Source organism: Pleurodeles waltl, chromosome 11 (assembly GCF_031143425.1).
Source record: "Pleurodeles waltl isolate 20211129_DDA chromosome 11, aPleWal1.hap1.20221129, whole genome shotgun sequence".
Classification (NCBI taxonomy): domain Eukaryota; kingdom Metazoa; phylum Chordata; class Amphibia; order Caudata; family Salamandridae; genus Pleurodeles; species Pleurodeles waltl.
The window spans coordinates 399,343,976-400,497,408 of record NC_090450.1 but is presented as its reverse complement, the minus strand read 5'-3'; positions in this window follow the sequence as shown (position 1 = coordinate 400,497,408).

Here is a 1,153,433-nt window from a genome sequence, read left to right as displayed (position 1 = left end):
TCACTGTTTTCTTATAGTCCCAGTGACCCTCTACAAGCTCACATAGCTATGGGGTCCATTCGTGGTTCGCATTCCACTTTTGGAGTATATGTTTGTGTTGCCCCTATATTATATGTGCTCCTATTGCAATCTATTGTAATTCTACACTGTTTGCATTACTTTTCTTGCTCTTACTGACCTAATTTTGGTTTGTGTACATATAACTTGTGTATATAACTTATCTTCTTACTGAGGATACTCACTGAGATACTTTTCGCATATTGTCATAAAAATAAAGTGCCTTTATTTTTAGTAACTCTGTGTATTGTGTTTTCTTCAGATATTTTGCATATTATATAAGTGGTATACTAGGAGCTTTACATGTCTTCTAGTTCAGCCTAAGCTGCTTTGCCATAGCTAACTTCTATCAGCCTAAGCTGCTAGAAACACCTCTTCTACACTAATAAGGGATAACTGGACCTGGCACAAGGTGTAAGTACCTCTGGTACCCACTACAAGCCAGGCCAGCCTCCTACACACCATAGCTCAGGTCCCCGGCACTCTATCCTGCAACGCTCAGCTCCTTGATGTGTTCTCCGGCGTTGTGGGACCCCTTTTTGTAGTGCTGCGACATCCACATTTAGCAACTCCTTTGTTCCCATATTCTGGGACTCCTGTGGGTGCTGCCTGGTCTTCAGTGGGCTCTCTAAAGTGCTGAGAGCCCCCTGTATCTCCTCAGTCTGAGTTGAGACACCCAGGTCCTTCCTGGGTCCAGGTAGCGCCTTTTTGCCGCCAACTGCAACATTTGCATGAGCCAAGGCTTGTTGGCGGAATACAACAACGAAAACCAGCCTGCATCCAAAGACTTGACGTGGGACATCTCTTGCACCAAGCAGGAACCCGTAGCTGTCTTCTTTGGTGAATTTCTGACTTTTTCTTCCAAACGGAGAATCCACTCTTGCACCTTCATCCGGGTTAGCAGGGGCTCCTGTTCTTCCTGGACTCTTGGTCTCCTCTCTCCGCAGGTCTTCAGGTCCAGGAATCCATCTTTGTTGTCTTGCAGTCGTGCTTAGTTTTTGCATAATCTTTTACCACGACTTCTAGCGTGATCTGAGGAAACATACTGTACTTTACTCCTGTTTTCCTGGGCTCTGGGGTGGGGTATTTTACTTACCTTTGGTGTTTTCTTACACTCCCTGTGCCCCTCTACACACTACACTTGCCTAGGGGGGAAACCAACATTTGCATTCCACTATTTTAGCATATGGTTTGTGTTGCCGCTAGGCTCATTGCAACCTATAGTGTCTTTCACTGTTTGCACTATTTTATGACTGTTTACTTACCTGATTTTGGTCACTAGTGTATATATTGCGTATAATACTTACCTCCAAAGGGAGTATAGCCTCTAAGGTATTTTTGGGCTTGTGTCACTAAAATAAAGTACCTTTATTTTTAGTAACACTGAGTATTGTCTTTCTTGTGTATAAGTACTGAATGACTGTGGTGGTATTGCAAGAGCTTTGCATGTCTCCTAGTTCAGCCTTGGCTGCTCTGCCACAGCTACCTATAGACAGCCTAAGCTGCTAGACACAGCCTACTTTTCACTAAGGTGGATCACTGGACCTGGTATAAGGTGTTAGTACCTCTGGTACCCACTTCAAAGCAGGTCAGCTTCTCATAGTAGGAGACTGCATTGTGTGAGGACAGGCACAATCCTTTTCAGGTGTAAGAGTTAGTGCCTCCCTCATCACTCTAGCCCAGAGATTCATGAGGATATGCAGGCTTCCAACCAGCTCCCTTTGTGTCACTGTCTAGAGGGATTCACAACAGCCCAACTGTCACTCTGACCTAGACATGGAATATAGACGCAGGCAGAGGCATAGAATGGTTGAGCCTGAAAATGCCCACTTTCTAAAAGTGGCATTTTCAAGCTGACAATCTAAAAAACAACTTTACCAAAAGATGTATTTCAAATTGTGAGTTCAGAGACCCCAAACTCCACATCTCCATCTGCTCCCAAAGGGGAGCTGCACTTATAGGATATTTAAAGGCACTCCCCATGTTAACCTATGAGAGAAATAGGCCCTGTAACAGTGAAAACCGAATTTGACAGTATTTCACTGTCAGGACATGTAAAACACATCAGTACCTCTCCTACTTTTAACATACACTGCACCCTGCCCATGGGGCTACATAGGGCCTTCCTTAGGGGTGCTTTACATGTAGTAAATGGAAGGTTTGAGCCTGGCAGGTGGGCACACTTGCCAGGTCGAATTGGCAGTGCAAGAGTGCACACACAGATACTGCAGTGGCAGGTCTGAGACATGTGAACATGGCTAGTCATGTGGGTGGCACAATTAGTGCTGCTGCCCACTAGTAGCATTTGATTTATAGGCCCCGGGCACTTTACTATGGACTTACTAGTAAATAAATTAGGCAAATTATTGAAAAGCCAGTTACACATACAGTTTACAGAGAGCAATTGCACTTTACCACTGATCAGCAGTGATAAAGTGCCCAGAGTTTTAAAAAAACAGCAAAAACAAAGTCCAGGACACAGTGAAAACATAGGAAGCAGAGGCAAAAAGACAGGGAATACTACGCCAAGGATGCCAGGTCTAACACATGTTCATCCCAGTTGAAAGTGGGGAGAACTACCCGACCTCATAGGAGTTCTCATCACTAAGGCAAAAGAATCTGGACAGACCAGGAGCATTGGTGTGTTCTGTACCAGGGTGGTGTTCCATAGTAAAGTCCATTCTCTGTAGGGAGATGGACCACCTCGAAAGTTTTGGGTTCTCCCCCCTCATCTGATTTAACCATCTGATGTGTCTGTGGTCCTTCTAAACACGGAAGTGAGTCCCAAACAAGTAAGACTTCAGCTTTTTCAGTGCCCAGACCACAGCAAAAGCTTCTTGCTCAAATGTACTCCAACTCAGTTCCCGGGGAAGTAACCTCCTACGAATAAAGGCTACAGGCTGTCTTCACTTAGCTGTGCAAAAACTGCTCCCATGCCATTCTCTGAAGAATCAGTCTGCACAATGAATTCCTTGGAGAAGTCAGGTGCCTTCAGCATCGGTGCCGTGCACATGGCTGCCTTCAGGGCATCAGAAGCAGTCTGGCAAGCCTTAGTCTAGACCACCTTTTTGGGCTGCTCTTTAGAGGTCAACTCAGTCAAGGGGACAATTATAGTGCCATATCCCTTGACAAACCTCCTGTAGTACCCTGCAAGATTTAGAAAGGCTCTCACCTCTATCTGGGTCTTAGTAGGCTCCCAAGCCAGAATGGTATCAATTGTTGGTTGTAGGGGTGCCACCTGGCCACTCCCCACATGGTGGTGCCCTATTTGGCATGTACTAGCCTTAATAGTGAGGCCTGCCTTCTGAAAAGCCTTCAACACTTCACAGAAGTGCTGCAGGTGTTCTTCAAAGCTGGAGCTGAACACTGCAATGTCATCCAGGTAGGTTGCTGAAATCCTCCATCCCAGCCAATACCTGGTTGACCCACCTCTGAAAGATGGCAGGAACATTTTTCATCCCAAAGGGCATAAGCCAGAACTGGGAGTGCCCATCTGGAGTGGAAAATGCTGACATCTCCTTTGTCCCATCAGTTAAGGCAATCTGCCAGTACCCAGATGTCAAGTCAATCGTGCTGAGAAACTTGGCAGCTCCCAACCCATCTATGGCCCCTATTTATACTTTTTTTGCACCGCATTTGTGTCATTTTCTGATGCAGAAGTGGCACAAACTTATTAAATACGATTGTATTTTCTAAGTTTGCGCCGCTTTTGCATCAAAAAATGACGCAAATTTGGTGCAAAAAAAGTATAAATATGGGCCTATGAGCTTATCAACTCTGGGGATGGGATGACCGTCAGTCTTAGTGATGGTGTTGAGTCCACAGTAGTCCACACAGAACCTGTGTTCTGTGGTGGCATCGGGGGCAGTAGCCTTTGGGACCAAGACCACTGGGCTGGCCCAAGGACTGCTGGAGAATTCAATAACCCCTAATGCATACATCTTGGAAACCTCATCCTTGATGCTAGACCTGACTGTAGGAAAGTACCATCTTGCCTGGCATGTTACCCCCATTTTTACATGTATGTAAGTTGTTTTTGCTTGTCTCACTGGGATCCTGGTAGCCAGGACCCCAGTGCTCATAGTTTGTAGCCTGAATGTGCGTACCTGTGTAGTGACTAGCTGTGTCAGTGAGGCTCTGCTAATCAGAACCTCAGTGCTTGTGCTCTCTCTGCCTTTAAAATTGTCTCTTTAGGCTAGTGACCATTTTTACCAATTCTAATTGGCACTCTGGAACACCCTTATAATTCCCTAGTATATGGTAAAGGTGGGAAAAAACATAAGAGATCGAAGAAAATAAATCGACGGATTAGCAGGAAAAAGAGAAGGAAAGTACTGTTCCCCGAAGTGATAATTGATGGGAAAACCTCCCCCCGAACCCACATAGAGCCACTCGTGAAGCAGCCTAGTCCGCCCTCACTACGTAGGCCCAACTCCACTAAAAGGGGTCCTGTAAGCATGCATTCAACTGACCTTTCTTCCATTCCAGCCTTGAATCCAACTATTTCCCCATTTTTGCCCTTCAGACGGGAGACCATCCCTATTGAACCCTCTATTTCATTGCCTGGGGAAGGAGCTCCCTCTGCAAGCTATAGCACGAACTCTAAGATTGTTGACTTTTTTCCCATTTTTTATGCCGATTTAATTCTAAATAGGGCTACCTTGTAAGATGCTTTTCTGAATCTACCTTTCTGAAACACATCACCAGTTATGATATTGACCTTGTTTCCATAAGGATGGTTAGTGGAGTTCTCAGGGCGAGGCTCGCCTTTCGCTCTTTGCATGTGGTGAACCTGGCCCTCTCTCACGCTGACTTTCTGCAGTGTAGGGGGATCGATGTAATACCACTCTTACCCTACCTCGCTTTCGGAGGGGAAAAGTTTGTGACTGAGAGCCCTGTGAGACCCCGACCCCCGGTCCACTTTAAAGGCACTGACTTTTCCTTATGTAGATCTAGATTAGACCTACAGGCCCTTAGAGTTTCCTTAATAGGGAAGGATAGACAGGTGCTATTGCGGGAGACACAACACGCTCCGAATCTTCAAACCACCTCTACCCTCGATGATTGGGGTTGGCTCTCGGGAGCTCTTGTTCAAGAACGGGGATCCAGGGACTTACTCCAACCTTCTTCCTAATAGAGGTTTAAAAATAATTTCTTGGAATGCTGCCGGGGTAAAATTTAGCAGGGAAAAACTATCTTACCTCAGTACACTTAAACCAGATTTAATCTGTCTCCAGGAGACTTGGGCAGACACGGATCTATTGTGGGATGACTATTTTGTAGTCGATTGTAAGGCCTCTTCGTCTCGAAGAGGTCATGCTAAGGGGGGGTAGCTTTTCTACTGTCCAACTCTCTCAATTGGGACTATTCCTGCTATAAAGATCCCATCAACCTCTTTATGGCACTTACGATTCATATGCATAATACTACGCTAGGTCTTACTTCACTACTTCTAATTAATGCTTATGTGCCCCCAGAGGCCGTATATGATTCTCTGTTAGAAAGGGTATTTGCCTTTATTGAGGATTCCTTAGATACTGAGTTCCCTCCACTCATAGCACTAATGGGAGATTTAAATTGCAAAGTCTCCAATTTCGCCTTATGTCAAGTGCGCGATGTAGAGAGAGAAACAGCGCTGCGTATTTCAGATTGTGTTTTCCCCCCTTTAATTAAAACAAACAAAAGAGGTAAACTTCTCCTCAGTCTTCTAAAAAGAAATTACTGTATTATCGGTAATGGTAGGTCCACTTCGGACTCCCCTGCCTCCTTCACACATATATCTTCACGGGGAAGGTCCATTCTGGACTACCTAGTACTTAGTTATTCCTCTTATTGTCTATTGGAAGATCTTAAGATATTATGCTCCCCCTATAGCGATCATAACCTGCTTTCTATCACTCTAGAAACCTCCATATTGTCACTAGACTCATGGAAATCTGGTGGGTTTACCCAGAGTTTTTCTAATAAGTCTGGGAGGACCCAATGGAATTTTAAGAGGATAGCTGGTGTCACTGCGATTTTAGCACCTGTAGTTGCTAACTTGACTAGTTGGGAGGGAATGGAGTTGCAATACTTCTCTGATCTCCTGATGCAATTGGTGTCTAACAACTTGTCTGGTGGGCATAAAGTAGCCCAGAAAGCTATTCCCCGTGCATTGCTTGACCTAAACAGAGAAATAAATAACATGGTTAGGGCCCAGTTTTTAGTTTTCTCTGAGGAAAGGAAAATCAGGGTTGCTCTATTAAAAAGGAGAAAGAAGCGGCTGAAGATCCACCTTGCAAAAGAAACAGGGGACAGGCTCTGGATTAAGCTCCGGGAAGCCGCTACAAAGGGCCAGGCTAGGCGTTTCTGGGCATTAGTGGGTCAAAGTTGTGGGTCTAGAATTCATCCCCCCACCCCTGCTCCAATCTCCGAAGCCCGATGGTCAGATTTCATCTCCTCCCTGTGTGCTTCAAATGGGGTCGTACCTTTCTGGTTTCCAGAGTCTCCAGGTATTCTCACTTTCCCTCCCCCGTCAATAAATTAGATTGACTGTGCTATCGGTGAAATGCGCCGCTCCGCTGCAATGGGGCCAAATGAACTGCCTTTATCAGTTATAAAACAGGATAGGAGCTCTTGGACTAAGATTTTACATGTGTTCTTTAGTAGATGCTTCTATTCCAGATGTATTACTCCCTTGTGGATCGGCAGTATAGTTTTACCCTTATTTAAAAATGTGATCGATCTTGTCCTGGTAATTATCGTCAGATTGCCCTCCTTGGTGCGGTGGGAAAAGTTTTTACCAAATGTCTACTCTCTAGACTAATGTCTTGGGCGGAGGAGAATAACATCATCCCTTTGGAACAATCCAGATTCAGGAGCAAACATAGCACTCTAGATAACATCATGGTGCTGCAAACCATTACTGAAAAATATGTAAAACTGAGAGGGGGGGTTGTTTACGCCGCTTTCATAGACTTCTCCACGGCTTTTGATAAAGTAGACAGAGATCTTTTATGGACTAAGCTATGCAGCCTGGGGATACCTTTACCACTTCTGGAGTTAATAATTGCCTTCCACTCCAACACCTGGTGCCGAATCCTCTTGGGGGGTGATAGAGGTTTATCCCATAAGATTTTTACATCTAATGGGTTAAAACACGGATGCCTATTGGCTCCCCTGCTCTTTTCCCTCTATATTTCAGATCTCCCCTCCTTTTTGTCCAAGGGCAAGGGTTTTCCCCCACTGGTGGGTGAGCATCCAATTTGTTGCCTGTTGTATGCGGACGACATCTTAATCCTTGATTTAACCCTCAAAGGCCTACAGAACCGCTTGCAGCGCTTATTAAAATATTCTGACTTACATTATTTGAAGGTTAACGTATCTAAAAGTTTTTGTTTCTTGGGGAAAAAAAAGATGACCTTCCCCAATTATCAATGGACATTGGGCAACCAAATCCTTGAAATTGTCAAATCTTATCCCTTTTTAGGGAAAACAGTGAGCGGGAACCTTAGCGATGTTGCCCATATCGCCTCTGTAGGAGGCTGGACTGGCTTGTAGTGAGTACCAAGGGGTACTTGCACCTTGCACCAGGCCCAGTTATCCCTTATTAGTGTATAGGGTGACTAGCAGCTTAGGCTGATAGATAATGGTAGCTTAGCAGAGCAGCTTAGGCTGAACTAGGAGACGTGTGAAGCTACTACAGTACCACTTAGTGTCATATGCACAATATCATAAGAAAACACAATACACAGTTATACTAAAAATAAAGGTACTTTATTTTTATGACAATATGCCAAAGTATCTCAGAGTGTACCCTCAGTGAGAGGATAGGAAATATACACAAGATATATATACACAATACCAAAAATATGCAGTATAGTCTTAGAAAACAGAGCAAACAATGTATAGTTACAATAGGATGCAATGGAGACACATAGGGATAGGGGCAACACAAACCATATACTCCAAAAGTGGAATGCGAACCACGAATGGACCCCAAACCTATGTGACCTTGTAGAGGGTCGCTGGGACTATTATAAAATAGTGAGAGTTAGAAAAATAACCCTCTCCAAGACCCTGAAAAGTGAGTGCAAAGTGCACTAAAGTTCCCCTAAGGACAAAGAAGTCGTGTTAGAGGAATAATGCAGGAAAGACACAAACCAACAATGCAACAACGATGGATTTCCAATCTTGGGTACCTGTGGAACAAGGGGACCAAGTCCAAAAGTCACAAGCAAGTCGGAGATGGGCAGAAGCCCAGGAAATGCCAGCTGCGGGTGCAAAGAAGCTTCTACTGGACAGAAGAAGCTGAGGTTTCTGCAGGAACGAAAAGGGCTAGAGACTTCCCCTTTGGTGGACGGATTTCTTTTGCCTTGGAGAGTCGTGCAGAAGTGTTTTCCCGCCGAAAGAACGCCAACAAGCCTTGCTAGCTGCAAATCGTGCGGTTAGCATTTTTGGATGCTGCTGTGGCCCAGAAAGGACCAGGATGTCGCAAATTGTGCCAGGAGGTAGAGGGGATGTCGAGCAAGACAAGGAGCTCTCTCAGCAGCAGGTATCACCCGGAGAAGTGCCAGAAACAGGCACTACAAGGATGCGTGAAATGGTGCTCACTCGAAGTCGCACAAAGAAGTCCCACGTTGCCGGAGAACAACTTAGGAGGCCGTGCAATGCAGGTTAGAGTGCCGTGGACCCAGGCTGGACTGTGCACAAAGGATTTCCGCCGGAAGTGCACGGAGGCCGGAGTAGCTGCAAAAGTCGCGGTTCCCAGCAATGCAGTCTAGCGAGGTGAGGCAAGGACTTACCTCCACCAAACTTGGCCTGAAGAGTCACTGGACTGTGGTGGTCACTTGGACAGAGTTTCTGGATTCGAGGGACCTCACTCGTTGTGCTGAGAGGAGACCCAAGGGACCGGTAATGCAGCTTTTTGGTGCCTGCGGTTGCAGGGGGAAGATTCCGTCGACCCACGGGAGATTTCTTCGGAGCTTCTAGTGCAGAGAGGAGGCAGACTACCCCCACAGCATGCACCACCAGGAAAACAGTCGAGAAGGCGGCAGGATCAGCGTTACAGAGTTGCAGTAGTCGTCTTTGCTACTTTGTTGCAGTGTTGCAGGCTTTCAGCGCGGTCAGCAGTCAATTCCTTGGCAGAAGGTGAAGGGAGAGATGCAGAGGAACTCTGATGAGCTCTTGCATTCGTTATCTAAGGAATCCCAAGAGACAGAGACCCTAAATAGCCAGAAAAGAGGGTTTGGCTACCTAGGAGAGAGGATAGGCTAGCAACACCTGAAGGAGCCTATCAGGAGGAGTCTCTGACGTCACCTGATGGCACTGGCCACTCAGAGCAGTCCAGTGTGCCAGCAGCACCTCTGTTTCCAAGATGGCAGAGGTCTGGAGCACACTGGAGGAGCTCTGGACACCTCCCAGGGGAGGTGCAGGTCAGGGGAGTGGTCACTCCCCTTTCCTTTGTCCAGTTTCGCACCAGAGCAGGGCTAAGGGGTCCCCTGAACCGGTGTAGACTGGCTTATGCAGAATTGGGCACATCTGTGCCCAAGAAAGCATTTCCAGAGGCTGGGGGAGGCTACTCCTCCCCTGCCTTCACACCATTTTCCAAAGGGAGAGGGTGTAACACCCTCTCTCAGAGGAAGTTCTTTGTTCTGCCATCCTGGGCCAGGCCTGGCTGGACCCCAGGAGGGCAGATGCCTGTCTGAGGGGTTGGCAGCAGCTGCAGTGAAACCCCAGGAAAGGCAGTTTGGCAGTACCAGGGTCTGTGCTACAGACCACTGGGATCATGGGATTGTGCCAACTATGCCAGGATGGTATAGAGGGGGCAATTCCATGATCATAGACATGTTACATGGCCATATTCGGAGTTACCATTGTGAAGCTACATATAGGTAGTGACCTATATGTAGTGCACGCGTGTAATGGTGTCCCCGCACTCACAAAGTCCGGGGAATTGGCCCTGAACAATGTGGGGGCACCTTGGCTAGTGCCAGGGTGCCCTCACACTAAGTAACTTTGCACCTAACCTTTACCAGGTAAAGGTTAGACATATAGGTGACTTATAAGTTACTTAAGTGCAGTGTAAAATGGCTGTGAAATAACGTGGACGTTATATCACTCAGGCTGCAGTGGCAGGCCTGTGTAAGAATTGTCAGAGCTCCCTATGGGTGGCAAAAGAAATGCTGCAGCCCATAGGGATCTCCTGGAACCCCAATACCCTGGGTACCTCAGTACCATATACTAGGGAATTATAAGGGTGTTCCAGTAAGCCAATGTAAATTGGTAAAATTGGTCACTAGCCTGTTAGTGACAATTTGGAAAGAAATGAGAGAGCATAACCACTGAGGTTCTGATTAGCAGAGCCTCAGTGAGACAGTTAGTCACTACACAGGTAACACATTCAGGCACACTTATGAGCACTGGGGCCATGGGATACCAGGGTCCCAGTGACACATACAACTAAAACAACATATATACAGTGAAAAATGGGGGTAACATGCCAGGCAAGATGGTACTTTCCTACAGCCTCTAATAAAGCTAAGGCTGAATGTCAGGCAAGAGGTCTGGGGGCCCTTTATACAGCTACAGGGAGAAGGAACTTCTCTTACCTTCTATCTGCTTATCGAGTTAAAATTCCTGCATCCCTGCTATATGGGGTGGAACTCATTGATACCTCCAAATGGGGGTTCTTAAATCAGGCAGAAGGTAAAATTATCCGAAAATTACTAACTGTTAATACGGCAGCCTCAGTGGCGGCTCTGAGACTGGAAATGGGGCTTTGAAGCGCGTATGCTCAAGGATTAGCGGGGGTTATACGATTGGCTACCTCAATTTTAAAGAGTGAGGAAAACACTTTAAGATCATTTCTGAAGAAATAACTTTTTTTAGATAATAGCAAGCCCAAATTTGCCTTTTGTAAGAATTTTTCTACTGCCCTGGAGATGCTGGAGCTGGATCGCAGCCAAGTTCTAGAACTCTCCCCATTGTTCTTGAGGGTGACTTTGAAGAGTGCAACGTGGGCCTTGAGCTTCCGCCAAGACTTGGAGTGCTGTAAAAAAAGAAGTTTTTTTGCAAATATAGTTAACACTCTAGTAATAAAAAAAACACAACCATACTTCACTTGGAACATCCCTCATAGTGTTAGGCGCTTTTGGACGCTGCTCCGACAGGAATTGCTCGCTTTGAATACACTATTGGCAAAATGGTACGGTACTGCAAAAGAGTGTAACTTCTGTCTGGCGGATTCCCAAGATTTAAACCATCTATTATTTGTCTGCCCTTATCTTGCCTCATTTTGGCGTAAATGGCTAGATCCAATTCGTCTTCAGTTTTTTCTATTGTCAGTGCCCGAGTTTCTCCAAGCCCTGTATGATCCTCCGAATGAAAGTTTTTGTTTTTAAATATTTAATTTTTTTTATTGTTTTTAAGCTTATTTTAAGAAACTTTTGTTGTAAGGCATGTCAGGTGGCATAGGATTTTGATGCAACATCTCACTATATTTTTCATTTAACTCATGGTACTCGATTGGATGTAAAGTGTAAATTGCAGATCCTTCTGTTCACCAATATTGTACATTTTATGTGGTTCTCAGCTAGATGTAAATGGTAAATGTGATTTTCTGCTTTCTTCTTTTATGTGGACCTCAGTCGAGTTCCAAATCATAAATAAAATAAATTGTAAATTGTAAATTGAAATTGGTACCTAGCTACCTAGGGTATTGGGGTTCCAGGAGATCACTATGGGCTGCAGCACTTCTTTTGCCACCCATAGGGAGCTCAGACAAATCTCACACAGGACTGCCACTGCAGCCTGAGTGAAATAACGCACACGTTATTTCACAGCCATTTTTCACTGCACTTAAGTAACTTATAAGTCACCTACATGTCTAACCTTCACTTGGTGAAGGTTAGGTGCAAAGTTGCTAAGTGTGAGGGCACCCTTGCATTAGCAAAGCTGTCCCCACATTGTTCAGGGCAATTTCCCCAGACTTTGTGAATGCGGGGACACCATTACACGCGTGCACTACATATCGGTCAATACCTATATGTAGCTTCACAATGGTAACTCCGAATATGGCCATGTAACATGTCTAAGATCATGGAATTGTCCCCCCATGCCACATCTGGTCTTGGGGTGCCAATTCCATGCATCCCAGGGGCTCCATTATGGACCCCGGTTACTGCCAAACCAGCTCTCTGGGTTTTTCTTTGCAGCTACTGCTGCTGCCACCCCACAGACAGGGTTCTGACCTCCTGGGGTCTGGGCAGCCCAGTCCCAGGAAGGCAGAACAAAGAATTTCGTCTGAGAGAGGATGTTACACCCTCTCCCTTTGGAAATAGGTGTTAAAGGCTGGGGAGGGGTAGCCTCTGGAAATGCTTTGAAGGGCACAGATGGTGCCCTCCTTGCATAAGCCAGTCTACACCGGTTCAGGGATCCACCAGCCCCTGCTCTGGTGCGAAACTGGACAAAGGAAAGGGGAGTGACCACTGCCCTGTCCATCACCACCCCAGGGGTGGTGCCCGGCGCTCCTCCAGTGTGTCCCAGACCTCTGCCATCTTGAATCCAGATGTCTGACGGCACTCTGAGGCCTCTGAATGGCCAGTGTCAGCAGGTGACATCAGAAACCCCTCCTGATAGGTGCTTACCTCACTAGGTGGCCAATCCTCATCTGAGGGCTATTTAGGGTCTCTTCAGTGGGCTTTTCCTCAGATAACGACTTGCAAGAATTCACCAGAGTTCCTCTGCACCTCTCTCTTTGACTTCTGCCAAGGATCAACCGCTGATTGCTCCAGGACACCTGCAAAACTGCAACAAAGTAGCAAGAAGACTGCCAGCGACATTGTAGCGCCTAATCCTGCTGGCTTTCTCGACTGTTTCCTGGTGGTGCATGCTTTGGGGGCAGCCTGCCTTCATCCTGCACTGGAAGTCACGAAGAAATCTCCAGTGGGTCGACGGAACCCTCCCCCTGCTCCAGCAGGCACCAAACTTCAGCTTCACTGGTACCCTGGGACCCCTCTCATCCTGACGAGCATAGCCCCTGGAACACAGGTGCTGGACCCAAGTGACCCAGACTGTCCAGTGGTCCAACTGTCCACATTTGGAGGAGGTAAGTCCTTGCCTCCCCTCTCCAGACAGTAATCCTGTGCACCACATGAACTGCAGCTGCTAGGGTTTCTGTGCACTTTTGCAAGGAATCCTTTGTGCACAGCCAAGCCAAGGTTCGCAGGCCTCTGTCCTGCATTGCTCAACTCCCTGAGTTGACCTCTGGCTTCGTGGGACCCTCTTTCGTAGTGTTGAGATGACCGCCGTGTTCAGTCTTATTGAACCCATGTTCAAGGGCTTCTGCGGGTGCTACCTTCTTGTGCATGGACTCTCTACATTGCTGAGGGTTCCCTCTGTCTCCTCTCCCAAGTGGCAACATCCTGGACCTTCCTGGGCCCAGACAGCACCCTTTTTCTTCAACCATGACCTTAGCAGCTAGCAAGGCTTATTTGCGGTCTTTTGCCAAAGACACAACTCTGCATCTTCCAGCGTTCCGTGGACATCTTCTGCACAAAGGAAAAGTTCCTAGCACCTTTCGTTGTTGCAGAATCTTCAGCTTCTTCCATCCAGAGGCAGCAATTTTGCACCTTCATCTGGGTTTTAGTGGGCTCCTGCCCTCCCGGACACTTTCACAACTCTTGGACTTGGTCCCCTTCCTTTGCAGTTCCTCAGTTCCAGGAATCCGTCTTCAGTGCTTTGCAGTCTGTTGTGGTCTTTGCAAAATCCTCTATCACAAGTTTAGTGTGTTTCTGGGGAAGTAGCAGCACTTTACTCCTACTTTCCAGGGTCTTGGGGTGGGGTATCTTGGACACCCTTAGGCCCGTATTTATACTTATTTTGCGCCGCATTTGCGTCGTTTTTTGACGCAAAAACGGCGCAAACTTGCAAAATACCATTGTATTTTGTAGGTTTGCGCCGTTTTGCGTCAAAAAGCGGCGCAAATGCGGCGCTAAAAAAAGTATAAATACGGGCCTTAGTGTTTTCTTCCACTCCCAGCAACACTCTACACACTACATTAGCCTAGGGTCCATTCATGGTTCGCATTCCATTTTCTTAGTATATGGTTTGTGTTGCCCCTAGGCCTATTGCATCCTATTGTATTCTACAGTGTTTGCACTACTTTCTGACTGTTTTACTTACCTGATTTTGGTTTGTGTGTATATTTTGTGTATTTTACTTACCTCCTAAGGGAGTATATCCTCTGCCATATTTTTGGCACATTGTCACTAAAATAAAGTGCCTTTACTTTTAGTAACCCTGAGTATTGTCTTTCTTATGATATAGTACCTATATGATATAAGTGGTATAGTAAGAGCTTTGCATGTCTCCTAGTTCAGCCTAAGCTGCCCTGCTATAGCTACCTCTATCAGCCTAAGCTGCTAGAACACTACTAATCTACTAATAAGGGATAACTGGACCTGGCACAAGGTGTAAGTACCATCAGGTACCCACTATAAGGCAGGCCAGCGTCCTACAATGACCAGTACCCTGGGACTCCTCTCACAGTGACGAGCTTGCTCCCTGGAACAAAGAGGGTGAACCCCATCGACACAGACTGTCTTGTGGTCCTGCTGTCGCAATTTGGAGAAGGTAAGACCTTGCCTTCCCCGAGAACGATGGTACCCCTGTGTATTGTGTCTTCTTCACCTCCAGAGGCCTCTGTGCACTCCGTGCAAAATTCCTTCATGCACAGCCTGGTCCAGGTCCCCAGCACTCCCCCTGTGATGCTCAACTCACTGAGTTGTTCTCTGGTGACGTGGGACCTTCTTTTTTTGTGCGCATCAACCATGTTTTGCACCTCCTTTGAACCCGGATCCTGTGGCTTCTGGGGGTGTTGGCTGGCTTTCTGAGGGCTCTCTAAAGTGCTGAGAGCCCCCTCTTCCTCCTCACATAGAGTTGAGGCCCACAGGTCTCTCCTGGGTCTGTTCAGCATCATTTTGATGAAAAACACTCTTTTGTCATAGCCAAGGCTTGTTGGTGCCTTCCAACGCGAAATCTCATCTGCAACGATCTTCACGCCATGGGACATCTTTTGCATCATGCAGGAACCTGCTGTCATCTTCCTAGGGTGCATTTCTGCAGTCTTCAGCTAACCAGGGATTCTTCTTTTGCACTCTCTTCTGGGTTGGCAGGGGCTCCTGTCCTTCATGGAACATCTTTCAACTTCTGGACTAGGTCCCCTTCCTTTGCAGGTCTTCAGGTCCAATAATCCAGCAGTTGTTCTTTGAAGACTTGGTTGGCCGCTGCAAAGTCCCCAAAACAAGGTGCAGTGTGTCCTAAGGAAACTTGCAGTACTTTACTCCTGCTTTTCTGGTCTCTGGGGTGGGGTAATTTACTTACCTTTACTGTATTCTTACTCTCCCAGCGATTCTGCACACACACACTTGTCTAGGGGGGAATTTGTTATTCACATTCCACTTTTTTAGTATATGGTTTGTGTTGCCCCTAGACCTATTTTCTCCCATTGCATTTTATAGGATTTCCAACTGTTTGCATTGTTCTATGACTATTTACTTATCTAATGTTGGTGTCTAGTGTATATATTGTGTATAATACTTACCTCCAGAAGGAGTATTGTCTCTAAGATTTTTTTGGTACTGTGTCACCCAAATAAATGCCTTTATTTTTGGTAACACTTAGTATTTTCTTTACTTATGTATAAGTACTGTGTAACTATAAGTGGTATTGCATGAGCTTTGCATGTCTCCTAGTTTAGCCTAAGCTGCTCTGCTATAGTTACCTCTATCAGCCTAAGCTGCTAAACCACTTCTACTTCACTAATAAGGGATAACTGGACATGGTATAAGGTGTAAGTACCCAAGGTACCCACTACAAACCAGGCCAGCCTCCAACACCAGCCCACCAAGAGGGCTGTAATTGACCTCATTGGGATGGCTTCTGGGTACCGGGTGGCATGGTCAACCAAGATCAGGATAAACATGTTGCACATGGCTGTCTTGGGATCCAGAGGCGCCACAATGTCAATCCCAACCCGCTCAAAGGGTGTGCTGAATACAGGGAAAGGTTGGAGGGGAACCTTACATTTCCCCCCTCTCTTGCCACGTGCTTGACAAATTTAGCAAAACCTGCAATATGAGTCTGAGTGCCGGTGAATTTGGGGTCAAGTAAAAGTGAGTGTCAAGCCTCTCAAAGGTCTTGTCCTGCCCCAATTGTCCTACTAAAGGCACATCATGAGCCAGACCCAGTAGGAAGGCTCTGAAGCACTGGGGTACGAACCATCCCATGTGCTGCCACCGGCTCAGCAACCATGGGCTCACTATGCAGGAGGTCAACCTCCCAATAGATCTAGTGTGATTCAGACACCTTGTCAGATGTATGGTCTGCAGCCTGCCACCACACCCTCAAGAGTAGGGCATGACTTCTGTTCCTCACAGAGTTCCTCCCTGGTGGAACCCCCTTCCTGCTGCCAATGAGTCAGCTCGGGCACCTCCTCCAGTTCAGCCAATTGTTCCATTGTGGGCTATGTGGCATCCTTCGCAGATTCAGCCTCCTCCAGGACTGTAGGAACTTCTGTTGCAGGTTTCCTGTGCTCCTTGCCCTTTCCCTTCCTGGCTGGCACCTGGGCCACTCTTTGAGGGTCCAGGGCCTCCTGATCACCCTGACAGACTGCCATAGACCGGGTGGTCACACTCCACACCCAGGTAGACCCAACATCTCCAAGTGTGACCAGCGTTCCACCTGACTCCAAGGAGAATTCTCCAAGTCATTGCCTAGCAGACAATCAACAGGCATGGTTGGACTCACAGCTACCCTCAGGGAACTTGAGACTCCCCTCCCAATCAAAGGGAATCTGCACAACCTTACACAGGCACTCTGAGTTGTCTACCGCAACTACTCGGTGAAGTACGTAGGGAACTATCTGCTCTTCAGACATCAGGTGACATCTCATAGTAGTCACATTTGCTCCTGTGTCTCACAGAGCCGCCACCCTCTGTCCATTAATAGTAACCCACTGCCTGTACTTTTTAGTGTTCTCAGGCACAAGGGTCTCCTGGACCATCTCACTGTCTCCTAGTGAGTCAAAGGTCATCTGAGCTGGCTTCTATCCTTCTGCTGGAACTAACTCCTCCGCAAGAGCTACACTGGCCAAACACTGTGACTGAGCACCAGTGGGTGTCTGTGTCCACTTGGGACATTTGGAGTCCCCCCTCATGTGACCAACTTGATCACATGCATAACATTTGTGGGGACCCTTCTCTGAAATTTTCCCTGTAGAGATCCATGGTTTCTTCTCAACTGTGGGCTGGGAATCCTTACTCTGGGAATTATGTGGATGTTCTTGTGGAGAGCTGACTCGTACTCCTAAACCACAGGTATATGCCATCCTCCCTTTTGTAATCCTTCACTAAATCCTTTGGTATGTGTACCCTACTTTAAGGCTGCACTGTGATGTTGCTGCCAGCATCTCTACTGTAATAGCTCCTTTGGTCCAGCTGAATAAACTTAACTCATGAGCCAAAAGCATATTTTTCTCTTCCATGGCTAATCTCTTCTCTTCCATTTCATTTTAAGTTTCTCTAACTCAAATCGGTGCATTCTCTCTGCTTGTCTGTCCTGCAACTCCTTAGTGGTCAGACCTTTGGAAGGAATGCGACTACCTGCCCTGGAGGCCCTACCGCCAAGCAGGTCAGGGTTACCAAACACAGAATAATGTATGCTCTGCACCTCCTCGTCCACATTCTCCTCATCTTTGTGCCCCGTCACCTCCTTAGCTGCCAACCAGACCCTCGGGCCTTTTGCAGCTTCTCCTTCTGAGCAGAGCTTTTGATTTGCCAGGAATGTTCTTTGCTAAATTGTTTAAGCTGAGCCACTGTATACTCCTCCAGCATCTCCAACTCAAATACAACTTTTGAAGCAACAGCTGGTGCATCCCTAGATTCAGACATGCTTGTGGGTAAGGTTCAATAAAGATGCAAGAGTTCCGAAAAGGCACAGAGATCCAAAGGGAAGAAACAAAGAGGAAGCAGAAAAAGTCCACATAGAAAAAACAAGTAGTATGTGGTCATGTAATGGTCTGCACTGAAAACAGTAGTGTACACCATTCACTGCATGTCAAGTAGAAATACAAGTCCTATCCCAACCACTGATAACCAATGTTAGAATATTAGAATTTAATTTACTACTAAGCCCCTGATATAGTGCATCATGTGTACCCAGGGCCTGTAAATCAAATGCTACTAGTGGTCCTGCAGCACTGATTGTGCCATTCACATGAGTAGCCCTGTCAACATGTCTCAGACCTGCCACTGCAGTGTCTGTGTGTGCAGTTTACACTGCTATGTCGACCCAGCAAGTGTACTTGCCAGGACCAAGCCTTCCCCTTTATTACATATGTCACCTCTAAACTAGGCCAAAGGCAGCCCCATGGGCAGGGTGCAGTGTATTTAAAAGGTAGGACATGTGCTGGTGTGTTTTGTATATCCTGATTGAAAAATACTGCAAAATTCGATTTTCACTATTGCAAGACCTGTCTCTCTAAGTAGGGTAACATGGGGATTATCTTGAAATACCTTGATATACCTGTTAAGTGTTGTTTCCCACTGGGAGAAGATAGAGATCTGGAGTTTGAGATTTCTGAACTCGCAATTTAAAAATACATATTTTGGTGAAGCTGGTTTTTGAATTGTAGGTTTGAAAATGCCACTTTTAGAAATTAGGCATTTTCTTGCTTAACCATTCTGTGTTTCTGCCTGAATGTGGAATACATGTCTGGGTCAGGCTGACAGCTGGGCTGTTTGTGTAGTCACTCTAGACAGTCACACAAAGGGAACTGAGCTGTGCCCTGCATGTCCAGATGGCCTAACACCAGACTGATGGGTCTTCCTTAGCTAGAGTGGTAGGAGGAGGTGACACTTGCACCTGAATAGGGATGTGCCTAACTTACACAAAGTAATTTCCAACCCCCTCAAGTGTGTCTGGAGCCAGGGTGGAGAAAGGCAGGGTATTGTGCACTACTAAGACTTATCTTTGAAGTTTGCCTACTTCAAAGACAGAAATGGGTCTAAGTACATGGACCGCTGAAAGCCAACAGTTAGAACCCTTCTGGACTGTGGACAGTATGTCAAAAGGAAGAGCTGGATGCTATAGAAGGGACTGCCAGTCTGCCTGTTGCTTTGTTGTGCTGGCCTGCTGCTTGCTGCTTCTGTCCTGGGAGTTAAAGGACAGGACTTTGCTTTCTACATCCTGCTTTCCAAGGTTCTCCAGGGACTTGAACTGAGCTTCCCTCCTATTAGGAAGTCCTGGGGCCATCAAATACATCACCTGCCAGAGCATGAGCTCTCTTGCTGAGAGTCCTGACTTGCCAAGTGGTGCTAAATCCAGTGACTGGGCCCTTGGAAGTGAGCTCTGGTGCTATAGAAGGGACTGCCACTCTGCCTGTTGCTTTGTTGTGCTGGCCTGCTGCTTGCTGCTTCTGTCCTGGGAGTGAAAGGACTGGACTTTGCTTTCTACATCCTGCTTTCCAAGGTTCTCCAGGGATTTGAACTGAGCTTCCCTCCTATTAGGATGTCCTGGGGCCATCAAATACATCACCTGCCAGAGCATGGGCTCTCTTGCTGAGAGTCCTGTCTTGCCAAGTGGTGCTAAATCCAGTGACTGGGCCCTTGGAAGTGAGCTCTGGTGCAACTAAGAAGAAACCAAGCACATCGACTTCACAGTGACTTCGGAACTGGCACTGCTGTTCGACTCTGTGCTGCTGCACCCTGCTGAGTTCAATGACCACGACCTGCAACCCAGGCCCGAGGCCGCCATAGTGCCTCCGAAGTCCCACCACAGCGTGAATCCTGAGTGAAGTGTCACTGATGTCCATGACATACGACTCCAACGTCCCCGCAGCACTTGTGCTCCGTGGTGTGATTGCGACACTGCAAAGACCTGCTGGCTACATCAACTATGCCTTGTTGTAACGAACCAACGCTTCACCATAGACACCACATTACCTTCCCTGGAACTGTAAGGAACCAACTCCTCACCTCCCCTGCCTACCAGTAAGGAAACAATGCCTCACCTCCCCGGTAGCAGTAAAGAACCACCACCACACTGGATCCAGCAATGCCTCACTTCCCACGCTACATGCAACGTCTTTGTTTCCTCATCGTTTTCCAAGTTACTGTACCTGGGGTCCGTGCGACTCCATGTCTGGCCCATCGATACGACGTGATAGTCTTAGTTGGAGCTATTGGGTTTCTAAGCACTTTACTAAGATTTAGGCCCTCATTACAACTTTGGCGGGTGGCAAGCGCCACCCGCCAAGTTGTATCCGCCGCGCAGCCGCCAATGTGGCCGCTCTCCCGCGGTGGCCACTTCATGTTCCCTGCTGGGCCGGATGGTGGAAACCTAGTTTCCGACCGCCTGCCCAGCGTAGGTGATCAGCCGCAACAAGGGAACTGGCTCCAAATGGAGCCGGCGGTGTTGCGGCGGTGCGACGGGTGCAGTTGCACCTGTCGCGCTTTTCAAAAAGCTCCATGGGGCCGTGGCAGGGAGTTCATACCGCCATGACAAGGCTGGCGGGAGGGGGATTACAACCGCCGGGACCAAAGTGGCGAGAAACCGCCGGGACCAAAGTGGCGGGAATCCGCCGGTCCCGGCGGTGTGACCAAGGAAAGCACTGCCAGCCTGTTGGCGGTGCTTCCGATGAAATAGCCCTGGCGGTCTTTGACCGCCAGGGTTGTAATGAGGGCCTTAATCTTTGAAAAATGTTATCTTTTCTTGTGTTTGTTGGAGTTTTGCCATTTTGGTCTTGTTCTACTCAGAGAAACAATGGCTATTTTTCTAAAGTGGTGTGGAGTACTTTTGTGGCGTTTTCACCATGTTACTGTGTATGTGTTTACAAATATTTACACATTGCCTCTTAAATAAGCCTGACTGCTTGTGCCAAGCTACCAAGGGGGTGAGCAGGGGTTATCTTAGCTGTGTGACCCTCTTACCTTGACTAGATCGAGGATCCCTATTTAAACAGGGTGCAAACCACTGCCAACTAGAAGCTCCAGTTCTAACACTTAGGGAGGCAGGTGCCAAAAAATGCCCAAAATAATTAGAATGTGACTTGTAATGTGACCTACCGTACCAGTGACCATTGTGAACTTGATAAGGGTATTTCTGATTTATGCCGACTTTTGTTGTGGCATGAGCTTGTTCAAACAGTTGGATGTTAATCAGAAATCACAATTAAAGTATGAGTTAGAATGGGTAAAGTTAAATGATGAGTTTAAGGCACATTGAGCTGAGGATTCAGGAGGGAAATGGGTGGAGTTAGACATTAATCTTAGATCGCAATAGATTGTGCTGTCAAAACTGGGCCCCACAACCTATAAAGCTAGTAGCCTGTGAGTGATGTACCGACCCTTTCTTGTGTGGCCCAACTATACTGGAGTTGGGAGTGAAGTGGAAGCTGACAGGTCCCCACAAAGAGTGCATTTTGATAATACATTAAGCGATTTTGTGATAGAGAATATTGCAAGATTACACAAGAATATGTGATTTATGGAATAAAACATATCAGTGCTCTATGTTTTGAACCGTTAAGGAGTGGGTGGCCAAGTTTGGCGGTGGTGAAAGGGGTCATAGCACAATACGACAAAGGGTCGTATGCCAAATAAAGCTGAAGCATTCGGTTTTTGATTGAGGCTTTACCCAAACAAAAACGTTTATAATTAAAGGTGTGCTGGAAGGTTTTTAACTAGGTTTTGAACGATCACAGACACAGAGGAAGGAAAAGAATGTTCAGTCAACAAAAGCATACTCTGAAGCAGTGCCGGAGAAACAGCAGAAAGAAGTAATAGAGGGAAGAATATTAGAACCTTTTGAGGATTGGTCAATGGAGAATGTAATTAAATCACTACAAACAAATAAACAACATAAGGAGACTTTCATGGGATCCTGCATTTATCTTGGCTGGAAGGTTTTGTAAAGATTTCAATTTAGAAGAATTGAGAGCAACATAAGTGTGGATGAAGCAGGTGCTTTGAAAGGATTTCAGGATTCGAAACAAAGATGGCAACATGGATATAAAGACAGCTTTTAAATTGTAACCACTACACTCAGAAGAGTTGTTAAGACTGCAATTCAAGGATAGGATTTATATTGACCGAGCACTGCCAATGTGTTATTCACTATCATGTTTATTGTTAGAGAATGTTTAGTACTTTTCTGCAGTGGGTGATCAAGTTTGGGACGCCATATAGATACAGCACCATTTTTTCTAAGCAGAAGGAAAGGAAATTTATGGTGAGACACTGAGGGATTTTGAGAAGCTGATAAGTGAGTTGTGGGCACCAGCAGACCCGGAAAAATAGAAGGGCCATTGACAGTGGTAAAGTTACTTGGGATGGAAATGGACACAATTGCAATTGAAGCGGAGCTTGCCACAAGATAAAATCAACATAGTATTTTCTTTAATTCTGAAGATTTTGGAGGTATGCAAAGTACAGGCAAATTGAAATTCGAGTCCCACTGTGATATAAAAATGTTGCCTGTGCGGCAACGCTACCAAATCCTAGCTATTGCTTAAACTGAAAGGTGGATTTTGCGCAAGAGGTCAATAAATCGACCCGACATCAGAATGAGGGGATGTCATCACTGAGTAATGTAATCATGAACAGTAATCAATATATTCAAAGATCTGAACCTCAAACAATAACCACACCAGTTTATTAAGAAGAATTATACATTTTTTCCCTAGATGAACAATGCTAATGTCACAAAAATAACTCTCAAACACAAGTGATAAGCATATAGAATTAATAATGGTTGATTAGAACATCTTAGATATCTGAGTTTAATCAAAACAATTAAGCAAATAATCTCCAAAATAATAACACTGATTAGCAACACCAGAATCGGTAATAAAGGCAATTTTTTTGCATTAGTACAAACAATCAAAGAGTGTCAATATGAATCTTGAGCATTTGAAGTTAATATCCTCACTAATCACAAATCAGCATCAACATGTTGGACTTCATGTGAAAAGAATTTAGTAACACAAATTTAGAAAAATCACTCTAACTCGGGTTATTATAAAAAAAACATTGTTAATATGCAACAGTCAAATTATTAGTTGCAGCTGGTACCTGCAAAGCAAAAGAGACATATTTATCATTATGATCTTATACATTACCCATGAAACAACATGCAGTCTACTTCAGTAAAGAGACACCATCAGGTAAGTCTTCAGAAGATCGGGCCTTTCGACTGCTAAACGCACGCTGCTAATATGACACGAACCATCAACAGGAACTCTTAAACACACAATCTCCTCTCCTCTCTAGAGTCTGACTGTCTCGAGTCTCCTTTAAGAAAATCCTACCCAGGTTGTTATATTAATCTACAAAAAGTCTATGATTGGTCAGTACATGGGGTGGATACGATTTAGCCAATAGTAATTCTAACTGATAACCTAAAATGTGGTGCTGTCACATTAACCAGGGCATATTCATAACAGTAACTTTTCCTCTTCCGTCTTGTCTGTGTCTCCTTTGTTCTATCCCGTCTAAACTTGTCTTCTCAGGAAGAAACATCTTACAAAGTAACTCTTACTTCCATTCTTGAGGAAGAAACCACGTATTAGGGACAATTTCAAACAATAGAACGTTCAACTTATGCAAGAACTTAGTTAAGCATGGCCTTGTAAGACATAACGCAGCAACCCACTAGGGGTAGCTGTGTACATGTCTATTTTGCCATACAACACACTTTTATATAAGCATTTAACTATGGAAAATAACCACAACATTTGGTTAGAATTTTTCTCAGCTAAGAACAGAAATGAACTATAGCAACCATTTTCAAAAGTCACCCGTTTTTGTATGTTAATTCACTATATAATTAATATACTAAAATTATTAATAAAACATATAAGAAAATTCACACTCTCACACCTGTACATTGGTGGGAGTGGGGCACCCGTTTAGTAGAAGGTTACATTATCAGGCATATTTTTGCCGCATTGCAGAGTTTTGAGCCTGTTTGAGGGTTTAGTTTGCATTTTCAGAGAATTTTAATACTGTATATTTGTGGAACTTGAGATACAAAGCGGAACGGGGAATTCTGTATTTTTAGAATCATCTGAACCAGCATGATGTGCATGGTTTTGGCATGGTAAGAGGACAGCTGAGTATTTTCCAGTGGGTGCACTGGTTTTGTGCAGCAGACATTTGATAATGAACAGACAAGTAACTTTTCAAGTGGTCAGTTAATCGGGGGTAGAGATAGTGAACAGACAATCTGCGGCGGAAAAGAGAGTAGTGAAATTCCTGAGAATTTTTATTTCCGTTTCCTGGAGTATGCCATATAGTTTATGAAATGTCACTTTCTAACAATAATATTGTGCATACCCTGTCTCATTCGTAGTAGCGCAGACTCTGTCGGGTGGCACTGGGAACAGATTAGTGCACAACGGGATGCCAAAACTGTTGTAGGAACTAGACACATGAAAGTATAACAAAGGCCATTTGGTGAGTCTTTGGGGTTGAATGTTTCAGATATACAGATTCAGTGGTGGGTAAGGTTGGAATGCACTGGGAGCAAATACTGCTTATATTTATAGGAGGCTGGCCTGGATTGTAGTGGGTACCTAAGATACTTACACCTTATACCAGGTCCAGTTATCCCTTATTAGTGAAATGTAGGCAGTGTTCTAGCAGCTTAGGCTGTCTAGAGGTAGCTGTAGCAGAGCAGCTTAGGCTGAACTAGGAGACATGCAAAGCTCCTGTAATACCACTATAGTTACACAGTATTTATACACAATAAAAGACAATACTCAGTGTTACCAAAAATAAAGGTCCTTTATTTTAGTGACACAAGGCCAAAAGTATCTTAGAGACAATACTCCTTCTGGAGGTAAGTATTATACACATGATATACGCTAGTATCCAAAATCAGGTAAGTAAACAGTCATAGAATAGTGCAAACAGTAGAAAATACAATATATTGCAATGGGCCAAGGGGCAACACAAACCACAAACTAAAATAGTGGTATTTTGTAAGTTTGCACCACTTTTGCGTCACAAAGTAATGCATATGAGGTGCTAAATAAGTATAAATATGGGCCTAGGGCAGAAGATTACCATTCATTCAGAGCAGGCAGATTACATTTGTCTTTCATGGTTTGAAATTGTATTTGATGGAGAATAGGGGCAGGTTGGTTATGTTGTTGGGTATGAAAGCTTTGGGGTAAAAGTAAGGAAGTTTAGGTGGCAGAAAACTCCTCAGATTAAGGTTTTTTGATGTCAGGTTTTTGAGAAGGACTGGGTTCAATTTATGGTTTGTCACTACTATTCAGGCAAACCACCTTGAGGGGGCTTTGGGGTGGGGGTTGCGAAATTGAGAACAAAAGGTTTGGAATGAACAAAATATGAGATAAAAAGAATAGAGAAAAGGGACAAAAATAAATGATCTGAGGTTGGATTGGCGATGTTTGGAAAGTTGAAGGTTTAACATATTGGGTTGTGTGTTTTAACCTTTTGGCAGCCAAGGACATAGCGGTTACATCCTTGGCTGCGGCGCTCAGGCACCAAAGACGTAACCGTTATGTCCTTGGACCAGCTCATGGGGGGAGTGTAAGAAAGTACCATCTTGCCTGGCATGTTACCCCCATTTTTACTGTATGTATGTTTGTTTTTGCCTATGTGTCACTGGGATCCTGCTAGTCAGGACCCCAAGGCTCATAAAGTATGCCCTGTATGTGTTCCCTGTGTGGTGCCTAACTGTATCACTGAGGCTCTGCTAACCAGAACCTCAATGTTTATGCTCTCTCTGCTTTTAAAATTGGCACTGCAGGCTAGTGACTAATTTTACTAATTCTCATTGGCACAATGGAACACCCTTATAATTCCCTAGTATATGGTACCTAGGTACCCAGGGTATTGGGGTTCCAGGAGATCCCTATGGGCTGCAGCATTTCTTTTGCCACCCATAGGGAGCTCAGAAAATTCTTACACAGGAAACCACTTAGGCACCAGGGATTGGTGTGTGTTTATGTGTGTGTTTTGTTTGGGAGGGCAGCCCCTTGGGCAAGGGTCGCTCCACATGAGGGCACATTACTGTTGGCCCTTTGGGGGCAGATTGGAGTATTTTTGGCCCATCTGCTTCCAAGGGTGGCAGAAAGCCCACCAGAGATCAGGGAAGTTTTTTTTCAAAATAATAGGGTGGGGGTTTGGCCATAACCCCACCCCAAATAAATGGGGCCAAAGTTGTTCTGTCCACCAGTGGGCAGATGGGGCAATTACCCCCGATCCACACCCCGGGGGGGCAAAAGTCTACTAGATATCAAGGAATGTAAAAGAAAAACAAAAAAAACAATAGTGTGGTGGCTACCAACCAGTATGGGCATGGTTATGTCCCCACCCCATCTGAAGGGAGTCACAGTCTTTCAGCTCTCCCCCTGCACGCTTAAACATCGTATCCCATGGCAAGCAAGAGGACATTTGATTATTTTGGGTTTTGGTTTTACATGTGGGCCATGAGAGCTTGGCTAACTCTCAAAATCGTCCCACTTGGAAGGGTGAGGGCTGCACTTTTCGGACTTTGGGACACTGCCATGCAGAAAAATCCACAAGACCTAGACACATCTGAAAACTAAACATCTGGGTGAGTCCAGGGTGGTGTGCTTCACATGCAACCCGCACCATTTTCTTATCCACAATGCCCTGAAAACCTCCAACTTTGCTGGAAATTACAAGTTGTTTCCACGTTTTTGTGATGGAACCTTCCAGAATCTTCAGGAATCCACAAAAGCCTTACTACCCAGCATTCTCTCATTTATACCGATAAAAATTCTGCCCCACTTGTCAGCTTAGAAAATGTTTGTTTTTTTACCTGCCCTTTTGGAGCTGCTTTGGATCCCCCTCAATTTCGACATGTTTTTGGCTCTTCCTAGTCACAGGCACTTGGCCCACCTACACAAGCGAGGTATCATTTTTACTAGGAGACTTAGGGGAACGCTGAGTGGTAGGAAATTTGTCCCGGTGTAGTGATCCCACGCAGAAATGTGGAAACATGTGATTCTTTAGCTACATTTTAGGTTTGCTGAGGATTCAGGGTAAGAAAACACTGGGGGATCCACGTAAGTCACACCTCCCTGACTACCTTGGGTGTCTAGTGTAGGAGGTTGGCCTGGTTTGTGGTGGGTACCTTGGGTACTTACACCTTACACCAGGTCCAGTTATCTCTTGTTAGTGAATGTAGTAGTTTTCTAGCAGCTTAGGCTGATAGAGGTAGCATTGCCAGAGCAGCTTAGGCTGAACTAGGAGACATGCAAAGCTCATGCAATACCACTTATAGTTATATTATAATAATAGCTTATATAGCGCTTAAAACTATATACTACACAGTACTTATACACAAGTAAAGACAATACTCAGTGTTACCAAAAATAAAGGTATTTATTTGGGTGACACACTACCAAAAATATCTTAGAGACAATACTCCTTCTGGAGGTAAGTATTATACACAATATATACACTAGACACCAAAATCAGACAAGTAAATAGTCATAGAACAATGCAAACAGTAGGAAATCCTATAGAATGCAATAGGAGAAAATAGGTCTAGGGGCAACACAAACCATATACTAAAAAAGTGGAATGTGAATCACAAATTCCCCCCTAGACAAGTGTAGAGTGTGCAGAACTGCTGGGAGAGTTAGAATACACTAAAGGTAAGTAAATTACTCCACACCAGAGCCCAGAAAAGCAGGAGTAAAGTACTGCAAGTTTCCTTAGGACACATTACACCTCGTTTTTGGGATTTTGCAGCGGCCAATCAAGTCTGCAAAGAACAACTGCTGGATTATTGGACCTGAAGACCTGTAAAGGAAGGGGACCAAGTCCAGAAGTTGAAAGAAGTTCCAGGAAGGACAGGAGCCCCTGCCAACCCAGAGAAAGGTGCAGAAGAAGAGTCCCTGGTTAGTTGAAGACTGCAGAAATGCCAGCGGGTTCCTGCATGATGCAAAAGATGTCGCACGGCATGAAGATTGTTGCACTTGGAATTTCGTGTTGGAAGGCACCAACAAGCCTTGGCTACGGCAAAAGTGCACTTTCATCAAAATGGCGCTGGATGGACCCAGGAGGGACCTGTGGGCCTCAACTCTATGTGAGGAGGAAGAGGAGGTTCTCAGCACTTTAGAGAGTCCTCAGGATACCAGCCAGCACCCCCAGAAGCTGCAGGATCCGGGTTCAAAGCAGGTACAAAAAGCAGTTGATGCAGTACAACAAAAGAAGATCCCACGCCGCTGGAGAACAACTCAGCGAGTTGAGCATCACAGGGTGGGGTGCTGGGGACCTGGGCCAGGCTGTGCATGAAGAAATTTTGCATAGAGTGCACAGAGGCCTTAGGAGTCGAAGAAGACACAAAACACAGAGGTACCATTGTTGTCGGGGAAGACAAGGTCTTACCTCCTCCAAATTGTGTCAGCAGGACCTCAGGACAGTCTATGTCGATGGTGTCAACCTCTGTGTCCTTAGGTGCAAATTTGTGACCGTGAGAGGAGTCCAAGGGTACCAGTCGTCAGCTTGGAAGGTGCCTGCTTGAAGCAGGGGAGTGACTCTGTCATTCCACGGAGATTTCTTCTGTCCTTCTGGTGCAGGATGAAGACAGGGAGTCCCCAGAGCATGAACACCATGGAAACTGTGACAGTTGCTGACTTGGAGCTGAGGTTGCTGAAGAAAAGTGTCTCTTGTAGACACTTTGTTGCAGTAACAGCGTTTCTTGGAGCAGGCTGCAGTTGATCTGAGGTCAGAGGATGCTGAAGTTGTTGCAGAGGATTCCTGAAGGAAACTTGCAAGCAGAATCTGAAGAGAACCCACAGGAGAAACCCTAAATAGCCCTGAGAGGGGGATTGGCTTCCTTATCAGGTATGGACCTATCAGGAGGGGTCTCTGACGTCATCTGCTGGCACTGGCCACTCAGAGCCCTCCAGAGTGCCCCCACACCTTGCAAATCAAGATGGCTGAAGTCTGGGACACACTGGAGGAGCTCTGGGCACCACCCCTTGGGTGGTGATGGACAGGGGAGTGGTCACTCCCCTTTCCTTTGTCCAGTTTCCTATCAGAGCAGGGGAGAAGGGGACCCTGAACCTGTGTAGACTGGTTTATGCAAGGAAGGCACCATCTGTGCCCTTCAATGCATTTCGAGAGGCTGGGTACGACTAACCCACCCCTGCCTGTAATTCCTATTTCCAAAGGGAGAGGGTGTAACAGCCTGCTCTCAGACGAAAAGCTTTGTTCTGCTTTCCTGGGACTGGGCTGCCCAGACCCCAGGGGGGCAGAACCTTGTCTGTGAGGTGGCAGCAGCTGTAACTGCAGTGGAAGCCTCAGAGAGCTGGTTTGGCAGTACTAGGGGTCAATGGTGGAGCCCCCAGGAGACATGGAATTGGCTCCCCAATACCAGATTTGGAATGGGGGGGACAATTCCATGATCTTAGACATGTTACGTGTCCATATTCGGAGTTACCATTTTGAAGCTACATATAGGTATTGACCTATATGTAGTGCAAACGTGTAATGGTGTCCCTGTGCTCACAAAGTCCGGGGAAATGGCCCTGAACTATGTGGGAGCACCTTTGCTAGTGCAAGGGTGCCCTCACACTTAGTAACTTTGCACCCAACCTTCAGCAAGTGAAGGTAGGACATATCGGTGACTTATAAGTTACTTAAGTGCAGTGAAAATGGCTGTGAAATAACGTGTGCATTATTTTACGTAGGCGGTAATGGCAGTCCTGTGTAAGAGTTTGTCTTAGCTCCCTATGGGTGGCAAAAGAAATGCTGCAGCCCATATGGATCTCCTGGAACCCCAATGCCCTGGTACCTAGGTACCATATACTAGGGACTTGTAAGGGGGGTCCAGTATGGCAATTAGAATAGGTATATGTAGTCACTAGCCTATAGTGACAAATTTAAAGGCAGAGAGGGACATGAGCACTGATGTTCTGATTTGCAGAGCCTCAGTGACACAGTTACGCACTCCACAGGCATACACATTAGGCCACAAACTGTGAGCACTGGGGTCCTGGGTAGCAGGATCCCAGTGAGACAGGCAGAAACCTACTGACATACATGTAAAATGGGGGTAACATGCCAAGAAAGATGGTACTTTCCTACACAGTCATGAGCACTGAGGTTCTGATTAGCAGAGCCTCAGTGACACAGTTACGCACTCCACAGGCATACACATTAGGCCACAAACTATGAGCACTGGGGTCCTGGCTAGCAGGATCCCAGTGAGACAGGCAAAACACACTGACGTATAGGTTTTTATATATGAGCAGTGGGGTCCTGGTAGCAAGATCCCAGTGACACAGTAAAAACACACTGACATACACTCACAAGCAGGCCAAATGTGGGGGTACCAATGCTAGAAAGAGGCTACTTTCTCACATCTAGTTTTTCATAAATATCTGTGTTTGGTAGGTTTCCCTAGATGGCTGCTGAGCCCAGGACCAAAAACACATGTGCCCCCCTCACAAAAACAGGTAGTTTTGTATTTGATATTCTTGATGTATCCAGATAGTGTTTTGGGCCAATTCCTTTCATGGGCACTAGACATACCCACACAAATGAGGTACCATTTTTATCAGGAAACTTGGGGGAACGCAGGGTGGAAGGAAATCTGTGGCTTCTCTAACATTCCAGAACTTTCTGTCACCGAAATGTGAGGAAAAAGTGATTTTTGGCCAAATTTTGAGGTTTGCAAAGGATTCTGGGTAACAGAACCTGATGAAAGCCCCATAAGTCACCCCATCCTGGATTCCACTAAGTGTCTATTTTTCAAAAACGTAAAGGTTTGGTAGGTTTCCTTAGGTGCCGGCTGAGCTAGAGGCCAAAATCTACAGCTAGGCACTTTGCAAAAGACACGTCAGATTTCAATGTAAAAATGTGATGTGTCCATGGTGCGTTTCCTGTAGTGAGCATTAGGCCTACCCATGCAAGTGAGGTACAGTTTTTATCGGGACACTTGGGGGAACACAGCATAGCAAAACAAGTGTTATTGCCCATTGCCTTTCTCTACATTTTCTCCTTTCAAATGTAAGACAGTGTGTAAAAAAGACGTCAATTTGAGACATGCCTTTTAATTCACATGCTAGTATGGGCACCCCGTAATTCAGAGATGTGCAAATAACCACTGATTCTCAACACCTTATCTTGTGCCCATTTTGGAAATACAAAGGTTTTCTTGATACCTATTTTTCCCTCTTCATATTTCAGCAAATTAGTTGCTGTAAACCCGGTATGGAATGAAAGCCCATTGCAAGGTGCAGCTCATTTATAGGCTCTGGGTACGTAGGGTTCTTGATGAACCTACAAGCCCTATATATCCCCGCAACTAGAAGAGTCCAGCAGACGTAACAGTATATTACTTTACAAAATCTGACCTCGCCGGAAAAAGTTACAGAGTGGAACATGGAACAAAATGGCTGTTTTTTACCTCAATTTCAATATATTTTCTTTCAGCTGTTATATTCTGTAGGAAGACCTTTTAGGATCTACACAAATGACCTCCTGCTGAATTCAGAATTTTGTCTACTTTTCAGAAATGTTTAGCTTTCTGGGATCTAGCTTTGGTTTCACGCCCATTTCTGTCACTAACTGGAAGGAGGCTGAAAGCAAAAAAAATTGTACAAATGGGGTATGTTCCAGTAAAATGCCAAAATTGTGTTGAAAAATTGGGTTTTCTGACTCAAGTCTCCCTGTTCCTGAAAGCTGGGAAGATGGTGATTTTAGCACCACAAACCCTTTGTTGCCATTTTCATGGAAAAAAAACAACAAGCCTTCTTCTGCAGCCCTTTTTCACATTTTTTTAAAGGAAAACAAAATTTTCGCTGTATTTTGGCTAATTTCTTGGTCTCCTTCAGGGGAACTGTAGGAGGCTGGCCTGGCTTATAGTGGGTACCTTGTGGTACTTACACCCTGTGACAGGTCCAGTTATCCCTTATTAGTAGAATAGAGGTGTTTCTAGCAGCTTAGGCTGATAGAAGGTAGCTATGGCAAAGCTTAGGCTGAACTAGGAAACATGCAAAGCTCCTCCTATACCACTTATATCATATAGCACAATATCATAAGAAAACACAATACACAGAGTTACTAAAAATAAAGGTACTTTATTTTTATGACAATATGCCACAAGTATCTTAGTGAGTACCCTCAGTAAGAAGGTAAGTAATATACACAAGTTATATGTACACAAACCCAAAACAGGTAAGTAAGAGTAGGAAAAGTAATGCAAACAGTGTAGAATTACAATAGGATGCAATAGGTGTACATAGGTCTAGGGGCAACACAAACCATATACTCCAAAAGTGGAATGCGAATCACGAATGGACCCCAGACCTATGGGAGCTTGTAGAGGGTCGCTGGGACTGTAAGAAAACAGTCTGGGTGTCCAAGATACCCCACCCCAAGACCCTGAAAAGTAGGAGTAAAGTAAACCTACTACCCCAAAAGGACACAATAGTCGTGATAGGGGGATTCTGTAAGAACCACAAACACCAGCAAAGCACTGAAGATGGATTCCTGTACCTGAGGACCTGCAAGGCAAGGGGACCAAGTCCAAGAGTCGCGATAGTTTCCAGGGGGGGCAGGAGCCCAGGAAACCCCGGATGAAGGTGCAAGGAAGCTGCCTCTGGATGGAAGAAGCTTAGGATTTTGCAACAACGAAGAGAGCTAGGAACTTCTCCTTTGGATGGTCGATGTCCCACGGTGTGCTGAAGGTTGCAGAAGTGTTCCCACGCAGAAATACTGCAAACAAGCCTTGGTAGCTGCAAGGGTTGCGGTAGAGGTTTTTGGGTGCTGCTGGGGACCAGGAAGGACCAGGATGCCGCCCCTTGGAGGAGGAGACAGAGGGGGCGCTGTTATAATAATAGCTTATATAGCGCTTAAAACTATATACTACACAGTACTTATACACAAGTAAAGACAATACTCAGTGTTATCAAACATAAAGGTATTTATTTGGGTGACACAGTACCAAAAATATCTTAGAGACAATACTCCTGGAGGTAAGTATAATACACAATATATACACTAGACACCAAAATCAGGCAAGTTTCCTTAGGACACACTACACCTCGTTTTTGGAATTTTGCAGCGGCCGATCAAGTCTGCAAAGAACAACTGCTGGATTATTGGACCTGAAGACCTGTAAAGTAAGGGGACCAAGTCCAGAAGTTGAAAGAAGTTCCAGGAAGGACAGGAGCCCCTGCCAACCCAGGGAAGGGTGCAAAAGAAGAGTCCTTGGTTAGTTGAAGACTGCAGAAATGCACTCTAGGAAGATGCCAGCGGGTTCCTGCATGATGCAAAAGATGTTGCACGGCATGAAGATTGTTGCAGTTGAAATTTCGTTTTGAAAGTCACCAACAAGCCTTGGCTACGGCAAAAGTGCATTTTTCATCAAAATGGCGCTGGATGGACCCAGGAGGGACCTGTGGGCCTCAACTCCATGTGAGGAGGAAGAGGAGGTTCTCAGCACTTTAGAGAGTCCTCAGGATACCAGCCAGCACCCCCAGAAGCTGCAGGATCCGGGTTCACAACAGGTGCAAAAAGCAGTTGATGCAGTACAACAAAAGAAGGTCCTACGCCGCTGGAGAACAACTCAGCGAGTTGAGCATCAGAGGGTGGGGTGCTGGGGACCTGGGCCAGGCTGTGCATGAAGAAATTTAGCATAGAGTGCACAGAGGCCTCAGGAGTCGAAGAAGACACAAAACACAGGGGTACCATTGTTGTCGGGGAAGACAAGGTCTTTCCTCCTCCAAATTGTGTCAGCAGGACCTTAGGACGGTCTATGCCGATGGTGTCCACCTCTGTGTCCTTAGGAGCAAGCTCGTCACTGTGAGAGGAGTCCAAGGGTACCAGTCATCACCTTGGAAGGTGCCTGCTTGAAGCAGGGGAGTGACTCCGTCATTCCACTGAGATTTCTTCGGTCCTTCTGGTGCAGGATGAAGACAGGGAGTCCCCAGAGCATGAACACCATGGAAACTGTGGCAGTTGCTGACTTGGAGCTGAGGTTGCTGAAGAAAAGTGTCTCTTGTAGACACTTTGTTGCAGTTACAGCGTTTCGTGGAGCAGGCTGCAGTTGATCTGAGGTCAGAGGATGCTGAAGTTGCTGCAGAGGATTCCTGAAGGAAACTTGCAAGCAGAATCTGAAGAGAACCCACAGGAGAAACCCTAAATAGCCCTGAGAGGGGGATTGGCTTCCTTATCAGGTATGGACCTATCAGGAGGGGTCTCTGACGTCACCTGCTGGCACTGGCCACTCAGAGCCCTCCAGAGTGCCCCCACACCTTGCAAATTAAGATGGCTGAAGTCTGTGACACACTGGAGGAGCTCTGGGCACCACCCCTTGGGTGGTGATGGACAGGGGAGTGGTCACTCCCCTTTCCTTTGTCCAGTTTCCTATCAGAGCAGGGGAGAAGGGGTCCCTGAACCTGTGTAGACTGGTTTATGCAAGGAAGGCACCATCTGTGCCCTTCAACACATTTCCAGAGGCTGGGTAAGACTAACCCTCCCCTGCCTGTAATTCCTATTTCCAAAGGGAGAGGGTGTAACAGCCTGCTCTCAGAGAAAATGCTTTGTTCTGCCTTCGTGGGACTGGGCTGCCCAGACCCCAGGGGGGCAGAACCTTGTCTGTGAGGTGGCAGCAGCTGTAACTGCAGTGGAAGCCTCAGAGAGCTGGTTTGGCAGTACTAGGGGTCAATGGTGGAGGCCCCAGGATACATGGAATTGGCTCCCCAATACCAGATTTGGAATGGGGGGACAATTCCATGATCTTAGACATGTTACATGGCCATATTCGGAGTTACCATTGTGAAGCTACATATAGGTATTGACCTATATGTAGTGCAAACGTGTAATGGTGTCCCTTTGCTCACAAAGTCCGGGGAAATGGCCCTGAACTATGTGGGGGCACCTTTGCTAGTGCAAGGGTGCCCTCACACTTAGTAACTTTGCACCCAACCTTCAGCAAGTGAAGGTAGGACATATCGGTGACTTATAAGTTACTTAAGTGCAGTGAAAATGGCTGTGAAATACCGTGTGCATTATTTTACGTAGGCGGTAATGGCAGTCCTGTGTAAGAGTTTGTCTTAGCTCCCTATGGGTGGCCAAAGAAATGCTGCAGCCCATATGGATCTCCTGGAACCCCAATGCCCTGGTACCTAGGTACCATATACTAGGCACTTGTAAGGGGGGTCCAGTATGGCAATTAGAATAGGTATATGTAGTCACTAGCCTATAGTGACAAATTTAAAGGCAGAGAGGGACATGAGCACTGAGGTTCTGATTAGCAGAGCCTCAGTGACACAGTTACGCACTCCACAGGCATACACATTAGGCCACAAACTGTGAGCACTGGGGTCCTGGCTAGCAGGATCCCAGTGAGACAGGCAAAAACATACTGACATACATGTAAAATGGGGGGTAACATGCCAAGAAAGATGGTACTTTCCTACACAGTGTGTCAATTGAGATTGGTAAATGTAGTCACTGTCCTACAGTGACAAATTTAAGAGCAGAGAGAGCATAAGTACTGAGGTTCTGATTAGAAGAGCCTCAGTGACACAGTTAGGCACTGCACAGGCATACACATTAGGCCACAAACTATGAGAACTGGGGTCCTGGCTAGCAGGATCCCAGTGAGACAGGCAAAACACACTGACGTATAGGTTTTTATCTATGAGCACTGGGGTCCTGGTAGCAGGATCCCAGTGACACAGTAAAAACACACTGACATACACTCACAAGCAGGCCAAATGTGGGGGTACCCATGCTAGAAAGAGGCTACTTTCTCACATCTAGTTTTTCATAAATGTCTGTGTTTGGTAGGTTTCCCTAGATGGCTGCTGAGCCCAGGACCAAAAACGTATGTGCCCCCCTCACAAAAACAGGTAGTTTTGTATTTGATATTCTTGATGTATCCAGATAGTGTTTTGGGGCATTTCCTTTCACGGGCACTAGACATACCCACACAAGTGAGGTACCATTTTTATCAGAAAACTTGGGGGAATGCTGGGTGGAAGGAAATTTGTGGCTTCTCTAACATTCCAGAACTTTCTGTCACCGAAATGTGAGGAAAAAGTGATTTTTGGCCAAATGTTGTGGTTTGCAAAGGATTCTGGGTAACAGAACCTGATGAAAGCCCCATAAGTCACCACATCCTGGATTCCACTAAGTGGCTATTTTTCAAAAACGTAAAGGTTTGGTAGGTTTCCTTAGGTGCCGGCTGAGCTAGAGGCCAAAATCTACAGCTAGGCACTTTGCAAAGGGCGCGTCAGATTTCAATGTAAAAATGTGATGTGTCCATGGTGCGTTTCCTGTAGTGAGCATTAGGCCTACCCATGCAAGTGAGGTACAGTTTGTATCGGGACACTTGGGGGAACACAGCATAGCAAAACAAGTGTTATTGCCCATTGTCTTTCTCTACATTTTTTCCTTTCAAATGTAAGACAGTGTGTAAAAAAGACGTCTATTTGAGACATGCCTTTTAAGTCACGTGCTAGTATGGGCACCCCGTAATTTAGAGATGTGCAAATAACTACTGCTTCTCAACACCTTATCTTATGCCCATTTTGGAAATACAAAGGTTTTCTTGATACCTATTTTTCACTATTAATATTTCAGCAAATTAGTTGCTGTATACCCGGAATAGAATGAAAACCCATTGCAAGGTGCAGCTCATTTATAGGCTCTGGGTACGTAGGGTTCTTGATGAACCTACAAGCCCTATATATCCCTGCAACTAGAAGAGTCCAGCAAACGTAACAGTATATTACTTTACAAAATCTGACCTCGCAGGAAAAAGTTACAGAGTGGAACATGGAACAAAATGGCTGTTTTTTCACCTCAATTTCAATATTTCTTTTTCAGCTGTTATTTTCTGTAGGAAGACCTTGTAGGATCTACACAAATGACCCCCTGCTGAATTCAGAATTTTGTCTACTTTTCAGAAATGTTTAGCTTTCTGGGATCTAGCTTTGGTTTCACACCCATTTCTGTCACTATCTGGAAGGAGGCTGAAAGCAGAAAAAATTGTACAAATGTGGTATGTACCAGTAAAATGCCAAAATTGTGTTGAAAAATTGGGTTCTCTGATTCAAGTTTCCCTGTTCCTGAAAGCTGGGAAGATGGTGATTTTAGCACCACAAACCCTTTGTTGCCATTTTCATGTAAAAAACAACAAGCCTTCTTCTGAAGCCCTTTTTTCAATTTTTTTTAAGACAAAACGAAATTTTTGCTGTATTTGAGCTAATTTCTTGGTCTCCTTAAGCGGAACTGTAGGAGGCTGGCCTGGCTTATAGTGGGTACCTTGTGGTACTTACACCCTGTGCCAGGTCCAGTTATCCCTTATTAGTAGAATAGAGGTGTTTCTAGCAGCTTAGGCTGATAGAAGGTAGCTATGGCAAAGCTTAGGTTGAACTAGGAGACATGCAAAGCTCCTCCTATACCACTTATATCATATAGCACAATATCATAAGCAAACACAATACACAGAGTTACTAAAAATAAAGGTACTTTATTTTTATGACAATATGCCACAAGTATCTCAGTGAGTACTCTCAGTAAGAAGGTAAGTAATATACACAAGTTATATGTACACAAACCCAAAACAGGTAAGTAAGAGTAGGAAAAGTAATGCAAACAGTGTAGAATTACAATAGGATGCAATAGGTGAGCATAGGTCTAGGGGCAACGCAAACCATATACTCAAAAGGGGAATTCGAATCACGAATGGACCCCAGACCTATGGGAGCTTGTAGAGGGTCGCTGGGACTGTAAGAAAACAGTCAGGGTGTCCAAGATATCCCACCCCAAGAAAAGAAAAGTAGGAGTAAAGTAAACCTACTACCCCAAAAGGACACAATAGTCGTGATAGGGGGATTCTGCAAGAACCACAAACACCAGCAAAGCACTGAAGATGAATTCCTGTACCTGAGGACCTGCAAGGCAAGGGGACCAAGTCCAAGAGTCGCGATAGTGTCCAGGGGGGCAGGAACCCAGGAAACCCCGGATGAAGGTGCAAGGAAGCTGCCTCTGGATGGAAGAAGCTTAGGATTCTGCAACAACGAAGAGAGCTAGGAGCTTCTCCTTTGGGTGGTAGATGTCCCACGGTTTGCTGAAGGTTGCAGAAGTGTTCCCACGCAGAAATACTGCAAACAAGCCTTGTTAGCTGCAAGGGTTGCAATAGAGGTTTTTGGGTGCTGCTGGGGACCAGGAAGGACCAGGATGCCGCCCCTTGGAGGAGGAGACAGAGGGGGCGCTGTTATAATAATAGCTTATATAGCGCTTAAAACTATATACTACACAGTACTTATACACAAGTAAAGACAATACTCAGTGTTACCAAAAATAAAGGTATTTATTTGGGTGACACAGTACCAAAAATATCTCAGAGACAATACTCCTTCTGGAGGTAAGTATTATACACAATATATACACTAGACATCAAAATTAGACAAGTAAATAGTCATAGAACAATGCAAACAGTAGGAAATCCTATAGAATGCAATAGGAGAAAATAGGTCTAGGGGCAACACAAACCATATACTAAAAAAGTGGAATGTGAATCACGAATTCCCCCCTAGACAAGTGTAGTGTGTGCAGAATTGCTGGGATAGTTAGAATACAGTAAAGGTAAGTAAATTACCCCACACCAGAGCCCAGAAAAGCAGGAGTAAAGTACTGCAAGTTTCCTTAGGACACACTACACCTCGTTTTTGGAATTTTGCAGCGGCCGATCAAGTCTGCAAAGAACAACTGCTGGATTATTGGACCTGAAGACCTGTAAAGTAAGGGGACCAAGTCCAGAAGTTGAAAGAAGTTCCAGGAAGGACAGGAGCCCCTGCCAACCCAGGGAAGGGTGCAAAAGAAGAGTCCTTGGTTAGTTGAAGACTGCAGAAATGCACTCTAGGAAGATGCCAGTGGGTTCCTGCATGATGCAAAAGATGTTGCACGGCATGAAGATTGTTGCAGTTGAAATTTCGTGTTGAAAGGCACCAACACGCCTTGGCTACGGCAAAAGTGCATTTTTCATCAAAATGGCGCTGGATGGACCCAGGAGGGACCTGTGGGCCTCACCTCTATGTGAGGAGGAAGAGGAGGTTCTCAGCACTTTAGAGATTCCTCAGGATACCAGCCAGAACCCCAGAAGCTGCAGGATCCGGGTTCACAACAGGTGCAAAAAGCAGTTGATGCAGTACAACAAAAGAAGGTCCTACGCCGCTGGAGAACAACTCAGCGAGTTGAGCATCAGAGGGTGGGGTGCTGGGGACCTGGGCCAGGCTGTGCATGAAGAAATTTAGCATAGAGTGCACAGAGGCCTCAGGAGTTGAAGAAGACACAAAACACAGGGGTACCATTGTTGTCGGGGAAGACAAGGTCTTACCTCCTCCAAATTGTGTCAGCAGGACCTTAGGACGGTCTATGCCGATGGTGTCCACCTCTGTGTCCTTAGGAGCAAGCTCGTCACTGTGAGAGGAGTCCAAGGGTACCAGTCGTCACCTTGGAAGGTGCCTGCTTGAAGCAGGGGAGTGACTCCGTCATTCCACTGAGATTTCTTCGGTCCTTCTGGTGCAGGATGAAGACAGGGAGTCCCCAGAGCATGAACACCATGGAAACTGTGGCAGTTGCTGACTTGGAGCTGAGGTTGCTGAAGAAAAGTGTCTCTTGTAGACACTTTGTTGCAGTTACAGCGTTTCGTGGAGCAGGCTGCAGTTGATCTGAGGTCAGAGGATGCTGAAGTTGCTGCAGAGGATTCCTGAAGGAAACTTGCAAGCAGAATCTGAAGAGAACCCACAGGAGAAACCCTAAATAGCCCTGAGAGGGGGATTGGCTTCCTTATCAGGTATGGACCTATCAGGAGGGGTCTCTGACGTCACCTGCTGGCACTGGCCACTCAAAGCCCTCCAGAGTGCCCCCACACCTTGCAAATCAAGATGGCTGAAGTCTGTGACACACTGGAGGAGCTCTGGGCACCACCCCTTGGGTGGTGATGGACAGGGGAGTGGTCACTCCCCTTTCCTTTGTCCAGTTTCCTATCAGAGCAGGGGAGAAGGGGTCCCTGAACCTGTGTAGACTGGTTTATGCAAGGAAGGCACCATCTGTGCCCTTCAACACATTTCCAAAGGCTGGGTAAGACTAACCCTCCCCTGCCTGTAATTCCTATTTCCAAAGGGAGAGGGTGTAACAGCCTGCTCTCAGAGGAAATGCTTTGTTCTGCCTTCGTGGGACTGGGCTGCCCAGACCCCAGGGGGGCAGAACCTTGTCTGTGAGGTGGCAGCAGCTGTAACTGCAGTGGAAGCCTCAGAGAGCTGGTTTGGCAGTACTAGGGGTCAATGGTGGAGGCCCCAGGATACATGGAATTGGCTCCCCAATACCAGATTTGGAATGGGGGGACAATTCCATGATCTTAGACATGTTACATGGCCATATTCGGAGTTACCATTGTGAAGCTACATATAGGTATTGACCTATATGTAGTGCAAACGTGTAATGGTGTCCCTGTGCTCACAAAGTCCGGGGAAATGGCCCTGAACTATGTGGGGGCACCTTTGCTAGTGCAAGGGTGCCCTCACACTTAGTAACTTTGCACCCAACCTTCAGCAAGTGAAGGTTGGACATATCGGTGACTTATAAGTTACTTAAGTGCAGTGAAAATGGCTGTGAAATACCGTGTGCATTATTTTACGTAGGCGGTAATGGCAGTCCTGTGTAAGAGTTTGTCTTAGCTCCCTATGGGTGGCAAAAGAAATGCTGCAGCCCATATGGATCTCCTGGAACCCCAATGCCCTGGTACCTAGGTACCATATACTAGGCACTTGTAAGGGGGGTCCAGTATGGCAATTAGAATAGGTATATGTAGTCACTAGCCTATAGTGACAAATTTAAAGGCAGAGAGGGACATGAGCACTGAGGTTCTGATTAGCAGAGCCTCAGTGACACAGTTACGCACTCCACAGGCATACACATTAGGCCACAAACTGTGAGCACTGGGGTCCTGGCTAGCAGGATCCCAGTGAGACAGGCAAAAACATACTGACATACATGTAAAATGGGGGGTAACATGCCAAGAAAGATGGTACTTTCCTACACAGTGTGTCAATTGAGATTGGTAAATGTAGTCACTGTCCTACAGTGACAAATTTAAAAGCAGAGAGAGCATAAGTACTGAGGTTCTGATTAGAAGAGCCTCAGTGACACAGTTAGGCACTGCACAGGCATACACATTAGCCCACAAACTATGAGCACTGGGGTCCTGGCTAGCAGGATCCCAGTGAGACAGGCAAAACACACTGACATATAGGTTTTTATCTATGAGCACTGGGGTCCTGGTAGCAGAATCCCAGTGACACAGTAAAAACACACTGACATACACTCACAAGCAGGCCAAATGTGGGGGTACCCATGCTAGAAAGAGGCTACTTTCTCACATCTAGTTTTTCATAAATGTCTGTGTTTGGTAGGTTTCCCTAGATGGCTGCTGAGCCCAGGACCAAAAACGTATGTGCCCCCCTCACAAAAACAGGTAGTTTTGTATTTGATATTCTTGATGTATCCAGATAGTGTTTTGGGGCATTTCCTTTCACGGGCACTAGACATACCCACACAAGTGAGGTACCATTTTTTTCAGGAAACTTGGGGGAATGCTGGGTGGAAGGAAATTTGTGGCTTCTCTAACATTCCAGAACTTTCTGTCACCGAAATGTGAGGAAAAAGTGATTTTTGGCCAAATGTTGTGGTTTGCAAAGGATTCTGGGTAACAGAACCTGATGAAAGCCCCATAAGTCACCACATCCTGGATTCCACTAAGTGGCTATTTTTCAAAAACGTAAAGGTTTGGTAGGTTTCCTTTGGTGCCGGCTGAGCTAGAGGCCAAAATCTACAGCTAGGCACTTTGCAAAGGGCGCGTCAGATTTCAATGTAAAAATGTGATGTGTCCATGGTGCGTTTCCTGTAGTGAGCATTAGGCCTACCCATGCAAGTGAGGTACAGTTTGTATCGGGACACTTGGGGGAACACAGCATAGCAAAACAAGTGTTATTGCCCATTGTCTTTCTCTACATTTTTTCCTTTCAAATGTAAGACAGTGTGTAAAAAAGACGTCTATTTGAGACATGCCTTTTAAGTCACGTGCTAGTATGGGCACCCCGTAATTTAGAGATGTGCAAATAACTACTGCTTCTCAACACCTTATCTTATGCCCATTTTGGAAATACAAAGGTTTTCTTGATACCTATTTTTCACTATTAATATTTCAGCAAATTAGTTGCTGTATACCCGGAATAGAATGAAAACCCATTGCAAGGTGCAGCTCATTTATAGGCTCTGGGTACGTAGGGTTCTTGATGAACCTACAAGCCCTATATATCCCTGCAACTAGAAGAGTCCAGCAAACGTAACAGTATATTACTTTACAAAATCTGACCTCGCAGGAAAAAGTTACAGAGTGGAACATGGAACAAAATGGCTGTTTTTTCACCTCAATTTCAATATTTCTTTTTCAGCTGTTATTTTCTGTAGGAAGACCTTGTAGGATCTACACAAATGACCCCCTGCTGAATTCAGAATTTTGTCTACTTTCCAGAAATGTTTAGCTTTCTGGGATCTAGCTTTGGTTTCACACCCATTTCTGTCACTATCTGGAAGGAGGCTGAAAGCAGAAAAAATTGTACAAATGTGGTATGTACCAGTAAAATGCCAAAATTGTGTTGAAAAATTGGGTTCTCTGATTCAAGTTTCCCTGTTCCTGAAAGCTGGGAAGATGGTGATTTTAGCACCACAAACCCTTTGTTGCCATTTTCATGTAAAAAACAACAAGCCTTCTTCTGAAGCCCTTTTTTCAATTATTTTTAACACAAAACGAAATCTTTCGCTGTATTTGAGCTAATTTCTTGGTCTCCTTCAGGGGAACTGTAGGAGGCTGGCCTGGCTTATAGTGGGTACCTTATGGTACTTACACCCTGTGCCAGGTCCAGTTATCCCTTATTAGTAGAATAGAGGTGTTTCTAGCAGCTTAGGCTGATAGAAGGTAGCTATGGCAAAGCTTAGGTTGAACTAGGAGACATGCAAAGCTCCTCCTATACCACTTATATCATATAGCACAATATCATAAGCAAACACAATACACAGAGTTACTAAAAATAAAGGTACTTTATTTTTATGACAATATGCCACAAGTATCTCAGTGAGTACTCTCAGTAAGAAGGTAAATAATATACACAAGTTATATGTACACAAACCCAAAACAGGTAAGTAAGAGTAGGAAAAGTAATGCAAACAGTGTAGAATTACAATAGGATGCAATAGGTGAGCATAGGTCTAGGGGCAACGCAAACCATATACTCAAAAGGGGAATTCGAATCACGAATGGACCCCAGACCTATGGGAGCTTGTAGAGGGTCGCTGGGACTGTAAGAAAACAGTCAGGGTGTCCAAGATATCCCACCCCAAGAAAATAAAAGTAGGAGTAAAGTAAACCTACTACCCCAAAAGGACACAATAGTCGTGATAGGGGGATTCTGCAAGAACCACAAACACCAGCAAAGCACTGAAGATGAATTCCTGTACCTGAGGACCTGCAAGGCAAGGGGACCAAGTCCAAGAGTCGCGATAGTGTCCAGGGGGGGCAGGAACCCAGGAAACCCCGGATGAAGGTGCAAGGAAGCTGCCTCTGGATGGAAGAAGCTTAGGATTCTGCAACAACGAAGAGAGCTAGGAGCTTCTCCTTTGGGTGGTAGATGTCCCACGGTTTGCTGAAGGTTGCAGAAGTGTTCCCACGCAGAAATACTGCAAACAAGCCTTGTTAGCTGCAAGGGTTGCAATAGAGGTTTTTGGGTGCTGCTGGGGACCAGGAAGGACCAGGATGCCGCCCCTTGGAGGAGGAGACAGAGGGGGTGCTGTTATAATAATAGCTTATATAGCGCTTAAAACTATATACTACACAGTACTTATACACAAGTAAAGACAATACTCAGTGTTACCAAAAATAAAGGTATTTATTTGGGTGACACAGTACCAAAAATATCTTAGAGACAATACTCCTTCTGGAGGTAAGTATTATACACAATATATACACTAGACATCAAAATTAGACAAGTAAATAGTCATAGAACAATGCAAACAGTAGGAAATCCTATAGAATGCAATAGGAGAAAATAGGTCTAGGGGCAACACAAACCATATACTAAAAAAGTGGAATGTGAATCACGAATTCCCCCCTAGACAAGTGTAGTGTGTGCAGAATTGCTGGGATAGTTAGAATACAGTAAAGGTAAGTAAATTACCCCACACCAGAGCCCAGAAAAGCAGGAGTAAAGTACTGCAAGTTTCCTTAGGACACACTACACCTCGTTTTTGGAATTTTGCAGCGGCCGATCAAGTCTGCAAAGAACAACTGCTGGATTATTGGACCTGAAGACCTGTAAAGTAAGGGGACCAAGTCCAGAAGTTGAAAGAAGTTCCAGGAAGGACAGGAGCCCCTGCCAACCCAGGGAAGGGTGCAAAAGAAGAGTCCTTGGTTAGTTGAAGACTGCAGAAATGCACTCTAGGAAGATGCCAGTGGGTTCCTGCATGATGCAAAAGATGTTGCACGGCATGAAGATTGTTGCAGTTGAAATTTCGTGTTGAAAGGCACCAACAAGCCTTGGCTACGGCAAAAGTGCATTTTTCGTCAAAATGGTGCTGGATGGACCCAGGAGGGACCTGTGGGCCTCACCTCTATGTGAGGAGGAAGAGGAGGTTCTCAGCGCTTTAGAGAGTCCTCAGGATACCAGCCAGAACCCCAGAAGCTGCAGGATCCGGGTTCACAACAGGTGCAAAAAGCAGTTGATGCAGTACAACAAAAGAAGGTCCTACGCCGCTGGAGAACAACTCAGCGAGTTGAGTATCAGAGGGTGGGGTGCTGGGGACCTGGGCCAGGCTGTGCATGAAGAAATTTAGCATAGAGTGCACAGAGGCCTCAGGAGTTGAAGAAGACACAAAACACAGGGGTACCATTGTTGTCGGGGAAGACAAGGTCTTACCTCCTCCAAATTGTGTCAGCAGGACCTTAGGACGGTCTATGCCGATGGTGTCCACCTCTGTGTCCTTAGGAGCAAGCTCGTCACTGTGAGAGGAGTCCAAGGGTACCAGTCGTCACCTTGGAAGGTGCCTGCTTGAAGCAGGGGAGTGACTCCGTCATTCCACTGAGATTTCTTCGGTCCTTCTGGTGCAGGATGAAGACAGGGAGTCCCCAGAGCATGAACACCATGGAAACTGTGGCAGTTGCTGACTTGGAGCTGAGGTTGCTGAAGAAAAGTGTCTCTTGTAGACACTTTGTTGCAGTTACAGCGTTTCGTGGAGCAGGCTGCAGTTGATCTGAGGTCAGAGGATGCTGAAGTTGCTGCAGAGGATTCCTGAAGGAAACTTGCAAGCAGAATCTGAAGAGAACCCACAGGAGAAACCCTAAATAGCCCTGAGAGGGGGATTGGCTTCCTTATCAGGTATGGACCTATCAGGAGGGGTCTCTGACGTCACCTGTTGGCACTGGCCACTCAGAGCCCTCCAGAGTGCCCCCACACCTTGCAAATCAAGATGGCTGAAGTCTGTGACACACTGGAGGAGCTCTGGGCACCACCCCTTGGGTGGTGATGGACAGGGGAGTGGTCACTCCCCTTTCCTTTGTCCAGTTTCCTATCAGAGCAGGGGAGAAGGGGTCCCTGAACCTGTGTAGACTGGTTTATGCAAGGAAGGCACCATCTGTGCCCTTCAACACATTTCCAGAGGCTGGGTAAGACTAACCCTCCCCTGCCTGTAATTCCTATTTCCAAAGGGAGAGGGTGTAACAGCCTGCTCTCAGAGGAAATGCTTTGTTCTGCCTTCGTGGGACTGGGCTGCCCAGACCCCAGGGGGGCAGAACCTTGTCTGTGAGGTGGCAGCAGCTGTAACTGCAGTGGAAGCCTCAGAGAGCTGGTTTGGCAGTACTAGGGGTCAATGGTGGAGGCCCCAGGATACATGGAATTGGCTCCCCAATACCAGATTTGGAATGGGGGGACAATTCCATGATCTTAGACATGTTACATGGCCATATTCGGAGTTACCATTGTGAAGCTACATATAGGTATTGACCTATATGTAGTGCAAACGTGTAATGGTGTCCCTTTGCTCACAAAGTCCGGGGAAATGGCCCTGAACTATGTGGGGGCACCTTTGCTAGTGCAAGGGTGCCCTCACACTTAGTAACTTTGCACCCAACCTTCAGCAAGTGAAGGTAGGACATATCGGTGACTTATAAGTTACTTAAGTGCAGTGAAAATGGCTGTGAAATACCGTGTGCATTATTTTACGTAGGCGGTAATGGCAGTCCTGTGTAAGAGTTTGTCTTAGCTCCCTATGGGTGGCAAAAGAAATGCTGCAGCCCATATGGATCTCCTGGAACCCCAATGCCCTGGTACCTAGGTACCATATACTAGGCACTTGTAAGGGGGGTCCAGTATGGCAATTAGAATAGGTATATGTAGTCACTAGCCTATAGTGACAAATTTAAAGGCAGAGAGGGACATGAGCACTGAGGTTCTGATTAGCAGAGCCTCAGTGACACAGTTACGCACTCCACAGGCATACACATTAGGCCACAAACTGTGAGCACTGGGGTCCTGGCTAGCAGGATCCCAGTGAGACAGGCAAAAACATACTGACATACATGTAAAATGGGGGGTAACATGCCAAGAAAGATGGTACTTTCCTACACAGTGTGTCAATTGAGATTGGTAAATGTAGTCACTGTCCTACAGTGACAAATTTAAAAGCAGAGAGAGCATAAGTACTGAGGTTCTGATTAGAAGAGCCTCAGTGACACAGTTAGGCACTGCACAGGCATACACATTAGCCCACAAACTATGAGCACTGGGGTCCTGGCTAGCAGGATCCCAGTGAGACAGGCAAAACACACTGACATATAGGTTTTTATCTATGAGCACTGGGGTCCTGGTAGCAGGATCCCAGTGACACAGTAAAAACACACTGACATACACTCACAAGCAGGCCAAATGTGGGGGTACCCATGCTAGAAAGAGGCTAGTTTCTCACATCTAGTTTTTCATAAATGTCTGTGTTTGGTAGGTTTCCCTAGATGGCTGCTGAGCCCAGGACCAAAAACGTATGTGCCCCCCTCACAAAAACAGGTAGTTTTGTATTTGATATTCTTGATGTATCCAGATAGTGTTTTGGGGCATTTCCTTTCACGGGCACTAGACATACCCACACAAGTGAGGTACCATTTTTATCAGGAAACTTGGGGGAATGCTGGGTGGAAGGAAATTTGTGGCTTCTCTAACATTCCAGAACTTTCTGTCACCGAAATGTGAGGAAAAAGTGGACAGAGTTACTAAAAATAAAGGTACTTTTTTTTATGGCAATATGCCACAAGTATCTCAGTGAGTACCCTCAGTAAGAAGGTAAGTAATATACACAAGTTATATGTACACAAACCCAAAACAGTTAAGTACGAGTAGGAAAAGTATTGCAAACAGTGTAGAATTACAATAAGATGCAATAGGTGAAAATAGGTCTAGGGGCAACACAAACAACACAAACCATACACTTCAAAAGTGGAATGCGAATCACGAATGGACCCCAGACCTATGGGAGCTTGTAGAGGGTCGCTGGGACTGTAAGAAAACAGTCAGGGTGTCCAAGATACCCCACCCCAAGACCCTGAAAAGTTAGAGTAAAGTAAACCTACTACCCCAAAAGGACACAATAGTCGTGATAGGGAGATTCTGCAAGAACCACAAATACCAGCAAAGCACTGAAGATGGATTCCTGTATCTGAGGACCTGCAAGGCAAGGGGACCAAGTCCAAGAGTCGCGATAGTGTCCAGGGGGGGCAGGAGCCCAGGAAACCCCCGATGAAGGTGCAAGGAAGCTGCCTCTGGATGTAAGAAGCTTAGGATTCTGCAACAACGAAGAGAGCTAGGAACTTCTCCTTTGGATTGTAGATGTCCCACGGTGTGCTGAAGGTTGCAGAAGTGTTCACACGCAGAAATACTGCAAGCAAGCCTTGCTAGCTGCAAGGTTTGCTATAGAGGTTTTTGGGTGCTGCTGGGGACCAGGAAGGACCAGAATGCCGCCCCTTGGACGAGGAGACAGAGGGGGCACTCAGCAACTCATAGAGCTCCCGCAGAATCAGGCAGCCCCCGCAGATGTACTGGAGCAGGCACTTAGAAAATTTGTGAACTGGACCTGGCTCAGAGTCACAAAGGAGGGTCTCACGATGTCGGAATCCAACTCAGAGGGTTGAGCACTACAGGACAGAGTGCTGGGGACCCAGGCTAGGCTGCGCACAAAGGAATCCTTGGAGAAGTGCACAGAAGCTGGAGCAGCTTTCAAATCACGCTTTACACAGGTTTGCAGTTAATCGTGTGGAGGCAAGGACTTACCTCTACCAAACTTGGACTGAAGGATCACTGGACTGTGGGAGTCACTTGGATAGAGTTCCATTGTTCCAGGAACCACGCTCGTCAGGATGAGAGGGGACCCAGAGGACCAGTGATGCAGGCTTTTGGTGCCTGCATTAGCAGGAGGAAGATTCCGTCGACCCATGGGAGATTTCTTCGTGGCTTCCAGTGCAGGGTGAAGGCAGGTTACCCCCAGAGCATGCACCACCAGGAAATAGTTGAGAAAGCTGGCAGGATTAGGCGCTACAATGTTGCTGGTAGTCGTCTTGCTACTTTGTTGTGGTTTTGCAGGCGTCCTGGAGCAGTCAGAAGTCGATCCTTGGCAGAAGTCGAAGAGGGAAGTGCAGAGGAACTCTGGTGAGCTCTTGCATTCGTTATCTGAAGAATACCCCAGAGGAGAGACCCTAAATAGCCAGAAAAGGAGGTTTGGCTACCAAGAAAGGAGGATTGGCTACCAAGAAAGGTAAGAGCCTATCAGAGGGGGTCTCGGAAGTCACCTGCTGGCACTGGCCACTCAGAGCAGGCCAGTGTGCCCCCAACACCTCTGTTTCCATGAAGGCAGAGGTCTGGGACACACTGGAGGAGCTCTGGGCACCTCCCCTGGGAGGTACTGGTCAGGGGAGTGGTCACTCCCCTTTCCTTTGTCCAGTTTTGTGCCAGAGCAGGGCTGGGGGATGCCTGAACCGGTGTAGACTGGCTTATGCAGAGATGGGCACCATCTGTGCCCATCAAAGCATTTCCAGAGGCTGGGGGACGCTACTCCTCCCCAGCCCTTCACACCTATTTCGAAAGGGAGAGGGTGTAACACCCTCTCTGAGAGGAAATCCTTTGTTCTGCCTTCCTGGGCCGGGGCTGCACAGACCCCAGGAGGGCAGAATCCTGTCCGAGGGGTTGGCAGCAGCTGCAGTGGAAACCCCAGAAAGGCAGTTTGACAGTACCTGGGTTCTGTGCTAGAGACCTGGGGGATCATGGAATTGTCCCCCCAATACCAGAATGGTATTGGGGTGACAATTCCATGATCTTAGACATGTTACATGGCCATGTTCAGAGTTACCATTGTGAGGCTATACATAGGTAGTGACCTATGTATAGTGCACACGTGTAATGGTGTCCCGCACTCACAAAGTCTGGGGAATTGGCCCTGAACAATGTAGGGGCACCTTGGCTAGTGCCAGGGTGCCCACACACTAAGTAACTTGGCAACCAACCTTCACCAAGTGAGGGTTAGACATATAGGTGACTTATAAGTTACTTATGTGCAGTGAAAAATGGCTGTGAAATAACATGGACGTTATTTCACTCAGGCTGTACTGGCAGGCCTATGTAAGAATTGCCTGAGCTCCCTATGGGTGGCAAAAGAAATGCTGCAGCCCATGGGGATCTCCTGGAACCCCAATACCCTGGGTACCTAAGTACCATATACAAGGGAATTATATGGGTGTACCAGTGTGCCAATGAGAATTGGTAAATTTAGTCACTAGCCTGCAGTGACAAATTTAGAAAGCAGAGAGAGCATAAACACTGAGGTTCTGGTTAGCAGAGCCTCAGTGATACAGTTAGGCACCACACAGGGAACACATACAGGGCACATACTTTGAGTACTTGGGTCCTGCCTAGCAGGATCCCAGTGACACAATGGCTAAAACAACACACATACAGTGAAAATTGGGGGTAACATGTCAGGCAAGATGGTACTTTCCTACAGGAACCCACAAACCCTGGGTACCTCTAGAATTCCTAGGATGTTGGGAAAAAAAGGACGCACATTTGGCTTGGGTAGCTCATGTGAACAAAACGTATTGAGGGCCTAAGCGCAAACTGCCCCAAATAACCAAAATAAAGGCCTGGCACCTGAGGGGGAAAAGCCCTGGCAGCGAAGGGGTTAACAGAACTGATGTGAAGGGCAGGGTTAAGGTTTGGTGGATATTGTTGGGAATGCTCATGTACAACGAGGTTTGAATAGGCTGCAATGCATTGGGCAGATGTCTTGTATTTATTGTGATACACACCTGTCTCATTAAATTGACCTATTCCTTTTCCACATAAGTAAGAATGCTTGTGATTCTTGCGCGCCTTGCCCAAGGCTCTTTTATGCATTGCAAACTTTTACGTTCCATTTACGACGCAGATGCATTGTACATTGATGATTTGAGAATGCATAGCAAGTTCCGATTTTTGACACAATATATCAAAATGTGTTGAAAAATTACTCTAGAAATTCATACATTCTTTGAAACCCCTCAATATACATGGATTTTACATTAGAAGATGGGGAGCTGATTGTTGGTGACTGAAAAGGAAGGTCACAGTCCTGCTGGGCGGGTTGCATTACTCCACCGCTTACTTTACACATCAGTATACTGCTCTCCTTCTGCGTGACAGGACACTGAATGCTGCATGCTGCCCTCCTCTTCCTTCCCAGTCCTTTTCCCTCGGTTGGTTGAACTTCCAAAGAAGGTGTATAATTAAAGATAATTACGACAAAAAAAAAAAAGTCCCGACGGAATTGCGAAACCTTTTAATTTTGAGAAATTTGAGAGAAGTTCTATTTCAAGAAGCTACTGCTTTTGAACTAATTATACCAAACTCATGACATTTCACAGTGCTTGCACACACGAGGTAAAGTTCAAATGGTAATGTGTAAGCCAGGGTAAAGGAGGCGACTATTTATTTTCTGTGTGAATAGATAGGCAAGAAATCGAGAGAAACAGGAACGCCAGCATTAAGTAAAAACTATTAAAGCTGCCGATCATGTATGGGTTTGCTGTGCGGAGCAGAAAAAAAATGAGTGGAGCAGATTAAATTGAGTCACTGTCTTCGTCATCATTTTGTTACTAGTATCTAATACTAAGGGGCAGATTTAAGAGCCCCTAGCGCCTCCTTGCACCACATTAGCGTCATTTTTTACGGTAATGTGGCCCAACGAGGCCAAAAACACAGCATCAAACTTACAAAGTGGTTTATTGCATGCTTTGCTACACTTTGTAAATTTTTGCACTACATTATGCCTGCGCCAGGCATAATGTATGCAAAGGGGGTGCAGATACAGTGCAGATCCCTGTATTTCACCGTTTGGCTCTCCACACCACCCACCCTTCTCTACATCTTGTGTTACAGCCCTTTCAACTGCCACTCCTAAAGTGACCTTCCCTGTCCACTCCCCTCTGCCTGTCCTTATCCACCAAGTTCGCTTTAACGGAATATCTATCTACCTCATCCAATGTGGCCCCAGCAGTCTGTTTTTTTTGCACAGCGTCTCCGCCTTTCCTTTCTCACTCCATGCCCTTCTTCATCAAAGATTCATTTGGCATTTTGACAACTGCTACTAGCTCTCTACCTTTGTGCCCATCCATGCCCTTTGCTGGTCCATGTATGCTCTCTTCACCTTCTCATTGTCCGTATCCAACCTGCGTCTCACACCATCAGCTGACTTTCTCTGTGTCTTCCCCATCATTTCGCAACAAACTGACAGCATTTCTACCTCATTTGCTCGGAGTACTCACATTATGAGGCATTCAAACAGATTGATGCATTAACAGTGGTGCATTAATAGTGATACCTCAATAATAGTGGTGTGGGAAAATCATGTAATTTGCATGTGTATAATTCCGCAAAATATTTGAAAAAATACGATGCAATTATATAAAACTGACATTCAGCACTTTATTTAGCATAAAATGCATCCTTGCCTCCATCATAGACATGACAATGCATTTTATACTAAAAAGACAGCTAGAAACACAAGTGCCACAAGAAGCAGCCAAGTTTTGGTAGTTTGTGTAGCTCCTGTGCACTCACACTATGAGGCAGATTTAAGAAAAGTGGCACCGCAACCAATGCAGTGTCACCTTTCTTGCGCCCCTTACTGCGCACCATGGCGGTAATTAGGGAACTAGCATCAAAGTTTTTAGGCTAGTTTGGCACTTTGCAGGATTAGCGTAAAAAAATATGACGCTAGTCCTGCAAAGTAACCAGAGACTCATTTTCATTAATGGTGTGCCTCCATTTAATGCCTGCTCTAAGGAGGCATTAAAAATGCAGCAGTAAATGGCACAAAGATATCTTTTAGATTTCTTTGCTCTATTTTTGCAGCTCCCCCTAAAGCGGGAACGCCCCCCTTGCATACATTATGCCTGGGGCAGGCATAATATGGCACAAGGGGTTACAAACTGGTACAATGCATCCATTGCGCCACTTTGCAAATCTGGTGCGGCGATTTTTAAAGCCTAGCGCCACATTAGTGTACAAAAATAACACTAATGCGGCATTAGGGCTTCCTAAATCTGGGTCTAAATTTTTGCCTCGAACACTGCATCATTACTCGATGTGACGTAGTAAAGTAATTTTGGGACTCTCGCGTAGCAAGTTCAATTCTAAATTATAAAAAATTGCACAAGCTTACACCAGTGTAAAAATGTTTTCACCCAGGCCTAGTCAAAAATGGAACTGTCAAAATGAACATCCAAATGTGCCCTGGCTTGTAAATTGACATACACGTTTTACTCTAACAAGACTGGGAATAGAGTATAAATTCAGTTCAATTTATCAGATCACCCTTTTATTCTGCTGTCTCGAGGTGGAGGGCTTCTCTGACAGAATTAGGTATCCCGAGACCAATAGTGGTAAAGCATGTGCTTCACTGATAATTTTCATATGATTAGCCACCTTAGCTTCGAAGCTAGTATGCAAGTGTGCCTCATTGGTTTTGGGGAAAGACTCAAACTAGGTGATTGGGAACCAAGTGAGATTGTGAACCATCTGAATGTCAGGCCTTCACCAGACAGAAAAAATATGTACTACGGTGAACTCCTGGGATGACTGTTGGGCATTATTTTCTAATAAATCAGGAGGGCAACGAATCAGAAGGGGACATATGCTAAACCATCATTTTCTTCGCTTTAATCCACACCATCCTCAATTACTATTTCCGAAACTGTAGAGGGGTGTATTTCCTGCTATGGTGGGAAGATGGAATAGAGTTTGAAAGGGTCTCTAGTATTGTTAAAAAAGACCAACCACACAGTGTTCAATACACATCTCTAGAATGAAAATTCTCAGAGATTTCTATCAGTGGGGGAGAATGCACCATATACTTGGAGTTATGGACTAATGGCACAAACCTCCCAGTTCCATATCTCTTCTGACTTCAACTCAAAGATCACATAGCCAATGGCACACATTCAGCCCGAGACAAACGCCTGTTCTAAATTATGCATCTCCACAGACCTCACAGACTGCTGTAATACATGAATGTGTCTAAGCCACTTCTGCATTCTCTCCCGTGCCTGCTGTGTCTATGAATGTCACAGCCTTGGTGCACACATTACCTCACTTTCCTTTGTCCTGTCATGGCTACTATGTACATCCTATTAGATTAATTGGTTAGTAGGGCATAGTCAGATCCTTATAACTCATTGAAAACGGCAACCGTGTTTGGAAAGGGCTACAATCATGGCAGCTATATACCCATACATTGTGATGTAGAAATTTCAATACCTGTTACTCTTGGGTTATAAAACCTGAGCTCCCCTCTCGATCTACAATGCAAACTGGGTTGGTCGTGTTAACTCATCTCCTGGTTGAACTTGCTTCCATCATTGACCTGTCACATTCTACCACTGACAGAATCTATTTCTATCTGCTTCATCTGTCACGGCTGTTATTGAATGCTGCTTTGCCTTTGAGGGGGTTCCTTCACCCACTCCTTGCACACTGTCAGTGCCAGTCAGGTTCTGGAACACCAGTATCACCCATGGTCCTCCTCGGTGTCTACCTTCTCTTTACATTGCTGCACTCCACCCCTTAAAGTAGAAGCTAATGTGTCAAGGCTTAACAGGTGTCTGTTGTTTTATTTAAAAAACGGAAGGGTTGTGCCTTGCTTAAACATATGACCTTGAAATCAGATATAACAACTCAAAGCAACCTGCATCAAAACAATAATGAGGGCTCATCTAGGGCTGCCAGATGCAGCCATCTGCCTTCTCTTTTGCAGAGGCTTCTGTAAATATCTAATTCAAGAATTCTGTGTGAGTCCAGATTATAAGAAGACAAAGGTAGAGCTAAATTACTGTTCTGTTAGCCAATTGTATCAGAAGGGGTACGTATGGCTACACAGTTATTTGGATCAGGAATCTGTGATGAAGGTACAAGAGTGCAAATAGGTTGCAGTTGGACACGAGGGGTAGATTTGTGGGATTTGGTGCTGCCAGTGGAGCCCTGTAACTCACACCAGGTATGTTTCTCTGTAATTTAAGGGCCAGGCGTGGTTCAGATTGTCTTTTAGCAGTTATCCAAGTAAATGTTCCAAGCTACCAATTACTGTTGCCTCTGGTAAGCAAGTTATGTAATGAGTAAAGTGTTGCATCAACTGAATAAGTCTTCCAGTGGCTAAAACAATTCGAATCCAACCTCACCTGTTATTTTCATGCGATGTTTTAAGGTTTTATGTAGCATATTTTTTTATCTACAGGTTTGTTTATTCAATTTTACAGAGACATCTTTCATTTTGGCTTTCAAGTCTGTACCAGTGGCTGCCACTACCACCCGGAAGCTAGAGTCAGGCATAAATGTGGCAGCCCTGAACACCCTCTTCAGAACACTTCTGAACCTGTGGAAGACAGAAGAAAGACAACATTTACTGTTAAGACGTGTGAGGAGACCTGAGAGGCTGGAACTGTTGACACAAAAGAGTATGGGGTTCACTTATAATAAGGAGCTGCACCCAGGGGAAAAGTTCCCTGGTGCTCCTTAAACTCACTTAATGTGTGGGTGGATGGTATATGGGTGTTGTGAAGGGTCGTGGAGTGATGCTGGGGGGTGTTTCCTTTACAGACTAGGTGGTCTCACACACTATATAGTGTCATGGTTCATCATTTGACCACCTAGCCTCACCCAGGTAGGACAATGCCTCCTGGGCGGACTCAACCTCACCGTTAAAAGAACGGGAGGGAGTGCGTAAATTTTTATTTTCTGGAAATTATGGGATCCAGCTGAACTATTTATTTTTAGATAGGTGACCCAGTGAGTCTTTACTCTCACAGAGGTGTCCCATCCCAGTTTTTAAACACACCAGCAGACACCATTATTAAAAGTATATTTTTCACACAGGTGACTGTCTAGGTGTTTTTATATTTTCCCTAGATCAGCTGGGTCCCATTATGCATGATAAAATGATGCAGTGGAGCTGCCCAGCCTGCTGTGCTGTGCTACATCATCTTGAATGTGCAGGATGTCTAGTTGTCAGTAACATGCAATGCATCCCTGTACCACCCTTGATAATAGGGCACAAACCGCTGCCTAACACAGACACACATTGAGCATTATGTAGGGGTACCTGTGTTGCAGGTCTGATTTCACATGTGCAGGAAGGGAAACACCCTGCAACATCAACAATCAGGAATGCTGTCTGCCACTTCCAATGCCAATTGCTGACTGCAACACACATTGAAAGATGCAAAAATAGTCCTACAACAATGTTAGTCATATGTCCCTTAAAAAGCAACAACACTCAGCCCTGCAACGTAGGCACCCTTGCACCCATGATGCAAAGAGGCCTGTGTTGCAGGGATGAGTGTTGCTGTGCAGGGAGGGACACCTTCATGCTCAAACACAAATACAAGAGGTGGTTGCATCTGACTGTGGGTGATTCAGAATACAACACACACAACTAGGTCTGGGCGGAGCTCAGTGAAGTGCTAAAAAAACTCAACGGTACTATGCAGAGTTCCGCGAGCAGCAGAGTTTGGATAAGTCGCACTTTTTGCCCTGGTTTTCAGCACCAGGAGTTTCTCCTGCTCTATAAAATCAGCATGAACGGAATCATGTGGAGCGTCAGAGGGCGTTCTGCTGTGCGAGGAGATTTTCTATTCAAGAAGCAACTTCCTCAATGCTAGCAGCAGCTTTCTCAACGCGCTCGGGCGCGAAATGCTCCGACTGCCTGCGTTCAGAAATCTAGCTGAGGCTCCCCAATCATAGCGATTTCTCTTGCTCACGTTTGCCAACTTAACTCTGCTCCGTGTCACTTTGTGGAGTTTTTTGGAACTCTGTGCTCAGGGCACAGGGCGGAGTGGGCAAAACTCTGCAAACTCCTCCTGCAGAACAGAATTTTTCACCTACCCATGAACATAACATGAGGTGACAAAGAGGTTGCATGTGGACAAACCTCCCCTTGCATCAGTCTTATAACATATGTGGGTTGACAGAGGTATGTGACACATACCCAAACTTATAGATCTGGCAATGCAAAAGATTCTGTACACTTCCATGAGTATTGTAAGGAAACACCCCAAGCAACACCCATGGCACAACAGCCACATAGTGTAATGCATGAAGGGGGCCCATATACAGAAGCCCATGAAAAGCCACGCAAGATGGCTTTGACTGGACTTGTAAATTAGGACTGGCATACTGTGCCAATGGAGTGTTCCGAAAAATTGTGCCGCTAGGGGCCTATTAATGAGGGACTTGATGTGTGGCTCTGCACTATGCAAATAAGGCACCATGATTAACTACCTGATGACTCATGTGAACAGCTAGTAGAGATCAGCATTGACATAGCTCCATCTCATTGCAGAGGATGATGGCATACCTCATGGCCAGCCACCTGTCCTGGGTTTCTCTGATGATTGAGATGACCAGCTGCAAAGCATCAATTCTGACACTCTCCAGCAGATCCTGGGTGCCATCCAGACACCATCTCTGGTCGTAGGGAGGACATAGAGCGTTGCGGGGTCTCCAAATGAACCACCCAACAGAGAACACACACCACCTGCCTGCTCACCCAGAGCCCTGGACTCGCAGGATGCAGACATCATTTTCTGAACTACAGCAGTAGGAGTCCAGTGGGAGCTCGCACAGCAGGTGCAGATGAGGATGGAGACCGCAGTGGGCAACCTAGTTGGATTCCATAGTGCCTCATTCCGATTAGGAACAACTCTGCTGCCATCGGAGGCACCCACTATCCTCTTCATGGACTCCAGCAGTCCCTGGCCGACATCGCTGTTGTCCTGAGGCAGAGGCACCTATAAATGCCCTCCCAAAGTGGCCCCATCATGATTGACAACAGACTGGGCGCTATCCAAACTGTCCTGGAGTACATGGAGCAGATGTGGGCCTACCTCAGTGACAACCTGGCTGCCCACAACCATGACGTTGCTCCTATGTTGCGAAACCAGCAGTATTTCTTTGCTGCATTGATGCCTTTCATCTTTTCACAGATGACAGCTGGTGAGACCTTTGAATCCACATCTCCAGCCCCTGATGTGTGTGTGCCACCCTCGTCTTCAACACCTACACCACCCCTGGCATGGGAGGCACCACACACATCAGAGGATGAATATGTGGAACTAACCCGCACCCGCAAAACCACCCTGTAGCTCCAATCTGTGGAACATGGACTGTTTCTCTTTTGCTCTGTGCTTAAGATCATACCAGTGTTGCAACAACTATCAATGTCCCCTCTTCACACATGTTGACTGTCATTGTGGCCAATCCTACATAATGGCAATGTGTTTACCTTCTCAGTGATGCACACCCCTCCTACACATGTCACATGACATTCTCCCACCCCGTCCCCCAGTGGACTTTGTCTTGTATCCAATGGCTTTAGAGCTCTCATGGGGTCATTCTCCCGTGTACTGTACAGTACTACATACATCATTATTGCACATGTAAATAAATTCACTAAATAGACCATTTGGGTTGAATCTGTGTCTGAGACAGTATCTGTGTGAACTTCATGCATTGTGTGAAGCCAATATACTGAGAGGCCTATTCACAACAAAATGGCACAGTGCAGTCCAGGACGCAATGTAGCTAAGCTGAGCTGCATCATTCCCAAAATGCAGAGTTTCCCTGTATGTAATAGACTACTGTGCAAACGTGTTTTCCAGTGGTGCTGATTCATCTGCCTAGTGCCAATGCAGGCACCCGTGCTCCATAGTGCCAGGGTGCCTGTGTTGCAGGGAATTATTGTTTATGTGCAGGAAGTTGTCCCTTCCTGCACATAAACAATCAGTAATTGCTCCTTGCTCCTACTATGTGTGTTGCACAATGCAGCACACATATTAAAAGCAAGAATTAGGAGAAATAAAAGTATTTCCCATGCCAACCTCACCCTTGGGGTGACATCTTTGTTTTGGTACCGCTTCAGGTTTATTTTCCATTGTAAATCTGAGGCAGTACCAAAAGCAATGGATGCTGCATGGGTATGTCCACAGCAACACCCATAGCACGCCCCTCCACCACAGAAATCTGTGTTGGGGGACCCATGTATACAATGCAGCATTAAGCAATGCAAAGTGGCTTAATGGCACCTTGTAAATAGTGAAAGGGTACAGTGCCACTGGAGCATCACAAAAAGAGACACTCTTGTGGTGCTAGGGGCTTGTCAATATGCCCCTGGGTACCAGCCTAAGGGATATGTGTGGTTTTGTGACATTGACATAGCCATGCACACTGAGTGCAGCATGATTAGGATGACTGAATGTGAACTAGCATGTTTTACTTGAGGATCACAATCATGGCATGTTAGCATGCATGTATTGTGATAGCTGACACCAATCACTACACATGTGGCTGGTCCAAGCAAGGATGGTAGCAACAGTAAAACATTGATGTGACAAATAAATGATGCATGTGTAGGACTGTGAGGGCAGCCATAAGTGTCTCAGCAACAAAATCTAGATTTAGGGGGAGTGCAATGATAACAACATAATGACAATGCAAGTCACATTACTTCACAGCACAGAGAAATGCTTTATGATTGCCTGTTTTGGGATGTGTATCCATGCACACCCAGAGTGTCATGTACATTGCTTAATGATGTCTGGATTTGCTTATGTGACATCATTGTCAACCTGACAGGCATTTGACCATAGCGGATACAAATAGTCACACATGTAACTAACTACTGTTTGCAAAGGCATGTGCCTAACATGACCTGTGCAGAAATGCTGCCACTAAGACAGTAAATTATTATGGAGACCATACAGTGGGAAAAAACAAGATTTAATCAAACTACAAATCTTAGCCTAAAAACCCTAAAACAACTAACCTAAACTACACTATCTTAACCCACCTTATTCCTACAACTAACTTATCTAATCTTAACGTATTCTATACATCTAACGCCACATGATAAACATCAATCCCCCACTCCCCTTTAAATAAATCCATAGACAAAGACAAAGACAATAGTAACTAAACCTAAACATTGACTAGCTAAACATATAGCCTAAACAATAAAAACTTTTCTTTTCTCTTTTAAGTACTTTTTAAAAAATGTGTTCATTTTTTTCAACACACATACCCAAAACATCACCCTCCCAAACATACTAAAAAAAGAGTTACCCAAAATCCCACCCCCTAAGAAAAAATGACTATGTACTACAACTAATCTACACTACTCTAACTTATCTAACCCTAATTATCTAAATACCCCAACTACAAAAATATATACAAGGGGAAGGGAGGTTCAGTCTACCTGGATTATTGTCCACCTCAGCACTTCATCACTGCAGCCCTGATCTTTCTGAGCATTTTCATAATTTGATCATTCGGGTGCTCCAGTCTGGCCATCCAATACATTTGGTCCGCAAGACCTGTGTGAAATTCCTGCACATACGGTTGTTCCACATATGTTGGTACAGCCCGTGAACCTGTTGGGGCATTTGTTGCAGCTGGTTTTGCCAGTTTTGCCTTTGAAGAGCTTGCTCTGTCTGTGGCCACAGACCTGCCTGCTGTGTGGGTCCTGGATGTGAATGGATCCTTGGGTGGCTTCCTCTTATAGAGGCACCCCATCCTCCTGTAGCCCTATGCGACCTGACATATGTGGCGGTAGCGTTCTGCACGTTTCCCGAACTGGCACCTCTGGGATGGGGTCATGTTTGCAGCTGCAACATGAATGGGACATGTCAGCCACATGTATATTAGGCAAATGAACAAAAGGCATGCAATGGAAAAAGCATCTGCAACTGTCACTCATTGGCCAGCACAAACCACAATGCCTCCTGAAGGGCAGGGGTAATACACATCTGCACACCAACCATCATCTCCACATTGCGCATGTCCAAGGTATCAAGGCTAGCTATTGTTGCACAATAACATTGAACCATCGTGGAAAATCTTCAAAGAACCATGTCACCATTGACTAAGATTGTCATACACATCAGCCATGTGACCATGGTAGGTCACACTCATCATGTTGGATTGCTTAACAATGTCCCTCATGCTTGTGCAAGTGACCTCAGATGCGTTGGCGTATACCTAACTCATCTGAGCAAGGACTTCAACTTAAATGTGGTCCTACAACAGTTTGTGTCTCATGTAGCAAGTACAGATGTCTGGAGACATTGTTACATGTTAAATGGATGTGACAGGTATCATATGTGAACATGGAGGGTAAGGCATTCACCCATGTCACACAGAGGAGCATGGCACTACTCTCATATTCACACAGGTCAGTACCTGGTGAGCTGTGCCATGACTTGATGCATAGTCCCAGAGTAACTTGATTTTGCCCACTCTGCTGATCATTGGCTGTATATGTGTCCAAAACTCTGGACAGCGTGTTGTACAAAAGCACTCACCACCGCCATCTCATATGTTGGTGCATGCATGCCCTACACCTTATCTGCACAGGGAACAGCACTGGCCAATGCTGTACATTGTGTAAAGATGTTTGCATCAAATCATGGATACTATCTGGACTGCCACGATCTGATGATGTTGTGAGTGACGGCATGTTGTATGACAATATTGGATGAACATCCGTCTGGCCAAACACACATGCAGGATGTGTGACGATGACATGGGTTGGCAATGCTGAGACCTACGACACAGATTATGGGGAATTGCACCACAATGTTGAACAAAACTTTATTTATTTATCTAAATCAAACAAGAACAAAACAACAAAAATCCAACATACACAAGCAAATATATGAATTTTGTTCAATAAAGATTTTTACTCCATAGCATTCACTGAATGCTTTGCTTTTACACAAAGTACTTGGTTTGTGTCAAAAATAAAGCCACACAGGTGAGCGTTGTAGGAAAGTACCATCTTGTCTGGCATGTTACCCCCATATTTCACTGTATATATGTTGTTTTAGTCTATGTGTCACTGGGACCCTGCCAGGCAGGGCCCCAGTGCTCATAAGTATGTGCCCTGTATGTGTTCCCTGTGTGATGCCTAACTGTTTCACTGAGGCTCTGCTAACCAGAACCTCAGTGGTTATTATGCTCTCTCTGCTTTCCAAATTTGTCACTAACAGGCTAGTGAGTAAATTTACCAATTCACATTGGCATACTGGTACACCCATATATTTCCCTAGTATATGGTACTGAGGTACCCAGGGTATTGGGGTTCCAGGAGATCCCTATGGGCTGTAGCATTTCTTTTGCCACCCATAGGGAGCTCTGACAAATCTTACACAGGCCTGCCAGTGCAGCCTGAGTGAAATAACGTCCACGTTATTTCACAGCCATTTACCACTGCACTTAAGTAACTTATAAGTCACTGATATGTCTTACCTTCACTTGGTGAAGGTAGGGTGCCAAGTTACTGGCATTGGGGGGACAATTCCATGATCCCCCGGGTCTCTAGCACAGAACCTGGGTACTGCCAAACTGCCTTTCCAGGGTCTCCACTGCAGCTGCTGCTGCCAACCCCTCAGACAGGTTTCTGCCCTCCTGGGGTCCAGGCAGCCCTGGCCCAGGAAGGCAGAACAAAGGATTTCCTCTGAGAGAGGGTGTAACACCCTTTCCCTTTGGAAATAGGTGTGAAGGCTTGGGAGGAGTAGCCTCCCCCAGCCTCTGGAAATGCTTTGATGGGCACAGATGGTGCCCATCTCTGCATAAGCCAGTCTACACCGGTTTAGGGATCCCCCAGCCCTGCTCTGGTGCGAAACTGGACAAAGGAAAGGGGAGTGACCACTCCCCTGACCTGCACCTCCCAGGGGAGGTGCCCAGAGCTCCTCCAGTGTGTCCCAGACCTCTGCCATCTTGGAAACAGAGGTGTCTGTGGCACGCTGGACTGCTCTGAGTGGCCAGTGCCAGCAGCTAACTTCAGATGCTCCTTCTGATAGGCTCTTACCTCTCTTGGTAGCCAATCCTCCTTCTTAGATAGCCAAACCTCCTTTTCTGGCTATTTAGTGTCTCTGCTTTGGGGAATTCTTCAGATAACAAATGCAAGAGCTCACCAGAGTTCCTCTGCATCTCCCTCTTCACCTTCTACCAAAGGATCGACCACTGACTGCTCAGGACGCCTGCAAAACCGCAACAAAGTAACAAGACGGCTACTAGCAACCTTGTATCGCTTCATCCTGCCGGCTTTCCCACCTGTTTCCAGGTGGTGCATGCTCTGGTGGTAGGCTGCCTCCTCTCTGCACCAGGAGCTCTGCAGAAATCTTCAGTGGGTCGACGGAATCTTCCCCCTGCAACCGCAGGCACCAAAAGACTGCATCACTGGTCCTCTGGGTCCCCTCTCAGCACGACGAGCGTGGTCCCTGGAACTCAGCAACTCTGTCCCAGTGACTCCCACAGTCCAGTGACTCTTCAGTCCAAGTTTGGTGGAGGTAAGTCCTTGCCTCCCCACGACTGCATTGCTGGTACCGCATGATTTGCAGCTGCTCCGGCTCCTGGCCACTCTTCCAGGATTTCCTTTGTGCACACCAAGCCTGGGTCCCCGACACTCCTTCCTGCAGTGCACAACCTTCTGAGTTGTCCTCCGGCGTCGTGGGACTCCCTTTTGTGACTTCGGGTGGACTCCAGTTCACTTTTCTTCTAAGTGCCTGTTCAGGTACTTCTGCGGGTGCTGCCTGCTTCTGTGAGGGCTCCTTCTGTTGCTAGGCGCCCCCTCTGTCTCCTCATCCAAGTGGTGACATCCTGGTCCCGCCTGGGCCACAGCAGCACCCAAAAACCCTAACTGTGACCCTTGCAACTAGCAAGGCTTGTTTGCGGTCTTTCTGCGTGGGAACACCTCTGCAAGTTTCATCACGACGTGGGACATCCATCTTCCAAAGGGAAAGTTCCTAGTCCTCTTCTTTCTTGCAGAACTCCAAGCTTCTTCCAACAGGTGGCAGCTTCCTTGCACCCTCAGCTGGCATTTCCTGGGCTCCTGCCCACTCTCGACACTGTCGCGACTATTGGACTTGGTCCCCTTGTCTTACACGTACTCAGGTCTGGAAATCCACTGTTGTTGCATTGCTGGTGTCTGTTCTTCCTGCAGAAACCCCCTATCACGACTTCTGTGCTCTCTGGGGGTAGTAGGTGCACTTTACACCTACCTTTCAGGGTCTTGGAGTGGGCTATTTTTCTAACCCTCACCGTTTTCTTACAGTCCCAGCGACCCTCTACAAGCTCACATAGGTTTGGGGTCCATTCGTGGTTCGCATTCCACTTTTGGAGTATATGGTTTGTGTTGCCCCTATACCTATGTGCTCCTTTTGCAATCTATTGTAATTTTACACTGCTTGCATTACTTTTCTTGCTATTACCTGCATAATTTTGGTTTGTGTACATATATCTTGTGTATATAACTTATCCTCATGCTGAGGGTACTCACTGATATACTTCTGGCATATTGTCATAAAAATAAAGTACCTTTATTTTTAGTAATTCTGTGTATTGTGTTTTCTTATGATATTGTGCATATGACACCAGTGGTATAGTAGGAGCTTTACATGTCTCCTAGTTTAGCCTAAGCTGCTTTGCCATAGCTACCTTCTATCAGCCTAAGCTGCCAGAAACACCTCTTCTACACTAACAAGGGAGAACTGGACCTAGCACAAGGTGTAAGTACCTCTGGTACCCACTACAAGCCAGGCCAGCCTCCTACATTGGTTGTGCATCGGTGGGATAAGTACTTGTAACTTCTTACCACTTTGTCATTGTGTACTTTTCATAAGAGAATAATATGCAAAACAAGTTCATTGTATGTACACCTAACCATAAACGTTTTGCTTTTCTCCTCTTACACTTTCTACTAAGTGCTGAAAAGTATTCTAAAACTTCTAAAAGTTTCTCAAAAGTTAGAAAAAGTTTTTTTTCTCTATTCTTTAAAAAGTTCTGAAACTTTTTCTTCCTTCTCACTGTCTCTAAACCTTTTGCTATCATGTCTGATGTAGAGTCTGCTCTTAAAATGGTCAATACTACTTATGACAATTTGAATTACAAGCGCTTAAGGAGTCTCTGCCTAGATAGAGGTTCAGTGATAGGAAAGAACCCTACAAAAGAGTTTCTATGTAGCATGCTTATTGTGAATGATAAGTCCCAAGCAGGCACTTCAAATGAGAAGTTAATAGATGGCTCCCATTCTGACTTAGGGGATCTCCTTGAGGGAGGTGGGGAGGGTTCTGTTCCAAATCTGCCCCCTAGCAGGCCACCTAGTAATGCTGGTAGTAATGGAGGCTCCCATCATAGTAGGGGTGTCTTTATCCTGGAGGCCAGGTTATTAGAGTCCAGTCAGTTAGGGACAGATCTCCCTCTGTTGTTTAAAATGTATCTTCTGTGTCCAAGCATTCCCAACCCACCCACCCTGAAGACAACATGTTAGAAAGGGAACTCAAAAAGTTGAGAGTGGAAGAGACCAGACTGAAGCTTAAACAGCAACAGCTGGCCTTATACAGGGAATCCCTAGACCTGGAGAAGGAGAGACAGAGATTGGGGTTTGGACCCCATGGTGGCAGCAGCAGTATTCCTGATAGTAATCCTGTTAGAGAGCATGATTCCAGGAATCTGCACAAGATAGTCCATCCTTACAAGGAGGGGGATGACATCAACAAGTGGTTTGCTGCACTTGAGAGGGCCTATATGGTACAGGGGGTCCCTCAAAGGCAGTGGGCTGCTATATTGTGGCTATCATTCAATGGAAAGGGTAGGGGTAGGCTCCTTACTGTTAGAGAAAGTGATGCTAACAATTTTGCAGTTTTGAAGGATGCACTCTTGGATGGATTTGGCTTAACCACTGAACAATACAGGATTAAGTTCAGAGACACCAGAAAAGAGTCCTCACAAGACTGGATAGACTTTGTTGACTGTTCAGTGAAGGCCTTGGAAGGGTGGTTACATGGCTGTAAAGTTTCTGACTATGACAGCCTATATAATCTTATTCTGAGAGAGCATATTCTGAATAACTGTATGTCTGACTTGTTACACCAATATTTAGTGGACTCAGATCTGACCTCTCCCCAAGAATTGGGAAAGAAGGCAGACAAATGGGTCAGAACAAGAGTGAACAGAAAAGTTCATACAGGGGGTGACAAGGATGGCAAGAAGAAGGATGGTAAGTCTTCTGACAAGGGTGGGGACAAAAGTAAAACTGAGGTGGTCATTCTGACCTCGGCGGTAAAAGGCGCTTACCGCCAGTCAGAAGACCGCCATAACACCGCAGCGGTAAACCGCCACGGTCATTCTGACCCGCAACTGGCAAACCGCCAAAAACCCGACATCAACAAAAGTCTGCCACAGCAACGGCCAGCGAAAAACTGACGATGACCAAACCTCCACCGTCACGCCAACAGAAATACGCCCATGCCATTCCGACCCACAAATCCCCGCAGCGGTCTTTCAACCGCGGTATTCCATTGGCAGTATACACCGCCGCGCACAAAATACACACACCTTTACAAAACACTACCACATTGGACAATTCAAAATACACACACCTGTGACACATACACACACCACTCCCACACACCCAATTAAATATAAAACACACACCCACATCACCCACAAACCCTTACGACCACAATTGCGACTGAAGGACAGAGAGAGACAGCACAGCATAGATTAGACCATCACACAGAGGCAAATCACAACATCACCCACACAATCTCCACGCACAAAACACCATACACCACCACACTCACCACACTCTACAACACATACACCACCCCTCACCTCATCCACACCACCCCATGGCACCCCAAAGACACCCCAGGTTCTCTGACGCCGAACTCAGGGTCATGGTGGAGGAAATAGTGCGGGTAGAGCCCCAGCTCTTCGGGGCACAGGTGCAGCACACCACCATTGCCAGGAAGATGGAGCTATGGAGCAGAATAGTGGACAGGGTCAACGCTATGGGACAGCATCCACGAAATCGGGACGACATCAGGAAGCGGAGGAATGACCTACGGGGGAAGGTGCGTTCCATGGTATCAAGGCACAACATCGCGGTACAGCGGACTGGCGGCGGACCCCCACCTTCTCCCCCAGAATTCACAGCATGGGAGGAGGAAGTCTTGCACATCCTGCATCCTGAGGGCCTCGCAGGAGTAGGCGGAGGAATGGACTCTGGTAAGTCAAATCTTCACTACTTCATTCCCCCCACCCCACCTGCATGCCAAATCATACCCCCACCCTCACCCCCACCCCCATCACACCAACTCCTTGCAAATAGCTCACCATCACAACCTACCCATCCCAAAACCTAGTCCTGCATGCCTCCCCAAAGCATGGACACCCATCACCAAAGCATGCCCACTGCACATACCCATCTCCCCCACAAGCCACTGTCACAAAAGCCCCCACAAGGGAATGCCAGCACTGGGGTACACGGCCACCCACCCATTACACGAAATGGCACACACAGAAGCAATAACCATACTCTAATACCCCTGCAGGACCCGAACGCCACCACACCGCCCAGGAGGGTCCAGAGATGTCCATCCCACCCCCAGAAGAGGCCCCCAGTGATGACAGCAGCTCTGTCTCCCTGGACCCAGATGACCAGCCCGGCCCATCGGGGACCTTGGGACAGTCGGTTCCCCACAGACAGCCACAGGCTACAGCAGACCTAACCCCCTCTGGGAACACCAGCACAGCTCCCACCCAGCGGGCCCATGCCTCTGTCTCCAGGACACGTCAATCAGCGGTGTGTCCACCACTACAGGGCACCCAGGTTGACCCACCACCCCAACAACAACAGGGACCTGGGGGCAGTGGTAGTGGGCACACGGTCCAGGGGACAGAGGCCCAGGTAAACAGGGGAACTGGGAGGGCTGCTGTGCGACAGGGGGGGACAGGCCCAGGGAACCGACTCTCCAAGAGGCCCTCTCCTCCATCATGGGAGCATACCACCACTCCCAGGAGACGATGGCTACAGTACTGGCCAGGTTCCAGGAGATCCAGGTACTGCAGGAGGAACAGTACATGGGGTTCAGAGAGGAACTGAGAAACATTAGTTCCGCAATGGGGACCATCGTCGTGGCCCTTAACCAGATAGTCACCACATTGCGGGACCGTGTGGCACCACAAAGGGCCCCTGTCACTAGCATGGACCAGGAACAGCCTACCACCTCCGCCGGCGCTAGTGGACAGGAGGCCCCCACACAACGACAGCCCACCAGAACCCCATCTCCTGCAGAAGAAGAACCACCCCGCAAGCGGTACCTGAGATCTCACAAGAAGACAGAGTAGGATGCCAAGACCCCCACCAGCAAAGGATACCCCCTGATGTCATCCCACTGTCCCACATTGTCACCCTGTCCAAACTTAAACTGCCCCTGCTCCATCCTTCCACAGGCATATGGACAATGCACCTGTGAGACTGAAAACTGGACTCTGCCATGGACATTACTCCACCATCACCCATCACCGTTTTACAATCATGTCCCTAAATTTAGCACTTTAATAAAATCACTTATTGCACTTAAAAAATCTGGAGTCTGCTTGTATTTTGAACAAATGTATTAGACATAACGTTGCCAAAATCTTCAGTTACATTGTGATGACAACATACCACGGTCACACAACTGTAGTCCATGGGCAAACAAAGCAGAGGTCACACAGTGGGGCCCACAGCTCTGAAAACGGAAGGGAAAGTCACAACTCAGTTAACAGGAACTGGGGGGGAAACACAGACAGTAGAGAGGCAGGAGACTTTAAGTAAATGTAAAATGGCGGGGTTGATTCGTACCTGTGTGCTTCTGAAAATACTGTTGTATCACTGTGTCCCTGTTGTCTGTGTCGTCCCTGTCGTCGTCCTCCTCTTCACTCTCCACAGGCTCCACAGCTGCTACAACACCACCATCTGGACCATCCTCCTGCAGGAAAGGCACCTGGCCTCGCAAAGCCAGGTTGTGAAGCATACAGCAGGCCACGATGATATGGCACACCTTCTTCGGTGAGTACATTAGGGATCCACCTGTCATATGCAGGCACCTAAACCTGGCCTTCAGGAGGCCAAAGGTCCGCTCGATCACCCTCCCAGTATGCCCATGGGCCTCATTGTACCGTTCCTCTGCCCTTGTCCTGGGATTCCTCACTGGGGTCAGTAGCCACGACAGGTTGGGGTAACCAGAGTCACCAATTAGCCACACACGGTGTCTCTGTAGCTGTTCCATCACGTAAGGGATGCTGCTATTTCGCATGATGTACGCGTCATGCACTGACCCAGGGAACTTGTCATTTACATGGGAGATGTACTGGTCAGCCAAACAGACCACCTGGACATTCATCGAATGATAACTTTTTCTGTTCCTGTACACCTGCTCACTTTCACTGGGGGAACCAAAGCCACATGGGTCCCATCAATGGCACCAATGATGTTGGGGATATGGCCAAGGGCATAGAAATCACCCTTCACTGTAGCCAAATCGCCCACCTCAGGGAAAACAATGTAGCTCTGCATGTATTTCATCATGGCAGACAACACTCTGGACAAAACCTTAGAAAACATAGGCTGAGACATCCCTGATGATATGGCCACTGTTGTTTGGAATGATCCACTTGCCAAAAAATGGAGTACTGACAGAACCTGCACCAGAGGGGGAATCCCTGTGGGTTGGCGAATGGGGGACATCAGGTCTGGCTCCAGCTGGGCACACAGTTCCTGTATAGTGGCTCGGTCAAGTCTGTATGTCAGTATGACATGTCTTTCTTCCATTGTCGACAGGTCCACCAGCGGTCTGTACACGGGAACATTCCTCCATCTCTTCGCAAGTCCCAGCGGACGGTGCCTAGGAAGGACAACATGGAGCACAGAGTCAAGCAACCCACAGGTACGTAACCACAGCTTGCACAGAACACGATTCGCTATGCATTGAATGGCTTGTATGAGTGGCAATGCAAGGCCTAGGCCTGTGTGACGCAGTACAAATTAAGCCATGGGGCCCTTGAAATGGCGGTTGCCTGACCTGTGAAGTGTGACAATGGAATGTGAGGTCAATGCGCTGGCGTGGCACACCGTGGCGGTAGGCGGTCGAAGACCGCGGCGCAAAGCAGCATTGGTTAACATTGAACCCTATGGGTCTCAGGAGCCAATGACGATGTGCGCCGGCGGTCGCGGTACGCACCGCCGCGGTACGCACCGCCGCGGGCGTGACCGCCATCTTCTATCTGCTTAATCACTCAAGACCTGATCATCCACAGGAGAGGACCTATACTGCAAGTGCTGCTGTGACCTCGGTCTGGAAGATACAATGGCTGCTGCGACTGGGGAAAGGGCCCCTGCCTTCACATATGAGGAATTGGAAAAACTTGTTGATGGGGTCCTTGTAGGAGGCTGGACTGGCTTGTAGTGAGTACCAAGGGGTACTTGCACCTTGCACCAGGCCCAGTTATCCCTTATTAGTGTATAGGGTGTCTAGCAGCTTAGGCTGATAGATAATGGTAGCTTAGCAAAGCAGCTCAGGCTGAACTAGGAGACGTGTGAAGCTACTACAGTACCACTTAGTGTCATATGCACAATATCATAAGAAAACACAATACACAGTTATACTAAAAATAAAGGTACTTTATTTTTATGACAATATGCCAAAGTATCTTAGAGTGTACCCTCAGTGAGAGGATAGGAAATATACACAAGATATATATACACAATAGCAAAAATATGCAGTATAGTCTTAGAAAACAGTGCAAACAATGTATAGTTACAATAGGATGCAATGGGGAAACATAGGGATAGGGGCAACACAAACCATATACTCCAGAAGTGGAATGCGAACCACGAATGGACCCCAAACCTATGTGACCGTGTAGAGGGTCGCTGGGACTATTAGAAAATAGTGAGAGTTAGAAAAATAACCCTCCCCAAGACCCTGAAAAGTGAGTGCAAAGTGCACTAAAGTTCCCCTAAGGACAAAATAGTCGTGTTAGAGGGAAAATGCAAGGAAAACACAAATCAGCAATGCAACAACGATGGATTCCTGACTGAGGGTACCTGTGGAACAAGGGGACCAAGTCCAAAAGTCACAAGCAACTCGGAGATGGGCAGATGCCCAAGAAATGCCAGCGGTTGGTGCAAAGAAGCTCTTACTAGGCTGAAGAACTGTGAATACTGCAGGAACGACAAGGGCTAGAGACTTCCCCTTTGGAGGATGGATCCCCCACGCCTTGGAGAGTCGTGCAGAAGTGTTTTCCTGCCGGACGGACGCCAACAAGCCTTGCTACACGCAAATCGTGCGTTTGGCGTTTTTGGACGCTGCTGGGGCCCAGGAGGGACCAGAAGGTCGCAAATTGGACCTGCAGAGAGAGGGGACGTCGAGCAAGACAAAGAGCCCTCACTGAAGCAGGTAGCTCCCGGAGAAGTGCCAGAAACAGGCACTACGAGGATGCGTGAAACGGTGCTCGCCGAAGTTGCACAAAGGAGTCCCACGTCGCCGGAGACCAACTTAGAAAGTCGTGCAATGCAGGTTAGAGTGCCGTGGACCCAGGCTTGGCTGTGCATGAAGGATTTCCGCCGGAAGTGCACAGGGGCCGGAGAAGCTTGCAAAGTCGCGGTTCCCAGCAATGCAGCCCAGCGAGGTGAGGCAAGGACTTACCTCCACCAAACTTGGGCTGAAGAGTCACTGGACTGTGGGGGTCACTTGGACAGTGTCGCTGGATTCGAGGGACCTCGCTCGTCGTGCTGAGAGGAGACCCAAGGGACCAGAAATGCAGCTTTTTTGTGCCTGCGGTTGCAGGGGGAAGATTCCGTCGACCCACGGGAGATTTCTTCGGAGCTTCTGGTGCAGAGAGGAGGCAGACTACCCCCACAGCATGCACAAGCAGGAAAACAGTCGAGAAGGCGGCAGGATCAGCGTTACAGAGTTGCAGTAGTCGTCTTTGCTACTATGTTGCAGGTTTGCAGGCTTCCAGCGCGGTCAGCGGTCGATTCCTTATCAGAAGGTGAAGAGGGAGATGCAGAGGAACTCGGCTGAGCTCATGCATTCGTTATCTAAAGTTTCCCCAGAGACAGAGACCCTAAATAGCCAGAAAAGAGGGTTTGGCTACCTAGGAGAGAGGAAAGGCTACTAACACCTGAAGGAGCCTATCACAAGGAGTCTCTGACGTCACCTGGTGGCACTGGCCACTCAGAGCAGTCCAGTGTGCCAGCAGCACCTCTGTTTCCAAGATGGCAGAGGTCTGGAGCACACTGGAGGAGCTCTGGACACCTCCCAGGGGAGGTGCAGGTCAGGGGAGTGGTCACTCCCCTTTCCTTTGTCCAGTTTCGCGCCAGAGCAGGGGCTAAGGGGTCCCTGAACCGGTGTAGACTGGCTTATGCAGAATTGGGCACATCTGTGCCCAACAAAGCATTTCCAGAGGCTGGGGGAGGCTACTCCTCCCCTGCCTTCACACCATTTTCCAAAGGGAGAGGGTGTCACACCCTCTCTCAGAGGAAGTTCTTTGTTCTGCCATCCTGGGCCAGGCCTGGCTGGACCCCAGGAGGGCAGATGCCTGTCTGAGGGGTTGGCAGCAACAGCAGCTGCAGTGAAACCCCAGGAAGGGCAGTTTGGCAGTACCAGGGTCTGTGCTACAGACCACTGGGATCATGGAATTGTACCAACAATGCCAGGATGGCATAGAGGGGGCAATTCCATGATCATAGACATGTTACATGGCCATATTCGGAGTTACCATGGTGAAGCTACATATAGGTAGTGACCTATATGTAGTGCACGCGTGTAATGGTGTCCCCGCACTCACAAAGTTCAGTGAATTGGCTCTGAACAATGTGGGGGCACCTTGGCTAGTGCCAGGGTGCCCTCACACTAAGTAACTTTGCACCTAACCTTTACCAGGTAAAGGTTAGACATATAGGTGACTTATAAGTTACTTAAGTGCAGTGTAAAATGGCTGTGAAATAACGTGGACGTTATTTCACTCAGGCTGCAGTGGCAGGCCTGTGTAAGAATTGTCAGAGCTCCCTATGGGTGGCAAAAGAAATGCTGCAGCCCATAGGGATCTCCTGGAACCCCAATACCCTGGGTACCTCAGTACCATATACTAGGGAATTATAAGGGTGTTCCAGTAAGCCAATGTAAATTGGTAAAAATGGTCACTAGCCTGTTAGTGACAATTTGAAAGTAATGAGAGAGCATAACCACTGAGGTTCTGGTTAGCAGAGCCTCAGTGAGACAGTTAGGCACCACACAGGGAACATATACATGCACACCTATGAGCACTGGGGCCCTGTGTGACAGGGTCCCAGTGACACATACATATAGGCCACAAACCTATGAGCACTGGGGTCCTGACCAGCAGGATCCCAGTGACACATAACAACCATACTGAAAACATGGTGTTTTCACTATGAGCACTGAGGCCTGGCTATCAGGATCCCAGTGAGACAGTGAAAACAGTGACAAACACCCTGACATACACTCACAAACAGGCCAAAAGTGGGGGTAACAAGGCTAGAAAGAGGCTACCTTCTCACACAACCCCCCCCCAAACGAAGGACAATAAGGCTAACCTTGGCCAGTTGAGACTTTATTGTCTAAGTGGTGATAAGTAGAGAGTAGCTCTGCAATAGACTGGTTACTCCCTTTATCATCCACTATATGGTTACTTCCCTGTGGGGATGTAAACCACCCTGTTTGAAGTTTTTTAGCTAAGCAACAATGTGAAGATGTATTTTCAGAGTTTCTATCAGTAAGTTTTAGTTTAGAGCAGTGGGAATTGTCCACTGAACCTATTTGTAGTGATGGAAATGCCAGACAGGGATGCTGTCTCAGAAAAGCCATAGCTGGGCAAAAACTTTGTCCATCTGGCTGGAAGAGAGAACAGGGATGCTGTTTCTCTTGAGTTGGAGCAGGGCAGGGATGCTGTCCTATGAGCTCCACACTAGGGCAGGGATGCTGTCCTAAGTGTTGTGAGGTAGTGCAGGGTTTCTGCACTAAAGTTTCTCTGGGAGGGTTGGAGGGATGCTCCATGTTAACTAAAATGGTGCTGTTTTTCTCACCAATGTTAGTTATCCCACAGAGAGGTACTTCCACCTCAGGGAGTCCAGCTTTGCCAGCTGATGATTCCCTTGGAACAGGTGCCACCCCAGGAGAGGTTTCTCCCACCACAGGAATAGTATCCTGAATGGTAGGGTGGTTAGGGGATACTGTGATACCCTTTTTACCTGTTGATGGAGAGGGATCCTGAGTTTTCAGGCCTTCTCTCCTTTGCTTTTTCATTTCACTTGAAATGAGAGGGAACAATTCCTCAGGGATGCCCAGCATGGCTGCATGGGCATAAAACTCTACATCAGCCCAACCTGAGGCCTCTAGGTCATTACCTAAGAGACAGTCTACAGGTAAGCTAGGTGATACCACCACCTGCTTAGGGCCAGTAACTCCACCCCAACTAAACTGAATTATAGCTAAGGGAAGAAACTTAGTGGAGTTATGGACATCAATAATCTTATACTGTTGTCCAATGATGTGTTGTTCAGGAGGCACTAGGTTTTCAGTCACCAAAGTGAAACTGGCACCTGTGTCCCTGTAGGCCAAGGCCTCAACACCATTTATTGAAACTGTCTGCCTGTACTTATCCATTGTAAGGGGACAAGCAGCCAGTGTGGCAAGGCCAATGCCACTAGGTGTGACAGAAACTGTCTTGGGACTGATTACATCAGTTTCCACTATGGACCCATAAGTGAACCCAACTACACCCTTTGCTTGACTGTTGCCAGCAGTCCCACCACTAGTACCACTACTGCTAGGGGCACTAGAGCTTGATGTATTAGTGGTGGTAGGCTCAGGGGGTTTACCTGGACAGGACTTATCCCCTGGCCTATGGCCTCTGTTTTTACACACAAAGCACCGAGGCTTTTTAATGTGTGCAGGTTGGGAAGAAGAGGAAGAATTTGTTTTATCCCCACCCTCTGAAGAGTGTTTAAGATTTGAAGTGGGATCTTTGGTTTTACCCTTATCCCCATGCTTATCTTGAGATTTTTCACCATCTTTCTTCTTATTGCCATCTTTGTCACCCCCTGTATGAACTTTTCTGTTCACCCTTGTTCTGACCCATTTGTCTGCCTTCTTTCCCAATTCTTGGGGAGAGGTCAGATCAGAGTCTACCAGGTACTGGTGCAACAAATCAGACACACAATTATTAAGTATATGCTCTCTCAGGATTGTGTTATACAGGCTTTCATAATCAGTAACTTTACTGCCATGTAACCACCCCTCCAAGGCCTTCACTGCCTGGTCAATGAAATCAACCCAGTCTTGTGAAGACTCCTTTTTGGTCTCTCTGAACTTTATCCTGTACTGTTCAGTGGTTAAGCCATAACCATCCAGGAGTGCATTCTTAAGAACTTGGAAATTATTGGCATCATTTTCTTTCACTGTAAGGAGCCTATCCCTACCTTTTCCACTAAATGATAGCCATAGGATAGCAGCCCACTGCTTTTGAGGGACATCCTGTACAGCACAGGCCCTCTCAAGTGCAGCAAACCACTTGTTAATGTCATCCCCCTCCTTATAAGGGGGAACTATCTTGTGCAGATTCCTGGAATCATGCTCTTTTGCAGGATGACTATGGGGAATACTGCTGCTGCCACCATGGGTATCTAAACCCATTTTCTGTCTTTCCCTCTCTATTTCTAAAGACTGTCTATCCAAATCCAGCTGTTGCTTCTTGAGCTTCAGTCTGGTTTGTTCCACTCTCAATCTATTGAGCTCCCTTTCTAACAATCTGTCATCAGGGTGGGTGGGAGGGACATTTCTAGATACAGAGGTATGATGGGAATGAACAGAAGGAGACCTGTCCCTTACCAAGGGCACCCTAACAGCTTGGCTACCAGCATAATGTGAGAGCACATCATCAGTATGATGTGATTCAACCTCTGTACCAACTATGCTGGACTGTCTAGTAATGGGCAGGCTGAGAAGTTTCTTTCCTGAACCTTTTCCTGGGGGAGTCCCTGGATCAGATTGAGAACCATTAGCTACTTTTTCTACAGATTGGGCACTTATGGCCTTATCCTGTACTCTAAGCATATTAATTAACAGTTCTAAGGAAGGATTCTTCCCTACACTCAAACCTCTCTCTATGCAGAGACTCCTTGCTCCTTTCCAGCTAAGGTGATCATATGCAAGTTTGGACAGTTCAACTTTTTGGCCTGTGCCAGACATTTTTAGAGAGAGTTAAAGTGATAGACAAAGAGAAAAAAGTTTTCAGAACTTTTTGGAAAGACAGAAAAAAAACTTTTTAAACTTTTAAGAACTTTTTGAAAGTTTAGAAGTACTTTTCAGCACTTAGAAAAGAGTGAAAAGAGGAAATGCAAAACTTTTTGGCTATGTGTATATACACTGACCTTGTTTTGTATATTTTTCTCTTATGAAAAGTACAATGACAAGAGTGGTAAGTAGTCTCAAAGCACTTATCCCACCGCTGCACAACCAATGTAGGAGGCTGGACTGGCTTGTAGTGAGTACCAAGGGGTACTTGCACCTTGCACCAGGCCCAGTTATCCCTTATTAGTGTATAGGGTGTCTAGCAGCTTAGGCTGATAGATAATGGTAGCTTAGCAAAGCAGCTCAGGCTGAACTAGGAGACGTGTGAAGCTACTACAGTACCACTTAGTGTCATATGCACAATATCATAAGAAAACACAATACACAGTTATACTAAAAATAAAGGTACTTTATTTTTATGACAATACGCCAAAGTATCTTAGAGTGTACCCTCAGTGAGAGGATAGGAAATATACACAAGATATATATACACAATAGCAAAAATATGCAGTATAGTCTTAGAAAACAGTGCAAACAATGTATAGTTACAATAGGATGCAATGGGGAAACATAGGGATAGGGGCAACACAAACCATATACTCCAGAAGTGGAATGCGAACCACGAATGGACCCCAAACCTATGTGACCGTGTAGAGGGTCGCTGGGACTATTAGAAAATAGTGAGAGTTAGAAAAATAACCCTCCCCAAGACCCTGAAAAGTGAGTGCAAAGTGCACTAAAGTTCCCCTAAGGACAAAATAGTCGTGTTAGAGGGAAAATGCAAGGAAAACACAAATCAGCAATGCAACAACGATGGATTCCTGACTGAGGGTACCTGTGGAACAAGGGGACCAAGTCCAAAAGTCACAAGCAACTCGGAGATGGGCAGATGCCCAAGAAATGCCAGCGGTTGGTGCAAAGAAGCTCTTACTAGGCTGAAGAACTGTGAATACTGCAGGAACGACAAGGGCTAGAGACTTCCCCTTTGGAGGATGGATCCCCCACGCCTTGGAGAGTCGTGCAGAAGTGTTTTCCCGCCGGATGGACGCCAACAAGCCTTGCTACACGCAAATCGTGCGTTTAGCGTTTTTGGACGCTGCTGGGGCCCAGGAGGGACCAGAAGGTCGCAAATTGAACCTGCAGAGAGAAGGGACGTCGAGCAAGACAAAGAGCCCTCACTGAAGCAGGTAGCACCCGGAGAAGTGCCAGAAACAGGCACTACGAGGATGCGTGAAACGGTGCTCACCGAAGTTGCACAAAGGAGTCCCACGTCGCCGGAGACCAACTTAGAAAGTCGTGCAATGCAGGTTAGAGTGCCGTGGACCCAGGCTTGGCTGTGCACGAAGGATTTCCGCCGGAAGTGCACAGGGGCCGGAGAAGCTTGCAAAGTCGCGGTTCCCAGCAATGCAGCCCAGCGAGGTGAGGCAAGGACTTACCTCCACCAAACTTGGGCTGAAGAGTCACTGGACTGTGGGGGTCACTTGGACGGTGTCGCTGGATTCGAGGGACCTCGCTCGTCGTGCTGAGAGGAGACCCAAGGGACCGGAAATGCAGCTTTTTGGTGCCTGCGGTTGCAGGGGGAAGATTCCGTCGACCCACGGGAGATTTCTTCTGAGCTTCTGGTGCAGAGAGGAGGCAGACTACCCCCACAGCATGCACAAGCAGGAAAACAGTCGAGAAGGCGGCAGGATCAGCGTTACAGAGTTGCAGTAGTCGTCTTTGCTACTATGTTGCAGGTTTGCAGGCTTCCAGCGCGGTCAGCGGTCGATTCCTTATCAGAAGGTGAAGAGGGAGATGCAGAGGAACTCGGCTGAGCTCATGCATTCGTTATCTAAAGTTTCCCCAGAGACAGAGACCCTAAATAGCCAGAAAAGAGGGTTTGGCTACCTAGGAGAGAGGAAAGGCTACTAACACCTGAAGGAGCCTATCACAAGGAGTCTCTGACGTCACCTGGTGGCACTGGCCACTCAGAGCAGTCCAGTGTGCCAGCAGCACCTCTGTTTCCAAGATGGCAGAGGTCTGGAGCACACTGGAGGAGCTCTGGACACCTCCCAGGGGAGGTGCAGGTCAGGGGAGTGGTCACTCCCCTTTCCTTTGTCCAGTTTCGCGCCAGAGCAGGGGCTAAGGGGTCCCTGAACCGGTGTAGACTGGCTTATGCAGAATTGGGCACATCTGTGCCCAACAAAGCATTTCCAGAGGCTGGGGGAGGCTACTCCTCCCCTGCCTTCACACCATTTTCCAAAGGGAGAGGGTGTCACACCCTCTCTCAGAGGAAGTTCTTTGTTCTGCCATCCTGGGCCAGGCCTGGCTGGACCCCAGGAGGGCAGATGCCTGTCTGAGGGGTTGGCAGCAGCTGCAGTGAAACCCCAGGAAGGGCAGTTTGGCAGTACCAGGGTCTGTGCTACAGACCACTGGGATCATGGAATTGTACCAACAATGCCAGGATGGCATAGAGGGGGCAATTCCATGATCATAGACATGTTACATGGCCATATTCGGAGTTACCATGGTGAAGCTACATATAGGTAGTGACCTATATGTAGTGCACGCGTGTAATGGTGTCCCCGCACTCACAAAGTTCAGTGAATTGGCTCTGAACAATGTGGGGGCACCTTGGCTAGTGCCAGGGTGCCCTCACACTAAGTAACTTTGCACCTAACCTTTACCAGGTAAAGGTTAGACATATAGGTGACTTATAAGTTACTTAAGTGCAGTGTAAAATGGCTGTGAAATAACGTGGACGTTATTTCACTCAGGCTGCAGTGGCAGGCCTGTGTAAGAACTGTCAGAGCTCCCTATGGGTGGCAAAAGAAATGCTGCAGCCCATAGGGATCTCCTGGAACCCCAATACCCTGGGTACCTCAGTACCATATACTAGGGAATTATAAGGGTGTTCCAGTAAGCCAATGTAAATTGGTAAAAATGGTCACTAGCCTGTTAGTGACAATTTGAAAGTAATGAGAGAGCATAACCACTGAGGTTCTGGTTAGCAGAGCCTCAGTGAGACAGTTAGGCACCACACAGGGAACATATACATGCACACCTATGAGCACTGGGGCCCTGTGTGACAGGGTCCCAGTGACACATACATATAGGCCACAAACCTATGAGCACTGGGGTCCTGACCAGCAGGATCCCAGTGACACATAACAACCATACTGAAAACATGGTGTTTTCACTATGAGCACTGAGGCCTGGCTATCAGGATCCCAGTGAGACAGTGAAAACAGTGACAAACACCCTGACATACACTCACAAACAGGCCAAAAGTGGGGGTAACAAGGCTAGAAAGAGGCTACCTTCTCACAGTCCTCCCCCAATATGCGCTACTCTACGGTCCTCCAGACCAACAGGTAAGTACACTGGGACCATGCTTTGTGGGCAATGCCTGTGTTGAGTGGGGTGGATGAAAGATGGTGGGGAGGGGAGCGAATGAGACATGCATCGCACGACAGATGAGAGCATGTGCCATATGGCAAGGTTGGGGAGGGGGGGCCACTCACATCGACCATGCAGAAAATGATGATATTTATTTTCCCACCCTGTCCATGTCACATAGGTCAGCGCCCATCAGAAGATCGACATTTGGCGTGCCATCGCCAAGGATGTCCGGACCCTGGGGGTCCACAACAGACGGGGCACCCACTGCTGCAAGAGGTGGGAGGACATCCACCGCGGGAGCAGGAAGACCGCGGAGGCTCTGCTGGGGATGGCCTCCCAACGTAGGAGGGGTGGCTCCCGTCAATTGACCCCCCTGATGTCCCGGATCCTGGCGGTGGCCTACCCCGATTTGGATGGGCGCGTGAGGACATCACAGCAGACACAAGGGGGTGAGTACCAGCACATTCTGCTATGTTAGCGCACAGTGGAGGTGTCTGGGTGGGGGAGGAGGGCTGCGGGGAACTCTAGGCCAGGGCGACTTCTGAAGGCTGGTCCCCTCCGTAAGTCATGGCCCTGTGCCCCCGCCCCCCACCTCTGTAGGGTGCTAAGTACAGCTATCCATGGCCCTGGGTCACCTATGTGTGCAGTTGTCGTCCATAGGCTTGTAGGCCAAGTCACAATAATTGAGTAGTGTACACCGAGTGCGCGGCGTAGTGCAGGGGGCTTCTGTGTCTGTCCTCTCCGCCAACGGTGTCGCCAATGCATGCACTCAACATGTCATTTTTTCTTTCCCCCCCCCCCCCCTTTTTTGTGGTCTTCCTGTTCATGTGTGCATTAGCATCATCAGGCGGAGGAGAAGTGGCATCGGAGCTTGAGGGAGCTGCATCTCACTCCGAGTACACCAGTGAGACGGAGGGCGAGGGGAGCTCCACAACGGGGACCCGTGGAGACGTCAGCGACACCGACACGTCCTCGGAAGGGAGCTCCCTTGTGGTGGCGGCAACATCCGTGCCCACCGCTACAACAGGTACAGCCGCCACCCCGCGCACCAGCTCCGCCCTCCAAGCAGCCCCTCAGCGTTCGCCCCGTGCCCGCTCGGCCAGGAAGGCGGGCATCTCCTTCGCCCCAGGCACCTCAGGCCCTGCCCCAGTTACCCCTGCTGCCCTCAGTGAGGAGATCATTGACCTCCTCCAGACGCTCATTGTTGGGCAGTCTACCCTTTTGAATGCCATCCAGGGTGTAGAAAGGGAGGTGCACCGGAGCAATGCATACCTGGAGGGCATTCATTCGGGTCAGGCTGCCCATCAGCGATCGTTCAACGCTCTGGCCTCAGCACTGACGGCAGCCATTGTCCCTATCTCCTGCCTCCCCCCTCCAATTTCCTCATCCCAGTCCCACTCCCCTGTTCCTCTGCCTATCCCAGCCACACCTACAGACCAGCCTGCACACACATCAACACCCAAGGGCAGCTCATCCAGACATAAGCACCACAGATCACACAAGCATTCACACATGCAACATCCACATGCAGACATGCCAACAGCCACTGCCTCCTCTGTGTCCCCCTCCTCCTCGTCTCCCTCCTCCCTCCCTGTGACGTCTCCACTCACACCTGCATGCACACCACCATCAGCCAGTACGTCCATCACCAGCACACCCACCAGAACACTTCGCACACGTGCAGTCACCACCCCCACTGCCATTTACACGTCCCCTGTGTCCTCTCCCAGTGTGTCTGTCACCCCTCTTCCAAACCTCACAAACGCAGGCAGCCACCCACCCAACAGCCACCCACCTCACGACAGCCTCCGTCACAAGCACCTGCACCCAAAGACAGCACACTTGACTCTCCTACAACCACATCCTCTTCCTCCACTCCCATACCCACTGCACCTACCCTTCCCACTGCTCCTAAAAAGTGTTTCCTCTCCAAAATTAACCTCTTTGCATCACCTGACCCACCCCCTCCATCTCGTAAGAGTCCAAACAGCACCTCAGCCACCACAAGCCCTGCACCTACAAGGACCATAGTCCAGGGCTATTGGAGTCCACCAGCTTCTAGGGCAGCAACATCGGCCAGCAGCAAGGGGACAGCCAGCCCACCCCCTGGGAAAAAAACTAAAAAAGGGAAGGGCCGGCGCGAGAGGCCAGAGACGGCAGCCCCCAAAGGCACTACCCTGGCACCGTCACCTGGCACATCCACAAAGGGAGGCAAGGGCCCCAGAGAATCGGCGAAGGAGGGCAAGGGCAGCAGGGCGGACATTTCCGGCAGCAGGCGAGCTGCCCAGGAGGGCCCCACCAGCCCCATTTCGGGTGTGAAGGAGGACACCCACGGGCCCAGGACTCCAGCACAGGAGGGCCCCGCAAGCAAAAGGTCGGATGGCGACTGAGCGGAAAATATTGGCCCGATCTGGTTCCCTGGGAACACATGTCAAGCACCGCCGAACAGGGCCCCGCCGTGACAAGCACCTCTGAACAGGGCCCCGCCGTGACAAGCACCGCTGAACAGGGCCCCGCCGTGACAAGCACCGCTGAACAGGGCCCGCCGTGACAAGCACCGCTGAACTGGGCCCCGCCGTGACAAGCACCGCTGAACAGGGCCCCGCCGTGCAAAGCACCGCCGAACAGGGCCCCGCCGTGACAAGCACCGCCGAACAGGACCCCGCCGTGACAAGCACCGCCGAACAGGGCCCCGCCGTGACAAGCACCGCCGAACAGGGCCCCGCCGTGACAAGCACCTCTGAACAGGGCCCTTCCTGTCAAGCACCGCTCCGCTGGGCCCTTCCTATCAAGCACCGCTCCGCTGGGCCTTTCCTGTCAAGCACCGCTCCGCTGGGCCCTTCCTGTCAAGCACCGCTCCGCTGGGCCCTTCATCTCAAGCACTGCTCCGCTGGGCCCTTCATCTCAAGCACTGCTCCGCTGGGCCCTTCCTGTCAAGCACCGCTCCGCTGGGCCCTTCATCTCAAGCACTGCTCCGCTGGGCCCTTCCTGTCAAGCACCGCTCCGCTGGGCCCTTCATCTCAAGCACCGCTCCGCTGGGCCCTTCATCTCAAGCACCGCTCCGCTGGGCCCTTCCTGTCAAGCACCGCTCCGCTGGGCCCTTCATCTCAAGCACCGCTCCGCTGGGCCCTTCCTGTCAAGCACCGCTCCGCTGGGCCCTTCCTTTCAAGCACCGCTCCGCTGGGCCCTTCCTGTCAAGCACCGCTCCGCTGGGCCCTTCATCTCAAGCACCACTCCGCTGGGCCCTTCCTGTCAAGCACCGCTCTGCTGGGCCCTTCCTGTCAAGCACCGCTCCGCTGGGCCCTTCATCTCAAGCACCGCTCCGCTGGGCCCTTCCTGTCAAGCACCGCTCCGCTGGGCCCTTCCTGTCAAGCACCGCTCCACTGGGCCCTTCATCTCAAGCACTGCTCCGCTGGGCCCTTCCTGTCAAGCACCGCTCCGCTGGGCCCTTCCTGTCAAGCACCGCTGGCCCATTGGCAGGGCCGGATCTGTGTCGGCCAGGGCTTCATGGAGCACTCTGGGCACCATGCCTCCTCCAGAACCAGTGGAGTCTGTAATCCACTTGATGGACTGTGGCTTTGCACTCCCCAGGATGGATCAGTGGGCAAGCCACCCACTGTAGAGACTTGTGAGACTGTGGCTTTGCACTCCCCAGGATGGTACAGTGGGCATGGAGGCCCCTCGTGGATCTTGGGTCGTGGACTCAACTGGCTGAGGTGCCCCCCTTCCCTTCCCCCTGAGGTGCCTGTAGTTTTACTATCTGATGCCCCTGCAGAGTTCTCTCCAATTGAATCGGGTCTCGTGTGTGGGCTTTGCCCATGTGTTTAGGCCCATTGGCCCACGAACAATGGATGATAGCCAATATGGCCCGAACTTTTGACCTATGTATATATTGTTCATGATGTAATATATTTTATTTATATATTTCATATTTCACTTAACTTCAATTATGGCATAATATATTTCATTTTTAATGATCATTTTATTTTGTCTTTGCATTCTTCCGGGGGGGTTGGGGGGTGTCACTCTGACTTGTTGCTCTGCATTGATGTGTGTGTTGTAGTGGGTGAGGGTGGGGGTGGGTGTGTGGCGTATGTGTGTCCCCGTAATTTTTTGCCTCCCCCGTGTCGTAGGTGCAGTACTCACCGTTGTCTTCTGCACCGGCGTTCGTGCTCCTGGTAGAGGAGCAGGTAGACAATAGCTGGTAGGATGTGTAGTTCGGGTTCCATGCTGTCCAGATTCCTCGTGGAGTGTGTAGAGGTGAGCGTTTTCCCGTTCGAAGTCTGTTTCCGCTGTGTTTTTATCGGCGGGGCTCCCACCCCGGAAAAGGTGGCGGATTGGTGAGTTGTGATAGGGTGGGCGGTACATTGTCTGCCGCCTGTCTGTTGGCGGTGACCGCCGCGCTGCTTGTCTGTACCGCCGTGGCGGTCGGAGTGCTAAAGTGGCGGGCTGTGTTGGTGGTTCCCACCAGGGTCGGAATTCCATTTTTTTGGCTGCCTGCCTGTTTGTGGGTTGGCCGCCGCTTTTACACCGACCGCCAGGGTTGGAATGACCACCTGAGTCTTCATCAGGCCCACAAAAATCCTCTGGTGGGGTTGGTGGGTCCAAATCCTCTTTAAATCAAGTTAAAAAGTCTTGGTGTTATTTGTGTAAAGTCAAAGGCCATTGGACAACTGATGCCAGTTGTCCAAAGAAAAACACCAAACCTCCCACTACCACAACCCCTACTGCAAATTCTAGTGCCCCTAGTAATAGCAGTGGTGGTGGGAGCAAACCTACTAATAGCCAATCCAAGGGAGTAGCTGGGCTCACTTTTGGTAATTTAGTTGGGGTTGGTCATGTTAGGGAGACCACAGAGGCTGTGTTAGTCTCTTAAGGTGCCATTGATTTGGCCACCTTGGTTGCTTGTCCCCTTAATATGGATAAGTACAAGCAACTTCCCCTAATAAATGGTGTTAAGGTTCAGGCCTAAAGGGACACAGGTGCCAGTGTTACCATGGTGATAGAGAAACTGGTACACCCTGAAGAAACACCTACTTGGTCACCAGTACCAAGTGACAGACGCTCATAACAACACTCTTAGCCACCCCATGGCTGTTGTGAATCTCAACTGGGGGGGGGGGGTTACTGGTCCAAAGAAAGTTGTTGTTGCCTCAGATTTACCTGTAGACTGTCTACTAGGGAACGATTTAGAGACATCAGCTTGGGCAGAAGTGGAGTTGGAGGCTCATGCAGCAATGCTGGGCATTCCTGGGCATATTTTTGCTTTGATAAGGGCTCAGGCCAAAAAGCAAAAAGGACACGGTAACTTGGATCCTGGAACAATGGACCAAGTGCTCCCTAAAGCTAAGGGTAGCAAGGGTAAATCCCTACCCACTATCCCTCCCTCTACAGATGATTCTCCTTCTGAGGAAGAAGAATGTCCTCCCTGTGCAGAACCTTCACCAGAGGAGCTAGCAGCAGACACTGCTGAACTTTTGGGTGGAGGGGGCCTGTCAGGGAAGGGCTGAGTGTGGCACAGCAATCCTGTCCCACATTAGAGGGTCTCAGACAGCAAGCTGTCAAGCAGCAAAATGGGGATGTCAGTGACTTACAGAGTTTACTGGGAGGACAACCTCTTGTACACAGAGGCAAGGGACCAAAAACCTGGAGCAGCCAGGAGATTGGTCATTCTCCTGCAGTACAGAGAGTTCCTCCTAACTCTGGCACATGACATTCCTTTGGCTGGGTATTTGGGCCAGATCAAAACATGGTAAATGCTTGTCCCCCTATTTCACTGGCCTAGGATGTCAGAGGACACAAAAGATTTTTGCAAGTCTTGTGTGACATGCCAAACTAGTGGCAAGACTGGTGGCACTCCAAAGGCTCCCCTTATTCCACTACCTGTGGTTGGGGTTCCCTTTGAAAGGGTAGGGGTTAACATAGTTGGCCCCCTTGACCCTCTTACTGCTTCAGGCAATAGGTTTATCTTGGTGGTTGCGGACCATGCCACAAGATATCCTGAAGCAATTCCTCTAAGGACCACTACAGCTCCTGCAGTGGCAAAGGCCCTCCTGGGAATCTTTTCCAGGGTAGGTTTCCCTAAAGAGGATGTATCAGACAGGGGTGGCAACTTCATGTCTGCATACTTGAAAGCAATGTGGAAGGAATGTGGTGTAACCTACAAATTCACCACTCCTTATCATCCACAGACTAATGGACTGGTAGAGAGGTTTAATAAAACTCTCAAAGGTATGATAATGACACTCCTTGAAAAATTCAGGAGGAGATGGGATGTCCTGTTACCTTGCTTCCTTTTTGCTTACAGGGAGGTACCCCAGAAAGGAGTGGGCTTCAGCCCCTTTGAACTCCTCTTTGGACACCCTGTAAGAGGTCCACTAACGCTTGTGAAGGACGGTTGGGAACAACCTTTAAAAGCTCCCAAACAGGACATAGTGGACTATATTCTTGGCCTAAGATCCAGAATGGCTGAGTACATGAAAAAGGCCAATAAAAACCTTCAGGCCAGCCAAGAGCTCCAGAAGCAATGGCATGACCAGAAGGCTGTTCGGATCCAGTACCAACCAGGACAGAAGGTGTGGGTATTGGAGCCTGTGGCCCCAAGAGCACTCCAGGACAAATGGAGTGGACCCCATCTAATTGTTGAAAAGAAGGGTGAGGTTACCTATCTGGTAGACCTGGGAACTGCCAGGAGTCCCCTTAGGGTGATTCATGTCAACCGCCTAAAACCCTACTATGACAGGGCTGATCTCACCCTGCTCATGGCAGCAGATGAAGGACAGGAAGAAGAGAGTGACCCTCTCCCCGATCTCTTCTCCTCCACTGAAGAGGATGCTTTAGTGGAGGGAGTAGTTTTGGCAGATTGTCTGACTGCAGAACAGAAAGGCAACTGCATAAATCTCCTTGGACAATTTTCTGAACTCTTTTCAAGTGTGCCAGGCACCACATCTTGGTGTGAACACACAATTGATACTGGAGACAGCTTGCCTGTCAAAAGTAAAATCTATAGGCAGCTTGACCATGTCATGGACTGCATAAAACAAGAGGTTCAGAAAATGCTTGATCTAGGAGTGGTTGAACATTCTGAAAGCCCATGGGCCTCTCCTGTGGTGCTTGTACCAAAGCCTCACTCAAAAGATGGAAAAAGGGAGATGATGTTTTGTGTAGACTGCAGAGGTCTCAATCAGGTAACAAAAACTGATGCTCACCCTATACCCAGGGCAGATGAGCTCATAGATACACTGGCATCTGCCAAGTATCTAAGCACCTTCGACTTGACTGCAGGGTATTGGCAGATCAAATTGGCAGAGGATGCTAAACCTAAAATTGCATTTTCAACTATAGGAGGGTGTGAGAAAGTAGCCTCTTTCTAGCCTTGTTACCCCCACTTTTGGCCTGTTTGTGAGTATATGTCAGGGTGTTTTCACTGTCTCACTGGGATCCTGCTAGCCAGGGCCCAGTGCTCATAGTGAAAACCCTATGTTTTCAGTATGTTTGTTATATGTCACTGGGACCCTGCTAGCCAGGCCCCAGTGCTCATAAGTTTGTGACCTATATGTATGTGTTCCCTGTGTGATGCCTAACTGTCTCACGGAGGCTCTGCTAACCAGAACCTCAGTGGTTATGCTCTCTCATTACTTTCTCAATTGTCACTAACAGGCTAGTGACCAATTTCACCAATTCACATTGGCATACTGGAACACCCTTATAATTCCCTAGTATATGGTACTGAGGTACCCAGGGTATTGGGGTTCTAGGAGATCCCTATGGGCTGCAGCATTTCTTTTGCCACCCATAGGGAGCTCTGACAATTCTTACACAGGCCTGCCACTGCAGCCTGAGTGAAATAACGTCCACATTATTTCACAGCCATTTACCACTGCACTTAAGTAACTTATAAGTCACCTATATGTCTAACCTTTACCTGGTAAAGGTTGGGTGCTAAGTTACTTAGTGTGTGGGCACCCTGGCACTAGCCAAGGTGCCCCCACATCGTTCAGGGCAAATTCCCCGGACTTTGTGAGTGCGGGGACACCATTACACGCGTGCACTACACATAGGTCACTACCTATGTATAGCCTCACAATGGTAACTCCGAACATGGCCATGTAACATGTCTAAGATCATGGAATTGTCACCCAAATGCCATTCTGGCATTGGGGAGAAAATTCCATGATCCCCTGAGTCTCTAGCACAGACCCGGGTACTGCCAAACTGCCTTTCCCGGGGTTTCACTGCAGCTGCTGCTGCTCCAACCCCTCAGACAGGTTTCTGCCCTCCTGGGGTCCAGCCAGGCTTGGCCCAGGAGGCAGAACAAAGGACTTCCTCAGAGAGAGGGTATTACACCCTCTCCCTTTGGAAAAAGGTGTCAGGGCTGGGGAGGAGTAGCCTCCCCCAGCCTCTGGAAATGCTTTGATGGGCACAGATGGTGCCCATCTCTGCATAAGCCAGTCTACACCGGTTCAGGGATCCCCCTGCTCTGGCGCGAAACTGGACAAAGGAAAGGGGAGTGACCAGTCCCCTGACCTGCACCTCCCAGGGGAGGTGCCCAGAGCTCCTCCAGTGTGCTGCAGACCTCTGCCATCTTGGAAACATAGGTGCTGCTGGCACACTGGACTGCTCTGAGTGGCCAGTGCCAGCAGGTGACGTCAGAGACTCCTTCTGATAGGCTCTTACCTGTGTTGCTAGCCTATCCTCCTTCCTAGGTAGCCAAACCTCCTTTTCTGGCTATTTAGGGTCTCTGCTTTGGGGAATTCTTTAGATAACGAATGCAAGAGCTCATCAGAGTTCCTCTGCATCTCCCTCTTCACCTTCTGCCAAGGAATCGACCGCTGACTGCTCAGGACGCCTCCAAAATCGCAACAAAGTAGCAAAGATGACTACTGCAACCTTGTATCGCTGATCCTGCTGCCTTCTCGACTGTTTTCCTGGTGGTGCATGCTGTGGGGGTAGTCTGCGTCCTCTCTGCACTAGAAGCTCTAAAGAAATCTCCAGTGGGACGACGGAATCCTCCCCCTGCAACTGCAGGCACCAAAAGAACTGCATCACCGGTCCTCTGGGTCCCCTCTCAGCACGACGAGCGTGGTCCCTGGAACTCAGCAACTCTGTCCAAGTGACTCCCACAGTCCAGTGACTCTTCAGTCCAAGTTTGGTGGAGGTAAGTCCTTGCCTCCCCACGCTAGACTGCATTGCTGGGTACCACATGATTTGCAGCTGCTCCAGCTCCTGTGCACTCTTCCAGGATTTCCTTCATGGACAGCCAAGCCTGGTTCCCGACACTCCTTCCTGCAGTGCACAACCTTCTGAGTTGTCCTCCGGCGTCGTTGGACTCCCTTTTGTGACTTCGGGTGGACTCTGGTTCACTTTTCTTCTAAGTGCCTGTTCAGGTACTTCTGCGGGTGCTGCCTGCTTCTATGAGGGCTCCCTACGTTGCTGGGTGCCCCCTCTGTCTTCTCCTCCAAGTGGCGACATCCTGGTCCCTCCTGGTCCACAGCAGCAGCCAAAAACACTAACTGCAACCCTTGCAGCTAGCAAGGCTTGTTTGCGGTCTTTCTGCGTGGGATCACCTCTGGAAGCTTCATCGCAACGTGCGAAATCCATCCTCCAAAGGGGACGTTCCTAGTCCTCTTCTTTCTTGCAGAACTCTAAGCTTCTTCCAACCAGTGGCAGCTTCCTTGCACCTTCAGCTGGCATTTCCTGGGCTCCTGCCCCCTCTCGACACTGTTGCGACTATTGGACTTGGTCCCCTTGTCTTACAGGTACTCAGGTCTGGAAATCCACTGTTGTTGCATTGATGGTGTTGGTCTTCCTTGCAGAATTCCCATATCACGACTTCTGTGCTCTCTGAGGAATATAGGTGCACTTTACACCTACTTTTCAGGGTCTTGGGGTGGGCTATTTTTCTAACCCTCACTGTTTTCTTACAGTCCCAGTGACCCTCTACAAGCTCACATAGGTTTGGGGTCCATTCGTGGTTTGCATTCCACTTCTAGAGTATATGGTTTGTGTTGCCCCTATACCTATGTGCTCCTATTGCAATCTATTGTAATTTTACACTGCTTGCATTGCTTTTCTTGCTATAACCTGCATAATTTTGGTTTGTATACATAGTGCATATAACTTATCCTCATACTGAGGGTACTCATTGATATACTTTTGGCATATTGTCATAAAAATAAAGTACATTTATGTTTAGTAATTCTGTGTATTGTGTTTTCTTATGATATTGTGCTTATGACACCAGTGGTATAGTAGGAGCTTTACATGTCTCCTTGTTCAGCCTAAGCTGCTTTGCCATAGCTACCTTCTATCAGCCTAAGCTGCTAGAAACACCTCTTCTACACTAATAAGAGATAACTGGACCTGGCACAAGTTGTAAGTACCTCTTGTACCCACTACAAGCCAGGCCAGCCTCCTACAAGCGTGCATTGTAAAAGTCAGTGATGCGTTGATTCCTTACTCCCAAGTGCTGCTGTGCGTCATTACTTCTCCGGTTGGGTAGGCGATGCGTCATTTCTCTCTCCTGCAGAAGAGCGATGTGTTTATTTCCGTCCAGGAAACCTCGGCCCGCCCAGGTTCACAATGATTTTCATTGCCAGCGACAATGCCTGCAAAATCCCGGCACATAGTGGTGAAAAGTCAGGGCACCTGTAAAAGTGTGGGGTGTTGAGTCTACTACTTACACTCCTTTCTGCCTTTGAAGTAGGCAAACTTAAAAGGAAAATCTCTGTTGTTCACAAGATCCTGCCTTGCCCAGGTTTGGCCTCAGACACACACCAGGGGGTTGGAGACTGCATTATGTGAGGAAAGGTGCATCCCTTTCAGGTGTAAGTGTCATCTCCTCCCTCCACACTCTGGCCCAGGAGACTCATCGGGATAAGCAGGCTACACCCCAGCTTCCTTTGTGTCACTGTTTAGAGGGAATTCTTAAAGAGCCCAACTACCCATCTGACCCGGACGTGGATTCAGTAGCCAGGCAGAGGCACAGAATGGTTAAGCAAGAAAATGCCCACTTTCTAAAAGTGGCATTTTCAATCTGACAATGTAAAAAACTACTTTACCAAAAGGTGTATTTTTAAATTGTGAGTTCAGAGACCCAAAAATCCATATCTCTATCTACTCCCAATGGGGAACCACACTTAAAAGTTATTTAAAGGCAGACCCTATGTTAGCCTATGAGAGAGATAGGCCTTGTAACAGTGAAAATGAAGTTGGCAATACTTCACTGTTAGGACATGTAAAACACATCAGTACATGTCCTTCCTTTAACATACACTTCATCCTGTCCACAGGGCTACTGAGGGCCTACCTTAGGGGTGCCTTACATGTACAAAAAGGGAAGGTTTGGGCCTGGCAAGTGGGTATACTTGCCAAGTTGAATTGGCATTTTAAAACTGCACACACAGACACCACATTGGCAGGTGTGAGCCATGTTTATAGGGCTACTCATGTGGGTGGCACAATTAGTGCTGCAGGCTCACTAGTAGCATTTGATTTACAGGCCCTGGGCATCTCTAGTGCACTTTAGTAGGGACTTACTAGTAAATCAAATATGCCAACCATGAAAAAGTCTATTACAAATACAGCTTACACAGCGAGCACTAGTCAACAGTGTTAAAGTGCCCAGAGTACCAAAAACCAGCAAAAACCAAGTCCAGCACACAGTCAAAACATAGAAAGCAGAGGCAAAAAGACAGGGAAGCCTGCACCAAGGATGCTATGTCTAACACGTATCCCCTCCCAGCTGAAAGTGGGGAGAACTACCCGACCTCATGGGAGCTCTCATCACTAAAGCAGAAGAATCTGGACAAACCATCAGCATTGGCATGTTCTGTTCCAGGGAGGTGTTCCACCATAAAGTCCATCCCCTGTAGGGAAATGGACCACTTCAACAGTTTTGGGTTCTCTCCCCCCCCATCTGCATTAATCATCTGAGGGGCCTGTGGTCTGTCTAAACCTGGAGTGAGTCCCAAACAAGTAGGGCCTCAGCTTCCCCAGTGCCCAGATCACAGCAAAAGATTCCCGCTCAATTGTACTCCACCTCTGTTCCCAGGAAAGTAACATCCTACTAATGAAGGCTATAAGCTGGTCTGGGCCCTCTTCATTTAGCTGTGCTAGAACTACCCCTACACTATGCTCTGAAGCGTCAGTCTGCACAACGATTTACTTGGAAAAGTCGGATGTCTTCAGCACGGATGCTGTGCACATGGCCACCTTCAGGGCGTCAAAGGTGGTCTGGCAAGCCTCCGTCCAGATCACTTTTTTGGGCTGATTTTTGGAGGTCATCTTTGTCAAGGGGCAGCAATGGTGCCTTATCCCTTGACAAATCTCCTGTAGTAACTAGTGAGACATAGAAAGGCTCTCACCTCTGTCTGGGTCTTGGGGGGCTCCCAAGCCAGAATTGTGTAAATCTTTTGTTGCAGGGGTGCCACCTGGCCGCTCCCCACTTGGTGTCCCAGGTAAACCACAGAACCCTGCCCTATTTAGCACTTACTGGCCTTAATAGTGAGGCCTGCCTTCAGCAGAGCCTTCAACACTTTACAGAGATGTTGCTGGTGTTCTTCCCAGCTGGAATTGAGCACTGCAGTGTTATCCAGGTAAGTTGTGCTGCAATCTTCTAGCCCAGCCAACACCTGATTGATCAACCTCTTAAAGGTGGCAGAGGCATTTTTCATCTCAGGGGGCAGAACCCAGAACTGCTAATGCTCTTCTGGGGTGGAAATTGCTGACCTCTCCTTTGCCCCATCAGTTAAGGCAATCTGCCAGTACCCAGATGTTAAGTTAAACATGCTGAGAAAACTGGCAGCTCCCAACCATTCTATGAGCTCATCAGTTCTGGGGATGGTGTGCACATCAGTCTTAGTGATGGCATTGAGTCCTTGATAGTCCACACAGAACCTCAGTTTTGGGGTGGCACCGTGAGCAGCGGCCTTTGAAAAAAGACCACTGGGCTAGCCCAAGGACTACTGGAGAGTTCAATTGTCCCTAACTCCAACATCTTGGAAACCTTATTTGTGATGTTGGCCCTGACCTTGACAGCTACAATGTAAACCTTGTGTTTCACAGGTGGACTGTCCCCAGTGTTCACATCGTGGTACACAGATGAGTGACCCCTTGGGTCAAGGAAAACAAGGAGGCAAACCTTCCCAGCAACTGCAGACAGTCTTTCTGTTGCTCTGGGGTCAGTGTTGTGGAGCGGTTCACATCTTCCACAGACCCATCTTTCTCCCGAGCAGACAGGAGGTCAGGAAGAGGCTTATTCTCCTCCTCGATCCCATCATCTGTTGCCAATAGCATAGTTAGTTCAGACCTCTCAAAGTAAGGTTTGAAGTGGTTAACTGTGAGAAGGTAGCCTCTTTCTAGCCTTGTTACCCCCACTTTTGGCCTGTTTGTGAGTGTATGTCAGGGTGTTTGTCACTGTTTTCACTGTCTCACTGGGATCCTGATAGCCAGGCCTCAGTGCTCATAGTGAAAACACTATGTTTTCAGTATGTTTGTTATGTGTCACTGGGATCCTGCTGGTCAGGACCCCAGTGCTCATAGGTTTGTGGCCTATATGTATGTGTCACTGGGACCCTGTCACACAGGGCCCCAGTGCTCATAGGTGTGCATGTATATGTTCCCTGTGTGGTGCCTAACTGTCTCACTGAGGCTCTGCTAACCAGAACCTCAGTGGTTATGCTCTCTCATTACTTTCAAATTGTCACTGACAGGCTAGTGACCATTTTTACCAATTTACATTGGCTTACTGGAACACCCTTATAATTCCCTAGTATATGGTACTGAGGTACCCAGGGTATTGGGGTTCCAGGAGATCCCTATGGGCTGCAGCATTTCTTTTGCCACCCATAGGGAGCTCTGACAATTCTTACACAGGCCTGCCACGGCAGCCTGAGTGAAATAACGTCCACGTTATTTCACAGCCATTTTACACTGCACTTAAGTAACTTATAAGTCACCTATATGTCTAACCTTTACCTGGTAAAGGTTAGGTGCAAAGTTACTTAGTGTGAGGGCACCCTGGCACTAGCCAACGTGCCCCCACATTGTTCAGAGCCAATTCCCTGAACTTTGTGAGTGCGGGGACACCATTACACGCGTGCACTACATATAGGTCACTACCTAAATGTAGCTTCACTATAGTAACTCCAAATATGGCCATGTAACATGTCTATGATCATGGAATTGAACCCTCTATACCATCCTGGCATAGTTGGCACAATTCCATGATCCCAGTGGTCTGTAGCACAGACCCTGGTACTGCCAAACTGCCCTTCCTGGGGTTTCACTGCAGCTGCTGCTGCTGCCAACCCCTCAGACAGGCAGCTGCCCTCCTGGGGTCCAGCCAGGCCTGGCCCAGGATGGCAGAACAAATAACTTCCTCTGAGAGAGGGTGTGACACCCTCTCCCTTTGGAAAATGGTGTGAAGGCAGGGGAGGAGTAGCCTCCCCCAGCCTCTGGAAATGCTTTGTTGGGCACAGAGGTGCCCAATTCTGCATAAGCCAGTCTACACCGGTTCAGGGACCCTTTAGCCCCTGCTCTGGCGCGAAACTGGACAAAGGAAAGGGGAGTGACCACTCCCCTGACCTGCACCTCCCCTGGGAGGTGTCCAGAGCTCCTCCAGTGTGCTCCAGACCTCTGCCATCTTGGAAACAGAGGTGCTGCTGGCACACTGGACTGCTCTGAGTGGCCAGTGCCACCAGGTGACGTCAGAGACTCCTTGTGATAGGCTCCTTCAGGTGTTAGTAGCCTTTCCTCTCTCCTAGGTAGCCAAACCCTCTTTTCTGGCTATTTAGGGTCTCTGTCTCTGGGGAAACTTTAGATAACGAATGCATGAGCTCAGCCGAGTTCCTCTGCATCTCCCTCTTCACCTTCTGATAAGGAATCGACCGCTGACCGCGCTGGAAGCCTGCAAACCTGCAACATAGTAGCAAAGACGACTACTGCAACTCTGTAACGCTGATCCTGCCGCCTTCTCGACTGTTTTCCTGCTTGTGCATGCTGTGGGGGTAGTCTGCCTCCTCTCTGCACCAGAAGCTCCGAAGAAATCCCCCGTGGGTCGACGGAATCTTCCCCCTGCAACCGCAGGCACCAAAAAGCTGCATTACCGGTCCCTTGGGTCTCCTCTCAGCACGACGAGCGAGGTCCCTCGAATCCAGCGACACCGTCCAAGTGAACCCCACAGTCCAGTGACTCTTCAGCCCAAGTTTGGTGGAGGTAAGTCCTTGCCTCACCTCGCTGGGCTGCATTGCTGGGAACCGCGACTTTGCAAGCTTCTCCGGCCCCTGTGCACTTCCGGCGGAAATCCTGTGTGCACAGCCAAGCCTGGGTCCACGGCACTCTAACCTGCATTGCACGACTTTCTAAGTTGGTCTCCGGCGACGTGGGACTCCTTTGTGCAACTTCGGCGAGCACCGTTTCACGCATCCTTGTAGTGCCTGTTTCTGGCACTTGTCCGGGTGCTACCTGCTTCAGTGAGGGCTCCTTGTCTTGCTCGACGTCCCCTCTCTCTGCAGGTCCAATTTGCGACCTCCTGGTCCCTCCTGGGCCCCAGCAGCGTCCAAAAATGCCAAACGCACGATTTGCGTGTAGCAAGGCTTGTTGGCGTCCATCCGGCGGGAAAACACTTCTGCACGACTCTCCAAGGCGTGTGGGATCCATCCTCCAAAGGGGAAGTCTCTAGCCCTTGTCGTTCCTGCAGTATTCACAGTTCTTCAGCCTAGTAAGAGCTTCTTTGCACCAACCGCTGGCATTTCTTGGGCATCTGCCCATCTCCGAGCTGCTTGTGACTTTTGGACTTGGTCCCCTTGTTCCACAGGTACCCTCAGACAGGAATCCATCGTTGTTGCATTGCTGATTTGTGTTTTCCTTGCATTTTCCCTCTAACACGACTATTTTGTCCTTAGGGGAACTTTAGTGCACTTTGCACTCACTTTTCAGGGTCTTGGGGAGGGTTATTTTTCTAACTCTCACTATTTTCTAATAGTCCCAGCGACCCTCTACAAGGTCACATAGGTTTGGGGTCCATTCGTGGTTCACATTCCACTTTTGGAGTATATGGTTTGTGTTGCCCCTATCCCTATGTTTCCCCATTGCATCCTATTGTAACTATACATTGTTTGCACTGTTTTCTAAGACTATACTGCATATTTTTGCTATTGTGTATATATATCTTGTGTATATTTCCTATCCTCTCACTGAGGGTACACTCTAAGATACTTTGGCATATTGTCATAAAAATAAAGTACCTTTATTTTTAGTATAACTGTGTATTGTGTTTTCTTATGATATTGTGCATATGACACTAAGTGGTACTGTAGTAGCTTCACACGTCTCCTAGTTCAGCCTAAGCTGCTCTGCTAAGCTACCATTATCTATCAGCCTAAGCTGCTAGACACCCTATACACTAATAAGGGATAACTGGGCCTGGTGCAAGGTGCAAGTACCCCTTGGTACTCACTACAAGCCAGTCCAGCCTCCTACATTAACATGCAGGACCCTGAAAGGATTCCAGGGAGTCTGCAAGTTCACCAGATTGGTGACAGCACACTTGTGCTGTACCAGTTGAAAAGGTCCAGTCCTCCTGTCCTGAAGAGCATGAGGCTACACTGGAGCCACGACCCACAGTGTCTGGCCAGGCTGAAACACAACCACAGTGGCATTCTGGTCACACCAGCATTTCATCTCATCCTGGCTTGCTTCTAGGTTCTCCTGAGTGAGTTTCCTGAAGCGGGTAGTCTTAATTCTGTAGGCCAGTACATGGCCAAACATGTCCGGGGGGCTTACTGGTGTTTTTCTCCAATCCCTCTAGCTCAGAGGTCCCCTCACAGGGTGGCCATATGTCAGTTCTAAGGGGCTAAAACCAAGTCTCATCTGTGGTACTTCCCTGTAAGTGAAGAAAAGGTGTGGCCAGAGGATGTCCCACTTATGCCACAGGGGTTCTGACAGACCCCTAATCATGCCCTTCAGGGTGAGGTTAAACCTTTCCACCAACCCCTTTCCTTGGTGGTGGTAAGGAGTTGTCAACTTGTAGGTTCCCCCATATTCCACAGAGACTTCATGTATGTACATATAAAGTTGGTACCCTTGTCAGATACCATCTCTTAGAGGAAACTCATGCAGGTAAAAATCCCCATCAATGCCCGGCTTACGCCAGGGGCTGTCACTGACCTCAGAGGGATGGCTTCTGGGTACTGGGTGTCATGATCCACCAAGACCAGGATAAACCTGTTGCCCATGGCTGTCTTGGGATCAAGAGGCCCCAAAATGTCAATGCTCAGCTGTTCGAAAGGGGTGCTCATGACATGGAAAGGTTGGTGGGAGCCATGCACTTCCCCCCACTCCTGCCACCTGCCTGACACGTTTGGCACAACCTGCAATGTGCGTCAGAGTGCCTGTGCATTTGGGGCCAGTAAAAGTGGGTGACAAGCCTCTCAAAGGTCCTGTCCTGTTCAAAATGTTCTGCTAAAGGCACATCATGAGCCACACCCAGTAGGAAGGGTCTGTAGAACTGGGGTACGACCAACACACATGCTGACCCAGGCTCAACAATCTTAGGCTCACTATACAGGAGGCCATCCTCCCAAAAGATCCAGTGTGATCCAGATTCCTTGCAAGATGCCTGGTGTACCACCTGCAGCAGGCCCTAAAGAGTAGGTCATGACTTCTGTGCCTTAATGAATTCCTACCTGGTGGGACCCCCTTCCTGCTGCCAGTGGATCAGCTCAGGCACCTCCTCCAGTTCAGCCACTTCTTTCCCTGTAGGTTCCGGGTGTAGGAAGCTGGCCTGGTTTGTAGTGTGTACCAAAGGTACTTGCACCTTATACCAGGTCCAGTTATCCCTGAATAGTGAAATGTAGTCAGTGTCTAGAAGCCAGGCTGTCTAGATATAGCTGTAAGCAGGGCAGTCAAGGCTGAACTAGTAGACATGCAAAGCTCTGGCAATACCACTGTAGTCACACAGTACTCACACACATGAAAGGCAATACTCAGTGTTACAAAAATAAAGGTACTTTATTTTAGTGACATAATACCAACAATACTTTGGAAACTATACTCCCTTAGGAGGTAAGTAAATTACACAATATATAGCCTAGTAACCAGAAACAGGTAAGTACAGTCAGAAAACAGTGCAAATAGTGAACATCACAATAGGTTGCAGTGGGACTAGGGGAACACAAACCATATACTAAAATAGTGGAATGCGAATGTCAGTCTCCCACCTAGGCAAGTGCAGTGTGTAGAGGGGTGCTGGGAGTGTAAGAAAACACCAAAGGTAAGTAATAGAACCCATCCCAGAGCCCAGGAAAACAGTAAGTTTCCTGAAACACACAAGAAGTCGTGATGGAACATTATGCAAGAACCAGAAGAGACTGCAAGACACCAACGATGGATTCCTGGACCTGAAGACCTATGGAAGAAGGGGACCAAGTCCAAGAAGCACTGAAGAGTCCAGGGAGAACAGGAACCCCTGTTAACCCAGATGAAGGTGCAAAAGATAAACCACCAGTGAGAGGACAAAGTCAGTATTGCTCCAAAGAAGACAGATGCGGGTTCCTGGTTGGTACAGAAGATGTCCCATGCCGGATGGATGAATGCAGTCTGGTTTGCTTTGCTGGATTCCGCCAACAAGCCTTGGGACATGCAAAGCTCGCGGTTAGCAGAACATAGAGCTGCCTGGGACCAGTAGGGATCTGGTGGCCTCTACCCAGGAGGGGGAGAGAGAGGGGGCTCTCAGCAACTCAGAGAGCCCTCAGAAGACCAGGCAGCACAAACAGGAGTCCCACAGCATGGGGACAAAGAAGGTGCAAATAGAGGTCCATACAGCACGACACAAAGGATTCCCATGACACTGGAGAAGCAGTCAGAAAGCTGTGCATCGCAGCATGGAGTGCTGGGGGCCTAAGCTGTGCTCTGCACGAAGAACTTCTTGGAAGGTCACACACAAACCTTGGCAACTGCAAGTCATGTAGTGCACAGGGGTACTGTCTTGCGTGGGGAGGCGAGCTCTTACCTCCACCAGAGTTGGACAGCTGGACGTTGGGACTGTCAGAGCCACTTTAGTCCACCACCCGTGTTGCTGGATCCACACCTGTAATGTGGAGAGGGGAGCCAAGCTACAGGTCGGCACTGCAGAGAGGTGCCTGCTGAAGCAGGGAAGTGACTCCGTCACTCCACAGGAGATTCCTTTGGTTCTTCTGGTGCAGGCCGAAAACAGGCAGTCTTTAGGGGATGCATGACCTGGAAACTGTTGCAGTTGCTGGCAGGAGCTGAAGATACAATGTTGCAGAAGCCTTCTTTGCTTCTTGTTGCAGTTTTGTAGAGTTCCTGGAGCAGTCAGCGGTTGTTCAGTCAGTAGAAAATGAAGTAAAGGATGCAGAGGATTCCTGCTTGAGTCTTGCAATCCAAATCTGAAGAAACACCCAGAGGAGAGACCCTAAATAGCCCTGAAAGGGGGATTGGTCACCTAACCAGGTAAGTGCCTATCAGGAGGGGACTCTGACGTCACCTGCTGGCACTGGCCACTCAGATGCTCCCAGAGTGCCCTACTGCCTTGGAATCCAAAATGGCAAAACCCAGGGACACACTGGAGGAGCTCTGGGCACGACCCCTGAGGTGGTGATGGACATGGGAGTAGTCACTCCCCTTTCCTTTGTCCAGTCTCGTGCCAGAACAGGGACTGGAGGTCTCCAAACTGGTGTAGAATGAATTATGCAAGTAGGGCACCATCTGTGCCATTCAAAGCATTTCCAGAGGCTTTGGGAGGTTACACCTTCCATGCCGGTAACACCTATTTCCCAAGAGAGAGGGTGTAACACCAAAGGAAATGCTTTGTTCTGCCTTCCTGGATTTGAGCTGCTCAAGCACCAGGAGGGCAGAAGCCTGTATGTGAGGTGTCAGTAGCTGGGGCTGCCTGGAAAACCTCGGAAGGCTAGTATGGCAGGACTGGCGGTCCAATGTGGAGCCCCCTGAGTGCATGGGATTGTGCAACCAATACTGGAATCAGTCTTGGGGTACAATTCCCAGTTGTTACACATCTTACATGGCCATATTCGGAGTTACCTTTGTGAAGCTGGATAAAGGTATTGACCTATGTCCAGTGCACACTTAAAATTGCATCCCTACACTCACGAAGTCATGGAAAATGGGCCAGGATGACGTGGGGGCACCTCTGCTAGTGCAGCCTTCAGGGTCTGAAAGCCTGACTTATACGTGGCCAGGTGCAGTGAAAATGGCTGCAATGGCAGTCTGGTAGACAACTTTGCATGGGCTCCCTATGGCTGGCAAAAGTAATGCTGCAGCCCATAGGGATACCCTGGAACCCCAATGCCCTGGGTACCTAGGTACCATATACTAGGGACTTATAAGGGATCACCACTATGCCAATTTGGTCTGAAATACTGGGTTACCAGTATGTAAGGACAAATTTGGAAACATAGAGAGCATGAGCACTGGGGTCCTTGTTAGCAGGACTCCAGTGACACAGTTAAGCATACTGACAAAAACAGTGAAAGATACTGACAAGTAGGCCACAAACCATAAGCACTGGGGTCCTGACTAGCAGGATCCCAGTGACACAGTCAAAGCACACAGACAAACAGTCCAAAAATGGGGGTACCCATGCTAGAAAGAGGCTACTTTCTCACACTGCGGTGTTCCCCTTAGGTTCAGCCTCCTCCGGGACCTTGGAAACTTCTGAGGTGGGTTTCCCATGACCCTTGCCCTTCCTCTTCCTGGCAGGTGCCTGGGTCACTTTTTCAGGCTCCAGGGCCTCCTGATCACCATAACGGGCTGCCATAGACCAGGTGGTCACACATGCCCACCCAGGCAGACCCAACATTTCCAAGTGTGACCAACATTCCACCTCACTGCATGGGCAATCCTCCAGGTTATTGCCTAGCAGACAATCAACAGGCATGGTTGGACTCACAGCTACCTTAAAGGAACCTGAGACCCCCACCAACTCAAAGGGAACATGCACCACCTTACACAGGCGCTCTGAGTTGTCTACTGTAACTACTTGGTGAAGTGCATGGGGAACTACTTGCTCTTCAGATACCAGGTGACACCTCACAGTAGTTACCTGGCTCCTGTGTCTCTTGGAGTCTCCACCCTCTGTCCATTATTGGTCACCCACTGCCTGTACTTCTTAGTGTTCTCAGGTACAAGGGTCCTCTGGACCATCTCACTGTCTTCTAGTGAGACTAGAGTCATCTCAACTGGCTCCCACCCTCCTCCTGGAACCAACTCCTCCCTAAGCGCTTCACTGGCCAAACCCTGTGACTGAGCACCAGTGGGTGCCAGTGTCCACTTGGGACATTTGAGGTACCCCCTCCTTTGGTCTAGCTCTCTCAAACTTAAGTTATGAGCCAATGGCATCTATTTCTCTTCCATGGCTAATCTTTTCTCTTCCATTTAAATTTTTAGTTTCTCTAACTCCAATTGGTGCATTCTCTCTGCTTGTCTGTCCTGCAACTCCTTAGGGGTCAGACCTTTGGAAGAAACACTATTACCTGCCCTGTGGGGAGGGCCTCCCCCAAGGCAGGCCAGGGTTACCCAACACAACATCATGTCTGTTCTGCACCTCCTCATCCACAATCTCCTTCTCTGCCCACCCAGCCTCCTTAGCTACCAACCAGGCCCTTGGCGCCTATTGCAGCTCCTCCTTTCTAGCAGAGCTTTTGATAAGGCAGGAAAGTTCTTTGCAAAATTGTTTAAGCTGAGCCACTGTATACTCCTCCATTTTCTATAACTCAAACACAACTTTTGTAGCAGCAGCTAGTGCATCCTCAGATTGAGATACGCTTGTGGGTGAGATTCAATAAAGATACAAGAGTTCCAAAATGGCAGAGAGATCCCAGGGAAATAAAAGAACCAAAAAGGAAGTAGAAAAAATCAGAAAAAAGAAAAACATGTAATATGTGGTCACCTAATGGTCTGCACTGAAAACAGTAGTGTACACTAATCACTATGGCCCTCATCGTGATATTCACGGTAAAAAATGCCTACCACCGAGGCAACAGCCGCCAAAAGACCGTCAGTGCGTCTACCAGCTGTCCGCCGTATTATGACCACAGACGGATTTCCGCTGCAAGAATGCCGGAAATCTGGCTGTGGCCATGCCAGCAGATGGCGGTAAGGTGGCGCTGCAGCCACCAGCAGCGCCACACTAGTAGATCACCACCAGCCGTATTATGACCCATAATACGGCCTGGCGGTGTTCTGCTGGTGGATGCTGCTGCTGGCAGCAGCGCCCCGTCCCGCCTCCTGCCAGAGGACCCCCTGCACACAGGTAAGTGGGTGCTACGACAGGGGAGGGAGGTGGGGGGTGTTGTGTGTGTGGGTGTGTATGGGTGAATGTTTGTGCATGCGTGTACGCAGGTGTGTGTGCATGTATGGAGGTATGAGTCCGTGTATGTTGTGTTCTGTGAAGTGGTGTATGTATGAAAGTGTGTGCGGATGTGTGTGTGAATGGATGTATGCATGCATGGATGCATGTGGGAATGGATGCGTGTATGCGTGTGTGTGTGTGAAGGGGTGTGAATGTAGGGGGGTTTGGAGAGGAATGAGGGATGGGGGGGTATCTTGAGAGGGGGTAGGGAAGATCTCTATCAAGCCCTTGGAGACACTTGACAAGCAAAACAGCAGAGTCCAGTCTTAGTCCTCTCTAAGGCAGAAGCAGCAACCACAGGCCAACCCAGCAAAGCACACTCACAGGCAAAGGGGCAGTACTCCTCCTCCAACTTTTCAGCTCTTCTCCTTGGCAGAGGTTCCTCTTAATCCAGAGGTAATCTAAAAGACTGGGGTTCTGGGTCCACTACTTATACCCCTTTCTGCTTCTGAAGTTGGAAAACTTCAAAGCAAAATCTCTGTTGTTCACAAGATCCTGCCTTGCCCTGGCCTGGCACTCAGATACACACCAGGGAGTTGGAGACTGCATTGTGTGAGGACAGACACAGCCCTTTTAGGTGTAAGTAACCACTCCTCCCGCCACTCTAGCCGAGGAAATTCATCAGGATATGTAGGCTACACCACTGCTCACCAGTGCTAATCCAATCCCCCTGCAAGGCATCATCCTCCATTACTGGGTAAGGAAGCCTGTAGTTCAGAGAGACACCATCACCATGTAGGCCAGGGGTTTGTCGATCTAAGCAAGCAGCTGTAGCGAGGCAATCAGCATGCATTCATGGCCATCTGGCTGGAGTCTCCCTCTAAAGTATATGGACAAAGATGTGTTTTTATAATGAAACAGTTGATATTCTAGGAAAGGGTCCCCACGTAGGAGTGTACATGTTTCTGTGAATGTTGGAGACACAGGGTACCACCTTTGCCGGCAACTGTATGTGCCTGCAGCCTTGAGGAAAGCACAAAGTGAAATGATTGTCCTGCTAAGAACATAGGCCCTCATTACAACCCTGGTGGTCGGTGTTAAAGTGGTGGTAATACCGCAAACAGGCCGGTAGAAAAATAAATGGGATTACGACCGTGGCGGAAACCGCAAACATAGACAGCCACTTTAACACTCCGACCGCCACAGCGGTAGAAACAAACAACGCGGCGGACACCGCCAACAGACAGGCGGGAGACAAAGTACCGCCCACTGTATTACAAGAGGCCTATCCACCACCTTTTCCAGGGCAAAACCAACGCGACCAAAAGCATGGCGGAAACAGTACACAGAAGTGAAAACACTCACCTCTCGACACCCAACGAGGAACCAGGACACCAAGAAGCCCGAACTTCACATCCTGCCCATGTTGGTTTAACTCCTCTTCTACCAAGAGTACCAGGAGTACGAATGGCGGTGGCGGCGACCACGGTGAGTACTGCACTTACAACACAGGGGAGGGGGCAGGAAAGAGAGTGACACACACACGCAACACGCAACACCCCCACCCTCACACACAACAACATACACACAAATACATGCTGCAACATTACATATACACCCCCCGCCCCCTGGAAGAACGTAAGGACAAAAGGAAATTATTGTAACGATTGCAATCATGAAAAATCTATTACTCAAAAGTCAAAATTCAGTATATACAAATATGTACACCAACTACACAAGTCCGGATAGTGTACTAATCATTGTCCGTGGACCACTGGGCCCAAAATGCATGGACGTGACCCACACATGATACCTGACTGGAAACGGAGAGAACACTGCAGGGGCATCAGATAGAAAATATATAAGCACCTCAGGGGGAGCGGGAGGGGGGCCACCTCAACCTGATGAACGCACAATGCCACTGCTGCATGAGGGGGCTCCATGCCCATTGATGTATCCTGGGGAGTGCAAAGCCACAGTCTCTCAAGTGGGTGGTTTGCCCACTGCTTTATCCTGAGGAGTGCAAAGCCACAGTCTCTCAAGTCTCTCAAGTGGATGGTTTGCCCACTGCTTTATCCTAGGGAGTGCAAAGCCACAGTCTCTTAAGTCTCTCAAGTGGGTGGTTTGCCCACTGCTTTATCCTGGGGATTGCAAAGCCACAGTCTCTCAAGTCTCTCAAGTGTATGGTTTGCCCACTTCTTTATCCTGGGAAGTGCAAAGCCACAGTCTCTCAAGTCTCTCAAGTGGGTGGTTTGCCCACTGCTTTATCCTGGGGAGTGCAAAGCCACAGTCTCTCAAGTGGATAACAGTCTTCACTGGTTCTGGAGGGGGCATTGTGCCCAGAGTGCTTCATCCTGCCAAGGACAGAGGTAGTGGATGTGATACTCCACTGGTTCTAGAGGGGGCTTTGTGCCCAGAGTGCTCAATGTGCAGTGTGGCCGGTACAATTCCCTCACCTGGGTGTGCGTGCCACGAGATTTGCGAGGTTCAGGTAGCATGATACGCCATGGAGGCAGCGACATACCCCACACTGCTGCGGCTGCGCCTTCCACCTGCAGGTGCAAACAGTGATGGAAGAAATGCCTCTTGGAAGCTGCGCAGGGTCCAGGAACTCTCCTCCAGCTTTAGACGACTGACCACTGGGGATGGTAGCCATGTCAGCGGTGGTGCCTGTGTCCGAGGACGCCACGGGGCCGGTGGCGGTGCATGCAGCGGTGTCTGTTGCGGCGGTGCTGGCGGCCGTGCTTGCGGCGGTGCATGGGTCAGCACCTGCTGAAGGACACAGCAGGACGTCTCCTGCAGCCTTGGATGGCTGCCCACTGGGAAGAGGATGGGGACTGTCGCTGAGGCTGTAGACGTGCCAGGGCGGTGCAGGTGGCAGTTCTTGCGGCGGTGTTTGTCGTGGTGGTGCTTGCAACGGTATGTGTTGCGGCGGTGCTGGCAGTGGTGCTGGCAGCGGTGCTTGGCTCAGCACCTGCTGAGGGACACAGCAGGACGTCTCCTATAGCCTCGGACGGCTGCCCACTGGGGAAGAGGCTGGGGACTGTCGTTGAGGATGTAGACGTGCCGGGGCGGTGCAGGTGGCGGTGCAGTTGCCGGTTGTGGTGGCGGGGCAGCTAGCGGTGTTCGCCGCCGTACAGGTTGGCGTGGCCGTGGACAGAAAGTGTGACACTGGTCCCTCAGTCGGTGCCACCATGCCCTCTCCTGACCTGTTCTTCAGCTTTTGGCCCTTCCCCAGCCTTGATGGTGCCCCAGTTGTCTTGCCACTATCCCCTTTGTTTTTTGCTGAGCCCTTGGTGGCTGGTACTTTCAGCTTCTCCCTCTGGGATGTGGGCACCTTTTTCAACTTGGCAGGTGGTGGAATGTCCTTGCCCTCGCTACGTGGCACACTGGCAGCCCTGATGTGTGGGGCACTCAATGACCCCGCAGTTGCTGGCACCACTGTGCCTAGGGATTTGGTGGCTGAGGTGCTGGGCTGTGACCTAGAAAGCCTGGCCCTAGGGGAAGGACGGGGGAGGGAGGTGAAGGGAAGAGGTCAAGGTTTGGCAGGAAAAGTTTTTTAGACACACTGGGACGGGAAGATGGAGGGGATTTGGGAGTGGAGGCAGAGGTAGTGATTGTAGGAGGTGTACGTCTGCTGAATTTGGGTGAAGGTGCATGGGCCGGAGGCTGTTGCGAGGTGGATGGCTGTTGGGTGGGTGTGTGCCTGCGTTTGTGTACTTTGGGAGGAGGCCTCACTGACACACTAGGAGAGGACACTGGGGATGTGTGAATGGTAGTGGGGGTGGTGAGTGCACGTAAGCAGTGTGTGGTGATGGGCGTGCTGGTGATGGAGGCAGTGGCTGAGGATGCAGTGCATGCAGGCGTGAGTGGAGATGAGACAGGGAGGGAGGAAGAGGACGTGGAGGAGGGGACACAGTGGAAGCAGTGGATGTTGGTGTGTCTGCATGGGTATTGTGTGAGTTCCTGTGGGATGTGTGGTGCTTATGTTTGCCTGAGCCAGTCTTGTGTGTTGATGAGTATGCATGCTGGTCTGATGGTGTGCTTGGGATAGGCTGAGGTACAGGGGATTGGGTCTGGGTGGAGAAAGATGGAGGGGGGAGGCTGGACACTGGGACAATGGCTGCCATCAGTGCTGAGGCCAGAGCCTGAAATGCTCTCTGTTGGGCTGCCTGCCCAGAATGAATGAGCTCCAGGTCTGGATTTGTTTGTTACAAATGCCTCTTTACACCCGGGTTGGCATTCAAAATGGTAGATTGCCCAACAGTGAGGGATCTCAGGAGGTCAATAGACTCCTCACTGAGGGCCGCAGGGCTGACTGGAGCAGGGCCTGAGGTGCTTGGGGCAAAGGAGATGCCCACCCTCCTGGGTGAGCGGGCACGGAACACACGCTGAGGTGCTGCTGGAAGGGCGGTGCTGGTAGCGGGGGTGGCGGCTGTACCTGTTGATGCGGTGAGCACAGAGGTGCCCGCCACCACAAGGGCGCTCCCATCAGAGAAGGAGTCGCTGTCACTGCTGTCTGCTCCTGTCCCCGCTGTGGAGCTCCCCTCACCCTCCGTCCCACTGGTGGCTTCAGACTCCATTGTTTCGCCCTCCAGGGCCAAGTGGGTTGCAGCTCCCTCCTGCACCGGTGCCAATGTTCCTCCGCCTGATGATGCTATTGCACACAAGAACAGGGAGACCACAAAAAGGGGGGGAAAGACAGAAGAAAGACATGTTCAGTGCATGCAACACCACTACCGTTGGCGGACACAACACACAGGGAGCAGCCCTCAGCACTACGCCATGCACTTATAGTTCCTAGAATAATCACATGCCCATGGGGTACAAGGCCTAAGCCCGATTGCTGCACACCTGGAAGTCACAGGAGCCTGACTAGGTGTAGATGGCACTAACCACTAGTGGGGTTTGGGTGCCACTGAGCCTGCCTCACAAGGGACCTTGCCTACCAAGTTCGTCCTGGCCTAGGTGAACCCACTGCCCACCTCCCCCACCCAGACACCTCGTAATGCACGCAGAGTCAGCTGAATGAGAGTGTATTCACCCCCTTGTGGCTGCTGTGATGCCCTCAAGCACTCATTCAACTCCGGATATGCCACCGCCAGGATCTGGAACATCAGGGGGGTCATGGTGCGACGGGCACCCCTCCCACGTTGGGAGGCCATTCCCAGCTGGGCCTCCGCCGTCTTCTTGCTCCAGCGGCACAGGTCCTCCCATCTCTTCCGGCAGTGGGTGCTCTGTCTGTGGTAGACCCTCAGGGTACGAACTTCCTTGGCAATGGCACACCAAATACCCTTCTTCTGGTGGGCGCTGACCTAGAGGAATGGTACAGGGGGAAAGGAAATTACTTACCCGTCAGGACCGTGTTACTCATTGCCCCCAGTTCCTACCCTTGCCCCGACGCACAGGCACTCCCCATCCGCACATGCATGCCTCAGCCCTCCCCATGTATCTTCCATCCACACCACTCAAAACAGGCATTGCCCATGCAGCATGCTCAGAGTGTACTCACCTGTTTGTCTGGAGGACTGTACAGTTGCGTGTAGTGGAGGAAGACCCCATCCACTAGTTTCTCCCAATCCTCTGAAGTGAAGGCAGGGGCCCTTTCCCCAGACACATGAGCCATCGTCGCTTCGAGACACAAATCACAGCAGCACTTGCAGTGTAGGTCCTCTCCTGTTGAAGGTCAGGTATCAAGTGAGTGAACAGACAGAAAATGGTGTTCACGTCCGTGGCGGTGCGTACCGTCACCGCCAGCGTACATCGTCATTGGCTCCTGGGACCCATAGGGCCCAATGTTAAACAATGCAGAATTGCGCCTTGGTCTTCGACCGCCCACCGTGACGGTGTAGAACACCAGCGCAGTTACCTCATATCCCTTTGTCCCACCTTACAGGTCAGGCAGCCGCCATTTCAGGAGGCCACATGGGATGGATGTTAACTGTTTCACATCTATCTAGGCCAGGAATATAGACAGATACCGGCACATTGCGGATTAATAACGTTTCTGCAAATAACATATTGTGATACCTAAGTGTTGGATGACTCTCTGCTCGCTGTTCTCCTCCATAGGGCACGTCGGCTGGGGCAGGTGATGAGATGGTTGCATCCTCCGGTGTACAGACCCCTGGTGGACTTGTCAACAATGGAAGAGAGACACATCCTAGTCACCTACAGACTTGATCGTGCAACAATCCAGGAACTGTGTGCCCAGTTGGAGCCGGACCTGATGTCAGCTATCTGCCATACCACAGGAATCGCCCCTCTAGCGCATGTCCTGTCAGTACTCCATTTCCTGGCAAGTGGTTCCTTTCAAACAACAGTGGCCATGGCATCAGGGATGTCCCAGCCAATGTTCTCTAAAGTGTTGTCCAGAGTGTTGTCTGCCTTGCTGAACCACATGCACAGCTACATCATGTTCCCTCAGGTGGAGGATTTGCCCACAGTGAAAGGTGACTTTTATGCCCTGGGACATATCCCCAACATCATTGGTGCCATTGATGCTACACATGTGGCATTTGCACCCCCTGCAGGAATGAACAGGTGTACAGAAACCGGAAGAGCTACCATTCTATGAATGTGCAGATGGTGTGTTTGGCAGACCAGTACATCTCCCATATGAATGCCAAGTATCCTGGCTCAGTCCATGACGCTTACATTTTGAGGAATAGCAGCATCCCTTATGTGATGGAGCAACTCCAGAGGCACCGTGTGTGGCTAATAGGTGAGCCTAAAGTCCCCACACAGTTTCATTTTCTGTCTGGGTATGGGGCTGACCCTAAGGGTTAGTGTGTGTCTAACAGCTGTCCCTCGACATTTGCAGGTGACTCTGGTTACCCCAATCTGTCATGGGTACTGACCCCCAGTAAGGAATCCCAGGACAAGGGCAGAGGAACGCTACAATAAGGCACATGGTCGAACTAGGAGGAAGATCGAACGCACCTTCGGCATCCTGAAAGCCAGATTCCGGTGCCTCCACCTGACAGGTGGCTCCCTATACTACTCACCGAAGAAGGTGTGCCAGATAATCGTGGCCTGCTGTATGCTGCACAACCTGGCTTTGTGACGCCAGGTGCCTTTCCTGCAGGAGGATGGGCCAGATGGTGGTCTTGTGGCAGCTGTGGAGCCTGTGGACAGTGAAGAAGAGGAGGCATAAGAAGACGATATCGACATCTGAAACAACATCATCGTGCAATACTTCCAGTGAGACACAGGTAAGAAGATGCCACTGCTTCCCATACCTCATTCTATTTTTGGAACTGGCATAAGTCTGTCATTTTCATTTAGTGTATGGACCCTGACTTGTCACTTTGACTTTCCATTTCACAGATCTGGGTCCCACTTTGTGCCCTCTGCTATGTTTACTGCTGGCCTACAGCTGTGTTACATTGGTATGTGAACAAGTAAATTGACATTGCTATATTCCATAGTCATTGCAATTACACATTTGTGAAAGCACAGACTGGCTCCAGATTTTTTTGTGATTGAAGTGTGTTTATTCCTTTGCTAATAAGTGGAGGGGGTTGTAAAATGGGATGGGGGATGGTGGAGGAATGTCCATGGCAGAGTCCAGTCTATTTGTTTCACAGGTGCATTGTCCAAAGGGGCATAGGAAGTGGAGCAGTGTCAGTTTAAGGATGGACAGGGTGACATAGTGGGACAGAAGGGTGACATTCAGGGGGGTCTCATTTCCTGGCGGGGGTCTTGGCAATGTTCTCTGTGTTATTCCTGGATCTCAGGGACCGTTTGCGGGGTGGTTCTCCATCTGCAGGGGGTGGGGTGCTGGTGTCCTGTTGTTCCTGAGGCAGTGCCACCTGTCCACTAGCGCCGGCGGAGGTGGAGGGCTGTTCATCGTCCAGGCTAGTGTTAGGGGCCCCTTGTTGTGCCACTGTGTCCCTACTTGTGTTGACAAGGTCTACCAGCACCCCTACAATGGTGACCAGGGTGGTGTTAATGGACTTCAAGTCCTCCCTGATCCCAAGGTAATGTTTCTCCTGAAGCCGCTGGGTCTCCTGAAACTTGTCCAGTACCGTTGCCATTGTCTCCTGGGAATGATGGTAAGCTCCCATGATGTTGGAGAGTGGGTTCCCTGGGCCTGTCCTCTCCCTGTCGTACAGCAGTCCTCCCAGTTTCCCTGTTATCCAGTGCCTCTGTCCCCTGAACCGTGTGCCCACTGCCACTGCCCCAGGTCCCTGATTTTCTTGGGTTGGTGGGTTTGCCTGGGTTCCCTGTAGTGGTGGACACACTGCTGATTGACGTGTCCTGGGGACAGAGGGATGGGCCCGCTGGGTGGGTACCCAAGCTGGTGTTTCCTGAGGGGGAAGGCTCTGTGGTGGCTTGTGACAGTGTCAGGGGAACTGACTGTTCCGAGGTCCCAGATGGGCCGTGCTGGTCATCTTGAGCCAGTTGTGCAGAGCTGCTATCATCACTGTGGGCCTCTTCTGTGGGGGAACTGGATATGTCTGGCACCTCCTGTCCGGTGACGTTGGGTAGGGGTCCTGTTGGGGTGTAAATGCATAGTTATTGTATCTGTGTGTGCCATTGTGTGCAATGGGTAGTTGACCCTCTACTCCAGTGCTTGCATTATTGGCTTGGTCCTTGTGTGATAGGTGATTTTGGGGCATGAGTGAGTCTCTGTAGAGGACATGCTTGGGTGATGGGTGTCCATGCATTGGTGTTACATGCAGGGCTTGGTTTTGGGATGTGTGAGTTGTGTTGGTGGGGTATCTGTGGTTTGTTGGGGTGATGGTTGTGAGGGCAAGGGTGGGAGTATGTGATGTCATGCAGGTGGAGTGGGGGGGATAAGGTAGTAAAGATTTGCCTTACCAGAGTCTAGTCCTCCTGTTACTCCTGCGAGGCCCTCAGGATGCAGTATTACCAAGACTTGCTCCTCCCATGTTGTTAATTGTTGGGGAGGAGGTGGGGGTCCACCGCCAGTCCTCTGTACAGCAATCTGGTGTCAGGAGACCACGGAATGCACCTTCCCCCATAGGTCATTCCACCTCTTTCTGATGTCATCCCGTGTTCTTGGATGCTGTCCCAGTGCGTTGACCCTGTCGACAATTCTTCGCCATAGCTCCATCTTCCTAGCAATGGAGGTCTGCTGCACCTGTGATCCGAATAGCTGTGGCTCTACCCGGACGATTTCCTCCACCATGACCATGAGCTCCTCCTCAGAAAACCTGGGGTGTTGTTGAGGTGCCATGATGTGGTGTGGGTGATGTGTGAGGTGGTGTCTGTTGTGATGTGTGAGGGGGTGTGTTGGTGTGTGTTGTTTGAGGTGCGTGGATGTTGTGTAAGTCATGGTGTTGTGTGTCTGTGGATGTAGGTGTTGTTTTAGGTAGTGTCTCTCTGTGGCCTGCTTTCAAATTTCTGGTAGTAAGGTTTTGTGGGTAATGTGGGTGTGTGCTTTATATTGGATTGGGTGTGTGGGTGTTGTGTGTGTATGTGTATCAGGCGTGTGTATTTCGATTTGTCCAATGTGGTTGTGTTTGGTAAGTGTGTGTGTATTTTGAGTGCGGCGGTATGTTCCGCCAATGGATTACCGCGGTTGAAAGACCGTTGCGTTGATTCGTGGGTCGTGATAGTGTGGGCATATTCTTGTTGGCGGTTTTGTTATCGCCAGTTTATCACTGACCTTTGGTGTGGTGGACTTGTGTGGGTGTCTGTATTGTGGCGGATTCCGGGCTGTGGGTCGTAATACCTGTAGCGGAATTCCGCAGCCGCAGTGGTATGTTGGCAGTCTTCTGCACGGCGGTAAGCGGGATTTACCACCAGGGTTGTAATGAGGGCCATAATGCTTTCCCAAGTGAAAGAACAATTAGATAAAGAAAATAAAACAACACCGCAAATGTGTCTATTGCTAGAAAAATAAATTAATGCTGAATAAAATGTGACTGGCTAAAGTGTACAACGGCAGGCCTAGTTTGCTAAAATAACATGTCTAAAATATGGCTAAAATAGCTATACAACAACCTCACCTTTCCAGTTCCAAGGTGGTTCGAAGCCTAAAATGAAGTAAAAGCCAAATCAAATTTATTTAGAAAGCATATAAGCATAAATATCAATAGTGAGAAGTTAAACGACACTTGAGCATGAAAACGACAAAGGAGAATTTAAAGCTTTAGTAGTGGAATCAATAAAACCAAATTCAAAGGTCTGTGTCATTTTTAAAATCACCACTGATGTTCGGGGCAAATGAAGCCAGGAAATGTTGCACTTCAGCAGATGGTAAAGTTTCCAGAGCATTCATGTTCCAAAGCCTGAGCTCCAGCTGAGGCAGCAGCAATCCGTGTTGTGCCCAATGTTGAGTTAAGAGTCACATTATCCACAAAGGGCAATTCATAGACAGCTTCCCCTTAGCAAAACGCTCCCTTAACGTTCATGTCTGGTAATGAGCCCTCATCGAGAACATAAACAGATCAGTGTCCAATGAAAGTAAGGCCACATAGAAAGACAGACTTTTAGTGCACATTCGAAAAGGCACCAAAGGCATCGAAACACGGGCTGCGCACAATCCAAGACCGGTCGGAACGACAAAGACCAGTCAAACTCCAATTGCTCCAGGAGTGGTGCTCCCAAATACTGAATCATGCGTTCAAGACACAGTTGTGCTTGTGGAAGTGCTTTCATTCCTTGCTGTGAATGGACAGCCATTGTGCAGAAAAAGTAGCAACAGCAAATTGCCACCTATTGTAGCCAAAGTAATCGGAAATCCCCTGAAAATACTCAAATATTTTGAGTGCATGGCTGAAGGTATTAAACCAAATTTAGAGGAGAGGGTGTGAACAAAACCAGAACCTACAGCCTTTAAGAAATGCGCGATTCCAGTAGTACTGGACACGTTGAATATTCGTCCCATGAGTTCTCCACCAAAGTCTCTCGGAAAATTTGTGCTTAAAAGGGACTGAATTTCTGTAGGTGACCTCGCAACTTGAAGCGCATAGGTCTTGCGTGCAGATGTAAGTGCCACTTGTCAAAATTCATGTCACAAGTAGCAATATGAGGCTGCTGTTTACAAACCATTGAATGGCTCACATAAGTCTTGCAAAGCAAAATACAAACGCTGTGGGATAGCGTAACTGGATGGACGGAATGCGGAACCAATCAAACATTCACCCCCAGTCACAGATCTGGGTTTAATCCATCCATTATTTTGCTCACCATGCCACCCCAGTTTGGACCCAGCCATATGCAAATCAGTCTTGACCCTGTTCCACATGGGAACAGTCCAGCCCGAACTGCCAGGCCAGGTTCTCCCTGGACCGGAAACAAGCATCCTGGGACCGGTTTCGGGGTTTCACCCCTCCTCAGCCAGGCTAGCTTGAATCCAGTGGCACAGTGAGCCCGGGACCCACGTCTGGGCATACCCGGCGCACTTAGGGCGGCAAAAGCAAAGCAAAATACAAACGCTGTGGGATAGCGTAACTGGATGGACGGAATGCGGAACCAATCAAACATTCAACCCCAGTCACAGATCTGGGTTTAATCCATCCATTATTTTGCTCACCATGCCACCCCAGTTTGAACCCAGCCATATGCAAATCAGTCTTGACCCTTTTCCACATGGGAACAGTCCAGCCCGAACTGCCAGGCCAGGTTCTCCCTGGACCGGAAACAAGCATCCTGGGAACGGTTTCGGGGTTTCACCCCTCCTCAGCCAGGCTAGCTTGAATCCAGGGGCACAGTGAGCCCGGGACCCACGTCTGGGCATACCCGGCGCACTTAGGGCGGCAAAAGCAAAGCAAAATACAAACGCTGTGGGATAGCGTAACTGGATGGACGTAATGCGGAACCAATCAAACATTCACCCCCAGTCACAGATCTGGGTTTAATCCATCCATTATTTTGCTCACCATGCCACCCCAGTTTGAACCCAGCCATATGCAAATCAGTCTTGACCCTGTTCCACATGGGAACAGTCCAGCCCAAACTGCCAGGCCAGGTTCTCCCTGGACCGGAAACAAGCATCCTGGGACCGGTTTCGGGGTTTCACCCCTCCTCAGCCAGGCTAGCTTGAATCCAGTGGCACAGTGAGCCCGGGACCCTAGTCTGGGCATACCCGGCGCACTTAGGGCGGCAAAAGCAAAGCAAAATACAAACGCTGTGGGATAGCGTAACTGGATGGACGGAATGCGGAACCAATCAAACATTCACCCCCAGTCACAGATCTGGGTTTAATCCATCCGTTATTTTGCTCACCATGCCACCCCAGTTTGAACCCAGCCATATGCAAATCAGTCTTGACCCTGTTCCACATGGGAACAGTCCAGCCCGAACTGCCAGGCCAGGTTCTCCCTGGACCGGAAACAAGCATCCTGGGACCGGTTTCGGGGTTTCACCCCTCCTCAGCCAGGCTAGCTTGAATCCAGTGGCACAGTGAGCCCGGGACCCACGTCTGGGCATACCCGGCGCACTTAGGGCGGCAAAAGCAAAGCAAAATACAAACGCTGTGGGATAGCGTAACTGGATGGACGGAATGCGGAACCAATCAAACATTCACCCCCAGTCACAGATCTGGGTTTAATCCATCCATTATTTTGCTCACCATGCCACCCCAGTTTGAACCCAGCCATATGCAAATCAGTCTTGACCCTGTTCCACATGGGAACAGTCCAGCCCAAACTGCCAGGCCAGGTTCTCCCTGGACCAGAAACAAGCATCCTGGGACCGGTTTCGGGGTTTCACCCCTCCTCAGCCAGGCTAGCTTGAATCCAGTGGCACAGTGAGCCCGGGACCCACGTCTGGGCATACCCGGCGCACTTAGGGCGGCAAAAGCAAAGCAAAATACAAACGCTGTGGGATAGCGTAACTGGATGGATGGAATGCAGAACCAATCAAACATTCACCCCCAGTCACAGATCTGGGTTTAATCCATCCATTATTTTGCTCACCCTGCCACCCCAGTTTGAACCCAGCCATATGCAAATCAGTCTTGACCCTGTTCCACATGGGAACAGTCCAGCCCGAACTGCCAGGCCAGGTTCTCCCTGGACCGGAAACAAGCATCCTGGGACCGGTTTTGGGGTTTCACCCCCCCTCAGCCACGCTAGCTTGAATCCAGTGGCACAGTGAGCCCGGGACCCACGTCTGGGCATACCCGGCGCACTTAGGGTGGCAAAAGCAAAGCAAAATACAAACGCTGTGGGATAGCGTAACTGGATGGACGGAATGCGGAACCAATCAAACATTCACCCCCAGTCACAGATCTGGGTTTAATCCATCCATTATTTTGCTCACCATGCCACCCCAGTTTGAACCCAGCCATATGCAAATCAGTCTTGACCCTGTTCCACATGGGAACAGTCCAGCCCGAACTGCCAGGCCAGGTTCTCCCTGGACCGGAAACAAGCATCCTGGGACCGGTTTCGGGGTTTCACCCCTCCTCAGCCAGGCTAGCTTGAATCCAGTGGCACAGTGAGCCCGGGACCCACGTCTGGGCATACCCGGCGCACTTAGGGCGGCAAAAGCAAAGCAAAATACAAACGCTGTGGGATAGCGTAACTGGATGGACGGAATGCGGAACCAATCAAACATTCACCCCCAGTCACAGATCTGGGTTTAATCCATCCATTATTTTGCTCACCATGCCACCCCAGTTTGAACCCAGCCATATGCAAATCAGTCTTGACCCTGTTCCACATGGGAACAGTCCAGCCCGAACTGCCAGGCCAGGTTCTCCCTGGACCGGAAACAAGCATCCTGGGACCGGTTTCAGGGTTTCACCCCTCCTCAGCCAGGCTAGCTTGAATCCAGTGGTACAGTGAGCCCGGGACCCTAGTCTGGGCATACCCGGCGCACTTAGGGCAGCAAAAGCAAAGCAAAATACAAACGCTGTGGGATAGCGTAACTGGATGGACGGAATGCAGAACCAATCAAACATTCACCCCCAGTCACAGATCTGGGTTTAATCCATCCATTATTGTGCTCACCATGCCACCCCAGTTTGAACCCAGCCATATGCAAATCAGTCTTGACCCTGTTCCACATGGGAACAGTCCAGCCCGAACTGCCAGGCCAGGTTCTTCCTGGACCGGAAACAAGCATCCTGGGACCGTTTTCGGGGTTTCACCCCTCCTCAGCCAGGCTAGCTTGAATCCAGTGGCACAGTGAGCCCAGGACCCACGTCTGGGCATACCCGGCGCACTTAGGGCGGCAAAAGCAAAGCAAAATACAAACGCTGTGGGATAGCGTAACTGGATGGACGGAATGCAGAACCAATCAAACATTCACCCCCAGTCACAGATCTGGGTTTAATCCATCCATTATTTTGCTCACCATGCCACCCCAGTTTGAACCCAGCCATATGCAAATCAGTCTTGACCCTGTTCCACATCCACCACCACTAAGAAAGACTTCTTTCATGCCACTGAAGCATTTGTACGAAAAGGGAAGCTCCCACACCTCGTGTACATAACTATCTCTCAGCCTTTCATATCTGCCTACTGGAATGTGTTTCAAGCAGGATGTGAACTGAAGTGTTGAAATAGGCAGATTTATAACCCAGTGTATTAGCCATTCAGCAGATGGTATTTCAGCCACAGTAAAAGGCAACTTTTCTAATTTCTCGATATGTAGCATGACATAAGTCGCTTCCCTCTTAGCCATTATTTGTTGTTGTCGCGTTAAATTAAATGTTGAAAATACATCCCTTATGCTAACATATTGCCAGGGAACATAAAGTGTATAACCCGCCAGCCAAGGTGTTAATCCCATTATCTACAATGGCTAATGCTTTCTGTAAATTTTCATGATCAATTTGCCTTACACGGGCAGCCGCTTTTTGTTGGGAAACTTTCCAAATTTAATTATATACTGCATCTAAGAAGCGTTTTCTCTGTTGTGTTCTGGGGCCCAACAGGAAATCCTGCAAATCTGTCTCGTCAGACATGAGACTGAGATGTTCTTTTACAGCATCTAGTGAGGAATTTTTCAACCATTGTGGGCATAGTTTCCCTACGCTGTATGTTATTACTAGATCCTAATGTTCTGAGGACACATAACGAGGGTCCGGTCTAGTCATTATAAAACTCCCTGTAAAGTTTACAAAACATGTATGGCACCTATTAGTATCTACAGGCCACAATAACCACCCACCAGGACATGAAAGTGATGTGTTAAATGTTTCATTCTGGACCAATTCATCGAGCGGATCTTCAGATGCATTTATACTTTTGGCATTTGTAAAGTTTTGCAGGGGCAGGAATACTGAGCTCATTCAGTTCCTTAATTTTTGCTAAGCCTAAGCAACTTATCTGTTGTACAGTTTCATTCATAAATATCATTTGAACAGGTATTAGGCATGCTCTAAATAAAGCTTCCTTTCCCCTTCTTTGCCAATTTTTAGTTCTCCACACACTTTTCAAGTCTATTGACTTCAACCAATATTCATAGCCTTCTATAGCTAACTGGGAAACAAAAGAATCAGAATAACTCAATTGTGTATCGGTCAATAAAACAAGTTGACTTTCCATCACTGGCAATTTAAAATAATATGACTCAGCATTTTTAACATTGTGCCCAGAGAGATGTGCACATTTTTCAGTATACGTTTTAGAACTCCCCACTGGTGGAGTTGGACAGTGTTCCGACTGTGTGTAATTAAAAAAAGTCATTGGGGTACTTGCTCTGTGAATGAAATGATGTCCAAAATAATTATAACAGAACATTTCTCCATAATTTTCTTTGGATTGATACACATCCTCATTTTCAAATACAGTACAATATTGTAAATCAGACTTTATTGAATCAACAGTTTTCACATCCCAATCATCAGAAACTACTTCTGGTGTAATTATATAGTTCTTGGAAAGTTTGAATACATATGGAATTTGAATGACCTTCGTCGGTCCATACATATCAAGTAAGACTTTATCCCAAACAATCCCATCAGGAACTGGTATGGCAGAAATGTCCACTAGGGACAAGTCTCAGCGGACTTTATGCAAAGAAAAATGTGGTTTTAAGACTTCATCCACTAGTACAACTGTAGAGCGTTCAGGAAGGTAATGACCATGTATAAGTAAGAAGAAAACAATGACAAACCCAATCCAAAGGACAAAGGCAAGTGCAGTTAGTAATAGCCATAGATAGTTCCATGGAAGAATTACATAGTTAATTTTGTGCCAAATTATCAGCTTACGTGCTCCTGACAGTTCTGTTGCAGTAGAGGCAGATGAGTCAGTGAAAGTGTCATTGAAGTCGCCAAAATATCCAGAAGCAGTTCATGCAAAAACTGGAGCCGTGTTTGGAAGAGGAGAACTTGCAATAACTTCTTCAGTGGCTCGTAGTAGACTATGTCATCCGTTTGTGTATAAATTGAATAAAATCAATCAATAATTATGATGTTATTTGTTATAGAAGTTAGTAGAACCAATAGAAGCTCATTTTCCACCCCCCTCAAGCTCGGAGAGGTGACAGTGTTGCAGCTTAAAACCTGTAGAGAAACATCTGGTCTGTAGTGAGAGGGATGCAGGTACTACCCAGGAGTTCCCTAGGTCTGCTGTGCAGGATAGGCCATATGGTGTAGCTTGACATTGTCGATGGAGACTCCGCGATTTTCTTTAGAACCAGGCAGCGATAGTAAAATGACAGTTCTGGTGACGTTTATTCCCACGACTGGAACCGGTGCATGATAAGAAGGACCAATCTCCTTTTTCACAGGAATCCTTTCACACACTAAATCCCCAACTTTTGGAATCCAGCTGGTAGATGTTATTGGTACATCCATATTCCTAAGGTGGAGGCACTGGCAGATCCGTTATCGTCACAGAACTGTTGTAAGTCCTGCAAGACAGTGACATGTTCATTTATGTCAAAAGGTGTATCTGCCGCCTCCACACCAGGACCATCAAGATCTGGAACATACATTTGTGTTCCGAACAGGCATTCAGATGAAGTACATCTCCCCAGGGACCTTCTGGGCAGATTGTTAAGTGCTCTCTGGACTCCATACAGGTGTGTAAGCCAACTACAACCCGTGCCTAATACTCTTGCTGTTAAGGATTGCTTTAAATCTTGGTTTTGTCACTCCACGCCACTATTTCCCTCGGGATGAAATGGAGACAAGTAATGCAGTTGGACCCCTAACAAAGCCATGGCGTCCATGAAAGCCCTTGAGGCAAAAGCAGGGCCCTGGTCCAAGTGGAAAGCTGCAACAGCATATGTGCCGATAAAGACTCGCAAATCTTTAATAACAGTTTGAGCGTCAGCCGAACGTAGTGGCCAAACCCATAGAAATCTGGAACATGAGTCAACAGCGGCTATAATTTATTTGTATGCACTATCTGGTGTCAGGGGATCACAATGGTCCAAGTATACACATGGTAACGGTTTGTTGGAAATCAGGAGGGATGTCTGCAGTGGGCGTTTGACGGAGGACCCTTTTATTTGTAGGCAGATGTCACAACAAAGGATATACTGCTTAGTCTGTTTGTAGAGACCTGGCCACCAGTAACATGCTTGTATCAATGATATTATAGCCACCATACCAGCATGGGCAGAAGCAACCCTCTTATGCGCTGCTTTGATAAATTCTGGTCTGTGATCTTTTTGGGAATCACATGATTTCCACCCTTGGTATTACTGCTAGGGCTGTATTGAGGCAAGATATACGGTAGGAATATTTAGCACAATGTGCTTTTGGTAAGGGGATCCCATCAGTCAAAGCTTTCACAGCTGCCAGTGTTTCATCATCCAATTTCGTTTGAGAACAAGTTACTGCAGCAACAGAAGCTGTAGCTACTGCTGATTTGGCTGCTTCATCAGCCAAGGTGTTGCCTACTATGTGTATTCCAACACGCTGATGACCTAGTGTATGTACAACATGGACTTTGGGTAGCTTTTCTTTCAGATCCGCTACCTTCCCCCAGAGAAGTCTGTGTTTAATGGTGTTTCCTATTGAATCTCTGAACCCATTTGCGCTCCTGTAATGAAGCCACAAATTGAAGGACTGGACACAATAGTACGCATCACAGACAATCAGCATCATCTGCTCAGGATCCGTACGTTCCAGGGCCATAACCAGAGCTTTGAGCTGTGCAAGTTGTGCAGTACAGTCCATAAGTGTCTGCGTGTAAGTATATTGTGGATGGAACTTGCCATCTTTCATGTATCCACTCACGACTGCACAAGCGGCGGAATATTGATGTTTAGTGTCTATTGCTGGTTGGGCTGAAGTCTCAGTATAAAATATTGTTTGATATTGTTCAATAGGCAATGTGTTTGCTGGAACTGGACATTCAAGTTCGTACTGCAGAAACTCTTGAGTTTGCGATTTTCAGTCAGAAATATAATCAACGTCAGTGGCCAACAAAGATGATGTCCATTGGATCCAACGTGGATGTAATGCATTAGCGTTAGGAACACTAGCTTTGGTAACAGCCTCTAGGGCTTCTATGGAGGATACGACAATGATACTTTTCCCCTGGGCCAGAGGTCTCTCTTTAATGACTGCCATCTGAACAGCAGTGAGAATTTTCTCAGTGGGAGTGAAGCGTTGTTCAGCTGTAGAGTACAAATGTGATTTGTATGCTATTAGGATGGTCTCACCCTCATTGAACGTTACATAGGTGAAACCAATGGCACCAGCAAGTACTCTGATGACCAGATGTTTTTTGTTGTCCCATGTATGTAGGTGTTTTGCTTCAAGCGTGTCTTTTTGTAATGCTGTGCGAATGTGTGTGTCCAACTGTCCAGTGTTTGCTGGTAAAGTCAGGACATATTAAGGCCCTCATTACAACCCTTGCGGACGGTGGTATTTTGGAGAAAGGTGCTGCCAACAGGCTGGCGGTACCTTTCCCCAAAATATAACATTGGCAGTTTGGCTCAAGCCAAACAGCCAATGTACCACTTTGTCCACCAGGGCGGTAACAGACGCCAGGCTGGAGACTTCAGTCTCCAGCCAGGCGACCGTCACTGTCCCACCCTCTGGATTATGACCCCGCCTACCGCCATGGTTTTCATGGCATTCTTACTGTCACGAAAACCATGGCAGTAGGCACTATCAGTGCCAGGGAATTCCTTCCCTGACACTGATAGGGGTCTCCCCGTCCCCCTCCCTCTCCCCAGAGTCCTCCCCGACCCTCTCCTTCCCCCTCCCGAACCCCCATGACATATACGCACATTCATGCACCAACACACACATACATACACATACTCATACCCAGCTTCGCCCACGCATGCATACATACATTCACACACACATCCACACACACTGACATACATACAACCACACACGCATTCACACAACACCAAATACACGCACACTCACACCCATTCATGCACACACGCATTCCACACGCCACACCCCCCCGCATGCATGCACACACAAACATACACCCACACCCCTTTCACACACACACACAACACCCCCCACCCCCTCCCCCTCCCCTGTTGGAGTACCCAACTTACCTGCTTTCAGGTTGTCCTCCGGCAGGAGATGGGACGTGGCGCTGCTGCAAGGCCATATCATGGGTCATGATATAGTCTGCGGCGTTCTACTGGCGTGGCCTGGCGCTGCTGCTGGCAGCAGCGCCACATTACTGCCGTCCACCGCCATGACTGTAGCCAGAATTCCGCCAGCCTCCTGGCGGAATTCAGGCTATGGTCATAATTTGGCAGACGGTAGGTAGCCGCGGCAACAGTGTTTTGGCAGCCATCACCGCGGCGTAGGCGGTCATTACCGCCAATGTCATAATGAGGGCCTAAGTCATATAATGGTTTAATGCGTTGTGCATAGTGTGGAATTTATGTTCTGCCAAATTTTAAAAAGCCCAATAAAGACTGGAGCTTTTTATTGAGTTTAGAGGTTGTAACTGTGTGCAATTTTCCAAAAATTAGCGTGTAAGGCTCTTGCCTTCATCCGACTGTTCATATCTCAAGAACAGGACACTAAGGAAGACTATTTTTGTTTTTTTTAAATTAAATTTGTAGCCGAATTTGGCAAATCCCACAACACTGTGGGCTACCTGTCTTATAGGTTGCATGAGGTCATCGTCCATAAGGTAGATATCGTCCATGTATGTCAACATGGGTCAATGCCATGTAAAATAGATGTTACACAAGCTGAGAACAGTCCTGGACTGTTCTTGTACCCTTGTGGGAGTCTGCAGAATGTTTTCTGAGAGTGTAAGGCGCTGAAACTTGTTAAGTACCTACTTTCAGGTGCTATATTTTGGCAGGAAATCCCATTGGATATATCCAGGGTTCTTTTGTATTTTTTGAGCACTATATTGTTCATAAGTGCTGTGCTGTGACCATTTATTAGCAAATGTGAGTGTGTGACTGTTTAAATGTCTGCAGTCTAAAACTATTATGTAAGAAAGGTCGGATTTAGGGACAGGGAACAATGGACTGTTCATTGTTGAGACACAGGGTTCAATTACGCCCTGGTATTCTAATTGTTTGAGAATTTCCCTCACTGGTGCTTTAGCTTCATGTTTTATTGGATATTGGGGTTGAGGTTGAGGTTGGGATTTAATGGGTATTACATGATGACAGAATCTTTATCCCACCCTATGTGGTAGCGGTATAACGCAGGTGCCTGTGCCACTGCCCAATCAATGGTGTGTATTTCTACAAGCTTTCTGGGAACAAGGGGCAAGAAAGATTTTTCAATAATCTCTTCTCCTTAAGGGAGATCACAGACAAATTCTGGTGGCCAGTATTTTTGGGCCAGAAAATATAAATAGTGACGACGCGGTCCCAAAAGATATCGTTGATTGTGCGTTCAATGTCCCCCTCTAACTGTATAGTTACATTTAACACCCTGTCAGGTGTGGATACATGCATGTCCGCAGTCTCAACTTGTAAGAAGTCATCAGTTGCTTTCACCTCCAGATGCTCTTGAAGATCCCTGTGAACTATTTTGACCTCTGCTGCACTGTCTAGCAGTGCCAGTGCCAATTTCATGTTCCTCAGTGAAGCCCTGTTCCTGAGTGGCATGTCGTATTGCAACTGCTGCCACCTTTTTCTTTTTGAAGTGAGTTTTTTGTTAGGGAAGTTTCTCTTCTTTCTTAACAGAAACTTCAGTCGAGCGTTGTGAGTCCTATCTCGGTTTCACGCACTCTGTTCGCCGCTCGGACCGCCCACCTCTCTCACTGTGTTTTTCTGTTGAGTCTTGAAATGAACGAGATTGGCTTGTATCAGAATATTGATATCTGTCATGCATTTTTAAATTATCTCTATTTCTAGGATTATATCTATTTTGAGGGATGTCCGAATGCGGAGATTCTCCCCTTTCTTTTTTAGGTGTTTGTTGTTTTTTATCCCTGCACTTTTTAGAAACTTCAGGTGTTAGTTTAGTAGAATCTTTATTAGATCTAACTTGTAGTTGTGGTTTAATGAGTCTAGCGCCCAGACTATCCAGACCAATGCTGAAGTAGGTCTCAGCAATAATCTTTGGCAGCTCACGTTCTTGATCCTGTACAGGAACGTCACGGAGCCGCGTGCTCACTGCTAGTGCAACTGCTTCCCCTTTAAAGTTACTTAATATGATTGAAGACACAGTGGTAAAATTGCCCATTAATTGCATCCCCAAGTCCGGGGCCGGGGCAGCCCAGTATTCGTGTTGAATTTGTTTTAACACTTCCGGAAGATTGGCAAGTGTTGGTGTACTGTGTGCAGTAGTATAGAATGTGGCAAATACCCTTCCCCATGTGTTGCAGTTATCTGCTGTGGGGACCATCCCAAATGGCAAGCACATACTGAGGATTCTATGTTTGTCCTGAGGGCCTGTATAGGGAAAGACTGCTTCCAGCACATTTATTTTTTGAGCTACCCAAAGTGGAATTTCCTCCCGCTTGGCGGGTGCTTTACCCAGGATCAAATGTGCAGTTGCAGGATTAATGCCTGGTGTAACTGCATGTAGTTGTGCTGGGGCATCACATGCTGGGTTAGTATTTACTATTTGCATTACAAACTGTACTAACAATCTGTATATTCCAGTGAACTCTGTATTTAAGCAGTGAACCTCAGCTACTGCTAAGGTTGCTGCATCAGGAGCGGTGTATATGTGGCCAAGAAAGGCCAGGTCGGACTTTATTGCTCAGAGGACCTAACCTAACGTGTAATATTGTATGTGGTAGGGTGCCATCAAGCCACTTATTATGGTCTTGATAAGATCAAAATATTTCTAAATATGCATAAGCTCTGTATTGTGCATATATGTTTGCAGGTGTATAGTGATGAAATGTGTTTGTATTCCTATCAACTGCTTGAAAAGTGAACCAAGAATAAAATGTTTCTCTTCTGTAGGCGGGATGAGCCTCAACAATAATTGTGACTTGACCTCCCTGGGCCGTTAGGCCATTTGCCAACAAGTTTGCGATAAGGGGCAGCCGCATATTTACCGCAATTGCTACCAGTTGCGGGTTTGCCATGTTAATGGCAAAGATATTTGTTCAGAGAAAATGACACTGTAGGAAAGTACCATCTTCCTTGACATGTTACCTCCATTTTGGCCTGTATGTCAGCATGTTTTTGCCTGTCTCACTGGGATCCTGCTGGTCAGGACCCCAGTGCTCATAATTTATGGCCTAATGTGCATGCCTGTGTAGTGCCTAACTGTGTCACTGAGGCTCTGCTAACCAGAACCTTAGTGCTTATGCTCTCTCTGCTTTTAAATTTGCCACTGTAGGCCAGTGACTTCATTTACCAATTTCAATTGGCATACTGGACCCCCTTATAAGTTCATAGTATATGGTACCTAGGTACCCAGGGCATTGGGGTTCCAAGAAATCCATATGGGCTACAGCATTTCTTTTGCCACCCATAGGGAGCTCAGACAAACCCTTACACAGGACTACCATTGCAGCCTGTGTGAAATAACACAAACTTTATTTCACAGCCATTTTCACTGCACTTACAAGTCACCTATATGTCTAACCTTCACTTGCTGAAGGTTAGGTGCAAAGTTAGTTACTAAGTGTGAGGGCAACCTTGCACTAGAAAAGGTGCCCTACATAGTTCAGGGCCATTTCCCCAGACTTTGTCAGTGCGGGGACAACATTACAGGCATGCACTATATAGGGCAATACCTATATGTAGCTTTACAATGGTAACTCTGACTATGGCCATGTAACATGTCTAAGATCATGGTATTGCTTCCCCATTCCAAATCTGGTATTGGGGAGCCAATTCCATGCATCCTGGGGCTCCACCATGGACCCCCAGTACTGCCAAACCAGCTTTCTGAGGCTTGTACTGCAGCTACAGCTGCTGTCACCTCACAGTCAGTGTTCTACCCTTCTGGGGTCTGAGCAGCCCAGTCCCAGGAAGGCAGAACAAAGCATTTCCTCTGAGAGCAGGGTGTTACACTCTCTCCCTTTGGAAATAGGTGTTACAGGCTGGAGAGGGGTAGCCTCCCCCAGCCTATGGAAATGCTTTGAAGGGCACAGATGGTGCCCTCCTTGCATTAACCAGTCTACACCAGTTCAGGGACCCCTTCTCCCCTGCTCTGGCGCAAAACTGGACAAAGGAAAGGGGAGTGACCCCTCCCTGTCCATCACCACCCCAGGGGTGGTGCCCAGAGCTCCTCCATTGTGTCCCAGACTTCAGCCACCTTGCTTTGCAAGGTGTAGGGGCACTCTGGAGGCCTGTGAGTGGCCAGCAGGTGACGTCAGAGACCCCTCCCGATAGGTCCTTAGTTGATAAGGTATTCAATCCCCATCTCAGGGCTATTTACGGTCTCTCCTGTGGGTTCTCATCAGATTCTGCTTGCAAGTTTCCTTCAGGAATCCTCTGCATCAACTTCAGACTCTTCTGACCTAAGATCAACAGCAGCCTGCTCTAAGAAATGCTGTAACTGCAACAAAGTGTCTACAAGAGACACTTTTCTTCAGCAACCTCAGGTCCAAGTCAGCAACTGCAACAGTTTCCATGGTGTGCACACTCTGGGGACTCCCTGTCTTCATCCTGCACCAGAAGGAACAAAGAAATCTCCTGTGGAGTGATGGAGTCACTCCCCTGCTCCAAGCAGGCACCTTCCAAGATGACGACCGGTACTCTGGGGCCCCTCTCACAGCGACAAGCATGCTCCTTGGGACACAGAGGGTGGACATCATTGACATAGTCTGTCCTGAGGTCCTGCTAACACAATTTGGAGGAGGTAAGACCTTGCCTTCCCTGATAGCTACGGTACCCGGTGGTCTTTGTCTTCTTCACCTCCTGAGGCCACTGGGCTCTATTTGCAAAATTCCTTTGTTCACAGCCTGCCCTAGGTCCCAAGCACTCCATCCTGCTATGCTTAACTTGTTGAGTTGTTCTCCGGCGGCGTGGGACCTTCTTTTGTTGTGCTGCATCAACCGCATTTGCACCTCTTTTGTCCCCGGATCCTGCGACTCCTGGGGGTGCTGGCTGGCATCCTGTGGACTCTCTAAAGTGCTGAGAGCCCCCTCTTCCTCTTCACACAGAGTTGAGGGACCCAGGTCCCTCCTGGGCCCATCCAGCACCATTTTGATTCAAAACACACTTTTGTCATAGCCAAACCTTTTTGGCGACTTCCAACACGAAATCACATCTGCAACGATCTTCACGCCGTGGGACATCTTTTGCATTACACAGGAACCTGCTGGCATCTTCCTAGGGTGCATTTCTGAAGTCTTTGACTAACCATGGACTCTTCTTTGGCACCCTCTTCTGGGTTGGCAGGGGTGCCTGTCCTTTCTGGAACTTCTTTCGACTTCTGGACTTGGTCCTCTTCCTTTGCAGGTCTTCAGGTCCAGGAATCCAGCAGTTGTTCTTTGCAGACTTAGTTGACTGCTGCAAAATCCCAATCACGAGTTGTAGTGTGTCCTAAAGAAACTTGCAGTACTTTACTCCTGCTTTTCTGGGCTATGGGGTGGGGTAATTTACTTACCTTTACTAAATTCTTACTCTTCCAGCGATTCTACACACACTACACTTGTCTAGGGGGGAAATAATGATTCCCATTCCACTTTCTTAGTATATGGTTTGTGTTGCCCCTAGACCTATTTTCTCCCATTGCATTCTATAGCATTTCCTATTGTTTACATTGTTCTATGACTAGTTACTTGTCTAATTTTGGTGTCTAGTGTATATATTGTGTATAATACTCAGCCTAAGCTGCTCTGCTGTAGCTACCTCTATCAGCCTAAGCTGCTAGAACACTACTACATTTCACTAATAAAGAATAACTGGACCTGGTAGAAGGTGTAAGTACCCGAGGTACCCAATGCAAACCAGGCCTGCCTCCTACAGAGACCAAGTGGAGATTGATCCTTTTAAGGTTCAAGCTTGAACAACCTACAACATTAGATAAGTACTACCTACTTAGCTCAGGAAGAAATCCTCAATACCACAGACGTCTCTGTATATAGTATTGAGGTGTCTTTAGCCTTTTGTGAGACTGAGATACGTAGGAGGATCCGAATATTAGAGCCTGAACAAACATTGGCTGCGCCATGTGTCCTAGGTTCTCATTATCCTAATGACGCTACTGGATTTTGGCAGCAGAATCTCATAGATTGTGGTGTACTAAGTACAATTCCATAGCATGTGACGCCTCTCGGCCTGATCCGGGGTTTCCGGCTAACTAGCAGCGCCCCATCTCTGTCTAAAAACAGGGATGATTGTGGCAACTGGGCACATAATAAACAAGCATTTGCAATGCAGTGGGTCTCGCGTTTGCTGGAGTTAGAGCTATTAGCATTGTAAATTCCTAATTGGACTTTTCTTGACACATGATTTGAAAAATAAAACAGTTGACATAAGCAAGCCAATTCAAAGCGCCACGGTGGCCATGAGCATGAGCACCGAGGATAGTCATAAAAGGAAAAAGAAGTTCATTCGCAGTCAAACATATTGGCAAACGTGCAATTTTCCATGTAACAGGGTCGATGGCCAAGGTGGTAACAAAACCGCCCCAAGGAGTAACAAATGTAAAGCATTTACAAATGATAACAAAGCATTTTTGAAAGAGAAGTCCATTAATGAATGATAACAATGGGTTTGCGGTGGGTGTGGTTAAAAGCCCACAGATAGATTACAACAGGTCAGAGGGCTTGCGTGCTGGACCTAAAAATGCCAGGACAAAAGCAGTATAGACTCTGTACTTATACCCTGGAATCTGTGGTTCATTTAGTATATTGCTGCCCAGCACTGCTGGTGCTTTAATACTTGCATTGCTAGCCTGAGAACGTTAAAGATCCAAACGGTAATTCATCACTTTTACGAATATCTACTTGCAAATTATTTTATTTTGACAGCACCGCTTGAGTTGTGTGCAATTTCAATTATGAGATCTCATTGCTTCGAATCACCGGACATTGGGTTGATCGCACTGCACGTTGCACTTTTAGGGAAATGCTTTTGCACCTGTTTGAATCCTGTTAAATATACTATGAAAATATAATACCTGCATTAACTGCTTTGAAAGACTGGCCATTGGGTTCCCCCCACTGCACGTGGCACTTTTAGTGAAATGCATTTGCACTAATACTTGGAATGCTTTTGATACTGCTTCATGGAAGGTTCACGTGCATTAGACTGGTTGTAATGCTCGGCAGTCTTTGCTGATGTTTTAATGACTTAATATTCTTGTTTGATTCATTGGTTGACAACCTGGACGACTCGATTTTTATATTTATCACATTTATGAACATGCGGTCATAATGAAATGATTTTAACTTGACCGCTCCGCTCAATTTGTATGTCATGTTAACTATGATATAAAAATACAAAAACCGCATTAACTGCTTTGAAGCAATGGCCACACGTTGCACATTTTGTGAAATGCGTTTGCACTTGCTCAAATTATGTTAATTTTACACAACATAAAGATGCAATAACGGGATCAACTGAGTTGAAAGAATGACCATTGGGTTGACCGCATTGCAAAAACCTACTAATCAGTTGGAATTACAATTGCTATCTTTTTCTGCTGCCTTCTTCCAGATGTAAATCATCTCCTTAATCTTCAATCAGTTTTGGGAGTTTCAACTGCAAAGTGATTGAAAATACAGCTAAGGTGTTCTGCTTCTTCAAGATCCTACTTCTGGACAAAAATATGTGCAGAAAAAATACTTGCCGGTTTCTAAAGAAAACTTTAAGCACTAAAAACTTACGATAGATAATTTCGTGAGACAGAAATAATAGACAGTGTTTCAAAAATGATTACAATGCAACTAAAAGCAGGCGTCTGAGGAGAAAAGAAAAACAAACATTCTTACCCACGTTTTTAATTCAGGTGTTGTGCTTTCTGCAAAGACAGCAGATCACAGCAGTGACTGACCAGGAAATGTCCAGCGTTTGCATACACGCGTCAAGCTGTAGCCCCGTTGGAAAGGGGGAATGTCATATTAGACGGTTACAGAAGTAATGCCCTATATTTCATGCTTGACACTTACATTCCTAAAAATCGATGCCTTCTAAATTTGCAATAAATAAGACAAAACACCATCAACGGCGAAACCTTAAACAGAGAAGGAAGTGCAGAGGAAAGCCAAAATATCTAGTTAGAAACAAATCCTGTCATTGACAAATTTGGACAACAGAGGACATTCTACCTGATCGTGCCTTTAAGATTAGAGACGTGCAGTGAGCGTGAAGCAACGAAACTAAACAATGCAACGGGTCTCGCGTTTGCTCATGTTAGAGCTGATCGCGTTGTAAACTCCTAACCCGACTTTTCACCTATCGGGCAAAAGTGCATTTATGTACATAACCCGAAAAAGTGAAAATAAGTATATAAGGCGCTCGACTTCTGCCAAGCGAGATCGCGCTCATAAATTAGAGAAAAAAAAATCCACGAGCCCGATGGAAAACTGCGAGCTTCGCATGTTTTCTGTACTTGGTCGCTGCGCTGGAGGAGGGCTAGCCACCGGAAAAGGCATGCCATATGCATGCCTTAGACTAATGAAAGCAAGCAGATTTTATCAGGGAAGCCCACGAACCAATAAAAAGCACTGCCGTGAAGTTGACAGGGCTCCGAGCCCTTTTCTAAATACAAAAGAGTCTCACTGCGTTACGCATGCGCGAGCGCATGCAACGCAGGCTCAACCCTAAAAAGACTCCTCAGGGGAATTGTGGTCGATCAGATCTCCTCCCTTTCTCTCAGTTACATTATTCTCACACAGGCAAAGTCAAACAGAGGCAGAATGTAGTCCAATTAAGGTTTATTGAAGTAACTGCATCTTGGATAAAATGGCACGTATTGCAATAACTAGGATGATAAAACACAATAAAAGCAAGATTGTGAAAAGGAGAGTGAAACACAAAGATAGTCCCACCATACTGTCACTAGGAGTGATATATAGTTCTCCTACCTCAGCTATGTGAGAGCACATCATTATAAGCCTAATCCACCCTCCAGGTTTTTCCCCTGGAAAGACATCATCCCCCATACCTGAGTAAGGAAGCCTGTAGCCTAGAGAGACACCATCCCCATGTAGGCCAGGGGTTCGGCAGTCTAAGCAAGCAGCTGTAGCAAGGCAATCAGCAATCATCATGCAGCTGTGGCCATCTGGCTGGAATCTCCCTCTAACATGTATGGAACAAAGACATGTTTTTATAATAAAACAGTTGATATTCTAGGAAAGGGTCCCCACGTAGGAGTGTATATGTTTCTTTGAATGTTGGAAACACAGTGTACCACTTTTGACAGCAACCCTATCTGACTGTAGCCTTGAGGAATGCACAAAGTAAAATGAATGTCCTGCTAAGAACGTAATGCTTTCCTATGCGAAAGAACAATTAAATCGAGAAAATAAAACAACACCGCAAATATGGCTATTGCTAGAAAAACAAGGCAATGCTGAATAAAATGTTACTGGGCTAAAGTGCACAATGGCAGACCTAGTTTGCCCAAACAATGTGTCTAAAATATGTCTAAAATAGCTATACAACTGTGTCCTTGACGCATGTCACCCTGTGCAATCCATACCCTCAACCTTCTTAGTGGCTCGATTCTGGTTGTATGTAGCTGTCACTATGTTTACTCATTTCAGGCCACTGTGCATGTGTATCAAGATTGACACAGGTGAGTGGCATGTCTGATGATACCTGTCCATGGTAAGTGGAAGGTTCCATGATTGGGTGTATTTGTACAGAGCACTATATCACGGGGCATGCTAATTTGGGAGGTATGATGTGGGTATTTGATAAGGCTTTAGCTGATGAAACAGAGAACTAATCCGTTTGCCCATTTGGATAGTGAAAGACTGACATGTCTGTAAGGTCTATGTTCTGTTGGGTGTTAGTTATTCACACCTATGTTGAGTCCTTAAAGTGAAAAGCAGTACTTTACTGTGCAAATCTTTGCATTTTCCCAACCTATAAGTAGGAACATGCAAAGAAAGAGATGAGAAGTTTGTCCATCAGTATCATAAAATGCAAATTGAACCCTGAATAAACAGTACATGTGAGATGGGGCTTTAAAAAGTTGGTACATTTGTGTGCATCTTTCATGTGCAAGAGGTATTACAGTTAACAGTAACATATAGCTGAAAAATAACTCTCACACATGATCTGTGGTTTAGTAGTGTTTTTTAAAGAGTGCAAATTTAATTTGGTTGAATTGGATCAAATCAAGTGCTATCACAAAGTGAAGGTTTCAGTCATGGTGGAGGAAGTCACCAGGGTAGCTTCAACTACATTTGGAGTCTCAAGTCCAGTGTTCTTGTACCATAGGACAATGGAGATTGGTGGTAGGACAGTCAACAGGGGCTATCAGTGATGCACAAGGGGGAACATTCAGTAGAGGGTCATTTCCTGGCAGTAGTTGAAGTCTTGGCACCTGCTCCTCCTGGATGTTTAGGTGAACATCCATGTTTGGGGGGGTGGCTTGTCAGCTGCAGAGGCTGAAGTGTCTGAGGCATGTCCCTCCCCTGGCAGGGCCTCCATTCCACTGGCTGCTACAGATATTGAAGGGGCAGATGTAGCATTGCTAGTGGAAGGAACCAGCTGTTGTAAACATAACCTATTCAGGGTGGTATTCATGTCTCTCAGCACCCCTGCAATGGCAGCCAAATGGGCATTTTGGGCCTCCCACTGATGCATCAATTCCTGATGATTGTCCCTCTGCAGCTGCCAGCTGCTTGATCTCCCCATTGTGGTAAGTTCCTGGCCCATCACACCTTGGGATTGTTGATAAGCTCCCAAAACCTGGGAAATGGTGTCCTTGTCAGTTGTATCCCTTGCAGCCTCCATCCTTGGACCCACACTATCTCTCCCACATACCCTACCCCCACATGCCTGTGCCCTGGTACTATTTGCCCACTCCCACTGATGCCAGGTGTAGGAGGCTGGCCTGGCTTGTAGTGGGTACCAGAGGTACTTACACCTTGTGCCAGGTCCAGTTATCCCTTATTAGTGTAGAAGATGTGTTTCTAGCAGCTAAGGCTGATATAAGGTAGCTGTGGCAAAGCAGCTTAGGCTGAACTAGGAGACATGTAAAGCTCCTACTATACCACTGGTGTCATATGAACAATATCATAAGAAAACACAATACACAGATATACTAAAAATAAAGGTACTTTATTTTTATGACAATATACCAAAAGTATCTCAGTGAGTACCCTCAGTATGAGGATGAGAAATATACACAAGATATATGTACAGAAACCAAAATTATGCAGATTATAGCAAGAAAAGTAATGCAAGCAGTGTAAAGTTACAATAGATTGCAATAGGAGCACATACGTATAGGGGCAACACAAACCATATACTCCAAAAGTGGAATGCGAACCACAAATGGACCCCAAACCTATGTGACCTTGTAGAGGGTCGCTGGGACTGTAAGAAAACAGTGAGGGTTAGAAAAATAGCCCACCCCAAGACCCTGTAAGGTAGGTGTAAAGTACACCTACAACCCCCAGAGAGCACAGAAGTCGTGATAGGGGAACTCTGCAAGGAAAACCAACACCAGCAATGCAACAACAGTGGATTTCCGGACCTGAGTACCTGTAAGACGAGGGGACCAAGTCCAAGAGTTGCGACAGTGTTGAGAGTGGGCAGGAGCCCAAGAAATGCCAGCTGAGGGTGCAAGGAAGCTGCCACTGGATGGAAGAAGCTTGGTGTTTTGCAAGAACGAAGAGGACTAGGAACTTCCCCTTTGGAGGATGGATGTCCCACGTCGTGAAGAAGCTTGCAGAGGTGTTCCCACGCAGAAAGACCGCAAACAAGCCTTGCTAACTGCAAGGGTCGCGGTTAGGGTTTTTGGATGCTGCTGTGGCCCAGGAGGGACCAGGATGTCGCCACTTGGATGAGGAGACAGAGGGGGTGCCCAGCCCTCACAGAAGCAGGCAGCACCCACAGAAGTACCAGAACAGGCACTTAGAAGAGGAGTTGACTGGAGTCCACCCGAAGTCACAAAAGTGAGTCCCACAATGCTGGAGGACAACTCAGAAGGTTGTGCACTGCAGGTAAGAGTGTCAGGGACCCAGGCTTGTCTGTGCATGAAGGAAATCCTGGAAGAGTGCACAGGAGCCGGAGCAGCTGCAAATCACGCGGTACCTAGCAATGCAGTCTAGCGTGGGGAGGCAAGGACTTACCTCCACCAAACTTGGACTGAAGAGTCACTGGACTGTGGGAGTCACTTGGACAGAGTTGCTGAGTTCTAGGGACCACGCTCGTCGTGCTGAGAGGGGACCCAGAGGACCGGTGATGCAGTCTTTTGTTGCCTGCGGTTGCAGGGGGAAGATTCTGTCGACCCACGGGAGATTTCTTCAGAGCTCCTGGTGCAAGAAGGAGGCAAGCTACCCCCAGGGCATGCACCATCTGGAAACAGTCGAGAAAGCTGGCAGGATGAAGCGATACAAGGTTGCTAGTAGTCGTCTGGCTACTTTGTGGCGGTTTTGCATGCGTCCTGAGCAGTTGGCAGAAAGTGAAGAGGGAGATGCAGAGGAACTCTGGTGAGCTCTTGCATTCGGTATCTGAAGAACTCCCTAAATAGCCAGAAAAGGAAGTTTGGCTACCTAGGAAGGAGGATTGGCTACTTAGAGAGGTAAGAGCCTATCAGAAGGAGTCTCTGACCTCACCTGCTGGCACTGGCCACTCAGAGCAGTCCAGTGTGCCAGCAACACCTCTGAATCCAAGATGGCAGAGTTCTGGGGCACACTGGAGGAGCACTGGGCACCTCCCCTTGGAGGTGCAGGTCAGGGGAGTGGTCACTCCCCTTTCCTTTGTACAGTTTCACGCCAGAGCAGGGCTGGGGGATCCCTGAACCGGTGAAGACTGGCTTATGCAGAGATGGGCAGCATCTGTGCCCATCAAAGCATTTCCAGAGGCTGGGGGAGGCTACTCCTCCCCAGCCTTCACACCTATTTCCAAAGGGAGAGGGTGTTACACCCTCTCTCAGAGGAAATCCTTTGTTCTGCCTTCCTGGGTCAGGGCTGCCTGGACCCCAGGAGGGCAGAAACCTGTCTGAGGGGTTGGCAGCAGCAGCAGCTGGAAGTACAGTTTGGAAGTACCCGGGTTCTGTGCTAGAGACCCGGGGGATCATGGAATTGTCTCCCCAATGCCAGAATGGCAATGGGTTGACAATTCCATGATCTTAGGCATGTTACATGGCCATGTTCGGAGTTACCATTGTGACGCTATACATAGGTAGTGACCTATGTATAGTGCACACATGAAATGGTGTCCCCGCACTCACAAAGTCGGGGAATTTGCCCTGAAATATGTGGGGGCACCTTGGCTAGTGCCAGGGTGCCCACACACTAAGTAACTTTGCACCCAGCCTTCACCAGGTGAAGGTTAGACATATAGGAGCCTTATAAGTTACTTAAGTGCAGTGGTAAATAGCTGTGTAATAACGTGGACGTTATTTCACTCAGGCTGCACTGGCAGGCCTGTGTAAGAATTGTCAGATCTCCCTATGGGTGGTAAAAGAAATGCTGCAGCCCATAGGGATCTCCTGGAACCCCAATACCCTGGGTACCTCAGTACCATATACTAGGGAATTATATGGGTGTACCAGTATGCCAATGTGAATTGGTGAAATTGGTCACTAGCCTGTTAGTGACAATTTGGAAAGCAGAGAGAGCATAACCACTGAGGTTCTGGTTAGCAGAGCCTTAGTGAGACAGTTAGTCATCACACAGGGAACACATTCAGGGCACATAACTATGAGCACTGGGGCCCTGCCTGGCAGGGTCCCAATGACACATAGACTAAAACAACATATATACAATGAAATATGGGGGTAACATGCCAGACAAGATGATACTTTCCTTCACCAGGTCCATCATTGTTTGAGTTTACGACCGGTGACTCATGTGCCTGTACTGGGGGGCACATGATGGTTGACACAGTCCTTGAACCACAGAATTGGGGGTGAATGGTTGCCTGAGATGTTGCAGCAACATGACTGGGAGGAGTAGATGTAGGCAGGGTGAGGCTGACAGTTGTAGACTGACCAGGTGTTTCAGATAGGCCAGAGTTGTCCTCAGTGTTCACATATCCAGGGGTGATTTTCTCACTGAGGGCTTCATCCAGTTGGGAAGTGGCTGTCTCTGGTGTCCTTTGCATTGTCACAATGGGTAGGTTATCTGTAGGAGAAGTAGAACACACAGTTACTGAAAGTAATGCAACAAGTGAAATCAGACTGTGACCGGTAGATATGCTATGTAACATGCACACAAAGCCGTTACTTGATTCAAAATATGACATTGACATCTGCTTCCAAATCTTAGTTAGAGCTATATGGGACACAGGAGTTTCTTGGTGGTTAGATGTCTGTTCATAGAATCATTTCTTGTCTGCTAAATAACTTTACATTTTATAGTTATCTGCAAGTTAGGTGTATGACATAATTGAGTCAAATAGCAGTTGCACAATGTACAATGGAAACAGAGCTGGCCAATAGTGTGGGAGTAAGCATTATACCTGGGCATCTGTAAGCGTGCACTCCAGGTACATCCAGCTTCCTATATGTGTGTCCCTCCCAGGTGAGTACATTACATTGTTTGAATGGAGACCAAAATACCAGGTTAGCAGGGAACACAGATGTAACTGTGTGTTGGATGGTATTGTACTGGCAGATGCCCATAGCATTGCTGTCATTGCCATAGTCTGTACAATTGTTGAGCATTTGGGTGTGTTGAAGTGTTTGTTAATTTTGACACGCAGGTCAACTTTTACTTTTGTACACTGTTCTGGTTTTCTTAATGGTGGAACAGTGCCTGCTGGGAGTTGTGTGCTATCAGTCCCTGTACTACCCTTGCCATGCACAGAGACTGGGGAACCAGTTAAGTTAAATTTACATATATGTTGGCTGAGAGGGGTATTTGGACAGTTGGACACTTGGCTGTTACGTGGTTTGGCAGTAAAGATGTCTAAAGGTATCAGTGATCATGCAAGACAAAAGTTTTCGGTGACATCATAGGTGTTGTGACTTACCCCACTCCACTCCCCCAGGTATACCTGTCAAGCCCTCAGGATGCAGGCTATCCAAGACCTTCTCCTCCAATTATGTGAACTGTGGGGGAGGGGGTGGGTGGCCACCACCAGTCTTGCTGACCGCCAGGTGGTGTGAGGGAGCCATGGAGCGCACATTCTTCTTGAGGTCGTTCCACCTCTTCCTAAGGTCCTCCCTTGTACGTGGATGGTTGCCTACTGAATTGACCCTGTCCACTATTCTTTGCCACATCTCCATTTTCCTGGCGATAGATGTTTGCTGGACTTGTGCTCAATATAGTTTTGGCTCTACTCTGATGATTTTATCCGCCATGACCCTCAATTCATCATCTGTCAAATGGGGATGTTTTTGTGGGGACATGATAGTGGTGGATGGGACGGTAAGGATGTGAAAAAAACAGGAAATTCTAATTGGTGGTGAAGTATGGGTGATGTGATGTGAGTGGATGACTGACTGTGTCTAATGTGTGAAGTATTTACTGTTGTGTTGTGTGAGTGGTGCAGGTGTGTGATGTGTGCTATGTGAAATGTGTTGGGGTGCCTAATCTATGGATTCAGATATCGTAGTGCGGCATTTTTTGAGATCTGTATGGCGTTCTGGTTTGAAAAGTTTGTGGGGTGTGAATGGGTGTGTTTTATAGTGCAGTGTGTAGGTGTGTCGGGTGTGTGGATTTGTGTCAGGTGTGGGGTTTTCAAACTATCTAATTTGGTGTGGTGTTTTACTGTGGTGACCGCTGACCACTGCTGTTCGCACCGCCATTGGTGTTCACCCGTGGAAGAACTGCTATTGTGATTTGTGAGTCTGTAGGAAAGTACCATCTTGCCTGGCATGTTACCCCATATTTCACTGTATATATGTTGTTTTAGTGTATGTGTCACTGGGACCCAGCCAGGCAGGGCCCCAGTGCTCATAAGTGTGCCCTGTATGTGTTACCTGTGTTATGACTAACTGTCTCACTGAGGCTCTGCTAATCAGAACCTCAGTGGTTATGCTCTCTCTGCTTTCTAAATTGTCACTAACAGGCTAGTGACCAATTTCACCAATTCACATTGGCATACTGGAACACCCTTATAATTCCCTAATATATGGTACTGAGGTACCCAGGGTATTGGGGTTCCAGGAGATCCCTATGGGCTGAGGCATTTCTTTTGCCACCCATAGGGAGATCTGACAATTCTTAAACAGGCCTGCCAGTGCAGCCTGAGTGAAATAACGTCCACGTTAATTCACAGCCATTTACCACTGCACATAAGTAACTTATAAGTCACCTATATGTCTAACCTTCACCTGGTGAAGGTTGGGTGCAAAGTTACTTAGTGTGTGGGCACCCTGGCACTAGCCAAGGTGCCCCCACATCGTTCAGGGCAAATTCCCCGGACTTTGTGAGTGCGGGGACACCATTTCACGCGTGCACTATACAGAGGTCACTACCTATGTATAGCGTCGCAATGGTAACTCTGAACATGGCCATGTAACATGTCTAAGATCATGGAATTGTCACCCCAATGCCATTCCGGCTTTGGGGAGACAAATTCCATGATCCCCCGGGTCTCTAGCACAGAACCCGGGTACTGCCAAACTGCCTTTCCCGGGGTTTCACTGCAGCTGCTGCCAACCCCTCAGACAGGTTTCTGCCCTCCTGGGTCCAGCCAGGCCTGACCCAGAAAGGCAGAACAAAGGACTTCCTCAGAGAGAGGGTGTTACACCCTCTCCCTTTGGAACAAGGTGTGATGGCTGGGGAGGAGTAGCCTCCCCCAGCCTCTGGAAATGCTTTGATGGGCACAGATGCTGCCCATCTCTGCATAAGCCAGTCTACACCAGTTCAGGGATCCCCCAGCTCTGCTCTGGCGTGAAACTGGACAAAGGAAAGGGGAGTGACCACTCCCCTGACCTGCACCTCCCAGGGGAGGTGCCCAGAGTTCCTCCAGTGTGCTCCAGACCTCTGCCATCTTGGAAACAGAGGTGTTGCTGGCACACTAGACTGCTCTGAGTGGCCAGTGCCATCAGGTGACGTCAGAGACTCCTTCTGATAGGCTCTTACCTTTCTTACTAGCCTATCCTCTTTCCTAGGTAACCAAACCTCCTTTTCTGGCTATTTAGGGTCTCTGCTTTGGGGAATTCTTCAGATACCGAATTCAAGAGCTCACCAGAGTTCCTCTGCATCTTCCTCTTCACCTTCTGCCAAAGGATCGACCGCTGACTGCTCAGGACGCATGCAAAACCGCAACAAAGTAGCAAAGACGACTACTGCAACCTTGTATCGCTTCATCCTGCCTGCTTTCTCGCCTGTTTCCTGGTGGTGCATGCTCTGGGGGTAGCCTGCCTCCTTCTTGCACCAGGAGCTCTGAAGAAATCTCCCGTGGGTCGACAGAATCTTCCCCCTGCAACAGCAGGCAACACAAGACTGCATCACCGGTCCTCTGGGTCCCGCTCAGCACGACGAGCGTGGTCCCTGGAACTCAGCAACTCGGTCCAAGTGACTCCCACAGTCCAGTGACTCTTCAGTCCAAGTTTGGTGGAGGTAAGTCCTTTCCTCCCCACACTAGACTGCATTGCCGGGTACCGCGTGATTTGCAGCTGCTTCGGCCCCTGTGCACTCTTCCAGGATTTCCTTCATGCACAGCCAAGCCTGGGTCCCCGACACTCCAACCTGCAGTGCACAATCTTCTGAGTTGCCCTCCGGCATCGTGGGACTCCCTTTTGTGACTTCGGGTGGACTCCGGTTCACTCCTATTATAAGTGCCTGATCCGGTACTTCTGCGGGTGCTGCCTGCTTCTGTGAGGGCTCCATGACTTGCTGGACGCCCCCTCTGTCTCCTCATCCAAGTGGCGACATCCTGGTCCCTCCTGGGCCACAGCAGCATCCAAAAATCCTAACCGCTACCCTTGCAGCTATCAAGGCTTGTTTGTGGTCTTTCTGCGTGGGAACACCTCTGCAAGCTTCTTCGCGACGTGGGACATCCATCCTCCAAAGGGGAAGTTCCTAGTCCTCTTCGTTCTTGCAAAACACCAAGCTTCTCCCATCCGGTGGCAGCTTCCTTGCACCCTCAGCTGGCATTTCCTGGGCATCTGCCCACTCTCGACACTGTCACGACTCTTGGACTTGGTCCCCTTCTCTTACACGTACTCAGGTCCGGAAATCCACTGTTGTTGCTTTGCTGGTGTTGGTTTTCCTTGCAGAATCCCCCTATCACGAATTCTTTGCTCTCTGGGGGTTGTAGGTGCACTTTACACCTACCTTACAGGGTCTTGGGGTGGGCTATTTTTCTAACCCTCACTGTTTTCTTACAGCCCCACTGACCCTCTACAAGCTCACATAGGTTTGGGGTCCATTCGGTGTTCGCATTCCACTTTTGGAGTATATGGTTTGTGTTGCCCCTATACCTATGTGCTCCTATTGCAATCTATTGTAACTTTACACTGCTTGCATTACTTCCTTTTGCTATTACTACATATTTTTGGTATTGTGTACATATATCTTGTGTATATTTGGCATCCTCATACTGAGGGTACTCACTGAGATACTTTTGGCATATTGTCATAAAATAAAGTACCTTTATTTTTAGTATTTCTGTGTATTGTGTTTTCTTATGATATTGTGCATGTGACACCAGTGGTATAGTAGGAGCTTTGCATGTCTCCTACTTCAGCCTAAGCTGCTCTGCTATAGCTACCTTCTATCAGCCTAAGCTTCTAGAAACACCTCTTCTACACTAATAAGGGATAACTGGACCTGGTACAGAGTGTAAGTACCCCTTGGTACCCACTACAAGCCAGGCCAGCCTCCTACAGAGTCGTAATAGGTTCTGTGATTTTCTGGTGGGCTGGCAGTGCTGGTTTGTTGGACCACCTCTTTCCCGCCCTCAAGAGGCCTGGCAGTGATGTGCTTCTGGTTGTCTTTTGATGGGCTTGGCTGTGTAACTTGTAGTACGACGGTCTGTATGATTGCCAACATGGCAGTCTTACTGTCAGATCGGCAAACTCGTAATGACGACCATAGTCTCTCCTGCGAAATTGAGGAGTACAGAAAATAGTCTGTAACAACACACTGAGAAACCTGCATCAGCCCTGAATTTTATCTTTTGGAGGAACAAGGTCAATGGGAGAAGTCAGTATTGTTTTGTGTAGGATGGACACAGTTATATTTATGTTCTGTTTCCAATGGGGCATCACAAAAAGTAATCTGCCTGTACTTCCCCATGCGATGGTGTGGCTTCACAGTCTTTGCTGTATTTTTTCTTTTGTTTGCAAATGTTTTTCTATTTTCAGCAAAACAATGTAATCTCATTATACACCCTATAGGTGCGGGTGTTGGTCAATGGCCCAACATTGGGGAGGTATGTAAAGGCCCCTCTAGTGCTCTGCACCAAAGGGTGTCCTTTATTATTTTTTTGGGATCAGGCTGTTTGGAAAGAGCTTCCTGTGCAGCCCGAATTGTTTTTTTTAAATGTAATGATAAGGGGCTTGCAGGGCATACTGATGTCATTACAGTAAAAGTGAAAGTAAAACAAGTCGAAGAACTCATTTTACTTTCACTGAATCAGTGCTTGGGGGCTTATTTCAGCCCCCAAGCCCTGATTCTAACTGGAGCTGTATTGTTGGAAAGGGGAGAATCTCCGTCTGCCCAGTGGATCCCTCGGTGGGGATGGCCGCAGGAGTGCAATCCCCAAGCTGGGATCCACCTACTAGACAGCAGGGAGAGGGTGAGTGGTCCCTTGGGCAAGGATTTGTGCTCCCCCTCACTGTTTAAAAAAAAATATAATGCAGTCTTTTTGCTCCCCCTGGGGGGGCAGATGTGGCAATTACACCTGATCTGCCCCCTTGGGTTGGTTTGCTTCACATGCATCCCACACTATGGGGGTCATTCCAACCCTGGCGGTCGGTGTTAAAGCGGCCGCTAACCCGCCAACAGGCTGGCGGTTTAAAAAATGGAATTCTGACCCTGGCGGAAACCGCCAACAGAGACCGCCACTTTAACACTCCGACCGCCACGGCGGGACAAACAAACAGCACGGCGGTCACCGCCAACAGACAGGCGGGAGTCAATGTACCGCCCACCCTATCACAACCCACCAATCCGTCACCTTTTCCCGGGCGGTAGCCCCGCCGATAAAAACACGGCGGAAACAGACATTTCAAACGGAAAACGCTCACCTCCATACACCCCACGAGGAATCTGGACAGCATGGAACCCGAACTACACATCCTACCAGCTATTGTATTCCTGCTCCTCTACCAGGAGCACGAACGCCGGCGCAGAAGACTACGGTGAGTACTGCACCTACGACACAGGGGAGGGGGGAGGAGAAAATATTACGGGCACACATACGCTACACACCCACCACCACCCTCACCCACTACAACACACACATCAATGCATAGCAATACATCACTGTTACAACCCCCAAACCCCCCGGAAGAATGCAAAGACAAAATGAAATGATCATAAACAGTCAAATATATTGTATTATCGGCATATAAAAATATCACACATTTAAAACTAATATATACATACATTTTAAAAGTCCGATAATTTTAGCTGTCATTGTCCGTGGACCACTGGGCCCAAATCACATGGGCAAGGCCCACACAGGATACCTGACACCAACGGAGAGAACACTGCAGGGGCATCAGATAGAAAAACTACAGGCACCTCAGGGGGAAGGGAAGGGGGGGCACCTCAGCCACATGAGTACACAACGCCAGATCCACGAGGGGCCTCCATGGCCACTGTCCCATCCTGGGGAGTGCAAAGCCACAGTCTCTCAAGTCCATACAGTGGGTGGTTTGCCCACTGTACCATCCTGGGGAGTGCAAAGCCACAGTCTCTCAAGTCCATACAGTGGGTGGCTTGCCCACTGTACCATCCTGGGGAGTGCAAAGCCACAGTCTCTCAAGTCTCTACAGTGGGTGGTTTGCCCACTGTTACATCCTGGGGAGTGCAAAGCCACAGTCTCTCAAGTGGATGACAGTGTCCACTGGTTCTGGAGGGGGACTGGTGCCCAGAGTGCTTCGTGCAGCCCTGCCCGACACAGATGCGGCACTGCCCCTTCCACCAATGGGCCAGCGGTGCTTGAGATGAAGGGCCCAGTTCAGCGGTGCTTGTGACGGCGGTGCCCAGCAGAGCGGTGCTTGAGATGAAGGGCCCAGCGGAGCGGTGCTTGAGATGAAGGGCCCAGTGCAGAGGTGCTTGAGATGAAGGGCCCAGTGCAGCGGTGCTTGAGACGGCGGTGCCCAGCGGTGCGGTACTTGAGATGAAGGGCGCAGCGGAGCGGTACTTGAGATGAAGGGCCCAGCGGAGCAGTGCTTGAGATGTGGGGCCCAGCGGAGCGGTGCTTGAGATGAAGGGCCCAGTGCAGCGGTGCTTGAGATGAAGGGCCCAGTGGAGCGGTGCTTGAGATGAAGGGCCCAGCGCAGCGGTGCTTGAGATGAAGGGCCCAGCGGAGCGGTGCTTGAGATGAAGGGCCCAGCGCAGCGGTGCTTGAGATGAAGGGCCCAGCGGAGCGGTGCTTGAGATGAAGGGCCCAACGGAGCGGTGCTTGAGATGAAGGGCCCAGCGGAGCGGTGCTTGAGATGAAGGGCCCAGCGGAGCGGTGCTTGAGATGAAGGGCCCAGTGCAGCGGTGCTTGAGATGAAGGGCCCAGCGGAGCGGTGCTTGAGATGAAGGGCCCAGCGGAGCGGTGCTTGAGATGAAGGGCCCAGCGGAGCGGTGCTTGAGATGAAGGTCCCAGTGCAGCGGTGCTTGAGACGGCGGTGCCCAGTGCAGCGGTGCTTGAGACGGCGGTGCCCAGCGGAGCGGTGCTTGAGATGAAGGGCCCAGCGGAGCGGTGCTTGAGATGAAGGGCCCAGTGCAGCGGTGCTTGAGATTAAGGGCCCAGTGCAGCGGTGCTTGAGACGGCGGTGCCCAGCGGAGCGGTGCTTGAGATGAAGGGCCCAGCGGAGCGGTGCTTGAGATGAAGGGCCCAGCGGAGCGGTGCTTGAGATGAAGGGCCCAGTGCAGCGGTGCTTGCCCTGTTCAGCGGTGCATGCCTTGGCGGTCCTTGCCCTGTTCAGCGGTGCTTGCCTTGGCGGTCCTTGCCCTGTTCAGCGGTCCTTGCCCTGTTCAGCGGTGCTTGCCCTGTTCAGCGGTGCTTGCCTTGGCGGTCCTTGCCCTGTTCAGCGGTGCTTGCCTTGGCAGTCCTTGCCCTGTTCAGCGGTCCTTGCCCTGTTCAGCGGTCCTTGCCCTGTTCAGCGGTGCTTGCCCAGTTCAGCGGTGCTTGGGTTGGCGGTCCTTGCCCTGTTCAGCGGTGCTTGCCCTGTTCAGCGGCGCTTGCCTTGGCGGTCCTTGCCCTGCTCAGCGGTGCTTGCCTTGGCGGTCCTTGCCCTGTTCAGCGGTCCTTGCCCTGTTCAGCGGTGCTTGCCTTGGCGGTCCTTGCCCTGTTCAGCGGTGCTTGCCCAGTTCAGCGGTGCTTGAGTTGGCGGTCCTTGCCCTGTTCAGCGGTGCTTGCCCTGTTCAGCGGTTCTTGCCCTGTTCTGCGGTGCTTGAGTTGGCGGTCCTTCATTGCCCAGCTGGGCTGTGGCTGGCGCTCCTTCATTGCCCAGCAGGGCTGTGGCTGGCGCTCCTTCATTGCCCAGCTGGGCTGTGGCTGGCAGGGCCCTCCTGGGCAGCTGGGCTGTGGCTGGCGGGGCCCTCCTGGGCAGCTGGGCTGTGGCTGGCGGGGCCCTCCTGGGCAGCTGGGCTGTGGCTGGCGGGGCCTTCCTGGGCAGCTGGGCTGTGGCTGGAGGGGCCCTCCTGCACACCTGGGATGGGGCTGGTGGGGCCCTCCTGGGCAGCTGGCCTGCTGCCGGACTTGTCGGGCGTGCTGCCCTTCCCACCCTTCCCTGGTCGTCTGTGGCCCTTTCCCACCTTTGGCGGTATGCCAGGTGGCACCCCACTTCCAGCCGGAGCCAGGGTAGGGATTTTGGTCCCTGGTGTCCTTGGCCTCTCGCGCCGGGCACAGGTGATCTTTGGGTGTTTTTCCGGGGGTGGGCTGGCCGTGCCTTGGCTCCTACCAGAACTAGTTGCCCTTGAGGGTGGGGGACTCCACAGTCCTTGGACAACAGTCCTGATAGGTCCTGGTTTGGTGGTGGCTGAGGTGCTGATTGCAGTCTTATTCGATGGACGGTGTGGGGGAGTTGTTGGAAAGAGGTCAAGTTTGGAAAGGAAAATCAATTTGGAAAGAGAGGGACGGCTAGGTGTAGTGGGTATGGGAGTGGAGGAAGAGGATGTGGTTGTAGGAGTGTGAAGTCTGGTGTCTTTGGGTGCAGGTGCTTGGGCTGGAGGTTGTCGTGACGTGGATGGCTGTTGGGTGGGTGGCTGCCTGCGTTTGTGTGGTTTGGAAGAGGGGGTGACAGACACACTGGGAGAGGACACAGGGGACATGTAAATGGTAGTGGGGGTGGTGACTGCACGTGTGCGGAGTGTTCTGGTGGGTATGCTGGTGATGGACGTAGTGGCTGAAGATGTTGTGCATGCAAGTGTGAGTGGAGGCGTCACAGGGAGGGAGGAGGGAGACGAGGAGGAGGGGGACACAGTGGAGGCAGTGGGTGTTGGTGTGTCTGCATGTGGATGTTGCTTGTGTGAATGCTTGTGTGAAGTGTGGTGCTTATGTCTGGATGAGCTTCCCTTGGGTAATGAGGTGTGTGCAGGCTGGTCTGTAGGTGTGTCTGGGATAGGCAGAGGTACAGGGGATTGGGTCTGGGTGGAGGAAGTTGGAGGGGGGAGGCTAGAGACAGGGACAATTGCTGCCGTCAGTGCTGAGGCCAGAGCGTTGAACGATCGCTGATGGGCAACCTGACCCCTCCAGGTATGCATTACTCCGGTGCACCTCCCTTTCTACACCCTGGATGGCATTCAAAAGGGTAGACTGCCCAACAATGATGGTCCTCAGGAGGTCAATGACCTCCTCACTGAGGGCAGCAGGGGTGACAGGGGCAGGGCCTGAGGTGCCTGGGGCGAAGGAGATGCCCACCTTCCTGGGTGAGCGGGCACGGAGCAAACGCTGAGGGGCTGCTTGAGGGCGGTGCTGGTGCGCTGGGTGGCGGCTGTACCTGTTGTTGCGGGGGGCACGGATGTTGCCGCCACCACAAGGGAGCTCCCTTCAGAGGACGAGTCGCTGCCACTGACATCAGCACGAGTCCCCGCTGTGGAGCTCCCCTCGCCCTCCATCCCACTGGTGTACTCAGAGTCTGTTGCATGGCCCTCCAGGGCCATGTGGGATGCAGCTCCCTCGTGCTCCGATGCCACTTCTCCTCCGCCAGATGATGCTAATGCACACATGAACAGGAAGACCACAAAAAAGGGGAGGGGGAGAAAGAAAGACATGTTGAGTGCATGGATTACTGCTACCGTTGGCGGAGAGGACAGACACAGAAGCCCCCTGCACCACGCTGCGCACTTGGGGTCCACTACTCAATCAGTGGGACATGGCCTACAAGCCTATGGACGACAACTGCACACATAGATGACACAGGGCCATGAATAGTTGTACTTGGCACCCTACAGAGGTGGGGGCACAGGGCCATGCCTTACGGAGGGGCCTAGCCTACAGAAATCGCCCTGGCCTAGAGATACCCACAGCCCACCTCCCCCACCCAGACACCTCCACTGCGCGCAAAGTCACCAGAATGAGAGTGTACTCACCCCCTTGTGTCTGCTGTGATGTCCTCACGCGCCCATCCAAATCGGGGTAGGCCACCGCCAGGATCCGGGACATCAGGGGGGTCAATTGACGACTGGCACCCCTCCTACGTTGGGAGGCCATCCCCAGCAGAGCCTCCGCCGTCTTCCTGCTCCCGCGTCGGATGTCCTCCCACCTCTTCCGGCAGTGGGTGCCCCGTCTGTTGTGGACCCCCAGGGTCCGGACATCCTTGGCGATGGCACGCCAAATAGTGATTTTTCTGACATGTACAGGGGGAGAAAAAAATTCATCACCTTCTGCATGCTTGATGTGAGTGGCCCCCCATCCCCACCCTTGCCATGTGGCCAATGCTCTCATCTGTCGTCTGATGCATGCCTCAATCGCTCCCCTCCCCACCATCTTTCATCCACTCGACTCAACCCAGGCATTGCCCACAAAGGATGGTCCCACTGTACTTACCTGTTGGTCTGGAGGACCGTAGAGTAGCGCACACTGGGGGAGGACCCCATCCACGAGTTTCTCCAATTCTTCAGAATTGAAGGCAGGGGCCCTTTCCCCAGTCGCAGCAGCCATTGTCTCTTCCAGACCGAGGTCACAGCAGCACTTGCAGTGTAGGTCCTCTCCTGTGGAAGATCAGGTATCGAGTGATTGAGTAGATAGAAAATGGCGGTCACGCCCGCGGCGGTGCGTACCGTGGCGGTGCGTACCGCGACCGCCGGCGCACATCGACATTGGCTCGTGAAACCCATAGGATTCTATGTTAACCAATGCGGCTTTGCGCCGCGGTCTTCAACCGCCTACCGCCACGGTGTGCCACGCCAGCGCATTGACCTCACATCCCATTGTCATACTTCACAGGTCAGGCAGCCGCCATTTCAAGGGCCCACATGGCTTAATTTCTACTGCGTCACACATACCTAGGCCTTTCCTCAACACTCATACAAACCATTCAATGCATAGTGAATCGTGTTGTGTGCCAGCTGTGGGAACGTACCTGTGGGTTGATTGACTCTGTGCTCGCTGTTGTCCTTCCTAGGCACCGTCCGCTGGGCAATGCGAGGAGATGGAGGAATCTTCCCGTGTACAGACCGCTGGTGGACCTGTCGACAATGGAGGAAAGACATGTCATACTGACATACAGGCTTGACCGAGCCACTATACAGGAACTGTGTGCCCAGCTGGAGGCAGACCTGATGTCACCCATCCGCCAACCCACAGGGATCCCCCCTCTAGTGCAGGTGCTGTCAGTACTCCATTTCTTAGCAAGTGGGTCATTTCAAACAACAGTGGCCATATCATCAGGGATGTCTCAACCTATGTTTTCTAAGGTGTTGTCCAGAGTGTTGTCTGCCCTGCTGAAACACATGAGGAGCTACATCATTTTCCCTGAGGTGGGGGATTTGCCTACAGTGAAGGGTGAATTCTATGCCCTTGGACATATCCCCAACATCATAGGTGCCATTGATGGGACACATGTGGCTTTGGTACCCCCCAGCAGGAGTGAACAGGTGTACAGGAACAAGAAAAGTTATCATTCGATGAATGTACAGATGGTCTGTTTGGCTGACCAGTACATCTCCCATGTTAATGCCAAGTTCCCTGGCTCAGTGCATGACGCCTACATCCTGCGGAATAGCAGCATCCCGTATGTGATGGGTCAACTCCAGAGGCACTGGGTGTGGCTATTAGGGGACTCTGGTTACCCCAACCTGTCCTGGCTACTGACCCCAGTGAGGAATCCCAGGACCAGGGCAGAGGAACGCTACAATGAGGCCCATGGGCGGACTAGGAGGGTGATTGAGCGAACCTTTGGCCTCCTGAAGGCCAGGTTCAGGTGCCTCCATATGACAGGTGGATCCCTAATGTACTCACCAAAGAAGGTGTGCCAGATCATCGTGGCCTGCTGTATGCTTCACAACCTGGCTTTGCTCCGCCAGGTGCCTTTTCTGCAGGAGTATGGTCCAGATGGTGGTGTTGTAGCAGCTGTGGAGCCTGTGGAGAGTGAAGAAGAGGAAGCCGGAGAGGACGACATAGACAACAGGAACACAGTAATAGAGCAATATTTTCAGTGACACACAGGTAAGAGTACACACCAGCATATTACATTTACTTAAAGACTCCTACCTCTCTACTGACTGACGTTTTCCCCCAGTGAATGGTAACTGTGTTGTGACTTTCCCTTCCGTTTTCAGAGCTGTGGGCCCCACTGCGTGACATCTGCTTTGTTTCCCCATGGACTACAGCTGTGTGACAGCGGTTTGTTGGCATCACAATGTGAATAACAATTTTGGCACTGTCATGTCTAATACATTTGTTAAACTCACAGACTCCAGATTGCTTATGTGCAATAAGTGTGTTTATTCAAGTGCTCTAATTTGGATGGGTGGTTGCAAATCGGTGAGGGGTGATGGTGGAGGATTGTCCATGGCAGAGTCCAGACTATCAGGTTCACAGGTGCATTGTCCAAATGCCTGTGGGATGTGGAGCAGGGGCAGTTTAAGGTTGGACAGGGTGACAATGTGGGACAGTGGGATGACAATCAGGGCGGTATCCTTTGCTGGCGGGGGTCTTGACATGTCTTCTTCCTGGATCTCAGGGCCCGCTTGCGGGGTGGTTCTCCTTCTGCAGGGGGTGGGGTTCTGGTGGCCTGTTGGTCTTCTGTCGGGGCCTCCTGTCCACTAGCGCCGGCGGAGGTGGTAGCCAGTTCTTGGTCCATGCTAGTGTCAGGGGCCCTTTGAGGTGCCACAGTGGTCCGCAATGTGGAGATTAACTCATTCAGGGCCACTACGATGGTACCCATGGCGGTACTGATGTTTCTCAGTTCCTCCCTGAACCCCATATACTGTTGTTCCTGCAGAAGCTGGATTTCCTGAAACCTGTCCAGGACCGTCGCCATCGTCTCCTGGGAGCGGTGGTATGCTCCCATGATGGAGGAGAGGGCCTTGTGGAGAGTGGGTTCCCTGGGCCTGTCCCCCCCCCTGTCGCACAGCTGCCCTCCCAGTTCCCCTGTTTCCTTGGGCCTCCGTCCCCTGGACCGTGTGCCCACTACCACTGCCCCCAGGTCCCTGTTGTTGTTGGGGTGGTGGGTTAGCCTGGGTTACCTGTAGTGGTGGACACACCGCTGATTGACGTGTCCTGGGGACAGAGGTATGGGCCCGCTGGGTGGGTGCTGTGCTGGTGTTTCCAGAGGGGGGAAGGTCTGCTGTGGCCTGTGCCTGTCTGAGGGGAACCGACTGTCCCGAGGTCCCCGATGGACCGGGCTGGTCATCTAGATCCAGGGAGACAGAGCTGCTGTCATCACTGTGGGCCTCTTCTGGGGGTGGAGGGGACATTTGTGGACCCTCCTGCGCGGTGACCTGGCGTTCGGGTCCTGCAGGGATATAAAAGTATGGTTATTGCTTCTGTGTGTGCCAATGGCGTGCAATGGGTGGGTGCCCGTGTACCCTAGTGCTGGCATTCCTTTGTGGGGGTTGTTGTGACGGTATTTTGGGGGGGGTGATGGGTATGTGCATTGGGCATTCCTTGGTGATGGGTGTCCATGCTTTGGGGCCGCATGCAGGGCTAAGTTTTGGGATGGGTGGGTTGTGATGGTGAGACATTTGCAAGGGGTAGTTGTGATGGGGGTAAGGGTGAGGGTGGGGGTATGAGTTGGCATGTAGGTGGGGTGGGGGGATGAAGTAGTAAAGATGAGACTTACCAGAGTCCATTCCTCCACCGACTCCTGCGAGGCCCTCAGGATGCAGGATGTTCAAGACTTGCTCCTCCCATGTTGTAAAATCTGGGGGAGGAGGTGGGGGTCCGCCGCCAGTCTGCTGTACCGCGATGTTGTGCCTTGATACCATGGAACGCACCTTCCCCCGTAGGTCGTTCCACCGCTTCCTGATGTCGTCCCTATTTCTTGGGTGCTGTCCCACAGCGTTGACCCTGTCGACTATTCTGCTCCATAGCTCCATCTTCCTGGCAATGGTGGTGTGCTGCACCTGTGTCCCAAACAGCTGGGGCTCTACTCGTACGATTTCCTCCACCATGACCCTGAGTTCAGCATCTGAGAACCTGGGGTGTCTTTCAGGTGCCATGGGGTGGTGTGGATGATGTGTGGGGTGGAGTGTGTAGTGATAGGTGGGGTGCTATTTAGTGGTGTGTTGTGTGAGGTGCGTGGAAGTTCTGTGGGTATTGGTATTGTGTGCCTGTGGATGCTTGGTAGTTGACTGTGGTGTCTCTCTCTCGCCTTCTCTCAGAATTTCTGGTCGTAGGGGTTTGTGGGTGATGTGGGTGTGTGTTTTATATTGTATTAGGTGTGTGGGAGTGGTGTGTGTATGTGTATCAGGTGTGTGTATTTCGAATAGTCCAATGTGGTTGTGTTTTGTACGAGTATGTGTATTTCGACCGCGGCGGTGTGTACCGCCAATAGAATACCGCGGTTGAAAGACCACCGCGTTGATTCGTGGGTCGTAATGGCATGGGCGTATTTCTGTTGGCGTGACGGTGGAGGTTTGGTCATCGCCAGTTTATCGCTGACCTTTGGTGTGGCGGACTTTTGTGGATGTCGGTATTTTGGCGGTTTGCCTGTTGTGGGTCAGAATGACCGTGGCGGTTTACCGCGACCGCGGCGGTGTTATGGCGGTCTTCTGTCTGGCGGTAAGCGCCTTTTACCGCCGAGGTTGGAATGACCGCCTATGTTCTTACCCAGCAATTGCCTGCTATCCTCAAATGTTGACCTAAAGCGCATATTTTCCTCACATTTTGTGAGGGAAACTTCTGGAATCTGCAAGGAGCCTCATATTTCCTGCCATACAGCATTCCCCAGGTCTCCTGATAAAAATGGTACCTCACTTGTGTGGGTGGGCCAAGAGACCTTCATACAAAAGGCCCTAAAGTGCTGCATGGAGATATAACCAAAAGGGGTAGCTGTGGAATTCGGGGCCATGCCACGCATGGGAACCTAACAACCACAGACATTTTTGAAAAATAGACAACCAAAAGATTCCATGGTGGTGTTCCTTGGGTGAATCCCATGAGGTTTTCTTACCCATAGTGCCTTGCAAACCTTAAACTTTGCCTGAAATCACACATTTTCCCTAATTTTCTGTGATGGGAACTTCAGGAATCTGCACGCATCCACAAACTTCCTACCTCCCAGCATTGCCCCACTTGTGCTGCTAAAAATGCTGTTCCACCTGTGTGTTTGGGCATGTGTCAGCAACAGGCATGGATCCAACTGAGATCAATAGGAGTCCCCATGCAAGGACTTCCATCGAACTTGGTTTGATCCATTCCTCTTGAGGAATGTAAGAAGTATAAGGTAAATACATGATTTGAGGCACAGTTTGAGGTTTGAAAGGCACTATGGGTAAAAAAACCTTATGGGATCCACACAAGTCACCTCATCCTAGATTCCCCTAGGTGTCTAGTACTCCTTAGGTGTTGCTGCAATATGCTCAAAATCCAAAGCTAAGCACTATGCAAAAAAGGGATGAGTTTTGAATGGAAAAATGTGAAGTTATCCATGTTGTGTTTTGGCCTGTTTCCTTTAACGGGCACTAATCCTATGCACATAAGTGAGGTGCCATTTTTATAAGGAGACTTAGGGGAATGCTGGGTGGAAGGAAGTTTGTGGCTACCCACAGATTCCAGAACTTTCCATCAAAGACATATGAAGGAAAATGTGTTTTTAGTCAAAGTTTGAGGTTTCCAAGGGATTCTGGGTAAAACAACCTTGTGAGAGACACACAAGACACCTCATCCAGGCCTCCCCTATGCATCTAGTTTTAGAAAATGTACAGGGTTGCTAGTTTTCCCTATCTGCTGTCTGAGCTAGGGCTCAAAATCCACAGCTACACAGTTGGCATAAAATGGGTCAGTTTTGAGTAGAAATATGTGATGTATCCATGTTGCATTTTGGGCCGTTTCCTGTCACAGACACTAGGCCTATCCACACAAGTGAGGCACTGTTTTTATCAGAAGACAGGTGGGAGCATAGAACAGTAGGATATTGAATTTCACCAAGGTTATGCATTCTTAAGGTAAGCCAGTGTATAAGAAAGAAGATATTTAGAAAAATACTCTCCTAATCATATGCTAATACACAAATTCAGAGATGTACGAATAACCACTGCTCCTAAACTCCATATTGTGCGCCCTTTTTTTAAATATAGATGTTTCCATGATACCTATTTTTCACTCTACATATTTCACCATATGAACTCGTCTACAAGAAGCACACAATGAAAAGCCTTTGTACGGTGCAGCTCAGTTGTTGGCTCAGCACTTTGGGTTCTTAAATAACCTACAAATCCTATACATAACTGCAACCAGAAGGGCCTAGGAGACATATTGTCCCATAGGACAGGAGGACTCTCGTTCCCCTACCTCACAGCCACCGCCTGGCACGCCCTACCTATCCACATCAGAGAACGCACCTCCCTCCCCAGCTTCACGAAGGAACTGAAAACATGGCTTTTTTAACCCCACCTCACCGGTGGGGTCTCAAGGAGCTGGGGGGGGAGTGTAGCGTGTACCGGTGAGGTGGATTAAAAAAGCCATATCTTCAGTTCCTTCGTTTTATAAACACGGATTGATTGATTGCTTTTGTAAATTGGCCATCGCGACAAAAAGTTACATATGAAAATGTTGTCATAAACTGCCGTTTTTTCCTACTCATTTTTAGTATTTATTTCAGTTAGTTTCTTTGGGAAAACCTTGAGGAATCATGACCCCTTACTGAATTTGGATTTGTATCTATTTTTCAGTAATCTATAGCTTTTCTGGATCATCCAAGAGTTTCACTTGGTTTCCACCACAAACTGGTTGAGAGCACAAAAAATAGGAAAAACGGGCTACCTTTTAGAAAAGTGCCAAAACGATGGCAATTGTTAGGAATGGGGTCTCTAGTTGACAGGACTATACACCCTTGTACAAGTAGGGACCACAATCCCAGTCAGGGTAATTCACAACACAATCCAAATTATCTTGTGCCCACCCTCCGGTAGCTTGGCACTGAGCAGTCAGACTTAACTTAGAAGGAAATGTTTAAAGAATTTGTGAAGGAGTTATTCCATAACACAGTGAAAACACCACAAAAAGGCATTGCATAGGTATAGAATAACAGAGAATATTTATCTGAAGAAAATACTGTTTAAACTATGAAAATCCAATGTACACAAGAAAAGTTATGAATTTTTAAAGGTTAAATCCAACTAAAGCACCTAGAAAAAAGAATAGCTCCAACTAGGGCTATCACGGTGTCTTTGATGGAGTCATTCCCAACAATCTGACAACACCAGTGCTGGTCACAGAGTCACACGGACCCCCAGGTACAATACCTTTGAAAACAAAGAGCAAGGACGTCGCATGGGGTCGGAAAGAGGTGTTGCCGAAGTCGGTGCGGCGTAACTCCATTATGACTTCGGAGGAAAGAGGCGTTGATTCCGCGCTGTGAAGCAGGTGGAGGTGAGGTGTCGGTTCCATCTGGCTGCAGAGGGAGATGATGCATCGTCATCCATGATGTGTCAATTCCTTGTGACCCAGCGGGGTCGCTGGTCCTGGTCTGTCAGGACGCCATGTGTCAACTTCGCAGTGTCACAATGACCCTGGGCGACGTCAACAGAGTTGCAGCAACGTCGGATTTGCATTGCAGGCTGCAGTCATTGCATGCAGCGACGTCCATGGAGAGGGAGCAGGCTGCAGTGTCACTGGCATCACTGAAGTCGTTCCGGAGTCGCTGGAGTCAGGTATTAGCAAAAAGCTAGTAGTTGAAGTCTTTGCCTTCAGACTTCAGAACAGGAGGCAAGCTGAATCATTGCCCTTGGAGAGCACTTTGGGGGGGGAGGCAGAGTCCTTCCAGCACAGTCAGAGGCCAGCAGGCAGCAGGACAACAGCAGGGCAGCAGTCCTTCTCAGCAAAGCAGTCCAGGGAGTCCTATGGGCAGTCAGGCAGTTCTTCTGACAAAGTTCAGGTGGAAGTCCAGAAGTGCCTGAGTTGGTGGGGTCAGAGAGCCATTTTATATACTCAAACATGCCTTGGACGTTGGGAAGACTTCAAAGAGTGGTTTGAAGTGCACAAGTTCCTCTTTTGGTGCAGTCGTGTCTACCAGGGTCCCAGTGGGGAGTTATCAGTCCTTTGTGTGAGGGCAGGCCACTCGCCTTTGAAATGTAAGTGTCAGGCCTTCCACCCTTCCAGTCCGGGAAGACCCATTCATTATGCAGATGAATGCAGATGTGTCTGAGTGTCCTGTGTTTGTGGTTGTCTGGGTGAAATGCACAAGGGAGCTGTCAACCAGCCCAGCCCAGATGTTGATTGGAGACAGGCTGTAAGGTGCAGAGAAATGCTCACTTTTTAAAAGAGGCATTTCTAAAAAAGTAATATAAAAGTCAACCTCACCAATAAGCAGACTTTTCTATCACCATTCTGGACATTCTAAATATGACCTTGTTACCCATTTCAGATCAGAATCTACAACTCAAAAAGTATATAAGGGCTGTCCTAATGCTAGTCCATGAAAAGAGCAGGGCTCACAGTAGTGGAAAACAAATGTAGGAGTTTTTCACTACCAGGACATATAAAACAAATATGAACATGTCCTGCCTTTTACCTACATATCATCCTGCCCTATGGGTTTCCTAGGGCCTAGTATAGGGGTGACTTATATGTAACAAAAGGGACGTTTAAGGCTTTGCAAATACTTTTAAATGACAAGTCAAAGTGGCAGTGAAACTTCTCACACAGGCCTTGCAATGGCAGGCCTGAGACATGGTTAAGGGTCTACGTATGTGGGCGGCACAATCAGTGCTGCAGGCCCACTAATAGCATTTAATGAACAGGCCCTGGGCCCATGTAGTGCACTTTACTAGGGTCTTATAAGTAAATCAAATATGCCAATTGGTGATGAACCAATGTTACCATGTGTAAGGGAGAGAGCATATGCACTTTAGCACTGGTTAGCAGTGGTAAAGTGTGCACATTCCCAAAACCAGCAAAACAGAGTCAGAAAAGTGGAGGGAGGCGGGCAAAATGTTTGGGGATGACTACCCTAAGGCTGTTAGGTCTAACAGTAATTATTGTTTTATTTACCTCTGCATGCTGGAAACTGGGAAGATTGTGACTTTAGCACAGCAAACACTTCGTTGATGTCATACTTTTACAAAGAGGTCCTATTTCCCTATTTTTTTCAAATACTCGGGACCATATTTACAAGTCCCATACTCAGCCGCTGCATCATTTTTTTATTGAAGCAACAGCAGCGCAATCAGTGCTCTACACTGCTCCATATTTACAAACTGATGCATGCTAAACGGGGTGTTATTAAGTAACAAATATAAATGGGAATTTGTTATTCTTCCAGTCTCTTCGTATTTTTTTCAGATTGTGAGGGTGTTTTAAGGTCGAAGAATGGTAGGAAATGTCCCTTATTAATAGTAAATGCCTGTATCCCTTCAGATAAGGATTATGATTTAGCTTTATCATATATGCTTGATCTTATTTTTGCCCTCTGCTCTAATTCACAGGAGTGTGCAGATGAGGTATTGATCATGAATGATTTAAATTACAAGATATCTAACCAATCCTTTTCCTCCTTTTGTGATTTAGAGAGGGAGACTGTGAGGAATATCCCTTCCATTTTATTTCCCCCTAGAATTAGGACAGATAAAAGGGGGTGGATCTTATTGAAAGGGCTGAGGAATCTTTGTAGCATTATTTTAAATGGGTGTTTTCGCTCTGATTCCCCTGCAGCATTCACCCACAAATTCTTACGGAGTAATTCTATCATCAATTATATGATGGCCTCTTATGCTATCGCCCAACTGGTGGAGGACATGATAATTACTGATAAACAGTGTAGTGAACATAAGATCCTTAATCTATCTCTAAAAATCCAGTTACCCACAATTGAGTTGTGGAATTTAAAGGGCATGGATATTAGTTTTAATGGAATAATGGGTAGAATTAGTTGGACACCGGCTAAAACTCTGCATGTTAAAGATGTTCTTAAATACTCAGTGAGATCTATCTCTGATTGGAGTGGTAATCCATTAAACTATTTCACCAAACTCATGAGATTTATAACTCAAAGTGATCAGCCAAAATGTACAGAACCTCCTCAAAAGAAAGTAAAATTATTGGTCCTACCGTTGAATAGAGAGATCAATAAATTGATAAGGAAAAGATATGATGGGGAGTATAGGGATATTGATAGGAAATTATCCCTCCTAAAAAGACGAAGAGCATGTATGAAGAGAATTAAAAGGAAGGAAGAGGAGGACCAGAAGTGGGTTGCATTGAGGAAAGCTGTAGTGTCCAAAAATTCTCAAACGTTTTGGTCTATTATATCTGATGGGTGTGGAAATCTTAAATCTTCTACAGCTCCCTCGATAGCTGAAGTAGATTGGAAGGAATTTATACTTTCACTTTATGCGGAAATAAGGATATGAATTCAAGGGGAGTGGTCCCGTGTTTAAGTAATATAGCGGAAATTTATTGTTTTGATCCCCCCTCTGTTATTGAGATCGAGGGATTTATAAGGTCAATGCGGGCATCTGGAGCTATGAGCCCTGATGAGGTCCCGATGGCAGTAATTAAACAAGAACCTCAGCTCCGGGCACTAATTCTCCACCCGGTATTTCACGCCTGCTATGCCCAAGGTAAAATTCCAGAGTCTTGGAAAGGAAGTGTCATAGTCCCCCTTTATAAAAAGGGAGACAAAACCCTCCACATAAATTATCGCCAAATTGCATTGCTGGACGCAACTGTTAAGATTTTTGCCAAAAGCATATTAGCACATCTAACTTCTTGGGTTGAGGATAATGAGATCCTCCCTCTGGAGCAAGCAGGCTTTAGAAAGGAACATAATACTTTAGATGATATTTTTATATTGCAAACTATGAATGAAAAATATGTTCAGCTTAGGGGTGGAATTGTATATGTTGCTTTTATAGATTTTTCAATGGCCTCTGAGAGGGTAGACAGGAAGATTGTTCTGACACATTGCTGGAGTTGCATCAGTTTTATGATGCAACTCCAGAAATCAGTCACTTTAGCACAAACAGATGCGTCAGAATTTCTGACTCATCCTTGAAAATGTGTGATGTAGAGCTCTGTGCTGTAAACACAGCACATCCATGGTGTCTCTAGGGGATTTGCGCCAAGCATTAGAACTCTGACACATTGATACCAATGCATTTGTTTCTTGTAAATGAGGCCCTCAAAATTTCAATAAATCTTGCCTATTTTCTCCGTGTCTTCCAAGGGAATCCACAAACCCTGGGTACTTTTGGAATCCCTAGGATATTGGAAAAAAGACACAAATTATGCATGGATACTTAATGTGGAAAAAGCATTACAAAGCCCTAAGTGTGAACTACCCCAAACGGCCAAAAAAGGGTTTAGCGCTTGGAGGGAGAGGGCAGAAGCTAAGGAGTTAAGAAAGCATAACTTTGCAAAGAGTAGGATTGCATTTTGATTTCTGCACCTTTTAAATGATAAGAAAGTATGTTTTTCCATGGGCTCCTTCCTGAAAACGGCTATATATTCAAGGAAGACCATGTATTAGTGATTACTAATGTCAAACACCTTTATTGATGAGTACTTATGATTTATGCTTCATGTATTTTATTAGGATTGTATTTTGTAAGTGGCTTTTCTGGGTATCTCTGGCACTCAAATTTTGAATTGAATTGATTGAGCATAGTGATGCCAATGCCCTCAGAACTTTTACATGCATTTCTAGAAGAATGGCTTTTACTGCCTTGAATCTCTGGTAGCCGGACTTACATGGTTTGCTAAGCCCATGTTTCATGATTCCGGCAAAGGCGGCTTAACTGTTTAGCTCAAACCGGCTGTATAAGCAGAGTTTGGGCTTTAGGGACCAACTTCTCCACTGGTTTAGCACTGCTCTAGGTATGTTCATGGTCGCTTCGCAGTAGGTGTTCACATTCATCTTTGTTAACATCTGTATACATAAAAAGCTGTTTCTAAGTGTGCCTTGTGCAGAACGTCTGCTTTGTTATGGCTCCCTCCCGCCCAAACTTTGGCCACTCACAGGTACCTCTTTACACAGCTTAGGTGGACAGGCTAAAGGGCTGTGAGAGAGACATCCTACAGCTCCATTCAAGGCTTCTCTGAGTGCTCCTAGACCCAACCATGTGCTAGGGCCGCAATGATTAAATAAATCTTAACATCTTATTAGCTTTAAAAAGTGACATCTCAGGGTCTTGCAATGTTGAAATTGAAGTCAAAGCAAGAACTTTGTAAAATTAGTCTAACTTTTTTGTGAAAATCCATGAAAAAAATTGCAAACTTTAATAAAATTATGCTTTTATACAGAAATAAGGTTTTCTGCTCTCTTAAGTACAACTTGAATCAAATTAGTTATACCAGATACCGGTAGGAGACAGGTTCAGGCAGTAAGCTTCTATTGGTGAGATATTTTCTATGTGAACCAGTCTTCTGCTGTTATTACATGAGACTTTTTTTAATACAATTTACCTGATGTCTTAAAAAAAGTTTCACAAAATTGCACTTTATGAAATGTAGAAAAAAATCACAGATTTTTCCTATATTGTCGGCATAAATAAAAATGTGCCCAAGCTTATAATTCTTTTGAGCCACAGGCTGACACCAGAACAGTCTATACTGGTTGGTACAAAAGAAACACTGGGTCTGGGTGACAAAATACAAGTTCAGGGCAAGACAAGGTAAAACATGAGGAGCGAAGAAGGAGGAATAACTTCTCTGTAGAAAACAAACAAAAAGTCAATAATCAGTAATGCAAGGCAGTGGAAATGGCTGCTTTGCGTTAATGTGGTCTGAGAAAGCTTTACATGGCCTCATTTACGAGGCCCTAGAGACACACTTCGCTACTAGAGTGTACGTTTTTTAACTCTTTGGTGGTGCAGTGTGCCAGCCTGTATTTACAAGGCCATGCAAAGCCACCTTGCGTGGTTTTTCATGACCTTGTAAATATCGATCCCTTTCACGCATAACACTGCGTGAAAGGGGCGTTCTATGGGTGTTGCTTGGGGTGTTCCCATGCAACATCCATGGGACCCGAAAGAATCTGATGGACTCCCAGATTTACAACTCTGGGAATGCGTCTATTCCTACAACACCTCAGGGGTGGCGTTAGAGTGAAGCAACGGGAGAAACATCTTTATTTCTCCCTGTTTTTTCCACTTTTTATGTGTGAAAGAGGAAAACACATCTTGTGATTAATTTTGTGCTAGAAGATGTCCCTTCTGGCACAGAAACACTCATTCCCACAATGCAGGCACCCTTGCACCATTGTGCAAGGGTGCCTGTGTTGGCATATGGTAGCAATTTGTGCACCAGCGCAGGGGTAGAGGACAGAAATGCACCATATCTTGCAGATATGGTGCATTTCTGCCCTTTTCCGGTGGCGCAGGGCAGAGCATCATGGCCCCATATGTTTAGAGTGGATGTTGCCCCAAGGTTTTTGGTGCAGTCCCAGATTTACTAAGAATAGTAAACCTGAGAATGTGTCAAATAGCTACGCCTTCCCAGGAGAGGGGTAATGAGAAGAAATATGCTTTTGAGCCTCAATAAACGCCTCAGAGGATTATTTTTTTTCAGGAAGATGTCAATTCCTGCAAAAGGACAATCCTGCCTTCAATGCAGGTACCCTTGCACCATTGTACAAGGTGTCCACGTTGGCACATGCCAACCTTTAGTACACCAGCGCGAAGAGACAGCAGGAAAGTGTAATATCTTAGTAAATATCATGCATTTCTGGCTTCTCCATTTGACTCAAACAGCAAGTTCTCTTGCTCTATTCCGCTGTGACAAATGCTCAAAATCTACCCCCAAGTCTGCATGTGTACGTGAGCAGTGTACCTGCCAAAGTTGACATTTATGACTTTGAGCATTTATTTGGTGCTCACTGCACACTACACGTTGGATTGCCACTTGCCACTTTAATAAATATTCCTACTGTTTATAATTTTATCAAACTTAAAAAGATGAAGGCCTGAGTCGCTCCCTCTAAAATGTAACTCTGCTATCAGCAGATTTGACGCAGGTCTCCTTAACCTCTTAGGGTGCCTGGGACGTAATAGTTACGTCCTCTGCAGCACCTCTCGGATGCTGAGGACATAACTGTTATGTCCAGCACCCGGCCCTCAGGGGAAGCGCTTGCGCTCCCCCGAGGGCCTTCCACCCCCCTCCCCTGGGCGGGGATGGAAGGGGAATCACTTCCCCTTCCATCCCCCGCATCTAATGATGTCAGCGCGCAATCATGCTCTGACATCATTAGAGGCCACCATTGCGCTGGAAGTCATTTGCTTCCAGCGTGTCTAGAGAGAAACAGGTGAGTTTCTTGAGCAGTGGGAGGGGGGGATTGTTTGTTAAAGGGGCATCAGGGGAAAGGAAAGGCCTTTCCTTTCCCTCGATGTCTCTTTCAGCATTCCTTCTGCCCAATAGCATCGCGATCGGGCAGCAGGAAAGCCCACTAGACACCAACGAGTTTGTTTTTGTCCGTTTCATTTAGCTATTTGTTTTTAGGCCTATCTGCCCCAAGGGGGGCAGAATCCACTAAGGTGCCAGGGATAGTATTTGCTTATCTTTTTTGTGTGGGGGAGCAGCCCGGGGGTGGGGGGCAGAAACCACTAGACACCAGGGAAAATTTCTAAATGTCTGGCGGTGGGCTGTTTGTCAACTGGCGAAGTATTTGCATTTGTGATTATACCAGTTTATTTCTCCTTTTTGTTCTAGTTCAAAGGTTTTGCTTCCATTCCTATGACAGTGGTTGACCTGCAGTTTGCGTGGTTGCATGTTTTAGGTAAGTAAAAAATAATTAACTCCAAAAGATAATTGTTGCCATGCATGAATGACATTTTTGCCAAATGTTGAGGGTTGGAAAGGATTCTGGGTAACAGAACTCAGTGAAAGTCCCACAAGTAACCCCATTCTGAATTTTCCTAGGTGTCTAGTTTTCAACAATGTATAGGCCTGCTAGGTATCCCTAGGTGCCGGCTGATCTAGAGGCCAAAATCCACAGCCAGGCACTTTGCAAAAAACATGTCTGGTTTCTTTTGGAAAATGTGATGTGTCCACATTGTGTTTTGGGGCATTTCCTGTCGTGGGCACTGGACCTAACCACAGAAGTGAGGTACCATTTTATCAGGAGACTTGGGGGAATACTGGGTGGAAAGAAGTTTGTGGCTCCACTCAGATTCCAGAACTTTGCTGCACCCAAATGTGAGGAAAAGTGTTCTTTTGTTGACAAATTTTGAGATTGGCAAAGAATTCTGGGAAACAGAACCTGGTGAGAGCTCCACAAGTCACCCCATCCTGGATTTCCCTAGGTGTCTACTTTTCAGAAATGCACAGGTTTGCTAGGTTTCCCTAGGTGCCAGCTGAGCAAGAGGCCAAAATCCACAGTTAGGCACTTTCCAAAAAACACATCAGATTTCAATGTAAAAATGTGATGTGTCCGTGTTGTGTTTTGGAATGTTTCCTGTCGTGAGCTCTAGGCCTACCCACACAAGTGAGGTACCATTTTTATCTGGAGACATAGGGGAACACGGAATAGAAGAACAAGTGTTACTGCCCATTGTCTTTCTCCACATTTCCTCCTTCCAAATGTAAGACACTGTGTAATAAAGAAGTGTATTTGAGAAATGCCCTGTAATTCACATGCTAGTATGGGGACCCCCAAATTCAGAGATGTGCAAATAACCACTGCTTCTCAACACCTTATCTTGTGCCCATTTTGGAAATAAAGTGTCCTGTTACTTATTTTTGACTCTTTATATTTTACCAACTAAATTGCTGGATACCCGGTATACAATGAAAACCCATTGCAAGGTGCAGCTCATTTATTGGCTCTGGGTGCCTAGGGTTCTTGATGAACCTACAAGCCCTTTATATCCCTGCAACCAGAAGAGTCCAGCAGAAGTAATGGCATATTGCTTTAAAAAATCTGCCATAGCTGGAAACGGGGACAGGAATGGCTCTTTTTCTCACCTCAATTTCAATATTATTTTATTTTAGCTGTTACTTTCTGTAGGAAAACCTTGAAGGATCTACACAAATGACCCTTTGCTGAATTCATAATTGTGTCTACATTTTTTGATAAATGTTTAGCTGTCCCGGATCCAGCATTGGTTTTACACCCATTTCTGTCACTAACTGGAAGGCGGCTAAAAGCAAAAAAAATAGTAAAAATGGGGTATGTCCCAGTAAACTGCCAAAATTGTGTTGAAAAATTTGGTTTTCTGATTCAAGTCTGCCTGTTCCTGAAAGCTGGGAAGATGGTGATTTTAGCACCGCAAGCCCTTTGTTGATGCCATTTTCAGGGAAAAACCACATGCTTTCTTCTGCAGCCCATTTCCCCATTTGTTGGGAAAAAAACGAAATTTTAGCTATATGTTGGCTAATTTCTTGGGCTTCTCCAGGGGAACCCACAAACTTTGGGTACCTCTAGAATCCCTAGGATGTTGGGAAAAAAAAAGAACACAAATTTGGGTAACTTATGTGGAAAAATAGTTATGAGGGCCTAAGAGCGAACTGTCCCAAATAGCAAACAATAGGCTCGATAGGCCTGACAGTTAACATGTTAATAGTCACAAACCTCTCAGAGCACTCTTTCGAGGTCAGCTCACTCGAAGTGCCCTGGTCTCATCAATACCCGGAAGTCCGAAAAAATGCATGTATTCAGAAAACATGTCTATTCAGGTAAGAATGTCAAACTCACTTACTGAGTGGTGCGTGGCTCATAGAACATTAGCATGTCAGTTTACGGGTCCCATAAAGTGAATCAATTTAAATTCTACACTCTGGCCAAAAAAGCAAAGGCCTCACTGTTTAATATTAATAGCAGTGCTTTGGGCTCTGCATTTTCCTCTCAGGTTTTAAGTGCTAAACTGTCTCTCTGCATCTCCAGCCAATTGACCACACCGGATTATTTTGTGACATCAGAGATGGAGTAAGCCAGGCAAGCAATGGATCAAGAAAATAAAAAGACATTTTTCTCAGCAGGATACAGCTTTAGTAATCATCGATGCGAAGCTAAGAAATATGGGGAAAAAACTGGCTGCTAAGTTAACGTCTTCTAAGGTACTCGGCGGAGGGGTTAGCGAGAAAATGGCCCCGTTTGTTTATTTATGTATTTGTTTGCATTTATTTGTTATTTTATGCATATGCTTTAAGAGTGTGTAATGTTGTAGAAACGATTCTTGAGAAGCTTTACAAGTTTACCAAATAAATACTTGTTGACAACTTCTTCGACACTAATCGTGAAAATGAACTGGGGACTAGTTGGAGAAATAGTAAGCAAGCTTCGGTCCCTCTGCCCCCCCCCCGCCATATCGCATCTGAGTACCAATGACCGTGCAGATGCTTCTCCACTTCTAGTACCAGGATTTACTCAGTAAATCCCCAATCTGTTTTTGCCCAGAATTAGACTTGTCTGCACCAGTTCAGAGGCCAGATGCAGAGCAACAATGCCATGAGGTGGTAAAACGCATGTCCAAGTTGAGAGGAGGGCCTAAAGGATGAAGATGATACAGGGAAGGGGCGGAAGATGTCACTCTCGTGTCTAAACAATCAGTGGTAAACCCAATAGGTCTGACGTTGACAGATTAAGTGAGATTGTGATTTCTAGCATGTGCATCTTCATTCCCAGAAAAATAACAAAACAATACTGTTCCACAACTGGCCAGTCGCATGGTGGTTCATAGACCCCTGGCTGACAGTAAGAGGTAAGTAAGGTGCATAAGGTGCAACATGCGTGATGCTAGCATATATTGTTGTGTCACCACAGCCATCTTTATTGTCACCCGTCGTTGGACTCTTTTCACCTGCCTAAACAAAATCTTGAAGGGCTTTATGCTCAACCGAGCTGGTGCATTGTAATTAGTCGGAGTAGAATTGCTCTTCCTTTGGCCCCTAGTTGACATTTGTTTAAAGCTGCTTTGCCACTCGCACTTTCACTAAGAAAACACCGTTTAGAAGAATGGGACTTTGAAAGAGAAAGGACACAAGACTCTTTGGCGCTTATTTACAAGTGGCTTGCACTCCTGGTGCATCACTTTTAGTTGCACACTGGCGGGGCAAGCTGCAGGCCCATAACTACAAGGCCACGCTAAGCCACTTTTCATTGCATTTTATGGCCTTGTAGATATGAAGTAAGGCAACGCAGCTCAAGTCCCTGCGTTGCCTTAGTTTGCATCAAGGAGGCATTCCACTGATGTTGCGGTGGATGTTCCCACACAGCACCCAAGGATTTTGATGCATTCCCAGATTTACAAGGTTTTGTAAACCTAGGAATTCATCAAAAGCCAACTCCACCCCAGAGGCGACATAAGGGTGTCACAATGGAGAGAAGTATCTCAATTTCTCTCTTTTTTCCTCTTTCTATGTGTGCTGCTGAATGCAGCACACATAGAAAGAGGAAAAAATCGCCTCCCTTTAGGAGACATGAGATTTTGACACATTCTCAGGTTTCCAGATTCTTGTGAATCTGGGAATGCGCCAAAATCCACAACTGTTGCATGGGGCAACCCACTGCAACACCCATTTGTGCTGCATTGCCTTACACCATATCTACAAGGCCATTTAGAGCCATGTAGTGTCTTTATCATGACCTTGTAGATATAGGCCTGTACTATGCACAAAAAGTGATGCATCAGCGGCGCACATGGCTTATACATAAGCCCCTTGGTGTGTACGTTTTATATTCTTTTAAATGTGATTTTAGTTGTTTACGGTATATATCAGGTAACTGTGAGCACTATGCCTACGTCATCAAGTAATGCCCCTCAAACATAATGCTCTGACCTTGCATGCGACCATTTAAAATGGCCCAACTAACGAGTTTATTGTTTCCAGGGCATTACAAAGGAGGCACAATACCGCAGGACAGTGCATTCCAAGTCCTGCGCTGCTTCAGCAAAGTTATTGAGAAATGTTTAAATAAAAGTAACTATGCCATCATCATCAATAAAGAGGCTGCTTTTCTAGACATATCACTAGATGATGCCAAATACCATGTTTTCTCCTGCCTAGGAGTAGAGTATTTTAATACCTAGATACAGTTACCTATGGCACCTGGCAAAAATTGAAGAAGTGTCCAAAGACCCTACATTAAGTTTTTCCCTAAGTCTGGCAAAAATTTCCAACTAGCCAAATTGTCTCATTTTTGTACTAGCCTTGAGGGTCAGGCTTTCACTTCGGGCAGTCATTTCCCCTGCAACCGTCCGTGTTACCAGGTAGCAATAACGGTCTGGCCATATTTCAACAGATGAGCGTGTATAAAATGTAGCTTACTCCACGGACTGTCAGGGATTGCCTTACAAATCCTGGACATTGCATAGGCCTATTGCAACAGATCCACTCTATGTACGGAACGCAATTTTCGAAAACCATAAAGCTAGCTTAACAGACCCAGGAACAAACTCAGCTACTAAATAAGATGACAGAAACCTGCACTTGATGTTAGTGAAATCAAATAATCAGTTTAATTTGTGTATGTCCTCGAAGCACTGTACTCAGATCTACATGCTAAATGTTGCCTCAGCATACTACTAAGTACTGAGCTAATACACATCTACTATTAAAACTGGGTCTTACAGACTTGCAACAAATTAAGAGATGACAAAACCCTTCACTTCATGGCATAAAAAAGTTGCAAATTATTTTGTTTTATCCAAACAACATACAGATTTAACATACTTTGGCCCATATTTATACTTTTTGACGCAAAACTGCGCCAACGCAGTTTTGCGTCAAAAAAATTAGCGCCGGCTAACACCATTCTGAAGCGCCATGCGGGCGCCGTATTTATTGAATGACGTTAGCCGGCGTTAGCCGCCGGCGCTGTCTGGTGTGCGTTAAAAAAAACGACGTACACCAGGCAGCGCCGGCGTAGGGGGAAAATGGCGTATGGGCGTCCAGAAATGGTGCAAGTCAGGCTGAGGCAAAAAAATCGCCACAACCCGATTTGCGCCATTTTTTTACGACGCCCATCCCCCATTGAAATGACTCCTGTCTTAGCAAAGACAGGAGTCATGCCCCCTTGCCCAATGGCCATGCCCAGGGGACTTCTGTCCCCTGGGCATGGTCATTGGGCATAGTGGCATGTAGGGGGGCACAAATCAGGCCCCCCTATGCCACAAAAAAATAAAAATAAAATACTTACCTGGACTTACCTTAATGTCCCTGGGGTGGGTCCCTCCATCCTTGGGTGTCCTCCTGGGGTGGGCAAGGGTGGCAGGGGGTGTCCCTGGGGGCTTGGGAGGGCACCTCTGGGCTCATTCTGAGCCCACAGGTCCCTTAACGCCTGCCCTGACCCAGGCGCTAAAATCCGGCGCAAATGCAGGTTTTTTAGTCCCGCCCACTCCCGGGCGTCATTTTTGCCCGGGAGTATAAATACGACGCATATGCATCGCAGTCATTTTTAAGACGGGAACGCCTACCTTGCATATCATTAACGCAAGGAAGGTGTTCACGCAAAAAAATGATGCTAACTCCATGAACTTTGGCGCTAGACGCGTCTAACGCCAAAGTATAAATATGGAGTTAGTTTTGCGTCGAATTTGCGTCGAAAAAAACGACGCAAATTCGGCGCAAATGGAGTATAAATATGCCCCTTTATCTTTGGGCCAAAAGGTCACGCTTTATTCTCTGAGGACATAAAATCACACTAATTCCAATAAACTCAGTGTAACCTCCTCTGGGACCCATGAAGATTGTGCCAGAGGGAATAGTCGTACAAAGTAAGAAAGTGCCATGATTTGTTTTGTAACTCTTGCAGAGTGAAAAGGTAATCTGAAACCACAAGGAGTGCCAGCAGCCCACCTTCACAATGTCTTCATTGGATACTCTGGCCACCGCAGTTTCGGGAGCTGTACCTATGCAAGTGGAATGGCTTCAATTGCACCTGTGCCCCTGCCTGTATCGCCTGTGGGATGCCTTCAATATTGTATTGATCTATTATTAGAGGCGAGTACTCCTCATGTGCCACCAACAACTCTCAACCCCTTGAGTGAACCTGAAGGTGAGCCCTGACTGTGCATTGGGAGCACACTGCCATTTTTAGTTTCTGCAAACATCAACCAGGTATGTTTAGTGACAGATCTGTTTTAGAAATGTGTATCATGAGTCATAGTCTGGTTTAGTTTATCAAGCTGGACTTCCACTGAATAGCTCTGCAGGTCTCCCTATATCCCCAAGGTAAGCCACCTGTCACTCATTCTGTCACATGGAAAGTAAGAGTATATGAGCATCCAGAAAGTAGCAACGCAAGCATTGATGTGCAAAACCTAGGTAGGATACCTACCACAACCATGAAATTTCACCTCCCTGAGTCCCCCCTACTCTGTTATCATACTCTTAGGACCTGATGATGAGCATCCAAGTGTCAGAGGCAATCATCATTCCAGTCACTAAAATCTGAGCCTAAGGTGGCTGAAATTCAAAGAGAGTGATAATCATTACTTACTCTGAGTTATGCACTGCAAAATAAGGCACGGCTAGAGGATTTTGGTACTTACTGCACCAAAAGTGGTATGCAGTGGTAATTTCCAAGCATTTTTCATTTGATGTTTTTGAAGGTTTGACCTGCAGAAATTTAACATGGAGTACGAGCTTTATCACACTGTAATTATAAACATTGCACCACTTGTGATCACTGCACATACAGGTGTTTGCCCAGGGACCACAGCTTCTTGGAACAATCCTAAAGAGGCCCTGAGTTAAGTCAACTGTTAGTTCCCAAATCCTTGAGATTTTGCTCTGAAGTTGAGGGCTGCCAGAATTTATGCTGTCCATGGTCTGCTCTTGTCCACAACTGAGACCTCACTGCAATGTCTTTCTTAGACCTGGCATCCTTGGTGTGGTCTCCCCTAACTTTTTGCCCTGTGGGCTCCTATTTTCCGACTTCATTTTTGCTAACTTTTAGAACTCTGAGCACTTTACCACTGCTGACCAGTGCTAAAGTGCAGGTGCTCTGTGCTCTAAAACATGGCAACACTGGCTTCTCCACAATTGGCATATTTGATTTACCTCTAAGCCCTAGTAAAGTGCACTGTATGTGCCAAGGACCTGTAAATTAAATGCTTTTGGTTGGCCTGCAGCGCTAATTGTGCCACCCACTGCAGTAGCCTTTTAAACATGTCCCAGACCTGCCACAGCAGAGCCTCAATGTGCAATTTAAACATCCAATTCATCTTGGCAATAGTACCAACATGCCAGGCCAAGACCTTTATTTTTATTTTATGTAATCACCCATAAGGTAGGCCATAGTTAGCCCCAAAGGCAGGGCGCAGTGTATTTAAAATGTTGGACATGCACTTTTAAGTTTAACATGTCCAGAAAGTAAAAAAAAATTAGATAGTTTTTGTTATTGCAAGGATTATCTCTCTGATAGGATAGCATTGGAATTACCTTAAAACATATTTTAATTGTACTTTCCAATGGGGAAAATATAAAGATTTGGAGTTTGGTGTCTCGGGACTCACAATTTAACATCACAACTTATGGTAAAGTCAGATTTTGATTTATACGTCTGAAAATGCCACTTTTGGAAAGTTGGCCTTTCCCTACCCTAACCATTCTGTGGCTTAGCCTGCCTCTGAATACACATCTGGGTTGGGCTGGATGACAGCTACACTTTGTGAATTCCCTCTAGATAGCCACAAACACAGGACACTCTGCTGAATCTGCATTATTTGGCATACTGATGGGGCTTCTTGGTTAGAGGGAAGGAGAAGGCTTGACACTTACACTTTAGTAGTTGGTGTCTTTTCTCCACACAAATGTCTGATTACTCTGCCCAGTTAGCCTGGCAGACAGGGCTAGGATGAAAGGAACCTTTGTGCACTTCAGAGGCCTCCTTTGAAGTGTCTTCCACATCAAAGGTCTTTTTTGGGTGTAAGTGCTAGTCCCCAAGCCCCAGCAAATCAGATCTCTCCCGGAACCAAGGACCCTCTGCCAGGAAGAAGAACTGCTGTGCTGCTAGGAGGGACTGCCACTCTGCAAATACATTGCTGTGCTGGCCGACTGCTGCTGTGTGCTGTACGTTAGGAGGGAATGCCACTTTGCTGTTTGCTTTTCTATGTTGTTCTGCTGCCTGCTTCTTCTGTCTTGCAGTGAGAAGGACTGGACTTGCTCTCTACTTTCTTGCAACCAATAATCTCCAAGGTCTTGCTGCTAGCTTGGCCCCTGTTCTCTGCAGTCTCAAGGACATCAAAGACTGTTTGCAACTCTCCTGGTGCTGCTGGACTCTACCCCTCTGAGTCCTACCTTTGCCTGAGGTGCCTTTTCCAGTCCTGGGCCTCAGAAGTGGGTTTTGCAGCTACAAAGCTCAAAAGCAGCGCATCGTTATGAGTGCGGTAGAAAAGTTGATGCATTGCATCTCTGCTGGCTATGCAGCAGCTGCCTGATGGCAGCAGATTACAGACTGTGAGGCCTGATGATGAAACTCTGCGTGGCCTCCTGATGACACATCACATCCACTTACATGGAGCCCGCTGACGACGCAGTGCCCGGGCTCGGTAAAAATATCAATTAATTGTGTCTTTCACCAATTACGCATCACTCCACTAAAGGTACTTTTCAGCGGACCCTGTGTGGGTTCTGTAGCTGGCCTACCCACCATCGTGATCGGCTTAAATTTTGGATTTGAACTGGTTTCTTGCAACCTCAAATACCCTTTTGACCGCTAGTGACTTCTAAGCACTTTTTCACATTTAAGTCCTCATTTACAAGAAATGACACTGCTGCTGCAATGCAGCCATGTCAAGAAGTTTAACATTGCTGTAGGACAGATCCTAACGCCATGCTTGTGCAGAATTTACAAACTGGCGCACCATGGTGTTAGGATCTTAGCGCTGTAAAAAAATGATGCTAACCTGTGCGCTGCACCAAAATAAAAAATGTCGCTACTGCTGCAAAAGTGATGCTAGGCTGAATTGCGGCACATAATTTGACACAATCAGTCCAAGCGTCACTTTTGAGTGCTGAAAGCATAAAAAAACAGTTGAAAAATGCTGCAGTTTGAAAAAAAACCAACAACAGGACACACTCAACAAGCTGACATGCAGAATCCAGGAGACCAGACCCCAGGACAACCCCAAGAAACCCAGTACCAGCCAGGATGTCCAGACAGACTCCCAGGAGAATGGGAAGAGGAAGAGGAATTGCAAGTTCAGTGAGGAGGAGAATAACATCTTGATCACTATAGTGACGGAGCACCAATAGCAGCTATTCGGTACCTCAAAATTGCCACATGGCAGTCCATTGTGGACAAGGTCAACAGTGTGGCAGAAGTCAAGAGGACAGTGATTGTCTGCAAAAAGCGCTGGCACAATAGCAAGCACAGGACAAAGAAGAAACTGGCCAGCAACCACAAGGTTGCAATTGCAGACCAGAGGTGGAAGTCCGGCTCCCCAGGAGAAGCTGGATGAGTTGGAGGAGAAAACGGCAGCCGTCTTTCCTGAGGAGTTGATGGCAGAAGTCCCAAGACATGACAGTGCAACATATGATGAAGAACAAGAATCACAGGGTAAGTTGCAGCGAGGGGCAAGGTGGCAACTAGGCAATGTCATAAGGTGAAGGCTGCTATGTTGCAGGCCAAAGGGTAGAATGCTGGCACTTCTGTGGTTAAACATCAAAGACATATATGCACACTGACCACCCAAAATTTACACAGCTCAGTCCAGATCTGTTACCTTACTCCCTTCATTGGATGAAGTGCAGCATCAGTGCACATTTATCATAATTTGTATTATGGGACTGGCAGTGCAATGTACCACTCACCACAACTACAACTCCCATATCACACAGGAAAAACATGGACTGGATCTATACACCGAGCATGCACACTGTTACGTTTCACATCTTTACTGTTACAATGCAGGACACCTTACACCATGTAGCTACTCAGTCTCCCTTGGGCCCACTAATCTAGAATGGAAATCCCCAGAACAGAAAAGCTATGTCTCAGGGCTAACAACTCATCGGAGAGTGGGGCCATGTGTGGGTGATGGGAGGCATCCATACATAGAGATGTGCCAAGAGACATGTCTATAGTACCCTGCATGAAACTATATTGCACCAAGCTGACCTGGGATGCAGGGTGAGTGCACACAGTTTCCAACTGCCATGGAAGGGACCACAGGAACTCCTCGCAGCTAATCAATTAGAAGTGGCGGAATGCAAGAGATGCACACCACAGAACCTTGTGTAAACAAATTAATGATGATGTGTGGCATGGTGGGCCACTGCTACTGCTGTGCATTGTAGGCACTGACTGAGCATGTCAAAATGACATTTGGTATTAATGGGGAGACTATACACACTGGGGAGGTGGGAATGGACGTGTACTGCATTGTAGCTACACAAATGCACTTGCACTGCTGGGTCTGTCTGTGCAGCACTTGTGTCACACCTGGGGAGGGATGGCAGAGAACTGCCCATTGGGAACTATAACCTGCATGTCATATGGACATGGGGCAACATGTAGCACATGCCAGGAGGGAGTCTGGTGCAACATTGTGTCACGGTGCCACACGTAAAAGTTGGAGGATGTCAAACAGGGTCTTGACAAAGGATACTAAGAGCCATTTAGCCATCACAAATGACTCGACTCATGGAAGTACCCAAGCTGTAGTGGATGGCCTACTGATGTGAGAATCATATCTATGTACTTGCCACTATTTACACTACTACTACCATATGGGGTGCTGCCTCACCAACAGCTTTCTATAGCAAAGCAACATGTAGCACCATTGGATATGGCCACTGTTAGAAATGGGGTCTCTAGTTGGCAGAGGTTTACACCCTTATCCAAGTAGGGACCACTATTCTAGTCAGGGTAAGTCACAATGCAACCCAAATTACCCTGTGCTCACCCTCTGGTAGCTTGGCACAGAGCAGGCAGGCGTAACTTAGAAGGAAATGTGTAAAGTATTTGTGTAATAACCCATACAGTAACACAGTGGAAACACCACAAAAATAAACCAATTGTTGATATTTATCTGAATACAATAAGGTCAAAACAACAATAATCCAATAGGCACAAGTTATAATACCACTTTTTAAAGATTTAAAAGAGTCTCAATCCTTAAGAATCTGTTGTTGTTTCCATGTAACACGCACTACCGGGGATGCATCAAAAATAACGACGCACAGGGGCCTTAGAGGAGGAGATGAGTAGAAAAATAACGTGTTGCTTCGGATTTTCTGGGGAGGCACAAACGATACGTTGTTTCTTTCCACACTGCAAGGTGATGTGTTGATTGCCAGGAGCACAGCCTTGGTTCCTTTCTGCAATGTGGGGATATTTTGACGCCCAGGGACAATGCATTGAAAATCCTTGACGCACTGGTAGAAGGAGCAGGCACTGCATTGATCTTGTAGGCGATTCAGTGAAATGTCAGTCATTGTAGGAGGCTGGACTGGCTTGTAGTGAGTACCAAGGGGTACTTACACCTTGCACCAGGCCCAGGTATCCCTTATTAGTGTAGAGGGGTGTCTAGCAGCTTAGGCTGATAGAAAAGGTAGCTTAGCAGAGCAGCTTAGGCTGAACTAGGAGACGAGTGAAGCTCCCACAGTACCACTAGTGTCATATGCACAATATCATAAGAAAGCACAATACACAGATATACTAAAAATAAAGGTACTTTATTTTTATGACAATATGCCAAAAGTATCTCAGTGAGTACCCTCAGTATGAGGATAGCTAATATACACAAGATATATGTACACAATACCAAAATATGCAGTAATAGCAATAGAAAACAGTGCAAACAATGTATAGTCACAATAGAATGCAATGGGGGCACATAGGGATAGGGGCAACACAAACCATATACTCTAGAAGTGGAATGCGAACCACGAATGGACCCCAAACCTATGTGACCTCGTAGAGGGTCGCTGGGACTGTAAGGAAACAGGGAGGGTTAGAAAAATAGCCCACCCCAAGACCCTGAAAAGTGGGTGCCAAGTGCACCTAAGGTCCCCAAAGAGTACAGAAGTCATGATAGGGGAATTCTGCAGGAAAGACCAACACCAGCAATGCAACAACGATGGATTTCCAGACGAGAGTACCTGTGGAACAAGGGGACCAAGTCCAAAAGTCACGATCAAGTCGGGGGTGGGCAGATGCCCAGGAAATGCCAGCTGTGGATGCAAAGAAGCTGCCACCGGATGGTAGAAGCTGAGGATTCTGCACGAACGACAAAGGCTAGAAACTTCCCCTTTGGAGGATGGATGTCCCACGTCGTGAAGAGTCGTGCAGAAGTGTTTTCCCCACAGAAAGACCGCAAACAAGCCTTGCTAGCTGCAAAGCTTGCGGTTAGGGCTTTTGGATGCTGCTGTAGCCCAGGAGGGACCAGGATGTCACCAATTGCGTCAGGGGACAGAGGGGGTGCCCAGCAAGACAAGGAGCCCTCTCAGAAGCAGGCAGCACCCGCAGAAGTGCCGGAACAGGCACTACAAAGTGGAGTGAAACGGTGCTCACCCGAAGTTGCACAAGAGAGTCCCACGCCGCCAGAGGACAACTCAGGAGGTCGTGCAATGCAGGTTAGAGTGCCGTGGACCCAGGCTTGGCTGTGCACAAAGGAAATCTTCGTGGAGTGCACAGGAGCCGGAGTAGCTGCAAAATATGCGGTTCCCAGCAATGCAGTCTGGCGTGGGGAGGCAAGGACTTACCTCCACCAAACTTGGACTGAAGAGTCACTGGACTGTGGGAGTCACTTGGACAGAGTTGCTGAGTTCAAGGGACCTCGCTCGTCGTGCTGAGAGGAGACCCAGAGGACCAGTGATGCAGTTCTTTGGTGCCTGCGGTTGCAGGGGGAAGATTCCGTCGACCCACGGGAGATTTCTTCAGAGCTTCTAGTGCAGAGAGGAGGCAGACTACCCCCACAGCATGCACCACCAGGAAAACAGTCGAGAAGGCGGCTGGATCAGCGTTACAGTGTCGCAGTAGTCGTCGTTGCTACTTTGCAGGCTTCCAGCGCGGTCAGCAGTCGATTCCTTGGCAGAAGGTGAAGAGAGAGATGCAGAGGAACTCTGATGAGCTCTTGCATTCATTATCTAAGGAATTCCTCAAAGCAGAGACCCTAAATAGCCAGAAAAGAGGGTTTGGCTACTTAGGAGAGAGGCTAGGCTAGCAACACCTGAAGGAGCCTATCAGAAGGAGTCTCTGACGTCACCTGCTGGCCCTGGCCACTCAGAGCAGTCCAGTGTGCCAGCAGCACCTCTGTTTCCAAGATGGCAGAGGTCTGGAGCACACTGGAGGAGCTCTGGGCACCTCCCAGGGGAGGTGCAGGTCAGGGGAGTGGTCACTCCCCTTTCCTTTGTCCAGTTTCGTGCCAGAGCAGGGCTGAGGGATCCCTGAACCGGTGTAGACTGGCTTATGCAGAGATGGGCACCATCTGTGCCCATCAAAGCATTTCCAGAGGCTGGGGGAAGCTACTCCTCCCCAGCCCTGACACCTTATTCCAAAGGGAGAGGGTGTAACACCCTCTCTCTGAGGAAGTCCTTTGTTCTGCCTTCCTGGGCCAAGCCTGGCTGGACCCCAGGAGGGCAGAAACCTGTCTGAGGGGTTGGCAGCAGCAGCAGCTTCAGTGAAAACCCCGGGAAAGGCAGATTGGCAGTACCCGGGTCTGTGCTAGAGACCCGGGGAATCATGGGATTGTCTCCCCAATACCAGGATGGCATTGGTGGGGCAATTCCATGATCTTAAACATGTTACATGGCCATATTCGGAGTTACCATTGTGAAGCTACACATAGGTAGTGACCTATATGTAGTGAACGCGTGTAATGGTGTCCCCGCACTCACAAAGTCCGGGGAATTGGCCCTGAACAATGTGGGGGCACCTTGGCTAGTGCCAGGGTGCCCACACACTAAGTAACTTAGCACCCAACCTTTACCAGGTAAAGGTTAGACATATAGGTGACTTATAAGTTACTTAAGTGCAGTGTAAAATGGCTGTGAAATAACGTGGACGTTATTTCACTCAGGCTGCAGTGGCAGGCCTTGTGTAAGAATTGTTAGAGCTCCCTATGGGTGGCAAAAGAAATGCTGCAGCCCATAGGGATCTCCTGGAAACCCCAATACCCTGGGTACCTCAGTACCATATACTAGGGAATTTTAAGGGTGTTCCAGTATGCCAATGTAAATTGGTAAAATTGGTCACTAGCCTGTTAGTGACAATTTGGAAAGAAATGAGAGAGCATAACCACTGAGGTTCTGATTAGCAGAGCTCAGTGAGACAGTTAGTCATAACACAGATAACACATACAGGGCACACTTATGAGCACTGGGGCCCTGGCTGGCAGGGTCCCAGTGACACATACAACTAAAACAACATATATACAGTGAAATATGGGGGTAACATGCCAGGCAAGATGGTACTTTCCTACAGTAATGAGGTGGGCGCTGTGTCGATTTCCGGTTGTGGGCCCGGTGCTGCGTCGTTCCAGGCGGTACCAGTTTTCCAGCCGCAAGACAGGCGCTGCATTGATTTCTGCAGGCATTGCATTGATTCTCTGACGCATGAGGATTTCTTGAAGAGGCCCTGAGCACATGTATTGTACATTACTAGGGAATTACAAGTAAATTAAATATGTTAATTGGGTATGAGACAATGTTACCATGTTTTTAGGGCGAGAGCACATGCACTTTAGCACCAGTTAACAGTGGTAAAGTGTTCAGAGTCCTAAAGCCAACAAAAATGAGGTCAGAAAAAGAGTAGGAAGAAGGCAAAATGTTTGGGGTGACCCTTCAGAGAGTGCCATTTTCCAGCAATCACACATAATTGACGTGCCATAGGCATGTGAGAATTAAAGTATGAGCTGGGTAGCATTGTTGACCCAAAAGCAGGTAATCACAGAAGGCATGTGCATATACAGTGGCGTGGGCTTAAATCACATGACGTGTGACACTCTGCAGATAATAACTCTGATCATGATGAAATGGGGGAATGTCAGTGATCTTAACCTACCCAGTAGGACATGGTCCTTACCCTCAGAATATACACACAGGGCCCCGTTTACAATGTCTTAGTGCAGGGCAGTGCCACAAGCCTTTTTGCTGCTTCGCCTTGTTACAAAACAAAAGGGCAGGAATGCTCCATATTTATAAGATATGGCACATTCCTGTCCTTGTCCCCTGTGCTGGGACACAAATTGCTGCCTAGTGTCAAAGCAGGTACCAATGCATCATGGTGGAAGGGTGCCTGTGTTGCAGGGGTGATTGTGTATGTGCAGGAAGGGATACCTTCCTACACTTAAACAATCATTAATGGTGTTCCTCTTTCTGTGTGTGCTGTAGAATGCAGCACACATTGAAAGAGGAAAAAAAGGGAAGAAACAATGTTATTTTTCCGCTTTGCGCCACTTTAACGACCCTTGAGGTGGTGTAGGACTCTAATGCATTCCCAAACTTGTAAATCTGGGAATGTCTCAGATTCCGTAAGATTCCATGGGTGTTGCTGTGGGAATACCTACAGCAACACCCATGTAATGCCCCTCTCATGCAGTGTTATGCATGAAAAGGGTCAACATTTTCAAGGCCCTGAAAAACCACACAAGTTGGATTTTTGTGGCTTTGAAAATATGGGCCGGCACACTGCGTCACCGGTGTATAAAAGAAAATCACGCCCTGGTAGCGCAGTGTGCCACTTGGGCCCAGTAAATGAGGTCCACAGTGCTTGTGAGAACAATACAGAGATATTGCCATTTGTAACAGAAATACTGTGACATTTCACATCAATACCCATTCCTAGCAGGTGTACTACACATCACTGTTGAACTGAAAGTATTACATCTGAAATCTTGAATGTAAGCCTGATTACTTATGTTAACATCGAGCAGAGATCACCGTTAACATGTTTCTATCTCGTTGTGGAGGATGAACCCATACCTCCTGGCCAGATGACTGTCCTGGAATTTTCAGATGATGTGGATGACCAGCTGCAAGCCATACATCTGGACCCCCTCCAGCATATCCTGGGCACTATACAGACACTGTCAAGGGGAGGCTTGACAGCAGTGCAGGGTCTCCAGATGATCTGCAGAACATCCAACAGACCCTCAGAGCCCTGGACTCCCAGGACCCACAACTTATATTTCAACAGACTGCGGCAGGAGTCCAGCAGGAGCTAGCAGATCAGGTGCGAGTGGGGATAGAGACCATAGCAGGCATCCTAGAGGCAGTCCATAGGTGCCTCAGTCTGAATAAGGACAATTTAGCTGCCATACGATACAAACTCTCCGCTCCCTGGCCTCCAGCAGCCCCTGACTGACATCTCTGGTGTCATGATGCAGAGACATATGCAAATGTCCTGCCAAAGTGGCATCAGCGGAATTGCCAACAAGTTGGGGCAATCACAAACATTTTGGAGTCCCCGGAGCGGAAGCATGACTCTCTTATTGCCGGCATGGGTGCCTACCACCAAGACGTTGCTGCTGTGTTGCAAAACCAGCAGATCCTCCTTGCTGCTGGGCTGCCTTATGTGTTGCCACAGATGAAAGCGGCTTAAGATCATGCCAGTGTCAAAACAACTGACGCTGTCCTCAATTTGACTCTCCTTCTGTTGACCTCTTACATTTGTGTACTGTTATTGTGGCCAATCTACCCTAATGGCAATGTGGTCCTCCTCACTGGAGCACTCCTCTCCGACAGATGTACTCTCTTTGGACTCTGTCTAGACATCCAATGGCTTGAAACAAATGTTGGGGTTATTGTCTCATGAAATGTACCTCCATACAGGACTAAATTGAACATGTTGCATTGTGTGAAGCAAAAACACTACTACTTGCCAAAGGGACATGTGTGTATTGGAGCCAGAATCAAAAGCCACAGAGAGAGAGTGAAACATATTTTCTAAACTTCAAAGGTATGTTGACTAGCAAGCAGTTTCTGATGCTCACAAGCATGTAGTGCAACAGGTATCATGTACTAATTGTGAAAGCTGATGTAACTCATACCACAGGTGATTGGTTTAAACAGCCAAGCAACATTGCGGTGACAAGCAATCGATGAAAGTGTGCGTCTGTAAGGGGTAGGCATCAGTGTGTGAGTAAAAAAATCTTTGGATTAGGGTGAGTGCAGTAACAACACCCCACCAATGCATGTCCAATGGCCTACCTACACAGAGCAACTGTATATGAATACCTGTGTTGGGATGTGTATCCATTCATAGTCAGATTGTCACATACACAGCTCAATGATGTAAGTAGATAGCTCATGTGATTCCATGGCAAACCTGATAGGTACCTGCCCACAAGGAAATCACACAGTCACACATGTAGCCAAATATTGCTAGCAAAGACAAACACATGTACCAAACATTACTTGAGCAGACATGGTAACTCCTACACAGTAAGTCATGATTGAGACTCATATGTAGCAAACAACAAAAGTTAATAAAACCTTAAATATATATCACGAACAATACCTAATATACAAAACCCAACTATCCTAACCTAAACTACACTACCTTGTAACAATACCTACAGCTATCTTAAGTTAACCTACCTTGTCCTATACATTTAATGCTACATTTTAAACAACAACCCCATACCCCCTTAAAACACATCTGCAGACAAGGATAACAGTGACTACATCCATACATTCACCAACCTATCATCCAGGTATAAACAAAACATATATTTTGAAAAATGTTTTTTTTTTTTGTATGTTCTCATTTTTTTATAAACGCATAACTTACAAATCAACCAACCACCCACTAAAAACTCCTAATAAAACCTAACTTAAAAACTACAAAGTACTAAAACTATCCAACACTACACTAAATTACCTAAATTAAGCTATCTAAAAGCACCTACAATAAAAAAAAAACTATCTACAATTGGAAGGGAAGAAAGGGGCCATTTGACTCATCCTTCCCCTCAGTGTCTCTACACAGCCTACTTGATTTCCCAGAGCAGGATGAGCATACTGTCCATCTTGTGCTCCAGGCTGGTGACACAAAACTTTTGGTCCGCTACTTCTTGATGCATGCCCTGCTCGAAGTCCTGTGACAGTCCTTGGATTGGGGCATGGGAGGCAGGTTGGCGTGTGTAACTGCTGGTGGAGGTGGAGGGTCCTGCTCCTGCAGACCCACCCTAGTCTATACACTGAGCCTTGCTGGTGTTTGCTGTTTCCATTGCTGGGACACCCTGTGGAAAGGCCCTCCAGGCCCCTGATGTCTTCTCCTTCTCGAAGGTCTTGCCCATCTTCCTGAAGGCCTTGCGCACTTCCTGAATGTGCCTGTAACGGTCCTCCCTAAGCTGGTGCTGTTTTTTTTTCTCCTGCTGTCAGGCTCCCTGTGTAATCATAAAAAAACATGTCATACAGAACTTAACTTGGTAAATGAACATCAAACATATCATGTAAATACTATCTCTAGACATCACATGTTGCACTTCACATATTCCAAATACATATTGAAGGTCAGGGTGATCATACATCTGTACAATATCTATCATCTTACAATTTACTATGGACAAAGTACTAAGGTTAAGCAAATGTTGCCTAATAGCAATAAACCCTCTTGAAACATCAAGGCATTACCATATCAACATTGAGTATGCTTAGGAACAATGCTGTTTTGTGACCATAGTATGGCACACACTTCATGTTGTATTAATTATCATTGTCCCTTCTGCATCCTGCAATGCCCTTGATTCCATTGGCATTAGCCAAAGTAAGATAAGTAAGGAATGCAAATTACATGTATTGTGTCACAACATTGGGTGCCTGATAAAGCAAGGACACATATCTGGACACATTGCTACTGAGAATCTACATTTGCCAGGTATTATATGTGATAATGGAGGATGGATAGTTCACACACACCACACAGATGTATGAAACATCTTCTATATGAACTCTTGTTAGTACATGGTGGGCTGTGCCTCAACTTCTTGCATACTCCTTAAGAAACTGCATGTGCCCCACTATGCAGTCCATTGCCTGTCCATATGTGTCAGGTATACGTTACCTTGCTGCACACCAGTGTTCAGATCAACCATTTGATGGGCGTGTGCATGCATGCCCTATATCTCATCTGTACAGAGATCTTGGAATGGCAATGACTAATGCTGTTCATGGTATCATCATGTTTGCAGTATATTTTGGAGACCTTCATGGCCAGCACTATCTGAAGAATGATTGGCATTGGCATAGTGTATGACAATGCTGTGCAGACATTCCTCTGGTCCAACATACATTGCCATATCTGTGAATACGACAGGGGATATTAATCTAGAGCCATCCAACAGAGAATATGGGGCATCACACCTCATGAGTAGACACTTCTACTTCATTCCCAATTGTGGAATGTTGATGTCTGTCCTGCTACATGTAGGGACAAATTCACAAGTCCCTCAGTCCTGAGCAGAACATCATTTTCATATGTGCACAGATCCTGGCTCTTTGGTCATTGCTCTTTGGTCATACCAGCAAATATGTGGCCCCTCAGTGATAGCAATCATATCCTTCTTGACATTAGTGAGACATAACTGCACATCCAGGACATAATTGCTACCTTCCTGTACATATTCATATGTAACATATGGAGTTTGATTTGGAATATATGCACTTTGAACATTACATTGCAAAAAGCATACAACATCACATGCAATCCTTGCACTGCCCATTAGACATCCAGGATGATACTCACTGGTAGCATTGGGGTCACTGAAGCTCTCAACATCTCCAGCTGTGTAAGGCTTGAGTCAGCCTGTAAGACATAACATGAGACATTGCACTATGATTGTAGAAAAAAGAACACTGTCAATCAATCAATCAGGATTTATAAAGCACGGCTAATCACCTGATAGGGTATCCAGTCGCCTGCATGTCCCAGAGGCTTATTGGAATAGCCAGATCTTGAGGGCCATTTGGAGTTCTGAAAGTGAGGTGATGATCCAGAGGTGCGTGGGGAGGCTGTTCCAGATTTTTGCTGCATTATGAGAGAAGGAGCGTACTCCACTTCTCCTTTGGTAGATGCGGGGAGTATGGAAAAGTGAAAAGGAGGCAGAGTGTAGTCTTCTCAATGGTTGGTGAAAGTTCAGACGGTGGTTTATGTACACTGGTTCTTGGTTGTGTAGAGCCTTGTGTGCATTGGTCAGCGGCTTAAATTGGGCATCTCTTCTGTATGGGGAGCCAGTGGAGTTGCCTAAGGTGGGATGTGATGTGTGTTCGTCTGGGAAGGGCGAGGATGAGTCTGGCTTCAGCATTCTGCAAGATTTGAAGTCTCTTTAGGATGTTGCCGTAGTCTAGTCGATTGGTGTTGAGGGTCTGTGTCACAGTGCGTCTTGTGTATAGGAGTAGCCGCTTGAAGATCTTAGGAAGCATGCGCAAAGTGAGGAAGCAGCCGGAGGAGAATGTTTATCCGTGATTTCATGGTGAGCTTTTTGTCAATGATGATTGCCATCCGGCATGGTGGGAGGAAGTCGGTGCAGGTCCTAGATCTCCTGGACACCAGGAGTCGTTTCAGGTTTTGCTGATATTGCCAAAAATCAGTACTTCCATCTTGTCTGTGTTCAGCTGCAAGCAGTTGTTCTTCATCCAGGCAGCAATGTTTGTCATGCATCTGTGGAAGATGGTTCTGGTGGTGGAGGGGTGAGGGAGAGGATTTGTTGGGTGTCATCTGCACAGGGAATTATGTTGAGACCTAGGAATCTGACATTGTTGGCCAACGGGTTCATATATGTGTTGAAGAGAGTGGGGCTCGGGATGAGCCCTGGGGGACACCACAGGTTATATCCTTGGGTTTAGAGGTGAAAGGTGGGATGTAGATCCTCTGGGTTCTTCTGGTGAGGAAGAAGGTGATCCATCTGAGTTTGTCCCCTTGAATGCCAATTTGGTGCAGACTTTCGATCAGCGTGCAGTGAAATACATTGTCAAAGGCTTCAGAGAGTTCTAGGAGGATCAAAGATGCTGTTTCTATTCATTCGAGGAGGGTTCAGATGTCGGTGGTCGTGGTCAGGGCAGGTTTGGTGCTGTGACTGCTGCAGAAGCCTGATTGGGAGGCATCTAATGGCTGGTTCTGCTCCTGGTATGTAATGAGTTGCTTGTTGATGATCTTTTCCAGTACCTTTGCTGGGAATGGGAGCAGGGAGACTGGCTTTTAGTTTTTGAGTTCAATGTGGACGGGGTAGGGTTTTTTGAGTACTGGTCTGAATTCAGAGTGTTTCCAGACATTAGGAAGTGTTGCAGTGGTGATAGAGGTTTTGAGCAGGGTGGTAAGTTCCTGGTCGATCCTTTGGTTTCCAAGGTTGATAATGTGGTGCGGGGATGGGTCTGTAGGAGCTCCCAGGTGGATGGATTTCATGGTGGAGGTGATGTCCTGGGTGGAGAGGATGTTGCAGGTGGTCAGTGTGTGGTTCTTGTCAGTTACGGTGGTGGCGTATCTTTTGAGGAAGTCTGCAGGTGTGTTCTGGAGTTTAAAGTTTCTATACATGGCTGCAGTATAGTCGTGGAAGAAGTGGGTGAGATTGTCCACAGTTCCTATGAGGGTACGATTTTGTTTTTGCTGGCAGCTGGGTTGAAGAATTCCTTAATGATGTTGAAAAGTTTCTTGGTGTTGTTGGTGTTGGATATGATGTGTGTGGCAAGGGCTGTCTTCTTAGTTGCCCTCAGCAGGGGGTGGTAGAGGTTGAAGAAAGTCCTGAAGGCTGTTCTTTTGGAGGAATCTCTTCTTCAGCTGGTTGCTGTCTTGAATCACTGTTCTGAGTTCTTGGGTGTACCAGCTGGCCTTTTTGGAGAATTTTCTCCAGTTGTTGCTCTTGATGAGGACCATGCTGTTGGTGCTATAAGTGATCCAAGCATTGAACACTGTGCTCAAATATTGAACATTACATATCAATTGCAAATGTCGATTGTCAGGCCTGACAGCCTTAGGGTGGCCTTCCCTCAACTTTTTGCTTGCCTCACTCCATTTTTCTGATCTCAGTTTTTCTGTTTTTAGGACTCTATACAGTTTACCACTGCTGACCACTGATAAAGTGCTTGTGCTCTCTCCCCTAAACAGGTAACATTGGCTCATACCCAATTGCCATTTTTCATTTACCTACCTATAGGGCCCGAGTAAAGTACACTACATATGTCCAGGGCCTGTAAAGTAATAGCTACTAGTGGCATTTAGTACTGATTGTGCCACCCACATAAGTAGCCCCTTAACCATGTCTCATGTCTGCCACTGCCTGTGTGTGCAGTTTCAGTGCCATTTCAACTTGACATTTGGAACTACCTGCCAAGCCTTAAATCCCTCTTTTATTGTATTTGTCACCCCTAAGGTGGCCCCTAGGTAACCAATAGGGCAGGGCGATATGTACATAAAAGGCAGGACATGTGCTTATAAGTTTTAGCACATGGCAAGCTTGGACTAAGCTTGCCTCCTGTTCTGAAGTCTGAGGGTCATCAAAGACTTCATCAAAGAGAAGAAAATCCTGTGTGTAGTAACATTGACGCAACACCTGCAAAATGCAACACCACGCCTGCTGGATCGATGCAATGCCTGCCTTGTGGCAGAAGAATCACCGCATCGCCTGCTGAATTGATGCAGCGCCTGTTGCCTCTTCACAACACATTGTAGATTTTCCATGCATTGTCCCTGGGTGTCAAAATATCCCTGCTTCACAGTGAGGAACCAAGGCTGCGCTCCCAGAAACCGACGCATCACCTTTCTGTGTGGAGAGAAACGACGCATCAGAGAAACGAACCGTTGCTCTAATGTCAGATGCATCTTCCCTCTGCAGCCCCCATTGTGTCGATATTTTTGCTGCATCCCAGGTACTGTGAGTTAAGAGAATACAACCACTGATTCTTAAGGTTTGAGACTCATGTAAACCTTTAAAAAGTGATATTTTGACTTGTGACTATTGGATGTTTCTTGTTTTGGTCTTATTGTATTCAGATAAATATTATCTATTTTCCTAAACTGGTTTGAGGTACTTTTTGTGGTGTTTTCACTGTGTTACTGTATGAGTTATTGCACAAATATTTTACACATTGACTTCTCAGTTAAGCCTGTCTGCTCTGTGCCAAGTAACAGGAGAGTGAACACAGGATAATTTAGGTTGTGTTGTGACTTACTCTGACTAGGACTGTGGTCCTCACTTGGGCAGGGTGCATAACTCTGCCAACCAGAGACCCAGTTTCTAACAACCACTGAACCCTTCTGGTTGTAACAACTTGAATGGCTCATTTGATATGCATCAATGATATACATTGGTATGTCAGGCTAACATGTACACACATATGATGAAACAATACATACATCTTTTGGGCACATTGTTGAACCACTTCAAATGACTCACTACCCCAATATTTCACGAGAGAAGCACACTTTCATAACAATCTGCACTAAATGACTCACAGAACACACTCAGCCCGGACTAGCAATAACCCTGCCTTACTCTTTTCTTCACATGTACAAGACTATACTATATACATTACAAGTTAGCCATGTTTGTACCCTTATTTGACAGACATTGGCATGTGTCATTGCAGTATAGTCATAGACATTGAACATAAATGCCTTATCCATAGCCAAAGCTCAATATCTTTAAATCAGACACACATGTGTGAGATATATTCAGATATATGAAAGTCCGCATGTCAGAACTATGTACAGAGTCACATACATCATGCCTCATTTACATGAAACATGGTCAACTGGAGTGTCTCAAAATAGAACAGCTCCATTGAAAGCACGTCCCCCAGGGCATCGTAACTTAGCAAATGTCCAAGCAGCAGGCCATGTATTGTAAAGGTGTACACTTCCTCAGGTTGCGTACAGAACATCAGTTAACACGTGCTCCATGGTGCTAATCGAGAAAGTGTGCCCCAGGTATGCTAGGGCCACTGCTCAGTGTGGGTGCATGACAGCCCAGTATTAGGAAGCATCAGTTTCATGCTTTGTCTATGACAAATCTGTTTTGAGGGGTGATGGTATTTGTTCGCTGACACACATCACCAGCTGACACTATTGGCCTCATTCACAGACCTAAGCGGCACACTGCACCACCAGAGCATAATTTTCTTGAAACAGTGTGCCAACCCATATTCACAAGGCTGGGAAAGCAACAGGTTCCTGCACTACTTGCTTGAGTCGTGGCATCACAGTGACACAATGGTGAGAAAGTACATTATTGCTCCATGTTTTTTCCTCTTGCTATGTGTGCTGCATTCTACAGCATTCATAGACAAAGGAAAACACCTTTAATTATTGTTTATGTGCATGAAGGTGTTCCTTCCTGCACATAAACAATCATCACAGTAAGCCATGCGACCATACACCATGGCACAAGGGTGTCTGCATTGGTGCTCAACAGCAATTTGTGGACCAACGCAGGGGACAAAGACAGGAATGTGCCATATCTCAAAGATACAGCTGATTGCTGCCCTTTTATTTGGATGCAGCTCAAAGCAGTAACATGATTTGTGGCCCTGCCCTGCATCAAAGCTTAGGTGGTCATTATGACCCTGGCGGTATTATAACCGCAGGGCCAAAACGACGGGAGCACCGCCAACAGGCTGGCGGTGCCTCCTGGCGTAGATTGACCGCGGCGGTAGTGCCACGGTCGCATCGCAGGGGCCGGCGGTTTACCGCCACAATGGCCCCGGCGGATGTAATCCGCCAGGGCAGCGCTGCTTGCAGCGCTGCCCAGGGGATTACGAATCCCCGACCGCCAGCCTTTTTCTGGCGGTCTGAACCGCCAGGAAAAGGCTAGCGGTACGGGGAGTCGTGGGGCCCCCTGAGAGGACCCCATGCGGCTTTTCACTGTCTGCTGTGCAGACAGTGAAAAGTGCGACGGGTGCAACAGCACCCGTCGCACGGCCGCAAGACTGCCGGCTCCAAATGACGGCTCCTATGTTGCGGCCGTGATCCCCGCTGGGTCAGCGGCGGAAACCAGGTTTCCGCCCGCCGGCCCAGCGGGGATCTCCAAATGGCCGCGGCGGGGGTGCGGCCGCATTGGCGGACGCATGACGGTCAGATCTTGGCGGGCGGCTGATGCCACCCGCCAATGTCGTAATGACCCCCTTAGTCCCCATACACACTGTGCACAACCCACAAAACAAAACTCAAAACCATCCCAACTACCCCTAAGAACTATATTATCCCAAAGATGTATACCCGACAAAACACAGTACAATACAATACAAAATACAAATACAAGGGACAATTGAGATATAACGGTCACAACAGAGACAGCAGACAGCACGACAGACACCAAAACCAGCACTCCTCTCTTACGCAACACCACAAAACAACCTCTACCAAGCACAGACACAAGTACTGTCAGTTGAAGAGAAAGTGAAAGTAACTTCACAGTTCCTGGTTTGCAGCTAGGCAGATCCATTGCAACACTTCCTGGACAGATGCAGCACGTTTTCAGCCAATGTGTTCATTTTTTTGATGCTTCATGCCAATGCGTGGATTTCACAGAAGGCATTGCACAGCAACATGCGGTAATTCAGACGCGTCGAATAGGAAGCATCATTTTTGGGTAATACGATAGCTGAAAAAACACGAATTGGCCTCTTGCATCCATTTTTTGACGCAATGAAGAATATGTGGATTTATATTTAAGGTGATGTGGAATACATGTAAAAAGTAAAAGGGGTTGCTGTGTTTCCTGTGAATAGTTGGGTTTACCTGCTACCTGTCTTTCTATGTGCCCAATGTGTGTGTTAGGAGTATACATATGTGAAAGGACATGCATTACTAGGATCAGACTACTCATAGTGCACAATCCCTATGTTTGTGTCATAGCGCACCGTTGAATGGTTGCCCCATGTGCCAACTATATATGACACCTGATTTCCTTGCTTAAAGTACCCCCAGGGATACCACAAACCTGTCCTGGAATGTGGTCAGCACACCCACATCTAGGACAGCACAGATGTCTGCCAATCTGTGCTGTTTCCCAAGGTGCTGACAGGAGGTTGTTAGGCAACTTGTGAGAGTTACAGTCTCCCGTGCAGGCAAGTGCTGGGATAGCCTAGACAAACATGTAAAGGGATGTATGGATGGTGCCATACACCCCTTTTGCCCCCTCCAGTGGGCTCCCATCAGGGAACGCACTGCCAGTGTACCACCAGAGATTGACAGCCTCTAGCTCCACATCTTCCATACAGAGTACTGTCCAAATCAGTGTTAGAAATGGGATATTTGGTTAGCAGTCAGGTTACTCCCTGTCCAAGCAAGGAGCCTCACTCTAGTCAGGGCAAAGGAGAAACATGCCTGATTAACCCCCAGTCACCCCCTTAGTAGCTTGGCACGTGCAGCAAGGCTTAACCCAGAAGCAATGTGTAAAGTATTTGAACCAACACACACAGTAATACAGTGAAAACACTATAAAATGGACAGCACACCAGTTTAGAAAAATAGGTAATATTTATCTAAATTAAACAAGACCAAAACGGCAAAAATCCAATGTGCACAAGTCAAAATATGAATTTTTAAAAGAATAAGAGTCTTACTCCATAGAAAACAATTGAAACGTTGTTGCTACACAAAGTACCTGGCAGTGTCAAAAATAAAGCTGCATGGGGGAGCGTGCATCAGAAAAGTCAGCGATGCGTCAATTACTTACTCACAAGTGAGGCTGTGTTTCGTTCCTACTCCGGTCGGGTGGGCAATGTGACTTTTTCTCCCTCACAAGAGAGTGATGTGTTGAATTCCGAACAGGGCACCTCGGGTCCGCGCCGGTTCAAGATGACTTTGATGCCCAGGGATGATGCATGAGAAATCCGATTCCACGGTGTGAGAAAACCGTGCTGTGTGGGGTTTGCGTTGTTATCAGCAGCCGCAGGCAATTATTGCGTTGTTTCTCCAGCTGCGATGCGTCAATCTCCCAGCCGCGCAGCAGGTGGCGCAACGTTTATCAGCCACATTACAGATGATGCGTCAAAGTTTTTCCCGCACGGCATTCTGTGTGCTTGGATTGCAGCTCTTGTTTTGCCAACCTCACCTTTCAAGGTCCCAGGGACTGGATAGGGTACCATTTGGCAAGGCAGGAATCTCACCAGAGAGTCCAGGTGCTGGCAGTGGAAGTCTTTGAAGGCCCTGAGACTTCAAAACAGGAGGCAAACTCAGTTCAAGCCCTTGTAGATTCTTCTTTGAACAGAAATGCACTACAAAGTCCAGTCTTTGTCCCCTCTCACAGGCAGAAGCCTCAACTGCAGGATAGCCCAACAAAGCACAGGCAAGGGCAACACTTCTCCTCAGCTCTTCAGCTCTTCTCCTTGGCAGTGGTTCCTCTTGGTTCCAGAAGTGATCTTGAAGAAACTTAAAGTCTGGGGTTTTGGGTTGACTACTTATACCCCTTTCTGCCTTTGAAGTAGGAAAACTTCAAAGGAAAGTCTCTGCTGTTTACAGGATCCTGCCTTGCCCAGGCCTGGCCCCAGGCACACACCAGGGGGGTTGGAGACTGCATTGTATGAGGGCAGGCACAGCCCATTCTGGTGTAAGTGACCACTCCTCCCTGCACTCTAGCTCAGATGGCCCATCAGGATATGCAGGCTACACCTCAGCTCTCTTTGTGTCACTGTCTAGAGGGGATTCACAAACAGCCCATCTGTCAGTCTGACGCAGACAGGGAATACACAAGCAGGGAGAGTCACCGACCTATGAGAGAGATAGGCCTTGCAACAGTGAAAAACGAATGTGGCAGTATTTCACATCAGTACATGCTCCACATTTAACATACACTGTACCCTGCCCCTGGGGCTACCCCGGGCCTATCTTAGGTGTGCCTTACATGTATTAAAAAAAACATTGTTTGGCATACATGCAAGATGATTACTGATTTGATTGACACTGCTGCACATACATGTGTACTGTCCTCTGTGATACACTTAGTATTTGCCATACATGTGAGTGGAAATGACTTGGACATGGTGAGTTATCACCAGTTAAAACAGTAACTTGGCCATTGAGTAGGCCTTCTCCTGCCACACCTGCAGATTCACCTGCGACAGAACCACCAAACCTCCAAAGACCAGAACCAACCACCTCCACTGCATACTCCTTAACACCTGCTCGGCACGCAAGCACGCCATCGAGCTCTGGGACTTGCTCGACACCGCCGCCCCGGACGTAGCCTTCCTTACCGAAACCTGGTGGAACGACTCCTCGGCGCTCGACATCGCCATAGCCATCCCGGAGGGCCACAAGATCACCCGCAGGGATCGCACCAACGGAATCGGAGGAGGAATAGCCATCGCCCACAAGTCCACCCTCAAGGTCTACACCCACAAGGACGACACCCTCAAGACCGCCGAACATCTGCACTTCCGAATACACACCGACCCCAACACCAACCTCAGAGGAACGCTCGTCTACAGACCCCCTGAACCATGGGCACCTTTCAGCGACTCCATCTCTGACCTCGCCAGCACCCACGCACTCGCCTCTACGGACTACATCCTCCTCGGGGAACTTAACTTCCACCTCGAGAACAACAAAGACACCAACTCCACCACCCTGATCGCCAACCTTGCCAACCTCGGGCTCAGACAACACGTCACTGCACCCACCCACGCAGCCGGCCATACACTTGACCCGATCTTCTCCACAAGCTCCCACGTCACCTTCAACCACACCACCGAACTCCACTGGACCGACCACCACTGCATCCATTTCACCTTCCAGAAACAGGTCAAGCACCACCGCACCCTACGACCACCCCGCCGCCACTGGAGCAAAGTCACCAAAGACCAGCTGACCAGCGCCCTTGCCCAGAACCCGCCTACCGACCCCACCGATCCAGACACCGCCGCCCACAACCTCAGACAGTGGATCAACTACTGCGCCAACTCCCTCGCACCACTCAAGAAGACCACCAACAACCAAGCCACCAAGAAAGCCACCTGGTTCACCGAAGAACTCCAGACCTCCAAGCGCAACTGCTGGAAACTTAAGAATAAATGGCTCACTGAACACACACCTGACAGCCTCGCGGCCCACATGGACGCCACCCGCAGACACCACCAACTCATCAGACAAGCCAAGAGATCCTCCTTCAAAGACCACCTAGATAACAACGCACATGACAGCAAAGAGCTCTTCAGCATCGTGAAAGAACTCTCCAACCCCAGCGCCAACGTCAACGACATTCCACCTTCTCAAGAACTCTGTGACTCACTGGCCACCTTCTTCCAACGAAAGATCACCGACATCCACAGCTTCAACACCACAGCCGCCCCCACCACGCCAGACACCACCCCCGCAAACACCACCTGCACCAACCGCCTGACCTCCTGGGCCAAAGTCAGCGACACCGAGACACGCAAGTTCATGAACTCCATCCACTCAGGATCACCGTCAGACCCATGCCCTCACCACGTGTACAACAAAGCTGACGCAGCCATCGCTCCCCAACTACAGAAGGTCATCAACATCTCCTTTGAAACAGCAACATTCCCGGAAAGCTGGAAACACGCCAAAATCAACGCCCTCCTTAAGAAGCCCAAGGCAGACCCCCAGGACCTCAAGAACTTCCGACCCATCTCCTTACTCCCGTTCCCGGCGAAGGTCATCGAGAAAATCGTCAACACACAACTGACCCGCCACCTCGAAGACAACGACATCCTGGACCCCTCCCAATCTGGCTTCAGACGAAACCACAGCACCGAGACCGCCCTCCTCGCCGCCACAGACGACATCGGACGCCAAATGGACAACGGCGAAACATCAGCCCTCATCCTCCTGGACCTGTCAGCTGCCTTCGACACGGTATGCCATCGCACACTAAGAGCACGCCTCCTCGAAGCCGGAATACAAGAGAAAGCCCTTGAATGGACCACATCCTTCCTCTCCGGCAGAACCCAGAGAGTCCGCCTCCTTCCCTTCCGTTCCAAAGCCACCAACATCATCTGCGGCATACCCCAGGGTCATCCCTCAGCCCAACATTATTCAACATCTACATGGCCCCCCTCGCACAAGTGGCCCGCCAACACGACCACAACATCATCTCCTACGCCGACGACACCCAGCTCATCCTCTCCCTCACCAAGGACCCGCGCACTGCCAAAACCAACCTCCACAAGGGAATGAAGGCCGTCGCCGAAAGGATGAGAAGCAGCCGTCTGAAACTGAACTCGGACAAGATGGAGGTCCTCATCCTCGGACCCAACCCCTCCGGCTGGGACGACTCTTGGTGGCCAACATCTCTAGGAACCCCACTGACACCAACCGACCACGCACGCAATCTGGGCTTTGTCCTCGACTCCTCACTCTCCATGTCAAAACAGGACAACGCAGTCTCCTCCGCCTGCTACAACACCCTCCGCATGCTCCGCAGGATCTACAAGTGGCTCTCTACTGAAACAAGAAAAACAGTGACAAAGGCCCTCGTCAGCAGCACGCTAGACTACGGCAACGCACTCTGCACAGGCATCCCGACCAAACACCTGCGACACCTCCAACGCATCCAAAACCCCTCCGCCCGACTGATCCTCAACGTACCCCGCCAAAGCCACATCACACCCCACTTGAGAGAACTTCACTGGCTCCCTGTAGACAAGAGGATCACATTCAAGCTCCTCACCCACGCACACAAAGCACTCCACAACACCGGACCTGCCTACCTGAACAACTGACTCAGCTTCTACACCCCCACCCGACAGCTCCGCTCCACAGGCCTCGCCCTCGCCGTCGTCCCCAGCATCCATCGAAAGACATCAGGCGGCAGATCCTTCTCCTACCTCGCCGCCAAGACCTGGAACACTCTCCCTACCAACCTACGACAGACCCAAGACCTACTCACCTTCAGAAGACTCTTCAAGACCTGGCTCTTTGACCAGTAGCATCAACCCCCCCCCCAGCGCCTTGAAACCCTAGTGGGTATGTAGTGCGCTTTATAAATGTGCTGATTGATTGATTGATAGGAACATATCTCACACTGATCTATAGTCTCAGTTTATGATGACTATTTTCTTACCTAAACATCAAGTTTGGGCCTAATGCATCACATAAAATTCAGATCTGTCTGCTTTTCTATTTTACCAACACATATTTGGCTGATATGTGTGTTATCAGTACAGCATGATTGTTTGACAGGCAATGCAAACATTACACACTACACTTTTCAGAGATCAGTGCATTGTGTTAGGCACTTTGAGGATGATGAGAGTGTTCAGACTTGATTGACAACTGTTGTGGCCTACTTATGGTTTCCTGGATGTGGGTGACTTGTTTTGAACTGGAACTGGGACATAAACTTCAAAACATATGTTACATTTTATCATTTATTTACATGTTGAAGCACTACCATACATTCACTGACATGTACTTGTGTGAAGACATTCTGCACAATGTGTGTCCATCTGAATGCAACTTCACCTGTGTTTTGGATGTTGTCATCATGTGCTGCCTCCTTCCTTGGGTCCTCCGGTTGCTCATCTCCATCTCAGGATTTGTGCACACACATATGTTGTGCAGTGTGCACAAACCAAAGTAATTTTGCAGACCGGGGGTGGGGGGGAGTGGGGTATAACAGTCTACCCCCAGAAGCATCGAGACAGCGAAACCGGGCCTTAAGTAGGCCAACTGTACGCTTCACAACATTAAGGACCTCATTACAACCCTGGCGGTAAATCCCGCTTACCACCGTGCCGACGGGCACCAACATACCGTGACCGTGGCGGAAATCCGCTATGGGTATTATGACCCACACTGAGAAATCCGTCACTATACAGACACCCACACAAGTCCGCCACTCCAAAGGTCAGTGATAAACTGGCGATTTAAAAACCCACAACGTTACGCCAACAGGAATACAGCCACAGTATCACGACCCACGAATCAACGCAGCGGTCTTTCAACTGCGGTAAACCATTGGCGGTACACACTGCCGTGCTCAAAATACACACAACCTTAGAAAACACAACCACATTGGACAATTCAAAATACACACACCTGACACACATACACACACCGCACCCACACACTCAAACCACTATAAAACACACACCCACATTACCCACAACCCCTTACGTGCAACAATTTTGAAGAAGCAGAGAGAGAAAAGCAAAGACCACACCATCATCCAGAGGCACAGAACACCATCACACATATACCATCCACGCACCTCACACCACACACCCCAATACATCACCCCACACATCACATCACCTATCACCTCACACATCACTCACACCACATCATGGAAACTCAAAAACACCCTAGGTTTTCTGAGGAGGAGCTCAGGGTCATGGTGGAGGAAATCATCCGGGTAGAGCCACAGCTATTCGGATCACAGGTGCAGCAGACCTCCATTGCCAGGAAGATGGAGCTATGGCAGAGAATTGTCGACAGGGTCAACGCAGTGGGACAGCATCCAAGAACAAGGGATGACATCAGGAAGAGGTGGAACAACCTACGTGGGAAGGTACGTTCCGTCGTATCAAGACACCAGGTAGCCATACAGAGGACTGGCGGGGGACCCCCACTTCCTCCCCCACAACTAACAACATGGGAGGACCAAGTCTCGGCGATCATGCATCCTGAGGGTCTCGCAGGAGTAGCAGGAGGCCTGAACTCTGGTAAGTCAAATCTTTACTACTAGATCCCCCCACCCTACCTGCATGCCATCACATACTCCCACCCTCACCCTCACCCTCACTCCCATGACTCCACCACCTCCCACACACCCCACCATCACAACCCACCACTCCCACAACCAAGCCCTGCATGCAACAACAATGCATGGACACCCATCACAGACATGCATGGACACCCATCACCAAAACATGTCCAATAGAGAGACTCACCCAGGCCACAAAAGCACCACTCACACAAGGGCCAAGGCGCTAGTGCAAGCACATTAATACAGGGAAACACACCAGTTGCACAAGATGGCACACACAGATACAATAACAATGCATTTACATCCCAAGAGGACCCCTACTCAACGTCGCCAGGCAGGAGGTGCCAGCCATATCCAGTCCCCCCACAGAAGAGGCCCACAGTGACGACAGCATGTAGGAGGCTGGCCTGGCTTATAGTGGGTACCTTGTAGTACTTACACCTTGTGCCAGGTCCAGTTATCCCGTATTAGTAGAATAGAGGTGTTTCTAGCAGTTTAGGCTGATAGAGGTAGCTATGGCAAAGCAGCTTAGGTTGAACTAGGAGACATGCAAAGCTCCTACTATACCACTTATATCATAAAGCACAATATCATAAGAAAACACAATACTCAGAGTTACTAAAAATAAAGATACTTTATTTTAGTGAAATATGCCAAAAGTGTCTCAGAGGATACCCTCACTTAGGAGGTAGGTAATATACACAAATTATATGTACACAAACCCAAAACAGATAAGTAACAGTAAGAAAAGTAGTGCAAACAATGTAGAATCACAATAGGATGCAATAGGTAGGCATAGGTCTAGGGGCAACACAAACCATATACTCCAAAACTGGAATGCGAATCACGAATGGACCCCAGACCTATGGGAAGTTGTAGAGGGTCACTGAGACTGCGAGAAAACAGGAAGGGTGTCCAAAATACCCCACCCCAAGATGCTGAAAAGTAGGAGTAAAGTTACCCTACTACCCCAGCAAGACACAATAGTTGAGAAAGGGGATTCTGCAAGGACCACAAGCACCAGCAAAACACTGAAGACAGATTCCTGGACCTGAGGACCTGGAAAGGAAGGGGACCAAGTCCAAGAGTCATGAAAGTGTCCAGGAGGGGCAGGAGACCACTAAACCCCAGATGAAGGTGCAAATAGGTCTGCCTCTGGGTGAAAGAAGCCAAAGATTCTGCAACAACGAAAAGGGCTAGGAACTTCTCCTTTGGAAGAAAGATGTCCCACGGAGTGCTGGAGGTTGCAGAAGTATTTCCAGGCAGAAATACTGCAAACAAGCCTTGCTACCAGCAAGAGTCGTGGTTGAGGGTTTTGGGTGCTGCTGGTGACCAGGAAGGACCAGGATATTGTCCCTTGGAGGAAAAGACAGAAGGCGTGCTCAGCAACTCAGAGAGCCCCAGCAGAAGCAGGCAGCACCTGCAAAAGTACTGGAACAGGCACTTAGAAAATCTCAGGATAGCGGTCAACTCAGAGTCACAAAGGAGGGTCCCACGACGTCGGAGTCCAACTCAGCGAGTTGGGCAATGCAGGACGGAGTGCCGGGGACCCAGGCTAGGCTGTGCACAAAGGAATCCTTGGAGAAGTGCACAGAAGCTGGAGCAGCTGCAAATCACGCAGTACACAGGTTTGCTGTCTGGCGTGGGGAGGCAAGGACTTACCTCCACCAAATTTGGACAGAAGGGCCACTGGACTGTGGGAGACACTAGGACCCAGCTCCTGTGTCCCAGGGACCAAGCTCGTCAGGATGAGAGGGGACCCAGAGGACCGGTGATGCAGAAGTTTGGTACCTGCATTGGCAGGGGGAAGATTCCATCGACCAACAGGAGATTTCTTCTTGGCTTCCAGTGCAGGGTGAAGGCAGACAGCCCTCAGAGCAAGCACCACCAGGAAACAGTCGAGAAAGCCGGCAGGATGAGGCGCTACAATGTTGCTTGTAGTTGGAGACCCCGGAAAGGCAGTTTGGCAGCCCCCGGGTTCTGTGCTAGAGATCCGGGGGTTCATGGAATTGTCCCCCAATACCAGAATTGTATTGGGGTGACAAGTCCATGATCCTAGACATGTTACATGGCCATGTTCGGAGTTACCATTATGACGCTACATATAGGTAGTGACCTATGTGTAGTGCACGCGTGAAATGGTGTCCCCGCACTCACAAAGTCCGGGGAATTTGCCCTGAGCAATGTGGGGGCACCTTGGCTAGTGCCAGGGTGCCCACACACTAAGTAACTTGGCACCTAACCTTCACCAAGTGAGGGTTAGACATATAGGTGACTTATAAGTTACTTATGTGCAGTGAAAAATGGCAGTGAAATAACGTGGATGTTATTTCACTCAGGCTGCAGTGGCAGTCCTGTGTAAGAATTGTCTGAGCTCCCTATGGGTGGCAAAAGAAATGCTGCAGCCCATAGGGATCTTCTGGAATCCCAATACCCTGGGTACCTAAGTACCAAATACAAGTGAATTATAAGGGTTTTTCCAGTGTGCCAATGAGAATTGGTGAAGATAGTCACTAACCTGCAGTGACAATTGTGAAAAGCAGAGAGAGCATAAACACTGAAGTTCTGCTTAGCAGAGCCTCAGTGATACAGTTAGGCACCACACAGGGAACACATATAGGCCACAACGTATGAGCACTGGGGTCCTGGCTAGCAGGATCCCAGTGACACATATCAAACACACTGACAACATAGGGTTTTTACTATGAGCACTGGGCCCTGGCTAGCAGTATCCCAGTGAGACAGTAAAAACACCCTGACATATACTCACAAACAGGCCAAAAGTGGGGGTAACAAGGCTAGAAAGAAGCTACCTTCCTACACAACCCCCCCCTGCAAACGAAGGACAATAAGGCTAACCTTGGCCAGCTGAGTCTTTATTGTCTAAGTGGTGATAAGTGGGGAGTAGCTCCCTTTATCATCCACTTACGGTTACTTCCCTGTGGGGATGTAAACCACCCTGTTTGAAGATTTTTAGCTAGCCAACAATGTGAAGTTACATTCTCAGAGTTCCTATTAGTATGTTTAAGTTTAGAGCAGTGTGAATTGTCCACTGGACCTATATCAAGTGATGAGAATGCCAGACAGAGATGCTGTCTCAATAAAGCCATAGCTGGGCAAACACTTTGTCCATGTGGCTGTAAGAGAGAACAGGGATGCTGTTTCTCTTGAGTTGGAGCAGGGAAGGGATGCTGTCCTATGATCTCCACACTAGGGCGGGACTGCTGTCCTAAGTGTTGTGAGGCAGTGCAGGATTGCTGCACTAAAGTGTCACAGGTAGGGTTGGCAGGATGGTCCATGTTAACTAAAATGGTGCTCTTTTCCTCACCAATATTAGTTATCCCACAGAGAGGTACTTCTACCTCAGGGAGTTCCGCTGTGCTGGCTGATGGTTCCCTTGGTACAGGTGTCACCTCAGAAGAGGCTTCTCCCATCACAGGAATGGTATCCTGAATGGCAGGGTGGGTAGGGAATACTTTGATGCCCTTTTTACCTGTTGTTGGAGAAGGATCCTGAGTTTTCAGGCCTTTTTCTCTCCTTTGCTTTTATATTTCAGCTGAAATGAGAGGAAGCAATCCCTCAGTGATACCCAGCATGGCTGCATGGGTATTAAACTCTACTTCAGCCCAACCTGAGGCCTCTAGGTCATTACCTAAGAGACAGTCTACAGGTAAGCTAGGTGATACTACCACCTGCTTAGGGCCAGTAACTCCACCCCAACTAAACTGAACTATAGCTAAGGGAAGAAACGTAGTGGAGATATGGAGATCAATAATTTTGTACTGTTGTCCAATGATGTGTTTTTCAGGAGACACTAGGTTTTCAGTCACCAAAGTGCTACTGGCACCTGTGTCCATGTAGGCCTGAGCCTCAACACTATTTATTGAAACTGTCTGCCTGTACTTATCCATTTTAAGGGGACAAGCAGCCAGTGTGGCAAGGCCAATGCCACCAGGTGTGACAGAAACTGTCTTGAGACTGACTACCCCAGTTTCTATGATGGACCCATAAGTGAACCCAACTACACCCTTATTTTGACTGTTGCCAGCAGTCCCACCACTATTACCACTATTGCTAGGGGCACTAGAGTTTGATGTATTAGTGGTGGTAGGCTCAGGGGTTTTACCTGGGCAGGACTTATCCCCTGGCCTATGGCCTTTATTTTTACACACATAGCACCAAGGCTTTTTAATGTGTGTGTGTTGTGGAGAAGAGGAAGAAGTTGATTTATCCCCACCCCCTGAACAGTGTTTAGGATTTGAAGAAGGATCTTTAGTTTTACCTTTATCCCCATGCTTATCCTGAGATTTCTCACCATCTTTCTTCTTGCCATCCTTGTCACCTCCTGTATGAACTTTTCTGTTCACTCTTGTTCTGACCCATTTGTCTGCCTTCTTTCCCAATTCTTGGGGAGAGGTCAGATCTGAGTCTACCAAGTACTGGTGCAACAAATCAGACACACAATTGTTAAGAATATGCTCTCTCAGGATCAGATTATACAGGATTTCATAGTCAGAAACTTTACTGCCATGTAACCAATCCTCCAAGGCCTTCATTGAACAGTCATCAAAATCTGTCCAGTCTTGAGAGGACTCTTTTCTGGTGTCTCTGAACTTAATCCTGTATCGTTCAGTGGTTCAGCCAAATCCATCCAAGAGTGCATCCTTCAAAACTTTGTAATTATTGGCATCACTTTCTCTGACAGTAGGGAGCCTATCCCTACCCTTTCCAGCACCCTGACATATACTCACAAACAGGCCAAAAGTGGGGGTAACAAGGCTAGAAAGAGGCTACCTTCCTACACAGCAGCTCTGCACGTCTGGATCAAGATGACCAGCCTGGGCCATAAGGGACCTCTGGACAGTTGGTTACCCTGCCACTGTCCCAAACCACCACAGAACCTCCCCCCTCAGGAAACACCACCACAGCACCCACCAAGCAGGCCCATGCCACTGTCTGCAGGACACGTCAATCAACAGTGTTTCCACCACTACAGGGACCCCAGGCAACCCCACTAACCCAGGACGAATAGGGACCTGGGGTCAGTGGCAGTGGTCACACGATTCAGGGGACAGAGGCACAGGACAACAGGGAAGCTGGGAGGACTGCTGTGCGACAGAGGGAGGACAGGCCCAGGGAACCGACCCTCCACGAGGCACTCTCCAACATCATGGGAGCATGCCTCCATTCCCAGGAGACCATGGGCACGGTACTGGCCAAGTTTCAGGAGACCCAGTGGCTTGCGGAGGGAGAATACATGGGGATCAGGGAGGACCTCACCAACATATACACCATCCTGGTCACTATAGCAGGGGTGCAGGCTGACATAGGCAAGACCATGAGGGAGGCAGTGGCACAACAAAGGGTCCCTGACACTAGCCAAATTGAGGAATAGCCCTCCGCCGTCGCTAGTGGACAGGAGGCCGAACCATAGGACCAACAGGCCACCAGCACCACACCCCCTGAAGGAGGAGAACGGTCCCTGCCATCCAGGCAGAAGACAGAGAACATTGCCAAGACCCCCGCCAGGAAATAAGACTCTCCTGATTGTCACCCTTCTGTTCCACAATGTCATCCTGTCCAAACTGAACTGCCATTACTCCCCTTCCTATGCCCCATTATACAATGCACCTGTGATACCGAGAGACTGGACTCTACCCAGGACATTTCTCCACCATCACCCCAGCCCCTTGCACATACCCCAATACTCATTAGCCCCTAACTAAACACCCTTTAAGTACAAACCAATCTGGAGTCTGATCTTTCACAAATGTATAATGACAACATTAGTAACAAATAGCAATGTAAATGTTCATTTGCTCATACCAATGTATGACAGTTGTTGCAGTACGTATAGCAGAAGGCAGAATGGGGTGCCCAGATCTGAAAAATGGAAATCCAAAGTGAACTGTCAGTGTCCATAGACAGAGGTTAAGAGGCTGACTTATACAATGTCCTATAGTATTCTGAAAGGTGAGGAGGAGTTACAGTCTCTTACCTGTGTGTCACTGGAAGTACTGCATGATGATGTTCGTTCGGTTGTCAATATCTTCTTCCTCTGTCTCCTCTTCCTCACTGTCCACAGGCTCCACCCCTGCCACAAGACCATCACCATCCTCATCCTCCTGCAGAAAAGGCACCTGGCGTCGCAATGCCAGGTTGTGCAACATGCAGCATGCCACGATTATCTGGCACACCTTCTTCGGCAAGTAGTATAGGGAGCCAATTGTTAGATGGAGGCACTGGAATCTGGCCTTCAGGAGGCCGAACGTCCTCTCAATAATACGCCTAGTTCGCCCATGTGCCTTATTGTAGCGGTCCTCTGCCCTTGTCCTGGCATTCCTTATTGGGGTCAGTAGCCATGAGAGGTTGAGGTAACCAGAGTCACCTGTAAATGTCGAGAGATGCCTGTTAGACACACACTAACCCTGAGGGACAACCCCATAACCAGACACCTACTCATACTGTGTGGGGACCTTGGCCTCACCTATTAGCCACACCCGGTGCCTCTGGAGTTGGCCCATCACATAAGGGATACTGCTATTCCTCAAAATGTAGGCGTCATGCATGGAACCAGTATACTTGGCATTCACATGAGAGATGTACTGGTCCGTCAAACACACCATCTGCACATTCATCAAATGGTAGCTTTTTCTATTTCTGTACACTTGTTCATTTCTGCGGGGGGACAAATGCCACATGTGTACCATCACTGGCACCAATGATGTTGGGGATATGTCCCAGAGCATAAAAGTCAGCCTTTACTGTGGGCAAATCCTCCACCTGGGGAAACACGATGTAGCTGCGCATGTTTCAGCAGGGCAAACAACACTCTGGTCAACACGTGAGAAAATATTGGCTGAGACATCCCTGATGCCATGGCCACTGTTATTTGAAAAGAGCCACTTGCCAGGAAATGGAGCACTGACAGGACCTGCACTAGAGGGGGATACCTGCGGGATGGCGGATAGATGATATCAGGGTCTGGCTCCAATTGGGCACACAGGTCTTGGATTGTAGCACGATCAAGTCTGTAGGTGATTATGATGTGTCTGTCTTCCATTGTTGACAGGTCCACCAGGGGCCTGTACACCGGAGGATGCTGCCATCTCATCATCTGCTCCAGCGGTTGTGGCCTATGGAGGAGAACGGTGAGCAGAGGGTCATGTACCACATAGGTTGCACAAGTGTGTCTGCAGTAATGTTAGTAAATCCGTGTGTGATGTAGTTAGTCTGTATATGTGCCAAAATGTGCTGTGACGCAGTTAGGTGCCATTGCATGTGCCCCTGAAATGGCAGCTGCCTGACTTTTGAGGAGGGACAAGGGGAAATGAGGTAACTGCACTGGCGTTGTGCTGCATCGCGGTAGGCGGTCGAAGACCGCCACGTAATTCAGCATTGGTTTTCATTGGGCTCTATGGGTTCCAGGAGCCAATGGCGATGTACGTCGGCGGTGACAGTACGCACCGCCACAGACGTGACCGTCATTTTCTATCTGTTCACTCACTTGATACCTGACCTTCAACAGCAGAGGACCTACACTGCAAGTGCTGCTGTGACCTGTGTCTGGAAGTGACAATGGCTCGAGTGTTTGGGGAAAGGGCCCCTGCCTTCACCGCGGAGGAGTTGGACAAACTGGTGGATGGGGTCCTCCCACAGTACACTCTACTCTCCGGTCCTCCAGACAAACAGGTGAGCTCACTGTGAGAATGATGCGTGGGCAATGCCTGTTTGGAGTGGTGTGGATGGAAGTTACATGTTGGGGGGGCTGAGGGCTGCATGTGAGGATGGTCAGTGTATGTGTGTCAGGGTATAATAGGGAACTGGTGGGCAATGACTCTGACAGTCCGGATGGGTGAGTAATGTCCTTTCCTCCAGTACCTTTTCTCTAGGTCAGCGCCCACCAGAAGAAGGGTATTTGGTGTGCCCTTGCCAAGGAAGTGCGGACCCAGGGGGTCTATCGTAGACGGAACACCCACTGCCGCAAGAGATGGGAGGACCTGCGCCGCTGGAGCAAGAAGATGGCGGAGGCCCAGCTGGGTCTGGCCTCCCAAAGTGGAAGGGGTGGCCATCGCACCATGACCCCCCTGATGTTCCGGATCCTGGCGGTGGCCTATCCGGAGTTGGATGGGCTCTTGAGGGTATTATAGCAGCCACAAGGGGGTGAGTACAGTGTCATCGAGCCGACTCTATGCGGTTTAGGAAGTATCTGCGTGGGGGATGTGGGCTGTTGGTTCCCCGAGGCCAGGGCAAACATGGCAGTGTAGGTCCCTTGTCAGGCAGGCTCTGAGGCACTCCACCCCCAATAGTCTTAGTGGGCATCTACTACTGGGAAGGCTCCTGTGGGTTTCAGGTGTGCAGCTAATGGCGTTAGGCATTGTACCCTATGGGCTGGTGACTTTCCTACTAACTGGTAGTGCATGGCCTAGTGCATAGGGCTGCTCCCTGTGTGTTGTGTCTGTCAACGGTAGTGGTGTTGCTGGCATTGACCATGTGTGTTCTCTGTCTTCCCCCCCTTCTTGTTTTGTCACCCTGTCCTTGTGTGCATTAGCATCATCTGGCGAAGTAGCAGAGGCACCAGCGATGGCGGGAGCTGCATCCCCAGGGCCCAGGAGGGTGAATCCACGGAGGGTGAAGGCACCAGTGGGACAGAGGGCGAGGGGAACTCTACGACGGGGATCTGAGGGGCTACCAGCGACAGCGACTCCTCCTCTGATGGTAGCTCCCAGGCGGTGGCGGACCTCTGTGCCCACCCCAACAACAGGTACAGCCACCAACCACCCTACTGGCACCGCCCTTCCAGCAGCCCCTCAGCGAGTTTCCTGTGCCCGCACACCCAGGAGGGTGGGCATCTCCTTCGCCCCAGGCACCTCAGGCCCTGCCCCAGTCAGCCCTGCTGCCCTCAGTGAGGAGGCTATTGACCTCCTGAGATCCCTCACTGTTGGGCAGTCAACCATTCTGAATGCCATCCAGGGTGTCAAGAAGCATTTGCAACAAACAAATGCATACCTGGAGGGCATTCATTCTGGCATGGCGGCCCAACAGAGAGCATTTCAGGCTCTGGCCTCAGCACTGATGGCAGCCATTGTCCCTGTGTCCAGCCTCCCCCTCCAACTTCCACTACCCAGACCCAATCCCCTCAACCTCACCCTATCCCAAGCACACCATCAGACCAGCATGCACACACATCAACACAAAAAAGTGGCTCACATAAGCACCACACATCCCAAAGGCACTCACACAAGCACCATACCCATGTACACATACCAACATCCACTTCCTCCACTGTGTCCCCCTCCTCCATGTCCTCCACCTCCCTCCCTCTCTCGTCTTCACTCACACCTGCATGCACTACATCATTAGCCACTGCCTCCATCACCAGCACGCCCATCACAACACACCGTTCAAGTGCAATCACCACCCACACTACCATTCACACGTCCACTGAACCCTCCTCCCAAAGTACACAAACACAGGCACACACCCACTCAACAGCCATCCACCTCACAACAGCCTCCAGCCCATCCACCTTCACCCAAACTCAGCAGACGTACACCTCATACAACCACTACCTCTTCCTCCACTCCCACACCCCCTCCATCTTCCCATCCCAGTGTGTCTAAAAAACCTTTCCTAGCTAACATTAACCTCTTCCCTACACCTCCCCCCGTCCTTCCCCTACGGCCAGGATGTCTAGATCCCAGCCCAGCACCTCAGCCACAAAATCTGCATCTGCTGTGGTCCCTGCTAGTTTGGTATGATCGAAGGGGGCACCCGTCAGAACTGAAAGACCACCCTATTCCGCCACGTGCAAAGGTAAAAAAAGGGGCCGGCTTCCAGCAGGGGAAAGTCATACCACCCACCCAGCAAGGCCTCGCCCAAACACAGAGAGAACAGTGCCAAGGTCCCTGCAGCGCCAAGGTGGGGAAGGGCCACAAGCCAAAGGGCAAGTCACCTCAGGGCACGATGTCTCCTGGTGAAGGGGTGGTGACCACCATATCATCAGGGATGGCAGCCACCTGCACCACAGTCACCACAGCCGCTCCGACCGCCACCTGACCACCGCTGCCACAACGTCAGGCTGCAGCATCCTCCCCAAGGATCAGACATCAGAGGCTGCCGAAGACAGTATGGTGTCTCCATCCACCACAACAGACACTTGCACCACGGCCAGCACTGGCAGCATCTCCGTCGCAGCCACCGCCACCTGCACCACCATCAGCACTGCCACGTGCACAGCCGATATCACTCTGTCCGACGTCAGCACCATCCCCAGTGGGCAGCCGTCCGAGTCTGCAGGTGACGTCCTGGACTCTAGACACGCCAATTGAGACACCACCTCCAGCACTGACACGAACCAGCAATTGGCAGCCTAAGTCACTGCAGGATGGAGTGTGGCTCTGCCTCCATGGAGTATCATGCTACCTGTTCCAGGTACATTGCGTGGCTAAGACACCCAGGTGAGAGAATATCAACTGCCACACCCCAGGTGCAGCATCACTGGGCACAAAGCCCCCTCCAGAACCAGTGGAGAAATGCATCCACTCCCCCAATCCTTGGCAGGATGAAGCATTCTGGTCACAAGGCCCCCTCCAGAAACAGTGGAGAAATGCATCCACTCCCCCAATCCTTGGCTGGATGAAGCACTCTGGGCACAAAGCCCCCTCCAGAGCATGTGGAGACTTGAGAGACTGTAGCTTTGCACTCCCCAGGACCAGGCAGTGGGCAAACCACCCACTTGAGAGACTGTGGCTTTGCACTCCCCAGGACCAGGCAGTGGGCAAACCACCCACTTGAGAGACTTGAGAGACTGTGGCTTTGCACTCCCCAGGACCAAGCAGTGGGCATGGAGCCCCCTCGAGGAGCAGTGGCGTCGTACCATCATCCAGCTGAGGTGCCACCCGTCCCCTTCCCCTTGAGGTGGCTGTTTTTTTTCCCGACCTGATGCTTCTGCAGTGTTCTCTCCGTTTTGAGGCAGGTGTCATGTGTGGGCTTCGCCCATGCTTTTTGGGACCACTGGTCCACGGACATTTACTTGGGACAGTGTACGGACTTGTGTACTTGATGTAAATATTTTTTTATACTGATTATTTGCTTTTCTCTTGATCCATCTGATTGTTCCAATATAACACTTGTTAAACTCATTTTGTTTTGTCCTTGCGTTCTTCCAGGGGGTGACGTGGTGTATCTGTGATGTTGTTGGATATGTGTGTGTGTATGTTGTTTTGGGTTGGGGGTGGAGGTGTTGCGTGCCGCGTGTGTGTGTAACTCTCTTTTCCCTCCTCCCCTCCCCTGTGTGCTAGGTGCAGTACTCACCGTTGTCGCCGCCGCTGGATTCTTTCTACTTCGTGGTGTAATAGTAGATACACCAACATGGGTAGGATCTGCAATTCGGGCTCCATGGCGTCCAAGTTCTTCCTTGGGTGTCGAGAGGTGAGTGGTTTCCCTTCTGTGTACTGTTTCTGCCGAGCTTTTGATGGCGTTGGTACCGCCCCGGAAAAGCTGGCGGATTGGTGCCTTGTAATAGTGTGGGCAGTACATTGTCTTCCGCCTGTCTGTTGGCGGTTACCACCAAGGTATTTGCTGCTACCGCCGTGGCAGTCAGAGTGTTAAAGTGGCTGTCTGTGTTGGCGGTTTCCGCCATGGTTGTGATCCCATTTTAACACCGACTGCCAGGGTTGTAATGAGGGCCTAAGTGTCTGGATGTGGGCCTGGTTGTATGCCTTCTCCGGCTCTGTCTGTGGGTTTGCGTATGGGGTCATTACCCACTGCTGTATCCCATATCCTTGGTTATCTGGGATGTAAAAAAGAGACAGTGCCAATGTTTATGATAACTGTAGTGGCTAAAATCCTGCCCATGTGTGTCATGTGTAGTGGTATTGTCATGCCCTTCTCCCAGTTATAATGACATGATGTGTATATGTGATATGAATAAATGATGTTTATAGAGGCCTTTTCAATCAATCTATGTGAGGTCAAATGCAATGCATGAGCAGATACATCATACAATTCAACATCCTGTCATATTTCTGCTCCAGATTTTGGTGTTGGTTATTTCCCATCGCTCTAGTTCACTTGATGTTATGTGTTCACACTACATGTGTGGAGTGACAGAATGTGGGTGGGAATATTATTTGTAAGTCCTCCCTAGATATCTGTTAACATATCAGACACTGCTGACACAGACACAAGCATGGGTCCTTGGTCATCCCTAGATGTTGGTGTTGGCCTATATTATTTTGACACTGGAATTTGCGCTCACAATATTGTCTAAGGCAGTTGAGATAATGCCATCCAATCAATATGCACTCACACATACCAACTGAGTAACATGGTGTCACAACTGCCATTTCCTGATCCATGGTTACATGAACATTGTGTACACATGTGACAGCATTGTGCCCAATTTGGGCATAAAACATAATTGGTACACAGTTTTTAGGCCTCCTGCACTTTATGGTTTCTTCCAACTAGACTTGCACACATGTTGACTAGCAAGTATACATTAGCACTTGCATCAGGGGTTGCAGGGGTTCTTTGTTGCTTGCAGGATTGTATGTGTATGCACAGGTGCACCTTCAAGCCGAGCCTACTGCCTCAGATGGTGAGTGATGAAGGTGTGTAGCAAAACAACACATGTGACATGGTAGTTATTTTGCAGATCGTTCATTTGTACAGTTGAACATCAACTGGCCATGAGCCGTGGTTTGTCACCTTGCTTGTAGGTCTTAGTGTGAGAGCCAATCCACAGCTGATGAACCTTGTGTGTTGCATGGTACACTTCCCTTTCACACAGTGATGTTGGCCAGATGTTCTTGCATTGCTTTGTGCCTTTACATCATGCAACCTCTGCAAAACTGGCTTTGGATGTATTTACATATATGGCATGGTGATCTGCATTGCATATGTAACATGAGGCATGGTGCATGTATGTGTAACAGTCCTCATAGTGAAGTCCCTATCTGTGTAGGCAGACAGTGAGCTGTGTATTCTGTCCCCCATTTCTGTTTTGTATTGTGTCTGTTAGGTATTTGCTGTTTGCTTTCCTGCAAGTAGGCCATTCCCATATTGTTCATGCTGGAAATGTTGATTGATGATTAAGTGCTGGAATATGCTTGCATCACGCACACTGCTAGGGTATTTGGCTAGCACATTAGCGATCACCCCACGATGGTCAACAATGGCCTGGACATTGAAGGAGTGTGTGTGTTTCCTGTTGTGGTAGAGATGGGCAGTTGTAGCATGTGTGCAATCCATGGCACCCAGCACATGTGGGAAGCCAGTGATGGCATAGAAGCTTTGTTTGATCTCCTGCTGCAGATGCTGGGTGCTGGAGAAGAGGGTGTAGCGGGGTGTCAGGTGGATGATGGCATCCAGGACAGATGGTAGGAATGAGGAGAATGATGTCTATGAGATTCCGGCCACTCGGGATTCTGTTATCTGGAAGGACCCAGAGGCCAGTATGTGAAGTAAGACCATGAGCTTTGTCTGTGGTGGGATGTTGGTGACCCTGTCAAGTGTTGCCTGTAGCCTTGGCACAATCAGGTGTAGCAGCAGTATCATGGACTCCCTCATCAGATGGTAATTGGTGATTACCTCTTCCTCCCTGAGTCCAAATAGTGAGGTAATCTGTCGATAGATGTTCTCCCTTCTTTTGCGCTGTCTCTGTGGTGCAGGAGGTGATGGTTGTGGTTTTCTTCTTGGTGCTCCAAGGTGAAGCAAGTGTTGTTTTGGTCTTGTATTATTCAGATAAATATTATTTATTTTTCTAAACCGGTGTTGAGTCTTTGTATGTTGCCGTTCACTGTGTTTCATGTAATTAAGTGTTGCACAAATACTTTACCCATTGCCTTCTAAGTCAAGCCTGCCTGTCCTGTGCCAAGCTGCCATAGGGTGAGTGCAGGTTCATTTAGGTTGTGTATCTGAGTTACCCTGACTAGGATTGTGGTCTCTTCTTGGACAGGGTGCATAACTCTCCCACCCAGAGGCCTAATTTCTAGCAGTCTTTTAACAATCATATCAGAAACTCTTTCCAGAGTTTTTCAACAATTGTCTTTTGGTCACCATACCTACAGCATACATACTAAAGAACTACCTTGTGAGATAGTTGAGTGCTGTGGGGCATATTTACAAGGACCTTACCCGCTGTTAAGCCATTTTTATTGATGCAGCGACTGCACATTCTGTGCTCCATAATTAAAAAGTGACGCATTAGGGTCAATGTGTCACCTTTCGGTGGCCTGTATCAGAATTTTCCTGCGCCTGAACCGGCTGCATCACACAACTATAATACATTCAAAATGGGCATTCCTTCGTAGAATCCAACATAGAACCAATGCAGTGATATTTATGAGGCCATGGAAAAGTAATGAATTGTTGGCAGGTGGTGCACATAGCCGACAAATGTGTCAAAAATTCTGCGCATCGGCAACCCAGGTATAAGAAGTGACACATTGGCACTGGGAAATAAATAGAACATACTCAAAGCGCTATGGCAAGCTCAACTATGTTAAGAAGATGCTAATACCTCAGCTAGGAGCAGCGAGAAGAGCATCACCACCACCTCTACTATCACCACCATGTAGGTAGCACAGGAAAAGGGAGCATGTCTACCGCCAAAGGACTATCCTCATTGATCTCAGGGAAGAGGAGGTCATCACCTACTACAGACGAAGGAGGGATCCCATCCTCCAACTCCTGAGCCTGATTGTACCAAGGCTGCAGGTAACATCACATAGGTTCACCGACATCCCTCCGCAGGTCAAGCTGATGAAAGTCCTCCACATGCTGGCATCTAGATCATTCCAAACCACCACAGATATAATGGCAGTAATATAAACACCCATCCTTTTTGGCATTCCTATCCTCCGTCCTGGATGCCATCATCAGCTTGACACCCCAGTACATCATGTTTCCCAGCACACAGTAGCAACAACTGGGTAACAAGTAAGGCTTCAACGACATAGGTGGAGTCCCACATGTTTTCATGGCAATGGACTGCACACATGTGCACCTTGTGCCTCCTGTTGCTACATCCCACCTGTACTGCAATAGGAAGCACAAATATTCCATCAACGTAGAGGCAATAGTGGACCATTTAAGGATGCTCTTCAATGTGCTGGCAAAGTACCCTGAGAGTGCACATGATGCCTACATCTTCAGGCACTCCATCATCAATGAGTGCTTCCAGAATGGGAGATATGTGAATGGTCTACTAGTTGGTAAGTGCATCTGAAGTACATGACTGACCTCCTAACAGTAAATAATGTATGATAAAATAGCCATCTCTGTGTTTGGTGACTATGACTGTGCTTATGTAGGAGAGGTATGCCTCATACTTGCACCATACTCCATCACACATTTGCAATGCAACCCTGCAAGTCACACATGTTAAGACCTGTCATGCAACTGTGTGCCTTGCAATGGTGTAAAGATCCTGAACAATGCAACACTTTGAAAAATTCTATGTTGTAAAACTATGTAAAAAGAAGGGATTCCATGCCTGCTGTCTGTGTGTCCACATGTAACTCCCATGGTCATGAGGCATGCCATGTAGCCAACACCAGCTAAACTGTGAAATGTTTGAAATAATTGGCCCTCCCCAGGTCATGTGTACCAACTAAACAGATTTCCATAAGTCATCATAAACACTCTTGCCACCTATGTGTGGTGCATTCTGTGGCACACAGCCATACAGTATCAGGACCCAAGGCTTCATGCTACACAGTAAGTTAGCCCCTCGTGCACAAAGTACATCTCACTGGAAATGCAGCCACACAGAGTACTGAAGTCTCGCTTCTGCTGCCTTGCTATGTCTGGTGGGATTGGTATAGTCCACCTCTGGTATGCAAAATTATCCTTGTATGCTGTATATTCCACAACCTATGTGTGCAAACAAATGTTCCATTGAACAAGGGCCATGAGGACCAGGAAAGCCCATATGAAAATGAGGATGTAAATGAGGTTCAAGGCTAAATTCTATCCACAATTGCCAACATCCAGTGAAGAAACATTGATCAGAACTTTTTCACATGAAATAGCTTGATGGTCACTAATATATATATATATTTTAAATGTGTTAAAAAATGACAATAAAGGAATGGACACTAACTTTATGTAAGCAATCTCATTTCACAGTCACTGTAAACATCAAGATACACAATTCACCTAATATTTTTTGGCCCATCACAAAGGTATGTAGCTAGGTGTTACAAACACCTCAGGACAATATCATGTGTAGCAAAATATGCATGCATGTCAACAACATGTGTCAAATGCATATGCTTGGGAAAGACGTACCCAAACAAAGTTAGCAATGTGGCACAGTGAGGACATGTTGTGAGTGGACCATCAGACTAGTTGCGGTGGGGCTGGGGGCCTTGGAACTTCATTACCCAGACTCATCTGCGGGAGGAAGCAGCTCCTGCCGCTTCCTCTTGTGCCCGGAGGCACTTATAATCAGATACTTCGCCCGCTGCGTGGGACCATCAGACTAGTTGCAGTGGGGCTGCGGGCCTCTAAACTTCATTACCCAGACTTATGTGCAGCAGGAAGCCGCTCCTGCTGCTTCCTCTCGCGCCTGGAGGCAATTATAATCAGACACCTCGCCCGCTGTGTGGAACCATCAGACTAGTTGCGGCGCGGCTTGGGGCCTCGGATCTTCATTACCCAGACTCATCTGCGGCAGGAAGCCACTCTTGCTGCTTCCTCTCGCACCCGGAGGCGCTTATAGTCAGACACTTCGCCAACTGCGCAGGACCATCAGACTAGTTGCGACGGGGCTGGGGGCCTCGGAACTTCTTTATCCTTACTCATCATCGGCAGGAAGCCGCTCCTGCTGCTTTCTCTCGTGCCCGGAGGCACTTATAATCGGATACTTCGCCCACTGTGCGGGATGCGTGCGGGCATGCCTGGGCCAAGACCGGGCCAAGAACGGGCCAGTCTGTGCCCGTCAGTGTCTAGACGAGGCCGTGCTGGGCCCCGTCTCTTGCCTTGAACAGTAGGAGGGTTATTGGATAATAGGGGGTCCGCCTTGTGCCTTTATTGTGCTAGGTCTCACCATTAAACAGAGCTACAATGGAGAAGCAGAAAAGTTTCAATGAGGTGGCAGGAGCTCTCCCTGGGGCCCAAAACTAATAACTAGTTATCTCACCTCTGTTATGGGCGCAATTGAGACTGAGATAGGGAGGGTAGAAGCCAGCCTGGGTCTAATTTTAAAGAAGTCTGGCTCCGGAGATAAAGAAGAGGCTGCCCCCCTGGTGAAGCTCACCAATGCTAAATCTAGGAATCCATGGGTTCTCTTAGATCAGGAGCAACTGATTGATCCTATTTCCCCTGTAATTATTGACAGTCCCCTCCAAAAAAAGAGCAGGCAACAAGGTCCTCAAAATATTATTAATTTATCCCCTGGCCCAATATTGCTCTCCCCTAAGACTATAATTTCAACTGGGAAGGATCTACCAGTATAAGAGAGGGGGAAAGGAAGGGCTCGGTCAAAGACGTCTAAAAGGGCTGCCTGTGAATGTGCTGCTAATGAGAAGCCATTTATCATCTCCTGTGATCAATTTAACCAGATTGAACATTTCTTTAAAGATATTAGGCAATTATGTTCTTAAGTTTTTTTTAAAAGTGGAGTCTTTGGAAGGAAAGGTAAATGCCCTATAGCCACTGGGAAATCATCAGCCCCTCCTCCTCTAATGTGAGATAATTCCCTGCTCAAAATCTCTGAGCCTGTGTGTGCTCTAATTCCAATTAGAACATTGGAATGTTGGTAGCTCCATTGAAAACAATGGAGTGCTGCGGGCTTTTACAGGCCGGTAAAAGCCCGGAGCGCCAACATTCCAATGTTCGCTTTGTTCACAGCAACAGCTGTGAACAAAGCCTCACGGAGCCCGAGAGGATTTTAATCCCCTCGAGCTCCGTGAACATTTTTTTTTTTAATAGAACATTCTGCCCTGAGTGGCAGAATGTTCTAATAGTCTTAGAACCCTCCGTAGCGGGCTCTACCGTCGATTAAAGTCCCTCTCCCTTGTTAAATGCCCTCGCCTTCGGCTCGGGCATTTAACGCGGGGAGCGGGCCTTTAATAGCCGGTAGAGCCCGCTACGGCGGGTTCTAAGGCTATATTATTCCCTCATCTCAGATTGGAGGGTTCAATCATGGATAGCAACCTTTTGATAGAACTTTAATCTCTGTATTTAAAGGGCACACAGATAAACTACCTCATCAAAAGAGGATTGATGATCATGAGGTCTGTGAGGTCCTTATATAGGCTTCACCCCTGTTAATTTCAAAGACCCAAGCTCCCCACCCATGGATTCCCCCAGTATGTGCCCCATATATTCTAATTTTGGAAAATGTACCTAGACTGGACGCCTTGCACTCTGAGTCCTACTCTTTATTGCGCAATAAAGTTATGAATTGGGTCAGGAAGTATGTGGGTTGGAGCTCAGACCTTTCTGGAGAAATTTTAACCGTGAGAAGGGTACCATGGATAGGTCCTACCAGTAAAGCCTCACCAGGGGACTGTATCATTATTAATTTTAGGAACCCACAGTTAGTTCCTACTCTGCACCACTGCCTTTCAACATCAACATTAGATCTGGGATCCATCGGGGTAAAATGGTTGTCACACTTTATCTCCTCACAGGTCCAGCAGTCCCGTTTTAGTAAATCTGGCAAGCAGAAACCCTGTCCCACTCATCAGTCTAGGCCCTTTGTTTGCGCAATACCTTTAGTCAATAGCTTTGAGACTTTGAACTCCCTGGAGCACTTGGATTGGCCATCAACCACTGGAAATGCTTTCGGTGGAGGCCAGGAGTCAGATACACTTTATGCAATCCATACTCCCCTAGTTCAACCAATACTTCTCTTGTTGCAACCTCTGGGAATGTGGCAGGACTAAGTGATAAAATGGATAATCCAGATTGGTTAAGGCGTGTGGGCCAATATTCATTTACCTGTTGCCAGGAATCCTGGCTTTTAGATTCCCCTTATATTAATGGCTTTACTACCTACGCAGCCCCTGCAATTAAATCACTCTCGGGAAGGGCTAAGGGGGGTTTGGCTACATTTATACCTGTATCCGTAAAATGAGTAGTTGCACGTGTCATTGAAATAACACCACACTATCTGGTACTTCTTCTTAAATTACCAGTCCCATATGACATCCTGCTGATTAACTATTATAATAACACCTTTGATTTGTCAGACATCAGTGTGATTGACAGTTTGGAAATTAGGGTGCACAGTGTGCTGAATAGAAGTTAGAAGGATATCATGATTGTTTGGGCCGGTGATTTTAATGCCCATTTATATGAGCCAGAATTACTAGAATGTTGCAGTTTTTCTGACGAATATGACTGTCCTATGCAGCATTTTAAACACTCTCTTTATGGGAACGCGTTCAATCGTATGATGGCTGCTAATTTGTTGACATTTCCAACTCTGGAATTTAAGGGGGTTCCTACATTTTTGGGTGGTACTGTCCAATCGACAATTGATTTTATAGTTTATTCTGAAGATCTTATTCCCTTTGTACGGAAGCTTAGGGTGATTCCAACCTGTATGAGTGATCATAACCCTTTAACTTTAGAAATTAGATTAGGCGGGGATAAGGACCCTGGTGGGGAGGTGCAGCAGCCAGTGCTCAGATCTAATAGGCACAAAGACTTGATAACCAAGTGGGAAAAGATTGATAAACACAGTGTTTTTGCAGATCTGATGAGAAATAAGAAGGAAAAGATCATGATTGATCGCGAGCAACAGGCCCCTACACAAAAAGTCATTGAGGCTTTTTCTGCCTTACAAGTTACATGGCCGATAAATTACAGTGTTTAAGTACTAATAGAACTAGAAACCCCAGCTGGTTCAATTATGCATGTACATCTGCCCTCAAAGACTTAAAGAAGACTACTAGCTCTAGCCCATGTAACCAGTCTGCCATTAAGGAGGCAAGAAGGATTCATAAGGCCACTCTTGCTGCCGGGAAGAAAGAAATGAAGGAGAATGCCTGGGAGGATTTAATTGAGGCTAGTAACAGCAAAGATATGAAGGCTTTTTGGCAAGTGTTTAATTCCACCCCATTGGTTGATAAAGACAACACTGTTATAGACACTGCTGTCATACCGCAAGCTTGGGTAGAGCATTTTTCTAAAACCTTTAAAACAGAGGTCAATATCTCCCAGGTAGATCTGATTGGTTCCATTACCGGGAGAAATGCTACCCCTACAGCCTTTTACAATTCTCTTGAAGTATCTGAGGTATATCAGGCTATGCAAAATTGTCCCTCTGACAAAGGTCCCGGTCCAGATAGAATTCCAGCTGATATATACAAAACTTTGCCCGAATTTTGGGCTCCTCTTCTTACCAATGTTTTGAGGTCTGTTATGATGGGCCCTTTGGTAGACACTTTGAGTGAGGCGATAATTATGCCCATTTTTAAGAAGGGGGAACGGGCAGACCCGCAGTGTTATCATCTTTTATGGATCTATCCTGTGCCTTTGGCACAGTTGATATATCTAAATTGTGGTCTGTCATGTCAGATATGGGGGTGGATAAAGATCTGATTTTCTTACTTAAAAGAGTCCATGGCTGTACTCCTGCACGGGTTCGTTACAGTCAGGAGGGCGACCTTATTTAGTTTCCATCTCTGAAGGGGGTTGGACAGGGCTGTGTGTTGGCCCCTTTTCTTTTATAAACGGCCTTAAAGATTTTTTATGTAAGATGGGAAAGGACCCGCCTCTCATTAATTCCCATCCATCCATCCATTTCCAGTACTATATGCAGACGATGCTGTCCTTATGTCAAGGACAGCAAATGGCCTGCAATCCTTACTGGATGCTTTTAACAGTTTTTTGGGAAATCTTGGCCTCAAAATTAACACAACAAAATCATTTATGATGAAGTGTGGCCCAACGATATCAAAAGTAAAAGATTTGATCTGGAAGGTGCGGAAATATTGAAAGTTCCTAATTTCACCTACCTGGGGACTCCAATTGATGTTTTATTTTAACTGGAAATTTTTAATTAATGTCTGTATTTTGCAGTTCCAAAGAGCTATTGATGCAGTAAATGTTTTACAATTGCCTCATTTGGAGCTGGGGTGTGGGGTTATACGGATTGTTCGAGCCTACAGGTAGTGGAAAACAAGTTTCTGAGAAGGCTGTTGGCAGTCCCTCAATCCACTCTGGCTGTATTTTGCAACGATGAAGTGGGTTTGAGGGATATAGATAACCGCATAAGATTGCAACCCTTATTGTGCTGGTTAAGAGTCTGGCTAAATCCCGAGGTTCACCTGTGTGGATCTGTGATTATGGATTGTCTGTCACTGACTCGATTTATAGACATTGGGAGAAAGTAGACTCTTTCTAGCATGGTTATGCCCACTCTTGGACTTTTTGCGAGTGTGTGTCAGTGTGTTTTTACTTTGTCACTGGGATACTGCTAGCCAGGACCCCAGTGCTAATAGATAAAAACCTAAATGTCAGTATCTTTTGTCTGTCTCACTGGGATCCTGCTAGCCAGGACCACAGTGCTCATAGTTTGTGGCCCAATGTGTATGCCTGTGTAGTGCCTAACTGTGTCACTGAGGCTCTGCTAATCAGAACCTCAGTGCTTATGCTCTCTCTGCTTTTAAATTTGTCACTGTAGGCCAGTGACTTCATTTACCAATTTCAATTGGAACACTGGACCCCCCTTATAAGTCCCTAGTATATGGTACCTAGGTACCCAGGGCATTGGGGTTCGAAGAGATCCATATGGGCTGCAACATTTCTTTTGCCACCCATAGGGAGCTCAGACAACCCTTACACAGGACTGCCATTGCAGCCTGCGTGAAACAGTGCACACACTATTTCACAGCCATTTTCACTGCACTTAAGTAACTTATAAGTCACCTATATGTCTAACCTTCACTTGCTGAAGGTTAGGTGCAAAGTTACTAAGTGTGAGGGCACCCTTGCACTAGCAAAGGTGCCCCCACATAGTTCAGGGCCATTTCCTCGGACTTTGTGAGTGTGGGGATGCTATTACACATGTGCACTACATATAGGTCAATACCTATATGTAGCTTCACAATGGTAACTCCGAATATGGCCATGTAACATGTCTAAGATCATGGAATTGTCCGCCCATTCCAAATCTGGTATTGGGAAGCCAATTCAATGCATCCTGGGGGCTCCACCATGGACCCCCAGTACTGCCAAACCAGCTCTCTGCGGCTTGCACTGCAGCTTCAGCTGCTGCCGCTTCACAGACAGAGTTCTGCCCTCCTGGGGTCTGGGCAGCCCAGTCCCAGGAAGGCAGAACAAAGCATTTCCTCTAAGAGCAGGGTGTTACACCCTTTCCCTTTGGAAATAGGTGTTACAGGCTGGGGAGGGGTAGCCTCCCCCAGACTCTGGAAATACTTTGAAGGGCACAGATAGTGCCCTGCTTGCATAAACCAGTCTACACCAGTTCAGGGACCCCTGCTCTGGTGGGAAACTGGACAAAAGAAAGGGGAGTGACCACTCCCCTGTCCATCACCTGCCTAGGGGTGGTGCCCAGAGCTCCTCCAGTGTGTCCCAGACTTCAGCCATATTGCTTTGCAAGATGTAGGGGCACTCTGGAGGGCTCTGAGTGGCCAGTGGCAGCAGGTGACGTTACAGACCACTCTTGATAGGTCCAAACCTGATAAGGTGGCCAACCACCTTCTCAGGGTTATTTAGGGTCTCTCCTGTGGGTTCTTTTCAGATTCTGCTTGCAAGTATCCTTCAGAAATCCTCTGCAACAACTTCAGCATCCTGACCTCAGATCAACCTCAGCCTGCTCCAAGAAATGCTGTAACTGCAACAAAGTGTCTACAAGAGACACTTTTCTTCAGCAACCTCACCTCCAAGTCAGCAACTGCAACAGTTTCCATGGTGTGCATGCTCTGGGCACTCCCTGTCTTCATCCTGCACCAGAAGGACCAACGATATCACCAGTGGAGTGACAGAGTCACTCCCCTGCTCCAAGCAGGCACCTTCCAAGGGAATGACCGGTATACTGGGACTCATCTCACAGCGACGAGCGTGCTCCTAAGAACACAGCGGTGGACATCGTCGACATAGACTGTCCTGAGGTCCTGCTGATGCAATTTGGAGGAGGTAAGATCTTGCCTTCCCAGAGAATGATGGTACCCCTGTGTTTTGTGTCTTCTTCACCTACTGAGGCCTCTGTGCACTCTTTGCAAAATTCCTTTGTGCACAGCCTGGCCCAGGTCCCCAGCACCCCACACTGCAACGCTCAACTCGCTGAGTTATTCTCCGGTGGCGTGGGACCTTCTTTTGTTGTGCTGCATCAACTGCTATTTGCACCTCTTTGAACCCGGACACTGCGGCTTCTGTGGGTGCTGTCAGGCATCCTGAGGAATCTATAAATTGACGAGAGCCTTCTCTTCCTCCTCACACAGAGTTAACACCTCCAGGTCCCTCCTGGGTCCATCCAGCGCCATTTTGATAAAATACACACTTTTGCCGTAGCCAAAGCTTGTTGGCGCGTTCCAACAAGAAATCTCATCTGCAATGATCTTCACGCCGTGGGACATCTTTTGCATCATGCAGGAACCCTCTGGCATCTTCTTAGGGTATATTTCTGCAGTCTTCAACTAACCATAGACTCTTCTTTTGCACCCTCTTCTGAGTTGACAGGGAGTCCTGTCCTTACTGGAACTTCTTTTGACTTCTGGACTTGGTCCCCTTCCTTTGCAGGTCTTCAGGTCCAATAATCCAGCTTTTGTTCTTTGCAGACTTGGATGACTGCTGCAAACTCCCAAAAAACGAGGTGTAGTGTGTCCTAAGGAAGCCCACTGTACTTTACTCCTGCTTCTATGGGCTCTGGGGTGGGGTAATTTACTTACCTTTACTGTATTCTTACTCTTCCAGAGATTCTGCACACACTACACTTGTCTTGGGGGGAATTTGTGATTCACACTGCACTTTTTTAGTATATGGTTTGTGTTGCCCGTAGACCTATTTTCTCCCATTGCATTCTATAGGATTACCTACTGTTTGCATTATTCTATGACTATTTACTTGTCTAATTTTGGTGTCTAGTGTATATATTGTGTATAATACTTACCTCCAGAAGGACTATTGTCTCTAAGATATTTTTGATACTGTGTCACTCAAATAAATGCCTTTATTGATGGTAACACTGAGTATTGTCTTTACTTGTGTATAAGTACTGTGTAACTATAAGTGGTATTGCATGAGCTTTGCATGTCTCCTAGTTCAGCCTAAGCTGCTCTGCTGTCGCTATCTCTATCAGCCTAAGATGCTAGAACACTACTACATTCACTAACAAGGGATAACTGGACTTGGTGTAAGTACCCAAGGTACCCACTACAAACCAGGCCAGCCTACTACTGACATTCCCTGGCTCAGGTATGTCAATCTGATGTTCTCCCGCCTTGGGGTAGAGGATTATTTCCAGGATCCCAACTCCTTACCGGGGGGGGGTGGGGAGGGGGGTTAAACAGAGATTTAAGGACTTGTATTGCCATTTTATTTATGATTCAATTTTAACTGGCAATATGCCTGGGGCTCTGGAGAGCCTGCTGCCACAGCCATTATTTCCTAAATTATATCTTAATTTCATCACTTCTGAGCGGCACAGGTTCTTACTTGAAGTCCATACACCATTTATTGACATTTCCCATCCAAGGCACTTGATTTAAAGAACTTCCAACGATGCGGCTGTGATAGTAGATCGTGCCAAAGTACTTTTCACTTTATTCTTTTGTGCAATTTATATACTGTTCCAAGGAGAAGGTATCTACGTCCAGTTCTTCTTCCCATGGGTATTAGAATAGTCGTCCTGCCTTTTCTTATTTACAGGACCAGGGAAGTGAGGGGACAATTTTATAAATGCTGCTATCTGAATTCGTAAGTGTTATTAATTGTTTTTAATCTGTTTTTATATTTATATTGTTATTTATTTTTATTTATGTCTTGACTATGATGTTTGTAACTGATTGTGGCTTTTATGGCTCTTTTGAGCTGAATAAAGTATTTTTATGATGATGATGATGAGTATGCATTCTGTTGCAGTGTATTGACCCTCAGGCAGCCTACCACAATCCAAACATTGTGCAATGTCTGTGTGTGTATGTTGTGCATCTAGCCATTTGTACAGCCTTATACTTGAGGATGCCAGTATAGTGAACTCATAGTCTGATGACTGTGAACAGAGGCATGCATCATGTGCATGGGAACACAGTGCAACTCATATAGTTACCATATGCTACATCAATGTTTGCAAGCACATAGCAAATTCATTGTGGAATCTCACATAACACATATAAATGTGGATTCCTTAAATGTGCCGGTGCTGTATTGGCTACCTAGTCCAAGTGCTGGCACACTTGCCTCATTAGGCAAGAACGCAACTGTTACCTTCTGGGATGTATGTGACTGTGGTGGTGTAGGAAAGTACCATCTTTCTTGGCATGTTACCCCCAATTTCTACCTGTTTGTCAGTATGCTTTGCCTATCTCACTGGGATCCCGCTGGTCAGGTCCCCATTGCTCATAGTGTGTGGCCTAATGTGTGTGTTGTCAATAGTGCTTAACTGTGTTACTGAAGTTCTGCTAACCAGAACTTCAGTGCTTATGCTCTCTCTGCTTCCAAATTAGTCACTATAGTTTAGTGACTTCATTTACCAATTCCAATTGGCACACTGGACCCCTCTTATAAGTCCCTAGTATGTGATACCTAGGTTTCCAGGGCATTCGGGTTCCAGGAGATCCTTACCGGCTGCAGCATTTCTTTTGCCACCCATAAGGAGCTCAGACAAACCCTTTCACAGGACTGTCACTGCAGCCTGCATAAAATAGTGCACACATTATTTCACAGCCAATTTCACTGCACTTCAGTAAATTATAAGTCACCTACCTATATGTCTAACCTTCATTTACTGAAGGCTAGGTGCAAAGTTACTAAGTGTGAGGGCACCCTTGCACTAGCAACGGTGCCCCCATGCTGTCCAGGGCCAATTCCATGGACTTCGTGGGTGCAGGGACACCATTACACGTGCGAACTACATATAGGTCAAAACCTATATGTAGCTTCACAATGGTAACTCCCAATATGGCCATGTAAGTTGTCTAATATCATTAAATTGTCCCCCTATTCCAAATTTGGTATTGGGGCCAATCCCATGAATCTTGGGGGCTCCACCATGGACCCCCAGTACTGCCAAACCAGCTCTCTGAGGCTTGTACTGCAGCTACAGCTGCTGCCACCTCACAGACAGGGGTCTTCCCTTCTGCGGTCTGAGCAGCTCAGTCCCAGGAAGGCAGAACAAAGCATTTCCTTTGGGAGGATGGTGTTACACCCTCTCCCTTTGGAAATAGATATTACAGGCTTGGGAGGGGTAGCCTCCCAGAGCCTCTTGAAATGCTTTGAAGGGCACAGATGGTGCCCTCCTTGCATAAGCCAGTCTACACCGGTTCCAGGACCCCCGGTCCCTGCTTTGGCACAAATCTGGACAAAAGAAAGGGGAGTGATCACTCCCCTGTCCATCACCACCCCCTGGGTGGTGCCCAGAGCTCCTCCAGTGTGTCCCTGGCGAAAGCCATCTTGTTTTCCAAGGTGTGGGGGCAGTCTGGAGATCTCTGAGTGGCCAGTGCCAGCAGGTGATGTCAGAGACTCCTCCTGATAGGTGCATACCTGGTTAGGTAGCCAATTCCCCTCTCAGGGCCATTTAGGGTCTCTCTTGTGGGTTCCTCTTCAGATTCAGCTTGCAAGTTTCCACCAGGAATCTCCTGCAACTCCTACTTCTTCCTCTGACCGTCGGATCAACCACAGACTGCTCCAGGAACCACTGTAACTGCAACAAAGTATCCAAGAAGGCTACTGTCATTCTGCATCTTCAGATCCAGCCAACAACTGCAACAGTTTCCAAGGTGTGCATGCTCTGAGGACTCCCTGTCTTCACCCTGCACCGGAAGGACCGAAGAAATCTCCCATGGAGTGACGGAGTCACTTCCCTGCTCCAGCAGGCACCTACTAAGACGACAACCGGTTCTCTGAGACTCCTCTCCTGACTACGAGCGTGGTCCCTGGAACACAGGTGGTGGACCCCTTCAACCCAGACTGTCCTAAGGTCCAGCTGCCAAATTTGGAGGAGGTAAGAGCTTGCCTCCCTGATTTGCGACAGTACCGCTGTGCACTGTGTCATCTCTAGCTCCTGAGGCCTATGTGCACTATTTGCAAGAATCCTTCATGCACAGCCTGGCCCAGGTCCCCAGCACTCTATCCTGTGACGCTCAACTCACTGAGTTGTTCTCCGGCGGCATGGGAGCTTCTTTTGTAGTGCTGCAGCAACCGCAATTTGCACCTTTTTTGTCCCCATGTCCTGGGACCTCCGTGGGTGCTGCCTGGCCATCTGTGGGCTCCCTCCAGTGTTGGGTGCCCCCTCTGCCTCCTCAGTCCAAGTTCAGGCCCCAGGACCCTCCTGGGTCCAGGCAGTGCCATTTTGACGCAATCTGTGACATTGCTTGAACCAAGGCTTGTTGGACGAATCCAGCACTGGAACTTGTCTGCATCCAACATGTCGACGTGGGACATCCTTTGCATCATGCAGGAAACCACAGCCATCTTCTTTGGTTCTCTTCAGCAGACTTCATCCAACCGGAGAATCCTCTTTTGCAACATCTTCTAGGTTGGCAGGGGCTCCTGTCCTTCCTGGAATCTTCTGCGACTTCTGGACTTGGTCTTCTCTCTTTACAGGTCTTCAGGTCCAGTAATCCATCATTTGTTGCTTGCAGTCTTGCTTGGTTCTTACAATAACTCTTATCACGACTTGTAGTGTGTCCTGGGGAAACTTGCAGTACTTTACTTTTACTTTTCTGGGCTCTGGAGTGGGGTATTTTACTCACCTTTGTGGTTTTCTTACACTCCCATTGCCCCTCGACACACTACACTTGCATAGGGGGGAATTCATGATTCACATTCCACTTTCTTAGTACATGGTTTGGTTTGTCCCTAGGCCTATTTCTTCCTATTGCATTCCATGGTATTTTCTACTGTTTGCACTATTCTGTGAGTATTTACTTACCTGATTTTGGCCTTGTAGGAGGCTGGACTGGCTTGTAGTGAGTTCCAAGGGGTACTTGCACCTTGCACCAGGCCCAGTTCTCCCTTATTAGTGTATAGGGTGTCTAGCAGCATAGGCTGATAGATAATGGTAGCTTAGCAGAGCAGCTTAGGCTGAACTAGGAGACGAGTGAAGCTCCTACAGTACCACTTAGTGTCATATGCACAATTTCATAAGAAAACACAATACACAGTTATACTAAAAATAAAGGTACTTTATTTTTTATGACAATATGCCAAAGTATCTCAGAGTGTACCCTCAGTGAGAGGATAGGAAATATACACGAGATATATATACACAATACCAAAAATATGCAGTATAGTCTTAGAAAACAGTGCAAACAATGTATAGTTACAATAGGATGCAATGGGAACACATAGGGATAGGGGCAACACAAACCATATACTCCGAAAGTGGAATGCGAACCACGAATGGACCCCAAACCTATGTGACCTTGTAGAGGGTCGCTGGGACTATTAGAAAATAGTGAGGGTTAGGAAAATAGCCCACCCCAAGACCCTGAAAAGTGAGTGCAAATTGCACTAAAGTTCCCCCAAGGACAAAGAAGTCGTGATAGAGGAATACTGCAGGAAAGACACAAACCAGCAATGCAACAACGATGGATTTCCAGTCGAGGGTACCTGTGGAACAAGGGGACCAAGTCCAAAAGTCACAAGCAAGTCGGATATGGGCAGATGCCCACGAAATGCCAGCTGTGGGTGCAAAGAAGCTTCTACTGGACAGAAGAAGCTTAGGTTTCTGCAAGAATGACATGGGCTAGAGACTTCCTCTTTGGAGGACGGATCCCTAACGCCGTGGAGAGTCGTGCAGAAGTATTTTCCTACCGAAAGAACGCCAACAAGCCTTGCTAGCTGCAAATCGTGCGGTTAGCATTTTTGGATGCTGCTGTGGCCCAGGAAGGACCAGGATGTCGCACATTGCGCCAGAAGGTAGAGGGGACATCGAGCAAGACAAGGAGCCCTCTTAGCAGCAGGTAGCACCCAGAAAAGTGCCAGAAACAGGCACTACGAGGATGCGTGAAACGGTGCTCACCCGAAGTTACACAAAGGAGTCCCACGTCGCCGGAGACAAACTTAGAAAGTCGTGCAATGCAGGTTAGAGTGCTGTGGACCCAGGCTTGGCTGTGCACAAAGGATTTCCGCCGGAAGTGCACAGGGGCCGGAGTAGCTGCAAAAGTCGCGGTTCCCAGCAATGCAGTCTGGCGTGGGGAGGCAAGGACTTACCTCCACCAAACTTGGACTGAAGAGTCACTGGACTGTAGGAGTCACTTGGACAGAGTTGCTGGATTCGAGGGACCTCACTCGTCGTGCTGAGAGGAGACCCAAGGGACCGGTAATGCAGCTTTTTGGTGCCTGCGGTTGCAGGGGGAAGATTCCGTCGACCCACAGGAGATTTCTTCGGAGCTTCTAGTGCAGAGAGGAGGCAGACTACCCCCACAGCATGCACCACCAGGAAAACAGTCGAGAAGGTGGCAGGATCAGCGTTACAGAGTTGCAGTAGTCGTCTTTGCTACTATGTTGCAGTTTTGCAGGCTTCCAGCGCGGTCAGCAGTCGATTCCTTGGCAGAAGGTGAAGAGAGAGATGCAGAGGAACTCGGATGAGCTCTTGCATTCGTTATCTAAGGAATCCCAAGAGACAGAGACCCTAAATAGCCAGAAAAGAGGGTTTGGCTACCTAGGAGAGAGGATAGGCTAGCAACACCTGAAGGAGCCTATCAGGAGGAGTCTCTGACGTCACCTGGTGGCACTGGCCACTCAGAGCAGTCCAGTGTGCCAGCAGCACCTCTGTTTCCAAGATGGCAGAGGTCTGGAGCACACTGGAGGAGCTCTGGGCACCTCCCAGGGGAGGTACGGGTCAGGGGAGTGGTCACTCCCCTTTCCTTTGTCCAGTTCGCGCCAGAGCAGGGCTAAGGGGTCCCTGAACCGGTGTAGACTGGCTTATGCAGAAATGGGCACCAAATGTGCCCATGAAAGCATTTCCAGAGGCTGGGGGAGGCTACTCCTCCCCTGCCTTCACAGCATTTTCCAAAGGGAGAGGGTGTAACACCCTCTCTCAGAGGAAGTCCTTTGTTCTGCCATCCTGGGCCAGGCCTGGCTGGACCCCAGGAGGGCAGATGCCTGTCTGAGGGGTTGGCAGCAGCAGCAGCTGCAGTGAAACCCCAGGAAAGGCAGTTTGGCAGTACCAGGGTCTGTGCTACAGACCACCGGGATCATGGGATTGTGCCAACTATGCCAGGATGGCATAGAGGGGGCAATTCCATGATCATAGACATGTTACATGGCCATATTCGGAGTTACCACTGTGAAGCTACATATAGGTAGTGACCTATCTGTAGTGCAGGCGTGTAATGGTGTCCCCGCACTCACAAAGTCCGGGGAATTGGCCCTGAACAATGTGGGGGCACCTTGGCTAGTGCCAGGGTGCCCTCACACTAAGTAACTTTGCACCTAACCTTTACCAGGTAAAGGTTAGACATATAGGTGACTTATAAGTTATTTAAGTGCAGTGTAAAATGGCTGTGAAATAACGTGGACGTTATTTCACTCAGGCTGCAGTGGCAGGCCTGTGTAAAAATTGTCAGAGCTCCCTATGGGTGGCAAAAGAAATGCTGCAGCCCATAGGGATCTCCTGGAACCCCAATACCCTGGGTACCTCAGTACCATACACTAGGGAATTATAAGGGTGTTCCAGTAAGCCAATGTAAATTGGTAAAATTGGTCACTAGCCTGTTAGTGACAATTTGAAAGAAATGAGAGAGCATAACCACTGAGGTTCTGATTAGCAGAGCCTCAGTGAGACAGTTAGTCATAACACAGGTAACACATTCAGGCACACTTATGAGCACTGGGGCCCTGACTAGCAGGGTCCCAGTGACACATACAACTAAAACAACATATATATAGTGAAAAATGGGGGTAACATGCCAGGCAAGATGGTACTTTCCTACAGGCCTCTAGTGTATATATTGTGTATAATACTTACCTCCAGAAGGAGTATTGCCTCTAAGATAATTTTGGCCTTGTGTCACTAAAATAAAGTACCTTTTATTTTGGTAGCACTCAGGCCCATATTTATACTTTTTGACGCAAAACTGAGGCGGCGCAGTTTTGCGTCAAAAATATTACCGCCGGCTAACGCCATTTTGGTGCGCCGTGCGGGCGTCATATTTAAACTTTGACGCACGGCGGAGCAAACAACAGGTGGGAGTCATTATTTTTGACGCACACCGCAGCGTCAAGTTGTAAAGGAAAACGACGTTAACGCGGCGGAAATGACTGTGGGTCGATTTACGACACCGCAAACCGGATATGCGCTGTTTTTTTTACGCAATAGCGTCAAAAAACACAGCGAACACAGCCATTTCACCAGAGGAGAGCCAAAATGGATCCCAGACGCCACTACAGACCCCAGGAAGATGACAGCAGACCAGGAACCAGCCAGGAGGAACCACACAAGAACCAGGACACTTTTAAGAAGAAAAGAAAGTGTCGCTTTAGTGCAGAGGAGCAGGAAATTCTGGTTAAAGAGGTGACGAAACACCAGCACCAAATGTTTGTCACATCAAAGTTGCCAATCAGTAGGGGAGAGGCTATATGGCAACAAATTGTCGACAAGATTAACAGTGTGGCTGAAGTACTCGGAACAGTCATCGAGTGCAAGAAAAGCTGGCATGACTGCAAACGCAGGACCAAGGAAAAGATGGCAAGGAACAGGAAGGCAGCACTGCAGACTGGAGGTGGGAGTCCAGCACACCAGGAGGCCCTGGACCACATGGAGGAGATGGTCGCAGCCGTCATCCCTGAGGAGATCGTCACAGGGATTCAAGGACAGGACAGCGCAGACTACCAGGAGACAACGCACATGCAGGGTAAGTCACAAGGAGAATTATAATGCAATAATGTTAACTGCAAGCGGGGGGATACCTACCACAAAATGCATGGAAGTCAACATATACATGGAGTGGCATGGGTAAAGGGGCATGGCATTGGGGCATGGCCTGCACAGACAGAAGCTGGGGCACACCATTACACTACACCAACAACAGTCCCATGGGGGCATGCTGCCATGCCAACGATGGAGCAAAGGGAAAGCCACGCCAGGAGGGAAGGGCACAACGTCAAACTGACATCCTGGCACACGTCAGCCACCATATCCCCTACATTAACTAGGGCCCTATTTGCAATCCTCTAGCCAAACCGACAACTGCAATGTTACTGCGACAACAGTTCCCACTACCACCTCTGATCTGTGTGCAGCTCAAGTAGCCAATGGCAGTAACCTCCCCATGGATCATACACACCTAAATTAGGGGGTGAGGATGACATCTGCAACAATCCCCTGAAACAAGACAAAGGCCCCAGTACCCTCAAATGTCAATGCCCATAGTTGTCACAAACATCAGCCAAAGTAAACAACAATAGGAGCGACACAGCACTAAGGACACACCCATGCTGCATATGTCAGGGTCCATCCTGTGCCTGGGTAACAAGGCAACATCCCAAATGTCATACTGCTCAGACAACAGCATAGAGGAGGGGACACATGTAACTGGTCACTGAAATACACATGCACAGTCAGAGGACGAAATAGGACACTGATACGACTATCAGGGCAATCCAATGTAACACACATTACCCAACATCAGCAGGACCCATTAACAATGTCAACATCCATATCGGATAATAACATTGCCATGCATAGGATATGCCACATGTCAATTACATTTAAGTCGATGTGAACGATCAGGGATTGGGGCAGGTCCAGATTGTTAAGTATGCTGCAAGGGCCATCAGAACACCCACAGCCAGTGAAAGATCTCACCATGAGAATGGATGTACACGGAGGGTCGAGTAGGAAAAGAAGATGGCTAAAATCAACACCTAGAGGCGATGAGGCTGACAAGTCTAATAACTCAATAACATACATGTGACACACAGGTGGGCCATAGGCCTGAAACAATGCCCATCTGAAGGACTGCAGATATTAACACAAAACAAGATCACAAAGTGAATTCATCAAAAGGCAGGCACGTCACATCAAAATTGCCACAACACAGACACACTAATTGTACCCTGTTTCATTGCAGAGGAAGATGGATCTCCTGCCGATATGCCTGTCCCAGATTTCCCTGATGACATGGATGACGAGCCGATAAACATTCCCCAGGAGACTATTCAAGAGGTCCTTGAAATCCTCCAGACCCCACCTTCTGTCACAAGGAAGAGCACAGAACAAGCAGCCATCGCAGAGGAATCACCCACCACCCCAATTGTAAGACCTGCCAGCTCCAATACAGCTGAGGACTCAGACGACACTGGCACCAGCTTTGAGAGAACTGTAGTGGGAGTACAGCGGGAGCTGGCCAAGGAGGTGCGGGTGGGGATGCAAAATATGGCAGCCAGCCTTGAGGGGGTGCGTTCGTGCACGATGTCATTTGCAGATCAGGCAGCAGCTATGCAAGCCCTAACATCTATCTTGCAGGAACTGCAGAAAACCCGGAAGGAAATCAGCACAGCTGTAATACAGTTGACCCAACACCTACAACAGCAATCCTGTCCACGCATGTACAAATGCAACATTGAACCCCTCAGGGCCGACCTGGCTGCCTTCCATCGTGATGTGGCTGCTATTCTCAAGAACCAGCAGGCCATCCTTGCAGCAGTACTGCCCTTAAGACCTTCACAGGGAGCAGCGACTGGGATGTCTGACTCCACGTCTTCTAACACTGAGGTGTGTGTTGCCCCTTCACAACCAACAGCAACAAGGACAAAGCAGGCAACACACACATCAGAAGAAGAAGACATGGAACCGATCACATTCACAAGGAAAAGTACCCGGAAGCACTTGTCCCTGCCACATGGCCAACTATTACCAAAGTCCTGCGTTTTGAAACATGACAGTCTTACAACAACTGTACTCAAGCACTGTTCTGCTAACCACTGTATATCTTGTCACCCAGCCCCGTGATTGTCTCTCTCCTACTCATTGGCTAAGTCTGTCCCTCTGCACTGTCTGAAACAGCAACCCCAGCATGACAAAAGCATTTTGGTAAACCCTTGTGTTGGATCACAATGGAAGATATCACTATAATGGACTCACAATCATGGACAATGTACATATAGCACTACAGCACTTTTCAATAAATAGCATTTACACAACAAATCTGTCTCTGGGTAATGTGACATATCAACTGTGTAGTAGATAACTGAAATGTGCCTACTGTCAAATTACGCAGCTTGTCAATACAACTGTCCAGATATTATGTAGTTAGAGAAATCTGCACAGTGACCATGATTGCATCATACTCTGCCCATCCTGAGGGAATAATCTGATGAAGTGAGAAACCATACACCACCATGCTGTGTAGGACAGAAGAATGCTTCCTCAGGGGATAACTAAGTCATCAAATAGTGCCCGCTAAATGTTGTCAACATGCAAAAATAACACAATAAACATGCCACACTAATCTAAGTAAATACAAAAAAAACTGCACAAATGAAGGTGTCTGAGTTAACATACAAATAGGTAATCATGCCAAACTGTGTCACAAATGATGTATGAGGGTCATGAAGACAAGAATACAAGATTGCCCCTGAGAACTCATCTTATAAGGGTGTGCATGATCATCACCCTGCAGTCACACCTAAAACTGTTTCCCCAATATCAAATCTGGAAGCACTGTTAGTGACTTTGAAAACACACTTATCAACAGAAACACATTGGGAACCATATTAACTGTGATTGGTGGTTGCAACAAAGGGTAGACACTTTGCAAGGTAGCTCAGGGCTAGCTGCCAATCGTATGGCTCAGTTGGGATTTGTTTTTAGCATAGGACACAGATGTTATAGTACAAAATTGATGTACACTGAATCCAAACCCACGATCAAGTACCATTCAACACATACTATTAAGGGGTAACCAAATATTTATTAAAAGCTAACCATAGATGAGGAAACTTAAGGAAAAATCTTACCTACCCTAATCTACCCTGACTACTCATTACCCACAACTGTCCCTAACTAACCTAAGCTACACTTACTAATCACATGTAACGAAACGTTCTAAACATCTACCCCATGCCCCCCTTATGAGACGGGACACATTGAGGACAACACATACTAACCTAAACACATACTATACTATCCTAAACAAATATATATATATATATTATATATATATATATATATATTTTTTTTTTTTTTTTTTTTACACACAAGAACACCAACATAGCCAAAACACCCACCCACCCACACATGTAATAAGTAAAAAAAGAAACAAGCAGGACCCCCTACCCCCCACCCACTAACACTGACTAAACTAACAGCCTATACTAACCCAACACTAAGCCCCCTAAGCCCACTAACTATAAGAACAAGGAAAGAGGAGGGAGTTGAGGGTATCATGTCCATCAATTCAACTGTCTAGAGGTTGGCCCTCCGGAGGGTCCTCTTTATATCCTTGACCCGCCGTTTAATGTGCTGCACGTCCCGGCTCAGGTGGCTCACCTTGCGCAGCACTTTGTCCATCTTATGTTCAAGTCTATTAAAGGCTGCAGGGTCAACAGCTGGAGCAGTGGCAGTCTGGGTACCAGTGGAGGAGGTCTGTGTGGGCTGTCCTGCACCGGTGGCAATGCTGGGGCCAGGAAGTCCAGCAGATGTTGGATCAACAGAGGCAGCTGTGGGTGGGGCCACCTGGCTCTGATTGGTGGTTGTTTCTGTGGTGGCCGTGGTGGGCAAAGTAGGCCCACCCTGTGGGAAGGCTCGCCATGCCCCAGAGGTATGTTCATGGCGATATCGCCGGCCCACCCTCTGGAACCCCGACTCCACCAGCAGAATGTGCTGGTATTGCATGACCCGACGCTGAAATTCACAGACCTGGTCTGGAGTCATGTTAGCTGCTGTAAAGACAAATGCAGATATGCTACATTAGTAACTGCATTGTGTGAAACGGCACAGCAAGTTAATCAGACATTACATCTACTGTACTTGTAACAGCTCATACCACGATACAGAGCATTGAATGTCCCTGAGGAAGTATATGGCAGGCCAGACAACAAAGGTCACATCACACAAAGCACATCCATAACCCACAAGATGGGTACCAACTGGCATTGACTTGCAATCTGAGTTCTGACAGTTAACATCTAAGAATCATGCTGCATATCCTCCACCAAGAGCTGGGCTACAAATGTCAGCGTACGAAAAGCAAAACTAAAGCCACATGGTCTGCAAGTTATAACTGGACTTTCCAGTATACCAAGTGCCAAACCTGAGTGTGTATGCTAGTATGCAACCAAACCGTCACTTATTCACAGGTATGTGTAACATACTGGTAGCATTAATACTAGGTACGCCATTTACAAACCCATGGCCGTGTTTGAGGGGGGGCGGTGGATACACAACTATAATTTGCCAACAACATGTACACCGAGGAGTGTATAGGCAACTCCACACATGTTTGTCTCTACAGACACACCACAGGTAAGGTCTATCTACAATTAGGAGTCAGCAAACCCTAGAGCACTCATAGGGTCAGACATGTCAGGAAATGCAGAACTTAGTACACAACATATACTTACAGTGAGGCCTGACTTACATCAGACACAGAGTTGCTAGAACACCCATGATCATGAATTGCATGCACACCTAGGCCATTACACTCAGGTTCCACAGACTTGATGCACTACATGTGGAAGTACATGCTGCTAGGAGGTTCTACCTACTGTTTCAAACTTACGAAGGTAAATAGTGAAGCAGATGTCTATTGGGAAGCTATTAGCTCCACCAATCTTAGAGAATGTGGGTCTGACAGGCTGACTAAATAGGGGCTGACTTCCATTGCGACTCTTGGTGATACAAGTGTCAGACACATGACTATCCCCTGTACTCACGGTGGGGCCTACAGGGATGTCCTACAATCCCTACATGATACCATTGGATACGCATTGGCAAACTCAAAACATGTGAGAACTGCATTCCCACTCATGGAACAAGTGAAAAACTTGCCCAACGCATCACACCTTGCTATGCGTCCAACTCACACAAGTCCATAACCAGCAAACACAACACATAACAGACATATCAACACTTACTGGAGTGGTCGGGGTCCTCAAATGTCGCCACCTCTCCCACAGTGTAGGGTGCCGGTCCACCTGTAAGGTATGGAAGGAAGAAATGTGGTCAAAATCTGTGCACAGTGCAACAATCTCATAATCATTTACAATGTGTAGGCTGAATAAGGACATGGCAGCCATTCAGACATGATGGTACTGCATCTGATATTTCACGGCCAACTTGTACATAGCATGGGTCTCCTGTGACAATTACACACATATCTGCATGCATACAGTGGCCCTAACTATCATGTGGTTGCAAACTTGCCCCATAATTGGTAAGCACTAAAAAATATGTCTCATCATGTGCATCCAAGAGAAACATCTAACGCTTGGTTACTTGAGGACTGCATTACCAGTCAAACATGCCTTGTGGCCATGACACATTCATTGCACATAGGCCCAATGTACAGAGGGAGGGGCAGGGACTCCTGTAAGCCATCCTGTTGTTACAGTATAGTCAATTGGTGTGGCCCAGCTAGGGTGATTTGCACCAAGCACGGAGATGTGAAGCCATGTGCATACACTTGGACTGCCATCCATAATTGGATTGTGGCTCAACTAATTCCAACAAACATCTTAAGATGTTAGCTGAGGGCACCTTACACCTTTTCACAATGTTTTCAAATCATGAACTGACATGCATCCAAAAAGATCAAGAAACACAATAATCCCACACATTCATAGTACTTCTGTGAACGCTTTCCTTCCACACTCACCAGACTAACATGAGACCAATGTTTGAGCCACTTTGCTATTATCAATTGACGTGAAGGCAGCACTCATTTTCAGCATCATGTAGTGATTCTAAAGTCCGTCTAGCAATTGTGTCAACATAGTTAGCCTAAATGTTGGTACATCTGTACTTCTCTGTCAATAATACCCTATATAGACATGATTGGCTCCTATTTTGTTAGCTGTGCTGACAAAAATGCCGCACCAATTTTCTTCATGGTAAAGTTACCTTTAAGTTTGCTGAGCACGTGCTACCTGACAGCTAGCAATTGTAATCCTTGCCATAGTGCATCAATGATCCCCTTATATTTCCCCAGCATTACACACAGTCATCAAGTTAGTTGGCGGACATTGTACTAATCCCCTGATGTCACTACAGAGCATTTAATCGTGCACATTAACAATTGTCGTACTCACCAACAGTGCCACCAATCATGATTCCCAGGTGGTCCAAGAGATCCTGCTCCCTGGTGATGAGGTCTGCCCATCGTTGCTTCAGCTGGTGGTCACTCCTCTGGCTGGCATACACACGCTGCAGGTGATGCAGCACCTTTCCCCACCGGATTCTGCGCACCTCTGTCGGGTACCCCTGTACGACCCTGCCCCCTGCCTGGATCATGAGAGGCAAGAAATGTGTCACCAGCCAGATGAAGCCCCCCAACTCCTCTTCCCCCATCCTGCCAAGACGTGGCCTACCAGACATACTTATAGTTGAAGATAAGGAATAGGGGTAAAAGAAATAGAAAGGGGAAATGGGTGAAAGTAGGGGTAAAAAGACAGAAAAAAAGTAAACCTAAACACTAAAAGAGCCCAACTATCCCCAAACTAACACTACCCACAACAGACTCCCACAAACAAGAAATACACAAGATAAATGGATAAATGTAGACAAAACACAGTACTACAGTATACACAAACAATATTTATTTCACAAAAGGACTTTACAGATAGCACACAGGACAAATACAGCACAAACTCTCTGGACAACACTCTCTACACAGCCACACAGTCTAGAAGGATCATAGACTGCAAAGTGAAAGTGAAAGTACATCCACTGTACATGGTCTGTAAACAGGATATCCTATTACATCACTTCCTGTATGAAAAGTCCCACCCTTTTCGCGTTATGCGTCATTTTTTGTTTACCAAAACTGTATTTGCGTCATTTTTTTTTACGCACAGACGTGAATATTAACTCGCATCCACATAATGATACATGGACTGTACAAATATCTGGATGCGGGCTAAAATTCACTCCTGTGCGTCAAAAAAAATTATGCAAATACAGTTTTGGTAAACAAAAAATGATGCACACCGCTAGGGACGTCAAAATTACAGTGCATTAACTGGTTTGGGGCATTTGTTACTTGTTTTTTGGTTATTTTACATTTGGAACACATCAGAGATTGGCTAATTGAAAACAGCATGGTGTTGATGGTGTATGTTCACATGTGTGACATCATACTGCAGCGGAACATCATCCACTACACCCTTCACAGTATGTGTACAGTTGGCTGACGTCATAGATGGTCATAAGTGTGGCCTACATATAATGTGTGGCACAAATTGTGCATGTTTGTCATAAGGAGAGGATAGCAATGTGACACACATATGTACAATACCTAAGTGCCTTTGGCTCAAAGTGTGTGCTTTGACAACTAATGTGTTGGTTGTCCAAGTGTGTGTGTATATCACATGAAGCATTATTGTACATATGGTTGTATGAATGTGACGTCCATGTGTACAATCCTAAGATGCAAGTCAAATTTGGAATGAGCAAGGGCATGTGTTAGTCATACATGTAACAACACCCGTAAAGTATACTTCCAAGTTTTAGGGTCACGTAGACACCACATGTGACATAGCATGCACCAGATGGATGGCAGACGCATGTTCATGTCAATGGTCCACATTTTCTACATCCTATGTCCTAGAGTATTGGTAAGAGCTTCCTAGACACTAGTTGATGAATCCCACAGTGAGTCATACACATCATTGAGGAAGTGGGTACCATGTTGTTTGCACAGACAGACAAGGGTCAATCTCATATGTATGATGACACCACAGTTGAGGCCATAGAAGTAAGCCCCAACTATCAAGTGACTGTGGTGGACCAGCATACAAGACAGCACGTGTCCACATATTTCCAGTGATCAATTGCACATAGGTGTCTTGTTCATGTGTGTGGTCCAATGATGATCCTGTAGATTGTTTGGGGTGTAATTTGTCACAGTTCAGACCAGGACTCATCATGAGTCAGTGGCAGCTATTCCTGTAACTACTGAGTATCCTTTGTTGATCAATGTGATTAAAGTAGATGTGGACATGTGAACCAACATGTGGATGGTCCCACCCTGTCACTAAAGACGTGTAATGAGACAGTCAACAGGGCAACCTTGGTGTGCTGAGTGAGATAATGTCTCAATTGTCATGTTCCGGCAGGTGTCATTACAACATTTGTACACAGGTTGGCCTCTGCACTTCCCACTGCATCTGGGAACATCATAGCCTCTGTGCTGTTTATTCTCGCAGCTATTCACCACACACGGCCCATCACTATGTTGTGCGCACTGTGATGCTGTGTGTGAACTGTCATGGTTCTGACATTTGTGTATTATTCATGTACATTATCAGAGGTTGCTGGTTGTGCTGAAAGCCCCGTACCCAATCCCTGCCTATGACCCTGGGACACTGTCACACTTTGTCATTCATGCCTAAATGCAACCCAGACAAGGGATGGGCCATGAATTTTGCATTTCCAAGAGGATGTAACTCAAATGGTACAGTTAAAAGTCAGATGATGCTATACAATGTATTTGGGTATGCATGGAAGAAGCCCATGCCCAATGCCCCTTGATGAATGGGAGGTTTTCTTACGCACGTGTGGTACATATGTAGACACAGGGATACTTTAGTGTGACGCACAGACAGTTGCCAGTCAGGCTGACAGAATGCAAGGTGATTCAGGAGCCAGTTACTTGACAAGTTACGTAATCAGTGGTCTGACTGAGACTGTTTGGAGGACAAACTAGACAGTTGACATGTCAAACTGTGTACGTCCTGTGTTTTTGAAGGTGACAAATGAACCCAAGGGCTGTGTTACACGGCTTAATTAGTATCAATGCTTGACGGTGTATTTGACATAATGGCAACTCCTATGCTGTTCCAGGCATCATCAGGGGCAGTGCTTTTTGAAATGGGTGGTGTGCATGGAGGTGATCACAGGTGTGGGCTGCATCTGTTTCTCACCAGTCCTGTAGGTGAGACTTACATTCTAAGGGCCAACAGACATTTTCACAAGGGAAAGCAATCTACATGTGCTAACAGGGCTTTGGAACTAGAAGACAGTGTATAAATTGACCTGACGTCCATGCAGTCAGATGTTCTATGAAAATGGCATACCTTAGGAAAGGGTGTAGCACACTGGTTTGCTAATGTTGGTCTGTGTGTGTAGAGGAGGTATTATCAGGGTATACATCTTAGTATTCCAGGGACCTATTCCGACAGGTGGGTTGTGACCAGGTGCATGGGTGTGTCAGGAGTTAGGAAATGGGCTGACATGTGCATGGAATGTCATGTGCGCAATGCATGTCATATGTGTGGCACTTGTGCTGTCTATGTTCTGCTTCTATGGAACTCTAGTCACAGATATTCCTTGCAAATATTGGATGCAGTTGGACTAACTGCTGTCAAGGGTCTTGTCAGACATTCCTTTTAGTGATGCCAAAGCACATTGACTGCCTTATGTATGAGGCTTGTTTTCCCCTTATTGAGTGATGGTGTCATAGTTGTGCCATATGCTGCGTTGGACCTTGCTTTCAACATATATGTGTGAAATAGTTGTGGTCCTCTGCTATTGGCCTTCAAAGGAGATATGTACATGATATATGTCATTAAGAGTATGTGTGTATGTGACCATTGTATGTTAGGCATCACATTAGCTCTGGGATGTTCCATGTCCTACTCAGTATCTCAGCAATGCTCCATGAGGCAACACTCTTATTCTGACAAGTAGAGATGAAGGTGTGCAAAAAGGAATAGCCAGACCATGATAAGGTGATTAGAATAGGTGTTTATTTAAATTAGTTAACTAAAGTGGTGAAGGTGAACATATTCAGAACAAATTATTTACAATCTGTTGCCGCCTGCGTGTACCAACAGCTGTGTTCTGTAGTTCCCCCTCCTGTTGCAGGCCAGTATCCTCCTCTTCCTCCTCTTCAGGCATGTGTGGCTCTGGTTCCAGGAGGGGAATGTTTCTTCTGATACAAATGTTGTGCAATATTGCACATGTGAGGATGATCCTACAGACCATCTCGGGGGAATATAGGAGGCTACCACCAGTGATGTCGAGGCAGCGGAACCTTGACTTGAGGATGCCGAAGGTCCGCTCGACAATGCTGCATGTCCTCCTATGGGCCTCGTTGTATAAACGCTCTGCAGCTGTACTTGGGTTGCCAAATGGCATCATAATCCATGGCTGGATGCCATACCCCTGATCAGCTGCAAGAGAAAATGAATGGGATCATGTTGATGTAGCTGGCACTATTGAAAAGACCTTTAATGGCAGTAGTTGTCTTGTGTTGTCTGTGACTCTTTTGTGTACTAATGTGACATCCTATGCTTGTAGGCTGTACCATCTGCATTTGTGTTGTTTCCTTGGCTGAACGAGTGTTTGTCTGCTGACCGTTTGCCATCAGTATGTTTTGGGATTTGCAGTACAGTGTGCCCTCCCTAGCATTGTGACTTGTGATGCAGGTGTCCGTGTGTCTTCACTGGGGGTGAGATGATAGTTCCATGCACAGTTAAAATTGAAAGTGTTGTTAACACGTTCATATCAAAGTACCCTGGACATCCCATACCTTGAAACTTATGCAATGTATTAATGTAAAGGTCATTGGGACACTTACAATTTGCAAGGTGACATTTAGGCAACCACACTCGTTGATGTCTTAACATTAGGCTGTACAGTAATTTCCAATGTGTGACAGGTTCAATGGTGACTTAAGAAACATGGCAAGTGATGCCACGACCTCAGTGTGTTCCTGTTGACATGTTGCTGTTGTGTATGGTGTATGTGTTGTGTGTCCTAGAGGGTTGCTGTGTAGTGGGTATATAAGTAGGTTTTTGTACTTACCAACAAGTAGTCCATTCCCATACCGTCCATCCTGGAAGTGTTCATTGATGGTGCAGTGACGGAAGATGTATGAGTCATGGACACTCCCAGAATATTTAGCCACGATGTTGGTGATCAATCCCTGGTGATCGACTATGGCCTGCACGTTGATGGAATGCGTGTGCTTCCTGTTGCGGTAGAGGTGTTCAGTTGCAGCAGGTGGCACAAGGCGTACATGTGTGCAGTCGATTGCACCAAGGACGTGTGGGAAGCCACTGATTGCGTAGAACCCCTGTTTTGTTTCCTGCTGCTTCTGCAGTGTGTTACGGAAGCAGATGTGGCGGGGTGTCAGTCGAATTATGGCATCCAGTACTTTGGGCAAAAAGGCGGAGAATTATGGTTGTGATATTCCGCCAACCAGGGCACCAGTTGTTTGAAAGGAGCCACTTGCCAGCATGTGAAGTACGGCAAGCAGCTTTGTTTCTGTTAGGATGGTGCGGGGTGTCACCAAAGTGGGGGCCAACTGCTGTTCAATGTTGTGCAGCAGCTGCTGAATGGCCTGCCAGTTCAACCCGTACCTCTGTATGATGTTGTGTTCCTTGAGGCCCTGAAGGGTTGTTCTGGGGCGGAATATCCTCTCCTGCCTTCTGCTCTGCCTTTGGGGTCCCTGCCGGTGTTGTTGTAGCTGCTGTTGTTGCTGCTGGGCTCTGCATCTGCGTGCACGCTGGTTTAGAATCACCTTCATGGCTCCCTGTTGCTGCTCTGCTGCTCTGCTGTTTGTTCTGTGTGTCCTGATCAAATACAGGTGTGTTTGCCCCATTTTAACGCCCGCCCTGACCCGGGCTGTGCATCATTTTCTGGCTCCGCCTCCTGGCCGTGCGTCATTTTTGCCCGAAAGCATAAATACGACGCACTGCAGTTTAAGCCATTTTTTGGACGGGAACGCCTACCTTGCAATAAATTAACGCAAGGCGGGTTGCCGCATCCAAAAAATGACGCACACGGCTGAATTCTGTCGTCTGCGGGCTCGGGCGTCAAAGTTTAAATACGGGGCAAGGTTTGCGCTGATTGTGCGTCAAAATGTTTGACGCACAATCGGCGCAGACGGAGTATAAATATGCCCCTCAGTATTTTCTTTTATTGTGTATAAGTACTGTGTAACTATAGTGGTATTGCAGGAGCTTTGTATGTCTCCTAGTTCAGCCTAAGCTGCTCTGCTACAGCTACCTCTAACAGCCTAAGCTGCTAGAACACTGACTACATTTCACTAACAAGGAATAACATGACCTGGTATAAGGTGTAAGTACCTAGTGTACCCATTACAAACCAGGCCAGCCTCCTACAGCTGGTGTGTCTATCTCTGATAAAAACAATGTTGTCACTCCTACAGCTCCATCTATATGTGTTAGTAAAAACAGGTCACAAAGAGATTCAAAGAAACTCAGTAGTTGTTGAGGAATGATTGCATGTAATATCACTTCTGCCAAGGTAGCAGGCACTGACACATTCCAGGTTAGAGTGGCGTAGTGTGTCATAAAATGACCAAATGAGCAGCTGGTGTGAATGGCTACCCATATTCTAAGATCACAAAAGCCAAATAATGTGAGGCATGCTAATGGTAATCATGTACCTCCTTGGAGGGCATCACACTTCTTTTGGTTACTAAAACTGGCCTAGTGATGACCAAAATATAGGCTAACATGTTAGGCAAATACTTTTCTGCATGTGTAATGTGTCCCACATATTGTTCCAGACACCAAACCCAGACAGCAGATGTATTTGTCACACAGCATTCTTTAGAGACTTTATTCGGTATGAAATAATTCAACCCTTAAATTACATAAATAACAATAAATAACCATAATATCAATAGAACAATAAAATAACAATAATCATAATTTAAAAAACGATCAAACGTCATTTTCAAGGATAATAATCTAAAACGTCCCTTAAAAAAACTCTAGGTTATTACGCCAAGTAATGGCTCCCTTCAAAAACAATCCCAAACCCTCCATACCAATGCATCAGAGGCCATTTGCAGCCACATAAAAGCAGGACGAAATTGCACAAATCCCTTTGGCCTCAGCAGGGGTAATAAAAAAAAAGTCTTCTAAAAGGTGCGTAAAAAACACAGAATAATGTAAAATGGGGCAAGGTCTGCAGGGACACCCGGTCACAGGGACACGGTCTGATAGATTTTTCACTATACTGACCTAACGGAAAGCAGAGATTATTTCTGATGACCCCCAAATGGAATCGAGTAATAAGAGTCCTTTCCCTCAGGTCATTTATTACTAGGAGATAGGGCTAAGGACCCACCCCCATCTTTAACATAATGAAATCCCTTCCCGATTGTTTCCCTAGTTCCTTTCCCTCTCTTTCAACCCTCCGAATTCTTAAGAAATTCTCCTTCACCCAATTTTTATCCTGGCTAGTCAGTCCCTCGGGAGAGTAAAACAAATCCGGCCGCCCCAACTCCTGTGCTACCTTTCTTATGTACATCAGCCAGGGAATGCATTTTACATTATCGCAGGCCAAACAATCCCTTAAATTCTCTCTATTAAAAATTGCAAATTCATTTCTCCAAATCGAAATCCATAACAAGAGGGGAGCCAACTGAATAGTATCTTGCACACTCTCAAGATCTAGTTCTAGATGCAAGCAAAAGCCAGAGGTATTTTGACCAACACCCAATAGTCTTCTACAAAAACGATTTTCTTCAATAATGGGCACGCAGGTGTACATATACACCTAGAGTGCTGCACCATACAACAGGACAGGGAGACATTTTCGCCTATAGATTTCAAGCAGAGGCTTAATGGGTTTGCTTCCTACTCTTACAGCAAAATCAAAAGTAGCACCAACTGAGGCATGGAAGAGCATACTCCTTCTAGCTATAGAAAATAAAAGGTTTCCATGAGCCTTTGTCATCCAAGATTATCCCTAAGTATGGGAATTTATTGACTCTACTAATAGTTTGATCATCAACCTTTAGCTCCCCAACCATGCTCAAAGGTTTTCCACATACCATAAAATGCGATTTCTTATAGTTTATCTCTAGGCCCAAGCCTGACATATAAGATGCGTAGGCTCTAACAGCTTTACGAAGACTATTCATGGTGCAGGCCATAAGGACCGCATCATCCGCATATGTCAACACCCGGACACTAGTGCCATTCACCTTTGGGACATCCCTACAGTGCTCCATCAAGAAATCTGACAATCCATTAGTATATAAGAGGAACAGAGTAGGGGCCATCACACACCCCTGGCGAACAGCCTTGGTGAGCCTAAAACATTCCCCATTTGTCCCCACCCTCACATTGGCAACCGATCCTGAGTGGAGGTACCGGAGCAGCTCCACAATATCAGGATCCATCCCTAACTGGCTTAACCTTTCCCACAATATGGACCAATTTACCTTATCAAAGGCACAACTAAGGTCCATAAAGGCAAGATAGAGGTTGCCCTTCCTAGCTTGCGTATATTTCCCAATCATCATCAGAAGATTAAGGCACTGCTCACGTGTGCCAAGACCTTCTCTAAAGCCATACTGATCCCGGCTCAAAATGTCCTTTTCTACCATCCAGACCTCAATACGCCTTAAGATGATCCGCCCCAAAATCTTCCCAGAAGAGTCAAGTAGGGAAATAGGGCGATAGGACTTCGGGTCATTCCGATCCCCCTTTTTAAAAACTGGAATAATACAAGCCCTTCTCCAAGAGGCAGGAATTCCCACAGTAACTGCCGCATTAAGAACATTTAAAAGAACAGGTGCCCTTAACTGAGGGCAAGATTTGTACAAATCCATGGGAATGGAGTCCGGGCCCGGGGCTTTATTACTAGCACTGCCCTGAAGTGCATCAATAACTTCCTGGAGCGAAAACCTGATCGCTAAATTGGGAACCACCACACATTCTTTTTCCCAATTATTTCTTAGAGGAATTCCCTCAAAAATTCTATAGAAATAATTTACTCAAACCTCCGGGGCAATATTGCAACCTAAACCCTCGGATGTCTCTGTGGCAAAAGAACCTCTATTCACCACATTCCAGAACAAACCAGGATCCTTCAGGACTGTGGCGCGCTCCAACTCTACCCAGGCCTTTGCTTTAAATCTATCCTTACTTTCCCTCAGAGCCCTTTTGTACTCAATCCTTGCTGCTTTCACCGCAGGCCTATCTCTGGGATATTCCTTGAGAGCCGTTTTTATATTTGCCCTGGCATCGTAACAAGCCTTATCAAACCACCCACCTCTGCGCTTGTTGGGACGACTGTCTATCGAAAATAAACAGTCTCTATCTTCTATGTTTAATTCAGCTATTGCATCCATCACTTCTTTTGGGCTCGGAGTCTCTCTCAAAAGTATATCCATAAACAAGGGTAGGTTTCCCCCCACCACTCTCTCAATAACATGTTGGGCATCTACCTGTTTCCAGCCAAGTGGCCGATAGTTTTGCCATCACAGGTGACAGAATACCCTCAATCATCTCCTTAAGCTTTAGCAAAAGAATGTTTGCATCACAGCCCATTGGCTCGCTAGATTGTGTACCACCATATCACTCCTATCCACAAGAGAAGCTTTTGTTTTAGGGACAGATTTCTTCAGTGTCTTTTTCTTCCTTGGCAGAGGGCTACACTTATCCATAGAACAGGCCACAGGAGAAGACAACAAGAGCCTTTTGCTTCTTCTCGAAGGCCCTGGGTCACCTGAGTCCCCTAATTTCTCCGCATGGTCACGCTCTAATACAGCACACAGCTCTCCTCCATGATGGACCACCACCCCCTCCTCCTCCTTCAAGGCCACTGAGGGATCACTGACTAACGACACATGATGCCAATCCTCCATCTCCATAGATAGCCTCCTCTCCGCCAAGTCAATTTCCTTGGTCACGACCCCAACCGCTCTCGCAAGAAAAGAGTCCAAAGTAGTATTTACATTATCCTGCCTGCCACCTCCACCACTCATGGCTCCAGATAGCTGTCCCTTTTTCCGCCCCATTTAGCAAACGGTAGCTCCTCACTGAGGGCAGCAGCAGGATACGCAGTATGAAACAAGGGCTTCAAGCAAAAAAGTCTCCAGGCACTAAAACAATAGGTAATTACCAAAAAAACTCACCATCCACGGCAAGATGAAAGGGGGGTGGCCCAGCCCAACCTCTAACGGTCAAAGCGGGCGCGCACACAGCTTTTACAGCGGGGCTCAGGTCCCGCCCCTTGCCTCCTCTGACCTCCTTCGTGGTCTCCTTGCGCCCCGCGAAGCGGGCGCGCACACAGCTTTTACAGCGGGGCTCAGGTCCCGCCCCTTGCCTCCTCTGACCTCCTTCGCGGTCTCCTTGCGTCCCACAGCATTATACAGTGGCTATTGGGTATTTCCATATAGAAAATGTTGTTTTGCACATATTAACGTGTGTCATATAGGCCTAGCCAGATACCTTACATATCCAGACCCTCAATCTGTGACACATACTCTGTAGACTGACTGAAGAATCCAGTGTATGTGATTTGCTGAGTGTGTGTTGGTTCCGTAACACATCCTATGTCAGAAATGCATACAGATAGTATGTTCCTCAAGTATTGCTATAATCATGTATTGCAATGTGCATTATATTTGTACAGGACTGCAATATCTGTTTAAATAAAAAACAAATACACAACTATCTATGCCCAGCCAAGCATTATAAAAACTACAAAACATAAATAATGCAAGCTATATTCCACGTCCTAGTGTTCGCACCGTTAATACATATGTGCAGTGTTAACACACACATGCAACACACTCCAAATTGTCAAGACTGTCAGCCCAGTAAATTTGGCCAAGATAACTGATCCCTTGGAGTGTTTACCAGTAATACACAATGCACTTTGCTGTAGCACACAAAATAGGCCCATTGTGTCATTTAAATTACACTTGTTAGCTTCTTGCATGATGCAAAGCACCATGCACGTCACCTGGAAGCATGCATCCACGCTAATGCGTCAAAAATGATACACTGTGCATAGGCATGCATTGTGCATAAATCATCCTTTGCCTAATTTTTCTTCAATGTGTTAGAAAAGATAGCGCATTAGTAGAAAATGTGATACATGCACCCAGGGAATGATGCAATTGCTAGGCCATTAGCATAAGTAAGAAGTTACTTTTACTTTCCCTTACAGTCTTTTTGTCTGTGCTGACTGGTGGAGGTGTTAGCTGTTTTTTGTGAGATTTGTGGATTTTTCTGGTGTTGGTGTCTGTGCTGTCCCTGTTTTGTCCCAAAAGTGTTTTTTTCTCTTGTAATAGTATTTTGTATTGTTTTGGGCACTGTGTTGTTGGGTGTTCGTCTTTTGAGGGTTTTGTATTATTAGGGAAATGGGCGAATTTGGAGGGTAAGTTTAGTTGTAGGTAAGTGTGAGAAAGTAGCCTCTTTCTAGCCTTGTTACCCCCACTTTTGGCCTGTTTGAGAGTGTATGTCAGGGTGTTTTCACTGTCTCACTGGTATCCTGCTAGCCAGGGCCCAGTGCTCATAGTGAAAACCCTATGTTTTCAGTATGGTTGTTATGTGTCACTGGGACCCTGCTAGTCAGGACCCCAGTGCTCATAAGTTTGTGACCTATAGGTATGTGTTCCCTGTGTGATGCCTAACTGTCTCACTGAGGCTCTGCTAACCAGAACCTCAGTGGTTATGCTCTCTCTTTACAAATTGTCACTAACAGGCTAGTGACCAATTTCACCAATTTACATTGGCATACTGGAACACCCTTATAATTCCCTAGTATATGGTACTGAGGTACCCAGGGTATTGGGGTTCCAGGAGATCCCTATGGGCTGCAGCATTTCTTTTGCCACCCATAGGGAACTCTGACAATTCTTACACAGGCCTGCCACTGCAGCCTGAGTGAAATAACGTCCACGTTATTTCGCAGCCATTTTACACTGCACTTAAGTAACTTATAAGTCACCTATATGTCTAACCTTTACCTGGTAAAGGTTGGGTGCTAAGTTACTTAGTGTGTGGGCACCCTGGCACTAGCCAAGGTGCCCCCACATTGTTCAGGGCCAATTCCCCGGACTTTGTGAGTGCGGGGACACCATTACACGCGTGCACTACATATAGGTCACTACCTATGTGTAGCTTCACAATGGTAACTTCGAATATGGCCATGTAACATGTCTAAGATCATGGAATTGCCCCCTCTATGCCATCCTGGCATTGTTGGCACAATCCCATGATCCCACGGGTCTGTAGCACAGACCCGGGTACTGCCAAACTGCCTTTTCAGGGGTTTCACTGCAGCTGCTGCTGCTGCCAACCCCTCAGACAGGTTTCTGCCCTCCTGGGGTCCAGCCAGGCTTGGCCCAGGAAGCCAGAACAAAGGACTTCCTCAGAGAAAGGGTGTTACACCCTCTCCCTTGGGAAAAGGTGTTCAGGCAGGGGAGGAGTAGCCTCCCCCAGCCTCTGGAAATGCTTTCATGGGCACAGATGGTGCCCATTTCTGCATAAGCCAGTCTACACCGGTTCAGGGACCCCTCAGCCCTGCTCTGGCACGAAACTGGACAAAGGAAAGGGGAGTGACCACTCCCCTGACCTGCACCTCCCCTGGGAGGTGCCCAGAGCTCATCCAGTGTGCTCCAGACCTCTGCCATCTTGGAAACAGAGGTGCTGCTGGCACACTGGACTGCTCTGAGTGGCCAGGGCCAGCAGGTGATGTCAGAGACTCCTTCTGATAGGCTCCTTCAGGTGTTGCTAGCCTATCTTCTCTCCTAAGTAGCCAAACCCTCTTTTCTGGCTATTTAGGGTCTCTGCTTTGGGGATTTCCTTAGATAACGAATGCAAGAGCTCATAAGAGTTCCTCTGCATCTCTCTCTTCACCTTCTGCCAAGGAATCGACTGCTGACCGCGCTGGAAGCCTGCAAAACTGCAACAAAGTAGCGAAGACGACTACTGCAACTCTGTAACGCTGATCCTGCCGCCTTCTCGACTGCTTTCCTGGTGGTACATGCTGTGGGGGTAGTCTGCCTCCTCTCTGCACTAGAAGCTCCGAAGAAATCTCCCATTGGTCGACGGAATCGTCCCCCTGCTACCGCAGGCACCAAAGAACTGCATCACCGGTCCCCTGGGTCTCCTCTCAGCACGATGAGCGAGGTCCCTTGAATCCAGCAACTCTGTCCAAGTGACTCCCACAGTCCAGTGACTCTTCAGTCCAAGTTTGGTGGAGGTAAGTCCTTCCCTCCCCACGCCAGACTGCATTGCTGGGAACCACGTCTTTTGCAGCTACTCCGGCCTCTGTGCACTTTCCGAGGGAATCCTTTGTGCACAGCCAAGCCTGGGTCCCCGGCACTCTAACCTGCATTGCACGACCTCCTGAGTTGTCCTCCGGCGACGTGGGACTCCTTTGTGCAACTTCGGGTGAGCACCATTTCACTCCTCTTTGTAGTGCCTGTTCTGGCAGTTCTGCGGGTGCTGCCTGCTTCTGAGAGGGCTTCTTGTCTTGCTGGGTGCCCCCTCTGTCCCCTGACCCAATTGGCGACATCTCCACGGCGTGGGACATCCATCCTCCAAAGGGGAAGTCTCTAGCCCTTGTCGTTCCTGCAGAATCCTCAGCTTCTACTGTCCAGTAGCAGCTTCTTTGCACCCACAGCTGGCATTTCCTGGGTATCTGCCCACTCTCGACTTGGTCATGACTTTTGGACTTGGTCCCCTTGTTCCACAGGTACCCTCGTCTGGAAATCCATCTTTGTTGCATTGCTGGTTTTGGTCTTTCCTGCAGAATTCCCCTATCACGACTTCTGTGCTCTTTGGGGAACTTTAGTGCACTTGGCACTCACTTTTCAGGGTCTTGGGGTGGGCTATTTTTCTAACCCTCACTGTTTTCTTACAGTCCCAGCGACCCTCTACAAGGTCACATAGGTTTGGGGTCCATTCGTGGTTCGCATTCCACTTTTGGAGTATATTGTTTGTGTTGCCCCTATCCCTATGTGTCCCCATTGCATCCTATTGTAACTATACATTGTTTGCACTGTTTTCTAATACTATACTGCATATTTTTGGTATTGTGTACATATATCTTGTGTATATTTGCTATCCTCATACTGAGGGTACTCACTGAGATACTTTGGCATATTGTCATAAAAATAAAGTACCTTTATTTTTAGTATATCTGTGTATTGTGTTTTCTTATGATATTATGCATATGACACTAGTGGTACTGTAGGAGCTTCACTCGTCTCCTAGTTCAGCCTAAGCTGCTCTGCTAAGCTACCATTATCTATCAGCCTAAGCTGCTAGACACCCTATACACTAATAAGGGATACCTGGGCCTGGTGCTAGGTGTAAGCACCCCTTGGTACTCACTACAAGCCAGTCCAGCCTCCTACAGTAAGGGTGTTTTTTTGGGAGCAATATGATGGGGAGGGGCAGGTCAAAAATGTGTTGGAGGAGGAATTTGGTGTCTTTCTGTGGCTTCTAGACCACTACGTGCCTAACTTGATTACTCCTGGAGGTGGGGTGAGCCAGGGGTATGCTACCCAAGAGAGGAAGCAGGAGTAGGAGAGTGTGCACCAACACTTGGCCTGTGTCGTTGGCGTTGAATTGAAAGACCAGTCGGGCGGTGTTGTCAGCCAGGAGGCTGGTCTCATTGACCATCTCTGCCATGACCTTGGTGAACCTGTTGATAAGTACATATATCCCATGAGCTTGTAGCTGTGCCTCCTTAGCAAAAATTTGTTAGTGCATGTATGACTCAAAGGGTCATACTTGCTTTTGGGTTATTATGCCATGCTGCAGCCTAGTTCTATTAAGAAAAAGAACCATGCCAAAGACATATGTTCCAGATGTTCAGTGAGTTGTTGGTTGATGGCTTCCTCGAGGACTTTGGCCGGGTAGGGGAGCAGGCAAATCAGTAGATAATTTTTGAGCTCACTGAGGTCGGTGGAGGTTTTTTTCAGGAGTGGTCTGACTTTTGTGTGTTCCCATTTCCCCAGGGAGGCTCCTGTGAAGATGGAGGTGTTTATGACGCTGGTGAGTTCGGTGCTCCCGGCATCACCAACTCAGAAAGCTATTATAGCACAGAGGTATGATGAAGCCAGGCGGGGGAAAGGAATTAGGGTAGGGAACTGCAGGGAGAGAGATCTGAAAAGAAAAGGTTAGAACAAAGATGCATATACTCATTCATAGCAGTATATCTCATCAATAGACTTTTGACTAAAGGCGTCTCCGTGATATCAGATTGAGACCCCTTTTGAAGTGAGGGCGAAACCCCTACTTTGAATCATGGAACAAGAACAAACTACAACCTCAGAACCAAGAGATGGAAAGAGCTTTGGACTATGGTCATACTCTGAATATTAATCCTGTAACAACTATGCATTCATAACATAAACGTTTGATCACAGCCTAGAAATTCTCAGACTTAAATATGCTTTTCACATACTATGCTTTCCAAAAAACAATGAAACTATAATTTGCTTATCTCCAAAAATGCTTTCACATTTACAACTATAGGCCTGAAAGTTTTACTCATTAAACTTGAAGCGCTTTATTCGTTGGGCAAAAGCGCCCTGTTTATTGTTCATGAAGCGCTTAGATTATTATACATGAAGCGCCTTGTTCCTTATGCCAGAAAGCGCTTTCACTTGTCTTATCTGAAGCGCTACAATCGCTATGCTAAGGGGCGCTTTACTCATGTGGCCTGAATCACTTTGATTGTTGTGCCAAGGGCGTTTTACACATGTGAACTGAAGCGCTTTGATTGCTGTGCCAAGGGCGCTTTTCTCATGTGGACTGAAGCGCTTTGATTGCCGTGCCAAAGGCGCTTTACTCATGTGGACTGAAGCGCTTTGATTGCCGTGCCAAGGGAGCTTTACTCATATGGACTGAAGCGCTTTGATTGCCGTGCCAATGGCGCTTTCCTCATGTGGACTGAAGCGCTTTGATTGTCGTGCCAAGGGCGCTTTACTTATGTGGACTGAAGCACTTTACTTCTGTGCTCCGAAGCGCTTTGACCGTCGCACCAAGACTGTTTACTTTGAAAACTGAAAACGCTTTGCTTGTTGTGCTAAGGGGCGCTTTACTTCTTTACTCCAAAGCACTTTGATCGTCGCGCCAAGACTGCTTTACTCTGAAAACTGAAAACGCTTTGCTCGTTGTGCTAAGAGGCGCTTTACCTTTTGGAAGTAACAACTTCCTTCAAGATTGGGATCATCAAGACCTTAAAGCTACGAGTACGACCTACTCGTATCTGAATTTACCATGGAAACAAGGATACTCCGATTTGCCGTCAATCTGCCATGCAGGAAATCTGCTCTTCTTCCGAGGAACCCCCACGAGGTCTGACTGCATCAAAGTCTTCAAAATAGTGAGCAACGTGCTTGGGTGTGGCTGGGCTTTATAGGTCCGCCACACCCCAAGATGGCTGCTGCCTCTAAAAACATGGGAATTGTAGTCCCTTCATAGAATAGCACTGATAAGGGCATCTTGTCCACCAATGTCCTGACCCTGTAACTACATGAGCTTTACCACAGGGCAGACAACGCTGATGGCCACTTTTGGAGCAAGAGGGGATGACAAGTGGTACGCATGAAGCGCTGCAAATCCGCACAGTGGAGTTTCGTGCGGGACCTGGATCGCGCACAGCCTTATTCCTGACAGTGACATAGTAGATGGCTCTGAATCATCTGTGGTAATGTTTTCAAAACTATGGTGTTGATGTTTATGACACATGTACCAACACCAGCACCAAGACCAACAGATGGTCATAACTTCAAAGGTATAACAACCAAAACATTGCCCAAAATTTAGAAATGTGTTCAACCAGTATGTGACCAAAAAGGTGCATGAATTAGGCCAAGAGTTTCAAGAGACAGTGTGTTTGCCTTAAGTCCTAAATTGAGCAGGCCAGAGGTATAGTTTGGGTGTAATACATATCCCAGACAACAGTTACAATAGTCACTCAAACATCAGAGACTGAAGATGTTGCTCCCCTGTCCCCAGCAGCATTTGCCTGTGTAAACAAGGAAGGCAGGACAGCCTAGAGAAGGGCCTGCTGGCTTGTCAGCAAGGCAGTAACATCACAGTGGAATGCACCCATCATTGTAATATAGGATATCTGCTTACGCTCCTGCTACGTATAGCCCCTGTCTGGGTGGCAACCTCACTGGTGTCACATTGGCAGGGCTGTTGTGTGTGCCTCTGCCTCAAGACACCAGTGATGTCAGCTGGGGACTGTTCCAATCTCTGTAGCAAGGTGTAGGTGCCTCTCATTTAATCGGAGATGTCCTTATTGGAACTGAGGCACCTGTGGACTCCCTCTAGGGTGCCTGCAATGGTCTACATCCCTGCCCTATCTCAGGGTGGCAACCTCACTGGTGTCACATTGGCAGGGCTGTTGTGTGTGCCTCTGCCTCAAGACACCAGTGATGTCAGCTGGGGACTGTTCCAATCTCTGTAGCAAGGTGTAGGTGTCTCTCATTTCATCAGAGATGTCCTTATTCGGACTGAGGCACCTGTGGACTCCCTCTAGGGTGCCTGCAATGGTCTACATCCCTGCCCTCATCTCATCTAATATCTGCCGCTGTACCACCTCTTGGCATTGAAATACAACCTGTGGGTCGTCAGAGTCCAGATCTAGCCAGGGACTTGCTGTCGGGGTAGGTTAGGTTGTAGGAGGTTCCTCTGGAGGCCCAATGACGCTGTCAGCCCCTCCCCCTCCCAGAGAATTTGAGACAATGTAATCCAGGAATTGCTGGAAGGTGTCATCGTCCATGGATGGCAGGATGCCATCGGCAGCAGGTTGGTCTTCCTGGGCAGGCAGCTGGTCAGGAGGAGTTGTTTCTCCATCTGCAGTAAAAAGGATATATGTCAATGTTGTTCAATGCTAGATGTCGACAGTACTTATCTGACATACAGGCCCTCATTATGACATTGGTGGTAAATCCTACTTACCGCCATGCCGACTGCCGCCAACTTAACGCCGCCGGGGTGGATAACCGCCAAGCATATTATAACACACACATACCTATCCGTCACTATCCAGCCACACACACATGTCCGCCAGCCCAAAGATCAGTGATAAACTGGCGGTATCCAAACCCACATCGTTACACCAACAGAACTACGCCCACAGCATTAGGACCCACAAATCACCACAACGGAATTCAATGGCGGTAGACCATTGGCGGTACATACTGCTGCGCTCAAAATAAACACACACTAACAAAACAGACATTGGACAATTCAAACTACACACACCTGACACTCAAACACACACCACACTTACACACCCACACAACCATAAAACACACACCCACACTACCCACAACTCTTAACCATTACAAACAATTGCCAACAAAGGGAGACAGCAAGAGCACACACACAACCAGAGCCACATAACATCATTACCTATACACCATCCATGCACCTTACATCACACACCCCAACACATCACCCCATACACCCTCACCCACACCACTCACACTACATCCATGGCACCACAACAACACCCCTGATACTCTGAGGAGCAGCTGAGGGTCATGGTGGAGGAAATCATCAGGGTAGAGCCACAGCTATTTGGAGCACAGGTGCAGCAGACATCCATTGCTTGGAAGATGGAGCTATGGCGGAGAATCGTGGACAGGCTCAATGCAGTGGGACAGCACCCCAGAACGAGGGACAACATCAAGAAAAGGGAGAGCGGCCTACAGGGTAAGGTACATTCCACAGCAGCAAGACACCAACTAGCTGTACAGAGGACTGGGGGTGGACCCCCACCTCCTCTCCCACAACTAACAACATGGGAGGTACGAGTCTTGGCAATCATGCATCCTGAGGACCTGGCAGGAGTAGGAGGAGGACTGGACTCTGGTAAGTCAAATCTCTATCACTATCATCCCCCTACCTGCATGCCATCACAAACCCCCACCCTCACCCTCACCCTCATTCCCATCACTTCACCACCTCCCACATATCCTACCATCACAACCCATTCATCCCAATACCAAGCCCTGCATGTAAGACTGCATTTACATCCCCACAAGTCCCCCAGCCAATGTCAATGGAGAAGAGGTGTCAGCAACATCCAGTCCCCCCCCCCCCCCCCAGAAGAGGTCCACAGTGATGACAGCAGCTCTGCTCGCCTGGATCTGGATGACCAACCTGGCCCATCAGGGACCTCCGGACAGTCGGTTACCCAGTCACACTCTCACACCACCACAGAGCCTCCCCTCTCAGAAAACACCACCACAGCACCCACCCAGCGGGCCCATACCTCTGTCCCCAGGACACGTCAATCAGCAATGTGTCTACCACTACAGGGACTCCAGGGCACACCACAAACACTGGATGATCAGGGACCTGGGGTCAGTGGCAGTGGGCACACAGTTCAGGGGACAAAGACATAGGACAACAGGGAAAGCTTGGAGGACTGCTGTACAACAGGGGGAGGACAGGCCAAGGGAACCGACTCTCCAGGAGGCACTCACCGCGATCCTAGGAGCATACCACCATTCCCAAGAGACGATGGGCCAGATACAGGAAAAGTTGCAGGAGAACATGTGGCTGCAAGAGGGACAGTACCTGGGGATCAGGGAGGACTTGAAGGACATCAACACCACCCTGGTCTCCACTGCAGGGGTGCTGGCAGACATGACCAAAACACTATGAGGGAGGCAGTGGCACACCACCGGGTCCCTACCACTAGCCAAATTGATGAACAGCCCTCCACCTCCGCTGCCACTAGTGGACAGAAGGCCCCCCCACAGGAATAACAGGCCACCAGCACCCCTCTCCATGCAGAAGATGAACCACCCTGCAAACGTCCCCTGGAACTGTTGCCAGGACCCCCACCAGGAAATAAGACTCTCCTGAGTGTCACCCGTGTGTCCCACTCTGTCACTCTGTCCACCTTGAACTGCCATTGCTCCCCTTCCTATGCCCCCTTGGACAATGCACCTGTGATACAAATAGACTGGACTTCAACCTGGTCTTTCCTCCATCATTACCGCAGCCCATTGCACATCCCCCTCTATCTCTTAGCACTTAAATAAACACCCTTTGAAAAAATACAAGTATGGAGTATGTCAATTGATTTTAGTATGTATTCGTGAAACAAGGTTTAAACATTGAAAATCAACTGTACAGAAATGTATGCATAGGAATGACCTGTAGTTGGCTGCAGTCAACACACCAGGGGCGATAGTGGGGCACAAATATCTGTGCCCCACTATGGTAAAATCAGCCTGCCAGTGACAATGTCAAACACAAAACTATCAATTAAATGTGAAGTTACATTGTCTTACCTGTGTGTCATTGGAAGTATTGATCAATTATTGTACTTCTGTTGTCCTCATCCTCATCCTCTGATTCCTCATCTTCACTGTCCACAGGGTCCACTGCTTCCACATGTCCATCTTCAGCCTCATCCTCCTGCAGAAAAGACACCTAGGGGCATATTTATACTCCGTTTGCGCCGGATTTGCGTTGTTTTTTTTTACGCAAATTCGACGCAAAACTAACTCCATATTTATACTCTGGCGTTAGACGCGTCTAGCGCTAAAGTCCATGGAGTTTGCGTCACTTTTTAGCGTGGACACCTACTTTGCGTTAATGATATACAAGGTAGGCGTTCCCGTCTAAAAAAGTGACTCCGAGAAATGTGTGCCGTATTTACACTCCCGGGCAAAAATCACGCCCGGGAGTGGGCGGGTCCAAAAAAATGACGTCCAGCCGCTTTAGCGTCGTTTTTTAGCGCCTGGTCAGGGCAGGCGTTAAGGGACCTGTGGGCTCGGAAGGAGCCCAGAGGTGCCCTCCCATGCCCCCAGGGACCCCCCCTGTCACCCTTGCACACCCCAGGAGGACGCCTAAGGATGGAGGGACCCATCCCAGGGAACATAAGGTAAGTTCAGGTAAGTAATTTTTTTTTTTTTTTGTGGCATAGGGGGGCCTTATTTGTGCCCCCCTACATGCCACTATGCCCAATGACCATGCCCAGGGGACAGAAGTCTCCTGGGCATGGCCATTGGGCAAGGGAGCATGACTCCTGTCTTTGCTAAGACAGGAGTCATTTCAATGGGGGTTGGGAGTTAAACAAAATGACGCAAATCGGGATGAGGCGAACATTTTGCCTCAGCCTGACTTGCCCCATTTTTTGGCGCCCAAGCTCCATATTCCCCTACGCCGGCGCTGCCTGGTGTACGTCATTTTTTTTCACGCACACCAGGCAGCTCCGCCGGCTAACGCCAGCTAACGTCATTGAATAAATACGGCGCCCGCATGGCGCTTCAGAATGGCGTTAGCCGGCGTTAGATTTCTTGACGCACAACTGCGTTGGCGCAGTTGTGCGTCGAAAAGTATAAATATGGCCCCTGGTGACTTAAAACAAGGTTGTGCAACATACAGCATGCCACGATGATCTGGCAGACCTTCTTGGGTGATTAGTACAGGGATCCACCTGTAAGATGGAGGCAACGAAACCTGGCCTTCAGGAGGCCAAAGGTCCTCTCTATAATTCTTCTTCTTCACCCATGTGCCTCATGGTAACGTTCCTCTGCCCTTGTCCTTGGATTCCTCACAGGGGTCAGTAGCCATGAGAGGTTGGGGTAACCAGAGTAACCTGCAAATATCAAGGGACAACTGTTAGCCACACACCAACCCTTAGGGCCCACTCCATAACCATACACCAATATCCGCTGGGTGGGAGCCAGGGCTCACCTATTAGCCACACCCTGTGCTGCTGGAGTTGAGCCATCACAAATGGGATGCTGCTATTCCTCAGGATAAAGGCATCATGCACAGTCCCAGGATATTTTGCATTGATGTGGGAGATGTACTGGTCCGCCAGACACACCTCCTGTACATTCATCGAGTGAAAGCTCTTTCGATTTCTGAACAACTGTTCATTTCGCGGGGGGACAAATGCTATATGTGTACCATCAGTTGACCAATAATGTTGGGTATATGTCCCATTGCATAGAAATCAGCTTTTACTGTGGCCAAATCCTCCACCTGGGGGAAAACGATGTAGCTGCGCATGTGTTCAATCAGGGCAGACAACACTCTGGTCAGCACTATTGAGAACATTGGCTGAGACATGCCTGCTGCCAAGCCCACTGTCACTTGGAAGGAGCCTGTTGCAAGGAAATGGAGCACTGATAGCACTTGCACAACAGGGGAGATCCCGGTGGGGTGACGGATAGCAGATATTAGGTCAGGCTCCAATTAGGCACACAGCTCTGTGATTGTGGCCCTGTTCAGTCTATAGGTGAGGATAATGTGCCTGTCCTCCATTGCTGCCAAGTCCACCAGGGGTCTGTACATGGGGGTAAGTCTCCATCTCCTATTCATCCGCAGTGGTTGCAATCTATGGGGCAAAATGGTGAGCAGCTGGTCAGTATCTCTTATTTCCAACCGCTACACTTAAATGCATGTCATGATTGTAACAGTACAACACCAAGTTATTAAGGTCCAATTCTCCTTTCCTTAAATTAAATGCCCGAATTAACAGCTATTAGACAGTGGGTAGTCAAGTAGGGGCTTGGGCCAGTTTACCCTAAAGTAAGAATAATAAGAAGACACAAGAGTTGAGAACCCACTTCAGTATTTTCTAAGTGTGCATTAGTTGTTCGGTTATGAACAGGCGATAGTCCATCCAATTTTTGAATTTTGTAGATTTTTTTTTTCAGTTGCAATGAACAATTCCAAATATAGCCATTGTCCTAAGAATGACAACAAAGAACAGCCTCAATGAATAGCCAACATGTGTTTCGCCCCCTGTGATGTGTTAACCTGGGGCTTTCTCAAGGCTGAAAAGAATAAGAAGAAATGATAGAATCAGATGAGAAGATTTGTCAGTGAATATTAGCTAAAGTAGTGATAAAGCCATGCAAAAATACGCCCATATGGTGCAGGAAAAAAATAAATTGGTGAAAAAGAAGTAGAGTTGTAATGGTGAAGTAGAATGAGCCTAGTCCACATATTGTTCAAGGTGTAAAAGGAGTTATTACAATTGTCAAGATTATATTATAGGAATAATTTCTGTAAAGTCAAGGGGTTACATGCAAAAATGCATTCCTAAGAGCCAAAGGTAAGCAAAGTCAAAAGATGAGAGATAAGAGATAAAGATTGTGCTGATCCTATGTGCTAACAAATATAGACCGAATAAGTGTTAAGTCGTGGTCATGATAAAAAGTGCCAAAGAAATCCACCAAGATAGTTATAATCACAAAACAAACATCTACCATTACGTTACTCATTAAGTTTGTTTGTGAGTACTCAAGATAGAGGCACATTCCACCAGTCGATGTTTATATGGTGTAATTATATTGATTTTCCAAATAAAAACTGTATAAGACAGATTATCACTGTGAGATATAATAAGGTAGTTAGTCAATATGGATATACATTAATTCTGGTAGTCATAGATCTCCTTACTTGAATCTCTGAGATGAAGGTCCTAAAGTTAATCCCTGAGCACAAGAGCGCAGCGTTCTACATGGGTGCCATATTGGAAATCAAAAGTACGAACGGAATGCGGTACTGTTTATACGTACTGCGCGACTGTAGACACCAAGTCCTTTTTCTATCTTGATGCAATAAGTGGGGAGAGAGAAACCAATACATCAGTCCTTTATCTCTTTTCATAACTAATATGGGAGGCAGACGAAAGTCTTACTCTTGAATGACTACTAGTATTTGAACAGTGCCGTTCAAGTGATAACAAAATGATGCAATCACATAAAGTCTCCATAAGCAATTGTTCCATACCAGACCAAGGAGAAAAATGTGAAATGCATATAGGTTAATTCATGTGAATAATATCTAATACATTTTAACATCTACCTTATTGGAGAAAATCCCTCATCCATGTCGGTTAATCCAAGGAAAAATATCGTAAAGAGCGATGAAGGAACATCGGCCATATTGTACTTGACGAATGTCAAGAATAATGAAAGTATGAATTATTCATAGTAGGTACTTAAAGAATAAAGTTAAAGAGGAGGCCATTAATTTTGTCATATCCTTAAAAAGAGATCCCTTTGTGTGTATTAGTAATGACAGTACTTGTACTGAAATATGAAGTTTGACATACTAATCAATATATTGAATTATACTAAATAGTTAGTTACAACTAAATTTCCTTTTAGAATTATAGTGAAGTCTAATATTGAGAACCAACCAAGAATATTCTTAGCTTTCCGAAAAAAACTATTGTAAGCAGCCCCTCAGCGTGTTTCCCGTGCCCGCTCCCCAAAGAGGGTGGGCATCGCCTTCGCCCCAGGCACTTCAAGCCCTGCCTTATTAAGGGGACAAGCAACAAGGGTGGCATGGTCAATGTTACCATCAGAAACTAAAACAGCTTCAGTGCTTTCCCTAACTAAACAAACCCCCACTACACTTCCCTGAGTTAGCCCTGCTACACCCTTAGATTGACTATTGGTAGTATTAGCTTTCCCACCACCACTGCTATTGGTAGGGGTAGTAGTTGTAGTAGTGGGGGTAGTAGTGGTCAGAGGTTTGGTACTTTTCTTAGGACTGGAGCTGTCTGCTGCCCTATGGCCTTTGTTTCTACAAATATAGACCCAAGATGTTTTGTTCTGATTGTTGTGTGAAGAGGATTTAGATCCACACCCAGAAGTATTTTGTGGGCCTGATGAAGACTTTCTTTTCTTTGTTCCCACCTTTGTCATGTGACTTACCATCCTTCTTTTTGTCTTTGTCACCCCCGTATGAACTTTTCTTCTCACCCTTGTTCTGACCCATTTGTCTTCCTTCTTTCCCAATTCTTGGGGAGAGGTCAGATCTGAGTCTGCCAAGTAGTGGTGCGACAAGTCAGGCACACAATTATTCAAAATATGCTCTTTCAGTAACAGATTATACAAGCCCTCATAGTCAGACACTTTGCTGCCACATAACCAGCCTTCTAAAGTTTTCACAGCACAGTCCACAAAGTCAATCCAATATTGTAATTGTCTGCATCCTCTTCTTTGACAGTGAGAAGTCTATCCCTCCCCTTGCAGAGAAGGACAAGCAGAGAATAGCAGCCCACTGCCTTTGAGGGTCCCTCGGACCTTTACAGACCCTCTCAAGTGCAGCAAACCACTTGTAAATATCATCTCTCACCTTGTATGGGGGAACAATTTTGTGCCGGTTTCTGCAATCCAAGGATTCCTCCCTGACTCTGCAATCTCTGAAACCTGAGTTGATGCTGCCTACATGGGGTGCTAACCCTAACCTCTGTCTCTCTCTCTCCACTGCCAAGACCTCCCTATCTAGGGCTAGCTGTTGCTGATGTAGCCTCAGCCTGGCCACTTTCAGTCTCAGTTTCCTGAGATCTCTATCTATAGAGTCATCCCCTGGAGTTGTCAGTGGGATCCGTCAGATGCTAAAGTGATGTGAGAATGAGCAGAGGTGGATCTATTCCTAGGTTTTGTGACCCTTTCTTCTTGTCCTCTGGGTGTGGAAGGAACTCTACCAGTGTGACTTCTCTTCCCACTACCAACTATGCTAGTTGGTCCACTAGGAATGTTGTGATCCTTTGAGGAACCCTCCCCCAGACCTAGAATGTCATGTTTTATCTCAGCAGGGTTAGGGTCTTCTCCTTCCTCCTCCTCTCCTGGCTACCAGCTTGATCCTGGTCATCCTGGAGGAGGAGGCCTAAGAGCAGACTCTTGCTAGGCTTCCTCCCCATGTCCAACTTCCTCTCTGCACACAACCCCTTAAATTCCTTGAAGGTTAGATTCTCATAGGGAGAATCCATGACCTCAGAGCTACGTCCATCTGCAGACATGGTGTGTGTTAGGATAGTGTAGGGTGTACCTAACCTACCTAACTCCTAGTTTCCCAGAAAGAAGTTTAGAGCAAGGGCTATGCCTAAACCCTAGCTTAACTAAACTTTAGAGACTAGTTTCCTGCACTAGATACTCTGTATACCTCTAGGTAAGGAGTGGTCTTTCCTGTGGAAACCATAAGGTGACAGAGTGATAGGGCAACTGCAAGTACTTATCCCACCGCTGCGCCACCATCGTAGGAGGCTGGCATGGTTTGTGGTGGGTACCTTTGGTACTTACACCTTATACCAGGTATCCCTTATTAGTGTAGTGTAGTCAGTGTCTAGAAGACAGGCTCTCTAGAGGGAGCTGTGGATGAGCAGCCAAGGCTTATCTAGGAGACATCAAATGTACAAAAAGGGGATTTTTGTATAAAGACGGGGCGCTCACTGCAGTGTCAAAAAATAGTATCCAGTGGACGGTGCTGCCCAAGGTTGTTCCCCTAAACACCCTTGAATGGGAAAGCCAAAAGGCAATCCCTAACTAAGTATACTAACGGAAGCACTCAAATCCATATAAAAGTGTTAATAGAAGCCAAAGTCAAAGTCCACAGTTCTGGTGTTTCTGGCGTTGGGAGCCACACTCACTTGTGCATGGGGTTTGTTTATTCAAAACACACTAACCAAAAGATGGGATTAGTTGCTGTAATGGCTTAACAATGAACACAAGAAGATTTCCACCATACAGAAGATATACATATCACCTGTTAATAATATGTGGGTTTATTAGAAACTGAAATCCTTAAGCGAGATTCTATATATAAAACTAATTGGATATTGTATATCATTAACAGTTGTGAGAAGCCCTGATGAAGTCTGTGGGGAGATGTTCACCCAGACGAAACACGTGTTGGCTTGGCTGTAGCTGCTAAAAGAAACAATAAAGAAGATGATGAACATATCAAGTGGAACTGTGGACTTTGACTTCTATTAACACTTTTATATGGAATTGAGTGCTTCCGTTAGTATACTTATCTAGGAGACATGCAAACCTCATGCAATACCACTGTAGACACACTTAGGCCCATATTTATACTCGGTTTGTGCTGAATTAGCATGAAAAATGTTTACGCTAATTCAGCGCAAGCCTAACTCCATATTTATACTTTGGCGCTAGACACGTCCAGCGCCAAAGTTATGGAGTTAACGTCATTTTCTGGACATGAAGACCTACCTTGCGTCAATGAGATGCAAGGTAGGCGTTCCCATCCAGAAAAGGACGATATGGCCTTTGTGCCATATTTATTCCCCGTGCTAAAATCTAGCACGGGGATGGGGGCCTTAAATAATAGTGCTAAGCTAGTTTAGCTCCATTATTTGATGCCTGGGTACGGGCAGGCATAAGGGGACCTGTAGGCATATTTCCATGGTCAGAGACCATGGAAAGTGCCCACAGGTGCCCTTCCCTGGCCCCAGGGACACCCCCACCAACCTCCACCTACACCAGGAGGACACCTAAGGATGGGGGACCCATCCCAGGTAAGTCCTGGTAAGTATATATTTTTTTTTCTTTTACCCCCCTCGGTGGCCTGACTTGGGGCACCTGCACCGCGCTGGCCCCAGTGGCCATGCCCAGGGGACATTTGTTGTTCTCCAGCGGCGTTGGACTTTCTTTTGTTATGCTGCACTAACTGCAATTTACTCCTTCTTTGTCCCCATGTCCTGGGACTCCCATAGGTGCTGCCTGGTCATCTGTGGGCCCTCTCCAGTGTTCGGACCCCCCTCTGCCTCCTCAGTCCAAGTTGAGTCCCCCAGGTCCGTCCTGGGTCCAGACAGCGCCATTTTGACGCAAACCGCGACCTTGCTTGAACCAAGGCTTGTTGGACAAATTCAGTGACGCAAACAGCCTGCATCCAACATCTCGACGTGGGACATCTCCTGCAACATGCAGGAACCTGCAGCCATCTTCTTTGTGATCTTCTGCAGACTTCTTCTTACCGGAGAATCCTCTTTTGCAACATCTTCTAGGTTGGCAGGGGCTTCTGTCCTTCGTGGAATCTTCTGTGACTTCTGGACTTGGTCTCCTCTCTTCACAGGTCTTCAGGTCCAAGCATCCACCATTTGTTGATTGCAGTCTTGCTTGGTTTTTGCAATATCTCTTACCACAACTTGTAGTGTGTCCTGAGGAAACTAGCAGTACTTTACTCCTACTTTCCTGGGCTCTGGGGTGGGGTATTTTATTTACATTTGGTGTTCTCTTACATTCCCAGTACCAGTCTACACACTGCACTTGCCTACGGGGGGATTCATGATTCGTATTCCACTTTCTTAGTATATGGTTTGTGTTGCCCCAAGGCGTATTGCATTCTATTGTATTTTCTACTGTTTGCACTATTCCATGACTATTTACTTACCTGATTTTGGTCTCTAGTGTATGTATTGTGTATAATACTTACCTCCAAAATGAGTATTGCCTCTAAGATATTTTTGGCCTTGTGTCACTAAAATAAAGTACCTTTATTTTTGGTAACACTGAGTATTGTCTTTTCTTGTGTCTAAGTACTAAGTAACTATAGTGGTATTGTAGGAGTGTTGCATGTCTCCTAGTTCAGCCTAAACTGCTCTTCTACAGCTGATAGAACATTGCCTACATTTCACTAATAAGGGATAACTGGACCTGGTATAAGATGTGAGAACCTTAGGTACCCAATACAAACCAAGCCAGCCTCCTACAGTATGCCTTCCTGCACAAAAACAATCCTGCATGCAACGCAGGCACCCTTGCAACGTGTTGCAAGTGTACCAGCATTGATGCTAAGCAGCCATTAGGGCACCAGCATGGGGGGTAGGAACAGGAATGTTCTGTTTTACTAAGATACATAACATTTGTGCCATTTTCTTGTGGTGCAGAGAGTACAGCATGGTCCCTTGCTGTGCTGCCTTGGGCCTATACTGTTATACTTGTGCCCCTCTGGAAATGGCTATGAAAGTGGTCCTATGTGGAAGTACTTCAACATGCCCAGCAGCTGAATCTCCTCTCGGGTAAGGAATGTATTCTCTGACACCCACGTAACATTCCATAGCTTAGCAGTCCAGATTTGCTGCATGACCCCATTGGGAAACCCAATCACCTCATGGTGCAAGGGGGCATGCATTATCCAAGTCTGGGTGGTCAGGGTTCCTGTGTCCTGCCATGTTGTGGCGCTTCAGTCCACAGGGCATATTTACAACAAATTGATGCAGGACAGCACTGCAAGTCTTTTTGCTGTGCTGCCCTATGTCAGTTTCAAAAGGGCAGCAATGCAAAGTATGTCCTTTCCCTCTGCTCTGGTGAACAATTGGTTGCCTAGTGCGAACACAGGCACCCTTGCACAGTGGTGCAGGGGTACCTTCATTGCATGCAGGATTGTTTTTTTTGTAGAAAGGGACACCTTCCTGCATAAAAATAATCCTTCAAGGTGTTTTCCTCTTTGTATGTGTGCTACAGAATGCAGCATACATAGAAGGAGGAACAAACTAGGAGAATTAAGATATTTCCCCTTGTTGCACCTCCCCTGGCGAGCGTTGATGCATTCACAGGTTTACAGATCCTTGTATATGTGGGAATGTGTCCAAACCCATAGATGTTGCATGGGAATACCACTGCAATGCCCCTGGAATGCCTCCCTGCACTGCGTTGCCTTACACCATGTCTAGGAAGCCTTGAAAAGCCATGCAAAGTGGCTTTGTGTGGCCTCGTAGATATGGGTCTGCACTCTTTGCTGCTGGAGCGTCTTATAAAGTGATACACTGGCAGTGCAAGTGGCTTGTAAATAAGCCCCCAGATCTTTGGTTGGTATTGTGGGTCTTGTAGTCCTGGACACTAATGTTTTACATTGGCCAAAAATCTGAGACCTAACAGTAAAGCTGGACTGGTGCAACACATCACACACGGACTGTACACACACAACGGATGTGGACGGGGCTGTGCAACTTGTGAGTGTTTTTCTAAGGTACATTTCTGTGATGTGTGACTTGACATGGGGCCATTTCCATTCCATTTTCCTAACATTTAGTACAGTGAAGTGCAGAAGGGTAGGATGCTGAGCTGCAGAATCTGATGTATTTTGAGCAATTGCAGCTTGTTGCCCCTTACTCTGTGTGTCTGTTGGTCCTTAAAGGCTGCACTGTCATGTCCTTTCACTCCTGCCACAAACTTGGCTGGGATGCCTGATGCCACATGCTCCTCCAAGGACTTCAGCTCCTCCTGAACCTCAGGTTATCCTCCTCCTGTGTGCATGGCTGTCTTCAAGTTGCTGGCCAGTTTCTCCTTGGTCCTGTGCTTGTAGTTGTGCCAGCTCTTCTTGCAATCTGTCAAAGTCCTCTTGACTTGCCCTGCACTGTTGATTTTATCCACTATGGACTTCCATATGGCCTCTTTCTTCCCTAATGGCAATTATGAGGTGACAAAGAGTTGATGTTCATGCTGTGTCACCTCTGTCACTAGTGTTTTTTTCACCTTCTCAATGAAATTCATCTTGCTCTTTTTCCCCTGAAGGTCTGCCTGGATATCGTGGCTGATCACAGGAGTACCTCAAATAAGTGATCTGTAGTAATTACATGCCCTTACCCAGTCCTGCAGTGTAACAAGGTTGCTTGCTGTGTAGAGTTGTGTTGTTGTGTGCCAGTTATGAGCACAAATTGCATGCAATGCAGCACTGCGAGCCAGATTGGCGCACTGTACTGTGTGAAAGACAGAGTGATGGACAAAATAATAATAGCTCATCAAACTAACATCTCTTTGTCAGAAGCTGTGGACTAACTAATGGCTACAGGGAATGCAGGCACCCTGTTGACATGGGACAATGTTCTCAGTAGTTGTGTCAGTAATTTAACCTTACATCAATATAGACATGATATGAAAATAAGTCCAGCAACATGCTAAATGGAATCAATACATGCGCTCATGCTTTCAGCAAGGACAGACCAGTAAGCTGTGTAACAGCCTTGCAATTAGTACGATAACAGAAAAATGACCCCCTTGTCACACAGTGGTTGTGTGAACAATGTACATACATTTTCATTTGGAAATCAAAAATATTGAAACTTTCTTTCAATTACTCTTAGTAACACTTGTTCAAAACATCTATGTGTAACATAAATTGAATGATAGAATCTGTTTGTCATCAAAACTACTATTGGCAACATCTATCATGGATAAAAATGCACATTTTTCATTACAGATGGACAAGCAACACCTCCTCTGCAGTAGACTGTCCTGGATGACAAACCTGTTGGTGATGACATCCTGCCCCCGTGGGCGATGACACCTTCCAGCATCTCCTTGATTCTATAGAATCTCCTTCTTTGGGGCTTGGCAAGGGATGACAGCATTGCAGGGACTCAGGATGAACCAGCACCCTCAGAAAATGCCTAATCTGCCAGTCCAAGCCCAGCTGTGGAATCCGAGGACCCCCAAGTTGTGTTCCAACAGCGAGAGGTAGGGGTCGGGCAGCAGATGGCTGATGAGGTGCAGAAGGCATTGGAGACCATAGCGGGTACCCTAGAAGCAGTCTGTAGGTGACTCAGTCCCAAAAAGGATACACCTGAGACAATTAAAGGCTCCTACACTATAGCTTTAATGAGTCCTAGGTGACATTGCTGGTGTCATGAGGCAGAGGAAAGCTCAATAGGCATCAACATCTGAAAAGATTGAGTTTGTCACTAAGCTCGGGACCATCATTAACATCATGGCATCTATGGAGCGCAGGTTGGACTCCTATAAAGCAACAACAGGTGCACTCAATAGAGACATTGTCACATTGCTGAGAAGCCATCAGACCCTTGTCAGTGCTGTGCTGCCCTCCTTGCTGACAAAGACAAATGCTGCTGGGAACAGAAGATCCATATGCATGAAATGCAACTGCTTCCTTTTTCCGGTCCAGTTTCAAATGATAAATGGTGTTGAAAGATCCACTGGGATACACAGGGTAAATGTGCGCCTCCTGAGAGGGGCATGTATTGAGTGTGAATGTAACCACACATGACATACCTTGTATAATATATACACATATTACTGATTTGCAACCAGAGCTTGGACCCTGCAACAAAGCAACACATCCCAGGGTTAGGAGTGAATGGGGGACATATAGGTGCAGAATTAAGAGTCCCTAAAACCTCCATGCGCCACATTAGCGTAATTTGTTTTATGCTAATGTGGACCAATAAAGCCAAAATTGCTGCACCAAATTTACAAAGTGGCGCAATGCATACATTGCACCACTTTGTAACCCCTTGCGGCACATTATGCCTGCACCAGGCATAATGTATGCAAGGGGGGCATTCCCCAGTTAAGGGGGCCAAAAAATGGTGCAAGGAAATCTAAGAGGTTTCTTTGCGTCATTTTTTTTGGCACTTTACACGCCTGCTCAGAGCAGGCGTTAAAAGGAGGCACATCATTGTTCACAATGGGCCTGAATGGGCTTTGCAGGATTAGCATCAACATTTTTTCTGCTAATCCTGCAAATCTCCGAACTAGTGTCCAGAAATTTGACACTATTTCCCTAACTACCACCATGGTACCTGCATCTTAGATATGGCACACACATGATGGTGTTAGGAGGGCGCTAAGGGGCACAAGAAAAGTGGCGCTGCACTGGGTGCAGCGCCACTTTTCTTAAATCTAGCCCATAGTTGTCAAACCTTACAAGTATTTGCACAAACGTACATGCATGTAGTGACACACTAACAGCTAACAACAATTACCTACTTGCAGAATGGTGCAAGTGTGTGTCTGTGTGTGTGTTAGTAGTAGGCACCAGTGTGTGTCCTAGTACAGCCTGGATTATTTATTTTGTTGTCAGTAAACCATCCAAATTATACATGTTATATGCCTTCCACACACAGTGCTATGGTAGGTGACTATTTTTGTTGAGCTGTGTGTAAAATCACATTAAGATGACCACTTACAATGCATTAAGATTGTAAAAATCATCCTTAAGCTTCTCAAATGTGAGATACACTAAGGGGCATATTTATACTCTGTTTGCGCCGAATGTGCGTCAAAATTTTTGACGCACAATCGACGCAAACCCTGCCCCATATTTATACTTTGACGTCCGACCCCGCGGGAGTCAAAGTTCCACCATGTGCGTCATTTTTTGGAAGGGGGGAACCAGCCTTGCGTTAATTATATGCAAGGTAGGCGTTCCCTTCCAAAAAATGACTTTAAGGCCTGTGCCCCATATTTATACTCTGACGTCATTTTGACGCACAGGAGGGGGCAGGCCTTAAAAAACGGCGCCCAGCCTGATGGGCGCCGTTTTTTAACGCCTGGGTCAGGGCAGGCGTTAAGGGACCTGTGGGCTCAGAAGGAGCCCAGAGGTGCCCTCCCATGCCCCCAGGGACACCTCCTGCCACCCTTGCCCACCCCAGGAGGACACCCAAGGATGGAGGGACCTATCCCTGGGAAGTTGAGGTAAGTTGGGGTAAGTATTTTTTTTCGTATTTTTTTTTTGTGGCATAGGGTGGCCTGATTTGGGCCCCCCTACATGCCACTATGCCCAATGACCATGTCCAGGGGACATAAGTCCCCTGGGCATGGCCATTGGGCAAGGGGGCATGACTCCTGTCTTTGCTAAGACAGGAGTCATGTCAATGGAGGTTGGGCGTCAAAACAAATGGCGCAAATCGGGTTGAGGCCTGAATTTTTCCTCAGACCTGACTTGCCCCATTTTTTGACGCCCAACCTCCATTTTCCCCTACGCCGGCGCTGCCTGGTGTGAGTCATTTTTTTTGACGCACACCAGTCCGCAGTGCCGGCTAACGTCACTCAATAAATAAGGCGCCCGCATGGCGCTTTGGAATGGCGTTAGGCGGCGGTAACATTTTTGACGCACAACTGCGTTGGCGCAGTTGTGCGTCAAAAAGTATAAATATGGGCCTAACTGTTGAGCATAGCCCTCCCAAAAAATAACATATAACTTTAAAGACTGCAGGACAATAGCTACCCCATGTACTCAATGTTAGAAATTCACAATTATGCAATTATTACGATGTGGTGAAAGTATGAAATGTCACACTAATAACAAACCTATTTAAGCAAGCTAAAACTACCTAACCTACGTTAACCTAAACACTACTTTATACTATCTGAACATATCCTAAGCTACCTACATCTACCTATCCTAAACTAACTAACCTTAACACTACCTTACACTAACTTACCTTCTCCAAACCTATCTTAAACACTAAACACAAATAGCATGATAAAAATCACTCGCCACTCCTTTAACATAAAAAATAGATTGACACAATACAAACAGCAACTACTCCTAACCATAAACTAACTACACATATAAACCTAAACAAGTATATATATATTTTGGTATTTATTAATTAATTTATTTTATTTTGAAATACAAATTCCAAATATCAAACCCCCACCCTGTAAAAACCTAAGAATTATAGAAGACATAAAAATAGTCACTTATAAAAACTATTGTTGGAGGCTGGCCCTCCATGCAGTGTGCAAAACTAGGCACACTATGCAGGGGGACCAGGCAACCACACATTGGTTTCCAGAGGTAAAAATCAGACCACCTAATGCTCCAAATTTTAAGGCAGCTGGTCGAGCAGTTAGGCTAATCCAGGAGATGTGCTAAGTATTTGCTGTACTCAAAAATCCAATCATGCACCACACACACTCCATGAATAACTCAAGACCAGATTTTATAAAAAATACTTCAGACCTTTATATAAATTTTAAGACCAAGATCTTTAGAATACTTTAAGTACTTTTCGAGTTATGTCTTTTCAAAGTTTTGGTAAAGTTAGTCTTTCTGTGCATAATTACCCACCATTGGAATCAATGCACGGTCACCTTTAAAAATGCATTAAAATTGTACAGTTGAGTTACCAGTCTCTTCTTTTGCAGGATGGTCGCAGCAGTCGGTGGGGACCTTGTACCAGCTGGAGAGCCTCTGGCAGCTTCCGGTTCCAGTGGGAGCAACGTTGGAAAGTCTCTGGGCACAGGGCCCTCCAGAAGGGCCACTTGGAAAAGGAGCTGGTTTGCAGATTTAAAGATGGTGCATGGGGGTCCCCTTGGGCTGTCAATGTTGCAAGGGGTTGGGAATCCATGGAGCACAGCTGGTTCCTCTATACAGGGCACAGGGTGGGCGGATGCAGGGCGAGTTGGACATCCAGGAGCTGTGCACAACGGAGTCCTTTGGAGCTGGAGATGAGTCTCTTTAAGGGCTGTTTACAGGACAACAGGGACACTCTGGTTGGAGGTCCAGAGTGTTCCTGAAGTCCCTTGACTGGGGCTTCCTACTGATCATTTTTCAGCTCTGAGGGACCTGGTTTTCTGGTTGTCCGATGCAAGCTGACTAGTACCCAGGGTATAGGCGTAACTCAACCACTGGAGGGTGCAGTGCCTCCAAACTTGGCACACTTGTGGATCACGTCTGGGCAGTTGTTGGTGTATTGTCAGGTCCAGCTGCAACTTCTGGTTGCAGAGATATTGGCCAGTCAATGAAGTGACCCTTACTGGTTTGTTGGTTCTTGCTTGGTTTTTGAGTGGTGCCTCCACTCAGAAGGGATATCTGGGGTGATTCTTGAAGCCTGGAGATCTCCTGGGTTTCTTGGGGTCGGTCCAGTGTCCAGCTCCTCCCCAGCTGCAATTTTCAGGGCCTACGTGCAGCAGGAATAGTGTGGCACCATTTCTTGTGCAGCAGGTCCACAGTTATTTTGCTTTGGATCTTCTTTGATTCTGGTCTTCTTTGTCCTTTCAAATCCAATTTTTTGGTCAAGGGGAGCCCAATAACTACTGAATTTAGTCGGCGTTTTAGGGGGATCATGGTACTGTCTAATGGGATACTTACCCTTGGGTGGCTAGACCCACTACAGTGACCACTTCCTGTGGGAAGGGTCACTTCCTTCAATCTTACTGTCTATTTTCCTGCCATACAACATAGAGGAAAATGAAATGGAGGGCCTACTTCACCTGCAAGCTCCTAGGGGTGGTGCAGTGAGGCCACTCCTCCTACCCTTTTTGTGGTTTCCCACCTTTGCTCCCTCCAGAGGGGGTTTGCAAAGGGGGAGGCCATCTGCTGCTAGCAGCAGGCCTATGAATCAAGTTTCAATGGTGGTAGCCCTTTGAGGTTCACTGCCAGGGTAGTGCAAATTCCTGAGGAAGGTAGTGTTAGCTCCTCCACCCAGGAAGAGCATTGTTTTATAAACCAGAGAGACTGGGCTCTCGCCCAGATTTGTATATTGGCTTTCTGGATGTGGCAGGCTTGCTGGAATCAGTCAGCAGCCATGCCAGGATGGTTAGCTTTTGCAGGGGGCACCTCTAAGGTGACCCCTGGGTACATTTTATAATACATCCACTACTGGTACCAGTTTGGATTTATTATTCTGAGTTGTTTGATATCAAACAACCCAGGTTTAAGAGTAGCCATTAAGGAGCTGGGAAGCTTGAATTGACCAGTGTCCAGCGCATATATTAAAATGGCTGCTCTGTTAACTCACTATTTCCCAGGTTTGGCAAAGACACAGTGGGGGCATATTGCTCATTCAATTATGCCCTCACATATAGTATGTGCACCCAGCATTAGTGCTGGAAGGCCTGCTAGAGGGGTGGCTTACCCATAACATATGCAGTGGAGGGTGGTCAGGGCACACAGGGAGTGTGCCATGTCGAGTTTGTATTTTAGGTTTGCACCAGGACACTCAGCCTGATATGGCAGTGCTGGGAGTATCTGGATGCATGACCCTTGAGGGTGGAACAATCAGTGCTTCTATCCTTAGGGGCTTATCCACAGTACCCCATGCCATTGGTACCATTATGTATGAAAGGCATTCGATATACAATGTTAAGGAATCGCTAAAATACCGATTCCTTAAAATTGCGAGCCCATTTAGAGAATCGCAAATTGCGATTCTCTAAATAAGGAATCGCAAAGAAGGAATCATTATTTGCGATTTCTTAAGCACATGTATCAAGCTTTTCCTTAACCCCTTAGCTGCTGGGCCTTTTCTCCCCCAGTGCTGAGCCCTTTTTTGGCTATTTGGGGTAGTTCGCGCTTAGGGCTTCATAACTTTTTGTCCACATAAGCTAACCACGCCAAATTTGCGTCCTTTTTTTCCAACATCCTAGGGGGACCTGGAGGAGACCAAGAAAATAGCCAAAATACAGTGAACATTTTGTTTTTTAAAAAAAAATGGGAAAAAAGGGCTGCCGAAGAAGGCTTGTGGTTTTTTCCCTGAAAATGCCATCAACAAAGGGTTTCTGGTGCTGAAATCACTATCTTCCCACCTTTCAGGAATGGGCAGACTTGAATCAGAAAACCACATTTTTCAACACAAATTTGGCATTTTACTGAGACATGCCCCATTTTTACTATATTTGGTGCTTTCAGCCTCCTTCCAGTTAGTGACAGGAATGGGTGTGAAACCAATACTGGATCCCGGAATGCTAAACATTTCTGAAAACTAGACAAAATTCTGAATTCAGCAAGCGGTCATTTGTGTAGATCCTACAAGGTTTTCCTACAGAAAATAACAGGTGAAATAAACAAATATTGAAATTGAGCAGAAAACAACAGCCATTTTTCTTTATGTTTTACTCTGTAACTTTTTCCTGCGATGTCAGATTTCTGAAAGCAATATACCGTTTTGTCTGCTGGACTCTTCTGGTTCCGGGGATATAAAGGGCTTGTAGGTTCATCAAGAACCCTAGGTACCCAGAGCCAATAAATGAGCTGCACCCTGCAGTTGGTTTTCATTCTATACTGGGTATACAGCAATTCATTTGCTGAAATATGAAGAGTGAAAAAGAGGTATCAAGAAAACCTTTGCATTTCCAAAATGGGATCAAGATAAGGTTTTGAGGAGCAGTGGTTATTTGCACATCGCTGAATTCTGAGGTGCCCATACTAGCATGTGAATTGCAGGGCATTTCTCAAATAGACGTCTTTTTTACACACTCTCTTATATTTGGAAGGAAAAAATGTAGAGAACGATAAGGGGCAATAACACTTGTTTTGCTATTCTATGTTCCCCCAAGTCTCCCGATAAAAATGATACCTCACATGTGTGGGTAGGCCTAGTGCCCGCGACAGGAAATGCCCCAAAACACAACATGGACACATCCTATTTTTTGATAGAAAACACAGCTGTTTTTTCCAAAGTGCCTACCTGTAGATTTTGGCCGCTAGCTCAGCCGGCACATAGGGAAACCTACCAAACCTGTGCATTTTTGAAAACTAGAGACCTAGGGGAATCCAAGGAGGGGTGACTTGCGGGGCTCGGACCAGGTTCTGTTACCCAGAATCCTTTGCAAACCTCAAAAAGTGGCTAAAAAAACAAGTTTTTCTCACATTTCGGTGACAGAAAGTTCTGGAATCAGAGAGGAGCCACAAATTTCCTTCCACCCAGCGTTCCCCCAAGTCTCCCGATAAAAATGATACCTCACTTGTGTGGGTAGGCCTAGCGCCCGCAACAGGAAACGCCCCAAAGCGCAACGTGGACACATCCAAATTTTTGGAAGAAAACAGAGGTGTTTTTTGCGAAGTGCCTACCTGTAGATTTTGGCCTCTAGCTCAGCCGGCACCTAGGTAAACCTACCAAACCTGTGCATTTCTGAAAACTAGAGACCTAGGGAAATCCAAGGAGGGGTGACTTGCGGGGCTCGGACCAGGTTCTGTTACCCAGAATCCTTTGCAAACCTCAAAAAGTGGCTAAAAAAACAAGGTTTCCTCACATTTCTGTGGCAGAAAGTTCTGGAATCTGAGAGGAGCTACAAATTTCCTTCCACCCAGCGTTCCCCCAAGTGTCCCGATAAAAATGATACCTCACTTGTGTGGGTAGGCCTAGCGCCCGCGACAGGAAACGGCCCAAAGCGCAACGTGGACACATCCAAATTTTTGGAAGAAAACAGAGGTGTTTTTTGCGAAATGCCTACCTGTAGATTTTGGCCTCTAGCTCAGCCGGCACCTAGGGAAACCTACCAAACCTGTGCATTTCTGAAAACTAGAGACCTAGGGGAATCCAAGGAGGGGTGACTTGCGGGGCTCGGACCAGGTTCTGTTACCCAGAATCCTTTGCAAACCTCAAAAAGTGGCTAAAAAAACAAGTTTTCCTCACATTTCGGTGACAGAAAGTTCTGGAATCTGAGAGGAGCCACAAATTTCCTTCCACTCAGTGTTCCCCCAAGTCTCCCGATAAAAATGATACCTCACATGTGTGGGTAGGCCTAGTGCCCGCGACAGGAAATGCCCCAAAACACAACATGGACACATCCTATTTTTTGATAGAAAACACAGCTGTTTTTTCCAAAGTGCCTACCTGTAGATTTTGGCCGCTAGCTCAGCCGGCACATAGGGAAACCTACCAAACCTGTGCATTTTTGAAAACTAGAGACCTAGGGGAATCCAAGGAGGGGTGACTTGCGGGGCTCGGACCAGGTTCTGTTACCCAGAATCCTTTGCAAACCTCAAAAAGTGGCTAAAAAAACAAGTTTTTCTCACATTTCGGTGACAGAAAGTTCTGGAATCAGAGAGGAGCCACAAATTTCCTTCCACCCAGCGTTCCCCCAAGTCTCCCGATAAAAATGATACCTCACTTGTGTGGGTAGGCCTAGCGCCCGCAACAGGAAACGCCCCAAAGCGCAACGTGGACACATCCAAATTTTTGGAAGAAAACAGAGGTGTTTTTTGCGAAGTGCCTACCTGTAGATTTTGGCCTCTAGCTCAGCCGGCACCTAGGTAAACCTACCAAACCTGTGCATTTCTGAAAACTAGAGACCTAGGGAAATCCAAGGAGGGGTGACTTGCGGGGCTCGGACCAGGTTCTGTTACCCAGAATCCTTTGCAAACCTCAAAAAGTGGCTAAAAAAACAAGGTTTCCTCACATTTCTGTGGCAGAAAGTTCTGGAATCTGAGAGGAGCTACAAATTTCCTTCCACCCAGCGTTCCCCCAAGTGTCCCGATAAAAATGATACCTCACTTGTGTGGGTAGGCCTAGCGCCCGCGACAGGAAACGGCCCAAAGCGCAACGTGGACACATCCAAATTTTTGGAAGAAAACAGAGGTGTTTTTTGCGAAATGCCTACCTGTAGATTTTGGCCTCTAGCTCAGCCGGCACCTAGGGAAACCTACCAAACCTGTGCATTTCTGAAAACTAGAGACCTAGGGGAATCCAAGGAGGGGTGACTTGCGGGGCTCGGACCAGGTTCTGTTACCCAGAATCCTTTGCAAACCTCAAAAAGTGGCTAAAAAAACAAGTTTTCCTCACATTTCGGTGACAGAAAGTTTTGGAATCTGAGAGGAGCCACAAATTTCCTTCCACTCAGTGTTCCCCCAAGTCTCCCGATAAAAATGATACCTCACTTGTGTGGGTAGGCCTAGCGCCCGCGACAGGAAACGCCCCAAAGCGCAACGTGGACACATCCAAATTTTTGGAAGAAAACAGAGGTGTTTTTTGCAAAGTGCCTACCTGTTGATTTTGGCCTCTAGTTCAGCCGGCACCTAGGGAAACCTACCAAACCTGTGCATTTCTGAAAACTAGAGACCTAGGGGAATCCAAGGAGGGGTGACTTGCAGGGCTCGGACCAGGTTCTGTTACCCAGAATCCTTTGCAAACCTCAAAAAGTGGCTAAAAAAACAAGTTTTCCTCATATTTCGGTGACAGAAAGTTCTGGAATCTGAGAGGAGCCACAAATTTCCTTCCACCCAGCGTTCCCCCAAGTCTCCCGATAAAAATGATACCTCACTTGTGTGGGTAGGCCTAGCGCCCGCGACAGGAAACGCCCCAAAGCGCAACGTGGACACATCCAAATTTTTGGAAGAAAACAGAGGTGTTTTTTGCGAAGTGCCTACCTGTAGATTTTGGCCTCTAGCTCAGCCGGCACCTAGGGAAACCTACTAAACCTGTGCATTTCCGAAAACTAGAGACCTAGCGGAATCCAAGGAGGGGTGACTTGCGGGGCTCGGACAAGGTTCTGTTACCCAGAATCCTTTGCAAACCTCAAAAAGTGGCTAAAAAACAAGTTTTCCTCACATTTCGGTGACAGAAAGTTCTGGAATCTGAGAGGAGCCACAAATTTCCTTCCACTCAGTGTTCCCCCAAGTCTCCCGATAAAAATGATACCTCACTTGTGTGGGTAGGCCTAGCGCCCGCGACAGGAAACGCCCCAAAGCGCAACGTGGACACATCCAAATTTTTGGAAGAAAACAGAGGTGTTTTTTGCAAAGTGCCTATCTGTTGATTTTGGCCTCTAGTTCAGCCGGCACCTAGGGAAACCTACCAAACCTGTGCATTTCTGAAAACTAGAGACCTAGGGGAATCCAAGGAGGGGTGACTTGCGGGGCTCGGACCAGGTTCTGTTACCCAGAATCCTTTGCAAACCTCAAAAAGTGGCTAAAAAAACAAGTTTTCCTCACATTTAGGTGACAGAAAGTTCTGGAATCTGAGAGGAGCCACAAATTTCCTTCCTCCCAGCGTCCCCCCAAGTCTCCCGATAAAAATGATACCTCACTTGTGTGGGTAGGCCTAGCGCCCGCGACAGGAAATGCCCCAAAACACAACGTGGACACATCACATTTTTTCATAGAAAACAGTGCCTACCTGTGGATTTTGGCCTCTAGCTCAGCCGGCACCTGGGGAAACCTAGCAAACCAGCACATTTTTTAAAACTAGAAACCCAAGGGAATCCAAGATGAGGTGACTTGCGGGGCTCGGACCAGGTTCTGTTACCCAGAATCCTTTGCAAACCTCAAAAAGTGGCTAAAAAAACAAGTTTTCCTCACATTTCGGTGACAGAAAGTTCTGGAATCTGAGAGGAGCTACAAATTTCCTTCCACCCAGCGTTCCCCCAAGTCTCCCGATAAAAATGATACCTCACTTGTGTGGGTAGGCCTAGCGCCCGCGACAGGAAATGCCCCAAAACACAACGTGGACACATCACATTTTTTCATAGAAAACAGTGCCTACCTGTGGATTTTGGCCTCTAGCTCAGCCGGCACCTGGGGAAACCTAGCAAACCAGCACATTTTTTAAAACTAGAAACCCAGGGGAATCCAAGATGAGGTGACTTGCGGGGCTCGGACCAGGTTCTGTTACCCAGAATCCTTTGCAAACCTCAAAAAGTGGCTAAAAAAACAAGTTTTCCTCACATTTCGGTGACAGAAAGTTCTGGAATCTGAGAGGAGCCACAAATTTCCTTCCACCCAGCTTTCCCCCAAGTCTCCCGATAAATATGATACCTCACTTGTGTGGGTAGGCCTAGCGCCCGCGACAGGAAATGCCCCAAAACACAACGTGGACACATCAAATTTTTTCATAGAAAACAGTGCCTACCTGTGGATTTTGGCCTCTAGCTCAGCCGGCACCTGGGGAAACCTAGCAAACCAGCACATATTTGGAAACTAGAAACCCAGGGGAATCCAAGATGAGGTGACTTGCGGGGCTCGGACCAGGTTCTGTTACCCAGAATCCTTTGCAAACCTCAAAAAGTGGCTAAAAAAACAAGTTTTCCTCACATTTCGGTGACAGAAAGTTCTGGAATCTGAGAGGAGCCACAAATTTCCTTCCACCCAGCGTTCCCCCAAGTCTCCCGATAAATATGATACCTCACTTGTATGGTTAGGCCTGGTGCCTGCGACAGGAATAGATCACACAACGGTCAATGTTGGTCCTTACGTGAGGCAGCTGTTGACCCTGGGGTGATCCATTCCTGACACAGGCACTAGGTGTAGGCACTCAAGTGGGGTAGTGTTTTTATCAGGACAGGTGAGGAGTCACTGGGTGGTAGGAATGTTGTGGATCCCAGCATATTCCTGTAGTTTGTGTGACAGAAATGCGAGAAAAATTGAGTTTTTTTTCAACATTTCAGATTTGCAGGGTATTCTGGGTAAGAAAACTTTGGGGAATCCACACAAGTCACACCTCTGTGGACTCCCCCGAATGTCTAGTTTCCAGAAATGTTTGGGTTTAGTGTGTTTCTCTATATGGTCGCCGAATCCAGGACCAAAAACACAGGTGCCTGCCTTACAAAACCAGTTTGTTTTGCCATAGATAATTTTGATGTCTCCACAATATGATTTGGGTGGTGGAATTTGGGGCTGAACTAAATTGGGGAGCTCCCAAGAGAGCACTCTCTCTCTCTGCTTGCCGCCGCATTCACCTGCTCTCTGGGTTGGCCTAACCCACTATTACCCAGTTGCACGAACAGCTTCCGAAGGGACAGCAGGACTGTCCTCATCACCTCCCTCATAATGTACTGGAAGAGGAGTTATCGAATGGGACTCCTCTGACTGAAAAATCACTCCCAGAGTCTGCGCAATTGTCCTATCCCTCAGATGCTGTCTCAGTATCTGATGTCTCAGTCTCTGATCCTATGTCAGAGCGGTCCTCTATAACCCAAGTGCAGGCAGCAGTCATCCATCAAGATGCCATCTCTGCTATTGGCTAAACTGTTGCTCTAAAACACTAGCCTACGTAGACAGTCACAAAATCGAAGGTGTGTGTGAGATACGTGCAACAGTAGAGGCCACCTTACCTGCGCTTCTTCCCTCAATCAGCACGTACTTTCAAGACACTCAAAAAAACACCTTGTCACATACCATTCGTCACAGTCTTTAGCACCTCCTGCGCCCAGTCCAACAATCATTATTGGTGCTCCCACTCCCTCCTCCTCGGATTCCCTCATTACCACCCAGCAAAAGTGCCCTTCATCTCTCCATAGCCGCCCTCCACCCCGCACATACATTTCATTGGTATTATAGCGCAGGTAATGGCTGACTTTACTAATGTACTCAGCTATTTACATAAAATACAGATTTGCTCTTTGCAGTAGGCATATAAACCTTCTGCGCTTCTTTATGGCACTAAAACTGCCACTAGGCAAGTCGGACCCTTTCCCCCCCCAGGGAAACCACACACATATTGACAAAAGTGATATATATATGACAGCCAACCACCTGAAACTCAACTCAAGCAAAACCGAAATAATCCTCTTTGGCCCACACAAAAACACCTGGGACCCCTCATGGTGGCCCACCACGCTAGGCCCTGCACCCACCCCCGCCAACCATGCACGCAACCTCAGCATCATCCTAGACTCCTCCCTCTCGATGACCCAACAAATCAACGCTCTCACCTCCTCATGCTTCAACACACTCCGTATACTGAAAAACATTCAAATGGATCCCCACAGAGACCAGAAAAACTGTCACTCACGCACTCATCAGCAGCAGGCTTGATTACGGAAACACCCTCTACGCCGGCACCACTCTAAAACTCAAGCGCAACCTACACGCATCCAGAACTCAGCAGCACGACTCATCCTCGACCTCCGCCGACACAAACACATCTCTCCACACCTCAAATCCTTCCACTGGCTCCCCATTGACAAAAGGATCACCTTCAAGATCCTCATCCTCGCACACAAATCACTCCACAACACAGGCCCTGCCTACCTAAACGAGAGTCACCTTCCACACCCCCACACGAAACGTCCGCTCAGCTGACCTCTCTCTCGCCTCTGTCCCCCGCATCAAACACATCACCACCGGGGGCAGATCCTTCTCCTACCTTGCACCCAAAACCTGGAACGCCCTCACAACCCACCTTCGCAAGACCCAAAACCTACTTCTTTTCAGGAAGGGCCTCAAAACCTGGCTTTTCGAACAGTGAACCTCCCAGCCCCTTTCCCTCCCCCCAGCGCCTTGAGACCCTCACGGGTGAGTAGCGCGCTTTATAAATCTCTTTGATTGATATAGATCTACCTCTATATATATATATATATCTATCTACATAGATATATCTATAGATATATCCATGTACATAGATATATCTATCTACATAGATATATATAGATCTATATATACATCTGTTTTTTTTTAGTTGTTGTATGGTTTCCTTGGGGGCCAAAATGGCCCCCAGGGAAACCCTACAACATCTAAAAAAAAAATATTGCCCCCACAGGGGGTCACCCTGCCCACGGGTGACCCCCTGTCATTTTATTTTATTTTTTTTATTTATTTTTTTGAAGAAAAAAAAATTCCCGCGGGGGTACCTACCTTTTTTAAAAAAAATAAAAATTATGCCAGGGGGGGCGGCCCGTTTTTCGAGGGGGCCGCCCCCCAAAGTGAAATCCCTGGCGTCTAGTGGTGTTTCCTGGCCCCCGATCGCAGCTGTGCTGCGATCGGGGGTCAGGAAACACTTTCAGAAGGCCTCGTAAAAAAGGGGAGACTCTCCCCTTTCTTCCGAGGCCTTCTGAAACTGTTTCTGGCCCCCGATCGCAGCACAGCTATGATCGGGGGCCAGGAAACAGTTTCAGAAGGCCTCGTAAGAAAGGGGAGAGTTTCCCCTTTCTTACAAGGCCTTTTCAAAGTGTTTCCTGGCCCCCTGATCGCAGCTGTGCTGCGATCGGGGGCCAGGAAACCTGAAAGTGTTTCCTGGCCCCCGATCGCAGCACAGCTGCGATCAGGGCCAGGAAACACTTTCAGGAAGGCCTCGTAAGAAAGGGGAGACTCTCCCCTTTCTTACGAGGCCTTCCCGAACGTGGGAAAGGCCGTTTTCCCCATCAAAGCAGGAAGCGGCCGCAAGGCTGCTTCCTGCTTTGATGGGGAAAACACCTTTGAAACGTCAGCGGGCCTCGCGGTGCGCTGACGTCACAAAGGGGCGGGTGGGGGGCGGGGGGGAGACACGGAAGGTTCCGTGTCTCCCGGGGGAAGATTAAAAAAAAAAAAATCCTCGGGTGTGACGCACCCGAGGATTTATTAATACCCTTCCTGGTGTCGGCCACTGGTCGTGACCCGCACCAGGGAGGGTGTGTGGGCGTCGGCCAGTGGCCGACGCCCGCACCTAAGAGGTTAATGCGAATTGGGCATTAAGGAATCGCAATTACCACCAAATAAGACTTGGTGGTATCCATGCGCAAATTTTAAAAATGCATTTAAAAAATGTACATGTAACGCACACATCCCCCTTTGGCATGCGTGCGACTTACATGTCCTGAAATATTTTTTGGGGTGTAGCAGAGGGGGCTTTAGGCCCCCAGCACCCTGGGGTTTTGTATTTCCTAAATTGCAAATTTCAGTTAGGAATTCACAATTTGGGAAAAGCAAAAAAATCGCTAATATGGGCCTACAGGCCCATAGGTGCGAATGGGCTCAGAATCACTATTTGCGATTCGGTAATAGCATTTACGATTTTTAGGAAATTGCTATTACCGAATCGCAAATATGATACATACCATTTTGAGAATCAGAAATAGCGATTTCTTAAAAATCGCTATTAGAGAATCGCAAAGTGGTTTCTTAAAACATCTGGCCCTAAGTACCTTTTACTATGGACTTATAGTGGCAGATAAAGGTGTGTCCAATTACTCTTACAATGTGTTAGGGAAAGAACACTGGCACTGGGAACCTGGTTAGCAGGATCCCAGTCACTCCATTCCAAGTTGCATTCAGAAACCAGGCAAAAAGTGAGGTGGGAGGTACTGAAAGAAGGTGAAAGTATTAAAATACTAAACTATAAATGTAACCCTAAATCATTGTCCATTAAAATATTTATGCGAGTTGGGAGACCATACCAAAGCCTCCTCCGTATTTTCGTTCACTGCCGGAAGCTGGCCTGCTCACTCTTAATGCCATCCAGTTTCTTGCCGATCTTCCTCAATTCTTGTGTTATTCAGTACTTGAAGATTGAATCTTATCTTCTTCTTGGCCTCCTGGCCTATGTGGTTTTTGACTATAAGGGTAAGCAACCATACCGGCTACAGGGGTAGCTGGTGACATCAGGCATTGGGATGCCTGTTGCTGGCTTGGCCCTGTTGTGTTAGGGCTTGTGGCAGGTGTTGCATGTGAAGGTTTTGTGGGCTAAGGGACATTCAAGGACCCTGCTGCTTTTGCATGGTCATACAGCTTATTCATTTCACAATAGGCCTTGGAGACGTGCTTTATGTGCCTGTACCTGTCCCAGCACATTCCATATGTCCTGGCCTCTTCAGCTCTCATGTTATCTTGGGTGATAATGGAAATAAATAGTTAGCACTTGTTGTACATGTACATGGTGAGTGTGAAATTAGGCTGGCATTGTAACACTATCATATGTGCCTGACCAGACCAACACCAGCAATAGAGATGGATATGGACAATGTAATATCACTACAGAGACATCCACTACTTGAGCAAGGAAAACTGAGTCAGGTGCCATCTTTGTAGGTGCACAACATGTAACAGTAGTCACAATGAGATTACAACCATAGCATGCAAAACAATAATTCACACTCATGATGATGTCCTTAGTTTAAATTGCAGACATGCTCCAGATTTTTTAAATGTGGAATTCGGAGTTTCATCATAGAAATGGTCTGATCCTTGCCCATCAAAGTAAGTTTTTAAGGTGATACTGTCCAGGCAGTGCAGCTCTGCTTGCATACCCCATCTGGAGTAACACAAAGCCACAAACATTGCTGGTTTCACTTGCTCTGTGCCAGTTAGTCAATACATAGATAGGGGGGTTGTCATATATCTCCAGCTGAACATGACTGGGTAACACTACTAATACTTAGCCTCAGGCAAATGTACAAAAATGTAACATTTATCATCTGCTTCACATTTGTAGCAAAAATCATGGTGAGTCGTACTTAAACCTTCTTATGTAGACACATCATCCCAAGGCTGCATTCGGATGCATACATTATACATTTTATAATGCATCTGAGTAGTGTGTTTATGCTTGCCGGAATACTCATCTGACCAAGAAAGTTGTTGCATATACACCATGACTCTGAGGGAGGCTCAAGTATGATGGAGGCTGGATTACAACAGACATACCTCGTGGTAGGCAAAGATATCGAAGATCTATATGGCCATATAATAATAATAAACAAACGCATGAACAGACACACATGTATCTATGTCATTTGTTGTCTGTCATGGGCCATATGCATTATGTAGGAAGATTTGTGCCAATCACAAAAACATATGCTGAAAGTACCATATTCAAAATTGGTTACATTGTGATGGCAACCCTGCTGACACTGTCATACATGTTTTCATAATTTTGCTTTAGTTTTGTCATACTGCTACAAGGACAGTTATGCTCTCTACCAACACGTTAGGTCTAACACAGCAGGTGTGTTTGCTTACCCTTATAGTCAGTCAAACAGAAATGGTCTATCTAGAGACCTCAAAAGCATGCAGCATGTCTGAGCTATGTAAGCTGCAAGTTGATGGAACATATATTGTATAAATACAGAGTGTTTGATTCTGAGTCCATGAGACTTACCTGTCCATGCTTGGTAAGAGTGTTGGTGTAAAAATATTACACATCATCTGCTCATGTGTCATACACAATTTTAGACAAATATTACTGAACCCTGCCCAGACATGCTTAGCAACACACATTTCACTGTGCTACGACAAACGTTAAATCCTGATTGTTTAGGTTTGTGCCATTAGTTGTACTAGATGATGTGTGTGTGTTGAACACATGCAGAGTCAACACCAGATGATGGTCACAATTCCCGTAGCAACATGACTATAGATGTGCCAACAATAAAACAATTGTAAAGATGCTTAGGTCATATGGGCCTGCTGACATACACCCTACATTCACAATGATTTTCCTCCTTGATCATTCCTGAAGAATCTGTGGGCAGCTTAGGCTGATCTAGGAGACATGCAAAGCTCCTACTATACCACTTGTATCACTTAGCACTATATCATAAGAAAATACAATACTCAGAGTTACTAAAAATAAAGGTACTTTATTTTAGTGACAATATGCCAAAAGTATCTCAGAGGATATACTCCCTTAGGAGGTAAGTAATATACACAAAATATACACACAAACCAAAATCAGGTTAGTAAACAGTTAGCAAAGTAGTGCAAATACTGAAGAACACAATAGAATGCAATAGGAGACAATACGTCTAGGGGCAACACAAATCATATACTCCAAAAGTAGAATGCGAACCACAAATGGACCCCAGGCCTAGTGTAGTGTGTAGAGGGTCGTGGGGAGTGTAAGAAAACACTAAGGGTGTCCAAGATACCCCACCCCCTGAAAAGTAGGAGTAAAGTTACCCTAGTACCCCAGAAAGACAGTAAAGTCGAGATAGGGGATTCTGCAAAGACAACAACTGAGTGCAAAGCACTGAAGATGGATTCCTGGACCTGAGGATCTGTAAAGTAAGGGGGCCAAGTCCAAGAGTCATGCAAGTGACCAGGGGGGGCAGCAGCCCACTAAACCCCAATGAAGGTGCAAAAGGGCTGCCTCCGGGTGGAAGAAGCCAAAGATTCTGCAACAACAGAAGGTGCCAGGAACTTCTCCTTTGGTCAGAAGATTTCCCACGGTGTGCTGGGGGATGCAGAGTTGTTTCCACGCAGAATGCTAGCTGCAAGAGTTGCGGTTGAAGGTTTTGGGTGCTGCCAGGGCCCAGGAAGGACCAGGAAGTCACCCCTTCGAGGTGACAGTGGGGGCGCTCAGCGACACAGAGAGCCCACGCAGAAGCAGACAGCACCCACAGAAGCACCTGAACAGGCATACAGGAGATCTGAGCATGGCGGTCATCTCAGCACAACAAACGGGAGTCCCACAAATTCGGAGTCCAACTCAGCAAGTTGGGCAATGCAGGACGCAGTGCTGGGGACCTGGGCTAGGCTGTTTACAAAGGAAGTCTTGCAAAAGTGCACAGAAGCCCTAGCAGCTGCATGTCACGCAGTACACAGGATTACTGTCTGGCGTGGGGAGGCAAGGACTTACCTCCACCAAATTTGGACAGAAGGGCCACTAGACTGTCGGGGACACTTGGATCCAGCTCCTGTGTTCCAGGGACCTACCTCGTCAAGATGAGAGGGGATTCAGAGGACCGGTGATGCAGAAGTTTGGTGCCTGCGTTGGCAGGGGGATGATTCTGTCGACCAATGGGAGATTTCTTCTTGGCTTCCAGTGCAGGGTGAAGGCAGACAGCCCTCAGTGCATGCACCACCAGGAAACAGTCAAGAAAGCCGGCAGGATGAGGCACTACAATGTTGCTGGTAGTCTTCTTGCTAGTTTGTTGCAGTTTTGCAGGTGTCCTGGAGCAGTCAGCAGTCGATCCTTGGCAGAATTCGAAGAAAGAAGTGCAGAGGAACTCTGGTGAGCTCTTGCATTCGTTATCTGATGAGAAACCCACAGGACAGACCCTAAATAGCCCTCAGAGGAGGATTGGCTACAGAGAAAGGTAAGCACCTTTCAGGAGGGGTCTCTGACATCACCTGCTGGCACTGGCCACTTAGAGGTGTCCATTGTGCCCTCACACCTCTGCATACAAGATGGCAGAGGTCTGGGACACACTGGAGGAGCTCTGGACACTTCCCCATTGGGACGTGCTGGTCATGGGAGTGGTCACTCCTCTTTCCTTTGTCCAGTTTCGCGCCAGAGCAGGGCTGGGGGGGTCCCTGAATCGGTGTATACTGGCTTATGCAAGGAGGGCACCATCTGTGCCCTTCAAAACATTTCCAGAGGTCAGGAGAGGCTACTCCTCTCAGGCCCTTAACACCTATTTCCAAAGGGAGAGGGTGTAACACCCTCTCCCAGAGAAAATCCTTTGTTCTGCCTTCCTGGGACTCGCTGCCCAGGCCCCAGGGTGGTAGAAACCTGTCTGAGGGTTGGCAGCAGCGATAGCTGCAGAGAAAACCCCAGAGAGTTAGTTTGGCAGTACCCAGGCTCTATGCTGGAGCCCCTGGGATGCATGGAATTATCCCCCTAATACCAGACAATTCCATGATCCTAGACATGTTACATGGCCATGTTCGGAGTTACCATGGTGAAGCTAGATATACAGTATTGACCTATATGTAGTACACACGTGTAATGGTGTCCCCGCACTCACAAAGTCTGGGGAAATTGCCCTGAACAATGTGGGGGCTCCTTGGCTAGTGCCCTCACGCTAAGTAATTTTGCACCTAACCTTCACTAAGTAAGGGTTAGACATATAGGTGATCTCCTGGAACCCCAATAACCTGGGTACCTAGGTACCACATACTAGTGAATTATAAGGGTGTTCCAGTGTGCCAATCAGAATTGGTAACATTAGTCACTAGCCTGCAGTGATAATTTTAAAAGCAGAGAGAGCATAAACACTGAGGTTCTGGTGAGCAGAGCCTCAGTGATACAGCTAGGCACCACACAGGGAACACATACAGGGCATACTTTATGAGCACTGGGGTCCCGGCTAGCAGGATCCAAGTGACACAGGCAAAGGCAAACATACATACAAGTAAAAATGGGGGTAACATGTCAGACCAACGCTTTTCTCTAGGGGTCAACCTCCTGCTGATAAAAGCAACAGGTTGATCCTGGCCCTCAGTATTAAGCTGTGATATCACTGCCCCAACCCCCAATTCGGAAGCATCAGTCTGGACTATCAACTTTGTGGAGTAGCAAGGGCTTTTTAAGACAGGTGCAGAGCACATGGCCTGTTTGAGCTCATCAAAAGCTTTTTGACAGCTAGCTGTCCACAATACCATTTTTAGGCATCTTTTTACTAGTGAGGTAATTAAGTGGAGCTGCAATGGAGCCATAATTCTTAGTAAACCTCCTACAGTACCCTGTGAGGCCTAAAAAGGCTCTCACTTGGGGTTGAGTTGTAGGGGGAGCCCATTCCATAATGGTCTGGATCTTCCTCTGCAGTGGTGCAATCTGTTTCCCACCTACCAGGTGGCCCAGATAAACCACTTTCCCCTGCCCTATCTGGCACTTTGAGGTCTTGATAGTGAGGCCTGCCTTTTGGAGGGCCTCTACAACTTTCCACAGATGGACCAGGTGATCTTCCCAGGTGGAGCTAAAGACAGCTATAACATCTAGATATGCTGCACTAAAAGCTTCCAGCCCTTGCAGGACTGTGTTCACCAACCTTTGAAAAGTGGCAGGTGCATTCTTCAGACCAAAAGACATCACATTGAATTGATAGTGCCCTCCAATGGTTGAGAATGCAGTTCTAGGTTTTGCATCTTCTGATAACTTAATCTGCCAATACCCTGCAGTTAAATCAAAAGTGCTTACATACTTGGCAGAAGCCAGTGTGTCTATCAGCTCATCTGCCCAGGGTATAGGGTGAGCATCTGTCTTGGTTACTTGGTTGAGCCCTCTATAGGCAACACAAAACACAAAAAATGCTCAATGTCCTGTTTAGGAGGTTTTAAAGGTTGTTCCCAACCCTCCTTAACAAGTGCGAGGGGACCTCTCACAGGGTACCCAAAGAGGAGTTCAAAGAGGCTAAAGCCTACTCCTTTTTGGGGTACCTCCCTGTAAGCAAAAGGGAGGCACGGGTAACAGGACATCCCATCTCCTTCTGAATTTTTAAGGGAGTCCCATTATCATACCTTTGAGAGCTTTATTAAACCTCTCATCATCATCATCATCATTTACTTTATTTCGGTAAGGGAAAATATACCATAAAAGTGCAATACATAACAATATAAAAAAGAGGTTATAAGAAAAAAATGCACAGTCAAATGAATAAGAGACTTTAAGAAGAAAAAAGTTAAAACCATGGAAGAATAGACATAAAAGGATTACTTTCTCCAATTATATAAAAAACAACACCTCTAGTCCCAGAAAATGCCAGCTAATATCATACACCAAAGTACAATAAATATGCATAAGAAAATCTAAATCTAAAAAGCAGCTACCCAATCTTATTCTTTAAGTCGCTAGTCTAAAACGCCATATTGATTCCAAAAAGTTTGCCACAGGATGGACTATATAAACAGATTAATCAGATTTAAAAATTCTCTCGGCAAATAAACAGTTCCTAAAACCCATTTGTATCCAATGATATAAAAAACAGCACCTCTAGTCCCAAAAAATGTCAGCTAATATCATACGCCAAAATACAATAAATATGCATAAAAAGATCTAAGTCTAAAAAGCAGCTACCCAGTCTTATTCTTTGGAGTCGCTAGTCTAAGACGCCAAATTGATTAAAAAAATGTTGCCACCGGATAGACTATGTATACAGATGAATCAGATTTAAAGATTCTCTCAGCATATAAACAGCTCCTAAAACCCATTTGTTTGCATAGGGGACTAATCCAAGAGGCCCTCTGTTTATCATATGCACGACATTGGAAAAGAACATGTAGGACAGACTCTTCGTTCTTGGATCCCATCGGACATAACTTAGACTTATTGATGGAATTAGACCATTTATAAGTTAGAGAACACAGAGGGAGGGACCCTAATCTAAATCTGATAAAAAGGGCACGCGCAAATGGAAAAAGTGCTGCATCCATGAAGGGCTCAAACTCATAGTGACATTTAAATTGCACATAGCTATCACACATAGACAATGGCACAACCTCAGCCAATTGCGCAGTTTGAACTTTGAGCCAAAAAGCGTCCTTCAATGACTGAACAGCATTTTTGGGAATAGAAGACGGAACCTCTCAACCAGACCATTTGTTTCTGGATAATAAGGAGTAGTGAACTTGTATGTTATACCACACTCCTTCCACATTGTTTTGAGGTATGCAGACATGAAGTTACTACCTCTGTCTGACACCACTTCCTTAGGGAAGCCCACCCTGGAAAATATTCCTAGGAGGGCCTTTGCCACTACAGGAGCGTAGTGGTCCTTAAGGGGATGGATTCAGGGTACCTAGTGGCATGGTCCACTACCACTACGATAAACCTATTGCCTGAAGCTGCTGGATGGTCAAGGGGGCCAACTATGTCAATCCCTACCCTTTCAAAGGGCACCCCAACCACTGGAAGTGGAATTAAGGGGGGCTTTGGAGTGCCACAAGTCTTGCCACTGGCTTGGCAGGTCACACAAGAGCGACAAATGAGGCCAATGAAACAGGGGAACAAGCCTGTCCCCAGTTGTACTTTGACTCTAATGCCCAGCCAAAGGAATGTCATGTGCCAAGGTAAGAAGAACCTCTCTGTATTGCAAATGGATGACAAATCTCCTGGCAGCTCCAGGTTTAGGGTCCCTTGACTCACTATACAGGAGGTTGTTTTCCCAATACACCTTATGGCTATCACTGACACCCCCATTCTGCTATTTAACAGCTTGCCGTCTCAAACCACCCTCTAGTGTGGGACAGGTCTGCTGTGCCACACTCAGCTCTTTCCTAGCAGGCACCCCTGCTCCCAAAAGCTCAGTAGTGTCTGCTGCTAGCTCATCTGGTGTAGGTTCTGCACAGGGAGAGGATTCCTCATCCTCAAAAGGGAAATCTTCTGGTGAGGGAGGGATAGTGGGCAAGGATTTACCCTTCCTACCCCTAGCTTTTGGGAGCACTTGGTCCATTGTTCCAGGATCCAAGTTTCCCTGTCCATTTTGCTTTTTGGCCTGAGCCCTTGTCAAAGCAAAAATATGCCCAGGAATGCACAGCATTTCTGCATGAGCCTCCAACTCCACTTCAGCCCAAGCTGATGTCTCCAAATCATTGCCTAGTAAGCAATCTACAGGTAATTCAGTGGCTACCACAACTTTCTTTGGACCAGTAACCCCCCCCCCCCCAGTTGAGATTCACAATAGCCATGGGGTGGCTACATGTGTTATTGTGAGCATCAGTCACTTGGTACTGCTGACCAAGTAGGTGTTGCCCAGGGTGAACCAGTTTCTGTATAGCCATAGTTACACTGGCTCATGTGTCCCTGTAGGCCTCAACCTCAACACCGTAAATTAGGGGTAGTTGCTTGTACTTACTCATATTAAGGGCAAGCAACCAAGGTGGCAAAGTCAATGCCACCATCAGAGACTACAACAGCCTCTATGGTCTCCCTAACAAGACCAACCCCAACTACACTGCCAACAGGGAGCCCAGCTACACCCTTGGATTGGCTATTTGTAGTAGACTTCCCACCACCACTGCTATTACTAGGGGCACTAGAGGTTACAGTAGGAGTTGTGGCAGTGGGAGCCTTGGTGTTTTTCTTTGGACAAGTGGCATCACTTGCCCAATGACCTTTTACTTTATATAAATAACACCAAGGCTTTTTTCTGATTGTGAGAAGAGGATTTGGACCCACCACACCCAGAGGATTTTTGTGGGCCTGATGAAGACTCAGAGGCCCTCCTTACAACCCTGGCGGTCGGTGTTAAAGCGGTGGTAATACCGGCAACAGGCCGGCGGAAAAAAAATGGGATTATGACCGTGGCAGAAACCCCCAACATAGACAGTCACTTTAACACTCTGACTGCCGCGGCGATAGAAACAAACAGCGCGGCGGTCACCGCCAACAGACAGGCAGAAGACAATGTACCGCCCACACTATTATGAGAGGCCAATCTGCCACCTTTTCCGGGGCGGAACCAACGCGAACAAAAACACGGCGGAAACAGGACTTGGAAGGAAAAACACTCACGTCTCCACACCCCACGAGGAACCAGGACGCCATGGAGCCAGAACTCCAGATACTCCCTTCGATAGTCTTCCTGCTCCTCTATCAGGAGCACCAAAGACAGCAGCGACGACCACGGTGAGTACTGCACCTGCAACACAGGGGAGTCGGAAGGGAAAAGAGAGTGACACACACACGGAACACGCAAAACACCCACCCCCACCCTCACCCACAACAACATACACACAAATACATGCTGCAACATTACATTTACACCCCCCACACCCCCTGGAAGAACGCAAGGACAAAAGGAATTTAGCTGAACGATTGTAATCATGAAAACTCCAGTAGGCAAAACTCGAAATACAGTATATTCAATTATGTACACCAACTACACAAGTCCGGATAGTGCACCAATTATTGTCCGTGGACCACTGGGCCCAAAATGCATCGGCGAGGCCCACACATGATACCAGACTTCAAACGGAGAGAACACTGCAGGGGCATCAGATCGAAATGAAACAGGCACCTCGGGGGAAGGGAAGGGGGGGCTGTAGGAGGCTGGACTGGCTTGTAGTGAGTACCAAGGGGTACTTGCACCTTGCACCAGGCCCAGTTATCCCTTATTAGTGTATAGGGTGTCTAGCAGCTTAGGCTGATAGATAATGGTAGCTTAGCAAAGCAGCTCAGGCTGAACTAGGAGACGTGTGAAGCTACTACAGTACCACTTAGTGTCATATGCACAATATCATAAGAAAACACAATACACAGTTATACTAAAAATAAAGGTACTTTATTTTTATGACAATATGCCAAAGTATCTTAGAGTGTACCCTCAGTGAGAGGATAGGAAATATACACAAGATATATATACACAATAGCAAAAATATGCAGTATAGTCTTAGAAAACAGTGCAAACAATGTATAGTTACAATAGGATGCAATGGGGAAACATAGGGATAGGGGCAACACAAACCATATACTCCAGAAGTGGAATGCGAACCACGAATGGACCCCAAACCTATGTGACCTTGTAGAGGGTCGCTGGGACTATTAGAAAATAGTGAGAGTTAGAAAAATAACCCTCCCCAAGACCCTGAAAAGTGAGTGCAAAGTGCACCAAAGTTCCCCTAAGGACAAAATAGTCGTGTTAGAGGGAGAATGCAAGGAAAACACAAATCAGCAATGCAACAACGATGGATTCCTGTCTGAAGGTACCTGTGGAACAAGGGGACCAAGTCCAAAAGTCACAAGCAGCTCGGAGATGGGCAGATGCCCAAGAAATGCCAGCGGTTGGTGCAAAGAAGCTCTTACTAGGCTGAAGAACTGTGAATACTGCAGGAACGACAAGGGCTAGAGACTTCCCCTTTGGAGGATGGATCCCCCACGCCTTGGAGAGTCGTGCAGAAGTGTTTTCCCGCCGGATGGACGCCAACAAGCCTTGCTACACGCAAATCGTGCGTTTGGGGTTTTTGGACGCTGCTGGGGCCCAGGAGGGACCAGGAGGTCGCAAATTGGACCTGCAGAGAGAGAGGACGTCGAGCAAGACAAAGAGCCCTCACTGAAGCAGGTAGCACCCGGAGAAGTGCCAGAAACAGGCACTACGAGGATGCGTGAAACGGTGCTCGCCGAAGTTGCACAACGGAGTCCCACGTCGCCGGAGACCAACTTAGAAAGTCGTGCAATGCAGGTTAGAGTGCCGTGGACCCAGGCTTGGCTGTGCACACAGGATTTCCGCCGGAAGTGCACAGGGGCCGGAGAAGCTTGCAAAGTCGCGGTTCCCAGCAATGCAGCCCAGCGAGGTGAGGCAAGGACTTACCTCCACCAAACTTGGGCTGGAGAGTCACTGGACTGTGGGGGTCACTTGGACGGTGTCGCTGGATTCGAGGGACCTCGCTCGTCGTGCTGAGAGGAGACCCAAGGGACCGGAGATGCAGCTTTTTGGTGCCTGCGGTTGCAGGGGGAAGATTCCGTCGACCCACGGGAGATTTCTTCTGAGCTTCTGGTGCAGAGAGGAGGCAGGCTACCCCCACAGCATGCACAAGCAGGAAAACAGTCGAGAAGGCGGCAGGATCAGCGTTACAGAGTTGCAGTAGTCGTCTTTGCTACTATGTTGCAGGTTTGCAGGCTTCCAGCGCGGTCAGCAGTTGTTTCCTTATCAGAAGGTGAAGAGAGAGATGCAGAGGAACTCGGCTGAGCTCATGCATTCGTTATCTAAAGTTTCCCCAGAGACAGAGACCCTAAATAGCCAGAAAAGAGGGTTTGGCTACCTAGGAGAGAGGAAAGGCTACTAACACCTGAAGGAGCCTATCACAAGGAGTCTCTGACGTCACCTGGTGGCACTGGCCACTCAGAGCAGTCCAGTGTGCCAGCAGCACCTCTGTTTCCAAGATGGCAGAGGTCTGGAGCACACTGGAGGAGCTCTGGACACCTCCCAGGGGAGGTGCAGGTCAGGGGAGTGGTCACTCCCCTTTCCTTTGTCCAGTTTCGCGCCAGAGCAGGGGCTAAGGGGTCCCTGAACCGGTGTAGACTGGCTTATGCAGAATTGGGCACACCTGTGCCCAACAAAGCATTTCCAGAGGCTGGGGGAGGCTACTCCTCCCCTGCCTTCACACCATTTTCCAAAGGGAGAGGGTGTCACACCCTCTCTCAGAGGAAGTTCTTTGTTCTGCCATCCTGGGCCAGGCCTGGCTGGACCCCAGGAGGGCAGCTGCCTGTCTGAGGGGTTGGCAGCAGCAGCAGCTGCAGAGAAACCCCAGGAAGGGCAGTCTGGCAGTACCAGGGTCTGTGCTACAGACCACTGGGATCATGGGATTGTACCAACAATGCCAGGATGGCATAGAGGGGGCAATTCCATGATCATAGACATGTTACATGGCCATATTCGGAGTTACCATGGTGAAGCTACATATAGGTAGTGACCTATATGTAGTGCACGCGTGTAATGGTGTCCCCGCACTCACAAAGTTCAGTGAATTGGCTCTGAACAATGTGGGGGCACCTTGGCTAGTGCCAGGGTGCCCTCACACTAAGTAACTTTGCACCTAACCTTTACCAGGTAAAGGTTAGACATATAGGTGACTTATAAGTTACTTAAGTGCAGTGTAAAATGGCTGTGAAATAACGTGGACGTTATTTCACTCAGGCTGCAGTGGCAGGCCTGTGTAAGAATTGTCAGAGCTCCCTATGGGTGGCAAAAGAAATGCTGCAGCCCATAGGGATCTCCTGGAACCCCAATACCCTGGGTACCTCAGTACCATATACTAGGGAATTATAAGGGTGTTCCAGTAAGCCAATGTAAATTGGTAAAAATGGTCACTAGCCTGTCAGTGACAATTTGGAAAGAAATGAGAGAGCATAACCACTGAGGTTCTGGTTAGCAGAGCCTCAGTGAGACAGTTAGGCACCACACAGGGAACATACACATGCACACCTATGAGCACTGGGGCCCTGTGTGACAGGGTCCCAGTGACACATACATATAGGCCACAAACCTATGAGCACTGGGGTCCTGACCAGCAGGATCCCAGTGACACATAACAACCATACTGAAAACATGGTGTTTTCACTATGAGCACTGAGGCCTGGCTATCAGGATCCCAGTGAGACAGTGAAAACAGTGACAAACACCCTGACATACACTCACAAACAGGCCAAAAGTGGGGGTAACAAGGCTAGAAAGAGGCTACCTTCTCACACAACCCCCCCCCAAACGAAGGACAATAAGGCTAACCTTGGCCAGTTGAGACTTTATTGTCTAAGTGGTGATAAGTAGAGAGTAGCTCTGCAATAGACTGGTTACTCCCTTTATCATCCACTATATGGTTACTTCCCTGTGGGGATGTAAACCACCCTGTTTGAAGTTTTTTAGCTAAGCAACAATGTGAAGATGTATTTTCAGAGTTTCTATCAGTAAGTTTTAGTTTAGAGCAGTGGGAATTGTCCACTGAACCTATTTGTAGTGATGGAAATGCCAGACAGGGATGCTGTCTCAGAAAAGCCATAGCTGGGCAAAAACTTTGTCCATCTGGCTGGAAGAGAGAACAGGGATGCTGTTTCTCTTGAGTTGGAGCAGGGCAGGGATGCTGTCCTATGAGCTCCACACTAGGGCAGGGATGCTGTCCTAAGTGTTGTGAGGTAGTGCAGGGTTTCTGCACTAAAGTTTCTCTGGAAGGGTTGGAGGGATGCTCCATGTTAACTAAAATGGTGCTGTTTTTCTCACCAATGTTAGTTATCCCACAGAGAGGTACTTCCACCTCAGGGAGTCCAGCTTTGCCAGCTGATGATTCCCTTAGAACAGGTGCCACCCCAGGAGAGGTTTCTCCCACCACAGGAATAGTATCCTGAATGGTAGGGTGGTTAGGGGATACTGTGATACCCTTTTTACCTGTTGATGGAGAGGGATCCTGAGTTTTCAGGCCTTCTCTCCTTTGCTTTTTCATTTCACTTGAAATGAGAGGGAACAATTCCTCAGGGATGCCCAGCATGGCTGCATGGGCATAAAACTCTACATCAGCCCAACCTGAGGCCTCTAGGTCATTACCTAAGAGACAGTCTACAGGTAAGCTAGGTGATACCACCACCTGCTTAGGGCCAGTAACTCCACCCCAACTAAACTGAATTATAGCTAAGGGAAGAAACTTAGTGGAGTTATGGACATCAATAATCTTATACTGTTGTCCAATGATGTGTTGTTCAGGAGGCACTAGGTTTTCAGTCACCAAAGTGAAACTGGCACCTGTGTCCCTGTAGGCCAAGGCCTCAACACCATTTATTGAAACTGTCTGCCTGTACTTATCCATTGTAAGGGGACAAGCAGCCAGTGTGGCAAGGCCAATGCCACTAGGTGTGACAGAAACTGTCTTGGGACTGATTACATCAGTTTCCACTATGGACCCATAAGTGAACCCAACTACACCCTTTGCTTGACTGTTGCCAGCAGTCCCACCACTAGTACCACTACTGCTAGGGGCACTAGAGCTTGATGTATTAGTGGTGGTAGGCTCAGGGGGTTTACCTGGACAGGACTTATCCCCTGGCCTATGGCCTCTGTTTTTACACACAAAGCACCAAGGCTTTTTAATGTGTGCAGGTTGGGAAGAAGAGGAAGAATTTGTTTTATCCCCACCCTCTGAAGAGTGTTTAAGATTTGAAGTGGGATCTTTGGTTTTACCCTTATCCCCATGCTTATCTTGAGATTTTTCACCATCTTTCTTCTTATTGCCATCTTTGTCACCCCCTGTATGAACTTTTCTGTTCACTCTTGTTCTGACCCATTTGTCTGCCTTCTTTCCCAATTCTTGGGGAGAGGTCAGATCAGAGTCTACCAGGTACTGGTGCAACAAATCAGACACACAATTATTAAGTATATGCTCTCTCAGGATTGTGTTATACAGGCTTTCATAATCAGTAACTTTACTGCCATGTAACCACCCCTCCAAGGCCTTCACTGAATGGTCAATGAAATCAACCCAGTCTTGTGAAGACTCCTTTTTGGTCTCTCTGAACTTTATCCTGTACTGTTCAGTGGTTAAGCCATAACCATCCAGGAGTGCATCCTTAAGAACTGTAAAATTATTGGCATCACTTTCTTTCACAGTAAGGAGTCTATCCCTACCCTTTCCACTAAATGATAGCCATAGGATAGCAGCCCACTGCTTTTGAGGGACATCCTGTACAGCACAGGCCCTCTCAAGTGCAGCAAACCACTTGTTAATGTCATCCCCCTCCTTATAAGGGGGAACTATCTTGTGCAGATTCCTGGAATCATGCTCTTTTGCAGGATGACTATGGGGAATACTGCTGCTGCCACCATGGGTATCTAAACCCAACTTCTGTCTTTCCCTCTCTATTTCTAAAGACTGTCTATCCAAATCCAGCTGTTGCTTCTTGAGCTTCAGTCTGGTTTGTTCCACTCTCAATCTATTGAGCTCCCTTTCTAACAATCTGTCATCAGGGTGGGTGGGAGGGACATTTCTAGATACAGAGGTATGATGGGAATGAACAGAAGGAGACCTGTCCCTTACAGAGGGCACCCTAACAGCTTGGCTACCAGTATAATGTGAGAGCACATCATCAGTATGATGTGATTCAACCTCTGTACCAACTATGCTAGACTGTCTAGTAATGGGCAGGCTGAGAAGTTTCTTTCCTGAACCTTTTCCTGGGGGAGTCCCTGGATCAGATTGAGAACCATTAGCTACTTTTTCTACAGATTGGGCACTTATGGCCTTATCCTGTACTCTAAGCATATTAATTAACAGTTCTAAGGAAGGATTCTTCCCTACACTCAAACCTCTCTCTATGCAGAGACTCCTTGCTCCTTTCCAGCTAAGGTGATCATATGCAAGTTTGGACAGTTCAACTTTTTGGCCTGTGCCAGACATTTTTAGAGAGAGTTAAAGTGATAGACAAAGAGAAAAAAAAGTTTTCAGAACTTTTTGGAAAGACAGAAAAAAAACTTTTTAAACTTTGAAGAACTTTTTGAAAGTTTAGAAGTACTTTTCAGCACTTAGAAAAGAGTGAAAAGAGGAAATGCAAAACTTTTTGGCTATGTGTATATACACTGACCTTGTTTTGTATATTTTTCTCTTATGAAAAGTACAATGACAAGAGTGGTAAGTAGTCTCAAGCACTTATCCCACCACTGCACAACCAATGTAGGAGGCTGGACTGGCTTGTAGTGAGTACCAAGGGGTACTTGCACCTTGCACCAGGCCCAGTTATCCCTTATTAGTGTATAGGGTGTCTAGCAGCTTAGGCTGATAGATAATGGTAGCTTAGCAAAGCAGCTCAGGCTGAACTAGGAGACGTGTGAAGCTACTACAGTACCACTTAGTGTCATATGCACAATATCATAAGAAAACACAATACACAGTTATACTAAAAATAAAGGTACTTTATTTTTATGACAATATGCCAAAGTATCTTAGAGTGTACCCTCAGTGAGAGGATAGGAAATATACACAAGATATATATACACAATAGCAAAAATATGCAGTATAGTCTTAGAAAACAGTGCAAACAATGTATAGTTACAATAGGATGCAATGGGGAAACATAGGGATAGGGGCAACACAAACCATATACTCCAGAAGTGGAATGCGAACCACGAATGGACCCCAAACCTATGTGACCTTGTAGAGGGTCGCTGGGACTATTAGAAAATAGTGAGAGTTAGAAAAATAACCCTCCCCAAGACCCTGAAAAGTGAGTGCAAAGTGCACCAAAGTTCCCCTAAGGACAAAATAGTCGTGTTAGAGGGAGAATGCAAGGAAAACACAAATCAGCAATGCAACAACGATGGATTCCTGTCTGAAGGTACCTGTGGAACAAGGGGACCAAGTCCAAAAGTCACAAGCAGCTCGGAGATGGGCAGATGCCCAAGAAATGCCAGCGGTTGGTGCAAAGAAGCTCTTACTAGGCTGAAGAACTGTGAATACTGCAGGAACGACAAGGGCTAGAGACTTCCCCTTTGGAGGATGGATCCCCCACGCCTTGGAGAGTCGTGCAGAAGTGTTTTCCCGCCGGATGGACGCCAACAAGCCTTGCTACACGCAAATCGTGCGTTTGGGGTTTTTGGACGCTGCTGGGGCCCAGGAGGGACCAGGAGGTCGCAAATTGGACCTGCAGAGAGAGGGGACGTCGAGCAAGACAAAGAGCCCTCACTGAAGCAGGTAGCACCCGGAGAAGTGCCAGAAACAGGCACTACGAGGATGCGTGAAACGGTGCTCGCCGAAGTTGCACAACGGAGTCCCACGTCGCCGGAGACCAACTTAGAAAGTCGTGCAATGCAGGTTAGAGTGCCGTGGACCCAGGCTTGGCTGTGCACACAGGATTTCCGCCGGAAGTGCACAGGGGCCGGAGAAGCTTGCAAAGTCGCGGTTCCCAGCAATGCAGCCCAGCGAGGTGAGGCAAGGACTTACCTCCACCAAACTTGGTCTGGAGAGTCACTGGACTGTGGGGGTCACTTGGACGGTGTCGCTGGATTCGAGGGACCTCGCTCGTCGTGCTGAGAGGAGACCCAAGGGACCGGAGATGCAGCTTTTTGGTGCCTGCGGTTGCAGGGGGAAGATTCCGTCGACCCACGGGAGATTTCTTCGGAGCTTCTGGTGCAGAGAGGAGGCAGGCTACCCCCACAGCATGCACAAGCAGGAAAACAGTCGAGAAGGCGGCAGGATCAGCGTTACAGAGTTGCAGTAGTCGTCTTTGCTACTATGTTGCAGGTTTGCAGGCTTCCAGCGCGGTCAGCAGTTGTTTCCTTATCAGAAGGTGAAGAGAGAGATGCAGAGGAACTCGGCTGAGCTCATGCATTCGTTATCTAAAGTTTCCCCAGAGACAGAGACCCTAAATAGCCAGAAAAGAGGGTTTGGCTACCTAGGAGAGAGGAAAGGCTACTAACACCTGAAGGAGCCTATCACAAGGAGTCTCTGACGTCACCTGGTGGCACTGGCCACTCAGAGCAGTCCAGTGTGCCAGCAGCACCTCTGTTTCCAAGATGGCAGAGGTCTGGAGCACACTGGAGGAGCTCTGGACACCTCCCAGGGGAGGTGCAGGTCAGGGGAGTGGTCACTCCCCTTTCCTTTGTCCAGTTTCGCGCCAGAGCAGGGGCTAAGGGGTCCCTGAACCGGTGTAGACTTGCTTATGCAGAATTGGGCACACCTGTGCCCAACAAAGCATTTCCAGAGGCTGGGGGAGGCTACTCCTCCCCTGCCTTCACACCATTTTCCAAAGGGAGAGGGTGTCACACCCTCTCTCAGAGGAAGTTCTTTGTTCTGCCATCCTGGGCCAGGCCTGGCTGGACCCCAGGAGGGCAGCTGCCTGTCTGAGGGGTTGGCAGCAGCAGCAGCTGCAGAGAAACCCCAGGAAGGGCAGTCTGGCAGTACCAGGGTCTGTGCTACAGACCACTGGGATCATGGGATTGTACCAACAATGCCAGGATGGCATAGAGGGGGCAATTCCATGATCATAGACATGTTACATGGCCATATTCGGAGTTACCATGGTGAAGCTACATATAGGTAGTGACCTATATGTAGTGCACGCGTGTAATGGTGTCCCCGCACTCACAAAGTTCAGTGAATTGGCTCTGAACAATGTGGGGGCACCTTGGCTAGTGCCAGGGTGCCCTCACACTAAGTAACTTTGCACCTAACCTTTACCAGGTAAAGGTTAGACATATAGGTGACTTATAAGTTACTTAAGTGCAGTGTAAAATGGCTGTGAAATAACGTGGACGTTATTTCACTCAGGCTGCAGTGGCAGGCCTGTGTAAGAATTGTCAGAGCTCCCTATGGGTGGCAAAAGAAATGCTGCAGCCCATAGGGATCTCCTGGAACCCCAATACCCTGGGTACCTCAGTACCATATACTAGGGAATTATAAGGGTGTTCCAGTAAGCCAATGTAAATTGGTAAAAATGGTCACTAGCCTGTCAGTGACAATTTGGAAAGAAATGAGAGAGCATAACCACTGAGGTTCTGGTTAGCAGAGCCTCAGTGAGACAGTTAGGCACCACACAGGGAACATACACATGCACACCTATGAGCACTGGGGCCCTGTGTGACAGGGTCCCAGTGACACATACATATAGGCCACAAACCTATGAGCACTGGGGTCCTGACCAGCAGGATCCCAGTGACACATAACAACCATACTGAAAACATGGTGTTTTCACTATGAGCACTGAGGCCTGGCTATCAGGATCCCAGTGAGACAGTGAAAACAGTGACAAACACCCTGACATACACTCACAAACAGGCCAAAAGTGGGGGTAACAAGGCTAGAAAGAGGCTACCTTCTCACAGGGGCACCTCAGCCGGATGAGTGCACAACGCCACTGCTCCATGCGGGGGCTCCATGCCCACTGCTTTATCCTTGGGGAGTGCAAAGCCACAGTCTCTCAAGTCTCTCCAGTGGGTGGGCTGCCCACTGCTTTATCCTGGGGAGTGTAAAGCCACAGTCTCTCAAGTCTCTCCAGTGGGTGGGCTGCCCACTGCTTTATCCTGGGGAGTGCAAAGCCACAGTCTCTCAAGTCTCTCCAGTGGGTGGGTTGCCCACTGCTTTATCCTGGGGAGTGCAAAGCCACAGTCTCTGCAGTCTCTCCAGTTGGTGGTTTGCCCACTGCTTTATCCTGGGCAGTGCAAAGCCACAGTCTCTCAAGTCTCTACAGTGGGTGGGTTGCCCACTGCTTTATCCTGGGGAGTGCAAAGCCACAGTCTCTCAAGTGGATGCCTTTCTCCACTGGTTCTGGAGGGGGCATTGTACCCAGAGTGCTTCATCCTGCCAAGGACTGAGGTAGTGGATGTGATACTCCACTGGTTCTGGAGGGGGCTTTGTGCCTAGAGTGCTTCATCCTGCCAAGGACTCAGGTAGCGGATGCCTTTCTCCACTGCTTCTGGAGGGGGCTTTGTGCCCAGAGTGCTTCATCCTGCCAAGGACTGAGGTAGTGGATGCCTTTCTCCACTGGTTCTGGATGGGGCTTAGTGCCCAGAGTGCTTCATCCTGCCAAGGACTGAGGTAGTGAATGTGATACTCCACTGGTTCTGGAGGGGGCTTTGTGCCCAGAGTGCTTCATCCTGCCAAGGACTGCGGTAGTGGATGCCTTTCTCCATTGAAGGTAGTGCATCATGGAAGCTGCCCAGGCTCCTGGAACTGACCACCAGGCTCGGACGACTGACCACTGGGGATGGCAGTCATGTCTGCGGTGGTGCCACTGGCTCAGGATGTCACGGGGCAGCTGGCAGTGCTTGCGGTGGTGTCAGTCACGGCGGTGGACTCTGTGGCATCGGTGCTGGCGGTGGACTCTGTGGCAGCAGTGCTTGCGGCGGCTCTGTGGCATTGGTGCTGGCGGCGGACTCTGTGGCATCGGTGCTGGCGCGGACTCTGTGGCAGTGGTGCTTGCAGCGGGCCCTGTGGCATCGGTGCTGGCGGCGGACTCTGTGGCATCGATGCTGGCGGCGAACTCTGTGCCAGCGGTGCTTGCAGCGGGCTCTGTGGCATCAGTGCTGGTGGCGGGCTCAGTGACTGCGGTGCTGGTGGGGGGCTCAGTGACTGCGGTGCTGGTGGAGAGCTCAATGACAGTGGTGCTGGTGGCGCTGCTGGTGGTGGTGCATGTGGCGGTGCAGGTGGCGGTCTTCTCCGCTGTAAAGGTTGGCGTCGACGTAGAAGGAAGGTGTGACACTGGTCCCATTGTCGGTGCCACCATGCCCTCTCCTGACCTGCCCTTTATTTTCTGGCCCTTCCCCACCTTGGATGGTGGCGCAGCTGTCTTGCCACTATCCCCTTTCGTTTTCCCTGAGCCCTTGGTGGCAGGTGTTTTCGGCTTTTCCCTCCGGGATGTGGGCAACTTTTTTACTTTTGCAGGTGGTGGAATGTCCTTGCCCTCGCTCCGTGGCACACTGGTAGCCCTGATGCTTGGCGTACTCCAATAGCCCGCAGTTGCTGGCACCACTGTGCCTGGCGATGTGGTGGCTGAGGTACTGGGTTAGGACCTGGAAAGTCTGGCCCTAGGGGACGGGCGGGGGGGAGGTGTAGGGAAGAGGTCAATATTAGCCAGGAAAAGTTTTTTAGACACACTGGGATGGGTAGATGGAGTGGGTTTGGGAGTGGAGGAAGAGGTAGTGTTTGTAGGAGGTGTACGTTTGCTGAATTTGGGTGAAGGTGCATGGGCTGGAGGCTGTTGTGAGGTGGATGGCTGTTGGGTGGGTGTGTGCCTGTGTTTGTGTACTTTGGGAGGAGGGCTCACAGACACAGGACAAAGGGGATGTGTGAATGGTAGTGGGGGTGGTGAGTGCACGTGAGGGGTGTGTGGTGATGGGCGTGCTGGTGATGGAGGTAGTGGCTGAAGATGTAGTGCATGCAGGTGTGAGTGGAGACAAGACAGGGAGGGAGGAGGACGACGTGGAGGAGGGGGACACAGTGGAGGCAGTGGATGTTGGTATGTGTGCATGGCTATGTTGCTTGTATGAGTGCCTGTGGGATTTGTGGTGCTTATGTTTGCCAGAGCCACCCTTGAGTGTTGAGGTGTGTGCAGGCTGGTCTGATGGTGTTCTTGGGATAGGCTGAGGTACAGGGGATTGGGTCTGGGTGGAGGAAGTTGGAGGGGGGAGGCTGGACACAGGAACAATGGCTGCCATCAGTGCGAGGCCAGAGCCTGAAATGCTCTCTGTTGGGCTGCCTGGCCAGAATGAATGCCCTCCAGGTATGCATTTGTTTGTTGCAAATGCCTCTCGACACCCTGGATGGCATTCACAATGGTAGATTGCCCAACAGTGAGGGATCTCAGGAGGTCAATAGCCTCCTCACTGAGGGCAGCAGGGCTGACTGGGGCAGGGCCTAAGGTGCCTGGGGCGAAGGAGATGCCCACCCTCCTGGGTGAGCAGCCATGAGACAAATGCTGAGGGGCTGCTGGGAGGGCGGTGTTGGTAGGGGCTTGGCGGCTGTACCTGTTGATGCTGGGGCACAGAGGGGCCCGCCACCGCAAGGGAGCTCCCATCAGAGGGGGAGTCGCTGTCACTGCTGTCCCCTCCTGTCCCCGCCGTGAAGCTCCCCTTACCCTCCGTCCCACTGGTGGCTTCAGACTCCGTTGTCTCGCCCTCCAGGGCCAAGTGGGATGCAGCTCCCTCCTGCTCTGGTGCCACTGCTCCTCTGCCTGATGATGCTATTACACACAAGAACAGGGCGACCACAAAAAGGGGGGGGACAGAAGAAAGACATGTTCAGTGCATGCAATACCACTACCGTGGGCGGACACTACAGACACAGCAGCCATCTGCACTACGCAATGCACTTATAGTTCCTAGATTAATCACATGCCCATGGGGTACAAGGCCTATGCCCGATTGCTGCACACATGGAAGTCACAGGAGCCTGACTAGGTGTAGATGGCTCTTACCACTGGTGGGGCTGGGGTGCCACATAGCCTGCCTCACAAAGGATCCTTGCCTACAAAGCTCACCCTGGCCTAGGGTAACCCACTTCCCACCTCCCCCACCCAGACACCTCGTAATGCGCGCAGAGTCAGATGGATGTGACGGTACTCACCCCCTGGTGGCTGCTGTGATGCCCTCAAGCGCCCATCCAACTCTGGATACGCCACAGCCAGGATCTGGAACATCAGGGGGGTCATGGTGCGACGGGCACCCCTCCCACATTGGGACGCCATCCCCAGCTGGGCCTCCGCTGTCTTCTTGCTCCAGTAGCGAAGGTCCTCCCATCTTTTCCGGCAGTGGGTGCTCCGTCTGTGGTGGACCCCCAGGGTCCGGACGTCCTTGGCGATGGCACGCCAAATATCCTTCTTCTGGTGGGTGCTGACCTAGAAGAATAGTACAGGGTAAAAGGAAAAACTTTAACCATCCGGACCGTCACAGTCATTGGCCCACGTTCCCACCCTTGCCCTGATGCACATACACTCACCGTCCGCTCATGCAGGCCTCAGTCACCCCCATGTATCTTCCATCCACACCACTCCAAACAGGCACTGCCCATGCAGCATGCTCACAGTGTACTCACCTGTTTGTTTGGAGGACCGTAGAGTAGCGTGTACTGCGGGAGAACACCATCCACTAACTTCTCCAACTCCGAAGTGAAGGCAGGGGCCCTTTCTCCAGACACATGAGCCATCGTCACTTCCAGACTGAGGTCACAGCAGCACTTGCTGAGTAGGTCCTCTCCTGTTGAAGGTCAGGTATCAAGTGACTGAACAGACAGAAAATGGTGGTCACGTCTGCGGCGGTGCGTACCGTCACCACCTGCGTACATCGTCATTGGCTCCTGGCACCCATAGGGTCCAATGTTAACCAATGCAGGATTGCCCTGCGGTCTTCGACCGCCTACCGGGACGGTGTAGAACGCCAGCGCAGTTACCTCATATCCCCTTGTCCCACCTTACAGGTCAGGCAGCCGCCATTTCAGGGGGCCACATGGCATTACTAATAACTGTATCACACCTATCTAGGCATTGCATACACACAGTAACAGCCACATTGCGGATTAACAAATGTGTGCTAATGACATTTTGTAATACCTCAATGTTGGCTGACTCTCTGATCGCTGTTCTCGTCCATAGGGCAGTCCGCTGGGGCAGGTGATGAGATGGCGGCATCCTCCGGTGTACTGACCGCTGGTGGACCTGTCAACAATGGAAGAGAGACATGTAATAGTCACCTACAGACTTGATGGTGCAACAGTCGATGAACTGTGTGCCCAGTTGGAGCCAGACCTGATGTCAGCAATCCGCCATCCCACAGGGATCCACACTCTAGTGCAGGTCCTGTGAGTACTCCATTTCCTGGCAAGTGGGTCTTTTCAAACTACAGTGGCCATTGCATCAGGGATGTCCCAGCCAATGTACTCAAACATGTTGTCCAGAGTATTGTCTGCCCTGCTGAAACACATGCACAGCTACATCGTGTTCCCTCAGGTGGAAGATTTGCCTACGGTGAAAGGTGACTTCTATGCCCTGGGACATATCCCCAACATCATAGGTGCCATTTATGGTACACATGAGGCCTTGGTATCCCCCCCCCCCTGCAGGAGTCAAGAGTTGTACAGAAACCAGAAGAGCTACCATTCTATGAATGTGCAGATGGTGTGTTTGGCCAACCAGTACATCTCCCATGTGAAGGCTACATTTCCTGGATCAGTGCATGACGCTAACATTCTGAGGAACAGCAGCATCCCTTATGTGATGGGGCAACTCCTGGCCTGTGCGACAGGTGGCGGACAGGCCAAGGAAACCCACTCTCCACGAGGCCCTCTCCTCCATCATGGGAGCATACCACCACTCCCAGGAGATGATGGCTACGGTCCTGGCCAAGTTTCAGGAGACCCAGCGCCTGCAGGAGGAACAGTATTTGGGGTTCAGGGAGGAACTCAGAACCATCAGCTCTGCCCTGGGCACCATTGTAGGGGTGCTGAAGGACATACAGAACACCACGAGGGACACCGTGGCACTTCAAGGGCCCCCTGACACTAGCCTGGACGATGAACTGCCCACCACCTATGCCAGCGCTAGTGGACAGGACGCCCGCCACAGGACCAGCACCCCACCCCCTGCAGAGGGAGAACCACCCCGCAAGCAGTCCCTGAGATCCAGGAACAGGACAGAGCACGATGGCAAGACCCCCGCCAAGAAATGAGACCACCCTGATTGTCATCCCACTGTCCCACTTTGTAACCCTATCCATACTGGAACTGCCCCAGGTCCACTTCCTATGCCCATATGGGCAGTGCACCTGTGAGACTAATAGACTGGACTCTGCGATGGACATTCCTCCACCATCACCCATCACCATTTTACCACCCCCTCCAATAATTAGCACTTCAATAAACACCCTTGAAGCACAAAACAATCTGGAGTCAGTCTGTGATTTTGAAAATGTGTATTAGCTATGACAATGACAAAATCCGTTCGAAAATGTAATGTCAACATACCTATGTCACACATCACAAGTCCATGAAGGATGCAAGCAGATGACACACGTTGGTAACCACACCTGTGAAACCGTAATGGAAATGTATAACTCAGTTACCAAATACTGCTTGAAATTGACAGACAGGATAGAGGTAGAAGTGTGAAAGTAAACGTATTAGTAAAGAAAGTGTTCTCACCTGTGTGTCACTGGAAATATTGCTATATGAGTCCCTGTTGTCAATGTCTTCTTCCTTTGCTTCCTCCTCATCACTGTCCACAGGCTCCACAGCTGCCACAACACCGTCATCTGGACCATCCTCCTGCAGAAAAGGCACCTGGCGTCGCAAAGCAAGATTGTGAAGCATAGAGCAGGCGATGATGATCTGGCACACCTTCCTTGGTGAGTAGAATAGGGAACCACCTGTCATATGGAGGCACCTCAACCTGGCCTTCAGGAGGCCGAAGGTGCGTTCGATCACCTTCATAGTCTGCCCATGGGCCTCATTGTAGCGTTCCTCTGCCCTGGTCCTGGGATTCCTCACTGCGGTCAATAGCATTGACAGGTTGGGTTAACCAGAGTCCCCTAATAGCCACACCCGGTGCCTCTGGAGTTGACCCATCACATAAGGGATGCTGCTATTCCGCAGGATGTAGGCGTCATGCACTGAGCCAGGGAACATAGCATTTACCTGGGAGATGTACTGGTCTGCCAAACATACCATCTGTACATTCATGGAATGATAAGTCTTCCGGTTCCTGTAAACCTGTTCACTCCTGTGGGGGGGACCAGAGCTACATGGGTCCCATCAATGGCACCTATGATGTTAGGGATATGTCCCAGGGCATAGAAGTCACCTTTAACAGTAGCCAAATCCTCCACCTGAGGGAAAACGATGTAGCTCCTCATGTGTTTCAGCAGGGCAGACAACACTCTGGACAACACATTGGAAAACATAGGCTGGGACATCCCTGATGCCATGGCCACTGTTGTTTGAAATGACCCACTTGCTAGGAAATGGAGCACTGATAGCACCTGCACTTGAGGGGGGATTCCTGTGGGATGGCGGATTGGTGACATAAGGTCTGGCTCCAACTGGGTACACAGTTCCTGGATTGTGGCCCGGTCAAAACTGTAGGTGATGATTAAATGTCGCTCCTCCATTGTCAACAGGTCCACCAGCAGTCGGTACACCGGAGGATTCCGCCATCTCCTCACATGTCCCAGCTGACGGTGCCTAGGAAGGACAACAGCGACCACAAAGTCAATCAATTCAGAGGTATGTACCCACAGCTACACAGAACACGAAACAAAATCCAAAATGTTGACTGGATGTGTGTTGAGTCCAGGCCTAGGTATGTGTGACGCAGTTGAAAATGAAGCCATGTGGGCCCCTGAAATGGCGGCTGCCTGAACTCTAAATTGGGACAATGGAATGTGAAGTAACTGCGCTGGCGTTGTACACTGTCGCGGTAGGCGGTCGAAGACCGCGGCGCAATGCTGCATTGGTTAACATTGGACCCTATGGGTCCCAGGAGCCAATGAGGAAGTGCGCCGGTGGTGATGATACGCACCGCCGCGGATGTGACCGCCATTTTCCTTCACTGCACAGGAGTTGGAGAAGCTCGGGACGGGGTCCTCCCCCAGTACACGCTACTCTAGGGTCCTCCAGACCAACAGGTGAGTACATAGGGTGCAAGTTGTATGGGATATGCCTAGGTGGATAGGGCTGGATGTAAGAAGGAAGGGGGCAGAGTTTTGCGAGCATGAAGGACTGTGAATGCATGTGCCACATAGCAAGGGTAGGGATGTGGGCCACTCACTTCGACGGTGCAGTTGGTAATGACTTCTCTTCTTCCCCTGTACATGTCATGTAGGTCAGCGCACACCAGAAGAAGGATATTTGGCGTGCCATCGCCAAGGACTTCAGGACCCAGGGGGTCCACCAGAGACGGAGCACCCACTGCCGAAAAAAAATGGAAGGACATTCGCCGCTGGAGCAAGAAGACGGTGGAGGCTCAGCTGGGGATTGCCTCCCAACGTGGGAGGGGTGCCCGTCGCACCATGACCCCCCTGATGTTCTGGATCCTGGCGGTGGCCTACCCTGAGTTCGATGGGCACATGAGTGCATCACAGCAGACACAAGGGGGTGAGTACACTCTTATTCTGCTGACTTTGTGCGCAGTGGAGGGATCTGGGTGGGGAGAAGGGCTGTGGGTTTCCCTAGGCCAGGGCGAGTTCCGTAGGCTAGGCCCCTCCGAAATGCAGGCCATGTGGCACTCCACCCCACCTCCGCAGAGTGCCAAGTACAGGTATACATGCCCCTGTGTCATCTATGTGTGCAGATGTCCACCATAGCCATGTAGGCCATATCCCAGGAACTGCATCTGTAGAGCCCAAGAGCGCGGCGTAGTGCAGGGGGTTGCTGTGTCTGTATTGTCTGCCAACGGTAGCGGTGCGCCAGGCACTCAACCTGTCTTTCTACTGTTTCCCCACCCCTTTTTGTGCTCTCCCTATTCTTTTGTGCATCAGCATCATCAGGCGGAGTTACAGTGGCACCGGAGCACGAGGGGGCTGCATCCCACATGGCTCATCCTCCGATGGGAGCTCCCGTGTGGTGGTGGCAACATCTGTGCCCCCCACTTCTACAGGTACAGCCGCCACCCCCCCTACCAGCACCGCCCTCCCAGCAGCCCCTCAGCCTTCGCCCCATGCCCGCTCACCCAGGAGGGTGGGCATCACCTTCGCCCCAGGCACCTCAGCTCCTCCCCCAGTCACCCCTGCTGACCTCAGTGAGGAGGCCATTGACCTCCTCAGGTCACTCACTGTTGGGCAGTCTACCATTGTGAATGCCATCCAGGGTATAGAAAGGGAGTTGCAACACACTAATGCATTCCTGGAGGGCATTCATTCTGGTCAGGCTGCCCATCATCGAACCCTGCAATCTCTGGCCTTAGCACTGATGGCAGCCATTGTCCCTGTGTCCAGCCTCCCCCCTCCAACTTCCTCCACCCAGACCCAATCACCTGTACCTCTGCCTATCCCAAGCACACCATCAGACCAGCCTGCACACACCCCAACACACAAGGGCAGCTCAGGCAAACATAGGCACCACACATCCCACAGCCACTCACACAAGCATCACCCACATACAGACACAGCAACATACACTGCCTCCACTGTGTCCCCTCGTCGTCGTCTCCCTCCTCCCTCCCAGTGTCGTGCACTACCACTACAGCCACTAGGACTCGCACCAGAACACCCACCACCACACCCCGCTCACCTGCACTCACCATCCCCACTACCATTTACAGGTCCCCTGTGTCCTCTCCCAGTGTGTCTGTGACGCCCCCTCCCAAAGTACACAAACGCGGGCACACACACACCCAACATCCATCCATCTCACGACAGCCTCCAGAACATGCACCTGCACCCAAATCATCAAAAGTTACACCTCCTACAACCACCTCCTCTTCCTTCGCTCCCAGACCCCCTCCAGCTACCCGTCCCAGTGTTCGTCAGAAACATTTCCTGAGCAACGTTGACCTCTTTCCCACCACCCCCCCTCCAATTCATAGGTCCCGTAGTAGCACCTCAGCCAAAAAAACTCCGGTACCAGTGGTGCCTGTTAGAGGTATGTGGACTGCACCGGGCACCAGGGCAGCCAGTGTGACACAGAGCCAAAGCACAGCCAGTACCCCCCCTGTGAAGCACCAGAAGTTGGACAGTGCCCGACAGGAGAGGGGGAAGACTCCTGCCGGCAAAGCCGCTCACAAGGGTCCCGGGGGGGAGTGTCGAGTCAGTTGTGACTCCTCCCAAGGTGGGGAAGGGGCAGAAGAAAGCACCAAAGTCTGGGAAGAGCAGCATGGCAGAGAAGGCCGCCATCATCCCCGCTGCCCAGGATGCCACCGCCAGCCCCATCGTCACTGGTCAGGAGACCACCACCAGAGTCAGTGCCCAGGAGGGCAGCCCAATCGTCACTGGTCAGGAGACCACCGCCAGAGTCAGTGCCCAGGAGGGCCCCGGCAGCCACAGCCCCACTGGGCAATGAGGGACCGCCATGGCAAACACCGCTGCACAGGTCAGAGACAGCAAAGTCAAGCACCGCTGAACAGGGCAAGCACCGCTGAACAGGGCAAAGACCGCCATGGCAAGCACCGCTGAACAGGTCAGAAACTGCTAAGTCAAGCACCTCTGAACAGGGCAAAGACCGCCATGGCAAGCACCGCTGAACAGGGTAAGCACCGCCAACTCAAGCACCGCTAGCCCATGTGCGGCAGGGGCAGTGACGGAACTGGGACCGTACGGGGAAAGTGATGCACTCTGGGCACCAGTCCCCCTCCAGAACCAGACCAGTGGAGAACAGCATCCTCTACCTCAGTCCTTAACAGGATGAAGCACTCTGGGCACCGGTCCCCCTCCAGAACCAGTGGAGAATAGCATCCACTACCTCAGTCCTTAACAGGATGAAGCACTCTGGGCACCAGTCCCCCTCCAGAACCAGTAGAGAACAGCATCCACTACCTCAGTCCTTAACAGGATGAAGCACTCTGGGCACCAGTCCCCCTCCAGAACCAGTGGAGAACAGCATCCACTGCCTCAGTCCTTAACAGGATGAAGCACTCTGGGCACCAGTACCCTTCCAGAACCAGTGGAGACTGTTATCCACTTGAGAGACTGTGGCTTTGCACTCCCCAGGATGATACAGTGGGCAAACCACCCACTGCAAAGACTTGTGAGACTGTGGCTTTGCACTCCCCAGGATGGTACAGTGGGCAAACCACCCACTGCAAAGACTTGTGAGACTGTGGCTTTGCACTCCCCAGGATGGTACAGTGGGCAAACCACCCACTGAAAAGACTTGTGAGACTGTGGCTTTGCACTCCCCAGGATACATCAATGGGCATGGAGCCCCGTCGTGGATCTGGAGTGGTGCTGTCATCCGGCTGAGGTGCCCCCCCTTCCCTTCCCCCTGAGGTGCTTGTTGTATTTCTATCTGATGCCCCAGCAGTGTTCTCTCCGTTTCTGGACAGGTATCGTGTGTGGGCCTCGCCCATGCATTTTGGGCCCAGTGGTCCACGGACATTGAATGGTGCATACCTGCACTACTAATCGTGATGTATAATTTTCTGAATGTGTATATATATCTGTATATATTAGCTTACTGTATTTTGATACATTACAATGGTTGAACTCATTTCCTTTTGTCTTTGCATTCTTCCGGGGGGGTTGGGGGTTGTTACTGTGATGTTTGGAAATGCATTGGTGTGTGTGTTGTAGTGTGCGAGGGTCGGGGTGGGGGTGTTGCGTGTGTGTGTCCCTGACTTTTGCCTCCCCCTCCCCTATGTCGTAGGTGAAGTACTCACTGTTGTCTTCGGCACCGGAGTTGCTGATGATCGTAGAGGAGCAGGAACACTATCGCAGGGAGTATTTGGAGTTCCGGCTCCATGATGCCCTCCTTCCTCGTGGAGTGTGTTAAGGTGAGCGTTTTCCCATTGAAATGGCTGTTTCCACCGTGTTTTTATCCACGGTGAATCTGCCCCGGAAAAGGTGGCGGATTGGCCTGTTGTAATACTGTGGGCGGTACTTTGTCCTCCGCCTGTCTGTTGCTGGTGACCGCTGCGCTGCTTGTCTGTACCGCCGTGGCGGTCGGAGTGTTAAAGTGACTGTCTTTGTTGGCAGTTTCCGCTACAGTCATAATTCCCTTTTTTCCGCCGGCCTGTCTGTGGTATTACCGCCGCTTTAACACCGTCTGCCAGGGTTGTAATGACCCCCTATATGTCCTACCTTAACCATACACTGCACCCTGCCCTTGGGGCTACCTAGGGCCTACCTTAGGGGTGCCTTACATGTAAGAAAAGGGAAGGTTTAGGTCTGGCAAGTGGGTACACTTGCCAAGTCGAATTTACAGTTAAATGTACACACACAGACACTGCAACGGCAGGTCTGAGACATTAGTAGAGAGCTACTTAGGTGGGTGGCACAACTAGTGCTGCAGGCCCACTAGGAGCATTTGATTTACAGGCTCTGGCACCTCTAGTGCACTTTGCTAGGGACTTACTAGTAAATCAAATATACCAATCATGGGTAAGCCAATTACATACACATTTTGTAAAGGAGCACTTGCACTTTAGCACTGGTTAGCAGTGGTAAAGTGGCCAGAGTAACCAAAACAGCAAAATCAGAGTCCAGCACACATCAACAACCTGGGGAACAGAGGCAAAAAGTTAAGGGAGACCACGCCAAGGATGAAAAGTCTAACAGGAATTATAAGGGTGTTCCAGTGCGCTAATCAGAATTGGTTAAATTAGTCACTAGCCTGCAGTGACAATTTTAAAAGCAGAGAGAGCATAAACACTGAAGTTCTGGTTATCAGAGCCTCAGTGATACAGTTAGGCCACATACAGGGCATACTTTATGAGCACTGGGATCCTGGCTAGCAGGATCCCAGTGACACAGGCAAAAACAAACATACATACAAGTAAAAATGGGGGTAACATGCCAGGCAAGATGTTACTTTCCTACATGGGACACAAGTAAACACGTGCTCTACATATAGGTCAATACCTACATGTAGCATCACAATGGTAAACTGAATATGGCCATGTAACATGTCTAAGATCATGGAATTGTCCCCTCATTCCAAATCTGGTATTGAGGAGCCAATTCCATGCATCCTGGGGGCTCCACCATGGAGCCCCAGTACTGCCAAACCAGCTCTCTGAGGCTTGCACTGCAGCTACAGCTGCTGCCACCTCACAGACAGGGTTCTGCCCTCCTGGGGTCTGGGCAGCCCAGTCCCAGGAACGCAGAACAAAGCATTTCCTTTGAGAGCAGGGTGTTACACCCTCTCCCTTTGGAAATAGGTGTTGCAGGCTGGGGAGGGATAGCCTCCCCCAGCCTCTGGAAATACTTTGAAGGGCACAGATGGTGCCCTCCTTGTATAAGCCAGTCTACACTGGTTCAGGGACCCCTTGTCCCCTGGTCTGGTGCACAACTGGACAATGGAAAGGGGAGTGACCACTCCTCTGTCAATCATCACCCTAGGGGAGGTGCCCAGAGCTCCTCCAGTGTGTCCCAGACTTCAGCCATCTTGCTTTGCAAGGTGTGGGGGCACTCTGGAGGGTTCTGAGTGGCCAGTGCCAGCAGGTGACATCAGAGGCACCTCCTGATAGGTCCTTAGCTGATAAGGTAGCCAATTCCCCTATCAGGGCTATTTAGGGTCTCTCCTGCGGGTTCTCTTCAGATTCTGCTTGCAAGTTTCCTTCAGGAATCCTCTGCAACAACTTCAGCCTCCTCTGACCTCGGATCAACTGCAGCCTGCTCCAAGAAACGCTGTAACTGTAACAAAGTATCCACAAGAGATACTTTTCTTTAGCAGCCTCAGCTCCAAGTCAGCAACTGCAACAGTTTCCATGGTGTGCACGCTCTGGGGACTCCCTGTCTTCATCCTGCACCAGAAGGACTGAAGAAAACTCCTGTGGGGTGACGGAGTCACTTCCCTGCTCCTGTAGGCACCTTCCAAGACAACGACCAGTACCCTTGGACTCCTCTCACAGTGATGAGCCTGCTCCTAAGGACACAGTGGGTGGACATCATGGTAGATTGTCCTGACGTAATGCTGATGCAATTTGGAGGGGGTAAGACCTTGCCTTCCCAGAGAGCGATGGTACCCCTGTGTACTGCGTCTTCTTCACCTCCTGAGGCCTCTGTGCACTATTTGCAAAAACATTTTGTGCACAGTCTGGCCCAGATCCCCAGCACTCCATCCTGCAATGCTCAACTCACTGAGTTGTTCTCCGGCAGCGTAGGACCTTCCTTTGTTGTACTTCATCAACCATGTTTTGCACCTCTTTTGTCCCCGTGCCCTGGGACCTCCGGGTGTGCGGGCTGGAATCCTGAGGGCTCTCTAAAGTGCTGATAGCGCTCTCTTCATCCCCACATAGAGTTGAGGCCCCTAGGTCCCTCCTGGGTCAATCCAGCGCCATTTTGATGCAAAACGCACTTTTTTCGTAGCCAAGGCTTGTTAGTGCCTTCCAACACTAAATCACGTCTGCAACAATCTTCACATCGTAGGACATCCTTTGCATTATGCAGTAAACCACTGGCATCTTCCTAGGGTGCATTTCTGCAGTCTTCGACTAACCATGAACTCTTCTTTTGCACCCTCTTCTGGGTTGGCCGGGGCTCCTGTCCTTCCTGGAACTTCTTTCAACTTTCGGACTTGGTCCCCTTCCATTGCAGGTCTTCAGGTCCAGGAATCCAGCAGTTGTCCTTTGCATACTTGGTTGGCTGCTGCAAAATCCCAATCACGAGGTGTAGTGTGTCCTAAGAAAACTTGCAGTACTTTACTCCTGCTTTTCTGGGCTCTGGGGTGGGGTAATTTACTCACCTTTACTGTATTGTTACTCTCCCAGCGATTCTGCATACACTACACTTGTCTGGGGGGAATTCGTGATTCACATTCCACCTTCTTAGTATATGGTTTGTGTTGCCCCACACCTATTTTCTCCCATTGCAATCTATAGCTTTTCCTATTGTTTGCATTGTTCTATGACTATTTACTTGTCTAATTCTGGTGTCTAGTGCATATATTGTGTATAATACTTACCTCCAGAAGGAATATTTTCTCTAAGATATTTTGGTACTGTGACACCCAAATAAATACCTTTATTTTGGGTAAAACTGAGTATTGTCTTTACTTGTGTATAAGTACTCTGTAACTATAAGTGGTATTGCAGGAGCTTTGCATGTCTCCTAGTTCAGCCTAAGCTGCTCTGCTTTAGCTACCTCTATCAGCCTAAGCTGCTAGAACACTACTACATTTTACTAATAAGGGAGAACTGGACCTGGTATAACGTGTAAGTACCTAAGGTACCCACTACAAACCAGGCCAGCCTCCTACACTGGAGGTGCAGCGATGGGATAAGTACTTGCAATTGCTTTACCACTTTGTTACCTGTGCTTTTCACAATAAAAGCTTGCTCCAATACTTGGAGCATATATAATTTATATCTAGAAACAATTTTCAAACTTTCTAAAAGTTCTTCAAACTTTGCAAAAGTTCTCAAAACTTTTCTTCTTTTCTCTAAAACTATTCTACTAACTTTTTACTCACTTTCCTAAACTTTTTTCTTTCAATATGTCTTCTGTAGAAGCTACCCCTAGAGTTGTCAAGACTACCTATGCAAATCTAAACTTTAAAGTTTTAGGGGTCTCTGCATTGAAAGAAGTTTAGGGATTGGGAAGAACCCCAATAGGGAGTTCCTCTTAAATCTTCTCCTTCAGGATGACCAGGGACTCAGCACTGGTCCAGATCAGACAGGGGAAGACGTAGAGGATGACTCCAACCAGGAGTGCTCAGAAGAGCAAGATGACAATCCTGGGGAGGGTCCTTCCACAGACCTATCTGTCAACAAGCCCCCCTAGGATAACTGGTGGTGGGAATGGTTCACACTCAAGTAGGACTCCCTTCACCCCAAGGGGCCAGGTCACTAGAGTGGCCCCTGTTAGAGAAAGGTCTGCCTCTGCACACTTTCATGTTACTCTGTTTCAGAGGCTTCACATAATTCTAACCCTGAGGACCAGTCCCTAGATAGGGAACTCAGAAAGCTGAGGTTCGAGGAGGCCAGACTGAAGATAATGCAGCAACAATTGTCCATAGACAGGGAATCCCTGGCTGTTGAGAAAGAGAGGCAGGGTTTGGAGTTAGTTGCCTATGGTGGCAGCAACAGTTTTAGGAATACAAATGTTAGGGAACCTTCATTTGATTCTAGGAATCTGCACAAAGTTGTTCCTCCTTACAAGGATGGTGATGACATCAACAAGTGGTTTGCTGCACTTGAGAGGGCCTGTAAAGTTCAGACGGTCCCTCATGTGCAGTGGGCTGCTTTCCTTTGGCTGTCCTTCTCTGGCAAGGAGAGAGACAGGCTTCTTATTGTCAGGGAGGATGGTGCAGATAATTACCAAATTCTTAAGAATGTACTCTTGGATGGTCTGGGCTTAACCACTGAACAGTATAGACTTAAGTTCAGAGAGACCAGAAAGGAGCCTTCACAGGACTGGACAGACTTTGTAGACTGTTCTGTGAAGCCCCTAGAAGGTTGGTTACATGGCAGTAAGGTGACGGATTATGAAAGCCTACATAACTTGATTCTGAGGGAGCATATCTTGAAGAATTGTGTGTCTGACTTGTTGCATCAATATCTTGTGGACTCAGATCTGACCTCTCCCCAAGAATTGGGAAAGAAGGCAGACTAATGGGTCAGAACAAGCGTGAGCAGAAAAGCTCATACAGGGGGTGACCAAGGATGGCAAGAAGAAGGGTGGTAAGTCACATGATCTGGTGGGGACAAAGATAAAAAAATCATCAGAGTCTTCATCGGGCCCACAAAAGTCCTCTGGGGCTGGTGGATCCAACTCCTCTTCTCACAAAGATAAGACACCTTGGTGTTATTTGTGTAGAGCCAAATGCCATTGGGCAACTGACAGTCATTGTTCAAAGAAAAACACCAAACCTCCCACCACCACAATCCCAACTGCAACCACTAGTGCCCCTAGTAATAGCAGTGGTGGTGTATAGAACACTACTAATAGCCAGTCAAAGGGTGTAGCTGGGCTCACCATTGGTAATATAGTTGGGGTTGGTCTAGTTAGAGAGATCACTGAGGCTGTTTTAGTTTCTGATGGCGGTATTGACCTAGCCACTTTAGTTGCTTGTCCCCTTAATATGGATAAATACAAGCAGCTACCCCTGATTAATGGTGTTCAGGGGGAGGCCTATAAAGACACAGGTGCCAGTGTCACAATGATGATGGACAAACTGGTAGCTCATGAGCAACACCTACTTGGTCACCAGTACCAAGTGACAAACACCCATAGCAACATTGTAAGCCACCCCATGGCTGTTGTGAATCTCAACTGAGGTGGGTGATCACTGGTCCATAAAAAGTTGCGGTAGCCACTGATTTACCTGTAGAATATCTGCTAGGCAACGATTTGGAGACTTCAGCTTGGGCTGAGGTGGAGTTGGAGGCCCATGCAGCAATGCTGTGCATTCCAGCGCACATCTTTGCTCTTACCCTGGCTCAGGCCAAGAAGCAAAGAGGAGAGGGAAACTTGGATCCTGGAACAATGGACCAAGTGCTCCCAAAAACTAGCGGTATGAAGGGCAAACCCTTGTCCACTATCCCTCCCTCCACAGATGATTCCCCTTTTGAGGAAGAGGAATTCTCTCCCTGTGCAGAACCTACACCAGAGGAGCTAGAAGCTGATTCAGCTCAGCTTTTGGTTGCTGGGGGGCCTGTCAGGGAGGAGCTGAGTGTGGCACAGCAAACCTGTCCCACATTGGAGGGCCTCAGACAGCAAGCTGTCAAGTAGCAAAATGGTGATGTCACTGACACACAAAGAGTTTACTGTGAGAATAATCTCCTTTATACTGAAGCAACAGACCCTAAACTTGGTGCCACCAGGAGACTGGTCATCCCCCTTCAGTACAGGGAATTCCTCCTAACTCTGGCTCATGACATCCCTTTAGCTGGGCATTTAGGCCAGAGTAAAACATGGGACAGACTTGTTCCACATTTTCACTGGCCACATATGCCAGAAGGCACAAAGGAGTTGTGTCGCTCCTGTGTCACCTGCCAAGCCAGTGGCAAGCCTGGTGGCACCCCTCAAAGGTCCCCTTAATGCCACTACCAGTGGTTGGGGTGCCCTTTGAAAGGGTAGGGGATGATATTATTGGCCCCCTTAACCCTCCAACAGCTTCTGGCAATAGGTTTATCCTTGTGGTGGTGGACCATGCCACAAGGTACCGAGACGCTATCCCCTTAAGGACCACTACAACTCCTGCAGTGGCAAAGGCCCTCCTAGGAATCTTTTCCATTGTGGGCTTCCCTAAGGAAGTGGTGTCAGACAGAGGTAGTAACTTCATGTCTGCGTACCTAAAAGCAATGTGGAAGGAGTGTGGTGTTACATACAAGTTCACCACCCTTTATCATCCACAGAATAATGGACTGGTTGAGAGGTTTAATAAAACTCTCAATTGTATGATTATGGGACTCTCTGAAAAACTCAAAAGGAGATGGGATGTCCTATTACCATGCCTCCTTTTCGCCTACAGGGATGAACCCCTAAAAGGAGTGGGCTACGGCCCCTTTGAACTCCTATTTGGTCACCCTGTTAGGGGTCCCCTTGCACTTGTTAAGGAGGGTTGGGAACAACCTTTAAAAGCTCTGAAACAAGACACAGTTGACTATGTATTTGGCCTGAGAAGTAGAATGGCTGAGTACATGAAAAAGGCCAGCAAAAATCTTCAGGCTAGCCAAGAGCTCAAAAAGCAATGGTTTGACCAGAAGGCTGTCCTGACAGAGTGCCACCCAGGACAGAAGGTGTGGGTATTGGAGCCTGCGGCCCCAAGAGCACTCCAGGACAAATGGAGTGGACCCCATCGAATTGTAAAGAAGAAAGGTGAGGTTACCTACTTGATGAACCTAGGCACTGCCAGAAGCCATCTTAGGAAGCTTCATGTCAATCACCTAAAGTCTTACTATGACAGGGCTGACTTAACCCTGCTCATGGCTACAGATGAGGGAAAGGAAGAAGAGAGTGACCCTCTCCCTGATCTCTTCTGCATCACTGAAACTGATGGTTTAGTGGAGGGAGTAGTTCTGACAGACTGCCTTACTGCTCAGAAGAAGGAAGGCTGTAAAAATCTCCTTGATCAGTTTTCTGAACTCTTCTCACTCACACCTGGTACAACTACTTGGTGTGAACATACAATTGACACTGGAGACAGTTTACCTGTCAAAAGTAGAATTTACAGGCAACCTGACCATGTCAGAGATTGTATAAAAGCAGAGGTTCAGAAAATGTTAGACCTTAGAGTTACTGAGCCTTCAGATAGCCCCTGGGTCAGCCTAGTGGTGCTTGTCCCCAAACCACATAGCAAAGAAGGAAAGAGAGAAATGCAGTTTTGTGTGGACTATAGACGTCTCAATACAGTAACAAAAACAGATGCTCACCGTATACCTGGGGCAGATGGGCTAATAGATACACTGGCATCTGCCAAGTATCTAAGCACTTTTGACTTGACTACAGGGTATTGGCAGATCAAGATGTCAGAAGATGCTAAAGCAAAAATTTTATTTTCTACCATAGGATGGCATTATCACTTCATGGTGATGCCCTTTAGTTTGAAAAATGTACCTGCCACTTTTCAGAGGCTGGTGAATACAGTCCTACAAGGTTTGGAAGCTTTTAGTGCAGCATATTTAGGCGATATTGCTGTCTTTAGTTCCAACTTGGAAGAACACCTGGTCCACCTCTGGAAAGTTTTGGAGGCCCTGCAAAAGGCAGACATAACTATCAAGGCTTCAAAGTGCCAGATAGGGCAGGGGGAAGTTGTTTATCTGGGCCACCTGGTAGGTGGGGAACAGATTGCACTACTTCAGGGAAAGATTCAGACCATTATGGACTGGGCTCCCCCTACAACTCAGACCCAGGTCAGAGCCTTCTTAGGCCTCACTGGGTATTACAGGAGGTTCATAAAGAACTACGGGTCTATTGCAGCCCTCTTAATGACCTACACCAGTAAGAAAACGCCTAAAAGGGCATTGTGGACAGCTAGCTCTCAGAAAGCTTTTGAGGAGCTTAAGCAGGCAATGTGCTATGCATGCGTGTAATGGTGTCCCCGCACTCACAAAGTCTCGGGAAATGGCCCTGAACTATGTGAGGGCACCTTTGCTAGTGCAAGGGTACCCCCACACTTAGGGCCATATTTATACTTTTTTAGCGCCGCATTTGCGTCTTTTTTTGATGCAAAAATGGCGCAAACTTGCAAAATACAATTGTATTTTGTAAGTTTGCGCTGTTTTTTCGTCAAAAAACGGCGCAAATGCGCCGCCAAAAAAGTATAAATATGGGCCTTAGTAACTTTGCACCTAACCTTCAGCAAGTGAAGGTTAGACATATAGGTGACTTATAAGTTACTTAAGTGCAGTGAAAATGGCTGTGAAATAACGTGTAAGTTATTTTACACAGGGTGCAATGGCAGGCCTGTGCAAGGGTTTGTCTGAGCTCCCTATGGGTGACAAAAGAAATGCTGCAGCCCATATGGATCTCCTGGAACCCCAATGCCCTGGGTACCTAGGTACCGTATACTAGGGACTTATAAGCAGAGCCTCAGTGACACAGTTAAGCACTACACAGACACACACATTAGGACATAAACTATGAGCACTGGGGTTCTGACCAGCAGGATCCCAGTGAGACAGGCAAAAACATACTGACATACAGGTAAAAATGGGGGTAACATGCCAAGAAAGATGGTACTTTCCTACAGGCGGTGTCCAACATCAAGTGTACAGTGGGTTCTGTCGTCCATTGTTATCTATGCCTTGGGTAGTAGGCATGAAATACCAGACAGCACCATTCATACAAACGTGTTCTAATATACTATATCCATGTATATTTTGTGCAATTGGAAGTGTGATATATATATATTACTACTACCTAATTGTTTATAATTATATTTTATATAGATCACACAAAGACATCAAAATGATACATACTTGTACTTATAACACCTACTGTTAGAAGTAGGCTCCTGGAAGGAGTCTACCTCTCCCCGTGAAAAAAAGGCAGACAGAAAATATGAATGCGGACATTGCATTGTAAATAGTGCTTTCACATATGTTTACATTTATAGCTTACAAAAAATGCTATCCCAATATTTCAGATTTACACAACAGCGTAAACACAGATATGTAAATATGACCATATTATTGGATGCATCTAGTCCGCTAGCAGGCCTGAGCTAACGGGATGCTGAATTTCAGATGTTGCAACACAAAAGGATGATGTATGAAGTTCTGAAACATTTCAAACATTCTCCCCAGTCACAGATCTGGGTTTAATCCATTGTTCTTTTGCTCACCATGCCACCCCAGTTTGGACCCAACCATTTACAAATCAGTCTTGTCCCTGTTCTCCATGGGAACAAGCCAGCTCGTACTGCCAGGCCAGGTCCTCCCTGGACCAGAAACAAGCATACTGGGACCGGTTTCAAAGTATCACCCTTCATCAGCCAGGCTAGCTTTATTCCAGTGGCACAGTTAGCACTGGAACCACGTCTGGGCATACTCTTCCCACTTAGGGCAACTTTAACAACACAAAAGGATGTTGGACGGAGTGCTGAAACATTTCAAAAACTCATCCCCTGTCACATATCTAGGTTTAATCCATCAGTCTTTTCCTCACCATGCCACCCAAATGTGGACCTAGCCATATGCAAATCAGTCTTGACCCTGTTACCCATGGGAACAGTCCAGCCCGGACTGCCAGACCAGGTCCTCCCCGGACCAGAAACAAGCATCCTGGGACCGGTTTCATCAGCTAGGCTAGCCCAGAAAAACACACATTCTGCACATGTTAATATTCATAAGGCATTTCAGTCTGTGTGCATGTGCAGCACAATGCAGCACACATGGAGGATTTCACATGAAAGGTTTTGGGAAATACCTCTCCAGTTCATCCTTCAACAGTGGGTGTTCTCGGGATTTGGAAGCATCCCCTGGTCATTCCTGAACATTACCTAAGGAAATGCTAATACACCTATGGCTTTTTATTTATAACTACCACCCATTAACCATTGAACCACCCCTTGTACCAGTGTACAGGAACTGAGCAATCGACCCTGTGCTTGCTTTACATTTGATTAATGTAGGCACTGTGAGGAACACAAAGTTTCCTTAGATTACATTGTTTCCTTATATAAATGTATCCTGAAATACATCTTGCATGTTGCAAAATGGAAAAAATACACATATGATATACAGTCCATGTTTATGTTTGACATTACTGATAAAGCTACATTACAGAATGCAAAAGGAAAATACATACTTACTTATGGGTCCACAAATCTCAAGTCCAAGGAGGTCAATGACATCGGCCTCCCATGCAACAACATCAGCCCATCTATGTTTGATCTGGACAGTGGTCTGAGCAACCCTAAACGTCTACCGGTGGTGCCAGTCCACACATACCCAGCATACCCAGCAATCCTTCTTGTCCTTTGCAGCATAGCCCTGGCTCACCCTGACCCCAGCATCTTTGGCAGATAATGAATAAGCCATATAATACCTCCCAAATCTTCCTCATAAAGGTTTGTACCCCTCCCAGACACTCCAACCCCAACATAAAACCCCTAACAGCTATTTCTACCGCACAGACTAAACCCCAAAAAGACTAACTCCCAAAAAGACAGTGACGAATATTTGTACAACGCAATGAAAAAGGACAAAATAATTATGATAGACACAATACAAGCATGAAGCACACACTGACAAGACCAAAAAACTCAACAATCTCACAGACACTCTCTAAACACCTCCAGCACACTTTCTAGTTTACAGCCTGCTACGCCCAATTGCCTCACTTCCTAGGTGTCTCCTGCACATTTTCAATAAATGCCTCATTGTTTTACGACACATCAGTATTGAAATTGCCATTGCATGATGAATGCACATTGTATTAGCACTTATGCATTGTGTTTCATGCATTGGTGTCAATTTTTGGCTTCTGAAAGGGTGCAATGTGGTGTGCAAATGGGTTGAAGCGTGGATTCAGACCTATGCAACTGGCCTACTGTCTGGGATCCACTGTAGGGCAATGTTCAATGCAGGAAAACATTATTGTTCCTGCTTTTTACTAGACAGGTTTAATAGGCTCATGTGTGAATTTTAACTGGTCATAGTGTGCCTATGTGTGACATTTTACCATCTTAGTGGTGAGAGATTGAGTGACCATTTATTTAGTTGGAAAACAAGTAAATATTGTAATGTACATAACAGACTTACAAGTTGATCTTCCTTTAGAGGACTGCAGTATGCTTGGGTGAACATAGGTAGCTGCGCTGCAGTGAAGTCAGAAGTATGTCAAATATATTGCATTACTATGCCTATGTGCAACGCTGTTGTATTCCCTATTCTGCCCAATATCGTTATTCAGTTAATCTGTCAGGATTCCTGCCATCTGATGTTTTAGGGATGCAACACACAATTAGGGAAGCACAGAGACAGGCTGGATCCAGCTTTCTACAGTGTTTGTGCCAGCCAGCTTGCAGATTTCCTGGATGAATCTGATAGATATGGAGCAACACCAATATATGGCACATGTGATTGTCAGTCTGTAGGAAGCTGGCCTGGTGTGTGGTGGGTACCTAAGGTACTTACACCTTATATCAGGTCCAGGTATCCCCTATTAGTTAAACATAGGCAGTGTCTGGAAGCCAGGCTCTCTAGAGGTAGCTGTGGATGGTAGGAGACATGTAAAACTCATGCAATACCACTGTAGTCACACAGCACTTACACACATGAAAAAACACTCTCAATGTTACAAATATAAAGGTACTTTATTATGGTAACGCAACACCAACATTTCTATATAGGCAATACTCACTTAGGAGGTAAGTAATAAACAAGATAAATACACTAGTTGTCAGAAATAGGCATAAGAATACTTAGAAAACAGTGCAAATAGTGTAACACACAAAAGAGGATAGTGGACCTAGGGGAGCACAAACCATATTCTAAAAAAATGGAATGTGAGAGTGTCACCCCCACCTAGGTAAGTGGAGTGTGTATAGGGTCGCTGGGATTACCAGGAATGCACAAATGTGAGTACCAAAACACCCCCAGCAACCAGGAAAGCAGGAGTAAATGACTTGAATTTCCCCAGAACACCCACTTAGAAGAAAAAAAGAGAACTACAAAACCCAGAGATGACTGCTAGAAACCAATGATGGATTCCTGAAGAGGAAGACCTGTGAAAAGAGCGAACCAAGTCCAGAAGATCCAGCAGAGACCAGTGGGGGCAGGAGCCTCTACCCACCAAGCTGATTTCAGGAGTTGGTTGATGGTGAAGAAGGAAGGTCAGCACTGCTGCCTTGCAGTCGGAGCCGAGTTCCTGGAGGATTCAGGTGACGTCCCACGCCGGAAGAAAGATTGCAGTGGGGTTTGCGTGTCCAGATTTCACCAACAAGCCTTGGCACACACAAAAATCACAGTTGGCGGAAAGTGATGCTGCCGGGGACCAGCAAGGCCTGGGAGGACTCAACCCAGGAGAGGTAGTCAGAAGGGATCCTCAGCATAACAGAGAGCCCACAGAAGAACAGGCAGCCCCCACAGGACGGGGACACAGAAGGTGCAAATGGAGCCCATGCAGCACTAAGAAAAGAAGTCCCACACCACAGGAGAGTCACTCAGGGAGCTGTGCACCACAGGAAGGAGTGCTGGGGGCTGGAGCTACACGAAGACTCAAGACCCCTTGTAAGAAGTGCCAAAGCCTTGGCAGCTGCAAAGAATGCGGTGCACGTGGGCACTGTCCTGCGTGGGAAGGCAAGGGCTTAGCTCAACCTAAGTAGGACAGCTGGGAGTTAGGACCGTACGGACCACTTCCAACCATCACCTGTATTGCAGGATCCATGCAGCCGGTCGTCATTGCTGTTGGTGCCTGCAGATACAGGGGAGTGACTCCTTCACTCCAAGGAAGATTTCTTCTTCTTTCCTGTGCAGACTGAAGACGGGCTGTCCTCAGAGGATGCATGACCGGGGAAATGTTGCAAAAGCTGGAAGGAGCCAGATAAACAATGTTGCAAGCGAAGTCTTCATCTTTGTTGCAGATTGGCAGGTCCTGGAGAGTCCAGATGCAGTTTCTTTGGTCAGAAGTCAAAGTAAGGGATGGAGAGGAATCCTGCTGGAATCTTGCAAGCCGAATCTGAGGAACCAACCAAAGGAGAGACCCTAAAAGCCCTGAAAGTGGGATTGGTCACTTAGCTGGGTGACCACCTATCAAGAGGGGGCTCTGACATCACCTGCCTGGTCTTGCCACTCAGATGTTCCTAGAGTTCCCTATCAACCTTGGATTCAAGATGGCAGAGCCCAGGGGCCCTCTGGAGGAGCTCTGGGCACCACCCCTGGTGTGGTGATGGACAAGGGAGTGGTTACTCCCCTTTCCATTGTCCAGTTTTGCGCCACTGCTGGGGGCTGGAGGTCCCTTAACCAGTGTAGACTGGTTTATGTACGGAAGGCACCATATGTGCCCTTCAAAGCATACCAGTGGCTTGTGGAATCTACCCCTCCCAAGTCATGTAACACCTATTTCCAAAGGGAGAGGGTGTAACACCCCTCTTTTGTTCGGCCTTCGTGGTCTTGAGATGCTCAAGTAACAGGAGGATAGAAACCTGTCTGTGAGGTGGCAGCAGCTGGGGCTGCCTGGAAAACCGCAGAAGGCTGTGGAAGCAATGCTGGGGATTCTCCAAGGGGCCCCCAGAGTGCATGAAATCATACAACCAATACTTGCAGAAGTATTGGGGTATGATTCCAACATGTTTGATACCAAACATGCCTAGGTTCGGAGTTACCATCATGTAGCCGGACATAGGTAGTGACCTATGTCCAGTAAATGCATAAAATTACATCCCCACACTCACAAAGTCCAGGAAAGTGGATCTGGAGTTTGTGGGGGTACCTCTGCTAGTACAGGGGTGCTCTCATACACAGATACATGCACCCTGCCCTTTGGGCTGAGAGGGCCTGCCATGGGAGTGACTTATAGTGACCTGGTGCAGTGACCTATAGTGACAACAGGTGCATGCACCTGGTTCACACAAACTGCAATGAGAGGCCTGCAGAACCCTTTGCAAGGGCTCCCTTTGGGTGGCAGAATAACTGCTGCAGACCATAGCGATCCCCTGGAACCCCAATGCAATGGGTACCTATGTTACCAACTACTAAGAGGCTTACATGGGGGCACCAGTATGCCAATTGTGAGATGAAATGTTACTAGCAACCAAATATAAAGGAGAGAGCATATTAACTGGGGTCCTGGTTAGAAGGATCCCACTGAACACAGTCTAACACACTGACAAACAGGCATAAAGTGGGGGTAACCAAGCTAGAAAGAGGATACTTTCTTACACAGGTAGCCATGTACCTTCACACTAAACTAGGCAACTTCCACCATGTAATGTGGTGGTACAGACAATTCTGCATTCTGGGCTATATGTCTGAAAAAGTATGTGTGGCACTTTCACAATGCACCATGGTAAATGTGTCACAAGTGCTGCACAATATATTATAAATCACTGCATTGCCTTACTATGCACCAGAGAGAGGTTCCTTGACCTTTGCATTTGGGTAACCATTCACATCTGGTGGCAACATATGCATTTACAAACATACAACACCAAGAAAAGCTGAAAATGTATGAGAAAGTATGACCTTCCCAGGAGGGACATTATATGAAGTTAGACTCAACATTTCCTCATTACTTCATTTTTATATGTGTCCTGTGTACAGCAACACACATAGATAGAGCAATATGGCTCAGATGATATCTTGGCTAGTAGTAAGATGCACCTTCATGCTCACATGGTGCACTGGGTCTAGGCAGCCAAAACAGAACCAGCAAAGGGGAAAGATTTTTCAAAGTTAGATACAGAACATCACTTGGAATTTGCTTTCACACACAGCTGTGGCGTAGGGGCACTATCTATGTTGCAATGTGGGGGCATGCTCATCAAATGCCCCTCTGTTTATAGTCACTGGTCATTATGGGAACTATACTGTGAGCCACACATGTAAGATGGAAACAAACACCAAGACATGCAGCATATACACTCAGTCATCGCACACAGTTTGGAACTACACTCACTTTAGACTGTGCTAGAGGGTCTGAAAGTGGACATACTGTTGCAGCACACACACGCTCACCATATGCACACTGTTCCACAGTGGAACCTTTCTGTTATGTATGTCTTGCACAGGCACATGTGTTCTGCACATAGGCCCTCATAACCCTGGCAGTCAGTGATATAGTGGTGGTAATACCGCTAACAGGCCGGCGGTAATAACTATGAAATTATGACCACGGTGGAAACCACTCAGACAGACAGCCACTTTAACACACCGACCGCCAGGGGAAAATCAACAGGCACCACGGTGGTAACCGCCTACAGCCAGGCGGAAGACAATGTTCCACCCATCGTATTATGATAGTCCAACCCGCCACATTTTCCAGGGCGGTACCAATGACATCAAAAGCCTGGCGGAAACACTGTACAGAAGGGAAAAGACTCACCTCTGGAGACTCAAGGAAGAACCACGCCGCCATGGAGCCCCAGTTGCATGTGTTCCCCATGCTCTTCTACGTTCTGCTCCACTACGAACTCCAGCGCCAGCGAAGACGACCACGGTGAGTACTGCTGCCTAGCACACAGGGGAGGGGGGAGGAAAAAGAGAGTGACACACACATGTAACACGCAACACCCCCAACACCATACACACAAGCAGATGCAGTAACATTACATATTCACCCCGTACCCCTCAGGAATAATGCAAGGACAAAAGGAACTGTTTAAAGTGAGTATAATAAGATAAAATAGTATAAATATGTGCATCCAAATTAACAAGTATATACATATTTACAAATGTAGGGACACTGCACAGTCCTTAATGTCCGTTGGCCACAGGACCACATCACATAGTCCAAGGCCCCACCTCACTCCTGCAACAACAGGGAGAGAACACTGCCGGGACACCAGGTCGAAAATAGGCAGGCACCTCAGGGGGACGGGGAACGGGGGGCACCTCAGCCGGAAGATGGTACAACACCACTGGTCCTGGAGGGGGCAACATGCCCTGTGCTCTGTCCTGGGGAGTGCAAGGCCACAGTCTCTCAAGTGGGTGACTTGCCCACTGGCTCTGGAGGGAGCAACATGCCCTGTGCTTGGTCTTGGGGAGTGATAAGCCACAGTCTCTTAAGTGGGTGATATGCCCTGTCCTTGGTCCTGGGTAGTGATAGGCCACAGTTCTCAAGTGGATGGCTTCTCCACTGGTTCTGGAGGGGGCATTGTGCCCAGTGAGCTTCATCCTGTGGAGGATGGGGTGAGTGGATGGCTTCTCCACTGGTTCTGCAGGGGGCATTGTGCCCAGTGATCTTCATCCTGTGGAGGATGGGGTGAGTGGATGGCTTCTCCACTGGTTCTGGAGAGGGCACTTTGCCCAGTGATGCAGATCTTGGGAAGTACAAGGTCACAGTCTCTCACTTGGGTGTCAGACCCACAGGATTTGCAGGGGCCAGGCGGCACAACAGCCCATGTACACAGGAATACACACTGTCCGCCAGAGGTGACTGCTGCTCAGTGGTGGCAGTGGTGCTGCTAATGGTGGAGCTGGCAGTGGTGGGGGGAGGCTCCAGCCCATCCCCTGCAGCCTCGGACGGCTGCCCACTGGGGCTGCTGCTGCTGGTGGCAGTGCTGGTGGCAGTGCTGGCAGTGGTGGGGGGAGGCTCCAGCCCATCCCCTGCAGCCTTAGATGGCCGCCCACTGGGGCTGCTGCTGCTGGTGGCAGTGCTGGCAGTGGTGGGGGGAGGCTCCAGCCCACCCCCTGCAGCATTGGACGGCTGCACCACCATTGTTTGTGGTGGGGGCTCCGACTGAGTCCCTGCACCAGGCCCTTGTCTCTACTGTCTGCTGTGGCAGGCCCCTTGCCCCTCCTTCCTGCAGCTGATGCTGCCTCCCTGCCCTTCCTTGACGCACTTGGGGCTGGCACCCTGTCCGTCTGGCTGGCTGGTGGCCTGGATCCTTTTCCAACTGGAGTAGTTGGGGACACTACTGTGCCCGTGGACTGGGTGGTTGAGGTGCTTGGCTGGGTTTTGACCACCCTGGCCTGATGTGATGGACGGGGGGAGGGTTAGGGAAGAGGTCAATGTTGGTGGGGAAAAGCTTCTTAGGGACATTGGGGCGGGAAGAGGTAGATGGATTGGGGTGGAGGAAGAGGGGGTGGTGCTAGGCGGTGTCAGTAAGCTGTGTTTGGGTGCACATGAATGGGCTGGATGCTGTTGTGAGGTGGATGGCTGTTGGGTGTCTGAGTGCTTGCATTTGTGTACTTTGGGGGGAGGGGGCACAGAGACAGTGGTAGAGGACACAGGGTACGTGTGCATGGATGTGGGTGTGGTAACTGCCAGTGAGGGGTGTATACTGATAAGTGTGCTGGTGATGATGGTAATGGATGAGGATGTAGTGCTTATAGGTGTGAGTGTAGACGCAACTGGGAGGGAGGTGGACGATGAGGAGGAGGGGGCCACGGTGGAGGCAGTGGATGTTGGTCTGTCTGATTCTGGATGTTGTTTGTGTGAGTGCCTGTGGGATGAAGTGTGGTGCTTGCGTTTGCCATGTCCACTCTTGTGTGATGTCCTGGGTGCCTTTTCCTTTCAGAAATGAGGCCAGAGCCTGGATTGATCTCTGTTGGGCCGCCATGCCAGAGTGAATGCCCTCCAGATATGCATTTATTTGTTCCAAATGTCCTGCTAGCCCTTGGATGGCATTCACTATGGTTGACTGCCCAACAGAGATGGATCACAGGAGGTCGATAGCCTCCTCACTCAGGGCAGCAGGGCTAACTGGGGCAGGGTCTGAGGTGCCTGGGGCGAAGGAGATGCCCACCCTCCTGGGTAAGCGGGCACTGAAAACTTGCTGAGGGGATGCTGGGAGGGCGGTGCTGGTACAGGGATGGCGGCTGTACCTGTTGTTGGGGTGGGCACAGAGGTGTCCACCACCACCAGGGAGCTACCATCGGAGGAGGTATCACTGTCTGAACTGTCCCCACCTGTCTCCACCGTGGTGCTCCCCTCGCCCTCCGTCCCACTGGTGCCCTCACAGTCGGTACATTCGGCCTCCTGGGCCCTGTGGGATGCAGCTCCCTCCGTCGCCGGTGCCTTTGCTCCTCCGGCAGATGATGCTAATGCACATAAGGACAGGGTGAAAAAATAAAAAGGGGGGGAGAGACAAAGGATACACTTGCTCAATGGCGCCAACAACACCCCCGTTGGCGTACACAACACACACACAGGGAACAGCCCTACACACTAGGCAATGCACTACCAGTCACAATGCTAGTCACCAGGCCATTGATAGGGACACCTAACGCCAATTGCAGCATACCTGAGACTCACAGACCCCTACCCAGTAATGGATGCCTACTAGCTTGGTTGGAGTACTTTCACATCAGAACCCTGCCCAACATACGACCTACTCCGCAATGCCAGGCCTGGGCTAGGAGCACCCACAGGGCCCACACACCCCACCCGGATACCACTCCACCATCCGTAAGTTGTATATTAGGGCTCTGCACTCACCCACTTGTGTCTGCTGTGATGCCCTCAAGCGCCCATCTAGTTCTGGATAGGCCACCACCAGTATGCGGGCCATCAGGGGGATCAGGGTTCGACGGGCACCCCTTCCTCGTTGGGAGGCCATGCCCAGCAGGGCCTCCGTCATCTTCCATGCCCTGCATCTCAGGTCCTCCCACCGTTTGCAACAGTGGGTGTTACGCCTGCTGTAGACACCCCGGGTCTGCACGTCCTTGGCGATGACACGCCATATACCCTTCTTTTGATGAGTGCTGACCTGCAGGGAAATGGACACTGGGAAAGGTATTAGTTTGACCGTCCTACCTGTTACACTCATGGCCCACCATGCCCCTTCCCATCCCCATTAGCATACACATGGCCCACTATACATGCTGTATGCTGCCCAGGGCCCATCCACCAACCCCCCCCCTACATGAGGCCTTCACACACAGCACTCCATGCATTCACACCGCATGCATCGTAGGTGTACTCACCTGTTGATCTGGAGGCCCATACAGCAGTCGGTACTGGGGTAGGACCCCATCCACCAGTCGCTCCAAATCCGCTGAGGTGAAAGCAGGGACCCTTTCCCCAGTAACACGAGCCATAGTCGGTTCCAGACACAGGTCTCAGCAGCACATGCAGTGTAGGTCTTCTCCTGTTGAAGGTCAGGTAGAAAGTGAGGAACCAGATAGAAAATGGCGGTCACATCCGCGGCGGTGCATACCGTCTCCGCCGGCGTACATCACCATTGGCCACTGTACCCGATAGGGCCCAATGACAACCAATGAGGAGTTGTACGGCGGTTCTCAACCACCTCCCGCAACGGCGCACAACGTCAGCGGAATTACCTCATTTCCACCTTTCCCTCCATACAGGTCAAGCAGATGCCATTTCAGGGGGGGGTGCAGGCCATGGTTCCTAACGGTGTCACAGTACACAAATTATCCGACAAAATACTGTTACAATCACAACATGCATTGAACTGTAGTGGTTAGAATGTAGAGATAATGACCAGTTGCTTACTCTTCTGGCATGTAGATTGCAACCGCTGTGGATCAATAAGAAATGGAGATATCCCCTGTGTACAGACCCCTGGTGAACTTGGCAACATTATCCTCACCTATAGACTTGACAGGGCCACAATCACTGAGCTGTGTGCCCAATTGGAGCCTGACCTAATATCTGCTGTCCGTCACCCCACTGGGATCCCCCCTCTTGTGTAAGTGCTATCAGTGCTCCATTTCCTGGTAACTGGCTCTTTCCAAGTGACAGTGGGCTTGGCAGCAGGAATGTCACAGCCAATGTTCTCAAAAGTGCTGACCAGAGTGTTGTCTGCCCTGATTAAACACATGTGCAGCTACATTGTTTTCCCCCAGGTGGAGGATTTGGCCACAGTGAAAACGGACTTCTATGCATTGGGACATATCCCCAACATTATTGGGGCTATTGATGGAAGACATATTGTATTTGTTCCCCCTCCCCGGCGAAATGAACAGGTATTCAGAAATCGAAAGAGTTTTCACTCCATGAATGTGCAGATGGTGTGCCTGGGGGACCAGTACATCTCCCACGTCAATGCAAAGTCTACAGGGTCTGTGCATGATGCCTTTATCCTGAGGAATAGCAGCATCCCAAATCTGATGGCCCAACTACAGAGGCACAGGGTGTGGCTAATAGGTGAGCCCTGGTTCCCACTCAGTATATGTTGGTATATGGGTATGGTGTGGGCCCTAAGGGTTAGTATGCGGCTAACAGTTGTCCCTCGATATTTGCAGGTGACTCTGGTTACCCCAACCTCTCATTGCTACTGACCCCTGTGAGGACTGCCAGGACAAGGGTAAAGGAACGTTATAGTGAGGCACATGAACGAACAAGAAGGATTATAGAGAGGACATTTGGCCTCCTGAAGGCCAGGTTTCATTGCCTTCATCTAACAGGTGGAACCCTGCGCTACTCACCGAAGAAGGTCTGCCTGATCCTCGTGGCACGCTGTATGTTGCACAACCTTGCCTTGTGTTGCCAAGTGACTTTTCTGCAGGAGGAGGAGGCTGGAGATGTCCATGTGGCAGCAGTGAACCCTGTGGACAGTGAATATGAGGAGGCAGATGCTGAGGATGACGACAACAGAAGTGCAATTATTCGTCAATACTTCCAACCAGACACAGGTGAGACAGTGTTGATACACCTATAATTGACAGTATGATGTGTGACATTGTCACTGGCAGGCTGTGTATTCCTACTTCTATGCCCATTCACTATACCCTTTGGCATCTATTTTTGCAGATGTTGGTGCCCCACTATTGCTCCTGGTGTGTTCAGTGCAGCCAACTACAGGTCTTTCCAATGTAAACATTACTGTAAAGTTGAATTGCAATGTTTGAACCTTTGTTAAACGAATATCTTTTGAAAACATCTGACATACGTCATACTTGTATCTAATCAAAGTTTGTTTTTTGAAGTTTTCTGAAGAAGAGGGGGTAGTGCAATGGGCTGGGGTGATGATGGAGGAAGGTCCAGGGTAGAGTCCATTCTATTTGTATCACAGGTGCATTGTCCAAGGGGCCATAGGAAGTAGAGCAATGGCAGCTCAAGGTGGACAGGGTGGGGCACAAGGATGACAATCCGGGGAGTCTTATTTCCTGGTAGGGGTCTTGGCAATAGTCTCTGGCTTCTGCCTGGATCGCAGGGAATGTTTGGGGGGTGGTTCTCCTTGTTGGAGGCAGTGGCACACCACTGGGCCCCTGACACTAGCCAAACCACCGAACTGCCCTCCACCTCCGCTGCCGGTAGGGGACAGGGGGCCCCACCACAGGAACAACAGGCCACCAGCACCCCTCCCCCTGCAGAACCTTCTGCAGGGGGAGGGGTGCTGGTGGCCTGTTGTTCCTGTGGTGGGGCCCCCTGTCCCCTACCGGCAGCGGAGGTGGAGGGCAGTTCGGTGGTTTGGCTAGTGTCAGGGGCCCAGTGGTGTGCCACTGCCTCCCTCATACTGTTGGCCATGTCTGCCAGCACATCTGCAAATCGAGACCAGGGTGATGTTGATCTCCTTCAAGTCCTCCCTGATGCCCAGGTACTGTCCCTCCTGCAGCCGCATGTTCTCCTGCAACTTGTCCAGTATCTGGCCCAGCGTATCCTGGGAATGTTGGTATGCTCCCAGGATCGTGGTGAGTGCCTCCTGGAGAGTCGGTTCCCTGGGCCTGTCCTCCCCCTGTTGCACAGCAGTCCTCCCAACTTCCCTGTTGTCCTGTGTCTCTGTCCCCTGAACCGTGTGCCCACTGCCACTGACCCCATGTCCATGATTGTCTTGGGTTTGTGGGGTGACCTGGGATCCCTGTAATGGTGGACACGCTGCTGATTGACGTGTCCTGGGGACAGAGGTATGGGACTGCTGGGTGGGTGCAGTGGTGTGTTTCCTGAGGGGGAGGCTCTGTGGTGGTGTGAGACTGTGCCTGGGTAACCGATTCTTCGGAGATCCCTGATGGGCCAGGTTGCCGATCCAGATCCAGGCGAACAGACCTGCTGTTATCACTGTGGGCCTCTTCTGTGGAGGGACTGGATGTTTCTGGCACCTCTTCACCTGTGACATTGGTTGGTTACCTGTGGGGATGTAAATGCAGTGTTATTGTTTCTGCGTGTGACATCTTGTGCATGGGTGTGTTGCCCTCTATAGTTGTTATTACCCTGGCAGCTTTGCTTTGTGTGAGTTGTTATTTAGTGGGCTAGGTGATTCTCTCTAGTGTGCATGCTGTGGTGAGAGGTCTGAGAGGGGTGTCCAACCATTGGTGTTGCATGCAGGGCTTGTTATTGGAATTGGTGGGTTGTGATGGCAGGGTATATGGGAGGTGGTGGAGTGATGGGAGTGAGGGTAAGGGTGGGGGTATGTGATGGCATGCAGGTCGGGGTGATAGTAGTAGAGATTTGACTTACCAGAGTCCAGTCCTTCTACTCCTGCCAGGCCCTCAGGATGAATGATTGCCAAGACTTGCTCCTCCCATGTTGTAAGTTGTGGGGGAGGAGGTGGGGGTCCACCACCAGTCCTCTGTACTGCGAGCTGACATTGGCAATGAGATTGCGTTCCCTGACACAGGCATAATTAATGGCAAACAATCAACTCACAATTCCCCTTTGGACTGATACAAGATTTGTGATCCCCTCAACTATGCACTTGTACACTCAGGTCAGAGGTAAACTACTCTTTCCATGCAGAGGCAAGTCCATATCCATACTTACATCACACCATTTTCAAAGAGTTAGTGGGTGTAGACATAAGGTTTTGTGTGTGTTTTGACATGTACACTTCACACTCTTGATATCCCTGTATTCTTCAGGTGTTGTGATGTTTCCAAAAATCATCTCCTGTCGCGTGGGCTCTCATTATTCTAAATGAGACTACTGGATTTCTGGGTAGCAGGATCTATAACTGTGTGGGGGACTGAGTCTGACCCATGTGTAAAGAACTCTGTCACCCTAAATCCGGTTTTTGCTCCGGCTAACTAGCAGTGCCTCATTTCTCCCATGTGGAAGGAATGATTTGGCAGCCGAGCGCATGACATCTTTGGAACTTCTCAGGGAAGTCGTGGTTACTCAGATCCAAACCAACTCTCTTATTTCCAATATGATCTCATATACAAATGACAAAGACAGTATAAGTTGTATATAATGTTTTAATAAAACGACTGTATTTTAGATATTAAGGCGTGAGCCGCAATAACCAGAACGATACAACACAGTAGGATTGAAATAGTCACCAGGAGAGTAAAACATAAAAACAAAGCTATCATATTGTCTAACAGTTTCTACTCTCCCTCTGCTTGTTCTATTTAGAGCACAGCATGTTAAGCTTCTAGCTTGCCTATTAGAATCACTGTGGAGACATCAGCCCTCATACCTGAGCAAAGACCTGTGATCTTGGTTCAGCATCTGCAACGAGGCAGTCAGCGTCTAGTTGTGGTTAACTGGTCGGAATCTCCCTCTTGCGTGCATTGGGACAAGGAAGTGATTTTATAACTAACATGTCATCGTGATCACAAAATGTCCCTACGCAGGAATGCCAAGTCTAAACTCTTACCACATCTATCGGCAATGTACCAGATTGTATCCTTGACTGAAGCACAGAGTAAATATGTTATGGAGAACTCCAGTGCTGAAGTAGGCAAAACAGTGTGATATGAATAAAAAAACAACACAGTAGAACTGGCTATTTGAAAAATAACAGTACGAAGCCTAATAAAAAGCATGTAGAGCAAAGTGCACAGAGGCTCTAAGCTGTCAGCAAATTAATAAAATATATTCAGGGCAAAGTGCACAAAGGCCTAAAGCCTGAAGCTAAAGCGCAATGAATACGTAAAACTAACCACACTACACCCTCCCCTTGTCGGTAGCAAGTGGTTCCAATAATATAAAAGGATGCCCCAAATATAAACAATACCTAAAACAATTATTTCGACAAAGTGAGAAGACAACAAAGTCATAAATTTAGGTAACACGTGACCATAAAGCCAAATTCAATATAGTGTCAATTTCGTAAAAATCCAATCGTCAGATAGAAGCAATAGAACGCAGGAGTTCCTCCACTTCGATATATGTCAATATCGGAAGATCCACGCCACAAAGCACCATGGAGCAGGTGTGATCCAAAGCCCCAAAACCATTCAGGGCAGCACCCCGTGCAGGGCCTATGAAAGAGACAATACCATCTTCCTCCAGGAAGGGAATCTCATAAACTGCCTCAAGAAGCAAGCGCATCCGTAGTGCACAAGTCTGGGAATGAGCCCTAATCGGGAACATCAACAGATCAGTATCGACCATTGGAGGGCGCTGCAATGAGAGACAGAGAGCCAGTGCATGTTCAAACGAGCACCAAAGGCACCGAAACACGGGTTGCACACAATCCAAAACCGGTCTGAATGACAGAGACCAGTCACACTCCAAATGTCCCAGGAGTGTCGCTCCAAAATGCTGCAACATGCGTTCACGACACAGCTGCGCTGACGGGAGCAGCAATACAGGATCTCGTTGTGACGGGACAGCCATTGCGAAAAAATAGCAACAACAGCAAGACTCCAGCCAATAAAGCCAAAGTAATCGGGAAACCCCCAAAAATGCTTCCGAAAATAGAATGTATAGCCGAAGGTATCAAACCGAATATGGAAGAGAAGGTGTGAGCAAAACCAACACCAACGACTTTGAAAAAATGTGCAATACCAGCAGTGCTGGATGCATTAAATATACGTCCCACAAGTTCACCGAAGTGATTCGGAAAGTTAGTATTCAAAAGGGACTGTATCTCCGCCGATGACCTTGCCACTTGAAGTGCGTAGGTCTCGCTAGCAGATGTAAGGGCCACATGCTTTTGAAACAATAAAGCTTTTAGCTGACTCAATTTGTCAAAATCAACCTTGGAAGTAGTAATATGAGGCCAGATGTCCGCTACCTCCCTAATTTGAGTGGGGGGAAACAACACATTCCCGCAGCACGTAACGGCCTTGTTGACAACGACGATGTAAACTATTCCGGCACGCATGCCACAGCAGCGTTCGCTGTTAAGGACAATGTAACTGCCGTTAGAAAGCACCTGGAAAGTGTTTTTAATAACCGGGACTGGAACTCCCTTCAGATAACAAGCTAAGTTAGCAATCGAAGCGTTACACGCCCGTGCAAGGACAGCTGTTTACAAACCATTGAATGGCTGACAGAAGCTTCGCATTCGCTGCCGCTAAGAAAAACCTCCTTCAAACCATTAACACATCTGTACTGAAAGGGAAGGTCCCACACCTCGTGTATGTAACTGTCTCCCAATAGTTCATATCTTCCCACCGGAATGTGTTTCAAACACGAAGTAAATTGCAAAGTAGAGATAGGCAAATTAATAACCCCATGAATCAACCATTCAGCTGACGGAATCTCAGCTACCGTGAAAGGCAGTTTCTCTAATTTCTCAATATTTAACATAACATATGTCGCTTCCTTTTTAGCCATCAGTTGTTGTTGACGAGTCAAATTAAAAGAGATAAAGATCTCTCTGGCACGAACGTGCTGCCATGGAACGCGACCCGCCTTCAAGGTCTGAAGAGTCCAACCCAGCTGCATGATGGGCCGCGTCTGACTCTGCCCATGATATAAAGAAGACATGTCCGATTTAATAATGTCAATGGCAGAGGAAACAATGCTGTCAATACTGTAAACACGGTCAGAAAGGGTATTCATGCCATTATCAACAACAGACAAAGTCTGCATCAGATTTTCTTGATCAATCTGTCTCAACTGGGCTGCAGCCTCCTGTTGTGAAAGCTTCCAAATCTCATTATAAACCTCGTATAAGAACCTTTTTTTTCGTGGTACTTTGGGACCTGACAAAAAATCTTGTAAATCAGTATCATTAGACAGTAACGTGAGATGTGACTTAACTGCATCCAGCGTGGATGACTTCAACCATTGCTCACAAAGCTTCCCCACACTGTATGTAGTTATAATATCAGCATGTTCTGGTGAAACGTATCGAGGGTCTGCCCTACTAGTCCTGAACCCCCCTGAAGAGGTGACAAAACGTTGATGACAGATATTAGTGTCCACAGGCCATAATAACCACCCGCCTGGATGTAACGATGAAGTGTTAAGAGTACCATTTTGGACCCAATGTGTAAAGTCACTAAAAGTAGCATTAACATAGTGCTGCCAATTTTTTAATTTAGAAGGGACAGGTATACTAGGCAAAGTCAACTCCCTAATTGTCGCTAAGCCCAAACAGCTAGTCTGTTGTACTGTGTCATTGAGGAAAATCATCTGCACAGGGATAATGCATGCTCTAAATAGCGTGTCCCTGCCTTGCATGTGCCAATTTTTCGAACCCCAAACACTTTTCAAGTCAACAGTTTTGAACCAGTATTCATATCCCTCGACCGAAAGTTTAGATACAAACAAATTGGAATACAGTAATTTAGTATCGGTCAATAACATTTGCTTATTAGAATACGGTGCAACTTTAAAATAGTAGGACTTAGCATTTCGTTGATCATGCCCAGAAAAATATGCAAATTTATCATAATACGTTTTCGAACTCCCTTGTGGAGGAGTCGAGCAATGTTCCCATTGCACATAATTAAACATGGGCTTAGGGCTACTAGCTTTATGAATAAAGTGGTGTCCATAATAGTTGTAACAAAACATGTCACCATGATTATCTCTAAACTGGTAAGCATCTTCATCGTCATAGACAGTATAATATTGCAAATCCGTTAGCATAGAATCTACTGTCTTCACATCCCAATCATCAGAAACAATGCCAGGTATAACAATATCATTCATTGATAATTTGAGGACATACGGTATTTGAATCAATTCAGTGGGACCATATATATCAAACATTACTTTATCCCACACAATTCCATCCGGAACTGGTATAGCAGAAATGTTTACTGTGGACAAGTCTCTTCGAACCATATGAAACGAAAAATGCGGTTTTAACACAGTCTCCACGTGCTCAATGTCAGATCGATCAGGAAGAAAATGACCATGTATGATCAGAAAAAAAGTAACCACAAATCCTAACCATAATAAAATAGTAATCACGGCCAAAAACAGCCAAAAATAGTTCAAAGGAAACACAAAATATGTGCGTTTAAGCCAACCCAGCAGCCGTCGTGGACCGTGGACAGAAGACATTGAGGACGAGGAGCCGGACCCATCATTATCAGCGTTGTTGAAGCAGCCAGAAGCAGTTCTAGCAAAAGGTGCAACTGTGAATGAAGAAGCAGATGGAGCCTCTCGCCGTGGCACGCTATAAACCACATGTTCAGAAACGTCAGTAGAACGTACAGCAATTTGATCACAAGATTCCATATTAATCGCCGTCGGTGGAACAATCGCAAGATCATCATCCACCCTCCCCAAGCTCGGAGAGGAAACAGAGTCGGTGAAAATCACCTGCAGCGGGACTTCCTCCCCAGTAGTGAGAGGGATTCCGGAACTACTGGGTGTCCCTCTTGGTCTGCTGTGCAGAATCGGCCACATGTTGTAACTTGACATTATCAATGGAAACAAAGCGATTTCCTTTGGCCCCTCGCAGCGGCGGTAAAATCACAGTTCTCGTGCCGCACACCCCCAACACAGGGACAGGTTCTCGATAAGAAGGACCAAATTATTTTTTAACTGCGACCTTTTCACGCACTAGATCCCCAATCCTGGGTATCCAACCAGTAGATGTTACTGGCTCATCCTTAATTCCTGAGGAGGCAGCACTGGCAGAAGAGTTATCTTCACGGAATTGTTGTAAATCCTGCAAAACAGTGACACGATCATTTATGTCAAAGGGCGTATCTGCCGCCTCCACACCAGGACCATCTGGATCAGGAACATACATTCGTGTTCCAAACAGGCACTCATATGAAGTACGACCCCCCAGTGACCTTCTAGGCAAGTTATTAAGTGCTCTCTGTACTCCATATAGGTGGGCTAGCCAACCACGACCCGTACCTATAACTCTGGCGGTTAAGGACTGCTTTAAATCACGATTTAAACGCTCCACGACAGAATTTCCCTTGGGATGAAATGGAGACAAGAATTGGAGTTGGACCCCCAACGAAGCCATGGTGTCCCTGAATGCCTTAGAGGCAAAAGCAGGGCCCTGGTCCGAATGAAAAGCCGCAACTGCAAATATATCGACAAAGATGCGCAAATCTTTAATAACAGTTCGAGCGTCAGCCGAGCGTTGTGGCCATACCCATACAAATCTGGAGCACGAATCTACAGCAACCAATATATATTTGTATGCACTATCCGGTGTCAGCGGACCACAATGATCCAAGTACACACACTGTAATGGTTTATTTGAAATCAGAAGGGGCGTCTGCTGCGGGCGTCTAGCCGACGATGCTTTAATTTGTTGACAAAACGTCACAACAAAGGACATATTGCTTCGTCTCTTTATAGAGACCAGGCCACCAGTAACGAGCCTGTAAAAGTGAAATCGTGGCAGCCACCCCAGCATGTGCAGAAGCCACCCCCTCATGTGCTGCAGAAATCAATCGAGGTCTCTCAATTTTATTGGGAATTTCACGTACACCAATGCCTGGAATTGTAACAGTAGCATTTAGCGCACCATTCAAGCAGTAACTATATTTTGAAGGAAATCCTTTAGGAAAGGGCGTGCCATCAGCCGTAGCCTTTATGGCAGCCGAAATTTCAGTGTCTGGTTTGGAACTCGAACGAGTCACGTCGGCCACAGTGGCGACAGCCACTGCCGATTTCGCGGCTTCATCAGCCAAAGTATTCCCAGCAACGTGTATTCCAACGCGCTGGTGTCCAAGTGTATGCACAACATGGACTTTAGGAAGCGTTTCCTTCAGATCCGCAACCTTACCCCACAACATTTTATGTTTAATGGTGTTGCCTTTAGAATCTCTAAACCCATTAATCTTCCAATAGTGTAGATATTCGTTGAAAGACTGCACACAGTAGTAGGAGTCACAGACCAGCAAGGTTAAAAGCGCCGGATCCGCGTGCTCCAGCGCTAACAATAGAGCTTTGAGCTCAGCCAGCTGTGCCGTGCAATCTCCCAAGGTTTTAGTATAAGTATGTCGGGGGCAGAACACTTCCCCCTCCATAGTGCCGCTCACCACCGCACATGCAGCAGAATATTGTTGTTTAGTTCCAACCGCTGGTTGCGCAGAGCCATCGGTATACATGACCACTTGATATTGGTCAATAGGCAACGTACCAGCAGGAACAGGGTATTCCATTTCATATTGAAGAAATTCTTGAGTCTGCAGTTTAGGGTCAAATACATAATCTACATCAGTGGCTGTCAAAGACGTAGCCCATTGTATCCATCGCGGGTGTAAAGCTTTCGAATTAGGAACACTCGCTTTTGTAACAGCCTCTAAGGCCGGAATCGGGGAAACGACAACGATGCGTTGACCCTGGGCCAGCGGTCTTTCTTTAATAACAGCCATCTGTACTGCAGTGAGAATTTTCTCAGTTTGTGCAAAACGTTGCTCTGCAGCAGAATACAAGTGAGACTTGTATGCAATCGGGACTGTCTCCCCTTCATTAAAGGTGACATAAGTAAACCCAACAGCCCCAGGTATCACCCTGATGACTAAATGTGTCTTATTGTCCCGTGTATGTAAGTGTTTAACTGCTAAGAGATCACTCTGTAACTCTCGCAGTATGTGTTTGTGTTCAATCGTCCAAAATCTACTCGAAAAATGTGGGCGAATCAACTCGTATAAGGGCTTTATACGCGTCGCATATTCAGGAATGTAAGTTCTGCCAAAATTCAGAAACCCCAACAATGACTGGAGCTTCCGAACCGTATTAGGAGGCTGCAATAAAGCACATTTCTCCCAAAAATGTGGCGCTAGGCTCTTGCCCTCACTCGACAACTCATATCCCAGGAAAATGACGCTGAGGAAGGCAATCTTTGATTTCTTAAAATTTAATTTATAGCCTATATCAGCAAACTCCACAACAATGCGCGATACACGCCTTAGATGTTGCAGAATCTCATCATCTGTCAGATATATGTCATCGACATATGATAACGCTTCAGGGTCGAACTCATGCAGCATTTCAGTTACACAAGCCGAAAACAGTCCTGGGCTATTCTTATACCCCTGAGGCAAACAACAAAAAAAAATCTGAGAGCCAAACGCACTGAAACAGGTATAGTCCCGACTCTCGGGCGCTATATTCTGGCAGAAAAATCCATTCGAGATATCCAATGTTGTCTTGTATTTTTTACGCACTAAATTATTCATAAGCGCTGCGCTGTGTGAATTTTGTATTGCATATGTGCGTGTATGACTATTCAAATGTCGGTAATCCACCACTATCCTATAGGAATGGTCCGGTTTAGCAACCGGAAACAAGGGATTATTCATCGGCGAGACACAGGGCACAATTACACCCTGGTACTCCAATTGTGTAAGAATGTTCCTAACCGATGCCCTTGCTTCAAATTTGATAGGATACTGCGGTTGTGGCTGAGGGTCGCCCTTTATTGGAATTACATGATAAGGTGATTGTCTGTCCCACCCCACATTCTTTCTATACAAGGCGGGAGCTTGTGCTAGAGCCCATGATTTACTATAGGACTCCGCGAGTTCTCTCGGAACAAGAGGCGAGAAGGAAGGTGTAATAACCTCCTCCCCAACCGGACAGTCGCGAACAAAGTCAGGTGGCCAATCTTGTTCGGCCAGCAGAACATCATATGATTTTACCACATGGTCCCAAAAAATGGCGTTTATAATACGGTCAATGTCCCCTTCCAATCGCAGAGTCACTTCATATACTCTATCAGAGACTCGCATATCAGCCGTCTCGACTTGTATGAAGTCATCAGTTGCTTTCACCTCCAGATGTTCTAGAAGACTCTGGCGAACTATTGTGACCTCTGCCGCGCTGTCTAATAGTGCTAACGCCCATGTCTTGTTCGTCAAGAGAACTCTCTTCTTGAGCGGCATGTCTGACTGAGACAGCCGCCACTTTCTTCTTTTTAAATTGCTGTTTCTGTTGCAGCGGTTTCTCTTCTTGTTTAATAGAAACCTCCGCTGAGCGTTGTGAATCCTGTCTCGGTTTCACGTACTCCGTCCTTCGCTCTGACCGCCCACCTCTCTCCCTTCTCTTTTCTGAGGAGTCCTGAAAGGAACGAGATTGGCGTGTATCAGTATATTGATATCTATCAGGCGTCTTCAAAGTATACCTATTCCTGAGATTATACTTATTCTGTGGGGTCTCCGGTTGCGGAGACTGCCCACCATCTTTCTTAGGTGTTTGCTGTTTCTTTTCCCAGCGCTTTTTCGAACCCTCAGGTTGTTGCTGTTTAGCATTGTCTTTATTATTTTTACCCTGTAACTGGGGTTTTTGTGGCCTAGCCCCCAGGCTATCACGACCAATACTAGAATATGTTTCCGCTTTTATTCTCGGAAGCTCCCGCTCCTGATTAAGCAGCGGAACATCCCGAAGACGCATTCGCACTGCTAGTGCTACTGCCTCTCCTTTGAGATTACTCAAAATAATAGAAGAAACTGTGGCAAAATTGCCCAGCAACTGCATGCCCAAATCCAAGGCAGGGGCAGCCCCATATTCATCCTGTATCTGTTTAAGTACGTCCGGTAAATTAGCTAATGTCGGTGTACCGTGTGCCATAGTGTAGAGCGCGGCAAATACCGTGCCCCAGGTATTACAAAGGTCCACCGGATGAACCATCCCGTACGGCAAACACATCGTAAAAATTCTATGTTTATCCTGAGGTCCCGTATGGGGAAATACTGCTTCCAGCGTATTAATTTTTTGCGCCAGCCAAAATGGAGTCTCCTCTCGTTTAGCCGGTGCTTTACCCATAACCGAGTGCACAGTGGCCGGATTAATACCCGGAACCACAGCCTGTGGGTGCGCTGGAGCAGCACGCGCTGCATTCGTATTTAGTGTCTGCATGACAAACTGAACTAATCGTCTATATGTAGCCGTTAATTCTGTATATAAACGACGAACTTCAACCACTGCCAATTGAGCAACCGCAGGATGTGGTGTATATGTAGCCAATAAAGGCCAGGTAGGACCATCATTACTCAGTGGACCTAACCTAACTTGTGCTACTGTGTGTGGGAGGGCGCCATCAAGCCAATTATGGTGTTCTTGATAAGATAGAGGTATTTCTAAATAAGCGTAAGCCCTGTATTGTCCAGGGACATTCGCAACAGTGTATTCGTGAAAAGTATTTGTTCCCCCATCCACTGCTGGAAATCCGACCCAAGAATAAAAAAGTTCCGTTCTATAGGCTGCATGGGCGTCCACCACAAAAGTGACTGGACCCCCCTGGACTGTCAGTCCATGTGTCAACAGATGTCCCGTGAGCGGGTGACGCATATTAATTGCTATATTCACTACATTAGGATTCACCATTTTATATAAAAAATAGCTTCAGGTCAGAGAAGGCACACCAATATCGGGGTTTTCCTTTTCAAAGTTCAAGCTTGAACAACCAACCACTAAGCAACAGGAAGAACCTATGCCGTGGCAGCGGAAACCCTCAGCCCCACGGACGTCTCCGTATACGGAACCGAGGAGTCAAAATATATATGAGACCAAGAGAGTCAGTCATACCTAATCATTAGAGCCAGACCAAACGTTGGCGGCGCCATGTCGCGTGGGCTCTCAATATTCTAAATGAGACTACTGGATTTCTGGGTAGCAGGATCTATAACTGTGTGGGGGACTGAGTCTGACCCACGTGTAAAGAACTCTGTCACCCTAAATCCGGTTTTTGCTCCGGCTAACTAGCAGTGCCTCATTTCTCCCATGTGGAAGGAATGATTTGGCAGCCGAGCGCATGACATCTTTGGACCTTCTCAGGGAAGTCGTGGTTACTCAGATCCAAACCAACTCTCTTATTTCCAATATGATCTCATATACAAATGACAAAGACAGTATAAGTTTTATATAATGTTTTAATAAAACGACTGTATTTTAGATATTAAGGCGTGAGCCGCAATAACCAGAACGATACAACACAGTAGGATTGAAATAGTCACCAGGAGAGTAAAACATAAAAACAAAGCTATCATATTGTCTAACAGTTTCTACTCTCCCTCTGCTTGTTCTATTTAGAGCACAGCATGTTAAGCTTCTAGCTTGCCTATTAGAATCACTGTGGAGACATTAGCCCTCATACCTGAGCAAAGACCTGTGATCTTGGTTCAGCATCTGCAACGAGGCAGTCAGCGTCTAGTTGTGGTTCACTGGTCGGAATCTCCCTCTTGCGTGTATTGGGACAAGGAAGTGATTTTATAACTAACATGTCATCATGATCACAAAATGTCCCTACGCAGGAATGCCAAGTCTAAACTCTTACCACGTCTATCGGCAATGTACCAGACTGTATCCTTGACTGAAGCACAGAGTAAATATGTTATGGAGAACTCCAGTGCTGAAGTAGGCAAAACAGTGTGATATGAATAAAAAAACAACACCGTAGAACTGGCTATTTGAAAAATAACAGTACGAAGCCTAATAAAAAGCATGTAGAGCAAAGTGCACAGAGGCTCTAAGCTGTCAGCAAATGAATAAAATATATTCAGGGCAAAGTGCACAAAGGCCTAAAGCCTGAAGCTAAAGCGCAATGAATACGTAAAACTAACCACACTACACTCCATTGTCATCATTCTTAGGACAATTACTCACATTGCAACGTAATTTGATCATATTGTTGTGTTGCAGGATTTTAAGTCTCATCACATTGCTGTTCAATGCCTCTTAATGTGTATTTTGACAACTATGGCCTAAAGTGGTATTTATGATAATTTGACCAGGAATTGACTCACGTGTAGTATTTTGAGGATCATCAGACATGCATTTATGCATTCTGTAGAAGCAATTTTTATATTTGTTCACATCATAATTGTCCTTTGTCCCAGACATCTGACAATAATAGTCTGTGAAGGTATGTACTGCAACATTTGCTCCCACATTGTGCTCCCATTCCGCATGCTACCACATTGGGTAAACACACTATACTGATTGGTTTATCACAGTTATGGGCATATAGGGTGTATAATGTTGGAACACTCACTGAGTTCGATAAGAAACACAATTTGCTAGTGCGTACTACTCTGATGAAGAGCATGAGAACAGAAATGTACTATTTAGATGTGGATATGTGCCAAGCCTGGCCAGTCCATTAGATACAGTAGACTGCATCATATTGCATTGCTGTGGTGGTTGTCTGAATATTAGGATCCATGAACCCATGTTGCTTTGCAGGTCTGGCAACATGATTGTTACATGTTTAAGGACTACACCTAGCTGGGGAAGATGTGATTGATTTGATTTTTACAATGACTGTGACATTCAGACAACATAATGAATGAGTTCAAACATTTATTTGCATGTGGAACGTTGAAGATTTTGTCAGACATATTGTCCATTCAGGAAAATGAATAGGAGAAGAAATTTGAGGCAATAGTATTGCGTTGCCCACATCCTCCCATAGTGTGTTGGAGTTCTCCAACATTGCCCTCTTCCTCTTCCATTGGCTCACTGTCCTCTGGATCAAAGTCCCATTGTACATTTGTCCAGACACACATATTGTGTAAAATGGCACACACCAAGATTCTCTTGCACACCATAGGGGGCGAATACATCTATCTTCCCCCTGACATATCCAGGCACGTAGACCTGGACTTCCAGATATAAATGTATGTTCCACAACAATGCGAATCCTGGTCAGTGACTGGTTGCAGCTTCTTTCGGTCTATGTCTGGTGATGGGAGAACAGGGCCATGAACCACAGCTGCAGACCATAACCTTGGTCAGCTGTAAGAAGATGCACATCATTACAAAGGCATACCTGTACATGTGAGTTGTGTTTACTGACTAACTCATATATATTTTTTATAATAAACAACTTATTGAGTGATAAATACAGTTGTCCGCAGTTTGCCACATGTCTTTACCAGTTATCTGCATCAGTGCTGATGTTGTCTTATTACCTTGGACACTTCCAGACTTTCATGTGAAAGAATTAGATTGTTGTGATTGGTATTTCCGATAGTTGTGGCCACCTCTATGTTCTGTGCACTCACTACATGTGCACAGGAACAATGTAATGATCTAATCTTGCATCAAATATTTAGCACTAGGTGGGTTTGGACAGTGGCAACCTGTTTGACACTCACACATACATATGTCCTCTTGTATTTCTGAATGTTGTCTGTTGGCTGCATGACTTTGTCCAAGCCTTGGATTTGTTCACTTACTTAAATGTTGCAAATTGAGCATACATGTTTTAACTTTACAACATGTGGCATAGTTAGTTAGCATTTTTGTTGTCATCCTTCAGCTAATGCTTGTTGTCAGACAAGTAATTCCAAACTTAGACAGACATATAGGGCTGGCAACTTGGGACATTATTATGTGGGACACACTGATGTAGATACAAGTAGATTTCTACCATACAGCAGGACTCAATACATTTGTATTTAAACATGTATGTATACAATTCCAGCTTGTAGGGGAAACTGTACTACATCTTGATTCTGTCATCATTGATGTGGCTTGAGTATGTACGGATTGGGAAGCAGGATACATTGTGATACTTTGCCCTGGTTGCATTCCTTTCTGTGTTAGTTACTGGTGAATGACATGTTTGACAGCATTGTGTTAGAGTTTAAAAGTTCAACATAGAAGGTTTCACATCCTGTGAATTGGGCCTAGTTACAAAATACACTGGTGATGTATCACATTGGTTACATATGTCAATGTGGGTTGATGCATATGTATGTGTGTGTATCTAGACTGTCAGTATGGCAAAGACATGTATATGTTTTGTCATGTTGACTCTCACATTGGTACACTAATTTGACTTTAATACATGGCTGTGGCCTACCCCTTCATTGCCTTACACATATGGGCCTTGATTCACAAAAGTAAACTTTGACTTTTGGTCTAAGTTTAGACCAAATGTGTAAGTTTATGACTTCATGGTATTCACAAAAGTAAGTTAGTAGTAGTATCTTTACGTCCGCACGTGGGGCAGATCATCCGCACTCGGGGCAGATCACCTTTCGACACTGGCATAAGTTTAAGGCTAGCGACTGGATTAACACCCTAGAGAGGCTGAAATCGTCCCCCAGGGATAAGAAGACGGCCCTTACAGAGACATTTAATGGTTGGATTATTAATAGTTTAGATTTGCTTCTTCCTTATTCAACTAAAACTGGAGGACGTCTCACGAAAGGCACCCCTTGGTTTTCTCCCCATCTCCACCACCTTATAAGAGAATGCAGGTGGCTGGAAAGGAGAAAAACCTATGATGACTCTTTAAAACAGGACTATAGGAAAGCCATTAGATTCTTCCACTTGGAAATTAAATCAGCGCAATCCATTTATTATGCCTCTACAATTGAGCAGGGGTCTAACTCCCCTGAAGAGATCTTTCATGTACTTAAAGAAATTGTACAGCCACATTCTCACATTAATTTATGGATGCTTCCTAATAACACAGTAACAATCTTGAACTATTTTTTTCAACAAAAAATATTAAATATCTATTCAACCTTTCTGGCAACCTTCCCGCAGGCTTCTGAGTTGATAGGTCAGCAGACATTATACCCCATCTCCTTTTTGCAATTTTCTCCCCTCTCCGAGGGCATGGTCATGAAATTACTTGCTACTCTTAAGTCAGGCTCTCCCCTTGATCCAGCACCTCCCCAAGTGGTTGTTATGCCATTAATTGTGTTTGACCAATGACTTTGTGTTTCGCCACTGTGCATATTAGTTGCTCAATGTTCACCAGTAGCATATTACATGTTGTATTCAGTTTAGCTGCCTATTGACTTTAACGTGGTATTAGACATTACATTTGGTATGTAGGTTAGCTGCCTATTGGCTTTAACATGGCATTAGACATTATATTTGGTATTTAGGTTAGCTGCCTATTGGCTTTAACATGGAGTTATACATTGCAGTTGAGACATTGCAGATGAGTTGTGTTTTTCCAAGCTGTGTTTTTCCACATGGTTGACCAAGCTGTATTTTTCAAATTGAATTCACACAAACCCTAACGTGATAAGAGAGCGTATATTTGGTGTTTTCCTTTGTGCTCAGCCTTGGGAAGAGGAGGGGCCTAGGAGATCTGGCCAATCTCCAATGGCTTGTTTTATTTCCCGAGTCTGAGAGGAAGGGGCAGGTTTTTGTAACGGTGGCACTGTGGCAGCAGCAGGGAAAGATCTTCCAGGACTTCAGTCAGGAGCAGACGTCAGCTGCCTGGCTCCCGTTTGGGTGAAAAGTCTCTTTCTCGCAGTTGAACCAGAGTCATCAACTTGAAGATAGGAGAAAGATGACAAGCAGTAATAGGCCCTACGGTGATGCAATTTTGACTTTTATTCTTTGCTTTGAAGTTATGCTATAATATAATCACATGTATTTGCTGTGTACATTGCAATTGAGAAGTACTTTGATATATTTTGCTTTCATTGCTGCAACTACTTTTAAACGTGTGCTTCCAACCTACTAATCTCGTCTTTCAGGAACCTCGTGGTGAAGGAATAATAATAATAAATGGCTTCTTTAAACTAAGAAGTGCATTCCAGAGAAGTTTTGTAAGCTCGTCATAAGATAAGAGAAGGAAAGCAAAACATTTTGGCATTAGTCGACAGTCTGGGAGTCGAGTTAGAGATTGGAGGTGCACGATTTAAAAGTGTAATTGTTTTTGTTGTTTAGAGAATTAAAGAAGCACGGCAGACCATGTTTGAAAATGCATGTGAAGTTAAACTGCCTTGTGGTGCTGTGAGAAACATGTTTTCTTGTTTATAAGGACTTTGTGAGTCTTGGGATGAGTGCTTTGATAAAGCAAAAGTGTTTTCATATGTAGAAAATGTGCCTTTTGAAAGAAATGATGTTCCTTTTGTTCTTGACAGAAGGGTTTGGATACTTGTGTCTGCTTACAGAAAAATGCAGGAGAGATGTAGGCAGTTAGAATGTGAAAATAAGAATTTACGTGACCAAATTAGCCAGAACACATTATTGCAAGATAATGCTGAAATCTATAAAACTATTGTAGTAGAATCTGGCTTTTCCCATTCCAGTAATGAGGAGGTTAAAAAAGGTGGGGGCCAGTGTGTGCCTCTTGAACAGAGTGTAGTTCTGCAGAGCAGCCCACGGTTGTTGGCAGTTGAAGTGCATTCCTTAACAGATTACACTGGGCACAAAGTTGAGAATGTTAGATTCAGACCGCTTTTGCAAAGTCCGATGTTTAAAATTAATTCAGACAAGGCAGCAGTACTGTCGCAAAATGTGCAGTTTCTGGGAATTCGGTGGAATCCAGAAAATAGACAGATGTTGTCACAGGTAAAACAAAAGATTTTAGAGTCTCTTAATATTTGCACTAAGCAAGAGACATTGAGTTTTGCAGTGCAAAAGGGAAACACTGATTTACATGTAAATCAGAATCAGGGGAAGACAAGAGTGCCCCTGGAACTTTGGATTAGAAAACTATCTGACTTTGTGGAGCACTGTACTCCTTTTGAAACACAGCTTTTGACTTGTTATTGGACTCTAATGAATACTGAGCAAATGATAATGTAATTCTGAAACCTGAACTGCCAATCATGCAGTGGGTGATGAGTTCACCTAAATCTCACAGTTTAGGACAGGCACAACAGGCTAGTATCATACACTGGATCATGTACATACAAATCAGGGCTCGAGTCACTGCAGCCCTACATGAACAGGTGTCACAAGCCCCTTTACAGGATGAGGAGAGGGTGCAGGGAGTACCACAGGTAAAAGAGTCACCAGTGAAACTGAGTGCACCATTTGAATTCTTGTCCTCTGAGGATAAAAAGCGTGTTTGTTTGACTAATTATTCATTGAAATGCATGAGTACTAAAAGACAATAGAAAGCAGTGTCATACAATCCAGTTACTAAAAAGTTGTGGTCTATCACAGGAGAAGGAAAAAGTAACCAATATGCAGAGTTGTACAATGTGTGTCAGACTTTAAAGCAAGAGCTGCTTGAGACGTGTCATTTTTACACTGATTCTTGGTTCAGTGCCAATGATTTAGCCGTTTGGTTTTCCATATGGAGTGTACATAACTGGTTCAATTCCCTTGCAGATGTTAAAGAGAAAAATTTAGAGACAGAAGTGTCCACCCAGAATTATGACTTGGTGGGGATGGCTAAGTGGGTGCACCAGAAATGTGGACATCTGGGAGAAGAAGCCACTTACAGGTGGGCAGAGATTAGAGAGATACACATTCCCCTAGATTTGATAAAAACTGTGATTTTGCAATGTCCTATTTGTCAGCACGCACAACAGAGATCTGTCCCACAAACAGTCAAAGACCAGTTGGGGAGAGGAAAGTTACGAAGACAGATATGGCAAATTGATCAGGTTTTAGGGGGAGTGATTGCTGCAGATTACCAAGGAGAAATCCAAATGATGCTGATAACTAGAAGACAATCTGATTCATTCATACAGATTGGAGACAGAATTACCCAACTTGTCAAAAGTGCAGTGAATGGAGGTTTGGTAAAGAAGGACTCTGCCTCAGCCCTTCTGACAGTGCAAGGAAAGGGAATCTGTGGTGCAGCAGAAAAAAACCTCATTGCTAAGGTGTGGGTTGAATCCCCAAATGACCCTCCAGAACCTGCAGAAATTATAACAAAGGGCCCCAAGATTATAAAACAAGGAGGAAAGGAAGAAGAAGGGCACATTCCAGATGACAAATGTTATTTGCAGGAAAAGTCATACTTTTTTCTTTTGCAGATCCTACCACGACCCGCCACTGACCATGAGTGTGCTGTGTGGTCTCCCTCCGGGTGTGTGCGTGAGGGGTCGGGGGAGGGACCGCCCCCCAACCTGAACCTGATTGATTAAAGTACAAACCCCATGGATCCATTTTGCTCAACTGGCGCCTTCAGTTCAAGTTCTACATGGGATCAGTATAAAGTTTGTCAACTTGTTTGATTAAATTCTTCTACGGAACTAAGCAACCTTGCCAGTTAACTGTCTGTGTTTTTTAGTGTGGAACCCTGACTTTTGCTTACATTCCAGCAAACCTTTCAGGTGGACCATGTACCTTTACATAAGTAGAACTCGTGCTACATCAACTTGCTGTTTTAGAGACACTATTCAATCAGTTATTATCCCAATCAGAGTATATAAGCTTCAGTCTTTTAATTGTAGATGTATCTGATTTGAAAGGTTACAAGATAAATATGTTAATCCACTTCCATTGCTTTACAGTGATTGCTTTTATCATTCAAATCTGATTTGCTTATAATGTTTTTTTATTGTTGTTTTTGTTTTTTGTTTTTGTTTGAAATAAGTGTTATGTAAACAAAATTCATTGGTCACAGGGTGGAGATGTTGTGCCATTAATTGTGTTTGACCAATGACTTTGTGTTTCACCACTGCGCATATTAGTTGCTCAATGTTCACCAGTAGCACATTACGGGGGTCATTCTGACTCCGGCCGGCGGCGGAAGCCGCCGGCCTGGCTGGGACCGCCAGAATACCGATGTGCGGTCAAAAGACCGCCGCGGGTATTCTGGGTTTCCCGCTGGGCTGGCGGGCGACCGCCAGAAGGCCGCCCGCCAGCCCAGCGGGAAACACCCTTCCATGAGGATGCCGGCTCCGAATGGAGCCGGCGGAGTGGAAGGGGTGCGACGGGTGCAGTTGCACCCGTCGCGATTTTCAGTGTCTGCATGGCAGACACTGAAAATCTTGGTGGGGCCCTGTTACGGGGGCCCCTGCAGTGCCCATGCCATTGGCATGGGCACTGCAGGGGCCCCCAGGAGCTCCACGACACCCCATACCACCATCCTGTGCCTGGCGGCCAAAACCGCCAGGAACAGGATGGCGGTATGGGGGTCATGGAGGATTCCCCAGGTCAGCGGAAAACCGGCGGTACACCGCCGGTTTTCCGTTTCTGACCGCAGCTGTACCGCCGCGGTCAGAATGCCCAAGGGAGCACCGCCAGCCTGTTGGCGGTGCTCCCGCGGTCGTTGGCCCTGGCGGATTTTACCGCCAGGGTCAGAATGACCCCCTACATGTTGTATTCAGTTTAGCTGCCTATTGGCTTTAACGTGGAATTAGACATTACATTTGGTATGTAGGTTAGCTGCCAATTGGCTTTAACGTGGAGTTAGACATTGCAGTTGAGACATTGCAGATGAGCTATGTTTTTCCAAGCTGCGTTTTTCCACATGGTTGACCAAGCTGTGTTTTTCAAATTGAATTCACACAAACCCTAACGTGATAAGAGAGCGTATATTTGGTGTTTTCCTTTCTGCTCAGCCTTGGGAAGAGGAGGGGCCTAGGAGATCTGGCCAATCTCCAATGGCTTGTTTTATTTCCCGAGTCTGAAAGAAAGGGGTAGGTTTTTGTAACGGTGGCCCTGTGGCAGGAGCAGGGAAAGATCTTCCAGGACTTCAGTCAGAAGCGGACATCAGCTGCCTGGCTCCTGTTTGGGTGGAAATTCTCTTTCTCGCAGTTGAACCGGAGTCATCAACTTGAAAATAGGAGAAAGATGACAAGCAGTGATAGGCCCTACGGTGATGCAATTTTGACTTTTATTCTTTGCTTTGAAGTTATGCTATAATATAATCACATGTGTTTGCTGTGTACATTGCAATTGAGAAGAACTTTGATATATTTTGCTTTCATTGCTGCGACTAATTTTAAACGTGTGCTTCCAACCTACTAATCTCGTCTTTCAGGAGCCTCGTGGTGAAGTAATAATAATAATAAATGTCTTCTTTAAACTAAGAAGTGCATTCCAGTGAAATTTTGTAAGCTAGGTCATAAGATAAGAGAAGGAAAGCAAAACAGTGGTGTCTCTAGGTGCCCCCGTTATCGCACCTATTATTACTAATCTGCTGAACTCCTCACTTTCTAGGAGCTTTGTTCCAGACTAGTGGAAACATGCCATTGTCAAACCCCTGTTGAAAAAGCCCAATCTAGAAGGCACCCTGCTTAGTAATTTATAGACCCATCTGTCTGCTGCCTGCCCTATCTGAAATAATTGAAAAGCATGTCAATGTTCACCTTTCACGCATCCTGGAAGATAATAACATCCTGCATCCAACCCAGATGGGTTTCATAACCCTTCACAGTACAGAATCAGCTCTGATTGCAGTCACAGAAGAGGTTAGAAGGCGTCCTGATCAGGGTACTGTGACAGCTATTATCCTGCTGGACCTCATGCTGCCTTTGTCACCATTGATTATGATATATTACTTCTGAGAATGAGAGAGGTAGGAATCTCGGTGGTGCCCTGAGATGGCTCTCCTTTCTGCAGGGGGGATTGTTTCAGGTCCTCGAACCGGTCTTTTCTCTTTAGCTGTTTTAAGAGCAGTTGTGGAGTGCCACAGGGCTCCTCATTCAGCCCTACGTTATTTAACATTTATATGTCTCCTTTAGCAGAGATTGTCAAGCCTTACGGTCTCTTGCTGGTGTCGTATGCAGTTGACACTCGGTAGTCTCAATATCCACAAACACCAGCACAAACCATTCATCACTCACCCCCTACCTTCAAGCAGTGGCTGGATGGATGTCTCAATATAGGCTGAAGCTCAACGATGACAAGACCGTGGTAATGATACTAGGACACCATTGCCGTCTGGGTTGCAATCCTTCTATTCTGGAACCCTTGGGAAATCTCTCTCCTTCTAAGGAATTTATCAAGAGCTTGGGAGTATGGTTGGACCCTCAGCTTACTATGGTACACCACGCCAGGAAGGTTTCCGCCACATCTTTTGGTCTGCTTAGGCTTCTGAGGAAGGTTTTGATAACCTTCCCATTTGTTGCGAAGAGACTTAGGCCCTCATTATGACATTGGTGGTAAGTCTCCCTTACTGCCATGTAGACTACCGTCAACATACTGCAGCTGCAGCAGTTTACGCCACCCATATTATGACACACACATAGCAATCCGTCACTATACAGCCATACACACAAGCCCACCAGCCCAAAGGTCGGTGATAAACTGGCAGTACCAAAACCCACACCGTTACGCTAACAGAACTACACCCACAGCATTATGACCCACGAATCACGGTAGCGGACATTGAACCGCGGTAAACCATTGGCGGTACATACCACTGCGCTCAAAATACTCACACACTAACAAAACAATACCACTTTGGAAACTTCAAACTACACACACCTGACACACATGCACACACCACACCCATACACCCACACAACTATAAAACGCACACACTCTACCCACAACCCTTTACGACTCAAATAAATTGACAATTGTAAGAGGCTTGCCTGGCTTATAGTGGGTACCAGATGGTACTTACACCTTGTGCCAGATTCAGTTATCCCTTATTAGTAGATTAGTAGTGTTCTATCAGCTTAGGCTGATAAGGTTGTGGCCTATATGTGTTCCCTGTGTGGTGCCTAACTGTATCACTGAGGCTCTGCTAACCAGAACCTCAGTGTTTATGCTCTCTCTGCTTTTAAAATTGTCACTGCAGGCTAGTGATTAATTTGACCAATTCTGATTGGCACACTGGAACACCCTTATAATTCCCTTGTATATGGTACCTAGGTACCCAGGGTATTGGGGTTCCAGGAGATCCCTATGGGCTACAGCATTTCTTTTGCCACCAATAGGGAGATCAGACAAATCTTACACAGGACTGCCACTGCAGCCTGAGTGAAATAACGTCCACGTTATTTCACAGCCATTTTACACTGCACTAAAGTAACTTATAAGTCACCTATATGTCTAACCCTCACTTGGTGAAGGTTAGGTGCAAAGTTACTTAGTTTGGGGGCACCCTGGCACTAGCCAAGGTGCCCCCACATAGTTCAGGGCAATTTCCCCAGACTTTGTGAGTGCGGGGACACCATTACACGCGTGCACTACATATAGGTCAATACCGTATATGTAGCTTCACAATGGTAACTCAGAATATGGCCATGTAACATGTCTAAGATCATGGAATTGTCCCCCTATGCCAAATCTGGTATTGGGGTCTAATCGCATGCATCCTCGGGGCTCCAGCATGGACCCCAGGTACTGCTAAACCAGCTCTCTGGGGTTTTCACTGCAGCTACCGCTGCTGCCAACCCACAGACAGGCTTTTGCCCTCCTGGGGCTGGGCAGCCCAGTCCCAGGAAGGCAGAACAAAGGATTTCCTCAGAGAGAGGGTGTTACACCCTCACCCTTTGGAAATAGGCGTTAAGGGCCTGAAAGGTGTAGCCTCTCCTAGCCTCTGGGAATGCTTTAAATTGGCACAGGCGGTGCCCTCCTTGCATAAAACAGTCTACACCGGTTCAGGGATCCCCCGGCCCCTGCTCTGGTGCGAAACTGGACAAAGGAAAGGGGAGTGACCACTCCCCTGTCCATCACCACCTTAGGGGTGGTGCCCAGAGCTTGTCCAGCGACCCTCTACACACTACACTAGGCCAGGGGTCCCTACGTGGTTTGCATTCCACTTTCTTAGTATATGGTTTGTGCTGCCCCTAGGCCTATTGCATCCTACTGTAATCTACATTGTTTGCACTACTTTTCTAACTGTTTACTTACCTGATTTTGGTTTGTGTGTATATTTTGTGTATATTACTTACCACCTAAGGGAGTATATACTCTGAAATACGTTTGGCATATTGTCACTAAAATAAAGTACCTTTATTTTTAGTAACTCTGAGTATTGTGTTTCTTATGATATAGTGCTATATGATATAAGTGGTATAGTAGGAGCTTTGCATGTCTCCTAGTTCAGCCTAAGCTGCTCTGCTATAGCTACCTCTATCAGCCTAAGCTGCTAGACCACTTCTAATCTACTAATAAGCGATAATTGGACCTGGCACAAGGTGTAAGTAACATAAGGTACCCACTATAAGCCAGGCCAGCCTCCTACACACTGGTTCCTGTATTCCTGTAGGCCTCAACCTCAACACCATTTATTAGGGAAGTTGCTTGTACTTACCCATATTAAGGGGACAAGCAACCAAGGTGGCAAAGTCAATACCACCATCAGAGACTAAAACAGCCTCTGGGGTCTCCTTAACAAGACCAACCCCAACTACACTACTAATGGTCAGCGCAGCTACACCCTTTGCTTGGCTATTTGTAGTAGACTTCCAACCACCACTGCTATTACTAGGGGCACTAGAGTACACAGTTGGGGTTGTGTAGTGGGAGCCTTGGTGTTTTTATTTGGGCAGTTGGAATCACTTGCCCAACGGCCTTTACTTTTACATAAATAACACCATGGCTTCTTTTGACTGTTGGAAGAGGATTTGGACCCACCACCCCAGAGGACTTTTGTGGGCCTAATGAACACTCAGAATGTTTTTTTATCTTTGTCCCCACCCTTGTCAAAAGACATACCATCCTTCTTCTTGCCATCCTTGTCACCACCTGCATAAACTTTCCTGTCCACTCTTGTTCTGACCCATTTGTCTGCCTTCTTTCCAAATTCTTGGGGAGAGGTTGTGAGAAGGTAGCCTCTTTCTAGCCTTGTTACCCCCACTTTTGGCCTGTTTGTGAGTGTATGCCAGGGTGTTTGTCACTGTTTTCACTGTCTCACTGGGATCCTGATAGCCAGGCCTCAGTGCTCATAGTGAAAACACTATGGCCCTCATTCTGACCTTGGCGGGCGGCGGAGGCCGCCCGCCAAAGTCCCGCCGTCAGGTTACCGTTCCGCGGTCGAAAGACCGCGGCGGTAATTCTGACTTTCCCGCTGGGCTGGCGGGCGGTCGCCTTCAGACCGCCAGCCAGCCCAGCGGGAAAGAGGCTTCCACGATGAAGCCGGCTCGGAATCGAGCCGGCGGAGTGGAAGCTGTGCGACGGGTGCAGTTGCACCCGTCGCGTATTTCACTGTCTGCGCAGCAGACAGTGAAATACATGTAGGGGCCCTCTTACGGGGGCCCCTGCAATGCCCATGCCAGTGGCATGGGCACTGCAGGGGCCCCCAGGGGCCCCGCGACCCCCCCTACCACCATCCGGATCTCGGCGGTCCGACCGCCGGGATCTGGATGGCGGTAGGGGGGGTCGGAATCCCCGCGGCGGTGCAGCAAGCTGCGCCGCCGCGGAGGATTCAATGGGGCCGCGGTACACTGGCGGGACCCCGCCAGTGGTGCCGGTCCGACCGCGGCTTTACCGCCGCGGTCGGAATCCCCATTGGAGCACCGCCGGCCTGTCGGCGGTGCTCCCGCGGTCCTCCGCCCTGGCGGTCAAAGACCGCCAGGGTCAGAATGACCACCTATGTTTTCAGTATGGTTGTTATGTGTCACTGGGATCCTGCTGGTCAGGACCCCAGTGCTCATAGGTTTGTGGCCTATATGTATGTGTCACTGGGACCCTGTCACACAGGGCCCCAGTGCTCATAGGTGTGCATGTATATGTTCCCTGTGTGGTGCCTAACTGTCTCACTGAGGCTCTGCTAATCAGAACCTCAGTGGTTATGCTCTCTCATTTCTTTCCAAATTGTCACTGACAGGCTAGTGACCATTTTTTACCAATTTACATTGGCTTACTGGAACACCCTTATAATTCCCTAGTATATGGTACTGAGGTACCCAGGGTATTGGGGTTCCAGGAGATCCCTATGGGTTGCAGCATTTCTTTTGCCACCCATAGGGAGCTCTGACAATTCTTACACAGGCCTGCCACTGCAGCCTGAGTGAAATAACGTCCACGTTATTTCACAGCCATTTTACACTGCACTTAAGCAACTTATAAGTCACTTATATGTCTAACCTTTACCTGGTAAAGGTTAGGTGCAAAGTTACTTAGTGTGAGGGCACCCTGGCACTAGCCAAGGTGCCCCCACATTGTTCAGAGCCAATTCACTGAACTTTGTGAGTGCGGGGACACCATTACACGCGTGCACTACATATAGGTCACTACCTATATGTAGCTTCACCATGGTAACTCCGAATATGGCCATGTAACATGTCTATGATCATGGAATTGCCCCCTCTATGCCATCCTGGCATTGTTGGTACAATTCCATGATCGCAGTGGTCTGTAGCACAGACCCTGGTACTGCCAGACTGCCCATCCTGGGGTTTCACTGCAGCTGCTGCTGCTGCCAACCCCTCAGACAGGCAGCTGCCCTCCTGGGGTCCAGCCAGGCCTGGTCCAGGATGGCAGAACAAAGAACTTCCTCTGAGAGAGGGTGTGACACCCTCTCCCTTTGGAAAATGGTGTGAAGGCAGGGGAGGAGTATCCTCCCCCAGCCTCTGGAAATGCTTTGTTGGGCACAGATGTGCCCAATTATGCATAAGCCAGTCTACACCGGTTCAGGGACCCCTTAGCCCCTGCTCTGGCGCGAAACTGGACAAAGGAAAGGGGAGTGACCACTCCCCTGACCTGCACCTCCCCTGGGAGCTGTCCAGAGCTCCTCCAGTGTGCTCCAGACCTCTGCCATCTTGGAAACAGAGGTGCTGCTGGCACACTGGACTGCTCTGAGTGGCCAGTGCCACCAGGTGACGTCAGAGACTCCTTGTGATAGGCTCCTTCAGGTGTTAGTAGCCTTTCCTCTCTCCTAGGTAGCCAAACCCTCTTTTCTGGCTATTTAGGGTCTCTGTCTCTGGGGAAACTTTAGATAACGAATGCATGAGCTCAGCCGAGTTCCTCTGCATCTCCCTCTTCACCTTCTGATAAGGAATCGACCGCTGACCGCGCTGGAAGCCTGCAAACCTGCAACATAGTAGCAAAGACGACTACTGCAACTCTGTAACGCTGATCCTGCCGCCTTCTCGACTGTTTTCCTGCTTGTGCACGCTGTGGGGGTAGCCTGCCTCCTCTCTGCACCAGAAGCTCCGAAGAAATCTCCCGTGGGTCGACGGAATCTTCCCCCTGCAACCGCAGGCACCAAAAAGCTGCATTACCGGTCCCTTGGGTCTCCTCTCAGCACGACGAGCGAGGTCCCTCGAATCCAGCGATGCTGTCCAAGTGACCCCCACAGTCCAGTGACTCTTCAGTCCAAGTTTGGTGGAGGTAAGTCCTTGCCTCACCTTGCTGGGCTGCATTGCTGGGAACCGCGACTTTGCAGCTACTCCGGCCCCTGTGCACTTCCGGCGGAAATCCTTCGTGCACAGCCAAGCCTGGGTCCACGGCACTCTAACCTGCATTGCACGACTTTCTAAGTTGGTCTCCGGCGACGTGGGACTCCTTTGTGCAACTTCGGCAAGCACCGTTTCACGCATCCTTGTAGTGCCTGTTTCTGGCACTTCTCCGGGGGCTACCTGCTTTAGTGAGAGCTCTTTGTCTTGCTCGACGTCCCCTCTCTCTTCAGGTCCAATTTTCGACCTCCTGGTCCCTCCTGGGCCCCAGCAGCGTCCAAAAACGCCAAATGCACAATTTGCGTGTAGCAATGCTTGTTAGCGTCCTTCCGTCGGGAAAACACTTCTGCACGACTCTCCAAGGCGAGAGGGATCCGTCCACCAAAGGGGAAGTCTCTAGCCCTTTTCGTTCCTGCAGAAACCTCAGCTTCTTCTGTCCAGTCGAAGCTTCTTTGCACCCGCAGCTGGCATTTCCTGGGCATCTGCCCATCTCCGACTTGCTTGTGACTTTTGGACTTGGTCCCCTTGTTCCACAGGTACCCTAGATTGGAAATCCACAATTGTTGCATTGCTGGTTTGTGTCTTTCCTGCATTATTCCTCTAACACGACTCTTTTGTCCCAAGGGGAACTTTAGTGCACTTTGCACTCACTTTTCAGGGTCTTGGGGAGGGTTATTTTTCTAACTCTCACTATTTTCTAATAGTCCCAGCGACCCTCTACAAGGTCACATAGGTTTGGGGTCCATTCGTGGTTCGCATTCCACTTCTGGAGTATATGGTTTGTGTTGCCCCTATCCCTATGTTTCCCCATTGCATCCTATTGTAACTATACATTGTTTGCACTGTTTTCTAAGACTATACTGCATATTTTTGCTATTGTGTATATATATCTTGTGTATATTTCCTATCCTCTCACTGAGGGTACACTCTAAGATACTTTGGCATATTGTCATAAAAATAAAGTACCTTTATTTTTAGTATAACTGTGTATTGTGTTTTCTTATGATATTGTGCATATGACACTAAGTGGTACTGTAGTAGCTTCACACGTCTCCTAGTTCAGCCTGAGCTGCTCTGCTAAGCTACCATTATCTATCAGCCTAAGCTGCTAGACACCCTATACACTAATAAGGGATAACTGGGCCTGGTGCAAGGTGCAAGTACCCCTTGGTACTCACTACAAGCCAGTCCAGCCTCCTACATTGGTTGTGCAGTGGTGGGATAAGTGCTTGAGACTACTTACCACTCTTGTCATTGTACTTTTCATAAGAGAAAAATATACAAAACAAGGTCAGTGTATATACACATAGCCAAAAAGTTTTGCATTTCCTCTTTTCACTCTTTTCTAAGTGCTGAAAAGTACCTCTAAACTTTCAAAAAGTTCTTAAAAGTTTAAAAAGTTTTTTTTCTGTCTTTCCAAAAAGTTCTGAAAACTTTTTTCTCTTTTTCTATCACTTTAACTCTCTCTAAAAAATGTCTGGCACAGGAAAAAATGTTGAACTGTCCAAACTTGCATATGATCACCTTAGCTGGAAAGGAGCAAGGAGTCTCTGCATAGAGAGAGGTTTGAGTGTAGGGAAGAATCCTTCCTTAGAACTGTTAATTAATATGCTTAGAGTACAGGATAAGGCCATAAGTGCCCAATCTGTAGAAAAAGTAGCTAATGGTTCTCAATCTGATCCAGGGACTCCCCCAGGAAAAGGTTCAGGAAAGAAACTTCTCAGCCTGCCCATTACTAGACAGTCTAGCATAGTTGGTACAGAGGTTGAATCACACCATACTGATGGTGTGCTCTCACATTATACTGGTAGCCAAGCTGTTAGGGTGCCCTCTGTAAGGGACAGGTCTCCTTCTGTTCATTCCCATCATACCTCTGTATCTAGAAATGTCCCTCCCACCCACCCTGATGACAGATTGTTAGAAAGGGAGCTCAATAGATTGAGAGTGGAACAAACCAGACTGAAGCTCAAGAAGCAACAGCTGGATTTGGATAGACAGTCTTTAGAATTAGAGAAGGAAAGACAGAAGTTGGGTTTAGATACCCATGGTGGCAGCAGCAGTATTCCCCATAGTCATCCTGCAAAAGAGCATGATTCCAGGAATCTGCACAAGATAGTTCCCCCTTATAAGGAGGGGGATGACATTAACAAGTGGTTTGCTGCACTTGAGAGGGCCTGTGCTGTACAGGATGTCCCTCAAAAGCAGTGGGCTGCTATCCTATGGCTATCATTTAGTGGAAAAGGTAGGGATAGGCTCCTTACTGTGAAAGAAAAGGATGCCAATAATTTTACAGTTCTTAAGAATGCACTCCTGGATGGTTATGGCTTAACCACTGAACAATACAGGATAAAATTCAGAGAGACCAAAAAGGAGTCTTCACAAGACTGGGTTGATTTCATTGACCATTCAGTGAAGGCCTTGGAGGGGTGGTTACATGGCAGTAAAGTTACTGATTATGAAAGCCTGTATAACACAATCCTGAGAGAGCATATACTTAATAATTGTGTGTCTGATTTGTTGCACCAGTACCTGGTAGACTCTGATCTGACCTCTCCCCAAGAATTGGGAAAGAAGGCAGACAAATGGGTCAGAACAAGGGTGAACAGAAAAGTTCATACAGGGGGTGACAAAGATGGCAATAAGAAGAAAGATGGTGAAAAATCTCAAGATAAGCATGGGGATAAGGGTAAAACCAAAGATCCCACTTCAAATCTTAAACACTCTTCAGAGGGTGGGGATAAAACAAATTCTTCCTCTTCTTCCCAACCTGCACACATTAAAAAGCCTTGGTGCTTTGTGTGTAAAAACAGAGGCCATAGGCCAGGGGATAAGTCCTGTCCAGGTAAACCCCCTGAGCCTACCACCACTAATACATCAAGCTCTAGTGCCCCTAGCAGTAGTGGTACTAGTGGTGGGACTGCTGGCAACAGTCAAGCAAAGGGTGTAGTTGGGTTCACTTATGGGTCCATAGTGGAAACTGATGTAATCAGTCCCAAGACAGTTTCTGTCACACCTAGTGGCATTGGCCTTGCCACACTGGCTGCTTGTCCCCTTACAATGGATAAGTACAGGCAGACAGTTTCAATAAATGGTGTTGAGGCCTTGGCCTACAGGGACACAGGTGCCAGTTTCACTTTGGTGACTGAAAACCTAGTGCACCCTGATCAACACATCATTGGACAACAGTATAAGATTATTGATGTCCATAACTCCACTAAGTTTCTTCCCTTAGCTATAATTCAGTTTAGTTGGGGTGGAGTTACTGGCCCTAAGCAGGTGGTGGTATCACCTAGCTTACCTGTAGACTGTCTCTTAGGTAATGACCTAGAGGCCTCAGGTTGGGCTGATGTAGAGTTTTATGCCCATGCAGCCATGCTGGGCATCCCTGAGGAATTGTTCCCTCTCATTTCAAGTGAAATGAAAAAGCAAAGGAGAGAAGGCCTGAAAACTCAGGATCCCTCTCCATCAACAGGTAAAAAGGGTATCACAGTATCCCCTAACCACCCTACCATTCAGGATACTATTCCTGTGGTGGGAGAAACCTCTCCTGGGGTGGCACCTGTTCCAAGGGAATCATCAGCTGGCAAAGCTGGACTCCCTGAGGTGGAAGTACCTCTCTGTGGGATAACTAACATTGGTGAGAAAAACAGCACCATTTTAGTTAACATGGAGCATCCCTCCAACCCTCCCAGAGAAACTTTAGTGCAGAAACCCTGCACTACCTCACAACACTTAGGACAGCATCCCTGCCCTAGTGTGGAGCTCATAGGACAGCATCCCTGCCCTGCTCCAACTCAAGAGAAACAGCATCCCTGTTCTCTCTTCCAGCCAGATGGACAAAGTTTTTGCCCAGCTATGGCTTTTCTGAGACAGCATCCCTGTCTGGCATTTCCATCACTACAAATAGGTTCAGTGGACAATTCCCACTGCTCTAAACTAAAACTTACTGATAGAAACTCTGAAAATACATCTTCACATTGTTGCTTAGCTAAAAAACTTCAAACAGGGTGGTTTACATCCCCACAGGGAAGTAACCATATAGTGGATGATAAAGGGAGTAACCAGTCTATTGCAGAGCTACTCTCTACTTATCACCACTTAGACAATAAAGTCTCAACTGGCCAAGGTTAGCCTTATTGTCCTTCGTTTGGGGGGGGGTTGTGTGAGAAGGTAGCCTCTTTCTAGCCTTGTTACCCCCACTTTTGGCCTGTTTGTGAGTGTATGCCAGGGTGTTTGTCACTGTTTTCACTGTCTCACTGGGATCCTGATAGCCAGGCCTCAGTGCTCATAGTGAAAACACTATGTTTTCAGTATGGTTGTTATGTGTCACTGGGATCCTGCTGGTCAGGACCCCAGTGCTCATAGGTTTGTGGCCTATATGTATGTGTCACTGGGACCCTGTCACACAGGGCCCCAGTGTTCATAGGTGTGCATGTATATGTTCCCTGTGTGGTGCCTAACTGTCTCACTGAGGCTCTGCTAATCAGAACCTCAGTGGTTATGCTCTCTCATTTCTTTCCAAATTGTCACTGACAGGCTAGTGACCATTTTTTACCAATTTACATTGGCTTACTGGAACACCCTTATAATTCCCTAGTATATGGTACTGAGGTACCCAGGGTATTGGGGTTCCAGGAGATCCCTATGGGTTGCAGCATTTCTTTTGCCACCCATAGGGAGCTCTGACAATTCTTACACAGGCCTGCCACTGCAGCCTGAGTGAAATAACGTCCACGTTATTTCACAGCCATTTTACACTGCACTTAAGCAACTTATAAGTCACTTATATGTCGAACCTTTACCTGGTAAAGGTTAGGTGCAAAGTTACTTAGTGTGTGGGCACCCTGGCACTAGCCAAGGTGCCCCCACATTGTTCAGAGCCAATTCACTGAACTTTGTGAGTGCGGGGACACCATTACACGCGTGCACTACATATAGGTCACTACCTATATGTAGCTTCACCATGGTAACTCCGAATATGGCCATGTAACATGTCTATGATCATGGAATTGCCCCCTCTATGCCATCCTGGCATTGTTGGTACAATTCCATGATCCCAGTGGTCTGTAGCACAGACCCTGGTACTGCCAGACTGCCCTTCCTGGGGTTTCACTGCAGCTGCTGCTGCTGCCAACCCCTCAGACAGGCAGCTGCCCTCCTGGGGTCCAGCCAGGCCTGGCCCAGGATGGCAGAACAAAGAACTTCCTCTGAGAGAGGGTGTGACACCCTCTCCCTTTGGAAAATGGTGTGAAGGCAGGGGAGGAGTATCCTCCCCCAGCCTCTGGAAATGCTTTGTTGGGCACAGATGTGCCCAATTATGCATAAGCCAGTCTACACCGGTTCAGGGACCCCTTAGCCCCTGCTCTGGCGCGAAACTGGACAAAGGAAAGGGGAGTGACCACTCCCCTGACCTGCACCTCCCCTGGGAGGTGTCCAGAGCTCCTCCAGTGTGCTCCAGACCTCTGCCATCTTGGAAACAGAGGTGCTGCTGGCACACTGGACTGCTCTGAGTGGCCAGTGCCACCAGGTGACGTCAGAGACTCCTTGTGATAGGCTCCTTCAGGTGTTAGTAGCCTTTCCTCTCTCCTAGGTAGCCAAACCCTCTTTTCTGGCTATTTAGGGTCTCTGTCTCTGGGGAAACTTTAGATAACGAATGCATGAGCTCAGCCGAGTTCCTCTGCATCTCCCTCTTCACCTTCTGATAAGGAATCGACCGCTGACCGCGCTGGAAGCCTGCAAACCTGCAACATAGTAGCAAAGACGACTACTGCAACTCTGTAACGCTGATCCTGCCGCCTTCTCGACTATTTTCCTGCTTGTGCACGCTGTGGGGGTAGCCTGCCTCCTCTCTGCACCAGAAGCTCCGAAGAAATCTCCCGTGGGTCGACGGAATCTTCCCCCTGCAACCGCAGGCACCAAAAAGCTGCATTACCGGTCCCTTGGGTCTCCTCTCAGCACGACGAGCGAGGTCCCTCGAATCCAGCGATGCTGTCCAAGTGACCCCCACAGTCCAGTGACTCTTCAGTCCAAGTTTGGTGGAGGTAAGTCCTTGCCTCACCTTGCTGGGCTGCATTGCTGGGAACCGCGACTTTGCAGCTACTCCGGCCCCTGTGCACTTCCGGCGGAAATCCTTCGTGCACAGCCAAGCCTGGGTCCACGGCACTCTAACCTGCATTGCACGACTTTCTAAGTTGGTCTCCGGCGACGTGGGACTCCTTTGTGCAACTTCGGCAAGCACCGTTTCACGCATCCTTGTAGTGCCTGTTTCTGGCACTTCTCCGGGTGCTACCTGCTTCAGTGAGAGCTCTTTGTCTTGCTCGACGTCCCCTCTCTCTTCAGGTCCAATTTGCGACCTCCTGGTCCCTCCTGGGCCCCAGCAGCGTCCAAAAACGCCAAATGCACAATTTGCGTGTAGCAATGCTTGTTAGCGTCCTTCCGTCGGGAAAACACTTCTGCACGACTCTCCAAGGCGAGAGGGATTCGTCCACCAAAGGGGAAGTCTCTAGCCCTTTTCGTTCCTGCAGAAACCTCAGCTTCTTCTGTCCAGTCGAAGCTTCTTTGCACCCGCAGCTGGCATTTCCTGGGCATCTGCCCATCTCCGACTTGCTTGTGACTTTTGGACTTGGTCCCCTTGTTCCACAGGTACCCTAGATTGGAAATCCACAGTTGTTGCATTGCTGGTTTGTGTCTTTCCTGCATTATTCCTCTAACACAACTCTTTTGTCCTTAGGGGAACTTTAGTGCACTTTGCACTCACTTTTCAGGGTCTTGGGGAGGGTTATTTTTCTAACTCTCACTATTTTCTAATAGTCCCAGCGACCCTCTACAAGGTCACATAGGTTTGGGGTCCATTCGGGGTTCGCATTCCACTTCTGGAGTATATGGTTTGTGTTGCCCCTATCCCTATGTTTCCCCATTGCATCCTATTGTATCTATACATTGTTTGCACTGTTTTCTAAGACTATACTGCATATTTTTGCTATTGTGTATATATATCTTGTGTATATTTCCTATCCTCTCACTGAGGGTACACTCTAAGATACTTTGGCATATTGTCATAAAAATAAAGTACCTTTATTTTTAGTATAACTGTGTATTGTGTTTTCTTATGATATTGTGCATATGACACTAAGTGGTACTGTAGTAGCTTCACACGTCTCCTAGTTCAGCCTGAGCTGCTCTGCTAAGCTACCATTATCTATCAGCCTAAGCTGCTAGACACCCTATACACTAATAAGGGATAACTGGGCCTGGTGCAAGGTGCAAGTACCCCTTGGTACTCACTACAAGCCAGTCCAGCCTCCTACAGAGGTCAGATCTGAGTCTGCCAAGTACTAATGCAACATGTCAGACACACAATTATTTAATATATGCTCTCTCAGAATTAAGTTATGCAGGTTTTCATAGTCAGTCACCCTACTGCCATTTAACCGACCTTCTAGGGCCTTCACTGAACAGTCTACAAAATCTGTCCAGTCTTGTGATGACTTCTTTCTGGTCTCTCTGAACTTTATCCTGTATTGTTAAGGGGTTAAGCCCAGACCATCTAAGAGTGCACTTTTAAGAATGTGGTAGTTATCTGCATCATCCTCCTTGACAATAAGGAGTCTGTTTCTCCCCTTGCCAGAGAAAGATAGCCACAGGATAGCAGCCCACTGAACTTGAGGAACCCTCTGAACTTTACAGGCCCTCTCAAGTGCAGCAAACCACTTGTCTATGTCATCTCCATCCTTGAAGGAGAGACAACTTTATGCAGATTTCTGGAATCAAATGAGGGTTCCCTAACATTAGAATTCCTGAAACTGCTGCTGCCACCATGGGGAACTAACCCAAACCTGCCTTTCCTTTTCAGCCAGGGATTTCCTGTCTAAGGCCAACTGTTGCTGCTGTAGCCTAAGTCTCTGCTCCTCTAAGCTCAGCTTTCTGAGTCCCCTATCTACGGACCGGTCCTCAGGGTTAGAATAGTGGGATACTTCTGAGAGAGATGTAGCATTGGAATTTGCAGAGGCTCATCTATCCCTAACTGGAGCCACACTTCTGACCTTGCTTCTGGGTGTGAAGGGAGCCCTACTTGTGTGTGAGCCCTTCCCACTCCCAGTTATACTAAGGGACCTGTTAATAGAAAGATCAGTGGAAGGACCCTACCCAGTATTATCAGTGCACTCCTCTGAGCCAGCCTGGTAGGACTCTTCCTCTCCCCCCCCCCCCACCCCCCCCCCCCATCTGACTGATCCTGACCAGTGCTGAGTCCCTGGTCATCCTTCAGGAGGAGATTTAAGAGGAACTCCTTAATGGGATTCTCCTTAATGGGATTCTTCCCAGTTGTAGGAGGCTGGCCTGGTTTGTATTGGGTACCTTGGGTACTTACACCTTATACCGGGTCCAGTTATCCCTTATTACTGAAATGTAGTACTGTTCTAGCAGTTTAGGCTGATAAAGGTAGCTATAGCAGAGCAGCTTAAGCTGAACTAGAAGACATGCGAAGCTCATGCAATACCACTTATAGATACACAGTACTTATACAAAAGTAATGACAATACTCAGTGTGACCAAAAATAAAGGTATTTATTTGGGTGACACAGTACCAAAAATATCTTAGAGACAATACTCCTTCTGGAGGTAAGTATTATACACAATATGTACACTATACACCAAAATTAGACAAGTAAATAGTCATAGAACAAAGACAGCAAAAAGAAAGATTGTGAAAAACCTCAGGACAAGCATGGGGATAAAAGTAAGCAAAAAGATCCTTCTTCAGGTCCAAAACACTCCTCTGGGGGTGGGGATAAAACTTCTTCATCGTCTTCTCATGCTTCACATAATCAGAAAAAGCCTTGGTGCTATGTGTGCAGTGGTAAAGGCCATTGGCCAGGGGATAAGTCCTGCCCAGGTAGAGCCCCTGAGCCTACCACCACTAATACATGAAACTCTAGTGCCCCTAGCAGTAGTGGAAATAGTGGTGGGACTACTGGCAATAGTCAAACTAAAGGTGTAGTTGGGTTCACTTTCGGGACCATAATAGAAACTGGGGTAGACAGTCTGAAGACAGTTTCTGTCACACCTGGTGGCATTGTCCTTGCTACCTTGGCTACTTGTACCCTTAACATGGATAAGTACAGGTAGGCAATCTTAATACATGGTGTTGAGGCCCAGGCTTACAGGGACACAAGTGCCACTATCACTCTGGTGACTGAAAACTTTGTGTCACCTACACAACACCTCCTTGGACAGAAGTACCAAGTTACTGATGTCAATAACTCTACTCAGACTCTCCCCTTAGCTGTAGTTCAACAGTGGAGTGGAGTTACTGGCCCTAAGCATGTGGTGGTATCACCTAGTCTACTTGTAGATTGTATCTTAGGGAATGACCTAGAGGCTTCAGGTTGGGCTGAGGTAGAGTTTAGGGCCCATGCATCCATACTGAGTATCCCTGAGAAATTGCTTCCTCTCATTTCTGGTGAAATGAAAAAGCAAAGGAGATAAAAAGGCCTGAAATCTCAGAATCCTCTGCACCAACAGGTAAGAAGAGTATCAAAGTATCCCTTCCCCACCCTGACACTGAGGATGCCATCCCTGTGGCATGAGAAACCTCTCCTGGGGTGGAACCTGTACCAAGGGAGCCCTCAGTTACCACAGCTGCACTCCCAGAGCTAAAAGTACCTCTCTGTGGAACTACTAAGCCAGATCTGCAAAATTTAACCATTCCAGCCCTCCCAGAGAACCTTTAGTGCAGCGGCCCTGCACTGCCTCTAAACACTTACGACAGCAACCCCGTCCAAGTGTGGAGCTTATAGGACAGCAGCCCTGTCCTGCTCCAACTGAAGAGAAACAGAAACCCTGTTCTCTCTTACAGCCATATGGACAAACTTTTTGCCCCGCTATGGCTTGATTGAGACAGCATCCCTGTCTAGCATTTACTGCATTTGACATAAGCCGGGAGCAATCCCACTGCCCAACTTTAAAACATACTAATATGAACTCTGAGAATTTACTCTCACACTGTTGGTTAGGTAGAAATCTCCAAACAGGGTGGTTTGCATCCCCACAGGGAAGTAACCATATAGTGGATGATAAAGGGAGTAACCACTCTATTGCAGATCTATTCTCCACTTATCACCACTTAGACAATAAAGTCTCAACTGGCCAAGGTTAGCCTTATTGTTCTTCATTTGGGGGTGAGGGGGTTATGTGAGAAAGTAACCTCTTTCTAGCATGGTTACCCCCACTTTTGGCCTGTTTGTGAGTGTGTGTCAGTGTGTTTTTACTGTGTCACTGGGATCCTGCTAGCCAGGTCCCCAGTGCTCATAGATAAAAACCTATATGTCAGTGTGTTTTGCCTGTCTCACTGGGATCGTGCTAGCAAGGACCCCAGTGTCATAGTTTGCGGCCTAATGTGTGTGTTGTCAGTAATGCTTAACTGTGTCACTGAAGCTGTGCTAATCAAAACCTCAGTGCTTATTCTCTCACTGCTTTTACATTTGTCACTATAGGCTAGTGACTTTGTTTACCAATTTCAATTGGCACACTGAACCCCACTTATAAGTCCCTACTATATGATACCTAGGTACCCAGGGCATTGGGATTCCAGGAGATCCTTAGGGGATGCAGCATTTCTATTGCCATCCATAAGGAGCTCAGACAAACCATTTCACAGGACTGCCATTGCAGCCCGCGTGAAATAGTGCACACACTATTTCACAACCATTTTCACTGCACTTAAGTAACATATAAGTCACCTATATGTCTAACCTTCATTTACTGAAGGTTAGGTGCAAAGTTACTAAGTGTGAGGGCACTCTTGCACTAGCATAGGTGCCCCCACATAGTTCAGGGCCAATTCCCGGGACATTGTGAAGTGCGGGGATGCCATTACACGCGTGCACTACATATAGGTCAATACCTATATATAGCTTCACACTGGTAACTCCGAATATGGCCATGTAAGGTTTCTAAGATCATGGAATTGTCCCCATTCTAAACTTAGTATTGGGGAGCCAATTCCATGCTTTCTGGGGGCTCCACCATGGACCCCCAGTACTGCCAAACCAGCTTTCTGAGGCTTGAAATGCATCTGCAGCTGCTGCCACCTCACAGACAGGGTTCTGCCCTCCTGCGGTCTGAGCAGCTCAGTTCCAGGAAGGCAGAACAAAGCATTTCCTTTGGGAGGAGCGTGTTACACCCTCTCCCTTTGGAAATAGGTGGAACAGGCTGGGGAGGTGTAGCCTCCCCCAGCCTCTGGAAATTATTTGAAGGGCACAGATGGTGCCCTCCTTGCATGAGCCAGTCGACATGGGTTCAGGCACCCTTTGTCCCTGCTCTGGTGCAAAACTGGACAAAGTTAAGGGAAGTGACCACTCCCCTGTCCATCACCACCCTAGGGGTGGTGCCCAGAGCACCTCCAGTGTGTCCCAGACTTCAGCCATCTTGCTTTGCAAGGGGTGGGGACACTCTGGAGGCCTCTGAGTGGCCAGTGCCAGCAGGTGACGTCAGAGACCCCTCCTGATAGATCCATACCTGATAAGGTAGCCAATCCCCATCTCAGGGCTATTTACGGTCTCTACTGTGGGTTCTCTTCAGATTCTACTTGCAAGTTTCCAGCAGGAATCCTCTGCAACTACAGTACTACTTCATCCTCTGTCCTTGGATCAACGGCAGACGGCTCCAGGAACCGCTGTAATATCAACAAAGTATCCACAAGGGATACTTTTCCTCTGCAACTTCAGCTCAAGCCAGCAACTGCAACATTTTCCACGGTGTGCACGCTCTGAGGACTCCCTGTCTTCATCCTGCACCAGAAATGCCGACATAATCTCCCATGGAGTGACAGAGCCACTTACCTGCTCCTGCAGGCACTTTCTAAGATGACAAACGGTTCTCTTGGGCTCCTCTCCTGGCGACGAGCGTGCTCCTTGGAACACAGGTGGTGGACCCCTTCGACACAGACTGTCCTAAGGTCCTCCTGTCCCAATTTGGAGGAGGTAAGAGCTTGCCTTTCACAAGTACGACAGTACCCCTGTGCACCACGTCTTCTTCACCTCCTGAGGCCTCTGTGCACTATTTGCAAATTTCCTTAATGCACAGCCTGACCCAGGTCCCCAGCACTCTATCCTGTGACGTTCAACTCGCTGAGTTGATCTCCGGCGGCGTGGGACCTGCCTTTGTAGTACTGCACCAACCGCATTTTGCACCTCCTTTGTCCCTGTGTCCAGGGATTCCTGTGGGTTCTGTCTGATCTTCTGAGGGCTTTCTGAAGTTCTAAGAGCCCCCTCTTTCTCCTCACACAGAGTTGAGGCCCCCAGGTCCCTCCTGGGTCCAGACAGCGCCACTTTGATGCAAAATGCAACTTTTCCGGAAGCAAGCCTTGGTGGAGGAATCAAGTGCCAAAACTCACATGCATCCTACTTCTCTTCATGGAACATCCAGTGCATCATGCAGGAACCCGGTGAAATCTTCCTTGGGTGCATGTCTGCAGTCTTTGTCCAACTGAGTACTCTTCTTTTGCACCCTCTTCTGGGTTGGCAGGGGCTCCTGTCCTTCCTGGAACTTCTTCCGACTTTTGGACTTGGTCTCCTTCCTTTGCAGGCCTTCATGTCCAGGAATCTACCATTTGTTGTTTGCAGTCTTGCTTGGTTCTTGCAATAACTCTAATCATGACTTATAGTGTGTCCTAAGGAAACTTGCAGTACTTTACTCCTGCTTTTCTGGGCTCTGAGGTGGGGTATTTAATTTACCTTTGCTGTATTCGTACTCTCCCAGTGATTCTCTACCCACTACACTTGTCTATGGGGGGATTTGTGATTCGCATTCCACTTTCTTAGAATATGGTTTGTGTTGCCCCAGACCTATTTTCTCCCATTGCATTCTATAGCATTTCCTATTGTTTGCACTATCCTATGTCTAATTACTTGCTTTATTTTGGTGTCTAGTTTATATATTGTGTATAGTACTTACCTCCAGAAGTATTGCCTCTAAGATATTTTTGGCCTTGTATCACCCAAATAAACTACCTTTATTTTTGGTAACACTGAGTATTGTCTTTACCTGTGTATAAGTACTGTGTAACTATAAGTGGTATTGCAGGAGCTTTGCATGTCTCCTAGTTCAGCCTATTCTGCTCTGCTATAGCTACCTCTATCAGCCTACGCAGCTAGAATACTAATACATTTCAGTAATAAGGGATAACTGGACCTGGTATAAGGTGTAAGTACCCAAGGTACCTACCACAATCCAGGCCAGCCTCCTACAGCAATCCTCCCAATAAATCAGATGTGAACCAGACTCCTTGCCAGATACCTGGTCTGCAACCCACACCTGCAAACCCCCTAGAGTAGGGCATGTTTTCTGTGTCTCACAGTATGCTCCCCTGGTGCGTCGCCCTTCCTGCTGCCATTGAGTCAGCTCAGCGACCCTCCCCAGTTCAGACACCTGTTTCCCTGTAGGCTCCGGGGGGTCCCCCTCAGGTTCAGCCTCCTCCCGGTCTGTGGGAACTTCTGGATCAGGTTCCCATGACCCTTGCCCTTTCTCCTTCTGGCAGACACCTAGGCCTCTCTTTCAGTCCTCAGGGGCTCCTGGTCACCCTGATGGGCTGCCATTGACCAGGTAGACATACATACCCACCCAGGGAGACCCAACATCTCCAAGAGAGACCTGTGTTCCACCTCCTTCCAAGGGGAATCCTCCAGGTCATTGCCAAGCAGACAAAACACAGGCATGGTTGGACTCGTAGCTACTCTCAAGGCACCTGAGACTACATCCCATTCAAAGGGAACGTGTGCCACTATGCACAGGCACTCTGAGTTGTGTACTGCAACTACTTGGTGAAGTACATGGGGATCTATCTGCTCTTCAGACACCAGGTGACTCCTCACAGTAGTCACACTGGCTCCTGTGTCTCTCAGACCCTCTACCATCTGTCCATTTGTGGACCCACTACTTTTTAGTGTTCTCAGTCACAAGGGTCCTCTGTGCCATCTCACAGTTTCCTAGTGAGACAAAGGTCATTTTAGCTGGCTCCTACCCACCTGGAATCAACTTCTCCCCAAGATCTACACTGGCCAAATCCTGTGACTGAGCACCTGTTGGTGCCTGTGTCCCCTTGGGACATTTGGGATTCCCCCTCATGTGACCCATCTGATCACATGCAAAGCATTTGTGGGGACCCCTCTCTGCAGGGTTCCCTGTAGAGACCCATGGTTTCTTTTCAACTGGGGGCTAGAAATCCTTACCCTGGGAAATAGGTGGGGGCCCTTTAGAGAACTCTCCCTGTTTACCCTTATCCTCTCACTTCTTCTGATGTGGACCTTGCCAACCCTTGGTATGGTCTCCCATACCTCTTCTGGACCCACTCTCACCGGTCCACTTCCTGAGCAAGCTTCCTGGGGTCAGTCAGCTTGCTGTCAATTAGGTGCTGGCGCAGCTGTGGAAAACAAAGACTGTACAAGTGCTCCCAAGCAATTAAGTTGTGAAGCCCCTCATAAGTTGTTACCTTACTGCCTTTCACTAAACCATCCAGTGACCTGCAAATAGAGTCTACACACTCCAACCAAGTTTGGGAATCCTTCTTCTTATAGGACCTAAACATTTCCTTGTACTTCTCAGGGGTGAAACCATATCTTGTGAGTAGGGCTTCCTTCGCAATATGGTAAGTGAGTCCCTGAGGATCCCCTGGGATGTCAGAGTGTCCTTCTCTTCTACCTCAAAGTGTTTCCACAGACCCACCCCCCAGTATGCTTCAGGGACCATGTTCATGTGGAGAGCTGACTCAAACCCCTTAAACCACAGATAGATATCATCCTCCCTCTTGTAATCCTTTACTAAGTGCTTTGGGATGTGTATCCTCCTCTCAGGCTGCACTGAGGTACTGCTGCCACCATCTCTGCTAGACTGGCTCATCTGATCCAGCTACCTTAAACTGAGCTCATGAACCAGAGGCATCTTTTTCTGCTCCATGGCCAGCCTTCTCTCTTCCATCTCCATTTTAAGTTTTTCTAACTCCAACTGGTGAACCCTCTATGCCTGTCTGTCCTGCAACTCTTCAGGAGTTAGACCCTTGGATGACACACTGCTACCTGCCCTGGAGACCCTCCCCCAGGCAGAACAGGTACCTCCACTACCACATTATGAACACTCTGCACCTCCTCACCCTCATCCTCCTCCTCTGAGTGCCCCCCAGCCTACTTGGCTGCCACCCAGGCCCTCAATGCCTTTTGCAGCTTCTCCTTCCTGGCGGAGCTCCTGATTGGACAGGCTAGATCCTTACAAAACTGCTTCAGTTGAGCCACTGTGTACTCCTCCAGTTTCCCCAACTGATAAACAGCCTTTGTAGGCACAGTTGGTGAATCCCCAGATTGTGGCATGTTGGTAAGGTGCACTTAAAGATGCAAAGTTCCAAAAAAAACAGAGAGTTGCCAAGAGAAATTACAAAAAGTTACAAAAAATGAAATCAGAAAAAGTCCAAAAAGAGAAAAAGCAAAAACAAGTAGTATGTTGTCACATAATGGTCTGCACTGAAAACAATAGTGTACACTTTATCACTGTATGTCAAGTACAAATACAAGTCCAATCCCACCGCTGATCACCAATGTTAGAAATGGGGTCACTGGTTGGCAGACAGTTTACACTCTGTCAAAGCAGGGACCCTCACTCTTGTCAGGGTAAGGGAGTTACACTCATAAGATAACCCCTACTCACCCCCTTGGTAGCTTGGCACAAGCAGTCAGGCTTATCACAAAGGCAATGTGTAAAGTATTTGTACCAACATACACAGTAATACAGTCAAAACACTACAAAATGGACATCACAACAGTTTAGAAACATAGGTGATATTTATCTAAATCAAACAAGACCAAAACAACAAACATCCAACATACACAAGTCAAGATATGAGTTTTCTAAAGAATAAGAGTCTTACTCCATTGGAAATAATTAAAACGTTGATTTTACACAAAGTACCTGGTTTGTCTAAAAAATAAATCCACACAGGCGAGCGTGCATCGGAAAAGTCAGTGATGTGTCGATTCCTTACTCGCAAGTGAGGCCGTGCATCATTTCTTCTCCGGTCAGGTAGGCGGCGCATCGTTTTTCTCCCCCACAAGAGAGCGATGCGTCGATTTCTGGATAGGGCACCTTGGATCTGCGCAGGTTCACTATGATTTTGACGCTCGGTGCTGATGCATGACAAATCCACTCACACTGTGTTGGAAAACCTTGCTGTGTGAGGTTTGCATCATTAACAGCAGGCGCAAGCAGGTGATGTTTCGTTTCTCCAGCTGCGATGTGTCGATCTCCCAGCCGCGATGCAGGTGGAGTGTCGATTTCAGCCAGGAAGCGGGTGGCACTTCGATTTTCAACTGCGTTGCAGGTGGTGCATCAAAATTTTCCCTGCATGGCTTCCTGTGTGTGGATTTCAGTCCTTGTTCTGCCAACTTCACCTCTCAAGCACCCACGGACTGGATAGGGCACTGCTCCGCAGGGCAGAAGCCTCAGCAGTGAGTCCAGGCGCTGGCAGAGGAAGTCTTTGATGGACCTGAGACTTCATAACAGGAAGCAAGCTCAGTTCAAGCCCTTGGAGATTCTTCACATCAGGAACAGACCACAAGGTCCAGTCTTTGTACTCTTTCAGGCAGAAGCAGCAACTGCAGGCCAACCCAGCAAAGCACAGTCACAGTCAAAGAGGCAGTACTTCTCCTCCAGCTCTTCAGCTCTTCTCCCTGCCAGAGATACCTCTTGTTTCCAGAAACAATGTAAAACCTGGGGAGTTGGGTCCACTACTTATACCCCTTTCTGCCTTTGAAGCAGGCAAACTTCAAAGAAAAGTCTCTGTTGTTCTCAAGATCCTGCCTTGTCCAGGCCTGGCACCAGACACACGCCAGGGGGTTGAAGAGTGCATTGTGTGACGGCAGGCACAGCCCATTATGGTGTAAGTGACCACTCCTTCCTCCACTCTAGCTCAGATGGCTCATCAGGATATGCAGGCTACACCCCAGCTCCCCTTGTGGCACTATCTAGAGGGGATTCACAAACAGCCCAACATCAGGCTGACAAAGACAGGGAATACACAAGCAGCCAGAGTCACAGAATTGTTTAAGCAAGAAAACGCCCATTTTCTAAAAGTGGCATTTTCAAACAGACAATTTAAAACCCAACTTTACCAAAAGATGTATTTTTAAATTGTGATTTCAGAGACCACAAACTCCAAATCTCTATCTGCTCTCAGAGGGAAACTGCAACATAAGGATATTTAAAGGCAGCCCCCATGTTAACCTGTGATAGAGATAGGTATTTCACCAGTGAAAAACAAACTTGGTAGTATTTCACTGTTAGGACATATAAACCCATCAGTACATGTCCCACCTTTAATATACACTGCACCCAGCCCATCTGGCAACCTAGGACCTACCTTAGGGGTGCCTTACATGTATAAAATTGAAAGGTTTAGTCCCGGCAAGTGGGTACACTTGCCAGGTCGAATTGGCAGGTTAAAACTGCACACACAGACACAGCAGTGGCAGGTCTGAGCCATGTTTACTGTACTACTCATGTGGGTGGCACAACCAGTGCTGCAGGCCGACTGGTAGCATTTGATTTACAGGGCCTGGACACCTCTAGTGCACTTTACTAGGGACTTACTAGTAATTCAACTATGTCAATCATGGAAAAGCCAATTACACATACAATTTACAAAGGGAGCACTTGCACTTTAACACTGGTCAGCAATGGTAAAGTTCCAAGAGTACCAAAAACAGCATACAGGGGCGTGGCCGGGCCACAAAACAAGATGGCCGCTTAGAGCGAGTGCTCCCAGCCGCTGCGATCCTGGGAGGGCGACGGGGGCGCGAGGACAGCCGGACAACCCATCATGTCCGGAGCCCTCCACATCCGCAACAGCGGCGACGCAGATTTATGCCCTGGGACCCCGCAGGAGCGGGATGGAGGGCAGGAAACTCGCGGCTCGCCCCAGGCCAAGAGTGGCGGAGTAGCGTCTTCAGGAAGCCGTGGACGGCGCGCCCGCAGTGGCAAGGAGGCAGTGAAGCAGGCCGCTGGGGCTGCGGGAGCTGTGACTACCCGCGCCTGCCTGCCTACAACTTTTGAAAGCACCCCTGGACCTTCGGCTCCCCACGGGGAGACACAGCAAAGAGGCACGGACCCTCCGACGGCTGGGAGAGGAACTCAGCCAGAGAGGCGGGACTGTGTCTCTCAAAAACAGAACGGAGCAGCAAACACGACAGGAGTACATCACCGGCGGCAGAGGTACGACTTCCCCCCCTCTTTTCTACCGCCGAGGGACAGCAAAACCCCTCCACTGGGACACCATAACAAATCCTCCTCCCCCTCCCCCCCACAAAACAGCTATTATTAATGAAAACAGAGGAGGAGGAGGGAGAGTGGAGTGACAGGAGGGGGAGAGGTGGGAGAACAGAGGGGAGCGGAGTGGGGACGAGGAGACGGAGAGGTGAGGAGGGTGAGCGACCGGAGGAGACGCGGAGGTGAGGGGTGAACAGAGGGAGCCGGAGGAGCAGAGATACAGGAGAGAAGAGAGGAGAGGAGAAGGGACGAGAAAATCCACTATATCCAGAGAGGGACAAATACCATATACCCTCCTCCCCACAATAACGGGCCAGAGAACACGGGAAGGACACCCTAAAACAAGAGAGCCCAAAGTCTAGGTGGAACGACAATAAGAGAAAGACAAGGCACCAGCCGCGAAATGATACACTGAAGAGAAGGTTACGTCCCTCCCTCTCTTGGCTCCAGTGTAGAAACCAACGCCCTCACCGCCACCCACACTCACCAGGGGGAAACTGGCGAGGACAGCCGAAGAGCCACACATACCCCCGCCCAGATTAGCCAGATTAGACAGCCGGCAAAAGACCCAGAGGAAAGTAAATCAGCCCCTCTCCTCCCCCTCTACTACCCACCGCAATCAACGTCAACTACTAAAGAATCAGTCTCGGCAGATGCAGGACATAGCTTCTCAACACTAAGGGCCATGGTAGGTTCTACATTGAACCCATGGCAGCTGACCTCTCCTTTTGTACACCCTTTTCCGCCCCATAGACAATGACAGGCCTTCGCAATTCGCAATAAGCGCTAGGGGGATACACTAAAGAGAACGAGGGAAAAAGGAAAGTGGAGAACAATAAATAAACGGACCCAGGGACAGGAGGGGGGAAGGAAAGAAATCAAGAAGTCAAACACCGACAATCAAGGACCAAAAAAACGGGAAGGGACAGAATAAATATGAGAATTGGCTGGCACAGAAAATCTATATCATTATCGGATCTCGCGGAGGGAGATCCGGGCCCTACATGGACAGACTCTGCAGACAGTTGAGGCGATGCCCGGTAACAAACCGAATCATAAACCCGCCAGCAAACCTGCACGACCGCTATTATTTTCAGAAGCGCTACAACACAAATGCCTAAACCCACAAAGACAAACCCTCAAACATCGCCACCTTCAAATGAGTCTACCACAATGTCTGATAAAGATCACTCCACAACTATGGACCGGATACTACAGGAGATCACCACTGTCAGCCGCCGCATAGAGGGGATGGACGCCTCTATAACCTTGCTAACACTAGAAACTAAATCCATGCGATCTGACATAGCAGGCTTTCAATCTAGAGTGACGGGGCTGGAGCAGCACATGGGATCACTAGAGACGCAGGTTAATATGTCTCAGGAGCGAGAACAAGATTTCCTCTACCTCAGGAGCAAACTAACGGATATGGAGGATAGGAGCCGGAGAGAAAATATCCGCTTACTTGGGGTCCCGGAAAATGAAGAAGGCTCGGATATGCAGGCTTTTCTGAGCTCCACTCTCCCAAAAATGACTTTGTTGGACTTTGACCCGCCGCTAGAATTTCAACGGGCACACAGGACAGGCCCAAAACGCTCTGACAACTCTTCAAGGCCCCGTCCAATCATCGTATGCTTGCTGCGGCATAATCAAACTCGTCAAATACTCCAAGTGGCGCGCACCCACGGCCCTTTTCGAATAGATCAGCACGAGATCCGAATAACTGCTGATTATTCCAAGGAGACCAATGAACGTAGAAAGGCTTTCCTAGCTCTACGACCCCAGCTTCTCCAACTAGAGACGAAATACAGCCTTTTTGACCCTGCAAGAATGTGGGTTACCAAAAATGGAGTATCCGAGGACTTTTACAAACCAGACGAACTGAGACTCTTCCTTGATTCTTTCCAATCTCAGCCTATGGACTCTATCAGCACAGACTGCATGCATGGCATTGTAGGGGACAGTGAAGGTGCCGGAACCCTCCACTTGGGAAAGGAGAAGACGAATACGGCTTTATATGACTCTGGAGCCAGTCACAGAGGTAGAGACATAGAGAGACTAGTCAGATCATATGATGACAGGGGTCAGGTCTTACACACAGTAGTAACCCACACCCAACTGTCGGAGAGAGACAAATCCCGCTCCCCTTTAAAGCCAACGACTGGATCTTCTTGAGAAGACGACGCGATGTGGCAATATGAGGGACTATCGCTCGAAAGTCTAAAACAACAGCTGTAGACCTCGAGGACGGAGGAGTACCTCTCCAGATCATATGTGTATCATTATTATACCTGTCTAAGATTGCTAGTACCGATGTTAAAACCAGGTAATTGAAAAGTCCACGTTCTCCATGATTAGATCCGAGGCCCTATAATGTGAAACTACCAGTAAATCGTTATCTGTCCCCAGGGAACGACAGGGGATAATCACCAGAACAGGGACCAGACCCCACCGTCTCCCTGAACGCTAAGTAAGGGCCCAGTCCCGACCCTATAACAATGTAACAGGGGCATTAAATAACAGATAACAAACAATAATCAACTATTATAGAAAATGACTTGTGTTCCACACACTACAAAATATCTCATAGCAGGAAACAACATGGTACACGGACCCATCCTAACACACACCATATACACTAGAGCAACCTAACCCCCATTATTACCCCAAGGGACGGGACTAGACCACATAAAGATAAATTAACCTCAACCCTGGGACACACAACACAACACAACCTGAGGTATATTAACGCCCCCATTACTTTACTTTACTATAATAATATAAAAAAATAGAACAAAAAGACATAATATAACACAATGCCCCATAACAAAGCAAAACAATATGATATCTTACACTGCCACACCACACCACATTATAGCATCACAATGTAAACTGTTAGCTATCCCTCCCCCGAACGTCTGTACCCGCCCCTAGACTAATCATTGTTACTACCCATAACTACCATCTAAAACAGAACGACCATGACAGTGGTGCATACCAAGCTAGGACCCTGGCAATACATGCATATCCCTTTCATGTCAGTATTATGATGTAATAATACACGGTAAGAAATTCAAAACGGCGTGAGATACGCATTGCCCTCGCACAACCTGGGGCTCAGCAGCACCCATTACCTATCCTACGATAAATAGCGTGATGCCTAGTATAATGGCTCATAATATGATAATGCGATAGGACACTAGGATGTGTTATGTTGATTGACTTAATAGATCACAGAAACGTTGTAACGCGTGACGAAGTAGTGTTATGGTTGAAAAGAAATATTCAGGATGTATTATATTATATATTGGTACCCTTATGTACCCTTGCCTGTACGAGAATTGTATTGCCCTGTCTGCACCCCCCCTCCTTCGCCCTGACCTTTCTTCACCAACCGACCTCTGTCTTTTCATCTATCATGTCTTTACTTTGCGATTCTATCCTATGAGCCCATAAAATACCCTCTGATACCACACAACATCAAGTATTAGGCATAACACCTTAAGTACCACCCTCCATCAACACCTTCCCCCTCCTTTCTTTCTTTCTTTCTTTCTCCCCTGCTGACTCTCCTGGACGATCAGCAACACTTCACGACAGTATCGCCCAGGCATGATGGCTATCAACCAATCCTTATTTCTACCAGTACACACTTTAGCTATACAGTATAAATATTATAATTGCCATCAACCGTCGATGAATAAACCCGCCTCTCGAAACATAAACACAACCATGTACTTCCTACCCCTCCTTGCCACCGACATTTTGACAACTGGCTGTCTGTTATATCCCCCCTCACCCCCCCAACAGAGATCGCTCCGACGGCACGTGAGCTCCGAGAGAAATCGGACCCGCCGTTTACAGACCTAATGAAGGAGGTTGGGCTCCTAGCTTCCCTCATCCCTTCCCTCCTCCACTGCCCCCCCAATTGCACGCTTTCTCGCTATACTCTCAATTTCAAACTCAGCACACACATCCATCCCCTCACTCCCCCACTCTTTTCTTTTCTTTTTCTTTTCTTTCTCCTTGTCTTCTTTTCTCTCCATATCCCCCCCATCCAGCTCCTGTCCTATCTATACTGCTTTCTCTAACTCCAATCCCTCCTTCCTTTTCTCTTCCTTTTCCAGAGGACACCCTTGGCCTCCACCAGCTGCCACCCCCCGTATAAAACACCATATCATAACAAAACACAACTCCTACTCTAGCAACTAAGTCAGTATCACCCATCCTCCCTCCCCCCCACCAGTGCTAATCCCGGAACAAGGGTGATTATTCACACCTATCCAAGATGTCGAAGAACCCCCCACAAGCGACACGACCATTACGGATACTCTCCTGGAATGAACATGGCATGACGAGCTATATTAAGCGGAAAAAGATACTGTCCTATCTCCAATCCAAAAAAACAGATATTGCTCTGATCCAAGAGACTCACCTTGACACTCTGGAATCCAGTAAACTTAAACGGGATTGGGTAGGGAGGGTTGCCTTCATCTGCTGCCCAGTGAATCAGGAATCTGGAAGCAGCGGGCCCGCAAATGGGGAGTGGTGATACTAGTGCGTAAATCCCTTCCGGTCACTATCATTAAAACCCGGAACGCTAAGGAAGGAATTTAAATATTTGCTAAACTAAAACTAGGGAATACCTTCCTATGCGTGGGCTCCATCTACGTACCAACCGGCCCAAAACGCCCATTCCTTCTACAGCTAAATCGTCTCCTGACAGAAATCGGAACTACTCGATACATAATCGGGGGAGACTGGAATCTCGCCCAAGATGCCATAATGGACAGGACTGGCCCCATTGATGTATGTAACAATCACGACAGGGCGCTCCTGACGGACCTGACTACGGACGTCGGTCTAGTGGATTGCTGGAGAATACAACACCCAAAAGATAAGGAATATACTTTTCTATCCACCGTCCATGGCACCCAGTCGCGCCTGGACTATTTCTTGGTATCACACACTGTAATTCCTCATATGCAAGACACCTGCATCCTAGACAATGGCCTCTCAGATCACTCCCCAATACTAATCCTGATCCAGGTAGGACTATTCCCCCCTGGTCGAAAACCATGGCGCCTCGCTGTACACAGATACCGCTCCCCCCAAGGGAAGGAACAATTAAAAGCCCACGTATCTACATACATGGCCGAGAATACAGGCACAGTGTCCTCCAAAAGGATCCTGTGGGCGGCGGCAAAAGCGACCCTGAGAGGGAACATGATGCGAGATTCAGCATTGGCCAATAAAGACAGAATAGCCCGCCAAACCACCTTAGAGACCACAATCCAGGACCTCACTAAACAATATACCGTCCAACCGTCCCCAAGGCTACGCCGCTCCCTAGAACAGGCCCGCATGGCACACAACAAACTCTATACATCTCAGGCGGAATACGCACTGCAAAAATTGCGAGGCTGCCATTATGAACAAGGAGAAAAAGCAGGACGTCTCCTAGCGGCACAGCTCCGACAAAGAAGGGCAGCCTCTGCCATTGCTGCCATAACATCTTCCCCAGGAGCAGTGCTAACTCGTCCGCAAGATATTGTAAATGAATTTGCCAATACTACCGACATCTGTACACTCCTGAAACAACGACCGATCAGACACAAATGGAGATATTCCTTAACGCGGCCAACCTACCTCGTTTGTCGGAGGCAGGTAGGGCTCTCTTAGACGGCGATATAAGCAAAGAAGAGATAACTCAAGTTATATCAAACCTCCCCTACCATAAATCTCCAGGAGAATACGGATTCCCTGCGGAATTCTATAAATGGGCCGGGGAAGAGGCAATCACCGCAGTACATGAAGCACTGACGGAAGCATGTCAGGAAGGCTCCCTGGGCGCTTTATCCAACAAGGCCACAATTGTCGTCCTGCCTAAGACAGGGAGGGACCCCCTTCTCTGTGGCAGTTACCGTCCTATCTCCCTTCTGAACGGGGATGTTAAACTTCTAGCCGGTGTTCTAGCAGCACGGCTCCGTAAGGTGATACCATCATTGATTCATAATGCCCAAGTAGGGTTCGTACCGGGCCGCACCTCCAGAAATCATATGTGTACTCTTTGCCATACGCTGTTAGAATCCCTGCAATTACCTGAAGAAGCCCTAGCCCTGTCCCTAGACGCGGAGAAAGCATTCGACCGCATTGAGTGGTCCTATCTATTCACTACCATGAAGCATTTTGGCCTTGGGGAACAATTTATCTCCAAAGTACTCTTATTATAGACCACCCCACGGCACAGGTTAATTGTGGGGGTATCTTGTCAGACCCATTCCCTATCAGAAGAGGCACGCGCCAGGGCTACCCCCTGTCACCACTTCTCTTCCTACTGGCCATGGAACCCCTAGCCGCCACTATACGGAATTCTCACCAGATAAAAGGGATCCATATAACCGGGGGCATATCCAAAATCTATCTTTATGCAGACGACATTTTGTTAACAATGTCCGATTTGGAAACCTCTCTCCCAGCACTACTTTCTACTATAGAGGACTTTGCATCCCTATCCGGATACCGGGTAAACTGGGATAAAAGCGAGGCACTACCACTATCCCGCATAACGACGAGGGCAGCGATACATGGCCTCCAATTTAAATGGACCCCGACTCGCCTTAAATACCTAGGAACGTTTATTAACCGAGGCCTGGAACATATGGTCAGGGACAACCTAGACCCCCTTATATCTAAAATGAAACAAGACTTTGCCAAATGGTCATTATTAGACCTGTCCATGTGGGGCAGGACACAGGTGGTCAGAATGGTCACCTTGCCACGTTTTACATATGTGCTAGGTATGCTCCCCCTACAGATACCTCTTTCCTCACTCCGTTTGATCGATGCATCCATAAGGACCTTTGTATGGGGCTCCTTACGCCCAAGACTGAAACCTGTAATTTTACTGGCACGACAGCCTTACGGAGGATTAGGACTACCCTCGGTAGAACAATACTCACTAGCCCTACAACTCTCACAGCTAATATACACACTCCCAGATATACCCGATCCACCGCAATGGGTGGTCACAGAGAAACTCCTAAGTGGACAGTATACGGAGATGGGAGGGATATACGCTGACCATATTCCCTTAGCTAACCCCATCCTCAAGGCTACAAACACAGCGTGGCACAGAGCCCATCGACTGTTAGGAGTACACCCCTCCCTGCAGACCCAGGCTCCCATAGCAGGGAACAAAAGCATAAAAATAGGAGGGAATATTCTCAGATGGCCCCAATGGCTCGAGGCAGGTATCCACAATATATCTCACATTATAGATGGAGATAGCTTCCGCACATTCGCCTCTCTCCAGGAAGAGTTCGGTATCCACAGTAACCAGGAGTGGCGATATCTACAGCTGAAACATTGTATGGTAGAACATTAGGAGCCCCCCCGTGGACGCTTAAAACCTCACCCATCGTCACCTATCTTCAGAAATGGGGCCGACACAGAGGCTTCATGGCTGGCCTCTATGCCGAATTAACAAACCACCTCTATTCGCAGCCTTTTTTTGAATGATTACGCTTAAAATGGCAGGACAAACTTGAGATAACCTATACGGACAAAGAATGGCCAGACATACTAGAAGCCCTCGACAGGGGAGTACGCGAAGCACGCCTGAAATTTTGCCTATTCAAAATCCTTCAAGAATGGTACTGGACCCCCACTAAACTTCTTAGGGCAGGGTTGATATCGCACGCAAACTGCTGGAGATGCACAGAATCCTATTGTGACCAAGTCCATTTCCTATGCCATTGTCCGACGATGCAGTCCCTATGGGATGCGGTGCGCCTTGCCCTATCGGACTTCATACAGATACCAAAACCGACCCCGCCATCACTTATTCTTCTACACGATACTCGCCCGTACCCCTCCCTATCACGGGCCCGCATAAACGATTACTCCATACGGCCCTTGCCACGGCCAAAATATGCATTCTCCGGCATTGGAGATCCAGTATTGCCCCCACACCGACAGAATGGATGACGGCATTGTATCAAACTGCCACCCATGAACGAGTGATTTATAACCTACAGGACCAAGCAGAGTTGCTTGCGGAAGTCTGGCGCCCATTCCTGACGAGACCATGAAGCAGCTGGTGAATGGCCAATGGCCAATGACCAATGGCTATGGAATATCAACTACCCTCTTAGAAGCTTGGAACATATTTAATCCCCTATTGTCCCCTCTCCCTCTCTCTAGTTATTTTTTCTCCCCCCCTTTTTTCTCTCTTTATTACCCTCTAGACCCCTCACCTTGACATATGCTTGGGACTTTGGACTAACCAATCTGATACCGCACATTGCTCTCTAACACAAACAACGACTGAGAAACTAACACATATAAGAAGTACCCATTCTTTAATTGGCCTCACCATACCTGACATGCACAATGCCTACCCCTAGGTAGTAACTTATCACAGACGGGGAGCTACAGAACGATTTACCCCCCGGTCCGGCCAGGCTAGCTTCTGGACTCAAGGCCTTCCTATTTATCCCCCAGTCTCTCCATCTAACAACCCTCCCCGACCTCTTTTTTTTTCTCCCCATCCCTCATTTCACGCGACATCTCCATCTCTCCCTTATTCCAAGATCAACCCCTCCATACTACCCTACCCTTGTTCCTTTCTCCCTTACCCCCCCCCCCCACCTGCTTTCTTCTAAAAAATAAGGGTACAAATTTCAACTGTACAATTAGGAATTCTAGTTTGCCTGATTGTATGAGCTCATATGTCCATAATGGAAATAATTGTGGTAAAAAACAAAAACAACGCTTTGAAAGCTGAAAGTCTATTTATATACTGTATGTACCGCCTTATATTCTTAATAAAACTTTTAAACTAAAAAAAAATAATAATAATAATAATAAACGCATGTGTTCTCGATTCTGGCCCAGTGTGAGAAATCTGCAGTAAACATATTATAGTGCTCTGGGAGATTGTACACCTTGAGCCCTGGGTGAGAGACTTTTGTCTAAATAAGAACAGGAAACTAGGAGGGCTTCAGTTATGACAATTGTAAATATTATTTTCTTATATTTTTTCTCCACAACGTGCAAGTTTGTGATGCTCGAACTAAGTAATATGCAGCATTGAAAGAGCTGAGCATTACATAGAAAAGGCTGCCAGTTTTAGGTGAGTCAGTATATTAGATCCTGATACGGCAACACCAGCATGTAAAGTTAAAGCAACCAGAACACATTTACCCTCTGTTTATAATGAAATTGGGCAGTTTTTTTCCTATGTTTTCTTTTTCCTTGGTGCCTTTGTATTTACGTTGTGTTCCTTTTCAATAAATGTCATGTTTGCACACCGAAAAAAAAACAGCATACAGTCAAAACATGGGAAGCAGAGGCAAAAAAGATAGAGGAGACTATGCCCAGGATGCCAGGTCTAACAACATGAACACATGAATGGTGGCTATTTCCCCTATAGTGTCCAGCACACTACATGTCCCAGAATGCACTTTGGTCAGTGCTTCCTTAGTGATGGGGCATTGGCCTTAAGACTGCTGCTGCAATATCTGTGATTTTGTGCAAAGAGACATGAGAAGCACAGAAAGAGCATGCATGTCACATTATTTACGACAAGAAATGTGACCACTTGACCTCACACTGCACATTGTCTGGCACATCCATTTGGCATTGCATCCAGCAATATTAAGGCCCTTGCTTCCACGGTCATGGTGGAGGCATTGCATTTCTTTTTTGGAGGCTGGCCTGGTTTGTAGTGGGTACCAAAGGTACTTACACCCTATACCAGGTCCAGTTATTCCTTATTAGTGAAATGTAGTCAGTGTCTAGAATCCAGGCTGTCTAGAGGTAGCTGTGGGCTGAGCAGCCAAGGCTGAACTAGGAGACATGCAAAGCTCTTGCAATACCACTGTAGTCACACAGTACTCACACACATGAAAGACAATAATCAGTGTTACAAAAATAATGGTACTTTATTTTAATGACACAATGCAAAAAATTCCTTAGAGACTATACTCCCTTAGGAGGTAAGTAATATACACAATATATACACTAGTAACCAAAAACAGGTGAGGTACACAGTCAGAAAACTGCAAATAGTGAAAATGACAATTGGATGCAATGGGCCTAGGGGGATCAGAACCCATATACTAAAATAGTGGAATGCGAAAGTCGGTCTCCCACCTAGCAAGTGTAGTGTGTAGAGGGGTGCAGGGAATGTAAGAAAACACCAAAGGTAAGTAATAGACCCCACCCCAGAGCCCAGGAAAACAGGAGTAAATCACAGTAACTTTCCTGAAACACACAAGAAGTCATGATAGAAAATTATGCAAGAACCAGAAGAGACTGCAAGACACCAATGATGGATTCCTGGACCTGAAGACCTGTCGAAGAAGGGGACCAAGTCCAAGAAGCACTGAAGAGTCCAGGGAGAACAGGCCCTCCTGCTAACTCGGATGAAGGTGCAAAAGAAGAACCACCGGTGAGAAGACAAAGTCAGTATTGCATCAAAGACAGATGCGGGTTCCTGGTTGGTGCAGAAGATGTTACACACCAGATGGATAAATGCTGTCTGGTTTGCATCACTGGATTCCGCCAACAAGCTTTGGCACACGCAAAGCTTGCAGTTAGAGGAAAATGGTGCTCCCCGGGACCAGAAGGGACCTGGTGGCCTCTACCCAGGAGGGGGAGACAGAGGGGGCTCTCAGCAATTCCGGGAGCCCACAGAAGACCAGGCACCGCACACAAGAATCCCAAAGCACGGGACAAAGAAGGTGCAAATGGAGGCCCATGCAGCAGAACATAAAGGGATCCTACGCCACCGGAGAACCACTCAGGAAGCAGGATGGAGTGCTAGGGGCCTAAGCTGTGCTATGCACAAAGAACTTCTTGAAAGGTCACACACAAGCCTAGGCAACTGCAAGTCACGCAGAGCATGAGGGTACTGTCTTGCGTGGGGAGGCAAGGTCTTACCTCCACCAAAGTTGGACGTTGGGGCCATTCCTGTTGCTGGATCCACGTCTGGAGAGGGGACCAAGCCACCGGTCGTCCCTGCAGAGAGGTGCCTGCTAATGCATGGAAATGACTCTGTCTCTCCATGGGAGATTCCTTCAGTTCTTCTGGTGCAGGCTGAAGACAGGCAATCCTCAGAGGATGCACGACCTGGAAACTGTTGCAGTTGCTGGCAAGAGCTGAAGTTACAATGTTGCAGAAGTTGTCTTTGCTTCTTTGTTGCAGTTTTGTAGAGTTCCTGGAGTGGTCAGCGGATCTTCCATCGGAGAAGATGAAGTAAAGGATGCAGAGGATTCCTGCTGGAGTCTTGCAATCTGAATCTGAAGAAACTGCCAGAGGAGAGACCCTAAATAACCCTGAAAGGGGGATTGGTCACCTAATCAGGGAAGCACCTTTTAGGGGAGAGCTCTGACATCACCTGCTGGCACTGGCCACTCAGATGCTCCCAGAGTGCCCCATCACCTTGGAATCCAAGATGGCAAAACCCAGGGACACTCTGGAGGAGCTCTGGGCACCATTCCTGGGGTGGTGATGGACAGGGGAGTGGTCACTCCCCTTTCCTTTGTCCAGTTTTGGGCAATGGCAGGGGACTGAGGGTCCCTGAACTGGTGTAGACTGGATTATGCAAGGAGGGCACCACCTGTGCCCTCCAAAGCATTTCCAGAGGTCCTGGGAGGCTACCTCTCCCATGCCTGTAACACCCATTTCCAAAGGGAGGTGGTGTAACACCCCTCTCCCAAATGAAATCATTTGTTCTGCCTTCCTGGGCTTGAGCTGCTCAAGCAACAGGCAGGCAGAAACCTACCTGTGAGGTGGGAGCTGCTTGGGCTGCCTTGAAAACCTCAGAAGGCTGGTTTGACAGTACTGGGGTCCACTGTTTAGCCCCCAGAGGGCATGGGATTGTACAACTAATAATAGAATCAGTATTGGGATACAATTCCCAGTTGTTAGACAACTTACATGGCGATATTCGGGGTTACCATTGTGAAGCTGGACAAAGGGATTGATCTATGTCCAGTGCATGCGTAAAATGGCATCCCCGCAATCACGAAGTCTGGGAAAATGGTCCTGGATGATGTGCTACCTCTGCTAGTGTAGGGGTGCCCTCACACACAAGTACTTTGCACCCAGCCTTCAGGGTTGGAAGGACTGACATATAGGTGACTTATAAGTGACCTGGTGCAGTGTAAATGGCTGTGAAATGGTGCATGCACCATTTCACGCAGGCTGCAATGGCAGTCCCGCAGAAGCCTTTGCATGGGCTCACTATGGTGGCAAACGTAATGCTGTAGCCCATAGGGATCCCCTGGAACCCCAATGCCCTGGGTACCTAAGTACCATATAGTAGGGACTTGTAAGCAGGCACCAGTATATCAATTTGGGATGAAGTACTGGGTTACCAGTATGTAGTAACAAATTTGGGAACAGAGAGGGCATAAGCACTGGGGTCCTAGTTAGTAGGACTCCAGTGACACAGTCAAGCATACTGACAAAAACAGTGAAAGGTACCAACATATAGGCCACAAACCATAAGCACTGGGGTCCTGGCTAGCAGGATCCCAGTGACACAGTCAAACACACTGACAAACAGGCCAAAATGGGGGTAACCATGGTAGAAAGAGCCTACTTTCTCACATTCTTCACATGAAAGCATGAGTGATGGCTATTTTCCCTATTGTGTCCAGCACACTACATATCCCAGAATCCACTTTGGTCAGTGCTTCCTTAGTGATCCCATGGGGCACTGGCCTTATGACTACTGCATCAAATGCCTAGAATCTGTATATGAAGACATGTGATGCATGTTTGTACAGCTTGGTTAACACTCACACCATGCTGGCAAGCACAGCATGCAGGCAATGCACTCACCAGATCTCCGCCACTCCATCTCCTCCAGCGGAGCATGAAGGGTCAGCCAGGCTGTACTTAAGACCCTCCTGTACAGTGGTGTGAGGCGAGGCCAGTGCACGTGGGGCTGGGAGGATTGCCCTAGCAGTTCTTCTCCCTCAGACGGGCCCCACATTTAAGGTGCTCCCACCTTTTGTGGCACACCCTTGCCTGCCGGTGGTATATGCCTACTGTACTACAACGCTGCACAATCTGCTCCCAGATCTGGGCATGTGCTGCATTGATCAACTGGTCCTCAGTGCACTCAGAATGGTGAGAGTTCTAGTCCAACACCCCTCCAGCTAAGATGTCCAATTCCCTTTCATTGAAGGGTGGGGGGCTCTCCTGAGCTCCCTCAGCCATATTGGGGGCAGTCAGGGTTGTATAAAGCAGCAGGATGGTGGAGGATCCTGTCTGTAGCAGAAGACGATTCAGAATGATGAGAAAATGACTGCCTGAAACTTCCTGTCTGGAACTTCCTGCCTTGAATTTACTCTATGTCACTTCCTGATGATTTTCATTGGGTTTCAGCCCGTTGCCGGATCCTATGCCCTAAGGGCAGATCATCCACATTCAGAGCATATGCTCTGCATGAGGAGTGTAAGATCCACTTGCAGGACGTGGCACTTTCAGAATGAAAGAAAATACAGCATCTTAGGAGAAGTGACAAATGGAAATCAAACATGACATATGCAAGCATGTAGTAACAGCAGGTATAAAGAGGGAGGTATGGATTTTTTTGTGGTTACACTTTACACTACAGAACTTCCCAGCAAAGTTTTGCACTTTGCATTGCATTATGGCACATGTGGTCCACATATCTTACTCACAACTTGGGAAACTGTGCTGTATCACCATTTCAAACTCATGTTTTGATGTCAATCCCTAAACACATAGTACCAAGTACACCAAGGGCCACAGGTACAGTGTAAGACTGGGAAGCCATTGCAGTACTAACTAGTGTTTAACACCAGCCCCAACACAGAAACTATACGTGTAGGTGTGTGGATCATGTTGGATTGCCATTTCATGACTGGTTGCACATATTGGCATGCTAGTTCTGGAACAAATCACCATTATGAGACCTGCCCCCTCCCTCCAGTGCCTGTGACAAAGGCCCAATGCCCCCCTGGCCAGTCGGGACATGCCCACAACCTATGCACTACTGGCAGTGGCCCCCCAATTATTGCACATGGGTTACAATCACTAAACTGATGGCAGAAAAACCCACCTTGGGTACAAGGATAGACCTGCTGATGTGGCATCTTCTCACAAATGGGCAACCCCTTTGTGAAACAGAGGCCGCTTGTGATATAATCTTGGGAGGTCTCACACATGCTGTACTTTGATCCCATAGCCAATGAGGCATTAAGTGATGTTTACACGCTAGTCCATGATGTGCACATTATTACATGCACGGAAAATCTTTAGATTCCTGGGGACAGCTGTTGTACAGAGACATCATGTATGAGTCACAAAGTAGTCTCAGAATGGCATATGTGGACAGAGTGTTAAATGTCCACCAATCATCATTGACAACACACTGCAAACCACATGAGACCATGATATAACATGTTGCTCAGGTGAAAAAAGTGTCAACTAGCTGGTCACGCACCTGCATACCCTGCCCTCTGTTTTGTACAATGGAACGGTTGACCAGGTTTCAGACCTAGCTGAGGGTCCAAAGGTATGTGTAAGCCATGATATAATGCTATGTTGTACAGTACATAACAGGCTACTATAATCTTGCACACAACCTGAGGGTAGTACAGCAGAACCACCCCACAGTACGTTCAAGACATCTGAATCATGAATTCAGGAGCCCAAAACTGCATTCAATGATGGCTCATGTTCTTCTGTGTGCCCTATTGTACCTCTGCGGAGGCACAGTGGTTACACGTCTGTATGGTGTGAGGAGATGTGGGGAGAGTGCATATGTAGCATCACCTGAGGAAGAAAAAGGAGTGATATTTAAACAGGTCCTTCATGCATCTGTATAGTACATACTGTATGAAGTGGTATATGCTGTGTCTGTTTGGGGCATGAATGTGAGATGAGGATAGAGTCTGTCTGATGTTTGTGCACATGTCCATGCACAATTATACATCTTATACTTGTGTAGTGCTTTTTACTTATCCAGTAGCCACATGTTGAAAAAATGTCCTGCTGCCATCAACTGGGCAAGAAGTGACCTGCGGAAAACAAAGCTGTTATGGGTACTGCATGGGAATACTGCATGCACATCAATGAAGCTACCACTGGCATCACAGACACCCTGCATGTTGATGGAGTGCCAGCGGTGTCTGTTGCAGAAGATGTGTGCATTGTGGCGAGGTGGCTGGAGAGCCACATGAGTGCAATCAATTGCACCCAGCACACGTGAGAAGTGGGAAATGAGGTAGAAATCCCTAGCTACCCTTTGCCTTCTGGCCAGCATATGAGACAGTCATATGTGGCAATGGGCTCTCCTATTGATGCAGCTCAGTACCTGATGTAGGCTTCGAGACTGGGTTGCCTGGGAGATTCCTACATGGTCTCCTGTGACCCTCTGGAATTACCCTGTATCAAAGAAATGGAAAGCTGCTAGGATCTTGACATGGGCTGGGATGGCATGGAAGTGGCAAGTCACTGAGTCAAGTCCCTGCTTCCTCTCACAAACCATCTCCAAAATGATATCAGGAGGAAAACGGTATCTGGCCAAGACATCCTGGCTGGACATCCCAAAGAGGTTTGTCCTTTGTCTAAAGATCCTCTCTACTATCCTCCTCCTTCTCCTCAATTGAGCCTGTCGCATAGCAAGGGGCAAAACAACAAACACATTCAGTGACATCTTGCAAGGTCTGAAAGGATTTGTTTTTGCCAGCTTTGCTTTTATGTAGGCAGCAAGGCTGGGATTGGGTGTGGGCTGAGACGTTTCAGCTGGAGCTTGGTGGGGGATGGTAGGCACTCACACAGGTGTGTCATCATCCATTTCTGACTGATCTACCCCAAGTGAGGATGATCCACCCCGAGTGCAGATGTAAAGATACTACTCTAAACACCTTCGTGAATACCATACAGTCGTAAACGTACACTTTTGGTCCAAACTTAGACCAAAAGTGTACGTTTTGAGCTTTGTGAATCAGGCCCATAGATTTTACAACTGGTTCTTTGAGGGTTGCTCTGAGAAAAGGTCAACATACAAGTCTTCAGCCATGTGTGACACACTTACTTATGGACACAGGAATAGTTGAAACATCATTACATTTTTAGAAGTTTAACTGATACCGAGACAAAGTACACCAGTGAAGTAACTGTCATTCCATACTTTGACATCATGTGCAGTTTGTACTTCTCCTGAGTTGTTTTGTGTACCACATGAATAATACCTTTATATGTTAACCAGTGCAGATGATGTGGTTCAGTCCATTCAGACAGTGTGAAGTGAGACAATACTACACATAGATGTTCTGTAGCTACTGCCATTACAGGATTAGAGAGGGTATGAAAGAATGGGAAATCATTGTCTACACATTATTGTACTTTGTTTCTCCCACTGTATGCACAAGACGCTAGAGGCCAAATATTTGACAAAATGGCACAGTGCAGCACAGCAAGTAACCTTGCTGTGCTGTACTGTGTCACTAGGAAAGGGGAGGAATACACAGTATTTAAACAATGTGGTTCATTCCTGTACTTTCACCATGCAGTAACAGACAGAGGCACCCTTGTAACATTGTATCAACAAGGGTGCCTGCGTTGGTGCTAGGCAACCCGTTGTGCACCAGCGCAGGGGTAAAGGAGAGGAATGCACCATATGCTATAGACACAGCACATTCCTGCCCTTTACTTTTGCTGCAGGGCAGCACAGCAAGGTTACTCTATCTGTGTGTGCCACAGGATGCAGCACACATAGAAGGCAGAGGTGACTTGGCCAACTTATGTCATTTAACCTTGTTACACATTACATGGGAAGGCATATTTATTTGACCTATGGCCAGTTTCACCATGTTTGGTATATATAACTTGCATCACCAACCATGGCAATTGCATGGATACACACACACAACCCCCCATGGAACACCTCCCTTACACAAAGTAATGCAACACAGCATTTGTCTATGTTGCATGACACCTGATTTAGTATGACATTCCAAACCACACAAAGTGGCCTGGCATGTCCTAAAGTATCTGACTTATGAGTTTTCATCATACGTATCACAACTCATGGTGCAAGTATGAGGTACACCACTTTTTCATATGCCTCAAGCTCCAACAACAGACACAAAGGTTGCTATTATGTCATACGTTTCCACATGTTTGTTGATATTTTGCACACTTCAGATTTACATACGAGCATGTAGGCTATTGCCGTATTGGCCATTCTGGAAGTACTCATTAACAATACTGTGCTGGAAGATGTAGGCATCATCAGCACTCTTAGGGCACTTGGCCAGCACATTGGTGAACCTCCCAAGATAGTCCACAATGGCCTGGGCATTGATGGATTATTTATGTTTTCTATATTGGAGAAGGTGTGCTGTTTCTGTTGGGGAACCAATTGCACATGTGTGCAATCCATAGCAAACAAGGCACGTGGAAACCCTGCAATGGCATTTGAGCCTTACTAGGTCTCCAGCTGTTGTTGATGGGTCTTGGGGAAGCGGAGGTACTGGGGTTTGAGGCGAGACTGGCTTGGTTTGTAGTGGGTACCTTGGGTACTCACACCTTATACCAGGTCCAGTTATTCCTTATAAGTGAAATGTAGTAGTGTTCTAGCAGCTTAGGCTGAAAGAGGTAGCTATAGCAGAGCAGCATATGCTGAACTTGGAAACATGCAAAGCTCATGCAATACCACTTATAGTTACACAGTACGTATGCACAAGTAAAGACAATACTCAGTGTTACCAAAAATAAAGGTATTTATTTGAGTGACACAGTACCAAAAATATCTTAGAGACAATACTCCTCCTGGAGGTAAGTATTATACATAATATATACACTAGACACCAAAATTAGACAAGTAAATAGTCATAGAACAATGCAAACAGAAGGACATCCTATAGAATGCAATGGGAGAAAATAGGTCTAGGGGCAACACAAACCATATACTAAAAAAGTGGAATATGAATCACAAATTCCCCCCAGACAAGTGTAGTGTGTGCAGAATCACTGTGAGAGTAAGAATACAGTAAAGGTAAGCAAATTACCCCCACCCCAGAGCCCAGAAAAGCAGGAGTAAAGTACTGCAAATTTCCTTAGGACACACTACACCTAGTTTGTGGGATTTTGCAGCAGCCAACCAAGTCTGCAAAGAACAAATGCTGGATTATTGGGCCTGTAAAGGAAGGGGACCAAGTCCAGATGTCGAAAGAAGTTCCAGGAAGGACAGGAGCCCCTGCCAACCCAGAAGAGGGTGCAAAAGAAGAGTCCCCGGTTAGTTGAAGACTGCAGAAATGCACCCTAGGAAGATGGCAGCGGGTTCCTGCATGATGCAAAGGATGTCCTACGGCGTGAAGATCGTTGCGGACGTGATTTTGTGTTGGAGGTCACCAACAAGCCTTGGCTACAGCAAAGGTACGTTTTGTGTCAAAATGGCACTGGATGGACCCAAGAGGGACCTTGGGACCTCAACTCTGTGTTGGGCAGAAGAGGGCACTGTCAGCACTTTAGAGAGCCCTCAGGATTTCAGACAGCACCCCCGGGAGTCTCAGGATCTCGGGACAAAGGAGGTGCAAAATGCAGTTGATGCAGCACAGCAAATGAAGGTCCCACTCTGCCAGAGAACAACTCAGCGAGTTGAGCGCTGCACGATGGAGTGCTGGATACCTGGGCTAGGCTGTGCATGAAGGAATTTTGCAAATAGTGCACAGAGGCCTCAGGAGGTGAAGAAGACTCAGTACACAGGGGTACCGTCGTTCTCTGGCAAGGTAAGGTCTTACCTCCTCCAAATTGCGTCAGCAGGACCTCAGGACAGTGTATGCTGATGATGTCCACCCTCTGTGTCCTTAGGAGCACGCTCGTCGCTGTGAGAGGAGTCCAAGGGTACCGGTTGTTGTCATGGAAGGTGCCTGCTGGAGCAGGGTAGTGACTCCATCACTCCACAGGAGATTTATTTGGTCCTTCTGGTGCAGGATGAAGACAGGGAGTCATCAGAGCATGCACACCGTGGAAACTGTTGCAATTGCTGATTTGGAGCTGAGGTTGCTGAAGAAAACTATCTCTTGTAGATACTTTGTTGCAGTTACAGCATTTATTGGAGCAGACTGCGGTTGATCCAAGGTCAGAGGATGCTGAAGTAGTTGCAGAGGATTCCTGAAGGAAACTTGCAAGCAGAATCTGAAGAGAAACCACAGGAGAGTCCCTAAATAGCCCTGAGAGGGGGATTGGCTACCTTATCAGCTAAGGACCTATCAGGAGGGGTCTCTGATGTCACCTGCTGGCACTGTCCACTCAGAGGACTCCAGAGTCCCCCCACACCTTGCAAGGCAAGATGGCTAAAGTCTGGGTCACACTGGAGGAGCTCTGGGAACCACCCCTGGGGTGGTGATGGACAGGGGAGTGGTCACTCCCCTTTCCTTTGTCCAGTTTCCCACCAGAGCAGGGGAGAAGGGGTCCCTGAACTGGTGTAGACTGGTTTATGCAAGGAGAGCACCATCTGTGCCCTTCATAGCATTTCCAGAGGCGGTGGAGACTACTCCTCCCCAGCCTGTAACAGTTATTTCCAAAGGGAGAGGGTGTAACACCCTGCTCTCAGAGGAAATGCCTTGTCTGCCTTCCTGGGACTGGGCTGCCCAGACCCCAGGAGGGCAGAACCCTGTCTGTGAGGCGGCAGCAGCTGTAGCTGCAGTGCAAGCCTCAGAGAGCTGGTTTGGCAGTACTGGCGGTCCATGGTGGAGCTCCCAGGATGCATGGAATTGGCTCCCCAATACCAGATTTGGAAACGGGGGACAATTCCATGATCTTAGACATGTTACATGACCATATTCGGAGTTACCATTGTGAAGATACATATAGGTATTGACCTATATGTAGTGCACGCGTGTAATGGTGTCCCCGCACTCACAAAGACCAGGGAAATGGCCCTGAACTATGTTGAGGCACCTTTGGTAGTGAAAAGGTGCCCTCACACTTAGTAACTTTGAGCCTAACTTTCAGCAAGTGAAGGTTATACATATAAGTGACTTATAAGTTACTTAAGTGCAGTGAAAATGGCTGTGAAATTGTGTGTGCACTATTTCACGCACGCTGCAGTGGCAGTCCTGTATAAGGGTTTGTCTGAGCTCCCTATGGGTGGCAAAAGAAATTCTGCAGCCCATATGGGTCTCCTGGAAACCCAAATGCCCTGGGTACCTAAGTATCATACTAGGGATTTATAAGTGGGATCGAGTGTGCCAATTGAAATTGGTAAATGTAGTCACTGGCCTACAGTGACAAATTTTAAAGCAGAGAGAGCATAAGCACTGAGGTTCTGATTAGCAGAGCCTCAGTGACACAGTTAGCCACTACTCAGGCATACACATTAGGCCACAAACTATGAGCACTGGGTCCTGGCTAGCAGGATCCCAGTGAGACAGGCAAAACACACTGACGTATAGGTTTTTATCTATGAGCACTGGGGTCCTGGCTAGCAGGATCCCTGTGACACAGTAAAAACACACTGACACACACTCACAAACAGGCCAAAAGTGGGGGTAACCATGCCAGAAAGAGGCTAATTTCCTACACTGAGGTTAGTGAGGGAGATCCACTGCTGAAACACATGCTGCTTCCTATTTGACTGAAAAAAGTGGTAGTGGTCTCTTGCAACGTCAAGCTGCAGGATCACAACCTCCATGGCGTAGTTGAGCTTGCTAAAGTGTTTGTTGATGTTCAGTTTTTTATTCCTCTGCGTCATTTCCTACACCTGAGTTATGTATGTGCAGAAATTTTGGTGCATTTTAGGCTTTGCATACCATCCATATGTTGTGTCACACATTCACAAACCATGAATATGACTGCATTCGTTTTGTGTGATATTTTATGGGGGAACACCTACCTTGCATATTTTAATTTCTGCATCACCCAGCTAGTTGAGGTGCAGCTTTTGCCCGATGCAAACGTAAGAAACTACGAATCTTGATAATATACGTTGTCTCCTAGATTTGGAGTAGCACTTGCGCTGTCCATGCATCAAAATGTTTCGCACAATGGCGATGCAAGCTTCTCATAAATATGCCCTTCAGTCTGAAATGAGTTAAGCCATCTACTGCCATATTTTCAAGCAACAAAAAATCAAGGCTTTGAGCAATGTCTTTGTAGAGAGACAGGTCACTTTGTGCGTGTTTAAAACCCGACCACCTGTTAAACCAGAATGTAGTGCTCTTGCTCCCCACCTTGCCAACCTAAACTGTCACTGCACTGAGATAAACACTATGAGATTTACAGTGCTTTTGAAGGTCACAGATGTTAGGACGTGCTTCAGAGCTTTTGGTTTCAGTAAATGTGGGATTCTGGGAACTAGTGCTTCTGGGGCTTTTGGGTCACGTTTTTTTCTGGTTTGTGCTGCCTTTTGTTATGTGCTCAGATGATTTCAGAAAATTGTTGTAGCTGAGCACACATCTTACACTGAATTCCTCAACTGGATTTCCTAAAGTGTGCACCCAGATATTCCTCTTCTTTTCTGACATAATAAATCCTTCATAATTTTTGTATCAAATGAAGAATATTTTCCATTTTTCTATCTGGTTTGATTTAGCACCTTGCACTTTTTGCAACACCTCCTTTCTTTCTTGTGTTTTCAAGAAGGATTCCTTTGGTGGCGTGTGCGGATATTGGTCTCTGTGTACCACAATGTGGTTTACAGTTGTGTTCTATTGCCATGCTTCTTACGTTTCAGAGATTTGTGCTCTATTGTTTTAACATCCATCATTTTTCAAATGTGCTATTGTAATATCCTCCATGTGAGGTTTGTCATTCTTCTTTAAATTCTACAAACAATTAAGGCCAAAAGATCATAATATGCCGGATACTGCAGAGTAGAATAATGAACATGAGATAAAAAGATCAATACATTTTAAGCTGTACTAATTAACTTATTATCCTTAAAGCAAAGTTTCAAAAGGATACAAAAGATAGTGACATAGAAAAAAGCTGTTATGTGAAGTGTTGGTTGTATATCATTACAACAAGGTCAGAAACATCAAACTGCATCAATATCAACTCCACAATATCGACTACCAGTATATCATCAAAGTAAGTATGCATAGGGAATTATAGATCTATTATTCTCAGCTCCATATCTACTCACTTTGGTGATGCTAGTGGTAGCCAATATTGTGGATTCAATGTTTTAAGATAATATTTCAACCACAATATTGTGACCCCCACATGAGAATATTGTTATTTGTCTCTATGCTGTGGTTTGCAGTGTGAGTTTTTTACCTGTCCTATCCATTGGTGAGTAAGCACACTTAGTAACCATTTACTGTGCTCATTTATTTATGAACCTGGTGCTAAACAACTTTTCAAGACAGTCACTTATTGTTAGGGATTTTACCCAGAACCATATTGTACAAGCTGTGAACAAATCACATTGTGGCAATGTAACACACAATTTGTGTAAAATTTTCTCCATATAACCCATTGGAGAATGGCCCTTTCCGACGGATCGCCCCAAACTTTTTGCCTTCTTCCTCATCTTTTTCTGACCTTGTTTTTGTTGGCTTTAGGACTCTGAGCACTTTACCACTGCTGACTAGAACTAAAGTGCATGTGCTCCTCCTTCAAACATGGTAGCATTGGTGCATACACAATTGGCATATTTTCATCACAGTCGCAGCAGCTTCGAGAGTTCGATGCATCCCCTCAACTGCGTGGAGAAACCAGGCATTTTGCACGTCACAACCAATGCATCTCAGCTAGACATTTCGTCTCCAGAATCAACGCACACCACCATATCTTGTCTCCTGTTGCTTAAGACTCAGGAATATGAACGTTTCTAGCCCTCCTATTGTGCCTGTTCACTGGAAGTGGACCCAAATACTTGCTCCAGAGAAATCAATGCATTTCTAGTCTGTTTGGAGGAGAACCGGTGCATCGACCCAGTTGCGGGAGCAGGACGAATGCATTGCTCTTGGAAAAAACACGTCATTTTGAGAGGTTGACGCTCTGAACTGTGCAGAGCAGTTGCAGAAGCTTGGATAGATCGACGCATCACCTCAACTGCTCAGAGAAACATGGTGCATCGCAAATTGGAACCAATGCATCTCAGCTTGACGTTTCATCTTCAGAATCAATGCAATACCACCACTGCATGATAGAAGAAAATCAATGCATCACCTTGTCTGTGGACCTGACACTGTTGCATCGCTTGATGAATCACTCGGCAGCACCCTGCATCTAATTGTTGTGACCAGGATCAAAGTACTGTGTTCACAGTGGCTGTGAGGCTCTATATCACGGTCAGTCTGAACTGGTGACTTTGTCCTGGTCCAGTGCAATCATATAACTCTCATTGGTGCTTATTTCTTCTAAGCCCTAAAACTCAACTTGTACTCATTGGACTGTTGTTGGTTTGGTCTTGATTTATTTAAAAAAATATAGGCCCTCATTACAACCCTGGCAGTAAACCCCGCTTACCGCCGTGCAAAGACCGCCAACATACCGCTGCAGCCGCGGAGTTCCGCTACAGGTATTACGACCCACAGCTCGGAATCCGCCACAATACAGACACCCACACAAGTCCGCCACACCAAATGTCAGTGATAAACTGGCGATAACAAAATCGACACCGTCATGCCAACAAGAATACGCCCACACTATAACGACCCACGAATAAATGCGGCGGTCTTTCAACCGCGGTAATCCATTGGCAGTACACACCGCCGCGCTCAAAATACACACACATATTCAAAACACAACCACATTGGACAAATCAAAATACACACACCTTATACACATACACACACCACACCCACACACCCAATCCAATATAAAGCACACACACACACATCACCCACAAACCCTTACTACAAGAAATTTGAAAGCACGCCAGAGAGAGACACTACCTAAAACAACACCAGCATCCACAGACACACCACACCATCACTTATACAATATCCATGCACCTCAAACAACACACAACAACACATTCCCTCACACCTCACAACGCACACCATCTCACAGATCACCCACACCACATCATGGCACCTCAACGACACCCCAGGTTCTCGGAGGAGGAGCTCAGGGTAACGGTGGAGGAAATTGTCCAGGTAGAGCCACAGCCATTCGGATCACAGGTGCAGCAGACATCCATTGAAAGGAAGATGGAGCTATGGCGCAGAATTGTCGACAGGGTCAATGCAGTGGGACAGCATCCAAGAACACGGGATGATATCAGGAAGAGGTGGAATGACCTACGGGGAAGGTGCATTCCGTGGTCTCCAGACACCAGATTGCTGTACAAAGGACTGGCGGTGGACCCCCACCTCATCCCCCACAAATAACAACATGGGAGGAGCAAGTCTTGGTAAGGCAAATCTTTACTACTTTATCCCTCACCCTATCTGCATGCCATCACATATCCCACCCTTACCCTCACATCCATCACCCCACCAACACAACCCACACATCCCAAAAACAAGCCCTGCATGTAGCACCAATGCATGGATACCCATCACCAAAGCATGTCCACTACAGGTACCCACACATACCTCAAACCAACTATCACACAAGGACCAAGCCAAGAATGCAAGCACTGGATTACAGGGTCACTCACCCATTGCACCCGGTGGCACACACAGATGCAATAATCATGCCTTTACACCCCTTCAGGACCCCTACTCAACGTCACCGGACAGGAGGTGCCACACATATCCAGTCCCCCCACAGAAGAGACCCACAGTGATGACAGCAGCTCTGCACAACTGGATCAAGATGACCAGCCCGGCCCATCAGGGACCTCGGGACAGTCGGTTCCCCTGACACTGGCACAAGCCACCACAGAGCATCCCCACTCAGGAAACACCACCACAGCACCCACCCAGCAGGCCCATCCCTCTGTCCCCAGGACACGTCAATCAGCAGTGTGTCCACCACTATAGGGAACCCAGGCAACCCCACTAACACAGGACGATCAGGGACCTGGGGCTAGTGGCAGTGGGCACACGGTTCAGGGGACAGAGGCACAGGACAACAGGGAAGCTGGGAGGACTGCTGTGCGACAGGGGGAGGACAGACCCAGGGAACCCACTCTACACGAGGCACTCTCCAACATCATGGGAGCTTACCATCATTCCCAGGAGATGATGGCAACGGTACTGGCCAAGTTTCAGGAGACCCAGCGGCTGCAGGAGGAACACTACCTTGGGATCAGGGAGGACTTGAAGTCCATTAACACCACCCTGGTCACCATTGCAGGGGTGCTGCAAGACCTTGTCGACACCAGGAGGGACACAGTGGCACAACAAGGGGCCCCTGACACTAGCCTGGACAATGAACAGCCCTCCACCTCCACCGGCGCTAGTGGACAGGAGGCACCGCCACAGGAACACAACACCAGCACCCCACCCCCTGCAGATGGAGAACCACCCCGCAAACGGTCCCTGAGATCCAGGAACGAGACAGTGGACATTGCCAAGACCCCTGCCAGGAAATGAGACCACCGTGAATGTCACCCTTCTGTCCCATTTTGTCACCCTATCCATCCTTCAACTGCCATTGCTCCACTTCCTATGCCTCTTTGGACAATGCACCTGTGAAACAAATAGACTGGACTCTGCCATGGACTTTCCTCCACCATCCCCCCAGCCCATTGCACACACCCCTCCACTCACTAGCACAGAAATAAACACACTTCAATCACAAAACAATCTGGAGTCAGTCTGTGCTTTCACAAATGTGTAATTGCAATAACCATGGAATATAGCAATGTCAGTTTCCTTGTGCACATACCGATTTAACATAGCTGTAGACCTGGAGGAAATATAGCAGAGGGCAGAAAGTGGGACCCACATCTGTGAAATGGAAAGTCAAAGTGACAAGTCAGGGTCCATACACTGAGTGAAAATGACAGACTTATGCTAGCTCCAAAAATTGTATGAGATGTGGGAGGCAGTGACATCTTCTTACCTGTGTCTCACTGGAAGTATTGCATGATTATGTTGTTTCGGTTGTCCATATCCTCTTCTTCTGCCTCCTCTTCTTCACTGTCCACAGGCTCCACAGCTGCCACAAGACCACCATCTGGCCCATTCTCCTGCAGAAAAGGCACCTGGTGTCGCAAAGCCAGGTTGTGCAGCATACAGCACTCCACGATTATCAGGCACACCTTCTTTGATGAATAGTAGAGGGAACCACCTGTCATATGGAGGCACCGGAATCTGGCCTTCAGGCGGGCGAAGGTGCGTTTGATCACCTTCCTAGTTCGCCCATGTGCCTCATTGTAGCATTCCTCTGCCCTTGTCCTGGGATTCCTCACTGGGGTCAGTAGCCATGAAAGGTTTGGGTAACCAGAGTCACCTGCAAATATCGAGGGACAACTGTTAGACACACACTAACCCTTAGGGACAACCCCATACCCAGACACCTATTCACATTGTATTGGGTCCTTTGCCTCACCTATTAGACACACACAGTGCCTGTCATTATGACCCTGGCGGAAGGCGGAGAAGCGGCGGTAAGACCGCCAACAGGCTGGCGGTCTTTTTTTTTTGTATTATGACCATGGCGGTTACCGCCATGGTCATCCGCCGGTTCTCCGTTCCGCCCGCCGGGCTGGAGACCTGGGTCTGCAGCCCGGCGGCTGTCACTATACCGCCGGAGGTATTTTGACCCGGCTTACCGCCGTGGATTTCCTGAGGTTTGAACCGCCATGAAATCCATGGCGGTAAGCACTATCAGTGCCAGGGAATTCCTTCCCTGGCACTGATAGGGGTCTCCCCCACCCCGACTCCCTCCCCTACACCCCCCACCACCCCTGCCACCCCCCAAAGGTGGCAGGGCCCCCCTCCCCACCCCGACCCCCAACATCACATCACCCATACCCACACGACACGCACGTATGCACCACCTACACACATCCACGCACACACGCTGACATACATGCTTACATCCACACACATAGTCAGACACGCACACCAACATACAAACGTACACGCACACATCCATACAGACATACCCACAGACATACATGCACTCATTCCCAAAACCCGCAATACCGCCGCAAGCATACAAGCACTCACACCCCCCCTCTACATACACAGACACACACCCCCATGCACCCACACAACACACAATACCCCCCTCCCCTAACGAACGATCGACTTACCTGTTCCATCGATCCTCCGGGAGGGGACGGGAGCCATGGGGGCAGTTCCGCCGACACCACACCGCCAACAGAACACCGCCACGGTGAATCACAGGACGTGATTCACTGGGCGGTGTTCTGTTGGCGTGGCGGTGGAGGTGGAGCAACCTCCACTTCCCCGCCTCCCGCCAGTATGGCTGTTGGCGGCTCTCCATCCGTGAAAGGACGCTGCCAACGGTCAAAATAGGCCGAGCTGCAAACCGCCACCACTGGCGATCTTCCGCACGGCAGTCCCTCGGCGGTCTTGTAAAAAGACAGCTGAGGTTGTAATGACCACCCTAATGTCACATGTGTCCCATCAATGGCACCAATGATGTTGGGGATATGTCCCAGGGCATAGAAGTCACCTTTCACTGTGGGCAAATCCTCCACCTGAGGGAACACGATGTAGCTGCGCATGTGTTTCAGCAGGGCAGACAACACTTTGGACAACACGTTAGAGAACATTGGCTGGGACATCCCTGATGCAATGGCCACTGTTGTTTGAAAGGAACCACTTCCCAGGAAATGGAGTACTGACAGGACCTTCACTAGAGGGGGTATCCCTGTGGGATGGCGGATAGCTGGCATCAGGTCTGGCTCCAACTGGGCACACAGTTCCTGGATTGTTGCACGATCAAGTCTGTATGTGACTATTATGTGTCTCTTTTCCAATGTCAACAGGTCCACCAGCGGTCTGTGCACCGGAGGATGCCTCCATCTCATCACCTACCCCAGCAGACGTGCCCTATGGAGGAGAACAGCGAGCAGAGAGTCAGCCAACACTGAGGTATCACAAAATGTAATTTGCACAAATTTATTAATCCGCAATGTGCCTGTAACTGTGTGTATTCCAGGCCTACATAGGTGTGACGCAGTTAATATTAATGCCATGTGGCCCCCTGAAATGGCGGCTGTCTGACCTTTAGGGTGGGACAAGGGGATATGAGGTAACTGCGCTGGCATTGTACACCGTCTCGGTGGGCGGTCGAAGACCGCGGCACAATTCTGCATTGGTTAACATTGGGCCCTATGGGTCCCAGGAGCCAATGACGATGTACGCAGGCGGTGACTGTACGCACCGCTGCGGACGTGACCACCATTTTCTGTCTGTTCACTCACTTGATACCAGACCTTCAACAGGAGAGGACCTACAGTGCAAGTGCTGCTGTGACCTGTGTCTGGAAGCGACGATGGCTCATGTGTCTGGGGAAAGGGCCCCTGCCTTCACTTCAGAGGAGTTGGAGAAACTAGTGGATGTGGTCCTCCCCCAGTACACGCAACTGTACTGTCCTCCAGACAAACAGGTGAGTACACTGTAAGCATGCTGAATGGGCAATGCCTGCTTTGAGTGGTGTGGCTGGAAGATACATGGGGGGGCTGAGGCCTACATGTGCGGATGGGGAGTTTGTGTGCGTCCTGGCATTGGTGGGAACTGGTGGGCAATGAGTATGGTGGTCTGGACGGGTAATTAATGTCCTTTCCCCCTGTACCATTCCTCTAGGTCAGCGCCCACCAGAAGAAGGCTATTTGGCGTGCCATCGCCAAGGACGTCCGGACCTTGGGGGTCTACCACAGAAGGAGCACCCACTGCCGTAAAAGATGGGAATACCTGCACCGCTGGAGCAAGAAGACGGCGGAGCACCATGACCTCCCTGATGTTCCGGATCCTGGCGGTGGCGTATCCGGAATTGGATGGGCGCTTTAGGGCATCACAGCAGCCACAAGGGGGTGAGTACACTCTCATTCAGCTGACTTTGCGCGCATTATGAGGTGTCTGGGCAGGGGAGATGGGCAGTGGGTTCCCCTAGGGCAGGGCGATCTTGGTAGGCAAGGTCCATTGTGAGGCAGGCTATGTGGCACCCCAACCCCACTAGTGGTTAGAGCCATCTACACCTAGTCAGGCTCCTGTGACTTCCAGGTGTGCAGCAATCGGGCTTCGGCCTCATACCCCATGGGCATGTGATAAATTTAGGAACTATAAGTGCATGGCATATTGCAGAGGGTTGCTCACTGTCTGTTGTGTCCGCCAACGGTAGTGGTGTTGCATGCACTGAACATGTCTTTCTTGTGTCTCCCCCCCCTTTTTGTGGTCTCCCTGTTCTTGTGTGCAATAGCATCATCAGGCGAAGGAGCATTGGCACCGGGCAGGAGGGAGCTGCATCCCACTTGGCCCTGGAGGGTGAAGCAACGGAGTCTGAAGCCACCAGTGGGACAGAGGGTGAGGGGAGCTCCATGGCGGGGACAGGAGCAGAGACCAGCAACAGCGACTCCTCCTCTGATGGGAGCTCCCTTGCGGTGGCGGGCCCCTCTGTGCCCATCGCATAAACCGGTACAGCCGCCACCCCCCTTCCAGCACTGCCCTCCCCGCAGCCCCTCAGCGTATGTTCCGTGTCCGCTCACCCAGGAGGGTGGGCATCTCCTTCGCCCCAGGCACCTCAGGCCCTGCCCCAGTCAGCCCTGCTGCCCTCAGTGAGGAGGCTATTGACCTCCTGAGATCCCTCACTGTTGGGCAGTCTACCATTCTGATTGCCATCCAGGGTGTTCAGAGGCAACAAACAAATGCATACCTGAAGGGCATTCATTCTGGCCAGGCAGCCCAACAGAGAGCATTTCAGGCTCTGTCCTCAGCACTGATGGCAGCTATTGTCCCTGTGTCCAGCCTCCCCCCTCCAATCTCCTCCACCCAGACCCAATCCCCTGTACCTCAGCCTATCCCAAGCACACCATCAGACCAGCATGCACACACATAAACACACAAGAGTGGCTCAGGCAAACATAAGCACCACACATCCCACATGCACTCACACAAGCAACATACCCATGCACACATACCAGCATCTACTTCCTCCACTGTGTCCCCCTCCTCCACGTCTCCCTCCTCTCTCCCAGTCTCGTCTCCACTCACACCTGCATGCACTACATCCTCAGTCACTACCTCCATCACCAGTACGCCCATCACCACACACCCCTCACGTGCACTCACCACCCCACTACCATTCACACATCCCCAGTGTCCTCTACCAGTGTGTCTGTGAGTCCTCCTCCCAAAGTACACAAACACAGGCCCACACCCACCCAATAGCCATCCACCTCACAACAGCCTCCAGCCTATGCACCTTCACCCACATTCAGCAGACGTACACCTCCTACAACCACTACCTCTTCCTCCACTCCCAAACCCCCTCCATCTACCCTTCCCAGTGTGTCTAAAAAACTTTTCCTGGCTAACATTGACCTCTTTCTTACACCTCCCCCCGTCCTTCCCCTAGGGCCAGGCTTTCCAGGTCCCAGCCCAGCACCTCAGCCACCACATCCCCAGGCACAGTGGTGCCAGCAACTGCGGGGTCATGGAGTGCGCCAACCATCAGGGCTGCCAGTGTGCCACGTAGCGAGGGCAAGGACATTCCACCACCTGCCAAGGTGCAAAAGGTGCCCACATCCCAGAGGGAGAAGCCGAAAACACCAGTTACCAAGGGGTCAGTGAAAATGAAAGGGGATAGTGGAAAGACAACTGCAAAACCATCAAAGGTGGGGAAGGGCCAAAAACAGAAGGGTAGGTCAGGAGATGGCATGGTGGCACAGACTGAGGGACAGTGTCACACCTTCTGTCCACGTCCACACCAACCTGTCCGGCAGCGAAAACCGCCACCTGACCGCCACCTGCACCGCCTCCAGCATGTCTACAGCCGCTGCGACAGTCCACAGCCTCTTCCCCAGTGGGCAGCCATCCGAGGCTGCAGGAGACGTCCAGCTTTCTCCCTCAGCAGGTGCTGACACATGCCCCGCCGCCACAGACCCTGCCGCCAGCACCGCTGCCACAGACCCCGCAGCTAGCACCACTGCCATAGACCCCGCAGCCAGCACCGCCGCCATAGACCCTGCAGCCAGCACCGCCTCCACAGACCCCGCAGCCAGCACCGCCGCCACAGACCCCGCAGCCAGCACCACCGCCATAGACCCCACAGCCAGCACTGCCGCCACAGACCCCGCCGCCAGCATCGCCATGGCAAACACCGCCACCAGCACCGCCATGACAGACACAGCCGCAAGCACCGGCAGCGGCCCCGCGACATCCTCGCACAGTGACACCACCGCTGACAAGCATACCATCCCCAGTGGTCAGTTGTCCGAGGATATTGGTGAGTTCCAGGACCCTGGGCAGCTTCCATGAAGCATTACTGTCATCAGTGTTGTCACCTGCAAGTGGAATGCGAAGCCGCAGCAGTGTGGGATATGTCGCTGCCTCCATGGCATATCATGCTACCTGTACCTCGCCAATCTCGTGGCACACACACCCAGGTGAGGGAATTGTACTGGCCACACTGCACGTGGAGCACTTTGGGCACCAGGCCCCCTCCAGAACCAGTGGAGATTTATATCTATTACCTCAGTCCTTGGCAGGATGAAGCACTCTGGGCACCAGGCCCCCTCCAGAACTGGTGGAGACTGACATCCACTACCTCAGTCCTTGGCAGGATGAAGCACTCTGGGCACCAGACCCCCTCCAGAACCAGTGGAGATTGACATCCACTACCTCAGTCCTTGGCAGGATGAAGCACTCTGGGCACCAGGCCCTCTCCAGAACCAGTGGAGATTGACATCCACTACCTCAGTCCTTGGCAGGATGAAGCACTCTGGACACCAGGCTCCCTCCAGAACCGGTGGAGATTCACATCCACCACCACAGTCCTTGGCAGGATGAAGCACTCTGGGCACCAGACCCCTTCCATAACCAGTGGAGAGAAACATCCACTACCTCAGTCCTTGGCAGGATGAAGCACTCTGGGTACCAGGCCCCCTCCAGAACCAGTGGAGATTGACATCCACTACCTCAGTCCTTGGCAGGATGAAGCACTCTGGACACCAGGCTCCCTCCAGAACCGGTGGAGATTCACATCCACCACCACAGTCCTTGGCAGGACGAAGCACTCTGGGCACCAGACCCCTTCCAGAACCAGTGGAGAGAAACATCCACTACCTCAGTCCTTGGCAGGATGAAGCACTCTGGGTACCAGGCCCCCTCCAGAACCAGTGGAGATTGACATCCACCACCTCAGTCCTTGGCAGAATGAAGCACGCTGGGCACCAGGCACCCTCCAGAACCAGTGGAGATTGACATCCACTACCACAGTCCTTGGAAGGATGAAGCACTCTGGGCACTAGGCCCCCTCCAGAACCAGTGGAGAGATACATCCACTACCTCAGTCCTTGGTAGGATAAAGCACTCTGGGAACCAGGCCCCCTCCAGAACCAGTGGAGATTGACATCCACTACTTCAGTCCTTGGCAGGATGAAGCACTCTCGCCACCAGGCCCCCTCCAAAACCAGTGGAGATTGACATCCACTTGAGAGACTGTGGCTTTGTACTCCCCAGGATAAAGCAGTGGGCAAACCACCCACTGGAGAGACTTGAGAGACTGTGGCTTTGCACTCCCCAGGATAAAGCAGTGGGCAAACCACCCACTGGAGAGACATGAGAGACTGTGGCTTTGCACTCCCCAGGATAAAGTAGTGGGCAAACCACCCACTGGAAAGACTTGAGAGACTGTGACTTTGCACTCCTTAGGATAAAGCAGTGGGCATGGAGCCCCCTCATGCAGCAGTGGCATCGTGTGTTCATCTGACTGAGGTGCCCCCCTCCCCTGAGGTCCCTGTTTCATTTCGATCTGATGCCCCTCCAGTGTTCTCTCCTTTTCCAGTCAGGTATCATGTGTGGGCTTTGCACATGCATTTTGGGCCCAGTGGTCCACGGACAATGATTGGTGCACTATCCGGACTTGTGTAGTTGGTGTGCATAATGTGTTTACTGGATTTTGAACTTTGATAATGAGATTTTACATGATTACATTTGTTCAAATGAATTCCGTTTGTCCTTGCGTTCTTCCAGGGGGTGGGGGGGTGTATGTGTACTGTTGCTGCATATATTTGTGGGTGTGGGTGGGGTTGGGGGTGGGGGTGTTGCGTGTGTGTGTCACTCTCTTTTCCCTCCCCCCTCCCCTGTGTTGTAGGTGCAGTACTCACCTTGGTCATCGCCGCCGCTGTTGGTGCTCCTGAAAGAAGAGAAGGAAGACCAGCATCGGCAGTATCTGCAATTCGGGCTCCATGGCGTCCTGGTTCCTCATGGGGTGTGGAGAGGTGGGTGTTTTCCCTTCTGTGTACTGTTTCCGCCGTGTTTTTGTTTGCGTTGGTTCCGCCCCGGAAAAGGTGGCGGATAGGCATCTTGTGATAGGGTGGGCGGTACATTGTCTTCCACCTGCCTGTTGGCGGTTACCGCCGCGCTGTTTGTTTGTATCGCCGTGGCGGTCGGAGTGTTAAAGTGGCTATCTATGTTGGCAGTTTCTACCATGGTCATAATTCCAATTTTTGTTCCGCCGACCTGTTTGCGGTTTTACCGCCGCTTTAACACCGACCACCAGGGTTGTAATGAGGGCCATAGTCTATTTTTCTAACCTAGTGTGGATTTTTTTTGTGGTGTTTTCAATGGGTTTATGTGTGGTGTGTTGCATAAATACTTTCTTTACACATTGTCTCTTTGGAACAGCCTGACTGCTCTCTGTCAAGATACCAGAGGGTGAGCAGAGGTTATATTTTAGTGTGTATCTCACTTACCCTGACTAGGATTGTGGTTCCGGCTTGTATAGGGTGCATACTCTGAAAACCAGAAATTCAGTTTCTAACATAAACCCATTGGATTTGCCATACCAGACTGTTATGGTATTATGCATACAATAAACCTTTATGGGCCCTGAAGGATTAGACTTCAAAGACAATTAGTAATAAGGTAGGTAGAGAGCTATGACTGCTCCACAATAATCCTAGGTCCCTGAAATTTTGAGAGGAGGAAAATAACGGGGATTACATTTTGGGGAGATAACATGCAGGAATCTGATTTATTGTGCGGATATCTGCATGTTTTCTCCTGAAATTTCACCCAAAGACTTAGGTGGTCATTACAACCTCGGCGGTCTTTTCCCAAGACCGCTGAAGGACCGCCGTACGGAAGACCGCCAGTGCTGGCGGTCTTCCGCACGGGCCATTATGACCGTTGGCAGCACTCCGTCCTTTTACGGACGGAGAGCCGCCAACAGCCATACTGGCGGCAGGTGGGGAAGTGGAGGTAGCTCCACCTCCACCGCCACGCCAACAGAACACCGCCCAGCGAATCATGTCCTGTGATTCGCTGTGGCAGTGTTCTGTTGGCATGGCGGTGTCAGCGGAGCTGCCCCCATGGGTCCTGTTCCCTCCCGGAGGATCACCGGAACAGGTAAGGTGATCGTCCGTTATGGAAGGGGGGTGGGGGGTGTTGTGTTTTGTGTGCATGCATGGGGGTGTGCGTGTGTGTATGTGGAGGGGGCGTGTGAGTGCGTGCATGAATGCGGGGGTGTTGTGTGTATGTGAATGAGTGCGTGCATGAATGCGGGGGTGTTGTGTGTATGTGAATGAGTGCGTGCATGAATGCGGGGGTGTATGTGTGTATGTGTGTAGAAATGTTGGAGATCGGGGTGGGGAGGGGGGTCCTGCCACCTTTGGGGGGTGGCAGGGGCAGTGGGGGGGTAGGGGAGGGAGTCGGGGTGGGGGTGGGGGGTGGGGGTGATCCCTATCAGTGCCAGGGAAGGGATTCCCTGGCACTGATAGAGCTTACCGCCATGGATTTCATGGCGGTCCCAAACCGCATGAAATCCATGGCGGTAAGCCGGGTCAGGCGGGTTGTGATACCGCCGGCGGTATAGTGACGACCGCCGGGCTGGAGACCCAGGTCTCCAGCCCGGCGGTCGTCTCCGCCCTGGCGGGCGGAACGGTGAAGCAGCGGTTGGCCATGAAGGTAACCGCCATGGTCAAAATCTCATTTTTTAGACCGCCAGCCTGTTGGCAGTCTCACCGCTGCTTCACCGCCGGCCGCCAGGGTCGTAATGACCCCCTTAGTCTGGTTATGGCTTCCTGTTTTTAATTTTTAAATCATTGTGGAAGTGCAAATCTATGGATAAAACATCAAGAAGATAGTGCGGTCTTATAAAAGGTATATCCCTAATGGGCAGGGAATTGTCGTTATTGGCCCCATTGAAATGACCAGGTTACTCCTAGCGATGGCCCAATCTGTAAGGCACTATTCCCTACAAAATAGATCAACATATTGCATGTGATCTAATGCATAAAATGCTTTCCCCAGCTGTGTGAACACCATACCCAGTCCTTTCTTCTATGTGCAGATTCGCATATGAAATACAAATGGAGAATTTAGAAGGACATAAAGCGGTGTAGACTGATGCCGCAACTATGTATGAGATGTGGTTAATATGTGTTACATGTACGAAGTTGTCCCATACAGAATTTACAAAAAAGGTTGATTATCAGGCAGACCATAAACTGTGAGAGTGGAGGCGTAGATGCTGGTAACAGGGCTGATATGGGTAACTGTTCAGAGTGATAAGGCACTATGGCCCATATTTATACTTTTTTGGTGCTGCATTTGCGTCATTTTTTGACGTAAAAGCAGCACTAACTTCCAAAATACAATTGTATTTTGTGAGTTTAGGCCAATTTTGCATCAAAAAACAATGCGAATGTGGCGCTAAAAAAGTATAAATATGGGCCTATAAGTCACTGGCAACAACAATAACGAAACCACTGAGATGGTAGATTTATAATAATAGTTGGGGTCCCTGGGCTGGATCAGCTCCTGAGAGACAGATTATTCAGACAATGGTGATGACAAAACAGTTTGTTGAGATGTGCCTGCCTCCCACATAAAATACGTTTTTGATGATCAGGAAGAACAGCGAATAGACTGCTTATGAATTGTTGTTGAAGCACGTGAAGATAATGGGTGTGACAAATGCACAAGTTTTACTATTAGTGTTACAGTAGTAGGATAAAAGTTAGTGAAGCTGTAGCCAAAGTTGCAGATGAGATAACTGCTGAAACAGGAGATCAAATAACAAATGAAAAAGGCAGTTACAAAGATGAGGCTGTGGTCGATGACATGAAGATGAAATAAGTAATTGTAGATAAAGCCCATTGAGAAGCTTGAGCTATTGAATATATGAAGAAAAAACATAAAGGGCTGTGGTACACTGTTGCTGCGAGTAATAGAAGAGCAGTTGAATGTGGCATAACCTGTGATGGACAGATCCAGCAATGGAGATGGTGAAACAGGTGACGAAACATGAAGAACATCTGCTGATGAGTGAAACCTTCCCTAATGGGATGTCCATCATGCTGCTGAAGGTATCAGTGGCCATGGGATGAGCAGAGACATGGCAAGAGGGCAAAGCAGAGACCAGTCAAATGTAGGGAGTGATTAATGAGCAAAAAGCATAGACACTGGAAGTAGGGGTGCTAGGGTTGCTTCAGCACCCTAAAAATAACCATGCTAGAGTTCAGAAGGTGAATGCGCAATAATGATGCGTTTACGTTTTGTTTTTATCATGTCACATTTGCTGTGCTTTCAAAGATAGAAGTCAAATGTCAGACTATGGCCCTCATTATGACATTGGCGGTAAATGGCACTTACCGTCATGGTGACAGCCGCCAACATATCGCTGCGGTGGCGAATATCCGTTCCACATTTTATGACACACACACACACCAATCCGACAGAATACAGCCACATACACAAATTAGCCAGCCCAAAGGTCAATGCTAAAGTGGCGGTACCAACACCAATACCATTACGCCAACAAAACAACGGCAATCACATTATGACCCACGAATCACCACGACGGACATTCAACAGTGATAAACCATTGGTGGTACATACTGCTGCGCTCAGAATGGACTCCCACATACAAAACAACACTACATTGGCTAAGACTAAAAACACACACCTAACACTCAAGCACACACCACACCCACCCACCCACAACACCATAAAACACACACCCACATTATCCACAAACCTTTACGTACAACAATTACTGCCAGGAGATTGACACGAACAGCACAGAGGCAACTAGACACACGCACCATATACACCCATACATCCCTCATGCACCCACATCTCACACCCCACCACATTACTCAACACACTCTCACCAACACACACCACACAACACCCATGCCTCCGCTAAGGCTCCCCCGTTTCACTGATGAGGAGTTAAGGGTCATGGTGGAGGAAATAGTCAGGGTAGAGCCACAGCTGTTTGGAGCACAGGTACAGCAAATATCCATTGCCAGGAAGATGGAGCTATGGCGGAGAATCGTGGACAGGGTGAACGCTGTGGGACAGCATCCAAGAACAAGGGACGACATTAGGAAGAGGTGGAATGACCTACAGGAGAAGGTACGTTCCGTGGCAGCAAGGCACCAGGTCACCATACAGAGGACTGGCGGTGGACCCCCACCTTCTCCCCCACAGCTCACAGCATGGGAGGAGCAAGTTATGGCATTACTGCATCCTGAGGGACTCAATGGATTAGCCGGAGGAGTGGACACTGGTGAGTCAACATTTACTATTCATCATCCCCATACCTGCATGCCATCACACCCCATCACCCCCACTCCTATCACTCCATCCCACACACTGCACCTACTCATATGACTAACCTCAATGCCAAGTCCTGCATGCCATACCACTGCATGGACAGCCCTCCCGGCCCTGCATGGACACCAATCACTAAAGCATACACAGCATAGGAAACTAACAATCTCACAATACATCACCATACACAAACAAAGGTGGGAGGGAAGCAACAGTGATAGAGGGGAAGCCAGGGATGTACAATATGTCACAGACATGAAGCATAATACATCACTTACATCGCCACAGGTGTCCCAGCCAATCTCAGCGGAGAGGAAATGCCATGACTATCCAGTCCCCCAACAGAAGATGCCCCCAGTGATGGCAGTAACTCTGGACTTCAGGATCTGGACCAACAACCTGGCCCATCAGGGACCACTAGACAGTCGGTCACCCCAGCCCCCATCAGTATCCAACACCACAACACCCAACCAGCGTACCAACACCTCTGTCCCCAGGACACATCAATCAGCAGTGTGGCCACCTGTACAGGGATCCTAGTCCACACCTCGCCCCCAAGACAATCAGGGACCTGGGGTCAGTGGCAGTGGACACACCATTCAGGGGACAGAGGCACGGGGCAACAGGGACACTGGGAGGACCGCTGTGCATCAGGGGGAGGACAGGCCCAGGGAACCGACTCTCCAGGAGGCATTCACTGAGATCCTGGGTGCCTACCAACATTCCCAGGACACGGTGGGCCAGATCCTTGACAATGTAAAGGAGAACAGGCGGCTGCAGGAGGAACAGTATCAGGGGATCAGGGAGGACTTGCAGGCCATCAACACCACCTTGATCTCCATAGCAGGGGTGCTGGCAGACATGGCCAACATCATGAGGGAAGCAACAGAACACCAGCGGGTCCTTACCACTATCCAGTCCATTGACCAGCCCTCCCCTTCCGCTGCAGCTGGTGGGCAGGAGGCCCTGCCACAGGACCCACAGGCCACCAGCACCCCTACCCCTGCAGAAGGTGAACCACCCCGCAAATGTTCCCTGTGACCCAGACACAAGCCAGAGACATTTACCAAGACCACCACCTGGAAATTAGACTCTCCTGATTGTCCCTCTTGTGTCTCACACTGTCACCTTGTCTGCTTTGAACTGCCCTTGCTTCCCTTCCTATGGCCCCTTGGACACTGAACCTGTGCTACAAACAGACTGGAGCAATACCCTGGAATTTCCTCCATCATCACCCCATTCCATTGCACTTTTCCCTCAATTGCATAGCACTACAATAAACACCCTTGAACACAACTTGACTACTAGTATTTTATGTGTTGAAAATGTGCATTTATGGAAACAGTCACATCTAGTGCAAATGGTCTGAACACTGTGAGAGCATAGAACTAATGACCTGTAGCTGTCTGTAGTCATCACATCAGTACACAGTTGTTATCTCACCACCATCTGTGAAATGACAAGCCATAGGTGACAGTAAGTTGGGATGCAAAGGAAGTTAATGCCATCATGCTACAGGCAAACAGAAAAGTTCAGTAGTCAGTTGCACCGTCTCACCTGTTTGTCATTGGAAGTATTGATGTATAACTGATATTCGGTTGTCCTCATCCTCTGCCTCCTCATTCTCACTGTCCTCGGGGTCCACTGCTGCCACAGGGGCATCTCCAGTCTCCTCCTCCTGCAGAAAAGGTACATGCCGTCTGAGGGCCAGATTGTGCAACATGCAGCATGCCACTACTATCTGGCAGAACTTCCCAGGTGAGTAGTGTAGGAAAGTACCATCTTGCCTGGCATGTTACGCCCATTTTTCACTGTATATATGTTGTTTTAGTTGTATGTGTCACTGGGACCCTGGTAACCCAGGGCCCCAGTGCTCATAAGTGTGCCTGAATGTGTTACCTGTGTAGTGACTAACTGTCTCACTGAGGCTCTGCTAATCAGAACCTCAGTGGTTATGCTCTCTCATTTCTTTCCAAATTGTCACTAACAGGCTAGTGACCATTTTACCAATTTACATTGGCTTACTGGAACACCCTTATAATTCCCTAGTATATGGTACTGAGGTACCCAGGGTATTGGGGTTCCAGGAGATCCCTATGGGCTGCAGCATTTCTTTTGCCACCCATAGGGAGCTCTGACTATTCTTACACAGGCCTGCCACTGCAGCCTGAGTGAAATAACGTCCACGTTATTTCACAGCCATTTTACACTGCACTTAAGTAACTTATAAGTCACCTATATGTCTAACCTTTACCTGGTAAAGGTTAGGTGCAAAGTTACTTACTGTGAGGGCACCCTGGCACTAGCCAAGGTGCCCCCACCTTGTTCAGAGCCAATTCCCTGAACTTTGTGAGTGCGGGGACACCATTACACGCGTGCACTACATATAGGTCACTACCTATATGTAGCTTCACAATGGTAACTCCGAATATGGCCATGTAACATGTCTATGATCATGGAATTGCCCCCTCTATGCCATCCTGGCATAGTTGGCACAATCCCATGATCCCAGTGGTCTGTAGCACAGACCCTGGTACTGCCAAACTGCCCTCCATGGGGTTTCACTGCAGCTGCTGCTGCTGCCAACCCCTCAGACAGGCATCTGCCCTCCTGGGGTCCAGCCAGGCCTGGCCCAGGATGGCAGAACAAAGAACTTTCTCTGAGAGAGGGTGTGACACCCTCTCCCTTTGGAAAATGGTGTGAAGGCAGGGGAGGAGTTGCCTCCCCCAGCCTCTGGAAATGCTTTGTTGGGCACAGATGTGCCCAATTCTGCATAAGCCAGTCTACACCGGTTCAGGGGACCCCTTAGCCCTGCTCTGGCGCGAAACTGGACAAAGGAAAGGGGAGTGACCACTCCCCTGACCTGCACCTCCCCCGGGATGTGTCCAGAGCTCCTCCAGTGTGCTCCAGACCTCTGCCATCTTGGAAACAGAGGTGCTGCTGGCACACTGGACTGCTCTGAGTGGCCAGTGCCACCAGGTGACGTCAGAGACTCCTTCTGATAGGCTCCTTCAGGTGTTGCTAGCCTATCCTCTCTCCTAAGTAGCCAAACCCTCTTTTCTGGATATTTAGGGTCTCTGTCTCTGGGGAAACTTTAGATAACGAATGCAAGAGCTCAGCCGAGTTCCTCTGCATCTCTCTCTTCACCTTCTGCCAAGGAATCGACTGCTGACCGCGCTGGAAGCTTGCAACACTGCAACATAGTAGCAAAGACGACTACTGCAACTCTGTAACGCTGATCCTGCCGCCTTCTCGACTGTTTTCCTGGTGGTGCATGCTGTGGGGGTAGTCTGCCTCCTCTCTGCACTAGAAGCTCCGAAGAAATCTCCCGTGGGTCGACGGAATCTTCCCCCTGCAACCGCAGGCACCAAAAAGCTGCATTACCGGTCCCTTGGGTCTCCTCTCAGCACGACGAGCGAGGTCCCTCGAATCCAGAAACTCTGTCCAAGTGGCCCCCACAGTCCAGTGACTCTTCAGTCCAAGTTTGGTGGAGGTAAGTCCTTGCCTCACCTCGCTAGACTGCATTGCTGGGAACCGCGACTTTTGCAACTACTCCGGCCCCTGTGCACTTCCGGCGGAAATCCTTTGTGCACAGTCCAGCCTGGGTCCACGGCACTCTAACCTGCATTGCACGACCTCCTAAGTTGTTCTCTGGCGTTGTGGGACTTCTTTGTGCGACTTCGGGTGAGCACCGTTTCACACATCCTCGTAGTGCCTGTTTCTGGCACTTCTCCGGGTGCTACCTGCTGCTGAGAGGGCTCCTTGTCTTGCTTGACGTCCCCTCTCTCACCTGGTCCAATTTGCGACCTCCTGGTCCCTCCAGGGCCACAGCAGCATCCAAAAACGCTAACCGCACGATTTGCAGCTAGCAAGGCTTGTTGGCGATCTTTTGGCGGGAAAACACTTCTGCACAACTCTCCACGGCGAGATGGATCTGTCCACCAAAGGGGAAGTCTCTAGCCCTTTTTGTTCCTGTAGAAACCTCAGCTTCTTCTGTCCAGTAGAAGCTTCTTAGCACCCGCAGCTGGCATTTCCTGGGCATCTGCCCATCTCCGACTTGCTTGTGACTTTTGGACTTGGTCCCCTTGTTCCACAGGTACCCTAGATTGGAAATCCACAGTTGTTGCATTGTTGGTTTGTGTCTTTCCTGCATTATTCCTCTAACACAACTTCTTTGTCCTTAGGGGAACTTTAGTGCACTTTGCACTCACTTTTCAGGGTCTTGGGGAGGGTTATTTTTCTAACTCTCACTATTTTCTAATAGTCCCAGCGACCCTCTACAAGGTCACATAGGTTTGGGGTCAATTCGTGGTTCGCATTCCACTTTTGGAGTATATGGTTTGTGTTGGCCCTATCCCTATGTTTCCCCATTGCATCCTATTGTAACCATACATTGTTTGCACTGTTTTCTAAGACTATACTGCATATTTTTGCTATTGTGTATATATATCTTGTGTATATTTCCTATCCTCTCACTGAGGGTACACTCTAATGTACTTTGGCATATTGTCATAAAAATAAAGTACCTTTATTTTTAGTATAACTGTGTATTGTGTTTTCTTGTGATATTGTGCATATGACACTACGTGGTACTGTAGTAGCTTCACACGTCTCCTAGTTCAGCCTGAGCTGCTCTGCTAAGCTACCATTATCTATCAGCCTAAGCTGCTAGACACCCTATACACTAATAAGGGATAACTGGGCCTGGTGGAAGGTGCAAGTACCCCTTGGTACTCAGTACAAGCCAGTCCAGCCTCCTACATTGGTGGCAGCAGTGGGATAAGTGCTTTGAGACTACTTACCACTCTTGTCATTGTACTTTTCATAAGAGAAAAATATACAAAACAAGGTCAGTGTATATACACATAGCCAAAAAGTTTGCATTTCCTCTTTTCACTCTTTTCTAAGTGCTGAAAAGTACTTCTAAACTTTCAAAAAGTTCTTAAAAGTTTTAAACGTTTTTTTTCTGTCTTTCTAAAAAGTTCTGAAAACTTTTTTCTCTTTTTCTATCACTTTAACTCTCTCTAAAAATGTCTGGCACAGGCCAAAATGTTGATCTGTCCAAACTTGCATATGATCACCTTAGCTGGAAAGGAGCAAGGAGTCTCTGCATAGAGAGAGGTTTGAGTGTAGGGAAGAATCCTTCCTTGGAACTGTTACTTAACATGCTTAGAGAACAAGATAAGGCTATAGGTGCCCCATCTGTTGAAAAAGTACCTAATAGTTCCCAATCTGATTCAGGGACTCCCCCAGGAAAAGATTCAGGAAAGAAACTTCCTAGCCTGCCCATTACTAGACAGTCTAGCATAGTTGGTAATGATGATGAGCCACACCATACAAATAGTGTTGTCTCACATCATAGCAAAAGCATTTATTCTCACCATACTGGTAGTAATGTTTCTGTTAGCCAAGCTGTTAGGGTGGCTTCTGTAAGGGACAGGTCTCCTTCTGTTCATTCCCATCATACCTCTGTATCTAGGAATGTCCCTCCCACCAACCCTGATGACAGAATGTTAGAGAGGGAACTCAATAAGTTGAGGGTGGAACAAACCAGACTGAAGCTTAAAAAGCAACAGCTGGATTTGGATAGACAGTCTTTTGAACTAGAGAAGGAAAGACAGAAGTTGGGTTTAGAAACCCATGGTGGCAGCAGCAGTATTCCCCATAGTCATCCTGCAAAAGAGCATGATTCCAGGAATCTGCACAAGATAGTTCCCCCTTATAAGGAGGGGGATGACATTAACAAGTGGTTTGCTGCACTTGAGAGGGCCTGTGTTGTACAGGATGTCCCTCAAAGGCAGTGGGCTGCTATCCTATGGCTATCATTTAGTGGAAAAGGTAGGGATAGGCTCCTTACTGTGAAAGAAAATGATGCTAATAATTTCCAAGTTCTTAAGAATGCACTCCTGGATGGTTATGGCTTAACCACTGAACAATACAGGATAAAGTTCAGAGAGACCAAAAAGGAGTCTTCACAAGACTGGGTTGATTTCATTGACCATTCAATGAAGGCCTTGGAGGGGTGGTTACATGGCAGTAAAGTTACTGATTATGACAGCCTGTATAACTTGATCCTGAGAGAGCATATTCTTAATAATTGTGTGTCTGATTTGTTGCACCAGTACTTGGTGGACTCTGATCTGACCTCTCCCCAAGAATTGGGAAAGAAGGCAGACAAATGGGTCAGAACAAGGGTGAACAGAAAAGTTCATACAGGGGGTGACAAAGATGGCAACACAAAGAAGGATGGTAAGTCTTCTGACAAGGGTGGGGACAAATCTAAAAATGAGTCTTCATCAGGCCCACAAAAACACTCTGGTGGGGGTGGTGGGCCCAAATCCTCTTTTAATCAGAACAAGGAAAAGAAACCATGGTGCTATTTATGTAAAATAAAAGGCCATTGGACAACAGATCCCAGTTGTCCAAAGAAAAGCACCAATGCTCCTACCACTACAACCCCTACTGCTACCCCTAGTGTCTCTACTAATAGCAGTGGTGGTGGGAGCAAACCTACTAATAGCCAATCCAAGGGAGTAGCTGGGCTCACTATTGGTAACTTAGTTGGGGTTGGCCTTGTTAGGGAGGCCACAGAGGCTGTGTTAGTCTCTGAGGGGGCTATTGATTTAGCCACCTTAGTTGCTTGTCCCCTTAATATGGATAAGTACAAGCAGCTACCCCTAATAAATGGTGTTGAGGTTCAGGCCTACAGGGACACTGGTGCCAGTGTGACTATGGTCATAGAGAAACTGGTCCACCCTGAACAACACCTACTTGGTCACCAGTACCAAGTAACCGATGCTCACAACAACACACTTAGCCACCCCATGGCTGTTGTTAATCTCAACTGGGGGGGGGTTACTGGTCCTAAGAAAGTTGTGGTAGCTTCAGATTTACCTGTAGACTGTCTATTAGGGAATGATTTGGAGACATCAGCTTGGTCAGATGTGGAGTTGGAGGCCCATGCAGCAATGCTGGGCATCCCAGGGCATATTTTTGCTTTGACAAGGACTCAGGCCAAAAAGCAAAAAGGACAGGGAAGCTTGGATCCTGGAACAATGGACCAAGTGCTCCCTAAAGCTAGGGCTAGTAGAAGCAAACCACTTCCTACTATCCCTCCCTCTACAGTGGATTCAACTTCTGAGGAAGAAGAATTCCCTCCCTGTGCAGAACCTACACCAGAGGAGCTGGAAGCAGACACTGCTGAGCTTTTGGGGGAAGGGGGGCCTGCCAGGGAGGAGCTGAGTGTGGCACAGCAAACCTGTCCCACATTAGAGGGTCTCAGACAGCAAGCTGTCAAACAGGCTAATGGGGATGTCAGTGACTCTCACAGAGTTTACTGGGAGGACAACATCTTGTACACTGAGCATAGGGATCCTAAACCTGGAGCTGCCAGGAGATTAGTGATTCCTTAGGAGTACAGAAAGTTCCTCCTAACCCTGGCACATGACATTCCCCTAGCTGGGCATCTAGGACAAATGAAAACTTGGGACAGGCTTGTTCCCCTGTTTCATTGGCCTAGAATGTCTGAGGACACAAAGGAAATTTGTAAGTCCTGTGAAACCTGTCAAGCCAGTGGCAAAACAGGTGGCACCCCAAAGGCACCCCTTATCCCACTGCCTGTGGTTGGGGTTCCCTTTGAAAGGGTAGGGGTTGACATAGTTGGCCCCCTTGACCCTTCTACTGCTTCAGGTAATAGGTTTATCTTGGTGGTAGTGGACCATGCCACAAGATACCCTGAAGCAATTCCTTTAAGGACCACTACAGCACCTGCAGTGGCAAAGGCCCTCCTGGGAATATTTTCTAGGGTGGGCTTCCCAAAGGAAGTAGTATCAGACAGGGGAAGCAATTTCATGTCTGCATACTTAAAGGCCATGTGGAAGGAGTGTGGTGTAACTTTCAAGTTCACAACACCCTATCATCCACAAACAAATGGACTGGTGGAGAGATTTAATAAAACTCTCAAAGGCATGATTATGGGTCTCCCTGAAAAACTCCGCAGGAGATGGGATATCCTTCTACCATGCCTCCTTTTTGCCTACAGGGAGGTACCCCAGAAAGGAGTGGGCTTCAGCCCCTTTGAACTTCTTTTTGGACACCCTGTTAGGGGTCCACTCACACTTGTAAAGGAGGGTTGGGAACAACCTTTAAAAGCTCCTAAGCAAGATATTGTGGATTATGTACTTGGCCTCAGATCAAGGATGGCTGAGTACATGAAAAAGGCCAGCAAAAACCTTCAGGCCAGCCAAGAGCTCCAGAAGCAATGGCATGACCAGAAGGCTGTTTTGGTTCAGTACCAACCAGGGCAGAAAGTGTGGGTCTTGGAGCCTATGGCCCCAAGAGCACTCCAAGATAAATGGAGTGGACCCCACACAATTGTTGAAAAGAAGGGAGAAGTCACCTATTTAGTTGACTTAGGCACTGCCAGAAGTCCCCTTAGGGTGCTCCATGTCAACCGCCTGAAACCCTACTATGACAGGGCTGATCTCACCCTGCTCATGGCAACTGATGAGGGACAGGAAGAAGACAGTGATCCTCTACCTGATCTCTTCTCTTCCACAGAAAAAGATGCTCTTTTGGAAGGTGTAGTTTTGGCTGATTGTCTTACTGCTGAGCAGAAAGACCATTGCATAAATCTCCTAGATCAATTCTCTGAACTCTTCTCTACTGTGCCAGGTACCACTTCTTGGTGTGAGCACACTATAGATACTGGAGACAGTTTACCTGTCAAAAGTAAGATCTATAGGCAGCCTGACCATGTCAGGGACAGCATAAAGCAAGAGGTGCAGAAAATGTTAGAACTAGGAGTGGTTGAGCACTCTGAAAGTCCATGGGCTTCTCCTGTGGTACTTGTACCAAAACCCCATTCCAAAGATGGAAAGAAGGAAATGCGGTTTTGTGTAGACTATAGAGGTCTCAACTTGGTAACCAAAACTGATGCTCACCCTATACCCAGGGCAGATGAGCTCATAGATACACTGGCATCTGCCAAGTATCTAAGCACTTTTGATTTGACTGCAGGGTATTGGCAGATCAAATTGTCAGAAGATGCTAAACCTAAGACTGCATTTTCTACCATTGGAGGACATTACCAGTTTACTGTAATGCCTTTTGGTTTGAAAAATGCACCTGCCACTTTTCAAAGATTGGTGAACACAGTCCTGCAAGGGCTGGAAGCTTTCAGTGCAGCATATTTGGACGATATAGCTGTCTTTAGCTCCAGTTGGGATGATCACCTGGTCCACCTATGGAAAGTTTTGGAGGCCCTGCAAAAGGCAGGCCTCACTATCAAGGCTTCAAAGTGCCAGATAGGGCAGGGTAAGGTGGTTTATCTGGGACACCTTGTTGGTGGGGAACAGATTGCACCACTACAGGGGAAAATCCAAACAATTATTGATTGGATTCCCCCTACCACTCAGACTCAGGTGAGAGCCTTCCTAGGCCTCACTGGGTATTACAGGAGGTTCATTAAGAACTATGGCTCCATTGCAGCCCCTCTTAATGACCTCACATCCAAGAAAATGCCTAAAAAGGTATTATGGACAGCAAACTGTCAGAAAGCTTTTGAGGAGCTGAAGCAGGCCATGTGCTCTGCACCTGTCCTGAAAAGCCCTTGTTACTCTAAAAAATTCTATGTCCAAACTGATGCATCTGAATTAGGAGTAGGGGCAGTCCTATCACAACTTAATTCTGAGGGCCATTATCAACCTGTTGCTTTTATTAGTAGGAGGTTGACCCCTAGAGAAAAGCGTTGGTCTGCCATAGAGAGGGAGGCCTTTGCTGTGGTCTGTTCTCTGAAGAAGTTGAGGCCATACCTGTTTGGCACTCACTTCATTGTTCAGACAGACCACAAACCTCTACTTTGGCTAAAACAAATGAAAGGTGAAAATCCTAAATTGTTGAGGTGGTCCATATCCCTACAGGGAATGGACTATACAGTGGAACATAGACCTGGGAGTAGCCACTCCAATGCAGATGGACTCTCCAGATATTTCCACTTAGACAATGAAGACTCATCAGGTCATGGCTAGTCTTATTGTCCTTCGTTTGCGGGGGGGGGGGTTGTGTAGGAAAGTACCATCTTGCCTGGCATGTTACCCCCATTTTTCACTGTATATATGTTGTTTTAGTTGTATGTGTCACTGGGACCCTGGTAACCCAGGGCCCCAGTGCTCATAAGTGTGCCTGAATGTGTTACCTGTGTAGTGACTAACTGTCTCACTGAGGCTCTGCTAATCAGAACCTCAGTGGTTATGCTCTCTCATTTCTTTCCAAATTGTCACTAACAGGCTCGTGACCATTTTACCAATTTACATTGGCTTACTGGAACACCCTTATAATTCCCTAGTATATGGTACTGAGGTACCCAGGGTATTGGGGTTCCAGGAGATCCCTATGGGCTGCAGCATTTCTTTTGCCACCCATAGGGAGCTCTGACAATTCTTACACAGGCCTGCCACTGCAGCCTGAGTGAAATAACGTCCACGTTATTTCACAGCCATTTTACACTGCACTTAAGTAACTTATAAGTCACCTATATGTCTAACCTTTACCTGGTAAAGGTTAGGTGCAAAGTTACTTAGTGTGAGGGCACCCTGGCACTAGCCAAGGTGCCCCCACCTTGTTCAGAGCCAATTCCCTGAACTTTGTGAGTGCGGGGACACCATTACACGCGTGCACTACATATAGGTCACTACCTATATGTAGCTTCACAATGGTAACTCCGAATATGGCCATGTAACATGTCTATGATCATGGAATTGCCCCCTCTATGCCATCCTGGCATAGTTGGCACGATCCCATGATCCCAGTGGTCTGTAGCACAGACCCTGGTACTGCCAAACTGCCCTCCCTGGGGTTTCACTGCAGCTGCTGCCAACCCCTCAGACAGGCATCTGCCCTCCTGGGGTCCAGCCAGGCCTGGCCCAGGATGGCAGAACAAAGAACTTCCTCTGAGAGAGGGTGTGACACCCTCTCCCTTTGGAAAATGGTGTGAAGGCAGGGGAGGAGTAGCCTCCCCCAGCCTCTGGAAATGCTTTGTTGGGCACAGATGTGCCCAATTCTGCATAAGCCAGTCTACACCGGTTCAGGGGACCCCTTAGCCCTGCTCTGGCGCGAAACTGGACAAAGGAAACGGGAGTGACCACTCCCCTGACCTGCACCTCCCCTGGGAGGTGTCCAGAGCTCCTCCAGTGTGCTCCAGACCTCTGCCATCTTGGAAACAGAGGTGCTGCTGGCACACTGGACTGCTCTGAGTGGCCAGTGCCACCAGGTGACGTCAGAGACTCCTTCTGATAGGCTCCTTCAGGTGTTGCTAGCCTATCCTCTCTCCTAAGTAGCCAAACCCTCTTTTCTGGCTATTTAGGGTCTCTGTCTCTGGGGAAACTTTAGATAACGAATGCAAGAGCTCAGCCGAGTTCCTCTGCATCTCTCTCTTCACCTTCTGCCAAGGAATCGACTGCTGACAACCTGCAACACTGCAACATAGTAGCAAAGACGACTACTGCAACTCTGTAACGCTGATCCTGCCGCCTTCTCGACTGTTTTCCTGGTGGTGCATGCTCTGGGGGTAGTCTGCCTCCTCTCTGCACTAGAAGCTCTGAAGAAATCTCCTGTGGGTCGACGGAATCTTCCCCCTGCAACCACAGGCACCAAAAAGCTGCATTACCGGTCCCTTGGGTCTCCTCTCAGCACGACGAGCGAGGTCCCTCGAATCCAGCAACTCTGTCCAAGTGGCCCCCACAGTCCAGTGACTCTTCAGTCCAAGTTTGGTGGAGGTAAGTCCTTGCCTCACCTCGCTAGACTGCATTGCTGGGAACCGCGACTTTTGCAGCTACTCCGGCCTCCGTGCACTTCCGTCGGACATCCTTTGTGCACAGTCCAGCTTGGGTCCACGGCACTCTAACCTGCATTGCACGACCTCCTAAGTTGTTCTCCGGCGATGTGGGACTTCTTTGTGCGACTTCGGGTGAGCACCGTTTCACGCATCCTCGTAGTGCCTGTTTCTGGCACTTCTCCGGGTGCTACCTGCTGCTGAGAGGGCTCCTTGTCTTGCTCGACATCCCCTCTCTCTCCTGGTCCAATTTGCGACCTCCTGGTCCCTCCAGGGCCACAGCAGCGTCCAAAAACGCTATCCGCACGATTTGCAGCTAGCAAGGCTTGTTGGCGTTCTTTCGGCGGGAAAACACTTCTGCACGACTCTCCACGGCGTCCAAAGGGGAAGTCTCTAGCCCTTTTCGTTCCTGCAGAAACCTCAGCTTCTTCTGTCCAGTAGAAGCTTCTTTGCACCCGCAGCTGGCATTTCCTGGGCATCTGCCCATCTCCGACTTGCTTGTGACTTTTGGACTTGGTCCCCTTGTTCCACAGGTACCCTAGATTGGAAATCCACAGTTGTTGCATTGTTGGTTTGTGTCTTTCCTGCATTATTCCTCTAACACGACTTCTTTGTCCTTAGGGGAACTTTAGTGCACTTTGCACTCACTTTTCAGGGTCTTGGGGAGGGTGATTTTTCTAACTCTCACTATGTTCTAATAGTCCCAGCGACCCTCTACAAGGTCACATAGGTTTGGGGTCCATTCGTGGTTCGCATTCCACTTTTGGAGTATATGGTTTGCGTTGCCCCTGTCCCTATGTTTCCCCATTGCATCCTATTGTAACCATACATTGTTTGCACTGTTTTCTAAGACTATACTGCATATTTTTGCTATTGTGTATATATATCTTGTGTATATTTCCTATCCTCTCACTGAGGGTACACTCTAAGATACTTTGGCATATTGTCATAAAAATAAAGTACCTTTATTTTTAGTATAACTGTGTATTGTGTTTTCTTGTGATATTGTGCATATGACACTAAGTGGTACTGTAGTAGCTTCACACGTCTCCTAGTTCAGCCTGAGCTGCTCTTCTAAGCTACCATTATCTATCAGCCTAAGCTGCTAGACACCCTATACACCAATAGGGGATAACTGGGCCTGGTGCAAGGTGCAAGTACCCCTTGGTACTCACTACAAGCCAGTCCAGCCTCCTACAAGTAGCACAAGGATCCACCTGTCAGATGGAGGCACATGAATCTAGCTTTCAGGAGCCAGAAGGTCCTCTCGATGATCCTTCTGGCTCGTCCATGTGCCTCATTATACCGTTCCTCAGCCCCTGTCCTGGCATTCCTCACAGGGGTCAACAGCCATGATAGGTTTGGGTTGCCAGAGTCACCTGCAAGTATTGAGGGACAACATTTAGCCTCACACAATACTATGGGGACAACACCTGAAGGCATACACTAACATAAAGTGGGTGGGGACCGTGGCTCCCCTATTAGCCACACCCTGTGCCTCTGTAGTTGGGCCATCACATTTGGGATGCTGCTATTTCTCAGGACAAAGGCGTCATGCATTGAGCCAGGATACTGAGCAGTGACGTGAGAGATGTACTGGTCCGCCAGGCACATCATTTGCACATTCAGTGAGTGGAAACTGTTATGATTCCTGAACACCTGTTCATTCTGGTGGGGGGGACTAATGCAATATGTGTACCGTCAATCACCCCAACAATATTGGGGATATGTCCCATTGCATAGAATCGGGCTTTCACAGTGGCCAGATCTTCCACCTGGGGGAAAGCTATGTAGCTGCACATTTGTTTTCCCCAGGGCAGACAAAACTCTTGCCAGCACAATAGAAAACATTGGGTGTGACATTCCTGCTGCCAAGCCCACTGTCATTTGGAAAGAACAAGTTGCCAGGAATGGAGCACTGATAGCACTTGCACAAGAGGGGGGATCCCAGTCGGATGACAGATGATGGATAACAGATATCAGGCCAGGCTCCAATTGGGCACACAGCTCTGTGATTGTGGCCCTGTCCAGTCTATAGGTGAGTATAATGTGCCTGTCCTCCAGTGTAGCCAAGACCACAAGGGGTCTGTACACGGGGGTAAGTCTCCTCCTCCTATTCATCCGCAGCAGTAGGTATCTAAGGGACACCAGAGTGAGTAGGCTGTCACAATTTGAACAATGAAACCACAACTTCAGTGTACAGAGTGCATTTTTTTGATGGGACAGTGTGGATGGTGAGGTATGTGCTAATCTAGGCTGTGACACAGTTAAGGTTGATATGATCGGTGTCCACCACAATGAAATGGTGACCGCCTGTCCTGTATGTAGGGACAGGTGGAAGTGAGGTAACTCCGCCGACGTTGGACGTCGTGGCAGAAGGCGGTCTTGCACCACCGTGCAATTCCTCCTTGGATGGTATGGGGCTCTATGGAGTACAGTGGCCAATGGGGATCAGCGCCGGTGGTGACGGTGTACACCGCCGTGGACGTGACTGCCATTTTCCATAAGATTCCTCACTTGTTTCCTGACCTTCAACAGGAGAACACCTAAACTGCGTGTGCTTCTATGACCTGTGACTAGAACCTACCATGGCCCGTGTGACAGAGGAAAGGGCCCCTTTCTTCACTGCGGAGGAGTTGGAGCGATTGGTGGATGGGGTCCTACCCCAGTACAGACTACTGTATGGGCCTCCAGACCAACAGGTGAGTACATCTTGGGCACGATTCATGTGGGAAGGATGCATGGAGATGTGTGTGCAAGCATTGTTTCATCGGGGGGATGTCTTGTGGTGGTGTAAACGGTGTGCGCCGAGTGACGTGTGTGCCAATGGTGATGGAAACGGGACTGGTGGGCCATGTGTGTGACAGGCTCGACTGTTTGTGTAATGGTGTCCTCCTGTCTGTGTTACCTCTGCAGGTCATCGCCCATCAAAAGAAGGGATTATGGCATGCCTTCGCCAATGACGTGCAGACCCTGGGGGTCTATGGCAGGCAGAGCACCCCCTGTCGGAAACGGTGGAAAGACCTGAAACACTGGGCACGGAAGACTGCGGAGGCCTAGCTGAGGATGGCCTCCCAACAAGGAATGGGTGCCCGTCCGAACCTGACCCCCCTGATGGCCCACATACTGGCGGTGGCCTACCCAGACCTGGATGGACGCTAGAGGGCATCACAGCAGCCACAAGGTGGTGAGTACAGAAGGCATTACTACAGTAATTGGTAGGTGGCATGGCATCCGGGTGGTGGGTGTGAGTTAGTGGGTGCCCCTTAATGCCGGTCAGACATTGCAGCGTGATCCATCTCAAGGGTGATGGGTGTATGACAAATGCAGGTAACCTAGTTTGTTAGCATTCCATGTAAGTCAGGGCTTTGTGGGTACCAGGAAGGGTGCAGTTGATGGTGTGTGGCCCTAATCTTGCCGCAGCATCTAGCCAAATCACTGGCAGTGCAATGCATAGTGCTCAATCCTGATCCCTGTGTGTGACGGTGCTGTGTATGCCAACTGTGATGTTGGTGCAGTAATTGACCCAGTGTTTCCTTTCTGTCTCTCCCCCCTTTTAATTTTGGAGGAGCAGAGGCACCGGCGACAGAGGGATCTGCATCCCACGGGACCCTGGAGGCAGAGCCCACCGGCGCTGATGGAACCAGTGGAACGGAGGGTAAAGGGAGCACCACAGCGGGGACAGGAGGGACAACACAAACTCAGATACCTCCTCCGATGGAAGCACCCTGGTTGTGGTGGACACCTCTGTAACCACCCCAGGTTCAGGAACAGCCGCCACCCCTGTACCAGCACCACCCTCCCAGCATCCCCTCAGAGAGTTGCCCATGCCCGCTCACCAAGGAAGATGGGCATCTCCTTCCCCCCAGGCACCTCAGGCCCTGCCTCAGTGAGCCCTGCTGGCCTGAGTGAGGAGGCTATTGACCTCCTGAGATCCATCTCTGTAGAGCAGTCAACCATTGTGAATGCCATCCAGGGGCTGATATCCCAGATTCCTGGAGGGCATCCACAGTGGATTGGCGGCCCAACAGAGATCGATTCAGGCTCTGGCCTCCTCTCTGATGGCAGCCATTGTCCCTGTTCCTACCGTCCCCCTCCAACTACCACTTCACAGTCTCAGTCTCCTCAGCCCCAACCCATCCCATGCACACATACAGATGAGCATGCACACAAGACAACACACAAGAATGGCACAGTCAAACACAGGCACCACACTTCATCCTACGAGAACTCACGCAAACACCTGACAGTTGCAGACACAACCACATTCACTGCCTCCACTGACTCCCCCTCCTCCTTCTCCACCTCCCTCACAGTCACGTCCACACTCACACCTGCATTCACTGCATCAACATCCACCACCAGCATCACGACACCAAGCAGCACACACACCTCAATAGCAGACACATCCACTACATCAATCCACACATCCCCTGTGTCCTCTCCCACCCTGTCTGTCCCCCCGTCATAAAGGACACAAACGCAAGCACTCAAACACCCAACAACCATCCACTTCACATCAGCACACTGCCCATGCACCTGCACCCAAGTCCTGCAGATATACACTTCCAAAATTCACTCCCTCAACTTCCACTCCTATCCTTCCTCCCTCATCCTGCCCCACCATCCCAAATAAGCTTTTTGTTGCCCAACTTGACCTCTTAACCTCCCCCTCTCCTCCGTCCTGCCCATAAGAGCAGGGTCACAATGAACCAGCCCAGCACTTCAGCCAAACAGTCTACGCAGACAGTGGTGGCACTACCTAGTCGTGGTGGCAAGTCAGTGAAGGATCCCACTCCACCAGCAAGGAAGGTTAAGGATCCCACACCTCCTGCCATGAAGGAGAAGGAGCCCACACCGCCTTCCAGGAAGGCTTAGGAGCCCGCACATCCTGCCATGAATGGGCAGAAGCCCTCAACCCTGCCTGGAAGGGTAAGGATCCCACACCTCCTGCCATGAAGGGGAAGAAGCCCTCAACTCCAGCGGAGGCTGTCAGGGTAACACCACCACCACCAGTGGTCACGGGGCCCTCACCGCCAGCTGAGTAAGTGCAGCCTACTCCTCCTGCAGAGGCTGTAGGAGGTTGGCCTGGTTTGTAGTGGGTAACTTGGGTACTTACACCTTATACCAGGTCCAGTTATTCCTTATTAGTGAAATGTAGTAGTGTTCTAGCAGCTTAGGCTGATAAAGGTAGCTATAGCAGAGCAGCCTAGGCTGAACTAGGAGACATGCAAAGCTCCTGCAATACCACTTATAGTTACACAGTACTTATACATACGTAAAGAAAATGCTCAGTGTTACCAAAAATAAAGGTATTTATTTGGGTGACACAGTACCAAAAATATCTGAGAGACAATACTCCTTCTGGGGGTAAGTATTATACACAATATATACACTAGAGACCAAAATTTGACAAGTAAATAGTCATAGAATAATGCAAACAATAGGAAATGCTCTACAATGCAATGGGAGAAAATAGGTCTAGGGGCAACACAAACCATATACTAAGAAAGTGGAATGCGAATCACGAATTCCCCTCTAGAAAAGTGTCGTGTGTGCGGAATTGCTGGGAGAGTAACAATACGGTAAAGGTAAGTAAATTACCCCACCCCAGAGCCCAGAAAAGCAGGAGTAAAGTACTGCAAGATTCCTTAGGGCACACTACACCTCGTGATTGGGATTATGCAGTAACCAACCAGGTCTGCAAACAACAACTGCTGGATTCCTGGACCTGAAGACCTGCAAAAGAAGGGGACCAAGTCCAGAAGTCAAAAGAAGTTCCAGGAAGGACAGGAGCCCCTGCCAACCCAGAAGAGGGTGTAAAAAAAGAGTCCACGGTTAGTCGAAGACTGCAGAAATGCATCATAGGAAGATGCCAGGGGGTACCTGCATGATGCAAAGGATGTCCTACTACGTGAAGATGGATGCAGACATGATTTCATATTGGAAGTCACCAACAAGCCTTGATTACGACAAAAGTGCTTTCTGCGTCAAAATGGCACTGGATGGAGCCAGGAGGGACCTGAGGGCCTCAACTCTGTGTGAGGAGGAAGAGGGGGCTCTCAGCACTTTAGATATCCCTCAGGATGCCAGCCAGCATCCCTTGGACTCCCAGGACATGGGGATAAAAGAGGTGCAAACCGCAGTTGATGCAGCAAAACAAAGGAAGGTCCCACACCACTGGAGAACAACTCAGCGAGTTGAGCATTGCAGGACGAAGTGCTGGGGACTTGGGCCAGTCTGTGGATGAAGGAATTTTGCAAATAGTGTACAGAGGCCTCAGGAGGTGAAGAATACGCACCACACAGGGGTACCGTCGATCTCTGGAAAGGCAAGGTCTTACCTTCTCCAAATTGCATCAGCAGGACCTCAGGACAGTCTGTGTCGATGATGTTGACCCTGTCGCTGTGAGAAGAGTCAAAGGGTACCTGTCATCATCTTGTAATGTGCCTGCTGGAGCAGGGGAGTGACTCTGTCACCCCAGGGTAGATTTCTTCGGTCCTTCTGGTGCAGGATGAAGACAGGGAGTCCTCAGAGTTTGCACACTGTAGAAACTGTTGCTGTTGCTGGCTGGAGCTGAAGTTGCAGAGGAAAAGTATCCCTTTTGGATACTTTGTTGCTGTTACAGTGGTTCCTGGAGCAGGCTGCGGTTGATCCGAGGTCAGAGGATGATGAAGTTGTTACAGAGGACTCCTGAAGGAAACTTGCAAGCAGAATCTGAAGACAACCCACAAGAGAGACCCTAAATAGCCCTGAGAGAGGGATTGGCTACCTTATCAGGTATGGACCTATCAGGAGGGGTCTCTGACGTCACCTACTGGCACTGACCACACACAACCCTCCAGAGTGCCCCCACACCTTGCAAAGCAAGATGGCTGAAGTCTGGGACACACTGGAGGAGCTCTGGTCACCCCCCTTTCCTTTGTCCAGTTTCATGCCAGAGTAGGGGACAAGGGGTCCCTGAACCGGTGTAGATGGGCTTATGGAAGGAGGGCACCATCTGTGCCCTTCAAAGCATTTCCAGAGGCTGGGGGAGGCTGCCCTTCCCCAGCCTGAAACACCTATTTCCAAAGGGAGAGGGTGTAACACCCTGCTCTCAGAGGAAATGCTTGGCTCTGCCTTCCTGGGACTAGGCTACCCAGACCCCAGGAGGTCAGAATCCTGTCTGTGAGGTGGCAGCAGCTGTATTTGCAGTGCAAGCCTCAGAGAGCTGGTTTGGCAGTACTGGGGGTCCATTGTGGAGCCTCCAAGATGCATGGAATTGGCTCCTCAATACCAGATTTGGAATGGGGGACAATTCCATGATCTTAGACATGTCACATGGCCATGTTCGGAGTTACCATTGTGAAACTACACATAGGTATTGACCTATATGTAGTTCACACGTGCAATGGTGTCCCGCACTCACAACGTCCGGGGAAATGGCCCTGAACAATGTGGGGCCACCTTTGATAGTGCAAGGGTGCCCTCACACTTAGTAACTTTGCACCTAACCTTCACTAATTGAGGGTTAGACATATGGGTGACTTATAAGTTACTTAAGTGCAGTGTAAAATGGCTGTGAAATAACGTGGACGTTATTTCACTCAGGCTGCAGTGGCAGTCTGTGTTAGAATTGTATGAGCTCCCTATGGGTGGCAAAAGAAATTCTGCAGCCCATAGGGATCTCCTGGAACCCCAATACCCTGGGTACCCAGGTACCATATACTAGGGAATTATACGGGTGTTCCAGTGTGCCAATTGAAATTGGTAAATGAAGTCACTAGCCTACAGTGACAAATTTAAAAGCAGAGAGAGCATAAACACTGAGGTTCTGGGTAGCAGAGCCTCAGTGATACAGTTAGGCACCACACAGGGAACACATACAGGTCACAAACTTATGAGCACTGGGGTCCTGGCTCGCAGGATCCCAGCGACACATATTAAACACACTGACAACATAGGGTTTCCACTATGAGCACTGGGGCCCTGGCTAGCAGGATCCCAGTGAGACAGTAAAAACACCCTGACATATACTCACAAACAGGCCAAAAGTGGGGGTAACAAGGCTAGAAAGAAGCTACCTTCCTACAGGGTGTTGTGTGTTGCGTGTGTGCGTCACTCTCTTTTTCCTCCCCCCTACCTTGTGTGGTAGGCGGCAGTACTCACCGTGGTCGTCTTCGCTGGCGTTGCTGCTTATAATGTAGGAAAAGGTAGACGAGCATCAGAAATATGTGCAGCTTGGGCTCCATGGTGTCGTGGTTGTTCCCTGAGTCTCCAGAGGTGAGTTCCTTGACTGCTGTGTTCTGTTCCCATCGAGCTTTTGATGTTGTTGGTACCGCCCCTGAAAAGGTGGCAGAGAGGCCTGTTGTAATAGTGTGGGCGGTATATTGTCTTCCGCCTGGCAGTTGGCGGTTACCGCCATAGTGCTTGTTGATACAGCTGTTGCGTTTGGTGTGTTAAAGTGGCTGTCGGTCTGAGTGGTTTCTCCCGTGTTCATTATTCCATTTTTGTTACTGCCGGCCTGTTGGAGGTATTACTGCCACTTTATCACCGACCGCCAGGGTTGTAATGAGGGCCTATATGTATTATGTCCATGTTCAAATTGGTACATTTTATATTTGTAGCCTTCCTAACTGGGTTCTACTCCTGGTTTTGTAGCGCAACAAAAGATATGATCATGGGTAAACTATTGTAACTTACTGTACCTTAGAATGTAAATTTGCTTAGTTAAAAACATTATGCAGTGTAAAGAATTTACTGTATCCGCTAGTGATGCCATATAACTATTTCCCACTTGACTGTCAGGGCTCATGTAATGACAAAAATATTGAACATCAATGCAGCTGGGGGGACTTGAATGCATTACTTTATTGATCTTATTCTTTACTTGTATTTGATTTGGCAGAAGGTGTCTGAATATATCTATGAAGTAGTTATATTGCTTCTAACTGATACTCAACCAGTGTCAAATAAATTAGGACGAGTTTTGCATGGCGTGATCCCAATGACAAATAAACAGATTATAGATTTTGTATTTTAAAGTGTCTGACAAATTCAAAAGGATGGGGTTTTACATTTTGAACTTCCTCACTGATACAATAGGAGGAATTATAATGTGTATCGTTGAACCTGACATGCTGAGACCAACGACTGCTTCAGGTTATCAATACAAATATTTTAGAAATTGGGTCTGTAGTTGGCAGAGGTATGGACCCTGTTCAAATAGGGACTAAAATCCCAGTCAGGGTAGGTCACAACACACCCTAAATTATCCTGTACTCATCCTCTGGTAGCTTGGCACAGAGCATTCAAACTTAACTTAAGAGGCAATGTGTAAAGTATTTGTGCAACACCCAATTAGCAACACAGTCAAGACGCAAACAACACACTCTACACTAGGTTAGAAAAATAAAGTATATGTTTATTAACAAAACAAGATCAAAATGACAAAAATGCAATAAGTAGAAGTCGAAATATGAATTTTGAAATTTCCTTATGAAAAGATAAATGGAACTTTAGTGCTTAGAAGCAGAAAGCACAAACCAGGTGTCAGACCTGTCAGCCTTAGAGTGGTCATCCCCAACATTTTTGCCTGCCTCCCTCCACTTTTCTGACACTGTTGTTGGTGGTTTAAAGACTCTGCACACTTTACTACTGCTAACCAGTGTTAAAGTGCATATGCTCTCTCTCTTAAAACATGGTAACATTGGTTCATTCCCAATTATCATATTTGATCTACTTGTAAGTCCCTAATAAAGCGCACTACATGTGCCCAGGGCCTTTAGATTGTAAGCTACTAGTAGGCCTGCAGCACTGGTTGTGCCACCCACATAAGTAGCCCCTTAAACATGCCTCAGGCCTGCCATTGCAAGGCCTGTGGGTGCAGTTTCACTGCTACTTCACTTGACATGTATAACTACTTGCCAAGCCTTAAACTCCCCTTTTTCTACACATGAGTCACTCCTAAGGTAGGCCCTAGGTAACCCATATGGCAGGGTGCTATGTAGGTAAAAGGCAGGACATGTAAATGTGTGTTTTATATGTCCTGGTAGAGGAAAAATCCTAAATTTGTTTTCCACTGCTGTGATGCCTGCTCCTTTCATTGGCTAACATCAGGGCTACCCTCATATACTGTGTGAGTGGTAGATGCAGATCAGAAAGGGGTAAACATGTCATGTTTAGTGTGGCCAGAGTGGTAATACTAAATCCTGTTTAATGGTGAGGTTGGATTTAATATTGCTATTTTAAAAATGCCACTTTTAGAAAGTGAACATTTCTCTGAACCTAAAATCTATCTGTGCCTTACAGCCTGTCTCTAATCCACTTCTAGGCTGGGCTGGTTGACAGCTCCCTTGTGCATTTCACCCAGACAACCAAAAACACATGATACGCAGTCACACCTGTACCCATCTGCATACTGAATGGGTCTTCCTAGGCTGGAAGGTTGGAGGGGCCTGACACTTACATTTCAAAGGCTAGTGGCCTGCTCTCACACAATAGACTGCCAAAACCCCTATTGGGACCCTGGCAGACAGACCTGTACTAAAAGGGGACCTTGTGCACTTCAAAACTACTCTTTGAAGTCTCCCCCACTTCAAAGGCACTTTTGGGTATATAACCTGGGTCCCTGACCGCACCAACTCAGACGCTTCCTGGGACAGACACTGTGAACCAGATCCTGCAACCTGTCAAGAGGAGCTGTCTGGCTGCTCAAAGGGCTCACCTGAACTGCTTTGCTGTGATGGACTGCTGCCTTGCTGTTACCCTGCTGCCTAGCTGGCCTCTGACTCTGCTAAGAAGTGCTCTCCAAGGGCTTGGATTGAGCTTGCCTCCTGTTCCTGAAGTCTCAGGGCCAAAAAGACTTCTATTATTCAAGGAAACTCCTTCTGCGGCAAAAATCGATGCACAGCCTGCCGGAATCGATGAACAGCCTGACCAGCGGTGAAAGAATCACCACATCGCTGAACTTGAACAACGCAGCCCGGCTCCCAGAGTGGAGATTGATGCAGTGCCTGCGTTGCGACCGGAACTTCGACGCACAGTCCTACCGTCTCGACACATCGCTGAGCCGGAATGACGCAGCCCGACTTCCTGTGTTAGGAATCAATGCAGCACCTGCCTTGCGACAGAAACATCAACACAACACCTGTGACTTTGTCCTGCACACCCAGGATTTCCATGCATCAACACTGTGTGTCAAAATACCCTGCATCACAGTGAGGATCCAAGCCTGCATGCCAGAAATCGACACAAAGCCCTTACTGCATGGAAAGAATCAACGCATCGTCTGCGCGTATCTGGAAATCTGATGCACACCTTCCTTTTTCCACGCATCTCCTCCTCTGCGGTATTCGTGTGTGTAATTTTGAAGCATACCAGGTACTTTGTGCACAGAAGAGAAATTTGTTAATTTTTAAAGACTTAAGACTCTTCTTATCATTGCAAAAGTGATATTTCAAATTGTGCTTATCAAATCTTGATCGTTTTGACCTTAATTTACTCAGATAAATATCTTATATTTTTCTAAACCTGTATGGTGTATTTTTGTGGTGTTTTCACTGTGTTATTGCATGATTTATTGCACAAGTTCTTTACACATCACCTTCTAAGTTACGCCTGATTGCTCAGTGCAAAGTTACCAGAGGGTGGGCACAGGATAATTTGGATTGTTTGTGAGTTACTGTGACTAGGATTGTGGTCCCTACTTGGACAAGGGTGTATACCTCTGCCAACTAGGTACCCCATTTCTAACACTGGGGCTATCTGGTTGCCTAGACCGGGCCAAAGTCAAATGTTCAGGCCAACGGTGATGGAGCACAGCCTGGGTAAAAGACCCACACAGGGCCCACTGAGCAACGGCATCTTGATCTTTGAGATGTGTATTTTCCGATCAATGCAACTATGTAGATGTGTCGATTCTGGGTTTATGCTAAAGAAAGCAATGAATCGAAGCATCCGTGTTGATTTGTAGAATGACGGTGATGCTTTGATTCAGGGCCACACAGAGGGGACAATGCATTGCGCAGTCAGCAATTTGTGATCCTCACGTTCTTGCACCAGCGGCGCATTGGCGTTGATGGTGATGCAGTGTCCTCAATCCCAGAAGCAGTGGAAACGTGCCAGTGAAGCATCAACATTGAAGGTGATACATCACTTCTGATTGGCACATCGAGGACAATGCACAGTTCTTTGCAGGAGCCGTCTGAAAACCTCCTTACAAGGGCTTAGGATTTGCTTAGCACCACTTGGGAGGCCAGGACTCACAGTTGGCAGAGTCCATAGGCAATAGCAGAATTGTTGGAAGTCATTTGTGTCCCTGAGACTTCAGAAAACAGGAGGCAAGCCAGCAAACCTTTGGAGTCACTCTGGATTCAAGTGATGCAGTTCCAGTCCTTCTCACCTATGCAGGGAAACAGCAGGCAGCAGGTCAGCTTAGCATGGCAAGAGGCCAGCAAGGCCGGAATCCAGCAGCGTAGCAGTCCTTTAAGCAGCACAGCAGTCTTTCCTTCTGGCAGAGTCCTCAAAGGTTCAGAAGTCTATTAAAGTTCTGGGGTCATTGATCCAGTACTTATACCCAGAAGTGCCTCTGGAAGTGGGGCTTTGAAGTGCATTGAAGTTCACCCTTCCTGTCCTGACTCCAGACTCACGATAAGGGGAAATTAGCCCCTTGTGTGTGCAGGTGCAGCCTACTCAGGTGTAAGTATGAGGCCGGGCCCAGCCCTTCCCTCCCATTCTCCCAGTAAATGCATGCAGATACATGCTGGTTCTCTTTGTGTGTGGCTGTCTAGAGGGAATAAACAAAGCCCAGCTGTCACCCAGTCCATATTGACCATGGACAGTCTGGAGGCACAAGATGGCTAAAGCAAGTAGACGTCAACTTTCTAAAAGTGCCATTTGCTAAACAGCACTTTAAAATCCAACTTCACAATAAGTTGTGATTTTAAATTGTGAGTCCATTGACACCAAACTCTAGAAACCTATCTCTTCCAGATTATGAGCCACGATTAAGCGGGTGGCACAATCAGTCTTGCAGGCCCACTAGTAAATAGCATTTAAGTTACAGGCCCTGGACACATGTTGCACCCTTTACTAGGGACTTATAAGTAAACTAAATATGCTAACTCAATATACGCCAATGCTACCATGTTTTAGGGGAGAGAGCACTTTAACACTGGTTAGCAGTGGTAAACACACTATCCTAAAACCAGCAAAACTGAGGTCAGAAAAAGAGGAGGAGGCAGGCAAATGGTTTGGGGGATGACCCTTCAGAGAGGGCCATTTTCCAACAGAATACAATATAACTATGACATGAACCTCAAAAGAAGAACACTTTTCTTTACATGTTATTGATTTTGCTATAACTAAGAGACACTAATCATAATCTAACAATTTCCTTTTGTCACATCTGGTTTTTACACAACCTTGCAAATGTCCTTTATCAAAATACCTAGATGGAACCAGGTATATTGAGGGCAAAATATTGTATGGTCTAAATTTTGAGGCTTAAATATGAGAACAAAAAATATTGTGGCTGTGTGAGATGAGACAATACTACACACAGATATTATGTAGCTGCTGCCATTGCAGGATTAGTGAGGGTATGACAGAATGGGAAATCATTATCTACACATTGCTGTAAGGTGTTCCCACTATGTGTACAAGACACTAGGGGGCAGATATTTGACAAAGTGGCACAGTGCAGCACAGCAAGTGACCTTGCTGTGTTGTGCTGCACTGAGTCACTGCGAAAGGGGAGGAATGCACAGTATTTAAAATTTACAGTACAATCATGTACTTTCAGAATGCAGCGACAGACAATGGTCAGCCTAGCAGAAAAACAGGCACCCTTGCACAACTGTGTAAGGGTGCCTGCATTGGCACTAAGCAGTCCATTGTCTGTCGCTGCATTCTGAAAGTACATGATTGTACTGTATATTTTAAATACTGGGGGGAAAAGGACAGGAATAAGCCATATGCTATAGATACAGGACATTCCTTCTCATTACTTTTGATGCAAAGCAGTGCAGCAAGGTGACTTGCTGTGCTTCCCTTAACCATAAGCACATTAATATGGGCCACAGTCTTTAGAGGCAAGTTCCTTTACTGTTATCCCCATTTAAAAAACAGTTCCATCTTGACCACTGACTCCATTTTGTGCTTAGCTTAACTTCAAACGCTGTCACATTGGTGACGCAGGTATTTTTCCACACACAGCTTGTTAACGTGTTTTCACTTTTTCTCACCAGAGAAGGGAATATAACATGGGGGAAGCACAACAGATAAGAATGTGCCAGGCTCAGAATGTTTTTGGCAAACCAGGGTAGAGCTCGGTCTTGGAAACACACTGTGAGATCTGGCCAGTCTCTATTGTGTTTATTCAACACTGACCTGGTATGGACAACACCTGAATTTCACAACTTACTCAAAGGGAGGGCGGTTTCTAGAACCTTCCTCTTAAGTTTGTTTAAAGTATAAGGTGGGGATGTTTGACACTGAGGGAGAAGGAACTTATCTCTGGGTGGACACATTGATCAGAGAGTAATACTATCAGGGCTGTTCTCTTTTGTCTCAGTTGTCACGGGTTCCACAACTTGATGTTGGCTGACAAATGATGATGTTCGATTCAAGCCCAATATCTAGCTTTGCTGTGTGCATGCATGTATACGTAGTCACTATATATGTATAGATATATTATATTAATTGTTCATGTATTGCATTTTCTTTTATTATTATTATTCCACTGCTGTGATTATTTTAAGAGTTGCACGTGTTTTGATGCATTCACATTAGATGCTCACATTATTATCTTTGTGCAACCTTGGATGTGCCTTAATAAATTTGTTACTCAGACTAAGAGTGCTGCTTTCTTTACATTCCTTTCACTTTGTTCCCTCTCAGTCTGAAACAAAGCAGAACAGTTCCTCTGTCTATGTGTACCACAGAATGCATCACACATAGAAAGCAGAAGTGACTTGGCCAACTCAATTTAATTTATCCTTGTTATACATTACCTGGGAAGGCATCTTTATTTGACCCATCCCCAGTTTTATCACGTTTGGAATAAATAACGTGGGTCACCAACCATGGCAATTGTATGGATACACACACACACAACACCCATGGAAAACATCCCTTATGTACAGTAATGCAATACAGCATTTGTTGTAGGTTGCATGACATCTGATTTAGTGTGGTATTACAAATCACACAAAGTGGTATGCATGTCCTAAAATATCTGACTTATAAATTTGCATCACTCATGTGCTATAATGGATGGTGCAAATATGAGGCACACCATTTTTACATATACCCCAAGCGCCAACAACAGACACAGAGATGGCTATTATGTCATATGTTACTACATGTTTGTTGGTACTCTGCGTACTTCATATTTACTTATCCACAAATGGGCTATTCTCTTATTGGCCATTACGGAAGTGCTCATTTATATTAATGTGCTAGAAGATGTAGGCCTCGTGAGCACTTCTAGGGTATTTGGCAGGCACATTGTTGAACATCTCCAGATGGTCCAAGATGGGCTGTATCATGATCTAGCACATATGTTCTCTATTCCAGAAAAAGTGTACTGTTTCTGCAGGGGGAACCAGTTGCACATGTGTGCAATCCATAGCAGCCAAGACGTGGAAACCATGCAATGGCATAGAAGCCTTGCTTGGCCTCCAGCTGTTGTTGGTGGGTTTTGGGGAAGAGTTGGTGCTGGGGTGTGAGGCCAAAAATGGCATCCAGGACAGTAGACAAGAAGGGAGAAGAAGATGTGTGGGATATTCCTGCCACTATTTCTGTTCTGACCTGGAATGACCCAGAAGTCAGCATGTGGAGCACAACCATAATTTTTCACCTGGGGAGGAATGGTGGTGGGCCTCGCAGTTCGTGACAACAGACTTGACCTAATCTTCTGGAGCAGTTCTATTATGGACTCTCTTCTGAGCCTGTAGAATTTCATCACCTCATCCTCCCTGAGGTTGATTATGGGAGATGTAGTGCCGGAACACACGCTCCTTCCTCCTTCCCTGCCTACTTGGTGGTGGTGATGGTGGTCTCCTTGTGATGCCAAGCTGCAGGATCACAACCTCCATGGCGTAGTTGAGCTTGTCAAAGTGTTTTTTGATCTTCAGGTTTTTATACCATAGCCAAGGCATCATTTCGTACACCTGGGTTATCTATGTGCAGAAATTGTGGCGCTTGTTAGGCTCCAAACAAACCATAAACATCACTGCATTAGTTTTGCGTGAACTTTTATGGGTGAATGCATTCCCTGCAATTTCTGTCTGGCCCAGCTAGCTGACTTAAGAAACTATGCATTTGGACAAAAGTGTCATCTCATAGATTTGGAGTAGTACTAGCATCACCGATGCATCAAAACATTTGGAGCAATGGCGGGCAAACCTCTCATATATATGCCCCTCAGCCTGAAATAAGTTAAGTCATCTACTGCCACACATTTTCAAGCAACAGAAAACCAAGGCTTTGAGGAATGTATCTGTAGAGAGACAGGTCATTTTGTGTATGCTTAAGACTCAATCACCTGTTAGATCAGAACGTAATGCTCTTGCTGGGACAGACACTATGGAATTTACAGAACTTTTGGAGTTGTTGGACTATAGGACATGTGCATCACAACGTTTTGTTTCAGTAAATGTGGGAGCCTGGGAAGTAGTGCTTCCAGGCCTTTTGGGTGACATTTTTTGTGTTGCTTTTTGTTATGTGTTTAGATAATGTCTGAAATGTGTTGTATCTGCACACACACCTTACACTGGATACCTCAATTGGATTTCCTGAATCATGCATCCAAATATTCCTCTTCTTTGTTTGACATACTAGTTCCTTCATATGTTTTGTCTCAAATGAGGATTTTGTTCCATCTATCTATATGGCTTGGTTTAGCACCTTGCACTTCACGCGATTTCTCTTTTTTTTCTTGTGTTTTCAAGGTGTATTCATTTGGTGCTGTGTGTGGATATCAGTCTCTGTGTGCCACAATGTGGTTTACATTTTTGTTCTATTGCCAGACTTCCTGCGTTTCAGTGATTTGTGCTCCACTGATTTAACATCCATCAGTTTACAAATGTGCTATTGTAATGTCCTCCATCTGAGTTTTATCAAGAACCTCATTCTCCTTTAAATTCCACATAAACAATTAAGGCTAAAAGATCATCATAGCCTGAAACCCATAGAGTACAATAATGAACTTGAGCTAAAAAGATCAATCAATTGTAGGCTCTGCTAATTAACTCATGATCCTAATTCAGAGTTTTAAAAGGATGCAAACAAACAGAAGCACAGAAAAAAAATAATGTTGAGTGCAGGTTGTATGTCAACTCCACAATATCGACTACCAATATATCATCAAAGTAAGTATGCATAAGGAACTATAGATCTATTATTCTTAGCTCCATATCTACTTAATTTTATGATATTAGTGATAGTCAATATTGTGGATTCAATATTTTTGAAGACAATATTTCAACCACAATATTGCGACCCCCCCCCACCAGAGAATATCATTATTTGTCTCTCTCCTGTGGTTTGCAGTGTGAGTTCTTTGCCTGCTCTATCCATTCCTATCTATTAGTGATTGAGCACACTTAGTAACCTATTACTGTGATCATTTATTCATGGACCTGATGCTAAACAGCTTGGGAAGACAACTGCTTATCATTAGGGATTTTACTCTGAAGCATATTGCATAAGCCATTAACAAATCACATTGTGGCAATGCACAGTTTTATTATGGTAATACATAATTTGAGTAAAATTTTCTCTATACAAACTGTTGGAAAATGCCCTCCCTGAAGGGTCACCCCAAAGCATTTTGCCTTCATATTTCTCTTATTCTGACCGTGTTTTTGTTGGCTTTAGCACTCTGAGCACTTAACCACTGCTGGCCAGTGCTAAAGTGCGTGTGCTCTCTCCTTTAAACATGTTAAGATTAGTGTATCCACAATTGTCACAATTAGTTTACTTGTAAGTTCCTTGTAAAGTGGCATATCACATTACTAGAGCCTGTAAATTAAATGTTATTAGTGGGCCTGTAGCACTGTCTTTGCCTCCTACAAAAGTAGCCTTTTAAACATGTCTCAAGCCTTCCACTGCAGAGCCTGTGTGTGCAGTTCTACTTCCACTTTGACATGGCATTTAAAACCCTTTGCCAAGCATGAACCTCCCCTTTTATTACACATAGGTCACCTTTAAGGTAGACCCTAGGTAGCCCACAGGGCAGGGTGCTATGTAAGTAAAAGGTAGGGCATGTACTGTTGCATGTCCTAGTAGTGAAGAACACCTACATTTGTTTTTCACTACTGTGAGGCCCAACCCTTTCATAAGCCAACATTGCAAATTCCTTATTACATTTTTAAGCTTTAATTACTGTTTGAGAAGGAATAGTTATATCATGTTTCATATCATTAGAATGGCAAAGATAAATCCTCTTCACTTGTAAAGTCGGATTTAGCACTACTCTTTCAGAAATGCCACTTTTAGAAAGTGGACGTTTCTCTGCTCTTACAGCTTGCTGTGCCTGCAGCATGCCTCTAATACAGGTCTAGTGTGGGTGACAGCTACACCTTGTGCATCCCCTATAGACAGCCACAAACACATGATTAGGTGTGTCTGAGCACTCATCTGCATTCTGTTGGCCCTTCCTGGGAAGGAAAGGCAGAAGGGGTAACACTTACACCAGAATAGGCAGTGCCTGTCCCCACACAAAGGGCTGGTTACTCCAAAGTGATAGTTTGGAAACAGGCCTAGGAAGAAAAGACTTCTGTACACTTAAAAGGACCGTTCTTCGAAGTCATCCCCACACCAAAGCCACATCTGGGTATAAGTATTGGGTCTTTGACCACACCAAATCAGACACTTCTGGACCTACAGCTGGACTCTGTCAGAAGAGCTACTGTGCTCCATCAAGGACTGTAACTCTGCTGAACTGCTGACCTGGAAGGACTGCTTTTTTCCTGTACTGCTCTGGTGCCTACTGCTCTCTGACCCTATTGAAGGAGAACTGAACGCTGACATGCAACCCAAGCAATCTCCAAGGGCTTGTTGGCTTGTCTCCTGTTGCTGGAGACTCAGGGATATCAAGGTCTCTACCCCTGTTTCTGTGCCTGGTTCCCTGGAATTGGACCCAGATACTTGCACCAGACGAATTGATGCATCTCCAGCCTGCTTGGAGTGGAACCGGCGCATCAACCCTCTTGGGGGAGTCATACAGGCACTTTCGGAGCCAACGCACCGTCTTGAGAGCCTGACACTCAGAGCTGTGCATCTCATTTGCAGCAGTTTGGTGAGATTGATGCATCCCCTCACCTATGCTGAGAAACCCAACACAACTCACTTCGAAATCAATGTATCTCGGCTGGAGTTTTGTCTTAGAATCAATGCAACGCCACCACTTTGTGAAGAAAATAAATGCATTGCCTCAACTGTGCGCATAATACCATGGCAATGCTAGAAACATTGCTAGTCTGCACCCCATATCCCCCTTTTGCAAACATGATAAATGTACTCTGTTCACTGTGTCTGTGAGGCTCTTCTTCCCGGAATGAGCTCTATTGCGATAAGCCTTAACTATTGACTTTGCCTGGTCCGGCGCGACAAGATAACACCCATTGGCACATTTTGCTTCTGAGTGCTAGAACTCTTTTTATTCTTTAAAAATGTATAACTCGACTTCTACTCATTGGATTTTGTTGTTTTGGTCTTGATTTAATTATAAAATGATTATCTATCTTTCTAACATGGTGTGGAGTCTTTTTGTGGTGTTTGCATTGTGTTACTTTATGATGTGTTGCACAAACAATTTATACGCTGCCTCTTTAGATCTGCATGGCTGCTGTGTGCCAAGCTACCAGAGGGTGAGCAAAAGTTATCTTTTAGTGTGTATCTGTCTTACCCTGACTAGGATTGTGGTTCCTGCTTGTACCTGGTGTATACTCTGACAACCAGAAACCAATTTATAATACAAACCTATTGGATTTGTCATAACAAAGTGCTATGACATTGTAGGAAAGTACATCTTGCCTGGCATGTTACCCCCATTTTTACTGTATGTATGTTTGTTTTTTCCTGTGTCACTGGGATCCTGCTAGCCAGGACCCCAGTGCTCAAAAAGTATGCCCTGCATGTGTTCCCTGTGTGGTGCCTAACTGTATCACTGAGGTTCTGCTAATCAGAACTTCAGTGTTTATGCTCTCTCTGCTTTTAAAATTGTCACTGCAAGCTAGTGACTAATTTTACCAATTCTGATTGGCACACTGGAACACCCTTATAATTCCCTAGTGTATGGTACCTAGGTACCCAGGGTATTGGGGTTCCAGGAGATCCCTATGGGCTGCAGCATTTATTTTGCCACCCATAGGGAGCTCAGACAATTCTTACACAGAACTGCCACTGCAGACTGAGTACAATAACGTCCACGTTATTTCACAGCCATTTTACGCTGCACTTAAGTGACTTACAGGTCACCCATATGTTTAACCCTCACTTAGCGATGGTTAGGTGCAAAATTACTTAGTATGAGGGCACCCTGGCACTAGCAAAGGTGCCCCCACATTGTTCAGGTCAATTTCCCCGGACTTTGTGAGTGCGGGGACACCATTATAAGCGTGCACTACATGTAGGTCAATATCTATATGTAGCGTCACCATGGTAACTCCGAACATGGCCATGTAACATGTCTAGGATCATGGAATTCTCACCCCAATACCATTCCGGTATTAGGGGGACAATTCCAAGCATCCCCGGGGCTCCAGCATAAAGCTTGAGAACTCCCAAACTAACTCTCCGGGGTTTTCTCAGCAGCTACAGCTGCTGCCAACCCCCCTGGGGCCTGGGCAGCCCAGTCCCAGGAAGGCAGAACAAAGGCTTTCCTCTGAGAGAGGGTGTTACACCCTCTCCCTTTGGAAATAGGTGTTAAGGGCCTGAGAGGAGTAGCCTCTCCTGGCCTCTGGAAATGCTTTGAAGGGCACAGATGGTGCCCTCCTTGCATAAGCCAGTCTACACAGGTTCAGGGATCCCCCCAGCACTGCTCTGGCGCAAAACTTGACAAAGGAAAGGGGAGTGACCACTCCTCTGACCAGCACCTCCCAAGGGGAGGTGCCCAGAGCTCCTCCAGTGTACCTCAGACCTCTGCCATCTTGGATGCAGAGGTGTGAGGGCACAATGGACACCTCTAAGTGGCCAGAGCCAGCAGGTGATGTCAGAGACCCCTCGTGATAGGTGCTTACCATTCTCTGTAGCCAATCCTCCTCTAAGGGCTATTTAGGGTCTCTCCTGTGGGTTTCTCTTCAGATAACGAATGCAAGAGCTCACCAGAGTTCCTCTGCACTTCTCTCTTCAACTTCTGCCAAGGATCGACCGCTGACTGCTCCAGGACGCCTGCAAAACCGCAACAAAGTAGCAAGAAGACTACCAGCAACATTGTAGCACCTCATCCTGCCGGCTTTCTCGACTGTTTCCTGGTGGTGCATGCTGTCTGCCTTCACCCTGCACTGGAAGCCAAGAAGAAACCTCCTGTGGGTCAATGGAATCTTCCCCCTGCCAATGCAGGCACCAAACTTCTGCATCACCGGTCCTCTGGGTCCCCTCTCTTCTTGATGAGCGTGGTCCCTGGAACACAGGAGCTGGATCCAAGTGTCCCCGACAGTTCAGTGGCCCTTCTGTCCAAATTTGGTGGAGGTAAGTCCTGGCCTCCCCATGCCAGACAGTAATCCTATGTACTGCGTGAACTGCAGCTGCTAGGGCTTCTTTGCTCTTTTGCAAGACTTCCTTTGTGCACAGCCTAGCCCAGGTCCCCAGCACTCCGTCCTGCATTGCCCAACTCGCTGACTTGGAATCCGACTATGTGGGTCTCCCTTTTGTTGTGCTGAGACAACTGCCATGCTCAGATCTTCTGAACGCCTGTTCAGGTGCTTCTGCGGGTATTGCCTGCTTCTGCATTGGCTCTCTATGTTGCTGAGCGCCCCCTCTGTCTCCTCCTCCAAGGGGCGACCTCCTGGTCCTTCCTGGGCCCTGGCATCATCCAACATCCTCATCCGGGACTCTTGCAGCTAGCAAAGCTTGTTTACGGACTTTCTGTGTGGAAACAACTCTGCATCCTCCAGCACGCTGTGGGACATCATCTGACCAAAGGAGAAGTTCCTAGCACCTTCCGTTGTTGCAGAATCTTTGGCTTCTAGCAAATGGAGGCAGCCCTTTTGCACCTTCATCTGGGGTTTAGTGGGCTCCTGCCCCCACTGGACACTTGCGTGACTCTTGGACTTGGTACCCTTCCTTTACAGGTCCTCAGGTCCAGGAATCCGTCTTCAGTGCTTTGCATTCAGTTGTTGCCTTTGCAGAATCCCCTATCTCGACTTTACTGTCTTTCTGGGGTACTAGGGTAACTTTACTCCTACTTTTCAGGGTCTTGGGGTGGGGTATCTTGGACACCCTTAGTGTTTTCTTTCACTCCCAGTGACACTACACTAGGCCTGGGGTCCCTTCGTGGCTCGCATTCCATGTTTGGAGTATATGGTTTTTGTTGCCCCTAGGCCTATTGTCTACTTTTCTAACTGTTTACTTACATGATTTTTGGTTTGTGTGTATATTTTGTGTATATTACTTACCTCCTAAGGGAGTATATCCTCTGAGATACTTTTGGCATATTGTCACTAAAACAAAGTACTTTTATTTTTAGTAACTCTGAGGCCCGTATTTATACTTTTTTTGCGCCGCATTTGCGTCGTTTGTTGACGCAAAAACGGCGCAAACTTGCAAAATGCCATTGTATTTTGTAGGTTTGCGCCGTTTTGCGTCAAAAAGCGGCGCAAATGCAGCGCTAAAAAAAGTATAAACACGGGCCTGAGTATTGTGTTTCTTATGATATAGTGCTAAGTGATATAAGTGGTATGGTAGGAGCTGCTCTGATGTAGCTACCTCTATCAGCTTAAGCTGCTAGAACACCTCTAATCTACTAATAAGGGATAACTGGACCTGGCACAAGGTGTAAGTACCACAAGGTATCCACTATAAGACATGCCAACCTCCTACAGACATTATGCACACAACAAACTTTTATGGGCCCTGTAGGATTGGACCTCAAAGACAATTAGTAATAAGGTAGTTAGTGAGAAACTATACTCTAAATCCCATTTTACCAGTGGTGTGTAATAATCCCTGGTCTCTGTATTTTTAGGAGGAGGAAAATAATGGGGACTACATGTTTTAGGGGACTACCATGCAGGAATCTGATTTATTCTGCCAAATCCTGCATGTTTTTGCATGAATTTTCAACTGAAGACTTTGGGGGTCATTCTGACCTCGGCGGTAAAAGGCCCTTACCGCCGGTCAGAAGTCCGCCATTCTACCACCGCGGCCGCGGTAAACCGCCACGGTCATTCTGACCACCAACTGTGAAACCGCCAACAATCCGACATCCAAGGAAGGCCGCCTCATCAGCGGGCCGCGGAAAACTGGAGATGACCAAACCTCCACCGTCACGCCAACACAAACACGCCCATGCCATTCTGACCCACCAATCCACGCGGCGGTCTTTCAACCGCGGTATTCCATTGGCGGTACACACCGCCGCGCTCAAAATACACACACAGCTCCAAAACACAGCCACATTGGACAATTTGAAATACACACACCTGACACACATACAAACAACACTCCCACACATCCAATCAACTATAAAACACACACCCACATCACCCACAAACCCCCACTAGTTGGTAATCGGAGAGAAGGAGATAGAGATAGAGAGAGCGAGCACAGCAATAGAAAACCCCAACACACACAGGAACCCAACTGCATCACCCACACCACATCTACGCACACATCACCACATATCACCACGCACATCACCACAAACACCACCCCACACCTCATCCACACCACCCCATGGCACCCCAAAGACACCCCAGGTTCTCGGACCAAGAACTCCGGGTCATGGTGGAGGAAATTATAAGGGTTGAGCCCCAGCTCTTCGGCACACAGGTGCAGCACACCACTATAGCAAGGAAGGCTGAGCTATGGCAAAGGATCGTAGACAGGGTCAACGCTGTGGGACAGCATCCCAGAAATCGGGAAGATATCAGAAAGCGATGGAATGACCTACGGGGGAAGGTGCGCTCGATGGTGTCGCGACACAACATCGCTGTGCAGAAGACTGGCGGCGGACCCCCACCCACTCCACCCCAATTCACAGCATGGGAGCAAGAGGTGGTAAACATCCTACATCCTGATGGCCTCGCTGGAGTACATGGAGGAATGGACTCTGGTAAGTCGAATCTCAACTACTTCACCCCCACCCCAACCACCAGCATGCCAACCCCCCCCCACCCCCAATCTCAACCCCCAGCGCACAACCTCCCTGCCAATGTCTCACCAGCACAACCCACCCTAAACAACACCAACCCCTGAATGCCAACACAAACCATAGACAGCCACCACCAAAGCATGACCATTGCACATACCCATACACCCCCCCCCCCCCACCACCCTCACAACACCTCCCACAAGGGAATGCCAGCACTGGGAGACAAGGGCACTCAAAATGCACGCCATGGCACACACCAAAACAATAACCATACTCCTTTACCCCTGCAGGGCCCGAACGCCAACACACTGCCACGGAGGGTCCAGATTTGTCCATCCCACCCCCAGAACAGGCCCCCAGCGAGGACAGCAGCTCTGTCGACCTAGAACCTGATGACCAGCCCGGACCATCGGGGACCTCTGGACAGTCGGTTCCCCACACACAGACACAGGCCACAGCAGACCCAACTCCCTCTGGGAACACAAGCACAGCTCCCACCCAGCGGGCCCATGCCTCTGTCTCGCGGACGCGTCAATCAGCGGTGTGTCCGCCACTACAGGGCACCCAGGCTGACCCAACACCCCAACAACAACAGGGACCTGGGGGCAGTGGTAGTGGGCACACCGTCCAGGGGACAGAGGCCCGGGGAAACAGGGCAACTGGGAGGGCTGCTGTGCGACAGGGGGGGGAGGACAGGCCCAGGGAACCGACTCTCCAAGAGGCCCTCACCACCATCATGGGAGCATACCATCACTCCCAGGAGACGATGGCGACGGTACTGGCCAGGTTCACCGAGATCCAGGCACAGCAGGAGGAACGGTACATGGGGTTCAGCAATGAACTCCGGAACATCGCTACCGCTATGGGGACCATAGTCCAGGCCCTCAACCATATAGAAACCACATTGCGGGACCATGTGGCACCACAAAGGGCCCCTGTCACTAGCCAGGAACAGCCTACCACCTCCGCCGGCGCTAGTGGTCAGGAGGCCCCCACAGAATGACGGACCACCAGAACCCCACCTCCTGCTGAAGAACAACCACCCCGCAAGAGGAACCTGAGATCTCAAAGGAAGACAGAGTAGGATGCCAAGACCCCCGCCAGCCTAATATCCCCCCGGATGTCATTCCACTGTCCCACAGTCTCACCCTGTCCAACCTTGAACTGCCCCTGCTCCATCCTTCCACAGGCATATGGACAATGCACCTGTGCAACCGAGAACTGGACTCTGCCATGGACATAACTCCACCCTCACCCATCACCGTTTTAATATCATGTACCAATATCTAGCACTAAAAATAAATCACTCATTGCACTGAAATCATTCTGGAGTCAGCCTGTATTATTTACAAATGTATAACACATTAGCCAAGGCAGGTTGGGGTAACCAGAGTCACCAATTAGCCACACACGTTGTCTCTGTAGCTGTTCCATCACATAAGGGATGCTGCTATTTCGCATCACATACGCGTCATGCACTGACCCAGGGAACTTGGCATTCACATGGGAGATGTACTGGTCAGCCAAACAGACCACCTGGACGTTCATCAAATGGTAACTTTTCCTGTTTCTGTACACCTGCTCATCGTCTTTTGGGGGTACTAAAGCCACATGGGTCCCATCAATGGCACCAATTATGTTGGGGATATGTCCAAGGGCATAAAAATCACCCTTCACAGTGGCCAAATCAACCTCCTCAGGGAATACAATGTAGCGCCGCATGTGTTTCGTCAGGGCAGACAACACTCTAGACAAGATTTTTGAAAACATAGGCTGAGACATTCCAGATGACATGGCCACTGTTGTCTGGAATGAGCCACTTGCCAAAAAATGGAGGACTGACAGAACCTGCACTAGAGGGGGAATTCCTGTGGGTTGCCGGATGGGGGACATCAGGGCTGGCTCCAGCTGGGCACACAGTTCATGTTTAGTGGCTCGGTCAAGTCGGTATCGTAGTATGATGTGGCGTTCTTCCATTGTCGACAGGTCCATCAGCGGTCGGTACACGCGAGGATTCATCCTTCTCCTCGCAAGTCCCAGCGGACGGTGCCTAGGAAGGACAACATGGAGCACAGAGTCAAGCAAATCACAGGTACGTTCACCACTGCATGCATAGCACACGATTATCTATGTATTGAAAGGCGTGTATGTGTGGCAATGCAAGGCCTAGGCCTGTGTGACGCAGTACAAATTATCCCATGTGGGCCCTTGAAATGGCGGCTGCCTGACCTGTGAAGTGGGACAATGGGATGTGAGGTCAAAGCGCTGGCGTGGCACACCGTGGCGGTAGGCGGTCGAAGACCGCTATACGAAGCCGCATTGGCTAACATTGAGGCCTATAGGTTTCAGGAGCCAATGACGAGGTGCGCCGGCAGTCGCGGTACGCCCCGCCGCGGTACGCACCGCCGCGGGCGTGACCGCCATTTTATATCTGCTTAATCACTCGAGACCTGATCATCCACAGGAGAGGACCTATACTGCAAGTGCTGCTGTGACCTCGGTCTGGAAGTGACAATGGCTGCTGCGACTGGGGAAAGGGCCCCTGCCTTCACGTCTGAGGAGTTGGAAAAACTTGTGGATGGGGTCCTCCCCCAGTATGCGTTACTCTACGGTCCTCCAGACCAACAGGTAAGTACACTGGGTGCACATTGAATGGGCTATGCCTGTGTGGAGTGGGGTGGACGTAAGTTGGTGGGGTGGGGTGCGAATGAGGAGTGCAACGCACGACAGATGAGAGCATGTGCCATATGGCAAGGTTGGGGAGGGGGGCCAATCGCATCTAACATGCAGAAAATTGATGATTTTTCCTTCCCACCCTGTACATGTCAAATAGGTCAGCGCCCATCAGAAAGTGGACATTTGGCGTGCCATCGCCAAGGAAGTCCGGGCCCTGGGGGTCCACGTCAGACGGGGCACCCACTGCCGCAAGAGGTGGGAGGACATCCGCCGCGGGACCAGGAAGACCGCCGAGTCACTGCTGGGGATGGCCTCCCAACCTAGGAGGGGTGCCAGTCGTACCCTGACCCCCCTGATGTCCCGGATCCTGGCGGTGGCCTACCCTGATTTGGATGGGCGCTTGAGGACATCACAGCAGACACAAGGGGGTGAGTATCAGCACATTCTGCTATCTCTCTGCGCAGTGGAGGCGTCTGGGTGGGGGAGGAGGGTTGTGGGTGACATTAGGCCAGGGCGCTTTCTGTAGTGTAGTCCTCTCCTTTAGGCATGGCCCTGTGCTCCCGGCCCCCACCTCTGTAGGGTGACAAGTACAGCTATTGATGGTCCAGCATCACACATGTGCGCCTTTGTCGTCTCTAGACCTGTTGTCCTAGTCAGATGTACTGAGTAGTGTACCCCGAATGCGCGGCTTAGTGCATGAGGCTCCTGTGTCTGTCCTCTCCGCCAACGGTGTTGACATTGCATGCACTCAACCTGGTCTTTGTTTTTCTCCCCCCACCCTTCTTCTTCATCTTCTTGTGCATGTGTGCATTAGCATCATCAGGCGGAGGAGAATTGGCACCGGAGCACGAGGGAGCTGCAAGTCACAAGGCCCCGGTGGGACCAGGAACAGACACCGAGGGCACCAGTGATCCGGAGGGCGAGGGGAGCACCACAACGGGGACCGGTGGTGACACCAGCGACAGCGACACGTCCTCGGATGGGAGCTCCCTAGCGGTGGCGGCAACATCCGGGCCCCCCGCCTCTACAGGTACAGCCGCCACCCAGCGCACCAGCCCCGCCCTCCCAGCAGCCACTCAGCCTATGCTCCGTGCCCCCTCACCCAGGAAGGCGGGCGTCTCCTTCGCCCCAGGCACCTCAGCCCCTGCCCCTGTTACCCCTGCTGCCCTCAGTGAGGAGGTCATTGACCTCCTGAGGACCATCATTGTTGGGCAGACTACCCTTTTGAATGCCATCCAGGGGGTAGAAAGGGAGGTGCATCGGAGCAATGCCTACCTGGAGGGCATTCATTCGGGTCAGGCTGCCCATCAACGATCGTTCAATGCTCTGGCCTCAGCACTGACGGCAGCCATTGTCCCTGTTTCCAGCCTCCCTCTTCTGACTGCCTCCAGCCTGTCTCTGTCTCCTGTTCCTCAGCCTATCCCATCCACACCATCAGACCAGCCTGCACACACCTCAACACCCAAGGGCAGCTCATCCAGACACAAGCACCACAGAACCCACAAGCATTCACGCAAGCAACACCCAGATGCAGACAATCCAACAGTCACTACCACCTCTGTGTCCCCCTCCTCCTCGTCTCCCTCCTTCCTCCCTGTGACGTCTACACTCACACCTGCATGCACACCACCATCAGCCAGTGCTTCCATCACCAGCACACCCTCCAGTCCAGTCCGCACACGTGCAGTCACCACCCCCACTACCATTTACACGTCCCCTGTGTCCTCTCCCACTGTGTCTGTCACCCCCTCTTCCAAGACACACAAACGCAGGCAGCCACCCACCCAACAGCCATCCACCTCACGACAGCCTCCAGCACAAGCACAAGCACCCAAAGACAGCACACCTGACTCTCCTACAACCACATCCTCTTCCTCCACTCCCATCACCACTTCTCCTACCTTTTACCTTAGTCCTAAGAAAGTTTTCCTCGCTAATCTTGACCTCTTTCCCTCCACTGACCCACCTCCTCCATCTGCAAAGAGTCCCAAGAGCACCTCAGCCACCACCAGCCCAGCTTTGAGTGTCACTGTGGTGCATGGGTTCTGGAGTCCACCCTTTGCCAGCAGTGACACTTCAATCAGCAGCAAGGGGACAGCCAGCCCCCCCCCAGGCAAGAGGACCCGGAAACTAAAGGGCCGCCGTGAGAGGACTGACACGGCTTCCCCCAAGGAGCCAAGTTCGCCCACTTCACCAGCCACAACAGCTAGGGGAGGCAAGGGCCCGAGAGCCCCATCCAAGGAGCGAAAGGGCAGCAGGGCGGAGAAGTCAGCCAGCAGGAGCGCGGAGCAGGAGGGGCCCACAAGCCCCATCCCGGGTGTTAGGGAGAACACCAAAGGGCCCAGGACTCCGTCACCGAAGGGTCCAGCAACAGCACGGTCGGAGGGCGACTGAGCAGGGAGTCCAGGCCAGGTCTGGCTCCCTTGACTTACTGGACGAGCACCGCTGAAGAGGGCCCCGCCGTGCAGAAGAGCACCGCTGAAGAGGGCCCCGTCGTGCAGAAGAGCACCGCTGAAGAGGGCCCCGCCGTGCAGAAGAGCACCGCTGAACAGGGCCCCGCCGTGCAGAAGAGCACCGCTGAACAGGGCTCCGCCGTGCAGAAGAGCACCGCTGAAGAGGGCCCCGCCGTGCAGAAGAGCACCGCTGAAGAGGGCCCCGCCGTGCAGAAGAGCACCGCTGAACAGGGCCCCGCCGTGCAGAAGAGCACCGCTGAACAGGGCCCCGCCGTGCAGAAGAGCACCGCTGAACAGGGCCCCGCCGTGCAGAAGAGCACCGCTGAACAGGGCCCCGCCGTCTCAAGCACCGCTCCGCTGGGCCCCGCCGTCTCAAGCACCGCTCCGCTGGGCCCTTCCTGTCAAGCACCGCCCCGCTGGGCCCCGCTGTCTCAAGCACCGCTCCGCTGGGCCCCGCCGTCTCAAGCACCGCTCCGCTGGGCCCTTCCTGTCAAGCACCGCTCCGCTGGGCCCCGCAGTCTCAAGCACCGCTCCGCTGGGCCCTTCCTGTCAAGCACCGCTCCGCTGGGCCCCGCCGTCTCAAGCACCGCTCCGCTGGGCCCTGCCGTCTCAAGCACCGCTCCGCTGGGCCCTTCCTGTCAAGCACCGCTCCGCTGGGCCCCGCCGTCTCAAGCACCGCTCCGCTGGGCCCTTTCTGTCAAGCACCGCTCCGCTGGGCCCCGCCGTCTCAAGCACCGCTCCGCTGGGCCCCGCAGTCTCAAGCACCGCTCTGCTGGGCCCCGCAGTCTCAAGCACCGCTCCGCTGGGCCCTTCCTGTCAAGCACCGCTCCGCTGGGCCCCGCCGTCTCAAGCACCGCTCCGCTGGGCCCCGCAGTCTCAAGCACCGCTCCGCTGGGCCCTTCCTGTCAAGCACCGCTCCGCTGGGCCCCGCCGTCTCAAGCACCGCTCCGCTGGGCCCCGCCATCTCAAGCACCGCTCCGCTGGGCCCTTCCTGTCAAGCACCGCTCCGCTGGGCCCTTCCTGTCAAGCACCGCTCCGCTGGGCCCCGCCGTCTCAAGCACCGCTCCACTGGGCCCCGCTGTCTCAAGCACCGCTCCGCTGGGCCCTTCCTGTCAAGCACCGCTCCGCTGGGCCCCGCCGTCTCAAGCACCGCTCCGCTGGGCCCCGCCGTCTCAAGCACCGCTCCGCTGGGCCCTTCCTGTCAAGCACCGCTCCGCTGGGCCCTTCCTGTCAAGCACCGCTCCGCTGGGCTCCGCAGTCTCAAGCACCGCTCCGCTGGGCCCTTCCTGTCAAGCACCGCTCCGCTGGGCCCCGCCGTCTCGAGCACCGCTCCGCTGGGCCCCGCCGTCTCAAGCACCGCTCCGCTGGGCCCTTCCTGTCAAGCACCGCTCCGCTGGGCCCCGCCGTCTCAAGCACCGCTACGCTGGGCCCCGCAGTCTCAAGCACTGCTCCGCTGGGCCCCGCCGTCTCAAGCACCGCTCCGCTGGGCCCTTCCTGTCAAGCACTGCTCCGCTGGGCCCTGCCGTCTCAAGCACCGCTCCGCCGGGCCCCGCCGTCTCAAGCACCGCTCCGCTGGGCCCTTCCTGTCAAGCACCGCTCCGCTGGGCCCTTCCTGTCAAGCACCGCTCCGCTGGGCCCCGCAGTCTCAAGCACCGCTCCGCTGGGCCCTTCCTGTCAAGCACCGCTCCGCTGGGCCCTTCCTGCATGCACTGTTAACGGTTCACTGTGCCCGCCATGCCTCCTCCTTGACCAGTGGAGACTGTAATCCACTTGAGAGACTGTGGCTTTGCACTCCCCAGGATGGCACAGTGGGCAAGCCACCCACTTGTGAGACTTGAGAGACTGTGGCTTTGCACTCCCCAGGATAGCACAGTGGGCAACCCACCTACTGTAGAGACTTGAGAGACTGTGGCTTTGCACTCCCCAGAATGGCACAGTGGGCAATCCACCCACTGTAGAGACTTGAGAGACTGTGGCTTTGCACTCCCCAGGATGGCACAGTAGGCATGGTGGCCCCTTCGTGGTTCTGGCGTCGTGGACTCATGTGGCTGTGGTGCCCCCCCCCTTCCCTTCCCCCTGAGGTGCCTGTAGTTTTTTCATCAGATGCCCCTGCAGTGTTCTCTCCAGAGGACTCAGGTCTCCTGTGTGGGCTTTGCCCTTGTGTTTTTACACTTTGGCCCACGGACACTTCGATTTTCTTTTGATGTGCAGGACTAATTGCCTCGGTTATCCATTGCACTGTATATAGACTTATTTTGATATTGATTTTTTGGCTAGTTGATCATAACTTTTCAGAGCCTATTTTGTACATAAATTTTTATTCACAATATAATTATGTCTTTGCATTTATCAGGGGGGTTTGGGTGGTGTCACTGTGACTTGTTGCTCTGCATTGGTGTGTACATAGTTTGGGGGGGTGGGGGTCGCATATGTGTGTGCCCGTAAGCTTTCCTCCTCCCCCCTCCCGTGTGTTGTAGGTGCAGTACTCACCGTTGTCGTCTGCGCCGGCGTTCGTACTCGTGGTAGATGAGCAGGTAGACGAGAGCAGGTAGTATGTTTAATTCGGGTTCCATGCTGTCCTCCTTCCTCGTGGAGTGCGTAGAGGTGAGCGTTTTCCCGTTCGTAGTCTGTTTCCGCCGTGTTTTTATCGGCTGGGCTCCCGCCCCGGAAAAGGTGGCGGATTGGTGAGTTGTGATAGGGTGGGCGGTACATTGTCTGCCGCCTGCCTGTTGGCGGTGACCGCCGCGCTGTTTGTCTGTACCGCCGCGGCGGGCGGAGTGTTAATGTGGCGGGCTGTGTTGGCGGTTCCCGCCAGGGTCAGAATACTGTTTTTTGGACCGCCGGCCTGTTGGCGGGCTGGTCGCCGCTTTATCACCGACCGCCAGGGTTAGAATCACCCCCTTTGTCTGCTTGTAGCCTTCTATTTTTGTTTTTAAATCATTGTAGAAGGCCAAATGCCTGGGTAAAACACTAAGGAGATAGTGTGGTCCTATAAAAAGTACATTTCTAAAGGGTAGGGAATTGTCGTTATTGGCGCCATTGAAATTACCAGGCTACTCCTAATGACGGCCCAAGTTGTAAGGCAACATTTCCTACAAAATAGATGAACATATTGCAGGTGATCTAATGCGGAGAATGCTTCCCCCAGCTGTGGGAACACCATACCCACTCCTTTCTTCTGTGTGCATAGTCTCATATGAAATACAAATTTTAAATTTTAAATGACTTAAAGCAGAAAGTATATATTGAGGCCCCAACTATGCATGAGATGTGTTTGTTAGAAATGGGGTCTCTGGTTGGTAGTCACTTTGCACTCTGTTTAAGCAGGGACCCTCACTCTAGTCAGGGTAATTGAGATACACAGCTCAGATAACCCCTGCTCACCCCCTTGGCAGCTTGGCACAATCAGTCAGGCTTATCTCATAGGAAATGTGTTAAGTATTTGTAAAAACACACATAATAGCACAGTGAAAACACCCCATATCACTCAATACCAGTTTAGAAAAATAGTCAATAGTTATCTGAGTAAAACAAGACCAGAACAACAAAAATCCAACATGCACAATCACATTTTCCAACATTAAGCTTCAATGTAGTGCTTAGAAACACAACAACTCCAACAGGGGCTATCACAGCATAGTTGACAGAGTCGTTCCTAACAATCGGACGCCGCAAGCGAGAGGGCAGCACCAGTCACGGAGTCATACTGACCCCCAGGTACAGTACCTTGGAAACAAGGAAAACAAGCCGGTGCACGGTGTTGGGGAGGTGAGGCGTTGCTGTATCTGGTGCAGCGGTGGTTCCTTACTGCAGGGGAGGTGATGTAGCGTTGGTCGCGGCATCGGCTCCTGTCAATCCAGCAGAGTCGATGAATCCAGCAGGTCAAGACGCATTGGGTGACCTCTTGGGGTCATGGGCCCGCCACAGAGTTACAGGAACTGTGATGGAGTCAGGTGTTACGGAGGTCAGTGACGCAGCACTTGGGCCTCACAATGTCGCCGGAGTTTGGCGAGGCTGCAGTGGTATTGGGCCTGTGGCGTCAGTCTGGGTTGTCGCACTACAGTCGGTCCCACAGTTTTGGGTTGCCAGCAGTGGAGCAGAGTTGTGCAGCAGCATCAGAGTTGGAGTCACCCAGAGTTGGTGTGCCTGGTTTTTCTTGGTTTTCAGGCCAGCCATCACACCCAAAGGCCCACGAACAGGATTCACACCATTGGTCCTTAGCAGGAGTGCCCAGGAGCTGGCAGGTGAAGTCTTTGCTGTCCCTGAGACTTCTTAACAGGAGTTCAACACCTTGGAGAATCTTCAGAAGCACGATACACAGCAAAGTCCAGTCTTTGTCCTCTCTCAGGCAGAAGCAGCAACTACAGGCCAACCCGGCAAGCACACAAAGCAAAGGGTCAGTACTCCTCTTCAAAGCTCTTTAGCTCTTCTCCCTGACAGAGGTTCCTCTTGATCCAGAAGTCTGGGGTTTTGAGTCCGCTACTTCTACTTATTTCTGCCTTTGAAGTTGACAAACTTCAAAGGAAAGTTTCTGATGCTCACAAGATCATGCCTTGCCCAGGCCTGGCTTCAGACACACTCCAGGGAGTTGGGGACTGCATTGTATGAGGACAGGCACAGACCTTTCAGGCACAGGTTTCAGCTCCTCCCTCCCACTCTAGCCCAGGAAGATCCATCATGATATGCAGGACATACATCAGCTTCCTTTGTGTCACTGTCTAGAGGGAATTCACAAACAGCCCAACTTCCAGTCTGACCCATATGTGTATTCCACAGACAGGCAGGGGCACAGAATGGTTAAGCAATAAAATGCCCACTTTCTAAAAGTGGCATTTTCAAACAATCTAAAAAACAACTTTACCAAAAAATGTATTTTTAAATGTGGGTTCAGAGCCCCCAAACTCCATATGTCTATCTTCTGCCAATGGGAAATTACACTTAAAAGATATTTAAAGGCAACCCCCATGTTAACCTATAGGAGAGATCGGCCTTGCAATAGTCAAACCCTTTGCAGTATTTCACTATCAGGACATGTAAAACACACTAGTACATGTTCTACCTTTTAAATACACTGCACCCTGCAAATGGGGCTACCTAGGGCCTACCTTAGGGGTGACGAACATATAGTAAAAGGGAAGGTTTGGGCCTGGCAAGTGGGTACACTTGCCAGGTCGAATTGGCAGTTTTTACCTGCACAAACAGAAACGGCAGTGGCAGGCCTGAGACATGTTTACATGGCTACTCGTTTAGGTGGCACAAACAGTGCTGCAGGCTCACTAGTAGCATTTGATTTACAGGCCCTGAGCACCTCTATGGCCCTGTACTAGGGAATTACTAGTAAATTAAATATTCCAATCATGGGAAATTCATTTACCAATACATTTTAGATAAAGAGCACTTGCACTTTAGCACTGGTCAGCAGTGGTAAAGTGCCCAGAGTACCAAAACCAGCAAAAACGAAGTTCAGCACACAGTCAAAAATGCAGGAAGCAGAGGCAAAAAGACAGAGGAAACCATGCCAAGGATGCCAGGTCTAACAGTGTTGCATAAAATAAGTTGTCACACACAGAATTTACAAAAGAGGTTGATCATCAGTCAGAACACAAACTATGAGAGTGGAGGCATAGATGCTGGTAACAGGGTTTGTATAGGTCCTTGTTCAGAGAGATAAGGTACTGTATGGCACTGGCAACAACACTAACAAAGCCACTGAGATGGTAGTTTTATGACAATAGCTGTGGTCCCTGGGCTGGACCGGCTCCTGAGAGACAGATGATTGAGACAATGGCGATGTCAATACATTTTTTTGAGATGTACCTGCCTCCCACATAAAAGAAGTTGTTGTTGATGAACAGGAAGTACAGTGAATGGACTGCTGATGTATTGTTGTTGTAGCACGTGAAGCTAATGGCTGTGACAAATGCACAGGTTGTACTATTAGTGTTATAGTAGTAGGAAATACTAGTGAGGTTAGTGGGGACAGTGAAGCTGTAACCAAAGTTGCACGCGATAACTGCAGAAACAGAAGAACGAATAACTGATATAAAAGGCAGTTACAAAGAGGAGGCTGTGGTCGATGAAGTGATGATGAAATACGTCGTTGTTGATGAGTCCATTGAGAAGCTGGGGCTATTGAATACATGAAAAGAACAATAAAGGGCCGTGGTACACTGCTGCTGCGAGTAATTGAAGAACAGTTGAATGTGGCATAAACCTTGATGGACTGATCCAGAAGAGATTGTAAAACAGATAAAGAAACATGAAGAATGTCTGTTGGGGAGTGAAACCTCCATTACGCCATTCTGCTAAAGGTATCTGTGGCCACGGGCTGAGCTGAGACAGGGCAAAGCAGAGGCCAGTCGTGATGATTAATGTAAAGAGTGATGAATGAGCTAAAAGCATAGGCATTGGGAATAGGGATGCTAGGGGTGTTTCAGCACCCCCCAAGAAACCATTCTGGATTTCAGAAGGTGAATGAGCAATAAAGATGCTTTTAAATATTGTTTTCTTGTGTCACATTTGCTGTGCTTCAAAGATAGAGGTCAAATGTCAGGCTATGTCTCCTGACAAATTGCTGCTTATTCTCTTAACGGGGAGACTGGTGTTTACTTTTCTTTCTCTGACTGCAAAGTTTTGTAAAGTGAACTCTATGACGATCTTGGTGGGGTACAGGGATTTAAAAGAAAAGGGTGTAGGATATCAGTTTTTTCTAAACGCAGTCCTGCTCAGTTGACATTTACCCTTGAGCCCTAAGGCAGGTGAAAGACACCAGTAGTGACCTCCAAAAACGATGTTTGTGCAAATCATTTGAGATTTTGCTACAATAGCTCACTCTCATCAATCTCCAGGGGTTCTGATTTCTCCCTGTATCAGCTTCAATGACACTCTCAGGCATGGAGAGCCAACCTGGCTGTACTGCATTGGGAGATCAGCTGTCCCTCTCTGTCACTGCCTTCGAGTTATGTGGATCGTGACACTGGAAGAAGGAGCTAGTGGACTGCTATTATCAGTTTGTTCAGAAGGAGTTAGGATTTCCACCTTTTCTTGAAGTAAAATCCAGACTATAAACCATGTTTAAAGCAGTTGCGCGCCCCTTTGCAGCATACTGTTTGTATGTGTAGTTAACATACATATTTACTTGTTTTTACATATTCTTTGCTTACACCACCAGTCAGTTTAGTAGCAATTGTAATAGAAAATGTAATTAGAAAAAAGAAATGACTGGTTTTTGCAGGTACATTAGAACAATGAAGGCCTGCGTTGGCCATTACAAAATTTGGAGTGACCTCCAATCATCCTCAGTGATCCAAAACAGTAACATTAGGTATTATTCTGTTTTGAAAACTAAAACTTCTGGCCCCGTATATCTAGTGTAATATAGTTTAGAGAGCTAAAGTGAGCGCTTCAGGGATCTTTACAAACCCGCCAACTGTCAACTTTACAATATTGGCAAGAACAGATTAGTTGTTAATGAAATTACTATAGATATCGGTTGTAAACATTTGACCACAAGTTCGAAGTATTACTTATCTTGGACAATTGATGTGCCCATGATAGAGCAGTCTGTATGTGTGTGTGCGGGTTGCAGGAATGTCTCCCGCATGGTATGAGTGTGTGTACCCCTGCCCAGAGAGGTTTGACTGCATGTGAAACTGTTAACATGACTTTTTGCCCCGATAACATGCTAATTTAGCATGTTAATCTAACTTGTACGCTTAGGTCTAGACATTCAACTATTGTGTCTAGGTCCAGAACATTTTCTGTTACCTGGAGGGGCACACCAAGCATGCCCTTTGTCTTGAAGTGGGACTACTGCACGTGCCCTAGGTTGTTGACATAAAGCAGTGCTGGTAGCGTGCTAAGTTTTGTGGTTTTTAGTACTGAACATACCTTAGATTATTTATAAAAACACCTGTTGTGTTCAAATAGGCACATTTTATCTTTGCAACCTGCCTAATTGGGTTCAAATCCTGGTTTCGTATCATAACAAAAATATCATATGATCATATGTTAACTATTGTATCTCCCTGAACCTCAGAATGTAATTTTGCTTAGTATAAAATAATTGTGTACTGTAAATACTTTATTGTGTCCTCTAGTGATGCCTTATTGTCACACCCCACATCCAGATATTCTGTTGTTCGGTATTCTTGAGACAGCTTTATCTGACACTCAGGTCTCATGTAATCACAAAACTATTGAACAGCAATGCAGCTGGAGGGACTTGAATGCATTACTTTATTGATCTTCTTCTTTACTTCTATTTGATTTGGCAGTAGTTGTTTGAACACATCTATGAAGCAGTAATATTTATTTTAACTGATACTCATCCTGTGTCAAATAAATTAGGACAGAGCTTGGCATGGTGTAATCCCAATGACAAATATACAGAGAATCGATTTTGTATTTTAGAGTTTCTGATAAATTCAAAAGCATGGGGTTTTACATTGTGAACTCTCTCACTTACACAATAGGATGAATTACAATGTGAATTTTTGAAGCTGACATACTGATACCATTTACTGGTTAGGTTTAGGTTACCAATACGTATATGTTAGAAATTGGGTCCGTGGTTGGCAGAGATATGCACCCTGTCCAAGTAGGGTAAATCACAACTTAACTCTAAATTATCCTGTGCTCTCTCTTTGTGGTAGCTTGCCACAGAGCACTCAGGCCTAACTTAAGAGGCAATGTGTAAAGTATTTGTGAAACACCCAATTAGTAACACAATGAAGACACAACAAAAACATCCCACGCTAGGTTAGAAAGATAAAGTGTATTTCTATGAAAAAAGAGAGATTAAAAAAACAAAAATCCAATAAGTGGAAGTTGAGATATGATTTTTTAAATGATAAATGAAACAGTAGCACTTAGACGCATAAAACACCAACCTGGGCTATCAGGTCGCCCTAAACCAGGACAATGTCAAAAGTTCAGGCCGACCAAGATGGCTACAAGGCCCACACATGGGCCACTGAGCAACAGCACCTTGGTCCTTGAGATGCGTTGGTTCTGATCGGCACAGCAATGTTGATGTGTCGGTTCTGTGTCCACGCTGAAGAAAGCAGTGAAGGGCTTTGTCGCTGTCGATCCGGAGGATGAAGGCAATGAGTCTATTCTGGGCAACATAGAGAGGACGATACGTTGTGCAGTCAGCAATGTGGTGCTCCAATTCTCGTAGCAGAAGTACATTGTCGTCAACGGTGATTTGGTGTCCTCCATCCTTTCAGCACTTGTGAAGTGGTAGTGAAGCATCGACAGTAAGGTGAAGCGCCAGGTCTGACAAGCGCAATTAGGTTGTTGCACGGTTCTTTGCAGGAGCAGCCAGAAAAACCTACTTCCAAGTTCCAAGGACTGGGTTGGCACCACTTGGTAGGGCAATACTCACATTTGTCCACAGTCTGTAGCAGGATTGTTGGAAGCATTTTGTGTCCTTTAGAGTTCAGAAAGCAATGCAGCAAGCCCTTGGAAACACTCTGGGCTTGAGTGATACAGGTCCAGTACTTCTTACCCAGGCAGGGGAACATCAGGGAGCAGGCAGCTATGCAAAGCAATAGCTTAGCATGGCAGTGGTCCAGCAGAGTAGCAGTCCTTTAAGTAACACAGCAGTTCTTCTTCCTTGCAGAGTTTTCACAGGTTCTGAAATGTACCGAAGTTCTGGTGTCATGGATCCAGTACTTATACCCAGTTGTGCCTTTTGAAGTAGGGGGGACTTCAAAGGAAGCTTTGAGGTGCAGAGGTAAACCCTTCCTACCCTCGCTCCAGACTCACTATAGAGGGGTAATTAGCCCTTTGTGTGTGTGCAGGCACAGCCTATTCAGGTGTAAGTATGTGATCAGGCCCAGCCCTTCCCTCCCATCCTCCCATCCCAGGAGATGCAGGCAGTTATGTGTGGCTGTCTAGAGGGAGTACACAAAGCCTAGCTGTAACGCAGCCCAGACTGACCAGAGACAGGCTGAAGCCTCAAGGTAGCTAAAGCAAGTAAATGCCAACTTTCTCAAAGTGGTATTTGCTAAACTGCACTTCAAAACCCAAACTCAGCATAAGTTGTGATTATAAATTGACAGTCCAGTTTCACCAGACTCTACAAACCTATCTCTTCCAGATTATGAATTACACCTATAAAATGTGATAAGGTAATCCGAATGATAGCATACAGGAGAGATGGGCCTTGCAGTAGTAAACAACAACTTTGCATTTGTTCACTACCAGGACATGCAAAATGTAAAAGTACATGTTCTACCTTTTAAATACATTGCACCCTGCCCAATGGGCTGGTGAGGGCCTACCTTAGGGGTGACTTATAAGAATAAAAAAGGAAGGCTTAGGCCTGGAAAAAGGTTTAACTGTTAGGTCAATAGGGCAGTTTAAACTGCACAGACAGGGTCTGCAGTGACAGGCCTGAGACATGGTTAAGGGGCTACTTAAGCAGGTGGCACAATCAGTGCTGCAGGCCCACAAGTAGCATTGAATTTACAGGACCTGGGCACATGTAGTACCCTTTACTGGGGATGTATAAATAAACTAAGTATGCCAACTTAGTATGAGCCAATGTTTCCATATTTAGGGAAGAGAGCACGAGCAATCTAGTACTGGCTAGCAGTGGTAAAGTGCACAAAGTCAAAACACCAGCAAAAACGAGGTCAGAGAAAGAGCAGGAAAGGCAAAGGTTTGGGGTGACCCTTCAGAGAGGGCCATTTTTCAAAAGAATACAATGTAACAATGACATGAACCCCAAAAGAACATTTTTCTGCAAATGTTATTGATTTTGCTATAACTAGAAGACACTGATCATAATCTAACAATATCCTTTTGTCACATCTGGTTTTCACACAACCCTGAAAACGCCCTTTAGCAAATTACCTAGATGGAAACAGGTAAATAGGTGGAAAAATGTTGTAAGGTCGAAATATTGAGGCTTAAATTCTGAAAAGGAAAATAAAGTGACAGTGTGAGATGGGACAATACTACACAGAAGTCCTGTAGCTGCTGCCAATGCAGGATTAGTGAGGGTGTGACAGAATGGGAAATTATTGTTTACACATTGCTGTAAGATGTTCCAACTATGTGCACAAGGCACTAGGGGGCAGATATTTGACAAAGTGGCACAGTGCAGCACAGCACAAGAACTTGCTGTGCTGCCCTGCATCACTGGGAAAGGGGAGGAATGCACAGTATTTAAACCATACACTATATTCCTGTACTTTCACCATGTAGTAACACACAATAGTATGCCTAGCAGAAACATAATTACCCTTGCACCATTGTTGAATGCCTACATTGGTGTTTTGCAGCCCATTGTGGTTTGGCATGTCTTCAAATATCTGACTTATGAGTTTGCGTCACATATGTGCCACAATGCAATGGTGCAAGTATGAAGCACACTACTCTTACATATGTCCCAAGCTCCAACAACAGACACAGAGATGGCTATTATGTCAGATGTTTCCACATGTTTGTTGGTATGTTGCGTCCTTCAGATTTACTTATCAACAAGTAGGATATTCCCATATTGGCCCTCCTGGAAGTGGTTGTTGACAATACTGTGCCAGAAGATGTAGGCATCATGAGCAGTTCTAGGGTACTTGGCCAGCCCATTGGTTAACATCCCCAGATGGTCCACGATGGTCTGGACGTTGAAAGAGTACATGTTTGAAATGGGGTCTCTGGTTGGCAGTCAGTTTGCACTCTGTCCCAGCATGGACCCTCACTCTAGTCAGGGTAAGGGAGTTACACACATAAGACAACCCCTGCTCACCCCATTGGTAGCTTGGCACAAGCAGTCAGGCTTATCTCAAAGGCAATGTGTAAAGTAGTTGTACCAACACACACAGTAATACAGTGAAAACACCACAAAATGGACACCACAACAGTTTAGAAACATAGGTGATATTTATCTAAATCAAACAAGACCAAAACCACAAAGATCCAACATACATAAGTCAAGATATGAATTTTCAAAAGTATGAGAATCTTACTCCATTGGAAATAATGGAAACGTTGATTTGACACAAAGTACCTGGTTTGCCTCAAAAATAAATCCGCACAGGCGAGCGTGCGTCAGAAAAGTCAGTGATGTTTCAATTCCTTACTCGCAAGTGAGGCTGTGTGTCATTTCTTCTTCGGTCAGGTAGGCGGTGCATTGTTTTTCTCCCCCACAAGAGAGCAATGCGTCGATTTCTGGGCAGGGCACAGCGGATCTGCACAGGTTCACGATGATTTTGACTCTCGGTGCTGATGCATGAGATATCAGCTCACACTGTGTTGGAAAACCTCGCTGTGTGAGGTTTGCATCGTTATCAACAGCCGCAAGCAGGTGTTGTTTCATTTCTCCAGCCACGATGTGTCGATCTCCCAGCCGAGATGCAGACACACACTCAAGATAACCCCTGCTAACCCCGTTAGTAACTTGGCACAAGCAGTCAGGCTTATCTCAGGGGCAATGTGTAAAGTATTTGTACCAACACACACAGTAATACAGTGAAAACACAACAAAATGGACACCACACCAGTTTAGAAAAATAGGCAATACTTATCTAAATCAAAGAAGACCAAAATGGCAAAAATCCAGCATACACAAGTTAAGATTTGAATTTTCAAAAGAATAAGGGCTAGATGTATCAAGATTTCAGTTAGCGATTTCCAAATTGCGATTTTTAAGAAATCACAATTTTAGAAATGCAAAATGCGATGTATCAAATAGGAAAATCGCAAATAGCGATTTCTTAAAATTCGCAAACGCTATTTGCGAGATGCAAATACTGAATCGCAAAAAGATTTGCGATTCGGTAATTGAAATTCGCAAATAGCGAAAACGGCAAACCGGAACAGCCTGATGACATCACAACCAGGAAGTGAGTCAGCCCATGCTGTTTCCAGGAGCCACATCCAAAGGAGCAGTGAGAGAGACACAGCCCAGCACCAGGGAGTCAGCATTGTGAGGAAGCCAGGATCAAACTGCAACATGGCCAATGCTGGCAATGGGCAGGAGAATGGAGACAGGAAGAGGAAGCTGAAATTCAGAGAGAAAGAATTGGTGGTGCTCATTGAGGAGGTTATTGGGAACCATGACAGACTCTTTGGCAAGAGCTCACTCCAAGTACCTGAGAGTGAGAAGCGGAAACTCTGGTCTGACATACAGACAAAAATATGCGCAGTGGGTGTTGCGCAGCGCTCTGTAGAGGAGAAACGCAAGCGATGGTATGACTTGCGCTCCCATGCCAAGGAGAGGGTGGCCAGCAGGCGTAGGGAGGCAAGGAGCACCGGAGGCGGACCATCCACCCACACACTGTCCACCCCTATGGAAGACCTGGTGGAATCCACATTGCTGCCAGAAGCTGTCAGTGGTGTAACTGACATCGATACCTCAGGGACACCCAGCACCAGAAAAGGTAAGGCCAGTGATTATGTGTATCCCCACATCTGCATGTACAGATGTCCCTTAGGAAATAGAACATAGCTTGATGCATAATAAAAAGTAGTCCATGTCACATCTTACATACAACACAACAGTGCCTTGTGGGAGTGGTAGTACACAACCCTAACGTGAATACACAACATAAATAGCAGGATAGTGGGCATCCACATAGAGAAACACCACAAACGAATTAGGATGACACAATTTATTTGTACATATAAAGCAACACTACGGAAATCTGTGACAAATACTAGAACTGACAAGCTGCACATTATCCTTGCAGATGACTCGGTCCCTGCTGCTGCAGGATCAGAAAAAGTGGGGGAAGCAGAAACACAGCCACAGTCAGACTCAAATACAAGTGAATCCTACAGTATTGTTCTGACTAGACAAAGGGCAAGGGTGTTACCACTGCCAGAGTACAACCTGGACTCAGATGAGATGCCAGAACAGCTTCTGTAGATCAGTCAATCGGTTTGCAAGTTCATCAGCCCAGATATCGCATTGTGCTATGCCACACAGGTGGAGATGGCACATTGCAGTAGGGATATTGCACAGGGACTGGTGCAAATTACCAGCGTAGTGGATGCCATGCAAACAGCATGCAGTGCCACAACCAGCGAACTGGGTGTTGGTGACAGTGAGGAGTCCTCTCGCCTCAGCAGTCTGACAGTCCCTGTGATTGATCTGAGGTGTCGCAGTGCCAGACACAGTACTTCAGGTGAGCCTGCTACTAGAGGTGCCAGCAAGGGCACTGAGCACTCAAGTGGAGTGCGTGGACGAAAGAAGTGATGTTGAGGGCTACAGGGGACCACCTCAACATGTGTAATAAAGTCATGCTATGATGCTAATAGTGTGACACTGTTAATAGATCATGTCTGCCCATTGTGAATAGCTATGTCCTACTGACACAATGTTTACCTGAAGTCAAGGTAATAAAGATGCTAACTTCTGAAAAACATATTATTGAAGGGGATTTGTCATTACCTACATCAAAAATGGTTACTGTGATGTCAGCAGGTCTTTGCCTGCCTTCCGCTGCACTGGTCCTGTCTGCTGGTAGAAGGGGTGGTAAGGGATCATCATCCTCATCTGAGTCTAGCTCCGTGAGTTCCACTGGTATGCCCCTAGTGGTTGCTATGTTGTGCAGGATAGCACATGTGGCCACAATTTTGCATATTGTCTCAGGGCTGTACTGTAGTGCAGCTCCCCTCCTATGGATACACCTGAAATGGCTCTTCAGCAGCCCAAAAGTGCGGTCCGCCACATTGCGGGTAGCCCTATGTGCAGCATTGTAACTCCTCTCTACTGGGGTGGAAGGGCTCAGGTAGGGCGTTAGCATATAGGTGCGCACTGCGTAGGCACTGTCTCCTGAATGCAAAGAGAGTAAAATGAGTACATTTGCTATCTGACGTTATGCTTACATCAATGCATTATTCTGAACTATCAAATTACCTAGTAGGTATCCTTCCCCAAACTCCCCAGCTCGCAGTCTTGTGTGTATCCCGCTGTGGTGAAAGATGTAGGAGTCATGTGTGCTCCCTGGGTATCTGGCCACGAGATCGGTAATGATGTAGGAGGCATTGCATATCACCTGTATGTTCATGGAATGATGGTTTTTACGGTTGCGATACACATACTCGGTAGCCGATGGTGGACAGATTGCTACATGTGTCCCATCAATGGCACCTAGCACATGTGTGAACTGTGCTATCTGGTCAAAATTAACTTTGGTTTGTTGTACTGCCTGTAGGGTGTTGGTTAATCTGATGTACAGTTGTATTCTGCTCAGCATGGCATTGAGAAATGCGTTGAAAAATCTAGAGAGGGCACTCTGTGATACCCCTCCAGCTGCTGTTATGACCCCTTGATAGCTCCCTGAGGCTAGTAGGTGCAGGGAGCATAATACCTGCACATGTGTGGGTATGCTATTGGTCCTGTGTTTTGTGCGCTGCAGCATGGGTTGTAGCTCAGCTATCAGGTCAAGTATCATGGCTGAGCTTAACCTGTACTTATCATAAATTTCCTCCTCAGTCTGGTCAAAAAGGGTTATGCGCACCCTGAAAATGCGCTCCTGTCTCCCCCTCTCTCTCATTAAACCTGCCAAGATCCTCATTCTCCTTGCCATGATGTAGAGTGCAGCCATTGTGAAAGAGGAGCTGAGGCATTCTGGGCCTCTTTATATAGATTGCACCTGGTTACCACCTGGTTTCAGTTCGTGGTAAATTGCATGTGCAAACGGCCATTCTGCGAATAATCGCAAATTGTAATTGTTTGCTACATCACATTGCAAATCCATTTTTGCGTGTCGCAACCTGCATCTCACAAATAGCAGCACGATTTTGCAAATCGCTAATCTGTATCGCAATTAGCATTTCACTAACAGTGATTTGGTGAATCATGTCGCTATTTGCGATACGCTTCTTGTGACACACAAATTCGTCTCTCATTCGCAAAAATTTGCAGTTTTTGCGATTTCTTAATTTCCCACTGCATATGCGTTTCATACATCGTGAAACACATTTTTGCATTCGCAAACGGACATTCGCACCATTTGCGAATGCAAAAATGCTTGATACATCTGGCCCTAAGAGTCTTTCTCCCTAGAAAACAATGGAAACATTGATTTTACAGAAAGTACCTAGTTTGCATCAAAAATAAAGCCGCACGGGTGAGCGTGCACCGGAATAGTCAGCGATGCGTCGATTCCTTACTTGCAAGTGAGGCCGTGTGTTGTTTCTTCTCCGGTAGGGTTGGCAATGCATCGTTTTTCTCTCCCGCAAGAGAGCTATGTGTCGATTTCCAGACGGTCACTTCGGATCCGTGCAGGCTTGCAATGATTTTTTACACCGCCCGATGATACATGTGAAATCCGGCCACACGATGTTGGAAAACCGCACTGTAGCTTTTGCATCATCAGCATCAGCCACAAGCAGGTGTTGCATCGTTTCTCCAGCCGCGATGTGTCGATCTCCCAGCTCGATGAAGGTGGAGCATCAATTTTAGCCGCAAAACGGGTGGTGCGTTCTTTTTTAGCCACAATGCAGGTATTGCGTCAAAAGTTTCCCTGCATTGTGTTCTGTGCATGCATTTCAGTCCTTGTTCTGCCAACTTCACCTTTCAAGGGCCCAGGGACTGGATGGGGCACCACTTGGGCAGGAGTCTCAGTAGAGAGTCCAGGTGGTGGCAGAGGAAGTCTTTGACAGCACTGAGACTTCAAAACAGGAGGCAAGCACAATCCAAGCCCTTGCAGATTCTTCACAAGCAGGAATATCGCACAACGTCCAGTCTTTGTCCTCTATCAGGCAGAAGCGACAGCTGCAGGCCAACCCAGAAAGCACTGTCACAGGCAAAGGAGCAGTACTCCTCCTCCAGCTCTTTAGCTCTTCTACTTGGTGGAGGTTCCTCTTGATTCCAGAAGTAATCTAAAAGTCTGGGGTTTTGGGTCCACTACTTATACCCCTTTTTGCCTTTGAAGTAGGCAAGCTTCAAATAAAAGTCTCTGTTGTTCACAAGATCCTGCCTTGCCCTGGCCTGGCTCCAGACTCACACCAGGGGGTTGGAGGCTCCATTGTGTGAGGGCAGGCACAATCTATTCAGGTGTAAGTGACCACTCCTCCCTCCACTCTAGATCAGATTGCCCATCAGGATATGCAGACTACATCCCAGGTCCCATTGTTTCACTGTCTAGAGGGGATTCACAAACAGCTCATCTGTCAGTCTGACCCAGACAGGGAATACACAAGCAGGCAGAAGCACAGAATGGTTAGGCAAGAAGTAGAAGTAAACAATGCACAGAGTCCTGGTGGAGTCTTGCACATTGAATCTGGGGACTCACCAATAAGGGAGTCCCTAAATAATCCTAAAAGCGGGATTGGTCACCTTGCAAGGTGACCACCTATCAGGCGGGGTCTTGATGTTACCTACCTGACCTGGCCACTCAGATGTTCCCAGGGGCCTCTGCACATCTTGGTTTCAAGAGGGCAGAATTGAATAGCCACGTGGAGGAGCTCTGGGCACCAGCCCTGGGGTGGTGACGGACAGGGGAGTTGTCACTCCTCTTTCCTTTGTCCAGTTTTGCGCCAAAGCAGGGATCTGGGGTTCTTGGACTGGTGCAAAGGGTCCCTGCGCTGGTGCAAACCGGTTTATACAAGGTGGGCACCAAATGTGCCCTTCAGTGGAAACCAGTGGCTTGTGGAAGCTACTCCTCCCAAGTCTGGCAACACCTATTTTCAAGGGAGAGGGTGTTGCCTCCCTCTCCAATAGGAAATCCTTTGTGCTACCCTCCCCTGCCTGAGCTGGCCAAGCAGCAGAAGGGCAGAGGGGTGTCTGAGGGGTGGCAGCAGCGCAGGCTGCTGAGCGGAAACCCCTAGAAGACTGGTAGGCGCAATAATGGGGGGGTCATCTAGGGAGCCCCCAGAGTGTTTGGAATCATACAACCAATACTGGCATTAGTATTGGGGTATGATTTTGAGCATGTTTAATACCATACATGCCCAGGCTTGGAGTTACCATTATGCAGTTGGACATAGGTAGCAATCAGTGTCCAGTACACGGGTACAATATCTTCCCCACACTTACGAAGTCCAGTGAAATGGAACTGGACTTCGTAGGGGCACCTCTGCTCATGAAGGGGTTCCCTCACACACAGGGACCTGCACCCTGCCCTATGGGCTAGGAAGGCCTATCATAAGGGTGACTTACAGTGACCTGGTGTAGTGACCTGTGGTGAAAGGGTGCATGCGGTTATTTATAATGTGATACACTGTTCCTAGAAAGCAAGGAAACGACAGGGAGAGTCAAAAAGGATCCCATTAAGTAGGAGCAAGAGTCCTCACACACCTAGTTAGGTGTCATGCTTCATCATTGGACCAGCTCCTCGCCAGACTGGCGCTGCAATGTCTGGCGGGCACCACCCTTTCGGGGGGCTCTTTGCCGGAGATCTTTTTGATGATGCCAGCCTTTCCCACAAATCGGTGAAGGGGAAAGGAGAAAGAGAGAGCAAAAACTAAGATGGAAAAATTAAAATTGGCTCAAGAACCCTACTCAAAGTTACCTTTTATTAATGTGGGGTCTTGGACAAGATTAAAACGGTAAACAGGAGGGTAGAGTTGATATAATGCTCGACTACTCTCAGACTGTATTATACATAACGAGGAAGTCAAGGTATTACAAGACCCACCTCAACAATGGGTCGACATGTTTCGCGTCTATGAGGTCCCACAGGATCCAGCGACGCTTCTTCAGGACCTAGTTGCAAGACATGATGCTTCTCTACAAATAAACTAGAGTGACTCTTGCCTCTGTCAACTGATAATCAGAAAGGGGAGGAGTATAATTATCACCAGTCACTTACATGAGTCCATTATGACCCAGTCTTTCGTTCCTATTCGTCGCCCCTCCTACACTGAGACAGGGCTTCATGGGATAACGCGGACCATATACCTGGTCTCCAAGGCTTTGTTTGGGTGGTACTGCCGTCTACATGGTCCAAACAAAGCCTTGGAGACCAGGTATATGGTCCGCGTTATCCCATGAAGCCCTGTCTCAGTGTAGGAGGGGCGACGAATAGGAACGAAAGACTGGGTCATAATGGACTCATGTAAGTGACTGGTGATAATTATACTCCTCCCCTTTCTGATTATCAGTTGACAGAGGCAAGAGTCACTCTAGTTTATTTGTAGAGAAGCATCATGTCTTGCAACTAGGTCCTGAAGAAGCGTCGCTGGATCCTGTGGGACCTCATAGACGCGAAACATGTCGACCCATTGTTGAGGTGGGTCTTGTAATACCTTGACTTCCTCGTTATGTATAATACAGTCTGAGAGTAGTCGAGCATTATATCGACTCTACCCTCCTGTTTACCGTTTTAATCTTGTCCAAGACCCCACATTAATAAAAGGTAACTTTGAGTAGGGTTCTTGAGCCAATTTTAATTTTTCCATCTTAGTTTTTGCTCTCTCTTTCTCCTTTCCCCTTCACCGATTTGTGGGAAAGGCTGGCATCATCAAAAAGATCTCCGGCAAAGAGCCCCCCGAAAGGGTGGTGCCCGCCAGACATTGCAGCGCCAGTCTGGCGAGGAGCTGGTCCAATGATGAAGCATGACACCTAACTAGGTGTGTGAGGACTCTTGCTCCTACTTAATGGGATCCTTTTTTACTCTCCCTGTCGTTTCCTTGCTTTCTAGGAACAGTGTATCACATTATAAATAACCGTTATTGGAGGACATACACTGGACCTCATAACCCTCCGAATCCCCTTATTTTTTGATATAGAAAGGGTGCATGCACCTTTTCAAGCAGGTTTCAATGGCAGGCCTGCAGACACATTTTTCATTGGTTCCAATGGTGGCATAATACATGCTGCAGCCCATGGGAGACCCCTGGTGTCCCAATGCCCTGGGTACCTAAGTTCCATATACTAGGGACTTATAAGGGGACACCATTATGCCAATTGCAGAGTGCACAAAGGTCCTAGGCAACCACATTTTCAGGGAGAGAGCAAAATCACTAGGGTCCTGGCTAGCAGGATCCCAGTGAAAACAGTCTAAGCACACTGATAGCAGGCAAAAAGGGGGAGAAACCATGCCAAAAAGAGTGACTTTCCTACGCACACTAGTTGTTAACAAATTGCTGTAGATGTCTGTGGTAAACATTTGACCAAATGTTTGAAGCATGAATTATCTTGGATAGTTGATGTGCCCATGTTAGAAACATCTGTATGCATGTGGGGATGGATAGGGAAGTCACCAGCATTGTAAATGGGTATCTACCCCTGCCCTGAGAGGCTTGACTGCATGTGAAACTGTTAATATGACTTTTTTGTTAATTTAACTTGTGTGCTTAGGTCTAGACATGCACCTATTGTGTCTAGGTCCAGAACATTTTCTGTAACCTGGAGGGGCACACCAAGCATGCCCTTTGTCTTCAAGTGGGAATACTGGCAGTGCCCTATGTTGTTTACATAAAGCAGTGATGGTGGTATACTGATTTTTGTGGATTAATGTTCTGAACAGATCTTAGACTATTTATAAAAATACTTTCTGTTATTATCATGTTTGAAGGAAAGTACCATCTTCCTTGGCATGTTACCCCCATTTTTACCTGTATGCCTGTATGTTTTTGCCTGTCTCACTGGGATTCTGCTGGTCAGGACCCCAGTGCTCATAGTTTATGGGCTAATGTGTGTGTCTGTGTAGTGCTTGGTTGTGTCACTGAGGCTCTGCTAATCAGACCATCAGTGCTTATGCGCTCTCTGCTTTTAAATTTGTCACTGTAGTCTAGTGACTTAACTTACCAATTTCAATTGGCACACTGGACCCCCCTTATAAGTCCCTAGTATATGGTACCTAGGTACCCAGGGCATTGGGGTTCCAGGAGATCCATGTAGGCTGCAGCATTTCTTTTGCCACCCATAGGGAGCTCAGACAAACCCTTGCACAGGCCTGCCATTGCAGCCTGTGTGAAATAACACACAGGTTATTTCACAGCCATTTTCACTGCACTTAAGTAACTTACAGGTCACCTATCTGTCTAACCTTCACTTGCTGAAGGTTAGGTGAAAAGTTACTAAGTGTGAGGGCACCCTTGCACTAGCAAAGGTGCCTCCACATAGTTCAGGGCCAATTCCCGGGACTTTGTGAGTGAGCAGACGCCATTACACGTGTGCACTACATATAGGTCAATACCTATATTTAACTTCACAATGGTAACTCCAAATATAGCCATGTAACCTGTTTAAGATCATGGAATTGTCCCCCCATTCTAAATATGGTATTGGGGAGCCAATTCCATGTATCCTGGGGGTCCACCATGGACCCCCAGTACTGCCAAACCAGCTCTCTGAGGCTTGCACTGCAGCTACAGCTGCTGCCACCTCACAGACAGGGTTCTGCACCCCTGGGGTCTGAGCAGCTCAGTCCCAGGAAGGCCGAACAAAGCATTTCCTCTGAGAGTAGGGTGTTACACCCTCTTCCTTTGAAAAGTGTTATAGGCTGGGGAGGGGTAGCCTCGCCCAGCCTCTGGAAATGCTTTAAAAGGCACAGATGGTGCTCTCCTTGCATAAGACAGTCTACACTGGTTCAGGGACCCCTTGTCCCCTGCTCTGGTGTGAAACTGGATAAAGGGAAGGGGAGTGACCACTCCTCTGTCCATAACCACCCTAGGGGTGGTGCCCAGAGCTCCTCTAGTGTGTCCAAGACTTCAGCCACCTTGCTTTGCAAGGTTGGGGGCACTCTGGAGGGCTCTGAGTGGCCAGTGTCAGCAGGTGATGTCAGAGACCCCTCCTCATAGGCCCATACCTGATAAGGTAGCCACTTCCTCTCTCAGGGCTATTTAGGGTCTCTCCTTTGGGTTCTCTTCAGATTCTGTAAGTTTCCTTCAGGAATCCTCTGCAACTACTACTTCATCAACTGACCTCGGATGAACCGCAACCTGCTCCAGAAACCACTGTAACAGCAACAAAGTATCCACTAGGGATACTTTTCCTCTGCAACTTCAGCTCCAGCCAGCAAATGCAACAGCTTCCACAGTGTGCACGCTCTGGGGACTCCCTGTATTCACCCTGCACCAGAAGGACAGAAGAAATCTCCAGTGGGGTGAGAGAGTCACTCCCCTGCTCAAGCAGGCACCTTCCAAGACAATGACCAGTACCTTTGGACTCCTCTCACAGCAATAAGCGTGCTCCTAAGGACATAGAGGTTGGACCCCATCGACATAGACTGTCCTGGGGTCCTTCTGATGTAATTTGGAGGAGGTAAGACCTTGCCTTCCTGAGAGTGATGGTACCCCTATGTACTGCGTCTTCTTCACCTCCTGAGGCCTCTGTGCACTATTTGCTAAATTATTTCATGCACAGCCTGGCCCAGGTCCCAAGCACTACATCCTGTGATGCTCAACTCACTGAGTTGTTCTACGGCGGTGTGGGACCTTCCTTTCTTGTGCTGCCTCAACCGCATTTTGTACCTCCTTTGTCCCCATGTCCTGGGACTCCCTTGGGTGCTGTCTGGCATCCTGTGGGCTCTCTAAGGTGCTGAGAACCCCCTCTTCCTCCTCACAGAGAGTTGAGGTCCCCAGGTCCCTCCTGGGTCCACCCAGTGCCATTTTGATGTAAAACGCACTTTTGTCGTAAACAAGGCTTGTTGGCGACTTCCAACACGAAATCATGTCTGCATCCATCTTCACATCGTGGGACATCCTTTGCGTAATGCAGGATCCCACTGGCATCTTCCTAGGGTGCATTTCTGCAATCTTCGACTAACTGGGGACTCTTCTTTTGCATCCTCTTCTAGGTTGACAGGGGCTCCTGTCCTTCCTGGAACTTCTTTCGACTTCTGCACTTGGTCCCTTTCTTTTTCAGGTCCAGGAATCCAGCAACTGTTGTTTGCAGACTTGGTTGGTTACTGCAATATCCCAATCATGAGGTGTAGTGTGTCCTAAGGAAACTTGCAGTACCTTACTCCTGCTTTTCTGGGCACCGGGGTGGGGTAATTTACTTGCATTTACTGTATTCTTACTCTCCCAGTGATTCTGCACACACTACACTTGTCTAGGGGGGAATTTGTTACTCACATTCGACTTTCTTAGTACATGGTTTGTGTTGCCCCTAGACCTATTTTCTCCCATTGCATTCTATAGCATTTCCTATTGTTTGCACTGTTCTATGACTAATTACTTGTCAAATTATGGTGTCTAGTGTATATATTGTGTATAATACTTACCTCCAGCAGGAGTATTGTCTCTAGGATATTTTTGGTACTGTGTCACCCAAATAAATACCTTTATTTTTAGTAACACTGAGTATTGTCTTTACTTGTGTATAAGTACTGTGTAACTATAAGTGGTATTGCAGGAGCTTTGCATGTCTCCTAGTTCAGCCTAAGCTGCTCTGCTATACCTACCTCAATCAGCCTAAGCTACTAGAACACTACTGCATTTCACTAGTAAGGGATAACTGGACCTAGTATAAGGTGTAAGTACCCAAGGTACCCACTACAAACCAGTCCAGCCTCCTAAAATGAACAAATAGCCACTTTTTATATTTACAACCTGCCTAACTGAGCTCTACTCCTGGTTTCAAAGCATAGCAAAAAATCATAGGATCATGGGTAAATTATTCTATCGCTCTGTACCTCACAATGTAAATTTGCTTAGTATAAACAAATTGTGTAATTTAAAGACTTTATTGTGACCACTAGGGATGCCATATTGCTATTCCCCAACTCATGACATTCTGTTTTTCTATATACTTGAGACAGCTTTACCTGACTATCAGGGCTCATGTAATCACAAAACACATTGAACAGCAATGCAGTTGGAGGGAGTTCAATGAATTGCTTTATTGATCTTCTTCTTTACTTGCATTGGATTTGGCTGTGCTCGCCGAACAGGAGGTAGAAAACTGTTCCAGGATAGTGGAAGATAGATACATGTTGTTGAAGAGGAATAAGTGGAGCACTCATATAGAAAGGGCACCCACCTCTTCATGATTTCAGAGCAGCGTGTGATCCTGGCTGTCTGTGAGGAGAAATCATTGGGACTCCATCAAGACCTTGCACACTGTAGCAGAGATCATCATGGAGAGTACGAGACAGTTACCAGGTCTATTCCATTGCCACTCTTTGGATTCCAGAGTTGAGCAGTTGGGCCACGCAGACGCAGGACGCCAGTATACCACAGGGCGGAGTAGTGGAGTGCACCTGAGTACAGCGGCTGCTGTGGGCCATGGACGGCATTCGCTGTGCTTGAGCGAGGGACTTTAGGGCTACTTTGCGGGCACCCCCGGCCTTTGGCCCCCTGGCCTCTGGCCCCCAGTCCCAGGATGTGAGCCGACGGTGGACAAAGACTCGGATTGCAGCGGCTGCAGTGAGCCGTGCTGTTCAGGCAAGGTGGGGGGCTACATCTGGTCCTCCTGCCTGGCCCTCCAGCCCCCAGGCCCCTTAGCCCCCTGCTCCCCCTGGTCCTTTAGCCCCCTGGCAAGGCTTTGTACTGTTTGGTAAGTTTCTGCTCACTGTCTGGTCCTGGTTCTGGGTGGCCCTTGGCAGCCTCTGGCGGTTCTGGCCATCCCAGCAACAGAGGGCCCCTGGAGGGGCTGTGTGAGTATTGCTGCTGGCTGGCCCCATGTTTAGGGCAGTCGAGCGCTAGGACCTGCACCCTGGACTACAGATTACAGACACTGAGCGCTCTAGCTTGGTGCAAGATGATCCTCTCAGGACCTGATTAGCACGACAAGCGGAAGCCCTGCTGTGGGCCCAAGGCAAGTGATAATCGCCATTGCAAGCAGGGCCCAGCGAGGGCGGTGGTGAACAGACAGACGGAAGCTTAGGCTGCAGGTAACCAGTCTCTGGCTGTGGCAGCTGGCAGTTAGGCTAGTGTGGCTTGCCAGGGCTGTGCTACCTTGCATCGTCCTACCCCCTCACTGAAACTTGGCCTCTGTTGTTCTCCTCTTCCTTTTAAGTTCTCACGCAGCGTTCTGACACCCCTTTACAAGAGCCGCAAAGCATCATCTTAGGAATCTACCCACACTGATTTATATTACTTTCTGACCTAAATCTCCTTACATTTGAAGAAAGGAGCTTGGGAATTTGTTATGCTATGAGGTCTGGAAAATAAGAAACGAGCATCTTTATCCTCAAAAGCGAAAGAAATGCCACCACAGTGATGAAGTGTGTAATGTCACTTCAGACTTATCACCGGCTTCTGAACAGGGGAATCATCCTCTCTCCCCTAATTCAATCACAGTGGCTCCTTCTTCATTGGTTGCTGATCTGCTCAATTCGGCAGTTTTGAACCTTCACCTCCCTGCCGTTAATTTGTCGCACCTATGCTCTTTGAAACCCAGTGAGTCCTCTCTTTTGGCCTACTTTAAGAAGAAACCTCAGCTAGAATTTAAGGCGAATGGTGGGGATATCAAGCCTGCGTCAGGTCAGGGTGAAGCTTCGGAGTCTGTAGTTACAGATGCTTTATTTGCAGCATTTGGATCTTTGACAACAGCAGCGCTAATTAATCGTCCTGCTTAGCCAGGTATATTTGTGAAATCTCAGTATTCATCAATCTCCCCTGAGGCTGTGGTCTTTGCCTTTTCTCAGTCAGCATCTCATGATGAAGTGAGCCATTTACCATTACAGGAGTGCCAGCCGACTGCGACTCTGTCGAATCAGGAGCTCTTCTCAATCATTATCTCAAGCGACCATTCCTTTGATGTTAGAGAGTGGGTAACTTCTTAAACTGCTTCTCCAGCAGCTTCTTATCGGCAGGATGGGCAGGTCGCCAGTTGTCAATATCACCTACAGGATTGTATCATCGTCCCCTTAACCAGACCCCAGCAGCACAATGGACCCATAGTCCAATTGGCAGCATTCGTCCGATGCTACCTACAAGGTCTTCCAGTTGGGCTAACGACTCCAGCTCTCAAATTGAGTTTAATAAATGTGAGCTCAACGATCAATCGCTTCTTGATCTTTCTTGCCTCCAATCTGAAATTAGGGTTGGTGCCGAGGGGGTACTCAATTCTGTGCTTATTTTCCAGACCGCTGTAAGTGGCTCCACTGCTTTTGCAAACCCTCCAATCCACTATGCTGGCTTTAAACTACCACTCTGATAAGCTGAACATTCAAGTTGATCTGTTGAATACATTGGCCACCTATGTAGCTGGGATTCACCACAAAATAGAACATTTAAACCAGCTAATTACTAGATCCCAAGCAAACTCCAATTTTGTTCAAGCAACGTGCTGCTGCTCCCCAATTATTGAAAGTTTATCATCCTTGCCTACCTTTCTGAGTTCGGTTTTATCTGAAATTAAGAGGCTAGCTGCAGCTTCAGCGCCTAGAGTGCCCCTGCCGAATCTGAGGTCCCATTCTGATTCTGCCCGAAAACCAACTAAATTAAAAACATTGGACAGTAATTTTTCCCCAGCAAATAGTGTAACAATTACCAACCCCTCGGCCAGTTGTCACTGGAGTCTTGGAGCATGACATTTCGGCCAACAGTGTTCATAAGAACTCCCTTTTGCCTAGAATCAATTTTACGGAGCCTGTTCTCTCACATTATTCTTGCATTACACCACAACCTGATTTAATGCAGCCATCTTCTCCAGGAGCCCATCTTGTAGCTCTGCACCTGCTGAGCAGGAGGGGAAAAAAAGGCTTCGGAAACAAAGGAACAAAATGCAGAGCCTACCCCTCCAAGAATCCTCAAACAATGCTCAAATGTCGGCTCAACTTGAGGCACAGCAGCCGCTGCAGTCACAGGATGTGCCCAATGCGACTTCGCTGACTAACCCTGTGATGACCACAACGGGTGGTTCTCTTCCACCTGGTGAGCGTGTGCAGGGCCCTTTGGCCAGTACTATTCTGCAGGAAACTGAATTTCCCCCCAAGGAGCCTTCATTTCCTGCCGATGAAAAATAGGCATTGTGTCTGATCCAACCATCTCAAGCTGGGGGGTTGGAGTGTCCGTCCATACTGCACTTACACTTTTAAATCCCAAAGCATCCCATGGAAATAATGATTGTGAGGTTTTGGGCTCCGGTCCCTCTATTGCCGCCTGACAGTAACAGTAGCCAGTCTTTAATCCTGCCACAAAGCCACCACATTTCTCCTATTTATACCCCAGCCCTGTGGGTCCTTTTTGGCCCGTTCAACACTGTTGAACCGTTACAGTTCAGGTCTTTTTTATGTCCCTTAAAGGCCTCATTGGAGTGTACAACCACTAAACTTGTGCTTATACCAGAATATCCTTCAAGGGTCCCTCACAATATTTTGAACAGGGGGAACATCTTACGACTCTTCAAGGCCATTTCGGAACTGAATAATATTGGTTCTACAGATATTGCCTCTATTGAATTCCTTGACTCAAGGGGGTCTCAAGTTGGGGAATCTACCCAGGTTTCATTATTCTCTGCCTCAATAGCTCAGTCCATCCTTGCCAAGAACGACATATTCCACTCTTGGGGCATTATAATTACTCCTTGCAAGGAGTCAGGCTATCCTGTGGTGCCATCTGAATCCCAAAGTTTAATGGCTCCTATAGCACCAAAGCCTTTTTCAATTTTGAAAAGTGCTCTGGGTAGCACCTCTACCATCAATGGCACCAGCAGAACGGACCATCAATGGCACCAGCAACACGGGTCCAGACTCCCAGGGGGTAACCAATTGGGATTGGATGCCCTCTGCTCTTTTGCACGGGCGATCCCATTAACCCCCACGAGTGGGGGGGATCAGTGCCAGCATTTGGATGTTTGTCTCCATGTTCGTGGGGTTGTACATAAGTTTGACTCTGCCAATTTAATATCTTTTTAACAGTTATGATGTAATCACCCTTCAGGAAACCTGGGCTGAGATCAGTTGCCCGCTGCCAGGGTATTTAGAAATATGGAAACCCGCTCATAGAAAGAGTAAGAATGGTCGTGCTAAGGGAGTGCTTATGTAACTGTTAAATTAAAAGGGTGTATTTTGCCTTTGGCTTGGGATGACAATTGGATTCAAGGGATTGTGATTAGGAACAGGAGCTTGCAGCAAATCATCATAGTAATTAATGTTTACATTGCTCCTTGAACAAAGGAAAAAAGGGGGAGGCTGTCTCGACTGATGCAGATCCTGGGTGATCTAGCTGGGGACTATCCATGTGCTGACTACTTTATAACTGGTGATTTTAATATGAACCTGTTTCAGGACACTGAAGAAGCTCTTGAAGGTCCTGATCTTTGTAATCGCCAGTTAGTTCCCGAACAACTGAGGCCCCAGGATTGCCCGCATTGTCCGCTGGGAGAGTATGTAGTAATGCATCTAAACAGCATGGGCTTTAAAGTTCTGAATGGCCCTTTACACGATGATGCCCCATCTTGCTAGACAAGATCGGACGGACGATCTCACTCCTACTTGGATTATACTATTTGCAACATTGAATTGTTTCCCCTTATCAAAAAGATTTTGATTTCCTCCCGGAGTAAGAGTGATCACCGTCCCCAAATTGTAACCTTAAAATCTAGCTTTCATTTTCATGATGTTGTGCGGGTTGTGGGTGGTGGAGTCTGTTCTGAGTTACTAAAGCGTATAAAATGGAATTATTATATTAGTGGCACAGTATTGGTTGAATGTGTTAATTTCTTTGACTCTGAGGGATCTGGTTGTATGTCCCCAATTAAGTTATGGGATAGATTTTCTTGCTTCGTATGGTCAAGGTTTAATTATCCTGCGTGTAATTGCACCTCATTCCGGCCCTTTGCTATCTCTAGGGAAGCTAGGAGTTTAAAGAAAGCGTGTAACAGATTAGAAAGGGCAATTAGGAAGAGCCCTGATTCTGAGTGTCTATTAATTAGATATAAGCAACTGAGGGAAGACTGTAGGAAGGCTATGTATGATGATCATCAGACTCATCTCAATCAGTTTTGGGCTAAACTTTTAAGTGCGAATAAAGATCCGAATTCTAAGAAATGTTGGTCCCTTATTAATAACCTACAAAGTAATCAAAGGGGTATTGACACTGTTAATATTTCAGAAAGAGTCAGGACGTCCTATTTGATTACTCACTTCTTTGCAAGTGAACAGTATGGCAAACTGTTGAATGAGGGGGCTTATTGCACCACTGCTGCTCTGGTTAAGTCTTGCGGTCTGTCCACTGGGTTTGCGTTTCCCCCTTATGTAGTGAAGATTTATTTTCAATCACATCTCCCCCATATCATCTCAAGGGCTAATCATGATGGAGCCCCAGGTCCCATTGGCCTTCCACAGACGTTGTTCAAACAGGATTCTTCCTTTTGGGCGGATCATCTTGCCCATCTGTTTGAGTACTGCGTTCTGACCTCAAGAATCCCTGAGTCCTGACGTGGTGCCATACTTCACCCGCTATACAAAAGCGGTTCAAGGTCGGACCCTGCCAATTTTAGGATGATAGCCCTGCCTGACAATGAGGCCAGGTTTTATGCAAGATCTTCGTGCCTGGGTTGAATTGAAGGGACTAATCCCCATTGTTTAAACAGGGTTCTCCGCTGCTTCCGGCACATCGACAAATTTATTAGCCCTTTCTATTTTTATTGATAGTGCGTTTCTATCAGGCTCTACATTGTATTGCTGTTTTGTTGACTTCAAGGCAGAATTTCACCGGATCCCTAGGAGTGCCCTGTGGGCCAAATTACAAAACTGGGATATTCCTTCAGTTCTCCTGGGTGCCATCATGGAACTACATACAGATACTTGGGTCAATATGAAATTAGGTGATGGGTGCTCTCTTGCCAGAAAATAATTCACTAGTTGTGTTGTGAAACAGGGTTGTGTGGTTGCTCCCCTACTTTTTAATCTGTTTATTGCAGATTTGACATCGTGCCTTGACGATGTTAACTCTCATCCCCCTAAGATTGGTGGTCTTATGCTTAGCCACTTGCTTTATGCTGATGATCTTGTATTTTTCAGTTATGCTAAGATTGGCTTTCAACGACTGCTTAAGCAACTTGCATGTTATACTCCTGTGAATCAATTAGAAGTCAATTTGCTGAAAACTAAAGTGGTCTCCTTTGAAAAAAAAAGCATTTGAGACCCATTTGGCATTACAAGAGTAGCAAATTCATTTTATACCAGTCTTTCAAATATTTAGGGGTGCACCGCGACTCGAGGGGGAGCTTTGTCAAACATAAGAAGGAGACTGAACTTAAGGCTGTGGCATTGCAGGTGGCCTTTTCTAAATTATTCAAAGTTTTAAAGGGGCGGAACCTTCTTCCCCTAATGAAAGTTATGAGAGCAAAGATTATCCCCTCATTGTCCTACGGTCAGGAAATTTTTGTGGGCAAAAGTTCCTGCTTACTAAATAGGCTGGTTAATAAGATCTATAAGAGTGTCTTCCATGTATCGCATCCCACTTCACCCGCGCAGGTACGGTTGGAATTTGGGCTTCTGGATCAGCTGCATTGTGCCAAAGAAGGTAGTTTGAAGGCAGTTCTGTGGCAAGAAATCAATGTGTTGAAAATTAAGGGATCTCACTTTAATTTTTTGGTTGAAAGTAAATGGCGACTGGAAGCCGTTGACCATTGGGTAAGCAATCCCCCTCATTCCTTATTTAAACTAGGTGCTAAAAAGATCTTACAGTTACACTTGTACCATTCTGATTGCTCCCTCCTTGCTAAACGCAAGTATTCCTGGTGATTAATTCCTTTAAGCCAGGCACTCCCTGTAGCTATTTTTCCTCCAAAGAGGCCTTTATGGCATTGAGGATGGGCTATTGTTTTTTTTTTAAACATCTACCCTTATGGAGGTCAACGCCTGGAGAGGGTGTGATGTGCAGGGGTTGTGGTAATGCGGATGAAACAATTGAACATGTGGTCTGTTTGTGTCCAGCTCTAGTTAAGGAACGTAGATCTCTGCTTCGGAGTGAATGGAATAAACTGGGGATTTACTCCTGTCAACAGGTCATTATTAAGTGACTATAATGCTGAATGTGTTATTGACTAAATTTATTAAAATCTCCCATACCAAATTTAGGGGCACTGCGAGCAGTGGATAACTATGATTGGAATTTTCTCCCGCTCTTGCTTCGTTGGTTTATAGTACTTCACTAGGTTGTTGAGCTTCAACATCGCACCTTGGGTTCCAGCCATCACTGGTATCTAACTTAATGATCATTCAATGCACTAAAGCACTTTAGGGCTTGAGTACAGTGAGCCCCTCTGTTTATCACTTATCATGTGGGGTCTTGGGCTATGGTGGTCCGACCTTATTTTTATTCCTATTGATGATTTTACCTTATCACGCTGGAATGTTTTTTATTGTGGTATGTGTGTTTAAATTATTGAGTGTTGTTAGTATGTATTCAATATTCAATTGTGAATGTATTATTGACTGTTTCTCTTTTTAGTTTTAATTGTATTGCATTTTATTATCTGTACAATAAAAATGATTCATTCATTCAAAGATTTGGCGGTAGTTGTTTGAACACATCTATGAAATAGTTATGTTGCTTTTAACTGATGCTCATCCTGTGTCAAGTAAGTTAGGACAGAGCTTTGCATGGTGTGATTGCAATGACTAACTAGCAGAGAAGCAACTTCACATTTGAAAGTTTCTGACAAATTCAAAAGGATGGGTTTTACATTGTAAACACTCTCACTGATACAATAGAATGTTTTACAAGCTGAATCTTTGAAGCTGACATGCTGATATCAACGACTGCTTTAGATTACCAATAAGAAATTGGCTCTGTAGTTGGCAGAGATCTGCAGCCTGTCCAAGTAGGGACCACAAACCTAGTCAGGGTAAGTCACAACATACCCTAAATTATCCTGTGCTCACTCCTTGGTAGCTTGGCACAGAGCAGACAGGCTTAATTTAAGAGCCAATATGTAATGTATTTGTGCAACACCCACTTAGTAACACAGTTAAGGCAAGACAATAACACTCTACATTAGATTAGAAAAATAAAGTATATTTTTATGAGCAAGATCACAAGATCAAGATGAGAGAAATCAAATAAGCAGAAGTTTAGATATGAATTTCTGAAGAATATATGAAACTGTAGGGCTTAGAAGCAGAAAGTACCAACAGGGGCTACCTGATCGCCCTAGATGCGCCAAAGTCAAACGTTCTGTCCAACCTCAATGCAGAGCATGCTGGCTACAAGTCCCACGCAGGCCCCACTGAGTAAGAGTACCTTGGTACTTGAGATGCGTCGGTTTTCAATTGACTCAACAAGGTCGATGTGTCGGCTCTGAGTCCGTGCAGAAGAAAGCAGTGAAGCGATGCATCGTTGTAAGTGTGAGACTGGACCCAGCCCTTCCTTCCTATTCTATCAGGAGATGCATGCAGTCATAACCTCGTTCTCTTTGTGTGTGACTGCTTAGAGCGAATACACAAAGCTCAGCTGTTACCCAGCCGAGACTGACCAAGAACAAGCAGAAGACACAAGATGGCTAAAGTAAGTAAATGCTAACTTTCTAAAAGAGGCATTTGCTAAACTGTGGTTTAAAACCACATTCACAATCAGTGGTGATTTTTAAATTGTGATTTCAGTAAAACCAAACTCTATAAATGTATCTCTTCCAGACTGTAAATTATACTTATTAGACGTGTTACGGTAATCCCAATGATAGCCTATGGGAGAGATAGGCCTTACAGTAGTAAAAAATTATTTTTTCACTATCAGGACATGTAAAACTTAAACATAGATGCCCTACCTTTTAAATACATTGCACCCTGCCCTCTGGGTTGTTGAGGGGCAACGTTAGGGTGACATATGTACAAAAAGGGAAAGTTTAGGCCTGACCTGTATTGCCAGGTCAACATGGCAGTTTCAACTGCACAGACAGGCTCTGCAATGGCAGGCCTGAGACATGGTTAAGGGGCTACTTAAGTGGGTGGCACAATCAGTGCTTCAGGCCTGCTATTAGCAATTAATTTACAGACCCTGGGCATGTGTAATGCCCTTTACTAGAGACTTATTAGAAAATTAAATATGCCAATTGAGTATGAGTCAACATTACCATGTTGCGTAGGCTCTCATTATCCTAATGCAGTAACGGGCCTGTAATAGTGAAATTGTGGCAGCCACGCCAGCATGTGCAGATGCCACCCCCTCATGCGCTGAATTAATCAATTGAGGTCTTACAATTTTATTGGGGATCTCGCGTATGCCTACGCCCGGGATTTTAACCTCAGCATTCAGCATACTTCCCATGAAGTATTGATATTTATTTGGAAATCCTTTAGGATAAGGCGTGCCATCAACAGTAGCTTTTATGGCAGCCAAAATCTCTGTGTCTGGTTTGGAACTCAAACGAGTAACATGGCCACGGTGGCAACCGCCACTGCTGACTTTGCTGCTTCATCAGCCAAAGTATTCCCAGCAACGTGTATTCCAACACGCTGGTGTTCAAGAGTATGTACAACATGGACTTTAGGTAGTGTCTCCCTCAGGTCTGCTACCTTCCCCCACAGTAGTCTGTGTTTAATGGTGTTGCCCTTCGAATCTCTGAACCCATTCAATCGCCAGTAATGTAGGTATTCATTAAAAGACTGGACACAGTATATGAATCACAAACAATTAGTGTAAACTGTGTCGGATCCGTATGTTCTAGTGCCATCAATAGAGCTTTCAGTTCAGCCAACTGTGCCGTACAGTCCCCCAATGTTTGTGTATAAGTATGTTGAGGGCAGAATTTCTCCCCCTCCATATGCCCGCTCACTACTGCACATGCAGCTGAATATTGGTGTTTTGTCCCCACCGCCGGTTGCGCAGAGCCTTCGGTGTACATGACTACTTGATAATGATCAATAGGCAACGTGTCAGTGGGAACTGGATATTCAATTTCATATTGCAAAAATTCCTGAGTCTGTAACTTAGGGTCAAAAATGTAATCTACATCAGTGGCTGTTAAAGACGTAACCCATTGTATCCATCGCGGGTGCAATGCTTTCGCGTTAGGAACACTCGCTTTCGTAACAGCCTCTAGGGCCGGAATAGGGGAAACGACTATAATGCGTTTACCCTGGGCAAGAGGTCGTTCTTTAATAACAGCCATCTGTACAGCAGTGAGAATTTTCACTGTTGGTGCGAATCGTTGTTCAACATTCGAATACAAGTGAGACTTGTATCCTATCGGGACCGTCTCACATTCATTAAAGGTGACATACGTAAACCCAATGGCCCCAGCTATTACCCTGATGACCAAATGTGTCTTATTGTCCTGTGTATGTAGATGTTTTGCAGCTAGAAGATCTGCTTGCAACTCTCGAAGAGTATGTGTATGCTCAAACGTCCAGAATTTGCTTGAAAAATCAGGACGTATTAACTTGTATAATGTTTTTATGCGTGTAGCATAATCAGGAATGTACGTTCTGCCAACATTTAGAAATCCCAGTAATGATTAGAGTTTCTTAATCGTATTAGGAGGTTGCAATTGTGCACATTTTTCAAAAAATTGTGGCGCTAGGCTCTTACCTTCGTTTGGCAGCTCATATCCCAGGAATATGACGCTGAGGAAGGCAATTTTTGACTTTTTGAAGTAAAATTTGTAGCCAATTTTGGCAAACCCAACAACAATGCGGGCTACCCGTCTTAAATGCGGTAGTAATTCGTCATCCGTGAGATATATATCATCCACATATGACAATGCTTCAGGGTCTAACCCGTGTAAAATTTCAGTCACACGAGCCGCAAATAGTCCCGGGCTATTCTTATACCCCTGAGGCAAACAACAGAATTTTTTCTGGGAGCCTAACGCACTAAAGCTTGTAAGATCCCTGCTTTCGGGTGCTATATTCTGGCAGAAGAAACCATTCGAGATATCCAAAGTCGTTTTGTACTTTTTCCGCACAATGTTGTTCATTAGTGCCGCACTATGTGAATTTTGTATAGCGTATGGACGTGTGTGTCCGTTCAAATGTCTGTAGTCTAAGACTATTCTATATGAATGGTCCGGTTTAGCTACAGGGAATAAGGGATTATTCATCGGCGAGACACAGGGTTCAATTACTCCCTGGTATTCTAATTGCGTAAGTATTTCTCTCACCGGTGCCCTTGCTTCATGTTTTATTGGATATTGCGGTTGTGGCTGAGGTTCGCCTTTAATCGGAATTACATGATATGGAGAATCCCTATCCCACCCTACGTGATTTCTAAATAAGGCAGGTGCTTGTGCTAGAGCCCATTTGATGCTATATGACTCTGCGAGTTACCCTGGAACAAGTGGTAAGAACTAAGGTTTAATAACCTCCTCCCCAACTGGGCATGTGCGAACAAAGTCAGGCGGCCAATCCTGTTCAGCCAGCAAAATGTCATATATCTTAACTACACGATCACAAAAGATTGCGTTTATAGTGCGTTCAATGTCTCCTTCCAATTGTAAAGTCACTGTATATACCCTATCGGGATCAGAGACACGCATATCTGCTGTTTCAACTTGTATGAAGTCATCAGTTGCTTTCACCTCCAGATGCTCTAGAAGATTCCGGCGAACTATTGTGACCTCTGCCGCGCTGTCTAACAGTGCTAGTGTAAACGTCTTGTTCTTCAAGAGAACTCTCTTCCTGTGTGGCATGTCTAATAGAGACTGCCGCCACCTTTTTCTGTTTTAAATTGTTGTTTCTGTTGTATCGGTTTCTCTTCCTTCTTGACAGAAACCTCTGAAGAGCGTTGTGATTCCTGTCTTGGTTTCATGTACTCTGTTCTCCGCTCTGACCGCCCACCTCTCTCATTTCTCTTTTCCGATGAGTCTTAAAAGGAACGAGATTGGCGTGTATCAGTGTATTGATATCTATCAGGCGCTTTCAAGCTATCCCTATTTCTGAGATTATACCTAGTCTGCGGGGTCTCTGCTCTCGGAGATTCTCCCCTTTCTTTTTTAGGTGTCTGTTGTTTCTTTTCCCAGCGCTTCTTATTACCCTCAGGTTGCTGTTTAGTATTATCTTTACAAATTTTTCCTTGAAACTGTGGTTTCTGTGGTCGAGCCCCTAGGCTATCTCGACTGATACTGGAATATGTTTCCGCTATTATTTTTAGGCAGTTCCCGCTCCTGATCTAGTTGCGGGACATCACGATGACGCATACGCACCCCTAGTGCAACTGCCTCCCCTTTAAGATTACTTAGTATTATTGAAGAAACCGTGGCATAATTGCCCATCAGTTGCATTCCCAAATCTAAGGCCGGGGCAGCCCCATATTCATCCTGAATCTGTTTAAGCACTTCCGGTAAGTTTGCCAATGTTGGTGTACCGTGTGCTGTTGTGTAGAGCGCGGCAAACACCGTGCCCCATGTATTACAATGTTCCACTGTGGGAACGATTCCAAACGGTAAACACATTGTTAATATCCTATGTTTATCCTGAGGTCCCGTATGGGGAAATACCGCCTACAGCGTGTTAATTTTTTGCGCCAGCCAAAATGGAGTCTCCTCCCGTTTGGCTGGAACCTTACCCATGATAGAGTGTACAGTCGCCAGGCTTATACCTGGAGCTACTGCGTGTTGTTGAGCTGGAGCAGCACACGCTGGGTTTGTGTTTAGTGTCTGTATCACAAATTGTACTAAGCGTCTATATGTAGCCGTTAAGTCTGTATATAAACGACGAACTTCAGCCACTGGCATATTTGCAACTGCAGGATGTGGTGTATAAGTGGCCAATAAAGGCCAGGTCGGACCATCATTACTCAGTGGACCTAACCTTACTGGTAATAATGCATGGCGTAGGGTGCCATGAAGCCAATTATTATGTTCTTGATAAGATAGAGGTATCTCTAAATATGCGTACGCCCTGTACTGGCCAGGTGCCCTCGACATTGTGTATGTGTGAAATGTATTTGTGTTCCCATCAACTGCTGGAAATGTGACCCAAGAGTATAAAAGTTCTGTTCTATAGGCTGCATGGGCAGCCACCACAAACGTGACTGGACCACCCTGGTTCGTAAGACCATGTGCAAGCAAATGCGCTGTGAGCGGTTGCCTCATATTAAGAGCTATTTGTATTACCTGGGGATTCGCCATTATAAAAACAGCGACGGTTCAGAGAAGATACACCAAAAATGGGGTCTTTCCTTTTAAGGTTCAAGCTTGAACAACCATCCGCTATATCTAGAGTTACCTATATCGCGGTGTTGGAAGTCCTCAGTGCCACGGACATCTCCGTTAAAGGAACTGAGATATCATTAATAATATATGAGACCGAGAGAGGCTGGTGGACCCAACATTTTTAGCCAGATCATTAGTTGGCGGCGCCATGTCGCATAGGCTCTTATTATCCTAATGAGACTACTGGATTTTTGGGTGGCAGGGTCGTTCTCAGTGTGGGGAACTAAGTCTAACCCACGGAGAAGGACCCTTGTCACCCTCAATCCGGCTTTGCTTCGGCTAACTAGCAGTGCCTCATCTCTCCCAAAGGGAAGGGATGATTGGGCAGCCGAGCGCATTACATCTTAGAGCTTCTCAGGGAAGTCGTGGTCACTCAGATCCCAACCAGTTCTCTCATACCAAGTGTGGTCGCATATACAAATGACAGAGGCAGTTTAAGTTTTACAGATTGATTTAATGAAACGACTGCATTTTAGATAACAAGGCGTGAGCCGCAATAACCAGAAACATACAATACAGTAGGATTGAAGTAGTAACGAGGAGAGTGAAACATAGAAATAACGCTATCATAGTGTTACCAGATTACGTTCCCTCTTCTAAGTTCTGTTTTGAGCACAGCATGTTAAGCTCTAAACTTGCCTTTCAGATTCCGGGAGGACATCAACCCTCATACCTAAGCAAAGGCCTGTGATCTGGATCAGCATCTGCAACAGGGCAGTCAGCGTCTAGTTGTGGTTCCCTGGTTGGAATCTCCCTCTTACCCCTACTAGGACTAGGAAGTGTTTTTATAACTAACACGCCGGTGTTCTAAAAAACGTCCCTACGTAAGAATGTGTACTTTCTACGAACCCTAAAGACTAAACTCCTACCACGTCTATCGCCAATGTACCAGACTGTATCCTTGACTGAAGCACAGAGCGAGCAAGAATGTATTGTTTGAGAACTCCCGTGCTGAAGTAAGCTAAACAGTGTGATAGAAGAAAATAAAACAAGACCGTGAAACTGGTTATTGAAAAATAACAGTACGAGGCTGAATAAAATGCATCTAGAACAAAGTGTACAGAGGCCTAATGCTTTAAGCAAATGCGCAAAGCATATATTAAAAATGGCTACACTACAACCATATTTTAGGGAAGAAAGCGCAAGCACTTTAGCACTGCTTAGCAGTCCTAAAGCCACCAAAAACAAGGTCAGAAAAAGAGGAGGAGGAAGGAAAAATGTTTTGGGTGATCCTTCAGTCACACACAAGCTTTATTCGGCCAGCAGACCATCAAAGCAATACAATACAAAGTAAATATCATCATAAATAGGACAATACAAATCTACCATAAACCAAATTTAAGAAGGAGAGTAAAATCCATTCTGCCCGAGCTAAAACCAATTAAAATCATTATAGATAAAAATTACGTATACGCCATGCCTCTACTAAAAACTTGCTTACGGCATAAATTAACACACTTGAATTGTGACTTTTTAGAATCCTTAAAGCTAAAGCACATTTTCTTAACTTCAATTCCCGAAAAATGTCACGGATCCATTTAGACCTTGGAGTTAAATAAGCAGGACAGAAAAACATAAAATGCTCTACTGTTTCCGGGGAATTACCACACACAGGACAAGTATCAGACGTTAAATTTGATCCCCATCTGCACATCAGGGCCATTAATGGTAATGTTCCGAAGCGGAATCTGGCATACAGTCCTTTGCCTAATAGGTCAGGTATTATATCTAGATATAATTTGAATTCCGGGTACCATTTAAAATCAATGAAAAGATTAGTTAAACGACCAATAGATTTGCGGGAAATATAATTATTCCGTACATAAGACCAGTGGGCTCCCTTCAATACTTTAACATGGGATTTCTTAAGTTGATAAGGGTTCTCCCATAAATCTCTCAGTCCCAATGTACAAAACCAGCTGGATACATGTTTGATCCATGTGATAGAGATAGAATTAGTACATTTTAGCAATTCTAGAAGTGAGGACTTATATACGACCAATTCGGGGACTATTCATAGCCTCACCCAATACAACAAAGGTCGTAAAATAATTAGATCAGCCATTCGTTTTAACCCTAAGTCTAAAAATAAAGGGATTAATGGGGTGCTGATGGGACATTCACATAAAGCCCGAGCAAAGCTATTCTCAATTTTAGTTATTCTACTGCTATCTGAAATGCCCCAAATCTCTGCACCATAGGCAGCAGCACCCTGCGCCTTAGCCACATAGATCTTTATTGCTGGGGATACAGCTTTGGCAATCGTACTCCTATAAAGGCGCAATATGGATGCTGCCCGATGTTGCAAAAGCCCGGCACTCTTGCTGACCTGTTCCTCCCAATGAAGTAAATCTGTGAGCCTCACACCCAGGTAATCGATGGAGCCAACCTGGTCAAAAATAACACCATCTAGCCTTATAGTACATTTCTTCCGAGGTCCGGAGCGGAGCACCATCAGTTTAGTTTTCTTCAGATTCAGCTCTAGGCCAGAATTCCAACAGAATGAATTAAATTTGTCCACAAGAATTTGTAAACCCATAGGGGTTTTTGAAATAAGTAAGGAATCATCCGCAAAAAGGAGAATAGGAATTTTCTGATTGGCTAAAATGGGAGCATCATTCTGACATGCCCTTAATTCATGCACCACCTCATTAATAAATAGGGAGAACAAGAGTGGTGCTAACACACATCCCTGTCGGACGCCTCTTTTAATAGGGAATTTATTAGTCAATTCACCTTGTTTGCCCCACCTCACTTGCGCATATGTGTCTTCATGCATGCGTTTCAATAGGAAAATTGTATGCGCTGGTATCCCTATTTTATATAACACTTCCCAAAGCTTTTCTCTTGGGACCAAATCAAAGGCGGAACGCAAGTCAACAAAGGCAACATATAAGTGTTGCTTTGCCAGAACTACATATTTCCAATGTAACACAGCCAACCTGAAGGCCTGGTCTACCGTACTTATTTTAGTCCGGAACCCCGCCTGTAACGGTGAAAGAATCTGCTGTTCCATAACCGAGCTCGATAGTCTACCTAGAAGCTGTTTGGCGAAGAATTTTTGCAGATTGTCAATTAAACTAACCGGTCTATAGTTGGATGGGAGATTTGGGTTACCCTTTTTGTAGATGGGGATAATTTCGGCACCCTTCCACGTCTCGGGAATCTGCCCTCCTTTTATGATTTTATTTGACAATAAGTTGATATACCAGGTCCATATAAGTGGCTCAGATTTATATAGATCGCCTGGGATTTAATCTGGTCCTGGGCTTTACCAGATTTCAAAGAGTTAATAGCATCAGCAGTTTCTTCTAAGGAGAAACAAGTGTAACTCTCAGGGTCATTTGGTAAAGTGAGGGGGTCTAAACCCACATTATCACAATCAAAGGCCACAGAGGAGGTAGTTTCCTCATAAAGAAGAGAGAAATGCTCCACCCAACATTCAGGTTGAATATGGTTCCTTAGATTAGATCTACCCCCTCTCTCATGTTTAGTCAACAATTCCCAGAAAAGCTTGATATTATTTGTTTTTGAAGCATCCAACAACTCCTGCCAAATAGAGTCTTCCCAAGATTTCTTTGAATGTAAAATTGTCTTTTTGTACATACATCTTGCTTGCTTGATCACCCCCGGAGTCCCAACCTTAATGGCCTTTTTTAGACCAGTCTTGGCCCTCATACATGTATCGTTAAAACAGCTACTATTGTTCAGAGCCCTGCCTCGTGGGCTTGCCTTGACCTTTTTGTAAAAAAATACTTTGAAGTTTAACCATCATGTCTGCATGAATACCAAGAAGTGGAATAGCCTCAGGATCAAAATCTTCATAGGCTGACAAATTATCAGAAAACATTAGGTAAATATCTCGTAACAAGTAAGGTTTCGACATCACTTTTGGCCACCCTACCTTTGAATAGGCATTGTTAAAAATAGGAGGAGGGACCGTTGTGAAATGCATGTTCGAGGTTCTACCAAAGATATTCCCAGAGAGGGTGAGTAACAGGGGATAATGATCGCTCTCACACCTGGAATCCACCCTCATATCCTGCAATAGCGGCCAAAGTCGCACGTCCACTAGAAAATAATCGATAACACTAGTCAGAGAACCTCGTTGGAATGTAGGAGCAAGGTTTAAGTCAGAAAGAGTACGCCCATTACAAGCCCTAAGGTCAAATTTTAAACATAGTGAGGCTAGCTGAGCTGCAACACGAGAACGTGGGCAGGGGCTATCACCATTCAGTTGTGCAATCCCCCATAATTCGTCCTCCTCCATGGTTAACTCACTAAAAAACTCAGAGGGTTCGAAGGTACAGTTTACATCCCCAGCAATAATTAAATAAGAGTTAGTTTGTATAGTGTCTAAAAAATCTGTAAGTAGAGTTAAAATATGTGATTCTGATCCACGTGGGACTGATCGTGTGTATACGTTAATAAGAATTATGTTAAACTTCTGCTGGAAAGAGATTTGTAAGCCCATCAGATCAGGACAATCAAAATTTAAAACCTTATAATCACATTGCAGTTTTAAATTTAATAGAATTAAAAGTCCCCCTTTTGCTCGACCTGTTGGTTTCTCAGATGGTTGTGCAGGGACATTAAAGGAAAGGAACCCATCTATACTATTTCGACCCTCAACCCATGTTTCTTGGAAAAGACACACATCTTGGGACTTTATGTAAGTAATCCAATCAATATCATCCAGTTTCCTAGCAAGGCCAGCAAGATTCCAAGTCATTATGGATAAACCAATAGTGTCTGTTTTAGTATCATAGGTTGTGGGAAAAACATCCTTGTAGTTCAACTCATCAATGGTCTTGTCAAATCTAATTATTTGAGCTTCCGCTAAAATGTCCCTATTAAGGGCTTCCTGGGCAGATGACAGTCATACAGAACCATGATTCATCAGTTCACCTTCCTTCCGGGAGTCTCTCCTATTAGCATGGGCATTATGACCAGACACAAGGGCCTGTTTTAAATCAACTAGTTTGGGAACTAACATAATGCCTTCTTCTTTTAGCCCCTTGAACTGGCGCATACGTGCAACAAAGTCGATGAGTTGGTCTGCCATGATTTTATCCAAAAACACAATTGCAATTACATCAAAGTTTGACCCAGAGGGACTCCATCTTTTATTTTTTAGAATGTCCGAGAGTATAACTGAAAGGCATTCCTGTCGATGACGCAGCCAATGGATAACCTTATTAAGCCTAGACTCTTGGTCCTCAGCAGACCTGTATGACAGCTTTGGGACATTGGTTAAGAAAAGAGTATTGCCTCCATACCTAGAGCCTATGCTTGATAGAGGCATGTCTAAGGTGCTATGAGCTCTTTGGGAGGGAATGATGCAGGTTGAGCCCTTAATCAGAGAGTTGGTAGGATGTCTATTGATATTAGGAAGAGGGCAGTCCATTTTCTTTAAAATATTGGTAGTGGCATTATACCTCGTAGTAAGATGCGATTCGGTGGAGCAAGGGAGCTACCGACAGTGTCAACACCGCTCACTGCCATAGTTCCACCAGAAATGGAGCTATTGCACCCTATATATTTACTTTTAGGATTAGCTGTATAGGGATTTAAATTAGCCTCTGTGGCACCCAAATCGAACCCAGAGCTTTGAAAATAGTCGGTAGGCCCCTTGCACACATTGATATTGGATGAAACTAGTTCGGTCGCCACAATTCCACCTTCCTCAACTGTCTCTAACTTTTGGCACTTACATCTCGGTTGCTGGACCATTTTCCCCTGTAGGAGTTTAGTTAACTGCAATACTAGACTCCTAACTTCTTCTACTCTATAAAGAATTAGAGACAAGTTAACTTTACTAGCAGATGGTTCAGAGCATGTAACAGTAATAGGGGGGGAGATGGCAGCCTCGATATCTGTCTTGGCCAAAAGGAGGTCATGGGTCTTAGTCAAATCACCCTCCTCGGTCAAGAGCTCAAAGCGATTTCTGCATGGTATATTAGGGACAAGCCTTATCTCAGGACTCAAAGGTAGGGGAATATGTTATATTTCCTCTGCATGAGATGCCCCCTGGGTGTGTGGAGAATTGGAGGTGCTACTAAAAGCCGCCATAACCTGCTGAATAAAGGGAATAGTGGCATTGACAATGGGTAGTTTTCCTGTGCCATCGGTTAGTTCCCCAGAGACAACTATTTGGCTCTTCTTCTTATTAAAAAACTCCTGGATCCTTTTGGGATGGAGTGATGGCTTCCTCTGGGGCAAGGTTTCGCGGGTACCTAATTCACTATTAAGTATGGCTTCCACCTCCTCAAATAATAGATCAATCTCGTCAAGTGATTTCGGGCCACCATGTATGGACTTATTAGTTAGTTTCCTAGGACGCTTTTTCTGTTTTTTTATATCATCCAGTAGTGCTGGCGGGTCAACAGCTTTCCTTTTCCCCATAGTTTTAAATATAAAAAAAAAGCCCAAAAATGAAAATAATAGTCTTACTTGAGAGCTCCCGTTGAGAGGTCTGTCTTGTCCTGGCCTCAATCAGGCAGTGACGGGCGAGGGCGGGTCCGTTTTCTACAAAACAAAGCCACTCAAGTTAAACTGTGCAATTTACGTGAATGTCAACTAGACTCTTTACCGCAGACGAAAGAGGGGGGGCCCAGCCCAGCCTCCTCCGATCTCTGAGGAGCACAGGACGGGCCCGCCCTTGGCCCGGGCTTGGCCCGGGATTGGCCCGCACGCGTCCCACGAGCGGGAGCGCAAGCAGGGAATTTAAAGGGCTCCTGCCCTAATTACACAGGTGCTTGGTCTCTCCCGTGGCCCCCGGCTGGCGTTGTGCGCGTCCCGCGAGCGGGAGCACAAGCAGGGAATTTAAAGGGCTCCTGCCCTAATTACACAGGTGCTTGGTCTCTCCTGCGGCCCCCGGCTGGCGTTGTGCGCGTCCCGCGAGCGGAACGCAAGCAGGGAATTTACAGGGCTCCTGCCCTAATTACACAGGCGCTTGGTCTCTCCCGCGGCCCCCGGCTGGCGTTGTGCGCGTCCCCTGATGGGTGATCCTTCAGAGAGTGTCACTTTCCAACAGAATACAATATAATTATGGCATGAACCTGAATAGAAGAACACGTTTCTGAAAATTTTATTGATTTCTCTATAACTAGAAGACACTAATCCTAATGTAATAATTTACTTTTGTCACATCCGGTTTTCACACAACTTTTAAAAAGCCCTTAAGCAAAATACCTAGATGGAAACAGGTATATAAAGGGCAAAATATTGTGAAACCTAAATATTGAGGCTAAAATACTGAGAACGAAAATATTGTGACAGTAGGTGTTAGCGCGCCTGGTCCTTAGTAAATAAACCTACAAGGGGATGTGTCTAGGTCGATGAACCTTTTGATTCGCATGGAGTATCCTAGCTATAGTGTACCCAATGTCCATCAATAATCAATGCACAAATCAATAAGCAATAAGCAAAAACATTAATCATCAGTGAATAGTGTCAACATTTCATGAATAACCACAACTCAATTATACGTTTTATCAATTTATCATGTGAAAACAGTTTAGAACGTGGACTTTGAAAAACATCTAGCTAGAAGAAAAACTATAAACACAGTGCAGTTGGTACCTATGAAGAAAAGGCACAAAAAGTCAATCAGTCACATTGCCATAGCTACCTATCCACATTATGGATCAGCAACAAAGTCAGTCTTCGTCTTCAGGTCATCAATCGATCAGCGTCGAATCAGGCTCTCAAGAGCATGAGCCCAATGACACAACCTCAAATCTCCTCTCCCCAATATCACATCAATTTCAGAATAAGTTCTGTCCCCAATCAGTTCTGCCTCTAGATCTGAAGTTTCCTCCCTTTGTCACGAAATTATATTAAAGTTACCCAGTCCATCCCATAATTCCTAATTGGTAAATGAATCACCCTGTATGACGCTAGCCAATTACTTTTATTTTACAAATCTATGAATTCTAATATATTGCTGTTCTCAGGGTGTCGATTGGTTCACTGTACGATGTCCTCATCATCCGGCTCATCAGGTATCGAAAATGTTGCATCTTCTTCTCCAGTCAGTGTCTCTATTGTTTGAGTCCTGGGAAAGTACATCTCGTCTGTTTTACACTGAATTGGTTACATTCTTTAGTCCCTCATCTCCTGTATGTTGGTTCATTGCAGAATAGTCTAGCTAAGCAAAGTTTATTAACACAGGTGGTTCAGGGTCAGTTCAACACATCAGCTTTCTACATTGCTTGATTATTCAGCTTCTGCACGAGGCCTGGCAAAGCTAGGCCACAACTTCGGCTAAGTTAATTCTACAATATAATGCAAAACATACGTTATATAACTCAATATGACATATTTCTACATTTTTATTACGCATTTTCAATATTTCACACATTTCTAATTATTTTAGTATAACTCATCTGAGTTGGCAGCCACTCTTCGGGGCACATTTTCAAACATGCACATTATTTCTCTACATTAATTTTCTCTACATGTTATTAGTATTATTCGAAATGCATAAACACTTATTAATAATCTTAATTAACATATCTGCATCAGCAATCCCTCCTCTGATGTCTAAATCTGTCATCACATTACCTTTCCCATCATTATTTTCATAATTCACTCTCCTCAGTGTTTTGTCTCCTTGTCAAATCTTCCCTACTATAAATTATTTCCCTGTTTCTTTCTTCCCTCCTCTGATTATGTTTAGACCTTTCCAATTTAATCTTTTGACACAATTTACATAAACCCCATAACCCTAATATGCAAGCAATCACAATTAATATTCCCTGTATGATTTTTAATAATACCCCATTCTAAATGTTACTAAGCAAATTTTCCACTGAAGCAAATCTTTTTCCAACCTTTTCCCAAACACCTGGTTCATTCAATTCTTTCAAATCCTTACTTGAGTTAGTCAGGTTAGCGAGTAAGTTTGTCATCTTCTTACTATTGTTAGGGATATATGAGCAACAATGCCTAGAGTTAATCATTTTACAGACTCCCCCGTTCCTCGCTTGAAGGATGTCTAAAGCAAGGCGGTTCTGAAGCGTCAGAGCTCTATCCACAGTTAATTCTGTATCTATCACGAGTATTGCCCCCGTAAAATGTGGCAGCATGTTATCCACAATAGTAGACAACTTTCGTATCTTGATCAAATTCAGGATGACTCCTAGTGAAGGAATCACCGTACCAGAGATATCTCCCACAACTGCAGAAGAGGTTTCCCTCCTCTGTCGCTTAAGAATGTAATTCAGTCAATTTCGGAAACTTCTTTAAGTCATCTATCTGATTCATCTTTGGAAAAACTATCCCCAAATTACATGTCCCATACCATCCTCTTGGAAGACGGTAATAAGCGTTAAGTCCACATATATAATAGATACCAGGAATCGCAGGGTCCTGACCATTGAATATAAAAGTCCATTTACTCTGAAACAAAAACACATGCCTACATTCACTAGTTCCTACAAATAAAGTGTCAGTGCATGATTGTGGCCTATATATACAAAGCTTCCCTACGTGTAATGCATCTAATGCTAATTTCCCTTGCGTTTTAATTGCAGTGTAAGCATAATCATTCTTATAATTTCAGTTCTCTAAGCCTTTTTCTAATTTTTCTTTTAATGTCTTTCTCCTATCATCAGTATGCCTTATGAAGCTCTTTTCTAAAGGTGTAAGCAAGCATGTAAGATTATTTCTATGCGCATATGCGGTTCCAAATGTTAGTGTAGGCTCAAAGAATCCTCTAACTAATACTATATCATGGTCTTTAGCTTCTCTACTCAGATACCTCATACTAGGTACAAACGAAAAAACCAAATCATAATTAGAGTAAAAATACTGTATATACTCTTGATTATAGAACCTTGTTAGTAGCAAACTACAGCTTATTCTGTATGTTAATGGTAAGCTGTGGTGCGTAACTCCTTCCTCTACTGACGAAGGAATTTGCGTACACACAAGACAATCCCTTGCATCCATTGTTTCAACATGCTCACTCAATAAGCGATAGAAAACGTTAGAAGAAAGCTCTCCTTGAGCATTAGTATATTCATGCAAATACTTCTCATCTAACTTAAACCTCTCTAAAGCTGTTAATGTAGTAGTTTCAGGAACAAAAGCATGATTGGCTCCTTTCGTATCAAGGACAGACATTCCCACAATCACCACTATAAACAAAATCCCACACATAATCGCCAATCCAATGCTCATATATTTACAGCTCCTAGCATTCCTAACTTCATTATTTAACTAATCCATGATCTGTAAAGAATTAAAAAGCAAAAGAAACTCTTATATATGTAGTGCAGTAAATATCAAGAATAAATAAACATTCCTTCTCTCACAGTTTCAGTTTCACATCCAAGACAAATTTTCCTTTGTCAAAATCGATTAGCAGCTTGTCACATCCGGTTTTATGTCAAATCAGGTTAACAATGACTCTTTCGGTTTATTTTCAACAGTCTCTTTAGGGTATTTCAGATTGGTTTAACAATTCAGCTTCTTGTTCACCTTCAGGTTACATCAAAGTACTGACTCGGAACCTCTCTATCAAAACAAAAGGACATAAACTTGTGTTGCCATTCATTAGTAGTTGCATACGCCAATTCAGAACCTGTATAACACCGATTTGCTATTCTCTTTCTTTTTAACTTTCGAGCACCACTTATTTCTCCTTTACTCAATTCTTCTTTTCTCATAGTATCCACCTCTTCCTCTATTGTTTCATTTATGACTAATTATTTCCGTATTTGCAACTCAGGTAAATTATCTCCTTTTCTCGATCCTTCTGCCAATATTCTTCTGAGAATTGGACTCTTCTCTTTTTCTATGGTGTTTTCTCTTGAGAACCTCTGTTGCACTAGGCTGTCCTGCTGTATTCGTTGAGATTGATTCTTCTGCACGCTCCTGTAATTCTTCACTTTTGTCTCTTACAGGGGTAATAGAAGCATCTTCCACAAACTTTTGTTCAATCTCAGGCTCTCTTGGTTCTTTTTCTCACTCAGGGGCAGCAACCTGTTTTGCTGTTGTTGGTACTCTCAACAACACTTCTTCATGATCCTGTGGACATGCCACTTTCTTTGTATGACTCGCATGTATCCAGTTCAGGAGTCCTGCACACTTCACAGCTGTCATAATTGTTAAGACCACCTGGTAAGGCCCTCTCCAGTGTGGCTCTAAACACATCTTGCGCACATGTTTTCGAACAACGACTCAGTCACCGGCTCTCCGATTGTGCCTTGGATCATGCATGGGTGGCAGGGTGGTGGCCTGCACCTGCTGAGAGAAAGAATGAACCACACGAGCCAGACCCTTGCAGTAATCCAACACCATATCATCTGTAATATTTATAAGTACATTGGCTTGAACTGCTGGTAATCTCATTGCTCTGCCGATGAGAATCTTGTGGGGCGACAGCCCTGTCTTCCTGTCAGGTGTATTTCTCATTGACATCAATACCAAAGGCAATGCAGTTGGCCATTTCAGATTCGTAGCTGCACAATTCTTGGCAATTCTTGATTTCAAGGTACTATTCATCTGTTCCACTAGTCTGTCGCGTAGGCTCTCATTATTCTAGTGAGACTACTGGATTTTGAGCAGCAAGATCACCCACGGTGTGGGAGATTGAGTCTGACCCACTATGGGTGACACCTGTCGCTCTAAATCCGGGTTTTGCTCTGGCTAACTAGCAGTGCCTCGTCTCTCCCAAGAGGTTGAGATGATTGGGCAGCCGAGCGCGTGACATATACTTCTCAGGGAAGTCGTGGTAACTCAGGTCACACCTGGTTCTCTCATTCACAATTCGGTCTCATATATAAATGACAATAAGAAGCAGTATGAGTTTTAAAGACTGGTTTAATAAAACAACTGCATTTTAGATAGCAAAGCGTAAGCTGCAATAACCAGGACGACACAACATGACAATATTAAAATGGTGACGAGGAGAGTGAAGCATAAGAATAACACTGTCATATTGTCACTAGAATTTATGGACTATTTCCTATATTAATTATAATTTGAGCACAGCATGTTAAGCTCTAATTCTGCCTTTCAGGTTCCCCCGGGAGAACATCGACCCTCATACCTGAGCAAAGGCCTGTAGTCTGCGTTAGCATCTACAGCGAAGCATTCAGCAATCAGCAGACAGACGTGGTTCCTTGGCTGGGATCTCCCTCCTAATGTGTAATGGGACTAGGAAGTGTTTTTATAATAACACAGCTGATGTTCTAAGAAAATGTCCCTACGTAAGGATGTGTATTTTCTATGAATGTTGGAGACTAAACTTCTACCATGTTCACCGGCAATGTACCAAACTGTAGCTTTGACTGAAGCACAAAGTGATCAAGAATATCTTGTATGAGAACACAGTGCTGGGCTAAGCAAAAACAGTTAGATAGATTAAATTAAACCAAGACCGTAAAACTGGTTATTGTAATAATAACAATGCAAAGCCGAATAAATAGGCCAATGTGCACAGTGGCCTAGTGTGTTAAATTAACGTGAATGGAGCTATAACTAAAATGGCTACACAACACCCTCCCCTTGTCGGTTAAAGTGGTTCAAAGCCAAAACTAAAATCTCATTGCTAAAAGCTCAACCTAAGATACATATAAAAAAACAGGTCAATTTTGACAGTTTAAAAGGACGCACAAGCATAGTACGTGGCAATTTAAAACATGAGCATGTGGCTTATAACCAGATTCAATGGGCATGTCAATTTAGAAAAGTTCCAAACTAAGTACGAGCAGTGGAGAACAGGAGATCTTCCACTTCGGCAGGTGTCAGAACCGGAAAGTCTGCCCCAAAAATGATCAAGGAGCAAGTGTGTTCCATATCCCCAGTGTCAACCAAGGCGGCATCCCGTGGAGTGCCCATTGATGAGTTGTTGGCAACTTCCTCCAGGAAGGGTAACTCATAATTAGCTTCACGTAGCAAACGCAACCTCAGTGCGCATGTCTGGTAACGAACCCTCAACGAGAACATCAACAGATCAGCATCTATTGCTGGGGGGCGCTGCTGTGAAAGACAAACTTCCAGTGCATGTTCGAAAGAGCACCAGAGGCACCGAAACACGGGCTGCACACAACACAGAACCGGTCTGAATGACAAAGACCAGTCACACTCCAATAGCTCCAGGAGTGTTGCTCCAAAGTACTGCATCATACGTTCACGACACAGCTGCGCTGATGGGAGCGCCGTCATTACTCCTCGTTGCGGCGGGACAGCCATTGCTCATAAACAACAGCGATAGCAGGATGCCAGCTAATAAAGCCAAAGTTATCGGAAATCCCCCAAAAATACTACCGAAAATTGAGTGGATAGCTGAAGGTATCAAACCAAATATAGAGGAGAAGGTGTGAATGAAACCAGAACCAACAGCTTTGAAAAAATGTGCGATTCCAGTCATGCTGGATGCATTAAATATTCGCCCCACGAGTTCACCAAAGTGTCTCGGATAGTTCGTATTTAACAGGGACTGTATTTCTGCTGTTGACCTTGCCACTTGAAGTGCGTAGGTCTTGCGCGCAGAGGTAAGGGCCACATCTTTTGAAACAGTAAAGCCTTGAGTCTACTCAACTTGTCAAAATTCTCGTTTGAAGTAGCAATGTAAGGCCAAATATCAGCAACCTCCTTAAATTTAGTGGGGAAAAACAATACGTTCCCGCAGCATGTAACGACCTTAGAGACCGAAACAACGTAAACTATTCCGGCCCGCATGCCAAAAAAGCCTTCACTATTGAGAAGGACGTAGCTGCCGTTAGAAAGCACCTGGAACGTTGGTCTAATCAAAGGGACTAGGACTCCCTTAAGATAACAAGTCAAGTTTGCAGCCGAGGCGTTACATGCCCCATGCAAGGACAGCTGTTTACAAATCATCGAATGGCTGACTGAAGTCTCGCACTCACTACCGCTAAGAAAGACCTCTTTCATGCCATTGAAGCATTTGTACGAGAAGGGAAGCTCCCACACCTCATGTATGTAACTATCTCCCAGCTTTTCATATCTGCCTACCGGAATGTGTTTTAAACAGGAGGTGAATTGTAGGGTGGAAATAGGCAGATTAATAACCCCATGTATTAACCACTCAGCTGATGGTATTTCGGCCACGGTAAAGGGCAGTTTTTCTAATTTCTCAATGTTAAGCATGACATATGTTACTTCCTTCTTAGCCATTAGTTGTTGTTCTCATGTTAAATTAAAGGAAGAAAATATCTCCCTTGCACTGACGTGCTACAATGGAACTCAACCCGCCTTCAATGATTGAAGCATCCAACCCAACTACATAATGGACCGGATCTGACTCTGTCTATGGTGTAAGGAAGACATATCAGATTGTATAATATCTATAGCAGAAGAGACAATGTTAATAATGGTATATATCCGGTCAGTTAAAGTGTTTTTTCTGTTATCCATAACAGCCAATGCCTTTTTTTAAAATTCCTGATCTATTTGCCTTAACCGGGCAGCAACATCTTGTTGGGAATGTTTCCAAATCTCATTGTATACTGCATATAAAAAACGCTTCTTACGTGGTGTTCTAGGGCCTGACAAGAAATCTTGTAAATTAGTGGAGTTAGGCAGGAGATTGAGGTGTTCTCTAGCCACATTCAGTGAGGATGATTTTAGCCACTGTTGGCATAATTTTCCCACACTATGGTGGTCATTACAACCATGGCGGTCGGTGTTAAAGCGGCGGTAAGACCGTCAACAGGCCGGCGGTAAAAAAATTGCAATTACGACCGTGGCGGAAACCGCCAACAAAGACAGCCACTTTAACACTCCGACCGCCACGGCGGTACAGACAAACAGCTTGGCTGTCACCGCCAACAGACAGGCAGAAGACAAAGTAACGCCCACAGTATCACAACCTACCAATCCGCCACCTTTTCTGGGGTGGATTCACCGCAGATAAAAACACGGCGGAAACAGGATTTAGAATGGAAAACGCTCACCTCTACACACCCCATGAGGAACCAGGACACCATGGAGCCGGAACTCCAAATTCTCCCTGCCATAGTCTTCCTGCTCCTCTACCAGGAGCACGAACACCGGCGGCAAAGAACGCACCTGAGTACTGCACCTACGACACAGGGGAGGGGGGAGGTAAAAAACAGGGACGCAACACCCCCACCCCCAACCCCACCCTCACCCACTACAACACACACACTAATACATATATATACATGATAGTTACACCCCCCAACCCCCCAGGAAGAATGCAAAGACAAAAGAAAATGAGTGTAACCATTGTAATATATTAAAATCAAGTAGGCAAAAATGTATATATACACTATAAACAAAATATATACCAAGCTTAGAAGTCCAGGTAGTGCTCCAATGAAGTCCGTGGAACACTGGGCCCACAAGGTATGGGCGAGGCCCACACAAGATCCCCGACCATGATGGAGAGAACACTGCAGGGGCATCAGAGAGCAAGAAAACAGGCACCTCAGGGGGAGGGAAAGGGGGGGCACCTCAGCTGGTTGAGTGCACAAAGCCAAATCCACGAAAGGGCCACATGCCCACTGTTACATCCTGGGGAGTGCAAAGCCACAGTCTCTCAAGTCTCTACAGTGGGTGGGTTGCCCACTGTTCAATCCTGGGGAGTGCAAAGCCACAGTCTCTCAAGTCTCTACAGTGGGTGGGTTGTCCACTGTTCCATCTTGGGGAGTGCAAAGCCACAGTCTCTCAAGTCTCTACAGTGGGTGGGTTGCCCACTGTTCCATCGTGGGGAGTGCAAAGCCACAGTCTCTCAATTGGATGACAGTCTCCACTGGTTCTGGAGGGGGCTCTGTGCCCAGAGTGCTTCATCCTGCTAAGGACAGAGGTAGTGTATGTATCTCTCCGCTGGTTCTGGAGGGGGCATGGTGCCCAGAGTGCTTCATTCTGCTAAGGACAGAGGTAGTGGATGTATCTCTCCACTGGTTCTGGAGGGGGCATGGTGCCCAGAGTGCTTCATCCCGCACGTGACGGACTCAGTAGCGTCAGTGCCCTTGGCGCTCATGGGCCAGTGGTGCTTGAGGCGGCGGTGCCCTGTTCAGCGGTGCTTGGAGCGGCGGTGCCCTGTTCAGCGGTGCTTGAGGCGGCGTTGCCCTGTTCAGCGGTGCTTGAGGCAGCGGTGCCCTATTCAGTGGTGCTTGTGGCGGCGTGCTCCTTTGCCTCCTGGGCAGAGGGGATGATGGCGGTAGCTTCCTGGGCGAAGGGGATGATGGAGGTGGCCTCCTGACCAGCGGGGATGATAGCGGTGGCCTCCTGGGCAGCGGGGATGATGGCGGTGGCCTCCTGGCCAGCGGGGATTATGTGGCCTCCTGGGCAGCGGGGATGATGGCGGTCTCTTCCGCCGTGCTGCTCTTCCCAGACTTTCCTGGTTTCTTGTGGCCCTTCCCCACCTTGGAAGGTGTCGCATCTGACTCCACACTCCCACCGGGACCCCTGGGAGCGGCCTTGGTAACTGGAGTTTTCCCCCTCTCCCGCCAGGCACTGGCCAACGTTTGATGCTTCACAGGTGGGGGACTGTCCGTGCTGTGGCTCTGTGCCACACTGGCTGCCCTGGTGGCCGGTGCACTCCAGATTCCGGTGACTACAGGCACCACTGGTCCCGGAGATGTTGTGGCTGAGGTGCTAGTTTGGGACCTAGGAGACGGACGGGGTGGGGGAGGTGTGGGAAAGAGGTCAAGGTTGGACAGGAAATGTTTTTGGGAGACACTGGGACGGGTAGCTGGAGGGGGTTTGGGAGTGGAGGAAGAGGTTGTGGTTGTAGGAGGTGTTCCTTTGCTGACTTTGGGTGAAGGTGCCTGGGCTGGAGGCTGTCGTGAGGTGGATGGCTGTTGGGTGGGTGTGTGCCTGCGTTTGTGTATCTTGGGAGGTGGCATCACAGGCACACTGGGAGAGGACACAGGGGACGTGTGAATGGTAGTGGGGGTGGTGACTGCACGTGAGCGGGGTGTGGTGTTGGGTGTGCTGGCGATGGCAGTAGTGGCTGTAGATGTAGTGCATACAGGTGTGAGTGTAGACAAGGCTGGGAGGGAGGAGGGAGACGAGGGGGAGGGGGACACAGTGGAGGCAGTGGATGTTGGTGTGTCTGCATGTGTCTGATGCTTGCGTGAGTGCCTGTGTGATGTGTGCTGCTTATGTTTGCCAGAGTTTCCCTTGTGTGTTGACGTGTGTGCATGCTGGTCTGTAGGTGTGCTTGTGATAGGCTGGGGTACAGGGGATTGGGTCTGGGTGGAGAAAGTTGGAGGGGGGAGGCTAGAGACAGGGACAATGGCTGCCATCAGTGCTGAGGCCAGAGTCTGAAAAGCTCGCTGAAGGGCCGCCTGACCAGAATGAATGCCCTCCAGGAATGCATTTGTTTGTTGCAACTGCCTTTCTACACCCTGGATGGCATTCAAAATGGTAGACTGCCCAACAGTGAAGGACCCGAGGAGGTCAATGGCCTCCTCACTGAGGGCAGCAGGGCTGACTGGGGCAGGGCCTGAGGTGCCTGGGGCGAAGGTGATGCCCACCATCCCGGGTGAGCGGGCACGGGGCAAAGGCTGAGGGGCTGCTGGGAGGACGGTGCTCGTAGGGGGGGTGGCAGCTGTACCTGTAGATGGGGGGGCACAGATGTTGCCGCACCACAATGGAGCTCCCATCAGAGGATGAATCCGTGTCGCTGGTCTCAGCTCCTGTCCCTGCCGTGGAGCTCCCCTCACCCTCCGTCCCACTGGTGAATTCCGAGTCCGTAGTGTGATCCTCCATGGCCATGTGGGATGCAGCCCTCTCGTGCTCCGGTGCCACTGCTCCTCCGCCTGATGATGCTAATGCACACAAGAACAGGAAGGCAACAAGAAGGGGGGACGACAGAAGAAAGACATGTTGGGTGCATGCATTACTGCTACAGTTGGTGGACACGATAGACACAGAAGCCCCCTGCACTACACTGCGCTCTTGGGCTCCACTGTTCAATCCCTGGGAAATGGCCTACTAGGCTATGGACGACATCTGCACACATGGATGACACAGGGGCATGACTAGGTGTACGTGGCACTCTACAGAGGTGGGGTGGGGTGCCACATGGCCTGCCTTACGGAGGGACCTTGCCTACGAAACTCGCCCTGGCCTAGGGAAACCCACAGCCAACCTCCCCCACCCAGACACCTCCACTGCCCGCAAAATCAGCAGGATGAGAGTGTACTCACCCCCTTGTGGCTGCTGTGATGCCCTCAAGCGCCCATCCAACTCCGGGTACGTCACCGCCAGGATCTTGAACATCAGGGGGGTCATGGTGCGACGGGCACCCCTCCCACGTTGGGAGGCCATCCCCAGCTGAGCCTCCGCCGTCTTCTTGCTCCAGCGGCGAATGTCCTCCCATCTTTTCCGGCAGTGAGTGCTCCGTCTGTGGTTGACCCCCAGGGTCCGGACGTCCTTAGCGATGGCACGCCAAATATATTTTTTCTGGTGGGCGCTGACCTACATAAATTGTACAGGGGGAAGAGAAACATATTACCAGCTGCACCGTCACAGTCATTGGCCCCCATCTCTACCCTTGCCATGTGGCACATGCACTCACTGTTGTTTCATGCACGCCGCAATCTCCTCCCTCTTCTTTCATCCACCCCACTCCACACAGGCATAGCCCATACAGCATGCTCCCAGTGTACTTACCTGTTTGTCTGGAGGACCGTAGAATAGTGTGTAGTGGGGGAGGACCCCATCCACGAGTTTCTCTAACTCCTCCGATGTGAAGGCAGGGGCCCTTTCCCCAGACACTCGAGCCATTGTCTCTTCCAGACCGAGGTCACAGCAACACTTGCAGTGTAGGTCCTCTCCTGTCGAAGATCAGGTATCGAGTGATTGAACAGATAGAAAATGGCGGTCACGTCCGCGGCAGTGCATACCATCACCGCCGGCGTACATCGTCATTGGCTCATGGGACCCATAGGGTCCAATGTTAACCAATGCAGCATTGCGCCGCGGTCTTCGACCGCCTACCGCAACGGTGTATAGCGCCAGCACAGTTACCTCACATCCCATTGTCCCATTTTAGAGGTCAGGCAGCCGCCATTTCAGGGGCCCACATGGCTTCATTTTTAACTGCGTCACACATACCTAGGCCTAGACTCAACACACATACAGGCCACTTTTTGGATTATGAATCGTGTTCTGTGTAAGCTGTGGGTACGTACCACTGAGTTGGTTGACTCTGTGCTCGCTGTTGTCCTTCATAGGTACCATTTTCTGGTACATGTGAGGAGATGGCGGCATCCTCCGGTGTACCGACCGTTGGTGGACCTGTCGATAATGGAGGAAAGACATGTGATCATCACCTACAGGCTTGACCGTGCCACAATCCAGGAACTGTGTACCCAGCTGGAGCCAGACCTGATGTCAGCTATCCGCCATCCCACAGGAATCCCACCTCAAGTGCAGGTGCTTTCAGCGCTCCATTTCCTTGCAAGTGGGTCATTTCAAACAACTGTGGCCATAGCATCAGGGATGTCCCAGCCTATGTTTTCCAACGTGTTGTCCAGAGTGTTGTCTGCCCTGCTGAAACACATACAGAGCTACATCGTTTTCCCTCAGGTGGAGGATTTGCCTACAGTGAAAGGTGATTTCTATGCCCTGGGACATATCCCCAACATCATAGGTGCCATTGATGGGACCCATGTGGCTTTGGTTCCCCCCCGCAGGAGTGAACAGGTGTTCAGAAACCGGAAGAGTTACCATTCCATGAATGTACAGATGGTATGTTTGGCAGATCAGTACATCTCCCATGTTAATGCCAAGTTCCCTGGCTCAGTGCATGACGCCTACATCTTGCGGAATAGCAGCATCCCTTATGTGATTGATCAACTCCAGAGGCACCGTGTGTGGCTATTAGGTGAGCACCTGGATGCAAGACAGTGGGAATGGTTGTCTGGGTCTGTGGATGTCCCTATGAGTTAGTGTGTGTCTAACAGTTGTCCTTCCCCATTTGCAGGTGACTCTGGTTACCCCAACCTGTCATGGCTACTGACCCCAGGGAGGAATCCCAGGACAAGGGCAGAGGAACGCTACAATGAGGCCCATGGGCGTACACGGCGGATAATCTAGCGGACCTTCGGCCTCCTGTAGGCCAGGTTCCGGTGCCACCATATGACAGGTGGATCCCTATTCTACTCACCAAAGAAGGTGTGCCAGATCATCGTGGCCTGCTGTATGCTTCAAAACTTAGCTTTGCGACAACAGGTGCCTTTTCTGCAGGAGGATGGTCCAGATGGCGGTGTTGTTGCAGCTGTGGAGCCTGTGGACAGTGAAGACGAGGAAGCAGAAGAAGAAGACAGGACAACAGGGACTCAGTAATCCAGCAATATTCCCAGTGAAACACAGGTAAGAATACAAACCTGCCTACTACATGTACTTTAACACTACTACCTCTCTACTGTCTGTCGTTTTCACCCAGTGTATGGTCACTGAGTTGTCACTTTCCCTTACGATTTCATAGATGTGGGTCCCACAGTGTGACATCTGCTTTGATTCCTTATGGACTACAGCTGTGTGACATAGGTATGTTGACATTACAAATGAAAGAGCTTTTTGACACTGTAATTGCTAATACACTATTCCGAAATCACAGACTGACTCCAGATTGATTTGTGCTTTAAGGGTGTTTATTTTAGTGCTCAATATTGGAGGGGGTAGCAAAATGGTGAGGGGTGATGGTGGAGGGATGTCCATGGCAGAGTCCAGTCTATTAGTCTCACAGGTTCATTGCCCAAATGGGCATAGGAAGTGGAGCTTGGGCAGTTTAAGGATGGACAGAGTGACAAAGTGGGAAAGAAGGATGACATTCAGGGTGGTCTCATGTCTTGGCGGGGGTCTTGGCATTGTTCTCTGTCTTTGTCCTGGATCTCAGGGACCGTTTGCAGGGTGGTTCTCCCTCTGCAGGGGGTGGGGTGCTGGTGTGGTGGTCCTGTGGCGGTGCCTCCTGTCCACTAGTGCCGGCGGAGGTGGTGGGCAGTTCATCGCCAATGCTAGTTTCAGGGGCCCCTTGTAGTGCCACAGTGTCCCTCCTGGTGTTGAGTACTTCCTTCAACACCCCTACGTTGGTGCCCAGGGTGGAATTGATGGCTCTGAGTTCCTCCCTGAAGCCCAAATACTGTTCCTCCTGCAGGCGCTGGGTCTCCTGAAACTTGGCCAGTACCATTGCCATCGTCTCCTGGGAGTGTTGGAAGGCTCCCATGATGTTGGAGAGGGCCTCGTGGAGAGTGGGTTCCCTTGGCCTGTCCTGTCCCAGTCGTACAGCAGCCCTCCCAGTTCCCCTGTGTTCCTGGGCCTCCGTCCCCTGGACTGTGTGCCCACTGCCTCCAGGTCCCTGTTGTTGTTGGGGTGGTGGGTGGGTCCTGTGCTGGTGTTTCCAGAGTGAGGGAAGCTCTGTAGTGGCCTGTGACTGTGTGATGGGAACCGACTGTCCTGAGGTCCCCGATGGGCCAGGCTGTTCATCTAGATCCAGTTGGACAGAGATGCTGTCATCACTGTGGGCCTCTTCTGTTGATGGTGAGGACATGTGTGGACCATCCTGTCCGGTGACGTTGGGTAGGGGTCCTGCAGGGGTATAAAAGGATGTTTATTACATCTGTGTGTGGCATGGTGTGCAATGGGTGTGTGACCGTGTACCCCAGTGCTTGCATTCCTCTGTGGGACCTTGTGTGATGATGGTTTAGGGGGGTGTATGGGTATGTGCAGTGGACATGCTTTAGTAATAGGTGTCCATGCTTTGTTGTTGCATGCAGGGCTTGGTGTTAGGATGTGTGGTTTGTGATGTTGGGACATTTGTGAGGAGTTAGAGTGATGGGGGTGAGGGTGGGGGTATGTGATGGCATGCAGACAAGGTGGGGGGATGTAATAGTTAAGATTTGACTTACCAGAGTCCATTCCTCGACCTAGTCCTGCGAGGCCCTCAGGATGCAGAATCACCAAGACCTTCTCCTCCCATGTTGTTATTTGTGGGGGAGGAGGTGGGGGTCCGCCGCCAGTCCGCTGAACCGCAAGGTGGTGTCTTGAGACCACGGAACGCACCTTCCCCCATAGGTCGTTCCACTTCTTCCTGATGTCATCCCGATTTCTTGGGTGCTGTCCCACTGCATTGACCCTGTCCACTATTCTTTGCCATAGCTCCATCTTCCTTGCAATGGAGGTGTGCTGCACCTGTGATCCGAATAGCTGTGGCTCTACCCGGACGATTTCCTCCACCATGACCCTGAGCTCCTCCTCTGAGAACCTGGGGTGTCTTTGCCGTGCCATGGGGTGGTGTGGGTGATGTGTGGGGTGGTGTGTGGGGTTATAAGTGTGCTGATATGTAGTGGGGTGTTGTGTGAGGTGCGTGGAAGTTATGTGGGGGATGGTGTTGTGTGCCTGTGGATGCTAGTATTGTTGATGGTTGTGTCTCTCTGTGTGCTTCTTTCTCAATTGTGGTTGTAGGTGTGTGTCAGAGTGGTGTGTGTATGTGTATAAGGTGTGTGTATTTCGAATTGTCCAATGTGGCTGTGATTTGTAAGTGTGTGTGTATTTTGAGCGCTGCGGTGTGTACCGCCAATGGAATACCGCAGTTGAAAGACTGCCGCGTGGATTCATGGGTCGTGATAGTGTGGGCGTATTTCTGTTGGCCTGACGTTGGAGGTTTTATTTTCGCCAGTTTATCACTGACCTTTGGTGTGGCGAACTTGTGTGGGTGTCTGAATATTGGCGGATTCCGTGCTGTGGGTCATAATAGCTGTGGCGGAATTCCGCTGCTGCAGCGGTGTGTTGGCGATCTTCTGCACGGTGGTAAGCGGCTTTTACCGCCAATGTTGTAATGACCGCCTATATGTTGTAATTATATCTGCGTGCTCTGGTGATATATAGCGAGGGTCTGGCCTACTCGTCCTAAAATCCCCCGAGGAGTTAATAAAACATTTATGACACCCATTAGAGTCTATTGGCCACAATAATCACCCGCCTGGACGTGTCAGTGAAGCACTAAACGTACCATTCTGGACAACTCATCGAGCTCATCTTCAGTTGCATTTGTCTATTTTTGCGATTTGTAAAAAATTTCCAGGGCAGGTATACTGGCCATGTTTAATACCCTGATTGTTGCCAAGCCTAAACAGCTCGTTTGTTGCACTGTGTCATTTAAAAAGATCATTTGAACAGGAATAAGATATGCTCTAAACAATGTTTCTTTTCCCTTAATTTGCCAATTTCTTGTTCCCCAGACACTTTTCAGATCAATTGATTTGGACCAATATTCATAACCTTCTATAGCTAGCCGGGAAACAAAATATTCCGAATATATACATTTTGTATTGGTCAATAACATGCATATCCTTAGTAGGTGGTACCTTAAAATAATATGACTCAGCATTCTTTTGATCATGCTCAGAAAAATATGCAAACTTTTTAGAATATGTTTTTGAACTCCCTTGTGGTGGAGTTGGACAATGTTCCCATTGTGTGTAATTAAATACAGTTTTGGGACTGCTCGCTCTATGTATGAAATGGTGCCCATAGTAATTATAGCAAAACATATCACCATCATTTTCTTTAGATTGGTAAACATCTTCGTTTTCAAAGACAGTACAATATTGCAATTCAGTCATCATAGAATCAACTGTTTTCACATCCCAATCATCAGATACAATGCCTGGTATCACTATATCATTAATTGATAATTTGAACACATACGGTATTTGAATAATTTCTGTGGGATCATACATATCAAACATTACTTTGTTCCAAACAATTCCATCAGGAATTGGCACTGCAGAAATGTCCACAAAAGATAAGTCTCTGCGGACCTTGTGTGATGAAAATTGTGGTTTCAAAACGTCCTCCACCAGTTCAACTGTTGATCTTTCAGGAAGACAATTACCATGTATTAAGAAGAAAAAGGTAATAACAAAACCAATCCAAACTAGAAAGACTAGGACAGTCAAATATAGCCATAGAAAGTTCCATGGAAAAATAAAATACATTTCTTTAAGCCAATTTGTTAGCTTACGTACACTTGACAAATCAGCTGTCAAAGAGGCGAATGAGTCTGAGAAATCATTGTTGAAGTCAGCAAAATAACCAGAGACAGTTCGTGCAAATGGTGGAGCCATCGTCAGTGGTGGAGTTGGTGTTTCCTGTGGTGGCACACTATAGACAGCACCATCCGTGTGGCTTGAAGTCAAGTTGACTTAGTCAAATGTTTCTAAGTTAGTTGACGTTAGTGGAACTAATACAATATCATCTTCCCCCCTCCCCAAGCCTGGAGAGGTATGGGTGTTGGTGTAAACAACTTGTAGAGGAACTTCTTCGCCAGTAGTGAGAGGGATTCTGGAACTAATGGATGTTCCTCTTGGTCGGCTGTGCAGGATCGGCCACATGGTGTAGTTTGACATTGTCAATAGAGACAAAACGATTTTCTTTGGCACCTGCCAACGGTGGTAGAATAACAGTTCTGGTACCATTTATTCCTAGTACAGGGACTGGTGCTCGATAAGAAGGGCCAAGTTCCCTTTTCACTGCGACTTTTTCACGTACAAGATCCCCAACTCTGGGAATCCAGCCGGTAGATGTTACAGACATATCCTTAATTCCTTTGGAGGCGGCACTTTTGGAAGAATTATCATCACGGAACTGTTGCAATTCCTGTAAGACAGTGACACGTTCATTTATGTCAAAAGGTGTTTCTGCTGCCTCCACGCCAGGACCATCAAGATCCAGAACATACATTTGAGTTCCGAACAGGCACTCATTTGAAGTATGACCCCCCCAGGGACCATCTAGGCAGATTATTTAGTGCTCTTTGGACTCCATGCAGGTGATTAAGCCAACTACGACCCATACCTAAGACTCTGGCTGTTAAGGATTGCTTTAAATCACGGTTTAATCGCTCCACAACACTATTTCCCTCGGGATGAAATGGAGACGAGTACTGGAGTTGGACCCCCAATGAAGCCATGGCATCCCTGAATGCCCTTGAGGCAAAAGCAGGGACCTGGTCTGAATGGAAAGCCGCAACAGCATATGTACCAATAAAGACTCGCAAATCTTTAATAGCAGTCCGAGCGTCGTAGAATCAACAGGGACTAAAATGAATTTGTATGCACTATCAGGTGTTAAGGGACCACAGTGGTCCAAGTACACACATTATAATGGTTTGTTTGAAATTAAAGAGGGGTGTCTGCGGTGGGCGCTTGGCAGTGGAAACTTTTATTTGTTGACTGATGTCACAACAAAGGACATACTGCTTAGTCTCTTTGTATAGACCTGGCCACCAGTAACGGGCCTGCAAGATCAAAATTGTAGCCGCCACACCAGCATGGGCAGATGCCACCCCCTCATGCACTGCTTTAATCAATTGTGATCTTATGTCTTTGTTAGGGATGTCTCGTACACCTACACCTCGTATCTTAACTTCAGCGTTCAGCATACTTCCCATATGATAATGATATTTGTTAGGAAATCCTTTAGGATGGGGCCCATCATCAGCCGTAGCTTTCACGGCAGCCCAAATGTCTGCGTCCGGTTTGGAACTCGAGCGAGTCACTGCAGTTATAGTGGCTACTGCCACTGCTGACTTTGCGGCTTCGTCAGCCAGTGTATTTCCAGCAACGTGTATTCCAACGCGCTGGTGTCCAAGTGTATGTACAACATGGGCATTTGGTAGCATCTCTTTTAGATCAGCTACTTTCCCCCACAGTAGTCTGTGTTTAATGGTGTTGTCTTTGGAACCTCTGAACCCATTCTGGCACCAAAAATGCAGGTATTCATTAAAGGACTGAATACAGTAATATGAATCACAATCAGCGTAGGCTGTGCCGGAACCTTGTGTTCTAGTGTCATCAGCAGATCTTTTAGCTCAGCCAATTGTGCTGTACAATCCCCTAGGGTCTGTGTAAAGGTATGTTGAGAACAGAATTTGTCCCCTTCCATATAGCCACTTACGACTGCGCAAGCAGCAGAATATTGATGTTTCGTTCCAATTGTAGGTTGGGCAGAGCCATCGGTGTACATAACTCTATGATATTGTTCAATAGGCAGAGTATTTGCTGGAACTGGATATTCTACTTCATGTTGTAGGAATACCAGCGTTTGTAACTTTGGGTCAAAAATGTAGTCTAGATCAGTGGCTGTCAGAGACGTAGCCCATTGTATCCAACGTGGATGTATTGCTTTTGCGTTTGGAACGCTAGCTTTTGTAACAGCCTCTAGGGCTGGAATTGGAGAAACTACAATAATGCGTTTTCCTTAGGCAAGAGGTCTTTCTTTAATGACAGCCATCTGTACAGCAATGAGAATTTTCTCTGTGGGAGCAAAGCGTTGTTCAGCTGCTGAGTACAGATGCAATTTGTACGCAATCGGGACTGTCTCACCTTCATTAAACGTCACATAGGTGAAACGGATGGCCCCAGTTATTACTCTGATGACCAAATGTGTTTTGCTGTCCCTTGTGTATAAATGTTGTGCTGCAATCATGTCTGTCTGCAATTCTCAAAGAATACGTGTATGTTCAATTGTCCAGAATTTACTTGAAAATATCAAGTCATATAAAGGTTTTATGCCTGTAGCATAATCTGGAATGTAAGTTCTGCCAAAATTTAAGAAACCCAATAATGATTGGAGTTTTTTAATTGTATTTGGTGGTTGTAACTGCGTGCACTTTTCTAAGAATTGTGGCGCTAGGCTCTTCCCTTCACTTGACAGCTCATATCCTAGAAACAGGATGCTGAGGAAGGCTATTTTATTTTTTTAAAGTTGAATTTGTAGCCAAATTCGGCAAACCCTACGACAATGCGGGCTACCCGTCTTAGATGTTGTAGTAGTTCATCATCCGTGAGAAATATATCATCTACATAGGACAATGCTTCAGGGTCAATCTCGTGCAATATAGCAGTGACACGAGCTGCGAACAGTCCTGGGCTGTTCTTATACCCTTGAGGTAAACAACAGAATTATTTCCTGGAGCCTAGTGCGCTAAAACTTGTTAAGTCTCAACTTTCAGGCGCTATATTCTGGCAAGAAAACCCATTGGAAATGTCTAGTGTTGTTTTGTATTTTTTACACACTGTATTGCTCATTAGTGCTGTGCTATGCGAATTTTGGATAGCATAGGTGCGTGTGTGACTGTTTAAATGTCTGTAGTCTAAGACTATTCTGTATGAATGGTCTGGTTTAGCTACTGGAAATAATGGATTATTCATTGGTGAGACACAGGGTTCAATCACACCCTGGTACTCTAATTGCGTGAGTATTTCTCTCACTCGTGATTTTGCTTCATGTTTTATAGGATACTGTGGTTGTGGCTGAGGTTCACTTTTAATTGGAAATACATGGTAGGGGGATTCTTTATCCCAGCCTACGTGATTTCTGTATAATGCGGGTGCTTGTGCTAGAGCCCATTCAATAGAATAGTATTCAGCAAGTTCCTCTGGAACAAGGGGCGAGAACGAAGGCTTAATGACCTCTTCTCCATATGGGCAGGTACGGAAAAAGTCAGGCGGCCAATCTTGTTCGCCAAACAAGACATCATATACTGTTACTATGCGATCCTAAAAAATTGCGTCTATTGTGCGTTCAATGTTTCCTTCTAACTGTAGCGATACTTTCTAGGCCCTATCAGGCTTGGAGACACGCATGTCTGCAGTTTCTACTTGTATAAAGTCATCACCTCCAGATGCTCTAGAAGATTCCAGTGAACTATTGTGACCTCTGCCACGCTGTCTAACAAGGCTAGAGCCCAATTATTGTTCTTCAAGAGGGCCCTCTTCCTGTGTGGCATGTCGGACTGCGACTGCTGCCACTTTTTTCTTTTTAAATTGTTGTTTTTGTTGGGCGGGTTTCTCTTCCTTTTTAACAGAAACCTCCGAAGAGCGTTGTGATTCCTGTCTCGGTTTCACGTACTCTGTTCTTCGCTCTGATCGCCCACCTCTCTCATTTCTTTTTTCTGATGAGTCCTGAAAGGAACGAGATTGGCGTGTATCAGTATATTGATATCTATCCGGAATTTTTATATTAATTCTGTTTCTGAGATTATACTTATTTTGTGGAGTCTCGATATGCGGAGATTCTCCCCTTTCTTTCTTCGGAGTTTGTTGTTTTTTTATCCCAGCGTTTCTTATTACCCTCAGTTGCCTGCTTAGGGGTATCTTTGTTTGATTTACCCTGAAATTGAAGTTTTTGTGGTCTGGCCCCTAGGCTATCACGACCGATACTTGAATAGGTCTCTGCTATTGTTTTAGGCAGCTCTCGTTCCTGATCTTGTTGTGGAACGTCATGAAGCCGCATGCGCACTGCAAGTGCGACTGCTTCCCCTTTAAGGTTACTTAAAATGATTGAGGACACTGTGGCAAAATTGCCCATCAATTGCATCCCCAAATCTAGGGCCGGGGCAGCCCCATATTCACCTTGAATTTGTTTCAGCACTGCCAGTAAATTGGCAAGTGTCGGTGTATCGTATGCGGTTGTGTAGAGCGCGGCAAATACCGTGCCCCAGGTATTACAGTTTTCTACTGTAGGGACCATCCCGAAGGGCAAGCACATCGTTAATATTCTATGTTTATTCTGAGGTCCTATATGGGGAAATACTGCCTCCAGCATATTCATTTTCTGTGCTAACCAAAACGGAGTTTCCTCTCGTTTGGCAGGTACTTTACCTATAATTGAATGTACAGTTGCAGGATTTATACCTGCCGTTACTGCATGTGGGTGAGCTGGAGCAGCATGTGCTGGGTTTGTATTTAGTGTTTGCATCACAAATTGTAGTAATCGTCTATATATTGCTAGTAACTCAAAATATAAGCGACAAACCTCAGCTACTGATAAATTTGCAACCGCAGGATGTGGTGTATAGGTGGCCAATAAAGGCCAGGCAGGACCGTCATTACTTAGTGGACCTGACTTTACTGGTAATATTGTGTGGGGTAGGGCGCCATCAAGCCAATTATTATGTTCTTGATAAGATAGAGGTATCTCTAAATATGTGTATGCTCTGTATTGTCCAGGCGCATTCACAGGTGTGTATTGATTAAATGTATTTGTGTTCCCAACAAGTGCTGGAAATGTGACCCAAGAGTAAGAGAGTTCTGTTCTATAAGCTGCATGGGTGTTCCACCACAAATGTGACTGGACCTCCCTGGGCTGTTAGGCCATTTGCTAGTAAATGTGCTGTTAGAGATTGTCTCATATTAACAGCTATTTGTACCTGTTGGGGATTTGCCATATTAGTGACACTATGAGTTTAGAGAAGGCACACCAAAATGGGTTTTTTTCCTTTTAAAGTTCAAGCTTGAACAACCCCCAGTTGTAGTAGGCTTACCTACACAGCTGTGGTGGAAATTGTAGGAGGCTGGACTGGCTTGTAGTGAGTACCAAGGGGTACTTGCACCTTGCACCAGGCCCAGTTATCCCTTATTAGTGTATAGGGTGTCTAGCAGCTTAGGCTGATAGATAATGGTAGCTTAGCAGAGCAGCTTAGGCTGAACTAGGAGACGTGTGAAGCTACTACAGTACCACTTAGTGTCATATGCACAATATCATAAGAAAACACAATACACAGTTATACTAAAAATAAAGGTACTTTATTTTTATGACAATATGCCAAAGTATCTTAGAGTGTACCCTCAGTGAGAGGATAGGAAATATACACAAGATATATATACACAATAGCAAAAATATGCAGTATAGTTTTAGAAAACAGTGCAAACAATGTATAGTTACAATAGGATGCAATGGGGAAACATAGGGATAGGGGCAACACAAACCATATACTCCAAAAGTGGAATGCGAACCACGAATGGACCCCAAACCTATGTGACCTTGTAGAGGGTCGCTGGGACTATTAGAAAATAGTGAGAGTTAGAAAAATAACCCTCCCCAAGACCCTGAAAAGTGAGTGCAAAGTGCACTAAAGTTCCCCTAAGGACAAAGAAGTCGTATTAGAGGAATAATGCAGGAAAGACACAAACCAACAATGCAACAACTGTGGATTTCCAATCTAGGGTACCTGTGGAACAAGGGGACCAAGTCCAAAAGTCACAAGCAAGTCGGAGATGGGCAGATGCCCAGGAAATGCCAGCTGCGGGTGCAAAGAAGCTTCTACTGGACAGAAGAAGCTGCGGTTTCTGCAGGAACGAAAAGGGCTAGAGACTTCCCCTTTGGTGGACGGATCCCTCTTGCCGTGGAAAGTCGTGCAGATGTGTATTCTCGCCGAAAGAACGCCAACAAGCCTTGCTAGCTGCAAATCGTGCGGTTAGCGTTTTTGGATGCTGCTGTGGCCCAGGAGGGACCAGGAGGTCGCAAATTGGACCAGGAGGTAGAGGGGACATCGAGCAAGACAAGAAGCCCTCTTAGCAGCAGGTAGCACCCGGAAAAGTGCCAGAAACAGGCACTACAAGGATGCGTGAAACAGTGCTCACCCGAAGTCGCACAAAGAAGTCCCACGTCGCCGGAGAACAACTTAGGAGGTCGTGCAATGCAGGTTAGAGTGCCGTGGACCCAGGCTGGACTGTGCACAAAGGATTTCCGCCGGAAGTGCACGGAGGCCGGAGTAGCTGCAAAAGTCACGGTTCCCAGCAATGCAGTCTAGCGAGGTGAGGCAAGGACTTACCTCCACCAAACTTGGACTGAAGAGTCACTGGACTGTGGGAGTCACTTGGACAGAGTTGCTGGATTCGAGGGACCTCGCTCGTCGTGCTGAGAGGAGACCCAAGGGACCGGTAATGCAGCTTTTTGGTGCCTGCAGTTGCAGGGGGAAGATTCCGTCGACCCACGGGAGATTTCTTCGGAGCTTCTAGTGCAGAGAGGAGGCAGACTACCCCCACAGCATGCACCACCAGGAAAACAGTCGAGAAGGCGGCAGGATCAGCGTTACAGAGTTGCAGTAGTCGTCTTTGCTACTTTGTTGCAGTGTTGCAGGCTTCCAGCGCGGTCAGCAGTCGATTCCTTGGCAGAAGGTGAAGAGAGAGATGCAGAGGAACTCGGCTGAGCTCTTGCATTCGTTATCTAAAGTTTCCCCAGAGACAGAGACTCTAAATAGCCAGAAAAGAGGGTTTGGCTACCTAGGAGAGAGGATAGGCTAGCAACACCTGAAGGAGCCTATCACAAGGAGTCTCTGACGTCACCTGGTGGCACTGGCCACTCAGAGCAGTCCAGTGTGCCAGCAGCACCTCTGTTTCCAAGATGGCAGAGGTCTAGAGCACACTGGAGGAGCTCTGGACACCTCCCAGGGGAGGTGCAGGTCAGGGGAGTGGTCACTCCCCTTTCCTTTGTCCAGTTTCGCGCCAGAGCAGGGCTAAGGGGTCCCCTGAACTGGTGTAGACTGGCTTATGCAGAATTGGGCACATCTGTGCCCAAGAAAGCATTTCCAGAGGCTGGGGGAGGCTACTCCTCCCCTGCCTTCACACCATTTTCCAAAGGGAGAGGGTGTCACACCTTCTCTCAGAGGAAGTTCTTTGTTCTGCCATCCTGGCCCAGGCCTGGCTGGACCCCAGGAGGGCAGATGCCTGTCTGAGGGGTTGGCAGCAGCAGCTGCAGTGAAACCTCAGGAAGGGCAGTTTGGCAGTACCAGGGTCTGTGCTACAGACCACTGGGATCATGGGATTGTGCCAACTATGCCAGGATGGCATAGAGGGGGCAATTCCATGATCATAGACATGTTACATGGCCATATTCGGAGTTACCATTGTGAAGCTACATATAGGTAGTGACCTATATGTAGTGCACGCGTGTAATGGTGTCCCCGCACTCACAAAGTTCAGGGAATTGGCTCTGAACAATGTGGGGGCACCTTGGCTAGTGCCAGGGTGCCCTCACACTAAGTAACTTTGCACCTAACCTTTACGAGGTAAAGGTTAGACATATAGGTGACTTATAAGTTACTTAAGTGCAGTGTAAAATGGCTGTGAAATAATGTGGACGTTATTTCACTCAGGCTGCAGTGGCAGGCCTGTGTAAGAATTGTCAGAGCTCCCTATGGGTGGCAAAAGAAATGCTGCAGCCCATAGGGATCTCCTGGAACCCCAATACCCTGGGTACCTCAGTACCATATACTAGGGAATTATAAGGGTGTTCCAGTAAGCCAATGTAAATTGGTAAAATGGTCACTAGCCTGTTAGTGACAATTTGGAAAGAAATGAGAGAGCATAACCACTGAGGTTCTGATTAGCAGAGCCTCAGTGAGACAGTTAGTCACTACACAGGTAACACATTCAGGCACACTTATGAGCAGTGGGGCCCTGGGTTACCAGGGTCCCAGTGACACATACAACTAAAACAACATATATACAGTGAAAAATGGGGGTAACATGCCAGGCAAGATGGTACTTTCCTACACAACCCCCCCCCAAACGAAGGACAATAAGACTAGCCATGACCTGATGAGTCTTCATTGTCTAAGTGGAAATATCTGGAGAGTCCATCTGCATTGGAGTGGCTACTCCCAGGTCTATGTTCCACTGTATAGTCCATTCCCTGTAGGGATATGGACCACCTCAACAATTTAGGATTTTCACCTTTCATTTGTTTTAGCCAAAGTAGAGGTTTGTGGTCTGTCTGAACAATGAAGTGAGTGCCAAACAGGTATGGCCTCAACTTCTTCAGAGCCCAGACCACAGCAAAGGCCTCCCTCTCAATGGCAGACCAACGCTTTTCTCTAGGGGTCAACCTCCTACTAATAAAAGCAACAGGTTGATCCTGGCCCTCAGAATTAAGTTGTGATAGGACTGCCCCTACTCCTAATTCAGATGCATCAGTTTGGACATAGAATTTTTTAGAGTAACAAGGGCTTTTCAGGACAGGTGCAGAGCACATGGCCTGCTTCAGCTCCTCAAAAGCTTTCTGACAGTTTGCTGTCCATAATACCTTTTTAGGCATTTTCTTGGATGTGAGGTCATTAAGAGGGGCTGCAATGGAGCCATAGTTCTTAATGAACCTCCTGTAATATCCAGTGAGGCCTAGGAAGGCTCTCACCTGAGTCTGTGTAGTAGGGGGAACCCAATCAATAATTGTTTGGATTTTCCCCTGTAGTGGTGCAATCTGTTCCCCACCAACAAGGTGTCCCAGATAAACCACCTTACCCTGCCCTATCTGGCACTTTGAAGCCTTGATAGTGAGGCCTGCCTTTTGCAGGGCCTCCAAAACTTTCCATAGGTGGACCAGGTGATCATCCCAGCTGGAGCTAAAGACAGCTATATCTTCCAAATATGCTGCACTGAAAGCTTCCAGCCCTTGCAGGACTGTGTTCACCAACCTTTGAAAAGTGGCAGGTGCATTTTTCAAACCAAAAGGCATTACAGTAAACTGGTAATGTCCTCCAATGGTAGAAAATGCAGTCTTAGGTTTAGCATCTTCTGACAATTTGATCTGCCAATACCCTGCAGTCAAATCAAAAGTGCTTAGATACTTGGCAGATGCCAGTGTATCTATGAGCTCATCTGCCCTGGGTATAGGGTGAGCATCAGTTTTGGTTACCAAGTTGAGACCTCTATAGTCTACACAAAACCGCATTTCCTTCTTTCCATCTTTGGAATGGGGTTTTGGTACAAGTACCACAGGAGAAGCCCATGGACTTTCAGAGTGCTCAACCACTCCTAGTTCTAACATTTTCTGCACCTCTTGCTTTATGCAGTCCCTGACATGGTCAGGCTGCCTATAGATCTTACTTTTGACAGGTAAACTGTCTCCAGTATCTATAGTGTGCTCACACCAAGAAGTGGTACCTGGCACAGTAGAGAAGAGTTCAGAGAATTGATCTAGGAGATTTATGCAATGGTCTTTCTGCTCAGCAGTAAGACAATCAGCCAAAACTACACCTTCCACAAGAGCATCTTGTTCTGTGGAAGAGAAGAGATCAGGTAGAGGATTACTGTCTTCTTCCTGTCCCTCATCACTTGCCGTGAGCAGGGTGAGATCAGCCCTGTCATAGTACGGTTTCAGGCGGTTGACATGGAGCACCCTAAGGGGACTCCTGGCAGTGCCTAAGTCAACTAAATAGGTGACTTCTCCCTTCTTTTCAACAATTGTGTCGGGTCCACTCCATTTATCTTGGAGTCCTCTTGGGGCCACAGGCTCCAAGACCCACACTTTCTGCCCTGGTTGGTACTGAACCAAAACAGCCTTCTGATCATGCCATTGCTTCTGGAGCTCTTGGCTGGCCTGAAGGTTTTTGCTTGCCTTTTTCATGTACTCAGCCATTCTTGATCTGAGGCCAAGTACATAATCCACAATATCCTGCTTAGGAGCTTTTAAAGGTTGTTCCCAACCCTCCTTTACAAGTGTGAGTGGACCCCTAACAGGGTGTCCAAAAAGAAGTTCAAAGGGGCTGAAGCCCACTCCTTTCTGGGGTACCTCCCTGTAGGCAAAAAGGAGGCATGGTAGAAGGATATCCCATCTCCTGCGGAGTTTTTCAAGGAGACCCATAATCATGCCTTTGAGAGTTTTATTAAATCTCTCAACCAGTCCATTTGTTTGTGGATGATAGGGTGTTGTGAACTTGTAAGTTACACCACACTCCTTCCACATGGCCTTAAAGTATGCAGACATGAAATTGCTTCCCCTGTCTGATACCACTTCCTTTGGGAAGCCCACCCTGGAAAATATTCCCAGGAGGGCCTTTGCCACTGCAGGTGCTGTAGTGGTCCTTAAAGGAATAGCTTCAGGATATCTTGTGGCATGGTCCACTACCACCAAGATAAACCTATTGCCTGAAGCAGTAGGAGGGTCAAGGGGGCCAACTATGTCAACCCCTACCCTTTCAAAGGGAACCCCAACCACAGGCAGTGGGATAAGGGGTGCCTTTGGGGTGCCACCTGTTTTGCCACTGGCTTGACAGGTTTCACAGGACTTACAAAATTCCTTTGTGTCCTCAGACATTCTAGGCCAATGAAACAGGGGAACAAGCCTGTCCCAAGTTTTCATTTGTCCTAGATGCCCAGCTAGGGGAATGTCATGTGCCAGGGTTAGGAGGAACATTCTGTACTCCTGAGGAATCACTAATCTCCTGGCAGCTCCAGGTTTAGGATCCCTATGCTCAGTGTACAAGAGGTTGTCCTCCCAGTAAACTCTGTGAGAGTCACTGACATCCCCATTAGCCTGTTTGACAGCTTGCTGTCTGAGACCCTCTAATGTGGGACAGGTTTGCTGTGCCACACTCAGCTCCTCTCTGGCAGGCCCCCCTTCACCCAAAAGCTCAGCAGTGTCTGCTTCCAGCTCCTCTGGTGTAGGTTCTGCACAGGGAGGGAATTCTTCTTCCTCAGAAGTTGAATCCACTGTAGAGGGAGGAATAGTAGGAAGTGGTTTGCTTCTACTAGCCCTAGCTTTAGGGAGCACTTGGTCCATTGTTCCAGGATCCAAGCTTCCCTGTCCTTTTTGCTTTTTGGCCTGAGCCCTTGTCAAAGCAAAAATATGCCCTGGAATGCCCAGCATTGCTGCATGGGCCTCCAACTCCACATCTGACCAAGCTGATGTCTCCAAATCATTCCCTAATAGACAGTCTACAGGTAAATCTGAAGCTACCACAACTTTCTTTGGACCAGTAACCCCCCCCCCCAGTTGAGATTAACAACAGCCATGGGGAGGCTAAGTGTGTTGTTGTGAGCATCGGTTAATTGTTATTGGTGACCAAGTAGGTGTTGTTCAGGGTGGACCAGTTTCTCTATGACCATAGTCACACTGGCTCCAGTGTCCCTGTAGGCCTGAACCTCAACACCATTTATTAGGGGTAGCTGCTTGTACTTATCCATATTAAGGGGACAAGCAACTAAGGTGGCTAAATCAATAGCCCCCTCAGAGACGAACACAGCCTCTGTGGCCTCCCTAACAAGGCCAACCCCAACTAAGTTACCAATAGTGAGCCCAGCTACTCCCTTGGATTGGCTATTAGTAGGTTTGCTCCCACCACCACTGCTATTAGTAGGGACACTAGGGGTAGCAGTAGGGGTTGTAGTGGTAGTAGCATTGGTGCTTTTCTTTGGACAACTGGGATCTGTTGTCCAATGGCCTTTTATTTTACATAAATAGCACCATGGTTTCTTTTCCTTGTTCTGATTAAAAGAGGATTTGGGCCCACCACCCCCACCAGAGTGTTTTTGTGGGCCTGATGAAGACTCATTTTTAGATTTGTCCCCACCCTTGTCAGAAGGCTTACCATCCTTCTTTTTGTTGCCATCTTTGTCACCCCCTGTATGAACTTTTCTGTTCACCCTTGTTCTGACCCATTTGTCTGCATTCTTTCCCAATTCTTGGGGAGAGGTCAGATCAGAGTCCACCAAGTACTGGTGCAACAAATCAGACACACAATTATTAAGAATATGCTCTCTCAGGATCAAGTTAGACAGGCTGTCATAATCAGTAACTTTACTGCCATGTAACCACCCCTCCAAGGCCTTCACTGAATGGTCAATGAAATCAACCCAGTCTTGTGAAGACTCCTTTTTGGTCTCTCTGAACTTTATCCTGTATTGTTCAGTGGTTAAGCCATAACCATCCAGGAGTGCATTCTTAAGAACTTGGAAATTATTAGCATCATTTTCTTTCACAGTAAGGAGCCTATCCCTACCTTTTCCACTAAATGATAGCCTTAGGATCGCAGCCCACTGCCTTTGAGGGACATCCTGTACAACACAGGCCCTCTCAAGTGCAGCAAACCACTTGTTAATGTCATCCCCCTCCTTATAAGGGGGAACTATCTTGTGCAGATTCCTGGAATCATGCTCTTTTGCAGGATGACTATGGGGAATACTGCTGCTGCCACCATGGGTTTCTAAACCCAACTTCTGTCTTTCCTTCTCTAGTTCAAAAGACTGTCTATCCAAATCCAGCTGTTGCTTTTTAAGCTTCAGTCTGGTTTGTTCCACCCTCAACTTATTGAGTTCCCTCTCTAACATTCTGTCATCAGGGTTGGTGGGAGGGACATTCCTAAATACAGAGGTATGATGGGAATGAACAGAAGGAGACCTGTCCCTTACAGAAGCCACCCTAACAGCTTGGCTAACAGAAACATCACTACCAGTATGGTGAGAATAAATGCTTTTGCTATGATGTGAGACAACACTATTTGTATGGTGTGGCTCATCATCATTACCAACTATGCTAGACTGTCTAGTAATAGGCAGGCTTGGAAGTTTCTTTCCTGAATCTTTTCCTGGGGGAGTCCCTGGATCAGATTGAGAACCATTAGCTACTTTTTCAACAGATGGGGCACTTTTAGCCTTATCATGTTCTCTAAGCATGTTAAGTAACAGTTCCAAGGAAGGATTCTTCCCTACACTCAAACCTCTCTCTATGCAGAGACTCCTTGCTCCTTTCCAGCTAAGGTGATCATATGCAAGTTTGGACAGATCAACATTTTGGCCTGTGCCGGACATTTTTAAAGAGAGTTAAAGTGATAGAAAAAGAGAAAAAAGTTTTCAGAACTTTTTAGAAAGACAGAAAAAAACTTTTTAGAACTTTTTAGAAAGTTAGAAGTACTTTTCAGCACTTAGAAAATAGTGAAAAGAGGAAATGCAAAACTTTTTGGCTATGTGTATATACACTGACCTTGTTTTGTATATTTTTCTCTTATGAAAAGTACAATGACAAGAGTGGTAAGTAGTCTCAAAGCACTTATCCCACCGCTGCACAACCAATGTAGGAGGCTGGACTGGCTTGTAGTGAGTACCAAGGGGTACTTGCACCTTGCACCAGGCCCAGTTATCCCTTATTAGTGTATAGGGTGTCTAGCAGCTTAGGCTGATAGATAATGGTAGCTTAGCAGAGCAGCTTAGGCTGAACTAGGAGACGTGTGAAGCTACTACAGTACCACTTAGTGTCATATGCACAATATCATAAGAAAACACAATACACAGTTATACTAAAAATAAAGGTACTTTATTTTTATGACAATATGCCAAAGTATCTTAGAGTGTACCCTCAGTGAGAGGATAGGAAATATACACAAGATATATATACACAATAGCAAAAATATGCAGTATAGTCTTAGAAAACAGTGCAAACAATGTATAGTTACAATAGGATGCAATGGGGAAACATAGGGATAGGGGCAACACAAACCATATACTCCAAAAGTGGAATGCGAACCACGAATGGACCCCAAACCTATGTGACCTTGTAGAGGGTCGCTGGGACTATTAGAAAATAGTGAGAGTTAGAAAAATAACCCTCCCCAAGACCCTGAAAAGTGAGTGCAAAGTGCACTAAAGTTCCCCTAAGGACAAAGAAGTCGTATTAGAGGAATAATGCAGGAAAGACACAAACCAACAATGCAACAACTGTGGATTTCCAATCTAGGGTACCTGTGGAACAAGGGGACCAAGTTCAAAAGTCACAAGCAAGTCGGAGATGGGCAGATGCCCAGTAAATGCCAGCTGCGGGTGCAAAGAAGCTTCTACTGGACAGAAGAAGCTGTGGTTTCTGCAGGAACGAAAAGGGCTAGAGACTTCCCCTTTGGTGGACAGATCCCACTCGCTGTGGAAAGTCGTGCAGATGTGTTTTCCCGCCAAAAGAATGCCAACAAGCCTTGCTAGCTGCAAATCATGCGGTTAGCGTTTTTGGATGCTGCTGTGACCCAGGAGGGACCAGGAGGTCGCAAATTGGACCAGGAGGTAGAGGGTATGTCGATCAAGACAAGAAGCCCTCTTAGCAGCAGGTAGCACCCAGAGAAGTGCCAGAAACAGGCACTACAAGGATGCGTGAAACGGTGCTCACCCGAAGTCGCACAAAGAAGTCCCACGTCGCCGGAGAACAACTTAGGAGGTCGTGCAATGCAGGTTAGCGTGCCGTGGACCCAGGCTGGAATGTGCACAAAGGATTTCCGCCGGAAGTGCACGGAGGCCGAAGTAGCTGCAAAAGTCGCGGTTCCCAGCAATGCAGTCTAGCGAGGTGAGGCAAGGACTTACCTCCACCAAACTTGGACTGAAGAGTCACTGGACTGTGGGAGTCACTTGGACAGAGTTGCTGGATTCGAGGGACCTCGCTCGTCGTGCTGAGAGGAGACCCAATGGACCGGTAATGCAGCTTTTTGGTGCCTGCGGTTGCAGGGGGAAGATTCCGTCGACCCACGGGAGATTTCTTCGGAGCTTCTAGTGCAGAGAGGAGGCAGACTACCCCCACAGCATGCACCACCAGGAAAACAGTCGAGAAGGCGGCAGGATCAGCGTTACAGAGTTGCAGTAGTCGTCTTTGCTACTTTGTTGCAGTGTTGCAGGCTTCCAGCGCGGTCAGCAGTCGATTCCTTGGCAGAAGGTGAAGAGAGAGATGCAGAGGAACTCGGCTGAGCTCTTGCATTCGTTATCTAAAGTTTCCCCAGAGACAGAGACTCTAAATAGCCAGAAAAGAGGGTTTGACTACCTAGGAGAGAGGATAGGCTAGCAACACCTGAAGGAGCCTATCACAAGGAGTCTCTGACATCACCTGGTGGCACTGGCCACTCAGAGCAGTCCAGTGTGCCAGCAGCACCTCTGTTTCCAAGATGGCAGAGGTCTGGAGCACACTGGAGGAGCTCTGGACACCTCCCAGGGGAGGTGCAGGTCAGGGGAGTGGTCACTCCCCTTTCCTTTGTCCAGTTTCGCGCCAGAGCAGGGCTAAGGGGTCCCCTGAACCGGTGTAGACTGGCTTATGCAGAATTGGGCACATCTGTGCCCAAGAAAGCATTTCCAGAGGCTGGGGGAGGCTACTCCTCCCCTGCCTTCACACCATTTTCCAAAGGGAGAGGGTGTCACACCCTCTCTCAGAGGAAGTTATTTGTTCTGCCATCCTGGGCCAGGCCTGGCTGGACCCCAGGAGGGCAGATGCCTGTCTGAGGGGTTGGCAGCAGCAGCAGCTGCAGTGAAACCCCAGGAAGGGCAGTTTGGCAGTACCAGGGTCTGTGCTACAGACCACTGGGATCATGGGATTGTGCCAACGATGCCAGGATGGCATAGAGGGGGCAATTCCATGATCATAGACATGTTACATGGCCATATTCGGAGTTACCATTGTGAAGCTACATATAGGTAGTGACCTATATGTAGTGCACGCGTGTAATGGTGTCCCCGCACTCACAAAGTTCAGGGAATTGGCTCTGAACAATGTGGGGGCACCTTGGCTAGTGCCAGGGTGCCCTCACACTAAGTAACTTTGCACCTAACCTTTACGAGGTAAAGGTTAGACATATAGGTGACTTATAAGTTACTTAAGTGCAGTGTAAAATGGCTGTGAAATAACGTGGACGTTATTTCACTCAGGCTGCAGTGGCAGGCCTGTGTAAGAATTGTCAGAGCTCCCTATGGGTGGCAAAAGAAATGCTGCAGCCCATAGGGATCTCCTGGAACCCCAATACGCTGGGTACCTCAGTACCATATACTAGGGAATTATAAGGGTGTTCCAGTAAGCCAATGTAAATTGGTAAAATGGTCACTAGCCTGTTAGTGACAATTTGGAAAGAAATGAGAGAGCATAACCACTGAGGTTCTGATTAGCAGAGCCTCAGTGAGACAGCTAGTAACTACAAAGGTAACACATTCAGGCACACTTATGAGCACTGGGGCCCTGTGTTACCAGGGTCCCAGTGACACATACAACTAAAACAACATATATACAGTGAAAAATGGGGGTAACATGCCAGGCAAGATGGTACTTTCCTACAGAAATCCCCAGCACCACTGACGTCTCCACATACAGCATTGAGGTGTCATTATATATAACGAGACATAGATACTCCGGAGGACCCGAAAATTAGAGCCTGACCAAACGTTGTCAGCACCATGTTGCGTAGGCTCTCATTATTCTAATGAGACTACTGGATTTTGAGCAGCAAGATCGTCCACGGTGTGGGAGACTGAGTCTGACCCACTATGGGTGACACCTGTCGCTCTAAATCTGGGTTTTACTCCGGCTAACTAGCAGTGCCTCGTCTCTCCCAAGAGGTAGAGATGATTGGGCAGCCGAGCGCGTGACATATCATACCATACTTCTCAGGGAAGTCGTGGTCCCATCCGGTTCTCTCATTCACAATTCGGTCTAATGTATAAATGACAATAAGAAGCAATATGAGTTTTAAAGACTGGTTTAATAAAACAACTACATTTTAGATAGCAAAGCGTGAGCTGCAATAACCAGGATGATACAACATGACAATATTAAAATGGAGATGAGGAGAGTGAAGCATAAGAATAATGCTATCATATTGTCACTAGAATTTATGGACTATTTTCTATCTAAGTCATAATCTGAGCACAGCATGTTAAGCTCTAATTCTGCCTTTCAGGTTCCCCTGGGAGGACATCGACCCTCATAGCTGAGCAAAGGCCTGTAGTTTGCGTTAGCATCTGCAACAAAGCATTCAGCAATCAGCATACAGTCCTGGTTCCTTGGCTGGAATCTCCCTCTTAACGTCTAATGGGACTAGGATGTGTTTTTATAATAAAACAGCTGATGTTCTAAGAAAATGTCCCTAGGTAAGGATGTGTATTTTCTATGAATGTTGGAGACTAACGTTCTACCACGTTCACTGGCAATGTACCAAACTGTAGCCTTGACTGATGCACAAAGTGATCAAGAATGTCTTGTTTGGGAACACTAATAATAAAAATGTGAAGCTGAATAAAATATATCTAGGTCAAAGTGCACAGCGGCCTAGTGTGTTAAACTAACGTGCATGGAGCTATAACTAAAATGGCTACACAACAAGTCCTGATGCTTCAGTACGGTAACTACAATGCAACTTCTGCTCAATGTTTAGTGCTGCTCATAAGAGTTTAATCACCTCGTTGTTGAAGTGAGTTCCCCAATCTGATTCTAAAGAGATCGGAAACCCGAAACATGGTATCAATTCCCTAAGCAACAACTTTGCTTCTGTGAGACTGTCATTCCTTCTTGCGGGGTACGCTTCAATCCAGTGACTAAAAATGCACACAGTCACCAACACGTGCTTCAAACCTCCACATGCAGGCATCTCAATAAAATCCAATTGCATCCTGCTGAATGGACCTCCTGCTCTTCCAATGTGGCACAAATTCACCACTGTCCCTTTTCCCACGTTTAGCTGCTGAGAGATTATACAGCGATGACATACTGTCTCTGCTGCCTGCCTAAATTTAGGATTGAACCAGTAAATTTTGAACAGATGTACCATGGCATCCCTCCCAATGTGTGCCAGTCTGTGGTAATCTCTGGCCATTTGCGACAATAAACTATTTGGCAGAACCATCTGACCCTCCTCAAAAACTCAAATTTCATCAGCTCTTTGGACACATTTTAGTTTAGACCAAAGTAATTTCTCTTCCTTGTCAACATTATTTTGCAATGTTTTAAATTCTTCCAAAGTATCAATCACTTTCAATGCAAAACTTGTACAGGTATTGTCTTCTTCTGACGTCAATTCTCACTTATCTTTGAATGATATACAGTTCAATGCACAAAATCTTGTGACTTGATCCGCATATCCATTTCTTAGTGAGGTGTAGTCCTGTGTCTTTTGATGTACACTGCATTTCACCACAGCAATTTCTTCAGGTAACTGTATTGCATATAGCAATTACTTTATTCTGTCACCATTTCTCACTGGTGTACCAGTAGAGGTCAGGAAACCTCTTTGAGACCACAATTGACCAAAATCATGAACAATTCCAAATCCATATTGGATATCTGTGTAGATGGTAACTATCAATCTAGCACATACATGGCACGCTCTAGTAAGAGCTACCAATTCTGCTACTTGTGCAGAATACACACCTCGAAGCCAAGCTTCTAAAATACCTGTAATCGTGCACACAGCATATCCTGCTCTCAGTGTTCCTGTACCATCTCTGAGACATGAGCCATCAACAAAGACAATTTGGTCATTTTCCTCCAAACCTGTATTTCTGATATCTGGTCTGGGTTTTGTGCACAATTCAGTTACCTCAAGACAATCATGCTCAATGCCTTCCTGCTTTCAATTTCAACAGTATCACTTGGAAGCAATGTTGCTGGGTTCAGCACTGTACATATTTTCAATGTTACATTTGGAGCACCTAGAATGCTCGCCTCATACCTTGTCAGTCTGGCACCAGTCAAAAACTGCGTTTTCATCCTTGTCAGTAAAATCTCAACAGAGTGAGGTACCATTACCATTAAAGGGCATCCCATCACCACTCCCTCACACTATGATAGGCTTTGACCAACTGTGGCAACCGTGCGCAAACAACCTGTTAAGGCTGCTGCAACTGGGTCTAAGGTAGCTGAAAAATATGCTACTGGGCGATAAACACCTCCATGGACCTGGGTCAAGACAGACAAAGAACAGGCATCACGTTCATGACAAAACAATATGAATGGCTCTATGTAGTCAGGCATTTCCAACGCTGGAGCTCTGCACAAACTCTCTCTCAACTCAGTGAACGCTTTCATCTGATCCTGATCTAATGTAACGGGATCTGTAACCTCCTTATGTGGCAGCTGTTGCACGTTTGGCAATTTCAGCAAAATTTTGAATCCACTGATGACAGTAACCCACCATTCCTAGAAACATTCTGACATCTCTCTGTGAAGTTGGGGGACTTCTCTGCAGTATCATTGTAATCCTTTCTCGGGAAATTCTCCTTGACCCTTTCTCAATTTGGTGTCCCAGATATTTCACTGACTTCTGACAGTACTGTAATTTCAATAGTGACACTTTATATCCAAACTTTCCCAAATGATTCAACAGGGCAATCGAGTCATACTTACAATTGTCGCTTGTTTTGGATGCAATCAGTAAGTCGTCAATGTACTGCACCAGAGTCGATTAGTATGGCAATTCCAATGACTCCAGATTCTTTTTCAAAATCTGATTGAACAAGGATGCTGACTCCGTGTACCCTTGAGGAAGCCTGCACCAGCTGTAGAGACTGTCTAGGAATTTGAAACTAAAAAGAAACTGACTATCCTCATGGAGAGGCACAGAAAATAAAGCTTGTGACAAATCAACCACTTTGAACCACTCTACAACGCATGGAATCTGAAACAATATTACTGCTGGGTTTGGCACTACAGGGCAACACTTGACCACTAGGTCATTCACTTTTCACAAGTCTTGCACAATTCGTACTTTCCCACAAGGCTTCTTCAGGCCCACAATTGGTGAATTACATGGACTGCTCAATACTTCCTTCAAAAACCCCTTGTTTCAGAAAATCTCCAATTATCTGCGTCACTTTCATCAGAACATCCTGTGCCATGTTATACTGTGGAAGCTGCGGAATCACTACTTTTGGCTTCAAAGTGATCTTAATTGTCTCCACTCCCTTCATCAAACCCATTTCTTTTCCTGTCAGGTCCCACACATTTTCCTGTGCTGTTTCCTGCAATTCTGCATGCAATTCTTTCACAATAAACATCAAGAAAAAATCAATCAATGGGTACTCTTCATTAATGGTTTCATTCTCAGTTTCAGGAGCTTGTTCTTCCTCATCATCACTATTTGTCTGAACCTCTATTCCAGTAGTTGAACAACTAATCAAACATCAGGTCTTGCACAACAAGTCCCTTCCCAGTAGAGATACTGGACTTGAGTCACAGACTATAAACTTGTGCAGTCCCTGGAAGTTGCCAATCTCAACCTGTACTGGATCTGTGATCGGATTTATCAACTGTCTATTCACTACCTCTACAACCTGAACTGTTTTGCCTGAAAGAGGTAAGTTTGGAACTTCTGCAGTTCTTACTGTGGAGGGTGTAGCTCCTGTGCCCACTAGAAATGAGACCCTATGACCCATCACCTTCCCTTTCACAAAAGGTCCTCTCTGATCTACCTCTAGGGATTCTGTAAGCATGCATGGCTCCTCATCCGAACTCTCACACATCCATTTGTTGTTTATTCCATTCTCACTATGTAATGGGAACTGGTGCACTGTGTTAATACTTCTGTCTTGTCTCTGACCTGTGACCTGCTGAGTAAGCATCATCTGTTGCTGTTCCATCGGGGCTTGAGGTATCTGCATGTGCTGTCTAGGTACCATAGGAACCTGGTGCTGTATTGGTTGCAACTGTGTCATTTGTGCATGTGGCATTTGCATCTGCTGCATGGGTTTAAAGTTCTGCACTTGATTCAAGTTATTCTGAAAATTCGGATTAAGTCTTCTCACTCTAGGGACTTTTATAGTTTGAAATGTATTGACATCACCACTTTGCTGAACAACACCATCCTGCACCATTATCGGACACTCCTGTTTCCGGTGTCCCACGTTTTCGCAAAGATGACACAGCAACATCTTTTTCATCCCTTGATCATCATTCTGAACCACTACAGTACTCAAATCCGGACCACAATTCATGTTGATTCCACGACCCCTACCTCTCTCTTTGGGTTGGAACATGACAGTTCCCTGCTGTTGCGGTATCTGTTGCACTAAAGCTCCCTGCACTCCTGTTTGAGATGCCTTGATTTGCATCACCATCGCCTTCTCCTTCAACTTTTTCTGCTTCAGCTCAATCTCATCACTACAGTACTCCGCATACTGCAATACCTCATCAATCGGCTTTGCTTGCCAACAAATCAAAAGACACTTAATCATCTGACCTGTTTCAGGTTTCAATCCTTCTACGAACCTGAACTCAAAGTGCAACATGTCTTTCAGCTCAATCGCTTCCTTACCACTGTACTCCTTGAACGCTTTCAACAATCTCTCATAGTAAGTATGTATCAACTCTTTTACTTCCTGCACTGTCCAGTCAATTCTCTGCCAATCAGTATTTTTAGGCGAGATTCTCGTCTTCAGGAACTCAATCACCTTATAAAAATGTTTTATTACTTCAGGTGATGGTGCACCTGTAACTCTGTCCCTTTCCAGTTCACTCGTCGGCCAGATCACTGCTCTCTTGCACTCAACCCATAAATCAGCTGGCACTACTATCTCCAACAGAGCATTCAAGTCTTCCCACAGACACTTCGAAAGCTTCACAAATCTATCTGTCTGCTGGTACCACTCAACCGGTTTCTCTCTCTGTTTTGGATAATCATTTGTGAATGACAAAATATCACTCCTGTGCCAGGGAACATGAACAAATTGCCCTCCTGGATTTTCCTTCATTGGTAAAAATTTTACTGGATCATCTTCTTTCTAAACGCTTTCAGAAACCCTTCTTGTGAATCTCGTTTCCATTTATCCTTCTTCTTTGCCCATCTGCCTTCCCACTTCTGAAATGCTCCCCAAATCTGAGCACTCTGCAATAGTTCTTTGAGATGCCCTTTCATCCCAGCTGACCTCATGTGCTCAAAATCTTTTGCCTCAAAATCTAAACTGTAGCTTTGTTTCAAGTGCTTTGTTTTCTCAATTTCTATGTCATGTTTATCTGCCAGATCTAACAATTTCTAATGTATCTTGCCCACTTCTCTTGTAATTCTCAGACACAAGTATCTCAGCTCTTCTTCGGTATAGGATTCTAACCTATTCACTCCCATTGATCTTTCAACTAGTTCGGTTGTTTCGGTATCCAGCCTTACACGATTAATCTGCTCTTCACCCTTGGATGTATTTCGAGGGGAATTCAGACTATCTAACCACTCATTCAACTGCTGTGCTGTTAATCCCTGTAATGAAATATTACTCTTGTTCGGCAATGGCACCTGTTGTACCACTGCACCTAGAGTTTGCGGTGTCAAAAGCTTCAAGCTCTGACTTACACTCGGGCCATTTAGGGCATCTGGAAGCGCAACAAGTGGACTAAGGTCCATTAATGACCTGGTTCCATTAAAGGTCTGACCCATAGATGAAACCACCTGCACATGTTCTCTCACCCCCCTCCTCACGAGGCTCTGTGACATTTCACCCTGTTCTCCTGCAATTGGCTTATTCTGCACAAACAATGGCACCACTGGACCAACAGTAATCAGCAGCGATATTGCATTTGGTGCCGCTCTGACACCCACATTTTGTGGAATGGCTACTCCCATACTCTGGTTCATCACTGGTGTCACATCTGATTGTGTCCCTGTCACTGGTGTGAACTTCGGCAATCCTTGTGGCTGTGTCTGAGGCATCAACATTGGAGTCGGTTCAGTCTGAGCTAGCATTGGCCTCGGAATCACTTGCTCCGTAGGCACCACTAAGTTCGAAGTTGTCTCAAGAATTGGTACCTCTGGATAAATTCTCTGTACCGGTGGTGGGTGCATCTGCGCTTGGACCACCGAAGTAGTCACTGCATTAGGAGTACTTTGCGCTACCCCTTGTACATGTCCATTATCTGCCTGTACTGGTCCCACTGTCCCGACACTTGAGCTGGGGCAGTTGGAGCAGAACTAGTACTTGGACCCCCTTCATGTATCGCATATGGTGGCGGTCGGTCTCTCAACACCCGAGTAATAAGATCCTCAACATCTGAATCTTCCTCTTCTACATAGGTCTTTTTCTTCTTCTTACCCCCTGACAAACTCCTATCCCTCTTACTAGTATCCTTTTTCTCTTCTGACTCATCTTCCTCTGTGATAGCAGGAAACAACTTTACACTTTGCAATGTCGCCATTCACCACTTCTTCTGTTCCCAATCCCATCTTGCCTCTGCTAAGGACTTCTCTACCTTCCTTATTCTCCTCTGTCTTGCTATGACCTCCCAAACTGCCTAATGCCTCAAACTGTGCTGGTGTCGGAAGTGGCTTCGTCTCATATAATGTCATTCGTAATTGATCCAAAATTCTCAAATTAAATGTTCCATGCTCTGGAAACGCTAAAGCTCCTTATTTCTCTGTCAATTTTCACCATTGCTTTAACCAAAGAAATGGCACGACACCTCGCTTCTCCATCACAATAAATGCCAGAGAATTTTCTGGTGGGGCTGGCTCCCCTACTGTCACCTTCATGTATGTATCGCCCTTCATGGCACTCCTAAACACTTTGAAAAACTTAATCTTTCTCTGTTGTTTTTATTCAATTCAATAAGGAAATGACTTTTACTCCCAAGATTCCCTTCACCCGCTTTCTCAACCAATTGTCTCTCACGGATGGCTGACAATCCGCTCACGACATTTCTCACTAACCAACCTATCCCAGCGTGGCTCACTCTGACGTCACACTCACACACTGCGGCTGACAAAGTCTTACAGCTTGTCCTCTTAATCTTCAACTCACACTAAACTAATGCAAAAGTATTGCGAGCACTAACCAAAAACCAATAACCAAAAACAAACCTGCTGGTTTACTACAGGAAGGTACACAATCGCTTCAGAGACCTTATGGATTTTCACTGATGGCCCTTTCGCTCATGCAGCTATTCCCCTTTCTCAGTCTCCCACATTCGCAAGTAAAATTCAACCCGCAAATTTCACTCTCAACTGATCAATGGGTCTGTCCTAGTGCACGTAGGACTCACCAAATCTCAATCAAAAATTTCTCTAACTCAATTTACTCACACATTGACTTGTTGACCATGCCTGATCAACCTACTAAACCAGACAGATTACAACATAAAAACAAGTGTCTCCTAAACTTGTCAACAGACTCCGGAGTCTTAGACCATGCAGGGTCCGTACATCACCAACAACCATGTGGATTTTTTTTTAGCACAAAGCGCCACACAAATATGAAGTTCGACGACTTCCCTACTCTCATACTGCGGAGTACGCACACTCCTACTAAACCTCAACTGGAGTACGCAGACCCCCTACTTTTCCTCACATACGTCACAATTCACCTGTGGTCTGCATAAGCCTTTGCAAGCGCAACCTACCACTTTCACACTATCACTAAAACACCGAGAACATACCCAACTTTACTAGCAGGATCCAGGATCTGGGAAAGTCATTTCTGGGCTTAAGGAGACATCATCTTTGCTACAATTGCCATTTTAGAAAACAAATTCAAACCTCATAAAGTGAATAACTAACCCTAATTTAAACTACCACCATAACCATCGGTCACCACATAACTGGTTCTCCAAGGAAACAAACCATCAAGCTGCTACCAAAAACTGTTAGAGCCCCTGGCCCTTAGTAAGTAAACTTACAAGGGGACACGTATAGATCGATGAACCTTTTGATTCGCATGGAGTATCCTAGCTATGGTGTAACCAATGGACATCAATATTCAATACACAAATCAATAAGCAATAAGAAAAAAACATTAATTATCAGTGAATAGTGTCAACATTTCATGAATAACCATAACTCAATTATATGTTTTATCAATTTTATTTCCCTATTTGTTACAATTCTAAGTCATAAGGTTAATTGAAACTTTATTCAATTCACTCAAGATTAATTCATTAGTGACCACCAATAACATAACCTAATTAGTACTTGAGAAAACATGCGTTCTAATGCCTCAACATAAGCCAATAAAGAAGAATATGTTAACATGAATAGCAGGTTTCAGCAAATCAGTCCATCAATCTTTTGTCATTGTATATGTCAACGTCTCAGAATAGGAAACCTACCTAACCTAGATTAGCATTGGCATGTGGGACTTCATGCGAAAACAGTTTAGAATGTGAATTTGGAAAAACATCTAGCTAGAATAACAACTATAAACACAGTGCAGTTGGTATCTAGAAAGAAAAAGCACAACAAGTCAATCAGTCACATTGTCATAGCTACCTATCCACTTTATGGATCAGCAACAAAGTCAGTCTTCGTCTTCAGGTCGTCAATCGATCAGCATTGCATCAGGCTCTTGTAGGAGGAGGGACAGTTATCCCTTATTAGTGTATAGGGTGTCTAGCAGCTTAGGCTGATAGATAATGGTAGCTTAGCAGAGCAGTTTAGGCTGAACTAGGAGACGAGTGAAGCTCCTACAGTACCACTAGTGTCAAATGCACAATATCATAAGAAAACACAATACACAGATATACTAAAATTAAAGGTACTTTATTTTTATGACAATATGCCAAAAGTATCTCAGTGAGTACCCTCAGTATGAGGATAGCAAATATACACAAGATATATGTACACAATACCAAAATATGCAGTAATAGTCTTAGAAAAAAGTGCAAACAATGTATAGTTACAATAGGATGCAATGGGGACACATAGGGATAGGGGCAACACAAACCATATACTCCAAAAGTGGAATGCGAACCACGAATGGACCCCAAACCTATGTGACCTTGTAGAGGGTCGCTGGGACTGTAAGAAAAGAGTTAGGGTTAGAAAAATAGCCCACCCCAAGACCCTGAAAAGTGAGTGCAAAGTGCACTAAAGTTCCCCAAAGGACATAGAAGTCGTGATAGGGGAATTCTGCAGGAAAGACACAAATCAGCAATGCAACAATGATGGATTTCCAAATGAGGGTACCTGTGGAACAAGGGGACCAAGTCCAAAAGTCACAAGCAAGTCGGAGATGGGCAGATGCCCAGGAAATGCCAGCTGTGGGTGCAAAGAAGCTGCTACTGGACAGTAGAGCTGAGGATTCTGCAGGAATGACAAGGGCTAGGAACTTCCCCTTTGGAGGACGGATCCCTCACGCCGTGGAGAGTCGTGCAGAAGTGTTTTTCTGAAGAAAGACCGCCAACAAGCCTTGCTAGCTGCAAATCATGCGGTTAGGGTTTTTGGATGCTGCTGTGGCCCAGGAGGGACCAGGATGCCGCCAATTGTGTCTGAGGACAGAGGGGGCATCGCGCAAGACAAGGAGCCCTCTCAGAAGCAAGCAGCACCCGCAGAAGTGCTGGAACAGGCACTAGAAAGTGGAGTGAAACGGTGCTCACCCGAAGTCGCACAAAGGAGTCCCACGTCGCCGGAGGACAACTTAGGAGGTCGTGCAATGCAGGTTAGAGTACCGTGGACCCAGTCTGGACTGTGCACAAAGGATTTCCGCCGGAAGTGCACGGAGGCCGGAGTAGCTGCAAAAGTCGCGGTTCCCAGCAATGCAGTCTGGCGTGGGGAGGCAAGGACTTACCTCCACCAAACTTGGACTGACGAGTCACTGGACTGTGGGAGTCACTTGGACAGAGTTTCTGGATTCAAGGGACCTCGCTCGTCATGCTGAGAGGAGATCCAGGGTACCGGTGATGCAGTTCTTTGGTGCCTGCGGTTGCAGGGGGACGATTACGTCGACCCACGGGAGATTTCTTCTGAGCTTCTAGTGCAGAGAGGAGGCAGACTACCCCCGCAGCATGCACCACCAGGAAAGCAGTCGAGAAGGCGGCAGGATCAGCGTTACAGAGTTGCAGTAGTCGTCTTTGCTACTTTGTTGCAGTTTTGCAGGCTTCCAGCGCGGTCAGCAGTCGATTCCTTGGCAGAAGGTGAAGAGAGAGATGCAGAGGAACTCGGATGAGCTCTTGCATTCGTTATCTAAGGAATCCCCAAAGACAGAGACCCTAAATAGCCAGAAAAGAGGGTTTGGCTACCTAGGAGAGAGGATAGGCTAGCAACACCTGAAGGAGCCTATCAGAAGGAGTCTCTGACGTCACCTGCTGGCACTGGCCACTCAGAGCAGTCCAGTGTGCCAGCAGCACCTCTGTTTCCAAGATGGCAGAGGTCTGGAGCACACTGGAGGAGCTCTGGGCACCTCCCAGGGGAGGTGCAGGTCAGGGGAGTGGTCACTCCCCTTTCCTTTGTCCAGTTTCACGCCAGAGCAGGGCTGAGGGGTCCCTGAACCGGTGTAGACTGGCTTATGCAGAAATGGGCACCATGTGTGCCCATGAAAGCATTTCCAGAGGCTGGGGGAGGCTACTCCTCCCCTGCCTTCACACCATTTTCCAAAGGGAGAGGGTGTAACACCCTCTCTCAGAGGAAGTCCTTTGTTCTGCCATCCTGGGCCAAGCCTGGCTGGACCCCAGGAGGGCAGAAACCTGTCTGAGGGGTTGGCAGCAGCAGCAGCTGCAGTGAAACCCCGGGAAAGGCAGTTTGGCAGTACCCAGGTCTGAGCTACAGACCTGTGGGATCATGGGATTGTGCCAACTATGCCAGGATGGCATAGAGGGGGCCATTCCATGATCATAGACATGTTACATGGCCATATTCGGAGTTACCATTGTGAAGCTACATATAGGTAGTGACCTATATGTAGTGCACGCGTGTAATGGTGTCCCGCACTCACAAAGTCCGGGGAATTGGCCCACTGTAGGAGGCTGGACTGGCTTGTAGTGAGTACCAAGGGGTACTTGCACCTTGCACCAGGCCCAGTTATCCCTTATTAGTGTATAGGGTGTCTAGCAGCTTAGGCTGATAGATAATGGTAGCTTAGCAGAGCAGCTTAGGCTGAACTAGGAGACGTGTGAAGCTACTACAGTACCACTTAGTGTCATATGCACAATATCATAAGAAAACACAATACACAGTTATACTAAAAATAAAGGTACTTTATTTTTATGACAATATGCCAAAGTATCTTAGAGTGTACCCTCAGTGAGAGGATAGGAAATATCCACAAGATATATATACACACTAGCAAAAATATGCAGTATAGTCTTAGAAAACAGTGCAAACAATGTATAGTTACAATAGGATGCAAGGGGGAAACATAGGGAAAGGGGCAACACAAACCATATACTCCAGAAGTGGAATGCGAACCACGAATGGACCCCAAACCTATGTGACCTTGTAGAGGGTCGCTGGGACTATTAGAAAATAGTGAGAGTTAGAAAAATAACCCTCCCCAAGACCCTGAAAAGTGAGTGCAAAGTGCACTAAAGTTCCCCTAAGGACAAAATAGTCGTGTTAGAGGGAAAATGCAAAGAAAACACAAATCAGCAATGCAACACCGATGGATTCCTGACTGAGGGTACCTGTGGAACAAGGGGACCAAGTCCAAAAGTCACAAGCAGCTCGGAGATGGGCAGATGCCCAAGAAATGCCAGCGGTTGGTGCAAAGAAGCTCTTACTAGGCTGAAGAACTGTGAATACTGCAGGAACGACAAGGGCTAGAGACTTCCCCTTTGGAGGATGGATCCCCCACGCCTTGGAGAGTCGTGCAAAAGTGTTTTCCCGCCGGATGGACGCCAACAAGCCTTGCTACCCGCAAATCGTGCGTTTGGCGTTTTTGGACGCTGCTGGGGCCCAGGAGGGACCAGGAGGTCGCAAATTGGACCTGCAGAGAGAGGGGACGTCGAGCAAGACAAAGAGCCCTCACTGAAGCAGGTAGCACCCGGAGAAGTGCCAGAAACAGGCACTACGAGGATGCGTGAAATGGTGCTCGCCGAAGTTGCACAAAGGAGTCCCACGTCGCCGGAGACCAACTTAGAAAGTCGTGCAATGCAGGTTAGAGTGCCGTGGACCCAGGCTTGGCTGTGCACGAAGGATTTCCGCCGGAAGTGCACAGGGGCCGGAGAAGCTTGCAAAGTCGCGGTTCCCAGCAATGCAGCCCAGCGAGGTGAGGCAAGGACTTACCTCCACCAAACTTGGGCTGAAGAGTCACTGGACTGTGGGGGTCACTTGGACGGTGTCGCTGGATTCGAGGGACCTCGCTCGTCGTGCTGAGAGGAGACCCAAGGGACCGGAGATGCAGCTTTTTGGTGCCTGCGGTTGCAGGGGGAAGATTCCGTCGACCCACGGGAGATTTCTTCGGAGCTTCTGGTGCAGAGAGGAGGCAGACTACCCCCACAGCATGCACAAGCAGGAAAACAGTCGAGAAGGCGGCAGGATCAGCGTTACAGAGTTGCAGTAGTCGTCTTTGCTACTATGTTGCAGGTTTGCAGGCTTCCAGCGCGGTCAGCGGTCGATTCCTTATCAGAAGGTGAAGAGGGAGATGCAGAGGAACTCGGCTGAGCTCATGCATTCGTTATCTGAAGTTTCCCCAGAGACAGAGACCCTAAATAGCCAGAAAAGAGGGTTTGGCTACCTAGGAGAGAGGAAAGGCTACTAACACCTGAAGGAGCCTATCACAAGGAGTCTCTGACGTCACCTGGTGGCACTGGCCACTCAGAGCAGTCCAGTGTGCCAGCAGCACCTCTGTTTCCAAGATGGCAGAGGTCTGGAGCACACTGGAGGAGCTCTGGACACCTCCCAGGGGAGGTGCAGGTCAGGGGAGTGGTCACTCCCCTTTCCTTTGTCCAGTTTCGCGCCAGAGCAGGGGCTAAGGGGTCCCTGAACCGGTGTAGACTGGCTTATGCAGAATTGGGCACCTCTGTGCCCAACAAAGCATTTCCAGAGGCTGGGGGAGGCTACTCCTCCCCTGCCTTCACACCATTTTCCAAAGGGAGAGGGTGTCACACCCTCTCTCAGAGGAAGTTCTTTGTTCTGCCATCCTGGGCCAGGCCTGGCTGGACCCCAGGAGGGCAGCTGCCTGTCTGAGGGGTTGGCAGCAGCAGCAGCTGCAGAGAAACCCCAGGAAGGGCAGTCTGGCAGTACCAGGGTCTGTGCTACAGACCACTGGGATCATGGAATTGTACCAACAATGCCAGGATGGCATAGAGGGGGCAATTCCATGATCATAGACATGTTACATGGCCATATTCGGAGTTACCATGGTGAAGCTACATATAGGTAGTGACCTATATGTAGTGCACGCGTGTAATGGTGTCCCCGCACTCACAAAGTTCAGTGAATTGGCTCTGAACAATGTGGGGGCACCTTGGCTAGTGCCAGGGTGCCCTCACACTAAGTAACTTTGCACCTAACCTTTACCAGGTAAAGGTTAGACATATAGGTGACTTATAAGTTACTTAAGTGCAGTGTAAAATGGCTGTGAAATAACGTGGACGTTATTTCACTCGGGCTGCAGTGGCAGGCCTGTGTAAGATTTGTCAGAGCTCCCTATGGGTGGCAAAAGAAATGCTGCAGCCCATAGGGATCTCCTGGAACCCCAATACCCTGGGTACCTCAGTACCATATACTAGGGAATTATAAGGGTGTTCCAGTAAGCCAATGTAAATTGGTAAAAATGGTCACTAGCCTGTCAGTGACAATTTGGAAAGAAGTGAGAGAGCATAACCACTGAGGTTCTGATTAGCAGAGCCTCAGTGAGACAGTTAGTCACTACACAGGTAACACATTCAGGCACACTTATGAGCACTGGGGCCCTGGGTTACCAGGGTCCCAGTGACACATACAACTAAAACAACATATATACAGTGAAAAATGAGGGTAACATGCCAGGCAAGATGGTACTTTCCTACACAACCCCCCCCCCAAACGAAGGACAATAAGACTAGCCATTACCTGATGAGTCTTCATTGTCTAAGTGGAAATATCTGGAGAGTCCATCGGCATTGGAGTGGCTACTCCCAGGTCTATGTTCCACTGTATAGTCCATTCCCTGTAGGGATATGGACCACCTCAACAATTTAGGATTTTCACCTTTCATTTGTTTTAGCCAAAGTAGAGGTTTGTGGTCTGTCTGAACAATGAAGTGAGTGCCAAACAGGTATGGCCTCAACTTCTTCAGAGCCCAGACCACAGCAAAGGCCTCCCTCTCAATGGCAGACCAACGCTTTTCTCTAGGGGTCAACCTTCTACTAATAAAAGCAACAGGTTGATCCTGGCCCTCAGAATTAAGTTGTGATAGGACTGCCCCTACTCCTAATTCAGATGCATCAGTTTGGACATAGAATTTTTTAGAGTAACAAGGGCTTTTCAGGACAGGTGCAGAGCACATGGCCTGCTTCAGCTCCTCAAAAGCTTTCTGACAGTTTGCTGTCCATAATACCTTTTTAGGCATTTTCTTGGATGTGAGGTCATTAAGAGGGGCTGCAATGGAGCCATAGTTCTTAATGAACCTCCTGTAATACCCAGTGAGGCCTAGGAAGGCTCTCACCTGAGTCTGAGTGGTAGGGGGAACCCAATCAATAATAGTTTGGATTTTCCCCTGAAGTGGTGCAATCTGTTCCCCACCAACAAGGTGTCCCAGATAAACCACCTTACCCTGCCCTATCTGGCACTTTGAAGCCTTGATAGTGAGGCCTGCCTTTTGCAGGGCCTCCAAAACTTTCCAAAGGTGGACCAGGTGATCATCCCAGCTGGAGCTAAAGACAGCTATATCGTCCAAATATGCTGCACTGAAAGCTTCCAGCCCTTGCAGGACTGTGTTCACCAACCTCTGAAAAGTGGCAGGTGCATTTTTCAACCCAAAAGGCATTACAGTAAACTGGTAATGTCCTCCAATGGTAGAAAATGCAGTCTTAGGTTTAGCATCCTCTGACATTTTGATCTGCCAATACCCTGCAGTCAAATCAAAAGTGCTTAGATACTTGGCAGATGCCAGTGTATCTATTAGCTCATCTGCCCTGGGTATAGGGTGAGCATCTGTTTTGGTTACCAAGTTGAGACCTCTATAGTCTACACAAAACCTCATTTCCTTCTTTCCATCTTTAGAATTGGGTTTTGGTACCAGTACCACAGGAGAAGCCCATGGACTGTCAGAGTGCTCAACCACTCCTAGTTCCAACATTTTCTGAACCTCTTGCTTTATGCAGTCCCTGACATGGTCAGGCTGCCTATAGATCTTACTTTTGACAGGTAAACTGTCTCCAGTATCTATAGTGTGCTCACACCAAGAAGTGGTGCCTGGCACAATGGAGAAGAGTTCTGAAAATTGTCCTAGGAGATTTATGCAATTATCTTTCTGCTCAGCAGTAAGACAATCAGTCAAAACTACACCTTCCACAAGAGCATCTTGTTCTGTGGAAGAGAAGAGATCAGGTAGAGGATCACTGTCTTCTTCCTGTCCCTCATCTGTTGCCATGAGCAGGGTGAGATCAGCCCTGTCATAGTAGGGTTTCAGGCGGTTGACATGGAGCACCCTAAGGGGACTCCTGGCAGTGCCTAAGTCAACCAAGTAGGTGACTTCACCCTTCTTTTCAACAATTGTGTGGGGTCCACTCCATTTATCTTGGAGTGCTCTTGGGGCCACAGGCTCCAAGACCCACACTTTCTGCCCTGGTTGGTACTGAACCAAAACAGCCTTCTGATCATGCCATTGCTTCTGGAGCTCTTGGCTGGCCTGAAGGTTTTTACTGGCCTTTTTCATGTACTCAGCCATCCTTGATCTGAGGCCAAGTACATAATCCACAATATCCTGCTTAGGAGCTTTTAAAGGTTGTTCCCAACCCTCCTTTACAAGTGTGAGTGGACCCCTAACAGGGTGTCCAAAAAGAAGTTCAAAGGGGCTGAAGCCCACTCCTTTCTGGGGTACCTCCCTGTAGGCAAAAAGGAGGCATGGTAGAAGGATATCCCATCTCCTGCGGAGTTTTTCAGGGAGTCCCATAATCATGCCTTTGAGAGTTTTATTAAATCTCTCCACCAGTCCATTTGTTTGTGGATGATAGGGTGTTGTGAACTTGTAAGTTACACCACACTCCTTCCACATGGCCTTTAAGTATGCAGACATGAAATTGCTTCCCCTGTCTGATACTACTTCCTTTGGGAAGCCCACCCTGGAAAATATTCCCAGGAGGGCCTTTGCCACTGCAGGAGCTGTAGTGGTCCTTAAAGGAATTGCTTCAGGATATCTTGTGGCATGGTCCACTACCACTAAGATAAACCTATTGCCTGAAGCAGTAGGAGGGTCAAGGGGGCCAACTATGTCAACCCCTACCCTTTCAAAGGGAACCCCAACCACAGGCAGTGGGATAAGGGGTGCCTTTGGAGTGCCACCTGTCTTGCCACTGGCTTGACAGGTTTCACAGGACTTACAAAATTCTTTTGTGTCCTCAGACATCCTAGGCCAATGAAACAGTGGTACCAATCTGTCCCAAGTTTTCATTTGACCCAGGTGCCCAGCTAAGGGAATGTCATGTGCCAGTGTTAGGAGGAACTTTCTATACTCCTGAGGAATCACTAATCTCCTGGCAGCTCCAGGTTTAGGATCCCTATTCTCAGTGTACAAGAGGTTGTCCTCCCAGTAAACTCTGTGTGAGTCACTGACATCCCCATTAGCCTGTTTGACAGCTTGCTGTCTGAGACCCTCTAATGTGGGACAGGTTTGCTGTGCCACACTCAGCTCCTCTCTGGCAGGCCCCCCTTCACCCAAAAGCTCAGCAGTGTCTGCTTCCAGCTCCTCTGGTGTAGGTTCTGCACAGGGAGGGAATTCTTCTTCCTCAGAAGTAGAATCCACTGTAGAGGGAGGGATAGTAGGAAGTGGTTTGCTTCTACTAGCCCTAGCTTTAGGGAGCACTTGGTCCATTGTTCCAGGATCCAAGCTTCCCTGTCCTTTTTGCTTTTTGGCCTGAGCCCTTGTCAAAGCAAAAATATGCCCTGGGATGCCCAGCATTGCTGCATGGGCCTCCAACTCCACATCTGACCAAGCTGATGTCTCCAAATCGTTCCCTAATAGACAGTCTACAGGTAAATCTGAAGCTACCACAACTTTCTTTGGACCAGATACCCCCCCCCAGTTGAGATTTACAACAGCCATGGGGTGGCTTTGTGTTATGTTGTGAGCATCGGTTACTTGGTACTGGTGTCCAAGTATGTGTTGTTCAGGGTGCACCAGTTTCTCAATCACCATTGTGACACTGGCACCTGTGTCCCTGTAGGCCTGGACCTCAACACCATTTATTAGGGTTAGTTGCTTGTACTTCTCCAAGTTATGGGGGCAAGCAACCAAAGTGGCTAAGTCAATAGCCCCTTCAGAGACTAAAGTAGCCTCTGTGGTCTCCCTAATCAGACCAACCCCAACTAAATTACCAAAAGTGAGCCCAGCTACTCCCTTGGATTGGCTATTAGTAGGTTTGCTCCCACCACCACTGCTATTAGTAGGGACACTAGGTGTAGCAGTAGGGGTTGTAGTGGTAGGAGCTGTGGTGCCTTTCTTTGGACAACTGGGATCTGTTGTCCAATGGCCTTTTATCTTACATAAATAGCACCATGGTTTCTTTTCCTTGTTCTGATTAAAGGAGGATTTGGGCCCACCACCCCCACCAGAGTGTTTTTGTGGGCCTGATGAAGACTCATTTTTAGATTTGTCCCCACCCTTGTCAGAAGACTTACCATCCTTCTTTTTGTTGCCATCTTTGTCACCCCCTGTATGAACTTTTCTGTTCACTCTTGTTCTGACCCATTTGTCTGCCTTCTTTCCCAATTCTTGGGGAGAGGTCAGATCAGAGTCCACCAAGTACTGGTGCAACAAATCAGACACACAATTATTAAGAATATGCTCTCTCAGGATCAAGTTATACAGGCTGTCATAATCAGTAACTTTACTGCCATGTAACCACCCCTCCAAGGCCTTCACTGCCTGGTCAATGAAATCAACCCAGTCTTGTGAAGACTCCTTTTTGGTATCTCTGAACTTTATCCTGTACTGTTCAGTGGTTAAGCCATAACCATCCAGGAGTGCATTCTTAAGAACTTGGAAATTATTAGCATCATTTTCTTTTACAGTAAGGAGCCTATCCCTACCTTTTCCAGTAAATGATAGCCATAAGATAGCAGCCCACTGCTTTTGAGGGACATCCTGTACAGCACAGGCCCTCTCAAGTGCAGCAAACCACTTGTTAATGTCATCCCCCTCCTTGTAAGGGGGAACTATCTTATGCAGATTCCTGGAATCATGCTCTTTTGCAGGATGACTATGGGGAATACTGCTGCTGCCACCATGGGTATCTAAACCCATCTTCTGTCTTTCCCTCTCTATTTCTAAAGACTGTCTATCCAAATCCAGCTGTTGCTTCTTGAGCTTCAGTCTGGTTTGCTCCACTCTCAATCTATTGAGCTCCCTTTCTAACAATCTGTCATCAGGGTGGGTGGGAGGGACATTTCTAGATACAGAGGTATGATGGGAATGAACAGAAGGAGACCTGTCCCTTACAGAGGGCACCCTAACAGCTTGGCTACCAGTATAATGTGAGAGCACACCATCAGTATGGTGTGATTCAACCTCTGTACCAACTATGCTAGACTGTCTAGTAATGGGCAGGCTGAGAAGTTTCTTTCCTGAACCTTTTCCTGGGGGAGTCCCTGGATCAGATTGAGAACCATTAGCTACTTTTTCTACAGATTGGGCACTTATGGCCTTATCCTGTACTCTAAGCATATTAATTAACAGTTCTAAGGAAGGATTCTTCCCTACACTCAAACCTCTCTCTATGCAGAGACTCCTTGCTCCTTTCCAGCTAAGGTGATCATATGCAAGTTTGGACAGTTCAACTTTTTGGCCTGTGCCAGACATTTTTAGAGAGAGTTAAAGTGATAGACAAAGAGAAAAAAGTTTTCAGAACTTTTTGGAAAGACAGAAAAAAACTTTTTAAACTTTTAAGAACTTTTTGAAAGTTTAGAAGTACTTTTCAGCACTTAGAAAAGAGTGAAAAGAGGAAATGCAAAACTTTTTGGCTATGTGTATATACACTGACCTTGTTTTGTATATGTTTCTCTCATGAAAAGTACAATGACAAGAGTGGTAAGTAGTCTCAAAGCACTTATCCCACCGCTGCACAACCAATGTAGGAAGCTGGACTGGCTTGTAGTGAGTACCAAGGGGTACTTGCACCTTGCACCAGGCCCAGTTATCCCTTATTAGTGTATAGGGTGTCTAGCAGCTTAGGCTGATAGATAATGGTAGCTTAGCAGAGCAGCTTAGGCTGAACTAGGAGACGTGTGAAGCTACTACAGTACCACTTAGTGTCATATGCACAATATCATAAGAAAACACAATACACAGTTATACTAAAAATAAAGGTACTTTATTTTTATGACAATATGCCAAAGTATCTTAGAGTGTACCCTCAGTGAGAGGATAGGAAATATCCACAAGATATATATACACACTAGCAAAAATATGCAGTATAGTCTTAGAAAACAGTGCAAACAATGTATAGTTACAATAGGATGCAATGGGGAAACATAGGGATAGGGGCAACACAAACCATATACTCCAGAAGTGGAATGCGAACCACGAATGGACCCCAAACCTATGTGACCTTGTAGAGGGTCGCTGGGACTATTAGAAAATAGTGAGAGTTAGAAAAATAACCCTCCCCAAGACCCTGAAAAGTGAGTGCAAAGTGCACTAAAGTTCCCCTAAGGACAAAATAGTCGTGTTAGAGGGAAAATGCAAAGAAAACACAAATCAGCAATGCAACACCGATGGATTCCTGACTGAGGGTACCTGTGGAACAAGGGGACCAAGTCCAAAAGTCACAAGCAGCTCGGAGATTGGCAGATGCCCAAGAAATGCCAGCGGTTGGTGCAAAGAAGCTCTTACTAGGCTGAAGAACTGTGAATACTGCAGGAACGACAAGGGCTAGAGACTTCCCCTTTGGAGGATGGATCCCCCACGCCTTGGAGAGTCGTGCAGAAGTGTTTTCCCGCCGGATGGACGCCAACAAGCCTTGCTACCCGCAAATCGTGCGTTTGGCGTTTTTGGACGCTGCTTGGGCCCAGGAGGGACCAGGAGGTCGCAAATTGGACCTGCAGAGAGAGGGGACGTCGAGCAAGACAAAGAGCCCTCACTGAAGCAGGTAGCACCCGGAGAAGTGCCAGAAACAGGCACTACGAGGATGCGTGAAACGGTGCTCGCCGAAGTTGCACAAAGGAGTCCCACGTCGCCGGAGACCAACTTAGAAAGTCGTGCAATGCAGGTTAGAGTGCCGTGGACCCAGGCTTGGCTGTGCATGAAGGATTTCCGCCGGAAGTGCACAGGGGCCGGAGAAGCTTGCAAAGTCGCGGTTCCCAGCAATGCAGCCCAGCGAGGTGAGGCAAGGACTTACCTCCACCAAACTTGGGCTGAAGAGTCACTGGACTGTGGGGGTCACTTGGACGGTGTCGCTGGATTCGAGGGACCTCGCTCGTCGTGCTGAGAGGAGACCCAAGGGACCGGAGATGCAGCTTTTTGGTGCCTGCGGTTGCAGGGGGAAGATTCCGTCGACCCACGGGAGATTTCTTCGGAGCTTCTGGTGCAGAGAGGAGGCAGACTACCCCCACAGCATGCACAAGCAGGAAAACAGTCGAGAAGGCGGCAGGATCAGCGTTACAGAGTTGCAGTAGTCGTCTTTGCTACTATGTTGCAGGTTTGCAGGCTTCCAGCGCGGTCAGCGGTCGATTCCTTATCAGAAGGTGAAGAGGGAGATGCAGAGGAACTCGGCTGAGCTCATGCATTCGTTATCTGAAGTTTCCCCAGAGACAGAGACCCTAAATAGCCAGAAAAGAGGGTTTGGCTACCTAGGAGAGAGGAAAGGCTACTAACACCTGAAGGAGCCTATCACAAGGAGTCTCTGACGTCACCTGGTGGCACTGGCCACTCAGAGCAGTCCAGTGTGCCAGCAGCACCTCTGTTTCCAAGATGGCAGAGGTCTGGAGCACACTGGAGGAGCTCTGGACACCTCCCAGGGGAGGTGCAGGTCAGGGGAGTGGTCACTCCCCTTTCCTTTGTCCAGTTTCGCGCCAGAGCAGGGGCTAAGGGGTCCCTGAACCGGTGTAGACTGGCTTATGCAGAATTGGGCACCTCTGTGCCCAACAAAGCATTTCCAGAGGCTGGGGGAGGCTACTCCTCCCCTGCCTTCACACCATTTTCCAAAGGGAGAGGGTGTCACACCCTCTCTCAGAGGAAGTTCTTTGTTCTGCCATCCTGGGCCAGGCCTGGCTGGACCCCAGGAGGGCAGCTGCCTGTCTGAGGGGTTGGCAGCAGCAGCAGCTGCAGAGAAACCCCAGGAAGGGCAGTCTGGCAGTACCAGGGTCTGTGCTACAGACCACTGGGATCATGGAATTGTACCAACAATGCCAGGATGGCATAGAGGGGGCAATTCCATGATCATAGACATGTTACATGGCCATATTCGGAGTTACCATGGTGAAGCTACATATAGGTAGTGACCTATATGTAGTGCACGCGTGTAATGGTGTCCCCGCACTCACAAAGTTCAGTGAATTGGCTCTGAACAATGTGGGGGCACCTTGGCTAGTGCCAGGGTGCCCTCACACTAAGTAACTTTGCACCTAACCTTTACCAGGTAAAGGTTAGACATATAGGTGACTTATAAGTTACTTAAGTGCAGTGTAAAATGGCTGTGAAATAACGTGGACGTTATTTCACTCGGGCTGCAGTGGCAGGCCTGTGTAAGATTTGTCAGAGCTCCCTATGGGTGGCAAAAGAAATGCTGCAGCCCATAGGGATCTCCTGGAACCCCAATACCCTGGGTACCTCAGTACCATATACTAGGGAATTATAAGGGTGTTCCAGTAAGCCAATGTAAATTGGTAAAAATGGTCACTAGCCTGTCAGTGACAATTTGGAAAGAAGTGAGAGAGCATAACCACTGAGGTTCTGATTAGCAGAGCCTCAGTGAGACAGTTAGTCACTACACAGGTAACACATTCAGGCACACTTATGAGCACTGGGGCCCTGGGTTACCAGGGTCCCAGTGACACATACAACTAAAACAACATATATACAGTGAAAAATGGGGGTAACATGCCAGGCAAGATGGTACTTTCCTACACCCACACACTAAGTAACTTAGCACCCAACCCTTACCAGGTAAAGGTTAGACATATAGGTGACTTATAAGTTACTTAAGTGCAGTGTAAAATGGCTGTGAAATAACGTGGACGTTATTTCACTCAGGCTGCAGTGGCAGGCCTGTGTAAGAATTGTCAGAGCTCCCTATGGGTGGCAAAAGAAATGCTGCAGCCCATAAGGATCTCCTGGAATCCCAATACCCTGGGTACCTCAGTACCATATACTAGGGAATTATAAGGGTGTTCCAGTATGCCAATGTAAATTGGTAAAATTGGTCACTAGCCTGTTAGTGACAATTTGAAAGAAATGAGAGAGCATAACCACTGAGGTTCTGATTAGCAGAGCCTCAGTGAGACAGTTAGTCATAACACAGGTAACACATTCAGGCACACTTATGAGCACTGGGGCCCTGGCTGGCAGGGTCCCAGTGACACATACAACTAAAACAACATATATACAGGGAAAAATGGGGGTAACATGCCAGGCAAGATGGTACTTTCCTACAGCTCTCAAGAGCATGAGCCCAATGACAGAATCTCAAACTCTTCTCCCCCAATATCACATCAATTTCAGAATACGTTCTGTCCCCGATCAGTTCTGCCTCTAGATCTGAAGTTTTCTCCCTTTGTCACAACATTATATTAAAGTTACCCAGTCTATCCCCTAATTCCTAATTGGTAAATTAATCACCCTATATGACACTAGCCAATGACTTTTATTTTACAAATCCATTAATTCTAATATTTCGCCATTCTCAGGGTATCGATTGGTTCACTGTACGATGTCCTCATCATCCGGCTCATCAGGTATCGAAAATGTTGCACCTTCTTCTCCAGTCAGTGTCTCTATTGTTTGAGTCCTGGGAAAGTACATCTGGTCTGTTTTACACTGAATTGGTCACATTCTCTAGTCCCTCATCTCCTGTCCGTTGGTTCATTGCAGAATATTCTAGCTAAGCAAATTTTATTAACACAAGTGGTTCAGGGTCAGTTCAACACATCAGCTTTCTACATTGCATGATTATTCACCTTCTGCACGAGGCCTGGCAAAACTAGGCCACAACTTCGGCTAAGTTAACTCTACAATATAATGCAAAACATACGTTATATTACTCAATATGACATATTACTACATTTTTATCATCCATTTTGTTCAATTTTTCAATATTTCAAGCATTTTTAATCATTTTAGTATAACTCATGTGAGTTGACAGCCACTCTTTGTGGGCACAATTTCAAACGTGCACATTATTTCTCTACATTAATTTGATCTCCTCATTATTATTATTATTCAAAATGCATAAACATGTATTAATAATTGTAATTAACATATCTGCGCCAGCATAGGTATATACACGTAACTATAGATTTAATATACTTATCTTCTCATATATGTGCATTGACGATACATAGGAACGTAGATGTGGAATCAGGAACAGTGAATCTATACTTACTTGTAGTCACCATCACAATGTGTCAGTTCATCATATTAGGATCTCAATATTTTGCCCCCCCCCCCACAATACTTTTGTCCTTGCTGTCCTGAAATACAAGTATGGAAACATGTCAGCTGAATGCTTCATCCAAAGAGTTTGATTATCATTCCAAAAACAAAGGCAAATCAGTTGCAGAGACGTATCTGGTATTAAAATCTTTTATGAAACTTTAATTAAATTATTTGTAAGTGCTGCAATTTCTGAATGGCCCAAAAGTAGGAAAGGAATTTATATTGTGAACTTTCTGACAAAAACTAAAGGAAGGGATTTTACAGGGTGAACGTCATTGGAAGGGGCTTTAAAAACTATACCAAAGATGTCTAGTCCTGGAGGGTCATTTTGATTTTGAATCTGTATTTGTAGATCTTATCTTATGCTCATAAGAGAGCCCAAAGGCATTACATCTCCAAAAAAAATAGAATGTAAGATCAAAATATCAGGCTGGGAAAGGAAATAAAAACAGCATGTAAAAAGATTAGTTGTTAAAATAACAAGTTTTAGGCTTTGATAAGAAATAAATGTGATCTTCCATTTCACAGAGAGTGAGAAAGAGTGCTACTGCAGCTGCACATTCTCCTAGAGTGGCTGTACAAAACTTGGGAGGGTGAATTATAAAAACAGTAGCAGATCTTAGAGAGCTAGCTGAAATAAGAAACTTGAAAAAGTCTTGATGTCTATGATGGCTTGAACAGTAGACGGCTCAATGAATATGGGCAAGAGTTTTGAATTTGATTTTACTCAATATTGAAAGCCATTGAAAGGGCTTCAGGTTAGTTGAAATAGAACAGTGTCAGGGAAGATGGGGTAATAATCTAGCTGAGAATTTCTGCACTAATTGAAATTTGTGAGTGAATTTCTTTGGTAAACGAAGGGAAAGTGAATTAGGGTAATCAAGCATAGAGAATATCAGGGCACGGATAGCAGTTTTCCCTGCCTCAAAAGGAAGACCAAAACACAAAGAGGTGACATTAAAAACTCAGGCAGGTCCAGTTGCATGTACAGGTAGGTCCAATTGCAGCAGGTCAGTTGGGCAGTTGCAGGAGGGCCTCTGGAGCTTGTTCTGTCCCTGCATCTCAAACAGGAGGTCAGCCAACTGACCCTTGGAGACACTCAAGTTAGCCTGTCATGAAGGTAAGCCAGTCCAGTCTTCCTTCTCAGATATCAAGGCAGCCCTCAAGCAGCAGGGCAGTCCTTATTCTGTAATATCCACAGGTCCAGGAGTGTTCTGAAGAGTGGCTCCAGTGGCCCAACATTTTTACCTGGTGCCTCCCTCCACATCTGGTTCTGGAAAGTTCATCTCTTCCTCTGTCAAGGTTCCAAGACATCTAGGGTGAAAAAAAGTCTGGAGTTACGTTCCTTTGTGTGTACTGGAGGCAAGCCCTTTGAAGTGCTAGTGGGGCCGGGCACAGCTCTACACCCAGCCATCCAGTCAGGATTGTCCATCCTTCCCACATCTAGTCCCCTTTATGGTACTGTCAGGAGGAATACACAAATCACATTAGCAGACCTATTAATAGTCATGTGGCCCAGGAGACTGGCAAAAGACAAAAATGTTTAGGACTAGAAAATGCCAACTTTCTAAAACTGACATTTCAGAATTGTGACTTTTTAATTAAAGAATTAGACTTTATCATAAATAGGTGTGTTTAAATTATAATTAATTTGATTGTAAACAGTATATTTCTACTTCCTCCAAATCTAAAGTTATCACTTATTAAATGTAGTAAGGTAAATCAGTGTTAGTCAATGAGAAAGACAGGTCTTTCATTAGTGCAAAATTAGTTTAGGAGTTGTGGTTTACCTTAGGGGTGACACTTGTATTAAAAAGGAAGGTTTAGACCTGAAGAAAGTTTTATTTTTTCAGGTCAAAATGGCAGCTAGAAACTGCACTCAGACTGCAGTGGCAGGCCTGAGACATGTTGTAAAAGGCTACTGTAGTGGGAGGCCAATGAGTGCTGCAGCCCCACTAGTAGCATTTAATTTACAGGGTATGAGTACATGTAGTATCATTTATTACAGACATACAAGTACATTTTATGTGCTACCTGCTGCGCTCCTTGCCTGAGAAAAAAGAACTGGACTTGCACCTCCATCTTGCTCTCAGAACCCCAGAGCGACTCAAAGGCTAGTTGACCTCAGGGACATAATAGGCTCCCACAGCTCCTGAACCCATCTTCAAAGAGCTCCTGACCCCCAAGAGGTGCCTCTCAGGTTCTGGGCCGTTGGTAGAGATTTTTCAGCTCTTTATTTCAAGCTTTTGGGCTCTTCGTGAAGGCAAACAGGTGAGTTTGTGCCGGAACCTTGTTACTCATCCGGAAATCCTGCATGAGCAAGCAAAGCAAGTTTTGCATTTTACAGCCACAAGGCTCCAGCCGTCCATCTTTGATGCTCAGCCAGCTCTTCATGCCCCACTGACCATCATCAGCAATGTTCTCCCTGCTCTTGGCGAACCTCTTCTCCAGGAACTGGACTATTGGCACACTTTTTGAAAAGGTAAAACTTCAGCGAACTAATCTCGGGCTATATCCAACCCGCACTTTTTTTGAGATTGGCATGAACATTTGGCTTTGACCCAGTCCAGCATGACCAGATAGCCATGGTTGGCGATTTATGCTTTTAGGCGCTATAGTGCAATTTATTCTTTAAAACTTCACATCTCAAGTTCTAGTTGTTGAGTTTTTATTGTTTTCGTTGTGTTTTATATATTAAAACAAGTTCTATTTTTCTAACCAGATGTGGCATCTTTTTGTGTGGTGTTTTCACTGTTTTACTGATTAAAGTGTTGCACAAATACTTTACACATTGCCTCTTGAGTTAAGCCTGACTGCTCAGTGTCAAGCTAACACAAGATGAGCACTTTAAGGTTGTTTGTGACATACCATGACTAGGATTGCAGTTCCCGCTTGGACTGTGTACATGCCTCTGCCAACCAGAAACCCAATTCCTAACAGAGAACAAGCATTTTGGCACTGGCTAGCAGTCCTAATGCCAACAAAGATGAATTCAACAGAGCAGGAGGACTGAAGGCAAAAGGTTTGGGGGAACTCTTAGCCAAGGATATCAGGTCTAACAGAGACGAAGAGGCCTAAGGGCCAGAGTTGCTGACTTTGGAATCTGGAAACAAGGTTTGATTTCTGACATTGGCCCATCATTCTCTGACTCTGGGCAAATCAGTCAATGTCCCTATGTCTAAAAAAAAGTCTGACCGTGTGTAATGTACATTGGGGCTCATGTAAAGCAATCTCATGCCTTTGGGACCATTCTGCACTATTCAAAACACCAAAAGATCCTGTACTTGCCATATTGCACTGTCCCACATCCATCCTCGTCAAAGTAGCAGTCACTCATTACCAGAAGCACTTTTACACCCTTGAAATATTAGTAGTCACACACTCATAATAGCTCTCTTGCAGTTTCCATTGCCTCATATAATTTTTAAAAGATTTCTCAAGCTATTATTACACATCACTCAGAGACCCCAATGTTTAAATTGATTTGAAGGATTTCAATTCTGTTATTTACTTTATAGACTGCTGCCCAACCTACCACTGGCACCCATAAAGCTTGCCCAACTATTTACTCTTCTACCCTTCATCCACTCCACCACTACTCAATGCATCATCTTCTTCCGTCAGCTACACCTTGGAAATTTGATGTCCCCTCCCCCTTACCTTTAAATTTTAATGATCAGGATAAACCCCTGACCAGGCCTGCTGCCTCCTGCCTGCTCATCAGCTCATAACACTAGCTAACCAAGGACCCTGCCCAAGCCACCCTCTCATTGCCGGTACTGCTGTGGCAACCATCCCCTACATGTTCTGCTATCACAAGTGGCTGAAGCAGTTTCAGTTTTTTCCATTTACTGCTCCAGGATATCCTGCCCAGAGACAGCCTGGAGGAAGGAATGGATAGGCATAGCTAATTAGAGAAATTTGGGATTTTATTTGGTAACGTAATTTAGTCTCTACCCTAATATGCTACAGAAGTAACTTGACGATGTAATCAACAGCAAATATATTGTGTGCCTTAACCTTTATGTAAATTGGAGCATCAGTATTGTATTGCTGAAGGTGTGTTCATGGTAGAAGACTAAAGATTCAGAAATGTGTGTGTTCTAATGTTTAACTTAAACATGCCAAATTGTAGAACTCATTCACAACTATATCGATGTATTTTGAATTCTATTGATTTATTGAAGCTGCATATGTTCATGTTTAATTTCTAAATTGTCATTCTTATTTATAATTATACAATGTACTTATAATCATGTATCTTGAATGTGCATTGACTGTTTTATCAATTTAGCATAACCCAAAACATTTAAGGCTAGATTTTCAATGCCCTAGTGCCTCTTTGCACCTCATTAGTGTAATTTTCTTTTATGCTAATGTTGGTCAATAAGGCAAAAACTGCTGCACCATATTTACAAAGTGGTGCAATGCATGCTTGTAGGAGGCTGGACTGGCTTGTAGTGAGTACCAAGGGGTACTTACACCTTGCACCAGGCCCAGGTATCCCTTATTAGTGTAGAGGGGTGTCTAGCAGCTTAGGCTGATAGAAAAGGTAGCTTATCAGAGCAGCTTAGGCTGAACTAGGAGACGAGTGAAGCTCCTACAGTACCACTAGTGTCATATGCACAATATCATAAGAAAACACAATACACAGATATACTAAAAATAAAGGTACTTTATTTTTATGACAATATGCCAAAGTATCTCAGTGAGTACCCTCAGTATGAGGATAGCAAATATACACAAGATATATGTACACAATACCAAACTATGCAGTAATAGCAATAGAAAACAGTGGAAACAATGTATAGTCAAAATAGAATGCAATGGGGGCACATAGGGATAGGGGCAACACAAACCATATACTCTAGAAGTTGAATGCGAACCACGAATGGACCCCAAACCTATGTGACCTCGTAGAGGGTCGCTGGGACTGTAAGAAAACAGTGAGGGTTAGAAAAATAGCCCACCCCAAGACACTGAAAAGTGGGTGCCAAGTGCACCTAAGTTCCCCAAAGAGCACAGAAGTCGTGATAGGGGAATTCTGCAGGAAAGACCAACACCAGCAATGCAACAACAATGGATTTCCAGACGAGAGTACCTGTGGAACAAGGGGACCAAGTCCAAAAGTCACGATCAAGTCGGGAGTGGGCAGATGCCCAGGAAATGCCAGCTGTGGATGCAAAGAAGCTGCCACCGGATGGTAGAAGCTGAGGATTCTACAGGAACGGCAAGGGCTAGAAACTTCCCCTTTAGAGGATGGATGTACTACATCGTGAAGAGTCGTGCAGAAGTGTTTTCCCGCAGAAAGACTGCAAACAAGCCTTGCTAGCTGCAAGGGTTGCAGTTAGGGTTTTTGGATGCTGCTGTGGCCCAGGAGGGACCAGGATGTCACCAATTGCGTGAGGAGACAGAGGGGGCGTCCAGCAAGAGAAGAAGCCCACTCAGAAGCAAGCAGCACCCGCAGATGTGCCGGAAGAGGCACTACGAAGTGGAGTGAATCGGTGCTCACCCGAAGTTGCACAAGAGAGTCCCACGCCGCCGGAGGACAACTCAGGAGGTCGTGCAATGCAGGTTAGTGTGCCGGGGACCCAGGCTTGGCTGTGCAAGAAGGAAATCCTCGGTGAGTGCACAGGAGCCTGAGTAGCTGCAAAACACGCGGTTCCCAGTAATGCAGTCTGGCGTGGGGAGGCAAGGACTTACCTCCACCAAACTTGGACTGAAGAGTCACTGGACTGTGGGAGTCACTTGGACAGAGTTGCTGAGTTCAAGGGACCTCGCTCATCGTGCTGAGAGGAGACCCAGAGGACCAGTGATGCAATTCTTTGGTGCCTGTGGTTGCAGGGGGAAGATTCCGTCGACCCACAGGAGATTTCTTCGGAGCTTCTAGTGCAGAGAGGAGGCAGACTACCCCCAGGGCATGCACCACCAGGAAAACAGTTGAGAAGGCGGCTGGATCAGCGTTACAGTGTCGCAGTAGTCGTCGTTGCTACTTTGTTGAAGTTTTGCAGGCTTCCAGCGCGGTCAGCAGTCGATTCCTTGGCAGAAGGTGAAGAGAGAGATGCAGAGGAACTCTGATGAGCTCTTGCATTCGTTATCTAAGGAATTCCTCAAAGCAGAGACCCTAAATAGCCAGAAGAGGAGGTTTGGCTACTTAGGAGAGAGGATAGGCTAGCAACACCTGAAGGAGCCTATCAGAAGGAGTCTCTGACGTCACCTGCTGGCCCTGGCCACTCAGAGCAGTCCAGTGTGCCAGCAGCACCTCTGTTTCCAAGATGGCAGAGGTCTGGAGCACACTGGAGGAGCTCAGGGCACCTCCCAGGGGAGGTGCAGGTCAGGGGAGTGGTCACTCCCCTTTCCTTTGTCCAGTTTCGCGCCAGAGCAGGGCTGAGGGATCCCTGAACCGGTGTAGACTGGCTTATGCAGAGATGGACACCATCTGTGCCCATCAAAGCATTTCCAGAGGCTGGGGGAGGCTACTCCTCCCCAGCCCTGACACCTTATTCCAACGGGAGAGGGTGTAACACCCTCTCTCTGAGGAAGTCCTTTTTTCTGCCTTCCTGGGCCAAGCCTGGCTGGACCCCAGGAGGGCAGAAACCTGTCTGAGGGGTTGGCAGCAGCTGCAGTGAAACCCCGGGAAAGGCAGTTTGGCAGTACCCAGGTGTGTGCTAGAGACCCGGGGAATCATGGGATTGTCTCCCCAATACCAGGATGGCATTGGTGGGGCAATTCCATGATCTTAGACATGTTACATGGCCATATTCGGAATTACCATTGTGAAGCTACACATAGGTAGTGGCCTATATGTAGTGCACGCGTGTAATGGTGTCCCCGCACTCACAAAGTTCGGGGAATTTGCCCTGAACAATGTGGGGGCACCTTGGCTAGTGCCAGGGTGCCCACACACTAAGTAACTTAGCACCCAACCTTTACCAGGTAAAGGTTAGACATATAGGTGACATATAAGTTACTTAAGTGCAGTGTAAAATGGCTGTGAAATAACGTGGACGTTATTTCACTCAGGCTGCAGCGGCAGGCCTGTGTAAGAATTGTTAGAGCTCCCTATGGGTGGCAAAAGAAATGCTGCAGCCCATAGGGATCTCCTGGAAACCCCAATACCCTGGGTACCTCAGTACCATATACTAGGGAATTTTAAGGGTGTTCCAGTATGCCAATGTAAATTGGTAAAATTGGTCACTAGCCTGTTAGTGACAATTTGGAAAGAAATGAGAGAGCATACCCACTGAGGTTCTGATTAGCAGAGCCTCAGTGAGACAGTTAGTCATAACACAGATAACACATACAGGGCACACTTATGAGCACTGGGGCCCTGGCTGGCAGGGTCCCAGTGACACATACAACTAAAACAACATATATACAGTGAAATATGGGGGTAACATGCCAGGCAAGATGGTACTTTCCTACACAACCCCCCCCAAACGAAGGACAATAAGACTAGCCATGACCTGATGAGTCTTCATTGTCTAAGTGGAAATATCTGGAGAGTCCATCTGCATTGGAGTGAGTACTCCCAGGTCTATGTTCCACTGTATAATCCATTCCCTGTAGGGATATGGACAACCTCAATAATTTAGGGATTTCACCTTTCATTTATTTTGGCCAAAGTAGAGGTTTGTGGTCTGTCTGAACAATGAAGTGAGTGCCAAACAGGTATGGCCTCAACTTCTTCAGTGCCCAGACCACAGCAAAGGCCTCCCTCTCTATGGCAGACCAATGCTTTTCTTTAGGGGTCAACCTCCTGCTGATAAAAGCAACAGGTTGATCCTGGCCCTCAGAATTAAGTTGTGATAAGACTGCCCCTACCCCTAATTCAGATGCATCAGTTTGGACAATGAATTTTTTGGAGTAACAGGGGCTTTTCAGGACAGGTGCAGAGCACATGGCCTGCTTCAGCTCCTCAAAAGCTTTCTGACAGCTAGCTGTCCACAATACCTTTTTAGGCATTTTTTTTAGATGTGAGGTCGTTAAGAGGGGCTGCAATGGAGCCAAAGTTCTTTATGAACCTCCTGTAATACCCAGTGAGGCCTAAGAAGGCTCTCACATGGGTCTGAGTTGTGGGGGGAACCCAATCTATAATAGTTTGGATTTTCCCCTGAAGTGGTGCAATCTGTTCTCCACCTACAAGGTGTCCCAGATAAACCACGTTCCCCTGCCCTATCTGGCACTTTGAAGCCTTGATAGTGAGGCCTGCCTTCTGCAGGGCCACCAAAACTTTCCATAGGTGGACCAGGTGATCATCCCAGCTGGAGCTAAAGACAGCTATATCGTCTAGATATGCTGCACTAAAAGCTTCCAGCCCTTGCAGGACTGTATTCACCAACCTTTGAAAAGTGGCAGGTGCATTTTTCAATCCAAAAGGCATTACTGTGAATTGGTAATGGCCTCCAATGGTTGAAAATGCAGTTTTTGCTTTTGCATCTTCTGATAACTTGATCTGCCAATACCCTGTAGTCAAATCAAAAGTGCTTAGATACTTGGCGGATGCCAGTGTATCTATTAGCTCATCTGCCCTGGGTATAGGGTGAGCATCAGTTTTGGTTACCTGGTTGAGACCTCTATAGTCTACACAAAACCGCATTTCCTTCTTTCCATCCTTGGAATGAGGTTTTGGTACAAGTACCACAGGAGAGGCCCATGTACTTTCAGAGTGCTCAACCACTCCCAGTTCAAGCATTTTCTGTACTTCTTGCTTTATGCAGTCTCTGACATGGTCAGGCTGCCTATAGATCTTACTTTTGACAGGCAAGCTGTCTCCAGTATCTATAGTGTGCTCACACCAAGAAGTGGTGCCTGGCACAGTAGAGAAGAGTTCAGAAAACTGACCTAGGAGATTTCTGCAGTGGTCTTTCTGCTCAGCAGTAAGACAATCTGCCAAAACTACACCTTCCACTAGAGCATCTTGTTCTGTGGAAGAGGAGAGATCAGGGAGAGGGTCACTCTCTTCTTCCTGTCCCTCATCTGTTGCCATGAGCAGGGTGAGATCAGTCCTGTCATAGTAGGGTTTCAGGCAATTGACATGGAGTATCCTAAGGGGACTCCTTGCAGTGCCTAAGTCAACTAAGTAGGTGACTTCTCCCTTCTTTTCAACAATTATGTGGGGTCCACTCCATTTGTCTTGGAGTGCTCTTGGGGCCACAGGCTCCAAGACCCACACTTTCTGCCCTGGTTGGTACTGAACCAAAACAGCCTTCTGGTCATGCCAATGCTTTTGGAGTTCTCGGCTGGCCTGAAGGTTTTTACTGGCCTTTTTTATGTACTCAGCCATCCTAGATCTGAGGCCAAGTACATAGTCCACTATGGGGGTCATTCTGACTCCCGCCGCCGGCGGTAACCGCACGCCCGGCGGGAGCCGCCGAATGACCGCACCGTGGTCAAATGACCGCGGCGGTCATTCTGAGTTTCCCGCTGGGCTGGCGGGCGACCGCCAGAAGGCCGCCCGCCCGCCCAGCGGGAAACCCCCTTCCACAAGGATGCCGGCTCCGAATGGAGCCGGCGGAGTGGAAGGGGTGCGACGGGTGCAGTTGCACCTGTCGCGATTTTCAGTGTCTGCCACGCAGACACTGAAAATCTATGTGGGGCCCTGTTAGGGGGCCCCTGCAGTGCCCATGCCAATGGCATGGGCACTGCAGGGGCCCCCAGGGGCCCCACGACACCCGTTCCCGCCAGCCAGGTTCTGGCGGTGAAAACCGCCAGAACCAGGCTGGCGGGAAGGGGGTCGGAATCCCCATGCGGCGCTGCTTGAAGCGCCGCCGTGGAGGATTCCGTGGGGCAGCGGGAAACCGGCGGGACACCGCCGGTTTCCCGTTTCTGACTGCGGCTGTACCGCCGCGGTCAGAATGCCCATGGAAGCACCGCCAGCCTGTTGGCGGTGCTTCCGCGGTCGTTGGCCCTGGTGGTCCATGACCGCCAGGGTCAGAATGACCCCCTATGTCTTGCTTTGGAGCTTTTAAAGGTTGTTCCCAACCCTCCTTAACAAGTGTTAGAGGACCTCTCACAGGGTGTCCAAATATGAGTTCAAAGGGGCTGAAGCCCACTCCTTTTTGGGGTACCTCCCTGTAAGCAAAAAGGAGGCAAGGTAACAGGATATCCCATCTCCTGCGGAGTTTTTCAGGGAGTCCCATAATCATGCCTTTGAGGGTTTTGTTAAATCTCTCCACCAGTCCATTTGTTTGTGGATGATAGGGTGTGGTGAACTTGTATGTCACACCACATTCCTTCCACATGGCCTTTAAGTAAGCAGACATGAAATTGCTTCCCCTGTCTGATACCACCTCTTTTGGAAAGCCCACCCTGGAAAATATTCCCAGGAGGGCCTTTGCCACTGCAGGAGCTGTAGTGGTCCTTAGAGGAATTGCTTCAGGATATCTGGTGGCATGGTCCACTACCACCAAGATAAACCTATTTCCTGAAGCAGTAGGAGGGTCAAGGGGGCCAACTATGTCAACCCCTACCCTTTCAAAGGGAAACCCAACCACAGGCAGTGGGATAAGGGGTGCCTTTGGAGTTCCACCTGTCTTGCCACTGGCTTGACAGGTTTCACAGGACTTACAAAATTCCTTTGTGTCCTCTGACATTCTAGGCCAATGAAACAAGGGGACAAGCCTGTCCCAAGTTTTCATTTGCCCCAAATGTCCAGCTAAGGGAATGTCGTGGGCTAGAGTTAGGAGGAACTTTCTGTACTCCTGAGGAATCACCAATCTCGTGGCAGCTCCAGGTTTTGGATCCCTTGCTTCAGTGTACAAGAGGTTGTCCTCCCAGTAAACTCTGTGAGAGTCACTGACATCCCCATTTGCTTGTTTGACAGCTTGCTGCCTTAGACCCTCTAGTGTGGGAAAGGTATGCTGTGCCACACTCAGCTCCTCCCTGGCAGGCCCCCCTATACCCAAAAGCTCAGCAGTGTCTGCTTCCAGCTCCTCTGGTGTAGGTTCTGCACAGGGTGGAAGTTCTTCTTCCTCAGAAGTTGAATCCACTGTAGAGGGAGGGATAGTAGGTAGTGATTTACCCTTACTAACCCTAGCTTTAGGGAGCACTTGGTCCATTCTTCCAGGATCCAAGTCACCATGTCCTTTTTGCTTTTTGGCCTGAGACCTGGTTAAAGCAAAAATATGCCCTGGAATGCCCAGCATTGCTGCATGAGCCTCCAACTCCACATCTGACCAAGCTGATGTCTCTAAATCATTTCCTAGTAGACAGTCTACAGGTAAATCTGAGGCAACCACAACTTTCTTTGGACCAGTAACCCCACCCCAGTTGAGATTTACAACAGCCATGGGGTGGCTAAGTGTGTTGTTATGAGCATCGGTTACTTGGTACTGGTGACCAAGTAGGTGCTGTTCAGGGTGGACCAGTTTTTCTATTACCATGGTAACACTGGCACCTGTGTCCCTGTAGGCCTGAACCTCAACACCATTTATTAGGGGTAGTTGCTTGTACTTATCCATGTTAAGGGGACAAGCATCCAAGATGGCTAAATCAATAGCCCCCTCAGAGACTAACACAGCCTCTGTGGTCTCCCTAACAAGACCAACCCCAACTAAATTACCAAAAGTGAGCCCAGCTACTCCCTTGGATTGGCTATTAGTAGGTTTGCTCCCACCACCACTGCTATTACTAGGAGCCCTAGGTGTAGCAGCAGGGGTTGTAGTTGTAGGAGGCTTGGTGCTTTTCTTTGGACAACTGGGATCTGTTGTCCAATGGCCTTTTATCTTACATAAATAGCACCATGGTTTCTTTTCTTTGTTTTGATTTGAAGAGGATTTTGGCCCACCACCCCCACCAGAGTGTTTTTGTGGGCCTGATGAAGACTCATTTTTAGATTTGTCCCCACCCTTGTCAGAAGACTTACCATCCTTCTTCTTGCCATCTTTGTCACCCCCTGTATGAACTTTTCTGTTCACCCTTGTTCTGACCCATTTGTCTGCCTTCTTTCCCAATTCTTGGGGAGAGGTCGGATCAGAGTCCACCAGGTACTGGTGTAACAAATCAGACACACAATTATTAAGAATATGCTCTCTCAGGATTAAGTTATACAGGTTTTCATAGTCAGCAACTTTACTGCCATGTAACCACCCCTCCAAGGCCTTCACTGAATGGTCAACAAAGTCTACCCAGTCTTGTGAAGACTCCTTTTTGGTTTCTCTGAACTTCATCCTGTACTGTTCAGTGGTTAAGCCATAACCATCTAGGATTGCATTCTTAAGAACTTTGAAATCATTGGCCTCACTTTCTTTTACAGTAAGGAGCCTATCCCTACCCTTTCCACTGAAAGATAGCCATAGGAAAGCAGCCCACTGCCTCTGACGGACCTCCTGTACAACACAGGCCCTCTCAAGTGCATCAAACCACTTGTTAATGTCATCCCCCTCCTTGTAAGGGGGAACTATCTTGTACAGATTCCTAGAATCATGCTCTTTTGCAGGATGACTATTTGGAATACTGGTGCTGCCACCATGGGTTTCTAAACCCAATTTCTGTCTTTCTCTTTCTATTTCCAAGGACTGCCTATCTAAATCCAGCTGTTGCTTCTTGAGCTTCAGCCTGGATTGTTCCACTCTCAATCTATTGAGCTCCCTTTTTAACACCCTGTCATCGGGGTGGGTGGGTAGGGCATGTCTTGAAACAGAAGAATGGTGAGAATGAACAGAAGGAGACCTGGCCCTAACAGATGGAACACTAACATTCTGGCCTACAGAAGTGACACTTCTACTGTGATGAGAAACAACACTATTACTGTGATGTGAAGCAACACTCTTACTGTGATGTGAATTCACATCAATACCAGCTTGTAGGAGGCTGGACTGGCTTGTAGTGAGTACCAAGGGGTACTTGCACCTTGCACCAGGCCCAGTTATCCCTTATTAGTGTATAGGGTGTCTAGCAGCTTAGGCTGATAGATAATGGTAGCTTAGCAGAGCAGCTTAGGCTGAACTAGGAGACGTGTGAAGCTACTACAGTACCACTTAGTGTCATATGCACAATATCATAAGAAAACACAATACACAGTTATACTAAAAATAAAGGTACTTTATTTTTATGACAATATGCCAAAGTATCTTAGAGTGTACCCTCAGTGAGAGGATAGGAAATATACACAAGATATATGTACACAATAACAAAAATATGCAGTATAGTCTTAGAAAACAGTGCAAACAATGTATAGTTACAATAGGATGCAATGGGGAAACATAGGGATAGGGGCAACACAAACCATATACTCCAAAAGTGGAATGCGAACCACGAATGGACCCCAAACCTATGTGACCTTGTAGAGGGTCGCTGGGACTATTAGAAAATAGTGAGAGTTAGAAAAATAACCCTCCCCAAGACCCTGAAAAGTGAGTGCAAAGTGCACTAAAGTTCCCCTAAAGACAAAGAAGTCGTGTTAGAGGAATAATGCAGGAAAGACACAAACCAGCAATGCAACAACTGTGGATTTCCAATCTAGGGTACCTGTGGAACAAGGGGACCAAGTCCAAAAGTCACAAGCAAGTCGGAGATGGGCAGATGCCCAGGAAATGCCAGCTGCGGGTGCAAAGAAGCTTCGACTGGACAGAAGAAGCTGAGGTTTCTGCAGGAACAAAAAGGGCTAAAGACTTCCCCTTTGGTGGACGGATCCCTCTTGCCTTGGAGAGTCGTGCAGAAGTGTTTTCCTGCTGGAAGGACGCCAACAAGCCTTGCTAGTTGCAAATCGTGCTTTTGGCGTTTTTGGACGCTGCTGGGGCCCAGGAGGGACCAGGAGGTCGCAAATTGGACCTGAAGAGAGAGGGGACGTCGAGCAAGACAAAGAGCTCTCACTGAAGCAGGTAGCACCCGGAAAAGTGCCAGAAACAGGCACTACAAGGATGCGTGAAACGGTGCTCGCCGAAGTTGCACAAAGGAGTCCCACGTCGCCGGAGACCAACTTAGAAAGTTGTGCAATGCAGGTTAGAGTGCCGTGGACCCAGGCTTGGCTGTGCACAAAGGATTTCCGCCGGAAGTGCACAGGGGCCGGAGTAGCTGCAAAGTCGCGGTTCCCAGCAATGCAGCCCAGCGAGGTGAGGCAAGGACTTACCTCCACCAAACTTGGGCTGAAGAGTCACTGGACTGTGGGGGTCACTTGGACAGCGTCGCTGGATTCGAGGGACCTCGCTCGTCGTGCTGAGAGGAGACCCAAGGGACTGGTAATGCAGCTTTTTGGTGCCTGCGGTTGCAGGGGGAAGATTCCGTCGACCCACAGGAGATTTCTTCGGAGCTTCTGGTGCAGAGAGGAGGCAGACTACCCCCACAGCATGCACAAGCAGGAAAACAGTCGAGAAGGCGGCAGGATCAGCGTTACAGAGTTGCAGTAGTCGTCTTTGCTACTATGTTGCAGGTTTGCAGGCTTCCAGCGCGGTCAGCAGTCGATTCCTTATCAGAAGGTGAAGAGGGAGATGCAGAGGAACTCAGCTGAGCTCATGCATTCGTTATCTGCAGTTTCCCCAGAGACAGAGACCCTAAATAGCCAGAAAAGAGGGTTTGGCTACCTAGGAGAGAGGATAGGCTAGCAACACCTGAAGGAGCCTATCACAAGGAGTCTCTGACGTCTCCTGGTGGCACTGGCCACTCAGAGCAGTCCAGTGTGCCAGCAGCACCTCTGTTTCCAAGATGGCAGAGGTCTGGAGCACACTGGAGGAGCTCTGGACACCTCCCAGGGGAGGTGCAGGTCAGGGGAGTGGTCACTCCCCTTTCCTTTGTCCAGTTCCGCGCCAGAGCAGGGGCTAAGGGGTCCCTGAACCGGTGTAGACTGGCTTATGCAGAATTGGGCACCTCTGTGCCCAACAAAGCATTTCCAGAGGCTGGGGGAGGCTACTCCTCCCCTGCCTTCACACCATTTTCCAAAGGGAGAGGGTGTCACACCCTCTCTCAGAGGAAGTTCTTTGTTCTGCCATCCTAGGCCAGGCCTGGCTGGACCCCAGGAGGGCAGCTGCCTGTCTGAGGGGTTGGCAGCAGCAGCAGCTGCAGTGAAACCCCAGGAAGGGCAGTTTGGCAGTACCAGGGTCTGTGCTACAGACCACTGGGATCATGGGATTGTGCCAACTATGCCAGGATGGCATAGAGGGGGCAATTCCATGATCATAGACATGTTACATGGCCATATTCGGAGTTACCCTTGTGAAGCTACATATAGGTAGTGACCTATATGTAGTGCACGCGTGTAATGGTGTCCCCGCACTCACAAAGTTCAGGGAATTGGCTCTGAACAATGTGGGGGCACCTTGGCTAGTGCCAGGGTGCCCTCACACTAAGTAACTTTGCACCTAACCTTTACCAGGTAAAGGTTAGACATATAGGTGACTTATAAGTTACTTAAGTGCAGTGTAAAATGGCTGTGAAATAACGTGGACATTATTTCACTCAGGTTGCAGTGGCAGGCCTGTGTAAGAATTGTCAGAGCTCCCTATGGGTGGCAAAAGAAATGCTGCAGCCCATAGGGATCTCCTGGAACCCCAATACCCTGGGTACCTTAGTACCATATACTAGGGAATTATAAGGGTGTTCCAGTAAGCCAATGTGAATTGGTAAAATTGGTCACTAGCCTGTTAGTGACAATTTAAAAGTAATGAGAGAGCATAACCACTGAGGTTCTGGTTAGCAGAGCCTCAGTGAGACAGTTAGGCACCACACAGGGAACACATACATGCACACCTATGAGCACTGGGGCCCTGTGTGACAGGGTCCCAGTGACACATACATATAGGCCACAAACCTATGAGCACTGGGGTCCTGACCAGCAGGATCCCAGTGACACATAACAAACATACTGAAAACATAGTGTTTTCACTATGAGCACTGAGGCCTGGCTATCAGGATCCCAGTGAGACAGTGAAAACAGTGACAAACACCCTGACATACACTCACAAACAGGCCAAAAGTGGGGGTAACAAGGCTAGAAAGAGGCTACCTTCTCACACAACCCCCCCCCAAATGAAGGACAATAAGGCTAACCTTGGCCAGTTGAGACTTTATTGTCTAAGTGGTGATAAGTAGAGAGTAGCTCTGCAATAGACTGGTTACTCCCTTTATCATCCACTATATGGTTACTTCCCTGTGGGGATGTAAACCACCCTGTTTGAAGTTTTTTAGCTAAGCAACAATGTGAAGATGTATTTTCAGAGTTTCTATCAGTAAGTTTTAGTTTAGAGCAGTGGGAATTGTCCACTGAACCTATTTGTAGTGATGGAAATGCCAGACAGGGATGCTGTCTCAGAAAAGCCATAGCTGGGCAAAAACTTTGTCCATCTGGCTGGAAGAGAGAACAGGGATGCTGTTTCTCTTGAGTTGGAGCAGGGCAGGGATGCTGTCCTATGAGCTCCACACTAGGGCAGGGATGCTGTCCTAAGTGTTGTGAGGTAGTGCAGGGTTTCTGCACTAAAGTTTCTCTGGGAGGGTTGGAGGGATGCTCCATGTTAACTAAAATGGTGCTGTTTTTCTCACCAATGTTAGTTATCCCACAGAGAGGTACTTCCACCTCAGGGAGTACAGCTTTGCCAGCTGATGATTCCCTTGGAACAGGTGCCACCCCAGGACAGGTTTCTCCCACCACAGGAATAGTATCCTGAATGGTAGGGTGGTTAGGGGATACTGTGATACCCTTTTTACCTGTTGATGGAGAGGGATCCTGAGTTTTCAGGCCTTCTCTCCTTTGCTTTTTCATTTCACTTGAAATGAGAGGGAACAATTCCTCAGGGATGCCCAGCATGGCTGCATGGGCATAAAACTCTACATCAGCCCAACCTGAGGTCTCTAGGTCATTACCTAAGAGACAGTCTACAGATAAGCTAGGTGATACCACCACCTGCTTAGGGCCAGTAACTCCACCCCAACTAAACTGAATTATAGCTAAGGGAAGAAACTTAGTGGAGTTATGGACATCAATAATCTTATACTGTTGTCCAATGATGTGTTGTTCAGGAGGCACTAGGTTTTCAGTCACCAAAGTGAAACTGGCACCTGTGTCCCTGTAGGCCAAGGCCTCAACACCATTTATTGAAACTGTCTGCCTGTACTTATCCATTGTAAGGGGACAAGCAGCCAGTGTGGCAAGGCCAGTGCCACTAGGTGTGACAGAAACTGTCTTGGGACTGATTACATCAGTTTGCACTATGGACCCATAAGTGAACCCAACTACACCCTTTGCTTGACTGTTGCCAGCAGTCCCACCACTAGTACCACTACTGCTAGGGGCACTAGAGCTTGATGTATTAGTGGTGGTAGGCTCAGGGGGTTTACCTGGACAGGACTTATCCTCTGGCCTATGGCCTCTATTTTTACACACAAAGCACCAAGGCTTTTTAATGTGTGCAGGTTGGGAAGAAGAGGAAGAATTTGTTTTATCCCCACCCTCTGAAGAGTGTTTAAGATTTGAAGTGGGATCTTTGGTTTTACCCTTATCCCCATGCTTATCTTGAGATTTTTCACCATCTTTCTTCTTATTGCCATCTTTGTCACCCCCTGTATGAACTTTTCTGTTCACCCTTGTTCTGACCCATTTGTCTGCCTTCTTTCCCAATTCTTGGGGAGAGGTCAGATCAGAGTCTACCAGGTACTGGTGCAACAAATCAGACACACAATTATTAAGTATATGCTCTCTCAGGATTGTGTTATACAGGCTTTCATAATCAGTAACTTTACTGCCATGTAACCACCCCTCCAAGGCCTTCACTGAATGGTCAATGAAATCAACCCAGTCTTGTGAAGACTCCTTTTTGGTCTCTCCGAACTTTATCCTGTACTGTTCAGTGGTTAAGCCATAACCATCCAGGAGTGCATTCTTAAGAACTTGGAAATTATTAGCATCATTTTCTTTTACAGTAAGGAGCCTATCCCTACCTTTTCCACTAAATGATAGCCATAGGATAGCAGCCCACTGCCTTTGAGGGACATCCTGTACAACACAGGCCCTCTCAAGTGCAGCAAACCACTTGTTAATGTCATCCCCCTCCTTATAAGGGGGAACTATCTTGTGCAGATTCCTGGAATCATGCTCTTTTGCAGGATGACTATGGGGAATACTGCTGCTGCCACCATGGGTATCTAAACCCAACTTCTGTCTTTCCTTCTCTAATTCAAAAGACTGTCTATCCAAATCCAGCTGTTGCTTTTTAAGCTTCAGTCTGGTTTGTTCCACCCTCAACTTATTGAGTTCCCTCTCTAACATTCTGTCATCAGGGTTGGTGGGAGGGACATTTCTAGAAACAGAGCTATGATGGGAATGAACAGAAGGAGACCTGTCCCTTACAGAAGCCACCCTAACAGCTTGGTTTACAGAAACATTACTACCAGTATGGTGAGAATAAATGCTTTTGCTATGATGTGAGACAACACTATTTATATGGTGTGGCTCATCATCATTACCATCTATGCTAGATTGTCTAGTAATGGGCAGGCTAGGAAGTTTCTTTCCTGAATCTTTTCCTGGGGGAGTCCCTGAATCAGATTGGGAACTATTAGGTACTTTTTCAACAGATGGGGCACCTATGGCCTTATCCTGTTCTCTAAGCATGTTAAGTAACAGTTCCAAGGAAGGATTTTTCCCTACACTCAAACCTCTCTCTATACAGAGACTCCTTGCTCTTTTCCAGCTAAGGTTGTCATATGCAAGTTTGGACAGATCAACACTTTGGCCTGTGCCAGACATTTTTTAGAGAGAGTTAAAGTGATAGAAAAAGAGAAAAAAGTTTTCAGAACTTTTTGGAAAGACAGAAAAAAACTTTTTAAACTTTTAAGAACTTTTTGAAAGTTTAGAGGTACTTTTCAGCACTTAGAAAAGAGTGAAAAGAGGAAATGCAAAACTTTTTGGCTATGTGTATATACACTGACCTTGTTTTGTATATTTTTCTCTTATGAAAAGTACAATGACAAGAGTGGTAAGTAGTCTCAAGCACTTATCCCACCACTGCACAACCAATGTAGGAGGCTGGACTGGCTTGTAGTGAGTACCAAGGGGTACTTGCACCTTGCACCAGGCCCAGTTATCCCTTATTAGTGTATAGGGTGTCTAGCAGCTTAGGCTGATAGATAATGGTAGCTTAGCAGAGCAGCTTAGGCTGAACTAGGAGACGTGTGAAGCTACTACAGTACCACTTAGTGTCATATGCACAATATCATAAGAAAACACAATACACAGTTATACTAAAAATAAAGGTACTTTATTTTTATGACAATATGCCAAAGTATCTTAGAGTGTACCCTCAGTGAGAGGATAGGAAATATACACAAGATATATGTACACAATAACAAAAATATGCAGTATAGTCTTAGAAAACAGTGCAAACAATGTATAGTTACAATAGGATGCAATGGGGAAACATAGGGATAGGGGCAACACAAACCATATACTCCAAAAGTGGAATGCGAACCACGAATGGACCCCAAACCTATGTGACCTTGTAGAGGGTCGCTGGGACTATTAGAAAATAGTGAGAGTTAGAAAAATAACCCTCCCCAAGACCCTGAAAAGTGAGTGCAAAGTGCACTAAAGTTCCCCTAAAGACAAAGAAGTCGTGTTAGAGGAATAATGCAGGAAAGACACAAACCAGCAATGCAACAACTGTGGATTTCCAATCTAGGGTACCTGTGGAACAAGTGGACCAAGTCCAAAAGTCACAAGCAAGTCGGAGATGGGCAGATGCCCAGGAAATGCCAGCTGCGGGTGCAAAGAAGCTTCGACTGGACAGAAGAAGCTGAGGTTTCTGCAGGAACAAAAAGGGCTAGAGACTTCCCCTTTGGTGGACGGATCCCTCTCGCCTTGGAGAGTCGTGCAGAAGTGTTTTACCGCCGGAAGGATGCCAACAAGCCTTGCTAGTTGCAAATCGTGCGTTTGGCGTTTTTGGATGCTGCTGGGGCCCAGGAGGGACCAGGAGGTCGCAAATTGGACCTGAAGAGAGAGGGGACGTCGAGCAAGATAAAGAGCCCTCACTGAAGCAGGTAGCACCCAAAAAAGTGCCAGAAACAGGCACTACAAGGATGTGTGAAACGGTGCTCGCCGAAGTTGCACAAAGGAGTCCCACGTCGCCGGAGACCAACTTAGAAAGTCGTGCAATGCAGGTTAGAGTGCCGTGGACCCAGGCTTGGGTGTAAACAAAGGATTTCTGCCGGAAGTGCACAGGGGCCGGAGTAGCTGCAAAGTCGCGGTTCCCAGCAATGCAGCCCAGCGAGGTGAGGCAAGGACTTACCTCCACCAAACTTGGGCTGAAGAGTCACTGGACTGTGGGGTCACATGGACAGCATCGCTGGATTCGAGGGACCTCGCTCGTCGTGCTGAGAGGAGACCCAAGGGACCGGTAATGCAGCTTTTTGGTGCCTGCGGTTGCAGGGGGAAGATTCCGTCGACCCACGGGAGATTTCTTCGGAGCTTCTGGTGCAGAGAGGAGGCAGACTACCCCCACAGCATGCACAAGCAGGAAAACAGTCGAGAAGGCGGCAGGATCAGCGTTACAGAGTTGCAGTAGTCGTCTTTGCTACTATGTTGCAGGTTTGCAGGCTTCCAGCGCGGTCAGCAGTCGATTCCTTATCAGAAGGTGAAGAGGGAGATGCAGAGGAACTCGGCTGAGCTCATGCATTCATTATCTGCAGTTTCCCCAGAGACAGAGACCCTAAATAGCCAGAAAAGAGGGTTTGGCTACCTAGGAGAGAGGATAGGCTAGCAACACCTGAAGGAGCCTATCACAAGGAGTCTCTGACGTCACCTGGTGGCACTGGCCACTCAGAGCAGTCCAGTGTGCCAGCAGCACCTCTGTTTCCAAGATGGCAGAGGTCTGGAGCACACTGGAGGAGCTCTGGACACCTCCCAGGGGAGGTGCAGGTCAGGGGAGTGGTCACTCCCCTTTCCTTTGTCCAGTTTCGCGCCAGAGCAGGGGCTAAGGGGTCCCTGAACCGGTGTAGACTGGCTTATGCAGAATTGGGCACCTCTGTGCCCAACAAAGCATTTCCAGAGGCTGGGGGAGGCTACTCCTCCCCTGCCTTCACACCATTTTCCAAAGGGAGAGGGTGTCACACCCTCTCTCAGAGGAAGTTCTTTGTTCTGCCATCCTGGGCCAGGCCTGGCTGGACCCCAGGAGGGCAGCTGCCTGTCTGAGGGGTTGGCAGCAGCAGCAGCTGCAGTGAAACCCCAGGAAGGGCAGTTTGGCAGTACCAGGGTCTGTGCTACAGACCACTGGGATCATGGGATTGTGCCAACTATGCCAGGATGGCATAGAGGGGGCAATTCCATGATCATAGACATGTTACATGGCCATATTCGGAGTTACCATTGTGAAGCTACATATAGGTAGTGACCTATATGTAGTGCACGCGTGTAATGGTGTCCCCGCACTCACAAAGTTCAGGGAATTGGCTCTGAACAATGTGGGGGCACCTTGGCTAGTGCCAGGGTGCCCTCACACTAAGTAACTTTGCACCTAACCTTTACCAGGTAAAGGTTAGACATATAGGTGACTTATAAGTTACTTAAGTGCAGTGTAAAATGGCTGTGAAATAACGTGGACGTTATTTCACTCAGGCTGCAGTGGCAGGCCTGTGTAAGAATTGTCAGAGCTCCCTATGGGTGGCAAAAGAAATGCTGCAGCCCATAGGGATCTCCTGGAACCCCAATACCCTGGGTACCTTAGTACCATATACTAGGGAATTATAAGGGTGTTCCAGTAAGCCAATGTGAATTGGTAAAATTGGTCACTAGCCTGTTAGTGACAATTTAAAAGTAATGAGAGAGCATAACCACTGAGGTTCTGGTTAGCAGAGCCTCAGTGAGACAGTTAGGCACCACACAGGGAACACATACATGCACACCTATGAGCACTGGGGCCCTGTGTGACAGGGTCCCAGTGACACATACATATAGGCCACAAACCTATGAGCACTGGGGTCCTGACCAGCAGGATCCCAGTGACACATAACAAACATACTGAAAACATAGTGTTTTCACTATGAGCACTGAGGCCTGGCTATCAGGATCCCAGTGAGACAGTGGAAACAGTGACAAACACCCTGACATACACTCACAAACAGGCCAAAAGTGGGGGTAACAAGGCTAGAAAGAGGCTACTTTCTCACACAGCTATGCTAGGTGGCCTGCTAAGGGGCAGGTTGGAAAGATTCCCTCCCAACTCTTTTGCTAGGGGTGCCCCAGAATCAGAGTGGGAACCATCAGCTAATTTCTCACCAGAATTACCAACAAAAGTCTTGTCTTGTTCAACTAGCATGTTAACTAATAGTTCTCTAGAGGGATTCTTCCCTACCCCTAAACCTCTTTCTACACAGAGACTCCTTGCTGCCTTCCAGCTAAGGTGATCATTAGCAGTCTTGGACAGATCAACAGTTTGGCCTGTGCCAGACATTATAGAAAGTGTTTAAGGGATAGAAAAAGAAAGAAAACGTTTTTAGAACTTTTTAAAGAACAGGAAAAAAACTTTTTAAACTTTTTAAGAACTTTTTGAAAGTTTAGAGGTACTTTTCAGCACTTATAAAAGAAGTGAGAGAAGAAAAGCAAAACTTTTTGGTTAGGTGTACATACACTGAACTTGTTTTGTATATTTTTCTCTTATGAAAAGTACAATGACAAAAGTGGTAAGTAGTTGCAAAGTACTTATCCCACCGCTGCACAACCAATGTAGGAGGCTGGACTGGCTTGTAGTGAGTACCAAGGGGTACTTACACCTTGCACCAGGCCCAGGTATCCCTTATTAGTGTAGAGGGGTGTCTAGCAGCTTAGGCTGATAGAAAAGGTAGCTTAGCAGAGCAGCTTAGGCTGAACTAGGAGACGAGTGAAGCTCCTACAGTACCACTAGTGTCATATGCACAATATCATAAGAAAACACAATACACAGATATACTAAAAAATAAAGGTACTTTATTTTTATGACAATATGCCAAAGTATCTCAGTGAGTACCCTCAGTATAAGGATAGCAAATATACACAAGATATATGTACACAATACCAAAGTATGCAGTAATAGCAATAGAACACAGTGCAAACAATGTATAGTCACAATAGAATGCAATGGGGGCACATAGGTATAGGGGCAACACAAACCATATACTCTAGAAGTGGAATGCGAACCACGAATGGACCCCAAACCTATGTGACCTCGTAGAGGGTCGCTGGGACTGTAAGAAAACAGTGAGGGTTAGAAAAATAGCCCACCCCAAGACCCTGAAAAGTGGGTGCCAAGTGCACCTAAGTTCCCCAAAGAGCACAGAAGTCGTGATAGGGGAATTCTGTAGGAAAGACCAACACCAGCAATGCAACAACGATGGATTTCCAGACGAGAGTACCTGTGGAACAAGGGGACCAAGTCCAAAAGTCACGATCAAGTCGGGAGTGGGCAGATGCCCAGGAAATGCCAGCTGTGGATGCAAAGAAGCTGCCACCGGATGGTAGAAGCTGAGGATTCTACAGGAACGACAAGGGCTAGAAACTTCCCCTTTGGAGGATGGATGTCCTACGTCGTGAAGAGTTGTGCAGAAGTGTTTTCCCACAGAAAGACTGCAAACAAGCCTTGCTAGCTGCAAGGGTTGCAGTTAGGGTTTTTGGATGCTGCTGTGGCCCAGGAGGGACCAGAATGTCACCAATTGCGTGAGGCGACAGAGGGGGTGTCCAGCAAGAGAAGGAGTCCACTCAGAAGCAAGCAGCACCCGCAGAAGTGCCGGAACAGGCACTACAAAGTGGAGTGAATTGGTGCTCACCCGAAGTTGCACAAGAGAGTCCCACGCCGCCGGAGGACAACTCAGGAGGTCGTGCAATGCAGGTTCGAGTGCCGGGCACCCAGGCTTGGCTGTGCATGAAGGAAATCCTCGGTGAGTGCACAGGAGCCAGAGTAGCTGCAAAACATGCGGTTCCCAGCAATGCAGTCTGGCGTGGGGAGGCAAGGACTTACCTCCACCAAACTTGGACTGAAGAGTCACTGGACTGTGGGAGTCACTTGGACAGAGTTGCTGAGTTCAAGGGACCTCGCTCGTCGTGCTGAGAGGAGACCCAGAGGACCGGTAATGCAGTTCTTTGGTGCCTGTGGTCGCAGGGGGAAGATTCTGTCGACCTACGGGAGATTTCTTCAGAGCGTCTAGTGCAGAGAGGAGGCAGACTACCCCCACAGCATGCACCACCAGGAAAACAGTCGAGAAGGCGGCTGGATCAGCGTTACAGTGTCGCAGTAGTCGTTGTTGCTACTTTGTTGCAGTTTTGCAGGCTTCCAGCGCAGTCAGCAGTCGATTCCTTGGCAGAAGGTGAAGAGAGAGATGCAGAGGAACTCTGATGAGCTCTTGCATTCGTTACCTAAGGAATTCCCCAAAGCAGAGACCCTAAATAGCCAGAAAAGGAGGTTTGGCTACTTAGGAGAGAGGATAGGCTAACAACACCTGAAGGAGCCTATCAGAAGGAGTCTCTGACGTCACCTGCTGGCCCTGGCCACTCAGAGCAGTCCAGTGTGCCAGCAGCACCTCTGTTTCCAAGATGGCAGAGGTCTGGAGCACACTGGAGGAGCTCTGGGCACCTCCCAGGGGAGGTGCAGGTCAGGGGAGTGGTCACTCCCCTTTCCTTTGTCCAGTTTCGCGCCAGAGCAGGGCTGAGGGATCCCTGAACCGGTGTAGACTGGCTTATGCAGAGATGGGCACCATCTGTGCCCATCAAAGCATTTCCGAGACTGGGGGAGGCTACTCCTCCCCAGCCCTGACACCTTATTCCAAAGGGAGAGTGTGTAACACCCTCTCTCTGAGGAAGTCCTTTGTTCTGCCTTCCTGGGCCAAGCCTGGCTGGACCCCAGGAGGGCAGAAACCTGTCTGAGGGGTTGGCAGCAGCAGCAACTGCAGTGAAACCCCGGGAAAGGCAGTTTGGCAGTACCCGGGTGTGTGCTAGAGACCCGGGGAATCATGGGATTGTCTCCCCAATACCAGGATGGCATTAGTGGGGCAATTCCATGATCTTAGACATGTTACATGGCCATATTCGGAGTTACCATTGTGAAGCTACACATAGGTAGTGACCTATATGTAGTGCACGCGTTTAATGGTGTCCCCGCACTCACAAAGTCCGGGGAATTGGCCCTGAACAATGTGGGGGCACCTTGGCTAGTGCCAGGGTGCCCACACACTAAGTAACTTAGCACCCAACCTTTACCAGGTAAAGGTTAGACATATAGGTGACTTATAAGTTACTTAAGTGCAGTGTAAAATGGCTTTGAAATAACGTGGACGTTATTTCACTCAGGTTGCAGTGGCAGGCCTGTGTAAGAATTGTCAGAGCTCCCTATGGGTGGCAAAAGAAATGCTGCAGCCCATAGGGATCTCCTGGAACCCCAATACCCTGGGTACCTCAGTACCATATACTAGGGAATTATAAGGGTGTTCCAGTATGCCAATGTAAATTGGTAAAATTGGTCACTAGCCTGTTAGTGACAATTTGGAAAGAAATGAGAGAGCATACCCACTGAGGTTCTGATTAGCAGAGCCTCAGTGAGACAGTTAGTCATAACACAGGTAACAAATACAGGGCACACTTATGAGCACTGGGGCCCTGGCTGGCAGGGTCCCAGTGACACATACAACTAAAACAACATATATACAGTGAAATATGGGGGTAACATGCCAGGCAAGATGGTACTTTCCTACAATGCATTGCACCACTTTGCGACCCCTTGCGCAACAATATGCCTGCACCAGGCATAATGTATGCAAGGGTGTCATTTCGGCGTTAGGAGGCCTGCAAAAATGGTGCAATAAAATGGGGCATCAGTACTGACGAGCCAGATCCTTGTAAATCTGGGTCTTAGTTTTGCGTGTTTAACCTTCAATGTGGAGTTTTGCTTGCGTTCCAATGTTTTTTTTTTTTGCAGGTGCGTGTGTGTGATTCTACAGTTAGTGAAAGGCATATTGTGGATATATTGAGGTTCAAGGGGTTATTTTGGCAAGGACAAGAAAGCACTAACAAACTAAGAAGAAAAGACTCCTCTTTGTGTACCAGGTGCCAGGAGGTCCACAGTTTCCCCAATGTCCAATTTGTAGGATGAAAAACTGAAGGAGAGTTGCCAATTACAACTTTAAGGAAGATGGAGAACTACTGGTGTTGATGATGTGAATTTCTCAAAGGTTTAGTAGGTTTAATTGGTATTTCCATAGTTAGTTGAGGGCAGATTCTTTAGAGACCTGGAGAGGTACGGATTTCTCTATCTTTATTCTTTTGGTTAGCTTTATGATATGCAACAACTCTCTTTCAGAACTTCTACAGAAGTCCCTGCTGTGCTGACACTTTCCTATTTCCTGAGAATTAATTAGGGATTCCATTTAGTTTAGTTCAGGGTATTTAGGTTAACGCAGTCTTATCCAATGATTAAACAAGAGGACCAAAACATTTACACAGATCATCAGATTCTGTTTCTTATCTTTTGCATTGCCTCAACTAAAATTCTTGTGTGTCTTTACACTTGTGCAATTTAATCTCATTTGGCGCTTTACTTCACCTTTGGTGATTATTGTCTTTGGTGATCTTATACTTTTGTAGCATGTTTTTGAGAATCATTTACATTAGCTTGGCCCTTAACTTATAATGCACTTTTGAACTTTACCTATTGCCTTCTGGTATTTAAAGTGTGACCAAATGGGTTGCACAGTAAATTAAATTGTAAGATTGATTTTAACTCTACTTTACCTCTCAAGCATTCTGAAATGGTCTACTGCAGGAAGAAAAACAAGAACATGGGCCTAGAACTCAATCATACTCGTACATGACATTTGCCAGAGTTCTGCAGGCTATGCATGCATAGCAAAAATTGTACCCACTGCAAGTCTAAGCCCGATGGGTCTATTCTGTCTTTTCAGATACTAAGGAGCATATTTACAAGCCCCTCGCAGCAACACTGCACCACTGCAGCCTAATTTCTTTGACGCTCCGGTGGAGCAGTGTGCCAGCTCATATTTAGAAGGCCATGCAAAGCCACCTTGCTTGGCTTTTCATGGCCTTGTAAATATAGGCCCCTTTTACGCATAAACCTGTGTGAAAAAGGTGTTCCATCGGTGTTGCTGTGGGTGCTTCAAGGAACCGGACGCATTCCCAGATTTGCAAGTCTGGGAATGCGTCAGATTCCTATGCCACCTCAGAGGTGGCGCAGAAGTGATGCAACCAGTTGTGGCTGGCAAGAACAGTGATGGGAGGATTGGAAAAATGGGTGAGTTCAGAAAAAAATTCATACATTAAATTGAATACATGAATGAAATTAAAGGGTGCTCATCATGCTTTCCACCAACACGTCCTCTTCACTCCAGTCCTCCTCATTTCCTGACGTCACGTCCATGGCCCCAGCTAACTCACTTAACCAATCCTGATGCTGCTGTCATGCTGTTCACCAGCATGAGAGCAGTGCAGGATTGGATGTAGTGGCCTCTTGGTGCGGCCAAGGACACTGGAGGCCTGATCAGGCTCTCAACCCAGCTGTCTCACACAGCTAGGTTGAGAGGGTTATAGTGAGCATGCCAGCCTGGCCGTCCCAAGGGGCATTCATGGGGGGGAATTAAAGTAGGGCAAAACTGCTCCACTCTAAAGGAGGAGCTGCCCCTGGGTCCAATGGGGAAAGATACCTTTGTTTCTCCCCATGTTTTCCGCTTTCTATGTGTGCTGCAGAATGCAGCACACATAGAAGGAGAAAAACACCTTTCGTGATTGTTTTTGTACAGGAAGGTGTCCTTTCCTGCCAAAAACAATAATCCCCACAACGAGGCATCCTTACACCATGGTGCAAGGGTGCCTGCATTGGAGCTAGGCAGTAATGTATGTACCAGCGCATGGAGAGAGGACAGAAATGCGCAGTATCTTGTAGATATGGCACATTTTTGCCCTTTCCCGGTGGTGCAAGACACTTGCTGCGCTGCTGTGTTCCACAGGGCTTGTAAATAAGCCCTTAAGAGTAGAAGAAAATATGGATATGACCATGGCGCTGCAACATCTTCACACTAACGCCATATCAGCGAAGAAGAGGTTCAGCAGGCTTGCTCCAAAATAGTCTTAATTTGTTTATTTTTATGAAAGCATGACAAAACAATGTTTGTGTTAAAAAATATTAAACCATGAAATGGCATGAATGCAATCAGCTGTGACTCCTAGATAAACCTGATTATAAAAACAACATTTCTCTCATTCTGTTTTTCAACATAGAGGTCTATTAAGTATCTCGTGCCTGCACCACTTCGTCTCCTTCTGCCCAAGACCAATACTTCAATTTCTGAGCTCTCTGTATTGCAGTCCAGTCCACTGCTGTCCGATGCTCTGAGACCTACTATTTCCTGTTGCGCTTCCTCCCTGACTGACTCCTCCACTCACTGGTTTCAGGCTCTCTCTCCACACTTAGCTGCCAGGTTGCCTCTTGAGACCATTTAGATAGCAATCAGCCAGTGGCATAACAAAACCTGAGGGGGTCCTCCCTGCAAACTACATGGAGCCCTCCTCCCCAAGCACCCAGACCCAGTCAGGAGCTTTCAGCCAGGGGCCTGCCGCTCATGCACAGTGCCCGCCGAGCTGGAGGGGCCCCCTAGGGCTCTACCCCCGCACCTTGGGAACTGCAAGGCCAATGCTTGTAAATATTCCCCATCCCCACATTTGAATCTAACTCCTCTGCTCTCCATGATGCTTGCTATTTATACAAAGGTATACCGCAAGGTCTGTTCTGCCAGACTGTGGAGCCAGTGGCTGAATTTGCACAGCTCTCCTGGGTTATGGCACCCATTCTCTCACACATATGGAACGCCTCATGAAATCATATCGGTAAAGCACTATAGTGCTGCAGAGGATTTCCCTCCAACAGAGGCCTGCATTGGGTAGATAGCTTTAAAGAAGGAAAACAACAGCGAGGCCACACATCGTAACAGCTCATGCCGGTTAAAAAAGTATATCACATGGATGCACCTGTCAGAATCATCAACTAGATGACAGGGGACACTCTCTCCTAGACCTCGCAGAGCTGCACTGTTGCTGTGAAGCCCAGAGGATAAAACTCCTTCCCCCGGGCCTCGCAGCACATGAAGTAGATTTATTGAACAAAGGAATCACTTAAATTTCCCCATGCCTTGAAAAAAAGACCTTGTGTTATGTAATTGGTACTCCTGTAAACCGCTCCATAGACCCTAGGCCGAATTTGCGCTATATAAAACTTCAAAAAAAGGAATCAACACCATGCCACAGTCACCTCAGGTCGTGGCACTATGTGTCACGCATGACTCTTAACTTCCAAGATCTCAGATTGCCTATGTGCAAGGACATCTTACCTACCGCCACCACACCCCTTGCTTTAGGAACTACAGGAGGGCCAAGGTCTTGAAGTGGGTTCATCTGTCTGCATCTGTGCAGACAAAGGATCAGCTCATAACTAATGTGAAAGGGTAGGTGAGTGACTGAATGGATGGATGGATGGTTCAATGGATGGATGAGTGAAAGGATGAACGAATGGATGGATGATGGGAGGAAGAATGGATGAATGAGTGGAAAAGTAGATGAGTGAAAGGGTAAATAGATAGATGGATGGGTGCTAAATTGTATGGATTGGTGGAAGGGTGGGTGGTAGATGGATGAGACCTAGGATAGATGGAGTCGAATGGTGGATGATGGGCAAGTGAAAGGGTGGGTGGATGAGTGAAATGTTGGATGAATGGATGAATAGATAATTGATAGAGTGAATGATGGATGGAAGAGTGAAAAGGTGGCTGTATGGATGGATGAGTGAGTGAGAACGAGGGTAGATGAACAAAAGAATGGATGAAAGAGTGAAAGGGTGGATGGATGAGAGAAAGGATGGATGAGTAATAGGATCAATGAATGGATTAAGGAGTGGATGGTAGATAGATGGATGGATGGGTGGATGGAATAAGGGATGACTTTGTGAAAGGTGGTGGAGAGTTGGAGGGAGGATGGTTGGATGAGTGAAAGTATGGATGGATGATTGACTGGATGGACGAATGGATGGGTGGATAGATGAGTGAAAAGATGGATGTAGGGTAGATGAGTGAAAGAATGGCTGGATGAGGGAAAGGGAGGCTGGAGAGATGGAAGAAAGAATGGTTGGATGAGTGAAAGAGTGAATGGGTGGACAGGTGACTGAATGGATGGATGGGTGGATGGATGGAAGGATGGAAGGATGGAAGGATGGAAGGATGGAAGGATGTGTAAATTGAAGGATGGCCGAAAGGCTAACTGGATGTATGACTAGATAGGTGGATGGGCGGAAGTGTGGATGGATGACTGAAAGGATGGGCCGAGTAAAAGGGTGGATGGATGATTGGAAGGATGGATGGATGAGTGAAAGGTTGGATGGAGGGATGGATGAGTGAAACGATAGATGAAAGGGTGGATAAATGTTTAAATGGTTGGATAGGTTATATGAATGGGTACACGGATGGACAGAAGGACAGAATGGTGAATGACTGAATGATGGATGAAATAATGAGAATGGATTACAGAATGTAACTGTGAAATGGTGGATCCCAATGGTTTGATGGAAGGATGAATGGCTAGATTCTTGATGGAAGAGAAAAGAGAGCTCTTCTGAGGAGGGTTTGTGATTACTTATTTTGCTTGTTTGGTGCTTTAAGAGCTTTGGTTCAAAGTGAAACGTGTTTTCATTTTCTGGCTACTCCATTGCCTATGTGTGACATTTCTGTATATGCTATGTGTTGCGTGTGGCATCTATACCTCATACATATGACATTTTGGACCATGAACTGTGCTCAAGATGTACATATTGTGCTGGTAGCAATAGGCAACACGTCCAAAATAAACCATGTAATAGTGTATCCTCAGTGCTTTCTTTAAGAAAACTGCATGGAAAAGCACCTTTATTACCTGTCAAGCAGTGCAGCTCTCTGCGAAGCCTCCATTAACAAAGTATGATTCCATATTTTAAGCCCCACTTGCTAACACACCCATAATGCCTTCCTCACAGTGAGTTAGTTACAGCAATCCTCCCTTTAGTTCACGACCAAAGCAAGAGCTCTTTAGTAACATCTGCTTAGCAATGCAAAGACCTCTTAATGACTTTAAGGGGCATATTTATACTTTTTGATGCAAAACTGCACTAATGCAGTTTTGCATCAAAAGGTTTAGCACCGGCTTGTGCCATTCCTGAATGCCAGCCGGGTGCTATATTTATGGAATGACGCAAGCTGGTGCAAAGGATGGGCTAGCCTAAAAAATAATTGACGTTAGCTGGGTTGGGGTGGCGGTATGGGAGAAGGGGGTTTGCACCAAACAATTACGTTTGGCTGGTTAGAGGCAAAAAAAAATGCCTCTAACCAGCCTAGCGTAATTTTCTGAAGCAAAACCTTTCATATCACATGACTCCTGTCGTAGAAAAGACAGGAGTCATGCTCACCACCGCAATAGCCAGCACAGGGGACTAGTGTCCCCTGGACATGGCCATTGCACCCTGTGCCATGCAGAGGGCCCCAAGTTGGGCCCCCGATGGCACTTAAATTTGAAAACAAAAATACTTACCTATACTTACCCTACTTACCTGGGATGGGGTCCCCCATCCTCTGGTGTCCCGCTGGTGTGGGTGAGGGTGTTCCCGGGGCTTAAGGAGGACGCCTGTGAACCCATTCCATGGTGTTTAACCATGGAAATGGGTCCACAGGTCCACTAACTCCTGGTCTGACCCATGAGTTAAATAATGGTGCAAAGTAAGCTTTGCACCATTAGTTAGCCCCTCCTCCCACCTGTGCGTCATTTTAGCACAGGGGGGTAAATATGGGGCTATGGGGTTGGCACCATTTTTTAGATGGGAAAGCCTACTTTGCATCTCTTTGATGCAAGGTAGATTCACGCACCTACAAATCGTGCAAACTCCCATATTTTGACGCTAGACATGTCTAAGATGAAAATATAAATATCAAGTTTGTTTTGCGCTGGAATTGCGTAAAAAGAAGATGCAAATTCAGCGCAAATGGAGTATAAATATCTTCCTAAGAGTATAAGGCTAGATCTCTGGGGGTGAGTAAGGACTCAGATTCCAGGTTCTAGCTATGAAACTGAGCAGTTCCATAGTAGTATTGATGCAAGACCTAATTGCTGATATTGTTTCTCTATCCAGAGGATACAAGAGCCTAAACTCTCATTTCATAGTAGCGGCAGGAATAAACAGTGGTATACTTCAGCAAAAAACACATAGGGCCTGATTCTGACTATGGCGGGCGGCGGAGGCCGCCCACCATAGTCCCGCCGACAAATGACCGCACCGCAGTCAAAAGACCGCAGCGGCCATTCTTACATTTCCGCTGGGCCGGCTGGCGCTCTCCAAAAGAGCGCCCGCCGGCCCAGCGGAAATGCCCCTGCAACGAGGATGCCGGCTCCGAATGGAGCCGGCGGAGTTGCAGGGGTGCGACGGGTGCAGTGGCACCCGTCGCGTATTTCAGTGTCTGCATGGCAGACACTGAAATACTTTGTGGGGCCCTCTTACGGGGGCCCCTGCAGTGCCCATGCCATTGGCATGGGCACTGCAGGGGCCCCCAGGGGCCCCGCGGCACCCCCTACCGCCATCCTGTTCCTGGTGGGAGACCCGCCAGGAACAGGATGGCGGTAGGGGGTGTCAGAATCCCCATGGCGGCGGAGCACGCTCCGCCGCCATGGAGGATTCTCACGAGCAGCGGAAAGTCGGCGGGAGACCGCTGACTTTCCGTTTCTGACCGCGGCTGAACCGCCGCGGTCAGAATGCTCGACGGAGCACCGCCAGCCTGTTGGCGGTGCTCCCGTGGTCGGTGACCCCCATACTCTTGTGTGAACACACTCACACCAAACCTATCCACTGCCTTATCCTTACAACGGGCTTCACAAATGGTTCCAAAATAAGCACATCATCAAACTTTCTTTACTGTCAAGGTAAAAGGGATTTTAATGAAAACTTTCACTAGCACAGGCTTCTACCAGAGGAGGTCTCAAGTCACTTCTTTGAACCACATGTAATGTGTTCATTCTGCTTTATTTCCTTGCCTTCTGGAACTTGCCTTTTTATTTTTGTATCATAAATGGGTCAGTACTAAGAGTCAAATGAAAGGGCTAGGTCACTTCAGGGATGTCGAAAAAGATTAATAGTCCTGTGATTCCACTATCTGTGATTCATACTCTGAGAGGCCTCACATCTTCCCTTTCACCCAGGGCCCCAAAAGTCCTAGGACCCGCCCTGGCTGGATGTGCCCTGACAAAAGAAATCCACCCTGATACAATGTGAAGATTATTCAGTCTCACTCAGGGTAAATATTTTCCCATAGTCTTCCGACTAATGTTGTCATATGACTGTATTTTCCAAAGGGCGGTCCTTCTTGGATTGCCAAATATGGTTGACCAGTTTTCAACCTTTTAGGCATGTTTTCTTCTGTTCACTGAACACTTGACAATGATTTAAGAGTTCTGTGCTGCTAACAGAACCAAGATTAGTGAAAGAAAGGAGGGGGTGATCTCAGCAGCTCTCTCATTGACCAGACGAATGGTATTCAGGAATACTTTTTGGCAAAGTTGTGTTTTGGCAGGGGGTAGGTGGTAGATGTCACAGGGAGCAAGGTGCATACTGTGATACCCCTTCATAACTTCGTTCCGAACCCTAAGATGCAGCATGGGAAACAACCCTGTTCTGCCTTGCTTCAGACTGAGAGGGAACAAAGCTAAAGAATGCAAAGAATGCAGTCTGAGTAATGAATTTATTAAGGCACTTCCCAGGTTTCATCTACACTAAGAGAATAACATGAGCACTTAGGGGCATATTTATACACAATTTGCACTGAAATTGCATCTTTTTTTTATGCAAATTCAGCGTAAACCTAACTCCAAATTTATACTTTGCTGCTAGACCAATCTAGCGCCAAGGTTTTGGAGTTAAAGCCATTTTTTGCTAGTGGGAAACTACCTTGCGTCAATGAGATGCAAGGTAGGAGTTCCTGGGCAAAAAATTACGATATGGCCTTAGCACCATATCTATCCCCTGTGCTAAAATCAAGCACGGGGGAGGTGCGGCTTTAATAATAGCGCTAAGCTTGCTTAGTGCCATTATTTAACGCCTGGGTCAGGGCAGGCGTTAGGGGACCTGTGGGCCTATTTCCATGGTCATTGACCATAAAATTGTCCCACAGATGCCCTTCCTTAGCTCCAGGGAAACCCCCACCCACACCAGAGGGATTCCGGTAGATGGGGGGACCAGGGACACCTCCACCCATACCAGAGGGATGCCAGTGGATGGGGGGGACCCCATCCTCTGGCGAGTAAGGTAAGTACAGGTAAGTATATTTATGTTTATTAAGAAGTGCCATACTGGTGCCTAAATTAGGCCCCCCGCATGGCACTGGGTCCAATGGCCAGGCCCAGGGAACATATGTCCCCTGGGTATGGCCATAGGGGTGGAGGGCATGACTTTTGTCTTTACCAAGACAGGAGTCATATCTATGGGGGTTGTGCGTCAAAGGATGATGATAGTCTGGTTAGAGCCATTATATATTGCTCTGCCCATACTAGCGTCATCCTATTACGCAAACCTCCTGTTTCCCCTACGCCTCCCCCACCCGGCTAGCACCCTTTTTTATGACGCTAGCCAGGCCTTACCGCCGGCTACCGTCATACCATAAATACGATGCCCGACCGGTGTCTTGGGATGGCGCTAGCTGGAGTATACTTTCTCATGTAAAACTGCATTAGCGCAGTTTTGCATGAAAAAGTATAAATCAGGGCCTTAATGTGAATGCAGCAACGCACATGCAACTCTTTCAATAATCACAGCAGTGGAATGATTATAATCAAAGAAAATTCAAAACATCAACAATGAATATATATGCAGTGACTATGTATATTTATGCATGCACACAGTAAAGCAAGATATTAAGAATTAAAAATGCATCACCATGGGGATCAGATCCAACATTTTCCTTGTCTGACAACGTCAAACTGTGGAACCTGTGACACCTGAGACAGGAGAGACCACCCCAACAGGATTACTCTGAGCAAAAAGTCCACTCTCAGTGATGAGTTCCTTTTCTCTCAGTGTCAAGCTTCCCCACATTATATACTTTTAAAAAAACTTAAGAGGAAGGCACTAGATACCGCCCTCCCATTGAGTAAGTTGTGAAATTCAAGCACTGGCCATGCTAGGTCAGTGTTGAAAAAACACGCCAGAGACTGGCCAGATCCCAAGGTGTATTTCCACGACTGAGATGTTCCCTTCTCTACAATAAACATACTCAGCCTTGTCTTCAGTCTTCTCAATGTTTCATCCCCCACATTATGTTCCCATCCCTTGTGAGAAAAGCAAAAGCATGTTAATAAGCTGTGCACAGATAAATACCTGTGCCATCAATGTGATGGCATTTGAAGCTAAGCTAAGCACAAAATGGAGTCAGTGGTCAAGATGGGAAACGCCCTCTACGCTGACTCCTAAACAACGAAGTCCTGGTTAACGAAACCACGCATGTGCTGAACAACAAACATGCCTGGTTAAGGCACAAACAAGGGAGTCGGCTGAGGAGGACGACCCGGACGACGAGGCGACGACTCAGGTAAGTGGGGGGTCGGGGGGTTTTAGGTTTTGGGGCGGTGGTGGGGGTTTTAGGTTTTGGGGCGGGGGTGGAGGGTCGGGGTTTTAGGTTTTGGTGCGGGGAGTTTTAGGTTTTGGGGTGGGGTGGGGGGCGGGGTGTTTTAGGTTTTGGGGTGGGGTGTTTTAGGTTTACGGGCGGAGGTGGGGGGTTGGGGGTTTTAGGTTTTGGGGCAGTAGTGGGGGGCAGGGGTTTTTATGTTTTGTGGCGGGGTGGGGGGTCGGGGGTTTAGGTTTTGGGGCGGGGTGGGGGATTTAGGTTTTGGGGCGGGGTGGGAGGGGTGGGGTTTTTAGGTTTTTGGGGCAGGGATGGGGGGTCGGGGTGTTTTAGGTTTTGGGGCGGGGTGAGGGGTTGGGGGTTTTAGGTTTTGGGGCGGGGTGGAGGGGCAGGGGGTTTTAGGTGGGGGCTGGGGGTTTAAGGTTTTGGGGCGGGGGTGGGGGGGCAGGGGGGTTTTAGGTTTTGTGGCAGGGTGGGGGTTTTAGGTTTTGGGGCAGGGGTGGGGGGGCGGGGTGTTTTAGGTTTTGGGGCGGGGTGTTTTAGGTTTTGGGGCGGGGTGAGGGGTTGGGGGTTTTAGGTTTTGGGGTGGGGTGGAGGGGCAGGGTGTTTTAGGTTTTGTGGCAGGGTGGGGGGTCGGGGGTTTAAGGTTTTGGGGCAGGGGTGGGGGTTTTAGGTTTGGGGCATGGGTCGGGGGTTTTAGGTTTTGGGGTGGGGGGTCAGGTGACATATGCAGGAACAATGGATGCCTATTACTAATGCCTTTACCAGGAATGCCTTTACAATGAAATATTGTTGTTAAGGCATTCGTGGTAAAGGCATTAGTGGTAACAACGAGGTCGTTGTTCCGACCTCGTTGTTCAGTTACTCGTTGTTCCGGCAGGCGGTGTTCTGACATACAACCGGTCAAGATGGATTCAGTGGTTAAATATAGATAGCATTAAACTCCACCCTTTGACCAGTGACTTCAATAACATACTGGTATAAAAATAACCCTTTTTTGGTTTAAACTTTGTAAATATATTTCATATCCATTGTACACAGCAACATAGCGTGATTATGATACAAATCACTACAATTATCGTGCCTAAAATATTGCATATTTACCCAAAATCAGAGATCCATTTCAATAACTAGTCCCACCACCCTCGTTCCACATCTTGTTTTACTCCTTTCACCAATTCATGTAAAGTGTCAATATGAGACTGAATGGATGTAGAGTGGTATGAAAGGTTAAAACAGCACATGCCTTCAAATTCTGAGCAACCATGATCGTGCTTTAACAATAAATAGTCAATGGCGGACCTGTTTTGCAATGCAGCTTTTATAGTACCTCATATATCTAGCAATAATTCAGCTAAAGCAATGGAGGTATGATTGATGTTCTTAACCATTAAACATGCTAACTTGTTAATAACTCAAGTAGTATAAACAGCTAATCCTGGAACTCCTACTATAGAAATGCTTAATCTCATATATTTTGATTTAGATAATAATTGAATTTCAGAGTCACAGCCTTTGCTTTTTTTAACTGTTTGCCTTGGATAGCGAGTATGTAGAGTGAAATTAAAACATCATGAGTCCTAATCGTGTAAATGTACACGGTCCACCGGTGATGTTAGCAAGAATGTATGTAAAAGTGGTATTTCCACAAGAGAACAACCATCTCAGTGGTAGTTCGAAATGCTTGATGTGACTAGTAGAAGTCATAATATGGAGACAAGACATGCTAATATCCTTATTCTCACAATGTTTATAGTTTCTATGCTGACACAGCGTTCGTTGTTCCCGCAGGATCTCTTGAGAAGACCCTGTTATTGCCTCTGGGTGCATTTGAGCACATTTTCCGATTTTGTGAGAATCAACGGTGTCAAATTGTCCCATTTTTCATCCATTACCTCCTGGCAAAACCTACAATATTTGTAGGGATTAAAATAAGATAAAACATCACTTTCTTAAACTGCTCCGTCTTTGTTGGTGGCATTAAATATTTGCAGTAAATACTTGGCATTAGTGGGGATTTCCACCAAACAGGTAAAGATGACATTGAACCTACTTTAGATGTCATGCAGAAGTCCGAACTGTTGAGCACGACTCGTACCAGATGAGTCCAAATATTTACGGTCAGTGCAGTAAAGGTGTTGATCAGCGTCAATGGTCAACTATTTGAGAGCTGGGCACTTTTGGTCCCTCCCAACCCCCCCCCCCCCCCACACACACACACATACACCAGAAGGGAGACCACATAGCATACGGTCTGTAAAAAGAGACAAGCATGATCATTCTTGCAAATAACATCAGCTGGTACGTATTCCCATCACTCCTTCCCTGGTTTCACGATTAACACAACGTTATCATTGCCCTCTGCTATGATTTCTGCTGGTTCTAGAGGATGATTTGGGGATTCTACCTATAACTTTGCACCAGAGTTTTTTGTCAGTTGAGCCAAAACCTCCCTCCCCACACAGTGTAAGAAGGGCTGGGGCCATCCTGTTTCTCACTATTCCTCCATACTGTGGAATAATTACAATCTGCGTAATTCTCCAGATTGTATTAACAAGTCAGTGTCTCCACTATTCAGTAGAATGGTTTTGATGTCTCCTTGGTAGTCTGCATTGATCACTCCCCAAGACCTGAATATATTTGAGCACCAACCCAGATGTGGTAGCAATCAATCGAAATGCTCAAGGAGAATCTGTATTCCAGCACCTGGTTCAAAGAGTGCCATGTCTCTGGGTTTCAATGTATAGGCTTTTTAGACATGTAGATCAAGACCCTTCAGAATCTGGTGTGGCTCGGTAACGAGTTAAGGCTCCTATTTTTATTCCCCGAAATATGATGGTGCTAGTCGCTACATGGGGTTGTATCTGTAATGATGGGGTTAACATCTGCATTAAAGGAGTCTCTGTATTTGGCAATGGTCTGTTATTCAAAAATTGGAGGGCTTCATTTCAATTCTCTCTCCATTTTTCAAAGTTCCAGGTGATTGTTTTCGTAATTGGGCATTCCGCAAGCCGTTCATTCTCTCAATCAGTCCTGCAGCTTGTGGATAGTATGGAATGTGATAAATCCACTCAATATTGTGTTGTGAACAATAATCTTGTACCAATGTTCCTTTAAAATGTGACCCGTTGTCACTCAGGAGTTGGAGTGGAACTCCACGATATAACATTAACAAGTCCAGAGTCTGAATGGTGTTGTACTGGGTGGCACATTTGCAAGGGACGGCAGGTAACCAAAATAAGTGGGTGTTGACTACTGTGCAAGTGCATTTACACCCACAAATATTCAGTAGTGGCCCAGTGTAATCAATTGCCATATCTGCCCAGCAACTTCCCTCTCCCCAACTGACCTTTGAGTGTTTGCGGGACAGATCTCTGTTGAACGTGTTGACAAACAGGACACTGCATGATCACAGTTTTTATCAAGTCTAAGGTAAGGTGCATCTCTCTAATCTCTGCCCACCTGTAAGTGGTCTTCTCTCTCAGATGTCAACATTTTTTGTACGCCCACTTAGCCATCCCCAGCAAGTCAGAATCCTGTGTCACCACTTCTGCCTCTGAGATTTTGGCTTTGTTGTCTGCAAGGTAATTTAGCTATTGGTTTTTTTTCAGGAATCTTTTTATTGTTATTTCAATTATACCATAAGTGTTTGATTCTATAATAACATTTATACAACAGATGTTCATATATGATAGACACTTCGCATATTTGCGATCATTATCCGCAAGGAGTGGGACATGTGTAGTGATACTAGAGAGAGCAAGAGGCGAAGTATCTAAACATATACATTACATTTTGCTATCAGAAGAGATCGTCTGAGTCTTTTTTCGCATGAAAGATAGTTAGGTCTCTGTGGTAGACACAGACTGGTAGACTTCTTATCTCTCGCTTAGCTTTTACGCTTAAGTAGTTATGCAGGTACAGAGATATTTATAGAAATGCTGATCCTGAGTTAACCACGAATGAAAACAATACATTTTTTAAACAATGGAGTACTTTATCCTTAAGTATTTGTTGACATTATGACTGTGCCTTCATATGTGTGATATCCCCACGGTGCTGTAGCGGTGCATTAATGCATTGGGAGCCATGTTTTAGCTCCAGGGGCCTAGTGCCGATCGTGCCTTGGTTTACATGTTCGGGACGGGAATGCAACAATCGTTAAGCGTTCCGATGACCATACCAGGGGGTCCCCATTTTTTTGTTGAACGCTGGGCCAACCTAAATATTAGTCTGACTCTGCTGAATCAGAGTCTGTGTCTGGATTTTGTAATTGTGCCAACATCACCTCATATGCTGTCTGATAGGGAGTATTTGCGCAGACCAAGTGCATCTTCCCGCTTCAGTGCCACCCCCTCGGCACCCGCCCAAATCGCAAATGACTGTTTCCAGGTTAACTCAGTAGGTGCCTCCGCAGACTTCCATCTGCGAGTTATCAGCCTTTTGGCTGTCACAAAACCCAAATCTAAAAATCTTGTGGTGGCCCTGTGATGCGGGCCTCTGGGGAATAAACCCAGTACGCAGGTCTCCCATGTGAACGATATTGTGCGTGTCGTGCATGCTGATAAACGAGCGACCACAGCTCTCCAGTAGATATGTAAGGAGGGGCAGGACCATAGCATGTGTATTATATCTGCATTGAGATGTTTGGAATGGGGACAAGCTGCATCACAGTGAAGGAAATATCTGTTAATGCGGGCTGGTTTAAGATATGCCCTATGTATAATGTAGAATTGTATAAGTCGAAACCTGGAATTGCGAGGTATAGTAGTGTGGCTAGAGAGAACAGATTTCCACTGCCAGTCCGTGAAGGGAGTGGTCGATTCGCTCTCCCAGGCAGTACGCAGCGCGCCAAGTTCCTGCACCATGTGAGTTTGCAGTGCATTGGTGAACCAGCTAACCAGATGCCTACCCCTCCCCATGATCTGTATATATTATATTAGTAGATGGGTTGGGAGGGCAGTTGTTAAGTCTCCCCATTCAGCTGATAAAGAGCGCAATAGTGAGTTATACAACAGGAACTGTCCCGCCGGAAGGCCCGCATTTGCGACCAAAGTGGGGAACGATAATTTAGCTATTGTTCTAGTGAATTGGTGGGTCAGTGGGCATCTAGTTGATACACAGTAATAGTACTTTGCTCTAGCATTTCCCAATGTTCTTGCCACAACTCTATGCCCCACACCTCCTTAGAATGTGTTTGCTAGGTATGTGCATGCCATGTGGGAAGCCAGGTGGCTAACCCATTTGCGGTAGACCAAGAATCAGCATAAATGTGCAAAGTTCCAGACAATTCTTGTTTCAGTGCCTGATACACAGTTTACAATTCTGCATCATGACTATTCTTCCCTCCTCCAGTAGTATATAACAACTTCTTGGTGACTGGGTTCTATGGCACTGCCTTCCAATGTTTTTAAGCCCCCACATACTTGGCTGAACCATCGGTAAACCACACATGCTTTCTATCCTCAGGGGACAAGGATTCAAATGGCTCACCCCTTCTCACTGGTGACTCTTTTATCTATGGTACCTCCTGCACCCTTTCATCATCCTGCACAGGGGCTTGTGATACCTGTTCATGTAGAGCTGCTGACCCTGTTGTTCCCACTTAGGCCCTGTCCTGTATGTACCATTCCTTCTGATAATATTGGTCTCCTGTGCCTGTCCTATGTGGTGAGTTTTATGTGAACTCATCACCCACTGCGTTATTGGAATCTCAGGTCTTAGAATCACATTATGACCCAGGGTCATTTGTTCAGTATCTACTAGAGCCCAGTGACAAGCAAGTAACTGTTTCTCAAAGGAAGTATATCTCTCTCCAGCATCAAATAACTTTTTAGTCCAGAGACCTAGGGGCACCCTCATTTTTCCCTGCTTTTTCCACCTGCTCCAATTTGCATATTGTACCTGAACGGTTACCTGCAACTCAATGTCTCCTTCCTGTACTGGACATAAGTCTAGAGCCTGCTGAATCGACTACTTTGCCAAGTCAAACGCACATTGCTGCTGCTCTCCCCATTCAAACTCATGTTTCTTTCTCATCACTGTGTACAAAGGGGCCACAATCTGGCTCTAGTGAGGGATTTACTGTCTCCAAAAGCCAAACTATCCAATGAATCAGTGAGTCTCCTGCTTGGTACGGGGAGTGGCAAATTCTAAGATCTTTTGTTTTGCCTGCAGAAACACCTCTCTATTTCCCTGAATCCCCTGAATTCCTAAAAATGTCACATTTTTAGAGGGTCATTGAGTCTTATCTGGATTAATCATTCACCCTTTGCTCTGCAAGAGTTTCACAACCCGGTCCAGCTGAGTCTGCACCTGTTCTTGCGTATCTCCCTGAATCATCACATCATCAATGTAATGAGTCAATTGCACCCCTGCAATGACAGGTACTTCATCCAGGTGTTCTACCACCAACCGGTGACAGATGGTGGGGCTCGGTGTATACCCCATAGGCAAGGATAGCATCTTAAACTGTCTGCCACCGTGCGAAAAACTGAATTGCTCTTGACTCTCAGAGGCCAATGGTATAGAAAAGAAAGCATTAGCAATATCAATGGTTGCATACCAGGTCCCTTTATGTTTTTTTATTCTTTCAATCAAAGTGATGGTGTCGGGGACCGCAGCAGTCAAAGGGGATATATATTTATTCAGTTTGCAGTAATCAACAGTCATTCTATAGTGCCCATCTGGTTTGTGAAGGGGCCAGAGAGGATTATTCCATTCATTGGTTACTGGAGGCAACACACCAGCCTCCATCAACTCATGTATAGTCTCATGTATTTCCTCATACCCTGCTGGAATACAATATTGTTTCAAATGAACCACCATGGTTGCTTGGGCCACCTTCACTGGGGGTATCTTCAAATGAATCACCCTCATTGTTGCCACTGAAATGTATCTTTTTGATCCAATATGATAACTGCCATCACCCAAATATAAAGTTGTCCTCTTCAGAGTGTCAATTCCCAGTGTACACCCTAAAAGAAGCATAAATAAAACAGTATATTCTCTTTTTGGTGTTCTCCCTATTTTCATTTGAACAGTAGTCTGCATGGCGGCAGTTTGCTTTCCACCCAACCCCGTGATGGTATAGTGCTAACCAGTAAACTTTTTTGGATTTCCATAAACTAAAGAGGCCTTCGATCCGGTGTCGACTAATGCTCAGACCCTTTGAACATTTTTGTGCCTCTAGTGTATTTCTAAATCAACAAGGGATCTGTTATCTTTACAAGCTTATTCCTGTACAGGAGAATGTCCTGTTTCCTAATCTGATTTAAACCTGTCAGTATTTGCCCAAGCCATGTCTGGATATATGTTTTTTTATCTGCGAGCAGATTCCTCTCCTTCTCTCTTCTCAGCAGTGAACTACTTGCTGTACACATCTTTCTCCTCTTTCCCTCCTGAATTTTTCTCCCTCTCGTTTCCATCCTCCTTCATCTGTGTCAGGCCCTGAATCACTCATTTATTATCTTGCTTGTTAACTCTCCTGCTGCCTTCCTTCCTGTCAAGCCCTCGCTTATGGTACATCTCCTACAAGCTTTTGGTATCCATCCCATCAATCTGCTCCTTTTTGACACCATCCTTCAGTCATGCCATAAACATGTCTCTCTTAGATACTCTGTTATTATCTGTGTGACCATCAGACCTTGAGGCTCTCTCAGGCTTTGTTCAGTCTCTGAGCTTTCCTAACTCACAAACTGCCTCCAGTACATCTTTCATCGCCTGCCCTGTCTGGTTAATTAAGAGTGTCATTATTACCTGCTTGTAAGCTGGAGGAGCAAGGTGAATGATTTTTATTTTGCACTGACACAGAGAGCGGTCCGTCTAACAGATTTTGAGCAACACCCAGGAAAATAGCTGTTTTAATTCCCTCCTCCTTAATTCTCTGCATTGCATCTCTTAAGGTGTACACAGGCTTGTCATTTTGCGGGCAAACTGATTCTGTAGGATAATTATGGGTACGCCCCTCAACTGCTAACTGCAGTAGGATGATCTGTTGTTTACCATGATAACACATGAACTGTTCTTGTATTATGGGGTAAGTGTTAAGAGTACAAAAACTTAGGAGCATCTCCTATAGCTAACATTACTCCAAAGGCTGCTGTGTCAAATAACCACACCATCGATGTAAGTAATGTTTCCCCACATCTCTGCTTAAATCTGTCTGTAATATCATTAACATCTTGCTGGGTGTAATCTTCTAGGGAGTGCATCTCAATTCCTGACGTATTCTGTGGAGTGCCCTGTATCTTTCGTCTAAATATTGGCTGTGAGCGAACCACTTTTGGCTTGTCTGATTCAAGCTGGCCCCACTTTGTAAAACATTTTCATCACTAGGATGTAAAAAATCTGTGGATTCCCAGATGTTCAAGTCTCAGATTTCGGAGGCCCAGTTTAACCCTGCTTTACCAATAGCTAAATGAACTTTCTTTTGATTGATTTTACCCCTCCATTTCAGATACCAGTATTGAGAAACTCTGAAAACTGCCTTCTTGGCTACTGATTGGTAAGTGTCTGCTTTATCTTGTAATAGCATATTCTGACAAGACAGCATGGTTACATTATTTTTAGCTTCAACTAGCTGCTTCTCTAATTGTTAGATTTCTTGTTCTAGCTGCCTACAATTCTCCTGCATTTTTCTATAAGCACATAACAGGATCCAGCCCTATCTGCCTAAAATAGATAAATAACATCCCCGTTCCAGAGCAATGCTAAGACATCATCCGTACCAGCTTTCACATAAACCAGCCCCACAGGACCATTTATTCACGAGAACATTATAAGGCTCTTTCTACCACCCTGGAATCTAATGTGAAACCTGGGAAAACACCTTGGAAACCACTTTTGACTTCTTGCCAAACATTTTCCACTTTCAAAACTTTCACTTTTCAACCTTCCACCTCGTACTGCTGTCTACGCCAATTTGTTCTGCTTTGCTTCAGACTGAGAGGGAACAAAGCTAAAGAATGCACAGAATGCAGCACTCTTAGTTTGAGTAATGAATTTATTAAGGCACTTCCAAGGTTTCATATACACAACCACCAAGTACAATAAAAAAGCTCCAATCAGTGTTGGGCTTCCTGAATTTTGGCAGAACTTATATTACAGACTATGCACAAGGCATTAAGCCATTATATGACCTAATATGTCCTGACGTTACCAGCAAATTGTGGAGAGTGGAACACACAAGCATTCTCAAAGCACTACAAAAAGACATGCTTGAAGCAAAACATTTACACACAAGGGACAACAAAAAGCATTTGATCATCAGAGTAATTGCTGGTGCCATTAGTTTCACATATGTGACTTTTAATGAGGGTGAGACAGTCCCAATTGCAAATAAATCACACTATATTCTACAGCAGAACAACGCTTTGCTCCCACTGAGACAATTCTCACTGCTGTTCAGATGGCAGTCCTTAACGAGAGACCTCTGGCCCAAGGGAAACACATCATTGTTGTATCCCTGGTCCCAGCCCTTGAGGCTGCTACTAAAATATGCGTTCCGAACGTTAAAGCATTGCATCCACACCGGATTCAATGGGCAACATCTCAGACAGCCACTGATGTTGATTATGTGTTTGATTCCAAATTACAGACCCAAGAGTTCCTACAAAACGAAATTGAATATCCTGTTCCAACAAATACACTACCTATTGAACAATACAAAACAATCTTGTACACCGATGGTTCAGCACAACCTGCTATAGGCACCAAACACCAATACTCAGCTGCTTGTGCACTTGTGAGTGAGTATATGAAGGATGGCAAGTTCCATCCAGAAAAAACATACACACAGACTCTAGGGGACTGTACAGCGCAACTCGCAGAACATAGGGCTCTGGTGATGGCACTGGAACATACGGATCTGGAGCAGATGAGTCTGATTGTCTGTGATTCGTACTACTGTGTCCAGTCCTTCAATGAATACTTATATTACTGGCAACAAAATGGGTTCAGATATTCAAAAAGTAATACCATAAAACATAGACTTCTGTGGGGGAAGGTACAGGATCCGAAGGAAAAACTATATAATGTCCATGTTGTACATACACTAGGACACCAACGTGTTGGAATATACATTGAAGGCAACACTTAGATAAAGAAGCAAAGTCAGAAGTAGCAATGGCTACAGTCACAGCAGTAACACGCTCTAAAACAAGAGTGGATGATGAAACATTAGCAGCAGTAGGAGCAACAGTTAAGGGCACATCTATGCCCAAATCCTACCCCACTAAATATTCCTACCGGATGGGAGGAATGTTTGACACAGAAGTAAAAACTCCAGACGTGGGGGTCCGAGTGAGTCCCAACAAAGACCTGAGACCTGAGTTAGTGAAAGCAGTGCATGAGGGAGTTGCATCTGCACATGCCTGTATTGCCGTTGCAAATTTCAATATTACAATCACGCTATTGGTGGCCAGGTCTTTACAAACAGGCCAAGCTGTATGTCCTTTGTTGTGACATCTGCCAACAAATAAAAGGCTCCAGCACTAAGCGCTGTAGGATGCTGGCCCGGTTTGTAGTGGGTACCCTGGGAACTCACACCTTATACCACGTCCAGTTATCTCTTATTACTGAAATTTAGTAGTGTTCTAGCAGCTTAGGCTGATAGAGATAGCTGTAGCAGAGCAGCTCAGGCTAAACTAGAAGACATGCAAAGCTCCTGCAATACCACTATAGTTACACAGTAATTATATACAAGACAATACTCATTGTTACCAAAAATAAAAGGTAGTTTATTTGGGTGACACAAGGCCAAACATATCTTAGAGGCAATACTCCTTCTGGAGGTAAGTATTATACACAATATATACACTAGACACCAAAATAAGGTAAGTAATTAGACATAGGATAGTGAAAACAATAGGAAATACTATAGAATGCAATGGGAGAAAATAGCTCTAGGGGCAATACAAACCATATACTAAGAAAGTGGAATGTGAATCACAAATTACCCCCATGACAAGTGTAGTGTGTAGAGAATCACTGGGAGAGTAAGAAAACCACAAAGGTGATTAAAATACCCCACCCCAGAGCCCAGGAGAGTAGGAGTAAAGTACTGCAAGTTTCCTTAGGACACACTACAAGTCGTGATAAGAGTTATTGTAAGAACCAAGCAAGACTGCAAGCAACAAATGGTGGATTCCTGGACCTGAAGACCTACAAGGAGAGGAGACTGAGTCCAGAAGTCAGAGGAAGTTCCAGTGAGGGCAGGAGCCCCTGCCAACCTAGAAGAGGGTGCAAAAGAAGAATGCCCGGTTGGACAAAGACTGCAGAAATGCACCAAAGAAAGATAGCTGCAGGTTCCTGCATGATGCAATAGATGTCCCACGTGGAGATGTTGGATGGAGGTGAGTTTCGGCGCTGGAATCATCCAACAAGCCATTGGTTCCAGCAATGTCGGGTTTTTCATCAAAGTGGTGCTGCCTGGACCCAGGAGGGACCTGGGGGCCTAAACTCAGACTGAGGTGGCGGAGGGGGATACCAACACTGGAGGGAATCCACAGATGACCAGGCACCACCCACAGAGGTCCCAGGACACAGGGACAAAGAAGGTGCAAATTGTGGTTGTTGCAGCACTACAAAAGAAGTTTCCACGCCGCTGGAGGACAACTCAGCAAGTTGAGCATCGCAGGATAGAGTGCTGGGGACCTGGGCCAGGCTGTGCACAAAGGATTCTTGCAATTAGTGCACAGAGGCCTCAGGAGGTGAAGATGACGTAGTGCACAGGGGAACTGTTGCAAACGGGGAAGGCAAGCTCTTACCTCCACCAACTTTGGACAGCAGGACCTTAAGACAGTCTGTGTTGAAGGGGTCCACCACCTGTGTTCCAAAGAGCAAGCTCTTCACCAGGAGAGGACGCCAAGAGAACCAGTCGTCGTCTTAGAAGGTGCCTGCTGCAGCAGGGAAGTGACTCCGTCACTCCACTGGAGATTTCTTTGGTCCTTCTGGTGCAGGGTGAAGACAGGGAGTCCCCAAAGCGTGCACACTGTGGAAACTGTTGTAGTTGCTGGCTGGGGCTGAAGTTGCAGAGGACAAGTAGCCCTTCTGGATACTTTGTTTCTGTTACAGTGGCTCCTGGAGCAGTCTGCAGTCAATCCAAGGTCAGAGGAAGAAGTAGGAGTTGCAGAGGATTCCTGATGGAAACATGCAAGCAGAATCCGAAGATAAACCTACAGGAGAGACCCTAAATAGCCCTGAGAGGGGGATTGGCTACCTTATCAGGTATGGAACTATCAGGAGGGGCCTCTGACATCACTTGCTGGCACTGGCCACTCAGAGGCCTCAAGAGTGTCCCCATACCTTGGAAAACAAGATGGCTGAAGTCTGGGACACACTGGAGGAGCTCTGGGCACCATCCCTGGGGTGACAATGGACAGGGGAGTGGTCACCCCCTTTCCTTTGTCAAGTTTCGCACCAGAGCAGGGACTGGGGGTCCCTGAACCGGTGTAGACTGGCTTATGCAAGGAGGGTACCATCTGTGCCCTTCAAAGCATTTCCAGAGGCTGGGGGAAGCTGCCCCTCCCCAGCCTGTAACACATATTTTCAAAGGGAGAGGGAGTAACACCCTCCTCTCAAAGGGAATGCTTTGTTCTGCCTTCCTGGGACTGAGCTGCTCAGGGCCCAGGAGGGCAGAACTCTGTCTGTGAGGTGGCAGCAGCTGTAGCTGCAGTGCAAGCCTCAGAGAGCTGGTTTGGCAGTACTGGGGATCCATGGTGGAGTACACAGGATGCATGGAATTGGCTCCCCAATACCACAATTGGAATGGGGGGACAATTCCATGATCTTATACACCTTATATGGCCATATTTGGAGTTACCATTGTGACGATACATATAGGGTATTGACCTATATCTAGTGCACCCGTGTAATGGCGTCCCCGCACTCACAAAGTCAAGGGAATTGGCCCTGGACTGCGTGAGGGCACCTGTGCTACTGCAAGGGTGCCCTCACACTTAGTAACTTTGCACCTAGCCTTCAGTAAATGAAGGTTAGACATATAAGTGACTTATAAGTTACTTAAGTGCAGTGAAAATGGCTGTGAAATAGTGTGTGCACTATTTCACGCAGACTGCAGTGGCAGGTCTGTGAAAGGGTTCGTCTGAGCTCCTTATTGGTGGCAAGCGAAATGTTGCAGCCCATAAGGATCTCCTGGAACCCCAATGTCCTGGGTACCTAGGTACCATATACTAGGGACTTATAAGGGGGGGGTCCAGTGTGCCAATTGAAATTGGTAAATGAAGTCACTAGCCTATAGTGACAAATTTAAAAGTAGAGAGAGCATAAGCACTGAGGTTCTGGTTAGCAGAGCCTCAGTGACACAATTAAGCACTACTGACAACGCACACATTAGGCCATAAACTATGAGCACTGGGGTCCTGACTAGCAGGATCCCAGTGAGACAGGCAAAAACAGACTTACATACAGGTAAAAATGGGGGTAACATGCCAAGAAAAATTGTACTTTCCTTCAAGCGCCCACCACAGACACCCCTCTTAATTTCCAACAGACCTTTACAATGTGTGTACTTGGACCACTGTGGTCCCCTGACACCAGACAGTGCATACAAATAAATTTTAGTCGCTGTAGACTCATGCTCCAGATTTCTATAGGTCTGGCCACAATGCTCAGCTGACGCTCAATCTGTTATTAAAGATTTGTCTTTGTCGGTACATATGTTGTTGCGACTTTCCACTCGGACCGGGCCCTGCTTTTGCCTCAAGGGCTTACAGGGATACCATGGTTTCATTAGAGGTCCAACTGCATTACTCGTCTTCATTTCATCCCAAGGGAAATAGTGTTGTGGAACGACTAAACCGTGATCTAAAGCTATTCTTAACAGCAAGAGTAATAGGCATGGGTCGTAGTTGACTTACACACCTGTATGGAGTTCAGAGAGCACTTAATAATCTGCCTAGAGGTCCCTGGGAGGTCATACTTCATACGAGTGCTTGTTTGGAACTCTAATGTATGTTCCAGATCTTGATGGTCCTGGCATGGAGGCGGCAGATACACCTTTTGACATAAATGAACGTGTCACTCTCTTGCAGGAGTTACAGCAATTCCGTGATGACAACGCATCTACCAGTGCTGCCTCTTCTTGAATTAGGGGTGTACTAGTAACATCTACTGGCTGGATTCCCAAGCTGGGGGCTCTAGTACGTGAAAAGATTGCTGTGGAAAAGGAGTTTGATCCTTCTTGTTGTGCACCGGTCCCAGTGCTGGGAATACACAGTACCAGAACTGCTATTCTACCACCGCTGCCTGGTTCAAAAGAAAATCGCTTTGTCTCAATTGACAATGTCAAACTACACCATTTGGCTAATCCTGCACAGCAGACCTAGGGGGATGCAAGGTAGTACCCGAATCCCATCCACTACCAATGACGATCTTCCCCTACAAGTTATCATCAACAATACTGTTACCTCTCTGAGCTTGGGGAGGGTGGAAAATGAGCTTTCATTGGTTCCACTGACAACTACTACTTCATTGATTTCTGCTGATAAAGAGCAGCCTTCTACAAATTCTACACAAACGGATGTTGTAACATACTACTCACCACCGAGGGAAGCCTTAGCAGTTTCTCCTCTTCCGAATATGCCTCTAGCAATTTTTTGCACAGGTGTTGGTTGCTACGTCGATGCTGATGCCTTTTCTTCGGACGCATCTGCCTCAACTGTGACTGAACTGTCAAGTGCTCGTAAGCTAACATATTGGCTGAAAATTAGCGATCTCACTCATCCATGGAACTATTTATGGTTATCACTGACTGTGGTTGCCTTTTTTCTTTGGATTGGGTTTGTCATTGTTTTTTCTTCTTCTACATGGTTGTTTCCTTCCTGATCGCTCTGCATTTGAACTGGTGGATGAAGTCTTAAAACCACATTTTTCTTCACATAACATATGCAGAGACTTGTCCCTATTGAACATTACAGCAGTGCCAATTCCTGATGGGACTGTATGCAATAAAGTCTTATTCGACATATATGTGCCTACAGAGATCATTCAATTTCCTTATGTGTTCTAACTTTCATTAACTGATGTAAATACACCCAGAGTGATTTCTGATGATGTTTACCAATTTAAAGGAAAGTATGGAGACCTTTTCTGTTATAATCATTATGCACATTATTTCATTCACAGAGCTAGTACCCCAAAAACTGTTGTTAAATATGCACAATGGGAACATTGACCGACTCCGCCATTAGGCAGTTCAAAAACGTATACTGAAAAGTTTGCGTTGATACAAAATTGATATATTTTAACTCCTTTGTTTCCCGATTAGCCATAGAAGGTTATGAACATTGGGTTAATTCAATCAATTTCAGTTTTATTTAGGCAAAATAATACGATAAAAGCATGCTAACAAAATTCATACGTTTCTAAAAAGAAATAAAACTCTTTAAAAAAGTCGATAAAATCAAACCCATCATGATATTAAAAAATCAGATCCAGGACTCCCCCAAAGCCATATAATACAAGTAGGCAGTTGTCAATATAATTATTGTGAAAAAAAGCAATTTGTCAATAAAAATATTCTAAGAATACACAATACACAGCACCATAAAATATTACAACATAACTATAATCTTTGTATAAAAAACAATGGGGATTGTTATCTCACTATTAATAGCAGTAACTACTTTCCGGCAAATAAATTCACTTAGTCTCTAGAAATATGAGTATGCACAAGTAGTGTCCATTGTGAAAATAGAATTTATACTTTTTTGGAAAGACATTTACCTCTAACATACCGAATTGCCTCTAAAAACCTTGTCAATGCGCATACCACCATCACATGTGGACTTGTTTTGCAAATTCTAAGAGCCGAGTGACAATCCCTAATGTCCAACAAATTACATAATAGTTTTATCCAGTGAACCCTCTGTTTCTTATACGCCTGGCAAAAAAATAAAATAAGTGTAACACTCTCTTGGATCATACATCCCATTAGACAAAAATCAATTGGATTTTCCATTTGTTCCCATCTTGATGTGAAAGCCCGCAGGAGTAATGATCCAAGTCTAACTCTAATATAAAGTGCACGTGCTAAAGGTTAGGTTATTATGTCTAGATATTGCTCAAACTCATAGTGGCACTTAGTTAATAAAAATCCTCTGTTAAAACTAGAAGATGAAACTAATGCCATCTCTTCAGCTTGTCGGCTCATCCAATAAGCATCCTTCAAGATCTGGTTGGCATTCTTTGGAAGGTGGGTAGGATCAGACCAATATAGGCCTAGACCAAGCTTGTGGAAGAGAGTTTTTACGTGTTTACACCACAGGACTTTCTCTAAATGGGGGGCTGCTAACACTGCTCTAAGCCAAACTCTGTACGGGTCTAAAGTATCTATAGCCCATAATCTGATCCAATATTGAAGTGGCCTTAGAGCAGCTTATTTTGCTATAGAGTGTAAATTTAAGTTCATTCATATGGGCAAGGTGGGAGAGCTCGTAGGCACTCTTAATAAAGTTTTTAATATGTTTTCTGCTCTCTCCAAGTCTTACAAATTACAGTGCCTCCATACCTATGCACCATAGGTGACTTCTCCTCTAACCTGGCTTTTATAAATTTCCATTGCCGGTGTAATGGAATATCTGGGTGATGTGGCAGCAAATCTCAGTATACCACCTGCTTTCTGTTTCAGTGACATAATACACTTTAGCAGATGGGTTGGCCATTTGTGTGAATCCTCCATCCTAATCCCTAAATAATCAAAATCCATTACTCTTTCTAAAATATTTTCATCAAGCATTATTGTTTTCCTCATTGTACAGTTTAAGTCCCGAACACCATATATTTGGGCTTGGATGCATTAATTTGAAGGCTGTGATCCCTACAGAACACCCCAAAAATCTCAAGCAGCCTGATTAAACATGTAGGAGGTTTGTGAAAGCACTAAGATGTCGTCCGCAAACAGACGGCAAGGTGTCTTGATTCCATCCAGTTTCGGGGCATTGTTTTCACAATCAAGCAGGTAGGGTATGCATTTGTTTATAAAAAGTAAAAAAAGTGTGGGGGCTAGTACACAACCCTGCCACACGCCTTTCTGTCGGGGGAATTCCTCTGTGAGTTTGCCATCTGTTCCCCATCTTACTCTGGCATAACTTCCAGAACATAATTCTTGAATCAGTTTTTTAAGAGGGGTCTTGGGACTCCAATCTTGCCCATAATGTCCCATAATTTGTCTCAGGGGATCAGATCAAAAGCGGACTTAAGGTCCACAAAAGCGACAAAAAGTCTCCCTGCCTCTATATCAACAGTTTTCCATTTTATTGTTAGAAAAGAAAAATCTGATCTATTGTGCTTGTTTTCTGTCTGAATCCTGCCTGCAGATGACTTAGGGCGTCATTGTCCTTTATCCAATCCCTAAGCTTACCTAGAACTTGGTAGGAAAAAATCTTTTGTAAGTTGTCTAGGAGGCTTATTGGTCTATAATTACCTTGAATTGTCCTGTCCCCTTTCTTATGGATTGGGACTATTATCGCACCTCTCCATGTTCGGGGAATTCGGACCCCTCCAAAATTGTATTGGAAATGCTATTGATGTAAGGACACCCCGAAACGTGTGGTAGATTTAAACACATTACAAGGAATTCCATCTAGACCTGGAGCCTTTCCTGATTTTTGTGCTAAAATTGCTTTCCCTGTTTTCCTTAGGGAAAATGGTATGAGCATGCCTTTATCCAGTATATCTGTCTCTAGTGGGCTCTCATTCCATACAGAAGGAATCATTTCCTGTTTGTAAAGATCTATAAAATATTGCATCCAATTTTCGGCGGAGATATGGCAATGAGGTCTAGGATTTTCGTTGTGCTCGCTGGTAGCAATCAAAGACCAAAATTGTTTGGAATTGCTATATTTTGCTGCTAGTAGCAGTTCTTGCCAAGTCTCCTCCCATTTGAACTTGCAGATCTTTGTTGTAAGGGCATACTTGCGTCGAGCTAAAATTAGATTCTTTCTATTGTTCGCCTTTGCTGTCTCCAAGAGTCTACTCTTGGCCTGCCTACATTCTTTATTAAACCATCTACAATTGCTCCCCATGCACTGCTTTTTCCCCTTGCAAGCTCTGGAGAAAAGGTCCCTCAAAGAGGAAAAAAACTTTAAATGTTTATCCATAAGCTGTGTGGGTGAACATATAGACGGTATGGCCACAGTGGAGTACTTATGGGTTAAGTCATGCAATTTGGCCATTAACCCACTGGATTTAGTGAAAGTCTCCCATTTTATTGAGCGTTTGTTGTTTGCCACTGTAATAGGGAGAATACCTTGACATTCCTGCTGGGTGTTAACTTTAGTCGAGAGCCACCTCTCACTCTGTACTAAAATGTGTGAATTGTCACTACTGCATTGTTCCCCCACCTTAAGATCTTTAAATTTGTGCCAAATCCTAATACCGACCAGGACAAAATAGATGGAGCTGTTGTAACTCCCTCTAAAAAAGGTTGATTTAGCGGGCATGTCGGAAGGAAACCGCCCATTTCCAGGGCGAAGGCTGTACGTTAACATAAAATCAATCACCTGGAGAGCCCTAGTATTAAGTTTAGGCTAGTTCCTTGTTGAAGAGAAAGGGAGAATTCCCCATGAGGAATCTTCTAATTGAATTAGTTCAGAAAAAAGGGAGTTTGGCTTGAAGGACACATTCAAATCTCCAGCTACAGGAACGCAGTGGGTAGAGAGAAATTCCGAAAACAATACACTCAGCGTGCTAATAGTAGTAGTAATTTGGTTCGGTGGACCTGGTCTATTATATACATTGACACATAAAAGCTTACGGCCCTAAATTAGCTTAATTGAAATTGCCAGTGTATCACATGAATCAACATATACTTCCCTTGTTACCCCTGCAAGGAGAATGTTTATCCATGTAATAAGGCCCCCCACTGCCCGCCCAGCCACAGATGGTCTTGCCCTCTTACAATATGAATTAAACCCCTGCCTGTAAGTGTTCAAAATAGACCAGGTCTCCTGAGAAAGACAGACATTGAAAGTATTGATGAACTGCTCCCACCCGGGATCAATGATCTTGCTACGGATGCCAGCCACATTCCATGAAATTAATTCAGAATCAAAAGAGTCCGGCCCCACAAAGTTACCCATTGTACAATCATGGATAGGTGTAGAATTTGGCTAACAACATTGATGACTGCCTCATTTGCGAGCTCTGCCTGATCTATGCTTCTGCATGGTATCAGGTCCAATGATAATTGGAGACCTGTCTCTGATGGTGGATGAATAGACAGGGGCGCAAGGGGTGGGGACAGTCAATCAATATGGATTTTAGTAGATGGCAATACAAAAGTCTGTTCGCGAGATTTGCCTGCTTGAGGACCAAATGCTGTGTTAAATCTCTTCTGCACTCTCGGTCCAAAATTTGGTACAATAGCCGGGGATGTTCTTGTTACAGCAACCCAGCTTGGACAGTGATCAATCAGTATGGGCCTCTGAGTTTCATGGGTGAGCAGCGTGGAGGCTGGGAAATCACTTTGAGTACCTTGGTTTCTAGTACCCCTTCCTGTCTGTCGTAAGAGATTAAGCTCCTCCTCCATCATTTGTCTGAGTTCACTAATTTCATCTCTTAAGTTTAAGATATCGTTACCCATATCTTCCTTGACATGGACTTGAGCGGGCAAATGACAAGATATTTGCACGCCTTGATCCAGCTTGTCAGTGCCCGGTAAGTCATCAAGAGGCCCCAAGGGTAAGAAGTGATTTGCGCAGGGGATCTCATAAGTAGTTGAGCTACACAGGAGTGCGCCCCCCCAGCTCCCATGCAAGGAATTGGTGGTCCCACTTTCAGTAATAAGGTTATCGCAAGCCCCTGAGATAGGCAGCATAGGTTCCGTTGTTGCTTTAGTACCCAGTTCTCCCTTGTTCTTTGGTTTGGATTTGAAAAAGGAAGAAAGTGGGCCCGTTTTTTCCTCTCATGAACATACTGATCTTTCCCATTCAAAATAGTCTTGACTTCTTCAATCAATGAAGTTATCTGATTGGTAACACAGTTTTGGAAATTGCTGGAAGTAGTGTGGATTTTGGGAACTATAGACAAAGCTGTACCCGTTGCAGGGCTCCCTTGAGCCTTACGCTTGCCCATGCCCAATTAAATAGCAAAAGTCAAGGAGGTTTCAATGGGTTGATACACTCTAAGGGTTAATATCACAATTTTACCTTATGTCAGAAAGTGGGGTGGCCTGGCCCGGCCTCCTCCCGTTTCTGACGGGCACAGACAGGCCAGCCCTTGGCCCTGGTTTCACCCGGGCATGGCCTGCGTGTGTCCCACTTTGCGGGGCAGCCCAATGCGCTTTGAAGCACTCACGATCCTGGCTCCGCCCCCCTCTAGGAGATGGGATCCTGGGACAGGGAGTCCCTAACGGAGAAGTGTTCACCCGCGTTGCAGGGCATCCCAATGCGCTTTGAAGCAATCACGGTCCTGGTTCCACCCCCCTCGCGGCGATGGGATCCTGAGACAGGGAGTCACAAATGAAGAAGTGTTCTCCCGCATTGTGGGGCAACCAAATGCGCTTTGAAGCACTCATGGTCCTGGCTCCACCCTCCTCGCGGTGATGGGATCCTTTGACAGGGAGTCCCCAAAGAAAAAGTGTTTACCCATGTTGCGGGGCGGCCCAATGCACTTTGAAGTGCTCACTGTCCTGGCTCCGCCCCCCTCGTGGGGATGGTATCCTGGAACAGGGAGTCCACAACAAAGAAGTGTTCACCCGTGTTGTGGGGCGGCCCAATGCACTTTGAAGCGCTCAAGGTCCTGGCTCCGCCCCCTCGTGGCGATGGGATCCTGGGACAGGGAGTCCCCAACGAAGAAGTGTTCACCCTTTTTAATTCAATTAATTTGAAAAGTGTGTGGGGAAAAAAAGATTGGCAAATTAGAGGTACAGAAGCTTTATTTAGAGCTTGTATGATTCCTGTTCAGATGATATTCTTAAATGAAACAGTACAACAAACAAGCTGTTTAGGCTTAGCAAACATTAAAGAACTGTATGCACCCAGTATTTCCGTCCCTGCAAAAGTTAACAAATGGCAAAAGTATATAACTGTATCTGAGCTTAATGAATGGGTACAAAATGGAACATAGAACACGTCATTATCACATCCTGGTGGGTGTTTATTGTGACCTGTAGACACCAATGGATGCCATACGCGTTTTGTAAACTCCTTGGGGGTTTTAGAACTAATAGGCCAGGCCCTTGCTGTATATCCTGAGAGCACTCGGATATTGTGACAACGTATAGTGTAGGGAAACTAGGCCATCAATTGATGAAGAGCTCCTCAATAGATGCTGTTAAATAACATCTTGGTCTCCTGTCCAATAACACAGATTTACAGGACTTCCTGTTAGGCCCCAGAAGACAGCGCAGAAGATGCTTCATATATGAAACATACAATGAAATTTGGAAACTTTCCCAACAAGAAGCGGCTGACCAGTTAAGGCAAATAGATCAGGAAAACTTACAGAAAGAAGTAGCTGTCTTAGATAATGGAATTAACACCTTGTCCGACCGCATTTATACCCTAAATAATATTGTGTCCTCTGCAATAAATATAGTACAGAGTTATGTGTCATTTCTGCAACATGGACAAAGTTAGCTGAGATCAATCATGCAGTTAGGTTGGACACTACAAACACTGAAGGCAGGTCGCGTCCCCTGGCAACATGAGCGCAAGGGAGATTTTTTCAACATTTAATTTAACGCAACAGCAACAAATGATGGATAAGAAGGAAGCAACATATATCATGTTGAGAATAGAGAAATTAGAAAGTTGCCTTTTACTGTGGCTGAGGTACCGTCAGCTGAATGGTTAATACATGGGGTTATTAATCTGCCCATTTCAACACTTCAATTTACATCTTGCTTGAAAAACATTCCGGGAGGCAGATATGAAAGGCTGGGAGACAATTACATACACAAGGTGTGGGAACTTCCCTATTCGTACAAATGTTTCAATGGCATGAAAGAGGTCTTTCTTAGCGGCAGTGAATGCAAGACTTCTATGAGTCATTCGATGGTTTGTAAACAGCTGTCCTTGCACGGGGAATGTAATGTCTCAGCTGCAAATTTAGCCTGTTATCTGAAGGGAGTCCCGGTATCCTTGATTAGACCTGTTTTCCAGGTGCTCCCCACTGGCAGCTATATGCTCCTTAACAGTGAGAGCTGTTGTGGAATGCAAGCCGGAATAACTTATTCCGTTTCCATCTCTAAAATCATTACATGTTGCGGAAATGTCTTTTTCCCCCCAAACAATTCAAAGGAATAACAGACATCTGGCCCCTTATTGCTACTTCTGATGTTAATTTTGACAAGTTGAGCAGAGTAAAGGCCTTATTGTTCCAAAAACATGTGGCGCTTATATCAGCCTGTGAGACCTATGCGTTTCAAGTTGTGAGGTCATCGGCGGAGATTCACTCCCTTTTAAATACTACTTTTCCTAGACACTGGTGAACTCGTAGGACGAATATTCAATGCATCTAGTACTGGTGGAATCCCACTTTTTTAAGGCTGTTGGTTCTGGTTTCATTAACACCGTCTCCTCTAAATTTGGTTTAATACCTTCAGCCATACATTCACTTTTTTTAAGTGTTTTCGGGGGATTCTCGATCACTTTGGCTTTAATTGCTGGCATTCTGCTGTTGCTAGTTTTTCTTCACAATGGCTGGCTCTTCACGATGAGGAGGACTTCAAGCACTATCACCAGTGCAACTGTGTCGTGAACGCATGATGCAGTATTTATGAGCAACTCTCCTGCAACAGCTGGAGTGTGACTGGTCTTTGTCATTCCAACCAGTTTTGGATTGTGTGCAGCCCGTGTTTCGATGCCTCTGGTGACTCTTTGAATGTGCACTGGAAGTCTGTCTTTCTACGCAGTGTTTACTTTCATTGGATGCTGATCTGTTGATGTTCTTGATGTTCTTGATGAGGGCTCATCAGCAGACATGCGCGTTGAGGGTGCGTTTGCTATGGGAAGCCATTTATGAGTTGCCCTTTGTGGATTCGGCGACACTTTACTGTGGGCATGACACGGAATGCTGCTGCTTTGACCCTTCTTGCAGGTAGGTCGCTCCCTGCTTTTCCCCACCGCGTCACCACCACCTTTTGCTATTCTCTTGCTTCCCTCCTTTCTTCCCGCCGCTGCGTCCACTGCGGCCCCTCCCACCTCCCCCCTAGTTCTCTCTCTGTTTTCACTTCCTTTTCCCCGCCGCTGCATCCCCTGCGGCCCCTCCCGCCTCCCCCCTCGTTCTCTCACCGGTTTTGCTTCCTTTTTCCTGACGCTGCGTCCCGTGCGGCCCCACCCCCCAGCCCTCTCATTGGACGATCCCTCCCGCCTCCCAGCTGCCACTCCCACCCTCCGCTCCTCTTAAGGCAAGCCCATCTGCGCCCGTCCGCGCCTGGACCGCACCCAGCGCCACCTCCCCTGGTCCGCGAGACCCCTGCGCCTCCAGACACTGCTACATGGCCGACCAACTCAATGCCCTCAACCCCAGCCGCACCACAGCATGCTCCAAGTCCTCACCAAGGACCACCCACGGACCCTTTGCCTGCCGCACCTGCAAATTCACCTGCAACAAAACAAGGAATCCTACAAAGACTGGAACAAACCACCTCCACTGCATACTCCTCAACACCCGCTCCGCACGCAAGCATGCCACCGAGCTCTGGGACCTGCTCGACTCCACCGCCCCAGACGTAGCCTTCCTGACCGAAACCTGGTGGAACGACTCATCGGCACCTGACATCGCAATGGCCATCCCGGACGGCTACAAGATCATCCATAGGGACCGCAACAACAGAATCGGAGGAGGTATAGCCATCGCCCACAAATCCTCCCTCAAAGTCGACACCCACACCGACGACTCCCTCAAGACCGCTGAACACCTACACTTCCGCATCCACACCGACCCCAACACCACTCTCAGAGGAACGCTCATCTACAGACCCCCTGGACCAAGAGCACCATTCAGCGAATCCCTCGCCGACCTCACCAGCACCCACACACTCACCTTAATGGATTACATCCTCCTCGGGGACCTAAATTTCCACCTGGAGAACAACAACGACACCGACTCCACTACCCTGATCGACAACCTCACCAACCACGGCCTCAGACAACTTGTCAACACACCAACCCACATCGCCGGCCACACGCTTGATCCCATCTTCTCCTCAAGCGCCCACATCACCTTCAACCATACCACCGTAGTCCACTGGACCGACCACCACTGCATCCACTTCACCTACAAAAAACATACCAAGCACCATTGCACCCAACAACCACCCTGCCGATGCTGGAACAAAGTGACGGAAGACCAGCTTACCAATGCCCTCATCCAGAACCCACCCCCCGACTCCACCGACCCAGACACCGCCGCCAACAACCTCACCCAGTGGATCAACAACTGCGCCAACACCCTTGCGCCACTCAAAAAACCCACCGACAACCAAGCCAGAAGAAAAGCCACCTGGTTCACCGACGAGCTGCTAAATTCCAAACGCAACTGCCGGAAGCTAGAAAAGGAATGGCTCCTCCAACGCACACCTGCCAGCCTCACAGCCCACAAGGACGCCACCCGCAAGCACCACCAACTCATCAGACAAGCCAAACGATCCCACTTCAAAGACCGCCTGGACAACAACGCACACGACAGCAAATAGCTCTTCAGCATCGTGAAAGAAATCTCCAACCCCAGCGTCAACGTCAACGACATCCCTCCACCCCAAGAACTCTGCAACGCACTGTCCACCTTCTTTCACCAGAAGACATCAACATCCATGACAGTTTTGATGCCACTCCCACGCCAGACCCCACCCCCACCTCTGAAAACCACCTGACCTCCTGGACCAACGTGAGCGACACAGAGACACGCAAGACCATTAACTCCATCCACTCAGGATCTCCGTCAGACCCCTGCCCACACCACGTATACAACAAAGCCGACACCACCATCGCCCCCCAACTACGGAAGGTCATCAACATCTCCTTCGAAACAGCGACATTCCCTGAAAAATGGAAACACGCCGAAATCCGCGCCCTCCTCAAGAAACCCAAAGCAGACCCCAACGACCTCAAAAACATCCGACCCATCTCCCTGCTCCCCTTTCCAGCAAAGGTGATTGAAAAAATCGTCAACACACAACTAACCAGCCACCTCGAAGACAACGGCATCCTAGACCCCTCCCAGTCAAGCTTCAGATGAAACCACAGCACTGAAACTGCCCTTCTCACCGCCACAGATGACATCAGATGCCAAATGGACAACGGCGAAACATCAGCCCTCATCCTCCTGAACCTATCTGCCTTCTTCGACACAGTCTGCCACCGCACCCTGGAATCACGCCTCCATGATACTGGAATTCAAGGAAAATCCCTCGACTGGATCGTCTCATTCCTCTCTGGCAGAACCCAGAGAGTCTGCCTCCCCCCTTCCGCTCCAAAGCCACCAACATCATCTGCGGCGTCCCCCAAGGCTCATCCCTCAGCCAGACGCTGTTGAACATCTACATGGCCCCCCTCGCACAAGTGGCCCGACAACACAACCTCAACATTCTCACCTACGCCGACGACACCCAGCTCATCCTCTCACTCACCAAAGACCCGCACACCGCCAAAACCAACCTCCACGAGGGGATGAAATCCATCGCCGAATGGATGAGAATCAGCCGTCTGAAACTAAACTCGGACAAGACGGAGTTTTTCATCCTCGGATCCACCCCCTTCGACGACTCCTGGTGGCCCACAGCACTAAGAACCCCACCAACACCGACCGACCACGCTCGCAACCTGGGCTTTATCCTCGACTCCTCCCTCACCTTGTCTAAACAGGTCAACGCAGTTTCCTCCTCCTGCTACAACACACTCCGCATGCTCCATAGAATCTACAAGCGGATCCTGACAGAAACAAGAAGAACAGTGACACAGGCCCTCGGCAGCAGCAGGCTGGACTACGGCAACGCACTCTACACAGGCATCCCAGCGAAAGACCTACTTCGCCTCCAATGCATCCAAAACGCCTCCGCCCGACTGATCCTCAACATACCCCGCCACAGCCACATCTCCCACCACCTGAGAAACCTTCACTGGCTCCCCGTGGACAAAAGGATCACTTTCAAGCTTCTTAGCCACGCTCACAAAGCGCTCCACGACACCGGACCAGCCTACCTAAACAACAGACTCAGCTTCTACACCCCCACCCGTCAGCTCCACTCCTCTAACCTCCCCCTCGCCGTCGTCCCCCGCATCTGAAGAAAGACCTCCGGCGGCAGATCCTTCTCATACCTCGCCGCCAAAACCTGCAACACCCTCCCCACCAACCTGCGACAGACCCAAGACCTACTCACCTTCAGATGACTCCTCAAGACCTGTCTCTTCGACCAGTAACTCCAGTTCCCCTCCCCCCCCCAGCGCCTTGAAACCCTCACGGGTATGTAGTGCGCTTTATAAATCCAATGATTGATTGATTGATTGATTGCCTCGGTTGAAGCTCAGGCTCTGGAACACAAGTGCTCTGTGGTGTTCCCTGGACATGACTTGGATGTTTTGTCACCTACCGAAGTTGACCGTCTCCTGGCTTCCATTGTCCAGGATATAATTGGGGATGTCCAAAATGACTTTGACTTTTGAAATTAGGTTCCACGTGCAACGTAGCGGTATTTGCAATTGTCCTTTCCTATGGCCTGTGTTTCCAAAACTTGTGATAATTAACGCCTTAGTCGATGCTTTAGTTTAGGGTTTTGAATACCTTATATCCGCATTAGCTTTGAACCACCTTTGACCGGCAAGTGGAGGGTGTTTTATAGCTATTTTAGTCAGGTATGAGACACGTTGTTTTAGCTAACTAGGCTTGCCGCTGTGCACTTTACATTTTTTACGGCATTGCTTTATTTTTCTAGCACTAGCTTCATTTGTGGTGCTGTTTTATTTTCTCTCTCTTTTATTATTCTTTCACCTAGGAAAGCACTGTGTTCTTGTTAGGGCATGTAGTTCACTTTGTGCTTTATCCAAGGCTACAGTCAGATAGGGTTTCAGACAAATGTCGTATGCTGTGTCTCCAGCATTCACAGAAATACACTCAAACGTGGGGACCGTTTCTTAGAATGTCAGCTGTTTCATTATATAAACACCACTTAGCTCCCGACACATTAGACAGAGATTCCAGCCAGATGACTGCGACTGTATGCAAATTACTGCAAGCTTCACTACAGCTACTTGCTTAGACGTCTGATCCCTGAACCAGATGGGGACGGTGTCTCTTTAGACCTCAGGCCTTTTCTTCAGGTATGAGGGAGGATGTTCTCCCAGGGGAAAACCCAAAGGGCAGATTAAGTTTAGTATGCTGTGCTCATACATAGGATAGGTGAGGGGAAATAGAGCCACTCCCCTGTTCAGACAGCATGGTAGTACTGTTTTTGTGTTTTACATTTTTAGTCACATGCATGCTCTTCTTGTTTTTTATTATTCTCGTTATTGCTATGCACCTGCTTTTATCTTAGATACAGATATTTTAATAAATACTTATTTAAATATATTCTGCCTCTGCTGTCTTTGCCTGAGTAAGATCTTGGTAACTGAGAGAATGGGATGCGATCTGATGTGCCATGATTCCCTGGGGAGCCTATTTTACCAAGAGCTCGGTTGTCACAATCATCTTGGTCAGAGATGGGGTGCTGCTAGTTAGCCGAAAACCCCGAATTATGCCGAAAGGTGTCACCTGGTGTGGAATTGTACTCAGTACCCACAATCCAGGCGATCCTACCGTCCAAATCTAGTAGCCTCATCACCCTAATGAGAACCTGCACGACACTCTATGTCAGTGCATATGCCACTTAATTCTAAACCACTGCACTCTGTGACACTGCATTCTATGCCACTGTACTGTATGCTAATCTACTCTGCACTACTGCACTCTATACAACTATACTCTACTATGCAACACTCTAAGCCACAGCACTTTATGCCAATTTACTCCACACCATTCCTCTCTACATCACTGTACTCTACACCACTCTATTCTGCTCTGTACCATTGTACATGTTACCACATCTCTTTAAGATACCCTACTCTATAACACTGCAATCTATGCCACTCTACTCTGTACTGCTGCACTCTACAACACTCTGCTCAGCAGCACTGTGCTCACTGTCACTGAACAATCTGCCACTCTACTCCACACACTCACTCTATGCCACTGCACTCTGTACCACTACATCTGCTCTGCATCACTCTTCTCTGTGAAACTCTACTGCAGTCTACACTAGGGCACTGTTGTAGGAGGCTGGCCTGGTTTGTAGTGGGCCCTTGGGTACTTACACCAGGTCCAGTTATCCCTTGTTACTGAATGTTGTAGTGTTCTAGCAGCTTAGGCTGATAGAGGTAGCTATAGCGGAGCAGCATAGGCTGAACTAGGAGACATGCAAAGTTCATGCAATACCACGTATAGTTACACAGTATTTATACACAAGTAATGACAATCCTCAGTGTTACCAAAAATAAAGGTATTTATTTGGGTGACACAGTACCAAATATATCTTAGAGACAATAATCCTTCTGGAGGTAAGTATTATACACAATATATACACTAGACACCAAAATTAGACAAGTAAGTAGTCATAGAACAATGCAAACAGTAGGAAATCCTATAGAATGCAATGGGAGAAAATAGGTCTAGGGGCAACACAAACCATATACTAAAAAACTGTATTGTGAATCACAAATTCCCCCCTAGACAAGTGTAGTGTGTGCAGAATTGCTGGGAGAATTAGAATCTAGTAAAGGTAAGTATATTACCCCACCCCAGAGCCAAAAAAGCAGGAGTAAAGTACTGCAAGTTTCCTTAGGACACACAACACCTTGTTTTGGGGATTTTGCAGCAGCCAACCAAGTCGGCAAAGAACAACTGCTGGATTTTTGGACCTGAAGACATGCAAAGGAAGGGGACCAAGTTCAGCAGTCGATAGAAGTTCCAGGAAGGAGTTGAGGTTGCTGAAGAAAAGTGTCTCTTGTAGACACTTTGTTGCAGTTACAGCATTTCTTGGAGCAGGCTGCGTTTGATCCGAGGTCAGAAGAGTCTGAAGTTGTTGCAGACGATACCTGAAGGAAGCTTGCAAGCAGAATCTGAAGAGAACCCACAGGAGAGACCCTAAATAGCCCTGAGAGGGAGATTGACTACCTTATCAGGTATGGACCTATCAGAAGGGGTCTCTGACGTCACCTGCTGGCACTGGCCACTCACAGCCCTCCAGAGTGCACCCACACTTTGCAAAGCAAGATGGCCGAAGTCTGGGACACACTGGAGAAGCTTTGGGCACTACCCCTGGGGTGGTGATGGACAGGGAAGTGGTCACTCCCCTTTCCTTTGTCCAGTTTCGCACCAGAGCAGGGGATAAGCAGTCCCTGAAGCGGTGTAGACTGGTTTATGCAAGGAGGGCACTATCTGTGCCCTTCAAAGCATTTCCAGAGGCTGGGGGAGGGTACCCCTCCCCAGCCTGTAACACCTATTTCCAAAGAAAGAGGGGGTAACACCCTGCTCTCAGAGTAAATGCTTTGTTCTGCCTTCCTGGGACTTGGCTGCCCAGACCCCAGGAAGACAGAACCCTGTCTGTGAGGTGGCAGCAGCTGTAGCTGCAGTGCAAGCCTCAGAGAGCTGGTTTGGCAGTACAGGGGGTCCATTGTCGAGCCCCCAGGATGCATGGAATTGGCTCCCCAATACCATATTTGGAATGGGGGGACAATTCCATGATCTTAGACAGGTTACCTGGCCATATTCGGAGTTACTATTGTGAACCTACATATAGGTATTGACCTATATGTAGTGAATGCGTGTTATGTCATCCCGCACTCACAAAGTCTGGGGAAATGGCCCTGAACTATGTGGGGGCACCTTTGCTAGTGCAAAGGTGCCCTCACACTTAGTAACTTTGCACCTAACCTTCAGCAAGTGAAGGTTGGACATATAGGTGACTTATAAGTTACTTACGTGCAGTGAAAATGGCTGTGAAATAGTGTGTGCACTATTCAACACAGGCTACAATGGCAGTCCTGTGTAAGGGTTTGTCTGAGCTCCCTATGGGTGGCAAAAGAATTGCTACAGCCCATATGGATCTCCTGTAAACCCAATGCCCTGGGTTTCTAGGTACCATATACTAGGGACTTATAAGGCGGGGTTCAGTATGCCAATTGAAATTTGTAAGTGAAGTCACTGGCCTACAGTGACAAATTTAAAAGCAGAGAGAGCATAAGCACTCAGGTTCTGATTCGCAGAGCCTCAGTGACACAGTTAGGCACTACTCAGGCATACACATTAGGCCACAAACTGTGAGCACTGGGGTCCTGCCTAGCAGGATCCCAGTGAGACAGAAAAAACACATTGACATACAGGTTTTCATCTATGAGCACTGGGGTCCTGGCTAGCAGGATCCCAGTGAAACAGTAAAAACAAACTGACACACCCTCACAAACTGGCCAAAAGTGGGGGTAATCATGCTAGAAAGAGGCTACATTCCTACACAACCCCCCCCAAACAAAGGACATTAAGACTAACCTTGGCCAGTTGAGACTTTATTGTCTAAGTGGTGATAAGTAGAGAGTAGATCTGCAATATAGTGGTTTATCCGTTTATCATCCACTATATGGTTACTTCCCTGTGGGGATGTAAACTACCCTGTATGGAGATTTTTACCTAACCAACAGTGTGAGTGTAAATTCCCGGAGTTCCTATTAGTATGTTTCAAAGTTGGGCAGTGGGATTGGTCCACTGGGCCTATGTCAAATGCAGGAAATGCTAGACAGGGATGCTGGCTCAATAAAACCATAGCTGGGCAAAACCTTTGTCCATATGTCTGTAAGAGAGAACAGGGTTGCTCTTTCTCTTGAGTTGGAGCAGGGCAGGGTTGCTGTCCTATAAGCTCCTCGCCAGGACAGGGGTGCTGTCCCAAGTGTTTAGAGGTAGTGCAGGGCTGCTGCACTAAAGTTTCTCTGGGAGGGTTGGAGGGATGCTCCATATTTACTAAAATGGTGCAGTTTTGCACATCTGCATTAGTTGCTCCACAGAGAAATACTTTTACCTCTGGGAGTCCAGCTGTGGTAGCTGATGGCCCCATTGCTACAGGTTCCACCCCAGGAAAAAAATTCCCACCACAGGAATGCTATCCTTATTGAAGGGGAGGAGGATACTTTGATACCCTTCTTACCTGTTGGTGGGGAGGGATCCTGAGATTTCAAGCCTTTTTCTCTCCTTTTTTAACTAGTACCCAAAACAATCATAAATAAACATATGTATAGTTACCTACAATCACAACAATAAATCTGCAGGTCATTTAGCCACATATAACATATCTAATACAATTGTCACTTATTGGCAAGCCACTCACCCAAGGTCCCCCATATCTTTCGCCCTTTTTGTCTCCCTCTTTTCCCTTTTCGCTCATACAGGGTCTTTTCCAGCTGATATACTGCAAGGAGACGATCTAACCAATTCTGATATGTAGGAGGTGTTTGATCAAGCCATACCGAAGAAATACACATGATCATAAAAAGAAATTTTCTGACAGTAGGCTCCCTTTGCTCCGTGACTCCTAATATAACCACCCCAGGTGTTAGCTCAATTTCTAATCCTACAACATCATTAATAACATTTTCCAGTTTCACTAATTTTATGCAGGTCGCAAACATATGGATTATATCCACCCCATGTTGCTGACATCTTGGGCAGTGTACCCCTTGTTCCCTACCCCATTGTGCTAATTTCCTAGGCGTAATATACAGGTCAAATATTGTTTTATAATGTTGTGCCTGGAGAGATGCTGACAACAGGGAGGGAGGTACTCCCTAACTCTAGAGACTCATAAAAGGCTTCCTCTTCCACATTCAGCTTAATACTCCATTTTTGACTATGCTTCACTAGATCATCAGGAAGATTATCTGTCAATTCCACATATAATAATCGTATTGTATTCTTATCAGGTGAATTCATCTTATCTAGTAAAGAATTCTTGACAAACCTTGCTGGTCCACCAGTCTTTTGTAAGATAAAGGGGGTCATTACAACCCTGGCGGATGGTGTTAAAGGTGCGGTAATACCGCAAACAGGCCGGCGGAGAAAAAAAGGGAATCATGACCCTGGCGGAAACCGCCAACAAAGACAGCCACTTTAACACACCGCCCGCCACGACGGTACAGACAAGCAGCGCGGTGGTCACCGCCAACAGACAGGCGGAAGACAATGTACCGCCCATAGTATCACAACCTACCAATCCGCCACCTTTTCCGGGGCGGATTCACCGTGGATAAAAACACGGCGGAAACAGTTACTGCAATGGGAAAACGCTCACCTGAACACATCCCACGAGGAAGGAGGACTCCATGGAGCCGTAACTCCAAATCCTACCAGCCCTTGTATTCCTACTCATCTACGAAGAGCAACGCCTGCGCCGGCGACGACAACAGTGAGTACTGCACCTATGACATAGGGGAGGCAAAAGTTAGGGGGACACACACGCAACACCCCCACCCCCACCCCACCCTCGCATATTACAACACACACACCAATGCATTCACAAAAATCACAGTAACAACCCACAACCCCCCCGGAAGAATGCAAAGACAAAACAAAATCAGTCCAAACATTGTAATGTATCAATATACTTGTCTCAAAAATATACAAATATATTAGAAAATCATACAAAAGTATATACATTCCGAGAAGTAGTGCAGATATGCACATATCAATGTCTGTGCACCACTAGTCCAAAAATGCATGGGCGAGGCCCACAAAAGATACCTGTCCACACACAGAGAGAACACTGCTGGGGCATCAGATAGAAATACTACAGGCACCTCAGGGGGAAGGAAAGGGGGGGCACCTCAGCCGGAGGAGTGCAAAGCCAGATCCACGACGGGGCTCCATGCCTATTGATGTATCCTGGGGAGTGCAAGGCCGCAGTCTCTCAAGTCTCTACAGTGGGTGGCTTGCCCACTGGACCATCCTGGGGAGTGCAAAGCCACAGTCTCTCAAGTCTCTACAGTGGGTGGCTTGCCCACTGCTTTATCCTGGGGAGTGCAAAGCCACAGTCTCTCAAGTCTCTACAGTGGGTTGCTTGCCCACTGTACCATCCTGGGGAGTGAAAAGCCACAGTCTCTCAAGTCTCTACAGTGGGTGCTTGCCCACTGCTTTATCCTGGGGAGTGCAAAGCCACAGTCTCTCAAGTCTCTACAGTGGGTGGCTTGCCCACTGTACAATCCTGGGGAGTGCAAAGCCACAGTCTCTCAAGTCTCTACAGTGGGTGGCTTGCCCACTGTACCATCCTGGGGAGTGCAAAGCCACAGTCTCTCAAGTCTCTACAGTGGGTGGGTTGCCCACTGTTCCATCCTGGGGAGTGCAAAGCCACAGTTTACAAAGTAGATAACAGCCTCCACTGGTTCTGGAGGGGGACTGGTGCCCAGACTGGATTAGTCTCTGGACTGTTCAGCAGTGCTTTGCCATGGCGGTTCTGGACTGTTCAGCGGTGCTTTGCCATGGCGGTGTCTGGACTGTTCAGCGGTGCTTTGCCATGGCGGTCTCTGGACTGTTCAGCGGTGCTTTGCCATGGCAGTGTCTGGACTGTTCAGCGGTGCTTTGCCATGGCGGTGTCTGGTCTGTTCAGCGGTGCTTTGCCATGGCCGTGTCTGGACTGTTCAGCGGTGCTTTGCCATGGCGGTGTCTGGACTCTTCAGCGGTGCTTTGCCATGGCCGTGTCTGGACTGTTCAGCGGTGCTTTGCCATGGCGGTGTCTGGACTGTTCAGCGGTGCTTTGCCATGGCGGTCTCTGGACTGTTCAGCGGTGCTTTGCCATGGCGGTGTCTGGACTGTTCAGCGGTGCTTTGCCATGGAGGTGTCCGGACTGTTCAGCGGTGCTTTGCCATGGCAGTGTCTGGACTGTTCAGCGGTGCTTTGCCATGGCGGTGTCTGGACTGTTCAGCGGTGCTTTGCCATGGCGGTGCTTTGCCATGGCGGTTCTGGACTGTTCAGCGGTGCTTTGCCATGGTGGTTCTGGACTGTTCAGTGGTGCTTTGCCATGCCGGTTCTGGACTGGGCATTGGTGTGTGGCATGACATTCTCTGGACTGTGCATTGGTGTGTGGCATGACGTTCTCTGGACTGGGCATTGGTGTGTGGCATGACGTTCCCTCATTGCCCAGTGGGGCTGTGGCAGCCGGGGCCCTCCTGGGCACTGACCCCGGCGGTGGCGGTGGTCTCCTGACCAGTGACGATACTTGGGCCCTTCTGGGCACTGACTCCAGCGGTGGTCTCCTGACCAGTGACGATACTTGGGCCCTCCTGGGCAATGACTCAGGCGGTGGTCTCCTGACCAGTGACGATACGTGGGCCCTCCTGGGCACTGACTCCGGCGGTGGTCTCCTGACCAGTGACGATACTTGGGCCCTTCTGGGCACTGACTCCGGGTGGCGGTGGTCTCCTGACCAGTGACGATACTTGGGCCCTCCTGGGCACTGACTCCACCCTGTCTTCCATTCCAGCATTTGTGACCCCAAGGCATCATGGTAAATGCAGTCATTAGCACGAATTTGAATAGAGTTTTGAAAGTTTTTCACCATAAGTTGGTGCTGCATTTACCATGATGCCTTGGGGTCACAAATGCTGGAATGGAAGACAGGGTGCTCCCCATTTTGACTGTTGTAATTAAGGCTCCCGTGAGCCTCTGAGCTGACGAGCTCGGGTGAAGCACCTGTGCGCCTTCTTGAGTGGTACTTAAACCTGTGAATACTTTCAAGGCGACATTTCAAGCAACCCCGCCAGCTACACGTTGCTCTTCGCTGATGACGGCCAAATAGCCAGAAACACGTGTCCGAAGATACGGCACTCGCCGCACCAACTTATGGTGAAAAACTTTCAATACTCTATTCAAATTCGTGCTAATGACTGCATTTACCATGATGCCTTGGGGTCACAAATGCTGGAATGGAAGACAGGGTGCTCCCCATTTTGACTGTTGTAATTAAGGCTCCCGTGAGCCTCTGAGCTGACGAGCTCGGGTGAGGCACCTGTGCGCCTTCTTGAGTGGTACTTAAACCTGTGAATACTTTCAAGGCGGCATTTCAAGCAACCCCGCCAGCTACACGTTGCTCTTCTCTGATGACGGCCAAATAGCCAGAAACACATGTCCGAAGATACGGCACTCGCCGCACCAACTTATGGTGAAAAACTTTCAAAACTCTATTCAAATTCGTGCTAATGACAGCATTTACCATGATGCCTTGGGGTCACAAATGCTGGAATGGAAGACAGGGTGCTCCCCATTTTGACTGTTGTAACCCCTGTGAGTTGTTTTGCCTCCAGGAGTCTTCACAGGGTCCCGTCGGCCACTTTCCAATTTCAGAGCCTTTGCAGGGGGTGGGCTGCCAGTGCCTTGGCTCCGGGTCACACTGCCTGCCCTGGTGGCCGGTGCACTCCACACACCTTAAACAGGCACCACTGGTATTGGAGGCTTTTTGGCTGAGGCGCTACAACGGGACTGATGAATTGGAGGGTGGGGTGGGGGCAAAAAGGTCAACTTTACACAGGGACAGTTTCTGACGAACACTGGGGTGGGTAGTTGGAGGGGGTCTGTGAGTGGAGGAAGAGGAGGTGCTTGTAGGAGGTGTAACTTTAGGTGTTTTGGGTGCAGGTGCAGGTACTGGAGGCTGTTGTGAGGCGGATGGATGTTGGGTGTGTGGGTGCCCGCGTTTGTGTACTTTGGGAGGGGACGTCACAGACACACTGGGAGAGGACACAGGGGACGTGTAAATGGGAGTGGAGATGGTGATTGCAGGTGAGCGGGGTGTGGTGCTGGGTGTTCTGGTGCGAGTCCTAGTGCCTGTAGTGGTAGTGCATGCAGGTGAGAGTGTAGACAAGACTGGGAGGGAGGAGGGAGAGGACGAGGAGGGGGACACAGTAGAGGCAGTGGATGTTGCTGTGTCTGCACCTGGGGGATGCTTGTGTGTGTGCCTGTGGGATGTGTGGTGCCTATGTTTGCCTGAGCTTCCCTTGTGTGTTGACGTTTGTGCATGCTGGTCTGTAGGTGTGCTTGGGATGGGCTGGGGTACAGGGTATTGGGTCTGGGTGGAGGAGGTTGGAGGGGGGAGGTTAGACACAGGGACAATGGCTGCCATCAGTGCTGAGGCCAGAGATTGCAGGGTTCGCTGAAGGACAGCCTGACCAGAATGAATGCCCTCCAGGAATGCATTACCGTGTTGCAACTCCCTTTCTACACCCTGGATGGCATTCACAATGGTAGACTGCCCAACAGTGAGTGACCTGAGGAGGTCAATGGCCTCCTCACTGAGGGCAGCAGGGGTGACTAGGGCAGGGCCTGAGGTGCCTGGGGTGAAGGTGATGCCCACCCTCCTGGGTGAGCGGGCACGGGGCGAACGCTGAGGGGCTGCTGGGAGGGTGGTGCTGGTAGGGGAGGTGGCGGCTGTACCTGTAGAAGTGGGGTGCACAGATGGTGCCACCACCACAAGGGAGCTCCCATCGGCGGACGAGTCCGTGTCGCTGGTTGGTGATCCGGTGGCCGACGTGAAGCTCCCCTCGCCCTCCGTCCCACTGGTGCATTCTGAGTCCGTGGTGTGGCCCTCCATGGCCATGTGGGATGCAGCTCCCTCGTGCTCCGGTGCCACTGTACCTCCGCCTGATGATGCTGATGCACAAAAGAACAGGGAGAGCAGAAAAAGGGTGGGGGAAACAGAAGAAAGACAGGTTGAGTGCATGGCATACCGCTACCGTTGGCGGACAATACAGACACAGCAGCCCCCTGCACTACACCGTGCTCCTGGCCTCTGCAGATGCAATTTCTGGGATCTGGCCTATATGGCTATGGTGGACATCTGCACACATGGATGCCACAGGGGCATCTATACCTGTACTTGGTACTCTACTGCGGTGGGGTAGAGTGCCACATGGCCTGCATTACGGAGGGGCCTAGTCTACCTATTTCTGCCTGGCCTAGGTACACCCACAGGCCTCCTCCCCCACCCAGACCACTCCACTGCACGCAAAGTCTGCAGAATTATGTTGTACTCACCCCCTTGTGTCTGCTGAGATGCCCTCAAGCGCCCCTCCAACTCCGGGTAGGCCACCGCCAGGATCCGGAAACATCAGGAGGGTCATGACGGGCACCCCTCCCACATTGGGAGGCCATCCCCAGCTGAGCCTCCGCCGTCTTCTTGCTCCAGCAGCGAATGTCCTCCCATCTTTTCCGGCAGTGGGTGCCCCGTCTCTGGTGGGCCCCCAGGGTCCGGACGCCCATGGCGATGGCACGCCAAATGTCCTTCTTCTGGTGGGCGCTGACCTACATGACATGCACAAGGGAAGAAGAGAAGTCATTAACAACAGCACCATCGATGTGCGTGGCCCCCCTCCCTACCCTAGCCATGTTGCACATTCATTCACATGCATTAATGTTCCCTGAACTCTGCCCCCTTCCCTCTTCCAACCAGCCCTCTCCACCCAGGCCTAGCCCATACAACGTAATACATGTGTACTAACCTGTTGGTCTGGAGGACCGTAGAGTAGCGTGTACTGGGGGAGGACCCTGTCTACCAGTTTCTCCAACTCCTGAGCAGTGAAGGCAGGGGCCCTTTCCCCAGACGCAGCAGCCATCGTCGCTTCCAGACCGAGGTCACAGCAGCACTTGCAGTGTAGGTCCTCTCCTGTCGAAGATCAGGTATCTAGTGATTGAACAGCTAGAAAATGGCGGTGACGTCCGCGGCGGTGCGTATCATCACCGCCGGCGCACTTCCTCATTGGCTCCTGGGACCCATAGGGTCCAATGTTAACCAATGCAGCATTGCGCCGCGGTCTATGACCGCCTACCGCGACGGTGTGCAACGGCAACGCAGTTACCCCACAATCCCATTGTCCCAGTTTAGAGGTCAGGCAGCCGCCATTTCAGGGGCCCACATGGCTTCATTTACTTCTGCGTCACACATAGCTAGGCCTACACTCAACACACATACAGGAAGGGTTTTGTGTTTGGTGTCGTCTTCTGTGTAACTGTGGGTACATACCTGGAAAAAAGTTGACTTGATCCTCGCTGTTGTCCTTCCTAGGCGCCGTCAGCTGGGACATTTGAGAAGATGGCGGAATCCTCCGGTGTACCGACCGCTGGTAGACCTGTTGACAATGGAGGAGCGACATTTAATCGTCACCTACAGGTTTGACCGTGCCACAATCCTGGAACTATGTACCCAGTTGGAGCCAGACCTGATGTCACCAATCCGCCATCCCACTGGAATCCCCCCTGACGTGCAGGTGCTGTCAGTGCTCCATTTCCTTGCTAGTGGGTCTTTTCAGACAACAGCGGCCATGGCATCAGGGATGTCCCAGCCTATGTTTTCCAACGTGCTGTCCAGAGTGTTGTCTGCCCTGCTGAAACACGTAAGGAGATACTTCATTTTCCCTGAGGTGGAAGATTTGGCTACAGTGAAAGGTGATTTTTATGCCCTTGGACATATCCCCAGCGTCATAGGTGCTATTGATGGGACCCATGTAGCTCTGGTCCCCCCCACAGGAGTGAACAAGTGTACAGGAACCGGAAGAGTTATAATTCCATGAATGTACAGATGGTCTGTTTGGCAGACCAGTACATCTCCCAGGTTAATGCTATGTTCCCTGGCTCAGTGCATGACGCTTACATCCTGCGGAATAGCAGCATCCCTGATATGATGGGTCAACTCGAGAGGCACCGTGTGTGGCTATTAGGGGACTCTGGTTACCCCAACCTGTCCTGGCTATTGACCCCAGTGAGGAATCCGAGGACCAGGGCAGAGGAACGCTACAATGGGGCCCATGGACGGACTAGGAGGGTGATTGAACGCACCTTCGGCCTCCTGAAGGCCAGGTTCAGGTGCCTCCATATGACAGGTGGTTCCCTATTCTACTCACCGAAGAAGGTGTGCCAGATCATCATCGCCTGCTCGATGCTTCACAATCTTGCTTTGCGACGCCAGGTGCCTTTTCTGCAGGAGGATGGTCCAGATGACGGTGTTGTGGCAGCTGTGGAGCCTGTGGACTGTGATGAGGAGGAAGCTGAGGAAGAAGACAACGACATCAGGGAGTCAGTCATACAGCAATATTTCCAGTGACACACAGGTGAGAACATTTTCATTTTCATTTTTAACATTACATTCACTGTCACACGTCTTACTCTATCCTGTGTGTAGTTTAATGGGATTATTTGGTAACTGAGTTGTTCCTTTCCATTATGGTTTCACAGGTGTGGTTACCAACGTGTGTCATCTGCATGCATCCTTCAAGGACTTGTGATGTGTGACATTGGTATGTTGCCTTAACAACTAAAAAAGCATTTTGACACTGTCATTGATAATACATTTCACAAAATCATAGACTGACTCCAGAATGTTTTGTGGTTCAAGGGTGTTTATTTAAGTGCTCAAAAAAGGAGGGGGGTTGTAAAATGGTGATGGGTGATGGTGGAGGAATGTCCATGGCAGAGTCCAGTCTATTAGTCTCACAGGTGCACTGCCCATCTGGGCATAGGAAGTGGAGCTGGGGCAGTTAAAGTATGGACAGGGTAACAAAGTGGGACGGTGGGGGGACAATCAGGGTGGTCTCATTTCCTGGCGGGGCTCTTGCCATCTTGCTCTGTCCTGTTCCTGGATTTCAGGGACTGCTTGCGGGGTGGTTCTCCGTCTGCAGGGGGTGGGGTGCTGGTGTGGTGGTCCTGTGGCGGGGCGTCCTGTCCACTAGCGCCGGCGGAGGTGGTGGGCAGTTCATCGTCCTGGCTAGTGTCAGGGGCCCCTTGGAGTGCCACGGTGTCCCTCAAGGTCTGCTGTATGTCCTTCAGCACCCCTACGATGGTGCCCAAGGCGGAGCTGATGGTCCTGAGCTCCTCCCTGAAGCCCAAATACTGTTCCTCCTGCAGGCGCTGAGTCTCCTGAAACTTGACCAGGACCGTCGCCATCGTCTCCTGGGAGTGGTGGTATGCTCCCATGATGGAGGATAGGGCCTCGTGGGGAGTGGGTTCATTGGCCTGTCCACCCCCTGTCGCACAGCAGCCCTCCCAGTTCCCCTGTGTTCCTGTGCCTCCGTCCCCTGGACCGTGTGCCCACTACCACTGCCCCCAGGTCCCTGTTGTTGTTGGGGTGGTGGGTTATCCTGGGTTCCCTGTAGTGGTGGACACACAGCTGATTGACCTGTCCTGGGTACGGAGGTTTGGGCCCGCTGGGTGGGTGCTGTGCTGGTGTTACCAGAGGGTGGAAGGTCAGTGTTGGGCTGTGCCTGTGCAAGGGGAACCGACTGTCCTGAGGCCCACGATGGTCCCGGCTGGTCATCAGGCTCCAGTAGGGCAGAGCTGCTATCATCACTGTGGGTCTCTTCTGTGGGTGGAGTGGAGATGCCTGGACCCTCCGGAGTGGTGACGGTCCTTCGTGATCCTGCAGGGGCATAAGAGCATGATTATTGCATCTGTGTGTGTCATGGTGTGCAATGGGTGGGTGTTTGTGTACCCCAGGGCTAGCATTCCTGTGTGGGGGCTTGTGTGATGATGGTTAGGGGGTTGTTCTGGGCATGTGCAGTAAGCATGCTTTGGTGAGGGGTGACCATACTTAGTTGTGTCATGCAGGGCTTGGTGTTGGGATGGGTGGTTTGTGTTATTAGTACATTAGTGAGGAGTTGGAGTGATAGGTGAGGGGGTGAGGGTGGGGGGGGTGTGATAGCATGCAGGTAGGGTGGGGGATATGATAGTTAAGATTTGACTTACCAGTGTCCATTCCTCCACCGACTCCTCCGAGGCCCTCTGGATGCATGATGGTCAAGACTTGCTCCTCCTATGTTGTTAGTTGTGGGGGAGGAGGTGGGGGTCCGCCACCAGTCCGCTGTACCACAATGTTGTTCCTGGAGACCGCTGAACGCACCTTCCCCCGTAGTTCGTTCCACCTCTTCCTGATGTCCTCCCGATTTCTTGTGTGCTGTCCCACTGCGTTGACCCTGTCGACTATTCTGCACCATAGCTCTATCTTCCTGGCTATGGATGTGTGCTGCACCTGTAAGCCAAAGAGCTGTGGCTCTACCCGTACAATTTCCTCCACCATGACCCTGAGCTCCTCCTCGGAAAAGCGGGGGTGTCTTTGGCGTGCCATGGGGTGCTGTGTGTGATGTGTGGGGTAGTGTATGTGGTGATGAGTGTAGTGATGTGTAGTGGTGTGTGGTGTTTTGTGCGTGGATGGTGTGTGGGTGATGGTGTTGTGTGCCTCTGTGTGGTGGGATTGTCTAATCAGTGCTGTCTCTCTGGCCTTCGTGACTAATTTTTGGTCGTAAGGGTTTGTGGGTGATGTGGGTGTGTGTTTTATATTGTGTTGGGTGTGTGGGAGTGGTGTTTGTATGTGTATCAGGTGTGTGTATTTGGAATTGTCCAATGTGGCGGTGTTTTGGAGATGTGTGTGTATTTTGAGCGTGGCGGTGTGTACCGCCAATGGAATACCGCGGTTGAAAGACCGCCGCGTGGATTCGTGGGTCGTAATAGCATGGGCGTGTTTCTGTTGGCGTGGAGGTGGAGGTTTTGTTTTCGCCAGTTTAACACTGACCTTTGGTGTGGCGGAGTTGTGTGGGTGTCTGAATTTTGGATGTTTCTGAGATGTGTGTCATAATAGCTGTGGCGGAATTCTGCAGCCGCGGCGGTGTATTGGCGGTCTTCTGCACGGCGGTAAGTGGCTTTTACCGCCAATGTTGTAATGACCCTCAAAGTCTCTTACTTGTAAGTACTTGAAAAGACTTGTTTGGGCTAATTCGAATTTTCCGCGTAGACTTCCAAAAGCCATAATTGTAGAGTCCTCAAAAAATTCCCAGAGCCTTTGTATGCCCTTTTGATTCCACTGCTCCATAATACTATCGTGAAAAATCCCAGGGAGGAACATGTTATCCTTGATCAGAGTATAGTAACTATACCTTCCCAGTCCCATTTTCTTTTGCAATAGACCCCTGATTTTAAAAGCTGCCTGGAGAACTTTAAACTGAGTTTTCTTGAAATAGCTTGGTTCCAGAAACTTGAACATCGCCCCTTTTGCATCCGGGCCAATTAATAGCTCATAAATACTAGGGTCATATTCCTTATCATTTACAAGTGTTCCTCTTATAAACAAAGATTGCATATACTGAATTGCAGCTGCCATCTGGTACAATTTAAAGTTAGGAAGGGACCAACCACCCTTCCCCCTTGAAAGTGTCATATATTTGCTTGCCCTGCGTATCTTACCGTATGACCAAACAAACCGCATAATTAGTTGATCTAATTTCCTGAACCAAGATTTCTCAATTTCCAATGGAATTGCACGAACTAAATATAATATTTTCAGTAGGAACGTCATCTTTATCAGATTACACCGCCCCATGATCGTCAAGTGCAAGTTGTTCCATCTACTAAAATTATATCTGGCATTTTCTATAATAGGCAAAAGATTATACCGGACAATCTCCTCTACCTGAGGTCGAATATCAATCCCTAGGTACACTGCGTGTTCTACCATTCATGTGTCTGACTGCTTTTTCATTTCACCGGAAATGAGAGGAAGAAATTCCTCAGGGATACCCAGCGTGGATGCATGGGTACTAAACTCTACCTCAGCCCATCCTGAGGCCTCTAGGTCATTCTCTAAGAGACAATCTACAGGTAAGCTAGGTGATACCACCACCTGCTTAGGGCCAGTAACTCCACCCCAACTAAGTTGAACTACAGTTAAGGGGTGAGACTGAGTGGAGTTATTAACATCAGTAACTTGGTACTTCTGTCCAAGGAGGTGTTGTGCAGGTGACACCAGGTTTTCAGTCACCAAAGTGATACTGGCACCTGTGTCCCTGTAGGCCTCGGCCTCAGCACCATTTATTAAGATTGACCGCCTGTATTTATCCATGTTAAGGGGACAAGCAGTCAAGGTGGCAAGGCCAATGCCATCAGGTGTAATGGTCCCAAAAGTGAACCCAACTACACCTTTAGTTTGACTATTGCCAGTAGTCATACCACTATTACCACTACTGTTAGGGGCACTAGAGTCTGATGTCTTTGTGGTGGTAGGCTCAAAGGCTTTACCTGAGCAGCACTTATCCCCTGGCCAGTGGTCTTTATTTTTATACACATAGCACCAAGGCTTTTTCTGATTGTGTGAAGAGTTTGAAGAAGATTTATCCCCACCCCAGAGGAGTGTTTTGGACCTGAAGAAGGATCTTTATGTTTACTTTTATCTCCCATGCTTGTCCTGAGATTATTCACCATCTTTCTTCTTGCCATCGTTGTCACCCCCTGTATGAGCTTTTCTGCTCACCCTTGTTCTGACCCATTTGTCTGCCTTCTTTCCCAATTCTTGGGGAGAGGTCAGATCTGAGTCCACATGATACTGATGTAACAAGTCAGACACACAATTATTTGAGATATGCTCTCTCAGAATCAAGTTATATAGGCTTTCATAATCAGTCAACTCACTGCAATGTGACCAACCTTCTAGGGCCTTCACTGATGTAGGAACGTAGCCTCTTTCTAGCCTTGTTACCCCCACTTTTGGCCTGTTTGTGAGTATATGTCAGGATGTTTTCACTGTCTCACTGGGATCCTGCTAGCCAGGGCCCAGTGCTCATAGTGAAAACACTATGTTGTAAGTATGTTTGTTATGTGTCACTGGGATCCTGCTAGCCAGGACCCCAGTGTTCATATGTTTGTGGCCTATATGTGTTCCCTGTGTGGTGCCTAACTGTCTCACTGAGGATCTGCTAACCAGAACCTCAGTGGTTATGCTCTCTCTGCTTTCCAAATTTTTCACCAACAGGCTAGTGACTAAATTTACCAATTTACATTGGCATACTGGTACACCCATATAATTCCCTAGTGTATGGTACTGAGGTACCCAGGGTATTGGGGTTCCAGTAGATCCCTATGGGCTGCACCATTTCTTTTGCCACACATAGGGAGCTCTGACAATTCTTACACTGGGTTGCCAGTGCAGCCTGAGTGAAAGAACGTCCACGTTATTTCACAGCCATTTACCACTGCACTTAAGTAACTAATAAGTCACCTATATGTCTAACCTTCACCTGGTGAAGGTTGGGTGCAAAGTTACTTAGTGTGTGGGCACCCTGGCACTAGCCAAGGTGCCCCCACATCGTTCATGGCAAATTCCCCGGACTTTGTGAGTGCGGGGACACCATTACACTTGTGCGCTATACATAGGTCACTACCTATGTATAGCGTCACAATGGTAACTCTGAACATGGCCATGTAACATGTCTAAGATCATGGACTTGTCCCCCCAATACCATTCTGGTATTGGGGTGAACAATTCCATGAACCCCCTGGTCTTTAGCACAGTACCTGGGTACTGCCAAACTGCCTTTCTGGGGTCTCCACTGCAGCTGCTGCTGCTGCCAACCCCTCAGACAGGTTTCTGCCCTCCTGGGGTCCACGCAGCCCTGGCTCAGGAAGGCAGAACAAAGGATTTCCTCTGAGAGAGGGTGTTACACCCTCTCCCTTTGGAAATAGGTGTGAAGGCTGAGAAGGAGTAGCCTCCCCCAGCCTCTGGAAATGCTTTGATGGGCACAGATGGTGCCCATCTCTGCATAAGCCAGTCTACACCAGTTCAGGGATCCCCTGTAGGAGGCTGGACTGGCTTGTAGTGAGTACCAAGGGGTACTTGCACCTTGCACCAGGCCCAGGTATCCCTTATTAGTGTATAGGGTGTCTAGCAGCATAGGCTGATAGATAATGGTAGCTTAGCAGAGCAGCTTAGGCTGAACTAGGAGACGAGTGAAGCTCCTACAGTACCACTAGTGTCATATGCACAATATCATAAGAAAACACAATACACAGTTATACTAAAAATAAAGGTACTTTATTTTTATGACAATATGCCAAAAGTATCTCAGTGAGTACCCTCAGTATGAGGATAGCAAATATACACAAGATATATGTACACAATACCAAAATATGCAGTAATAGTATTAGAAAACAGTGCAAACAATGTATAGTTACAATAGGATGCAATGGAGACACATAGGGATAGGGGCAACACAAACCATATACTCCAAAAGTGGAATGCGAATCACGAATGGACCCCAAACCTATGTGACCTTGTAGAGGGTCGCTGGGACTATTAGAAAATAGTAAGGGTTAGAAAAATAGCCCACCCCAAGACCCTGAAAAGTGAGTGCAAAGTGCACTAAAGTTCCCCAAAGGACATAGAAGTCGTGATAGGGGAATTCTGCAGGAAAGACACAAACCAGCAATGCAACAACGATGGATTTCCAGTCGAGGGTACCTGTGGAACAAGGGGACCAAGTCCAAAAGTCACAAGCAAGTCGGAGATGGGCAGATGCCCAGGAAATGCCAGCTGTGGGTGCAAAGAAGCTGCTACTGGACAGTAGAAGCTTAGGTTTCTGCAGGAACGACAAGGGATAGAGACTTCCCCTTTGGAGGACGGATTTCTCATGCCGTGGAGAGTCGTGCAGAAGTGGTTTCCCGCCAAAAGACCACCAACAAGTCTTGCTAGCTGCAAATTTTGCGGTTAGTGTTTTTGGATGCTGCTGTGGCCCAGGAGGGACCAGGATGTAGCCAATTGTGTCCAGGGATAGAGGGGGCGTCGAGCAAGACAAGGAGCCCTCTCAGCAGCAGGCAGAACCCGCAGAAGTGCCAGAAACAGGCACTACAAGGATGCATGAAATGGTGCTCACCCAAAGTCGCACAAAGGAGTCCCACGTCGCCGGAGAACAACTTAGGAGGTCGTGCAATGCAGGTTAGAGTGCCGTTGACCCAGGCTGGACTGTGCACAAAGGATTCCCACCGGAAGTGCACGGAGGCCGGAGTAGCTGCAAAAGTCGCTGTTCCCAGCAATGCAGTCTGGCGTGGGGAGGCAAGGACTTACCTCCACCAAACTTGGACTGAAGAGTCACTGGACTGTGGGAGTCACTTGGACAGAGTTGCTGGATTCAAGGGACCTCGCTCGTCGTGCTGAGAGGAGACCCAGGGTACCGGTGATGCAGTTCTTTGGTGCCTGCGGTTGCAGGGGGACGATTCCGTCGACCCACGGGAGATTTCTTCGGAGCTTCTAGTGCAGAGAGGAGGCAGACTACCCCCACAGCATGCACCACCAGGAAGCAGTCGAGAAGGCGGCTGGATCAGCGTTACAGAGTTGCAGTAGTCGTCTTTGCTACTATGTTGCAGTTTTGCAGGCTTCCAGCGCGGTCAGCAGTCGATTCCTTGGCAGAAGGTGAAGAGAGAGATGCAGAGGAACTCGGATGAGCTCTTGCATTCGTTATCTAAGGAATCCGAAGAGACAGAGACCCTAAACAGCCAGAAAAGAGGGTTTGGCTACCTTGGAGAGAGGATAGGCTAGCAACACCTGAAGGAGCCTATCAGAAGGAGTCTCTGACGTCACCTGGTGGCACTGGCTACTCAGAGCAGTCCAGTGTGCCAGCAGCACCTCTGTTTCCAAGATGGCAGAGGTCTGGAGCACACTGGAGGAGCTCTGGACACCTCCCAGGGGAGGTGCAGGTCAGGGGAGTGGTCACTCCCCTTTCCTTTGTCCAGTTTCGTGCCAGAGCAGGGCTAAGGGGTCCCTGAACCGGTGTAGACTGGCTTATGCAGAAATGGGCACCAAATGTGCCCATGAAAGCATTTCCAGAGGCTGGGGGAGGCTACTCCTCCCCTGCCTTCACACCATTTTCCAAAGGGAGAGGGTGTAACACCCTCTCTCAGAGGAAGTCCTTTGTTCTGCCATCCTGGGACAAGCCTGGCTGGACCCCAGGAGGGCAGAAACCTGTCTGAGGGGTTGGCAGCAGCAGCAGCTGCAGTGAAACCCCTGAAAAGGCAGTTTGGCAGTACCAGGGTCTGTGCTACAGACCACTGGGATCATGGGATTGTGCCAACTATGCCAGGATGGCATAGAGGGGGCAATTCCATGATCATAGACATGTTACATGGCCATATTCGGAGTTACCATTGTGAAGCTACATATAGGTAGTGACCTATATGTAGTGCACGCGTGTAATGGTGTCCCCGCACTCACAAAGTCCGGAGAATTGGCCCTGAACAATGTGGGGGCACCTTGGCTAGTGCCAGGGTGCCCTCACACTAAGTAACTTTGCACCTAACCTTTACCAGGTAAAGGTTAGACATATAGGTGACTTATAAGTTACTTAACTGCAGTGTAAAATGGCTGTGAAATAACGTGGATGTTATTTCACTCAGGCTGCAGTGGCAGGCCTGTGTAAGAATTGTCAGAGCTCCCTATGGGTGGCAAAAGAAATGCTCCAGCCCATAGGGATCTCCTGGAACCCCAATACCCTGGGTACCTCAGTACCATATACTAGGGAATTATAAGGGTGTTCCAGTAAGCCAATGTAAATTGGTAAAATTGGTCACTAGCCTGTTAGTGACAATTTGAACAGAGAGAGCATAACCACTGAGGTTCTGGTTAGCAGAGCCTCAGTGAGACAGTTAGGCACCACACAGGGAACACATACATATAGGCCACAAACTTATGAGCACTGGGGTCCTGACTAGCAGGGTCCCAGTGACACATAACAAACATACTGAAAACATAGGGTTTTCACTATGAGCACTGGGCCCTGGCTGGCAGGATCCCAGTGAGACAGTGAAAACACCCTGACATACACTCACAAACAAGCCTAAAGTGGGGGTAACAAGGCTAGAAAGAGGCTACTTTCTCACATCCCCCAGCCCTGCTCTGGCAGGAAACTGGACAAAGGAAAGGGGAGTGACCACTCCCCTGACCAGCACCTCCCAGGGGAGGTGCCCAGAGCTCCTCCAGTGTGTCCCAGACCTCTGCCATCTTAGAAACAGAGGTGTTTGGGGCACACTGCACTGCTCTGAGTGGCCAGTACTAGCAGGTGACGTCAGAGGCTCTTACCTCTTTTGGTAGCCAATCCTCCTTCCTAGGTAGCCAAACCTCCTTTTCTGGCTATTTAGGGTCTCTGCTTTGGGGAATTCTTCAGAAACTAATGCAAGAGCTCGCCAGAGTTCCTCTGCATCTCCCTCTTCACCTTCTACCAAAGGATCGACCGCTGACTGCTCTGGACGCCTGCAAAACCGCAACAAAGTAGCAAGATGACTACTAGCAACATTGTAGCGCCTCATCCTGCCGGCTTTCTCAACTGTTTCCAGGTGGTGCATGCTCTGGGGGTAGCCTGCCTTCACCCTGCACCGGAAGCTCCGAAGAAATCTCCCATGGGTCGACGGAATCTTCCCCCTGCTAATGCAGGCACCAAAATACTGCATCACTGGTCCTCTGGGTCCCCTCTCATCCTGACAAGCATGGTCCCTGGAACTCAGCAACTCTGTCCAAGTGACTCCCACAGTCCACTGCCTCCTCAGTCTAAGTTTGGTGGAGGTAAGTCCTTGCCTCCCCACGCTAGACTGCATTGCTGGGTACTGCGTGCTTTGCAGCTGCTCCGGCTCCTGTGAACTCTTCCTGGATTTCCTTTGTGCACAGCCAAGCCTGGGGCCCCGGTACTCCTTCCTGCAGTGCACAACCTTCTGAGTTGTCCTCTGGCGTCGTGGGACTCCCTTTTGTGACTTCGCGTGGACTCCAGTTCATTTTCCTTCCAAGTGCCTGTTCAGGTACTTTTGCGGGTGCTGCCTGCTTCTGTGAGGGCTCCCTGAGTTGCTGGATGCCCCCTCTGTCTCCTCCTCCAAGTGGCGACATCCTGGTCTGTCCTGGGCCACAGCAGCACCCAAAAACCTCTACAGCGACCCTTGCAGCTAGCAAGGCTTGTTTGTGGTCTTTCTGCGTGGGAACACCTCTGCAAGCTTCATCGCAATGTGGGACATCCATTTACTAAAGGGAAAGTTCCTAGTCCTCTTCTTTCTTGCAGAACTCCAAGCTTCTTCTAACAGGTGGCATCTTCCTTGCACCCTCAGCTGACATTTCCTGGGCTCCTGCCCACTCTCGACACTGCCGCGACTATTGGACTTGGTCCCCTTGTCTTACAGGTACTCAGGTCCGGAAATCGACAGTTGTTGCATTGCTGGTGTTTGTTCTTCCTGCAGAATCCCCCTGTCACGACTTTTGTGCTCTCTGGGGGTAGTAGGTGCACTGTACACCTACGTTTCAGGGTTTTGGGGTGGGCTATTTTTCTAACCCTCACTGTTTTCTTACAGTCCCAGCGACCCTCTACAAGCTCACATAGGTTTGAGGTCTATTCGCGGTTCGTATTCCACTTTTGGAGTATATGGTTTGTGTTGCCCCTATACCTATGTGCTCCTATTGCAATCTATTGTAATCCTACATTGTTTGCATTACTTTTCATGCTATTACTTACCTAGTTTTGGTTTGTGTACACATATCTTGTGTTTATATCTTATCCTCATACTGAGGGTACTCACTGAGATACTTTTGGCATATTGTCATAAAAATAAAGTACCTTTATTTTTAGTAATTCTGTGTATTGTGTTTTCTTATGATATTGTGCATATGACACCAGTGGTATAGTAGGAGATTTACATGTCTCCTAGTTCAGCCTAAGCTGCTTTGCCATAGGTACCTTCTATCAGTCTAAGCTGCTAGAAACACCTCTTCTACTCTAATAAGGGATAACTGGACCTGGCACAAGGTGCAAGTACCTCTGGTACCCACTACAAGCCAGGCCAGTCTCCTACACTGAACAGTCTACAAAGTCTGTCCAGTCCTGTGATTAACTTCTTTCTGGTCTCTCTGAACTTAACTCTTTACTGTTCAGTGGTAAAGCCCAGACCATCCAAGAGTGCATTCTTAAGAATTTGGTAATTATCTGCATCACCCTCTCTGACAATAAGAAGTCTATCTTTAACTTTGCCAGAAAAGGATAACCAAAGGATAGCAGCCCAATGTACATGAGGGACCCTCTGAAATTTACAGGCCCTCTCAAGTGCAGCAAACCACTTGTTGATGTCATCACCATCCTTGTAAGGAGGGACAACTTTGTGCAGATTTCTAGAATCAAATGAAGGTTCCCTAACATTTGTATTTCTTAAACTGCTATTTAACCCCAAACCTTGCCTCTCTTTTTCCACTGCCAGGGATTCCCTGTCTAAGGTCAACTGCTGCTGCATTAGCTTCAACCTGGCCTCCAATAACCTCAGCTTTCTGAGTTCCCTATCTAGGGACTGGTCCTCAGGGTTAGAATTATGTGAAGCCTCTGAAACAGAGGTAAAATGAGAGTGTGCAGAGGCAGACCTATCTCTAACAGTGGCCACTCTAGTGACCTGGTCTCTAGGGGTGAAGGGAGCACTACTTGTGTGTGAACCCTTACCACTACCCGTTATACTAGGGGGCTTGTTGACAGATAGGTGTGGGAAAGGACCTTCCCCAGGATTGTCATCTTGCTCCTCTGAGCTTCCCTGGTTGGAGTTATCCTCTACCTCTTCCTCAGTACTGATTTCCTGGTCATCCTGTAGGAGGAGATTCAAGAGGTACTCTTCATTGGGGTTCTTCCCAATCCCTAAACTTCTTTTAATACAGAGACCCCTCAAACGTTTAAAGTTAAGATTTAAATACGTTGTCTTGACAACTCTAGGGGTAGCTTCTACAGCAGACATATTGAAAGAACAAAGTTTATGAAATTGAGTAAAAAGTTAGTAGAATAACAGAGCTAACCTATTAGAGAAAAGAGAAAACGTTTCAGAACTTTGTAAAACTTTTGCAAAGTTAAACAGAACTTTTAAGAAACTTAGAAAATTGCTTCTAGGTATATATTATATATGCTCTAAGTATTGGAGCAAGCTTTTCTTCTGAAAAGCACAGGAAACAAAGTGGTAAAGCAATTGCAAGTACTTATCCCACTGCTGCACCACTAATGTAGGATGCTGGCCTGGTTTCTAGTGGGTACCTTGGGTACTTACACCTTACACCAGGTCCAGTTATCCCTTGTTAGTGAATGTAGTAGTGTTCTAGCAGCTTAGGCTGATAGAGGTAGCTATAGCAGAGCAGCTTAGGTTGAAGTAGGAGACACGCAAAGCTCGTGTAATACCACTTATAGTTACACAGTACTTATACACAAGTTAAGACAATACTCAGTGTTACCAAAAATAAGGGTGTTTATTTGGGTGACACAGTACCAAATATATCTTAGAGACAATACTCTTTCTGAAGTATTATACACAATATATACACTAGACACCAAAATTAGACAAGTAAATAGTCATAGAACAATACAAACAATAGGAAATCCTATAGAATGCAATAGGAGAAAATAGGTCTAGGGGCAACACAAACCATATACAAAAAAAGTAGAATGTGAATCACAAATTCCCCCCTAGACAAGTGTAGTGTGTGCAGAATCGCTAGGAGAGTAAGCATACAGTAAAGGTAAGTAAATTACCCCACTCCAGAGCCAAGAAAAGCAGGAGTAAAGTACTGCAAGTTTCCTTAGGACACACTACACCTCGTTTTTGGGATTTTGCAGCAACCAACCAAGTCTGCAAAGAAAAACTGCTGGATTATTGGACCTGAAGACCTGAAAAGGAAGGAGACCAAGTCCAGAATTCGAAAGATGTTCCAGGAAGGACAGGAGCCCCTGCCAACCCAGAAGAGGGTGCAAAACAAGAGTCCCCAGTTAGTTGAAGACTGCAGAAATGCACCCTAGGAAGATGCAAAAGATGTCCCACAGCGTGAAGATTGTTGCAGACGAGATTTCATGTTCGAAGGCACCAACAAGCCTTGGCTACAGCAAAAGTGTGTTTTTCATCAAAATGGCTCTGTATGGACCCAGGAGGAAACCAGGGGCCTTAACTCTATGTGGGAAGGAAGAAGAGGCTTTCAGCACTTCAGAGAGCCCTCAGGACGCCAGCCAGCACCCCCAGAAGCTGCAGGATCTGGGTGCTAAACACGGTTGATGCAGCACAACAAAAGAAGGTCCCACGCCGCTGGAGAACAACTCAGCGAGTTGAGCCTCACAAGGTAGAGTGCTGGGGACCTGGGACAGGCTGCGCATGAAGAAATTTTGCAAAGAGTGCACAGAGGCCTCAGGAGGCGAAGAAGATACAATACACAGGGATACCATTGTTCTCAGGGAAGGCAAAGTCTTACCTCCTCCAAATTGCGTCAGGAGGACCTCAGGACATTCTTTGTTGATGACGTCCACCCTCTGTGTCCCTAGGAGCATGCTCGTTGCCATGAGAGGAATCCCGGGGTAGCATTCGTCGCCTTGGAAGGTGCCTGCTTGGAGCAGGGGAGTGAGTCCGTCAATCCACAGGAGATTTCTTCAGTACTTCTGGTGCAGGATGAAGACAGGGAATCCCCAGGACATGCACACCGTGGAAACTGTTGCAGTTGCTGACTTGGAGCTGAGGTTGTTGAAGAAAAGTGTCTCTTGTAGACACTTTGTTGCAGTTACAGCGTTTCTTTAAGCAGGCTGCGGTTGATCCGAGGTTAGAAAGGTCTGAAGTTGTTGCATGGGATTCCTGAAGGAAACCTGCAAGCAGAATCTGAAAAGAACCCACAGGAGAGACCCTAAGTAGCCCTGAGAGGGGGATGGACTACCTTATCAGGTATGGACCTATCAGGAGGGGTCTCTGACGTCACCTGCTGGCACTGGCCACTCAAAGCTCTCCAGAGTGCCCCCTCACCTTGCAAAGCAAGATGGCTGAAGAATGGGACACACTGGAGGAGCTTTGGGCACCACTCTGGGGTGGTGATGGACAGGGGAGTGGTCACTCCCCTTTCCTTTGTCTAGTTTCCCACCAGAACAGGGGAGATGGGGTCCCTTAACCGGTGTAGACTGGTTTATCCAAGGAGGGCACCATATGTGCCCTTCAAAGCATTTCCAGAGGCTGGGGGAGGCTACCCCTCCACAGCCTGTAACACCTATTTCCAAAGGGAGAGGGCGTAACACCTTGCTCTCAGAGTAAATGCTTTGTTCTGCCTTCCTGGGGCTGGGCTGCCCAGACCCCAGGAGGGCAGAACCCTGTCTGTGAGTTGGCAGCAGCTGTAGCTGCAGTGCAAGCCTCAGAGAGCTGGTTTGACAGTACTGGGGGGTTCATGGTGGAGCCCCCAGGATGCATGGAATTGGCTCCCTCATACCATATTTGGAAAGGGGGTACAATTTCATGATCTTAGACAGGTTACATGGCCATATTCGGAATTACCATTGTGAAGCTACATATAGGTATTGACCTATATGTACTGCACGTGTTATGGCATCCTGCACTCACAAGGTCCGGGGAAATGGCCCTGAACTATGTGGGGGCACCTTTGCTAGTGCAAAGATGCCCTCACACCGATAACTTTGCACCTAACCTTCAGTAAGTGAAGGTTGGACATATAGGTGATTCATGAGTTACTTAAGTGCAGTGAAAATGGCAGTGAAATAGTGTGTGCACTAGTTCATGCAGGCTTCAATGGTAGTCCTGTGTAAGAGTTTGTTTGAGCTTCCTATGGGTGGCAAAAGAATTGCTGCAGCCCATTTGGATCTCCTGGATCCCCAATGCCCTGGGTACCTAGGTACCATATACTAGGGACTTATAAGAGGGGTCCAGTATGCCAATTGAAATTGGTAAATGACTTCACTGGCCTACAGTGACAAATAAAAGCAGAGAGAGCATAAGCACTGAGGTTCTGATTAGCAGAGCCTCAATGACACAGTTAGGCACTACACAGGCATACACATTAGGCCACAAACTATGAGCACTGGGGTCCTGGCTAGCAGGATCCCAGTGACACAGTAAAAACACACTGACACGCACTCACAAACTGGCCAAAAGTAGGGGTAGCCATGGTAGAAAGAGGCTAATCTCCTACAACTGTACAGTGCTACATTTTACGCCACTCTACTCTGCATTACTCCACTGCATGCCATAACTCTTTAGGCCACTGCTCTCTACTCTACTCTGCAGCACTTTTCTCTATGTCACTGCACTCTACAACACTGCCCTCCATGCCACTCTGCACCATTCCATGCCACTACACTCTATGCCACTCTAATCTACTCTATTCTGCAGCACTGCATTCTAGACCACTGCGCTCTATGCCACTGTACTTTACACAACTGCACTCTATGCAGCTATAGTCTATGAACTACTACTCTACTCTGCACCACTCTAATCTATGCTGCTGCATTCTACAAAGCTGCATTGTACTCTACTGCATTCTATGCTTCTGCACGCTACAACACTCTAGCCTGTACCACTTCACTCAATGCCAATGCAAACTGTGCCACTCTACTATACAACACTCTACACCATTGCCCTTTATGCCAGACTACTCTGCGCTACTCTATGCCACTGCACTCCACTGTATGCCACTCTGCACGACTCCACTTTATGCCACTCCACTCCACAACTCTCCATGTCACTCCACTTTACACCACTCCACTCCACCCCATACAGTGCCATTTTATGAAACTCTGGCCTACCACACCCCACTCCACAAAATGCCATTCTTCCCTATGCCAATCCACTCCCAGCCTCTCCGCCACTGTACTGTACACCACCACAATGTATGTCACTCCATTCTACGTCTCTCTACTTTACTCTGAATTATTCTTCTCTGTTCCAATGCACTCTATGTCACTCTACTCTACTATGCACCACTGCACTCATTGTCGCTGCACTGTACAAGACTCCATTCTAGGCCACTCCATTCTGCTCTGCACCATTCCACTTTATTCCACTCCACTCTAGGCCACTGCACTTTACAACAAGGCACTCTTCAACAATGCACTGTATGCCATTGGGCTCTACACCACTGCACTGTACGCCAATACACTCTACACAAATGCAGTCTACTCTGTACCACTCAACTCAGCTCCAGTGCACTCATTGTCACTCCACTATATGCTCTCTAATCTACCTTGACTCTATGTCACTGTACTTTACACCACTCTTTTCTACTTCGCACCACTGTACTCTACACCACTGCTCTCTAAGTCACCCTATGCCACTGGACTCTAGACCCCTGTCCTCTACACCAATACACTCCATGCCAAATGCACTCTACTCTGTACCACTCCACTTCAGTGCTCTCATCGCCACTCCTCTATATACCACTCTAATCTACTTTGACTCTCTGTCACTGTACTCTACACCACTCTTTTTTACTCTGCACTACTGTACTCTACACCACTGGTCTAAACACCGCCCTATGCCACTGGACTCTACCCACTGTACTCTACGCCAACACACTCTACGACAACGAACTCAACTTAATACCACTCAAACTCTACTCCAGTGTACTCATAGCCACTCCACTATGCCACTCTAATCTACTTTGACTCTATGTTATTGAACTCTACACCACTCTTTTCTACTCTGCACCACTGTACTCTACACCACTGCTCTCTTCACCACCCTATGCCACTGGACTCTACGCCACTGTACTCTATACCGATGCACTCTCTGCCAATGATCTTCACTCAGTACAACTCAAACTCTACTCCAATCACTCATCACCACTCCACTGTATGCCACACTAATCTACTTTGACTCTATGTCACTGTACTGTACACCACATTTTTCTACTCCGTACCACTGTACTCTACACCACTGCTCTCTACGTCACCGTACTGTATGACACTGCACTCTATGTTACTCAAATCTACACCACTACACTCTACGGCACTCTACTCAGCAGCACTGCACTCTCTACCACTGAACTCTCCACCACCCTACTCTGCACCCCTTACTCTATGCCACTCTGTTGTACCCTATTGTACTCTATGCTAAGGCACTCTACACCACTACACTTTATGCCACTCTACTCTGCATAACTTTTTACTACAGCACTCAACTCTATTCTGTGCCACTCTACGCTACAGCTCTATGCTCTCTATGCTTGTAGGAGGCTGGACTGGCTTGTAGTGAGTACCAAGGGGTACTTGCACCTTGCACCAGGCCCAGTTATCCCTTATTAGTGTATAGGGTGTCTAGCAGCTTAGGCTGATAGATAATGGTAGCTTAGCAGAGCAGCTTAGGCTGAACTAGGAGACGTGTGAAGCTACCACAGTACCACTTATTGTCATATGCACAATATCATAAGAAAACACAATACACAGTTATACTAAAAATAAAGGTACTTTATTTTTATGACAATATGCCAAAGTATCTTAGAGTGTACCCTCAGTGAGAGGATAGGAAATATACACAAGATATATATACACAATAGCAAAAATATGCAGTATAGTCTTAGAAAACAGTGCAAACAATGTATAGTTACAATAGGATGCAATGGGAAAACATAGGGATAGGGGCAACACAAACCATATACTCCAAAAGTGGAATGCGAACCACGAATGGACCCCAAACCTATGTGACCTTGTAGAGGGTCGCTGGGACTATTAGAAAATAGTGAGAGTTAGAAAAATAACCCTCCCCAAGACCCTGAAAAGTGAGTGCAAAGTGCACTAAAGTTCCCCTAAGGACAAAGAAGTCGTGTTAGAGGAATAATGCAGGAAAGACACAAACCAGCAATGCAACAACTGTGGATTTCCAATCTAGGGTACCTGTGGAACAAGGGGACCAAGTCCAAAAGTCACAAGCAAGTCGGAGATGGGCCACGTGGTTATTTCACTCAGGCTGCAGTGGCAGGCCTGTGTAAGAATTGTCAGAGCTCCCTACGGGTGGCAAAAGAAATGCTGCAGCCCATAGGGATCTCCTGGAACCCCAATACCCTGGGTACCTCAGTACCATATACTAGGGAATTATAAGGGTGTTCCAGTAAGCCAATGTAAATTGGTAAAAATGGTCACTAGCCTGTTAGTGACAATTTGGAAAGAAATGAGAGAGCATAACCACTGAGGTTCTGGTTAGCAGAGCCTCAGTGAGACAGTTAGGCACTACACAGGGAACACATACATATAGGCCACAAACTTATGAGCACTGGGGTCCTGACTAGCAGGGTCCCAGTGACACATAACAAACATACTGAAAACATAGGGTTTTCACTATGAGCACTGGGCCCTGGCTAGCAGGATCCCAGTGAGACAGTGAAAACACCCTGACATACACTCACAAACAGGCCAAAAGTGGGGGTAACAAGGCTAGAAAGAGGCTACTTTCTCACAATGCTACAGTACTCTATGTCACTCTACTTGTCTGTTCCCCATTGTACTCTATTCCACTGCACTCTATAACTCTGAACTCTATGTCACTGCACTCTATGACACTGCAATCTATGCCACTCTGCGCCACTACACTCTATGGGGGTCATTCTGACCCCGGCGGGCGGCGGTTGCCGCCCGCCTGGCGGGAACCGGCATTTGGCCGCACCGCGGTCAAAAGACCGCTGGTGCAATTCCGACCTTCCCGCTGGGCCGGCGGGCGCTAACAATGTTAGCGCCCCCCGGCCCAGCGGGAAGGGGGCCTGCAACACTGAAGCCGGCTCCGAATGGAGCCGGCGGTGTTGCAGGTGTGCGACGGGTGCAGTTGCACCCGTCGCGCTTTTCACTGCCTGCTAGGCAGACAGTGAAAAGCAGGCTGGGGCCCTGTTAGGGGGCCCCTGCACTGCCCATGCCAGTGGCATGGGCAGCGCAGGGGCCCCCAGGGGCCCCAGGACACCCGTTCCCGCCAGCCTCTTCCTGGCGGTGTAAACCACCAGAAACAGGCTGGCGGGAAGGGGGTCCCTGGAGGATTCTCCCAGCCGGGGTAAATCCGGCGGGAAACCGCCGGACCCGGCTGGGCGACCGCGGATGTACCGCCGCGGTCGGAATGACAAATGAAGCACCGCCAGCCTGTTGGCGGTGCTTCCGTCATACGCGACAGCCAGGGTCGGAATGAGGGCCTATATCTCTCTGCTACACTCTCTACCAGTGCACTCCACCAGCCTTTGCCACTCTCCTCTGCAAAACTTCACTCTATGCCATTTCACTCTGCCTCAATGCACTCTATTCATTCTACCCTACTGCACTCTACTCCACTCCACTCTATACCACTTTAGTGCCCACCACTGTACTGTACTCTAAAACCCTGCCCTCGATGCCACTCCGCACCATTCTACTCCACTACACTCTATGCAGTTCTGTTATGCTCTATTTTGCAGCATTGCATTCTACACCACTGCACTCTATGGCACTGCACTCTACACAACCGCGCTCTAGACCACTGCATTCAATGAATCTGTAATCTACTCATTTCCTTTCCACTCTGCACCACTGTACTCTGCACCATTGCTCTCTGCGCCACCCTACTCTATGCCATTGCACTCTATGTGACTCTACACCACTGCACACTATGACACTCTACTCAGCAGTACTGCACTCTACTCTGCTCTGCACCACTCCACAGTATGCAACTGCACTTTACCACACTGCACTCTATGCCACTCTGAACTGCATCACTCTGCTCTATGTTACTGCATTGTACACCACTGCATTGTATGCTGGTGCATTCGATGCCACTATATTCTAAGGCACTCCACTATACACCAATCCACTCTATGCCCCTTCACTCTACTCCACTCCACTCAAACCCACTCTACTCTATGCCAGTCAAGGCTACGCCACTCCACTCCACTCTACTCTATGCCACTCCACTCTACTTTGTGCTTTATGCCACTCCGCTCTATGGCACTCCAGTCTATGGTACTCTAAGCCACTTTATTCCACTCTATGCCATTCCATACTATGCCACTCAATTCTATGACAGTTTACTCCATTCTACGCTATTCCACTTGATCCTTCTCCACTCTAATTACCCCACTTTGTGGCACTCCAGTCTACTCCACTCTAGGGCAATTTACTCCACTCTGTGATACTTTACTCCACACTATGCCATGTCCCTTCCCGTTTACACATTGCATTATATGACACCCTACTCCACCCTATGACACTCCACTCTTCAGCACTCCATTCCACTCTATGCCAATCTACACCACTCAACTCCACTCTACAACACTCCACTCTACAACACTCTACTTCATCTTACTCCACTCCACCGCACTCAAAGCCTGGTCACTATGACACAAATCTTAACTCCACTCTACTTTACTCTGCACCACTGTATGCCACTCTAAACCATTCTATGCAGCAAACAGTCCCCTCCACTCCATGACCCTCCACTTCATTCTATGCCACTTCACTCTACACCACGCCATGCCACTCTACCACCCTTCACTCTATGACACACCACTCCATGACACTCCACAACACTATGCTCCACTCTACCGCACTCTTCTGCAACATGCCATTCTCTGTTACTCTGCATCACTCAACAACACTGTACACCACTCAACTTCGCTATACACTACTTCACTCTATGCCACTCTATGCCACTTGACTCTTTTCCACTACACACCACACAGTGCTACTCTACACCACTTTACCCCATCTACTTCATATAATGCCACTCTACTCTATACCACTGCACTGTACCCCATTCCATTCTACACTACTGCACTCTGCTACAGCACTTTACTCTGCACCCCTTGTAGGAGGCTGGCCTGGCTTGTAGTGGGTACCAAGGGGTACTTACACTTTGTACCAGGTCCAGTTATCCCTTATTAGTGTAGAAGAGGTGTTTCTAGCAGCTTAGGCTGATAGAAGGTAACTATAGCAGAGCAGCTTAGGCTGAACTAGGAGACATGCAAATCTCCTACTATACCACTGGTGCCTTATGCACAATATTATAAGAAAACACAATACACAGATATACTAAAAATAAAGGTACTTTATTTTTATGACAATATGCCAAAAGTATCTCAGTGAGTACCCTTAGTATGAGGATGCCAAATATACACAAGATATATGTACACAATACCAAACATATGCAGTAATAGCAAAAGGAAGTAATGCAAGCAATGTAAAGTTACAGTAGATTGCAATAGGAGCACATAGGTATAGAGGCAACACAAACCATATACTCCAAAAGTGGAATGCGAACCACGAATGGACCCCAAACCTATGTGAGCTTGTAGAGGGTCGCTGGGACTGTAAGAAAACAGTGAGGGTTAGAAAAATAGCCCACCCCAAAACCCTGAAAAGTAGGTGTAAAGTGCACCTATAACCCCCAGAGAGCACAGAAGTCGTGATAGGGGGTTTCTGCAAGGAAGACCAACACCAGCAAAGCAACAACAGTGGATTTCCGGACCTGAGTACCTGTGAAACAAGGGGACCAAGTCCAAGAGTCGCGACAATGTTGAGAGTGGGCAGATGCCCAGGAAATGCCAGCTGAGGGTGCAAAGAAGCTGCCACCGGATGGAAGAAGCTTTCTTTTCTGCAAGAACGAAGAGGACTAGGAACTTCCCCTTTAGAGGATGGATGTCACACGTCATGAAGAAGCTTGCAGAGGTATTCCCATGCAGAAAGACCGCAAACAAGCCTTGCTCGCTGCAAGGGTCGGGTTAGGGTTTTTGGGTGCTGCTGTGGCCCAGGAGGGACCAGGATGTCGCCACTTGGATGAGGAGACAGAGGGGGCGCCCAGCAAGTCAGGGAGCCCTCACAGAAGCAGGCAGCACCCGCAGAAGTACCGGATCAGGCACTTAGAAGAAGAGTGAACCGGAGTCCACCCGAAGTCAGAAGCGGGACTCCCACGACGCCGGAGGACAACTCAGAAGGTTGTGCACTGCAGGTTAGAGTGTCGGGGACCCAGGCTTGGCTGTGCATGAAGGAAATCCTGGAAGAGTGCACAGGAGCCGAAGAAGCTGCAAATCACGCGGTACCCAGCAATGCAGTCTAACGTGAGGAGGCAAAGACTTACATCCACCAAACTTGGACTGAAGAGTCACTGGACTGTGGGAGTCACTTGGACAGAGTTGCTGAGTTCCAGGGACACTGCTCGTCATGCTGAGAGGGGACCCAGAGGACCGGTGATGCAGTCTTTTGTTGTCTGCGGTTGCAGGGGGAAGATTCCTTCGACCCATGGGAGATTGCTTCAGAGCTCCTGGTGCAAGAAGGAGGCAGGCTACCCCCAGAGCATGCACCACCAGGAAACAGGCGAGAAAGCCAGCAGAATGAAGCGATACAAGGTTGCAGTAGTCGTCTTTGCAGAAGGTGAAGAGAGAGATGCAGAGGAACTCTGATGAGCACTTGCATTCGTTATCTGAAGAATTTCCCAAAGCAGAGACCCTAAATAGCCAGAAAATGAGGTTTGGCTACCTAGGAAGGAGGATAGGCTAGTAACACAGGTAAGAGCCTATCAGAAGGAGTCTCTGACGTCACCTGCTGGCCCTGGCCACTCAGAACAGTCCAGTGTGCCAGCACACCTCTGAATCCAAGATGGCAGAGGTCTGGGGCACGCTGAAGGAGCCCTGGTGACCTCCCCTGGGAGGTGCAGGTCAGGGGAGCGGTCACTCCCCTTTCCTTTGTCCAGTTTCGCGCCAGAGCAGGGCTGGGGGATCCCTGAACCGGTGTAAAATGGCTTATGCAGAGATGGGTACCATCTGTGCCCATCAAAGCATTTACAGAGGCTGGGGGAGGCTACTCCTCCCCAGCCCTGACACCTTTTTCCAAAGGGAGAGGGTGTAACACCCTCTCTCTGAGGAAGTCCTTTGTTCTGCCTTCCTGGGCCAGGCCTGGCTGGACCCCAGGAGAGCAGAAACCTGTCCGAGGGGTTGGCATCAGCAGCAGCCCTGAACGATGTGGGGGCACCTTGGCTAGTGCCAGGGTGCCCACACACTAAGTAACTTAGCACCCAACCTTCACCAGGTAAAGGTTAGACATATAGGTGACTTATACGTTACTTATGAGCAGTGTAAAATGGCTGTGAAATAATGTGGGCATTATTTCACTCAGGCTGCAGTGGCAGGCTTGTGTAAGAATTGTCAGAGCTCCCTATGGGTGGCAAAAGAATTGCTGCAGCCCATAGGGATCTCCTGGAACCCTAATACCCTGGGTACCTCAGTACCATATACTAGGGAATTATAAGGGTGTTCCAGTATGCCAATATGAATTGGTAAAATTGGTCACTAGCCTGTTAGTGACAATTTGTAAAGCAGAGAGAACATAACCACTGAGGTTCTGGTTAGCAGAGCCTCAGTGAGACAGTTAGGCATCACACAGGGAACACATACATATAGGCCACAAACTTATGAGCACTGGGGTCCTGGCTAGCAGGGTCCCAGTGACACATAACAAACATACTGAAAACATAGGGTCTTCACTATTAGCACCGGGCCCAGGCTAGCAGGATCCCAGTGAGACAGTGAAAACACCCTGACATATACTCACAAACAGGCCAAAAGTGGGGGTAACAAGGCTAGAAAGAGGCTAATTTCTCACACCACTCCACTCTATGTCACTTCACTATATACCACTCCGCTCTATGCAATAGCACCCTATGCCACTGCACCCTGCTCTGTACCACTTCATTCTATTCCACTGCACTGTATGCCACTCCACTCTCCAGCTCTCTACTGTACTCTGCAACACTCAACTGTATGCCAATGCATTCTACACCACTGTACTCTACTCTGCACCACTGCACCCTATGCCAATGTAGTCTACAACACTTCACTCTAGTTCACTCAACTCTATTCTGCACCACTCCACTCTACACCAATGCACTCTACAAAACTGCACTCTAAGCCAGTGGCACTCTACGCCAATACACTCTTTGCCAATGCACCCAACTCTGTACCACTCCACTGTATGCCACTGTACTCTTCACCATTCTACTCTATGCTACTCTAAACTACTCTGACGCCACTGCACTCTACACCACTCTACTCTGTACCACTCCACTCTACGTCACTGCAAAGTATGCCACTACAATCTATGCCTCTCAGCAAAGATGGCCGCTTACTAGAGTGGTTCTGCCGACTTACCAGCTGAATCCCCCAACTTCCAACATTAGACATGGCCCAAGCAGTGTCAGATCGTCTTACCTAAGGATGGAGGCTGTGGGGATGCCAACAAGCCAGCTCTGATGGCTGTGGGAGCTGTAACAGCAGAGCAGGAATGTCCGAGTCTGGAGACGCTTGAGAGGGTGCAACCCGAATGATCGCCTCTGAGGCCACTGGAGGAGCGGCAGCATGGCGGTTTTCAGACATCCTTTGTACTCAGAGCCAAGGAGGCAGTGGAGAGAGGAGACAGAACAACAGCAGCACTTGTGGTGAGTGTCAGTGCGGGGAGAACTGCTCCATTAGTAATGGTGCATCTCCTTCTCTATTCCCCTCCACACCACTCCACTCTATGATACTCTGTGCCATACAGTGCCATTGTATATCACTCTCCCACACTCTACTTCACACAATGGCACTCTACCCTATGCCACTCTACTCTTTGATGCATGGTAGGGTGCGGCCTGAATGATCACCTCTGAGGCAACTGTAGGAGTGGCAGCACTGTGGATGTCAGACACCCTTTGTACCCAGAGATAAGGAGGATGCGGAGAGTGGAGATGGAGCAGCAGCACGACACAGAGTGAATACCAGTGCGGGGATGGCTGCTCCCGCAGTAATGGTACGTCTCCACCAATGTGGCAAAAAAAAGGCTGGCGGATGTGGTCGGTGCAGTGTAGGTGCGGTGCCTCAAAACTGACGATATGCGGACCCAGTGTGAAACAGTGGATCGGCCCCACCCACCATAGTTGTCCAAGAGGTGCTGGACACAGAGATTGGGGAGCTGTGGCCTCAGTGATCCCCACATGGCCTACATACAGTGCATACACAGAACCAGAGCCACTAGAGGGCATAAGCACCAAGGGCCTAGCATTGAATTGGGATGACCACTGCAAGGAGAGGCTAATTTCGGCAATGTGTGCCTGTCGAGCCCCCCACCCTTAAGCCTGGGGACAGCATGAACCTGCTCCGTACTTCTCCCCCCCATTAGCAGCTAGCAGGGGGTCCACATTCAACAAAGACTGGTGAAACACAAGAAGACATCCTCTATGCCCTGGCTTAATGGGGAGGCCCACCTAGGAGATGCAGCTGAGGGGGGGCGAAGATGCGACGTCCCAGGAAGCAGTGGGAAACGCTACTGAACCCCAGGCATCACCTGGTGAAATTGTTGGTCCGGGTGTCAATGGGATTGGCTATAGGCCCTGTGAACCAGAGGAGCGATGTGGCACAGAGTAGCCCCAACACATGGTTATGAGGTGGCGCCCTGCTGATGACACTGAGGGTAGTGCCAATGTACTCTAAGCCACTGCACTCCAAGCCAGTTCACTGTAGTCTACACCACTCCATTCCCAGTATGCCACTCTACACCACTTCACTCCATGCCAGTCCTTGTCACTCTATGCCAACCCACTTTATGCCACCTCACTCAATGCTACTCCACACAGTGCCACTCTACACTACTCTATCCCACTTCACTCCACACAATGTCACTCTAGTTTTTGCCACTTCACTGTATGCCTTTTCACTCTATGCCACTCTACTCTATGCCTCTCCAAGCCACTCTACCCCACCCTATGCCTAGCTCCTGTATGCCACTCTACTCCACAACACTAAATGCCATGCCACTCCACCCTGTTCTGATCTGCTCCATTCTACACCACTCTACTCTACGCCACTTTATGTAACTTCACTCTATGACATGCCAGTCTACAACTCTTTATGCCACTCTACACCACTCTATGCTACACCAATCCACTCTATGACACTTTACTCCATTCAGCCCTATACCACTCTACTCTGCTCTACTCCAGGCACTCCACTCAGTGGCACTCCACTGTACTCCATGCTGCAACACTTTACTTCACTGTGTGACACTTTACTCCACTCTATGCCATGCCACTCTATAACTCTCCATTTTACGTTGCTCGAATCTATGACACTCTACTTAACTCTATATCACTCCACTCAATGCCTCTCTACTCCAATATATGCCCCTCTACACTCTTCCACTGCACTCCACTCTACTTCACTCTATCCCCCTCCAGTCAAAGCTGCTTCACTCTAGCTATGACACAACACTCCACTCCACTCTACTGCACTCTACACCATCTGCTCAACAACACTCTGCTCCTTTTCACCCTATGACCTTCTACTCCACTTCACTCTACACCACTCCACTCTATGCTAATCTATGATCTTCCAGTCTACGACACTCCATTCTATTCCCTTGCACTCCACAACACTTTACAACACTCTTATCCACTCTACCACACTCTACGACACACCACTCTATGCCACTCGCGAACACTCAATGACACTCTCCACTGATCCACTCCCCTCTACACCACTCCACTCTATGCCACTTCACGCCACTCCACTCTAGGACACTCTAGCCACTTTACTCTATGCCGCAACATCTTGTGCCTCCCTACTCTACTCCATGCCCCTTCACTCTATGCCCCTCAACCCTGCACCCTCCACTCTGTGCCACTCTACATCACTCCACTGTACACCACTTCACTCCCCTGTAATCCACGACATTCCACTCCACTCTATGATACACCACTCTATGTCACTCCACTCTATGACACTATGCCACTCTTCAATATTCCACTCTAAAATACACTTTGCCACCCTATGACATCCCATGACACTCCATTGCACTCAACTCTACATCACTCTACACTACAACACTCCATACCACTCTCTTTACCACAAATTTTAAGCCATGCTAGTAGCAGTCACTGTGGTGCACAACATAGCTAACGCACATCAGCAAAACCAATAGCTCTTACATAGGTGAGACCTATTGGCTTTGTCAGTATTTGTATTCAGACTGACACCTGTCACATGCAGGTTCCACATCAATTTTTGTTATGCATATATGAATCTATTCAGCTATTCTACTAGAATTCGAATCTCACATCCAAAGATAGAAAATAGGGCTATGAACTAGGCATTGGCTATCTTACTAGTCAAAACTATGACTACCAGATTACACATAGGCCTATGCAGAAATCATTAACCATACCTCAGTAGTATTATATCCTGTGACCTGCTGGATATGCAAACTTGTCTGTAATGGATGTCTTTAGCTTCTGAGCTATTTTGCCAAACATAGACCTATACTAGCAATACCTCTTGAGCTCTCGTTTAGATGATGATGCTCAGTACAGCGCAAGAGCAGTAATGGTAGGTATCACAAGTCTTTAGAAGAAGGAGAGGATTTCTAGAAATAAAGAGTAGAAACTTCTCGTATTAAAGTTACGGATGGTTGCTTTCTATATATTTTCCTCCAGGCATAATGTATGCAAAGTGGGCGTTCCCCCGTTAGTGGAGCTAAACAAATGGCAGAAAGAAATCTAAGAGATTTATTTGCGTAATTTGTTTGGGCAATTTTTAACCCCTGCTCAGTGCAGACGTTAAAAGGAGGCACACCATTGTTTACAAAGGGCCCCAATGGGCTTTGCAGGATTACTGTTAACATTTTTTATACTAATCCTGCAAAGCTTCGAACTAGCATAAACATTTTTGATGCTAGCTCCCTAATTGCTGCCATGGTGTGCAGTATCTTAGCTATGGTGCACACACGATGGTTTTAGGTGGCGCTAAGGGGCGCAAGAAAAGTGGCACTGCGCTGGGTGCAGTGCCACTTTTCTTGAACGTGGCCCCATATTTATGGCCTGGTTTGCGTCGCTCTTGCACCACGCAATGTGGTGCAAGAGTGACACAAACCTTAAGCAAGGCTATGTAATGCAGAGCAAATTGCTGTGTTACATTACTATGCACCAGGGAGACATTTCCTTGGGTGTTGCATGGGTGTTCCTAAGCAGCATCCATGGATTTTGAAACATTCCCAGAATTACAAGAGCTTGTAAACCTGGAAATGTGCTTAGGGATGTGCCAGGAAACATGGGAATGCACATGTAGAGGGAGGAAAAGACCACTCAGGATTTCTCTGTGCAGGAAGACACAATCCAGCATGCAACGCAGGCAACATTGCACCATGGTGCAAGGGTGCCTGTGTTGGTGCTCGGCTGCCAAAAGGGCACAGCACAGAAGGAAAGGACAGGAATGTGCTGTGATGGGTAAATACAGTTCATTACTGCCCTTTCCCTATGGCGCAGAGCAGCCCTGCAAGCTGACTTGCTGCGCTGCCCTGTGCCACAAAGCTCATAAATATGGGCATTTTTCTCCATGTCAAAGTAAAACTCTGGAGGTGGCAAAAACAATGTGCTCTTTTGCATCACATCTAAGGAGACTGTGGGCTTTCAAGTAATGTATTATGCCCATTAATGTGCAAATTGGAACAATACACCTATTTCAAGGAAGAACATAGCCTGGTCAAAAAAATGAAAAATGTTCTTCTGTCTCTGGGACAGCAGTCAAAAAGGACAGTTGCTATATAACAGAGTACTCTCAGCCCATTTTCCTTTGAACAATTTGCGCAGTAAATTACCAGTTCTACATTTAAAATGCAAACATTTGACTTGCACCGGCCTGATCCTATCCAGATAGGTCTTGAAGCTGGGGATACATTTATGCTGAAGGACCTTTTAATTGATGTTTCTCTCTTTTTGTTCTTTCCTTGCTCTAAATAGTATGAATGCACAGACAGTTTTGGATGGCTCTACCCTGCCCATTGAAGCTGGGGATTGCCATAGTTCCTCCACTTTAATGACTGCACAAAGATATTTTATCTTCTTTAGCCATTGAGTGCATACACTTTTATCTGTATTTATAGGTTCGACTAGGGCATCCTGGCAGGGGGGAAGTTCTAATGTTATCAGAAGACGTATCCAGTACATCAGAGTTTTCAAAAGAATCGCATATTCTACCTTGCTCAATGCTAAATCAAAGCATATAGGTGTCAGAGGTGTACTCGTGGACAGACTAAGCAGTGACCTGATTAATTTATTTTCAGTGAAAACCAGGGAGGACACCGTGGCACAACCCCATACCCCTGCTCCATATGAGCCCCAGCCAAAGAAGTGGCCTTATAGACCTTAAGAGCATGGGAAACCTTTCCACTAGAAGTGGTCTTGTATTTCCTGACTATGACCGCTGCTCTGTGGTGTAATACAGCTCTACTTTTTTTTGGGGGGCAAGACAAATTGTTGGCTAATTTGATGCATAGATAATCAAACAATGGCGATTCAAAGCCATATATTTTGATTTTGAATTATTTATCTTGAGTCCCCTAGGTATGCAAAAAGATGTAAAATGGTTCAGGTGAGACTGGAGACATAGCAGGGTTCTAGAAAGCACCAACGTTTCATTAGCAAACATGAGGACAAAGATACTAATACCTGGAGATTGCAGTCTGCCAGCAGCTTATTTACTCCATTAATATATAGACTAAACAGTGGGGGGGCGATTACACATCCCTGTCTTAAGCAATTATTTATCAGTATTCTGGGTATTCTGGGTGTGAGATCCCCAGCCGTATTCCAACGGCCCCAAGCAAAAATCTTCAAATGCAGGCTTTTCAAGATTCTTAGGAGTTCACCAGGGATGCCATCATTTTGTAGTATTCTCCATAGATTTTCCCTAGGGGGAACAGGGTTGAAGGCGGCCCTCAAATCCATGAAGGCCACTTATAGATTGTCCTGCTTCTAGGCAATGTATTTCCAACACATCTTCTTGAAGTAGAACACCTAGTCCAGTGTGCTGACCTTTCTCCTAAATCCTGCTTAATCAGAGAATATAGTGAACTGGTGTCCATGACAAGATTCTTGACAGTACCTGTCTGCAGAAACTTTTCTGAATATGATCAATCAAACTGATCGGTCTGTAATTGGCAGGGGAATCCTGATTCCCCTTCTTGAAGATGGGGACAATAACACCTCCTCTCCAGGAAGGTGGGATGTCCTCCTCTCTTATTATAGTGTGAACCCACATTGCAGAATGTGATAATACAAATCTCATGGGATGCCATCAGGGCCAGGTGCTTTCCCCCTCTTCATTAGATGTAATGCTTTAGCCGTTTCAGCCAAATCAAATTCTACAATGCCTCCATCGTCAGGCTCATCATTAGACTCTGTATGATCTTTTGTGGGGTCACTATCATAAAGAGGTGGGTCAGGAGCCCACTTACTATATACATCTGGGTAATGAACAACCCATTAATCTGCCTGAACAGCCGCACCGGGTGAACATCTATATGTTGGCTCCCATTGGCTATTATTTTCTAGAACACCTTCATGTTCTTATTTTGAATAGATTCTGAAAGGCCATCCCACTGAGCTGCCTCCCATCTGCTTCTACACCTGACCATGATTGTCCTATAACCTGTTCTCACCTCGATTATCCCCCTGAGATCTTTTTTCTTGACTGATTCAAGCACAACTGCTTGGACAGATCTATATTCGCCAGCATACACCACAGGGTGATTGCCTGACAGTTGACCCCTCCTCTCCTCCTTGGTGAAAAAATGTTTTAATTGAACCATAATTCCACAATGAAGACTTACAAAGTTGATCAGTCTTTTATCAGTTAGCTCGTATGGGCCCAAAATGTCCACAAATGATTGGTAGATTAGGGACAGCGTTAAGGTGTTTTCTTAGATCGAAGCCCATTGAACATTCCTTCTATTGTTCGTAACAGTGACCACACTGGATGTAATGTTGCTCATAGAACAAGTTTTCAAAAGGGGTTCAGCTTGGATTTGGGAACACACTACTTCATGGTCACTGTCCATTCTTAGGACCACCTCCATGTCGACCGTATAAGGCCAAAGTTTGATAACTAAGATGATATAACCGATGTTGGTTGCATACAAGCCTCCTTTAAAGGTGGGGCGGGGGCTAAATCAACCCATGTGTAACTATCAGGTCACCAATCTGGTCAGCAACCTCTGTTTGCCTGTGACGTGTGTTGGTGACAGCGAGGACACCCCTTGGAAATTACACCCCTCATCAGTCGGGCTAAGAATGGAGCCCCACCCCAACCTGTGTGTTACAATTGCCAGTGATTATTTTGGTGGCAAATCTATCTATCTATCTATCTATCTATCTATCTATCTATCTATCTATCTATCTATCTATCTATCTATCTATCTATCTATCTATCCATCTACAGATATATATATATATATATATATATATATATATATACATATATATATATATCTATATATATATGTGTGTATATATAGATATAGATATAGATATAGATATACATATAGATATATATAGTATAATCAAAAGGTAATTCACAGCACTCTAGAGTTCAAATTATTACCGTCTTTATTGACCTTCAGCAACCACTCTTATGAGTCTTGCTCACGGTTAGCGAGTCCCTTTACCCTTTCACTTTAAATACAATCTGTCTGTCCTGCTGACCGTGAGGCATTCTGGACCTTGTAGTGTAAATTAAATTCCCATTATTAATTAACATAATTTGATGCTTTTCTCCATAACTTCTGCCTCAACAAAACAATAACAGGGCATTTAAAATGACTATTGTGAGTATTATGACACAGCATCAACAATTTGTCAAGCAATTCTATAATACTCTCTTTACCACATTAGCATGCTTTATTTTGTTGATGTCACTGCAAGCCATATTGTGCTCACTTGCATGTTAGCCAACACAGTTGTCATACAGCAATTGGAGGCTAAGGGACAGATCTACAAGCGATGCAACACTTTTCTTGCGCCACCCCTGCCCCACCTAACAACACCATGGTTGTGCTATATTTACAATATGGAACACCAAGGTGCTCATTTTTACAACAGCATCATAATTTATGATGCTACTGTGGCGCTTTGCTGGATTATCACCATAAATTATCGAACTAGTGCAGGAAAGCACTAGGAAGGCCCATAGGCTACTATGGGTCCGTCACTTTAACGCCTGCACTAAACAGGTGTTAAAAATGACAGAAAAAATGATGCAGTGAAATCTTGTGGATTTCACTGCACCATTTTTTGCAGCCTCCCTGCATGGGAACACACCCCTGCATACATTTTACCTGGCACAGGTATAATGTGGTACAAGGGGTTTCAAAGTGGCGCAATGCTGGCATTGTACTACTTTGTAAATATGGCGAAGAAGAATGGCCTTCTTAACACCACATTAGCCTAAAAGAAAAATGACGCTAGTGTGGTGCTAAGAGGCGCTATGGTCTTGTAAATCTGGCCCTTATTGCCTAAAAAAGAAAAAAATTGAGAGTCACTGTCTGTGCTGCCTACTGACACAACTACATCTCATCTCTTTCTGACTGTCCATTTCTAATGCCAAAGTGCTACTGCTCTGAGGCTATTCATTGTTTTCTATATATGTGCCATTGTCGTGCAACCTGTAGCCGTCTTCAATAATAAATGAGCTCATTGCCTATAACACTTTTCACACTAGACTGTTTGACAATTTGGTACTAAATATATATATATATATATATATATATATATATATATATATATATATATGCGGGGTCATTACAACATTGGTGGTAAAAGTCGCTTACCGCCGTGCAGAAGACCACCAACACACCGCTGCGGATTTCCGCCACAGCTTTTATGACCCACATTTCAGAATCTGCCAAAATTCAGACACCCACACAAGTCCGCCACACCAAAGGTCAGTGATAAACTGGAGAAAAAAAAAACCTCCACCGTCACGCCAACAGGAATACGCCCACACTATCACAACACACAAATCTATGCAGCGGTCTTTCAACCGCGGTATTCCATTGGCGGTACACACCGCCGCGCTCCAAATACACACACACACATACAAAACACTACCACATTGGACAATTCGAAATACACACACCTGATACACATACACACACCACTTCCACACACCCATTACAATATAAAACACCCACCCACATCAGCCACAAACCCCAACAACCAAAAATTCAGAAAGAACGCCAGAGAGAGACAGCACCAGCAAGAACTACAGCATCCACAGGCACACAACACCATCACCCACAGAACATCCACTCACCCCACACAACACACCACTACATATCAGCACACTTATCACCACACACTCCACCCCACACATCACCTACACCACCCCATGGCACATCAAAGACACCCCAGCTTCTCGGAGGAGGAGCTCAGGGTCATGGTGGAGGAAATTGTCCGGGTAGAGCCACAGCTATTCGGAGCACAGGTGCAGCACACCTCAATTGCAAGGAAGATGGAGCTATGGCGAAGAATAGTGGACAGGGTCAATGCAGTGGGACAGCACCCAAGAAATCGGGAGGACATCAGGAAGAGGTGGAACGACCTACGGGGGAAGGTGCGTTCCGTGGTCTCAAGACACCACCAGGCGGTTCAGCGGACTGGCGGCGTACCCCCACCTCCTCACCCACAACTAACAACATGGGAGGAGCAGGTCTTGGCGATTCTGCATCCTGAGGGCCTCGCAGGAGTAGGTGGAGGAATGGACTCTGGTAAGACAAATCTTAATTATTACATCCCCCACCCTACCTGCATGCTATCACATACCCCCACCCTCACCCCCAGCACCCCAACTCCTCACATATGTCCCAATATCACAAACCACCCGTCCCAACACCAAGCCCTGCATGCAACAACAAAGCATGGACACCCATCACTAAAGCATGGCCACTGCACATACCCATACAACCCCCTAAACCATCATCACACAAGGTCCCACTCAGGAATGCAAGCACTGGGGTACACGGTCACCCACCCGTTGCACACCATGACACACACAGATGTAATAACCATCCTTTTATACCCCTGCAGGCCCCCTACCCAATGTCACCGGACAGGAGGGTCCACAAATGTCCACACCACCAACAGAAGAGGCCCACAGTGATGACAGCAGCTCTGTCCAACTGGATCTAGATGACCAGCCCGGCCCATCGGGGACCTCGGGACAGTCGGTTCCCCTCACCCTGTCACAGGCCACCACAGACCTTCCCCCTTCTGGAAACACCAGCACAGCACTCACCCAGCGGGCCCATACCTCCGTCCCCAGGACACGTCAATCAGCAGTGTGTCCACCACTACAGGGAACCCAGGATAACCCACTACCCCAACAACAACAGGGACCTGGGGGCAGTGGTAGTGGGCACACAGTCCAGGGGACGGAGGCCCAGGAACATAGGGGAACTGGGAGGGCTGCTGTGCGACAGGGGGCGGACAGGCCAAGGGAACCCACTCTCCACGAGGCCCTCTCCTCCATCATGGGAGCCTACCACCACTCCCAGGAGTTGATGGCAATGGTACTGGCCAAGTTTCAGGAGACCCAGTGCCTGCAGGAGGAACAGTATATGGGTTTCAGGGAGGAACTCAGAACCTTCAGCTCCACCCTGGGCAACATCATAGGGGTGCTGAAGGAAGTACTCAACACAAGGAGGGACACTGTGGTACTACAAGGGGCCCCTGACACTAGCATGGACGATGAACTGCCCACCACCTCCGCCGGCGCTAGTGGACAGGACGCCCCGCCACAGGACCACCACACCAGCACCCCACCCCCTGCAGAGGGAGAACCACCCCGCAAACGGTCCCTGAGATCCAGGACAAAGACAGAGCACGATGCCAAGACCCCCGCCAAGAAATGAGACCACCCTAATTGTCATCCTACTGTCCCACTTTGTCACCCTGTCCATACTTAAACTGCCCCAGCTCCACTTCCTATGTCCATTTGGGCAATGCACCAGTGAGACTAATAGACTGGACTCTGCCATGGGCATTCCTCCGCCATCACCCCTCACCATTTCACTACCCCCTCCAATATTGAGCACTTAAATAAACACACTTAAAGCACAAAACAATCTGGAGTCTGTCTGTGATTTCGAAATAGTGTATTAGCAATTACAGTGACAAAATGCTCTTTCAATTGTAATGTCAACATACCTATGTTACACAGCTCTAGTCCATGAGGAATCTAAGCAGATGTCACACAGTGGGACCCACATCTGTGAAATCGTAAGAGAAAGTGACAACTCAGTGACCATACACTGGGTGAAAACGACACACAGTAGAGAGGTAGTAGTGTTAAAGTACATGTAGTAGGCAGGTCTGTACTCTTACCTGTGTCTCAATGGAAATATTGCTGGATCACTGAGTCCCTGTTGTTCATGTCTTCTTCCTCTGCTTCCTCGTCTTCACTGTCCACAGGCTCCACAGCAGCAACAACACCGCCATCTGGACCATCCTCCTGCAGAAAAGGCACCTGTCGTCGCAAAGCCAAGTTGTGAAGCATACAGCAGGCCACCATGATCTGGCATACCTTCTTTGGTGAGTCGAATAGGGATCCACCTGTCATATGGAGGCACCGGAACCTGGCCTTCAGGAGGCCGAAGGTCCGCTCGATCACCCTCCTAGATCGCCCATGGGCCTCATTGTAGCGTTCCTCTGCCCTTGTCCTGGGATTCCTCACTGGGGTCAGTAGCCATGACAGGTTGGGGTAACCAGAGTCACCTGCAAATGGCGAGGGACAACTGTTAGACACACACTAACCTGGAGGGATATCCCCAGACCCAGACAACCATTCCCACTGACTTGCCTCCAGGTGCTCACCTAATAGCCACACACGGTACCTCTGGAGTTGACCCATCACACAAGGGATGCTGCTAAACCACAGGATTTAGACGTCATGCACTGAGCCAGGGAACTTGGCATTCACATGGGAGATGTACTGGTCTGCCAAACATACCATCTGTACATTCATAGAATGATAATTCTTCCGGTTTCTGTACACCTGTTCACTCCTGTGGGGAGGAACCAAAGCCACATGGGTCCCATCCATGGCACCTATGATGTTGGTGATATGTCCCAGGGCATAGAAATCCCCTTTCACTGTAGGCAAATCCTCCACCTGAGGGAAAACGATGTAGCTCTGCATGTGTTTCAGAAGGGCAGACAACACTCTGGCCAATACGTTGGAAAACATAGCCTGGGACATCCCTGATGCTATGGCCAATGTTGTTTGAAAAGACCCACTTGCAAGGAAATGGAGCACTGACAGCACCTGCACTTGAGGAGGGATTCCTGTGGGATGGCGGATTGCTGACATCAGGTCTGGCTCCAACTGGGTACACAGTTCCTGGATTGTGGCACGGTCAAGCCTGTATGTGATAATCACATGTCGCTCCTCCATTGTCGACAGGTCCACCAACGGTCGGTACACCAGAGGATGCCGCCATCTCCTCACATGTCCCAGCGGACAGTGCCTATGAAGGACAACAGCGAGCACAGAGTCAAACAACTCAGAGGTACGTACCCACAGTTTACCCAGAACACCAATCATACACAAAAGGTGGCCTGTATGTGTGTTGAGTCTAGGACTAGGTATGTGTGATGCAGTTGGAAATTAAGCCATGTGGGCCCCTGAAATGGCGGCTGCCTGACCTCTAAAGTGGGACAATGGTATGTGAGGTAACTGCGCTGGCGTTGTACACCGTCGCGGTAGGCGGTCGAAGACCGCGGCGCAATGCTGCATTGGTTAACATTAGACCCTATGGGTCCCAGGAGCCAATGACGATGTACGGCGGCGGTGACGGTACGCACTGCCGCAGACGTGACTGCCATTTTCTATCTGTTCAATCACTCGATACCTGATTTTCGACAGGAGAGGACCTACACTGCAAGTGCTGCTGTGACCTCGGTCTGGAAGAGACAATGGCTCGAGTGTCTGGGGAAAGGGCCCCTGCCTTCACATCGGAGGAGTTGGAGAAGCTCGTGGATGGGGTCCTCCCCCAGTACACGCTACTCTAGGGTCTTCCAGACAAACAGGTAAGTACACAGGGAGCATGTTGTATGGGCTATGCCTGTGTGGGGAGGGCTGGTTGGAAGAAGGAAGGGGGGAGAGTGCTGCGTGCATGAAAGACGGTGAATGCATGTGCCACATGTCAAGGGTAGGGATGGGGGCCAATCACTTTGACGGTGCAGTTGGTAATAACTTTTCTTTTTCACTTGTACATTTCATGTAGGTCAGCGCCCACCAGAAAAAAGATATTTGGCGTGCCATCGCCAAGGACGTCCGCATCCTGGGGTCTACCACAGACGTAGCACCCACTGCTGTAAAAGATGGGAGGACATTCGCCGCTGGAGCAAGAAGACAGCGGAGGCTCAGCTGGGGATGGCCTCCCAACGTGGGAGGGGTGCCCGTCGCACCATGACCCCCCTGATGTTCAGGATCCTGGCAGTGGCCTACCCGGAGTTGGATGGGTGCTTGAGGGCATCACAGCAGCCACAAGGGGGAGAGTACACTCTCGTTCTGCTGACTTTGCGCACAGTGGAGGGGTCTGGGTGGGGGAGGTGGGCTGCGGGTTTCCCTAGGCCAGGGCAAGTTCTGTAGGCAAGGCCCCTCCATAAGGCAGGCCATGTGGCACCCCACCTCACCTCTGTAGAGTGCCAAGTACACCTAGTCATGCCCCTGTGTCATCTATGTGTGCAGATGTTGTCCATAGCCTTGTAGGCCATTTCCCAGGAATTGAACAGTAGAGCCCAAGAGCGTGGCGTAGTGCAGGGGGGCTTCTGTGTCTGTCGTGTCCTCCAACGGTAGCGGTAATGCATGCACTCAACATGTCTTTCTTCTGTCTCCCCCCCCCTTTTTGTGGTCTCCCTGTTCTTGTGTGCATTAGCAACATCAGGCAGAGGAGCAGTGGCACCGGAGCACGAGGGAGCTGCATCCCACATAGCCCTGGAGGGCGACACTACGGAGTCTGAATTCACCAGTGGGTCGGAGGGCGATGGGAGCTCCACGGCGGGACAGGAGCTGACACCAGCGACACTGACTCGTCCTCTGGTGGGAGCTCCCTTGTGGTGGCGGCAACCTCTGTGCCCCCCGCATCTACAGGTACAGCCGCCACCCCTCCTACCAGCACCGCCCTCCCAGCAGCCCCTCAGCCTTTGCCCCGTGCCCGCTCACCCAGGAGGGTGGGCATCACCTTCGCCCCAGGCACCTCAGGCCCTGCCCCAGTCACCCCTGCTGCACTCCGTGAGGAGGCCATTGACCTCCTCAGGTCCCTCACTGTTGGGCAGTCTACCATTTTGAATGCCATCCAGGGTGTAGAGAGGCAGTTGCAACAAACCAATGCATTCCTGGAGGGAATTCATTCTGGTCAGGCGGCCCTTCAGCGAGCTTTTCAGACTCTGGCCTCAGCATTGATGGCAGCCATTGTCCCCGTCTCTAGCCTCGCCCCTCCAACTTCCTCCACCCTGACCCAATCCCCTGTACCTCAGCCTATCCCAAGCACACCTACAGACCAACATGCACACACGTCAACACCCAAAGGAAGCTCAGGCAAACATAAGTAACACACATCCCACAGGCATTCATGCAAGCATCACACACATGCAGACACACCAACATCCACTGCCTCCACTGTGTCCCCCTCCTCCTCGTCTCCCTCCTCCCTCCCAGTCTTGTCTACACTCACACCTGCATGCACTACCTCTACAGCCACTACGTCCCTCTCCAGCACACCCACCACCACACCCCACTCACGTGCAGTCACCACCCCCACTACCATTCACACGTCCCCTGTGTCCTCTCCCAGTGTGTCTGTGACGCCCCCTCTCAAGATACACAAATGCAGGCACACACCCACCCAACAGCCATCCACCTAACGACAGCCTCCAGTGCATGCACCTTCACCCAAAGTCACCAAACGTACACCTCCTACAACCGCCACCTCTTCCTCCACTCCCAAACCCCCCTCCAGCTACCCATCCCAGTGTGTCCCAAAAACTTTTTCTGTCCAACCTTGACCTCTTTCCCACACCTCCCCCACCCCGTCCGTCTCATAGGTCCCGAACTAGCACCTCAGCCACAACATCTCCGGGACCAGTGGTGCCTGTAGTCACCAGAATCTGGAGTGCACCGGCCACCAGGGCAGCCAGTGTGGCTCGGAGCCACAGCACAGACAGTCCCCCACCTGTGAAGCATCAGAATTTGTCCAGTGGCCGGCGGGAGAGGGGGAAGACTCCAGCCACCAAAGCCGCTCCCAGGCGTAGATGTGGGAGTGTGGAGTTAGCTGTGACACCTTCCAGCCCACCTGCCCAGGAGGCCACCGGCAGCACCAGCCCAGCTGCCCAGGAGGCCACCGCCAGCACCAGCCCCCCTGCCCAGGAGGCCACCGCCAGCAACAGCCCACCTGGCCAGGAGGCCACCGCCAGCACCAGCCCACCTGGCCAGGAGGCCACCGCCAGCACTAGCCCCACTGGGCCATGAAGGACCGCCAGCACTAGCCCCGCTGGGCCATGAAGGACCGCCAGCACTAGCCCCGCTGGGCCACAAAGGACCGCCAGCAGGACAGCCAGCAAAAGCCCCGCTGGGCCATGAAGGACCGCCAGCAGCTGAGACCCTGCAATGGAGACCGCCATCTCAAGCACCGCTGAACAGGGCACCGTCGTCTCAAGCACCGCTGCACAGGGCACCGCCGTCTCAACCACCAATGAACAGGGCACCGCCGCCTCAAGCACCGCTGAACAGGGCACCGCCGTCTCAAGCACCGCTGCACAGGGCACCGCCATCTTGAGCACCGCTGCACAGGGCACCGCCATCTCAAGCACCGCTGAACAGGGTACTGCCATCTCAAGCACCGCTGAACAGGGCACCGCCATCTCAAGCACCGCTGGCCCATGAGTGGCAAGGGCACTGACGCAACTGAGTCCGTCACGGGGTGAATGATGCACTCTGGGCACCATGCCCCCTCTAGAACCAGTGGAGACTGTCATCTACTCCCTCTGTCCTTAGCAGGATGAAGCACTTTGGGCACAAAGCCCCCTCCAGAACCAGTGGAGAAAAGCATCCAATCCCTCTGTCCTTAGCAGGATGAAGCACTCTGGGCACAAAGCCCCCTCCAGAACCAGTGGAGAAAGGCATCCACTACCTCTGTCCTTAGCAGGATGAAGCACTCTGGGCACAAAACCCCCTCCAGAACCAGTGGAGAAAGGCATACACTACCTCTGTCCTTAGCAGGATGAAGCACTCTGGGCACAAAGCCCCCTCCAGAACCAGTGGAGACTGTCATCCACTCCCTCTTTCCTTAGCAGGATGAAGCACTCTGGGCACAAATCCCCCTCCAGAACCAGTGGCGAAAGGCATCCACTCCCTCTGTCCTTGGCAGGATGAAGCACTCTGGGCACAAAGCCCCCTCCAGAACCAGTGGAGAGATACATCCACTACCTCAGTCCTTGGAAGGATGAAGCACTCTGGGCACAAAGCCACCTCCAGAACCAGTGGAGAAAGGCATCCACTACCTCTGTCCTTAGCAGGATGAAGCACTCTGGGCACAAAGCCCCCTCTAGAACCAGTGGAGAAAGGCATCCACTACCTCAGTCCTTGGCAGGATGAAGCACTCTGGGCACAAAGCCCCCTCCAGAACCAGTGGAGAAAGGCATCTACTACCTCAGTCCTTAGCAGGATGAAGCACTCTGGGCACAAAGCCCCCTCCAGAACCAGTGGAGAATGTCATCCACTCCCTCTGTCCTTGGCAGGATGGAGCACTCTGGGCACAAAGCCCCCTCCAGAACTAGTGGAGAAAGGCATCCACTACCTCAGTCCTTGGCAGGATGAAGCACTCTGGGCACAAAGCCCCATCCAGAACAGGTGTAGAAAGGCATCCACTACCTCTGTCCTTAGCAGGATGAAGCACTCTGGGCACAAAGCCCCCTCCAGAACCAGTGGAGACTGTCATCCACTCCCTCTGTCCTTAGCAAGATGAAGCACTCTGGGCACAAAGCCCCCTCCAGAAGCAGTGGCGAAAGGCATCCACTACCTCAGTCCTTGGCAGGATGAAGCACTCTGGGCACAAAGCCCCCTCCAGAACCAGTGGAGAAAGGCATCCACTACCTCTGTCCTTAGCAGCATGAAGCACTCTGGGCACAAAGCCCCCTCCAGAACCAGTGGAGAAAGGTAGCCACTCCCTCTGTCCTTAGCAGGATGAGCACTCTGGGCACAAAGCCCCCTCCAGAACCAGTGGAGACTGTTCTCCACTTGAGAGACTGTGGCTTTGCACTCCCCAGGATTGAACAGTTGGCAGCCCACCCACTGTAGAGACTTGAGAGACTGTGGCTTTGCACTCCCCAGGATTGAACAGTGGGCAAACCACCCACTGTAGAGACTTGAGAGACTGTGGCTTTGCACTCCCCAGGATTGAACAGTGGGCATGTGGCCCCCTCGTGGATTTGGCATCTTGCACTCAAGCAGCTGAGGTTCCCCCCCTTTCCCTCCCCCTGAGGTGCCTGTTAGTTGCTGTCTGGTGCCCCTGCAGTGTTCTCTCCGTCATGGTCGGGGATCTTGTGTGGGCCTCGCCCATACCATGTGGTCCCAGTGTTCCACTGACTTTCTTAGAGCACTACCTGGACTACTATGCTTGGTATATATTATGTACATGGTGTATATATATATTTCTGCCTACTTGCTTTTAATATATTACAATGGTTACACTCATTTTCTATTGCCTTTGCATTCTTCCGGGGGGATTGGGGGGTGTAACTGTAATGTATTGATATGCATTAGTGTGTGGGTTGTAGTGGGTGAGGGTGGGGGTGGGGGTGTTGCGTGTGTGTGTCACTGTTTTTTCCCTCCCCCCTCCCCTGTGTCATAGGTGCAGTACTCACCATGGTCTTCGCCGCCGGCATTCGTGCTCCTGGTAGAGGAGCAGGAAGACTATTGCAGGGAGAATTTGGAGTTCCGGGTCCATGGCGTCCTCGTTCCTCGTGGAGTGTGTAGAGGTGAGCGTTTTTCCTTCGGGATTCCTGTTTCCGCCGTGTTTTTATCTGCGGTGAATCCTCCCCGGAAAATGTGGCGGAATGGCCTGTCATAATAGTGTGGGCGGTACATTGTCTCCCGCCTGTCTGTTGGCGTTGACCGCCAAGCTGTTTGTTTGTACCGCCGTGGCGGTTGGAGTGTTAAAGTGGCTGTCTTTGTTGGCGGTTTCCACCATGGTCGTAATTGCTCATTTTTTACCGTCGGCCTGTTGGCGGTCTTACCTCCGCTTTAACACCAACTGCAAGGGTTGTAATGACCACCATAGTGTTTAATAATATCCACCTAAACCTAGTGGATAAGCAACAGAACTCTAAATAGTACAGGAGAGATGAAGGGGTATTTCTCGAATAAGTACAAGCAGTAGAATCTATTTTGAAGCTCTCTTGTGTGTCGTGAAGAGCTAGAGTTCCTGTCCAATGGTGTTTAAAATGATTATATTTAAGCAATAAATGAGGGACCAGGCATGATCCATGGCTGGGTGCTTTTCCATAGCCTGCATGTTACTTGAGAAGACATCTATTCTGGGCTTTTCTTGAACGCTTTATTTCTAATCTGTTGATGTCATGACTTTGTTTTTTATGTTGGGGCAGTTTTCACTTGGAAAGGGTGGACTTGCCTGGGATGCGGCAGGTTTTAAACAGGTTGAAGATTTGCAAAATTTGCCAATGAAGTTCTATAGAGTTGGAGTGATGTGGTTGTATTTCTTTTATCATTTGATGACTCCAGCAGAATAATGCAGGAGACTTCAGTGAAGCCACATAGGATTTAGGAGTGGGAATCAGCAAGGGCCTCATATCCATCCTGGATGAATTTTGGATGGGTATTCTGAAATTAATTTCAGTCCAGAAATGTAGGGAAAAACAGGGAATTTGTGATTTTATGCTAATGTGGGTCTTCAAAGAGAGTTAATGATGATGACGCCTATTGATTTTACGTGGCGTTATTGCAGAGTCAATCGTCGGTCTGTACTTATTTAGAGTTGTTCTGTTAGTCTCGCCCTGCACATCCAAATTTGTATGAGGACAATGCTACCTTGAGTCAGTTAAACTGTTGTGGAATATTTTGTAAAGGTACAAAATCATCTGCATAATGATGCACTCTGATTCCAAATCTAAATGCATTCATAACTAGACTATTTTTACCTCAGCAGTCACAATCATTATAGAAGAAAATTGTGCCTATTTATTTGTTTTCCCTTTTAGCATTAGTATAGATTTTCTTAACACAAAAATTGCCATATTGATTAATTAATGACAACATTTAATTGCTTTGAGCTATTTTTTATTTTATGTGCTTCCTTTTGTAACACTCATATTTATTTATTCATTTTGATTATCAATATTAACTGATTAGAAGTCTTGAATTATTCTAAAATAAATATGTTTACTTACAGAGCCCTCATGATTCTCTGCAGTAGATCAATCAATCAATCAGGAATTTGTACAGCGAACTACTCACCCGTGAGGGTCTCAAGGTGCTGAGGAAGTGGGGGAGGGGGAGGGAGGGAGGTGCTGCTATTGCTTGAACAGCCTGGTCCTGAGAAGTTTCCTGAAGGTAAGGAGGTCTTTGGTCTGGTGCAGGTGGGTGGGAAGAGTGTTCCACGTTTTTACAGCGAGGTACGGTAATGATCTACTGCCAGTTGTAGTTCTGTGGACGCGTGGGACGGTTGCCAGGGCGAGGTTCAGCAGAGCAGAGATGCCAGGTTGGGGTGTAGAAGGAGGGCCGTCTGTAGAGGCATTCTGGTCCGGTGTTGTGCAGTGGTTTGTGAGTGTGGGTGAGTGTGGGTGAGGGTGAGGAGTTTGAAGGTGATTCTCTTGTTGACTGGGAGCTAGTGCAGGATTCTCAGGTGGTCTGTGATGTGGCAGTGGCGGGGATGTCCAGGATGAGGCGTACAGAGGCGTTCTGGATGCGTTGCAGCCTATTCTGGAGTTTGGCCAGGGTTCCTGTGTAGAGGGCATTGCCGTAGTCCAGTTTGCTGCTTATGAGGGCTTGGGTGACTGTTCTTCTGCTTTCAGTGGGTTTCCATTTGTAGATCTTTCGGAGCATGCAGAGGGTGTTGAAGCAGGAGGAGGAGATGTCGTTGACTTGCTGGGTCATGGATAATGTGGAATCCAAGATGAATCCTAGGTTGCATGCGTGGTCGGTGGGAGTCGGAGTGGCTCTGAGAGTGGAAGATGAGGACTTCCGTCTTGTGGGAATTGAGTTTGAGGCAACAGCTCTTCATCCATTCAGCAATGGCCTTCATTCCATTGTGGAGGTTGGTATTGTCGGAGTCCCTTGGTGAGGGAGAGGGTCAGCTGGGTGTCTTCGGCATATAAGATGATTTTGAGGTTGTGGGATCGGGCGATGAAATATGCAACAATATCTTGTTAATTCCTTGGCTGCAAAAATAAATTAATTCATAATCAACATCATAAGTATTTTAATTCAGTTTCATAGGATACAACACATCCAAAACAGAAAGTCTAAATTATATAACTAGGGACATTCACTCATTCCAGACTTTGGGTCTATACAGTCCCTACTTCATACTTCATCTTTTTGCAAATGTTATGTTATTTGTAGCAAAATTGTTTTTTAAGTCCTGTTCTAAGGAAACTTAGAGCCTCACACTTATAAGAAACTGACGCATCAGCATCGATGGGTCAGATTTCTTGCGCTTCCCTAAGATCCCCTAATGATGCCATGGGTGCACCGTATTTACAATACAGAGCCCCATGTGCACAATTTCACAGATGCGTCAGAAACTCTGACGCATATGTTGGCACCAAACACATGCATTGCTGGAGTAGCGTCGTCAAAATGATGCTACTCTAGCAATGCATTAGGAAAAAGTCCTGCGTCAATTTTACGCCTGCTCTGAGCAGGCGTTAAAAGTTTGACGCAGTGAAGTCACAGAGAAATGTTGTAAATGTCAGTGCATCAGTTCTGTGTGGCTTTTCACCTGGGAATACCCACCCTGCATACATTATGCCTGGCTCAGGTATAATCTGACGCAGGGTTTAATAAACTGAGGCATTGGTCCCAATGTGTCAGTTTGCAAATTTGGAGCAGTGCAGTGCACTGCTATCACCACCGATGTGCCAAATAAGATTATGCAGCAGTGGCGCAAAGGGCTTGTAAATGAGGCCCTTAGTTTTACACCGTGTAGAATAGCATTACGATTTTTACAATTATTTAGAGAAAAGGAATTATGCTTTTGTGTGGGGTCTTTCCTCAAATCGGCTGCACACTCTAGCAATACCAGACCTTTGTAATCATGTTGTTTGAACATTTTACAGAACAGTTTGTTAGGAATATATACTTTTGTGTTTTGGATTGTTTTTGAAGATGTTTCATGTGTGCCTTGGACACTTCAATAAAGTTATTTGATTTATTGGTTGATTGAATTTAGATAATATCACTATTTTCCTCAGCATATTGCTAATATTTTTAAATATTTTCAGTGATCAATTCTTTAAAATGTGACCACATTAATTTCAACATTAGATTGCAAGAGTAGAAGAAATATATGGCCTCAATATGCCTATAACATCTTTTGATTATTATTTACATACTTTTCATGCTATACGTCTCGTTGTTTCTCCAAGTTTGCAAAGTATATAAACACAGGAACAAACAAAAGACATCTACCACCAATAAATAAAGTAACAAATGATTTAAACAAAAAATACAGGTTTTCTAGTAATACCAACACCTGAGGAGAGTTTGTACTGTAAAAATGCATAGCTCTCTGAGATTGGAGGGAGTTTAACAATCTGCTGTAGCCTTGTGTTTTATGGATGTAGATGCTTTAACACACATTGGTCTTCCACTTTTTCAGTGCTTGAAGGGATGACTTAAGCACATACATCTGGGACGACCTTACAAGAGCCAGCAACCTATAGCATGAAGTTGGCCAGGTGCTCTGCAAGCTAAGCATTTGTAGAATTAGAATAGGTAGTTAAAATACCATAATAGGATTTCCAAGATTACAGGTAAGTCACAACTATTAAACCATCTCATTCAGCAGGAATCTTACAAGAAAGATGGATCTTAGAAGGGTTGGTGGCCTGATAATAGCCGGGAGACCCAACAATACTCCTTTAGGTGCTAAAACATATTGACCCATACAAGGTAGTGAGGGAGCAGCAACAATACTATTCACCCCACTCATTATTTCCTTTAATATTGTATGAGATGGGTTTTAGCATAACGGAAAGCATTTTATAAATCAATCAATCAGTTTTTGTAAAGCGCAGATACTCACCCATGAGGGTCTCTAGTCTCTGGGAGGGGGAGGGTGAAGCCTCACCCAAAGGGCCACGTCTTGAGGGTCTTCCTGAAGATAGTGAGCAATGGGCTTTGTCTAAGGTATAAGGGCAGGTTGTTCCAGCTCTTTGCTGTGATGTAGGTATAGGATCGTCCTCTGGCTGTAGTTTTTCAATTGCGAGGGATAGTGGCCAGAGCCAGTTGAGTGAAGTCGAGGGATCTGGCAGGGGTGTGGAAGGAGACGCATTGGTTCAGGTTTGCCGGTCCGACGTTGTGTATGGCTTAGTACATGTGGGTGAATAGCTTGAAGGTGATTTGTTTTTCTATTGGGAGACAGTGGAGGGTGCTGGGAGATATGTTCTTGGCATGTGAGGTTAAGGACAAGTCTGGCGGAGGCGTTCTGGATGAGTTGTAACTTTTTGATGTTTCTCGTTGTAGTGCTGGCATGGAGAGCATTGCCGTAGTCAAGCTTGCTTGTAACTAAGGAGTGGGTGACTGTCCTGCAGCAGTGTGCTGGGATCCATTTGACCATTATCTGTAATTTGCGGAGGGTGTGCCAGCAGGAGGAGGGTACTGAGTTTACCTGTCAGGTCATAGATAGCGAGGAGTCGAGGCTGATGCCTAGGTTGCGCGCGTGCTCAGTCGGTGAAGGCAGGGTGTTGAGAGATGTGGGCCACTAGAAATCGTCCCATGCTGAGGTGGCATTTCCGAAAATTATGAGCTCTGTGTTGTCAGAGTTGAGCTTGAGGCAGCTTTCTCTCATCCAGGTGGCAACGGCTTCCATTCCCAAGTGGAAATTCCTTTTGGCTGTGTCCAAGTCTTCGGTGAGGGAAATGATGAGTTGTGTGTCATTGGGGTATGACACAATGTTCATTTCGTGGCTTCTGATGATGGCTGTGAGTGGGGTCATGTATATGTTGAAAAGAGTTGGACTCAGAGAGGATCCTTGGGGAACTCCGCAGCAGACTCCTGTGGGTTTAGATGTGTAGTGAGGGAGCCTGACCCTCTGAATCCTTCCGGAGAGTTAAGAGTGGATCCATTTCATCGCTGTTCCGAGGATTCCTACGTCGTTGAGTCTGGTGCTGTGGGAGACTGTGTCGAAGGCCACTGACAGGTCGGGTAGTATGAATGCTGCAGTGTGGCGGAGCTGTCTCTGTGATATGGTTGCTGCGGAACCTGGACTAGGAGCTGTCCGGAGAGTTGTTGACCTCGATGAAATTTCGTAGTTGTGTGTTGATGGCTTTCTCCAGTACTTTGGCCGGGTAGGGTAGCAGTGAGATAGGCCGAAATGTCTTTAGTTCTGATGGGTTGGCCGGGGGTTTCTTCAGGAGGGGCGTACTTCGGTCTGTTTCCAGTCCTCAGGGAAAGTGCCAGTGTTGTTGGAGTGGTTTACCGTGTTCCAGAGCTCGGGCGATGGATGTGCTGGCTCTGACGTAGATGTGGTACGGGAAAGGGTCCGTGGGAGCTCCGGAGTGGGTGTGGTTCATGATGCTTTCTGTTTCCTCTGTGGTGAGCATGGCCCAGCTGCAGATGGTCTGGGTGGGTTATGGGGAGGTGGGTCGGTCATAGGTTCTGGTAGTGGGTTGATTTTCGGCGAGGAAGCTGTTGTAGATGTTTTGGATCTTGCAGTGGAAGACGGTGACAAGTTTGTTGCAGAGATCTTGCAACGGGGGATGCTTGGGCTTCAGAGAGATTTGTGAATTTGTCGATGACTGAGAAAAGTTCCTTCGTGATGTGTGTGGAGGAGTTGATGCGTTCCTGGAGTGCGTTCTTTCTTTCTTTCTTAATGTTTAGTCGATGGATGGCGGTTGCATCTCTGAAGGAGGTGAAGTCTTCGCTGGTTTGGCTGTTCTCCCATTTTTTCACTAGGCGCCATTTTTTCTCCAGGCGCATTTGGATTCTAGGAGTTTTTTGGTGAACTAGCTGGCTTTCTTTGTTTAGCGCTTGTCGGATGTCATATGGAGGGGGGCTAGAGTGTCAGCGCATTCGGCGATCCATGCACTGAGGTTGCGCACTGCAGTGTTGGCGTTATCGGAGGGAGGCGGGATTTAGTGAGAGTTGTGGTGAATTGCTCATTGGTTATTTCGTTCCATTTCCTGTGGGGGGTCCTGGGGGCATGGATGCAGTTACTGGCTGTGGTGATGGTGAAGTGTGGGCAGTGGTGGTTGGTCCATTCTGTGATGTTGATGGTCTTGATGGTAATTGGGTTGCTTGAGGTGAAGACGGGGTCCAGTGTGTGTCCTGCCATGTGTGTGGGCGCAGTGATCAGCTGTCTGAGGCCAAGTGTGTCGAGGTTGTTGAGTCGAGCGGTCGTGTTTGGATCATTGCATTCCTTGAGGTGGAAATTCAGGTCGCTGAGAAGGAGGTAGTCGTTGGACACCAGGGCCTGGGGGTGGCGATGTCTACAATGTTGTTGATGAATGCTAGGCAGGGGCCGAGTTGACTGTAGACCAGGGTGCCACAGATGGAGGAGTTGTGTGGGAGGGAGAGGGTCAAGGAAAGGACAGAAAAAGATAAAAGAGATGGAAGAAGCCAAAAGTAAAAACAAGTGAAAGAAAAGGCAGAAGTATAGAAGCAGGAGTAAAGGACAGATAGAGAGAGATACTTACTTGTCGATGGCCACTAGACCACCATGGAGGAGGTGCAGGCCATAACCTCCTGGTGGTGGGCCGCTGACAGATATTCTCACACTAAAAAGTCCTGTAGGACCGAATGGGAAAAGTGCATATCTCCGCGGACCTGATTGTCCAGGCAGTAATGTCTTGCGAACATGTGCAAGGATGCCCAAGTCGCTGCCTGACAGATGTTCAGGACTGGAACACCCTGGCAGGAGCCTGCGGGTGGAGTTTGTTCCCAGGCAAGGCAGAGGCAGCAGCCAGAGCAGCTGGGGAAGACAGAAGACGCTGACCAGGAGGTCAGTATAGTTGCCCTCTCACTGCACTGCGGCTGCCATTAAGAAGTGAAGGGGGGCAAGAGGTCCGGTTTGCTGAGATGCGGGAGGGCGGGAAAGGGGCTTTGCGGGGGAGGGATGCGGGGGCGTCAGGAGCAGCACGGGAGGGAGAGGGTCAAGGAAAGGGCAGAAAAAGAGAAAAAAGATGAAAGAAGCCAAAAGTAAAAGAAAAGGTAGAAGTATAGAAGCAGGAGTAAAGGAGAGATAGATAGAAATACTTACTTGTCGATGGTCACTAGACCACCAGGGATGAGGTGCAGGCAGGAGCCTGAAGGGGGAGGAGGGCATCAAACCTCTCAGATCGAACTCAGGCAAGGCTGAGGCACCAACATCCAGAGGAGCTAGGGAGGGCAGCAGATGCTGACCAGGAGACCACCCTATCTTGACATTTTTTAAATCTTAGCTTTTACACCATATCACACTCCACAAAAAACTCTTCTTTAAAACACAAAAAAGTAAGAGCTGTAGTTTAGCCCTTCCTGCGCCATTGAGGCCCCCATGAAGAAACATGCCACCATTCGTAGGTGATGGGTTGTGTCCTCTTTTCATAAGAAACCATTGGCTAATCAACATATATTTTTAAACAGAAAGACCCATGAATCTTGGGATTGGCGAAATTACTCCAATCTTTTGACATGCAGAGTCCTCCAGTCTTGCACATTTTTTCTATTAATATCAAATACCAGCCACACTCCTTATCGATGGCCTGTTGCCCTCAAGCAGGGAATGACGTTTAAATACTGTTATGTAAACAATCATTTTACTATCAAATTTAGTACAGAAGTTTCCCATCTTTGTAGTGTTTTCTTCCCACAACGGACTACAAGAATTCCTAAATTATTAATTCATCTATTCCAATTTTCAACTGCAAATTGTTTATAGGGAGACTGATGATCTTGATTAAAGCAAAATAATTTTCTCAAGAAGACAATCTAACTATGGCAGTCAATAATAAACAACCAAATATAATCCCTACACACGAGTTACCAAGGAGAGAGTATGCAGGATTTGAGTCTACCAATTCTGCATTAAATTCATGGAATGTAGCTGGCATTCGCAACATGATTGTTGATGCATAGTGGGGGCAGTTTATTGACAGCTTTCACATTTGTTTATTTCAGGAAACTTGGGCCACTTCAAATGCCTATAGACAGGGGTTTATCTCATTCTGTAAGAAGGCCAGCCCATCTACAGCTAGGCGAGCAGGTGGGGATCTTAACACTTGGATACAAATCTCCTAGGTGGGTGAAATGAAAGAAATATACATCAACTCTCCTGATATATTGGTAGTTTCAGTTAAGCTAAACCAATGACCTATGATCCTGTGGTGAATCCTAGTTTGTTTTAATGGGATACAGTAGTTAGCTTAGCCTTTGGCTTGCAGACTCGTGCCCCCGTCACCTAGTGACTTTTACCCTACTTAGCTTGCTCTGTTTTAGCACATTTCTTTAATGAAATCTTTTAAGATGGCTGCCTTGTTTTTAGTTAGTCCCATGTTTTAGTTTGCATTATCAGTGCCACCGCAGTAAGGTGTCAATATCAGGTGACAAAGATAAACAAACTGTAGATGTTCACATTAGGTACTTACTCTCTTCATGCTTACCAGGAAATTGTTTATATAAATTATCATCCAAGCATGTCTTGTTATCTATTGTTTGGGAACAGACCTACGTCAGGGGTCCAAGCAGATCTTTATAAATACTCCTCACTTTACGAGATAGTCAGAGGGATTCCGACCAGACGCCATCGCTGCTATCAATGCTGCACGTCGCCTTGACGCTGACCCAGTCTTTGTGTCCCTACAGAGTCTGAGCTAGAGACATCATTCCAAGGTAACAAGGGTTGGGGGATCTTCTCATGGACATGGCAGATTAGGTTTATCACACCTAGCTCTCTTTTAGGTTAGAGGTTAGGCTCACTATGCTAGGGTATTACAACATATCCCATACTTTGGGGGTCATTCTGACCCCGGTGGGCGGCGGTTGCCGCCCGCCTGGCGGGAACCACCATTTGGCCGCACCGCGGTCAAAAGACCGCTGGTGCCATTCCGACCTTCCCGCTGGGCCGGCGGGCGCTAACATTGTTAGCGCCCGCTGGCCCAGCGGGAAGGGGGCCTGCAACACTGAAGCCGGCTCCGAATGGAGCCGGCGGTGTTGCAGGTGTGCGACGGGTGCAGTTGCACCCGTCACGCTTTTCACTGTCTGCTTGGCAGACAGTGAAAAGCAGGCTGGGGCCCTGTTAGGAGGCCCCTAGACACCCGTTACCGCCAGCCTCTTCCTGGCGGTGTAAACCGCCAGAAACAGGCTGGCGGTAAGGGGGTCGGAATCCCCATGGCGGCGCTGCTTGCAGCGCCGCCATGGCGGATTCGCCCAGCCGGGGGAAATCCGGCGGGAAACCGCCGGACCCAGTTTTCTGACCGCGGCTTTACCGCCGCGGTCAGAATGGGCAGGGAAGCACCACCAGCCTATTGGCGGTGCTTCCGTCATTCTAGCCCTGGCGGTCTCAGACCGCCAGGGTTAGAATGACCCCCTTTATGTCTTCTCATGATATTTCAAGATGGTGAGGTTCTTTGTGTTAATGACTCTTGTATTTACTATTCTGTTTCTTGCATTGTTCATTACCCTAACAATTGCAGCCTATGCAACTTATCGCAGATTGCAGTTTTGCTAAATAAAACCTATTGAAACCTTACTGCATTGTCTTCATTGCCTGTGTTTGGTTGAGACATGTTGTTCATGTGAGAAAGGGGTAATCTCTGTTTAACCACAACACTCCCTGAGATGTCACTTGTGTAAAGGCTGCCACAAATCATCTTTTACTGTTTGGGTTTCTGGTGAGGTGCTGCTTGTGAGCCAGGAGGGTTGGGATGACAGTTTTGACTTGTTGTAGGACTGGCTTAGTCACCTACAAACATAAGTACTGTCATCCTTAAACCAGCAGTCTTGCCTAGAGCAAGAGTCCAACTACGGCATGGTGCCACCAATGATGGGGTTTAGGCACTAATTTACAGAGACCCCGATTATCATTGCCTCACAAACTTCAGGTACCCTAAGTAACATTATACAGAGACATCCATGGTCTTTGGGAAAATCCTACTTAGCTGAACAGGGAGCACCTAATTAGGCTATAGGTTGTTTGAGCTCGAACTCTTAAAAGGACTTTTCTCCCCATTTGGTGTTCCATTTCTCTTCCCATTTCACAATATGGCTAACGCCATTGAAATTCCTGAGAATGCTAGACAAGCACTAACTCAACACTTAGTAGCACATGGCTTAAGAGAAGAGGGTAGGGATGTTACATTCATAGTGGAAGCTAGTGAAGCTTACCAAACAGAAACATTTTATTCCTGAGTACACTTCCCTAAGGAAGACAACACTATATTCACATTCCACACATATAGAATTGAAAAACGTATCAATGCGGTACCAAACATACCAGTATCAAGAACTACCGCTCACTTATCAGGAGCACCAGAACTAGTTTGAAGGTGCCCTACCACTTGTAATACAACCTGTGAGATTAGGTTCCTTAGGTGGTTTTGGGGAAGATCCTCCTTCGCTGAAGAGGAGCACCTAATTATTCTGTAGGTTGTTCGAGCTCGAACTCTTAAAATCTTAAAAGGACTTTGCTCCCCATTTGGTGTTCGATTTCTCTTACCCATTTCACAATATTGCTAACGCCATAGAAATTCCTGAGAATGCTAGACAAGCACTAACTCGACACCTAGTAGCGCATGGCTCAAGAGAAGAGGGCGGGATGTTCCATTCATAGTGGAAGCTTACCACACAGAAACATTTTATTCCTGAGTACACTTCCCTAAGGAAGACAACACTATATTCACATTCCACACATATAGAATTGAAAAACGTATCAATGCGGTACCAAACATGCCAGTATCAAGAACTACCGCTCACTTATCAGGAGCACCAGAACTAGTTTGAAGGTGCCCTACCACTTGTAATACAACCTGTGAGATTAGGTCCCTCAGGTAATGAAGGACCGACGTGGCCTATGTTTGCCACATACACACCTCACCCAGGTATACAAAACATGCAGACGGCAGACCTGAGAAATTTATACATTGAGCTAGTAACACTTTATAGACAACTTTTTCAGTTCGTAATGCAAACTTTGAACACTACACTAGCGCATCCAGCAGCACCAGCACAAACACCTGCTGGATATCATTTGGCTACTGCGAATCCACAAACAGTATATACTTTCATGGGTAAGGTACCCACAGAATGGGAGAAAATACCATTCTGGATAGCCCAGAAGACAAATCAACTAGAAGCTGGGTTTCCCCGTACGGGACCACAGAAGAGAAATTGAATTCTCACAATGTGCTTGGCCTTCGGGATAGTTCCCTCAGTGGATGACTGCGCCAAAAGGGCTACAGTCTTCGCTGTAATTTATACTACTACACATGGTAATCCGACACTTGCCAATTTACCAGAAGTGTTAAACAAATGCAGGATGAGCATGGGGCTGCACCAGCCCTGGAGTTGGGGATGAAATTAATGCAAAATTTTGACGCAGTCTCCTCAATCATACTCAGTAACATCAAAGGGGAAGCGGTAGCACTGGCTATACGCCAGCGTCTTCGAAAAATTCTACTTTTGGACCAGGAGAAAGAGCTACCGACAATGATTTCCAACACCTATACCAGTATAGGACGGGAAAGTTTTGGAGCCAAGCCAAAGAAGCTTGAGTTACAGAGTATCACCCCTAAGGAAATTACTAAACAAGCACAGGAGGTTTCTAAAAGTTGTTGGGATAGTTTAGGAGCCACGCCAAAGAAGCTTGAGTTACAGAGTATCACCCCTAAGGAAATTACTAAACAAGCACAGGAGGTTTCTAAAAAGCGCTGGGATGAATAAAAATAATTTAAAGAAAGACAAAATCAGAGAGCAGATTCTGCACGTCAGGAGAACTCCGATAGGAGATATAGTCTCAGAAATAGAGAAAATATAAAGGCTCCTGACAGATTTACTGATTCACGTCCCTGTCGTTCCTTTCAGGACACACCGGATAAACGTAGCAAGAGAGGGGGCTGTCCTGATCGACATCCTAAATCCATGAAACAGAAGAAAGACTCACCACAGTCTTCAGACAAAAAAGAAGATAAGACCCCACATCAAAAGCCACAGTTTAAAAAGAAAAAGATGGCAGCACTGTCAATTAAAAATGGCAGTACACTTGAGAACATTGCTGAAGAACATGACGTGGGCAGTGACACTGTTATAGAGCGCAGCAGAGGTCACGAATTGTCGCCAGGGTCTGAAAGATCATCTGGATGTGACAGCAACTAGGGACTTCATTGCAGCTGAGACTGCAGGTGGCGTGTTCTCCCACCCTACAGGGTTTATGATTTAAATATCCAAATTGAGGGAAACGTGGAGCGTACCATTGGTGTGATATTTTGGGATGAACTTAGTTGTGATATCCTGCTGGCCAAAAGGGAATGGTAGCCGGAGCCCGTCCGTAAGCTCCCACATGGAGAAGATGTCATTATGCCTTCTTTCTCTGATCTTGTTCTGAAGGCGGAAAAAACAAGCCTACGCTGTCGACTGGGCTTTAGCGCAGGCACCTGCACTATACCGCAATGATGTAGGTAGGGACAGGGACCTTCCTTGTTATCTAATTCTGTCAGGTCTTCACCCCAACCTCGGCCACAAAATATAGTGATAACAGACACTTAAACAGTCATACACGTACATACGCTTTACAAAATTCACATAGCACAGCACTAATTAACAATATAGTGCGCAAAAAATACAAAACAACGTTGGATATTTCCAACGGGTTCTTATGCCAGAATTTAGCACATGAAAGTCGGGACCTGAGTGCATTCTCATTTGGCTTACAGAACACTTATGCCGTTTGCCCCAAGGGTACAATCACTGCCCAGGACTGTTCTCAGCATGAGTAACATCAATATTGCATGATATTGATCCAGAGGCATTGTCTTATGTGGATGATATTTATCTCACAGATGACGGCCTCGACATTCATCTTATCAGAGTCAATCGCTTCATTTTAGGATTCGCACCCTTGGTTACAAATTCAACTTTAAGAAAAGTAAATTAGCCTTTCTCAGCGTTTTCTAAACCTATGGCTGGTTGAAGAGGCAACGTTAAACCTCATGCCAAAATGGAAGAAGGGGTGGTTAGCAGACACCCATGAGTGCTGCTTATGTCATCTGGCAATAGAAAACCTAGTACATGTGGTCTGCATTGTCCAGCTTTGGACATTTATTGAAAAAAGAACTAAATGAATTAGGGGTCAGAACATGCAGACAAGCTTTAACTGAAGCATTCAATCCAAGAAACACCAAACTGAATATTAGGCTTATCCAATTTTTGGGAAATTTTATCTGTAATATTTCCAGCACAAAAACAAGCCAGGAGATTTGAATGCTCCCAGCGGAAACAAAAGGTACATACTATGAATAAGAAAGGGCGAAACCGGGAAGTTCTGTACTAGTAATTGAAGAAAAGGGGGGGCAAATCCGCAGGATGTATTAACTTTTCTTTTAAGTCTTATTAGTAATATTGCATCACTAATGTTTATCATATCACTTTTATTTTTTGCTTAATTGTATGTTTATGGTTTTAAATAACTAATAAACTATCTATCTACTAGCCTTTTTCAGCGTACTGTTCCTGGGATACGAGCTATCAAACGAGGGGAAGAGCCTGGCCCCACACTTTCTAGAGAAAGTGCTCAACTACACCCACCTAATACTCTCTTTGTTAGGTTTCTTCAACTTTGGCAGAACATACATTCCTGAATATGCACAACGTATCAAGCCACTCTACAACATAATACGCCCTGATTTTTCTAGCAAACACTGGACACGCATCATTAGGGAATTGCAACAGTGGGAGAAAGTAGCCTCTTTCTAGGTGGTTACCCCCATTTTTGGCCTGTTTGTCAGTGTGTTTTTACTGTCTCACTGGGAACCTGATAGCCAGGACCCCAGTGCTCATAGTTTGCGACCTATTTGTCAGTGTGTTTTTACTGTTCCACTGGGATCCAGCTAGCCAGGACCCCAGTGCTCATAGTTTGTGGCCAATGTGTGTTGTCAGTATGCTAGACTGTGTCACTGGAGTTCTGCTAACCAGAGCTCCAGTGCTTATGCTCTCTCTACTTACGAAATTTGACACTATAGTTTAGTTACTTCATATTCCAATTCTGATTGGCACATTGGTTCCCCCTTCAAAGTCCCTCGTATATGGTACCTAGGGACCCAGGGCATTGGGGTTCCAGGAGATCCTTATGGGCTGCAGCATGTCTTTTGCCACAATGCTGAGCTCATTGCTCAGCCATTGCAGCCTGAGTGAAATAGTGCACACTCTATTTCACAGCCATTTTCTCTGCACCAGGTAACTTATAAGTCTCCTATATATCTAACCTTCAGTTACTGAAGGCTAGGTGCAAAGTTACTGTGTGTGAGGGCACCTTTGCACTAGCAAAGGTGCCCGTACATTGTCCAGGGCCATTTTCCAGGACTTCGTGAGTGTGGGGACGCCATTATAAGCGTGCACTACATATATGTCAATACATTTATAGCTTCACAATAGTAACTCCGAATATAGCCATGTGAGGTGTCTAAGATTGTGAAATCGAACCCCTAATCAAAATCTGGTATTGGGAGGCCAATTCCATGCACCCTGGGGGCTCCACCATGGACCTCCAGTACTACCAAACCAACTCTTTGAGGTTTCCACTGCAGCTCCAGCTGCTGCCACCTCACAGACAGGTTTCTGCCCTCCTGAGGATTGAGCAGCTCAATCCCAGGAATGCAGAACAATGCATTTCCTTTAGGAGAGGGGTGTTACACCCTCTCCCATTGGAAATAAGTGTTACAGGCATGGGAGGGGTATCCTCCCAGAGACTCTTGAAATGCTTTGAGGGGGCAGAAACTGTGCCCTCCTTGCATAATTCAGTCTACACTGGTTCAGGGACCCCCAGTCCCTGCTCTGGGGCAAAACCAGACAAAGGAAAGGGGAGTGACCACTCCCTAGTCGATCACCTCCCCAGGGGTGGTGCTCAGAGTTCCTCCAGAGTGTCCCTGGCGTTAGCAATCTTGGATTTGAAGGTGTGGGAACCCTCTGGGCGCATCGAGTGGCCAGTGCAAGTAGGTGACGTCAGAGACCCCTCCTCATAGGTGCATACCTGGGTAGGTAGCCAATCCCCCTCTCAGAGCTATTTAGGGTCTCTCCTCTGGGTGTTTCCTCAGATTCGGTTTGCAAGACTCCTCCAGGACTCCTCTGCATCCTCTGCTTCAGCTTCTGACCATCAGATCAACTGCAGACTGCTCCAGGAACCGATATAACTGCAACAAAGTATCCAGGAAGACTCCTGTGACCTGCAAATTCAACTCCAGCCAGAAATTGCAACAGTTTCCAAGGTGTGCATGCTCTGAGGACTGCCTGTCTTCACCCTGCACCAGAAGAAATGAAGGAATCTCCTGTGGAGTGACAGAGTCGCTTCCCTGCTTCAACAGACACCTCTCTGTGACGACGACCTGTATTCTGGGACTCCTCTCCTGTCGATGAGCCTGATCCCTGGAACACAGGTGGTGGACCAAAGTGACTCTGACTTCCCAAAGGTCCAGCTGTCCAAATTTTGTGGAGGTAAGAGCTTGCCTTCCTGTGCCAGACAGTACCCCTGTGTATCGCGTGCTCTGCAGCTCCTTGGGTCTCTGTGCACCTCTTCCAAAAGTCCTTTGTGCACAGCATAGCCCTGGTCCCCAGCACTCTATCGCGCAACGCTCAGCTCCCTGAGTTGTTCTCTGGTGGCGTGGGACCCTCCTGTGTAGTGCTGTGATAAACGCACTTTGCAATTCCTTTGTCCCTGTGTCCTGGGACTCATGTGGGTGCTGCCTGATCTTCTGAGGGCTCTCTGGAGGGCTGGGAGCACCCTCTCTCTCCTCAATTGGAGTTTAGACCCCCAGGTCCTTTCTGGGTCCAGGCAGCTCCTCTTTGACACAAAATGCTTTCTTGCATGAACCAAAGCTTGTTGGCGGAATCCAATGACACAAACTGCCTGCTTCCAATGACTCAACGTGGGAAATCTCCTGCACCAAGCAGGAACCCGCAGGGATCTTCTTTGGGGCATTTCTGTACTTTTCTTCCAACCATAACATCCACTTTTGCACCTTCTTCCAGGTTGGCAGGGGCTCCTATTCTTCCTGGACTCTTCATCGACTTCTGGACTTGGTCTCCTTTCTCCATGGGTCTTCAGGTCCAGAAATCCATAGATGGTTTCTTGCAGTCTTGCTTGGTTTTTGCATAATCCTTCACCATGACTTTTAGTGTGTTCTGAGGAACCTTGCTATACTTTACTCCTGTTTTCCTGGGCTCTGGGATGGGGTATTTTACTTACCTTTGGTGTTTTTTTACACTCACAGCCCCAAACTACACACTACACTTACCTAGGAGGGAATCCGACTTTCACATTCCATTTTTTTAGTATATGGTTGGTGCTGCTCTAGGCTCTTTGCAATCTATAGTGTTTTTCACTATTTGCACTATTCTGTGACTGTTTATGTACCTGATTTTGGATACTAGTGTATAAATTGTGTATAATACTTACCTCCAGTAGGAGTATTGCCTCTAAGATATTTTTGGCCCTGTGTCACTAAAATAAAGTACCTTTATTTTTGATAACACTGAGTATTGTCATTTATTGTGTATAAGTACTGTGTGGCCATAGTGGTGTTGCAAGAACTTTGCATGTCTCCTAGTTCAGCCTTGGCTGCTCTGCTACAGCTACCCCTAAACAGCCTAAGCTGCTAGATACTGCCTACATTTCAGTAATAAGGGATAACTGTACATTTTATAAGGTGTAAGTACCTTAGGTACCCACTACAAACCAGCCTCCTACAAACAGGACATGCTAGAAGCAAAACACTTGCATACATGTGACAACAAAGCAAATTTGGTCATCAGAATAATTGCTGGTGCCATTGGGTTCACTTATGTCACCTTTAATGAAGGTGACACAGTGCCCATAGCATATAAATCCCATTTATACTGAAATGCAGAGCAATGTTTTGCACCCAATGACAAAAACTCCAACTGCAGTTCAGATGAATGTCATTAAGGAGAGGTCACTTGCCCAAAGGAAACGCATGATTGTCATTACCCTGGTGCCAGCCTTAGAGGCCGTCACCAAAGCAAGCGTTCCTAACGCTAAGGCATTACATCCACGCTGGATTCAGTGGGCAACCTCCCTGACTGCAACTAATGTTGATTACAACTTTGATCCAAAACTTCAGACACGAGAATTTCTCCAATACAAACAGGAGTACCCCGCTCCTCTAGATATTTTGCCACTTGACAGATACCATACTGTCATTTACACTGATGGTTCAGTGTGAGAAAGTAGCCTCTTTCTAGCCTTGTTACCCCCACTTTTGGCCTGTTTGTGAGTGTATGTCAGGGTGTTTGTCACTGTTTTCACTGTCTCACTGGGATCCTGATAGCCAGGCCCCAGTGCTCATAGTGAAAACACTATGGTTTCAGTATGGTTGTTATGTGTCACTGGGATCCTGCTGGTCAGGACCCCAGTGCTCATAGGTTTGTGGCCTATATGTATGTGTCACTGGAACCCTGTCACACAGGGCCCCAGTGCTCATAGGTGTGCATGTACATGTTCCCTGTGTGGTGCCTAACTGTCTCACTGAGGCTCTGCTAACCAGAACCTCAGTGGTTATGCTCTCTCATTACTTTCAAATTGTCACTAACAGGCTAGTGACCATTTTTACCAATTTACATTGGCTTACTGGAACACCCTTATAATTCCCTAGTATATGGTACTGAGGTACCCAGGGTATTGGGGTTCCAGGAGATCCCTATGGGCTGCAGCATTTCTTTTGCCACCCATAGGGAGCTCTGACAATTCTTACACAGGCCTGCCACTGCAGCCTGAGTGAAATAACGTCCACGTTATTTCACAGCCATTTTACACTGCACTTAAGTAACTTATAAGTCACCTATATGTCTAACCTTTACCTGGTAAAGGTTAGGTGCAAAGTTACTTAGTGTGTGGGCACCCTGGCACTAGCCAAGGTGCCCCCTCATTGTTCAGAGCCAATTCACTGAACTTTGTGAGTGCGGGGACACCATTACACGCGTGCACTACATATAGGTCACTACCTATATGTAGCTTCACCATGGTAACTCCAAATATGGCCATGTAACATGTCTATGATCATGGAATTGCCCCCTCTATGCCATCCTGGCATAGTTGGCACAATCCCATGATCCCAGTGGTCTGTAGCACAGACCCTGGTACTGCCAAACTGCCCTTCCTGGGGTTTCACTGCAGCTGCTGCTGCTGCCAACCCCTCAGACAGGCAGCTGCCCTCCTGGGGTCCAGCCAGGCCTGGCCCAGGATGGCAGAACAAAGAACTTCCTCTGAGAGAGGGTGTGACACCCTCTCCCTTTGGAAAATGGTGTGAAGGCAGGGGAGGAGTAGCCTCCCCCAGCCTCTGGAAATGCTTTGTTGGGCACAGATGTGCCCAATTCTGCATAAGCCAGTCTACACCGGTTCAGGGACCCCTTAGCCCCTGCTCTGGCGCGAAACTGGACAAAGGAAAGGGGAGTGACCACTCCCCTGACCTGCACCTCCCCTGGGAGGTGTCCAGAGCTCCTCCAGTGTGCTCCAGACCTCTGCCATCTTGGAAACAGAGGTGCTGCTGGCACACTGGACTGCTCTGAGTGGCCAGTGCCACCAGGTGACGTCAGAGACTCCTGCTGATAGGCTCCTTCAGGTGTTAGTAGCCTTTCCTCTCTCCTAGGTAGCCAAACCCTCTTTTCTGGCTATTTAGGGTCTCTGGGGAAACTTTAGATAACGAATGCATGAGCTCAGCCGAGTTCCTCTGCATCTCCCTCTTCACCTTCTGATAAGGAAACGACCGCTGACCGCGCTGGAAGCCTGCAAACCTGCAACACAGTAGCAAAGACGACTACTGCAACTCTGTAACGCTGATCCTGCCGCCTTCTCGACTGTTTTCCTGCTTGTGCATGCTGTGGGGGTAGTCTGCCTCCTCTCTGCACCAGAAGCTCTGAAGAAATCTCCCGTGGGTCGACGGAATCTTCCCCCTGCAACCCCAGGCACCAAAAAGCTGCATTACCGGTCCCTTGGGTCTCCTCTCAGCACGACGAGCGAGGTCCCTCGAATCGAGCGACACCGTCCAAGTGACCCCCACAGTCCAGTGACTCTTCAGCCCAAGTTTGGTGGAGGTAAGTCCTTGCCTCACCTCGCTGGGCTGCATTGCTGGGAACCGCGACTTTGCAAGCTACTCCGGCCCCTGTGCACTTCCGGCGGAAATCCTTCGTGCACAGCCAAGCCTGGGTCCACGGCACTCTAACCTGGATTGCACGACTTTCTAAGTTGGTCTCCGGCGACGTGGGACTCCTTTGTGCAACTTTGGCGAGCACCGTTTCACGCATCTTCGTAGTGCCTGTTTCTGGCACTTCTCTGGGTGCTACCTGCTTCAGTGAGGGCTCTTTGTCTTGCTCGACGTCCCCTCTCTCTTCAGGTCCAATTTGCGACCTCCTGGTCCCTCCTGGGCCCCAGCAGCGTCCAAAAACGCCAAACGCACGATTTGCGTGTAGCAAGGCTTGTTGGCGTCCATCCGGCGGGAAAACACTTCTGCACGACTCTCCAAGGCGTGGGGGATCCATCCTCCAAAGGGGAAGTCTCTAACCTTTGTCGTCCCTGCAGTATTCACAGTTCTTCAGTCTAGTAAGAGCTTCTTTGCACCAACCGCTGGCATTTCTTGGGCATCTGCCCATCTCCGAGTTGCTTGTGACTTTTGGACTTGGTCCCTTTGTTCCACAGGTACCCTCAGTCAGGAATCCATCGTTGTTGCATTGCTGATTTGTGTTTTCCTTGCATTTTCCCTCTAACACGACTATTTTGTCCTTAGGGGAACTTTAGTGCACTTTGCACTCACTTTTCAGGGTATTGGGGAGGGTTATTTTTCTAACTCTCACTATTTTCTAATAGTCCCAGCGACCCTCTACAAGGTCACATAGGTTTGGGGTCCATTCGTGGTTCGCATTCCACTTCTGGAGTACATGGTTTGTGTTGCCCCTATCCCTATGTTTCCCCATTGCATCCTATTGTAACTATACATTGTTTGCACTGTTTTCTAAGACTATACTGCATATTTTTGCTATTGTGTATATATATCTTGTGTATATTTCCTATCCTCTCACTGAGGGTACACTCTAAGATACTTTGGCATATTGTCATAAAAATAAAGTACCTTTATTTTTAGTATAACTGTGTATTGTGTTTTCTTATGATATTGTGCATATGACACTAAGTGGTACTGTAGTAGCTTCACACGTCTCCTAGTTCAGCCTAAGCTGCTCTGCTAAGCTACCATTATCTATCAGCCTAAGCTGCTAGACACCCTATACACTAATAAGGGATAACTGGGCCTGGTGCAAGGTGCAAGTACCCCTTGGTACTCACTACAAGCCAGTCCAGCCTCCTACATTGGTTGTGCAGCGGTGGGATAAGTGCTTTGAGACTACTTACCACTCTTGTCATTGTACTTTTCATAAGAGAAAAATATACAAAACAAGGTCAGTGTATATACACATAGCCAAAAAGTTTTGCATTTCCTCTTTTCACTCTTTTCTAAGTGCTGAAAAGTACTTCTAAACTTTCAAAAAGTTCTTAAAAGTTTAAAAAGTTTTTTTTCTGTCTTTCCAAAAAGTTCTAAAAACTTTTTTCTCTTTTGCTATCACTTTAACTCTCTCTAAAAAAATGTCTGGCACAGGAAAAAATGTTGAACTGTCCAAACTTGCATATGATCACCTTAGCTGGAAAGGAGCAAGGAGTCTCTGCATAGAGAGAGGTTTGAGTGTAGGGAAGAATCCTTCCTTAGAACTGTTAATTAATATGCTTAGAGTACAGGATAAGGCCATAAGTGCCCAATCTGTAGAAAAAATAGCTAATGGTTCTCAATCTGATCCAGGGACTCCCCCAGGAAAAGGTTCAGGAAAGAAACTTCTCAGCCTGCCCATTACTAGACAGTCTAGCATAGTTGGTACAGAGGTTGAATCACACCATACTGATGATGTGATCTCACATTATGCTGGTAGCCAAGCTGTTAGGGTGCCCTCTGTAAGGGACAGGTCTCCTTCTGTCAATTCTCATCATACTTCTGTTTCTAGACATGTCCCTCCCACCCACCCTGATGACAGATTGTTAGAAAGGGAGCTCAATAAATTGAGAGTGGAACAAACCAGACTGAAGCTCAAGAAGCAACAGCTGGATTTGGATAGACAGTCCTTAGAAGTAGAGAAGGAAAGACAGAAGTTGGGTTTAGAAACCCATGGTGGCAGCAGCAGTATTCCCAATAGTCATCCTGCATAAGAACATGATTCTAGGAATCTGCACAAGATAGTTCTCCCTTGTAAGGAGGGGGATGACATTAACAAGTGGTTTGCTGCACTTGAGAGGGCCTGTGTTGTACAGGATGTCCCTCAAAGGCAGTGGGCTGCTATCCTATGGCAATCATTTAGTGGAAAGGGTAGGGATAGGCTCCTTACTGTGAAAGAAAGTGATGCCAATAATTTTACAGTTCTTAAGAATGCACTCCTGGATGGTTATGGCTTAACCACTGAACAATACAGGATAAAGTTCAGAGAGACCAAAAAGGAGTCTTCACAAAACTGGGTTGATTTCATTGACCATTCAGTGAAGGCCTTGGAGGGGTGGTTACATGGCAGTAAAGTTACTGATTATGACAGCCTGTATAACTTGATCCTGAGAGAGCATATTCTTAATAATTGTGTGTCTGATTTGTTGCACCAGTACTTGGTGGACTCTGATCTGACCTCTCCCCAAGAATTGGGAAAGAAGGCAGACAAATGGGTCAGAACAAGGGTGAACAGAAATGTTCATAGAGGGGGTGACAAAGATGGCAACAAGAAGAAGGATGGTAAGTCTTCTGACAAGGGTGGGGACAAATCTAAAAATGAGTCTTCATCAGGCCCACAAAAACACTCTGGTGGGGGTGGTGGGCCCAAATCCTCTTCTAATCAAAACAAAGAAAAGAAACCATGATGCTATTTATGTAAAATAAAAGGCCATTGGACAACAGATCCCAGTTGTCCAAAGAAAAGCACCAAGCCTCCTACCACTACAACCCCTACTGCTACACCTAGTGTTCCTACTAATAGCAGTGGTGGTGGGAGCAAACCTACTAATAGCCAATCCAAGGGAGTAGCTGGGCTCACTTTTGGTAACTTAGTTGCGGTTGGTCTTGTTAGGGAGACCACAGAGGCTGTGTTAGTCTCTGAGGGGGCTATTGATTTAGCCACCTTAGTTGCTTGTCCCCTTAACATGGATAAGTACAAGCAGCTACCCCTAATAAATGGTGTTGAGGTTTAGGCCTACAGGGACACTGGTGCCAGTGTTACAATGGTAATAGAGAAACTGGTCCACCCTGAACAATACCTACTTGGTCACCAGTACCAAGTAACCGATGCTCACAACAATACACTTAGCCACCCCATGGCTGTTGTAAATCTTAACTGGGGGGGGGGGGGTTACTGGTCCAAAGAAAGTTGTGGTAGCCTCAGATTTACCTGTAGACTGTCTACTAGGAAATGATTTGGAGACATCAGATTGGTCAGATGTGGAGTTGGAGGCCCATGCAGCAATGCTGGGAATCCCAGGGCATATTTTTGCTTTAACCAGGGCTTAGGCCAAAAAGCAAAAAGGACAGGGTGACTTGGATCCTGGAACAATGGACCAAGTGCTCCCTAAAGCTAGGGCTAGTAGAAGTAAAGCACTACCTACTATCCCTCCCTCTACAGTGGATTCTACTTCTGAGGAAGAAGAATGTCCACCCTGTGCAGAACCTACACCAGAGGAGCTGGAAGCAGACACTGCTGAGCTTTTGGGTGAAGGGGGGCCTGCCAGGGAGGAGCTGAGTGTGGCACAGCAAACCTGTCCCACACTAGAGGGTCTAAGACAGCAAGCTGTCAAACAAGCTAATGGGGATGTCAGTGACTCTCACAGAGTTTACTGGGAGGACAACCTCTTGTACACTGAAGCAAGGCATCCTAAACCTGGAACTGCCAGGAGGTTAGTGATTCCTCAGGAGTACAGAAAGTTCCTCCTAACTCTAGCCCACGACATTCCCCTAGCTGGACATTTAGGACAAATGAAAACTTGGGACAGACTTGTTCCCTTGTTTCATTGGCCTAGAATGTCAGAGGACACAAAATAATTTTGTAAGTCCTGTGAAACCTGTCAAGCCAGTGGCAAGACAGGTGGCACTCCAAAGGCACCCCTTATTCCACTGCCTGTGGTTGGGGTTCCCTTTGAAAGGGTAGGGGTTGACATAATTGGTCCCCTTGACCCTCCTACTGTTTCAGGCAATAGGTTTATCTTGGTGGTAGTGGACCATGCCACAAGATATCCTGAAGCTATTCCTCTAAGGACCACTACAGCACCTGCAGTGGCAAAGGCCCTCCTGGGAATATTTTCCAGGGTGGGCTTCCCAAAAGAGGTGGTATCAGACAGGGGAAGCAATTTCATGTCTGCTTACTTAAAGGCCATGTGGAAGGAGTGTGGTGTGACTTACAAGTTCACTACACCCTATCATCCACAAACAAATGGACTGGTGGAGAGATTTAACAAAACTCTCAAAGGCATGATTATGGGACTCCCTGAAAAACTCCGCAGGAGATGGGATATCCTTTTACCATGCCTCCTTTTTGCCTACAGGGAGGTACCCCAGAAAGGAGTGGGCTTAAGCCCCTTTGAACTCCTCTTTGGACACCCAGTGAGGGGTCCACTAACACTTGTCAAGGAGGGTTGGGAACAACCTTTAAAAGCTCCAAAGCAAGATATAGTGGATTATGTACTTGGCCTCAGATCAAGGATGGCTGAGTACATGAAAAAGGCCAGTAAAAACCTTCAGGCCAGCCAAGAGCTCCAGAAGCAATGGCATGACCAGAAGGCTGTTTTGGTTCAGTACCAACCAGGGCAGAAAGTGTGTGTCTTGGAGCCTGTGGCCCCAAGAGCACTCCAAGATAAATGGAGTGGACCCCACACAATTGTTGAGAAAAAGGGTGAAGTCACCTAATTAGTTGACTTAGGCACTGCCAGGAGTCCCCATAGGGTGCTCCATGTCAATCGCCTGAAACCCTACTATGACAGGGCTGATCTCACCCTGCTCATGGCAACTGATGAGGGACAGGAAGAAGAGAGTGACCCTCTCCCTGATCTCTTCTCTTCCACAGAACAAGATGCTCTAGTGGAAGGTGTAGTTTTGGCTGATTGTCTTACTGCTGAGCAGAAAGACCATTGCATAAATCTCCTGGGTCAGTTTTCTAAACTCTTCTCTACTGTGCCAGGTACCACTTCTTGGTGTGAGCACACTATAGATACTGGAGACAGCCTGCCTGTCAAAAGTAAAATTTATAGGCAGCCTGACCATGTCAGAGACTGCATAAAGCAAGAGGTGCAGAAAATTTTAGAACTGGGAGTGGTTGAGCACTCTGAAAGTCCATGGGCTTCTCCTGTGGTACTTGTACCAAAACCTCATTCCAAGGATGGAAAGAAGGAAATGCGGTTTTGTGTAGACTACAGAGGTCTCAACCAGGTAACCAAAACTGATGCTCACCCTATACCCAGGGCAGATGAGCTCATAGATACACTGGCATCTGCCAAGTATCTAAGCACTTTTGACTTGACTGCAGGGTATTGGCAGATCAAATTATCAGAAGATGCAAAAGCAAAAACTGCATTTTCAACCATTGGAGGCCATTACCAATTCACAGTAATGCCTTTTGGATTGAAAAATGCACCTGCCACTTTTCAGAGGTTGGTGAATACAGTCCTGCAAGGGCTGGAAGCTTTTAGTGCAGCATATCTGGACGATATAGCTGTCTTTAGCTCCAGTTGGGATGATCACTTGTCCACCTATGGAAAGTTTTGGAGGCCCTGCAAAAGGCAGGCCTCACTATCAAGGCTTCAAAGTGCCAGATAGGGCAGGGGAAGGTGGTTTATCTGGGACACCTTGTTGGTGGGGAACAGATTGCACCACTTCAGGGGAAAATCCAAACTATTATAGATTGGGTTACCCCTACTACTCAGACTCAGGTGAGAGCCTTCCTAGGCCTCACTGGGTATTACAGGAGGTTCATTAAGAACTGTGGCTCCTTTGCAGCCCCTCTTAATGACCTCACATCCAAGAAAATGCCTAAAAAGGTATTATGGACAGCAAACTGTCAGAAAGCTTTTGAGGAGCTGAAGCAGGCCATGTGCTCTGCACCTGTCCTGAAAAGCCCTTGTTACTCTAAAAAATTATATGTCCAAATGGATGCATCTGAATTAGGAGTAGGGGAAGTCCTATCACAACTTAATTCTGAGGGCCAGGATCAACCTGTTGCTTTTATTAGTAGGAGGTTGACCCCTAGAGAAAAGCGTTGGTCTGCCATAGAGAGGGAGGCCTTTGCTGTGGTCTGGGCACTGAAGAAGTTGAGGCCATACCTGTTTGGCACTCACTTCATTGTTCAGACAGACCACAAACCTCTACTTTGGCTAAAACAAATGAAAGGTGAAAATCCTAAATTGTTGAGGTGGTCCATATCCCTACAGGGAATGGACTATACAGTGGAACATAGACCTGGGAGTAGCCACTCCAATGCAGATGGACTCTCCAGATATTTCCACTTAGACAATGAAGACTCATCAGGTCATGGCTAGTCTTATTGTCCTTCGTTTGGGGGGGGGGGGGTTGTGTAGGAAAGTACCATCTCGCCTGGCATGTTACCCCCATATTTCACTGTATATATGTTGTTTTAGTTGTATGTGTCACTGGGACCCTGCCAGCCAGGGCCCCAGTGCTCATAAGTGTGCCTGAATGTGTTACCTGTGTTATGACTAACTGTCTCACTGAGGCTCTGCTAATCAGAACCTCAGTGGTTATGCTCTCTCATTTCTTTCAAATTGTCACTAACAGGCTAGTGACCAATTTTACCAATTTACATTGGCTTACTGGAACACCCTTATAATTCCCTAGTATATTGTACTGAGGTACCCAGGGTATTGGGGTTCCAGGAGATCCCTATGGGCTGCAGCATTTCTTTTGCCACCCATAGGGAGCTCTGACAATTCTTACACAGGCCTGCCATTGCAGCCTGAGTGAAATAACGTCCACGTTATTTCACAGCCATTTTACACTGCACTTAAGTAACTTATAAGTCACCTATATGTCTAACCTTTACCTGGTAAAGGTTGGGTGCTAAGTTACTTAGTGTGTGGGCACCCTGGCACTAGCCAAGGTGCCCCCACATTGTTCAGGGCCAATTCCCCGGACTTTGTGAGTGCGGGGACACCATTACACGTGTGCACTACATATAGGTCACTACCTATATGTAGCTTCACAATGGTAACTCCGAATATGGCCATGTAACATGTCTATGATCATGGAATTGCCCCCTCTATGCCATCCTGGCATAGTTTGCACAATCCCATGATCCCACAGATCTGTAGCTCAGACCTGGGTACTGCCAAACTACCTTTCCCGGGGTTTCACTGCAGCTGCTGCTGCTGCCAACCCCTCAGACAGGTTTCTGCCCTCCTGGGGTCCAGCCAGGCTTGGCCCAGGATGGCAGAACAAAGGACTTCCTCTGAGAGAGGGTGTTACACCCTCTCCCTTTGGAAAATGGTGTGAAGGCAGGGGAGGAGTAGCCTCCCCCAGCCTCTGGAAATGCTTTCATGGGCACATTTGGTGCCCATTTCTGCATAAGCCAGTCTACACCGGTTCAGGGACCCCTTAGCCCTGCTCTGGCGTGAAACTGGACAAAGGAAAGGGGAGTGACCTCTCTCCTGACCTGCACCTCCGCTGGGAGGTGCCCAGAGCTCCTCCAGTGTGCTCCAGACCTCTGCCATCTTGGAAACAGAGGTGCTGCTGGCACACTGGACTGCTCTGAGTGGCCAGGGCCAGCAGGTGACGTCAGAGACTCCTTCTGATAGGCTCCTTCAGGTGTTGCTAGCCTATCTTCTCTCCTAAGTAGCCAAACCCTCTTTTCTGGCTATTTAGGGTCTCTGCTTTGGGGATTTCCTTAGATAACGAATGCAAGAGCTCATCCGAGTTCCTCTGCATCTCTCTCTTCACCTTCTGCCAAGGAATAGACTGCTGACCGCGCTGGAAGCCTGCAAAACTGCAACAAAGTAGCAAAGACGACTACTGCAACTCTGTAACGCTGATCCTGCCGCCTTCTCAACTGCTTTCCTGGTGGTGCATGCTGTGGGGGTAGTCTGCCTCCTCTCTGCACTAGAAGCTCCGAAGAAATCTCCCATGGGTCGACGGAATCGTCCCCCTGCAACCGCAGGCACCAAAGAACTGCATCACCGGTACCCTGGGTCTCCTCTCAGCATGACGAGCGAGGTCCCTTGAATCCAGCAACTCTGTCCAAGTGACCCCTACAGTCCAGTGACTCTTCAGTCCAAATTTGGTGGAGGTAAGTCCTTGCCTCCCCACGCCAGACTGCATTGATGGGTACCGTGACTTTTGCAGTTACTCCGGCCTCCGTGCACTTCTGGTGGAAATCCTTTGTGCACAGTCCAGCCTGGGTCCACGGCACTCTAACCTGCATTGCACGACCTCCTAAGTTGTCCTCCGGCGATGTGGGACTCCTTTGTGCAACTTCGGGTGAGCACCATTTCACTCCACTTCATAGTGCCTGTTCCGGCACTTCTTTGGGTGCTGCCTGGTTCTGAGAGAGTTTCTTGTCTTGCACGACGCCCCGTCTGTCTCCAGACACAATTAGTGATATCCTGGTCCCTCCTGGGCCACAGCAGCATCCAAAAACCCTAACTGCACGATTTGCAGCTAGCAAGGCTTGTTGGCAGTCTTTCTTCAGGAAAACACTTCTGCACGACTCTCCACGACGTGTGGGATCTGTCCTCTAAAGGGGAAGTTCCTAGCCCTTGTCATTCCTGCAGAATCTCCAGCTTCTACTGTCCAGTAGCAGCTTCTTTACACCCACAGCTGGCATTTCCTGGGCATCTGCCCATCTCCGACTTGCTTGTGACTTTTGGACTTGGTCCCCTTGTTCCACAGGTACCCTCGTTTGGAAATCCATTGTTGTTGCATTGCTGATTTGTGTCTTTCCTGCAGAATTCCCCTATCATGACTTCTATGTCTTTTGGGGAACTTTAGTGCACTTTGCACTCACTTTTCAGGGTCTTGGGGTGGGCTATTTTTCTAACCCTAACTGTTTTCTTACAGTCCCAGCGACCCTCTACAAGGTCACATAGGTTTGGGGTCCATTCGTGGTTCGCATTCCACTTTTGGAGTATATGGTTTGTGTTGCCCCTATCCCTATGTGTCCCCATTGCATCCTATTGTAACTATACATTGTTTGCACAGTTTTCTAAGACTATTACTGCATATTTTGGTATTGTGTACATATATCTTGTATATATTTGCTATCCTCATACTGAGGGTACTCACTGAGATACTTTTGGCATATTGTCATAAAAATAAAGTACCTTTATTTTCAGTATATCTGTGTATTGTGTTTTCCTATGATATTGTGCATATGACACTAGTGGTACTGTAGGAGCTTCACTCGTCTCCTAGTTCAGCCTAAGCTGCTCTGCTAAGCTACCATTATCTATCAGCCTATGCTGCTAGACACCCTATACACTAATAAGGGATACCTGGGCCTGGTGCAAGGTGTAAGTACCCCTTGGTACTCACTACAAGCCAGTCCAGCCTCCTACACTGCACACCTGGAAGTCACAGGAGACTGACTAGGTGTAGATGGCTCTAACCACTAGTGGGGTTGGGGTGCCACTGAGCCTGCCTCACAAGGGACCTTGCCTACCAAGATGGCCCTGGCCTAGGGGAACCCACTGCCCACCTCCTCCACCCAGACACCTCGTAATGGGCGCAGAGTCAGCTGAATGAGAGTGTACTCACCCCCTTGTGGCTGCAGTGATGCCCTCAAGCGCCCATCCAACTCCGGATACACCACCACCAGGATCCGGAACATCAGGGGGGTCATGGTGCGAAGGGCACCCCTCCCACATTGGGAGGCCATCCCCAGTTGGGCCTCCGCCGTCTTCTTGCTCCAGCAGCGCAGGTCCTCCCATCTTTTCGGCAGTGGGTGCTCTGTCTGTGGTGGCCTCCTGGGTCCGGACGTCCTTGGCGATGGCACACCAAATACCCTTCTTCTGGTGGGCGCAGACGTAGAGGAATAGTACAGGGGGGAAGGAAAATCTTTAGCCATCCGGACCATCAGACTCATTGGCCCACGTTCCCACCCTTGCGCTGACGCACATACACTCACCGTCCTCACATGCAGGCCTCAGCCCCCCCCATGAATCTTCCATCCACACCACTCAAAACAGGCATTGCCCATGCAGCATGCTCACATTGTACGCACCTGTTTGTCTGGAGGACTGTACAGTTGCGTGTACTGGGGGAGGACCCGATCCACTAGTTTCTCTAGCTCCTCCGAAGTGAAGGCATGGGCCCTTTCCCCAGACACTGTAGCCATTGTCGCTTCCAGACACAGGTCACAGCAGCACTTGCACATTTTGTGATACCTCAGTGTTGGATGACTCTCTGTTCTCCTCCATAGGGCACGTCTGCTGGGGCAGGTGATGAGATGGCGGCATCCTCCGGTGTACAGACCGCTGGTGGACCTGTCGACAATGGAAGAGAGACACATCATAGTCACCTACAGACTTGATGTGTAACAATCCAGGAACTGTGTGCCCAGTTGGAGCCAGACCTGATGTCAGCTATCCGCCATCCCACAGGGATACCCCCTCTAGTGCAGGTCCTGTCAGTACTCCATTTCCTGGCAAGTGGTTCCTTTCAAACAACAGTGGCCATTGCATCAGGGATGTCCCAGCCAATATTCTCTAACGTGTTGTCCAGAGTGTTGTCTGCCCTCCTGAAACACATGCGCAGCTACATTGTGTTCCCTCAGGTGGAGGCTTTGCCCACAGTGAAAGGTGACTTCTATGCCCTGGGACATATCCCCAGCATCATTGGTGCCATTGATGGGACACATGTGGCATTGGTACCCCCCTGCAGAAATGAACAGGTGTACAGAAACCGGAAGAGCTACCATTTTATGAATGTGCAGTTGGTGTGTTTGGCAGACCAGTACATCTCCAATGTGAATGCCAATTTTCCTTGCTCAGTGCATGACGCTTACATTTTGAGGAATAACAGCATCCCTTATGTGATGGGGCAACTCCAGAGGCACCGTGTGTGGATAATAGGTGAGGCCAAGGACCCTATTCAGTGTGAATAGGTGTCTGGGGATGGGGTTGTCCCTAAGGGTTAGTGTGTGTCTAACAGTTATTACACAGACAAAATGCAGCAAGCCCAAAGAGAACGCTCCAATTCGTATTAGTGTCCAGAAGGTCACAATGTATACAATGATAACTTATTTAAGCTGATATAATGTGCAACTCTACCGAGGCCCCTGCTGCACAAAAGAGCCTGAGGGGTGAAAAGACACCCCAATAAACAAACACAGTAAGGGGGTGCACCACTCCAATTTGTCAAATAAGATACAATAAGTACAGAAAGTCCAATATTTTCAAGCATGTAAAATAACATCTTGTATGTCAATATGTTTTGTCTCTGTTATTTTTACGTATGCTATTATGTTACCTTACTTTTTTTATGGTTATATGTTACTTTGCAGCCCTGAAGAAGCCTGTGTTGATAGGGCGAAACACGTTGGCTGCTTGTCCTCATGAACTTATTGCTGTAACAAGCTTTTGGTATCAATTAAAGTCTTGTGGACCAAAATAACAGTTACATTGTATTATTACCTGCTTGAAAATATTGGACTTTCTGTACTTATTGTATCTTATTTGACAAATTGGAGTGGTGCACCCCCTTACTGTGTTTGTGTGTCTAACAGTTGTCCCTCGACATTTGAAGATGACTCTGGTTACCCCAACCTGTCATGGCTAGTGACCCCAGTGAGGAATCCCAGGACAAGGGCAGAGGAACGCTACAATGAGGCACATGGACGAACTAGGAGGGTAATTGAACGAACCTTCGGCCTCCCGAAGGCCAGATTCCGGTGCCTCCATATGACAGGTGATTCTCTCTACTACTCACCAAAGAAGGTGTGCCAGATCATCGTGGCCTGCTGTATGCTGCACAACCTGGCTTTGCGACACCAGGTGCCTTTTCTGCAGGAGGATAGGCTAGATGGTGGTCTTGTGGCAGCTGTGGAGCCTGTGGACAGTGAAGAAGAGGAGGCAGAAGAAGAGGATATCGACAACAGAAACAACATAATCATGCAATACTTCCAGTGAGACACAGGTAGGAAGATGTCACTGCCTCCCATATCTCATACTGTTCTTGGAGCTAGCATAAGTCTGGCATTTTCACTCAGTGTATGGACCCTGACTTGTCACTTTGCCTTTCCATTTCACAGATGAGGGTCCCACTTTGTGCCCTCTGCTATATTTCCTCCAGGCCTACAGCTGTGTTACATAGGTATGTGCACAAGTAAATTGACATTGCTATATTCCATGGTTATTGCAATGACATGTTTGTGAAAGCACAGACTGACTCCAGATTGTTTTGTGATTGAAGTTTGTTTATTTCTGTGCAAATAAGTGGAGGGGGGTTGCAAAATGGGCATGGGGGATGGTGGAGGAATGTCCATGGCAGTGTACAGTCTATATGTTTCACAGGTGCATTGTCCAAAGGGGCATAGGAAGTGGAGCAATGGCAGTTGAAGGATGGACAGGGTGACAAAGTGGGACAGAAGGGTGACATTCAGGGGGGTCTCATTTCCTGGCAGGGGTCTTGGTAATGTTCTCTGTCTTGTTCCTGGATCTCAGGGACCGTTTGCGGGGTGGTTCTCCATCTGCAGGGGCTGGGGTGCTGGTGTCCTGTTCCTGTGGCAGTGCCTCCTGTCCACTAGCACCAGCGGAGGTGGAGGGCTGTTCATCGTCCAGGCTAGTGTCAGGGGCCCTTTGTTGTGCCACTGTGTCCCTCCTGGTGTTGACAAGGTCTTGCAGCACCCCTGCAATGGTGACCAGGGTGTTGTTAATGGACTTCAACTCCTCCCTGATCCCCAGATAGTGTTCCTCCTGCAGCCGCTGGGTCTCCTGAAACTTGGCCAGTACAGCTGCCATTGTCTCCTGGGAATGATGGTAAGCTCCCATGATGTTGGAGAGTGCCTCGTGGAGAGTGGGTTTCGTGGGCCTGTCCTCCCCCTGTCACACAGCAGCCCTCCCAGCTTCCCTGTTTTCCTGTGCCTCTGTCCCCTGAACCGTGTGCCCACTGCCACTGCCCCAGGTCCCTTATTGTCCTGTGTTTGTGGGGTTGCCTGGGTTCCCTGTAGTGGTGGACACACTGCTGATTGACGTGTCCTGGGGACAGAGGTATGGGCCCGCTGGGTGGGTGCTGTGGTGGTGTTTCCTGAGGGGGGAGACTCTGGGGTGGTTTGTGACTGTGTCAGGGGAACCGACTGTCCTGAGGTCCCTGATGGGCCAGGCTGGTCATCTTGATCCAGTTGTGCAGAGCTGCTGTCATCACTGTGGGTCTCTTCTGTCGGGGGACTGGATATGTCTGGTACCTCCTGTCCGGTGACATTGGGTAGGGGTCCTGCAGGGGTGTAAAGGCATGATTATTGCATCTGTGTGTGCCATCGTGTGCAATGGGTGAGTGACCCTGTACTCCAGTGCTTGCTTTCTTGGCTTGGTCCTTGTGTGATATTTGGTTTGGGGTCTGTGTGGGTATCTGTAGTGGGCATGCTTTGGTGATGGGTATCCATGCTTTGGTGTGGCATGCAGGGCTTGGTATTGGGATGGGTGGGTTGTGATAGTGAGGCATATGTGAGGTGTTGGAGTGATGGGGTGAGGGTGAGGGTGGGAGTATGTGATGGCATGCAGGTAGGGTGTGGGGAATAAGGTAGTAAAGATATGACTTACCAGAGTCCAGTCCTCCTGCTACTCCTGCGAGGCCCTCAGGATGTAGTATTGCCAAGACTTGCTCCTCCCATGTTGTTAGTTATGGGGGAGGAGGTAGGGGTCCACCGCCAGTCCTCTGTACAGCAATCTGTTGTCTGGATACCACGGAACGCATCTTCCCCTGTAGGTCGTTCCACCTCTTCCTGATGTCATCCCTAGTTCTTGGATGCTGTCCCACTGCGTTGACCCTGTCGACAATTCTACGCCATAGCTCCATCTTCCTTGCAATGGAGGTGTGCTGCACCTGTGATCCGAACAACTGTGGCTCTACCTGGACAATTTCCTCCACCATGACCCTGAGCTCCTCCTCAGAGAACCTGGGGTGTCGTTGAGGTGCCATGATGTGGTGTGGGTGATGTGTGAGGTGGTGTGTGTTGTGATGTGTGAGGGGATGTGTTGCTGTGTGTTGTTTTAGGTGCGTGGATGTTGTGTAAGTGATGGTGTTGTGTGTCTGTGGATGCTGGTGTTGTTTAAGGTGGTGTCTCTCTCTGGCATGGTTTCAGAATTCTGATAGTAAGGGTTTGTGGGTGATGTGGGTGTGTGCTTTATATTGGATTGGGTGTGTGGGTGTGGTGTGTGCATGTGTATCAGGTGTGTGTATTTCAATTTGTCCAATGTGGTTGTGTTTTGTAAATGTGTGTGTATTTTGAGCGCATCGGTGTGTACGCCAAAGGTTTACCGCAGTTAAAAGACCGCTGTGTTGATTCGTGGATTGTGATAGTGTGGGCGTTTCCTGTTGCCGTGACAGTGCCGTTTGTTTTATCGCCAGTTTATCACTGACCTTTGGTGTGGCGGACTTGTGTGGGTGTCTGTATTATGGCAGATTCCGAGCTGTGGGTCATAATACCTGTAGTGGAATTCCACGGCCGCAGCAGTATGTTGGCGGTCTTCTGCACGGCGGTAAGCGGCATTTACCGCCAGGGTTGTAATGAGGACCTTAGTGTCCAGCAGGTCTCTACAATGTGTGTACCTGGACCATTGTGGTCCACTCCAATCTGATGTTGCATACAAATTCATCTTAGTCGATGTAGATTCTTGTTCTAGATTCCTGTGGGTATGGCCTCAGCAGTCGGCTAACGCTCGAACTGTTATAAAAGACTTGCTGATCTTTATCTGTACATATGCAGTTGCAGCATTCCATTCAGATCAGGGCCCTGCATTTGCCTCTAAGGCATTCAGGGATGCCATGAGGATGATGGGTGTTGAACTCCATTACTCCTCACCATGCCATCCTGAGGGAAATTTGGTCGTGGAGAGGCGGAACCGTGATCTAAAGCAGCCCTTAACAGGTAGAGTATTATGTTCTGGCAGTAGTTGGCTTCATCACCTATATGGGGCCCGGAGAGCACTGAATAATCTGCCAAGACAGTCATTGGGGGGACGCACTCCCTATGAGGTTCTCTTTGGGATACCTATGTATGCCCCAGATCTTGATGACCCTGGTTTGGTGGCAGCCGACACACCTTTTGACATAAATGAACATCTCACTGTTTTACAGGAGCTTCAGCGATTTCGTGATGATAAATGATCCGCCAGCGTTGCCACCTTAGGAATAAGGGATTTACCAACAACTTCTGCTAGATTCCTAAAGTCGGGGATCTGGTTGGTTAGAAGATCCCTGTGAAGAAGGAATTCGGTCCATTCTACAGAGCACCGGTCCCAGTCCTGGGAATACGAGGTACCAGAACTGTCATACTACCACCCCTGCTTGGTTCCAAAAGGAAGAGATTAATTTCCATTGACAACATCAAAGTTCATCATGTGGCCGATCCTGCACAGTAGACCCAGAGATCCCTTGGGTAGTTCACAGTCCCTGCTCACTACCCAACAGGACATACCTTTCATAGTAGAAATAATAACACTATTTCAGACTACACAACAATGTCCAACGATGCTACAAATACCTCCTCGATCATGGGGAGGGCAGAAAATGAGCTCTTGCTGATTCCAGTTACCACTTCAACTACTACACCTGTCCAAGATTTGGCTGTTTTCTACACCAAAACTACACAGACTGATGAAACCGTCTACTATGAGCCTCCACGTGAAGTAAATCCATCCACCAGTATTGCACCTGCTCCTGCATTTGCAGAGACTGCTTCTGGTTATTTCATTAACATTGGTGACTTTTCTTCAGACTCATCCACTCCAGTGATTGAAAATATTTCAAATACATGTAAGCTCTACCCATGGCTTAAAAATAACTATATAATATACCCATGGAACTATTTATGGTTCTGCTTAACAATTTGTGCATTATTTTTATGGACTGGTTTTGTGACTGTTTTCTTTTTGCTTCTAAATGGTCATTACCTTCCTGAACTCTCCTCCCTTGAGCTTGTGGATTAGGTCTTAACTCCATATCATTTTTCAGATAAGGTCCGAAGAGACGGGATGATGGGATTGTGTGGGACAACGTTCCATTTGATACATACAGGCCTACTGAGGTCATTCAAATTCCACATGTCTTCGAAATTTCTGTGACCGATGTAATTACACCTGGTATTATATCTGATGATTAAGATGTCCAGGTAGTTGACTCTATGTTAACTGAAATGAAGGACTATTCAGTATTTAAAAGTGATGATGTATATAGACATACAATGAATTATAGGGAAATGTTCGGCTACAATAATTGTGGATATTACTACCTGCACCGTGCCACTAGACACAGACCAATACTTAACTACACACAGTGAGAATACTGCTCAACACCACCTGTGGGGAGCCCAAAATGTTACACAGATACATTTACTTATTTTTCTGGGCATGATAAAAAACATCCAGAGTCATACTATTTCAGATAACCTCCTTCAAAAATTAGGAACATTTTGCTAACTGATACAAAGCTGATTTGTTTGGACTCCTTGATTTCCCATCTTACAGTTGAAGGTTACGAATACTGAAGGAACACTGTTGATTTAAAAAGTTTACGGGGAACCCAAGATTGGCAAATACAGTGTAGGGAACATTTATTCAGAGCATTCCTGATTCCTGTGCAAATTATTTCTTTAAATGACACCATTCAACAGACATCTTCTCTGGGGTTAGCAAAAATAAAAGAAATGAACACCCCCAGTATCCCCACACCAGCAAAGTTTAATGATTGGCAATTCTTCCTGAATGTCACCAGGGAAGAGCTAGATGCAAAGATTCAGACTGGAACCTATTACTCTTCACTTTCCAGAACCGGCGGGTGGTTGATTTGGCCAATAGACACCAATGGATGTCAGGCACGTTTTTTGAATTCCTCAGGGGGTTTCATGGGTAGCCGGCTAGACCCTCGCTTTGTCTCGGATCATCACAAGGGTATAGTTAAAACATACACGGGGTCATTCTGACCCTGGCGGCCGGTGGCCGCCAGGGCCACCGACCACGGGAGCACCGCCAACAGGCTGGCGGTGCTCCCACGAGCATTCTGACCGCGGCGGTTCAGCCGCGGTCAGAAGCGGCAAGTCGGCGGGCTCCCGCCGACTTACCGCTGCTCGGGGGAATCCTTCATGGCGGCGGAGCGCGCTCCGCCGCCATGAGGATTCTGACCCCCCCTACCGCCATCCTGTTCATGGCGGGAAAGCCGCCATGAACAGGATGGCGGTAGGGGGGGTCGCGGGGCCCCTGGGGGCCCCTGCCGTGCCCATGCCGATGGCATGGGCACGGCAGGGGCCCCCGTAAGAGGGCCCCGCAAAGTATTTCAGTGTCTGCCTTGCAGACACTGAAATACGCGACGGGTGCCACTGCACCCGTCGCACCTTCCCACTCCGCCGGCTCGATTACGAGCCGGCATCCTCGTGGGAAGGGAGTTTTTCCCTGGGCTGGCGGGCGGTCTTTTGGAGACCGCCCGCCAGCCCAGGGAAAAACTCATAATACCCTCCGCGGTCTTCTGACCGCGGAGCGGTATAATGGGGGCGGAATTCTGGCGGGCGGCCTCCGCCGCCCGCCAGAATCAGAATCACCCCCACAGTGTGAGTAAACTCTGCCAACAATGGGTACAATCTAACACGTTAACGGCAGTTAAAGAACATCTTAACACTGTTTCTGAAGATATAGGGGGTTATTCCAACTTTGGAGGAAGTGGTAATCCGTCCCAAAAGTGACGGTAAAGTGACGGATATACCACCAGCCGTATTACGAGTCCATTATATCCTATGGAACTCGTAATACGGCTGGTGGTAAATCCGTCACATTTGGGACGGATTACCACCTCCTCCAAAGTTGGAATAACCCCCATAGACTTGCAGGACTTTTTGCTAGGTCCTAGAAAGCCACACTCCAAAAGATTGATCTATGCTGTGTATAATGAGATCTGGAAGCTATCTCAGATGGAAGCTGCTGCACTTTTAAGGCAAATAGATGAGGAAAATTTAGAAAAGGCTTTAGCTATTGTAGATAATGGCATGAACACCCTGTCCACGGGATTTATTCATTGACAAATATAGGCGGTCATTCTGACCTTGGCGGACGGCGGAGGCCGTCCGCCAAGGTACCGCCGTCAGAACACCGCACCGCGGTCGAAAGACCGCGGCGGGGATTCTGATATCTGCCCTGGGCTGGCGGGCGGCCGCCAAAAGGCCGCCCGCCAGCCCAGGGCAAATCAACCTTCCCACTAGGATGCCGGCTCAGAATTGAGCCGGCGGAGTGGGAAGGTGCGACGGGTGCAGTTGCACCCGTCGCGTATTTCAGTGTCTACTGGGCAGACACTGAAATACTTTTTGGGGCCCTCTTACGGGGGCCCCTGCCGTGCCCATGCCATTGGCATGGGCACGGCAGGGGCCCCCAGGGGCCCCGCGGCACCCCCTACCGCCATCCTGTCATGGCGGGAGAGCCGCCATGAACAGGATGGCGGTAGGGGGTGTCTGAATCCCCATGGCGGCGGAGCGTGCTCCGCCGCCATGGAGGATTCAGACGGGCAGCGGAAAGTCGGCGGTAGCCCGCCGGCTTTCCGCTTCTGGCCGCGGCTGTACCGCCGCGGTCAGAATGCCCGGCGGAGCACCGCCAGCCTGTTGGCGGTGCTACCGCCGACCTCTGCCCTGGCGGTAATTACCGCCAGGGTGAGAATGAGGCCCATAGTGTCATCTGTAATAGATATCATTCAGACATACATGTCCCGTCTACATCATGGGCAAAGTCAGCTGCGTTCCATCATGCAATTAGATTGGACGTTACAGACTTTGAAAAATGGCTGAGTTCCATGGAAGTATATAAGCGATAGTGAATTGTTCACCGCCTTTAATTTATCCAGGGAACAGCAGACAATGGCTAAAAGGAAAGCGCGTTTCACCATGCTTCACATAGAGAAGTTAGAAAAGTTGCCTTTCACAGTTGAAGAGAGTCCTTCATCAGTATGGCTCCTACATTATTATTATTAATCTGGCCATTTCCACTTTTCGTTTTTAGTAATGTTTGCAACATCTTGCTGTGGGTAGGTATGAGCGACTGGGTGATAGCTATATTAAAGAACAGTCGGAGTTGCACTTTGAATACAAATGTCTGAACGACGAAACAGAGGTCTTTCCCAGCGGAAGCAAATGCAAGACTATTGTTAGTCATTCAATGATCTGCAAGCAAGTGTCCCCGCACAGCCTTTTCAATGCAGGGGTCACACACTTGGCCTGTTTTCTGAAGGGTACTACCGTCCCTTTAATTCGACCAGCATTTCATGTACTTTCTAATGGAAGTTATGTGGTGCTGAATGTGAGAAGGTAGCCTCTTTCTAGCCTTGTTACCCCCACTTTTGGCCTGTTTGTGAGTGTATGTCAGGGTGTTTGTCACTGTTTTCACTGTCTCACTGGGATCCTGATAGACAGGCCTCAGTGCTCATAGTGAAAACACCATGTTTTCAGTATGGTTGTTATGTGTCACTGGGATCCTGCTAGTCAGGACCCCAGTGCTCATAGGTTTGTGGCCTATATGTATGTGTCACTGGGACCCTGTCACACAGGGCCCCAGTGCTCATAGGTGTGCATGTATATGTTCCCTGTGTGGTGCCTAACTGTCTCACTGAGGCTCTGCTAACCAGAACCTCAGTGGTTATGCTCTCTCATTACTTTCAAATTGTCACTAACAGGCTAGTGACCATTTTTACCAATTTACATTGGCTTACTGGAATACCCTTATAATTCCCTAGTATATGGTACTGAGGTACCCAGGGTATTGGGGTTCCAGGAGATCCCTATGGGCTGCAGCATTTCTTTTGCCACCCATAGGGAGCTCTGACAATTCTTACACAGGCCTGCCACGGCAGCCTGAGTGAAATAACGTCCACGTTATTTCACAGCCATTTTACACTGCACTTAAGTAACTTATAAGTCACCTATATGTCTAACCTTTACCTGGTAAAGGTTAGGTGCAAAGTTACTTAGTGTGTGGGCACCCTGGCACTAGCCAAGGTGCCCCCACATTGTTCAGAGCCAATTCACTGAACTTTGTGAGTGCGGGGACACCATTACACGCGTGCACTACATATAGGTCACTACCTATATGTAGCTTCACCATGGTAACTCCGAATATGGCCATGTAACATGTCTATGATCATGGAATTGCCCCCTCTATGCCATCCTGGCATTGTTGGTACAATTCATGATCCCAGTGGTCTGTAGCACAGACCCTGGTACTGCCAGACTGCCCTTCCTGGGGTTTCACTGCAGCTGCTGCCAACCCCTCAGACAGGCAGCTGCCCTCCTGGGGTCCAGCCAGGCCTGGCCCAGGATGGCAGAACAAAGAACTTCCTCTGAGAGAGGGTGTGACACCCTCTCCCTTTGGAAAATGGTGTGAAGGCAGGGGAGGAGTAGCCTCCCCCAGCCTCTGGAAATGCTTTGTTGGGCACAGATGTGCCCAATTCTGCATAAGCCAGTCTACACCGGTTCAGGGACCCCTTAGCCCCTGCTCTGGCGCGAAACTGGACAAAGGAAAGGGGAGTGACCACTCCCCTGACCTGCACCTCCCCTGGGAGGTGTCCAGAGCTCCTCCAGTGTGCTCCAGACCTCTGCCATCTTGGAAACAGAGGTGCTGCTGGCACACTGGACTGCTCTGAGTGGCCAGTGCCACCAGGTGACGTCAGAGACTCCTGCTGATAGGCTCCTTCAGGTGTTAGTAGCCTTTCCTCTCTCCTAGGTAGCCAAACCCTCTTTTCTGGCTATTTAGGGTCTCTGGGGAAACTTTAGATAACGAATGCATGAGCTCAGCCGAGTTCCTCTGCATCTCCCTCTTCACCTTCTGATAAGGAAACGACCGCTGACCGCGCTGGAAGCCTGCAAACCTGCAACATAGTAGCAAAGACGACTACTGCAACTCTGTAACGCTGATCCTGCCGCCTTCTCGACTGTTTTCCTGCTTGTGCATGCTGTGGGGGTAGTCTGCCTCCTCTCTGCACCAGAAGCTCCGAAGAAATCTCCTGTGGGTCGACGGAATCTTCCCCCTGCAACCGCAGGCACCAAAAAGCTGCATTACCGGTCCCTTGGGTCTCCTCTCAGCACGACGAGCGAGGTCCCTCGAATCCAGCGACACCGTCCAAGTGACCCCCACAGTCCAGTGACTCTTCAGCCCAAGTTTGGTGGAGGTAAGTCCTTGCCTCACCTCGCTGGGCTGCATTGCTGGGAACCGCGACTTTGCAAGCTACTCCGGCCCCTGTGCACTTCCGGCGGAAATCCTTCGTGCACAGCCAAGCCTGGGTCCACGGCACTCTAACCTGCATTGCACGACTTTCTAAGTTGGTCTCCGGCGACGTGGGACTCCTTTGTGCAACTTCGGCGAGCACCGTTTCACGCATCCTCGTAGTGCCTGTTTCTGGCACTTCTCCGGGTGCTACCTGCTTCAGTGAGGACTCTTTGTCTTGCTCGACGTCCCCTCTCTCTGCAGGTTCAATTTGCGACCTCCTGGTCCCTCCTGGGCCCCAGCAGCGACCACAAACGCCAAACGCACGATTTGCGTGTAGCAAGGCTTGTTGGCGTCCATCCGGCGGGAAAACACTTCTGCACGACTCTCCAAGGCGTGGGGGATCCATCCTCTAAAGGGGAAGTCTCTAGCTCTTGTCGTTCCTGCAGTATTCACAGTTCTTCAGCCTAGTAAGAGCTTCTTTGCACCAACCGCTGGCATTTCTTGGGCATCTGCCCATCTCCGAGCTGCTTGTGACTTTTGGACTTGGTCCCCTTGTTCCACAGGTACCCTCAGTCAGGAATCCATCGTTGTTGCATTGCTGATTTGTGTTTTCCTTGCATTTTCCCTCTAACACGACTATTTTGTCCTTAGGGGAACTTTAGTGCACTTTGCACTCACTTTTCAGGGTCTTGGGGAGGGTTATTTTTCTAACTCTCACTATTTTCTAATAGTCCCAGCGACCCTCTACAAGGTCACATAGGTTTGGGGTCCATTCGTGGTTCGCATTCCACTTTTGGAGTATATGGTTTGTGTTGCCCCTATCCCTATGTTTCCCCATTGCATCCTATTGTAACTATACATTGTTTGCACTGTTTTCTAAGACTATACTGCATATTTTTGCTATTGTGTATATATATCTTGTGTATATTTCCTATCCTCTCACTGAGGGTACACTCTAAGATACTTTGGCATATTGTCATAAAAATAAAGTACCTTTATTTTTAGTATAACTGTGTATTGTGTTTTCTTATGATATTGTGCATATGACACTAGGTGGTACTGTAGTAGCTTCACACGTCTCCTAGTTCAGCCTAAGCTGCTCTGCTAAGCTACCATTATCTATCAGCCTAAGCTGCTAGACACCCTATACACTAATAAGGGATAACTGGGCCTGGTGCAAGGTGCAAGTACCCCTTGGTACTCACTACAAGCCAGTCCAGCCTCCTACATTGGTTGTGCAGCGGTGGGATAAGTGCTTTGAGACTACTTACCACTCTTGTCATTGTACTTTTCATAAGAGAAAAATATACAAAACAAGGTCAGTGTATATACACATAGCCAAAAAGTTTTGCATTTCCTCTTTTCACTCTTTTCTAAGTGCTGAAAAGTACTTCTAAACTTCAAAAAGTTCTTAAAAGTTTAAAAAGTTTTTTTTCTGTCTTTCCAAAAAGTTCTGAAAACTTTTTTCTCTTTTTCTATCACTTTAACTCTCTCAAAAAAATATCTGGCACAGGAAAAAATGTTGAACTGTCCAAACTTGCATATGATCACCTTAGCTGGAAAGGAGCAAGGAGTCTCTGCATAGAGAGAGGTTTGAGTGTAGGGAAGAATCCTTCCTTAGAACTGTTAATTAATATGCTTAGAGTACAGGATAAGGCCATAAGTGCCCAATCTGTAGAAAAAGTAGCTAATGGTTCTCAATCTGATCCAGGGACTCCCCCAGGAAAAGATTCAGGAAAGAAACTTCTCAGCCTGCCCATTACTAGACAGTCTAGCATAGTTGGTACAGAGGTTGAATCACATCATACTGATGATGTGCTCTCACATTATGCTGGTAGCCAAGCTGTTAGGGTGCCCTCTGTAAGGGGCAGGTCTCCTTCTGTTCATTCCCATCATACCTCTGTATCTAGAAATGTCCCTCCCACCCACCCTGATGACAGATTGTTAGAAAGGGAGCTCAATAGATTGAGAGTGGAACAAACCAGACTGAAGCTCAAGAAGCAACAGCTGGATTTGGATAGACAGTCTTTAGAAGTAGAGAGGGAAAGACAGAAGTTGGGTTTAGATACCCATGGTGGCAGCAGCAGTATTCCCCATAGTCATCCTGCAAAAGAGCATGATTCCAGGAATCTGCACAATATAGTTCCCCCTTATAAGGAGGGGGATGACATTAACAAGTGGTTTGCTGCACTTGAGAGGGCCTGTGCTGTACAGGATGTCCCTCAAAAGCAGTGGGCTGCTATCCTATGGCTATCATTTAGTGGAAAGGGTAGGGATAGACTCCTTACTGTGAAAGAAAGTGATGCCAATAATTTTACAGTTCTTAAGAATGCACTCCTGGATGGTTATGGCTTAACCACTGAACAGTACAGGATAAAGTTCAGAGAGACCAAAAAGGAGTCTTCACAAGACTGGGTTGATTTCATTGACCATTCAGTGAAGGCCTTGGAGGGGTGGTTACATGGCAGTAAAGTTACTGATTATGAAAGCCTGTATAACACAATCCTGAGAGAGCATATACTTAATAATTGTGTGTCTGATTTGTTGCACCAGTACCTGGTAGACTCTGATCTGACCTCTCCCCAAGAATTGGGAAAGAAGGCAGACAAATGGGTCAGAACAAGGGTGAACAGAAAAGTTCATACAGGGGGTGACAAAGATGGCAATAAGAAGAAAGATGGTGAAAAATCTCAAGATAAGCATGGGGATAAGGGTAAAACCAAAGATCCCACTTCAAATCTTAAACACTCTTCAGAGGGTGGGGATAAAACAAATTCTTCCTCTTCTTCCCAACCTGCACACATTAAAAAGCCTTGGTGCTTTGTGTGTAAAAACAGAGGCCATAGGCCAGGGGATAAGTCCTGTCCAGGTAAACCCCCTGAGCCTACCACCACTAATACATCAAGCTCTAGTGCCCCTAGCAGTAGTGGTACTAGTGGTGGGACTGCTGGCAACAGTCAAGCAAAGGGTGTAGTTGGGTTCACTTATGGGTCCATAGTGGAAACTGATGTCATCAGTCCCAAGACAGTTTCTGTCACACCTAGTGGCATTGGCCTTGCCACACTGGCTGCTTGTCCCCTTACAATGGATAAGTACAGGCAGACAGTTTCAATAAATGGTGTTGAGGCCTTGGCCTACAGGGACACAGGTGCCAGTTTCACTTTGGTGACTGACAACCTAGTGCACCCTGATCAACACATCATTGGACAACAGTATAAAATTATTGATGTCCATAACTCCACTAAGTTTCTTCCCTTAGCTATAATTCAGTTTAGTTGGGGTGGAGTTACTGGCCCTAAGCAGGTGGTGGTATCACCTAGCTTACCTGTAGACTGTCTCTTAGGTAATGACCTAGAGGCCTCAGGTTGGGCTGATGTAGAGTTTTATGCCCATGCAGCCATGCTGGGCATCCCTGAGGAATTGTTCCCTCTCATTTCAAGTGAAATGAAAAAGCAAAGGAGAGAAGGTCTGAAAACTCAGGATCCCTCTCCATCAACAGGTAAAAAGGGTATCACAGTATCCCCTAACCACCCTACCATTCAGGATACCATTCCTGTGGTGGGAGAAACCTCTCCTGGGGTGGCACCTGTTCCAAGGGAATCATCAGTTGGCAAAACTGTACTCCCTGAGGTGGAAGTACCTCTCTGTGGGATAACTAACATTGGTGAGAAAAAGAGCACCATTTTAGTTAACATGGAGCATCCCTCCAACCCTCCCAGAGAAACTTTAGTGCAGAAACTCTGCACTGCCTCACAACACTTAGGACAGCATCCCTGCCCTAGTGTGGAGCTGATAGGACAGCATCCCTGCCCTGCTCCAACTCAAGAGAAACAGCATCCCTGTTCTCTCTTCCAGCCAAATGGACAAAGTTTTTGTCCAGCTATGGCTTTACTGAGACAGCATCCCTGTCTGGCATTTCCATCACTACAAATAGGTTCAGTGGACAATTCCCACTGCTCTAAACTAAAACTTACTGATAGAAACTCTGAAAATACATCTTCACATTGTTGCTTAGCTAAAAAACTTCAAACAGGGTGGTTTACATCCCCACAGGGAAGTAACCATATAGTGGATGATAAAGGGAGTAACCAGTCTATTGCAGAGCTACTCTCTACTTATCACCACTTAGACAATAAAGTCTCAACTGGCCAATGTTAGCCTTATTGTCCTTCGTTTGGGGGGGGGTTGTGTGAGAAGGTAGCCTCTTTCTAGCCTTGTTACCCCCACTTTTGGCCTGTTTGTGAGTGTATGTCAGGGTGTTTGTCACTGTTTTCACTGTCTCACTGGGATCCTGATAGACAGGCCTCAGTGCTCATAGTGAAAACACCATGTTTTCAGTATGGTTGTTATGTGTCACTGGGATCCTGCTAGTCAGGACCCCAGTGCTCATAGGTTTGTGGCCTATATGTATGTGTCACTGGGACCCTGTCACACAGGGCCCCAGTGCTCATAGGTGTGCATGTATATGTTCCCTGTGTGGTGCCTAACTGTCTCACTGAGGCTCTGCTAACCAGAACCTCAGTGGTTATGCTCTCTCATTACTTTCAAATTGTCACTAACAGGCTAGTGACCATTTTTACCAATTTACATTGGCTTACTGGAATACCCTTATAATTCCCTAGTATATGGTACTGAGGTACCCAGGGTATTGGGGTTCCAGGAGATCCCTATGGGCTGCAGCATTTCTTTTGCCACCCATAGGGAGCTCTGACAATTCTTACACAGGCCTGCCACGGCAGCCTGAGTGAAATAACGTCCACGTTATTTCACAGCCATTTTACACTGCACTTAAGTAACTTATAAGTCACCTATATGTCTAACCTTTACCTGGTAAAGGTTAGGTGCAAAGTTACTTAGTGTGTGGGCACCCTGGCACTAGCCAAGGTGCCCCCACATTGTTCAGAGCCAATTCACTGAACTTTGTGAGTGCGGGGACACCATTACACGCGTGCACTACATATAGGTCACTACCTATATGTAGCTTCACCATGGTAACTCCGAATATGGCCATGTAACATGTCTATGATCATGGAATTGCCCCCTCTATGCCATCCTGGCATTGTTGGTACAATTCCATGATCCCAGTGGTCTGTAGCACAGACCCTGGTACTGCCAGACTGCCCTTCCTGGGGTTTCACTGCAGCTGCTGCTGCTGCCAACCCCTCAGACAGGCAGCTGCCCTCCTGGGGTCCAGCCAGGCCTGGCCCAGGATGGCAGAACAAAGAACTTCCTCTGAGAGAGGGTGTGACACCCTCTCCCTTTGGAAAATGGTGTGAAGGCAGGGGAGGAGTAGCCTCCCCAGCCTCTGGAAATGCTTTGTTGGGCACAGATGTGCCCAATTCTGCATAAGCCAGTCTACACCGGTTCAGGGACCCCTTAGCCCCTGCTCTGGCGCGAAACTGGACAAAGGAAAGGGGAGTGACCACTCCCCTGACCTGCACCTCCCCTGGGAGGTGTCCAGAGCTCCTCCAGTGTGCTCCAGACCTCTGCCATCTTGGAAACAGAGGTGCTGCTGGCACACTGGACTGCTCTGAGTGGCCAGTGCCACCAGGTGACGTCAGAGACTCCTGCTGATAGGCTCCTTCAGGTGTTAGTAGCCTTTCCTCTCTCCTAGGTAGCCAAACCCTCTTTTCTGGCTATTTAGGGTCTCTGTCTTTGGGGAAACTTTAGATAACGAATGCATGAGCTCAGCCGAGTTCCTCTGCATCTCCCTCTTCACCTTCTGATAAGGAATCGACCGCTGACCGCGCTGGAAGCCTGCAAACCTGCAACATAGTAGCAAAGACGACTACTGCAACTCTGTAACGCTGATCCTGCCGCCTTCTCGACTGTTTTCCTGCTTGTGCATGCTGTGGGGGTAGTCTGCCTCCTCTCTGCACCAGAAGCTCCGAAGAAATCTCCCGTGGGTCGACGGAATCTTCCCCCTGCAACCGCAGGCACCAAAAAGCTGCATTACCGGTCCCTTGGGTCTCCTCTCAGCACGACGAGCGAGGTCCCTCGAATCCAGCGACACCGTCCAACTGACCCCCACAGTCCAGTGACTCTTCAGCCCAAGTTTGGTGGAGGTAAGTCCTTGCCTCACCTCGCTGGGCTGCATTGCTGGGAACCGCGACTTTGCAAGCTACTCCGGCCCCTGTGCACTTCCGGCGGAAATCCTTCGTGCACAGCCAAGCCTGGGTCCACGGCACTCTAACCTGCATTGCACGACTTTCTAAGTTGGTCTCCGGCGACGTGGGACTCCTTTGTGCAACTTCGGCGAGCACCGTTTCACGCATCCTCGTAGTGCCTGTTTCTGGCACTTCTCCGGGTGCTACCTGCTTCAGTGAGGACTCTTTGTCTTGCTCGACGTCCCCTCTCTCTGCAGGTTCAATTTGCGACCTCCTGGTCCCTCCTGGGCCCCAGCAGCGACCACAAACGCCAAACGCACGATTTGCGTGTAGCAAGGCTTGTTGGCGTCCATCCGGCGGGAAAACACTTCTGCACGACTCTCCAAGGCGTGGGGGATCCATCCTCTAAAGGGGAAGTCTCTAGCTCTTGTCGTTCCTGCAGTATTCACAGTTCTTCAGCCTAGTAAGAGCTTCTTTGCACCAACCGCTGGCATTTCTTGGGCATCTGCCCATCTCCGAGCTGCTTGTGACTTTTGGACTTGGTCCCCTTGTTCCACAGGTACCCTCAGTCAGGAATCCATCGTTGTTGCATTGCTGATTTGTGTTTTCCTTGCATTTTCCCTCTAACACGACTATTTTGTCCTTAGGGGAACTTTAGTGCACTTTGCACTCACTTTTCAGGGTCTTGGGGAGGGTTATTTTTCTAACTCTCACTATTTTCTAATAGTCCCAGCGACCCTCTACAAGGTCACATAGGTTTGGGGTCCATTCGTGGTTCGCATTCCACTTTTGGAGTATATGGTTTGTGTTGCCCCTATCCCTATGTTTCCCCATTGCATCCTATTGTAACTATACATTGTTTGCACTGTTTTCTAAGACTATACTGCATATTTTTGCTATTGTGTATATATATCTTGTGTATATTTCCTATCCTCTCACTGAGGGTACACTCTAAGATACTTTGGCATATTGTCATAAAAATAAAGTACCTTTATTTTTAGTATAACTGTGTATTGTGTTTTCTTATGATATTGTGCATATGACACTAGGTGGTACTGTAGTAGCTTCACACGTCTCCTAGTTCAGCCTAAGCTGCTCTGCTAAGCTACCATTATCTATCAGCCTAAGCTGCTAGACACCCTATACACTAATAAGGGATAACTGGGCCTGGTGCAAGGTGCAAGTACCCCTTGGTACTCACTACAAGCCAGTCCAGCCTCCTACATTGGTTGTGCAGCGGTGGGATAAGTGCTTTGAGACTACTTACCACTCTTGTCATTGTACTTTTCATAAGAGAAAAATATACAAAACAAGGTCAGTGTATATACACATAGCCAAAAAGTTTTGCATTTCCTCTTTTCACTCTTTTCTAAGTGCTGAAAAGTACTTCTAAACTTCAAAAAGTTCTTAAAAGTTTAAAAAGTTTTTTTTCTGTCTTTCCAAAAAGTTCTGAAAACTTTTTTCTCTTTTTCTATCACTTTAACTCTCTCAAAAAAATATCTGGCACAGGAAAAAATGTTGAACTGTCCAAACTTGCATATGATCACCTTAGCTGGAAAGGAGCAAGGAGTCTCTGCATAGAGAGAGGTTTGAGTGTAGGGAAGAATCCTTCCTTAGAACTGTTAATTAATATGCTTAGAGTACAGGATAAGGCCATAAGTGCCCAATCTGTAGAAAAAGTAGCTAATGGTTCTCAATCTGATCCAGGGACTCCCCCAGGAAAAGATTCAGGAAAGAAACTTCTCAGCCTGCCCATTACTAGACAGTCTAGCATAGTTGGTACAGAGGTTGAATCACATCATACTGATGATGTGCTCTCACATTATGCTGGTAGCCAAGCTGTTAGGGTGCCCTCTGTAAGGGGCAGGTCTCCTTCTGTTCATTCCCATCATACCTCTGTATCTAGAAATGTCCCTCCCACCCACCCTGATGACAGATTGTTAGAAAGGGAGCTCAATAGATTGAGAGTGGAACAAACCAGACTGAAGCTCAAGAAGCAACAGCTGGATTTGGATAGACAGTCTTTAGAAGTAGAGAGGGAAAGACAGAAGTTGGGTTTAGATACCCATGGTGGCAGCAGCAGTATTCCCCATAGTCATCCTGCAAAAGAGCATGATTCCAGGAATCTGCACAATATAGTTCCCCCTTATAAGGAGGGGGATGACATTAACAAGTGGTTTGCTGCACTTGAGAGGGCCTGTGCTGTACAGGATGTCCCTCAAAAGCAGTGGGCTGCTATCCTATGGCTATCATTTAGTGGAAAGGGTAGGGATAGACTCCTTACTGTGAAAGAAAGTGATGCCAATAATTTTACAGTTCTTAAGAATGCACTCCTGGATGGTTATGGCTTAACCACTGAACAGTACAGGATAAAGTTCAGAGAGACCAAAAAGGAGTCTTCACAAGACTGGGTTGATTTCATTGACCATTCAGTGAAGGCCTTGGAGGGGTGGTTACATGGCAGTAAAGTTACTGATTATGAAAGCCTGTATAACACAATCCTGAGAGAGCATATACTTAATAATTGTGTGTCTGATTTGTTGCACCAGTACCTGGTAGACTCTGATCTGACCTCTCCCCAAGAATTGGGAAAGAAGGCAGACAAATGGGTCAGAACAAGGGTGAACAGAAAAGTTCATACAGGGGGTGACAAAGATGGCAATAAGAAGAAAGATGGTGAAAAATCTCAAGATAAGCATGGGGATAAGGGTAAAACCAAAGATCCCACTTCAAATCTTAAACACTCTTCAGAGGGTGGGGATAAAACAAATTCTTCCTCTTCTTCCCAACCTGCACACATTAAAAAGCCTTGGTGCTTTGTGTGTAAAAACAGAGGCCATAGGCCAGGGGATAAGTCCTGTCCAGGTAAACCCCCTGAGCCTACCACCACTAATACATCAAGCTCTAGTGCCCCTAGCAGTAGTGGTACTAGTGGTGGGACTGCTGGCAACAGTCAAGCAAAGGGTGTAGTTGGGTTCACTTATGGGTCCATAGTGGAAACTGATGTCATCAGTCCCAAGACAGTTTCTGTCACACCTAGTGGCATTGGCCTTGCCACACTGGCTGCTTGTCCCCTTACAATGGATAAGTACAGGCAGACAGTTTCAATAAATGGTGTTGAGGCCTTGGCCTACAGGGACACAGGTGCCAGTTTCACTTTGGTGACTGACAACCTAGTGCACCCTGATCAACACATCATTGGACAACAGTATAAAATTATTGATGTCCATAACTCCACTAAGTTTCTTCCCTTAGCTATAATTCAGTTTAGTTGGGGTGGAGTTACTGGCCCTAAGCAGGTGGTGGTATCACCTAGCTTACCTGTAGACTGTCTCTTAGGTAATGACCTAGAGGCCTCAGGTTGGGCTGATGTAGAGTTTTATGCCCATGCAGCCATGCTGGGCATCCCTGAGGAATTGTTCCCTCTCATTTCAAGTGAAATGAAAAAGCAAAGGAGAGAAGGTCTGAAAACTCAGGATCCCTCTCCATCAACAGGTAAAAAGGGTATCACAGTATCCCCTAACCACCCTACCATTCAGGATACCATTCCTGTGGTGGGAGAAACCTCTCCTGGGGTGGCACCTGTTCCAAGGGAATCATCAGTTGGCAAAACTGTACTCCCTGAGGTGGAAGTACCTCTCTGTGGGATAACTAACATTGGTGAGAAAAAGAGCACCATTTTAGTTAACATGGAGCATCCCTCCAACCCTCCCAGAGAAACTTTAGTGCAGAAACTCTGCACTGCCTCACAACACTTAGGACAGCATCCCTGCCCTAGTGTGGAGCTGATAGGACAGCATCCCTGCCCTGCTCCAACTCAAGAGAAACAGCATCCCTGTTCTCTCTTCCAGCCAAATGGACAAAGTTTTTGTCCAGCTATGGCTTTACTGAGACAGCATCCCTGTCTGGCATTTCCATCACTACAAATAGGTTCAGTGGACAATTCCCACTGCTCTAAACTAAAACTTACTGATAGAAACTCTGAAAATACATCTTCACATTGTTGCTTAGCTAAAAAACTTCAAACAGGGTGGTTTACATCCCCACAGGGAAGTAACCATATAGTGGATGATAAAGGGAGTAACCAGTCTATTGCAGAGCTACTCTCTACTTATCACCACTTAGACAATAAAGTCTCAACTGGCCAAGGTTAGCCTTATTGTCCTTCGTTTGGGGGGGGGTTGTGTGAGAAGGTAGCCTCTTTCTAGCCTTGTTACCCCCACTTTTGGCCTGTTTGTGAGTGTATGTCAGGGTGTTTGTCACTGTTTTCACTGTCTCACTGGGATCCTGATAGACAGGCCTCAGTGCTCATAGTGAAAACACCATGTTTTCAGTATGGTTGTTATGTGTCACTGGGATCCTGCTAGTCAGGACCCCAGTGCTCATAGGTTTGTGGCCTATATGTATGTGTCACTGGGACCCTGTCACACAGGGCCCCAGTGCTCATAGGTGTGCATGTATATGTTCCCTGTGTGGTGCCTAACTGTCTCACTGAGGCTCTGCTAACCAGAACCTCAGTGGTTATGCTCTCTCATTACTTTCAAATTGTCACTAACAGGCTAGTGACCATTTTTACCAATTTACATTGGCTTACTGGAATACCCTTATAATTCCCTAGTATATGGTACTGAGGTACCCAGGGTATTGGGGTTCCAGGAGATCCCTATGGGCTGCAGCATTTCTTTTGCCACCCATAGGGAGCTCTGACAATTCTTACACAGGCCTGCCACGGCAGCCTGAGTGAAATAACGTCCACGTTATTTCACAGCCATTTTACACTGCACTTAAGTAACTTATAAGTCACCTATATGTCTAACCTTTACCTGGTAAAGGTTAGGTGCAAAGTTACTTAGTGTGTGGGCACCCTGGCACTAGCCAAGGTGCCCCCACATTGTTCAGAGCCAATTCACTGAACTTTGTGAGTGCGGGGACACCATTACACGCGTGCACTACATATAGGTCACTACCTATATGTAGCTTCACCATGGTAACTCCGAATATGGCCATGTAACATGTCTATGATCATGGAATTGCCCCCTCTATGCCATCCTGGCATTGTTGGTACAATTCCATGATCCCAGTGGTCTGTAGCACAGACCCTGGTACTGCCAGACTGCCCTTCCTGGGGTTTCACTGCAGCTGCTGCTGCTGCCAACCCCTCAGACAGGCAGCTGCCCTCCTGGGGTCCAGCCAGGCCTGGCCCAGGATGGCAGAACAAAGAACTTCCTCTGAGAGAGGGTGTGACACCCTCTCCCTTTGGAAAATGGTGTGAAGGCAGGGGAGGAGTAGCCTCCCCAGCCTCTGGAAATGCTTTGTTGGGCACAGATGTGCCCAATTCTGCATAAGCCAGTCTACACCGGTTCAGGGACCCCTTAGCCCCTGCTCTGGCGCGAAACTGGACAAAGGAAAGGGGAGTGACCACTCCCCTGACCTGCACCTCCCCTGGGAGGTGTCCAGAGCTCCTCCAGTGTGCTCCAGACCTCTGCCATCTTGGAAACAGAGGTGCTGCTGGCACACTGGACTGCTCTGAGTGGCCAGTGCCACCAGGTGACGTCAGAGACTCCTGCTGATAGGCTCCTTCAGGTGTTAGTAGCCTTTCCTCTCTCCTAGGTAGCCAAACCCTCTTTTCTGGCTATTTAGGGTCTCTGTCTTTGGGGAAACTTTAGATAACGAATGCATGAGCTCAGCCGAGTTCCTCTGCATCTCCCTCTTCACCTTCTGATAAGGAATCGACCGCTGACCGCGCTGGAAGCCTGCAAACCTGCAACATAGTAGCAAAGACGACTACTGCAACTCTGTAACGCTGATCCTGCCGCCTTCTCGACTGTTTTCCTGCTTGTGCATGCTGTGGGGGTAGTCTGCCTCCTCTCTGCACCAGAAGCTCCGAAGAAATCTCCCGTGGGTCGACGGAATCTTCCCCCTGCAACCGCAGGCACCAAAAAGCTGCATTACCGGTCCCTTGGGTCTCCTCTCAGCACGACGAGCGAGGTCCCTCGAATCCAGCGACACCGTCCAACTGACCCCCACAGTCCAGTGACTCTTCAGCCCAAGTTTGGTGGAGGTAAGTCCTTGCCTCACCTCGCTGGGCTGCATTGCTGGGAACCGCGACTTTGCAAGCTACTCCGGCCCCTGTGCACTTCCGGCGGAAATCCTTCGTGCACAGCCAAGCCTGGGTCCACGGCACTCTAACCTGCATTGCACGACTTTCTAAGTTGGTCTCCGGCGACGTGGGACTCCTTTGTGCAACTTCGGCGAGCACCGTTTCACGCATCCTCGTAGTGCCTGTTTCTGGCACTTCTCCGGGTGCTACCTGCTTCAGTGAGGACTCTTTGTCTTGCTCGACGTCCCCTCTCTCTGCAGGTTCAATTTGCGACCTCCTGGTCCCTCCTGGGCCCCAGCAGCGTCCACAAACGCCAAACGCACGATTTGCGTGTAGCAAGGCTTGTTGGCGTCCATCCGGCGGGAAAACACTTCTGCACGACTCTCCAGGGCGTGGGGGATCCATCCTCCAAAGGGGAAGTCTCTAGCCCTTGTCGTTCCTGCAGTATTCACAGTTCTTCAGCCTAGTAAGAGCTTCTTTGCACCAACCGCTGGCATTTCTTGGGCATCTGCCCATCTCCGAGCTGCTTGTGACTTTTGGACTTGGTCCCCTTGTTCCACAGGTACCCTCAGTCAGGAATCCATCGTTGTTGCATTGCTGATTTGTGTTTTCCTTGCATTTTCCCTCTAACACGACTATTTTGTCCTTAGGGGAACTTTAGTGCACTTTGCACTCACTTTTCAGGGTCTTGGGGAGGGTTATTTTTCTAACTCTCACTATTTTCTAATAGTCCCAGCGACCCTCTACAAGGTCACATAGGTTTGGGGTCCATTCGTGGTTCGCATTCCACTTTTGGAGTATATGGTTTGTGTTGCCCCTATCCCTATGTTTCCCCATTGCATCCTATTGTAACTATACATTGTTTGCACTGTTTTCTAAGACTATACTGCATATTTTTGCTATTGTGTATATATATCTTGTGTATATTTCCTATCCTCTCACTGAGGGTACACTCTAAGATACTTTGGCATATTGTCATAAAAATAAAGTACCTTTATTTTTAGTATAACTGTGTATTGTGTTTTCTTATGATATTGTGCATATGACACTAGGTGGTACTGTAGTAGCTTCACACGTCTCCTAGTTCAGCCTAAGCTGCTCTGCTAAGCTACCATTATCTATCAGCCTAAGCTGCTAGACACCCTATACACTAATAAGGGATAACTGGGCCTGGTGCAAGGTGCAAGTACCCCTTGGTAACCAAACTGTTGCGGTATGAGACCAGGAATTGCCTATGCACTTTCAGTTTCTAAGGTCTTTATGTGTTGTGGACAAGTTTTATCCCCCCCACACACAAGATAAAAGTATCAGAAATGTGGCCTCACATTGATATTGTTAATGTAAATTACGACAAGCTGAGCAGACTAAAGGAGCTACTGTTTAAAAAGCAAGTCGTGTTGACATCAGCTAGAGAGACGTATGCTCTCCAGATTGGGAGATCATCAGCAGAGATACAATCGCTATTAAATACCAACTTCCCCAAGGACTTTGGAGAGCTGGAATCCAGAATTTTCAACGCCTTGAGCACTACTGGGATTGTTCATTTCTTTAAATCTGTTGGGTCTGGATTTGTGTCCATCTTCCAGACTGACTTCGGAGTCATCCTATCGGCTATCCATTCACTCTTTTCAAGTGAGTTACGTCACTTTCCTATAATTTTGGCATTGGTTGGCGGAATACTGCTGCTATTTCTTCTGTTTCGCAGTGGTTGTGCCTTTCCAGCTACAAAACGCAATGGAGCCGCTGCCACCAGCACATTTGTGCCGTGAACGCATGGTTCAGGTCTTCGATGCTTCCTTGCTGGAGGAATTGGAGCGTGATTGGTCATTGTCATTCCGTCCACTCCAATGGTGCGTGCAATCAGTCTTTCGCTGCGTATGGTGCCTCTTCGTACACTTGCCTACAGTGTGTCTTGCTGTTACGCCAATGCCTCCTGTGCACAAAGGACTGCTAATATCCCAGTTGTGGGTTCATTCACGGTCGTGCCCCTTGTGGCTAAGGCTGATTCTCAAGGCCACTTATGAGCCACCCTTGGTGAACGATCTGGCTCTTTTTGGCACTATGGAGGATGCCATTCCTGCAGGTGGACCTCCACAAGAGACTACTATGCACTTCTGCTCCGTGGATCTGTCTGCCTATCCTGTGATTGATCTAACATCTGACGATGTGGCCTCTTTCCTGTGGTCCTTTCCATCCAATGGCTTCAAAGATGCTCTTCAATATCATGACTATTGTTAGACAATTTGATGATTGGCTTATGATACCTAATTTAATATTTACTTTCCTCGCCCTTACTTTGGCCTGCTGTGCTTGTCATGATCGACATTATGGCCCTCATTACAACCCTGGCGGTAAATGCCGCCTACCGCCGTGCTGACGGGCGGCAACATACTGTGACCGCAGCGGTATTCCGCTACAGGTATTATGACCCACACTGAGAAATCCGCCACAATACAGACACCCACACAAGTCCGCCACACCAAAGGTCAGGGATAAACTGGCGATAGCAGAACCCACACTGTTACGCCAACAGGAATACGCCCACAGTATCACAACCCACTAATCACCATGGAGGTCTTTAAAATGCGGTAAACCATTGGCAGTACACACTGCCACGCTCAAAATAAACACACATTTACAAAACACCACCACATTGGAAAATTCAAACTATACACACCTGACACACATACACACACCACAACCACACCACTATAAATCACACACCCACATTACCCACAACCCTTTACAGCAAAAAAAAGATAGTACACAGATGGAGACAAGGCAGGAACACCCACTCAATCAGAGGCACAGAACACCATCACCCATACACCATCCACGCACATCACAGCATACACCACAACAAATCACCCCAAACATCACCCCACACATTCTCACACATTTCACGCACACCACATCCATGGCACCCCAAAGATACCCCAGGTTCTCAAAGGAGGAGCTAAGGGTCATGGTGGAGGAAATCATCCGGGTAGAGCCACAGCTTTTCGGATCACAGGTGCAGCAGACATCCATAGCTAGGAAGATGGAGCTTCAATGGAGAATAGTGGACAGGGTCAACGCCATGGGACAGCACCCCAGAACAAGGGATGACATCAGGAATAGGTGGAACGACCTACAGGGGAAGGTGCGTTCCGTGGTTGCAAGACACCAGGTAGCCGTACAGAGGACTGACGGTGGACCTCCTACCCCACAACTAACAACATGGGAGGAGCAAGTCTTGGCGATAATGCATCCTGAGGGCCTCGCAGGAGTAGCAGGAGGACTGGACTCTGGTAAGTCATATCTTTACTATTATATCCCCCCCCACCTCCATGCCATCACTTACCCCACCCTTATCCTCACTCCCATCACTCCATCACCTCACATATACCCCACCATCACAACCCACCCATCCCAATACCAAGCCCTGCTTGCAACACCAATACATGGACCCCCATCACAGACCTGCATGGACACCCATCACCACAGCATGCCCAGTAAATCACCACTCACACAAGGCCAAGCTGACAGGGAAATCACAATCATAGAGGGAAACACACCCATGACCAATATGGCCCATGCAGATACACTAACACTGCATTTCCATCCCCACAGGACCCATAGTCACGTCACCGCAGAGGAGGGGCCAGCTACATCCAGTCCCCCCACAGAAAAGGCTCACAGTGACGACAGCAGCTCTGCACGCCTGGATCCCGATGATCAACCTGGCCCATCCGGGACCTCTGGACAGTCGGGTACCCAGGCACTGTCCCAACCCACCACAGAGGCTCCCCCCTCAGGAAACACCACCACAGCACCCACCCAGCGGGCCCATGCCACTGTCCTCAGGACACATCAATCTGCAGTTTTTCCACCACTACAGGGACCCCAGGCAACCCCACAAACCCAGGATGACCATGGAGGTGGGGTCAGTGGCAGTGGGCACATGGTTCAGGGGATAGAGGCACAGGACAACAGGGAAGCTGGGAGGACTGCTGTGCGACAGGGGGAGGACAGGCCCAGGGAACCCACTCTCCAAGAGGCACTCTCCAACATCCTGGGAGCATACCACCATTCCCAGGAGACCATGGGCCAGATACTGGCCAAGCTTCAGGAGAACCAGCGGCTGCAGGAGAGACAGTACCTGGGGATCAGGGATGACCTAACAAAAATATACACCATCCTGGTCACCATTGCAGGGGTGCTGGCAGACATGGGCAAGACCATGAGGGAGGCTGTGGCACAACAACGGGCGCTTGACACTAGCCAAACTAAGGAACAGACTTCCACCTCCGACGGCGCTAGTGGACAGGAGGCCCCGCCACTGGAACAACAGGCCACCAGCACCCCACCCCCTGCAGAAGGAGAAACACTTCGCAAACGGTCCCTGCGATCCAGACAGAAGGCAGAAAACATTGCCAAGGCCCCTGCCAGGAAATAAGACTCTCCTGATTGTCACCCTTGTGTCCCACACTATCACCATGTCCACCTTGCACTGCTATTAATCCCCTTCCTATGCCCCATTGGACAATGCACCTGTGATACCAAGAGACTGGACTCTACCCTGAACTTCCTTCCACCATCAGCCCAGCCCCTTGCACAATCCCCTCTACTTATGAGTATAGGAAAGTACCATCTTGCCTGGCATGTTACCCACATTTTTACTGTATGTATGTTTATTTTTGCCTATGTGTCACTGGGATCCTGCTAGTCAGGACCCCAGTGCTCATAAACTATGCCCTGTATGTGTTCCCTAGGTGGTGCCTAACTGTATCACTGAGGATCTGTTAACCAGAACCTCAGTGTTTATGCTCTCTCTGCTTTTAAAATTGTCACTGCAGGCTAGTGACTAATTTTACCAAGTCTGACTGCCACACTGGAACACCGTTATAATTCCCTAGTATATGGTACCTAGGTACCCAGGGTATTGGGGTTCCAGGAGATCCCTCTGGGCTGCAGCATTTATTTTGCCACCCATAGGGAGCTCAGACAATTCTTACACAGGACTGCCACTGCAGCCTGAGTGAAATAACGTCAGCGTTATTTCACAGCCATTTTACACTGCACTTAAGTAACTTATAAGTCACCTATATGTCTAACCCTCACTTGGTGAAGGTTAGGTGCAAAGTTACTTAGTGTGTGGGCACCCTGGCACTAGCCAATGTGCCCCCACATTGTTCAGGGCAAATTCCCCGGACCTTGTGAGTGCGGGGACACCATTACAAGCGTGCACTACATATAGGTCACTACCTATGTGTAGCGTCACAATGGTAACTCCGAACATGGCCATGTAACATGTCTAGGATCATGGAATTGTAATTGGGGAGACAATTCCATGCATCCCCGGGTCTCCAGCATAGAGCCCAGGTACTGCCAAACTAACTTTTAGGCGTCCCCTCTGCAGCTACCGCTGCTGCCAACCCCTCAGACAGGTTTCTGCCCCCTGGGGCCTGGGCAGCCCACACCCAGGAAGGCAGAACAAAGGATTTCCTCTGAGAGAGGGTGTTACACCCTCTCCCTTTAGAAATAGGTGTGAAGGGCCTGGGACGAGTAGCCTCTCCTGGCCTCTGGAAATGCTTTGAAGGGCACAGATGGTGTCCTCCTTGCATAAGCCAGTCTACACCAGTTCAGGGACTCCCCCCAGCCCTGCTCTGGCATGAAACTGGATAAAGGAAAGGGGAGTGACCACTCCCCTGACCAGCACCTCCCAGGGGAGGTGCCCAGAGCTCCTCCAGTGTGTCCCAGACCTCTGCCATCTTGGATGCAGAGGTGTTGGGGCACAATGGACAGCTCTGAGTGGCCAGTGGCAGCAGGTGACGTGAGAGACCCCTCCTGATAGGTGCTTACCTTTCTCTGTAGCCAATCCTCCTCTGTGGGCTATTTAAGGTCTCTCCTGTGGGTATCTCAGCAGATAATGAAAGCAAGAGCTCACCAGAGTTCCTCTGCACTTCCCTCTTCGACTTCTGCCAAGGATCGACCGCTGACTGCTCCAGGACGCCTGCAAAACCGCAACAAAATAGCAAGAAGACTACCAGCAACATTGTAGCGCCTCATCTTGCCGGCTTTCTCGACTGTTTACTGGTGCTGCATGATCTGAGGGCTGTCTGCCTTCACCCTGCACTGGAAGCCAAGAAGAAATCTCCAGTAGGTCGACGGAATCTTCCCCCTGCCAACGCAGGCACAAAACTTCTGCATCACCGGTCCGCTGGGTCCCCTCTCATCCTGACGAGCTTGGTCCCTGGAACATAGGAGCTGGGTCCAAGTGTCCACGACAGTCCAGTGGCCCTTCTGTCCAAATTTGGTGGAGGTAAGTCCTTGCCTCCCCACACCAGACAGTAATCCTGTGTACTGCATGAACTGCAGCTGCACGGGCTTCTGTGCACTTTTGCAAGACTTCCTTTGTGCACAGCCTAGCCCAAATCTACAGCACTCCGTCCTGCATTGCCCAACTCTCTGAGTTGGACTCCAAAGCCTTGGGACCCTCTTTTGTTGTTCTGAGTCATCCGTCGTCCTCAGATCTCCGTGTTGCTGAGCACCCCTTCTGTCTCCTCCTCCAAGGGGCGACCTCCTGGTCCTTCCTGGGCCCTAACAGCACCCAAAACCTTCAACTGCGATTCTTGCAGCTAGCAAGGCTTGTTTGCGGTCTTTCTGTTTGGAAATAACTCTGCATCCTCCAGCCCGCTGTGGGACATGTTCTGACCAAAGGAGAAGTTCCTAACAGCTTCTGTTGTTGCAGAATCTTTGACTTCTTCCATTCGGAGGCAGCCCTTTTGCCCCTTCATCCGGGGTTGAGTGGGCTCCTGCCTCTCCCGGACACTTGAGTGACTCTTGGACTTGGTCCCCTTCCTTTACAGGTCCTCAGGCCCAGGAATCCATCTTTAGTGCTTTGCAGTCAGTTGTTGTCCTTGCAGAATCCCATATCTCGACTTTACTGTCTTTCTGGGGTAGTAGGGCAACTTTACACCTACTTTTCAGGGTCTTGGGGCGGGGTATCTTGGACACCCTTAGTGGTTTCTTACACTCCCAGTGACCCTCTACACACTACACTAGGCCTGGGGTCCATTCGTGTTTCGCATTCCACTTTTTGAGTATATGGTTTGTGTTGCCCCCAGGCCTATTTCTCCCTATTGCATTCTGTTGTGTTACACAGTGTATGCACTACGTTTCTACCTGTTTACTTACTTGATTTGGTTTGTGTGTGTATGTTTTGTGTATATTACTTATCTCCCAAGGGAGTATATCCTCTGCGATACTTTTGGCATATTGTCACTAAAATAAAGTACCTTTATTTTTAGTAACTCTGAGTATTGTGTTTTCTTATGATATAGTGCTAAGTGATATAAGTGGTATAGTAGGAGCTTTGCATGTCTCCTAGTTCAGCCTAAGCTGCTCTGCTATAACTACCTCTATCAGCCTAAGCTGCTAGAACTCATCTAAACTATTAATAAGAGATAACTGGACCTGGCACAAGGTGTAAGTACTACAAGGTACCCACTATAAGCCAGGCCAGCCTCCTACATTGGTGGTGCAGTGGTGGGAAAAGTACTTGTAACTTATTTACCACTTTGTCATTGGTGCTTTTCATGAGAAAAACATATACCAAATACTTCAAGATATACACATCGAACTAAACAGTTTAACTTTCCTTCTCTAAAACTTTCTACAGAGTTTCTGAAAAGTTGTGAAAAAGTGTTTTCTCTGTGCTTTCAAAAGTCCAAAAACTTTTTCTCTCTCTGTCCTAAACCTTTTCTATCAGGTCTGCAGTAGAGCTGTAGGAAAGTACCATCTTGCCTGGCATGTTACCCCCATTTTTCACTGTATATATGTTGTTTTAGTTGTATGTGTCACTGGGACCCTGCCAGCCAGGGCCCCAGTGCTCATAAGTGTGCCTGACTGTGTTACCTGTGTTATGACTAACTGTCTCACTGAGGCTCTGCTATCCAGAACCTCAGTGGTTATGCTCTCTCATTTCTTTCAAATTGTTACTAACAGGCTAGTGACCAATTTTACCAATTTACATTGGCTTACTGGAACACCCTTATAATTCCCTAGTATATGGTACTGAGGTACCCAGGGTATTGGGGTTCCAGGAGATCCCTATGGGATGCAGCATTTCTTTTGCCACCCATAGGGAGCTCTGACAATTCTTACACAGGCCTGCCACTGCAGCCTGAGTGAAATAACGTCCACGTTATTTCACAGCCATTTTACACTGCACTTAAGTAACTTATAAGTCACCTATATGTCTAACCTTTACCTGGTAAAGGTTGGGTGCTAAGTTACTTAGTGTGTGGGCACCCTGGCACTAGCCAAGGTGCCCCCACATTGGTTAGGGCCAATTCCCCGGACTTTGTGAGTGCGGGGACACCATTACACGTGTGCACTACATATAGGTCACTACCTATATGTAGCTTCACAATGGTAGCTCCGAATATGGCCATGTAATATGTCTATGATCATGGAATTGCCCCCTCTATACCATCCTGGCATAGTTGGCACAATCCCATGATCCCAGTGGCCTGTAGCACAGACCCTGGTACTGCCAAACTGCCTTTCCCGGGGTTTCACTGCAGCTGCTGCTGCTGCCAACCCCTCAGACAGGCATCTGCCCTCCTGGGGTCCAGCCAGGCCTGGCCCAGGATGGCAGAACAAAGAACTTCCTCTGAGAGAGGGTGTGACACACTCTCCCTTTGTAAAATGGTGTGAAGGCAGGGGAGGAGTAGCCTCCCCCAGCCTCTGGAAATGCTTTCATGGGCACATTTGGTGCCCATTTCTGCATAAGCCAGTCTACACCGGTTCAGGGACCCCTTAGCCCTGCTCTGGCGCGAAACTGGACAAAGGAAAGGGGAGTGACCACTCCCCTGACCTGTACCTCCCCTGGGAGGTGCCCAGAGCTCCTCCAGTGTGCTCCAGACCTCTGCCATCTTGGAAACAGAGGTGCTGCTGGCACACTGGACTGCTCTGAGTGGCCAGTGCCACCAGGTGACGTCAGAGACTCCTCCTGATAGGCTCCTTCAGGTGTTGCTAGCCTATCCTCTCTCCTAGGTAGCCAAACCCTCTTTTCTGGCTATTTAGGGTCTCTGTCTCTTGGGATTCTTTAGATAACGAATGCAAGAGCTCATCCGAGTTCCTCTGCATCTCTCTGCACCTTCTGCCAAGGAATTGACTGCTGACCGCGCTGGAAGCCTGCAAAACTGCAACATATTAGCAAAGACGACTACTGCAACTCTGTAACGCTGATCCTGCCGCCTTCTCGACTGTTTTCCTGGTGGTGCATGCTGTGGGGGTAGTCTGCCTCCTCTCTGCACTAGAAGCTCCGAAGAAATCTCCCGTGGGTCGAAGGAATCTTCCCCTGCAACCGCAGGCACCAAAAAGCTGCATTACCAGTCCCTTGGGTCTCCTCTCAGCACGACGAGCGAGGTCCCTCGAATCCAGCAACTCTGTCCAAGTGACTCCCACAGTCCAGTGACTCTTCAGTCCAAGTTTGGTGGAGGTAAGTCCTTGCCTCCCCACGCCAGACTGCATTGCTGGGAACCGCGACTTTTGCAGCTACTCCGGCCTCCGTGCACTTCCGGCGGAAATCCTTTGTGCACAGTCCAGCCTGGGTCCACAGCACTCTAACCTGCATTGCATGACCTCCTAAGTTGTTCTCCGGCGACGTGGGACTCCTTTGTGCGACTTTGGGTGGGCACCATTTCACGCATCCTTGTAGTGCCTGTTTCTGGCACTTTTCTGGGTGCTACCTGCTGCTGAGAGGGCTCCTTGTCTTGCACGACGTCCCCTCTGTCTCCTGACGCAATTTGTGACATCCTGGTCCCTCATGGGCCACAGCAGCATCCAAAAACGTTTACTGCACGATTTGCAGCTAGCAAGGCTTGTTGGCGGTCTTTTGGCGGGAAAACACTTCTGCACGACTCCCCAAGGTGGGAGGGATCCGTCCTCCAAAGGGAAAGTCTCTAGCCCTTGTCGTTCCTGCAGAAACCTAAGCTTCTACAGTCCAGTAGCAGCTTCTTTGCACCCGCATCTGGCATTTCCTGGGCATCTGCCCATCTCTGACTTGCTTGTGACTTTTGGACTTGGTCCCCTTGTTCCACAGGTACCCTCGACTGGAAATCCATCGTTGTTGCATTGCTGGTTTGTGTCTTTCCTGCAGTATTCCCCTATCACGACTTCTTTGTCCTTTGGGGAACTTTAGTGCACTTTGCACTCACTTTTCAGGGTCTTGGGGTGGGCTATTTTTCTAACCCTTACTATTTTCTAATAGTCCCAGCGACCCTCTACAAGGTCACATAGGTTTGGGGTCTATTTGTGGTTCGCATTCCACTTTTGGGGTATATGGTTTGTGTTGCCCCTATCCCTATGTGTCCCCATTGCATCCTACTGTAACTATACATTGTTTGCACTGTTTTCTAAGACTATACTGCATATTTTTGGTATTGTGTATATATATCTTGTGTATATTTCCTATCCTCTCACTGAGGGTACACTCTGAGATACTTTGGCATATTGTCATAAAAATAAAGTACCTTTATTTTTAGTATAACTGTGTATTGTGTTTTCTTATGATATTGTGCATATGACACTAAGTGGTACTGTAGGAGCTTCACTCGTCTCCTAGTTCAGCCTAAGCTGCTCTGCTAAGCTACCATTATCTATCAGCCTATGCTGCTAGACACCCTATACACTAATAAGGGATAACTGGGCCTGGTGCAAGGTGCAAGTACCCCTAGGTACTCACTACAAGCCAGTCCAGCCTCCTACATTGGTTGTGCAGCGGTGGGATAAGTGCTTTGAGACTACTTACCACTCTTGTCATTGTACTTTTCATAAGAGAAAAATATACAAAACAAGTTCAGTGTATATACACATAACCAAAAAGTTTTGCATTTCCTCTTTTCACTCTTTTCTAAGTGCTGAAAAGTACTTCTAACTTTCTAAAAAGTTCTTAAAAGTTTTAAAAGTTTTTTTCTCTGTCTTTCTAAAAAGCTCTGACAAACTTTTTATCCTTTTCTATCACTTTAACTCTTTCTAAAAATGTCTGGCACAGGCCAAAATGTTGATCTGTCCAAACTTGCATATGACCACCTTAGCTGGAAAGGAGCAAGGAGTCTCTGTGTAGAAAGAGGTTTGAGTGTAGGGAAGAATCCTTCCTTGGAATTGTTACTTAACATGCTTAGAGAACAAGATAAGGCTAAAAGTGCTGCATCTGTTGAAAAAGTAGCTAATGGTTCCCAATCTGATCCAGGGACTCCCCCAGGAAAAGATTCAGGAAAGAAACTTCCAAGTCTGCCCATTACTAGACAGTCTAGCATAGTTGGTACTGATGTTGAGTCACACCATACAGATAGTGTTGTCTCACATCATAGCAAGAGCATTCATTCTCATCACAGTAGAAATGATGTTTCTGTTAGCCAAGCTGTTAGGGTGCCCTCTGTAAGGGACAGGTCTCCTTCTGTCCATTCTCATCATATTTCTGTTTCAAGACATGTCCCTCCCACCCACCCTGATGACAGATTGTTAGAAAGGGAGCTCAATAGATTGAGAGTGGAACAAACCAGACTGAAGCTCAAGAAGCAACAGCTGGATTTGGATAGACAGACCTTAGAAGTAGAGAAGGAGAGACAGAAACTGGGTTTAGAAACCCATGGTGGCAGCAGCAGTATTCCCCATAGTCATCCTGCAAAAAAGCATGATTCCAGGAATCTGCACAAGATAGTTCCCCCTTATAAGGAGGGGGATGACATTAACAAGTGGTTTGCTGCACTTGAGAGGGCCTGTGCTGTACAGGATGTCCCTCAAAGGCAGTGGGCTGCTATCCTATGGCTATCATTTAGTGGAAAAGGTAGGGATAGGCTCCTTACTGTGAAAGAAAATGAAGCTAATGATTACAAAGTTCTTAAGAATGAACTCCTTGATGGTTATGGCTTAACCACTGAACAATACAGGATTAAGTTCAGAGAGACCAAAAAGGAGTCTTCACAAGACTGGGTTGATTTCATTGACCATTCAGTGAAGGCCTTGGAGGGGTGGTTACATGGCAGTAAAGTTACTGATTATGACAGCCTGTATAACTTGATCCTGAGAGAGCATATTCTTAATAATTGTGTGTCTGATTTGTTGCACCAGTACTTGGTGGACTCTGATCTGACCTCTCCCCAAGAATTGGGAAAGAAGGCAGACAAATGGGTCAGAACAAGGGTGAACAGAGAAGTTCATACAGGGGGTGACAAAGATGGCAACAAGAAGAAGGATGGTAAGTCTTCTGACAAGGGTGGGGACAAATCTAAAAATGAGTCTTCATCAGGCCCACAAAAACACTCTGGTGGGGGTGGTGGGCCCAAATCCTCTTCTAATCAAAACAAGGAAAAGAAACCATGGTGCTATTTATGTAAAAGAAAAGGCCATTGGACAACAGATCCCAGTTGTCCAAAGAAAAGCACCAAGCCTCCTGCCACTACAACCCCTACTGCTACACCTAGTGTCCCTACTAATAGCAGTGGTGGTGGGAGCAAACCTACTAATAGCCAATCCAAGGGAGTAGCTGGGCTCACTATTGGTAACTTAGTTGGGGTTGGTCTTGTTAGGGAGACCACAGAGGCTATATTAGTCTCTGAGGGGGCTATTGATTAAGCCACCTTAGTTGCTTGTCCCCTTAATATGGATAAGTACAAGCAGCTACCCCTAATAAATGGTGTTGAGGTTCAGGCCTACAGGGACACTGGAGCCAGTGTGACTATGGTCAGAGAGAAACTGGTCCACCCTGAACAACACCTACTTGGTCACCAGTACCAAGTAACCGATGCTCACAACAACACACTTAGCCACCCCATGGCTGTTGTAAATCTCAACTGGGGGGGGGTTACTGGTCCAAAGAAAGTTGTGGTAGCCACAGATTTACCTGTAGACTGTCTACTAGGAAATGATTTGGAGACATCAGCTTGGTCAGATGTGGAGTTGGAGGCCCATGCAGCAATGCTGGGCATCCCAGGGCATATTTTTGCTTTGACAAGGGCTCAGGCCAAAAAGCAAAAAGGACAGGGAAGCTTGGATCCTGGAACAATGGACCAAGTGCTCCCTAAAGCTAGGGCTAGTAGAAGTAAAGCACTTCCTACTATCCCTCCCTCTACAGTGGATTCTACTTCTGAGGAAGAAGAATTTCCACCCTGTGCAGAACCTACACCAGAGGAGCTGGAAGCAGACACTGCTGAGCTTTTGGGTGAAGGGGGGCCTGCCAGGGAGGAGCTGAGTGTGGCACAGCAAACCTGTCCCACACTAGAGGGTCTAAGACAGCAAGCTGTCAAACAGGCTAATGGGGATGTCAGTGACTCTCACAGAGTTTACTGGGAGGACAACCTCTTGTACACTGAAGCAAGGGATCCTAAACCTGGAACTGCCAGGAGGTTAGTGATTCCTCAGGAGTACAGAAAGTTCCTCCTAACTCTAGCCCACAACATTCCCCTAGCTGGGACATCTGGGGCAAATTAAAACTTGGGACAGGCTTGTTCCCCTGTTTCATTGGCCTAGGATGTCTGAGGACACAAAGGAATTTTGTAAGTCCTGTGAAACCTGTCAAGCCTGTGGCAAGACAGGTGGCACTCCAAAGGCACCCCTTATTCTACTGCCTGTGGTTGGGGTTCCCTTTGAAAGGGTAGGGGTTGACATAGTTGGCCCCCTTGACCCTCCTACTGCTTCAGGCAATAGGGTCATCTTGGTGGTAGTGGACCATGCTACAAGATATCCTGAAGCAATTCCTTTAAGGACCACTACAGCACCTGCAGTGGCAAAGGCCCTCCTGGGAATATTTTCTAGGGTGGGCTTCCCAAAGGAAGTAGTATCAGACAGGGGAAGCAATTTCATGTCTGCATACTTAAAGGCCATGTGGAAAGAGTGTGGTGTGACTTACAAGTTCACTACACCCTATCATCCACAAACAAATGGACTGGTGGAGAGATTTAACAAAACTCTCAAAGGCATGATTATGGGTCTCCCTGAAAAACTCCGCAGGAGATGGGATATCCTGTTACCATGCCTCCTTTTTGCCTACAGGGAGGTACCCCAGAAAGGAGTGGGCTTCAGCCCCTTTGAACTCCTCTTTGGTCACCCTGTTAGGAGTCCACTAACACTTGTCAAGGAGGGTTGGGAACAACCTTTAAAAGCTCCAAAGCAAGATATTGTGGATTATGTACTTGGCCTCAGATCAAGGATGGCTGAGTATATGAAAAAGGCCAGTAAAAACCTTCAGGCCACCCAAGAGCTCCAGAAGCAATGGCATGATCAGAAGGCTGTTTTGGTTCAGTACAAACCAGGGCAGAAAGTGTGGGTCTTGGAGCGTGTGGCCCCAAGAGCTCTCCAAGATAAATGGAGTGGACCCCACACAATTGTTGAGAAAAAGGGTGAAGTCACCTATTTAGTTGACTTAGGCACTGCCAGGAGTCCCCTTAGGGTGCTCCATGTCAACCGCCTGAAACCCTACTATGACAGGGCTGATCTCACCCTGCTCATGGCAACTGATGAGGGACAGGAAGAAGACAGTGATCCTCTACCTGATCTCTTCTCTTCCACAGAACAAGATGCTCTTGTGGAAGGTGTAGTTTTGGCTGATTGTCTTACTGCTGAGCAGAAAGACCATTGCATAAATCTCCTGGGTCAGTTTTCTGAACTCTTCTCTACTGTGCCAGGTACCACTTCTTGGTGTGAGCACACTATAGATACTGGAGACAGTTTACCTGTCAAAAGTAAGATCTATAGGCAGCCTGACCATGTCAGGGATTGCATAAAGCAAGAGGTGCAGAAAATGCTAGAACTGGGAGTTTTTGAGCACTCTGAAAGTCCATGGGCTTCTCCTGTGGTACTTGTACCAAAACCCCATTCCAAAGATGGAAAGAAGGAAATGCGGTTTTGTGTAGACTACAGAGGTCTCAACCAGGTAACAAAAACTGATGCTCACCCTATACCCAGGGCAGATGAGCTCATAGATACACTGGCATCTGCCAAGTATCTAAGCACTTTTGATTTGACTGCAGGGTATTGGCAGATCAAATTATCAGAAGATGCTAAACCTAAAACTGCATTTTCAACCATTGGAGGACATTACCAGTTCACTGTAATGCCTTTTGGATTGAAAAATGCACCTGCCACTTTTCAGAGGTTGGTGAACACAGTCCTGCAAGGGCTGGAAGCTTTCAGTGCAGCATATTTGGACGATATAGCTGTCTTTAGCTCCAGCTGGGATGATCACCTGGTCCACCTATGGAAAGTTTTGGAGGCCCTGCAAAAAGCAGGCCTCACTATCAAGGCTTCAAAGTGCCAGATAGGGCAGGGTAAGGTGGTTTATCTGGGACACCTTGTTGGTGGGGAACAGATTGCACCACTTCAGGGGGAAATCCAAACAATTATTGATTGGGTTCCCCCTACCACTCAGACTCAGGTGAGAGCCTTCCTAGGCCTCACTGGGTATTACAGGAGGTTCATTAAGAACTATGGCTCCATTGCAGCCCCTCTTAATGATCTCACATCCAAGAAAATGCCTAAAAAGGTATTATGGACAGCAAACTGTCAGAAAGCTTTTGAGGAGCTGAAGCAGGCCATGTGCTCTGCACCTGTCCTGAATAGCCCTTGTTACTCTAAATAATTCTATGTCCAAACTGATGCATCTGAATTAGGAGTAGGGGCAGTCCTATCACAACTTAATTCTGAGGGCCAGGATCAACCTGTTGCTTTTATTAGTAGGAGGTTGACCCCTAGAGAAAAGCGTTGGTCTGCCGTAGAGAGGGAGGCCTTTGCTGTGGTCTGGGCTCTGAAGAAGTTGAGGCCATACCTGTTTGGCACTCACTTCATTGTTCAGACAGACCACAAACCTCTACTTTGGCTAAAACAAATGAAAGGTGAAAATCCTAAATTATTGAGGTGGTCCATATCCCTACAGGGAATGGACTATACAGTGGAACATAGACCTGGGAGTAGCCACTCCAATGCAGATGGACTCTCCAGATATTTCCACTTAGACAATGAAGACGCATCAGGTCATGGCTAGTCTTATTGTCCTTCGTTTGGGGGGGGGTTGTGTAGGAAAGTACCATCTTGCCTGGCATGTTACCCCCATTTTTCACTGTATATATGTTGTTTTAGTTGTATGTGTCACTGGGACCCTGTCACCCAGGGCCCCAGTGCTCATAAGTGTGCCGGAATGTGTTACCTGTGTAGTGACTAACTGTCTCACTGAGGCTCTGCTAATCAGAACCTCAGTGGTTATGCTCTCTCATTTCTTTCAAATTGTCACTAACAGGCTAGTGACCAATTTTACCAATTTACATTGGCTTACTGGAACACCCTTATAATTCCCTAGTATATGGTACTGAGGTACCCAGGGTATTGGGGTTCCAGGAGATCCCTATGGGCTGCAGCATTCCTTTTGCCACCCATAGGGAGCTCTGACAATTCTTACACAGGCCTGCCACTGCAGCCTGAGTGAAATAACGTCCACGTTATTTCACAGCCATTTTACACTGCACTTAAGTAACTTATAAGTCACCTATATGTCTAACCTTTACCTGGTAAAGGTTGGGTGCTAAGTTACTTAGTGTGTGGGCACCCTGGCACTAGCCAAGGTGCCCCCACATTGTTCAGGGCCAATTCCCCGGACTTTGTGAGTGCGGGGACACCATTACACGCGTGCACTACATATAGGTCACTACCTATATGTAGCTTCACAATGGTAACTCCGAATATGGCCATGTAATATGTCTATGATCATGGAATTGCCCCCTCTATACCATCCTGGCATAGTTGGCACAATCCCATGATCCCAGTGGCCTGTAGCACAGACCCTGGTACTGCCAAACTGCCCTTCCTGGGGTTTCACTGCAGCTGCTGCTGCTGCCAACCCCTCAGACAGGCATCTGCCCTCCTGGGGTCCAGCCAGGCCTGGCCCAGGATGGCAGAACAAAGAACTTCCTCTGAGAGAGGGTGTGACACACTCTCCCTTTGGAAAATGGTGTGAAGGCAGGGGAGGAGTAGCCTCCCCCAGCCTCTGGAAATGCTTTCATGGCCACATTTGGTGCCCATTTCTGCATAAGCCAGTCTACACCGGGTTAGGGACCCCTTAGTCCTGCTCTGGCGCGAAACTGGACAAAGGAAAGGGGAGTGACCACTCCCCTGACCTGTACCTCCCCTGGGAGGTGCCCAGAGCTCCTCCAGTGTGCTCCAGACCTCTGCCATCTTGGAAACCGAGGTGCTGCTGGCACACTGGACTGCTCTGAGTGGCCAGTGCCACCAGGTGACGTCAGAGACTCCTCCTGATAGGCTCCTTCAGGTGTTGCTAGCCTATCCTCTCTCCTAGGTAGCCAAACCATCTTTTCTGGCTATTTAGGGTCTCTGTCTCTTGGGATTCTTTAGATAATGAATGCAAGAGCTCATCTGAGTTCCTCTGCATCTCTCTCTTCACCTTCTGCCAAGGAATCGACTGCTGACCGCGCTGGAAGCCTGCAAAACTGCAACATAGTAGCAAAGACGACTACTGCAACTCTGTAACGCTGATCCTGCCGCCTTCTCGACTGTTTTCCTGGTGGTGCATGCTGTGGGGGTAGTCTGCCTCCTCTCTGCACTAGAAGCTCCGAAGAAATCTCCTGTGGGTCGACGGAATCTTCCCCCTGCAACCGCAGGCACCAAAAAGCTGCATTACCGGTCCCTTGGGTCTCCTCTCAGCACGACGAGCGAGGTCCCTCGAATCCAGCAACTCTGTCCAAGTGACTCCCACAGTCCAGTGACTCTTCAGTCCAAGTTTGGTGGAGGTAGGTCCTTGCCTCCCCACGCCAGACTGCATTGCTGGGAACCGCAACTTTTGCAGCTACTCTGGCCTCCGTGCACTTCCGGCAGAAATCCTTTGTGCACAGTCCAGCCTGGGTCCACGGCACTCTAACCTGCCTTGCACGACCTCCTAAGTTGTTCTCCGGCGACGTGGGACTCCTTTGTGCGACTTCGGGTGAGCACTGTTTCATGCATCCTCGTAGTGCCTGTTTCTGGCACTTCTCTGGATGCTACCTGCTGCTGAGAGGGCTCTTTGTCTTTCACGGTGTCTCCTCTGTCTCCTGACTCAATTTGCGACATCCTGGTCCCTCCTGGGCCACAGCAGCATCCAAAAACGTTTTCCGCACGATTTGCAGCTAGCAAGGCTTGTTGGCAGTCTTTTGGTGGGAAAACACTTTTGCACGACTCTCCATGGCGGGCGAGTTCCGTCCTCCAAAGGGGAAGTCTCTAGCCCTTGTCGTTCCTGCAGAAACCTAAGCTTCTACAGTCCAGTAGCAGCTTCTTTGCACCCGCAGCTGGCATTTCCTGGGCATCTGCCCATCTCCGACTTGCTTGTGACTTTTGGACTTGGTCCCCTTGTTCCACAGGTACCCTCGACTGGAAATCCATCGTTGTTGCATTGCTGGTTTGTGTCTTTCCTGCAGTATTCCCCTATCACGACTTCTTTGTCCTTTGGGGAACTTTAGTGCACTTTGCACTCACTTTTCAGGGTCTTGGGGTGGGCTATTTTTCTAACCCTTACTATTTTCTAATAGTCCCAGCGACCCTCTACAAGGTCACATAGGTTTGGGGTCCATTTGTGGTTCGCATTCCACTTTTGGAGTATATGGTTTGTGTTGCCCCATCCCTATGTGTCCCCATTGCATCCTATTGTAACTATACATTGTTTGCACTGTTTTCTAAGACTATACTGCATATTTTTGGTATTATGTATATATATCTTGTGTATATTTCCTATCCTCTCACTGAGGGTACACTCTGAGATACTTTGGCATATTGTCATAAAAATAAAGTACCTTTATTTTTAGTATAACTGTGTATTGTGTTTTCTTATGATATTGTGCATATGACACTAAGTGGTACTGTAGAAGTTTCACTCGTCTCCTAGTTCAGCCTAAGCTGCTCTGCTAAGCTACCATTATCTATCAGCCTATGCTGCTAGACACCCTATACACTAATAAGGGATAACTGGGCCTGGTGCAAGGTGCAAGTACCCCTAGGTACTCACTACAAGCCAGTCCAGCCTCCTACAAGAGCTTACTCCCAAAGTTGTTCAGGCAACCTATGAGAGTTTAAACTTAAAAAGTTTGATGGGTCTCTGAATAGAAAGAGGTTTACGCATTGGCAAGAATCCTTATAAAGACGTTCTCTTTAGCCTTTTCCTAGAAAGTGACCAGAACCAGTCTGTCCCATCCCAGGAACAGGAGGTAGGAGGGGAGGTTACCCATTCAGACTCAGAGGAGTCCCCTGAAGAGACTGGGGAGGGTTCTTCCAAAGACCTGCCAGCTAACAGGCCACCTAGTGACACTGGTAGTGGGAGGGGGTCACACATTAGTAGGGCACCTTTCACCCCTAAAGGCCAGGTTACTTGGGTCCAGCCAGTTAGGGAGAGGTCTCTCTCTGCCAATTCCCAAATTTCCTCTGTGTCTCAAAATTCCCAAGCCTCCCACCCTGAGGATAACTTAATGGAAAGGGAACCCAGAAAGCTGAGGTTGGAAGAGCCAAGGCTGAAGCTTAAACAGCAGCAGCTGGCCTTAGACAGGGAATCTCTGGATGTAGAAAGGGAAAGGCAGGGATTGGGGTTAGTTCCCCATGGTGGCAGCAGCAGTGTTTTTGATAGTAATCCTGTTAGAGAGCAAGATTCCAGAAACCTGCATAAGATAGTCCCCCCTTACAAGGAGGGGTATGCCATTAACAAGTGGTTTGCTGCACTTGAGAGGTCCTGTATGGTACAGTTGGTCCGTCAAAGGCAGTGGTCTGCTATCTTGTGGCTATCTTTCACTGGTAAGGGTAGGGATAGGCTCCTTACTGTCAGAGAAAGTGATGCTAATAACTACAAAGTTTTGAAGGATGCACTCTTAGATGGATTTGGCTTAACCACTGAACAATACAGGATTAAGTTCAGAGACACCAGAAAAGAGTCCTCTCAAGACTGGACAGACTTTGTAGAGTGTTCAGTGAAGGCCTTGGAGGGTTGAGTGCATGGCAGTAAAGTGAGTGAGTATGAAAGCCTGTATAATCTGATCCTGAGAGAGCATATTCTTAACAAATTGTGTGTCTGATTTGTTGCACCATGTAGGCCTGGCATATAGTGGTTACCTTGTGGTACTTACACCTTGTGCCAAGTCCAGTTATCCCTAATTAGTAGAATAGAGGTGTTTCTAGCAGCTTAGGCTGTTAGAGGTAGCTATGGCAAAGCAGCTTAGGCTGAGCTAGGAGACATGCAAAGCTCCTACTATAACACTTATATCATATAGCACAATATCATAAGAAAACACAATACTCAGAGTTACTAAAAATAAAGGTACTTTATTTTAGTGACAATATGCCAAAAGTATCTTAGAGAATACCCAAACTTAGGAGGTAAGTAATATACACAAGTTATATATACACAAACCCAAAACAGGTAAGTAACAGTAAGATAAGTAGTGCAAACAATGTAGAATCACAATAGCATGCAATAGGCAAACATATGTCTAGGGGCAACCCAAACCATATACTCCAAAAGTGGAATGCGATTCACGAATGGACCCCAGACCTATGGGAGCTTGTAGCGGGTCGCTGGGACTGAAAGAAAACAGTCAGGGTGTCCAAGATACCCCAGCCCAAGACCCTGAAAAGTAGGAGTAAAGTACACCGAAAAGAGCATAATAATCGTGATGGGGGGATTCTGCAAGAACAACAAACACCAGCAGTGCACTGAAAACGGATTCCTGGACCTGAGGACCTGCAAAGCAAGGGGACCAAGTCTAATAGTTGCGACAGTGTCCGGGGGGGCAGGAGCCCAAAAAACCCCAGATGAAGGTGCAAGGAAGCTGACTCCGGATGGAAGAAGCTTGGAGTTCTGCAAGAAAGAAGAGGCTAGGAACTTCTCCTTTGTTTGTAAGATGTCACACGTCGCGATGAAGCTTGCAGAGTTGTTCCCACGCAGAAATACCGCAAACAAGCCTTGCTAGTTGCAAGGGTCGTGGTAGAGGTTTTTGGATGCTGCTGAGGACCAGGAAGGACCAAGATGGCCTTTTGGAGGAGGAGACGGAGTGGGTGCTCAGCAACTCAGAGAGCCATCACAGAAGCAGGCAGCACCTGCAGAAGTACCCCACCAGGCACGTAGAAGATTTGTGAACCGGAGTCCACGCGAAGTTACAAGGGAGGGTCCCATGATGTCAGACGCCAACTCAGAGGGTTGAGCACTGCAGGATGGAGTGCTAGGGACCCAGGCTAGGCTGTGCATGAAGTAAAACCTGGAAGAGTGCACAGGAGCCTGAGCAGCTGCAAATCACCCAGTGCACAGGTTTGCAGTCTAGCGTGAGGAGGCAAGGACTTACCTCCACCAAACTTGGACTGAGGGATCACTGGACTGTGGGAGTCACTTGGATAGAGTTCCTGTGTTCCAGGGACCACGCTCGTCAGGATGAGAGGGGACCCAGAGGACCGGTGATGCAGTCTTTTGGTGCCTGCGTTAGCAGGGGGAAGATTCCGTCGACCCACTGGAGATTTCTTCTGTGCTTCTGGTGCAGGGTGAAGGCTGGCTACCCCCAGAGCATGCAACACCAAGAAACAGTCGAGAAAGCAGGCAGGATCAGGCGCTGCAATGTTGCTGGTAGTCGTCTTGCTACTTTGTTGCTGTTTTGCAGGCGTCGTGGAGCAGTCAGCAGTCGATCTTTGGTAGAAGTCGAAGAGGGAGATGCAGAGGAACTCTGGTGAGCTCTTGCATTCATTATCTGAAGAATTCCCCAAAGCAGAGACTCTAAATAGCCAGAAAAGGAGGTTTGGCTATCAAGAAAGGAGGATTGGCTACCAAGAAAGGTAAGAGCCTATCAGAGGGGGTCTCTGACGTCACCTGCTGGCCCTGGCCACTCAGAGCAGTCCAGTGTGCCCCCAACACCTCTGTTTCCAAGATGTCAGAAGTCTGGGACACACTGGAGAAGCTCTGGGCACCTCCCCTGGGAGGTACTGGTCAGGGGAGTGGTCACTCCCCTTTCCTTTGTCCAGTTTCATGCCAGAGCAGGGCTGGGGGATCCCTCAACCGTTGTAGACTGGCTTATGCAGAGATGGGCACCATCTGTGCCCATCAAAGCATTTCCAGAAGCTGGGGGAGGCTACTCCTCCCCAGCCCTTCACACCTATTTCCAAAGGGAGAGGGTGTAACACCCTCTCTCAGAGGAAATCCTTTGTTCTGCCTTCCTGGGCCAGGGCTGACTGGACCCCAGGAGGGCAGAAACCTGTCTGAGGGGTTGGCAGCAGCAGCAGCTGCAGGGAAACCCCAGAAAGGCAGTTTGGCAGTAACCGGATTCTGTGCTAGAGAACCGGGGGATCAAGGAATTGTCCCCCCAATACAAGCATTGTATTGGGGGGACAATTCCATGATCTTAGACATGTTACATGGCCATGTTCGGAGTTACCATGGTGACGCTATACATAGGTAGTGACGGATGTATAGTGCACGCGTGTAATGGTATCCCGCACTAACAAAGTCCGGGGAATTTGCCCTGAACGATGTGGGGGCACCTTGGCTAGTGCCATGGTGCCCACACGCTAAGTAACTTGGCACCCAACCTTCACTAAGTGAAGGATAGACATATAGGTGACTTATAAGTTACTTATATGCAGTGTAAAATGGCTGTGAAATAACGTGGACGTTATTTCACTCAGGCTGCAGTGGCAGGCCTGTGTAAGAATTGTCAGAGCTCCCTATGGGTGGCAAAAGAAATGCTGCAGCCCATAGGGATCTCCTGGAACCCCAATACCCTGGGTACCTCAGTACCATATACTAGGGAATTATAAGGGTGTTCCAGTATGCCAATGTGAATTGGTGAAATTGGTCACTAGCCTGTTAGTGACAATTTGTAAAGAAGAGAGAGCATAACCACTGAGGTTCTGGTTAGCAGAGCCTCAGTGAGACAGTTAGGCATCCCACAGGGAACACATACATATAGGCCACAAACTTATGAGCACTGGGGTCCTGGCTAGCAGGGTCCCAGTGACACATAACAAACATACTGAAAACATAGGACTTTCACTATGAGCACTGGGCCCTGGCTAGCAGGATCCCAGTGAGACAGTGAAAACACCCTGACATATACTCACAAACAGGCCAAAAGTGGGGGTAACAAGGCTAGAAAGAGGCTATTTTCTCACACAACCCACCCCCCACCCAACGACGGACAATTAGGCTAACCTTGGCCAGTTGAGACTTTATTGTCTAAGTGGTGATAAGTGGAGAGTAGCTCTGCAATAGACTGGTTACTCCCTTTATCATCCACTATATGGTTACTTCCCTGTGGGGTTGTAAACCACCCTGTTTGAAGTTTTTTAGCTAATCAACAATGTGAAGATATATTTTCAGAGTTTCTATCAGTAAGTTTTAGTTTAGAACAGTGGGAATTGTCCACTGGACCTATTTCTAGTGATGAGAATGCCAGACAAGGATGCTGTCTCAGTAAAGCCATAGCTGGGCAAAAACATTGTCCATATGGCTGTAAGAGAGAACAGGGATGCTGTTTCTCTTTATTTGGAGCAGGTTAGGGATGCTGTCCTATGAGCTCCACACTAGGGCAGGGCTGCTGTCCTAAGTGTTGTGAGGCAGTGTAGGGTTTCTGCACTAAAGTTTCTCTGGGAGCGTTGGAGGGATGCTCCATGTTAACTGGAATGGTGCTCTTTTTCTCACCAATATTAGTTATCCCACAGAGAGGTACTTCTACCTCAGCGAGTACAGCTGTGCCAGCTGATGATGATTCCCTTGGTACAGGTGCCACCCCAGGAGAGGTTTCTCCCACCACAGGAATGGTATCCTTGATGGCAGGGTGGTTAGGGAATACTGTGAAACCCTTTTTACCTGTTTTTGGAGAGGGATCCTTAGTTTTCAGGCCTTCTCCTCTCCTTTGCTTTTTCATTTCAGTAGAAATGAGAGGGAACAATTCCTCAGGGATACCCAGCATGGCTGCATGGGTATAAAACTCTACCTCAGCCCAACCTGAGGTCTCTAGGTCATTACCTAAGAGACAGTCTACAGGTAAGCTAGGTGATTCTACCACCTGCTTAGGGCCAGTAACTCCACCCCAACTAAGCTGAACTATAGCTAAGGGAAGAAACTTCGTGGAGTTATGGACATCAATTATCTTGTACTGTTGTCCAATGATGTGTTGTTCAGGAGGCACTAGGTTCTCAGTCACCAAAGTGATACTGGCACCTGTGTCCCTGTAGGCATGGGTCTCAACACCATTTATTGAAACTGTCTGCCTGTACTTATCAATTGTAAGGGGACAAGCAGCCAGTGTGGCAAGGCCAATGGCACTAGGTGTGACCGAAACTGTCTTGGGACTGACTACCCCAGTTTCTATGATGGACCCATAAGTGAACCCAACTACACCCATAGTTTGACTGTTGTCAGCAGTCCCACCACTAGTACCACTACTGCTAGGGGCACTAGAGCTTGATGTATTAGTGGTGGTGGGCTCAGGGGGTTTACCTTGACAGGACTTTCCTCTGGCCTATGGCCTTTATTTTTACACACAAAGCACCAAGGCTTTTTAATGTGTGTATGTTGTGAAGAAGAGGAAGAATTTGTTTTATCCCCACCCCCTGAAGAGTGTTTAGGATTTGAAGAAGGATCTTTGGTTTTACCCTTATCCCCATGCTTATCCTGAGATTTCTCACCATCTTTCTTCTTGCCATCCTTGTCACCCCCTGTATGAACTTTTCGGTTCACTCTTGTTCTGACCCATTTGTCTGCCTTCTTTCCCAATTCTTGGGGAGAGGTCAGATCTGAGTCCACTAGATATTGGTGTTACAAATCAGACACACAGTTATTCAGCATATGCTCTCTCAAGATTAGATTGTACAGGCTTTCATAGTCAGAAACTTTACTGCCATGTAACCACCCTTCCAAGGCCTTCACTGAATAGTCAACAAAGTCTACCCAGTCTTGTGAGGACTCTTTTCTGGTTTCTCTGAACTTAATCCTGTATTGTTCAGTGGTTAAGCCAAATCCATCCAAGGGTGCATTCTTCAAAACTGTAAAATTATTGGCATCATTTTCCTTCACAGTAAGGAGCCCATCCCTACCTTTTCCACTGAAAGATAGCCATAGGATAGCAGCCCACTGCCTTTGAGGGACCCCCTGTACCATACAGGCCTTCTCAAGTGTAGCAAACCACTTGTTAATGTCATCCACCTCCTTGTAAGGGGGAACTATCTTATGCAGATTCATAGAATCATGCTCTTTCACAGGATTACTATCAGGAATACTGCTGCTGCCACCATGGGGTCCAAACCCCAACCTCTGTTTCTCTTTTTCTAAGTCTAGGGATTCCCTGTCTAGAGCCAGCTGTTGCTGTTTAAGCTTCAGCCTGGACTCTTCCACTCTCAATCTATTGAGTTCCCTTTCTAACATTTTGTCATCAGGGTGGGTGGGTTAGGAATGCTTTGACACAGAAGAATGATGCGAATGAACAGAGGGAGACCTGTCCCTAACAGTTGGCACTCTAACAACCTGGCCTCCAGGAACAAAAACATCCCTACTGTGATGGGAGCTTCCATTACTACCAGCTATGCTAGGTGGTCTGCTAAGGGGCAGGTTAGGAAGGGCACCCTCTAACACTCTTACTGGGGGCTCCCCTGAGTCAGAGTGTGAGCTATCTCCTAACTTCTCACTTGAAGTGCCAGCTAAGGTCTTATCATTTTCAATAAGCATGTTAGACAATGTGAGAAAGTAGCCTATTTCTAGCCTTGTTACCCCCATTGTTTGGTCTGTTTGTGAGTATATGTCAGGGTGTTTTCCCTGTCTCACTGGGATCCTGCTAGCCAGGGCCAGTGCTCATAGTGAAAAGCCTATGTTTTCAGTATGTTTGTTATGTGTCACTGGGACCCTGCTAGCCAGGACCCCAGTGCTCATAAGTTTGTGGCCTATATGTATGTGTTCCCTGTGTGATGCCTAACTGTCTCACTGAGGCTCTGCTAACCAGAACCTCAGTGGTTATGCTCTCTCTGTTTGCCAAAATTGCCACTAACAGGCTAGTGACCAATTTTACCAATTCACATTGGCATACTGGAACACCCTTATAATTCCCTAGTATGTGGTACTGAGGTACCCAGGGTATTGGGGTTCCAGGAGATCCCTATGGGCTGCAGCATTTTTTTTGCCACCCATAGGGAGCTCTGACAATCCTTACACAGGCCTGCCACTGCAGCCTGAGTCAAATAATGCCCACATTATTTCACAGCCATTTTACACTGCACATAAGTAACTTATAAGTCACCTATATGTCTAACCTTCACCTGGTGAAGGTTGGGTGCAAAGTTACTTAGTGTGTGGGCACCCTGGCACTAGCCAAGATGCCCCCACATAGTTCAGGGCAAATTCCACAGACTTTGTGAGTGCGGGGACACCATTTCACGCGTGCACAATACATAGGTCACTACTTATGTATAGCGTCACAATGGTAACTCCGAACATGGCCATGTAACATGTCTAAGATCATGGAATTTTCACCCCAATACCATTCTGGCATTGGGAGACAATTCCATGATCCCCCGAGTCTCTAGCACAGACCCGGGTACTGCCAAACTGCCTTTCCCCGGGTTTCACTGCAGCTTCTGCTGCTGCCAACCCCTCAGACAGGTTTCTGCCCTCCTGGGGTCCCGCCAGGCCTGGCCCAGGAAGGCAGAACAAAGGACTTCCTCAGAGAGAGGGTGTTACACCCTCTCCCTTTGGAAAAAGGTGTCAGGGCTGGGGAGGAGTAGCCTCCCCCAGCCTCTGGAAATGCTTTGATGGGCACAGATGGTGTCCATCGCTGCATAAGCCAGTCTACACCGGTTCAGGGATCTCTCAGCCCTGCTCTGGTGCGAAACTGGACAAAGGAAAGGGGAGTGACCACTCCCCTGACCTGCACCTCCCAGGGAGGTGCCCAGAGCTCCTCCAGTGTGCTCCAGACCTCTGCCATCTTGGAAACAGAGGTGTTGCTGGCACACTGGACTGCTCTGAGTGGCCATTCGGAGCCGGCTTCCTCGTGGGAAGGGGTTTCACGCTGGGCTGGCGGGCGGCCTTGTGGCGGTCGCCCGCCAGCCCAGCAGGAAACACAGAATAACCGCAGCGGTCTTCTGACCGCGCAGCGGTATTCTGGCGGCTCCCACCGGCACCGCGGTTACCGCGGCCGGCGGGAGTCAAAATGACCCCTAAGTAACTTAGCACCCAACCTCTACCAGGTAAAGGTTAGACATATAGGTGACTTATACGTTACTTAAGTGCAGTGGTAAATGGCTGTGAAATATCGTAGACGTTATTTCACTCAGGCTGCACTGGCAGGTCTGTGTAAGAATTGTCAGATCTCCCTATGGGTGGCACAAGAAATTCTGCAGCCCATAGGGATCTCCTGGAACCCCAATACCCTGGGTACCTCAGTACCATATACTAGGGAATTATAAGGGTGTTCCAGTATGCCAATGTAAATTGGTGAAATTGGTCACTAGCCTGTTAGTGACAATTTGGAAAGAAATGAGAGAGCATAACCACTGAGGTTCTGGATAGCAGAGCCTCAGTGAGACAGTTAGTCATACCACAGGTAACACATACAGGGCACACTTATGAGCACTGGGGCCCTGGCTGGCAGGGTCCCAGTGACACATACAACTAAAACAACATATATACAGTGAAATATGGGGGTAACATGCCAGGCAAGATGGTACTTTCCTACACAACCCCCCCCCCCAAACGAAGGACAATAAGACTAGCCTTGCCCTGATGAGTCTTCATTGTCTAAGTGGAAATATCTGGAGAGTCCATCTGCATTGGAGTGGGCACTCCCAGGTCTATGTTCCACTGTATATTCCATTCCCTGTAGGGATATGGACCACCTCAACAATTTAGGGTTTTCACCTTTCATTTGTTTTAGCCAAAGTAGAGGTTTGTGGTCTGTCTGAACAATGAAGTGAGTGCCAAACAGGTATGGTCTCAACTTCTTCAGTGCCCAGACCACAGCAAAGGCCTCCCTCTCTATCGCAGACCAACGCTTTTCTCTAGGGGTCAACCTCCTGCTGATAAAAGCAACAGGTTGATCCTGCCCCTCAGAATTGAGTTGTGATAAGACTGCCCCTACCCCTAATTCAGATGCATCAGTTTGGACAATGAATTTTGTGGAGTAACAGGGGCTTTTCAGGACAGGTGCAGAGCACATGGTCTGCTTCAACTCCTCAAAAGCTTTCTGACAGTTTGCTGTCCATAATACCTTCTTAGGCATTTTCTTAGATGTGAGGTCATTAAGAGGGGCTGCTATGGGGCCATAGTTCTTTATGAACCTCCTGTAGTACCCAGTGAGGCCTAAAAAGGCTCTCATCTGAGTCTGAGTTGTGGGGGGAACACAATATATAATAGTTTGGATTTTCCCCTGAAGTGGTGCAATCTGTTCTCCACCTACCAGGTGTCCCAGATAAACCACTTTCCCCTGCCCTATCTTGCACTTTGAAGCATTGATAGTGAGGCCTGCCTTTTGCAGGGCCTCCAAAAATGTCCATAGGTGGACCAGGTGATCATCCCAACTGGAGCTAAAGACAGCTATATCATCTAGATATGCTGCACTAAAAGCTTCCAGCCCTTGCAGGACTGTGTTCACCAACCTTTGAAAAGTGGCAGGTGCATTTTTCAATCCAAAAGGCATTACTGTGAATTGATAGTGGCCTCCAATGGTTGAAAATGCAGTTTTTGCTTTTGCATCCTCTGATAACTTGATCTGCCAATACCCTGCAGTCAAATCAAAGGTGCTTGGATACTTGGCAGATGCCAGTGTATCTATTAGCTCATCTGCCCTGGGTATAGGGTGAGTATCAGTTTTGGTTACCTGGTTGAGACCTCTGTAATCAACACAAAATCTCATTTCCCTTTTACCATCTTTGGAATGAGGTTTTGGTACAAGTACCACAGGAGAGGCCCATGGACTTTCAGAGTGCTCAACCACTCCCAGTTCAAGCATTTTATGCAGTCTCTGACATGGTCAGGCTGCCTATAGATCTTACTTTTGACAGGCAAGCTGTCTCCAGTATCTATAGTGTGCTCACACCAAGAAGTGGTGCCTGGCACAGTAGAAAAGAGTTCAGAAAACTGACCCAGCAGATTTATGCAGTGGTCTTTCTGCTCAGCAGTAAGACAATCTGCTAACACTACACCTTCCACTAGAGCATCTTGTTCTGTGAAAGAGAAGAGATCAGGGAGAGGGTCACACTCTTCTTCCTGTCCTTCATCCGTTGCCATGAGCAGGGTGAGATCAGACCTGTTATAGTAGGGTTTCAGGCGGTTGACATGGAGCACCCTAAGGGGACTTCTGGCAGTGCCTAAGTCAACTAAGAAGGTGACTTCACCCTTTTTCTCAACAATAATGTGGGGTCCACTCCATTTGTCTTGGAGTGCTCTTGGGGCCACAGGCTCCAAGACCCACACTTTCTGCCCTGGTTGGTACTGAACCAAAACAGCTTTCTGGTCATGCCATTGCTTTTGGAGCTCTTGGCTGGCCTGAGGGTTTTTACTGGCCTTTTTCATGTACTCAGCCATCCTAGATCTTAGGCCAAGTACATAGTCCACTATGTCTTGCTTAGGAGCTTTTAAAGGTTGTTCCCAACCCTCCTTCACAAGTGTTAGAGGACCTCTTACAGGGTGTCCAAATAGGAGTTCAAAGGGGCTGAAGCCCACTCCTTTTTGGGATACCTCCCTGTAAGCAAAAAGGAGGCAAGGTAACAGGATATCCCATCTCCTGCTGAGTTTTTCAGGGAGTCCCATTATCATTCCTTTGAGAGTTTTATTAAACCTCTCAACCAGTCCATTTGTTTGTGGATGATAGGGTGTGGTGAACTTGTATGTAACACCACATTCCTTCCACATGGCCTTTAACCCCTTAGCTGCTGGGCCTTTTCCCCCCCAGTGCTGAGCCCTTTTTTGGCTATTTGGGGTAGTTTGCGCTTAGGGCTTCATAACTTTTTGTCCACATAAGCTAACCACGCCAAATTTGCGTCCTTTTTTTCCAACATCCTAGGGATTCTAATGGTACCCAGAGTTTGTGGTTTACCCTGGAGGAGACCAAGAAAATAGCCAAAATACAGTGAAAAGTTTGTTTTTTCCCAAAAAATTGGAAAAAAGGGCAGCCGAAGAAGGCTTGTGTTTTTTTCCCTGAAAATGCAATCAACAAAGGGTTTCTGGTGCTGAAATCACTATCTTCCCAACTTTCAGGAACGGGCAGACTTGAATCAGAAAACCACATTTTCCAACACAAATTTGGCATTTTACTGGGACATACCCCATTTTTACTATTTTTGGTGCTTTCAACCTCCTTTCAGTTAGTGACAGGAATGGGTGTGAAACCAATGCTGGATCCTGGAAAGCTAAACATTTCTGAAAACTAGACAAAATTCTGAATTAAGCAAGGGGTCATTTGTGTAGATCCTACAAGGTTTTCCTACAGAAAATAACAGCTGAAATAAAAAAATATTGAAATTGAGCTGAAAACAACAGCCATTTTTCTTTATGTTTTACTTTGTAACTTTTTCCTGCGATGTCAGATTTCTGAAAGCAATATACCGTTTTCTCTGCTGGACTCTTCTGGTTGCGGGGATATAAAGGGCTTATAGGTTCATCAAGAACCATAGGTACCCAGAGCCAATAAATGAGCTGCACCCTGCAGTTGGTTTTCATTCTATACTGGGTATACAGCAATTCATTTGCTGAAATATGAAGAGTGAAAAAGAGGTATCAAGAAAACCTTTGCATTTCCAAAATGGGATCAAGATAAGGTTTTGAGGAGCAGAGGTTATTTGCACATCTCTGAATTCCGAGGTGCCCATACTAGCATGTGAATTGCAGGGCATTTCTCAAATAGACGTCTTTTTTACACACTCTCTTATATTTGGAAGGAAAAAATGTAGAGAAAGATAAGGGGCAATAACACTTGTTTTGCTATTCTGTGTTCCCCCAAGTCTCCCGATAAAAATGATACCTCACTTGTGTGGGTAGGCCTAGCGCCCGCGACAGGAAATGCCCCAAAACACAACGTGGACACATCCCATTTTTTGACAAAATACAGAGCTGTTTTTTGCAAAGTGCCTACCTGTAGATTATGGCCTCTAGCTCAGCCGGCACATAGGGAAACCTACCAAACCTGTGCATTTTTGAAAACTAGAGACCTAGGGGAATCCAAGATGGTGTGACTCGCGGGGCTCTGACCAGGTTCTGTTACCTAGAATCCTTTGCAAACCTCAAAAAGTGGCTAAAAAAACAAGTTTTCCTCACATTTCGGTGACAGAAAGTTGTGGAATCTGAGAGGAGCCTCAAATTTCCTTCCACCCAGCGTCCCCCCAAGTCTCCCGATAAAAATGATACCTCACTTGTGTGGGTAGGCCTAGCGCCCGCGACAGGAAATGCCCCAAAACACAACGTGGACACATCCCATTTTTTGACAAAATACAGAGCTGTTTTTTGCAAAGTGCCTACCTGTAGATTATGGCCTCTAGCTCAGCCGGCACATAGGGAAACCTACCAAACCTGTACATTTTTGAAAACTAGAGACCTAGGGGAATCCAAGATGGGGTGACTCGCGGGGCTCTGACCAGGTTCTGTTACCCAGAATCCTTTGCAAACCTCAAAAAGTGGCTAAAAAACAAGTTTTCCTCACATTTCGGTGACAGAAAGTCCTGGAATCTGAGAGGAGCCACAAATTTCCTTCCACCCAGCGTCCTCCCAAGTCTCCCGATAAAAATGATACCTCACTTGTGTGGGTAGGCCTAGCGCCCGCGACAGGAAATGCCCCAAAACACAACGTGGACACATCCCATTTTTTGACAAAATACAGAGCTGTTTTTTGCAAAGTGCCTACCTGTAGATTATGGCCTCTAGCTCAGCTGGCACATAGGGAAACCTACCAAACCTGTGCATTTTTGAAATCTAGAGACCTAGGGGAATCCAAGATGGGGTGACTCGCGGGGCTCTGACCAGGTTCTGTTACCCAGAATCCTTTGCAAACCTCAAAAAGTGGCTAAAAAAACAAGTTTTCCTCACATTTCGGTGAAAGAAAGTTCTGGAATCTGAGAGGAGCCACAAATTTCCTTCCACCCAGGGTCCCCCCAAGTCTCCCGATAAAAATGATACCTCACTTGTGTGGGTAGGCCTAGCGCCCGCAACAGGAAATGCTCCAAAACACAACATGGACACATCCCATTTTTTGACAAAATACAGAGCTGTTTTTTGCAAAGTGCCTACCTGTAGATTATGGCCTCTAGCTCAGCCGGAACATAGGGAAACCTACCAAACCTGTGCATTTTTGAAAACTTGAGACCTAGGGGATCCAAGATGGGGTGACTCGCGGGGCTCTGACCAGGTTCTGTTACCCAGAATCCTTTGCAAACCTCAAAAAGTGGCTAAAAAAACAAGTTTTCCTCACATTTCGGTGGCAGAAAGTTCTGGAATCTGAGAGGAGTCACAAATGTCCTTCCACCCAGTGTCCCCCCAAGTCTCCCGATAAAAATGATACCTCACTTGTGTGGGTAGGCCTAGCGCCCGCAACAGGAAATGCCCCAAAACACAACGTGGACACATCCCATTTTTTGACAAAATACAGAGCTGTTTTTTGCAAAGTGTCTACCTGTAGATTATGGCCTCTAGCTCAGCCGGCACATAGGGAAACCTACCAAACCTGTGCATTTTTTAAATCTAGAGACCTAGGGGAATCCAAGATGGGGTGACTCGCGGGGCTCTGACCAGGTTCTGTTACCCAGAATCCTTTGCAAACCTCAAAAAGTGGCTAAAAAAACAAGTTTTCCTCACATTTCGGTGACAGAAAGTTCTGGAATCTGAAAGGAGCCACAAATTTCCTTCCACCCAGCATCCCCCCAAGCCTCCCGATAAAAATGATACCTCACTTGTGTGAGTAGGCCTAGCACCCGCGACAGGAATGGATCACACAAGGGTCAATGGTAGTCCTTGCTTGAGGTCTACTGTTAACCCTGGAGTGATTCATTCCTGAAGCAGGCACTAGGCGCAGGCACACAAGCGGGGTTGTGTTTTTATGAGGACAAGCGGGGAAACACTGGGTGGTAGGAATTTTGAGGATCCCTGCAGATCCCTGGACTTCTGCTCATTGGAATGCAAGGAAAATGTGTTTTTTAAGCACATAATGTAATTTCAAGGGGATTCTGGGTGAAGGAAAACTGGTGAGAGCCAAGCAAGTCCTGCATCCTTGGACTCCCCTGGTACTAGTTTGTTAAAGTTAACCCACCACTCACACTGGTTGGTTTTAGCACCTCCAGAAATTATGGTTTCAAAGCATGATTACTTATCAAAGTATCTGAATATTGAAACCAAGCCTTCTGAAGGTGGGCCATAAAGCCGCGTCCAGGCACCAACCTCTTTATGGTCCATTCACACGCCATTCACGCACAACAAACAACCCTTTCATATCGCCAGCCACGGGCCCAATCCAATCAATCACTCCACTCACATTAACTTACCGCTGCCAGACAAGGGCCCATCACATTCACACGCCACAGAACGGAATAAGCTTGACTACATTTTACCACCTGTCAAGTAACTGCCTCCTTCTTCCTTAACATTACCAAATGCATGCGTAACAAACCTTTACTAATGACTCCTGTGACAGCCACCTGAGGCTCAGGAAGACATGTTTTTCATGCACCTTTAACGCACTCTCTGTGCTAAATCCAACTCCTTCCAGTTTGTGGATGCAAGTTAGGGGTGTCTAAGTATGCCGTACAAAGCGATTCCTCGAACTGAGTGAGCATATCTACCTTTGAAACTAAGGGAGACATGCTGGGGATTTCTCATGCTGTTACCTAAAGAGAAGGTCATAGGCTACCTGCCTCCTTCTTCCTTAACATTACCAAATGCATGCGTAAAAAACCTTTACTAATGACTCCTGTGACAGCCACCTGAGGCTCAGGAAGACATGTTTTTCATGCGCCTTTAACGCACTCTCTGTGCTAAATCCAACTCCTTCCAGTTTGTGGATGCAAGTTGGGGGTGTCCGAGTATGCCGTACAAAGCGATTCCTCGAACTGAGTGAGCATATCTACCTTTGAAACTAAGGGAGACATGCTGGGGATTGCTCATGATGTTCCCTAAAGAGAAGGTCATAGGCTATGGAAAAGGGTAGTGTTTGGTACATAGGGGAGTCCATGAGAACGTAGCATATGTCCCAGCCAACATTATGTGCAGTGATGTGACTATAATGCACTTATACAGCAAACTGAACATCTACTAAGTTCTGATGGAGGATGAACATGAAAAGCAGGTCAAACACTGACCTATACAAGTCATTCTCCTTCAGTGCTGGGATGGCACCAATGGGTTTGAATCCATAGGTGTAGATGATGTACATCTGTACTACCTTTACTATCTGCCTTCTACCTGTGCAATAACCCTGTGAAGGCACTCCTACCATAAGCTTTCCTTACCCATCCATGTCTCTGTTCTCATCAGAGTCCTGGCTAATCCTGTATAATAGCCAAGTGAACCTATACTAGTTTGTGGAAGCAAGTTGGGGGCTTCCAAGTATGCCCTACAAAGTGATTCCTCGAACTGAGAGAGCATATCTACCGTTGAAAGTAAGGTAGACATGCAGGTGAAGAAAGGGTACTCTGTGGCAATGTGGCATATGTTCTGTCCACTAGTATATGCAGTAGGGGGAAGAATATGCATGTTAATTGAACAGAACACCGACCACGCCAAAAGGAAGTCCATGATGAAGTAAAATTCTGTGGCTCCTTGCCTAACGAAGCAGTGGCCCATGGACGTTCGGTATCCATGCACTGCCACTGAAAGGATTACCCAACAGCAGCTCAACCTCAGTCGATTTCCCAGAACTTTGCTTTAGTATGATACAACGTAAAGCAAGTAGGGATACAGAGGCCTGGTTGTGATGGACACTGGGGACAGTAATACCGACTCTCCTGCCGCTTTCCATGCTTTGAGCACACTTTACAGCGACGACATGGACGATCCTTTTTGGGTGTTTTAGGTATGCGATCAGCAAAGTGTCGCTCCTGCAGCATTGCCACATCCTCCAGAACATATGAGGTGGAGGCTGCTGCTTCTTCTGTAACAGCAGTGAGGCTTTCAATTACAGACAATTGGAAGTCAAGGAAAGTCATGAGTCTTCCTGTTGTTGTCTGACGGTAAACAACATACGCATTATATGTTGCCATCTGAATCAGGTGGGTAAACAGTTTCTTGTACCAAGTGCGAGTCTTACGACACGCATTGTATGGTTGAAGAACCTGGTCGTTCTTGTCCACTCCACCCATGTACTTATTGTAATCGAGTATACAGATGGGCTTGTGGACTTCGGCCATCTGACCCCAAACCGTGATGGGAGAAGTGCTCTCATCATGAATTGTAGTGAGCACGTATACATCACGACTATCTAGGAACTTGACTGCGAGCAGTTCGTTAGAAGGCAATGCAGTGCTCTGTGATTTCTGGAGCTTCTTGCAAACAAGCTCCCGCGGGAATCCTTTGCGGTTACAACGAACTGTACTGCAGGCCACAGTGCCAGCTTTGTAGAGCTCACTGAACAGCTCTACTCCTGTATAGAAATTGTCCACATAAAGGTTATAACCTTTGTGAAGAAGTGGCTGGACAAGTTCCCATACAATCTTACCTGTGACCCCTAACACGGGAGGGCAACCTACAGGGTTTACGGTAGAATTCTTTCCTGTATACACTCTCAGGCTGTACACATAGCCAGTAGAGCTCTCACACAGCATGTACAGCTTTATGCCATAGCGAGCTCTTTTGCTCGCAATGTACTGTCTGAAAAGCAGCCGTCCTTTGTACAGGATCAAGGACTCATCGACTGCTATATTCTTTCCAGGAGTATAGATCTCTGGAAACCTGGCAGACAAATGTTCCACGACAGGCAGAATTTTGAACAACCTGTCATGATCTGGATGGTCCCGGGGCAATGCAGCAGAATTGTCATTGAAATGCAGCATGCGCTGCAGTAGCAAAAAACGATCTCTGCTCATGTATGGTGCGAAGATGGGAGTTACCCAAACCGTGCGAGTCGTCCAGTAGGACTGCAAGGTGGGTTTCTGTACTAACCCCATTTTGAGCATAAGGCCCAAAAATATCTTCAACTCCGCCAGCGAAGTGGGAGTCCACTGGCTTGCCCTAGAACGGGGCCCTAGAGTGCCTCCGCACTCCCTCAGAAATTGGTCTGCACGCAAATTTGTTTGCTGCACAACTTTCTGAAGAAAGTCAACATCCAAAAACAGATAGATGTAGTTGACTGGCAAAAAGTTAGCTGTATCGACTTTACATCCAGCGTCACCAGTAAAAGGTGGAATTTGGGGCTGAACCAAATAGGGGGGCTGCCAAGAGAGCACTCTCTCTGTGCTTGCGGCAGCAAGCACGTGCTCTCTGGGTTCGGCTAACCCAATGTGGTCCCGCTGCCCAGAATGTGCTTGCGAAGGGACAGCACGGATGTCGTCATTGTCTCCTTCAGACTCACTGGAAGAGGTGTCGTCAGATGGGACTCCGCCGACTGAAAAATCACTCCCAGAATCTGCCCCATTGTCCTCTCCCTCAGATGCTGTCTCAGTGTCTGCTGTCTCAGTCTCTGAGCCTACATCAGAACTGTCCTCCATAACCCGAGCTAGGGCTTGATCAGCAGTCATCCAACGAGACGCCATCTCTGCAACTGGCTAAACTGTCCCTCTAAATTACTAGCCTTCGTAGAAGGCAGATAGTCACAAAATTGCTTGTGGGTATGTTTGTTGTGTAAAACAGGAAATGTCGTCACCTTACCTTCGCTTCTTCTCCAATTCTGCAGATTCTCTGAAAACACTGAAAAAAACAAAAAAAGAATGTATTACTTCACCTTACCACACACCCTGTGCAACAGTCATTTTTGGTGCTCTGCCTCCCATTACCTCCTCTTCTAATTCCCTCAGTACTACCTAGCAAAAGTGCCACTCACATCTCCATAGTCCCCCTGGCATTACATTTGTTTTAAAGCGCAGGTAACGCTTGCCTTTACTAATCCACTCAGCTACTTTATGGCAACTGCCACTACAGAAAAGACATGCATGCATGCATATATATATATATATATATATATATATATATTGTGTGAACAAGATTCTCAACCCACTCCACGAGGTTCAAATTGGCATCTTTTATTGCAAGCAACAGCCACGTACGCGTTTCGACTCTCAAGGATTCTTGATCACAGTAAATGAGTCCCTCTTTTCTTTCATTGTTTATACTTGCAATAAAACATGTCAATTTGAACCTCGTGGAGTGCAGGGAGATTCTTGTTCACAAAATATTTTCGAGGTTGCTCTCCTCCATCACTGAGCACCGGCAGTGGAGTGCGCTGCGCAACAATCTTTTTAACCAATTTGTGTTGCATATATATATATATATATATATATAATAATATATATATATGTTTAGAAACAAAGTGGTTGAAGGGTTGCTGGGCGGCACACTCCACTGCCGGTGCCCAGTGATAGAGAAGACCAATCTAGAAATTATCTAATGACGAAAAATTTCACCGCACTCCACGAAGTACAAATAAACGTGTATTTTATTGCAGTCAATAACCACCAACGTGTTTCAACTCACCAAGGAGTCTTGATCACGGTCCTCGTGGAGTGCAGTGAAATTGTTCACCATTATAAACCAACACACACAAGAATAACAAGCATTTACAATGCAATGGGTCTCGCATCTGCTCGAGTTAGAGCTATTAGCGTTATAAACTCCTAACCCAACTTTTCTTGCCACATAAATTGATAATTGAAAGTTAAACTATTTCACATAAGAGAGCCGATTCACAGCGCCACGGCCACCATGAGCATCATGTGAAGAGATACACAAAAGGAAAAGAAGTTCGCTCGCAGTTAAACGTAACAGTAAAAGTGCAATTAGCCATGTACCAGGGGCGATGGCAAAGGCGGTAACAAAACCTCCCCAAGGAGGGACAAAGGTAAATCATTTTCCAATGTCATCAAAGGATTTTTGAAGGGCAAGCCCACGAACGAGTGGTAGTGATGGGCGTGAGGTGGGCGTTGTTAGAACCCCAGATACACACCAACAAGTCAGAAAAGCAGCACATGGACGCTGCAATGCTTGTCCTGAAAAAAAATAATATATATATATATATATATACCTATTTATATATATCTATATATATATATATATGTGTATACATATATACACATATATATGAGAGAGAGAGAGAGAAAGAAAACAAGACACTCATGTCACAAATCTTTTTTTTTTTTATACATGTGTGCTTGCCCTTGGCAAAGCACACATGTATAAAAAAAGAAATGGCCCCATTGATGGTCACCCTAAGGGCTGACCACCAACAATTTGATTTTTTTTGTTTTTTACCCTGGGGGATCGGCCCCCCCAGGCAAAACTACATGTTTTTTTTTCCCCCCCTGGGGTTGGCCCGTGTTCCAAGGGCCGACCCCGCCATTTTGTTTTCAAGGGTGGCCCTTTTACGAGGGGGCCGACCCCCCCAAAGAAGATCCCTGGTGCCTAGGGGTGTTTCCTGGCCGTGGATCGCAGCCGCGCTGCGATCCACGGCCAGGAAACTGTGCCAGGGAGGCATCGATGGAAAGGGGAGAGCCTCCCCTTTCCATCGATGCATCCCTGGCATCTGGGGAGGCCGTTTTGGCCTTTTTTTCCCCACCGGAGAAAGAGAGAACGCTTACCTGCTTCTCTCATTCTCCGGTGGGGAAAAACTGTGACGTCAGCGCGCCTCACGGCGCGCTGATGTCATAAGGGGGCGGAAGGGGGGTGGGATGGAGATGCGGAAGCTCTTCCGCGTCTCCTACGGTTAAAAAAAAAAAATCCTCTGGTGCATTGCACCGGAGGATTTTTAACCCCCTCCCTGGTGTCGGCCACTGGTCGTGACCTGCACCAGGGAGGGAGTGTGGGCGTCGGCCAGTGGCCGACGCCCGCACCTAACAGGTTAAGTAAGCAGACATGAAATTGCTTCCCCTGTCTGATACCACCTCTATTGGGAAGCCCACCCTGGAAAATATTCCCAGAAGGGCCTTTGCCACTGCAGGAGCTGTAGTGGTCCTTAGAGGAATTGCTTCAGGATATCTGGTGGCATGGTCCACTACCACCAAGATAAACCTATTGCCTGAAGCAGTAGGAGGGTCAAGGGGGCCAACTATGTCAACCCCTACCCTTTCAAAGGCAACCCCAACCACAGGCAGTGGAATAAGGGGTGCCTTTGGAGTGTTACCTGTCTTGCCACTGGCTTGACAGGTTTCACAGGACTTACAAAATTCCTTTGTGTCCTCTGACATTCTAGGCCAATGAAACAAGGGGACAAGCCTGTCCCAACTTTTCATTTGCCCTAAATGTCCAGCTAAGGGAATGTCGTGGGCTAGAGTTAGGAGGAACTTTCTGTATTCCTGAGGAATCACCAATATCCTGGCAGCTCCAGGTTTTGGATCCCTTGCTTCAGTATACAAAAGGTTGTCCTCCCAGTAAACTCTGTGAGAGTCACTGACAACCCCATTTGCTTGTTTGACAGCTTGGTGCCTTAGACCCTCTAGTGTGGGGCAGGTATGCTGTGCCACACTCAGCTCCTCCTGGCAGGCCCCCCTTCACCCAAAAGCTCAGCAGTGTCTGCTTCCAGCTCCTCTGGTGTAGGTTCTGCACAGGGTGGAAATTCTTGTTCCTAAGAAGTTGAATCCACTGTAGAGGGAGGGATAGTAGGTAGTGTTTTACCTTTACTAACCCTAGCTTTAGGGAGCACTTGGTCCATTCTTCCAGGATCCAAGTCACCCTGTCCTTTTTGCTTTTTGGCCTGAGCCCTGGTCAAAGCAAAAATATGCCCTGGAATGCCCAGCATTGATGCATGAGCCTCCAACTCCACTTCTGCCGAAGCTGATGTCTCTAAATTGTTCCCTAGTAGACAGTCTACAGGTAAATCTGAGGCAACCACAACTTTCTTTGGACCAGTAACCCCCCCCCCAGTTGAGATTCACAACAGCCATGGGGTGGCTAAGAGTGTTGTTAAGAGCATCAGTCACTTGGTACTGGTGACCAAGTAGGTGTTGTTCAGGGTGGACCAGTTTCTCTATTACCATGGTAACACTGGCACCTGTGTCCCTGTAGGCCTGAACCTCAACACCATTTATTAGGGGAAGTTGCTTGTACTTACCCATATTAAGGGGACAAGCAATCAAGGTGGCCAAATCAATGGCCCCCTCAGAGACTAACACAACCTCTGTGGTCTCCCTAACAAGACCAACCCCAACTAAATTACCAAAAGTGAGCCCAGCTACTCCCTTGGATTGGCTATTAGTAGGATTGCTCCCACCACCACTGCTATTACTAGGCGCACTAGGTGTAGCAGCAGGGGTTGTAGTGGTAGGAGGCTTGGTGCTTTTCTTTGGACAACTGGGATCAGTTGTCCAATGGCCTTTTATTTTACGTAAATAGCACCATGGTTTCTTTTCTTTGTTTTGATTTGAAGAGGATTTGGGCCCACCACCCCCACCAGAGTGTGTTTGTGGGCCTGATGAAGACTCATTTTTAGATTTGTCCCCACCTTTGTCAGAAGACTTACCATCCTTCTTCTTGCCATCCTTGTCACCCCCTGTATGAACTTTTCTGTTCACCCTTGTTCTGACCCATTTGTCTGCCTTCTTTCCCAATTCTTGGGGAGAGGTCAGATCAGAGTCTACCAGGTACTGGTGTAACAAATCAGACACACAATTATTAAGAATATGCTCTCTCAGGATTAAGTTATACAGGCTTTCATAGTCAGAAACTTTACTGCCATGTAACCACCCCTCCAAGGCCTTCACTGAATGGTCAACAAAGTCTACCCAGTCTTGTGAAGACTCCTTTTTGGTTTCTCTGAACTTGATCCTGTATTGTTCAGTGGTTAAGACAAAACCATCAAGGAGTGCATTCTTAAGAACTGTAAAATTATTGGCATCACTTTCCTTTACAGGAAGGAGCCTATCCCTACCCTTCCCACTGAAAGATAGCCATAGGATAGCAGCCCACTGCCTTTGAGGGACCTCCTGTACAACACAGGCCCTCTCAAGTGCAGCAAACCACTTGTTAATGTCATCCCCCTCCTTGTAAGGAGGAACTATCTTGTGCAGATTCCTAGAATCATGCTCTTTTGCAGGATGACTATTTGGAATACTGCTGCTGCCACCATGGGGTCCTAACCCCAACCTCTGTCTTTCTTTTTCTAAATCAAAGGCTTGCCTATCTAAATCCAGCTGTTGCTTCTTGAGCTTCAGCCTGGATTCTTCCACTCTCAATCTATTGAGCTCCCTTTCTAACACTCTGTCATCAGGGTGGGTGGGTTGGGCATGCCTTGACACAGAAGAATGGTGAGAATGAACAGAGGGAGACCTGTCCCTAACAGATGGCACTCTAACAACCTGGCTAACAGAAGTAACACTTCTACTGTGATGAGAAGTAACACTCTTACTGTGATGTGAAGTCACATTAGTACCAGCTATGCTAGGTGGCCTGCTAAGGGGCAGGTTGGAAAGGTTCCCTTCTAAATCCTTTACTGGGGGTGCCCCAGAATCAGAGTGGGAACCATCAGCTAATCTCTCAACAGAAGTGCCAAGTAAGGTCTTATCTTTGTTCAACAAGCATGTTAACTAATAGTTCTCTAGAGGGATTCTTCCCTACCCCTAAACCTCTTTCAACATAGAGACTCCTTGCTGCCTTCCAGCTAAGGTGGTCATATGCAGTCTTGGACAGATCCAGAGTTTGACCTGTACCAGACATTATAGAAAAGGTTTAAGGGACAGAAAAAGAAAGAAAACGTTTTCAGAACTTTTTAAAGGACAGAAAAAACTTTTAAAACTTTTTAAGAACTTTTTGAAAGTTTTAGAGGTACTTTTCAGCACTTAGCAAAGAAGTGAGAGGAGAAAAGCAAAACTTTTTGGTTAGGTGTACATACACTGAACTTGTTTTGTATATTTTTCTCTTATGAAAAGTACAATATGACAAAGTGGTAAGTAGTTGCAAAGTACTTATCCCACCGCTGCACAACCAATGTAGGAGGCTGGACTGGCTTGTAGTGAGTACCAAGGGGTACTTACACCTTGCACCAGGCCCAGGTATCCCTTATTAGTGTAGAGGGGTGTCTAGCAGCTCAGGCTGATAGAAAAGGTAGCTTAGCAGAGCAGCTTAGGCTGAACTAGGAGACGAGTGAAGCTCCTACAGTACCACTAGTGTCACTTGCACAATATCATAAGAAAACACAATACACAGATATACTAAAAATAAAGGTACTTTATTTTTATGACAATATGCCAAAGTATCTCAGTGAGTACCCTCAGTATGATGATAGCAAATATACACAAGATATATGTACACAATACCAAAATATGCAATAATAGCAATTGAAAACAGTGAAAACAATGAATAGTCACAATAGAATGCAATGGGGGCACATAGGGATAGGGGCAACACAAACCATATACTCTAGAAGTGGAATGCGAACCATGAATGGACCCCAAACCTATGTGACCTTGTAGAGGGTCGCTGGGACTGTAAGGAAACAGTGAGGGTTAGAAAAATAGCCCACCCCAAGACCCTGAAAAGTGGGTGCAAAGTGCACCTAAGTTCCCCAAAGAGCACAGAAGTAGTGATAGGGGAATTCTGCAAGGAAGAACAACACCAGCAATGCAACAACGATGGATTTCCTGACGAGAGTACCTGTGGAACAAGGGGACCAAGTCCAAGAGTCACGATCAAGTCGGGAGTGGGCAGATGCCCAGGAAATGCCAGCTGTGGGTGCAAAGAAGCTGCCACTGGATGGTAGAAGCTGTGGATTCTGCAAGACCGACAAGGGCTAGAAACTTTCCCTTTGGAGAATGGATGTCCCACGTCGCGAAGAGTCGTGCAGAGGTGTTTCTGTGCAGAAAGACCACAAACAAGCCTTGCTAGCTGCAAGGGTCGCGCTTAGGGTTTTTGGAATGCTGCTGTAGCCCAGGAGGGACCAGGATGTCGCCAATTCCGTGAGGAGACGGAAGGGGTGTCCAGCAAGACAAAGAGTCCACTCAGAAGCAAGCAGCACCCGCAGAAGGGCCAGAACAGGCACTACAAAGTGGAGTGAACCGGAGCTCACCCGAAGTCACAAAGGAGGGTCCCACGACGCCGGAGGACAACTCAGGAGGTCGTGCACTGCAGGTTAGAGTGCCGGGGACCCAGGCTTGGCTATGCACAAAGGAAATCCTGGAAGAGTGCACAGGAGCTGGAGTAGCTGCAAAACACGTGTTTCCCAGCAATGCAGTCTAGCGTGGGGAGGCAAGGACTTACCTCCACCAAACTTGGACTGAAGAGTCACTGGCCTGTGGGAGTCACTTGGACTGAGTTGCTGAGTTCAAGGGACCTCCCTCGTCGTGCTGAGAGGAGACCCAGAGGACCGGTGATGCAGTTCTTTGGTGCCTGCGGTTGCAGGGGGAAGATTCCGTTGACCCACTGGAGATTTCTTTGGAGCTTCTAGTGCAGAGAGGAGGCAGACTACCCCCACAGCATGCACCACCAGGAAAACAGTCGAGAAGGCGGCAGGATCAGCGTTACAAGGTCGCAGTAGTCGTCTTTGCTACTTTGTTGCAGTTTTGCAGGCTTCCAGCGCGGTCAGCAGTCGATTCCTTGGCAGAAGGTGAAGAGAGAGATGCAGAGGAACTCTGATGAGCTCTTGCATTCGTTATCTAAAGAATTCCCCAAAGCAGAGACCCTAAATAGCCAGAAAAGGAGGTTTGGCTACTTAGGAGAGAGGATAGGCTAGCAACACCTGAAGGAGCCTATCAGAAGGAGTCTCTGACGTCACCTGCTGGCACTGGCCACTCAGAGCAGTCCAGTGTGCCAGCAGCACCTCTGTTTCCAAGATGGCAGAGGTCTGGAGCACACTGGAGGAGCTCTGGGCACCTCCCAGGGGAGGTGCAGGTCAGGGGAGTGGTCACTCCCCTTTCCTTTGTGGGTGACAATTCCATGATCTTAGACATGTTACCTGTCCATGTCCGGAGTTACCATTGTGACGCTATACATAGGTAGTGACCTATGTATAGTGCACGCGTGAAATGGTGTCCCCGCACTCACAAAGTCTGGGGAATTTGCCCTGAACGATGTGGGGGCACCTTGGCTAGTGCCAGGGTGCCCACACACTAAGTAACTTAGCACCCAACCTTTACCAGGTGAAGGTTAGACATATAGGTGACTTATAAGTTACTTATGTGCTGTGTAAAATGGCTGTGAAATAATGTGGGCATTATTTCACTCAGGCTGCAGTGGCAGGCCTGTGTAAGAATTGTCAAAGCTCCCTATGGGTGGCAAAAGAAATGCTGCAGCCCATAGGGATCTCCTGGAACCCCAATACCCTGGGTAACTCAGTACCATATGCAAGGGAATTATATGGGTGTACCAGTATGCCAATGTGAATTGGTAAATTTAGTCACTAGCCTGTTAGTGACAAATTTGGAAAGCAGAGAGAGCATAACCACTGAGGTTCTGGTTAGCAGAGCCTCAGTGAGACAGTTAGGCATCCCACAGGGAACACATACAGGGCACATACTTATGAGCACTGGGGCCCTGCCTGGCAGGGTCCCAGTGACACATAGACTAAAACAACATTTATACAGTGAAATATGGGGTTAACATGCCAGGCAAGATGGTACTTTCCTACACAACCCCCCCCCCCCCAAATGAAGGACAATAAGACTAGCCATGACCTGATGAGTCTTCATTGTCTAAGTGGAAATATCTGGAGAGTCCATCTGCATTGGAGTGGGTACTCCCAGGTCTATGTGCCACTGTATAGTCCATTCCCTGTAGAGATATGGACCACCTCAACAATTTAGGGTTTTCACCTTTCATTTGTTTTAGCCAAAGTAGAGGTTTGTGGTCTGTCTGAACAATAAAGTGAGTGCCAAACAGGTATGGCCTCAACTTTTTCCGTACCCAGACCACAGCAAAGGCCTCCCTCTCTATGGCAGACCAATGCTTTTCTCTAGGGTTCAACCTTCTGCTGATAAAAGCAACTGGTTGATCCTGGCCCTCTGAATTCAGTTGTGATAAGACTGTCCCTATCCCTAATTCAGATGTATCAGTTTGAACAATTAATTTATTGGAATAACTTGGGCTTTTTAGGACAGGTGCAGAGCACATTGCCTGTTTGAGTTCCTCAAAAGCTTTCTGACAGCTAGCTGTCCATAATACCTTTTTAGGCATTTTCTTACTTGTGAGATCATTAAGTGGGGCTGCTATGGAACCACAGTTTTTAATGAATCTCCTGTAATACCCAGTGAGGCCTAGGAAGGCTCTCACCTGGGTCTCAGTTGTAGGTGGGACCCAATCCATGATTGTCTGGATTTTCCCGTATAGTGGGGCAATCTGTTCTCCACCTACCAGGTGTCCCAGGTAAACCACCTTTCCCTGCCCTATCTGGCACTTTGAGGCCTTGATAGTGAGGCCTGCCTTTTGCATGGCCTCCAAAACGTTCCAAAGATGGACCAGGTGCTCATCCCAGGTGGAGCTAAACACAGCAGTATCATCTAGATATGCTGCACTAAAAGCCTCCAACCCTTGCAGGACTGTGTTCACCGACCTCTGAAAAGTGGCAGGTGCATTTTTCAAACCAAAGGGCATCACTGTAAATTGTTAGTGCCCTCCTATAGTTGAAAATGCAGTCTTGGGTTTAGCATCTTCTGCCAATTTGATCTGCCAATACCCTGCAGTCAAATCAAAGGTGCTAAGATACTTCACAGATGCCAGAGTATCAATGAGCTCATCTGCCCTGGGCATAGGGTGAGCATCAGTTTTTGTTACCTGATTGAGACCTCTGTAGCCTACACAAAACCTCATATACCTTTTTCCATTTTGTGAGTGAGGTTTTGGGACACGCACCACTGGGCTACCCCAGGGTCTTTCAGAAGGTTCAATCACTCCTAGATCCAACATCTTCTGCACCTCTTGTTTTATGCAGTCCCTGACATGGTCAGTCTGCCTATAAATTTTACTCTTGACAGACAGGCTGTCACCAGTATCAATTGTGTGTTCACACTAGGATGTTGTACCTGACACAATTGAAAAGAGGTCAGAAAACTGTCCTCGGAGGTTTATGCAGTCTTTCTGTTCTGCAGTCAGACAATCTGCCAAAACTACTCCCTCCACTAAAGCATCAGTTTCAGTAGTGGAAAAGAGATCAGGGAGAGGGTCACTCTCTTCTTCCTGTCCCTCATCTGTTGCCATGAGCAGGGTGAGATCAGCCCTGTCATAGTAGGGTTTTAGGCGGTTGACATGAATCACCCTAAGGGGACTCCTGGCAGTACCAAGGTCTACCAGATAGGTAACCTCACCCTTTTTCTCAACAATTAGATGGGGTCCACTCCATTTGTTTTGGAGTGCTCTTGGGGCCACAGGCTCCAATACCCACACCTTCTGTCTTGGTTGGTACTGGATCAGAACAGCCTTATGGTCATGCCATTGCTTTTGCAGCTCCTGGCTGGCCTGGAGGTTTTTACTGGCATTTTTCATGTACTCGGCCATTCTGGATCTCAGGCCAAGTACATAGTCCACTATGTCCTGTTTAGGAGCTTTTAAAGGTTGTTCCCAACCCTCCTTCACAAGAGTGAGTGGACCTCTTACAGGGTGTCCAAAGAGGAGTTCAAAGGGGCTGAAGCCCACTCCTTTCTGGGGTACCTCCCTGTAAGCAAAATGGAGGCAAGGTAACAGGACATCCCATCTCCTCCAGAGTTTTTCAGTGAGTCCCATTACCATACCTTTGAGAGTTTTATTAAATCTCTCTACCAGTCCATTAGTCTGTAGGTGATAAGGAGTGGTGAACTTGTAGGGTAACACCACACTCCTTCCACATTGCTTTCAAGTATGCAGACATGAAGTTGTTACCCCTGTCTGATACAACCTCTTTAGGGAAACCCACCCTGGAAAAGATTCCCAGGAGGTCCTTTGCCACTGCAGGAGCTGTAGTGGTCCTTAGAGGAATTGCTTCAGGATATCTTGTGGCATGGTCCACAACCACCAAGATAAACCTATTGCCTGAAACAGTAGGAGGGTCAAGGGTGCCAACTATGTCAACCCCTACCCTTTCAAAGGGCACCCTAACCACAGGTAGTGGAATATGGGGTGCCTTTGGAGTGCCACCAGTCTTGCCACTGGCTTGGCAGGTCACACAAGACTTTCAAAAATCTTTAGTGTCCTCTGACATCCTAGGCCAGTGAAACAGGGGGACAAGTCTTTCCCATGTTTTGATCTGGCCCAAATGCCCAGCCAAAGGAATGTCATGTGCCAGAGTTAGGAGAAACTCTCTGTACTGCAGGGGAATGACCAATCTCCTGGCTGCTCCAGGTGTTGGGTCCCTTGCTTCTGTGTACAAGACGTTGTCATCCCAGTAAACTCTATGTGAGTCACTGACATCCCCATTTTGCTGCTTGACAGCTTGCTGTCTGAGACCCTCTAATGTGGGACAGGTTTGCTGTGCCACACTCAGCTCTTCCCTGGCAGGCCCCCCTCCACCCAAAAGCTCAGCAGTGTCTGCTGCCAGCTCATCTGGTGTAGGTTCTGCACAGGGAGAAAATTCTTCTTCCTCAGAAGGAGAATCATCTGTAGAGGGAGGGATAGTGGGTAGGGATTTACCCTTGCTACCCCTAGCTTTAGGGAGCACTTGGTCCATTCTTCCAGGATCCAAGTTACCCTGTCCTTTTTGCTTTTTGGTCTGAGCCCTTGTTAAAGCACAAATATGCCCAGGAATGCCCTGCATTGCTACATGAGCCTCCAACTCCACTTCTGCCCAAGCTGATGTCTCTAAATCGTTCCCTAGTAGACAGTCTACAGGTAAATCTGAGGCAACCACAACTTTCTTTGGACCAGTAACCCCCCCCCCACCCCCAGTTGAGATTCACAACAGCCATGGGGTGGCTAAGAGTGTTGTTATGAGCCTCTGTCTCTTGGTACTGCTGACCAAGTAGGTGTTGTTCAGGGTGGACCAGTTTCTCTATGACCATAGTTACACTGGCACCTGTGTCCCTGTAGGCCTGAACCTCAACACCATTTATTAGGGGAACTTGCTTGTACTTATCCATATTAAGGGGACAAGCAACCAAGGTGGCCAAATCAATTGCACCTTCAGAGACTAAAACAGCCTCTGTGGTCTCCCTAACAAGACCAACCCCAACTACATTGCCAATAGTGAGCCAGCTACACCCTTGGATTGGCTATTTGTAGGTTTCCCACCGCCACTGCTATTACTAGGGGCTCTAGAATTTGCAGCAGGGGTTGTGGTAGTTGGAGGTTTGGTGTTTTCTTTGGACAACCGGAATCAGTTGCCCAATGACCTTTGACTTTACACAAATAACACCAAGGCTTTTTAGGTTGATTATTGGAAGACCCACACCAGAGGATTTTTGTGGGCCTGATGAAGACTCAGTATTTTTACTTTTGTCCCCACCCTTGTCAGAAAACTTACCATCCTTCTTCTTGCCATCCTTGTCACCCACTGTATGAACTTTTCTGTTCACCCTTGTTCTGACCCGCTTGTCTGCCTTCTTTCCCAATTCTTGGGGAGAGATCAGATCCGAGTCCACTAGGTATTGGTGCAACAAGTCAGACACACAATTATTCAGAATATGCTCTCTCAGAATAAGATTATACAAACCACTTGTTGATGTCATCCCCTTCCTTGTAAGGGGGGACTATCTTGTGCAGATTCCTGGAATCATGCTCTCTAACAGAATTACTATCAGGAATACTGCTGCTGCCACCATTGGGTCCTAACCCCAACCTCTGTCTTTCCTTCTCAATGTCTAGGGATTCCCTATCTAATGCCAGATGTTGCTGTTTAAGCTTCAGTCTGGCCTCTTCAACCCTCAACTTTTTGAGTTCCCTTTCTAACAAGCTATCCTCAGGGTGGGTGGGTTGGGAATGCTTTGACACAGAAGACAAGTTGGAAACTACAGAGGGGGATCCGTCCCTGACTGACTGGCACTAGAAACTTGGCCTCAAGGAATAAAGGCTGCCCTACTGTGATGGGAACCTCCATTACTACCCACATTACTGGGTGTCCTGCTAAGGGGCAGACCCTGTTCCGAACCCTCCCCACCTTCCTCAAAGTGTTCCTCTGAGTCAGACTGGGAAGCTTCTATTAACCTCTCATCTGATGGGCCTGCTTGGGACTCATCATTTACAATAAGCATGTTAAACAGAAACTCTTTTGTAGGGTTCTTTCCTACAACCAAACCTCTATCTAAGCAGAGACTCCTTAGGCTCTTGTAATTCAAATTGTCATAAGTTGTATTGACAGTTTTAAGAGCTGAATCTACCACAGACACGATAGCAAAAGGTTTAGAGATAGTGAGAAGGAAGAAAAAGTTTCAGAACTTATGAAAGCACAGAGAAAAAAACGTTTTCTAACTTTTAGTAAACTTTTGGAAGTTTTAAGAAACTTTTCAGAACTTTTAAAAAGGTTTTAGGGAAGAAAAGCAAATCTTTTTGGTTAAGTGTACAGAACTGTTTTGTATATGATTCTCTTATGAAAAGTACACAATGACAAAGTGGTAAGTAGTTACAAGTACTTAAACCACTGCTGCACAACCAATGTAGGAGGCTGGCCTGGCTTGTAGTGGGTACTAGAGGTACTTACACCTTGTGCCAGGTCCAGTTATCCCTTATTAGTGTAGAATAGGTGTTTCTAGCAGCTTAGACTGATAGAAGGTAGCTATGGCAAAGCAGCTTAGGCTGAACTAGGAGACATCTAAAGCTCCTACTGTATCACTTATATCATATGCACAATATCATAAGAAAACGCAATACACAGAGTTACTAAAAGTAAAGGTACTTTATTTTTATGACAATATGCCAAAAGTATCTCAGTGAGTACCCTCAGTAAGAAGGTAAGTACTATAGGTAAGTAAGAGCAAGAAAAGTAATGCAAACAGTGTAGAATTACAATACGTTGCAATAGGATCACATAGGTATAGGGACAACACAAACCATATACTCCAAAAGTGGAATGCGAACCACAAATGGACCCCAGACCTATGTGAGCTTGTAGAGGGTCACTGGGACTGTAAGAAAACAGTGAGGGTTAGAAAAATACCCCACCCCAAGACCCTGAAAAGTAGGAGTAAAGTCCACCTACTACCACCAGAGAGCACAGAAGTCGTGATAGGGGGATTCTGCAGGAAGAACAAACACCAGCAGTGCATTGACAACAGGTTTCTGGACCTGAGTACCTGTAAGAAAAGGGGACCAAGTCCAATAGTTGCGACAGTGTCCGGGGGGGCAGGAGCCCAGGAAACCCCAGCTGAAGGTACAAGGAAGCTGCCACCGGTTGGAAGAAGCTTGGAGTTCTGCAAGAAAGAAGAAGACTAGGGACTTCTCCTTTGGAAAACGGATGCCCCACGTCACAATGAAGCTTGCAGAGGTGTTCCCATGCAGAAAGACTGCAAACAAGCCTTGCTAGCTGCAAGGGTCGCGGAAGAGGTTTTGGGTGCTGCTGAGGACCAGGAAGGACCAGGATGTCGCCTTTTGGAGGAGGAGACAGAGGGGGCGCTCAGCAACTCAGAGAGCCCTTACAGAAGCAGGCAGCAGCTGCAGAAGTACCCCAACAGGCACTTAGAAGAAAAGTGAACCAGAGTCCATGCGAAGTCACAAAAGGGAGTCCCACGATGCCGGAGGACAACTCAGAAGGTTGTGCACTACAGGACGGAGTGTTGGGGACCCAGGCTGGGCTGTGCACGAAGGAAATCCTGGAAGAGTGCACAGGAGCAGCTGCAAATCACGCAGTACACAGGTTTGCTGTCTGACGTGGGGAGGCAAGGACTTACCTCCACCACATTTGGACAGAAGGGCCACTGGACTGTGGGAGACACTTGGACCCAGCTCCTGTGTTCCAGGGACCACGCTCGTCAGGATGAGAGGGGACCCAGAGGACCGGTGATGAAGTCTTTTGGTGCCTGCGTTAGCAGGGGGAAGATTCCGTCGACCCACGGGAGATTTCATCTTGGCTTCCAGTGCAGGGTGAAGGCAGACAGCCCTCAGAGCATGCACCACCAGGAAACAGTCAGGAAAGCCGGCAGGATGAGGCGCTACAATGTTGCTGGTAGGTGTCTTGCTACTTTGTTGTGGTTTTTCAGGCGTCCTGGAGCAGTCAGCTGTCGATCCTTGGCAGAAGTCAAAGAGGGAAGTGCGGAGGAACTCTGGTGAGCTCTTGCATTCGTTATCTGAGGACTAGCCCAGAGGAGAGACCCTAAATAGCCAGAAAAGGAGGTTTGGCTACCAAGAAAGGAGGTTTGGCTACCAAGAGAGGTAAGAACCTATCAGGAGGGGTCTCTGACGTCACCTGCTGGCACTGGTCACTCAGAGCAGTCCAGTGTGCCCCCAACACCTCTGAATCCAAGATGGCAGAGGTCTGGGAGACACTGGAGGAGCTCTGGGCACCTCCCCTGGGAGTTACTGGTCAGGGGAGTGGTCACTCCCCTTTCCTTTGTCCAGTTTTGCGCCAGAACAGGGCTGGGGGATTCCTGAACCGGTGTAGACTGGCTTATGCAGAGATGGGCACCATCTGTGCCCATCAAAGTATTTCCAGAGTCTGGGGGAGGCTACTTCTCCCCAGCCCTTCACACCTATTTCCAAAGGGAGAGGGTGTAACACCCTCTCTCAGAGGAAATACTTTGTTCTGCCTTCCTGGGCCGGGCTGCCCAGACCCCAGGAGGGCAGAATCCTGTCTGAGGGGTTGGCAGCAGCTGCAGTGGAAACCCTGGAAAGGCAGTTTGGCAGTACCCGGATTCTTGTGCTAGAGACCTGGGGGATCATGGAATTGTCCCCCCCCCCCCCCAATACCAGAATGGTATTGGGGTGACAATTCCATGATCTTAGACATGTTACATGGCCATGTTCGGAGTTACCATGGTGACGCTACACATAGGTAGTGACCTATGTGCAGTACACGCGTGTAATGGTGTCCCCACACTCACAAAGTTCGGGGGATTTGCCCTGAACGATGTGGGGGCACCTTGGCTAGTGCCAGGGTGCCCACACACTAAGTAACTTTGCACCTAACCTTACGCTCCCAGCGACCCTCTACACACTACACTAGGCCTGGGGTCCATACGTGGTTGGCATTCCACTTTTGGAGTATATGGTTTGTGTTGCCCCTAGGCCTATTTCTCCCTATTGCATTCTATTGTGTTCTACACTTTAACTGTTTACTTACCTGATTTGGATTGTGAGTGTATATTTTGTGTATATTACTTACCTCCCAAGGGAGTATATCCTCTGAGATACTTTTGGCATATTGTCACTAAAATAAAGTACCTTTATTTTTAGTAACTCTGAGTATTGTGTTTTCTTATGATATAGTGCTAAGTGATATAAGTGGTACAGTAGGAGCTTTGCATGTCTCCTAGTTCAGCCTAAGCTGCTCTGCTATGGCTACCTCTATCAGCCTAAGCTGGTAGAACACCATTAATCTACTATTAAGGGATAACTGGACCTGGCACAAGGTGTAAGTACCACAAGGTACCCACTATAAGCCAGGCCAGCCTCCTACAATGAGCACCTAAATAAACACTGTTGGAACAAATACCAATCTGGAGTCTGTCAAATGATTCTAATATGTATTAGTGCAACAGTATCAAATCATTGCAAATCAAAAGTACAGTGAAATATACTTTAGGATGTCCTCTGGTGGGCAGCAGTACACATAGCAGGAACCAGAGTGAGGCAGAGAGATCTGAAAATGGAGATGCCCAAGGGTACAGTCAGTGACCATAGACATAGGGAAGCAGGCTGCCTTGTACAATGTTCAACAGATAACTGAAATGTTCAGTGAAGTTACCGTGTCTTACCCGTGTGTCACTGGAACTACTACTGAATAATATTGGTTCTGTTGTCAACATCTTCTTCCTCTGCCTCCTCTTTCTCACCGTCTACAGGCTCCACTGCTGCCGCAAGACCATTTCCAGGCTCATCCTCCTGCAGAAAAGGCACCTGGCGTCTCAAGGCCAGGTTGTGCAACATGCAACATGCCACTATGAGCTGGCACACCTTCTTGGGTGAGTAGTACAGGGATCCACCTGTCAGATGCCTTCAGGAGGCCGAAGGTTCTTTCTATAATCTTCCTGTATGCCCATGTGCCTCATTGTAACGTTCCTCTTCTCTTGTCCTGGCATTCCTCACAGGGGTCAGTAGCCATAAGAGGTTGGGGTAACCAGAGTCACCTGCAAATATAGAGGGACAACTATTAGACACACACTAACCCTTAGGGACAACCCCATACCCAGATACCTACTCATACTGTGTGGGGACCTTTGGCTCACCTATTAGCCACACCCGGTGCCTCTGGAGTTGGCCCATCACATATGGGATGCTGCTATTCCTCAAGATATAGGCGTCATGCACAGAGCCAGGAAATTCGGCATTCACATTGGAGATGTATTGGTCCACCAAACACACCATCTGCACATTCATTGAGTGATAGCTTTTTCTATTCCTGTAAATTTGTTCATTTCTCCTGGGGGGGGACAAATGCCACATGTGTACCATCAATAGAACCAATGATGTTGGGGATATGTCACAGGGCTTAAAAGTCAGCTTTCATTGTGGCCAAATCCTCCACCTGGGGGAGCACAGGTGCTGACCCTGGGGGTCTTTGACAGGTGAAGCAGCCACTGCCGCAAGAGGTGGGAGGACCTGCGCCGCTGGGCAAAGAAGACAGCGGAGGCCCAGCTGGGGCTGATCTCCCAATGAGGAAGGGGTGCCCGTCGCACCATTACCCCCCTGATGTTCTGGAGTTGGATGGGCGCTTGAAGGCATCACAGCAACCACGAGGGGGTGAGTACAGAATTTGAAACCTGACTTTGCGCGCTTTAGGAGGTACCTGGGTGGGGGATGTGGGCTGTGGGTGCCCCTAGGCCAGGGAGAACATGACAGGGTAGGTACCTTGTTGGGCAGGCTCAGAATCCCTCCTACCCCAATAGTGTTGGCGGCCATCTACTCCTGGGCAGGGTCCTGTGGGTTTCAGGTGTGCAGCTAATGGCGTTAGGCATTGAACCTCATGGGCTGGTGACTGTCTTAGTAAATGGTTGGGCATGGCCTAGTGCATAGGGCTGCTCCCTGTGTGTTGTGTATGCCAACTGTAGTGGTGTTGCTGGCATTGACCAAGTGTATCCTCTGTCCCCCCCCTTTTTGTTTTGTCACCATGTCCTTGTGTGCATTAGCATCATCTGGCGGAGGAGCAGAGGCACAGGTGATGGAGGAAGCTGCATCCCACATGGCCCATGAGACCGAATCCTCCGAGGGTGAGGGCACCAGTGGGACAGAGGGCGAGGGGAGCACCACAACGGGGACAGGAGGGGAGACCACAGACAGCGACTCCTCCTCCGATAGCAGCTCCCTGGCGGTGGCGGACACCTCTGTGCTCACCCCAACAACAGGTGCAGCCGCCACCCTCCCACCAGCACCGCCCTCCAAGATGCCCCTCAGCATGTTTCCCGTGCCCTCTCACCCAGGAGGGTGGGCATCTCCTTTGCCCCAGGCACCTCAGGCCCTGCCCCAGTCAGCCCTGCTGCTCTCAGTGAGGAGGCTATTGACCTCCTGAGATCCCTCTCTTTAGGGCAGTCAACCATACTGAATGCCATCCAGGGTGTAGCAGGGCATTTGCAACAAACAAATGTATACCTGGAGGGCATTCACTCTGGCATGGCGGCCCAACAGAGAGCATTCCAGGCTCTGGCCTCAGCACTGATGGCAGCCCTTGTCCCAGTGTCTAGCCTCCCCTCCAACTTCCTCTACCCAAACCCAATCACCTCAACCCCAGCCTTTCCTAGGCACACCTTCAGACCAGCATTCACCCAAATCAACACACAAAGGTGTCTCAGGAAAACATAAGTACCACAAGTCATCTCACAGGCACTTACACAATCACCATACCCATGCAGACACACCAACATCCACTGCCTCCACTGTGTCCCCCTCCTCCTCTTCGTCCACCTTCCTCCCACTATCATCTCCACTCACACCTGCATGCACTACATCCTCATCCACTACCTCCATCACCAGCACACCAGTCACAACACACCCCTCACTGGCAGTCACCACCCCCACAACCATGTACACGTCCCCTGTGTCCTCTCTCAGTGTGTCTGTGACCCTTCCTCCCAAAGTACACAAACACAAGCACTCACCCGCCCAACAGCCATCCACCTCACAACAGCATCCAGCCCATGTACCTTCACCCAAACTCAGCAGAAAGACACCTCATACAACCACTCCCTCTTCCTCCACTCCCAAACCCTCTCCATCTTCCCGCCCCAGTGTGTCTAAAAAACTTTTCCTACCCCCCTGCGTTCCCCTTGGGCAAGGGTGTCCAGAACCCAGGCCAGCACCTCAGCCACCAAGTCGGCATCCGCTGTGGTACCTGCAACTTCCAGGGGCCTCAAGCGGGCACCCGTCTGGCCAGCCAGTGTGCCACCGACCCCTGCAAAGGACCATACCATACCGCCACCTGACAAGGTGAAGAAGGGGACAGCATGCACGAAGGGCATGGAGCACGACCCACCCAGCAAGGCCTCCTCCAAAACTGCAGCTGCCAGAGCTAAGGTCCCAACAGCAGCTGCCAAGGTGAAGAAGGGGCAGAAAAGCCAAGGCAAGGCACCTCAGGCATCGGAGCCTACAGGTGGGGGCCTGTCGGCCACCATCAGAGCCGACAGCCCTGCCACCTCCCCCGCGGGCAGCACCACCAGCATCCCCGCCGCTAGCACCGCCACCTGCACCGCCACCTGCACTGCCTCTGCCATCACTACTGTCAGGAGCAACATCCCCAGTGGCCAGCCGTCAGAGGCTGCAGGAGAAGGGCTGGTGCCTCTCTCCACCACTGGCAGCACCGGCACCTGTACCATGGCCAGCACCGCCAGCATCCCCACCGCTAGCACCACCGCAAGCATAGCCACCTGCATCACTGACAGTAGGACCACTAACAGCAGCAGCAGCCCCAGTGTGTGTCCGTCCGGTGCTGCAGGAGACAGGCTGGAGCCTCCCACCACCACTGGCAGCACCCCCACCAGCACCGGAACAACCACCAGTTTGCAGCCTTAGTCGCCACAGGATGGAGTCTGGCCCTGCCTCCATGGACTTTTCTGCTACCTGTCCCCTGCAAATCTCGTGCCTCAGACACCCAGGTGAGAGGATGTGAACTGTCACACCCCATGTGCTGCATCACTGGACACCAAGCCCCCTCCAGACCCAGTGGAGAAAGACATCCACTCACTCAATCCTTGGCAGGAAGAAGCAGACTGGGCACAATGCCCCCTAAAGGACCTGTGGAGAAAGGCATCCTCTCACCCAATCCTAGTCAGGATGAAGCAGACTGGGCATGATGCCCTCTCCAGAACCTGTGGAGAAAGGCATCCTCTCACCCAATCCTAGTCAGGATGAAGCAGACTGGGCACAATGCCCCCTCCAGAACCGGTGGAGACAGGCATCCACTTGAGAGACTGTGGCCTTGCACTCCCCAGGACCATGCAGTGGGAAAACCACCCACTTGAGAGACTGCTGCTTTGCACTCCCCAGGACAAAGCAGTGGGCAAACCACCCACTAGAGAGACTGTGGCTTTGCACTCAGCAGGACAAAGCAGTGGGCAAACCACCCACTAGAGATACTGTGGCTTTGCACTCACGAGAACCAAGCAGTGGGCAAACCACCCACTTGAGAGACTGTGGCTTTGTACTCCCCAGGACCAAGCAGTGGGCAAACCACCCACTTGAGAGACTTGAGAGACTGTGGCTTTGTACTCCCTAGGACCAAGCATTGGGCAAACCACCCACTTGAGAGACTGAGGCTTTGCACTCCCCAGGACCAAGCAGTGGGCAAACCAATCCACTTGAGAGACTGTGGCTTTGCACTCCCCAGGACCACGCAGTGGGCATGGAGCCCCCTCGAGGAGCAGTGGCATTATTCCATCTTCTGGCTGAGGTGTCCCCCGCTTCCCCATCCCCCTGAGGTGCCTGTGTGTTTTCGACCTGATGCCCCTGCAGTGTTCTCTCCGTATTGAGGCAGGAGTCAAGTGTGGGCTTGGCCAATGATTTTTGGCCCAGTGGCCACGGGCATTTGCAAAGGACAATGTGCAACCTTATGTACATATTGTATATTTTTGAAAATACTGCTTTTTGAATTGTTATGTGTATCTGACTATTTCTAAAATATCACTGTTCCTCTCAATTCCTTTTGTCCTTGCGTTCTTCCAGGGGGTTGCGGGGCGTAAATGTAATGTTGCTGCATGTGTTTGTGTGTATGGTGTTGTGGGTGAGGGTGGGTGGGGGTGTTGCGTGTGTGTGTGTCACTCTCTTTTTCCTCCCTCCCTCCCCTGTGTGCTAGGTGCAGTACTCACCGTGGTCGTCGCCACCGCCTTTGATATTCCTGGTGTATCAGGAGGTACACCAGCATGGGGAGGACCTGTAACTCGGGCTCCATGGTGTCCTAGTTCTTCGTTGGGTGTCGAGAGGTGAGTGGCTTCCCTTCCAAACACTGTTTCCGCCGTGCTTTTGATGTCGTTGGTGCCGCCCGGAAAATCTGGCAGATTGGCAGGTTGTAATGGGGTGGGCGGTACATTGTCTTCCATCTGTCTGTTGGCTGTGACCGCCGCGGTGTTGGTTGCTACAGACGGGGCGATCGGAGTGTTAAAGTGGCTGTCTATGATGGCAGTTTCTGCCGTGGTCGTGATCCCATTTTTTTACTGCCGGCCTGTTGGCGGTATTACCGCCGCTTTAACACCGACTGCCAGGGTTGTAATGAGGGGCTATTTCTCTTTGTATGTTTTTAGCTACTGATTTTTAACATGTTTTTAAATGTGATTTTTTTAATCTAGTTTTTATGCTTTTAACTTTTAGTCCAGAGAGTTTTTTAGCATTGGGATTCGTTCACCTCCAGTGGCGTCAAGACTATGGCGTCATACTTGTTACGGGAATGGGGAGGGCGTAGTGAATCCTAGTTTGTTTTACTGGGATACAGGAGTTAGCTTAGCCTTTGGCTTGCAGACTCGTGCCCCCTCACCTAGTGACTTTTACCCTACTTAGCTTGCTTTGTTTTAGCTCATTTATTTAATTAAATCTTTTAAGATGGCTGCCTTGTTTTTAGTTAGGCCCATGTTTTAGTTTGCGTTATCAGTGGCACCGCGATTAGGAGTCAATATCAAGCGACAAAGATAAACAAACTGTAGATGTTCACATTAGGTACTTTCCCTCTTTACGCTTTCGAGAGAATTGTTTATATAAATTACCGTCCCAAGCATGTCTTTTTATCTGTTGTTTGGGAACAGACCTACGTCAGGGGTCCAAACAGATCTGTATAAATACTCCTCCCTTAAACAGATAGTCAGAGGGATTCCGACCAGATGCCATCCCTGCTATTGATGCTGCATGTTGCTTTGACGCTCACCCAGTCTTCGTGTCCCTACAGCGTATGAGCTAGAGACCTCATTCCAAGGTAACGAGGGTTGGGGGCTCTTCTCATGGCCATGGCATTGGCAGATTAGGTTTATCACACCTAGCTCTCTTTTAGGTTAAAGGTTAGGCTCACTATGCTAGGGTATTAGATCATATCCCATACTTTGTGTCTTCTCATGATATTGCAAGATGGTGGGGGTCTTTGTTTTAATGACTCTTGTTTTACCATTCTGTTTCTTGCACTTTTCATTATCCTAATCATTGCAGCCCATGCAACTTATCGCAGATTGCAGTTTTGCTAAATAAAACCTATTGAAACCTTACCACATCTTCTTGCCTGTGTTTGGTTGAGACATGTTGTTCATGTGAGAAAGGGGTAATCTCTGTTTAACCACGACACTCCCTGAGATGTCACATGCGTAAAGGCTGCCACAAATCACCTTTGACTGTTTGGGTTTCTGGTGAGGTGCTGCTTGTGAGCCGGGACAGTTGGACCGACAGTTGCGACTTGTTGTAGGAACGGCATAGTCACCTACAAACATAAGTACTGTCATCATTAAACCAGCAGTCTTGCTTAGAGCAAAAGTCCTACTACAACACTCTTCTGTGTCAACATATAAAATAGATCTGGTTCTCCGAGCCAAACTACTAACACCATTAGTGTGCTGAGTGTCCTGATTTCTGAATTTGTTTCCTCACATTTTGTTGTTGTAGCAGGAGATGTTAATGTGTCCCTGGAGCCTAATACCTTCTTCTCCGAGCTAACTCAGGTAGAGGATTCTATATGGGGAATTCCAGCTTTTTCATCACTAAGAAAACAACCTAAATCTAGCACCAGGGCTGTGCAGGTCATTGATTTTATGACTATGCACGGTCTTCGTCTAGGAAACAGGCGCTTTCCTTCAGATTCCCAATCCAATCCAATGTTTTTTTAGAGGGTCTTATAGCAGTTCCATTACCTTTGTGCTTATTGATGTAAGAATTTGGTACAAATTCAAAGATCTTAGGGTGGGAGAGCAACCCAATAGTGATCACTCCCCTATTCTGGTAGAGTGTGATAGGTGGTTCTCTATAAAACAAAAATACCCAGCGAGAGCATGATGGTATGCTTCCCATAACAGTGACAAATAATAAATGTGACATAAAATGAGAGACTTTAATAAATTCCAATGAGTTAGTGGATAAAATGCACAGCCTAGTTTCCACCCACCAACTACATGCCACAGTTTGCACTTTCACATCTAACCAGATTATGGCCACCCACTAGAACTGTTCTCTTCTCTAAAAGATTTATTTTCCAGAGTCAGCAAGGGAAATGAGCAGCAGAGAGGAGGCAATTGTAGTTGGTTCAATAAAGTATGTAGGATTGTCAAGGGTAGACTCTTTGAAGTAATAAGATCAAAAGATAGAGAAAAGATCATTTTGTTTAGGCGTAACTATGCTCTAGTAATAAAGACTGGCAAGATTAAATGGGAGGAGGCAACCTGACAAGAATTTTTACTAGCAGCCAAAAGAAACATCTCCAAGCGGTTTTGGTCCATGATTGTCCAAAAAGGGCAAAATGAAAATCCCAGACCTGATTGCCATATTTCCACTGATAACTGGATTTTACCGAACTTTACAGACAGGAGACTGCGCCTTCTGTAGGGACAAAGAGTATTTTGAAGCAAATATGTTAATTAGAGATATTAAAAAGTGTTTATGCATTTTGAATAACAATAATAGCATGTAGAAATAAATAACGTAGAAATTAATGTGCACGTTTGAAAATGTGCCCTCGGAGAGTGGTCACCAAGATTCACAAATGTACCAATAAAATGAATAACATGTATGGAATATAGAAAATGTATTGAAACAATGTAGTGGTGTGTCATATTGAGATATATAACGTGTGTTTTGCATTATATTGTAGAGTTAACTTAGTCGAAGTTGTGGTCTAGTTTTGCCAGGCCTCATGCAGAAGCTGAATTATTAGCGCAATGTAGAGAAGCTACTGTGCTGAACTGACCCTAAACTCCTTACTGTTTACTAAAATCTGCTCAGCAAAAATCCTATGCGTGAACCGACGGACAGGAAATGATGGAATCATAAATGTATCAAGTACTGTGTAAAGCAGACAAGATGTGCTTTCCGAGGACTTCAACAATAGAGACACTGACTGGAGAAGAAGATGCAACATTTTTGATACCCGACGAGCCGGATTATGAGGACATCGTACAGGGAACTATTGGTTAGAGTCATAACTGGAGAATTAACCGACCAATTGTAGGAAGGTAGCCTCTTTCTAGCCTTGTTACCCCCACTTTTGGCATGTTTGTGAGTATATGTCAGGGTGTTTTTACTGTCTCACTGGATCCTGCTAGCCAGTGCCCAGTGCTCATAAGTTTGTGGCCTGTATGTGTTCCCTGTGTGGTGCCTAACTGTATCACTGAGGCTCTGCTAATCAGAACCTCAGTGTTTATGCTCTCTCTGCTTTTAAAATTGTCGCTGCAGGCTAGTGACTAATTTTACCAATTCTTATTGGCACACTGGAACACCCTTATAATTTCCTAGTATATGGTACCTAGGTACCCAGGGTATTGGGGTTCCAGGAGATCCCTATGGGCTGCAGCATTTATTTTGCCACCCATAGGGGGCTCAGACAACTCTTACACAGGCCTGCCACTGCAGCCTGAGTGAACTAACGTCCACGTTATTTCACAGCCATTTTACACTGCACCTAAGTAACTTCTAAGTCACCTATATGTCTAACTCTCACTTAGTGAAGGTTAGGTGCCAAGTTATTTAGTGTGAGGGCACCCTGGCACTAGCCAGGGTGACCCCACATTGTTCAGGGCAAATTCCCCGGACTTTGTGAGTGCGGGGACACCATTACACGCGTACACTACATATAGGTCAATACCTATATGTAGCGTCACAAAGGTAACTCTGAACAGGGCCAAGTAACATGTCTAGGATCATGGAATTGTCACCCCAATACCATTCTGGCGTTGGGGGGACAATTCCATTCTTCCCCGGAGCTCCAGCATAGAGCCCAGGTACTGCCAAACTAACTCTCTGGGGTTTTATCTGCAGCTACCGCTGCTGCCAACCCTCAGACAGGTTTCTGCCCCGCCTGGGGCCTGGGCAGTCCAGTCCCAGGAAGGCAGAACAAAGTATTTCCTCTGAGAGAGAGTGCTACACCCTCTCCCTTTAGAAATAGGTGTGAAAGGCCTGGGAGGGGTAGCCTCTCCTGGCCTCTGGAAATGCTTTGATGGGCACATATGGTGCCCTCCTTGCATAAGCCAGTCTACACCGGTTCAAGGATCCCCCCAGCCATGCTCTGGCACGAAACTGGACAAAGAAAAGGGGAGTGACCACTCCCCTGACCAGCACCTTCCAAGGGGAGGTACCCATAGCTCCTCCAGTGTGTCCCAGACCTCTGCCATCTTGGATGCAGAGGTATGAGGGCACAGTGGACACCTCTGAGAGGCCAGTGCCAGCAGGTGACGTCAGAGACCCCTCCTGATAGGTGCTTACCTTTCTCTGTAGCCAATCCTCCTCCTCTGAGGGTTATTTAGGGTCTCTCCTGTGGGTCTCTCATCAGATAACAAATGCAAGAGCTCACCAGAGTTCCTCTGCACTTCTCTCTTCGACTTCTGCCAAGGATCAACCGCTGACTGCTCCAGGACGCCTACAAAACCGCAACAAAGTAGCAAGAAGACTGCCAGCAACATTGTAGCACCTCATCCTGCCGGCATTCTCAACTGTTTCCTGGTGGTGCATGCTCTGAGGGCTGTTTGCCTTCACCCTGTACTGGAAGCCAAGAAGAAATCTCCCGTGGGTCAACGGAATCTCCTAACGCAGGCACCAAACTTCTGCAACACCGGTCCTCTGGGTCCCCTCTCAGCTTGACGAGCGTGGTACCTGGAACACAGGAGCTGGATCCAAGTGTCCCCAATAGTCCAGTGGCCCGTCTGTCCAAATATGGTGGAGGTAAGTCCTTGCCTCCCCACGCCAGACAGTAATCCTGTGTACTGCGTGAACTGCAGCTGATAGGGCTTCTGTGCACTTTTGAAAGACTTCCTTTGTGCACAGCCTAGCCCAGGCCCCCAGCACTCCGTCCTGCATTGCCCAACTCGCGGACTCCGACTTCGAGGGACCCTCTTCTGTTGTGCTGACTCGACCGTCATGCTCAGATCTTTTGAACGCCTGTTCAGGTGCTTCTGCAGGTGCTGCCTGCTTCTGCGTGAGCTCTCTGTGTTGCTGAGTGCCCCCTCTGTCTCCTCCTCCAAGGGGCAACCTCCTGGTCCTTCCTGGGCCCTGGCAGCACCCAAAACCCTCAGCCACGACTCTTGCAGCTAGAAAGGCTTGTTTGCAGTCTTTCTGCTTAGAAACAACTTTGCATCCTCCAGCCCGCCTTGGGAGATCTTCTGACCAAAGGAGAAGTTCCTGGCACCTTCCGTTGTTGCAGAATCTTTGGCTTCTTCCACCGGGAGGCAGCCCTTTTGCACCTTCATCCGGGGTTTAGTGGGCTCCTGCCCCCCCCCCCTGGACACTTGAGTGACTCTTGGACTTGGTCCCCCTTCCTTTGCAGGTCCTCAGGTCCAGGAATCCATCTTCAGTGCTTTGCAGTCAGCTGTTGTCTTTGCAGAATCCCCTATCTCGACATTACTGTCTTTCTGGGGTAGTAGGGGAACTTTACTCCTACTTTTCAGGGTCTTGGGATGGGGTATCTTGGACACCTTTAGTATTTTCTTATACTCCCAGCGACCCTCTACACACTACACTAGGCCTGGGGTCCATTCGTGGTTCGCATTCCACTTTTGGAGTATATGATTTGTGTTGCCCCTAGGCCTATTGTCTCCTATTGCATTCTATTGTGTTCTACAGAATTTGCACTACTTTTCTAACTGTTTACTTACCTGGTTTTGGTTTGTGTGTATGTTTTGTGTATATTACTTACCTCCTAAGGGAGTATATACTCTGAGATACTTTTGGCATATTGTCAATAAAATAAAGTACCTTTATTTTCATTAACTGTATTGTGTTTTCTTGTGAAATAGGGCCAGATGTATCATCACGGCCCTTTGCGAGTCGGAAATAGCGATTTTTAAGAAATCGTTATTTCCAACTCGCAAAGTGCCATGTATCACATTTGCGATTTGCAAATTGCGATACCGGCCCCATTCGCAGCCCATATCTGCGAATTTTTTGCACTTCCAAAATTGCGACTTCTGAACCAGAAATCGCAATTTTGGAAATGCAAAAGCCCAGGGTGCTGGGGGCCTAAGGCCCCCTCTGATGCACCCCAAAAATGTTTTGGGGGACATGTAAGGTGCACATATGCCAAAAGGGCATGTGTGCTTTACATGTTCAATTTAAAAATGCATTTTTACATTTTGCACCAGGTTACCACCTGGTTTCTTTTCACGGTATTTTGCATGTGCAAAATGCCATTCTGCGAAAAATCGCAATTTGCGATATTTTGCAGCATCTCCTTGCGATGTGGATTTTGTGAATCGCAAATTGCGACTCGCAAAACCAGGTCGCAACGCAGGAAGTCGCAATTTTTGTGATTTATTATTTGTGGTCTGCGAATGCCTTTCATGCATCGCAGACCACTTTTTTGCACTCACAAACGGCCGAATTTTGCAAAAAAAATTCATACATCTGGCCCATAGTGCTATATGATATAAGTGGTATAGAAGCAGCTTTGCATGTCTCCTAGTTCAGCCTACGCTGCTCTGCTATAGCTACCTCTATCAGCCTAAGCTGCTAGAACACCTCTAATCTACTAATAAGGGATAACTGTACCTGGCACAAGGTGTAAGTACCACAAGGTACCCACTATAAGCCAGACCAGCCTCCTACACCAATTAGGAATTGGGGGATAGTCTGGGAAACTTTGATATAATGCTGTGACAAAGGGGGAAAACTTCAGAACTGATGGAGAGAATGGATGTTAAAGGTTAGGCATGTATATTCGTTGAGATTCGAGATTCTGTCATTGGGCTCATGCTCTTGAGAGACTGATGTGATGCTGATCGATTCATGACCTGAAGACGAAGTCTGACTTTGTTGCTGATCCATATTGTGGAGAAGTAGCTATGACAATGTGACTGAATTAACTTTTGTACCTTTTCTTTCTAAATACCAAATGCGCTGTCTAAATAGTTTTTCTCTTTCGCTAGATGTTTTCCAAATTTATATTCTAAACTGTTTTCGCATGAAGTCCCACATGCTACTGCTAATCAGGGTTAGGTAGGGTTCCTCTTCTGAGACATTGACATAAACTGTGACAAATGATTGACGGACTGTTTTGCTGAACTCTGCTACTCATGTTAACATATTCATCGTTATCGGCTTATGTTGAGGCATTAGAATGCCTGTTTTCTTCTCAAGTTCTGACTAGATTATGTTATTGGTGGTCACTAATGAATTAATCTTGAGTAAATTTGAATAAAGTTTGAATTAACTTCATGACTTAGGCCCTCATTAAAACCCTGGCGGTCAAAGACCGCCAGGGTTGAAGTGGCGATCATACTGCCAACATGCTGGCGGTACAAATTGTCATATTTTGACGCCACAGTCACACCGCCAGGACTGGCGGTTTTCCGCCATGGTTGTCCCGGCGGTTTGAATCTGCCAGGGCAGCGCTGCTTGCAGCGCTATTTTGACTCCCCTTCCCTCCAGCCTGTCCATGTCGGTAGAGACCGCCATGGAAAGGCTGTCGGGAAGGGGAGTCGCGGGGCCCCTGGGGGCCCCTGCACTACCCATGCACTTGGCATGTGCAGTGCCGGGGCCCCCAGGCACAGCCCCGTCCCGATTTTCACTGTCTGCCTGGCAGAGAGTAAAAAGCGCGACGGGTGCTGCTGCACCCCCCCGAACCGCCACATTGCCGACATCTCCAATAGGAGCTGGCTGCGATGTTAAGGCCGACATCCCAGCTGGGCCGCCTGGCGGCAACCCTGTTCCACCCGCCGGCCCAGCGGGGATGTCCAAATGCGGCCGGTGGCTTTCCGGCTGCATGGGCGGCCGACTGGCGGTACAACCTTGGGGGTCCGCCTCGTCCGACCGCCAAGGTTGTAATGAGGGCCTTAGTATTGTAACCAATAAGGAAATAAAATTGCTAAAACGTATATTGAGTTGTGGTTATTCATGAAGGTTGACATTATTAACTGCTGACCAATGTTTCGTTATAGGTTATTGGTTTTGTGTATTGATTATTGGTGCACATTGGTTACTCCATAACCATGATACTCCATGCGAATCAAAAGGTTAATTGGCCTATGCCCGTCCCCTTTTAAGTTTACTTACTAAGGACCAGGTGCGCAAGCAAGTGCAATAGTGATTGTTGGCCCAGGCGCAGATACGCTTACACCTTTTTACTTTAAGGGAAACTGAGATAGCTATCAAAGCCCAAAAATCGTGAAAGGTGCCTGGCCTAGATAGAATTCCATCTGTTTTGTTTAAATCTGACCTTAAATTCTGGGGCCCTTATATCAGTAGTGTGTCCAATGCAGTCTTGGCAGATTGCATTCCCCCTCGCTATTGGAAAGGCACAATAATTGTCCCAATCCATAAAAAAGGGGATAGGTCAGTCCCGGGAAACTATAGACCAATAAGTGTCCTAGACAACTTGCAGAAGATATTTTTCTATCAGGTCCTGGGTAGGCTTAAGGATTTGTTTGAGGAAAATGATGTCCTAACCCACCTTCTGGCGCGTTTTAGGCAGAAGAGTAGTACAGTAGACCAGGTCTTCCACTTTCTTACAATTAAATGGAAAACTGTTGACCTGGATGCTGGAAGACTTTTTGTTGCCTTTGTGGACCTCAAATCCACCTTGGATCTGGTCCCCGAGATAAATTATGGGAGATCCTGGGTAGGGCTGGAATCCCAGGACCTCTGCTAAAGCTGATTCAAGAGTTATATTCTGAAAGATATGCCAGAATGAGGTGGGGTACGAATGATGAACTCACGGGGGAACTCCCACTACACAAAGGAGTGAGACAGGGATGTGTGTTGGCTCCCGCACTTTTCTTACTCTTCTTAAATGCTTGCATACCCTACCTATATGATTGTGAAAACAATGCCCCAAAAAGGTGGGGTGAAGACCCCATGCTTATTGTTTGTGAATGACACTTTCGCAAACCACCCTAGGACTTGTCAGGCTCCTTGAGAAATTCTCAGGATTTTATAGGGAGTTTGGTCTACAAATTAATGCTACCAAGACCAAATACATCGTGTCTGGCTATTCAAAACATAGAGTGAAGAAAATGATATCGCTGAGTGACAACATTTTAGAAAGAGTTTCTGACTTTGACTATCTGGGAGTCAGGATGGTGGATTTGAATAAATGGCCAGCTCACTTGTTAAAATGCGCTATGTCCCTGAAACAACATGCAGGGGGCATCTTGAGATTCACCGGTAGAGCTCCCAGTTTTCCTATTACACCAGCAATGGAAATTTATAAAAGCCAAGCTAGATGAGGAGCACTGTATGGTGCAGAGTTATGGGGACATGGAAAACCACAAGACTTAGAGAGAACTGAGAACTTTTTTCTCAAGGCATTGTTAAAACTCCCTCTGGGTTTCCCCACACTCCCTATTCGAATGGACTTGAATTTACACTCTATTGTAGACATAGCCGCCATGAGGCCACTACAGTATTGGATTAGATTATGGTCTACAGACATTCTAGACCCGTATAGAACATGGCTAAAAGCGGTGTTAGCCGCCCAACAAATTGAAAAAATTCCATGGTGCAGATATGTGAAAAATGCCTTTTCCAAACATGGCCTAGACCTGTATTGGTCAGATCCTCTTCATCTCACAAAGAGTGCTACAAAGACCTTAAAGGCCGCATACTGGGCGAGCTTGCAAGTTGCAGAGCTAGCTTCAGTTCCGTCCGCTGGTCTGAAGGACAGTTACTTATTAGCTAAGTGTCATTATGAATTTGAGCTTTATCTAGAAATGATTTCAACACCTTGAGTACGTGCACTTTATATCAGATTTAGATGGAAGCAAACCGAAAGTCAAACAGATCTTTGCCCGATGGGATGCATGACCAAAGAGAACATTTCCCACGTTCCATTCCACTGTCTGGCATATAAAAAGCAGAGGGCTCGTTGGATTAGACCACTCTGCAAATCCCTGTGTATTAGGGATCTGCATTCGGCCCTTAGGATTGGCATACGAGTCCGAGAGGGTCGTGACATGAGCGTTGGCAAAGTTCTTAGAGGCAATCTGGCACATAAGAGTTAAATCTCTAACCATAAATGTAAAAATCTCACAAGTAGCTTACAGTTGTGTCCTGATTTACATTATTTTTAATTTATGCACATATACATGTTTATCGAACGGGAGATTTTAAACATTAGGGCATAATGCCTTGTGATTTGAAATGAGATGATAGGTTGGGAACTTTTCTCATGGGTAATGAACACAACTTCTTGTATATATTGACTTTGGTAACATGAGACACAGTGTGGTTGATAAGGCCCATGTCATCCTTTCTATCAAGAATTGTATTTGTAATTTTGTGTTAATTTTGTTTTATCGTGTTGTGTATATATTGCATCTCTTATTCACATTTTAGATTTTACGTAATCCTTTATTACATGTCTTTGGACCAGTTCCTTTGAATTTTTCTAGAGAATGTTATGTTTTTATTTTTATTTTATTATTATACTGAAGATCTTGTGCTTAACTTGCTTTTAGGGCATTTTGCCAAAAACAAACCTGAAATTTAATTGAATTGGATTAAATCAAAATGAAATAAACAGAGCGAAGCAGGAAATAATATTATCAGTTCAAACATCTTTATTGGACATGTGACAGCAATACAGAATATTTGTGAAGTAACGTTCACCATAATACCACATCATTGCATTAATTAGACAATCAATATAAAAAGGACTCAGGTATTAAAGTTTCAGTTCTTCAAGCTTTACCAACCCAAACAAAACAGAATAATTACACTGAGTTCAAGGGGTTCAACCAGGGAAGAAAGGGAAGAGGGCAAAACATTTAGTCCACGAACGATTAAATAGAGGTACCGCCAGTGACCCCTTCATCATATTATACTGGGATAACCTTATGTAGTTACCTCATTTCATAAGTAGAATATTATATGAGTCGAGTGTAGTGTGAAATAAATATACATTTACATATATAGTTATGCCCTGTTAAGAAACAAGACAAGCAAGAACCACTGTGTTGTACTTCTGGTTGAGATGTGCTTTCTCCTAAGGGACAAGATCAATGAAAATATTGTGGTTTTCCTCATCACAAAAACAAAGTCTTGCCAGAAACCACCGGGCAGGCCCAGTCAGGTCATACCAGGCTCAGGGCATTTTCCCAGTGGGCTGTCGGTTGAGGACCGTTTTAACTGCGAGAATGGGCTAGTTCTCCTGCCTGCAGCACTGCAGCACATTGCAGAGCAAACAAAACAAAACAAATTAATTTAAAGCAGACTATCTTCAAAGCCATTTGTTTTTGCATTTGGTTGGTTGCTGTATTCTGTAGGATTGCCAGAAGCAGGACTGACATTCAGGGTTTTCGAGGGAAGGCGGTGATGGGTTTGCTGGATCTTGGCTCAGAGAGTCTAGTACATACTGATTCAGACACAAGTTCAAGACAGTATATTTCTTTATCAGTGGCCAGAACAACTCATTTCACTTTAGTATATTAAATGATACTATTGCATTGAGTGACAACTCCTAGAAGTGATTCTAATAATGAGCTTAGAAACATTCATGCCACTTCTCACTGCACTGGCAACAATGCTATTAGTGAACCAAGAGGCAAGTTGGTTGTCTTTTGTCCTCTATATGTGGCCTAAGGTGCTACTATAGATGGAGGAACATTACATTTTTTTGTTTTTGTGCAGTGCACATACTGAACTCGTGTATTTAAAGGTGCTCTCATGTGAGGATTAATGAAAAACAGGCACTGTGAAAAAAGTGGAAGCCAGGATTGATGCAAGGTTTCCTGGCTTTACATTGTGCAATTCGGCCACTACATGCTTATCTCTTTTTTTATTGCATTTTTTTTTTAAGTTTCCTACAGCAAGAACTCTGCACAGAGACGTTCAAGTACTTATCATAATCATCAGTTACAGTACACAAGGTCAGATTTCATTTTTTTTGGGACTGGAAGATTACATGATTTTTCCAGAAAAACAGGATGTTGAGTTAACAGTCTTTCTCTCCAACTTTAAATCAAAGCTTAAAACTTTGGCCCTCATTATAACATTGGTGGTAAATTCCACCAACCTACATACATACAGCCGTGGAGGCGAACATCCGTCTGCCAAATTGTGACAAACACACACAAAACTGACAGAAATCATTCACAACCACAAATCCACCAGAGCCAACGAACATGATAAGCCGGTGGAACTAGCACCCATACTGTTACGCCACCAAAACAACGGCCTCCAAATAATGATCCACGAATAACCATAACGGACATTTAATGTCCGTAAACCATTGACGGTGCACACCGCCGCCGCTGAAATGGCCACCCAAAAACAAAAAGAGACAACATTGGCCAGAACAAAAATCCCACACCTGACACATATACACACACCCCACACACACAGCACCAGCACTATAAAACACCCCCCTCACATCACCCACAATCCTTTGCAAACATAAGAAGACCGCTACACCTTGCCATGCCAATCCCAGAGACAACTGCACACACACACCACAACTACCCATTCATCCTTCACGCAACACACACCCCACCACATCACTCAACACCCTCTGCACAACACACACACCACACAACATCCATGTTCCCACAAAGACACCCCTGTTTCAATGATGAGGAGTTGCAGGTCATGGTGAAGGAAAGAGTCAGAGTAGAGCCACAGCTGTTTGGAGCACAGGCACAGCAGATCTTAATTGCCAGGAAGATGGAGCTACGGCGGAGGATCGTGGACAGGGTGAACACCATGGAACAATATCCAAGCACAAGGGACGACATTCAGAAGAGGTGGAATGACCTACGGGGAAAGGTGCGTTCCACTGCAGCAAGGCAACGCTGGTGAGTCAACGTTAACAACCTACCACCACCCCATTCCTGCATGCCAACTCACCCCCTCACCCTGACTCCCTTCACCCCACTCCATCCCACACAGTGCATCACCCCAATTACCACACCTAAATTTCTACCTCAGCATGCCATACCCGCTGCAAGCGCATCCCTCCCAGCTCTGCATGCACACCCGCCACCAATGCATGGACAGCATGGGGAGCTACCAATCCCACAATACATAACCATACACCAGCAAAGGTGGGAGGACAACACCAATAACATTGGAAAAACTGAAAATGCAGAATATGTCATAGAAAATTACCCTAACACATCATCCCCACAGGTTCCTATGTCAGCGGTGAAGAGGTTCCACGGCAACCCAGTCCCCTACCAGAAGATGCCCTCAGTGATGACAGCAAATCTGGAGGTCTTGATCTGGAAGAAGTCCCTGGCCCATATGGGACTACTGGTCAGTCGGCTACCACATCCCACAGCCAGTCCACCACACCCCCCCCTCCGATTTAAAAACCAAAGCAGCCATCCAACACCCCCAAACCTCTGACCCCACGACACATCAATCAGCAGTGTGCCCAAATGTACAGGGACCAGAGTTGACACCGCACCGGCAAGACAATGAAGGTCTTGGTGTCAGTGGGAGTGGGCACACCATTCAAGGGACACAGGCACAGGGTGCCAGGGACATTCAGACGATAGCTGTGCACCAGGGGGAGTATAGCCCCAGGGAACAGACTGCCCAGGAGGCACTCACAAATGTCCTGGGGGCATACCAACAATCCCAGGACAGGATGGGTCAGGTGCTCAACATCATGCAGGAGAACCAGTGGCTGCCGGGAGAACACCATCAGGAGGTCCTGCAACAATTGCAGGCCTTGAATACCCCCATGGCCTCCATTGCAGGGGTGCTGAGTGACATGGCAAACATCATGCGGGAGTACACAGCACACTAGCGGGCCCCTACCACTAGCCAGTGTACTGACCAGCCCTCCAAATCTGCTGCAACTAGTGGACAGGAGGCCCTGCCACAGGATTTGCAGGCCACCGGCATCCCTCCCCCTGCAGAAGGCGAACCACCCAGCAAAGGTTCCCTGGAACCCAGACAGACACCAGAGACTGTTGCCAAGACCTAGACCATGGCCAGGAAATTAGCCTATCCAGAATGTCCCCCTTGTGTTCCACTGAGTCACCTTTTTCACTTTGGACTGCCATTGTTCCTCTTCCTACGGCCCCTTGGATACTGGACCTGTGCTACAAACAAACTGGGCCAATACTCTGAACGTTTTCCTCAATCATCACCCCACTCTATTGCACTATCCCTTGGTGCAATGTATTGAACTGTATTGAACTGCATGATCCTGTGCAAATGTCCTGTAATGTGTGAATCCATCCAACAAATGTGTCTCAGTAGTGTGTAGTCATCACATCAGTACACTGTTGTATCCACCCCAACATCTGCAATGAGAGAAGGCATAGGTGACAGTCAATTGGGATGCAAAGGTAGTGACTGGCATAATACCACAGCCACACAGCACATTACTAAAATGGAGACATGTATAGATCAACAGTCTTAACCGAGTGTCATTAGAAGTACTGCTAAATGATGTGTGTCCTTTTGTCCACATCCTCCTCCTCTTCCTCCTCCTCACTGTCCTCAGTGTCCACTGCTGCCATAGGTGCATTATCACCTCCCTCCTCCTGCAGATAGGGCACATGGCGCCTGAGGGTCAAATTGTGCAGCATGCAGCAGACCTTCTCAGGGAAGTAGCATAGGGATCCACCTGTCAAATGGAGGCACCTGAACCTGGCTTTCAGGAGACCAAAGGTTCATTCCACAATCCTCCTGGTATGCCCATGGGTATCATTGTACCGATTTTCAGCCCCTGTTCTCAGATTCCTGACAGAGGTCAACAGACACGACAGGTTGAAGTGAAGGACACACATTAACCATGCACAATGGCATACACTGGGTGGGGACTCATGCTCACCTATGAGCCACTCTCTGTGCCTCTGTAGTCATTCCATCACCTGTGCGACGCTGCTATTCCTCTAGTCATAGCCATCATGCACAGATCCAGGATACTTGGCAGTGAAGTGGAAGATGTACTGGGCAGCAAGGCACACCATTTGGACATTGAGAGAGTGGAAACTCTTCCTATTCCTGTTCACCTGTTCATTTGCCCTGGGAGAGACTAAGGCAATATGGGTCCCATCAATGGCCCCAATCACATGTGATATGCGTCCCATTGCATAGAATTCAGCCTTCACAGTGGGAAAACCATCATCTTGGAGGAATGCAATGTAGCTGCACATATGTTTCAGAAAGACAGCCAAAACCCTTCGAAGCACTGTGAAATTCCTGCAGCCAAGCCCACAGTCACCTGGAAGGAACATGGTGCTAGAAAATGGAGTACTAACAGTACCTTCACAAGAGGGGCAATTGCTGTGGTGCTACAGATAGTGGGTGTCAGATCAGGCTCCAATTGTGCACACAGCTCTGTATTTGTGGCCCTGTCCATAGGAATAGGTGAGTATTGTGTATCTGTCCTCCAGTGTAGCCAAGTCAACAAGGGGTCTGTACACGGGTTCTTGCCTCCTCCTCTTATTCCTCTGCAGTTGTTGGTATCTAAGTGAGCCAAAAGTTAAATGGGTGTGACAACAGGATCCATGGACACACAACATCGGAGTACATAGAGCATGTGTACATGTAGGTCACTAGAATTGTCTAAGTGTGTACAGTCGACACCAATGATGCAAAGATAAATTACAAACATGAGTGCTAGCAGTGGGAAATAGCAGCCGCCTGTCCTGTATGCAGGTACAGATGGAAGTGACCTCACTCCACCAGAGTTAGGAGTCATGGAGGAAGGAGGTCTGCACAGCTGTGCAATTCCTTATTGGCTAACATGGGGCTCTCTGGAGTACAGGAACCAATGATCATCCACACCGGCGGTGACGGTGTTCACCGCTGCGGACGTGACTACCATTTTATTTTTACTACTTCATTTGAGTCCTGACTTTGCACTGGGCGACATTTGCACTGCATGTGCTGCTCTGATCTGTGTCTGGAACCTGACATGGCCCGTGCTACAGGGGAAAGGGCCCAGCCTTAAAGTCAGAGGCGGTGGAGAACCTCCTGGATGGGGTCCTACCCCTGAATGGGCAGTTGTATGGGCCTCCAGACCAACAGGTGAATACATCATTGGCCCGTTGCATGTGACATGGCTACATGGAGATGCATGTGTGTGCTAGCAGTGTGTCATTTGATGGGGTATGGTTGTAGGCAATGTGAATGCAGAGGTACGGGTCATGTATGTGCTTGATGAGGGGCAAATGCAGTATGTAGGCCATTTGTGTAACAGGCTGGATTGTATGGTTCATGGTGTCCTTGTGTCTGTTTCCTCTGAAGGTCAGCACCTATCAGAAGAACAGGTTGTGGGGTGCCATTGCCAAGGACGTGTGGACCCTGGGGGTCCATAGCCGGTGGAGAACCCACTGCAGGAAACGGTGGGAGGACCTGAGATGCTGGGTCCGGAAGACAGCGGAGGCTCTGCTGGGGATGGCCTCCCAGTGAGGGAGGGGTGCCTGTCGGAGCCTGACCACCCTAATGGCCCGCATACTGGGGGTGGCAAATCCTGAGCTGGATGGGCACTTGAGGAAAGCACAGCAGTCACAAGGGAATGAGTACAGTGTGTGTGGCATTCATTATTTCTTGCCTGCCAAGGGGCTTAAATGCACGGTTCTAGTCAGTGGATGCCCCGATATGCCGGTGTAGACGCTCCTGCTTGGTCGTGCTTACCTATGTTGGGTGGTATGCATTTTTGGTATTGCTATGTAGCTAGCTTGTCATGGCAGACAGGGCTTAGTTTTTCCCAGTTAGTGTGCAGATGGTAGTGTTTGGGTTCCTTCCTGCTATAGTACCTAGGGAATGGTTTATTACTGTGGTCCATACTGCCCAATCTTAGTCCTAGTGAGTGATTTTGATGTGTATGCCATCTGTGCCGTTGGTGCTGTGTTTGACCCTGTGCTCTCTTTCTTCCCCTGCTTCTTTTGTCATCCTGTCCATGTGTGAATTAGAATCATCTGGCGAAGGAACAGGGGCATCGGTGGGTGAGGGAGCTGCAGCCCACGGGACCCAGCAGGCAGAGTACACCAACTCCGAGGGGACCAGTGGGTTGGAGGGGGAGGGGAGCACCATGGGGGAGACTGGAGTAATGACTACAGACTTTTATTCCACCTTCACTGAAGCTCCCTTGTGGTGGTGAACCCCTTTGGGACCACCCCAGCTACGTCATTTTCCGCAACCCCCATGCCAGCACCGCACTCCCAGTAACCCTCCACCCAGTTGCCCATGCATTCACCCAGGCAGGTGAGAGACTCCTTCGCCCCAGGCACCTCAGGCCCTGCCCCAGTCAGACCTGCTGCCCTCAGTGAGGAGGCTATTGACCTCCTGATATCCATCTCTGTAGGGCAGTCAACCATAGTGAATGCCATCCGGGGGCTGGCATCCCAAATGCAGCAATGCACGCCTTCCTGGAGGGCATTCATGGTGTCTTGGCGGCCCTACAGAGTTTGTTTAAGGTTCTGGCCTCCTCTCTGATGGCAGCCAATGTCCCTGTTTCTTCTGTTCCCCTCCAACTACCTATTCCCAGTCCCTGTGTCCTCTCCCCCAACCCATCCCACGCACACATTCTGACAAGCATGCACTAAAAACAACAGACAGGACTCACACCGACAAACACAGGCACCACACTTTAGTCCACAAGCACACACACAGCCAACACACAGATGCACACACAACAACAGCCAATGCATCCACTGTCTCCCCCTCCTCCTCTACCCTCACAGTCACATCAGCACTCCTACCTGCATGTACTGCATCAAAAGTCCCAGATCCTGCCACCTGTACAGCTTTGACCACAGTCACCACAACAGCAGACCCACAGACATGCACCCTACATGCCACATGCGCAGTCACCACCACCACCATCACCACCTCATGCAGCCACCCACCTCACTTGCAGACAACATCCATTCAAGCGTCCTATTTGTTTTCCCCACCCTGTCTGCCCCCCTCCAAAGTCACATAAACGCTCCCACTGAGACCCCCAACAGCCATCCACCTCACACACGCACATTGTCCATGCACCTGCACCCAAACCCAGCACACCTCCTCCTCCAACAACCACTCCCTCTACCTCCACTCCCATCCCTCCTCCCATCCCCCACCCTATTGGTCCTAAGAAGCTTTTCCTTTCCCGCCTTGACCTCTTCCCTCCCTCACCCCCATCCTGCCTATAAAAGAAAGGTCCCACCCCACTCCCCCAGCCCAGTACCTCCACCTCCTGTTCTACTCCTGTTCCTCCCCTTAAGGCTGCAACTGCCACTAAGGGGCACAAGAGTGGCACTCCGGCCCCGCCCCAAGCCCACTCCTCCACCCCCTAAACAGAAGAGGGAAGACCCACCCCCTCCCAAACCCAAGCCCAAGGAACCCCCTACAAACCCCCCACCCTAGAGGAGCCTGCCTACCATCTCAATGATGCCCCTGCCCAGTGGAGTGCCAATGATGTCAGGATTCAAGTTGGGCCCTTGGATGCTGCCCTGTGGCCAGATGTGGACTTTGGACTGGACAATGGGCCTGCTTGTACATATGTACATTATCATTATTTAAATTTCCACTCATTATCCAAAACGATTACAATGGTTGGACCAGAGTTGTCTTTGTTCCTGGGTTCCGTTGCTGTCGATTTGCACTGCAGAGTGTTCTGAGCGTTTGGTGTGTGTTGTGTGTGTGTGTCACTCTCCCCTCCCTCCCTTGTGTGCTAGGTGGCTATACTCACCGTCATTGTCTTCGTTGCCGTTGGTGCTCCTGGACTGCCATGGCGTGGTACAGCATCGGCAAGACTTCTGGTTCCACGTTGGGCGTGGACTCCTCTGTATCCCTGGAGGTGAGTGCCTCCTTTTATGTGATGTGTTTCCTCCAGGCTTTTGGTGGCTGTGCTAACACCTCGGAAATCCTGGCGGTGTGCTATGTCATAATATGGGGGGCGGATCCTTGTCTTCCACTAGCCTGTATGTGGCTACTGCCATCATCAGTGTTCGTACCTCACTGGTGGTTTGGGTGGTCATTGGCTGTCTATAGGAGGAATCACCCCCATGATCATTATTCAGTGGTCATTACAGCCAGCTTGGCGACGGTACTACCGCCATCGCTGGCGTGGCGGTCAGCTGACCGCCAATGTCATAATGAGGTCCTTTGTGTTTAATTCTTTGAGTGCTAAATCATGGCATTGAGTTAAATATATTCCAGCTATACATGCTTCATAAGGATTAGTGGTAGTACTGTTTGTGGGGGGTGATGTTTTATTGCAGAAGTTAAAATTAAAACTAGAGCAACACCCTTAAACTCTGGTTAGTGCTTGTAGTGGCCAGAGTCATAGGCTGAGCTCGCTAACTTTGCTGGCTATGCTGGCTATTCTTGCTCACTATGTGCAGTATGAAGGATGATGTGACAAAATTTGCCAGGTCTGCTTTCGGTTCCCAGTCCAGCACTGCAGCAGGAAGGTCTTCATGCCAAGGCAAATCATAGTTTTTCAGACAATCTGCAAATCTTGTCTGCGAAGCAAGGTTGATGGCCTGAGTTCTTGACTAATATGGACTTTCGTCCCATTCACTGACCAACTCCTCTTCTTGGTAGCAGTCTTGGTCAGAGTTGGACAGCTCATCCATCAATGTTATTGTGTTTCATTCCCCCCCCCACATCTTTGATTGGCCAGCCAAAGGACCACATGTCTGATACCATATCCTTCATGTTATCTTTCCAGGCCACCTATCGCACAAAGCATTGCACCTTAATTTACAATCACTTTCAGCCTACATAGCACAGAAACCCTAGTACATGTACTTTTATGACCTTAGATTATTTTTCCAAGTGCACTTCCTTAAGTTTCAGGTTGTAAATTGAAGCAAACACACAAACTATAACTGAGTTTATTGCTGGAGGAAATCACTGCATTCCCTCAGTTTGACATCAGTTGCTCTGTTTCATGGCTCCCTCGTCGTTTTCCATAGAGGATTTACGGTTCTTAATTCCTTCAACTTCTTCCAGAGAGGCCACCCTTGTTTTAGAGTAATGTGAGGTAAGATGCAGACATTTTACATCACTCCTGGTCATTGTCTCTCCCCCTGAGGGGCTGATTTCTGCCTTGTCTAACAGTTATGGTTCCCTCTGGTGTACCCTGAAGGAGAGTTCTCCTGTTCACCTTCATGTAAAGGTGATCTAAACTACCCAACCTGCGGGTTCTGCTCTCTCCATCAACCCTATTTGTACGGTCTTTGCTTATGTAGGGCGACTCTCCAGCACGGAGTAACAGCCAACTGCCCCAAGACAGAGGCCACAGTGAAGTTCACCCAAAGTGTGGGTGTTCCGGATTCTGCCAAGCCCCTCTGAAAATAACAGTTTAAGAAGGACTTTCTGTCTACTAAAGGTATTGAACTCAGATCGCAAGTTTCTAAGAATAATTCCATACTACATACACCGATGACACTCAGCTGATCCTCTCCCTCACCAAGGACCCGCCACTGTCAAAACCAACCTTCACGAATTAATGAAGGCCATCGCCAAATGGATGAAGAACAGCTGCCTGAAACTGAACTCTGACAAGACTGAGGTCCTCATCCTCGGCTCCACCCCCTCTGCCTGGGCCGACTCCTGGTGGCCTGCTACACTGGGAACCGCACCAACACCCACCGACCACACACGCAACCTGGGATTCATCCTGGACACATCGCTATCAATGACCCAGCAAGTCAACGCCGTCTCTTCCTCCTGCTTCAACACCATCTGCATGCTTCGGAAGTTCTACAGATGGATCCCCACCGGAACCAGAAGGATGGTCACCCAAGCCCTCGTAAGCAGCAGACTGGAGTACGGCAATGATCTCTACGCAGGCACCATGGCCAAGCTCTAGAAAAGACTGCAACGCATACAGAACTCCTTTGCACGCCTCATCCTGGACATCCCCCGCCACAGCCACATCACAGCCCACCGGAGAGACCTGTACTGGCTCCCCGTCAACAAGAGAATCAAGTTCAATGTCCTCACCCACGCTCACAAAGCACTGCACAATGCCGGACCAGAATACCTCAACAGAAAACTCACCTTCTACACCCGACCCGCCAGCTTCGCTCCACTGACCTTGCCCTCGCCACCGTTCCACGCATCCATAGAATGACCGCTGGTGGCAGATCATTCTCGCACTTCACTGCCAAGACGTGGAACACCCTTTCTATCTGCTTGCGACAGATACAGGGCCTGCTAAACTTCAGGAGACACCTCAAGACCTGGCTGATCAAGCAGTAGCAGCACCCCCTTTTCCCCTCAGCACCTTGAGACCATCACAGGTGAATAGTGCACTTTACAAATGCTATGAATGATTAATTAATTGCTAGCCAATCAGTCGAAAGTTTTTTTTACTTTATAGATGCATAGGTGCATTTACTGTATAGATCCATCTCAAAATTAGAACCATGAGCACAGGAGCACAAAAAGTAGGAATGGGTGAAATTTCAATTTCACCAAAATAATTTGTGTAATTTAGGGAAGTTTGTATTATGCTTGTTAAGTAAAATTCCCGAAATCATGCCATGACACCAAATCACAAAATTGCTCTGCCTTTGCTTCAAAGTTATATCACAGGAGCGCTGGAACGATACAAATGATGAAAACATGAGTCTCTGCTATTTGTGATATGTGTACTTTTGTTCTATCTTTAGCACATAATGCATTTGAGGACGCATTTTCCACTAAAATACAGTGTTAGTGCTATATTTAAAGTTTGCTTAATTACGTTTAACTGTGCTTATGTTTTCCTGAAATTTCACTTAAGTTAAAGCAAATTACACAAATTTAAGACACCCCTCACAAAAAGTAGTTATGTATAAATAATGCTTTTAAGTCATTTAAAGTACACCTGAACCAATATTTCTGGGGATCAACAACTGTCAAATCTCTTGAATATGATCTTGATTGGAACGTTACATGTCTTTCCCAGAAATTCATATTGAAACCTGTACTTAGCGTAGTTTTCCACGCAGCTTCCTGGGAATTTTTGTGAATCCAAGAAATTCATAAATCTGCACTTGCGAGTAGATATTTAAGGATCTCCCTGGATATCGGGACCAGTGATTGGTAAATAATCAGGGCCTCATTTACAATATTATGAAGCTGTGCAGTGCCACAAGGCTTCCTGCTGCGCTGCGCTGCCCTGTGTCAAAAGAAAAGGACAAGAATGTGCTGTATCTATGAGATATGGCACATTCCTGTACTCTTCCACTGCACTGGTGCACAATTGGCTGCCATGCGCCATGGTGCAAGGGTGTCTTGTAGGAAAGTACCATCTTGCCTGGCATGTTACCCCCATTTTTCACTGTATATATGTTGTTTTAGTTGTATGTGTCACTGGGAACCTGGTAACCCAGGGCCCCAGTGCTCATAAGTGTGCCTGAATGTGTTACCTGTGTAGTGACTAACTGTCTCACTGAGGCTCTGCTAATCAGAACCTCAGTGGTTATGCTCTCTCATTTCTTTCCAAATTGTCACTAACAGGCTAGTGACCATTTTTACCAATTTACATTGGCTTACTGGAACACCCTTATAATTCCCTAGTATATGGTACTGAGGTACCCAGGGTATTGGGGTTCCAGGAGATCCCTATGGGCTGCAGCATTTCTTTTGCCACCCATAGGGAGCTCTGACAATTCTTACACAGGCCTGTCACTGCAGCCTGAGTGAAATAACGTCCACGTTATTTCACAGCCATTTTACACTGCACTTAAGTAACTTATAAGTCACCTATATGTCTAACCTTTACCTGGTAAAGGTTAGGTGCAAAGTTACTTAGTGTGAGGGCACCCTGGCACTAGCCAAGGTGCCCCCACATTGTTCAGAGCCAATTCCCTGAACTTTGTGAGTGCGGGGACACCATTACACGCGTGCACTACATATAGGTCACTACCTATATGTAGCTTCACAATGGTAACTCCGAATATGGCCATGTATCATGTCTATGATCATGGAATTGCCCCCTCTATGCCATCCTGGCATAGTTGGCACAATCCCATGATCCCAGTGGTCTGTAGCACAGACCCTGGTACTGCCAAACTGCCCTTCCTGGGGTTTCACTGCAGCTGCTGCTGCTGCCAACCCCTCAGACAGGCATCTGCCCTCCTGGGGTCCAGCTAGGCCTGGCCCAGGATGGCAGAACAAAGAACTTCCTCTGAGAGAGGGTGTGACACCCTCTCCCTTTGGAAAATGGTGTGAAGGCAGGGGAGGAGTAGCCTCCCCCAGCCTCTGGAAATGCTTTGTTGGGCACAGAGGTGCCCAATTCTGCATAAGCCAGTCTACACCGGTTCAGGGGACCCCTTAGCCCTGCTCTGGCGCGAAACTGGACAAAGGAAAGGGGAGTGACCACTCCCCTGACCTGCACCTCCCCTGGGAGGTGTCCAGAGCTCCTCCAGTGTGCTCCAGACCTCTGCCATCTTGGAAACAGAGGTGCTTCTGGCACACTGGACTGCTCTGAGTGGCCAGTGCCACCAGGTGACGTCAGAGACTCCTTGTGATAGGCTCCTTCAGGTGTTGCTAGCCTATCCTCTCTCCTAGGTAGCCAAACCCTCTTTTCTGGCTATTTAGGGTCTCTGTCTCTGGGGAAACTTTAGATAACGAATGCAAGCGCTCATCCGAGTTCCTCTGCATCTCTCTCTTCACCTTCTGCCAAGGAATCGACTGCTGACCGCGCTGGAAGCCTGCAAACCTGCAACATAGTAGCAAAGACAACTACTGCAACTCTGTAACGCTGATCCTGCCGCCTTCTCGACTGTTTTCCTGCTTGTGCATGCTGTGGGGGTAGCCTGCCTCCTCTCTGCACCAGAAGCTCCGAAGAAATCTCCTGTGGGTCGACGGAATCTTCCCCCTGCAACCGCAGGCACCAAAAAGCTGCATTACCGGTCCCTTGGGTCTCCTCTCAGCACGATGAGCGAGGTCCCTCGAATCCAGCGACTCTGTCCAAGTGACCCCCACAGTCCAGTGATTCTTCAGTCCAAGTTTGGTGGAGGTAAGTCCTTGCCTCACCTCGCTTGGCTGCATTGCTGGGAACCGCGACTTTTGCAGCTACTCCGGCCCCTGTGCACTTCCGGCAGAAATCCTTCATGCACAGCCAAGCCTGGGTCCACGGCACTCTAACCTGCATTGCACGACTTTCTAAGTTGGTCTCCGGCGACGTGGGACTCCTTTGTGTAACTTCGGGTGAACACCGTTTCACGCATCCTCGTAGTGCCTGTTTCTGGCACTTCTCCGGGTGCTACCTGCTGCTGAGAGGGCTCCTTGCCTTGCTCGACGTCCTCTCTCTCTCCTGGTCCAATTTGCGACCTCCTGGTCTCTCCAGGGCCACAGCAGCGTCCAAAAACGCTAACCGCACGATTTGCAGATAGCAAGGCTTGTTGGCGTTCTTTCGGCGGGAAAACACTTCTGCACGACTCTCCACGGCGAGAGGGATCCATCCACCAAAGGGGAAGTCTCTAGCCCTTTTTGTTCCTGCAGCAACCTCAGCTTCTTCTGTCCAGTAGAAGCTTCTTTGCACCCGCAGCTGGCATTTCCTGGGCATTTGCCCATGTCCGACTTGCTTGTGACTTTTGGACTTGGTCCCCTTGTTCCACAGGTACCCTAGATTGGAAATCCACAGTTGTTGCATTGTTGGTTTGTGTCCTTCCTGCATTATTCCTCTAACACGACTTCTTTGTCCTTAGGGGAACTTTAGTGCTCTTTGCACTCACTTTTCAGGGTCTTGGGGAGGGTTATTTTCCTAACTCTCACTATTTTCTAATAGTCCCAGCGACCCTCTACAAGGTCACATAGGTTTGGGGTCCATTCGTGGTTCGCATTCCACTTTTGGAGTATATGGTTTGTGTTGCCCCTATCCCTATGTTTCCCCATTGCATCCTATTGTAACTATACATTGTTTGCACTGTTTTCTAAGACTATACTGCATATTTTTGCTATTGTGTATATATATCTTGTGTATATTTCCTATCCTCTCACGGAGGGTACACTCTAAGATACTTTGGCATATTGTCATAAAAATAAAGTACCTTTATTTTTAGTATAACTGTGTATTGTGTTTTCTTATGATATTGTGCATATGACACTAAGTGGTACTGTACTAGCTTCACACGTCTCCTAGTTCAGCCTAAGCTGCTCTGCTAAGCTACCATTATCTATCAGCCTAAGCTGCTAGACACCCTATACACTAATAAGGGATAACTGGGCCTGGTGCAAGGTGCAAGTACCCCTTGGTACTCACTACAAACCAGTCCAGCCTCCTACATTGGTTGTGCAGCGGTGGGATAAGTGCTTTGAGACTACTTACCACTCTTGTCATTGTACTTTTCATAAGAGAAAAATATACAAAACAAGGTCAGTGTATATACACATAGCCAAAAAGTTTTGCATTTCCTCTTTTCACTCTTTTCTAAGTGCTGAAAAGTACTTCTAACTTTCTAAAAAGTTCTAAAAAGTTTAAAAAGTTTTTTTTCTCTGTCTTTCTAAAAGCTCTGACAAACTTTTTATCTTTTACTATAATTTTAACTCTCTCTAAAAATGTCTGGCACAGGCCAAAATGTTGATCTGTCCAAACTTGCATATGATCACCTTAGCTGGAAAGGAGCAAGGAGTCTCTGCATAGAGAGAGGTTTGAGTGTAGGGAAGAATCCTTCCTTAGAACTGTTAATTAACATGCTTAGAGTACAGGATAAGGCCACAAGTGCCCCATCTGTTGAAAAAGTAGCTAATGGTTCTCAATCTGATCCAGGGACTCCCCCAGGAAAAGATTCAGGAAAGAAACTTCCTAGCCTGCCCATTACTAGACAGTCTAGCATAGTTGGTAATGATGATGAGCCACACCATATAAATAGTGTTGTCTCACATCATAGCAAAAGCATTTATTCTCACCATACTGCTAGTGATGTTTCTGTGTTAGGGTGGCTTCTGTAAGGGACAGGTCTCCTTCTGTCCATTCTCACCATACTTCTGTTTCAAGGCATGTCCCTCCCACCCACCCTGATGACAGATTTTTAGAAAGGGAGCTCAATAGATTGAGAGTGGAACAAACCAGACTGAAGCTCAAGAAGCAACAACTGGATTTGGATAGACAGACTTTAGAAGTAGAGAAGGAGAGACAGAAACTGGGTTTAGAAACCCATGGTGGCAGCAGCAGTATTCCCCATAGTCATCCTGCAAAAGAGCATGATTCCAGGAATCTGCACAAGATAGTTCCCCCTTACAAGGAGGGGGATGACATTAACAAGTGGTTTGCTGCACTTGAGAGGGCCTGTGTTGTACAGGATGTCCCTCAAAGGCAGTGGGCTGCTATCCTATGGCTATCATTTAGTGGAAAAGGTAGGGATAGGCTCCTTACTGTGAAAGAAAATGATGCTAATAATTTCCAAGTTCTTAAGAATGCACTCCTGGATTGTTATGGCTTAACCACTGAACAATACAGGATAAAGTTCAGAGAGACCAAAAAGGAGTCTTCACAAGACTGGGTTGATTTCATTGACCATTCAGTGAAGGCCTTGGAGGGGTGGTTACATGGCAGTAAAGTTACTGATTATGACAGCCTGTATAACTTGATCCTGAGAGAGCATATTCTTAATAATTGTGTGTCTGATTTGTTGCACCAGTACTTGGTGGACTCTGATCTGACCTCTCCCCAAGAATTGGGAAAGAAGGCAGACAAATGGGTCAGAACAAGGGTGAACAGAAAAGTTCATACAGGGGGTGACAAAGATGGCAACAAAAATAAGGATGGTAAGTCTTCTGACAAGGGTGGGGACAAATCTAAAAATGAGTCATCAGGCCCACAAAAACACTCTGGTGGGGGTGGTGGGCCCAAATCCTCTTTTAATCAGAACAAGGAAAAGAAACCATGGTGATTTTTATGTAAAATAAAAGGCCATTGGACAACAGATCCCAGTTGTCCAAAGAAAGGCACCAAGCCTCCTACCACTACAACCCCTACTGCTACACCTAGTGTCCCTACTAATAGCAGTGGTGGTGGGAGCAAACCTACTAATAGCCAATCCAAGGGAGTAGCTGGGCTCACTATTGGTAACTTAGTTGGGGTTGGCCTTGTTAGGGAGGCCACAGAGGCTGTGTTAGTCTCTGAGGGGGCTATTGATTTAGTCACCTTAGTTGCTTGTCCCCTTAATATGGATAAGTACAAGCAGCTACCCCTAATAAATGGTGTTGAGGTTCAGGCCTACAGGGACACTGGTGCCAGTGTGATGACTATGGTCATAGAGAAACTGGTCCACCCTGAACAACACCTACTTGGTCACCAGTACCAAGTAACCGATGCTCACAACAACACACTTAGCCACCCCATGGCTGTTGTAAATCTCAACTGAGGGGGGGGGGTTACTGGTCCAAAGAAAGTTGTGGTAGCTTCAGATTTACCTGTAGACTGTCTATTAGGGAATGATTTGGAGACATCAGCTTGGTCAGATGTGGAGTTGGAGGCCCATGCAGCAATGCTGGGCATCCCAGGGCATATTTTTGCTTTGACAAGGGCTCAGGCCAAAAAGCAAAAAGGACAGGGAAGCTTGGATCCTGGAACAATGGACCAAGCACTCCCTAAAGCTAGGGCTAGTAGAAGCAAACCACTTCCTACTATCCCTCCCTCTACAGTGGATTCTACTTCTGAGGAAGAAGAATTCCCTCCCTGTGCAGAACCTACACCAGAGGAGCTGGAAGCAGACACTGCTGAGCTTTTGGGTGAAGGGGGGGCCTGCCAGAGAGGAGCTGAGTGTGGCACAGCAAACCTGTCCCACATTAGAGGGTCTCAGACAGCAAGCTGTCAAACAAGCTAATGGGGATGTCAGTGACTCTCACAGAGTTTACTGGGAGGACAACCTCTTGTACACTGAGCATAGGGATCCTAAACCTGGAGCTGCCAGGAGATTAGTGATTCCTCAGGAGTACAGAAAGTTCCTCCTAACCCTGGCACATGACATTCGCCTAGCTGGGCACCTGGGTCAAATAAAAACTTGGGACAGACTGGTTCCATTGTTTCATTGGCCTAGGATGTCTGAGGACACAAAGGAATTTTGTAAGTCCTGTGAAACCTGTCAAGCCAGTGGCAAGACAGGTGGCACCCCAAAGGCACCCCTTATTCCACTGCCTGTGGTTGGGGTTCCCTTTGAAAGGGTAGGGGTTGACATAGTTGGCCCCCTTGACCCTCCTACTGCTTCAGGCAATAGATTTATCTTGGTGGTAGTGGACCATGCCACAAGATATCCTGAAGCTATTCCTTTAAGGACCACTACAGCACCTGCAGTGGCAAAGGCCCTCCTGGGAATATTTTCCAGGGTTGGCTTCCCAAAGGAAGTAGTATCAGACAGGGGAAGCAATTTCATGTCTGCAAACTTAAAGGCCATGTGGAAGGAGTGTGGTGTAACTTACAAGTTCACAACACCCTATCATCCACAAACAAATGGACTGGTGGAGAGATTTAATAAAACTCTCAAAGGCATGATTATGGGTCTCCCTGAAAAACTCCGCAGGAGATGGGATATCCTTCTACCATGCCTCCTTTTTGCCTACAGGGAGGTACCCCAGAAAGGAGTGGGCTTCAGCCCCTTTGAACTTCTTTTTGGACACCCTGTTAGGGGTCCACTCACACTTGTAAAGGAGGGTTGGGAACAACCTTTAAAAGCTCCTAAGCAGGATATTGTGGATTATGTACTTGGCCTCAGATCAAGGATGGCTGAGTACATGAAAAAGGCCAGTAAAAACCTTCAGGCCAGCCAAAAGCTCCAGAAGCAATGGCATGATCAGAAGGCTGTTTTGGTTCAGTACCAACCAGGGCAGAAAGTGTGGGTCTTGGAGCCTGTGGCCCCAAGAGCACTCCAAGATAAATGGAGTGGACCCCACACAATTGTTGAAAAGAAGGGAGAAGTCACCTATTTAGTTGACTTAGGCACTGCCAGGAGTCCCCTTAGGGTGCTCCATGTCAACCGCCTGAAACCCTACTATGACAGGGCTGATCTCACCCTGTTCATGGCAACTAATGAGGGACAGGAAGAAGACAGTGATCCTCTACCTGATCTCTTCTCTTCCACAGAACAAGATGCTCTTGTGGAAGGTGTAGTTTTGGCTGATTGTCTTACTGCTGAGCAGAAAGACAATTGCATAAATCTCCTAGATCAATTCTCTGAACTCTTCTCTACTGTGCCAGGTACCACTTCTTGGTGTGAGCACACTATAGATACTGGAGACAGCTTGCCTGTCAAAAGTAAGATCTGTAGGCAGCCTGACCATGTCAGAGACTGCATAAAGCAAGAGGTCCAGAAAATGTTAGAACTAGGAGTGGTTGAGCACTCTGACAGTTCATGGGCTTCTCCTGTGGTACTGGTACCAAAACCCCATTCCAAAGATGGAAAGAAGGAAATGCGGTTTTGTGTAGACTATAGAGGTCTCAACTTGGTAACCAAAACTGATGCTCACCCTATACCCAGGGCAGATGAGCTCATAGATACACTGGCATCTGCCAAGTATCTAAGCACTTTTGATTTGACTGCAGGGTATTGGCAGATCAAATTATCAGAAGATGCTAAACCTAAGACTGCATTTTCGACCATTGGAGGACATTACCAGTTTACTGTAATGCCTTTTGGTTTGAAAAATGCACCTGCCACTTTTCAGAGGTTGGTGAACACAGTCCTGCAAGGGCTGGAAGCTTTCAGTGCAGCATATTTGGACGATATAGCTGTCTTTAGCTGGGATGATCACCTGGTCCACCTATGGAAAGTTTTGGAGGCCCTGCAAAAGGCAGGCCTCACTATCAAGGCTCCAAAGTGCCAGATAGGGCAGGGTAAGGTGGTTTATCTGGGACACCTTGTTGGTGGGGAACAGATTGCACCACTTCAGGGGAAAATCCAAACAATTAATGATTGGGTTCCCCCTACCACTCAGACTCAGGTGAGAGCCTTCCTAGGCCTCACTGGGTATTACAGGAGGTTCATTAAGAACTATGGCTCCATTGCAGCCCCTCTTAATGACCTCACATCCAAGAAAATGCCTAAAAAGGTATTATGGACAGCAAACTGTCAGAAAGCTTTTGAGGAGCTGAAGCAGGCCATGTGCTCTGCACCTGTCCTGAAAAGCCCTTGTTACTCTAAAAAATTCTATGTCCAAACTGATGCATCTGAATTAGGAGTAGGGGCAGTCCTATCACAACTTAATTCTGAGGGCCAGGATCAACCTGTTGCTTTTATTAGTAGAAGGTTGACCCCTAGAGAAAAGCGTTGGTCTGCCATTGAGAGGGAGGCCTTTGCTGTGGTCTGGGCTCTGAAGAAGTTGAGGCCATACCTGTTTGGCACTCACTTCATTGTTCAAACAGACCACAAACCTCTACTTTGGCTAAAACAAATGAAAGGTGAAAATCCTAAATTGTTGAGGTGGTCCATATCCCTACAGGGAATGGACTATACAGTGGAACATAGACCTGGGAGTAGCCACTCCAATGCAGATGGACTCTCCAGATATTTCCACTTAGACAATGAAGACTCATCAGGTCATGGCTAGTCTTATTGTCCTTCGTTTGGGGGGGGGTTGTGTAGGAAAGTACCATCTTGCCTGGCATGTTACCCCCATTTTTCACTGTATATATGTTGTTTTAGTTGTATGTGTCACTGGGACCCTGGTAACCCAGGGCCCCAGTGCTCATAAGTGTGCCTGAATGTGTTACCTGTGTAGTGACTAACTGTCTCACTGAGGCTCTGCTAATCAGAACCTCAGTCGTTATGCTCTCTCATTTCTTTCCAAATTGTCACTAACAGGCTAATGACCATTTTTACCAATTTACATTGGCTTACTGGAACACCCTTATAATTCCCTAGTATATGGTACTGAGGTACCCAGGGTATTGGGGTTCCAGGAGATCCCTATGGGCTGCAGCATTTCTTTTGCCACCCATAGGGAGCTCTGACAATTCTTACACAGGCCTGCCACTGCAGCCTGAGTGAAATAACGTCCACGTTATTTCACAGCCATTTTACACTGCACTTAAGTAACTTATAAGTCACCTATATGTCTAACCTTTACCTGGTAAAGGTTAGGTGCAAAGTTACTTAGTGTGTGGGCACCCTGGCACTAGCCAAGGTGCCCCCACATTGTTCAGAGCCAATTCCCTGAACTTTGTGAGTGCGGGGACACCATTACACGCGTGCACTACATATAGGTCACTACCTATATGTAGCTTCACAATGGTAACTCCGAATATGGCCATGTAACATGTCTATGATCATGGAATTGCCCCCTCTATGCCATCCTGGCATAGTTGGCACAATCCCATGATCCCAGTGGTCTGTAGCACAGACCCTGGTACTGCCAAACTGCCCTTCCTGGGGTTTCACTGCAGCTGCTGCTGCTGCCAACCCCTCAGACAGGCATCTGCCCTCCTGGGGTCCAGCCAGGCCTGGCCCAGGATGGCAGAACAAAGAACTTCCTCTGAGAGAGGGTGTGACACCCTCTCCCTTTGGAAAATGGTGTGAAGGCAGGGGAGGAGTAGCCTCCCCCAGCCTCTGGAAATGCTTTCTTGGGCACAGAGGTGCCCAATTCTGCATAAGCCAGTCTACACCGGTTCAGGGGACCCCTTAGCCCTGCTCTGGCGCGAAACTGGACAAAGGAAAGGGGAGTGACCACTCCCCTGACCTGCACCTCCCCTTGGAGGTGTCCAGAGCTCCTCCAGTGTGCTCCAGACCTCTGCCATCTTAGAAACAGAGGTGCTGCTGGCACACTGGACTGCTCTGAGTGGCCAGTGCCACCAGGTGACGTCAGAGACTCCTTGTGATAGGCTCCTTCAGGTGTTGCTAGCCTATCCTCTCTCCTAGGTAGCCAAACCCTCTTTTCTGGCTATTTAGGGTCTCTGTCTCTGGGGAAACTTTAGATAACGAATGCAAGAGCTCATCCGAGTTCCTCTGCATCTCTCTCTTCACCTTCTGCCAAGGAATCGACTGCTGACTGCGCTGGAATCCTGCAAACCTGCAACATAGTAGCAAAGACGACTACTGCAACTCTGTAACGCTGATCCTGCCGCCTTCTCGACTGTTTTCCTGCTTGTGCATGCTGCGGGGGTAGCCTGCCTCCTCTCTGCACCAGAAGCTCCGAAGAAATCTCCCGTGGGTCGACGGAATCTTCCCCCTGCAACCGCAGGCACCAAAAAGCTGCATTACCGGTCCCTTGGGTCTCCTCTCAGCACGACGAGCGAGGTCCCTCGAATCCAGCGACTCTGTCCAAGTGACCCCCTCAGTCCAGTGACTCTTCAGTCCAAGTTTGGTGGAGGTAAGTCCTTGCCTCACCTCGCTGGGCTGCATTGCTGGGAACCGCGACTTTTGCAGCTACTCCGGCCCCTGTGCACTTCCGGCGGAAATCCTTCGTGTACAGCCAAGCCTGGGTCCACGGCACTCTAACCTGCATTGCACGACTTTCTAAGTTGGTCTCCGGCGACGTGGGACTCCTTTGTGTAACTTCGGGTGAGCACCGTTTCACGCATCCTCGTAGTGCCTGTTTCTGGCACTTCTCCGGGTGCTACCTGCTGCTGAGAGGGCTCCTTGCCTTGCTCGACGTCCCCTCTCTCTCCTGGTCCAATTTGCGACCTCCTGGTCCCTCCAGGGCCACAGCAGCGTCCAAAAACGCTAACCACACGATTTGCAGCTAGCAAGGCTTGTTGGCGTTCTTTTGGCAGGAAAACACTTCTGCTCGACTCTCCACGGCGAGCGGGATCCGTCCACCAAAGGGGAAGTCTCTAGCCCTTTTCGTTCTTGCAGAAACCTCAGCTTCTTCTGTCCAGTAGAAGCTTCTTTGCACCCACAGCTGGCATTTCCTGGGCATCTGCCCATCTCCGACTTGCTTGTGACTTTTGGACTTGGTCCCCTTGTTCCACAGGTACCCTAGATTGGAAATCCACAGTTGTTGCATTGTTGGTTTGTGTCTTTCCTGCATTATTCCTCTAACACGACTTCTTTGTCCTTAGGGGAACTTTAGTGCACTTTGCACTCACTTTTCAGGGTCTTGGGGAGGGTTATTTTCCTAACTCTCACTATTTTCTAATAGTCCCAGCGACCCTCTACAAGGTCACATAGGTTTGGGGTCCATTTGTGGTTCGCATTCCACTTTTGGAGTATATGGTTTGTGTTGCCCCTATCCCTATGTTTCCCCATTGCATCCTATTGTAACTATACATTGTTTGCACTGTTTTCTAAGACTATACTGCATATTTTTGCTATTGTGTATATATATCTTGTGTATATTTCCTATCCTCTCACTGAGGGTACACTCTAAGATACTTTGGCATATTGTCATAAAAATAAAGTACCTTTATTTTTAGTATAACTGTGTATTGTGTTTTCTTATGATATTGTGCATATGACACTAAGTGGTACTGTAGTAGCTTCACACGTCTCCTAGTTCAGCCTAAGCTGCTCTGCTAAGCTACCATTATCTATCAGCCTAAGCTGCTAGACACCCTATACACTAATAAGGGATAACTGGGCCTGGTGCAAGGTGCAAGTACCCCTTGGTACTCACTACAAACCAGTCCAGCCTCCTACATGTCTGCATTGTAGGAATGATCAATGGAGGAGTTTTCCTTCTTCTATGCATGCTGCAGAATACAGCACACATAGAAATAGGAAAACAACACGGGGAAATAAAGATATTTCTCCTCATTACCCCTTCCTTGGGGAGGTGTAGGCTTCTGATGCATTCACAGGTTTACAAATCTTTGTAAAACTGGGAATGCTTTAAAATTCATGGGTGTTGTGGGGGAACCCCCATCGCAACACCCATAGAAAACTTCTTGGAAGCAGAGTAAAATGTTTAATTTTAGAGTTTGGAGCAGTGCACAATTTGCATCTGTGTTTGCAGTGCTTGGCGCCGGCACTTATTACTTGACAGCCCGCCACATGGTGACACTATCTGCCTATTTTCATTTTCATATGAAGGTCATCAGCTTTAACATTTCAATATGTACTGAAACATAATAATAGAATCACATACAGACAATTGGTACTGGTGTTCTGCAGCATTGGCAGGGTCCGTGGGTGATGCATGATGCAGTTTCATCATAAGCAATACCTCAGATGTCACTGTTTTTCTTCATCATCATCATAGCTTACTTTATTCGGTGCAAAAAGACCATAAAAGACATAAAATAAATAAATAACACACAGATTTCACAGTCATAAAAATTTCTAAAAGCATTGTTAATACATTTTCCGAACACCAATAGCAGCATGCATAAAATTTAGCACAGCCTGGATTATGTCCATATTTCCCAAATCATGTAAGTGGGAGTAAGCAAGTTGGCTAGTTCTAATACTGTTAGACTGAAATAGCGGACGTAAAAATCTTTTTCTTGGAGCAGTATATAAAGTGCAAAAAAGCATAAAATGTAATGTACTTTGAGACGTCTTTCCATTACAGCAACAAGGAGGGAGGTTCTTAAACCAGGTTCCAGTAACTGGGAATGCTACCACATAATGTAAAGTGTTTAAACGTAGTCTTGTGAGTAAAAACCTTTGTCGTTCATGATTAGTGATGGTCAGATACAGCTTTGGTTGAAGTTGTTGTGTCTCATAGCTTGTCCATAGTTTCACTGAACTAGAGCCTGGGTCCATGTCCTGATTTTTCTGTCAGAATATGTCTTTAACCTTCTTAATGTCCTGTCTTGTTAAAGTATCTGGTTTAAGGAAAAAATCTCCTAGTCCTAATGATAGGAGAGAGAGATAAACATATCTAAGACAGGGTATATCTAGATATCGTGACAGAAGGAGACAGTCCTGTATCACCTTTCTACATAGAAGCGCTTCAGGCTTAGTCCAGATTTTTACCCACAATATAAGAGGTTGAAGTTTTATATAGCTAGATATGTATCTTAAACCTACTTCTTTATGACAGAACTTTACTGGTGTAGATTGGTGGACTGATAGTTGTCTTCTTAGAAATTTATTTTCTATAATCTGGAGCCCTGTACATTCTGTAAGCCCCCAGACCCCAGCTCCAAATGTCGCGACAGAGAGGCATTTAGAAGTGAAGACAGTCATCATTTCCTTAACAGGTTTATGCCGAAGACTTCTTGCAAACCTAAAAACGGCTTCAATGTTTTTTTTAAATTGTGTTGAGCGTATATTAACTAAAAACTTCCAGTTAAAATCAACATCAATAGGTACCCCCAGATACGTAAAATGTGGGACCTTAAGTATCTCATGCCCATTTAAAGTACATTTTTTCGTTTTTGCTAGTTTAGGACCGCACTTCATAACAAATGACTTAGGGCCAGATGTAGCAAATTTGGAAATTGCGACTTGCAATTTGCGAGTCGGAGCAACTCGCAAATTGCAAGTCGCAATTTCCAATGCAGAACGGTGTCTCAGACACTGTCTGCGACTCGCTATGGGGTCGCAATGACCCACCTCATTAATATTAATGAGGTGGGTCGCAAATTGCGGCCCCATAGCGAGTCTAGGCACTCGCAAACATGGAGGCCTGCTGTCGTCAGCAGACCTCCATGTTCGTGACTGCTTTATCAATAAAGCAGTTTTTTTTTTTCAGTGTAGCCCTTTTTCCTTAAAGGAAAACAAGCTGCACTTAAAAAAAAAACGAAACCTTTAGTTTAGGTATTTTTTCAGGGCAGGTAGTGGTCCCTTGGACCAATACCTGCCCTGAAAAAATAATTTTGGGTCCATTCACAAAGTGGAAGGGGTCCCATGGGGACCCCTTCCAATTTGCGAGTGGGTTACCATCCACTTGAACTGGATGGTAACTGCGATACCCTTTGCGACCGCATATGCGGTCGCTAATGGTATTGCATTCCACTCCGAATCGCAAATAGGAAGGGAACACCCCTTCCTATTTGCGATTCTGAAATGCATATTGCGAGTTGGTCCTGACTCGCAATATGCATTTCTGCATAGGGAAATGCGTTTAGCGAGTCGCAAACAGCAATTTTTGCCGTTTGCGACTCGCTAAACGTTTCCTGCATCTGGCCCTTAGTTCTGTTAATTTTAAGACCAAGGTTCCTCATAAAGGTATTAAAAGCATTCAATAAAATCTGGAGGCCATTTGCTGTCCTTGAGATTAATACTGCATCATCTGCATATAAAAGTACAGGAATTGGAGAGTTATTAATAACTGCGGAGTCTTTCCCTAATTCGCAAAGGAATTTCTCCAGCCCATTTATATATAGGAGAAAGAGGAAAGGGGCAAGAACACATCCCTGCCTGACCCCTTTTTGTGAGGGGAATGTCTCTGTCAGGGCTCTCTCCCGGGAGTAACGGACCCGTGCCTCTGTGCAGGCATGAAGTTTACTAAGTAATATAGCTATGTCTTTATCCACGCCCATACCCAGCATTACCTTCCACAATTTCTCCCTGCTGACTGTATCGAAAGCACAGGAGAGATCCATAAATGCTAAGTGTATACAGCCCCTTTTGGCTTTGGTATATTTCTGGACTATAAGTGTCAAATTAAGAGTTTGTTTGACTGTGCCCAGCCCTGGGCGAAAGCCAAATTGTATTTCTGAGAGGGAGTGAGTATCAGTTGCCCATTCTTCTAGCTTATTTAAAATTACTCGGCCTAAAATTTTGACTGAACTGTCCAGCAAAGAGATTGGGCGATAGCACAGGGAGTCTGCCCTATCTCCCTTCTTGAAAATCGGGATGATGATTGCTTCTTTTCAAGAGTCTACTAGAGGGCCCACCACGGCCGATCTCATGACATTGGTTAGCAGTGGACCCCAGAAGTCTGGGAGTGCTTTATATAAGTCAGCAGGAATTCTGTCTGGACCCGGGGCTTTCTCAAAAGGACTATCTTGAATTGCTTGTTTAACGTCATCCCCGCTTATGATATTACTAAAAGCCAGACTTAGCTGATCATTTCCTGCAGGTTTTAGGCAATTTAGCATTTTTGATTGGGTGTTTGTCTCTATGGCGAAAGTTTTTTTTAAATAGTCCACCCAGGTCTTGGCTGGGATGACAGTGTCCATGGGCGTCTCATATTTATCGCTCAATAGTGGAGAGTTAACCACACGCCAGAATGCAGTTGTATCTTTGGTTTTGCTTGCAGCCATCAATTCCTCCCACGCAGATTCACTTAGTTCAACTTTCCTTTTGGCAAGAACTTCTTTATAGTTTTTCCTGGCAATCTTAATTGCTTGTAGATCTTTGGGGGATGCATTTACTGTTTTTTTTAGCTTGCTTAGGGATGTGGTACATGCGTGGTTAAACCATCTTGGGCCGTGGGCTTTATTAGCTCGTTGAGACTGTAGTTTCTCCGCCATATATTTTGTCAGAGAGGAGAATGCACGAATAATGTCCTGTGGGGGCTTATTTTCATCCAGGGATGTCATAACGTCTGGCCATTTATTCAAAAATAAGTCTCTAAAAAAACGATTACTGTTTATCTTCCCCCATTTAATTGTAAGCCCATTTTGGGATGAGAGCTTCATAGCAGGGTGTCGCTTCCCTCTTCTTGAATCATTTGTCAGGTCTAAATCAATCACAATGGACAAGGGATTGTGATCACTAAAACAGGTCGGGGTAACCCTGAGTTGTCCTGTAATAGGGGACAATTCTCTAGAGTAAATAATATAGTCAATAGTGGCGTGAGTGTCCCATCTTACAAATGTTGGTATCCCTCTAGTAGCGGGTGTGGGAAAGGAAAGAGAGTTTACTGTTATCAAAGAATTAAGAGCGTTCCCGTACGGGGAATGTTTGAAGTGTTGAATAGGATTGTCATTCTCGTCCAGGAGACCACAGCAGTCAAGGAACTCTGGCTCTCAGAGGTGGGCATTAAAATCACCCACCCAGACTATTCTTATGTCCTTTTTACTGGATACTGTTACCTTATGTATTAAGGTCTCTAAACTACTGACCACGCTAATGTCCGAGTTATCAAAGGTGTTGTTATAGTAGTTGATCAGTAGTATATCGAATGGTTCTTCTAGTTTCAGAGATAGGGCCAGAAAAAAAGGCGATATGCCTACAACACGTACTTCCATCCCTCCAGCCTCCACAGATAAGAAGATGGCCAGACCGCCCTTAGCTCTACCTGCAAGGGCCTTGGTTGCAGGGACATAGTATGTGATATATGTGGTGATTCTGTGAGCCAGGTCTCCTGACAACAAATAATGAGGTTTCCCATCACTAAATCTATCCAATCAGGGTTTCCAATTTTTGATTTTAGACCTGCAACATTCCATGAAATAATCCCTAGGGGTGTCATACCCTGTATATCACGTATACCAGGGACTCCTTTAGATTCTAAGGGGGACTGTGGGGGAACGTTTGTCTCCAGAGGGCCTTGCATGGATGGCTCAGTTAGTGATAGTCAATCTAGCTGCTCTAGTGAGGTCAGGGTCTCATACCTATTAGATAATGTCAGAGCAGTGTCAGAGGGGTTAGAGAGTCCAAGGTTGCTGGGATTCTGATTCCCAGAGTAGGTTGAATCAGAATAACATGGGTTTGGTAACGGAGGAATAAACTTAGTCAAACGTTGGACTCTTATAGGCCCTACAGATGATCTCATAATTGAGAGTGGTGATACAATGCATTGACAGTCCAGGGGGTCCTAAAGTTTATTATAATACAGTCCCCAGGTGATGTTTTAGGAGATGGGCCAACCCAAGGTACCCTTCTTACAGTTAGAATGTCCCTGTGGAAATCAACCCGCCCTCCTGTGTGTTTTCCTATCCAATGAGTCACCTTATTCAGCAGTGACATATGGGACTCGGGGAGGGTGCTTTCCAATATAGGGGCATTTTCCAAGATTAAAACATAGGGGGCACATGCCAGTGGTATCCTTGGACAGGCTACCTGGGTACTTATAGTCTTCTGGCCCAGCCAGCCTTCCTGTTTGTTTGTGCCCCACTGAGACTGTAGGTTTGTAGAATCCTGTAAAGCCTCTACGTTCAGGGGTTTTTGGGTTGGGTTCTGGGCAGGAGATATTCTAGAGTTCAGATGGTGATAAGTGGGTGGAGCTGGCAAGCATTCAGGAATGGAATGAATGTTCTGAGATTCCGCCTTCAGTGGTTTAGGTTTTATGTTCGTTATAGATTCAACCTTCTGCTCGAGAATGGCCACTCTCTCCAGAACTGATGAGCATAACTTTTTAATGTCTCTGAGTTGTTCTTCAATTTGCAAAAAACAAGTTTTAATTGGATCTGAATTTTTACAGTCTTTTGGTTGTTTCCCTATAGGTCGTTTTATTTTTTGGGTTTTAGAAGGACATTTGCTCTTGGTCTTCTTAGTTCCTGATAAGGACTCTCCAAAGCCTTCCCTATCTACAGGAGATCCCACTTGGAATATGGGGGTTACTGCCGTAGGGGGGGGAATTATTGGCCTGCTTTTTTTTTAGGGTGGACTCTCTGGGGTTGTAGGAGTAATTAAATCAATTAAGTCAATTTCTGTTATTACACAAGGGTTTCTTTTCTTAGTCTTACTCAGCAGCGGTGGTGACGGCGGATTCCCCCCCCCCCCCAGTCTTTCCTGCTTTCTCAAGAGACGACTCTAAAGTAGCTTCTACCCTCCCTATCTCTGTCTCAATGGCACCCATTACAGACGTTAGGTAACTTGTTATGAGCCTAGGTGGGGGGGCCTCCTGAGTGGGTTCCCTTCCCCGTTGTCTCCCTTACGTTTTCCCATTTTGACATGCTAGTCCCTTTTATCCAAGATAGGGCACCGCAAATTTCTTTTAACGGATAAATCAGACTCAGATCCCCTGCCTGGGGGAAAGATAGAACCAAATTATACTCAGACCCTACTTGGTTCAAGTGTCCAGTCACAGCCTTTTACCACACCGAGTCCCCTGCAGTTGTGGAGTGGTAGGCCTGACTTACGCCTTGCGCGTAATTCCCCTATGTCAGTCCTTACGTGAGGGGGGCGCGTCCTTCAATTTAGAAGTCAGTACTCCTTAGCAACGGCACCATAAACGCGCTTCCTGGAGACCCTCTTTGTTTTAGAGAATAATCACTGGCACAGTACCTTTAGGTAGTCATGTACATTTGGGCTCTCTGGTCCAGACGTCTTTGGATGGATGTCAGGGGGGTGGCCCTGCCCAGCCTCTTCCTGGCAATAACGGGCAAGGACGGGCCCGCCATTGGCCCGGGCTTCGACCGGGCGTCGCCCGCGCGCGTCCCGCGCAGCGGGAGCGCCAACAATGTTTAAAGGGCTCCTGCCCCTCCTCCTCTGCACACAGCGCTTCCCGCGACGGCGGGAGCACCAACAATGTTTAAAGGGCTCCTGCCCCTCCTCCTCTGCACACAGCGCTTCCCGCGACGGCGGGAGCGCGATCAAGAATTAAAGGGCTCCTGCCCCTCCTCTCTGCTCACGGCGCTTCCCGCGATGGCGGGAGCGCCAACAATGTTTAAAGGGCTCCTGCCCCTCCTCCTCTGCACACAGCGCTTCCCGCGACGGCGGGAGCGCCAACAATGTTTAAAGGGCTCCTGCCCCTCCTCCTCTGCACACAGCGCTTCCCACGACGGCGGGAGCGCGATCAAGAATTAAAGGGCTCCTGCCCCTCCTCCTCTGCACACAGCGCTTCCCGCGAGGGTGGGAGCGCGATCAAGAATTAAAGGGCTCCTGCCCCTCCTCTCTGCTCACGGCGCTTCCCGCGACGGCGGGAGCGCCAACAATGTTTAAAGGGCTCCTGCCCCCCCTCCTCTGCACACAGTGATTCCCGCGACGGCGGGAGCGCGATCAAGAATTAAAGGGCTCCTGCCCCTCCTCTCTGCTCACGGCGCTTCCTGTTTTTCTTAGAAATTAAGGGGTTTGGATGGAGCTAAAAATGCACCAATTTCTAGAATAGACTCTAAAATATGAAGTAGAATCCAATGGCTGCATTTGCTTCACAATATTATCAATGTAACGGACGAAATTAATCTGGACAATTTCACTTCACATTTAGGGATTCATTTACAAGATCCGATGCATTGCTGCATCGCGGCAGCGATGCATCAACAGAACTTGTGCGTTGGTACAACAGAAACCTATGCCATGGATGCGTCGGATTCATATCACGGTACACCATGGCATAAGAATCCTGGCTGCATTAAAAAAGATAACTCATCCATGTGTGCCTTGTCAGCAGGAAATCGGATGCTCCTGCTGCAAAAGGGACGATGGGTTTACTTGCGACACAAACAGTAACACTGATTGGCCCTGCATTACTTTTGAGTGCAGAACATGTCAAAAAAAGTACAAAAAGGATGCATTGATAGAAAAACAATGGCACACTTTACAGAAGGCAGCCATGGTGCAGGGAGCATATAGCAGAAGCAAGGACAACAACCTCAGGATATCCAGAGACTCCCAGGGGATGAAGAGGAAGAGCTATTTCAATGAGAAGGAGAATGACATTGTGATCACTGAGGTGACACAGAACCAACATCAGTGTTTGTCATCTCTAAATTAATACTAGGGAGAAAAGAGGCCCTTTGGCAGTTCATAGTGGAGATAATAAACAGTGTGGTGCAAGTGAAGAGGACTGTCACCAACTGCAAGAAATGCTGGCATTATTATCGGAGCCAGACAAAAGATAAACTGGCCAACAACCTGAAGGCAGCAATGCAGACCGGAGGAGGGAGCCCAGTGGCCAAGAGGAGATGGATGCATTGGAGGAGCGGGTGACAGCTCTCATCCTAGACGAGTTGGTGGCTGGTGTTCTAGGACATGACAGTGCCGCACATGAGAAACAACCACAGCCACAGGGTAATTATCATTAAAGGGCAATGTGGGCAAAATGGTCATATTGTGTAGCATAGTTAGCTATGTCCCAGTGCTCCACTGCGTTGTGTACAGGGCAAAGGGCTGGAATCTGGATCATGTCCCATTAAATGGCACAGAAAAGTCAGACACATTGCCCAGTTACATGTAGCACAGCTCAGTCATACTCTGTCATGTTTTTTCACTCTATGTGTGAGGTGCTGCACCAGTCCAGGTCCACCTTTGTATACTGGCACGTGTAGTGGAATACACAACAGGAGTCACCAGAAGTACAAGTCCCACAATTCAAAGTAGAAAACATGGGGGCTTAATCACAAGGTAAGTGGCGCTGGGAAGTGCTGCAAGCACCTTGCTGCACTGCCCTGTGTCACATGGAAAGGTGAGGAATGGGCCATACCTACAAAATACCTTGCATCCCTGTTTAATCACCCCGCACTGGTGCACACTGGCTGCCTAGTGCCAATGCAAGCACCCTTGCACCATGATGCAAGGATGCCTGCGCCACAGACAGGATTGGCTTTGTGCAGGAAAGGACACCTTCCCACACAAAAACAATCCTGTCAGGCTTTTTACTTGTTCTACACAGAAAGAGGTAAAAACAAGAAGAAACAAAGATATTTTGATACATTCCCAGCTCTACAGATCCTTGTAAATGTAGGAATGCATCAAAATCCATGGTTTTGCTTTGGAAACCCACTGCAACGTCCATAGTACGCCCCCATGATGCAGAGTAAGACAATGCAGTGACTTGCCCTGTGCTGCCTTATTCCATATCTACAACGCCATGTAATACCATGCAAAGTGGCCTTGTGTGGCCTAGTAGATATGGGTATTCACCCTGCTCCACCCGTGTGTCACAAAAAGTGATGTATCAGCAGCAGAGGCAGCATGTAAGTATGCCCAATGGACTGGAACATCTTGTCAGTGAGAATGCAGACTACCTTGCACCATGAGGCCACTGTGCCTTTCTTGGGTCCATGCACACAAATATTCACTGTAAAACAAATGAATGGCATGGGATTGCCATGGTAGGGACCACCAGAACCCACCCATTTACTGAATCTGAGAGAGTCTGTGTTAATGCAAGTGATGCATACCAAAGGAACCTGTGTGTTGAAACTAGAGATGATGTGTGCCCCTGGGGGGGCCTTGGTTGTGTAGTGCATTGTAAGTGCTGGCTGAGCAGGTCAACTGCCACTGTGTCTGAATAGGGAGACATTGCATAGCAAGGAGGTCAGAATGGATATGTGTACTGCAAGGTGGCCTAACTAACACATACACTGCTGTGTCTGACAGTGTCACACTTGTATTGTAGCTAGGAACGGATACCAAAGAAGAGCCTATTGGGGTACAACATCCTACATGAGATGTGGCCCAGGGTGAAGATGTAGCATGTGGTGGGGGGAGTCTGAAAGGAAATTATCTCACCATGCCACATATGTCTCAATAGTAGGGTGTGAAATAGGGATCTGTGAAGGGACATTAAAAGCTAGTCTGCCACCACAAAGGACAGGAGTCAGCGATGGTTGGAGACTGGGGTTAATGTGCCCAATCATGTTGCAAACCTGGTTAGATACATGCCACCACTTCCTGCACTACTACTGTGTTGGGTACAGCATGACCCATAGTCCTCAATAACAGCCAGCCATGTCAATCCATTGGATATGGCCACACATTGTTGGTGTTGTAGACACATAAGAGTCAATATATGATCTGGGTTATATCACTGTGTGGCATTAATTGAGCCACTGGCACAAAATGAGGAGTGGCAGAGGAGACACGTACATGTACAAGTGAGAGGGCCTGAGTGAAAGGAAGTTTCATACTATGCAGCTTCCCAACTCTGCCAATTATCAACTCTGGTGGGTGTCAGTGCTAGCAAACTACGTAGTGTGACAAATTTGATATGCAGTGCCCACTCTTCACAAAGATGAAGCCAAATGTGTACCCAATCAAATCAAATGAGTAGACACATTTATGGGAAATGCATGGTAAGTACACACCCTCACACATTCCTACAGTGTAGCAAGGTTGTTTGGTGTGTAGAGTTGTGAATGATATGTGTTGCAAATTCAACCTTTGAATTAACAATGTGCATGCAAGACATTACAACATGGCAGAGTGCCATTGTGTACAGTGCGAAAGCCAGATGGCAGGATCATAACAAATTTATCACCAGACCCACATCACCTACACAGAAGCAGTAAACTGAATACTGGCCACAGGGAATGCAGGCACCCTGGGGATTAGGTGCAATGTGAACAGTAGTGGTGTAAATATGCTAAAACATAATCAGTATAGCATCATGAAAAAGACTGCAATTCACCTTGGCAGATGGGGACCTGACCTCTTATCATATGTCCAGGAATGGTGGGTTCAGTGACCTCTATAACTGTGTTGCAAAGTGTGTCATCAGACAAAAAAGTCAGCTTTGTCTTGAAGCATGCAGTAGTTGCATGCAGCATGCAAAGATACTGCCATCTAAAAGGCAACTACTTTGCAACTTGGCCTCTATACCTCCATTTAACAGATGTCCTATGCGCCAATGTTGTATTGAGAGTCAAATATTAGATTGTCAACTGAAATACACATGTCAACATCTAATATAGGACACCATTAACATTTCTCTATCTCATTGCCGAGGATGTGCCTCCACCTCCTGAGCAGTTGCCTGTCCGGGATCATGGTCTGGCTGAGGATGACAGCCTGCTAACCCTTGAACAAGAGACCCTCTGGCAAATCCTGGCCTCCGTTGACACACCATCTCTGGTTGTTGGAAGGGCCAACAGCCTTGCAGGGTCTCCTGAGGATCCACCCATCACCCAACAAAAACCACCTGCCAGCCCACCCCCATCCCTGGACTCCGAGGACCCCCAAGTAGAATTCCAAAGTTGTGCAGCAGGAGTCCAGTGGGAGATGGTAGAAGTGGTGCCGGGGGGATGGAGATGGTGGCAGGTACCCTAGAGGAAGTCTGTATATGTCTCAGTCCCATTGAGGACTCCTCAACCGTTATACTAGGCACCTACCCTACACTCTGTGGACTCAATCAGTCTCTGCCTAACATCACTGGTATCATGAGGCAGATGCATAAAAAACTACTCTGCCAAAGAGGCACCAGGAAGGTTGTCAAAGAGCTGGAGGCAATCTGCAACATCCTGGAGTCCATGGATCAGTGGCAGAACACATGCATTGCCACAATGGGTGCCTACCAACGCAACATTGGTGCTATGCTGGCTAACCAACAGGCCCTTCTCAGTGCAGTGATGCCTCACTTGTTGGCACAGAGAAATGCTGCTTCAGACAGTGGTTCCACATATTCAGCCCCTCACAGGAAACACCACCCTCCCTGTAGCATTTCTCTGTGCCAAATTGCCAGTTTATCCTTAGCCCAGTACTGATGACCATGTCAGTGTACTTCCCAAATGGTATTGTCCTCAATTTGCTGTCCCACCTGTTGATCTCACCCATTTGTTGACTGTCAATGTGGCATATCCACCCTATTGAATTTGCTCCTTCTCTTGCTTGCTGAAACACTCCTCTCCTCAACATGTCCAATGTTATGTATTTCCCATGGACTCTGTCTGGATATCCTATGGCCAACAAACAATGTTGGGCTTGTTGTCCTAAGGACTGCCACTTGCCCAAGCTTGTTGTACGTCTATTCATGATGGAACGGAGTAGACAATGTTGGATTATGCTGCACCAAAGACCCAACATATTATCAAAATGGAATTGTGTTCAATAGACCCTTGGCACTATCAGCACAAGCCAAGGGCAATAGTCTATGTGAACCTAATGTTCATCTGAGCTAGCAAGTAGTGCACATGCATGAAGTGCTACAATTAGCAGTCAGTCAATGGTAAGACCAAATAGAGTTACTGCTCAGGTCGGAGACATTTTCATTGATATTAGCCTGCAATCAACACTGATGTGACAGTAAATTGATGGAAGGGAAAGTATGTGAGTGGCTTCCAATAGTGTGCATCCAACACATCATGGATTACTCACAACTGCATCACTAACTCATCTATACATAACATGTAGCATCAATTACACACACAGTGCAACAGAAAGTGAAAACTTGTTTCGGGCTATGTGTCTATTCACAGCAATATTGCCACTTTCAGGCCACAATCACATTTGAAGATCCCTTAAGTGACTACATTACACATATGACAGTATATACTCCTTAGGTGCTTCACCCAGTTCCACATGTAGACAAGCATTGCCAGGGAAACATGCATCATGCATGTAATCCAGCAAAAGTATACATGGCAACTGCCACACAGTTAATAAAGGAGCAGTTGTGAAAGTGCACACAAGATTTTTATTGCAAACACTATTCAGTAATAAATATTTAAAACCTAACCTAAAACTAACCTACATTAAGTAATCCTAAGTAAACTATGCCTAAACTAATCTATTCTAACTAACCTACTCAACCTTTAATTACAACTAACCTAACATACTAAATCTTAATTTATCCAACTTTACACTTATACCACAAGAGGCATAATAAACATCAACCTCTCTCCCCCTTAATACATATTAGAACAAAGACAAACATAGAATACACCTATACATAAACTAACTAAATATTAAAACCTACACTAATATATTTTTTGTTTTTTTGAATTATTTTATGTTTTTTATTTATTTATTATACATAAACTAAACATTGCCCCCACCCACTAAATGACCTACTCACCCATATCCCCAACTAACGTTTTCAAACATTAAAATCCAATAAAGCACTAAAGCTAGCCTAACCTAGCCCTATTCTAAAACCTAACCTATACTATGCTAAAATGGTGTACGTAAATTAAATCAAACAGGAACTAGATAGTAACTGCAAGTCAGAGGCAGTCCTAAATTTGAGTGTCAATCCAGTCCACAGTTTGCTGCAAATTCCTGACCATGTCTATCAGTGTGACCACCTGCTGTTCCAGGACAGCCAGCCTCAATTTCACCACTGCATTGTCCTTCAGAGCCTCCTGTTCAAAATCAGTCCTTTTTCATGGTGTTGTGAGGACAGCCTGTGGTGGAACTGCTGGCTATGCTGTAAAGCATCCAGCAACTGCCTCCAGATTGACTGCTTAGGACCCCTCAAACTCAGCATTGGTGTTTGGCCTGTCATGCAGTGTCTGGCCCCAAGGTGGTTATCCACAGGTCCCTGTTCCCTTCTACTCCTTGTGCTTCCTGCCCATGCCCCTGTAGCACTTGGCAACCTTTTGAAGGTGCTTGTATCATTCCAAATGGATCCATTATGCCTACTCCTGTTCTTGGGTCATGTCTGTTGGAGAGGAACAACATATATATCAGACCAGCCTGAAGTTATCAAATTTGTAATCACTTACACGCATGAACTTGAGTTAGAAGCACAAGTGGCATGTCCAGCCAATAAATTGGACATCCATGGAATGAACCATGACCAACTGTCATAGAAGCCTTCTTCATTTCCTATAATTACAATTCTAAACAGCGAATGTCTTGTCCTTGTAGGTACATGGATTGTCTGTGTCTGGCATCATAAACATATACACATATGAACATTTAGACAGATTGGGAATAATTATGTGGTGACACATGGAATGGTAGACTTGGTCCATGTAGGTACCCTCTGGAGATTGTCAGGCAGTATGCGATTAGGGTATGAGATATGGGTTGCCACATTTGTGAAATGTGTAATGTGTAGCAAGTACAAGTATTGTGCCTTAGCAGTGCTTCACTGATATGCCAAGAACACAAGGCCATTGCAGCATAGAATGACTTAGTGCCAGGTAGTTGTATCATAGACGGAGTATGGCTAGCTAGCTCCAAATCAAAAAACCTGTTGGTCATCTCTCTAATATTGATTCATGGATGTTCCAGGACATTTTTACTTAGCTCAAGTATTGCTGTTGCGTGGGCTCTCATTATCCTAAATGAGACTACTGGATTTCTAGGCAGCCGGATCGATAACGGTGTGGGGGACTGAGTCTGACCCACTTGTAAAGAACTCTGTCACCCTAAATCCGTTTTTTGCTTCGGCTAACTAGCAGTGCCTCATTTCTCCCATGGGGAAGAAATGATTAGGCAGCCGAGCGCATGACATCTTTGGAACTTCTCAGGGAAGTCGTGGTCACTCAGAACCAAACCAACTCTCTCATTTACAATATGATCTCATATACAAATGACAAAGACAGTATAAGTTTTATATAATGTTTTAATAAAACGACTGTATTTTAGATAATAAGGCGTGAGCCGCAATAACCAGAACAATACAACATAGTAGGATTGAAATAGTCACCAGGAGAGTAAAACATAAGAACAAAGCTATCATAGTGCCTAACAGTTTCTACTCTCCCTCTGCTTGTTCTATTTAGAGCACAGCATGTTAAGCTTCTAGCTTGCCTTTCTGAATCACTGGGGAGACATCAGCCCTCATACCTGAGCAAAGGCCTGTGATCTGGTTCAGCATCTGCAACAAGGCAGTCAGCGTCTAGTTGTGGTTCCCTGGTCGGAATCTCCCTCTCGCGTGTATTGGGACAAGGAAGTGATTTTATAACTAACATGTCATCGTGATCACAAAATATCCCTACGCAGGAATGCCAAATCTAAACTCCTACCACGTCTATCGGCAATGTACCAGACTGTATCCTTGACTGAAGCACAGAGTGAATATGTTATGGAGAACTCCAGTGCTGAAGTAGGTGTGGCAGGCTGAACGGTATAAACAAGACTGAGATCGGGTAGTGCGGTAAGTAAGGCTTTTTATTGTTGTTCTTTTCTTTTCCTTTTCTTTGGTTCCAAAAGATTACGGTTTACTATAAAGTCTTAGGGCTATGGTTCTTCTCTTCTTCTAACTCTGTCTTTCTCCTTCTTCTTGCCTCCTAGGTCGGTGGATTCTGGGGAACTCGGGCGGCTCCCGTGGATTACCGGCAAGAGAAACAGAAGAACGCCAAGGTAAGTAAAGGGGTATTTCTGGGGTTTCTCTTTCAATAGAAAAGGGGAAAGGTAAGTAGGGAGATAGAGATAGAGTGCCGATACACCCGTGCAATGGATACTCGATAGTGGTGACGTGTTTTAGTTGACACACTGTGCTCCCGGGTTGGGCAAGCTAGCCAGTCTCCCTTTTTGGTTACTGAGCCTACGCCCCTCCCTTTTCCACCTCTCACAACTCCCCAGTTCCCTTCCCCAGTTGCTTTCTAGCTCTAAGATCTCTTGTCCCCAGGAGGGACCGTACCTTTGCAAGCCAAGACCCTCCGGGGTCGTGGCTGGTTCCTTGGTTTTCCGACTCCGGCGCTCCTCCGTGTGTGGTCTCCCTCTCCTCGCCTCCGGCTTCGGCTACCTCCTTGCCTGTCTCGACACGCTGCTCCGTTCCTCCTGAATTCGACTCCCTTTCTCCTTCAACTCCTCTTCCCTCTTCGTCGCGTACCACCTCCATTTCACCCCCGGCGGCCCGGAAGTCCTCGAGCGTTTCCCTGGAAACAGGGAAACGCGTCATTGACACCGAGAGCGTTCCCATGGCAACATGGGAACACGGAACTGACGTGTCGGGTTTGCCCGACACGGAGTTGACTGACGCTGTCGGAGACGTGGTCGGGGCTGCCCGATCACACACCCCATCCCAAGATCAGTCCTGATCGAGGACCAGAGAAGAGCAGGGGAACCGGGACAAGTAATCCGCAGGGCCCTGTTGCGACCCAGGGACATGGCAAACCTGGAAGGAAAAAGGCTGTAGCTCAAGGAACCATCGTAAGACTCTAGAGTTGGAATCCTTGTGGGAGGCAAGCCAGGTAAGAGGAGCGTGATCGGTGTACAGTATAAAAGGCCTACCCAAAAGATAATATTGCAAGTTCTCCACCGCCCATTTAATGGCCAAACACTCCTTCTCAATGATGGGGTAATGACATTCTCGGGGAAGAAGTTTCCTGCTGATAAACACAATTGGGTGATCCCTACCCTCCTTGTCAGGCTGAGCGAGTACCGCCCCAAGGCCCACATTAGAAGCATCCGTGTACAGATGAAAAGGTCTGGAGAAATCAGGACATTGTAAAACATGCTCCGATGTAAGAGAGGATTTTAAACGCTCAAAACTAGCCTTTTGACATTCCGTAAAGGGTACTAACTTGCTAGGGTGATGTTTGGATAACAGATCAGTAAAGGGGGCCGCAATAGTGGAATATCCCGGTATAAATCTACGGTAGTAGCCCACTAAACCAAGGAAAGAACGCAGATCTTTTTTCGTTTTTGGGGTTGGGGCTTTTTTAATGGCTTCAACCTTCGTTGTTTGCGGTTGTAGAGTACCATTGCCTATCTTATAGCCTAGATACGATATGTCAGTCTTTCCTAATATGCACTTCTTGGGGTTAGCCGTCAATCCGGCTCCTGCCAGTGTGGTAATGATTTGGTTGAGATGGTGTAGATGGTCTACCCATGTGTTGCTAAAAATTACGACATCATCTAGATAGGCTGCAGAGAATGGGTGAAAGGGTTTTAGTAACCTATCCATTAGTCTCTGAAAGGTAGCCGGGGCTCCATGAAGACCAAAGGGTAGAACTGTGAATTGATAAAGACCGGATTGTGTAGAGAAGGCTGTTTTCTCTTTATCTTCTGGGGAAAGGGGAATCTGCCAATAACCTTTAGTGAGGTCCAACGTAGACAAATATTTAGCTCTTCCTAGCTTCTCTAGGACATCATCCACTCGGGGAATAGGATAAGTGTTGAACAGGGATATTGCATTGAGTTTGCGGAAGTCAATACAAAATTGGACTGATCCGTCAGGTTTTGGAACCAGGACTACTGGAGAGCACCAGGGACTACTAGAGGGCTCAATTACTCCTAAGGTTATCATTTTTTCTATTTCTTCTTCTATGATATGTTTCCTAGCCTCGGGAATGCGATAAGGCCGTAGTCGGATAGTTTGTCCTGGTGGTGTTCTTATTTTGTGACAGATCAGGGAAGATCTTCCGGGTATTTCCGAAAAGAAATGCGGGTACTGGTTTAACAGGGAGTACAACTGCCCCTTCTCTGACATTGTCAGAGAAGCGTTGACACAGGGCATATTTTCCCTTTGTTGATTTTCAAAGGGGAACAGTTATATGTCTAACCCCTTACTGGGAGATACAAAACGGCCCATCTCTATTGGGCCGCCAACCTCATCTACTGTTTCCCATTTCTTGAGGAGATTCACATGGTAAATTTGTTTTTTTTTGGGGTTGACACTTAGTTCTATGAGATAGGTGACAGGGGAGACTGCTCTAATAACCCTATAGGGCCCCTGCCATCTAGCCAATAATTTTTGTTCAGACGTGGGTCGCATGATCAAGACTTGATCATTCGGAAGAAATGTACGCAATTTACTTCCCTTATCATAATATTGTTTTTGGGTCTCTTGGGCCCTTTCCAGATGTTGCCGTACATCCTCCCATAGTTCTTGTAAGTGTGATTTAAGTTTTTGGACATACTCTAACAATGGCCGTCCTTCCTCTTCCTCTTCTTCCTCCCAGGTTTCTACGGCCATATCCAAAAGAGAACGGGGTTGCCTTCCGAACACCAGTTCGAACGGGCTATGTCCCGTTGAGGCCTGTTCGTGGGTTCTAATGGCATAGAGAACTAAGGGTAGTTTCTGGTCCCAATCCCTCCCAGTGTCATCGACTACCTTCTTTAATAGTGTTTTAATGGTCCGGTTATAGCGTTCAACTAGACCGTCCGTCTGGGGATGATAAACTGAAGTTTTTATTTGGGTAATTCCTAGTACCCTACATATCTGTTTCATGAGGTTCGACATGAATGGTGTAACTTGGTCAGTGAGGATCTCTCGGGGAAACCCTGTCCGAGTGAATACCGTTATCATCGCCTGTGCTACCGTTTTAGTCGTCATGCTTGCTAGGGGAAGGGCTTCGGGGTACCTTGTAGCATAGTCTACGATAACCAATATATAGGTGTGACCTCTAGATGAGGGAAGTAGAGGTCCAATTAAATCCATCCCCACCTTGCTAAACGGAATGTCGATGATGGGAAGAGGTAGGAGGGGTGCTTTCCTGGGCCTGCCTGGTTCGGTGAGCTGACATCTAGGGCATTGTAAGCAATATTTCCTAATGTGGGCAAAAACCCCGGGCCAGTAGAACTTCCTGAGGAGATATTCCTCGTTTTTTTCTCTGCCGAAATGACCCCCTCCCGGTTGATTGTGTGCTAGGAAGAGTACTTGGTTCCTATAGGATTCTGGGACTACTAATTGGTGTTTGCGTTCCCCTGTTCGGGTAGTGGTAACCCTATAAAGAAGGTTTCTTTGTACTAGAAAATAGGGACCCACCTCATCTGTTTCTTCAGTTTTCGCTGTTCTCCAAGCATGAGTGAGGGTAGGGTCCTCTCTCTGATGTTGGCGGAAGCTTATGGGTGCTCTACAATTCTCTGCTATAACTCTTATGGGGTGGTTGTTCTCTTTGATCGCCCGAAACTTCAATCTCTCGTCTCTTTTTTCCCGGCGGGAATGTTTCCTTCGGTGTGGGGGACACTCAATGGGGCTACTAAAAAAAGGAGCCTCGTTCCACCATTCGAGGTTCTCCCTCTGGGTTTGGGTACAATTTAAGAGTTGTTGAAAATGCATGTAGTCTGTGCCGATAATACACTCTTCAATCAGTTGGTCCATAACTCCCACGGGTAGAAAGTCTCTGTATTTACCCCACTCTAGCTCCACTACCATAAGGGGGTATTGCTCCTTATCGCCGTGTATACAGCAGATGGTAACCCATTGACTGAAATTCTTATCAACAGGGCCTATTAGATCTTGTCGAATGACGGATTGACTGTAACCCGAGTCTATGAGGGCAGAGAGGAGGCGTCCATTGATTTTTATGGTTTGTTTAAATTTGGCGTCCCCCCCTCCAGTACATAGGACTCTGCGTCGGGTTACTCCTATCTCCATAGGCTCAACTCCCTCTATTTTCCTGGGGCACATGGGAGCTATATGACCCCATTCTCCACAGTTAAAACATTGAGGTCCCTGCATTGGATGACCCTCCCCTTGTTTACGGGGAAACTGGTCTTCTAAAGGATATCTCGGGATGGGTTTTGGTGGTGGTGCGAGGGGTTTTATGTTGGGTCTGGGTTGTAGTGATCTCACATCGGTGGACCTGTGGTAAGCACAGGCCAAGTCTATGGCCAGGTCTGTATCCACATTTGGATGTTGCCTTATCCAATTTTTGGTACTGGTGGGTAGGGAGTCCAAGTATTGTTCGAGGATGATTGTCTTTATAACATCCTCTCTGCTAGTTCCTATCGGTCCTAACCATTTCAGTGCTAAATCTTTAACCCGAAAGTAAAAGGTTCGGGGGTCCTCATTCTGTCCCCATTTTACTTTTCGGAACTTAACTCTATAGTACTCGGTATCGTGGCCAACCCGTTCCAAAATGCTCCTCTTTATGTCCTTGTAGGACGTGGTACCGCCCGGATTAGCCGCTTGATAAGCCGCCTGCATGAGTCCTGTGAGTAAAGGAGCGATGTATTGTCCCCATCTTTCCTCCGGCCATTGGGCGGAGGAAGCCACCCGTTCGAAGTTGGTAAAGAAAGAGTCCGGGTCTTCCCCCTCCTGGTATTTTTGTAGAACCGAACTGGGGACATTAGTGTGAACTTTACTGGCGGCTATTGTCTCTGTTAACTTTTTCATCGCCGTTTCATGTACAAGCTGGTTGTTCGCCAAGATAGTGGCTTGACTCTTTAGGGCGGACTGTAAGGCCTCCCTATCTTCCTTGGCCTCTCGCTGGTGAGCTTCCCACACCAACTGTAAATGGCGCTGGCCTTCTGCCAGCTGTTTAATCATGTCCTCCAGAGTAGGACTTTCACTCATTGTCTATACCGTTCCTTAGCCTTAGGATTCTGATCCCACTTCTGACACCACTGTGGCAGGCTGAACGGTATAAACAAGACTGAGATCGGGTAGTGCGGTAAGTAAGGCTTTTTATTGTTGTTCTTTCATTACCTTTTCTTTGGTTCCAAAAGATTACGGTTTACTTTAAAGTCTTAGGGCTATGGTTCTTCTCTTCTTCTAACTCTGTCTTTCTCCTTCTTCTTGCTTCCTAGGTCGGTGAATTCTGGGGAACTTGGGCGGCTCCAGTGGATTACCGGCAAGAGGAACAGAAGAACGCCAAGGTAAGTAAAGGGGTATTTCTGGGGGTTCTCTTTCAATAGAAAAGGGGAAAGGTAAGTAGGGAGATAGAGATAGAGTGCCGATACACCCGTGCAATGGATACTAGATAGTGGTGACGTGTTTTAGTTGACACACTGTGCTCCCGGGTTGGGCAAGCTAGCCAGTCTCCCTTTTTGGTTACTGAGCCTACGCCCCTCCCTTTTCCACCTCTCACAACTCCCCAGTTCCCTTCCCCAGTTGCTTTCTAGCTCTAAGATCTCTTGTCCCCAGGAGGGACCGTACCTTTGCAAGCCACGACCCTCCGGAGTCGTGGCTGGTTCCTTGGTTTTCCGACTCCGGCGCTCCTCCGTGTGTGGTCTCCCTCTCCTCGCCTCCGGCTTCGGCTACCTCCTCGTCTGTCTCGACACGCTGCTCCGAATAAAAAACAACACCGTAGAACTGGCTATTTGAAAAATAACAGTACGAAGCCTAATAAAAAGCATTTAGAGCAAAGTGCACAGAGGCTCTAAGCTGTCAGCAAATGAATAAAATACATTCAGGGCAAAGTGCACAAAGGCCTAAAGCTTGAAGCTAATGCGCAAAGGATACGTAAAACTAACCACACTACACCCTCCCCTTGTCGGTAGCAAGTGGTTCCAATAATATAAAAGCATGCCCCAAATATAAACAATATATAAAACCATATATTTTGACAAGGTAAGAAGACAACAAAGTCATAAATTTAGGAAACATGTGACGATAAAGCCAAATTCAATATAGTGTCAATTTTGCCGGAGAGAGAAAAAAATCCAATTGTCAAACAGATGCAATAGAACGTAGGAGCTCCTCCACTTCGATATATGTTAATATCGGAAGATCCACGCCACAAAGTACCATGGAGCAGGTGTGTTCCAAAGCCCCAAAACCATTCAGGGCGGCACCCCGTGCAGGGCCTATGAAAGAGACAATACCATCTTCCTCCAGGAAGGGAATCTCATAAACCGCCTCACGAAGCAAAAACAACCGTAGTGCACAAGTCTGGGAATGAGCCCTAATCGGGAACATCAACAGATCAGGATCGACCACTGGAGGGCGCTGCAGTGAGAGACAGAAAGCCAGTGCATGTTCAAACGAGCTCCAAAGGCACCGAAACACAGGTTGCATACAATCCAAAACCGGTCTGAATGACAGAGACCAGTCACACTCCAAATGGCCCAGGAGTGTAGCTCCAAAATGCTGCATCATGCGTTCACGACACAGCTGCGCTGACGGGAGCAGCAATATAGGATCTCGTCGTGGTGGGACAGCCATTGCGAAAAAATAGCAACAATAGCATGACTCCAGCCAACAAGGCCAAAGTAATCGGGAAACCCCCAAAAATGCTTCCGAAAATAGAGTGTATAGCCGAAGGTATCAAACCGAATATGGAAGAGAAGGTGTGAGCGAAACCAACACCAACGGCTTTGAAAAAATGAGCAATACCAGCAGTGCTGGATGCATTAAATATACGTCCCACAAGTTCACCGAAGTGACTTGGAAAGTTAGTATTCAAAAGGGACTGTATCTCCGCCGATGACCTTGCCACCTGAAGTGCGTAGGTCTCGCTAGCAGATGTAAGGGCCACATGCTTTTGAAACAATAAAGCTTTCAGCCGACTCAACTTGTCGAAATCAACCTTGGAAGTAGCAATATGAGGCCAGATGTCCGCTACCTCCCTAATTTGAGTGGGGGGAAACAACACATTCCCGCAGCACGTAACGGCCTTGTTGACAACGACAACGTAAACTATTCCGGCACGCATGCCACAGCAGCGCTCGCTGTTAAGAACAATGTAACTGCCGTTAGAAAGCACCTGGAAAGTGTTTTTAATAACCGGGACTGGAACTCCCTTCAAATAACAAGCTAAGTTAACAATCGAAGCGTTACACGCTCCGTGCAAGGACAGCTGTTTACAAACCATGGAATGGCTGACAGAAGCTTCGCATTCGCTACCGCTAAGAAAAACCTCCCTCAAACCATTAACACATCTGTATTGAAACGGAAGCTCCCACACCTCGTGTATGTAACTGTCTCCCAATAGTTCATATCTACCCACCGGAATGTGCTTCAAACAAGAAGTAAATTGCAGAGTGGAGATAGGCAAATTAATAACCCCATGAATCAACCACTCAGCTGACGGAATCTTAGCCACCGTGAAAGGCAGTTTCTCCAATTTCTCAATATTCAACATAACATATGTCGCTTCCTTTTTAGCCATCAACTGTTGTTGACAAGTCAAATTAAAGGAGATAAAGATCTCTCTGGCACGAATGTGCTGCCATGGAAGGCGACCCACCTTCAAGGTTTGAAGAGTCCAACCCAGCTGCATGATGGACCGCGTCTGACTCTGCCCATGATATAAAGAAGACATGTCCGATTTAATAATGTCATTAGCAGAGGAAACAATGCTGGCAATCGTGTAAACACGGTCAGAAAGGGTATGCATGCCATTATCAACAACAGACAAAGGGGGTCATTCCGACCCCGGCGGGCGGCGGGTGCTGCCCGCCGGGCGGAAACCGCTGCCCGCCGGGCGGAAACCACCCGAAGACCGCACCGCGGTCAAATGACCGCGGGGGTCATTTCAACTTTCCCGCTGGGCCGGCGGGCGATCTCCAAAAGATCGCCCGCCGGCCCAGCGGGAAAGCCCCTGCAAAGAGGAAGCCGGCTCCGAATGGAGCCGGCGGATTTGCAGGGGTGCGACGGGTGCAGTGGCACCCGTCGCGATTAGCAGACAGTGAAAATCTTTGTGGGGCCCTGTTAGGGGGCCCCACGACACCCGTTCCCGCCAGCCTCTTCCTGGCGGTGTAAACCGCCAGGAACAGGCTGGCGGGAAGGGGATCGGAATCCCCATGGCGGTGCTGCAAGTAGCACCGCCATGGGGATTCCCTGGGCCAGGGGAAAACCTGCGGGAAACCGCCGGTTCCCCTTTTCTGACCACGGCTTTACTGCCATGGTCAGAATGGCCCGGGAAGCACCGCCAGCCTGTTGGCGGTGCTTCCTCTGCCCTCCACCCTGGCGGTTTGAAACCGCCAGGGTCGGAATGAGGGCCAAAGTCTGCAGCAGATTTTCCTGATCAATCTGTCTCAACCGGGCTGCAGCCTCCTGTTGTGAAAGCTTCCAAATCTCATTATAAACTTCGTATAAAAATCTTTTCTTCCGTGGTACCTTGGGACCTGACAAAAAATCTTGTAAATCAGTATCATTAGACAGCAACGTGAGATGTGACTTAACTGCATCCAGCGTGGATGACTTCAACCATTGCTGACAAAGCTTCCCCACGCTGTATGTAGTTATAATATCAGCATGTTCTGGTGAAATGTAAGGAGGGTCCGCCCTACTAGTCCTGAACCCCCCTGAAGAGGTGACAAAACGTTGATGACACTCATTAGTGTCTATGGGCCATAATAACCACCAGCCCGGATGTAACGATGAAGTGTTAAGCGTACCATTCTGGACCCAATGTGTAAATTCACTAAAAGTAGCATTCACATAGTGCTGCCAGTTGTTTAATTTGGAAGCTAGTCTGTTGTACTGTGTCATTGAGGAAAACCATCTGCACAGGGATAAGACATGCTCTAAATAATGCATCCCTGCCTTGCATCTGCCAATTTTTCGTACCCCAAACACTTTTCAAGTCAACAGTCTTAAACCAGTAGTCATACCCCTCGACCGAAAGTTTAGATACAAACAAATTTGAATACAGTAATTTAGTATCGGTCAATAACATTTGCTTATTAGAATACGGAGTAACTTTAAAATAGTAAGACCTAGCATTTCGTTGATTATGCCCAGAAAAATATGCAAATTTATCATAATACGTTTTCGAACTCCCTTGTGGAGGAGTCGAGCAATGTTCCCATTGCACATAATTAAATATGGACTTAGGGCTACTAGCTTTATGAATAAAGTGGTGTCCATAATAGTTGTAGCAAAACATGTCACCATGATTATCTCTAAATTGGTAAGCATTTTCATCGTCATAGACAGTATAATATTGCAAATCTGTTAGCATAGAATCTACTGTCTTCACATCCCAATCATCAGAAACAATGCCTGGTATAACAATATCATTCATTGATAACTTGAGGACATACGGTATTTGAATCAATTCAGTGGGACCATATATATCAAACATTACTTTATCCCACACAATCCCATCCGGAATCGGTATTGCAGAAATGTTTACATTGGACAAGTCTCTTCGAACCATATGAGACGAAAAATGTGGTTTTAACACAGTCTCCACGTGCTCAATGTCAGATCGATCAGGAAGAAAATGACCATGTATTACTAAAAAAAAAGTAACCACAAATCCCAACCATAAAAAAAGAGTCATTACAGCCATAAAAAAGCCACAAATAGTTCCAAGGAAAAACAAAATATGTGCGTTTAAGCCAACCCAGCAGCTTACGTGGACCTCGGACAGAAGATATCGAGGACGAGGAGCTGGACACTGCATCATCAGCGTTGTTGAAGCAGCCAGAGTCAGTTCTTGCAAAAGGTGCAATTGTGAACAAAGAAGCAGATGGAGGCTCACGCCTAGGCACGCTATAAACCACATGTTCAGAAACATCAGTAGAACGTACAGCAACTTGATCAAAAGATTCCAAATTAATTGTTGTCTGTGGAACAATCCCAAGATCATCTTCCACCCTCCCCAAGCTCGGAGAGGAAACAGTGTCAGTGTAAATCACCTGCAGCTGGACTTCTTCCCCAGTAGTGAGAGGGATTCCGGAACTACTGGGTGTCCCTCTTGGTCTGCTGTGCAGAATCGGCCACATGTTGTAACTTGACATTATCAATGGAAACAAAGCGCTTTCCTTTGGCCCCTTGCAGCGGCGGTAAAATCACAGTTCTCGTGCCGCTAACCCCTAACACAGGGACAGGTGCTCGATAAGGAGGACCAAATTCTTTCTTTACTGCGACCTTTTCACGCACTAGATCCCCAATCCTGGGTATCCAACCAGTAGGAGTTACTGGCTCATCCTTAATTCCTGAGGAGGCAGCACTTGCAGAAGAGTTATCTTCACGGAATTGTTGTAAATCCTGCAAAACAGTGACACGATCATTTATGTCAAAGGGCGTATCCGCCGCCTCCACACCAGGACCATCTAGATCAGGAACATACATTTGTGTTCCAAACAGGCACTCATATGAATTACGACCCCCCAGTGACCTTCTAGGTAAGTTATTAAGTGCTCTCTGTACTCCATACAGGTGGGCTAGCCAACCACGACCCGTACCTATAACTCTGGCCGTTAAGGATTGCTTTAAATCACGATTTAAACGCTCCACAACAGAATTTCCCTCGGGATGAAATGGAGACGAGAATTGGAGTTGGACCCCCAACGAAGCCATGGTATCCCTGAATGCCTTAGAGGCAAAAGCAGGGCCCTGGTCCGAATGAAAAGCCGCAACTGCAAATGTATCAACAAAGATGCGCAAATCTTTAATAACAGTTCGCGCGTCAGCCGAGCGTTGTGGCCATACCCACACAAATCTGGAGCACGAATCTACAGCAACCAATATATATTTGTATGCACTATCTGGTGTCAGCGGACCACAATGATCCAAGTACACACGCTGTAAAGGTTTATTTGAAATCAGAAGGGGCGTCTGCGGCGGGCGTCTAGCCGACGAAGCTTTAATTTGTTGACAAACGTCACAACAAAGGACATACTGCTTTGTCTCTTTATAGAGACCAGGCCACCAGTAACGAGCCTGTAAAAGTGAAATCGTGGCAGCCACACCAGCATGTGCAGATGCCAGCCCCTCATGTGCTGCAGAAATGAATCGAGGTCTCTCAATTTTATTGGGTAGTTCACGCATACCAACGCCTGGAATATTAACAACAGCATTCAGCGCACTACTCAAGCAGTAACTATATTTAGAAGGAAATCCCTTAGGAAATGGCGTGCCATCAGCCGTAGCTTTTATGGCAGCCGAAATCTCTGTGTCTGGTTTGGAACTCGAACGAGTCACTGCGGCCACAGTGGCGACAGCCACTGCCGACTTTGCAGCTTCATCAGCCAAAGTATTCCCAGCAACATGTATTCCAACACGCTGGTGTCCAAGTGTATGCACAACATGGACCTTAGGAAGCGTTTCTTTCAGATCCGCAACCTTACCCTACAACAATTTATGTTTAATGGTGTTGCCTTTAGAATCTCTGAACCCATTCAACTTCCAATAGTGCAGATATTCATTGAAAGACTGAACACAGTAGTAGGAGTCACAGACCAGCAAGGTCAAAGTCGCCGGATCCGCGTGTTCCAACGCTAACAATAGAGCTTTGAGCTCAGCCAGCTGTGCCGTGCAAATTCCCAAGGTTTTAGTATAAGTATGTCGGGGGCAGAACACTTCCCCCTCCATAGTGCCGCTCACTACAGCACATGCAGCAGAATACTGCTGTTTAGTCCCAACCGCTGGTTGCGCAGAGCCATCGGTATACATGACCACCTGGTATTGGTCAATAGGCAATGTGCCAGCAGGGACTGGGTACTCCATTTCATATTGAAGAAATTCTTGAGTCTGCAGTTTAGGGTCAAATATGTAATCTACATCAGTGGCTGTCAAAGACGTAGCCCATTGTATCCATCGCGGGTGTAAAGCTTTCGAATTAGGAACACTCGCTTTTGTAACAGCCTCTAAGGCCGGAATCGGGGAAACGACAATGATGCGTTGGCCCTGGGCAAGCGGTCTTTCTTTAATCACAGCCATCTGTACTGCAGTGAGTATTTTCTCAGTCTGTGCAAATCATTGTTCTGCAGCAGAATACAAGTGGGACTTGTATGCAATCGGGACTGTCTCACCCTCATTAAAGGTGACATACGTAAACCCAACAGCCCCAGGTATCACCCTGATGACTAAATGTGTCTTATTGTCCCGTGTGTGTAAGTGTTTAACTGCTAAGAGATCAGTCTGTAACTCTCGCAGTATGTGTGTATGCTCAATCGTCCAAAATCTACTCGAAAAATGTGGGCGAATCAGTTCGTATAAGGGTTTTATATGCGTAGCATAATCAGGAATGTAAGTTCTGCCAAAATTCAGAAACCCCAACAATGACTGGAGCTTCCGAACCGTATTAGGAGGCTGCAATAAAGCACATTTCTCCAAAAAATGTGGTGCTAAGCTCTTGCCCTCACTCGACAACTCATATCCCAGGAAAATGACGCTGAGGAAGGCAATCTTTGATTTCTTAAAATTAAACTTATAGCCAATATCAGCAAACCCCACAACAATGCGCGATACGCGCCTTAGATGTTGCAGAATCTCATCGTCTGTCAAATATATGTCATCAACATATGATAACGCTTCAGGGTCCAACTCGTGCAGCATTTCAGTCACACGAGCCGAAAACAGTCCTGGGCTATTCTTATACCCCTGAGGCAAACGACAAAAAATTTTCTGAGAGCCAAACGCACTGAAACTGGTATAGTCCCGACTTTCGGGCGCTATATTTTGGCAGAAAAATCAATTCGAGATATCCAACGTTGTTTTGTATTTCTTACGCACTATATTGTTCATAAGCGCTGCGCTATGTGAATTCTGTATTGCATATGTGCGTGTATGACTATTCAAATGTCTATAATCCACCACTATCCTATATGAATGGTCCGGTTTAGAAACCGGAAATAAGGGATTATTCATTGGCGAGACACAGGGCTCAATTACACCCTGGTACTCCAATTGTGTAAGAATTTTCCTAACCGATGCCCTTGCCTCAAATTTGATAGGATACTGCGGCTGTGGCTGAGGTTCGCCCTTTATTGGAATTACATGATAAGGTGATTGTCTATCCCACCCCACGTTATTTCTATATAGGGCGGGAGCCTGTGCTAGAGCCCATGTTTTACTATAGGACTCCGCTAGCTCTCTCGGAACAAGTGGTGAGAAGGAAGGTGTAATAACATCCTCCCCAACCGGACAGTCGCGAACAAAGTCAGGTGGCCAATCCTGTTCGGCCAACAGAACATCATATGATTTTACCACATGGTCCCAAAAGTTGGCGTGTACAATGCGGTCAATGTCCCCTTCTAATCGCAGAGTCACTTGATATACTCTATCAGGATCAGAGACTCGCATATCTGCCGTTTCGACTTGTATGAAGTCATCAGTTGCTTTCACCTCCAGATGCTCTAGAAGACTCTGGCGAACTATTGTGACCTCTGCCGCGCTGTCTAACAGTGCTAACACCCATGTCTTGTTCGTCAAGAGAACTCTCTTCTTGAGCGGAATGTCGAACTGAGACTGCTGCCACTTTCTTCTTTTTAAATTGCTGTTTTTGTTGCAGCGGTTTCTCTTCTTGTTTAACAGAAACCTCCGCCGAGCGTTGTGAATCCTGTCTTGGTTTCACGTACTCCGTGCTCCGCTCTGACCGCCCACCTCTCTCACTTCTCTTCTCTGAGGAGTCCTGAAAGGAACGAGATTGGCGTGTATCAGTATATTGATATCTATCAGGCGTCTTCAAATTATCCCTATTCCTGAGATTATACCTAATCTGCGGGGTCTCCGGTTGCGGAGACTGTCCCCCATCTTTTTTAGGTGTTTGCTGTTTCTTTTCCCAGCGCTTTATTGTACCCTCAGGTTGCTGTTGCTTAGCATTATCTTTATTTTTTTTACCCTGCAATTGGGGTTTTTGTGGTCTAGCCCCTAGGCTATCGCGACCAATACTGGAATAGGTCTCTGCTATTATCCTCGGAAGTTCCCGCTCCTGATCAATCTGCGGAACATCCCGAAGACGCATTCGCACTGCTAGTGCTACTGCCCACCTTCTTGAGATTACTCAAAATAATAGAAGAAACCGCGGCAAAATTGCCCATTAACTGCATGCCCAAATCTAAGGCAGGGGCAGCCCCATATTCATCTTGAATTTGTTTAAGCACTTCCGGTAAATTAGCTAATGTCGGTGTACCGTGTGCTGTAGTGTAGAGCGCGGCAAACACCGTGCCCCAGGTATTACAAAGGTCCACCGGAGGAACCATCCCATACGGCAAACACATCGTCAATATTCTATGTTTATCCTGAGGTCCCGTATGGGGAAACACTGCTTCCAGCGTATTAATTTTCTGCGCCAGCCAAAATGGAGTCTCCTCACGTTTAGCCGGTACCTTACCCATAACTGAGTGTACAGTGGCTGGATTGCTTCTGGGATGTGGGGTTTATTTTTTAACTGGGTGGGTAGTGTTTTAATATTAGGGTATTTATAGTTTGATGGGGATTCAGTTCATAACTTCTTTTTGTTAATCAAATTATTGAGCAGTATTTTCGGGAATTATTTTTTAATTTAACAATAACAATTCTTATTTTCAAATACATTTCTTACATACATTTTTCCTTTAGGTTATGATTTTAAAATACCTAAAAGTATTTTTTCAGGTTCTGATTTGATTTGAAAGGACAGTATATAGGAACCACATTTAAAAAATAATGTCAAATGTGTATTTGGATTAGGAATTAGGAGCATATATTTGAACCCTCCACCTCGTCTTTTTGCATTTTCATCTGTGTTTGAGGGACTGAAGTTAGAATAGTAAAGTTTACCTGAGTGTGTGTGGAACGGCAAGTAGAATAGTACATTTTAACCCCATCATTCCAATATTTACACATTCATCACTGTATGTGAAACTGGAATTAGAATACTAAGGCCCATATTTACGAGGAGTTTACACCACCACTGTGTCACTTTTTTTGATGCAGCGGCAGTGCTTTCTTTGCTTCATATTTACAAAGTTACACATTCAGTGAAATGTGTCACTTTTCTTTCCTGTGTGTCATTTTTTACTTGCCCTACAATCGGCTGCATCAAGTTAAGTTAATCTTATACAAGGTAAGCATTCCCTTTTAAAACCCCACAGAGAACTGACGCATCCATATGTAGAAGTTTTTAGGAAAGTGATGCATCATTGGCACTTGCTTAACCCAGGTGTAACAATGATGCATTGGCTTTCCAATAGTGATCTGAGCAGTTTAAGTCACTTTACACACTGAAATATGTCTGTATTTCACGTCCCCTCTGCTAGTAGAGGGCTCACACATATGCCACTTGTAGATTAGGACCCCTTGACCAAGCCGGGACCATGGCACCTACGATTCCATAATCCTCTACAGCAAGGCTATGTGACATTGTGGGGGTCATTCCAACCCTGGCGGTCGGTGATAAAGCGGCAGCCAACCCGCCAACAGGCTGGCGGTCCAAAAAATGGAATTCTGACCCTGGCGGGAACCGCCAACACAGCCTGCCACTTTAACACTCCGACCGCCACGGCGGGACAGACAAACAGCGCGTCGGTCACCGCCAACAGGCAGGCGGCAGACAATGTACCGCCCACAGTATCACAACTCACCAATCCGCCACCTTTTCCGGGGCGGGAGCCCCGCCGATAAAAACACAGCGGAAACAGACTACGAACGGGAAAACGCTCACCTCTATACACTCCACGAGGACGGAGGACAGCATGGAACCCGAATTAAACATCCTACCAGCTCTTGTCTACCTGCTCATCTACCACGAGTACGAACTCCGGCTCAGAAGACAACGGTGAGTACTGCACCTACGACACAGGGGAGGGGGGAGGACGAAAGGTTACGGGCACACACATACGCCCCCCCCCCCCAACTATCAACATACCAATGCAGAGCAACAACTGAGTGACTCCCCCCAAACTCCCCTAAAAAATGCAAAGACATAATAAAATGTTAAATTAAATTTATGTAAAATTAGGTTCATTGAAGTCATGGAAAATTATCGTTATGAAATATCAAAGCAAAAATCATGAACAGTGCGAAAGCTATGTACAAAGTCAATAAGTCCTGCTCAGTGTGTCAAATATCCACAGTCCGTGGGCCAATGTGTACCAAACACATTTGCAAAGCCCACACAGGAGACCTGAGTCCGTTGGAGAGAACACTGCTGGGGCATCAGATGACAAAACTACAGGCACCTCAGGGGGAAGGGAAGGGGGGGCACCTCAGCCACAGGGGTCCACGACGCCAGAACCACGAAGGGGCCACCATGCCCACTGTCCCATCCTGGGGAGTGCAAAGCCACAGTCCATCAGGTGGATTACAGACTCCACTGGTCATGGAGGAGGCAGGGTGCCCGAGTGCAGCGTGAACACTAGCTCGACACAGAACCGGCACTGTCAATGGGCCAGCGGTGCATGACAGGAAGGGCCCAGCGGAGCGGTGCTTGACAGGAAGGGCCCAGCGGAGCGGTGCTTGACAGGAAGGGCCCAGCGGAGCGGTGCTTGAGACGGCGGGGCCCAGCAGAGCGGTGCTTGACAGGAAGGGCCCAGCGGAGCGGTGCTTGAGACGGCGGGCCCAGAGGAGCGGTGCTTGACAGGAAGGGCCCAGCGGAGCGGTGCTTGACAGGAAGGGCCCAGCGGAGCGGTGCTTGAGACGGCGGGGCCCAGCGGAGCGGTGCTTGACAGGAAGGGCCCAGCGGAGCGGTGCTTGAGACGGCGGGGCCCTGCGGAGCGGTGCTTGACAGGAAGGGCCCAGCGGAGCAGTGCTTGAGACGGCGGGGCCCAGCGGAGCGGTGCTTGACAGGAAGGGCCCAGCGGAGCAGTGCTTGACAGGAAGGGCCCAGCGGAGCGGTGCTTGAGACGGCGGGGCCCAGCGGAGCGGTGCTTCACAGGAAGGGCCCAGCGGAGCGGTGCTTGAGACGGCGGGCCCAGCGGAGCGGTGCTTGACAGAAAGGGCCCAGCGGAGCGGTGCTTGGCAGGAAGGGCCCAGCGGAGCAGTGCTTGAGACGGCGGGGCCCAGCGGAGCGGTGCTTGACAGGAAGGGCCCAGCGGAGCGGTGCTTGACAGGAAGGGCCCAGCGGAGCGGTGCTTGAGACGGCGGGGCCCAGCGGAGCGGTGCTTGACAGGAAGGGCCCAGCGGAGCGGTGCCTTTCTTCACGGCGGGGCCCTCTTCAGTGGTGCCTTTCTTCACGGCGGGGCCCTCTTCAGTGGTGCCTTTCTGCACGGCGGGGCCCTCTTCAGCGGTGCCTTTCTTCACTGCGGGGACCTCTTCAGCGGTGCCTTTCTGCACGGCGGGGCCCTCTTCAGCGGTGCCTTTCTTCACGGAGGGGCCCTCTTCAGCAGTGCCTTTCTGCACGGCGGGCCCTCTTCAGCGGTGCCTTTCTTCACGGCGGGGCCCTCTTCAGCGGTGCCTTTCTTCACGGCGGGCCCTCTTCAGCGGTGCCTTTCTTCACGGCGGGCCCTCTTCAGCGGTGCCTTTCTTCACGGCGGGGCCCTCTTAAGCGGTGCTTGTCCAGTCATTCAAGGGAGCCAGACCTGGCCAGGACTCCCTGCTCAGTCGCCCTCCGACCGTGCATTTGCTGGACCCTTCGGTGACGGAGTCCTGGGCCCGTGGGTGTCCTCCCTCACACCCAGGATGGGGCTTGTGGGGCCCTCCTGGTCCGCGCCCCTGCTGGCTGACTTCTCCGCCCTGCTGCCCTTGCCCTCCTTCGATGAGGCTCTCTGGCCCTTGCCTCCCCTGGATGTTGTGGCAGGTGACGGCCCAGGACTTTGCTCCTTGGGGGCAGCCGTGTCAGTCTTCTCGCGGCAGCCCTTGATTTTACGGGTCCTCTTTCCGGGGGGGGTGGGGGGGCTGGCTGTCCCCTTGCTGCTGGCCGATGTATCAGTGCTGGGAAGGGGTGGACTCCAAAACCCGTGCACAATGGTGACACTTGAAGCAGGGCTGGTGGTGGCTGAGGTGCTCTTGGGACTCTTAGCAGATGGAGGGGGTGGGTCAGGTGGGGCAAAGAGGTTAAGTTTGGAGAGGTAAAGTTTTTTAGGACCAATGTAAAGGGTAGGTGTAGTGGGTATGGGAGTGGAGGAAGAGGATGTGGTTGTAGGAGAGTCAGGTGTGCTGTCTTTGGGTGCAGGTGCTTGTGATGTAGGCTGTCGTGAGGTGGTTGGCTGTTGGGTGGGTGGCTGCCTGCGTTTGTGTGTCTTGGAAGAGGGGGTGACAGACACAGTGGGAGAGGACACAGGGGACGTGTAAATGGCAGTGGGGGTGGTGACTGCACGTCTGCGGACTGTACTGGAGGGTGTGCTGGTGATGGAAGTACTGGCTGATGGTGGTGTGCATGCAGGTGTGAGTGGAGACGTCACAGGAAGGGAGGAGGGAGACGAGGAGGAGGGGGACACAGAGGTGGTAGTGACTGTTGCCATGTCTGCATCTGGGTGTTGCTTGGGTGAATGCTTGTGTGATCTGTGGTGCTTATGTCTGGATGAGCTGCCCTTGGTTGTTGAGGTGTGTGCAGGCTGGTCTGATGGTGTGGATGGGATAGGCTGAGGAAAGGAGACAGAGACAGGGTGGAGGTAGTTAGAAGAGGGAGGCTGGAAACAGGGACAATGGCTGCCGTCAGTGCTGAGGCCAGAGCATTGAACAATCGTTGATAGGCAGCCTGACCCGAATGAATGCCCTCCAGGTATGCATTGCTCCGACGCACCTCCCTCTCTACCCCCTGGATGGCATTCAGAAGGGTAGACTGCCCAACAATGATGGTCTGTAGGAGGTCAATGACCTCCTCACTGAGGGCAGCAGGGGTAACAGGGGCAGGGCCTGAGGTGCCTGGGGCGAAGGAGATGCCCGCCTTCTTGGGCGAGCGGGCACGGAGCGAAGGTTGAGGGGCTGCTGGGAGGGCGGAGCTGGTGCGCTGGGTGGCGGCTGTACCTGTAGAGGCGGGGGGCCCGGATGTTGCCGCCACCGCTAGGGAGCTCCCTTCCGAGGACGTGTCGGTGTCGCTGGTGTCACCACGGGTCCCCGTTGTGGTGCTCCCCTCGCCCTCCGTATCACTGGTGACCTCAGTGTCTGTACCATGGCCCACCGGGGCCTTGTGAGTTGCAGCTCCCTCGTGCTCCGATGCCAATTCTCCGCCGCCTGATGATGCTAATGCACACATGCACAAGAAGATAAAGAAAAAGGGTGGGGGGAGAAATAAAAACAGGTTGAGTGCATGCATTGTCAACACCGTTGGCGGAGAGGACAAACACAGGAGCCTCAGGCACTACGCCGCGTAATCGGGGTACACTACTCAGTACTTGTGACTAGGCCAACAGGTATATGGACAACAAATGCGCACATGGGTGATGCTGGACCATGGATTGCTGTACTTGGTACCCTACAGAGGTGGGGGGCGGGGGCACAGGGCCATGCCTAAAGGAAGGGACTACACTACAGAAAGCACCCTGGCCTAATGTCACCCACAGCCCTCCTCCCCCACCCAGACGCCTCCACTGCGTGTAAAGATAGCAGAATGTGCTGGTACTCACCCCCTTGTGTCTGCTGTGATGTCCTCACGCGCCCATCCAAATCGGGGTAGGCCACCGCCAGGATCCGGGACATCAGGGGGGTCAAGGTACGACTGGCACCCCTCCTACGTTGGGAGGCCAACCCCAGCAGTGACTCGGCGGTCTTCCTGGTCCCGCGGCGGATGTCCTCCCACCTCTTTCGGCAGTGGGTGCCCCGTCTGTTGTGGACCCCCAGGGCCCGGACTTCCTTGGCGATGGCACGCCAAATGTCGACTTTCTGATGGGCGCTGACCTATTTGACATGTGCAGGGTGGGAAAGGAATTTTCATCATTTTTCTGCATGTTAGATGTGATTGCCCCCCCTCCCCCACCCTGCCATGTGGCACATGCTCTCATCTGTCGTGCCTTGCACTCGTCATTCGCTCCCCACCCCACCATCTTACATCCACCATACACAACCCAGGCATAGCCCATTCAACGTGCACCCAGTGTACTTACCTGTTGGTCTGGAGGACCGTAGAGTAGCGCATACTGAGGCAGGACCCCATCCACAAGTTTCTCCAACTCTTCTGAAGTGAAGGCAGGGGCCCTTTCCCCAGTCGCAGCAGCCATTGTCTCTTCCAGACCGAGGTCACAGCAGCACTTGCAGTATAGGTCCTCTCCTGTGGATGGTCAGGTCTCGAGTGGTTAAGCAGATAGAAAATGGCGGTCACGCCCGCGGCGGTGCGTACCGCCGCGGTGCGTACCGCGACCGCCGGCGCACATCGTCATTGGCTCCTGAGACCCATAGGGTTCAATGTTAACCAATGCGCCTTCGCACTGCGGTCTTCGACCGCCTACCGCCACAGTGTGCCACGCCAGCGCGTTGACCTCATAGCCCACTGTCACACTTCTCAGGTCAGGCAGCCGCCATTACAAGGGCCCACATGGCTTAATTGCTACTGCGTCACACAGGCCTAGGCCTTGCATTGCCACTCATACAAGCCTTTCAATGCATAGCGATTCGTGTACTGTGCAAGCTGGGTGAACGTACCTGTGGGTTGCTTGACTCTGTGCTCCATGTTGTCCTTCCTAGGCACCGTCTGCTGGGACTTGCGAGGAGAAGGATGAATCCTCCCGTGTACCGACCGCTGGTGGACCTGTCGACAATGGAAGAACGACATATTATACTTCGATACCGACTTGACCGAGCCACTATACATGAACTGTGTGCCCAGCTGGAGCCTGACCTGATGTCCCCCATCCGCCAACCCACAGGGATTCCCCCTCTGGTGCAGGTTCTGTCAGTACTCCATTTTTTGGCAAGTGGGTCTTTTCAGACAACAGTGGCCATGTCATCAGGGATGTCTCAGCCTATGTTTTCTAAGGTTTTGTCCAGAGTGTTGTCTGCCCTGATGAAATACATGCGGAGATACATTGTTTTCCCTGAGGAGGGTGATTTGGCCACTGTGAAGGGTGATTTCTATGCCCTTGGACATATCCCCAACATCATTGGTGCCATTGATGGGACCCATGTGGCTTTAGTACCCCCAAAAGACGATGAGCAGGTGTACAGAAATCGAAAAAATTACCATTCGATGAATGTCCAGGTGGTCTGTTTGGCTGACCAGTACATATCCCATGTAAATGCCAAGTTCCCTGGATCAGTGCATGACGCGTATGTCATGCGAAATAGCAGCATCCCTTATGTGATGGAACAGCTACAGAGACACTGTGTGTGGCTAATAGGTGACTCTGGTTACCCCAACCTGCCTCGGCTATTGACCCCAGTGAGGAATCCCCAGACCAGGGCAGAGGAACGCTACAATGAGGCACATGGGCGAACTAGGAGGATTATAGAACGGACCTTCGGGGTCCTGAAGGCCAGGTTTAGGTGCCTGCATATGACAGGTGGATCCCTAATGTACTCACCAAAGAAGGTGTGTCATATCATCGTGGCCTGCTGTATGCTTCACAATCTTGCATTGCGACGCCAGGTGCCTTTCCTGCAGGAGGATGGTCCAGATGGTGGTGTTGTAGCAGCTGTGGAGCCTGTGGAGAGTGAAGAGGAGGAAGACGACGGGGACGACACGGACAACAGGGACACAGTTATACAACAGTATTTTCAGTAGCACACAGGTAAGAATCACCCACGCCTTTTTACATTTACTTCTGCCCTCCTGCATCTCTACTTTCTGTGTTTCCCCCCAGTTCCTTTTAACTGATTTTTGACTTTCCCTTCCCTTTTCAGAGCTGTATGACCCACAGCGTGACTGCTGCTTTGTTTGACCATGGACTAATGCTTATAGACATTGGTATGTTGTCATCACAATGTGACTGAACATTATTGCACTGTTATGTGTAATACATTTGTAAAGAATACAAGCAGACTCCTGATTTTTGAAGTGCAATTGTGATTTATTTTAAGTGCTGCATATGGGTCCATGATAGTAAAACGGTGATGGGTGGGGGTGGAGTAATGTCCATGGCAGAGTCCAGTTCTCAGTCGCACAGGTGCATTGTCCATATGCCTGTGGAAGGATGGAGCAGGGGCAGTTCAAGGTTGGACAGGGTGACAATGTGGGACAGTGGGATGACATCAGGGGGTATCTTATGCTGGCGGGGGTCTTGGCATCCTACTCTGTCTTCTTGTGTGATCTCAGGTTCCGCTTGCGGGGTGGTTGATCTTCAGAAGGAGGTGGGGTTCTGGTGGCCTGTCGTTGTGTGGGGCCCTCCTGTCCACTAGCGCCGGCGGAGGTGGTAGGCTGTTCGTGGTCCGGGCTAGTGACAGGGGCCCTTTGGGGTGCCACATGGTCCCGCAATGTGGTGACTATCTGGTTGAGGGCCAGGACGATGGTCCCCATTGCGGAACCGATGTTCCTGAGTTCGTCTCTGAACCCCATGTACCGTTCCTCCTGCTGTGCCTGGATCTCCTGGAACCTGGCCAGTACCGTCGCCATCGTCTCCTGGGAGTGGTGGTATGCTCCCATGATGGTGGTGAGGGCCTCTTGGAGAGTGGGTTCCCTGGGCCGGTCCACCCCCTCTCGGCAGCAGCCCTCCCAGTTCCCCTGTTTCCCCGGGCCTCTGTCCCCTGGATGGTGTGCCCACTACCACTGCCCCCAGGTCCCTGTTGTTGTTGGGGTGGTGGGTCAGCCTGGGTGCCCTGTAGTGGCGGACACACTGCTGATTGACGCGTCCTGGAGACAGAGGCATGGGCCCGCTGGGTGGGAGCTGTGCTGGTATTCCCAGAGGGGGTTGGGTCTGCTGTAGCCTGTGTCTGTGTGTGGGGAACCGACTGTCCAGAGGTCCCCGATGGTCCGGGCTGGTCATCAGGTTCTAGGTCGACAGAGCTGCTGTCATCACTGGGGGCCTGTTCTGGGGGCGGGATGGACAAATCTGGACCCTCCTGGCCGGTGTGTTGGCGTTCGGGCCCTGCAGGGGTAAAAGAGTATGGTTATTGCTTCTGTGTGTGCCATGGCGTGCGATTTGGGGGTGCCCTTGTCCCCCAGTGCTGGCATTCCCTTGTGGGAGGAGTTGTGAGGGTGGTTTGTGGGGGGGGATGGGTATGTGCAGTGGTCATGCTTAGGTGATGGGTGTCCATGGTTTGTGTTGGCATTCAGGGATTGGTGTTGTGTTGGGTGGGTTGTGCTGGTGAGACATTGGCAGGGAGGATGTGTGCTGGGGGGTTGGGGGTGAGGGTGGGGGTGTGGGTTGGCATGCTGGTGGTTGGGGGGGGTAAGGTAGTTGAGATTAAACTTACCAGAGTCCATTCCTCCGCCTACTCCAGCGAGGCCCTCAGGATGCAGGATGTTCAAGACCTCTTGCTCCCATGCTGTGAATTCGGGTGGAGTGGGTGGGGGACCGCAGCCAGTCTTCTGCACAGCGATGTTGTGTCTTGACACCATCGACCGCACCTTCCCCCGTAGGTCGTTCCAGCGCTTTCGGATGTCTTCCCGGTTTCTGGGATGCTGTCCCACAGCGTTGACCCTGTCGACGATCCTTTGCCATAGCTCTGCCTTCCTGGCAATGGTGGTGTGCTGCACCTGTGTGCCGAATAGCTGGGGCTCTACCCTAATTATTTCCTCCACCATGACCCTGAGTTCTTGGTCCGAGAACCTGGGGTGTCTTTGGGGTGCCATGGGGTGGTATGGGGTGGTGTTTGTGGTGATGAGTGTGGTGTGTGTAGTGATGTGTGGTGTTTTGTGCATGGATGTAGTGTGGGTGATGATGTTGTGTTCCTGTGTGTGTTGGGGTTTTCGATAGCTGTGCTCTCTCTCTCTCTCTCTCGCCTTCTCTCTGAATTTCTAGTAGTGGGGGTTTGTGGGTGATGTGGGTGTGTGTTTTATAGTTGATTGGATGTGTGGGAGTGATGTTTGTATGTGTATCAGGTGTGTGTATTTCAAATTGTCCAATGTGGCTGTGTTTTGGAGCTGGGTGTGTATTTTGAGCGTGGCGGTGTGTACCGCCAATGGAATACCGCGGTTGAAAGACCGCCGCGTGGATTCGTGGGTCGTAATGGCATGGGTGTGTTTGTGTTGGCGTGACGGTGGAGGTTTGGTCATCTCCAGTTTATCGCTGACCGCTGATGAGGCGGCCTTCCATGGATGTCGGGTTTTTGGCGGCTTGGCAGTTGTGGGTCAGAATGACCGTGGCGGTTTACCGCGGCCGCGGCGGTAGAATGGCGGTCTTCTGACCGGCGGTAAGAGCCTTTTACCGCCGAGGTCAGAATGACCCCCTGTGTATTGTTTTCAAGGGACAGGCCAGAATTGCCACTTATCCATGGAGGAAGGGGTCCCCAAGTCCAGGCTTGCCTTTCCCCAAAGGACAACAGGTAAGTACATTTAAGGTATGTAATACATTTATTTCCAGTTCACATTCCAAATATACTTGTATTCACTTACATTACACTGTCACTCACTATATCACACATACTCAGGTCTCTACATACACATATGTACACTATACCGTCTGTAATGTAACAAAAAGACATACTGCATGCATATCCTGTTACATCCAGGACCAATGTAAAAGTGTGGTTAGCGATATTCGTCTATATTGCATTATTTTATATTAGTCATAAAACATTAGGCTACTTATGTCATTTCAACCTGAGGCAGCACCTCTAAATGTTGACACATCTCTGACGTTCCATCCGTTCTGAGGCCAACTTCAGAGATGTGCCATTCTTTTGGTGGAAAGTTAACCACAGATGCATCAGAATTTCTGACGCACCTTGGGTCCTTGCACCATGGTGCCCCATATTGTAAATATGGTGCATCCATGGTGCCGTAACAGCTTCCTGTACATCACAGCTGTTTATGATGCATGTCTGCTGCAACACAGTGATATGTCATTTCTCATAAATATTGCCCTAAATTTTATTTCTTAATTATTTGCACTTTTTGCAATGTTTTTGGGACCGTTGTAAGGACAGTATTTCCCTTCATTCATGCACTGTCCCAGTGTTTGTCTTATTGGAGTTAGAATAGTACATCCCCACCTCCTAACATTTGTTCTTTCCCTTCTTTTTGTGTGAGTGGTGTTAGAAAAGTAAATTGTACATCCAACCCCAATTTTTGCACTTCCTTCATTGTTTGTGGAGCTGAATTTATACATGTTTTCTAAACATTAATGGATTACAAATACATTTTTAAAGTAACTATTTAAAGTTTCCTATAGCAGTGCAGCGGTGCAGTATGAAATAAGTTTATGCTGAACCTAAGTGCAAGTATTTCATACCAAATACAGAGGAATTGAGAAGAGAAACAATGAAGCTAGGAGGAGGTGATATAGTAGCTCAAGAAGGGAGGAATGATAGTGGTCGAAGGTGTACGAGGATGACCTCGTTTGTAGTGTGTACCTTGGGTACTTACACCTTATACCAGGTCCAGTTATCCCTTATTTGTGAAATGTAGTAGTGTTCTAGCAGCTTAGGCTGATAGAGGTAGCTATAGCAAAGCAGCTTAAACTGAACTAGGAGACATGCACAGCTCCTACAATACCACTTATAGTTATACAATACTTATACTCAAGTAAAGACAATACTCAGTGTTACCAAAAATAAAGGTATTTATTTGGGTGACACAGTACCAAAAATACCTTAGAGACAATACTCCTTCCTGAGGTAAGTATTAATCACAATATATACACTAGACATCAAAATTAGACAAGTAAATAGTCATAGGACAATGCAAGCAATAGGAAATGCTATAGAATGCAGTGGGAGAAAATAGGTCTAGGGGCAACACAAACCATATACTAAGAAAGTGGAATGTGAATCACAAATTCCCCCCAGACAAGTGTAGTGTGTGCAGAATCGCTGGGAGAGTAAGAATACAGTAAAGATAAGTAAATTACCCACCCCAGAGCCCAGAAGAGCAGGAATAAAGTACTGCAAGTTTCCTTAGACACACTGCAACTTGTGATTGGGATTTTGCAGCAGCCAACCAAGTCTGCAAAGAACAACTGCTGGATTCCTGGACCTGAAAACCTGCAAAGGAAGAGGACCAAGTCCAGAAGTCAAAAGAAGTTCCAGGAAGGACAGGAGCCCATGTCAACCCAGAAGAGGGTGCAAAAGAAGAGTCCATGTGTGACCGGATGGTAGGGGATGAAACACTCCAACAGAGTTCCAGTTGTGACAACAAAGAAGTTTTATTTTGAGTAATAGATGTGAACAAGTGCAGGTACGTATTTATTTGTCTTTAACTGCTGGGTATAGGGTGGTGGGGTGTTTTCCATGGTCTGGTCTTCACTCTCCTCTTTTCTGTTCCTTTTCCATAGGGTGTTCCCCGGGAGGCACATGTGGAAAGAAGAGAACAGGAGCGGTAAGTGGACTACGCATTTCTGTCTATTTGCTCTTACTGTAAGTCTTTCTTTTGTTTCTGTCTTATCCCACTATTCTTTTCAAGGTACTAGTTCTCTGAGTGATTCTTTGGTTAATCATATATGCTTTCTGTGTTTTTATTCCTTCTACAGTGCTCGTTATCCTTTGCACGGTGTCCTATATTACTATTGTGTTCTACAGTGTTCAGTGGTAAGTTTTCTGACCCTCCCCTTCCCCTTCGATTCCGATCCTTTCCCTCCCCTTCCCCTCTCGTGCTTGTGCCCCTTATTTGTCTCTCTCTCTCTCTCTCTCCACTCTTTCACTCGGATTCAGGGTCGTAGTGGCGGGATGTAGCGGCTCGTCCTCCCGGTTGCTGGGCTTCGGGGGATCCGATGCTCGTCTCCAGCCGTCTCTTCCAGGATACGAATGCTTCAACTGCCTCCGGTTATTACTTTGGCTCCGTCCTCTGCTTTTGTCGTCCGTCCTATTTCCTCCAGGCTCTTCCTTTGGGAAATGGTTCACGGTTCCTCTCTCGCCTCCAACTCCTTCCTCACAAAACACCGAACGCCGTACGCTCAGGTAGCGGCGATTTTGACTTCCTGACATCCCGCCACTCCAAAGCGTCCAGCCAATCACAGGAAGGTAAACTGGGCTGCCGGGGGCCCACCAGTGGCAGTGTCAGCACAAGCAACGTCCGAGTGCGGGCAAACAGGTTCCAGCCCGTCACACCATGGTTAGTCAAAGACTGCAGAAATGCACCCTAGAAAGATGACAGCAGGTTCCTGCATGATGCAAAGGATGTCCCACAACGTGAAGATCGTTGCAGACATGATTTCGTGTTGGTAGTTGTAGGAGGCTGGACTGGCTTGTAGTGAGTACCAAGGGGTACTTGCACCTTGCACCAGGCCCAGTTATCCCTTATTAGTGTATAGGGTGTCTAGCAGCTTAGGCTGATAGATAATGGTAGCTTAGCAGAGCAGCTTAGGCTGAACTAGGAGACGTGTGAAGCTACTACAGTACCACTTAGTGTCATATGCACAATATCATAAGAAAACACAATACACAGTTATACTAAAAATAAAGGTACTTTATTTTTATGACAATATGCCAAAGTATCTTAGAGTGTACCCTCAGTGAGAGGATAGGAAATATACACAAGATATATATACACAATAGCAAAAATATGCAGTATAGTCTTAGAAAACAGTGCAAACAATGTATAGTTACAATAGGATGCAATGGGGAAACATAGGGATAGGGGCAACACAAACCATATACTCCAGAAGTGGAATGCGAACCACGAATGGACCCCAAACCTATGTGACCTTGTAGAGGGTCGCTGGGACTATTAGAAAATAGTGAGAGTTAGAAAAATAACCCTCCCCAAGACCCTGAAAAGTGAGTGCAAAGTGCACTAAAGTTCCCCTAAGGACAAAAGAGTCGTGTTAGAGGAATAATGCAGGAAAGACACAAACCAGCAATGCAACCACTGTGGATTTCCAATCTGGGGTACCTGTGGAACAAGGGGACCAAGTCCAAAAGTCACAAGCAAGTCGGAGATGGGCAGATGCCCAGGAAATGCCAGCTGCGGGTGCAAAGAAGCTTCAACTGGACAGAAGAAGCTGAGGTTTCTGCAGGAACAAAAAGGGCTAGAGACTTCCCCTTTGGTGGACGGATCCATCGCGCCTTGGAGAGTCGTGCAAAAGTGTTTTCCCGCCGGAAGGATGCCAACAAGCCTTGCTACACGCAAATCGTGCGTTTGGCGTTTTTGGACGCTGCTGGGGCCCAGGAGGGACCAGGAGGTCGCAAATTGGACCTGCAGAGAGAGGGGACGTCGAGCAAGACAAAGAGCCCTCACTGAAGCAGGTAGCACCTGGGGAAGTGCCAGAAACAGGCACTACGAGGATGCGTGAAATGGTGCTTGCCGAAGTTGCACAAAGGAGTCCCACGTCGCCGGAGACCAGCTTAGAAAGTCGTGCAATGCAGGTTAGAGTGCCGTGGACCCAGCCTTGGCTGTGCACGAAGGATTTCCGCCGGAAGTGCACAGGGGCCGGAGTAGCTGCAAAGTCGCAGTTCCCAGCAATGCAGCCCAGCGAGGTGAGGCAAGGACTTACCTCCACCAAACTTGGGCTGAAGAGTCACTGGACTGTGGAGGTCACTTGGACAGCGTCGCTGGATTCGAGGGACCTCGCTCGTCGTGCTGAGAGGAGACCCAAGGGACCGGTAATGCAGCTTTTTGGTGCCTGCGGTTGCAGGGGGAAGATTCCGTCGACCCACAGGAGATTTCTTCGGAGCTTCTGGTGCAGAGAGGAGGCAGACTACCCCCACAGCATGCACAAGCAGGAAAACAGTCGAGAAGGCGGCAGGATCAGCGTTACAGAGTTGCAGTAGTCGTCTTTGCTACTATGTTGCAGGTTTGCAGGCTTCCAGCGCGGTCAGCGGTCGATTCCTTATCAGAAGGTGAAGAGGGAGATGCAGAGGAACTCGGCTGAGCTCATGCATTCGTTATCTAAAGTTTCCCCAGAGACAGAGACCCTAAATAGCCAGAAAAGAGGGTTTGGCTACCTAGGAGAGAGGAAAGGCTACTAACACCTGAAGGAGCCTATCACAAGGAGTCTCTGACGTCACCTGGTGGCACTGGCCACTCAGAGCAGTCCAGTGTGCCAGCAGCACCTCTGTTTCCAAGATGGCAGAGGTCTGGAGCACACTGGAGGAGCTCTGGACACCTCCCAGGGGAGGTGCAGGTCAGGGGAGTGGTCACTCCCCTTTCCTTTGTCCAGTTTCGCGCCAGAGCAGGGGCTAAGGGGTCCCTGAACCGGTGTAGACTGGCTTATGCAGAATTGGGCACATCTGTGCCCAACAAAGCATTTCCAGAGGCTGGGGAAGGCTACTCCTCCCCTGCCTTCACACCATTTTCCAAAGGGAGAGGGTGTCACACCCTCTCTCAGAGGAAGTTCTTTGTTCTGCCATCCTGGGCCAGGCCTGCCTGGACCCCAGGAGGGCAGCTGCCTGTCTGAGGGGTTGGCAGCAGCAGCAGCTGCAGAGAAACCCCAGGAAGGGCAGTCTGGCAGTACCAGGGTCTGTGCTACAGACCACTGGGATCATGGAATTGTACCAACAATGCCAGGATGGCATAGAGGGGGCAATTCCATGATCATAGACATGTTACATGGCCATATTCGGAGTTACCATGGTGAAGCTACATATAGGTAGTGACCTATATGTAGTGCACGCGTGTAATGGTGTCCCCGCACTCACAAAGTTCAGTGAATTGGCTCTGAACAATGTGGGGGCACCTTGGCTAGTGCCAGGGTGCCCTCACACTAAGTAACTTTGCATCTAACCTTTACCAGGTAAAGGTTAGACATATAGGTGACTTATAAGTTACTTAAGTGCAGTGTAAAATGGCTGTGAAATAACATGGACGTTATTTCACTCAGGCTGCTGTGGCAGGCCTGTGTAAGATTTGTCAGAGCTCCCTATGGGTGGCAAAAGAAATGCTGCAGCCCATAGGGATCTCCTGGAACCCCAATACCCTGGGTACCTCAGTACCATATACTAGGGAATTATAAGGGTGTTCCAGTAAGCCAATGTAAATTGGTAAAAATGGTCACTAGCCTGTCAGTGACAATTTGGAAAGAAATGAGAGAGCATAACCACTGAGGTTCTGGTTAGCAGAGCCTCAGTGAGACAGTTAGGCACCACACAGGGAACATATACATGCACACATATGAGCACTGGGGCCCTGTGTGACAGGGTCCCAGTGACACATACATATAGGCCACAAACCTATGAGCACTGGGGTCCTGACCAGCAGGATCCCAGTGACACATAACAACCATACTGAAAACATAGTGTTTTCACTATGAGCACTGAGGCCTGGCTATCAGGATCCCAGTGAGACAGTGAAAACAGTGACAAACACCCTGACATACACTCACAAACAGGCCAAAAGTGGGGGTAACAAGGCTAGAAAGAGGCTACCTTCTCACACAACCCCCCCCCAAACGAAGGACAATAAGGCTAACCTTGGCCAGTTGAGACTTTATTGTCTAAGTGGTGATAAGTAGAGAGTAGCTCTGCAATAGACTGGTTACTCCCTTTATCATCCACTATATGGTTACTTCCCTGTGGGGATGTAAACCACCCTGTTTGAAGTTTTTTAGCTAACCAACAATGTGAAGATGTATTTTCAGAGTTTCTATCAGTAAGTTTTAGTTTAGAGCAGTGGGAATTATCCACTGAACCTATGTGTAATGATGGAAATGCCAGACAGGGATGCTGTCTCAGTAAAGCCATAGCTGGGCAAAAACTTTGTCCATATGGCTGGAAGAGAGAACAGGGATGCTGCTTCTCTTGGGTTGGAGCAGGGCAGGGATGCTGTCCTATCAGCTCCACACTAGGGCAGGGATGCTGTCCTAAGTGTTGTGAGGCAGTGCAGGGTTTCTGCACTAAAGTTTCTCTGGGAGGGTTGGAGGGATGCTCCATGTTAACTAAAATGGTGCTCTTTTTGTCACCAATGTTAGTTATCCCACAGAGAGGTACTTCTACCTCAGGGAGTCCAGCTTTGCCAGCTGATGATTCCCTTGGAACAGGTGCCACCCCAGGAGAGGTTTCTCCCACCACAGGAATGGTATCCTGAATGGTAGGGTGGTTAGGGGATACTGTGATACCCTTTTTACCTGTTGATGGAGAGGGATCCTGAGTTTTCAGGCCTTCTCTCCTTTGCTTTTTCATTTCAGTAGAAATGAGAGGGAACAATTCCTCAGGGATGCCCAGCATGGCTGCATGGGCATAAAACTCTACATCAGCCCAACCTGAGGCCTCTAGGTCATTACCTAAGAGACAGTCTACAGGTAAGCTAGGTGATACCACCACCTGCTTAGGGCCAGTAACTCCACCCCAACTAAACTGAATTATAGCTAAGGGAAGAAACTTAGTGGAGTTATGGACATCAATAATCTTATACTGTTGTCCAATGATGTGTTGATCAGGGTGCACTAGGTTTTCAGTCACCAAAGTGAAACTGGCACCTGTGTCCCTGTAGGCCAAGGCCTCAACACCATTTATTGAAACTGTCTGCCTGTACTTATCCATTGTAAGGGGACAAGCAGCCAGTGTGGCAAGGCCAATGCCACTAGGTGTGACAGAAACTGTCTTGGGACTGATTACATCAGTTTCCACTATGGACCCATAAGTGAACCCAACTACACCCTTTGCTTGACTGTTGCCAGCAGTCCCACCACTAGTACCACTACTGCTAGGGGCACTAGAGCTTGATGTATTAGTGGTGGTAGGCTCAGGGGGTTTACCTGGACAGGACTTATCCCCTGGCCTATGGCCTCTGTTTTTACACACAAAGCACCAAGGCTTTTTAATGTGTGCAGGTTGAGAAGAAGAGGAAGAATTAGTTTTATCCCCACCCTCTGAAGAGTGTTTAAGATTTGAAGTGGGATCTTTGGTTTTACCCTTATCCCCATGCTTATCTTGAGATTTTTCACCATCTTTCTTCTTATTGCCATCTTTGTCACCCCCTGTATGAACTTTTCTGTTCACCCTTGTTCTGATCCATTTGTCTGCCTTCTTTCCCAATTCTTGGGGAGAGGTCAGATCAGAGTCTACCAGGTACTGGTGCAACAAATCAGACACACAATTATTAAGTATATGCTCTCTCAGGATTGTGTTATACAGGCTTTCATAATCAGTAACTTTACTGCCATGTAACCACCCCTCCAAGGCCTTCACTGAATGGTCAATGAAATCAACCCAGTCTTGTGAAGACTCCTTTTTGGTCTCTCTGAACTTTATCATGTACTGTTCAGTGGTTAAGCCATAACCATCCAGGAGTGCATTCTTAAGAACTGTAAAATTATTGGCATCATTTTCTTTCACAGTAAGGAGTCTATCCCTACCCTTTCCACTAAATGATAGCCATAGGATAGCAGCCCACTGCCTTTGAGGGACATCCTGTACAACACAGGCCCTCTCAAGTGCAGCAAACCACTTGTTAATGTCATCCCCCTCCTTATAAGGGGGAACTATCTTGTGCAGATTCCTGGAATCATGCTCTTTTGCAGGATGACTATGGGGAATACTGCTGCTGCCACCATGGGTATCTAAACCCAACTTCTGTCTTTCCTTCTCTAATTCTAAAGACTGTCTATCCAAATCCAGCTGTTGCTTCTTGAGCTTCAGTCTGGTTTGTTCCACTCTCAATCTATTGAGCTCCCTTTCTAACAATCTGTCATCAGGGTGGGTGGGAGGGACATTTCTAGATACAGAGGTATGATGGGAATGAACAGAAGGAGACCTGTCCCTTACAGAGGGCACCCTAACAGCTTGGCTACCAGCATAATGTGAGAGCACACCATCAGTATGGTGTGATTCAACCTCTGTACCAACTATGCTAGACTGTCTAGTAATGGGCAGGCTGAGAAGTTTCTTTCCTGAACCTTTTCCTGGGGGAGTCCCTGGATCAGATTGAGAACCATTAGCTACTTTTTCACCAGATTGGGCACTTATGGCCTTATCCTGTACTCTAAGCATATTAATTAACAGTTCTAAGGAAGGATTCTTCCCTACACTCAAACCTCTCTCTATGCAGAGACTCCTTGCTCCTTTCCAGCTAAGGTGATCATATGCAATTTTGGACAGTTCAACATTTTGGCCTGTACCAGACATTTTTTAGAGAGAGTTAAAGTGATAGAAAAAAAAGAGAAAAAAGTTTTCAGAACTTTTTGGAAAGACAGAAAAAAAAACTTTTTTAACTTTTCAGAACTTTTTGAAAGTTTAGAAGTACTTTTCAGCACTTAGAAAAGAGTGAAAAGAGGAAATGCAAAACTTTTTGGCTATGTGTATATACACTGACCTTGTTTTGTATATTTTTCTCTTATGAAAATTACAATGACAAGAGTGGTAAGTAGTCTCAAGCACTTATCCCACCACTGCACAACCAATGTAGGAGGCTGGACTGGCTTGTAGTGAGTACCAAGGGGTACTTGCACCTTGCACCAGGCCCAGTTATCCCTTATTAGTGTATAGGGTGTCTAGCAGCTTAGGCTGATAGATAATGGTAGCTTAGCAGAGCAGCTTAGGCTGAACTAGGAGACGTGTGAAGCTACTACAGTACCACTTAGTGTCATATGCACAATATCATAAGAAAACACAATACACAGTTATACTAAAAATAAAGGTACTTTATTTTTATGACAATATGCCAAAGTATCTTAGAGTGTACCCTCAGTGAGAGGATAGGAAATATACACAAGATATATATACACAATAGCAAAAATATGCAGTATCGTCTTAGAAAACAGTGCAAACAATGTATAGTTACAATAGGATGCAATGGGGAAACATAGGGATAGGGGCAACACAAACCATATACTCCAGAAGTGGAATGCGAACCACGAATGGACCCCAAACCTATGTGACCTTGTAGAGGGTCGCTGGGACTATTAGAAAATAGTGAGAGTTAGAAAAATAACCCTCCCCAAGACCCTGAAAAGTGAGTGCAAAGTGCACTAAAGTTCCCCTAAGGACAAAAGAGTCGTGTTAGAGGAATAATGCAGGAAAGACACAAACCAGCAATGCAACCACTGTGGATTTCCAATCTGGGGTACCTGTGGAACAAGGGGACCAAGTCCAAAAGTCACAAGCAAGTCGGAGATGGGCAGATGCCCAGGAAATGCCAGCTGCGGGTGCAAAGAAGCTTCAACTGGACAGAAGAAGCTGAGGTTTCTGCAGGAACGAAAAGGGCTAGAGACTTCCCCTTTGGTGGACGGATCCCTCTCGCCTTGGAGAGTCGTGCAGACGTGTTTTCCTGCCGGAAGGATGCCAACAAGCCTTGCTACACGCAAATCGTGCGTTTGGCGTTTTTGGACGCTGCTGGGGCCCAGGAGGGACCAGGAGGTCGCAATTTGGACCTGCAGAGAGAGGGAACGTCGAGCAAGACAAAGAGCCCTCACTGAAGCAGGTAGCACCCGGGGAAGTGCCAGAAACAGGCACTACGAGGATGCGTGAAACGGTGCTTGCCGAAGTTGCACAAAGGAGTCCCACGTCGCCGGAGACCAGCTTAGAAAGTCGTGCAATGCAGGTTAGAGTGCCGTGGACTCAGGCTTGGCTGTGCACGAAGGATTTCCGCCGGAAGTGCACAGGGGCCGGAGTAGCTGCAAAGTCGCAGTTCCCAGCAATGCAGCCCAGCGAGGTGAGGCAAGGACTTACCTCCACCAAACTTGGGCTGAAGAGTCACTGGACTGTGGAGGTCACTTGGACAGCGTCGCTGGATTCGAGGGACCTCGCTCGTCGTGCTGAGAGGAGACCCAAGGGACCGGTAATGCAGCTTTTTGGTGCCTGCGGTTGCAGGGGGAAGATTCCGTCGACCCACGGGAGATTTCTTCGGAGCTTCTGGTGCAGAGAGGAGGCAGACTACCCCCACAGCATGCACAAGCAGGAAAACAGTCGAGAAGGCGGCAGGATCAGCGTTACAGAGTTGCAGTAGTCGTCTTTGCTACTATGTTGCAGGTTTGCAGGCTTCCAGCGCGGTCAGCGGTCGATTCCTTATCAGAAGGTGAAGAGGTAGATGCAGAGGAACTCGGCTGAGCTCATGCATTCGTTATCTAAAGTTTCCCCAGAGACAGAGACCCTAAATAGCCAGAAAAGAGGGTTTGGCTACCTAGGAGAGAGGAAAGGCTACTAACACCTGAAGGAGCCTATCACAAGGAGTCTCTGACGTCACCTGGTGGCACTGGCCACTCAGAGCAGTCCAGTGTGCCAGCAGCACCTCTGTTTCCAAGATGGCAGAGGTCTGGAGCACACTGGAGGAGCTCTGGACACCTCCCAGGGGAGGTGCAGGTCAGGGGAGTGGTCACTCCCCTTTCCTTTGTCCAGTTTCGTGCCAGAGCACGGGCTAAGGGGTCCCTGAACCAGTGTAGACTGGCTTATGCAGAATTGGGCACATCTGTGCCCAACAAAGCATTTCCAGAGGCTGGGGGAGGCTACTCCCCCCCTGCCTTCACACCATTTTCCAAAGGGAGAGGGTGTCACACCCTCTCTCAGAGGAAGTTCTTTGTTCTGCCATCCTGGGCCAGGCCTGGCTAGACCCCAGGAGGGCAGCTGCCTGTCTGAGGGGTTGGCAGCAGCAGCAGCTGCAGAGAAACCCCAGGAAGGGCATTCTGGCAGTACCAGGGTCTGTGCTACAGACCACTGGGATCATGGAATTGTACCAACAATGCCAGGATGGCATAGAGGGGGCAATTCCATGATCATAGACATGTTACATGGCCATATTCGGAGTTACCATGGTGAAGCTACATATAGGTAGTGACCTATATGTAGTGCACGCGTGTAATGGTGTCCCCGCACTCACAAAGTTCAGTGAATTGGCTCTGAACAATGTGGGGGCACCTTGGCTAGTGCCAGGGTGCCCTCACACTAAGTAACTTTGCACCTAACCTTTACCAGGTAAAGGTTAGACATATAGGTGACTTATAAGTTACTTAAGTGCAGTGTAAAATGGCTGTGAAATAACGTGGACGTTATTTCACTCAGGCTGCTGTGGCAGGCCTGTGTAAGATTTGTCAGAGCTCCCTATGGGTGGCAAAAGAAATGCTGCAGCCCATAGGGATCTCCTGGAACCCCAATACCCTGGGTACCTCAGTACCATATACTAGGGAATTATAAGGGCGTTCCAGTAAGCCAATGTAAATTGGTAAAAATGGTCACTAGCCTGTCAGTGACAATTTGGAAAGAAATGAGAGAGCATAACCACTGAGGTTCTGGTTAGCAGAGCCTCAGTGAGACAGTTAGGCACCACACAGGGAACATATACATGCACACCTATGAGCACTGGGGCCCTGTGTGACAGGGTCCCAGTGACACATACATATAGGCCACAAACCTATGAGCACTGGGGTCCTGACCAGCAGGATCCCAGTGACACATAACAACCATACTGAAAACATAGTGTTTTCACTATGAGCACTGAGGCCTGGCTATCAGGATCCCAGTGAGACAGTGAAAACAGTGACAAACACCCTGACATACACTCACAAACAGGCCAAAAGTGGGGGTAACAAGGCTAGAAAGAGGCTACCTTCTCACAGTAGTCACCAACAAGCCTTGGCTATGACAAAAGTGTGTTTTGCCTCAAAATGGCACTGGATGGACCCAGGAGGGACCTGGGGGCCTCAACTCTGTGTGAGGAGGAAGAAGGGGCTCTCAGCACTTTAGACAGCCCTTAGGATGCCAGCCAGCATCCCCAGAGGTCCCAGGACGCGTGGACAAAAGAGGTGCAAAATGCAGTTGATGCAGAACAATGAAGGAAGGTCCCACGCTGCTGGAGAACAACTCAGCGAGTTCAGCGTCACAGGATGGAGTGCTGGGGACCTGGGCCAGGCTGTGCATGAAGGAATTTTGCAAAGAGTGCACAGAGGCTCAGGAGGTGAAAAAGACGCAGTACACAGGGGTACCATTGCTCTCTGGGAAGGCAAGGTCTTACCTCCTCCAAAATGCGTCCACAGGACATCAGGACAGTCTATATCAATGATGTCCACCCTTTGTGTCCTTAGGAGCATGCTTGTCGCTGTGAGAGGAGTCCAAGGGTACCAGTCGCTGCCTTGGAAGGTGCCTGCTGGAGCAGGGAAGTGACTCCTTCACCCCACAGGAGATTTCTTTGGTCCTTCTGGTGCAGGATGAAGACAGGGAGTCCCCAGAGCGTGCACACCATGGAAACTGTTGCAGATGCTGACTTGGAGCTGAGGTTGCTGAAGAAAAGTATCTCTTATAGATACTTTGTTGCAGTTACAGCATTTCTTGGAGCAGGCTGCGGTAGATCCGAAGTCAGAGGATGCTGAAATTGTTGCAGAGGATTCCTGAAGGAAACTTATAAGCAGAATCTGAAGAGATCCCACAGGTGAGACCCTAAATAGCCCTGAGAGGGGGTTTGGCTACCTTCTCAGCTAAGGACCTATCAGGAGGGGTCTCTGACATCACCTGCTGGCACTGGCCACTCAGAGGCCTCCAGAGTTCCCCCCCACCTTGCAAAGCAAGATGGCTGAAGTCCGGGACACACTGGAGGAGCTCTGGGCACCACCCCTAGGATGGTGATGGACAGTGGATTGGTCACTCCCCTTTCCTTTGTCCAGTTTCACGCCAGAGCAGGGGAGAAGGGGTCCCTGAACCAGTGTAGACTGGCGTATGCAAGGAGGGCACCACCTGTGCCCTTCAAAGCATTTTGAGAGTCTGAGGGAGGCTACTCCTCCCCAGCCTGTAACACATATTTTCAAAGGGAGAGGGTGTAACACCCTGCTCTTAGAGGAAATGCTTTGTTCTGCCTTCCTGGGACTGGGCTGCCCAGACCCCAGGAGAGCAGAACACTGTCTGTGAGGTGGCAGCAACTGTAGGTGCAGTGCAAGCCTCAGAGAGCTGGTTTGACAGTACTGGGGGTCCATGGTGGAGCCCCCAGGATGCATGAAATTGGCACTCCAATACCAGATTTGGAATGGGGGACAATTCCATTATCTTAGACATGTTACATAGCCATATTCGGAGTTACCATTGTGAAGCTACATATAGGTATTGACCTATATGTAGTGCACAGGTGTAATGGTATCCCCGCACTCACAAAGTCCGGGGAAATGGCCCTGAACTATGTGGGGATACCTTTGCTAGTGCACGGGTGCCCTGACACTTAGTAACTTTGCACCTAATCTTCAGCAAGTGAAGGTTAGACATATAGGTGACTTATAAGTTACTTAAGTGCTGTGAAAATGGCTGTGAAATAACATATGCATTATTTCACACAGGCTTTAATGGCAGGCATGTGCAAGGGTTTGTCTGAGCTCCCTATGGGTGGCAAAAGAAATGCTGCAGCCCATATGTATCTCCTGGAACCCCAATGAACTGGGTACCTGGGTACCATATACTAGGGACTTATAAGGGGGGTCCAGTATTCCAATTGAAATTGGTCAATGAAGTCACTAGCCTACAGTGACAAATTTAAAAGCAGAGAGAGCATAAGCACCAAGGTTCTGATTAGCAGAGCATCAGTGACACAGTCAAGCACTACACAGACATAGACATTAGGCCATAAACTATGAGCACTGGGGTCCTGACCAGCAGGATCCCAGTGAGACAGGCAAAAACATACTGACATACAGGTAAAAGTGGGGGTAACATGCCAAGGAAGATGGTACTTTCCTACAGAAGAAGGAGAAGACAAATCAGGAAAATTATCTTTGAAATATGAACAGAACCCTAGACTGTAGTGTTGAAAAGTCTTCCAGAGTTACCTTTTACTTTTGCGTTCCTAGATGGAAGAGTTTTCACTGGTATCAGTTTCACCTGGTATATGTTGATAAGGTAGGTATTCACCACATGGTTGTGGTAGAGTTGAAAAAGGAAAGCTCTAGAGCTTGTGATGTTCAGAATTTCAGCATTGCTTCTGGAATGTTTCAAGCCATTTGAGAGGGTCAGGAATTTATCTGGGTGGTGCTATCTGTTTGTGGATAGAGCTTTGGACATGAGACAGCTGATTTTAAACTTTATCCAAGCCTATAACAGAAGCCAATGAATAGCTCTCAGAACTACTATTTGATCGGATTCATTTTTCTTTACAATTAGGTGAGCTGTAGAATGGAGGACAGTCCAGAGGGAAGACATTTTGCTCACCCTAAGGCCTGCGTAGAGGGCATTGCCAGCATCAATTTTTGAGATGATTACTTGTAGGCTACAGTTTTCAGATAGCCGTTGGAGAGAAGGAATTGTATTCTTTTTGATTTGCAAACATATAGTTCATCTACTGATCTAATTGTTTCACTTGAGATAGCATTGTGAGAAGGTAGCCTCTTTCTAGCCTTGTTACCCCCACTTTTGGCCTGTTTGTGAGTGTATGTCAGGGTGTTTGTCACTGTTTTCACTGTCTCACTGGGATCCTGATAGCCAGGCCTCAGTGCTCATAGTGAAAACACTATGTTTTCAGTATGGTTGTTATGTGTCACTGGGATCCTGCTGGTCAGGACCCCAGTGCTCATAGGTTTGTGGCCTATATGTATGTGTCACTGGGACCCTGTCACACAGGGCCCCAGTGCTCATAGGTGTGCATGTATATGTTCCCTGTGTGGTGCCTAACTGTCTCACTGAGGCTCTGCTAACCAGAACCTCAGTGGTTATGCTCTCTCATTACTTTCAAATTGTCACTAACAGGCTAGTGACCATTTTTACCAATTTACATTGGCTTACTGGAACACCCTTATAATTCCCTAGTATATGGTACTAAGGTACCCAGGGTATTGGGGTTCCAGGAGATCCCTATGGGCTGCAGCATTTCTTTTGCCACCCATAGGGAGCTCTGACAATTCTTACACAGGCCTGCCACTGCAGCCTGAGTGAAATAACGTCCACGTTATTTCACAGCCATTTTACACTGCACTTAAGTAACTTATAAGTCACCTATATGTCTAACCTTTACCTGGTAAAGGTTAGGTGCAAAGTTACTTAGTGTGAGGGCACCCTGGCACTAGCCAAGGTGCCCCCACATTGTTCAGAGCCAATTCACTGAACTTTGTGAGTGCGGGGACACCATTACACGCGTGCACTACATATAGGTCACTACCTATATGTAGCTTCACCATGGTAACTCCGAATATGGCCATGTAACATGTCTATGATCATGGAATTGCCCCCTCTATGCCATCCTGGCATTGTTGGTACAATTCCATGATCCCAGTGGTCTGTAGCACAGACCCTGGTACTGCCAGACTGCCCTTCTTGGGGTTTCACTGCAGCTGCTGCTGCTGCCAACCCCTCAGACAGGGCAGCTGCCCTCCTGGGGTCCAGCCAGGCCTGGCCCAGGATGGCAGAACAAAGAACTTCCTCTGAGAGAGGGTGTGACACCCTCTCCCTTTGGAAAATGGTGTGAAGGCAGGGGAGGAGTAGCCTCCCCCAGCCTCTGGAAATGCTTTGTTGGGCACAGAGGTGCCCAATTCTGCATAAGCCAGTCTACACCGGTTTCAAGGACCCCTTAGCCCCTGCTCTGGCGCGAAACTGGACAAAGGAAAGGGGAGTGACCACTCCCCTGGACCTGCACCTCCCCTGGGAGGTGTCCAGAGCTCCTCCAGTGTGCTCCAGACCTCTGCCATCTTGGAAACAGAGGTGCTGCTGGCACACTGGACTGCTCTGAGTGGCCAGTGCCATCAGGTGACGTCAGAGACTCCTGCTGATAGGCTCCTTCAGGTGTTAGTAGCCTTTCCTCTCTCCTAGGTAGCCAACCCTCTTTTCTGGCTATTTAGGGTCTCTGTCTCGGGGGAAACTTTAGATAACGAATGCATGAGCTCAGCCGAGTCCTCTGCATCTCCCTCTTCACCTTCTGATAAGAATCGACCGCTGACCGCGCTGGAAGCCTACAAACCTGCAACATAGTAGCAAAGACGACTACTGCAACTCTGTAACGCTGATCCTGCCGCCTTCTCGACTGTTTTCCTGCTTGTGCATGCTGTGGGGGTAGTCTGACTCCTCTCTGCACCAGAAGCTCCGAAGAAATCTCCCGTGGGTCGACGGAATCTTCCCCCTGCAACCGCAGGCACCAAAAAGCTGCATTACCGGTCCCTTGGGTCTCCTCTCAGCACGACGAGCGAGGTCCCTCGAATCCAGTGACACTGTCCAAGTGACCCCCACAGTCCAGTGACTCTTCAGCCCAAGTTTGGTGGAGGTAAGTCCTTGCCTCACCTCGCTGGGCTGCATTGCTGGGAGCCGCGACTTTGCAGCTGCTCCGGCCCCTGTGCACTTCCGGCGGAAATCCTTCGTGCACAGCCAAGCCTGGGTCCACGGCACTCTAACCTGCATTGCACGACTTTCTAAGTTGGTCTCCGGCGACGTGGGACTCCTTTGTGCAACTTCGGCGAGCACCGTTTCATGCATCCTTGTAGTGCCTGTTTCTGGCACTTTTCCGGGAGCTACCTGCTTCAGTGAGAGCTCTTTGTCTTGCTCGACGTCTCCTCTCTCTGCAGGTCCAATTTGCGACCTCCTGGTCCCTCCTGGGCCCCAGCAGCGTCCAAAAACGCTAAACGCACGATTTGCATGTAGCAAGGCTTGTTGGCGTCCTTTTGGCGGGAAAACACTTCTGCACAACTCTCCAAGGCGAGAGGGATCCGTCCACCAAAGGGGAAGTCTCTAGCCCTTTTTGTTCCTGCAGAAAACTCAGCTTCTTCTGTCCAGTCGAAGCTTCTTTGCACCCGCAGCTGGCATTTCCTGGGCATCTGCCCATCTCCGACTTGCTTGTGACTTTTGGACTTGGTCCCCTTGTTCCACAGGTACCCTAGATTGGAAATCCACAGTTGTTGCATTGCTGGTTTGTGTCTTTCCTGCATTATTCCTCTAACACGACTATTTTGTCCTTAGGGGAACTTTAGTGCACTTTGCACTCACTTTTCAGGGTCTTGGGGAGGGTTATTTTTCTAACTCTCACTATTTTCTAATAGTCCCAGCGACCCTCTACAAGGTCACATAGGTTTGGGGTCCATTCGTGGTTCACATTCCACTTTTGGAGTATATGGTTTGTGTTGCCCCTATCCCTATGTTTCCCCATTGCATCCTATTGTAACTATACATTGTTTGCACTGTTTTCTAAGACTATACTGCATATTTTTGCTATTGTGTATATATATCTTGTGTATATTTCCTATCCTCTCACTGAGGGTACACTCTAAGATACTTTGGCATATTGTCATAAAAATAAAGTACCTTTATTTTTAGTATAACTGTGTATTGTGTTTTCTTATGATATTGTGCATATGACACTAAGTGGTACTGTAGTAGCTTCACACGTCTCCTAGTTCAGCCTGAGCTGCTCTGCTAAGCTACCATTATCTATCAGCCTAAGCTGCTAGACACCCTATACACTAATAAGGGATAACTGGGCCTGGTGCAAGGTGCAAGTACCCCTTGGTACTCACTACAAGCCAGTCCAGCCTCCTATATTGGTTGTGCAGTGGTGGGATAAGTGCTTGAGACTACTTACCACTCTTGTTATTGTACTTTTCATAAGAGAAAAATATACAAAACAAGGTCAGTGTATAGACACATAGCCAAAAAGTTTTGCATTTCCTCTTTTCACTCTTTTCTAAGTGCTGAAAAGTACTTCTAAACTTTCAAAAAAATTCTTAAAAGTTTAAAAAGTTTTTTCTGTCTTTCCAAAAAGTTCTGAAAACTTGTAGTGAGTACCAAGGGGTACTTGCACCTTGTACCAGGCCCAGTTATCCCTTATTAGTGTATAGGGTGTCTAGCAGCTGAGGCTGATAGATAATGGTAGCTTAGCAGAGCAGCTTAGGCTGAACTAGGAGACGTGTGAAGCTACTACAGTACCACTTAGTGTCATATGCACAATATCATAAGAAAACACAATACACAGTTATACTAAAAATAAAGGTACTTTATTTTTATGACAATATGCTAAAGTATCTTAGAGTGTACCCTCAGTGAGAGGATAGGAAATATACACAAGATATATATACACAATAGCAAAAATATGCAGTATAGTCTTAGAAAACAGTGCAAACAATGTATAGTTACAATAGGATGCAAAGGGGAAACATAGGGATAGGGGCAACACAAACCATATACTCCAAAAGTGGAATGCGAACCACGAATGGACCCCAAACCTATGTGACCTTGTAGAGGGTCGCTGGGACTATTAGAAAATAGTGAGAGTTAGAAAAATAACCCTCCCCAAGACCCTGAAAAGTGAGTGCAAAGTGCACCAAAGTTCCCCTAAGGACAAAAGAGTCGTGTTAGAGGAATAATGCAGGAAAGACACAAACCAGCAATGCAACAACTGTGGATTTCCAATCTAGGGTACCTGTGGAACAAGGGGACCAAGTCCAAAAGTCACAAGCAAGTCGGAGATGGGCAGATGCCCAGGAAATGCCAGCTGCGGGTGCAAAGAAGCTTCGACTGGACAGAAGAAGCTGAGGTTTCTGCAGGAACGAAAAGGGCTAGAGACTTCCCCTTTGGTGGACGGTTCCCTCTCGCCTTGGAGAGTCGTGCAGAAGTGTTTTCCCGCCGGAAGGACGCCAACAAGCCTTGCTACACGCAAATCGTGCGTTTGGCGTTTTTGGATGCTGCTGGGGCCCAGGAGGGACCAGGAGGTCGCAAATTGGACCTGCAGAGAGAGGGGACGTCGAGCAAGACAAAGAGCCCTCACTGAAGCAGGTAGCACCCGGAGAAGTGCCAGAAACAGGCACTACGAGGATGCATGAAACGGTGCTCGCCGAAGTTGCACAAAGGAGTCCCACGTCGCCGGAGACCAACTTAGAAAGTCGTGCAATGCAGGTTAGAGTGCCGTGGACCCAGGCTTGGCTGTGCATGAAGGATTTCCGCCGGAAGTGCACAGGGGCCGGAGTAGCTTGCAAAGTCGCGGTTCCCAGCAATGCAGCCCAGCGAGGTGAGGCAAGGACTTACCTCCACCAAACTTGGGCTGAAGAGTCACTGGACTGTGGGGGTCACTTGGACGGTGTCGCTGGATTCGAGGGACCTCGCTCGTCGTGCTGAGAGGAGACCCAAGGGACCGGAAATGCAGCTTTTTGGTGCCTGCGGTTGCAGGGGGAAGATTCCGTCGACCCACGGGAGATTTCTTCGGAGCTTCTGGTGCAGAGAGGAGGCAGACTACCCCCACAGCATGCACAAGCAGGAAAACAGTCGAGAAGGCGGCAGGATCAGCGATACAGAGTTGCAGTAGTCGTCTTTGCTACTATGTTGCAGGTTTGCAGGCTTCCAGCGCGGTCAGCGATCGATTCCTTATCAGAAGGTGAAGAGGGAGATGCAGAGGAACTCGGCTGAGCTCATGCATTCGTTATCTAAAGTTTCCCCAGAGACAGAGACCCTAAAGAGCCAGAAAAGAGGGGACCCCAAACCTATGTGACCTTGTAGAGGGTCGCTGGGACTATTAGACAATAGTGAGAGTTAGCAAAATAACCCTCCCCAAGACCCTGAAAAGTGAGTGCAAAGTGCACCAAAGTTCCCCCTAAGGACAAAATAGTCGTGTTAGAGGGAGAATGCAAGGAAAACACAAATCAGCAATGCAACAACGATGGATTCCTGTCTGAGGGTACCTGTGGAACAAGGGGACCAAGTCCAAAAGTCACAAGCAGCTCGGAGATGGGCAGATGCCCAAGAAATGCCAGCGGTTGGTGCAAAGAAGCTCTTACTAGGCTGAAGAACTGTGAATACTGCAGGAACGACAAGGGTTAGAGACTTCCCCTTTGGAGGATGGATCCCCCACGCCTTGGAGAGTCGTGCAGAAGTGTTTTCCCGCCGGATGGACAAAGTTTTTGCCCAGCTATGGCTTTTCTGAGACAGCATCCCTGTCTGGCATTTCCATCACTACAAATAGGTTCAGTGGACAATTCCCACTGCTCTAAACTAAAACTTACTGATAGAAACTCTGAAAATACATCTTCACATTGTTGCTTAGCTAAAAAACTTCAAACAGGGTGGTTTACATCCCCACAGGGAAGTAACCATATAGTGGATGATAAAGGGAGTAACCAGTCTATTGCAGAGCTACTCTCTACTTATCACCACTTAGACAATAAAGTCTCAACTGGCCAAGGTTAGCCTTATTGTCCTTCGTTTGGGGGGGGGTTGTGTGAGAAGGTAGCCTCTTTCTAGCCTTGTTACCCCCACTTTTGGCCTGTTTGTGAGTGTATGTCAGGGTGTTTGTCACTGTTTTCACTGTCTCACTGGGATCCTGATAGCCAGGCCTCAGTGCTCATAGTGAAAACACTATGTTTTCAGTATGGTTGTTATGTGTCACTGGGATCCTGCTGGTCAGGACCCCAGTGCTCATAGGTTTGTGGCCTATATGTATGTGTCACTGGGACCCTGTCACACAGGGCCCCAGTGCTCATAGGTGTGCATGTATATGTTCCCTGTGTGGTGCCTAACTGTCTCACTGAGGCTCTGCTAACCAGAACCTCAGTGGTTATGCTCTCTCATTACTTTCAAATTGTCACTAACAGGCTAGTGACCATTTTTACCAATTTACATTGGCTTACTGGAACACCCTTATAATTCCCTAGTATATGGTACTAAGGTACCCAGGGTATTGGGGTTCCAGGAGATCCCTATGGGCTGCAGCATTTCTTTTGCCACCCATAGGGAGCTCTGACAATTCTTACACAGGCCTGCCACTGCAGCCTGAGTGAAATAACGTCCACGTTATTTCACAGCCATTTTACACTGCACTTAAGTAACTTATAAGTCACCTATATGTCTAACCTTTACCTGGTAAAGGTTAGGTGCAAAGTTACTTAGTGTGAGGGCACCCTGGCACTAGCCAAGGTGCCCCCACATTGTTCAGAGCCAATTCACTGAACTTTGTGAGTGCGGGGACACCATTACACGCGTGCACTACATATAGGTCACTACCTATATGTAGCTTCACCATGGTAACTCCGAATATGGCCATGTAACATGTCCATGATCATGGAATTGCCCCCTCTATGCCATCCTGGCATTGTTGGTACAATTCCATGATCCCAGTGGTCTGTAGCACAGACCCTGGTACTGCCAGACTGCCCTTCTTGGGGTTTCACTGCAGCTGCTGCTGCTGCCAACCCCTCAGACAGGCAGCTGCCCTCCTGCGGTCCAGCCAGGCCTGGCCCAGGATGGCAGAACAAAGAACTTCCTCTGAGAGAGGGTGTGACACCCTCTCCCTTTGGAAAATGGTGTGAAGGCAGGGGAGGAGTAGCCTCCCCCAGCCTCTGGAAATGCTTTGTTGGGCACAGAGGTGCCCAATTCTGCATAAGCCAGTCTACACCGGTTCAAGGACCCCTTAGCCCCTGCTCTGGCGCGAAACTGGACAAAGGAAAGGGGAGTGACCACTCCCCTGACCTGCACCTCCCCTGGGAGGTGTCCAGAGCTCCTCCAGTGTGCTCCAGACCTCTGCCATCTTGGAAACAGAGGTGCTGCTGGCACACTGGACTGCTCTGAGTGGCCAGTGCCATCAGGTGACGTCAGAGACTCCTGCTGATAGGCTCCTTCAGGTGTTAGTAGCCTTTCCTCTCTCCTAGGTAGCCAAACCCTCTTTTCTGGCTATTTAGGGTCTCTGTCTCGGGGGAAACTTTAGATAACGAATGCATGAGCTCAGCCGAGTTCCTCTGCATCTCCCTCTTCACCTTCTGATAAGGAATCGACCGCTGACCGCGCTGGAAGCCTGCAAACCTGCAACATAGTAGCAAAGACGACTACTGCAACTCTGTAACGCTGATCCTGCCGCCTTCTCGACTGTTTTCCTGCTTGTGCATGCTGTGGGGGTAGTCTGACTCCTCTCTGCACCAGAAGCTCCGAAGAAATCTCCCGTGGGTCGACGGAATCTTCCCCCTGCAACCGCAGGCACCAAAAAGCTGCATTACCGGTCCCTTGGGTCTCCTCTCAGCACGACGAGCGAGGTCCCTCGAATCCAGTGACGCTGTCCAAGTGACCCCCACAGTCCAGTGACTCTTCAGCCCAAGTTTGGTGGAGGTAAGTCCTTGCCTCACCTCGCTGGGCTGCATTGCTGGGAACCGCAACTTTGCAGCTGCTCCGGCCCCTGTGCACTTCCGGCGGAAATCCTTCGTGCACAGCCAAGCCTGGGTCCACGGCACTCTAACCTGCATTGCACGACTTTCTAAGTTGGTCTCCGGCGACGTGGGACTCCTTTGTGCAACTTCGGTGAGCACCGTTTCACGCATCCTTGTAGTGCCTGTTTCTGGCACTTCTCCGGGTGCTACCTGCTTCAGTGAGAGCTCTTTGTCTTGCTCGACGTCCCCTCTCTCTGCAGGTCCAATTTGCAACCTCCTGGTCCCTCCTGGGCCCCAGCAGCCTCCAAAAACACTAAACGCACGATTTGCATGTAGCAAGGCTTGTTGGCGTCCTTTCGGCGGGAAAACACTTCTGCACGACTTTCCAAGGCGAGAGGGATTTGTCCACCAAAGGGGAAGTCTCTAGCCCTTTTCGTTCCTGCAGAAACCTCAGCTTCTTCTGTCCAGTCGAAGCTTCTTTGCACCCGCAGCTGGCATTTCCTGGGCATCTGCCCATCTCCGACTTGCTTGTGACTTTTGGACTTGGTCCCCTTGTTCCACAGGTACCCTAGATTGGAAATCCACAGTTGTTGCATTGCTGGTTTGTGTCTTTCCTGCATTATTCCTCTACCACGACTATTTTGTCCTTAGGGGAACTTTAGTGCACTTTGCACTCACTTTTCAGGGTCTTGGGGAGGGTTATTTTTCTAACTCTCACTATTTTCTAATAGTCCCAGCGACCCTCTACAAGGTCACATAGGTTTGGGGTCCATTCGTGGTTCACATTCCACTTTTGGAGTATATGGTTTGTGTTGCCCCTATCCCTATGTTTCCCCATTGCATCCTATTGTAACTATACATTGTTTGCACTGTTTTCTAAGACTATACTGCATATTTTTGCTATTGTGTATATATATCTTGTGTATATTTCCTATCCTCTCACTGAGGGTACACTCTAAGATACTTTGGCATATTGTCATAAAAATAAAGTACCTTTATTTTTAGTATAACTGTGTATTGTGTTTTCTTATGATATTGTGCATATGACACTAAGTGGTACTGTAGTAGCTTCACACGTCTCCTAGTTCAGCCTGAGCTGCTCTGCTAAGCTACCATTATCTATCAGCCTAAGCTGCTAGACACCCTATACACTAATAAGGGATAACTGGGCCTGGTGCAAGGTGCAAGTACCCCTTGGTACTCACTACAAGCCAGTCCAGCCTCCTACAAGCATACATAGAGAAGAGTCAATCATGAACCCAATGGATTTGACAGTTACCGAAGGTGATAGCATGACTGAACACTATTTGTTCTAAAACTATATTAGGATCAATCTTACTATTGGACATGCAGGGTATTAGTAAAACCTCTGAGGATTAACTTTCAGAAAACTGGCTGTCATTCAGTTTGGATATTTCTTCATAGCTCTCTAAAGTGTGTGTAAGTCGTAGATCGAAGACAGCTTTAAGTCAAGGTGACTTAGGAATTCCCAAATGTCAAAATAGGGTTTGTACATACCAAAATGCTTTTTTCTTGTTGCAAACGGCCCGATTCTGCAAATTGGGCCGTTTGCGACATGACAAAAGGTACGTACATCTGGCCGTAAATCAGTACATTTTGCCTGAGGTTCACTGCTGCTTCCATCCTATTGACGACCATATTATGATAAAGTGTGTTCAAAAGCTGCCAACAACTCCAGTAGGTAAGCTTCCTCTTCATCTTGCATGAGATGAATGCCGTCTAGCACTTTCAATGTGGTTTCTTGGGTATGATCTTTACTAAAGTGAGATTGGGACAGACATAGTAAAGTATTGTCATGTTAAGTATTTGTTCAATTTGTTTGCAGTGCATTTCTCAATGACTTTGCCAACCTAAGGTAGGCTGGTAATAGGTCTGCAATTGTCCTGGGTTTATTGGTCTGCATTTAACTCCTTTAGGATAGATGAGATCAGGCCGAACTTCAGCCCACTGTAGTAAATTCCTTGACACAGTGAGGCATAGATATAAGGAAGCCAGTTTATCACTACTAGGTGGAAGTTTGTCTTAATTATTGTGGTAGGGGTATGCACACAAATGAAGAAGGAGATTCAGGAGCAGCTTTTAACACGAGGATGTAAGTTTATTACATAAAAGGATGTGACCTACAGTGATCTGAAGACTCCTAGGCTCAAGGACAGAACTCCAACTGCCTTTCACCTAGAAACCCCACAATACCAAGGTTCTCAACTAGGAATCAAAGGGGCTGATTTAAGAGACTCTAGCGCCTCCTTGCGCCCCATTAACATAATTTTGTTTGACACTAATGTGGCCTATCAAGGCCAAAAATGCAGCTCCCGATTTACAAAGTGGCGCAATGCATGCATTGCGCCATTTTGTAACCCTTTGCGCTACCTTATGTTTGGCCAGGCATAATGTATGCAAAAGAGACATGGCCTTGTTAGGGGGGCTGAAAAAAATGGTGCAAAGAAATCTAAAAGATAAGAGATAGGAAAAGAGGTACACTGTTGTTCTCAATGGACCTCAATGGGCTTTGCAGGATTAACATAAGAATTTCTGACACTAGTACTGCAAAGCTCAGAACTAGCATCAAAGATGTTGACGCTAGTTTCCCTAACTACCGCCATGGTGCGCAGTTTCTGAGATATGGCACACACATGATGGCATTAGGGTGTGCTAAGTGGTGCAAAGAATGTGGCACTACAGTAGGTGCAGCGCCACTTTTCTTAAATCGGGCCCAAAGAATCCTAGGAACACTATATTCTAAAGACATTAAAGTAATACTGATACTGCTACTACTACATCAACTCCTTCAAATAAAACTAAGAGAATATATATATATACATGACAAAGATTAAACAAGTACATTTACATTTCAATTAAGCTCATAGTTCAATAATCTCACAGGTAAGTTGATGACTCTTGTTGCTCAAATCACACTGTGGATCATTTGAATCATTAATTCTAGAAGACGCATTGTTATTGATATTATCAGATTGTAAAAGACAATCATTATTGACAGTGTTACTGTGTAAATCATTTGAAACAATAAAAGAAGTAGATGTATGTATTTGATCATATTGTTTAGATAGGTCAGGCTCATAAAAAATGGATTCATGAGTGTGAATATGGTGTGTGCAATTGTAGATCAGTAATGGAAATAAGCCTGTTTATTCTACCAACCTATGCCTTTAAGCAGGACAGAATTTTTAGAGACTCTCTCAATAATGGCAGGAGTCATAGATTTAGATTCCCCTTTTGTGACTTTATTGGATTTCTTAATGAGGACTGAACCACCTACAGCAAACTCCTTTACTTTTGTAGAATACTTGACATAAAAATATTGTTTCTGCTTGGTTTGTTTGTCCCCAACTCTTTCCACAAACTTAGATAAATCCACCTCATTATTCTCAATACTAGACTCTGTACTGGAATTGCTCAACCAATTAGGAACCATTCTAGATCCATATCTACTCCTTCTTCGTAATGCAAAAGGAGTCACTCCTGTGGTTGAAAGTGGTGCAGAAATAAGCATACATTTTGTCCTTTAAAAGATTTTTAACATCCAACACTGAAGCCAATGCAGATTGAATTTCTTTTTTGATAAAATAATTTGCCCTTTCTACTAGACCGTTGGCTGAAGAGCTGTATTAAGCAAATTGCAAATTTTTGATATTGTACAATGTTAAAAAACACATCATCTCCTTGAACAGAAAATGATTACCATTATCTATTTCAATTTCTTTTGGAACTCCCTCGAAATAGAAGACATCTTTAAAAAAAATTAAAACTGCACGTATAGAGGAAGGTTCTACAAATGCAAAATATATCAATTTGGAGACATAATCAATTAAAACAATTAAAAACTTGTTAAAGGAAGGCAATAAGGTAAAAGGACTAAAGAAATCAAGAGCAACGTTGTGCTTGTGTGCAAAGTCCTTCAGAAAGTGAAACTGGCGGAAGAGGTTGAACAGCAGTCTTCCACTGTTTGTCTTATACAATATATTGGGGACATTGATTGATAATCTTGATCACTCATAGAGGGCCACCAGACTATTCTCTTAACCTATTAGAAGTAGCTGTGAAGCCCTGATGTCCTTCATGAGCAACCTTAACAAGGTGTTCCTTGAAGACTGTGGAACGTACAAAATGATTACTTCAGAGGCATATATTATTCTCAAAAGATAATTCAGTTGAAATCTAAGTAAAAGATTTTTTTTTTAAATGGTGTCAATTGTGAAGTGGTGGCCAACCTTTTTTAAATATTTGAATACTTTGTGTAACACATTATCTTGTGAAGTAGCTTCAAGCCATTCATATTCCAAAATGGAACCATTCACAAAAAAAACAGCTATGGATCTACAGCAGCTATTACACACTCATGATCATTATCTAAATTGTCCAAAATATCATCATTACGTACTTGTAGATGAGAAAGACAGTCTACATAGACTTTGTTACCTCCCTGAATGTATTTACATTATATTCTTTTAATTTTGATAGTAGACGTATGAGGCAGGCAGATGCCTTACCTAAGCAATTTTCACTTAACAGATGAGCAAGGGCTTGTGGTCAGTATACAGTTCAATGTTAGTTCCCCACAAATGAGACTTAACTTTCTGAACTGCTCCCACACAAACTTATGCTTATCTTTCAATGGTACTATGATGAGCTTCAGTTTCTTGCAGAGTTCTTAAAATGAAAGCACTAGTTATTTATTTACCATTCACTTTCTGACAAAAAACAGCACCTATGCCAACCATACTGGCATCAACTGTGATAAAACATCTCTCACCAGAAATTAAAGGACTCAGAGCAGGTATACTTGCTATGACATCTTTAAGTTTCACAAAAACATCATTAAGCACATACTTCCACTCAAATTTAGTACCCCCTTCAAGTAAAGATCTTAAAGGTTGTACCAATGAAGCATAACCTGAAACAAGGTGGAAATAATACTTGCAATAGCCTAAAAATGATTTGAGACTATCCTTATCTTTGGGAGCAGGAGATTTGACGATAGTTCTAAATTGGAAAATTTGGGTTTGATGCCCTCAGCAGAGATGGTGTGTCCAACGTAATCAACCTTCCAAACCACAAATTAGCATTTTTCAGGTTGAACAGTCATGCCTCAGTCCCTCAAGATTGTCAGTACTTTGTCAAGCACAATCAAGTGTTCCTGCCTTGTGTTGGTGAAAATAAGAATATCATCTTGAAAGGCCTGTTCATTTTTGATATCCTTAAAGAAAGTGTCCGTAGCTTTCTGGAATACGCTTGCCACAGAGGCAAGGCCAAATGGATCCCTAAGGTACTTCTAGGCCCCGAATGGCATTACAAAAGTGGTGAGATCTTGACATTCTTTGGTTAAGGAAATCTGATGGTACATGGAGTGGAGGTGAATGTTAAAAAAATACTTAGCTTCTCCAATATTGACTCCCATCTCCTGTATATGGGGTAAGAGATGACAATCAATTCAGATATTCTAATTGAGTGAATAAAAGTCCACACACAAGTGAAGATTGGCTGTTTTCTTTTTTGCAAACACAGTGGACGAAACCCATTCAGAGGAATTGGTGAGAGCAACAATATCTTCATGAGCAAATTTATCAAGCAACTCTCTGAGTTCTTGACGTATACTCATAGGTACTGCTCTGACCTTGTGGATTACAGGCAAGGAATTCTTCCTAAGTTTTATCTCAAGCTCAAAACCATGAACTTCACTCACTTCATTTCTGAAAACCACAGGAAATATGGATACCATAGTGGGAAGCATAACAGAATCTAAATCTATAGATAAAATGGGCGTGCTACTTAACACAATAGGATTCTTGTGTCCCAGTCTCAAAAGAATTCCTAATTTTGCCAAATCTTTCCAGACAATTATATCTCTACCATTTGACCACCATATATACTTTGGTCTACGTACTCCTCCGCAGACATTGTAGTAACAAATTGAAATACCCAAGTAATGTAATATCCTGCTCACCAAATGCTTTGGGATTGATACTAGGATTTTCCAGTTTAAGCTTAGTTGGCCAGTGTGACAATTTTTTTTTATCTGCTAACACTGTGATGGGAGTTCCGGAATCAGCCATTACCTCAAGAGTTTTCCTACTAATGGTTGCTTGACATCAAGGACCTTTAAGATGAATCTCAATATGCTCATCACATATGGTAAGAAGTACACTAGAACATTTGTTCAAACACTCTTGCATCTTCTGTTTTTTTATTCTTGAGCTATTATTAGCTCCACTAAGATCTACATTGTTGAGTCTCACATTCTTATTATTGAGTTGTTGCACTCTGCATAACACTTGAAAATGTTCCACTTTCTTGCATTTTAAACATCTTTGTCCCATTGCAGGACTTAAGACACTATTGCCAATAAAAGTTTTGGACCCACATCAATAGCATTATGCTTGTCTTTTTCTGTCTTTCAATCAATTAATCAATCAGACAATTTGTAAAGCGCGCTACATACCCGTGAGGGTTTCAAGGCGCTGGGGGGAGGGGCGGTGCTGCTACTGCTCGAAGAGCCAAGTCTTGAGGAGTTTTCTCAAGGAAAGAAGGTCCTGAGTCTGTCGTAGATCCAGCGGGAGGGTGTTCCAGGTCTAGGTGGCGAGGTACGAGAATGATCTGCCGCCTGAAGATTTGCGTCGGATGCAGGGGATGGAGGCGAGGGCGAGGTTAGCGGAGTGGAGATGTCGGGTGGGGGTGTAGAAGCTGAGTCTGTTGTTCAGGTATGATGGTCCGGTGTTGTGGAGTGCCTTGTGTGCGTGGGTGAGGAGCTTGAAGGTGATCCTCTTGTTGACGGGGAGCCAGTGAAGGTCTCTTAGGTGGGGGTTGATGTGGCATTGGCGAGGGATGTTGAGGATGAGTCGGGCGGAGGTGTTTTGGATTCGTTGGAGGCGTTGGAGGAGTTTGGATGAGATACCGGTATAGAGGGCGTTGCCGTAGTCGAGTCTGATGCTGACGAGGGCCTGGGTTACTGTTTTTCTTGTATCTGTTTGTAAATTCTGCAAAGCATGCAGAGGGTGTTGTAGCAGGAGGAGGAGATGGAAATGACCTGTTTTGACATGGAGAGTGAGGAGTCGAGGGTGAAGCCGAGGTTTCATGCGCTGTCGGTGGGTGTCGGTGGGGGACCAAGTGTGGACGGCCACCATGAGTTGTCCCAGGCGGAGGGGATGCGCCCAAGGATGAGGACCTCAGTTTTGTCCGAGTTCAGTTTTAGCCAGCTGTCTCTCATACAGTCGGCGATGGCTTTTAGTCCCTTGTGGAGGTTGGTTTTGGCAGTGTGCGGGTCCTTGGTGAGGGAGAGGATGAGTTGGGTGTCGTCGGCGTAGGAGATGATGTTGAGGTTGTGCTGGTGGGCCACTTGTGCGAGGGGGTCATGTAGATGTTGAACAGCGTCGGGCTGAGGGATGAGCCCTGGGGTACGCCGCAGATCATGTTGAAGGCTTTGGATTGGTACGGGGGAGGCGGACGCTTTAGGTTCTGCCTGTGAGGAAGGATGCGGTCCATTTGAGGGCTTGGTCCTGGATTCCTGCTGCGTGGAGGCAGGATTTTAGGGTGCGTGACAGACGGTGTCAAAGGCGGCTGATAGGTCTAGGAGGATGAGGGCTGATGTTTCTCCGTTGTCGAGGTGGCTTCTGATGTAGTCTGTGGCGGCGAGGAGGGCGGTTTCGGTGCTGTGGTTCCGTCTGAAGCCAGACTGGGAGGGGTAGAGGATGTTGTTGTCTTCGAGGCACCGAGTGAGCTGAGTGTTGACGATTTTCTTGATGACCTTCGCCGGGAAAGGGAGCAGAGAGATGGGCCGGAAGTTTTTTCAGGTCATTGGGGTCTGCCTTTGGTTTCTTGAGAAGGGCGTTGATTTTGGCGTGTTTCCAGCTTTCCGTGAATCTTGCAATTTCAAAGGAGATGTTGATGGCTTTCCGTAGGTGTGGTGCGATGGCTGTGTCTGCTTTGTTGAAGATGTGGCGTGGGCAGGGGTCTGATGGTGATCCGGAGTGGATGGAGTTCATGGTCTTGCGGGTATCGTCGTCGCTGATGTTTGTCCAGGAGGTCAGTCGGCTGGAGCAGGTGGAGTTCGTGGTGGGTGGGGTAGGAACGTTCGGAGTGTGAGGGGAGTTGAAGCTGTCGTGGATGTTCGTGACATTTTGGTGGAAGGCGGTTGCTAGGGCGTCGCATAGTTCTTGGGAGGGGGTGATGTCATTGACGGTGGCGTTTGGGTTGGAGAGTTCTTTTACAATGCTGAACAGTTCTTTGCAGTCGTGGGCGTTGTCTTCTAGGCGGGTTTTGAAGGAGGATCTTTTTGCTAGCCTGATGAGTTGGTGGTGTTTGCATGTGGCATCCTTGAGTGCCGTTTAGTTGTCTAGAGTGCATTCGAGTAGCCATATTTGCTTGAGTTTTCGGCAGTGGCGTTTGGAGGCTTGGAGGTCGTCGGTGAACCAGGTGGCTTTTTTGTTGATGTGGTTGTTGGAGGGTTTTCTGAGTGGAGCAAGGCGGTCGGCGCAGTCGTTGATCCATAGCTTGAGGTTGTGTGCCGCGATGTCGGGGTCGGTGGGGTTGACGGGTGGATTCTGGGCTAGGACGTTGGTTAGTTGAAATTCGGTGACTTTGCCCCATCGACGGCGTGGTGGTTGTTCGGTGAGGTGGTGTTCTGTCTGTTTCTTGAAGGTGAAGTGGATGCAGTGGTGGTCGGTCCAATAGAGTTCGGAGGTATGGTTGAAGGTGACGTGGTTGCTTGTGGAGAAGATGGGGTCAAGGGTGTGACCGGCTGTGTGGGTGGGTGTGTTGACGAGCTGTGTGCAGCCGAGGTTGGCGAGGTTTTCGGTCAGGGTGGTGGAGTTGGTGTCATTGTTGTTTTTGAGGTGAAAGTTCAGGTACCCGAGGAGGATGTAGACCGTGGAGGCGAGTGCGTGGCCGCTGGCCAGGTCAGCGATGGCGTTGCAGAAAGGTGCCCTAGGTCCTGGGGGTCTATAGATGAGTGTCCCTCTGAGCGTGGTGTTGGGGTCGGTGCGGACTTGGAAGTGAAGGAGTTCGGCAGCGCTGAAGGAGTCGTCCAGGTTGGTTTTGACTTCGAGGGTTGCTTTGTGGACGATGGCTATGCCTCCTCTGGTTCTGTTGGCGCGGTCTCAGTGCGCAACTTTGTATCCGTTCGGGATGGCTATGGTGATGTTGAATGCTGAGGAGTCGTTCCACCAAGTTTCGGTTAGAAAGGCCACGTCCGGGGAGGTGGAGTCGAGCAGATCCCAGACTTCGATGGCGTGCTTGCGTGCTGAGCGGCTGTTGAGGAGTATGCAGCGGAGGTGGTTGGTCTTCATCCTGGGAGGTATGTGGGCTCTGTTGCAGGTGAAGCTGCAGTTGTGGCAGGAGAAGGATCCGTGCGTGCTCTTTGGAGAGGCCTGGAAGCAGGTGGTGTCTTGGCTGGTGTTGAGTGTGCGGAGGGTTTCGGCGTTGTAGCGAATGCTGTTGGGGTTGCTGTTGTTGGGGCCAGGGGTTCTGGCGCTGGTTGCGGTCCAGGCGCGGACGGGCTTGCCTGGGGTGCACCCGTTGCGCACGTCCGCTGCGCAGCCGCACCGCGGCTGCCATAAGAGGAGGGGAGGGTGGGAGTGGCAGCTGGGAGGTCCTAACGAATGAGAGGGCTGGGGGGTGGGGCCGCAGGGGACGCAGCGGCGGGAAAAGGCGAAAGAAGGAGGCAGCAAAGGAAACGGTGAGAAGGAGGGGGAGGGGGTGGGGCCGCAGGGGACGCAGTGGCTAGAAATGGAGAAATAAGGAGGCAGCAGCAAGGAAACGGGATGGAGCGTGGAAGGCGGAGCGGGGAGCGACCTACCTGCAGTAGCAGGGTCAAAGGTTGCTCTTTAGCAGTGAAATCTTTCTTTTGCTTCAGTATATGCATTCCAAACTCCATCTCTTCCTGGAGCTGGAATAGCAAGAAGATTGTTAAAAATATTTTGGCCAGTTCAACGTTTAAACAATAAAACGTTAAGAACTTCACATCCCACAGTGCCCATGAACGTAACCATAACAACCAATAAACCAATCCAGTGTCCGTTCGAATGTCCATCTAAATGGTAGACAGGAGCAGCCCTTCCTCTTTCTTCACTGCTGCCCGTCAGTTATGTCCTTGCTTCCTTCTTGCTCTTTTACGGGGGTTGTCGGGGATTGCCTTGTGATGCGTTTTTGTGCTGAGCGCTTTCACTGTGTTTGTTTTTCTGACGTCCATATTTCACATTCTTTCAGCCTGGGCAGATGTGCGGTAGGCTGCGGCCCTAGCACTTAGTGCGGTTCCGTCTAGAGACGCAAGGGGCACGCTTGCACGCTGTTTCACTCTGACAAATGTCAGACAGATTGCGTTTCAGCACTCCTTAGTGGGTTCTCGGCCTGCTGACGTGTGTGAGGCCCGTTTAAACCCTGCCCTTGAGGTTTTAAACAATTTATTGCCCCCCCAACCCTCGCTGACACCATGCTGCGGTAGGTGCATGCTGGGCCTGCTATAAATCTTTTCCTGCTGGGGACTCATGATTGTTTTCTTTATAGCCAACATTTAATTGTGGAGCACAGCGAGGGGGCTACCCTCAAATATATTAGGATTTGGGGAACATCTGGTGCTCTCACCCCTATAAACAGTACACTCCACTAGGAGTACAATATACATATTTTTATATTTTTTCTGTCCCTATGGCCCTGACTATAAACATTACACTCCACTAAGAGTATGACATACATATATATATTTTTTCTGTACCTATGGTCCTGAGTTAGTCCCAGATGGAGTCTTTTGAGGACCACTCCTATGCTCCTTCCATAGTGATGGAGGAAGTGTGGCCCCCTTAATGCCAGTTATCGGCCGGAGTGGATAAACTCCTTTCGCAGGCAGTGGTGAAGGCTTTAGCACCCCTGCAGGATAGGGTAGACAGATTAATGAACCAGGTGTCGAATACCCCTGGAAATTTCGGGGACTCAGGAACACGGGCCAGTATCTCTAGTTCTTTCTCCTCCTCTAGAAAGCATGATGCTGGGCACCTGGAAGGTTTCAACAAGTTGAGAGAAACCTTCCGTAAGAGTGCGCAGATGCTCTCAAACATACCCTGCCAGGAGGATGATACACCTGGAGAGCATGGCAGCACAGCTGCCCTAGTGATGGATCCCTTCATGGGGGGCGTGAAACCGATGCTTGGGCAGACCTTGGTGTCCATCAGCGACCACCTCTAGCCTAGAGGAGGAGGGGCCGGATGATTGTGATATGTTTGACCCGGAGGACATTTACCATCCACGGTCCTCTGAATGGGTCCCTGACCACAAAGTTGCGGCTTACGCGGCCAAGACGATTCAGCACCCTTTAGAGAAGGAGGTTAGAGCGCGCCTTTGTGTGGAGTGTCACAGGCCCAAGCTTAAAGACAAAGTGGCGGTCACTCCTTCCATCGACCCCAAATTGTGCACCTTTTTTTCCAAGTATATGCGCGATCCCAAGAAGGGAATCTTTCGCTCCTGGCGAGCTTGCCAGGATGAACCTTTGGACGTCCTGGGGCCATTCACAAAGATAATTGAACTGGCAGAGTTGGCCAGGATATCTGGAGTGCCCATGCCAACTGATGTTGTCGCGGGGTGGGCTCAAAGGGCAGTTTGTCTGCTCGGGAATGCAGATTGCGCCATCTCTGCGGAGAGACGCTGCTCCCTCCTAAAAAAATGTATCCCAAATTGGGGGAGTTAGCTAGCTCTGAGGCAGGTGCAATCGCTCAAGGCAATCTGTTTGGGGACCCCTTTGTGAAAGAGTTGGGGAAGTTTGTGGCTCCTTTTTCAGCTCTGGACAAGGCGCAATCCTCTATGCAAAAGATTTTTCTGGGGAAGGTTTTCACTGGGGCCTGAAGAGGCAGGGGTTGCTTCTCCGGCTTCTCCCTGCAACCAGGCCCATCCAGATCTCAAGCACGCCGCACACAATGGCTGGAATAATGGGATACAAGGTGCCACCTTTCCCAATCAAGATTCTGGTAGAAGCTGTCCCTCTCACTTCACCAGAGGAAGCTCCAGGAGGGGGAGGCGGTAAGATCTCAAAGTCGGGGAGGCAGGATCAGTCTATCCTTAGAGATCTGGGCACGGATTACATCTGACCCTTGGGTTTTGGAGACGGTGCAAGGTTTCCACATAGATTTCTATGCGACCCCGATCCAATGTGTGAGGCCTCTCCCCATCTGATTCAATTTTCAGGAATCTCAACTGATAGACGCGGAAATGCAACATCTTCTTGGCAAAGGCGCCATTGCCCAAATGAACCTTCACCGGAGAAGTTTCTTAAGCAATATCTTCTAGGTCGAGAAGAAGGACAAGGGTTTTCGACCCATGATAAACCTCAAGGAGTTAAACCAATGGGTGGTTTATTGGCACTTCAAGATGGAGGGTATCCATCTTCTCAGGAACCTTATCTGCCAAGGGAACTGGTTGGTCTACTTGGACCTCAAGGATGCTTACCTCACGGTCCCGATCTTCCCACCTCAATTTCAATCTCAATTTGCAACTTCAATGGCGGGACCTAATTTACGAATTCAGGTGTCTACCTTTCGGCCTATCGTCAGCACCATGGTGCTTCATGAAGTTGCTGAAACATGTAGTGGAGTACCTGAGAACTCAGGGTGTCAGATTAATAATTTACCTCAACAATATCTTTTTGATGGATCAATCACGTACTCAGCTGCTGGTTTACGTGAACATGACTATTGCCTTGCTTCAGGACCTTGTTTTTGTTATCAACGGAGAGAAGTCTATGCTCCTTACGTCACAATCCATGCCTTTTCTGGGGTTTGAAGTGGACACTACGTCGGCGACACTGAAACTCCCAGAGAACAAGATCTCCAAGATCAAGAAAGGAATATCCAAAGTGCTCAGGAGGGACAGGACCTCCCTCTGCAAGATAGCCAGGATAGTGAGCCTTCTGTCTTCGTCAATACAGGCTATCTTCCCGGGCCCATTGCATTACAGGGCCCTCCAACGATTGAAGGCTTCACACCTCAGAAAAGGACACATGCACTCGGATCTGGTGGAGCTCTCATCGGAAGCGTGATCGGAGATGCAGTGATGGTTGGACCATATGGAGGCATAGAGGAGGAGAGTGATCTTTGGATCCCTTCCCGACGTAGTGATAGAGTTGGATGTCAGCAGACTGCCTGGGGGGCCAGGTGTGGTCAAATATCCATGGGAGGTCTTTGGACTCCAGAGGAGCTGAATCTACACATCAATTGCCTTGAACTCCTAGTGGGTTTGTTCGCGATCTGGTCTCTGACACAAGACAAGGTATCCTGTTGTGTCCTGTATGTCTGGACAACATCTCGGCTGTCCAGTACACAAACAGGTTGGGGGGCACATGCTCCAGAGCCCTGCGGAACTGGAAACGACTTCTGCCATTACTGCCTGCAGAAACAGATCTTGGTAACAGCTGAATATTTCCCGGGAACGCAGAACTAGGTGGCAGACTGGAATTCCCGCTACCTCAGGGATTCCAGCGACTGGCAACTGGATCCTGCATTTTTTCAATCTCTGATGGATCATTGGGGACCCTGTGGGGTAGATCTGTTTGCATCATGACTGAACACTCAACTTCCAATGTACTTCAGTTGCAGACCAGATCTGGGAGCGACAGCCGTGGATGCTTTTCTGCAGGATTGGTTGGGAAGTCAGGGTTATGCTTTCCATCCATTTCTGTTGATCCCCAGGGCGGTGGCTCAAGTCAGACACTATGGGCATCATTGATTATAATCACAGTGATCTGGAAAGCTTAAGCGTTGTTCCCTACACTTCTGGAATTGTCATGGATGGCTCCTCTCAAACTTCCGAATTCCATGGGAATCCTTCTTTATCAAACTGGACGTCCACACCCGTGAGTGAGGGTCATCTCAGCCTCATGGCTTGGAGGATTTCAGGGGACGTTGGCAAGACATCCAACTTTCACAAGGAGCTAATGCCCTTATCAGACAGTTGTGGGCTCCGGGCACGATCAAACGATAAATGTCAGCCTGGAACCGATGGGCTTGTTGCAGTCTGGAGAGGAAGGTGGATCCCGTGGGGGCCCCCATTACTCTTGAAGTCAACTTCCTAGCAGAATTGTACACTTCCGGATTAGCATACTGCACGATCAGCTCTTTCCGATCTGCCATTTCTGCGGGTCACAACCAGGTCAATAATTTGCCAGTTGGGGAACATCATTGGGTGAGTAAACTACTTAAGGGAGTTTGATTGTCAAGACCTCCAGAACCCAGATGCCAGGGCTTATGGGACATCAATAAGGTACTCAACCTTATCTCTTCATGGCCGGATAACCAGTTTTTATCCAGGAAACAAATGTCGGCTAAATTGATGATGCGATTGTGCCTGATTTCCTGCAAAAGGGTTTCAGATGTACACACCTTGGATGTCTCGGCAAGGGTTTTCACTCCTGAAGGGGTTACATTTACCATTTCCAGGAGGACTAAAACGAGTACAAGGCCAGTATCGTATCCCAGTTTCGATTCACATCCTAAACTATGTGTGATAAGATGCCTTGAGACGTATGAAGAGCTGATGGAGTAGTCTAGACCTCCGGGAGAGAGACAGTTGTTGATTACTACAAAAAACCATTTAGGGCGGTTGCGCCTCCCATTATAGCCAGGTGGGTAAGATGGATCATGATGGAGGCAGGAATAGATGTTCACCTCTTTGAAGCTCATTCTACCAGAGGGGCGATGGCTTTGAAAGCCATTCAGGTAGGTGATAGATTAGAGGACATTATGAATGTGGTGAATTGGTCCTCTGAATAGGTCTTCAAGAGGTTCTACTTCAGACCTATACACGAAGCCGCATCGTTGGTGGGGAGTAAGCTTTGAACTTGCATAATCCTCGCCTCCGGTCTTGAAATAGAATGAAACATTTACTAACTCATGTGAAGGAAAGTTTAAATTCTATTAAGGACACGGAAGTGAGGATTATCCTTCCCTCATACTGATACAATATTACCCACCCAGGGTTTTCTTTCTTCTCAGTTCGTATGCCTTGCTTGGAGGATTCTTTTTACAGGTCGGTTGCGACTTCCACTCTTTTATGAGCAAGTGATTGTATGATGTGCTGGTTTTATTATGATTCTGACATGTCGGGATTGACAAATATTGTTTAGTATGGAATGAGGCTGTAATATTTTTTCCCTGTTGGTGCTATTGACTAACGTTTAAGATTTGTAGTATGGTTACCCTTGCATGGGTTTTGTTCTGTACCTCTGATCTCTCCTTTATTTTTTAGGAGGCGATTCCAAGGGTGATTGAGGTCACAGGTACTTAACTTCCTACAGTGAAGAAGAGGAAGGACTGCTCCTGTCTACCATTTATATGGACATTCGAACAGACACTGGATTGGTTTATTGGTTGTTATTGTTACGTGCATGGACATCATGGGAGTTGAAGTTCTTAACGTTTTATTGTTTTAACTTTGAACATGCTGTATATTAATAAAGTGAAGAAAGGACTGCATAATCCTCCCCTCTGTGTCCTTAATAGAATTGCAACTTTCCTTCAGGTATGTTAGGACATTTTTCATTATCAATGAGGCGATCATCCAGCCTTTCCCAATTTAAGATGGCCATCATACGCATGACGTCATCACACTACGATCCCAGGATGCCTTTCACAGACAACAGTCAGCCAGCAGGGAACCCTCACCGTGGCAGAGAAGAGGCGCACCAAGAGATCCGTCATGAGTCAGAGACATGTCAACAATAGACTCTCACAGAAAGAGTACTGAAGATTCACGAGGTCGGAGGAATGGGAGCTCAGGCGCATAAAGAACAGACTCACTCAGGCAGTAATGCAGCAGGTTCATGAGCCCTGAAATGACTGGAGCTTGTGACTAAAGTAGCACAGATAAGGAAAGTATTATCTTTGAAGGAGTACATCTTTGACAAAATGTGACGTACCTTGTTCACAGACAGGAACAGGTAAAAGTTGCCAGAGGAAAGCGTAGAATCAGGGTAGTAGTTGAAATCCAGCCAGTGAGTTGTCAATCTAGTAGAAAGCTGCCATGGTTTGTGTCTAGCCCACTCCTGGTATCAATCTGTTGCAAGGGGTTTGTACGCAAATGAAGAAAGAGAGGAAGAACAGCTTTTAAGATGCGGATGTAAGTTTATTATATGAAAGCATGTCCCACTGTAATATGCTTGGTATTTATTATATCATTTGTTATTTTTGTTGTTCACATTTTATGCTGTACTGTTGCGTGTCTTGTTATCTTTTAATATTGTGTTCTCGAACTCACGCAGCATAGCTAAACACTCCGTGTTCGAGTGTTTGAGTCAGCTGTCAGTTGGTGACTGGCTCTTGACTCGGATGTTTGTGCCTTCGCTGTCATGGGTCCCTACTATATGGATTCAACTTTCCTCTTTGGAGAAAACCACTTGAAGTTTCCAGGATCATTTCTTCATTAAGTTGGAGTGACCTCCTCTCTACATTTTTGGTACCAGGACAGCGCCAGGGACCCACCGACCCGACTGTTGTTTTTCAGCACTTGGATCCGGTAGACTGTGTGCCAGGTCTCTGGGGTGAGAATAGTTTTATTTCTGGATTTTCTTTCCAGCATGCTCAAAGCTGCTATAGACAGACTGCTTGTTCTTGTCCGCGTGAGGTGCCAGCGCGCTCGAGGCAGTTACGGCCAGCTGCAGACCGTTTGTGCTTGTTCGCGTGTTGTAGAACTTACCTGTTGCTCAAGCTCCGGCTGTGGGTCCAGCTTCTTGAGTATTTTGCTACGTTACTTGCTTCAGAGCTACATCACCTGCTTCAGCACGCGCTTCCTCGCATTAAAAAAAAAGGCGATCGTCATGGCAACCAGTAAAACAGGAAGTACACGCGTTTGACAAGTACGCTCAGCAACAACTAGATGCGTGTGCTTACGACGTCCTTACGGCGCACAGTTTCAATGCAAGGATTTGTTTCTCAGCATACATGTAAAGGATTTACGCTTGTTCTTGACTTTTTCTGTTTATCCGGATACATTTCTGCTTACATTTAACCAGTCAGGAGCACTCTTTAACTTTTGTGAGGGCACTGTCTTTTGGCGAACAGGAATTTATTTTCATATTCTAGTGGAGGCACTGGAGCATTAGACAGAGACGTTTTCTTTTCAAATTACATTTTAAGCCTCTGTTTTATGGATGTCTGAATTAAGGAATATCCACCCACCAGGAGCTTCTGTTACAAATGACTGTGGGGAGGGAATCCTATTTCAAATTTTGCTTTAATTTAGTACTCATATCATGGCCTCCTCTCAAAGCGTTGTTCAACCTCCGCCCTTCTTACACAAAAATGGGAAACCAGACCTAATATGGTCTGAGTGGCTGAGGAATTTTGAGAACTATCTTGTAGCCATTGATGCCACTACGTTTTCGCCGGCAAGGAAAATGGCTTTGTTGTTCAATCACTTAGGGGTAGCAGGCCAACGTGTCTTTGACAACTTACCACCTGTTCCTGCACCACTTTCTGATGATGCCATGTGGAACGAGTATGAGGAAGGAAAAACAAGAATGATGAGACAGTATGCGGATGAATCCAGTGTTTTATTGGAGAAATTCAATTTCGCCATGTGTAAACAGGCTGCTGATGAGTCAGTTGAGGAGTATGTGGCTACGTTGTGTGTTTTAGCTGCTATATGTGATTTTGAGGCCAATGTAGATTTACATATTAGAGACCAATTTGTCTTTTACTGCTTTTCTAAAAAAATTCAGGAACGTCTTATGGCCTGTCGTAACCTGACTTTGGTAGAGACCATGGACATTGCTAAAAGCATTGAGAGGTCTATAGTTTCTTCCAGAGCTATTTCTAACCTTAATCATCATACAGCAGTTAGCTCTGTAGTGGATGAAGATTCTATTTGCACTGTTGTTGACAAATACCAGAAAATTAAGAGGAATTCTAGTCAAGGTATGAGCATGACTGTCTGTTTCAGGTGTGGCTCTTATAATCACATTGGAAATTGTCCATCTTGTCCTGCATTGAACAAAAAATGCTTGAAATGTCGCAAAATTGTCCATTTCCAAAAAGTGTGCAGGATGGGAAAACTCAAGCCAGGTTCGGGTTCAAGTGCCAATGTATCCAAATTGCGAATTAGCAACGTATATACCACAGATCCTGAAAATGCATGGGTAGACTTTCTAATGTTGTACTGACTGTTGGCACACACAAAGATTTGAGTTTCGATGAGGTAAAAATCAAAGAGCCATTATGTGAGGCAAGCATAGGTGGTAAAAGATTAACAGTCATAGCAGACTCTGGAGCTCCAGTGACCATAATTTCTGATGGAACATACTTTGCTTTATGGTCAGATTGATCTGAGTTGCTGTCTCCCGCCATCAATCCTAAGGCTTTTGGTGATCAGGACATAGACTTGTTAGGGTATTTTTGGTCAGATCTATCCATTTTAGGAAGAACGGCACATACCAAAGTCTATGTAGCAGTTAATGGTAGGAATATATTTGGTTGGAGAGATCTGGCCAAACTCTGGATAATTCTATGTACTGGGCATTGTACACCCATTAGGTTAGCCGACCCGGCGGTGTGTGATGCCTCTGTTTTGTCGGTGTTATCTCCTGAGGCAGTCTTTTGTGACTTAAAACTTAAATTTCCTAAAGTATTTCAGGACATGGCTGGCAATGTCAAGGGTTTCGAGCACAATATCAGACTTAAGAAAGGAACTTTGCCTGTGATTCATAAAGTAAGGCCAGTACCCTTGAGTGTCAGGCCAAAATTGAAGAAGTTGCTGGACAAGTTCATTTGTGAAGGCATAATTACCCCTACAGACTCCTCTGAGTGGGTTTTACCCATTGTCCTTATGAAGAAAAGATCAGGAGACTTGAGACTATGGGGGTCATTCTGACCCCGGCGGTCTAAGACCGCCGGGGCCAGGGTCGGCGGGAGCACCGCCGACAGGCCGGCGGTGCCCCGCAGGGCATCCTGACCGCGGCGGTTCGGCCGCGGTCAGAAGAGGCAAACCGGCGGTCTCCCGCCGGTTTACCGCTGCCCTTAGAATCCCCCATGGCGGCGCAGCTTGCTGCGCAGCCATGGGGGATTCTGACACCCCCTACCGCCATCCTGTTCCTGGCGGTTCGCCCGCCAGGAACAGGATGGCGGTAGGGGGTGCCGCTGAGCCCCTGGGGGCCCCTGCCGTGCCCATGCCAATGGCATGGGCACGGCAGGGGCCCCCGTAAGAGGGCCCCGAAAAGTATTTCAGTGTCTGCTAAGCAGACACTGAAATACGCGACGGGTGCAACTGCACCCGTCGCACCCCTGCAACTACGCCGGCTCAATTCTGAGCCGGCGTCCTCGTTGCAGGGGCATTTCCTCTGGGCCGGCGGGCGCTCTTTTGGAGAGCGCCCGCCGGCCCAGAGGAAATGTCTGAATGGCCGCCGCGGTCTTTTGACCGCGGTGCGGTCATTCAGCGGCGGTACCCTGGCGGACGGCCTCCGCCGTCCGCCAGGGTCAGAATGAGGCCCTATGTGTGGATTTGAGGTCACTCAATAAGAACATACTGATCGATTGCCATCCTCTTCCTCACATACAAGAGTTAGTTACTAGCATAGGGAACTCCAAGTATTTCTCCACCATTGATCTACACTCAGCATACCATCAGATACCTTTGAGTGTAAGCTCTCAGTCGCTCACAACTTTTGTAAACCCTTTTAGGGCATATAAATATCGCAGGCTCCCTTTCGGGTTGGCGTCTGCAGCCAGCGTCTTTAAAAAAATGATGGATACCTGTTTAGTGGATTAGACAATGTAGTAGCCTTCCAAGATGATATATTGGTACACACTGTTACCATGGAGTAGCATATTACCCTCTTGAGTAAAGTTTTTGACATCCTTCAATCTCATGACATGACCATTAAAGCTGATAAGTGTAAAATTCTAGCTGATCAAGTAGAGTACCTTGGTCATACCATTTCGGCAGAAGGGATAAAGCCGAAGTTCTGTAATTTAGAAGCCAGTAAAAATGCTCCTGCACCATCAGATAAGGACACTTTGCGTTCTTTCTTGGGGCTCTGTGAATACTATGCACGTTTTGTGCCTGGATATGCAATCATTGTTCAACCATTGAGGTCATTACTCAAGAAAGGTCAAAAGTTTATTTGGGATGACTTGATGGATAACACTTTCCAAAAAGTGAAAGATTTAGTATTATCTGCACCCTCACTAAAGCCTTTCATCCCATTGGGTGAGTCATTTGTAGCGGCTGATGCTAGTCTGAAAGGTTTAGGAGCTGTTTTTGGCCAGATGGTTAATGGAAATGAGAATACAGTTGCATTCGCTTCCCGGTCCCTTTCAGAAGCAGAGAAGAATTATAGCACCATAGAAAGGAAGGCCCTTGCTTGTGCATGGTCAGTAGAAAAGTTTAAAACGTACATATGGGGCGCGAAATGTGATGTGATGAGTTCACAGACCATAAGCCTTTGGTTTGTCTTCTTAGCGGCAATGGCTTGGGGAAAGCTTCGGCTCGTTTAGTGCGTATTCTATCAAAATTACAAGAATACAACTTAAATGTCAAATACATCCGAGGAGGTATGAATGTTCGTGCTGACTGTTTATCTCGCATGCCACTGCAACTTGCTGGAAGTGAAACGGATAGTCAAGAGGATGAATGTGTGGTGGGCTTGGTGGAAGCAATCTCTGCTTGTGATGGCAGAATTACGACAGATTAGTGGAAATCGGCCATGTCCACTGACAAAGTTCTAACCTGGGTGGCTCATTTTATCAAATGTGGGTGGCCTTCAGAGAAAACTCTTGATAGAGTTATGAGAACTTTTAAACAGGTGTCGGGGGAATTGTCATGTAATAATGAAGTTTGCATGAGAGGTAACCTTTTCATTCCCCCAAATGACCTCCGCCATAAGATCATTAATTTTGCCCATCATGGACATTTAGGAATTTCAGCTACAGAAAAGAAATTGAAAGCATCATATTGGTGGCCTGGATTACACGAACAAGTTACACACTTTATTGATAAGTGTGAACACTGTGTTGTTTCTGACAAACACTGGAAGAGTTACACCAAACCCTTGTGCCCTGTCCCATTTCAGACAAAAGCATGGGACACCTTAGCAATTGATTTTTCCGGACCTCTCCTCATGTTACCGAGAGAAATGAAATTTTTGATTGTACTTATTGACTATTATTCTAAGTGGATATACCACTCTTTTGTTGAATCTGCTGACTCTGAATCGGTTATAACATTTCTAGAAAGACTTTTCCATGTAGAAGGTCCACCGACTACTATAATTTCTGACAATGGAGTTCACTTTTCATCTCGTAAGATGGAGGTTTTTTTTAGGAGATTTGGTGTAAGCACTCTATAGTCCTGCCTCCAACGGTTTGGTGGAGAGAGCTAACCGCATTTTGAAAGAGGGTATTCAGACCTCTATTGCCATGAATGTGGATGTATCCAGTTTTCTACAGGAAAAAATTTGGGCATACCATACCACTCCCCATTCTACCACAGAAGTGACTCCCTTCTTACTTCTTAGAGGAAGAGAAGCCATTACTAACTTGACTCCCACCTGGCTTCTACAGAACAGAAAATCTATGGAAGGAGGGGAAGGTTTGATAGACTTGAATAAATTAAGAAGTACAGTGGAAAAGAAACAAGTGGCACAGAAACAAAACTATGACTTCAGGAATAAAGTCAAAGATGTCATTATAAACGCTCAAGACTTTGTATTAATCAAAAAACCACATAAAATCATGAAACTGGAGTCCAAGTTTTCTTTACCTGTTAAAGTCATCAAAGCCAAAAAGAATTCTCTTTTATTAGAAGGAAAGGGATGGTGGAATAGGAACAACGTTGTTTCTAAGCAAAGAGCTGAGATTTTCAGTAAAGTTTATTCAGAGCCTAATTTAAGTATTTCTGCTTTTCCCAATAGTTCTGATTCCTCAGACTTTTCCATTGAGAATAGTTTGTTGCAAGAAAAATTGACAATGGCAGAATCCATGCCTCCAACATCGACACAGCTTTCTTTGAACACAATACCATATACTGCGACACAAGCTGAAACCATTCCTGCTGGTCAATCTGATTCAGTTGTTGATACGAGGGAATCTGGGAACAAAGAAGAATGCTCTAGGTTCAAGCGTACCATCAAAATACCTTCTAGATTTCGTGATTCCTTGTTGAATTGATTTATTCCTTAGTTTAGTTTTGTTTTTGTTATGGGAAGGAGGTGATGTAATATGCTTGGTATTTATTATATCATTTGTTATTTTTGTTGTTCACATTTTATGCTATACTGTCGCGTGTCTTGTTGTCTTTTAATATTGTGTTCTCGAACTCACGCAGCATAGCTGAACACTCCGTGTTCGAGTGTTTGAGTCTGCTGTCAGTTGGTGACTGGCTCTCAACTCGGATGGTTGTGCCTTCGCTGTCGTGGGTCCCTACTATATGGATGAAACTTTCCCCTTTGGAGAAAACCACTTGAAGTTTCCAGGATCATTTCTTCATTAAGTTGGAGTGACCTCCTCCCCGGCGATGTAAAGACTGCCAGGTTCAAGGGCACAACTCCAACTGCCTTTCACCTAACAATCCCACAATACGAAGGTTCTCAACCAAGAATCAAAGAATCATAGGAACACTCTATATTCTAAAGACATTAAAGTAATACTTACGCTACTACAATTAGCTCGGCAGATAGAATGTAATTTAATGGGCGAAAAATTCTCGTTAACTTAGTGAGGTCTTCAAGTTGTATTTAATTGAAAGTTCCTGAAGTGGTGGGTGCTTTTGAATTATAAACAGGTTGCTGTGACTGACAAGTAGTGGGAAGTCTTACATTCTCACCTAGAAGCTTTCTAGAGGAGCTCAAAACAGCATCATGTGAGTTTGCATAACAATGCATATTACATAACTAATTAATCCAGACATGTAGAACATTAGAGGCCAGGGGTGCCAACCTTTTACCTCGGACCGCGGACCACATTCTCCAACGAGGGTTGGCTGGTTTGCTTCTAATGGTTCTAATTGGTGCATTTTCCAAACCCATCTGTCAGTAAATGATCAAAAAGTGAATGGCTTTATTTAGAAACATTTCTCAAGGAACATTCTGCAATTGAGAACAAAGGTGCTTTGTGAGCACATTTATATTTTTCTGTTCTGCTGTACCAGTGTATTAAAGGAGTTCCCTGGCCCTCACCGTGCATGTGATTTTCTCCCATGATACCCACAGCTCACCATCCCACTGAGACTCCAGGCACCTCTCCTCACCATTCGGTGAATGAATGGAATGCAGGTTGTTTTTATTTTTTTACATAGGACCTGTTAGCACGGTCATGCACTCTAGTAGTAATGTTAATGTGTTTCCAGCACAAGAGTGCCTGTAACTTGCAAGTCACAGATTAAGATCATACTGAAACATCTCAGTGGCTCATGCAGCTACCTTAGAGATACTCCTGCAACCTCCGCAAACCAATCTTTAATTCTGAGAAATAGCTCATTGTGCCTTGTGCAAAAATCTTCTTGCAATCTGAGTGACATACATGTGCTGCATTGCATGGCTGTATTCTGCAGATGTTGATAAAATAAATGTAATTTACCAGGGATGTGATTTCACTCTTGACGTTCAGTATATTTCCATTAAACCAAGGTTTTCTAGGGAAAGTTTGGCATTTTTCAGTTTTTCTGGGGCCATGATAGTGACAGAGTCCTCATTATCTTGGAATGATGTACATATATGGAAAAAATATTAGCCTTCTGCTCAACTAGTCCAGTTTAGGAATCAGGAAACCATTTATGGATTATTCTGTTAAATATTTAGTGTCACAGACTCAAATATTGGTTCTATGAGGAGAACGGCTGACATGCCTGAAAAGGATGTAAACACATTCAAATAAATCTTCCTACTATTCTACTTCAGTCAGTGGGAGGAAAATGATACAATTAATAGGTGTTATCATTAGTTTGTCTTTGAAGTCTCTCCCCCTTCAAAGGCCCAAATGGGTATAAGTACTGGACCACTGACACCACCAACTCAGTACACTTCTGGACCTGAGACTACTCTGCCAGGAAGAATGACTGTTGTGCTGCTGAAGGACTGCCACTCAGCTGGACCGCTGCTTTGCTAAACCCCTGCCATGTTGTGCTGCCTCCTGCCCCCTGCCTTGATGAAAAGTTCTGGAACTGCATCACTCGAACGCAGAGTAACTCCAAGAACCAGCTGGCTGGTCTCCTGATCTGAAGTCTCAGGGACATAAAAGACTTCTAACCAAGCAGCTTTTACACCTGGATTCTGCCATTTGTGAGTCTGCCCAGCCAAGTGGTGACCCCCTAGTTCTGGACCCTTGGAGGTGGGCCTGGGTGGTTTGCATTAGCAGGAACAACACATCCCCGGTTGCGTGGAAAAAATTGGTGCATCGTCACTGTTTCATGGACAGAACATGCACATCACCTTCGGAACCAGCACTGAAGCATTTTATTCCGTGCAAGTTGCTTGCATCCCTGTCGACTACAACCTCAACAACAACACCGAACCCCACATTGCAGCCATGGCACTTATCAAAATTAGGGCATCTCATCAACGTCGTGGCAGCCACACCCGCATCGATCTCCATCACATCTCGGGAATGACATATCGCCACCACTGTGTGGGAAACTTCAATGCATCTCCTTGACTGCATGGGGAAAATCAAAGAATCTCATCGACGGTGTGGTTCAGAACCAACGCAACGCTTCTGCACCAGGATTATAAATGACTTTGGTTCAGCGGGCCCAATGGGGTCTCTGTGCCGGCCTGCACTCCATCGCTGTCAGCCTGAACCTTTGATTTTGTCCCTGTCTGGAGTGATCAGATATCTATGGTTGGCCCTTCTTGCTTCTAAGCTCTATAATTCATTTATGTTCTACTTATTTGATTTTTGTGCTATTGGTCTTGATTTATTTATTAAATATATTTATTAAAGTATGCTCTATTTTTCTAGCCTGATGTGGAATCTTTTTGTGTGGTGTTTTCACTGTTTTACTGGTTGAAGTGTTGCACAAATAAGTTATACACTGCCTCTAAGTTAAGCCTGACTGCTCTGTCTTAATTTATGGTTTGCCTGAGACTTACACTAGCCAGGATTGTGGTTGCTGCCTGACTAAAGTTAAAACCACAGTCAACCAACAACCCAATTTCACACAGACAGTATTCTTTCCAATTGTTTTGTCAATACGATTGTGTTTTACATTGCAAATGTAGAAAGTTAATATTTTTCAACATTTGTCTTGTCAATATATTGAAAACAATATTTTTGTATCAGAATATTTTAGTGTTCTATGATATAACCTAATATCTGGAGAGGCACAGATTTCATGAACCAAAAAAGTGCTAATGTTCCAAATTGTCCTTGGACAAATGTGGCCAATTCTGAAAATGTTCTTCTAGGTAATTAACAGCTGGTGCTCAGTATTTTTCGCCTCAAATAGAGTTTAAAGGGAACTGGATATCCTCATATTGCTAGTGGACATACTAAATAAGTAGTAGAATCCAGTGGCGAAATCTTATCCACAATAATAGTTCTATGGTGGAGAAAATTCAGCCAATGCTTTGCACTGCATATTTAGAGTTTGCTTCTGAAAATTAAAGTTTTTTTTCCTGTAAACTCTAAATGAGTTCCTTTGGTTACTTACTAGTGTGTTCTTGTTTACATTGTTTTGCACAATTAGTTTCACTCCAGAAAAAGTACTGGCCACTTATTGTTACTATAGACCTTCATTGGAGACTATTTATATTGTCTGTCCCTATTCACAGTATTAACTCCCACCAAAAAAAGCAGCATGTGAAGGGCATCTGTTCCACTTCTGTGTCCAGAGCAAAGGTCATCTGCCTATCTCAGTCAGGGCTTGTCTGTCCTTAAATTGAGTGCTTCTGTATTGGAGAACAAGACCTAAATGGGCGATCTTCCTCTGAGATAGCAAACTCAAAATACATCTTTTTCACAACTGCTGGGTCAAGCGTATTTAACAAAATAGCTAGCAATTATTTAGTGGTGTTTCACTAGGGAGTACTAGTTTGATAATCTTAAACAAGCAATCCATAAATTAAAATACAGGTTATGTATTTTGGCAAGATACACGGTTCAGGGAAGATCAATTATCTTCCAAACAGCCAAACACCTTCACAATGCAATTTGTTTTTGATCTTCTTGTAATTTATTTTCCTTTTTACATTGTTTTCCATTTTATCGACAACCTTAAGGGCCTGAAATGACATCAAGGCCCATATTTATACTTTTTGACGCACAACTGCGCCAACGCAGTTGTGCGTCAAAAATGTTACCGCCGGCTAACGCCATTCCAAAGCACCATGCGGGCGCCTTATTTATTGAATGACGTTAGCCGGCGCAGCTGACTGGTGTGCGTAAAAAAAAAATGACTCACACCAGGCAGCGCCGGCATAGGGGAAAATGGAGGTTGGGCGTCAAAAAATGGGGCAAGTCAGGTCTGAGGCAAAATTCAGGCCTCAACCCGATTTGCGCCATTTTTTTTTACGCCCAACCTCCATTGACATGACTCCTGTCTTAGCAAAGACAGGAGTCATGCCCCCTTGCCCAATGGCCATGCCCAGGGGACTTATGTCCCCTGGGCATGGTCATTGGGCATAGTGGCATGTAGGGGGGCCCACATCAGGCCCCCCTATGCCACAAAAAAAAAACGAAAAAAATACTTACCCCAACTTACCTCAACTTCCCTGGGATGGGTCCCTCCATCCTTGGGTGTCCTCCCGGGGTGGGCAAGGGTGGCAGGGGGTGTCCCTGGGGGCATGGGAGGGCTCCTCTGGGCTCCTTCTGAGCCCACAGGTCCCTTAACGCCTGCCCTGACCCAGGCGTTAAAAAACAGCGCCCATCAGGCTGGGCGCCGTTTTTTAAGGCCTGCCCCCTCCTGTGCCTCAAAATGACGTCAGAGTATAAATATGGGGCACAGGCCTTAAAGTCATTTTTTGGAAGGGAACGCCTACCTTGCATATAATTAACGCAAGGCTGGTTCCCCCTTCCAAAAAATGACGCACATGGTGGAACTTTGACGCCCTTTGACAATATTTAGGCCCCTATTTATACTTTTGCAACGCTGCATTTGCGTCATTTTTTGACCTAAAAGCGGTGCACACACAAAATATAAGTGTATTTTGTAAGTTTGCGCCGCTTTTGTTTCAAAAAGTGATGCAAATGAGGCACAAAAAAATATATAAATATGGGCCATACAGTCTAGAGTGAAAAAGCTGGGAACCAAGGTGGAACATTGACATCAAGGAATAACTGTAAACACTGCACGTCCTTTTCCGTTGTGCAATGAGAGAGGATAGTAAAGATTATCGCACACGTCACAGAGGTCGTAGTCACAGTTCTTGCATGTGCTTTCTATTAACTGTTTCATATTACCGCATTACAGATAAACCTACATCGAAGGAGCAAATTAGGCCGCACTGCAGCCGTACATCATCAACACGGACAAAACGGCACACTTTGTAAACCTTTTCTATCTCTTGTTTAACTGTTTTGTTCGGCCCGGAAGTAGGCATTAAGATAAGGCGATCATGCGTCTGACTTAATTAAAGATTTAAAGGAAGATCTCTTAATCCAAGAATCCCCTGCAGTTGGAAGACATATAATCTAAATGATTAAAGCCCTTTAAAACTCCTCGGTTCTTTCTTTCAGCATTCACTCCTGCTGTATTTTTACTGACAATTGCCTTCCTGAAAACAGTTCGTTTCACCGTGAAATACGTGACCAAAAACGACCTGTATGGAGACCGGACACCTCAGAAATGCTTCAGATGAAAAACATTCTTCCGGCCTCAGTTTAGATTGATTGGTATCTTGTCTTAGAATTAAACATGCAGTGCATCACATGAGATCTAAGCATTTTGGGGAAGATCATTCAGTTCACAAAACGTCTTGCAGACTCCCTTTAATCCTGTCACTTTTTTCCTCTGAGCTGGTCCCACTTTTCCATCTACTCCTGCTGAGGCCTTCAGTTAACCTTAGGCAAACACATCATATACCATACCCTTGCTAACACGTCCCATTATGATAATTTATTACACATTAAGACTCGTTTTAGGCCAATGAATCTTTTGACCCAGTTGAGAGACACCTTAGGAGGAGATAGCTAATCAATATGTCAATCAATACATCAATAATGTCACCAATATTTATTATCACAATGCATTTTACTTTAGTCAAAGACATTAATCAACTCAAGACCACCACCATGACCTTGCAGTCATGAATAACCACACCAGTATTGTAGAATTGTATGAGTTTTATTCCCTATTAATTACAATTCTAAAAGTAGATGTGTTAATCTCAAAACCAAGAAACAAAATAGCGTAGTCACAATATGCCAACTCTGATAAGATTTCTTTAAGGCGAGAATCACAAACATCAGAACATAACACGGTGTGAACATAGATCAACTTTAGCAGAGTGTCATCAACACGTCAGTTCGACAAATCATAGATTCAGTAATTTGTCTATTTGCTTCAGTCTAATGAACCCCTATCCTAACCCCTGATTAGCATTGGCATGTTGGGCTTCATGCAAACAATTTGGAACACAAATTTGGAAAACATCTAGCTATGGTCTCTGTCAAAAGTAAACAGTTGCTACCTAGAAAGGAAAAGCAAACAGACAAATCACAAATTCATTATCATAGTTACCCTCCAAGGTTTAGGTCAGCACTCAGGTTCAGTCTTCGTCTTCAGGACATCAGTTGGTTCGCCATCAGTCAAAACCTCAGCTCTGGGAAAAAAGGGGCACTTCCCTCATAAGGAGGCAAAGTGTAAAGTGGGCAACTAAGGAAGAGGATGGTTTAAGTAAACCAACAAGTCACCAAACAGAGTGACAAACTTTCTGGACAAAATCAATAGCATTCCCTAACACACCTAATCTAATCTACTTCCTGGTGACGGGTTTTCATCCCTTTTTCATTGTACATTCCCCTAAAATCTAATTGGCTAAAAGGTTGCACCCCACTATCTCTACCCAATTAAGAAACAGATCATGGCTGTCATTACAACATTGGCGGTAAAGGCCGCTTACCGCTGTGCAGAACACCCCCAACACACCCCACAGAATTCCGCCACTGCTATTATGACCCACAGCACGGAATCCGCCAATATTCAGACACCCACACAAGTCCGCCATACCAAAGGTCAGTGATAAACTGGTGAAAACAAAACCTCCACCGTCACGCCAACAGAAATACGCCCACGCTATCACGACACACGAATCCACGTGGCGGTCTTTCAACCGCGGTCTTTCAACCGCGGTATTCCATTGGCGGTACACACCGCCGTGCTCAAAATACACACACATCTCCAAAACAAAACCACATTGGACAATACGAAATAGACAAACCTGATACACCTACACACACCACTCCCACACACCCAATACAATATAAAACACACACCCACATCACCCACAAACCCCTACGACCACAATTACAGAGAGAAGGCCAGAGAGAGACACCACCATCAACAATGCTAGCATCCACAGGCACACAACACCATCACCCACATAACCTCCACGCACCTCACACAACACACCACTACATATCAGCACACTTATCACCCCACACATCACCCACACCACCCCATGGCACGGCAAAGACACCCCAGGTTCTCGGAGGAGGAGCTCAGGGTCATGGTGGAGGAAATCGTCCGGGTAGAGCCACAGCTATTCGGATCACAGGTGCAGCACACCTCCATTGCAAGGAAGATGGAGCTATGGCGAAGAATAGTGGACAGGGTCAACGCAGTGGGACAACACCCAAGAAATCGGGATCACATCAGGAAGAGGTGGAAAGACCTACCGGGGAAGGTGCGTTCCGTGGTATCCAGACACCACCTTGCGGTTCAGCAGACTGGCGGCGGACCCCCACCTCCTCCGCCACAACTAACAACATGGGAGGAACAGGTCTTGGCGATTCTACATCCTGAGGGCCTCGCTGGGAGTAGCTGGAGGAATGGACTCTGGTAAGTCAAATCTTAACTATTACATCCCCCACTCTACCTGCATGCCATCACATACCCCCACCCTCACCCCATCACTCCAACTCCTCACAAATGTCCCAACATCATAAACCACCCATCCCAACACCAATCCCTGCATGCAACAACAAAGTATGGACACACATAATTAAAGCATGTCCACTGCACATACCCATACACCCCCCTAAAACATCATCACACAAGGTCCCACACAGGAATGCAAGCACTGGGGTACACGATAACCCACCCATTGCACACCATGCCACACACAGATGTAATAAACATCCTTTTATACCCCTGCAGGACCCCTACCCAATGTCACCGAACAGGAGGGTCCACATATGTCCACACCACCAACAGAAGAGGCCCACAGTGATAACAGCACCTCTGTCCAACTGGATCTAGATGACCAGCCCTGCCCATCGGGGACCTCGTGACAGTCGGTTCCCATCACACAGTCACAGGCCACTACAGAGCTTCCCCCCTCTGGAAACACCAGCACAGCACCCACCCAGCAGGCCCATACCTCCGTCCCCAGGACACGTCAATCAGCAGTGTGTCCACCACTACAGGGAACCCAGGCTAACCCACTACCCCAACAACAACAGGGACCTGGGGGCAGTGGCAGTGGGCACACGGTCCAGGGGACGGACGCCCAGGAACACAGGGGAACTGGGAGGGCTGCTGTGTGACAGGGGGAGGACAGGCCAAGGGAACCCACTCTCCACGAGGCCCTCTCCAACATCATGGGAGCCTACCACCACTCCCAGGAGACAATGGCAACGGTACTGGCCACGTTTCAGGAGACCCAGCGCCTGCAGGAGCAACAGTATTTGGGCTTCAGGGAGGAACTCAGAGCCATCAATTCCACCCTGGGCACCATCGTAGGGGTGCTGAAGGAAGTACTCAACACCAGGAGGGACACTGTGGCACTACAAGGGGCCCCTGACACTAGCATGGATGATGAACTGCCCACCACCTCCGCCGGCGCTAGTGGACAGGAGGCACCGCCACACCAGCACCCCACCCCCCGCAGAGGGAGAACCACCTCGCAAACGGTCCCTGAGATCCAGGACAAAGACAGAGAACGATGCCAAGACCCCCGCCAAGAAATGAGATCACCCTGAATGTCACCCTTCTGTCCCACTTTGTCACCCTGTCCATCCTTAAACTGCCCCAGCTCCACTTCCTATGCCCATTTGGGCAATGCACCTGTGAGACTAATAGACTGGACTCTGCCATGGACATTCCTCCGCCATCACCCCTCACCATTTCACTACCCCCTCCAATATTGAGCACTAAAATAAACACCCCTAAAGCACAAAACAATCTGGAGTCAGTCCGTGATATCAGAATAGTGTATTAGCAATTACTGTGGCAAAAAGCTCTTTCATTTGTAATGTCAACATACCTATGTCACACAGCTGTAGTCCATGATGAATCAAAGCAGAAGTCACACTGTGGGACACACATCTGTGAAATCATAGGGGAGAGTGAAAACTCAGTGACCATACACATGGTGAAAACGACAGACAGTAGAGAGGTAGTAGTGTTAAAGTACATGTAGTAGGCAGGTTTGTATTCTTACCTGTGTCTCAATGGAAATATTGCTGGATCACTGAGTCCCTCTTGTCCATGTCTTCTTCTTCTGCTTCCTCATCTTCACTGTCCACAGGCTCCACAGATGCAACAACACCGCCATCTGGACCATCCTGCTGCACAAAAGGCACCTGCCGTCGCAAAGCTAAGTTGTGAAGCATACAGCAGGCCACGATGATCTGGCACACCTTCTTTGGTGAGTAGAATAGGGATCCACCTGTCATATCGATGCACCTGAACCTGGCCTTCAGGAGGCCGAAGGTCCGCTCGATTATCCGCTGTGTACGCCCATGTACCTTATTGTAGCGTTCCTCTGCCCTCTTCCTGGGATTTCTCACTGGGGTCAGTAGCCATGACAGGTTGGGGTAACCAGAGTCACTTGCAAATGGCGAGGGACAACTGTTAGACACACACTAACCTGTAGGGATATCTCCAGACCCAGGCAACCATTCCCACTGTCTTGCTTCCAGGTGCTCACCTAATAGCCACACACGGTGCCTCTGGAGTTGACCCATCACATAAGGGATGCTGCTATTCCGCAGGATGTAGGCGTCATGCACTGAGCCAGGGAAATTGGCATTAACATGGGAGATGCACTAGTCTGCCAAACATACCATCTGTACATTCATGGAATGGTAACTCTTCCGGTTTCTGTACACCTGTTCACTCCTGCGGAGGGGGACCAAAGCCACATGGGTCCCATCAATGGCACCTATGATGTTGGGGATATTTCCCAGGGCATAGAAATCACCTTTCACTGTAGGCAAATCCTCCACTTGAGGGAAAACGATGTAGCTCCGCATGTGTTTCAGCAGGGCAGACAATACTCTGGACAACACGTTGGAAAACATAGGCTGGGACATCCCTGATGCTATGGCTACTGTTGTTTGAAATGACCCACTTGCAAGGAAATGGAGCACTGACAGCACCTGCACTTGCGGGGGGATTCCTGTGGGATGGCGGATAGTTGACATCAGGTCTGGCTCCAGCTGGGTACACAGTTCCTGGATTGTGGCACGGTCAAGCCTGTAGGTGATGATCACATGTCTTTCCTCTATTGTCGACAGGTCCACCAACAGTCGGTACACCGGAGGATGCCGCCATCTCCTCACATGACCCAGCGGACGGTGCCTATGAAGGACAACAGCGAGCACAGAGTCAACCAACTCAGAGGTACGTACCCACAGCTTACACAGAACACGAATCATAATCGAAAAAGTGGCCTGTATGTGTGTTGAATCTAGGCCTAGGTATGTGTGACGCAGTTAAAAATTAAGCCATGTGGGCCCCTGAAATGGCGGCTGCCTGACCAGTAAATTGGGACAATGGGATGTGAGGTAACTGCGCTGGCATTGTACACTGTCGTGGTAGGCGGTTGAAGACCGCAGCGCAATGCTGCATTGGTTAACATTGGACCCTATGGGTCCCAGGAGCCAATGACGATGTACGCCGGCAGTGACGGTACTCACCGCCGCGGACGTGACCGCCATTTTCTATCTGTTCAATCACTCTATACCTGATCTTCGACAGGAGAGGACCTACACTGCAAGTGCTGCTGTGACTTCGGTCTGGAAGAGACAATGGCTTGTGCGTTTGGGGAAAGGGCCCCTGCCTTCACATTGGAGGAGTTGGAGAAACTCGTGGACGGGGTCCTCCCCCAGAACACGCTACTCTACGGTCCTCCAGACAAACAGGTAAGTACACTGAGAACATGCTGTATGGGCTATGCCTGTGTGGAGTGGGGTGGATGTAAGAAGGGGGGGGAGATTGCGGCGTGCATGAAACGACAGTGAGTGCATGTGCCACATGGCAAGGGTAGGGATGTGGGCCAATGACTGTGACGGTGCAGTGGGTAATAAGTTTCTCTTCCCCCTGTACAATTCTTGTAGGTCAGCGCCCTCCAGAAAAAATATATTTGGCTTGCCATCGCCAAGGACTTCCGGGCCCTGGGGGTCTACCACAGACGGAGCACCCACTGCCGGAAAAGATGGGAGGACGTTCGCCGCTGGAGCAAGAAGACGGCGGAGGCTCAGCTGGGGATGGCCTCCCAACGTGGGGTGCACGTCGCACCATGACCCCCCCGATGTTCAGGATCCTGGAGGTGGCGTACCCGGAGTTGGATGGGCGCTTGAGGGCATCACAGCAGCCACAAGGGGGTGAGTACAATCTTATCCTGCTGATTTTGCACCCAGTGGAGGTGTCTGGGTGGGGGAGGTGGGCTGTGGGTTTCCCTAGGCCAGGGCGAGTTCCGTAGGCAAGGTCCCTCCGTAAGGCAGGCCATGTGGCACCCCACCTCTGTAGAGTGCCAACTACACCTAGTCATGCCCCTGTGTCATTCATGTGTGCAGATGTCGTCCATAGCCTAGTAGGCCATTTCCTAGGAATTGAACCGTGGAGCCCAAAAGCGCGGCGTAGTGCAGGGGTCTTCTGTGTCTGTCGTGTCTGCCAACGGTAGCGGTAATGCATGCACTGAACATGTCTTTCTTCTCTCGTCCCCCCCTTTTTATGGTCTCCCTGTTCTTGTGTGCATTAGCATCATCAGGCGGAGGAGCAGTGGCACTGGAGCACGAGGGGGCTGCATCCCACATGGCCATGGAGGGCCACACTATGGACTCGGATTTCACCAGTGGGACGGAGGGGACAGGAGCTGAGACCAGCGACACAGACTCGTCCTCTGATGGGAGCTCCCTTGTGGTGGTGGCAACATCTGTGTCCCCCATCTTACAGGTACAGCTGCCACCCCCCCTACCAGCACCACCCTCCCAGCAGCCCCTCAGCCTTTGCCCCGTACCCGCTCACCCGGGAGGGTGGGCATCACCTTCGCCCCAGGCACCTCAGGCCCTGCCCCAGTCACCCCTGCTGCCCTCAATGAGGAGGCCATTGACCTCCTCAGGTCCCTCACTGTTGGGCAGTCTACCATTTTGAATGCCATCCAGGGTGTCGAAAGGCAGTTGCAAAAAAACAATGCTTTCCTGGAGGGCTTTCATTCTGGTCAGATGGCCCTTCAGCAAGCTTTTCAGACTCTGGCCTCAGCACTGATGGCAGCCATTGTCCCTGTGTCTAGCCTCCCCCTCCAACTTCCTCCACCCAAACCCAATCCCCTGTACCCCAGCCTATCACAAGCACTCCTACCGACCAGCATGCACACACGTCAACACACAAGGGAAGCTCAGGCAAACATAAGCACCACACATTCCACAGGCACTCACGCAAGCATCGTCTCCCTCCTCCCTCCCAGTCTCGTCTCCACTCACACCTGCATGCACTACATCTACAGCCACTACTGCCATCACCAGCACACCCACCAGCACACCCCGCTCACGTGCAGTCACCACCCCCACTACCATTCACACGTCCCCTGTGTCCTCTCCCAGTGTGTCTATTACGCCATCTCCCAAGATACACAAATGCAGGCACACACCCACCCGACAGCCATCCACCTCACAACAGCCTGTAGCGCATGAACCTTCACCCAAAGTCAGCAACCGAACACCTTCTACAACCACAACCTCTTCCTCCACTCCCAAACCCCCTCCAGCTACCCGTCCAAGTGTCTCCAAAAAACTTTTCTTGTCCAACCTTGACCTCTTTCCCACACCTCCCCCACCCTGTCAGTCTCCTAGGTCCCGAACTAGCACCTCAGCCACAACATCTCCGGGACAAGTGGTGCCTGTAGTCACCGGAATGTGGAGTGCACCGGCCACCAGGGCAGCCAGTGTGGCACAGAGCCACAGCACGGACAGTCCCCCACCTGTCAATCATCAAAAGTTGGCCAGTGCCCAGCGGGAGAGGGGGAAGACTCCAGCCACCAAAGCCGCTCCCAGGGGTCTCGGTGGGAGTGTGGAGTCAGCTGCGACACCTTCCAAGGTGGCGAAAGGCCACAAGAAACCAGGAAAGTCTGGGAAGAGCAGCACGGCAGAGGAGACTGCCATCATCCCCGCTGCCCAGGAGGCCACATCCGTCATCCCCGCTGCCCAGGAGGCCACAGCCGTCATCCCCGCTGGCCAGGAGGCCACCGCCATCATCCCTGCTGGGCCAGAGAGGACCGCCAGCACAAGCCCCGCTGGGCTAGAGAGGACCGCCAGCACAAACCCCGCTGGGACAGAGAGGACCACCAGCACAAGCCCTGCTGGGACAGAGAGGACCACAAGCACAAGCCCCGCTGAGACAGAGAGGACCGACAGCACAAGCCCCGCTGGGACAGAGAGGACCGGCAGCACAAGCCCCGTTGGACAGAGAGGACCGCAAGCAAAAGCCCCGCTGGGACAGAGAGGACTGCCAGCACAAGCCCCGCTGGGACAGAGAGGACCACCAGCACAAGCCCCGCTGGGACAGAGAGGACTGCAAGCACAAGCCCTGCGGGGACAGAGAGGACCACCAGCACAAGCCCCGCTGGGACAGAGAGGACCGCCAGCACAAGCCCCGCTGGGACAGCGAGGACTGCAAGCACAAGCCCTGCTGGGACAGAGAGGACTGCCAGCACAAGCCCCGCTGGGCTAGAGAGGACCGCCAGCACAAGCCCCGCTGGGCTAGAGATGACCGCCAGCACAAGCCCCGCTGGGACAGAGAGGACCGCAGCACAAGCCCCGCTGGGACAGAGAGGACCGCCAGCAGCTGAGTTACTGCAAAGGAGCCAGCCGCTCCAAGCACCGCTGAACAGGGCACTGCCGCTCCAAGCACGGCTGAACAGGGCACCGCCGTTACAAGCACCACTGAACAGGGCACCGCCGCTCCAAGCACTGCTGAACAGGGCACCGCCGCTACAAGCACCGCTGGCCCATGAGCGCCAAGGGCACTGACGCTACTGAGTCCGTCACGAGCAGGATGAAGCACTCTGGGCACAATGCCCCCTCAGAATCAGTGGAGAGATACATCCACTACCTCTGTCCTTAGCAGGATGAAGTACTCTGGGCACAATGCCCCCTCCAGAACCAGTGGAGAGATACATCCACTACCTCTGTCATTAGTAGGATGAAGCACTCTGGGCACAATGCCCCCTTCAGAACCAGTGGAGAGATACATCCACTACTCTGGGCACAATGCCCCCTCCAGAACCAGTGGAGAGATACATCTATTACCTCTGTCCTTAGCAGGATGAAGCACTCTGGGCACAATGCCCCTTCCAGAACCAGTGGACACTGTTATCCACTTGAGAGACTGTGGCTTTGCACTTCCTAGGATAAAGCAGTGGGCAACCCACCCACTTGTATAGACTTGAGAGACTGGCTTTGCACTCCCCAGGATTGGACAGTGGGCAACCCACCCACTGTATAGACTTGAGAGACTGTGGCTTTGCACTCCCCAGGATTGAACAGTGGGCAACCCACCCACTGTATAGACTTGCAAGACTGTGGCTTTGCACTCCCCAGGATTGAACAGTGGGCAACCCACCCACTGTAGAGACTTGAGAGACTGTGGCTTTGCACTCCCCAGGATTGAACAGTGGGCCTGGGGCCCCCAACCGGCTGAGGTGCCCCCCTTTCCCTCCCCCTGAAGTGCCTGTTTTCTTGCTCTCTGATGCCCCTGCAGTGTTCTCTCCGTCATGGTCGGGGATCTTGTGTGGGCCTCGCCCATACCGTGTGGGCCAAGTGTTCCACTGACTTAATTGGAGCACTACTTGGACTACTATGCTTGGTGTATATTTTGTTTATGGTGTATATATATTTTTTTTTGCCTACTTGATTTTAATATATTACAATGGTTACACCAATTTTCTTTTGTCTTTGCATTCTTCCGGGGGGGTGGGGGGGTGTAACTATCATGTATTAGTGTGTGTGTTGTAGTGGGTGAGGGTGGGGGGTGTTGCGTGTGTGTGTCCCTGTTTTTTCCCTCCCCACTCCCCTGTGTCGTAGGTGCTGTACACACCTTGGTCTTCGCCACCGGCGTTCATGCTCCTGGTAGAGGAGCAGGAAGACTATCGCAGGGAGAATTTGGAGTTCCGGCTCCATGGTGTCTTGGTTCCTCGTGGGGTGTGCAGAGGTGAGCTTTTTCCCTTAGAAATCCTGTTTGCACCATGTTTTTATCCGCGGTGAATCCGCCCCGGAAAAGGTAGCGGATTGGTAGGTTGTGATACTGTGGGCGTTACTTTGTCTTCCGCCTGTCTGTTGGCGGTGACCGCCAAGCTGTTTGTTTGTACCGCCGTGGCGGTCGGAGTGTTAAAGTGGCTGTCTTTGTTGGCGGTTTCCGCCACGGTCGTAATTGCACATTTTTTACCACCGGCCTGTTGTCGGTCTTACCGCCGCTTTAACACCGACCGCCAGGTTGTAATGACCACCTATGTTATTAATCTTTCACCCCATATTAGTTCACAGACATTTCCTAGGTCCATATGATTGGCGTCTTCAGAGGTAGCATGTCCGGTATGATTCCATCCTTCTGTAATTCATTGCACATCTTTTGGTCAGTAGCTCCATTGTCCGTACCGGTTTGAACGACCTTGTACATTATCATGTACTGATCTACACTGTTGCATTTTGGCTAAACATTTCTACAAGCAATATGAACTTCATGAGAACGGATCCATTATAGTTACATTCAGCTTCTAGTTGAAGAAAACAAGAGGTCATGTCTTTTTGCGAGTTAGCACACTGCACATTTAGAAAACACATTTAATATGAGAGCCAAGCAGCTAAACTTCGGCTCATGCTAACTTAAGGCCTATAAAGTTTATTTAACATAACTTTAATAACATAATCATTACTAATTAGTATAAAACTATTCGAATGCAATATTTCATGAACATTAGTCATTTTCATTAGTCCCAGTGTATATTGGCGGCCACTCCCTGTATTCACATTTCTAGTGCGCGTTTAAGCAAAACACACTAGTGCAGTTTTAATGCGGCATTATCACACATTAGTTCATAAACATTTCATGTTAATAATGATTATATAAACTACGCTCTCTCAGTCCCTCCTCTGATGACGTTCGTCATCACACAAAACTTTCCCTTTAACCTTTCACTTTCAATTTTTCACTTTACGCATGATGCACATTTCAACATCTTGTCCTTTGTGTGAACTTTCCCAAATTTCATTAAACATTTTCTCCCTTTCATTTTCCTAGTTTCTCTTGCTTCTTTTTGTCCAATTTGTTCTAATTCTTTCATTAATTTTGCATGCTCCCCATAAACCCAATAAACAAATTAGGACAATTAATAGGCCTTCTAATATTTTTGCAAGCACCCCGTTCCAAATATTACTAAACCAGCTCCCTGCTCTGGCAATTCCTTTTCCAACTTTCTCCCAAACTCCAGGTTCCTTCAAATCTTTCAAATCTGCACTATCTCTAGTTAAGTTAGTAAGCATACCTCGTTGAGCATCCTGCAGACTCCGCCGCTTTTTGCTAAAAGAATGTCTAAAGCAAGCCGATTTTGAAGAGTCATAGGTCTTTCCGCAGCAAGTTCAGTATCCATCAGGAGTATAGCCCCTGTGAAGTTTGTCAGCATGTTATCCACAATAGTAGACAACTTTCAAATCTTTATGGAGTTTAAGATAACCCCTACTGAAGGAATTATGGCTCCAAATATGTCACCAACGACAGCAGCCGCTGTTTCTCGTTTTTGTCTAGCATGTTGTAATTCAGACATTTTAGGTATTTGTTTTAAGTCATCAATCTGGTAAATCTTTGGGAAAACTATCCACAAATAACATGTCCCATACCATCCCTTAGGAAGACGGTAATAAGCATTAAGTCCACAGATATAATAGATCTCAGGGATCGCTGGATCCTGTCCATTTAACATGAATGTCCACTCACTCTGAAACAAAAACACATGCCTGCATTCACTCGTTCCCACGAATAAAGTGTCATGATCAGATTTTAGCCTATATATACAAAGCCTTCCTACGTGTAATGCATCTATGGCTAATTTGCCTTGCGTCTTTATTGCGGTGTAAGCATAATCATTTGCATATGTGCATTTTTCTAATCCCTTTTCTAATCTTTCTTTCAAAGCCTTGCGTATATCATCAGTGTGATCTAAAAAGCTTTTTTCTACAGGTGTTAATAAGCAGGTCAGATTGCTGCGGTGCACATAAGCTGTCCCAAATGTTAGTGTTGGCTCAAAGAAACCTCTAACTAATTTTATACTTTGCTCTTTAGCTAACTTATTCAAAAACTCAATCACAGGCACAAAGGAAAACACTACATCCAGATTTGAGTAAAAGTATTGCACATGTTCCTGGTCATAGAATCTTATTAGTAGCAGACTACAGCTTATCCCATAGGTTAATGGAAGACTATGATAGGTGACCCCCTCTTGTACTGATGAAGGAATCTTTGTGCACACATAACAATTTCTCGCATCCATAGTATCAACATACTCATTCAGCAGGCGATAGATGACAGTAGTAGAGAGTTCCCCCTTTGAATTAGTTCCCTCATGCAAATATTTTGTATGTTGCTCAAACGTTTCCCACGGAGTTAGTGTAGCAGTCTCAGGTTTTGAAGCATTGTTAGTCACTTTCTTATCCAACCATGGCATTCCCACAATCACACCCACAATTATTATTGCACATACAATATCTAGTATAACACTTAACCAACCACACACTTTACCCTTTTTGCTACTACCTCGAGTGTAAGCCATGATCTGTAAAGAATCAGATAGCAGAATAATAACCAACAATCAACTTGAGGATGATTTAAAACTCTCTTTTTTTCAATGCAAAGTCTCTCTTTCTCTCTGCATGTATTTACAGTGTTTCACTCACCCCAGGACCCTTTTGTCAAATCAGGTTAGCAGCTTGTCATAATCGTGTTTTTTCAGAATCAATTCAGGTTTTACATGTCACATCCGGTAATTTATAAGTCTCTTTTCTCAGCTTTCAGCTTTTAATATTCTATTTCAATTTTAACACAGTCTCTTTCTTTGTTTAAATTCAGGTACCATAGTATTGGCCTGGTACTTCTCGATCAAAGCAGAATGCTAAGAATTCTTGTTGCCATTTAGATGTCGTTGCATATGCCCATTCAGGACCTGCGTACCTTCTATTTGCGACTCTCTTTCTTTTCAGCTGGCGTTCACTTTGCAACTCTCCTTCACTCAGATCCTCTTTTCTGGTTGTATCGATTTCTTCCTCTATTGTTTCACCTGGGACGACTTTCTCTCTTGCAGATTGTTTCTTTGGCCAGTTATCACCTTTATGCGTTTTCTTCTTGCTTGGCCTTTCAGGATGCTGCACCCTCCTCTTGTGCTATGGTGTTTTCTCTTGACGGACCTGCAATTGGCTCAGGAGATGCCGGTGTCTTTTGATCTCCTTCTGCCTTCTCCCCTTTGTCTTCTGGGTCTGTAATGGGTTCAAGCTCTAACCCGTATCCGTCTACTTCTGGGAGAACCTCACCTTGTTGCAGTTCTCCTGCTGCCTCTACTGAGATAGGCTTGCCGTCACCTCTCTCAAACTCGTTTACTGTTTGAGGGACTAAGCCGTCCTCAGTGGGCTCTCCTACAGTCTCAGTTTCCCTTTGAATACTCTCCGGCCCTGAGACTTCCCCTTCTGGAGCTGTTGTTTCGGGTACCTCAAGCTCCTCATCAGTCGGACATGTCACCTTCTTTGTGTGACTGTCAAGTATCCAGTTTGGAATGCCTGTTGTCAGTATTACTTGATATGGCCCCTTCCAGCGTGGCTCCAAACACGACTTCCTTACATGCTTCTTGACAACCACCCAGTCACCGGCTTGCAGGGTATGACCTGGATCACTGATCGGTGGCAATGTGTTAGCCTCCAGCTGGTGGGAAAAAGAGCGGACCACATCAGCCAGACCTTTGCAGTAGTCCAACACCATATCATCTGTGATATTCACAAGAGCATTTGCAGGTACTGCGGGGAACCTCACAGCTCTGCCCATGAGAATCTCATGGGGTGATAGTCCTGTCTTCTTATCAGGGGTATTTTTCATCGACATCAGCATTAAGGGCAATGCATCTGGCCACCTCATATTGGTAGCTGCACACATTTTTGCCATCCTCAACTTCAAGGTACCATTCCTCTGTTCCACTAGTCCTGATGCTTTGGGCGGTAGCTACAATGCAGCTTCTGTTCAATGTCTTATGCAGCACACAAGAGCTTTATCACCTCATTGTCGAAGTGTCTGCCCCTATCTGATTCTTAAGAGACCGGAAAACCGAACCGTGGTATTAACTCCCTAAGCAAAAGCTTTGCTACTGTTAGACTGTCATTTCTACGTGTAGGTATGCTTCAATCCAGTGACTAAAACCACACACAATCACCAACACGTACTTCAAGCCTCCACACACAGGCATTTCAATGAAATCCATCTGAATCTTGCTAAATGGACCTCCAGCTCTCCCTATGTGGCTGAAAGTCACTACAGTCCCTTTTCCTGCATTCATCTGTTGAGAGATGACGCACCTGTGACAAGTAACCTCTGCGGCTTGTCTGAATTTCGGATTAAAACAATCAATTTTGAATAATCTGATCATTGTGTCTCTCCCAAGATGTGCCTGACCATGGTAAAGTCTTGCAAACTGTGACAAAAGACTGTTTGGCAAAACCAGTTTCCCCTCTTCTGAGACCCACAAGTCGTCAGCTCTCTGTACACATTGCATTCTTTGCCAGGAGCGTTTTTCCTCTCTACTAGCACAACCCTGCAGTGATTTTAGCTCATCCAATGTGTCAACAACTCTTAATGCAAAGTTCAGACATGTCTCATTTTCAGTTTGCAGTAACAATTCCCACTGATCCTTGAACGATATACAGTTGAATGCGCAAAACCTTGCGACTTGATCCGCATAGCCGTTTCCCATCGACACAAAGTCTTGTGACTTAACATGAGCATTGCATTTCAACACAGCATTTTCAAGAGGTAACTGAATCGCATGCAACAAATCATTAATTTGTTCACCATTTTTCACTGGTGAACCAGAAGAGGTCATAAAACCCCTCTGTGACCACAATTGGCCGAAATCATGTACAATGCCAAATCCGTATCTGCTGTCAGTATAGGTAGTGAGTTTCAGATTTTCAGCTGCCGTTGGCATGCCTTAGTAAGGGAAATTAATTCAGCCACTTGTGCGGAATACACTCTTTCGAGACAGGAGGCTTCTATAATGCCAGTGATTGTACACACAGCATATCCAGCTCTTAGTATTCCGACTGATTCTCTCAAACATGATCCATCAACAAACATAATGCAGTCATTTTCCTTTCACTGCGTGTCTTTAATGTCAGGTCTAGGTTTGGTGCACAGTTCTGTTACCTTAAGACAGTCGTGCTCCACCTCCTCCGAATTACTAATTTCAGTGTTTTCAACCGGAAGTAGAGTTGCCGGATTTAATACAGTACATCGCTTCAAGGAGACATTAGGCGACCCCAAAATAATTGTCTCATATCGAGTAAGTCGGGCATTTGTCATGTGCTGAGTCTTAGTTCGGGTCAACAGAATCTCAACTGAATGAGGAACCATTACTGTTAAGGGATGTCCCATCACTATGCCTTCACACTGTGTGAGGCTCTGACCAACTGCTGCAACTGCGCGCAAACAACCCGGTAAGGCTGCTGCGACTGGGTCCAAGGTAGCTGAAAAATATGCTACAGGGCGGTTTGCACCTCCATGGACTGTGTCAAGACAGACAAAGAACAAGCATCACGTTCATGACAAAACAGTAGAAAAGGTTTTGTGTAATCAGGCATACCTAAAGCTGGTGCCCTACACATGCACTCTCTCAATTCCATGAATGACTCAAGCTCTTCCTCAGACAAAATTATGGTATACGGTTCATACTTAGGGCCATATTTATACTTTTTGACGCAAAACTGGGCTAACGCAGTTTTGCGCCAAAACAATTAGCGCTGGCTAACGCCATTCTGAAGCGCCATGCGGGCGCCGTATTTATTGAATGGCGTTAGCCGGCGTTAGCCGACCGGCGCTGCCAGGTGTGCGTGAAAAAAAACGAAGTACACCAGGCAGCGCCGGCGTCGGGAAAAATGGCGTTTGGGCGTCCCAAAATGGGGCAAGTCAGGCTGAGGCAAAAAAATCGTCTTAACCCGATTTGCGCCATTTTTTTGGGGCGCCCAGACGCCATTAACATGACTCCTGTTTAGCAAAGACAGGAGTCATGCCCCCTTGCCCAATGGCCATGCCCAGGTGACTTCTGTCCCCTGGGCATGGTCATTGGGCATAGTGGCATGTAGGGGAGCACAAATCAGGCCCCCCTATGCCACAAAAAAAATTTAAAAAAATACTTACCACAACTTACCTTTTCTTCCCTGGGATGGGTCCCTCCATCCTTGGGTGTCCTCCTGGGGTGGGCAAGGGTGGCAGGGGGTGTCCCTGAGGGCAGGGGAGGGCACCTCTGGGCTCATTCTGAGCCCACAGGTCCCTTAACGCCTGCCCTGACCCAGGCGTTAAAAAGAGGCGCAAATGTGGGTTTTTTTGCCCCGCCCACTCCCGGGCGTCATTTTTGCCCGGGAGTATAAATACCACGCACATGCCTGGGAGTCATTTTTTAAGACGGGAACGCCTACCTTGCATCTCATTAACGCAAGGAAGGTGTTCACGCCAAAAAATGACGCTGACTCCATGAACTTTGGCGCTAGACGCGTCTAACGCCAAAGTATAAATATGGAGTTAGTTTTGCGTCGAATTTGCGTGGAAAAAAACGACGCAAATTCGGCGCAAACGGAGTATAAATATGCCCCTTAGTTTCCTTGCCTATCAGCTTTATCAATGGTTTAGAGATAATCGAAAAATTGGGAATCCACTGACGACAGTAGCCCACCATTCCCAAAAACATTCTGACATCTCTCTTTGTTGTCGGGGGGTTCATCTGTAGTATGGCTGTCACCCTCTCCTTTGATATTCTCCCGGACCCCTTTTCAATCAAGTGCCCTAAGTATTTCACCTCTTTCTGACAGTACTGCAGTTTCTTTGGGGACACTTTATGTCCGTTCTTTCCCAAATGGTTCAATAAGGCAATTGTGGCATATCTGCAGTCATCTTTTGTTCTGGACGCAATCAGCAAGTCATCAATGTACTGTACTAGAGTCGAACTAAAAGGAAATTCTAGCGACTCCAAGTCCTTCTTCAATATCTGATTGAAGATGGATGGTGACTCAGAAAACCCTTAAGGAATTCTGCACCAACTGTACACCTTGTCCAGGAATTTGAAACTGAATAAAAATTGGCTGTCCTCATGGAGAGGCACCGAAAAGAACGCTTGTGACAGATCCACAACTGTGAACCACTCTGCATCACACAGAACCTGAAACATAATAACTGCTGGATTTGGCACTATGGGGCAACACTTTACCAGAATCTTGTTTATTTTTCTCAAATCCTGTACAATTCGAACCTTCCCACAAGGCTTTTTCAAACCCATTATTGGTGAATTACATGGGCTGCTCAATACCTACTTCAGAACCCCTTGCTTTACAAAGTCCGCAATTATCTGCGACACCTGAATGAGAACATCTTGTGCCATGTGGTACTGCGGCACCTGAGGAAACACTGCATTTGGCTTCACTTGTACTTTAACCAGTTCAACTCCTTTTATCAGTCCCACTTCTTTTCCTGTCAGGTCCCACACTTTCTCTGTCACTGTTCCCTGCAACTCAGCTGGCAAGTCAGTTACTCTAAGCATTGGGAATAAGGTTATCAAAGGGTAGCCTTCATTTGTGGTCTCGATTTCTGATTCTGAAAACTGCCCATCATCCCCTTCATCATCACTGTTTGTTTGTACTTCGATTCCTTCATTAGAACAGGTAATCGAACATTTTGTCTTGCACAGTAAGGCCCTGATGGCCAGGGTCGGCGGGAGCACCGCCGACAGGCCGGCGGTGCCCCGCAGGGCATTCTGACCGCGGCGCTTTGGCCGCGGTGAGATTTGGAAAACCGGCGGTCTCCCGCCGGTTTTCCGCTGCCCTTGAGAATCCTCCATGGCGGCGGAGCGCGCTCCGCCGCCATGGGGATTCTGACACCCCCTACCGCCATCCTGTTCCTGGCGGGTCTCCCGCCAGGAACAGGATGCCGGTAGGGGGTGCCGCGGGGCCCCTGGGGGCCCCTGCAGTGCCCATGCCAATGGCATGGGCACTGCAGGGGCCCCCATAAGAGGGCCCCACTCGGTATTTCAGTGTCTGCTTTGCAGACACTGAAATACGCGACGGGTGCCACTGCACCCGTCGCACCTTCCCACTCCGCCGGCTCAATTCTGAGCCGGCGTCCTCGTGGGAAGGTTGATTTGCCCTGGGCTGGCGGGCGGCCTTTTGGCGGTCGCCCGCCAGCCCAGGGCAAATCCCAAAATACCCTCAGCGGTCTTTCGACCGCGGAGCGGTATTTTGGTGGGGGAAGTCTGGCGGGCGGCCTCCGCCGCCCGCCAGACTTAGAATGACCCCCTAAGTCTCTTCCCAGTAAGGATACGGGACTAGAATCGCAGACTACAAATTTATGAGGTCCCTGAAAGTTGCTAATCTCAACTTGAACTAGATCTGTGATCGGATTTGTCAAGTACTGGTTTGCTACTCCTACCACTCTTATGGTACGCCCTGAAAGTGGCAATTTCAGAACCTCTGCACTTCTGACTTTAGAGCATGTATCTCCCGTGTCAACCAAGAATGATACCTTGTGGCCCATCATTTTTCCCTCTACATAGGGTCTCCTCTGATCTACTTCTAGGGGCGCTGCAAGCCTGCACTTTTCACTGTCTGAACTGTCATCCGACCATTCATCATTCATTCCATCTTCACCACACAATGGGAACTGCTGTACTGTGTTATTTTGATTCGTCATTTGACCTGTGACCTGCTGAGGAAGCATCACCTGTTGCTGTCCCATTGGAGCTAATGGTAATTGCATTTGCTGTCTAGGTACCATGGGAACCTGCTGTTGTACTTGCTGCATTTGTGTTGGTTGAACACGCAGCATTTGCATTTGCTGCATGGGCTGTAACCCCTGCATCTGAACCATGTTATTCTGGAAGTTCTGATTTTGACGTCTCAATTTTGAACCCCTCACATTTTGAAATGTACCAACATCAGTGCTTTGTTGAACTACACCATCATGCACCATATTCGGGCATTCCCGCTTCCAATGCCCCAAGCCCCCGCACGCGTGACATGGTGACATCTTTTTCATTCCTTTGCCATCATTTTGAACCACAACCGTATTCAAGTCTGGACCGCGATTCACAAAACCTCGACCTCGGCCTCTCAGCTGTGCCTGAAACATGCCATTCCCTTGCGGTTGCTGCTGTAACATTTGCTGTATTCCATTCCCCTGCATATCAGCCTGCGCTGCCTCAATCTGCATCACCATCACTTTCTCCTTCAACTTTCTCTGCTTCAGCTCAATCTCATCACTACAGTATTTTGCATACTGCAACACCTCATCAATTGGCTTCGCTTGCCAACAGATCAAATGATTCTTAATCATCTGGCTGACCTCTGGTCTCAGCCCTTCAACAAATCTGAACACAAGATGGTTCATGTCTTTCGGCTCAATAGTCTCAGTGCCGCTGTAATGTTTGAATGCTTTTGAGAGAGCGTAGTTTAAACATTACCTATTTTAGATGTGAAATGCTTATATTTAACAATGCTGAATTAATAATATTATTCATTGAAACGTCTTTTAAACGTGGAGAATTTTTCACATACATAAACTAATGTTGACTGTAAGAAACAATTGCTTGTATTATGACTAACTGAAAACATTATCACGTATAAAGATTGCATTTTATTAGAATCCATACGTCTTAAGTTAGCGTGAGTCGAAAACTAGCTGTGTAGCTCTCATATTAAATCGTATTTTTCTGTTTCTCCAGTGTGCTGACTTGCAAAAGGCCATGACCCAGCAATTGTTCTTTTCTTCGCTTATTTGCAACAATGCTAATTTTTCTCATCCGCATGCTAGCAGCTTTAGTATCAAATTATGGACTTTGCAACAAACATGGACACATTCAAGGACATTAAATCGCGGAAAAAATAACTCTTGACCCGAAGTGTGTGCCAGAAAATGAAGTAACCCCGGATGTGCCACCTACGAAAAACGTCAATTATGAAGACCAATCAAAATGTTATGAAATATCATAGAATGACAAATGCATTACTTAATGTATAATTTGATAGGTTACAGATAGTGGGGTGTAGTGACTGTCCAATAGAATTTTGGGGGAATGTATTTCAAAAAAGGGAGAAAAACTCATGACACAGGAGACTCGAGAGCATTAGGTAGGGAATGATATTGATTGCATCCAGAAACTCTGTCACTCTATTTGGTGATCTGAGACTTAGACAAAACCATCCTCACCCATAGACTGCCCCATTACACTTTATTCCTTATGAGGGAAGTGTCCCCTGCCCTTAGATTAGATAGACTGACGGCGATCTAACTGATGTCCTGATGACGAAGACTGATCCTGTATGCTGACCTATTTCGAGGAGGGTAATTATACTGTTGCTAATGGAAATTCATTTGTTTGCCTTTCCTATCTAGGTACCAACTGCTGTGTATTTTTGATAAGCGACCTTAGTTAGATGTTTTCCAAATTGATGCTCTAAATTGTTTTGCATGAAGCCCAACATGCTAATGCTAATTAGTGGCTAGATGAGGCATTCACTTTGACTGACGTAGTTGACGTGACTGACGTGGTGTTATGCTGAACTAAACATTATATGAGATTTAGGCGTCTAGATTTATTCATCTTCATATTACTATCTTATGATTGTGATCTTTGCATTATTGCCATATAGTGACTATGCTCTTTTGCTTCTTGGTTTTGAGATTAATACATTTGCTATTAGATTGTAATCAATAGGGAATAAAATTCACAAAACTCCATTAAGGTGTGGTTATTCATGGCTGAAAGGTCATGGTTGCGCCGAAGGTTTACTAATGTCAAAAGTGAAATATATTGTGGTGATATATGTTGACAATATTATTGACATATTGTTTAATGTATTGATCAGTTATCTCGTCTTATGGTGTCTCACCACTGGGTCCAAAGATTAATCGGCCTAAAACGAGTCCCGATGTGTATAAATTAACATAGACGGACGCGTTACCAGTTCTGGTAGCAGAGGATGGTTAGGCCCTTGGGGGCCCTAGGACAGAGTTTCATTGTTTAATTTGTTTTTCTGTGATAATGCAATTTGGAGAGATGATGGGTTGCTAGGTTCGCCATGGCTTTCCCCGGATCTGCCTAAATGAGTTGGGAATGTTCTTGGCACCATAGTATGTGTGGTTAGGGTCTTTGCGCTTGCTTAAGCTTATGCATCTTGCAGATGGTTGTTAAAAATTTGCCTGTAATTAGGCCAAATTAAGTGTTGTTTAGCAGGAGTGGGCGCACTCCACAGTATGAGAGTAGGGATGTTGGCATACTTCATGTGAATGTAGCGCTTGTTGCTCAAAATTATCCACGTGGTTGGTTGTTATGTACGGAGCTGTTGAGGTCTAAGACTCCGGAGTATGATGATAAATGTGGTTTATGTTGTAATCTGTGCTGTTTAATAGGTCAATCGGGCGTGGTTGACAAGTCAAGTTTGAGTTATGATGTATGTGTGAAACCTTAGATGGAGATTTGACAAATTCTAAAGTGCACTAGAAGGAGTCATTGACAAGTCGAGAGTAGGATTTGCAGGTCGAATTCTGCTTGCGTATGTGGGAACTGAGAAGGAGAGAGTAGCGGCCGAGGCTTCAAGTGAAATCTCTGTAAAGTTCTGAAGCGAATGTGTTACCCTACCTGTAGTAAACTGACAGATTTGTGTTGTCATTTTAAGGTGCACGCAATAATTCGCATTAGTTTGTATGAGTTGTAAGGGGTCAGTGAAGAGTAGATGAGCCGCAAGACTTTGTCAGCTGCAGTGTGTGTGAGTGTGACGTCAGTGGTGCAGCGCTGAGATAGGTCAGATGCCGAGAGGGGTCGCGCACGGATTGGCTGCCGTCCGTGAGAGGCAATAGGTTGAGAAAGGGCAGGTGAAGAGAGTCCTGGGAACTAAGCCATTTCTGATTAAATACGAAATAAAGAATTGCAAAAATGAATTTTGTCAAGGCATTCAAAAGCGCTTTAAAGGGAGATGTATATATTGTCGCAACCGATGAGGAGCCTACACCACCTGAGGGTACTCCAGCTTATACAGTTATGGAAGAAAAGGGTGTTGCACCTTGTTTATGGATGAAACAATGGCGCACATTAACAGAGAAAGAGGGGTGTCTAGCGTCCCCAGAACATGGGACATTTAATCCAAAGGTGCTAGAAAATTTGAGATGGATGTTAAGTACGCAGAAACCACCTCCGAGACCGGCACAATACGAGGATTTGGCGATCTGGGACTTGATGGCTCTTAAACATAGACAAGAAAGGTTTCAGAGAAGACTGAGAAGGGCAGAAAAATCCTATGCAGAAGCTAGATGGGACAATGAGAGCAAAATGTGGAGACGGGGAATTGTAGATGGGTTGAAGTTATTCCCAGCAATAGCACAGGGAGAAGAGACACAGGGAAAGAAAGCCTCCTGCAAAACCGACAAAGATTCAGGTAAAACTAAAGAAAATAAAAGGTCCTGGGAAGAGGAAGATGATTCAGATGATGAGGAATTTATGGATAGATTGTTACATGATCATCCGCCACCGTATGCGGTGAGTGACAGTGCTCCAAGCACTAGCTTGGATCCTGGGAACCAGACGCAGGAGAAGGGAGTTTCTGATACGGTACAGACTAGCGATACAGCCTCGATACAGAATGGTGTCAGTGTACCCACTGCACCAGACTTGCCGATACAGTTGCAGCCTCCACCGCAGATAAAAAGAATTTACCCTGATGTCCCAGTGCTTGAGACTACTACAAACTTGATAGTGCCGCCAGACCCGATATACACAAAGCCAAAGTTAATACAGATTGAATCGACCCTGAAGCTAGTATCTCAACCGCCACAGCTGATACGTGGGTATAACCCTGTAGCAGGACCACCGTTAGTACCTGTACCGGGTACACTGGAGCAGACCTATGGTGTTGCAGCTCCAAGAAGTCTGAGTTCAGGTCAGACACCTGCAGTTATATCGTTACCTATTACTGTTGGTCCCCCAGTGCCATTGTATGCGCAAGGTAAGACAGGGACGTGTGATCAGGGAGCTATAACTCAGGAAGCGATAAGAGGAGGGCCTATGAGAACTCCACAGATAATGGCCCCTGGGGAAAAGGTAAATGAGCCACCGAGACCCTTGATGGACCTTAGTCCAGTAGGGGCACCTCTCGAAGCGAGGCGTCAAGCAGGGTTGGGAGTCTTAACTCCCCAAACTATGAGTATGAATACCTCACACTCTCCAATGATACATGCAGGGAACATTTCACTGCAGGGTTTTACAGTACAACAGCTAAATGAGTGGTTAGAGAAAACTTGTACCCCACAAAAGACTACAGTGACCACAGTTGATCCTGAGAAAGAAAAACAAGATGAATACTTGAATTTTGTACGACTAGGAGCAGAAGCTGCCGAGTTAGTGGAAGGAACAATGGGAGTAAATAGGTTGGAATCATACACTGAGGCAGAATTGAGGTACTTATGCCCCAAGATTACCAAAGAGGTAGGCAAAGTACATCAGAGATTAGCGAATTTGGCAGACAAATACAATATCGATATCGGAAACACTAAACACTTGAAAAGAAGCTACAGATTAGATTTTGACTCCAAAGATTTTGAACACATGATATCTGCAGGCATGAAGGCACACCTGAGAGAACTGTTGCAAAGTGCACAAATTTGGGGGGCATTAGAGAAATGGGAAGGCCGTTGGGCAAAGAAAAGAGATAAGGGAAAAGGAGATAGCCCAGGGTCTAATAAAGTTGGGACCACACCTAATCTAGATTCAGTAAAAATCTTACCTATGAGAGAGACAGCTGATGGTGTTTTAGTGCATGTGCCATGGACTAGGGGAGACATTTTATCCTTTACAAATGATTATCCTAGGCTAAGAGAAAAGCCAATCGAGTGGTATCAACAGACGGATAGGTTCGTGAAGCTTGCAAAGTGTCTCTGGGAAGACTTGAATACTTTGTTTGAGATTATTGTTCCGCCAGATTTGTGGCTCGAGTGCAAGAGAGGGGTAGATTGGCCCACGAAGGAGCCGGCAAGAGATAAGGTGACTGGAGCACCTTCAGGAGAGGTGATGAAATATTATCATAAAGTAACTGAGTTCTTGAAACTAAAGGTGTCGCTAAGGTGACCAATTGGCAGAAAATCGACCGGACCTCTCAAGAGGTTAAGGAGTCAATACATGCGTATTACGAGAGATTATTAAAAGCGTTCAAACAATACAGTGGTACTGAGACTATCGAACCGAAGGACATGAATCATCTTGTGTTTAGGTTCATCGAAGGGCTGAGGCCGGAGGTCAGCCAGATGATTAAGAATCATTTGATTTGTTGGCAAGCTAAACCGATTGATGAAGTGTTACAGTATGCAAAATACTGTAGTGATGAGATTGAGTTGAAGCAGAAAAAGTTGAAGGAGAAAGTGATGGTGATGCAGATAAGGGCTGCACAAGCTGGAATACAGGGGAATGGAGTTCAGCAAATGATACAGCAACAACTGCAAATGAATGGTGTGTTTCAGGCACAGCCGAGAGGCAGAGGTCGAGGGTTTGTAAACCGTGGTTCGGACATGAATAATGTTGTTATTCAAAACGACGGTCAGGGAATGAAAAAGATGTCACCATGTCACGCGTGCGGGGGCATGGGGCATTGGAAACGGGATTGTCCGACTATGGTCCAGGATAGTGCAGTTCAGCAAAGCCTTAATGTCGGTACATTACAAAATCCACGAGGTCCAAAAATGAGACATCAAAACCCGAATTTTCAGAATAATTTGGTACAAATGCCAGGGGTACAACCCATGCCGCAGATGCAAATGCCGCGTTTTCAGTCAGTATCAATGCAACCAGTGCAGCAGCAGATTCCTAGGGTGCCTAGACAGCAAATGCAATTACCCATGGCTCCGATGGGACAGCAACAGGTGATGCTTCCTCAGCAGGTCACAGGCCAGGTAACCAACCAAAACAACACTGTGCAACAATTCCCATTACGAGGTGAAGGTGGCATGAATGAGGATTGGTCAGATGACAGCTCAGACAGTGAAGAGTGCAGGCTTGCAGCATCTTTAGAGGTGGATCAGAGAGGCCCATATGTAGAGGGAAAAGTAATGGGCTATAAGGTTTCATTTTTGGTCGACACAGGAGCTACACGCTCTACAGTTCGAAGTGCAGAAGTCCCGAGATTACCTCTCTCAGGGCGTACTATACGAGTGGTTGGTGTGGCAAACCAGTACCTGACTAATCCGATTACTGATCCGGTGCAGGTTGAAATTGGTAATTTCCAAGGCCTGCATAGATTTGTTGTATGTGATTCAAGCCCAGTATCCTTATTAGGAAGGGACTTATTATGTAAGACAAAATGTTCGATTACCTGTTCCAATGAGGGAATAGAAGTACAAACAAACAGTGACGATGAGGGAGATGAAAGTCAATGCATAGAGGAAGGAGGGGAGACAAATGAAGACTACCCTTTGATTACTTTATTCCCAATGCATACTTTGATCGATCTACCTGTTGATTTACAAGGGACCGTAACAGAGAAAGTGTGGGATTTGACTTGGAAAGAAGTAGGGTTGATAAAGGGAGTAGAACCAGTCAAGGTTCAGATAAAGCCGAATGAAGTGTTCCCACAAGTGCCACAATACCACATGACTCAGGACGTCCTTATTGAGGTGTCACAAATAATTGCAGATTTTCTCAGACAGGGAGTCCTGAAAGAAGTTTTGAGCAGTCCGTGCAACTCTCCCATTATGGGTTTGAAGAAGCCCTGTGGGAAGGTTCGAATTGTGCAGGATTTGAGAAAAATAAACAAAATTGTGATAAAATGCTGCCCTGTGGTACCTAATCCAGCAGTAATAATGTTCCAGGTTCCTTGTGATGCTGAATGGTTTACTGTAGTAGACCTATCACAAGCATTTTTATCAATACCTCTTCATGAAGACAGTCAATTTTTGTTCAGTTTCAAATTCCTGGATAAGGTGTACAGTTGGTGCAGAATTCCTCAGGGGTTTTCTGAGTCACCATCCATCTTCAATCAGATATTGAAAAAGGATTTGGAACCTCTTGTGCTGCCTTTTAATTCGATTCTTGTGCAGTACATTGATGATTTGCTGATTGCATCTAAAACCAGAGACAGTTGTAAATATGATACCATTGCATTGTTGAATCATCTGGGAAAGAATGGACACCAGGTGTCACCCAGAAAGTTGCAATACTGTCAAAAAGAAGTGAAATACTTGGGACATGTGATTGAGAAAGGGTCCCGAAGAATATCAAAAGAGAGAATAACAGCTGTTTTGCAGATGAATCCCCCAACAACAAAAAGAGATGTCAGGATGTTTTTGGGAATGGTGGGCTACTGTTGCCATTGGATACCCAACTTCTCGATCATCTCAAAACCTTTAATAAAATTGACGGGAAAAGAAGTCAAGGATGAACCATACACAATCACTTTGACAAAAGAGGAGCTTGAATCATTTCTAGAATTGAAAGAATGCATGTGCAGGGCACCAGCATTAGGAATGCCTGATTATGAAAAACCTTTTCTGTTGTTCTGTCATGAACGTGATGCTTGTTCTTTGTCTGTTTTAACACAGGTCCACGGAGATGCAAATCGCCCTGTAGCATATTTTTCAGCTACTTTGGACCCTGTCGCAGCAGCCTTACCGGGTTGTTTGCGAGCAGTTGCAGCAGTTGGTCAAAGCCTTTCACAATGTGAAGGCATAGTCATGGGATACCCCCTGACAGTAATGGTTCCACATTCAGTTGAAATTCTGTTGACACGAACTAAGACACAACACATGACAAATGCACGACTCACTAGATATGAGACGATTATACTGGGGTCACCAAATGTCACACTAAAGAGATGCACTGTGCTGAACCCGGCAACCTTACTTCCCAATGAAAATATAGAAATTAAAGATGGGGAAGAATTTGAGCATGATTGTCTTGAGGTGACTGTGCTTTGTACCAAACCTCGCCCAGACATACAGGATACCCAGTTAAAAGAAAACTATTGCATTATGTTTGTTGATGGGTCCTGTCTAAGAGATTCAGCAGGAACATTGAGAGCCGGTTACGCAGTATGTACCATAACTGGCATCGTCGAAGCCTCCTGGCTCGAGAAAGTGTTTTCTGCACAGGTGGCAGAATTAACAGCTCTTACAAAAGCATGCCATGCAGCTCTGAATTTGAAAGTCACTATCTATACTGACAGCAGATATGGATTTGGAATCGTGCATGATTTTGGCCAACTCTGGTCACAGAGAGGTTTCATGACCTCCTCTGGTTCTCCTGTGAAAAATGGTGAACAAATAAGAGATTTGTTACATGCGATTCAGTTACCTCTTGAAATTGCCGTGGTAAAGTGCAGTGCCCACACCAGATCACAAGATTTTGTGTCAATGGGAAACAGCTATGTGGATCAAGTCGCAAGATTTTGTGCATTAAATTGTATATCATTTAAGGAGCAGTGGGAATTGTTACCACAACCTGAAAACGACACGAGTTTAAGTCTAGCATTACGAGTGGTTGATACCTTAGATGAGCTAAAGACAGTACAAAGTTGTGCTAGCAAAGAAGAAAAACGTTCCTGGCAGAGAATGCAGTGCGTACAAAGGGCAGATGATCTGTGGGTTTCAGAAGAGGGAAAACTGGTTCTGCCAAATAGTCTTTTGTCGCAGTTTGCACGGGTATACCATGGGCAGGCCCATCTAGGAAGAGAAGCCATGATCAGATCCTTTAAGATTGATTGGTTCAATCCAAAATTCAGACATGCCGCAGAAGTCACTTGCCACAGGTGTGTCATCTGTCAACAGATGAATGCTGGAAAAGGAACTGTGGTAACTTTGAGCCACATTGGGAGAGCTGGAGGTCCATTCAACAAAATGCAAATGGATTTTATCGAAATGCCTGTTTGTGAAGGATTGAAGTACGTGTTGGTGATTGTGTGTGTTTTCAGTCATTGGATTGAGGCATATCCCACACGTAGGAGTGACAGTCTTACAGTTGCAAAACTACTACTCAGAGAATTAATACCAAGATTCGGGTTTCCGGTTTCTATAGAATCAGATAGGGGGAGACACTTCGACAATGAGGTGATTAAACTTCTGTGTGCCGCACTCAACATTGAACAAAAGTTGCATTGTAGCTATCGCCCTGAAGCATCAGGACTAGTTGAACAGATGAATGGTACCTTAAAATCAAGAATAGCAAAAATGTGTGCTGCAACAAACATGAAATGGCCAGATGCTTTACCGCTAGTACTGATGTCTATGAGAAACACCCCAGATAAGAAAACGGGACTGTCCCCCCATGAAATCCTCATGGGCAGAGCAATGAGATTACCAGCAGTACCTGCAAATGCACTAGTGAATATTACAGATGATATGGTGTTGGATTACTGCAAAGGTTTGGCTGATGTGATTCGCTCTTTCTCTCACCAGGTGGAAGCTAACGCGTTGCCACCAATTGGCGAACCAGGTCACTCTCTGCAAGCTGGAGATTGGGTGGTTGTCAAGAAGCACGTGAGAAAATCGTGTCTTGAGCCGCGTTGGAAGGGGCCATATTAAGTAATATTGACGACCACCACTGCTGTGAAGTGTGCCGGGGTTGCCAACTGGATACATGCCAGTCACACAAAAAGGGTAACTTGTCCTGTTGAAGAGGAACTTGAAGTTTCCGGTACAGCAACTTCAGGAAGAGAAATCTCAGAGTCAGAGATCAGTCAGGAAGGAACTGAGACTACTGGAGAGCCCACTGAGAACAGCCTTGTCCCTCAAACTGTCAATGAGTTCGAGAGAGGTGACAGAGTGCCAATCTCAGTTGAGGCAGCAGGAGAACTAAGTCAAGGAGAGGTTCTCCCAGAAGTAGACGAATACGGATTAGAGCCCGCACTCAGCATAGAACCAGAAGACGAAAGAGAAGGAGAAATTGTAGATACTAATCAGAACGTGTCAGAGTCTCCTGAACCAGTTGCAGGTCCGTCACGAGGAAACACCATATCACAAGAGGAGGGTGCTGTCCAACGTCCTGAAGGAAAACACCGAACCAAGACACATAGAGGCGATAATTGGCCAGACAAGTCACATCCTAAAATAAGAGAGGTATCAAATGAGACAATAATAGAAGAAAGTGATACTTCACAAGCAGATGATCTGAGTGAAGGAGAACAACAAGGTGAACGAAGGCTAAAAAGAAAAAGAATAGCAAACAGAAGATATACAGGTCCTGAATGGGCATATGCTTCAACCTCTGAATGGCAACAAGAATTCTTAGCATTCTGTTTTGATCGAGAAGTACCAGGCCAATACTACGGTACATGAAGCTATTCAAAGGGAAAACTCGGCAAAAAATTGAATTTGTGAAAGCTGAAAAGAGAAAGAGACTTTAGAAACTACTGGAAAGTGACACTAAACCTGGATTTGACTTTAAGGAAAACCTGATTACGACAAGCTGCTAACCTGAATTGACGAAAAGGGTCCTGGAGTGAGAGAAGACGCTGTAATATACGCACAAAGAGTTTTTTCTTTTCTCAAGTTGATTGTTGATCTGCTATTCTGATTCTATACAAACATGGCTTACAGTAGCAAAGGAAGTAAGGTGTGTGTTTGGTTAGGTCTTATAATAGGTGTAGTATGTGCAGTAATGATTGTGGGAGTGATTGTGGGAATGCCATGGAGAGAGAAAGAAACTATTAATGCAACTTCGAAACCTGAAACTACCACTACTAAACTATCACCGTGGGAGAGATTTGAGCAAGACGCAAGACATATGCATGAGGGAACTAATGCAAAAGGGGAACTTTCTACTAATGTCTTCTATCGCTTATTAAATGAGTATGTGGAAACTATGGATGCGAAAGATTGTTATGTGTGTACTAAAATTCCTTCGTCTGTGCAGGAGGGAGTCACTTATCATAGCCTCCCTCCTACTTATGGAATTAGTTGCAGCTTGCTATTAACAAGATTCTATAATCAAGAGCATGTGCAATACTTTTATTCAAATTTGGATGTTGTGTTTTCTTTTGTGCCTGTGATTGAATTCCTAAATAAATTAGTTAAAGAGCATGATATTAAAATAGTTAGAGGATTCTTTGAGCCAACACTTACATTTGGAACTGCTTATGCACATCGCAATAATTTGACTTGCTTATTATCTCCTGTAGAGAAAAGCTTTTTAGATCACACGGATGATAGACGCAAAGCACTGAAAGAAAGGTTAGAAAAAGGCCTAGAAAAACGTACTTATGCAAATGATTATGCTTATACTGCAATCAAAACACAAGGCAAATTAGCTATAGATGCATTACACGTAGGTAGGCTCTGTATATATAGACCAAAATCCGATCAAGACAATTTGTTTGTGGGTACGAGTGAATGTAGGCATGTGTTTTTGTTTCAGAGTAAATGGACCTTTATGTTAAATGGACAAGATCCAGCAATCCCTGGAATCTATTATATTTGTGGACTGAATGCATATTACCGTCTCCCTAAGGGATGGTATGGGACATGTTATTTGGGAATAGTATTTCCAAAGATATACCAGATCGATGACTTAAAACAAATACCTAAAACGTCTGAATTACAACATCCTAGACAAAAACGAGAATCAGTGGCGGCTGTCATTGGTGATATCTTTGGAGCCATAATCCCATCAGTAGGGGTTATCTTGAATTCTATGAAAATTCAAAAGTTGTCTACTATTGTGGATAACATGCTGACAAATTTTACAAGAGCTATACTCCTTATGGATACTGAACTTGCTGCAGAAAGAGCTATGACTCTTCAAAATCGGCTTGCTTTAGACATTCTTTTAGCAAAGAGTGGAGGTGTTTGCAAAATGCTTAATGAGCGTCATTGTTGCTCATTTATTTCAGATAACAGTAAGAAAATTAGAAACATGCTTGCTAACCTTACCAGAGATAGTACAGATTTGAAGGATCTGAAAGAACTTGGGCCCATATTTATACTTTTTGACGCACAACTGCGCCAACGCAGTTGTGCGTCAAAAATTTTAACGCCGGCTAACGCCATTCCAAAGCGCCATGCAGGCGCCTTATTTATTGAATGACGTTAGCCGGCGCAGCTGACTGGTGTGCGTAAAAAAAAATGACTCACACCAGGCAGCGCCGGCGTAGGGGAAAATGGAGCTTGGGCGTCAAAAAATGGGGCATGTCAGGTCTGAGGCAAAATTTTGGCCTCAACCCGATTTGCGCCATTTTTTTTGATGCCCAACCCCCATTGAAATGACTCCTGTCTTAGCAAAGACAGGAGTCATGCCCCCTTGCCCAATGGCCATGCCCAGAGGACTTATGTCCCCTGGGCATGGTCATTGGGCATAGTGGCATGTAGGGGGGCACAAATCAGGCCCCCCCTATGCTACAAAAAAAAATACGAAAAAAATACTTACCTGAACTTACCTCAACTTCCCTGGGATGGGTCCCTCCATCCTTGGGTGTCCTCCTGGGGTGGGCAAGGGTGGCAGGGGGTGTCCCTGGGGGCATGGGAGGGCACCTCTGGGCTCCTTCTGAGCCAACAGGTCCCTTAACGCCTGCCCTGACCCAGGCGTTAAAAAACGGCACCCATCAGGCTGGGCGCCGTTTTTTAAGGCCTGCCCCCTCCTGTGCGTCAAAATGACATCACAGTATAAATAAGGCGCACAGGCCTTTAAGTCATTTTTTGGAAGGGAACGCCTACCTTGCATATAATTAACGCAAGGCTGGTTCCCCCTTCTAAAAAATCACGCACATGGTGGAACTTTGACGCCCGCGGGGTCGGATGTCAAAGTATAAATATGGGGCAGTGTTTGCACCGAATGTGCGTCAAAAAGTTTGACGCACATTCGGCGCAAAGAGAGTATAAATATGCCCCTTGGTGTTTGGGAGAAATTTGGGAGAGGAATTGCCCGAGTGGGAAGCTGGTTTACCAACATTTGGAATGGGGTACTTGCAAAAATTATGATGGGTCTATTAATTGTTTTAATTTGTCTATTAGGATTATGGGGGGTATGCAAAATCAATGACAAAGTAAAAAGAAATTGGACTAAAAGAACCAGAAGAAATGAAGAAAGTGAAAGAGAGAAAATGTTCAATGAAATATGGGAAAGCTCACATAAAGGGCAAGATGTTGAAATGCATATTATGCGCAAGGTGAAAAATTAAAATCAGAGAGAAAGATTGTGTGATGACGAGCGTCATCAGAGGAGGGACTGAGAGAGCGTAGTTTAAACATTACCTATTTTAGATGTGAAATGCTTATATTTAACAATGCTGAATTAATAATATCATTCATTGAAACGTCTTTTAAACGTGGAGAATTTTTCACATGCATAAACTAATGTCGACTGTAAGAAACAATTGCTTGTATTATGACTAACTGAAAACATTATCACGTATAAAGATTGCATTTTATTAGAATCCATACGTCTTAAGTTAGTGTGAGTCGAAAACTAGCTGTGTAGCTCTCATATTAAATCGTATTTTTCTGTTTCTCCAGTGTGCTGACTTGCAAAAGGCCATGACCCAGCAATTGTTCTTTTCTTCGCTTATTTGCAACAATGCTAATTTTTCTCATCCGCATGCTAGCAGCTTTAGTATCAAATTATGGACTTTGCAACAAACATGGACACTTTCAAGGACATTAAATGGCGGAAAAAAGAACTCTTGACCCGAAGTGTGTGCCAGAAAATGAAGTAACCCCGGATGTGCCACCTACGAAAAACGTCAATTATGAAGACCAATCAAAATGTTATGAAATATCATAGAATGACAAATGCATTACTTAATGTATAATTTGATAGGTTACAGATAGTGGGGTGTAGTGACTGTCCAATAGAATTTTGGGGGAATGTATTTCGAAAAAGGGAGAAAAACTCATGACACAGGAGACTTGAGAGCATTAGGTAGGGAATGATATTGATTGCATCCAGAAACTCTGTCACTCTATTTGGTGATCTGAGACTTAGACAAAACCATCCTCACCCATAGACTGCCCCATTACACTTTCTTCCTTAAGGGAAGTGTCCCCTGCCCTTAGATTAGATAGACTGACGGCGATCTAACTGATGTCCTGATGACGAAGACTGATCCTGTATGCTGACCTATTTCGAGGAGGGTAATTATACTGTTGCTAATGGAAATTCATTTGTTTGCCTTTCCTTTCTAGGTACCAACTGCTGTGTATTTTTGATAAGCGACCTTAGTTAGATGTTTTCCAAATTGATATTCTAAATTGTTTTGCATGAAGCCCAACATGCTAATGCTAATTAGCGGCTAGATGAGGCATTCACTTTGACTGACGTAGTTGACGTGATTGACGTGGTGTTATGCTGAACTAAACATTATATTCGATTTAGGCGTCTAGATTTATTAATCTTCATATTACTATCTTATGATTGTGATCTTTGCATTATTGCCATATAGTGACTATGCTCTTTTGCTTCTTGGTTTTGAGATTAATACATTTGCTATTAGATTGTAATCAATAGGGAATAAAATTCACAAAACTCCAGTAAGGTGTGGTTATTCATGACTGAAAGGTCATGGTTGCGCCGAAGGTTTACTAATGTCAAAAGTGAAATATATTGTGGTGATATATGTTGACAATATTATTGACATATTGTTTAATGTATTGATCAGTTATCTTGTCTTATGGTGTCTCACCACTGGGTCCAAAGATTCATCGGCCTAAAACGAGTCCCGATGTGTATAAATTAACATAGACGGACGAGTTACCACTTTCAACAACCTCTCATAGTAAGCATGGATTAACTCTTTAACCTCCTGTGAGGTTCGGTCGATTTTCTGCCAATCAGTCACTTTCGGCGACACCTTTTGCTTCAAAAACTCAATACCTTATGATAGTACTTCATTACCTCCTCAGATGGTGCTCCAGTCACCTTATCCCTTGCTGGTTCCTGCGGCGGCCAATCCATACCTCTCTTGCACTCAAGCCATAAGTCGGGTGGAACAATGATCTCAAACAAGGTATTCAAGACCTCCCATAGACACTTCGCAAGCTTCACAAACCTGCCTGTCTGCTGATACCACTCTATCGGTTTCTCCCTCAACCTGGGATAATCGTTTGTGAATGACAGAATGTCTCCCCTAGACCACGGTACATGGACTAGAACCCCTCCAGCTGTTTTTCTCATGGGTAATATTTTTACTGACCCAGTGTCCGGTGAGGGTTTAGTCTGGCTTGATCCCGGACTGTCACCTTTCTCCTTATCTCTTTTCTTTGCCCATCTGCCTTCCCACTTTTCCAAGGCTTCCCAGATCTACGCCTTTTGCAGTATCTCTTTAAGATGCACTTTTATTCCGGCTGACCTCATGTGATCAAAATCTTTAGAATCAAAATCTAGTCCGTAGCTTATTTTCAAATGTTTAATATTCTCAATATCAATATTGTTTTTTTCTGCCAGCTTTGCCAACCTCTAATGCACCTTGCCCACTTCTTTAGTGATTTTGGGGCACGAATACCTTAACTCCGCTTCTGTGTATGATTCTAATTTGTTCACCCCTATTGTTCCTTCCACTAGTTCAGCAGCTTCCACACACAGTCTTACAAAGTTTAGGTAGTCGTCTCTTTCAGATTTTTCTGCTGTTACTGCAGTAGTTTGCGAAACGTGAGTTTTCTCTAACCACTCTTTCAACTGTTGCACCGTAAAACCTTGCAGTGAAATATTCCCTGCATGCATCATTGGCGACTGTGAGGCGTTCATACTTATTGTTTGTGGAGTTAACACAGCTAGCCCTGCCTGTCTCATTGCTTCCAAAGGTGTTTCAATCGGACTAAGGTCAAGGAAGGACCTGGGCCCTTCAACTGATTGCTCTCCTGGGGCCATTAACTGGAGAGTTCCTAGAGACCCTCCTCTTATCACCTCTTGGGTCATTACTCCCTGATCACACATACCAGGCTTACCCTGCGCATACAATGGTACGGGTGGACCAACAGTAATTGGTAATTATATAGCAGCTGGTGTCCGACCTGGTCCCAAACCATGCGGAGCAGTAACTCCCGAAGCTTGGCTTATTGTGGCTGGTGCAGGTACAAACGGAGGTCCTGCTGCAGGACTATACCCCGGCATCAGCTGTTGCTGCGGCTGGGGCAGCAATTGTGGGGTTGGCTCAATCTGCACTGACCTCGATTTTGTATATATCGGATCAGGCGGCACTATCAGATTCGTAGTAATCTCTAGTACTGGGACGTCTGGATAGATTCTCTGTTTCTGTGGCGGAGGTTGCAACTGTATCTGCATGCCTGGCGCAGTGGGTACACTGACACCATTCTGTATCAAACCTGTATCACCAGTCTGCACTGTATCTGTAACTCCCTTCTCCTGCGTCTGGTTCCCTGGACTCTCAATAGTGCTCGGGCATTGTCGACTACTGCATAAGGTGGCGGGCGATCATGTAACAACTGATTAAGAAACTCTTCATCGTCTGAGTCATCTTCTTCTATCCAGGACCTTTTAGTCTCTTTAGGCTTATTAGAGTCCTTATCTGTCTTGCAGGTGGCTTTCTTTCCCTGAGTTTCGTCTCCCTGTGTTATTGCTGGGAACAATTTGAGTCCATCAACTATTCCCCTGCTCCACATTTTGCTCGCATTGTCCCATATAGCCTCAGCTAAGGTCTTTTGTGCCTTTCTGATTCTCCTCTTGAATTTTTGCTGTCTTTGTTTAATAGCCATTAAATCCCAAACTGCTAATGCCTCGTACTGACCTGGTCTCGGAGGTGGCTTTTGTACACTTAACATCCACCTAAAATTCTCTAAAATCCTCGTATTGAACGTTCCGTGCTCCGGAAATGCCAAACATCCCTCCTTTTCTGTCAATTTGTGCCACTGTTTCATCCATAAGCAAGGCGCGACTCCCTTTTCCTCCATTACTATATAAGCTGGAGTACCCTCAGGCGGTGTAGGCTCCCCTTCACTCACCATAATGTATGCGTCTCCTTTCAGAGCGCTCCTAAAAGCTTTGATAAAATTCATTTTCAAGTTTTCTCCTTTGTTTTGTAATGAATCAAGAAGTGACTTTAATTCCCAGGACACTCTTCACCCAGCTTTCTCAACCTATTGCCTCTTATGGACGGCTGCCAATCCGTGCGCGACCCCTCTCGGCAACTGACCTATCCCAGCGTTGCAATACTGACGTCACACTCACACACATGCAGCTGACAAAGTCTTGCGGCTTGTCCTCCTCACACTGGATTCACATAAAACGAATGAAACATTACTGCGAGCACTTTTAACAACAACGACAACTCAAATTTGCCGGTTTACTACAGGAAGGGTACACAATCGCTTCAGAACTTTACAGAGATTTCACTTGAATCCTCGGCCGCTATTTTCTCCTTCTCAGTTCCCGCATACGCAAGCAGAATTCGACCTGCAAATCCTACTTTCGACTTGTCAATGGTTCGTTCAAGTGCACTTTAGAACTTGCCAAATCTCCATCGAAGGTTTCACTCATACATTTGACTCAAACTCGACTTGTCAACCACGCCCGATTGACCTACCGCACAAATTACAACATAAACCCAAGTGTCTCCTACACTTGTCAATATACTCCGGAGTCTTAGACCACGACGGGTCCGTACATTACCAACCAACCACGTGGATAATTTTTCGAGCACAAAGCGCCGACTTCCCTACTCTCATACTGTGGAGTACGCCCACTCCTCCTAAAACATCATTACCTGGCCAAAACACACATAGGGGGTTATTCTAACTTTGGAGGAGTGTTAATCCGTCCCAAAAGTGACGGTAAAGTGACGGATATACCACCAGCCGTATTATGAGTTCCATAGGATATAATGGACTCGTAATACGGCTGGTGGTAAATCCGTCACTTTTCCGTCACTTTTGGGACGGATTAACACCTCCTCCAAAGTTAGAATAACCCCCATAATCTTCACAAATCACCTGCAAAATGCATAAGCTGAGCAAGCGCAAAATCTATACCACACATGCTATAACGCCAAGAACATTCCCAACTCACTTAGGTAGGTTTCCGAGATCCCGGGAAAGTCATGGGGAATTTAGAAACACATCATATCTCCACTTTGCATTTTCTCAGAATAACAATTTAAACAATAAGTTTCCGTCCTAGGGCCCCAAGGGGCCAAACCATCCTCTGCTACCAGAAATGCTAACGCGTCCCTTTATGATAATTTATTACACATTAGGACTCGTTTTAGGCCAATGAATCTTTTGACCCAGTTGAGAGACACCTTAGGACGAGATAGCTAATCAATATGTCAATCAATACATCAATAATGTCACCAATATTTATTATCACAATGCATTTTACTTTAGTCAAAGACAATAATCAACTCAAGACCACCACCATGACCTTGCAGTCATGAATAACCACACCAGTTCAGTTGAATTTTATTAGTTTTATTCCCTATTAATTACAATTCTAAAAGTAGATGTGTTAATCTCAAAACCAAGAAACAAAATAGCGTAGTCACAATATGCCAACTCTGATAAGATTTCATTAAGGCGAGAATCACAAACATCAGAACATAACACGGCGTGAACATAGATCAACTTTAGCAGAGTGTCATCAACACGTCAGTTCGACAAAGCATAGATTCAGTCGTTTGTCTATTTGCGTCAGTCTAATGAACCCCTATCCTAACCCCTGATTAGCATTGGCATTGTTGGGCTTCATGCAAACAATTTGGAACACAAATTTGGAAAACATCTAGCTATGGTCTCTGTCAAAAGTAAGCAGTTACTACCTAGAAAGGAAAAGCAAACAGACAAATCACAATTCCATTGTCATAGTTACCCTCCAAGGTTTAGGTCAGCACTCAGGTTCAGTCTTCGTCTTCAGAACATCAGTTGGTTCGCCATCAGTCAAAAACTCAGCTCTGGGAAAAAAGAGGCACTTCCCTCATAAGGAGGCAAAGTTTAAAGTGGGCAACTAAGGAAGAGGATGGTTTAAGTAAACCAACAAGTCACCAAACAGAGTGACAAAGTTTCTGGACAAAATCAATAGCATTCCCTAACCCACCTAATCTAATCTACTTCCTGGTGACAGGGGTTTTTATCCCTTTTTCATTGTACATTCCCCTAAAATCTAATTGGCTAAAAGGTTGCACCCCACTATCTCTACCCAATTAAGAAACAGATTATGTCATTAATCTTTCACCCCATATTAGTTCACAGACATTTCATTGGTCCATATGATTGACGTCTTCAGAGGTAGCACGTCCGGTATGATTTCATCCTTTTGTATTTCTTTGCACATCTTTTGGTCAGTAGCTCCATTGTCCGTACCGGTTTGAACGACCTTGTACATTATACTAATCTACACTGTTGCATTTTGGCTCAACATTTCTACAAGCAATATGAACTTCATGAGAACGTATCCACTATAGCTACATTCAGCTTCTAGTTGAAGAAAACAAGAGGTCATGTCCTTTTGCGAGTTAGCACACTGCACGTTTAGAAAACACATTTAATATGAGAGCCAAGTAGCTAAGCTTCGGCTCATGCTAACTTAAGGCCTATAAGATTTATTTAACATAACTTTGATAACATAATCAGTACTAATTAGTATAAAACTTTTCGAATGCAATATTTTTATGAACATTAGTCATTTTCATTAGTCCCCGTATATATTGGCAGCCACTCCCCGTGGTCACATTTCAAGTGCGCGTTTAAGCAAAACACACTAGTACAGTTTTAATGCGGCATTATCACACATTAGTTCATAAACATTTCATGTTAATAATGATTATATTAAACTACGCTCTCTCACCCTAACATAACATAACGTAGTGTAGCGTAACAAAACTTAACATAACCGTTTGCTTTATTGGTGTTATCCTGCTGACTACTTGGTTGAGTGCTCTGGGCAGTGCAACTGAACATTGCTCAATGAGCTGATCTAACCTTCAGTAAAATGCAACCACAATGCTCAAAGGAGCTTAAGGAGTAATAATAAACTGTCTGTTAGAAATTAGGACTCTAGATGGAAGAGGTATGCACCCCGTCCAAGTAGTCCTGTGCTCACTCTCTGGTAGCTCGACACAGAGCAGGCATGCTTAACTTAGAAGGCAATGTGTAAATATTTGTGCAATAACTCACACAGTAACACAGTGAAAGCACCACAAAATACTCCAGACCAGGTTAGAACAATAGAGAATATTTTTTTCTGAGTAAAACAAGAGTAAAACAAGAGCAAAACAACAAAAATCCATCCAGTGGGAGTTGCGATACGAATTTTTAAATATGAAATGCAGGGGGTGTGGACTGGCCGCCTGAAAGGAGAGCTCTGCGCGTCTGGCAGGCCACGTTAAAAAATAGAGGGCATCTCCCCTTGTCCCTGACCTCCTGTGCGGCCTCCCTGTATTGTGGAAGGGATGGGCCCACAGAGCGACGAGTTTTCAGGACTAGACCGACGGCAGCTGTGAACGAGGGCATTGGAGAGGGTGCGGCCTTTCAATACCCGCGAAGCCACGGACTATAGTGCGGCGCCGACCCAGGAACGGGAGTGCGGCGGGAGAACGGAGAGGCCGCCGCGCTCCAAGCCAACCCTTTCCCTCATCGGCTCCCCGGTCATTTAGACTCTGCTGCACTACCCCCTTGGACACAGGGGGGAAACAAGCCCCAAGAGCTGTGAGACGCTGAGGCCCGGAATGATCCCTGCGATGCGGCTGGGAACTGGCGAATCGGCAAGGAGGCGCCCTGCGGCATAGAACTGAGCCATACCTCATTTAGGAACTGCAGCACCCTCCCCTCCGGACCCAAAGGGGGAAAACAAACCTGAGGAGCGGCGAGGCGCCGATGCCCGGAACAGTCCCTGCAACGCTGCTGAGACTCGGCAAGGATGTGACCGGTGGTGGAGGACTCAGCCATACCTACAGATGTCCGGCAATGGCGCACAGAAGCGGAGAGCTACATGGGTGAGGTCTCTCAATAATTAATACCCAGCCAGAAAACCCTCAAGTGAAAAAATAAAGGGCATACCCCTCATCCCCTGCCCCCCTAAACGACTCCCCAGCTCTACTCGCAAAAGAGTATCCATACCCAGCCTCAAGTTACAGCTTGACTGTTATATGACGTGGGGGACTGGGGGATCGGGGGCTACTATAGTATTGGCCCAGAGAACACCCCTATAAACGAGCATTCCCCAGACCCCCGATTCCTTGACCTATCAAATGGAGGAAGGAGCAAAGAAAAAGACCCCCAACACGCCATTGGCACCCGGAGGGAGAGCGTGGGAGAGGGGAAAGGGAGAAAGGGGGGGACAGTAAGAGGACAACCGAGAGAAAGGAAAGGAGAAAAGGAGAAACAAGGGACAAACCCAAGAGAAGCAACAAGGGGGAAAGGAGAAAAGTGAGGAGAGGAAGGTCGGAAGGAGAAAGAGGGAGGAGGATAGAACAAAAAAAGAGGGGAGCAGGACCCCAAATGGAACTCTTCCCATTAACTAACCCGGCCCCTATTTCAGCTGCCCCCAAAGAGAACACCGCACCGGGCAACGAAAAAGGGGACCTTTCTAAGGCAACGTACAGACGAGAAACCCTCCACTGGTAAACGCCACAGCCTGTCCGAATCTGCAGACACCTTTCCCTCCCTCTAGCCCTCTATCAGTGACCATATTTCTCCCCCCTATTTACCAGTCTTCACCAGCCACTGGCAGGTTCCCGGAAGCTGATCACGCTATAGACTGTTTTCAACAGAACATGCTCTGAGACCAACAAGGGTTCCAACAGTCTAGAGAACCGAGTGGGAATCTCACCCACGGACCTTACAACCCAACAATCAATCCACCCTCGGTAGACGAGGAAACCACTGAGTGTCTGAACAGAATCACACAAGTAACGTGCCCTGGAACTATCCTATGTATGCTTCTTGAAAGTGCCTCCCACCTAACCTCCACTCAGTGAGAGCAATGCCCAATGGTAAGACGGCAGGCAAACACTCCCACCAATTGCTGTTCTCGGAAGCCATTGCACAACCAAATGCCATGGCGGCACAAACGGCACCACAGGGGCATATATCACCCCTAGCAGACTCACCCCCGCTGGAAGCAACAGATCGCATATTGCAAGAGATTACCTCGGTTGGACGGCGTCTAGAGGTGATGGACCTAAAAATAACAGATCTCACTATGGCCTCTTCCTCAATCCGTGCTCACATAGCTGGCTTCAGAGAGACAGTAACCAATCTGGATCACTGCCTATCGACAGTGGAGGACCAAGTAGCGGCAATCCCGGATCAGGAAGAGGAACTAAGGTCACTCAGAGCGAAACTCACTGACCTGGAGGACCGAAGTCGTAGACAATGTACGCTTTTTCGGTATCCCAGAACAAAAAGAAGGATCCAATATCAAAGCCTTCCTCAGCTCGCTTCTGACTGACCACTTCGGCATAGAGTTTTCACCGCCTCCAGAATTTCAGAGGGTGCACATAATTGGCCCTGCGGATAAAGCATCTGCAAATAAACCACGTCCTATTATTGCATGTTTCTTGCACCATGAACAAGCCCGTCATTTCTACAGCCAAAACGCAAAGACCGGTATCACTGGATGGACACAAAATTAGAGTGGTGGCAGACTTCTCGAGGATAACGAATGACAGGAGAAGAGCATTTCTTGCTCTCCGCCCACAACTAAGATCCATGGACACCAAGTATAGCCTTTTTGAGCTGGCACATATGTGGATCACATATCATGGCACATCCAGAGACTTCACTGACCCCGAGGACCTCAGCGCTTTCTTGAACAACCTGACCTCGCAATCTATGGACACCACCGCCGGACATCTGGAATCCACACTGCCACATACAGAGACCGCTCTCAGCCCATCGTCTCCACGGCCTCAATCTCAGAGTCCCTCTTCACAAAAAAGAGGCTGAATGTACGACCGACCCCCAAAATCACAAGACGCTTGTGAACACATCCTCCAAGCAGTAATGGATCACACACAAAATGCGGGTAGAGACAAATCCTGTTCCCCCCTGAAAGCCTCACCAGATGACCACCATGCGGAACACTAATACCGCAGTGGAACAGACGAATCTGGGACCCGAATCTGTTCCTGGACAAGTTATCCTTTGCCTTCGGACAGCTAAGTGACGAGCTCACCTACTCTACCTGTTGATTGTTTGGAGGAGGGAGGGCAACGGTTAGAAACACACCCACTAAATGCCGCTTAATGTAATGTAACGTATAGGAAAAACCGCATACATTGGCTGCCATCTCCACCACAGTAGTCAGGTCAACCCGGGTCCCGATGCAAGGCTGGGGGGGGAGGGGGAGGATATGGGAGAAAAGAGGGGGTAAAAAACAAGGAGGGGATGGAAACAGGGAGAAAAAATATACTAAGAACAAAATTCCTCTTCATAGGATAATACACGACATGACTCCCAACCTCCATAGCATGGGGTTCCCAACATAGACACTTCTAAACCATCTGTGCGTCCCTCTAAGGCAGGCATACATAAATATGTAAAGACGCATCACATCGTACCGTATACTCTGTATCATACATATAACCCACAGGGGTAGTCATTCTCCTACCAGCTACTGTCTCCCCCCCTTCCCATACAAAGAGCGGACTGGCAGAACATTCAGTACCTTCTGTCCAAGCACCTCACACCCACCAGTACTAGTATCCCCTTCCAGGTGAACCCCACCCCCCCAGGAGAACCTGCAGACGACTCTAACAGATAGCGCCACGCCCCTAACTCTACCGAGGGCGAACTACTGAGGGCACACCCATCAAACACCACAGCAAATCCCCCCTCACATACTAATTATTTTGAAGGAAGTTATAAGATTGGCACAGCCTCACAGGCCCACACCCATACGCCCCGTTTACAGCGGTTCCGGGACTGTCCCACAAAACGCACTCACAGACAACCACACAGAGCGCAGCCCCATGTATCATAATATACTGCAACATTTTACACCTTACAATAATTTAACAATTAGTAAACACGGAATACATATTACAAGATATCCTGTGACTCGCCACCCTGTCCCCCCCTCTTTAGGCTCCACCGCTTGCCCCGTACCCGTATTCGGACCCCTCAACTCTCTATACGTTCTCCTACACGCCCACACGGCTGTGAGGCCCCCTAGGAGGTCTCACGAAACTAAGACTAAAGCATGTGCTCCCTCATCCTGTCCCAATGATATAATACCTCCCCGGCGTGTGGGCCCTACAGGTTAAGACCCACAGGTTAGCAGGATTTAAGTAGTGAGTGTTAACTCACTTCGACTAATACCCCCCTCTTAATTTTTTTATTAATTTATCATTATTATTATTCACTCCCTTGTTTCTATCGCGGTTCCTAGACCCGATTTATTCCCACCTCTACCCCCGTCCACATTCACGTAGTAATCACTGTTCGTTCTCCTGGCCACGTTGCTCTATCTCACCTTATCTTTTTCCTCTCTCTATTTATTTCTCCCAATCTGTGACGAGGGGGTCCTTTTCAGTATTATTTATACTTTATCTCCCTCCCCCGTCCCCCTCCCACTACATACTTGAACAGAAACCCTCTTTGTTCCCATCTCAGGTTTGCCCTTCCCCACTCCCTAGACCTCTCTCCCGGACCATAACGCATTCAATACACCATAAACCACGACGTATCCTACATTCATGGGATCGACGACCCCACTCACAGTCCTCTCCTGGAATGTGCACGGTATGACCCACTATATTAAACGTCAAAAGATACTGTCTTATCTCCGCTCCAAACATGCCGACATCGCCCTACCACAGGAAACACACCTTTCCCAGGTGGAATCAGAGAAGTTGCGCAGGGACTGGGTGGGCAAGGCATTATACAGCGGAACACCACCCACACTGGAAGGCACGCGGGGAACGGGAAGGAGACGTGGAGTGGCAATACTTCTTCGTCGCTCACTGCAATTCCGATTAATTAAGACGTGGCATGACCCGGAGGGAGGCTACGTCCTAGCCAAGCTTATGGTAGGATCCTCCACAATCTGTGTAGGCTCAATATACACCTCCACCGACTCCAAGCGTTCCTTCTTCCTCTCTCTCAACCGTTTACTGACACAGATAGGTGCCTCACAATATATACTTGGGGGGGATTGGAACATAGTCCAAGATGCTATCTTAGACCGATCAAGCGGTCTTGATACGGGCAACAACGCAGACAGAGCCCTGCTAAAAGACATCCTCTCAGATCATGGCTTAATAGACTGCTGGCGCCTCTCCCACCCCTCCAATAAGGAATATACCTTTGTCTCCTCGGTCCACGGGACTCAATCACGGCTAGACTATTTCCTACTCAACCACAGAATGATACAATTGATTTGTGTAGGAAAGTACCATCTTGCCTTGCATAATACCCCGATATTTCACTGTATATATGTTGTTTTAGTCTATGTGTCACTGGGACCCTGCCAGGCAGGGCCCCAGTGCTCATAAGTATGTGCCCTGTATGTGTTCCCTGTGTGATGCCTAACTGTCTCACTGAGGCTCTGCTAACCAGAACCTCAGTGGTTATGCTCTCTCTGCTTTCCAAATTTGTCACTAACAGGCTAGTGACTACATTTACCAATTCACATTGGCATACTGGTACACCCATATAATTCCCTAGTATATGGTACTGAGGTACCCAGGGTATTGGGGCTCCAGGAGATCCCTATGGGCTGCAGCATTTCTTTTGCCACCCATAGGGAGCTCTGACAATTCTTACACAGGCCTGCCAGTGCAGCCTGAGTGAAATAACGTCCACGTTATTTCACAGCCATTTACCACTGCACTTAAGTAACTTATCAGTCACCTATATGTCTAACCTTCACCTGGTGAAGGTTAGGTGCAAAGTTACTTAGTGTGTGGGCACCCTGGCACTAGCCAAGGTGCCCCAACATCGTTCAGGGCGAATTCCCCAGACTTTGTGAGTGCGGGGACACCATTACACGCATGAACTGTACATAGGTCACTACCTATGTACAGCGTCACAATGGTAACTCCGAACATGGCCATATAACATGTCTAAGATCATGGAATTGTCACCACAATGCCATTCTGGCATTGGGGGACAATTCCATGATCCCCCGGGTCTCTAGCACAGAACCCAGGTATTGCCAAACTGCCTTTCCGGGGTCTCCACTGCAGCTGCTGCTGCTGCCAACCCCTCAGACAGGTTTCTGCCCTCCTGGGGTCCAGGCAGCCCTGGCCCAGGAAGGCAGAACAAAGGACTTCCTCTGAGAGAGGGTGTAACACCCTCTCGCTTTGGAAATAGGTGTGAGGGCTGGGGAGGAGGAGCCTCCCCCAGCCCCTGGAAATGCTTTGATGGGCACAGATGGTGCCCATCTCTGCATAAGCCAGTCTACACCGGTCCAGGGATCCCCCAGCAATGCTCTGGCGTAAAACTGGACAAAGGAAAGTGGAGTGACCACTCTTCTGACCTGCACCTCCCAGGGGAGGTGCCCAGAGCTCCTCCAGTGTGTCCCAGACCTCTGCCATCTTGGAAACAGAGGTGTTTTTGGCACAATGGACTGCTCTGAGTGGCCAGTGCCAGCAGGTGACATCAGAGGCTCCTTCTGATAGGCTTTTACCTTTCTTGGTAGCCAATCCTCCTTCCTTGGTAGCCAAACCTTCTTTTCTGGCTATTTAGGGTCTCTGCTTTGGGGAATTCTTCAGATAACGAATGCAAGAGCTCATCAGAGTTCCTCTGCATCTCCCTCTTCACCTTCTACCAAAGGATCGACCGCTGACTGCTCAGGACGCCTGCAAAACCGCAACAAATTAGCAAGACGACTACTAGCAACCTTGTTTCGCTTCATCCTGCCGGCTTTCTCGACTGTTTCCAGGTGGTGCATGCTCTGGGGGTAGCCTGCCTCCTCTTTGCACCAGGAGCTCTGAAAAAATCTCCTGTGGGTCGACGGAATCTTCCCCCTGCAACCGCAGGCACCAAAAGACTGCATCACTGGTCCTCTGGGTCCCCTCTCAGCACGATGAGCGTGGTCCCTGGAACTCAGCAACTCTGTCCTAGTAATTCCCACAGTCCAGTGACTCTTCAGTCGAAGTTTGGTGGAGGTAAGTCCTTGCCTCCCCACGCTAGACTGCATTGCTGGGTACCGCGTGATTTGCAGCTGCTCCGGCTCCTGTGCACTCTTCCAGGATTTCCTTCGTGCACAGCCAAGCCTGGGTCCCCGACACTCTAACCTGCAGTGCACAACCTTCTGAGTTGTCCTCCGGCGTCGTGGGACTCCCTTTTGTGACTTTGTGCAGACTCCAGTTCACTCTGCTTCCAAGTGCTTGTTCAGGTACTTCTGCGGGTGCTGCCTGCTTCTGTGAGGGCTCCTTGAGTTGCTTGACGCCCCCTCTGTCTCCTCCTCCAAGTGGCAACATCCTGGTCCCTCCTGGGCTACACCAGCACCCAAAAACCTCTACCACAACCCTTGCAGCTAGCAAGGCTTGTTTGCAGTCTTTCTGTGTGGGAATACCTCTGCAAGCTCCATCGCGACGTGGGATATCAATCCTCCAAAGGGGAAGTTTCTAGTACTCTTCTTTCTTGCAGAACTCCAAGCTTCTTCCAACAGGTGGCAGCTTCCTTGCTCCCTCAGCTGGCATTTCCTGGGCTCCTGCCCACTCTTGACACTGTTGCGACTATTGGACTTGGTTCCCTTGTCTTACAGGTACTCAGGTCCAGAAATCCACTGTTGTTGCATTGCTGGTGTTAGTTCTTCCTGCAGAATCCCCCTATCACGACTTCTGTGCTCTCTGGGGGTAGTAGGTGCACTTTACACCTACTTTTCAGGGTCTTGGGGTGGGCTATTTTTCTAACCCTCACTGTTTTCTTACAGTACCAGCGACCCTCTACAAGCTCACATAGGTTTGGGGTCCATTCGTGGTTCGCATTCCACTTTTGGAGTGTATGGTTTGTGTTGCCCCTATACCTATATGCTCCTATTGCAATCTACTGTAACTTTACACTGCTTGCATTACTTTTCTTGCTATTACCTGCATAATTTTGGTTTGTGTATATATATCTTGTGTATATATCTTATCCTCATACTGAGGGTACTCACTGAGATACTTTTGGCATATTGTCATAAAAATAAAGTACCTTTATTTTTAGTACTTCTGTGTATTGTGTTTTCTTATATTGTGCATATGACACCAGTGGTATAGTAGGAGCTTTACATGTCTCCTAGTTCAGCCTAAGCTGCATTGCCATAGCTACCTTCTATCAGCCTTAGCTGCTAGAAACACCTCTTCTACACTAATAAGGGATAACTGGACCTGGCACAAGGTGTAAGTACCTCTGGTACCCACTACAAGCCAGGCCAGCCTCCTACAATTAGGTCAGCAGAAATACTGGTGACCGCACTATCGGATCATTCCCTGGTATTAGTAACCCTTGAACTTGGGATGGTTACACCTGCCCACAAACCCTGGCGCCTCTCTAACCCCAGATACCGATCCCCAAAAGGGAAGGAACAACTCAAGACTCATATTGCCACATACCTGAACGATAATAGGGGCTCAGTGACCTCAACGCAGCTTCTCTGGGCCGTGGCAAAAGCAACTATTAGAGGACAGCTAATGAGAGATGCAGCCATCTCCAACGCCCATAAAAGGGCTCAGCAGCGCACGTTAGAAGATAAAATAACCCAGGCCACAAAGGAATACACAAGACACCTTACCCCCCCCCAACCGCCATCACCTGGAACAGGCCAAAATGGAGCTTAATTCTCTTTATACCTCACAAGCAGAATACGCCTTACAAAGGTTGAAGGGACGACACTATGAACACGGAGAGAAAGCAGGCCGCCTGCTAGCTGCCCAACTACGTCAACGAGAAACAGCGCTAGCCATACCGGCCCTGCACACCAAAGATAACACACTCATCACGCACCCCCAGGCGATCGCGGATGAATTAGGTCGGTACTACCAAGCCCTATACACCTCAGGAACGTCTCAAGATACTACCCGACTAGACACCTTCCTACAGAGGACACAAATACCCCGCCTCTCAGATGAGGGCAGATCATTTTTAGAAGGAGGCATCAGTAAGGTAGAGATACAACAGGCAATAGCCAACCTATCATATCATAAAGCACCAGGTGAAGATGGGTTCACATTTGAATTTTATAAATGGACGGGAACCGACACAGTGGATGCCTTATACGAGGCGTTCAGAGGGGCAGAGATGAAGGGCTCCCTACACCCTATATCTAATAAAGCCACCATCACAGTCTTGCCAAAACCCGGAAAAGACCCACTTATCTTCTGAATGGAGATATTAAAATATTGGCGGGAATACTGGCTACTCGTCTCAAAAAAGATATCCTCTCTCTAATCCACCACACACAAGTAGGCGTTGTGCTGGGCCACTCCTCCAGGAATCATCTCCGCACACTCTTTCATGCTATCGGGGCAGCACGTGATACACGAGAGGAAGCCTTGGCCCTTTCGTTAGATGCAGAGAAAGCATTCGCCTGAATAGAGTGGGGGTACCTCTTTGAAATTTTAAAACGTTTTGGGCTAGGAGACGGTTTCATTAATAAAGTGTGCTTACTATATGACTCCCTGATGGCCCAGGTAAACTGTGGAGGGTTTTTTTCGGACACTTTCCTGATTCGTAGAGGGACACGCCAGGGATGCCCGTTGTCCCCTCTCCTATTTTTGCTTGCGGTGGAACCCTTAGCAGCGGTCATCCGTAGCTCCAACCTTTTATCAGGAATTCCGCTACCAGGAGGAAACTCCGTCATATATTTATATGCAGATGACATCCTACTCACCCTCACCGATTTACCCAACTCCGTTACAGCCTTGAGAGACAAACTAATGGAATTTGAATGCATATCAGGGTACCGGATCAATTGGGATAAAAGCGAAGCTCTACCACTCTCCCCAGTCACAGTAAGCTCATCCATACAAGGACTACCGGTCAAGTGGGAACAATCCTGACTCTGATACCTAGGTATTGATATAAACACAGGGCTGGTTAACGTAGTAACAGATAATCTAGATCCACTACTTAGTACTATGAAACAGGACTTTGAGAAGTGGAACCAACTAGGCCTTTCCATGTGGGGCAGGGTGCAAGCGGTGAGGATGGTGACCTCACCAAGATTTCTATACGTCCTAGGTATGATCCCTCTACAGGTACCCCTACCTGTGCTACGAGAGATAGACCGCTGTATCCGCGCCTTTGCCTGGGGATCCATGCACCGGCGACTACCCAGAACCACCCTGTTAGCCCGACGTGAGTGCGGCGGACTAAACCTCCCCTCGGTCGAACATTATGCCTACGCACTACACCTCTCACAACTGGTCTTCCTACTCCCGAATGCAAGAGACCCACCTTTGTGGGTGGACGTAGAACGAGCACTTACAGGAGCCCCTTTGGCCTCCAGATGCTCTATGATCCAACCATTTTGTAATATCTCTACGGTCGAAAGAGAAGCTTTAGCAAGATTAGCTAATGACCCCAGCATTGTTATCAAACAGGCTGACAAGGGAGGGGCGATTGTCATAATGAACACTGACGATTACAAACAAGAGTGCTTATGTCTCCTCAGTGATTCGACTTATTATGTTCCTATTGCTAGGGATCCCACTTCCACACTCCAGTCCCAGATCAGGTTATGGCAGAAGAAGCTCTGAATGACTCTTTGATATCTCCAAAGGAGGCGGCATTCCTAGACACTCTGAATCCCCGGACCCCTTACTTTTACTGTTTACCCAAGATTCACAAGGGAAAACTTCCACCTCCTGGACGTCCCATAGTATCTGGGATAGGGTCAGTGCTTGAACCCATGTCCATCTATTGTGACCATTTTTTCCAGCCATTGTTAAAGGGAACATCCACCTATCTACAAGACACGAAAGATGTGTTGAATTTGATTGAGACTATTAACAACAGAGTGGAGGTCTTTGGGTTGATCACCCTCGATGTTGAGGCCCTCTACACGAATAAACCCCAAGAGGCAACATTACAGGCAGTGGAAACTTTATTGCGTGAAGGCCCTGGGAATCTGTCTTCCCCTATAACATTTATCATGCAATGTGCAACTTTGGCAATGACAAAATAAATGTGCAGTTTGAGGAGCAACTTTCCACCAGATCCGGGGTACTTCTATGAGCAGTACCTTTGCCCCGAGTCTGGCCTGCCTGTATATGTATAGCTTCGAGAAGCAGTTTATCCTCACTCATACTAATCCTTTCCATGACTATATTAAGTTATGGCGTTGTTATATTGACGACATCTTGATAGTATGGCAGGGCCCCCTGGCTGATGTCAGCCCTTTTAATGATTGGATTAATTCACTTGATCCTTATCTCAAGTTCACCTCCACTGTCTCTACCACCCAGGTGGCTTTTCTTGATCTACTGATCAGTATTCACAACGGTTAACTGTTTACATGTACTTTCCATAAATCTACTGATCGCAATAGTTTACTGACATACAATAGCTATCACCCAAAAGCCCTACGTGATAATCTATCCTTTGGGCAATTCCTCAGGTTACGACGTAACTGTAGTTCACTGATGGCTCATGAGGTTCAAGCTGATGACCATCAGACTAAACTACATGCAAGTCAGTACCCAACACACATCGTGAAACAAGCTCGCAAGAGAGCTCGAAATAACAACCATGAAGCTCTTCTATGAAGGGGGAGCAAGGAGCGCATTCCACATCTCACTTGTGTCTCAACCTTCACTCCATCATCCAATGATGTTAGGAAATTAATCAATAAGAGGTGGGCCATTCTAACAAGTGAAGGAGAGACAATCCCTAGACTTCTCTTTGCATTCAAGAGGACCCGTAACATTAAGGATTTAGTGGTACATACTCGTCCCCGTAGCAATCTTAGGGACAACTCACAATCAACACTCTGGAATCTTCCTCCAGTGATTGGCCACTATCCTTGTGGGGAGTGTAACGTTTGCCCTTTGACCAATTCTATTAAGACCCTTGACTTAGAATCTTTTGGCCACTGGCGCCTTACAAAACATACCAATTGCAACACCAGACAGTGTATCTACATGATCACGTGCCCTTGTGGTTTACGCTATGTGGGCATGACAACTAGACCAATGAAGACAAGAATAAATGAGCACCGAAGTAATATTAGGTGCATGCGCATTACTACAAAACTTTGCGCTTATTTCCTTGAAGCCCCCCACAACCCAGACCATCTGAAATGGGTGGTCCTTGACGCCCCTAATTTTCAGGGTGATACTACACGTTCGTTGTTTAGACTTGAACAACGTTGGGTGTACAGACTCTGGACGCATGTCACAGGCCTTAATGACGATATACCTTGGATAAGCTTGTCTCAGAAGGCCCATTAGACTCTACCTCCTTTTCCTTTGTCCTTTTTAGTAGCAATTTGACGCATGGCCTCATGATATTTGTTTATTTCTTTTTTCCAGCATCACCCATTCACAGAGTGTGACATTGTAGGAAAGTACCATCTTGCCTGGCATGTTACCCCCATATTTCACTGTATATATGCTGTTTTAGTTCTATGTGTCACTGGGACCCTGCCAGCCAGGGCCCCAGTGCTCATAAGTGTGCCCTGTATGTGTTACCTGTGTTATGACTAACTTTCTCACTGAGGCTCTGCTATCCAGAACGACAGTATTTATGCTCTCTCATTTCTTTCCAAATTGTCAATAAAAGGCTAGTGACCAATTTCACCAATTTACATTGGCATACTGGAACACCCTTAAAATTCCCTAGTATATGGTACTGAGGTACCCAGGGTATTGGGGTTCCAGGAGATCCCTATGGGCTGCAGCATTTCTTTTGCCACCCATAGGGAGCTCTGACAATTCTTACACAGGCCTGCCAATGCAGCCTGAGTGAAATAACGTCCACGTTATTTCACAGCCATTTACCACTGCACTTAAGTAACTTATAAGTCACCTATATGTCTAACCTTTACCTAGTAAAGGTTGGGTGCTAAGTTACTTAGTGTGTGGGCACCCTGGCACTAGCCAAGGTACCCCCACATTGTTCAGGGCAAATTCCCCGGACTTTGTGAGTGCGGGGACACCATTACACGCGTGCACTACACATAGGTCAATACCTATGTGTAGCTTCACAATTGTAACTCCGAATATGGCCATGTAACATGTCTATGATCATGGAATTGCCCCCTCTATGCCATCCTGGCATTGTTGGCACAATCCCATGATCCCACGGGTCTGTAGCACAGACCCGGGTACTGCCAAACTGCCTTTTCAGGGGTTTCACTGCAGCTGCTGCTGCCAACCCCTCAGGCAGGTTTCTGCCCTCCTGGGGTCCAGCCAGGCTTGGCCCAGGATGGCAGAACAAAGGACTTCCTCAGAGAGAGGGTGTTACACCCTCTCCCTTTGGAAAAAGGTGTTAAGGCAGGGGAGGAGTAGCCTCCCCCAGCCTCTGGAAATGCTTTCATGGGCACAGATGGTGCCCATTTCTGCATAAGCCAGTCTACACCGGTTCAGGGACCCCTCAGCCCTGCTCTGGTGTGAAACTGGACAAAGGAAAGGGGAGTGACCACTCCCCTGACCTGCACCTCCCCTGGAAGGTGCCCAGAGCTCCTCCAGTGTGCTCCAGACCTCTGCCATCTTGGAAACAGAGGTGCTGCTGGCACACTGGACTGCTCTGAGTGGCCAGGGCCAGCAGGTGACGTCAGAAACTCCTTCTGATAGGCTCCTTCAGGTGTTGCTAGCCTATCTTCTCTCCTAAGTAGCCAAACCCTCTTTTCTGGCTATTTAGGGTCTCTGCTTTGGGAATTTCCTTAGATAACGAATGCAAGAGCTCATCCGAGTTCCTCTGCATCTCTCTCTTCACCTTCTGCCAAGGAATCGACTGCTGACGGCGCTGGAAGCCTGCAAAACTGCAACAAAGTAGCGAAGACGACTACTGCAACACTGTAACGCTGATCCTGCCGCCTTCTCGACTGTTTTCATGGTGGTGCATGATGTGGGGGTAGTCTGCCTCCTCTCTGCACTAGAAGCTCTGAAGAAATCTCCCGTGGGTCGACGGAATCGTCCCCCTGCAACCGCAGGCACCAAAGAACTGCATCACCGGTCCTCTGGGTCTCCTCTCAGCACGACGAGCGAGGTCCCTTGAACTCAGCAACTCTGTCCAAGTGACTCCCACAGTCCAGTGACTCTTCAGTCCAAGTTTGGTGGAGGTAAGTCCTTGCCTCCCCACGCCAGACTGCATTGGTGGGAACCGCGTGTTTTGCAGCTACTCTGGCTCCTGTGCACTTTCCGAGGGAATCCTTTGTGCACAGCCAAGCCTGGGTCCACGGCACTCTAACCTGCATTGCACGACCTTCTGATTTGTCCTCCGGCGGCGTGGGACTCTCTTGTGCAACTTCGGGTGAGCACCATTTCACTCCACTTCGTAGTGCCTGTTCTGGCACTTCTGTCAAAGCCCAGCTCACCTGAGTCCTTGTTCAGTTCTGATGGAGGTTGAAGACAATCCGACCCCACCCTGAAACTGCTTGTTCCAGCACACTAGTTTTTAAAACAGTGCACTAAGAACAGAAGCTCAAGGGAAGGGGGGAAGTGGATAAAATAAAATAAAGAGACAACAGCGTTCTTGCCTTTCCACTGTTGAAGTGCTGCACAAATCTGCGGCCCTCTCTGACTTCTGTAGAAACTGGTGCCTAATGAAACATAAACAAAGAACAGATAAGTACATCCTATTCCTAACTGGGTTCCTGACTATCCCTTTATTTATTAGAAATGTTCTTCTAAAAGTACCTCTTGGATCCTGGTCTCTAGTTTCCAGGTTTGGAATGTGTTACTGCTCTGGGATGTGCTTTCTATTACTCTAAAGCTTCTAAAACATTAAACAAATACCGTTATCAGAATTATCAATATCAAACATTCATCTTAAAATAACTAAAGCCTAAATTGCCAATAGCAGACTCACTTTTCCCATATTTCCAGAATCTTTTATAAAACAAATACTGTACTTTTACGTCAAAATACAGCATGTAATTTGTGCAAGTCCTTGATTTACTGTTTGCCTTGCTGTTAATGGTTTCCACGGTTCGATTCTTAAAAGTTCTATAAAAAAATGTTTGCTTCACAAAGTTCTGCAAAGTATTGTTGTAACAAAGAGTTTGAATCACAATGTTCGTGGAAGGTATCTTGTTTCAAATTGTCTATACACGAATCCAGAAATTGTTGTCAAAGTTCTTTCAGGTAATAAAAGTTTTGCACTTACTTGTCGCTGGCAAGAGATACTGATCAGTCTAACCTTGTCTTCTTTCTCTTTTGCAGGTTGCTTGTAGGAGAGAGGCTGAGGCAAGGAGGAACCGGAAACCGGAAGAAGGAAGAGCCAGCAGCTGCGCCCATTGAAGCCAATGAAAGTCTGTAGAGAGCAGGAGTGCCAGCGCAGAGGGATCTGTCCTCAGGTAAGCGGGAGGTAGACGAGCACAAGCACTGGGCGAGGCTCGGGGGCTGCCTTTTATAGACAGGGCTGGGTGTGGTCCTCACATGCTGCACATGTTCTTGAAAGGTGTGCAGAGCTGGGTGTGGTTTGAAGAGCTGGGTGTGGTCCTCACATGCTGCACATGTTCTTGAAAGGTGTGCAGAGTTTCAGTTATTATGCAAATGAGTTAAATTAACACATGGCCTAGAGAGGAGTGTTTTAAAGAAGCCTTGGTAAAAGCAAGGCCCAATGTGTAAACAAAAAAGCACATTAAACAACATACACAGAAGCCAAGGGGGGGGGGAGGTGAGATAACAAGAAAGGCTTTCAATAGTAAGTTTAAAAGGGAGCTATTACAGAACCCACTAGTGCAGTGAGAGGGGACATGCTCTTTGCTGTGCACAAACCCTAACAGTTGCCCCCCTCAAAGGCCCTCCTACAGGACGGGGTTTTCCTGGATTTTTTAAATAAAACCGTCTAATCAGCTGTGGGGCATGTACATATGATGCTGGTTCCCATGAATTCTCAGATTCATCATATCCTTTCCATTCTACTAAATAAAACAGACGTCCACTAATTCTTTTTGAGTCTTTTATGCTTTTCACTTCATATTCTAGATTTCCCTTAATTGGTATGGGTGGAGGTGGTGGTTCAGGTCGGGTTTTTGGATTGTACGGCTTAAGCAAGGACACATGGAAAGTAGTATGTACTGGATATTCTTTTGGTAAATCTAATTTTACTGTTACCGGGTTTACTATGGCAGTTATACTAAAGGGTCCAATGAAACGTGGTTGCAGCTTTCGGGATCCCTCTATGTTTAGGTTCTTTGTGGAGAGCCATACCTTGTCACCGATTTTATACATTGGGGCCTCAGATCTGTGTTTGTCTGCTTGTCTTTTCATGCTTTCCTTGTACTTTAATAAATGTTTCCTGGCTTTGTCTTGTATGTCACCTAACCTTGTTAGTCTATCCGTTACTGTAGGTAACAGAGAATCTTCTAACAAAATGGGTATAGCTCTTGGATGATACCCCTGCAAGAAATAGAATGGTGAGCAAAGTAGAGCTGAATGCTCAGTATTATTACAAACAAACTCCGCTACAGGGAGAGCTTCCAACCATTCACTAGAATCATCAGCCAATAAACAACGTAGCGTTTGAAGTAAGGTTTGGTTCAGTCGTTCAATCTGTCCATCTGTCTCTGGGTGGAAAGCAGTGGATAATGCCACATCTATTTTCAGTTTTTTACATAATTTTTTCCAAAATTTAGAGTTGAACTGGCTCCCTCGGTCTGACACCACTTTGCTTGGCAAACCATGTAAACGCACAATTTCCCTTATAAAAATATCGGCAAATTCTGCCGCCGTGGGTAATTTCCGTAATGGTACAAAATGTGCCATTTTAGATAAAAAATCCACTATAACCAACACTGTTGTGAAAGATTTTACAGGTGGTAAACCTACAATAAAGTCTACGCTCACAGTGTGCCAAGGTTGCTTGGGTGTTGGCATTGGTATTAACAAACCGTCAGGGGCCTTATGAGAAGATTTATGTCTTGCACAAATTGGACAGGTAGTGACAAATTGCTTAATGTCCTTTCTTATAGTGTCCCACCAAAAGTGTTTTTGCACATTTTCCAGGGTTTTTACCCAACCAGGATGACCTGCCAACGGTGAGGCGTGATGCCAAATTATCACCTGTGTTTGTAATTCAGAGGTGGGCACTAACAGCATGTTGTCGTGATACAATAAACCTCGTTGTATTGTGTTATGGGAATCCTTTAACCAATCCTGAGGTGCTATTTGCATGTGTGCATTATATAGATCTGTGATGAAATCCTTCTGTTGTACTGGTGCCAAAAACTTTTGGGGAGGAATAATGGGTTCTCCTATTTTATCTTGTTTCATATCTGAAGTATGTCCGTATCTAGATAACACATCAGATTGAATTTGTTGTGCACCTGGTCTATAGGTTATTAAGTGATCCAAAAAACTGTAGGTTCCTATGGTCAGAAAAGATTGTAACTGGGTACTTGGCTCCCATTAAATGGTGCCTCCATTCTGAAAAGGCTACTTTGATAGCTAGTAGTTCCCTTTCAGCCACAGTGTAATTTTGTTCAGCTGGTAATAACTTTTTGGAATAGAAGGCTATAGGATGTAACTGGCCATCTACTGCATCTCGTTGAGAGAGAACTCCTCCTAAAGCTACTTGTGAAGCATCCGCTTCAACAAAAAAAAGGCAAGTCAGGATCAGGATGTTTCAGAATTGGGGCTGAAGTGAACTTTTGTTTTAGGAGTTGAAAGGCGTGTGCCGCCTCATCAGTCCAAAGAAATCGTTGCCCTTTCCTCAACAAGGTAGTTATTGGGGCCGCAATGTCTGCAAAATGTGCAATAAACCTCCTATAAAAATTGGCGAAACCCAGCAATTTCTGAATATCTTTTACAGAGGATGGTTCTGGCAAATCAGCAATAGCACTGATTTTCTTTACATCCATAGTTATTCCTTGAGGTGACAGGCAGTATCCTAAAAAGTCCACCTTGCTGACATTAAAAGTACACTTTTCTAACTTAGCAAAAAGATGATTTTCTTTTAACTTTGATAATACTGCACGAACATGTTGGGTATGTTCTTCTGAGTTCTTAGAGTAAATGAGGATGTTGTCTATGTATACTATGACACAAACGTCCAGGAATTCGTGTAGGACCTCATTTATAAAGAACTGAAAGGCCGCAGGGGCATTACATAACCCAAAGGGCATTACTGTGTACTCAAATAAACCAAACTTTGTCTTGAAAGCTGTCTTCCACTCATCCCCCTCTTTTACTCGGACCAGGTGGTAAGCTCCCCGCAGATCTAGTTTAGTGTATACAGTAGAATGTCTTAACTGATCCAACAACACAGGTATTAGAGGAAGAGGATATTTATTCTCTATTGTAGCCTTATTTAGTCCTCTATAATCGATACACGCGTGCAGGGATTTATCCGGCTTCGGGATAAAAAAGAGTGGAGATGACACCGGAGATGTGGAATGACGGATGAACCCAGACTGTAGTAGGTCATCTAGGTAGGTTCTTAAGTATTTGGTTTCTTCGTCAGTCAAAGCATATACTCTGTTATTAGGTAAAGGGGCCCCTGGGATAAGATCTATACAACAGTCATAAGACCTATGTGGGGGCAGCACACTCGCCTTTACTGGATCAAAGACGTCTTTAAAGTCAGAATATTCAGGAGGGAGACTTGGTTCATCTTGTATAACACTAGCACAGTGTAATACTGTGTTCTGTTCTGTACCTGCTTCTTGATAGCAATTGGTTCTACAGAAAGAGGAATCCAAAGTAACATTTCTATTCACCCAATCAATTTTTGGGTTATGAGTTGTTAACCAGGGTACCCCGCGAATCAAACCAAAATTAGGAGTATCTATCAGATCAAAGCTAATCACCTCTGTGTGCCCGTTCTGACAGACCATAACAAGTGGACTTGTTTGTTTTGTGATTAATCCAGAGGTCAATTCTGACCCATCCACTGCACATACTGCTTCTGGACAAGGCTTTAGGCACATAGGAAGTCCTAAGTTTTCAGCTAACTTATTATCCACAAAATTTCCTGTCGCGCCTGAGTCCAGTAGGACAGGGAGAGAATGCCTCACTTGGGTAGTAACAATTAAAACGACCTGAATTATGAAATGTCTAGGTATGTGCGGTACCATGAAGGCTGCAGCATTAGAGGTTTGATTAAGATGTTTTCTCGAACAAGTAACCTCTCCCCTTGTCGAGCTTAATCGTTTCCCGATTCAGTTGAGGAGGTGGAGGAAACAGCACCCTTTCGTGGATTTTTAGGCTTTACTGGACATTCTCTGGCAAAGTGACCTGCCCTTCCACAATATAAACATAATTGAAGTTTTCTCCTTCTTTCTTTTTCCTCTGATGTGAGTGAACCTCTGAGTGTCCCTATTTGCATAGGCTCAGGTTCAGGTAGTTTATTATCTGGGTCTTTCTTCTCGTGTCTAATAAAAGTTAACCGTGATTCCAGTTTGTATTTATCTCCCTTTCTTTCTCCTAGTCTATGTTCTAATTTCACAACTAAATCTACAAAGTCCGAATAGTCTTCTGGCAAATCAACGATATGAGCCAGCGCGTCTTTTAACTCGTCTCTCAAACCTTTATAGAAAAGGGAGACACGCTTTTCTTCTGGCCAGTGTGTCTCGGTGAGTAAACGATTAAAACTAGTGAGATAGGTCAATAAATCTTTGTTACCTTGTTTAAGATTTAAAAGCTCATTATTACTTGCCTGCATGAAAGTGTGTTTTGCAAAAAGGCTGGTCACGGTACGTTTAAATTGATTCCAATTATCAATCAATCAATCAATCATAGTATTTATAAAGCACGCTATGTACCCGTCAGGGTTTCGAGGCGCTGAGGGGGGGGGGGGGAGCGCTGCTGGTTTAGCGGTCGAAGAGCCAGGTCTTGAGGAGCCTTCTGAATGCGAGGAGGTCCTGGGTCTGGCGAAGAGATGTGGGGAGAGAGTTCCAGGTCTTGGCGGCGAGGAAGGAGAAGGATCTGCCGCCGGATGTCTTGCGCTGGATTCGGGGTACGATGGCGAGGGCGAGGTTGGCGGATCGGAGTTGACGTGTTGGAGTGTAGAAGTTAACTCTGGTGTTGAGGTAGGAGGGTCCGGTGTTGTGAAGTGCCTTGTGAGCGTGGGTCAGGAGTTTAAAGGTGATCCTCTTGTCTACCGGGAGCCAGTGGAGTTCCTTTAGGTGAGGGGAGATGTGACTTCGGCGGGGTATGTCGAGGATCAGTCGGGCGGAGGCATTTTGGATACGTTGGAGTCGTTTGATGTCTTTGGTTGGGATGCCTGTGTAGAGTGCGTTGCCGTAGTCAAGTCTGCTGCTGACGAGGGCTTGGGTCACTGTCTTTCTGGTTTCTGTTGGAATCCACTTGAAGATTCTGCGGAGCATTCGAAGGGTGTTGAAACAGGAGGAGGAGACGGCGCTGACCTGTTTGGACATGGTGAGGTCGGAGTCCAGGATGAAGCAGAGGTTTCTTGCGTGGCTGGCAGGGGTGGGTGGGGGTCCGAGGACGGAGGGCCACCATGAGTCGTTCCAGGCTGAGGGAGTGCGTCCGAGGATGAGGACTTCCGTCTTGACGGAGTTGAGTTTGAGGCGACTGTTGTTCATCCAATCGGCGATGGATTTTAGTCCCTCGTGGAGGTTTGTTTTGGCGGTGAGCGGGTCTTTGGTCAGGGAGAGGACGAGCTGGGTATCGTCGGCGTAGGAGATTATGCTGAGATGATGTTGGCGGGCCAGTTGAGCGAGGGGGGCCATGTAGACGTTGAACAACGTGGGGCTGAGGGAGGATCCTTGGGGGACGCCGCAGATGAGGTTGGTGGCTTTGGAGCAGAAAGGGGAGAGACGGACTCTCTGCGTTCTGTCGGAGAGGAAGGATGAGATCCAGTGGAGGGCTTTATCTTGGATGCCGGCTTCCTGGAGGCGGGTCAGTAGGGTGCGGTGGCAGACGGTGTCAAAAGCGGCTGATAGGTCGAGGAGGATGAGGGCTGAGGTTTCGCCGTTGTCCATTTGATGTCTGATGTCATCTGTGGCGGCGAGGAGGGCGGTCCCAGTGCTGTGGTTTCGTCTGAATCCGGATTGTGAGGGGTCCAGGATGGAATTGTCTTCGAGGAAGTGGGTGAGCTGAGTGTTGACGATCTTCTCGATGACTTTCGCTGTAAAAGGGAGGAGAGAGATCGGACGGAAGTTTTTGAGGTCGTTGGGGTCAGCCTTGGGTTTTTTGAGGAGGGGTTGGATTTCTGCGTGTTTCCAGCTGTCCGGGAAGGTGGCAGAAGTGAAGGAGAGGTTGATGATCTTGCGGAGTTCGGGGGCGATGGTGGCGTTGGCTGAGTTGAAAACATGATGGGGGCAGGGGTCCGTGGGGGAGCCTGAGTGGATGGTGTTCATGGTTGCTATGGTTTCTGCCTCGTCCCCGTGGGTCCAGGCGGTGAGGCGGCAGTCGCGGGAGGATACGTCGGGGGTGGGGTCTGGCGGTGGACCGGTGATGAAGCTGTCGTGGATGGTGGTGATTTTCTGGTGGAAGAAGGTGGAGAGGTCGTCGCAGAGTTTCTGGGAGGGCGGGATGTCGTTAGAGTTGGCTTTCGGATTGGAGAGTTCCTTCACGATGCCGAAGAGTTCTTTGCAGTCGTGGGCGTTGTTGTTGATGCGTTCGGTGAAGTGGGCGCGCTTGGTGGTGCGGATCCGTTGGTGGTGTTCGCGGTTGGCGTTTTTGAGGGCGGCGAGGTTGTCGGGTGTGCGTTCTTGGATCCATTTCTTTTTGAGTTTCTGGCAGTTGCTTTTGGAGGTGGTGAGATCGTCTGTGAACCAGGCTGGTTTTTTCTTTCCTTGGATGGTGGTGGGTTTCTTGAGAGGGGCAAGGGTGTTGGCGCAGTCGAGGATCCATTGATGGAGGTTGATGGCGGCGGTGCTCGGGTTGATTGCGTCGGGTGGAAGGTTGTTGATGAGGGTGCTGGTCAGTTGTTCTTGGGTGACTTTGCCCCTGCGGCGGTGGGGAGGTAGCTGGATGCGGTGTTGCTCTGTGGTTTTCTTATAGGTGAAATGGACACAGTGATGGTCAGTCCAGTGGAGTTCGGAGGTGTGGCTGAAGGAAATGTGGTTGCTAGAGGTGAAGAGGGGGTCAAGGGTGTGACCGGCGATGTGGGTAGGTGTGTTGACTAGCTGGCGGAGACCGAGGTTGAGGAGGTTGGAGGTCAGTGACGCGGTGTTGACGTCGTTGGCATTTTCCAGATGGTAGTTCAGATCTCCCAGGAGGATGTAATCCGGGGAAGCGAGGGCGTGGGTGCTTGCAAGGTCAGCGATGGTGTCGTTGAAGGGGGCTCTTGGTCCTGGAGGGCGGTAAATGAGGGTTCCTCTGAGGGTCGTGTTGGGGTCCGTGTGGATCTGGAAGTGGAGGTGTTCGGCTGTCCTGAGGGTGTCGTCCGAGTGGGTGTGGATTTTGAGGGTAGCTTTGTGAGCGATGGCTATTCCGCCGCCGATTCCGTTGGTTCGATCTCTTCTGGTGATTTTGTAGCCGTCCGGTATGGCGATGGCGATGTCCGGAGACGAGGAGTCGTTCCACCAGGTTTCGGTCAGGAAAGCCACGTCAGGAGCAGTGGTGTCGAGCAAATCCCAGAGCTCGATGGCGTGTTTTCGTGCGGAGCGGGTGTTGATGAGGATGCAGTTCAGGTGGTTGGGGTTGGATGTTTTCGTAGTTGGATTGGTCGTTCTGATGCAGGAGAAGTTGCAGGTACGGCAGGAAAAAGGTCCTTTAGTGTGCTTCGGGGATGCCCGGTAGCATTCAGTGGAGGGGCCGGGGTTGAAGGCGCGGAGTTCGTTGATCGAGTAGCGGATGCGGGGGGCGCGAGGTCCAGGGGGTGTGGCGCTGGGCGCGGTCCAGGCGCGGACAGGCGCAGACGGGCTTGCCTCTGGCGCGCCTCCGGCGCACCAGCGGCGCGCCCGCTGCGCGCGGACGCGCAGCGCCAGCCATTCAGAAGGGAGGGGGGAGGGAGGAGCAGCTGGGAGGCGGGAGGCGGGAGGCGGGAGGGAGCGGCAAATGGGGGCGCGAGGGGGGGCGGGGCCGCAGGGAGGCAGCGGCAGGGAACGGGGAGCGCACAAGGGGCAAAACACTGAAAACAAGCAAAATACAAGCAGTTACAATAAGAAAAGCACACAATCAGAAAAACAAAATGGCACAATATACGATCGGGGAGACAGCAATCAGGGGGGCACAAAGGGGGCAGAAGCGCCGGCGGCGAGGCGCTGAAAAAAGCGAAAAAAACGAAAAACACTTACGGGACGGCGGAAAGCGGCACACGGGTCAAGTGAAGCTAGTCAGAGCCCACTAGACCCCAGGGATGAGGCGCAGGAGGATGCCTGCGGGTGGAGGAGGGCCTCGAACACGCAAACAGCAGCGTGGTCAGGGGACAGAGGCAGGAGGCAGCAGGTTGGTGCTGCGGTCGTGGGGGGCGAGCTCAGGACCTGAAACAGGTCAGAGGTCGCTCACTCGCGACGCGCAGCGCCAGCCATTAAGAAGGGAGGGGGGAGGGAGGAGCAGCTGGGAGGCGGGAGGGAGCGGCAAATGGGGGCGCGAGGGGGGCGGGGCCGCAGGGAGGCAGCGGCCGGGAACGGGGAGCGCACAAGGGGCAAAACACTGAAAACGAGCAAAATACAAGCAGTTACAATAAGAAAAGCACACAATCAGAAAAACAAAATGGCACAATATACGATCGGGGAGACAGCAATCAGGGGGGCACAAAGGGGGCAGAAGCGCCGGCGGCGAGGCGCTGAAAAAAGCGAAAAAAACAAAAAACACTTACGGGACGGCGGAAAGCGGCACACGGGTCAAGTGAAGCTAGTCAGAGCCCACTAGACCCCAGGGATGAGGCGCAGGAGGATGCCTGCGGGTGGAGGAGGGCCTCGAACACGCAAACAGCAGCGTGGTCAGGGGACAGAGGCAGGAGGCAGCAGGTTGGTGCTGCGGTCGTGGGGGGGCGAGCTCAGGACCTGAAACAGGTCAGAGGTCGCTCACTCGCGACGCGCAGCGCCAGCCATTAAGAAGGGAGGGGGGAGGGAGGAGCAGCTGGGAGGCGGGAGGCGGGAGGGAGCGGCAAATGGGGGCGCGAGGGGGGCGGGGCCGCAGGGAGGCAGCGGCAGGGAACGGGGAGCGCACAAGGGGCAAAACACTGAAAACGAGCAAAATACAAGCAGTTACAATAAGAAAAGCACACAATCAGAAAAACAAAATGGCACAATATACGATCGGGGAGACAGCAATCAGGGGGGCACAAAGGGGGCAGAAGCGCCGGCGGCGAGGCGCTGAAAAAAGCGAAAAAAAACGAAAAACACTTACGGGACGGCGGAAAGCGGCACACGGGTCAAGTGAAGCTAGTCAGAGCCCACTAGACCCCAGGGATGAGGCGCAGGAGGATGCCTGCGGGTGGAGGAGGGCCTCGAACACGCAAACAGCAGCGTGGTCAGGGGACAGAGGCTGGAGGCAGCAGGTTGGTGCTGCGGTCGTGGGGGGCGAGCTCAGGACCTGAAACAGGTCAGAGGTCGCTCACTCGCGACGCGCAGCGCCAGCCATTAAGAAGGGAGGGGGGAGGAGCAGCTGGGAGGCGGGAGGCGGGAGGGAGCGGCAAATGGGGGCGCGAGGGGGGCGGGGCCGCAGGGAGGCAGCGGCAGGGAACGGGGAGCGCACAAGGGGCAAAACACTGAAAACGAGCAAAATACAAGCAGTTACAATAAGAAAAGCACACAATCAGAAAAACAAAATGGCACAATATACGATCGGGGAGACAGCAATCAGGGGGGCACAAAGGGGGCAGAAGCGCCGGCGGCGAGGCGCTGAAAAAAGCGAAAAAAACGAAAAACACTTACGGGACGGCGGAAAGCGGCACACGGGTCAAGTGAAGCTAGTCAGAGCCCACTAGACCCCAGGGATGAGGCGCAGGAGGATGCCTGCGGGTGGAGGAGGGCCTCGAACACGCAAACAGCAGCGTGGTCAGGGGACAGAGGCAGGAGGCAGCAGGTTGGTGCTGCGGTCGTGGGGGGCGAGCTCAGGACCTGAAACAGGTCAGAGGTCGCTCACTCGCGACGCGCAGCACCAGCCATTAAGAAGGGAGGGGGGAGGAGCAGCTGGGAGGCGGGAGGCGGGAGGGAGCGGCAAATGGGGGCGCGAGGGGGGCGGGGCCGCAGGGAGGCAGCGGCAGGGAACGGGGAGCGCACAAGGGGCAAAACACTGAAAACGAGCAAAATACAAGCAGTTACAATAAGAAAAGCACACAATCAGAAAAACAAAATGGCACAATATACGATCGGGGAGACAGCAATCAGGGGGGCACAAAGGGGGCAGAAGCGCCGGCGGCGAGGTGCTGAAAAAAGCGAAAAAAACGAAAAACACTTACGGGACGGCGGAAAGCGGCACACGGGTCAAGTGAAGCTAGTCAGAGCCCACTAGACCCCAGGGATGAGGCGCAGGAGGATGCCTGCGGGTGGAGGAGGGCCTCGAACACGCAAACAGCAGCGTGGTCAGGGGACAGAGGCAGGAGGCAGCAGGTTGGTGCTGCGGTCGTGGGGGGCGAGCTCAGGACCTGAAACAGGTCAGAGGTCGCTCACTCGCGACGCGCAGCGCCAACCATTAAGAAGGGAGGGGGGAGGGAGGAGCAGCTGGGAGGCGGGAGGCGGGAGGGAGCGGCAAATGGGGGCGCGAGGGGGGCGGGCCGCAGGGAGGCAGCGGCCGGGAACGGGGAGCGCACAAGGGGCAAAACACTGAAAACGAGCAAAATACAAGCAGTTACAATAAGAAAAGCACACAATCAGAAAAACAAAATGGCACAATATACGATCGGGGAGACAGCAATCAGGGGGGCACAAAGGGGGCAGAAGCGCCGGCGGCGAGGCGCTGAAAAAAGCGAAAAAAACGAAAAACACTTACGGGACGGCGGAAAGCGGCACACGGGTCAAGTGAAGCTAGTCAGAGCCCACTAGACCCCAGGGATGAGGCGCAGGAGGATGCCTGCGGGTGGAGGAGGGCCTCGAACACGCAAACAGCAGCGTGGTCAGGGGACAGAGGCAGGAGGCAGCAGGTTGGTGCTGCGGTCGTGGGGGGCGAGCTCAGACCAATTGGCTGCTGTGCCACCCAAATAAGACAAGACGAATGCCACTTTCGTAGCATCAGTAGGGAACTGTTGTGGCTTACAAACGAAGTGTAATTGACATTGATTGATAAAAACATGGAATTTGTTACTATCTCCATGAAAACGTTCAGGTGCTGCTAAGGGCACAGCATTAGGAACATTAACAGTGACCTCAACTGGGGGAGGCAAAGTTGTATGTTTTGATGGCGCCCCTGTATCTGAGGAGGTTTTAAACAAAGGCGTAAAAGCTGTGTTCCACTGAGATACCCTAAATTTATACCTGCTTAAATCCTGTTTTAAAGAGGTATTCTCCATCTTTAATCTCTCTATTTCCTCTTGCATATGTTGCAAGATGCCAGACTCTGATTCATTATGAGCCAAGTCCTCATTTAGGGCCTGCGCCATATCCGTGACGTCAATGCCCTCTATTTCTTCCCCGATATTCATCGTCCACCAGAACTGAATTTTTTTTTTTTTTTTTTTTATTTAAGGCTTGTGCTTCTGTCAAAGCCCAGCTCACCTGAGTCCTTGTTCAGTTCTGATGGAGGTTGAAGACAATCCGACCCCACCCTGAAACTGCTTGTTCCAGCACACTAGTTTTTAAAACAGTGCACTAAGAACAGAAGCTCAAGGGAAGGGGGGAAGAGGATAAAATAAAATAAAGAGACAACAGCGTTCTTGCGTTTCCACTGTTGAAGTGCTGCACAAATCTGCGGCCCTCTCTGACTTCTGTAGAAACTGGTGCCTAATGAAACATAAACAAAGAACAGATAAGTACATCCTATTCCTAACTGGGTTCCTGACTATCCCTTTATTTATTAGAAATTTTCTTCTAAAAGTACCTCTTGGATCCTGGTCTCTAGTTTCCGGGTTTGGAATGTTTTACTGCTCTGGGATGTGCTTTCTATTACTCTAAAGCTTCTAAAACATTAAACAAATACCGTTATCAGAATTATCAATATCAAACATTCATCTTAATATAACTAAAGCCTAAATTGCCAATAGCAGACTCACTTTTCCCATATTTCCAGAATCTTTTATAAAACAAATACTGTACTTTTACGTCAAAATACAGCATGTAATTTGTGCAAGTCCTTGATTTACTGTTTGCCTTGCTGTTAATGGGTTCCACGGTTCGATTCTTAAACGTTCTATAAAAAAATGTTTGCTTCACAAAGTTACGCAAAGTATTGTTGTAACAAAGAGTTTGAATCACAATGTTCGTGGAAGGTATCTTGTTTCAAATTGTCTATACACGAATCCAGAAATTGTTGTCAAAGTTCTTTCAGGTAATAAAAGTTTTGCACTTACTTGTCGCTGGCAAGAGATACTGATCAGTCTAACCTTGTCTTCTTTCTCTTTTGCAGGTTGCTTGTAGGAGAGAGGCTGAGGCAAGGAGGAACCGGAAACCGGAAGAAGGAAGAGCCAGCAGCTGCGCCCATTGAAGCCAATGAAAGTCTGTAGAGAGCAGGAGTGCCAGCGCAGAGGGATCTGTCCTCAGGTAAGCGGGAGGTAGACGAGCACAAGCACTGGGCGAGGCTCGGGGGCTGCCTTTTATAGACAGGGCTGGGTGTGGTCCTCACATGCTGCACATGTTCTTGAAAGGTGTGCAGAGCTGGGTGTGGTTTGAAGAGCTGGGTGTGGTCCTCACATGCTGCACATGTTCTTGAAAGGTGTGCAGAGTTTCAGTTATTATGCAAATGAGTTAAATTAACACATGGCCTAGAGAGGAGTGTTTTAAAGAAGCCTTGGTAAAAGCAAGGCCCAATGTGTAAACAAAACAGCACATTAAACAACATACACAGAAGCCAAGGGGGGGGGGGGGGGGAAGGTGAGATAACAAGAAAGGCTTTCAATAGTAAGTTTAAAAGGGAGCTATTACAGAACCCACTAGTGCAGTGAGAGGGGACATGCTCTTTGCTGTGCACAAACCCTAACAACTTCTGCGGGTGCTGCCTGCTTTTGAGAGGGCTCCTTTTCTTGCTGGGTGCCCCCTCTGTCCCCTGACGCAATTGGCGACATCTTGGTCCCTCCTGGGCCACAGCAGCACCCAAAACCCTTAACCGCAAGCTTTGCAGCTAGCAAGGATTGTTTACGGTCTTTCCGCAGGAAAACACTTCTGCACAACTCTCCACGGCGTGGGACATCTATCCTCCAAAGGGGAAGTTTCTAGCCTTTGTCGTTCTTGCAGAATCCTCAGCTTCTACTATCCAGTAGCAGCTTCTTTGCACCCACAGCTGGCATTTCCTGGGCATCTGCCCACTCTCGACTTGATCGTGACTTTTGGACTTGGTCCCCTTGTTCCACAGGTACCCTTGTCAGGAAATCCATCATTGTTGCATTGCTGGTTTTGGTCTTTCCTGCAGAATTCCCCTATCACGACTTCTGTGCTCTTTGGGGAACTTTAGTGCACTTTGCACTCACTTTTCAGGGTCTTGGGGTGGGCTATTTTTCTATCCCTCACTGTTTTCTTACAGTCCCAGCGACCCTCTACAAGGTCACATAGGTTTGGGGTCCATTCGTGGTTCGCATTCCACTTTTGGAGTATATGGTTTGTGTTGCCCCTATCCCTATGTGCCCCCATTGCATCCTATTGTAACTATACATTGTTTGCACTGTTTTCTAATACTATACTGCATATTTTTGGTATTGTGTACATATATCTTGTGTATATTTACTATCCTCATACTGAGGGTACTCACTGAGATACTTTTGGCATATTGTCATAAAAATAAAGTACCTTTATTTTTAGTATATCTGTGTATTGTGTTTTCTTATGATATTGTGCATATGACACTAGTGGTACTGTAGGAGCTTCACTCGTCTCCTAGTTCAGCCTAAGCTGCTCTGCTAAGCTACCATTATCTATCAGCCTAAGCTGCTAGACACCCTATACACTAATAAGGGATACCTGGGCCTGGTGCAAGGTGTAAGTACCCCTTGGTACTCACTACAAGCCAGTCCAGCCTCCTACATTGGTTGTGTAGCGGTGGGATAAGTACTTTGCAACTACTTACCACTTTTGTCATTGTACTTTTCATAAGAGAAAAATATACAAAACAAGTTCAATGTATGTACACCTATCCAAAAAGTTTTGCTTTTCTTCTCTCACTTCTCTCACTTCTTTTCTAAAGTGCTGAAAAGTACCTCTAAAACTTTCAAAAAGTTCTTAAAACAATTTAAAAGTTTTTTTCCTGTTCTTTAAAAAGTTCTAAAAACTTTTTCTCACTTTTTCTATCACTTAAACACTTTCTAAAATGTCTGGCACAGGCCAAACTGTTGATCTGTCCAAACTTGCTTATGATCACCTTAGCTGGAAAGGAGCAAGGAGTCTCTGCATAGAAAGAGGTTTAAGTGTAGGGATGAATCCCTCTAGAGAACTGTTAGTTAATATGCTTGTTGAACAGGATAAGGCCAGAGGTGGCACTTCTGTTGAGAAATTAGCTGATGGTTCCCAATCTGACCCTGGGGCACCCCTAGCAAAAGATTTAGAAAGGCAACTTCCTAGCCTGCCCATTATCAGACAACCTAGCATAGCTGGTACTGATGTAGAGTCACATCATACTGATAGTGTTGTCTCACATCACAGTAAGAGTATTCCTTCTCATCATAGTAGAAGTGATGTTTCTGTTAGCCAAGCTGTTAGGGTGCCATCTGTTAGGGACAGGTCTCCTTCTGTTCATTCTCACCATACTTCTGTTTCAAGGCATGCCCCACCCACCCACCCTGATGACAGAGTGTTAGAAAGGGAGCTCAATAGATTGAGAGTGGAACAAACCAGGCTGAAGCTCAAGAAGCAACAGCTGGATTTAGATAGGCAGTCCTTAGAAGTGGAAAGAGAAAGACAGAAATTGGGTTTAGAAACCCATGGTGGCAGCAGCAGTATTCCCCATAGTCATCCTGCAAAGGAGCATGATTCTAGGAATCTGCACAAGATAGTTCCCCCTTATAAGGAGGGGGATGACATTAACAAGTGGTTTGCTGCACTTGAGAGGGCCTGTGTTGTACAGGATGTCCCTCAAAGGCAGTGGGCTGCTATCCTATGGCTTTCATTTAGTGGAAAGGGTAGGGATAGGCTCCTTACTGTGAAAGAAAGTGAAGCCAATGAAGTTCTTAAGAATGCACTCCTAGATGGTTATGGCTTAACCACTGAACAGTACAGGATGAAGTTCAGAGAAACCAAAAAGGAGTCTTCACAAGACTGGGTAGACTTTGTTGACCATTCAGTGAAGGCCTTGGAGGGGTGGTTACATGGCAGTAAAGTTACTGATTATGAAAGCCTGTATAACTTAATCCTGAGAGAGCATATTCTTAATATTTGTGTGTCTGATTTGTTGCACCAGTACCTGGTGGACTCTGACCTGACTTCTCCCCAAGAATTGGGAAATAAGGCAGACAAATGGGTCAGAACAAGGGTGAACAGAAAAGTTCATACAGGGGGTGACAAAGATGGCAAGAAGAAGGATGGTAAGTCCTCTGACAAGGGTGGGGACAAATCTAAAAATGAGTCTTCATCAGGCCCACAAAAACACTCTGGTGGGGGTGGTGGGCCCAAATCCTCTTCAAATCAAAACAAAGAAAAGAAACCATGGTGCTATTTATGTAAAATAAAAGGCCATTGGACAACAGATCCCAGTTGTCCAAAGAAAAGCACCAAGCCTCCTACCACTACAACCCCTGCTGCTACACCTAGTGCCCCTAGTAATAGCAGTGGTGGTGGGAGCAAACCTACTAATAGCCAATCCAAGGGAGTTTCTGGGCTCACTTTTGGTAACTTAGTTGGGGTTGGTCTTGTTAGGGAGACCACAGAGGCTGTGTTAGTCTCTGAGGGGGCTATTGATTTAGCCACCTTAGTTGCTTGTCCCCTTAATATGGATAAGTACAAGCAGCTACCCCTAATAAATGGTGTTGAGGTTCAGGCCTACAGGGACACTGGTACCAGTGTGACTATGGTCATAGAGAAACTGGTCCACCCTGAACAACACCTACTTGGTCACCAGTACCAAGTAACCGATGCTCACAACAACACACTTAGCCACCCCATGGCTGTTGTTAATCTCAACTGAGGGGGGGGGTTACTGGTCCAAAGAAAGTTGTGGTAGCTTCAGATTTTCCTGTAGACTGTCTATTAGGGAATGATTTGGAGACATCAGCTTGGTCAGATGTGGAGTTGGAGGCCCATGCAGCAATGCTGGGCATCCCAGGGCATATTTTTGCTTTGACAAGGGCTCAGGCCAAAAAGCAAAAAGGACAGGGAAGCTTGGATCCTGGAACAATGGACCAAGTGCTCCCTAAAGCTAGGGCTAGTAGAAGCAAACCACTTCCTACTATCCCTCCCTCTACAGTGGATTCAACTTCTGAGGAAGAAGAATGCCCTCCCTGTGCAGAACCTACACCTGAGGAGCTGGAAGCAGACACTGCTGAGCTTTTGGGTGAAGGGGGGCCTGCCAGAGAGGAGCTGAGTGTGGCACAGCAAACCTGTCCCACATTAGAGGGTCTCAGACAGCAAGCTGTCAAACAGGCTAATGGGGATGTCAGTGACTCTCACAGAGTTTACTGGGAGGACAACCTCTTGTACACTGAGCATAGGGATCCTAAACCTGGAGCTGCCAGGAGATTAGTGATTCCTCAGGAGTACAGAAAGTTCCTCCTAACCCTGGCACATGACATTCCCCTAGCTGGGCATCTAGGACAAATGAAAACTTGGGACAGGCTTGTTCCCCTGTTTCATTGGCCTAGGATGTCTGAGGACACAAAAGAATTTTGTAAGTCCTGTGAAAACTGTCAAGCCAGTGGCAAGACAGGTGGAACTCCAAAGGCACCCCTTATTCCACTGCCTGTGGTTGGGGTGCCCTTTGAAAGGGTAGGGGTTGACATAGTTGGCCCGCTTGACCCTCCTACTGCTTCAGGCAATAGGTTTATCTTGGTGGTAGTGGACCATGCCACAAGATACCCTGAAACAATTCCTTTTAGGACCACTACAGCACCTGCAGTGGCAAAGGCCCTCCTGGGAATATTTTCTAGGGTGGGCTTCCCAAAGGAAGTAGTATCAGACAGGGGAAGCAATTTCATGTCTGCATACTTAAAGGCCATGTGGAAGGAGTGTGGTGGAACTTACAAGTTCACAACACCCTATCATCCACAAACAAATGGACTGGTGGAGAGATTTAATAAAACTCTCAAAGGCATGATTATGGGTCTCCCTGAAAAACTCCGCAGGAGATGGGATATCCTTCTACCATGCCTCCTTTTTGCCAACAGGGAGGTACCCCAGAAAGGAGTAGGCTTCAGCCCCTTTGAACTTCTTTTTGGACACCCTGTTAGGGGTCCACTCACACTTGTAAAGGAGGGTTGGGAACAACCTTTAAAAGCTCCTAAGCAGGATATTGTGGATTATGTACTTGGCCTCAGATCAAGGATGGCTGAGTACATGAAAAAGGCCAGCAAAAACCTTCAGGCCAGCCAAGAGCTCCAGAAGCAATGGCATGACCAGAAGGCTGTTTTGGTTCAGTACCAACCAGGGCAGAAAGTGTGGGTCTTGGAGCCTGTGGCCCCAAGAGCACTCCAAGATAAATGGAGTGGACCCCACACAATTGTTGAAAAGAAGGGAGAAGTCACCTATTTAGTTGACTTAGGCACTGCCAGGAGTCCCCTTAGGGTGCTCCATGTCAACCGCCTGAAACCCTACTATGACAGGGCTGATCTCACCCTGCTCATGGCAACTGATGAGGGACAGGAAGAAGACAGTGATCCTCTACCTGATCTCTTCTCTTCCACAGAACAAGATGCTCTAGTGGAAGGTGTAGTTTTGGCAGATTGTCTTACTGCTGAGCAGAAAGACCATTGCATAAATCACCTAGATCAATTCTCTGAACTCTTCTCTACTGTGCCAGGTACCACTTCTTGGTGTGAGCACACTATAGATACTGGAGACAGTTTACCTGTCAAAAGTAAGATCTATAGGCAGCCTGACCATGTCAGGGACTGCATAAAGCAAGAGGTCCAGAAAATGTTAGAACTAGGAGTGGTTGAGCACTCTGAAAGTCCATGGGCTTCTCCTGTGGTACTTGTACCAAAACCCCATTCCAAAGATGTAAAGAAGGAAATGTGGTTTTGTGTAGACTATAGAGGTCTCAACTTGGTAACCAAAACTGATGCTCACCCTATACACAGGGCAGATGAGCTCATAGATACACTGGCATCTGCCAAGTATCTAAGCACTTTTGTTTTGACTGCAGGGTATTGGCAGATCAAATTGTCAGAAGATGCTAAACCTAAGACTGCATTTTCAACCATTGGAGGCCATTACCAGTTTACTGTAATGCCTTTTGGTTTGAAAAATGCACCTGCCACTTTTCAAAGGTTGGTGAACACAGTCCTGCAAGGGCTGGAAGCTTTCAGTGCAGCATATCTGGACGATATAGCTGTCTTTAGCTCCAGCTGGGATGATCACCTGGTCCACCTATGGAAAGTTTTGGAGGCCCTGCAAAAGGCAGGCCTCACTATCAAGGCTTCAAAGTGCCAGATAGGGCAGGGTAAGGTGGTTTATCTGGGACACCTTGTTGGTGGGGAACAGATTGCACCACTACAGGGGAAAATCCAAACAATTATTGATTGGATTCCCCCTACCACTCAGACTCAGGTGAGAGCCTTCCTAGGCCTCACTGGGTATTACAGGAGGTTCATTAAGAACTATGGCTCCATTGCAGCCCCTCTTAATGACCTCACATCCAAGAAAATGCCTAAAAAGGTATTATGGACAGCAAACTGTCAGAAAGCTTTTGAGGAGCTGAAGCAGGCCATGTGCTCTGCACCTGTCCTGAAAAGCCCTTGTTACTCTAAAAAATTCTATGTCCAGACTGATGCATCTGAATTAGGAGTAGGGGCAGTCCTATCACAACTTAATTCTGAGGGCCAGGATCAACCTGTTGCTTTTATTAGTAGGAGGTTGACCCCTAGAGAAAAGCGTTGGTCTGCCATTGAGAGGGAGGCCTTTGCTGTGGTCTGGGCTCTGAAGAAGTTGAGGCCATACCTGTTTGGCACTCACTTCATTGTTCAGACAGACCACAAACCTCTACTTTGGCTAAAACAAATGAAAGGTGAAAACCCTAAATTGTTGAGGTGGTCCATATCCCTACAGGGAATGGACTATACAGTGGAACATAGACCTGGGAGTAGCCACTCCAATGCAGATGGACTCTCCAGATATTTCCACTTAGACAATGAAGACTCATCAGGTCATGGCTAGTCTTATTGTCCTTCGTTTGGGGGGGGGGTTGTGTAGGAAAGTACCATCTTGCCTGGCATGTTACCCCCATTTTTCACTGTATATATGTTGTTTTAGTTGTATGTGTCACTGGGACCCTGGTAACCCAGGGCCCCAGTGCTCATAAGTGTGCCTGAATGTGTTACCTGTGTAGTGACTAACTGTCTCACTGAGGCTCTGCTAATCAGAACCTCAGTGGTTATGCTCTCTCATTTCTTTCCAAATAGTGACCATTTTTACCAATTTACATTGGCTTACTGGAACACCCTTATAATTCCCTAGTATATGGTACTGAGGTACCCAGGGTATTGGGGTTCCAGGAGATCCCTATGGGCTGCAGCATTTCTTTTGCCACCCATAGGGAGCTCTGACAATTCTTACACAGGCCTGCCACTGCAGCCTGAGTGAAATAACGTCCACGTTATTTCACAGCCATTTTACACTGCACTTAAGTAACTTATAAGTCACCTATATGTCTAACCTTTACCTGGTAAAGGTTAGGTGCAAAGTTACTTAGTGTGAGGGCACCCTGGCACTAGCCAAGGTGCCCCCACATTGTTCAGAGCCAATTCCCTGAACTTTGTGAGTGCGGGGACACCATTACACGCGTGCACTACATATAGGTCACTACCTATATGTAGCTTCACAATGGTAACTCCGAATATGGCCATGTAACATGTCTATGATCATGGAATTGCCCCCTCTATGCCATCCTGGCATAGTTGGCACAATCCCATGATCTCAGTGGTCTGTAGCACAGACCCTGGTACTGCCAAACTGCCCTTCCTGGGGTTTCACTGCAGCTGCTAATGCTGCCAACCCCTCAGACAGGCATCTGCCCTCCTGGGGTCCAGCCAGGCCTGGCCCAGGATGGCAGAACAAAGAACTTCCTCTGAGAGAGTGTGTGACACCCTCTCCCTTTGGAAAATGGTGTGAAGGCAGGGGAGGAGAAGCCTCCCCCAGCCTCTGGAAATGCTCTCTTGGGCACAGATGTGCCCAATTCTGCATAAGCCAGTCTACACCGGTTCAGGGGACCCCTTAGCCCTGCTCTGGCGCGAAACTGGACAAAGGAAAGGGGAGTGACCACTCCCCTGACCTGCATCTCCCCTGGGAGGTGCCCAGAGCTCCTCCAGTGTGCTCCAGACCTCTGCCATCTTGGAAACAGAGGTGCTGCTGGCACACTGGACTGCTCTGAGTGGCCAGTGCCACCAGGTGACATCAGAGACTCCTTGTGATAGGCTCCTTCAGGTGTTGCTAGCCTATCCTCTCTCCTAAGTAGCCAAACCCTCTTTTCTGGCTATTTAGGGTCTCTGTCTCTGGGGAAACTTGAGATAACGAATGCAAGAGCTCAGCCGAGTTCCTCTGCATCTCTCTCTTCACCTTCTGCCAAGGAATCGACTGCTGACCGCGCTGGAAGCCTGCAAAACTGCAACATAGTAGCAAAGACGACTACTGCAACTCTGTAACGCTGATCCTGCCGCCTTCTCGACTGTTTTCCTGGTGGTGCATGCTGTGGGGGTAGTCTGCCTCCTCTCTGCACTAGAAGCTCCGAAGAAATCTCCCGTGGGTCGACGGAATCTTCCCCCTGCAACCGCAGGCACCAAAAAGCTGCATTACCGGTCCCTTGGGTCTCCTCTCAGCACGACGAGCGAGGTCCCTCGAATCCAGCAACTCTGTCCAAGTGGCCCCCACAGTCCAGTGACTCTTCAGTCCAAGTTTGGTGGAGGTAAGTCCTTGCCTCACCTCGCTAGACTGCATTGCTGGGAACTGCGACTTTTGCAGCTACTCCGGCCTCCGTGCACTTCCGGCGGAAATCCTTTGTGCACAGTCCAGCCTGGGTCCACGGCACTCTAACCTGCATTGCACGACCTCCTAAGTTGTTCTCCGGCGACGTGGGATTTCTTTGTGCGACTTCGGGTGAGCACTGTTTCACCCATCCTTGTAGTGCCTGTTTCTGGCACTTCTTCGGGTGCTACCTGCTGCTGAGAGGGCCCCTTGTCTTGCTCGACGTCCCCTCTACCTCCTGGTCCAATTTGCGACCTCCTGGTCCCTCCTGGGCCACAGCAGCATCCAAAAACGCTAACGGCACGATTTGCAGCTAGCAAGGCTTGTTGGCGTTCTTTCGGCGGGAAATCACTTCTGCACGACTCTCCACGGCGAGAGTAATCCGTCCACCAAAGGGGAAGTCTCTAGCTCTTTTCGTTCCTGCAGAAACCTCAGCTTCTTCTGTCCATTAGAAGCTTTTTTGCACCCGCAGCTGGCATTTCCTGGGCATGTGCCCATCTCCGACTTGCTTGTGACTTTTGGACTTGGTCCCCTTGTTCCACAGGTACCCTAGATTGGAAATCCACAGTTGTTGCATTGTTGGTTTGTGTCTTTCCTGCATTATTCCTCTAACACGACTTCTTTGTCCTTAGGGGAACTTTAGTGCACTTTGCACTCACTTTTCAGGGTCTTGGGGAGGGTTATTTTTCTAACTCTCACTATTTTCTAATAGTCCCAGCGACCCTCTACAAGGTCACATAGGTTTGGGGTCCATTCGTGGTTCGCATTCCACTTTTGGAGTATATGGTTTGTGTTGCCCCTATCCCTATGTTTCCCCATTGCATCCTATTGTAACTATACATTGTTTGCACTGTTTTCTAAGACTATACTGCATATTTTTGCTATTGTGTATATATATCTTGTGTATATTTCCTATCCTCTCACTGAGGGTACACTCTAAGATACTTTGGCATATTGTCATAAAAATAAAGTACCTTTATTTTTAGTATAACTGTGTATTGTGTTTTCTTATGATATTGTGCAAGTGACACTTGTGGTACTGTAGTAGCTTCACACGTCTCCTAGTTCAGCCTAAGCTGCTCTGCTAAGCTACCATTATCTATCAGCCTAAGCTGCTAGACACCCTATACACTAATAAGGGATAACTGGGCCTGGTGCAAGGTGCAAGCACCCCTTGGTACTCACTACAAGCCAGTCCAGCCTCCTACAGCTTCTAGTGCAGAGAGGAGGCAGACTACCCCCACAGCATGCACCACCAGGAAAACAGTCGAGAAGGCGGCAGGATCAGCGTTACGAGAGTTGCAGTAGTCGTCTTTGCTACTTTGTTGCAGTTTTGCAGGCTTCCACCGCGGTCAGCAGTCGATTCCTTGGCAGAAGGTGAAGAGAGAGATGCAGAGGAACTCGGATGAGCTCTTGCATTCGTTATCTGAGGAATCCCCAGAGACAGAGACTCTAAATAGCCAGAAAAGAGGGTTTGGCTACCTAGGAGAGAGGATAGGCTAGCAACACCTGAAGGAGCCTATCAGAAGGAGTCTCTGACGTCACCTGCTGGCACTGGCCACTCAGAGCAGTCCAGTGTGCCAGCAGAACCTCTGTTTCCAAGATGGCAGAGGTCTGGAGCACACTGGAGGAGCTCTGGGCACCTCCCAGGGGAGGTGCAGGTCAGGGGAGTGGTCACTCCCCTTTCCTTTGTCCAGTTTTGCGCCAGAGCAGGGCTGAGGGGTCCCTGAACCGGTGTAGACTGGCTTATGGAGAAATGGGCAACATGTGTGCCCATGAAAGCATTTCCAGAGGCTGGGGGAGGCTACTCCTCCCCTGCCTTCACACCATTTTCCAAAGGGAGAGGGTGTAACACCCTCTCTCAGAGGAAGTCCTTTGTTCTGCCATCCTGGGCCAAGCCTGGCTGGACCCCAGGAGGGCAGAAACCTGTCTGAGGGGTTGGCAGCAGCAGCAGCTGCAGTGAAACCCTGGGAAAGGCAGTTTGGCAGTACCCAGGTCTGAGCTACAGACCTGTGGGATCATGGGATTGTGCCAACTATGCCAGGATGGCATAGAGGGGGCAATTCCATGATCATAGACATGTTACATGGCCATATTCGGAGTTACCATTGTGAAGCTACATATAGGTAGTGACCTATATGTAGTGCACGTGTGTAATGGTGTCCCCGCACTCCCAAAGTCCGGGGAATTGGCCCTGAACAATGTGGGGGCACCTTGGCTAGTGCCAGGGGGCCCACACACTAAGTAACTTAGCACCCAACCTTTACCAGGTAAAGGTTAGACATATAGGTGACTTATAAGTTACTTAAGTGCAGTGTAAAATGGCTGTGAAATAACGTGGACGTTATTTCACTCAGGCTGCAGTGGCAGGCCTGTGTAAGAATTGTCAGAGCTCCCTATGGGTGGCAAAAGAAATGCTGCAGCCCATAGGGATCTCCTGGAACCCCAATACCCTGGGTACCTCAGTACCATATACTAGGGAATTATAATGGTGTTCCAGTATGCCAATGTAAATTGGTAAAATTGGTCACTAGCCTGTTAGTGACAATTTATAAAGAGAGAGCATAACCACTGAGGTTATGGTTAGCAGAGCCTCAGTGAGACAGTTAGGCATCACACAGGGAACACATACCTATAGGTCACAAACTTATGAGCACTGGGATCCTGACTAGCAGGGTCCCAGTGACACATAACAAACATACTGAAAACATAGGGTTTTCACTATGAGCACTGGGCCCTGGCTAGCAGGATCCCAGTGAGACAGTGAAAACACCCTGACATACACTCACAAACAGGCCAAAAGTGGGGGTAACAAGGCTAGAAAGAGGCTACTTTCTCACAGTCCTCTCCTGTCGAAGGTCAGGTATCTAGTGATTCAACAGATAGAAAATGGTGGTGATGTCTGCGGCGGTGACGTCCGCGGCAGGGCGCATCATCACCACCAGCGCACCTTTTCATTGGCTCCTGGGACCCATAGGGTCCAATGTTAACCAATGCAGCATTGCGCCGCGCTCTACGACCGCCTACCTCGACGGTGTCCAACGCCAGCGCAGTTACCCCACAATTCCATTGTCCTAGTTTAGAGGTCAGGCAGCCGCCATTTCAGGGGCCCACATGGCTTCTTTTACTACAGCGTCACACATACCGAGGCCTACACTCAAAACATTTCCCGGATGGGTTAATTGTCTGTTGTAGTCTTGTGTGTGACTGTGGGTACATACCTGGATGAATGGTGACAGTTTCTTCGCTGTTGTCCTTCTTAGGCACCGTCAGTTGGGACATATTGGAAGATGGCGGAATCCGCCGGTGTACCGACCGCTGGTGGACCTGTTCACAATGGAAGAGAGACATTTGATCGTGACCTACCGGTTCGACCATGCCACAATCCAGGAACTATGTACCCAGTTGGAGCCAGACCTGATGTCACCAATCCGCCATCCGACTGGAATCCCCCCTGACGTGCAGGTGCTGTCAGTGCTCCATTTCCTTGCAAGTGGCTCTTTTCAGACAACAGTGGCCATGGCATCAGGGATGTCCCAGCCTATGTTTTCCAACGTGTTGTCCAGAGTGTTGTCTGCCCTGCTGAAACACGTAAGGAGATACATAATTTTCCCTCAGGTGGAGGATTTGCCTACAGTGAAAGGTGACTTCTATGCCCTTGGACATATCCCCAACGTCATAGGTGCCATTGATGGGACCCATGTAGCTCTGGCCCCCCCCCGCAGGAGTGAACAGGTGTACAGGAACAGGAAGAGTTATCATTCTATGAATGTCCAGATGGTCTGTTTGGCAGACCAGTGCATCTCGCAGGTAAATGCTATGTTCCCTGGCTCAGTGCATGACGCCTACATCCTGCGGAATAGCAGCATCCCTGATATGATGGGTCAACTCCAGAGGCACCGTGTATGGCTATTGGGGGACTCTGGTTACCCCAACCTTTCCTGGCTATTGACCCCAGTGAGGAATCCCAGGACCAGGGCAGAGGAACAATGAGGCCCATGGGCGGACTAGGAGGGTGATCGAACGCACCTTCGGCCTCCTGAAGTCCAGGTTCAGGTGCCTTCATATGACAGGTGGATCCCTATTCTACTCACCGAAGAAGGTGTGCGACATCATCATCGCCTGCTCCATGCTCCATAATTTGGCATTGCGACGCCAGGTGTCTTTTCTGCAGGAGGATGATCCAGATGACGGTGTTGTAGCAGCGGTGGAGCCTGTGGAGCCTGTGGACAGTGATGAGGATGAAGCTGATGAAGAAGAAAACGACAACAGGGAGTCAGTCATACAGCAATATTTTCAGTGAGACACAGGTGAGTACATTTTCATGTTTAACATAATATTAACTTACGCATGTCTACCTCTATCCTGTACCTACATTTCACTCACTATTTGTTTACTGAGTTGTCCCCTTCCATTTCAGTTTCACTAATGTGGTAACCTACGTGTCAACAGCTTGCACCCTTGAAAGGCTTGTGATGTGTGACATTGGTATGTTGGCCTTCCAATGGGTAACCATTTTTGACACTGTAATTGACAATACAAAGTTCAAAATCAATGACTGACTCAAGTTTTATTAGTGTTTCAAGGGTGTTTATTTAAGTGCATAACAATGAAGGGGGGTTGTGAAATGGGGATGGGTTATGGTGGAAGAATGTCCATGGCAGAGTCCAGTCTATTAGTCTCACAGGTACATTGCACATCTGGCCATTGGAAGTGGAGCTGGGGCAGTTCCGATTTGGACAGGGTAACAAAGTGGTACAGTGGGGGGACAATCAGGGTGGTCTTATTTCCTGGCGGGGGTCTTGCCATCTTGCTCTGTCCTGTTCCTGGATCTCAGGGACCGTTTTTGTGGTGGTTGTCCGTCTGCAGGGGGTGGGGTGCTGGTGTGTTGGTCCTGTGGCGGGGCGTCCTGTCCACTAGCGCCGGCGGAGGTGAGGGGCATTTCATCGTCCTGGCTAGTGTCGGGGGCCCCTTGGAGTGCCACGGTGTCCCTCAAGGTCTCTTGAATGTCCGTCAGCACCCCTACAATGGTGCCCAGGTGGAGCCGATGGTCCTGAGCTCCTCCCTTAACCCCAAATACTGCTCCTCCTGCAGACGCAGGGTCTCCTGCAACTTGCCCAGTACCGTTGCCATCGTCTCCTGGGAATGGTGGTATGCTCCCATGATGCAGGAGAGGGCCTCGTGGAGAGTAGGTTCCCTTGGCCTGTCCTCCCTCTGTCGCACAGCAGCCCTCCCAGTTCCCCTGTGTTCCTGTGCCTCCGTCCCATGGACCGTGTGCCCACTACCACTGCCCCCAGGTCCCTGTTGTTGTTGGGGTGTTGGGTTAGCCTGGGTGCCCTGTAGTGGTGGACACACCGCTGATTGACCTGTCCTGGGTAGGGAGGTTTGGGCCCGCTGGGTGGGTGCTGTGCTGGTGTTCCCAGAGGGTGGAAGGTCGTTGTTGGGCTGTGGCTGGGCAAGGGGAACCGACTGTCCTGAGGCCCACGATGGTCCGGGCTGGTCATCAGGATCCAGTAGGGCAGGGCTGCTGTCGTCACTGTGGGCCTCTTCTGGGGGTGGAGTGGTGTTGTCTGGACCCTCTGGCGTGGTGACGTTCCTTCAGGTTCCTGCGGGGGTATGAGTACATGATTATTGCATGTGTGTGTTTCATGGTGTGCAATGGTTGGGTGTGCGTGTACACCAGTGCAGGCATTCCTGTGTGGGGGCTTGTGTGCTGATGGTTGGGGGGTGTTGCGGGTCTGTGCAGTGGGCATGCTTTAGTGATGGGTATCCATACTTAGTTATGTCATGCAGGTCTTGGGGTTGGGATGGGTGGTTGGTGTCATGGGTAGATTAGTGAGGATTTGGGGTGATAGGGGAGGGTGTGAGGGTGGGGGTGTGTGATAGCATGCAGGTAGGGTGGGGGATATGATAGTTAAGATTTGACTTACCAGTGTCCGTTCCTCCAACGACTCCTGCGAGGCCCTCAGGATGCAAGATGGGCAAGACTTGCTCCTCACATGTTGTTAGTTGTGGGGGAGGAGGTGGGGGTCCGCCGCCAGTCTGCTGTACCGCGATGTGGTGCCTGGATACCGTGGAACGCACCTTCCCCCGTAGGTCGTTCCACCTCTTCCTGATGTCCTCCCTATTTCTTGGGTGCTGTCCCACAGCGTTGACCCTGTCGACTATCCTTTGCCATAGCTCCATCTTCCTGGCTATGGATGTGTGCTGTACCTGTGAGCCAAATAGCTGTGGCTCTACCAGAATGATTTCCTCCACCATGACCCTGAGCTCCTCCTCAGAGAAGCGGGGTGTCTTTGGCGTGACATGGGGTGGTGTGTGTGAGGTGTTGGGTGGTGTATGTGTTGATGAGTGTGGTGAGTGTAGTGGTATGTGGTGTTTTGTGCGTGGGTGATGGTGTAGTGTGCCTTTGTGTGATGGGGTTCTCCATTCTGTGCTGTCTCTCTCTGGCCTTCTCTCAGAAATTCTGGTCGTAGGGGTTTGTGTGTGATGTGGGTGTGTGTTTTATATTGTGTTGGGTGTGTGGGAGTGGTGTTTGTATGTGTATCAGGTGTGTTTATTTGGAAATGTCCAATGTGGCGGTGTTTTGTACATGTGTGTGTATTTTGAGCGCGGCGGTGTGTACCGCCAATGGAATACCGCGGTTGAAAGACCGCCGCGTGGATTCGTGGGTCGTAATGGCATGGGCGTGTTTCTGTTGGCGTGGAGGTGGAGGATTTGTTTCCGCATGTTTATCGCTGACCTTTGGTGTGGCGGTATTGTGTGGGTGTCTGAATTTCGGAGAATTCCGTGATGTGTGTCATAATAGCTGTGGCAGAATTCCGCGGCCGCGGCGGTGTGTTGGCGGTCTTCTGCACGGTGGTAAGCGCCTTATACCGCCAATGTTGTAATGACCCCCATAATATCTCAACTCGACAAATCCATCAAATTTTGGCCAATCTCCATTAGACCATTCCTGAGCAAATTCATTGAATAATTAGCATCTATGTAAATATCTGCCTTCAAAGAAAATTACCTCTTTTTTGGACCACTGAAGAGGACTGTGCATAAGAAGAGACATATATTTGCCTTGATAAACATTTGCTCTGATCTTATGACCACTGGTGATAAACAGACTGTCAGTGCTCCTGATGCCTGGCCTCACCTTTGATTTGAAACAATACAATACCAGTCCTAACTACAGAGACTATGCCACACTGGCATTCAACACACTCTGGATTTCTTCCTCCCTCATTGAAAGATCCAACATTGTCTCACTTATGCCTTTCTCCTTGCTGCCTTCTGAACTTTGTTACTGGGATTCCACACAGTACCACAATCTCTTTTGCAACACATATCTCAACAGTGTACTGTCCATTGTCAAATCCTTCAGTCTTACCTGCTAACCTATACTGACATCACCCACATCAACCTCTTAACTTGACTCCTTTTCTGAAGGTCAGTACCTGTAAGCAGAGGACCAGTGGATTCTACTAAACCACCCTAAGCTCAACTCATTAAATACATAGATTGTCATATTTCGAACCTAGACAGAGAGTCACACACCTCTAATAATTGATCAAAAGTGTCTTGTCAACCCTTGCACATTCCACCCTGCATCTTCCCACTTCTTGAGGTGGAAGCAGCTATAACATTGGACCTACTATGCCTATATTACATCAATGGATTTTATATCCTGAAACTCCTCTCTGCCTATAAAACAGACTTCCAGTTGTATCCAAAATACTGTGCTACCCAACGTGTGCATATCTATGACCATTTTCTGTGAACTCTCCAGTGGTTGCTTGTGACCAGATCCACGTCGCTGTTGGGAGGATTTCAATTGCTTTTGGCATGAAAGTAGGAGATGCTAACCTAAAAAAGGAGGCAAATAAGGTTGAGCCCATGATGATACACAAGGAAAGCTCCAAAGAGTGGGTGAGTGCTCATAGGGAGCCCAAACTGCAGAGCTCAAGTTCAGGGACACTTTTTGAATGAGTGAAACCACATGAAGATTAAATGGTTGTTGCAAGAGTTTATCCACAGAGTAGATACTATGAGGTTATGAGTGGTTAGAGAATGGAAATGCATAAAATGTGCATTTTTTGGGGGCTTCAGTTTCAGGTTGTTTTTTATGTCTGCCACACTGGTTATACAGGGGAGTTGTTGCTGGAATCCTTCAGTTTTTTTCTCCTGCATGGCCGAGATGGCACTGATGGGGAGCATTTGAACAGTCAAAATTCAATGACTTTATTTGTCAAATTGTTTTCTGTAATCAATGTAATATACTTTCCAGTACTTGTTGTGAGATATTTATTCCACAATGGAAACCCAGGATTAACAAAAGGGCTCTCACAGCTCAAATGTGGAAAACTGGTTCACTGGCATCCCGTCACACATATTTGCTCTGCTCATATTGAGGTTGTAAAGAATAATCTAATGCCGGTTCAATAAAAAACATGATAGAATCAATATGACTTACCACTTGCCCATTCATCCTATTCCTGGTGCCCCTGCCTGAAATGTTGTTGGGTTGCTCCTTAAATGAAAGTAAGGTTTAGTAGTACCAGTCTTAGTAAGAACAAGCATATGGAACCAAATGTGTTAGTTTAGTAACTCGTACCTGTCCACTCCAACCACCCCTTTATATTTACTCTTTATTCTACAAATAAGTTTATGTTCTTCCTACAGGTATTTATTTATTTTCTACCCCTTCATTCATCTCTCATCACTATAGCATGGAGAGTATCTGAAAATTCAAAAAATTTGGCCCTTCATTCACACCGATGCACAAATGTAAACAAGACTTCAAGGCATACAGGGCATATTTATAGGCCCCTAGCGCCACCTTACGCCACATTAACGTAATTCATTTTGATGTTAATATTGCCTAATGAGGCCAAAATCCCTGTACCGTATTTACAGGTGGGTGCAATGCATGCATTGCGCCACCCTGTTACCCTTTGCGCTACATTGCCCTGCACCAGGCATAATGTATGCAAAGGGGGCGTTACCCCATTAGGGGAGCTGGTAAAATGGTGCAAGGAAATCTATGGGATTTCCTTGCTCCTTTAATTAGGCACTTTTAACGCCTGCTCAAGAGCAAGCCTTGAAAGGAGGCTTCCATTCTTTAGAATGGGCCCCTATGTACTCTACAGGAGTAGTGCCAACAGTTTAGCGCTACTCCTGCAGAGTACATCAAAAGAGTTATTAAACATGACTCTATTGCCCCCTACCCTGCACCATGGTGCACCATATTTTAAATATGCAGGGAAAGTGGCACTGCCCTCGGTGCAGCACCACTTTCCATAAATCTGCTCCACAGTCCTTGACCCAACGTAGCAGCTCACAGTCCCACAAGAGGATATCAGGAGCTAGGGAACTGTTTTGCTGACTACCACTCTAGACTGCCATTGGCTAATCCCCCCTAAGTGGTAGGAAGACTAATTTGCCGAAAAGACTAGGCAACAAGTAGCATACGTCTTTCTCAGTGTACTACTCCATGCTCTCAACATTCTTCTGGCCAAAGGGTAAAAAGGATGCAGTATTCTCATCACTTGGTAGGCTCAACAGAGGGATAATGAGTTGCTGATGCTGAGCAGCATTGTTGCACCCCTGAATGGCACTGGCAACTTTCTGTTTCCTCTTTTCATGTTTTTTAAACTTGACACACAAACTTGACGATCTGCCACAGACTGTCATTATCTCAATTCCTACCTATTGTCAATTTGGAAACCTCCTCACTAATGCATACTTCTCCTACCCATGTCTCATGACATCTCCCTCATCCTTGGACTCCGAATGTACAACTAATGGCTCAGGATCTCTCATGGGGTCTGTGAACTGGACAATGTATTGCACTGGAAAATACACTTGCACATGTAAATAAATCTCCATATTCACATGTATCATGTCATCATTTACTGTGATCCACCAACTCATCTAAATGTATGCATTGTGTGAAGCTATGTCAATGAGAGCAGAATCTAATTATGTGTGTCGCTTACTGTCAGACACAAAGCCACATGCTAGGACTCTAACATGAAAAAGGTGACTGATGTTCTTGTGGGCTATAACCAGCTTACAGAGCCTTAAAAGTATGTATTGAACTGATATGCATGCAAGTTGACATATATCATGCATGGGTCTGAAGCAAGTGTCTGGAATTTTCCCTGATGAGAGCACCAGTACAACTAATATGTGTGGAGCAGAAGAGGCAAAATCAATCAGTGACGGGCAGCTGTCAGTGTGCCAGGATACATACCACAAATAGGGTTAAGTAATATGTGTTACACTTTACAAGATTATTTGTGACAGACCTCAGGGATGACAGCTGAAGTTCCATTCTTATCTGTCATGGATTTCGTACAGATACACAATGTGATTGTCAAGAACTGGGGATGACAAATGTTTTGAGTAGCTGATATAGTATTGCAGCCAATCTGACAGCTCCTTTGTCTTAGGGCATACACGTAGTCATACATGTAAATAAATACAGGAAGTATACTCTAAGTCATTCTTCTGACTTGGCCAGTGCACACATGAGAACACCCAGACACTCAATCAACATGGACACCTAATTGTCTACAACGAACAGAATATATTGGAACTGAAAAACAATACCTTATTAAAACCTAACCTAGATACCATCTCACACTAAACTAACCTATACTATCTTATCCAAACTTACCCCTACCTTTCCAAATCAAAACCTATCATACATTTAACGCCACACACTAAACATTGTACCTCTACTCCCATTAAGAAACAAAACACGAGTAACATTAACTAAAGCTGCACATATACTTACTCAACCTATAACCTAAACGAATATATAATTGTAGTAAATTTTTTATGGATTTCTTTTTTTTATCATAGAGCCTCATACATAATCCCCAACCCCCGAAAACAAAACAAAATGCTGAAACCCGCCCCCCCAACTATACTTACTCAGTCCTACAACTAACCTAATATATTTAACTAACCTATCATCACCCACCTAAAACCCACTAAAACTAATTACAATACACAACCGGACAAGGGAAGGAACTGGGAGGCTTTGCATTAACATTATTACAGCTTATTCAGATTTTGTTGCAATATTTCAACAACTTGAAATTGCGAGCATTGCCCTGCTCAAGTTTGCCCAACCTCGCCTTAATGGCTGTCATGTCCCTCCTCATGTCGGCCTCAAAGTTTGAGGATGTGGCTGCTGCAGGTGACTGCTGCAGTGGCTGTGTGGGCTTAGGTGCTGTTGATGCGGAGGGGTTTGGACGAGCTGAGGCACCCCTGATGTCCTGCCCGAGGTGCTCTGTTTCGGAGGTCCCCCATGTGGGAAGGCAAACCAAGCCCCCAAGATTTTTCCCTCTGATATCGCCTGACCATCTTTCGGTACTGAGCCTGCACCTCCATGTTTTAGCGGAAACGCTCTGTCCTCTTATCAAAAGCACACTTCTGTGTTGTGGTCATACTGGCACCTAAAACATGAGGAGAACATGGCTTCAAATACTGCATTGAGTAGAGGTAGAACAAACATGCAATGCACACAGCATCCTCAGAAGACACATGCTGTCCACCAGGAATTCCACAACAACGTCAATTACCAATTCAAGACTAAACTTCCTACGGCCATCTACGGTATCAGATACATGCCACTGAGTTAAAGGCTATCCATTGTTGACCATTGGGGCCCAGAGATAACTGGACTAGTGCCTCCTTGCACCACATTTGTGTCATCATACTTGTGAGGATCAAGTGGCCCAACAAGTCCCACATTCCTGTGCCATTGTCACAAAGTTGGGGAATGCATGCATTCTACCACTTTGACACCCCTTGTGCTATGTTAAGCCTTGGCCAGACATCATAGATTCAAGGTGGGTTTCACCCAGTAGGGGGGCAGTAGAAATGGCACCGGGAATTCTAAGGAATGCCAATGCAGCACTCATGTTTCCTTCACTTAGCATCTGCTCAGGACAGGTGTTACAAGGGGGCCCTATGTACAGTTCAGGGATAGACCCAATATCATTTGCCCTAAGCCTGAACAGTACATCTATATTGTCTATAGACTTTGACCCTATTGCTCCCTACCCTGTGGCATGGTGTGCAAAATTTCTTATGTTGAACATGCATGGTGGCTGTATGGGGGCCCTAAGGGGCACAAAAAGAGTGGCATTGTACTGGGTGCAGCAACAATATTTCTTCTTATTGAACTACCTGTGCACATGCATGTTTTACATCTCCTAAGTGCCAAGTATACACTCAGCATCCACATTCTATACACATGGGATGTGACCAAGTTCACTCACAATTATCATGATGGGTAGGTCATGTTGGTTAATCTGCACAAATCTAGTTTGCTACAATCCATAGACAAGTCCCACATCCATCTGCAGCCAAGTTGAAATCACATTGTGTACTCAATTGACTGTTGCCCATCATGTTAAGGCTCCTTGCACAGCCACTGCCTCACTTAGGTTCATATTGATGAAATGTTTGCGCCTTTGCATCATTTTTGTTTACGCAAAATCTGCGCTTACTTAACTCCATACTTATATTTTGACGCTAGACCACTTAAGGAAAAAAGCACAGAAGGAGTATTTGCAACCTCCAGGATAACATGGAAGTGTTATTGCTCCAGCTTGGCACACACCTCAGGAATGACACCAGGTCCTTCCACCACCACTGCAGCAAACCCAAACACCACCACAACAGCCATAAAGGCAACGCAGAAGGCGGGAGAGGATCTTTTGACAGCGTACAACCATTCTTGGGCTCAGGGAATATGATGTCATCAGGACTTACCATCCGAACCAGGAGTCATTTGTACGCCTGCTGCACAACATTGCACCAGATATCACTGCAAGGGGGGCAACTCCAACAAACATACCACCCATGACCAAGCTCCTCGCTGTCCTCTATATGTTGGGGTCTGGATCTTTTCAGACAATGGGCGCACAAGTGGGGGGTATCTCCCAGCCATCCTTCTCGATCTTCCTTCCAAAGGTTCTCGACTCAATCATATGCATCACACCCACCACATCTGCTTCCCAAACACCCAGCAACTGCAGCAGGAGACCAAGCAAGGCTTCTACCTAATTGCTGGGTTCCCACATGTGCTGGGTGCAATGGACTGTACCCATGTCTAACTGGTGCTACCTGCAGCAAACGAACACCTATACAGGAGCTGCATTCCATAAATGTGCAGGCTATTGTGGGCCATTGTGGGCTCTTCACAAACATCCTTGCAAAATACCCCGGCAGAGTATATGATGCCTACATATTCTGCCATTCCACTGTCCACAGGCGGTTCCAGGATGGCAATGGCCTGCTCATAGGTAAGCCACCATAACAAACAGTACACAGACAGCACACCTACCACTGCTAACTAGTGCTAAAGTGCAAGTGCTCCTATGTAAAATGTACATGTAATTAGCTATCCATGATTAGCATATTTTCCGTCTGGAAAATGATGCATCACTCTCTAACGAGGGAGAAAAATGACACATGGCCGACCCGACCAGAGAAGAAACAGTGCATGGCCTCCCTTGCGAGGAAGTAATTGATGCATCACTGCCTCTTCCGACACACGCACACCTGTGCTGCTTTTTTTTTACGCTAACCAGGTAAATCATTGCTTCCACTGTTTTCTATGGCGTAAGATGCTTATTCTTTTCAAAATTCACATTTTAACTTGTGTATGTTGGATTTTTGTTGTTTTGGTCTTGTTTGATTTAGATAAATATTGGCTATTTTTTTAAACTGGTGTGGTGTCCATTTTGTAGTTTTTCTCACTGCATTACTGTGTGTGTTGGTACAAATACTTTACACATTGCTTCTGAGTTAATCCTGCCTGCTCGTGCCAAGCTATCAAGGGGGTGAGTAGGGGTTAACCAAGTGTGTTTCTCCTTTGCCCTGACTAGAGTGAGGGTCCTTGTTTGGACAGGGGGTAACCTGACTGCCAACCAAAGGCCCCATTTCTAAAAAGTGCCACCTCACATGTGCCCCTTAGCACCCACTAACACCACCATGTGTGTGCCATATTCAAGAAACGGTCCACCATAGCACAGATTTTGTGCAATACTGTAAAGATCATGGATGCTGTTGTAGGACCCTTTAGGAGTATAGTGGGCATACCTGACCTTTCATGTACTGTGCACAGGTACCCATGTAAAAGAATGGTGTGCCCCCTCCCAACGCCTGCACTGTGAATGTGTTAAAAGTGTTTGTGATAACTCGTGTATAGGAATTTTGGAGATTTCTCTGTACAAACTTATGATTATCCTACAAATGTGTGATTCACACCCTAGAACACCCATCACCTGCATCAAATGCCACTATGTGTTGCACTGCATGCATAGTGCCAAATGGTAACATAGAGGACTGAGTTTGGCTTTGTAGGGCTACCATGGTGTTGCTACATACAACACCACTGTGGTGCAAGGAGTTGGAAGTATCCACCAATAATAGGACTCTGGTTCAATTATGGACAACACAACACATTTTTGCAAGGGCAGAACCATCTGTTTGGATAGAATATTATAATCCTCAGGTCCCTGAGCCACAACCCAAGATTGTCATATCCATCAACACAGACCTATTAAACCATTTCACAAAACAGGAACATAGACCATACCAGAAGCAAGTCTGAGTCACCACTCCACATAAAACTAACAACTGCCATGGTATATACCAAACCACTATCAAGCTTTACAAACATATCTTCTCTCATTCCTTTGCAGCCGACCAAGGCTACGACATATAGCCATGGGTCATGACTCCATTTGTCAATCCCAAAAAGGTGGAAAAGCGGGCACAGAAGAACACGCAATGTGGTGGAGAGGACATTTGGGCTTCTGAAGTCAAGGTCCAGGTGCCTGGCCCTGACAGGAGGAAGCCTGTTGTATGCTCCGCCACTAGCATGTAAGAGCATACTGATATGTGCAATCCTGCACAATATATGTATTCGGACCAATGTACCCAGTGATGAACAGGTAGATGCCCCCAATGAGGAGGAGGATGAAAATGGTGCAGCACATTTGAAGGAGGAACTACATAACACTGCTGCAAATATTCACAGGAGACTGCAAATTGTACAGAACGTTTACACGTAGTCACTGTACAATTATTATCACTTTGTAAATATCACCAATAAAACACTTTGAGCCTGAATCTCCTTGGTCTACTCATTCTCAACTACATATACCACTGGAATGTAACTCTAACCTCAGAGAGCAGGTAAGAAACACAGTAGTTAAATGTATGGTAGCAACAAAGTTTGTGATGTAAGAGGGTCTAGTGCCGCCATGTCACACATCAGCGTCATGTAACTCATGGGCATGTGACTCTTGAAGGCCTAGATCCATGTACCACAATATGTAATGTATTGTCAAGTGGGCAATTTGCTAATTCCTTGCCCTTTCCCCAAATCATCACCACACTTGGCCAGATTTATGCAAGGGGGGCATACATTATTTAGGGGCTGTTATCATGTACTGTTTATGTAATGGAGGAACATAACAGAATCACATCTCAGGTGGATTTCTGCTTCACCAGCATTGTACATGTGTGACAAGGGGGGGCATCATTGGTAACTATGGACCTTCCATAATTGCACAGGCTTTGTAACCAATGTTAAAGGCAGAGCCCGCACTGTGTATCCATGGGCTTTTGTCCTGACACTGCCATTAGGCACAACCCTAACACATGGTGAACTGTACCTCAGTTATGGCACACACATGAAGTGCTTTTACTCTTTGAATTACGGACTCGTTTCCATCATGGCTTCCAATGTGGCAGTTTTTAGTCCTTTTACAGTGTTGATGATGCAGCAACACTGGTTTGTGATCCTTCTTCTCTCTTTACTATACACGCCGGTGAAACGCTTCACTTCCGCGTTCCCCGGCTTTATAACGTCGCATCTGCCCGCAGCGTGAACTGTTACAGGAGGACACCCTGGGGCAGGTGACGGAGGAAGAGACTGCCACGGCAAACTGTAAGTACCTTGCAGTCCCTCTCTTTGCCAAGTTGGACTGAGTGTGCACTTGGCTTTGCCGCTGCAGCCAATCCCCTGTGCACTTTTTAGGCACCCTTGAGATCGCTGCTTAACTGACGCCTGGGCCCCCTACTCAGTTGGCTGTGAGCGCTTGTGTTGTTCCCATACCTCCGACGCTTACATTTGAAGCGCTGTTCTTGCTGTGGTTAGAGAGAGCTAATTACATTAACTCATTCATGTACTTTCAACATAATTTTTTTTTTAAATCGCTATATTTTGGGTACGATTTGGAATAATGCCTGAGCCTGTTCTATACTAATTATATGTATATTACAATGATTCTCTGTTACATGATGTTGACCTGACTAAGGTTGCTATTTAGTCTGATATGATCTTTTATATTGATTAAACTGACAGGAGTGTATGCATTTGTGGTATCTTTCCCTTTTTCCACTTAGTAGCGACAATCTTATGCGTGTACCTCCTATGGAGCCCTTCCTACAGTAGGGGATGGTAAGCTCTTTTTCTCAGTTTCACACTGTGCTTTGTGTTTTTCCACTCAGTGTGCGCACTAATCCAGCACTGGTCACATTTACATCACCATTACTTATGTTGTTTTTATCCTAATTTTTTTCCAGGGCGACCTTTATGTGTTTAGTTGACTGGACGGACAGTACGCTTTATTGTAAGTGACTGCGACGTTTTGCTTGGTTTATTTTATTTCGATAAACTACACTGAAATACGTTATTTGTTGTGATACAGGAGAAGTTTCTTTGTTTTTCATGGTCCTGAAGAAGCGTCAGTGGATCTGGTAGACCGTAAGATGCGAAACATATTGACCAATATTTAGGTGGCTTTGAGATAGTTTCTTGCCCCTATTATTCCAGAAAGTGTTTGAGCATTATCTTAATTTATCACTTTCAATTTGCTTTTAATCTTGGTCTTATCCCCTTGCTGCCCATTAAATGAGAGATTCCTATCGGGGTATAGAGCCAATTTTAACTCTCTCCTGTTTTGAACTACGACCTGCTTGTAGGTCTTAGTTCACCACGGCAGTTATTCTAAAAGATCTCCGGCAAAGAGCCCCCTCACGGGGAGCCCGTCAGACATTGCAGCGCCGGTCTGACGAGGAGCACCCCAATGATGAAGCATGACATCCGAATGGATGTGTGAGGGCTCTTGCTCCTAAGCCATTGGGTTTCCCTTCTTTTCTGCCAGGAACAGTGTATTCATTATTGGCTATAGCTCTATGATACGGGCCAGATGGGCCCTCAAACCACTAACCCCATGATAGGAGCCATGAGGAAAATCTGGCAACGGGTACATCGATCCCTTAAAATAGATCCTCATCTACATGACAGAGCCCCACTATGGGGCATCAAAGGGTTCCAGATTGGGAGGAAGACCATTGTCTGGAGGGACTGGCATCAACAAGGCATCATGCGAGTAGACCAACTCATATCGGGGGATACCTGGAAATCATTCAGGGATCTCCAGGTGGAATTCAGTCTCCCGGAATGTTACTCATGGCGCTACCTCCAACTCCAACATTGCCTGATACAAGGATTAGGTTCTCATCCCGACGACTCCCACTCTCTCCTGTATTAAATTACCTGGAAACTTGGGGGCAACCGAAGGGAGCGGTATCGGGACTTCAGGCATTGTTGAATCGACACCTTTTCTCACTCCCCCCCTGACTGCCCTAAAGAATAAATGGCAGACGTGCCTACGGACTGACTATGACCTAGAGGACTGGGCTGATTTGATCGAAGCCAGAGATCACGGAACACGTGAGGCCCGCCTAAAATTCTGTCTCTTTAAGACCCTACGTGACTGGTACCGGACTCCACAGAAACTACGCACAGCAAGACTCCTCCCCCACGCAAACTGCTGGAGATGCCCGCACTACACATCTTACACGATTGCCCGGCCGTACAACCTTTTTGGCGGTCAGTGGAAAATACCCTCCGGGAAGCTCTACCTCTTCCACCACTTCTCACTCCATCCCTCCTATTGCTACACAATACTGGAGAACTCTACAAGGTTTCACGAACCTGCAGGCAGCAGACTGCTGCACACTGCTAGCCACAGCAAAATTATGCGTCCTCAGACATTGGCGAGCTGCAACCGTTCCCTCCCATGATGAGTGGCTGGTAGCAATGTATCAAGCAGCCACACATGAACGTCTTATCTATAGTTTACAGGACAGAACAGAGGTGTTTTTACAGACCTGGTCACCCTTCCTCTCAGGACCCCAGGACTAGAACCTTTTCAAAGAAATCTACATCACACCACACAGCGGGAATGTGTCATTCCCGATACCATGCCTTACGCAGCCAACCCCTCCCGTGCCTATTGCGCCTTTCTTTCAGAACTCAGGCGAGCTCCCCGATAGGAAGCTATCACATAACTCATGGTAAACTAACTGGCCTCTCGCAATAACTTATATCTCTATCTCCACTCAGATCCTTAGTGACATATTTCCATCGCCCATCTCGCCCTCCCATATCCCTGCCCCCATGCCCCACAATGCTCCGTAATTTTGCTCTATCTTCCTCACGCTGCCACTGCCACTATAATCATTTTCTTTTTGATTATATTTGTCTCCCCCCCTCGGTCACTACTTTGGTTATTCTATTAGTTTTCTTCCTATTTATCTGTCGCCATTGATACTAACAAAACCCTTTTGTTTGTTTTTTCTTTTTTCTTCCCTTTTTTCTTTTCTCCCCTTTTCCACCTCTTATTGATTTATATTCTTGTCCACCCTCACCCCCCTCTTTCCATTCTTATTCTTATGCCCCTTCCTAACCATGATCATTCCTTAAATTTCTCAATAAGTCCGTGCCGCTATCTCCCCATCCTTGACCATTTCCCATTTTTATTACGCAACATTTCGACTTATATTCCCCGGCGACTAGCAGTACACTTTTGAGAGACTGCTGGACCTCTGAGTCTTACATCCATGTCACTATACCAAGGTCCTCAATAGGCCTAACTCCCATACATCGAAACTGAGGCGTCACCCCAACTTTTCTTATACCGTGTGGGATCACCATATATCACCCCTAACTTTAAGTCCACACACAGAAGTTATTTCAAATCAAACCCCCCCTGATTTGATACTCTTCCACAACATACATGTATCTCTACTACTACAATAAATACATTCTATTTATCGGGGAGGGCCACCTTTCACTAAGAAGGACACCCACACGCACGGTGCACCCCCAGAGACATGGGATAAGGCGATGAGAAGACTGTTAGATCATTTGACTAGTATTGAGTCCGACCGCTACTATACGGGACTATATAACGAGAACATCATGGAGTGAATGGGTTCTTGTTTTCATTTATTTTACAAGTCTGTTATAAAGAAACGCGGAATGAGTTCCTGTTTGTATTTGTATTGTTATACGAGAATTATTCCTGCTTTGGTAAATAATACTGATGAAGATAATTGAGATTTAGAAATGTAAATATCCGCAAGCACTGTTTAAAAAATACTGACATGTGTATGTATAATGAACTACAGAATTTGAATTTATACTTGTAACTGTCACCCACGCTAAGAGAAGATACAACCAGAAATAGGAAGGGTATAGAATACTTTCTGTAAACTGTGTAATGTGGTGAAAGTACTAAAAAAAGACAACACAAAAAAAAAATATGAAATGCAAAAACAGAGCTTAGAAGTCACTAGTGGTCAAAAGGTTACATGAGATCGCGAGGGACCGGTGCAAATCCAAAGTTCAGGCCAACCATGCTGGAGGCCAGGCCTGCTACAGAACCCAAGCATGATCCACTAAAACAGTACCTTAGATGGAGTAAACGCTGATGCAGTGGGCAATATGCATCAGTATTTTCCAAGCAGTCACTGTGTTGTTGGCGGGCTCCATTGAGTTGAAGACAAGGCGCCACTGTGGAGCTGCGCAGAGTGTCATCAGTGAGCTGCGCAGGCTGTGGATCTGCTGTAGTCATCAGAGATGAGATGCAGCAATTTGTCTGCCGCACTTGGGGCAAAGCATAGATTTTTCTGCTGCCCTCAGGCGATACCTCGATTTTTATGAAAACCAACTGCAGAACCCACTTCTGAGGCCCAGAACTTGGATGGGATACCTCAGTCAAGGGTGAGACTCACACTCACAGAGAACAGATTCTAGAGATGTCCCTGAGATGCAGGAGAACAGAGGGCAATCCAGCAAGCCCTTGGAGATCACTCTGATGAGAAGGCAGCGTCCTTCCAGCAGGGTCAGAGAGAAGCAGGCAGCAGGGCAACAAGCGGAAGAGCAGTCCCTTCAGAAAAGCTGTCCAGCTGAGTCCTTTGAGAAGCAAAGCAGTTCTTCTGATAGGTGTTCTGTTCCAGGTCCAGAAGTGTCTGATTTGATGGCATCATAGACCCAGTACTTATACCCCAATGTGCCTTTGAAGTAGGGGAAACTTCAAAGAGTGGTTTTGAAGTGCACCAGTGCCTTTCAGCCCAGTCTTGTTTGTAAGGCTATCGGTGGGGGGGTTATCGGTGTTTTGTATCAGGCCACTGCCCTTTGACAAGTAAGTTTGAGCCCCTCTTCCCTTCCTGCCCAGGAAGACTGACCAGTATGTAGATGAATGCAGATGCAGTGGAGTTTCCTGTGTTTATGGCTGTCTTCATGGAATGTACAAAAGGAGCTGTCACCAAGCACACACCAGACGTGGCTTGTAGACAGGCTGTAAGGCACATAGAGAAGTAAGTGCAAAGCAATGTCTACTTTCTAAAAGTGGCATTTCTACAATAGGATTGTTACAACCGACTTTACTAATAAAGATGATTTATCATTGCCATTTCAAAGATATGAAACATGAGGTAAACTTTCTGATCAGGAATTACAACTTAAAAGTATAGTAAGCAATTCCCACTGCTGATCTACGAGGGAAGCAGACTTCCCGGGTTTTTCACTACCAGGACATGTAAAGCTTAAAAGTACATGTCCTGTTTTTTAAATACACTGCACCCTACACTGTGGTGCACATAGGGCCTTCCTCAGGGGTGACTTATATGTGATAAAAGGTGAGTTTAAGGCTTGGTAAAGGGTTTTAGATGCCAAGTCGAGCTGGCATTAAAACTGCACACACAGGTCTAGCAATGGAAGGCCTGGGACATCATTAAGGGGCCTCCTATGGGGGTGGTACAATCAGTGCTGCTAGTCCACTAGTAGCATCTAATTTACAGGCCCAAGGCACATTACTAGGTACTTATAGGTAAATTAAATATTCCAACTGAGTAGGAGCCAATGTTACCTTGTTTAGTGGAGAGAGCACTTTAACACTGGTGAGCATTGGTAAAGTGCTCAGAGTCCTAAAACTAGCAAAAATGAGATCAGAAAAATGGAAGGAGGCAGGCAAAAAGGTGGGGCAAGACCACCCTAAGGTTGTCAGGTCTAACATTGGCCCATGTACATAAGCACATTATATAACCCTACTGCATTGTTGTTGCAGACTGTACCCAGTCATGATGCAAAATGATGTAGCCTCCTGTAAAATTGGTCAGTGGTTCAGTAAATATAGCACCACATTTGTGTAACTGTCAAATTGCCATGCATGTCGATCCACCAAAATGTTTGGCCTACACAAGTGGTATTCAAACTTTTTTAAACTGTGCCCCCCACTCCAGTAGAAAAAAAAATCATCCAGGGCCCCCTCCGAATTTTTCACAATTAATCTAGTAAATTGGCAATGTTTAAATATGCCTAGATATATTTAAACATTGCAGTTAAGTTATGTTACTGTTTTAAAAATGCAATCAAATACATCATACCAAACATGCTGTTATGGTCAGGAAAGCTTTACTAGTGTGTAGAAGTGTCCACAGTGTGATTATTAAGGATGTCTTTCTTTTTGGCGCACACTCCCAGCTTGGATATAAATGACAAGACATATTAGTAATGGCCCATTAAAAGTGATTTACTGCTGTTAATTCTTTCTGCTTAAACAAAGCCCTGTTATCAGTATGATGCTTATTTTGGCTAGAGCCTAAACAAAGCCCTGTTATCTGTATGACGCTTATTTTGGCCAGATCCTGATACCCCTCCTGGGATCATTTGAGGACCCCCTAGGGGGGCCTGCCCCCCAGTTTGAAGACCACTGGTCTACAATAAGAGAAGAAACATGCATGAGTTAACCCGTTGCCCCACTTTTATCTTTTCTGAAGCCTCCTATCTTCTGCTGAGGAAATAAGAGAAGGGCGTGGAACCGAAAATGAAAATGGGAAAGACAGCTCTTTGATCTTTACTTTTTGTTTTTGCTCCTGCCACTGCCCTCCCAATCCATGCAACCACAAGTAGTAAAAAGGCAGTCCAAATGGTACCAAAGAAAAGCCAGAGGTTCATGGGGTGTCACCTGTGTCATCAATAAATTGATCCCACTTAAGATCTCCTCACAAACGATGCTGGCATAGGACCAACTGGTCCTCCTCTGATGTAAAGAATGAGGAAGCAGAAAAGAGAACATTCACAAGACAATGGACAACCACAAATAATCCTAACAATAGGGCCAGACTTTTGTGGCACTCAAGTACAAACAAAGCCACTATCAAGAAGGAAAAAGACTCAGTTACAACAACTGCATCTTCAAAGAGTCCTACATAGCAAAGGAACAACACAAGATCAACACTGAATTCTGTAATCCAGAATGAACCCTCTCTTATCTCTCCCACCCGCATAACCTCTGTGATGCACTGGCATAATAATGCATCTCCAAATCCTTGAGTCTAAAAAAAGACTTCCTGGGTAAACCCCATGACAAATTCACACTTTGGACAGTATTACTCAAGAAATAGCACCCTGGCAAGCAGCCCGGGATTTTCCCATGTAAGACATCATTTACTAATGATTTTGAGGAAGGTATCAAGGTCAAGAGGCCCACCAGTTCACCACTACCCTCCTGCTCACCACATATTTCCAATATTAGCTTTAGAACCTCCTTTGCTGACTTTCCAGCCTGGATCATCAGCACAAGAAATCTTTACATACAGCAAGTTACCCGAAGATCTCAAGAGCTTCAGTTATAGCACTTCCTTAAGATATAATATCTCAACTCAACAGATCCATCAAATTTTGGCCAATCTCCCTTAGACCATTCCTGAGCAAATTCATTGAATAATTAGCATTTATGTAAATATCTGCCTTCAAAGAAAATTACCTCTTTTTGGACCACTGAAGAGGACTGTGCATAAGAAGAGACATATAATTGCCTTGATAAACATTTGCTGTGATCTTATGACCACTGGTGATAAACAGAGTGTCAGTGCTCCTGATGCCTGGCCTCACCTTTGATTTGAAACAATACAATACCAGTTCTAACTACAGAGACTATGCCACACTGGCATTCAAGACACTCTGGATTTCATCCTCCCTCATTGAATGATCCAACATTGTCTCACTTATGCCTTTCTCCTTGCTGCCTTCTGAACTTTGTTACTGGGATTCCACACAGTACCACAATCTGTTTTGCAACACATATCTCAACAGTGTACTGTCCATTGTCACATCCTTCAGTCTTACCTGCTAACCTATACTGACATCACCCACATCAACCTCATAACTTGACTCCTTTTCTGAAGGTCAGTACCTGTAAGCAGAGGACCGGTGGATTCTACTAAACTACCCTAAGCTCAACTCATTAAATACATAGATTGTCATATTTCGAACCTAGACAAAGAGTCACACACCTCTAACACCTCAATATGACATCAGGAATGTCGGCATTCACCAGTCACCACAAGTGAAAAATCTGTGAGTGATCTGGACTACAACCTTCCCTTGAACTGCAAGTAATTTGATTGATTAGAAGTGTCTTGTCAACCCTTGCACATTCCACCCTGCATCTCCCCACTTCTTGAGGTGGAAGCAGCTATAACTTTGGACCTATTATGCCTATATTACATCAATGGATTTTATATCCTGAAACTCCTCTCTGCCTATATAACAGACTTCCAGTTGTATCCAAAATACAGTGCTACCCAATGTTTGCATAGGTATGACCATTTTCTGTGAACTCTCCAGTGTTTGCTTGTGACCAGATCCACATTGCTGTTGGGAGGATTTCAATTGCTTTTGACATGAAAGTAGGAGATGCCAACCTAAAAAAGGAGGCACATAAGGTTGAGCCCATGATGATACACAAGTAAAGCTCCAAAGAGTGGGTGAGTGCTCATAGGGAGGCCAAACTGCAGGGCTCAAGTTCAGGGACACTTCTTGAATGAGTGAAACCACATGAAGATAAAATGGTTGTTGCAAGAGTTTATCCACAGAGGAGATACTATGAGGTTATGAGTGGTTAGAGAATGGAAATGCATAAGATGTGCTGTTTTGTGGGGGCTTCAGTTTCAGATTATTTTTGATGTCTGCCACACTGGTTATACAGGGGAGTTGTTGCTGGAATCCTTCAGTTTTTTTCTCCTGCATGGCCGAGATGGCACTGATGGGGAGCATTTGAACAGTCAAAATGCAATGACTTTATTTGTAAAATTGTTTTCTGTAATCAATGTGATATACTTTCCAGTACTCGTTGTGAGATATTTATTCCACAATGGAAACCCAGGATTAACAAAAGGGCTCTCACAGCTCAAATGTGGTTCACTGGCAGCCCATCACACATATGTGCTCTGCTCATATTGAGGTTGTAAAGAATAATCTAATACCAGTTCAATAAAAAACATGATAGAATCAATATGACTTACCACTTGCCCATTCATCCTATTCCTGGTGCCCCTGCCTGAAATGTTGCTGGGTTGCTCCTTGAATGAAAGTAAGGTTTAGTAGTACCAGTCTTAGTAAGAACAAGCATATGGAACCAAATGTGTTAGTTTAGTAACTCGTACCTGTCCACTCCAACCACCCTTTTATATTTACTCTTTATTCTACAAATAGGTTTATGTTCTTCCTACAGGTATTTATTTATTTTCTACCCATTCATTCATCTCTCATCACTATAGCATGGAGAGTATCTGAAAATTCAAAAAATGTGGTCGTTCATTCACACCGATGCACAAATGTAAACAAGGCTTCAAGGCATACGGGGCCTATTTATAGGCGCCTAGCGCCACCTTGCGCCACATTAACGTAATTCATTTTGATGTTAATATGGCCTAATGAGGCCAAAATCCCTGTACCGTATTTACAGGTGGGTGCAATGCATGCATTGCGCCACCCTGTAACCCTTTGCGCTACATTGCCCTGCACCAGGCATAATGTATGTAAAGGGGGCGTTCCCCCGTTAGGGGAGCTGGTAAAATGGTGCAAGGAAATCTATGGGATTTCCTTGCTCCATTAATTAGGCACTTTTAATGCCTGCTCAAGAGCAGGCCTTGAAAGGAGGCTTCCATTATTTAGAATGGGCCCCTATGTACTCTGCAGGAGTAGTGCCAACAGTTTGGCGCTACTCCTGCAGAGTACATCAAAAGAGTAATTAAAAATGACTCTATTGCCCCCTATCCTGCGCCATGGTGTACCATATTTTAAATATGCAGGGAAAGTGGCACTGCCCTCGGTGCAGCACCACTTTCAATAAATCTGCCCCACAGTCCTTGACCCAACGTAGCAGCTCACAGTCCCACAAGAGGATATCAGGAGCTAAGGAACTGTTTTGCTGACTACGTCTTTCTCAGTGTACTACTCCATGCTCTCAACATTCTTCTGGCCAAAGGGTAAAAAGGATGCAGTATTCTCATCACTTTGTAGGCTCAACACAGGGATAATGAGTTGCTGATGCTGAGCAGCATTGTTGCGCCCCTGAATGGCACTGGCAACTTTCTGTTTCCTCTTTTCATGTTTTTTAAACTTGACACACAAACTTGACGATCTGCCACAGACTGTCATTATCTCAATTCCCACCTATTGTCAATTTGGACAGACACCTCCTCGCTAATGCACACTTCTCCAACCAATGTCTCTTGACATCTCCCTCATCCTTGGACTCCGAATGTACAACAAATGGCTCAGGATCTCTCATGGGGTCTGTTAACTGGACAATGTATTGCACTGGAAAATACACTTGCACATGTAAATAAATCTCCATATTCACATGTATCATGTCATCATTTACTGTGATCCACCAACTCATCTAAATGTATGCATTGTGTGAAGCTATGTCAATGAGAGCAGAATCTAATTATGTGTGTCGCTTACTGTCAGACACAAAGCCACACGCTAGGACTCTAACATGAAAAAGGTGACTGATGTTCTTGTGGGCTACAACCAACTTACAGAGCCTTAAAAGCATGTATTGAACTGATATCCTTGCAAGTTGACATATGTCATGTATGGGTCTGAAGCAAGTGTCTGGAATTTTCCCTGATGAGAGCACCAGTACAACTAATATGTGTGGAGCAGAAGAGGCAAAATCAATCAGTGACGGGCAGCTGTCAGTGTGCCAGGATACATACCACAAATAGGGTTAAGTAATATGTGTTACACTTTACAAGATTATTTGTGACAGACCTCAGGGATGAAAGTTGAAGTTCCATTCTTATCTGTCATGGATTTCGTACAGATACACAATGTGATTGTCAGGAACTGGGGATGACAAATGTTTTGAGTAGCTGATATAGTATTGCAGCCAATCTGACAGCTCCTTTGTCTTAGGGCATACACGTAGTCATACATGTAAATCAATACCGGAAGCATACTCTAAGGCATTCCTCTGACTTGGCCAGTGCACACATGAGAACACCCAGACACTCAATCAACATGGACACATAATTGTCTACAACTAACAGAATATATTGGAACTGAAAAACAATACCTTATTAAAACCTAACCTAGATACCATCCCACACTAAACTAACCTATACTATCTTATCCAAACTTACCCCTACAGCTATCTTTCCAAATCAAAACCTATCATCCATTTAACGCCACACACTAAACATTGTACCTCTACTCCCATTAAGAAACAAAACACGAGTAGGACAACATTAACTAAAGCTGCACATATACTTACTCAACCTATAACCTAAACAAATATATAATTTTAGTACATTTTTTATGGATTTTTTTTTTTTTTTAACATAGAGCCTCATACATAATCTCCAACCCAAGAAAACAAAACAAAATGCTGAAACCCACCCCCCCAACTATACTTACTCAGTCCTACAACTAACCTAATATATTTAACTAACCTATCACCACCCACCTAAAACCCACTAAAACTAATTACAATACACAAGCGGACAAGGGAAGGAACTGGGAGGCTTTGCATTAACATGATTACAGCTTATTCAGATTTTGGTGCAATATTTCAACAACTTGAAATTGCGCGTATTGCCCTGCTCAAGTTTGTCCAACATCGCCTTAATGGCTGTCATGTCCCTCCTCATGTCGGCCTCAAAGTTTGAGGATGTAGCTGCTGCAGGTGACTGCTGCAGTGGCTGTGTAGGCTTAGGTGCTGTTGATGCGGAGGGGTTTGGATGAGCTGAGGCACCCCAGATGTCCTGCCCGAGGTGCTCTGTTTCAGAGGTCCCCCATGTGGGAAGGCAAGCCAAGCCCCCAAGACTTTTCCCTCTGATATTGCCTGACCATCTTTCGGTACTGAGCCTGCACCTCCATGTTTTAGCGGCAACGCTCTGTCCTCTTATCAAAAGCACACTTCTGTGCTGTGGTCATACTGGCACCTAAAACATGAGGAAAACATGGCATCAAATACTACATTGAGTAGAGGTAGAACAAACATGCAATGCACACAGCATCCTCAGAAGACACATGCTGTCCACCAGAAATTCCACAACAATGTCAATTACCAATTCAAGACTAAACTTCCTTCAGCCATCTACGGTATCAAATACATGTCACTGAGTTAACGGCTATCCATTGTTGACCATTGGGCCCTGAGATAACTGGACTACAGGGAGTGCAGAATTATTAGGCAAATGAGTATTTTGACCACATCATCCTCTTTATGCATGTTGTCTTACTCCAAGCTGTATAGGCTCGAAAGCCTACTACCAATTAAGCATATTAGGTGATGTGCATCTCTGTAATGAGAAGGGGTGTGGTCTAATGACATCAACACCCTATATCAGGTGTGCATAATTATTAGGCAACTTCCTTTCCTTTGGCAAAATGGGTCAAAAGAAGGACTTGACAGGCTCAGAAAAGTCAAAAATAGTGAGATATCTTGCAGAGGGATGCAGCACTCTTAAAATTGCAAAGCTTCTGAAGCGTGATCATCGAACAATCAAGCGTTTCATTCAAAATAGTCAACAGGGTCGCAAGAAGCGTGTGGAAAAACCAAGGCGCAAAATAACTGCCCATGAACTGAGAAAAGTCAAGCGTGCAGCTGCCACGATGCCACTTGCCACCAGTTTGGCCATATTTCAGAGCTGCAACATCACTGGAGTGCCCAAAAGCACAAGGTGTGCAATACTCAGAGACATGGCCAAGGTAAGAAAGGCTGAAAGACGACCACCACTGAACAAGACACACAAGCTGAAACGTCAAGACTGGGCCAAGAAATATCTCAAGACTGATTTTTCTAAGGTTTTATGGACTGATGAAATGAGAGTGAGTCTTGATGGGCCAGATGGATGGGCCCGTGGCTGGATTGGTAAAGGGTAGAGAGCTCCAGTCCGACTCAGACGCCAGCAAGGTGGAGGTGGAGTACTGGTTTGGGCTGGTATCATCAAAGATGAGCTTGTGGGGCCTTTTCGGGTTGAGGATGGAGTCAAACTCAACTCCCAGTCCTACTGCCAGTTCCTGGAAGACACCTTCTTCAAGCAGTGGTACAGGAAGAAGTCTGCATCCTTCAAGAAAAACATGATTTTCATGCAGGACAATGCTCCATCACACGCGTCCAAGTACTCCACAGCGTGGCTGGCAAGAAAGGGTATAAAAGAAGGAAATCTAATGACATGGCCTCCTTGTTCACCTGATCTGAACCCCATTGAGAACCTGTGGTCCATTATCAAATGTGAGATTTACAAGGAGGGAAAACAGTACACCTCTCTGAACAGTGTCTGGGAGGCTGTGGTTGCTGCTGCATGCAATGTTGATGGTGAACAGATCAAAACACTGACAGAATCCATGGATGGCAGGCTTTTGAGTGTCCTTGCAAAGAAAGGTGGCTATATTGGTCACTGATTTGTTTTTGTTTTGTTTTTGAATGTCAGAAATGTATATTTGTGAATGTTGAGATGTTATATTGGTTTCACTGGTAATGATAAATAATTGAACTGGGTATATATTTGTTTTTTGTTAAGTTGCCTAATAATTATGCACAGTAATAGTCACCTGCACACACAGATATCCCCCTAACATAGCTAAAACTAAAAACAAACTAAAAACTACTTCCAAAAATATTCAGCTTTGATATTAATGAGTTTTTTGGGTTCATTGAGAACATGGTTGTTGTTCAATAATAAAATTAATCCTCAAAAATACAACTTGCCTAATAATTCTGCACTCCCTGTAGTGCCTCCTTGCACCACATTTGTGTCATCATACTTGTGAGGATCAAGTGGCCCAACAAGTCCCACATCCCTGTGCCATTGTCACAAAGTTGGTGAATGCTTGCATTCTACCACTTTGACACCCCTTGTGCTATGTTAAGCCTTGGCCAGACATCATGGATGCAAGGTGGGGTTCACCCAGTAGGGGGCAGGAAAAATGGCACCGGGAATGGTAAGGAATGCCAATGCAGCATTCATGTTGCTTCAGTTAGCATCTGCTCTGGACAGGTGTTACAAGGGGGCCCTATGTACAGTTCAGGGATAGACCCAATATCGTTTGCCCTAAGCCTGAACAGTACATCTATATTGTCTATATATTTTGTACCTATTGCTCCCTACCCTGTGGCATGGTGTGCAAAATTTCTTATGTGGCGCATGCATGGTGGCTTTATGGGGGCCCTAAGGAGCACAAAAAGAGTGGCACTGCACTGGGTGCAGCAACAATATTCCTTCTTATTGAACTACCTGTGCACATGCATGTTTTACATCTCCTAAGTGCCAAGTATACACTCAGCATCCACAGTTTATACACATGGGATGTGACCAAGCTCACTCACAATTATTATGATGGGTAAGTCATGTTGGTTAATCTGCACACATCTAGTTTGCTACAATCCATAGACAAGTCCCACATCCATCTGGAGCCGAGTTGAAATCTCATTGTGTACTCAGTTGACTGTTGCCCAGCATGTTAAGGCTCCTTGCACAGCCACTGCCTCACTTAGGTTCATATTGATGAAAGGTTTGCGCCTTTACATCATTTTTCTTTACGCAAAATCTGCGCTAACTTATCTCCATACTTATATTTTGACGCTAGACCACTTAAGGAAAAAAGCATAGAAGGAGTATTTGCAACCTCCAGGATAACATGGAAGTGTTACTGCTCCAGCTTGGCACAAGCCTCAGATGTCAGGAATGACAGCAGGTCCCTCCACCACAACAGCAGCGAACCCAAACACCACCACAACAGCCATAAAGGCAACGCAGAAGGCGGGAGAGGATCTTTTGACAGCGTACAACCATTCTTGTGCTCAGGGAATATGATGTCATCAGGACTTACCATCCGAACCGGGAGTCATTTGTACGCCTGCTGCACAACATTGTACCAGATATCACTGCAAGGAGGGCAACTCCAACAAACATACCACCCATGACCAAACTCCTCGCTGTCCTCTATATGTTGGGGTCTGGATCTTTTCAGACAATGGGCGCACAAGTGGCGGGTATCTCCCAGCCATCCTTCTCGATCTTCCTTCCAAAGGTTCTTGACTCAATCATATGCCTCACACCCACCACATCTGCTTCCCAAACACCCAGCAACTGCAGCAGGAGACCAAGCAAGGCTTCTACCTAATTGCTGGGTTCCCACATGTGCTGGGTGCAATGGACTGTACCCATGTCCAACTGGTGCTACCTGCAGCAAACGAACACCTATACAGGAACTGCATTCCATAAATGTGCAGGCTATTGTGGACTATTGTGGGCTCTTCACAAACATCCTTGCAAAAGTCCCCGGCAGAGTACATGATGCCTACATATTCTGGCATTCCACTGTCCACAGGCAGTTCCAGGATGGCCAATATGGCAATGGCCTACCCATAGGTAAGCCACCATACCAAACAGTACACAGACAACACACCTACCATGTAGGACAAACAAGACATACACCACACCAAACACATGGGCAGGGGAACACAGATGTACGGACAACAACACATATGCCATTTGCCACACTACATCGCATTCCTTGCACATCACACACATATAAATTCACATGTACATAATACAGTCACAACCTGATAGCACACCACATGAGCACAGATGGAGCAATGTCCTCTTTGCATACAGAAGCTGGGCAGAAACCACAAAAAGTGTCCGCTGGTTGACAACTAAATACAAATACATACCACACACATTACACCTCACAATGTTTAGCTCAGCAATGTGAACTGAATAGGCCATGTCAATATAAAAAAAGTCACATATAGCCACAGTCCACATCAGTTTTGGGGAACAAACACCTGGCTGCACTAATATCAAATTCCAACCAAGTATTGATATGGACAACTAAATATCACCTACACATACCTGACATCCCTGTAGTGTGCACATTCACCTGTCTGCTGCATTGTGACGCACACATAGGAATACAATATTACCTCCCATTAAAGACCATGGGGCAGAATGATGAGAAGCTGTGCAGCACCTAGTCAACTTCTGTTAGACTTGGCATCCTTGGTGTGGTCTCCCCTAACTTTTTGACTCTGCTTCCCATGTTGTTGATATGTCCTGGACTCTGTTTTTGCTGTTTTGCGATGCTCAGGGCACTTCACCACTGCTAACCAGTGCTAAAGTGGAAGTGCTCCTATGTAAAATGTATATGTAATTAGCTATCCATGATTGGCATATTTGATTTACTAGTAAGTCCCTAGTAAAGTGCGCAAGAGGTGCCAGGCCTGTAAATCAAATGTTAGTAGTGGGTCTGCAGCACTGGTTGTGCCACCCGCATGAGTAGCCCTGTAAACATGGCTCAGACCTGCCACTGCAGTGTCTGAGTGTGCAGTTTTAACTGCCAATTCGACTTGGCAAGTGTACATACTTGCCAGGCCTAAACCTTCCATTTCCATACATGTAAGGTACTCCTAAGGTGGGCCTTAGGTAGACCCATGCGCAGGGTACAGTGTATGCTAAAGGTGGGACGTGTACTGATGTGTGGTACATGTCCTAACAGTGGAATACTGCTAAGTTCAGACTTCACTGTTGCAAGGCCCATTTCTCTCATAGGTTAACACGGGGCTGCCTTTAAATAACTTTAATGTGTAGATTCCCTTTGAGAGCAGATAGAAATTTGGAGTTTGGGGTCTCTGAACTCTCAATTTAAAAATACATCTTTTAGTGAAGTTGGTTTTTAGATTGTTAGTTTGAAAATACCACGTTTATAAAGTAGGCATTTTCTTGCTTAAACCATTCCTTGACTCTGCCTGTTTGTAGATTCCTATCTGGGTCAGTTTGACAGTCGGGCTGTTTGTGAATCCCCTCTAGACTGTGAGACAAAGGGAGCTGGGGTGTAGCCTGCATATCCTGATGAGCCATCTGTGCTAGAGTGGAGTGATGAGTGGTCACTTACATCTGAATGGAAAGTGCCTGCTCTCTCACAATGCAATGTAGGAGGCTGGACTGGCTTGTAGTGAGTACCTAGGGGTACTTGCACCTTGCACCAGGCCCACTTATCCCTTATTAGTGTATACGGTGTCTAGCAGCATAGGCTGATAGATAATGGTAGCTTAGCAGAGCAGCTTAGGCTCAACTAGGAGACGAGTGAAGCTCCTACAGTACCACTTAGTGTCATATGCACAATATCATAAGAAAACACAATACACAGTTATACTAAAAATAAAGGTACTTTATTTTTATGACAATATGCCAAAGTATCTCAGAGTGTACCCTCAGTATGAGGATAGCAAATATACACAAGATATATATACACAATACCAAAAATATACAGTATAGTCTTAGAAAACAGTGCAAACAATGTATAGTTACAATAGGATGCAATGGGGACACATAGGGATAGGGGCAACACAAACCATATACTCCAAAAGTGGAATGCGAACCACGAATGGACCCCAAACCTATGTGACCTTGTAGAGGGTCACTGGGACTATTAGAAAATAGTGAGGGTTAGAAAAATAGCCCACCCCAAGACCCTGAAAAGTCAGTGCAAAGTGCACTAAAGTTCCCCAAAGGACATAGAAGTCGTGATAGGGGAATTCTGCAGGAATGCTGCTGTGGCCCAGGAGGGACCAGGATGTCGCAAGTTGCGTCAGGAGACAGAGGGGACGTCGAGCAAGACAAGGAGCCCTCTCAGCAGCAGGTAGCACCCGGAGAAGTGCCAGAAACAGGCACTACAAGGATGCGTGAAACGGTGCTCACCCGAAGTTGCACAAAGGAGTCCCACGTCGCCGGAGACCAACTTAGAAAGTCGTGCAATGCAGGTTAGAGTGCCGTGGACCCAGGCTTGGCTGTGCACAAAGGATTTCCGCCGGAAGTGCACGGAGGCCAGAGTAGCTGCAAAAGTCGTGGTTTCCAACAATGCAGTCTGGCGTGGGGAGGCAAGGACTTACCTCCACCAAACTTGGACTGAAGAGTCACTGGACTGTGGGAGTCACTTGGACAGAGTTGCTGGATTCAAGGGACCTCGCTCGTCATGCTGAGAGGAGACCCAAGGTACCTGTGATGCAGTTCTTTGGTGCCTGCGGTTGCAGGGGGAAGATTCCGTCGACCCACGGGAGATTTCTTCAGAGCTTCTAGTGCAGAGAGGAGGCAGACTACCCCCACAGCATGCACCACCAGGAAAACAGTCGAGAAGGCGGCAGGATCAGCGTTACAGAGTTGCAGTAGTCGTCTTTGCTACTATGTTGCAGTTTTGCAGGCTTCCAGCGCGGTCAGCAGTCGATTCCTTGGCAGAAGGTGAAGAGAGAGATGCAGAGGAACTCGGATGAGCTCTTGCATTCGTTATCTACAGTTTCCCCAGAGACAGAGACCCTAAATAGCCAGGAAAGAGGGTTTGGCTACCTAGGAGAGAGGATAGGCTAGCAACACCTGAAGGAGCCTATCAGAAGGAGTCTCTGACGTCACCTGGTGGCACTGGCCACTCAGAGCAGTCCAGTGTGCCAGCAGCACCTCTGTTTCCAAGATGGCAGAGGTCTGGAGCACACTGGAGGAGCTCTGGACACCTCCCAGGGGAGGTGCAGGTCAGGGGAGGGGTCACTCCCCTTTCCTTTGTCCAGTTTCGCGCCAGAGCAGGGCTAAGGGGTCCCTGAACCGGTGTAGACTGGCTTATGCAGAAATGGGCACCAAATGAGCCCATGAAAGCATTTCCAGAAGCTGGGGGAGGCTACTCCTCCCCTGCCTTCACACCATTTTCCAAAGGGAGAGGGTGTAACACCCTCTCTCAGAGGAAGTCCTTTGTTCTGCCATCCTGGGCCAGGCCTGGCTGGACCCCAGGAGGGCAGATGCCTGTCTGAGGGGTTGGCAGCAGCAGCAGCTGCAGTGGAACCCCGGGAAAGGCAGTTTGGCAGTACCAGGGTCTGTGCTACACACCACTGGGATCATGGGATTGTGCCAACTATGCCAGGATGGCATAGAGGGGGCAATTCCATGATCATAGACATATTACATGGCCATATTCGGAGTTACCATTGTGAAGCTACATATAGGTAGTGACCTATATGTAGTGCACGCGTGTAATGGTGTCCCCGCACTCACAAAGTCCGGGGAATTGGCCCTGAACAATGTGGGGGCACCTTGGCTAGTGCCAGGGTGCCCACACACTAAGTAACTTAGCACCCAACCTTTACCAGGTAAAGGTTAGACTTATAGGTGGCTTATAAGTTACTTAAGTGCAGTGTAAAATGGCTGTGAAATAACGTGGACGTTATTTCACTCAGGCTGCAGTGGCAGGCCTGTGTAAGAATTGTCAGAGCTCCCTATGGGTGGCAAAAGAAATGCTGCAGCCCATAGGGATCTCCTGGAACCCCAATACCCTGGGTACCTCAGTACCATATACTAGGGAATTATAAGGGTGTTCCAGTAAGCCAATGTAAATTGGTAAAATTGGTCACTAGCCTGTTAGTGACAATTTGAAAGAAATGAGAGAGCATAACCACTGAGGTTCTGATTAGCAGAGCCTCAGTGAGACAGTTAGTCACTACACAGGTAACACATTCAGGCACACTTATAAGCACTGGGGCCCTGGGTGACAGGGTCCCAGTGACACATACAACTAAAACAACATATATACAGTGAAAAATGGGGGTAACATGCCAGGCAAGATGGTACTTTCCTACACAACCCCCCCCCCCAAACGAAGGACAATAAGACTAGCCATGACCTGATGAGTCTTCATTGTCTAAGTGGAAATATCTGGAGAGTCCATCTGCATTGGAGTGGCTACTCCCAGGTCTATGTTCCACTGTATAGTCCATTCCCTGTAGGGATATGGACCACCTCAATAATTTAGGATTTTCACCTTTCATTTGTTTTAGCCAAAGTAGAGGTTTGTGGTCTGTCTGAACAATGAAGTGAGTGCCAAACAGGTATGGCCTCAACTTCTTCAGAGCCCAGACCACAGCAAAGGCCTCCCTCTCTATGGCAGACCAACGCTTTTCTCTAGGGGTCAACCTCCTACTAATAAAAGCAACAGGTTGATCCTGGCCCTCAGAATTAAGTTGTGATAGGACTGCCCCTACTCCTAATTCAGATGCATCAGTTTGGACATAGAATTTTTTAGAGTAACAAGGGCTTTTCAGGACAGGTGCAGAGCACATGGCCTGCTTCAGCTCCTCAAAAGCTTTCTGACAGTTTGCTGTCCATAATACCTTTTTAGGCATTTTCTTGGATGTGAGGTCATTAAGAGGGGCTGCAATGGAGCCATAGTTCTTAATGAACCTCCTGTAATACCCAGTGAGGCCTAGGAAGGCTCTCACCTGAGTCTGAGTGTTAGGGGGAACCCAATCAATAATTGTTTGGATTTTCCCCTGAAGTGGTGCAATCTGTTCCCCACCAACAAGGTGTCCCAGATAAACCACCTTACCCTGCCCTATCTGGCACTTTGAAGCCTTGATAGTGAGGCCTGCCCTTTGCAGGGCCTCCAAAACTTTCCATAGGTGGACCAGGTGATCATCCCAGCTGGAGCTAAAGACAGCTATATCGTCCAAATATGCTGCACTGAAAGCTTCCAGCCCTTGCAGGACTGTGTTCACCAACCTCTGAAAAGTGGCAGGTGCATTTTTCAATCCAAAAGGCATTACAGTGAACTGGTAATGGCCTCCAATGGTTGAAAATGCAGTTTTAGGTTTAGCATCTTCTGATAATTTGATCTGCCAATACCCTGCAGTCAAATAAAAAGTGCTTAGATACTTGGCAGATGTCAGTGTATCTATGAGCTCATCTGCCCTGGTTATAGGGTGAGCATCAGTTTTGGTTACCTGGTTGAGACCTCTGTAGTCTACACAAAACTGCATTTCCTTCTTTCCATCTTTGGAATGGGGTTTTGGTACAAGTACCACAGGAGAAGCCCATGGACTTTCAGAGTGCTCAACCAATCCCAGTTCTAGCATTTTCTGCACCTCTTGCTTTATGCAGTCCCTGACATGGTCAGGCTGCCTATAGATCTTACTTATGACAGGTAAACTGTCTCCAGTATCTATAGTGTGCTCACACCAAGAAGTGGTACCTGGCACAGTAGAGAAGAGTTCAGAAAACTGACCCAGGAGATTTATGCAATGGTCTTTCTGCTCAGCAGTAAGACAATCAGCCAAAACTACACCTTCCACAAGAGCATCTTGTTCTGTGGAAGAGAAGAGATCAGGTAGAGGATCACTGTCTTCTTCCTGTCCCTCATCAGTTGCCATGAGCAGGGTGAGATGAACCCTGTCATAGTAGGGTTTCAGGCGGTTGACATGGAGCACCCTAAGGGGACTCCTGGCAGTGCCTAAGGCAACTAAATAGGTGACTTCACCCTTTTTCTCAACAATTGTGTGAGGTCCACTCCATTTATCTTGGAGTGCTCTTGGGGCCACAGGCTCCAAGACCCACACTTTCTGCCCTGGTTTGTACTGAACCAAAACAGCCTTCTTATCATGCATTTGCTTCTGGAGCTCTTGGCTGGCCTGAAGGTTTTTACTGGCCTTTTTCATATACTCAGCCATCCTTGATCTGAGGCCAAGTACATAATCCACAATATCTTGTTTTGGAGCTTTTAAATGTTGTTCCCAACCCTCCTTGACAAGTGTTAGTGGACCCCTAACAGGGTGTCCAAAGAGGAGTTCAAAGGGGCTGAAGCCCACTCCTTTCTGGGGTACCTTCCTGTAGGCAAAAAGGAGGCATGGTAAGAGGATATCCCATCTCCTGCGGAGTTTTTCAGGGAGACCCATAATCATGCCTTTGAGAGTTTTGTTAAATCTCTCCACCAGTCCATTTGTTTGTGGATGATAGGGTGTAGTGAACTTGTAAGTCACACCACACTCCTTCCACATGGCCTTTAAGTATGCAGACATGAAATTGCTTCCCCTGTCTGATACTACTTCCTTTGGGAAGCCCACCCTGGAAAATATTCCCAGGAGGGCCTTTGCCACTACAGGTGCTGTAGTGGTCCTTAAAGGAATTGCTTCAGGATATCTTGTGGCATGGTCTACTACCAACAAGATAAACCTATTGCCTGAAGCAGTAGGAGGGTCAAGGGGGCCAACTATGTCAACCCCTACCCTTTCAAAGGGAACCCCAACCACAGGCAGTGGAATAAGGGGTGCCTTTGGAGTGCCACCTGTTTTGCCACTGGCTTGACAGGTTTCACAGGACTTACACAATTCCTTTGTGTCCTCAGACATCCTAGGCCAATGAAACAAGGGGACAAGTCTGTCCCAAGTTTTCATTTGTCCCAGGTGTCCAGCTAGGGGAATGTCGTGGGCTGAAGTTAGGAGGAACTTTCTGTACTCCTGAGGAATCACTAACCTCCTGGCAGTTCCACGTTTAGGATCCCTTGCTTCAGTGTACAAGAGGTTGTCCTCCCAGTAAACTCTGTGAGAGTCACTGACATCCCCATTAGCCTGTTTGACAGCTTGCTGTCTTAGACCCTCTAGTGTGGGACAGGTTTGCTGTGCCACACTCAGCTCCTCCCTGGCAGGCCCCCCTTCACCCAAAAGCTCAGCAGTGTCTGCTTCCAGCTCCTCTGGTGTAGGTTCTGCACAGGGTGGAAATTCTTCTTCCTCAGAAGTAGAATCCACTGTAGAGGGAGGGATAGTAGGAAGTGCTTTACTTCTACTAGCCCTAGCTTTAGGGAGCACTTGGTCCATTGTTCCAGGATCCAAGCTTCCCTGTCCTTTTTGCTTTTTGGCCTGAGCCCTGGTTAAAGCACAAATATGCCCTGGGATGCCCAGCATTGCTGCATGGGCCTCCAACTCCACATCTGACCAAGCTGATGTCTCCAAATCATTTCCTAGTAGACAGTCTACAGGTAAATATGTGGCTACCACAGCTTTCTTTGGACCAGTAACCCCCCCCAGTTGAGATTTACAACAGCCATGGGGTGGCTAAGTGTGTTGTTGTGAGCATCGGTTACTTGGTACTGGTGACCAAGTAGGTGTTGTTCAGGGTGGACCAGTTTCTCTATGACCATAGTCACACTGGCTCCAGTGTCCCTGTAGGCCTGAACCTCAACACCATTTATTAGGGGTAGCTGCTTGTACTTATCCATATTAAGGGGACAAGCAACTAAGGTGGCTAAATCAATAGCCCCCTCAGAGAATAATATAGCCTCTGTGGTCTCCCTAACAAGACCAACCCCAACTAAGTTACCAATAGTGAGCCCAGCTACTCCCTTGGATTGGCTATTAGTAGGTTTGCTCCCACCACCACTGCTATTAGTAGGGACACTAGGTGTAGCAGTAGGGGTTGTAGTGGTAGGAGGCTTGGTGCTTTTCTTTGGACAACTGGGATCTGTTGTCCAATGGCCTTTTATTTTACATAAATAGCACCATGGTTTCTTTTCCTTGTTTTGATTAGAAGAGGATTTGGACCCACCACCCCCACCAGAGTGTTTTTGTGGGCCTGATGAAGACTCATTTTTAGATTTGTCCCCACCCTTGTCAGAAGACTTACCATCCTTCTTCTTGTTGCCATCTTTGTCACCCCCTGTATGAACTTTTCTGTTCACCCTTGTTCTGACCCATTTGTCTGCCTTCTTTCCCAATTCTTGGGGAGAGGTCAGATCAGAGTCCACCAAGTACTGGTGCAACAAATCAGACACACAATTATTAAGACTATGCTCTCTCAGGATCAAGTTATACAGGCTGTCATAATCAGTAACTTTACTGCCATGTAACCACCCCTCCAAGGCCTTCACTGAATGGTCAATGAAATCAACCCAATCAACTCCTTTTTGGTCTCTCTGAACTTTATCCTGTATTGTTCAGTGGTTAAGCCATAACCATCCAGGAGTGCATTCTTAAGAACTTTGTAATCATTAGCTTCATTTTCTTTTACAGTAAGGAGCCTATCCCTACCTTTTCCACTAAATGATAGCCATAGGATAGCCATAGGATAGCCATAGGATAGCAGCCCACTGTGTACAACACAGGCCCTCTCAAGTGCAGCAAACCACTTGTTAATGTCACCCCCCTCCTTATAAGGGGGAACTATCTTGTGCAGATTCCTGGAATCATGCTCTTTTGCAGGATGACTATGGGGAATACTGCTGCTGCCACCATGGGTTTCTAAACCCAACTTCTGTCTTTCCTTCTCTAGCTCAAAAGACTGTCTATCCAAATCCAGCTGTTGCTTCTTAAGCTTCAGTCTGGTTTGTTCCACCCTCAACTTATTGAGTTCCCTCTCTAACATTCTGTCATCAGGGTTGGTGGGAGGGACATTCCTAGATACAGAGGTATGATGGGGATGAACAGAAGGAGACCTGTCCCTTACAGAAGCCACCCTAACAGCTTGGCTAACAGAAACATTACTACCAGTATGGTGAGAATAAATACTTTTGCTGTGATGTGAGACAACACTATTTGTATGGTGTGGCTCATCATCATTACCAACTATGCTAGACTGTCTAGTAATGGGCAGGCTAGGAAGTTTCTTTCCTGAATCTTTTCCTGGGGGAGTCCCTGAATCAGATTGGGAACTATTAGGTACTTTTTCAACAGATGGGGCACCTATAGCCTTATCTTGTTCTCTAAGCATGTTAAGTAACAGTTCCAAGGAAGGATTCTTCCCTACACTCAAACCTCTCTCTATGCAGAGACTCCTTGCTCCTTTCCAGCTAAGGTGATCATATGCAAGTTTGGACAGATCAACATTTTGGCCTGTGCCAGACATTTTTAGAGAGAGTTAAAGTGATAGAAAAAGAGAAAAAAGTTTTCAGAACTTTTTAGAAAGACAGAAAAAAAACTTTTTAAACTTTTAAGAACTTTTTGAAAGTTTAGAAGTACTTTTCAGCACTTAGAAAAGAGTGAAAAGAGGAAATGCAAAACATTTTGGCTATGTGTATATACACTGACCTTGTTTTGTATATTTTTCTCTTATGAAAAGTACAATGACAAGAGTGGTAAATAGTCTCAAAGCACTTATCCCACCGCTGCACAACCAATGTAGGAGGCTGGACTGGCTTGTAGTGAGTACCAAGGGGTACTTGCACCTTGCACCAGGCCCAGTTATCCCTTGTTAGTGTATAGGGTGTCTAGCAGCTTAGGCTGATAGATAATGGTAGCTTAGCAGAGCAGCTCAGGCTGAACTAGGAGACGTGTGAAGCTACTACAGTACCACTTAGTGTCATATGCACAATATCATAAGAAAACACAATACACAATTATACTAAAAATAAAGGTACTTTATTTTTATGACAATATGCCAAAGTATCTCAGAGTGTACCCTCAGTGAGAGGATAGGAAATATACACAAGATATATATACACAATAGCAAAAATATGCAGTATAGTCTTAGAAAACAGTGCAAACAATGTATAGTTACAATAGGATGCAATGGGGAAACATAGGGATAGGGGCAACACAAACCATATACTCCAAAAGTGGAATGCGAACCACGAATGGACCCCAAACCTATGTGACCTTGTAGAGGGTCGCTGGGACTATTAGAAAATAGTGAGAGTTAGAAAAATAACCCTCCCCAAGACCCTGAAAAGTGAGTGCAAAGTGCACTAAAGTTCCCCTAAGGACAAAGAAGTCGTGTTAGAGGAATAATGCAGGAAAGACACAAACCAACAATGCAACAACTGTGGATTTCCAATCTAGGGTACCTGTGGAACAAGGGGACCAAGTCCAAAAGTCACAAGCAAGTCGGAGATGGGCAGATGCCCAGGAAATGCCAGCTGCGGGTGCAAAGAAGCTTCTACTGGACAGAAGAAGCTGAGGTTTCTGCAGGAACGAAAAGGGCTAGAGACTTCCCCTTTGGTGGACGGATCCCACTCGCCGTGGAGAGTTGTGCAGAAGTGTTTTCCCGCCGAAAGAATGCCAACAAGCCTTGCTAGCTGCAAATCGTGCGGTTAGCATTTTTGGACGCTGCTGTGGCCCTGGAGGGACCAGGAGGTCGCAAATTGGACCAGGAGAGAGGGGGGATGTCGAGCAAGACAAGTAGCCCTCTCAGCAGCAGGTAGCACCCTGAGAAGTGCCAGAAACAGGCACTACGAGGATGTGTGAAACGGTGCTCACCCGAAGTCGCACAAAGAAGTCCCACGTCGCCGGAGAACAACTTAGGAGGTCGTGCAATGCAGGTTAGAGTGCCGTGGACCTAGGCTGGACTGTGCACAATGGATTTCAGCCGGAAGTGCACGGAGGCCGGAGTAGCTGCAGAAGTCGCGGTTCCCAGCAATGCAGTCTAGCGAGGTGAGGCAAGGACTCACCAAACTTGGACTGAAGAGTCACTGGACTGTGGGAGTCACTTGGACAGAGTTGCTGGATTCAAGGGACCTCGCTCGTCGTGCTGAGAGGAGACCCAAGGTACCGGTGATGCAGTTCTTTGGTGCCTGCGGTTGCAGGGGGAAGATTCCGTCGACCCACGGGAGATTTCTTCGGAGCTTCTAGTGCAGAGAGGAGGCAGACTACCCCCACAGCATGCACCACCAGGAAAACAGTCGAGAATGCGGCAGGATCAGCGTTACAGAGTTGCAGTAGTCGTCTTTGCTACTATGTTGCAGTTTTGCAGCCTTCCAGCGCGGTCAGCAGTCGATTCCTTGGCAGAAGGTGAAGAGAGAGATGCAGAGGAACTCGGATGAGCTCTTGCATTCGTTATCTACAGTTTCCCCAGAGACAGAGACCCTAAATAGCCAGGAAAGAGGGTTTGGCTACCTAGGAGAGAGGATAGGCTAGCAACACCTGAAGGAGCCTATCAGAAGGAGTCTCTGACGTCCCCTGGTGGCACTGGCCACTCAGAGCAGTCCAGTGTGCCAGCAGCACCTCTGTTTCCAAGATGGCAGAGTTCTGGAGCACACTGGAGGAGCTCTGGACACCTCCCAGGGGAGGTGCAGGTCAGGGGAGTGGTCACTCCCCTTTCCTTTGTCAGTTTCGCGCCAGAGCAGGGCTAAGGGGTCCCAGAACCGGTGTAGACTGGCTTATGCAGAAATGGGCACCAAATGTGCCCATGAAAGCATTTCCAGAGGCTGAGGGAGGCTACTCCTCCCCTGCCTTCACACCATTTTCCAAAGGGAGAGGGTGTAACACCCTCTCTCAGAGGAAGTCCTTTGTTCTGCCATCCTGGGCCAGGCCTGGCTGGACCCCAGGAGGGCAGATGCCTGTCTGAGGGGTTGGCAGCAGCAGCAGCTGCAGTGGAACCCCGGGAAAGGCAGTTTGGCAGTACCAGGGTCTGTGCTAGAGACTCAGGGGATCATGGAATTGTCTCCCCAATGCCAGAATGGCATTGGGGTGACAATTCCATGAACTTAGACATGTTACATGGTCATGTTCGGAGTTACCATTGTGACGCTATACATAGGTAGTGACCTATGTATAGGGCACGCGTGAAATGGTGTCCCCGCACTCACAAAGTTCGGGGAATTTGCCCTGAGCGATGTGGGGGCACCTCGGCTAGTGCCAGGGTGCCCACACACTAAGTAACTTAGCACCCAACCTTCACCAGGTGAAGGTTAGACATATAGGTGACTTATAAGTTACTTAAGTGCAGTGTAAAATGGCTGTGAAATAATGTGGGCATTATTTCACTCAGGCTGCAGTGGCGGGCCTGTGTAAGAATTGTCAGAGCTCCCTATGGGTGGCAAAAGACCTGCTGCTGCGGGGACCTCCGCAACAGCCATAAAAAAAGCAGGGCACATCGGGGAAAACATTAGGGGTCCAGGGGACCTGCGGGGTTCCGACCTCCTCCACATCAGCTGCACTTGTCACAAGCCAAGCACCCTTGCAGCCCCCTGCTGCAGTCTTTAGCCCAAACTTTGAAAGTGATATGAGACTGGACATGTCCGCCATAATGGCCAGATTGGACAGGTTGGAGCAGGAAAGTGCCAATAATCACAAGTTACTTCAGTACTGCAAAAGAAAATTGAAGAAATTGTGATGTGTCAGTGCCACAACTCCCAGTTCCTTCTCTCTCCCTAATATTGTTGTTAATTTTTTTAGATTGGATTTTGTGTTAGGTTGGTAAAATAGTGTAGGGTAGGCATAGGTTAGAGTAAGTATAGTTGGGGGGTGGGTTTTAGTAAATTTTTTAATTGGGGGGGTTGTGTGGGAGTTTATGTTGGGGTATATATGTAAAAACAAAATAACAAAATAAAAGATACCAAAATATATATATTTGTTTATGCCATAGGTTAAATAAGTACATGTGCAGTCATAGTTTATGTTGTCCTACTTGTATCCTAGCTCTTAAGGGGTCTTGGGGGACAATGTTTAGAGTGTGGCGTTGTAAAATTAGTTTTGAATGGGTTAGATAGGTGTAGTTGTAAGTTAAGTAAGATTGTTTAGGTTAGTTTAGTGTAGGGTAGTTTTTAGGATAGGTTTAGGTATGTAGTTTTACATATTTTTAAATAAATCGTGTTTGTATAAGACTATTTTTTTGCCATGTTGATTGAGTGTCTGGGTGTTCTCATGTGTGCACTGGCCCCGTTGGAGGAATCGCCTAGGGTATGCTTACTGTCTTGATTTCCATGGATTACAATATGCATCTCCTATGACCAATGAGCTGTCAGATTGGTTGCTAAATATCATTAACTAGTCCATACATTTGCCATCCACTGTTCCAGCCATTCACATTGTGTATGTATACGCTATCTTGGACAGATAAGTATGGAACTTCAACTTCCATTGGTGGGGTCTTGCAGTTTCAATGTTGGCAAGTGTGGCACATATGACAACAGGCAAATGTGTAACTGTTTCCTGCAACACTGACAGGTTCCCATCACTGATAAGGTTAGCCTTTTCTGTACCACACATATTAGATGTACTGGTACACCCACCTCAGTAAATTACTATTGACTTGGTTCTGAGCCATACATGCCGTATGTCAAATTCCAAGGATTTCTGTTCAATATATGTATTGAATACTGTGTAAGTTGGTTGTAGCCGACAACATAATCATTCACATTTTTTGATGTTTGGATCCTAGTGTGTGGCTTTGTGTCTGACAGTAATGCACTCATATAATGATGGTCTGTACTCATTGACATGGATTCACACAATGCAATCAGTTAGCTGAGAAGACGGATCACGTTAAACGTAGAAATGTTACATGAAAACAAGGTGCTCTATTTACAGGTGCAAGTGTAATTTGAAGTGCTATACAATGTCAAGTTCACAGACCCCATGAGAGAACCTTAGCTATTTGTTGTACAATCAGAGTCCAGTGGTGAGGGACATGTTATGAGACATGGTTATGAGAAGTGTGCACTAGTGAGGAGGTTTAAAATTGACAATAGATAAGAATGGAGACAATGTCAGTACATAGCAGACAATTCAAAAGTGGTTGAGTGAAGACAGCACATTTCCTGCTGTCACAACACTGGCATGATCTAAAGCCCAGAACTAAGGAGATTCTGTCCATATGGCACAAGCTGGTGCTACCGGATGGTTTTCCTTGTGAATGTTGTTCCTTCCGCATCTCCATCCTCTGATCTGTGTGGTGCCTCCGGTGCCATGGATTGTGCTGTTGTTGAGTTCGAGGGGATAGAGATGGGGAGTCAAAGGTCCTGGCAGCTGCCATTTGTGGGAACACATAAGGCATCACTGCAGCAAGGAGGAACTGAAGTACTGGGTTTTTCAGAACCCAGTGGTGCCAGGGAACACACCCTAAGACTTCGAGTCCTTCCTGTTTCAGACTACAGAAACACAGAGTCTTCTTGGTGAAGTCAAAGATCTTGTTTATTGGCTGCAGCCAGCAACAGGTATCCTAGAAGTACAACACGGTGTATATTCTCAGGAGACTGCTCTCTTTGCAAAGCTAACCTTCTCTTTTATACAAAATATTATGCTTTAGGCAAACATTCCTAATTTTACAGTTGACCATTCACATATTTTCACTACAAAGAAATAGCAGGTTTATGATGACAAGCCCATATTTCAGTTTGTCCAGCCCTCAATCAATTACCCGGCAAGGCTTAGTACTTTCGTCCGATATCGACGGACCCCCAATATAAACGGACACCTCCTCCTTGTAAAGCAAGTCATAAAGAAAGAAACAGAGACAGGTGTGTGTAAGATTAGGCATGGTTTGTGTGTGATGAAAGGTTTATGGTGTGTTGTGCCTTGATACTAATCTCATTCGGCCACTGGGAAAGAAACTGGCCGAACAGGTTTGGCTTCAGGCAGTGGAGTCAGCTTGCCCAGGTCACAGAGGAGTCAGCAAAGATGTACATGTCCTTCAGACTCATTTTCAGCATTAGTCATTGGCCTATGTGAGGGCAATCACAAAATGGCTGTCGTTTAAATGGAACACGAGGGTTCAAGACGGAAACTCTGATATTCGGGTGATTTCGTTACCCGAATATGAATACAATGCTTGTGCATACTATTCTAATCATTCCCGGTCTGCTGATACCAAAATCGTTGTGATACGACGATGTTTATAACACGGGTCCAGAATTTTCAGTACCACAGACCCTCCTTTTGCCCTTACATAGGCAATAACCTATACTCACGCTAATCTGAGTCCAGGTCTATATTCATAAAGTCGTTGAGATGTTGCTGTAGCATCATCCTATTACTTAGCTCGTCCCTTGATACAGGTTTCCTTACACACGATGTAGCACAGAGGCCACATATTGCAGGAGCACACTGTACACACAGGCAGGACAGGAAAAGAATGGCTAAGATCATCCCAATGACTACCAGAGTCTTCCATCCCCAGGTGGATATCAGCTCCCAGAACCATCCCATCAATGACCAATCTCCTTTATCCACGTGAATAGACTCGGAGATCTTATGCAGTTTGGAAATGGCCTGGTAGACTGTCGGAGCGTTATCTGGGATGAAAACACAGCAACTTGATTGGATCACTTTACATACCCCACCTCGGTCTGCAAGTATGACGTCTAATGCGACCCTGTTCCGAAGAGTCATAAGGCGATCCGACTGGAGCTCAGCAGTCAAATTACCAAGGGCACCGGCGGTTTCAACTACCGTGGATTCAACCACCTTTGTCAATTGCCTTATGTTCCTGCTGTTAATCATAGGGCCCCAAAACGGCAGAAAACCCTTTGCGAAATCTCAAAATTCTTGTCCTGTAGTGTCTTCTTTACTTATGACACCTCAAACCATCCTTGTCTTATGGTAATCTGCCGCGGCCGTGTAGGTGGGAGGTAACAGGAACAAAACAAAACATGTGCCTGAGAAGTCAGGAGGCAACCATGTATAGGCTCTATTATGGCAGATGAAATAGGTACCCTCAGCTGCTAAGAACGAAGGAGAAGTCTGAGACGCAAAAACATATGTTTCAGTGCAGATACTTTTCCCTAACTGAGCTCTGGGATTCTTGCCATTACCTTGCAGACATAGGTAACCCTGATGGGGTACAATCCAAATCGGGGAGGATCACTTTGCTCGCTGGTTCCCACTCAGAGTAACTCCATATCCTGTTATGTTCCATCCAATATATGCTAGTGTCTCATCTCTCGGGATAGTCTCATAGGAAATATCTTCCCTAATCATATCTACTATACCCTTAGCTAGAGCACTATTCTTAGGATTATCTTTCACAGAACGTAGGGGGTTGGCTTCATACGCGTATATGAACACCGTTCTATATGCCCATACAGAACCATTATGGCTGAAAGGCAGGACCAGATAAGGGATACCTTTATCAGTAGTATGGGGCATAAGACCACACACCCAACAGTTAGTTGTGTTCACTACTAATTGGTGTTGGTGTAGAAGCTGAATGAATGAATTGTTGGCAAACTCTAATCTTCTGGCAGACTCGTGTTCAGGCAGGGGGTGAAAAGAATGCGAGGAAACAGTAGAAGGAGGTATGGGCTGAGTAATGGGTGCAAATGTCACTTGAAAAGAGAATAAAACATATCCTATTAAAAACGTCATTACACTAAGCAACATGAAAATACATAATATCAAAAATCGTTTCTTTGTCATTATTATACCCATTCTGGCTTTAAAGTCCATCTGTCTGGCAGGTCTCTCATTCTTGAAAAACTCCATCCTCTCTAATTGCTGCTCGTGGTGGTAGGGTGTTCTATGCTAGGGAATGCTTCTGTCAGTCCAGGGCAACTCCCTTAGACCGACCAGAACTGTCGACCTAACGTCTTCAGCTGCACTCCAAAGACTTGGGCAACCACGACCCTACAGCTGAACCCGGATGGCGGTTCGAAAAGAAAAAAACAAAAATAAGAAAGTTTCTCAGATGAGAGAGCTGCACTTTAAAAAAAAAAAACAAAGGAACGGGAAAAAAATTATTTGTCCTTAGTTGTTGGTCTCAAATTATAACGGCTTTTTCCAGGAACTGTCTGGTTCTGGAACAAGAGTTCAGGCTCTGTAGTGTTCAATCGAATTGACGGTGGCACAGCTTCTTGCAAATTATTGTCACTTTCTCGTTCAGAAATTGTTCCTTTTACACGTGCATCGCTAAATGGCAAAAAACGAGGCACAGTCTCAGTCTCAGAGTCAGCGATCCCCTCCTGGACCCACCGGTCGTACGGTAGAGGAAAAGGGACTCTCTTGCAGTGTACGCCGTGGATCCAGTTCTTTTTCCCTTCCACTCGAACAGCTAATCTTGTTGAGAGAAGGACGAGGTAAGGGCCGGTCCAACGGGGCTGGTCATTCTTTGTCCGCCGGAAGTTCTTGACAAGTACCCATGATCCAGGATCGATAAGATATCCTGGAGCTTCAGAGACCTGAGGCAGAGTATCGTGAACCTGTTGGTGTAGAACACGCAATTTAGCCTTCAATTCATACAAATAATCAAGCAGTACAGGGTATTCGATCTCACTGAATTTTGTTGGTCTTGGCACTCCCCATATGTTGGCCGGGCGGCCAAACACAATTTCATATGGACTAAGTCCCACTCGCGAATGCACAGTCATTCTTGTTGATAGGAGTGCCAAAGGCAGAGCGTCAGGCCATTTAAGACCAGAGCTCGCTTGTATCTTTGCCAACTTCAGTTTTAGCGTGCCATTATAGCACTCTACTAGTCCAGCTGATTGGGGGTGATTTGCAGCGTGGAATTTTTGCTGGATACCTAGCCCTTCACATACTTTTTTCATCACTCAACCCACAAATTCACTCCCATTATCACTCCAGACCATTCACGGCATTCCAAACCTAGGGAAGAATTCTTTGACAAGGGCTTTAGCTGTGGATAAGGCAGTGTTGTCTTTTAAGGGATATGCTTCTACCCATCTTGAAAAAGCACAAACAACAACGAGTATGTATTTCAGATTGTTGCACCTTTCCATGTGGATGAAATCTAGCTGCAAAACCTCAAACGGATACGTTGGAGGCGCAAAATGACCAGCTGGAGTTGGGGTTCCCCTACCAGGATTGTATTTCAGACACACCATGCAATTTTTGACCACATTCTCTGCACATTTAGGAATTCCAGCATTTTGCCATACTGGAGCCAACAACTTACAAATCCCTTTCACACTGATATGGGCCATTCCATGAGCCATTGTCACCACTGCAAGCACATACGCATCGGGTAACAACCATCGCTGATGTTCTGACAAGTCAACCCAACAACCATTTTCATCCAATTTACCCGTACTTTCTTTCCACACACTCAACTCTTTCTCTGAAGCTTCAGCTTGAATAGACTTCACACCCTCTATCGTATCTTCACATATTCCAACGTCACCAACCCATCTTACGGGGCCTGCAACATTCATTCGATTCATCACATCTTTTGCTGTTTCTTTTGCGATTTCGTCAGCAAATGCATTGCCACGACCGACATCATCAGTAACCTTCTTGTGTGCACTGCATTTCGCAATCGCAACTTGTAATGGCAAGGTCAGTGACTCAAGAAGCTCATTCACCAACTGACCATGCTGAATTTTAGTTCCATGCGAAGTCAGGAACCCACGTTCTTTCCACAATCGTCCAAAACTATGGGCCACACCAAACGCATACTGGCTGTCGGTATATATGGTCACTTTCATTCCTTTCGATAACGCACACGCTCTCGTAAGTGCAATCAGCTCTGCTGCTTGAGCTGAATTATGTGGTATACGTGCAGCTTCAACAATCGTATGCAAAGTTGTGACAGCATATGCTGCAGTCGTATCACCATTCGGAAGCTTGAAGCATGAACCATCCACCCATAAGGTACCATCACACTTTTGCAAGAGGAGTATCTTTAAGATCTACTCTCCCTTTCGTTTCTTCTTCTGTCCTAAGAAAACAATCATGTTGTTCAACATCATCTGTTTCTACTGAAATCGGCAATAACGTGGATGGATTCAACATATTGCACCTCTTTATGTGCACATGACTCGCTAACAGTGTCAACTCGTAACCTGACAATCGAGCACTAGTTAAATGCTGTGTCTTGGTCCTGTTTAACAACGTGTCCACTGCATGTGGAACCATCACAAACAACGTATTATTCATCACTAACCCAGCAGACTGTCGAATAGAAACAGCTGCTGCCGCTGTGGCTCTCAAGCAACTCGGCAATGCTTTAGCTACCGGATCCAAAGTTGACGAAAAATATGCATATGTCTCCAAAAGACTGTATCAGCACTGACAATGCACAACCCTCTTTCTCATGGACATACAGTGTAAAGGGCTTACTGTAGTCGGGGGTACCCAACACAGGAGCCGAACACAATGCATTACGCAATTCGGAAAAACTTTTCTGACAATCTTCAGACCACGGAACGGGGTTTGGTGTATCTTTATAGGTCAATGCTACCAAAGGTTTGGCCAGCAAAGAAAAATTCGGTATCCATTGTCTGCAGTATGATGTAATGCCCAAGAAAGCACGTACTTCTCTCTGTGTCTTTGGCACACTCAATTTTGCAATTGCCTGAATTCTTTCTGAGGTCAGTTTCCTTCCCTCCTTCGATAAGAGATGACCTAAGTAGGTCACTTCTTGTCGACAATATTGCAGTTTTGAAAGGGACACTTTGTGATGTAAATCAGACAAATGATGCAACAACAACAAGGTGGCTTCTTTACAAATCTCTTCAGTATCTGTAGCGATTAGCAAATCATCAATGTACTGAATAAGGGTAGCGCCATCAGGTAAAACAATTGCATCAAGCTGTGTTTTTAAAGCCTGACTATATATTGATGGAATTTCACAGTAGCCTTGTGGAGCGCGTTTGAAGCGGAAATTTCGGCCTCCTAAACTGAAGCCAAAAATATCCCTGCTCTCCTCTGCAATCGGAATGCTGAAGAAAGCATTCTTTAAGTCGATCACCGAAAACCAGGTGGCGGAAGCTGGAATCATAGTCAATATGGCAGTGATATCAGGAACAACTGGAAACTGTGGCACAACTATTTTATTTACCTCTCTAAGATCAATCACGAGCCTGTAAACAGGTGGCTTAGAGGGGTCAGTACGTTTCAAAACAGGCAGAACAGGACTATTACAAACATTGCCTCTTGTCTCTTCAATTACATCTTTTTCAATTAAATCATAAATGATCGCTAGCAACGCCTTTTCACCTTCACTAGAGATCTTGTATTGTTGAATGCATGGTAATTTAACATTGGCTTTCAATGTCACAAAATAAGGCGGTATTTCCAACAGACCCACGTCATTAGGACCAGTAGCCCAAATGGTATCAGGAAGAAACGACAATTCGGTCGGAAGTTTATCCTTCGACAAATACATTGGAGAGACCACTTTCCTACCCAGTGTAAGTTGTACTCTCGAAGGAGATCAATATAATGTCGCATACAATCTTTTCAAAAAATCCAATCCTAACAAGTTTTTACCACAACCTGTCGTCAGAATAAGGGGTGCTTCCAATTCACAAGGTCCAACACAAAGGGACATAGGACTAGAAATCGGGTTCCTAACCGGGGCGCCAGAAAAACCTACTGAAACATTCATCTCGCCAGACAAAGGTGCGCCAGGGAGTTTTGAGTGCATAATAGAACTCTTTGTAGCACCAGTATCCAACAGAAAAGGCTCCGACACACCTGAGGTAATCACCTTAACATAAGGTCCATTCTGATCCACTGGAACTAAAAAAACTTCCTCTCTTCGTCTATGGCTGTCCTAGCAATTATTACCTTCCAAGTTCTCATCTTCTCCATAGTAGTCATCAGCATAGTACTGAGCCGTCCTACCAGACGCGTTATGTTGCTGGTCAAAACTATTCATTGAGTTTTGAGACAGAAAGGAGCGCGTGTTCTGGGGAAAACTTCCACGTCCTCTACCTCTAGGAGCTTGTTGAACACCTCGACCTCTTGCGCCAGAGGCACCATTCGTACGCTGTAACAAAATAGGACAACTATACTTGAAATGACCCTCTTCTTTACAATATGAACACTGATTGGGACCTACAGGAACACGTGGTTGAGAAAACTCGAACCTTTGCGAGTTTCTCTGGAACTGTTGAGGTTGCTGATAGTTACTCTGACCACCACGTGGCCTGTTGTAAAAGAACCTTCGTCTTTAATTCTTTAGTTTTCTTGTCTGCTCTATCCTTCTCATCTTTATCCCTATTTTCGTAGTACTGTGCAGTAGCCAATATTTGTGCTGAAGAGGAAACGGCCCAAGAACTCTCTGAATCCTTCAATTTCTTACACAGCTCTGCAAGCAAATTGTGCACAAACTTGTCGACGAACAACCGTTGACCACCTTCTGTACTCATATCTTGACCACTGTGGTCGATAAACGTTTCCTCAAACCTGGTGAAGAAATCAGACACTGTTTCATCTTTCTTCTGCTTACACGCAGACAATTTATCCCAATTCACACGCATCGCAGGCATTAAAGTCTTCATGTAAGTAATGATCCTAGCAGGCAGTTCTGCTACCAAAGGCTCAGGCTTGGCACCACCAACTTGTCTATCATTTGCAGCACTAATATTAGCCCATGAGTCACCTAACTCTTGTGCATGATCTGTATGGCGAATCAATCCCCACAAAGGCTGTGGAACAACATTCCCAAATAACATGTCTGTGATAATTCCTTATAATACCCTGCAGGGTTTTTACGGGGATCAGGCAAAGTCTGCTTAAGGGCTAAAACTTCAGCTCGCTTCCACGGAACATGTACCCAAACACGCTGAAAATGAGCTGGGACAGCATCAATGTGATTAGCATCATCAGCCTCAACAGCGTCCTTCCATACCGGAGGGACTTCTCTCATTGGGTACTGTCGCACCTTTTTTTTAACAGAGGAGTCATGTTGGAACAATGACTGAGAAGGATCCTTATTCCTAAAGGACAACAACGTAGCAACTGCTGTCTCAACATCCAAACCCACAATCGTGCTCTTTGCAAACTCAAACCGTACACGGCACAAATCAGGCGGATTTGTTTCCAAATCATTATCTTCCAATTCCTCACAAAGGAAAACACACATTTTCTCAAAAACGTATCTTTGTTTCGGTGCTTCCCATTGACGGAAGACATCCATAACAGACTCTACATCGTATCTTAAAGGGTAAACAACCCATTTACGTGCCATACGGTCAAACATTTCTCTCTCTTGAGAATTAGGCAGTTGACTACGCGACTGCTTACGCTCCGAATCTGGGGTCACACCAGACGACCCAAAGAGAGGAAATATAAGGCTGGCAACAGTATCTGTCACTCTCTGTCGGACAGAAGGAGAAGTTGATGAAAGAACAGGAGTAAAAACAGAGGGAGGCAAGGCAGACGCAGAAGCAGACGCAGAGGCAGTATCAGGAAGAACACCAGAAGAGGCAGTCGATGTAGTACATAAAGTCGTAGGAGGTACAGATGGAGCAGGTAGCGAAGTCGGCGGCCCTTGAAGGGGCTGCGCCATAGTAGTAGGAGCCAACTGAAAAGGAGCTGGCGGCTGTGGAAGAACCTGAGGCACAATAACCGGAGGTTGCACAGCTAAAGGTTGCGGAGGTGCTGTAGCATTCTGCGCATAAGGGGGTGGCGAACTCAACAAGTGTGACATTAAAGGATCTTTCTCAAGTTCTTTTGCTGCATCTTGCTGAAGAAGCGGAAAAACTGGATAACATTTATCGGTCTCCATTTTACGTTGCCTGTGCAACTGCTCATTCATCTGTTCTTCTTCATCATCTTTAAACTGCATGGCAGCTTGCATTATCAAGATACCCTCTTCCCTCTTATTTCTCTTTGCTAATTTAATTTCCTTCTGTTTGGCTTCCTTACGCCATAGGCGGAAAGAGTCAAACATCGCCGGCCGGGCTTTCTTCTTAAAAAGTTTAACCTCCAGATTATTCAGAATCTCTGTGTCAAAACTACCATATTGGGGCCATTTTAAAACACCATCTTTCCTGGTGTATCGGATCCATACTTCATTATATGTGAGGGGGCCTATGCCATGTTTCACATATACTGTAGTTCATAGGTTGGAGTTCCAATCGGAGGAACCGGACACGAGTCCTCCAATCGGGAATCCCTATTATAACCAAGACAAAACAAATTTCCATATCTGCTAAGACCAGGCATCTTCGCTCTCTAGTCTAGCTTCAAACTTCAAAGGATTATCGAATACGATAGTCTCGTGAATACACGAATCCCTCGGCTTTGGTACTTGCAAGTTCCAAATCAAAGATCCCAAGGGGATACCAAACTAAGAACCAAACTAAGGACTGGGAGACGCTCCACTTATACTTAACTGAGGTATCGATGACGTCACCAGAAGACTCGTTTATCGTTTCGCTCTACCAAATCATCAAGGGTCCAAAACAGGGCGATAGTCAGGGCAGCAGTCCTTCGTAGCCGTCGGGAAGCGGGGAACCTCGCAGCAAAGACTTTCGGACCACGTCGACATACAGGGGTCGATGAAGTGGTGACCTTCCTCCAGAATTTTCACACAAAGCTCCTCACGAACCTCTGGCTTGGACCGGTACCGCTGAAATCGCCCCACGTTGGGCGCTAACTGAAGTACTGGGTTTTTCAGAACCCAGTGGTGCCAGGGAACACACCCTAAGACTTCGAGTCCTTCCTGTTCAGACTACAGAAACACAGAGTCTTCTTGGTGAAGTCAAAGATCTTGTTTATTGGCTGCAGCCAGCAACAGGTATCCTAGAAGTACAACACAGTGTATATTCTCAGGAGACTGCTCTCTTTGCAAAGCTAACCTTCTCTTTTATACAAAATATTATGCTTTAGGCAAACATTCCTTATTTTACAGTTGACCATTCACATATTTTCACTACAAAGAAATAGCAGGTTTATGATGACAAGCCCATATTTCAGTTTGTCCAGCCCTCAATCAATTACCCGGCAAGGCTTAGTACTTTCATCAGATATCGACGGACCCCCAATATAAACGGGCACCTCCTCCTTGTAAAGCAAGTCATAAAGAAAGAAACAGAGACAGGTGTGTGTAAGATTAGGCATGGTTTGTGTATGATGAAAGGTTTATGATGTGTTGTGCCTTGATACTAATCTCATTCGGCCACTGGGAAAGAAACTGGCCGAACAGGTTTGGCTTCAGGCAGTGGAGTCAGCTTGCCCAGGTCACAGAGGAGTCAGCAAAGATGTACGTGTCCTTCAGACTCATTTTCAGCATTAGTCATTGGCCTATGTGAGGGCAATCACAAAATGGCTGTCGTTTAAATGGAACACGAGGGTTCAAGACGGAAACTCTGATATTCGGGTGATTTCGTTACCCGAATATGAATACAATGCTTGTGCATACTATTCTAATCATTCCCGGTCTGCTGATACCAAAATCGTTGTGATACGACGATGTTTATAACACGGGTCCAGAATTTTCAGTACCACAGAACTTCTGATTTTTCAGCACCGCAGCAACATCACAGTGGTCGGCAGCCATGTTTTCCCTGAGGGAGGACATGTCCCGCTGTATGGACTCCAGGGTATTCTGTATAGCTCCCAGCCTGCTGTTTATCATGCTGCTGCCACTTTGAGAGGGCAGTTGTTGAAGCCTCTGCCTCATGATTGCAGCTAGGTCGGCCAGGGACTGCTGGGGTCCACGTGGCGGAGAGTAAGTGACTCTGATGCAGCTGTGTTGTTCTTAACTGGACTGAGGCACCTCTGCACTCCCTCTAGGCTGCCTGCCATGGTCTCCATACCCACCCACACCTGGTTGGCCAGCTCCCACTGGTCCCCTACCATTGTCCTCTGAACGGTGATCTCTGGGTACTAGGAATCCAGGGCTGTGTCAGTACTGGCTTTTGGTGTGTGTTGGAATCTGGGTGGTTCATGTGGAGACTCGCAACACTGTGTGTCCTCCCTGCAACTGGAGGTGGTGTCTGGAGGGATCCTAGGACATCCTGGAGAGTCTCTACATTGATGGTCGACAGATGGTCATCCATGTCATCTGCAAAATCCAGGGCAGGCAGGTCGGCAGGAGGTAAGCCATCATCCTCTGCAATGAAATAATGAAAAGACAATCTTAGATTGTTGTGGCTGTTGAAATGGCACATCATTTGCTTATTACTGGAGGCTCAGTGACATGTTATAGACCCAAGGTTGCAGTTGTATATTATGTGTAGCATTGTGCATCACACCTGGGTCAAGCTCACAAGGTATTTTGGGGCATATTTAGGTGCCCCTAGTACCACATGAGCATTTCTTTTCATGACGCTTGGGTGGCGCAATGCTCTCTGACAGTTTTACAATGTGGTGTTAAGTGACTTATTGTGTCTTAAGGCCATCTTGTAAGAAGGACCCCTTCAAACACAGCACTTTGGGACATATTTATACTCTGTTTGCACCGGATTTGCATCACATTTTGTAACGCAAATCCGGTGCCAACTTAACTCCATATTTATATTTTGACGCTAGACCCGTCTAGCATCAAAATATTGGAGTTAACATCACTTTTTTACTGTCAAAACCTACCTTGCGTCAATGAGATGCAAGGTAGGCAATCCTGGACAAAAAAATTACTCTAAGGCCATAGCGCCTTATTTATCCTCCCGTGCAATAATCACGCACGGGAGGAGGAGGGCCTTAAATAATGGCGCTAAGCTTGCTTAACGCCATTATTTAACGCCTGGGTCAGGGCAGATGTTAGGGGACCTGTGGGCTCATTTCCATGTCAGAGACCATGGAAGCAGCCCACAGATGCCCTTCCCTGCCCCCCCGGACACCCTCCACACCCACCTCTACCCACACCTGGAGGACACCTAAGGATTGGGGGACCCAACCCAGGTATTTTTTTTTTTTTTTAAGTGCCAGAGGGGGGCCCAACTTGGGCCCGCCTAAATTGCACTGTGCCCAATGGCCATGCCCAGGGGACATAAGTCCCCCGGGCATGGCCATTGGGTAGGGGGGCATGACTCCTGTCTTTACTAAGACAGGAATCATGTCCTTGGGGGGTGTGCCTAAATGTCACTGTGCCCAATGGTCATGCCCAGGAGACATAAGTCCCCTGGGCATGGCCATTGGGTAGGGGGGCATGACTCCTGTCTTTACTAAGACAGGAGTCATGTCCTTAGGGGGGGGTGCGTCAAAAATGACACTAGTCTGGTTAGAGTCATTTTTCTGACTCTAACCTGACTAGTGCCATTCTTTGACGCACAACCTCCTTTTTCCCCTACACCTCCCCCACAAGGTTAGCGTCATTTATTTTGATGCTAACCAGGCCTTACCGTTTGCTAGTGTCATTCCTTAAATATGGCACCCAGCTGGCGTCCAGGAATGGCGCTAGCTGGCTGTAAACCTTTTGATGCAGGTTTGCGTCAAAAAGTATAAATCAGGGACTTTGTGTGGTAGGGGCGTGCAATGGGTGTTGCTGTGGGCATGCCACAGCAACACTCATTGTTTTTTGACATTACATCAGGTTGAAAAGTTTTTGTAAACCTGAGTCCTTGCCAAAATATCACGCCACCCCAGGGATGCCATTGGAATGGTTCAATGATGTTAAATGCCATATACTCTCCTTATTTTGAACTTGTCCCATGTGTGCTGCATTAACTAGACGAAGGGCCAGATTAAAGAGGACCAGGCACCACCAGAGGGTCACTTTCCCTGAAGCTCCTGTGGTACTTTTCCCTGCACCATATGAACAAGGATCTTTTTATGGAGATTTTTGTAGCCTAACGTCTCCATGTACATATGGGGCAGCATGACACAGAACCTGTGTCAGAGGGGCATGCAATGGTTGTTGCAGTGGCCGTCCCATTGTAACACCCATTGCTTTTGACGCTTCCCCAGATTTTCAAGACTTCTTACTTGTTGCCAGCACCAAAAGACTGACCACATTCCAGGGGTGGTGTAAGCATGGCAAAGAGTTGAGGAATGCATTGATACTTCTTTCTTTCTTGCTTCTTATATGTGTGCGCCATTTGAAGGTACACACAGTAGAGGTAAAATGCTATGAATTTTGGCTCATGCGCACATAGGTGTCCCTTCCTGCACATTTACAAAATAACATAACAGATGTCTTGGCACTACTATGTGGGCTTCCTTCAGCAGCACACATAGAAGTGGCATATCACCATTGTAGTGTTTATGTCCAGGAAGAGATACCTACCTGCAAATAGACACTCCCATCAACCCAGACACACTTGGCTGTGGTCCAAGTCTGCCTCCGTTGGCGCAGGCTGCTGAGTTATGTGCCAGCACAGGCACAGATGCAGGCCTGCCCCATACTCTTGGCCTGTTTTCCAAATTCAGCACAGTGCAGTGCTGCTGATGTTGGCATTATATATATATATATATATATATATATATATATATATATATATATATATATATATATATATATGTATGTATATATATATATAACAATATAGGGGGACTGGATACTGGCCATTGGCTAAAGCATTATTCTTGTAGTTGATCTATGTGAAGAAGCAGGCAAACACTTAGGGGGTCATTCTGACCTCGGCGGTAAAAGGCGCTTACCGCCGGTCAGAAGGCCGCCGCAACACCGCCGTGGTCGCGGTAAACTGCCATGGTCATTCTGACCCTCAAGAGACAAACCGCCAAAAACCCGACATCAACAAAAGTCCGCCACACCTACGGCCAGCGTTAAATTGGCGAAGACCAAACCTCCACCGTCACGCCAACAGAAATACGCCCATGCCATTACGACCCACGAATCCACGCGGCGGTCTTTCAACCGCGGTATTCCATTGGCGGTACACACCGCCGCGCTCAAAATACACACACAGCTCCAAAACACAGCCACATTGGACAATTTGAAATATACACACCTGAGACACATACACACAACACTCCCACACACCCAATTAACTATAAAACACACACCCACATCACCCACAAACCCCTACGACCACAAATCAGAGAAGAAGGCCAGAGAGACACAGCACAGAATAGAGAACACCATCACACAGAGGCACACTACACCATCACCCACACAACAACCACGCACAAAACACCACACACCACTACACTCACCACACTCATCACCGCAAACACCACCCCACACCTCATCCACACCACCCCATGGCACCCCAAAGACACCCCAGGTTCTCAGACGCAGAACTCAGGGTCATGGTGGAGGAAATAGTTCGGGTAGAGCCCCAGCTCTTCGGGACACAGGTGCAGCACACCACCATTGCCAGGAAGATGGAGCTATGGCAAAGAATAGTGGACAGGGTCAATGCTGTGGGACAGCATCCACGAAATCGGGACGACATCAGGAAGCGGTGGAACGACCTACGGGGGAAGGTGCGTTCCATGGTATCCAGACACAACATCACGGTGCAGAAGACTGGCGGCGGACCCCCACCTCAACCCCCAGAATTTACAACATGGGAGGAACAGGTCTTGGCGATCCTGCATCCTGAGGGCCTCGCAGGAGTAGGCGGAGGAATGGACTCTGGTAAGTCTAATCTCAACTACTTCATCCCCCCCACCCACCGGCATGCCAAATCATACCCCCACCCTCCCCCCCACCCCCATCACACATCCTCCTTGCTAATGTCTCACCGTCACAACCCACCCATCCCAACACCAAGCCCTTCATGCGACCACAAACCATGGACACCCATCACCTAAGCATGCCCACTGCACATACCCTCCCCCCCCAAACCATAGTCACAACAGCCCCCATAAGGGAATGCCAGCACTGGGGTACACGGGCACCCACCCATTGCACGCTATGGCACACACAGAAGCAATAACCATACTCTTATACCCCTGCAGGACCCGAACGCCACAACACTGCCCAGGAGGGTCCAGAAATGTCCATTCCACCCCCAGAAGAGGCCCACAGTGATGACAGCAGCTCTGTCTCCCTGGACCCAGATGACCAGCCCGGCCCATCGGGGACCTCAGGACAGTCGGTTCCCCTCAGACAGGCACAGGCCACAGCAGACCTAACCCCCTCTGGGAACACCAGCACAGCACCCACCCAGCGGGCCCATGCCTCTGTCTCCAGGACACGTCAATCAGCGGTGTGTCCACCACTACAGGGCACCCAGGTTAACCCACCACCCCAACAACAACAGGGACCTGGGGGCAGTGGTAGTGGGCACACGGTCCAGGGGGCAGAGGCCCAGGGAAACTGGGGAACTGGGAGGGCTGCTGTGCGACAGGGGGGGGACAGGCCCAGGGAACCCACTCTCCACGAGGCCCTCACCTCCATCATGGGAGCATACCACCACTCCCAGGAGACGATGGCGACGGTCCTGGCCAGGTTCCAGGAGATCCAGGTACTGCAGGAGGAACAGTTTATGGGGTTCAGGGAGGAACTGAGAAACATTAGTTCCGCAATGGGCACCATCGTTGTGGCTCTCAACCAGATTGTCACCACATTGCGGGACCATGTGTCACCACAAAGGGCCCCTGTCACTAGCATGGACCAGGAACAGGCTACCACCTCCGCCGGCGCTAGTGGACAGGAGGCCCTGACACAGGAACAACTGGCCACCAGAACCCCACCTCCCGCAGAAGAAGAACCACCCCGCAAGCGGTGCCTGAGATCTAGGAAGAAGACAGAGTAGGATGCCGAGACCCCCGCCAGGAAAGGATACCCCCTGATGTCATCCCACTGTCCCACATTGTCACCCTGTCCAACCTTAAACTGCCCCTGCTCCACCTTCCACAGGCATATGGACAATGCACCTGTGAGACTGAGAATCTGGACTCTGCCATGGACATTCCTCCACCATCACCCATCACCGATTTTCAACCATGTCCCAAAATTGAGCACTTTAATAAACACACTTTTTGCACACAAATAATCTGGAGTCTGCCTGTATTTTTGAAAATATGTATTAGACATAAACGTGCCAAAATGACCAGTTACATTGTGATGACAACATACCACTGTCACACAGCTGTAGTCCATGGGCAAACAAAGCAGAGGTCACGCAGTGGGGCCCACATCTCTGAAATTGGAAGGGAAAGTCACAACTCTGTTAGCATACACTGGGTGAAAAGGACAGACAGTAGAGAGACAGGAGACTGTAAGTAAATGTAAAATGCCGGTGTTGATTCTTACCTGTGTGTTATTGAAAATACTGCTGTATCACAGTGTCCCTGTTGTCTGTGTCGTCCTCTTCGTCTTCCTCCTCTTCACTCTCCGCAGGCTCCACAGCTGCTACAACACCACCATCTGGACCATCCTCCTGCAGAAAAGGCACCTGGCGTCGCAATGCCAGGTTGTGAAGCATACAGCAGGCCACGATGATCTGGCACACCTTCTTTGGTGAGTACATTAGGGATCCACCTGTCATATGCAGGCACCTAAACCTGGACTTCAGGAGGCCGAAGGTTCTTTCTATAATCCTCCTAGTTCGCCCATGGGCCTCATTGTAGCGTTCCTCTGCCCTTGTCCTGGGATTCCTCACTGGGGTCAGTAACCACGACAGGTTGGGGTAACCTGAGTCACCAATTAGCCACACACGGTGTCTCTGTAGTTGTTCCATCACATAAGGGATGCTGCTATTTCGCATGATGTACGCGTCATGCACTGACCCAGGGAACTTGGCATTTACATGGGAGATGTACTGGTCAGCCAAACAGACCACCTGGACATTCATGGAATGATAACTTTTTCTGTTCCTGTACACCTGTTCACTTTCACTGGGGGGTACCAAAGCCACATGTGTCCCATCAATGGCACCAATGATGTTGGGAATATGTCCAAGGGCATAGAAATCACCCTTCACTGTAGGCAAATCCCCCACCTCAGGGAAAACGATGTATCTCCGCATGTGTTTGAGCAGGGCAGACAACACTCTGGACAACACCTTGGAAAACATAGGCTGAGACATCCCTGATGAAATGGCCACTGTTGTTTGAAATGACCCACTTGCTAAGAAATGGAGTACTGACAGCACCTGCACTAGAGGGGGGGATCCCTGTGGGTTGGCGGATGGGTGACATCAGGTCTGCCTCCAGCTGGGCACACAGTTCATGTATAGTGGCTCGGTCAAACCTGTATGTCAGAATGACATGTCGTTCCTCCATTGTCGACAGGTCCACCAGCGGTCTGTACACGGGAACATTCCTCCATCTCCTCGCAAGTCCCAGCGGATGGTGCCTAGGAAGGACAACAGCGAGCACAGAGTCAATCAACCCACAGGTAAGTTCCCACAGCTTGCACAGTACACGATTCTCTATGCATTGAATGGCTTGTATGAGTGTCGATGCATGTGTGACGCAGTAGAAATTAAGCCATGTGGGCCCTTGAAATGGCGGCTGCCTGACCTGTGAAGTGCGACAATGGGATGTGAGGTCAATGCGCTGGCGTGGCACACCGTGGCGGTAGGCGGTCGAAGACCGCGACGCAAAGCCGCATTGGTTAACATTGAACCCTATGCGTTTCAGGAGCCAATGACGAAGTGCGCCGGCGGTCGCGGGACGCACCGCCGCGGTACGCACCGCCGCGGACGTGACCGCCATTTTCTATCTGCTTAATCACTCGAGACCTGATCATCCACAGGAGAGGACCTATACTGCAAGTGCTGCTGTGACCTCGGTCTGGAAGGGACAATGGCTGCTGCGACTGGGGAAAGGGCCCCTGCCTTCACTTCTGAAGAATTGGAGAAACTCGTGGATGGGGTCCTCCCCCAGTATGCGCTACTCTACGGTCCTCCAGAACAACAGGTAAGTACACTGGGAGCATGCTTTGGGGGCAATGCCTGTGTTGAGTCGGGTGGATGAAAGATGGTGGGGAGGGGAGCGATTGAGGCATGCATCAAACGACGGATGAGAGCATGTGCCACATGGCAAGGGTGGGGATGGGGGGCCACTCACATCGAGCATGCAGAAAATTATAATAATGTTATTTCTCCCCCTGTACATGTCACATAGGTCAGCGCCCATCAGAAAATCGACATTTGGCGTGCCATCGCCAAGGACGTCCGGACCCTGGGGGTCCACAACAGACGGAGGTGTGTCACTCGTCAATTGACCCCCCTGATGTCTTGGATCCTGGCGGTGGCCTACCCAGATTTGGATGGGCATGTGAGGACATCACAGCAGACACAAGGGGGTGAGTACCAGCACATTCTGCTATCTTAGCGCGCGGTGGAGGTGTCTGGGTGGGGGAGGAGGGCTGTGGGTATCCCTAGGCCAGGGCGATTTCTGTAGGCTAGGCCCCTCCGTAAGGCATGGCCCTGTGCCCCCGCCCCCCACCTCTGTAGGGTGCCAAGTACAGCTATCCATGGCCCTGTGTCACCTATGTGTGCAGTTGTCGTCCATAGGCTTGTAGGCCAAGTCCCAATGATTGAGTAGTGTACCCCAAGTGCGCGGCGTAGTGCAGGGGGCTTCTGTGTCTGTCCTCTCCGCCAACTGTGTTGCCAATGGATGCACTCAACATGTCTTCATTTCCCCCCCTTTTTTGCTGCTCTTCCTGTTCATGTGTGCATTAGCATCATCAGGCGGAGGAGAAGTGGCATCGGAGCACGAGGGAGCTGCATCTCACATGGCCCTGGAGGGCCATGCAACCGACTCGGAGTTCACCAGTGAGACGGAGGGCGAGGGGAGCTCCACAACGGGGACACGTGGAGACATCAGCGACACAGACACGTCCTCGGAAGGGAGCTCCCTTGTGGTGGCGGCAACATCTGTGCCCACCGGAACCACAGGTACAGCCGCCACCCAGCGCACCAGCTCCGCCCTCCCAGTAGCCCCTCTGCGATCGCCCCGTGCCCGCTCGCACACAAAGGCGGGCATCTCCTTCGCCCCAGGCACCTCAGGTCCTGCCCCAGTTACCCCTGCTGCCCTCAGTGAGGAGGTCATTGACCTCCTCAGGACGCTCATTGTTGGGCAGTCTACCCTTTTGAATGCCATCCAGGGGGTAGAAAGGTAGGTGCACCGGAGCAATGCATACCTGGAGGGCATTCATTCGGGTCAGGCTGCCCATCAGCGATCGTTCAACGCTCTGGCCTCAGCACTGACGGCAGCCATTGTCCCTGTCTCCTGCCTCCCTCCTCCAACTTCCTCCACCCAGTCCCACTCCCCTGTTCGTCTGCCTATCCCAGACACACCTACAGACCAGCCTGCACACACCTCAACACCCAAGGGCAGCTCATCCAGACATAAGCACCACACATCACACAAGCATTCACACAAGAAACAGCCACATGCAGACATACCAACAGCCACTGCCGCCTCTGTGTCCCCCTCCTCCTCGTCTCCCTCCTCCCTCCCTGTGACGTCTCCACTCACACTTGCATGCACAACATCATCAGCCACTACGTCCATCACCAGCACACCCACCAGAACACTCCGCACACGTTCAGTCACCACCCCCACTGCCATTTACACGCCCCCTGTGTCCTCTCCCAGTGTGTCTGTCACCCCCTCTTCCAAACCACACAAACGCAGGCAGCCACCCACCCAACAGCCATCCACCTCACGACAGCCTCCGTCACAAGCACCTGCACCCAAAGACACCACACTTGACTCTCCTACAACCACATCCTCTTCCTCCACTCCCATACCCACTGCACCTACCCTTCCCACTGCTCCTAAAAAGTTTTTCCTGTCCAAAATGAACCTCTTTCCATCACCTGACCCACCCCCGCCATCTCGTAAGAGTCCAATCAGCACCTCAGCCACCACAACCCCTGGACCTACAAGGTCCATAGTACAGGGATATTGGAGTCCACCACCTTCAAGGGCAGCAACATCGGCCAGCAGTAAAGGGACAGCCAGCCCACCCCCTGGGAAGAAAACCAAGAAAGGCAAGGCCCGGCGCGAGAGGCCAGAGACGGCAGCCTCCAAAGGCACTACCCTGGCACCGTCAGGAAGTGGGGTGCCACCTGGCACATCTACAAAGGGAGGCAAGGGCCACAGAGAATCACGGAAAGATGGCAAGGGCAGCACGGCTGACAAGTCCGGCAGCAGGCGAGCTGCCCAGGAGGGCTCCACCAGCCCCATTCCGGGTGTGAAGGAGGACACCCACGGGCCCGGGACTCCAGCACAGGAGGGCCCCGGAAGCGAGAAGTCGGATGGCGAGTGAACTCCATATATTGGCCGGATATGGTGCCCTGGAGACACATGTCAAGAACCGCTGAACAGGGCACCGCCGTCTCAAGAACCGCTGAACAGGGCCCTTCAAGACAAGCACCGCTGAACAGGGCACCGCCGTCTCAAGAACCGCTGAACAGGGCCCTTCAAGACAAGCACCGCTGAACAGGGCACCGCCGTCTCAAGAACCGCTGAACAGGACCCTTCAAGACAAGCACCGCTGAACAGGCCACCGCCGTCTCAAGCACCGCTGAACAGGGCCCTTCAAGACAAGCACCGCTGAACAGGGCACCGCCGTCTCAAGAACCGCTGAACAGGGCCCTTCAAGACAAGTACCGCTGAACAGGGCACCGCCGTCTCAAGAACCGCTGAACAGGGCCCTTCAAGACAAGCACCGCTGAACAGGCCACCGCCGTCTCAAGCACCGCTGAACAGGGCCCTTCAAGCCAAGCACCGCTGAACAGGGCACCGCCGTCTCAAGAACCGCTGAACAGGGCCCTTCAAGACAAGCACCGCTGAACAGGGCCCTTCATCTCAAGCACCGCTCCGCTGGGCCCTTCATCTCAAGCACCGCTCCGCTGGGCACCGCCGTCTCAAGCACCGCTGCGCTGGGCCCTTCATCTCAAGCACCGCTGGCCCATTGGCAGAAGGGGCAGGCCCGGATCTGTGTCGGGCAGGGCTGCACGATGCACTCTGGGCACCATGCCTCCTCCAGTACCAGTGGAGTCTGTAATCCACTTGAGAGACTGTGGCTTTGCACTCCCCAGGATGTAACAGTGGGCAAGCCACCCACTGTAGAGACTTGTGAGACTGTGGCTTTGCACTCCCCAGGATGGCACAGTGGGCAAGCCACCCACTGTAGAGACTTGTGAGACTGTGGCTTTGCACTTCCCAGGATGGCACAGTGGGCAAGCCACCCACTGTAGAGACTTGTGAGACTGTGGCTTTGCACTCCCCAGGATGGCACAGTGGGCAAGCCACCCACTGCAGAGACTTGTGAGACTGTGGCTTTGCACTCCCCAGGATGGGACAGTGGGCAAGCCACCCACTGTAGAGACTTGTGAGACTGTGGCTTTGCACTCCCCAGGATGGGACAGTGGGCATGGAGGCCCCTCGTGGATCTGGCGTCGTGGACTCATGTGGCTGAGGTGCCTCCCCTTCCCTTCCCCCTGAGGTGCCTGTAGTTTTTCTATCTGATGCCCCTGCAGTGTTCTCTCCAATGGCTTTGGGTCTCCTGTGTGGGCTTTGCCCATGTGTTGAGGCCCATCGGCCCACGTACAATGACTGAAACCCAATTTGGACAGGACACTTTACATATGTGTATATAGTTATAGATGTTTGAAAAAAAATATTACGTAGCCTTACAATATATTTGAATTTCATGATCATTTTATTTTGTCTTTGCATTCTTCCGGGGAGTTTGGGGGGTGTCACTCTGAGTTGTTGCTCTGCATTGATGTGTAGGTAGTTGTGGGTGAGGGTGGGTGTGTCGCATATGTGTGTGCCCGTAAACTTTTCTCCTCCCCCCTCCCCTGTGTCGTAGGTGCAGTACTCACTCTTGTCTTCTGCGCCGGCGTTCATGCTCCTGGTAGAGGAGCAGGTAGACAATAGCTGGTAGGATGTGTAGTTCTGGTTCCATGCTGTCCAGATTCCTCGTGGAGTGTGTAGAGGTGAGCGTTTTCCCGTTTGTAGTCTGTTTCCGCCGTGTTTTTATCGGCGGGGCTCCCGCCCCGGAAAAGGATTGGTGAGTTGTGATAGGGTGGGCGGTACATTGTCTCCCGCCTAGCTGTTGGCGATGACCGCCGCGCTGTTTGTTTGTCCCACCGTGGCGGTCGGAGTGTTAAAGTGGCGGTCTGTGTTGGCGGTTTCCGCCAGGGTCAGAATTCAATTTTTTTGACCGCCTGCCTGTTGGCGGGTTGGCTGCCGCTTTAACACCGACCGCCAGGGTTGGAATGACCCCCTTAGATACTTGCCTGTTTTCAATCACATAGCACCAAATATACCTCCATCATGTGCATACCATATGTAACATATGGCACACCATGGTGTATGTCAGGATACTGATGTTGTGAAACCTGTCAGTATGGTTGCACATGGCATGTCTGGCACCATTCATGAATATGCTGCACTGTGCAAAGTGCAAATTGGCTTCTTGATGACAAGGGAACAGTCATGTAATCAATCAGCCTTAGGCAGAAATATAAGCTGACTCAAATAAAAGAACGGTGTAACCAAGTTGATGTTGAGGCTATATTTTTTGGGTGCCACCTCCTGCAGGAATACACAGCTTGCTTTCCTCAGGCCTGGTTCTGTAGTCATGTGAAGCCAGCCTTTCACACTGCCACAATGCTTGCACTTGTCACATTTTCGACATATGGTTAGGTAGTAGTTGCCTCCATTGGCAACATTACCTGCCAAAATATTAGACACAGATGTAGCATGATGAGGCAATCACTCCTGCTTACATTTGTGTAACTGTCATGTCACTCTGCACATACATGCGTCTTGGCAAACACACACACACCTGTTTCATGTTTCCCGTCACTTCAACTTTTCTTACCCCATTTACACAGTTGTAATGGCCATGATAGACATGCACTATTGTGCATAGGAAACATATACCCTTGCACCATTACACATATGTGTCTGATATTTGGGGGTCATTTTGACCTCGGCAGTCTTTTGGCAAGACCGCCGAGGGACCCCCGTGCTGAAGACCGCCAGTGGTGGCGGTTTTCCACTCGGCGTATTATGACTGTTGGCAGCTCTCCGTCCTTTTTCGGACGGAGAGCCGCCAACAGCCATACTGGCGGTCGGCGGGGAAGTGGAGGTTGCTCCACCGCCACGTCAACAGAACACCGCCCACCGAATCACGTCCTGTGATTCGGCGTGGCGGTGTTCTGTTGACGGTGTGGTGTCGGCGGAGCAGCCCCCATGGATCCCGTCCCCTCCCGGAGGATCGACGGACCAGGTAAGTCAATCGTCCGTTAGGGGAGGGGGATGGGGGAGTATTGTTTGTTGTGTGGGTGCATGGGGGTGTGCGTGTGTGTATGTAGTGGGGGTGTGTGAGTGCGTGTATGCTTGCGGGGGTGTTGTGAGTTTGGGAATTAGTGCGTGTATGTCTTTAGGTATGTCTGTATGGTTGTGTGCGTGTATGTTTGAATGTGGGTGTGCGTGTCTGACTGTGTGTGTGGATGTTGGCATGTATGTTGGTGTGTGTGTGTGTGTATGTGTGTTGGTGGTGCCTGCGTGCGTGTCGTGTGTGAATGAGTGATGTGATGTTGGGGGTCCGGTTGGGGAGGGGGGTCCTGCCACCTTTGGGGGGTGGCAGGGGTGGTGGGGGGTGTAGGGGACGGTGTCGGGGTGTGGGTGGGGGATGGGGAGACCCCTATCAGTGCCAGGGAAGGAATTCCCTGGCACTGATAGTGCTTACCGCCATGGATTTCATGGCGGTTCCAAACCGCATGAAATCCATGGCGGTCAGCCGGGTCAAAATACCACCGGCGGTATAGTGACGACCACCGGGTTGGAGACCCAGGTCTCCAGCCCAGCGGGCGGAACGGAGAAGCGGCGGATGACCATGGCGGTAACCGCCATGGTCATAATTGCAAAAATTTGACCGCCAGCCTGTTGGCGGTCTTACCGCCGCTTCTCCGCCGTCCGCCAGGGTCGTAATGACCCCCTTTATGTGGTATATGTGATACACAATGTAAACAACGAGAAAGTGCAGTTTGTCTACACTCGGTGCATAGCTAAGCTCTCTCAAATGCCATTTGCTTTAGACACACAACTTCCTTCCTGTTCTGACCCTTAGCAGAACAAGCTGCAGTCAACCTTATGTCCTCCTTTCATGCACATGCAAATGAGGATGTTGCAGTGCAAAAGGGGTGCTTACCAAGTAGTCCACCAATCGGAATCACCAGGTGATACAGTCCATCTTGCTCTCATGCTATGAGGTCTGCTCAACGGTGCTTTATTTGTTGGTCAGTGTGCACAACTCTATATATCCGGTGTAGGTGGTAGAGCACCTTGTTCCGCAGCAGCTTCCGTGCCTCTGTTGGGTAGCCCTGGATGACCCGGCCACCGAATCTCAAAATCATGGGGAGGTAGTGTTTTACCAGCCAGATGACGACTCCCAATCCATCTCCACTCATCCTTGGTGCGCTCCCTTTCCCCAACAAATTGCAGTTTCTCTCCACTACAATTACAATAGCCCCAAAAATAATAACACACTAACCCACCTAATCCCAAATACCCCAACAGACTACGCTACCCCAAGACAAAAACCTGACAATACAATTACAATGACAGGACAAAAACAATACACAAGACACAGCAAAATTACAAAACGCAAAGGACAGCAAGAGGACGCAGCACAAAATTCACAAAAAAAGCCACTCCTCGACCAACTCCACACACCCTCTCACAATCATAGACAAAATGACTGTAAAGTAAAAGTGAAAGTTAAATCACTGTGCCATGTATGCAGCAAGAAAGTCCTGTTCATCACTTCCAGGGCATGTGCATCACATTTTCCGATATGCTCACTTTTTGTTGACACATGACGGTCATGAGTGTTTTTTTCCAATTAAAGCTGACAAGGCCTGTTGACTTGCCATTGACATGTAGTGGCCAGGCGTTATTTTGTTGAATAGCTGTAGGAGGCTGGCCTGGTTTGTAGTGGTACCAAGGGATACTTACACTCTGCACCAGATCCAGTTATCCCTTATTAGTGTAGAAGAGGTGTCTAGCAGTTTAGGCTGATAGAAAAGGGTAGCTTAGCAGAGCAGCTTAGGCTGAACTAGGAGACATGCAAAGCTCCCACTATACCACTAGTGTCATATGCACAATATCATAAGAAAACACAATACACAGATATAATAAAAATAAAGGTACTTTATTTTTATGACAATATGCCAAAAGTATCTCAGTCAGTACCCTCAGTATGAGGATAGCAAATATACACAAGATATATGTACACAATACCAAAATTATGCAGTAATAGCAATAGAAAGCAATGCAAGCAATGTACAGTCACAATAGATTGCAATGAGAGCACATAGGTATAGGGGCAACACAAACCATATACTCTAGAAGTGGAATGCGAACCACAAATGGACCCCAAACCTATGTGACATTGTAGAGGGTCGCTGGGACTGTAAGAAAACAGTGAGGGTTATAAAAATAGCCCACCCCAAGACCCTGAAAAGTGGGTGCAAAGTGCACCTAAGTTCCCCAGAGAGCACAGAAGTCGTGATAGGGGAATTCTGCAAGGAAGACCAACACTGCAATGCAACAACGATGGATTTCCAGACGAGTGTACCTGTGGAACAAGGGGACCAAGTCCAAGAGTCACACTCAAGTCGGGAGTGGGCAGATGCCCAGGAAATGCCAGCTGTGGATGCAAAGAAGCTGCCACCGGATGGTAGAAGCTGTGGATTCTGCAAGAACGAAGAGGACTAGGAACTTCTCCTTTGGAGGTTGGATGTCCCACGTTATGAAGAAGCTTGCAGAGGTGTTTCCATGCAGAAAGACTGCAAACAAGCCTTGCTATCTGCAAGGGTCACGGTTAGGGTTTTTGGATGCTGCTGTGGCCCAGGAGGGACCAGGATGTCACCAATTGCGTGAGGAGACAGAGGGGGTGTCCAGCAAGACAAGGAGCCCACTCAGAAGCAAGCAGCACCCGCAGAAGTGCTGGAAGAGGCACTACGAAGAAGAGTGAACCAGAGCTCACCTGAAGTCACAAAAGAAGGTCCCACGACGCCGGAGGACCACTCAGGAGGTCATGCACTGCAGGTTAGAGTGTCGGGGACCCAGGCTTTGCTGTGCGCAAAGGAAATCCTGGAAGAGTGCACAGGAGCCGGAGCAGCTGCAAATCACACGGTACCCAGCAATGCAGTCTAGCGTGGGGAGGCAAAGACTTACCTCCATGAAACTTGGACTGAAGAGTCACTGGACTGTGGGAGTCACTTGGACAGAGTTGCTGAGTTCCAGGGACCACGCTCATCATGCTGAGAGGAGACCCAGAGGACCGGTGATGCAGTCTTTTGGTGCCTGCGGTTGCAGGGGGAAGATTCCGTCGATCCACGGGAGATTTCTTCGGAGCTTCTAGTGCAGAGAGGAGGCAGACTACCCCTACAGCATGCACCACCAGGAAAACTGTTGAGACGGCAGCCGGATCAGCAATACAAGGTTGCAGTAGTCGTCTTTGTTGCAGTTTTGCAGGCGTCCAGAGCAGTCAGCGGTCGATTCCTTGGCAGAAGGTGAAGATAGAGATGCAGAGGAACTCTGATGAGCTCTTGCATTCGTTATCTAAAGAATTCCCCAAAGCAGAGACCCTAAATAGCCAGAAAAGGAGGTTTGGCTACCTAGGAAGGAGGATAGGCTAGCAACACAGGTAAGAGCCTATCAGAAGGAGTCTCTGACGTCACCTGCTGGCACTGGCCACTCAGAGCAGTCCAGTGTGCCAGCAGCACCTCTGTTTCCAAGATGGCAGAGGTCTGGAGCACACTGGAGGGGCTCTGGGCACCTCCCAGGGGAGATGCAGGTCAGGGGAGTGGTCACTCCCCTTTCCTTTGTCCAGTTTCGCGCCAGAGCAGGGCTGGGGGATTCCTGAACCGGTGTAGACTGGCTTATGCAGAAATGGGCACCAACTGTGCCCATGAAAGCATTTCCAGAGGCTGGGGGAGGCTACTCCTCCCCAGCCCTGACACCTTTTTCCAAAGGGAGAGGGTGTAACACCCTCTCTCTGAGGAAGTCCTTTGTTCTGCCTTCCTGGGCCAAGCCTGGCTGGACCCAAGGAGGGCAGAAACCTGTCTGAGGGGTTGGCAGCTGCAGTGAAACCCCGGGAAAGGCAGTTTGGCAGTACCCGGGTCTGTGCTAGAGACTCGGGGGATCATGGAATTGTTTCCCCAATGCCAGAATGGCATTGGGGTGACAATTCCATGATCTTAGACATGTTACATGGCCATGTTCGGAGTTACCATGTTGACGCTATACCTATGTAGTGACATATGTATAGTGCACGTGTGTAATGGTGTCCCCGCACTCACAAAGTCCGGGGAATTTGCCCTGAACAATGTGGGGGCACCTTGGCTAGTGCCGGGTGCCCACACACTAAGTAACTTAGCATCCAACCTTTACCAGGTAAAAGTTAGACATATAGGTGACTTTTAAGTTACTTAAGTGCAGTGGTAAATGGCTGTGAAATAACGTGAATGTTATTTCACTCAGGCTGCAATGGCAGGCCTGTGTAAGAATTGTCAGAGCTCCCTATGGGTGGCAAAAGAAATGCTGCAGCCCATAGGTATCTCCTGGAACCCCAATACCCTGGGTACCTCAGTACCATATACTAGGGAATTGTAAGGGTGTTCCAGTATGCCAATGTAAATTGGTGAAATTGGTCACTAGCCTGTTAGTGACAATTTGGAAAGAAATGAGAGAGCATAACCACTGAGGTTCTGGTTAGCAGAGCCTCAGTGAGACAGTTAGTCATCACACAGGTAACACATACAGGGCACACTTATGAGCATTGGGGCCCCTACCTGGCAGGGTCCCAGTGACACATACAACTAAAACAACATATATACAGTGAAATATGGGGGTAACATGCCAGGCAAGATGTTACTTTCCTACAATAGCTAAGTATGGAGTACTGGTGTTTGCGTTAGAAATGTTGACCCTTAACTGGAATGCATAGATTTTGTTGGCAAGGCTGACAGTGCACCCAGATTCACATACCTTGTTATATGGGCTATGCACATATGTAGTCAGTATGATATGGCTACTTGTGTGTGCATGTGCATTCATATTGTAACTGTTAGACTTTTCATCCTTGGCATGGTCTCCCTTAACTTTTTGCCTCTGTTCCCCAGGTTGTTGATGTGTGCTGGACTTTGATTTTACTGTTTTTGTTACTCTGGGCACTTTACCACTGCTAACCGGTGCTAAAGTGCAAGTGCTCCTTTACAAAATGTGTACGTAATTGGCTTATCCATGATTGGTATATTTGATTTATTAGTAAAAACCCTAGTACAGGGCACTAGAGGTGCCAGGGCCTGTAAATCAAATGCCACTAGTGGACCTGCAGCACTGGTTGTGCCCCCCACATAAGTAGCTCTGTAATTATGTCTGAGACCTGCCATTGCAGTGTCTGTGTGTGCAGTTTTAACTGTAAATTCGACTTGCCAAGTGTACCCACTTGCCAGGCCGACCCTTCCCTTTTTTTACATGTCAGACACCCCTAAGGTAGGCCCTAGGTAGCCCCAAGGGCAGGGTGCAGTGTATGGTTAAAGTAGGACATATAGTAATGTGTTTTATATGTCCTGACCGTGAAATATTGCTAAATTCGTTTTTCACTGTTGCAAGGCCTGTCCCTCTCACAGGTTAACATGGGGGCTACCTTTAAATATGATAAAAGTGTAGATTCCCTTTGGGAGCGGATGGACATGTGGAGTTTGGGGTCTCTGAGCTCACAATTTAAAACTACATCTTTTAGTAAAGTTGATTTTAAGATTGTGTGTTTGAAAATGCTCCTTTTAGAAAGTGAGCATTTTCTTGCTTATACCATTTCTGTGACTCTGCCTGTTTGTGGATTCCCTGTCTGGGTCAGTTTGACAGTTGGGCTGGTTGCACCTCACACTAGACAGTGACACAAAGGGAGCTGGGGTGTAGCCTGCATATCCCGATGAGCCATCTGTGCTAGGAGGGAGGGGAGGAGTGCTCACTCACACCTGAAAGGGCTGTGCCTGCCCTCACACAATACAGCCTCCAACCCACTGGTGAGTGTCTGGGGCCCGGCCTGGGCAAGGCAGTATTTCACATTAAAAAGAGACTTTACTTTGAAGCAGGCCTACTTTAAAGGAGGAATTGGGTATAACAAGGGCACCCAAAACCACAGACTTTGGAAACACTTCTGGAAACAAGAGGAACCTCTGCCTGGAGAAGAATTGAAGAGCTGCCTGTGACTGTGCTTTGTGGGGCTATCCTGCAGTTGCTGCTTCTGCCAGAGTAACAGGGCAAAGACTGGACTTTGTGTGCTTTCCATCTTGAGAAGAAATCTCCAAGGGCTTGATTTAGAGCTTGCCTCCTGTTGCTTGAAGTCTCAGGGACAGCAAAGACTTTTCTCAGCCAGTACCTGGAGTCTCTGGAGAGACTCCTACTCTGCCCTGTGGTGCCCATCCAGTTCCTGTGACCCTGAAAGGAGAAGGTGGCAGCCTAAGACAAGGAAATCCACACACAGAATGCCAGGCAGGGAAAAGATCGACGCAACTCCGATCTGCGGCTAAAGAAACAATGGGCCGCTGGCTCCGCAGCTGAAAATCGACACTCGCTGGAAATGCGACCGAAGAATCGACGCACGGAGCAGGAGAAACAACGCGCAGCATCGCTGACGGAGGCTGGCAGATCACAACCCGTGCTGCGGGGTTTTCAGATCATCGTGCGGCTGGATTTCTGACTCAAGTACCACTGGGCGTGTAAAAACAATGCAAGGCCTGCCCGGATCAGAGAGTGCAGACCGGATCGACGCATCGCTCTCCTGCAGAGAGAAAAAACGATGCGCCCGACCTGGTGAAAGGAGAAATGACGCACGGTCCCACTCGTGAGTGGAATCAACTCATCGCAAGCCCTTTTTGATGCGCACTCGCCCGTGCAGAGTTATTTTTGACGCACCCAAGGTACATTTTCACACTAACAGTGTTAGTGTGTGTTTGAAACTACTTAAAGACTCTTTTTGATTTTTAATTGATAACTTAACTTGTGTATTTTGGATTTTTGTCATATTGGTCTTGTTTTGTATAGATACATATTTCCTATTTTCCTGAACTGGTGTTGTGTCATTTTGTAGTGTTTTCATTAAGTTACTGTGTGTGTTGGTACAAATACTTTACCCCTAGCACTCTGAAGTTAAGCCTACTGCTCTGCCAAGTTGCCAAGGGGGTAAGCAGGGGTTAGCTGAGGGTGATTCTTACACCCTGACTAGAGTGAGGGTCCTTGCTTGAACAACCAAAGCTTGCAACTTGCTTGAACAACTGTCAACCAAAGACCCCATTTCTAACAGTAACGGTAACAATGGAATGTGTTACCACATGTGTGTATGTGTGTGGGATGCATGCAATGACTGATACCATTTGCCTATGTGCATGTGTTGGTAGACTTTTTCCACATAAATGTTGCCACATGTGTACTGGGAGTGTACATATGTGTGATGTAACAAATAATTGTGGGTTTACCACATTGTCATGTCTGATTTCCAAATGCACGTTAGGCAGCACCACTTTAGATATGGCGAGCTAAATCCAATAAAGTTTAATGCATGTGATACCCTTGACAAATTGTACTCAGAGGATGCCGTGGACTACTGCTGGGTTGGGTTCATATAACCTATGGTAATGTGAGTACATGTGTGTCCACACTGTGGTGTGTTGTATGGTTCAGGGTTCATGATGCTATGCTACCCATGTAAAAATGGTTCCTCATGCATCTGTGATGCAGGAGATGGTGTCCTCACATGTGTCAATGAAGGTGACGTGTGTGTAGAATGACATGTGTAGTTTAATATGTGTAATGATTGCAGAAGCAGTGTGTGATTGTGATTTGAAGCCACACAAATCTATCTTCCAGCGTGGACATATGTTGGCCATAGTTTCATGGCTGTGTAGTCATATCAGTGCCCCTGTATGGGAACATATCAGAAGGTCTATTTATTATCGTGTGATACAAATACATGTTCATTAGTGGAAAGTAGACTTTTGTGCATATTCCAATTTACAATACCAGGCTTTTCCCATTGAAGTGGTACATGTGTGCTGAGAATTCAAACATATGTGTGGAAGCCACAAACTTGGTAGATACAATTGATCACAACATGTTTGTTATGACTGTTTCATACAATGGCATACAACTGTGTAGCAGGGTTGCAGTCAGGCAATGATGGCACCCCAGTCATCATTGCTCTTGTGAGACTTTGTTTGCCCACACAGACCCATGTTTGCATGTTTTGACGCATGTTGATGATGCTCCACTCAGCTCAGTCCACTGTGCACATGCAATTAGGACCCTGACTGTGTCATAAATCAGTGCAGTCTCAGCATGTGAGTGAGTGGTGTTGGACAGGGATCTACCTTCATCATGATAGCTCTTCAGCAGCGCAATGCACAGTCCCCTGCAGTCAGACAACTGCACAAATGTGACTTGTGTAATTTGAAGATGTACACATTGTAGGAGGCTAGAATGGTTTGTAGTGGGTACCAAAGGTACTTACACCTTATACAAGGTCCGGTGATCCTTTATTAGTGAAATGTAGTCAGTGTCTAGGGATTGTGTGGATGAGCAGCCAAGGCCTAACTAGGAGAACTGCAAAGTTTATGTAATTCCACTGTAGTCACACAGTACTCACACACATGAAAGAACATACTCAGGTACTTTATTTTGGTGACACAATTGCCAGAAATACATTAGAGACTATACTCCCTTAGGAGGTAAGTAATATACACAGTATATACACTAGAATGCAATAAAAGCTGTAAAAACAGTGCGAAAACAGTGCAAACAGTGAAAATCACAATAGTTAGAAATGGGCCTAGGGGGAACACAAACCATATACTAAAATAGTGGAATGCGAAAGTCAGTTTACCACCTAGGCAAGTGTAGTGTGTAGAGGGTCGCTGGGATTGTAAGAAAACAACAAAGGTAAGTAATAGAACCCACCCCAGAGCCCAGGAAAGCAGGAGTACATCACAGTAACTTTCCTAGAACACTCATGAACACGTGATAACAGATTATGCAAGAACCAGAAAAGACTGCAAGACACCAATGATGCACTCCTGAACCTGAGGACCTGTGAAAGAAGGAGAAAAAGTCCAAGAAGCACTGAAGAGTCCAGGGTGGACAGGAGCCCCTGCTAACCCGGATGAAGGTGCAAAAGAAGAAGTACTGGTGAAGAAGAATAGTCAATACTTCACCCAAGAAGATGGATGTGGGCTCCTGGTTGGTGCAGATGATGTCCCACACCGGATGGATGATTGCAGTCTGGTTTGCGTCACTGGATTGTGCCAACAAGCCTTGGCACATTCAAAGCTCATGCACAGTGGAAAATGGTGCTGCCTGGGACCAGGAGGGACCTGGTGGCCCACGCAGCACTACACAAAGTTATCCCACTCCGCTGGAGAACAACGCCGGAGGCTGTGTGTTGCAGGAAGAACTGCTGGGGGCGGAGCTGTCTGGTGAATGAAGAACTTCATGGAAGGATGGCAACAAGTCTAGGCAACTGCAAAAAATGCAGTGCGTGGGGGTACTGTCTTGTGTGGGGAGGCAAGCTCTTACCTCGACCAAAGTTGGAAAGTAGGATGTCAGGACTGTTGAAACCACTTCAGTCTACCACCCGTGATGCTGGATCCTTGTACTTCATCAGGAGAGGGGACCCAAGCCACCGGTCCTCACTGTAAAGAGGAGCCTGCTGAAGCAGGGAAGTGACTCCTTCACTTTAAGAGAGATTCCTTCGTTCTTCTGGTGCAGGTTGAAGGCAGGCAGTCATCGGAGGATGCACGACCTGGAAACTTGCTGGCAGGAGCTGAAGAATTAATGGTGCAGAAGTCGTCTTTGCTTCTTTGTTTTAGTTTGTAGAGTTCCTGGAGAGTCCAGATGCAGTTTTGTCAGTAGAAGGTGAAGTAAAGGATGCAGAGAATTCCTGCTGAAGTCTTTCATCCGAATCTGAGGGAACATCAAGAGGAGAGACCCTAAATAGCCCTGAAAGGGGGATTGGTCAGCTACACAGGTAAGCACTTATCAGGGGAGGGCTCTGACATCACCTGCTGGCACTGGCCACTCCGATGCTCCCAGAGTGCCCCACAAGCTTGGAATCCAAAATGGCAAAACCCAGGAACACTCTGGAGGAGCTCTGGACACCACCCCTGGGGTGGTGATGGTCAGGGGAGTGGTCACTGCCCTTTCCTTTGTCCAGTTGCTCACCACAGCAGGGACTGGGGGTCCCTGACCAGTGTAGACGTGATTATGCAAGGAGGGCACCATGTGTGCCCTTCAAAGCTTTTCCAGAGGCTCTGGTAGGCTATCCCCCCTGCCATTTACACCTATTTCCAAAGGGAGAGGGTGCAACACCCCTCTCCCAAAGGAAATGCTTTGCTCTGCCTTCCTGGGCTCAAGCTGCTTGAGCAAAAGGAGGGCAGAAACCTGTGTGCGAGGTGGCAGCAGCTGGGGCTGCCTGGAAAATCTCAGAAGGCTAGTATGGCACTACTGGGGGTCCACGAGGAGCCCCCAGATTGCATGGAATTATACAACCAATGCTAGAATCAGCACTGGGTACAATTCCCAGATGTTAGACACCTTATATGGCCATATTCGGAGTTACCATTGTGAAGCTGGACATATGTAATGACCTATGTCCAGTGCACGGTAGAATTGCGTTCCTGCACTCACGAAGTCTGGGAAAATGGTCCTGGATGATGTGGGGATACCTCTGCTAGTGCAGGGGTGCCCTCACACACAGGTACTCTGCACTCAGCCTTCAGGGTTGGAAGGCCTGGTATATGGGTGACCTATAAGTGACCTGGTGCAGTGTAAATGGCTGTGAAATGGTACATGCACCATTTCACACAGGCTGCTATGGCAATCCTGTAGAAGCCTTTGCATGGGCCCTCTATGGGTGGTAAAAGTAATGGTGCAGCCCATAGGGATCCCCTGGAACCCCAATGCCCCGGATACCTAAGTACCATATACTAGGGATTTATAAGGGGTGACCAGTATGCCAATTCGGAATGAAATACTGGGTTACCACTATGCAGTGACACAATTTAGAGGAGAGATAGCATAAGCACTGGAGTCCTGCTAATCAGGATCCCAGTGACAAAGTCAAAAGCACTGACATCAGGCAGAAATTGGGGGTAATATGCCAACAAAAGGGTACTTCCCTATACAATCTCCCCCAAATGAGGTACAATAAGGCCAACCTTGCCCAGATGAGTGTTCATTGGCTAAGTGGAAATATCTGGAGAGTCCATCTGCATTGGAGTGGATACTTCCAGCCAGGTCTATGTTCCACTGTAATGTCCATCCCTTGTACGGAAATGGACCACCTCAACAATTTAGAATTTTCACCTTTCATTTGTTTTAAACATAAGAGAGGTTTGTGGTCTTTCTGAACTATGAAGTGAGTAGTAAAAAGGTATGGTCTCAGCTTCTTCAGGGCCCAGACCACAGCAAAGGCCTTCCTCTCTATGGCTGACCAATGCTTTTCTCTAGGGGTTAACCTTCTACTAATAAAAACAACAGGTTGATCATGACCCTCTAAATTGGGTTGTGAAAGAACAGCTCCAACCCCTACCTCTGAAGCATCTGTCTGGACAATAAACCTCTTTGAATAGTTTGGGCTTTTTAGGACAGGTGCAGTCTGCATAGCTTGCTTAAGCTCCTTAAAAGCTTTCTAACAGCTAGCTGTCCACAATATCTTTTTATGCATTTTCTTGGATGTGGGGACATTAAGAGGGGCAACAATGAAGCCTAATTCTTAATGAACCGCCTGTAATACCCAGTGAGACCAAGAAAAGCTCTGACCTGGGTCTGTGTTGTAGGGGAAGACCGGTCTAAAATAGTCTGGATCTTACCCTGCAGTGGTTCAGTCTGTTCTCCACCAACTAGATTTCCCAGATAAACCTTCCCCTGCCCTATCTGGCACTTTGAAGACTTGATAGCGAGGCCTGCCTGTTGCAGGGCCTCCAAAGCTTTCCAGAGGTAGGCCATCCCAGGTGGAGCTGAATACAGCAATATCGTCAAGATATGCTGCACCGAAAGCTTCCAGACCTTGAAGGACTGTGTTCACCAGCCTCTGAAAAGTGGTGTTGTATTTTAATAGCGATTAGATTAAGCATTAGCAGAAGACATCTTGTATTTAGCAACTATTGTGAACATTTGGTGGAATCCATTTTGTATTCATGGCAGCCATTTTCTCTGCCATGTGCTCGCCATGTGCTCTGTCCTACCTTTCTGTTAACTACTCTTGAAAATCTGTTAAGTGACAGGTTATATTTAGCATCTCCCACTTTCACTCATGCCCAGTAAGATCTGCAGCTGTTAGTAATCAGTAACAGACAGTAATTTGTCAACTAGTCCTTGAACCTGTTAGCCCCTCCTACCTGTCGACTGTGCATTTCCATATGACCTTACATGTATGTTAGTCTTGCTTCTATAATTGTACCGCCTTCTTTTAGCCCCTGCGTGGGTATAAAAGGACCATGCTCTCTTAGTTCAGTGTGCTACTTCAAACATTACCAAAGGGTGCTGTTTGAACTGTAGTACCACCTCATGAGGTTTAATAAACTTTGGGGGTCATTCCAACCCTGGCAGTCGGTGTTAAAGCGGCGGCCAACCCGCCAACAGGCAGGCGGTAAAAAAAATGGAATTCTGACCCTGGCGGAAACCGCCAACAGAGACCGCCACTTTAACACTCCGACCGCCACGGCGGGACAAACAAACAGCGCGGCGGTGACCGCCAACAGACAGGCGGGAGACAATGTACCGCCCACCCTATCACAACCCACCAATTCGCCACCTTTTCCGGGGCGGTAGCCCCGCCGATAAAAAACACGGCGGAAACAGACATTATGAACGGAAAACGCTCACCTCTACACACTCCACGAGGAATCTGGACAACATGGAACCCAAACTACACATCCTACCAGCTATTGTCTTCCTGCTCCTCTACCAGGAGCACGAACGCCGGCGCAGAAGACCACGGTGAGTACTGCACCTACGACGCAGGGGAGGGGGGAGGAAAAAAGATTACGGGGACACACATACGCGACACACCCACCCTCACCCACAACTACATACACATCAATGCAGAGCAACAACTCAGAGTGACACCCCCAAACCCCCCGGAAGAATGCAAAGACAAAAAAAAATGATCATGAAATTTGAAGTATTTTGTACGGCTAAGTAAACAAATATATCAAACATCTATAACTATATATACATATGTAAATGGTCCAGTCCAAATTGGGTATCAGCCATTGTTCGTGGGCCAATGGGCCTAAACACATGGGCAAAGCCCACACAGGATACCCGGCTCCAATGGAGAGAACACTGCAGGGGCATCAGATAGCAAAACTACAGGCACCTCAGGGAGAAGGGAAGGGGGGGCACCTCAGCCAGATGAGTCCACGACGCCAGATCCACGAGGGGCCTCCATGGCCACTGTTCTATCCTGGGGAGTGCAAAGCCACAGTCTCTCAAGTCTCTACAGTGGGTGGATTGCCCACTGTGCCATCCTGGGGAGTGCAAAGCCACAGTCTCACAAGTCTCTACAGTGGGTGGGTTGCCCACTGTGCCATCCTGGGGAGTGCAAAGCCACAGTCTCACAAGTCTCTACAGTGGGTGGATTGCCCACTGTGCCATCCTGGGGAGTGCAAAGCCACAGTCTCACAAGTCTCTACAGTGGGAGGGTTGCCCACTGTGCCATCCTGGGTAGTGCAAAGCCACAGTCTCACAAGTGGATTACTGATGCGGGCCTGCCCCTTCTGCCAATGGGCCAGCAGTGCCCAGCGGAGCGGTGCTTGAGACGGCGGTGCCCAGCGGAGCGGTGCTTGAGATGAAGGGCCCAGCGGAGCGGTGCTTGAGATGATGGGCCCAGCGGAGCGGTGCTTGAGATGAAGGGCCCAGCGGAGCAGTGCTTGAGATGAAGGGCCCAGCGGAGCGGTGCAGAGACGGTGGGGCCCAGCGGAGCGGTGCTTGAGATGAAGGGCCTAGCGGAGCGGTGCTTGAGATGAAGGGCCCAGCGGAGCGGTACTTGACTTGAAGGGCCCTGTTCAGCGGTTCTTGAGATGGCGGTGCCCTGTTCAGCGGTTCTTGAGATGGCGGTGCCCTGTTCAGCGGTTCTTGACTTGAAGGGCCCTGTTCAGTGGTGCTTGCCTTGGCAGTCCTTGCCATGTTCAGCGTTGCTGGAGTTGGCGTTCCTTCATTGCCCAGCTGGGCTGTGGCTGGCGCTCCTTCATTGCCCAGCTGGGCTGTGGCTGGCGCTCCTTCATTGCCCAGCTGGGCTGTGGCTGGCGGGGCCCTCCTGTGCAGCTGGGCTGTGGCTGGCGGGGCCCTCCTGTGCAGCTGGGCTGTGGCTGGCGGGGCCCTCCTGGGCAGCTGGGCTGTGGCTTGCGGGGCCCTCCTGGGCAGCTGGGCTGCGGCTGGCGGGGCCCTCCTGTGCAGCTGGGCTGCGGCTGGCGGGGCCCTCCTGTGCAGCTGGGCTGCGGCTGGCGGGGCCCTCCTGTGCAGCTGGGCTGCGGCTGGCGGGGCCCTCCTGTGCAGCTGGGCTGCGGCTGGCGGGGCCCTCCTGTGCAGCTGGGCTGTGGCTGGCGGGGCCCTCCTGGGCAGCTGGGCTGTGGCTGGCGGGGCCCTTCTGGGCAGCTGGGCTGTGGCTGGACTTGTCGGGCGTGCTGCCCTTGCCACCCTTCCCTGCTCGTCTGTGGCCCTTTCCTCCCTTTGCCGGTGTGCCAGGTGGCACCCCACTCCCAGACGGTGCCAGGGTAGTGCTTTTGGAGCCTGCTGTCTTTGGCCTCTCGCGCCGGGCACTGGCTTTCTTGGCTTTTTTTGCAGGGGGTGGGCTGGCCGTCTCTTTACTCCTAGCTGAAGTAGCTGGGCTTGAAGGTGGTGGACTCCACAATCCTTGGACTATTGTCTTTGTAGGTGCAGGTTTTGTGGTGGCTGAGGTGCTGATTGGAGCCTTATGAGATGGAGGGGGTGGGTCAGTTGATGGGAAGAGGTCAAGGTTGGAAAGGAAAAGCAATTTAGTAAGACAGGGACGGGTAGTTGTAGTGGGTATGGGAGTGGAGGAAGAGGATGTGGTTGTAGGAGAGTGAAGTCTGGTGTCTTTGGGTGCAGGTGCTTGTGCTGGAGGCTGTCGTGAGGTGGATGGCTGTTGGGTGGGTGGCTGCCTGTGTTTGTGTGGTTTGGAAGAGGGGGTGACAGACACACTGGGAGAGGACACAGGGGACGTGTAAATGGTAGTGGGGGTGGTGACTGCACGTGTGCGGAGTGTTCTGGTGGGTGTGCTGGTGATGGACGTAGTGGCTGAAGATGTTGTGCATGCAAGTGTGAGTGGAGACGTCACAGGGAGGGAGGAGGGAGACGAGGAGGAGGTGGACACAGAGGAGGCAGTGGCTGTTGGCATGTCTGCATGTGGATGTTGCTTATGTGAATGCTTGTGTGATGTGTGGTGCTTATGTCTGGATGAGCTTCCCTTGGGTGTTGAGGTGTGTGCAGGCTGGTCTGTAGGTGTGTCTGGGATAGGCAGAGGTACAGGGGAGTGGGACTGGGTTGAGTAAGTTGGAGGAGGGAGGCAGGAGACAGGGACAATGGCTGCCGTCAGTGCTGAGGCCAGAGCGTTGAACGATCGCTGATGGGCAGCCTGACCCGAATGAATGCCCTCCAGGTATGCATTACTCCGGTGCACCTCCCTTTCTACACCCTGGATGGCATTCAAAAGGGTAGACTGCCCAACAATGAGCGTCCTCAGGAGGTCAATGACCTCCTCACTGAGGGCAGCAGGGGTAACTGGGGCAGGGCCTCAGGTGCCTGGGGCGAAGGAGATGCCCACCTTCCTGGGTGAGCGGGCACGGGGCGAAGGCTGAGGGGCTGCTGGGAGGGCGGAGCTGGTGCGCTGGGTGGCGGCTGTACCTGTTGTTGCGGTGGGCATGGATGTTGCCGCCACCACAAGGGAGCTCCCTTCCGAGGACGTGTCTGTGTCGCTGGTGTCACCACGTGTCCCCGCTGTGGAGCTCCCCTCGCCCTCCGTCTCACTGGTGAAATCAGAGTCAGTTGCATGGCCCTCCATGGCCATGTGAGATGCAGCTCCCTCGTGCTCCGATGCCACTTCTCCTCCGCCTGATGATGCTAATGCACACATGAACAGGAAGACCACAAAAAAGGGGAGGGGGAGAAAGAAAGACATGTTGAGTGCATGGATTACCGCTACCGTTGGCGGAGAGGACAGACACAGAAGCCCCCTGCACTACGCCGCGCACTTGGGGTACACTACTCAATCCGTGGGACATGGCCTACAAGCCTATGGACGACTACTCCACACATAGGTGACACAAAGCCATGATTAGCTGTACTAGGCAACCTACAGAGGTGGGGGGAGGGGGTACAGGGCCATGCCTAACGGAGGGGCCTAGCCTACAGAAAACGCCCTGGCCTAGGGATACCCACAGCCCTCCTCCCCCACCCAGACACCTCCAATGCGCGCAAAATCAGCAGAATGTGCTTGTACTCACCCCCTTGTGTCTGCTGTGATGTCCTCACGCGCCCATCCAAATCGGGGTAGGCCACTGCCAGGATCCGGGACATCAGGGGGGTCAAAACACGACTGGCACCCCTCCTACGTTGGGAGGCCATCCCCAGCAGAGCCTCTGCGGTCTTCCTGCTCCCGCGGCGGATGTCCTCCCACCTCTTCCGGCAGTGGGTGCCCCGTCTGTTGTGGACCCCCAGGGTCCGGACGTCCTTGGCGATGGCACACCAAATGTCGATTTTCTGATGGGCGCTGACCTATGTGACATGTGCAGGGGGAGAAAATGAAACAAACATCACCTTCTGCATGCTCAATGTGAGTGGCCCCCCATCCCCACCCTTGCCATGTGGCACATGCTTTCATCTTTCGTTTGATGCGTGCCTAATTCGCTCCCCTCCCCACCATCTTTCATTCACCCCACTCAACCCAGGCATTGGCCACAAACCATGGTCCCAGTGTACTTACCTGTTGGTCTGGAGGACCGTAGAGTAGCGCATACTGGGGGAGGACCCCATCCACGAGTTTCTCCAATTCTTCAGAAGTGAAGGCAGGGGCCCTTTCCCCAGTCGCAGCAGCCATTGTCTCTTCCAGACCTAGGTCACAGCAGCACTTGCAGTATAGGTCCTCTCCTGTGGATGATCAGGTATCGAGTGATTAAGCAGATAGAAAATGGTGGTCACGCCCGCGGCGGTGCGTACCGCGGCGGTGCGTACCGCGACCGCCGGCGCACATCCTCATTGGCTCCTGAAACCCATAGGGTTCAATGTTAACCAATACGGCTTTGCACCGCGGTCTTCGACCGCCTACCGCCACGGTGTGCCACACCAGCGCATTGACCTCACATCCCACTGTCGCACTTCACAGGTCAGGCAGCCGCCATTTCAAGGGCCCCCATATCTTAATTTCTACTGCGTCACACATACCTAGGCCTTGCATCAACACTCATACAAGCCATTCAATGCATTGAGAATCGTGTACTGTGCAAGCTGTGGGAACGTACCTGTGGGTTGATTGACTCTGTGCTCCATGTTGTCCTTCCTAGGAACCGTCCGCTGGGACTTGCGAGGAGATGGAGGAATCTTCCTGTGTACAGACCGCTGGTGGACCTGTCGACAATGGAAGAAAGACATGTCATACTGACATACAGGCTTGACAGAGCCACTATACAGGAACTGTGTGCCCAGCTGGAGGCAGACCTGATGTCACCCATCCGCCAACCCACAGGGATCCCCCCTCTAGTGCAGGTGCTGTCAGTACTCCATTTTTTTGGCAAGTGGGTCATTTCAAACAACAGTGGCCATTTCATCAGGGATGTCTCAGCCTATGTTTTCCAAGGTGTTGTCCAGAGTGTTGTCTGCCATGCTCAAACACATGCGGAGCTACATCGTTTTCCCTGAGGTGGGGGATTTGCCTACAGTGAAGGGTGACTTCTATGCCCTTGGACATATCCCCAACATCATAGGTGCCATTGATGGGACCCATGTGGCTTTGGTACCCCCCAGAGAAAGTGAACAGGTGTACAGGAACAGGAAAAGTTATCATTCCATGAATGTCCAGGTGGTCTGTTTGGCTGACCAGTACATCTCCCATTTAAATGCCAAGTTCCCTGGGTCAGTGCATGACGCGTACATCATGCGAAATAGCAGCATCCCTTACGTGATGGAACTACTTCAGAGACACCGTGTGTGGCTAATTGGTGACTCTGGTTACCCCAACCTGTCCTGGCTACTGACCCCAGTGAGGAATCCAAGGACAAGGGCAGAGCAACGGTACAATGAGGCATATGGGCGTACTAGGAGGGTGATCGAGCGGACCTTCGGCCTCCTGAAGGCCAGGTTTAGGTGCCTCCATATGACAGGTGGATCCCTAATGTACTCACCAAAGAAGGTGTGCCATATCATCGTGGCCTGCTGTATGCTTCACAACCTGGCTTTGCGACGCCAGGTGCCTTTCCTGCAGGAGGATGGTCCAGATGGTGGTGTTGTGGCAGCTGTGGAGCCTCCGGAGAGTGAAGAGGAGGAAGACGAAGAGGACGACACAGACAACAGGGACACAGTGATACAGCAGTATTTTCAATGACATACAGGTGAGAATCAACACCGGCATTTTACATTTACTTAAAGTCTCCTGCCTCTCTACTGTCTGAGTTTCCTCCCAGTGTATGTTAACTGAGTTGTGACTTTCCCTTCCAATTTCAGAGATGTGGGCCCCACTCCGTGACCTCTGCTTTGTTTCCCCATGAACTACAGCTGTGTGACAGTGGTATGTTGTCATCACAATGTAACTGGACATTTTGGCACGGTTCTGTGTAATACATTTGTTCAAAAATACAGGCAGACTCCAGATTATTTTTGTGCAATAAGTGTGTTTATTAAAGTGCTCAATTTTGGGTAATGGTTGCAATTCGGTGATGGGTGATGGTGGAGGAATGTCCATGGCAGAGTCCAGATTTTCAGTCTCACAGGTGCATTGTCCATATGCCTGTGGAAGGTGGAGCAGAGGCAGTTTAAGGTTGGACAGGGTTACAATGTGGGACAGTGGGATGACAATCAGGGGGTATCCTTTCCTGGCGGGGGTCTTGGCATCCTACTCTGTCTTCTTCCTAGATCTCAGGCACCGCTTTCGGGGTGATTCTCCTTCTGCAGGGGGTGGGGTTCTGGTGGCCTGTTGTTCTTGGGTCGGGGCCTCCTGTCCACTAGCGCCGGCGGAGGTGGTAGCCTGTTCTTGGTCCATGCTAGTGACAGGGGCCCTTTGTGGTGCCACATGGTCCCGCAATGTGCTGACAATCTGATTGAGAGCCACAACGATGGTGCCCATTGCGGAACTAATATTTCTGAGTTCTTCCCTGAACCCCATAAACTGTTCCTCCTGTGGTACCTGGATCTCCTGGAACCTGGCCAGGACCGTCGCCATCGTCTCCTGGGAGCGGTGGTATGCTCCCATGATGGAGGATAGGGCCTCGTGGAGAGTGGGTTCCCTGGGCCTGTCCCCCCCCTGTCGCACAGTAGCCCTCCCAGTTCCCCTGTTTCCCTGGGCCTCTGTCCCCTGGACCGTGTGCCCACTACCACTGCCCCCAGGTCCCTGTTGTTGTTGGGGTGGTGGGTTAACCTGGGTGCCCTGTAGTGGTGGACACACCGCTGATTGACGTGTCCTGGAGACAGAGGCATGGGCCCGCTGGGTGGGTGCTGTGCTGGTGTTCCCAGAGGGGGTTAGGTCTGCTGTGGCCTGTGCCTGTCTGAGGGGAACCGACTGTCCTGAGGTCCCCGATGGGCCGGGCTGGTCATCTGGGTCCAGGGAGACAGAGCTGCTGTCATCACTGTGGGCCTCTTCTGGGGGTGGAATGGACATTTCTGGACCCTCCTGGGCAGTGTTGTGGCGTTCGGGTCCTGCAGGGGTATAAGAGTATGGTTATTGCTTCTGTGTGTGCCATAGCGTGCAATGGGTGGGTGCCCGTGTACCCCAGTGCTGGCATTCCCTTATGGGGGCTGTTGTGACTATGGTTTGGGGGGGGATGGGTATGTGCAGTGGGCATGCTTAGGTGATGGGTGTCCATGGTTTGTGGTCGCATGAAGGGCTTGGTGTTGGGATGGGTGGGTTGTGACGGTGAGACATTAGCAAGGAGGATGTGTGATGGGGGTGGGGGGGAGGGTGGGGGTATGATTTGGCATGCCGGTGGGTGGGGGGGATGAAGTAGTTGAGATTAGACTTACCAGAGTCCATTCCTCCGCCTACTCCTGCGAGGCCCTCAGGATGCAGGATCGCCAAGACCTGTTCCTCCCATGTTGTAAATTCTGGGGGTTGAGGTGGGGGTCCGCCGCCAGTCTTCTGCACCGTGATGTTGTGTCTGGATACCATGGAACGCACCTTCCCCCGTAGGTCGTTCCACCGCTTCCTGATGTCGTCCCGATTTCGTGGATGCTGACCCACAGCATTGACCCTGTCCACTATTTTTTGCCATAGCTCCATCTTCCTGGCAATGGTGGTGTGCTGCACCTGTGCCCCGAAGAGCTGGGGCTCTACCCGAACTATTTCCTCCACCATAACCCTGAGTTCAGCGTCTGAAAACCTGGGGTGTCTTTGGGGTGCCTTGGGGTGGTGTGGATGAGGTGTGGGGTGGCGTTTGTGGTGAAGAGTGTGGTGAGTGTGGTGGTGTGTGGTGTTTTGTGCATGGATGTTGTGTGAGTGATGGTGTTATGTGCCTGTGAATGCTCTGTACTAGCTGGTGGTGTCTCTCTCTGGCCTTAGTCAATAAATGGTGGTCGTAGGGGTTTGTGGGTGATGTGGGTGTGTGTTTTATATTGTTATGGGTGTGTGGGAGTGGTGTTTGTATGTGTATCAGGTGTGTGTGTTTCAAAATGACCAATGTGGCAGTGTTTTGGAGCTGTGTGTGTATTTTGACCGCAGCGGTGTGCACCACCAATGGAATACCGCGGTTGAAAGACCGCCGCGTGGATTCGTGGCTCGTAATGGAATGGGCGGATTTCTGTTGGCGTGACGGTGGAGGTTTGGTCATCGCCAGTTTTTCGCTGGCCGTTGGTGTGGAGGACTTTTGTGGATGTCGGGTTTTTGGCGGTTTGCCTGTTGCGGGTCAGAATGACCGTGGCGGTTTCCCGCAGCCGCGGCGGTGTGATGGCGGTCTTCTGACCGGCGGTAAGCGCCTTTTACCGCTGAGGTCAGAATGACCCCCTTTGTCTTTTATTTCAGTTTCTGTGCCAACTTCTTCCTATATGGTCTGAGGACTTTGTGCAAAGAAGGGTGAACCCCTTGCACGAGTAGGCCTTGCTGAGGCTAATTTCAACAAATTGGCGCCCGAACAGGGACTCATCGGCGACTCGGACGCCCGACGGATTGGTGGCAACAAAGGATTGGGATCTCGCTGCGGACGATCAATGCCTGAGGAGACCCGAGTCTTGGCAACCACGGCGTTTTTCCCTTCTTTCTGATTTGACCATCCAGGTGGTGCCGGTCCTCGACTGAGATCCTTTTTGTTCTTTCGTCTCGCAGTGACCATTTGGTCGATTTTAGAACTTGGCAGTTGGAACCTGGACACCCTGTGATTGGTAAGAGCCGTTTTACGGCACTTGCTGGGGGTTTTGATGCCTTTGTTTGGTAATGAAGTTTAGCACTACTTACTGTGGCTCTCGTGTTTTGGGTGACTAGTCAATTTGTGTCCTTTGAATTGATATATAAATTGCAATTTATATATGCAGGTAATGAGGAGAATTTTCTCCAATTTAATTTTGATTTGAATGGCACCTTAAGTGCTACTTTGATTGTAATATTGCATATTCTGCACCATTTTTGGCATTCCTGTTTTTAGCGCACTTCGTAGGATATGTTGCTTTTGTAATGGTACCAATTTGAGACTGGACAGAGATATGTATGTTAAACATGGTCTTTCTTCTATAATGTACAGCATATTATGGAATAAATACACTCGTGCGGATCCTGAGTTACGATGGCCTATGCATGGGTCATTTGATTTGCGAAAGATTGAGTATGTGGAACAATGTATGTGTAAGCGAAGGTCTAGGCAAGATATTTTTGACTGTGTACGAATGTGGGAGAAAGAATTGCGTGGACGAGTGAAGCGTGAGCAAGCCTTGCTTGAGAAAGAGCAGCAGAAGAATGTATATGTGAAAGCATTGGAAATGAGAAAGTAAGAAATAAATGACTTAAAGGAGCTAGAAGAGAAAGAGCGTAAATTACAGGTAACTGGCCAATACACCGTTAGGCAACCTCTCTATCTTATTCTTAATAAACCACACAATGATTTTTTGTTACTAGATCGCCCTCCACCTCCGTATGTCGTTCCTTCTGCCCCTCATGAGTTAGCTAAGGTCTCCGGTTCGGAGCAATAGAAGATACAAGACAGTCACTCTATGTTGCCTGCTGACTGTGCGTCTGAGCTTAGATCTATTGCTCGTAAAACAATTCGTAGCGTTGTCTCTCATTCTGAACTTTTAGACAACATGAAAGGGTGGACGGAAAAAGAGCAGCTATATATTTTACTGAGGCATTTGGCACAGAAGTTATTGAACTATATCGGAAATATTCTGATGAGTTAGAGCCCGATGATGTAGCAGCTGATCATAAGCAAATGCGTGATGGTCTTTTTGTTTTCTCCCAGGTGGCTGATGCAATCAGGCGTTTGGTGAAATTATGTGTTGTGGCAGTGCGTTTGCAAGAGGAGAAAAGGGCTGTGGACGTAGTTGCACGTACATCTCAGACCAGCGTGGTGCAAGCTTCCATCTTCGGAATAGAAAAGACTATGATAGTTCATGCGAAACCAATGCGGGAGGCAGCACCCTTGTATGTTCCTCCTAAAGGATTGGGTACAATTGATGATAAAACTTCTGTTGATGCTAAGGGTTATTTTATTTATAATTGGGTGTATACTCCTTGGAACAGGGCAGATGTAATGGCACTTAAAACAGCATTACCTGACCAGCGGAAAAATCCAGCCGCCTTTTATGAGGAAGTTGAGGGAGCAATTCGTTCTTGTACTATGACTTTGGCTGACATTGATTTATTTTTCGGATTGATATTACCGCCAGATATGTGGAGAACTGTTCATAAAGTTGATGATCGTGTAGTTTTTGGGGTGTCAAAGAAAGAATTAGAACAGATGGACGGGGATAGGGAACCTACGAAAAAGCCATATCAGTTGATTCTAGATCTTCCTGCAGCGATATTAGTTAAGTTAAAAATGATTATTCCTCCTAAAATGATAGATTGGACTGTTTTAGCATCTTGTAAGCAAAAGGCAGATGAATCGGTCTCTGATTTCTTTACACGCTTTGAAGAAACATTTCATGATTTTGGGGGCCAGTTATTGTCAGATGATACGGGCATACATTTGTTTGTCGATAAATATGTTGCAAATCTGTTACCAGGAATAGCTAGTCATCTAAAAGCTAGTGAAAGTTCATGGACTACCTCTACTCGGGTTTCTCTTTTGACTATGGCTCAGTATTATGAACGTCAGGAATTAGAAGCACAAGGTAGCGAGGATAAAAAGATTAAAGAACTAAAGATGAAGGTTATGTTGGCTCAAGCTTATGGTCCACATTTTAGAGGTAGTGATAGAGGTGGACGTGGATCTTATGGTTCTTCTTACACTCGTTCAAATTTGTCTGTTGATCAGTGTGCGTATTGTAAGAAATTTGGGCATTGGGCTGCCGATTGTCCAGCACTACGTGTTCAGCAGTGTTCATGTGGTCGGGGACAAATGAGAAATCGCTCAGGATATTCAGGGCCTAGAAGAAGCATGAATGATCATGCTAGGGTTGATGGTAATGTACGAGGGCAGGATGGGTTTAACACTTTTGATAGACGGAACCAATACCAGATGTCTAACTATGTGCAGCCTGATTTCCAAGATTCTGCTTATGCATAGGATTGCCTAGGATGGGGTAAGGAATCAGTTGAAGTTCCAGTAGATCAGAGGGGACCCTATGTTACAGTACATGTTTTGGGTTCTACTGATCAGTTTCTGGTTGATACAGGAGCTACTCATAGCGCCTTGTCTAAACAATTGATTCCAAGGGCTCCCCTGTCTGGCTTAACCATTACATCGATAGGTTTCGATGGAACACCTTCCCCTAACCCATTGTCACAACCACTTGCATTCCATTTTGATAAATTTACTGCTCCATGTCCATTTTTGCTTTCTCCAAATACACCAGACAATATTGTGGGTCTTGATATGTTCAAGTATTTCAGGGCTACAATACGATGCTCTCCTGAAGGGGTGCGTGTTATTTTAAATGATACTCATCCTGTGATGGAAAGAGTTTGTCTTGTTAAAGAGGATATTGCATTAGCTTCACTCCCTAGTACTTTGTGGGCTACTTCAGATACTGATGTGGAACAAATGATTATTCCACCGGTACATATTAGTGTCAAGGAGGGAGCTGTATTGCCACGTTTGCCTCAATACAAAATTTCACAGGAGGGCGAAGAAGCACTCACATGAATTGTGCATGATCTTATTGCAGTTGGAGTTGTTGAGGAAGTTCCGTATAATGTTTGTAACAGTCCGATTCTTCCTATTCTGAAAAAGGATACTGATACTAGGATTTACCGATTCATTATTGATTTATGAGAAGTCAAGAAGATTGTGATACCACAATATCCTGTGGTATCTGACATCACAACACTTCTTACTTTGGTTCCCCCGACAGCAACTACGTTCTCTGTGATAGACTTGAAGAATGCTTTCTTTTCAATCCCTATTCATCCTGACAGCCGATATTTGTTTGGTTTTACTTTGAATAAACGATCATTTAGATTTTGCAGAGTTCCTCAAGGCTATACTGAGAGTCCTAGTATTTATAGTCAAGCGTTAAAACGACAACTTGATTCTTTTGTTTTGCCTGAAGGTGTGGCTCTCATACAATATGTCAATGATATTTTGTTGGCAGCTGATACCCCTGAGCAATGTGAAAAGTGCACTTTGTCCTTACTTTCTTTTCTTGCTTCACACCATCATAAAGTGTCACGAAAGAAATTGCAATATTGTAGACCAAAGGTAACCTATTTAGGTCACCTTTTGTCTAAGGAGGGCCGTGCACTTACATCAGATCATATTCAAGCAATTTTAGACACACCAGTACCCTCAACTCAGAAAGATGTTTGTGCATTCCTTGGTCTTACTTCTTTTTGTAGGCAATGGATATTAGGGTTTTCACACATTATCAAACCTTTGCTAGCACTTTTGACTAAAGATACTCCAATGCACCTCCCATGGACAGATGAATGAGAGACTGCTTTCCGGCAGCTACGACAAGCCCATTGTTCAGCACCAGTGTTAGGTACTCCAGATTACATGAAGCCTTCTGCACTTTAGGTACATGAGAAAGATGGATGTGCTTTGTCAGTTTTAGTACAGACACATGGCGATAAGCAGCGTCCCTGTGCATATTTTTCAGCAGTACTTGATCCTATCGCTCGAGCGTTGCCTGGGTGTTTTCGTTCAGTTGCCGCTACAGCTGTGTCAATACGTCAGAGTGAAGGGATAGTTTTGTCACATAAGCTGTTGGTGTTAGTACCCCATGCGGTTGATGCTCTTTTAAATCAAACAAAGACACAACATTTAGCTAGTGCTCGCCTGACAGGATATGAATTGACATTGCTGGCTCCTCACATTACACTGAAGAGATATGCAACACTAAATCCAGCCACTTTGTTGCCATATCCGGTGACTCAGTCTCAGTCACAAGAAATACATGATTGTATATTCCTTACCGAAGAACAGACAAAGGGTCGTATTGATTTACAAGATACGCCCCTTCCAGATGTAGACGGGGAATTGTGGGTTGATGGGTCTTGTTTGAAGTTGCCAGACGGTACGACCTCAGCTGCATATGCAATCACCACAATACACACGGTAGTGGAGACAGCTCGTATACCACAGAAGTCACCTCAAGCAGCTGAACTAATAGCTTTGACACGAGCATGTGAGCTTAGTACTGACTTATGTGTGAACATTTATACAGACAGCCGCTAGGCTTTTGGAGTGACTCATGATTTTGGTTTGCTTTGGAAGGAGAGAGGCTTTCTCACATCCCACGGGATGCAGATAATGCACGGAGAATTAGTGCATAACCTCTTGACTGCATTGACATATCCAAAGAAACTAGCTATTGTGAAATGTAGGGCACACAAGAAAGTGACCGATAAGATAGGGCAAGGTAATGCCCGTGCGGACCGCATAGCACGTGAGACTGTGATGCAGCGAAGTACTACTTCTATGTATGTAGTGAAGTCACAAGCTGAACGTTGGCATAAAGCTAGACAAGACGTATTAGATATACAGAAATCTGCTTCTGTGAAAGAACGTGAGCAATGGTCTGAAGAAGGAGAATTGGATGATGAGGGCTGTTGGCGGAATAAACAGATGGATAAATGGAAATTGCCTATAGCTTTTGTACAACCTATGGTTCAGATGGCACATGGGCTGGCACATGTTGGAGCTTCAACAATAACAAAGTTGCTTACGCAAGTTTGGGGGCATCCAGAAATGTCCAGTACAGCTAAGAGAGTAGTACAGTCTTGTTTGATCTGTTTACAATACAATCCTGGAAAAGGGACACGTATTCCTGCGGGAGGGTTTGCTACACCAACTGCACCTTTTGAAGTTCTACAAATGGATTATATTCAGCTTGAACGCTGCAACAATTTAAAGTATGTCTTGGTGGTGGTATGTGCCTTCAGTAAATGGATAGAGGTGTACCCCACAAAGGATAATACTGCCATTACCACAGCAAAGGTGCTTTTGAAATAATTTTTCGCTAGGTTTGGTGTTTGCAGACTTTTATGGAATGATAATGGACCTCATTTTGTTGGGGAAGTTATTAAGTATGTCCTGAAAGGATTAGGGATCAAACAGAAGTTCCATGCGGTTTTCCACCCACAATCAGCAGGGTTGGTGGAAATGTATAATGCTACTTTGAAGCTGAAGTTAGCGAAGATACAGGCTTCCACATCCTTAACTTGGCCGGGTGCATTACCGTTGGCATTATTGTCTATTAGGTCAGTTCCACACTCTCGAATCGGCCTTAGTCCTTACAAAATAGTGTTTGGAAGGCCAATGAACATTTGGGGAGTTCCTAAGCCAAATTCTGTATATGATGTACCTTGTGTCATGATGATTATTTGGCACAGTTAACCGACAATTTAGTTTCTATTCATCAACAGGTTCGAGAAGAACTTCCTGACAGATCTAGAGGTGAAGGCCATGAACTCCGACCTGGTGACCAGGTGATGATTAAGTTCCTCCTTTCTTATGATACCTATGCATCAAAAGAAAGGAGGAACACCTTTCATTCCTCTTCCTTTTTCACACAATGGTTCTTGTCAAGCTTGGTATACACTTTTGCTTGCAGCTGGAAAACGTACAGAGGGCGGACTTCTTTTTTGCCTTAATAAAGTATGCTACAAAGACAAAGATGGGTATCCCCAAGCCAAAGGAACTAAATGGGAATCGGAAGAGTATCAACTGGACAATGTTTCAATACCATATGTCTTCACAAATATAAGAGACTCTGACAAGAAAGAACAATTTGTGATTTCTGTTACAAAAACTAAAGCAGATTTATGTATACGTAGCATTGGGCGAATTCCAGTAGGGATAAGTGATTGTACCTTGATTTTAACTATTGAGGGTGTAAATAATAGAAGTTTTACAGCTTCACATAATACATATTTTGTTTGTGGTAACTATGGATATTACCAACTACCTGTTGGGTGGTCAGGTGTGTATTATGTATCTTTTCTATTACCCCCTGTGTTTTTGGCCCCTGCATCATATCACCGAGATTTTAAACTGTTCAATGACATCATTAAAAATAGATATAAAAGGACAATAAGTACAAATGAGGTAGACCAAACGGATACTAGCCTGCAGCAATATGTTGATTTTAATTTAGGGTTGTTCTCCTTTGTGGGTGCTGCGTTAAACAGTAGGAAAGTGAGACGATTGACTAGGGTTGTGGAAGCTGTTACCAATCAGGCAGCTCTGGCACTTGGGAATATTACTGAGGAGCACCAAATTGCGAGGATTGTAGCGCTCCAAAATTGTATGGTACTAGATGTGATATTAGCTGATCAAGGTGGTGCATGTCGCATCATTGTTAGTAGTTGCTGTGTTTTTACTCCAGATCACTCACCTTCAGTATATGATGCAATATCTAAATTGCATAAAATTGCTGCAAAAATCCACACAGAGACTGGTACTTGGACTTTTTCTGGATGGTTTTGGGCTCTTGCTTCCACTTGGGGCTGGAAACTACTGACTATCCTGTGTGTAATGACTGCAATATTTTTCACATGCTGTATCTGTATTCAGTGTGGTCCAATGTTCTGCTCCATGTGTATTACTGCTTGTATGCCTACCAAAAGAAATATTACAGAAATGAAATCACAACACATGTTAGATAAGGAAATAGCTGAAATGATAGCATAAATATACAAGATGAATATTTAGATCATCCCAGAAAGACAAATGTTTTCAGCTAATGCTGAAAGGGTCGTCTGTTGTATTTTAATAGCGATTAGATTAAGCATTAGCAGAAGACATCTTGTATTTAGCAACTATTGTGAACATTTGGCGGAATCCATTTTGTATTCATGGCAGCCATTTTCTCTGCCATGTGCTCGCCATGTGCTCTGTCCTACCTTTCTGTTAACTACTCTTGAAAATCTGTCTAGTGACAAGTTATATTTAGCATCTCCCACTTTCGCACATGGCCAGTAAGATCTGCAGCTGCTAGTAATCAGTAACAGACAGTAATGTGTCAACTAGTCCTTGAAACCGTTAGCCCCTCCTACCTGTCTACTGTGCATTTCCATATGACCTTACATGTATGTAAGTCTTGCTTCTATAATTGTACCACCTTCTTTTAGCCCCTGCGTGGGTATAAAAGGACCATGCTCTCTTAGTTCAGTGTGCTACTTCAAACATTACCGAAGGGTGCTGTTTGAACTGTAGTACCACATCATGAGGTTTAATTAAACTTTGTCTTTTATTTCAGTTTCTGTGCCAACTTCATCCTATATGGTCTGAGGACTTTGTGCAGAAAAGGGCGAACCCCTTGCACTAGTAGGCCTTGCTGAGGCATACTTCAACAGTGGCAGGTACATTCTTCAAACCAAATGGCATGACAGTGATCTGATAATGCCCTCCAATGATAGAGAAAGCAGTTTTAGGTTTAGCCTCTTCTGATACCTTGATCTGCGAATACCCTGCAGTCAAGTCAAAAGGGCAAAGACACTTGGTAGATGCCAGTGTATCTATACCCTCATCTGCCCTGGGTATAGGGTGAGCATCTGTTTTTGCAACTGTGTTGAGCCCTCTTTAATCTACACAAAATCTCATCTCCTTTTTACCATTCTGAGAATGAGGCTTGGGTACAAGTACCAGTGGGCTGGCTCAGGGGCTATCTGAGTGCTAAATCACTCCTAAGTCCAACATCCTCTGAACTTCAGATTTAATGTAGTCCCTGACATGGTCAGGCAGTCTACAAATCTTACTTTTGACAGGTAAACTGTCTCCTGTATCTATGGTGTGTTCACACCAAGTAGTCTGACCAGGTGTCAGAAAGAAAAGTTCAGAGAATTTACCCAGGAGGTTCCTGCAATCTTCCTTCTGCTCTTCAGAGAGACAATCTGCAAGAACAACTCCTTCTACTGAGCCATCAGCTGCAGTGTTGGAGAAGATATCAAGGAGAGGGCCACTCTTATATTCCTGTCCCTCATCAGTGGCCATGAGTAGGGTTAAGTCAGCCCTACCATAGTAAGGTTTCAGGCGGTTCACATAAAGTACTCTAAGAGGACTTCTGGGAGTGCCTAGGTCCATGAAATAAGTGACCTCACCCTTCTTTTCCACTATCAGATGTGGGCCACTCCATTTTTCCTGGAGTGCTCTTGGTGCCACAGGCTCCAGTACCCACACCTTCTGTCCAGGGTGGTATTCAGTCGGGACAGCCTTCTGGTCATGCCATTGTTTTCACAACTCTTGTCTTGCCTGAAGGTTTTTTAGTGGCCTTTTTCATGTACTCAGCCATTCTAGATCTTAGACCAAGTACATAATCTACTATATCTTGTTTAGGCGGCTTCAAGGGTTGCTCCCACCCCTCTTTCACGAGAGCTAAAGGACCTCTAACAGATTGACCAAAAAGGAGTTCAAATGGGCTTTAGCCCACTCCCTTCTGGGGTACCTCCCTGTAGGCAAAAAGGAGGCATGGTAATAGGGCATCCCAGCTCCTTCTGAGCTTTTTAGAGAGTTTCATGATCATACCTTTGAGAGTTTTGTTGCATCTCTCAACCATCCCATTTGTCTGGGGATGGTAAGGTGTGGTGAACTTCTAGGTTACCTCACAATCTTTCCACATTGTTTTTAGGTATGCAGATATGAAGTTACTACCTCTGTCTGACACTGTAGGAGGCTGGCCTGGTTTGTAGTGGGTATCTTGGGTATCCACACCTTATACCAGGTCCAGTTATCCCTTATTAGTGAAATGTAGTAGAGTTCTAGCAGCTTAGGCTGATAGAGGTAGCTATAGCAGAGCAGCTTAGGCTGAACAAGGAGACATGCAAAGCACATGCAATACAACTTGTAGTTAAACATTACTTATACACAAGCAAAGCCAATACTCAGTGTTACCAAAAATAAAGGTAGTTTATTTGGGTGACACAGTACCAAAAATATCTTAGAGACAATACTCCTTCTAGAGGTAAGTATTACACACAATATATGCACTAGACACCAAAATAAGGTAAGTAATTAGACATAGGATAGTGCAAACAATAAGAAATGCTATAGAATGTAATGGGAGAAAATAGGTCTAGGGGCAACACAAACCATATACTAAGAAAGTGGAATGCAAACCACGAATTCCCCCCTAGACAAGTGTAGTGTGTGCAGAATCGCTGGGAGAGTAAGAATCCAGTAACTGTAAGTAAATTACCCCACCCCAGAGCCCAGAAAAGCAGGAGTAAAGTACTGCAAGTTTCCTTAGGTCACATTACACCTCGTGATTGGGATTGCTGCAAGAACCAACCAAGTCTGCAAACAACAAACAGTGGATTCCTGGACCTGAAGACCTGCAAAAGAAGGAGACCAAGTCCAGAAGTCGAAAGAAGTTCCAGGAAGTACAGGAGCCCCTGCCAACCCAGACGAGTGTGCAAAAGAAGAGTCACCGGTTGGATGAAGACTGCAGCAATGCACCCTAGGAAGATGCCAGTGGGTTCTTGTATTAAGCAAAGGATGTCCCACGTCATGAAGTTGGATGCAGGCGAGTTTTGGTGCTGGATTCCTCTAACAAGCTTTGGTTTTATCAAAGTCACGTGTTGCATCAACTAGGCACTATCTGGACCCAGGAGGAACATGGGGTCCTCAACTGTGTGTGAGGAGGAAGAGGGGGCTCTCAGCACTTCAGAGAGCCATCAGGGCACCAGATAGCACCCACAGGTGCCCCAGGACATGGGGACAAAGGAGGTGCAAAATACAGTTGGTACAGCACTACAAAGGAAGGTCCCAGGCAGCCGGAGAACAACTCAGCGAGTTAAGCGTTGCAGGATGGAGTGCTGGGAACCTGGGCCAGGCTGTGCATGAAGGAATTTTGCAAATAGTGCACAGAAGCCTCAGGAGGTGAAGACGACACAGTGCACAGGGGTACTGTAGTTCTGGGGGAAGGCAAGGTCTTACCTCCTCCAAATTGGGACAGCAGGACCTCAGGACAGTCTGTGTCGATGGGGTCCACCCTCTGTGTTCCAAGGAGCACACTCATCGCCGCAAGAGGAGTCCAATAGAACCAGTTGTGGACATAGAAGGTGCCTGCTTCAGCAGGGGAGTGACTCCGTCATACCACAGGAGATTTCTTTGGTCCTTCTGGTGCATGCTGAAGACAGGGAGTCCTCAGAACGTGCACACTGTGGAAACTGTTGCAGTTGCTGGCTGTAACTGAAGTTGTAGAGGAAAAGTATCCCTTGTGGAAACTTTGTTGCTGTGACAGCGGTTCCTGGAGTAGGCTGCGGTTGATCTGAGGTCAAAGGATGAAGTAGTAGTTGCAGAGGATTCCTGCTGGAAACTTGCAAGTAAACTCTGAAGATAACACACAGGAGAGACCCTAAATAACCCTGTGAGGGGGATTGGCTACGTTCTCAGGTAAGGACCTACCAGGTGGGGCCTCTGATGTCACCTGCTGGCACTGGCCACCCAGAGGCATCCAGAGTGCCACCACACCTTGCAAAGCAAGATGGCTGATGTCTGGGATACACTGGAGGAGCTCTGGGCACCACCCCTAGGGTGGTGATGGACAGGGGAGTGGTCACTCCCCTTTCCTTTGCCAATTTTGCACCAGAGCAGGGACAAGGGGTTCCTGAACCGGTGTAGACTGGCTTATGCAAGGAGGGCACCATCTGTGCCCTTCAAAGCATTTCCAGATGCTGGGGGAGGCTACCCCTCTACAGCCTGTAACACCTATTTCCGAAGGGAGAGGGTGTAACACCCTCCTTCCAAAGAAAATGCTTTGTTCTGCCTTCCTGTGACTGAACTGCTCAGACCCCAGGAGGGCAGAACCCTGTCTGTGAGGTGGCAGCAGCTGTAGCTGCAGTGCAAGCCTCAGAGAGATGGTTTGGCAGTACTGGGGGTCCATGGTGGAGATCACAGGATCCATGGAATTGTCTCCCTAATACCAGATTTGGAATGGGGGGGGACATTTCCCTGATCTTAGACACCTTACACATATTCAGAGTTACCATTGTGAAGCTACATATAGGTATTGACCTATATGTAGTGCACGCGTGTAATGGCGTACCAGCACTCACAAGGTCCTGGGAAATGACCCTGAACTATGTGGGGGGCACCTTTGCTAGTGCAAGGGTGCCCTCACACTTAGTAACTTTGCACCTAACCTTCAGCAAGTGAAGGTTAGACATATCGGTGACTTGTAAATTACTTAAGTGCAGTGAAAATGGCTGTGAAATAGTGTGTGCACTATTTCACATAGGCTACAAAGGCAGGCCTGTGGAAGGGTTATTCTGAACTCCTTATGAGTGGAAAAAGAAATGCTGCAGCCCACAAGGATCTCCTGGAACCCCAATGCCCTGGGTATAGATGATACCATATACTAGGGACTTATAAGGGGGGTCCAGTGTGCCAGTTGAAATTGGTAAATTAAGTCACTAGCTTACAGTGATAAATTTAAAAGCAGAGTGAGCATAAGCACTGAGGTTCTGATTAGCAGAGCTTCACTGACACAGTTAAGCACTATACAGACACACACATTAGACCATAAACTATGAGCACTGGGGTCCTGACCAGCAGGATCCAAGTGAGACAGGCAAAAACATAATGACAAACATGTGTAAAATGGGGGTAACATGCCAAGAAAGATGGTACTTTCCTACAGACACCACCTCTTTTGGAAAGCCCACCCTGGAAAATATTCCTTGGAGGGCCCTTGCCACTGCTTGCCACTGCTAGAGCAGTAGTGGTCATCAGAGGAATTGCTTCTGGATATCTAGTGGCATGGTCCACCACCACCAAGAAAAACCTATTGCCAGAAGCAGTAGGAGGGTCAAGGGGGCCAGCTTTGACATCCCCTATCCTTTCAAAGGGCACCCCAAACACTGGTAGATGGATCAATGGGGCCTTTGGGGTGCCACCAGTCTTACCACTGGCTTGGCTTATGCCAGGTCCAGTTATCCCTTATAAGTGAAATATAGTCAGTGTCTAGAAGCCAGGCTCTCTAGGGGTAGTGTGGATGAGCAACCAAAGCATAACTAGGAGACATGCAAAGCTTATGCAGTACCACTGTAGTTACACAGTACTCCCACACATGAAAGAAAATACTCAGTGTTACAAAAATAAAGGTACTTTATTTTGGTGACACAAAGGGCAAAAATACCTTAGAGACTATACTCTCTTAGGAGGTAAGTAATATACGCAGTATATACACTAGAGTGCAGTAATAGCTGTAAAAACAGTGAGAAAACAGTCAAGTAATGAAAATCCCAATAGTTAGAAATGGGCCTAGGGGGAATACCAACGATATACTAAAATAGTGAAATGCGAACGTCGGTTTCCCACCTGGGCAAGTGTAGTGTGCAGAGGGGTGCTGTGAATGTAAGAAAACACCAATGGCAATTAATAGAACCCACCCCAGAGCCCAGGAAAGTAGGAGTAAATCACAGTAACTTTCCTAGAACACACAAGAACACGGGATAGAAGATTATGCAAGAACCAGAAGAGACTGAAAGACACCAACAATGGATTTCTGAACCTGAGGACCTGTGGAAGAAGGGGACCAAGTCCAAGAAGCACCAAAGAGTCCAGGAAGAACAGGAGCCCCTACTAACCCGGATGAAGGTGCAAAAGAAGAATCACTGGTGTAGAAGTACCGTTAGTACTGCACCCAAGAAGATGGATGTGGGTTCCTGGTTGGTGCAGATGATGTCCCACACCGGACAGATGATTGCAGTCTGATTTCTGTCGCTGGATTCCACCTACAAGCCTTGGCACATGTAAGGATTGCTGTTAGCTGAAAATGGCACTGTCAGAGACCAGGAGGGACCTCTGTGGCCTCTACCCAAGAGCGGGAGACAGTGGGGACTCTGAGCAATTCAGAGAGCCCTCAGAAGACCGGGCAGCATGCACAGGAGTCCCACAGCAAGGGAACAAAGAAGGTGCAAAAGGAGGCCCACGCAGCACTACACAAAGGGATCCCACACCGCTGGAGAACCATGCAGGAGGCTGTGCGTAACAGGACTGAGTACTGGGGGCCGGAGCTACCTGGTGCACGAAGAACTTTGTGGAAGGATGCCAACAAGCCTTAGCAACTGCAAAACATGTGGTGCACAGGGGTAAAATTGTGCATGGGGAGGCAAGCTCTTACCTCCACCAAAGTTGGACAGTAGGAAGACAGGACCATCAGGACCACTTCAGCCCACCACCCGTGATGCTGGATCCATGCACTTTTCCAGGAGAGGGGACCCAATCCACCAGTTGTCGCTGAAGAAGGGTGCCTGCTGAAGCAGGGAAGTGACTCCTTCACTTCAAGGGAGATTCCTTCATTCTTCTGGTGCAGGCTGAAGACAGGCAGTCCTCAGAGGATGCAAGACCTGGAACCAATTGCAGTTGCTAGCAGGAGCTGAAGGTACAATGTTGCAGAAGTCGCCTTTCCTTCTTTGTTTCAGTGTGTAGAGTTCCTGGAGGATCCAGATACAATTTTGTCGGTTGAAAGTGAAATAAAGGATGCAGACGATTACTGCTGGAGTCTTGCAATCTGAATCTGAGGAAACACCAAGAGGAGAGACACTAAATAGCCCTGAATGGGGATTGGTCAGCTACAGGTAAGCACCTATCAGTGAGGGCTCTGAGGTCATCTGCTGGCACTGGCCACTCAGATTCTCCCAGAGTGCTCCACCAGCTTGAAATCCAAGATGGCAAAACCTAGGGACACTCTGGAGGAGATCTGGGCAAAACCCCTGGGGTGGTGATGGACAGGGGAGTAGTCACTCTCCTTTCCTTTGTCCAGTTTCGTGCCAGAGCAGCAACTGAGGGTCCCAGAACTGGTGTAAACTGAATTATGCAAGGAGGGCACCATCTGTGCCCTTCAAAACATTTCCAGAGGCTCTGGTAGGCTACACCTCCCATGCCTGTAACACCTATTCCCAAAGAGAGAGGGTGTAAAACCCCTCTCCCAAAGGAAATGCTTTGTTCTGCCTTCCTCGGCTCGAGGTGCTTGAGCAACAGGAGGGCAGACACCTGTCTGTGAGGTGGCAGGAGCAGGGGCTGCTTGGTAAACCTCGGAAGGCTGGCATGGCAGTACTGGGGGGTCCACTGTGGAGCCCCCAGAGTCCATGGAATTATACAACCAATTCTATAATTCCCAGATGTTAGACACCTTACATGGCAATATTCGGAGTTAGCATTGTGAAGCTGGACAGGTATTGACCTATGTCCAGTGCGCGCATAAAATGGCATCCCTGCACTCACGAAGCCTGGGAAAATGGTCCTGGATGATGTGGGGGCACCTCTGCTAGTGCCCTCACACACAGGTACTCTCCATCCAGTCTTCAGGGTTAGAAGGCCTGATATATGGGTGACTTATAAGTGACCTGGTTCAGTGTAAATGGCTGTGAAATAGTGCATGCACCATTTCACACAGGCTTTAATGGCAGTCTTGTAGAAGCCTTTGCATCGGCTCCCTATGGGTGGCAAAAGTAATGCTGCAGCCTGTAGGGTGCCTAAGTACCATATACTAGGGACTTATAAGGGGTGACCAGTATGCCAATTTGGGATGAAAAACTGGGTAACCAATATGCAGTGACAAAATTTAGAGGAGAGAGAGCATAAGCACTGGAGTCCTGATTAGCAGGATCCCAGTGACACAGTTAAACACACTGACATCAGGCAGAAGTTGGGCGTAACATGCCAAAAAGGGAGTACTTTCCTACACACATCTTCTTCTACTGGCTACGTGATAATATCCCTCCTATTTCCAGGCTTTGCTGGATTACATGACTTCCACAAGCACATGACAGTGAACAAGCCACAGCACTTGTGTAGTGTAAGTGACCTCCCCATGTTGTATCTCCAAGTGCATGAGGGAGTCTGTCAGCAGTTCTTCCAAATTCTTTGGTGTTCATGGGCATGCACATCTGAATTTCACAACCTATGTCACTTTCACCATGAGTGAATCTTGTAAGTGTGTGAAGTCATTTCAGCTATGAATATTTGATTTGTCACATGCAACATTTCTGTCTCCTTCTTCACTCACGCAATTTAGGATGGGTCTGTGACATGTGTGGACACTGCTTGACTTACATGCACATCTCAAACTGGATTGGCATGTGGGAGACCTAGACATTTTAGGGTATTGGTCCCAGTATGTCACTTTCTCTTGGTCAGGCAGGTGAGTGTCAATGAGAGGTGTGTTTTCATATGTGGTGTGTGACGGTATCATGCAGGCTATACTGGCTAACCTTGCAAACACATATTAACCATTGTAGGTAATTGCCAGCCCTTTCCTACCTTGGCCATACACCGGTACATCAGTCTTCACATGTATTTCCAGATTAGCTGCAGGCATATGTCAAGACAACACAATTGTGTGACATGTGTTTAAGAATGTACATTGAAAGTGCTACAGACTCTGCCTACATTCCACCCACACAATCATGTGGTGAAGCATTCTCCCATTTTATTGATCATTCCTGGCAATGAGGCATATATGTGGAGAGTGGATCAGCACTCATTGCTGCTCCACTTGTCTTGCGACCCTTAGAGCACTCCACAGCCAACATGTGTTTGTTATATTTGTGAGACAGCACACCATGTGGCAGGGTTGGGACCAATAGCGCTCACAGTTCTAACAACATTGATTTACGGTGCAGGGTTAGGCTAAAACTATTGTCTCTCACCCTGACCAGTCCATGATGGGCCATGATACCAATGGTGTTCTCCCTTATCACATCTGCTCAGTGGAGGTGTTACTGCTACCTGCCTGAGATGTGACACAGTTTAGTTCCTTATTTCCAAGTACACCATTTTGATACAGACCTTACCCTATGTATGCCCCACTTGAATACATCTTGCCTGCATAGGCATGATGTGATGCAATAGGTTGGAATTGACATTATGCCTACATTATACCACTTAGTAGTTCTGGTGCGTGGATCTAGGCCTTCGACAGCCATATGTGACGCTGATGTGCGGCATGGAGGGGCTAGACCCTCTTACATCACAAACTATGTTCCACCATTCTTTTTAACTGTAGTGGTTTTTTCTTGCTCTCTCAGCTATGAGCAACTTTCTGAAGGTATATGTAGCAGAGAATGAGTACACCATTGACAACCTTTTGTAAAGTGATGTAATGGTGACATTTACAGGGTGATTTTTGTTGTACATTGTCTAGGTGTAGAAGTTCAGTTCAATTTGTTGTCCCCTGCGAACTCCTGCAGCAGTGTTTTGTTGTTTCCCCTCCACCTGTACTGCACCATTGTCATCCTCCGCCTCATTGGGGACATCTACCTGTTCATCTCAGGGGACATTAATCTGAATACATATGTTTGCCAAGATTACACATACAAGGATCATCTTGCATACTAGGGGTGATGCATACAACAGGCTTCCTCCTGTCAGGGCCAGGCACCTGAACCTTGGCTTCATGAGCCAAAATGTCCTCTCCACCACATTTCGTGTCCTTCTGTGCCCTTCATTGTATGTCCACTCTTCCTCCGTTGTCGGGTTGCCAAAAGGACTCATCACCCATGGCTGGATGCCATAACGTTGGTCGGCTGCAAAGGAATGTAAGAACGTGTCTGATATGCATATTTGTGGTGTCGTATGTGCCATGGTAGATGTTAGTTTTAGGTATAGTGGTGACTCAGACATGCATCTTGTATTGTGTGGGTTCCTGTTTTTTAAAATGGTTCCATTGGTGTGTGATGGGGGATCAGGAGCCTGGTGATTGTCATATTAAACATGGACTGACAGTTGGACCATGCAAATTATGTGGTGTGTTGTCCATATTTGAGGCTGTGTCCTAATGTTAGTGGAACATACCACCTCCTTACACAACAATAGTGTAATTTGTATTGACACTATTGTAGCCCTACAAGGCCAAACTCAGGGCACCAAGTGGCACTACGCATGCAGTATGACACCTAGGGACTCATTATGACCCTTGCGGTCACCAGACCTCCAGGGTCACAGTCACGGTCGGACCGCCACCGAAGTGTAAGTCCGACCACAACATTGTGACTATGGTGGAGCCACCACGGTCCAACCGCCGACACCGCCAGGCTGCAGCCAGCCTACAGCCTGGCGGTCACGGTGGTTGTAATCCACCATGGCAGCGCTGCCCTGGGGATTACCAGTCCCCATCCGCCAGCCTGTCCACGGCGGTTTACACCACCATGGAAAGGCTGGCGGAATGGGGGACTTGGAGGTTCCCCAGGCACAGCCAGGGTGTGGCTGTATTATGTACATATGGGTGTATGTGTGCGTGATGTGCATTGAATGCGGTGTAGTATGGCATGTGGTTTATTAATTGTTGTCTGTACATCTGTGTTCCCCTGTCCATGTGTGTTTAGTGTGGTGTATGTATTGTTTGTCCTACTAGTTTGGTGTGTTGTCTGTGTAATGATTGGTATGGTGGCTTACCTACGAGTAAGCCACTGCCATATTGTCCATCCTGGAACTGCTCATTGATGGTTGAGTGCCGGAATATGTAGGCATCATGGACGCTGCCAGGATATTTAGCCAGGATGTTTGTGAAGAGCCCACTGTGGTCCACAATGTCCTGTACATTTATAGAAAGGGTGTGTTTGCGGTTCCTTTAGAGGTGTTCCTTTGCAGAAGGTGGCACAAGTTGGAAATGGGTGCAGTCATTGCATCCAGCACATGCGAGAACCCAGCATATTCATAGAAACCTTGCTTGATCTCCTGCTGCAGTAGCTGGGTGTTGGGGAAGCAGATGTGGTGGGGTGTGAGACATATGATTGCGTCCAGAACCCTAGTAAGGAAGGCCGAGAAGGATGGCTGGAAAATACCACCCACTTGTATGCCAGTTGTCTGGAATCATCCTGATGCCAGCATATGGAGGACAGCCAGGAGTTTGGTGATGGGTGGAATAGTTGTTGGAGTTTCCACCCTTGCAGTGATGTCTGGTGCAATGTGGTGCAGCAGGCGTACAATGGTCTCCTGCTTCAGACGGTAGATCCTGATGACATCTTGTTCCCTGAGCGCAAGGATGGTTATGGCCTGTCAAAATAACCTCTCCCGCCTTCTGTGCTGCCTTTGTGGCTGCTGTGGTAGTGTTCAGGGTTGCTGCAGCAGTGCTGGTAGGGCCTTTTGTCATCGCTGTCATCTGTGGCATGTGCCAATCTGGAGCATTAACAATTGCATGTTGTCCAGGGAGTTGGCAATCCTCCTTCTGTGTGTTTTCCTTATATAGTAGTGTGTGAGCCTCATTGTAACGCCTGGTCTGACCAGTTGTTAAAATTTTACGTTAATCGGACTTTGCATCATTTTTTTAGACTGGTTCCCAAATGTGCGTTGTTTTTGTGTCGGGCAGTAAATATGGCGCTGGAGGGCTAGCGTAATTTTGGGGAGGGAACACCTACCTTGCATATCATTGTTGCTAAACGATGAAAGGTGGGGTGGCGCTCCTAAAAAAATGACTCAAACTCCGATATTTTGTCATCAGATCCGTCTAGTGGCAAAATATAAATATGGCACTAGGTTAGTACAGCTTTTGCCTCAAAATTTGTGGCGCAAAAGCGGAGCTAACTTTCCCTAAATATGGGCCTTAGTTTTTCACTGTTGTGACAAAATAACTGTGAATTACTGGGTAACAGTCCAATATCAGTCTACAGTATATTAAATACACTAATGTTAAAAGTATGAAACATGATTTACCAGTCAACAACAGCATTGAAAGGAGCTGCTGGATGTCCCTCTTTCATCTGAACCAATAGGCCCATAAAGCGATGTTAGACATGCAGCTGGGAACATGTGAAGCTAGTTTGTGCATTTTGCACTGAATACAACACCAGCAGACTACCATCTCCTGAATCGAGTACCCTTTACTATAACTGTTGCAGATGGTTGTTCAAATAATGTATTAGTGTTGTCAGGGTTTCCACTCTAAAGATACAAAGGCAGATATACTAAGTTTTGCTGCAACACAGCACATCAATCAAAGTTGCTGCTCTGCATTGCATCAAAGTATGAGATGAAAACAATTCCATAAATACTGAGGTGTGGTGCTGTTTTTCTCTTCCCCAGCGCTGATTAACTTTGAGCTGCCACACACCAACACACACACCCTTGTACCATTGTGCAAGAGCGTGTGCATTCTGTAAAACAAAGGTTTTGTACTCAAGGGGGGACCCTTTCAGTTTAGAAATCAGGTTTTCATACTTTTCCCTCTTTGTATGTGTAATATACAATGCAGCATACATGGAAAGTTGGGAAAACACAGATACCTTGCTTCACCTGTCTTGAGGAGGGATCATATTGGGGCTCAAATCACTGTCTACAAATGTTTGTAGATGGGGAATTGTGTCAAAACCCCTAGGTGGTTGCATGGGAATTCTTACATACTACCCACAGCAAACCCAGTTAATACAAAGTAGGACATAATGCTACTATGAGTTACTTTGGTGGCTTTTCAATGCATAAAATGACTTGCGTTGGAAAGTAAATCCAAAAATAACATTTTGTGCCTTGTTTGCATCACTTTTGTAACACAAATCTGGGGTAAAGGGTTAATAAATCTTAGCCATTGCACAGCTGGAACAAATGCAGCACCAGTTCACCCGCCCTTCGTGGCATACCTTTAAAAATATAGGAAGAAAAAGTAAAACAAATAGAATCCTCAACAAGCAGTCAGGCAGAGCAAGTGAGGCAAAGAAAAAACATAAACACAATAGGAGAAGCAAAAAGGCCTTTGAAGGATGGAGGTCTGTGGCTTTGGAAGTCTGAATAGTGGCAGCGACACCCAGCTTCCAAAATGGCTGACTTGGACTCCTCACAATATTTTGCAATACTTTCTTAATGCAAGGGAAGATATCAAGTATTTTCTTGTGCGACTGGCAGGATGTTTAATAGATAGGAAAACAAGTAGTTGAGCAGTGGCTAAAAGTCAAGTTCCCATTTTGAAAAAACATCTAGAGAGCCCCAACACGAACACAGAGCAACGTTTTTCAAATCAAGTTTAATTTGCCAGCATTTTTAAGTTATTGTTCCAAATTCACAATATAATGTATGAAAATTACACACCATCTTAATCAATTGTCATAAACTGAGATGCTGAACCTGCTTTGTAGCCCTTGTCTTGATTGTCCCTGGAATAGTCGACTTCTCACAATTGTCTTGCACTCTGCTCAGAACTTGAAAAGTGTCAAGTGTTTCCTTAAGCGGGTCCCAGTGAGACAGAAGCAACCTCTTTGACAATTTTATAGTCCTGAATTGAGATTAGAGTTGACAAAATTTGCAAGGCAACATACTCTTTTTGATTTCGATTTCAGGAATGAGAAAGAAACCAAGCAAGAAATTCAGGAGAAAAGACCCAGAAGATGAAAAAATAGCTGAAAGCAAAAAGCTGGGACAAACAAAAATAACAAGGCGTGAATAACTTGATGAACAATCGGGGAACAAATGTATTGTGGTGCATCTATCTCTGGTGAACGCATCCCTTATATATGATTGAACAAGAACTGACATCACAGGAAAAGATTTAATTCCATCATCGATTGCAAATCTCAAATAATGTTTTGTGATCAATGCACTATCTTGGTAAAGGCTGGTTATAAGGCATGCCCACTTCCGGTTTCAGTAAGTACTAGAGTGTGTTTGGTTATTCTAGAAGCATAACTCAACTTACTTCTTTCCACACTGGATTCAAGGACCCCAATCTCACCTTTCATGTTTGGTACCCCTTGTGACTCATGCAGCACCCGTCTGGATAACCCCGAGGGAGGAGGTGCCAAACACACTCAGTTATATGAGTGGTCACAATTTACTGAGTGGAAAAAGCTGGCCTGCAGCTCCATCAGTGTTCATTTCTTGAACACATGCAACCCATTGGCATGCCTCTTGGTACACATGTAACATCAATAATGATAACATCTGCTAAGGGTCCATTCACCCCTCTCACTTACTCCTTATGCCTTTGGAACGCTTCACTGTCTCGAAGTGACCATTCTGCCCCTTCCCTTCAATTATCCCGGTTTAAAAGGGAGTCTGGATATTAACTGCACCACTTTTAAATATATTGTGTGCCTCTCATCCTCTGTGGCTTCATGAAGAACAGGGCTTTCTTGGCTGCATAGTAAGGGGCATATTTATACTCTGTTTGCGCCGGATTTGCGTTGTTTTTTTTTACGCAAATCGGACGCAAAACTAACTCCATATTTATACTTTGGCGTTAGACCCGTCTAGCGCCAAAGATATTGGAGTTTGCGTCATTTTTTAGCGTGGACATCTTCCTTGCGTTAATGATATGCAAGGATGGCGTTCCCGTCTAAAAAATGACTGCGAGGCATGTGCGCCGTATTTACACTCCCTGGCAAAAATGAAGCCCGGGAGTGGGCGGGTAAAAAAAAATGACGTCCAGCCGCTTTAGCGTAATTTTTTAACGCCTGGTCAGGGCAGGCGTTAAGGGACCTGTGGGCTCGGAAGGAGCCCAGAGGTGCCCTCCCATGCCCCCAGGGACACCCCCTGCCACCCTTGCCCACCCCAGGAGGACGCCCAAGGATGGAGGGACCCATCCCAGGGAACTTAAGGTAAGTTCAGGTAAGTATTTTATTTAATTTTTTTTGTGGCATAGGGGGGCCTGATTTGTGCCCCCCTACATGCCACTATGCCCAATGACCATGCCCAGGGGACATAAGTCCCCTGGGCATGGCCATTGGGCAAGGGGGCATGACTCCTGTCTTTGCTAAGACAGGAGTCATTTAAATGGGGGTTGGGAGTCAAATAAAATGGCGCAAATCGGGTTGAGGCGAAAATTTTGCCTCAGCCTGACCTGCCCCATTTTTTGACGCCCAAGCTCCATTTTCCCCTACGCCGGCGCTGCCTGGTGTAAGTCATTTTTTTTTACGCACACCAGGCAGCTCCGCCGGCTAACGTCATTCCATAAATAAGGCGCCCGCATGGCGCTTTGGAATGGCGTTAGCCGGCGTTACATTTTTTGACGCACAACTGCGTTGGCGCAGTTGTGCGCCAAAAAGTATAAATACGGCCCTAAGTGTCTGAGAACAGTGCTTACTTTATAAAAAAAAAAATAAGTGCAGGACCGTTGTCTGGAGCCACTGCAGCTTTCACCACCCACTTCTCCTGACTGTCAGTACCAGCGCAACTCCTAACAATCCCACTCCTAGAAGAGCAACAATAGAGACTATTACAGGCACCCCAAACCTTTAAGAATGGCTTGTGTGATAGTTGTTACTCGTTTCCACAGCATATACGGTCTGATTTATGAAAAGTTAGCTCTGCCTTTTTGACACAAAAGAGGCGCAAACTTACAAAATATGATCATATTTTGTAAGTTTGAGCCGCTTTTGCGTCAAAAAATGACACAAAGACAGCACTAACTTTTCATAAATCAGGCCCATTTAATCAATAAACAACTGTGATTGTGCTCATCCCTAAATTAGACAAACAGCACCATCATGTGGCAGACTGTCATATGTGCCGGAATTGACAATTAATGCCAGTGCCGAGCACCGGAAACCACTGCTCAAATTAAACACTGCCTGGGAGTACCTTTCTTCCTATGTAAGATGAAAAACCCAAGATAAACATTAGATATCACTACTGGAAATTACATTTTACGCTGCCTCTCTTGTTACTCAGTTTTTCAAGTATTTTTATTAAGCATTAAAATATGCAGCTACATTGAATGAAGATTCATGGAAAAATAATTGTATATTTTAAGTCTTTTACATTTAAGTTTATTTATTTTTCTCTTAACTTACTGATGTTACTTTTTATTTGAAAGTACTTTTGGGAACTGAGTACATTTTTTGTTTAATATGCAACCATCAATACAGTAATATGAAACCAAAAACACATAAAATACTTCACTCACTCTTTTAAGGAAGTTAAATTTTAAAGAGCCGATTCACTTTAAAAAAAATTGTTTGCAAAACACAATATCCACACGTGCCGCTGCTTTCCTCAAACTCATTATAGGATAATGGGTGTACCAGCAGACCCTGTTGGGTTCTGTACGCATATGAACATTTCACATTGCTTCTCAATTATCGAGCAAATGTTCGTATCTCCATAGCAGCTGATGATTTTGACTTCCTCAGTTGGGCCACATCATCCTCTTTTTAATCGTCAACCCTATATCTGAAGAAATGTTGATACTTTTTGTGGCCCTTGGTCTTGTTAAGTTTGCTTTTACAGACGTGCTATTGAATACATCCTTCAAGTTCCCTTCACATTTTACATACTCCGAGCTTGTCTGGGTGCCTACAGTTCCATAAATGATGGTAGTACCTATTTTCGCAACAAATTACTCTGCTAACTCAGCAGTTGCGTAACGAAACTAGAGCCCTCCCCCTGCAAAGTACCCGAAGGGGGCACCATCCCCTGGACTCAGTCAGGGGCCTGCTGCCATTGCACAGTGCTCTGTGCTGAGGAAGCCCCATGGAACAAATCGCGGGAGCTGCGGGGACCTTTGTTATGCCACTGTAACTCAGAAAATTGTAATGTATCCTTGTAATAATATGATAGCTGCAAGAAATGCCACCTCTCATAGCAGAGAGAATACTGTGCAAGGCAAAAACAGTTTTCTGGTGTGATCCAGTTTCAGATCTTTGCAATTCTTCAATACTGACAAGTACTGTTACCAAGGACACAACACTTGCATTTAAGACCTTAAAAGGTGATTAGTAGTATCACTTTAGGCACTTTCTTGCTATGCGCCTCTCTTGTTTTGCATCCTCACGATCTACTTGCTGTACTATGAATAAACTGAGCAAGCACCAATTTAAAATTAGCCCGCATTATCAGTGGTGGCTGCCACTGAACAGGGGTGGCGGGGCGGGACAGGGCGTTAAGGGAGGGGGGGTTAAAAAAAAAAATACATTTTAAACAAAACAAAACCACTTACCTCTGAGGAGAGAAGCATCCATCTCCCCTCTGTCCTCTTCCTGACTGCACAAGCTTCCAGCCAATCACAACGCTGCTGACAGCAGTTTCGTTATTGGTCTGAGCGGCCTGCTTCGCCGCTCAGACTGTGAATGGGAGCCTGTGCATGTCCTCTACCCAGCTGTGCTATACAGCTGGGTAGAAAACATGCAGACTGCTCATGTCTTTTTGACCCGCCAAACACGGCCGTCCAAAAAGACGTGCACAATTTGTGTGCACATAGCCCTCCTCGGGCCCCCTCCCTCCAGCCCAGCCCCGCTCTGCCCTACAAGGAAAAATAAAATGATAACAACATGATGTACGTTATTATCATTTTATTTTTCCTTGTTGGAAAAACCAGTGGGGTGACTCCCCTGAACATTATTGAATCAGATAGAAAATAAATGGATCTTGCAAAATGTGGCAGTTTGAAACATGTAAAGGGCCTTCTGTATAGGTGTTTTGCAAGGTACACAGAACTACATGTATTTGAGCTTCCTGTAGGCAATGTGCTATTTAATATCAGGAAAATAAAGATAGAACACCGGCCTAGCAAATCATAAAACAGGCCCACAAATGTTCAACAAGCATTGGCAAAGCCAATAGCTCTCTTCTTGCCCATACAAGAGCTATTGGATTGGCAATGTGTTTTTGCCATGTTGTACACCAGTGTGGTTGCTACTCAGAGTGGCTAAAGGTCAGTGGCATGGAGTGGCAGATAGTGTAGTGGGGGACTAGTGTTGTAGAGTGGATTTGTTGGAGTAGAATGTTGTGGAGTGGATGATGGAGTAGAGCGTTGTAGAGTTAGGTAACAGGGAGTAGAGTTCAGTGATTGGTGGGAGAAACTGTCAAAGAGTGCAGTGTTGTAGAATACAGTGGTGCAGAGAGGAGTGAAGTGGGGTAGAATAGGGTGAAGTGGGTTAGAGTGGATTGAGATAGTCTGGTGGATTGGATTGCGTTGGAGTAGAGGGGGGTGGATTGAAGTAGAATGGGGTGGATTGGGAAGAATTGGAGTGGATGAACTGGATGAGGTGGATTGGAGTGTTATGGAATTGGAACAGGGTGAGGTGAATTCAATTGCGATGGATTGGAGTGGGTTGAATTGGAGTGGAGTAGATTAGATTGAACTGGGGAGGGTGGATTAAATTGAAGTGGTAGGACTGGATTAGGGTGGACTGAATTGAAGTGGGGTGAGGTGGATTGGATTGAGGTGGGGTGGATTGGATTGGATTGGAATGGGGTGGTTTGGATTGAATTGAGTGATAGGACTGGAGTGAGGAGGATTTGATTTGGGTGGAATGGGGTGGACTGATTTGGGGTGGGGTGAATTAGAGTGGGGTGGGTTCTAGAGGGGTTGATTAGATTGGATTAAAATGGGGTGGATTAGATTGAACTGGAGTGGGGTGATTTGGATTGGAGTGGAGTGGCTTGGCTTGGAGTGTGGTGGATTGGCTTTATTGGATTGGAGTGCAGCAGATTGGACTAGAGTGGGGTGAATTATTGTGGGATGGATTGTTTGGATTGGATTGGAGTGGGGTGGGGTGGGTTGGATAGATTGTGCTGTTGTGGACTGAACTGAGGTAGGTGAATTGGACTGGGGTAGAGTGGGGTGGATTGGAGGTGTTTGGATTGAGTGGGGTGGATTTGAGTGGGGATGGGTAGATTGGTTTGGAGTGAGGTAGACTGGAGTGGGGTAGACTGGATGGGGTGGATTGGATTGGAATGGGTGGATTGAAATGGGGTTGGTGGATTTGGGTGGGGTGGACTCGAGTGGGGCAGATTGGATTGGAGTGGGGGGTAGATTGGATATTGGGTGGGTTTGATGGGGTGAATTGGATTGTGGAGGGGTGGATTGTAGTAGGTGAAATGGAGTGGAGTGTATTGGAGTGAGGTGGTGTGTGGTGGATTAGATTGGAGTGGGGAGAAGTGGATTGAGTGGGGTGGACTGGAGTGGAATGGATTGGAGTGGGGTGGAATGGAATGGAGTGTGGTGGATTAGATTGGAGTGGGGCGGGATGGGTTGGAGTGGGGTGGAGTGGATTGGAGAACAGTGGGGTGGATTGGAGTGAGGTGGACTGGATTGAGTGAGGCTGACTGGATTGAGTGGGATGGATTGGGGTGAATTGGATTGAGTGGGCTAGACTAGAGTGGGGTGGATTGTATTAGGGTAGAGTAGACTGGATTTGAGTGGGGTGGATTGTGGTGGATTGGGCAGGAGTGGAGTGAGGTGGATTGGGGAGGGTGGGGTGAATTGGATTGTTTAGATTGGATTAGAGTGGGGAGGTTTGGATTGTAGTGATTGTAGTTGGGTGGACCTTTTGGAGTAGGGTGGATTTTTGGAGTGGGATGGATTGGATGGGGTGGGCTGGAGATTTGGTGACATGGATTGTGTGGGGTGGGTTAAGGTGGTTTGGAGTGAAGTGGATTGGATTAGAGTGGGGTAGATTAAGGTGGATTTGATTTGGTTGAAGAGGGTTGCATTAAGGTGCCATGAATTGGAATGGGATGGATTAGAGTGGGGTCGGTGGGTTGCAGTAAGGTAGATCGGCTTGGAGTGGATTGTATTGGAGTGGGGTGGATTGGAATGGATCAGGATGGAATAGATTTGAGTGGGTGGATTGGTTTGGACTGGAGTGGGTTTGATTGGTGTGGGGTGGATTGGAGTGGAGTGGTGTGAGAAAGTAGCCTCTTTCTAGCCTTGTTACCCCCACTTTTGGCCTGTTTGTGAGTGTATGTCAGGGTGTTTGTCACTGTTTTCACTGTCTCACTGGGATCCTGATAGCCAGGCCCCAGTGCTCATAGTGAAAACACTATGTTTTCAGTATGGTTGTTATGTGTCACTGGGATCCTGCTGGTCAGGACCCCAGTGCTCATAGGTTTGTGGCCTATATGTATGTGTCACTGGGACCCTGTCACACAGGGCCCCAGTGCTCATAGGTGTGCATGTATGTGTTCCCTGTGTGGTGCCTAACTGTCTCACTGAGGCTCTGCTAACCAGAACCTCAGTGGTTATGCTCTCTCATTACTTTTAAATTGTCACTAACAGGCTAGTGACCAATTTTACCAATTTACATTGGCTTACTGGAACACCCTTATAATTCCCTAGTATATGGTACTGAGGTACCCAGGGTATTGGGGTTCCAGGAGATCCCTATGGGCTGCAGCATTTCTTTTGCCACCCATAGGGAGCTCTGACAATTCTTACACAGGCCTGCCACTGCAGCCTGAGTGAAATAACGTCCACGTTATTTCACAGCCATTTTACACTGCACTTAAGTAACTTATAAGTCACCTATATGTCTAACCTTTACCTGGTAAAGGTTAGGTGCAAAGTTACTTAGTGTGAGGGCACCCTGGCACTAGCCAAGGTGCCCCCACATTGTTCAGAGCCAATTCCCTGAACTTTGTGAGTGCGGGGACACCATTACACGCGTGCACTACATATAGGTCACTACCTATATGTAGCTTCACCATGGTAACTCCGAATATGGCCATGTAACATGTCTATGATCATGGAATTGCCCCCTCTATGCCATCCTGGCATTATTGGTACAATTCCATGATCCCAGTGGTCTGTAGCACAGACCCTGGTACTGCCAAACTGCCCTTCCTGGGGTTTCACTGCAGCTGCTGCTGCTGCCAACCCCTCAGACAGGCATCTGCCCTCCTGGGGTCCAGCCAGGCCTGGCCCAGGATGGCAGAACAAAGAACTTCCTCTGAGAGAGGGTGTGACACCCTCTCCCTTTGGAAAATGGTGTGAAGGCAGGGGAGGAGTAGCCTCCCCCAGCCTCTGGAAATGCTTTCTTGGGCACAGATGTGCCCAATTCTGCATAAGCCAGTCTACACCGGTTCAGGGACCCCTTAGGCCCTGCTCTGGCGCGAAACTGGACAAAGGAAAGGGGAGTGACCACTCCCCTGCACCTCCCCTGGGAGGTGTCCAGAGCTCCTCCAGTGTGCTCCAGACCTCTGCCATCTTGGAAACAGAGGTGCTGCTGGCACACTGGACTGCTCTGAGTGGCCAGTGCCACCAGGTGACGTCAGAGACTCCTTGTGATAGGCTCCTTCAGGTGTTAGTAGCCTTTCCTCTCTCCTAGGTAGCCAAACCCTCTTTTCTGGCTATTTAGGGTCTCTGTCTCTGGGGAAACTTCAGATAACGAATGCATGAGCTCAGCCGAGTTCCTCTGCATCTCCCTCTTCACCTTCTGATAAGGAATCGACCGCTGACCTCGCTGGAAGCCTGCAGACCTGCAACATAGTAGCAAAGACGACTACTGCAACTCTGTAACGCTGATCCTGCCGCCTTCTCGACTGTTTTCCTGCTTGTGCACGCTGTGGGGGTAGTCTGCCTCCTCTCTGCACCAGAAGCTCCGAAGAAATCTCCCGTGGGTCGACGGAATCTTCCCCCTGCAACCGCAGGCACCAAAAAGCTGCATTACCGGTCCCTTGGGTCTCCTCTCAGCACGACGAGCGAGGTCCCTCGAATCCAGCGACACCGTCCAAGTGACCCCCACAGTCCAGTGACTCTTCAGCCCAAGCTTGGTGGAGGTAAGTCCTTGCCTCACCTCGCTGGGCTGTATTGTTGGGAACCGCGACTTTGCAAGCTTCTCCGGCCCCTGTGCACTTCCGGCGGAAATCCTTCATGCACAGCCAAGCCTGGGTCCACGGCACTCTAACCTGCATTGCACGACTTTCTAAGTTGGTCTCCGGCGACGTGGGACTCCTTTGTGCAACTTCGGCGAGCACCGTTTCACGCATCTTCGTAGTGCCTGTTTCTGGCACTTCTCCAGGTGCTACCTGCTTCAGTGAGGGCTCTTTGTCTTGCTCGACATCCCCTCTCTCTGCAGGTCCAATTTGCGACCTCCTGGTCCCTCCTGGGCCCCAGTAGCGTCCAAAAACGCCAAACGCACGATTTGCGTGTAGCAAGGCTTGTTGGCGTCCATCCGGTGGGAAAACACGTCTGCACGACTCTCCAAAGCGTGGGGGATCCATCCTCCAAAGGGGAAGTCTCTAGCCCTTGTCGTTCCTGCAGTATTCACAGTTCTTCAGCCTAGTAAGAGCTTCTTTGCACCAACCGCTGGCATTCCTTGGGCATCTGCCCATCTCCGAGCTGCTTGTGACTTTTGGACTTGGTCCCCTTGTTCCACAGGTACCCTCAGTCAGGAATCCATCGTTGTTGCATTGCTGATTTGTGTTTTCCTTGCATTTTCCCTCTAACACGACTATTTTGTCCTTAGTGGAACTTTGGTGCACTTTGCACTCACTTTTCAGGGTCTTGGGGAGGGTTATTTTTCTAACTCTCACTATTTTCTGATAGTCCCAGCGACCCTCTACAAGGTCACATAGGTTTGGGGTCCATTCGTGGTTCACATTCCACTTTTGGAGTATATGGTTTGTGTTGCCCCTATCCCTATGTTTCCCCATTGCATCCTATTGTAACTATACATTGTTTGCACTGTTTTCTAAGACTATACTGCATATTTTTGCTATTGTGTATATATATCTTGTGTATATTTCCTATCCTCTCACTGAGGGTACACTCTAAGATACTTTGGCATATTGTCATAAAAATAAAGTACCTTTATTTTTAGTATAACTGTGTATTGTGATTTATAATGATATTGTGCATATGACACTAGGTGGTACTGTAGTAGCTTGACACGTCTCCTAGTTCAGCCTAAGCTGCTCTGCTAAGCTACCATTATCTATCAGCCTAAGCTGCTAGACACCCTATACACTAATAAGGGATAACTGGGCCTGGTGCAAGGTGCAAGTACCCCTTGGTACTCACTACAAGCCAGTCCAGCCTCCTACATTGGTTGTGCAGCGGTGGGATAAGTGCTTGAGACTACTTACCACTCTTGTCATTGTACTTTTCATAAGAGAAAAATATACAAAACAAGGTCAGTGTATATACACATAGCCAAAAAGTTTTGCATTTCCTCTTTTCACTCTTTTCTAAGTGCTGAAAAGTACTTCTAAACTTTCAAAAAATTCTTAAAAGTTTAAAAAGTTTTTTCTGTCTTTCCAAAAAGTTCTGAAAACTTTTTTTTCTTTTTCTATCACTTTAACTCTCTCAAAAAAATGTCTGGCACAGGCCAAAATGTTGAACTGTCCAAACTTGCATATGATCACCTTAGCTGGAAAGGAGCAAGGAGTCTCTGCATAGAGAGAGGTTTGAGTGTAGGGAAGAATCCTTCCTTAGAACTGTTAATTAATATGCTTAGAGTACAGGATAAGGCCATAAGTGCCCAATCTGTAGAAAAAGTAGCTAATGGTTCTCAATCTGATCCAGGGACTCCCCCAGGAAAAGATTCAGGAAAGAAACTTCTCAGCCTGCCCATTACTAGACAGTCTAGCATAGTTGGTACAGAGGTTGAATCACACCATACTGATGGTGTGCTCTCACATTATACTGTTAGCCAAGCTGTTAGGGTGCCCTCTGTAAGGGACAGGTCTCCTTCTGTTCATTCCCATCATACCTCTGTATCTAGAAATGTCCCTCCCACCCACCCTGATGACAGATTGTTAGAAAGGGAGCTCAATAGATTGAGAGTGGAACAAACCAGACTGAAGCTCAAAAAGCAACAGCTGGATTTGGATAGACAGTCTTTAGAAGTAGAGAGGGAAAGACAGAAGTTGGGTTTAGATACCCATGGTGGCAGCAGCAGTATTCCCCATAGTCATCCTGCAAAAGAGCATGATTCCAGGAATCTGCACAAGATAGTTCCCCCTTACAAGGAGGGGGATGACATTAACAAGTGGTTTGCTGCACTTGAGAGGGCCTGTGCTGTACAGGATGTCCCTCAAAGGCAGTGGGCTGCTATCCTATGGCTATCATTCACTGGAAAAGGTAGGGATAGGCTCCTTACTGTAAAAGAAAATGATGCTAATAATTTCCAAGTTCTTAAGAATGCACTCCTGGATGGTTATGGCTTAACCACTGAACAGTACAGGATAAAGTTCAGAGAGACCAAAAAGGAGTCTTCACAAGACTGGGTTGATTTCATTGACCAGGCAGTGAAGGCCTTGGAGGGGTGGTTACATGGCAGTAAAGTTACTGATTATGAAAGCCTGTATAACACAATCCTGAGAGAGCATATACTTAATAATTGTGTGTCTGATTTGTTGCACCAGTACCTGGTAGACTCTGATCTGACCTCTCCCCAAGAATTGGGAAAGAAGGCAGACAAATGGGTCAGAACAAGGGTGAACAGAAAAGTTCATACAGGGGGTGACAAAGATGGCAATAAGAAGAAAGATGGTGAAAAATCTCAAGATAAGCATGGGGATAAGGGTAAAACCAAAGATCCCACTTCAAATCTTAAACACTCTTCAGAGGGTGGGGATAAAACAAATTCTTCCTCTTCTTCCCAACCTGCACACATTAAAAAGCCCTGGTGCTTTGTGTGTAAAAACAGAGGCCATAGGCCAGGGGATAAGTCCTGTCCAGGTAAACCCCCTGAGCCTACCACCACTAATACATCAAGCTCTAGTGCCCCTAGCAGTAGTGGTACTAGTGGTGGGACTGCTGGCAACAGTCAAGCAAAGGGTGTAGTTGGGTTCACTTATGGGTCCATAGTGGAAACTGATGTAATCAGTCCCAAGACAGTTTCTGTCATACCTAGTGGCATTGGCCTTGCCACACTGGCTGCTTGCCCCCTTACAATGGATAAGTACAGGCAGACAGTTTCAATAAATGGTGTTGAGGCCTTGGCCTACAGGGACACAGGTGCCAGTTTCACTTTGGTGACTGAAAACCTAGTGCCTCCTGAACAACACATCATTGGACAACAGTATAAGATTATTGATGTCCATAACTCCACTAAGTTTCTTCCCTTAGCTATAATTCAGTTTAGTTGGGGTGGAGTTACTGGCCCTAAGCAGGTGGTGGTATCACCTAGCTTACCTGTAGACTGTCTCTTAGGTAATGACCTAGAGGCCTCAGGTTGGGCTGATGTAGAGTTGTATGCCCATGCAGCCATGCTGGGCATCCCTGAGGAATTGTTCCCTCTCATTTCTACTGAAATGAAAAAGCAAAGGAGAGAAGGCCTGAAAACTCAGGATCCCTCTCCATCAACAGGTAAAAAGGGTATCACAGTATCCCCTAACCACTCTACCATTCAGGATACCATTCCTGTGGTGGGAGAAACCTCTCCTGGGGTGGCACCTGTTCCAAGGGAATCATCAGCTGGCATAGCTGGACTCCCTGAGGTGGAAGTACCTCTCTGTGGGATAACTAACATTGGTGAGAAAAAGAGCACCATTTTAGTTAACATGGAGCATCCCTCCAACCCTCCCAGAGAAACTTTAGTGCAGAAACCCTGCACTGCCTCACAACACTTAGGACAGCATCCCTGCCCTAGTGTGGAGCTAATAGGACAGCATCCCTGCCCTGCTCCAACCCAAGAGAAACAGCATCCCTGTTCTCTCTTCCAGCCATATGGACAAAGTTTTTGCCCAGCTATGGCTTTACTGAGACAGCATCCCTGTCTGGCATTTCCATCATTACAAATAGGTTCAGTGGATAATTCCCACTGCTCTAAACTAAAACTTACTGATAGAAACTCTGAAAATACATCTTCACATTGATGCTTAGCTAAAAAACTTCAAACAGGCTGGTTTACATCCCCACAGGGAAGTAACCATATAGTGGATGATAAAGGGAGTAACCAGTCTATTGCAGAGCTACTCTCTACTTATCACCACTTAGACAATAAAGTCTCAACTGGCCAAGGTTAGCCTTATTGTCCTTCGTTTGGGGGGGGGTTGTGTGAGAAAGTAGCCTCTTTCTAGCCTTGTTACCCCCACTTTTGGCCTGTTTGTGAGTGTATGTCAGGGTGTTTGTCACTGTTTTCACTGTCTCACTGGGATCCTGATAGCCAGGCCCCAGTGCTCATAGTGAAAACACTATGTTTTCAGTATGGTTGTTATGTGTCACTGGGATCCTGCTGGTCAGGACCCCAGTGCTCATAGGTTTGTGGCCTATATGTATGTGTCACTGGGACCCTGTCACACAGGGCCCCAGTGCTCATAGGTGTGCATGTATGTGTTCCCTGTGTGGTGCCTAACTGTCTCACTGAGGCTCTGCTAACCAGAACCTCAGTGGTTATGCTCTCTCATTACTTTTAAATTGTCACTAACAGGCTAGTGACCAATTTTACCAATTTACATTGGCTTACTGGAACACCCTTATAATTCCCTAGTATATGGTACTGAGGTACCCAGGGTATTGGGGTTCCAGGAGATCCCTATGGGCTGCAGCATTTCTTTTGCCACCCATAGGGAGCTCTGACAATTCTTACACAGGCCTGCCACTGCAGCCTGAGTGAAATAACGTCCACGTTATTTCACAGCCATTTTACACTGCACTTAAGTAACTTATAAGTCACCTATATGTCTAACCTTTACCTGGTAAAGGTTAGGTGCAAAGTTACTTAGTGTGAGGGCACCCTGGCACTAGCCAAGGTGCCCCCACATTGTTCAGAGCCAATTCCCTGAACTTTGTGAGTGCGGGGACACCATTACACGCGTGCACTACATATAGGTCACTACCTATATGTAGCTTCACCATGGTAACTCCGAATATGGCCATGTAACATGTCTATGATCATGGAATTGCCCCCTCTATGCCATCCTGGCATTATTGGTACAATTCCATGATCCCAGTGGTCTGTAGCACAGACCCTGGTACTGCCAAACTGCCCTTCCTGGGGTTTCACTGCAGCTGCTGCTGCTGCCAACCCCTCAGACAGGCATCTGCCCTCCTGGGGTCCAGCCAGGCCTGGCCCAGGATGGCAGAACAAAGAACTTCCTCTGAGAGAGGGTGTGACACCCTCTCCCTTTGGAAAATGGTGTGAAGGCAGGGGAGGAGTAGCCTCCCCCAGCCTCTGGAAATGCTTTCTTGGGCACAGATGTGCCCAATTCTGCATAAGCCAGTCTACACCGGTTCAGGGACCCCTTAGCCCCTGCTCTGGCACGAAACTGGACAAAGGAAAGGGGAGTGACCACTCCCCTGACCTGCACCTCCCCTGGGAGGTGTCCAGAGCTCCTCCAGTGTGCTCCAGACCTCTGCCATCTTGGAAACAGAGGTGCTGCTGGCACACTGGACTGCTCTGAGTGGCCAGTGCCACCAGGTGACGTCAGAGACTCCTTGTGATAGGCTCCTTCAGGTGTTAGTAGCCTTTCCTCTCTCCTAGGTAGCCAAACCCTCTTTTCTGGCTATTTAGGGTCTCTGTCTCTGGGGAAACTTCAGATAACGAATGCATGAGCTCAGCCGAGTTCCTCTGCATCTCCCTCTTCACCTTCTGATAAGGAATCGACCGCTGACCGCGCTGGAAGCCTGCAAACCTGCAACATAGTAGCAAAGACGACTACTGCAACTCTGTAACGCTGATCCTGCAGCCTTCTCGACTGTTTTCCTGCTTGTGCACGCTGTGGGGGTAGTCTGCCTCCTCTCTGCACCAGAAGCTCCGAAGAAATCTCCTGTGGGTCGACGGAATCTTCCCCCTGCAACCGCAGGCACCAAAAAGCTGCATTACCGGTCCCTTGGGTCTCCTCTCAGCACGACGAGCGAGGTCCCTCGAATCCAGCGACACCGTCCAAGTGACCCCCACAGTCCAGTGACTCTTCAGCCCAAGTTTGGTGGAGGTAAGTCCTTGCCTCACCTCGCTGGGCTGCATTGTTGGGAACCGCGACTTTGCAAGCTTCTCCGGCCCCTGTGCACTTCCGGTGGAAATCCTTCGTGCACAGCCAAGCCTGGGTCCACGGCACTCTAACCTGCATTGCACGACTTTCTAAGTTGGTCTCCGGCGACGTGGGACTCCTTTGTGCAACTTCGGCGAGCACCGTTTCACGCATCCTCGTAGTGCCTGTTTCTGGCACTTCTCCAGGTGCTACCTGCTTCAGTGAGGGCTCTTTGTCTTGCTCGATGTCCCCTCTCTCTGCAGGTCCAATTTGCGACCTCCTGGTCCCTCCTGGGCCCCAGCAGCGTCCAAAAACGCCAAACGCACGATTTGCATGTAGCAAGGCTTGTTGGCGTCCATCAGGCGGGAAAACACTTCTGCACGACTCTCCAAGGCGTGGGGGATCCATCCTCCAAAGGGGAAGTCTCTAGCCCTTGTCGTTCCTGCAGTATTCACAGTTCTTCAGCCTAGTAAGAGCTTCTTTGCACCAACCGCTGGCATTCCTTGGGCATCTGCCCATCTCCGAGCTGCTTGTGACTTTTGGACTTGGTCCCCTTGTTCCACAGGTACCCTCAGTCAGGAATCCATCGTTGTTGCATTGCTGATTTGTGTTTTCCTTGCATTTTCCCTCTAAGACGACTATTTTGTCCTTAGGGGAACTTTGGTGCACTTTGCACTCACTTTTCAGGGTCTTGGGGAGGGTTATTTTTCTAACTCTCACTATTTTCTGATAGTCCCAGCGACCCTCTACAAGGTCACATAGGTTTGGGGTCCATTCGTGGTTCACATTCCACTTTTGGAGTATATGGTTTGTGTTGCCCCTATCCCTATGTTTCCCCATTGCATCCTATTGTAACTATACATTGTTTGCACTGTTTTCTAAGACTATACTGCATATTTTTGCTATTGTGTATATATATCTTGTGTATATTTCCTATCCTCTCACTGAGGGTACACTCTAAGATACTTTGGCATATTGTCATAAAAATAAAGTACCTTTATTTTTAGTATAACTGTGTATTGTGTTTTCTTATGATATTGTGCATAAGACACTAGGTGGTACTGTAGTAGCTTCACATGTCTCCTAGTTCAGCCTAAGCTGCTCTGCTAAGCTACCATTATCTATCAGCCTAAGCTGCTAGACACCCTATACACTAATAAGGGATAACTGGGCCTGGTGCAAGGTGCAAGTACCCCTTGTTACTCACTACAAGCCAGTCCAGCCTCCTACATTGGTTGTGCAGCGGTGGGATAAGTGCTTGAGACTACTTACCACTCTTGTCATTGTACTTTTCATAAGAGAAAAATATACAAAACAAGGTCAGTGTATATACACATAGCCAAAAAGTTTTGCATTTCCTCTTTTCACTCTTTTCTAAGTGCTGAAAAGTACTTCTAAACTTTCAAAAAATTCTTAAAAGTTTAAAAAGTTTTTTCTGTCTTTCCAAAAAGTTCTGAAAACTTTTTTTTCGTTTTCTATCACTTTAACTCTCTCAAAAAAATGTCTGGCACAGGCCAAAATGTTGAACTGTCCAAACTTGCATATGATCACCTTAGCTGGAAAGGAGCAAGGAGTCTCTGCATAGAGAGAGGTTTGAGTGTAGGGAAGAATCCTTCCTTAGAACTGTTAATTAATATGCTTAGAGTACAGGATAAGGCCATAAGTGCCCAATCTGTAGAAAAAGTAGCTAATGGTTCTCAATCTGATCCAGGGACTCCCCCAGGAAAAGATTCAGGAAAGAAACTTCTCAGCCTGCCCATTACTAGACAGTCTAGCATAGTTGGTACAGAGGTTGAATCACACCATACTGATGGTGTGCTCTCACATTATACTGTTAGCCAAGCTGTTAGGGTGCCCTCTGTAAGGGACAGGTCTCCTTCTGTTCATTCCCATCATACCTCTGTATCTAGAAATGTCCCTCCCACCCACCCTGATGACAGATTGTTAGAAAGGGAGCTCAATAGATTGAGAGTGGAACAAACCAGACTGAAGCTCAAAAAGCAACAGCTGGATTTGGATAGACAGTCTTTAGAAGTAGAGAGGGAAAGACAGAAGTTGGGTTTAGATACCCATGGTGGCAGCAGCAGTATTCCCCATAGTCATCCTGCAAAAGAGCATGATTCCAGGAATCTGCACAAGATAGTTCCCCCTTACAAGGAGGGGGATGACATTAACAAGTGGTTTGCTGCACTTGAGAGGGCCTGTGCTGTACAGGATGTCCCTCAAAGGCAGTGGGCTGCTATCCTATGGCTATCATTCACTGGAAAAGGTAGGGATAGGCTCCTTACTGTAAAAGAAAATGATGCTAATAATTTCCAAGTTCTTAAGAATGCACTCCTGGATGGTTATGGCTTAACCACTGAACAGTACAGGATAAAGTTCAGAGAGACCAAAAAGGAGTCTTCACAAGACTGGGTTGATTTCATTGACCAGGCAGTGAAGGCCTTCGAGGGGTGGTTACATGGCAGTAAAGTTACTGAAAGCCTGTATAACACAATCCTGAGAGAGCATATACTTAATAATTGTGTCTGATTTGTTGCACCAGTACCTGGTAGACTCTGATCTGACCTCTCCCCAAGAATTGGGAAAGAAGGCAGACAAATGGGTCAGAACAAGGGTGAACAGAAAAGTTCATACAGGGGGTGACAAAGATGGCAATAAGAAGAAAGATGGTGAAAAATCTCAAGATAAGCATGGGGATAAGGGTAAAACCAAAGATCCCACTTCAAATCTTAAACACTCTTCAGAGGGTGGGGATAAAACAAATTCTTCCTCTTCTTCCCAACCTGCACACATTAAAAAGCCCTGGTGCTTTGTGTGTAAAAACAGAGGCCATAGGCCAGGGGATAAGTCCTGTCCAGGTAAACCCCCTGAGCCTACCACCACTAATACATCAAGCTCTAGTGCCCCTAGCAGTAGTGGTACTAGTGGTGGGACTGCTGGCAACAGTCAAGCAAAGGGTGTAGTTGGGTTCACTTATGGGTCCATAGTGGAAACTGATGTAATCAGTCCCAAGACAGTTTCTGTCATACCTAGTGGCATTGGCCTTGCCACACTGGCTGCTTGCCCCCTTACAATGGATAAGTACAGGCAGACAGTTTCAATAAATGGTGTTGAGGCCTTGGCCTACAGGGACACAGGTGCCAGTTTCACTTTGGTGACTGAAAACCTAGTGCCTCCTGAACAACACATCATTGGACAACAGTATAAGATTATTGATGTCCATAACTCCACTAAGTTTCTTCCCTTAGCTATAATTCAGTTTAGTTGGGGTGGAGTTACTGGCCCTAAGCAGGTGGTGGTATCACCTAGCTTACCTGTAGACTGTCTCTTAGGTAATGAACTAGAGGCCTCAGGTTGGGCTGATGTAGAGTTGTATGCCCATGCAGCCATGCTGGGCATCCCTGAGGAATTGTTCCCTCTCATTTCTACTGAAATGAAAAAGCAAAGGAGAGAAGGCCTGAAAACTCAGGATCCCTCTCCATCAACAGGTAAAAAGGGTATCACAGTATCCCCTAACCACTCTACCATTCAGGATACCATTCCTGTGGTGGGAGAAACCTCTCCTGGGGTGGCACCTGTTCCAAGGGAATCATCAGCTGGCATAGCTGGACTCCCTGAGGTGGAAGTACCTCTCTGTGGGATAACTAACATTGGTGAGAAAAAGAGCACCATTTTAGTTAACATGGAGCATCCCTCCAACCCTCCCAGAGAAACTTTAGTGCAGAAACCCTGCACTGCCTCACAACACTTAGGACAGCATCCCTGCCCTAGTGTGGAGCTAATAGGACAGCATCCCTGCCCTGCTCCAACCCAAGAGAAACAGCATCCCTGTTCTCTCTTCAAGCCATATGGACAAAGTTTTTGCCCAGCTATGGCTTTACTGAGACAGCATCCCTGTCTGGCATTTCCATCATTACAAATAGGTTCAGTGGATAATTCCCACTGCTCTAAACTAAAACTTACTGATAGAAACTCTGAAAATACATCTTCACATTGTTGCTTAGCTAAAAAACTTCAAACAGGCTGGTTTACATCCCCACAGGGAAGTAACCATATAGTGGATGATAAAGGGAGTAACCAGTCTATTGCAGAGCTACTCTCTACTTATCACCACTTAGACAATAAAGTCTCAACTGGCCAAGGTTAGCCTTATTGTCCTTCGTTTGGGGGGGGGTTGTGTGAGAAAGTAGCCTCTTTCTAGCCTTGTTACCCCCACTTTTGGCCTGTTTGTGAGTGTATGTCAGGGTGTTTGTCACTGTTTTCACTGTCTCACTGGGATCCTGATAGCCAGGCCCCAGTGCTCATAGTGAAAACACTATGTTTTCAGTATGGTTGTTATGTGTCACTGGGATCCTGCTGGTCAGGACCCCAGTGCTCATAGGTTTGTGGCCTATATGTATGTGTCACTGGGACCCTGTCACACAGGGCCCCAGTGCTCATAGGTGTGCATGTATGTGTTCCCTGTGTGGTGCCTAACTGTCTCACTGAGGCTCTGCTAACCAGAACCTCAGTGGTTATGCTCTCTCATTACTTTTAAATTGTCACTAACAGGCTAGTGACCAATTTTACCAATTTACATTGGCTTACTGGAACACCCTTATAATTCCCTAGTATATGGTACTGAGGTACCCAGGGTATTGGGGTTCCAGGAGATCCCTATGGGCTGCAGCATTTCTTTTGCCACCCATAGGGAGCTCTGACAATTCTTACACAGGCCTGCCACTGCAGCCTGAGTGAAATAACGTCCACGTTATTTCACAGCCATTTTACACTGCACTTAAGTAACTTATAAGTCACCTATATGTCTAACCTTTACCTGGTAAAGGTTAGGTGCAAAGTTACTTAGTGTGAGGGCACCCTGGCACTAGCCAAGGTGCCCCCACATTGTTCAGAGCCAATTCCCTGAACTTTGTGAGTGCGGGGACACCATTACACGCGTGCACTACATATAGGTCACTACCTATATGTAGCTTCACCATGGTAACTCCGAATATGGCCATGTAACATGTCTATGATCATGGAATTGCCCCCTCTATGCCATCCTGGCATTATTGGTACAATTCCATGATCCCAGTGGTCTGTAGCACAAACCCTGGTACTGCCAAACTGCCCTTCCTGGGGTTTCACTGCAGCTGCTGCTGCTGCCAACCCCTCAGACAGGCATCTGCCCTCCTGGGGTCCAGCCAGGCCTGGCCCAGGATGGCAGAACAAAGAACTTCCTCTGAGAGAGGGTGTGACACCCTCTCCCTTTGGAAAATGGTGTGAAGGCAGGGGAGGAGTAGCCTCCCCCAGCCTCTGGAAATGCTTTCTTGGGCACAGATGTGCCCAATTCTGCATAAGCCAGTCTACACCGGTTCAGGGACCCCTTAGCCCCTGCTCTGGCGCGAAACTGGACAAAGGAAAGGGGAGTGACCACTCCCCTGACCTGCACCTCCCCTGGGAGGTGTCCAGAGCTCCTCCAGTGTGCTCCAGACCTCTGCCATCTTGGAAACAGAGGTGCTGCTGGCACACTGGACTGCTCTGAGTGGCCAGTGCCACCAGGTGACGTCAGAGACTCCTTGTGATAGGCTCCTTCAGGTGTTAGTAGCCTTTCCTCTCTCCTAGGTAGCCAAACCCTCTTTTCTGGCTATTTAGGGTCTCTGTCTCTGGGGAAACTTCAGATAACGAATGCATGAGCTCAGCCGAGTTCCTCTGCATCTCCCTCTTCACCTCCTGATAAGGAATCGACCGCTGACCGCGCTGGAAGCCTGCAAACCTGCAACATAGTAGCAAAGACGACTACTGCAACTCTGTAACGCTGATCCTGCCGCCTTCTCGACTGTTTTCCTGCTTGTGCACGCTGTGGGGGTAGTCTGCCTCCTCTCTGCACCAGAAGCTCCGAAGAAATCTCCCGTGGGTCGACGGAATCTTCCCCCTGCAACCGCAGGCACCAAAAAGCTGCATTACTGGTCCCTTGGGTCTCCTCTCAGCACAACGAGCGAGGTCCCTCGAATCCAGCGACACCGTCCAAGTGACCCCCACAGTCCAGTGACTCTTCAGCCCAAGTTTGGTGGAGGTAAGTCCTTGCCTCACCTCGCTGGGCTGCATTGTTGGGAACCGCGACTTTGCAAGCTTCTCCGGCCCCTGTGCACTTCCGGCGGAAATCCTTCGTGCACAGCCAAGCCTGGGTCCACGGCACTCTAACCTGCATTGCACGACTTTCTAAGTTGGTCTCCGGCGACGTGGGACTCCTTTGTGCAACTTCGGCAAGCACCGTTTCACGCATCCTCGTAGTGCCTGTTTCTGGCACTTCTACGGGTGCTACCTGCTTCAGTGAGGGCTCTTTGTCTTGCTCGACGTCCCCTCTCTCTGCGGGTCCAATTTGCGACCTCCTGGTCCCTCCTGGGCCCCAGCAGCGTCCAAAAACGCCAAACGCACGGTTTGCGTGTAGCAAGGCTTGTTGGCGTCTATCCGGCGGGAAAACACTTCTGCACGACTCTCCAAGGCGTGGGGGATCCATCCTCCAAAGGGGAAGTCTCTAGCCCTTGTCGTTCCTGCAGTATTCACAGTTCTTCAGCCTAGTAAGAGCTTCTTTGCACCAACCGCTGGCATTCCTTGGGCATCTGCCCATCTCCGAGCTGCTTGTGACTTTTGGACTTGGTCCCCTTGTTCCACAGGTACCCTCAGTCAGGAATCCATCGTTGTTGCATTGCTGATTTGTGTTTTCCTTGCATTTTCCCTCTAACACGACTATTTTGTCCTTAGGGGAACTTTGGTGCACTTTGCACTCACTTTTCAGGGTCTTGGGGAGGGTTATTTTTCTAACTCTCACTATTTTCTGATAGTCCCAGCGACCCTCTACAAGGTCACATAGGTTTGGGGTCCATTCGTGGTTCACATTCCACTTTTGGAGTATATGGTTTGTGTTGCCCCTATCCCTATGTTTCCCCATTGCATCCTATTGTAACTATACATTGTTTGCACTGTTTTCTAAGACTATACTGCATATTTTTGCTATTGTGTATATATATCTTGTGTATATTTCCTATCCTCTCACTGAGGGTACACTCTAAGATACTTTGGCATATTGTCATAAAAATAAAGTACCTTTATTTTTAGTATAACTGTGTATTGTGTTTTCTTATGATATTGTGCATATGACACTAGGTGGTACTGTAGTAGCTTCACACGTCTCCTAGTTCAGCCTAAGCTGCTCTGCTAAGCTACCATTATCTATCAGCCTAAGCTGCTAGACACCCTATACACTAATAAGGGATAACTGGGCCTGGTGCAAGGTGCAAGTACCCCTTGGTACTCACTACAAGCCAGTCCAGCCTCCTACAAGTGGGTTGGAGTGGACTGAAGTGGAGCGTATTGTATTGGAGTGGGGAAGATTGTGGTGGATTGGATTGTGGTGGAGTGGGATGGGGTGGGGTGGATTGGTGGGAGGTGGCTTGGATTGGAGTGGGGTAGATTGAATTGGGCTATATTGGGATGGTGTTGGGTGGACTGGAGTAGGGTGGATTACGGTGGATTGGAGAGACGTGAACTGGGATCGAGTGGGTACACTAAATTGAGGTGAGGTGGATTGGATTAGGTTGGGGCATATTGGATGGGGCAGATGGGAGTGGGGCAGATTGTTCTCGTTAGGAGTGAGGCAGATTGGAGTGAGGTAGATTTTTTTGGATTGGAGTGGGTCTGATTTGAGTAGGGCACATTGTTTTGGATTGGAGTGAGGCGCATTGTTTTGGATTAGAGTGGGGCAGATATTCTTGGGTTGGAGTGGGGCAGATATTTTCAGAATGTAGTGGGACAGATTATTTTGGATTTGAGTGGAGCAGGTTGTTTTAGATTGAAGTGGGGTCAGATTGAGTTAGAATGGAGTGGGGTAGATGTTTTCAACTGGCATGGGGCAGATTTTTTGGGACTGGAGTGTGGTAGTTCGGAGTGGGGCAGAATTGTTTGGGACTGGAGAGGGGCAGATTGGAGTGTGGCAGATTGTTTTGTATTAGAGTGTGGGAGATAATAGTGGATTGGCATGGGGCAGATTGGAGCGGGGAAGATTGTTTTGGATTGGAGTATGGCAGATTATTTGGGATTGGAGTCGGGCAGATTAGAGTGTTGTTGATTGTTTGGGTTTTGCATAGGGCAGCATTTGGAGTGGGCCATATTGTTTTGGATTTGATTAGACAAATTGGATTGAGCTGATTGAAGTGGGGCAGATAGGAGTAGGGCAGATTGTTTTGGGCTAGATTGGGGCAGATTGGAGTGTGGCAGATTGTTTTGGATTGGAGTGGGCCATATTTTTGGGGATTGAAGTGAGGCAGATTATTTTAGATTAGAATTGGGCCAATGGCTTTAGATTTGAGTGGGGCAGATTGTTTTTAATTGGCATGGGAAATATTTATTGGGATAAGGGAGTGGGTGTATTGAGTGTATTGTATTGGAGTGGGGTAGATTAGAATTGGGCATATTGTTTTGGATTGGGGTGGGTCAGATTGTTTTGGACTTGACTGAGGCAGACCGGACTTCAGAAGATTGTTTTGGTTTAGAGTGGGCAAATTGTTTTGGATTGAAGTGGAGCAGATATTTGGATAGGAGTAGGGCAGATTGTTTTGACTTGGAATGCTGCAAACTGGACTGGGTTAGATTGTTTTGGATTGGAGTGGGGCAGATTGATTTAGGTTGGAGTTGGGATGATTGTTTTCGGTTGGCGTAGGGCAATTTTTGGGGAACTGAAGTGGAGCAGATTTAAGTGAGATGTATTGCTTTGGATTAAATGGGGCACATTGGATTGGGGCATATTGTTTTTGGTATGGAGTAGGGGAAATTGAAATGGGGCAGATTGGAGTGTGACAGATTGTTTTGGATTGGAGTGGATTGGCATGGAGCAGATTGCAGTTGGGAAGATTGAAATTGGAGTGGGGCAGATTGTTTTTGGATTGAAGTGGGGCAGATTGGAGTGGGGGGATGGTATAGATTTGAAGTGGGGAAGGTGAGAATGGGACAGATTGTTTTGGATTGAAGTGGGGCGGATTGGAGCAGGATAGATTTTGCTAACTTGACGTGGGGCAGATTGGAGTGGGCCGGATTGTTTTAGATTAGAGTAGGCCAGATTCTTTTGGATTGGCATGGGCAGATGGGCAGATAGTCAGGGATTGTAGTGGGCAGGGCAGACTGGAGTGGGACAGATTGTTTTGGATTGGCATGTACAGATTGGAGTGGGCAGATTGTTTGGGACTGGAGTGGGACAGGAGTGGGGCACAATATTTTGGATTAGCGTGGGGCATAATGGAGTGGGGCAGATTGTTTGGGATTCACATGGGGCAGATTGGATTGGGGCAAAATGTTTTGATTTGAAATGTACAGATTGGAGTGGGTAGATTGAAGTGGGTAAATTGTTTTAGTTTGGAGTGAGGCAGATTTGAGTGGGACAGATTGTTTTGTACTGGAGCGGGGCAGGTTGTTTTGGATTGGAGTAGGGCAGATTGGGGTTGGGTAGATTGTTTTGGACTGGATTGAGGCAGATTGTTTTGGATTGGAATGGTGCAGATTGAAGTGGGGTAGATTATTTTGGATTGGATTGGGGCATACTGCTTGGACTGGGGCAGATTATTTTGGATTTGAATGGCACAGAACGTTTTAGATTGGAATGGGGTGAGATTGATATAGATTGGGTTGGGGCAATTTGTTTTCAATTGAAGTGGGGCAGGTTGAGGTGGGGCAGATTTATTAGGACTGGAATGGGATATTGAAGTAGGCAGTTTGTTTTGATTTGGAGTGGGGCAGAATGTTTTAGATTGGAGTAGGGCATTCTGGAGTGGGAAGATTGGTTTGGATTGGAGTGGGACAGTTTGGTTTGGATTGGGGCAGACTGTTTTAGGTTGGAGTGAGGCAGATTTGAGTGGGGCTCATTATTTTGGATTGAAGTGGGGTTGAGTGTAGTGGGGTGGATTGTTTTGGATTGACTTGGGGCAGATTGGATTGGGGAAAACTGTTTTGGATTGTAGCGGGAAAATTGGAGAGAGGCCTTTTGTTTTGTTTGGAGTGGAGCAAATTTGAGTGGGGCAGAACTTTTTGGATTGGAGTGGAGCGGATTGGAGTGGGGCACATTGTTTCTGATTGTAGTGGTGTAGATTGGAGTGGGGCAGATTGTTATGGATTGGAGCAGGCATATTGGAGTGGTGCAGATTGTTTTGGATTGGAGTGGGGCAAGTTTTTTTGACTTGGAGTGAGGCAGAATTTTTTGGACTGATTTTTGGGCTCAGGTATTTGATTGGAGTGGTGCAGGTTGTTTTCGATTGGATTGAGGCAGATTGTTTTCAATTGGCATAAGGATGATTTTTTTATGATTGGAGTGTGGCAGATTGTTTTGGTTTGGAGTGGGGCTTATTGAAGGGGGCCAGATTGTTTTGGTTTGGATTGAGGCAGATTGGAGTGGGAAGGTTGTTTTGGATTGGAGAGGGGCAGATAGGAGTGGGGAAAATTAGAATGCAGCAGATTGTTTTGGATTAGAGCGAGGCAGATTAGATTGGATTGGTGTGGAGCATATTGTAGTGGGTCAGATTGTTTGGGATTGGAATAGGTCAGATTGTTTTGGATTGGAGTGGGGCAGATTGGAGTAGGGGAGGCTGAAGTGGGCAGATTGTTTAGGATTGCCATGGAGCAGACTGGGGTGGGGCAGCTTGTTTGGTTTGGAGTGGGGCAGATTATTTTGGATTAGAGCGGGGTAGACTGGAGTAAAGCACATTGTTCTGGATTGGGGTGGGGCAGTGGCAGGAGAAGAGCCCTTGGGGTGGTAGCACAAGGAAGGCTTGAACGATATACCCTGCTCTGTAAAAACAAGAACGAGGAGTTTTATGCTTTTATTCCCATGATTGCAGTACTACCGGCAGGTATCCTCAACATATTCCAAGTTCTCCTCAACGAGACAGCAAGAATAACATTAGGGAAACATTGCCCTGCTAGAGATTGAGGAAGAAGGGGCAGCATTCTTTAAGTGGGCCTGGCCTATATCGATCAGACCATCTCAAAAGGAAGACACTGAGAAGGAAGCAGCGTTTTTTTGGGGAGAGATGAGGTGGAGAACGCTGTCTCTTTCGGAGAAACCGTTCCATCCCAAAACACTGGAAGACCCGCTGTTATTCCCAGTGCTGCAAAGTGAGAGCGGAGAGAGACACCAACCAGCACCCATCACAGAGAGTTCACCGACGCCAGACCACTATTCAGGTGAGAAGTCCTGCCATGTCCCAGGAGGGACGTGGCTGTCCCAGGTTTAGAAGGTTCGGGGGACATTCCAAGGAAACAAATATAGCGGCACTGGGTAAAGTATAACAGACAGGAAGGGAGAGCCTAGGCTGAGGCAGAAGCCCTAGCACATATAATTAAATATCCTCAAAAAAAATCCCTTGAGCCTAACATTCTGTGTCCAATGTCAAGTTTAAAGGATAGAATGTTTTTTTTCTTTTTTTAATCTCTTTTTCCTTTTATTAATCTCACTTCAAACTGAGTGACAGAGGCACAAAGGAAACAACTTTACAAAATACGTACATGTGCATGATCCTTAGTGCACCATAACAGAATGCTTGACAACATCCCTTACCCCAAAATACTTAATAAATGTATCTCCTTCTCCCGAGGGACACTGCAAGATTGTGGCCTGAAGAACACCAGATCCTAAGAAAGAGGAGAAAGGAATCATCACACGTGTTATTCAGAAGATAATCTTGATATAGACACAATAAACGTGCATTGAACTTATCTGACCTTTCTGGAGTAAAACCCCCAACCTCTTACAGGCAGATGGGAGTAGGGCATCTTGTTTTGGAGTGGAGTGGGGCATTTTGTTTTGGATTAAGATGGGGCAGAGTATTTTGGATTGGAGTGGTTCAGTTTGGAGTGGGGCAATTTTTTTGGGATTGGAGTGGGGCAGGTTGGAGTGCGTAAGATTGTTTTGGATTGGACCGGGGCACAATAGAGTGTGACAGATTGTTTTGAACTCTAATGGATTGGCATCAGGCAGATTGTTTCGAATTAGAGTGGGGCAGATTATTTTGGGATTGGAGTGGGACAGATTGGATTGGGGTAGATTGTATTGGATTGGAGTGGGCAAATTAGAAGGGGCCAGATTGTTTTGGATTGGAGTGGGGCAGATTATTTGGGATTGGAGTGGGTCAGATTGTTTTGGATTAGAGTGGGGTAGATTGGAGTGGGGCAGGGTGGAGTGAGGCAGATTGTTTAGGACTGGCATGGAGCAGATTGGAGTGGGCAGATTGTTTTGGATTTGAGTAGGCAGATTAGATTGGGCAGATCAGTGTGGGGCAGATTGTTTTGGTTTGCAGTGGGGGCAGATTGGAGTGGAGAAGATAATTTTGAATTAGAGTGTGGCAGATTGGAGTGATGTAGATTGTTTTGCATTGGGGAGGGCAAATAGGAGTAGGACAGATTGTTTTGGATAGGAGTGGGGCATATTGGAGTGGGGCATATTGTTTTGGATTGGAGTGGTGCAGATTGGAGTGGGGTAGATTGTTTTGGATTGAAGTTGGGCAGATTGTTTTTAACTGGAGTAAGCAGATTGGATTTGGCCGATTGGTGTGGGGCAGAATATTTGATTTGCAGTGGGGCAGATTGGAGTAGGGAAGATTATTTTTGATTAGAGAGGGGCAGATTGGAGTGGGGTATATTATTTTGGATTGGAGTCGGGCAGTTTCTTTAATTTCGAGTGAGGCAGATTGCTTTAGATTGGAGTGGGACAGGTTGTTTTTTTTGGATTGGAGTGCAGCAGATTGGAGTGCATATATTGTTTTGGAATGGTGTAGGGCAGATTGGAGCAGGGCAGATTGTTTTGGTTTGGAGTGGGGAAGATTGATTTGGATTGAACCAGGGCAGATTGGAGTGGGACAGATTTGAGTGTTGCAGATTGTTCTGAATTGAAGTGGACTGGCATCAGGCAGATTGTAGTCAGGCAGATTGTTTGGATTTAGAGTGAGTCACATGTTTTTGGATTGGAGTGGGACAGATTGGACTGGGGCAGATTGGAGTAGGCCAGTTTGGACTCAGCAGATTGTATTGGATTGGAGAGGGCAGATTGGTTTGGAGTGGAGTGGGGCAGATTGTTTTGGATAGGAGTGGGGTAAATTGTTGTGAATGGGGTGGGGCATAGTGCAACTAAACAGATTTGTTCTAGATTTGAGTGGGGCAGATTGTTTTGGATTGGCGTGGGGCAGATTGGAGTGGAGAGATTGTTTTGGACTGAAGTGGGAAACATTCTTTGGGAGAGGAGTGGGACATATTACTGTGGATTCGAGTGGAACAGGATGGAGTGGGGAAGATTGGAGTAGCCAGATTGGAGATGGGCAGATTGTTTGAGATTGGAACGGGCAGATTGTTTTGGACTCGAGTAATTTAGTTTGGAGTGGGGCATATTGTTTTGGATTGGAGTGGGACAGATTGCAGTGGGGCAGATTGTTTTGGATTGGAGTGGGGCAAATTGTTTTGGATTGGACTGTGGCAGTTTGGAGTGAGCAGATTTTTTGGATTGAAGTGGGGCAGATTGGAGTGGACTGATGTAGGGCAGATTGTTTTGGATTTGAGTGGGTCATATCGACAGATTGGACTGTGGTGAGTTTGCAGAAGTGGAATGTGGTGAATTGGAGTGGATTTGGGTGGCTAGTTTGGAGTGGAGTGGATTGGATTGGTCTGGGTCAATGGGATTAGGTGGAGTTGATTGATGTGGGGTGGTGTAGAATGGATTGGTTTGGAGTGGATTGGATGGGAGTCAGGTGGTTTGGGGTGTTCTGCACAATAAGTGTTAAAGCATAATTTCAGAAATTACACATGAGAAAGAAACAATATCGCTTTGTAATGCTTAAAACAAGATAATAGCCATTTTTTTAGAACAGTGCCCATGAGCAAAAACAAAACAAAAAATGAGTGCAAAGTGAGAAAAGAAGATTTGGCAAAATAAAATAAAAGACTTAAATATAAACATTAACACTTTGCAATTTTGTTTGTTCTGCTGGGCAAGTTTTTGCCAGAAGTTAAAAAGAAGTAGCTCAATCACTTCGGGAGCAGTGGATGGGCTCTGATTTAGTAAAATCAATCAGTGCTTGGTCCCTGCTCCACAGACAGGAATGGAAAGGATGTTAGGCTTCCATTGTCGAATTACGAAGTTTTAAAGATGAATGCCACACAAGCCATGGTTAACAGTGGGCAGGCTCCAAGCTCTTTTTTGATAACAAGAGTCTTACAAGTGAGACGCATGTGCTAGCACATGCTATCCCAGGCTCGACTCTAAAAAAATGGCCTACACACTGACCTGTCAGGCCAGCCTGTTGGGCACTGCCGGATTGCCCTACAGGTCAGTCCAACTCTGAGCCTCAATTTTCTATTCTAAAGAAAACACTATTGCTGTTGGTTTCCAAATACATGGACCATTTGTTCTTTCTTGGGCCTCACAAAGCCACCTAGTTTATGGAAACTCGCTCATCTGAACACAAGAGCACCATAGGTCTTACACTCTATCCTTCAAATTCAATCATCAATTTTGCCCAGTGATTAGATAGTTTAGGCTATACATAGAAGAAATTAGGCATTTATTAATTGGTTGACTCCTCGTCTGCCATCTTCTTCTGGTGCGCCAGTTTATTAAAAAATACTTTATTTGTTCTCTGCATATTTGTGATTCATACAGACATCCAAGAGATAATTATGTTAGTAGCAGCAGCAATGTAAAGACGCCAACCCAGATTTACAAAGATTTTACAGTGGATTTGAACTACATATCTAACACAAACTTGAAGCAAAAATCAGGTTGATATTTACAGACCAATGCAAATGGCAATTTGAATTAGTTTGTAATCAAAGTAATACATTGCAATACAGTGACTGCTATACGTCCCTTTGTGTCAAGTGGGAAGTTTGATGGGTGTTATATGGACGTTCCCATGCACCCACTCATGGATTTAGATGCTAATCTACATCTATAAAGGATTGTAGACAAGGATTTGCAACAAATGCATTTTTATTCCCGAGGCTGGATTAACAAGGAAGAATATTTCTACTGCTTTGTGAGACTGCTGCATTCTGCAGCACACATATACAAAGTTGAAATTGTCTTAAAGCATAGCTTTTGTGAAGGAAGCAACTACTCACTGCACAAAAGATCTATGCTAACCATAATGCTGACAATTTTGCACTATGGTGCAATGGTGCCTGTTTTGGCCCATGGCTGCTGAAAGAGCGGAAATGTGACTCTTCTTTGTAGATATGGCATAGTTTTGCTCCCTCCAGTTCATGCAACACAGCTCAGTGCAGCAACTTTGCTTGCTGTGCTGCATTGAGCATTTCTCTGTAAATGTTGCCCATCCATAGCTGAGAAATATCAACAGTAGCAAAAGGTTTTTAAGACTTTTCTGAAAGTGAGATGATTAGAATGTTTTTGGAGACAAAGTGGACGCAAACCCGAGTGTGGGGCTGAATACAAATAAATCATAGGTTCTGATACTGCAGTTTTAAGCTTAGGGATCATCTTAGAAGCTTAGATTGCACCAGACATTGATTAGCAGTCTACTGGTGCATGAAATGATGATAACAGATAGAAGAAATGGTGGATAAGTGTAATATTTTAAATGCAATTGCCTGTGATATCAACAGTCAATGCCAGTGGTCCACGGTAGTGCAACATCAGTCACTGCTTTTTGTTCTTTGTCTTCAACTCTTGCTTTTGCCGACAGAGTAGACATTGCACACTGCCTTCAGGATGTTCCTGTCCTCCCTGTCACTCACTGCGAAGATTTCCATTCTTTTGCTGTGCACTGAGGTAGAATCTTTACTTGGAGCAAAGGAGCAATCTGAAAAGGTCGGAAGTATTCCTTGTCAGTTGGCAACTCAATGCATGGCTGCTCAAAGATCCAGACGAGAAGCCACCTGAAATATGAAATAGAACACTATCCCGCACTAAACAAATACATTGTTGCTTCCTCAAGGTCTCTGTGGTAGATCCTCAAGGCCACACTGAGAGAGGTCATTGTCATCTACCAAACAGGAATCTACGGGAAGAAAAATTAAGGGATAGAGAGAGAGAAGCACAGTTGCTTGAGATGGAAAAGCTATACACAGCGGCTACTGACCCAGCTCTCCTTCTCAATATTTCACACTCCCAATCTCTAGTGCGACAGACCCTTGTGGATGATGCATGAGTAGAATGGTAAGCAATGCCATCTCATATATCACTGAGAGAATAAGACCATCACAGCACAGCATGGAGCAAAGTACAAAGTACAATGTGAGGCAAAACACATTTGAAGCAAATCACAGTGGGCAGTATAGCATACTTGGAGGAGGTGACAGTGTGGAGCAAATCACAGTGTGGAGCAACGTACTAATTGGCATATTTAAATGCCCCTAGCACCATCTTGTACCACCCTAGCGTCATTTTTTGTAATGTTAAGGCGACGTCAAGGAGGCCTTTCTCCCATTCTGTATTTACAAAGTGGCACAATGCTTGCATTGCTCCACTTTGTAAACCCCTGTGCCACTTAATGCCTGCCTCAGGCATAATGTATGCAAGAGTGGTGTTCCAACGTGATTAGGCCCAGAAAAATTTAACATCTGCTCAAAGCATGTATTGAAATAACGCACCCATTCTATTCAATGGGCCTCCTTGTGCTGCACTAGCGTAAAATTTTATAATACTAGTGCAGTAAAGTGACTCAATAGCATCAACAATTTTGACTTTATTGTCCTAATGACCACCATGGTGTGCCGTTTTGTAAAAAGGGCGCCCCCATGGTGTTGTTAGGTGGGGCTGGGGTGATGTAAATATGCCCCTAAGTGCCTCATTTATGAGGCCCTAGCGGCACACTGCGCCATGGGAGAGTCATTTTTTTGGATGCTCCGGTAGTGCAGTGTGCCAGTCCATATTTACAAGGCCACGCAAACCCACCTTCCGCCTCATTTCATGGCCTTCTAAAAATGGACCCCTTTCACGCAAAACACTGCGTGAGAGGGGTGTTCCATGGATGTTCTTTGGGGTGTTGCCACACAACACCCATGGAACCCAAAGTCCGGGACTGCTTCAGATTCCTACGCCACCTCAGAGGTCACGAGTGATGCAACGGGGAGAACTATCTTCGTTTCTCCTTGTTTCTGCAGCACACATAGAAAGAGGGAAGCATCTCTTGTGATTTTGTTTTAGCAGGAAGGTATCCCTTCCTGCACAAAAACAATCATCCCCGCAACACAGGCCATCCTTGCACCATGGTGCAAGAGTGCCTGTGTTGGCACTAGGCAGCAATTTGTGCACCTGTGCAGTGGGAGAGGACAACAATGCACCATATCTTATAGATACAGCACATTTCTGCCTTTTCCCAGCGGGGCAGCAAGGCATTTGCTGCACTGCCCTGTGCCACAGGCCTAGCAAATGAGTCCCTAAGTGGTGCAAATCAGTTCAGACCAATTATGGAATTACTTATACAAGGAGTGCGTGGAGTCAGTGGAGCATATCATATAACAGCCCTCCGTAGTACTTCCCATGGGGAACAGGTTCAAGACTGCTATGCATATTTCTGGGTCCAAACTGGGGTGGCACCTTGGGGGGAAAAAAAACTATGGGTTAAACCTAGATCTTTCTGACTGGGGATGAATGTTTGCATTGTTCAGCATTCCTTCCATCACCTGTTCTCATCCATCATCTTTCTTTTTTTTGCTTTTGTTGCCCTAAGTGGGAAGGGTATGCCCAGACATGGCTCCAGGGCTCACTGTGCCACTGGAATAAAGCTAGTCTGGCTGACGAGGGCTTGGCAGTTTGAGCTGGACTGTTCCCATGAGGATCAGGGTGAAGACTGATTTCCATATGACTGGGTCCAAACAGGGGTGGCGCAGTGGGCAAAAATACAATTGAATAAACCAGTTCTTTGTCACGGGGTGAATTTTTGCATTGTTCAGCATTCTGTCCATCACCTGTTATTTTTGCTTCTGTTGCCCTAAATAGGAAGGGCATGCCCAGGTGTGCGTCCCGTGCTCACTGCACCACTGGATTCAAGCAAGCCTGTCTGATGTGCAGTGATATCTCAAAACTGGTCCCAAGATGCTTGTTTCTGGTGGAGGACCTGGCTTGGCAGTTCAGACTGTTCCCATGGGGAACAAGGTCAAGACTGATTTGCCGTAGGCTGGGTCCAAACTGGGGTGGTACAGAGGGCAATAAAATAATCTATTAAACCCAGATCTTTGTTACTGGGGGTGAATGTTTGCATTGTTCAGCACTCCATCCATCATCTGTTCTGTTTGCTCTGTACCTAGCCTTGTCCTGATTAGCTTCTATTGTGGAATGCTGCCTGGCATCAATAGGACCTGCTGTATCAATGCCCACCAGCTATCCTAGTTCATGTGGAAGGTAAGGTGTCTTGGAAAGCAGATCAAATGGTAGTGGCAACAGCTAGGAGTGAGGGTCCCAAAACATGTTAAAAGAGGCCCATTCTGGATTCCACCTGAAAAAAAAACACCTGAGGACATTCATTCGATGAGTGTGCAATTTCGTGAATGCATGATGCAAGCCATGTTTCACTCTAGCACGAGGAATTCTAAGGCCCAGATTTATACTTGCTTTGTGCTGAATTACCGTCATTTTTTTGCGCTAATTCAGCGCAAACCTAACTCCAAATTTATGCTTTGGCGCTAGACCCGTCTTGCGCCAAAGTTTTGAAGTTAAAGTACATTTTTGCTAGTCGGAAACTACCTTGCATCAATGAGATGCAAGGTATGCGTTCCCGGGCAAAAAATGACTCTATGGCCCATGCGCTTTATTGATCCTCCCGTGCAAAAATGGTGCACAGAGGGAGGCGGGCCTAAATAATGGTGCTAAGCTTGCTTAGCGCCAATATATAACGCCTGGGTCAGGGTCAGGCGTTAGGGGACCTGTGGGCCTATTTCTATGGTGGAGCACCGTGGAAGAAGTCCACAGGTGCCCACCTAAGGGACACCACACACACACCAGAGGGACAGCGGAGGATGGGAGATCCCATCCCAGGTGAGTATAGGTAAGTAGAGGTGATTATTTTATTTTTATTTTTAAAGTGCCATTGGGGGCCCTGAAATGGGCCCCCTACATGGCACTGGGTGCGAAGGCTACGCCCAGGGGACCATTGTCCCATATGCTCGCCATTGGGGTAGTGGGCATGACTCCTGTCTTTTGTAAGACAGGAGTCATGTGGTATGGTAGGTTTTGCGTCAAGAAATTATGCTAGGGTGGTTAGAGTCATAATTTTTTACTCTAACCAGCCTAACGTCATTATTTGGTGCAAAATCCCCTTCTCCCATACTGCCACACCCACCCGCCTAATGTCATTTTCCATGATCTTAGCCCACCATTTCTGCCTGATTGGCCATTCCATAAATAAGATGCCCGGCCGGCGTCTAGGAATGGCGCTTGCCGGCAGTAAACATTTTCACGCAAATCTGCATTTGCAGTTTTGCGTAGAAAAAGTATAAATTTGGGCCTGAGTCCCTTCACTCACAGGTACACGTTTTCACACCTGAACTCTTTTTGGGAATAGGCATTAATGACAGAAATCAGGTAAAAGCACTCTATGTAGTCTCAGGATCATAGCAAAGGTGCCACAGAGCAAGGACTTCCCCATCCACTATTTCATTGGTAAAACAGCTGGAAATGGGATGCAGTGTTCTGTAAGCCCTTGCCCTCTGTGCCATTGTGCTAGCTACACTAAAGATAGCTATTCCCTGAATAAGTTAATACCAGTTGGCTATGCCCTAGTTAAAGAAACTGGATCAAAATAATCAGGAAGCACAAGCTCTATAAGTTTTCTCAATCTGACAAGTAGGGCAGTTAGGGATGTAGCCAGGTGTATTTGATTTGGCGGAATGGTCCCAGTAATCAAAATATGAAGGAATGTTTGGTTGGTGTGAATAGTGTAGCATTGCCTTATATTTAAAAAAAAGCTGCTGCAATACAATTTGTGTGAGTGTGGTGTGTGTATGTGTGTGTGTGTGGGTCTGTGTGTGCCTATATGTGTGTGTATCTATGTGTGCATGTCAGTGTGTGCACCTGTGTGGGTTGAACATGATGGTAGAGCACAGAATCCCCATGATATGGCTGTCAGTGTCTTTTGTGCCTGACATTTGTTTTTCCAGTCCTGGCATCATAGCTAGAGGAAGCAAATTTCATTTTCCAAAAGCAGATACAATACTGTAGGCAATTCCACCATTTCAACTTTCACCTGCCTCGAAATGCAAAAATAGAGGAATGTAGACAAAGTACCCTGCAACAAAAGAATTCCTCATTCCGGAATGCAAGAAATGAGGAATTCTCATGTCACCCGGCACTGTCAGTGGTCTGCTATTGTACTTAATATAATGGTAATTCCATTAAGAGAATGTCAATGGCTACCTCTGGACAATGCTTTTCAAAGGATGTTTTCCAGCTGGAGAGTCTGTGTGTGGCACCTGCCTTGCAAGAGTTCCCTGAAAGCTGGAGCTGTTGGTCACGTTTCTTTACTGTGCACTGTCTGTGGCCCCAGCAATATTTTTTACCTTAATGCTGTTAGTATTAAGGTAAATGCATTGTCCAGCCACTTGCTATGTGTCAAAAAGCAGCTCTGCTTTATGTTTTTTTTTCACCCATGGAGTAGTAAAATAGCCCAATCCAATTCCCTCGGTAGAAAAAAGAATGGGTATGTATGAAATTGTGATGCAGGTTGACTGGGCTGTGAAACCTTATCAAGAAGCAACCACAACCCTTGTCAGGATAAAGCACAAGATAAAGGAAAGTGCCTCTTTTTGGCATAGTCACCTCCACTTTTTGCCTGGTGCTCAAGTTAATTTTGACCGAAAGTGCACTAGGTTCCTGCTAACCAGGTCCCCAGTGCCAGATCTCTTTCCCTAAAACTGTACATCTGTTCTCCAATTGGCAAAACCTTTGGCCCCCTGTAAGTCCCTAGTAAATGGTACCCCTTTGACCACAGCATGTATTGTGCTACCCTCAAGGACCCTTCACCTAGCACACACAGACTGTCATTGCACGCTGCCTGTCTTGGTGCAGCTAAAAGTGAAAACATGACATGCTACACTGCCTGTGTGTCATGTCCCCAAACACAGTGTGCAATATATGAAAGAGACCCCCACAGTAGGCCTTCCAGCCTTAATGCAGGGTGCATTACATTGCATGTGAGATCATTTCTGCATGATCAGAGGAACCCACTTGTTGGTTCCTCCCGACTCGATCCCCTGTCCTCACCTGCAGCATCTTTTTGAATGGACAGATTCTTGCTCAATACTTACCTGAAGCCCAGGAGATTGGTGCCGTAAGTCGCTGTCCTGTACCTGTTTTTCTGTCTTTGTTTTACCTCCATAGGATAACATTGCAGCTCCCAAAAATTTGTGCCAAAACATACATGAAGATACTTATGGGCATATTTAAGAAAAGTGGTGCCGCACACAGTGCAGAGCCACTTTTCTTGCACCCTTTAGCGCATGTAAAGAGCCGGTTTCCTACACTGGTGGCGCAGCGGTGGGGTACAAGACTTTGAAATTTGTCATACTACTCAGTTAATAGGTGATTGCAAAAAGGAATCCAAAATTGCCTTCAGTTAGGAAACATTTTTCCAATCTTTTGATTTTTCTAAATTGTTTAAAATTAGCTGTAGGGCCTTGTGTTAAGTCCCCCAGTCCAATTTTTTTAGAATTTAAAATATTTTATATAGGTTATACCTTTTTAGTAGTTCATTTAGATTTTTTATGTTTCTAATAAGGTCGCAGTATCATTAAAACCATGATTGAGGCAGCAGGTTCATCTCATGAGCTCAACCTGAGCCCATACAAAAACCTTAAAGTTACCCAACTTAAGACCCTCTGCCAAGTATGGAAACTTGCCATGGGCCTAAAGTCCACAAAAGTCCATCTGCAGCAGCCGCTTGCTGAAAATGATAGAGCAGTGGCAAACAAAGTAGGCCATCCTGAGAGTGAGAAGGAGATGAAAGAGGATGATGAATTTCCCCACAACCCCACAGACAGTAACACCACGTGAGGCACTTCTGACAGTACCCCCAGTAAATGGAAACAGTGAAGATGCTAAACTCCAGAAGCTAGCCAAGACGACAGAGTTAGAGGTTTGGCTATGGAGAAAGAAATAGCTTAGATGGTCCTAGGACCTATCTCTGGGGGCAGCAGACCTTTAAATAGGGAGATAGAAGAGCTTTTGACCCTAAAATCCCCAAAGGGATTTCCCCCAACCATTCAGAGAGTGATGATATCACCAAATGGTTCACAGCCTTTGAGAGGGCCTGTGCCATGAGGAAACACAACCAAAGGTATTGGGGCTCTCTACTCTGGGAGCTATTTTCAGGGAAGTGTATGGATAGACTCCTGACACTGACTAAAGCAGATGCTGTATCCTATGACCGAATGAAAGCTATTTTGATTGGGGGATTTGGACTCACAACTGAGGAGTAAAGGATTAGGTTCAGGGAGAATAGAAAAACCTCTAGTTAATCCTAGGTAGACTTTGTTGACTTCTCAGTCAAAACACTAGGTGGCTGGTTAAAAATGAACCAGGTGCAAGACTTCAACGGACTTTATAATCTTATTATAAAAGAGCATCTGTTAAGTAACTGTGACCCTAAAAATGTGTGTCTCCAAGAATTGAGAAGGAAGGCAGACCACTGGGTCTCTCACTTTGATATGTGTAGTACAGTGCACTTTGGTTTTTGGGCTTGTTATCACTACAGTTATAAAGCTGTTAGTATTACAAACTTGGGGTGCTTCCTAATGATTATGAATATTATTATATAAGAAGTATTTTGCACTGAGATTTTTAACTTTTATCTTTTCAAATTGTGATTCTTGTTTGACTATGAGATTTTAAGTTTCGATATGTCAATAAAACAGTAAACAGTAAACAGCAGACCACTGGGTCAAGATTAGGATAACCAATACAACTCATGGTAGGGGTGATCAAAAGAAAGGGGTTGCTAAGTCCCCTCAACGGAAAGACAGGGAGCAGGCTAAAGATAAAAACGAGGCCATTGCAACACTGCAGCATCACTTTTGACGATGCTCCAGTGTTGCAATACCCTGCACCATATTTACAAGACGGCGATAAGCCACTTTTTGCGGCTTAACGCTGCCTTGTAAATTGAGGGCCCTTTATACCATCACTTAGCGTGAATGGGGTGTACAATGGGTGTTGCTGTGGGCGTTTCACCACAGCACTCATTGCATTTTGACGCTGCCCCAGATTTATGAGAAATTGTAAATCTGAGGCAGCGCCAAAAACTAACACCACCCCTGGGGTGGCATTCGCATGGTGCAACAAGGAGAAATACTTTTATTTTACCTTGTTTTTTCTTATTCTATGAGTGTTGCTTTCTGCTGCACACAGAGAAGCAACAAATCACCATTATTGACAGACACCTTCCTGCACATAAACAATCTTTCCCTGCAATGCAGGAACCCTTGCACTATGGTGCAAGGATGCCTGTGTTGGTGCTAAATTTGGCACCAGTGCTAGGGAAAACACAGGGGTGTGCTGTATTGCCATAAATATGGTGCATCCCTGTGTTTCTGAAGTGACGCAGTGCCAAATTTGGTGAAGATGCCCAAAGAGTCTTCAAAAGGCCCCCAACAACCTGTCCAGGAGGGTGGGCCCCAAGACAAATCACAGACCAAGGGTGGGTACCAAGGCAAGAACTTTGACCCTAAGAAGGCTTAGTGCTTCAGTTGCATGGCCAATAGGCACCAATCTGGAGACCCTGCCTGTCCCAAAAAGAATCCCCTAGTGCACCTGCAGCTGCCACTGCAGTGGTAAGTCTCCAGATGGGATCCCAGTTAGAACCTGACTATGTCAGAGAGCTCACTGAAGCAACTCCAGTCTCAGAGGGTGGGCTGGATGTAGCTGCAAGAGCTGCCTGGCCCAGTATTATGTAGAAGCACAGAAAACAGCTTCATATTAATGGGATTAGAGTTGAAACACAGGTGCAAGCCTCACCATGGTGACTGAAAAACGGATATTCCCAGAACAGTATAGAACTGGTGAAACTTTCACAGTCATCAATGCTGACAACAAAACTCCTAAAGGTCCATCCCATGGCAATGATATCCTTGGAGTGGGGAAGGGTTACTGGCCAGAGAAGGTGCTTGTATCCTTTGCAATTCCTGTAGCCTGTCTGCTAGGAAATTATCTGGATTCCTCAGTCTGGGCTGAGGTTGAAAGAAAGACCCATGCAGCTATGCTGGGTATGTTCGAATGGTTATATGTGTGTGTGAAAACAGCAGCACAATGCAAAGTCCACGGTGAAAAAGAGTGTTGGAGCCTGGAATAATGGCCCAGCCATCCAAGAGAAAATGCAGAAAGACTGGTATCCAGCTTTTGAGTAGCCCCCAGCTCAGGCCCCTTCTCCTTAGGAAGAAGACCTGTCAGCCCTCGAGGGAACGGAGCCCCAAAAACGTAGGCCTTACATGGCTGAGCTCCTGGGCCCAGGGGTATCCTCTAGGGAAGAGCTGTGCCAAGGACGGAGGACCTGTCCCACTCTTGCGAGCCCGAGGCAGCACGCACGAGAGTGCTAGTATCCTAGATGTACAGAGAGGTCCTTGGCCCATGACACTCCCCTCTAGCTTGGCTTCTTGGTCAAACCAAAACTTGGATTAGGTTGGTACCTCACTTCTACTTCCAAGGTATGTCTCAGAAGGTAAATGAGTTTTGCAACTCCTGTGTCACTTGTCGAGCCAGTGGCCAGATCATGCCACCAGATACCCCACGGCTATAACCCCTAGGACTACCAATGCTCCTGCAGTTGATAGGGCCCTACTCAGTATTTTTATTAGTGTGGGCTTCCCTAAGGCGGTGGTATCAGAAAGAGGTAGTAACTTCATATCTGCATACCTCAAAATGTGGAATGAATGTGGACTGACATAAGTAAAAGGAGCAGGTTTTTCTCCCTTTAAACTTCTGTTTGGACATCCTGTAAGGGGACCCCTGTGTCTAGTGAGGGAAGGCTGGGAAAGACCTCTTAAAGAGCCCAAACAAGACATTGTGGACTATGTGTTTGGCCTCTGTTCAAGAATGTACATGGAAAAAGCACCCACAAACCTTCAGAACATACAAGAGCTCCAGATGCTCTGGAATGACCAAAAGGCTGTCATGGTGGAGTTCCAAACAGGGCAGAAGCTGTGGGTACTTGAACTTATGACTCCCAGGGCACTCCAGGACAAATGGAGTGACTCTTACCCCATCCTTGAACAGAAAAGTGAGGTCACCTATCTGGTTGACCTAGGCAGTCCCAGGAACCCCCACAATGTTATCAATGTGAACTGCCTAAAGCTCTTCCATGCCAGGGATGATGTGTTCATGTTGATAGTCACTAATAAGGATCAGGATGAAGAGAGCGAGCCTCTCCCTGACCTCTTTTCCCACAACCCCAAAAGATGGGTCAGTTGATAGAGTGGTCTTTTCAGACTCCCTCACTGCCCAGCAGCTAGCTGACTTCAGGCAAGTCCTACAGTAGTATGCTGAGCTCTTTTCCCTCACCCCTGGTCAGACTATCTGGTGTGTCAATGATGTGGACACTGGTGACCATATGCCTGTCAAAAGCTAAATTTACGGACAGTTTGACCATGTAAAGGATAGCATTTGAGCCGAAGTAAGCAGGATGATAGATTTAGGGATAATTTGGCCCTCTGACAGTCCCTGGGAAAGCTCGTGGTCCTAATCCCAAAACCTCATTCCAAGTGAGGTAAACCAGAGCTGAGGTTTTGTGTGGGATATAGAGGTCTCAATACTGTCACTAAGACAGATGCACACCCTATTCCAAAGGCAGATGGAATGAGTGAGAGGTAGGGGGAGCCAAATTTCTCAGTACTTTTGATTTGACATCAAGGTATCAGCAGATTGGTCTGACCACTGGAGCAAAAGAAAGCTCAAGAGTCTCGACCACAGATGGGCATTATCAGTTCACGGTTATGCTATTTGGTTTAAAGAACACCCCTGCCACCTACCAAAGGTTGGTGAATAAAGTCCTCACTGTGTTGGAAGCCTTTAGTGTAGCATATGTTGATGTTATTGCTGTCTTTAGCTCAACTTGGCAGGATCACTTGCTCCATCTTGGCAAAGTTCTTGAAGCTCTGCAAAGTGCAGGGCTCACTATCAAGGCAAGCAAATGACAGATAGGGAAATGCAGGTTATATACTTGGGTCACCTAGTAGGTGGAGACCAAGGTCAACCACTACAGCGCAAGATCCAGAAAATATTGGGCTGGGAATCTCTAACCACCCAGATCCAATAAGGGCATTCCTTGGTCTAACTGGGTATTACAGGATGTTTATGAAGGGGTGTGGTACCTTTCTGGCACCTCTCACAAATGACCTAGAAAAAGAAAGTAAACTGGACAGTGAGGCGTCAAAAGGAGTATGACACTCCGAAAGAAGCAGTATGCTCAGCACCTATTCTAAAAGCTCCAGATTATTCTAAAGAGTTCATAGTGCAGATAGATGCCTCTGAACATGAGATAGGAGTGGTCCTATCCCAGACCAATGATGATGTCCATGATCAACCTGTTGCTTTCATTAGCTGGAAGTTACTTGCCAGAGAGCAGCGTTGGAATGCCATTCAGAGGGAAGCCTTTGTTGTGGTCTGGTCCCTGAAGAAGATGAGAACATACTTGTTTGGTTCTCACTTCCTTGTTTGTAGTGACCGCATGCCTCTCAGATCATTGATGTAAATGAAAGGTAAAAACAAAAAAAAAACTATTGAAGTGGTCAGTTTCCCTACAGGGAATGGACTTTACAGTGGAGCACAGGCCTGGGACTGGCCACTCCAATGCAGACGGCCCTTTCAGATTCTTCCACTTAAACAATGAAGGTTCTCTTGGGAAAGGTTAGTCTCATTCTCTTTCGTTTGGGTGGGTTGTGTAGGAAAGTTCCCCTTTTTGACTGTTACCCCTACATTTTACCTGGCATTCGATGCAATTTTGACTAAAAGTACAGTGGGTTCTGACTAGCCAGGTCCCCAGTGCCAGATCTCTTTCCATAAAAATTTACAATTGTTCTCCAATTGGCAATACCTTTGGTCTCCCTGTAAGTCCCAAGTAAATGGCACCCCTGGTACCAAGGGCATTGGTCTGTCAAGCACTAACCCGTTTGTCCCACAGAGTCACAAGGGTGGTCCAAGTTACTAATTCTCGGCTCTACCTGGGCATTGTGCGCTAGCTGCAGATATCACATGACTAGCACAGGAACGTCCTGGGGGAAGGAGATGTGAGAGAGAGAGAGAGAGAGAGAGAGAGATGTGGTGTTTCCACTGTGTCTGACGATGCTGGCCTCTTACTGATCTGAGGACTGTTTGACGGTGAGTGAATACCTCCTATGGTGCTTTAAAACACTGGGTATAATTCCCTTCTCTTTGAACATTTGAAACAACTTGGGCTACACCTGATAATATCTTGATACAATTCCCATTTTTGATGCCTCCCTTTCTCCTAAGACTCCAGAAGGATGTGGTGGGATTCCCATAATCAGATAGAAGTGTTTATCTAACTATGATTCTACACACACGTCCCACCTAGATTCCCAAGCCAATATGTATCACTTACTTAAATGCCTATCCAAGATATTCCTGGTGTTTCCTTTCCTCCTGCTTGTTAGGTTTTGACAGTAGTCACCCAAACATACTCAAATAAAAGGCACATGCATTGGGACAAGCAACACTAAGCAACAACATTAGTCCAAGCAATTAACATCAGTGTACTTCTGTGTTCATCAAACATTAGTATACTGAGGAGCAGAACTCAGTGTTTAAAAGCACACCAAGAATGTGATTAGTGTACTAATTTACCAAAAGATGTGTTATTCTTTCACATACAGTCACTTCTGTGATTTAATATTGTTCCTGCACAGCGTATCTTGACAATCCATTGCACAAATGAGCACACATCCAATTAGTTCTTAAATCCATGAGTGCCAGGTTCAGGTGTTATTAAGCACTGAATGCATGTTTGGTATGAGTATGTAGTAAGTTCGCACCATCCAAATAACTGAGCATACTTCCCAAAAATCCACTGCTACATGAACAGGTTAAGTTTAGTACAATTAGCATAATTAGTTTAACACATGCTCTACATTCTGCATGGGCACAAACCGCACGGTGAACAGGTATGAGATACTCTTCTACAAATATTCTTGTAAGTCAAGAAACAGATAAATTGTCTTTTAAGTGTGTGTGGCTCATTACCGCCTTTCAGGTGGAGTGACTATTCTTGTTTTCCTAGAAGCAGCTTCAGTGATGCTGGGTTTCTGGGAATGTGAGAAAGTAGCCTCTTTCTAGCATAGTTACTCCCATTTTTGGCCTGTTTGTGAGTGTGTGTCAGTGAGTTTTTACTGTGTCACTGGGATCCTGCTAGCCAGGACCCCAGTGCTCATAGTTTGTGGCCTAATGTGTGTTCCTGTGTAGAGCCTAACTGTGTCACTCAGTGTCATAAAACCCCCCCTCCCACTACTCACAAGGCAGAGCCTCAAAACATCAGGTCATGAATAGTACTGAAAACATAGAGGGCAAGAACACACATAGCTCACCCTTCATCCTTGGAGAACACCAATCACCACTTTGATCATTCACCTATTCCATAATATCTGAATTACACAGTCCTCTTGGATCCCTAGATTTGGTGCTCATGCGCCTCTATTACAGGATATGCTGTAATGCTTTAGTGAAAAGAGATGGCAGGATCTGGCCTCCAATGAAGATTCCTCCCTGTCCTGCCAGCAGTTCCAGGAGACCAATGCTCCTACACAAAGATAGGCCCCAAGGGTACACACATGGCTCTCATGGCAGCAGGGAGGCCGCTCTGTCCCCAACATATAGCAAATCAATAAGCAGCCACCCACGTCTGTACAGGCCGGCTCTTAACCTCTGCAGCATCCTCCCAATCCACTCTCACATTAGCAGCATGTTCTTGGCCCTCCAGTGCCTCCTGGACTTCTGCCTCTATCTTCCACGAGGTCGATGCCCGCAAGCAGACAAAGAAGCGAATCCAGCGAAGAGGGCTGTTCTCTATTGCAGGGTCAGCGGGCCACCCGCAAAAAGAGCACAGCATTCCCCAAAGGTCCCTCTGGACTCCCCTCACCCTTGGCTCCCCTCAGGTTGACGACAGAGGATTTCAAGCACATCAGTGGGCCTCCATCACATCCCCATTGGAAAAAAAGCAGGCTCATTCTCTCCTTGCGGCTGGGGTCATGGTGGTGAACACCTCAACACTGAGGAGCAGGCCCGTCCTCACTCTGGAATTCAGCAGTAGGAGTGAGTGCCTGCTTGTGCTTTGAGGACACACTCCACAGAAATGGTTGGTGGTCACCGCCTTAATTTTCTTTCTCTCCAGCCTCTCCTAGGAGTGGGGAAAATCATGAGAGGGAGGCAGCAAGGTGGCTCAGGTGAGGTAGCTGAATACTGAACTGCCCACCATACACTTATCCTTGTATACAGTGCCCATCTTGCACTAAGTGGAAGGCTTCACCACAAACAGGGGTGGGGGAACACACATGCCACCTATCCCCTAGGGAACCACTGGGTGGACCAAAGCAGGGCGTAGGCAGGCAGGGAAGCAGAAAGGTCCTTAGGAAGGATAGCAGTTCTTCCTTCAGCTGAGCAGGCAGCAGGACAGCCTTTCAAAGCAGCTAAGTCCAGTGGTGATTTCTTCTTGGCATACAGTCCGTTTCAACACCATCTTGTGCAGGTCCACGCAGTGTCTAAAACATTGGGATTCAGCCCCTGTACTTATACACAAAATGTTTTTGATCTAGGGGGAACTTCAAAGGAACTTGAGACGTGCACAACACCCCCTCTCAACCCCAGCGCAGACTCCAGACATCAGTAGGGGGTTGACAAGCTCTTTGTGTGATGGCAAGACACAGCTTATACAAATGTAAGTGTGCCCCACCTCCCAGACTCTCAGGTCAGGAAGACCATTTGTAGGAGGCTGGCCTGGTTTGTAGTGGGTAACTTGGGTATGTACAGCTTACACCAAGTCCAGTTATCCCTTGTTAGTGAATGTAGTAGTGTTCTAGCAGCTTAGGCTGATGGAGGTAGCTATAGCAGAGCTGCTTAGGCTGAACTAGGAGACATGCAAAGCTCATGCAATACTACTTATAGTTACTCAGCACTTTTACACAAGTAAAGACAATACTCAGTGTTACCAAAAATAAAGGTATTTATTTGGGTGACACAGTACCAAAAATATCTTAGAGACAATACTCCTTCTGGAGGTAAGTATTATACACAATATATACACTAGACACCAAAATTAGACAAGTAAATATTCGTAGAACAATGCAAACAGTAGGAAATCCTATAGAATGCAATGGGAGAAAATAGGTCTAGGGGCAACACAAATCATATACTAAAAAAGTGGAATGTGAATAACGAATTCCCCCCTAGACAAGTGTAGTGTGTGCAGAATTGATGGGAGAGTAAGAATACAGTAAAGGTAAGTAAATTACCCAACCCCAGAGCCCAGAAAAGCAGGAGTGAGGTACTGCAAGTTTCCTTAGGACACACTACACCCCGTTTTGGGGATTTTGCCGCAGCCAACCAAGTCTGCAAAGAACAACTGCTGGATTATTGAACCTGAAGACCTGCAAAGGAAGGGGACCAAGTCCAGAAGTTGAAAGAAGTTCCAGGAAGGACAGGAGCCCCTGCCAACCCAGAAGAGGTTGCAAAAGAAGAGTCCCTGGTTAGTAGAAGCCTGCAGAAATGCACCCTAGGTAGACGCCAGCGGGTTCCTGCATGATGCAAAAGATGTCACATGGTGTGATTTCTTGTTGGAAGGCACCAACAAACCTTGGCTACGGCAAAAGTGAATTTTTCATCAAAATGGCGCTGGATGGACCCAGGCGGGACCTGGGGGCCTCAACTCTGTGTGAGGAGTGTAGGAGGCTGGACTGGCTTGTAGTGAGTACCAAGGGGTACTTGCACCTTGCACCAGGCCCAGTTATCCCTTATTAGTGTATAGGGTGTCTAGCAGCTTAGGCTGATAGATAATGGTAGCTTAGCAAAGCAGCTCAGGCTGAACTAGGAGACGTGTGAAGCTACTACAGTACCACCTAGTGTCATATGCACACTATCATAAGAAAACACAATACACAGTTATACTAAAAATAAAGGTACTTTATTTTTATGACAATATGCCAAAGTATCTTAGAGTGTACCCTCAGTGAGAGGATAGGAAATATACACAAGATATATATACACAATAGCAAAAATATGCAGTATAGTCTTAGAAAACAGTGCAAACAATGTATAGTTACAATAGGATGCAATGGGGAAACATAGGGATAGGGGCAACACAAACCATATACTCCAAAAGTGGAATGTGAACCACGAATGGACCCCAAACCTATGTGACCTTGTAGAGGGTCGCTGGGACTATTAGAAAATAGTGAGAGTTAGAAAAATAACCCTCCCCAAGACCCTGAAAAGTGAGTGCAAAGTGCACTAAAGTTCCCCTAAGGACAAAATAGTCGTGTTAGAGGGAAAATGCAAGGAAAACACAAATCAGCAATGCAACAACGATGGATTCCTGACTGAGGGTACCTGTGGAACAAGGGGACCAAGTCCAAAAGTCACAAGCAGCTCGGAGATGGGCAGATGCCCAAGACATGCCAGCGGTTGGTGCAAAGAAGCTCTTACTAGGCTGAAGAACTGTGAATACTGCAGGAACGACAAGGGCTAGAGACTTCCCCTTTGGAGGATGGATCCCTCACGCCTTGGAGAGTCGTGCAGAAGTGTTTTCCCGACGGATGGACGCCAACAAGCCTTGCTACACGCAAATCGTGCGTTTGGCGTTTTTGGACGGTGCTGGGGCCCAGGAGGGACCAGGAGGTCGCGAATTGGACCTGCAGAGAGAGGGGACGTCGAGCAAGACAAAGAGCCCTCACTGAAGCAGGTAGCACCCGGAGAAGTGCCAGAAACAGGCACTACGAGGATGCGTGAAACGGTGCTCGCCGAAGTTGCACAAAGGAGTCCCACGTCGCCGGAGACCAACTTAGAAAGTCGTGCAATGCAGGTTAGAGTGCCGTGGACCCAGGCTTGGCTGTGCACGAAGGATTTCCGCCAGAAGTGCACAGGGGCCGGAGTAGCTTGCAAAGTCGCGGTTCCCAGCAATGCAGCCCAGCGAGGTGAGGCAAGGACTTACCTCCACCAAACTTGGGCTGAAAAGTCACTGGACTGTGGGGGTCACTTGGACGGTGTCGCTGGATTCGAGGGACCTCGCTCGTCGTGCTGAGAGGAGACCCAAGGGACCGGTAATGCAGCTTTTTGGTGCCTGCGGTTGCAGGGGGAAGATTCCGTCGACCCACGGGAGATTTCTTCGGAGCTTCTGGTGCAGAGAGGAGGCAGACTACCCCCAACGCATGCACAAGCAGGAAAACAGTCGAGAAGGCGGCAGGATCAGCGTTACAGAGTTGCAGTAGTCGTCTTTGCTACTATGTTGCAAGTTTGCAGGCTTCCAGCGCGGTCATCGGTCGATTCCTTATCAGAAGGTGAAGAGGGAGATGCAGAGGAACTCGGCTGAGCTCATGCATTCGTTATCTAAAGTTTCCCCAGAGACAGAGACCCTAAATAGCCAGAAAAGAGGGTTTGGCTACCTAGGAGAGAGGAAAGGCTACTAACACCTGAAGGAGCCTATCACAAGGAGTCTCTGACAGCACCTGGTGGCACTGGCCACTCAGAGCAGTCCAGTGTGCCAGCAGCACCTCTGTTTCCAAGATGGCAGAGGTCTGGAGCACACTGGAGGAGCTCTGGACACCTCCCAGGGGAGGTGCAGGTCAGGGGAGTGGTCACTCCCCTTTCCTTTGTCCAGTTTCGCGCCAGAGCAGGGGCTAAGGGGTCCCTGAACTGGTGTAGACTGGCTTATGCAGAATTGGGCACATCTGTGCCCAACAAAGCATTTCCAGAGGCTGGGGGAGGCTACTCCTCCCCTGCCTTCACACCATTTTCCAAAGGGAGAGGGTGTCACACCCTCTCTCAGAGGAAGTTCTTTGTTCTGCCATCCTGGGCCAGGCCTGGCTGGACCCCAGGAGGGCAGATGCCTGTCTGAGGGGTTGGCAGCAGCAGCAGCTGCAGTGAAACCCCAGGAAGGGCAGTTTGGCAGTACCAGGGTCTGTGCTACAGACCACTGGGATCATGGAATTGTACCAACAATGCCAGGATGGCATAGAGGGGGCAATTCCATGATCATAGACATGTTACATGGCCATATTCGGAGTTACCATGGTGAAGCTACATATAGGTAGTGACCTATATGTAGTGCACGCGTGTAATGGTGTCCCCGCACTCACAAAGTTCAGTGAATTGGCTCTGAACAATGTGGGGGCACCTTGGCTAGTGCCAGGATGCCCTCACACTAAGTAACTTTGCACCTAACCTTTACCAGGTAAAGGTTAGACATATAGGTGACTTATAAGTTACTTAAGTGCAGTGTAAAATGGCTGTGAAATAACGTGGACGTTATTTCACTCAGGCTGCAGTGGCAGGCCTGTGTAAGAATTGTCAGAGCTCCCTATGGGTGACAAAAGGAATGCTGCAGTCCATAGGGATCTCCTGGAACCCCAATACCCTGGGTACCTCAGTACCATATACTAGGGAATTATAAGGGTGTTCCAGTAAGCCAATGTAAATTGGTCAAAATGGTCACTAGCCTGTTAGTGACAATTTGAAAGTAATGAGAGAGCATAACCACTGAGGTTCTGGTTAGCAGAGCCTCAGTGAGACAGTTAGGCACCACACAGGGAACATATACATGCACACCTATGAGCACTGGGGCCCTGTGTGACAGGGTCCCAGTGACACATACATATAGGCCACAAACCTATGAGCACTGGGGTCCTGACCAGCAGGATCCCAGTGACACATAACAACCATACTGAAAACATGGTGTTTTCACTATGAGCACTGAGGCCTGGCTATCAGGATCCCAGTGAGACAGTGAAAACAGTGACAAACACCCTGACATACACTCACAAACAGGCCAAAAGTGGGGGTAACAAGGCTAGAAAGAGGCTACCTTCTCACACAACCCCCCCCCCCAAACGAAGGACAATAAGGCTAACCTTGGCCAGTTGAGACTTTATTGTCTAAGTGGTGATAAGTAGAGAGTAGCTCTGCAATAGACTGGTTACTCCCTTTATCATCCACTATATGGTTACTTCCCTGTGGGGATGTAAACCACCCTGTTTGAAGTTTTTTAGCTAAGCAACAATGTGAAGATGTATTTTCAGAGTTTCTATCAGTAAGTTTTAGTTTAGAGCAGTGGGAATTGTCCACTGAACCTATTTGTAGTGATGGAAATGCCAGACAGGGATGCTGTCTCAGAAAAGCCATAGCTGGGCAAAAACTTTGTCCATCTGGCTGGAAGAGAGAACAGGGATGCTGTTTCTCTTGAGTTGGAGCAGGGCAGGGATGCTGTCCTATGAGCTCCACACTAGGGCAGGGATGCTGTCCTAAGTGTTGTGAGGTAGTGCAGGGTTTCTGCACTAAAGTTTCTCTGGGAGGGTTGGAGGGATGCTCCATGTTAACTAAAATGGTGCTGTTTTTCTCACCAATGTTAGTTATCCCACAGAGAGGTACTTCCACCTCAGGGAGTCCAGCTTTGCCAGCTGATGATTCCCTTGGAACAGGTGCCACCCCAGGAGAGGTTTCTCCCACCACAGGAATAGTATCCTGAATGGTAGGGTGGTTAGGGGATACTGTGATACCCTTTTTACCTGTTGATGGAGAGGGATCCTGAGTTTTCAGGCCTTCTCTCCTTTGCTTTTTCATTTCACTTGAAATGAGAGGGAACAATTCCTCAGGGATGCCCAGCATGGCTGCATGGGCATAAAACTCTACATCAGCCCAACCTGAGGCCTCTAGGTCATTACCTAAGAGACAGTCTACAGGTAAGCTAGGTGATACCACCACCTGCTTAGGGCCAGTAACTCCACCCCAACTAAACTGAATTATAGCTAAGGGAAGAAACTTAGTGGAGTTATGGACATCAATAATCTTATACTGTTGTCCAATGATGTGTTGTTCAGGAGGCACTAGGTTTTTAGTCACCAAAGTGAAACTGGCACCTGTGTCCCTGTAGGCCAAGGCCTCAACACCATTTATTGAAACTGTCTGCCTGTACTTATCCATTGTAAGGGGACAAGCAGCCAGTGTGGCAAGGCCAATGCCACAAGGTGTGACAGAAACTGTCTTGGGACTGATTACATCAGTTTCCACTATGGACCCATAAGTGAACCCAACTACACCCTTTGCTTGACTGTTGCCAGCAGTCCCACCACTAGTACCACTACTGCTAGGGGCACTAGAGCTTGATGTATTAGTGGTGGTAGGCTCAGGGGGTTTACCTGGACAGGACTTATCCCCTGGCCTATGGCCTCTGTTTTTACACACAAAGCACCAAGGCTTTTTAATGTGTGCAGGTTGGGAAGAAGAGGAAGAATTTGTTTTATCCCCACCCTCTGAAGAGTGTTTAAGATTTGAAGTGGGATCTTTGGTTTTACCCTTATCCCCATGCTTATCTTGAGATTTTTCACCATCTTTCTTCTTATTGCCATCTTTGTCACCCCCTGTATGAACTTTTCTGTTCACCCTTGTTCTGACCCATTTGTCTGCCTTCTTTCCCAATTCTTGGGGAGAGGTCAGATCAGAGTCTACCAGGTACTGGTGCAACAAATCAGACACACAATTATTAAGTATATGCTCTCTCAGGATTGTGTTATACAGGCTTTCATAATCAGTAACTTTACTGCCATGTAACCACCCCTCCAAGGCCTTCACTGAATGGTCAATGAAATCAACCCAGTCTTGTGAAGACTCCTTTTTGGTCTCTCTGAACTTTATCCTGTACTGTTCAGTGGTTAAGCCATAACCATCCAGGAGTGCATTCTTAAGAACTGTAAAATTATTGGCATCATTTTCTTTCACTGTAAGGAGCCTATCCCTACCTTTTCCACTAAATGATAGCCATAGGATAGCAGCCCACTGCCTTTGAGGGACATCCTGTACAGCACAGGCCCTCTCAAGTGCAGCAAACCACTTGTTAATGTCATCCCCCTCCTTGTAAGGGGGAACTATCTTATGTAGATTCCTGGAATCATGCTCTTTTGCAGGATGACTATGGGGAATACTGCTGCTGCCACCATGGGTATCTAAACCCATTTTCTGTCTTTCCCTCTCTATTTCTAAAGACTGTATATCCAAATCCAGCTGTTGCTTCTTGAGCTTCAGTCTGGTTTGTTCCACTCTCAATCTATTGAGCTCCCTTTCTAACAATCTGTCATCAGGGTGGGTGGGAGGGACATTTCTAGATACAGAGGTATGATGAGAATGAACAGAAGGAGACCTGTCCCTTACCAAGGGCACCCTAACAGCTTGGCTACCAGCATAATGTGAGAGCACATCATCAGTATGATGTGATTCAACCTCTGTACCAACTATGCTAGACTGTCTAGTAATGGGCAGGCTGAGAAGTTTCTTTCCTGAACCTTTTCCTGGGGGAGTCCCTGGATCAGATTGAGAACCATTAGCTACTTTTTCTACAGATTGGGCACTTATGGCCTTATCCTGTACTCTAAGCATATTAATTAACAGTTCTAAGGAAGGATTCTTCCCTACACTCAAACCTCTCTCTATGCAGAGACTCCTTGCTCCTTTCCAGCTAAGGTGATCATATGCAAGTTTGGACAGTTCAACTTTTTGGCCTGTGCCAGACATTTTTTAGAGAGAGTTAAAGTGATAGTAAAAGATAAAAAAGTTTTCAGAACTTTTTTTTTGGAAAGACAGAAAAAAACTTTTTAAACTTTTAAGAACTTTTTGAAAGTTTAGAAGTACTTTTCAGCACTTAGAAAAGAGTGAAAAGAGGAAATGCTAAACTTTTTGGCTATGTGTATATACACTGACCTTGTTTTGTATATTTTTCTCTTATGAAAAGTACAATGACAAGAGTGGTAAGTAGTCTCAAAGCACTTATCCCACCGCTGCACAACCAATGTAGGAGGCTGGACTGGCTTGTAGTGAGTACCAAGGGGTACTTGCACCTTGCACCAGGCCCAGTTATCCCTTATTAGTGTATAGGGTGTCTAGCAGCTTAGGCTGATAGATAATGGTAGCTTAGCAAAGCAGCTCAGGCTGAACTAGGAGACGTGTGAAGCTACTACAGTACCACCTAGTGTCATATGCACAATATCATAAGAAAACACAATACACAGTTATACTAAAAATAAAGGTACTTTATTTTTATGACAATATGCCAAAGTATCTTAGAGTGTACCCTCAGTGAGAGGATAGGAAATATACACAAGATATATATACACAATAGCAAAAATATGCAGTATAGTCTTAGAAAACAGTGCAAACAATGTATAGTTACAATAGGATGCAATGGGGAAACATAGGGATAGGGGCAACACAAACCATATACTCCAAAAGTGGAATGTGAACCACGAATGGACCCCAAACCTATGTGACCTTGTAGAGGGTCGCTGCGACTATTAGAAAATAGTGAGAGTTAGAAAAATAACCCTCCCCAAGACCCTGAAAAGTGAGTGCAAAGTGCACTAAAGTTCCCCTAAGGACAAAATAGTCGTGTTAGAGGGAAAATGCAAGGAAAAAACAAATCAGCAATGCAACAACGATGGATTCCTGACTGAGGGTACCTGTGGAACAAGGGGACCAAGTCCAAATGTCACAAGCAGCTCGGAGATGGGCAGATGCCCAAGAAATGCCAGCGGTTGGTGCAAAGAAGCTCTTACTAGGCTGAAGAACTGTGAATACTGCAGGAACGACAAGGGCTAGAGACTTCCCCTTTGGAGGATGGATCTCTCACGCCTTGGAGAGTCGTGCAGAAGTGTTTTCCCGCCGGATGGACGCCAACAAGCCTTGCTACACGCAAATCGTGCGTTTGGCGTTTTTGGACGCTGCTGGGGCCCAGGAGGGACCAGGAGGTCGCAAACTGGACCTGCAGAGAGAGGAGACGTCGAGCAAGACAAAGAGCCCTCACTGAAGCAGGTAGCACCCGGAGAAGTGCCAGAAACAGGCACTACGAGGATGCGTGAAACGGTGCTCGCCGAAGTTGCACAAAGGAGTCCCACGTCGCCGGAGACCAACTTAGAAAGTCGTGCAATTTAGGTTAGAGTGCCGTGGACCCAGGCTTGGCTGTGCATGAAAGATTTCCGCCGGAAGTGCACAAGGGCCGGAGTAGCTTGCAAAGTCGCGGTTCCCAGCAATGCAGCCCAGCGAGGTGAGGCAAGGACTTACCTCCACCAAACTTGGGCTGAAGAGTCACTGGACGGTGGGGGTCACTTGGACGGTGTCGCTGGATTCGAGGGACCTCGCTCGTTGTGCTGAGAGGAGACCCAAGGGACCGGTAATGCAGCTTTTTGGTGCCTGCGGTTGCAGGGGGAAGATTCCGTCGACCCACGGGAGATTTCTTCGGAGCTTCTGGTGCAGAGAGGAGGCAGACTACCCCCACAGCATGCACAAGCAGGAAAACAGTCGAGAAGGCGGCAGGATCAGCGTTACAGAGTTGCAGTAGTCGTCTTTGCTACTATGTTGCAGGTTTGCAGGCTTCCAGCGCGGTCAGCGGTCGATTCCTTATCAGAAGGTGAAGAGGGAGATGCAGAGGAACTCGGCTGAGCTCATGCATTCGTTATCTAAAGTTTCCCCAGAGACAGAGACCCTAAATAGCCAGAAAAGAGGGTTTGGCTACCTAGGAGAGAGGAAAGGCTACTAACACCTGAAGGAGCCTATCACAAGGAGTCTCTGACGTCACCTGGTGGCACTGGCCACTCAGAGCAGTCCAGTGTGCCAGCAGCACCTCTGTTTCCAAGATGGCAGAGGTCTGGAGCACACTGGAGGAGCTCTGGACACCTCCCAGGGGAGGTGCAGGTCACGGGAGTGGTCACTCCCCTTTCCTTTGTCCAGTTTCGCACCAGAGCAGGGGCTAAGGGGTCCCTGAACCGGTGTAGACTGGCTTATGCAGAATTGGGCACATCTGTGCCCAACAAAGCATTTCCAGAGGCTGGGGGAGGCTACTCCTCCCCTGCCTTCACACCATTTTCCAAAGGGAGAGGGTGTCACACCCTCTCTCAGAGGAAGTTCTTTGTTCTGCCATCCTGGGCCAGGCCTGGCTGGACCCCAGGAGGGCAGATGCCTGTCTGAGGGGTTGGCAGCAGCAGCAGCTGCAGTGAAACCCCAGGAAGGGCAGTTTGGCAGTACCAGGGTCTGTGCTACAGACCACTGGGATCATGGAATTGTACCAACAATGCCAGGATGGCATAGAGGGGGCAATTCCATGATCATAGACATGTTACATGGCCATATTCGGAGTTACCATGGTGAAGCTACATATAGGTAGTGACCTATATGTAGTGCACGCGTGTAATGGTGTCCCCGCACTCACAAAGTTCAGTGAATTGGCTCTGAACAATGTGGGGGCACCTTGGCTAGTGCCAGGGTGCCCTCACACTAAGTAACTTTGCACCTAACCTTTACCAGGTAAAGGTTAGACATATAGGTGACTTATAAGTTACTTAAGTGCAGTGTAAAATGGCTGCGAAATAACGTGGACGTTATTTCACTCAGGCTGCAGTGGCAGGCCTGTGTAAGAATTGTCAGAGCTCCCTATGGGTGGCAAAAGGAATGCTGCAGTCCATAGGGATCTCCTGGAACCCCAATACCCTGGGTACCTCAGTACCATATACTAGGGAATTATAAGGGTGTTCCAGTAAGCCAATGTAAATTGGTCAAAATGGTCACTAGCCTGTTAGTGACAATTTGAAAGTAATGAGAGAGCATAACCACTGAGGTTCTGGTTAGCAGAGCCTCAGTGAGACAGTTAGGCACCACACAGGGAACATATACATGCACACCTATGAGCACTGGGGCCCTGTGTGACAGGGTCCCAGTGACACATACATATAGGCCACAAACCTATGAGCACTGGGGTCCTGACCAGCAGGATCCCAGTGACACATAACAACCATACTGAAAACATGGTGTTTTCACTATGAGCACTGAGGCCTGGCTATCAGGATCCCAGTGAGACAGTGAAAACAGTGACAAACACCCTGACATACACTCACAAACAGGCCAAAAGTGGGGGTAACAAGGCTAGAAAGAGGCTACCTTCTCACAAGGAGGAAGAGGGGGCTCTCATCACTGTAGAGAGCCTTCAGGATGCCAGCCAGCACCCCCAAAAGCTGCAGGATCTGGGTTCAAAGGAGGTGCAAAATGCAGTTGATGCAGCACAACAAAAGAAGGTTCCACGCCGCTGGAGAACAACTCAGCAAGTTGAGCGTCACAGGGTGGAGTGCTGGGGACCTGGACCAGACTATGCATGAAGAAATTTTGCAAAGAGTGCACAGAGGTCTCAGGAGGTGAAGAAGATACAAAACACAGGGGTACCATCGTTCTTGGGGAAGGCAAGGTCTTACCTCCTCCAAATTGCGTCAACAGGACCTCAGGACAGTCTATGTCGATGATGTCCACCTTCTGTGTCCTTTGGAGCATGCTCGTCACTGTGAGAGGAGTCCCAGGGTACCAATTGTTGCCTTGGAAGGTGCCTGCTTGGAGCAGGGGAGTGATTCTGTCACTGCACTGGAGATTTCTTCAGTTCTTGTGGTGCAGGATGAAGACAGGGAGTCTCCAGAGCGTGCACACCATGGAAACTGTTGCAGTTGCTGACTTGGAGCTAAGGTTGCTGAAGGAAAGTGTCTCTTGTACACTTTGTTGCAGTTACAGAATTTCTTGGAGCAGACTGTGGTTGATCCGAGGTCAGAGGATGCTGAAGTTGTTGCAGAGAATTCCTGAAGGAAACGTGCAAGCAGAATCTGAAGAGAACCCACAGGAGAGACCCTAAATTGACCTGAGAAGTGGATTGGCTCCCTTATCAGGTATGGACCTATCAGGAGGGTCTCTGACGTCACCTGCTAGCACTAGCCGCTCAGAGCCCTCCGGAGTGCCCCTACACCTTGCAAAGCAAGATGGCTGAAGTCTGGGACACACTGGAGGAGCTCTGGGCACCACCCCTGGGGTGGTGATGGACAGGGGAGTGCACACTCCCCTTTCCTTTGTCCAGTTTCCCGCCAGAGCAGGGGAGAAGGGGTCCGTGGCCGGTGTAGACTGGCTTATGCAAGGAGGGCACCATCTGTGCCCTTCAAAGCATTTCCAGAGACTGGGGCAGGCTACCCCTCCCCAGCCTGCAACACCTATTTCCAAAGGGAGAGGGTGTAACACCCTGCTCTCAGAGAAAATGCTTTGTTCTGCCTTCCTGGGAGTGGGCTGCCCACACCCCAGGGGGTCAGAAGCCTGTCTGTGAGGTGGCAGCAGTTGTAGCCGCAGTGCAAGCCTCAGAGAGATGGTTTGGCAGTACTGGGTGTCCATAGTGGAGCCTCCTGGATGCATGGAATTGGCTCCCCAATGCCAGATTTGGAATGGGGTGACAATTGCATGATCTTAGACATGTTACATTCGGAGTTACCATTGTGAAGCTACATATAGGTATTGACCTATATGTAGTGCACGCGTGTAATGGTGTCTCTGCACTCACAAAGTCTGGGGAAATGGCCCTGAACTGTGTGGGGGCACCTTTGTTAGTGCAAGGGTGCCCTCACACTTAGTAACTTTGCACCTAACCTTCACCAAGTGAAGGTTAGACATATAGATGACTTATAAGTTACTTAAGTGCAGTGAAAATGGCTGTGAAATAATGTGTGCGTTATTTCACGCAGGCTGCAATGGCAGTCCTGTGTAAGGGTTTGTCTGAGCTCCCTATGGGTGGCAAAAGAAATGCTGCAGCCCATATGGATCCCCTGGAACCCCAATGCCCTGGGTACCTAGGTACCATATACTAGGGACTTCTAAGGGGGGGTCCAGTGTGCCACTTGAAATTGGTAAATTAAGTCACTGGCCTACAGTGACACATTTAAAAGCAGAGGGAGCAAAAGCACTGAGGTTCTGATTAGCAGAGCCTCAGTGACACAGTTAGGCACTACACAGGCATACATATTAGGCCATAAACTATGAGCACTGTGGTCCTGGTTAGCAGGATCCCAGTGAGACAGGCAAAACACAGTGACATATAGGTTTTTATCTATGAGCACTGGTGTCATGGCTAGCAGGATCCCAGTGATACAGTAAAAACGCACTGACACACACTCACAAACAGGCCAAAAGTGGGGGTAACCATGCTAGAAAGAGGCTACCTTCCTACACCATTCAGTATGCAGATGCAATCCTGTATACTGTTACACCTCCACCCTCCCTATATGATGGCTGCATGGAAAGTATGCAGAAAGGACAGCTGGCACTGTACCCCAGACGTGGATTGGAATCAGGCTGCAAAGAACAAGAGTCCCAAGCACAGTGAAATGCCCACTTTCTAAAATTGGCATTTCCACAATAGTAATAAACAAATACCCTACACAAATTAACAGGATTTCTCACTACCATTCCAAACATACAAAACATGCCAAAGCTACACCTCATAGATCAGAAATTACCACGAAGACATATATAAGGAAATTCCAAATGCAAACCTATGGGAGGGGCAGCACTGACAGCAGTGAGAAGTCAAATAGGCTATTTGTCACTACCAGGACATGCCACACAATGAAGACATATGTCTACCTTTTACCTACATAGCACCCTGCCCATAGAGCTACCTAGGACCTACCTTGGGGTGACCTATTTGTAGTTAAATGCTAGTAAACTGCTCACATAGGCCTTGCAGTGGCCGGCCTGAGACATGTTTGAAAGGCTACTTCTCTTGTTGGCCCACTGGTGGCATTTAATTTACAGTCCTTGAGTGTATGGGAAACCACTGTACAAGGGACTTCTAGGTAAATTAAATGTGCTAAACATGTGAGAGACAATCATACCAAGTTTAAAGGAGAGAGCACATGCACTTTACCACTGATCAGCAGTGATAAAGTGCCCAGAGTCCTAAAGCCAACAAAAGAGGGTCAGAAAAACAGGGGGAGGAAGGCAAAAGGTCTGGGTATGACCCTGCAAAAAGGGCCAGGTCCAATAGGTACCAAAGAGGCTTCCCAGGGGCTGCAGCTTGTATTGTGCTACCCTCAAGGACTCCTCACCTTGCACACACAGACCACCATTCCAGGTTGCATGGCTTGGTGCAACTTAGAGCGAAAACGCAACATGGTACACCACCTGTGTGCCATGACCCTAGCTCTGTCTGAAATATATGTAAGTCACCCCGACAGTAGGCCTTCCAGCCCTAAGGCAGGATGGACTACATTGCATGTGAAGACATATCTGCACAAGTAGATATGTCTCTGCTATTTCTTAGTTTATTTTTAGACATATTGAGTGAGCAGGAATGCCATTTTAAGTACATATGCTGGACACTGGTCACTGCAAGTTCCCCAACTGCATGAAGGCTTCACTGAAATTAGGGATGATTGGTATCAAACATCTCATATTAATAAACCCTCACTGATGCCACTGATGGATGTATAAATACATGCACCGAGAGGGCACCTTAGAGGTGCCCCTTTAAATCATAACAACTACCCGTGTGGGGACTGACTAGTTTTAGCCATCCTACCACAACCAGACACGAGTCTGACCGCCTAGAGTGAGAGCCTTTGCTCTTGGGTAGTCAGCAACAAAGCCTGCTTTGGGAGAGGTGTTTATACACCCCATCCAAAAGAATGGCCTTCAAGCCTGCATTCCAAGGCAGGGAGCTTCAAAGAAGCCTACCACCCCTAGTATGCAGATCTCTCTTCACTCACAGGAGAGATACCAACCTCTCTGCCCCAGGGTCCATTTGACCCCTGGACAGGTGGGAAATGTAGTATTCAGGTAAGTGTCTCCACTCCTCCCGTCATTCTCTCCCCTAAGGTGAGCTACCTGATGTGGAGATAACTTTAAGAAATCTGCTATCTTGGTGTTGGCAGATTTAGAATCTCTGGGACAGGGTTATGCCCACTTCCCACAGGAAGTGATCATATAGGGATTGTAGTGACCCCAGGGGTAGGTAGCCCATTGAATACTATCCCACACTCCCTGAAAACACCCCTAAATGCAGTATTCAGAGGAGCCACTGACACCAGAAAAGCAGATTCCTGCTGACCTAAGAAGAAGGACACTGAAGAACCATGAAAGCAAAGGAAGAAGCATCTGCAGGGACCCAGCCTTGCAGGTCTGTCTGCTGCTCCTATCGAACTGCCCCAAAATTGTCTTGTTCTGCAGCTGATATACCTCCAGAACCTGGGAGGACTACCTTCCTTCAACAAAGACACAGGAACTCCTGTGGAGCAGCGAAGCAGCTTCCCTGCATCTGGCAGGCACCCAAACACAAACTGCGAGGACTCCGGACTGCCTAAAATCAGACACCTAAAAACACCACTGCACCTATACCGCACAGCCCATGCTGAAGTGGACCAATAGTTCCAGTGTAGTTCCCCAGCCCTGCAAAAATGAAGCCCACCTTGGACTTCCTCACTGTGGACTCACCAATGTCACCTGCAGCCTCTACTCACAGGCCCTCTCAAACGTGAGTGCTCCTGTGGAGAAAACCTGATGCCTCAAAACACCTCTGCACCTATAATCCCTAGGCTGTAAAGAAGAGGACCCACTGTGTCCCCTCATCCCCAGACCTCTCAAGAGTGGAACCCACCTATTGATTCTTCCCAACTGGATCCCAGGTATTCACCTGCAGCATCTTTTCAACCGGAACAGTACCCTTTCAGTAACATTGAGCACCTGAATCCGTACTACACCTCTGCACCCGGCCACCCCAGGTCCATCCAGTGTAAACTGTTGGTGTGGTCCTTAACTTTGCCCAATACTTACCTGAAGACCAGGTGATTGGTCCCTTAATTTGCTGTACTGTACCTGTTTTGCCATCTTTGTTTTTCCTCCATAGGTTAACATTCTATTGCAGCTTCACAAAATTGGACTTCGTGTCAACATTACAAAACTCTAAAGATTTTTCATGCAAAACTGTACTTACCTGAACAAATTAATTCTGGTGCCAAAACATATTTAAAGAGACTTGTTATTTTTGTAAATAAGTATGGATATCCTTCTTGAGTCGTGTGTCACATTTATTGACTGTGTGTATTTGCAGATGTCTCCCACTCCTCTCTGATAAGCATAAGACTGATCAACCACACTACCCCTTAAAAGAGCACCATGGGAATGCTAGAGAAAGCCCCTGCCCACTAGTAAGGGAATCACTTGGACAGTTTGCACAATATATCTTATTTTTATATTGTTAGACATTGGGGGCCATATTTATACTTTTTGACGCAAAGCTGCGCCGGCGCAGTTTTGCGTCGAAAATTTTACCACCGGCTAACGCCATTTCGATGCGCCATGCGGGCGTCAAATTTATACTTTGACGCACGGCGGCGCAACAACCAGGTGGGAGTCTTTTTTTTTTACGCACATCGCGGCGTCAAGTCGTAAAGGAAAGGAAAACGACGTTAACGCGACGTAAATGACTGTGGGTCGATTTACGACAGCGCAACCCGGAAAGCGCCATTTTTTTTTACGCAATAGCGTCAAAAATACCCACGAACACTGCCCTTTCAGCAGAGGAGAGCAAAAATGGATCCCAGATGCCACTACAGACCCCAGGAAGATGACAGCAGACCAGGAACCAGCCAGGATGATCCATACAGGAACCAGGACATATATAGAAAAAAAAGAAAGTGTTGCTTCAGTGCAGAGGAGCAGGAAATCCTGGTTAAAGAGGTGACGGAACACCAGCACCAACTGTTCATCACCTCTAAGTTGCCAATCAGCAGGAGAGAGGCCATATGGCAACAAATTGTTGACAAGATCAACAGTGTGGCTGAAGTACGCAGAACAGTCACCAAGTGTAAGAAACGCTGGCATGACTGCAAACGTAGGACAAAGGAAAAAATGGCCAGGAACAGGAAGGCAGCACTGCAGACTGGAGGTGGGAGTCCAGCACACCAGGAGGCCCTGGACCACATGGAGGAGATGGTCGCAGCCGTCATCCCTGAGGAGATCGTCACAGGGATTCAAGGACAGGACAGCGCAGACTACCAGGAGACAACGCACATGCATGGTAAGTCGCATGGGGAATTAAAATGCAATAATGTGGACTGTAAGCAGGGGGGGAAATACCACTACACATTGCATGTAAGTGAACATATACATGGAGTGGCATGGGTAAAGGGGCACGGCAGGGGGGGCTGCCTTGCACATACAGAAGCTGGGGCACGACATTACACAACACCAACAACAGTCCCATGGGGGCATCCTGTCATGACAACAATGGAGCTAAGGGAAAGCCTCGACAGGTGGGAAGGCCACTACGTCAAACTTACATCCTGGCACTCATCAGCCAAAATATCTCCTACATCAACTAGGTCCCTATCAGTAATCCAGTAGCCAAAACAACAACTGCAATGTAACTGCAACAACAGTTGACACTACCACCTCTGATCTCTCTGCAGCACACGTAGCCAATGGCAGTAACCTCCCCATGGAACATACATACCTAAATTAGGGGGTGAGGATGACATCTGCAACAATCTCCTGAAACAAGACAAAGGCCCCAGTACACTCATATGTCAATGCCCATAGTTGTCACATACATCAGCCGAAGTAAACAGCAATAGGAGCCACACAGCACTAAGGACACACACATGCAGCAAATGTCAGGGTCCTTCACGTGCCTGGCTAACAAGGCAGCATCACAAATGTCATACTGCTCAGACAACAGCATTGAGGAGGGGACACATGCAACTGGTCACTGTAATACACCTGCACAGTCAGAGGACCATATAGGACATTACGATAAACAGGGCAATCCAATTAAACACACATTACCCAACATCAGCTGGACACATTAACAATGTCTACATCCATATCACATCATAACATTGCCATGCATAGGATATGCCACATGTCATTTACAATTAAGTCAATGTGAACAATCAGGGATTGGGGCAGGTCCTGAGAGGCAAGTGTGCTGCCAGGGCAATCACAACACCCACAGCCAGTGAAAGGTCTCACCATAAGAATAAGAATAGATATACACAGAGGGTCAAGTAGGACAAAAAGATGGCTATTCCCTATTTGGTACAAAGCAACACCTAGAGGCGATTAGGCAGGCAAGTCTGATAACTCAATATCATACATGTGACACACAGGTGGGCCATAGGCCTATAACAATGCCCATTTGAAGGACAGCAGATACCAAACAAGATCACAAAGTGAATTTATCAAAAGCCTCGCATGTTACGGCAAAATTGTCACAACACAGACACACTAATTGTACCCTGTTTCATTGCAGAGGAACATGGATCTCCTGCCGATATGCCTGTCCCTGATTTCCCTGATGACATGGATGACGAGCCCATAAACATTCCCCAGGAGACCATCCAAAAGGTCCTTGAAACCCTCCAGGCCCCACCTTCAGTCACAAGGAGGAGCACAGAACAAGCAGCCATCACAGAAGAACCACCCACCACCCCAATTTCAAAACCTGCCAGCTCCTACACAGTTGAGGACTCTGACGACACTGGCACCAGCTTTGAAAGAACTGTAGTTGGAGTACAGCGGGAGCTGGCCAAGGAGGTGCAGGTGGGGATGCAAAATATGGCAGGCAGCCTTGAGGGGGTGGGCTCGTGCATGATGTCATCTGCAGATCAGACAGCAGCTATGCAAGCCCTAACATCCATACTGCATGGACTACAAGAAACTATAAAGGAATTCACCACTGCAGTAAGGGAGTTGCCACAACAACTCGCACCTCAAACTTTCCACTGCATGCACAAATGCAATCATGACTCCCTCAGGGCCGACCTGGCTGCCTACCATCGTGATGTAGCTGCTATTCTCAAAAACCAGCAGGCCCTCCTTGCTGCAGTACTGCCCTTAAGACCTTCACAGGGAGCAGCCACCGGGATGTCTGACTCCACGTCTTCTAACACTGAGGTGTGTGTTGCCCCTTCACAACCAACAACAACAAGGACAAAGCAGGCAACACACACATCAGAAGAAGAAGACATGGAACAGATCACATTCACACAGAAGAGAACCCGGAAGCACTAGTCCTTGCACCATGGCCTACTTTGACCAAGGTCCTATGTTTTGTCAAATGCCAGTCTCACTACAACTATACTCAATGACTGTTCTGCTAACCACTGTATGACTTGTCAGCATTGCCAGTGAATGTCTCTCTCCTACTAATTGCCAAATCCTGTCCCTCTGCACTGTCTGTTACATCACCCCAGCATGTCAAGAGCATCATCCACACCCCTTCTGTAGGATCACCATGTAAGAATGCACCAGAACGGACTCAGCAAACATGGACAATGTACATTTTGCACTACAGCACCTATCAATAAATAGCACTTGCACACCTAATATGTCTCTGTGTTATTTGACACATCAACTGTGCAGTAGATAACTCTAAAGTGCCTGTGTGACAACCATGTAGCTTGTCAATACAACTGTCATGACATCATGTAGTCTGATACATCTGTGCAGTGTCCAGGATTGCATCATGGCCTGACCATCCTGAGGAGAATAACTGATGAAGGGACAAACCACACACAATCATGCTGTGTTGGACAGAATAATGCTCCATCTATAGCAATCAAAGTCAACTAATGGTGGCTGATAAATGTAGGCACCATGCAATACTAAAACATGAAATTATGCAGTATAATCTAAGCAAACACAACTAAACACAGCATCAATCACCCTTTCTGAGTATACTTCCATGAAGGGAAGTCATGCTGAATTTTTGCACACATGATCTATGTCAGCAATGAAGACAACAAGACAAGATGTCCCTGAACATCACACTGCAGTCCGACCTAATAAAGTACCCACAATACCAAGTCTGGAAGCACACTTTGTGATGTAGAGTACATACTCATCAACACAATTCCTTGGTGATCCATGTAAACTACTAATGGTGGTTCTATCAAATGGTGGATACTTACCAAGTTAGCACAGGGGTGCTGCCATTTTAAGCCTCTATTTTCTTCGGTGTGTAGCATAGGACACAAATGTCATAGAAAAACAATCACCTACACAGATGTCAAGGCCATGATCAAGTAGCAGTTAACACATAATGCAAAGGGTTAACTATATATTTATTCATATGTATTCACACCAGAGGCAACTAAGGGAAAAGTCATACCTACACTAATCTAACCTGACAACTCCTAACCCACAACTGTCCCTAACTAACCTAATCTAAACTTACTCTACACATATAACAAATCGATCTAAACATCAACCCCCAACCCACCATTATGAGACAGGACACATGCAGGACAACACATACTAACCTACACACATACTATACTATCCTAAACAATCATATATTTTTTTGCATTTTTTTTTTATATATATATATTTTTTTTTTTATCCAAACAGACAGGAATCCCAACATTGACCCCCACCCACCCACACACACACTCAAAAATGAAAAATAGAAAGAATAAGGACCCCCCACCCTCCTCCCTAACACTAACTAAGCTAATAACCTATACTAACCTAACACTAATCCCCAAAACCCACCTATCATGATAAAAAGGAAAGAGGAGAGAGGGGAGGGATAAATTTAAATGAATCAAATAAGTCCTAGAGGTTGGCCCTCCGTAGGGTCCGCCTGATGGACCTAACTCGCTTCTTAATGTATGCCACATCCTGGCTCAGCTTGTCCACCTTACGAATGAACTTGTCCATTTTCCTGTCTAAAGCCTGGAATGCCGCAGGGTCAATAGGAGGTGCTGCTGCTGTCTGTGTGCTGGCAGAGGTGCTCGGTGTGGGAGTTGTTGGTAGCCCACTGGACTGTCCTGCAGCTCTGAAATGGCTGGGTCCAGGTCATGCTGCAGAGGCAGGGACAACTGTCCCCGCCGTTGCTGGGGCCACTTGGGGAG